Source organism: Talpa occidentalis, unplaced genomic scaffold, assembly GCF_014898055.3.
Source record: "Talpa occidentalis isolate TD23 unplaced genomic scaffold, MPIMG_talOcc4v2.1 talOcc4.16, whole genome shotgun sequence".
Taxonomy (NCBI): domain Eukaryota; kingdom Metazoa; phylum Chordata; class Mammalia; order Eulipotyphla; family Talpidae; genus Talpa; species Talpa occidentalis.
The window spans coordinates 37430393-38356156 of NW_023601653.1; the positions used below are offsets into that span (position 1 = coordinate 37430393).

At 39.5% G+C, this 925764-nt stretch overlaps 5 protein-coding genes and 2 long non-coding RNA genes across 20 annotated transcripts; 4 read left to right on the forward strand and 3 right to left on the reverse strand.

The window, feature by feature from the left end:
* The first annotated feature begins 44418 nt into the window (after positions 1-44418).
* GRIP1 (glutamate receptor interacting protein 1) lies at positions 44419-739037 on the forward strand. 14 transcript variants are annotated; one of them, XM_054696248.1, is made up of 28 exons: positions 473041-473066; positions 474176-474474; positions 525746-525826; positions 558917-559052; positions 561588-561733; positions 576441-576524; positions 581485-581560; positions 583732-583877; positions 629649-629796; positions 632254-632423; positions 638605-638760; positions 639404-639559; positions 650169-650355; positions 650923-651068; positions 664031-664111; positions 675518-675587; positions 676303-676448; positions 690251-690395; positions 693997-694136; positions 694308-694502; positions 703109-703265; positions 704112-704223; positions 707720-707803; positions 709104-709337; positions 728702-728848; positions 730266-730329; positions 738513-738620; positions 738714-739037. In XM_054696248.1, the coding sequence occupies exons 2-27, from the start codon at positions 474222-474224 to the stop codon at positions 738575-738577; spliced, it is 3525 nt and encodes a 1174-aa protein (XP_054552223.1). In that variant the 5' UTR covers positions 473041-473066; positions 474176-474221; the 3' UTR covers positions 738578-738620; positions 738714-739037. The 14 variants fall into 14 exon arrangements, with proteins under 14 accessions (XP_054552227.1, XP_054552224.1, XP_054552225.1 ...); XM_037514035.2 differs by lacking the exons at positions 738513-738620; positions 738714-739037 and having other exon boundaries at positions 730266-732043; XM_054696246.1 differs by lacking the exons at positions 738513-738620; positions 738714-739037 and having other exon boundaries at positions 639407-639559; positions 730266-732043.
* On the forward strand, positions 270193-293124 carry LOC119247539 (uncharacterized). Its single transcript, XR_005125772.2, has 3 exons — positions 270193-271090; positions 292602-292706; positions 292824-293124. It is a non-coding gene; the product is annotated as an uncharacterized LOC119247539 (long non-coding RNA).
* Positions 735137-765910, reverse strand: HELB (DNA helicase B). The gene is made up of 13 exons (XM_037514046.2): positions 765645-765910; positions 762818-763228; positions 761836-762005; positions 757870-758748; positions 755942-756119; positions 754755-754896; positions 752497-752654; positions 748788-748869; positions 748377-748436; positions 746749-746977; positions 744678-744821; positions 742952-743377; positions 735137-735870 (listed from the first exon to the last, which is right to left on the reverse strand). Exons 1-13 carry the CDS (start codon positions 765829-765831, stop codon positions 735766-735768), a joined length of 3171 nt encoding a protein of 1056 aa, XP_037369943.1. The 5' UTR covers positions 765832-765910; the 3' UTR covers positions 735137-735765.
* A 48644-nt stretch (positions 765911-814554) lies between these two features.
* On the reverse strand, positions 814555-863765 carry IRAK3 (interleukin 1 receptor associated kinase 3). The gene is given in 12 exon segments (XM_054696762.1): positions 814555-815805; positions 818144-818308; positions 818397-818459; positions 819059-819257; positions 835458-835576; positions 836986-837100; positions 839847-839911; positions 842422-842573; positions 843305-843359; positions 843943-844007; positions 849983-850165; positions 863621-863765. Coding segments are annotated over 12 exon segments (1842 nt in total). The 3' UTR covers positions 814555-815289.
* LOC129145962 (uncharacterized) lies at positions 821775-826603 on the reverse strand. Its single transcript, XR_008552211.1, has 3 exons — positions 826071-826603; positions 825624-825712; positions 821775-821793 (listed from the first exon to the last, which is right to left on the reverse strand). It is a non-coding gene; the product is annotated as an uncharacterized LOC129145962 (long non-coding RNA).
* Positions 863766-871419: 7654 nt separating the features above from the next.
* On the forward strand, positions 871420-888011 carry TMBIM4 (transmembrane BAX inhibitor motif containing 4). The gene is made up of 7 exons (XM_037514048.2): positions 871420-871580; positions 877379-877487; positions 878733-878838; positions 880757-880790; positions 882567-882684; positions 883705-883750; positions 884551-888011. Exons 1-7 carry the CDS (start codon positions 871484-871486, stop codon positions 884755-884757), a joined length of 717 nt encoding a protein of 238 aa, XP_037369945.1. The 5' UTR covers positions 871420-871483; the 3' UTR covers positions 884758-888011.
* A 324-nt stretch (positions 888012-888335) lies between these two features.
* On the forward strand, positions 888336-894242 carry LLPH (LLP homolog, long-term synaptic facilitation factor). Its single transcript, XM_037515259.2, has 3 exons — positions 888336-888405; positions 890179-890386; positions 892257-894242. The coding sequence occupies exons 2-3, from the start codon at positions 890185-890187 to the stop codon at positions 892433-892435; spliced, it is 381 nt and encodes a 126-aa protein (XP_037371156.1). The 5' UTR covers positions 888336-888405; positions 890179-890184; the 3' UTR covers positions 892436-894242.
* The last annotated feature ends 31522 nt before the right edge of the window (positions 894243-925764 follow it).

Sequence of the window (925764 nt, forward strand, 5' to 3'; positions counted from 1 at the left end):
TGGTCTTTTTATCTTTTTGAGTTGAAATCTGTTTTATTCTGATATAAGTATAGCTGTTCCTGCTTTCTTTTTTTGTCCCATTTGCTTGTAGGATTGTTTTCCATCCTTTGACTTTGAGCCTATTTTTATCTTTTGTAGCTAAATGTGTTTCCTGGAGACAGCAAAAGGTTGGGTTTTGTTTCTTAATCCAGGCTGCAACTCTGTGTCTTTTTATTGAAGAGTTTAGTCCATTTACATTAGAGTTAATATTGATATGTTAACATCTGTATTTGCCATGTGTTTGTCTTTCCTTTGATTTTATTTATTTTCTTTTAATAACTTTTTTTTGTTTTTGGCCTTCTTTCATTGTTATTCGTCCCTCTGAGGTCTGGCTTTAGGACTCCTTGTAGTATTTTTTGGAGTGGGGTTTAGTTGCAATGAAATTCCGGAGTTTCTGTTTGTCTGGAAAGGTCCATATTCTTTCTTCAAAGAGGAAGGAGAGCTTTGCGGGATAGAGCGTATTCTTGGTTGGCATCTGTTTTCTTGGAGTCTGTTGACTATGTCCTCACTCTCTCCTTGCCCGTAGTGTTTCTTCGGAGAAGTCTGATGTCAGCCTGATTGGCTTCCTTTGAATGTTATCTGTTTCTTCCCTCTTGCCAGCTTCATTATTTTTCCTTGTCCTGGATTCTTGGGAGCTTTACTATTATGTGTCTTGCTGTATTTTTCTTTCGTCGTGAAGTTTGGTGTTCTTCTTGCTTCTTGTATATCAATTTTCAGCTCCTTCTTCACATTTGGGAAGTCTCTTCAATTATCTCTTTGAATATTTCTCTGGTCCTACTTCTCTCTCCTCTCCTTCTGGTATTCCTATAACTCTTATATTTCCTTTCCTCATGGAGTCAGATAGTTCCCGAAGTCTTTCTTCATTCTTTTTCCTTCGTACTTCTCTTTCCTTTTCTGTTTGGTTCTTTTTATTTCTGTGTCTTCAAGAGCACTTATTCGTTCTTCCATTTCATCAATTCTGCTTTCATTGCTTTTCCCCAGAATTCTTTAGTTCTTCCACTAATTCTTTGATCTCCTGCATTTCTTTTACTTCCCTCTTTAGGGACTCAATTTCATTCTTCTGATCGTTGATTATTTTTCCCTTATCATTGTTTTTCCTTTATGACTTCTGTCAGTTTTTTAATCACGGCAATTTTAATTCTCTTTCTGGAAGGCTCAGAAGTTCTTCCAAGTTACTGTCGTTGCAATCTGGGGCTGGTTTTCTTTTTGTGGTGTGCTTTTTCTCTGGAGAGTTGCTAGGTTGCGTGTGGTTCTTCTCCTCCCTACTGTCTGTTTTCTAATTTGCCGTAGCGTTGGGACACTGTGTGTTGGGACTGGCCGGCATCTTGGGTGGGCTTCTCTTCTCCCCTCTGGTTCCTCCTGGAGTCATCTGTCAGTTTCAAGCAGTCTTTATTGGAGAAGGTCCCTGTCCTAAAATGTCGATGTGGGACACACTCCCCTGTGCGCCTGGTCTGCCCCGGCGGTGGGTTCCTGCTCCCCTCTGGGCTTGGACTGCAGGCCAGAGGGGGCTGGCGTGGGCGAACTCCCCCGCTCACCTCTGGCTCCTGAGGAAGCCTTCTGCAGGTAGTCTTTACTGAAGAAATGTCCCTGTTCTAAAATGGTGATGTGGGACACACTCCGTGCGCGTCCGGTGTCAGGCACACTCTTCTGCGTGCCTGGTCTGCCCTGGCTGTGGGTGCTCGCTCTCCCTGTGGGCTCAGAACTACTTGTTCGGAAGGGCCGGTGTGGGCTAACTCCCCAGCTGGCCACTAGTTCCTTCAGGAGCCTGTGCTGTCTACAAGTCGCTAGTTGGCGCCAAAGATCTCTCCTAGAGCCCTTGGGGAGCTGATTTTCCACGCCGTGGGACAGGGAGCAAAGCGGGGATGGTAGGGTACACCTCAACGGCTTTGGGGTGCTGTGTCTGCCTTGTGTCCCACCGTCGTGGGGAACCCACCCCCTAATTTCGTGCCCCGGTCTCAGTTCCAAAGCCCTCAGTTCCAGGACGCGGGCTGTAGCCCAGTTCAGTGGCGCGGGAAGGGCGCCTTTTGCACCGCTCCCGTGCCTGGGCGCCTGGTTCCTGCTTACTCAGGGAGGGACCTTCACCTCAGTGAGGACCTCCGCGCCTCCCCGAAAGCCTAGGTCGTCTCCCAAGCCTAGGTCGCAGGCGCGGGGACCTGGGCAGCCGCGATCCTGGTCTGCACTTGCTTTTCAGGAGCGCGCTGCTATCCGCTCAAGCTTATGGGCAGCCCGGGCTGTGTGTGCGTCTCCCGGGGTCTTTGTTCTTCTCTAATGGCGCCCAGAGCCATTCGCTCACCGCCGCGGCGAATCCTGCAGGGTTCTCCACAGCTCCCGTTCACGGGGTGTGGTGGCTGCAATAGTTCCTTTCCACTCACAGTCCCGCTTGCTGCGTCCGTTTTTCTTGTTGGCCGTTTTGGTTTGTTGTTTCCTCCCCTCTGCGGTCGGAGAGTGCCGCCTCTGTGGGGCGGGAGGGGAGCAGGGTTCTGCGCTTCCCTCCCTTCTGGTCCTCTTTTATGGCAACTTTCTTCTTTGGGCAGTTTGCTGGAGTCACCCGTTTATCTTCCGTGTCCCAGTTCTCACTGGGACCTGCCGCTTTTCCTCCCTATTCACTTTTTTTAATGGGAGATCTTACTCGCAGCGTCTCCTCGCGGCCATCAAGGTAAGTTCTTTTTAAAGACAATCAATTAAGATCGCTATCTATTCCCACAACAGCTTCCCTGGTCACGTGACCACTAGTGTGTGTGGCACTGGAGAGGTCGTGAACATTATGGGATTCAGTTAAGGGGAATTGATTGGCAGTCAAATTTGTTTTGGATATAGTAGAATATATTTATGTGGGGTAAATAGTGTATGTTTATATTTAACTTTGTCTCCTGAAAAGCATTTATGTATGATTTGACTTAATGAAGTCAAACAAATCTGTTTAATTATAACCTGTCACTAAGCAACATTTGCCATCAAATATTGAGACAACCTAGATGCTTTAAAAGGTAAGAACAAAGATCTTACTATTGTTCAATAATACGCTTACAGCATCTGCGCCATGTATAACCCATACTTTAATCATAGGTGGGGGGAGGGGAGGGAATTGGCTCCTCAATTCTTGAAGTTTTGATTACTTTGGTATTTTGTAAAAGTTATTTGTTTTCTGGTTCATTTCCTAGATGGAATTTTTAAACACACACACCAATTTAGATATTTTTTTCTCGGTTGGCTAGAATTAACAGTATGATCTGCCCAATACAAAGCTGTTCAAGATTAGCAACATGGATGCAGAGAAGATGCAAAAACTATTTCAAAATTAGAACTCAAAAATACTATTTAATTGTAATTTGGCAGTCATTTTGTGAACATTTCTATAGAACAAGTGTGAAATTACGAATTCCTGATCAGATATATATGAAGAAACTTCCTTTTAATATATTGAAGTGTACTTTTATTGAAGAAAAATTTAAAAACCAGATGAAATATGAGACATGGTAAGGATGAATGATAAAATCTATAGAAATTATTCTGTTGTTAAAAAGTCTTCATAGGAAGAGATAAATTTTGAATAAAAGTAATAAAAAGGTTCATGAATATTGTTTGATAATCCAGTTAACAAAATGGGGTGAAGCTTGTGAATATGAAGGCAAAAATATTAAATTTCTTGCTGATCTGACACAAAATTACTGACATCAAGAGCAATAAAATGAAATTCATGCTATGCCACCATAATGAAAATATTAATGACAACAGGATGACAATGTTATTAATTCAAAGAGACTTAAAGATGAGTCACCGCCAAAAAAGCTGCAACTCACTGAAATCTTCCAGTTTGTGTTTAAAAGATACTTGAATATGTTTCCCTGAATTTAGTAATACTCCTAAAAATTTAACATAACCTTAACAACAAAGAGCTGTGAAAATGAGGCATATTTTTTCTAAACTGGTAATAATACAATACAATTTTATCAACCATCCTTAAAAAGTTAATGAATTATCTTTCTTTTCCCCATACATATCATATTATAAAATCATTACCATATAAAGAAGCTATGAAAGAATATAAGTCCCCCAACAATGTTGAGAAAAATTATAGAGTTACGTAAAGAAGTTACCTAACGCAAAATTATTTTATTTATCTGGATTTTGTGAAGTTTGTGATATTTGTCAGCTTTTACATTTATAAGTTGTTGTCATATACGTTCTCATTCTAATTAAATCTTCACTTGAATATTTAATTGTATATTCATAACTTTTATTATTTTTATTCCAGAGGATCTTCCCCATGATCTAATGTTCAGGCCTCACAGCATCTGGATCTGTGCCTTACACAATTTCAGAATTCAAGCTGGCTTCCAAATCTTCACTCGTGCTATCCCTGTGCCTAAACATGACACCTCCAAGCGTATACTTTTGCTGTTATTTAAGATGTAATTCACAGGACCTCCCCGGTGGCGCAGTAGTTGAGCGCTGGGTTGCGAAGCTGCCTGCAACTTCTGCAGACCTGGTTCGATCCCCAGCTGCTCCCGGGCCACCGGAGGAGGGTCCAACATGGCGCGCAAACCTCTTCTGCCGCCTGCTGCTCCCCTCAGCAGTGTACTTCAGTCTTTCTGCCTGTTCTGCTCCCCGGTCTGGTGAATTCTCTCACCCTCCCGCTTCTGACTGTGCCCAGTGCTTGTATAAATAAATAAATCTTAAAAAAAAAAAAAAAAGATGTAATTCACAGGTAACCTTCTCTTTGAAATATTTCAGCCCCACTCCCACTTAACCACTCCCTCCCTCCCCCAGGCAAGTGGAATGTTCATATATTTAATTATATCAGCAAACGGACCTGATATCTTCAAAGGCAGGATGGTGTCACGCTGTCACCCTCTCTCAAACTTCTATCTGTTACTCAATAAGATTCATTAACTACTGGGAGACTGATGAATTTATGAATGAGTTGTAATGTCACACAATAACACATGCAGTTGCCAATAACAAGAGAGTATGGTGTTTTCTTTTTTCTTTTGTGACTTAGATTTCTGGATCTTTTCCTGAGCTCCTTTGTGCCTGTAAGGCTACTCTTTTTCTTTCTTTCTTTTTTTTTTTTTAAATGATTTTATATATTTTTGTGAGGAAGAACCAGGGTGTAGGCCGGAGGTGCTGGGGGTGAGAGGGTTCACCAGAGACAGAGTTGGGACAGAACAGGTGGATCTACTGAAATAAATGGGAGCAGTAGGCAAGACAGGACAGGTCTGTTGGGCCATGTGGGTCAACTCCATGGCCGGGGATCGAACTCAGGACATGGAGGTGATAGTGCTGAAACTCAATCCCTAGAACACCAGGGAGGCTCCATGTAATCCAACTCTTAAGGCAGGTCTTTCGTTGGTGAAGAAATACTTTTATTTTCTTTCTTTTTCAAAATGCTTTTTTCTAAAGTAATATTGGTTTATAATATTATGTAGCTTTTGGGTGTACAGTATTATAATTGTAGATACAGCATTATAAATATAGTATATCTGTACATACCAAAATCTAGTTCCATCCTCTACATAGAATTGACCCCTTTCATGCAACTTACCTACCCCCTTCCCCTTTGCCTTTTGGTAACCGTTATTGTGTTCTTACAGTCTCAGAGAAATACTTCTATTTTCTAAAGTTTTTGTTAAGTTATCTTTTACAAACATATAATTTATTAGGGGAAAAAAGAAGAACATGCTGGGTCCATAAGACTCAGGGGAAAGTTTTCATTTCTTTAGATTGTACACAGTGGAACCAAAGCCTTTGAAAATAATTTCTTTTGATTTCCTGATCTATACAGCAATCTATTCACATCCCTTCCCTTCCCTCATACACAATGAGCTTCTTCTCTGCTTCCCCCCCCCCATAATATATTTCATTTCCTCCTTAATATTTGGCACATTAACTCTATTTCTATATTTCAATTCTTTGCACTGCTTAGCACCAATGTGCTTAGTTTCAGAAGTCACTTGGCAGGCTTGCCTGCTGCAGTTATTCTTACTTGCTCATGCCAAGTAGACTTGCATGAAGCCATACCTGCCTTTGCTCAGGCCTTAAAGGTACATTGTGTCCTAGACTAGAGGTGTCACCATGACCATAACTTACCTGTGCCTCTGCTGGAGCACTGCAAAATTAACTGGAGCCTCCACTCTTCAAAACAGCATGTATCCCATGTTATATATCTGACCATTGTTTACTGAAATGGGGGCAGCCTGTTACCACTGAGTGAGTAGTTTATCATCTTGTATTTGCATCCAACATTCATTTATGCAGCAAACTATAAGTGGGCACTTTATATGCATTAGGGATTATTAAGATATTAGGGATACAACTAGTAGGGCCAGGTATTTTTCCTCTTAGAGTTTCATATGAATTATAGTTACAGAAAGCAGAGGGACTGTAGAGCAATCTGAGTTTGTACCCTGGCCCTGCCAGGATATCCTGAGTTTGTATCCTGTAGACAATCTGAGTTTGTATCCTGACCCTGCCTCCAACTAGCTGTGAGAGAGTATACCTGGCAGGTCTTTGGTTTTTATCATACATATAATGGAAGAAATAATATTCATGTTCTAGTGCGTATGACTTTCAGACCATCACTAAATGGAAGAGAGGGATAGGGCATACAAACTTCCCAAGGCTTTTAGTAATTTTAATTGGAAACACATCTTTTTCCCCCTCAAGGCCATAAAAGGGCTGGGACTACGGAACAGCTCCAAAGGCAAGAGAAGTGGTCCCGATGACAGACCCGGCCCAACACAGGTCAGACACCTCCCTGTTTCTTCCGAATCCCTCCCCTGCATCAGGCCCCAGCTCCAGAGCAGAGACTAGTACTTGACAGTGACCCTGACTGGGAGAAACATCAAAGAGAAGATGGGTAACAGCTGCCTGCAGTCTCAGAGCAGCCTCTGTGTGGACAACACTGAGAAGTGAAGATTCTAAAAATAGACAGCATTCCTCAGATTCCTAACTTCCAGGCACTTTGCACAGTGAACATGACCTTGGCATTAGCTCTTGGTTGCTGCAGGTGGAGCCAATAACCTATTCCTTGGTTCAGAAAGAAACAAAAAGATCTAGGAATAGGACAGAAAGATAGCTGGAGAACAGAATTATTCTTTTGGGCACAAATCAAGAACTGTTGGTTTTGCTGAATTCTAGTATTTTCTGTAACCATACACCATAGTCTTTTCCCAGTTTTGTAGCTACTGCTACTACCTTTGCAGAACAGCAATCCTTTTGGACTGAGAGTCTTCCACATGCCAGATGCCTTGCTAGGGCGTCTCTATTCCATCAGCACAGCTCTTTAAGATGTTGTTCCCATTTTCTAGATGAAGAACCTAAATTCAGAGAGAAAATAAGTCAATTATATATGGACGTACATGGGAGCCCTTGGATTTCTACTTGGGCATCTGGCTTACAAAGGCAGGCTGCTTCTAGCTCCCACTTTGTAGGTGCTGGGCTTTGATGACATGAATTGTGAATGAATCTTGAGCCTGCTTCCTTCTGCACAGTGCCCAGAGATTCAAATATGGGCACTTAAACTTTTCATGCCTATTACTTACTTTGTCATCTCCCGAGGTCAATGGAGCTATGGATTGTACAACAGGGAATTGGGAGAATTGCTACTGAAAGGCCTGGCTCCACTTCAGATAACTCAATGTGTGTGTGTGTGTGTGTGTGTGTGTGTGTGTGTAAAATTATTGCCTGAACTAACTTTACCCGGAGGGTACTGGAATTTCACAGTTACAAGTAGAAACAACAATATTCCTCTCCAATGTTTTTATCACCTCACTTCTTCCAAGAAATCTTTCCTGAATAAATCGACCAGCAGCCTGTTCATTCTAACACAATGGCGACAAAGAATGCTTTATCTTAATTTGCTTCATTTTTAGAAAACATATGATGTTTCCATAACTAGGTTAAACAGTTCTGAAGTAAAACCCATTTTTCAATGTTGTTCATATCCACACTGAATGTTGTAGGGGCTCATTAAGTATTCTCTCTTTTAAAGCACTGTGCATGATGGGTAGGGGGGAGTAACCAGAGGGGAAAGCGGTGAGAGGATCTGGGTTTTTTTAATTTTTTAATTTATTATTTTTAAAAAGATTTATTTATGCATACAAGAACTGAGATACAGGTCAGAATTGTGGGAGGTGAGAGGATTCACCAGAGACAGAGTGGGGAGCAGAACAGGCAGATTGACTGAAACACACTGCTGAGGGGAGCAGCCGGCTAGTCAGGAGAGGTCTGCTGCACCATGTGGGTAGCTCCTTGGCCAGCCAGGGATCGAGCTCAGGCTGCAGAGGCTGCCGATAGCTTCATAGGTTGCGTCTTAACCCTTTGCAGCACCAGGGAGGCCGGATCTGGGTTCGTTGAATAAAAGGCACTTAGATATACGGCGTGTATTTTCCTAGGTCACACCAGTCTTGGGGAGGCTAAGGAGGAACCCAAATCAAGGGATCTTTAACTAAAGAGGGCCTGGCTGGTCTGGTCCCTCCAGATGAGCCATGGGAAACTCTGCTCCCCGGCTAGACCTCTGGAGTGGCTGAGGAAATCCCCCGAGGTGTGCTGCTAGTGGACACCCAGATACATAATCCTCCTGGCTGCAACCCTAGCGGGGCCTTTGCCCTCCTTTCCCAGGTAGTATTGCTTGGGTATCCGGTTGCTGTGGTGATTTCCAGCACCAGGTGGCCGAGATCCTTGCTCTTTCACTCACATAACATGCCAAGAGGATCCCAGGAGGCTGACCTGAATGGCGTTTCCTCGGAGTAACTGCTGCAACAACATGCCAACCGCCTTCAGGCTGAACTGAGGAATTTACCCCGCCCCTCATTTGGTTATATTGTTACAAGCCACCAAGCAGACCTGGTGAGCAGCTTCTTACGGGACACCCTTTCTCCCCAGGCCCTCACTGATCTCTGATGCAGAGAGAGCCAGGGAGCATTCTGAGCAACATAAACCTGTTAACCTCAACCTGACCTTGCCCGCTGACAATGACCCATTGTCTTGGAACCTAGCCTGCACACCTCAGCCTTCTTTGAATGAATTCTTCAGGCTTCTTCCAGTGAATTCCTTCCCAGAAGGCGCCATGATTCCTCTTGCAAATAACACCCTGGCGGTAGAACTGCTCAGCCTGTCCTGCATACTTGTTTGTGGAATATCAGTACTTGTAGTGGCTTCCCAGACCCTAGGACTCACTTTAGAACTCTGCTGACGTTGGGTCCCTTGGTCATTTTCAAGAGTGAATTCTAAAGAATGTCTGTGTGCCGCTGAACAGCGCTCTCAAAGATCGCGGCTCACCCTTTTTACCCACAGCAGTTATAAGTGGGTTTGGAATTTTTTCAAGTTGTTTCATAAGACTCCTGTTTAGAAAGCTATTTTGTTCCTTTTCATTTTCAAAAGTAGTCCTTAAACTATTTAAGCATCTAATCCTTGATATTAAATACATTGGACTGGCTTAACTGTTTTATCCTAAATACATGTGAAATCAGTTATTTGTAGGAGTTATTCTACTTATGAAAAACTTGCTGAAAATTAGAAACTTGGCAGGCAGCCGGGGTAGAGAAGTACAGTTTCAAACTTTCTTTCTTTCTTTTTTTTTTTTTAAAGATTTATTTATTTATGCATACAAGAACTGGGGTACAGGCCAGAGATGCAGGGAGTAAGAGGATTCACCAGAGACAGAGTGGGGAGCAGAACAGGCAGACTGACTGAAATACACTGCTGAGGGGAGCAGCAGGCCAGACAGGAGAGGCCAGTCTGCTGCACCATGTGGGTTGTTCCTTGGCCAACCAGGGATTGAACTCATGCTGCAGAGGCTGTGGATAGCTTCATTGTGCAGTGCTTAACTCTTGTGCCACCAGGGAGGCCATCAAACTTTGTTTTTTTGTTGTTTTTAATTTTGGAATACGGCCCCTATCACCCTCTCCTCAACTCCACAGATTTCTCATAGTCTGCCTAAGAGGTTAGTGGTATTCTCATTGAGGTTCAGGTCAAAATTAGAATATACTTTGAGAATTTTGAAAAAGTCCCCACTTCAAGAAACTTGTCTAGAAGGAAAACTGAATTTCAATAGTGTCTCCTACAACTTTTATATCCCTCCCCAACAAAAAAAATTAAAATAAACAAGAAAAACATACTTAGAATTATGTTTAATTGTGCTTTAAGCACAATCACAGCATACAAAACAACCACATACAAAAAAAATACCCTTTTCTTTCAGTTTAGGCATTTTGAAGATTTGGGTTCAATTTTTGAATATTTAAATTAAGTAACTGGAGTCTTGAATATATGATCTTAGCTGTTATAACTCTGGCTAATCTTGGTTAAGCTTGTAATGTGTTGCTTAGAAAAAGACAACTTAATCTTCTTATTTTTTATCCCCAGAGAGAAGTTTATGCATATGTAATCAGACTAATCCTGACTAATAATTAAACTAAGGGTCTTCAAGCTTCATGATACTGTGAACTTGTCCTAAATCCCCCCACTGTCTCTAGCAGTTCACTTAAATTGGAAGTTTTCTGGAGTGATTTGGATGTTGTGTAAGTGTGTAGAAGTGAATTGTGATATTTTGCAGAAGTTTTTCCTTTAACTCATTTGACTCCTTTTTCTTGAACTAGATGAAACAGATTAAGAGAAAAATATATTAGTGATATGTGTTTTATTAGCTTAGTGGTAATAACCCTTTTGAATGGTAAAAAGGTCAAATGCCACATGGCCTAAACTTTGGAGACTTTGCAAAGCAGTAAAAAAATACACAAATGAGGGCCTCCCCGGTGGCGCAGTGGTTGAGCGCTGGGTTGCGAAGCTGCCCACAGCCTCTGTGGCGCTGGTTCAATCCCCGGCTGCTCCCCGGCCACCGGAGGAGGGTCCCACATGCCGCAGACCTCTCCTGCCGCCCGCTGCTCCCCTCAGCAGTGTACTTCGGTCCTTCTGCCTGCTCTGCTCCCCGCTCTGGCTCTGGTGAATTCTCTCACCCTCTTGTGCTTCTGACTGTACCCAGTGCTTGTATAAATAAATAAATAAATAAATAAATAAATCTTTTTAAAAAAATACACAAATGAAGGTCATTCTCTCAGAGAGAGAAGCCCGCTGACAGCAGCTGATAAACATAAGTGAGTCTGATAGGTAGAGTGTCTCCTCATCAAATAATTATTTTAAATAATTTATGCAAATTCAACTGTGCTCTCTTGGGAGAAAAAGAGAACGATATTAAAATAGCACTTACCTGCCATCTCCTCGATGATCATTCTCCCCAGAGTGAAACAAGAGACTTGAATCTGCTCTGTTCTAAGTCTGTCTCCATTCCCTTGTGAACGTTTTACCATATTTAAACATTTAATGTGGCCCTACAATACAAATCAGTTATTTTATCTGCTGCTCAACCAAAAAAACAGAAATCTATTCCAATGCCAAAAGAATACTTGGCAGTGCTGAGTTCACAGAAGATGATCTGCTGGTCTCCAACAGGCACTTCCCAGAGGAATTTTCCAGGGTCATTCTCAAGATCTCCAGTTTGGGTCCTCCCTGGTGGTGCAAGGGGTTAAGTCTCAGCACTAAGAAGCTTTCTGCAGCATAAGTTCAATCTCCAGCCTGGCGCAGCAAACCTCTCCTGCCTCACTGCCCTCTGCTCCCCTCAGCAGTGGGTTTCAGTCAATCCACCTGTTCTGTTCCCCACTCTGTCTCTGCTGAGCCCTCTCACACACACCCCTCCCCCTGCGCACCTCTGGCTTACACCCCAGATCTTGTATGCATAAATAAATAAAAATCTTTTAAAATAAATAATCCCCATTTTGTCTTGAGCTGACCCCTGACTAATTTGCTACTCCAATGTACAATCATCTCATGGCCATTTACCTCCACCCCTGTCCACCTTTAAAAGAAAACCTGCGATTGTTTTCTTTGTTCCATCCTCACTTGTTTTATAATATGAGGCTAAGTTGGAGGGAGGGAGGAAAAGGGTGGAGTGTCATTTGTCTCCAGAACTGTCTTCAGCCAGACCATCCAAACCTGGGCCATTGCTTACAGAGCAGCTGCATGCTCTACCTTGTGGTCCAGCTTCTCCATTCTGAGACTCTGGTGTCACCCTCATAGCGGAGCTGCCTTGACCAAATTATTGAAAATGCCAGTGTTGTTTGCCAACATTCATGATGCCTCTTGGGGGTTCTCCTTTTCTTTTTCTCATAATGAATCGGAGCTGGGGATCCAAGGACTCCAAGGGGTTCTTGGTTCTTGATGAGGAAAGAATTCAACATGGACACCAGAATTGGGCAGAAAAGCAAAGATTTTACTGACAGATAAGGACAGGAAAGCTCTCTGAGCAGAGACAGCTCACGAGTGGGTAGCTGCTAGGTTACAGGTAGACGTGGGGTCTCCTAGGTTACTGAGACCCACTGAGTCTCCTATGTTACTGGCCTGCCTTCTGAAACCAGCTTTGGCCCTTTGTATTAGCATTGTGTTATTGATTTGGTGTTCTGAACATTCCATTCTTACTGGTTTGGGGGTACCCTGATTCCAAGAGATTATTTCTTAGTAGGACTGATGAATGGGCTTGGGGCATTTGGGTTTGGGAGCACCCTTTGATCTTAACTACCTGTACCCATCTCCTAACTTCCTCATTCAAGAGTACTACCACCTTTTCATTTTTTCACTCTAGACAATTTGTTGCCTCTCTTCCCCTACTAGAGGCAAACCCTACAAGCAGAGGTCTTTATCAGTCTGTCCACTGATGCGTATCTATCACCAGAACAGTGTTTGGCTCACAGTAGGTGTTCAATACAAATTTGCTGAATGAAAATGTGAAGCTTCTGTACCCGAATTCCCTAAACAGAAACAGTCTGATGGATAGTAACTGGCTTACAGCAGCTCTCACAGCCATGCTGGATTTGCTCCCTTTATTATCATAAAAATAGGTCATTGGTAATTAGCAAAATTTCCAAAAGTTGTTCATCAGTTCCTACCTGTACATGAAGAGAGATACGATGTCCAAAACAATTGACCATTTCTACAATAGATCAAGATTCATTACTGCAAATAGATTTGAAACAGAAATTTGTATAACAGAAATATCTAAATCAAGCCAGTGGCCCATTTATTTTAAATTAGGTTCTTATCCACAAAATCCTATTACAGCAAAGTGATTTAAAGAGATTCTTCATCTTCCTTTTAAGGTAACTTAGTCTGGGTATTAAGAAGACTTCAATTAAGTAGTTTGATGAGGAATCTACATTTTCTAAACCATAATAGTAATCTAAAACAAAATAACATTTTCTTAAACTCTGCAGCTATCAAAATCTCAGTAATGCTTGTCTCTTTTTGAAATGTTTTTAGTAGTAACAAAGGCAGGACTGTTTGCCCCCCTAATTTTTATCTGTAGGTGCACCCAAAATATAGGGAAAAAAGACATTTTAAAAACTTGAAGAGTTTTTAGAAACCCTTCCACATTTTTCTTTTTTTTAATTAAAGATTTATCTATTTATGCATACACGAACTGGGGCTCAGGCCACAGATGTGGGGGGTGAGAGGATTCACCAGAGACAGAGTGGGGAACAGAACAAGTGGATTGACTGAAATACACCTCTGAGGGAGCAGCGGGCGAGCCAGGGGAGGTCTGCTGTGCCATGTGGCTCAGTTCCCTGGCCAGGGTTCGAACTTGTGCTGCAGTGGCTGCAGACTGCCTCATAGGTTGCGTCTTAATCCCTTGCGCTGCCAGGGAGGCCCCCCCATTTTTCTTAACAACATTGGCAATAGGCCACAACTTGCTCACTTAAGGTATAACCGTGACGCAGCTGACATTAGTAAACCATCATTAGTAAACCATGATGTAGCTGATATTAGTGCTGGAAGGGTCATTCCAGCACTGTGGGTCACATTTTTCTTTAATTATTGAAAGTCTAATTTGTCCTTTTTTAAATATTCAGCCATTGTAATTTGTGCAGTTGATATGTGCCACAAATATATGGTGATCTTATTTTCTGAAACAAAAAAAAAAAAATGGGCAGTAACAATTTGGGGAATCAAACATACATATATCAGTTAGTATTCTGGATCCACTCCTTTCAGATGAGGCCTGATTTCAGTATGTTTTTTAACTAATCCTGAGATTCAGTTTCTTCATCCATAAAAAGCCTACTGACACCCACTTTTCAGTGTTACTGCAGTTCAACTCCCATTACTGTCAGTGCTCCTTAATTGTCCATATGTTTTTGAAACTGCAACTTTAAGCAACATGACATGATGATGAATAATGAAACCAGGTTCTTAGATAACATCATTTTGTTCAACACGGGATGGGATTATTTTTCCCTTTCTCATGAATATATAATGAAACAATGTTAAATGAAGGACTTTATTCGAAGACCTGCTGGACAGTGTCTGGCACACACGGAGGCTGTGTGCCCCCAATCGGATCTGTGGTCACGATCATCCACTGTTCTGATTTTATCATAACTTATTTGAGAAATTTCACTAGGGTACGAAACATAAATCTCTTTAATTATGTTTGATTAAGCACAAAACGTAAATCTCTTTAATTATGTTTGATTAATTGATTTTATTGAAAAACTTCTCATAGAGTCCATATTATACTAAAAATTTATGTCATTGAATCCCTGTCTTTCTAAGTCCTAATCTTATGATCCTGGAAATGATCCTGGAAATGATCTCAACCTTGTAGGAGGTCCAAAGATCACCATTGGTCTTTGTTTAAGCTAAGGGACAAAGGTACCAGTTTCTCTCTGTTGTGAGTTAAATTGTGCCCCCCTCAAAAAAAAAAGACCCTGGAGTCTTAACCTCCAGTATCTGTGAATATGACCTTATTTGGAAATAGAGACTGCAGATAATAAGTTCAGAAGAGGCCATTTGGATGGGCCTAATCCCACATACCTGTGTCCTTCAGAAAGATGAAACTTACGTAAAAGTGGTTTCTAAGTTCCGGGCACATAGTAAACATAATAATTATTATGCCATTATCATAAATATATTTTGTTATATATCACATGTATGTTCAAATTGCATATATGTTAACAAATGAATATGCTAGACAAAATTCTAAAATGCCCCCCAAGATTCCCACTGTGTGAAGAAGTTCTATATAATCTCACTCCCTAAGTACAGCTAGAACTTATAAATTTCTTGATCTATTACTTCAATTATATGATTTAATACAGCAAAAAGGAGGCAATCAGGGTGGTCCTAACTTATCAGACCAGCCCTTAAAAATATGACAAAGTACCAGCAAGATGCACTCTTTTTTTTTAAAAAAAGATTTATTTATTTATGAATACAAGAATTGGGGTACAGGCCCGAGGTGTGGGGGGTGAGAGGATTCACCAGAGACAGAGTAGGGAACAGAACAGGCAGAATGACTGAAATACACTGCTGAGGGGAGCAGCGGGCAAGTCAGGAGAGGTCTGCTGCGCCATGTGGGTCAGCTCACGGGCTAGAGATTGAACTTGTGCTGCAGTAGCTGCAGATAACTTCATAGTGCTGACACTTAACCCCTTGCGCCACCAGGGAAGCCCAAGATGCTCTCCTGATGGCCCAGAAGAAGACTCACAAGCAGACTGTGAAACACCTTTGGGGACCATGTGGCAAGGAACTGCAGGGAGCCTCCAGGAATGGGAATGGTCACAGGTCTATAGCCAGCAAGAAAATAAAGACTTTAGTCCACAGCAGCTGAAAAATACATTCTGTTAACAACCTATGAGTTTGGAAGAGAACCCGGGACCTTACATGAGATGCGGCTCCAATGCTTTGGTTTCAGGCTGAAGAGACCTTGGACAGAGAAGACACCTCAGAACTGTGAGAAATTAACTTTCTCTTGTTTGATGGCACTGTATTTATGGTAATTTGTGATGCAGCTATACAAAGTGAATATATTTATATGAGTATTATAGTCTGTATAATGTTACATATTATCAGTTGTGGATCTATATATTGTGTTACATTAATTATATTTTATGGAAAGATATAGTACATCAGGGAAAAGTCTAAGATACTTGTTTAAAGAGATCCCAAAATACTGACAATTAGAATAGGTAGGTGTTTATTTCACTCACACACTGTACTCCCGAACTGAGCCGTACAGGTCCAGGGTGGCTTTGCTGTACAAGGGCATTCAAGAGCTCTTTCTTCTCCCATTCTGTTTCCCTAGCAACCCCCTCTTCTTCTACATGGTGAACGATGGGACCTGGGAAATGTAAGGGAAATGTAAGAGAAACCAGGTCCAGAGCATCAATTTCATTTTAAAAAAAGGATGCAGGAATTATACCACTTTCATTCACAGTCCTTTTTTTTAAACAAGATTTTTAAAATTTATTTATGCATACAAGAACTAGGGTGTAGGCCAGAGGAGGGGGGGACAGGAGAGAGGATTCACCAGAGACAGAGTGAGGAGCAGAACAGGTGGATCTGCTGAAATATACCGCTGAGGGGAGAAGTGGGTGGGACAGGGGAGGTTTGCTGTGCCATGTGGGTCAGCTCCCAGCCAGGGATGGAACTTGTGCTGCAGTGGCTGGCCATAGCTTGAGAGCATTGACTTTAACCCCTGCACCATCAGGGAGACCTCACAGTCTGTTTTTAAGAAATTGTTTCTATGGTCACATCTAGTTGCAAAGGAAACAAGGAAATATACATCTGAAGAGGTGTGAACCTTTATCTCCAAATCATATACTGTGTTGTAAACCATTGCTGGCTCAGTAAAAAATAATACAATCTTGGGCCTCCCTGGTGGTGCAAGGGATTAAGATGCAACCTATGAAGCTATTTGCAGCCACTGTAGCACAAGTTTGATCCCTGGCCAGAGAGCTACCCACATGGCACAGCAGACCTCTCCTGACTTGCCCGCTGCTCCCATCAGCAGTGGATTTCAGTCGATCTGCCTGTTCTTTCCCCACTCTGTCTTTGGTGAATCCTCGCACCTCTTGCACCTCTGGCCTGTACCCCAGTTCTTGTATGAATAAATAAATAAATCTTAAAAAAAATTAAAAATAAATAATCCAATCTTAAAAAAAAAAAGGAGGAGCCTCTGCAGTGGCACAGTGGGTTGAGTGCCACGCTGTGAAGCTGTCCGCAGCCTCTGCAGCACAGGTTCATTCCCCACTGGCCGGCGAGAATCCCACATCGCACAGCAGACCTCTCCTGTCGCACCCGCTGCTCCCCTCAGCAGTGTATTTCATCAGTCTGCTTGTTCTACTCCCCGCTCTGTCTCTGGTGAATCCTCTCACCCTCTCGCACCTCTGGCCTGTACCCCATCTCTTGTATAAAAATAAATAAATCTTTAAAAAATAATAAAATAAATGAAAAAAAGGAGATAGAGAAACACTATCTTGGGATAGGATGGGGATATGCCTTGAAGAATAGGAGAAGAGATTTGGCTCCATAATTAGTCATCACTACAAATATTGTAAAATAATAATAACCTGTACAATAGTCCACCAAATTACTCCCAGCCTTGCTTTCTTGCTGAGCACTCTCCTTTGATTACTTCAGAGAGGGCCAAATTTGATTGCAGAGGAGACCTCACAATTTTGTAATGCTGAGTCACTAATTTACAAGGCAGCATTGACCTTTGCTTGGAATAGCAGTAACATTAACCATATCTCTACTGCTCTTTGCTAATTACTGCAATTCATAATCAAATGTACTTCTCTTAGTGCTTTGCAAACAGGTACAAATATGTTCCCATCAATGGTTTCATCCACCTCCCCATGATGAAAAAGCTGAAAGTGGAGCTCCCCCTACATACAGGCCAGCATTTCCTTACCCTCTTCATATTTTCCTTCTTCAGAGGAGCATAAGATAAAGAGGAGCTGATCAGGATATGGTGTAAGGGCTGTGATTTAGTCAATGGACTTAACAGATGCCATTGCCGGAATGTGTTTTACTTGTAGCAAGAAAGACCATGAAGGCAGTTTGAGATTTTCTTTAGGAATGATATTGATCAAATGCCCTTTTGCTGAGAAACCCCAAAGGACTGCAAGAGGATGGATGTCTTGCAGGGATGCAGAGAGGATTTTATTTTGTTGATTGAATAGACACTTGATAAAAGTAAATGACATCCATGACAGCATATTCACACAAAGTCATCCATTTTAGGGGAAAGGGGAAATTTGCCTGCATATTTTCAAAACTCCTGTCACAGAACCTTATGGGTCAGTTTTCAAAACACTACGTATTTTACTACCTGCATATTACTTCATATGTCATTTCATTCACAAAACCTGTTTCTTATGCTTTTTCCTTCTGGGCTCTGAGTTGATGACACCACCAGGCCTTGGAGGAAAGTCAGTCTTCTCGCAGGTCTGCTATCTGGTAGCAAAGTTTTGCATCCTGCTTACATCTTTTAGGAAAGAACCTGGAACATATCCCCACATTATAAGGCCCTTCTCTTACTCTGTTTTACACGTCCACAGCAAACAGGACCCTTAGTATTAGCAACATTGAATAGTAGCAGTTAGTTTTTTTTCCTCCCAAGAAAATTTCTCAAGTAGTGGAATCCATTTCATGACAAGAGAAGTCACTTCAATAATGGTTCCATTCTGAATTCAATTTCTGCCAAGGGGGGGGGAAAAAAAACTGGTCTTTATAACTCCAACTATGGCAGTCTTGCATAAGAAGGAAATTATAAATCTATGGAATGACTCAGAATATGGTTAACCCACATGCCAGGAAACCAAGAAGTGTGGAGGATAACTCAGGATAAGGTAAAAGCAAGTCATATGATTCGCACTGTCTCTTTCTTGGCATTTCTCAATTCCAAGGGCAAGGATAGACCTATGTGAATGAAAAGGATAGGCAATCATTCAGGTAAAGCACATGGCTGCCAGCTAGGTAGGCCTCTCCCTGACCAGATGCATACAAAGAACAGACAGCTTTCTCTTCTAGATTCCTGACAACACAAGCTGGTGCCTGTCAGAACATAGGAGAACTCATTCCCAATATGGTTGGAGATTTCAACTCAACCTCTGATGAGCTTCCAAGGTAGATCTAATAGAGAAGTAAATTAACAATATCTTCAATTTGTATGGCCATTTGTAGTCTTCATAGCATTTGACATATTTTGTCTCATAGCAGCTCATGGGAGTAATAATAACAGGAACTTTATAATTGATTATTTCCTAGGTGCCAAGTGTACAGACATTCACTCATTGATTCCTCACAACAGTCCTGAGAGTTTAGTCTTATTATTGGACCTCTGAGGAGGCTCAGAGATGTTGAGATTACTGAGTTCTCACAGTGGTAAATGACAGAATCAGCACTATGACCCTATATAATATAACCTGTCTCCAAGCCTCGGATGCTTAACCAATGTAGTCTACTGGCTCTATGGTTTTTAGAGAATATAAGTGATCAAAAAAGAGTAGCATGTAACTTAGATCTATTTGTCCTGCTTCTTTTCCTGTCTCATCATTCTGCTGTTTTGGGAACCTCTGAGGCTTTGTGTTCTAGAGAAACTTCTTTGCTTAAATCCATTATGGTTACTCAGGAATCAACATTTTCTCTAAGGTCAAGCTCAATATTTGCAACATTTAATTTTTTCAACTTGACATTTTACCTTTTCATAGTCCCAAGCCTCCTGCAGCTTTTAAAGAAGTGATTTCAGATATCCACTCCCCGCAGCTCTGAGAACAATTCAGTTCAATCTTGGGATATTGCCCAGAATTCAAGAAAACGAGCACATTTGTTCTAGTTTGACTTCTTACTCCATCTTGTCTAAAGTTCTGTCTGTAGGTATAAAATCCTAGGTAAGTGGTGGGGGGAAATTTAATGTTCTAGATGCTGTCTTTACCTTGTGTTTTAGATAGGGAAAACAAAAGGCCGAGATAATTGATGAATTTCTTTATTCATCTGGATACTTTGGGTTCATGTGAACAAAAAACCATGTTTCATAAGGATTTATTACCAGATGAAAAGTAGTAATAAAAACCCACCCAATCTAATCATAATAAAAAGTTGTTCAATATTTCTAGAAATAAGTCCAATGAGTCCAAGAAAAAAAATTTTCATTATTTGTGCCAGAGAATGACTGTAGAAGGTTAATTTTACAGAAAGTTCTATAATGGTCTTTTAGTAAATCAAAAGTATTTGTAAAGTAGAGACAACAAATTCAGTAGAAATGTCTTCAGTGATTTAGCTTGAAATGAACAAAATTACAACATTCTCCTGGAGACTTATTCTTGATAGGATGGCTATTGATCAAAGACAATCTTGAAAAAGTATTAAAGGAGCTACTGAGTTAGTTATTTTTCCCTGTGCCTTAAATTCTTCATCTTTATCATTGGTGACTTAAAAAAAAAAAAAACAGCCAAAATTTAGAACTGTAAACAGCTAACCTACATTTAAATTTTAATTCAGTAGTGACATTCTATTCTATTAAAGATTAGTCAGGAAATCTATTTTTAAGACTAAGCTGATATCCCATGTCTCAAAGTCAGTAACAATTCTAGAGACCGTGTTGGCAAAACATAAGGCTATTGTTTTTACAGCAGTAAAGTGAGACATTATTTGCAAATTTAATTTTCTTGTTATATTTCATAAAATTATCATAAAGAGGGCACCCTCCCCAAGTGGCGCAGTGGTTGAGTGCTGCGCTGTGAAGCTGTCCGCAGCCTCTGCAGCACTGGTTCGATTCCCCACTGGCCAGGGTGAACTCCACATGGCACAGCAGACCTCTCCTGCCTCACCCGCTGCTCCCCTCAGCAGTGCCTTCTGTCCGTCTGCCTGTTCTGCTCCCCGCTCTGGCTCTGGTGAATTCTCTCACCCTCCCATGCTTCTGACCTGTACCCCAGTTCTTGTATAAAAAAAAAAATCTTTAAAAAAATTATCATAAAGAAGTTGGCCATGTCTAATATACTTGATGTAGAATGATATAGAAAAGAGAAGAAACTAATGTTTAGTGAGCAATAGCTATGCATTGAGGAATAATATTAAAGAACAGGCACTTATAATAGATAAGCAAAAAAAATTGACAATCTATTGTTTTCCCCCATTATCTGCCGCTATCATCACACACCCTAGTCACATAGAACAGACTCTTCCCTCAACCAGGACTTCTCAATTAAGGATTAAGATGTATGTGGGAAATAAACTCTTCACACATTGTTTTTCTCTAAACTTTTGTATTTTGGGATTTCTTTGCTTTTGCAACTTTGACTTCACTTGATGCATTACTCCAGTAGTTATTTTAGAATGACATCCATACCCCTGCACAAAGGAATCAATGCTTTTGATATGTATCACTTAGGCTACTTGCTTCTTGGAAGTCTGATATCTGAACGATTGGAGCATTGCGAATCATGGAATAGAAAAAAAAAGTCCTTTGAACAAGATAATATCAATAGGAAACTCCTTGCCAGCTCCTTTCTATGCTGATGAGATTGTGCTATTACTGGGAAGAAGCTGGGCAAGGTTTTATAATATTTTGACTCATCGAGTTTTCACAAAAACAGCTATTTCCTAGTCAAGTTTGGGCAGGTTGAGTACCTAACTTGATGAAGTGATGCTACAAGTAAATAAAATAGATTCTCTTATCTCCTAGTCTATCTTTTTTTTACTTTATTATTATTTTTTTAAGATTTATTTATACAAGCACTGGGTACAGTCAGAAGCATGGGAGGGTGAGAGAATTCACCAGAGCCAGCACGGGGAACAGAACACGCAGACCAATGAAGACACTGCTGAGGGGAGCAGCGGGCGCGGCAGGCAGGAGAGGTCTGTCATGCCATTTGGGACCCTCACCCGGCGGCCAGGGATGGAACTGATGCTGCAGAGGCTGCCGGCATCTTTGCAGCCCAGCGTTCAACTGCTGCGCCACCAGGGGAGGCCCTCTCCTAGTCTATCTTGTTTTCATTTATCCCAGGACCCCAAATGACAAAATAAATAAATAAAATAAAATAAATAAAAAGAGGGAGTTTTCTGGTTACTTTAATATTGTATTTCACAGTACCCTTTAAATTTCATTTTCACAATACTTCACAGTAGATCATAGTCTGCTCAAACCTTAAAGGACAGGAAACTTGGCAGGAACTAGTGAGCTAGGAAGAAATAAAGCCAGGATTCAAGCCTGGTGAGTCTGCCTGTAGGTCCTGGGCTTCCCCCAACTCTTCATTCTTCCCTTCTTTGTGTCCTCTTGGCTCTTCTCTGCTGCAACCTGAGCGAGGGTCAGGGATTGAACAAAGGGTTGGGAGGGACGCCCAGACAATAACAACACCAAGTGGATAGAATAAAGCTGCTTGTTCAAGGACCCACCCAAGGTGGCAATCACATCAATGAGCTGACCAGGAGGCAGGGTGTGCAGTGGGAAAACAACAGGTCTTGACCTCAGGCCAGGTAAAAATTCCATCTCTGCCATTACTGAATGGTGTCTGCTGCCTGGAATTAATGTGGTTATATGTGACATTAGACTCTTAGGAAGTCACATATTCAATGGGCCACAACCACTCCACTAAATCCACTGAATCCCTCCCTACCTCCAGTGTATGTCTTCCTAACTCCTAACCTCCTCTCCAATTTAATCTTGAGTCTGAGCCTCACTTGCATACTAGACTGGCTATCAGTGGGCTCTGACCCAACTTTCCTAGTCTTGTCATGTCTGAGAAATCTTTGTGGCAATATCTTACCCCCAACCAACTTAGTTTTCACCCTTTAATTTTTAGTCAGGATTAGAATTAAACTTGGCATGGCTTGAACTTCCTGATTTGGACTCATTCCAAACAGTCCTAGGGTTCTTTCCTAGGAATCTTTTAGCTCTTTTTGCTTAAATTTCTTCTAATCCTATTCCCTTAGTAGCAGCTACTTCAGTCCTTCCTTCAGCCCCATGCTATTTGACTGTAGTTTCCCAGAATGTTCAAAGGTAGTCCTGGGATGTACATGGTGTTAAAGGGAACTTGTACTTCCCTGGGATTTGCATAAATCACCTCCAGGCTGGATCACCACATTCCTCTCTGACATCCTAAGAACAAAGTACATTCCTCAAAATAACAGATAAACCTGCCACTTTCCTATTAAACATCTTTCTTCCCACCCTCCAATCAATGTCTTTATTTTCACAGGAACATATTTTCTGAAGCTTTTTGCCATAAAAAGAGAAAGAAAAGTGGGTTGAGAGTATTACTGTACTCTTATGGAATAGATTCCATTTGATAGGTTATAATTTCTAAAATAATCTCTTTTGATATTGAGTTCAATTGCAACTGCAGAGAAGTGTTTTAGTTACTGAATCTTATTAAACGTTTTATTATGATAAATTTGCAACATAAACAAAAGTATCCAAATGGTGTAAAGAGCTACCATGTGACCATCACCAACCTCGGTAATTGTCAATTTATAGCCAATCTTTTTCATCCAGACCCCATTCACATTTCCCAGCCTTTGGATTATATTTATACAAACCTAAAAACTTTCATCATTTTGTCAATCAACCTTTTATATGTCTTTTAAGTAAAATGATTTTTTTTTGGTAAAAAAAATTGCCATAGTACAATTATTACACTTAATACTCATGTTATAAATATCCTGATTTATTCATGTTATAAAATGTTCTGATTTCTCTGATAGCTTGTCTAGGATTGTTTTATTCAAATCAGCAACCAAAATGCATGTACTACGCATTAATATATCTCTAAAATTCTTTGAAATGTATATGTATATTTTCCTTTTGTGTTTTTCTTGCCCATTTTGAAAAGGCAGATAATTTGCCCTGTAAAATTCCCACCTACAGGATTTTGCTGATTGCCTTGCTGTATTTCTTATAAAATTGATAGTTTTGGCTCTAAAGGCCTTGATAAGACTCCAATTCAACTTTTTATAAGAATGTTTCATAGCTAATGTTGTATATTTTCCATAGCATGTATGATTGCTTCCCTTTTGTAATGTTAAGTGATCGGTGCTTTTTGATACTTTTAGCTGCATCTATTATTTGTACAGTTCCTATCTGTTTTTCACTTAATGGTTTAGAAGCCATTGATGGTCATCATCCAGATTATTTATTACTAAAAAAATTGCAACATGGTGATATTTAAATCCTATGATCCCTTCTGCATTGATTAGGAACAATTCATTAAAACAAACACAAACAAAAACTCTTCAACCATTTGGTTGCTCTTAGATAAGATTCTTATGGGGAAAGCATGGCGTATGCTTCTTTCTGTCTTTCCCCATCTTATTTTGCTACCAGTTTCTAAAGATTACCCAGTAAGTATTTTTAAGTATCATTACAAACTCATGTTCTTTTAAACATATTTAATACAGTTCATCCTGTGAATGTTAATATTTCCAGGATAATATTCTGAAGAATAAGTAACATTCTTCAGAATGGAGCTATGGATATAAAATTACTGACGATGAAAAGACAAGGGCAACATTCTACCCTAAGCTGGAAAGGGACAGTAAACTGGCAGAAATTTGATCAAGCTATGAAAAGTGATTAACAACAACAAAAATTCCTAAAAGGACTGAAGCCAAACAGAAAGGATCGTCCAGAGCTGCCCAAGGCTGCAAGCCCAGGAAGCAAAGAGATGGGATCAGGGAGCAGTGGAAGTGTGATGAGTGATGGGCAGACTAAGAAGAATGCAGAACCACTGAGTCAGCAGTGGGGCGAGGGCAGTGAGTCTGAAACGTTTAATCTGGAAATAAAGAGACAGAGCTGGGAGCCACAGAGAAAGGCTTGAGTAAATCCAGAGTCAAGGCAGGAGTGTGAGCCAGCAAACCCAGCAGGGAACCTTGAGAGAGAGAGACAGCTTTTGAATCAGACTAAGGAGAAAAACTACATAACCTAATTAAGTGAAAGCAACGGTACAACTGCACACAGACTAACTGATATAGAATATGAGCTAAGATGTGGTGGCATCTGTTGTTATGGTGTCCTGCTGGGCATGTACTACACCTCAAAGGTGTTAACAGGAGAAAGACAACACAAAAGGGAAGAGGGGAGAAGGAAAGGTCTTGGGTTTAAGGATATGATCTTTGGAAGAGAAATCTTTCAATGTTTTCTTTTTTTCAGAGAGCAACCCCAAACCAGTAGACTTCTTTGGAGATTTCATAGGTCTGTGGTATCCCAACAAAATGTCACAGCTGATATAAATATTTCCATATTCTTCTTTGGGCTAATATAACAGTGAGTGTTATTTAATTATGATAAGGATTTTTACTATTAATTTTACAGAAACACATAATAAAACCAGGGATGTTTGCGTAGAAAAGGATCTTAAAGGTCATATTGTTATAATCTTAAATGAGACTGTTAAGACAAAATTCTCATTTCATTTAAAAAAAGTTGATATTTTGATGAACTAATTCAACAAAGGGTCAAGCTCTTTTGCCTCCTGGGCACAGATGAAATAACAGCTTTGTGAAAGAGTTTTTATAATCACAAGTAATAAGAAAAACAAACATAATCACAACCCTTGTAAATTTTTCTTGCAGGAGTGTATGAATATACTCATAAACTTTCTTGTAGGAGTTTATGAAGATGAATAAATTATTTTTCATAGTTTATGAAATTATAGATTGCTTATTCCATTTCCCTTTTAGGATTAATATTTCAAGCCAACCTTCAAAAGATTAGTATCAAGATCAGGATTCGGAAATAAATATGGAAGTATTTCAAATAGAAAATCAAATATGTAGATTTGCATAAGATTATATTTCCTTGATAGTTTTCTTTTTATTAAACATAAATTCATTTATCTACCCTTAAATGGAAGGCAGAAATTTTATTTTAATAAAATTGGAGGAAAAAATAAATATGAAGATTCTTTTTGGGGACCTTCTTTAATCTTTCTCTTTATCTGAAATAGTTTTCTCTGAAAGAGAAAACTTACCAGACATTCTATATTTTCACTTAAAATGTGACCATTTGTAACATGGCTTATGAATACAATGATCACAGCCTGTTCTACATTTTGGTTGCTGAAGGAAGCACCATTTCCAAAGTTGCCTTCAACAAATCATATTAAATAGGCGAAAGCATAACTTTACTTTTGAAAGTACTTTCACTTCTTAACAAGTTAAATCCTCATTACTAATATTGAATACTTTAGGGCAAGTTCACACATGAACTTGGAACTGACTCTTCACCAACATTCTTCTATAGAAATGCAATCTATTTTTTTGTAAGGAAAAGCTAGACAAACATAATAATGCATATACAAATCTGAAATAAGCCTTTAAATATAACAAATATTCAAAAACATGTACTTGGTACAACTATTTTAATGGATATTCCTAGGACAATATTATGTCTTGAGATTTTATATGTGTGTTTATGTCTGTATGTCCCCAAATTATACCAAAATAACTTTCAAAGATTATAGGATATTATTTTAAGGATATAAATGAAAAATTTCATAACCACTCTACAAAAGTTGGAGTTACCCTCTTCTCTCTTATAATAGCTTAAAAAATATAATTTTAAATATGCTGTACAGACATTTACTATCTTAAGTAAATTAAATACTGACCTTGCATTGTATGGCTGAAGACTAAGCCACACATATTGAATGCTATATTCAAAGAGAAATAAGAAATTCTGAAAGCTTCATTATCTTATTTTTTTTTTCTAAGATTCATTTATTTATACAAGAACGGGGGTAGAGGCCAGATGTGCGAGAGGGTGAGAGGATTCACCAGAGACAGAGCAGGGAACAGAACAGGCAGACTGACTGAAATATACTGCTGAGGGGAGCAGCTGGTGTGTCAGGAGAGGTCTGCTGTACCATGTGGGTAGCTCCCTGGCCGGGGATCCAATGCATAATCTTTGCTCCTTTGTCAAAGATTAGTTGGCCATAAGTCTGGGTTTATTTCTGGATTTCCTATTCGATTCCATTGGTCTGTGTGTCTGTTCTTGTTCCAATACCATGCAGTTTTGATGATTATGGCTTTGTAGTAGAGTTTGAAGTCTGGGAGTGTGATACCTCCATTTCCTTCTTTTTTTTTCAGTAGAGCTTTGGCTATTCGGGGTTTTTGGTGATTCCATATGAATTTCATCAATAATTGTTCTATTTCTTTGAAGAATGACATTGAAATTTTGATTGGAATAGCATTGAATCTGTATATTGCTTTTGGTAGGATGGCCATTTTAATAATGTTTATTCTTCCAATCCATGAGCAGGGGATGTCTTTCCATTTCTTTGTGTCTTCTTCTATTTCTTTTAACAGTGTTTTATAGTTTTATTTGTATAGGTCCTTTACCTCTTTTGTTAGATTTATTCCCAAATATTTGATTTTTTTTGTTTCAATAATAAAAGGGATGGTTTTTTTTTATTTCTTCTTCAGATTTATTGTTTGTGTATAGGAAGGCTACTGACTTTTGCGTGTTGATTTTGTATCCTGCCACTTTACTGAACTTATTGATGAGTTGAATTAGTTTTTCTGTGGAGTTTTTGGGGTTCTCTATGTATATTATCATATCATCTGCAAATAGTGATAGTTTGACTTCTTCTTTTCCTGTTTGGATTCCTTGTATGTCTTTCTCTTGTCTTATTGCTCTGGCTAGGACTTCCAGTATTATATTGAAAAGCAGTGGTGAGAGTGGACATCCTTGTCTTGTTCCAGATCTTAATGGAATTGCTTTCAGCTTTTCATCATTGAGAATGATACTGGCTGTTGGCTTGTCATAAATGGCCTTTATGATGTTGAGGTATGTTCCTTGTATCCCAATAAGTTCAAGGGCTTTTATCATGAATGGGTGTTGCACTTTGTCGAAAGCTTTCTCAGCATCTATTGATATTATCATATGGTTTTTATATTTCTTTTTGTTGATGTGTTAGATAATGTTGATTGATTTTCGGATGTTGAACCATCCTTGTGTCCCTGGAATGAATCCTACTTGGTCGTGGTGAATTATCTTATGGATACATTGTTGGATTCTGATAGCTAACCCACTATTATATTTTTATAGAAATTATAATATGTTATATTTCATGGTGATAGTAAAACCTAAAAGTCACTAATTTTAAAGTGGATCACATCTCTAAATAAGATAGGACTTATTTAGATATAAAGTATCTTTTTGAACAGGAAAAAAGAAAATTTAATTATGTTTGCATGGAGTTCCCATAAAAATATGAAAATCTTAACATGAAATGTCTTACATAAGATATGACCTGTCTATAGGATATGACTACAGAACAGTTAAATGAATTTCATCAGCCAGGCTTGAAAATATGTCTGATTACAGTAGTGATACATCTTCTGAAGACTTGAGCTACTCTGAGTTACGTTCTACCCACTTTCTCACATTGTCCTAACCAAAGGACTTAGCACTCATTAGAAATTGTTAGCTCTTGTGAGTTGAAGTAAAAAGGGTATGGAAAAATCGACTGGCTTGATTTAGATAAGAATTATTGACTGTTTGAATCTGCCTGTTCCTCTTTACTTTTATGGAATAAAGCAAAATTTGTAGCCAAAGATAAGATGTGTGTGTTCCTGAAAGGTTACTTTAAACCAGAGATAAGGTTAGCTATTTTACAAAAAAAAAAAAAAAAAAAAATAGCTCTGTTTCTCTATGGATCACTGATGTGGTCATTTTTGACCTATTGCAGCACAGCTTAGATAATAAAAAAGTCAAGTTAGACTTGCCATTCATTCCAAAGTAAAACTGACTTTCAGATCATTATCAGAACAAAAGCTCAGTAAACAAACTTTTGAACCATGAAACAAATAACTCCCAGGTGGTACCTCCTAGAGTCAGGCAATTCTTATCTCATTTTGGAAAAAAGGGAAATGTTTTCACTGAAACAAGCTGAGTCAGCATCTAGTCTATAAATTCCTTTGCCTCTGCACTTCAGGAGGAATATGCTATCCGAGGTGTCTTAGATGCCAGGAAAACCTGGAGACCCCTCCCAATGCTTGTGCTGTTGTTTTAGTGTTGGTATAATCACTTCTAAATAGAAAATAAGTATCATCACATAGCAATGTTTAACTTGAAGGGTGTATAGAAAGAGCGACAGAGGAAATAAATTTCCCCCTTACCTTCTTGTAGGGATGGGATGGGATTTCAGCCAGTTGCATGTTTGAACCCCTATGACTCGCTGAATCACCTTCTCGAAATTTGGCTATCCTTTTTGGGTCTCTGTCCAGCAATGAGGATTTTATTGATACACAAAGCATGGAAATGAGTCCATCCCTTTTAGTCTGGTTTCACTGCACCGGAGGGACAATTCCATATATAACCATTACAGAGGTTAAAATGGTTCTGTATTAGTTCTTGCAAGGGGCTAATATTTCACTGCAACTTCTGACTTTATTTCATTGGTTACTCCATTTTATCACTATACGTAATTGCTTTGAGACTTTGGGAGATTAAGGACTATATTGCATGATTGTTTTACATGTGATTTCACAATAATATGTACCAACTCAGAGCCTGAAAATAAATACTGCAGTGTTTTATTTACTAATACTTCATATATTTACTGGTGAATCCATATTCATAAGCTAGTCTTACTTCCCTAAGTATGAGATATATTACTGAAGGGAAAAGATTAGGGTTTATATTTCTTCTGTATGTATAAAGCAACTTTTTCAGTACTGGATACCCTGCAGATATATGGTTATTTGATTACAGTTTGTTTAAAAATTTAAATGGTAACTGTCTCTGTAATTATCATGTTATAAAATCTTTATACTACAAAAGTAAATTCTAGAACAGTATTTAATTGAGAAAAATTAATACCATTTAACTTATGGGGTACTTATTATGTTCCATGAAATAAATATTATCTCCACATTACAGATGGGAAAATTGAGACTCAACAAGTTGATCAAGTTTATCCAGATAATATTTGATGGAAAAAGGACTTTAATGTAGCTATGTTGAATTCTTTGCTGTTAGCTACTACATTATTCCCTCTCCTATATTTATGCAATTAATATTTATATATATTCCCCCTCCTATATTTATACATTCTGTACTTAAATTTTTATTTTCAACTTTAAGTTTTTCCAATTTAAAAGAAAGCTATAATGGAAAGGGTTTTGAATGGGGATGGAGTGAAATGACACTGTTCCAGATCCCTTAGGTTTATCTCCTCACCCATGTGGGTTAAAGTCATTTTTTATGTTTTTCACTGTCTGCACTTTTTTTAAAAAAAAAAAAATTATTTAATTATGCATACCAGAACTGGGGTGTAAGCCAGAGGTGCGGGGCAGGGAGGGGTGGGCGGTGAGAGAATGCACCAGAGGCAGAGTGGGGAGCAGAACAGGTGGATCTGCTGAAATACACTGCTGAGGGGAATAGCTGAAAAGGCAGGAGAGGTCTCCTGTGTCATGTGGGTTAGCTCCCAGGCCTGCCTGGAATGGAACTCAGTGTTGCAGTGGCTGCGGATAGTGCTGTCTTTAACCCCTGCGCCACCAGGGAGGTCCATTTTCTGCACTTTCAAGGAGCCCACGAATATAAAGCCCACTCATCAATGATATCAACATGTACCAAAAAATATCAGGTTGGTAACTTTTAGCATGATTCAGTTCCCAGTAAATACCAATGATTTTTATCAGATTGCAAATTGGGGAGTCTACTGATATCATTGTCAGAATTAAATCCAACTCCAAAGTTGCAAAAAGGGCTGAAAAAAAAAAATCCCATGGAAATGTTGTAATGGTATCACTGATTGTATTTTCATCTTTTCACTGTAGACTTTGGATTTTTTTAAAAGTAACATTGCGTTATAACATTATATGCTTCAGGTATGTATCGTTATTAACCAACATGTATAAATACTACGTTAAGTTCACCATTAAAAGTTCAAATCTATTTCAAGACCTGATTGGAAAGCAGTAGCCTCAGAAGATAGTGAAAAATGGGGTCTCTCTCTAGAAGACCCCTTCAATATTAACTAATTCCCCCCTTCTTGCTTCCAGCTGTCTGCCCAGGGACTTTCTCCATCATCTCGTTGTCTTCTGAAGAACAATTCCATGTCTGTTTTCCACTGTCTCCCAAGTTTCCTGATAGTTTTTTGCTGTTGAACTGGTGGCTAGTTGGTAAAAATGCAATAAATCAATCCTTGATTATGTCATACTGATTCTAACATAATCCAGGGATGTTTCAATGGGACTTCATGGATACAGTGCTGGCCAAAGATTGCCTTTCCAGAAGTGGGAAGTATAATCTTAGTAATAGAATATAGAATGACACCACAGTGGCCTCACAGCCTATATATTTAGAGGCAGAAAAAGAATTATTGGTCAGGAAAAAAAGGGACTGCTTGATGCTTATATCAAATGATTGGGATCATTAGACAGATTACATGGAAAAAGAGTAACAATTAAATTTCTTGACCCCTAATCTGTACTTTGGATAATACTGTTCTTCTATTAAAGAATATTTCTTCACTAGAAAACTTACTATGTCTTCTGAAAAAATGTTTTTCCCTTTTGTTATCTCAATAAATCCATAGCTGTAGTGTAATCATGTACAAAAATTTTTTACTCTCAGTTTAATAGATATAGCTTAATAAATTATATTCTTATGGGCAACCATTGAAGCAGTAAGAATTGCTAGTTTTCCATTCCAACTGAAAATGTTCCTCTGAACAAGTTGTTAGAACACGTTCAGAGATGCATATCATGAGAAAGTATAATAGGATAAATTGACCGTGGGAGAAGAAGGCAGGGATTAGTCACTGACAAGTTGGCAGTGTAAAGACCAGGTAAAGGGCTGTACACCAGAATTAGTGCCCTGCCTTGGGTTAGGTGGCACTTATTTATTAATTACTGAATGAAGTTTCCACATATTTTATTAATAATGCTATAAAATAAAGAAGTTTAGAATAAAAATTAAAAAGGAGATTTGAAGAGTTTCTTTATACATGATTAAGGATTATTAATTTCTGAAGAGAGTGGATAAAGTCTGAAACTCTAGGCAAATGGAGACTGAACGTGGGAAATACCAATTGCTGACTGAGCACACTCTTTCTGTTGTTATTGTTATGTAATTGCTTGGTAACTTCAAAATGCCTGTTCTAGGGTAAATTGTTATTAGATAACCATGCTGGTTTACTTAGTGTTTCTGAGGCCACTAACACACTCTCACTGGTCTCTTACTACAGTCCATGCTTCATGGAATAGTGAGATATTCTGTAGTAGGATGGTCACTTAGAAGTGATTTCAGTTACTCAAGGAAGGAAAGGATCAGTGTACGGCTGAAGATGTTTGGAAGCAGCAATGCACATTCAAAAATGATTATTTTTTCTCTCTAGAATAGAGGTAGTTGAAATGAATATATGCGCAGGTAACTACTCTTAACATCTCCAATCTATTCAATATTTGAAAAATGGAATAAAATTGAGTCCACTCAGCATTATTGGGATGTATATCACAGAGGACACAGTCAGAAAGCTAAATAAAAACAAATTACAATGTGATGTTTCTCTTACCAATACCTCCCTTTACCCTCTTATTCTTAGTCTTATTTAATGTAACAGAATGAGCTCTTAAGTCTTGCTGGTGGAATCAGCACCCATTTCATTGCTTATTATTTGCAAAGGGCATGCTTTTGCTCCAGACTTCATATAACATAGAACAATTCAAATATTTTTTATTGACCCCAACATGTTAGTGCAATTATAAATTTCTTGATAAAAGTTATTGCAAAACACATAGACCTGTTTGACTATTTCTGGTGTTTTGCATTTGGTCCTTAATTTTTTCAAAAATTACCAGAAAAAGAATGGATCCTAATATGCAGTGGTTCAAGTCTCAGATCTGATTATTCTGTCCTCACAATGTGCATCACAATGAAATGACTGACTAAGGACTTTGAATACAAGCAAATATAGAAGCTCTATGTAAATATGCTTGTTGAATCAGGAAAAAGAAAGAAAAGGCTTGCAAGACTTGTTTATGCTTTCTTTCATCTGAAGTACCATTTTCTCTGTACATCAGATAACATATTGATTTTAGTGTACTTCAATTCTCAATTTTCCATAAACCATAGAAACCTTAACGACGTCTTCTAAGCTCAAGTGAGAAACAATCAATTAATTTTCCTGGTAGTTCAACTCTGTCAAAATTAAAGTGCTATTTTAATGAATTTTTCAGACACTGAGGCTCTATATAACAGCAGCTTAGTGCCAAAAAGCCTTTCTTTTACCATGGCAGGAAAAGTTTAAATATATACCAATTAAATCATGAGTTCAAACATTTTAACCTTTATTATAGACATGAAAATACAAGTCCCTCTCCACGGCATTTTTCTGGGGTTTAACTAATGCTGAATCCACAGCAGCTCTGGACAGAACTGTCGCAGAATCAGCCATAGTAGTCAAATGCATCAGCTCCTACTCACGTGACGCAGTTTCTCTGTACTGTGATTTGAAAACTGACCAAAAAGACTGCCCTATTTCCCCCCACAGACACATTATCTTATCCACAGTTTCCACGGCTAATACCACCTCTTTGAAATAGGTTACTTTTTAAAAAGGTCATGGAAGGGAAAAGAACTAACATGCTCTCATTTGCCCAACAGTGACCCATAGAATATTACCCTGGGTTACTTTATCAAATTAGTTAACTGTCACTCAGCAAGCAGAGATTACCGTGGGGATCTGTATGGGCTGAGGATGGTGTGGAGGAGGTAGGAAGGTATGTACCTTGAAGTGACAATTTACAAGGTTCCAGGGAGAAGGAGACTAAATAGCAGTGATAGAATAGAGAATGCTGAGAAGGGTCAGAATTTGAAAAGGCTGGGTGAATATTTTCAGGCCACTTTGAATATGACTAAGGAGACAAAACACTAGAATGGCAAATTGCAATTGTGAAATGAGTTAAAAGCAGAATGAATTACAGGCAGATAGGACACCCTAGTCTACGTTTCACTAGTAGAAGATGGATTGCACTTTGTTGAGGTAAAATTTCAGAGATGCTGCTTACTTCATAAAATTCACTTCGTCTGGGGTGTGAGTCTCCTGTGGTCCCAAGAAGATGCCAACATGGTGTTTCTTTTAGGAAGTGCTCAGGGTTTTGCTGCCAGCCTTTTTTTCTTCTTGGTTTCTTTTTTTATTTTTCACTTGGGTTATAATGTAAAATATTTTGTAACTCAGTGAATTTAGAGAAGTTTTTTTTTTTTTGAAGAATATTTAATTTGCTTATAATATTCTCTTTTCACTAGACTGGATCTGTTACAGCTCCTTCACAAAGAGGAGGCACTTTTTGTCACATACAATCATTAAACAGACTAATTTGCAATCTGCCCGGTTTCCTGTTAAATTTTAGAGTGGTTACAGACAGTTGAATTTTTTGGTTATCTCTCTCTGTCTCTCTGTCTCTGTCTGTCTGTCTGTCTGTCTGTCTGTCTCTCTCTCTCTCTTATTTTTCCTTGATTTTTTGCAGTAATCCCTTTGTCTACCTATTAATCACCTCTAGGCATTTGCGTAGTTTTTCTGATTTCCCATCTGTTGACTGCAAAATGCATTAATAGGGTTTCTTCTGGGTCCAGCCTTAGGACTTCCTGCTTCTTTCTTTGTAGAAAGTAGCTTGTTCTGTATTTCTTCTTAGCAGCTGACCTGCTCCACGGTGCCTAAGAGTGAGCTACTCTCATTCTGAACTAACTGCAGTATCTTCCCCCACCTTCATTTTCAACCACACCATTTCTTAGCTTAGGTAACTGTGTGGGTGCACAATTGAAGGGGCTGATTATCATTCAGGACAGAAATAAAAATCAGGAGACACCCAGTCGCAAGTGCAGGGAAGTACAATCATGTCATAAATCTCATAAGTTATTTTCTATTTGCATATCCAGTAGCAAACATCACTTGTAGTGCTTAAATAATGTAAATATAAACTAGGAACGACTCCATCCATACATCTTAATGAAACATCGTATATAATCAGTGTGGAATAAAAAGGCTCATTGAACAGATTTTTAGAAGTCAAAGAGAATATAAACAAATGCTTACATCTTCATAATACATACATGTCAGGCACTAAGACTTCAATGCCGATACTGAAGTTTTTAGGTTGTGAAGATAAATAACCCTACAAATCCTTAAAGGGCAGTAAAAATATAACTGATCAGAGTTTGGTTGTTCCTGGAGATTTCAATAGATTGTCTGGTCCGGACCCCACAGCTAGAGTGAAAATGAATGTTGCTTAGTGCAAAGTTAAAGGGAGGATAGATTTGTCTTCACAAAATGCTTTCTTCATGCTCTTTGCCCTGACTCCCACAATTATCATATAATCTATTTGTTTCCTTCCAGATGTTCACATATTGTTATGTTAAAGTAGGTGAGTGAGCATAATTGTGTATTTCTTACATATGGGACTAAGAAAATTCTAGAAAACTCAAACCATTTGTAGATGACTAAGTTGGCAAAAGCAAGAATGAAACTCAAAATTCTCAAATTAAATTTTTTGGCCTATTTACTTCAGAATTACTGATAAATAAGTCATCTCCAGGGTAGCTGGGAAGTCTCATCTTCAAATGTTTGTTTTTACTATTGTTTTTAAAAGCAATATTTACTAAATTTTCCTATTAAAAATCATACTATAACAAAAAATATGAAAATGTACAAAGAGAGAAAAAAATCTACAGAGAATGTTAATACCCAGGGAGAACATATTCTAACATATTTATTCCCCTCTGAAAAAATTGGATTTATGCTATATATAGACATCTATATATAGGTCATCTATATTGACACCTACTATTATTTAATGTGCTATTAAGAAATAAGAAAAGGAAACGTTTCAATTTTATAACACAATGCCTCACTACTTACAATTATTATTTCATAATTGATTAAGGAAAGCTTTTATGTCTTGATCAAAAATAACTTTTATTGAATATCTTGTGTTTGCACTAATTACCAGTGATGCAACATTTAGGAAATGTTCTGCTATTGTACATTTTAATAAACTATTGTACATTTTAATACACAATGTAGGCAAGGGAACTGCAAGAAATATTATGTTTTATATATATTTAGATATACATTTTAGATATATAAAATATGAAATTTTAGATACATAAAAATGTGAAAAGCTATGCATCTTAGAATCTATGAAGTTAAAACACATAGTCCTCTTTTTTTGCTAAACTTTAGATCATGAAACTTTACACTGTTTTTAAAATTCATTATGTTTAAGGGCTTAACAACAGTCAGTATAACTTGTGTAAACAATTTTCTATTATTGGACATTAAGGACCATGCAGCTTTTTGCCATCATAAATAAAGATGTGATAAACATCTTTGAGCACAGACCTTTGTCCACATCTTGATAATTTCCTTAAGCGAGAGTTCCCAAAATAACATGGTTAGGGGGCCTCCCTAGTGGCATAAGGGGTTAAGCACAGCACTGGGAAGCCATCAGCAGGCTCTGCAGCACACGTTGAATTCCTGGTGGACCAGGGAACTTACCCACATGGTGCAGCAGAGCTCTCCTGTCTCGCCTGCTGCTCCCCTCAGCAGTGTATTTCAGTCAGTCTGCCTGTTCTGTTCCCCACTCTACATCTGGTGAATACTCTCACCCTCCTATAACCCTCCCTGCCGCACCTCTGACCTGTACCCCAGCTCTTGTATGCATAAATAAATCAATCTTAAAAAAAAAAAACCATGGTTAGAGAAATGATACTCAGTTCGCATTATCTATTTACTGCCAAATTGTTTCCCAAAAGGACTGTATCAATCTGTGCACTAACCAGAAGACTATGTAGATATCCAATGTTTTATAACTAATGTTTTTCACTATTCACCAACTGCATGTATAAGTTAAATTTTCCCTCTTGACCAACACTTTCCTTTTCTTTCTTCTTTTATTTTTATTTATCACCTGCCAGCAAGATAAATTCATTTCCCTTTTTGGTATTTACTTTTATACTGATCTTATGAATTTCAGCCACGAAAGCTCTTAGTCATTGCTTAGCCAATCTATACTAGATGTAGCCAGCTACCTTAATTTTCCCTTTGAAGTCAGTTTCCTTAATCACTTCATTGCTCTAATTTTGTAGATACTCAAGGGGCTAAACCTGAATTTATTATTAGCTTTTCGCTATGAAGGTAGGAACCATCTATTTAATTTTCTTGATGAAATGCTTATTTATGTCTAGTTCTCTATTCAATTAGTCATTTTTGCTCTTGCTCATCATAATAATAATTTTAAAAGTCATGCCCTCCATCTGACCTAGAAGATATTAGAAATATTGCCAGGCCTATATCCTACCACATTATTGACCATGTCTTTGTGATCATCGGATACTTATTCAGAAAATGAAAACTATTCCAAATAGTCATTCTTGCAGCAAACATCTACTGGGCACACACTGTGTTTGTGAAGCCTCATGTCTGTCAAAGCACCCTGAAGAATAAACACATTTGGCACTTTCCTGGTCTGATGATAATAATAGCAGTAATACATGAAATTTATTGAGTTCTCTTGTGTGCCAGGTACAAGTCTGAATGTTTGATATGCACTAACTCACTTAGTCTACCAATAATGATCTCATATTGACCTTATTATTATCTCTATTTTATAGATAACGAAACAGGGAGAATTAAGGGATTGCATAAGATCACAAAGATGGATTTGAATCTATACTATTTTACTCTAGAATCAGCCTGCTTAGCACATACTTCTTTAGAAAGATGTGAAGTATAGTAGGATAGATCAGACTTACATATAAGCCTATATGAGAAGATATGATACTGGAGGGGTTAGGGAAATGAGAAAAAACAAGATAAAAAGAAGAGGTAAAAAATGAATGAGCCCTGAAAGATATAAAAAAATATATTGTTTGGGGGTAGTGGGAAAGTGCATAGTTCAGTATAGGGTAAAAAGATAGCAACTTTTGGACTCTAATGCTCTGGGTTCAAATTCTGACTCCAGGATATGCTAGTTGCAAGGCAACCTCACTTAGCTTTGGGTACCTAACCCATTTTAGTTCTAATGAGCAAAGATCCAAGTTTGAAGGCTATGTATGTTTAGGGAATAGAAGTGATGGAAGATTAAGAGGCCTTAAGGGGATATTGGCAGTTTAATGAAGGAAGATGGGAGGGAATGAAGAAAGGGAGGATGGATATAGGGAGCAGCATAGCTGAAGACTAAATGGAGTAGGTATGAGGAACTGTTGAAAGACTTGAGATAACAGAGGGGCCTCCCTGGTGGTGCAGGGGGTTAAGACACAATCTATGTAGCTGTCCGCAGCCACTGCAGCACAAGTTCGATTCCCTTGGCCAACCAGGGAGCTACCCACATGGCACAGCAGACCTCTCCTGACTCACCCGCTGCTCCCCTCACCAGTGTATTTCAGTCAATCTGCCTATTCTGTTCCCCACTCTGTCTCTGGTGAATCCTCTCACCCCCCATAACTCTGGCCTTTACTAAAGCTCTTGTATGCATAAATAAATAAATCTTAAAAAGAAAAAAGACTTGAGATAACAGAGAGGAATTTTGTCATTTTATTAAAAGAAAGGTACAAAGTTTGAGACAGTGATGCTTGGGATAAAGAAAAGGTGAAGAATTGAAACTGGAAAAGACTATTGGTGTTCAGGTGAAATGTAATAAAGGCATGGATCAGGGCAAGGTTCATGGAAAGGAAGGAGATTCCAGAATTATCTCAAAAGCAGATTTGAAGAAACTTGGTAACCAATTGGGGATTTGGGATTGAGTCAAAATGTTGTTCAGTTTTTCGCCCTAGGGGTCTGAAATGGTGATAATGCCTTTTGCAGAGAGAAATTGCAGTTAGTTTAAGAGTGAATCAGAGTTGAAAACTTGGATGTCAGCAGTATAGATGACTATGAAAAATTTGAATGCAAAGGGAAAGAAAGAGTGGAGAGCTTGAGTATTAGGAATTCAAAAGCTAATTCAGGAAGGTAAATTTTTTTTAGATTAACACTTCTTATTCTTTAGCAAAACCAGAAATTAATTGTATAGTATGTAGTCTTATTCTTACCATTTTTTTTCTTTTTGGATTATGCATTTCTTTGAGAATTTGATGAAAACGATACACTCTCTTGTATCCCCAAATGTGTGTGTGTCTAGAATCATAAACAAACATAGAAAATTGTGCATACTATTTTAGGGAGTTTTTGCATTCTTCAAAGCCCAGTCCATGGATCCCAAGAGTCTGCTCTGTATAACTTCTCTTTTCCCCAATGCATCAATACTTTTTCCAACTAAAATAAACTGTACGTCAGATACTATGCTAAGTACCTTATCTATTTTAGTTTATTTAATCTTCACCTTACATTGTGGCATAGGTATTACATTTCAAACATGGGTAACAGTGAGCTAGGCAAGTTAAAGAAATTGCCAAGAGTTACAGAATTCGTATGTGGTAGAGGCAGGATTTAAATAAAGGACTCTCTAGATCAGTTTTCTCCAGAGAAACAGGAGCAATGGTGTGTGTGTGTGTGTGTGTGTGTGTGTGTGTGTTTGTTCTAAGGAAGTGGCTCTTGTGATTAAGGAGGTTGACACTTTCAAATATCTACAGTCAGCTAACTCCCCTGGTAACCCTGGACAACTAGGTACAGTTCTAGTCTGAGTCTGAAGGCCTGAGAACCAGGAGAGCCAATGACATAGTTCTTGTTCAAAGGCCAGCAGGCTTGAGACCTGCGATGACTCCGTTTGAGTCCAAAGGCAGGAAAAAGCTGATGTCCTGATTGTAAGGCAGTGAAGAAGGAGGAATTCTCTCTTGTCCAGACTGGGTCATCCTTTTTGTTCTATTCAGGCCCTCAACTGATAGGGTAAGGGCCCACCCATATTAGGGAGAACGATCTGTTTTACTCGGTCTACTGATTTAAATGTTCATCATATTAACAAACACCTTCAGAGAAACATCCAGAATAATATTTGACCAAATAGCTGGGCATTGCATAGCCCAGTCAAGATGACACTTCAAATTAACATCATAATCTCTCTGATTCCAACTGTTGTATCTTGTACTGTCTATTGAAAATACACTCTATTATTTTTCTTAGGTGAACTTCTTTTTGTCTTCACACAGGCTTTACTTAAATTATTCATGTTAGAGCTTCCTCTTTGCCTATATTTCCCTTTTCCCCAGTTATATTCTGCTAACTGAAGATTTTAAGGTAAAAAGCACTTGGCTTTATTCTGTTTGCTTTCTGTTCTCTTTATTTGTTTCTCAAGAAGACAAACTATCCAAGGAAGATTCTTCTTTCATTTTAAATGTTCAAAGAAGTTTTTGCAGCAAAAATTGAGTCAATAACATCTAAAAGAATTCATGGATACCCAACTAGGAGTGCATATCAGGTGTTAAAAGAATTTTCAGATTCACTGCATGCAATGGAAAAGAGTGCTAGTTTTTTGTAGCAGTATTGAAACTTTCAGGTGGCTGTTTAGTATGCAGTGTGTGTGTTCGTAGAAGTCAATGCACGATTAAAAAAAATATAGTGTGGATGTTTTTAGGCCCTGGAGCAAATCCAAAATAACAGCTGGGATTTTACATCTCCTGGGGGACTCCTCAAACTCATGAAATTCAGTCCCAAGAAGTCATAACACTCTGTTAGAGTGAAGGCCCTGTAAGCAGGAGATTGGAAGCTCAGTTGTCAGTGTACAAAGGAAACGAAAGGGAAGCTGTTCTATCACGCACATTTTCAATTCTTTTATGGACTGAGTGTATCTGCATAAATTTGAAACTGCAATCAAATGGTAAAATTAAAGCTTTTAGTTTATGGGTTTTTTCTTTTTCTTCCCGATGAGGAAGACATCAGTGGTAAGAGAACATGTCTTTTCTTGCCTTTATTTTTAAACTATAAATAGAAAAAGAGATCAAGTGTGACCACATTTAGGAATATGACCTATGACCTATACAATCAACTGTGCACACTGACTAAGGTAAAATAATTCATTTAAATTAAACATTGAGGACCTCCCTGGTGGCACAAGGGGTTAAGCACCGCACTATGAAGCAATTTGCAGCCTCTGCAGCATGAGTTCGATCCCTGGCCGGCCAGGGAGCAACCCACATGGTGCTGCAGACTGCTCCTGACTGGCCCGCTGCTCCCTGCAGCAATGTACTTTGGTCAATCTGCCTGTTCTGTTCCTCACTCTGCCTCTGGTGAATCCTCTCACCCCACCCACCCCCTGCATCTCTGGCCTGTACCCCAGCTCTTGTGTGCATAAATAATTCTTAAAAAAAAAATAAACATTGACTTGGACAAATACAGACTGTAAAGCCATTCAGATGATACAAATAACTTGGAAGAATTTATGTTCAAAAAAGGACAACAATTTTTTTAAAAGAGTATTACTTATTTGTAATTTTTAAAAATTTTTGCATAGGAGAACTGAGGTGTAGGCCAGAATTGGGGGGTGGGTGAGAAGGAGAACAAATTCTTAATATAAGTGAACTGATGGCTAGAAACAAACAGACATTACAGTTCTAGATGCAGTTACAGACTTGAAAGGACATTGATATTTACATTTGGTAAAGGAGAAAAAGAATATATGTGCTATCCTACTGATTGGTAGATATCTTCCTCATAAAGGTCCCAGTTATAATACAACTTCTATGGAATAGATTTTTATGTATAATGCTTTGAATATGAGATGACTTCAGCAATGGAACCAAATAGATCAGATGAAGTTATAAATGATTGAGCTCTTTCTCCCCCGGTTTGATATTATCAAATGAGCTCATCTCATACTGTTATAAAAAAGAATCCTTTCCCTGGAGTGATATGCTAGGGGTAATCCAAGTGAGGTTAAATACCATCAACATCAACCATCATCGATAACTTACTGTCCCTGACTGTGGAGATAAAAGAGAGAAGCCATATTTCCTCTTCACAGGACTTGGAGCCTAACTGATGAGTTAGATGTATGTGCAAAGAAGATACAAAGCATTGTCAAATGGTGAGCAAGTGTTTAGATGAGTACTTTGAGGTGAAGATATGAAATCATCCCTAAATATTTTCTTTAACAATCTTAGTTGTATCATCTGTAAAATAATACATGACCTTAACACACAGGGCAGTCAGTTTGATCTTTTGCTATTGACCTGAATTTTCCTCTTATATCCCTACCTTTCAGCCTTGTTTTAACACATAGCAGGAATTTTGTTACCTGAGTTAAAAAATACTATTTTTCAAAAGATTTATTTATTTATGCATACAAGAACTGGGGTACAGGCTAGAGATACGGTGGGGTGAGAGGATTCACCAGAGACAGAGTGGGGAACAGAACAGGCAGAATGACTGAAATACACTGCTGAGGGAAGCAGCAGGCGAGATAGGAGGGGTCTGCTGTGCCATGTGGGTAGCTCGCTGGAATGCCCTGGAGATCGAACTAGTGCTGCAGAGGCTGCAGATAGCTTCACAGTGCTATGCTTAACCCCTTGTGCCACCAAGAAGGCCCTAAAAATACTATTATTTTAACAATCATGAACTGGAACACCCTATCAACAATAATGTGGCACTCACCTAAGGGACGATTGCACCACTGATTGCAATGCAGCTACAGAAGTATGGGTCACTTCACATGCAGTGTGTACAACTTACAGTATTATGCTTGTTAGAACAATCATGTGTATAAAAAAACACTATTAAAACAAAAACAAGTGTGGCCAATGTATGGTCATTTCTATGTTGTCAAAATCTTAAGCCTATATACATAAATCACCCATTCTGTTTAGGGCTGGGTTAGTCTTGTCCCTTTGTGGCAATGGGTAATAAATGCTTCTCCATATTAGGTTGGTGGGATTAGATCTTGTAACAAGGTTAGGACAAAGCTATGCAAGGAGTCTTGTTTATTTCTGGATGTCTGGATGGAGGGCGGACCATTTAAGGGTGACAGGTGCAGCATTCCTGGATTTTCCTTCTCAAAGAGTCTGGAAAGAAGATTTGAGCAGCTCAGACAGGATTTCTACAGATAACCCTGTGGGATGGTTTGACTCTGTCCTTCATTCAGCCCTTCAATTCTTTTACCTTTGAAGCTTCTGGGCCTGAGTCTCTCCTTTGCATACGAGAAATAGTCACTTATCTGGCAGCTGGGTAGTTCTGTAATGATAGACAGTCACCCAGCCAAGGGGCAGCAGCAGGAGCAAACATCCCAGCCTGCTAAGACTGCCTATGTTGCAGCACAGAAAAAAAAAAAAAAAAAGATTCTATCTTTCTGTCTTTTGTAGTTATTACATTCCTCTGTATCGACTGTATTATTATGTTTACAGGAGATGAGAAATAGGTTGGCAATACCGAAGGCCTCAGTTTGGGAGAGCAAACTGCAGTTCCTTCAGAGGCCAAAATAAACTGCAGGACAGAGAGAGTCATAACAGTGCAGTGGTTGGTCCCCAGCAACTACAAACCAGTAGTTATAGCTTCAGGGGCCTGAAATTCTTCAATCCTCATCAGAGCTCAGGAGGTGAAGGCACAGGTATGATCCAGCCAGCCCCGCAACCTTGATGCTCTAGATGGCTTTTATAACCCCAACGTCAGAGAGCGGCCAAGTGTCATCTGGAAGAGGGCCAGGAGCCCCTCCTAGTATTATCCTTTTAAACAAAATGAGGCTCCCTTCCCCCCTTGTCTGAGCAGAATCTTCCAGGCTCTACTGTCAAGCTGTTCCCCTCTCTTCCACCCTACTCATTTTCCACCGATACCCTGTGAAGGGTAGAAACTAATATAAAACCTGATCATAAAACCCATCTTATACCACAGAAGACAGCGATCAAATATTCACGCAGTCAAGGTCTCCTTGCTTCATTTAAAACAAAAGAGGCTTTCCACGCACGCCCTTCCCGCCCCCCCGGAAAATGTATCCCTGGAACCAGTGCTGACCATCCCGAAAGTTGCGATTTCCCTTAGTTGAGGGCGAAGTTAGCAAATCCATAGCTGCAAAGTCCCAACTTGGGGGGAGGGGGCGGCCACCAGGGTGGTGGGGGCGAGAGCGGCGAGGAGGTGGGACTAGAGGGAAGGACACTGCCCCCTACTTCATCGAGGTCGGCGCCTAAGCCGGTGGATCAGCCACTTCGGGTCTGGGGCGCGAGGAGGGGGTGCCGTGCCGGAGCAGCGGCGTGGGCTCCGCACCCGCGGCTCGGTGCCAGGCTCGGTACCTGGCGGGCCGGGCGCGCCTCGCAGGCCGGCCGCCCGGGGCGCGGAGGGTGTGAGCGCGCGCGCCCCCTCCGTGCCGGCTCAGCCTCGCGCGCGTCTCGGGGGAGGCTCAGCCTCGCGGCGCCCGGGGAGCCCGCAGCCTCAGTCCTGCCGCCGGCAGAGCTTTGAGCGGCGGCGGCTCCGAGTCCCACCTGCTGGCGGCGGGGAGACAAGGAAGGGGAAGAAGAAGAAGGAGGAGGAGCGGAAAGAGACGGCGGCGCAAGCCCACTCTTCCCGCCGGCGCCCACCTCCCGGGGGCTCCGCAGTCCCCCCGCTCGGCCTGCGCGCGCCCCTCGCCCCCGGCCCGGCCCGGCCTCCCAGCCGCACCGCCGCAGCCGCTGCTGCAGCCCCTCGGCCCGGCCCGGCCCACCCGGCCCGGCCGCCTCCTCCCCGAGCCGCCGGCGAGTTTGAGGCGAGCGCGGGGCGCGCGGCGCCGCCTCGATGTACCCGGGAGCCGCCTCGGCGCCCCAGCCGCGTTGAGCAGCCCCGAGCGCGCAGCGGCCGGCCGGAGAGGGCCGGCGGGGAGGCGCGGCGACCCCGGAGAGAGCGAGCGAGCGAGCGAGCAAGAGCGAGCCCAGAGCCGGCGCGGGGAGCAGACACCATGCCCGGCTGGAAGAAGAATATCCCCATCTGCTTGCAGGCGGAAGAGCAGGAGAGAGGTGAGCCGGGCGACGGGGCGGGGGAAGGGAGGGAAGCGGGGTGCCGGCCCGAGCCGCCCCCGGTGCCTCCCTCTCCCCCAGCTCCCTCCCGACCTGTCCCCCGGCCGACGGGGGAGGGGCGCCGCACCCTCGGGGGCGCGGGCGAAGGGAGGGGGCGCGGTGGAACTCAGAAATTTCTTGGGGGGAGGGGGTGCAGGCGGGTGGAAACAGGGAGAGGCAGGGTGCTGCAGCAGGGAACTTTTTGCTTGGGGAAAGGTTTTCTGGAGAAGGACGTGGAGGGAACTCCAGCTGCTTCTGGGCCCGCTTGCACGTGGAATCCGGTTCGACTGTCGGTGGGGGTGGGGGTGATGGTGGAGGGATCTGCAGTGCTTTAAGTGACTTTTCAAACTTTCCTCCTCCTCCCGCGGCCGCCTTCGCGGTGTCCCCGCCTCTAGTTGGGCTTCCTCGGTGCTGCCAAGCCCAAAGTTGCTGGAGGTTCTGCAAGGAGGAGGTGGGGGAGGTGGTGGAGGGCAGCGTGGGGGCGGGAAGTGGGCGCTGCCGCAGATATCCCGAGGGGCAGAGGAGGAGCCGGGAAGACTAGACCCCTAGTCCGGGGGTCCTGAGCTTGGGAGTGATGCCTCAGAGATGAGTTATGCCCCAGCGCAGTCCTGACGGTCAAGTTAATACCGCAGGGCTGCGGGCTTTTCATAATTACTGTCTATTTTCTTTGTAAGAGGTAGCTTTCCATGCTAGGGTGCCTGTAGACCTTTTGTGTTTCAGCCTGACAAGTGTGCTGGGCATGTTGCTTGGAAGTGACTGGTAGAGAGGAAAGTTAAAGCCCTTTTGCACCTTAAAGACTTGGTTCTGTTGAGGTCATTTCATGTTTGGATTGTGCAGAGGTTGGCCAGGGAGTTTTCAGCTCGGTAACCTGGATATGATGTACTGAGTGCACCAGAATTTCCTATACAGGCCCCACGGGGCTGGAGGGGTGTGCGCCGTGACTCTATCATCCAGAGGGACCCTGCCAAGATCCACCTGCTCCTCCCACCCGGCCTGCTTCGAGGAAAATGTTTAGCATTGGATGGGTTTCAGGGTGCCGGTCCGTTTGGGCTGTGGCAACAGCGGGTGCCGAGGTTAAATGGTGCTGCGTTGGTGGGTGGGTGCGCGAGGAAAGCTGGAGGAGTCCAGTCTGGTACGTGGAGAAGGCAGAGTTGTCAGGGGAGCTTAATCCAGCAGCCTGATGAGTTGGTTATTGGGCATGCCAAAAGTTTCAGGCTTTTGAAATAACGCTTACTACGGAAGAATCAATGTACGATTTCCAGATTTTCTCTAGGTGGCACAACCTGTCTTTGGTTTATACCCTGTTTAATGACTCAGGGAATTCATCCCCTTTAAAGCACTTCCTTATTAAATTCATGCATCCATTTTCCAGCACACTTTCTGGTGGGTGACTTTATGTTTACCCACTCTAAAGCCTCCCCTACTTTAGCAATGCTTCTTTTTTGCTTTGGTAAATCATATCTTAAAGGTTGCAAATAATGATCCCAATAATTTGTAACCAGGTACAAGCAACTAAATGAAAGCATTCTGTCAAGCGTGGAGTGTTTGTCCTACCAACTAAATGTCACAATGCATTTGGTGTTAAATGTATCCGTTTTCTAAAAAAAAGAAAATGCAAAGCTGCCAACAAGTTTTATTGGAATGCTGAAATGGGTAGATTTTTGGATTGTGACAAGATGTATGTGTTTATCTTTTAGAAATATATGGTAACTTTGAAGGATGATCGTCTCTTCTGCTTGGTGGAGATAAGAATGAAATTCCTCCAGAACATAAAAATCCGAGCCAGAAATTGGGTGTTCTTCCTTATCTTCTCCAATAGCAGAAAACAGGGGATGCTTGTTACTTGGTGTCTTTTTTCACTTTAAAGGTTTCTTACTTCTTGCTTACATTATGAAATAAATGCTTTTCTAATTGGTATTTTGTTTGATGGTAACATTTCTTTTTGAGGTCCTGCTTCATTGGGAATGCACAGATATGTGCCTTTTCTTTCTTTTAAAATCTCTTGCCTGCGGGATATTTGTGTTTCAAGTTTGTGTGTGATACATATATATTTAAATTAACTGAGCTGCCTATGTAACTTTTAATGCATATCTCTGAGACCACTGCTTGAGTTTGGCTTATATTTTAGGAAGAATTTTATTGTAAAGTAATGAGCAATGTTTTCTGTTTGCATTTGAAATATGATTGTATTTAGCTTTTTTTCTTTGAAATTTACAATTTTAAGTCATTCAACTAGTTCCGAATTAGGTTGTTCTTCTTAAATATAAACAAAGATCAAACACAGGTTGATTTGGAAAGTAATGAACATAGAGGTAAAAAGTATATTTTAAATCTTGTCTGGGGATAACATTGACCAAAATGCCAATTTCTCATTTTACTATTAAATTCTAAAGTTGGTGGGGTTCATATAACCATGGCTCTTTCCATATTCTCCATCCCCCATCTCCAATTTACATTTAACCGTTGTAAAACTCATTATGGAAACTACTCTAGCATAACATTTTTTCATGTAGTTTTTATTTAGCTAAATCTCTCTCTCTGAAACTTAATGCAAATTAATACAGACTGTTAGCTTCTTTAAGGCCCACATATTTGAGCAAGAATTTCTTAGCATTATTCTTTTTTTAAAAAAATGCTAATCTCAGCCCACAGATTTAGGGAATGTGCTTTCTTGGTATTGTCACATGCAAAAAGAGGTTTGATCCGTCTATATGATTTCATGTCATCCCAGTACACCATTCTTAACTTGGGTTCATCTGGAAGATCTCTTCAAGAGAATATTGAGTAAAGAATTATTACTACATTCCATGATGAACAGAGAAACGGAAACCTGAGTTGTTGCAGTAAATGCAGTCTTTTCCAACATGATATGTTAAGATTTACCCATGTACAGTGACATACCATTAAAATTCAGGACACATTTCTCTGTCCTTACCACAATTTTCTGCCTGAGCTGATAATCCCAACCCATTTAGAAACCACCTAATACACTTTTGGGTAAATGTTTTAGGAGAAGAGAAATGAGTCTGAAAACTGTTCTATTTAATATTCCTTACAATCAAATTAAATTAAGTAATTTGTTGTTTTAATCTGCTTAGTAGCTGATAGTGTGAAACAGGAATACAGTTGTTGAGGAAAATCTCAGTATTAAGGAATAGATTACTTGGTAATTAATGATGTCTTTTGCCTTGTATTTTCCCTTCTGGTTTGTGTGTACCTTTGGTCAGCAAATGTTTATATGTTCAATATACACATATTCACCGGAGCGAAATGTATGCCTTTTATACAGCTTCCCTCCTCCCTCCTTTCTGTTCTTTTCACATGTTTTGGAGGTCTACAAGTCAGCTTGAGATCTTCCTTTGGACTTCAGTAGGAGTTATTGTGTCTGGGGCTTTGCTTTTGTTGAATGATAGTATTTGGATCTTTTTAGATATAAAGAATTGGTCTTTATAAAACGTCTATGAGAAAGCACAGGAGGCTTAAGAAAGTTGTGCCTCAATTACATGCTTGGTCTATTTCATTTCCACATCTCAAGATCTGGCGACCCTACCCCACAAAACCTGCTTAACAAAAAGTTCAATTTGAAATTTGAGGTTTGACCAGGGAGCATTGTGGAGAAAAAAGAAGACAGCAAAATGTATCCAGAGTCAGCTGTGCTTTGAGTTTCACATGCATTATTTGGTACAGTCTATACCACATGCCTATAAGGTCCGTATTTTCATTTCCTTGACACATAAAGAAGCTGAGGTTCAGAAAATGAATACATTTGTTAGAAGTTAAAGAGCCTAGACTTAGGGTATGAATTTCTAAAGAGATAATTCAGAAGAGAAATTAAGTTACATTTCCTTAGAAATTAAGTTTTTATCATTAACATTATGATATCGTATGGTTTTTTGGGACAGAACTTTAATAAGTTGCAACCAAATCTTGCATTATGAATGCATCAGAGGAGTTTTTTTTAGTGGTGTTAACTGGCATAAAGCTTCCAAAGTATGTTTAGGGCAAACTGACTTACCTAGATAGGTATATGAACTCTTCATTGTAAAGATTGAAAGGTTAACATATTTTTAAGTAGACTTATTTGACTAAACTTAAACTCATTTGAGTGAATGATTTTTCCAAAAAAAACTTGACATAATTAAATATTTTTCCCTATTTCAAAGGGTACTTGCCATGAAGGCAAGAATTAACAAGAATTAGGTATACTTCACTGTGATAAAATGCCAACATTTTATCTGAGTAAAGACATCCGTCTCAAAACTTCCAAGACCTAGACCATAGAAACTTCAGATAATTTTCTCTTCTGCTGCAACCTGATTGGTTTCTTTCACAAAGAAAAATGAATATCATATTGGTAAAGGATATTGAGAACTTAATCATGGCTTTAAAACCATTACGTTAAATGCTGTATGATGGTTGATGGTTTGGGCATTTAGAATATAATTGGTTTATTTATTTATTTTTTAAAGATTTATTTATACAAGCACTGGGTACAGTCAGAAGTGCGGGAGGGTGAGAGAATTCACCAGAGCCAGAGCAGGGAACAGAATAGGCAGACTGACGAAATACACTGCTGAGGGGAGGAGCAGGCATGGCAGGAGAGGTCTGTTGTGCCATGTAGGACCCTTGCCTGCGGCCTGGGATTGAACCGGCTCTACAGAGGCTGTGGTCAGCTTCACAGCCCAGCGCTCAACTGCTGCGCCATCAGGGGAGGCCCAATTGGTTTATTTTCAGTTCAATTACAATTTTAGTTTAGTAATAAAAGATACAAGAGTAATTGAAATACAAAGTAACTCCTCTAACAGAATGCTAGTCAAGGGCAAAACAAAACCTGAGTTTTAATCTCTTTTTTCAAATCTTTTATTAAAATGAATTTCTTCTCAAATTCAATGGTTTTCTAAATATAAATATTGAAATCTATTGATACAGATTTCCTTAATCAAAAAGGCTTGTTTAGGCGTATCAGTAGCCAAAGGGTATTGTTAGTTTTATGGGAAAGTTAACATACCTGTTGATTAAATGCACCCAGCTGAATTTTTTACCACCTTTCATTTCAACAACGATTAAACTTTAAGCACCAAATCATGTGTTAAATGTGAAGACATGACTTGTACCCTGGGTGGCTTCCTTAGCACCACTCCATCCAGTGGTTAATAGCAAGATACTTGAAGTTAAATGGCAGTGGGTTTAAATCTACTTCAGTACTTCCTAGCCTTGTGGACTTTTAACTTTTCAAAGCCCTTCAAAGCCCTTGTGTTCTCTTTTTAAAAGAAGAGGACAAGTATGAAAATTAACAAAGGAAACCTCAACTAAAATCAGTCAAGAAGACTTGTAGAGGGTGAAGAAGACCTGTAGAGGGTGCTCTCACACATTGTCACTTGCCATCACTTGTATACACTCACCTCCATTGCTTGCGGCAACAGGAAGGGTGTACCCTTGCATTTCAGGAAGAAATTTATGTTACTGTCCCAAAGGAGGATTTATCCTGCCCAGCAACCAGTTGCTTCACCGATGAGAAGTACTGTAGACCAGCCAATAAGAAGTTGTCACCACCTTGTACTCTCACTCTCTTCCAATGGATTTTCACTTAGAACAGCCTCTCCCAACAATCCCCTTTCCTCTATAAAAGCAAGTCTATACCCTCTTGTAACCTGGATTTTTTGTGGTCTGGCATTGTATTCCCTTGTATTCCCTTCTGACTCTTCTGGAATGAACATATTTTCACAGGTAAAATTAACTGGCTTCTTTGATTTAAAATTGATACAAGTAGGGGGCCTCCCTGGTGGTGCAAGGGGTTAAGGCACAACCTAAGGCACTGCAGCACTAGTTCAATCCCCGGCCAGGGAGCAACCCACATGGCGCAGCAGATCTCTCCTGACTTGACCGCTGCTCACTTTAGCAGTGTATTTCCATCAATCTGCCTGTTCTGTTCCCCACTCTGTCTCTGGTGACTCCTCTTACCCCCCCACATCTCTGGCCTGTACCCCATTTCTTGTATGCATAAATAAATAAATCTTTTTTTTTTTTTAAAGATTTATTTATTTATTTATACAAGCACTGGATATAGTCAGAAGTGCGGGAGGGTGAGAGAATTCACCAGAGACAGAGCCAGAGCGGGGAGCAGAGCAGGCAGAAGGATCGAAGTACACTGCTGAGGGGAGCAGCGGGCGGCAGGAGAGGTCTGCGCACCATGTGGGACCCTCCTCTGGTGGCCGGGGAGCAGCCGGGGATCGAACCAACGGTGCAGAGGCTGCCGGCAGCTTCGCAACCCAGCGCTCAACCGCTGCGCCACCAGGGAGGCCCTAAATAAATAAATCTTTAAAAAAGAAAATTTTGATACAAGTAGCATTTACCTCATAGGAGGGTTAAGTGAGTTTAACAAATATGGGAGAAATTTATGACAGTATTTTGCATGTGGTTGAGGGCTTACTAATGGCAAATGTCATTACTTCTATGTCTTTATTTTATTTTTTTATTTGTATATATTTCACATCATTGTTCATTTTTAAACAATGTTTGCTTTTTTTTATTTCCCCCCTTAGGTGTAGTTCCCAAAGAATTTCCTTCACTAATTTACCCATGCATGCTTAGGGATCTACCCAAAGGACACATAAATATTGATTCAAAAGAATAACTGTACCCCTATGTTAATTGCAGCACTATTTATAATAGGTAAAACCTGGAAACAACCCAAATGCCCAAAAATAGATGACTGGCTCAAGAAGATGTGGTGTATATACACAATGGAATATTATTTAGCAATCAAAAAAGATAAACTAATCCATTTGCAGCAACATGGATGGAACTAGAAGGAATTATGCTCAGTGAACTGCGTCAGATGGAAACAGAAAAATATCAGATGGTTTCACTTATAGGAGGAATATAGGGGAACCAAATAAGACATCAGGGGGAAAAATAATAACAATGCTTTTATGTCTTAATAAAGCCCTGTAAACTTAATACTGCAGGTTATCCTGATGATTACATGAGAAGTTTTTATTCTTTAAAAATTTCATAAACAAGTAAAAAATTCAGTGTTTTGCGAAAAGCTGCATTGAAACAGTACTTTATGAGGCTAAGGTTGTCGGTATATTCTACTCTGACTTTCATAAAGAGGAAAATAACTTAAGTGTGGAGGGAATGTGCCAAAGATCACATTTCATACATTTAGTAAACATTTACTGAGCAGCAACTGCCATGTTGAGAATGGGCATGAGAAAATCATGGTTGTCCTTTTCAAGGACATTATTGTGTATAGTTGTAGAGTCAGGAACATGCCAGATAACTTTGTATTGCCTCTGATGCTGTATTGGTTAGTGTAGTGAGTAAGCAGAGAAGAGGGATTGACTTGGCTGAGGGCTGAGGAAAGAAGGAATTTTTGAGGACAACTCATAGGAGGTGGCACAGAGGAAGCGTTAAAAGACCTGAAAGAAGGGGAGATTACAAAGTTGGGAAGAAATGTGAGGACAGGTATTCAGTCAAGGGGGATAGTTGTTCCAAGCATTGTGAAATAAAATATTCCAGGAACCACTCTTGGTGTACTAAGGAGTTGAGGTGCAGAATATGAACATGCATCTGGGGTGAGAATAGGAATATGCATTTCCCTTCAAGGTGGGGAAATTGAGTGGGAGAAGTTGAGATTACAGAGGATCAGAATTGGAAGAACTGCAGGCCAGATTAAAGAGTTCCTATAGTGTCCATCAGACAGTGAGGAGTTCATCAAAGAGCTTCTGGCAGAGAAGTGAAGGGAACAGATTTGAGACTCTGAAAGGTCACCTTGGAGACGAGGAAGGATGGGAAAGGAGAGAGATTGGAAGGGGGGTGGTAGGGGACTAGATAGAAGGTTATCACCTTGTTTCATGTCATCACAGGTATGTGGGAGCATGTTGCTTAGCAGATGAATGTAGGACACATGGGAAGTGTAGGTCATGTCTGGTTTAGGTAGAGATTAGAGTCAGAGTTGTCTTGAGACATGTGCCTTAATATAGAACTTGGTATTCTTTCCACCACATATTGCCTTTCTTTGCTCCCTTTCCCCCAAATAAGTGTAGGAAAAAAACTTAATCATGATCTGGTAGAAAAATGTAAAAATATAGAGGATTGGGTCCCAGGCTGGGTCATGATGATAGCTTAATGTGCTCTAGTTTTTTCTCTTAATTATATGGAATTCATATACTATCTAATCCTAATGGGAAAACAATTATCTTGTGCATTTATTTCCCAAAACTAATTTGGGATTTTAAGTGATTTTTGTTAACTGAAAGAAAAATGTAGTTATTATTTTATAGAATGTCTTTCTTTGTAATAGAATTGGGTAGGATTTTAAAGATTATTATTTTTTTGAAGATGACCAATTACTCTGTGAATGTATTTTTAAAATACTATACTGGACTCGAAATGGTAAAACTGGATTAAAGTCCTCTGCTAGCCACCCACCCTCAGTTTTGGTTTCATCATCTGTGGAGTTGAATCTTGGTACAGTGACTTCCTGGGGTTACCTTATGAGATGACAGCTATTATTGTTACATTTTTACATTATAAAGGCAAAAAGTTATTGAAAAATTGAGAGTTAAAGTACACTTGTCTATTAGCTGGGCATTTCTGGATAGAGGTCTATTTGCATAATTTCTATTTCATAAATGAAACGAATGGAAACCCTTTTTTTTTTTTTAACAAAAATTGCAATTCCTAGTCTTCCAAAATGTAATTCAAGTATGTTAGGAGCTTCTCCCCTTAGACCTTGCTGCCCACTGTTAAGTTTCTGTTTCTCTCCACTTCAGGCTTCTGATCTCAGCCCAGTAGCCAAAGCACCATTACTTCTCAAATTGAAATCATGTATGGAATCTTTTTAAGGAAGAGAAACTTCTTGCAAATCGCCACTGCCAGCTTTATTTTTATTACTCTACTTAAATATGTACTATATAGAACTAGGTGTAAACTCGTAATGCTTATGGCTCTTCTATAGCCACAGAGCCATAACGTTTCACATGTGAAATACAAAGAAAACTACCAAAAATCAATAACTTTCAAATTAACAACATTTATTTCATGTGACTTGATATTGTTCGCCTGAAACTATTGCAGTGTGAATTCACCCTCTTGCAGTGTGAATATGTTACTTGCGGCTGTGCAAATTGACCTCACTGTTCCCCCTAGAACTCCTATGGAACTTTGGTTTTAACAACCTGTTATCTGGTCTTTCCTGAGTATGGCCGCATCATTCACATATGAAGTCTTCTATTTTCATTGGTCTTTTGCATTATTGTGATCCTAAATACAAAATCTATTATTGCCATTGCTATTGGTAGCAGTATTAGGCTGCGCAATGATTTGCATTTTTGTGCCTTTTAAACTTTTGAGGTGAAGGATTATTTTTATCCCAGTGCGATATGTGGTCCTATAGCACAGTGAGTACACTTTGTGCAACTGTCCCTTCTCCCTCCCTGCCCCTCTCCTGCAGGTGAGTCCAACCATACCTGAACTTGCCTAAATCCTGTTCATTGAGACATTCAATCATAGACTTGAATGTTGAGGCAATGTCACATTCCTATAGGAATTTCTAACCACCTACCCCCATTTTCAGTGGTCATCTGATCATGGAAAGGAAATGAAAGTTTCCTGATAGGTGTTCTCCACAGACCACAGGAAAGGATGGTCATGACTGTGTTTAAAATCTTATACACTACTTGTAAGATATACACATGAAACAATTTATTTTCTGTAGCTGTTTTCACATTGCCTTCAAGATTGCAATCCCACTGAAGATGGAAAACATCTGATCTCCAGTTTGAAAACTTTCTGGTAACTTCTTTCATTTCTAACAGATTACCCTTCCTTCATGCCCACGATGGCATTTGGATGAAGGGAATTTAATTCACTGTGTGACCCTCAGTGTGTCCACTACTCTGGACTTGGCATGTGTGGTGACTGGGCGTTGTGCCCTGGTAGCCGCTGGACTGAGACTCTTTCTGTTTGGTCTTTGAATGTCATCCTGGCAACTGATTTGGACTTCCTGGACCTTGCCATTGTGTTTGATTGTGAGATCCTTGTAGCCAGTGACCTCCTTGTCCAAAACCCAGCGCTTTTCTCGGGAGCAATCCTATCAGCATTTCTGTACCCCTCTTAGGAGTCAGAGAACAGTTAATTTTCCCCAGAATGATGAGTCTGTGGGATCTTGGTAGGTGCCCTCAGGTCTTACCTTTTTATGGCACCATCTGGGACCTTTCCATTGCTCCAAGGCCTTGCTGAGTGCTGCCTCTGCCACAAAGGGGAACTTCATGTTAGGAGATGAGCATCATGGGGCAGAATGTTTCAAAGCTACCCAGGAGTTAGTTCTTCTCTTCTTTTGCTCTTGGCAAAGAATTTTGAATCCTTGCAAGGTATCAGACACTTCCATCTGGCCTTTTTGTTCTGGCTTCCTTTTCTCTGCTATACCAGATACCTGGAGTGGCTGACATGATTTGAAAACTTAAAACTGGAAGGGACGGGAGTCAGAAGGATGAATGATGCTAATGGGGAAGAAAGAGTCTTGTTTCCATTGTTAGGGGGGCACCTCCCTCCAGGTCCCGACATCCAGGAAGAGAGAACTAATAGCCCAGAGATAACAGAACATGAAGCTGTCAGATAACTTTGACTAATACCTTCTACTGGTCAAACTTTTCTTACTTCATAGTTTCACTAGAAATATACCTTTTACATTTCATCAGAAAATGTGTGAGGTTGAGATTTGGTGTAATTTCTTCTGATCTTGGGTAGTGCCAATGTGATGTGCTTTTTCTCATAGATATTGATGTATGTCAAAGGTTCCCTTTGTATTTTGAGTGCCTCTGTTTAGACGAGATGACTAGATAGGCTCAAGACTTTTTGTATGAGTTGATGTTCAAATTAATAAATTATTTGCTTTTACTGGTAAACTGTTCATTTCTTATATTTTTACAATTGTTGAGTATAGCAAACAGAGTAGAAATGTACAGAGTGGCAGAATGTGACAGCATAAATTGCTAAAGTGTATGTCTTTTTCAGGTACAGTTCATCATTTGAAAAAAAGTTAATATTCTTGTTAGTATATTAAGAATAAACAGCAAAATAGTGGGAAATAACATAAGTAAAGTTTCAGATAGTAATGTAGTACATATTAGCTTATTTATTCTGACATATAATCTGTGAATAGTTTTCCTCCTTAGTATCTTCAATATCAACTGTTTATCTCTCCCGTTATCGATATTCATAAATCCATGGAGAAAGAGTGCATGCATAGCATCATAAAATCAAACTAGTCCTGAGGATTTCTACATTACCCTCTTCAAAAGTGTCAGGATTGTTGACTAGGAGAGAGTGGCATTTAAAATTAGATTTTTCAGACAAATTCAAGTGTTTCTTTTTGAATATATAATTTTCTAGTGTGTGCAGAGTACGTTTTCATTACATGAAAACCTTGAACAAGGCAATATAAATTTAGTTTCCTTGTTACTCTTTCACTTTTTTCCTGCTGTAATTTTCCTTAGGAGAATGAAAATTTGCCAGGCTAGAATCAGACACCTGTGGTGCTGCCTCTGCTGAGAAAGCTTCTCATCTGACTTTGGGAGCAAACTTGAATGCTGATTGTATATGTGAGAGTCTTGCCACCAAACAGTAACCCTCGTTTCATCATTTACAGTCATATAAAATTATTGAGTATGATCTGGGCTATGCATTCAGTGACTGCATTGACTTAAACTCAACCCTTTTGGCCTCTACAAATCATACTGAAAAAAGAGGGCCCTAGCCTCCATACAGAATATCACAAACTGTGTGGCTTAAGCAACAGAAAATTATATTCTCAGTTATATTCACAGTTTTGGAGGTTAGAAGTGCTTAATCAAGATGTCATCATGGTCACTTTCTGGTGAGAGCTTTCTCTTGGGTTGCCAACTTTGGCCTGGTTCTCTTTTTGCCACCTGTGCTCACATGTCCTCTCCTTGGGTGCATGAAGGGCGGGCAGAGAAAACTACTGTCTCTTATGAGGACATGAATCCTATGGGATTGGGGCCTCGCCTTTCTTTTTTTTTTTTGAGACTTATTTATTTATGCATACAAGAACTGGGGTACAGGCCAGAGGCGCAGAGGGTGAGAGGATTCACCAGAGACAGAGTGGGGAGCAGAACAGGCAGATCTACTGAAATCCACTGCTGAGGGGAAGCAGCGGGCGAGACAGGAGAGGTCTGCTGCACCATGTGGGTCACTTCCCTGTCTGGGGATCAAACTCATGCTGTAGTAGCTGGGGATTACTTCATAGTGCTGAAGCTTAACCCCTGGCACCACCAGGGAGGCCCCAATTAATTAGTTCTTAGAGGCAGCTAACGGGGGAACTTGTTACACAGCGATAGTAAATGAAAAGATAAATGTTCTTTCTGGATCCTTTATCTCCTCTTCTACTGTACTCTCTGGAATATATTATCATCAGCAAAATCCTTTCCACCCTCAGCCTCCTCCGTGACCTTCCCTTCACCTTCTTGCTCTAATTGAAACTTGGCTCTCCGTAGGGCATTGCTTCCTCTCTGCTGCTCTGGCTGTGGTAGTTTTCTTTTACCTACTGGGGAGGAGGGTAGACGGTTCTGCTTGCTTATGTTTGCTGCTTCCAGACTGTTCTTCCCGTTTTTCTAAAAATTCCTAATTGTGAATCTCATGTCATCAGACTACACAAATCACTTTTCGCTCTTGCTGAGTCACCTTCCTGCAGTCTTGGACCATTTTAACTCCCGACTCACTACCATTTGTTCCAATCCTACTTCCGTCATTCTTGTGATTTCAATATTCATATAAATTGTCCCTCCAGTTTCTTGGTTTCTTATTCTTGTGTCCTTTTCACTTTCAATGGTTATATCTGCCATTGAACTTCAGCTACTCACTTCTGTGTCTGCACTCTAGACTAACAGTTCTCAGTGTGAGGTCTGTTGGTCTCCAGGCATTCCCTAAGATGCCTTTGAGGGGTTTGTTAGGCCAAACTGCTTCCATAATAGTTATACAACACTAGGCACTGTCAGAAACGCGGGAGGGTGAGAGAATTCACCAGAGCCAGAGTGGGGAACAGAACAGGCAGATTGATGAAACATACTGCTGAGGGGAGCAGCGGGCGGCAGGAGAGGTCTGCGCGCCATGTGGGACCCTCGCCTGGTGGCCGGGGATCGAACCGGCACTGCAGAGGCTGCAGGCAGCTTCGCAGCTCAGCGCTCAACTGGGAGGCCCCATTATTTCTCTCTTGAACTCTTGTTTTGTCATGAGTACACAGCATACTTTTCCAGAGGCTCAGTGATGTCTGACACATCACACTCTGGACACTGATGGAATGTATAATTGTGCACTCTTATTTTCTGTTTTAATTTTAACATGTTAACTATCAATTGGCCCAACCCACAGAACTCAGTTCTTTTGGTTTTGTCACTAATTTTTAAGACGGTAAAGCCATCCTGACACCAACATGCCGGAGAGCTGCTGACCTAAACCTTATGCGGGACCTTCCTTTGCCTCATCTTCAAACATCCTCCTTTCTAGTCAGCACCCAACTTTCTGATTCAGTCTCTGCCACTCTGTCACTCTGATCCATAATCCTTCAATCCCACTAGGATATCACATCTACTGACCCTACCCCCTTTATGCTATTCCACACCCCACTTCTTTCCTCATTTCCCTTTTCCCAACTGAATTGTTTTCATGTATCATATAGTCACTCTCTTTGGTGGACTCTTAATTTCCTCTTCCCACTCTCATTTTGTAGGTTTTATCTTAAACTCAGCTAATTTTTTGCCTGTGCAGTTTGGAGAAAACACTCAGACTGACTAGTTTTACATTAATTTCATGATCACCAATCTCTAATGGGTATTGAGTGCTGTGGGCAGTTGGCATTTCCTTCCTCAACTCATTTGTGCCTGTGTTCACCTAGATCACAGGCATCTCCCTTTCTCTCATCTTTCCTCGAATCTTAAATATCTTTCCTTCCATTCAGCTTAAACTTTCCTTTTGTTGGATTGTCAGAAAAGTCATAATGCATTTTTGCTTGAAAAAACATAGAAAAATACATTATGACTTTTCTGATAACCCAATATTTCATTTAGAAAGTAGAAGCAATTAGAAAAGCACTTTCTACTTGGACCTATGCTCATATAGTCTGCTTTTATTCCTGTTACCTCTTATGCAAGACCAGCATTCCTCTTGTGCACCCCAAGATGGGCTCCAGCTTCATGGGTGTCCCTCTCCACTGGAGTATCGCCATTCTTCAGACAATAATGATGTTATTTCATCTACTTTAAAACCAGCCTCTTTTGATCCAGGCTCACTCCAGTCACTCAACTTTCCATTTCTCTTAATCGCATAATTCCTTGAGAAATTTGTCTACATTCACTCTATAATAGTTCCTTTTATTCTCTCTTGAACCTGGTCCAGTCAGGTTTTTGTGCCCCATTCTATCACCTTCTTCAAAGATAGCGATGACTTCCAATTTGTTAGACCTAGTAGCTAATCTCAATCACATATTAGTTGGCCAGTCAGAAGCATTTGAGACAGTTCACTTCTTACCCTTCTGGTAACATTTTTACCCCCTTGGTCTCCAGGCTATCACATTGTCTTACTTTTCCTTCATCCTCATTAGTCACAACATGTTGGCCCTCCTGCTGGCTTTTTGTGTTTCCTCAGGTCCCTGATAACTAAATATTAGCTTGGTTTGGTGCTCATATGCCCTCTTCTTTTGTGCTGTCATTCAGTTACTTCTTTGCACCTCCAAATTTCTCCGGCCCAGTCCTTTCCCCTGAACACTAGACTTCCTTATTCACTTGACTTTCAGCTTCTCTAAGTGTCAAACAGGTATGGCTCTTTCACCTAACAAATACAAAATCAAGCTCCTGATCCTCTCCCTCAAACTTTCATCTCTTTATAAAAGGCAAATCCATCTTACCACTCATTCATTTCAAAGCCCTTAGTATCTTCCTGGATCCTTTATTTCTTTATACTGTACATGTAATCTGTCAGAAAAATGCTGTTAACTCCACCTTCAAAATATATCTAGAATCTGATCATTGTCACTTACCTCCATCACATCCACTCAGTTCTAGCCACCATCTTCTATATTTTTCTGGATTATTGTGCTATCCCCTGAACTGGTTTTCTTTTTGTCCTGTGTCTTCTGTTCTTACAACCATTTGAGCCAGCGTGATACTTATAAAATGTGTCATATCTGCTTAGAACACCTGAATGGCTCCCTGTCATACTGAGACTATGGGGCGCTCCGTACCAGGCTTCCAGTTACCCACATGTCTTTCTCCTTATTCTCTCCCCCTCACTTTCACTCCTCCAGTCACATTGGTCTTACCCAGTTTGCTTCTGTTTCAGGGTCTTTGCACTTGCTCCTCCCTTGGCCTTTATGTCTTGCACTATCACTTTCTTTAAGTCTTTGCATAAATGTCACATTTTCAGTGAGGCCTTCCTTTATTACTTTATTTGAAATTGCAACCTCCCCAACACTCTTTTTTTTTTTTTTTTAGTATTTTATTTTATTTTATTTATTTATTTTTTTTTTGGCTTTTTTTTTTTTATTTTTTTATTTATTTTTTTTTTTGTATTTTACATTTTTTTTTTTTTTATAAATTTTATTGTTATATTCCCCATACAATTGCAGCCCCCCCATTCTGACCCCAATCCCTCCCCTCCCGCCCCCGCCCCCTAAAATTGTCTCTGGTTCATAGTTTTTTGTTGATTTTGATTTTTACTTTCTTATAGTTATTCATTTCCTGGTCCCTTATTTAAGTTTTCTAGATTCCTGCTATGAGTGAGACCATCCGGTATTTTTCTTTTTCTTTTTGGCTTATTTCGCTGAGCATGATCCCTTCCAGCGCCATCCATGTTGCTGCAAATTGCATGTGTTTATCTTTTTTGAATGCTGAGTAATATTCCATGGTATATATGTACCACATCTTCTTGATCCAGTCATCTATTTTTGGACATTTGGGTTGTTTCCAAAGCTTAGCTATTGTAAACAGTGCTGCTATAAACATAGGGGTGCAGGTGTTCTTTGGAATTGATGTTTCTGTGTCCTTTGGGTAAATACCTAGGAGTGGAATTGCTGGATCATATGGAAGCTCTATGTTTAGTAGGTCCAGAAATCTCCACACAGCTCTCCACAGTGGTTGGACCAGTTTGCACTCCCACCAACAGTGCAGAAGAGTTCCTTTTTCTCCACACCCTCGCCAGCATTTGTTGTTGCTAGTTTTTTTAATATGTGCCATTCTCACTGGTGTAAGATGGTATCTCATGGTAGTTTTGATTTGCGTTTCCCTGATGGCAAGTGATGTTGAACATTTTTTCATATGCCTGTTGGCCATTTGCATTTCCTCTTCAGAGAAGTTTCTTTTTAGCTCTTGTGCCCATTTTTTGACTGGATTATTTTCTTTGTTGTTGCTGAGTCTCATCAGCTCTTTGCAGATTTTTGTGATCAGTCCTTTATCATTAGTGTTGGGTGCAAAAATGTTCTCCCAGTTGGTGGGGTTTCTCTTTGTTTTTGTTATTGTCTCTTTTGCTGTGCAGAAGCTCTTTAATTTGATGTAGTCCCAGCTGTTTATCTTTGCCTTCACTATCACTGCTTTGGGTGATGTGTCTGTAAAGATGTCTTTGATGTGCAGATCACGTAGTGTTTCGCCTATATTTCCTTCTATATATTTTATGGTTTCAGGTCTTATGTCTAGTTCTTTAATCCATTTTGAGTTGATTTTTGTGTATGGTGTGAGGTAGTGGTCAAGCTTCATTCTTTTGCATGTAGCGACCCAGTTTTCCCAGCACCATTTATTGAACAAACTTTCTTTGCTCCAATGCATAGTCTTTGCTCCTTTGTCAAAGATTAGTTGACCATAAATCTGTGGATTTATTTCTGGATTTTCTATTCGATTCCATTGGTCTGTATGTCTGTTCTTGTTCCAATACCATGCAGTTTTGATGATTATGGCTTTGTAGTATAGTTTGAAGTCTGGGAGTGTAATGCCTCCATTCCCTTCTTTTTTTTTCAGGAGAGCTTTGGCTATTCGGGGTTTTTTGTGATTCCATACGAATTTCATCAATAATTGTTCTATTTCTTTGAAGAATGACATTGAAATTTTGATTGGAATAGCATTGAATCTGTATATTGCTTTTGGAAGGATGGCCATTTTAATAATGTTTATTCTTCCAATCCACGAGCAGGGGATGTCTCTCCATTTCTTTGTGTCTTCTTCTATTTCTTTTAACAGTGTTTTATAGTTTTCTTTGTATAGGTCCTTTATCTCTTTTGTTAGATTTATTCCCAAATATTTGATTTTTTTTGTTTCAATAACAAAAGGGATGTTTTTTTTATTTCTTCTTCTTCAGATTTATTGTTTGTGTATAGGAAGGCTACTGACTTTTGCATGTTGATTTTGTATCCTGCCACTTTACTGAACTGATTGATGAGTTGAATTTCCCCAACACTCTTTCATGCTTTGATTTCCCCTTTACATCACTATATGACATAAGATTTATTCATTTGTATATATTGTGTGCCTAGTGTTTTATTAATGGATGCTCTATGAGGGCAGGGATTTTTATCTGTTTTATTACTACTATCGTCCCAGCACACAGAAAAATACTAGTTCATAGTAGGTGCTTCGTAAGTAACCTTTGAATGAAGTTCCAAAACAGTACAAAGAGCAAGAGAATGATTTTCAGACGAGGGGGTAGTTATGTTCACATTTAGGTTTTTCCACTGCTTTCAAGGTATGTGTTCAAGCATCTTGATTACAGATGAAGAAGAAATAGGAATAGTTTTAGTTCCAAATCAATCCTCATCTCCCCTCTGGGGTTGAGGAAGAACTGGGGAAATAAACTATTCTCACCCTATGAGAAAACGGGGAGTTTCTCTTCATCACTGGAATTTATGGACTGGTGCTTGAAAGTGCTTTTTAATGTCTAGAGTTACACATATTTTCTAAATAAATACCTCTGCTAAAATGTACCTCTCTTTAGGATGTAGTTGATGCTAGAGAATGTGTTACAGTGAAAACCTTATATTTGATATTCTGAAATATTTTTGTTTCAGTCACTGAACCAGTTCTATCTGTGTTTACCCTGCCTGCCCTGGTGCAAGGCACTCTACAGATATTTAGTATTTGTTAAATGAGTGAGACAGATGGGTTGGCATATGAAAAATCATGGTAGGAAAGAGATAGCCTATCTTCTCTCCGCTGTCCAGAGGCAAAAACTTTGTAAAAGTCAAGGGTAGACTATATTACCACCAACTACCAGGGCATATCACTCACTTCCATTATGCAGTTGCTGTAAATGAAAAAGTAATTTTTGTACTTGTTACATGTGACATTTGAAGAAGGTGTGCCAAGAACAAGGTGATTTTTAAAGTAAATCTGAATTGTTTACACATTTTCTTTTTCTTTTTATTAGTTTGCCTGTCATTTATATGTCTATATAACTGTGGGGTTGCATTTTTACTCTTACATATGTGCACATCCTTCATTCACCCTCCTCCAAGCCTTCTGTGTCAATGCTCTCTTAGAAATGAACTGAAGGCGGGCCTCCCTGGTGGCGCAGGAGTTAAAGACAGCGCTGTCAAGCTATTGCCAGCCACTCCAGCATGAGTTCGATCCCCAGCCTGCCAGGGAGCAACCCACATGGCGCAGCAGACCTCTCCTGACTCGCCTGCTGCTCCCCTCAGCAGTGGATTTCAGTCAATCTGCCTGTTCTGTTTCCCACTCTGTCTCTGGTGACTCATCTCACCCCCCACACCTCTGGCTTACACCAGTTCTTGTATGCATAAATAAATAAATCTTTAAAAAAAGGAATGAACTGAACTGAAGGCAATTTATCTCTAACAGCTTCTTTCTGGCCCCAAGTAAGTCCAGTTGGTTTATCAGGTTTTAATAACATGCCAGTAAAATAAAGATTAGTGTGTATTGCCCTAATTTTTCTAAAGCAATTTATTGTACTTTAATAGAGTGAAATAAAAAAATGTTAAATTGAATAATTTATGTTGTTAGCTTTTCTTAATATCAAACACAGGAAGTAGTACTTAATAAATTTCCTTGCTTATAACTGAAACCAAAAGGCTGCATAGTTATATGGCAAACCCATAATGGAATGTTTATATATACCTTTAGGAAAACATCTATAATGTCATTTATAAGCATCTAATCGCGTGTTTCATGTGTACATACACGCTTAACTATGTTGCATTTTTCTTTAGATATGGTGATTGCATGGTGATAATCTCAAATTTCAGCATAACCTTGAATCAAACTAAGATTAAGGGAATTGGCTAATGCAATCATTTTTCCCCCCAAAGCTCCTCTTCACCAACTGATTTTTCCCAGATGCCTATTACATGTAAACTGCCATTTACTTATGTACTATTGCTTTTTTATCCTCATAAGATCCTTTAAATACCTAAGGCGTCTACTTAGTTCCTCCTTCATTCCCCAACATTGGAATAACAACCTTTTTTTACTGTTCTACTATGTATTTTTTTGTACACAAAGTCTCAGGCATTCAACAAATACTTGTTAATGATGAATCTATGCCCCTATTCTTCCTGCAGACTGTTTAACCTAAGCAAGAGTCCTCAATGACTCAAAGCCTCCACGGATGCCTCATCATGTCAGTTAGATTTGGAATGTATTCAGTGGATGAAGAAGAAATATTCAGTGAATTAAATTTGACTTTCTATGATGGGAAAACAATTTAGGAAACTTGATTTTACTGCAGATAATTAGAGTCAGGCTTTTAAAGACAGAATTGGATTTAACAGTAACTCCTACATTGACTGGCTCTGTGGCTCTGGATACATTATTTGACCTCTCATTTTCTTCCTTTGTAAAAGGTTCATGATAACAGCTACACTGCAGGGCTGTAGTAGACTTTTAAGGGTACCTATAAACACACCTGTCCACAATAATGGTAACAATATATAGAACTGTGAAATATAGATGAGTGTACTAATTATGGGATCAAATACAAGGCAAGATCCATGTTTTCATGTTATTGGGGTGATGCAGTCATGGGAAGATTGGTTAGAAGGTGAGTTTGAAGATGTTTGGAGATCCTTGTATTTCATGAGGAGTAAGGGGAAACTTTCACAAATTTCTCATGCTAAAATGAATAGTTGGTAACACTGTAAAAAGAAATTTAATAGAAGTCATTTGAAAAAATATTTATGAGCATAATTCAGAAAATTATCTAGGCTGATATGCATCCCATTTAAGGTCCCCAAACTTTATAGAATTATGCATATCTGGTTAAAAGGATTGATTTAAAACCACATGCCTCTGCTTATTTTGTTTTGTTGCTGCTGTGTAGTTCTGCCTGACAACAATCCAGTTTTTTTCCTGTCAGTGACTTAATTTGGAGAACTGCTTTGTTCAATGCAAGGACTTCGATATATGTTGAGCCAAGACAATAAAACAAGTATACCAGCTAAACCATTACCTTTCATATAGAGGACCTGCAAAGAGGTGGTGATTTGATTTTGTGTCAACACTTCAGTTAATAACTTACAGGTAAATACATGACAAAACAAAGCAAAACCCAACAGACCTGCTCTCTGATCTGAGGTTATTGAACTTATACTGGGATGTGAGGGAATCTCTTTGCCAGCCCCAGACCCACCTGCTGCTGCCACCTTGCATTATTTCTAGCCACTGGGAGCTTCCTGGCTTCCCATTCCACTGACAACTAGATGTGCTTCTTTGATCCCACTGTGTATTGTCTAGCTTGGTTCAGAGTTTCCCAGGGGATCCCCTGCCCTGGAAAACTTGATTTGTTAGTGAAGTCATTGCTGATGGCCTTCTCACTTGGTATGCATCACTTGGTATGCAGGAGGTTCAAGGAATCTGCTACCATGGAACCAGTCTAAATGGAGGCTGTACATCACTGAAATAAATCAGAAACATGGCGCCAGTCATCAGTTTAAACCTCCACATATAAATCCTTCTACCTGAGTGGAAATTTAAAAACATCTAACCGTAGAGTGCAATAGCCTGTCCTTAATAAATGAATGTTGAATAGTTAGCAGGTCTGGGAAGCAAGTGATCGGCACTTACAAGAATCCCCCCACATGTTGTGATCCATCCTAGCTCATGGTGGTTGGGACTGACATTACTACCAAGTCCCTTCATTACATCTTTAGGCTCTGAATCCTTGCTGAGTCCTTACTTCTTACCCACCCCATCAGATAGCTTACCATGTAGCCTGAGTCCTGCCAGCACCCTTGAATAGCTCCTACCTGATCTGTGTATTCACCAGTCATTGCTTTTTTTTCCTGTATACCAACCAAGTATGTGCTCTTCCCAGTATCTTCCCGAATCTCAGGTGTGATGATTTTAGCTTGTTTCTAGGATCCAGCATTTTCCTGGTTCCCTTCTTTCTGTCTGGGCACCCTAGGCAAATTCTGACCTTAGCTTCATATCTGTTTCCTTTGAAACAGAGATACCTGTAGAATTTCTTAGCGGGCTTATTTATGCAGACATTCATTACGCCTGTAGTGTGTGGACGAATTGAGGCAATGGATAGTGCGCTGCTTGCCAAATGTACTTGATTATAGGACTCTTTCACTGTTGGAGCATCTTGGTGGGTAACGTTGTTCAGAACACACTTGGGCAAATGCTGCCAAATGGAGTAGTAGTTATATTTGAGGCTTGAAAATATGTTAAAAGCAGGTGTTATCTCCTCCACAACAGAAGAACTTTGGTGCTGTAGAACATTGGATTTGGAACTTTGTAATGTTTTCTTTGGAGTACTCTAGTGTCGCTCTAAAAATCTTTCCTTCCAATTCTGATGTTTGATTACTGACTTTGCCCCTCCAGACTGCTCTTTTCTCTCTAATTGAGCAAATTCAGAATTTACTGAGAACCTACTATGCATCATATGCTGCGCTACTTGCTGGAAACAAATATAAGTAAGCTAGGACTGCCCTTGAAATGCAAATTACAGTATAAAATGAAGATTTTAGAAATGCTGGCTCTACATCAAGCCAATTGTTTAGTTTTTCTTAATTTCAGGCCTAGGACTTACTTAGCAGACTATATTCTCTTTTCACTGCAAATAATAAAGGGCCTCCTTAGGGTAGAGAAGGGATTCTGAGCATATTACCAAAAAGAGAAAATAGAAAAGTTGCATGAAAATTTAATATTTCTATATGTGAAAACCTGCCAACAGCAAAATCAAAAAGGCAAACGGTAAACTAGGAAGAACATTTGCAACATGAAAGACAAAAGTTTACAATCCATAATAAAATGAGCATGTAATAGCTTTTAGTAAGTCGTTGTTGAATGAATAGATCAATTCAAAGCAATAAGGAAAAAAATCACCGTAGTAGAAAAAGAAAGCAGGTGTAGAGTTGGCATAGTGTCAGGCATGCCATGTGCACATGTGCGCACACACAGACACACACACACACAAAGAAGTACAGTTCCAAATATACAAAAAAGCAATGAAATGCAAATTAAAATAACCTCATCCTTCATTAATTTGATAAAGCCTTATTAAGCACTTATATCACAATACTATTACTTGCTTTATAAATTATTGAAATAATTTATCTGAAATGAAAGAAGAAAGTCTTATAATAGGGTTTTGGAGGCAGGATCTGGATTCACACCAGAGTTTGTCTAAAATCCTTTCTCCTATCCACCCTAGCATTCTGTTAGCATTAAAAAATGGATGTTTGATATATAGCAAGTTGTTTATATTGTAACTTGTATTTTTTTTAAATAAATTTTATTTTTATAGTCCCCATACAATTGCAACCCCCTTATTTTGACCCCAATCCCTCCCCTTCCTGCCCCCCCCCACACATTTGCAACAAAAACCACAGAGTGTCCCTGGTTCATAGTTTTTTGTTGATTTTGATTTTCACTTTCTTATAGTTATTCATTTTCCTGGTCCCTTATTAAATTTTCTAGATTCCTGCTATGAGTGAGACCATCCGGTATTTTTCTTTTTCTTTCTGGCTTATTTCGCTGAGCATGATCCCTTCCAGCACCATCCATGTTGCTGCAAATTGCATGTGTTTATCTTTTTTGAATGCTGAGTAATATTCCATGGTGTATATGTACCACATCTTCTTGATCCAGTCATCTATTTTTGGGCATTTGAGTTGTTTCCATAGCTTAGCTATTGTAAACAGTGCTGCTATAAACATAGGGGTGCAGGTGCTCTTTGGAACTGATGTTTCTGTGTCCTTTGGGTAAATACCTAGGAGTGGAATTGCTGGATCATATGGAAGCTCTATGTTTAGTAGGTCAAGAAATCTCCACACAGCTCTCCATAGTGGTTGGACCAGTTTGCACTCCCACCAACAGTGGAGGAGAGTTCCTTTTTCTCCACATCCTCGCCAACATTTGTTGTTGCTAGTTTTTTTAATATGTGCCATTCTCACTGGTGTAAGATGGTATCTCATGGTAGTTTTGATTTGCATTTCCCTGATTACAAGTAAGCAACTTGTATTTTTTTAAGCAAACTAAATTGCAAACCAGTGTGCACATATTATTCCATACTTTTTTTTTTTTTTTTTTAGAAATGGTATAGCATAGAGAAAAATCTGGAAAGGTATATACTAAAATGTGAACAGTGCTTATCTGTGACTTATTTTCTTTTTGTTTGCCTATACTTTCTTGTTTTTCTGCAGTGTACATATGTTTTGTTATAAACAACAGTGCTTTAAAACATGTTAGATTTGTATAAGTCTGTGTGTGACCTGTGACAAAATATTTTAAAGTTTGTAAAAGTCAACAGAACTAACCTTTTTCACAACAAGGAAATAGGAGATTACGTGCTGCCATTGCAAAGAATACCGAGTGAATGAGTAGGTTGCTAAGTGATTTGACTGGACAACCTAGAGGGTGGGAAATACAAATGTCTGATACATATTTGGAGAACTAGCCAGTAAAGCAAATAAAGATTTACAGGTAAAACCATTGTGAGATAACAAGTTTTACTGATGAGATCAGGAAAGCTTTTTCAAGAACAATGCTGAAACATGTATTCCAAAGGTTCTGCTTTGGAAATATCAATTTGATGATAGGTATCAGAAGTCTTAAAATTGTTTATATAAATCTTGACCCAGTAATTCTCCTTGTGGAATTTCATCCCAAGAAAATAATCCTAAATACTGAAAAATCTTTATGTACAGAGATATAGGGCATAACATAATAACAAAAAAGTGAAAACAAACTAAATGTGTGCCAATATGGTCTTGAGTTATAAATGATAATCATTGATTGATTCAACAAAATCCATTGATATTCTGTACCGTGCCAGGTATTGCATTAGTGCTGAGGCTATGAGCAATGAACAAAATGTCTTTTGCAAATGATTTTTAAAAAGAGAATTTGCATGTTATGAGAAATGTTAACTTCTAAACAATAGACATAAAGAGGATATTAAATTGTATATATATTGACCTCAACTGTTTGCAAAATGAACAGAAAAAAAGCCTGAAAGCAAATGCATGAAAATACTAATACCTTATAATTGGTTTGTGGATGAATTTTTTCTTTATATTTTTTACTGTTTCAAATTATCTGCAATGACATTGTATTACTTTTTTAAGTTAGAAAAGTAAAGAGAAAACTTAATCGCCATTATTTATTATGAGTTTGCAATATTCCCTTTAAATAGGGACTTATGTCCAAGTAATGATGGAAATTTAATGGATCTAATTTTAACTTCCCAAATTTGTGATTTTATTGAGCCAAAACATCTTTGGTTTTACTGACATGTTTAAAGCCTTTAAGATGCTACTTTCATTAAAACACTTCTGTAGTAAATGATAATTGTGTATTGAACAGATAAAAACTTTCATTCAACAGATCACAAAGTCCAACACAATGTCAATTTTATTAGGTAGATGCAAATATAACAGCCTAGTAATTCTTTAGTTTTCTTATGTTAGATACCATAAAGATTGCAGTAATATAACTAAAATTCTGAAAATGGTTATTTAGGATAATGGTGTGTTTTTTCCTTTTCCTCTTTTAAAGTAAGATGGGAGAATTTAAATTTCCACTCAAGCTTTATTTCCTATATTGAGTGATCCCCCTACTGTGGTTTTAAGTAAACTTTAATTATGTTTTGTACTTATGTATAAACTTATTTTATGTAATTGGTTGATGTCTTGAAATGTTTTAGATCTAGTCCCTTAAGTTTAGGAATTGCTTTTATACTTCATGTTTGGAAATTGGTTTGAATTAAATATAGAAATTTTTTAAATTAAAAAAATTATGGAAGAGTTAAGTAACTACTTAAAATGTTGATCATAGGTCAGAAAATTCTATATTTTGGTTATATAAGAATTGATGATGTCCAATGTAAATGTACTGTAAGATTTAAAATTCAGGGCTCAAAGTTGTTACAAGAAGCATAAAATGCAGTGTTAGAGTCAGTAGTGAAGCACAAGCCTAGTTAGGAAAATGAAACATTGTGAAGACCCTTGAGTAGACTAATTCCCCTGTGAAGTTGATATTATCAAAATTGCTTGTGCACATGAGATCCCATCTTGGAGATCCCAGGATTTCCCTAAGGTCATGTGGCAGGTAGAGGGGAGACCCAAGAATGGATTTCCTTGTCTGCACAGCCACTCCTCTCTGCAACATACTATCCACGTCTTTTGCCCCTTCTATGGTACAGGAGATGAAGGGTTGTTAGTGTATGACTAAAGGGAACCCAGAGACCCCAAAGTGTTAAGGGGTGCATTCTCTGAAAGGCATTTGGTCATCCTCGGCACAAAGGCAAAGGAAGCATACTCTTAGTGTGAAAGAGCTTTAATAGAATTAGTGTGCACAGAGAGAAAGAGAAGAAATATCCTTTTTTCTATAGTTTCTTCTATAGTTTCCCCCCAAAACTCCAAAATTACCCATCGCCTTTTGGGCAAATGCCCAGTCAAACAGGGTTGGCCAGAGTGGGGCCAGTGAGACTCAAAAGCTTGCCACAAGTCTTAAGTAAGGTACCTTCTGGCAGGGAACCATAAGGTGTTAGGCAGGTCCTAGGGAACTGGGACAGATGGAGAGAAAATGCAAAATCAAAGTATAAATCAGGATAATGGCTGCCATCATCTCTGCCAAGGACCAGGAGCAACCTCTCCACGTGTGTCCCATCCATGTTTCTTTTCTAAGTACTTCTTCCAAATGTCTCTGTGTGTCTCCTCCAAGTCTCTTTCCCAGTAGCAGCAGCATGCAAGTTGGGCCACAGAAGCAAGAGAGAGAGCCTGCCTGCCTTCCGTGCTATATAGGTCCTCCTGGCTACTCAGCTCTGCCCCTAGTTGCCAGTAGCTCCCCACAACCCCCCCAGAAGTCCGGCTCATGGCATACTGGGACTTGCAATTCCAGGTAGCTGCATGTAAGTGGTGCCTGTTTGATGAACCTCCCTCTTAAAGGTATTGTCTTTGACTTTGATCTCAAATTCATATAGGTAGTTGAGGCCAGCTGAAGTGGACTCAGTTTGTTTTCTTTCCAGTTTTATCAGAAAATAAAATGGCAGTTACCCCTCTACCTCCATCTCTTCTCTTTGTGGCGCTCTTCTCTCTAAAGAGTTAGGTAAGACACCTTCATCACAGGGGTGTGCTTCAGACACCAAAATGTGTATTACAAACAAACAAATACACATGCAAATGTGTATTCCAGAATTGAGAAAGTTTGCTGTATGCATTGCAGATGAATTTTCACTTCTAAGGAGTCCAGCAGTCAAGGCCTGGCTGGTAAACCTATAGTGGTGCAGGTATGATGACTTTCGTGGCAGTGGTCTAAGGGCTGCAGACTTGGTTCTATCTCAGCCTTTGACTGGTGTGTTCATCAAGGACAAAACTCTCAGCCAGGGTGAGGTTTAATGTGTGTAAGTCCACGTTCCAGATTAGTCTGCCCGTGGCTGCTCCACACATCTTTGGCTGACTTTTTCTTAATGTAGCTACGACTCTGAGTGACACTTGAGACTAATTCCTTAGTGTGCTCAGAATTCCATTAGGTCCCACACTGGCTTACTCAGAGGTTGACTTTTTATGTAGGTTTGCCTGCCCATACTCATACAGAGTGCAGGTGATTTCCCTCCTCCTCCTGGATCTATTTAATAAATCGATAAGGTGTTCCTTATGGCTTCTGTAGGAAAACTGCATCCTGTAACAGTCTCTTGGGTTGGATAAGCAACATAGTAGAAAGAAATTTTCCTCAAGTAATACAGCATTTCCTGCTAACGTTTTTGGACTCTAGCAGTAGAGTGATGAGACTCCTACTTCCTTAAAGCTCCATAAAAGTTGATGTGGGATATCTTTGTCTGTCTGTCTCTCTCTCTCCCCCCATTCCTATCTCTAATCCTATACTTACTTCCTTTTCTCCCCATGACACAGAATCAATAGTATTTTGCTTGCTGATTAATTTAAAGAAAGAGGTTAGGGAGGTACCATGTTTCCCACCCCCACTTATATGCAACCTTCTTGGACAAGCTACTAGGAACTTTGGGGACAGAGCTGAGTGGCCAGGTGAAGATACTTAACATGGAAGGCAGGTGGCCTCTGACCTCTTGCTTCTTTGGCTTGAACTTGCACCCAGAAACTTGGGGGTAATAGACATATGGAGGAGAGACATGTGGAGACACTTGAAAGAGGCACGTGGATGAGAGACACCTGGGGAGGCTGACGATGGTGCTATTATCTTGATTTGTACTTTGATTTTGCTCCCTTCTCAGACTTGCCTGGCCCCTTTCACCCTTTTCTTGTATTTCTTCACCAGAAGGTGACTTAGACTTGTGGCTGCTTCAGGTTTGCCCCATTTTGGCATTGCTCATGAGTGGAGGGGTAATTTTGGGTGATTTATTGGGGAAAATATCTTCTCCTCTATTTCTGTGCATACTAGTTCTTTTAAAGCTCTATCACAATAAGAGTAGGCTTTCCCTTTGTGTGCATGGATCACGAGATCCCTTTAGAATGTGCAAGTTTGGGTTCCTGGGTACCCCTTGGTTGTGCGCTAACACTTAGGTAAGTCTTGGTTTTGTTTTACCTGAACAACATGACTTTCAATCCCATTTCTGTGCTGTGTTTTCTTTTCTTCATTATCAGAGCTATAGTAGGATTGAAAGTACAGAACCAGGAGATGGCCTGCTTCATTCAAATCCTGGCTTGGCCTTTTATCAGATCTTTGACCTTGGGCAAGTCATTTTGCACTCTGTGTCTCAGTCTGGTAATGATTAAAATGGAGATAATGAAATAGCTTCCTTATCTGGTTGTTGTGAGGATTTAATGAACCAGCATGCATAAGACTCAGCACACAACATAGCAAGTATTAAGTAAAAAGTCTTGTACTGCTGGCCACCTCAGTCTCTCCTTCTGGATTAGTACAAAGCAAAAACATTTTAAAATATGTCTCCAGGACATGGATTTTATTGTAGAATTGATTTTGTTCTTTCTATTTTTTTTGATGGTGGGGGTGGCGGGATGTAGAATAGCATATTACATGAGTCGACTCTGGATTTGAATCTCTTCAAATTCTAAAACAGAAACATTTTGACAATCACTAGAAGAGAATTAAAAGTAGCTGGTGTGAGCTTGAAAATGGCAGAATGCGATAAAAAGCAATTGTGATACATAACCCATCCTGGGAATCAACGGGAATTTTACAGTAATTATGATTATGACAACATTTGTACTAGATTTTCACAGTAGTTTTTTATTTCAAAAAATTTCAAGGGAAATATACAGCCATTTAGAAAAATCTGTATGAAAAAAATTTTAATCACTTAAATTTTCTATAGAAGGTGAATGTGAGCAAGAGAATGGTTGAGTAGTTTCCCTCGGGAATAATATCAGATCGATAAGTGGTAAATCCAAGCAGCTTAATTTCTGATTTACTTCTTTAGTATCTACAAATCCTAGTTCTCTCAAATTGGGAGCAATTTGCATATGAAATTTAGGAGAAAAATTCTTTGGATTAAATCCTTTAGGATTTAACATGGATTCCTTTTGCAGAGATACTTAACTGGTGGAAGAAATGCCCCCCACCCCGCCTAACTACTGCCTTGAAACTGATGGAATAGCTCTTGGAAGAAATTAGAAGCATCCTTAGCTTTTCTCTAAGAACTTGTGTGCTTTTTCTCATATTTTTGGAGGTGAATGTTAAGATTAAAACTCATTGCTCTAATATTAAAGGTTCTCTCAGGGTCAGTCATATCCGTGGGTGGAGTGGACCCTAAATAAGTTATTTAAGTTTGGTGCCTGAAAAATGCCTTTGAATTCCCTCCAAATATCTTCTTTATCTCCTCACTCTTTGAAATTCCACATTAGAGCTCCCCTTTTTTTAAATTCAGGTTTCATATCTTATGCAAAATGCACAGATATCACAGACATAACTAAGTAATGACATGTTCAGTCTTACAGGAATGTGTTAGTGAATTTATAAACTTCTATGGATTGCAGGTTTTTTTATTTGGTCTTGAAAGTACTGACTATGGAGAGAACACCATGATTCTTGGATGTTGGGAGAAGGGATGGGAGAGTAAGAAGGTGAAGACTCAAATGTGAAAATGGGGGTCACATGAAAGAAAAGTTGGGTGACAGGAATCCAAAATGTCACCTGCTTCTACCTTTTGCTTTGGGCTGAACCTTCTTTCTTGATCGTCCAATAAACAAACAAAACCCCTCTAACTTTATGCCTCAGTACCTTTGGTTGTATATTTAAGAGGGGCTCATATGTTTTGCTTTTAAGTGCATGGCACCATTCTGTTCTGTTTTCTGAGAAGAAAGGAGTATCTTGAGAGACAATACAGAGTTCTGTTAAGATGTTGAAGACCAAAGGAAGAATGCATGATATCAATTTCAGCATTGGCAATAAAATTGCAAGCACTGATCCCAGGAGGCCCTCCCTCTCAGTTGCAGTCACCGGCACCTGCAGAGGCAGCCTTGGCCTGTCAGTGAATAGCACACACCTGCTGGCCTGTAGATCCCCACACGAGTTAGGCCATTTAAAGCCAAGACAGTAAGCAGATGGCCCTGCCCAGGGACCCTTTGTCATTCCAAATTGTGCTGTCATGTGGACAAGTCCATTTGCCCCATGTGAGGCTCTTCCTTGCTTATTACCTTGCAACTGCCTGAAAGATGTATTCTACTCCTGTCCAGTTCTTCTCTGGACACTGACCCCTTCTTTCGATTCAAACTGAGTCTTGCCCTCTGTTTTACTCTGTCCCAACTCCGACTGCTCTGACTCTACTCTCATTTCAGGACTCAGTCATGATAAGGATACCCCTTACCCATCAGAACTGACCACCCCACTGAGTTGTCCTCAGTCCTGGCCTTCTGACTACTTACAACCTGGCCCTCTCACAAAGTTGTGTTTCAGATAATTAAAGAAGTAAAGATATTTAAAGCCATAAATACCAGGTAGGAAAGTAGAAATTTAGGGCACATGAGCTATGAGACATGAACAAGGAAAGAAATAAAATGAGTGGCAGAAATAAAGATATTTATATCCTGTGAATTGAAATAGAATGAAATTACAGGCTTTTTTTGGGCATATGCTTTGACCCTCTGCTAAAGAAAAATATGAAAAGAGATTGAAAAGTTCCATATTTCAAAGACATTAAGCTGATTTATTTTATTACCTTTCATAGAAAAGGGGGTTTTGTTTTATGATGGTTTTATGAGCAAAATCCAGGTTTTAGAAATATATACTTTCAAAATCAGTAGGCAATACATGTTATTAGCATTACTATGGGTCTTGTTAGGAAGATGCAGGAATTTTACATGTTCTTAAGGAACTTACTGTTAACATAAATAACATAAACCCACAAAGCCATTAATTTACTAATTGCAAATCCTCTTTAGCTGTGGCTTTTCTTCCTTAAAATTTCTTATAAAAGAGACAGAAATATTGAAGTTAAATTTATTTTCAGTACCTGGGAATGGGTCCAAAACAATATTTTGATACCAAGACTTTCTTGCATGCTTGTTGTAGGGTAAAGAAAATGTCAGGCTTTTCTGCCCTTCCGCCATCAGGATAGATGGTGGATCCTTGTCCTGAATGCATGCCTGATGGCGGGCACCTGGAATAGGGTGTGGGCATAGGTAGATGGGATTCAGCTGAGCTAAGACTGTGCTTTTAAGGGCGGCGTCACGGGGACGCCAGCAGCAGTAGAAGCTGAAGCAGCAGTAGAAGCCGAAGCAGCAGTAGAAGCCGAAGCCGAAAGAGAAGCCGAGAAGCAGCAGAACGAACTCCAGAGAGCTCAGATAGAGTGAAGACTTGCTGGAGGCCTGCCAGCCTCCCAGCCCCCCAGCCAGCACCCCTGCCTGCCATATGCCTGGTGAACCCCAATAAAAGACCTGCAAAAACCCACTAAGGACTCTGACTCCTCCTTTACCCGGTCTGCATGGGATCAGAAAACCTGCACCTTGTCCATGTCCTGCCCTTACACTTGTAAACTACTTTGGGACATTTGCTTAGCTATCTGGTTTTTCTGTGTATTATCCAGTCTTTTTTTGCTTTGAAGATATTTGAGGAAATTATGCTCATATTTCTGTTTCCTTCCTAATTGAAATCAGAGGACAGCCAATGTATTTGGTTTAATAGTGTAATAACAATAATGATTAGAAATAATGGTAATAGTCACTACATTAGAGTTGTTGGAGTTGTCCATATATGGGTGGTTGGGGGAGCAGAAAAAGAGAGAGAGAGAGAGAAAGATATCTTTTAAGGAATCAGATCACATGATTTTAGAGGTTGATTAGTTCAACATTTGATAGCACAAACAAACTAGATACTCATTGCGGTTTGCGACCAAAGGCAGTCTGCTGCCAGAATTCCCTCTTGCTGGAAGGATTTCTATTAAGACCTTCAACTGATTGAATGAGACCCACCTATATTATGAAGGTTAATCTGCTTTACTCCTAGTCTACCAGTGTAAATATTTTCTCAGCCACAAAACCTTCATAGGAGCATTGTAGGGTAAAGAAAATGTCAGGCTTTTCTGCCCTCCCGCCATCAGGATAGATGATGGATCCTTGTCCTGAATGCATGACTGATGGCGGGCACCTGGAATAGGGTGTGGGCATGTGTAGATGTGATTCACCTGGGCTAAGACTGGGCTTTTAATCTGCATGGGATCAGAGAACCTGCACCGTGACCTGTCCAGCCCTTACAAGCATCTAGAAAATGTTTCACAAAATATCTTCAGCACCTTGGCCCAGCCAAGTTGACATTCAACTAACCATCATGGTAACCAACCTTTATTGAACATATTTTGAGTTCCAGTTCTTTCTGAATGTTACCTCATTCAGGTTTAACCCATAGGTAAACTCTGTGGATTGACCATCTCTAAACCACACCGGAGGAAATGGGTAAAATGGATAAGTTACCTGTTCAAAGTCACAAAATTAATAAGGGGTTGAGCTGGAATTTATGTTTCTTCCTCTCTACTTAAACATGACAGTGGCAGACGGCATGAGAACTGCTGGAGGTCCCCTGAAGGACATCTAAGTTGAGTTCCAAAGAATTTTCTTTGAGTGCAAACTGTTTATTCTCTTACCAAGATTGTATCATATTTCCATGATAGTGACCATAATGGGGATTTGTGTTTTTGAGGAATGAACATTACGATAAGAGTCACAAAGGTCACTTAAAAATGTTATTGATAAACTAATTGGCACAAGTTAAAAAGTGTATACTTTGCGCCTGCGATTGAGGCAGATGTTTTTTCTAGTTATATTGAGTCAAAGATTATTTCAGCTTGCTAGAGTAGGGCCTGGCCGTGCACTTCGGGAACTGTCTCTTCACAGCTTAGGGGACGGGGCAGTATGCAGGGATGAAATCAACATGGATGTAATTACCCAACATTGGGAACTCGACTCATAACCATATAGTACATGAAAAAGGCCCACAAATGCCGTATAAATCATGAATTGTAATGCTGTTTGCTCTTGTCTGAAACTCTCAGTAGAGCAGTGTGAGAAGCTGTCAGAAAGTGGGGAGGAAGGAGAGACTTTGCGCTGGGCAAACAGCTTGTGAGTTTAAGAAATACTAGCTGGTTGACCAAATTGGATATAAGAGAAAAGCTTAATAAAAGCAAACACAAACCTAAAATATATCACAAGCAAGGCCTATGTTGCCTGATTTAAAACACCCTTATACACCAAGAACCATTTGCCACTATAGGTTAAGTGGAGGAGTTGGAGGAGTTCAAATCAGGTTTTGAGTTTAGAAGGCCTAGAAATGTGCAGTGCATTATAGGAAGGATTCCTTGGAAAATAGGTATGATGTTAGTGCTTAAAGGATTAAGCCTTTATCTAGAAAAAGTTTCTTCGTAATGTTTCCCTCTCCTAGGGTTTTGGAATGATGTCTTTATGAAACAATAATTATTGTTATGAGAGTCTTCTGAATTCGTCCTATTGGTACAGAACCAGTGTTGCCGTGCTTTTTCAGAAATGGCACTTTTGACCTTAATTGACTCTTGACTAGTACCCATGTTGGCTGTAGTTTATTTATTTATTTATTTATTTAATTTAAATTTTATTTTTATATTCCCCATACAATTACAACCCCCTTATTTTGACCCCAAGCCCTCCTTTCCCTGCCCACCCCCCACCCACCATAGAGTGTGTCTGGTTCATAGTTGTTTTTCTATTTTGACATTTTCTTTCTTATAGTTATTCATTTTCCTGGTCCCTTATTTAAGTTTTCTAGATTCCTGCTATGAGTGAGACCATCTGGTATTTTTCTTTTTCTTTCTGGCTTATTTCGCTGAGCATGATCCCTTCCAGCTCCATCTATGTTGCTGCAAATTGCATGTGTTTATCTTTTTTGAATGCTGAGTAATATTCCATGGTGTATATGTACCACATCTTCTTGATCCAGTCATCTATTTTTGGGCATTTGGGTTATTTCCAAAGCTTAGCTATTGTAAATAGTGCTGCTATAAACATAGGGGTGCAGGTGCTCTTTGGAATTAATGTTTCTGTGTCCTTTGGGTAAATACCTAGGAGTGGAATTGCTGGATCATATGGAAGCTCTATGTTTAGTAGGTCAAGAAATCTCCACACAGCTCTCCATAGTTGTTGGACCAGCTGTAGTTTAAATAGAGTTGAAGAGCCCAGCTGTGCAGAATTCAATTCCAGTGTTAGAATTCAAATTCCTACTGACTGTGTTCTTAGCCTGATTGCCTTTTATCCTGTCTGAAACAAATTTATTTTCAGTTTATATACTTTTAATGAAAAGAGTCACTATTTAGAATTAATTCTTCTGTGCTCACATCTGGGAAAATTCGGTATGTAAAATAGACCCAGGACCTATTGTCTTTTATTAAAGCATGTTTCTCAGAGGCCTAAGAATAAGCATAGTGTTTAAGCTGTGATTGAATTCAAATGGCATATTTACCAGTTGTGCTTTGGGGAACTTCCCAAACAGTTAAAAATATAACATTCCACCTGACCCAAACATAAATCTTCCCCAACTTCTGATTTTCATCAAAATTCGAAATTTCAGTAAGTTTTCAGATCTCTGTTTTTCATTTTAAAATTGTCTAGGGAATTGTAAATGTGAATGTATGGTTTGTGCCTTTCTTTTGTTACATATTTGGAGATGAGTTGGGTCTTAATGTTGTGCCTGTTATGGCCTTGCCTTGCACAATCAGGGTGTTGTAGCCACCTGATTTGTAGCCAGTGTAGAGTCATGCCACATTAAATTATTGACTGATTATATTTTTAAAAGTCAGTCCTGGATCATCTAAGATAAAATGTATGTTTTTGGTAATTGAACTAATTCTGAGAGGGAAAATGTCCTTTCAGTCTGTATAAAATCTGCCTTTGCTAAGATGGAATGGGAAGATACCTGAATGATACTATTTCTGGGGTATCTCCCTCAAACTTCCCTTTCACAATCATATTATAAAGCTAAATTTGTAGTGTCTTGTTGAGAGAACACATTGTATATGTTTATACTGAAGTGTATACATCATCATTTTTCTCCAAATAGATTCTGAAAGACACTAGCCCCTAGATACTGTAGTAGGTACTATGTGAAGCTAGATGCTATTCATAGTAGATACTATACAAAATCAAAAGGTTCCCTGGAGTATTAAGTCTTAAAAAAAGCAGTGGGAGTTCTCTGATGCTTTTATATTAATGTACATTGTAAAGCTCTAAGGAGCCCCAGTATATTCTTTTAATAGCTAAAGATGTTTATTTCAGACCACAGACACCAATCAGAATTTACAAGAGAGTTTACTGTAAGGATTCAGAGATTTCTCATGGAATGTGAAAGTGTTAATGGAGCTAACTCACAAGAATGATCTGGAAAACCTTCTGGCTCCTCACTCATGTCCTTATTTCTGCTTTCTCTAGTGTTTTTGCTCAATTTCTTATGATCCATTACTGGCCAGTTGTAGTGAGTTTCCTTGGAAGTCCTGCTTTTAGAAGCAATATAGGAAGCTTATGAGAAATCATTGGTTAGTCCTTCATTAACTAGGTTCAGTACTGGATACTCAGGAAATAGTTACAGATCTAAGGTGAACAGTGGGAATGGTATTGCTGAGTTTGTTATCAGCTTGAATATTTAAAGTTGATAAATATCTTTTGCTGATTTCAATGTTTAGAATAGTGGATAATTTAAAGTAGTGATACTACTTTAGTCATACTAAATCCCCCTCTGTTAAAAAGTTACTGGAATAAAAATCTAATATAGATGACCAAATATGTAGCAATCTACATGAACATACTGCATTTTATGTTAATGTCTCACTGATAGACTGAAATATAATCTGAAATAAAAATTTTAACCACAAAATTTCACTTGAGAATAAAAGGTGCAGTAAACTTTTCTGGTCATAACCCATGATACATGCAATTATGCTTTATAAAGATTTAGGACCTAGATTTTGTCACCTGTAAAGAAATGACAAATATCTAATTTACCTGTTTTTGCTTGAACTATATCTCATTTTCTTTATATCTGCTTTTGCTTCATAATTCCTCTTTGTCAAAATGCTGTAACATTCCATTTATTCAGAATCCAAGAGTTTAAATAATCATATTTTCTTTCTATGCTGATGTATAGAGAGAATCGATGTTCAAAATAATGCCATCTAGGCACTGAAAAAATTGGATTCTGAATCTCCAGGAAGGAAGATTCCATTATGTTAGTATAGCATCAGTGTTCTTTTATTCTTACTCATAGCACATTGGGACAGTATTTAAGTATGTGCATATCCCCCAAAACATACTGGCTTTCACATTTCTCAAAGACTGCAGGTTTTTCTTACTTCCGAAAAATAGATAGAATGTTTATTTAGTGTGTTTTAAACTCTGGATTCACATGTTTGTGAGATTTGGAATGGGCAGGAGGTGGTAGGGAGGCAACTTGGAAATGTCAAGTGGCTGTGGAACTTGAAGTGCTAGTTGAAAGGGTCTTTGCCTTTGTTTGAAGGGTTAGTAATTTGGAGTCACAAGCAGAAGGGAGGATTTCAGAGGCCAGTGGTTTATGAAGGAGATTTATGATGGCACAACCATGAGTGCCATGAAGGTACAAAATTCTGACCTTTTGTACCATCTTTCTTCTCTGGTGTTATGAATATACTCATTTATAAGCTAAGTAGGAAAGAATGCTCATCTAGTCTCATATTTACTTTGATAAAAGTCAGAAGTATAATGAATTGCAGACTTGATGTCAGAGTTTTTGTCTGTGTCCAGGCTAATTAATGAAGAGCCTGGGCCTCCCTGGTGGCACAAGGGATTAAGACGCAATCTATGAAGCTAGCCACAGTCACTGCGGCACGAGTTCGATTCCCGGCCAGGGAGCTACCCACATGGTACAGCAGACCTTTCCTGGCTTGCCCGCTGCTCCCCTCAGCAGTGTATTTCAGTCAGTCTGCCTGTTCTGTTCCCCACTCTCTCTCTGGTGAATCCCATCACCCCATACCTCTTGCCTGTATGCCAGTCCTTGTGTGCATAAATAAATAAATCTTTTAAAAGAAGAATAAAAGAAAAGCCTTTGGACATTGCCTTGAGCTCTAATGGCGAGAAGATAAGGTTGAATGTGATGTCATCCAGCTGTAAATATTAAATATTTTTAATGAAAATATTAGGTGAGCAGAAGTTATATATGCAACTAAGCCTTCATAGTGTATATTGTAATTAATTTTTATCCTCTTATTTATCCATCAGATATTCATGGAGAATCTAACTTGGGAGAAACAGGACACTGCTCTAGTGTTAAGGATATAACATTGTCCCTGTTTTCTTAGAGCTTGTTCTGTTGGGGAGGGAGTACAAAGCCACAAGTTGAAACATCTATTTGTATGCATGATGTGTCAACGTAAGAGAAGTGAGTTCTTTTTGATAAAGTGGTTAGGGAAGCTAGTTTCCAGTTTCTAAGTGGAATCCAATTTATTTCCTCTCTTCCATTTTTATGATATTTTTGATGTCCCCTTGGCTGCTGCACTTCATTGCTAACCTCTCCACTCCATGGGTTCACGTTCCCCAGCAAACATCACAAGCCTTTATTTAAATGCCTAATCATTGGCAGAAATGCAGCTGTGTTCATCATTGTCAATTCTGATTTGTATGACATTCCCATCCAAACATACCTCAGGGTACATTTGCACATCTAATTACAACATTAAAACTAATAATAGCCTGATAAAACACCACTCAGACAAATGCCTAAGCAAACAGCTGGCTATTTCATTGTGTCCTAAAGGACAGGCTGATTCAGACTTTGTTCTCTAACTCAAGGGTCTGAATTCCAAACCATAAACGCTCCGTCTTGAAATCCTGCTGAAAGAAGGCTTAGGCAGGAAGTATCCAATTCAAAGGGAAGTCATGAGATAAAAGAACCTGCATGAAACCGGAGCCCTGTGGAACTGTATGGAGGGAAAAAAATGGCTTTCTTTCATTTCACCCAGACGGAAATTGTGACTAAATTCATATTGGACCAAAATACAACAGAATGTTGGTACAAGGTTATTAAAGTGCCCTACCTTTTTACAGAACCCAGAAAATTAACATTTACAATTTCCAATGGAAGGAGGCTGAGGAATAATTTAGTAATGCTTTTCAGATATTGGATGAGTCCTGTTGTTATCATATGTAAAACACTGGCAAACTGTTTTCTGCAAATGATTATGTTTATACTTCTTTTGAGAGAGAGGAAATTAGGTAAAATTGATTTCACCTTCCTGGAACACTAAGTCTTCCAATCAGCCAAACGAGTAAAGGTGGAATGTTTAGGACATCAAAACTAATTCTTCTGTCGCAAGTTTCAGTGTAAGAAGTGTCTTGTGATCCTAACCCAGATAGTAGGGGGTGCTTGCTCAGCATTCATCTTATCCTCTGACAGCTTCTGTTTGCTCAGGTGGATTGAAGGTAATAATTTCTCTTTTGGGTCTTAAAATATGGGCTGAGAAATGTATAGAACTGAAGGTAAGCTTTTGGATTGTAAGAGTTGTCTCCTGTTGGAATCTGTTGTCAAAAGTTTAAAGTTTTAAATAACAGTTAACATTTTTTCATCAGCTTTGACGGATTAAGCATCATACTCCCAAGGAGTAAGAATGGTTTAAAATAAATCTCCAAGTTGTTTTTTACCTTTTGATTCTATTATGTATTAACCTTTTTTGATTGAACAGACATTTAGGATCACAGGAATACTGCCTGATATTTTCACATAGATTGAGTCATTTGCGGAAATTCTCACAAAAATACACTAAGTAGATATTGTTTCTGACATAGATATGATGACACCAGTGGCCTGAGAAGTGAAGTTACTGAAAACGCACAGCCAGGAAAGGCTGGGGGAGTCTCCCAGGATCTGGGAGTCTGAACTTGGAGTCTGAGTTAGATTTCCATGGATGAGCACTGAGTTCTCAGGACCACTTCTCCTTCTGTCTAGACCTTAGTTTTTTCATTTGTCGAGTGAAGGAGTTGGAACAAGATTTGGAATAGGTTTCTCCCCCTCATCTCTGTGTTGTATGATCCAAGGAAACTTGAGATCAATACACAATATACAGGCTTTTTGCACGGATTGTGAGAACACCTGGCACAGCGGGTGTAGACAGAGATGATTCCGTAATATAAATGATATGCCTGTGTTGGGGATTTGGGTGTGGAAGGCAAGTAAAATCTGAGATCTCTCAATGACCTCATGAGCAACTGCATGGAATTCGTGGAGCAGCAGATTTCTCTCATAGCCATTTTTTGGTATCTTTTTTTTCACAACTACTTTCCTATACTAGATCTCTATTTTTCATCCCCTTTGAAATTTTCTGAGTTTATGACTGATCTTGAACCTTGTTATATTTGATTATAACACTGAATAATTAGAAGGCATGAAAAGAGAAGATTTCTTTATGTGTCGTAAAAATGAGTTCTTGGCGGCGGGAAAACCGCCTCGAGCAGAGCTGTCCAACGTGGTAGCCACTAGTCACCTATGGCAGTTAAGTAATTGAAATGTGGCTCCCCTGAACTCATGTGCTGTAGGATGTAAGTATAAAAACACTGGATTTGAAGATTAGTAAGGAAAATAGAACCTTAAATATTTCATTAATTACCTTTCTATTGGTTTATGTTGAAGTGATATTATTTTGGATATGTTGAGTTGGAAAGCAATGAGTTGAATAGCAATATTACTAAAACTAATGTTTCTTTTTCTTTTCTTTTTCTTTCTTTTTTTTTAAACTTTTTTTTAGATTTATTTATTTATACAAGAACCAGGGTACAGGCTAGAGGTGCAGGAGGGTGAGAGGATTCTCCAGAGACAGAATGGGGGACAGAACAAGTAGACTGATGAAATACACTGCTGAGGGGAGCAGCGGGTGAGACGGGAGAGGTCTGCTGCCCCATGTGGGTTTCTCCCCAGCTGGCTGGGATCGAACCCACACTGCAGAGGCTGCGGACAGCTTCACAGTGCGGTGCTCAACTGCCTGCACCACCAGGGAGGCCCTCTTTTTATTTTCTTAATGTAGCTCCGAGAATATTTAAAATAGCACATATTGTTTGCATTTGTAATTTTCACCATATTTCTCTATAATAGTGCTGGTTTACAATAGTGGTCTCAACCACAGGCAACACCTCCCTTTACCCCCAGCCAATGCATAGTTGTTTTTCACAATTGGGCCTGCCACTGCATCTAATGGGTAGTGGTTACAGATGCTTCTAAATGTCTTACAGTGCATAGGGCAGACCTTGTCCCTGCCCTCAACAAAGAACTATTTGGTCCAGAAATGTCAGTGGTGCTGAGATAACCTGGTGTAGACCTTTCAGAAAGATGGAGTAGGAACAAAAGATTGGGAACTAAATCTGCTTTTCAGTTAATTTTATTTGAAATATTAGGATGAATAAATATTTAGCAGCATTAGATAAGGACTATTACTGCAGGTAAGAGTTAGGAAATTAGAGATGGTTTGAGTTTGTAAGGCAAGTGAAAATTTATGCAAGTAAAAGTATAAAAGTAACAGATTTTGTTGATATTTCAACAAATATTTATTGTGTAACTACAAATCTTTTTTGGAGCAAGATGAAGGAAGAATATATATATAAAAACACTGAATTCTGATTGTATGCAAAGCCTCTATAGGGAAAATAAAGATAAATGAAATATGGTTCCTCCCTTCAAAAAGCTGGTAGACTAGTAGGAGATGGCAGGAGAAGTACAGTGTCTTACAAAGCAGCATGCTGTGTGAGAGGAGAGAGATGGAAACTATGACAATAAAAATTATGAATTTCAAAGGGAAAACATTCCATGTTTGGTTGGGAAAATCAGGTGAGGCATCATGGAGAAATTCCCTTTTGAAATCTATCCCTAAAAAGGACCAGGACAACAACCAAGGAGATAGTAGAAAGGCATACACAACAGATGGGACAGCAGATGGTCTGTGGCTAGGAGGAAGGGCCCATGGCTAGGAGGAAGGGATATATGGGGTGTGTTTGAGAAATAATCAATAGTCAAGTTGACTTAGGATCCCAGTGGGAAGTAGGTGGAAATGAGACTAAAAAATGAAAACCCCAAACAAAAGAAAAATAAAGAGAAGCCAAAAACAAAGACAAAACCAAGATTGTGTTCATTTATATGATGAGAAAGGCAAAGGGTAGGGGACTGGGAAATTGACTACATGTAGGTAAATGAAGGAGAAGGAAGGACTCAAAGATGATCCTGTGGTTTTAAATGTGGGTTTCTGGGGACATTAATAGAGAGAGAAGGCAGGAGGATGGATTGGTTTGGCTAGAATGGAAAGGTGATGAGTTCAAATCTGCTAGGTTGAGTCTGAGGTAACAGTAAGTTTTCCACATGGTGGAGAGGTTGAGGAAGCTCCTAGAAATGTGAGTTATAAAATAGAAATAGAGATATGGAATCATTTCAAATGATCATTGAGGTTTTGAGAATGGATAAGATTACTCCAGGTGGTGTCTGTTGTGAAAACTATACCAGGTCCTTAGCTGTAACTGTCTTTGGTGATGAAATAAGGAAGGGAAGTTGGAGAAGCAAGGAAATAAATCACAGCAACAAAATTTTGTGTAATTCAGCATCACAAATGTTAAAAGAAGTTTTAAAACTGACAATGCTCTACAGCGTTAAATAGTACAGAAAGAATGTGGAGAATGGAGCTGAAACCATGTCTAAGACTTGTATTTCATCATGGGAAGGCTGTTGAAGTAGTCTTCTAGTAACTGGGGTGGAAAGAACATGGTAAAGAAGAAAGACATACTTCCCATGGACACAAACTGTCCAGAGTCTCTGTTGGCAAAACAGGCATTTACTAATTTTGTGATATTCTTTCTCTCGGGCCATTCATTTCTTCGACATATACTTATTGCTAAAGTATCTGTTATTTACCACAGGGTGGGTAGCTAGGTGTGTACAAAGATAAGCTAAGGTATAATCTCCAGCATTTCCAACACTCAAAAGAATAGTGCTAATAGGACATTGCTTGAAAAAAAAATGATAGGAGGAAATTTTTAGTAGTTAAGCCTCTAACTCCTAGAACTTTGTGTTGTCCATATTTCTCAAAGCCTGTAGGGTCGTAAGTGTTGACATCCTAAGTAAAGGGCCAAGTCTAATTCTGCTTGCCCTTCTGCTACTTTCACTAAGGAGAGAGTATCGTAAAACAAATAAAATTAAAATGATGGGGGTGGGGGTGTTAAAATAAATAAATAAACTTGCCCCAACACAATTGCCTTTTCATAGAAGAGAAGTAATTTGAGTTTTCAATTTTGTCTGCTGTTTTCAGAGGTTTGGTGAAAATGGAGGCCTAACTGCTTCATTTTAATATTTATTACTGAAGGGGAGATGGGAAATAGGTGAATGAATTTTTATGAACCAAAGAGAGAAAATAATACTTTTAAAGTATAGCTCCAAATTGGAAATTTTTTGCTATTTGAGTGTAAGAACACGTTCAGTGTTCTTCTTGGTCTTCCGCATGTACTCATTGTTAGAGTGGTGGTGCCCTGAGGTGGGTGCTTCTCAGTCTGGGTGGGGTGTGTATTGAGAGTTTGCCTTAAGGTTTACATCTGTGTATCTTTATTGATGACAACTTTTACTTCCCTCATGGCAAGGAGTACAGCAACCATCTTCTCATGTCTTAAGGAGAGTTTATAGTCAGATACTAGACAAAATTTTAATTTTCTTCTAAACTATTGCTATTGGAAATATGTAGAGCATGTAAGCAATTCACATTTGAAGGACATGAATGTTTTAAATACAAAAGTGCAGAAAATACAAAAATAGCAGCACAGTTGCTAAAAATTCCCAGCAGTATAAATAAGGTCTCAGTTAAGGTCTCAGTCAGCATGACTGGCAGACATCAGTTACTGCTTTTGAGGAATTTCATCCTAAAAATAGATGGAGAAGTCATGCAGTGTTAGGTCGTTATGAGAATTTGTTTTTTGGAGATCAAAATATATCTGCTTTATTTTTGGTTTTGACAAAGTTAATTATTTGACCTTGATTAAGTTTTATGTAAGCCTATTTAATATTTAAACTCGAGTCCATATTTATAGTGACAATACCAATGAATCTCATTATCAGCTCAGTGATTAAGTCTACAGTGCTTTCTTACGTGCTGAAATAAATAACAATTACAAAATCAATACAAAAATTACAAAACAATTTTACTCTCTTGGTTACAGAACAATTCTATAGCCAATGCTCTTCACAAATGCTATTGACTAATGTAAAAATTGATTTGTAAAGTAACAGAACTGTAAAATGTAAAAAGTACATATACTGGAATTACAGTGAACAGTTACCGTAATTACTCAGAGAAGTTCTTGCTGTCTGGGTTTGGGATATACTATTTCTTAATTCATTGACATTAAAAACATGATAGGGAGAAAAAGGAAGAGGGAATCATAGTATTTGGTTTTTATTAATGAAAGGTGTTAAAGAGGTGGAAATGATTGACTAAAAAGAGTTCTTCAAAATTATTCATAGATGCCTATGCAGCTGTATTCTGCATTATGGTAGATAATAGGGCTACGATTGATGTTTTCTTTTCCAGCAGTCTTTTCAGAAGTTTCTACTTACACGAATACTGAGAACTGCTGATATAATTACAAGTATCCATTCAATCCAAAATGTGCTCATAAAGGACTACTAAAAATACATCTGTTTAAAAGTGGTTCTGTTCAAATACGCTTCTTTAATGTTCAGTTTTCAGAAGACAGTGTTTGAAACTCTGGGTTTGGTGGTTGGTGTTAAGCAGCAGATCCCAGGACTCCCCCAAATTCCTGGTGGAATAGCTGAAAGTATGTAGAAAGGGGGAAGTCCGCATTAAGAAGAGAAACCAGGAAAGGGTAGTCTCTGTGACAGACAGTGGAGGGGAAATTTTGTTAGTGGTTCCAGTGGATTGAATTGCAGGATGCTCCAGAGCCCCTTCCCCTCAGTGGAACCAGAGTGTGACCAGGTGAGCCGAGTGATGCCGTGTATGGCGGTGGGAGCAGGCCGAGGGCCTGCCGGAGAACACGCGACCACGGAAGCTGGAATGTGAAGGTGCTTCTGTGTGTCTCCCCACAGCCTCTTCCTCGCTTCTGAGTCCTCTTCACTAGACTTCCATGATCTTTCAAAAGGTGGAACTGTCATGTGACCTGTTTGCTTAGATGCTTTCAGGGGGATTGATTATTTTGGGGATCAAGGCAGACATCCAGAATGTGGCCTTTTCCTGCCTCCTGGTTCTGTGTCCACCACGTGTTCCGAGAGGCTATAGCTAGGCTGACTTGTGGGTGCCCCTCGCCCTGCACTAGTTCTAGTGCCTGCCATCCTTGCCCCTCTTTCCTAGTTAGTTCCTAACCATCCTTCAGATCTTGGCTCCATCGTTTCTTCCTTAGGGTCATCAGAGACCCGTGTTCTCAGGCATTCTGTGATTCTAACTGCACAGTCATTTTCATAATCATTTACTTAGTGTTTGGTTCTCCTGCTAGACTGTGAGGGCAGGGTGAGATATGGTTTTGCACACCATTATCCTCCCGAACATTCAGCACAGAGGTTTTGGAAAACGGGGCACTTGCCAAGGAATGGGATCTGCATTTAAAGTCCAGATTTTACTCTGATTCCTTTACTGTCCTCATAAGCTGCTGGATGTCCTTACTGATAAAACATGGTCTGCTCCTCCTCCCTCACAGCAGACTATTTTTTTCTTTCACTTCAGACAAGGATATATGTCTCTAAGAAAGACTTAGATAGAATCCACAAAAAATTCTGCCAGAGAGCAGCTCAACTCCTATAAGGAGATTATTTTATCAGAAAAATAAAACTTCCCCATGGATTTTATTAAGAGATTCTGTTCTTCAAAAGAAAGACATCACCATTTTCTAAGGCTTCAGAGGAATTGTTCCCTCTGTAATAGATTGACCATGAGATATGAGACCTTCTTAGAAAATATGTTTCGCTGCTTTGAACAACACTTGAGGGGATGTTGCAAGTGTGAAACTACAACCAGCCTGCTTGGCAGTGAGGACATGAGGGGGGATTACATAGAATTGAAAAAATGTGAAAGCAGACTCAAGAGAAATAATAATGACAAAAACCAGCATTTATTGAACACTTACTAGCGTCCAGATATTTACATGTTTTAGCTCATTTACTATTCACAACAACCCCATGAAAGGCATATTATCATTAACTTCATTTAGAAAACCTTTGTACAGGGAGGAATAGAAAATGGGGCATTCAGAAATATCAAAGTAGTGAAATAGAAAGAAAACTTGAGAAAAATCTTTTCAAAGAAAATAAAAAGGGATGAACACATAGAACATGAAAATGTGGAATAAACTACAGGAGTTTTTCAGTCCAGACAAGAGTAACTTGTGCACTATCTTTCGGTAGTGACATTAGTGTTGCTTTTTATTTTCTGATTTATACTTCTCAATATTTTTTAGCAGAAACACTTAAAAGGACACTGGTCTTCTAATAGAGAACGTAGTTGGCAGAAAACATCTTAGATTTTTGATAAATAATCTTAAATAATTCAAGAAAATTTAAATTAAATTAGAGGTAGAGCTTAGGGAGCTAGGCAAGAGAAAAGTATCGAAGTAGAAAGTAAGCCTCCTAGTTGGGAAAATAGACCAGAGGGATTCATGCTACTGAAGAAACAATGGACTATGCACTTTCATTCTTTCAAAGAAAATAAAACCCAAAAAACAGCACTGGAGTATTTAGAGAATTCACACTAAAATGCTGAGAAAGCAGTTATTCACAATAATTAGGAGCCAGTTAATAATTTGTGCTTGTAATTTAAATAAATTATTTAAATGGTCTATTCATAGTTGCCTGGTTTATTATAGGTTCTTTCATTTATCCCCTCCTGGGGGTAAACCTAACTGACCCTTGCAGTCATGACCCAAGATACCACCTGGTGGCAGGTGTAGAGATGGCAAGTTAAAATTTGGGAGAAAGAAACCTGGGCTGGGTGGTCCAGTCTTAGAAATTCAAATCCCTGCGGTGATACTAAAGGTAAGAGCCTTTGAAAGTGCCAGTACTGTCTTTGTACATTTACTATTCTAGATCATATTTCAATGAGAATAGAAAGTGTAAGTTTTCCTAGAAGAAAAATTAATTATAAATCAAATGGATTTGGAATTCAAAATTTCTTATTTTCTAATAGTAATGTTTTGTTTTTTTTGAATTACAGAATATCCCCCCATAGACTGTGTAATTGCTGTCTTTGCTTATACATGTAAAGGGTATTTTATGTTTTCTAATCGTCAGCTTGAAACGGGCTCTTTCAGAAACTGGCATAGGTTCTCAATAACATCTTTTGGGGGTGAAGTGGGGGGAATCCCTGGACTTAAATTGAAGAAAAAAGTGATATGAGAAAAATGGCATAATTTCTTTAATGAGGTAAATTTTTGAATACTGTTGGTAGAACTATTTTATTTTTAAGATTTATTTATTTATTTATACAAGCACTGGGTACAGTCAGAAGCATGGGAGGGTGACAGAATTCACCAGAGCCAGAGGGGAGAGCAGAGCGGGCAGACTGATGAAGTACACTGCTGAGGGGAGCAGCGGGCGGCAGGAGAGGTCTGCGCGCCATGTGGGACCCTCCTCCGGTGGCCGGGGAGCAGCCGGGGATCGAACCGGCATTGCAGAGGCTGCGGGCAGCTTCGCAGCCCAGCGCTCAACCACTGCGCCACCAGGGGAGGCCCCTGTTGGTAGAACTATTGACTCAAAATCATTGTAACATGTTGTAAAGATCTTTTGATTAAGATACATGCTTATCAATCATTTTCTAGCTTTGATTATACCAGGAATTAATAATTAAATACGGAAGTGTAGTCATTTATACTTCTGTCCTTTTGTAACTTTCTAGGAGATAAAGAGATTTTAAAAATTCCATATATGACGTGGTCAGCGTCATATTATTTTTTCATGTCTACAATTTATAGTTTAGAGAGTTCATACTTAGAGCACAAATTAAATAAGATGATGAATGTTATTAGTGGCTACAGAGACAGCCCCTGACTTACAAGTAGGTCCTGTGAAAGACCAAAGACCTTTAAGAACAGTGAACCAGTAAGGCTTATTTCAGATGTGCTGCCTCTGCCAGGATTTTCTTCTCTTTTGCCTTATCTTCCCTTTCATTGCTCCAGTTTAAAACACTCTCCCTTTACTTCCTTAATGTTTTTTTATTTTCCCTTTTAGTCTCTATGGCTGCAATCTATTCTTGCCCTTGCTCTTCCTAATGTGGCCCCACCAGAACTCCTTTGAAACTATTTCCTTCTCAGAAACACTCAAGAATCTTTAACCCCATGGTTACCAGAGTTATAGTCCTTTGTCTGTATTTTATCTTTCTCTAGAATCTTGGGAAGTAAGGAAAGAGAGAATGAGTTATGGGAGGAAAACATTGTAATTTTTGATGATTTGGAAGTACTTGCTCAGAAAGGAGTCTGAAATGTGGACAAGTCTCCAAATGTGGACATTTCTGAAAGGCTTTTTTGCATGCTTTAGGGCCATGAGGTTGAGAAAGGTGGTGAAACTTTGGTTTCCAACCCTGCCTGGAAGTGGTTACCACAGTGGGAAGGGGAGCTGTGGAGCTAATCTGTAAAGCCCTCAAGGAAGGATGGGAAGGAGGAGAAAAGAGAAAGCATTAAAGAAAGGAAAACAAAGAAAGGAGAGAGAAGGTGAAGGAGCCTTACAAGGGTCCCCATGGAGACCTGCTGAGGGGGGACTCTTACCCTCTGGTTTTATTTCAGGCTCTCACTCTGACCCCTGATCCACTGGTGAAGCTGATGGGGGTAAGGGAGAAGAGTAGAGTTGCAGTTTTGAGCCCTACTGCCCTAGATTACTTCTTCCCAAACTGATCTGTAACTGTATTACAATATCAGTGAAAATTCCAGCAGATGTTTTTGGTAAAAATTGATTAAATTGATTATAAAATTCCTATGGAAATACAAAAGACTTAGAAAAGCAAAAACAACTAGAAAAATTTAAAAGAACAAAATTAGATGACTGGCTCGCTGATTTCAGCATTTATTATAAAGCATTAGTCATCAAGACAGTGTGGTATTGGCATTAAACTAGATGAATAAATCAATGGAACAGAATGGAGAGTCCAGAAATAGACCCATATACGTATGGACAGCTTCTTTTTGATGTAGATGCACAAGTATCTTCAGTGGAGAAAGGATAGTCTTCAACAAATGGTGTTGAAAAAATGGTATATCCATATGTAAAATATGTGCTTCAGTCCACACCTTATGTCATATTAAAAAAATTAATTTGAACCTTATCTTAAACTAAAACGTATAAACATACATTGTAATACTTCTGTAAGAGACCAAAGGAGAAATCTTTTGGGTTATGCAAATGTTTCATATATAAATAACCTAAAGTACAATCCAAACACAAATTAATAGATTGAATTTTATCAAAACTAAAACATCTGCTCTTTGAAAATGTTGTTAGTAAATGAAAAAGACAGGCCACAGACTCAGAGGAAATATTTTTAATCTTGTATCCAGAATATTTAAAGATCTTGTGTCTGATCTTATATCTAGAATATAAAACTATCAAAACTCAGTAATAAGAAAACAACCCAGTTTTTAAAAGTGGGCAAAAGATTTGAATAGACTGTTACATAAAGAAGATATATGGATGGCAGCTTAGCACATCAGAAATGCTCAAGATAATTAATCATTAGAGAAATGCAAATTAAACTCCCAACATGATACTCATAAACGTCTATTAGAATTGTTAAAATTAAAAAACCTGGCCATACATACCAAGTGATGGCTGGGAAGCGGAGTAATGCTTCCAGTCTCTCAGAGACTGCTGATGGGAATGTAAAATGGTGCAACCACTGTGGAAAACAATTTGCACTTTCTTAAAAAGTTAAAATTTCACCTATGAAATCATGAAGCCATTCCACTGTTAGGCGTGGAAAAAAAATAAGCATGTATACATTCAGAGACAAACACGAATCTTCATATTAACTTTATTTATAATAGTTACAATTGCAAAAAAACAATCAACAGGTGAGTGGATAAATACACTGTGGCATATCCAGACAACAGTGTTCAGCAATAAAAGGAACGAAGTGTTGATGCATGAGTGAACCAGAAGTACATGAATGAATTCTAAAATAATTGAGAAGCCAGACACTCCCATTGCCCTAAAAAGTGCATGCTGTATGATCTCATTGATATAAAATCTGAAAAATCGCTGAAGTCTGAAAAATTGCTAACAGATCATTGTTTGCCTCCACAGGGAGAGGGAAGGATGAAAGACAGGGTGGTGGGAGAAAGGGACTAGTAAAAAAGTTATAAAGAAACTTCTGGTGGTGATGTATTGTTCATTTTCATGGTGATGGCAGTAACTCCTAGGATGTACACAAAAGTCAAAACTTATCTAATAGTATTTATATATATATTTATATAAAAATATATGCAGTATGTCAATTATACTTTAATAAAGTTCATAAAAGAAAAAAGTATATTACTTTTAGCCCACTAATGTGGGTTTCTTCTTCCTGGTTTAAATGTTTTTTTTTTTTTTTAATGTCTTACTTTTTGGTTAACACGTTGTTCAAATTGATGATTCTTTTAGTGCTGGTAATATTTAAATATCTTAAACATAATATATTATGTGCAGACTTGAAGTGATACAAACTTTGAAGGACCAAAATTTCCTGAGTTCTATTATGAAATAGAACAAGATAATTATTTATTAAATCAACATTTTCTCCACACAACACTATGGAAAGTACAGTGTAATGTCATGCTTTGTACTAGGGATAGAAACTCTTTATGTTGCACATTTGTTCCTTTGTTCCTGAAATATTTCTGTATTAAAAGCCCATTATCCACTTACTGCATAAGGAGCAGAAAAAGAAGTCACATAGAACTGACCTCTACAGAAGTTGATATTTTAGTTGTGAAGACAAGATTTATGTATATAATCAAGTCAGTAACAAAGGAAGTCTTTAACTAAATTTAAGAGTACATTTATTTCCTATAATTCTTACATTTTTAGATACTGATCGGAAGATGCAAATTTTTCTGCAGAAGATAATGACATTTCCTCATGCTTTGAATTCTTTATATTAATCTTTCACGTGTATATATTTTATCATAAACCATCTGCCTTTATTGTAGTAACTACATCTAAGAATTATATGAGAATTTAGTTCTACACTGATTCTTTTGTACTCCATATTTACCCAGGCTCTGATTTGAAAATAAAAATTACTGCCGCTGGCCTGGTCACCTCCACTTAAGATTCTAGCAGCAGCATTCAGTCTAATATCAGCATTTTTTCTAGAGGTTACCTCTTCAGCTGTGAAGACTTTCCTTAGATGATTCATGTGATGCTTGGCAACCCCAGGTACTCTCTGGAGAAGCACTTACCTTTTGCACTTTTTATGTTGAAAGGCTTTCCCGGGACCCTTTCTCATGGTCTGCATCTTTACTTTCCTCCCTTCCTTCCTGTTTCCTCCTGAGAGTTACAGTGTGTGTAGTCAGAGCCGGAGGAGGCACCAGCCCTACGTGCCTGTTGCAGACTCCCAGGCAGGATGCATCTGTATTTACACCCTGGGTGCTAACTATGGCTGCGTGCATGGTGCAGCTACCGAGCAGCCTCTTGAACCACCTGCTTCTCTGGTCTGTCGGTGCATCTCTGTGTCTGTGAGTGTCCATGTGGGGAATATTGTCAGTGAAGAAGCTGACCTGTTGTGCCTGAACTATCATTTCTAAAATCATTTCTTTTTTCCTTTTTTTAAAAAAAATATTGATTTATGCATACAAGAACTGAGGTGCAGGCCAGAGGTGCAGGGGGTGAGAGGATTCACCAGAGACAGAGTGGGGAGCAGAACAGGCAGAGTGACCAAAGTAGACTGCTGAGAGGAGCAGCGGGCAAGACAGGAGAGGTCTGCTGCACCATGTGGATAGCTCCCTGGTCGGGAATTGAACACATGCTGCAGTGGCTGTGGATGGCCCCATAGGTTGCGTCCTAACCCCTTACGCCACCAGGAAGGCCCTTGGAATTTCTTATGTTCCCAACTCATAGAGGGAACTCATGTTCCCTCTTTTTATCCTTTTTGCCCCATCGTTTATGTGCTATTCTCATTTTTTTTAAAAGATTTATTATGCATACTAGAGCTATGGTACAGGCCAGAGGTGTGTGTGTATGTGTGTGTGTGTGGGGGGGGGGGCGGTGAGAGGATTCACCAGGGACAGAGTGGGGAACAGAACAGACAGATCGACTGAAATACACTGCTGAGGGGAGCAGCGGTGAGACAGGAGAGGTCTGCTGTGCCATGTGGGTTGCTCCCTGGCCTGCCAGGGATTGAAATCATGCTGCAGAGGCTGCAGACAGCTTCACAGGCTGAGTCTTAACCCTTGCACCACCAGGGAGACGCCCTGTTCTCCTTATTAATGCCTACTTTTAGGGAAAAAAATCCTGTTATCAGCGCCACTAAATATGAATTTAAGTCAGCTTTCACTTGAAGCATTTGCATTTTAGACTTTTTGTCCGAGTGTGCTGTGAAGCCTTTTCTCTCTTTAGAAGGGTTTCTGGCTTTGGGGAATAAGCGGAGAGGAAGAGCATTTGGAGGGGACTGCTTTCTTGGTGCATCTGAAATCTTCCTATGGGTCAGTGGTTTTCTAGCTAATATGTGTGGTCATGTATTTCTTTTTGCTGAAGCTCAGCATATAATTGCTTTTTAAAAATGGAGCTGGCTGCCTGTGTCAGAAATGGAGAGTTCAGAGGTCTACTGATTCACACTTTCTCGGGGGGCTGCCTGCAGCCCCCTGTGCACCTTCTAGAGTTCCTAGGATCATAGTTTCAAAAGCAGCTATGCACTCTGGCTTCTGCCTAATATGTAGAAACCTGACCCAAGAAGTCATAATTAATGTTATAACCTTTCCTGAACCCACCAGAGAACTCTGGATGCATGGCAATAACTAGCCTGAAATCCAAGGAAAAATAGGCACCTCCCAAGTGCGAATGAATGAAGATCTTGCCTTTTCTGCTGCAGAACTTGGGAGGGAGAAGGCCGGTTCACCATAGAAACAGGGCTTCAGCTAACACTGTTAATGAATTTGCCAAAGGTTGACAGCGGGACAGGAGAGAACAGAACCCACTGGAATCGCAGACACAGAAAGGGTTTGCACCCATTTGAAGGCTGCCTGCCACAGGCTTCACCTGCGTGTTCATTAGAAAGATTAAGATCAGGGGCCTCCCTGTTGGTGGAGGCGGTTGAGCACCACACTGTGAAGCTGTCCGCAGCTTCTGCAGTGCTGGTTCGATCCCGGCTGGCCGGCGAGGGTCCCACATGGCGCAGCAGACCTCTCCTGTCTCTCCCACTGCTCCCCTCAGCAGTGTATTTCAGTCAGTCTGCCTGTTCTGTTCCCTGCTCTCTCTGGTGAATTCTCTACCCTCCTGTCCATATGGCCTGTGCCCCGGAGGAAGTCTCCTTGGATGGTGTGGGCCTGGAGAAGAGGAAATGGTCTTGGCCTAGGCCTTTGGGAGTCTTCTACCACTGGAGGAGGGACAGAGTCTCTGAGAAAGCTCCTCTCAGAGATACAATACACAGGGCTTTCAAGAGGGAGACTAGACAGGACCACAGAAAACCCCCACTTTGCTAACCACCCCTTAGCCAAGCCTAAATCCTCATGTGCTCCTCAGTGCCAGATATCTATGGCAGTGTGAAAAACTACCATAGAACTTAGTGGCCTACCACATAGCTGTTTATATTTCACACTTCTGCAGCACTTGGGCAATGTCATCATTCTCCTTCACGTGGGATCTGCTGATGCTGAAATGGCCATCGTGGCTTCTCCATTCATACCTCACTGGCTTGCTGAAATTGCTTCAGGCTGCTTTGGACATGCTTTTTTGTCCTTGCCCCTGCCTTTGTCCTTCTCGATTGCTGTTTTTAAGAGCAGAGACAGAATCTACACAGACTCTTTAAGGCTATACCTAGAGCTGGCAACACACATTATACCCAGTGCATTTCTGGTAAAGGGAAGTTAGGGGCTCCACCCAGATGGAAGGGAAAGATGAAAGAGCTCATTGCTTTCTTTTCTTTTCTTTCTTTCTTTTTTGTTTTTAAAGATTTATTAATTTGTACATACAAGTCCTGGGGTACAGGCCAGAGGTGGGGGGGGATTGCGAGGATTCACTAGAGACAGAGTGGGGAACAGAACAGGCAGACTGACTGAAATGCACTGCTGAGAGTAGCGGGTGAGGCAGGAGAGGTCTGCTGCACCATGTGGGTCTCCTCCCAGGCAGGGTATCAAACTCGTGCCTTAGTGGCTGCAGATTGCTTCATAGTCTGCGTCTTAACCCCTTGTGCCACCAGGGAGGCCCAAGAGCTCATTTCTTAATGGAGGGTGCAGCATCCACATACAAGAAGGGGGAGAATCAGTGGTGGCCAAATTTATAGATTATTCACTATACTAAATTTGCCAAGTTTTTTTTTAACCCCCCTGCTTCTGTCTTTTGACATTCTTGTTCCTGTCTATTAATACTTGCTTACAAGTTCTCCATCCAATAAAACATACCCCAACGGAAATTTTACCACCTATGTTAAAAGACTGACCATATATTTATCATACAAAGTGGGATACTTTGGAGAGGGAATTTGGCTGCTGAAAGGACAATAGGTCTGACTAGGATTCTTCCTGGCAAACTGGATTGCAAACCTCTCCCTGATTTTTTCATTCATGGGTGGTATTCCCTTCTGATGGGTTTGTTCTACCCTCTGATGGGACACTCTTCATTCTCCCCAATATTTTGAGTGCAAATAACTGTCACTGCTCGCTTTCATGGTTCTTTCCTAGAAATCGTGTACAGTTGTTTTTTTTCTGCCTTGCTAAAGCCTGCTGCTCAGTGCTGTGCTTATACAGTATTCACTTGTGAATTGAAGAGGAGAGTGGAAGGCAGAGAAAAACCAATGCTGATGTTCTTAGGTCATTAAAAATGTCTTAGGGGATTCAATAGCCACCATCAGACCTAAATTCTCCTACTTCTACCCCCTTTACTAACCTTTCATATTACCCTGGGCAAGTTGTCTTTAATGTCTAGATTATCTGAATTTCTTCATCTCAAAAATGAGGGAAATATATCTATCATTCAGTTCCCACCCACCCCCCCCCCAAATCCCCGTGTGCATGTGTGAATTTGGAGCTTTCAGATATTTGGAATTTTAAGAAAATGCATAATTGACATCTAACATTGTATTAAAGATATTTGGAAATTTTAAGTATCTCAATTTTAAGTGTCTCAAGTGTATGCAATTTCTTCTCATTTAAGAATAGCAAGGAACCATTTGAACTTCATTTCTTACATTCATACAAATTATGAAGCAAAATATCTCACTGCATCCCAAACAAATATATAGAAAATCAAACTACTGTGGCACAAATGGTATGAAGTATCTGACCTCCTGGTAACCCCAAGTTACATGGCTCCAGGTTTAAGTGAGATGCTAGTATGGCTTTAAACCCCTCCTCCAGCCTCCCCAGAGGTGCATAGAAGCAGATAACAGCAATGCTGGTGCTGGCAGTGTGCCTGTTTCAGCCACAGCTGGGATACCTGCTAGCCAGAAGTCATTGTTATTAACCCTCATGGTCATTTCTACTTCAAGCTCTATTCTAATGCCACTTCATTGTTGCCTCTCATTGGGGGATGATACTGTTTCTGAGCCCCAGCAGCACTTTCTGGTTCTGTGCCAAATGTCCTGCTGTCAGCTGTTGAGAAACCCAAAAGATGGATCAAGTACCCATCCTTCTGTGGAAATTGAAGGGAAATTGCTCCCTTACCATCAGCACAACATGGTGGAAGCCCTTAAACGAGACTGTTTATATTCAGCATCCATCGAGGATTATTTGTTTCCTTCCTTGTATGACTTTGGGTATTTGATGCTCTAGTCAAGCCATATACTCTCTCTCCCACTTCACTCTCTCAATTTCAGAAGCCCAACATGGAATTCCTGTCAGAAGTCTTTTTAGAGTGGTTCTTGAAATCTATGAGGACTTCCTGAATTATAAGACTTTACTAGGCCCACGTTGGCGTGAGTATGCCACTGTATCTGTTGTAACCAGAATTTATTTTAGAGCATCCCTGTAGCTTTCCATTTCATTCTACTCAGAGTCTAGAGATCCCCTCCTGGGGACAATGAAATATGCCTGGCACATTTCTCTTGAGCACATGTTTATATTTCAACATGAAAGAGCCCCGTATGTTTGTTAAGAATTTATCTAGCTAAGGTTGCAATTTCTCAAGCCCCTTGTAAAGTGATTATAGTTGATAATGACCTCTGGAGTAATTCACGTCTTTAATGCACTGAAAAGTATCAGTGTATAAACGTCTTGATCGTTGTAGAACTCTACTCAGACATAATTACAGGTGTGCAGTGCATGTTTTGGTAGCTTTTTTCTCTCCTAGACAATAAGACTTGTGTCCTTCAAAAAAAGTTACAGCACTTTAGAAGGTGCTGTTTAAGTTATATGATAGAGATTCTATAACTCACCAATGTTTTTTAGCCACTAGGAGAGTGAGGTTTTCTCTTTTTCATTTAATTATTGTACACTTAGCATTTTTAGCCATTTTGAAAGGAAATCTCTAGAATATGCGAAATACTTTCCAATTCTTTTAAACCAAAAAACAGTAAATGTAATTGGATGAGTTTTTTGATGACCCGGTCACTAATTCCCAATTTGTTGTCAGCAGAACAGCTATCTACTGCATATTAATGAATAGAGGGAAAAAATTCTGTGATCAAATAAATTGGGTAAATGCTGGGTAAAAAAAGTTAAATAATTTTCCATTTTCAGGATTTCTCAGAGCCTTTTCCATGCTCATGTGCATTTTAAGTCTCTAAGGGGAGTTATAGATCAGAGTTTTTCTTAAATATAATGGAACAGAGACCCCGTTTGGAGACTCCTATTTGTGTTCCATTTATTACAGTTCCTGAAGGAAATCTTTAGAACTTTTGGGGGAAATGCTGTTTGAATGTGATAGCCTCTAAAGCTATCAGTATATACAGAATTATTTGCCTCAACCTCAAATAACTCCAATCTGCTGCTGAATTTTTATGTCTCCTTTTAAAATTCACTTTCTGTGTAGTCTTGTTTTTTACTGTTTTCAGGTGTCACTGTGAGTGTTTTGGCCACTCCTAACTGCCTGATACCCTCTTCTCCTTCCACATCAATTATGATTTGGGTTCCCATGTAATTGGTCATTCGTACCATTCAAACTTCTGTACTTTTGAAAGTGAAAGGAAAGTGTAAGTTAATAGTTACATTGGGATGGTAGCTGCAAACTGTGACTCCCAAGATTGTCTTGGCTAACACAAAAACCAATATAAAGTAACGTAATTAAACAATAGAGGAATTTTACTGGCTCATGTAACTGAAAATCTCAGAGAACTGAGTTGTGGGCTTCCGCTTGGTCAGGCATCTGGCTTCATTTGCCTGGTTCCTTATGTAAGGTTTATTCTTGGGGTGGTCTGCATCATGGTGCAAACTAATTGCATTGTTTTCAAGTTTTACATCTTGTCATCCATGTTGCATAGTTTGTTGTCTGAAAAGTAAGCATCTTTGCCCAGAATTGCTAGTACTGATCCTGAGCTTTGTGCTGATTGGATAAACTCCTGAACCACTTTCCCAGGAATTATCAGTGCGCTTGGTTTGGTTTCATTGCAACAATGTTTGATGGGAGATGGGGCCATTCTGATAGCATCATGGTTATCAGAGAACATGGTTGGAGTTATGACTCATTCCCACCCAGAGAGAATGGCTGTTTCACATTGGAGGGATATAGAATGGATATTGGGGAGATAACCATGTTGTCTATTACATATTCTTTTTAAAATTTTTTTAATTTTTATATTCCCCATCAAATTGCACCCCTCTTATTTTCACACCAATCCCTCCTTTCCCCGCCCTCTCCCCCCCCATAGTGTGTCTCTGGTTTATAGTTGTTTGTTGATTTTGATTTTTTCTTTCTTATAGTTATTCTTTTTCCTGGTCCCTTATTTAGGTTTTCTAGATTCCTACTATGAGTGAGACCATCCGGTATTTTTCTTTTTTCTTTCTGGCTTATTTCGCTGAGCATATTACATATTCTTGATTTGTTTCTCTAGCTCTTTAAGCGACTTGGCAACCACCTAGGTGTATTAGAATTCTCTACAAATTAATAAGAAGGCCTTAGAAGTCCCTGCTGTAATGACTGTGCATGAATACTGGGCTTGGCACATCTCTTCAGAAGCTTTTTTCCTAGTTCTCAATTGTGTTCCAGGTAGATTAGGCCAAATAAATGAGCAGCTGATACTTGAAATAATTAGGAAGGATTTGTCAATAAATAACTGAGAAAATACTAAGAAATACACCACGTAATCAGATTGTTTTTGACTATTTTATTACACAAGTAATGTATGATCATCATTAAAAATAAAGACAGATAAGCAATTTGAAGATAATAAAGAACATTTGTAATCCTATTACTTTGATTTAAAAACCAGATTAATTTTTGACCTTCTGAAGGAAAAATTGCCTGTTTTTATATAAGCTTCTGTGTATGGAAATGGATAGTCTCTTCTGTCTGTGGAATTCAGAAAGAGCAATACTTATTCTGTGCTGTACCTGATATTTTCTTTCCCCAACAAATATTACCCAAATTATGGGATGTAGTAATTTATAATATTACCTGACTAATGCTTGAACTACCTGTTTTTCCTTCCATGAAATGTAGATTGAAAAATAATAGGTTTTCTCAGAAAGGTGAAAATGTTTCTCTTAGACATAAATTATTTTCTATTTACAAAGCTGTAATATTTATTCAGCATATCTCAAAGGAAAACTGTTTTTGAAAATGACTGTTTTGAGACGCACATTTCTTCATCATTCCATCATAACCCTATAATGAATTTGATGCAAACTGATTTTTGAAGGGCTTTATTGTTCAGTCCTGAATATATACGACCATGTTAAGAATTGCATGCCAGAAATTCGGGGCCCAGGTGTGATGTATGAGAAGGGACTAGTGTTGCTGGGTGAGGCTGAGCATGCGGTAAGAACACAGTCACTCCAGTCTACCCCTTCACCTTAACAGGTAAGTCCCAGCTTCCTCTCTGCAGAAGGAGGATAATGCCATTTAAACCTAGAGTTGTTTGCAGGATTAAATAAATCATGATCTATAAAACTTGTCAGTGGTGGTTAGGTTTAAGCGATGTTCTGAAACTTCAAGTTGAAAGATATCTCAGAGGTCTTCTGGTCCAACCTTCTATCAGTGCAGAAATCTGTCCTGAAGCACCTCTGATTGTGGGTCTTCAGGTGCCCCAGAAGCCAGTGATCCACTGCTTCAGAAGGTAGCTCATACAGACTTATGGTCAGCTCTGTTCTCAGTGATAACAACATACATGTTTACAGTGTACAGGATGTTTTTACACCCATTATTATAGCTACATTGGGAAGATATATTTCTGATAGCCTTCCATTCAATGACTATTTATTGTGCAACTACTATATGGCAGGCACTAACCTAGGCAACAGAAATTCAGCATTGAGAGTAGAACAATCTTGTCCCTGCCTTTCTGGAAGTTGTTTCTAGTGCAGAGTCTGTAAACTACAGCCTTTCCTTCCTTGACCTGGCAGATAGGTAGGTAGTGAATTACTGCATATAAATCAATTAACATGTCTTTTCAACTTTCTGTAGTGCAGGGTACTATGAGAGAGATAGAAAGAACCAAATCTAGATTGAGAAGTAAGAGAATGTCCCTGAGAAAGTGACATTTAAGTTAGATTAAAACAGAGCTAGATTGTGAAGGTGTGAGGAGCAAATATTGGAGGCACCTTGTATGTGGTCCCACGGATGGAAAAGAGCTCAGCAGATTTGAAGAACTGAAGGGAGTCCAGTGTGGCTGGAGTCAAGTGAGCAGGGAAGGTAGGTGATTGGAGGTTCAGCAGGAGAGGTGAGTAGAGGTCAGTGAGATCATACAGGAGCATCTGAAAGCATCATTCTTTTTCTAAGGACATGGGACATTACTGAAGAGTTTTACGTAGATTTGCAGCTTAAAGCAATTACATAGATGTGGAGAGAAGCAATTGGATAAGCTATTTGGTGGACCGGTTGCTTTGATGTGTGAGTGGGGGGTATGGGGAGGGACCTGGGATGACAACCAGACCTGTAATTTAAACACCTGGGTGAATGGAGTTGCCCTTCATCACATGGGGGAATCCTGGAGGAGATGTAGGTTTAGTGATGATCTAGGTTTATTTGAGTTTTAGATACCAGTGAGAGACCAGTTTGAGATACCAGTGAGATATCTAAGTAGAAATATCAAGAAGACAGTTGGATATACAGATGTGGGCTTTGGAGGCAAGATATGGCTGCTAGTTACAGTTTAGAAGTCATTAGTGTGGGCCTCCCTGGTGGTGTAAGGGGTTAAGCACCACACTATGAAGCAATGCGCAGCTTCTGCAGCACGAGTTCGATCCCTGGCCAGCCAGGGAGCTACCCACATGGCAAAGCAGACCTCTCCTGTCTCGCCCGCTGCTCTCCTCAGCAGTGTATTTCAGTCAGTCTGCCTGTTCTGTTCCCCACTCTGTCTCTAGTGAATCCTCTCATACCTCCCTCCTCCCTACCCCCTCCCATCTCTGGCCTATACCCCAGCTCTTGTATGCATAAATAAATAAATATTTTTTTTAAAAAAGGATAATTTTAAAAAAAATATTAAGAAAAAAGTCATTAGCACTTATGGTTCTTTGAAGCCACATGGATGGGTGAGACTGTCTGGGAGGGTATAGGGAGGACAGTGCTAGATTCAAGTCCTGAGGACTTGACCATGTACACTTTGGGTGGACAGGAGCCTTCAAAGGAGGTTAGTACAGTGAGGATGTGAACACACCACCATCTGCCTGCTCTGCCAGAGTTTGTTCCGGCTGACATCTTCATTTCCTACAGCCCTTTCTCATATCTGGTTTTGGAACTCTTAACATTCTGTCACCTTCCTCAGGTAGAGTCCAGCTTGTCAGTATCTTCCTAACTGTGGCATCCTGAACCTCCAAACTCATCTATTCCTGGTATGCTTGTGGTCATTCATGATAGAAGGGGATGATCACTTTCTTGCTTTAGGTACTGTTATTTTCAAAAGTAATTTCAGATTGTTTTAACTTTTTAGCTCTTTTGGGCATCTGTAATACTGGGGACTCATATTTAGTTTGATGTCAACTAAAACACCTAGGTCATTGTCTTTTTTTTTTTTAAACACCAATTATCATTAGGTCAAGTCCTATACTTGTGCAGTCAACTCTTTGAACCTTGGAATGGAAAATTATATTTTAATCTGCTATGTTTTCGCTTGTTCATCTAATCTGGTGTCACCATTTTGAAGCCTTTTTTTTTTTTTTAACTTTCATATTACCTGTTCTCTTTGCTTTACCCACAGGTTTGATGAATGTTTTTTTAATTTCCAACTGAATCAATGATGAAAACTATGGAAAAGGAATGTTTGGAGTTAGTTCTGTGGCTTTTTCATAGAAACTTTGTCTAAATCAGCACCAGACCATTAAAAATCACCCTTGAGGTGGCTCATTTTCTTAGGAATACCCACTTGCCTTCATTACACCTGCCCCTCAAGTAAAAGCTCAATGTGGAGATGTTAGTTGAAAGTAAAAGGAGTAACTAGAAGATGAAGGTTTCTTAAGAACTGCTGGAATCCTGTTTCAAGTGATGGATCCTTCAAGGTGCAGACTCAACTATTTTTCAAAAAGAGGAGCATTCAGGTCCCCCAATTTTGGATCTGCCCTTTTCCTAGATGCACCTTCAACATGTACTGCCTTCTTAGTACCTTTCACTGAATCCTATAAAACGTCTAGGGTGAATATCAGCAGTTTGTAGCCTATTTTAGTAAAGTGTTCAGGAGCACCAATGGCCTTTCCCAACACTGGTCAATCTAACTATGATTAAACTTAGTTCACAGACAGGATCCCTTTGGGGGGGGCAACTGTAATTCATTGTGAATCACAAGCTGTTAATGCTTTAAAGGACTGTATCATACCAGGAAAAAGAATAACTATAAGAAAGAAAATATCAAAATCAACAACCAACTATGAACCAGAGACACTCTATGGGGGGTGGGGGGCGGGGAAAGGAGGGCTTAGGGTCAAAATAGGGGGGTTGTAATTGTAAGGGGAATATAAAAATAAAATTTAAATTAAAAAAAGGACTGTGTCATAGAAAACCATTATGAGAATGGGTAAGAATATAGATAAAATAGATAAAATTCCACCCCTAAATCAATAATACAAAAACTATATGATCTTCCAGCAGTCTTGACTTCTATTAGCACCAATAAGTCAGTAGCTCTTTTAGATGAGCTGTCTGCTTGCTCCTGTCAAAGTTAATTGAAAGAGAAGCATCTTTGTCCATGTAGTTGGCCAAGTAGGTGAATTCACTGGCTAATTACTCTCAAAAAGAAAGATAAATAATCCCCTCTGTCAAGATCTTCAGCAATTAGGTGCACAATATCAAATAATTTACTTTTTTGCTTGATTCTCAGGGGAAACAATTTGTCACTAATTCAGTCTGGGGACACAAGAGGATGCAGTTTTTAAAAATAGAACTCATGATTAAAGTAGCCAGGAGTAGTTCCTGCTCTTAAAATCTTTCAGACCTAAGTCATCACTGTCTGTTTTAGGAAATAAATCTTGAATGTCTCAATTGCTCGGGCCCTTGAAACAAATGCCAAATCACTTCTTGAGCCCTGTTTTCTCTGTTTGCAGGTTTTCTTCTAGGCCATCGTTGAGTTAAGGTGAACTGACTTTTTTCCTAGTCAGGGGAAGGAGTCAGGTTCTTTAATTTTTATAATTATATGATGTGCACACATTTGTTAACAAAAACATGAGATTTTAAAAATTTTCAGCAGTTAATAAGGACAACCTAAAGTTCGCAGGGCCCTCTTTTAGAATCTTTTACAATAATTAACTACAAAATTCGCAGTATCAGTATTTTATTTGAACACTAGCACAGTGCTAGCACTCTGTGTATATTATATGTTATTTCACACAGCCTCCTAAGAAGTAGGTTTATCATTTTAGTTTTATAGATGATAATATTGAGAGTTAGGAGTGTGAATTTTCTTGTTCAAGGTCAAACAACTAGCAAGTTGTAGTGGAGTTCAGGTCCCATCCTATCTATGTCTGGAATCTGGGCTTACAACTACTATGACTAACTGTGCTTTTATCAGCAGTGATTTGATGTGCCTTTTATTGTACATTAAATCAAATTCCTTTTTTGAAAGTAAGCAGAATGAAAATAATAATGTATTGATGGCCTTCTGTTAAAATGAATTCATAGCTTTATTTTTGGAAATCTTTAAGATAAATCTTATGTGCAATATGGTGAATGGACCAGAGATTTGCTTATCCAAACTCCATTATTTTTTCCCAAAGACTTGGCTATTTTTGCAGATTTGCTTTTACTTTTTAAATTTCATTTTCTGTATGTGCAAAACTGTACTTTGAGCATTATTGGGGCACTACCCTTTCTCCTTTCCTAGCTTCGACCACACAAAGGAAGAGGTAGTGGATTTCAGCATTTAGACTGACAATATCTTTTCAATGAATATGGAAGAATTTGATGATAGTCTGTCATTTGTCAAAAAGAAAGTTTAAATACATACATATTATCCTATGTCATAAAGCCTTTATTATGATTGATTCCTCAGAAGCAGTATACTATGCAGATGTTTTATTCATGAATTGTTATTTCTGCAAAAACTCTGTGGGTTCCTATTTCATTTTCCTCAGATGAATATGCCATGATTTGTTTTTTTGTTCAATTTATCCTTATATGGGCACTGTTATTTCAGAGAGGATGATGAACATTGTAGGGCTGGAACACAGCTGTTTGTAAAACTTAGTGACTGGTGACTGCTGTTAAAACCCTGTGAGTTTATAGTATAGATCCTGAAGGCATTAATTGTAAAGGAAAGTTCTGTCTTTGACTTGCATGGCAAGACTGCTATCATACCACGGCCATCCGTCATTTGTCTGCGGTAGCAGAGATGATGGTGGGGGTGGGGCTTGGAAATTAAAATTGAGGAGGAACAAGCATTGTGGGGTGAACTCAACTGTCTTATAAAGTTTTAAATATTACATATTTATGAAAACAATGACAGGTCTAAGTGTGAACAGCAGTATTGTTTGCCCATCGCTCTACTTTCTCTTCTTCATTGTGGTGGGGGACCTCTTGCTATCCATTTCCAAATGCAGTGGATTGTTAAAAACTGAGAGGAAGATAGGTTGTATCTAATGGTCATGTATTTTGGATATTACTTTTCTTAGTAAGTGCTAACTAGCTGCCTTTTTTTCTCCCATGTAAATCTTGTCCTGAATGTTGGTAGATAATCATATTGAACACTGGTACAGTGGTGTTTTTGTACTTCTTGTGTAGTTATATGGAGAGAGAGAGAGAGAGAGAGAGAGAGAGAGAGAGAGAGAGAGAGAGAGAGATCATAATTATCTAGTTAGTGATTGAAGGCAAGATTTGTCCTCCCCTAACCCCATCACCACTGTACTCTTCTCACTAGAGAGTATCCCAATTTAGACATTAAAGGGAAACTGTAAAGGTGTGCCATGGTTGCCATAACTTCATCCTAGCTCTGATTTCATAAGAACTAGAGGAAGTACTTGGCTCTACAAATCAAGGCAACAGATTGTTTTTATGAAATTCTTATGGTAAATGGGAAAACAACACAGGAAAACAAGCAGAGCCCTTTCTGGCTTACTTGAGTTGCTTATCTCTGTTTTGGACCAAATTATCTCTCTAGTCCTTCCTTTGGAGCATGCTCATTTCTGTTTCTAGGTTTGTGCCAGCCAGCAGTTTCATAGATGTTTCTGAAAGTCCTCTCAGATGAAGGCAAGCAAGGTGGCCTTTAAAAATGTCAGTGCTTACCTGGCTGGACACAGACAGTGGTGGGGACCGTGATTTTTTACTTACTTTTGGTGTTTGCTTTTTTCTGACTTATTTACCGATGCCTCTTTCTGGTCCCTTTTCATCTATTTTAAATGCTTCAGGTTATGAGAAACCTAGCACCGTTTCTCCCCAAGAAAATGTATAAGAAGCAGTGATGCCCCCTGATCCTCACTTCCAAAGAGCCGAGGAACTGGCAGGTGGATGTTGTGCTTAGATGTCTTGGGAGATGGAGCTTTAAGTTGTTTTGGTGACTATTTCCTTTCTGTACTTGGTCAGAGAAAGTCTTATTAAACATGACAGTGATCACCAGTCTATTATTGGTGTCCATGTCAAGTATGCTGCTTTTAGAATTTTCCTTTCTGTGTTTAAATGCAGCTCTACCATCTACTAACTGCAACCATGGGCGAGTTGCATCATCTTTTAGTATCTTTAATAACTACCTCGCGCCCAGGTGGGGCAGAGTGGCTACATATGCATAGATGTCTCGGGCAGTGCCTGGCACACAGGAAACGTTTAGAAAATGATTGGTGCTATCACATGGCAGCAGCAAAAGAGGAGAGCTCCACTGTGGGTTCGAATCCTGGCTTGGGTTCTTGATTTCCTTTTCTTGTTGCTACAAAATTTCTGTGCCAATAGGACCTTCCTCCTAAGATTTTTGTGAGGAATTAATTATCCAAGTTCTGTGTATGACATAATGCCTGAATGATAATAAGCCCTCTCTGAATGTCTGGGGATAATATAGTGAGTTTCTCATAATTCCCTACTGTTCACATTTCAGCACTTTCTAGTGGTGTGGTTTTGAGTTGTCAACACTATCTGTGATGACCAGAAGATATTAGCACCAGCTAGTTTCCTCTCTAGGGTGCAGATTCAGATTAGATATCGAAAGGATGCAAAGTTTGCTTCTGAAATATTTGAGTTTGTTTCCTGAGGTATTTGCATTTTATGAAGGGGAGAGCAGCAAGTTGTTGTTTAAGCTTCCCTGGTGGGCTGAAGCATATTGTCCCACCATCAGTGACCCCCACCTCCTGCTTGGATCCAATATTCATAAAAATGTAAAAATTCTTACTTTCACAATTTCTATTCACAGTGATGAAAATAAATTCATAGTTTTAATTTGTCTTTTTATTATTTATTTATTTAATTTTTTTTCAATTTGTTTTAATTTTTTATTTATTTAATTTTTTAATTTTTATGTTCCCCATACCATTGCAACCCCCTTATTTTGACCCCAAGCCCTCCTTTCCCCACCCCCACCCCCCATAGAGTGTCTCTGGTTCATAGCTGATTGTTGTAATTTATCTTTTTTAAAGTTAATGGAACAAGGCCACTTATTACCTTTAAAAAAATGCTCTACTTGTTTCACTCAAAGACACTTTTTCCCATTGTTTTAATCCTTTGATAATATATTGATTTTTCCTCTTTTTGGTGTGCCACATTTCATAGCTTGTGTTTGTCATATCTTGTTTGTCATATCTTGATAAAGCTTGACCATATTGGTCATATACTCTGTATTCATTCAATTTTCTTAAAAATGAATTCCATTCCAACTCTATAATACTTCCATTCCTTCCCTTCAAACTTAAAAAATATTTGTAGTAGGTTTTGCTGACATGCAGTGCTCAACATTTCACTCATGTGTTTTGTTTTTTTTTTAAGATTTATTTATTTATTCATAAAAACACTGGGTACAGTCAAAATTCACCAGAGCCAGAGTGGGGAACAAAACAGGCAGACTGATGAAACACACTACTGAGGGGAGCAGCGGGCGGCAGGAGAGGTCTGGGCGCCATGTGGGACCCTCGCCAGCGGCCGGGGATCGAACTGGTGCTGCAGAGGCTGCGGGCAACCTCGCAGCCCAGCGCTCAACCGCTGCGCCACCAGGGGAGGCCCACACACTTGTGTTTTTTATGTGGTTTCAGAAAGGTTTTTTTCCCCCCTCCTTTTTCTCTTATTCCCTTCCAGCCAGAGTGTCCTGGGTGGGTCACAATTTTTTTAATTTTTAAATTTTATTTACATGTATTTTGCATCATTCTTCATTTTTGTACAATATTTGCTTTCTTCTCTCAGGTGTAGTCCCCGTAAAATTCCCACCCCCAATTCACCTGTGTCCCATCACCATAGTCCCTTGTGCTCTTCCCTCCCCTGTTGATCCCTCTCCCTCCCCCTCCCTCTCCCCAGCAGAATGTCTCTGATTTATAATTGCTCATTAATTTTTTTTAAATTTATTATAATTATTTTTTTCCTGATCCCTTATTTGGTTCCCCTACATTCCTCCTATAAATGAAACCACCTGATATTTTTCTTTTTCCTTCTGGCTTATTTCACTGAGCATAATCCCTTCCAGCTCCATCCAAGTTGCTGCAAATAGCATGAGTTTATCTAAAAAAAGACTATTTTTTTTAACCTAGTGTATGAGTCTGCTTGGGCTGCCATAGACTCAGTGATTTAAGCAGAAGACATTGATTTCTGGAGACTAGAGTGCAAGATCAAGATTCTGGCCATTTCGGTTTCCGATGAGACCTCTTTCCGTGACTCGAAGGCAGCTGCCTTCCTCAGTGTGTTCTCAGGATAAAAAGAAAGAACAAACTTTGGGGTACTTTCTTATAAGCACACTAATCCTATCAGATCAGGACCTGGGTGGGTCACATTTTAACATACATTTTTCTCCTCTTCATAGCCAGGCCTTTTGGCTTTGTAGCAATAGAACTTGATCCTACCTGTGGACTGCCTTCTAAACAGGATCTGTGAGAAAGGGCTATAGTTTTGGCTATCAAATACTTTCTTAATTGAGTTCAACTTACTTTGCCATTCAGGTGATTTTTCAAATAAGAATCTTGAAACTTTCAGCTACTCAGCTCTAAGTGTGACAGGTACAACTGGGACCTGCTGAGTCAGAACGTGTCCGCAGTGTGCTGTGTAACTGAAAGACAGCGTGGAGCTGGCCAGTGGTCTTCAGGCCATTAAGACAGTTTGCCAGTAGAACTGCAGTCATCTTGTGGTTGGTTGAATAAGACCACTCAAAGGTATCCAGTCCCAATTCTTTCAACTTGTAAATGTTACCCTACCTGCAACCACTGTGGAATGCTGTGTGGAGATTCCTCAATCTGCTAAAAATGGAGCTTCCATATGATCCAGCAATTCCACTCCTAGATATTTACCCAGAGGACACAGAATCTTTAATTCAAAAGGGCACCTGCACCCCTATGTTTATTGCTGCGCTATTTACAATAGGTAAGCTATGGAAACAACCCAAATGCCCAAAAATAGATGACTGGATCAAAAAGATGTGGTACATATACACCATGGAATATTACTCAGCATTCAAAAAAGATAAACAAATGCAATTTGCAGCAACATGGATGGAGCTGGAAGGGATCATGCTCAGAGAAATAAGACAGAAAGAAAAAGAAAAGCACAGGATGATCTCACTTATAGCAGGAATGTAGAGGCTCCAAATAAGGGATCAGGAAAAAAACTAATTATAATAAACTAAAAATCAAAATCAACAGGCAACTATAAACCAGAAACATACTACGGGGAGGGGGGAGAAGGGAGTAGGATCAAAACAAGGATGGTAGGAATTTTATGGGGACTATAACCAAGATGAAAATGCATACATTGTACAAAAATGAAAAATGATGTAAAATATATAAAATAATAATAATAAAAAACTGTTTTTGTAGATATAGTTCAATTAATGGTCTTGAGGTGGGAAGATGGCCTCACAAACCCTAATAAGAGAGAGCAGGGGGAGATCACAGAAAGGATAGTGCTGTGATCAGGCGGAGATTAGAACAATGAAGCCAGGAGCCCAGGAGTGCCAGGGCAGCCATTGCAGGTGAGGAGCAAGGAAGGGCTCTCCCTGGAGGCTCTCAAGTGAGTGGGCACTGCTGGGTTTCAGACTTACCTACAGAATGGAGAGAGAAGACATTTCTGTTGTTCCGAGATGCCAACTATGTGATTATTTATTGTAATTGCTTCAGGAAACTAATGAATATATATTCTTCTCTCTTGATATTTTCATTCTAAAACAGATGGGGAAAGAGAAAAACAGGGTAGGATGATCATTTTTGAGTTAGTTATTTATTACAGAATTAGTAATATAGTATTATGCCTTCAGGAAGTTAATTGGAATACAACCAATATAAATAACAAAACACAGTGATCTAAATGCAGCATATTTATTCCTTCTGCTAGCAGTAGTGTGCCACTTAGAATGTAAAACTGTTCAAGCAAATTGGTGTTGTTGAGGCAGAAAGGAGGGGAAGAGATGAAAAGAAGTGAGATGATATAGAAATGATTGAAAGATGGTGTTTTCCCTTAAAATTTTAAGTTGCCTATTTTGTATTTACCACATTTCTTTTTTTTAATTTTTAAAATTTATTTTTTATGTATTTTTTACATCATTGTTCTTTTTTTTTTTTTTTAAGATATATCTATCTATGTACAAGAGCTGGGGCACAGGCCAGAGGTGTTGGGGGGGTGGGGTGAGAGGATTCACCAGAGACAGAGTGGGGAACAGAATGGGCAAACTGACTAAAATACACTGCTGAGGGGAGTAGTGGGCGAGACAGGAGAGGTTTGCTGCGCCATGTGGACCGCTCCCTGGCCGGCCGGGGATCAAACTCATGTTGCAGAGGCTGCGGACAGCTTCACAGTGTGGTACTCAACCCCATGTGCCACCAGGGAGGCCGCATCATTGTTCATTTTTAAACAATGTTTGCTTTTTTTTCTACCCCCCTCCCCTCAGATGTATTCCCCATAAAATTTCTTTCACCAATGCACCCGTGCATCATCACCACATTTCTTAATGGGGGAAAGATGGGAGAGGCTGGCTCTCCAGTCCTGGTTCCCATTTTCTCCTAGTCTGGAGTACCCAGAGGCACCTGCCATGCTCAGCCAGCGAGAGTAGAGAGCAAACCACCAGGAGATTCCAAGGTGTTGACAAGCGGGTGGAGGCGTGAGTGAATGCTGTCTCTTTTCCTCAGTATCCTCCCCAGCCATAGAAAATGAAATGTTACTGATTTAACCTTCACAGGGCCAAAGGACTTTTTGCTCTAGAGAGTTTTCTGAAGTTAAAATTAAAAGAAAAGGAAATACAAAAGAAATTAATAAAGGAGAGAAGAAACCTTTGATTAAGGCACAGTTCTGAAGGAAAAGGAAAAAGCTTCATTGAGGCACTCAAAAATAAGTGCTTGAGTGCTCATATTGTATCTGAGATAAAAGGGAAGGAAAAATATGGATAGCCTATCTGAAAAGGAGAAAAGAAAAGAGATACACAGACTATGTCCTGAGTCATAAATCTAATTAATTATATATGGCAGCTATAATAAAAGGAAATAATTGTTTATTTCTTTTAACTGTTTAGAGAGTCAGTTTTAGTTTATGTTGTATGCATTGCTTTGTGGTAAAGGCACAGCATCTCCTGTTTAGCAGCCTGGATAACAGAACCTTTATGAGGAAGCAATTAGGTAATTTGCTGAATAAACGTATGATCATGTAGTCCACCAGGATTCTCTGTTCCATTCTGTTCTATTATAGACTGTTACTGGTATGTACTATTTACTGATTATTCTATTGGTATAAACTATGGCAGTGTCTCATTTACATGCTTTGTAATATTTAGGTCAGTGAATTTCAACATGAAGATTTGCTGGTTTCAAAGTTTTTGACAGATTGTGCTATTTGCAAGCACTATGTTTTGAGTAGGAAAAATGGTTGTACTAAAATTTTTCTAAATAAGAAGCATTAGTTGTGTTTATCTTGGCTATAATAATAGTGAAAATACTGCGTTTGTTCCAACTGCATTTAAATCTAACACTGTTCATTTAATATGCAGTCCTTGCAGGGTTCTAAACCTCACATTTCTCTCTTGATTTATAAGTTTCTTTAGGATATTTTCCCTTTATCTCATGTGCAAAACTCTGTATCTTGTGTTGAATTCAGCTTTATTTAACACCTAGACAAACATGCTCTTCTAATCTGCTAGCACATTGTACGTTTAACTGGTAGGGACAGTGGGAAGTTGGGACCTTCTAGGTGTGACGTACCTGATTAGCTCATAAAACCTTAGTCTAGGCAAAGTGGGAGTCAAGGTGTGGGTTGGGTGGGCTTGGGACATGTAAATGGTTTGTATGAGAGACTCAGAAACTCCAAGGCAGCTGCTCTGTGCTCAACAGAGTGCAGGTAAGACAGTAGTGAGCAGTGGGGTTTGGGGGGTTCTTCAGTAGCTCTTCACTGTCTCTGGTTATCATATAGGTATGCAGGCCCAGAGTTGCCGGGTCTTCTTTTCAAGAGAAAGCACACAGAGAGTTTTTAAGTAATTACCTGATTATTAAGTTTGGGTAATTCTAAAACACTACAGAGGATTCTATTTTGGGCCTTAAGGCATGTCTGGGTCTGTCAGCTTGTGACCTCTAGTTGACACTGATTGAATGTTCTCTAACCCCAGGGTTTTACAGAAAATATTTATTGCCTCGCATCTGCTGCCTCACTTTCCTTCTTGACTGTGGATGTATCTTGTTTATTTTTTCCTCTATCTTTCACTTCGAGAGCCCATGGAAGAGAATTTAGATAGTTCACAAACCCTCAGCACAATTTATGTTGGGAAACACTGGTGAGACTTAGCTCTTTTAAAGCAAAGAGCTGAGCTAGAGCAAAATCTGAAGAGATAATCAAAATTCATTTCAAAAATCTCCAGTAGGAAGAGAGTTAGAATAAGCAAGGAGAGGAAGATAGTTAGATTGGATTAGCCAGGAAGCACTTAACAAAAATACAGGTTCAGGCATCCTAACATCAATGCCAAGTTAGATGGTTTTAGAAGTGTGGGAACTGTGATTTCTGTCCCTTAGGGTACAGTTGCCAAATAAAATACAAGAGAAACATTAATTTTGAATTGCAGATAAGTGAAAAATTGTATTTTAGTGTGTGTCCTATGCAATATTTTTAAAATAGAAGAAGGTCCCAAATATTGCATGGAAACATCCTTATGCTAAAACACTATTTTTAGTGATACAAAGCAGAGTTGTTTTTTCCAGTAGGTCCTAGTTTAGTTTGAGGTGACTTTAAGTTTGGGGAAAGAGAGTAATACATGATCTCAGTGTGTGCTTGTAAGTTACCCTGTGATTTATAGCAAAGATTTTAAAAAAGGAGATAAACCTTTGAACTTCTAAATATGGAAAAAGTTAATAGGAGGGAGGAAGGGAAAGAGGGAGGAAGAAAAGTTGAGGGCTTTGAAATAAAAATGGCATGAGAAAAGTTATAGGTACAATTGGGTACAGCACTAACATTCAGAGAGTGAAGGTCCAAATGCAGCACATGTGATCACCTGCTATTATGAAAAAGGTTTTCTGTTATAACAAAATAGTGAATTGATGGATCCATGATAAGAAATTATTCTATCTTTTTAAAAAATTGAGTTAGCATTGGTTTACAACACTGTTTGTGCTTTACATGTGTATGATCTCCCTGTTCAGGTGTTGTTACCACATGCACCCACCACCAAAACCCCTCAGTCCAGCTCTAATTAAATCTTGATTCTCTCTTTTTTGCTCTGCAATCTGTTCTGTATTCTTTTCCCCATTAGTTTTCTCCTTTTTGTTCCCATAGGTGTATTAATTATTTAGAGAGTTCTGTAACTGTGCTTTTCCTTATTGGTGGCCAATGCCCTTACCATTATCTTCATGACCTTTACTTGGTTTCGCTGTCCACTTCCTCAATCTTGAATTACAGTTTTGCCTTGTTTCTTGATGACTTGGCCAAGATGTTAATTTAGTAAATAAGAAAAAGTTATATAACCTTTCTGGGTCTTAGTTGTCTGGACTATAAAACACTATGAATAGTATGTTTCTCAAAGCTATAAACATTGAATAGGATAACCCGTGCTTAGAGCACGGCACAATTTCCTTGTATGTTGCTCCCTTGGAGATGTTAGGTATGAACAAGACAGACATGATCTGTCCCCCTGGAGAGAAAACGCTGCCATGGAATAGGGACTGTGAGGGTAGGAGGCATGGATAGCACTGGATAGGGTGGTCAGTGAAGGACGCCTGAGGAAATCTCATTTTACCTGAGACCTAAATGAGGGGTGTAGGAAAATGGGGTTGTGGGCACTTAAGGTACAGATACCCCTTTTATTTATTTCTTTTTTTAAGGATTTATTTATTTATGCATACAAGAACTGGGGTACAGGCCAGAGATTTGGGAGGGGTGAGAGGATTCACCAGAGACAGAATGGGGAACAGAACAGGCAGACTGACTGAAATCCACTGCTGAGGGGAGCAGCATGGAGACAGGAGAGGTCTGATGTGCCATGTGGCCGGCCAGGGATTGAATTAGTGCCACAGTGGCTGCAGATAACTTCATAGGCTGCGTCTTAATCTCTTGTGCCACCAGAGAGGCCAGATACCTCTTTTAAAAGAAAGATTTGGAGCATGTTTTAATGCTGGTGGCCAGGACCCAGTAGAAAGGGGAAGGTTAATATTGCTGGAGAGAGGAATGATGGCAGAAGTACAGTCTGAAATGGACAGAGGATGAAGGGACATGTCTTTGTTAAAAGCTGTGGCTCTTCTTTACTGGTAAATGAGCATGTGTAGGTGGGATCCTGTTCTGTTGCTTTATTTTCTGTTTGAAGAATGAAATGAGGTGTTTAGTTGCAAAGGACTTGTGGGGATTGGGAGTAGGGAGATGGGCAAGGAAGGGAATGGGGGCAAGTTTGAAAGAAGAATGTATGAAATGAACCTATAATATGTAGTGGGCTGCCAGGCAATTCTTAGTGCCCACTTGGGATTTGTGGTCATGAATTTAAAATGAGACTAGTCAGCTGGGTTGCATGCATAAACAAGTATTTTTACCCTCAAAAAAGTAAAGAGATAGTATATATTCTGAGATTTCTTACAGAATGTTTTCTTTAATCTTCAAGCAGAAATTCTAACTTTACCATAAAATTATTTGGTAAAGAATACTTATTCAAAACTTTATAGTCCAGGCTGTCTAAAAAGCTTTCTCTAGTGAGAGAAATGATGTGTATCTGTCCAGTACAATAGACAGTGACCCTGTGTGCCCACTACACACTTGAAATATGGCTAGTGCCATTGAGGAAATAAAGTTTTCACTTTATATGCTTTCCATGAATTTGCCATATATGACTAGGGGTAACCATTTTGACAGCACACTCCACCCAACAATGGGCAGAATGCGTATTTTTCTCAAGTGCACATGGGATGTTCTCCAGAACAGACTATAAGGTAGGCCATAAAATGAGTCTATAAACATATTTTAAAGGATTGAAATTATACACAGTACACACTTTGGTCACAATACAGTGAAATTAAAACCAGTAACAGAAATTTACAAAAATGTAGAACTTTTAAAATACATCCTCAACTAGTAATGAATCAAAGAGGTAATCACAGGGGAAATTAGAAAATACTTTGAAATAAATGGAAGTATTTTACAAAAAACTTAGGAGATGCAGGAATAGCAGTACCTAGAGGGATATTTGTAGCCGAAAACATCTATATCAAAAGGAGTGTTACATACATATATCTTAGGTTAGGTTGTTTTATAGCACATCTTGCTTAATATTTAATGGGGACTAGTTGGTATTTAAATGTCTGTGAAAGAGCTTACTACCTCCTTGTGCTCCTTCTCAGAATTGGTATCTATCCAAACACATTCAAATTGTATTAAAAAAACCTTTACAATTAAAATTACTCTTCTAAGGTGGAGATATTACCATTCCAGTAAAGACAAGGTCACCAAAACAACCTACTTATCCAGTGTTCTGCTACTGAATGCTTTTTTTTTTTTAATTTATGAGACTCTTTCTTTTGTAAAGCACAAAGAAAGATACATTTAGAGTTGCTTTATGTACTGGATTGAGAAGATTTTTATTTATTTTTTCTTTTGTATTATTAATTGCCTCCACCAAAGCACCTGTGCCCTTAACACATCTGCCTCCCTGTACCATCCCCTCCACCCTGTCCCATATTCCCTCTGGTAACCATTGTCTTCTTTTTTTGCCAAGTTCAAATTTTTATTTCTTCTGTTGTTTGCATGTAATTTTTTTTTAAATTTATATTCCGCAGCTGACTGAAACCATCCTAATACCTGTCTTTCAGTTTTTGGCGGATGTTACTGAACTGTCTTAACATCAGTAGAATTATTGCTTTTCTGCACAGCACACTGAGAAGAAATTCAGTTTTAGAGGAGACTCACTGATTTTGATGAACATGAATCATCTTTACTATTCTGCATTTGCCCCCACAATTCTACATTAGCAGACCACAGCCCTCAGTGTGGATGAAATTCAAGGTTCAGCTGAGTGCAGTGAGTGCCTTTACCCATGGCATTCTTGGAAATTTGAAGATGGTTAAAAGCTTCTCAGCACTACCATTATACTTTTGTCTATGAAGAGCTATTTGAGTGGTATTTGCATGTGTCCTGTTCTGTGAAAGCATTTTTTCTTTCATTAAATTGCAGAAGTTAAGGCCCACAGCTCTGTTATTGTTGTTAATGGGGATTCCAAATCAAGGTGGGCCCTGCCTAAATACACCCTGGAGAGCTAAAAAGAAATGTTCAGTTGGACAAATACCGGTGTTCTCATTAATGTTGTTCCTATTGATTTAAAGTATTGTTATTATTACTGAATATATTTTCTTGTGAATTAAATTGTTTTTGCACAGCTTTTTAAAAAGATCATTAACTATCTAATTGGCTCTATTTCACTGTTGCTGTTAATAAATCATTCGACTCCTCCAATATACATTTTTGAATACCTCGCCCATTTTTGAATATTTTTAAATAGACAGTTGTGCTCAAGCTGTCTATGATTTCAGATACTCTTTCACTCAGAAGTAGTGATTACTTGCAAAAGTAAAGTATTTTGACTAATAATTTTATATTTTACTTTTACCGTTGGTAATAGTTTCTTGATTTCCCCTTACTCAGCTACATGGAAGAAATATTTCCTTTTTCTGTTGCCTGCTATGTCATTGCTTTATGATCCCTAATTTGGAAATGAAGCTGCATCTCTAATCATTCATTAGTAATCTAATTTTTTCTTTTATAGTTTTTTTGTAGCATCAGTATAAGTGAGAACTGATTATTCCTGAGTATAGTTTGTTTCAAGCAAAACTTCCTTCCCAGCCTGTTGTTTGTTGTATTTAGATATTTTTGGTTTGCTGTAGAAAGAACATATGTTATGGGTTTAAATCCCAGTGTAACTACATTACTGTGTGGTACTTGACAATATATTCATTTTTCTGAACTTTGATGAGGTCTGCATAGAATGGATAGAATCCCTTTTCCAGGTCATTATATGAATATTTGTTGAGTATCAAATGAGCTTATGGCTGCTGAGTCCCTCGTATAGTGCTTAGTATATTCAATGCTCAACCCTTAACTTCCTTTTTTCCTTCCTGTCTCTTTTTTCCAGCGATAGATGAGTTCCTTCATGGTAGTAGGTTTGTATTAGCTACCTCTGTAATTTTTCAAACCTTGCCCAGAGCTGGAACCTAGTAAGTGTTAAATATTTTTACAAATTTAACAACGATTCTCAGATGTTCAGGAAAAAAATCTCCATCTCCCTAGGTTTCTAACTTTCAGAATTTGAAGAAGTACAATATTTCTGTAATCCTATTATGGGCCATGCCTTTTAATGAAATAATTTTAATATATTGCTAGCCAGGTATAGACATAATATAATGACCTTAGAAGTAGCAGTAATACTTTCATTTATTTTACTTGTATGAAAACATATGAAACAACATCTAACTGTATATTTGCAGTTTTATTATTTTCCCTTGGAACTTGTAATTCTTTTAAAATCATTTACACTTTTCTTGCCTGCTGCCCACATTGCTGCAATCAATAGAACTGATTGTATTTATTTCTCCAGTTATAACTAAAATTTCATTAAAGGTTTTGGTGTTGTCAGCCAGATTGTGGAGTGAGGAATTCCATTTCCCATTAACAAATGAATACCTTACATGATTTCTTATTGCATAGTGATAGTGTTTATTGTTGTCCCAAACAAACTTGAAGATTAACTCTGGAAACATTGTATTTTAATCTGAAGATATTAGGGTTTTTTTTAAAGTCTCTGTGTGAGATAAGTTTTCTGTTTAAGGATGATTAATAACCTATTTAGATGTATTCATTGCAAGAAATGAAGATAATTACCATCAGGCCATTTGTACAAGGGCACAAACAGATGGGTCTTTTTCCAGACCCTGAAGGCAAACAGACCAGACACCCCTTTAATTGCTAGGGAAAGAGGATTTCTACAGTGTGGCTCATTCCCAAGGACACACTGATCTTCACTGTGACAAATCTCAAATTTGATACTTTTCAACATGGCGAAAAAAACCTCACTGTATATATTCAGTAAAAACTTCCTCTACTTCCCAATAGTAACTGGCTACTCAGAGTAACAGCAAAGAAGAGAGCCCAGTGAATAAGTTTGCATTTTAATTGTGATCTTGCAGGAAGCTTATATACAAGAGATCAGATTAGCAGACATTTAGAAAGTTAGAACATTGGTTGGAAATTGCCTATGACCCTTGGGCATGACTGCATTAGAGTCAGAAATTTCTGGTCCACAGTACGATGTTCTACAACCTCTTGTCTCTTGTAATATGTTCCATGGGACTAATACTACCTTTCTTGAAGGACTGTTTTGAAAGTGGACTATTATACTGGTTCATGGTAAATGATGGTTCTAATTACTAGTTAGCTTGTTCATTCATTTTCTAATTCATAAAGTTAAGCAAATCTCAGAAAATGGAGATTAAATCAATACTGTCCTATTGAGAATTAATCAAGAAGATAGCTTTTGGGCCTCCCCGGTGGCGCAGCGGTTGAGCGCTGGGTTGCGAAGCTGCCCGCAGCCTCTGCGGCGCAGGTTCGATCCCCGGCTGCTCCCCGGCCACTGGAGGAGGGTCCCACATGGCGCGCAGACTTCTCCTGCCGCCCGCTGCTCCCCTCAGCAGTGTACTTCGGTCCTTCTGCCTGCTCTGCTCCCCGCTCTAGCTCTGGTGAATTCTCTCACCCTCCCGCACTTCTGACTGTACCCAGTGCATGTATAAACAAAACAAACAAACAAACAAACAAATAAAAACATGCCTCTATAAAAAAAAAAAAAAGAAGATAGCTTTTTAACTGTCTCTTGAATAACTGAAGAAATGAACAAATCATACAACTTATCAGAATTTGGAAAAAGACCCTAAAATTCCCACAACATGGATTAAAATTCAAGTAGATGTCACTCTTAAGTACAAGTTCTGAAACATCGCAGTAGTACCAAGTGTTTGTTTAGTGAGGACCCAGTAAACAGAAATAAGTGACACCATTAGATTACAAGAAAGAATTAACTAGCCCCTTTATTTTACAGCAACAGAAAGATTATTGTTTGCAGCCCTTTTTAAATTACTTATTGATTTGAAGAATTTGTGACTAGCAGAGACGGTTCAGTTTATCTGTCCCCAAGCCCTTGTTTTATAAATGAAGAAACAGAGGCTTCCAGGGGTAAATTATTTGGCTGTAGGTAGCCACTTAGTGACCAAGGCACAGTTGGGAATCAGGGAGGATTTACTGAGGACATAAAGGTAGAGAAAAAGCCCATTGCACGGCCTTGTACATATATAGTACTATTTTTTCAGATATTTCTCAATACAAGGGCAGTCATCAAGACTGGCAGAGGAAGGGAGAGCTGAAAGAAAAAGATTTCTAAGACTGTAAATGAAACTAAAACCTCTTACCTGTTTGTATTGGGTCCAGGAGAATGGAAGGTGTGTAAGTACTGCTCTCAGGGCCATCACCAGGTAGCCTGTTAACACTGTAAGTGGTAAGTCTGCTTAATATGCTATGAAAATGACCAGGTAATATTTGTTTCCAGAAGGTGGGGACACTTGCTGTTGGAGTGTAAAGACCTGTTGTGTTCATGTGAGTCATTTTCTATCAGCAGATACTCCTTTTTGCATTTATAATGGGGAGACACACTCTGAACTCTAGTTCTTCAGGCAGGGGAGAAGGTTAGCATCTTTCTCTGACTGAGACATGTGGGAGGGAGAGAGAATGAATTAACTGATAAGAAGTCAAAGATTTAAAGACGGAGTTTGCTATCAAAAGAATTAAAGGTTGGATTCCTGTATCTCATAACATTTTTAAAAAAGATTTATTTATGCATACAAGAACTAGGGTACAGGCCAGAGGTATGGCAGGTGAAAGGACTCACCAGAGACAGAGCAGGGAACAGAACAGGCAGACTGATTGAAATCCACTGCTGAGGGGAGCAGCGGATGAGACAGGAGAGGTCTACTGTGCCATGTGGGTAGCTCTCTGACTGGCCAGGGATCAAACTCATGCTGTAGAGGCTGTGGACAGCTTCATAGTGCTGCATCTTAATCCCTTGTGCCACCAGGGGTGCCCCTCACTGCATTTTTATCTAAAGGGATATTACCCCCATCTATCAATATCATTCATTCATTTAATAAATACTGGCTGAGTATCTGCTAGCTGTCAGATACTGTTCTAGAGTGGGGGTATCATAGTGAAGAAACCAACAATAATCCTTGTCTTCAAAGAACTTACATTCTGGTAGGAGGAGACAGTAAGTCATATTTCTCTTCTCCTCCATCTACTCACCTTGCTATCCTGCCTCTTGCATTCCTATTCCTCATTCTTTTCTAGAAACATCCAGGAGTTCAACTACTATTCCCATTGATTTTTACCTTCTTTGAGTCCTGTTAGCAGGATTCTGTTTATCCTGCTAAGCAGAATGTTCAAATGTTCTTGCAGAACCTTTTATTTACCTAACAGATCCTAAAGGTAAAATGCTCATATTTGGATTGACATGGTTTCTGAACTTCTTGGAATGTCTGCAGATCATTTTCAGATGAGACTTTTGCTATCACAAGTATGTATCTTGCATGGATTGCAGGTGCATATTCAGAGGAAGTACAGAAATAAAGATTTGCATGACTGAGTTACGTAAGGAATGTGTAAGATATAGGTCAGTTGGAGGAAGGGCATTTCATCTGGAGAACTGTCTATCTCATGGATGAAAGTAATGATAAAGAGAAAAAGTAAGCAGTGCATTTAAAAAGATGATCCTGATTTTTAGACATGAAAACTCCTGAGTACTTGTAATCAGAATGAAATCAATAACTGTTGCTGACCATTGGCTAGAAGCACATGAATTACAGCAAAAGAGTTGCTTTCAAGTGTCTTCAATGAAGGATCTACAAATGACTTCCCATCCTGGTAAAGGGAACTGAGATTTTGATTTACAGTGTTTTTTTTTTTTTTTTTTTTTTTTTCGGGCAGGATGAAATGTTTCAGAAGTAGTAGGTGTTACTGAAAATTTTATTTTTTGAAAGCCCAAATGGCAGTGCTTTTTTTCCTAGTTTAACACGGTGATAGAAAAATCTAATCTTTCATGATATCAGCCCTTATTTCCCTAACTATTCCCATTAGAATGGTGGTTTAAGCTCAGATTTGGTCCCTAGGAAGCTAAAATTGGATCAGATAAATTGGATAAATTGTATCAGATAAATAAATAAATTGGATAAATAAATAAATTGGATCAGATAAATCATATAAATGCTGTAAATTGAAATATATTGTGGCTCTATACCAGCTGGGAATTTGAACAGTGAAAATCTTATTTTTAAAATAACTCATGAGGTATTTAATTGGAATGTTGTTGACATCACTTATTGAATTTCCTTTTTTTTTTCCCAAATTGTGTAGGACCATTATATTCAGCTTTGGAAATGTTGTAACTGCCTCATAGTGATGTTATATTTCCCAAAGATGATTGTCACAGTGTATCTCCCTCTCCAAGCTGTTCTCACATGGCAATAATACTCTTTCCTTTGAGGATGGTATCCATGTCTTCTCTCTTTGAAGATGAGCTGACTTTGTGATTGCCTTGACCAACAGTTAGAAGTTACTATGAAACTTGTGAAGGTAGATCATCAGAGTGCCATGTACTCTTCCAGTTTATTCTTTTAGGCTTACTCTTGGACTCCAGCCACGATGCAGTTAGGAGACAAGCAGGTATGCTGGATGAGCACCCAAGCTGATATCCAGCATCTACTACATGAGCCGATGAGTTTTCAGAGGATTCTAGTCTGAAGGCAGAGTCACCCTCTGCACCACCAGTCTTTCAGCCAACCCAGTTACTCTATGTAGAACAGAGACATGTGCTGCTCGGATTGCAGGCTCATGAACAAAATATAACGATGGTTGTAGTCTTAAACATTAAGTTTTGGATAGTTTGCGTTTGTTTATTTCCCAGCAGTAGATAACCATAATACATGCATACCCAGACTTAAATAAGTCTTATTGATCAAGTTTTTGTAAGAGAGGCTGATTACTTCGTCTGCCCACACTAGAGAATAGTATCTTGATTCTAATAGCCGGGTAGGGTCCAACCTGATCTAATCAACAGAATGATTACCTGAAAGTATTTTTAGTGTAGTGGTTGAGAGTGAGATTGTCTGCACAGCTCACTCTTCTTTATTTTATGGGCAAGTTACTTAGTTTCTTCATCAATAAATTGGGGGTGATATTAGCACATGTGTTAACTTATTGAAATATGAAGGCTAAATGAGTGAATTAGTACATGTAAAGCAAATACCTGTCAGGACTCAATAAATAATCAGTGTACTGTCGTTAGTATAATTCTGATGTTTTTTGAAGACAATTAAAGGATTTGTTTAAAGCAGTTGAACCCACAGCTGATTATGAATATCTTAGTTTTATACATCTTCTTATATATGATAAATTGAATGTACCATATAATGGCTTTTGATATTAGTTCTGGGTTTCTCCTCTTTAAGAAGCTCTGGTGAGAGGAGGCTTCAACCATTGGGGATGTGGAAATAGGTTTTGGTTTATACTAGATTCCTTCCTGTGCTTTTGCATCTGCTGAAATAGTTGCTTTTTGCTCTCAGGATTTTATGACTGCTTTTCTCTTCATTTTTCTCCTAAAATGTACTCTTTATATGTGAACTAGAAACTTGATTTATATGTGGATTTCTAAGTGTGGTTTTGCGTTACTTGAGTTTCTCCTGCAAATTGCTCGATGTGGTCATGTAGTGCTGTGTTCTTCACCTGAACATCCTCATCTGTGTTTTCTTTGCTCTAATCGATGTCTTCTGTGTGCTGTGAAGATAGGAGGAGGGTTTTAGATCTCCCTTGGTGGGGCGAGGTGCTTTCTGCCTAGAGTCTGATTTACAGATAGATACCCATTGTGCAAAAACAGACACCATGATGCTTCCTGAGTAATACCATTAAGTATTCCCTCCATGGCAGCAGCCAAGGGCAATACTGTTTAATTACCTTATGCACAATATCCTGCAGGTTACATTGATGATACTGACTGATGAAGTATAGGTATTGAATATAATTTGCTATTTATTGGGCCTCTGTTTCAGATTTTTTGTGGATTATTTTAAAAACATAGACACAACACCATCAAATCCATGCATAGCATATATTGTTTTTTTTTTTTTTAAGATTATTTATACAAGAACTGGAGTACAGGTCAGAGGTGTGGGAAGGGGAGAGAATTCACCAGAGAGAGTGGGGAGCAGAACAGGCAGGCAGACAGACCAAAGACACTGCTGAGGGGAGCAGAGGGCGAGGCAGGAGAGGTCTGCCATGCCATATGGGTTTCTCCCTGGCCTGCCAGGAATGGAACCCGTGCTGCAGAGGCTGCAGACAACTTCACAGTGCAGCGCTCAACCTGCTGTGCCACCGGGGAGGCCCAGCATATATTGCTTTTATTGTTGAAGTTACGTTAAGTAATTACACCTTATTATGATATAATTATTAAAATAATTATCTACAAATAATTATAGTTTTCAAAAACTATTTTGTAAATTTTGTTTTTAAGTATTAATACTGCTGAGAGTGAATTTAAAAAGTTAAACTATTCTGAGAGTTAAAATTATTTAAACATATATATTCATTATCAGTAATATTACTAAGGTCATTAAATGCTAATAATATTTTGTATTCTTAAGATAAAAATAACAATCATATCTTATATTTATATTCCATTTTATGAGAACAAAGTATTTCAGCACTCTTGTCTGGGTAGGAAACGAGAATGTTAATCTCAGTATTGTAGAGAAGACTGAAGGACAGCTAAACCTGGAAAAGGAGTTAATTAGAGTTGCATTTGACTCTATTAAGACTAAAAGGAGTTTTCTTCTTATTTTATCAAGAGGGAGGCAAGTCCATTGTGGGGATGCCCTGAGGCACCCAGTTTCTTTCTCCCTTTCCCATATCCACATTCTAGCAAGAAAGAAGGGAAGGGAAAGTTGCCAAAGCTCGTGACAGTTGAATTTGTCCCTTTTTTTACCAGAAGAACAGTAAGTTTTCCAGTAGTCCTACTCATTGACCTTCTGCTTGAATCTCATAGGTTGTAATGGCCCTCCCAACTTCACAAGAATGGTATTAGTCATCTATTGTTGTATAACAAATTATTCTATCTTAGAAGCTGAAACCACAAACATTTATTATCTTCTACTTTCCATGAGTCAAGACAGAGGCCTATCTGCCTTGGCTCAGAATCTCTACCCAGTCTGTAGCCCAGGAGTCATCTGGGGCTGTGGTTTCATGTGAAGACTTGATTGAGGGAGAATCTATTTCTAAACACACTCACCTGATTATTGCCAGGATTCAATCCCAAATGGGTTGTTGGACTGATGGCCTTATGCCTTTATAGGTTGTTGGCCAAAGTTTCTCTGTTCCTTACTCTCTACAGGTCAGGTCATGGCAAAATAGTAGTTGGCTTCCCTCAGAGTGAACAAGGGAGTGAAAGAAGGTAGTCTAAAATGGAAGCCACCTCAGCCTCTTTAAAAAATTTTTGAAAGTGACATTGCTTTATTTTGCCCAATTTTACTTATTAGAAGTGTCAGTTGGTCTAACCCATACTCAAGAGGAAAGAATATTACATGTTGGGATTCACTAGGAGCAGCATCTTTGAGGCTGACTACTTTTAGTTGAGATGTTACCTTCACACACAAAATAAGAAGAGGAGAGTGGATGGGGAGGCAGCTGTCGTAACTGCAAGGAGTGGTTTGGAGATAGAAGGAACTGCCACCTATTAAATGAATTAATTTATATCTCTGACCTTCTGTTTCCTTCACAAAGTCACAGGGTTCATATCCAAATTAAAACAGATAATATGGCATAAAAAAGTGCTTTGTAAATCCTCAATGAATGGTCGCTCTTTTCTATTACTACGTAGTGGAGCTGGAACTAGAATCCATTTTTTTCCCAAAGGCAGAAGAAACAATTTTTCTCTGTATAACACATTGCAGCTCAGACACATGAATTCTAAGATTAAGAGTTAGGAAGCCCAAAATCTAGGTATTTCACTTTCTTATTTAGAAATTGCCATTTTTTTTTTTTTTTAGTAGGCAAATATAAGGACATGTGTAGGCAGAACTGAGTCTTTTCTGAAAATGTGACGTTTGAATACCTGTACCAACTGAAGTGTAGGCTTCCTTTATCTGGAAAAACCAGGTTTTTGTTTGTTTGTTTTTTTATTCTTTTAAATCTTCATGTTTTTATGTAAAGGCATCTTAGGACCTTGCTGCAAAGCAAAATTTTTATTTCTGCTTTTCAACCTTAAATCTCAGCTACAGTTTTTGTGATAGGAACTGATTCTTTAGTTGAATTCCTTTATGTCACTTTCAGTACACTGAATAATCAATCTATGTCTAGAATTCAGCATATTTTTCACAATAGAATCACTTGCTTAATATTATGGCCATTATATATTAATGCAGCATTTTATTCAATGAATGTATTTTGTGTGCCTGCTTTATGCAAAGCACCAAGGAAGTTGCTGTGGAGAAGACAGACATAATACCCCTAAGACATATACTGTAATGTAAATCAACATTACCTCAATAAATGTAACTTTAAAAAAAATTGTAGTTTTGACATCAAGGAATTTATAATGCAAAAGGGGAAGTAACACATGAAAACAAATAATTATAATAAGGCAGCTTGTGATAAACATTGTAAGAAGCACTCAATGTTAAGGGGACTTGGAGGGGAAAGCACTACTTCCAGTTGGTGGGTCATTAGGAAAACCTCTCTGCTGTGTGGCCAACTCCCGATAAGAGATTATGCACATAAGCTTGTGGAAGGAAGACTTGCTGACATTGTCACTTTCTCTGCTTAAGTGCTTGGTTGACATAAATACAAGTTTTGTTTATTATAATTTAATTGGAATAAAGGGCCCTCCAAATCAAAATACTTAACTTCTCTACCCTAGGAAAAGTAGGAATAAGCACATTTGCAGAAAGGACTCAGCTCTGTTATACATGGGCCTTTACATTACCTAGTGGTAATTTGACCAATGTCCAAAGTGGGGTCAAGGGAGGAACAATGGTGGAAGACGAAAGGCACTGAGTAGACACAAAACGTGGTTCTACTGGATCATCAAAACCTCATCCAGTGTGAATTTATAATAGAGACACAGTTGTATCTAGGGAAGAAATGCTCGAGAGTGAGCCAGGGGTGTCAAAGTTTGGTTCTGCTGTTTTCCAGTTATGTGACCTCTTTTTGTTTTTTTTTTTAGTTCCTTCATTTATATAATAATAATAATAATAATAATAATAGTATTTGTTAGGGTTATTGTTCTAATTGTGGTGCGTGACCCATGGTAGCATTCAGTGTATGTTCACTATTACTGCTGCTTGGAATGTGCTGAATTTCAAGAATGCCAATCACTTACATTCAAATATAAGTACAAAGTATTTTTTCAAAGGTGAATTGATTAACTGTTTTTAGCATTTCAACTCTTTGTAGATAACTGATAATTGAGCAAATTTAAAGGGAGATCTAGCTTGTGACAATTCTGCTTCGGCAGAATGGAGTCTTGCAAAATATGGGGCACAGAAGAATGCTTGCTGACACTCAGTATACTCGTCATCATGTAAATTCATTTCCTAGGACAGCCACAAGAAAGGACTATAAACCGAGTGACTTAAAACAACATAATTCTCTCACAGCTCTGACTTGAGTTCCAAAATCAAGGTTGCAGCAGGGCCATCTCCTGCTGAAATTCTGGGTAGAATCCTTCCTGCTCTTCCTAAGTCTGTGGCTGACTGTTGATTCCTGGTGTTCTGAGCTTGTAGCTGCATCCCTCCACACTCTGCCTGTGTTACCACATGACAGTCTGTTTTCACATGGCATTTTCCTCTTCTAAGGACAGTAGTCACGTAGGGTTAGGGTTACCCTCGTGACCTTATCTTAACCTGATTACATCTGGAAAGATGTAATTTCTAAAAATGGTCACATTCCAAATAAATTCAAATTATTCACAGACACAGATTCCTATATTTTTGGGAGCCTATTCCTATAGCCTATTCCTATTCCTATGTTTAGCCAATAGACATTTGGAGTCCTTGGAGGTGGTATTGGGACACATTAGGATGGGTTCATAGAGACAGGAACTATAGAGCTCTACCTTTTTAATGATGGTTGGTACGATCTATTGCCATATAACTGAGGTTAGCAAGTCACTTTCACTGCAAGCTTTACTCATTGAGTCTCCAACTACCTTTTCAAAATATGAATTTATATAAAAGTAATTTCAAAATAATCTAGTGGTGATGGTAGTTTTTTGTTTTGTTTTGCTTTGCTTTTCTATTTTCCCCCTCTTTATGTGAATCCTCCATTGTGGTCTTGGGGATAAAAATGTTTAGGGTTTATTGCTCTTTAGGGCAAGTAGTGTATTGCTATTTAATTTCTAGAGAGAGTCACACATGGAATCACAGCAGGTTTAGTAAATCATACATCCTGGGGGCAGCAACCCAGATGGTGTAAAGCTACTGACCTATCACAGAGGGTTGAGGCATGCTGCCCAAGGCACAGAGCTTGGCCAACTTCTTAGGCTCAAGCTCGGCCATGTCATGGTCTGCCACCTTGCCATTTGTCCTTGTGGGTCCTGAAAACTGCAGATAAAAATTTCAAAGCCTTTTCTGCCTGTAACTTAAGAATTAACTTGGTTAGAACTCAAATCAAGAAAAAAGAAAATGAAATGTCATTGCTTCAAGAGAAAAATGAATATTCTGGTGGAAATGGCAGTATTTTTAAAATTGTTTTATGCTTTTCCCCCCCAGTTTTTGTTTATTTTTTGTCTTAGCTTCTGAAGAAAATACTTCTTTTTTTTTTTTTTAACCTTAATCTAGCAACAGTTAGTGTTTGGGAAAAAATAGAAAACAGCTGGTCTGAGACAGATGAGAAAGAAAATACTGAAGTTCATACAGTAGCATTGCCTCCTTGGGAAAAATATGACCAGTTTGAGGAAGACTGGAAGTGTTAACATAGCTTCCCAAGACAGTTGGGGAAGAGAGGGTGGTCATTTCAACCCACACAGGCAAAAATAGGTAAGTCAAAAGTATACATGTGTTGATTTGATCTATAATTTTATTCAAACCACTTAATTTATCGTGTAGTACTGCTTTTAAATAAAACTTAAAAAAATTTTGAGCATTGTGTTTTAGCATTACATTTTTATGTAATAAAAATACTTCCTGTTTTAGAAACCCTTTTACACTGTTGGTGGGAATAGAGACTGGTCCAGCCCCTATGGAAAACAGTATGGAAGTTTTTCAAAAGATTATAAATGGATCTGCCATATGACCCAGCAATTCCACTCCTAAAAACTTACCCAAAGAACACAAACACACTAATTTGAAGGGATATTTGCACTCCCATGTTCATTGCAGTACTAATACAATAACTCCCATGTTTATTGCAACACTAATACAATAACAAAGAAATGGAAACAAATGCCCTTGACTAGGTGAGTGGATCAAGAAGATATGGCATATATACACAGTGGAATACTACTCAGTTATAAAAGATGAACTCTTGCCATTTACAGCAACTGGATAGAACTGGAAGATATTATGCTAATCAAAATAAGTCAGAAGGAGAATGGTGGCAATTTTAGATGGAATATAGAGAAACCATATGAAGGGTAAGATGAAGCCAAACTCAAAAGCTATCAATAACTCCTGAAAGCTGACTATAGGATGGAGACATCCAAAACGGGGGACGGACTAAAACAACATGGCGAGAGAGCACAGTGGACTATGGTGGTAGACTGTGGGTGCATTGGTGGTGGTTATGCTATGGGAACAACACCTGAAGGGGGCATCCTATGCTTCTGCAATACAAACAGTGTTATAAAACAATGATACTTAAATAAAAATATCAAAACAAACATTTCCTTTACCCTATCGAAAGATCATCCTGAAAACACACAGGGTTGAATCTATTAGCTGTTGTTGAGATAGTTTCTGGATTTGGTTTAAAGTCTAAAATGTAAAAGAGCACCAATGCTGGAAGTAACTACATGATTAACGGAAGGCTTTCTTTATGATAGATTCTAAAACTTGTGTGCTTACGTTATTATTGTTCTATGCAACAACTTAATTATGAGAAAAAGAAGCCACATGTGTTCTCTCTCTCTCTCTCCCTCCCCCACTCTCTCTCTCTCTCTCTCTCTGTGTGTGTGTGTGTGTGTGTGTGTGGTGTATATGAGATACTCATTTGCATAAGATTCTAAGAGGCAAATGTAATCTTTGGTGAAGTCAGAATGTGGCATATTTTGGAGAAGCAATGACTCAGCATAAGGATCAGGGCTTTCTGGTAGTGCTGTTTTATAATCTGGGAGCTGATAACTGGAGAGCACTCAGATGTATACTTAATCATTTATGCACTTTTATGTTACATTTATGACACATTTTAAAAAGTTGAAAAGATGTTATAGAACTTAATGGCTATTCAAAATTTTTCTTAAGAAAATTTTATCCTGAACATTTTAAATTTTGTAGATTTGCAGAAATATCTTGGTGAAAATTTGATTTGCTTGATCATGGCAGATTTGGGGATGTTAATATTTATTCTTTTATTCATAATTGCACTGACATTGAGGAATCTTTTTTCTGGAAACTTCCATTCGTGATCCTTGCAATTAATGACCTGCTCCTGTTTCTGTTATTTTCAATCATATAAGTGTGTTCAAAGGCCTCAGTGGGGGATAAGCATTAGCTACAATTTATATTCAGTTCAGAACATAGACTTTGTTTATAAAATTTCTCAGTAACTTAACAGTTTATAAAACTTGAGTGTGTATGTGTATATGCAAGTTTTAGGAAACTGAGAATTGGACAAAAGAGAAAGGCTAAAAGAATATGGAGCAGGTGTAGAAAAGTTCAAAAGCTGGAATATGTAGAAATAATGAAGGCAGAAGTCTTCAGATGTTAATTTAAAAGCAAGAAAATGAAATATTATTTTGTACATCCAGTGAGGCATTTGTATTTCATTCCTATTGATCCAATAGACTTACCTTTTCCAGCTACAGAAGTGGTAATGGTGATTTAGGAATACAGATTTCATTTTTTTATTCGATATGTTTCCTTTATTTTTATTTATTTATACCTCATTGTTTTAGTTTTCATTTTAAATGTCACTCATTTAAGACTTTCGGTTTTGTGCTAAACATGAAAGATGATGTGACATATGTCTGTCCATCAAGAGCTTTTCCTGCCTATCAAGAATTTATTTTCTAGTTTGAGAAACAGGCATTTAGAGCTAAAATGTTTAAATAAAATATATGTGTGAGATGAGTGGTATAAATACATACACAAGAACAAGGTTTGACACTTATGGAGCATGGATTTGTATGCTAGTCAAATAACAAAGATCAACTTTTTGAAAGCAAAATGACAAAAGAGTAGGCCAGGTAATCTATAAGGAAAAATTTACAAATTGGCAATATGTATTTTCAAGAATGTTCAGCAGTACTAGCAATCAAAGAATCACAAATTAAAACTTTATGTCAGACTGGCCAAATTTAGAATGAATGATGATAACTAATATTTTTGAAGTTTTAAAGAAGTAGGACTATCCATTGTTAACAGCTTTTTTCAGTGGGAAATTAAGCAGCATCAAAATTTAAAATGTATGTATTCTTTTTTAAAAAAGATTTCTTTCTTTCTTTATTTATACAAGCACTGGGTATAGTCAGAAGTGTGGGAAGGTGAGAGAATTCACCAGAGCCAAAGCAAGGAACAGAACAGGCAGACCAACGAAGTACACTGCGGAGGGGAGCAGTGGGCATGGCACGAGAAGTCTGCACGTCATGTGGGACCCTCACCAGCAGCCGGGGATCGAACCAGCGCTGCAGAGGCTGCGGGCAGCTTTGCAGCCCAGCACTCAACCACTGCACCACCGGAGAGGCCCAGATTGATTGATTGATTGATTGATTGATTGATTTTTATACAAGAGCTGGGGTATAGGCCAGAGGTGTGGGAGGGTGAGAGGATTCACCAGAGACAGAGTGGGGAGCAGAACAGGCAGATGACTGAAATTCACTGTTGAGGGGAGCACCAGGCATGACAGGAGAGATCTGCCACGCCATGTGGGAATCTCCCTGGCCAGCTGGGAATCGAACCTGCGCTGCAGAGGCTGCAGACAGCTTCACTGCACTGCACTCAACCAGGTGCACCACCGGGGAAGCTCTTAAAATATATATATTCTATGACCAGAGGCATCTACGGTTTGTGGAGCCCAGCAGGAATATGCATTCGTGCTGGGAGGGAGGTGTTAAAAAAGGATTCTAGACACAAAATAGGCATCAATGTAAATACTTAGTTTTATAAGAAAAAACTATAGCAAATTTTTATGAAGTTGGTAAATACCAAAACCATCACAAAATCCTTTTCAAGCTTCAGTCAGTTAGGCTTCAGGGCTTGACTTTTAATAACTTTGTTGTGACTACTCAGAATCTACTGTAAGATATTATCTGTCAGCTGCTCAAGATCACAGGCTTCTACCTCTACTGTCAGAGCCCTGGCTTGAAACTCCAGCTTGTCTCTCCTATATCATGGAATGGCCTCCAACTACTTTGTATTGTCCTTGAACAGAATGTATGTATTATAGTTATTAATTTTAAATAATTAACTCCTGATGTTCTCTCTAGTCATTTATTTCTTACATAATTTTAGTTGTTCTTTGATTGCCTTTTCACATGACAGTGATTTTCTACCTTTTTCTACAAAGACACAGGAAAGATAATTAAGTCCTCTAGTGTGGCAGAAGGAAATTTATTTTTATTATTAATAGTTAGGATGCATAAACCTTGAAAGTTCACACATACAAATATTTTGTGTTTATAGTATTTCTACAGATTTATTGAATTTATAATTGAATATACTCCACTATTGACTATATTCCTGATAGGAGTGAACTTCCATTTTGTCTAGGTGCTGAGTTCTTTGTTTTACCATTTTAGACATCTAATGATTCTAGAAGCATTGTCTAGAGACTAGCACCTGCTCTACACAGTTCAGTCTTTCTCCTTCCCTTCCATATACTTCTGGTATGAGGCTTGGCAAGAGGCATTCTCTTTGCAATATCACCCTTGCCCTGGAAGGTGAGTTGGAATGATGGCACTAGGAATATTCCTTGCCATTTCTAGTCTGAAATAGCTTTAACTATGTTAATTTACTACCAGTAGCTATCTTTGGAAATGACTTCAATGCCCATAGATAAAAGCCACTGAAATAAATAAGATATAATTCCCAACTCAGTTTATCCCTAACTGGATTCCAAAAATGCCCTTGGCTACTCCATAGCAACTAAGTATAAGATAAAGCTTGATGATAGGGAACATGATGTGGAAAGTAGCAGCTGCAGTTAAAAATATCTTATTTTAGCAATTTTACAAAACTATATGACCATCTCATATCTTGGAAGAGTCTCTAGAAAATGAGGGGCCCAGAAGATTAAGCTTCAATCAGTATTTGATGTATGTGTCTCATCCATGACTGGCAACTAACCTCTAAGAATTTATCCTAAGGAAAGTGTGCAATAGTACCAAACATTTGTTGAGTGCTTATTGTGTACCAGACACATGGCTAAAACTTAATTTTAATTTTTTTTAATGAGCCTTTGAGTTAGTTTATAATAATTTTTATTTCTATTTTTAAAAATTTCAAGAAAATAATACTAGTATTTAGATGTGGATTCAAATTTAGTCAATGTCAAAATTATGGTTATTGTTACCTTACTTTCACTCTTCAGCCTGGTCATTAAGCTTATGAACCATTTACTTACTGAATGCTAGACAGTGATCTACATGTCCAAATTTCCCAGTCTTCATGAAACTTACATTCTAGCTGAGGGAAATACTAGATAAATAGGTCAACAAATAAGATGAATAAGTAATGTCTATACAATATATTAAATGGTTATAAATACTAAAGAAAAACAATGTAGCAGGCAAGGAAGTAAGAAATGTGTTTATGCCAGTAAAAATTGAGATCTTAGGTGTGTTCCTTCATAGAGAAGGTGACATTTGAGTAAAGAATTATAGGAATTAGGCAGCCTTGTGGGGCACAGTAAGGATTTTAGCATTGTTTTGAGGAGTAACATGATCTGACTTATGTTTTAAAAATATCTCTCTGGCTGCTGGGTTGAGAATAGGAAAGGTCAAGGTGAAGTAGGGAGATGAGTTAACAGATATTGTAATGATCAGGTTGGAAGGAGGAAGACAGCGTTGTAGGTGCTGAGAAGAGGTCACATTCTGTGTTTGGTCTTTAACAGTCTAATAAACATCCGATGGGGGGGATTCTAAGGCAGCCACAGCATAGTTCTTAAGAGTCGATCCATATTCTGGTGGTCAAACTTACTCCATGTTCTGCTACTAAAGATGATTTAGAGGAATTTTTGTTCATGTCTCATTGTGATTTTTTTTTCTTTAGAACTGCAGTCAAAAATGAATACTCTGAAGTTCATTTAGAAAGATTTAATTGCTAGGAGATAGATTCATATCTTTCATGCTTGTTTTCTAGGTTATTGTTGTTAAAAATAACCTTAAATAGTCAATATGTCACAGGTTCTTCTTATGTAATTTTAACACCTAGATTAAATTAGGATGATAGTAAAAAGAAGCCACAAGTGTCAAGTAGATAATGCACTTTTACTTGATATAATAAGTAAAAGCGAGAAGGCAATTTGCTACATACAAAATCATTTTAGTGTTATGTTATAGTAGATCTTTTTTGGAATGTTGTTGAAATGAATTGCTATTTAAAGTAACAGAATTATTTTTCCTGGAGTTCTTTAAAAATAGTGGAAATAGTGGCTGAGCTGTGATGTTTTGATTTAAGCCGATATAGGTTAGATTACTTTACAAACCAAAGGTCCTTTGATTTAGTAAGATGAGCACATTTAATTAAAAAAAAAAAAAAAGGCATGTTTAAAAATATACCCCTTCTCTATGGAAGTAGGAGGATCTGAACCAAGGCAATTACCATGTCTGTATACACTCCAGGAAGTGAAGTGTGCTTCCTTTTTTAAAAGTTCTCATGTCAGAAAAAAGATTTCAAAAAACTGTCCCAAGATTTTGAATTAGCTAGATGGTGGTTTTTGGGTGGTTTTTTTTTTTTTTTTTGGTGTTAAAGAATGCTTTTCGAAGATACTTTCAACCATAGTTCTCCTGAAAATAACATAGTTTTGCATGACACACAGACTTATAAAAATTTCATGTTATGTTGTTTATAGGAAAAGAGTGATGGGCTGTGTTTTATAAAGAAATTAAAGCAACTTTCTGTGTGAAAATGCATAAGAGGGATTGCAGTAGAAATAAGATGGGCACCAGGGGCTCCTAAGGTCTGCTTTCATCTCAGCCTCTTAATAGTTCTGTGATGTTTCAGAGCTAACTTTAATACTACCATTGTGTCCCATTTTCTTTCATCTTTCCCTCTCACTCCAACCATCTTTTGGAGATCAAGGATTCCTTTGAGAATCTGAAGGTGGCTACGGAAGCTTTCCATCAAAAATGCACATATACACATAACAGATTTACATGTAAATTCAAGAATGCTTCATGGTTTCTAGAAACCATCTGGGGACCCCAACTGAGGGTGAGAGAATTAGAATGTTTCAGTAAGAACATGGGGGTTACAAACTATGCCATATGAATAATGGAGCGAGTATCTCAGTGTGTTTAGCTGGAAAAAGAAAAACTTGTGCCACAGCCCAATAATGAACTATCCCATGTATTTGAGAAGCTACTAGAAAGGAATAGTTTATTGTGGCTAGTTTTAGAGCTAGTAGTTCAATACTGCAGCCACTGGCCATATGTGATACTTCACATTAAACTAGATCAACTAAAAAAATTCATTTTTCCAGGCATAATAGCCACATTTCAAGTGCCCAGTGACTGAAAATGACTAGTGACTACTGAATTGAGCAGTGCAGATAGAGAATGTTTCATAATTTCAGAAATTTCTGTTGAACAGTGTTGCTCTAGAGTTTTAAACTTTAAGCAGTGGATTATGCAAAGGCAGATTTCAGCTCATTCTGAACAAAAGTGTTCTGTCGACTTTAAGTATCCAGTGTCAGTTCTATTGAACATGCTGCCTCAAAGGATAGTGAACTTCCTGTCATTTCATGAACTCATGCAGAGATGGGGCTAGTGCATATTTGAGATGATGTAGAAGAGATTCCTACATAGAACCTTAGGGTGTTTAACATGGGAAGAAGACTCAGTGATCAATTTTTTTTTCACTAAAACTGAAGACATATATTCAGAGCTAAGTGATTTTGCCCAAAGACCCACAACCGGTTAGCAGCAGAGGCTAGGTGTTCTCATGAATCCCAGTGTTTTTCTCCATTCCTGTTCACTGTGTAATGTTTTAACAAGGTCTTTAGAGTCCTTGTTGAATAACATATTTCAGATTCTGGTATTAGCCAACTTCTTTGCTGTTCTTTTGTACTACTCTGCAGCAGAAAGCTACACTGCAGTCAGACTGGATTGAACCATATTACTGTGTTGTGTTGATTGTACAGTACTGCATTGTATTGGAACACTTTATTCTCATTGCTGCCTCTAAGACTTTATCATCACTTTACCCTTCATCAAAGTTACATTTCTTTATAATCTTAATCCTACTTACTTTTCTAGCTTCTGCTTAAGCCCCAGAGGGCTTCAATTCAATCATTTCCTTTTTTTTTTTTGCTATATTACCCTATTACAGTGTCATCAAACATGCATATTTTTTTTTAAATTTCTTTTTAAAAAATTTTCTTTTTTTACATCATTGTTCATTTTTAAACAATATTTGCTTCCCTCCACCCCCTCAGGTGTTTCTTTCCCCACCCCCATAGAGTTTCCTTCACCAATGCACCTGTGCAGCATCACCTCAGTCCCCTGTGCTCCTCCCTCCCTCCCTGTGATCCCTCTCCTGCCTCCTCCCTTGCAGTGTGTCTCTGATTTATAATTGTCTCTTTTTGCTTTGCTGTGTTTTGTACTGTTAATTATTTTTTACACTGATGTCTTATTTGGTTCTCCTATATTCCTGCTATAAGTGAAACCATCCGATAGTTTTCTGTTTCCTTCTGGCTTATTTCACTGAGCATAATTCCTTCTAGCTCCATCCACGTTGCTGCAAATGACTTGAGTTTATCTTTTTTGATTGCTGAATAATATTCCATTGTGTACAAATACCACACCTTCTTGATCCAGTCATCTATTTTTGGGCTTTTGGGTTGTTTCCAGGTTTTACCTATTGTAAACAGTGCTGCAATAAACATAGGGGTACAGGTGTTCTTTTGAATCAATGTATTTGTGTCCTTTGGGTAGATCCCTAGGAGTGGAATTGCTGGGTCATATGGTAGCTCCATTTTTAGTAGACTGAGGAACCTCCAGACAGCTTCCCATAATGGTTGGACCAGTTTGCACTCCCACCAGCAATGTAGGAGAGTTCCTTTTTCACCACATCCTCGCCAACATTAGTAGTTGCTTGTTTTTTTGATATGTGCCATTCTTACTGGTGTAAGGTGATATCTCAATGTGGTTTTGATTTGCATTTCCCTGATGATAAGGGATGTTGAACATTTTTTCATATGCCCATTGGCCATTTGCATTTCCTCTTTGGAGAAATGTCTTTTAAGTTCCTCTGCCCATTTCTTGACTGGATTATTTATTTTGTTTTTGTTGAGTTGTGTGAGTTCTTTGTATATCTTTGTGATCAGTCCCTTATCAGTTGGATGGAGTGCAAAGATTTTTTTCCCAGTCAGTGGGGTGTCTCTCTGTTTTGGGTAATGTCTCTTTGGCTGTACCGAAGCTTTTCAGTTTGATGTAATCCCAGGTGTTTATCTTTTCCTTGACTATCTTTGCTTTGGGTGATGAGTCTTTAAAGATGTTATTGCTATGTATGTCTTATAGTGTTTTACCTATATTTTCTTCTATATATTTTATGGTTTCAAATCTTATGTCCATTTTGCTTATCCATTTTGAGTTGATTTTTGTGCATGGTTTCATTTTTTTTTGCATGTGGTAGTCCAGTTTCCCCAGCATCATTTATTGAACAAACTGTGCATGTTCTATTGCGCAAACATGCATATTCTTTATGACTGTTGCATTTTGTTTTGTCACTCTGGACACTGAGCTTCCTGATTAGCTTCCTGAACACTGAGGTTATTATTTTCACATGTATATCCTTTTTTTGGCCCTTCATTAGAATACAACTTCTATGAGGCCAAGGACCAATGCCGTCTTCTTCATGACCATATTTGTACTACCCAGTACATGACAGAGTAGCATAATGATAATTTATTAATGTTCATTGAATGAATGAATTTTCACCTTCTGAAGTACCATAGTAAAGATAGTGTGCAAAACATCTCAATGAATACTTTTTTCAGGTGAACATTTCTGTTCTTTATAAAAGCAAATATTAAAAAAAAAAATGAGTATTCAAAAACAGTTTTAGGAGTTCCAACATCCAAAGAGATTGTTTGAAAATTGCCAAAACAGTAGATCTTAAGTTCTCATCAGGAGAAAAAGTGTTGTAATTACATAGATATTATTTAGATTTATTGGCGTGCTCTTTTCCCAACTCATAAAAATATTGACTCTTTATCTTGTACGCCTAAAAGTAATATGTTATATATTAAATATCACAAAAAGATTAGGAGTAATCAATTCTGTCATTATAATAGAAGAAAAATTAGTAAACTGATAATTGATGACTTTTATTGGACCCCCTCAGCACTTGTAGGGCAAATACTACTATGAAATCTAAGGAAATAGGTGAACTTAGACAGTCATAGCTAGGATTTGCTTACCTGCAGTGGAAGCAGCTGGAGCTATAAACTGCAGACACTACTTAAATATTAATTTTGAATGGCTGGAGGTAGATTGTAGTCTAGCTTGAGACTTAGAAATTCCTGGCACAGCAGTTTTATTTTTTTTATTTTTTTTATAGAGGTATGTTTTATTTATTTGTTTGTTTGTTTGTTTTGTTTATACATGCACTGGGTACAGTCAGAAGTGTGGGAGGGTGAGAGAATTCACCAGAGCCAGAGCGGGGAGCAGAGCAGGCAGAAGGACCGAAGTACACTGCTGAGGGGAGCAGCGGGTGGCAGGAGAGGTCTGCGCGCCATGTGGGACCCTCCTCCCGTGGCCGGGGAGCAGCTGGGGATCGAACCGGTGCCACAGAGGCCACGGGCAGCTTTGCAACCCAGCGCTCAACCGCTGAGCCACCAGGGAGGCCCGGCACAGCAGTTTTAGATGGGATTTCACCTATAGATTGATTTTGTCTCTAGGAACCCCACAAGTGAAGAGTCAAGAAAAATCTGTTCCTGGAGGGAATAAGTAACCATTGTGAAATATTTTCAGCATTCTCTATAATAAAGGGCCATTTTCCTCAGGGGAAATGTCTTCATTAGAGTCTTTATTACTTCAAGAATGGACATTTGTCTTAAGCCCCTAGCTTTTTCTGTACCGCCATAGGAAAGAAGCCAAAAATACCTGTAAAAGTCATAGCATAGGCAACACAAGTCCACCAAAAGACTGATTTTAATCATAAGGTTATAGAACATTTCACCTTTCCCACTACTTACCATCATACCTACAGCGTTCCCCTATAATAACAGTATATTATAGCTAAAATAACTCTGGATGCCAGCTTTATCCCAAGGAGCAGCTCTTTGGGCTTTCATAAGACAACACGGAAGACAAAATAGACTCTAGAGAAGCTTGAAGCTTCTGGTAACTACATCTACAGCAAGCCTTAAACATAGTCAAACTCCTATCCAGGCTAATAAAACCTCACACGATATTCTTGTTTACCTCAGTTCCTGTTATCTGATATATCACCTCTCATTTTAAACCAAAAAATACAAGGCAAAGAAAAACAGTTTGAAGAGATGAAGCAAAAGGCAGAACAAGACTCAGGTATGAGATCCATTTTGGAATGATGTGACAGGGAATTTAAATATTAAAAACACTTAATAAATTACATAGCGTGCAAGCAAATGTGGATAGTATAAGTAGAGAGATGGAAAATAGGAGGAGTCAAAAGGCAATGCTAAGGCTCAGAAACACAGTAACAGAAATGAAGGAGGCCTCTGGTGGAGGAGTAGACCGGTGGAGGCAATTCTCAGTGAGCTTGAAGGTGCATCAAGAGAAACTTACCAAACTGCATTGCAAGGAGGAAATAGAAAAACAGAGCATCCAATAACTGGGTTACAGTTTGACAAGGTGAAGTATTTGTGAAATTGGAATATCAGGAGAAAAAAAGAGAATGGAAACTAAAGAAATATTTGATAGTAGTTTTCAAAATTAAGTTTTCAAAATAATGAACACCAGCTAACCATTTAAGAGACAGACATCAGAGTAGACAAAGTAGATCTCACTCTGTTGTCTATAAGTAACCCACTTTAAATATAAAGCCTCAGGTAAAAAGTGAAGCATTAGAGAGAGATATCCCATATTAACACTAATCAATTCAGGAAGCTCTGGGGTTGATCATCAAGCAGTATACACACCAAAAAATCTATACCAAGTGATAGGAATTTCAAACTGCAGTAAACCAAAGACAAAGAGAAAAATTTGAAAGTTCCAAAGGTGGAAAGAAGGGTGAACCATACCTACAGAGAGAAAAAGTAAGAATTACAGTCTGCTTCTCATTAGAATGATAGATGTGAAGTGAAACATTTCAAGTATTAGAAGAAAATAAACACACCATTTTAAAATTGTATATCCAGAGAAATTATCCTTAAAAAGTAAAAAGAAATACTTTTCTCGGACAAGCAAAACCGAGGGAATTTATTACTAGCAGGCCTGCTGTTTGTGAATGTTAAAGGAAGTTCTTCAGAGGAAAAGAAAACAAACTTTCTCTTCAAAGTTCTTTCAAACTTTGGTGGTGGTCATGGTATGGAAACATATATTGGTAGAGGTTGGAACCTATAACCCTAAAACAAATACAGTGATGTAAACCAGTCTCAAAAAAATGATGTTGCCTCAATAAACATAATTGTAAAAATTAAATAAAAGTAATATGAAATAAATGTGGTTATATATTAAAAAAGAAAATAAATTTCATAAACTTGGCTCTACAGAGAGAAAGGATGTATATTGTAAGGAAATAAAGGTGAAATCTATGACAAGCCAACAGCCAGTATCATCCTCAATGGTGAAAAGCTGAAAGCAATTCCATTAAGATCTGGAACAAGACAAGGATGTCCACTCTCACCACTGCTTTTCAATATAATACTGGAAGCCCTAGCCAGAGCAATAAGACAAGAGAAAGACATACAAGGAATCCAAATAGGAAAAGAAGAAGTCAAACTATCACTATTTGCAGATGATATGATAATATACATAGAGAACCCCAAAAACTCCACAGAAAAACTAATTCAACTCATCAATCAGTTCAGCAAAGTGGCAGGATACAAAATCAACACGCAAAAGTCAGTAGCCTTCCTATACACAAACAATAAATCTGAAGAAAAAGAAATAAAAAAACCCATCCCTTTTATTATCGAAACAAAAAAAATCAAATATTTGGGAATAAATCTAACAAAAGAGGTAAAGGACCTATACAAAGAAAATTATAAAACACTGTTAAAAGAAATAGAAGAAGACACAAAGAAATGGAAAGACATCCCCTGCTCATGGACTGGAAGAATAAACATTATTAAAATGGCCATCCTACCAAAAGCAATATACAGATTCAATGCTATTCCAATCAAAATTTCAATGTCATTCTTCAAAGAAATAGAACAATTATTGATGAAATTCATATGGAATCACCAAAAACCCCGAATAGCCAAAGCTCTACTGAAAAAAAAAGAAGGAAATGGAGGCATCACACTCCCAGACTTCAAACTATACTACAAAGCCATAATCATCAAAACTGCATGGTATTGGAACAAGAACAGACATACAGACCAATGGAATCGAATAGAAAATCCAGAAATAAACCCACAGATTTATGGTCAACTAATCTTTGACAAAGGAGCAAAGACTATTCATTGGAGCAAAGAAAGTCTGTTCAATAAATGGTGCTGGGAAAACTGGGTTGCTACATGCAAAAGAATGAAGCTTGACCACTACCTCACACCATACACAAAAATCAACTCAAAATGGATTAAAGAACTAGACATAAGACCTGAAACCATAAAATACATAGAAGGAAATATAGGTGAAACACTACGTGATTTGCATATCAAAGACATCTTTACAGACACATCGCCCAAAGCAGTGATAGTGAAGGCAAAGATCAACAGCTGGGACTACATCAAATTAAAGAGCTTCTGCACAGCAAAAGAGACAATAACAAAAACAAAGAGAAACCCCACCAACTGGGAGAACATTTTTGCACCCAACACTAATGATAAAGGACTGATCACAAAAATCTGCAAAGAGCTGATGAGACTCAACAATAACAAAGAAAATAACCCAGTCAAAAAATGGGCAGAAGACCTAAAAAGAAACTTCTCTGAAGAGGAAATGCAAATGGCCAACAGACATATGAAAAAATGTTCAACATCACTTGTCATCAGGGAAATGCAAATCAAAACTACCATGAGATACCATCTTACACCAGTGAGAATGTCACATATTAAAAAAACTAGCAACAACAAATGTTGGCGAGGTTGTGGAGAAAAAGGAACTCTCCTGCACTGTTGGTGGGAATGCAAACTGGTCCAACCACTATGGAGAGCTGTGTGGAGATTTCTGGACCTACTAAACATAGAGCTTCCATATGATCCAGCAATTCCACTCCTAGGTATTTACCCAGAGGACACAGAAACATCCATTCCAAAGAACACCTGCACCCCTATGTTTATAGCAGCACTATTTACAATAGCTAAGCTTTGGAAACAGCCCAAATGCCCAAAAATAGATGACTGGATCAAGAAGATGTGGTACATATATACCATGGAATATTACTCAGCATTCAAAAAAGATAAACACATGCAATTTGCAGCAACATGGATGGTGCTGGAAGGGATCATGCTCAGCAAAATAAGCCAAAAAGAAAAAGAAAAATACCGGATGGTCTCACTCATAGCAGGAATCTAGAAAACTTAAATAAGGGATCAGGAAAATGAATAACTATAAGAAAGTGAAAATCAAAATCCACAAAAAACTATGAACCAGAGACACTTTTTGGGGGGTGGGGGCCGGGAGGGGAGGGATTGGGGTCAGAATGGGGCATGTGCAGTTGTATGGGGGAATATAAAAATAAAATTTATTATTTAAAAAAAAAAAGAAAGAAAATTATGTTTCAACTAATACTAATAATACTATATGATTACAGCATATGGATAAGTGAAATGAATAATAATTACATAAGATATGGAAGGGGGGAAATTGGCAATACTCTAAGGTACAGGCACAGTAACTTACATAAAATGACATTGTATTACTTGCAGTGGACCTGGATTAGAGTAAAATACATATTGCAAATGTTAGAACAACCTCTACAGTTTTTAAAAAAGAAGTGTAATGAATATGCTCAGCATGGAGATAAAATAGTATCATAAGGATCAAGTATATAGTGCAGGATGGACTTTGATTTTTAGTGAACTTATAGGATGCACAAATGCTAATTTATGATGATATACAACTGAAACCTATATAATGTTATAAACCAATGTTATTCCAACAAGAATTCTTAAAAAATAACAGAAGGCAGAATAAGAGGAGGAAACAAGAGGAAAGTATGATAAAAAAAGTTACAAAATGGTAGATCTTAATCCAACTATATAATCACTTTAAATGTGAGCAGTCTAAATACACCAGCTAACCATTTAAGAGACAGACATTATCAGAGTAGACAAAGTAGATCTCACTCTGTTGTCTATAAGTAACCCACTTTAAATATAAAGCCTCAGGTAAAAAGTGAAGCATTAGAGAGAGATATCCCATATTAACACTAATCAAAAGAGAGCTGGAGTCACTATCTTAATTTCAGAGAGAGTGGATTTTAGTACACAAAATGTCATCTGGGATAAAGCACAACATTTTAGAATGATAAAGGGGTTAATTCTCTACAGTGCATAATCCTAAATGTGTATGCACCTAGTAACAGAGCATTTAGATATATGAGGCAAAAACTAATGAAACTGCAAAGAGAAATAAATAATCCACTAAAGCTGCAGACTTCAACATCTCCCTTTCACTAAATGGTTGGTAAATAGGCAAAAACCAGTGAAAATATAGTTGACCTGAATAGCATCATCTGTCAACTTAATCCAATTGTCATCTATAAAATGTTAAACCCAAGAACAACATCTGTTTTTCTCAAGTTTGCTTGGAACCAAGACAAACTACATACTAAACCAAAAATTACAGCTTAAATTTAAAAGAGTAGAAACTGTACAAAGTATGTAGTGAGTTTATAATGGAATTAAACAAGATCAGTAGCAAAGATATTTGGAAAATAATACTTGGAAATTAAACAACACTTTTAAATAACATGTGAATTAAAGAAGATGGGGTGAATTTAAAAACATTTTGAACAAATGAGTCTGAAAATACAGCTTATCAAGAATTCTGGGATGTGGCAAAACCACTGTTTAGAGAAAAATTAAAAGCGTTAAATGTATATATTAGAAGACATGAAACAATGAGACAATAAAGACACAATAGCCAGGTGGATGAACAACTGTGGTACAGTCATACAAAAAATAGAGAAGAAACGATAATCTCTCTTGCAGAATTTCAAAGATTTATGTAGCTACTTAACTCTCAAGAAGGTGGGACATACCTCTAGACTCCTTAAGTATAGGATGTTCATAGTGACTTTTCTCCAGAGTACAGTATGGAGTGGAGAGAAAAGTAACTGTATACTGGTTAGAGTAGGTACAAATATACCTGTCAGATGATCTAGATTGACAGCAGTAACGATAAATTGTGTTCATATTATATACTCTTGGTATGATGTGATGAAAATGCCACTTTTCCCCTGTGATTTTCCCCCCGAAATGTCTCACTTCAGTCCAATCATGAGAAAAACATCAGACAAATCTCAGTTAAGGGACATTCTACAAACATGAGTATTCTTCAAAACAAGGGAAGTGGAAGAAGTTGTTAGAGCCAAGAGGGGCCTAAAGAGATATGGCAATTAAATGAAATGTGTAATCTTGGATGGAATCCTGGAACAGAAAAGGATATTAGGCAAAAATGAAGAAAATAAGAATAAAGTAAGGACTTAATAATGTTCAATATTGATTCACTAATTATAGCAAATGTATATGTAGGATACTAAAATTATTGGAAACTCTGGGGTTATATAGCAACTCAACATACTATCTTTGCAGTTTTTCTGTATATTTAAAATTTCTAAAAATGGATTTTATTAAAAAGATCCATGTAAGTATACCTACACATGTTTCATTTGTAGAATTCTTACCCAAGGCCATTTGTTCCAGTTTCATGAATTTCTGCCTGACAGAACTTCGGGTATTTATGTTATTCAGTTTATTTTTGAAATTCAGTGATTCTTTTATTTTCCCTTACAAATATATGCAAGAACAAAATTATATTTTAGTTGTTAGATTCTATGTCTTCTGTATAATTTTTAGTGCTTATGTTACTCGCTATCATTTTATAGCTTGCTATTTAAGAACAAAACATGTAGTTACAAATAAAAAAAGCCCATCTCTTTCATCACCTCTTTATTTTATCATCACGTTATGCAGCGCCAGTATGGAGAAGGCGTGAAAGCAGACTGCCTGGCAGAAACTGCATTTTGCAATGGTGTCATCCAAACTCTGGGGAGTTCTGTTATTCAGAAGCCTCCCTGGTTCATTCATGCATTAAGAGGATGAGCCTTGCTGCTTCCTCATCCTGACAGAGGAGAATGTTGCCATGACAGCTGTTAGGAGAGGGGAGATGCTGTAAAGTGCATCCACAATGAAAAGAGAAAATAGACTATCTTTGTGGATCTCACTGATGATGCATGGAATAGCATGCATGGAATCTCAGAATGCAGCTTGAAAATCTGTTGGCTTCATTTTAGGCATTATAATTTATAGACACACACACATATACATCACACATGGTTTGTTTTTCAATAGCTGATTCAATAGCAGCATTAAAATTAAAGCTCAACTAAGATTTCTACTTTTCCATCTTTGGATTGTAGGTTAAAGGTCCACCATATTGAAGGTTAAAAATTTGGGGTTTGTATATGATTATTATAAAGGGAAAAAATTTCCAAAAAAGAGAATGTTTCGTTAAAAGATTGTTGTTCCTCAAAAGCTTGAAAAGATGTTAAGGAATCAGAGAACTAAATAGGATTCATCTTCCCAAGAGAAGAATATATTGTTTTTAAAGACTTTGAAGGACTATTTACTTACTAAAAGATATACTATCTTGCATTTTCTTTATAATAATACAAGAGGAGGCAGTGATGACTGCTATAGGCCAAACAAGAGTTGACCATGTGTTGATTGTAGAAGGTTGATCTGGGAAGAATGTGCCACCTCAACCCCTCACACCCCATTCATATGTTAAAGCCCTGACCCAGCAATATCTCACAATATCACTACATTTGGAGGTAGGGCATTTGAAGAAGTGATTATAGACATACCTCGTTTTATTTTGCTTTGCTTTATTACATGTCACAGATATTGTGTTTTACAAATGAAGGCTTGTCCAACCGCCTTCATGCAAGTAATTTTTGGTGTGATTTTTCCAACTGCAAGTGCTTAGTTTGTGTTGCTGTGACACCTTTCATTAAGGTATGTGCATCCTTTTCAAACATAATGCCTTTGAACACTTAAAAATTACAGTATAGTGAATACATGACTTTCACATGTACGGGACAACCAAATATTCATGTGACTCACTTTATTGCGACAGTTGTTTCATTTAAGTGGCCTGGAATGGAACCCACGGTACTCTGAAGTGCACCTGTAAGTTAAATCGAGGCCATTAGGGTGAGCCCTAATCCAATTTAACTGAAGTTCTTCTAAGAAGAGGTAATTGGGACACACAAGGAGACGCCAGAGCTGTGCACACAGAGGAGACCACATGAGGACTGAAGAAAGCGACTCTAAGTTTAAGAAACAGTTCTCAGAAAAGACCAAGTCACGGACACCTTGGTACTGAACTTCCAGCCTCTAGAACTGTGAGAAAATAAACTTCTGATGTTTATGTGACCCAGACTGTGATATTTGTTTGGCAGCTCCACCAAACTGATACACACACCCATCCTATCACCAGAGCACATAGGCCCTGCTCTCTGGGCTCTTCCAGATAAGGAGGGAGTATGAATGAGTAGTTAACACAGCACCAGTGTAGTGCTGCGTGTGTCAACGGGGAACTTTAAGTTGCTTTGCAAGTCCAGTGATGGGTGACAAACCCAGAACAGGGGGAATCGGGAAGATTTGCTGAAAGTAGGTAGGAATTAGCCTCGTGAGAAGGGCAGGGAGAAGAGAATTTTAAGTAGAAGCAGCACCTTCAGAGGCCTGGGTATAGCAGCATGGAATGTTTGGGAAATCAAGAGTAATTTAAAAGGAATGAGGGTGTAGTAAGATTTGGCAGTTGAGCAATAAGCTTTTATCACCAGCTAACACATATATGCACACCCACACATATATACTCAGTCTGTTTAATGCCATCAGTCTGTAACCACTAGGTGTAAGCTCTTTGTGTTTCTTGTGTACTGGTGTATTGTCATGAGCTTCAACAGTGCATGCAACATGGAAGTTGTTCAACCAAAATTGCTAAATAAATGAATGAATCAATCTCATGCTTTGTTCTTTTTTAAAAAATCACTTTGGCAAGCACTGTGTACAGACACCGCAGATAAGAGGAAGAAGTTTTGACAGTGAAATGGAAACAGGAAATCAAAGGAAGCAATGAGAAATTCAGTGCTCCTCCCAAAAGTTCTGTGGATTCTTCTTTATTGAACTTTAAGAATGCATTTTGCAAATTGTAGCTCTGAAGCTCTGATCTTGGTAAGTGACTTAAATTATATCTTATTTTTCTTCATCTGTAAAATGGGCCCAGTTACAATATTACCATCATAGGTTTGTTGTGAAGATTAGATAAGATGTATGCAAAGCTTCTAGCAAATAATATGCATTCTGTAATTGTTAACTCTTATAATCATTTTTATGTTACAATGTTTCCAGTTGGGCACATAAGTGCTTAGCACTTCTAAGATCAGCCTTAGATTTTGCTAGGTGTGGATTGTCCAGTGAGATGGAGCACTTATTTATGGTATGCTTGTGAATATCCATTCAGATGAATAACTAATAAAATACACAGTATGCTTACTGATTACTAATTACAAATTGTAGACTAAATGATATAAAATTTAAAGCAGCATTTAATAAAATACAGACTCCAGAATAAAAGGGAGTATGGTATTGATTAGGGCCTCCCTGGTGGCACAGGGGTTAAAGACAGCGCTATGAAGCTATTGCCAGCCACTGCAGCATGAGTTTGATCTCTGGCCAGCCAGGGAGCTACCCAGATGGTGCAACAGACCTCTCCTGCCTCTCCTGCTCCCCTCAGCAGTGTATTTCAGTCAGTCGCCCTGTTCTGCTCCCCACTCTCTGTAGTGAATCCTCTTACCCACCGCATCTCTGGCCTGCACCCCAGTTCTTGTATGCATAAATAAATCAATCTTTTTTTTTTAAAGTATGGTATTGATTAAATTTGTTATTGTTTAATCAGGACCCTCTGTTTTCTACTTCTTGTTTCAGATGGATCTTCATATTAGTACCATGAATATCTAAAAGACCTGGACTTCTAAATATTTTCTAGCTTGTTAAAGTATGTGTTTGCAGGTTTTTATCTGTTGTCTTCCTTAATTGACATGTTGCTGTCATGCCTTCTAGGGGGTACTCAGTTCTTAAGCTTCCTGCCTGTTCTCTGAGAAGCTGCTTTCATTCTCTAATATCATGCTTTGGTTTAAATGACCCTATTTAGATATAAGAAAAGCGTGTTACAAAGACTTCATGCTTCAGTTCACTGAAAAATGCTCCCCCATGACTATCTTTTCCTACCCAGAAAAGTCCTCTCCACCTGACCCACTTTTCCTGTCATAATTTCATGCCCCTTTGAAGTCCGATGAGGAAGTTTCTTTGCATAAAATTGTTTATGATAATATACTAATCCTTTTAGTAGGTTTCCATACTGGTCTCTACTGAAGATTTATTTTATTACTAAAAGAGGTAGACTACTTTCTCCCTAAAGTTTAACATTGTTTGTTAGCTTGGGTTACACTTGTACCACCACTACACAGCCATGGCAAAACAGATGTTTCAATATTTGAAAGGAGGAGGAAAAATATGAGTATAACTATTTATTTATTTATATACATATATACACACACTTTTTGAACAAGGCTGATCCCCAAGGGTAAGCTCTTAGATGGAACTGACCAATTCATGGTTGACTTTTCTGTTTCAAAATCTTTCTTCACACTACCAGGTTATTAAAAAAAAAAAAGTTAATGGTGATTTTGCATAAAAATTCATCCTTTTGTAGTACATTAGGGCAAACAAATATTTAAAATATAAACATTAATTTATTTGCTCATTACTCATTCCTGAACATTTTTTATATGTTACAATTATCTATCATTTTAATATTTTGTGTGCTGTGCAGAAATGGTCATTTCTTAGCATTTAATAGTTAATATAAAACACATGGTGCTTGCTCTCCTGGAGCTTGGCATCTAGGGGGGGAAAGACAATGTAGCCAATAACTACTGGAGTGTTCAATAAACATTTGATGAATTAATGAGCTTCAAGGTTTCCCCACTAAAGGGGAAGGCAGCTGATATTTTTCAAGCCTTTCTGAACCTCTTTTTTTTAAGATTTTATTAATTTATGCATATAACAACTGAGGTACAGGCCAGAGGTGTGGGGAGGGTGGGGTGAGAGGATTCACCAGAGACAGAGTGGGGAGCAGAACAGATAGATTGACTGAAATTCACTGCTGAGGGGAGTAGCGAGTGAGTCAGAAGAGGTCTGCTGCACCATGTGGGTAGCTCCCTGGCTGGGGATCGAACTCGTGCTGCAGTGGCTGCAGATAGCTCTATAGATTGCATCTTAACCCCTTGCGCCACCAGGGAGGCCCCCCTTCTAACTTCTTGAACTTGTGGTCTTCTATAGACTGGGCAGTTGTCAGTATCAGCAGATAGACTAGGTAAAACATATCTCTTCAGTTTTTGCTTGAACTTCTCCTACATTGTTTTTGTGGGAAGAGATGCATATAAATTTCAAATAAACTCTGTGTGACCATTTGGAATATATATATATATATATATATATATATATATATTTAAAGATTTATTTATTTATTTATACAAGCACTGTGTACAGTCAGAAGCATGGGAAGGTGAGAGAATTCACCAGAGCCAGAGCGGGCAGCAGAACAGGCAGACTGATGAATCACACTGCTGAGGGGAGCTGCAGGCAAGACAGGAGAGGTCTGTCATGCCGTGTGGGTATCTCCCTGGCTGGCTGGGAATTGAACCTGTGCTGCAGAGGCTGCAGACAGCTTCACAGTGTGGTACTCAACCCACTGCTCCACCAGGGAGGCCCACAATCAATTTTTTATCTCCCACATTCCATGTTTGTAGTCAGTGGCTAAGTGCTGTTGATTTTCTGTTCTAGCTCTACCCTAGATCCACTCTCTTAGCTCCCTTCTTACCCTCTGCAGATCAAACCAGTATCACCTGTTGCCTTTCCCAAGGATAAGTCTCAACCCTGGGCATCAGGAATTCCTATTAATTAATTCTCTGTATTACTGAGGATCTTGTAAAACAATAAATTTGGATGTCGCTTATATGTGTTTCCATCTGCTTTTTGCGTAAGGACCTAAATCCAACAAGATTAGATAGCCCATGAGATCTGTCCCTTGCCTACTTTTCTCACCACTTTTTGAAGATAGCATGGATCTTCTCACTGTTAAGTCTCTGCACACTACTAGAATATTTTTAGCCAGATCCTCTTGAACCCCACCATCCTAGTTAATCCTTAGTATTAGTGATGTGTACACATGTATATATGTGTATACATCTTTTTTTCTCTCCCTTGACTATTGCTGCTATAAAGAAGTTGGTTTTCATCAGTTTCATTTTTTGTCTGTGCATATTTCTTATATTCCGAAAATTAGAGAAATATGACATGAATGTCTATCATATCATTTTGTGAAAATGAGGAAAATAAATTTATAAAAAATATGAAACTACCATGAAAAATAAGAAAGTAGAAATTAAATTATGTACATACATACATATATGCATATATATTTAAAATTGCTTTTTAAAATGATATTTCTTATTTATCAATTTTTGGTGTGGGTTGCATGGTTTTTGCTTTTGTTAGAATATATCAAGATGTTTGAAAAATGCTCTGGCAAGAAAATGTACTTTGTCATAAAGATTCAAAAGCAGATAATTTGTGGCTACTGAGCCAGAAATGTGTATGAATCATAAATTAAACCTGACAAACCTGTCACAAAATATAAGTTTTAATAGAAGTGTAATCTGTGCTTTCATGACTGTGTCAGAATCAATAATACATCATCAGCTCTTTTTAGGTTGGTTCCCATAATACAAAAATATGAAAGTAAACACATTTTTTAGCCCATAAGCAAAATTATAAAATGTGACTTAGGTTTAGAAAATCTGTAAATTAGTTTAAATTATAGAATATGGAATATGGATAGTTACTGTTTGAAAATTAGGAAGTCATAAACAAAGTTAGGAGACAAATATATAAAAATATATAAAACAGGCAAAGAGTTCATTTCTTTAATATATAAGCACTGTTATTTAAAAAGATATTCAACTGAAAAGGTGGGCAAAGTACTCTAAATATTTTTTAATGGAGATTCAAGTAGCAATAAGTATTTAAAACATTGTTGATCCTATTAGGAATCAATTACAATTACAAGGAAAGTTTTATCCACTAAATAAGAAATGATAAAATATAATATCTGATAGTGGGAGACCCCTGATGTTGGAGAGTAGGTGGAGCAGTGGGCACTCATTCTTTGCAGGGGGGACTCTGGAAGGCTCTTTCACAATATGCATCAAAAGCCCCAAACTTTTAGTTTCCAATTCTAGGAATTTATCTTTTTTTTTTTTTTTTTAAGATTTATTTATTTATGCATACAGGAACCGAGGTACAGGCCAGAGGTGTGGGGGGTGAGAGGATTCACCAGAGACAGAGTGGGGAGCAGAACAGGCAGACTGACTGAAATACACTGCTGAGGGGAACAATGGGCGAGTCAGGAGAGGTCTGCTGTGCCATGTGGGTATGTCCCTGGCCAGGGATCGAACTCATGCTTCAGTAGCTGTTGATAGCTTCATAGGTTGTGTCTTAACTCCCTTGCGCCACCAAGCGGTCCAGGAATTTATCTTAAGGAAATAGTCATGAATAGAATGACTTTGAAAACAGAACTTTCATTCTAGTTTTGTTTAGAATACCCAATTATATATTATCTATTTTACTTGCCCTTGCAGAGCTTTCATTTTATTACCAATTAATCCTTTAAATATTTATTTGTAAATATATAATCTATATATAATATACATCTTACTTTTAAAATTTAATTGGATGATAAATGAAAATATTTTGATAAAAGTGCTCTTGTTAAAGAGGAAGTTTATAGTTTGGACCAGAATATGGAGATTTGGAGACAGAACTATCTTGTTCAAAGAGCACCATAGGAACCAGCAGCACCAGCATGACCCATGAACTCGTTAAAGCTGCAATTTCTCAGATAGAGCTGCAGTTTTGCCAAATTGGCAACTTTGGTGATTAGGTTCAGCAACTTGTGTTTATGAAAGTCTGACAGGTAATTTCCCTGTTTGCTATCACGGTAGCCTTTTCTGTACAGTTGAAAAAATAATAAATCACCAACCCCTGATGGTTTATGTATGAAGTGAGTTTGTAATGCAAACCAGCTTGGCAGTTTGCCTGGCACGTGGTTAAGTGGCTCGGTTAAGACCAGATCTCACCCTCTCCCCTTAAATATTTTCATGGCTGACTCCCTTAGATCCTTTGGGCTTTGCTTGAATGGCACTTCATCCGAGGAGACCTTCTTTCACTGCCCTCTTTGTAATTGCAACATTTGTCTCCCTCTTGCCCTGCTGTTTGGAACTCCCAGTCAATTTTCTTCTCTCCCTCTTCCCCAGTAGTACTTAAACCACCTAATATAGTACATCATTTATGCATTCATTATGCGCATTTTTAAATGTCTGTCTTTCCATGCTTGACTGTAACTCTTCAAGGGCAGTGAATCTTTATTTTCACTGATGTAGTTCAAATGCTAATGTAGTGCCAGGCACATAGTAGCCACTTTAATATTTGTTTATATAACGAATGACTGATACTGATTTATTAAAGGGATTTTCATGTGTTCATCAAGGTGTTCTGAATGTTTTAATTTGGCCTATGAAAACCCCCATCATAAGGCTTTGTTTTTGGAACTGATTGATGGCCTCCATGCCCTAGGACCACCTGGACAGCTACTATGGTTGAAGCAGGAATGTGGTCCCAGTCCACTTGGCTGCTCAGACACCCTGTCCTGTGCAAAGGGCCTTGTTCTGAATGGCTGGATTCTGAGATCAATTTCACTGACAGAATGACTCTCTAGCTAGAAGAGTTTGAAACTCATATTTTTAGATGATTAAATTAGATTGAGTTTGTTTTCCCAAGTTTTACCGAACCCTATAGCCATTTTTTATTGGTTAGAGTGGCAGTTAAGAGCTGTGGAGTCGTTCCTGGCAGAAGGAACTGAGTAGAGAAGTCATGAGGAAAGAATTAGGAGAAGGGAAGAGATGAGTCAAGGGGACTGAGCTGGACCAGGCAGACGCACAGACAGTGGTAAATAAGGTTGCAAAGGTGATAAAGGCAGAGCCGGCGTGAGACGCCCTTGAAGCCCACCAGAAATGTGGACTTTGTGCCGAGGGATGAGGGAAGATTCTGAGAAGTGTTGTGACAGCTTCAAGCGGGATGGGTTTTGACAACATTTTTTCAGCAGATTTGGGAATCAGGAAGAAGTAGTTTACTCTTGAGCGAGAGCCCAGACTTTGAATGTGAGCTTTTATTATAGGAGTAGAAAAAAGCCAGATGCTCATTATCTAGGTCATATATGGTGTGCATGCGTGTGTGTGTGTGTGTGTGTGGTGAGACCTTTCTTGGGTTTATCATTTAGTAGCTGATTCAGGTTTAATTAGTGGTATCCAGTTTTGTCTACTTTCATTCTTGTCTCTATTATTATTTTTCATCTCTTTTTAATCTTTTTAGTACTGCCTTCTTAATCTGTCCTTGAGATCAGACAGTCTTCACAAGAAACCACTGATGCCTGTGAGCACCAGCACAGTAACAAGTTCATAACCACACGTTAGTGTTTGCATTTCTAAAAGCCTGCCTCCTGTTTTGCTGAGCAGAATGGAAATTTTCTTGATGTCTCAGAATAACCGTTGTGAGAATTGTGATTTATGCTACAAACAAAAGCAAAACAACACTGTAACCATTAGTTTTCTTGTCTTCAGATGGGGATAATGACCTCACTGCCCAATTCTTGAAGAGCATTGCTTGAAGGGTCAAATGGGGTCATTCTTTTTTTTTTTTTTTAAATATTTATTTATTTATGCATATAAGAGCCGGAGCACAGGCCAGAGATGTGTGGGGGGTGGGGTGTGTGAGAGGATTCACCAGAGACAGAGTGGGGAACAGAACAGGCAGACTGACAGAAATACACTGCTGAAGGGAGCAGTGAGCGAGACAGGAGAGGTCTGCCTCACCATGTGGGTTTCTCCCTGGCCCGCCGGGGATCGAACTCACGCTGCAGAGGCTGTGGACTGCCCCATAGTGTGGTGCTCACCCCCTTGCGCCACCAGGGAGGCCCAAATGTCATTCTTACAAGAACTTCCTCAGGCCCAGGCCTGGTACTGAGGCATGAATGATGGGCTGCTAGTGTCACCTCCATCACCATCCCCAGTGCCCAGTTGAGTCACTTGACTTCACCTACCTTGTAGTCCTTTCCTGAATAGGCTTGGCATGATTTTAATTCTTTTCTCACATGGAACATGTCTCTGTGTTCATACATGTGGCTTACACACAAATGGTAGACACTAGTGCCAAAGTGAATTAATGGATACATGATGAGTTTGGATTTTTTCCCTAGATTTATAACCAATCTCCAAAATAGGGCATTTTCTACTTGTTTCTGGCTGAATGATATATATATTTTTTGAAGACGTGGTAAATTTCTATGCTCTGAAAATGTACTCTGGCATTACGTTTCCTCCTCTGATTTTGGGTTGCAGCTTTGCTCAACCAACTTTGGAATTTAAATTTATATGTGTGGCAGAGTCAGTCTATACCGAATATTTATAAAGTCCTCATGTAACTCTAATCATAAACTTGAATAACTTTGCAAGTATGCACAGTAAAAATGAACTAAAAATGGCATATGTTTACTCATCAGAATCATGTTCCTTTCAGTATTCTAGGGCCTGGATCATGTATGCAATCTATGAAATCATTCATCCAGCAGCAAATAGAGAATGTTTTTAATGAGATGTCAAATCAGATTAAATTGTGGTCATGAAAGATGTTGAATATATTGAGTCAGAGAAATTTAAACTCTATTGAGATGAAACATTATGCTTTGTATTAGAATGAAAAAGTAAATGTTTATCTGCCATTCATGTTTTGTTTTTGTGTCCTATTTTGCCATCGCTAAGGGCAAGGGGATGTGATCAGTCATGAGAAAAAAAATAAATGAATGCTGGTGGTGTTAATATTTGGTTATGGAAAGATATTGTTGTTAGCCCTTTTGCTGGAGCTCAGTAACAGATCATTGATAAATAATGCTCTATGATTTCCATTCATACTCCTAAGCTTTGAAACTCTAGATTTTTTTTAGAGTAACTAATATTCACTTATTGGTATGAAAATTGCTCGCCAAATAGCACATCTCTGGATCTTTACTTTCTTGTTGCTATGAACAATTTTACAAAGAAGCTAAAAATTCATGTTTCTCTATTATTTTATTAATTATTATATTCTCAATTACATTGTCAAAAACTGTTTAATTTTTTATTGGAGGTAATATTGGTTTATGTTATTGTTTGTATATTGGAAGTACAGGATCCTCTCTCTCAGGTAGTGCACCTGCTGTCAAATCACCCAGAGCCCCTCCCCCCTCATAGTCCTTTGTGCTCCCTCCTCTCTTTATGCTCATCCTTCCCTGCTCTGAATACCTGTTTTATTTATTTATTTATTTTTAAAGATTTATTTATGCATTCAAGAGCTGGGGCATAGGCCAGAGATGCGGGGGGTGAGAGGATTCACCAAAAACAGAGTGGGGAACAGTACAGGTGGACTGACCGAAATACACTGCAGAGGGGAGCAGCAGGCGGGACAGGAGAGGTCTGCTATGCCATGTGGGTTTCTCCCCGGCTGGCCAGGGATTGAACTCCTGCTGCAGAGGCCTCAGATTGCTTCGTAGAGCGGTGCTTAACCCTTTCCGCCACCAGGGAGGCCCTGAATACCTGTTTTATAGACAGCTTTCAAAGGTTAGTTTTTAAGCTTGGCTTTATCTTTATCAAAGGTTAGTTTTTAAGCTTGGTTTCTCTATATTCCACATATAAGTGACATCATCTGGAATTGATTCTCCTTCTGACTTATTTCACTTAGCATTATCCCGTCTAGTTCCATCCATGTCACTGCAAGTGGCATGTGAAACTCTCTGTGTTTTTGAAGAGAAAGCCAGTGCTTTAATAATGTAAGTGTTATAGTCTTTTTCCTGGTCCCTTATTTAGGTTTTCTAAATTCCTGCTATGAGTGAGATCAGTATTTTTCTTTTTCTTTCTGGCTTATTTCGCTGAGCATGATCCCTTCCAGCTCCATCCATGTTGCTGCAAATTGCGTGAGTTTATCTTTTTTGATTGCTGAGTAATATTCCATGGTGTATATGTACCACATCTTCTTGTTACAGTCATCTATTTTTGGGCATTTGGGTTGTTTCCAAGCAACTATAAACCAGAGATACACTACGGGGGGTGAGGGGGAGGAGGAAGTAGGATCAAAACAAGCAGGGGTGGGAATTGTATGGGGACTATAACCAAGATGTAAATGCATACATTGTGCAAAAATGAAAAATGATGTAAAAAATATATAAAATTTAAAAAATCATAAAAATTGAAAAAAATAGTGTAAGTGTTTGATCCTTAGGAGCTCTACTGCCCTCCACATTCAAGATCCAAAGAATACTTTCAGTCCTTATCTGAGTCTCAGCAGCATTCTAGCTGGTGACCAATCCCACCTTAAAACTGTCTCCTCCTTTGACTTTTTGGCACATGGTTTTTCTTCCTGTTTTCTTTGGCTCTGTGCAGCCATTCATCCCGTACTTCCTCAAGGCTCAGCCAGTCTCAGCACTTCTCCCTCTGAACTCTATCTTTTCCTTCCTGTCCTTACCCTTCCCTCTCATCTCTTCCCATATATATATATATATTTTTTCTCCTAAATCATTCCATCTATGCCCCTATCTGTTATCATTTTCCTGCAATAGACCGTTGATTTAAAAATCAAGATCTTCAGGGCCTCCCCGGTGGCACAGCGGTTGAGCGCTGGGTTTCGAAGCTGCCCGCAGCCTCTGCAGCGCTGGTTCGATCCCCGGCTGCTCCCCGGCCCCGGAGGAGGGTCCCACATGGCGCGCAGACCTCTCCTGCCGCCTGCTGCTCCCCTCAGCAGTGTACTTCGTCAGTCTGCCTGCTCTGCTCCCTGCTCTGGCTCTGGTGAATTCTCTCACCCTCCTGTACTTCTGACTGTACCCAGTGCTTGTATAAATAAATAAATAAATAAATAAATAAATAAATCTTTAAAAACAAAAAACAAGATTTTCAGTCCTTTTCCTATCCTCTGCATAGACCTTCCTATTCAGACATCTCCCTCTTGCCTCCAGGGCACCTCCATCAAGCCATTTAAATTCCTTTCTGACAGCACTAACCCTTTAAAACCTACCCAGTCACCTGTTTAGTTTATTCCCCAATAGCTTCTCTTCAGCCTAGCATACCTTGCCAGACACTCTAGGCCACTCATCTGGGGTTTGTTTTTTTTTTAATATTTTATTTTATATAATTCTTACATAGCCACTCTTGTTTTTCACTTAATCATTATCTGCATTGCAGTCAAAATAAACTTTTCAAACCAAATCTTTAGTAAGGTCAGAGGTTCCTGTATAGTCTGACACCTAGTTACCCATCCAATATCATGTCACAAGCTGCTTCCCCACTGTGGTCTCTGCCACACTGTCTTTTCTTTCAGTTCTCAGCAGAGTGCCTTGCTGCTGAATAGACCTTCCTTAGTTTGGTTCCTCTATATTGCACATGTAAGTGACACCATCTGGAATTGATCTTTCTCCTTCTGACTTATTTCACTTAGCATTATCCCTTCTAGTTCCATCCATGTCACCGCAAGTGGCATGTGAAACTCTCTGTATTTTTAAAGAGGAAGTCAGTGATACAGGACCTTTGTACCCACTATTTCCTCAGCTGGAAGGCTTTTCTTATTCCCCCAGCCTTCACTGCACACTACATAGTTAACTATCTTATATCCTTAATACTTCAAATAATGTTTCTCTAAAAAAGGTAACACCTCTTAAAGATTGCTCATATCAATAAAGTACTGTATTATTAATATATTAATAAACACTATTATTATTTCTTCAACCAGGTGACGCTTCCTTAGTATCTTTTTTTAATCACAATTCACAGTATTTACCACAACTATGATTATGCCTTATTTGTGAGTTAATTTGAATAATATTTGCTAGACCAGAAACTTTACGACAGCAGGGATCACTACTTATTTGTTCATTGTTTTTTTCCTCCATGCCTGTTGAGGGGCCTTTATAAATTAGATATTGATAAATGTACTATACAGGTTGAATGAGAGATTTGAGCTCTCAGAGAAATTCAGTTTGAGCTGGTCAGTCTTTAGTTTCAATATATCGTCATCAATTTCTTCAGAAGCAGCTTCTTTCATTCTGCAACCTAAGTATAGTGGCTGACCCTGACAGTTGCTGAGACAGAAACATCAATGATCATCTTCTCTTAAACACTCAATACTTTTTCTTATAAAATATAATGAAACTAAATATAGATTGGCCTCCCTGGTGGCCTAGGGATTGAGTCTTAGCATTATCACTGCTGTGGCCTGAGTTCGATCCCTGGCCAGGAAGGTGACTCACATGGCGCAGCAGACCTCTCCCGTCTTGCCCACTGCTCCCCTCAGCAGTGGATTTCAGTAGATCTGCCTGTTCTGCTCCTGATTCTGTCTCTGAGGAATCCTCTCAAACCCCCTTTCACCTCGACCCCTGACCTGCACCTCTGGCCTACACCCCAGTTCTTGTATGCAATAAATAAATATTTAAAAATAAATATAAGCTTTTAAAACAGTATTTTTTGGGTATTCTTGCCATGACTTCATTTTCCTCATCATCTAGTATAGATGCACACATGCACACACATACACACACAATCAGTATTCTCATTGCTACATGCAGTGTATTATTGCTTATTTTATTCTCTTCTATATCATACTTTTCTATTTTATTAATACTGGTTCTATTTTGTTTAGTTTTTAATTTTTTAAATACTTTTAAAAATATTTATTTCACAGTTAGAAACAATTTCTTTAGACAATATTCTCTTTTTTAAAACTGTGGTCTTGGGCCTCCCCGGTGGCGCTGCGGTTGAGCGCTGGGTTGCGAAGCTGCCCGCAGCCTCTGCAGCGCCGGTTCGATCCCCAGCTGCTCCCTGGCCACCGGAGGAGGGTCACGCATGGCGTGCAGACCTCTCCTGCCACCCACTGCTCCCCTCAGCAGTGTACTTCGGTCCTTCTGCCTGCTCTGCTCCCTGCTCTGCTCCCTGCTCTGCTCCCTGCTCTGGCTCTGGTGAATTCTCTCACCCTCCCGCGCTTCTGACTATACCCAGTGCTTGCATAAATAAATGAACAAATAAATAAATACTCTTTAAAAAATAAAAAATAAAACTGTGGTCTTAATAGATGTAGATTTTAAATGTTGAGTAATAAATTAAGATTGGATGTACATCTTATTTCTCATTCAAGAACATTATTTTCACTAGAAAAAGGAATATGCTTTTTAAGGGTATAGCGTACTTTCTCATTCAAAATATAGGAGTTAAATTGTTTTTCATTGAAAGCATTAAAACTATTAATTAGCATTGAAAAATACTAATCTTGAGAACTATTGGTTGATTTGGAATTCTCTTAATTTTTCTATCTAAACTTGCTATGTTGTGTGGCCAGTAAATTGATTTTGAGTCCATAAATCACAAAATTAAGAAAGGTTTTGGTGAGAACAAGATATTAAGAAAAACCACCATGAGGTGCTCAGACCTCTCCTGCCGCCCGCTGCTCCTCTCAGCAGAGTACTTAGTCAGTCTGCCTGTTCTGCTCTCCACTCTGGCTCTGGTGAATTCTCTCACCCTCCCACGCTTCTGACTGTACCCAGTGCTTGTATAAATAAATAAATAAATCTTTTTTAAAAAAGGAAAAACCACCATGAGAGAAAGAAAATTTAAAGGAAATAGAAACTCTTACACCTGCTTTGGGTTCATGACCGTAGAGTTGTAAAGCCAACTTTTGAAGGATGCTTAAAACATTATGTTGGGGGCATGCCAAGGCCAGTCTGAGAAGTAAGGGTAGTTAATGTCGATGTGCTTTCATGTCTGCTTTTTAGAATAAGATCTACAATTGGTCATTACGACAGTTTAACTTTAATCAATAAACCAAACATACTTTTAGGAAATTATTTAAGAGAAAGATACATTTCTACTCACTTTGATATATCCTTTGTCATTCACTGTGATCATTATTATCCCATGTAGACTGAAAGTTAGGAACTCCTCAGTCTAGTCATTGCTCAGAGTAAATCTGGAGGAAAGTGGTTATAATTCTTTCTCCCAATCAGAAAATGTTTCTAATTGTTCTTTTAGGTTTTTTTTTCCTTTTGTATTAAATTTTCAAGGATTTTTCTCCAGGATCCAAGTGCAACTAGGTTACTATACATACTTCTTAATAGTTTCTTTTTTATAATCAGTAATTTAAAAATTATGTTTTAGGGTACCTATCATAATGTTTTCCAATATTTTCTTAAGGAGTCAAAACTCTCTAGATGAAACTTTTCAATAAAATCTAATTGGTTTTAAGTAGTTTGAATTAATTTAGTCAAGTAGATTTGGTGAAAAAATGGTAAATAGTGTTGAGGTGGTGGGAAGGGTGTTATATTCATTTCCTTAATTTCCTCTTTTCAGATCAACTGTGTGTTTGAGTTTATGCTTTTAGCTTTATGCTTTTGGCTATAAATTATGACAGATTTCCTAACATTGGTAGACAATGGAAGTGAAAGTAATATAAAATGTAATCTACATCTTTTCTGGGACAGGAAGTTTCTTCTTTTCTGGGATAGAAACTTAGGGATTTGTCCGTGATGCAAATTGAAAGAAATGAGAATGTGTATAAGATGTCCTCTTTTCTTATACACACTTACGATATATCCTCTGAGATCCAGCTCAGACAAAGCCTCAGTTGAAACTTTTATATCCCTAGAAAGTATGTCTTGCCTAATCTGTTGCTCCCAGTTCCCTGCATTAATGAATTTGCTTTTGCACCCAGTGACACAGTAATTCATCTAGTTACATATCCATCTCTTCCTCTGGTCTCTGAGTTTCTTCAGGATAGGTGCGGTTTGTACAATACAGTTCTTAAGACAGTATCTGCTCAATACACTTTGATGATGGAATGATGAATTTCTATTCAAGAGTTCTTAAGCACGGTCATAACCCAGCTCACTTTGCCGAATGTAGTTGAGAAGAATAAAGAGAACAAAGCAATATCTAACAAACATAGCATCTGAGAAACTGAATACTATTTAAGGACAGATTCTAAGCATCCAGCTTAGAAGACTAGACAGTGGCAATTTAAAGTATTAAAATATTTCTAATACATAAGAACATCAATTTTCTAAGCCAATCTTTTAACATAATTCTTTGCACCCTGACCTTGGAACAAATTCAGCATCTGATTTTTAGTTTTACATTTTATCCTATCTTGAGAGTGACTTACATATTGGTGATCTGACATTTAGTAAACCCATTTATAAAGGGGGTTTGCTGGCTCTTGTTTTATAAGCAATAAGCTCCTGCATCCTTAGAGTTGGCTCTGAAAATAAATAGGTTGACAGAAGAGGCAAGAAAAAGATAGTATAGGAGCAACTCTCCTTTCTACACTGAATCATGAAGGCGGCTCTTTAATTTCAGCTTCAAATGTTCCTTACAAAGCCTGTCATTGTGTGTGTGTCTTTATGTCTTCTACTTGGTTATTGACTAGGTTGGTAAATTTAAGGAATCCTGCAGAAATAGACTGTCTCAAGAGAAATCTCACCAGTGAGATGTTGAACAGTGGCTGAAATTGGAGTTATGTTCTTGTTCACAATGTCTTGTCAATAATGTTGTGGGAGCAGCCATCCAATTCGATCCCTGGTCCTTTCTATGCCAGAAATCACGCATCTGTCACCTGCTGAGAAGACTACGAAAATTATTGTCACATCTAAAAGCTAAACACATGGGGCCTGTATACCCCATCACTGTTTTCATCTCCCATGAACTTCTCACTCTTCACATATCCTCCTTTGCCAGCTTTCTGAAGTCATCTGCAACAATCATGGTGATTAAAGGAAAACTATGGGGATAGAAAATGAGCATTGTCTTCTACACAGTTTCACATTTATAATGTCAGGACTCAGCTTATCCTTATGGCTACTATGATGGCAGGGGTCTGGGAGGAATGATTAATATGCAGACCACACCAGCCTCTCACAGTGGATTTTACAGGAAATAGAATAGATTCTGTGGGAACAGGATGATTCATCACCCTATATGGGCTGAAAGGGGACAGGTGAAAGTATTTCTACTTACATCTTCAGCAGAAAGCTCCAGCCCTTAGGTTGGTGAAAGCACTCTGATGCTTTTCCTGCCCTTCTTTAGTTGGAGGTGAGGGGCGGTGGAGTGGGGGAGGTGAGAACCTTTGTTAAGGCCAAGGGTTCTTAAAGGGACAGAATATTAACAACACCTGGGATTTGTTTGAAATGCAAATTTCTGAAACCTACTGAAGCCAAAGCCTTGGAGACTGGGGCCTTGCAACTTTTTTTTTTTAAACCAAGCACTCAGGTTGATTCTGATGCATGTTAATTTATACAAAGAATAATACACTATTTGATGTCATTTTTGGAAGCAATGGTAATAGATTTAGGTTAACTCTTGTTTAAAATTGATCATTTAGGGCATATATTTGTGAATATATATATATATATATAAATAAATAACGTCATTATTTAAAACCACAGCTACTACTTAAGAATTGAGGATCATTTTAAAGGAAAGGTGATAATCTCAGGCTTTCTACTCAAAGCTGAGTCTAGAATTGAGTTTATAAGACCTGGAAAAAACTGAATTCCTTTAAATAGTAGAGGGAGTTTATGTAGAATTTTCTTGGACATTGTGGAAAGTAGAAGGAGAGAGGAACAATCAAATAGTCATGGACCACGTGAGATTCTTGGAAGGAAGGATGTAGAAAGGTTTTACAGGAACTAGAATAGAATAGATCTGATGGATTATTGATGGATTAATTATTCCATTAATGTGACAGATTAATTTGGGATGTTTCAGTCAAATATTTGTGGATTTTAAAGGGTGTCGTGACCTGAAGATGACATTTGAGCCCCATTTTTATTATAATAGATGAAATTTCATTGTAGTTAACCTTGTTATCCCAATAATTCCATATGAAAAACCTTCTGCATAATCTGACTTTAAAACTGTTGATGAGGGAAGAATTTGAAATGCCTTGTATGATGGCTTTCTTGCAATACCTGAGAAAACAGGTTACCTTTCCCCTTCTTACCTTTTGTTTTTCTCCCCTGTCCCAGGCCTATTTCCCCCACTTTCCCCAACCCCTTTCAGCTCCTCAGGCCCTAGGATTTTTCTCACACAACTAGGAGTTGTCTGCCCACTTCCTCTCAGAATTGCCCTCCTCCTCTCTCTTCAGGGCTTAGAATGAGTACAGGCCCTGTGTTCACCAAAGTACCCCATCAAAATGTAAAGTGCGGTTACAAAAATGAATTCTAGCTGTATGTCACTTTTACTTAAAAAGATATAGTCTTTAATACCAGAAAGATAGACTTTTTATAGCAGCCTCAGGGTCGGACGATCTGTCATACTCCATTCTGTAAAGGAAGAAACCAAGTCTCCACAATTCACAGAATCATAGTGTAGGAGAGCCGAAGGACCTGTGAGATTGTAAAGTCTAACCTCTTAATCTAACAGATCAAAAGCCTGAAGGGTAAATGAGTTTCTCAGCTAAAGAGTGAGAGCTGTTTCATAGCACGAAGGTTTCTCAACATCCTTTTTGCCAGCATCTTAGAGAAACGCATCAGATTATTCCTCCCACTGAATTCTATTTGCAAGAATCCAGAGTAACATAACCCTTGTAAGGCTGAGGAACTGGAATTATCATTCATCCCCAGGTATCAGAGGAGTATTGGAGAGGATAGTTTCCTTCATATTACCTGCCTCAAAGTGGATCTTTAAAAACACTTAGCCCATGTGGATACTAGATAGAACCTAGATCCCTGCTTCAACTTGATACAAAGGACATTTGAAAATGAAGATCATATATATTGAATTAAATTCTCTCATTATTGTGGTAGATTCTTAGTTACATTGCATTTTTAGGGACCATCGACCATCCTTTGTAATTAAAATGAAATCCATAGCCAGAAAACCTTTTAAATGTTCTGTGGTCCAGAGATTTAAAAGATGATTATAATATCTAGCAAATGAAATTTCAATGCAGAATGATCTGTAAGTGTATTTACCATAATGCTACTTTACTTTCAAAAATTTAATCAGGGGCTGCTTACTGCCTTTCCCTTTGCATATGGTATAAGCTGAAACAATTTCACAGAAAAGAAGAATATAGATAGCATTAAACTCTATTTGTAATGCTATCTTCTGTTTTTTCACATTAGAAATTTTATTCTTAGGATACCTGTGAAGAATGATTAAATTACTGTTTTTAAATGGTTAAGAAATATCTATGTAATGCTCTCTTAAATACAGATACCTTTATTGGCTATTCTGCTTAAGTAACATATCAGTTATTGTTATGTACGTCATAGGTTCTCATGTCATTCAATGATCATTTCATCAGAAAGTTCTTTCTCTTGCTTTGGCACTTGTTCTTGGAATCCCCCTAATCTCCCCATCTTGGGGTCTTGTAGATGCTGGGCTTTCTGCTGTGCAGGCCCATTTTCTCTTCAGGCTAATATCTATTTGAGTTTCAAATCAAGCGAAGAAACTAGAATTACTTCATTGTACATGTGCCAACATGGAAGATAGGAAAGTTCTGGATAAGATTAGAAAACAAAGCAAAAATTATCAATGAAAAAATGCTGAAATTTTTACATTTGTGCCCCTCATTTCCAGTCAACATACAAGTACCATCAGCAGATGAAGTCTTCGTGTCATAGCCCGTGTGCCCTTCGTACCAACTGTAGGAGTTGCATGAGATGAGAGATCAGGTATGACCAGTAACAGATGCTCAGAAATAGCATACCTGCCCTCCCCCAATATTTAAAATATATCTTGTAGTTCAGTTCAAATGTCAAGTCAAAGTTGGGATGCCTGTCTGCTGACTTTGGTCATGTGAGGAGAGGAAGTGGGTTAAAGAAGATAGAAAAATACCGATGTTCTCAGTCATAGCAGGAATTTAGAAAACATAAATAAGGGACCAGGAAAAACCCTAATTATAATAAAGTAAAAATCAAAATCAACAAGCAACTATAAACCAGAGACACACTACGGCGGGGCGAGTAGGATCAAAGCAAGGGGGGGTGGGAATTGTATGGGAACTATAACCAAGATGAAAATGTGTATTGTGCATAAATGAAAAATGATGAAAGAAAGTATAAAATAATAAAAAAATTTGGAACCCCCCCAAGAAAAAAGAAGATAAGAAGAGGAATAGCAATAAATAGTGTTATGTCTGGTAGCAATCTATGTTTGGGAAAATCCCCCACCCCTCTAGGTTCTTCTTGGGTGGAACAAGTAATCCAAACCCAGTCAGACAGGTTGGCAAGGAAAAACCAATTTAATAACATACATATAGAGAATGTACATAATTGTAAGTTTTAAAAAATAATGGCTGGACTAAAATATTTGGTATTTAGGGACCTGAGGCATCAAGGATGAGAGGGGTGGAGACTTTATATCACACACAAGAAAGGGGTGACCCATCTTTACTCTGAGATTAATGATGAGATTTCTAGGATGAGGGAACGTGTTAGCTAATAAACCTACATCCAGCTGATAACTCCCAAACTACATGCCTCTAGGTCATAAAAGGAGGAGCGGTGATTAATTCTTCAATTAGGAGAAAGGGCAAAGGATATAAAGCTCCCAAACCCTTCAAGGCTCTTAAAATAACCTGCGTTATTTACATAATGATACAGACTTGCCAAGGCTCACTTGCCATTGACCTTTAGTACCCACGCCAAGGTGACACTTACTGGAAGAGGCTACTCTGGGCAAATTGAGAAAAGCCTATCTGACCCCATAATACTAATGTAAATTTGTGTATGAAGACCTCTCACATTGCTTAGCTTTAGCTAGACATTAAGCAGCCAGGAAATAAGAGAAAAACTAAAGGGAAAATAGAAGGCTGGGAAAAGAAAGCTCTTAAATTCTCCAACTTCTCTGGAATTCGGTGTCCACCTCAGAAAATGATGATCACAGTAGCTCCTACTTGTGGTCATTATGAGAATTAATGAATTACTCTTAAAAATGTGCTTGAGCTTTCCATAGAGCTTTCCATAGAGGCTGGGCCAGTTTGTATTTCCCACTGTTGTGAGGTGGTATCTCATTGTGGTTTTGATTTGCATTCCCTAATAGTAAGTGGTATTGATTAGAGGACATTTACTGAGTGCCTTTTATGTGCCAGAATGCTCATTTAATTTTCACAATGTTGAGATGTGTAGCATATTAGTTCCATTATCATGATGATGAAGTTCTGAGTTGATTAACATTCCCAAGATTCCAGATTTCATAGGCCATAGGAAAAGATGTGGATTTAGGTTTCTCTGATTTTAATGTCCATTGCCTCTCTTTGTGCCATGGACCTAGTGTAATCAGAATTAGCTGCAGAGATGAGCACACACACACACACGCACGCACGCACGCACGCACGCACGCACACACTGGTTATTACTGTGGTGTCTTTGAAGAAATGAAGAGAAGAACCAAAAAATATCTACATAGGTTGATTTGTTTTACTAATGAAATTTTGCTGTTTCATATTATACCTTTTAGGAACTATACAAACTATTATTCTTTGAAGGAAATCAGGAAAAATAGAAGAAATATTCTCTTTAGTGACTGATGTGTTACGACAATGAAGAAAGGTAGCAGTTTGGTGCACTTTTTATTCATATAAAGATGTTTAAAAGTTATCTTGCAGAACATAAGTTTTTGTATGAAGTACAGTTATAAGTTAAATGAGAGTGAAGTACATTTGTACAATATCAGTTATTTTCCTTTATGTCTGCAAAAGTCTTATGGGAAGTACTTTCCTTCTTACCCCAGACAAAAGCCTTAATGTTTTTAAGTGAAAGAAGACATGACCCTTTTGTAGCTAGAATTGAAATTGTGCTGAATGGACTATTTCTATAGCTCAGACCCCAGTGGAAATAGTACTGTGTAGGACTTAGCCTGTGTATATCGCACTCTTGGCTCTGGCCTCAAGGCCTCGTTACACTCAGTTACTGTGTTTGCCAGGATATGTATTGGAATTTATCTATTTTTATGTACCTGCTATTCCCTCTAGTCTTAAAACAAATTTGAAGGCAGAAATTTACTCATTTTTTAAAACCTAAAGCCTCAGATGTATTAAATCCTTAATAAATGTTTGTTGATCAACTGTGTTATAATTGGATAATATATGTTTCCACCTCCATCTCCCAAAAAGAAATGGTCTTGATTAAAGAAAATGTTCTTAGCTTTCGAACTAACATGGAGTAGATGAACTTCAAAGTCTTAACCTCTCCTGGAATTTGATCCATTAACCTGCCTCTGACATCTGAATTATACCTTTTTTTTAACCTCATAACTATTTTATGTCCTTCCTAATGTTGAAACTCTGCTTTCCCTTGAAGAACCCACTTCTTAAGCAATCTTCTTTAATGGAGGCTTTGCCTTTTCTTATTGCCCTACATTCATAGATGCTGATATCGGATTTGAAGAATTCTTTACATATCCTTTGGATACTTCTAGACTATTGTACTGCCTATAGAAATATAAAGCTAATGTCTATATAGCAATCCTGTAAAATGGCCTGTTAGAAAAATTAGAAAAAATTGGTAAAATTAATTTTAATTATGGGTCTAACATCCCATAATGATCATTTTAGCATGTAATTAATATAAATTTTTATAATGATATCTGTTACATTCTTTTACTTGTACTAAATCTTTGATAACTGGCATGCATTTTGTACTTTCACAACACATCTCAATTCAGACTAGTCACATTTCAAGTACTTTAATAGCCTTTTGTGTTTAGCGACTATTATATTGGACATCACTTTATACTATTATTCCCTTGCACTTTCTCATTATTTCAGAGACTTTCTCTTGTATCACCTGGTTTCATAATCTTTACTGTGACCAATAAGATAATTTGTCACTTTTCAGAATTATAGTAGCATCGATTGCTGTAAGTTTTCCCCCATTTCTTTCCCTGTCATCATCTTTGAAAATTCTAATATTGATTGTCTTATTATCTCCCAATGTCTCGTCTCTTCACTTCAATCATCATCATTTCTATTTTCTGATCTTATGGCAACCCCAAATCTCTTGACTTCCTTAAGTCCTTTCTCTGACTACAATTCCTCATACTCTGTTATTATCTATCATCATACTTTTTCTCCTAATCTTGTTGAATTGTGGGAGAATAATTTTTATAATTACTTCAGGTATGAACATGTAGATTACTTAACTAAGCTATATTTCTACCAGATCTCAGAAAAGCTAATCTCTGATCGATTTGTGAAATATTTATTAATACATGTTATTTATTTGTTGTGTACTTTTCTGGGTGCTGAAGATAAAGCTATGGCAAGTAGCAAAGATCCTTGCCCTCAGGAGCTTCCATCTTACTGAGGAAATAGATGAGAAATAAGCCGTTGTTGTATACATATCTATATGGATATATAGTATGTTAACGGTGAATGTAACGGAGTAGAGTAAAACAAAGGAGGTGGTGGCTGCCTGTTAGAAATGAGGTCTGAAACTGTTGGTAACATTGCCAATGAGAATAAACAGAATAATGATATTTATGCAGGAAGGCCTTGGAGAAAGTGTCACAGAGATATCTGCGGGAGTAGTGGGAACAGCCAGTGCAAAGACCTCAAACCTATCTACAATTCATTGCTAATAAAAGCTAATTTGCCCTATAGGGGAAAATCATCCAGAGGGAGAAGTGATCATTGGCTTCATCACTTTGAGGCCTAGAAGGAGCAGTAGATAATGAGAACTAGCAGAAGCTGAGTCCAGCCCCTCAGATTTAATGATGAGAACACTGATTTCGTGCACGTTATGGCCCTGTGCAAGATCACAGAGTTTATAAATGGCAGGTTTTGCCCTGGATCCAGGTTTTCTGACTCAGGTGGTGACATTTTTAATTCATTCTGAATAAACATAGTAATTGTGTGATTACCATTGTAGAATAGTATAGCATTGTAATACAGTCTGATGCTAACCAACTCCTGCAGTTAGCACAGGTTATAGACAGAACCCCTAATAAGACTGCCCTCAATTCAGATTTCAGCTATAAGTTTGGGGGTCCCCAGGCCATCTGAACTTCTCACTAACTGGCTACAAATTCAGGGTTTCCCACAACCCTCTAAACTTATGATAATTCATTAAATGACCCCTAAAACTAAGGAAAGCACTGTGCTTATGATTCATTTTTATAAGAAAGGATACAAATCAGAACCAGCCAAATGAAGACATGTCTAGGGCATGGTCTTGGAGGCCCTTGAACACAGAACTTTCATGTGTTCTGACCTTGGAATCAGGATACATTGCCCTCAACACAGGTCAGTGTGTTTACCTATTAGGAAGCTCATCAGAGCCTTGGTGTCCAGAGTTTTTTTTTGGGTTTCATTGTGTAGGCATGATTTAGGAACCATTGGCCATGTGATTGAACTCAGTCCTTAGTCTGCCTTCCCCTCCCCCACTCCCCCAGGTCAGGATGGTATCACATGGCTCAAAACCTTACTCTCTTAATCATATTTGGTTTTTGTAGGTGGCCCAACCCCATTTTAAAACTATGAAGGGTCCCACTGTAAGTCGCATTATTTGCATAAACACAGGTGTGGTTATGAACCTTCATGAGTAACTGAGGCAGTTCTGTCATTTGGGCAGTTCAATGTGCAGAAGCTCCATCCTAGGAATTGGTGACCAAGACCAGGCACACAAGAAACTAAAAAACTATTTGGTTTATGAATTTTACTGCATGATGACCTGCCTGATAAGAAAGTAGTGCCTAACTGAGGTGAAAGGTCCTGAGCATGACGGCTATCTACACGGTATAAGTTCAAGTTCATCTCTGTTCGAGGAGCCAATGCTTAGGGTATAACGGAATAGTAAAAGAAACAATACTTTGCTCATCTTTTTCATCTAGGCCTCTTCTGGAGGACATGGCATTGTAGATGGATTTATGTTGCTCAGGATAAAGTTGATGTCACCCACTCCCTGGCTTGAGGCTTTGGCAATTCCCTCTTCATTACCTCATAGGTGAAGGAAGATCTTTGCTAATGAAGTTCTTTCTGGTGTCTCTTGGGCAGAGGGTAAATCTCATAGCATATTTGTTCAGTTGCTTACTGTGTTTCCTCCATCAACTTCCATGATCCCTGTAGGATTTTTCAAGTTTAAACAAGCATTAACTTGTGTTTAATATCTAGTTAAAACAAGAAGTTAAATAAATAGACAGCTTGTGTTGAAAAGGAAGAAATACACTGGGTAGAACTAAGATATATTGTTTGTTTTAGGGAACTTAGTTATTCACAAGTTGTTATCACTGTTAAAATTTTTTATTAAAGCATGTTTTTAAAATTCATTTACATGAAAATTCATTCAAGTGTGTATCAGAAAGTATTTTTTAATATCTGCCACCAGGAGGGCACTCTGCTAGACATTGGCACACACATGAGCAGAATTCATCTACTCTTTCAGATCACCACGAGGATTACAATACAGCTCATGTAGCTCTTTCTTAAACACTGTGCGAGCAGAGAGGAGAACTTAAAGCACGCCAGGCAGTAGAGATACAGGACCAGAGAGTGTCTCTTGGTGGAGGTAATGTCTGAACTAAGTAGTCGGAGATGAGTAAGCATTTTGCTGGGAAAGAGTGTGTCCAAAGACTGTTCAAGGCAGCATGTAAACCATGAGCAGAGGGCTGGGGGTGAGATGGAACATGTCATGTTTGAGAAACAAAGGTGAACCTGTGGCCTCTAAAGTGAGTTGTAAGAAACGAACTGAAAAGGTAAGAAGCGATCACATTGTATGCCACAGTAAGTAAACCTTGGAGATCTTTTTTTTTTTTTTAATAAATTTTATTTTTATATTCCCCATACAATTGCAGCCCCCCCATTCTGACCCCAATCCCCCCTCCCGCCCCTCACCCCCACCTTGGAGATCTTTTAAGAGATGAGATCAAGGACAAGAAAGTACCTTTCAAAACAAGGTGCCCTCATATGAGAATACAAACTGCAAGAGTCATTTTTAGAACACTTTGGGAGAATGAGTAATACTGCTGGGGGAGGTTCGTGGGGTTAAGGGTGGGAAAAAAATACCTCTATTAAAGGTAACTTATGCAAAAGTGAACAACTTGGTATATGAAAAAAAAATCTCAATATCATGTGATTCTGCTAAGATTAAATCTGAGTTGTGATTAAATACTCTGCAAAATAAAAGTTGTTTAGATGCTTGGCTTGTTTAGATGCTTGACACTATTTGCAGATCTCTCCAAGTTTAAGAAGGGACAGATTTCATTTTGAAATGAACAAACATTGCTGCACTGTATATGTAGGGAGACATTTATATATCTATCCACTAAGGTATAAGGTGCACGAGGGCAAAGATATCGCTTTCTTCATTTGTATTTCCTTATGGTGTCTCAGAGCCTATAACAGTGGCTGGAATATAGTAGGCCCTCAGTTTACTTTTGTTGAATGAATTAAATATGCAGAAACTAAGATGTTTATCCTAATGAAGCCCAGTGGAGGAAGAAGTTCAGTGGTAGAGAGTGTGCCTTTAGTATGATGAATGAATTTCAAAATCAACAAGATGCTAAGTTGATTATATTCTAAGACTAGAGTTATGTTTGGGGAAAATGTCAGCAGTCGTTTCCATATAAGACAGAATTTATTTTTAGTTTAATTACGCACAAGTGATCTCATCTTCTATTGTAGATTTCTCTGGAGAATTAACATGTTGATGATCCCAAACCCTTATGCAGCTCCTCTGGGAAGAGGCACAATCTCAGTCATACCTTCATATTGGCATAAGACTTGGGAAAGGAGTGCCAGTGTGTTTGTGTTGATTGTATGCAAGAGAAAGTTTCACTCAGATCATCAGAAGTTGATTTACTTTGGGAATTTATGCTTAGCTAACGAGTCTACTATCCAGAAGAAAAATTAGACTAAAGGTTAAAGATATCCCACACAGAAAGTTTGTTAATAATAAAAAAAAGGCAGTTATCACCTATAGTAATAAAATTTTTGGATACAGTGTTAGGAAAATCATAGACTTTCTTCTCTGATAACTTATATAATATTCTCAGATTTCTGATTTCTGGGTGTGAAGTCAACCCCTGTTATGCACCCGGGGCTCTTTTATTTAAAAAAAAAAAGATATATATATATTGTTACCTTCACTATTTACTAAACCCCAAATATCTTCCCAAACTCAAATAAGACCATTATGTCAATTATTTTAACTTAGAGCTTAAAATATTGCTTGTAGATTTTGATCTCTCCTACAATATTAAAATAGATGACTACTGCCTATATCTCCCCTATATTTCACTGTCAATCTTCCTCAACAAGCATGTCCTGGTTTCCCTTTCTTCATCATTCTACTCATTACTTAATCACCTGCCAGATAGTCTTTGTTATCCTTCTAAAAATTCTAAGGGCAGCAGGGACACCTAATCATGCAGTATTCATTCCTTTACCTTGATGAAATCACTAATATTGACAGTTTCCATTGCAGTATTTCAACCCTCCCTTCGTTTCAAGTCATTTCTGTGACATGATGTGGTTTAGCATTAAGCTGAAGAATCAGAGGAAGAGAGTACCTCTGAATATAACTTACTATAGGAAATAGTATGCTATTTTAAAATAACATAGGCATCCAAAATCTCATATTTGTGAAAGTTTGCTTGACTGGGGGAGGGGAGAAGGAGAGAAGCGGGGGAAGAGAGAGATTATGAATGTGGAGGACATAACAAAAGATGACAGGTGTGGAACAAATGAAATGGCAGAATTAAAATTTACATTGGAGTGATTAAGGACAGAACTGACATAATAGAAAGTATAGAGTAGGATAAATTTTTAAAAGATTTATTTTATTTATTTATGCATATAAGAACTGGGTTATTGGCCAGAGGTATTGGGGTGAGAGGATTCACCAGAGACAGAGTGGGGAACAGAATAGGCAGATTGACTGAAATACACTGCTGAGGGGAGCAGTGGGTGAGACAGGAGAGGTCTGCTGCGCCATATGGGTTAACTCCATGGTCAGGGATCGAACTCGTGCTCCATTGGCTGGAGATAGCTTGATAGTGCTGAGACTTTAATCCCTGTGCCACCAAGGAGGCCCTAGAGTAGGATAACTTTAACATTGTATTCTAGAACAGAGAAAAAGGGCACTGAGATCAGAAAGTCAATAAACAGGTGTTAGAAAGGAAGGCCTGGGATTAAAGGTCTACCTGATATTAGAACCTGGGAAATCAAACACACATCAGACAAGTTTCCTCTTCTCACTGTCCATACAAGCAAGTTGTATTAGTAGATCTAGGGGGTGCTTCCTGAGAGATGTGAGAGTGAGTTGTTCTTAGAATGGGCAATACTTGAGCAGGCAAATATGCAGGAAGAAAGGCATTCAAGAAAAGTAGTAGCTGAAAAGAGAGAGGGGAGTAAAGTATTTTTCAGACTTCTATGTGTGAATCCCCAATTTTGGTGCAAGCAGTGAACAAGAGGGAATGGCCTATTGCCCTGAAAAACTTATATTTAAGGGGGATGGGACCAGACAATGTATAAGTGAGGTGATTTTGTATTGTGATATGTCTTACGAGAGAATCAAATCTGATCAAACATACCTGGGGGTGGAGAACCACTTTAGATGGAAACTAGAGAAGGACTTGTCTTAAAAAGGGTAACACCTGAGCCAAGACAGGAATGCTGGGACACTCACCTTGCAGGAGAATCAGAAGAGCCTTCTGGAGGAAAGACACAGCAAGTGCACAGGCACTGAGGCTGGGCATGTTCAGAAAATGATCCATAGCCTCATGCATTTGATTAGAACTATGGTAGAACTTCTAATTTGAGTTGGTCTTATTTTTATACAAGGGTTGAATGAAACATTTGCAGGGGATACTGAACTTGAGAATTAGCAAGAGCTCTCTCTTCAACTCTGCCAATAAATTTATCTTCAGAATTTTGGGTAGGTTATTTAACAATTTTTGATGATGATCAAAGGGTAATGATCTATTACCCTTAAGTATGTGGGGAAACATACCATCTACCTCTGGGGATCCACAGTGGGCCAGTGAGGTCAACCCAAAGCCACAGCATTGACAGTGTAACTTATTGAACTATTAAGTTCACCCAGGGCTTGAGAAAAATGATATGTAAATAATAGTCTGTAGTAGAAGGCAAACTTTCATTGCATTTTTAAGATTAAGAAGTCAAATGTCAAGGATATTTCATGCTTTTAACAGACCACTTTAGGCACTGTTTCTAAACTCATGCCAACACTTCCCTCGTGTATTTCAGTGGAAAAGTTTGAAATGCATCTATATATACACTCTAAGGTTTTTCCCAGCTGTAATCATATGAGCCACATTCTTTTAAAATTCTTTTCTCTTGGGCTATTTGTTGTTAACCTTTTTTCCTCCATGAATGAATGATCCAATGTAGATTTGCTTTATGTTGCTTTCTTTCTACTTTTTTTTTTAGATTTTATTATTTTATTTATTTATGCATGCAAGAACTGGGGTACAGGCCAGAGGCATGGGGGTTGGTGAGAGGATTCACCAGAGACAGAGAGGGGAGCAGAACAGGTAGATTTACTGAAATACACTGCTGAGGAGAGCAGCAGGTGAGACAGGAGAGGTCTGCTGCGCCATGTGGGTCAGCTCCCTGGCTGGGGATTGAACTCGTGCTGCAGTGGCTGTGGACAGCTTCTTAGTGCTGAGACTTAATTCCTCATGCCACCAGGGCGGCCCCTATGTTGCTTTCAAATTAAAGGAATTCCCTTTTAACATAAAGACATGTAAAACCAAAGTACTTGTAAACGTTCTGTAGGGCATTAAACACCAAGTTTAGAGAAAAGGAAGAGAACCTTATATGTCATTTGTGGCAAATAAAAATAGCTGGCTAACTTTCCAACTGGGACGTAGAGAAGCTAGGTTGGTCAGATTTTACTTTTGAAAACATACATTTGAAAAGCACATTTTCTTTCCTTATTTTTATTGATTTGCTGTTGGTTTACAATACTGAATAATTCTAGGAGTACAGCTTTGCACCTTGCTATGTTTTTATACCACCCTGCACCCACCGTCATAGTTCCAGTGCCATTCACTGCTATCACACTGACCCCTCTACCCTTCTCTCCCACCTTCAACCTCTGCCCCTCAGGTAACATCATATTTTTAAGAGTCTGAGTTATTTTTGTTGTGTTTTGCTAGTTGCTTTTATTTATATTCCACATGAATGAAACTATCCAGTATTTGTCTTTCACTTTCTGACCTCTTTTGCTTAGTATAACCATTACAAGTTCCATCCACGTTTCTGCAAGAGTTCATCTTTTTTAATAGCTGAGGAATATTCTTTATCCAGTTAGCCGTTATTGGGCAGATTGGTTCCATGTCTTAGCGAATATGAATAATGCTGCTGTGAACAGAAGGGTGCATATATCTTTTTGTATTTGTGTTTTCATAGTTTTCAGATAAATACCTGGGAGTAGAATTGCCTGATCATATAGTGTATCTATTTTTAATTTTCAAAGGAATCTCCATACTGTTTTTCCATAGAGGCTATACTAATTTACATTCCCATCAACAGTGTATGAGAGTTCCTTTCAAAAAGCACATTTTCTATTTTCCTGATTTGGAATTCAACCAATAACTTTCAGAGGGTGATATCAAAATACTTTCAGCTATACCTAACAAAAAGCCCCATTAAAAATGGCATTAACAATAAACAGACATATGATTGCATATCGCTGCGAGCCAGAAGTGGGACAGCCCTGGTTCCATTTTTCTGGAATCTCAGCTCTGCTCTTTTCTACAGGTCACCTCTTTTTCTCCTCCTGACTTCCACCATGGTCACAAGATAACTGCTACAAGTAGCAGTGATTGTACCTAATTGTAGCAGAAGAAAGGGTTTGCTCTTCTTTCTCTACTCTGATAGATTAATTTAGGTCTTGTGCTCACCCCTGAAACATTGACATCAGGGTGAGTGAGATGATCTTGCTAGGACTAGGCTGTTAGGTCTCTGCCTTGGATTTGGGGGTAGGGTCTGCTACCCTAAGAACTAACTTATCGGCTACATTAAGAGGGGGAACCTCAGTTAAATCATGGCTCATTTAAGAGAGGGGGTGGATGGAGACAAGGCGGCATTCACTCCTATAAAGTAGGAGTCTATAGAAATGACTCATGATGTTTTCGTGGTGGGTTCTGATTTGTTCTTTATTGGTGGCAGCCAGATTCTGTGGACTGTCAGTTTCCTTCTTGTGAACATAAACAGAGACTGAAAGTATTTATTTTAGAAAATACTTACCAGATCTGTACTGCATTTTAAGACCTACAATGCAGTCACACAAACAAATAATAATTACAGTGGTGGGATGGCCAAGAACATAGGAATATCTCTTGTTAATCTATCTTAATGACATTTACTCGATATCTACTCAGTGATCAGCTCTACATTAGTAGGGACTTTTTCACTGCTTTCTTCATTGTGTATCTCTAGTATCTTACACATTTTGAGCATGCCACACATATTTATTGAAATAGTTTATTGCAGCCAACATCATTAATGATTTCTAAAGGGTAATGAAGAATAGAGGCGTGTACAACAGAAACTCATTGACAAGTTGGAACAGTTGGAAGGTTCTAAAGGTTCTAAGGGGGTAAATTAATTGCTTCTTACTTGAAAGGTGTTAGCATGTAATGAGGAAGTTCTGATGTCAGAGAAACTGTGAGATTGTGACATAACGTAACAAATGGGGTTATGAGTATGCCCTGGAAGTCTTTTTATTTGATAAGAATATTTAGCACAGCATTTAACACATAGTACACATTCAGTAAATAATGACCGAGTGAATGGTGAGCTGTCTAATTAGATTTGGAAGAATATTATGATGATATTATATATATCATATACAACTATACCTTCAAGCATTTATCTTTTCCTTTGCTTTTTTGTGGTGTGATTTGTGATACTAGTGCTTTGTTTTTTAATGGAGAGCTGTATTTCTTTTCTTTTTCTTTTTCTTTTTTTTTGCATATAAGACCTGGGGTACAGGCTAGAGTGTGTGTGTGGGTGGGGGAGAGGGGAGTGAGAGTATTCCCCAGAGACAGAGTGGGGAATAGAACAGGCTGATTGACTGAAATACGCTGCTGAGGGGAGCAGCCTGCAAGACAGGAGAGGTCTGCTGCGCCATGTGGGTTGCTCCCTGGGCATGGATCGAACTCAGGCCTTAGCGACGATAACATTGAGACACCCATTAGCCATCAGGAACGTCTTGGAGAACTATATTTCTCTTTTTTTTTAAAAAAGATTTATTTATTTATGCATACAAGAGCTGGGGTACAGGCCAGAGGTGCAGGGGTTAAGAGGATTCACCAGAGACAGAGTGGGAAACAGAACAGGCAGATTGACTGAAATACACTGCTGAGGGGAACAGCGGACGAGTCAGGAGAGGTCTGCTGCACCGTGTGGGTAGCTCCCTGGCCCCGGGGATCAAACTCATGCTGCCTAGGCTGAGGATTGCTTCATAGTGCTGTGCTTAACCCCTTGCGCCACCACCAGGGAGGCCCGAGCTATATTTCTAATGGAAAATATGTAATTTAGTGAAATGTACTTCGATTCAGAATTCCATGACAAACAAATTTGCTTTGAATCCTGAATCGAAGCACATTTCACTAAATTACATTTATTTTTCATTTAGCAATTTTATGAAAGTTGTACACAGACTACTTTATTCCTGAATATTCTCTATTGTTTCTTCCTTATATTTGCCCTTTTCCTTCTCTCCTTGGTGAGATTTGGCTTTGTGTTCTAGGATCATTTTTCAGTCTCATCCAGTTTTACTCTAGTGCTGACCACCTTGCTAGCCATTCATCTTCGCCCGCTGCACTCACTCAGCGTAGGTGACGTCTTCTCTCTGTGAGCCTGGGTACTTGGCCAATTTAATGCCCTTTATAGTGTCCTCAGACAACCTGAACTTCATCATCTTTCCGAATGGGCATGATACTTCTGTCTCAGCTCTTTGGAAAAAGGCACACGCAGGTTATACCTTGCACCTAACAAAATTGTCTTCTTCATGTCTGAAAGCAAATAATCTCAAGGCCTACTTGCCAATATGAAAGTTGAGGTCTAAATACACCTTGAAAAGGTGTTGAGAGACCCTTTAACCCAGCCACCCTGTTTTATAGATGAACCATGAGCTCTCACAAGCAGGGAAAGGCTGTTTTAGAACTGGTACAGGGGTGAGCAGAACTCGAACTCCGTTTTCTCAACTGAACTGCACTAGTTCAACCACGTGAGCTATAAAGGCTCATTGAGAGCAGCAGACTTATTTTAAAAGTTGGGTTTTAGGCGATAACTAGTTTCCAGCCATGGGGGTCCTGCAAGTCCTGAATAGACCTTTATTTTGCTAGTGTTCCATTTGAAGAAGTGGAAAAATTAAAGTAACGATCTCCTTAGGTGGTGGAGAACATTGTTACATGCAAAAGACTGAAGTTATTAACAGAGGAATTGGTAACATTGACTGCAAAACACAGAAATTTAAACAAAAACTCCTTGGTGACTCCTTTAGAAGTACATTGTGGGGTAATGGCTCTGCTAACGTTGAGGAAGAAAACATTCCTTTGGGAATGCTGCTTTGGATGCTTGTGCTGAGACAAGCCTATCAATTCACTTCTTAGAATATCTACTATCATTATTCTTATATTAAAATGTCTAATGAACACAGTCAATTTATTAACTGACAGTGACTCATACTTAAGCAATTTCTAATGGAAGTAGCATTGATTTAGAATATAAGTGTCAGGTGTAAGGCATTGTAATTCAACATCTGTATCTATATCCTGATTACCATCAAAAGTCTAGCTCCCATTTACCACCATAGATTGGACCCCCTTTATCCAGTTCACCCCCCAACCCTCTGCCTTCTTTTTTTTTTTTAAGATTTATTTATTTATTTATACAAGCACTGGGTACTGTCAGAAGCGCGGGAGGGTGAGAGAATTCACCAGAGCCAGAGCGGGGAGCAGAGCAGGCAGAAGGACCGAAGTACACTGCTGAGGGGAGCAGCGGGCGGCAGGAGGGGTCTGCGTGCCATGCGGGACCCTTCTCCGGTGGCCAGGGAGCAGCCGGGGATCGAACCGGCGCTGCAGAGGCTGCGGGCAGCTTCGCAACCCAGCACTCAACCACTGCGCCACCAGGGAGGCCCCCCCCCGCCTTCTTTTTTTAAAAAAAAAAAAAGATTTCTTTATTTATGAATACAAGAACTGGGGTACAGGCCAGAGGGTTGTGTGTGTGTGTAAGAGGATTCACCAGAGAGAATGGGAAACAGAACAGGTGGATTGACTGAAATCCACTGCTGCGGGGAGCAGCGGGCAAGACAGGAGAGGTCTACTGCACCATGTGGGTCATCTCCCTGGCTGGGGATCAAACTCGTGCTGCAGTGGCTGGGGACAGCTTCATAGTGCTGAGACTTAACCCTTTGTGCCATCAGGGAGGCCCCCCCCCACTTTTCATAGCCTTTTTCACTGCTGGCAACCACACATCTGTCCTTAAATTTAATTTGTTTTATTGTTTGTTCATTTGCCTTGTTTCTTTGTATTCCACGTATGAGTGTAACCATTATTTGTACTTTCGTGCTATTTCCTTTTTATTGTTCAGAAAATTCTTAAACACACTTGATATATTGTATATAGTTTTAAGGTTTCCTCCAAGTATCTCTGATATTCTGTATTCACTCTGCATGACTCAGACACATGAAGACTGAAGGTGTGTTACAGTCTTCTATATAATGTAGGAGGGATAGTGTGTATATTTCTCATAGGCCATCCTTGAGAATATATTTTTACTCCCTTTTGTTTTTTCCCATACACTTTGCTTTCCAGTGTGTCATCCCCGACCCTAACTCATGGACAGTTTGGGTAGTTGGCATGCTATCGGCAGTCTGATCTACCCTATTTCATTGGTATACCCAAATTCTGTTTCAGTTGTGGCTGTTAGTGTGTATGGTAGATTTTCACTTATTTTTTTTTTTAATATCTGACTTTGTATATGGAATGGCAATTTAAAAATTCTTTTGGCATTGTTTCTTGAGCTCGTAGAAGAATCTTATGGATTTACTTATACCCTCTTTCTATTACACTCCCAAGGGCCAAAATTTGTTAGATAAGTGATAGGCTTATCATTCCTTTGAAAAATCACTTGTTACTAATAACCGTCACTTATTTATATTTTGAGGAAAAAAATCTTGTTATGTTAATTTTAAACTTATATTTTTTGCTTATAAACTAGGTATTGTTTGTTTTGTGATACTTTGCAGCATTCTCTCAGTTAGTCATTCCATTACAAGATCAATGTTAAAATCAGCCATGTGCATTTCCACACCAAGTTTTCAGTTATTATACTATTGTATGTTGATCATTAACCTAGAGAAGACAAAGGAATCCACAGAATGTGACAATCTCTTTTAGCTGATGGTGCAACTTTGGAAAAGTTATGCAAACGTGTGTATCTTATCTCCACCACAGACTTGATCATATTTAGTTGTGTGATCTAGATTTCAAATGGCTTGTATTTGACATAGTTCATTCAACAAATACTCACTTTGTGCTTCATGTATGTTAGGCTGTTTGCACTGTGGTGATTGTGACAGATCTGGTACGGAATTAACTACAATATAAGCGACATTGGTTAGGTGCTAACATTGTTAAAGTTTGCTAAACTTTATTTAATTAAAATATTAACTGTATTTAATCCTTTAAAAGCTTGTGAAATGCAGATATAAAAGTTGTTCCCATTTTATAGATGAGGAATTGAAACTCAGGGCATGGGATCTTCCCAGGATTTATCAACAAATGGATGAGATTCCAACCAGGTCTTTCCGAATCTCAGGTCCGGTCTTTTAATCCAAGATAACTCATAAATACAAGGGGAGGGGGTTTATAGAGGATTTGGTAGAGGGAGCAGTGATTGCTTTTATCCAACATTTTCTACCTTTTATTTTTTTCTGCTGAATTGAGTGGGGTTAGAATGGAGCTATAACTTTGTGGATAGTTGAGGAGACTTAGAAGAACTCTTGTCTAGTAGAAGGACAAAGTGACGGTGGAGAATGAGTAGTTGTGCTAGGCATTTCCAGAGAAACTGCTGATGCCATGGATCATGAATTAGCAATGTCCATCCACTGAGTAATGTTTCCATTTGGTACCACTTGTTTTGCAGTGGTCCAAGACATATTTTTAAAAAGGGAGTCAAGGAACCTAACACTATTTGAATCAGTTGAAATTAGTTTCAGCTGCAATCAATAGATGCAATAATAATAAATTAATTTAGAGCCTACTTGGTGGCGCAAGGGGTTAAGCACAGCACGGTGAAGCTATCCGCAGCCTCTGCAGCATGAGTTCTATCCCCGGCCAAGGAGGTGACCCACATGGCACAGCAGACCTCTCCTGTCTCACCTACTGCTTCCTCAGCAGGGTATTTCAGTCAGTCTGCCTGTTCTGTTCCCAACTCTGTGTCTGGTGAATCCTTTCACCCCCGTACCTCTGACTTGTTCCCCAGTTCTTGTATGCATAAATGAATAAATCTTTAAAAATATAGTAAGTTAATATATATATATATATATATATATATAAAACACCATTTTTCATTTTTGTGCAATGTATGCATTTTCATCTTGGTTATAGTCCTCATAAAATTCCCACTGCCTTTGTTTTGATCCTACTCCCTTCTCCCCGCCACCTCCTCCCAGAAGTTTGTCTCTGGTTTATAGTTGCCTGTTGATTTTTATTTTATTATAATTAGTCTTTTTTCTGAACGCTTATTTGGGTCTTCTAAATTCCTCCTATGAGTGAGACCACCTGGTATTTTTCTTTTTCTTTCTGGCTTATTTCACTGAGCATGATCCCTTCCAGCTCCATCCATGTTGCTGTGAATGGCATGAGTTTATCTTTTTTTTTTGATTGCTGAGTAATATTCCATTGCATATATGTACCACATCTTCTTGATCCAATCATCTATTTTTGGGCATTTGGGTTGTTTCCAAAGCTTAGCTATTGTAAATAGTGCCGCAATAAACATAGGGGTGTAGGTGTCCTTTTGAATTAATGTTTTTGTGTCCTTTGGGTAGACAGTAAGTTAATTTATAGGTTCATTTTCTCTCGTGCAAAAGAAAATCTAAGGTAGATAGTCAAGGGCTTGTATGATAACTATATGTGATCAGTGACTCAGCTGTTTCTTTTTGCCCCTTTCTTAGGTCAGGTTTTCTATCCTCAAGGTCACTTCATACCGTTGGTGTTCTGGCCATTGTGTCAATATTTTAGGTGGCTGGAGGTAAAAGAGAAGAAAGAATATCATCAGCCTCAGTGACTTCTGCTCAAATCTGTATATGCTCTCAAATACAAAGACGTTTGGAAGTTATATGGATTTTTTTTTTTAAGCCCAGACACACTGTTCCCCAACACAATATAAGGACCTGCTTTTAAAGAAGACAAAGAAAACTAGAAAATGAGCAAATAATGGCAGCTTCTGCAATGTTTTTCTATCCCCAAATCTTCTGTGGTACTTTTAATATTTGGGAACCTTAGGTGATAGACATCAGATAGGTATAGTGTGAGATTTTCTTGCAAGAATGCAAATAGCTGCCAAGGTTTTTTGCTTTAACTTAACATGAAAGCTTGGGGTCATGATTTTAGAGAGGAAAGAAAAGGGCAAAAAATGATGCTGATGCTTTTTCCCTTCCCCACAAGGCAAGCCTTGTACCGTATGAATTGTTTAGGCTTACTGATATGTTCTGGAGGAAGGGAAGTTACCTGGATATATTTTAAAAAGTGTTTACTGCTGATTGTTCTGTGTATTTATTAATTGGTTTTCTTCATTCTTTCCCAGAGAGAATTTCACAGTTGTTGGTTTTTCTTATAAACAGTTGGTTTCTAAATGAAATAGAAACCAGCTACATCCTTTATAAAAACGATAAGGTAAAATAGACACTTTGAAGCAAATGTGATTTGCGTCATATAAGTAATTTCCCATATCTCTGTTCTTCTTGGAAGCAGTGCCCTCTTTTCTAATTTCTTTACTTTCACCTGGCAGGCAAGTGGGGAAATTAGCAGGAGCCTCTATAGCTACCTTATGGTGACAAAGGGAAAGACATTAAAGATGGCCTGAAATCACAAGGACATGTACAAGTGGAATGTTCAGAGAAGACAAGAAAATAATGTCTTTTGCTTCATAGTGCTGATTCTTCAGACATTTAAGTGCTTCCTTATTGAGCTACCAGTTTCTCTGGATGGGTTGAAGCCGATGCAGATGGACTCATTCAGTATTCCTGAGGTCCGCTCCCAGACCTGGTTCTTTGCTGGTTGCGGTTTGACTCCGTTGCATGCCCTGCCCCAGGGTGCAGATGAGGACGTGGCAGGGTCAGCGATGTGAGGCGCCTGTAGCTCTAGCAGTGTGCTTGGCTCCGTGGCAGGACCATGCAACACCCGGAAAATCCACTCCTGGGTCTGTGGGTTAAGAAGGTGCAGCTGGAAATCAGAGGTTAAGAGCAAGGTCAAAGAATATCTTGGGAGGCCATCAGGAAGGCAGCCCACCCATACACCTTTAGGTGATCCAGGAGGAGTTTTTGTTCTTATGTACTGAACAATACTCAGTACCATGAGCCATCCTCTCTGTCAGTGGTTTTTTATTAAAGATTTATTTATTTATTTGTTTGTTTGTTTATTTATTTATTTATTTGTTTATTTAATACATGTAAGAACTGGGGTGTAAACCAGAGGTGCAGGCGGTATGTGTGAAAGGATTCACCAGAGACAGAGTGGGGAGCAGAACAGGCAGATCTACTGAAATCCACTGCTAAGGAGAGCAGCAGACAAGACAGGAGAGGTCTGCTGCGCATGTGGGTCACCTCCCTGGCCGGAACTCGAACTCATGCCTCAGTGGCTGGCATAGATAGCTTGAGAGCACTGAGACTTTAACACCTGCGCCACTAGGGTGGCCCCTCCCCCAGTATTTTGTGTGGGATCTTGCATGGGACTTGAGGCAGTGGACACAGCTTGAGTTTATGAGAAATAGTTCTTTGGATATTTTGTTGCCCAGGACAACGTATCAGGTTGGAGGCTATCATAGCATTTTCTTTGCTGTTATAAACAGTTCTTTGAGCTGAAAACCTTCTATACTCATCTATTATTTCCCTCTGGGTGGGAAGTGATGTCTCATGATTGGTAACAAAGGCTCACATATCACCTGCCTTTAATGGTAACATCAGGGCATCTCATTTCCCAGCGGTGTGACTTTAATTTCCTGTCATCTGGGTGGCTGTGTTCAGAGGCTGGTTGTTCCATACCAAATGAAAGAGAGTGACAGGAAGCATCCTTGCCTTGTGTTACAGTTTGCCAGAAGGTATTCAGGAGAGTCCTTTATACCTTATTCCAAATGAATGTGTCCTGCTGTTGCCTTTCCATTGTTTGGTAGAAGGATGGGGGAATCGAGGTGGGGACTGATAACATGCAAAGTAAGTGGGAGTCCCAGCAGGCCAGAGTTGTGGTCCTCCTGGACACTGATAAGATGTGAAAAGCAGTTGACAGGATCCAAATGCCCAGAAGTTAGTGTTCAAGTAAAGATGAGGGAGACGCTAGAGATTGTCCAGATTTATGAGATTCTGAGGAAAGCTTTTTTGGGTCTGATGAAGGATGTTCATTTCTACAAGTATCTAAAATAAGTATGAATTTTGTTTGCTCTTTTTGAGGAGAATCATGAAATTCCTGAGTGAGTTATCAGTGACAGGGAGGTGATTATAAAACAGACATCAAAAGGTCTTTTTTTTTTAAAAAAAGATTTATTTATTTATGCATACAAGAACTGGGGTTCTGCACAAGGCCAGAGGTGTGAGGGGTGAGAGGAGTCACCAGAGACAGAGCGGGGAGCACAACAGGTAGATTTACTGAAATACCCTGCTGAGGGAGCAGCAGGCGAGTCAGGAGAGGTCTGCTGCGCCATGTGGGTAGCTCCCTGGCCAGAGATGCAACTTGTGCTGCAGTCGCTGCAGATAGCTTCATAGGGTGCTTCTTAACCCCTTGTGCCACCAGGGAGGCCCTCAAAAGGTCTTTTTAACCCTCGGGTTTCTTCAAACATTTCCCTGCTGGTGCCTTCCACTCTGGACAGCTAGTTCAGTCGCGGAGATGCCCTGAGTGCTCTTCTGAGCTTTTGGGACATGAATGGAACCTGTGCTTTTTGTGATTGTGGGGTTTTCTTTAGCTCATTCAGCAGCTTGGGGGAGAGAGAGAGAAGGCACTTGTTTGGGTGTAATCAAGTGGCTGTGCTGTTGAGGGAGAAGGAGCAGGGATGAATGCAAAGGAGTGATTGCAGTAATGGCCACGAGAGATAGCTGATGAAAGACAAGTAAAGGCTTGAGGGAGGTAAAGAGTAAACCACTGACATGCTACTTGATATAGGCGAAGACAACATTGCCTGAGATTTTAATATTTAAAAAAAATACAGGTTTATCATAACTGACATTTTTTTGTAGTCACTTTTTGTTACCTCATCCTAATTATGGGTAACCCATATGGGTCTTATAATACAAACTGATTTATAATTGCCCAAAATATTCCCATCTAGAAAGATTTTAGCTTTTTCAAGGTAAAATTTTACTGATAATGTTTTTATATGGAAGACTTACAAACATCTGTAATATTTTCTTAGCACATCTCTGTTTTATTTAAGTGTTTATCCTGCTTTGCCAGACAGGCAAGGTAGCATTACATACTGTCATACTTTTTTCTGACTTATTTTACTTCCTTATTCCTCTCATTGGGATGGATAGTTGAGATAACAATCTGGGGGCAAACTCAAACCCCAAACCAAATTCTTGCCTCCTTTCACTGGTGTCATTGAGGTATCTCCTTTTATGTCCTTAAGAGACAGACACCAGTTTATTACGTAAGTTAAAATAAAGGTGAGTGATGTAATGGTAAGTGAAAGTAAGTTCCTTTGTACTCTAGAAAAAAAAAAGGGAGTTACAAAGTAAGAATTTGCCATTTTTCTCTGGCACTGCCCAAAGGGCAGCTGTTCTGATTCTTAATGAGTCATCTTTCTCTTTACACAAAAATATCCCCAAGGTGGAGAGGGCAGTTCGCTGGGCACCCCTTCAGAGTCCCTGGGGAGTGTCATCACCTTTGCTCTCTTCTGTTCTCACCAAGTCAGCTGCCAATTCCTAGCTCTGCCTCCCCTCCCCCAGACCCACGGAAGGAAGGACACGTTCCAGGCAGATGTGTCTCTGGGGTCAAACAAAATCTTCCCCTTAAATAATTGGCAATTCGGAATTTAAATGGGTTTCTTTTTCATTAGATTATTACGGATCCATTCCATGATACCTGTTGCAGCCTGGGGAAAACAAACAAAATTGCTTTTCTGAAACTGCAAAAAGTCAGACCCTGAATCATGGTGATAACAAAGGCCTGGGAGCCTGAAGCCCAAATCCTCATCTGGCCTCACCCCTACTGAGCCATGATGGATGTTCAGTTTATTATGCACTAAATAAAACCTGAATGATGATTCTGTGACCTTGGTATTAATTTATTCATGTATTCTTTTCATTTTACATTTTTTTTAAATGAAAGTTATTTATTTATTTTTTAAAGATTTATTTATTTATGAATATTAAGAACTGGGGTATAGGCCAGAGGTGTGGGAGGGTGAGAGGATTCACCAGAGACAGGGTGGGGAATAGAACAGGTAGATTGACTGAAAATACGCTGCTGAGGGGAGCAGTGGGCGTACAGGAGAGGTCTGCTTCGCCATGTGGGTTGCTCCCTGGCCAGCTGGCGATTGAATTCGTGCTGCAGAAGCTGAGGAAAGCTTCATAGTGCTATGCTTAACCCCTTATGCCACCAGGGAGGCCCCATTTTACATTTTTATAAAATGTCTTTACCATATAGCAGTAATTATATTTTGGTGGTTTGAGGAAAAATTGCCAAAAGAAGATTGGTATTTGAATTTGTGCTTAGCATTTTATTTTAGTTTTTCTTGGTGATACCACCATTTGATTAGGTGAGCTAACATAAATGATATAAATACACAAATATGGGAAAGAAAGGGTCATTTTTCTCTTTGAGAGGAAAACTTGCTGTTGATAAGGGTTTTTTGAATAATTTAGAATAATTACTTTGAATTCTGGAAGAATTAGGGGAAATACAGAATAAAAGGACTCTCCTTTGGGAATATTGTTGGTCATTAAGATGGTTAATTTTTTGTGTCAGCTGGGCTGGGTCAAATGCTCAGCTCTGTGGTCAGACATTCAGCAGGATGGTTAGGTAAGAGTGTTTTGGGTGAGATTAACATTCATGTTGGCAGAGCAGGTAAAGCTGATTGCCCTCCATAGTGTGGTGGGTCCCATCAAGTTAGTTGAAGGATCTGAGGTGAACAAAAGACTGACCCCCCTCTGAATAACACAGAAATCCTACTGCCTGACTGCCTTGGAAGTGGAAAAATCAAGTGCCTTTTGACTTAAGGACACATTGGCCCTTCCTGTATCTTGGGCTTCTGGAACTATAACATTGGTTCTTCTGGCTATGAGGCCTTTGGACTCAGAGTGGAAGCACATCATCAGCTCTCCTGAGTCTTCAGCTTGCCAATGTGCACTGCCTTGGGAGTTGTCAACTTCCATAATTATGTGAGTCAATTGCTTATAAAAAAACTTTGTCTCCCTGTCTGTCTCTCTGTCTGTCTTTGTCTCTCTTTCTCTCTCTCTTTTCCCCTCCCTCTACACCTACCTACCTACCTACCCACATTCTCTTGGTTCCATTTCTCTAGAGAACCTATACTAATACAGTTGGACTGTTTTTATTTAGAGGTATAAAGAGGGAGATTATTTTGAAAATTAAAAACAGCAGAGGGAACATTGTATGAAATGACTTAGATGGTCTACTATGTTTTCTAGAATATCTGCTGAGGAAATGGGAGAAATTGGAATACTGTTTTGAAAGTGGTTCAGAACATTTTTTAAAATGTGTGGTGATTGAAATTAATGCAGTCAATTTCCCCTCTGGCATACTTGAGGTGTTGGATAAATAATGATTAAAATGAAACACTACACATGGCATGTGATAAAAGGAAATCATGTTTTTACCTTCTGTTTATCAATTAACATCTTGCTCAATATGTATTATGGCATATTTTTATTATAAACAATTTTGGATGATCCTCTTTAATAAAATCTTTTCCTCTCTAGTTCTCCAGTTATTCAGAAGTTCATTCTGGATTAAGGCAAAGGCCTTTGATATGCTTGGAGAGCATCCCTTTGCTATGCAGGATGGACTGTGTTTGAAGTAATATAACAGGAAAATGTAAAGACAACATGCTGAATTTTATTGTTTTGTTATTGAAAAGAATGGGAATATGTCACTGTGTCCTGAATTAGGATTAAATTGATGAAAATATAGAACGGTTAAAAATAAGCATGAATTAAACATAGTGTGAGGAACTTGAAAATATTCTTTAAACATAGAAGATACAATTTTATGATTCTGGTAGACTTTGAGAAAACCCTCTCCACATTAAATTTATTGAATTATCTAAGTGTGTTGTAAATCACTAGAAAATAAATTTTAAAAATTGGGACTTTTTAGGGAAATATTTTCTAATCTAAACAAATAAGATGAATTCTGAATTATTTTATAACGATACATTTCTATGTGAGGTCTGACTTGTGTACTAAACTAATTTTATCATAGCAATGGAAATACAAGTGATCTCTTTAGAGCATCAGACCTTCTTCAGGTAAAGAAAATGCCTTTTGATCTTAAGCAAAAAAGCTTAGTATAAGAAACTATAATTATTTAAGATTTTTCCTACCCAGATCTTCAGTTCCTAGATTTTTCTAGACTTTTTTTTCCCAATGATGGCTCCCTTAACTTTTGTCCAAAAGTAAAAAATAAAGATTGAAATACTGTTTTTAATACCCTAAGGAACTTACTGGCATGTGAGGTTTTGAGGTATGTGCATTTTGCTTTTTGAAAAACATAATGCTTCTAATATTATTTATTTGAAGTTTTTTTTTTTTAAACATGAAAGAGACTTTACAGTACACTAGGGTTGTTGTTGGAAGGTGAAATGCTTAGCTTGTTGTCTGTACAGAATCAGGACTTCCCAGGGGAGTCGAGCTCTACGTGCCTAAACCTGATGAGGTATAAACTGTGGGTGGGTGGAGGGGAACCGCGTTCTCTTACCCAGATTCTCCAAAGAAGCGCATCTCAGCTCTGTAGATCCCCTCACTGTGGCTCCAACCTGAGAGAATAGATACACAACTTATTATTTGGTGGGGTCACAGCCTAAGATATCATGCAGGACACCTTGTCTTTTTATTGTGAATTTAAAAAATCATTTTAGGGTCTCCCTGGTGGTGCAAGGGGTTAAGCATCGCACTATGAAGCAATCTACAGCCGCTGCAGCATGAGTTTGATTACCGGCCAGCCAGAGGGAAACCCACATGGCATGGCACAGCAGACCTCTCCTGTTTCGCCTGCTGCTCCCCTCAGCAGTGTATTTCAGTCAGTCTGCCTGTTCTGTTCCCCACTCTGTCTCTGGTGAATCCTCTCACCCCCCGCATCTCTGGCCTGTACCCCAGTTCTTGTATGCATAAATAAATAAATCTTTAAAAAATCATTTTATTTAACATTTTCATTTTTACTAGTCTGTCTTGTTAAAATCATTTACATGTAGGGCATACTTAGGACTTATCAGGGCCACAATATGCATAACCTGATGTGCACACACACACATGCATAATACACACATGTACATACACACATGCACACACACAAACACCCACAACACTCATACCTGAGGTGCCAGAGCAATTGAGCAAAGCTCAATAGACCTATCACCCTCCCCCACCCGCCAAGGCTTGCAGGCGCTTCTGGCATGACCAGATTCTGACAGGGGCTCCTGTGGAAGACCGTTCCAACCCTTTCTCTTCCTTTGCTTCCAGTTTTGACTGAGTGTTACCAGGCACAGAGCCAACTGAAGGTAAAAACTACGTTTGATGCTTCACCTCATCCCCAGTGCCTGACCCAATGTTGGCCTGTGTTCCCAGCTCATTAGTTTTGTATAGGGAGCAGCAGGAAACAATGGTGAGGAAAAGTCAGGCTTGAAGCCTGACAAGATGCCGGCCCCACCCTAATCACCCCACTGAATAAGATACTAATCTCTCTCATTAGCGGAGAACCCCACATGGAGATGTTTCACAGTGGCGAGATGTGTGTCATCTCCGGAACCCGCGCGGCTGACTGGGTGACTGGAGCCGGGAGCAGTACCCATTCTGTTATGCCACTTGGTTCCCACCCACATCTGCGTGAGAACACGGGCTCTGTGTGATTCTCACCCTCTCTCCGTTTCACTCTCCTTTGTCACAATATACAGTTTTCTAAAGTTGGCTGCTCCTGTCTAGACAGCCCCCTCTTCCATCTCCAGATGGCTTTGTCTGGGAAGCCATAGACATTCTCCCCACCAAGAACTCCTTCCCCAGGATGCATAGACAATTAAGCTAGTCTAACTCTCATGGTGTTACTCCAGATAGTAGCCTTTGCCAAATTACTCAGACTTTGCCAAAAAGAAAATGACAGTATTTTTTTCCTCACTTAGTGATTCTTTGGGGGGACATTTATTCCTTTCAGTGGTTAAGACCCCTTACTTGGAACATGTCAGGATGGGCATCTCAAAGGTTCTGGTTTGCTAAGGTTCTACTCTGACTTGATGTTCTGTGGCTGCAAGGGACCTGGATTTTAGAAAATAAATTATCTTAAGATCAGGTAAATTGAGAGATACAAAACTGGGCCACCCAGAGGAGTGATTTATGTTTCAATAAATTTGGAAAGCTTGTTTCTTCTCATTATTTGTTTGATTTTAATCCAGCCTTCTGATTAGACCCACCTGCAGTGTCTACTTATTTGTTTATCTCCTGCCAAGGGCATGCAGATTCTTTGAGTTCTAGGTAACAGGTTCAAGATCTTGATGTACTTTCTGAACCAGTAAACACAGGGGAAACCCTCCCTCCACAGGGCCAGGTGGGACTGGGCAGGCCTCTCCCAAGAGCAGTTTTAATATGGGCAGCAATCACACTGTGCCAGAATATACCAGTTGTTCTGTTCTGTGGTATACTGGATGCACTTACAAATCTGAGGATTTTCTGAAGATTTCCTTTTTTATATAGTTTAAAGTAGATTCTAATTTATCTCTGTAATACTGCTCATTGCTTTATGATACCTATTTTGGAGTTAGTAACATACCAAGAATAGTCTGTCCACTATGGCATTGCCACAGTGTTAATGAGAGTTTTAATAATTGCCAGTTACATTAATATCTATTTCACAGTTATTAGCAAACTAACAGACAAGAATATGATTCAATTATAACTCGTAATAACATGATTCACACTCATTACAACTTAAAAATCTATAAACTCTATGTACTGTAATTTGGAGTAACAGAATCACATAATCCTGTGCTTATTCTTCAATAATGCATACCTTTTGCTTAATAAACTTTATCTGTTGAGTAGCATTTGGGAAAGAGACATTAAAAAATCATAATTAGGGGGCCTCCCCGGTGGCGCAGCGGTTGAGCGCTGGGTTACGAAGCTGCCCGCGGCCTCTGCGGCGCCGGTTCGATCCCCGGCTGCTCCCCGGCCACCGGAGGAGGGTCCCACATGGCGCGCAGACCTCTCCTGCCGCCCGCTGCTCCCCTCAGCAGTGTACTTCGGTCCTTCTGCCTGCTCTGCTCCCCGCTCTGGCTCTGGTGGATTCTCTCACCCTCCCGCGCTTCTGACTGTACCCAGTGCATGTGTAAACAGAACAAACAAACAAAACAAATAAATAAAGAAATAAACATGCCTCTATAAAAAAAAAAAATCATAATTATATTTACTCATTTTTTCACATAAAATGACAAAATTTTGAGGTCTTCTAGATTGTGGCTTCTTGATTCAAAGTACAAATAACTACCTTTATAAATACCATAACAAAAGTTCTGTCACATAACTCTCCATTTATTTTATCACAATTTGGTTTCTCAAAGGCAGGTTGGGTTTTGGGAATATATGTGAAAGTTACCTGTCAGATGTGTTGTTGAGAAAATAAAGGTCAAAAACTACATTTCTAGAGATACCAACCTAAATGAGTCAAAAGGAGGATGCCTGTTCAATAATATTTATAACCTTTACCAATATTGTTTAAAAAAACACCTCAAACTAGTTAGCAAATCTGGAAGAATTTCTCTTATCATTATTATGGCCAGTATTATTGATTATTTGCCTCTGACAGTCTTTGAGATTGATATCTTAGATCAAATTAAAAGTAATTACCATCCAGAAATTGCTGTTTGTACAATAAGAAAAATGGTTAATTTTTAAAAAAAAGATTTATTTATTTATTTATTTATTTATTTATACAAGCACTGGGTACAGTCAGAAGCATGGGAGGGTGAGAGAATTCACCAGAGCCCGAGTGGGGAGCAGAGCAGGCACACTGACGAAGTACACTGCTGAAGGGAGCAGGGGCGGCAGGAGAGGTCTGCGCGCCATGTGGGACCCTTGTCCAACTCAGTGCCAGGGACAGAACCAGTGCTGCAGAGACTGCGGGCAGCCTCGCAACCCAGCGCTCAACTGCTGCACCACCGGGGAGGCCCAAATGGTTAAATTTTAAATCTGAAAATAAGATCGCCTTATTTCTAATAGTCCCTAGTCTACTCCTCACTGGTTAAATAGGGGTGACAATAAGACCCAATTCATAGGATTGGTATAAGAATGTATTGACTTGAGTATACCCAGACAGATAACAAAATAAGTATTGGCTTTTACTATCAAATGCATGTTGGTGATGATTATTCAGAACCAGTGTTTAAATAGTGCTTTAAGAAATGCAAATGGCCAACAGGCATATGAAAAATGTTCAACATCACTTGTAATCAGGGAAATGCAAATCAAAACTACCATGAGATACCATCTCACACCAGTGAGAATGGCACAGATTAAAAAAACTAGCAACAACAAATGTTGGCGAGGTTGTGGAGAAAAAGGAACTCTCCTGCACTGTTGGTGGGAGTGCAAACTGGTCCAACCACTATGGAGAGCTGTGTGGAGATTTCTTGACCTACTAAACATAGAGCTTCCATATGATCCAGCAATTCCACTCCTAGGTATTTACCCAAATGACACAGAAACAGTAATTCCAAAGGGTACCTGCACCCCTATGTTTATAGCAGCACTATTTACAATAGCTAAGCTATGGAAGCAACCCAAATGCCCAAAAATAGATGACTGGATCAAGAAGATGTGGTACATATACACCATGGAATATTATTCAGCAATCAAAAAAGATAAACACATGCAGTTTGCAGCAACATGGATGGAGCTAGAAGGGATCATGCTCAGCGAAAAAAAGTCAGAAAGAAAAAGAAAAATACCGGATGGTCTCACTCATAGCAGGAATTTAGAAAACCTAAATAAGAGACCAGGAAAAAGACTAATCAATACAAAGTAAAAATCAACAAGCAACTATAAACCAGAGACACACTGGGGGGTGTGGGGGGTGGAGGGGGGCAGGGAAAGGAAGTACTAGAGTCAAAATAAGGGGGGGGGGTGCAGTTGTATGGGGAATATAACCAAAATGAAAATGCATACATTGTGCAAAGATGAAAAAAGATGTTAAGAATTACATAAAATAAAATATTTAAATAAAAAAAAAAGAAAGAATGGATGATACAGGAACCCTATGGTTGTCATCAGAAGAATAAATAACATAGGAGTCTTAATCTCTTTGTAGAGGATAACACTGCCTGTTCTAGCCAGCTCAGGCCTGATGTTTGCCTCCTTCCCTCACTGTAACCTCCTTGGGGGCAGGAAGGCAGGAACAGAGTTTTGTTCAGGATTATACCTTCAGTGCTTAAGAACACACCTGGCAAATATAGGTATGTGTAATTACTTGATGAACGAATGAAAGATTTGAAAACATTATGTGACAGCACCTGAGGAAATTGCTTTGGGTATTTTATTTAAGATCTTTGCTGGGCCTCCCTGGTGCCACAGGTGATTGAGTGCAGCACTGTGAAGCTGTCCACAGCATCTGCAGTGTGGGTTCGATCGTAGCTGGCCAGGAGATACCCACATGGCATGGCAGACCTCTCCTGTCTTGATTGCTGCTCCCCTCAGCAGTGTCTTTTGTCCATCTGCCTGTTCTGTTTCCCACTCTGTCTCTGATGAATCCTCTCACCCTCCCACATATCTGGCCTGTACCCCATTCTTGTATAAATAAATAAATCTTTAAAAAAAAATGAAAAGGTCTTTGCTAAGGAAAAAAGAATAAATAAATAGTGCTTTGATGATTGAAAAGAATCTACTAATAGACTAGATTTCAAAGTCAAATGGGTTAAACGTATAAATTTCAATGTCCTCTAAGTTTAATTTTCCTTACAGTTATAACCTTCCGATTTATTACTTGAATGACCTCCTGACGTGGATAGGAAAGCATTCCTCTTTACGCTGAAGACATAGAATTTCCATCCTCAGCTCTAGAAATCAACTCTCCTCCTCACAGTATCTTCTTCAGGGATGGGCTTTATATAAACAATGCCAAAGCGATTGTCATTTTGTTAATAATTCTCTAATAGTGACAAGCAATGCCTTCCTGGAATCTGATTTGTTCAGTTGCTTGGAGACTTTTGTTAAGATTAATTTTGGATGGAAGATCTTCAAGAAGTCAGTGCTGCTGAAAAACACATGTTCTACCAGAACAGCATCAAGAGCCTTGTTTCTTGACTGAGGTGGTGATACTTTTAATTCCTAAAATCTGTCTTTGGGCCTTTCTGGTGTATTTTCCAAACCATGTTTCATGAGACATAGACTTACATGATACAAAAAATGGGAACCTGGTTGGTAGATATGTTTTTTCCCATTCTGTGCCCACATTGAGGGATCCACACTGCATGTTCGTTAATGAAAAGCTCTGACAATGTTAGAGTGAAGAAATACTTGGAGAAAAATTATTTGTGGTGTGGTCTTGTGCAGGTACTTGGCCAGTGTTGTCCCAAAAGCTGAGGTGGACTGCTTGTGTGGAGAGGAGTGACCCTTTACCCACAAGGATTATAGACAGTTTTCCAGTTTCTGTCAAGGGAGTGTTGTTCACTTTGCATTTTTATGTTTGCTGCCTTAAATTAAATTTGACATCCATTAGGCAGGTGCTTTCCCTATGGACTTTAAAACTTGAAGTAACTTCCTTTCTGTCCTGTAACAGTCTTAGAAGAAGAAGAGAAGAAAAGATAATAGTGATCTCTTTTCTGGAAATTTAAGAATGAAAGAGTTCACAAGAGAGCTATGTTCCTTGGCTTCTTTGAGATAGCTCTTCATAAAAACCCCCTTAATAATTAATTAACAGTCATACTGTACCCTCAAGTTTTATCGAACATCTTTATAATATATAACAGCATTAGGATTGGATTGTTTTATATTCTTCTATCACATGTTTTGTTGTAGATATGACATCGCTAGATGTTCCTTTGAATTTTTTTTTAGGAAAAACCATTTTTGCTACTAAATTCTAAATAGAATTTATCAAGAGGAATTTGGTAGTTAAAGATGTTTGTTTTTTCCTAAAACAAACCCAAATATTTTTGCTTATCAGATGCATCAAGTATAATTATTCTTTCTTTCATGTTTTCCTTAAGCTGCCAAGAAGATCAAAGTCAAATTTAATACACAACACAGTCATATCTGTACATTAAAAAAACAAACAGATTTATATACTGCTTCGATAATGACGCATCACGTGAGAAGCATATGTTCAGAAAATTTATCTCCAAACCATTTTAACTGATACATTTCTTCATACAGATAAAGTGTCATACATATATTAGGTTTCACTTTAGCCATCAAAGCTTCTTAATTATATGAAATTCTTTTTTTAAAAGATTTATTTTATTTATGCATACAAGAGCTGGGTGTAGGCCAGAGGTGCCGGGGGATGGGGGGGGTGTGTATGAGAGGATTCACCAGAGACAGAGTGGGGAGCAGAACAGGCAGATTGATTGAAATACACTGCTGAAGGGAGCAGTGGGTGAGACAAAAGAGATCTTTTGTGCCATGTGGGTTAGCACCATGGCCAGGGATCGAACTCAGGCCGCAGTGGCTGTGCATAGCTTCATAGTGCTGAGACTTAACCCCTTGCGCGACCAGGGAGGCCCCAATTATATGAAATTCTTGTAAATAGAAATTATGGTTAAAGAAAGTAGTGCTATGAAATGCCTTATAAAATTAAGTATGCAAAATACTTTGGAATGGTACTTAAATATGCTCATTTTTAATCTTTCAATAATTAAAAATTAAAAGTGATTTAACAAAAAATACATACTGACTCTAAAAATCTAGAATTGAAGGCAATATTCCTTAGATTGATCAATTCCAAGATTGATCTTTTTTGATTATTGCTTCTTCAGAATGCTGAAGGTGCAGGTTTATTCAGTGAAAGTCATAGACATGGCTATCTCAAGCAGCAGATCTCAGATCTTGTACAGGCATTGATGGAAGCTGTTAGTACACTGTGTTCACTCCAATTTTGAACACTGGCTTGAACTATGCATTTTAATGAGGACAATGTTGAACATATCATGTTTATAATGTTCATAATGTAATAGTAATAACCCATTTTAATGTATTTCTTGCATGTTTCTCTAACTTTCCAATAATTTTGAATGTTAATCATGAAGAAAAATGAGCTTTAAGACTTGTAGCCACATTTTATGATGTCTAATTTCCTTTATATATATGTATTTTGGATTCTATTATAGTACCAGGAATACTGTTAAAATTATCCAAAGTATAGAAATGTAATCCCAAAGAAGAAACATTTACTTCAAGATATTTTTCCTCCCCAGATTATCTCTTGGTTACCTGAAACCATGATATGATTGGTATAAATAAAGTTTGTATGTCTAGAGAATAGAAAGCCAAGGGAAGGAGATCATAAATGAACTCAAGTCTTAAGAGGTAATCTGGTAGCAAAATTTAGTGGACCTAGTCTGTATAGACTTAGGAACAGAATTAGAGTTAATGCATTGAAGCTACAATTATATAGATTTTGGCTACAAAACCAAAAATTTCTAGTAATCATAAATGTCAGAAATATAATTACCTACCTCACAGAGTTACCCACCACTGGCTATGTTTAAGCAGAGTTTCAAAGCCAGTTTCCAGATGTTAAAACTTCTGTTTATGGAGCCCCAGAGCTCTCTGTTCTTGTCATAACTCTGGACCACAGCATGCTCTGAGTTTTGTCATTGGTCTGTTTTCCCACCTTCAGGAAGAACCCCTTGAAGGCAGCCACCATGTATTCCTTTTTTTGTGTCTCCGTGCCCTAGCACAATGCTTGGCACATAGTAGATGCTTGGAAAAGTATTTGTTAAGCAGATAAATGTGTGAATGGCTGCAGTTTGGAATAGTGGTTTGTAAACTTTTTTTCCAAGATTCAGAACCTGTCCTTCAAACTGAAGTATGCCATGGAGGCCTAGTTGTAAAAAGATAAAAAAGTGGCTGCTCTGATTAAGTGGACTTCTAGGGCACAGAAATCTACCCACTTGGGCCTTAAAGCAGCTCTGAACAACTTCTGTGGATACAGTTTAAGAATCACTGATCTTCAGCTGGAAAGGCTGTATGTCATTCCTCAGTTCTTTTTTTCTGTATTTTTACTATAGGCTTTTGATTGCAGTACATTTTGGGTGGTAATACATGCCCTTAGTGTCTGGTTCCTGGCTTTGATGTGAATGAACTGGGAGTTTTTTAAAGCCAAAGTTCACGACCTAATATGAAGTTATATTTTATAAAACCCAGGAGATAAAAGGAAAGGGGAGACCCAGCACAGAAGGAAATAGGTGTCAAAATGACCCTGAGTCCTGCTTCCTCTTTAGCACTTAGGCAGAGACAGGGAGAGAACTGGCAACTAATGCTAGTGATTAACTCTGTCATCAAAATGTCCTAAAAAGACAGATGAGAGGGGAATAATGAATGGCAAGAAGAGAGGGGTGATGGATCCCTGGCCTGGATGTTGATTCCAGGCAAGGGATATTCATAATTCAAGTGTTTCTGCATCTGTGGTTCCATGTACTGCCTATACCAGTCATCCTACTAATAGTGCTTTTCAACCTTGAGAGGCCATTAAAAGAAAACTTTGATTAAATGCACTGACCAGAGATAGGAGAATGCTATGATTGATTATGATTTGCTTAGATGAGGTGAGAGAGTGAAGTGGTAAGGATGAGATATTTTTGATGCTCTCATTTATGGAAGGTCTTTGATCCCATTTTCAGGAGATTTGACACTTTTATGGAAATACTTTGAAACTGTTCTGTTGTGTTCAGTCAGCTAGGTAGAGCGGGGACTTCGGTGATGTTAAAAGAGAACTAGTGTTTGGTAAAGAGAAAGAGGAGGTACAGGACAGGCTAGAGGGAAGCAAAGGGAGGCAGGAGTGGTGAAGAGCCTGGGAACCCTAATCCCAGGCATCTGTACCCACCTCCATCAGAGCTGCTTCACAGGGGATTACTGGGATGGTGGAGTGAGCTGCCTACAGTGGGCACCCAGCATATCCCCACTGGGTTTAAGAAGGAAAAGAGTGACAGAATGGAGAAGAGTGTGGAGGTGTAGTAATTGACTACGATAGTCCATCATAGTTGTGGTTCAGCTTTCTGTGGTGTTAGTTACCCACTGTCAACCTCAGTTTGAAAATATTATGTACAATGGATATTGAGAGAGAGAGCTCATTCACATAACTTTTATTACAGTATGAATAACTTTTATTACAGTATTTTGTTGTAATTGTTCTATTTTCTCATCATTGTCAGTCTTTTACTTATTCTAATTTATAAATTAAACCTAACTATTGGTTTGTATGTATGGCTATATATCAGGAGGTTTGATACTCTGCATGGTTTCAGCCATCCAGTGGGGGTCTTAGAACAAACCCTCCAGTGGTTGGCTTCATATCTTCACTGGCTTTGAACCTGACTCTTACATACATAAGACACTAATCTTCAACTGCCTCCTGCCTAGCTGTGTTCTGCACTCTTATCCATCACATGTTCTCACTTGTGTAATAAAAGCTCTTGGATTTCGATTCCAAGTGCCTTCAGAATTATAGTTTCTGCCAAGACCAGAACACTTAGAAACCATAAACACTGAAATTATATCTCCTACATGATGTAATTCAAAAGAAAACCATTACTGTGCCATTAAGATAAGTTTAAGGCAACTTAAAAAAGTTCTTACAATTTCCATGATGTTGATGTCTTTTTAGGAAAACAATTTATCTCTTTACTTTTCCACTTAAAAAAAAAAAAAACTTTTGGTGTTCTAATTTTGCTGATGCCCTAATATTTGTCATCTTGAAGAGTAACCCGACACAGGACTTGATCTTTCTTTATTTTTTTATCCTGTTGGTTTGAACTTTGTCCCTTCTCTTTGCTCTAGCCAAATTAATGGAACATGTTTTGAATTTGATGTAGTAATTTCATTCTATTTTATTGTTCTATCCATGTTTTCTCATTTCTGTGTTCTTATTTGAAGTTTCTTGTCTTATATGCATTTGGTAGTTCCTCTCTTTTCAATGTCATTTAGTCTCTCTTCTTCACATAGTCCCACTCATCATGTATTTCAACATCATTGAAATTTCAGCATTGAAATTGCAGCATTTGAAGTTTCCTGATTATGACAAGTGCTCCTGACTCCAGGCATTTGCAGATGCTGTTCCCCCTGGAACATGCTTGTCCTCCTTTCACCTCATTAATCTTTGGTTAGACCTCAGCTTACTACTATTTCCTCCAGGGAATCTACCCTTATTGCTTAGATGAGGTGAAGTCAATTTGCTGAATGTTGTCCATTCCCCTTATTTCCTCTGTAATTCTCAACGCACTTGTGTAATAAAAGCTCGTAGCATGCATCATGGCTGTGACCTTTCCTGCCTCGCTCAAAGCTATCTTTACAATGTCTGACATTCTTCACATTACTATATACATGCTGAATAGAATAGATAAGATGCAAACCATAAATTGGCAAAATCCCAATTTATTTATCCAGACCCAGTACAGATGTCATCTTCTGTGAAGCCTCTCTATTGCCAGACAAAAGCATTGCTGCCTCATAGAACTTACACTGTCCATTAGGAGACTCCAAAATTTAACTGGAAAAAAGACCAAGGCCCCCAAACACAAGGGGAAACTGGGAAGTATTACAGAATGGAAGAGATTACAGAGACATGAAGACCAAATGCAATGCGTTTCTGCATTGGATCCTGGAACAGAAGAACATGATGGAAATCCTGATGCCCTAATCCTAGTGAAATACGAATAGTGTATAGGTTAATGAATAGGTCCGTTTCTTAGTTTTGATAATTCCTATGAAGATATTAACATGAGACAAGCTAGCTGAAAGTATTGTGCAGTTTTTAGGACTGATCCCAAGTCTAAAGTTATTTCAAGATAAAAAATTAAAAGAAGAATCAACTGGGAGCATTCCAGAGGCTGGAAGTATGTCTTAGTAATTAGCTCCTTAGCCCCCGACAGTGCCTACCCTAGTAGGTGCTCAATAAACATAGAATTAATTTACCCCTGCTATTTGCTCCTACTCTGGTTACTTGCAGTCTGTGTTTTCATCTTGCCCTTCCTGCCTTACCTAGCAACAGCTTGGCGTCTTGAGGGAGGACTTGGTCCCAGAGTGCATGTGCTTGAAAGGCCAGCATCCTGCCTTTTGGTAAAGTGCTATTGTACCACATACAGTCTCTGTGTTAGTGATTTGTTTCCATCAGGATTGAGGGCAATCCAGAAAAGTTGTACTAGAGAAGAACAATAAAAATGGGGAAATCTGTTCTCTATACTTTGATTTTTCAGTGTATACTTTATTAATTTAATTTTTATTAATATTTCAGTCAGATTCCCAATTGAGTATTGTTTTCTTTCTTTTTTTTTTTTTAAAAAATGATGCAGTTCATTCTTTTGTTAATTTACATGTTGATGAATGACCACGTTTTACTAATACCATCTCATCTCACATGTTATGAAGAAAATAACCCTCTGAGCCTCCCCGGTGGTGCAGAGGTTGAGCACTGGGCTGCGAAGCTGCCCACAGCCTCTGCAGTACCGGTTTGATCCCCGGCCACTGGCAAGGGTCCCACATGACGTGCAGACCTCTCCTGCCACGCCCGCTGCTCCCCTCAGCAGTGTACTTTTTCAGTCTGCCTGTTCTGCTCTCAGCTCTGGCTCTGGTGAATTCTCTTACCCTCCCGCGCTTCTGACTGTACCCAGTGATTATATAAATAAACAAATAAATCTTTTTTTTAAAAAGAAAATAGCCCTCTAGAATGTCTTAAATATTTAAAAAATACCTTTAGCCTAAGGCATTGTGATAGAACTCCACAACAATATGGTCTTTATTAAGATGACTTATAAAGGTTGAAGAATATATCTCAAACCTCAAAAATGCCTGTAGAAACATCTTTGAGCATCTCCTAAAACATTCTAAATTTAGCCCATTATTTCAAAAATGACTATACAATAGTAGATGTGATTAATAAGAGCTATAATGAGACCTTCTAATTAGCTGGAAATTTAAGAAAACCTTTCTAAAGGGTCGGTCAGTCCTTTATAAAAATTTAGTGTCAGTGTGTCGTTATTTCCCTCTTGCTTATAATACCTCTGCCTTACAATTATTTCCTATTGAGAACACATGGTAGACCATTTCAACCATTGCTGACCTGTCTTGCTCTCAGACTCCATGCATTACTAACAACAGAGTTAAGTTTGTCTTAGCAAAGAAAAGTCCCTCTTGTCTGTTTCTCAGCATCCTCCCTGAGGGCTTCCTGCTTTGCACATGTATTTCTGTGGCATCTATCATCTGTATCTAGGCGCACACATCTCACAAACACAAACATCTACAGCTGGAAAGTGTGGGGTGTGGAGCAGAGGCTTCCTGTAGCACATTTGCACAAGGCATGAGCAAGACCAAGGCCATGTTCTTGTTTTTTTTAGTATCAAAGATGGGGAGCCGAATGGGGACAATTTCAACTAGAATTCCAAAGAAAAAAGGAAACAGAGTCTACTGTTTTCACTTTGAAAGCATTAACTGAATCCACAAATGCTGTCCACTTTATGAGGTATCACAGATGTTTCTGCAGGGTCAACAGGCTTAGAAATCAGCAACATTTAGTTTCTAAGTTATATCTAGGGACTGATTTAGTTTCTAAGTTATATCTAGGGACTGATGGAGGAGACTGCACATGTGGACTCTCTTCTCAACTCTTCCTTTTCCATTATAAATGTGAACAAAAATCAGTCTCACATTTTAATAAGCTTTCTATATTTAAGGGTTATGGGACTACCATATACAAAGAATGCAATGTTTGATGAAATCTCTAATTAGATATATTTTTAGGCACAATCTTAGAATATAAATTCCTAGCATTTCATACAGGTTCCTTCCTTTACTGTTTTAGTTCCTCACCTCCACCACCTCCTCAGATCAGCTGGTTTCCCATCTGAGATCCTTGCTCCTTATCACTAGAACTAATACCTCATGGCTTCTATTTTTCCTGTGTCATTTTCTCTAACAAAAAAGAGAAAATTTATTGAAATACTCAGAGAAGCATTACTGCTCACTGCAGTGGTTTCACTGTCCATATTTAAGTATTGATTAACAGGCAGTACTACCATGCAGTGGTTTAAAGTATTAATAACTGATGTGCAGAAGTCTGGGTTATAGGAAGGTAGGTTGAAGGCATATTGACTAAGATGATACCACAGTGCCCTCTAGCCTATATACTAAAAGATGTTTCCCCTCTCTGCTGTTGATTTCTGGAACTACTTTATTTAGCAGCAATTCCTTTACATAGAGTCAAACTAAATGTATTTGTGATGTGAAGGGGATTAGTCTTTTTTTTTTTTTAAGATTTATTTATTTATTTATACAAACACTGGGTACAGTCAGAAGTGTGGGAGGGTGAGAGAATTCACCAGAGCCAGAGCGGGGAACAGAACAGGCAGAAGGACCGAAGTACACTGCTGAGGGGAGCAGCGGGTGGCAGGAGAGGTCTGCGCGCCATGTGGGACCCTCGCTGGCAGCCGGGAATCGAACCTGCGCTGCAGAGGCTGCAGGCAGCTGCGCAGCCTAGCGCTCAACCGCTGCACCACCAGGGGAGGCCCGAAGGGGATTAGTCTTCTATTAAATATGCTCTAAAATGTGTTTTCTTATAGCAGACATTGTCACCTTCTTGAAGAGCCAGTGCTTTCTTACAGAAGAAATAGCTAATTGTAAAGTGTCAACAGGTGCAGAAACCCTGCACTGCTGAATCTAGAGGTTCTATCCTCGCAACTGTATGAACAGGAGTAGGAGGGAGCTCCCCCCACTTCTCACCTCCCCTCCTGTCCCCGATGGAGCAACAATCTATAAATTCTATCCTTGAGTGTGGCAAAGTCTGGCATCCTTGTTGTTGTCCAATAATCATTAATCCTTAACTCATTATTATCTTTTACCTACATTCTCTCCTTTTCATATCATTTTGAGGAAGTAAAATAATCTGTAGATTTAGTTTTCCTGACTTTGTTGATTTAAGTTCAATAAGCAGACTTTAAAGAGAAATTTTAGTATCTCCTACACTTTTTCTTTGATTGCTTATCATCTGTGGTTTTCTTCCTTCCTTTTCTCAAGGAGAAACCTGCAACCACTAAAACTCTAACCCCAGGAATTTCATTAAGTGAGGCCCACAAGGTATTTTCTTCAGAGATATTTTATAAAAAAATGGGATCTTTCTCTTTAAAAAATATCTTAATTGTACCAATAGGTAGTTAAACATAATTTATACCTCTCTCACTAAATTACTCTGGGAGTTTTCGAAAAAGCTACTTTTTCCCCCTGACTATAGAAAACATTTAAGGAAAAAAGTACTCCAGAAGGGCCTCCCCTGGTGGCGCAGGCAGTTGAGCTTAGCAGTGTGAAGCTGTCAGCAGCCTCTGCAGTGCCGGTTTGATCCCGGTCGGCCAGGGAGCTACCACATGGCACAGCAGACCTCTCCTGTCTCGCCTGCTGCTTCCCTCAGCAGTGTATTTCGTCAGTCTGCCTGTTCTGTTTCCCACTCTGTCTCTGGTGAATCCTCTCACCCTCCTGCGCATCTGGCCTGTACCCCGGTTCTTGTATAAAATAAATAAATCTTTTTTTTAAAAAAAAAAAAGTACTCCAGAAGTACTGCAATATGTACACTTTTTAACTTGAAAAAATATACTGCAGCACATTTACATGCTGCCATAAACTACTATAATGAATAATTAAAATAGAACTAGGATTGCCAAAATAAATGATAACTGTAGATTGTGGTATGGTGCTCTTCATTTCTTTTTCTTTTTCTTTTTGGCTTGTTGATTTGCATGGCATATTAATAGACAAAGGATTTCCCAGTCATTAAATGTGAATTAACAAGAAAGGATTTTAATGGGTTTTTTAGTCTAATTTTAGATTTTACCTAATTATTTAATTTTATATCTTTCTCTTATATTTGCCCTAAAAATAACTTATTTGTATAAATAATTTGTTGGGAGATACACAGATCAGTACTGGATATTTTGAAGAATAAAATTTAACAATTAATTTTTCACAAAGATGTGAAGCTTTCCCTGGTGCTCAATTCTGAGCAGTGAAGAAATGAGCAAGTCAGACAGAACATCTATCTTTACTGTTAAATAATTCAAACGACTAAAAACAATCTACATATAGGGTCTTTATACTGCATTTTGATATATTTGCTCTTAAAACAACAACAAGATTTCTGTGTCCATATCCAAATACACTAAATGATTTCCGAATGAATTTTCCCAGAAGACTGTCCCTATTTCCACATTAGGTCATTGATGCGGAGAACTCCAGTTCATTCTCAGTCTCTCCTTGCACCTTCCTTGCAACATTCCAAAATGTCTTCACCTTTGACTTCAGCTTTGAGCTGATAGAGGAAACTCACAGTTTTCACAAGTTGTCTTCAAGTCCTGGAGCAAAGGATAGAATGAAGAGGGCTGAAGGAGATCTGGGAACCTCATAGGTGACCTGTTCTTTCCACCTTGCTATACCTTCAGAGATCACCCCACAGGTCAGTTGTTTCTTGAGGTTTGCACCTAATGTCTTACTGTGAAGGAGGAGAAGTTTTTAATCCATGGCTATGCTGTTATGGGCATCTTCATTTAACCTCACAATAATTTAATAGGATCAAATTGTGCTAGATTTATGAACTTAAGTCCAGAATAATGAGTTGTGCTTTTTTTTTGAGATGCAGTTGATAGTTTCAGGTATACAAAAGAATGACTTGATATTTGTATATACTGTGAGATGATCACCCCAATAATTCTAGTTAATATTGGTCACCATACGTAGTTAAAATTTTTTTCTTGCAATGAGGATCTTTAATATCTATACTCTTAGCAAGTTTTAAGTACATCATACAGTGTAACTGTAGACACCATGCTGTATACCACATCCTTGTGACTTACTTATTTTAGAACTGGAAGTTTGTATATTTTGATCACCTTCTCCTCTCCCATACCCTTGCTTTTGGAAGTCACCAGTGTGTCCTCTACATCTGTGAGCTTGAAAAAACAAAGAATTTTTAAGAGACGTAAGGGGATGGAAGAAAGGAAGAGATTCTTTTTTTTTTTAACTTCTTAAAAAGTCATTTATTGAAATTCAGGAAGATTTAATATTTTTAGCTCAGTATAGAATTTTACATGGAGGTGGGGAAGCAGGAAAAACAGCATTTGTCTTGATAAAAGGCAGTTCGTATCTAAAGTACTTCTTATTTATTAAATATTAAAGAGATTCTTACTCTTACCTGCAAACTGTCAGGTGCTTGATGTAGAAAATCTCATTGAATTATTACAATGTCATCTTAAGGAAGTAAGGAACTGCTTTGCCAGTTTTCCATGTGAAATATATTAATTGCCTACAGTTATGCTTGCCCAGTGATCTAGGCTTGCCGACCGGGTATTTTGGCTCCAAAGTTCATGTTTTCCCCACATATGCATATGCTCAGAAGGATTATTCTTGTTGAAAACACAACTTTGAGAAAGTGTTATCTATAACAGTGCTCTCCAGACATTAAACTTTACACAGACCTTTGGTTCATTATTGCAGGGGTAGGCAGCAAGGCAATAGGAGAGCAGGTCTCCTTCGTCCTGTTGCTCCCTGTCTCTGGTCTAATGCCATGCAGTGACACTCCTCACGCCAGCGGGAAATTGTGATTTAGGTTCACTTGCAAGCCAATAATTACTCCAGGTAGAGTCTCATTTCCTATCTATAAAAGTCAATCCACGTTTATTAAATCTAGTGTATATCTCAACTCACTTGAGTTCAAGTGTTCTTATTTTCAGCCATAAAAGCAATCTCTTTTTTATTTTTATTTTTTTAAAGATTTATTTTATTTATGCATACAAGAGATGGGGTATAGGCCAGAGGTGCAGGGAGTGAGAGGCTTCACCAGAGACAGTGGGGAACAGAACAGGCAGACTGTCTGAAACACACTGCTGAGGGGAGCAGTGGGTGAGACAGGAGAGGTCTGCTGTGTCATGTGGGTTGTACCCGGCCGGCCGGGGGATCAAACTCATGCTGCAGAGACTGCAGACAACCCTGCAGGTTGCATCTTAACCCCTTGCACCACCAGGGAGGCCCACAATCTCTTTTTTAAATAATTGTTTATTGAAGTAATATTGGTGTATAGCATTATATGTCATTATTAGTAGCCTTATAATTATAGCACTGTACATTGTATTTCAACATCTGTATACCCACCAGTGTACATCTAATCTCCACCAGTGTATACATCCCCCCTTTACCTATTTCACCATCCCCATCCCTCTTGTCTGGTAACCACCAGTGCGTTCTCTGTATCAAAAAGCTTGTAAAAGGCACCTCTCAAATGTATGTCATCTTTCCTTTGTGAGATGCTTCCAGACCTTAGCACAGAAGAGAAAATTCCCTCGCCAGGTCATATAACCTGCTTTTTTCATTCTATGATGATGTGCGCTGTAGTCACAGGTCTCAGGAGACGTCAAGACAACTGAGTGAAACACTTGGCACCTTTCCTACCACTAGCTGCCACACACATGGCGGAAGACATCCCTTTATCACCAAGACCAACGAGTCCTTAGACTAGCTTTACAGTCACATTTTCTTTTGTCTGTTGCTTAAAATAACTGAGCTTTATATTAGTTTCCCTCATCATATGAAATCGCAGATGTTTACTGGTTTCGTTCTTTCTTTTGTTGAACACACTCCCCCTCTAATGGATGTTTTTTGTTTTTGAAACAAAGCTCTACATTTTAGTTTGAATAGCTCCCTCTGATGTGATAAAGTTCTGTTATTATACTTCTATAACCAAGATTTCCTTCCATTTTACCATTTTAAAGTTAAAAATAATCTAAAATATATGAGTGATAACATTTCCGTGCAGCTGATTTAAATATCCTGCGCTGTTTTCATCCCCACCCCGCCCATCTCCAATGACCAGAGAGAAGTGCATCCTTGTTCTCCTGCTTTCAAGAAAATACACACAGGGTTAAGAACCAAAACTCAGAGTATTTTGTCTTAGCTTTTAGACTAAAAATTGTTGGTTTTCTGCCAAATAGCTATTCTACTTTTTATTCACACAAACCTGGGTTTTCAGTTTTTCCAGTTGGCAGTCTGCCCAGATAAACACCATTATTTCCTTGGGGTGGTCAGTGAGATTAAGTTGAGGTGGTTGGCGGGGCTTTCAGGAAGGCAATGGAAAGCCCACTGACTCAGCTGAGAGGCACACCTTTTTGACCCTTCTTTCCTTCTTCCTCTTTCTGCCTGAAATGTTGTAACTGGAGCTCCACAGCCACTTTGGGCCTCAAGTGTGGAAGCCATGTAGAAAGATAGGTTTCAGGGTCTCTGATGATTTTATTATTTTTTTAAAGATTTATTTATTTATACAAGCACTGGGTACAGTCAGAAGTGCGTGAGGGTGAGAGAATTCACCAGAGCCAGAGCGGGGAGCAGAACAGGCAGAAGGACCGAAGAACACTGCTGAGGGGAGCAGCGGGCGGCAGGAGAGGTCTGCGCGCCATGTGGGACCCTCGCCCAGCGACCGGGGATCGAACCAGCGCTGTAGAGGCTGAGGGCAGCTTCGCAGCCCAGCGCTCAACCGCTGTGCCACCGGGGAGGCTCTCTGATGATTTTAGAGCTGGTATAGCATCATATCCTGCCTACATCCCTAATTCCTTTATTCGAATGGGAAATGAGCTTCTGTCTTGTTTAAGTCCCATATTTGGGGTTTCTAATCTATGCCGACAGAGCTAAGTGCACCACACAATGTCTTCTCTAGCTTTCTCACAGCTCTACTGCAAAAACACCTATTCCTCCTTCACCAGTCTCTTCTTTTCTCCCAACTCTACTTATTTTCTACTTATTACTGGCATTCAAGAGAACATTTTCAGGCAGGAAGTACCTGCCTGGAAAGCACATAAAGAGACTGCTCCTGCCCGAGAATGTATTTACAGCTATTTCTGCTGTTCCCTCCTTTGTTCTCTTCTGAACCCAAAGATTATCAAAGAGGCACAGAGACTTCGCAGCAGCATTTGCTGTAGCAACTGGGGGGTGGGGTGGGGGAGTGTATATGCAGGACAGGACGATGGTTTTGCAGAAGCCACTGAAGTCTAGAATCTACCCTGTTGCAAAAGATTTGGAGTTACACAGAGCTAGAGGCTCATGTGGGCCAGGAACAGTTTCTGATGATACCTGCAAGAAGGTGATTCTGGACACTTTCCTGGACTAGTGAATGGGAGGGCTCTCCTTAAGCCTTTACTGATCTGGGGCCTCTTACCTGCCCTCCTGCACCTTTATAGATTGCTAATGCCAAAGAAGATAGAGGTCAGAATCAGCCTGGGATAAATTTTTTTTTAAAAAAATGTTTATTTATTTGTGCATACAAAAGCTGGGGTACAGGCCAGAGATGCAGGAGGGTGAGAGAATTCACCAGAGACAGAGTGGAGAACAGAACAGGCAGATTGACTGAAATACACTGCTGAGGGGAGCAGCAGGCGAGACAGGAGAGGTCTGCTTTGCCATGTGGGTAGCTCCCTGGCCAGCCAGGGATCTAACTCATGCTGCAGAAGCTGCACATTGCTTCATAGTGCGGTGCTTAACCCCTTGCGCCACCAGGGAGGCCCAGCCTGGAATAAATTAGAGGAGTTATCCAATGAAAAGAAAAGAAAAGCTTGAAGAAATAATATGGGCAAGTTAATCAGGCACAAATTCAAAGACAATTGCATGGATACAACCTAGAGAAACAAGATCACCTGACCCCTGTCTATGTCAAATGCCCCTGCAGGGACAGGTGATGAAAAAGTACATGCACCTTATGTCTTATCACTGTATTCTCCCCACCACTGTGAGGAGGTTTGGTGAGGAGGCTTCCCCCACATTTCCCCGTCAGCAGCCCAGTTCCTACCAGCACAGTTTGGACACCTCTAGGCCCCAGAGTGCTCGGTGCACTTGTAGAGAGTTATAGCAAGGTAGATCATGATAACTGATAATAAACTAACTACATTGGGCACAAGCTGGACTAGAAACAGTGTTGTAAAAATAAATCTGTGATGCTAAATGGATTGTAAATTGATAATGAGTAGCCTAACCGAGCAGGTTTTTCACTGAAATTATGAATTAATCTCTCTCCTATGAAAGAACTGGGAGGGATTATTTCAGCTTTATTTGGCATAGGCTCTTCTTGCAAGAGGAGTGTGTATATAAGCATTTTAAGGGTAACATCAAGAGGTTGGAAGGAGTCCAGAGAAGAGCAGATGCAATTATCAATAGGTTGGAATACCGGCCTTTAACAGAGGTTAAAGGAGGATGCATTTAGCCTGGAGTAGAGGCGATTTAATAACTATTAGAGAGCTGTTATTAAGGAGGTTTGACGAGTTCTCTCTTCCCTTAGAGGGCATAAATAAAAGGAATTGTTTAAACTAGAGGCGAAGAGAGGGATTTTGATTAAGTATTGGGGAGCATTTCTTGAAAATGAGCAATTTCATTAAAAAAGAAATTGTGGCAAACTCTAAGCAGTTACTGAGGAAGGTGGGGAGTCTGTGTGTGGAGCTGGTATAGTGGGCTCGGAGCAGGCTCAGAATTCACCACTGACTTTCGATCTCAATTCTTGCCTCAGCTAACATGAATCAAATGTTCTTCAAAATTCCTTTCCTTTGTAGGATTTTGTGGGATTGTGGAACATAGTTTTTGGATAAGCATTTGGGTGATAAAGATAAAGAAACATTTTTCCCTCTTATGAGCTATCATTTGTTTGCTATTTTACAGCGCTAGTGTTAGGTGGTGTTTTCTTGTCACTATTGATTACTTTTCTTTGTTTCGCAAGGATTTGGCTTTTGTAGAAGAATGGATCCTAGCATTTTGTGGCAGGTGATTATTATTACTTGGTTTTACAAAGCCGTAACTGTTGTGTGTGTAAGTGTTGGGTTTATACTTAGACCGTGAACAAAGCAATATAAGAAACATTTCAAAATCAAAGTCAAGAAAAATTAGGTTATGATAAATCACAAAAAGAAATCATTGGTCTAAACATTGTGTACTTGGGCACAGTGTTAATTTACCCTGTTTGCCATAATTAAATCTGTCACATTACCAGGTTTATTGTCACTTTGTCAACTCTTTGTGAAAATCTGTATGGTGAGAAAACACTGCTTTGTTTGATCTCAAATGCTGCCCTCAAAGGCGACCTCCCATTCAATTGTGTGTTGGCCTTGGAGCAAGTGTTCTGAAACCGCTGCTTGCCTGCCTTGGCACTGGATTTGGGGTCTTAATCGCTGGAACAATGTTGTTTTCAACCTAAATGGTATTTAAGCATGTGCAGAAGTTAAACTAATGATGGTTTTCTGAATTGCCAGAGGCTAATGAAGTGGAGACAGAAACTCTTAGAAATTGTTCTACCTTGATCTTCACCTTCATGGAAGACTCCAGGAGTCTTAGACTGTGACCACAACTCTCACTAAGGTGGGAGAGTGTGATCCCTAGTTTTCCAGGTGGCCCTATAGAGCACTTTCAGTGAACTATTCTCTTTACAAAGAGATCAGATGTATATTGAGTATCTTCTAGGTACCTGGTAACCGTCTCAGAGCTTTATGTGAAGTAATTCATGTCACCCTCCCTATAGTGTTGTCAACTTGGTACCTTTACATTATTGTTCTCATTTTACGTATAAGAAATTGGAGACTGAGACTATCAGTAGCATGATGAGGCTCTTGCAGTAGGAAAATGACTGTGCAAGCATTTGGACCCAAGCAAGCCAACTCCTGAGCCTGCAGGCTTAACCACCAGGATACACTGCCTCTCAGTTCGAGAAGCTTCCTATTGCTATTGAAGTAGGACTTTGGAAGGATGTCTGGAAAATGATGCCTTGACACATTCTAATTATTTGTGCCTTTATCATGGGAATGTTTTTGAAATTCTGGAACCAAAAAACTGCCAAGTTATCTTCCTAATCCTTGTTTTGTGACACAGAACTTAGAATACAGAATTTATCATGGCTGGTTAACTTGGAACTCTCTTGATTCTAAAGACAGCTTTCCGACTTCTTCATAAGTTTGCCGAAGCTGTTCTTTGCCGTGGTCTGTTAACCCCTTCAAGTTCACCTTCTCTCACTTCAACAGGACTTCAGTTAATACCACAACCTCCCCTTTGAGAAGGGGTGTCTTTTCATATGCAAAGCATATCACAGATGACTGCTTACATCCAGTAAAGAATCCAGGCCCTGTGAGTCTTTACTTTTTGCAAATATCTGAGAGAATCTATTCTCACAGTCCTTCTGGGTAAGAGTTTTAATTCCAATGGAATCTGGATCTCCCTTGTTGTTTTCTTCTTTCTGTTCCATTTTGTCCTCTACCTGACTTTTCACCTCCAGATTTCTCTGCAGATGACTCATACAACAGACCACTGAATGTTCTGGACAATGGGGACAGTTAGCAGTTGCATCACCACAACACACACAGCCTAGATTTGGACCCACACATTCCTTCTCCTCATGCCCCTTAGCTGTGCAATCACAGAGAATTTCTCACAAGTAACCGCTGGAGGAGGCTGCAGTTTCTGTTCAGCCTCACCCCATTCCACTTCTCTACATCTCACATTTGGCTTTTCTTTTTTTTTAGGCAACCCATGCTTTAGCTCCATGTCTGCTTTTGTCTAAGGATTCACTAGTATCTAACTAAACAAAATGGCCATTCATTATCAGTGTAGCAGAACTGGCAGTGACTATCGTTTCAGCCTTCTTTCTCTCACTCCGATTTGCCCATCTCTTCTTGCTGATGTTGTGAAAGTGGAAAAGATCAGAGGAAAAACCCCTTTTTTCTCAATAAAATAACTTTTCACTTTCCTGTTAGGTAGTAGAAAGGGATATGGTCAGTTTCCATGTTAAGTACATTTATTCTTTGGGCTAACCTACTGACAAACAAAGGACTATTTACATTATAATTAGGGTACATAATAGGAACTCCCTGGTGCTGTAAGATGCATATAGCCTCTCTTCCTTCTGAGAAATGAAAATAAACCAATGTCATGCTTATACTGACTGCAGGAAGCAGTGACAGGTCTGGGATTAACTTTACCTTTGAGGCCACATCCTTGAATAAGATAATGATAATCAAATCTCATTTGCAGTGATTGTGGACAAAAAGTGTCTCAACAGAGGGATAGAAAAAAATGATGCTGGAGGCCAATTGATAGCACTATTTAATTCCATTTCTATGTCCAAAAGGCAGGCTCTGTGTCTTGATATCTCTGTGTTGCCATGTTCATGAAGAGCTCAAGAACAGGGCAGGCATGGACCTATGAGGAGCTGGGAAGGCAAAGACAAGAAACATGCCAGTGCCAGTGATCATTGAAGAGGATTCAATCTATACTTTGGGGAACAGGAGAGCCTGGCTTTCCTCCTGTTCCTATATCATGTTCAAAATGGCAGAATCATAGTGTGAAGAACCACTCAGTGGCTTTCAGCGTCAGGGTGGGGAGGCAATGTGACTACAAAGGAGTAACACAGAGAGTTTCTTTGTGATGAGCGAGAGTCCTGTATCCTGATTGTGAAGGTAGGTGCACAGACCTGCAGATAGATAACATTTCATAGAACTCTATAGAATCCTTAGTGCATGTACAAAGTGTTGAATCCTATTAAGTTCTGTAATTAGCTCATAGTATTGTACCAATGTCAACTTTCCTTGTTTGATAACATACTATGAGATTGTAAGTGGTTATTTTGGGGGGGAGCTAGATGAATTGTACACACAATCTCTCCGCATTGCTTTTGCAACTTTCCTGTGAGTCTAAAATAATTTCTAAATTAAAAGTTTTTATGAAGGGTCTCCCTGGCAGTAATGCTGAGTCAGCACTGCAGGGCTAAGGTGGAAGCAGGAAGACCATGACTCCACGACTGGATTCACCCAGATGAGAGATGATGGTGTTGGAAACCCGGTGGCCATTGGGGATGGAGCTTCTACCTGTCCCCTTTGGGCTGCGCCATGGAACAGCTTTCAGAAGAACCACACTCTCAGCCTGTCATTACCCATCACCATCTCTATTGTCTTTCACCCATGGCTGACCCTGACATTATCATCTGCCATCATGGCCGCCTCTTGAGTCTCGCAGTCATTGTGAGTGCTGCTGCCCTAATGATATGGATTCCTGCTTCATTGCTTCCAGAGTCACCCTAGATGTCATATGTCCTTGACTTTTACTGTCTGAACTGTACTTCCTCTTTCTTAGAAGGGAGACCACTATCTGCCTTGTGTATGAAATGAAGGCCTAGCTATCCTACTCTGCTTACTTCCTCCTTTTTTTCAGGAAAATTCCTTTTCCACATCCATGGGGGATGAGTTCCTCTTAGGTATATTTTCCATTGAGATCTCATCATCTCTCACTTCTTTCTCAAGATCCATTCCCATTTGAGAGAAGGAGGGAAAATACTACTTGCATCAGAACATTTTTCTTCCTATTGATCTAATTTGATAGTCTATATCATTCACCCTTTTTTAGGGCTACGGCAAGCTCTGTGATCCTTGGGAAAGTATCAAACAGAGGCTCAGTCATCCCAATTGCTATAGCTCATGATGTAGAGGATGCAGCTGCCCCTCTTCTGTTTTTGGCAACCAACTCTTCAGGTATCATTCTGCTCTCAGCACACTGGTCCACACACTTCCAATGTGTCCTTCTGGTAGGAGATGAATCCCTCCTCCTTGATCCCTGATGGCTGCCAGAGCTTCCTGTCAGAGCTTCCTGCCCTCTTGGAAGCATTTGCTGGAGGCCTTCGTGGCCACTCAGATATGAACACATTTCCAGGACTGGTAGCCCTGCCAGGTCCTTGATACATTTAGTTCTTGAGTGGTTCTAGACCACTGAGTCATGACTGCAAGTTATTTCTTAGTAAGGTTATAAGGAGCCTTGTATGAATTTTGAATCATCATTGGCATTGTCTAAAAATGACTGGGACTTTAGCCAATTGATTTCCAAATATAGACTTAACCTTTACAGAGAAATAGAAAACCTTCAGCTTGCTTTGAGATCCTTTCACTTTTATTCCATTACAATGAATTCTTTATCAAAGTACACATGACTTTTAGGCAGCTTATAACAATCATAAAATTGCTGCTAAGAAAACCAAATATGTAATTTTTAGATCCTCATTAAAATACAGCAACATTTTACTTGCTTCCCCTTGAAACCTGTATGTTCTCTGTGACTTATTTAAATGTTTAAAAAACACATAAGGTCATTGAGCATCTCCTTGTAATCTTGGAAGATGAAAGATGCACAGCCTTAATTTCAGTTCCGCATGATGCAGTTCTTTTCTCGATGTAGCACATCTGTTACTGTTACATTCCCTGACACTCCTGCTAAAATTTATCTTTAGGCAGATAATTTGTTTTTCAGATCTAAAGATGGTTGGCCCATGATCACGTATAAAAACTCATTGGTATTCCAATAACAGTCATCTGAATTATTTGCATTTAAATTTTGTCCGCTATGTCTCTTTTTCTAATTTTATATTCTCTGATACGCTCAGGTACAGAGCAGAGCATAGTGTTTAGTTACAGGTGTGTCACTTTCTAATCCTGTGCCATCTTTCTCTGTCATCAGACCTCCTGGTTCTTCGGCAGATTTACATTCATATTTATTAGTGTTAACCTTCATCATCACCATTGATATTCTCTTAATTTAAATTATACTGAAATTATACTTAAATTCCATTTTATCTATCTATAAAATCTAATTTTATATTCAACAAAATTAAATTTTGTTCTCATACCAATTGCTGTATAGCAGTATACATTTGTGGATCAATCATGGACTTTGGAACAAAAACTTATCTGGATGAGAACCCACCAATTGCCCTTGCTTTAAATTAATAAAACCTTAGTTTACCCATCTATGAAATTTATATATTTTCTATAATTTATATAAGTACAGTGCCTGTATATAATAGGCACTCAATAAATGGCCATTATTATTACTATACTAACTAGTGTTGTTACAAATGTACTCCCAAATTCAGTGATGAGAAATATAATAGGCCAGTACATTAAAACTCATAGTGGCATTTACCATCATCCTCCACCCATGAACGCAGCCCAGGCGTCATGTATTTATGTTTAAAATATTGTAAAATTAAATAGGAAAATTAGTGTAACCCAATGTTTATTAAAATTTACAAGTCAGTTAACTTCTAATCAGAAGCAAAGGATATATTTTTTAATATTTTATTTTATATAATTCCTACATCATTTTTCATTTTTGCACAATGTATGCATTTTGCAAAAGATATATTTTTAATTTATATCAGTGATCATTTAGCAGTTACTTTGACTTTCATAAACACATTTTCAAATATTAAACATATAATAGGGGCCTCCCTGGTGGCAAAGGGATTAAAGACAGTTCTGTCAAGGTGCTGCCAGCCACTACAGCATGAGTTCCATCCCTGGTAGGCCAGGAAGCTGACCCACATGGCACAGCAGACCTCTCCTGACTCGCCTGCTGCTTCCCTGAGCAGTGGATTTCAGTCAATCTGCCTGTTCTGCTCCCCACTCTGTCTCTGGTGAATCCTCTCACCTCTGCCCCTGCACTTCTGGCTATACCCCAGTTCTTGTATGCATAAATAAATAAATCTTTAAAAAAATAAACACATAATAGATGTTTTTTTACTAGATCACAGTTTTTCAAACCTGTAGAACAGTAAAAGAAAGAATGCTGTGTGCACACAAATAATTAATCTTATAGTAGAGAAGGGTGTCAGGTTGGATACAGGAATCTTCTGCTGGCTTGATTCCCTTGCTCAAATCATGTTCTCTAAGTTTCACTTTTCTATAGAGCAACTGTAATTTCTAGCATTACTTCATTAATATCCCATTGTAGTTTAGATCAGATTGTTTATTCAAATGTAGTCTTCAAACTTTTTAAAGCATTTTTCCTCAGATTCAAACGCAGCTTGATTTATTTAAATTGTGGCTTTTCAGTCTGATGCTAACAACTTTTTCACTCAGTAGGAAAACATCATAGACTCACAAAATGTTAGTTCCTAGCAAATAGGAATTTTGAAATCTAATTTCATTCCATGGCTCTCAACCCCAGCTGCACATTCCTATAATCTGAATAGGCTTTAAAATTTTCCAGTTCCTGGGCCCCATACCTGACTGGTTGAATCAGAACCATAGGGGTGAGACCTGGGCTTTGTGTTTATTAAGAGCTTTCCAGAACCCAGATAATTCTGATGCACACAAAGGACAGAGAGCTACTGATTTGGGCCCATCCTTATCTAAATTAAATTTGCTTTTAATTAAAGTAGCACTTCTGATAGGGGACCACCCGGGAATAAATATCTCTTATTGGCAAAAATCTTACTAGAAAAAAAATCTCCGCTTAAAGGATAAGCTCTTTAACCTAGAAGTTATCTTCCTGATTCCTTTAGTAAAATGAACTTTAAAATTTATAAACAAATATTCAAAATGATCATAGTTATATATATCTAAATGGTCAGCTCCTTAAGAAGTTTTATTTCTTATATCAGCAATTCATATATTATGATAATTCAAACACATTGTCAAAACATGTCTTAGTCTGTTTGGGATGCTATAATGAAATACCATATTTCCTGTGGCTTACAAACATCAGAAACTCATTTCTCAACAATTCTGGAGGCCAGGAAGTCCAAGATGAAGGCACTTAAACATTTGGTGTTTGGTGAGAGCCAGGTTTTCATAGATGATGTCTTCAAGCAGTGTGTAACATGGTAGAAGAGCAAAAGAGCTCTCTGGTGTCTCATGGTGGCACTGCCCTCGTGGCCTAATTAGTCCCAAAGGCCACCACCTCCTAATACCTTCACCTTGTGGTTAGAATGTCAACATGAATTTTGGGGGAACATAAGCATTGTGTCTGTAGTAATTTTTGTGTGTGTGTGTGTGTATGTGTGTGTATATATATATATATATATATCTCAAATTAGCTTAAAGACAACTAAATATCAGATATAAATATAATTGACTTCTACAAATAATACCAAAAGGCCTACATAATGAAGGCATCTATTGTTTATTATTTTACAATTGGAAATGCTGATGCTTCCAGCTAACATCAGTGAGCTTCTGGTGTGCCAGACACTATTCTAGGCACTTTACTTAAGGCAGGATCTCATTCAGTCCTCACAGTTCATGAAGTTGATAACCTTTGAAAACATTGAGACACAGTGAGCAAGTCTATATTTATAAATAATAACATGACCAATAACTACAATTTGAATTCTAAGACTTCTTTCTCAAAAATGTCTGTATCTTAGTAGTTTTTATTGCAAATAATAAAAACCTCATTAGTTTTTATTGTTTCTAAGTATTTTTAAATTTGAAAACTCCAACCTTTATTAAAATGTTTACTTTGAAAACAAAGTCTTCAGAGCAGATGAATCTTCTAGGCTGGCACGGCTAACAAAGCCAGAAAAACAAAGGATAAGTAAGATCAGGTGTTTTAGATGCCGCAATTTTAATTGCTTTTCTTTCTTAATTCCCTAACTTTTAAGATTTGAAATTTACTTAAGAGGAGGGTGGTACTGGATGATGGAGCCACAGGGAGACTTAGACTTCTAATTCCAGCTCTCACTCCCCGCTGTGATCCTGCAAAACTCCCTGACTCTGTTGAGACTTCAGGTGTGTGCTGTCAGTGCAATTAACTGCTACATCTTTTTTTATTGAGTAAATAATGGTTTACCACACTGTATGTGGTTTGGGGTGCAGACTCACTCTTTAGACGCTGTTCCCACACCATGCCCACCACCAAAGCTGAATTCTTTTTTTTTTTTAAAGATTTATTTATTTATTTATACACGCACTGGGTACAATCAGAAGCACAGGAGAGTGAAAGAATTCACCAGAACCAGAGCAGGGAGCAGAACAGACTGATGAAATACACTGCTGAGGGGAGCAGCGGGCTGCAGGAGAAGTCTACGCGCCATGTGCGACCCTCACCCGATGGCCGGGGATCGAACAGGTGCTGCAGAGGCTGTGGGCAGCTTCGCAACCCAGCGCTCAACCGCTGTGTTACCGGGATGGCCCCAAAGCTGAATTCTTGTCTCGACCAAATGAGATGTTTGTTGGAAAGGTCTTTAGGCTGCATGGTGATAGATATCTAGTTTTCTTATTACTATTACCTTGTTATATCTCATTAATGATATTGTTATTGATAGGCATGTCATGCTTATTACCACAAACCAAAAGTGGTCCCACTTTTCAAGAGTAGATGGAGGATGGGAGAGATGAGAACTGGAGACAGCAGCTGAGCTCAGGAGTTTACCCTTGTGAAATCAAAAGGAGATTTTTAAGATTGGGAACACAGAAGTATTTTCATCAGGGAAATCTCTTAGATTTGCTTTCAAAAAAGAGAATTTTCTAGGGTAGAGTTGGATGTTTATTGATGAACCTAACGTAGTATATACACGTTGATTCTCGATGCACATCTGAAATGCAAATAATGTTATGTTATTTCAACTGAAAAATAATCAGATAAAAGAACAGAATTCCCATAGTAAAATAAAGAGAAATTCATCTACAGAGGGAGAAGATTTGGAAGAAAGTTGTAATTGAGCTTAAAGGGTAAGCAGATATTGAAAACTAGAAACATTCTAGTATACATCGAATAGCTCATTCTTTATCTGTCGATTCAGATGCTCAGTTTTTCATTTTCAAAATTAGTCATTTTGTTCTATTTGCGTTATTATTCTAAGTATAATGAACACTTTATCTCATACATTATTTAAAAATAATCTTTTCTCTCTAAAATTATTCTATATCAAGGCTCATATCCAGTTATGAAATTAACTCATATTAATTTACTTTTGACTATTTTCACTTGAATTTGAAAGAATCCATGCTAAAATATTAATAATACATTTTGGTGCACTTACAGAAGCTCAATATTTGCTAAGAGGAGGTAGCACAAAAACTCAAAAATCTTGCAAATAAAAATAATTTTATTTCCAATATATGCTTCCTTATGATTTGGAAAGTTCAGCTTGTAGCTAGTATGAGATCTAAATTAATGGCAGGAACATTCATAGTATATACTGTATCTCTTCCTCAGCCTTTCCCCTTTAATTTTCATCATGAAAGTTTGATTCTGTTTTAAACAGAACGAAATCCTGGACTTTGCAAGCCTTAGGGACAGCTGGTTTGAGTCCCAGTTTTGCCATTTATCATTTGTGTGACCTTGTGCAAGTAATTCACATATGTGAACCTTGAACTTCTTCGTGCAATGGATCCATATGCCAATATCATGTCATGACTGAAAGGATTAAATATTGTATTTATAGGGGCATAAAAGGTCTTCAGTACATTTTAGCAGCACTTCTCCTTCCCACCATCATCCCAAAGTATTTTACCGTATTTCCATTAATTTCTTACTTAAAAATGGTGGTGTGAATTTCACAGGGACTATAACCAAGATGAGAAAGCTTACATTGTAAAAAAATGTAGAACGATGTAAAAATATATATATTTAAAAAAATGGAGAGTTTTCGGGCCTTGTTGGTGGCACAAGGGGTCAGTTCGATCCTGATCTGGGAGCTAACCCACATGATGCAGCAGCCCTCTCCTGTCTCACCCACTGCTCCCCTCAGCAGTGTATTTCAGTAGATCCTCCTGTTCTGTTCCCCGCTCTGTCTCTGGTGAGTCCTCTCACCCCCGTACCTCTGGCCTACACCCCAACTCTTGTATGTGGGATCTCAAATCATCTTTGCAGTATTTATTTCAATAACTAGGATGCTTTCCACTTTGCATAGGTTAGACATGTGCACTGAAGTATTTTACATTTGGCATCACATGCCTTAATTTTATTTTCCTCTAACTGTAGCACTTAAGTTTCCATTTTCCTATTACCTTGTAATTTTGCCCATTCAAGGAAACAAAGTCAATTCCAGGCTAATTCATTCTTCTGTCATGAAAAAATACTGTCTTTCAGAGTTCTTTTTTCTCAGGTAGCCTCTGGGTAGTACAGTGGGATGTAAATCATACAAACCTAAGACTTTGAGGTGAGCCAGCGGCTTGCTCATCAGCTGTCTTCTGGTTCTCCCTGCCTTCTCTGGATGTCTCCTCCTGCCTGGTCTTTGAGCTCTGATGCCTGCCTTTGCTGTGTCTGCTACTAAAGTGACCCTGATCCAATATGGCACAGTCAGTTCATGGAGGACTAGTTCTACTGACTTTGCTATCACCTTAACTCTTTTCTGGTGCTGTTTTTCCTCTGAGATTCAGCCACACCTAATCTGATCCTGGCTTTTATCGACCCATAGCCTTTGCTGCAGACACTCACTTTCTTGGATCACCTGCTATGGTAGCGCTTTGGCTGGCTACCCTCTGTGTCCTTCTTAAGAGTGCACAGGGATTTTCCAGCTCCCAACCAGCTCTGCTGGTACCAAGGGCAACTAGAGTGGAAGGAAGCTGGAGTGGCTAGTCCTGTGTCTCAAAACCTGTCTGCCGACAAAACCCATCATGGATGATGATTTTAGATGATTATTCAAAATATTATTCTGTTCCCTGCACAAGTAGTGTTTGAATTTTTGATCTTTGTATTTTCTGTTTTGCATTTAGTTTCTTTTTTGCTTTGCCCTTTGGTCCAAGAAATTGTCCATCATATATTCATTGGGCAGGTCTTGTATTCAAAACTAAGCTTTATCTGTGTGAAATTTGCAATTTTTCTTTTTGTAATCTATTTACATTTTTTGTCTCTCCAAGCTTCTGTTTCTTACAGCTCCGCCATTTCATGGTCATTCATTTTTAGTTGGTGCCAACTCTGCTGAATAGAAATATTTTAAGCTGCATTAACTTTACTTCCTATTCCTATGTATTTTGGCTCTTATCCCTCTCAAAGAAATGTATCACTTATCATGAGAAGATTCTAGAGAGTAATAATCTCATTTTCTAGTCTCAGCTTCCTCTACCAATTATAGATCTTCAGTGATATACTTTATGTAATTATTGGAGCTGAAGAGAGGCAATTTCTCACTCACCCTCTATTCCCTTGTGAATGACAAGAGTTCTAATACAGCAATGGGAGGCACAGGTCTCTGCTCCCTGCTGTAGCAGAAGCATTAAGTGATCTCACTTAAATTATTAACAAAATGCACAGGTCAAGCGTGCCGCCTTTTGCCCTGCTTTTCCCCTCCCGTTTCTCTTAAAAGCACTATTGTAACATTGCACAAAAGGCAATCACACACAGATTAAGTTAAAAACCTGGTCATTGTTACGGAATATGTCTGAGAGCTAGCATTTAGTAATTGTAGTTGTTCCTCTTTCATACATGCAGGCGCAATGGCGTGATCAACTTCTCCTGCTTAGTGATGATCATAGTCGCTGACTAGTGCTAACATGTGCCAGGCATTATGCTGGCCACTTTGCACACGCCGCTTTATTTAATCTTTATAATCCCCTAAAGTAAATACTCCTTTTGCAGATGGAGAACCAGGATTTAGAGAAGTTGACCAAGGACACATAGCTGGATGATAACAAGGCCCAAATCCAGTTCGCCCTTTTCCACACCATGCAATATAGTGCCTCAAGGGGGGTGACTTTGAGAGTGAAGTGGAACACTGTTGCTATTTACACTCCCATGACAGCTAGAAACCAGAGCTTTTCTGTGCAGACCAGAACGCCTTAATCTTTTTTTCAAAGATTTATTTATTTATGCACATAAGAACTGGGGTACAGGCCAAAGGTGTGGGAGGTGAGAGGATTCACCAGAGACAGAGTGGGGAACAGAACAGGTGGATTGACTGAAATACTCTGCTGAGGGGAGCAGCGGGCAAGACAGGAGAGGTCTGCTGCGCCATGCAAAACACCTTAATCTTAACTGTAAGCCAGCTTGGTGAGGAGCTTTCACTCATTGAGACAATAAAGGAAGATTCATTCTAATCAGGTTCAATTTTTCTCCAAGGGGGCAACTTTCTATGTATGTATCCACTGGTGCAATACTTTGTAGATATGATGAGGGCTGTACTCCAGTCTTTGTATTATAGTTTATTTTTGTTTGTTTGTTTAAATATGTTTACTCAACTCAGCATAAATTTATTGATCACTGAGCATGGGTTGGCTATTTTGATGGGCTGGGGAAATGGAGATGAAAGGACAGGTCATGTCTTCAAGGAATTCACAATCTGGTGTGGAAACAAAAGCCAGCAATGACAGAATAGGATGACAGAGCTATAAATAGGAGGGAGGATGCCCACCCCAGATGGCACCACCACTGGGGGAGTCTTTTGGGGGGAAGAAAAGGGGAGCCCCTGAAGGAGAGTGACATGGTGGGCTTTCCTGTGGAGAATGAATTTGAGGAGAGAGCGACCAGAGGTACAGGAAGAACATAGGGATGTGTTTCACTTATCCAGGTGAGAGATGATGGCGGACTAGGCAATGAGGATGGAACCGAGAGAAGAGAAATTAAGGAAACAGGTGGAACAAGTAACTTGGTGAATAGTGGAATGTGAGGAATCAGAGGGAAAGACTCTCCATCCCAGTTTCTGTGTCTTACGTTGTGGTGTGTTTTTCGCTCCCATTTCTGGAGTCAAGAGTCCAGTAGAGGTATTTTTTTAATTGTAAATCTTACAGAGAATGCAGCAGTAGAGCAAGTAATCAATGCAACTCAAAGTCCTTGTCTGTTTAGTCACTATCTGGAGATAATAACCATCCCAACCCACAGGGCTGTTGGGAAGTTAAAATGAGAACATGAGTTTTGTACTGTTATTATTTTTTTTTACACTGATAGCTTATTTGTTTCCCCCATATTCCTGCTATAAGTGAAACCATCTGATATTTTTCTTTTTCCTTCTGGTTTATTTCACTGAGCATAATTCCTTCTAGTTCCATCCGCGTTGCTGTGAATGGCATGAGTTTATCTTTTTTGATTGCTGAATAATATTCCATTGTGTACATGTACCACATCTTCTTGATCCAGTCATCTATTTTTGGGCGTTTGGGTTGTTTCCAGGTTTTACCTATTGTAAATAGTGCTGCAATAAACAAAAACAGACAATTATAAACCAGAGACATCCTGACGGGGAGGAGGAGGGAGAGGTATCAGAGGAAGGTGGGGAGGAGCACAGGGGACTGTGGTAATGGTGCACGGGTGCATTGGTGAAGGAAACTCTATGGAGACTACACCTGAGGGGTTGGGGGAAGCAAATATTGTTTAAAAATGAACAATGATGCAAAAAATAAAAAAAATATAAAAAAATGAGAGCATGAGAAAGGTGCTTCTGAAACTGAAAAGCAAAGTATAAAAGCAAAATATAAAATAAGAACTCTATTGTTATGATTCATATTGATTCTGATATTCATTCTGGACTTAAAATGATGGTAACAATAGTGGTGGTAATAATTGTTGATCCTTTATTTGGTACTTAATACAGTCCAGACACTACTCCCAATTTTTAGCTGTATTGACTGATGCATTTCTCGTAACAGCTTTATTTTACTGAGTAGGAAACTGAGGCACAGCGACGTTAGATAGTCAAGACCACAGCTATTTAATGGCCTAAAATGGGTTTTGGTCCACACCTGCTGGTCCTCTTTTGTTTTTTTTTTTCCAGTGCTATACGAATCATGAGCACATGGTAGACATTAGTTTGCATCCAGGTTTTTTCTGGTGATCTTGAAGGTTTCCTGCCTCCATGCTGTCCTGACTGCAGCCTTCTAGGCCTAGTTCCCTTCTTCGGTTATCACCAGCACTGCTCAGACTCAGGGCTCTAACATCTGCGTTGATAAAGGAGTGTCTTTCAATCGATGGTGAATTGTGTTTACATAAGGGGTGCAGGCAATCGTGCTCAAGGGTCTAGGTCTCTGGTGCGTGTTTAACAAGATTCAATACCTGTTCTTTCCTCTGTCCCCCAGAGGAAGTAAATGGTGCTTCTGTGTGTGATGGAAGGCACCAGAAAAGGAAGGAGTAAAGAAAAGGTACCAAGAGTCAGATAAGGAATAAATGAACTAAAAAGAAGTAGACTTACGAATTAGCTGCTGCCTTTATGACTGATTGAATGAATGAATAAAAGGATAACATTTTTGATTACCCGCTGGGCATCAGGTACGCTTTTAGGCCTTTTAATATCAATTATCTCAGTTAATCCTGCTGGCAACTCCACTCATTGGGAAAGACTATTTTGTGATAGCTGTGTTCTCAGACGCCCTTTCTTTCTGACAGCCTGCAGTCACACGTTGCGATTTATTTCAAGTCTTTCTTCTTGCTGGCTCTGAGTGTTCTTGAGTAGATTACTTTGCTGGGAATTTTCAGGCTGCTCAGTCTTCCACAGCTTTGTGCTTGACCCTTTTCCCTCCTCTGTTAAAATGTCTTTGGTTTCTGCAATCCTTGGATCCTTCTAACAAGACATTCAAAGACTATAAAGCTAGCTGCTGCATGTGACGGATGGTACCGGGGAGGTAGTTAAAAAAAAAGTTCTCCATCCCCACCAGCTTCCATGAAAGAAAAACTGTGAATAATGGGTTAAACAGAGCTCTTAGGTTTTTAAAGTCACAATTATAAATGCGTGTCATTTTTAGCACAAAGATTTATTAATTTGCATTCAGATCATTAGAGCCGATTAGCAGCATCAGCCTTCCCAGTGATGCTTTCACTTTTACCCTTTACTTCCCTCGTGACCTCCAGAACACATCTTTACAGACTCAGGGCAACAATTGACCTTCAGTTTCAGATAAAAGGGAACTTATATATTGCTGTCCCTCTTTTCTGCTCCCATACACAAAAACAACTCCTTTCTCATTTTCTAGCAATGAGGCCTTTTTCTTTAAAGGAACTCTACCATTCACCAGATAGCCTGTTTGGGGTAGTATCTGCAGGAACTAATAAATGAAAGGAAAAGAAGTAAAAACTTCTTTGTAGTTTTTTTTAAGGGGAGTTTTTAAGGGGGGAGGTTCCTATTTAATTGACACACCTGCTATTTGCAGGAAAGGAAAAGAGCAGGAGAATAACAGAAATCCTGCTGGAAAACCTGACTGCTAGAGTCAGGCCAAGGTGGAAAGCAGAGACCTTTCTCATTCTCCTCAAATGGTGATAGTGGGAAACATATATTAAATGAGCTTTAAGAAACATCAACAAGAAATCTAATTTTTTAAAGGCTTATTTATTTAAGCATACAAGAACTGGGGTACAGGCCAAAGGTGCAGGGCATGAGAGGATTCACCAGAGAGAGTGGGGAGCAGAACAGGCAGATCTACTAAGATACACTGGTGAGGGGAGCAGCGAGCGAGACAGGAAAGGTCTGCCGTGCCATGTGGGTAGGTCCCTGGCCGGGGATCAAACTCGGGTTGCAGTGGCTGCAGATAGCTTCATAGGTTGCATCTTAACCCCTTGTGCCACCAGGGAGGCTCAAAATCTACTTAATTTTTTTTTTATAATAAATTTTATTTTTATATTCCCCACACAATTGCAACCTCCCCATTCTGACCCCAATCCCTCCCCTCCCGCCCTCCACCCCCCAAAAAGTGTCTCTGGTTCATAGTTTTTTGTTGATTTTGATTTTCACTTTCTTATAGTTATTCATTTTCCTGGTCACTTATTTAAGTTTTCTAGATTCCTGCTATGAGTGAGACCATCCGGTATTTTTCTTTTTCTTTTTGGCTTATTTTGCTGAGCATGATCCCTTCCAGCGCCATCCATGTTGCTGCAAATTGCATGTGTTTATCTTTTTTGAATGCTGAGTAATATTCCATGGTATATATGTACCACATCTTCTTGATCCAGTCATCTATTTTTGGGCATTTGGGCTGTTTCCAAAGCTTAGCTATTGTAAACAGTGCTGCTATAAACATAGGGGTGCAGGTGTTCTTTGGAATTGATGTTTCTGTGTCCTTTGGGTAAATACCTAGCAGTGGAATTGCTGGATCATATGGAAGCTCTATGTTTAGTAGGTCAAGAAATCTCCACACAGCTCTCCATAGAAAATCTACTTAATTTTTAAGCATTTGTGTATTTAATTCTACAGGTCAGTTAATCAATTCGACAGTCTTTGGGGATTCATTTGGTTAATCTTTGGCTACTGTAAATTGTCTATACGTAATTTTTTTATCTTCCCACTATTTATTTTTATGGCTAGCGTTTTCTTTCTGTTCCTTTTGCTCTATACCAATGACATTATGAACTCTTTGAGTTGAAAGCAATATAGGTTGTGTTTCTTATTACTAACCATTGAATCCTTAAAACTATTCAAATATTTGTCCAAGAATCCATCATGTCCACCTGATTGTCTTTATTCCCTGGTTATACCTGTCATCCCTCTGCTTCCTTTCCAAATGGTTGCGAAGAGACCAGATCTCCCAACTCTGATGCATATTGATGTGTGTGCTGACCATTGACCTCAGTGGTAAAGCATTTTATCTTCACTAGATCCTCAGTTTGGTCTGATGCATTTATTTTGGATCCCCTGTTAATTGCCTGTCAGTTTAATTAACATGGCTTTTTCTGACCTTCTCCATCCTAAAACTTTCACCCATCCTCTCCTCCCTTCCTTTTAGCAGATGATTTTATCACCCACAAGTCTGGAAAATGGGAGGTTCTCAGACTTCATCTGCTCCCTCCCCTCTCTTACACTCTAAATTTGCTGTTAATTACAGGATCCTCCCCTCCTCTCCATTCTGTCTTTTCCCTTCATGAACTGGCCTCTGCTTACTGCTCCAGCTTCTTCTTGTGCAAGTACGTGCACATCCCCACTCCGCCCAACCATATTAATCATTTGCATTTCTGCAAATGAACCTGGGTGTAAACACCTCTGCCTACTATGAAAACGCATCTCAATCTCTGCTGAATTGGTTTCCCTCAGCGTTATCCGAAGGGGGCTCTGAAGTCTGGGTTTTAAATATGCCTCCCACAGGCTCCCATAACCTCCATGCACATCTTTATCATAGCTCTAATCACACTGTATTCCAGTTGCTGCAAGCTGTCTTAACTACTCTTATTTCGCAATATGTGGAGTGGTGTCTGGCACATAAGCTTCAACCATTTGCATTGGAAGCTGAACAATGAAAGATGGAATGAATGAAGCTTTTAAGTTTTAGTTGCCATAAACCCAATTCTGCCTTGATAGTTTCTCTTAATTCTGCTGCTACTTTTATCAGCCTTCCTTCACTGTTTATTTTCCTACAGCTCAACCTGTCATTGATTTTTGGAAAGGCAGTGTAGTTCAGTGGGAGTTTTGCTGCTTTGGATTGAACAGTCTTTGGAGTTTTGCTGCTTTGGATTGAAGTCTGGGTGGCTTGGTATGCTGGCTGTGTAGCCTGGCCCAAATTACCTCGTCTATGTACCTCATTTATATCATGTTGCCTAAAAGTGAAAGCTAATAACACTGCTTTCCACAGGGTTGTCATGTGGGTTAATTAAAGTGCCCGTGGGTAGCACTTAGTGCCTGGTACATAGTACATGGAAATTATACATGAACTCTTTTAATTATTCTAACTTCTATTTTTATAATTTTTTCAATGATTTTAGCAAACTAAACAAAAATATAGCAAGCACCTGTGTGCTTGTTACCACTTTCAGAAAGAATACAATGGCAATTGTGAAATCTACCTGAGGACTCTCCTATCTCACTTCCCCCCACCACCACCCCAATTCCCTCTTTTTGTCCCATCCATCTTCTCAAAGACCACTCTGACCTGAAATTGGTGTTTCTCATTTGTTTGTACATTTTACACAGTGACACGTAGCCAGTGGATGTCTGGTCAACAGGCCATATGACACACACTGCGTGGTGCTGCTGCTTTTTCTCCCTACTATGAGTTCCCCATCCCAAAAGGCACCCCTCAAATCAGTAATTTATAATTTTTAGAGTTTTCAAATATGATTCTGTTTATCAATGACAATATTTTTTTTAAGATTGTTTTTGTTAGCAGTTTCAGTTTACAGCACAATTGAGAGGAAGGTAGTGATATTCCCAACACCCCCTGCACTCATGTGTTATGTCTCCTAATAGCAAGATTGGTTGCCAGAATAGTATTTTTTTTATCCAAGGTTGAGCCTATATTGACATATAATCACCCAAAGTCCATGATTTACAGTAGGTTTCCATCTTACTGTTGTACATTCTGTGGATTTGAGCAAGTATATAATGACATTTATCCATCACAATATCATACAGAATATTTCCCTGCCCTGAAATCCTGTGTTCTACCTAATCTCTTTCCCCTGCCCCACCCCCATCAACAACCATTGATCTTTTTACTGTCCCCATAGTATTACTTTTTACATGATGTCATATAGTTGGAATCATACAGTATGTGGCCATTTCAGATTGACTTCTTTCACTTAGTAATATGGGTTTTAGGATTCCTCCACATCTTTTTATGGCTTAATAGCACATTTCTTTTTTTGTACTGCATATTATCCCATTGTCTGGATGTATTATAGTTTATCCATTTACCCACTGAAGGACATCTAGGTTGCTTCCAAGTTTTGGCAATTATTTAAAGCTATTATAAGAATCTAAGTGCGGGTTTTTGTGTCAACAGTAGTTTTCAACTCCTTTGGTAAATATCAAGGCGTGTGATTGCCAGATTGGATGTTAAGAGTATATTTAGCTTGTAAGAAAGAGCTATCTTGTTTTCTGAAGGGGTATCATTTTGCATTCCTAGCAGCAGTATAGATGAGTTCCTATTGCTTCACAACCTTGTCAGCATTTGGTTTTGTCTGTGTTTGTATTTTGGACTAACAGGTGTGCAGAGATCACAGTCCAGTCTGGGAAACCACCTCCCCCCAACTCCTACAAGCTGTTGTTTACATGCTATATTATCAGTGAGGCTTTCCCTGGATATCCCAAAATGCCACACGCTATCCCAAAATGCCACACCTCATTCCTCTTCCGTTTTCATTTTTCTCCACAATATATCTTACTTTATGACACACTATATATTCTTTCTTATTTATCTTTTTGTATATATCTTAACTATCAATAGACATGTAAACTCCATGAGGACAGGGCTTTGTGTCTGGGATATCTACTCCTGCATCACAAGCAGGACATAGTAGGTGTTCTAGAATACTTTTTTAGTGGATGTTGAATATGTAGAATTTGGCCCAACATCTCAATGTGTATTTGAAATTTCTCTTTCCTTTGTCCCTTCCACTATCATTTCTCCACCCTAATACCTTCACTCCCACTGGCTATGTCTTTTCCTCTCCCATCCTTGGTTCAAGCTGTTTCCTGGGTCTGTTCTACCGCCCCACACCTAATCCTTTCTGCTTCCTTCAAAGTCAGCTCAAATTCTACTTCCTTCAAGAAGTCTCTCAGAGAGACAATAACCAAAAAAACGAGAAACCCCATCAACTGGGAGAAAATTTTTGCACACAACACTAATGATAAAGGACTGATCACAAAAATCTACAAAGAGCTGATGAGACTCAACAAAAACAAAGAAAATAATCCAGTCAAAAAATGGGCAGAAGAGCTAAAAAGAAACTTCTCTGAAGAAGAAATGCAAATGGCCAACAGGCATTTGAAAAAATTTTCAACATCACTTGTAATCAGGGAAATGCAAATCAAAACTACCATGAGATACCATCTTACACCAGTGAGAATGGCACATATTAAAAAAACTAGCAACAACAAATGTTGGCGAGGTTGTGGAAAAAAAAGAAACTCTCCAGCACTGCTGGTGGGAGTACAAACTGGTCCAACCACTATAGAGAGCTGTGTGGAGATTTCTTGACCTACTAAACATAGAGCTTCCATATGATCCAGCAATTCCACTCCTAGGTATTTACCCAAATGACGCAGAAACAGTAATTTCAAAGGGCACCTGCACGCCTATGTTTATAGCAGCACTATTTACAATAGCTAAGCTATGGAAACAACCCAAATGCCCAAAAACAGATGACTGGATCAAGAAGATGTGGCACATATAGACAATGGAATATTACTCAGCAATCAAAAAAGATAAACACATGCAGTTTGCAGCAACATGGATGGAGCTAGAAGGGATCATGCTCAGTGAAATAAGTCAGAAAGAAAAAGAAAAATACCGGATGGTCTCACTCATAGCAGGAATTTAGAAAACCTAAATAAGAGACCAGGAAAAAGACTAATCAAAACAAAGTAAAAATCAAAATCATCAAGCAACTATAAACCAGAGACACACTACGGGGGGAGGGGTGGGGAAAGGAAGGACTAGAGTCAAAATAAGGGAGGGGGTGCAATTGTATGGGGAATATAACCAAAATGAAAATGCATACATTGTGCAAAGATGAAAAAAGAGGTAAGAATTATATAAAATAAAATATTTAAATTAAAAAGAAAGAAGTCTCTCAGATTCCCCCAGATGAAATCTTCCCCTCTTCCAGCCCCTTCAGCACTGTATACCTCCCTTCTCACTTGTTTTATTGTTTCCCTTATTTCAGAGTTATAAGCATGTTCTGCAGGAATATGGGGCTGGCAGGATCGCATCGTTTCCATCTTCAGTGTGTGTTCAGTGTGTGTTTATTGAATGAAATGAATGTCAGTATGAGAAGGGGCTTTGGAAAGGCTAGTCCTATCCCTGCAAAAAGAATTCTAAACCCAAGAAGTGATCCTTTGCATGGAGAAAATGTTAATGCTTTCTTTAGTTAAAATTAGTATACTTCATTGTAAATCTCCAAATGTTTCTATAACATGTGCCCACAATACAGAGTGACCAAAGTACTTCAATTCCACATTCTTTCTTTTTCCCATCCACTGTCTCTGTTGTTACTCTTTCCATGAAATTTTTGCTTTTTTTCATTTAAAGTTGATTTATAAGCATAGTCTCATTTCATTTTCTAATCCAACTGACTTTCTGCCAGGTATGCTTTATGTGTGGGTTAAGAGGCAAGAATGAGGATGTGGGGGAGTACACGGAATGCCATTTTCTGCCTCACAGACTAGGAAAGGCATTTCCCATTATAAAAAATGTGCTAGATAGGGAATCTCCAGAAATGTGTGTTCTGTGAGCAATAACGCTAAGTAAGAGGAGTGTATAATTTACTTTTGATTTTGTCTACAACTTCTTCTGCAGAGAAAATCACTGATTATGGCTTTATATAGTAGGATGGGGTTGTATCTTAAAGTTGAATGAGGCTTTAGATGGCACCTCGTCTAGAATTTCTTTTCTCTCATCAGAACCAGTATGCCCTTTTTTTTTGACAAATATTTAGTAAAACCACTATAGTAGGTTAAAGTAAATCTCACCAATGATATAATCATCACATATGGATTTTAAGCAATCATTGTAACACCCTGACTGATACTTAGATATAAAAGTATATTTATAATATGTAAAATTATATGTGCACATATACATGCATAGGCATCAGTATATAAAAGTGAGCTTAGAGCCTCTGGAAGACACAGTGTAGTAGTCACATGCTTGCTCCGCTATGTGGAATCACCACGAATAGGAGAGCTACAAATGTTGTTGGATACAGGTGTGTCGTATTGGCAACTCAAACATTATCATTTGTTTGAAGCCGATGATACGATTTTTCCAGATGGTACATAGTACATGGAAATTATACATGAACTCTTTTAATTATTCTAACTTCTGCTTTTACAATTTTTTGAACGATTTTAGCCAACTAAACAAGAATAGAGATTAATATAGCAAGCACCTGTGTGCGTGTTACCACTTTAAGAAAGAATACAATGGCAATTGTGAAATCCACCTGAGGACTCTCTCCTATCTCACTCCCCCCCCAACCCCAATTCCCTCCTTTTGTCCCATCTGTCTTTTCATTCATAGTCACCTACACATGCACTTATATTGCAACTGCATTCCTGGGACAATCAGTGTGCATTAAAATAGCTTGAAATAAAAATATTTTGTGTTTATATTTGAAAAAATAACAATATTTGGTCTTCAGTAATTATAAAAGGGATTTGTCAAATATCTGTATTTCTTTTTTATTTTTTTTTTTAATAGAGGCATGTTTTATTTATTTATTTATTTGTTTTTTGTTTATACATGCACTGGGTACAGTCAGAAGCGCAGGAGGGTGAGAGAATTCACCAGAGCCAGAGCAGGGAGTAGAGCAGGCAGAAGGACCGAAGTACACTGCTGAGGGGAGCAGCGGGCGGCAGGAGAGTCTGCGCGCCATGTGGGACCCTCCTCCGGTGGCCGGGGAGCAGCCGGGATTGAACCAGCGCCGCAGAGGCCGCGGGCAGCTTCGCAACCCAGGGCTCTACCGCTGCACCACGGGGAGGCCCTCAAATATCTGTATTTCTGATGAAATATTTGGAAAGTCATCCAGAACATAGGATAGTTTTTCCTTTAGTGGATTAATCCTCATTACTGTCTCTGTGACTTAGCCTTGCCCACCAAATACCCACAAGAGTGGTCCCCAATCATTATGATCCCACCTCTGCATAAATGTACAGAGAGCCCCTAGCTGTTGGTGCCTTCCAGTTGCAAATTTCTAGCCTGGTCCTACTACCTCTAGTTAAGTTTCATGTGGCTCGTAGCTGCTTGATAGTTTTGCTGTGTCTCTAACTGCTGCTTTTGTCAGACATCTTATTAGAAATATCTAGACAGATGATGATTATGTGAAATTGCGGTCCAGATTATCTGGAATTTGAAGCTGTCACTTAAATGTTTAGGCAAATAATTTGTAATAGTTAACCTGCTTTAGCCTTCGTTTGTTCAGCAGTGAACTACAGGTAGTAGAAGCTAACTCATAGAGTTGTTTTGAGGATTAAATCAGAAAATGTGTGTAAAGTGTTGCAGGGTAAATATTCAATAAAGGATGATGGTGATGATGATGATGATGGAAACAATAACAATGACAAATTATACCTAAAATAAAATTTAAGTTTTATATCTTTGATTTTCTTTCTGACTTAACTAGATTTTTTTCCCTTTAAGTACCTGGATAGTCTAGTTATTATCTCAGTTTGATCCACATTATCACTCTTGCAGACTTTTTTGCTGTAGAGACTCATTTTTTTTTATCCTTTTAGCTAATACTATAATTTAAATCACCTAGCACTTGAAATTTTTTTCACTGACACACTGGAGGTTTGCATACATGACTTGAAATGAAGTTATACTGATAAAATCCTTTTTACAATTGGTGGAGAATAAATATCTAAATTTTATTGCACCACTATTTTAAAAAAGATATTTCCCTTCACTCTTACAGAGGCTGTATTCCCAGAACTTAGCTGCTGTAATGGTTTCTTTAGTAGCACACAAATTCTATATTAATCTCTCAGCAGTTTTCTCAGTTAAGTGCATTTTTATGCTTGGCAGGATTAGGATAGTCTAGGAAAATTAGTTTTCTTTTCTTATTACTTTTCCTGTTTAATTTGTAACAAGTTAAAACACCACCATATGATGGATGATTGATCTTAGTAAAACTGCAAAGTTAAGGGATAATTGGCAGACTTTGGTTAAGCAATGAAGTCTTCTACTACCTTTCATCAGCCTTTAAGACAACCTCATTATTAAAACCTACATACAAGCAAAATTATGGATGTGCATGGAATTTAATTACTGACTAAGTAGCAGCGATGCCAGGGTTTTATTTTTATGGTTGATGTGTGATGTTTGTAAAGCAGCCTGTGGAATGGGTGAGTCCTAGCAACCACAGAGGAGTTTGCAGGAAAATGGAATTATTCAGCTATTTCATTACATCCTGGTCACCTCCTGCTCACTTAACAGGAGCACATTAGCACAGCACTTCCAGTTGCTCAGTCTGATCAAGAATCATTTCTGGAAATCTAGCTCAAAACAACATTTTCTGATGGTAGAAATTGAATCTTTTCTGGTGATAGCAGTGCAGGCTACGAGCTAATTATTTCTTGAAGAGGTTGACATCCACTTTTTAACAGTGTGGATATTGCCAGCTTTATTTTTAGAATGAGTCTGGTTTTTGAGATAATGAATGAACAAGACAAGGTCACCTAAGGCCCAGGCATGTCTCACTCTTTCATTTATTCAGTCAATTATTGCAAAATTTTACAAAATGTTTGCTGAACACCTACTCTGCATAAGGCACTACATGCATGAAAGATAGAAGATAAACATGGATCTTAACCTCATGCATCTTATTGCCAATTCTGATGGGCTTGACTTTGGTAGTATACAGACAAGTTAGGTATGCATCAAGTGTAATGTATCTTATAATGTGAATATAATGACCACCTGAATTTAAAAAATCTAAAATCCTAGTATAATATCATTGTGGTACTATTTATTCCTGGAAGCAGTTTTAATCTTAGGATTCTTGTCAACAGACATTTGTTCAACAACCACTATGAAAATGCACTGGACTGGGCATCAGTGGATAAGACCCAAGTCCTGGCCTTGAGGCATACATTCCATTAAAAAGATGCTGCATATATTTTTCTTCCAGAAAGGATTGGTACCTCAAGAGCAGTAGCTCTCAGGTGTTCCCTTTGCAATCAGACAGTTAAAGCTTTTTAAATTTACCAAGGGAATAACTGATGAGCCTATATCTTGAAACAGCATTTATCTCCCTCAGATTACATACTGATGAGGAGAAATGTCCTTCAAGAATCTTAAGACACTTTTCATAGCAGAACTGTTTTTGCCTAGAAGGGAGTCAGGAAAAATTTCAGTGCATTTTTTGGCAGCGGTGTTAAAATGTGGAGAAATGTAATTGATTTTTTTCAATGGAAAACTCAGCTGCAATGATCTGCTTGGTGAGTATGATATAAATTATCATGCCATTATCAGCACCATCTTCTATCTATAAAACTAGGGGAAATACATAAGCATCATAAAATCCTTTTATCATCAGAAGAAGATTTTATATTCATGACATTGCTCTGAAAGCAAACACAGGATTTTTCAAGAGATCTTAAACTACTTTGCAGAGAAGTCATAGCACTTGGGAATTATGATAAGCTGGAAGAAAACACAAACTTGATATTAATTTGGACTATTATTGAGAGATTTTAGTCTTCACTAGCTACCAGATTCTTCTAGGTAGATATTCTATTGTCAAATTGTTCACTGAATGGATGAAAAATAGAAGGTCGGGGCCTCCCTGGTGGTGCAAGGGGTTAAGCTCAACACTATGAAGCTATCCACAACCATTGCAGCACAAGTTCGATCCCTGGCTAGGGAGCTACCCACATGGCACAGCAGATCTCTCCTGACTTGCCTGCTGCTCCACTCAGCAGTGTATTTCAGTCAGTTTGCCTGGTCTGTTCCCCACTCTGTCTCTGGTGAATCCTCTCACCCCCCACACATCTGGCCTGTACCCCAGTTCTTATATACATAAATAAATAAATTTTAAAAAAGTAGAAGGCAAAATTCAGCTTATCCTTTTGGGACCAAAAGTATTATGATAGTATCAAGCCTCAGAGTACCTCAGCAGTCTAAACATGTGACTGTGACTCTTAGCCATCTTTAGAAGTAACATTTGGATTCTAAATCTATTCTGCCTGCATCACCATGACTGATTTTATTTTCCCAAGGATGGATGCAACAACACTTCTCATCACACATGCTGTTCGACAATGTGACTTTGCCACTTCCCCATCAGGAGGTAGAGTCTCACTCTTCTCTTAAATCTGGGCAGGCTTATGACTTGTTGGGCAAAATAGTTTATGCTGAAATTAACACTGTGTGGCTTCATGAAAGGTATTTTTTATGGTTCATAAAAGATAGTGCTCCTCCCCCTTGCACATTGAAATATTTGAACTTTATGTAACAAGTTTGATTATCCTGAGGTCACTCTATATTGTTAGGAAGACATGGAGAATTAGTAGTTCTGGTCTTTTGGTCATATTAATCCAGGCATTGAAGATGATCAAGTAAGGAGTCTCCAGATGATTCCAGACAACTTCAGTTCTTTTTAGCTAAGAATCTGATCTTGGAACAGGAAATAAAGATATCACTTCTGTGCTCTGTCCAAAACACTGGCGTACTGCCTGTGAACTTAATAAAACCTTTGTTATTTTATTTTATTTTTTTGTTTTTGTTTTTTTTAATTTTTTTTATAGAGTCATGTTTTATTTATTTATTTGTTTGTTTGTTTTGTTTATACATGCACTGGGTACAGTCAGAAGCGCGGGAGGGTGAGAGAATTCACCAGAGCCAGAGCAGGGAGCAGAGCAGGCAGAAGGACCGAAGTACACTGCTGGGGGGAGCAGCGGGCGGCAGGAGAGGTCTGCGCACCATGTGGGACCCTCCTCCGGGGGCCGGGGAGCAGCCGGGGATCGAACCGGCGCTGCAGAGGCTGCGGGCAGCTTCGCAACCCAGCGCTCAACCGCTGCGCCACCGGGGAGGCCCAATTTATTATTTTTTTTAAAGATTTATTTATTTATTTATACAAGCACTGGTGTAGGGTAAGGAAAAGTGTCAGGCTTTTCTGCCCTCCAGCCATCAGGATAGATGATGGATCCTTGCGGTCCTGAATGCATGCCTGATGGCGGGCACCTGGAGTAGGGTGTGGGCATAGGTAGATGGGATTCACCTGGGCTAGGACTGGGCTTTTAAGGGCGGCGTCTCGGGGATGCCAGTAGAAGTCGAAAGAGAAGATGCAGAGAGAAGCAAGAGAAGCAGAAGCAGCAGAAGCCAAGAGATAGAGAGAGAAAGCCAGAGAGCCCAGATAGAGTGAAGACTTGCTGGGGGCTGGGAGGCCTGCTAGCCTCCTGGCCCCCCAGCACCCTTGCCTGCTGTGTACTGGGTAAATCCCAATAAAAGCCTGCAAAACCACTGAGAACTCTGACTCCTCCTTTACCCGGTCTGCTGGATCAGAAAACCTGCTCCGTGTCCAGTCCTACCCTTTACAACTGGGTACAGTCAGAAGCGCGGGAGGGTGAGAGAATTCACCAGAGCCAGAGCGGGGAGCAGAACAGGCGGAGTGATGAAGTACACTGCTGAGGGGAGCAGCAGGCGGCAGGGGAGGTCTGCGCGCCATGTGGGACCCTCACGCGGCGACCCAGGATCAGACCAGCGCTGCAGAGGCTGCGGGCAGCTTCACAACCCAGCGCTCAACCGCTGTGCCACCAGGGGAGGCCCAACCTTTGTTATTTTAAGTCACTAAGTTTGAGGGTAGTTTATTTCATGGTATACTTAACTAGAAAAATCCCTGATAAGGTGAACTTGACATTATGACAGAGCATTGTTGTTAATGGCAAAGACCTGAACAAAGTGTTTCCTTCTCTATGGAAGCAGCATTTATTGCCATATTTGGAGAAGAAATTTGTACATTTAGTATAGACATAATTATAGCATCTGCTATTTTAAAGCACCAGGTGTTTTATATATGTTGCCGGCACTGGTTGGTGCCTGCACCTTTTACTAGTAGATGTAGCTCATTCAGTCAAGATACTTAGCTGGAAGTAGCATATACTTTGATTAACTAGAAAAGAATCTTATTTTAAGGATATTAGGTAGCTCACAGCATTTTGGGGGGGAGGATTGGAGTCTAAACATGTAAGAACAGTCCACATCCCATCAGCTTAAAATAGGAGAAAGCAGCTGCAGCTGTTGCCCACTGAGTACAGAGAAACCCTGTAAAGGGGCAGGAATGGGCACAGAGCAGGTTTTCTGATCCAGTGAACTGGGTAAAGAAGGAGACAGTCCTTGGAGTTCTCAGTGGCTTTTCAGACTTTTATTGGGATTTACCAGGTACATGGCAGGCAGGGGTGCTACCAGCCTCCCAGTCCCCAGTAAGTCTTCACTCTTTCTGGGCTCTCTGGCATTCTCTCTGCTTCTCTTGTGGTTCTCGGCTTCTGCTGGAGTCCCCATGACGCCGCCCTTAAAAGCCCAGTCTTAGCCTAGGTGAATCCCAACTACATATGCCCACACCCTACTCCAGGTGCCCGCCATGCATTTGGGACCACAGGGTTCCGTCACCTATCCTAATGGTAGGAGGGCAGAAAAGCCTGATATTTTACCTTACCCTACAGGCCCCCAGGCTGGCAGCCCCTGACTGTGGGATGCCTCTGCTGCCACCCAGACCAGCAAAATGGACTTCTCCCAAAGCTTGTGTCTTTTTCACACCAGAACCAAAGACTCAAGAGCCCATGACTGATTATTAAAACCCAGCCCAAATCCTAGGAAGTCTGGAAACTTGAGTTTTCCGCATTTTCCTTGATGAAGCCGTATCATAAAGTTGCAAATTTCCCAAACACAGTGAGGGTTTGAAAGATGCCAGGTAGCTTGGAAACATGACACTTATGTACGATTTGGGATACACTGAAAGAAGAAAAACTAAAGTCTGTCTGGCCCGTACTCAGAAGATTGTTTTATTCTGGTGGTGCCAAAATGCAAAGCTGGGCACAACTCATGCAAAGCTGGGCACAACTTAAATGTAATAGTGGATTCAAGTCCAGGTAATTCCCTTACCCCAGCATGATGGTGCAACCTAATTCTAATTTCAGGTCTTTTTTTAGCAAAACACCTGGTATGATAAGGACTTGGAGGGAAATACTAGCAGAGGAGAGTAAACAAATTAGCTTAACTCTAAGTCTTTATACTTTAGGCTCAGGCTGGGTTCTCCTGCCTGTAACATCCTGCCTTTTGGTTTAGTGTGATCTTGAGAACAAATGATGATGATGTTGAGGATGATGAGGTGGTGGTGGTGATGATGATAGTGATGGTGATATACTTACTGAGTGCTTATACGACCTAGGCACCCTTTTAAGCAACTAATTGGTATTCTTTTAAATCCTGACAACAAAGTTATGGGGTTGATAGTATTATTATTTGATTTTACACATAAGGAAACAGATACAAAGGTGTTGCCTGGCTAATAAATGACAGTGATGGCATTTGGATCCAGGTGGTCTGACTCTTAATCTGCTTTCTCAAGCTTTGAAAGATGAAGATTTTAATTGGTGGCTGTGTTTCCCACCTTGTCTGAGTAAACGCCAGGAAGCTATCACTTTAACAATCAATGAGGGGGGAAAGTAAAAAGTATTCTAAAACAATCACAGATTTTCATAAATGGTTTTGTTTGTAAAAGGAGGAACTGGCAACCACAACATTGTCTGGTCGCTCAGCAGTCTACACTCCAGACTGATGTCTACACAGAAGGTCCAAGAGACCCTCTTTCCCCACTGTAGGGTAAGGAAAAATGTCAGGCTTTTCTGTCCTCCCGCCATCAGGATAGATGATGGATCCTTGCGGTCCTGAATGCATGCCTGATGGCGGGCACCTGGAGTAGGGTGTGGGCATAGGTAGATGGGATTCACCTGGGCTAAGACTGGGCTTTTAAGGGCAGGTTATTGGGACGCCAGCAGAAGCCAAGAAGCCGAGAAGGAACAGAAGCCGGGAGAGAAGCAGAGAAGGCCGGAGAGCCCAGATAGAGTGAAGACTTGCTGGGGACTGGGAGGCCTGCCAACCTCCCGGCCCCCCAGCACCTCTGCCTGCTGTATACCTGGTAATCCCAATAAAAGACCTGCAAAAAAACACTGAGGACTCTGACTCCTCCTTTACCCGGTCTGCTGGATCCTAGAAAACCTGCCCTGTTGTCTTCCTGACCCTATACCCACCTACAACAATTCCAATTGCATTTTTCCAACTTTTTACCATGTTTGATATTCTCATTAACGCTGAGAGATTGGTTATTAATATTTCTATTTTACACATGAAAAAAATGAGCCTCAGAAAGGCTATGTGTTATGGCCAAGATCACACAAATGATAATAGTAAAAATCAGACTTTGAATGCAAGGCCCACATTTTCACCTTCCATTTCAGCTGCACTGTTTCAGCGAGTGAAATGCAAGCATGTAGCATAGTCAGGCAAGACTTAAGTACAGCAGGTGCAAGGAGACCAGATTGGTATGTAGTTTTTGGAAATTAAGGGGCTATTTATCAAGGGGCAATGTGCAAAGACATCACTGTAAGTAGGGGCTTTTATGAAGAGTGTGCATCCTGTTGCTCATGCATCACTCTTCCCAGTCTGATAGCACTGGCCAAGAATCCTCTCAGCAGCATGAACCCAATTGCTTTCTCTTTTCCATCTCCATGTCCATACACCAGGTTTACTAACCTTCCTTGAGAAGTAACTTTTGCACTTAGACATGGTGCATTTGGTAAAACACAGACCTAATAGAAAGAAAAAAACGCATATTAAAATCTGAGCTGTAGAATACAGGTCCTTTCAGCCTAACATTTATACTTCCACACTATAGCGAACCACTCTGTAATCTCTTTCTTTGGACCGCGAAATATTTTCTTTGCACGCATGGTTTTGTGAAACATTTCTTCATCATATTCTTTTAACTCTGGTCTATTTCCTGAGGTACAGTCAGGTTCACAACTTTGCATCCTGTTTAGTAATATTTCTGTGATTTCAAAGACAAGTAAAAGTGCCTCCTTTCAGTGACACCGATAGACTTGGGATTTGACAAACATGCAAACATGCACCAACTCTCTCATGGACTGTCTATTTCTGTCTTGTGCTTATCACATTTCATCTCCAGTGAGAGCCTCCTTGATCATATTAGAGCAGTGAATCTTAAAGCAGACGAGTTTTATGACCCCAGGAGACATTTGTCAATGTTTGTGGATATTTTGGGTTGTCACAACTGGGACTTTGCTACTAGCATCTGGTGGGTGAGATCAGGCATGATTCCCCCCCTCCACCCCCCCAGACCAAAGTTAACTGCTCACCAAAGCAACAGATAGTGTAGAGGTTGAAAGCTGTGCTTTAGATGATCTCTCAGGGTACTTTCTTATTCCCCGTGTCTGTATTCGTCGGTCCCTACATATCTGTCATAGAATTTGGATTTGGTGCAGTGGGAAAACAATACCCTTTATTTTTCCAAACCCTGCCCATATGTTTAGAAAATATCTGAACTGAGGGTCTGCATTGTTTTCCCAAATTGTCACTAATGGCTCAGAGACCATCATCCTATGTTATACTTTTGTATTTCAATCCTCAGTTTGTACTTGTCTTGAATGAGCACATCTGTCACTTCCCATTCCACTTAACTCTTTGCCATTTTCTTTGCCATTTATGATCATCAACTTGACTTATTTGCAATCTGGAACATTTTATGGCTTCATCAACCCTATGATTTATATTTTTTAAAATGTTAATTAAGGTCAGCTGCAACAGACTCTTTGCTGTTGACTCCTATTCATTCAGAGAAATTGTGCATTCTTGTTTAGAGTTTGGAACCTGTTTTCTTCCCTTGACAAAACATAGCCCCAGCAGCCACACAATTCTGTTGGAAATGATTGTCCACAAGTTCTTCTTGGCTACAAGCTGATATCAGTGACTTCAAGAATTCTAGTCGATCACTGAAATAGTATTTTTCCAACAGGAACCACAGTTGATGTTCTACCCAGCCCTTGCGTGGTTGTGCTCATCGATTATGGTCGGGGTTGTGTCGATTAACTATTGAGAGTCTGTTAAATTAGCTATTGAGAGTCTGCTAGACTCTTCGGGAATGCATGAAGAATAAAAAATGGTCTTTGCTAAACAACCTAAAACCTAGTTAGAGGAGATAAATATACACATAAATAACTGATAAACAGTGGAAAGATGTGGAGAGATGTGACGTTTCCACGGTGTGTCTGCAGCATCGTGTTTGAGAATCTGCCTGCCAGCCATGCATGAAAGTTCAGGTGAAGGATCTAGACCTCCAGATACAGAGTCAGTGTCAGAATCCCACTGGCAAGCTTCCAGCCCCTCACATAAGGATATTTTTATAATGCCACATTGTACATTTTGACCCAGTGTTTCACTGTTACATACTGAAGTTGCTTGAGGGCTCAAGTGTGTGACAACCAGTCCTGGTGATTTATTTATGTCCGTGTGTTAATTAGACTCAGAACATCATGTATTCTTAACATTAATTTGACCTTTGCCTCAAAGGATGGATTTAGCTTTCAGACTTCTTTAGTAACTGCTACAACTGGAATTTTGGACTTAATTTCCGTATGCTTTGCTTTCACCATTTTTGGGGTGGGTGACTGCCCTCTCTTGTCACTTGTTCAACTCTATTTTGTTCACTTTTCTATTTTTGGTTTGGTGGCATGGTAGAAAAATGATAAGATTTGGAGTCAAGTATATCTGAATTTAAATCTCTGCTATAAATTTATGTCTCGTTGGGTAGTTTCTTTAACTTCACTGATCTATGATTTCCTGCTCTCTACAGATAGGGCAATAGCATCTACATTTCATAGCTTTGAGGGGATTAAGTTGAGAAGACATATAAAACATTTCCTGAAAAATGCCTCAGTGAGTCCTCTCTCCACCTGTTTAGTCCCCTCACTTCGATAATATTTCTAAAGAGAACTTAACTTCTGTATGTCAGCAGTGCTTCTATTGCTTTACTGCTTACCAGCACAGACTTTTTTTTTCCTCCTGTCCCTCCCTCGTCATTCCAGACAACAGAATGCATTTTTCTCTCTTGTCTCTGAGAAGGTATATTTCATATAAAATGTAAACTAATTCCATACTTTAATATTACTAGGGCCTAAATGTTTGGTTCCTTCCTCTCCCCCGCAGAACAATAATTTGAAGTCCTAAGCCTTCAAAGTCAAGGTATAGTAGTAAACCTTTAGGAGGTGATTAAGTTGTGAGGGGTGGAGGTTTCATGAGTGGGATTAGTGTCTTTATAAAAGAAGCCCTGGAGCACTCCCTTGCCTGCTTCCCTTAAGTCTGCAGCCTGCAATCTGGAAAAGGGCCTTTAGCAGAACCTAACCAGCTGGCATCCTGATCTGGAGACTACCAGCCTCCAAAATGTGAGAAATAGGTTTCTTTTGTTTATGAGCTACCTGATACCTGATCATTGATATTTCTTTCTAGTAGTCCAATCAGAGTAAGACAGCCATAGCTTCCTTTACGTAGGTGAACACCATGAAGAATTTTTAAGCACTTTTCTTTCTATAGCGCATACATTGAGATAAATTATGTAAATGTTTTGTCATCCCATCTTTTACCTATCATTACTTCCTATTTCCTAGTCCTATATTTTTAATAAAATAAAGAATATTTTCCTTTTACATGCAGTTGAAATCTGCTGTTGTTTAATATCAGACTTTTCTGTATGTCTTCCTAGAAGATTTTTGTTTCCTGTTTAGCAATCTGTATTTGACTTCAATGACGTTCATTAAGTCCCTGCTGTGTCTGAAGCAGTGTACTAAGTGCTTTTATATTCTTCATCTCAAAATGCTACAAAAAGTTGTGAGGTACCTTTTATCATGACTAAAGTTCTTTAGTGTCTGCTACAGAAAGTAGGTATCATTTTTTGCCATATTCTGAATAGATCACATTATAAATCACATTTTTTTTAAAGAATGGGCTTCAATAATTTTGTTTTTTATTACATACAGAATGTAGACAAGCTCATTACAACATGTAAGTAAGGTATAAAGCGCAAATAATAATTGTGTTTCCATCAACCTGTATAAGAGCTGAACATAACAAGTACATTTGAAAGTTCCTCTGTGTCCCTTTTTTACCATTTGCCTGCTTCAACCCTGTCCAAAGATAACTTTTAAATGTTTTACTTTATATTTTTTAATTTATAGTGAAAACAATGTGCTTATTCAAAGTTTCAGGCTTTCCCAGTATTGAATCATTTCAGTCAAGGGCGCCAGTGTCTGCTTATGAAGGTCAAGTTGTGGTCATGGTTTTTTAATGCACAATACAAAATAACTGCCTTTTGTTTTAAAAATCTTTTAGGAGCAGAATTTTCTCTTATTTCTTATAGGTATTTTTGTCATGTAGTTATAGTTTATTTCATGTTTTCTTTGGGTGGAGTGTTAGCATGAAAACCAAATGAAAAGTCTATTCAGGGAGCAGTTAAAGTTGGAACCTCAGGAATGACCCCCAGAGAAGATGAAATAAGGAAGGATCTTGGTTCCTTGTTCTTTTCTTTTTTTTTTTTTTTTTTTTTTTTTAAGATTTATTTATTTATTTATACAAGCACTGGGTACAGTCAGAAGCGCGGGAGGGTGAGAGAATTCACCAGAGCCAGAGCAGGGAGCAGAGCAGGCAGAAGGACCGAAGTACACTGCGGAGGGGAGCAGCCGGTGGCAGGAGAGGTCTGCACGCCATGTGGGACCCTCCTCCGGTGGCCGGGGAGCAGCCGGGGATTGAACCGGCGCTGCACAGGCTGCTGCGGGCAGCTTCGCAACCCAGCGCTCAACCGCTGCGCCACCGGGGAGGCCCAATTCCTTGTTCTTTTCTTGCTTTACACAGACTCCTGACAAAAGCTATGTGATTCATTTAAATTTTCTTCTGCAGGTTGCCAGAAATAAATGGAAGGTTATGTATGGAAGAAAAAGATTAAACTTAGGAAAAGGAGAAAAGTGGGCTGGGGAAAAAGCAACAATAGGAAGTTGTTAAACACAGATAATCATCCATGAATATGAGAAGATAAACATAAAGATATGCCTAGTACTTTGTTTTAAATAATGCAATCATGGACAAGAAAATGTTACTTGTTTCACTCTGTAGTTTTAAAAAGGAGAGTGAGAAATTGTTCGATCAATTGATAGAGATATGGTGTGGATTGATGCCAGATGGATGGGTAGATTGACAGATGTACATACAGACAGATGTGTATCATGATGAACTCTAGAATGGATGGATAGATGGGTGAAATAATAGATGGAGGATATAGTAATGAGTAGACTGTGTTGCTGACTGCTATAGATTGAATATTTGTGCCTTCCCAAAATTCATGTGTCGAAATCCTAACCCCTGATATGGTGATATTAGGAGGTGGAACCTTTGAGAGGTGACTAAGTCATGAAGGTGAAGCTCTCAATCAGTGAGGTTCAAGAAAGGTCCCTCATCCCTTCCGCCATGTGAGGGTATAACAAAAAGGCACTATCTATAAATCAATAAATAGTCTCTCATCAGACATTACCTTCCTGTGCCTCGATCTTGGATTCTATGTAGTCTCCAGAACTTATGTATTCTGTAAGAAATTAATTTCTGTTACTTGTAAGCTACCCAGTCTGTGGTATTTTGTTATAGCTGTCTGAAAGAACCAAGAAGTTTTAAAACTGTATGAACTTAAAGAATAAGAAGGTCTCTTTGTTGCTAGAAATGAACATTCAAAACATGCAAAAAAGCTACAGTAAACATCGATTCTACATACTCCTTTTTACTATCCTCTTCCTTTTAAGAGATTTTCCTCTTTAAATGCAAGTGGCCAACAGGCATATGAAAAAATGTTCAACATCACTTGTAATCAGGGAAATGCAAATCAAAATTACAATGAGATACCATCTTACACCAGTAAGAATGGCACATATTAAAAAAAAACTAGCAACAACAAATGTTAACAAGGATGTGGAGAAAAAGGAACTCTCCTACACTGCTGGTGGAAGTGCAAACTGGTCCAACCACTATGGAAAGCTGTGTGGCGATTCCTTAATCTGCTAAAGATGGAGCTTCCATATGATCCAGCAATTCCACTCCTAGGTATTTACCCAAAGGACACAGAAACATCAATTCCAAAGAACACCTGCACCCCTATGTTTATAGCAGCACTATTTACAATAGGTAAACTATGGAAACAACCCAAATGCCCAAAAACTGATGACTGGATCAAGAAGATGTGGTACATATACACAATGGAACATTACTCATCCATGCAATTTGCAGCAACATGGATGGAGCTGGGAGGGATCATGCTCAGTGAAATAAGCCAGAAAGAAAAAGAAAAATCACTCATTGCAGGACTTTAGAAAACCTAAATAAGGGACCAGGAAAAAGACTAATTATAATAAAGTAAAAATCAAAATCAACAAGCAACTATAAACCAGAGACACTATGGGGGAGGGGAGGGGGAGGAGAAGGGAGTAGGATCAAAACAAGGGAGGTGGGAATTTTATGGGGACTATAACCAAGTTGAAAATGCATATATTATGCAAAAATGAAAAATGATGTAAAAAATTCATATATATATATATATATATATATATATAAACAAAGAGATTTTCCTATTCTGTAAAGGAGAAAGTTGTAATTTTGAGAAAAATAACTACATTCCTTGATTAGGAACGGTGTTTTTTTGTTTGTGTTTTTTTTAAGATTTATTTTATTTATTTATGCACACAAGAACTGGGGCATAGGCCAGAGAGGTGGAGGGGTGAGAGGATTCACCAGAGACAGAGTGGGGAGCAGAACAGGCAGATCTACTGAAATGCACTGCTGAGGGGAGCAATGGTGAGACAGGAGAGGTCTGCTGTGTTGTGTAGGTCAGCTCCCTGGCCAGGGATAGAAATTGTGCTGCAGTGGCTGGAGATAGCTTGATAGCACTGAGACTTTAACCCTTGCCCCAACAGGGAGGCCCAGAACTGTGTTTTTTAAACCAGAAATTTCATCACAATAGGTCATGATTCAGTCCAAAGACGCAAATACTCCAGCTGGTATAGCCACCTCTTTTTATGCTGGTAAGAATAAAACTAGAATTGCCATGAATTTTTTTCTTATTGCATTGTAGAGCAATAATGTTCTTGCCATGCTTCTGTGAGCTAAAATATGGAAAATGGAATTTTCAAACGTGCTGCTGGGTTTTTAATCTTAGATTTCCTAATCCAGATGTTTAATTATTCTCTTACTCATTTAACCTAGCAGATCATTAATTCTAATTTGAAAATTAAGTAGAGATCTGGGACAAATACAAACAATGATGTTGCATGGTCAGTGACTTTTTAAGGGAGCATTTGAATCCTTCAGCTCTATATGCATTACCATTCTTTTCATTAGAAAAGAGATCTATATAGCATGAAAATGGTAACAAATTCCAGCCAGTGGGCCATATATTTTGGGAAATATGCCATAGACGAAAAATTAGAACTACAAAAGTTTTGAACCAGTAATAACATTCTGTATTTGTTCTATGGAGTAATAGGGAGCTTGAAAACGTCAGCACTTACCAAAATGCTGTATGCACACCTTTAAGATTGTTTTTAAAGTCAGATCATATTACTGATGACTGATCTTTATAGATCTGGCGGAGAGCTCAATTCAAGAGCGTGGATTGAGTATCAGGTTAACCTAATAAAGTGTAAGATTTATAAAGCAGTCTCTGATGTCTAAGGGTGTACCAACTGGTTGGAGAGATGTGGCTTATACTCATATCATAATATAATGCAGATGAATGTCATGAAGAGTTTACCCCAAAAGAGAAAAATTTTCATTGAAAGAGATGACTTTGGTGGGAAGTGCAGGGAGGGAGGAGACCCAGAGATCAGAGATCAGGGTGGTGTGTGTAGTCGTCACGTGCTCAGGGGGCTCCTGGCTGCACATGTCCTCTGGAAGGGCTGGAGATGGTTCATGTAATTAACTTGAGTGGTGTCTTTCCACAAGGGGGTGAGGAATAGCACTTTCTCTGATCACAGCCCCTGGCGGTGGTGCCAGACCCCCCAGGATAAGATCCAAGGTGCTGACCTTGGCCTCATGACCCCCCTCAGTGCCCTTCCAAGCGGTCCTGGCTCATGGATGGCCTGAGAACACTATAGGTCTGTGAGGAGATAGATTCAAAAGGCTTAATAGTGGATGTTGCAACATTTGTTATAAATTTATAAAACAGTGGATTGGGAAAAACAGACCAGGGCTTGGTTCTCTGCCCCAGAGCATGTGAGGGTGCTGCCTGTGCCACCTTCCTGCTGTCTTCCTTTCTGCTTTCCTTCCTACCCTACCTCCCATGGATGCACCAGTGGGCCTTCTAGCTGGTCCTTGACTGTGCCAGAAGAGCACTTTCCTAGTTGCTTTTCCCTCTTGTTGGAGTGACCTTCCTTCATGTAACTCCACCCTTCTCTCCCTCACCTCCTCTGGACCTCTGCTCAGATGTCACCTCATCTGAAATACTTTTCCTGATGACTTAAACACACCCACTCAGTCACCTTCCTTAACTTTCCTTCCTGTAAGGTATTATATCGTTATGGCCTTCCTCACCCTGCTTAGTTAACTCTACCAGAACCCACAGAAATGTCCACTTAACTCTTCCTCCCTTTTTTGATTGGGTTATTTTTTTTAAGATCTATTTATTCATGCATACAAGAACTGGGGTACAAGCCAGATGTATGGCAGGGTGAGAGAATTTACCAGAGACAGAGCGTGGAACAGAACAGGCAGACTGATGAAATACACTGCTGAGGGGAGAAGCAGGTGAGACAGGAGAGGTCTGCTGCGCCATGTGGGAATCTCCGTAGCTGGCCAGGATTGAACCCGCAGTGCAGAGGCTGCGGACAGCTTCACAGGGCTGTATTCAACTGCCTGTGCCACCAGGGAGGCCCTGATTGGGTTATTTGTTTTCTTTTTTTGAGTTATATGAGTTCTTTGAAAATCTTGGGTATTAACCCTTTGTTGGATATATGGTGAGAAAATGTTTTCTCCAATTCAGTTGGGTGTCTTTGTTTTGTTGAGAACTACTTTTGTTTTATTATCTATATTCTTAGCACCAGCACAGTGGATAACACATAGTTGGCCTTAACAAACATGTGTTCAGTGCACTAGTGCATGAATGAGTGAGAAAATGAATAGCAGTAACAGTGGCAAGGGGGGGCTGCAGGTATGTTCTAGAGAGCAGTAAGTAATTTAATTTGGCTAAATAAGAAGAGAAGAAAAATCGAGTTGTAGTCAGCTCGAATGCCAGTTCAAATGGATGACATTTTGGTTCTAGACAGTAGCACATACAATTAAAAAAATGTCCTTATACTTCTGAACCTCTCAGATGTCAGATTACCAGAAGGATCCTTTTCCTAATCAACTGTAGGTGCGCTTGTTTTGACGTTTCAATATTAGTACCTTGGTTCTTGATTTAATTTTCCTCATTGTACCAGGTGAGGTTTTGCTCACAAAACTCTGGCTCAGCACCCCAAAAACTGCAGCATACTAGAAATTCTTATGGATGGAGGAAGAGAAGAGCAATGCTGCCTTAACCATGTGCAGAGGTGGAATCCAGACATGGTGGCTTCTCCCTTCTGTTAGAGTTGGACCCTCAGGCAATGCTTAGTTCATGAAAACTCTTCACAGTAGCCCTGAGATCATGGGCATGTTCCTTCCAGGGTGATGAAGACTTGGTGGGACTAGGGGGTAAGGCTTGACAGTCAGAAAGAAAGGCACATCTTCCCAGGCTGCTGAGGCTAGTCCACAGGGTGAGACCAGTGCTCCTTGGCCTCTTGGCTTTGCTGCTGTTTCCTTCCAAGGGCCTTTTCAGCCCCTTGTGCTCACTGAGAGGAAAACAGTCCCATTTCTAAGTGGTGTGGGAGCCATTTTCTCCTTTCAGAGAACCTAATGTACAGAGAGCTTAAATAATTAATGTGCCCTAGAAAGCTGTTTAAATTCATTATGGGATTGCCCCCCAAGAAATATCCCACGGGAGGAAGCTCTTTAGGTGTTTCAAGCCAGGGTCTGGGAGTCCCCGGTTCTTTTTTCCTTTACCTTTAGGACTTTTGTGACCTCAGGCAATTCAATTAATTTTCCTCTAAGTACCCATAAAATACTTTATTGATCCATATTTTGTTCATACTTTACACTTAGAAATCTTAGGAAAACCATAGTAGAGCCATTCTGAGGTCACTGAGACCCCTGGATCTTCCATATACAGTCTCTTAAGAGAGTCTAGTTACAAATATGTATTATATATATAATATATAAAATAGAAATATATATATATTTCTAACACCCAAAGGTAGGTTATTTCATAGCACTAATCATTGTACTTTAATATCCATTTAAATTCATACATCTTAATTCTTTACAATTGAGGGCTGCCTAAGACCTCAGTCTTAGCTAATCATTTAACTAAGTGATTAGCCAATACAGCCAGAGAAAGTGCATATTCAGGCAGAATATTGTTGGATGGCATCAAAATTACACTACCACTGGGTCTCCCTGGTAGAGCAAGGGGTTAAGCTCAGCACTATGAAGCTATCCACAGCCACTGCAGCACACGTTCGATCCCCGGCCAAGGAGCTACCCACATGGTGCAGCAGACCTCTTGTCTCGCCCGCTGCTCCCCTCAGCAGTGTATTTCAGTCAACCTGCCTGTTCTGCTCCCCTCTCTGTCTCTGGTGAATCCTCTCACACCTTCACCCCCAAGCGTCTGGCCTGTACCCCAGTTCTTGTATGCACAAATTAATAAATCTTTAAAAAATAACACTACCACTATGATAGAACAAGTTACATTTTGCTTGAAAGATGTCAGTAAGACTTACATAAGCCTATGTCTTTCCCACTTATTCCTTCCTTGTCATTTGCTGCAAAAAATTTGATCAATTTTAGGGTTGATGAGGAACTAGTTCAGAATTGAACAGTTTAGGGATTTGTATTTTCTATTTAGTTACATCTATTTCTTGTTTGCAAAGGCTGCTGCAAAATAGTGTGCACTATTATTTTATTGGTTAAGACTCATAAATACTCCACTGGTGCCCCCCAAACAGGTTTTTCTTTGAAAGAAAGAAAACATCTTTTTCTACTTTGTGGCCATGTGGGTTTTCCATGTTAAACTTTTAGATTTGCATCAACATACGTATCTCTAGAAAGCTGTTTTACTTTTCTAAGAAAAATTGTTAGATTCTATAAATATTCTCTCCTAATAAACCAATGCAGAACTATAGGAAGTTGACATAAATCTTATTTTAAAAAAATAGAAATGTCACTATTTCCGGTCTTGTATTTTTTTTCTGCTGCACATCAGCTACTGTCCAGCAGATGGCACTGTGTAGTAACCAGATGATAGCTTCTCCCAACAATGGCAGTGTGAATTTCTGTCACATATATTTATAAATACTCATTCTATTAACATTTTGGTGGAGGGTATTACACTTTTTAAAAAAATAAAAGGTATTAAATATCAGTGATTTATAAATTTGTGTCTTATACTGGTGCATTATTATGTAGAATTGCCCTCTAGAAGTATAGGGAAAGTGTTCATTGTTCCTAAGGAGCTTTTTATTTTCCTTGAGGATTAAAACTAGAGTCTACTTAATAGCTGTCCTAATAGGGTAGAGATATATTAGCAAGTAATTCCTCACACTAATCCTGTCCTGGGTGCCTCTGCCCTCTATAGGAAGTGATGTGGTTCAGCTAAGAGTTACAGCCCTCAAAGAATTGCTCATAAAAATTTAGCTTTAGCTACATAATGCAATACTATGGTAATTCAAAAGGAATGAAACTAGTGCCCACTTACACAAAATGTGGTCCTGGAAGTCTTTGCCCATCTGGGTGCTAGTCAGAAATGCAGTGTTTTGGGACCTACCCAGACCTAATGAATCAGAATATGCTTTTTAACAATATTCCCTGGCAGTTCATATTCACATTAACATACACTGATCCCTTCAGAACCATTTCCCAAGAGTGTTCTATAAACTACATCCTAGAAGCCCAGATTTTTTCTAGTAAGTTTTCTATTCTTACACTCCTGTTGTAGATAAAAATGCAAAGGGTTGGTTTCCAGGCTAAGAATCTGAGAACCTTACATGAAAACATAAATTTTGGAAAGTTTATAGGTTAAGCACTTACAAGTGATTTCACGAATGAATAGTGACCACTTACACCTTTCATGTGGGTCATCTGGGTCCCCATATCAGAACACCTGGGGACCTAGGAGCCCTGCTGTCCTGAGGAGGCAGGGACTAACTGCAAATGGGAGGTGGTAGGAGAACCTTTAAAGATTTGTTTTATTTATGCACACAAGAACTGGGGCAGAGGGTAGGCCAGAGGTTCAGGGGGTGAGAGGATTCACCAGAGACACAGTGGGGAGCAGAACAGGTGGATTGACTGAATACACAGCTGAGGGGAGCAGTAGGTGAGACAGGAGTGGTCTGCTGTGCCATGCGGGTCAGCAACCTGGCCGGGGTCCAAGCTCTTGCTGCAGTGGCTGCTGATAGCTTCACAGTGCTGCGTCTTAACCCCTTGTGCCACCAGGGAGACTCAGGAGATTATATTAATGCTGAGCTCAGCAAAAGCAAGAATCCAAGTATCTTCTCGCAAATCCAACCAGCTTCCGCATGTACGTCAGCATTCATGAGGACGTGGAGTAACACTGAACACTATTTTCAGAAACTGCCCTGATTGATACTGATTTCTTCAAAGCCATTTTCAAGGGTTAATATAATTGTAATTACTCACAATTATGTGATCCTGGTATTTTAATCTGAATTTATTGATGAATCTCCATGGAGAATGGAATCAGGTATCTCAGTAAATAAGGGAGTTTCATCTCTTTTGTACTATATGTGGGAGGTTTGTTGCTCAATCTGAGAAAATTATTTCATTCAGAGCCTTTTTTTTCTTTTTGTATTACCATTTCATATTTCATGTATTATACATACTTGTATTCAGATCTGAAGCTGAAATTTGAATAATGATTTCGAAGCAGAACCATATGTAGTTGGTGAAAATAAAACTTGCTTCTTATGAGGAAGCTATGGACCATACAAAGATGCTATAGGAACTAAATGATGTATATGTCTTTCATGGAAAGCACTGGTATATTTCAGAAAATGTGGGGAATATTTATTTTAGTCTTTTAAGACTCATTTAAAAAAAATTCCAAGTAATGTGTTGCATTTAACATCCTAGAGTCAAAAATGATTTTGCTTCTAGCTTATTTGGCTAATAGTGGTTAATATACCTTCCAAATATTGCTCATATTCCCAAATGTACCAAGTGATTAGGGGGTAATAGAAACTGTTAGAGAAAAATTGCCTCCACAGTTTAGGTGGTGATAGGAGGACGAGGTCAAAACAGTCAGTGTGATGGGGAGTAATTTGTCAATGAGCTTAGTTACCTTATTCTTTAAAGGGATAGCTCTGATACACCAGATTTCTACATAACCACCTTCAATAATAAAGACACTGAATACATGCTAAAGTACAAATCTTTTTTTCCCCAGGAGTGAGTGATCCATTTCATGAGTCTTCAGTGTCTTTCAACACCACCAGCCAAGTTTCCATTTTTAATCTTGCTTCAGCTCCACTTCTCCTTACATTTTATTTATTTTTGTTAAAGAATTATTTTTATTCATTTATTTATGCATGCAAGAACTGGGGTGTAGGTCAGAGGTGCAAGGGGTGAGAGGATTCACCAGAGATAGAGTGGGGAGCAGAACAGGCGGATCTACTGAAATTCACTGCTGAGAGGAGCAGTGGGTCAGACAGGAAATTTCTGCTGGGCCATGTAAGTCAGCTCCCTGGCCAGGGATCAAAATCATGCCACAGTGGCTGGAGATAGCTTGATAGCACTATCTCCAGTGAGAATTTAAGCCCTGTGCCACCAGGAAGGCCCCTTCTCCTTATATTTTAAATGTGATGAGGGAGAAGGTACAATGACAGCTACATTGAAAGAAGCTTGATATAAATTGTTGGTTATTTTCTCAAGACACTAATGAAAAGCATGCTGCTGACTATTTCATTTTACCTTCACATTTCCCCCTAAGAAATGTTTCCTAGAACAAAAAAATCAAATACTTGGGAATAAACCTAACAAAAGAGGTAAAGGACCTATACAAAGAAAACAATAAAACACTGTTAAAAGAAGCAGAAGACACAAAGAAATGGAAAGACATCCCCTGCTCATGGATTGGAAGAATTAACATTATCAAAATGGCCATCTTACCAAAAGCAATTTACAGATTCAATACTATTCCAATAAAAATTCCAATGACATTCTTCAAAGAAATAGAACAATCATTGATGAAATTCATATGGAATCACCAAAAACCCCGAATAGCCAAAGCTCTCCTGAAAAAATAAAAGAAGGGAATGGAGGCATCACACGTCCAGACTTCAAACTATACTACAAAGCCATAATCATCAAAACTACATGATATTGGAACAAGAAGAGACACACAGACCAATGGAACCGAATAGAAAATCCAGAAATAAACCAACAGATTTATGGTCAACTAATCTTTGACAAAGGAGCAAAGAATACGCACTGGAGCAAAGAAAGTTTGTTCAATAAATGGTGCTGGGAAAACTGGGTCGCTACATGCAAAAGAATGAAGTTTGACTACTATCTCACACCTGCACAAAACCAACTCAAAATGGATTAAAGAACTAGACATAAAACCTGAAACCGTAAAATATATAGAAGGAAATAAAGGCAAAACACTACATGATATGCACCTCAAAGACATCTTTACAGACACATCACCCAAAGCAGTGATAGTGAAGGCAAAGATAAACAGCTAGGACTACATCAAATTAAAAAGCTTCTGCACAGCAAAAGAGACAATAACCAAAACAAAGAGAAACCCCACTGACTGGGAGAAAATTTTTTGCACACAACACTAATGATAAAAGACTGATTATAAAAATCTACAAAGAGCTGATAAGACTCAACAAAAACAAAGAAAATAATCCAGTTTAAAAAATGGGCAGAAGAGCTAAAAAGAAACTTCTCCAAAGAGGAAATGCAAATGGCCAACAGGCATATGAAAAAATGTTCAACATCACTTGTAATCAGGGAAATGCAAATCAAAACTACAATGAGATACCATCTCACACCAGTGAGAATGGCACATATTAAAAAAAACTAGCAACAGCAAATGTTGGTGAGGCTGTGAAGAAAAAGGAACTTTCCTGCGCTGCCGGTGGAGTGAAAACTGGTCCAGCCACTATGGAGAGCTGAGTGGAGATTTCTTGACCTACTAAACAGAGAGCTTCCATATGATCCAGCAATTCCACTCCTAGGTATTTACCCAAATGACACAGAAACAGTAATTCCAAAGGGCACCTGCACCCCTATGTTTATAGCAGCACTATTTACAATAGCTAAGCTATGGAAGCAACCCAAATGCCCAAAAATATATGACTGGATCAAGAAGACGTGGTACATATACACAATGGAATATTACTTAGCAATCAAAAAGGATAAACACATGCAATTTGCAGCAACATGGATGGAGCTAGAAGGGATCATGTTCAGTGAAATAAGTCAGAAAGAAAAAGAATACAAAGTAAAAATCAAAATCAACAAGCAGCTATAAACCAGAGACACACTACAGGGGGAGGGGTGGAAGAGGAAGGATTAGGGTTGAAATAAGGAGAGGTGCAATTGTATGGGGAATATAACCAAAATAAAAATGCATACATTGTGCAAAAATGAAAAATGATGTAAGAATTATATAAAATAAAATATTTTTTTAAAAAAGAAATGTTTCCTAGGAAAGTGGGACACCCTGTTTCCTAGATCCCACCTATAGAAAAGTAATTATTGCAACCTATTACAAAACAGACACAAATGCCAAGAAAACCAAATCAGGTTGAGTGATTTTGAGCAATTCATATTTTTAAGAATAGTACTGGCATTTATCATAAAGTCAGCTCATCTTCATCTCAGTTTCCTAAGCATGCAAAGCTCAGTCACAAAACATCGTGGTGGTGAAAGTAAATGATCACAAAGTAGCCCTAAGAGTGCCATATGTATTATAAAATATGTAGAGCTTGGTTTTAGTTAGGAGCATATGGGCCATTCTGAAAATCAGAATAAAAATGATCTCTTGTATATAGAGTGATCCTTTACTAACCATATTGTTTAATTAAACAGAACATCAGTTCCTTTATCAGGCTGAACAACTTCACAGTATTGAAAGTGAAAGGATTCATTAAAAGCTCCCCTGCCCCAACAAATAAACACACAAACAAAAGACACATGGTGAAAATTGTTGAGAGGATTGCCCTGGAAAATATTATCAACAAAAAGTGGAACATGTTCCCTCAATAAGCCCTGTAGACCCACCAAGCTCCTGAATGTGCTTTTCTGCACATCCATGCTCAGTATTAATATTGCCCGTCCCTATAGTGTCAACTTTGATACTCCTCGTCCTTGATGAATTTGAACTTACCCTTCAAAATCAGATCAGTTATTCTCTCATCTTTGAAACCAGCTGATGGCTCCTCTTGTTTTCTTCCTAATATAGACTCTTATTATTATTTTTTTAATTTATTTTTGTGTAGAAGAACTGGGATGTAGGCCAGAAGTATGAGGGTGAGGGGTGGGAGGATTCACGAGAGACTGGGTGGAGAGCAGAACAGGCGGATCTACTGAAATACACTGCCAAGGGGAGCAGGGGGCAACAAAGGAGAGGTCTGCTGCACCATGTGTGTCAGCACCGTAGCCAACTCAGGCTGTCGCATTGGTAGTGCTGAGACTTAACCCCTTGGCCACCGACGAGGCCCCTAGACTCCTATTTTATCTCACATGAACTCCTTGAAGTCAGGAAGTACCCATGATTCATTTTTTATTTTATTTTATTTATTTATTTTTAAAGATTTATTTATTTATACAAGCACGGAGGTATACGCTAGACGCGTGAGAGGGCGAGAGAATTCCCCAGAGAGAGTGGGGAGCAGAATAGGCAGATGGACCAAAGACACTGCTGAGGGGAGCAGCGTGCGAGAGAGGAGAGGTCTGCTGAGCCATGTGGGCATCTCCCTGGCCAGCCAGGAATCGAACCCGCGCTGCAGAGGCTGTGGACAGCTTCACAGCACTGCGCTCAATCCACTGTGCCACCAGGGAGGTCTCCCATGAGTCATTTATATATCCTCACTGCCTAGTTCTTGCATGAAAATTATATGGCCGGTGTTTCCTCCACTCTTCAATTCTGCATCTGTGGCAGATTATGATACAAGTTGGTCTTGGCACTTTCTCTCTCAGAGTTTAGGCACATAGTACTTTTGAACACCACGCTTTGAGCAGCTACTCATTACAGATTCTTTGGGATTGACAATCTAGTTTCAACTTCTTTGCCACTATTGGCCTGGAGGATCACCTGGCTTTTAGTAGGTAATCATTACTGTTTTTTCCACAAAAGTGATATTAAGCAGCAATCATATTATTATTATTATTATTATTATTATTATTATTTGAAAGATTTATTTATTATGCCTACAACAACTGGGGTACAGGCCAGAGATCCGGGGGTGAGAGGATTCACCAGAGACAGTGTGGGGAACAGAACAGGCAGAGTGACTGAAATACACTGCTGAGGAGAGCAGCGGGAGAGTCAGGGGAGGTCTGCCTCGCCATGTGAGTTGCTCCCTGGCCCTCCAGGGATTGAACTCGTGCTGCAGAGGCTGCGTACTGCTTCATAGTGTGGTACTTAACACCTTGTGCCAGCAGGGAGGCCCCTGAATGGAAATCATATTAAAACATACATTGATTTGACTTTTAAGTATCCAGTTAGAGTTGAAACTATGTTAGAAAATTTTCCGAATCTCAGCCACTGAGATTCAACCATCTCTGTTGTTTCACTTTAATTATTTTTAAAAAGTTATATCATTTTTAATTTAAAACACTGCATATGATTTAAGAATATAATTTCACATCTCTGTATCTTTATGAATAATATGTGTGTATTGAGTTAACATTGGTTTCTATAATTATTTGTGTTTTAGAGGTGTAGGGTCTTCCCCTTCAGGTGTTACTACAACACGTTACCACCAACACACCCACAGAAATAGCCATTTAGCTCTTCTCATTGTTTGATTAGTTTATCTGTTTTCTTTTTATTGAGTTGTATGAGTTCTCTGTAGATCTTGGATATTAACCCCTTGTTGGATATATAACGAGCAAATAATTCCTCCTGTTCAGTTGGGTGTCTTGTTTTGTTGCATTTCTTTTGCTGTATAGACGCTTTTTTAGCTTAATGTAGTTCCAGTAGTTTATATTCTCTTTTCTTTTCCTTGCTGCTAGAGCCAAATATACAAAGACCTCTCTGAAGCATGTGTCATGTAGTGTTTTGTCTGTTTTCTTCTATGTATTTTATGGTTTCAGGTCTTACATCTAAGTCTTTTACCCATTTTGAGTTCATTTTTAATGTATAGTGTGGAACAGAGGTATAGTTTCATTCTTTGGCATGTAGCTGTCCATAGTGTTGTCCCAGCACTATCTATTGAAAAGACTTTCCTTGCTCCAGGGTATATTCTTGGCTCCTAATGTAGATTAATTCTCCATATAGTTGTGGGTTTATTTCTGGGCTCTCTATTCCATTGTTCTGTATATCCGTTTTTTGTTTTTTTTTTTTCCGCAGTACCTTACTGTTTTGATTATTATGGCTTTGTAGTTTGAAGACAAGGAGTGTGATACCACCATTCTTCCATTTTTTTTGGGGGGGGGGTCAGAATTGCTTTGGATATGCCAGGTCTTTTGTGGTTCATATGAATTTCAGTATGATTATTCTATTTCTTTGAAGAATGACATTGAAATTTTGGTAGGGGTTGCATTGAATCTGTATATTGCTTTTGATAGGGTGGCTATATTGTCAATATGTACTCCCCTGATCCATGAACAGGGGATAGCTTCACTTTTCTTTGTGTCTTCTTCAGTTTCTCTTAACAATATTTTATAGTTTCCTTTGTATAGGTCCTTCACCTACTTTGTTAAGTGTACTTCTAGGTTTAACTCTTATTGTAGATGGCATTGCTTTTTTAATTTCATAGTCTTCTAGCTCATTTTTTGTATATAGGAAGACAACTGATTTTTTATATTGTACACTGCCATTATGCTGAAACAATTTACTGTTTTGATTAGTCTGTAGGGTTCTCGATGTATATTATTATATCATCTGCAAGTAATAGTAGCTTTACTTCTTCTTTCCCAGTTTGGATTCCTTTTTATCTTTCTCTTGTCTAATTGCTCTAACTAGGACTCCCAATGCTATGTTAAGTGGTAGTGGTGCAAGTGGACATCCTTGTCTTATACCAGAACACTTTGAAATAAATAAGACTCCTCAGCCTACTTTGTATTACAGGACTTATCAAATTCTATAATGCCAGAAAGCACTAGGCAAAAGAGAATAAAATATTTAGTTTTTCACGTAAGTGAAAGCATGTTTTAGGAGACTAGTATTCTCTAGAACCCTTTTGCAGAACTCTGCTCTAGCAGATTCTACATAGTTCTATTCATGTCTTAAGCACAGTGGGAGATACACATATATTTGTTAGTATTGAGAATAATGAAAACCACAGGCTTTTCATTTTGCTATCTTAGAATGATATAATCTTCATATTCTAATAGAAATGTGTAGCAATAATGCCTTCTCTAATTTCTTGTTGATTTGTAAATGCTTTGACCTTCACACATATATTCTTAGTAATTTTTTCTTTCTTGATTATAGTGGTAAGTGATCTGAGTCAATAGGCTTGGAATAATGACCCCCATCTGACAGTCATTAAAGTGGAAGTTCTCCTGTCATTTCATATTATGATTCTTAGTTTGCTCACCTATAAAATGGTGGTATTGAATCCCTGAAGTGGTAAGATAGGCACAGAGCAAACACACAATGCAATGACGTATTTTTTTTTTTTCTTTGCAACACTCTTCAGGCACTATTTTCAAACCAACTTGCTCGGGAGTAGTTTCATTTGCAGAAGATAGAGATGTCTTTGAAAGTAACTAACAGCATCTGACTTGTTATATAACATGGCATGTGTATACAGAGGCAACTGGTAAAACCTATTATTTCCAATGCAGACTAAATAGTTTGAGACATTTGATTACCAAGGTAAGGTGCCTCTGCCCCACCAGCTCAAGAAAAAAAGCTAGGAAAGGAAGAATAACCTGAAAACATCACTTCAAATAGTCATGATGGTGACAAAGATGGATACTATTTTTTTTTTTTTAGAACAAGTGCCTTCTTTTAGCAAAAGTCCATGGGATATAAAGTTAATAGCAAAAGTGCTTTTGGGGCTGGGATTCTTTCTGTTATCTGCCTTATAGGGTATAGTGGATATTAATGTTCTTGTCATTGGTCCCATTTCATAGATACTCCTCTTGTATCAACATTATGATTTTTGTTTTACTTTCTTTTAAAATGAATGTATTTGTTTATTTCTAATTGAGTTAACAGAGGATCCCCCTCACCCTATCAGGTCTCGCCACCATAGAATTTTATAGCAACATGGAACTTAGATTGGCACAGGTTGTTCCTGTTTCATTTTGTACTTTGTGTAGCATAGGTGGGAAAATTTCGGATTGCCACAAAGACAACATTTCACCTCTTACCAACTGTGCAATTTTAAATTATTTCAGTTTTCGTAGTTTCCTTTCCTCAGTTATTAAGTAGTGATGATGATACCTAGGATTGTTTTAAAAATTCAACCAGGTAATGTAAATAAAGAACCTGGTGTGTAATTGTTGAGTGATGAACACTGATCCCTACAAAGCCTTCCTACATGCCACTCCTGGAGTACAAATACTGCAAATTCCTCCATTTAAAATCTTTGAGTGACTCCCAGTTATTCCCAGGGAATACTGGGAACTCTTTTTTTTTAAATATATATATTTTATTTTATATAATTCTTACATCATTTTTCATTTTTGCACAATGTATGCATTTTCATTTTGGTTATATTCCCCATGAAATTCCCATCCCCCCTTATTTTGACCCTAATCCCTCTTCTCCTCCTGGTCCCTTAATTAGGTTTTCTAAATTCCTGCCATGAGTGAGACCATCCCAAACCAGAACTCTTTATTGAGTAACACCTGTCCTCCTTAGGAATCGACTTGTTTCTAACCCCATATTTCATTGTTCTCTTTTTTATGCTCTGGGATCAGTCACCCTAACTCCTTAGTCTTTTGACCGCCGTGTCTTTGCTTGTTTTGCCATCAGTTTCTTCCTCATCTACCCTTCATCTACTCCATTTATCCCTCACCCTACCTGTCAACCAGAACTATCACGGTTCTGTGTTCTCCATCTCATGTACATTTCCATTCAATACAATCTGCACATCTGTCTGTTCCTTCTCAAGATTGCACATTAACGGTGCACACTTTTCCTTGTTATATTTATATTCACCATGTGCAAAGTCTGGACAGAAAAAGTCTATTACTTTTAGTGTCTACTTAAAAAAAAGCTTATGTATATGTTTAAAAAAACAAAATTCCACTGACAGAACTCAAGCATCCCCATGAATTCGCAAATCATAGAATTAAGGGTCATGGAACTTCTAAAGTCTCTCTGCTGCCTCAACATCATATTTACTCTCGGTAATTCAGTTCTGTGATTAGGATGCATGCCATTGACTGTTGGCACAAGAATTAACGAAAGATACATACTTGATTTTGGTTTTAACTTTGGCCCATGATTTGTAAATGTGTAAGTGACAAAAAGACATTTCAAAATTTTATGTCTTCATGGATGTGATGTTAGAGCTGCTGAAAGCCTAGATTTGTTAGAATTGAGCTGACATTTTTAAAGACATAAAATTCTTGTGTAGCAGCAGCTGTAATAATTGCTTAAGAGCAGAGTTGTTAAAATGGCTCCCTCATATACTTAAGCGTTTGATTATGTAAGGAGAAATAAAAGACACATTTCAAAAACGAAGTTCAGTTAAACAGTTTGCACTGCCACTTACTCTGTAATTCATTATGGGGATGACTTTTACATTTGATCTAAGATTCAAGCCACATATCACCGTGTCACCAAAGGCTGACAGGTAATGATAAAGTCTTAAGGAAAAAAAATAAACTTTAACTCACATAAAGAAGACTTGGGGATATTTGCAGAAGTATTTGAGCATCTTCAAAGTTCATGAGCTCCACAGTGGACTGAAAGATTAAAAATCTCCTTTTCCTCTTATTCATATAAAAAAACTCTCTCATGGCTGCCTGATAATTCTCTTACTCAGAAGAAAGAAAACCCCATGTTTGATCCATGAGACTTGAACTCTAAGCTAATAGCATCTTAGGTGTCTGTTACTTTTCATATTTATCAAGGAGAATTTTAACAAGGAGAGTTGAGTCATTGCCTGGAGAGTTCAGATGTGTTCTGCTAGCCTGGCATGTTTTACTTTTCTGCTTGCAATAAATGGAGGTTGGTTCATCTTAGGATGTGAATCTATTCTCCAAAGACATATATGCTGATAGCATTAATGATTTGCAATATTAAACAGTAAAACTGTTTTACTTGCAGTGACGCCAGGCTTTGAATTATAAATGGAGTCGTTTTATATCTTTTGGAATTTGTTGAAATACATGGGAATTGGTCCAGATTTCCCATTAATAATATATCAAGTAAATGTTTCAAAATCATTAGAGTTGATATCTCAATTTATTGATATTTCAAAATACATTTTATTTATCAAAATATACATTTGTAAAATTTATAGTGATTTGGAAATATTTCCAAATTTATTTTAATGGACACAATATTATCCCATCTATGGTATGTTATGTTTACCTCTATGTATAAGCATTTTTTTGTTTATTTTTTGGGGTGATTAAAAACCCAACTTAAAAGGTACTAAGAGGTGGTTTTCCATTGTGGTCTCATTCTAAATGACATTTCTTTTAATTTGACCTCAAATTTAACTTCTTGGGAGAGCTGCTAACTTAGCACAGTAGGTAAATCTTGGCCTCTTTCCTGATTTAAGGCAAATCACGCAATTTTGGAAAGACATTAAATTTACTTTTGAAAAAATAATTCCCTGGCATAGGTAATGTGAGATATAATTTTCATTACTAAAGTGAGTTATAAAAAGGTGTCCAAAAATGGAAGAATGAATTTGTATTTTTACAGACAACCCTTTTCATAATTGTGACCCAGTCATCCTCATAGAAAGTTACGTGGCTCTATTATGGAAGACTTTAAATATCACATTGAAATTTTTATTTGACACTGTTTCCCCCCTATTTATAGATTAGGACTATAATGCATGATGATGTGATGAGGAAAAAAGAATATTAATCATTTGAAGTCTGAATTGTAAATGGTGCGACTTCTCATCACAGGTTGGCTTTTGATCAAATTTTATGATCATATATCTGTAAAGACAGTCAGCCAAAAATGTGCAGACTCTTTGGAATGAAAGAAAGAATGCTCAGTCTTTTAATACTTTACTTGTTTAATCCATGAAAGAAAGCCTTACGAAGAGATAAAAATTCAGACAATGAAGAAGTCAGGATCCAAGACCTCCTTGTGGAGCTAAGTACTGACAGAGGCTGGCTGATTGTACCCTGTTTGCATGGGAAGGAAAGTAGCATTATGGGAATTTAAAGCTGAAAGGGAACATAACCCACCCATTTTACGTGGGGACAGGGAATTTGGCGTGTCCCAGCACACTTCAGCCTCTTTTTCTGATTCCCAATTTATCATCCTTACTAGAATGGCCCAGCTGGGAGAATCTTACAGACAGCCATGAAGCCTGCCCGATGAAGATTTGGTTGGCTATTTGCAGTATAAAAAGGCTATAAAAATTTCAAATGTAATTATAATAAAACTATTTTGGCTTGGGTGGCTGAGCTCTCAGATGGACAGCTGCGCTAGCCATGAAAACATCCTCCTATAATTTCTGCTTTTATCCCAGTCACACGCACATGCCAATATGCCTCCTTTTAATTTGCAGTGTCCTCTTTCTACTTCCGATGCCCTGCACCTCCTGAAAGAATGTCCTTCTCTCAGATGAGAAAGGAAACTTCGTCAAGGGGCATCTATATCATTACTAGTGTTCTACCTTCATTGCCTATATTCCCAAATTCCTCTTGCTTTTCAGTTTATCCTTCTTGCTCAAGAAAATTAGGAATAATTAAAGGGAAGGGGAAAAGAAAATGAATGTTTTTCCAACTGCTACTATTGGCAAGTGTTTACTTCATGTTACTTTTGGAATGAGATCAGTATGAATAACTTAGTCAATAAGAGATTTCAGGTTATCATGCTGGATACCTTATCTACATTATTAATTGATGAATAAATCAGGGCTCAGAGTTAAATAATGAGGGAGAGGAATTAAAAAGTCAAGTAGTCCAAAAAGAGAGACATCACCAGGAGCGAGGTCACATTTCCCTTTTCTAATTAATTAAAGAGCACCTAAAAAAAAGGGAAAAAATGAAAGGGGAATAAATATAGTTATATGACAGCTGCTATATATCTGAAAATAGTAAGAAATAGGCCTACATATGTTTCTGTATCAGAAATAAATACTTTTAAGAAACGTTGCTCTGAATTTCTTTGGTAATTCTACTCAGTAATCCCAGTAGGAGCAATCCCCAAGTTCTGTGTATCCAAGAGGCACCTGCAGGTGTTCCCTAGACTACCCCATGGTTTCCCTGAAAATTCTTTGTTTCTGTTGCATTGTTTTCCTGCTGGTGCATCAAGATCTGTGATTATAAGATATACAGTTTGAAATCTATTGTTATGAATTATTAAAACAAACACAAAAAACAGCAAAACTTTAATCCTGCAAATACAATAGGGTGATGTTTTCTTTTCTTTTTTTTTTTTTAAAGATTTATTTATTTATTTATACAAGCACTGGGTACAGTCAGAAGCGTGGGAAGGTGAGAGAATTCACCAAAGCCAGAGCTGGGAGCAGAACAGGCAGACTGATGAAGTACACTGCTGAGAGGAGCAGCAAGCAGACTGATGAAGTATACTGCTGAGGGGAGCAGCAAGTGCGGCAGGAGAGGTCTGCGCGCCATGTGGGACCCTTGCCAGTGGCCAGGGATCGAACCGGCGCTGCAAAGGCTGTGGGCAGCTTCACAGTGCAGCACTCAACTGCTGCGCCACTGGGGAGGTCCCAATAGGGTGATGTTTTCTAAGTCTTACAATGCAGCTTCATCCTTTGACAAAGGGATGTTTTAGCAGTAAATCCAGAACTGCTCCAAGGTCTTGAAAATTTCATAATCACTTTAAGAACCCACATATGTATTCACAAGAGTCTGTGACAGAATGAAAGTTTAAGCTACTTGATTATTGACTAGTGTTGTTAACTAACTTCCTGGAAGGATAATGTGTTCAAAGGATGAACTGTTATTTTATCCTTATAATAGTTTTTCAAATTCATTTTTGTCTATTGAATTTGTAATATAATTAATCTCTTTTGTCACATTCTTCCTTGCACTGACTAGTTCTTCCCTCTTTAACCATTACTGCTCTGTTTGTAGATATTGGGGGTTATACTATAAGAATGTCCCCAAGCTGAGACTGAAAAGGAACTTTAAATGTTATCTGACCAATGACCTTCATTTTGTAGATGAGAAAATTGTGGCACAGAAACTGAGAAACTAGGTTAGCAGTATCTGGATAGAGACTGGTAGAGACAGAAATTCAACTTAGAATGCTGAGCTCCTAGTTCAGTTGCTTTCTCCACTAGATCACATCTACTCGTGGATGTGGTCCTTGAAAATAAAGGAGAGAGAGATTGGAGAGTAGGAATATTTTGTTTGTTAGAAGTCTTTTTATTCTAGGGCTAGCCCACATGCCTTTTAGGAACTAGATAAAGAACTGTGTTTTTATTTTCACTCAATTCAGTAGGTAATACGGGCTTAAGATGGTCCAGAGAGAGCAATAAGGAGGGAAGGTAAATAAATGGATTTTTAAGATTTAAAAGACTTTATAATATTGTTAGGGAAATAAAAAATATCGCAAATTGTAGTGTTAGAAGATAAATAGGAGGCTTCAAAATAAAAGCAACAGCAGGTGCTGAGAGAGAAAGAGAAATAAATGCAGGCTGGCGTGAAGCACCTTCATAGAGAAAGTTAGGTTGTGAGATGACTTTTCAGGATTTAGAAGATTGACCAGGTGGGAGAAGAGGCCAAGGACACCTTAGCAAGAAGGAGCAGGAATGAGCTCCTTCTGTTTTGGGTGGGTGTGCCCCAGCCTGTGCCAGCTGGAAGACTCATCCTGGGAGCTGAGGTAGGGCTGTAACACAGCGTGAGATGAGTTGTTATCTTGAGGGGCACTCATTGTCCTAGGGGCAGAGGGGTGCCATCGAGCAATAAATGTGCTCACCGTGTGCAGAATGGATTGGCGCCAGGAGAAACGAGGCAGGTGGGAGAGGCAAGAAATAATGACGATCTGGACTAGGAAGACTCAGATACTGGAAATGAGAGCCCCAGCCTGCGAGGAGTTGATGAAGTGCCATTCCCTCATTTAGACATTGGGGACAAGGCCTACCAAATTGAGGTGACTTCCTCAGTATAAAACAGAGTTCAAGAAGAAATGGGGTATAGCCAGAACAGTTTCAACTCGACTCTCAACCTGTGTATTTATTTATTTGTTTGTTTATTCTGTTTATTTACCTGTTGAACTTTAACTGAAATGCCTGTCTGACTAAATGCCATAGTTTAGATGTTTCTTCTTTCAGAAAGTCTCCTGTGATCTCTGGGTTCAGTTAATTTCCTTCCTGTGTGCTGACTTTCACACACCTTACACTTTCCTGCCACAGCATCTCCCACACTGGGGTGTGATTGCCTGATGGCTGGTCACTCCTTTGTATTTGTGACTTTCCCTCACAGGTCTGTTTCTGTCATGTTCACTGTTTCATGCATAGGGTGTTCACCATAGAAAAAATACTCAGTAAGTTCTTGTCTCATGACTGAATGACTGACTAGCTGAAAGAATAGATTCATATTAGAGAAGAATGGAAGGTTGAGGGAGAGAGAGAGAGAGAGAGAGAGAGAGAGAGAGAGAGAGAGAGAGAGAGAGGCAGACACAGATATTGAAGAAGGAAGGGAGAAAGATGGAGACAAAGTGAGAAGAGGAAGGTTGGTAGAAAGTGAAGGGGAGAGGGAAGGAAGGAGGAAAAGAAGAAATAATTGAAGATTTAGTGATGAAAGAACTCATTTAGAGTTATTGCAAAAGAACTTTGTTTTCAACCAGGCTTCATATGTCTTTCCACAAAGCCCATTAATATTGATTTAATATTATGTTGTCATCCTGGCCTTTGACAGATATATAGGATGCAAACCATATTACTTGTAAACTGGTTCAGTTAGTAAAATGAATTGAAAATTTCAAGTTAGTAAAGGAAATTGCAACAAATCCGGAATCAATAAATTCACTTGCCACGTCTTATACAAATGTTTGGTTTAAAGAGATGATAATGCATCACTAAAAAAGAAATAAAACATACATACTCATATCCTCTTTCCGCAGTTTAAATGTTGTGGGAAAAATTTCATTTTGAAATGAGTTTTTAACATGCTACCATTGGGTCTTGAGGGTATTTATGAGTCTGATGGAATTGTCAGGCACACTGGAAAGCAAAATCTTTGGTTATATTAGTTCACAAAGTTCCTAGAAACAAGGACTTCCTGAACAGAACACCTTTGCAAGAGTCAGTATTCGAATTTAAATTATCTACCTGAAAACTTTATATGGAAATACAATCATTTCAACATCAGGGTTCATGATAGTGATGCAGTTAAGTATGCATAACTGGGTAGCAACATCTGATGGAATAAAACTAGCTAACATTAATTTTCCTAATGAAATTAAATCATATAACTGGAGTTTAGAGAAGAGTAAATCTTTCTGTTGGAATAAAACTCTTGCCACTGAGGTCTTCTCAGCAGGAAGAAGCAGCAAACACCTGCTGTTGTCCACCTGCTCGAATTGCCCGGAACCAGCAACATGACGGGCCAGAAATAGAGCTCCATGAGAGGCCACTCGAATAATTCAAACTAGCCACTCCTAAACTTGTTTACACTGCCTTGCCATTTCCTTCCCATGGAAACCACAATGAAGGTTCTTGCCCACAGTTCTCCCTCTCTCTTTACCTCATGACAGACCCCAAGGATTCCTTGTGAGGCCCCCCCCCCAACCCTGTGATGTAACATGTGTACTCTCTTCAGAACTGTGAAGGGAATAGACTCTTTTCAAAGACAGTGTCTTCTGCTGTGTTGACTCTACCATACCCAAATAACAAAGCCTATTAAAACATTAATGGACAAGGTTGGTACTAAATGCAGTTTGAAGCTGGCAAATGCAGAGATATTTAGAATGGAGCAACAGAAGAATTCCACGATAAGTCCATGTTAAGGATGTGAGAAAAGTAGGTGATGGAAATGACTCCTAGATTTCTGCTTGTGTGACAGAGGCCATTCATCAGAATTGCAAAGGCTAGAATAGGCCCAGTGGGTAAAAGCCTTGAATTCAGTTTGGGTCACGTTGATATTGAGGTAACTGAGATATTCAAGTGGAGTGTGAAATATCGATGAATTCATCAGATATACAGCTTAGAACTGGTGACTAGATTTTGTTAAGAAAAGAGGATATGTTGGCAATGATGCATGGGTGAATTGGTGGTGGGAATTCTTTGGGGACTACACTGAGAGGAGAAAGCAAACGTTGTACAGAAATGAACAGTGAAATAAAATATATATAAATAAATAAATTATATAAAAATTTTAAAAAAGAGGATATGTGAATAATAGACTTTTAAAAACCCTAAAAAGTGAGGATCATAGGTGGTAGCAATCACAAAAGATGGCAGACTCCAGACTATTGGGTTGAGACAAGAGGATACTAGCAGGAGCAATAAATAGTGTGCACCGAGGTTCCTGAGCAAAGTGTACATTGCAAATTTAAATGACAATCATTAGTACAACTTAACGAAAGCAGACAGTAGGGGGAAGAGCAGGAGCAGGGTATGGAGTACTTAGATACCGGAATCATTCTGCCTTTGAAGGCCCAGAAGGTAAAGAGTTTATTAAGTGCCACTAGTCCTCTGCGCACTTCATTAAGAGAATTAAATAGAGTTCTCTTGTTCAGGCTTTTCTGTCTTTTAGAATAGATGTTCCTGCAGGATAGAGATTCTCCTTTGCTTGCTGATTATGCTCAGCAAGTGCACTGAGTATTAATGTTTGAGGCTCAAAAGAAGATTAACCAAACATTATTATGTTAATTTTTTCAGTCAGCTATCAAAGATTTATTATAAGTCTACTGTGTGCCGAAATCATGGGGCCCAGCCCATGATCTCATGGAAATTACAGACACAGAACTTAATGCACAATGATTAAGGAGAGAAGTGGAACCTAAAAATTAATGCTGGAAAGAATACATCATGAAACATTTCCATATTTACCCTTTGACATTTTAATTGTGTATTCCTTTTTAATTGTGGTAAAATATACACAACATAAACTTTGCCATCTTAACCTTTTTAAAGTGTATGTGCAGTTCAGTAGTGTTAAGTACATTCCCATTGCTATGTAACCAATCTCCAGAATGCTGTTCATCTTGCAAAACTGAAACTCTACAGCCATTAAACAATAAATTGCCTTTCCTTTCCAGCCTGTGGCAAACAGCATTCTATTTTCTGTCTCTCTGAATTTGACTGCCACAAGTATCTCATATAAGTGAAATCATACATTATTTGTCTTTTTGTGACTGACTTATTTCACTGAAGATACTGTATCAGAATGCCCTTCTTTTCAAAGGCTTAAAAAAAAGAATAATATTCCATTGTGTGGATTGACCACATTTTGTTTTTCCATTCATTTATTGATCAATACTTGGGTTGGTTGCGTTTTTTGGTCACTGTAAATAATGCTGCTATAAACATGTGTGTACAAATATCTCTTCAAGATCCTTCTCTCAGTTCTTTTAGGCCTATACCCAGAAGACCAATTGCTGAATCACATGGTAATTACTGTTTTAATTTTTTGAAGAACCATTGCACTATATCAGCTTTTACAGTGCACAGTGGTTCTAATTTCTCTACATATTCAACAACACTTAATATCTTTTCATGTGTTCATCTTCTTTGGCGACTTCTCTATTCAAGTCCCTTCCCCATTTGAAACGTAAGTTGCTTATTTTTTTGTTGCTGTTGACTTGTATGAGTTTTTGCATTTCTAGATATGAGCCAATTATCAGATATATGATTTGCAATTATTTTCCCCCATTTTTTGAGTTGCTTTTTCACTCTGTTGATTGTCCTTTCAGAACAGAAGTTTTAAACTTTGAATCCATCGGGTTTTTTTGGTTGCTTGGACTTTCGGTGACATAGCCAAGAAACTATTGCCAAGTCCAATGTTAGAAGATTTTCCCCTGTGCTTTCCTCCAAGAGTGTTAGCTCTCAAGTTTGTGTCTGTGATCCATCCTGAGTTAATATTTGCATATGGCATGAAGTAAGACTACCACTTCATTCTTCTATATGTGGATGCCCACTTTTCCCAGCACCATTTGTTGAAAGAACTGCCCTTTCCCTATTGAATTGTCTTGGCATTCCTGTTGAAGATCATTTCACCACATGCAAGAGGGTTTTTTTTGCTTGCTTTCTGGGCTCTATTCTGTTCCAGTGGTCTCTATGTCTGTCTTCATATCATTAACACATTTATTTTATAATTTCTGAAAATGAAAAATGTGTTCTCTGTAAGAAACAATTTAGGGAATTGAATGGAAAGCTGCATGCCTAAGTATGTGTTGAGAAACATGATGAATAGTGAAGAAGTCCCATGCAATATCCTTCTTCACCTCATGCCTTTGTGTTTTAGAGGTATTTTCAGGGATGTGTGTGTACTAAATAAGGACACATGCTCAACTCGACCTCTTTCTGGAGGAAATAGCTTCTAACCCTCTCTCTGGCACTGGCACTGCCAATTTTTATTATGCGGCTATATTTGTTTTGTTATCAGTTTGCTCACTGAGGACAGGGGCATAGACTTCTTGATATTCTTTTAAAACTTAGTAGAGAGACAAGAAAAGAAGGAAAGGGCCTCCCCGGTGGCGCAGCGGTTGAGCGCTGGGTTGTGAAGCTGCCCGCAGCCTCTGCAGCGCCGGTTCGATCCCTGGCCACCAGAGGAGGGTCCCACATGGCGCGCAGACCTCTCCTGCTGCCCGCTGCTCCCCTCAGCAGTGTATTTCATCGGTCTGCCTATTCTGTTCCCTGCTCTGGCTCTGGTGAATTCTCTCACCCTCCTGCGCTTCTGACTGACCCAGTGCTTGTATAAATAAATAAACAAATAAATCTTAAAAAAAAAAAGAAAAAGAAAAAGAAGGGAAGGAGGATGGACATATGGGCAGCACCCACCACATGCCAGCTGTGCAGATCTTTGGTTTTGGTTTCTTTGCTTCCCCTCTCACCCTGAGGATTTCTCTTATACCCTTGAATGCTCAGCTATGCCAGATTTTGAAAATAAATACAGGATGCTCCATTAAACTTGAATTTCAGAAAAGCAGCAAATAAATTTTTTTAATTTAATTTTATTTTTTATATATTTTTCACATCATTTTTCATTTTTGCACAATGTATGCATTTTCATCTTGGTTATATTCCCCATACAATTCTCCCCCCCTTATTTTGACCCTAATCCCTCCTCCCCTCCCCATCCCCTTGTAGTGTGTCTCTGGTTTATAGTTGCTTGTTGATTTTGATATTTACTTTATTATAATTAGTCTTTTTCCTTGTCCCTTATTTAGGTTTTCTAAATTCCTGCTATGAGTGAGACCATCCGGTATTTTTCTTTTTCTTTCTGCCTTATTTCGCTGAGCATGATCCCTTCCAGCTCCATCCATGTTGCTGCAAATGGCATGAGTTTATCTTTTTTGATTGCTGAGTAATATTCCATGGTATATATGTACCACATCTTCTTGATCCAGTCATCTATTTTTGGGCATTTGGGTTGTTTCCAAAGCTTAGCTATTGTAAATAGTGCTGCTATAAACATAGGGATGCAGGTGCCCTTTTGAATTAATGATTCTGTGTCCTCTGGGTAAATACCTAGGAGTGGAATTGCTGGGTCATATGGAAGCGCCATCTTTAGCAGGTTGAGGAATCTCCACACAGCTTTCCATAGTGGTTGGACCAGTTAGCAAATAAATTTTTAATGCAAGTACATCTCATACAGTGTTTTGAATCTAGTTGTACTTAAAAACTATATGTTGCTATCTGAAATTCTAATTTAAATAGGTGCCTTGTGTTTTGCCTGGAAATTCTTTTAAATTTTAAAAGGACATTTTTCATATTTTGGCCAGTTTAAAAAAATAGTAGGTGACTGAGCATCCGATTAAGGTAAAAAAGAGATCGCTTTTCTCCATGCATATTTGACAGTGGTCAGTCAGGCACTGGAGGACAGAGGCTGGCATCATGCCTGCCTGCCCTCTCCTGCCTTTCATGAAGCCTGGATGGGCAGGTGGAGGGTTTGCACCTCTGTGCAATCAAGTCTGTACATGTTGGGGATTCAATAGGTTTAGTTTAAACAATAGATTGTTCAGCAGTGGGAAAAACCTTGGACATTTCAGAGTTAATACTACACCCCGATGTTGTAAAATGACTTCACTTTACAAGGTGAATAATAACATCACTGGCAAGAAAAATGTCAGCCAATCACCTAGGAAAAATTTTGCATACGCCTCATTAACAGTGCAGCCCTCACTGTCATTATCTAATGATCTCGTTCCTTCTCTGCTCTTGTCTAGGACAAACAGTTTTTCTTTAATGCTGCCTCGTACAATCGTTGTTTTCTAACCATTTCCCTCACAGATTAACATTAGAAAAATGTCAAGTTTTCACAATTTCATTAGTGATTAAAAACCACCACCCCAAACTTAGAGCTCATTATTGTTCCTTAACAAGAATATCCTTCATTACTTTATACTTGAAACACTAGCAATGGGGATTAAAATTTCCTCATTTGCTTTAGTTGGCAGTCAATACCAGGAGACTAATATTATTGTTATTATTATTTTTTTAATTTAAATTTCTAAATAATGGAGGTTTTCCTTTAATTATACATTGAGGGGAAGTTTCATTCTCTGCTTGTATTGACTGTAGTTTGAGAATTTATGGGTTTTAGTGGGAATGAATTTGTATACTTAAACAACAAAACAGCAATGCAGGATCGACTCTTGGAAATGTCAATATCTGAATTAAAATAATATCCCATTTTGGTCATGGATTAAATTGTATTGAATTTACAGTCTTATGGATTATATTTGCTAGCTAGAGTATTTCTTGAACATGGTGTCAAATATCAGTGTTAATAATATGGAGATAAGAGACTGGTGCAGGGGCCAGTGAGTGGGAATTCATCTGGCCTTCTGTGAACCTGAAGCCTTGGGCAGAGGAGGTGTGAAATTGACGCTGGTTGAGCTGAACTCTGTGTATCGTTTCCAGTCTGACCGGGTAGAATACTCACTCTCCTAAGTAAGCTGTCACTTAGCCAACTACCACCTGTGCTGTGTCAAGAATCCACGGTACAATGAAGTCTTATATTTTACCCTTTAGAGCCAAAGTTTGTTCCCATTGGATATATCACTTTTCCTTGTTCCTCAGGCTACACAGTTGTGTTCTTTTTTTAAAGATTTATTTATTTATGCATGCAAGAACTGGGGTACAGGCCAGAGGTGCAGGAGATGAGAGGATTCACCAGAGATAAAATGGGGAACAGAATAGGTGGATTGACTGAAATACATGCTGAGGGGAGCAGTGGGTGAGTCAGGAGTGGTCTGCTGTGCCGTGTGGGTTGCTCCCTGACTGGGGATTGAACTTGTGCTGCAGTGGCAGCAGATGGCTTCATAGTGCTGAGACTTAACCCCTTGTGCTACTAGGGAGGCCCCTTTCAGACTACATAGTTGCTGAAATTGAGCTAAGTTGATTTTTTTCAGAATCAATATTCTGAATGCAAGTCTTGTACATGTATGTGCAGGCAGAAGTATTCATATGTATCTGCAAATAATATATTTAAAATAATCTCACAGAAGTCCACATTAAATCCATTTGAAAATATTCCTCCCATAGATTGTTCCTATTACAGTGCAATCCCGTAAGCAGGGGACACAGCAGGGTCACCTGGCCTGTAGACCAGCATTATTTGCCCACAATGATCTCTGGGTTCCCTGGGTCCTCTAGAACCCCTGCTCTAGCTATCTGGCCACTACATTATTCCAAATGCCTACTATTTATGGGCACTGCATGGGATCTTTCTTTCTATTCAGTAAATGCAAGTTTTTCCATTTTTCTCCCAAATATCACCTGTTGGAAATTAAATCCAAATAAGTCTAATTTTCTTTCATAGCATCAGTCATATTACTATAATGCTCATCATTGCAGTGACTGGCACTAAGTATCTTGATTACTTTGTTGTTTGATATAAACTATTTAAATATGTGGTAGAGTTCTTGTCATGTTTGTGCCTAAGACAACTCTTTATTTCTACTTCTGCTCTGACTTGCCCTTTAAAATGTCTTATCCACTGCAAAGCTTCAAATTGGCCTTTATACGTAGGAAATTGCCCTTATGTATGACCCCAATATTTTACTCTGACAATTGTGTTCCCGTTATGCTTCTTCTGTCATCCTTTCTTATTCAGTGTGCCTCCCCCAATTCTCTCTCTTAATTTTTTGCATTTTCTCACTTGCCCAGTCACTGCTATTTCCAAACCAAAAAGAATTACCTGATTCAGCTCACCTATTTTTATCAATCCAAACCAAAGCACACCCTGTCCCCTTATCAGGTGACTCAGGTGGCGTTCTGTCCTTGTGCTGTCCTTCCCTGTTATTTTAACCTAGTCACTGATCCCAGACATTCCTAATCAAATGTTTTGGCTTCCTATGTCTAAGCTGATCTGTCCCATACATGAGTGAGCGTGTCATATCTCTGCTCCTGGCTGGATTCTTCCCTGATCATTTTTGTGTCTCCTGTGTTGCTCTTGGCAAGCAGGGTTGTCTCGTTAATGTAAATCTGATGTTCCAACCTATCTCTGTCTGTTAACCACTTTACTTCTTGCCTACTAAGCTGTCTATCTTTGAAATCCTTGAACTACTTTTTAAATTTTTTAGAACGAGCGCTCTAAAAACATAGACCTATAAGTGACAGATTAATGAAAGGTGATTCTTTTTATACCATCTATTCTGTTCTGAACAGGTTCTGCTCCTCGCCTCCCCAATAAAACCGATTCTATCGCTGGATTCAACATTCCCTTTGTCAAAGAAGCCAAAAGTAAAACTGAAGCCTCATCCCTCACACCTTCCTCTTCATTCTGTCTCTCAGTCTTAAATATTTGTCCTTTCTTCCTCAATCTGCCACTGTTGGGTTGGTTCACCCTCTCTTCCCCATGTGTGGCGCAGTGAGCAGATTTCTGTCTTCCTAGCACTCTCTTCAGCCTGCTCTGTCCTGCACATCCGTGGCTTTTTCTAAAACCCAAATCAGTGTGTGTTGTTTTCCTCCTAGAAATTTTCATTGCTTGTAACATGATGTACTAACTCTTTTAATATGCTCTTCCATTCCCATTACCTTGCTTATACCAACTTCTCTATCCTCATGTTGTTAGCTTGCAGACAGAGCGGTATCCTGGTTCCACCAAACTTGCATACTCTGAAGGGGCCTGGCCATCCATATGCACAAAGACACAACATACTCTGAGTGTAGAAGAACTTTAATAGCTTAGTGGACATAGAAAAGAGAAGAACAGTTTCCCAATAAAATACCCAAATTCAGCCATCCCCTCATGGCTAATGCCCAACCCAACAAGGATGGCCTCAAGAAGGGCTGCAGAAGCACAAAAACTTGCTACAAGTTTAAGGCACCTCCTGGTGGGGAACCATGAAAAGGGGGTGAAAGGGGCCAGCCAAGTCTGGGGCAAAAGGAGCAAAATCAATGTACAAATCAAGATAAAAGTCACCATTGTCAGCCTCCATTGTCAGCTCGTATTGGATCTGTCTTTCACCCATGTGTCTCTCTGAAGTCTCGACCTGTGTCTCCTCCATGTGTTTCCTTCATGCCCCAAAGTTCTTCGTGCAAGTCCAAAGCTAAGAAGCAAGCGGGCCTTTCTTCTCCATGTGTCTCTCCTTCATGTGTCTCCCCCAAACACACCTGCCTTCCATGTTGTATAGCTTCCCTTGGCCTTTCCGTCCCACCCGCTACTTCCCAGTTGCCAGTCCAAAGCAGCTGCAAGTAAATGGGGCTGTGAACATGGTACCTCCCCCTTTTATAGGGATGGCTGTCAAATTTCACTTTTCCTGCATACTTACTGCACTCATCTAATTATAGTAGGCCTCTGGGCATTGGTATCAGTTGATAATCTGCACAAATGCCCTTCTTTTCAGAAAACATACCAAGTATGCATTAATGATTGGCGCTGACATCTTCTGCCCTCTGAAGCCTTCCTTGACCCACTCAAGTATGGCCTGTCACTTGCTGCTTTTTTCTTCCTCTGTATGCTCTAAATACCTTTGTTAATGCAACCCCTCTCAATCTCTCTCCCTTACTCTAGTGTGAGACTTGGAGGATTGGACCAGTCACCTTATTTGCTTTGCATCCTGCTTGCCTGGTCTAGCTCATAGAAGGCACTCTCAATATGTGTGAAATTAATTTGAATGAGAGAATAAAGGCTGTGCTAACTTTTTCTAAAAAATAAAAGACAGGAGTAGTGAGTCTCGAGAAATAAATGGAAATGACAGATTCCAGTGATTCAGTGCACAATGGAAATGATTTCACTGGGTTGTTTGACAGCAATTATCATTTGGATAAAAGCACGCATTTCCTCCTCGATAACCCCCATTTGAAAGAAAGAATTGGAAGAGAAAAACAACATGAATGTAGCCTTCCTTTCTTTGAAAGAGCAGCGTGCTGCTTTGATGGTAGAGCTTTCCAACTGCGCACAATAAACATCCTCCTCTTCAAATGAACTCATCATCACTCATGCTTTCGGTGGAGCAGTCTGCTGCCAGCCTGCAAATGAGGCCTATTAATGATATTACTCATTTCAAGTCTTAAATGTGAACACAAGGGAAGGAGGACCCTGTGTCCTGCTGCTGGCCATCAATCCGTGTTATTAACGGATTTTGTTTTTATCAACGCAAGTCTCTCCTCCTTCTCATGAGGGGTTCTTGTTATTTCATTGTTTACAAGTTAAAAGATATGTTTATTTAAAAATAGAGATTCATGAGCAGACCAAAAAATACACTTGCTGTGCTTTCTCTCCAATTTTTGCGAAATCAATTTGGGGGAGGGTGGTTGTGGAGATCCTTCTAATGACATTTCTGCTCCAAGAGCGATGGCCTATTTTAAAAGATGTATTGAAGAGCACACTAATGTAATTGCCACTATGTCACTGCCTGAAAGCTCCCATTAACTTGTTTCTGGCTTATGTAAAAGCACTGTGGGTAAAGGCCCAGGAATTTGGAGGCCAGAGAAGGCACATAGGGGAGGCAGGGTGCTCCCAGAAGGAGAGAAATCCTGGGCTCCTAAGCTTTGGCTCTTCTCCAAGCATTGAATTTGGGAGCTTGTTTGGAGGTTCTAGCAGGGGAGCGCAGCTACTCGTATACCCTCGACCGAAGACCGGTCCGTCTCTATTCGGGGAAGGCCGTCCTCTTCGACCGAGCGGGCAGCTTCGGGAGGGACACACATGGAGCGGTGAGGGAGGAAGGGGACACCCGCCTAGCCAGCCAGATCAGCCGAATCAAACCTGGCAATCAATGGGGTGACAGATGTCGCAGCCAGATCGCCCTCACATCCCAAGCACTGAATTTGGGATGTCACTGTTACCCATACTGGATACTTGCTCCTTGTGTCTTAGATACTTTCAGAGGTAGAAGAAACATCATGATGATAAGACAATCATGCCATATTTGTTTAGAGACTTATTTCTTTACCAATAGTAGTGAAGGGTTTATTTTAAAGGACTATTCTTAACCTATGTAATAGTTCACCCAGATCCTTCTTTTTTTAAAGATTTATTTATTTATGCATACAAGAACTGGGGTACAGGCCAGAGGTGCAGGGGTTGGGGGGTGAGAAGATTCACCAGAGACAGAGTGGGGAACGGAACAGGTAGATCTACTGAAATCCACTGCTGAGGGGAGCAGCAGGTAAGTTAGGAGAGGTCTGCTGCACCATGTGAGTAGCTCCCTGGCCTTCCGGGGATCGAACTCATGCTGCAGAGGCTGCGGATAGCTTCACAGTGCTGTGCTTAACCCCTTGTGCCAGCAGGGCGGCCCCCACTTGCTTACTTCAATTTAAATGATATAAATCACTAACATCTCAAATATATGAAAGCTTATTGTAAACAAATATGTTAAAGCCTATTTGCATGGGAACAATCTTTATAAAGAAATGTTTACATATTATCTGCTAATTTGACTATTATTAATTGCTATTTAACAAAACCTTAGTTTTTCCTTGATCCAAAGGGAGATCTCTAATTTCATTTTCCCCCTTAGAATTATAGGCCCTTATCTTGCTTTGTCTTGTATTTCTATTAATTCAGTCTCTGTTTTCTTTTGCATGTATTAGATTGTCAGGAGTAAAAGGCCATTGATTAATTATTTCACAGAGCCAGTACAGTGAGTGTAAGGATTTGAATTCTGATTCCTTCTTTGGCCAGCTGTGTAACATGTGGTGATACATTCTTTCAGAGTCTCAGTTTAATCACTTGTTAAATGGAGCTAATAAGGGTAATACCTAACTCATTGGTCTGTATGGAGGATTAAATGATTATAATCCTTTTAAACTGTTTGCTGATGCCAGGTACATAGTAAACCTTTGATACATTTTGTCTATGATTATCTATTAAGCCTTTTCTCTCTATTCCTGATTCTTGAGCTTGCTTTATTTTTTTTTAATGTAGGAGATAGAAAAATAATGAGGTGACTTATTTTACTCAACAGTGCATAATCTCCATCTTGTTGATGGCTTTAAATTATAATAATGTTGATGATGGGGATCATGGTAGCAATTTCCAGTTTAAAGTTGGTGATGAGTGTCCAGTGTTGGGGTGGAGGAGGTGTACAAGTCTGCAGGTTATGAAAAATAAAGAGAACAGGGGAGAGGAGGAGATATGGAAGGGAGAGAAGGTAGCATAAGAAACAGGCCAGGTTTCCGCGAAGAAAGGCAGAGTCCCTGAAAGATGTGGCAGAGTCCCTGAAAAATGTAAGGACACCCTGAATCCCTCTGGAAGGAAAACAAGGGTTTTGTAGGTTCCACTTGGAGCCTAAAAAGGAGTAGCTGACACAGTCATGCTTTAAAAAAAAGGAAAAGCAGCCCCACTCTTGTGCCAAACAAGTAAAGTAGCAGGAGTTGAATATTCCAGAAGGACCTCCTTGAAGGGCACACCTCCCTCATAGCCATGGCCAAGGGCCCCTGGGATATAGACAACCTTTGACCCACCTTAGATAGATGAAGACACCTTTGGGAACAGCCAGCCTGTGGCAACAGTCAGGAAAGTGGCTGCAGTATGCGGTGATGGACCCCACATTTAAAGAGGAAATTGGCTTCATGATGTTGGGGATTACAGGGTCAGATTCTGTATCTGATGCCAGGGTTCCATCTCTCCATCTCTGTTCTAAGCCAGGCACTCACCCAGGGAGCCACCAGGAAGAACACATCTCAGTCCCATTCTACAGGAGCTGGAAAGAACTCAGAGTGTTGGGAGGCTCGTGATCTTCTTGTTAGAATTGTGGGTCAGAGGCTAACTTTATTTACTTAATTTCTGGTTAATAGAAGATTTCTCCCTTCAGGTGTGGTCTCCGTAGTTCTTCCACCACCAAAGCCCCCACATCCCATCACCATATCCCTGTGTAGCCTCATCTCTATGTCAGCTTTCAGGTTTTGCAAAGACTAACTTTAATGGCATCAAGATCTCCCCTGGGGAACCACCTGCTACAGAATAATTTATAGTCACTAGAACTCTACACTTAACATCATCTCACTTGGTTGTCACAACATGCCTATAAAACAAATAGGGTAGTTTTTACCATACCCCTTTTATGCGTTTGCCTAAGGCCAGACAAACAGTCAATGAAGAAGCCTGATGTACAATCTGTCTCTCTTAATTTCCAGTCTAGAGATTTTCGTAGACACTTCAGTACCGCCACTTAATTAAGTTCTCACCTTCTCTCCTCACAAGGGGCTGCATTAACAGGGCTCAATGTAGAGTAAATCACTTTTGTTTTTAACCAAGTTCTGCACTTCTGAAAGTAAGAATTTTTTTTTCTGTAAAGAGATGATACAGTTTTTACTTTGAGATCTTCACTAGTTCCAAAGCAGGATGAAAGGTTTTAAGCATTGACTCAGAAGGAAGTATATCAGCTAAAGTTCAAGAAGTCCCTTTGTAAACTAGCCCAGATCTCTATAGGAAGATCATAGATTGCATTTTATGTATTCCTGACCTTGAGCCTGAGATGCAACACGAGGCCTGGTGCTCCTAGCTTTGGGTCTGTCCAAGGCTGACATTTGAATCAATTACCACAGAAGCTATAAACTCTCTTTCTCTGGAGGTATTTCAAGCTGAGATAGATAATTTCAGAAGGGGCCCGGCCACAGCTTGAAGATGAACTAAGTGACCTCTTGATATTTTCTAAGCACGAAACTAATTCAGTAGGAATGTACAGGTCTAAAGTGTACCCAAAGCAAGCCTCCAAGGTAACTTGTCTCAATTCACAACTTGTCCTGGCTTGTACAGTCACATTTCTCCAACTATAATTCTGGATAAAACAAGGAGTAATGCAGAAATACTAAGGAAAGTCTAACCAGTAGCTCAAATTTATTAAATAATAATGATTAAAAATATGTATTGAGGGCCTCCCCGGTGGCGCAGCGGTTGAGCGCTGGGTTGTGAAGCTGCCCGCGGCTTCTGCAGCGCGAGTTCGATCCCCGGCTGCTCCCCGGCCACTGGAGGAGGGTCCCACATGGCGCGCAGACCTCTCCTGCCGCCCGCTGCTCCCCTCAGCAGTGGACTTCGGTCCTTCTGCCTGCTCTGCTCCCCGCTCTGGCTCTGGTGAATTCTCTCACCCTCCTGCGCTTCTGACTGTACCCAGTGCATGTATAAACAAAAAAAACAAACAAACAAACAAACAAATAAATAAAAAAAAAATATGTATTGAATACCTTACTTTATTCCAGGAATTTTGTCACACACTATACGTGCGTTAACTCATTTGGTGTTTACTAATTAGCTGTTTGTTGTCCTGGTTTTATAGATGAAGAAACTTGAGCTAACTTGAGAAGTTAGGTACATTGGCAAGTGAGAAGCAAAGTTTTATGACAAGCTTCTCCCAATGGCAGCGCCTGCCTCCTTGGCTTAGAATTTAGAAAGAGCTTGTGTCTTAGAGATAGACTGAGTACAGACTCTAGCTTGGCTATTTTCTAGATGTGTGACCTCAGCAAAATTACTTCACTTTTCTGAGTTTCAGTTTTTATTCTTTCTCTTTTTTTAAAATCAGGTTATTTTCTTCCATCACTGTTCATTTTCATTCAAAATTTGATTCCCCCCCTCAAGTGTAGTCCCCATAGTTCCACCACCCCATCACCTGTGATCCATCACCACAGTCCCTTGTGCTCTTCCTGCCCCTGTTCTGACCCTTCCCCCTCCCTCCTCCCCTGCTGGATGCCCCAGATCTATAGCCAGCATGTAAGTTTTGTCTTTATCCTGACCCTTTGTTCAGTTTCTCTATATTCCATATACAAGTGAAGCCATCCAATATTTGCCTTTTTCCTTTTAACTTACTTCACTTATCACAATCCCTTCCAGTTTCAGTTTTTAAAACTAAAATGGAGGGTGGGGGATGAACTATTTGCTGTGAAGTGTTGTTTGTGAGGACACACATAGAGCATAAACTCTTTGCCATTATAAATTTGAATTGTGTCCAGGGAACCTGGCTGCATTGACATGACATTTTGAAAGGAGCTTGATTAGTTCTGCCTTTACACTTGGGGTGACAGAGTCAACTCACTCTTTCTCTTGTCATTCTTGAGAGAAATTGCTAATGTAAGATACCTCAAAGTCCTTGAAAACATCAATAACATTAACATAATGCTAACGTGAATATATCAACATGAACTAATCAACATTCTTGGAAAAAATAGAGCCAGTGTCACCTTGTTGAGGTAAAGCAGAAACTTACTGTGCTCCTCTGAACCTTGCTAGGTGATCAGTTCTCAAGTACTAGTTGGCAAGAATGAGATTCAGAAGTGACTAGCCTGAAGAGAAAGTTTCAGAAAGCTCCTGAAGCTTCTTTAAGGGAGGTCTTAGGGTGGGATGTGGAGCTCAGATAGGAAGGCAAGGTAGACCTGCCACCTCCTCCACCCCGCATCACCTTCCAACAGAGTGACATTGTTTTGATCTCTTTTTTTTATATTGAGAAGTCCACGTGAGATTTTGAAAAAATAATTTTTTTTGCTTTAACGTTTGATCACATTTAAGTAAGTAGACTGGGCTGTATTACTTTAAAATATGAATAAAGTACTTCGAGTCATTTCGTAAAATGAGTACTAGTAACCAGTGGTGGGAAAGGGTGGTCATTCTTTTCAGCCTACGGGGGTGGGGGGGCAAAGGAAAGCTGGGGTAAGGCTCTCTGAAGTCTAGATCCTTCAATCAGCAGCTAAACAAACATCAGACTCTTGGTACCCTTTGTGGAATGCATCTGTGAGCCAGGGCACTTTAATGAAGCATTTTGGTAGCAACCTCAAACAACAATAAAAACAAAGGGAAATCCCTTCCCATGATGAGGTTTCATCATGCAAATGTAACACCCACATGGAAGGAATGTGATGTTGGAGTAAGAGGAAGAGAGTGTAACACAGGAATATTCCACGTGGAGAAGCTTGTGGAGGTAGAAGGGCTTATGAGCAAAGGGCGGACACTTTTCTTCCAAGGCTCCCTTACCTGAGAAATAGTTGAACCTGAATTTTGAACAAAAGACATTACTGTAATTCTCATTGCAAAGGAGATAAAATTCAGTACACACGATAGACAACTAAAAAGTGGTGAGGGTGAATCATACTTGATTTCATTTTTACTTATCTAAAATCAGATAATAGTATGAACGTATTTAGAAATTGTAAAAGCTCTGGGGATGTGAGCTTCAGTTACTAGTAATGCCGGCAATCTCTTAATCATATTATTAGAGCACTGCACATTAGTAGGTTAGAAAATGGATAGTGAAACCTTACATTTTGAAGAGTGACCTCATTGTCAAAAATCCCAGGTATCATGTCTACCTATTAAATCTCTTTAAGATAGCCTTTGGTAATTACTTTATGCTATTACACGTGGCATTATTCATAATTGTGATCACGCAATTGTAAGTCACAAGGACTTTTCATTGAAGCTGCAGGAAGAGTGCTGTTGCATGAATGTTAAACGAAGATGAAATAATTGTCTCACTACAGTGCTGGTAAAGCACATCATCTTGAGGACGATATTTGGTTCATTTTGGAGTCTGAGGCTTGGGAGAGACAGATTCACAGAATACATAGTGTTTGTGGTGTGAGATCTGTCTGCTTCTAGATACAGACTGAAGTATTTCTCAATGAAAGATCCATGAAAAGCACAGCTTATACTTTCTTCTCAGTAACACTGAGAAGGCTACAACCAGACACCTTTACTCTGTACTCAGTCAAATAAGCAAGTTATTTTTCATGAAAAAGGAATCTGTTTTTAAATTTGAATTATAGGCAAATGTATAGCTAATTTTCACAATTATTTTAAAACAATTCATCAAAAGAGCTAGTAGTCAGTTACTGAGTAGGGGGAAAGGGAAAAATGTTCAGACTTTTAAAATCAATAGTGTCCTTTTTTCACTAAAGATGACTCTACTATTAAGTATTAAAACACTTGAGTATAACTGATGGACTGTTAAGGTGACCTCCATGTTTCAGGTCTCCTGGATACTTATGCTCTTGTGTAATCACTCCTCCTTTAGTGTGGATGAGCCCTGTGACTTGCTTCCAGCCAATAGATCAGGACAAAGGTGACAGGTGTAAGTGACTCCATGTATGTAATTATGTGACATTTCACCAGCAACCTAAGTCAGTTTAGAAGTGGTTCCTTCCCCAGTTGAGCCTCAGAGGAGAACTCAGTCACATTGTTTGCAGCCATTGAAACCCCAATCTGGGGCCTCCCTGGTGGTGCAAGGGGTTAAGAACAGCACTATGAAGCTATTGGCAGCCTCTGCAGCATGAGTTTAGTCCCCTGCCAGGGAGCTAACCACATGGCACCTGCTGCTCCCCTCAGCGGTGTATTTCAGTCAATCTGCCCGTTCTGTTCCCCACTCTCTCTCTGGTGAATCCTCTTACCCCAGCATCTCTGGCCTGTACCTGGTTCTTGTACACATAAATAAATAAATCTTAAAAAAAAAAAAAAGAAACCCTAAGCTGAGGACCCAACTAAGTCTTGGTGAGACTCCTGCCCCACAGAAACTGAGATAATAAATGTGCTTTGATTTAAGCTACTAAGTTTGCATAATATCATAATATAACAATAGATCTTGATACAATGAATTTGAATTTTTTCCTCTATATCTAAAAGCTTACCTCAAAGAAGAGAGACGAGTCCATGTCACAGGCAATATATAGATGGTAATCATTTGGATATTTTAAAATATATTTAGGATGTATGTTATTATTTATTTCCCTCCCTCTATATTCTTTTATGCATTATGCAGAATACACAAAGTGAATATTTCAAAAGTTAGAGTTGAGTTTATGATATATTCAGAGCAGTCTTTTTTGTCATTGTCTTACTTTTTAAGTTTCATAAATATCATTCCTCCTTGACAATGAAGGACATTAAAATTTCCACCTTCGGCCCAATTTTAATTCAATTTAATGGCATTTTCTTTTATTTTCATTACATCCTTTTTATTAAGGTAATATTCATTTACCAACACTATGTATTTAGGAAGATAGAGTCATACATCTTCAGATGTATTGTGTCGTAATGACATTTCAAATGTTGAACTTTGGGGCCTCCCCGGTGGCGCAGCGGTTGAGCGCTGGGTTGCGAAGCTGCCCGCGGCCTCTGCGGCACCGGTTCGATCCCCGGCTGCTCCCCGGCCACCAGAGGAGGGTCCCACATGGCGCGCAGACCTCTCCTGCCGCCCGCTGCTCCCCTCAGCAGTGTACCTCTGTCCTTCTGCCTGCTCTGCTCCCTGCTCTGGCTCTGGTGAATTCTCTCACCCTCCTGCGCTTCTGACTGTACCCAGTGCTTGTACAAACAAATAAATTAATAAATAAATAAATCATGCCTCTATTAAAAAACAAAAACAAAAACAAAAAAAAATCAAATGTTGAACTTTGGAGAAAATGATTCCTTTCTCACTGTAAGTTTTTTTTTTCTTCATTATGTTGTTTTTTTTTGTTTTCAGTGACTATTTTCATCTAATGTATATAGGACAGAGATTTGTCTATATGATTTTTGAACTCTAGCTCCAATTACATTTGAAGTAGTAATAAAATTGAGAACTTAGATTCAAATTACCATGAAATGTTTTGCTAAATTTTTATTTTAATCTGCCTATTTTTTACAACTTCTTTGGGATCATAAAATGTCTAATTATTAGTTGAAGATTTAATTCCTTAATTCTTAATCAACATTTTTATTCCAGAGACAGGATACTTTTAAAAACATTTTAAAACATATTTTTGTTGCCTGAAAAAGGAAAAGGTTTGTTTTTAGTCATTAAGAGCACATCCCCATAATTTTATTTTTACAACAGCACAGTTGTAAAAGCTGACATTTACTGGGTATGATTACTAGCAATAATCCTCAGAATCAGCTGGTGATGTAAGGGCTACCATTATGCCCATTTTACAGATAAGGAAACTGTGATAAAGAACATAAATACCTTACCTGAACTTTTGAATGTATTAATTGGTAAATAACAGCCAAATTGACTCCAGAACCTGAGCTCTTACCATTTACTGGCCCATGAAAATAAGGATGGAGGCATTTCTATATCCCACCAGCTTTCCCAGGAGAAAAGGCAGCTAATGCCCTTTCTACTGAACATGCATCATCATATTATGAATAAACTCTGTACTTAACTTCTTTTTTTTTTTTGATGTTTTTGCACCCCTCTTTTTTTTCTTTTCTTTTCTTTTTTAAAGATTTATTTATTTATTTATTTATACAAGCATTGGGTATAGTCAGAAACGCGGGAGGGTGAGAGAATTAACCAGAGGCAGAGCGGGGAACAGAACAGGCAGACTAATGAAATACACTGCTGAGGGGAGCAGCAGGCCTGGCAGGAGAGGTCTGTCATGCCATGTGGGACCCTCGCCGGCGGCCGGGGATCGAACCGGCACTGCAGAGGCTGCAGGCAGCTTCGCAGCCCACTGCTCAACCGCTGCGCTACTGGGGAGGCCCTGTACTTAACTTCTTATGCTTAGTGTATAGTCACAGAAAAACTGATAATAATGATGCCTTAAAATTCTTGCTTTTCAACCAGTAACTCTTCCTTTTGTGTGTGCGTGTGTGTGTGTGTTCTGACTGGTGATTAATATGCCTTCTCCTTGAACCTCTTAGTGCTTATGGATTGTGCCCCCCTTCATTTTTAAACTCTTGGCCAACTCTACCATGGTTTCATGGAAATCATTGCTAATGGTATTACCATTTGAAAATTTGTCAGGATTGTACAGAGAATGAAACATTAGGACCCTCTGACAGCTGGAGCCTGTTCTGTGCACTCTCCCAGAAAGGACAGCTTTATTAGCAGAATTAGAACTGATCACATGTGGGAATCTCAGACTCTTTGTATCAAAGTTGAGAATGGAATTGCATTTTCTCTTCTAAATATCATCAACTGATAAATTTCATTCACCTATGGCACTAAGAAACACATGGATATGTGTTTATGGCTAGGAAGGAAGGGAACACCATATGTCTTTATGGTGTTATGGCCAGGAAGGAAGGGAAGATTGTGTTCTCTCCTTGAAATCCTCTCCCATGAGTTAGCACCCCATTATTTCTAAAAGTTAGTGGCAGCTTTCACAGGTCTAGAAAGCATTTGTACGGGGAAATGTTTCCCTAGTATTGGAAGCAGTGTTATTGAGCAAATACGTGATTCCCAGTATTATTTTTCTATTGCTTCTAATAAATGTTACCATTTTTTCTGTCAAAGTATGGAATGTTAATTTGTCTGCTATTGAGATAGATACTTGTGGCTGTTATTGTACATGCTGGAATAAATACTGATGGAGGAGAAAAATGAATCTTAATGGAGGTATAATTTTATTATAAACTCACACTTCATCAAGAGAAGCTTTAAATATTCATCGATCATTTTTATCATGAAAATGTTAATGTACAAAACACTTTACTAGACATTATTGGGTAATTAACCAAATACAAATCTAGAGTTCTCCATCCTCAAGGAGTTTCAATCTCCCCAAATAAATACAAAGGCAGCAACTCAAGGACCATCACCAACAAGCATCAGACAGCACACAAAGCTAATAAAATAAAACAATTCTTTGCAGCATTCTCAATTTCCTAGGAAATGTTGATATTCAAGATGTTTCTGTGCACAAAGCTATATAATCAAATGGTTGTTGAATTTTAGCTCTGCCAAGTGTAAGCTTTCTTATGATTCAATCCCCTCATTTTACTCCTAAGGAAATAAGTCTAGAGAGGTTAGATCATTTGCCCAAGGTCATGCAGGTCGTCAGCCGGCTCTGCTGGAACTGCTAACCCGGTCTGGTTTTGGTAAGAAGCCCATTTCTTCATCACTAGCTTTGACTCTATAAATGGAATGGTATACTAAGCTTTGCAGCCTTTCACAAGAATGCTGAGGAAGCATAATGTCAACCAGAAAGCATTTTAGGTGGAAATCAAGGTGTTCTTCCTGTGAAGAATGAGGTTGGCCAAGAATGAGATGGTCATAATCCCTCTTAGATCCCAAAATGGTGTTGCCTTCATGTTTGCCTTATACAATATACACAGATTCCCCCCTCATTCTGACTGGGGTCCAGCTCTTATTTTCATTCCTTCTCCTTTTCATTAGAAGCCATCCACTATTTCAGAAAAAGGGAGTTGCTGATCATCTCAATGGTTTATTTATTTTTTTGGCCAGTTTTCCTTTTTTTTTTTCCCTAACGTTCTTCGTCTTTGTACAATATTTGATTTCTGCCTTCGGATGTAGCCCCCATAATTCTCCCGCTACCACAGCACCCATGATTCATCACCAGAGTCCCTTGTGCTCTTCCCTCCTATATTCTGTCCCCACCTCTGCTGGATACCTCAGACCTATGGTCAGTGTGCAAGTTTTGTCTTTTTCCTGACCCTGTTCGATTTCACCATATTCCACATATAGGTGAGACTATCCACTGTTTGTCTTTTCCCTGTGACTTATGGTTTATTATTTCTGAAACATAGAAGAGTGAATATGTTTAAGAGAGATTTTAAATTACTCTTGGCTCAGTTTCCCTAGTTAATACCACTAAAATGTAACTTTGGCAAAATTGTATTGACAAAGGATATTATTTTTATTTCTGCAGGCTGACATTTGTTTAACCTTTTCTCAACCTAATTTAGAAAATTACAAATGGAATCTAAAAAATAGTCTTTATTTCTTATGTCAGAAAATAAAAAGTGAGAGGAAAAATACCATTTTTCATGTCATGGTGATTCTGAATTGATTACATAGCATCCATCAAGTAAAAATAGCTGTCGTTGACCTTTAGTCACATAATATTTTATATTTTGGGTGAAATGCAAACTCTTTAGCACCATTTTTATAGTACTCATTGTCTCATCATAAATTTTAAAAACAATGTCCAGTAAAAATTCAGTAAATTTCATTCATCTCTACCAAATCCATAATTTATGATTTTACTATAAATGCTAGGATTAAGTTGAACTTTAATGGTGAATATTAAAAATTGTCCGTCTTGTTTGACATTTTTAGCACCATAAATCTCAGAAACTACCTTATACTGACATTATAAAGACTAGTTTCAGTGTAGCAATATATGTTTTTTTTTTAAAGATTTATTTATTTATGCATGCAAGAGCTGGGGTACAGGCCAGAGGTGTGGGGGGTGAGAGGATTCACCAGCAAGAGAGAGTGGGGAGCAGAACAGGCAGATGGATCGAAGTACACTGCCGAGGGGAGCAGCCGGTGAGGCCAGAGAGGTCTGCTGCGCCATATGGGTCACCTCCCTGGCTGGGGATCAAACTCGTGCTGCAGTGGCTGCGGATAGCTTCATAGGTTGCATCTTAACCCCTTGTGCCACCAGGGAGGCCCAATATATGTTATTTAAAAACTTCATTTACTAAATGTTTTGCAATGATAGCTATATTCTCAAGTTCTCAGTGTTGTTTCGAATATGGTAAATATTTATAGGTATAACTCATATCAACAAAAGCCCTTCGATGTTCTCAATAACTTTTTTTTAACCTAGCAGATATGTGTATTTCTTTTAATTTCTTTTTTTATTTTTTACATCATTGTTCATTTTTAAGCAATATTTCCTTCCCCCCACCCCCTCAGGTGTAGTCCCCATAGAGTTTCCTTCACCAATGCACCCATGCATGCCTCAGTAACATTCAGAGGGGGTCTGGAGTTCTTCAGACCAAATAGGTTTAAGAACCACTGCTGTAGAGTGAGAGAGCCCTTGGAGAAAATGTGAATTAAGTTTGCTCCCTTTCAGTGAAGCACCCTGCTTAGTAATGGCATAAAAACTCTAAGAAGTTCTGAAGTCGTAAACATACTTAATTTTGTTTCACTTGATGTTTCTCAGACTCTTGGATAAAATCCTATTCCTTTTCTGAGGAAAGAGGGTTACTGAAGAAAGAAAACTAAAGAAGATCTTAAATACAACAGATAATTGTACTACTGCAGTAAAGTAAGTGAGGGGGGGTAAACTGATTATCCTCCGATACTTATTCTTTAGTAGTAGAAACTCCCATATTTAGCTATGTGCATGATTATCCAGCTGGAGAAACCATATTTCCCTTCCTAGATTGCAGTAAAGTGTGGCCATATAACAGAAGCATCAAACAGAAGTTATATGTGAAACTTACTAGTTCTGCTGTTAAAGACAACCTTACTATTCGTTTTCCTTTTCTTTTGGGTTGAAACTTGACCATCATGATGGTAAGTCACACTCATGAATATAAGAACAGCGTTTCATATAGAAGGAACCATGTAGATCCCTGGAAGACTATCCATATAATAGCACCTTCTGCTCTCTCCAAACACCCATCCACCATATGCCAGCTCAGAGCTTAATATAAGAAAGAAAAATGCCACCCATCTCGTTTAAGCACTCTTACTAACATTTTTTTTTGACAAATTGTTTTTTTTAAAGATTTATTTATTTATGCATACAAGAGCTGGGGTATAGGCCAGAGATGTGAGGGGGTGAGAGGAATCACCAGAGACAGAGTGGGGAACAGAACAGGCAGACTGACTGAAATACACTGCTGAGGGGAGCAGCAGGCGAGACAGGACAGGTCTGCTTCACCATGTGGGTTGCTACCTGCTCACGCTGCAGAGGCTGTGGATTTGCTTCATAGTGCAGTGCTTAACCCCTTGCACCACCAGGGAGGCCCTCTTACTAACTTATAAAAGCACCTGAACCACTGCCCTAGCTGGCAGATTAAGTTTAGGATGGTGTAACTCTCAAGCCTAGCCTCTTGGAAGGATGGGGGAGGTGGGCATCAGAGCTTGCTGGAGGCAGGAGTACCTCAGCTGGGGGTTGAAGTCATTGTGAGTAGGAAAAATGTTCCCCAAGTGATTCTGATGCTCCCTTCTGATAAGCCCCTCCATCATGAGATCTCTGCTATGATGCCTTATAAAATAACATCTGACTTCCCTTTTGTTAATAAGATTCCAGTGGAAGATTAAATTAAATAGTAGTTCTTCATTTTCTTAAAAGTTGGCTTGGAACACTTACTATATACATATAAATAAAGGATATAAATATCCAATGTAAGCCCTTCTTACAGATTCTCTTTTGTTTATTTACTTCTATAAACTGCCATTCCCTCCCTCCAGAATATAAACTTCACTAAGATATGGTCATTGTCTACTTTTTATTTCTTATGGTATGAATAGTTCTCAACGCTGCTGGTCCCGTAGTAAGCATAATAAATTCTTTGGGGCCTCCCTGGTGGTGCAGTGGGTTTAGCACAGTGCTGTGAAGCTGTCCGCGGCCTCTGCTGTGTCAGTTCGATTCCCGCCGGCCGCAGAGCTACCCACACGGCACGGCAGACCTCTCCTGTCTCGCCCGCTGCTCCCCTCAGCAGTGTTTTCGGTCCGTCTGCCTGTTCTGCTCCCCGCTCAGTCTCTGGTGAATCCTCTCACCCTCCTGTGCCTCTGGCCTGTACCCCAGCACTTGTATAAAAATAAATCTTTAACAAATAAATAAATAAATAAATTCTTTGAAGAAAGAACCGATACATAAAGAAGAAAATATATGCTTAGACAGTCAACATACAGCAATGAAAAAAGGACACTTTGCACTTCAACTCACAGTTAATTAAGCAGATGATTTCAAGGTTGTATGATGAACAACTAAGATAGGGTTAATGAATATATTCTTTGAGTTAAACTTTGACAGTTATTACTATGCACTCTCTAACACTCAACGCCCATTTTGTTCTCAAAATCCTGTATAATCTGATGATTTCTTCAATAAAGGTATTCTCCTGCTTGCATTAAAATTAATAAGACTGTTTAAAGGAATTTGCCATTAAGAAATGAAAACAGAACCAAATTTCTAAGGAAAATTGAATGCAGAAAAAAGAACTCATTATATTTAGACTTTTCCCCTGAATAATTCCTAATTGGGTCTCTAATTATTTCTGTCTAATCACTAATTATTTGTTGTTTATTAAATAAAGCATTGAGCCACCTACCTAAACAATAATACTTACAACCTAAGTTGGCTAGTCTGGAAATTGATGAATAAACTAAGCCTATTCATCCATCTGTGAAATATTTCAAGGTCGACCATCCATTGGCTACAAGATTCTGAGTTAAAAAGACATTGGAGGACAGTGTTTATAGTTTGATAATGTTTGCTTACTGAGCGTGAAATGAAATTTAACTGTGGCATGTCTGCATTTGTAAATTTATTGTGGTTGTTTAGACTTCTTGCAAAACGAAATGTCAGGCAGTCATTCCTAGAGTCCAAATACATTAGACTTCAAAGGCTTAAATAAATGAGATTATTCTTGTGCTTAAAATTTTTTAAAGAAGATTTCCTCCATGTAAAATTAATTAATATATTCAATCAGTAGCTAAACATGAATGAGCATGGGAAAATTAAAAATAAAAACTTAAAAATAATTTTCAATTTAAAATGCTAAATGTGCCAATTGAACATTACAGGGGTGTCGAAACTTTGCACACTCTTAATATTTGTATTTCCCCTGAAGATGTAAGGTATTGTAGACAGAAAGATTTAGACAAGAATGTGACTTCTAGCTGTAAGATGTTAACTTTTTTATGCAATTAAGTTCATTTAAGTGAATTGGAAAAATAGTGTTGATTTTGAAGTGTTTCTAGATAACTGTGAGATTTCACAGAATCTGTTTAAGATCCATTTTATGAACAGTGTATTATCTGATGACTTGTACTGCCTTAAAATTCATTCATATTTCCTCTTTCTGTCTCTCCTGACTTTCGTCTCTTCTCTCCTTCCTCCCTCTCCCTTCAGTTCTTTCTCTCCTTCCTACTTGTCCTTCCAGTTTATTGGAAAGCATAAAACAGCTATTTTTAAATGGCACACATTTATTTGTTTATTTATGCTTCTTGGCTTGTTAATTCATTTTACCAAAGCATTGCATTTCAAAAAGTTTAAGTTTTTATTTTCATCAATTCATTTGGCTACAGGAATATTTTCTTGGTATTTAAAAGAGTTTCCTACAATCTTACTTCTTTTTTCAAGTTGTGATGACTAATTTTATTTAAATTTCTCTTCTTTTCCTTCCCCTAAGTGCTTTGCCATATGATTCATCTTACCTTCTTGATCTTTTTCTAACAAAACCATTTCTCAGATTCTCAACTTTGCTGTCATTTACAGTCACACTTGCCTGGTTTGCCATTAAAAGTACTACCAGTTGTTGACTTTTTAAAAGAGCTGTTTATCCAGGTTAGATTAACTTATGTATTTTGTCTCCCCCCCTTTATAATTGGACCTTTGGCTGGTTCATTTGTTTTGGCATTTGTATGCTCAATTATTCTGCACTTCTTTATTGTAGAGGGTGTGCAGGAGGGAATAGGGGAAATCTAAGTCATCTTTCTACTTGATATAAGCTTTACTTACACCTTTAGTGAAGATTTTAAAACTATTAGCTTAAAAGAGCTATTGGAATGTCTTTACTTTAAACATTCATTCACCCTATAAAATATATTTATACTTGTGACATGATAATACTTAATATGTGCCAGCTCTGACCAACATTTACAATTGGTCCTATTTCAAATCAATGATGACTGATTTTGCTGTTAATATATTTTTTTTTTTTTTTTAAAGATTTATTTATTTATTTATACATGCACTGGGTACAGTCAGAAGCGCAGGAGGGTGAGAGAATTCACCAGAGCCAGAGCGGGGAGCAGAGCAGGCAGAAGGACCGAGGCACACTGCTGAGGGGAGCAGCGGGCGGCAGGAGAGGTCTGCGCGCCATGTGGGACCCTCCTCCGGTGGCCGGGGAGCAGCCGGGGAATGAACCGGTGCTGCAGAGGCTGCGGGCAGCTTCGCAACCCAGGGCTCAACCGCTGCGCCACCTGGGAGGCCCTGTTAATATATTTTTTAAGAAGGAAACTTTAAAGGCTTGTGTGTAATTTAAATAATATGTGTCCATGAACCATGAACAACATGTGCTTATCTCACACTAAATCTAATTCATTCTTTTTTTTTTTTTTTTACTTTTATTTTTTTTTTATTTTTTTTTATTTTTTATAAATTTTATTGTTATATTCCCCATACAATTGCAGCGCCCCCATTCTGACCCCAATCCCTCCCCTCCCGCCCCTGCCCCCTAAAAGTGTCTCTGGTTCATAGTTTTTTGTTGATTTTGATTTTCACTTTCTTATAGTTATTCATTTTCCTGGTCCCTTATTTAAGTTTTCTAGATTCCTGCTATGAGTGAGACCATCCGGTATTTTTCTTTTTCTTTTGGCTTATTTCACTGAGCATGATCCCTTCCAGCGCCATCCATGTTGCTGCAAATTGCATGTGTTTATCTTTTTTGAATGCTGAGTAATATTCCATGGTATATATGTACCACATCTTCTTGATCCAGTCATCTATTTTTGGGCATTTGGGTTGTTTCCAAAGCTTAGCTATTGTAAACAGTGCTGCTATAAACATAGGGGTGCAGGTGTTCTTTGGAATTGATGTTTCTGTGTCCTTTGGGTAAATACCTAGGAGTGGAATTGCTGGATCATATGGAAGCTCTATGTTTAGTAGGTCCAGAAATCTCCACACAGCTCTCCACAGTGGTTGGACCAGTTTGCACTCCCACCAACAGTGCAGAAGAGTTCCTTTTTCTCCACACCCTCGCCAGCATTTGTTGTTGCTAGTTTTTTTAATATGTGCCATTCTCACTGGTGTAAGATGGTATCTCATGGTAGTTTTGATTTGCATTTCCCTGATGGCAAGTGATGTTGAACATTTTTTCATATGCCTGTTGGCCATTTGCATTTCCTCTTCAGAGAAGTTTCTTTTTAGCTCTTCTGCCCATTTTTTGACTGGATTATTTTCTTTGTTGTTGCTGAGTCTCATCAGTTCTTTGCAGATTTTTGTGATCAGTCCTTTATCATTAGTGTTGGGTGCAAAAATGTTCTCCCAGTTGGTGGGGTTTCTCTTTGTTTTTGTTATTGTCTCTTTTGCTGTGCAGAAGCTCTTTAATTTGATGTAGTCCCAGCTGTTTATCTTTGCCTTCACTATCACTGCTTTGGGTGATGTGTCTGTAAAGATGTCTTTGATGTGCAGATCACGTAGTGTTTCGCCTATATTTCCTTCTATATATTTTATGGTTTCAGGTCTTATGTCTAGTTCTTTAATCCATTTTGAGTTGATTTTTGTGTATGGTGTGAGGTAGTGGTCAAGCTTCATTCTTTTGCATGTAGCGACCCAGTTTTCCCAGCACCATTTATTGAACAAACTTTCTTTGCTCCAATGCATAGTCTTTGCTCCTTTGTCAAAGATTAGTTGACCATAAATCTGTGGATTTATTTCTGGATTTTCTATTCGATTCCATTGGTCTGTATGTCTGTTCTTGTTCCAATACCATGCAGTTTTGATGATTATGGCTTTGTAGTATAGTTTGAAGTCTGGGAGTGTGATGCCTCCATTCCTTTCTTTTTTTTTCAGGAGAGCTTTGGCTATTCGGGGTTTTTTGTGATTCCATATGAATTTCATCAATAATTGTTCTATTTCTTTGAAGAATGACATTGAAATTTTGATTGGAATAGCATTGAATCTGTATATTGCTTTTGGAAGGATGGCCATTTTAATAATGTTTATTCTTCCAATCCACGAGCAGGGGATGTCTCTCCATTTCTTTGTGTCTTCTTCTATTTCTTTTAACAGTGTTTTATAGTTTTCTTTGTATAGGTCCTTTATCTCTTTTGTTAGATTTATTCCCAAATATTTGATTTTTTTTGTTTCAATAACAAAAGGGATGGTTTTTTTTATTTCTTCTTCTTCAGATTTATTGTTTGTGTATAGGAAGGCTACTGACTTTTGCATGTTGATTTTGTATCCTGCCACTTTACTGAACTGATTGATGAGTTGAATTAGCTTTTCTGTGGAGTTTTTGGGGTTCTCTATGTATAATATCATATCGTCTGCAAATAGTGATAGTTTGACTTCTTCTTTTCCTATTTGGATTCCTTGGATGTCTTTCTCTTGTCTTATTGCTCTGGCTAGGACTTCCAGTATTATATTGAAAAGCAGTGGTGAGAGTGGACATCCTTGTCTTGTTCCAGATCTTAATGGAATTGCTTTCAGCTTTTCACCATTGAGAATGATACTGGCTGTTGGCTTGTCATAGATGGCCTTTATGATGTTGAGGTATGTTCCTTGTATCCCAAGAATTTCAAGGGCTTTTATCATGAATGGGTGTTGCACTTTGTCGAAAGCTTTCTCAGCATCTATTGATATTATCATATGGTTTTTATATTTCTTTTTGTTGATGTGTTGGATAACGTTGATTGATTTTCGGATGTTAAACCATCCTTGTGCCCCTGGAATGAATCCAACTTGGTCGTGGTGAATTATCTTATGGATACATTGTTGGATTCTGATAGCTAAAATTTTATTGAGGATTTTTGCATCAGTGTTCATTAGGGAGATTGGCCTATAGTTTTCCTTTTTTGTGTTGTCCTTATTCGGTTTTGGTATTAGTGTAATATTGGCTTCATAGAACGTGTTTGGTATTGTCCCTTCCTTCTCAATTTTTTGGAAGAGTTTGTGAAGGATAGGCACTAATTCGTCTCTGAATGTTTGGTAGAATTCATTTGTAAATCCATCAGGTCCTGGGCTTTTGTTTTTGGGGAGGTTTTTAATTACCATTTCAATTTCGCTGCTTGTAATTGGTCTGTTTAGGTGTTCTATTTCTTCTTTATCTAGCTTTGGGTGATTGTAGAGTTGTAGGAATTTGTCCATCTCCTCTAGATTGTTGAACTTGTTTCCATATAACTGTTCATAGTAGTTACTGATTATTCTTTTGATTTCTGCTGTGTCCGTTGTGATTTCTCCTCTTTCATTTATGATTCTGTGTATTTGTGCTTTCTCCCTTTTTTCCTTTGTGAGCCTGGCTAGGGGTTTGTCTATTTTATTGATTTTTTCAAAGAACCAGCTCTTGGTTTCATTGATCTTTTGGATTGTTTTTTTAGTTTCAATTTCATTTATTTCTGCTTTGGTTTTTATTATTTCTTTTCTTCTACTGGTTCTGGGGTTTTTTTGTTGTTCTTTTTCTAGATCTTTGAGCTTCGAGATTAGGTTGTTTCTTTGAGTTCTTTCTTGTTTTTTGATGTGAGCTTCTATTGCTATATATTTTCCTCTTATTACTGCTTTTGCTGCATCCCATACATTTAGGATATTGGTGTCCTCCTTGTCATTCAATTCAAAGAATTTTTTAATTTCTTCTTTGATCTCCTCGTTAGTCCAGTGGTCTTCCAGTAGTGTGGCTTTTAATCTCCATGAGGTAGGATAGTTCCTTGCCTTCTTTTTATGATTTATTTCTAGTTTGATGCCTTCGTGGTCAGAAAAGATGGTTGGTATGATTTCAATCTTGGTGTATCTGTTGATGTTTGTCTTGTGCCCCAGTATGTGATCGATCCTGGAGAATGATCCGTGTGCGCTTGAGAAAAATGTGTACTCCGTTTTTTTTGGGTTTAGTGTTCTATAGATGTCTGTTAAGCCCAAATGCTCTAGGTCCTTATTTAGAGCTTTAGTTTCTTTACTTATTTTTTGTCTTGTTGATCTATCCATTGTTGATAGTGGTGTGTTGAAGTCTCCCACTACATATGTGTTTTCTCTGATGTCTGTTTTCAGAGAGGACAACAGTTGTCTGATATATTTTGGTGCTCTTTCGTTTGGTGAGTATATGTTAATGAGTGTTATTTCTTCTTGAAGTATTGTCCCCTTAATCATAATGTAGTGACCATTGGGGTCTCTTTTTATTTTTTTGAGTTTGAAGTCTGTTTTATCTGATATAAGTATAGCTGTTCCTGCTTTCTTTTTTGGCCCATTTGCTTGTAGGATTGTTTTCCATCCTTTGACTTTGAGCCTATTTTTATCTTTTGTAGCTAAATGTGTTTCCTGGAGACAGCAAAAGGTTGGGTTTTGTTTCTTAATCCAGGCTGCAACTCTGTGTCTTTTTATTGAAGAGTTTAGTCCATTTACATTTAGAGTTAATATTGATATGTTAGCATCTGTATTTGCCATTATGTTTGTCTTTCCTTTGATTTTATTTATTTATTCTTTTAATAACTTTTTTTTTTTTTGGTCTTCTTTCGTTGTTATTCGTCCCTCTGAGGTTCTGGCTTTAGGATTCCTTGTAGTATTTTTTGGAGTGGGGGTTTAGTCGCAATGAAATTCCGGAGTTTCTCTTTGTCTGGGAAGGTCCATATTCTTTCTTCATGGAGGAAAGAGAGCTTGCGGGATAGAGTATTCTTGGTTGGCATCTGTTTTCTTGGAGTCTGTTGACTATGTCCCTCCACTCTCTCCTTGCCCGTAGTGTTTCTTCAGAGAAGTCTGATGTCAGCCTGATTGGTTTTCCTTTGAATGTTATCTGTTTCTTCCCTCTTGTCAGCTTCATTATTTTTTCCTTGTCCTGGATTCTTGGGAGCTTTACTATTATGTGTCTTGCTGTGTTTTTCCTTTCGTCGTGGAAGTTTGGTGTTCTTCTTGCTTCTTGTATATCAATTTTCAGCTCCTTCTTCTCATTTGGGAAGTTCTCTTCAATTATATCCATGAATATTTTCTCTGTTCCTACATCTCTCTCCTCTCCTTCTGGAATTCCTATAACTCTTATATTTCCTTTCCTCATGGAGTCAGATAGTTCTCGAAGTCTTTCTTCATTCTTTTTCCTTCGTACTTCTCTTTCCTTTTCTGTTTTGGTTCTTTTTATTTCTGTGTCTTCAAGATTACTTATTCGTTCTTCCATTTCATCTATTCTGCTTTCATTGCTTTTCCCAGAGTTCTTTAGTTCCTCCATTAATTCTTTGATCTCCTGCATTTCTCTTACTTCCCTCTTTAGGGACTCAATTTCCTTCTTCTGATCTATCACTTTTTTAATCATGGCAATTTTAAATTCTCTTTCTGGAAGGCTCAGAAGTTCTTCCAAGTTGCTGTCGTTGCAATCTGGGGAGTGGTTTTCTTTTTGTGGTGTGCTTCTTTCCTGAGGAGTTTTTAGGTTGCGTGTGGTTCTTCTACTCCCTACTGTCTGTTTTCTAATTTGTCGTATGCGTTGGGACACTGTGTTGCTCGGACTGACTGACATCTTGGGTGAACTTCTCCGCTCCCCTCTGGCTCTTCCAGGAGCCATCTCTGTCTTCTGGGGGAGATTTCTGCTGGTTTTAGGCAGTTTTTACTGAAGAAATGTCCCTGTTCTCAAATGGCGAAGCGGGATGCAGTCCCTGCGCCTCCGGTTTCAGGCACACTCTTCTGCGCACCCGGTCTGCCCCGGACGTGGGTGCCTGCTCCCTCTGTGGGCTCAGACTGCTGGTCGGAAGCGGCCTGGCGTGGAATAACTTCCCAGCTGGCCACTGGGTCCTCCAGAAACCTTCTGCCCTTTTCAAGCAGTCTTAAGAAATGTCCTGTTTTATAGGGTGTTAGTGACTTTTTTTTTTCCTGGTCGCTAGGTGGCGCCAGAGATCTCTCCTATTGTCCTTGGGGGGCTGTTTTTCGCCTCCCCCCACCCCGTGGGACAGAGAACAGAGCGGGAATGGTAGGGTACACCTCAACAGCTTTGGGGTGCTGTGTCTGCCTTGTGCCCCACCGTCGTGGAGAAACCACGCCCCGAATTTTCGTGCCCCGGGTCTCAGTTCAAAGCCCTCAGTTCCAGGACGCGGGCTGTAGCCCAGTTCAGTGGCGCGGGAATGGCGCCTTTTGCACCCCGCTCCCGTGCCTGGGCGCCTGGTTCCTGCTCACTCAGGGAGGGACCTTCACCTCAGTGAGGACCTCCGTGAGTCTCCCCGCAAGCCTAGGTCGTCTCCCCGCAAGCCTAGGTCGCAGGTGCGGGGACCTGGGCAGCCGCGATCCAGGTCTGCACTTGCTTTTCAAGTGTGCCGAGCGCGCCGCATTTCCGCGCCAGCTTACCGGCAGCCCGGGCTGTGTGCGCGTCTCCCGGGGTCTTTGTTCTTCTCTAATGGCGCCCGGAGCCGTTCGCTCACCGCCGCAGCTGCGGATCCTGCAGGGTTCGCCTCAGCTCCCGTTCACGGGGTGTGGTGGCTGCAATAGTTCCTTTCCACGCACAGTCCCGCTTGCTGCGTCGTTTGTTCTTGTTGGCCGTTTTGGTTTGTTGTTTCCTCCTCTCTGCCGGTCGGAGAGTGCCGCCTCTGCGGGCGGGGGAGGGGAGCAGGGTTCTGCGCTTCCCTCCCTTCTAGTCCTCTTTTATGGCCACTTTCTTCTTCGGGTAGTTTGCTGGAGTCGTCCGTTTATCTTCCGTGTCCCAGTTCTCACTGGGACCTGCCGCTTTTCCTCCCTATTAACTTTTTTTAATGGGAGATCTTACTCGCAGCGTCTCCTCGCCGCCATGTTGCTCCGCCCCTCCTAAATCTAATTCATTCTTTCAGCAAATGCTTACTGTCTATGTTTACTGTTTATGTGGTCACACACTATTCACAAAACTGAGGTAGGTGGTGTACATGAGGGTAAACATCTCTACTCTCAGGGAGGTTGTAGTCTATAAGAGAACAGAGAATAGACATGTGAACATATTACCAAACCAAGTGATTTCTGACAGTGAGAAGTGACCTGCTGATGTGATAGAAAGTGACTGTGAAGCTGTATTATAATGGGGGGGGATCTGGGACTGCCTCACCAGGAGGAGACAAAATTTGACCTGAGACTTAAAAAATACAAAAAGTTCCACCCATGCAAAGAAAATGGTACAGTTCATTCAGCACAAAATTAAGCAAACAAACAAAAAATAGGTGTGCATTCTAGCAACAATGGGAGCAGTGCCTGTCATGTTCTGGGACTATTTCCTAGGTAGTCTCGTACCTATTTCTGAGACACTTCCGATGTATTTTTGGGCACTGGTACCAGTACCTTGGTGTTATTGCTAAGGTGGTTGCAATTAGAATTGGAAGAAATCTCATAAAGGATATGACACTGTATTCTTTCATCCATCCATTCCATATTTAAACAGCTAACTTCCACTTTAAGTCCAGTACTGTGTCAGAAAGCAAAGATGTAAAAATTAGTAAGATATGTCTCTTGTTCTGCCACCAATCTGGTCAAGAGACATAAGAAATAAATAGACATTTGTAATACAGAATGCACTGTACTAAACACATATGCAATGCTGCATTATGAATCACTCCCCAAATCCTGTGGTTTGCAACAGTCCCTGCAGGGAGTTTGCAATTGGGCTAATATAGGGTGGGCTGGACCTGGCAGTTGCAAGACTCAAAGTGGACTTGGCTGCTGATTGTTGGGATAGAGCTGCTCCCTGAGTCGCATACATGTCTGCCTCCACTTAAAGGGGCAATGACTTAGCGTGTTCTGTTGGAACATCACAATAGGGCAGGACAGCAAGTCTAAACATGTGTCTGTTATCCCTTGTCTCACATTCCTGTCTTTCCCATTATCTGTTAGTTAGCCCTACTGCGTGACAGGACACAGCTATCACTCCAATATAGAACAGCTCTTCTACTCTCAGTGTGCAAGCTTAGGCAAATCTTGTCTCTGCAGCCATCATTCAATCAATTATTCATTCATTCATCCATTTATTCACTCCTCATTCCTTCTTTTATCTGCTCATCAGACACTGATCATAGAACTTGCTCTCCAGTTGAAAAGGAACCACCTTTATACTTAGGCTGTATATCAACCTTTTTTGCACCAAGGGAATTTGAAAAACATATGCATTCCCCTTATAGGTTTTTAACTTCATATTTAAAGACATTTGTCATAATTTTTATCATTTATATATTTGCAAAATAGATTATTGTTTGCAAATCTTAAATTTTAATTAAATCCATGAGATCATTCATGTGAATGTATACAGTGACACCCAAATACCACAGCAATTTGCTATAATTTAAAAAATACTATTAAGTTAAAATAAATCTTGAGAGAGGCAATAACCTGATATTTAAGAGCATAAACTCTTTTTTTTTTTTTAAAGATTTATTGTATTTGTACAAGAGCTGGGGTACAGGCCAGAGGCACGGGAATGTCAGGGAATTCACCAGAGACAGAGCGGGGAGCAGAACAGGCAGATGGACTGAAAACACTGTTGAGGAGAGCAGTGGGCGAGGCATGAGAGGTCTGCTGCGCCATATAGGTATCTCTGTGGCTGGCCAGGAATTGAGCCCGCACTGCAGAGGCTGTGGACAGCTTCACAGCGCTGCACTCAACCTGCTGTGCCACTGGGGAGGCTCTACGAGCATAAACTTTTAAAGTAGCTGGGATATTATTTGCAGATTATTAATAGGAAATTTAAATTTTTACCTTATATAACCTATGAATTTCATTTCAGATTAGTCAATGTGCCACCTCAGCTGTGTGACTGAGAGCAAGTTATCTAACTTCTGTATCTCCTTATTTATAACTAAGGTTAGATAGAGTACCAGTGTCATATGATTGTGGTGAAGATTAAATAAAAGCATAAAATTCTTTAAGATTTTGACAGATAGCAAGAAATATTGAAATTTTTTGTAATGTTTGTGTTGTAATTGTGAATTAATTGACTTAATGCAACCTCATAGGAAACAATAGAAAAAGGAGTTAAAAGTCATGATAGTGAAATATTTACTTAAAAATTTCATTGAGGTGAAACAAAGATAGCATCTCAAATCATAAAAATATGTACAATTTTCCATATCTCAAATTAATAATAATGCCAATGTGCATTGATTAACTAGACTTTCGGGTCAAGGGGCACTGTTGGGGGATACTTAGAAGAGGCACAGAAAGTACCCTGAGTACAGAGACCAAGCACCCCCGAGTATAGAGGAAACATCTGTCACTCTGTGCAGGGTGGGGTCGGTGTTTCAGGGGGAGCTGCTCTAAGACTGGGCCTTGCAGGATTTCTGGTGTCAATATGGAGTTAGAATGGTGGTGGCAAGAGGGGGAAAGAGCAACTGGGAATGAGCTGTAAAGCCCTAACGTCAATATTTTATGAATCAAAAATTATTAAAAAATATATATTTTAAATATATATGTATATATACATGTATATATGTACATATATATATATATGTTGTTAGATTTCATTTCTGTCTGTTAGCCAAGGTGTTTTTGCATTGCTTTCATATGAGTACAAACATTAATTTATTGAGCACTTACTATCTGCCAAGAACCATGAAGGCCTCTCTCTGTGTGGAAATGTCTACTTTATCTACAGACTTGTGTGCTTGAGAAGAGTTTAGAAAAACTTGAACTTGGAAGCATTTACTTCAGACTTTGATGAGTACTGTTTGGACTATATGAGCTATTGTTTTATTTATTTTTTTTTACACAATGAAAGCAAGTGTTTCCATTACTTGAATAAATGTAAGAATTGGAGTGTTTGTTGATTTGCAGGCCTTTGTAGATGCTTTATCTAGGATGACTTAATTCTAGCATAACAACAGACAGTGTTTTCCTTATAGTAAATGTAAGTGTGGTTACTGGCAGAATAATAATATAATGTGAGCATTTTTTTTTTTTAAAGATTTATTTATTATTTATTTATAAAAGCACTGAGTACAGTCAGAAGCGCGGGAGGGTGAGAGAATTCACCAGAGCCAGAGCGGGGAGCAGAGCAGGCAGAAGGACCAAAGTACACTGCTGAGGGGAGCAGCGGGCGGCAGGAGAGGTCTGCGCGCCATGTGGGACCCTCCTCCGGTGGCCGGGGAGCAGCCAGGGATCGAACCAGCGCTGCAGAGGTTGCAGGCAGCTTCGCAACCCAGCGCTCAACCGCTGCGCCACCGGGGAGGCCCGTGAGCATTTATTTTTAACTCAGTGTATTTGTTTTAGAACTTAGTTTCTCTTAATTGTTGTATACATTCAGAAAGTGCAAGAAGACAGAAAAATATTTGCATTTTACCATTCAAATTTCTGAGTATGTTATTGGTCTTTGAATATCAACTGCTGAAATAGTAGAGTGATAATTAGTCTTCACACTTAAAAGGGCCTTAAATAAGAATAAAGAGGGTGGGAGGATAGTATGTAGGAAGATTCCCATGGATAGGGTAGCATTTGCCTGGTTAATATAGCTCTGTAGTTGTCAGCCAGACTAACCAAAAATGTCCCTGTTGGTGTGGGAGTGTTGCATTGTCACGATGCTCTCCAGGGGTGGGGTAAGGGGGGCTGGCTACAAGATTTTGTGGATGGAGGCTGAGGCACTAGAAATACTGAGATGAGGGGAAAAGGCCTATACTCACAATTTGTCCTTTATCTATATAGCTTCCAAATAGCTACATGAATAAGTACTCCTTTAACTAACAACTTATTTATATTATTTGAGCCTGAAAGCTGATAGTATTAAAGAGGAAAGAGTTTTTTTCTTTTTAATAGCCTTTATTTTTCAGAGCAGTTTATAGTTTTACAGTAAAATTGAGCAGACAATACAGAGATTTCCCTTGTACCTTTTGCCCCCACATATGCATCCCCTCTCTATAGCAACATTCCCCACCCCACCCGCCAGAGTGGTACATTTGTTACCACTAATAAATCTATGTAGTCATATCATTACATGCAGAATCCAAAGATTATACTAGGGTTCACTTTTGCTGTTTACATTCTATGTGTTTGGACAAACATAAAATGACATGTATCTACCATATAGTATCTGGCAGAGTATACTTGTACTGCTCGAAAAATTCTCTGTGTCCCTCTGATTATCCCTTTCTCCTAACTCCTTGCAACACTGATCTTTTTAGTGTCTTAATAGTGTTTCCTTTTCTAGAATATAGTAGTAATTACCTTCTTTCACCAAATAATACACATTTAAGTTTCCTTCATGTCTTTTCAGGGGTTGCGAGCCCATTACTTTTTAGTGCTGAATAATATTCCATTACCGGATATATCAGTTTGCTTATCCACTTACCTACTGAAAGACATCCTGGTTATTTCCAAGTTTTGGCAATTATAAGCATCCAAGTATAGTTTTTGTGTGGACATATGTTTTCAAGTCCTTTGATTAAGTAACAATGAATGTGATCGCAGAATTATATGGGAATGGTATGTTAAGTTTTTATAAGAAACTGTCAAACTCTCTTCCAAAATGTCTGTACCATTTTGCATTTCTACCGGCAATGAATGTACATTCCTGTCCCAGAATCTCGCTAGCATTTGGTGTTGTTAGTGTTTTGGATTTGGATCATTCTAATGGTGTTCTCTGATTCACTTATTTAAATATACATTATTAAACATATATTCAAATATAGCTTATTAAGATATTTTATGTTTGCATAAGTTGCATGATTTGTGAATTTCATCTAGGCTAGTAAATGAAGATACTACAAATCATTTGCAACAAGAAAGAGATGTTGGGTCTGACAGGGCTAAGCATAGTCAAGGGCTGTCATAGTCAAGGACTGGAGTGTTTTCCCTTCCTGCCTTACTCTCCTCAGTGTCTTGGGGTGTCTCCTCTACGGTCACGGGAAGGCTACCACAGTTCTTGCCATGACACGCAAACAGCGTGGCATCTATAAAAGGGCCAGATTGATTAATGTCTCAAAGATTTCTCTAATAGACTGCTTCATGCTGCTACTGAGAAAATATTGTAACCATTACTCAATCTAAATATACACAAAAGGGTACTACTTAATGTGATCTAGGAAAGGTTGTAAATATAAGATTTAATCTTAAGAGTTGGTCTATTCCTCTTCCCTAGAAGGGATGGAGAATCTAATTCAAGAGTATAGAAATCATGCAAATGCTCTTCAAGCAATTGTCTACCTCCCAGAAGGAAAGGAATTAGCTTTAAAAAATTTGTTAACATATACTTGCTATTCTAGCTTGAAGCAGTGTTACTGAATAACTCAACCTGTTTTATTTTCTCATCATCAACAAATTTTTTCTAAGAAATTCAATTTTATAGCTTAGTGAACATTTAGCTCTACTAAAACCAATTTGTCATAATAATCTGCTTTCTTTACATGAAAATATAAGGAAACTGAAATTTATCTTACAGAAATTAGTGTTATAGTAGCTGGGTTTCAGGATAGTTCCTCAACCAAGGTTCACAAGCATAAAAGCCTGCAGGGGCCAGGTGGTAACTGAATGAGCAAATTGGGCCCCCTGCAGGAGACTATGGCCAAGTGGAAAGCACAGGTTTATTTATGGGTGGAGGCCAACACTCAGCTCTAATCAATAGTTGTCATGTTGGAATTGGTCCCAGAGTTGCCAGATCTTTTGACTTTTTAAAAAATATTTATTTATTTATTTATTTATTTATTTATTTATTTATTTATTTATTTATACAAGAAACGGGGTGCAGGCCAGATGCGTGGGAGAATGAGAGGATTCTCCAGAGACAGAGCAGGAACAGAACAGGCAGACTGACGAAATACACTGCTGAGGGGAGCAGTGGGCGAGACAGGAGAGGTCTACCGCGCCATGTGGGACCCTCGCCAGCCACCCTCACTGGCCGGCCGGAATTGAACCCGTGCTGCAGAGGCTGAGGACAGCTTCACAGCACTGCGCTCAACTGCCTGTGCCATCACGGGAGGCCCCAGATCTTTGGACTTTTTAAGAAAGAAAAGTTAAGTGCCTGGTTTATTTGTGAAATTTCTAATATTTAAATGTTGGCCTAATTTAAATAACAAGACAACACTTATGTGAGCCAAACAAAATACATGCGGAAATGCTTATTTTATGAATTGCCATTTACAACTTCTTAGCTGTCCCATCTGTTTACAATGTGGAGTGCCATGACTGGTGAGCAGCGTCACTGACCAGTGAGTGCGCCATGGGGTGAGAGGGTGATTCTGTAAAAGCAACAGTACACCAAACTGAATGGACTAGAACTTTACTGATATATCAGTTGTGGTGTGTTAGCTCACTGCTACGTAAGAGAGAGTCCTTATAGATTCTAGGTTGGTCCTCCATGGTTAAACATGGCCTCTTTCCCTCCTAGGGCTTCTGCACCTGTGTGTGGATGGCCTCTATACATCTATGTGTGTGTGTGAAAGAATTGGATAAAGCACTCCTGCATCACTGCTTTGAGACAACGACCCACATCACAAGGTGGCTGGGGATGCCTAGGTAACCGTTGACTGATTGTGTGGTCAGGGTCCAAGATGATCTGGGAGTAGCTCAGAAATTACAGTAAGAACCTGCACGGGAGTCCTCCCTGTATATGTGGCTGGCATATCCCCTCCTGTTCCTTATAAAATTGATTACCCATTGTTCCCCTTGAATCCTGTTCCCCATAAGATGAATACCCTTTGTCTCCCCTGGACCCTGCTTCTCCTGCCATTGTCACATAATCAATCTTGCTTGTTCATTTCTGCTAATAAAAAGCAAGAGTTCTGCTCACTGAGCAGCAGAGTCTTGCCTTACAAACCTGCTCCACGACTCATCCCTCAAACGTGTCCCCAGGAACGTGCTGGTGCATTCTTGACCACCAGAATGGAGAACTTAGGATGACAGATGGAAAAAATCCCAAAAAAGATGGTGTGAATCTGGGATCCCATCTACTCCATCACTGCTAAGGCAGAGTAGCAATGATCTCATCTTCTTTGGTTATTCATTCTCTCTCTCTCTCTCTCTCATACACACACACACACACACACACACACACACTGACCTGACCTTCCATCACTTGCTATATTGCCATATTCTTTTTTTTTAAAGATATATTTATTTATTTATACATGCACTGGGTACAGTCAGAAGCGCGGGAGGGTGAGAGAATTCACCAGAGCCAGAGCGGGGAGCAGAGCAGACAGACTGAAGTACACGGCTGAGGGGAGCAGCGGGTGGCAGAGGAGGTCTGTGCGCCATGTGGGACCCTCACCCGGCGGCCAAGGATCGAACTGGTGCTGCTGAGGCTGCGGGCAGCTTTGCAACCCAGCGCTCAACTGCTACGCCAGCGGGGAGGCCCAACATTGCCATATTTAATAATTTTACCCAGTAGGGCCTCCCTGGTGGCACAAGGGGTTAAGCACAGCACTATGAAGCAATCTGCAGCCTCTGCAGCACGAGTTCAATCCCCAGGCGGTCAGAGAGAAACCCACATGGTGAAGCAGACCTCTCCTGTCTCACCCACTGCTCCCCTCAGCAGTGTGTTTCAGTCCATCTGCCTCTTCTATTCCCCGCTTTGTCTCTGGTGAATCCTCTTACTCCACCCCCTGCATCTCTGGCCTGTACCCCATCTCTTGTATGCATAAATGAATAAATCTTAAAAAAAAACTATTAAAAAAAATAGTTAGACCCAGTAAACCTCCTCTAAATAACAGAGCCCCTGTTCCTGCTGGCCAGTATCTATTATTGTTTTAATAGTGTAGTTAAGTTCCTCTACCATACCCTATTCCAAGTATATGACTGAGCTCTCAACTCTTTCCTCACACCACCAGATTCAACTCGCATAAAATTTTGCCATTATAATCAGGTGTTGAAACATTAATCTACCAAATAAATCATTCAAAACTAGAAAAAAGGTGTTTATGCATGTATTACTGCTTCAGGAAATAACAGTCTCTTGAAATACTAAAATTAAAAATCAGTACTGGAATGTTTTAACAAGGACTCTTCAGTCTACTGAAACATCTTCTACTCTATGGCTTTACTTTCAAATTGAACTTGGAGCTTATATCTACCAAACATAAATAATGTGGATTCTACTAATTTAGAAGTTATCATACTTTAGGTGAAGTTGGGTAAAAGGTGTTGCCTGCAAAATCTCTGGGGGACAAATATACTTGACATGGTAATTACATATACCAGGATAAATGTTCCGCCAAATTAAAAAGAAAAGTCAGCAACTATTTTCAAATTCTACTTCAATAGCAGATTTACATAGAAAACAGTGAATCACTGAAAGCAAATAATTCTCAGAAACACCAGATAATCTCAGAATTTGTATGAAAAAAAAAATGCCTACTACTATGCAGCATTTGCGTTGGTGATCTTAGATAAACCACTAAAACACCTTCAAACCTTCTTTCCTCATCATCTCATTTTATGAAGGTTGGCAGGAGGATTAAATGAGAACATTATGTATTATTTATTTATTTAGTGACCTATTCAAGATCAAAACTTCAGATCTTCAAATTCTAGTTCACTGCTACTAAATTGTTGTAGTTTTTATTTTTTGGTTGAGGGAGTCAGAATAATAAATAAAGGCCTTGCAGCCTAAGGACAAGTGATTTTTTGGTTTAATGATGTTCATATAACATTTTATAGTCATCTTTTGTCAGCATCATTAAGTTTGTGTTTCTCTCCACAAACTTAATCTCTAGGAATAGGGGAAATTTGTGTAACCAAAGAATTTTTGAGATGAAATGTTCTCTGTTGATAAATACTTACCTCTCTTAGTAAGTATTTCCCTTACTCCATCATTAGCAGTTTATATTTGAAAATAGATAACTGTCTAAATCTGAAAAAGAAAAAAAAAGTTTCTGAATTTAACATTGGGTTGTGTGCAGTGTATAATCACTTCCCTATGGGATAGTGCTATGCACTTGGTACTTTATAAATATTGAACAACATTTATACAGTAAGAAGCTTTTATTAAAAATAAAATTTCTAAGAACTAGGATGTACAGAATGTCATTAGTTTATTGGGTAATATGCTGACATGTTTGATTATTAGTATTCTAAAACAAATTCAGTTTTTCCTGGGGTTAAAATTTTGTTTTTACTGAAAGCTGGAAGAAAGCTAGAGAAAATGATTATCCATGATTCAGGCTGACCTGTCTAGACATTACAGTACCTCTTTACCCATAAGTATTTCTGATTGGTTACTTAAAAAAAAAGTTTGTGATATTAGAGACCAAAAATGAACATAATGTGAACATATTTCAAAATCTATATCCCTCTGTCCTCATCATGAAGAACTGTTTTGTTTGCTATTTAGCACATTTGTTTTCATATTTTTCAAAAAAGTATAATAATTTAGCTGGATTGGTATTTGAGATCGGTGTAAGCAAAGTTGGATTATTTGTATTTCTTTCTCCTAAAACCATACAGTTTCTTTTATTTGCTGATTATGGTATGCTGTTACTAAATCTATGCGAAGCCTCTCTGTGAAGCACATTTTAATATTTAGATCAAACAGCGATTGGAATACATTAATGCCCAGTGGGTAAGTGTGTCATTTGAAAGCAGCTGCTGAGCCTTCTCCCTGCTGCTCCAATTAACACATACAGCACACTTTTGTTAGCAAGAGCTGTGCATATGGATGAAACCACTTTGCTACTCATCAATATGATGTGCAAGAGAGCACCAAGGGTTAATCAGTCTGCCCATTGCAAAAACAACAGCTTTGCTAGAAGTTTCCCAAACACCACTTTCTGATAAAGGGTGCTGGGATTAGGGGGTGGGATTAGCAGGTAAAAAGGAGCGGATTCAGTCTCTAGCATTGGTTCAGTCCATTGACTAAACATGTTTCCCCGCCCCTGGTGATGGAGAGCTTGGATAGTGAAATTCTAGCACTGGGACGCCTCTTGCCTCCGCTTTATCTCTTGTCCAACTTTTGTTCTGTTTTGTTTTGAAGCTCTTTGAAGTTCAAAGCTTTGCAGTTTGTTTTTTTTTAACCTTAGCCTTTTATTATCATTGCACTTTCTCCTTCCCTTTTTTTCTTTTTCACTGCACATTTGATTGTTTATTGAACTATATGAGAAATCTTGTCAAGATAACCCCCCATGGCTCTTCTGTTTTTCCCTCCCATGGCTGATACCTCTGCGTGGGTGGTAGCCCAGAGGCGGACGGGAGGGTAGCTCATCCCGGTCCCCAGGTCTGGGGCTGGGTATTCATGCTCCACCGGTTCCCTGAGCAGCTGGGCTGTTGCTCCACTGTGGTGCTGGCTGAGCCAGGCTGCACGGTGAGTGAGAGATGGACCGCTTCCTGGGTTTTGTCAAGCAGATAAGAAGATCTAGGAGAAGAAAGGGGAAAAAGTACCGACCAGAAGAGGATTACCACGAGGGCTATGAGGATGTCTATTATTATGCTTCAGAGCATTTTCGAAGTAAGCGCTTCCCTCCACCCTCTCTTGTTCTTCCCGCATGCTGGGGTTAACAATAAGCCTGTGTGGAGCTTTAATCTTAAATGCAAAGGGTTTCCCAGATGGTATGTTCTGTGAGTAGTCTGTAAGTACTGAATGCTACATTTTGCTTGATTTGTTGCAAGAATAGGCATCAGATAATATCTAGATAATAGACTCAGCAGAGGTCTATATAATGGTTAAATTTTTAAGTGCCAGCAGTTGATTATGTTATCATTTTAATGAGTCGTTGGAAGAAGTAGCTTGCAAGCCAGCGTAGGAGGTGGTTGGAATATGCTCTGTTGTTGTTTGTAAAGAACTACTTGCTTACCCTCACCCCACTCCCTTCAGAGTAGGGAAGGCTAGTCTATTTGGAAGAAATGACTGTTCATGTTCAAGTTAATGCTGATGATTAATGCTCCTGATATAGGCTTCTGGACAGCGCTCTGTCATTAAACTAAGGTGTTGTTTGTACAAGGAAGTTCAAATGTTTTTCTTTAAGGCAAGTCCATTATTTTGTTACTAAAATAAGGGAACTCTTATTTCCTGTCAACTAGAAGCACGGATACCTGTAGATTAAAACAATATACCCATATTGAAATATTTGTAAACTAGCTTATAAATTGAAGGGAACTAGAGTTTTCTTGTATTTATTATTGCTTTTGTAACAGGGTCATCCCCAGGAAAGGGGGAGTCCCTGTCCTGTAACACTTTGAGTTTCTGGTGAGGTTTAGACTTTTAGATTTAATATGTCCAGAAATGTCTTAGGGTAGAGCTACAGTAGGCAGAAGACATTGGGTTTTTGAAGTACCCTCAACGGGGTAAACTGACAGTTATATATATGATCTGCATTTACAAAATCAAAATTATTTTTATCTTCTTGAATAATTATCTTTATACACTTGTATTTCAATTCTAATTTTTCCTGGCCTTTTGGTATGTAACTGTGATATATCCTATTTACAACCTCTGAGTACTGGTGAATAAATAATTTAGACTCCATTTCTCTAGTACTGAAATGCCTGAGAATTAGTTCTAACTGCCAGAAATTCTGTTGTGATTGATGAAAGTTAAAGGTTGGTAATTCAGTGGTGGAGCTAACACAATAATGACAAATTATAGTTCTTTGATATTTCCTTGAATAAGCTGGCCATATTGCTATACAGAGTAATCTCTGAGTTTCCAAGATGTTTCTCTTTTTAATGTTTTTACATGAATAATCTGCTCTAATATAGTGAGTCTTCCTCACCTAAATTTAGTTTCCAGAGTATATTTTAAGAATTTAAGGTTTGTGTCACATCAAAAAATACTGTTAGTTTGCATGCATAATTCTGAAAGCTCAGGGTGAAAAAAAGGGAAGAATAGGAATTTTTAGTTACATTGATGTTCATTATACAAACTTCTTACAACCAATATATATATAGAGTCAAATCTAAACTTTTTTGTGTTGTGATGTATCTTTACATCACATTTGAGAGAATCTCTCTCAATGCCTCTCAAATGCCTGCATCCTGCTATTTTGGTAAGAATTTGAAAGCAAAAGAAATATAAGCTTTTTGAAATATGCCTTCAAGGAGAAGTATTTCTGGTGGTATCTAAGAAATATCTTGAAACCAAAGTTAAGAACTAGATCTTTATCTATCAAGTGCAGTAATTTAATGAAAATATTGTCTTAATCTGTCAAATCAGAATTGGCAAAGGTTATGCTAAGGGTAAGTTGCTAAACATCAAAAGTCATTTGCTTTATATGCAGAACTAACATGATTTCTGCTGTGATTTATCAGAAAGCACCCGTTATATAAAATAAAACTTTGTGAAGCTGAAATGTATAGTGAGTCTGTAGCCTCAAACTGCTACATAATAAACAGAATGTGTCACAATGGACTCAGACCCTTGGGATTTGACATTTCATCCCTTGTCAAATAGCGCTTTTAAAGAAGCCTGTCATATAACGTAATGACCTCCTCAGAACATCTTTTGACTTCAGTTTCAGGGCCTGCCTGAATTGTTGAAGACATCCACTTTTGTTTTATGGCCATAGAAAAGTATTAAAGAATGAGATTGATCCTTAAAACCAACCCTCTTAAATGTATAATATGATTGAGTACAATTACATCTATGGTATATCTATTTTAATTGGTCTTTGGCATAATTTGAAGTATGTATCCTGTCTCCCCTAGATCGCTTAGGATCAAAGCTTGATGGAATTTACTGGAGATACTCACATCTTAGTTAATATGGTTCTGATGATAAAGCAGAAGTGCTCTTCTTACTCTTCTTCACATTGTTTTTGTTTTTCTTGAGAGAAACTTATCTGTCTCGTCAGTTTATCTAGTGGTTCAGATTGCCACAAAAACTTTATACATGTAATAATGAAAGATTGATTGTAAGGATCACACTCACTCTTTGTGCATTTCTATATCAGTAAAATATAAGTGGATCTCTCTGCTTCCCAGAAAATTCTTCAGTAACAGGGAAGGCCTTAGTCCTTTTTGGAGTGCTTACTGATGTTTAACTTTACCTTAAATAATGTCTCTTCTATTGTAGATTCTGATTCAAAATTTCACCATCTTTTCCTTCAGTTTAAATACAGCACAGCTTATAATCTCATGAAATGTCAAAGCCTGATTTAAAATGTCAGTGGGTCAGGTGCTGAATGAATGAAAAGCTCCTCTAAAAAGGGCATGTTTTTTTTGTAACTCCTTCAAAACTGAGTTTAGCAATGTTGATGATAATGTAGATCGATTTTAAATCTTTCCTGATTCTATATTGACTTGATGTAAAAGTCATTGTGCTTATGGTGATTATATTTTATTTTTTAAAAATCAATTTTCACCACTCATCTGTCCTTTCAAAATTTTGTACTTAGCGTTTAAACAAACTAGACAAATGCATTGGCCAAATCACCAAACTTATGGGTATTCATGTCCTAAATATGACAGGAGCTAACTTTATTTCTTAAGAATTTTCAAGTTCCAGAACCATATAATTATTTGAACTTTGTTTCATTTCTAGAACAAATCAGGTAAAGGCATTTGCTGAGGGTTGTTAGATGAGATTTAAACCAAAAAAATTCACCCGAATGTCCCAAGGGAATTGTTTTTTTCTGGTAAGAATTGTCAGTAGGGAGATTCCTGTTCTTAATAATAATAGTCTGTAATTGAATGTTAAGAAGTTTTTGCAAACATTTTTTTCTCCAAACCTGGGCCTTATCTTTTATTTAATCTTGTCTACCAAGAAGGACCATGTGTTTTGTAATTTTAAATAGATGGTTCATTTGGTATTTTTCCTTAAGAAAAACTTGCATTATTACAAAAATGGATTCATAAACTTGAAGGTAACACAAATCTAGAAGAGGATTTTGAAATTTTATTTTATTATGTTTGGTGCTTCATTTGTTTATGACTAAATACTGTATTGTAAACAATACCTTTTTAAAAAGGTTTGGCACGTCATATTTTGGTGAATCTGTCATACCAAAAACAGACCCTCTGATCCTATTTTTATGTGTATTTTTATTTAGCCGCACTGGGAAATGTATTCAAGTTATAAAACAGATAATATGCATTGGATAAAAATTCTCTTAGCAGAGTTTGTAGCCACAATAGACCTCTGACCTGTCACAGTCCATGCAAGGGAGGGTTATTGAATTACTTGAAAAGCAGGAATTTGTTTATCTCTTACAAATATGACAGGCTTGTGAGCCACTTTCTCTGTGGCCCTGACAATTTTTGCACCTGTGCGATGGTGTTGGAATAGACAGGGAGCTGCTCCATGGTAACTGCTATTCTTGATTTTGTCCTGACTCACCTGGCTGAAGAAACCCTATGTGGGGTGCCACTCAGGATGGTCACTAGTGACCAGTTCACCTTGCCTTCTGAGGTTGTGTCAGGGAAACTAGAGAAAGGGAAGAACATGGTAAAGACCATATGTTTATGCAAATTATCTTCTTGTTTGCCCATTCTGATAGAATTTTACATATCAAAACATCACTAGCTAAATTACTTTATTAAGCAATGTATGCATCTAAATGTTTGTATCTAAATCCTTAGGTAGACAATTCAAGTGCCTTAGATATTTACACACTGTGCATTGTAGGAGGGGTGCTGACTTTCTTTTTATTTCATTGAAAAATGCCCTGCATTGCTCTTAGAGGAAAAAAAAAATTAGTGCATGTTTGTAGTGTGAAAATTTTTAGGCATCATTATGGGTAATTAATACAAGCCATGTCTTCTCACTAGCCCCTTTAACTAGATTTTTGGCTGTGAATTCATGTAATCACTTCCTCTCTGCTTCTGGGAATTGACATCTAAATTAGAATTCTCTTTCAATAAGTATGTCAAAAGGATAGAGTGATAACTTTAAATAAACTTTGGAAAGATGGCTGATTCCTACTCCTAGGTGTGCAGAAATGGATCACATACAATCAGAAGGGCTGTTGTCTTCCTCAGTCTTAGGGGATATAAGTGGGGAGGGACAGAAGCAAGTGAGAGAAGTAAAGAGAAGAAAGAAAGAGAAAAGCAGTTCCTAGCTGTCCTTACTGCTCCAAGGTTGACAGGAATAAAAACCATTTTATTTACATGTTAAAAACAGTGATCATCCAAGTAGATGTGGTTGCTGGATGATTCAAAGCTTAGCTGTACTTCCTTTGACTCAAGAAATCCCAAATTAGAAGAAACATCAATTATGTAGAAATAGGGCACACTTGCTTGTTTGATGGCTGTCTTTTTCTATCCTGAGAATTGCTCTACATCTCTACTATAGTTAGTTGTTTTGTTGACCATCGATTGGCTACCTAGTTCTATTTATCTAGGGTATTTTGTATCAACTTTATTATCTCAAACTAATTTTTTTCCACATGTAATAAATAAAAAGATTTTTAAAGTTGAAAAAGACCTTGGAATCTGCTTTCTTCAGCCCAGGTGTTTTTTTCAGATAGTAAACTGAGAGACAGAAAGTTAAGTGGCTTATGCATGTTCTCACTGCTAGCAGAAGTGAGACTAGAAAGAACTCCTGCTGGTCTGATTCTCCATCCATCCCACACTCATCTTGCAGTTCTAGTATACTAGTATACTTCTCTTCTGATATTTAAGGGCTAGAATTCACCTCTGTATGTATTACAACACTTAATTTTCCTTGTAGATTGCTTTATTTTTTTTTTAAGATTTATTTATTTATTTATTTATTTTTATTTTATTTATACAACCACTGGGTACAGTCAGAAGTGCGGGAGGGTGAGAGAATTCACCAGAGCCAGAGCGGGGAGCAGAGCAGGCAGAAGGACCGAAGTACACTGCTGAGGGGAGCAGCGGGTGCCAGGAGAGGTCCTGCGTGCCATGTGGGACCCTCCTCCAGTGGCCAAGGAGCAGCCGGGGATAGAACCGGTGCTGCAGAGGCTGTGGGCAGCTTCACAACCCAGCGCTCAACCACTGCGCCACCAGGGGAGGCCCATGCTTTATTCTTTTGAGCACTGGGCCATCCTACCTTAAACTTAACTCTCATAAAAACTAACTCCTAATATGGTGTTGCAAGTCAAGTTAGCTAGGATCAGGAGAAATTGTGGGATTCAGGTAGGGAGGTCTGCTCTTCAGTCTAGGAAGTCCTTTCTAAGCATCCCTATTATATCGGCATTTGGCTTTTGTTTAAATCCTTCCAGTGTGAACACATTCACTTCCATACAAGGCAAGTCACTGACTAAAACTATGTCTCTTTTAAACAAGTTCTAAATCATATGTTAAGTTGTTTGTATAGTCCAACAATTACAATATATGCTTAAAATCTTGCCACATTGAAATTTAGACTCTTAGATTTAATGTGCAGTAAGACTTTGTGCCTCCTCTTTATTTACATTATTTTTTCATCGATGTAACATATGGTATGTGGAAGTGAGTAATTCCTGCAATGCTATTTTTGTTTTAACTATACAAAGAGCTCTGCATTGCAACCATATCCATGTGGTGATTTTCTTTTTTTCTTCCTTTTTTTGTTTACTTATAAAAGGTCACCAGAGCTTCTATTTATACGATGAAAAATGCATTCTAGTGCTTTCTGTTTGCATGATATAGTGGACATCTATTTGTCCTGAAACTCACCCCCACCCCCCGCCTCCGCCAAAAAGTCTTCATATTTAAAGTATTCTTATTTCCATCTCAAATTGGTCACTATTGAAAGATCGAGGCTGATATCATAATCTTTCCTTGGCAACAGTGATTTATCTGGCAAGGGACACATAAGGAAGTTGGGTCGATCAGAATGGTCCTCTAGGAGTTCAAAAATTCAACTCAATGCTCTCTACCACATAGGAAAATAAGGTCTGGAAGGAGAATCAATTCGATCTTAAAAAGAGACGAAGGGCCTCCCTGGTGTCTCAAGGGATTAAGTCTCAGCACTATGAAGCAATCCACAGTTACTGCAGCACAAGTTCAGTCCCCGGCCAGGGAGCTGAACCACATGGCACAGCAGACATCTCCTGTCTCACCCGCTGCTCCCCTCAGCAGTGGATTTCAGTCAGTCTACCTGTTGTGCTCCCCACTCTGCCTCTGGTGAATCTTCTCCCCGCCCCCCGTACCTCTGGCCTGTACCCCACATCTTGTATGCATAAATAAATAAATCTTTAAAAAAAGGAGATGAAGAAGAAAGATGAAGATAACCCTTTACAATACTGTAGTTGCAGTTCCTGCTTTTAGGGCTGCCTGCTTTCACATAATAAACAAGACCAGAACCAGGATTGAAACCACATTGGCTAGTTTCTAGTTTAGTAGTATGGGTAATTTTTTAACTTAGAAAATATGACTAGTTGATTATTTTCACTTGATTAAAATACATGCTAAACATGGGCACTAGTTTCTTTACATTAAAGTCCTAACATCCCCAGATGTAGCTCACTTAATGGAACTAGGGACTATGTCAGTTTAGATGCGCTACTTGCATCTCTGTGCTTCTTCAGCTTCTTATTTGTAAAATCATGGCACTGCATCCCATGGCACAGTGCTAAGGACCCCAAGCCAGGAAACACTGGCAGGTCTCGTCAATAGAGCTGTTGTCTTTAAGGGCAGCACACAGCCAAAACGGGGAAGGAGAAAATGGCTAGTGAACAAATTGGGGCAGAAGACATGACCTCTTAATAGCATGACCCCTGAGCATCTAACGGTCTCTGCCCTTGCTTTCTGTTCAGAATTTAATTTTGTTTTAGAGGGAACCACACACTTTCCCCATATATGTCTAAGCAGAGTTCTATCACCAGTGTCTACAGCTGCATGAAAGAGGGTGTATGTACGTGTGTGTGTGCGCACATGCACACGAGTATGTATGTATTTGTGTGTGTGTGTGTGTGTGTGTATATATATATATATATATATATATAAAATATATATATGATGATGATGGTATCTTCTCAACATTTACCCCCAAACCAGCTGCTTTAGAATACCAATTACAGGACTGTGAGAGCCAACACCCCACCCCAGTCACACACATCCTGCACTTACATAAACATTTGCGCTTATGTAAACAACACCCATTTTTACACCAAGGTATAGATATCTATTTCTACAGAGGCAAGATGTGGGACCTGGATGAGACAACCTAAGTTTGAATCCTGCCTCTTTGTCCAAATAGATAGTGTAACCTTGGCTAGTAAATATCCCTGTGCCTCAGTTCCCTCATCTGTGAATGTGGGTCAATAACTACCCATCTCTTAGAGTTACTGTGATTTAATGACATAAAACAGCACTTAGTGCTTGATACAGTGAACACTTAGTCAATGTTAATAGAAGAAGGCCTTATTCGTAAAGGTATTAGGTAAAGCATGTTGGATAAAAGTGACAGGCTAAGAGGCTTAAATTCATTTTGTAGGCACAGGGCCACAATTGTGGAAATTTTAGTAGAGGTAAAACCAAAAAAGGAGCTGTACTGTTGAAAGATTAGTATGGTATTGGGGTGTAAAAGGGATCAGAGTAAGAGACATAAATAAAAGGGAAGATATGGCAGGTATGGGAAAACAGAGGTATGAAGAGAAGGAATATATTCCACTTGCTGACTTTGAGTTGCCAAGAAGATGTCAGCTCGAAATGTGGAACCTGGAGTTATGAAGAAAGGAAAGGACTCGAGCAATTTGGAAGCCATTTGTATAGATTTGATGGATGAATCATGGAATCAGATGAATTTGATGAGGTGGATGGGTTCTTGGCCTAAGTTTTACACTGACTATACTGGAGTCAAATGAGGAGAAAGGCCTAAACACATAATTCTCATGATATAAGAGTTTTAATAGATAGAGGAATCAGTTCTGTGGCTAACTTAATGAGGGAATTTATAATGAGAACTGAATGGATTGCCCATTTGATTAATTCTTATAATGATCATATAGAGATTAAATATAAATTGATTATACAAAGGAAACCGCATCTCAAAATAGGTAATAGAATACAAAAATTGAATTTTTATTGTTGTATATTCAATTGTGGTGTTCTAGTGATAAAGCTACTTCTAAATGAGCCTGAAAAGATAAGGAACTAGTTGATACTGCAACATGGAAGAACCTCAAAAATATACCAAATGAAAAAAGCTACATTCAAAAAAATGTATTGAAAGCAAATGGGCACACAGTTTCTTCATGAGAAAGCAAAAATGTTCTATCTAAAAATGTAACTGTGGTGATTGTTGCTTAAATCTGTGAACTTACTTAAAAATCATTAAGATGATTTTCAAAAAATAGAGGGCTAGGCATGCAAGTAAGTATGTGTATAGTTGTTTTGGTTTCTTTTTAAAGTAACTCTCAAATGGGAAGAGTATTTTTGTCTACTACGGAATATACTAGACATTAACTCATTCAAGAAGTATTTATTAAATACCAACTTAGAAAAAAAATAGTCAAATACAGTGTACAATACAGAATGATTCACCATGATGCCAGAGAGAAACACTCCCAGTGGCATTTTAGAATATATAGTAGAATTACGTGTTTTCTACTAGAATTCCACCCTGCTACCTCATTAACTATTACATAAACTCAGAACCAACGAGCTTTTCTGAAACATTGAACCATAGTATTGAATTCATTGAATCTGTGGAGTTAAACTAAATTTCAGAAATTAGTCTTCTATGGATGTGTAGAAATTGAGTTGAATTTCAGTTAATTTGGTAAACTGTTGAAGATTTCTGTTCTCTATAGATACTAAACTGACTTTGGAATATGAGATTATGGCTAAATAAATTAGTCATAATTAGTAATATTCAAAATAGGAAGATATAATTTTCTTCTTTTTTTCTTTTTTTTAAGATTTATTTATTTATGCAAGGACTGGGGTACAGGCCAGAGGCACAGGAGGGTGAGAGGATTCACCAGAGACAGAGTGGGGAACAGAACAGGCAGACGACTGAAAACACTGCTGAGGGGAGCAGCAGATGAGATAGGAGAGGTGCGCTGCACTCAACCAGCTGCGCCACCCAGGAGGCCTTCTTCTTTATTTCTTTACCCTGTCAAAAATAGGAAGATTCAATTTATGGCAAGCATCTCACAATTTTTATTCATAAAGCAAATATTGATGATACCACATATCAAGCCTTCTAGAATGGTATTTTTGTCCTACTGGAACCACCAATCTAACAGCAATCTAAATAGAATATAAAGAATAATATTATATGCAATGGGGAAAATCTAATCCAAGTTTCAAGATAGCGTGTTAGAATGAGAAGGTAAGTGTCTTAGCTCAGTTGATCCTTTGATGACTTGATGTTTGAGCTGAACCAGAGTGAAGAGACAGGTGCTGTGAATAGAGAGTTAGAGCCTCAAACACTCCAGAGTTAGAAACATCTGTTTTGATTTTAATACAGTGCTGCCTTGACATCTTATGAATGGGCTGTTTTCTTAAATTAGTTTGTAAAATCAGTTGTATGGAATTCCAAATTCAGTTCTTCCTGGAAAAATGTAGTTTAAAACCAGACCTGATCATAAAGGCCTTTGCAGTATTTCAGTGGTAGGAAAATGTGGTAGTGACCAAGGGAGACATAGTTATTGGAGAAAATATTTTGCTGAAAAAGATGGGGCTGCAATTGCCATTCATATACAAGAGTCTTCTGTTAGAAGCCTTCTGCCAAGTTAAGGGTTGCTTAAGTAGTAGTGGTGTTTTGGGCAGAATGAGAAGGTGATCTCTTCTATCTTGTGATAAGTGTGCCTTGCACACTTGTATTCTTAACACCCGTTGAGGACAATGCTTCAGTGAAAAAAAATGTTCTTTCTTTATAATCAAAAGAAACCGAAATGTATGATCGTTTTCTAGTTTCTTTGTTTTCTGCAAGACAAAATTATATTACAGTTCCCCCTAGTCTGAAAATTGCCACATTATAGAGATTCTTAATGGCTCGTGCGTGATAGAAAGATTACATGTCAAGGAAATATTTCCAAAGAGTGAGTGAAGTTTTCCATGACCTTACTTGTTAGAGTTCACAGCATCATCATTCTTTATGTTTTATGGAGAATTACACCCTTTCGGTTTATTATTTTACCAGGGCATTCAGTATTGCTTGTTGGAATATTGTTATTTTCTAAATTAGTCACTGTTAAATATTATTCAGAGAATTAACATCTTATGTTTAGGGGGATATTCAGTAGAAGATAAAATAATCTTTGTGTTTTCTGGGGATCTTCTGAATCTCTTTTCAGGAGATATGTCTAACCAACAAAATTAAAAATTATGCCTAATTTTGGTAGAGTGGTGAGCATTTTGTGGAAACAGGTGCTTTCGATTACTGCTAAGCTGGTCTTATGTTTTCATGTTGCTCTTCTGCTGGTAAAGGAGTCATGAATTTGCAGGTGTGGAAAATAACAGTTGATTTGTGAAGACCCATTTTTGAATAAAACTAGGCATATGTCAAGAGTAACCAGTATAGAATATGAAGTCGATAGTGACATCTTGCTGAGTCTAAGAATTGGATGTAGATTAACAAATAACTGCAGTGGAGAGCTTTACAAACCATTCCAGTTGTGGTTAATGTTTGTTTTTGTAAACTATGATCAGCATGTGGAAATATGAACTTCTGCAGTATTCTGAAGACATGATTATAAACTTATACTTGAAAAATACTTTGCTCAGAACATTTAAACCTGCTTAGAATCATGATTACTTTTAAAGGAGGCGCTGTCAAATTTTAGGGTGAGAAATACAGGCGCTCATCTGTTGGTTATAAATTTTCACGTTAGGATTTTATAGTGGCCTTTCACTATTGAAGTAGAGTTAAGGAATTCCCAGCACTTGAAAACAGTTGTTTATGGTGGGTTTTATCTTTAAGTACCAAATTTTCATGATTTATAGGGACAAGCACCCCTTACATTCTTAAAAAATCACTTCACTTTTGTGTAATGGTGTTTTTAGGATCATTTGGAAGGTGGTCAGTTATAATAGGAATCTTTGAGCTAAGAAAAACCATTGGGACCATCCAGTCCAGTCCTCTGATTTGTCTTGTGATTATTATCTTTCACAGCATAGTGATTTGCTCAGTAATTGTTTTCTAAGGCTCAAAGAGAGAAAATACTCAACTCAGGATTATTAAGTCTGCTAAGAATAGACCTGAAATAAGTATTTAAGTCACTGAACTTGGTGACTTTAATTTTATCTTCTCCCAAACCCTTCCCATTGCTTCAAAGACTGCTTCCATGTGAATCTCTTCACCCAACCCCATTCCCTACGATTAGATCCAGGGGACCTGTGCATGTGAATGATCTGACTCACTCCATTTTTTTTTTTTTTTTTGGGTGACTATCTGTATGTTTGGCTCTTTTGTGAGTACTACATTGTCACCTTTATGCTGCAGTAACTAGGGCAGGACCTGACTGGATAGCACATTCTGGGTCATCAATAGTTTCTTGCTTGGAACTCTCTGGAGATTCCCATACAACCACAGAAACCTATCTCATTACTATATAACACTGTTAACTATCCAAAATTATTAGAAAGCTTAGAATACTATACTCTATGGCTGAAAGAAGCTGAGTTTGCCTTCTGCATAATTCTGACACTGCCCCTCTACTATTACTCCATTTAACAGAAGGAAACATAGCCTCTCCGGTAGATTTTTACAGAGTCTGTATGCAAAGAAAGAAGATGGGGGAAGGAAATGTTTATATTTCTAATATTTCTTAGACCTACTTTCTTTTTTTCAACACACACTTATTGTCCACTTCTTGGTGCTTGGACTTCTGAGATCAGTGTTTGCTGGGTCTTCTGCTAGACACATTATCTCATTTAATTCTCTGAACTGTGAAACAGATTTATCATTTGTATTTTCCATAAAATGAGGGCCAAAAGAGGAGTTTGATTAATTTCCCTATGTCTACAGTTAATCTGAGCTGTTAGATCTTATTAGTGAATATTCACTATTGAGTGCTTACTGTATGCTGAGATGTGAGTGCATCATTTTTCCCAACTGCAGTGCCTTCTGCCCTCCCCTACAATGCTGGTAAAGGCTGCTTTCATGGTAGAAACCTCAATCCTACTGCCAGGATGATAAACCCCTGAGTCACCTTGTCTATCATTCCATGTTCTAAACATGTAGCAAAAGCAGCAAAACCAACTGATATTACAACTCACTATTTGTAATGAGAAAAACTTTCTTCTCAGTCAATTAATTATTCAATTGTTTTGAAATCGGTTGTGCTTTAAATAGGGATGCCTTTCACCCTGGTGTAACTTTCACCCTAGTGTAACATGGGGTGTGTGCATGTGTGTGAGTGAATGTTTCGCTGCTGAATTTGACATTAGGAACTGATACATATAATTCACAACATATTTGCAGGGAAGGATAACGTATCATCACCAAGGTGAACAAACAAGTCCAATTTATGGTAGGGACCCTTGATTAACTCTTGTTCATAATCCCTCAGCAATTTAGAAGTGAGGACAAGAAAGCGAGGACACCTTTGACCACCTGAATAACTGAATATGAATGCATGTCTGTGATACTCAAAACAGAAATCATTAAAAGTTGAGCTGCACAGAACCAGTGTACCTCTATGAACAAAAGTGTGAATATGTGAATACGAGTATACATCTGTCATAAAAACAGTTTTCTTAGAGGTCCCCGATAAATCCTAGAATTGGAAAACTGCATAGGAAATAGTTCTTTTTTTTTTTTTCTGTATTCTCTATCACTAAACCAAACATGAATCATATTCCCTCCAAATAAAATACTCATGTATCAAATTTCCTGATGGGAAATATTTCTCATATAGAGTGAGGCTGTTTATTATGGGTATACATTTTAAGAGTGAATAGTATTCTGATTTTTGACAACAGTGATCAAGGAACTCTCAATGTCAAATTATGTCTTTTATATTATTCAGTTGAGCTTGACTTTGTAAAATTGTCTTACTTAGGTTTCATAATTGTCTCAAATATTTAGCTGTCTATTCTTTTCATTAGGGATACTTCTGCTTTTTATTTTTCAAGATTTTTTTTCTTAAAGTTGCAAGTTTCCCAAGTAATCAGAAATTAAAATACTTTATTAAATTGATAGTTAATAGTCTCTAAGTTTGAGGAAAGCTACAGCGGGATGTATCATTTTTTAAAATGTTAAATCAGGTGCTTTGAATTGTGAGGAGATTTGGTAATTTTAATATTGCTAGGTTTTCTTGCTTTGTTTCTATATCTTTTTCCCTCAGAAGTCTCAGAAAATCACATTTTTCAACCTCCACCTCACCACCAAATCTGAATATTAGACTCTCTGGGCCTCCCTCTCCTTCTGTCAGATTGTCTCTCACTTTGCACCAATTTCATTGAGTGCCCACCTCCCAGCTAAAGCACCAGGCCCCTCAAGTGTTGTTTTTCCTGGTGCCAGACTAAGGTGCCCGCCAATATTTGGTTTTAGTGCTACCAAACTACCTGGTCTTTACTATGTTCCTAGGTTACTTACATTACTAGAAAAAAGGGAGTATACAACCAGGTCAGCTACACTGCAAATTTATGAGTTCCAGCCTGCGCTGGGCTTTGAATCCTAGTCATGTCTGTCTCTATTTTTATCACTCTGTTTGCCTTTCCCTCGGCAACTATTCCTAGATTGTAGCTGTTTTCTAAAGTTCCAACATGGTCTTTTCCTCTCTGAACTCAGTATCAACTGAAGACATGGACTACTGTTAAGTTTTCTTGACTCTGACACCCTACCTCTCCTTACCTCCTAAATGTCACTTCCAAAAAGTCCCGTAAAGATGGCTTGCACTTTCCCATCTCCAAAGCACAAAGAAGGTGCAAGGTTAATAATAGACTGATGCAGTGATGCCTCATGGTAATCTCGACTCCACACCAGCCACTCCACTGACAGTGTTCCAGCGCAGATTCAGGTACCTCCTGCATGTAAATTTAATAGCTTTTACGAACTTCCTTATAGTCATTGATCTTGTAGCGTCTGACACTCATCTTCCGTTTGGTCTCTGAGTCGCCCCTCTTGGCTCCTCTGACCGTCTTCTTCCGAGTTCTTATCCTCTATTTTGAGATCACCTTTACCTCCTACTCTCCTTTCATTCAAATTCCCCAGTGGTCAGTCACTTCTGCTGTTTTACCTTCTTCCTCTGTAAACTCTTCCCACGTGATCTCCACCTCCGTCTCCTTTGTAGTTTAGATGTCACAGACGTGCTCTACATCCATTTTGCCAGCTGTCACCTGAATGCTCCATCAACTCAGATTTCAGCCTTTCCTAAATGGAATTCAGTATCATCTCCTGTCCCATACATGTTTGTTCCTTCGCTCCTTTAAAGGCATTGTCTTCTAAAAAGTTATCCAAACAAAGAACCTCAAAATCATTCCTCATTTTACAGTCTCTAAGTTCAAAATTGTGTTTTATCTACTTCATCAACTTTATCTTTGTGTTCCCTCTGCATGTAGGCTAGCCCATAGTTAGAGCTTAATACATGTTTTATTTTATTTTATTTCACACCAAACTATAGAAAACTAGAATAGTGGATTCCAAGGGACAAATCTGTCTTCAACTTTGATGTATATATTAATATTTCGGCCTACTGGAAAGATGCTTGGCAGTTTATGATACCTCGAGGCTAAAATTTTTCTGAGGTAAAGTATTCTATTAGTGTCATAGTATTTCAATTCATGATTTTGACCTTGTTCATTAAAAGCAAAGTGGGCAACTGAAGTTTGAAAGACCTGGGTAGCTGGGAATATCAACTTGTAGCCTAGAATTCAATAACCATTGATTACTCAGTCCAAAGCAGTTCCTTGTTGATATCTTTTCCCCAAAATGGAATCAATTATTCTTGCCTATGCATTTTTATTAGCAGGCCTGCTGTTTGGACTGGAATAATGAATTGATATATTGAAATATGAAAAATAAGGTATTTTTCAGTGACCACAAAATGCTGATCTAACAAGTCAAAAATCACAGAAGCACTTTGTACAAAAAGATAATAGACGTAATAAGGACTTTTAATTGATTTAAAACAGTAGCTCTAAACATTGTTTAAATTTAATATTCAAGAATTTTGTCTTGGGCCTCCCCAGTGGCGCAGCGGTTGAGCGCTGGGTTGCGAAGCTGCCTGCAGCCTCTGCAGCCGGTTCGATCCCCGGCTGCTCCCCGGCCACCGGAGGAGGGTCCCACATGGTGAGCAGACCTCTCCTGCCACCCGCTGCTCCCCTCAGCAGTGTACCTCGGTCCTTCTGCCTGCTCTGCTCCCCGCTCTGGCTCTGGTGAATTCTCTCACCCTCCCGCGCTTCTGACTGTACCCAGTGCATGTATAAACCAAAAAACAAAACAAACAAAAATAATAAATAAATAAATAAGACAGGCCTCTAGAAAATTAAAAAAAAAAAAAAAAAAAAAGTGTTTAAAAAAAAAAAAAAGAATTTTGTCTTGTTTTTTAAAGGACAGGTATTTTTCTGCTTACAAAAGTTTTATTATGTAACCAAAATGATTAGATTTTTCATGTACTTTGTGATACTCACTTTTTTCTTAAACAATTAATATGAATATTTATCATAGAAAATAAATTAAGCTGACAATATGAGAGGTGAAATTCACAGGAGAAATAATTCAGATTGCATGGTTTTGAAAGAAATGATCAAGACCAAGGGGCCTCCCCGGTGGCGCAGCGGTTGAGCGCTGGGTTGCGAAGCTGCCCGCGGCTTCTGCAGCGCCGGTTCGATCCCCGGCTGCTCCCCGGCCACCGGAGGAGGGTCCCACATGGCGCGCAGACCTCTCCTGCCGCCCGCTGCTCCCCTCAGCAGTGTGCTTCGGTCCTTCTGCCTGCTCTGCTCCCCGCTCTGGCTCTGGAGAATTCTCTCACCCTCCCGTGCTTCTGACTGTACCCAGTGCATGTGTAAACAGAACAAACAGATAAATAAATAAATAAACATGCCTCTATTAAAAAAAAAAAAAAAAAAAAAAAAAGAAATGATCAAGACCAAGCAACCTTTGGAGTACAAATTTCAAACTTAAAAACATGTTTAATTGTTCATAGAAAGGAACTATGCCAGTATGCAGCAAATTAATTGTAATTATTCTTGTCTATTCTTAGTAAAGTCTGTATACTACAGGTTTGGTAATAATCATTGCAATAATTAGTTTTTTAAAAGATTTATTTATTTATATATACAAGAACTGGGGTACAGGCCAGAGTTGTGGGGGGTGAGAGGATTCACCAGAGACAGAGTAGGGAACAGAACAGGCAGACTGACTGAAACACGCTGCTGAGGGGAGCAGCGGGTGAGACAGGAGAGGTCTGCCATGCCGTGTGGGTATCTCGCTGGCCAGCTGGGATCGAACCTGCACTGCAGAGGCTGCAGACAGCTTCACAGCTCTGTGCTCAGCCACCTGTGCCACCAGGGAGGCTCAGTAATTAGTTTTATTTTTTAATTTTACAGTGCTTTTATACATATTTTCCTTTGTGATCCTTCAAGCAATACTGTAAGTTGATAAATCAACTATGACTATTATTATCCATTTTATAGATGAGGAAAAATGGCACTGAAATATTAGTTTGTCCAGTGTCACACAGATAAGTGACACTCCTCTTGATTCTTCTTTTTCCAAATCCTATGTGCTTCTCTCTTTTCTTGAATGGATTTGAACCAGGCTACAGTGTCCTATTTTCCTATACCTAAAACAGAGCAGATGCTCTGCTCAGTGTATATTTGCACAATCAATTAGTCTGTCTCTTACACTTATTTTATCAACCTAATAGAATTATGCTGTGAACTTGAAAATATTGAAACTACATTTTAAAAGTCCTTTTTATATTTTAAAGAACTTTTTATCTTTTACATTTTAAAGGTATTTTTAAAATCTTTCTATAAATCGAGAATTGTCATAAGAAACATAATAAAAAGGCAAAGGGTAAGTATTTTATTATTAATCTGTTTGAAGCTAAGTTCACATCTTTGACTGCATGACAAATTATTCCAACTATAGCAGCTTAAAACAGCAAACATTTACTATAATACGGTTCCTGTGGGTCAGAAGTTGTGATGTAGCTTCGCTGGGTCCTCAGTCTCACTGCGCCTCCTAAGGTTGTTAGCAAAGTGTGGGCTGGGGCTGCCTCATGTCAAGATCAGAGTCGACAAGGATTCCCTTCCACATGTACTCATGTGCTTGCTGGCCATAGGTTGGAGACATCAGGTTTTTTTCTAAGCGAATCTCTCCAGTAGTAGCTCAGACACAGCGAGTGGTTTCCCTCATAGCAAGTGAACCAAGAGACTACTAAAGGACCTGCAGATAAAAGCTGTCTCTCATAACAGAATCTTAGAACTGACAGCCCATTGCTCTTGCCTTCAGTTCGCTAGAAGTGAGTCACTGGGTCAGCCCGCACTCAAATGGATGGCATTTACGCAGACTGCGGATACTGAGCGGCTGGAGCCGTGGGGGCTACCTTAGGGCCATGAACCAGTTTGACTAAATTGTTCATATTCTAGTAGGTCATAAGAAATAAAACTCTGGACCTCCCTGATGGTGCAAGGCGTTAAGTCTCAGCATTAACAAGCTATCTGCAGCCACTGCAGCAGGATATTGATCCCCAGACAGGGAGCTGACCCACATATGGTGCAGCAGACCTCTAAGGTCTCACCTGCTGCTCCCCTCAGCAGTTTATTTCAGTAGATCTGCCTGTTCTGCTCCCCATTCTGTCTCTGGTGAGTCCTCTCATCCCACACCTCTGGCCTACACCCCAGCTCTTGTATACATAAATAAATAAATCTTTTTTAAAAAAAGGAAATAAAACTCCAACAGATTAACATACATCTTGTCAAGAGTTTTTAAGGAAAAAGTTACAGAAACCCAACTCAATCTGACTTTAGCCAAAAAGAAAGAAAAGTTTGTATTTTACTGAAAAGTCTGTGTTGTCTTGAATTTAGGTTCAGCAGGCTTCTGTTCTGCTCAGCCCCCAGCACTCCACTCTGCTTTCTAAGTAGTTCTGAGTGGGTGTCACTGACCTGCCTTGTAACTCATGTCCATGCCTATGGCCAAGTGGAATGGAGCCCCCCATCTGGCCAGTTCTGAGTCACCTCCCACCTCTATAACCTGGAAAAAGTGATAGGAGCTTTAACTAAAACACATGAATTGAGAGTGGGGGAAAGAAAACTTGAGGTTTTATACCACAGTAAGGGGTACTGACTAATGGGCCTGCAGGTCACTGCTGCCCATGCACCTGTGCCCTTACCCCCTTACCTTTTGTTCTAAGTTGTGCATTTTACTATATTTATGGGGAACCTAAAGGTGTATAGGATGACATACCTTGTTTTGATGACAAGAATGAGAAGAACCACCCTGAACCAAAGTTTTTGCTAAATATTTAAAATCCACTAGAAATGGTAATTTGCAGTTTTGTGATGCAGGTGTCTTATGGAAGCAAGATGTTTGCTAAACCTTTTTGTGTCACCTTGAATTGTTAACAGGACACAGCCTTAGGATCGAATCCAGTTCATTAATCTGCAGTTTCAGCATGAACACAAAGCTCTGTTAATATGTTGACGTACAGAAACCACAGGTGTATGCATGCCAGATAGTAATTGGGTTCAGCTGGGCCCATTCAGGGGTCAAATACTGGTTATTCAAGGTCACTGGCATGTAAAATTTCACCTAATAAACCATGGTCACAGCTTTCTAACAGCGTGTTGTCTTTTGTTTTGGGGTTCCCCCCTTGCTTTCAGTTATCTAAAAGATTAGACATGAGAGGTGAGCTGGGGCCTTTTGTTAGAGAAAAAATAAAATCATTGGGTTGCAATCGCAATTGCTATTGCGATTAAATTGTGTGTGGGGGGAGGGAGGCGAGTCACTAGCAAAACTAAACTTCACTTGTCAGCCCGTGTGAAGTTCCCTCCCCTGTGGTTCTGTGTAAACAGGGTCCTGTTCTGGATAAGCATGACAGTGGGCACTTCCTCTCCCTAGTCCCGTGAGTTCCCCGGGAGTCAGCATGGCCGTGAGAGCCTGTCTGCCCAGGGTCTCTCCACTGTGAGGGTCTCAGCCCCTTGCTGTCTGGACACGGTGGTGAGGACACCTTCAGCTACATTAGCCCCGAGTATTGTGTCTGGCACTGGAGATGCGAGGGGTAGCGGCAGGAAGGCCACAGGGCAGGATCTCTGATTTGAGCAGACAGGGTAAGGAGGAAGTCCTGGGAGCCCTCGGTGGCTTTTGCAGGCTTTTATTGGGATTTACCAGGTTACATGGTAGGCACGGGGGTCAGGGGGCCCTGGAGGCTGGCAGGCCTCCTAGCCCCCAGTGAATCTTCACTCTTTCTGGGCTCTCCGGCCTTTTCTCGTGGCCTCTGCTCTCTGCTCCTTTCGCTCTTTCATTGCTGGCACCCCCGTGACACCGCCCTTATAAGCCCAGTCTTAGCCCAGGTGTACCTATCTGTGCATGCCCACACCCCACTCCAGGTGCCTCCCATCAGGCATCCCTCATCAATTGTAATAGCGGGAGGGCAGAAAAGCCTGATACTTTTTTACTTTACCCTACACTGGGGAAACAGAATGGGGTCTGTGTCCGTTCGTGACGAGAGATAAATGGCATTGTCCCTGGGCTGGGAGGCCTGCCAGCCTCCAGGGCCCCCTGACCCCCTGCCTGCTGTGTACCTGGTAAATCCCAATAAAAGCCTGCAAAAGCCACCGAGGGGTCCCAGGACTTCTTCCTTACCCTGTCTGCTCAAATCAGAGATCCTGCCCTGTGGCCTTCCCGCTGCTACACCCAGCATCTCCAGTGCCAGACACAATGCCCAGGGCTATGCCCTGGGAAGGCAGCTGCTTTGCTGGTCCTGGGCCATGAAAGTGAACTTGCCTCCTGGTAGCTTCTGACTGCCCAAGGCTCGCTTGGTGCTGTTGTCTCCAGACCTTCCTGCCAACAGCTGGCCGCCATGTGCCCTGGGTGTCTAACTGCCGTGCCAGATCAGAATCTCCTGTCCTCAAGTCATCTAGGAATACTAATTTTTATTTTGCAAAACATGGTCATTGTATCCATTTTGGTTTTCTCACTGCCACAACCACGCTTCCACCCCCAAATTCCCAGTCTTCTTCCCTTTCTCCCAGTTGGAAAGTCATCTCAACACTTTAACTTAGTGCCAATCACCAAACCAAAATACTTTTTTATTCAAACTCACGTTATTTGTGATTGTCTGGTGACCCACATTATTATGTTTGAGTTGTTTGTTTTGCTTTATATGTATGTATGTATGTGTGTATGTGTGTATGTATGTATGTATTTTTGCCGTTAACCCCAATAAGTCTTTAAATGATGGGATTTCAGCCAAAGTAGGAGAGAGTATTTTAGACTGGGTCAGTTTAACTCAATGCTGCTTTTGAGCGTGTTCTATTTAGATATGAGGCCACCTTGATAGAGGGGATTTGCTGCCTCTTGTCAGAAGTAGTTTCAATTGGATAACTTCCTTCCTTCTATGTGGTTTTAGCTTTCTTCCACTGTCCTTTTCTTATATCCAGTGTCGTCTTCTTTGCAATCTTAGGCCTTGCTGACTATTAAATAGCATAAGTCAATAGAGCTATGAAAATGGTTTAAGAATAAAAAGAGCTAGAGAATAGCTGGGAGGGGTAGCCTTGCTGTCCTCTGGGCTGGTCCATTTTACTAAAAACATCTGTTTGCTTCAGAGAGATGTGGGTAAACAGAAGCACAGCTGGAGAGGGATGGTGAGACACATGAAAGGCACTTACGGGCTGCTGAAAGAACAGAAAGTGTTTACCTTAGCCAAGAAGACGCTTGGCAGAAAAATGGAGAGGAGGTGGAGGTATGATGGCACTGCCATATGCAACTCAAGAATTTACTTTGTGTGGCCTTTAGGAACAAGGAGAAAAGCAGTAAGAAAAGATTTTCTTTCCCTTCACATCTTTTCTGTGACCTCTGTTGGCAAAGCTAGAGTGGAGAGCCTGCCTAGAGCCCAGGGTGGCAATGCCTTGTGCATCATGTGCTACCTCGGGTCTGCTGGTGGAAGCTGGCTGTGACTGTGTGGTCATCATGATCCTGGACATTGGAATAAAATGAATCTGACTTTGAACATCAGCTCAGCCCCTTCCAACTGTGTGACCAAACCTCTGACTCTCAGAGTCCACATCTCTAAAAGGGGAATAATAATAGTAGTACCTCTCTCATTAGGGATATTGTGAGGATGTGAAACCAGAGGATGCATGTAAAGCAGTACAGTGTCTTACACATAGTAAATGATAAATGTTGGTATTGTGAAGAAGGAGTGTGAAATTAGAGCAAAAAAAGACTATGAGGCCATGTAGGAGGGAAAGCAAGCCCTGATTGTTTGGTGATGTCTGCCACAGAACCATCTATTTCTCATTTGGGGGACAAAGTTAAATGAAATGATCATTTATATTCAGTCCTTGAATTTTGTTTTATACATTCCATTGTTATGTTCTTACTAATTAAAAAGTAAATTAGAGGGGGGCATTGGCTTAAATTAGGAATCACCTTCCATGCATATTTCCTTTCCCTTCATTGCTACTTGAAAATCATAAATTTAAAATTATGACAATTATAGAGAAGGAAATATAATTTTTGTTCTATTCTGTTAACCTTGCTATTCTTGCAGCATGAATGAATTGGAAGCAAATGCACTTTACAATGCATAATGAATGAGCTTGTGCCTCTTAAATGTCTTAGTTCTACTATGGGTTAGATTTTTAGAAAGAATGTGAGGAAAATCAAATCCTAAAGCAAGCTATCTTTTGCCAAATCAAATATGTCTCATCTCTGTATGCTTTTCTATTTGCATTGAACTCAAAATAGTGTTTATTCAGGACTTTAAGGAATGAATAGTTACTTAGAGACTACTCAGAAGACCTTATCTTAAATATCCATGGATACTTAAGAAGAAAACTGTAAAATTGACGTGTTGGCTGTGAATCTTTAATACTGCCTATTGTATGTTGTCAAGAATGTTGCCAAGGAAATAGAGAGGTGTCATTAAAAGAGTAATGTTATAAGGTCATCACTCTGGGCTTTGAATAACTCTTAAAATGCTAAGCATAACCACTTTACATATTGATGACTGCTAAGAGGAAAATGCTACTGCCTACTGAGATATCCTTGGTCCAATGGATGTATTTTTTTTCAGGTGAGTAAGTAAGAACAACTGGATTATAAGAGAAATAAATTACTTGTTTTTTCCATGATGTAATGAGCAAGAAACAACATATCTATTTACTCATTTGCCCTTCAGTTTTGAAACCCGGCGATGTATTATTAATTCAAAGAAGCAGTATTGCCCCATTGTTAAATCTAGACTCTAGAGAGAACTAAGTGAAATCCTGTTTAATTAGAATCCCAAGTATATGAAATTTTCTAAGATTCTATAGTTTCCCCTCAGTAAAATGGAGATTATTGTAATACTGTTGTCTCTTGTGGGGATTAAATCCAATCAATAGAAATGCTCTTTCCATAGAGGAATGAGATGTTCTTCTGTGGAGTAACTATCATTATTTATAGTAAATAAGAATCCTGAGTCAAGAGCCACGGGTTCTGGGCCTACCTTTACCACTACTACCTAGTTGTGTAATATTGGGCAAATCCTATCAGTTTTCTGGACCTTAGCTTCCTTAAAAGCGTAATGTGAATGAAATTAACTGTATGAGCTAGAGTATTATTTCCTAATCTAAAATACTAGCATGTTTAGCAGAAACATCTACAAACTTAAACTAAAACAGAAAGCCTCCACCATTCCTAAGTGGCAGTTAATTATTCTGGTCTTTACTTAAACATTTCTTTATGTGAGGGAAAAGCCTTTTGCTTCTCCCCACCTCTATTTCCATAAGAATTTCATTGCCTCTAGTTGAAGGGAAAGGTGTTAAGGAGAAAATTAACACCTTATTGTTGCTGTGTGAACACTAACTGCTCTTAATTGCTCACTTGAAGATAGTTCTCTGTTAATAGGCTTGGAATTTTTTTGCAATCCAGATTCTTAATATTCCTTTATCAAACATAAATCCATCCATTTCTGAGTAAGCTACTTATTTAATTGTTTTATTGAAGTAACATTGCATTGTAACATTATATAAGTTTAAAGTGTGCATCACTTAGAATCAACATATGTATGATCTCCATTAAGTTCAGTAAGTCCAGTTTTATCCTTCACCACACCATTGTCCCCTTTACCAATTTAATCAAATAAGCTTTTTAGTGAAGTCTCATTCACACAGAAAAGTGCACAAGTTATAAATATGCAACTTGCTGAATCTTCATGAAGTGAACACGCTCATATAACCTGCATCCAGATCAAGAAAAAGAATATTACCAGCACCTCAAAATTTTCCTCATGCCCTCTTTCCAGTCACTAAGTCCCACCCAGGACTAACCACTGTCCCGATCTGTACCATCACAAATTACTTTTTGTTTCTGAGTTTATGGAAATTAAATCACATGGCAAGTAACTATTTTCTACACAGAATTGAGTAGAAACTCTTCTGAGCCCTCCGTTTATTGTTGGCGGGACCTGAGCTCCGCTGTGAGCTTGGATACCTACATGTGACTTCTCCCTTTGGGCTAATTTGGGCTTCCTCACAGTATGGCAGCTGGGTTCTAAGAAGGATGCTGGTGGGGGCGGGGCATCCCCAGAGGGCCAGGTAGAGGTACATGGCATTGTTATAATCTGACCTCATAGTCACTTTGGCCAGAGTCTGCTGATTGTTAGTCACAAAATCCTGCCTTGACTCAAGCCAGGGGAGGGAATATAAACTTAATCACTTGATGGGAGGGATAGCAGAGAGGCAATGTAACAAGAATGGGAGGTTGTGTAGGATGCCTGGAAAATATGCCTTCCCCCTTATCTGGATCTTCTCATTCATTCGCTGTATTATTTCTGCCCCACTCAATTTTGGTTCTACTTCCCATAGTTTCTCCTCAAAGTGGGGTCCTGAGCTGGACCATGACTGAGTCAGACTGTTACGGAGCAGCCCCGATATAAAACAGGTTGCCTGGCTGGCTGTGGGTCCTCACCCGCGTGCTTAAAAGGGTCTTATTAATACTCCACTGCAGGCACACACAAAAGGTTAATAAAAGGTTTATTTACAAGGGAAAGGGAATTGAGGAAATGTACAACTCAGGGAGAAAATAGGGAAATAAAGTCTTTAATGTGTCCTACCCGATCCGCCGACCTGGAAACCCAAAGGCACTCTCAGAGCTGGCCGAGCGCTGCGAGCTGGCGGAGAGCCAAAAAGGGAACCCATCTCCCCCAAAGCTCACGTGTCTGGTTTTATACCAAACCTGGCTGCTTAACCCCACCCTCAGGTTCCAGCAACCTTCCCTTTGCTGGTGATGGGATTTATCTCTCCCAGTGTCTTTTGGCTTTGGTCTGGAGTGGGGGTGGAGTCCACAAAGCCTGTATGGGATTAGCTTAGGACATCCTTTTCCCCCTAACAAGACCTAAAAGTTCACAGGAGATGGAACTTTTAGGTTCCATCTAAAAGTTGGAACCTCACCCTCAGTGTCTTTGGATTGAGCGGTTTTACCCACTATTTTCAAGCTGAGCTGCTATGCTGTTGGTTATTTGGGGAGTGGGGGGGTTCTTTGCACCGCTCTGCTTTTCCTACAAGGACTCTGAAATGAGCCTCTTGATTTGTGTGTAACCTGCTTGGAATCGGAGTCTGTGAGGTGCACTGTTTCTGCGTTTTTGTTTTGTTTTTTTTTTTTTTATTTTAAAGATTTATTTATGTATGTATATAAGAGCTGGGGTATAGGCCAGAGGTTTGAGGGGTGAGAGGATTCACCAGAGACAGAGTGGGGAACAGAACAGGCAGAATGACTAAAATACACTGCTGAGGGGAGCAGCGGGCGAGTCAGGAGAGGTCTGCTCGCCATGTGGGTAGCTCCCTGGCCGGGGATCGAACTCGTCCTGCAGTGGCTGCAGATAGCTTCGTAGGTTGCGTCTTAACCCCTTGCACCACCAGGGAGGCCCTGTTTCCTCATTTTGTGTAAATATTGTCCCTAGACTTTTGACTTGTCCATTTAGTTACTCTGTTTTTATGTGAGAATTTAGGGAGACCCAAAATTATGCTACCTACCCTTTCAACATTTTACCAGCATTCACCCATAAGGATCTTTTAAAAATGTGAGTCAGATCATGCCACTGCAGCTTCAAACCCTCCACTGTGGCAACCAGAATACCTTGTACACTCAGCACATCAGGGTTTCAGTCCTCCCTCACTGCCCTCATCTGCCGCTCCTTCTGCCTGGCCAGTGTGCTGTCCACACTCTTTCTGTTCCTTGATTGGTTTGCTCTAGGGCCTTCGAACTGACCAGGCTTGTGCTTACTGAAATATAATCACATGGCTGGCTGCTTCTTATCATGTAAATATCAATTTAAATATCATATCTTCAAACAGATAGATCCTCTTGAGATATACCAGCTTTTGCTTGTACTCTATTGCATGGTTCTGCTTTATTTTCACCACAGTTCTAATTACTACATAACATTGTTTGTTTGTTTATTGGGTTCCCCCCCACCATGGCAACCACTATAATGTAAGAAACCTTGTCTGTCTTATTAAACAGTGTATGTCCAGCGCCTGACACGTGATAGATATTTGAGAAATGTTAGTAGACTGGAAGGAAGAAAGGGAGAAAGGAAGGAAAATGAATGGCTAATCCAGGTTCTCTGACTGTGTGACTATAAGCTGCTTGGTCTTGTGGACCTCAGTTTACTGAAGAGACTTGCCATCTCTAAGTCTTCAATACAGTAGACCTGTGGCATTCATAAGACATATGCCCGCAGGTCCATCTTGTTTCCACAAATGCACAAATATTAGAACATAAAAATTTCTCTATAAAATGCAGTAAAGTGTAACTGAAAAATTTAAGTGACCTCTTAATGTTTCTTTGAATACCAAACTAAAATCATCTCTAAAATCATTGAGTTCAGCCACTAAAATAAATGCTATACTACATTACACAAGCTTTTTATTTTCAAAAGATTCTTAGGATTCCTTTGGATGTCCCATGGTTTGGCAGATAGTTGACTCAGTCTCATCTCATTTAAAAACCTGCTATCCTGACCTGGACTAGGGAAGAGAATCTGTCCTTGGGTACCTTAGATCTGCTATCACTTGTTTGCCTTGAAATTATATGTTAGCAAAGTTATTTTCTTCAAGTGCAGTACTTCATCTTGATGGAACAGGTATTCTAGTTTCTCTTTCTCCTCCTCTGTGGCTTCCTTTGTTTTGGGAGATGCACTTCCAAAGCCATGTGCTCAGCTGACATGCTCTTCCGAATCTCACATTAAATGGAGCTCCTCCCACCCCAGCCCACTCACCTTGGAGGCAAGGTCAGCACTTACGCTGCCTCCTGTCATTGCAGTGTGGGTGCCGGCTCCCCGCTTTCCATTAGTTCTCCTCTCATTCGCGTGGATTCACTTTCCTGTTTCTAACTAGTTTTCACTGCTGAACAATTTGGCACCTCCTGAATACTCTAAAACTATGTATGTACAGAAATAGGACTCCAATCTTGCACTAAAAATTTAACCCTTCATTCCTTCATTTATCTCTTGTTTGTTTTCTGCATATGATTCATGTCTCTATAGGGTGTCTTGATTTCCTTCTCAAGAGTCTGCATAAGCAAGCAGAAGTAGGTGTGCCCCACGACTTGGTGGAGGGCTCGTGGTTTCATGCCATGCTTAGAAACTATTTCCTGTGGGAAAAAAATCCAGCACTGTACATTTTTAAAAAAGATTTATTTATGTCTACAAGAACTGGGTACAGGCCAGAGATGTGGGGGGTGAGAAAATTCACTAGAGACACAGTGAGGAACAGAACAGGTGGATTGACTGAAATGCACTGCTGAGGGGAGCAGCTGGCAAGTCAGGAGAGGTCTGCTGCACCATGTGTGTAACTCCCTGGCCGGGGATCGAACTCGTGCTGCAGTGGCTGTGGATAGCTTTATCGGTTGCACCTTAACCCCTTGAGCCACCAGGGAGGCCCCCAGCACTGTACATTTTGTGTACCACATACCCTGCATATATTTATCTCATTTAATTTTCATCATAATTCTCCAGGGTTGGTGATCATGCCCCCACTTTGCTGGCAACAGAAACTAAGACTCAAAGAAGCTAAGTAGGTGTGTCTAACTCAAAGTCACTTTACCATTTGTGTGTGTGTGTGTGTGTGTATATAGATACCGACATAATTTGTGTTTGGAGAGAAAGTTATACTATTGGAAATATGGGCCACAAACACAGGTCACATTTATGATTTCCTATTTTACTGTGACTACATTTTTTAAACATCAAAGGAATCAGGTGAAATTAAGTTTTGTATTTTATTAAACCAGTATATCCAAAATGTATCATTCAACTTGCAATCATTATAAAAACTGTTAATGAACTATTTTACATTCTGGTTTTTGTGCAGTTCTTCAAAATTTGGTTTGTATTTTCCATTTCATTTGTGTCAGTGTGTACCAGCCATATTTCAAGTGCTCACTAGTTCTGAGTGGCATGTGGTGACTGCATGAACAGAAAGAGGGAGGGGGGAGTAATATATAAAAGGGTTATCAGTGTGAAGTAGGCTCCCTATGCTTCTGATCCTCAGTTCCTCAGACTTTCTCCCCAGAGGCAAACAAAATTGCTTACATACTTTTCAGAGTTATTTTATACCGCAGGTATACTTTCCTACATTTTTTTTGTGTAAGAAAAATATACACACTATTACATTTTAGTACAATATACACACTATATATACAATATATACACTATTGCATTTTAGTCCTTTTGTTTTTACTTAACAGTGTATTTTGGAGGTCATTCCTTAGTAGTATAAGTGTATGTGTTCATGTGTGTGTTTCAATTAAATTCAACAAATATTTACTGACAACCTACTATGTGCCACATACTTTGCTGGGCACTTGGCTTATATTGGTCAACAAAGTTGATAAAACACCTGCCTTTACATTTTACTTTTAGAGGAGAGGCAGACAATAGCATCCAAGCAAGTAAAGGATATAGTTTGTTGGTAGGTAATATGTACTGTGAAAAACAAAATGATAAATTGATGGGGGGAGCAGAAGTTTCTATTGCAAATAGGTACTTGGGGTGGACCACATCAAAAAGGGGAGTCATGATCAGTGCCTTGTGGGAGGTGAGGAAGTTCTCTGCTGGTGAATCTGGGAGGAGGCTGTTCATGGCAAGGCAAGGGCAGGGCAAGATGGGAGGGCGCCTGTCATGTTGAGAGCAGCGAGAGGGTCCTGCAGCTAGGGTGAAGAAAGGGAGTCTGGCCATGAGTGGGTAGATCGAGCAGGCAGCAGATATTGTCAGCTTTGTGGGCTGCATGGCCTCTGGGGCTTTCTTGCTGTGCACATCACAGGGTCTGCCATGGTCTCTTCGGCAGCCACAGAGCATTCCGATGTATGGAGGTACCATCATTTATTTATCAGTCTCCTATTGAGAGAAGCACTTAGGTTTTGCCGTCCTGTTTTTATGGTGGTGACCCAGCATAGAGAGCTTTGAATCTATGTTTTGCTCATGTGTGTGAACTTCTAGGATAAATTCCTCATAATGGAAGAACAAGATGAAGGGATGTTTATTTTTAATTTTCTTAGTACTGCCAAATGTGCTCCGAAGAGGTTGTACACATGCATACTGCCACCCATGATGTAGGAGTCCTTGTTCTCCTGTTACCACTCTTGCTGTCAATCCACAGTTTTATTTTTGTTTATTCCATTAATACTCGTGTTTTCTTTCTGGTGTAATTTTTGAGTGACCTCCACCCCAACTCTAAACTATATAATAACGTGAATTTTATTCCACTCCTCTTCACTTTCTCAAGGCTCCCAAACTGCTTTGCACTTTATAGCTATTATAGCATATTGCTTGTATTTTATTGTTTGCATCCTGTGTCCCACTTTTTATTGTAAGCTACTCAGGTGCAGGGCTAACCTTTTATTCTTTTCAATGATGAAGTCTGCAGTGAACAGTTATTTATTCATATTGAAAATAGCTTCATTTATTTTCTTGCTATTATAGTATGCTTCTGGGAAAACTTTTATGAAACATGAATGTGTAAAGAAGAAATTAAAAAAACCAGCCATCATCCCCTCCTCCAGTGACTATAACTTTGCTTAACACATAATTCACATTTATTATAAATTTGATGACTAATGAGTGAATGACTTAATTCTGTTTGACTTATGCTGTATCATCTTCTGCATGGTATCATCTTCTGCATCAACTTATAATTAAATGACAGCAATAACTGTCAGTGAATCTCTGATTTGTCAGATTACATGTTTTTGGTTGCTAGCTAAGAACAACTATGCATTCTATCTGTAGTGTTCGGTGTGGAAACAGTCAATTTGTTATCTTATTTCTAATCCCTCAAGTAAGCATTTCTTTAAATACACAAAACCTGAGTGGGGCTGAATTGGATACCTTTGTAGATGACAGTAACTACAGCTAAAGCAGATTCTGTTAGCTTTATGTGTTTCTATCTGTTTGCTTATCTGGAAGCTGAGCAGCAATTTCTGGTCTGTAGCCTTGGGCATCTGGCTGCTGAAGTCATTATGCCAGTGGCTGTGCCATCCCTTAGTTTGGAGAATCTTGAAAATGTGATTTGAAAATGGATTTGGACAGAGGAGTGTGTGCTGGGTCAGGAAGATGAGCAGCATTTTCTGCACTGGGTTTCTTCGTACACTTGGGTCCCTGGAGAGAAGAACAAATATTCCATTTTGGAAATGTTATTCTGACTTTCTCTCCTCGATGCATATAAGCATATTAAGGGTTCTGAGAAGCCCTTCAGTAAAGAAAACTCTTTAGTCTATGCTTCTCAAATTGATTTGACCACAGAAACTATTTTTTCCCTACTAACACCTATCAAAATATCACAGGATATGTTTTCCACACAGAATAGAGTTGAAGAGACACAACAGTGATTGTTTTTCTCTGCTTATTATTTTATGTCCATAGTGGTGATGATAAAATTATAAATAATTATCATTAAACATATACTTTTTAAAGATTTGTTTCTTATACAAGCACTGGGTACAGTCAGAAGCGCACGAGGATGAGAGAATTCACCAGAGCCAGAGCAGGGAGCAGAACAGGCAGACTGGTGAAGTACACTGCTGAGGGGAGCAGCAGGCAGGGCAGGAGAGGTCTGTGCGCCATGTGGGATCTTCGCCAGCGGCCTGGGATCGAACCGGTGCTGTAGAGGCTGTGGGCAGCTTCTCAGCCCAGCGCTCAACCACTGCGCCACCCGGGAGGCCCTAAACATATACTTTAAATCCCCTACTGTGCACTCATCATATGCAGAATTGCTGTCCAGCAGAGTGTTCTATAGCCATTTGCCTATAGAAATAGGCCACAGATCAATTGAACATTTGAATATAGTGATCTATGTTTCACACTACTTCTTAGGACTAATTAGAAATATTAATGCTAACCTGAGAGTTTAGGAACAGGTTTAAGTCTAAAAGTTGATAAATGAAGAATGTGATGATTAATGAATAAGCCAAGGTATTAATTTACCCTAACTTAACTACAATATTTTCAGGTATTTGAAATATTAGAGTAACACATCTAAAACTTCCATCTGTATTGTCAAAGATACCAACTGACGAGAATCTTGCTTGTATTTTAAATTATGGAGATTTATTTTACTGGCATTGCATACTTTAATCTGTGCATCGAAATTCTTAAGTGGCCATTCCTTCATTTTTGTTTCAGTTTATGTTTTTCAGGCTCTCTAATACACTCACCTTGCCTCTGCCTCTTCTCATTTCTCTCCCTTGCCTCTCTGGCTTCTTTAAAAGATCTCCACTAGGCTGGCAATTAGTTGCTGAGCACAGATGCATCCTTTAATTTAATTCACATTCCAGCATTTGAAACATGACCGAGTGTGTGCTGCTCATGGCCTTCAGGGTGCTGGGAAATCAATATGTTAATTTACCTTCATCTTCTCAAATCATCTTGGAGAGAGCAAGCATCTCCTTGGAAGTGAGAGGCTCACACTGGGGAGGGGGAGACTCTGGGTAAGGGACAGGGACCCTGAGTCCTTGTACTCTCACCCAGCCCCCCACCACTTTGTGAATGAATTGTATTCCAAAGTATATTTATTTGTGTATTGACTGTTTGGAGCTTTGAATATTTCCCCCCTACTGAAAAGTGTTGTTGTGATTATTCAGATTCCAGACTAGCCTTTGAAAACCCAATAATTCCTAGTGTTTCTAAATCCTGCTACAAACAGTTAATGCATTCAGGGGACAATGACACGTGTGTGGCCGGTTGAAAAGAAATAACAGCCCCACTCTGTTCTACTGGAGTGATGGTTCCATTAATGAAGCTTATGGTTGCCTTCCTTTAAGTGTCCAGATCTTATTGGTGACTCATATTTAGCTTGTGGTAAAATGAAACGCCCAAGGTTTTTCCTACATCAATTGGCTCTAAGGCAAGACAGCAGCTCCTCTACTTTCTTATATGTGTACAGTTAAAATGTTTTATGTTAATGAAAGTATATATGCATCATGTGCCATCCCTTTTGGTTTTGTCCCATTGTTCATGCAAATGAAGTGCTTTGTTCATCTTCATTTGGTCATTATTCAACACATTAGCTTTAACTTAGTCATGTCACTTTCCTATTGGGTTAGTTTAACTTCTAAGACTTTATACAGTGGAGAGAAATGTGGGACACTGTGGTCTCAAAAGCTGTTCCCAGAGCATTTTCATAAGAAAACATGATCTTAGTTGGATATCCCCCAAACTGTGGGGACTAGGCTCATGATTTTAATAATCTCTGTTACTAGAGATGACAATAAAGAGCTAACAAGGTTATGAGTAAATGATGTCTCTGAACTCTAAGCATTTGGTCAATGTTTATAACTGACCATGTCTCATTGAACTTATTCTCAATTATACTGTTCTATCTTTTTAAAACTTTGAGATGTGTGTGTGTGTGTGTGTGTGTGTGTGTGTTTACTCCATCTTGTAGCACTATTTAAGTTTACCATGACTGTGCAGAGATGAATGATAGCAGAACCATTCATGATATATTTGAATGTAAAAGGAGGGCAAATGAGGAGCTCCCTACTTCTGTTTGCCGTTGTTATTTTAACATTACAGCAACCAGACCTCCCCCTGACAAAAACAAAAGCAATGGCCACCACGGAGTTGATGCCTTTCTTCTTTCTAAGATCAGACCTACTATAACCAACCTGCTATAACCAACCTCAACCTCCAAAGGTCCTGCTGTCCTAAGGGTAAATGATGACCTCGGTTACTATTAAAATGCCATTCCTAGCCTCTAATTCTCATCCTCAATTCCACTGTGTGTCCCCCACCACTAACCAAATTGCAGGAATTTTTTTTCAAATCTGCTCAACATATCAGTTCTCCAACTTGTGTTAGATCTTTTGTTTACTTGCTCTAGGAAGTTCTGTTTTCCCTGCTGCCATGTGTTTTGAAAGTCTCCTCTCTTGTGACTTTATGGGTCTCCCCCAACTCCTAGTTCTCTGAGGCATGACTATCAGCCTGTGCGCAGGCCCTATTCTGTCTCCCGTGGGCTGCAAGAGGCAATCCCAATTAGAAAAGTTCCTTCCTTCACATTTGTGTTAGACTTTGCATACGGACCTTTGAATTGGCTTCATGTGCTCTACAGAGCCCACAGGGCTTTAAAGAAGCAGTGCTTTTTTATCTCCTGTCCCCAGAGCTCTGGCATAGGGCATGGGGGTAACACACACTAATGAACTAAAAATCAGACACCCCTCTAACCTGATGCCATTATCCTTTTAGACCAAATCATGTGGCAGCAGGCTTTCCTCTTAGGGGATATTATTCCCTTGGTGATTTCTCATTACTCTGTTAAAGCATACCCCATTAGACCTTCAGATATCCAGCTGTGGCTGGAGCTTAGGGCCAACAGGATTTATGCTTTCAATCCTGAAGACATCAATAAAACATTCTTTGTGTCATTTTCAGTAGTTTTCTGAAGGGCCAGGCTTGTTCCAGTTTTTAGCTTTCCCCACCATCCTTTGGGATCACCCTTTAGTATTCTCTCTTGGTGATGCGCCAGTTCTTCCATATTCTATAATGTCTCACTTACTTTATGTGGCATTCATATGTGCAAATCATGTATTAAAAAGCAGAAGACTCTTCTATCAGTCATGGCACTGACAGTGCCTCCTGGATTTTACTTCCACAGTAGACCCTGGACATAGCAGTATGTGGCCCAAACCCCAGGGATATAGGCTCTTTCCAGAGTTAGTAAAACAACTTTTTTTGTTTACTTCAGTCTTCAGGAACTTGCTTTTCCCCCATTCAAAAGGAGGCTCTTTTGGCCTCTGTGCACAAGAACCCCCTCAAGAGCCAAGTCAGTCATATAACCTCATAGGCAAATTTAAGTGAATCTTAAAATTGACCTGTTCCTGGGGGGGCCCTCTGGTCTGGGATTGACTGAAAGCAGATTGTATTCAAAATTCTTTAGATGAAAATGAACCCCAAATTTAATGCACGAATCTGTAGCATCAGACAATGAGTGAGTCTTATTTTATGATGTATTCATGGTTTGATTGTTATTTGCTTGGATAGGCGTTGCTGCATCCATGTGTGTTATATATGTGTGTGCAAGGTCTTACATGCTGATGGCCTATATGTACATTTAGATATAGCTGAAACTTAATGATGCATTGTGTTACTATTTTATATCTGAGTATCAGGTTGGAAAATGTAATAATGAGAATAAGATTATCATCATTAAAAATGAATTTTCTTTAAATAAGCATTTTCAGAATTTCAGTGGGAGATTAGGACTCCAAAAGATGAAATGGCCTGTGATGCTGAGTCTGGCATATCTCAGAACAATAAACCATAATACATGGGCTAACTGTTGCGTTTTATTGTGGCTTTGATAAAGTAAATTGGGGCTGCTGTTGCCATGAGATAGGGAGAATGACTTGTTATATTGATCAATATAAGGGAGAGAAAATCCATAAAAACAGTAAACTTAAAGCAGATTCCTGATCCCTCCAGCTCACCCTCTCAAGCTTCACTGTCCAGGTGTCCCTCTGTCTCCCTCATTCTATCTGACCTGATGACTCTCTCCTATTGCTCTCCTCTGCTTCTCTAGGGGCTAAACTGCTGGGACATTTTATGTTGCCATTGTGTTTTGGTTAATCATCATCCCCATCGAATGCAAGGCCTAAGTCCCTCTTCTTTTTTCCTGGCAAAGAATAAACTTGCGCCTGGCCCAGCTATAAAAATAAATTTCACAGCACTTGTTAATGAACTTCATACTGAATCATACTCTCCATCCATGCACTCTTAACTTTTTGGTGCCCTGAGCAATAACTTAGTCTGAATTGTTTGCTTTGTTATTTATTAGTTTATTCATATATTCCATCCTTTATTCAGCCTTTGCTGAGGGTCCACTAGTAATGAAAATAAAGGTTCATTTATTGAACACATATTGTGTGCTAAGCACTGTGCTAAGTGATTTATATGCTTGAATTCATGTCACTAATCCTATGAAAGGCATTATTATTACCTCCATTTTTCAGGCAAGGCAATAGAGGAGTAAGGGGTAAAATAATTTCCTCCCAAGGCCACCAGCTTGTGAGTGGTAGATTTGAGATACAATCCTTTATTTGAATGGCTCCCATCCTTTGGCCAAGTTACCAGAGCGATTTTAAAATTATAAATAATTAGAAGATGTGGTACATATACACCATGGAACATTACTCAGCATTCAAAAAAGATAAACACATGCAATTTGCAGCAACATGGATGGCGCTGGAAGGGATCATGCTCAGCGAAATAAGCCAGAAAGAAAAAGAAAAATACCGGATGGTCTCACTCATAGCACGAATCTAGAAAACTTAAATAAGGGACCAGGAAAAAGAATAACTATAAGAAAGAAAATATCAAAATCAACAAACAACTATGAACCAGAGACACTCTATGGGGGGTAGGGGGCGGGGAAAGGAGGGATTGGGGTCAAAATAGGGGGGTTGTAATTGTATGGGGAATATAAAAATAAAATTTAAATAAAAAAACAAAAAAATAAAATTATAAATAATTAAATTATTCTGTTATCAGTTTCCTTATTCTTCACTAATTAAACCTGAGAGTGTCTGCAAGGTGGGATGGAGAAGAAAACATTCTCCCTTCCTAATGCTCTGTTATTTATTGTGAGCTTGGGAGTGGAGGCAGACATGGGGTGGATGCAGTCAGGAAGATACAAACATATATTGCAAAAAAAAAAAAATTTTTTTTTGTTACAGTGAATTTAGTGGAAAGGTATATTTTTTTCCTTCTACATTCAGAAAGTTAGCAACAATGGGAAAGATAATGAAGAGTATGTGCTCAGCACTCCACAGACTGTTCTCTTTGATGGAGTCACTATCTCAGACACTGTTCTGAATGTGGAACCTGTGCCCTTGACCTCTATCAAACCTCAGGGAATTCACTCTTTCCACTTCTCAGGTAGAGGCCTGGTGAACTTTTTGTGCCTGAGTCATTTTGATGATGGCGGGAGAGCTGTTTCATAGGTACACAGGAGAAGGGAGTAACGAAGCAGCTTTCAAACCATTCTAAGCGTAGTAAGCACAGGGAAGGGAAGTAAAATGAGGTTTAGGGTGCCTCTTCCATAGGATTCTGATCTAGTACGTCTGGGGTGGCGCCTGAGAATCTGCACTTTGAACAGACACACCCGGAGATTCTGAGGGCAGTGCTCCGAGGACCATGCAGAGGTTAATGGAAAAGAACCCTTCTAGCCAGAGACGCATTCATGCACCAGAGACATCTAATGGAGGTGCGGCTCCCTGGACAGCACTATTATGACCCGGGAGCATGTTAGAAATGCTGATTCGGACCCACTGAGCCAGCAGTTCTGGGCGGGCCAGGCAATCTGCATTTTAACAAGGGTCCCAGGGGGCTCTAAGCCATGCTCAAGAGCTGCACTTGCTGGATTAAAGAAAGCCAGGCTCTGGAGTAGCATCCCATCTCCTGGCCTCACAGACATGAGTGCACTCTGGAATCACCTGGGGAGGTTTGAACCATGTTCCTGGAGATATTGATGACTTGGTCTGGGGTGTGGGCTGCATCAGGATTTTTCAAAGGTCCCCAGACTGCTCTGATGTGCAGCAAAGTAGAACCACTGCCCCGTAGCTGAGGTTATGTGTTGCTCCCCCTCCTCCCACCTTTCTCTGTAATGTGAAAACTCTCTGATGCAAGATTGCCTTTGAAATGCCACTGTATCAAGAACAGGATAAATGTTATGTACAAGTAGTGTCCGGCTGACACGATTATTTTCCATAATATACTTTTATACTCTAACCTGGGCATGGAAAAGGTAAATAACTTCCTCTAAGCCTCTGGAAAAATCAGAGGCGAAATTGAAATGAGAACCCGGTGTTCCTTCCTGCCTTTTCTCCTGTATCCTGCAGACTAGTGCACCCTGCCACACAAATTCTCACCTCACTAACTTCCTCAGTTCCCTCAGGTGCCTCTTCGCCTGTGCTGGCAAATTCTCATCTGTATCACCATGGAAGCAATTGGCAAGGTTGCAAGTCGTAACCAACAAGATGTGCAGCCTCCCCAGCAGTATGTGGCTATCTATTGATAAATATATGAGTGTGTGTTTTTGTAGGCCAATTCTTCCATGCGTAATAATAAAAATATAATTTGGGGAAGTGGGTGCCTGCAAAATTGAGGTCACAGGAAATCTTAATTTCAGCAAAGTTCAGGAGGAAGTGCCAGCAATTCACAGATGGCATTCTTGATGAAAGACATCCTTACCTAACTTTCTCAGTGTTAACACCTGTAAGGGCAAGCGATGTAAAGTACCACCCGCCTCCCCCTTCAATAAAATATATAGCAAATAGAGCATTTAATCAGTGTCACTGGATGTATAGTTCTGTGACTCTTGCATTTCTCAAAGTGCTTCTTCAAGGACATGGAAGTTATTACTCATTGCTGGAGCGAATTGATTCTTCCTTTTATAAGCCTGCAGGATACGAACATTTGACAGGAATTGTGTTGATTCTTAACCCTCTCTTCCTGTTACAAGGCCTGTGGTTGTTTTAACAAGGCACATCAAGAATGAGTTTTTGGACCTCACCATTGCTCAGAGGGGGAAGTTCCAGACTCTTATCTTGTTATAAGACCTCACTTCACTAGGGCACCAAAATATGTATGTGATGTCTCTGGTGGATAAAGCTGAGGAGAGGCAAACCGACATCCAGGCAGGGCTGCTCCATCTCAATTGATTCATGTATAAATGATTTGCTTGTCTTCCGCTTCGGTGATTATGTAATTTTCTCTCATGTTGGTTGCAATTTTTCAGCCTACTGTGAGATATCATGCCTGGTAGCCTATTAATCCCGTCAAAGGTCAGTTATACTGATTAAAGCTATTTTTAAACATAGAGACAGCCACTTGCTGGTAAGGCAAAAATGATGATGTACGGCATTCTTCTTCAGGTTCTGCTGTTTAATTAGTTTTAGCGGAAAACCCTAGGTCTCGTCCTGTCCCTTTTGGTTGAAATAACTCTTTTAACATCTAAGCATGGAGGATATAAATAATTAAAGTAGTTTTGCTTCTTTGGTTTTTTCCTCTAAACCCCTTATCCTTAGAATCTTCTGAGAGTTGCTTCCCCCTCCTATCTTTCTCTGATATGGACAATTTCTGGAGATATCTTGTTAGTGTGAAGTACTTTTAGTGTAAGAACAATCTGAAATTTAAAGGTGCCTCTTTGTAGCAAGAATAGTATTTTAAACTGGATTTTAAAAAATAAATAAAGTTAAGGTATCTAGAGTCAAAAGCTAGATGATGACTTGCTGAGATTTGAGGATGATTATATTGTTAAGAAGATAGAAGAAAGTAATCCAAAAAAATTATGGTTCATTATTTAAATCTTTGCTTTCTACTATCACCCCCAAGCACAAATATGTAAGTTGACTTTCAGTCTTTATAATATTTGAACTGCTTGTCATTTTTTATACTTATCAAAGCAGTTAGGTCAACTGATCTTCTGCTCAATCATGAGGTTTATCTACCTTTCATCAATGGTATCTTGAAGTCATTTCAATTTTTATTTAAGTATCTTAAAACCAAACAATTTAACTATAGAGTTTTGAATCTCCTCTGACTTAAAGATGACCAACTCAACCTATTTTTAATGGTTAGCAAATTCCAGTAGAAGAGGAGAGATCAGGATTTTTTTTTTAATCACCTATTCATGCTCTTACTCATTCAGAGTCAATGCTTGCTTAATGGATGGATTCTTCGGTAGGTATTATCCAAAGCTTCAGTTAAAAGGAATATGTTGATATTAACACTGAACTAGAAAACAGCAGATTGGAAGTCCATCTAATAAAAATCACAAGTATGTTATGAGCAACTTTATAATTTAGTGCAAAGGTTAACCAGACTTGACCTTGATTGTTGACCTTGTGTTCAAGGTCTTGTCAATATCCGGAGAACCTTCTATACTGTTATTACCTCTCTGTAAATGTAAGATTGCCTATACAGAGCTGTCCCTGCTATTTTAGATTTCTCATAGGGCAGCCTGTGGGAAAAATGGGTTGCTAGGCAGGCCTGTTACAAAGTACTGACAATATAATGATAAGATAGAGCCCTCAGGGAGCTCAGAGTTGGTTGGGAGAGACGGACATGTAAATTCAGAGCAAGTTAAATGCTTTAATGGAGGTGTGTGTGTGCTGTGTGCTAGTAAAAGGTCAAAGAAAGAAGGGACTACTCTTCCTGGAATGCCAGCCACCTTGTCAGAGAGATATGAATAACCTTGCTGAGCTTTTCATGCAAAGCCTAAGGGGAACCCCAGGAATTGAGCTAGTCACGGAAAGGACCACAAATCCACCAAATTTCTCTGCTACTTACTGGCTGATACTCTTAAGTTCAAGACTTAGAGCTTCATATCGCTAATAAAAGATTTTAATTCCTTCTAAAAATATACTTTTCATGGTGTTAGCTCTTCAAGTTGCCATCAGTTACATCTCAGTGTGGATGAGCTTTAGAGGTTTTCTCTAAACATGTTTTCAGTTTAAGGGAAAACACCAGAGCCACAATGTAGTGAGGCCTGGGGGAGGGTAGAGACAGGGGTTCAGAAGGGCAGTCTTGGGTGGTAAGAAACCAGAAGCTTCTGAAGGTCACTATATCTAAGGATGACCTGCCTCTACAAATATTTTTGCCTCCATGTTCCTCCTCTTCCTCCCACTTCCTTCTACAATCCCCCTTTTCTTCTCAAATCCAGTGTATGATTCGTTCACTGAAATGGAGTGGAGTAGTGAGTTTTCACAGCATTTATAAAAGAAAGAAACATCTTTATAACAACTTATAAACAACTTATAAAAGAAAGAAACATCTTCAGTTTCACTTACCAAGAGCTTTCTACTCAATAGTTTCTAGGGTGTTTTCACTAAAGTTATGTAAAGGAGTCTTTGCATGTTTCACACTGGAGAAGCAGACAAGCTAGGAAATTGTGTCCAGGAATCAGGCTTATGTCTCCCAATCCACAGGTGGAGTCCAGCCTCCTTCATTGCCTTATATAGAATTCAGTAATACTATGTTCTTGATTTTAGCTAAGATCTATTAAAAACAAACAAACCATGACATTTCCCCTGACTTGCACAGAGTAGCACCACAGAAGAAGACATTCTCGGTTGAGTAAAGGGCCATTTCAAAAACTCTCACGAATGTGAATGAGCATGAAAGCTTTGGGGTCCTCAGCTCCCCATCGGCAAGATAACCTGGAGGGCGTTCAGATGGCAGCCAGAAGTACACTCAAAAACAATGATTTCTTCTGTGGGTGAGTCATTGCCCTAAAGGATTCTGAAGACTTTTTCAATTTTAGGAGTGTTTGAGTCTATGAAATATCATCACCGTTCAGATGAACAGGCTGTGACTGAGGACGTCTCCCATCAGCGAGGAAGACCAAATGTACTTTTAGCAAAGGGTATATCTTTAGTGACATAAGGAACTCTATCTCCATTCTAGTCCTTCACTCTATTGAAGTTGCAAGAGGCAACCTTCTTTTTTTTTTTTTTTAAAGATTTATCTATTTATGCATACAAGAACTGGGGTACAGGCCAGAGGTGTGGGGAATGAGAGGATTCACCAGAGACACAGAATGGAACAGGCAAATTGACTGAAATACACTGCTGAGGGGAGCAGCAGGCGAGTCAGGAGAGGTCTGCTGCACCATGTGGATAACTCCCTGGGTGGTTATCTAACTGGTGTTGCAGAGACTGCGGACAGCTTCATAGGTTGCATCTTAACCCCTTGCGCCACCAGAGAGGCCTTGAGGCAACCTTCTTATGAGGAAAAAATTTATATATATATATATATATACACACACTTCAATTACTTTATCAAATAAGGGTTATTATATAGTCTACTTCATTGCAATTTATAAAATTCACATAAAGCACCGCACCGAAAATAGAATCTGGACAAAATGAAATCAAAGAAAATCCCCCAAATCTGATTATTGTAGTTTGAGGTTACCAAAGAAGGTTGGGAGGGAGGAAGCAGAGTGGGGAGAGGGCCAGTGTACTATGAAGGTATATTGGTGCTTTGATGGTGGGCATGGTATGGAAATATATGTCTGCAGAGGTATGAACCCATATCCTGAGGTAATAGGTTACCTCAATAATTGAGGTAAACCAAGTTACCGCAATAAGAAATAATAACATTTAAAAAAAAGTTATCCATAACATGTAGTCCTAAATATTAGCTGCTACTAGTAATACTGTTTCTGTTATTAATTTTTCAGTCTACTTCAGTTACCCTTCTCACAATAGGGGAACAATGCAATGCTTTACAGAGCAGGCAAGAGATCAAAGATTTTGTTCAAATTCAAGTGACATTTTTTGTGCCTAATTGCACTTTATCTCAGTAGGGAAGAACAAAATTTATATATATTCTTTATATATATATATATATATATATTCTTTATATATATATAAAGAATATATATAAAGGGTCTCTTTTTCCACCCTTTATCCTTTCAAATAACTGGGTTTTTTTTTAAAGAGTTATTTTTATTTATTTATGCATACAGGAACTGGAGTGCAGGCCAGAGGTGCGGGGGTGAGAGGATTCACCAGAGACAGAGTGGGGAACAGAAACAGAACAGGCAGATCCACTGAAATACACTGCTAAGGGGAGCAGCGTGTAAGATAGGAGAGGTCTGCTGTGCCATTTGGGTTAGCTCTGTGGCTGGGGATCGAACTCAGGCTGCAGTGGCTGGTGATAGCTTGATAGTGCTGAGATTTTAACCCCTGTACCACCAGGGAGGCCCTCAAATAACTGTTGATGTTAATAGTCTTTAATAAATATATGAACTCGAATTGCTCCAAGTCTAGATAAAATTTTTGTTGCTTTCACTGGTAGTGAATTTCTTGTTATATGAAATAAAAACATCCCTGAAAAGTTGAACATAAATTAAATTTTGGCCAAGTACCACGATATAAATAAAATAATAGCCATTAGCAGAGTTGTTTTGTCATTTATTTTATTTTCCTAAGGCCTACTTTGTGGTTACAGTAAGCTGATATGATGTGATAGTGCTCTGGCCGGCCACACTGAGAGCACTAATTAAGCACGAAATAACTACAGCCTAGAGCCAAGATCCAAGTTCTAGCTCCTTTCATCTTCAATATTCAGACTAGCTCTTCCATTTGTTCTATTGGTCAGCAATTGATCTCTGATTCTTTCCCTTTTATTTTCCATCCAATTTTCCTGTTATCAGAAACACAAATGGAACCGATTTTCCAAATGATTGTTTATATCCCATTTTGATTTGGTCAGCCAAATGGCCTCTCTGCATGGTCCATATCACTCCCGCAGTGCTCTTCACAGCTGCACAGTCCCCTTGGCACATGGCATTGTATGGGGAAGGATGATGTCCCATAGCTGTCCTTGGCAGGCTGCATTTGCCTTGTTAGGCAATGTAAGTGCTTGCTGCACTGCTTTGTAATTTGTGTCACTTGAATACAAGTGGGAAGACTTATAGAGAATTTCCAGAGCAAAATATAAAACAAACTCTTTGAAAGTGTGAGAACATAATACATGCTTAGCAGACAGCATTGTCACTGGTGATTTGTATATAATTATTACTCAGTTTTAGGTGGTACTTAAGTCCTTTGTCCAGGATGAGAAGATTCATTTGTATACATCATCATTATCCCTCCTGACATGTGGTTTGGTGACATTAATCTGTGTTTTATTTCCTGCAGCAGTAATGATGGGGTTGTCTTCTGTGGCTTTATTATGTTGTCATGTTTTTTTCAGTGATCGTCCTCACAGTACAAAAGGAATACCTCATATGGGGATAAACTCTAAAATAGCTGACATTTAACAGTCATGCTGGCAAGCATCTAGTTTTCTTCCACTTCATTCTTTTTCCTTGTCAAGCTGAGTCCTGGGGAATTATCGTTGACTGTGGTCAGGCCAATAGTTGTTTGTAATTTTATGTCAGAACACAGTTCTGAGATGGAGTTTGTTTCTAAAGACTAAATAGCTTAGACAAGAGTAGACAAGATGGACATGATTTAAGCCTGTAAATGACTGGCTGATTTGACAGAAGCTTGGAAAGAGTGGATCCCAGGGTGATCTACTCTTGGTGTGCTGCGGCAGGCAGGGGTCAACTTCTGTCTGGTGATGAATGCACAGAGGGCACAAAAATGCACAGCAAGGATTAGTTTATGAGCAGAGTGCTGAGCATCCAATTTTAAAGCTACACTTGTTTAAAAAAAAATGATCTTTGGTCCTCTTTGGTGGCACAAGGGGTTAAGCACCACACTATGAAGCAATCCGAAGCCTCTGCAGCACAAGTTCAATCCCTGGCCCTCCAGGGGGCAACCCACATGGCGAAGCAGACCTCTCCCGTCTCGCCTGCTGCTCCCCTCAGCAGTGTATTTCAGTCAGTGTGCCTGTTCTGTTCCCCACTCTGTCTCTGGTGAATCCTCTCACCCCCCCCCCACACCTCTGGCCTGTGCCCCAGCTCTTGTATGCATAGATAAATAAATCTTTAAAAAAAAATGATCTTGGGCTTCCCTGGTGGCACAGAAGGTTGAGCGCAGCGCTGTGAAGTTGTCCGCAGCTTCTGCAGTCCGCAGCCTCTGCTCTTCAATCCCGGCCGGCCAGGGAGATACCCACATGGTGCAGCAGACCTCTCTTGTCTCACCCACTGCTCCCCTTAGCAGTGTATTTCAGTCAGTCTGCCTGTTCTGTTTCCCACCCACCCACTGTCTCTGGTGAGTCCTCACACCCTCCTGCACATCTGGCCTGTACCCCAGTTCTTGTATGCATAAATAAATAAAATCTTTTAAAAAATGAACTCATTACTTTTATTTGCAATTTGCAGTCACAGAAAAAACTGCGGCCATGGCTTCTGTAAACAGAATATTCAAGAGTATGATGATCAGTGACTGTTCCATACTTCAGCTCAATAACCTCATACACAAAACACATTAAACAGGATGATGAAATGAAATTGACCAGTATTGTTTATTAATTTGTTAGATGTTTTAATAAAGACAGTCCCCAGGGCAGAATCAATCTGTGTAACCACTGCACATTGGCTATGCTCCTATTAAGGCATTTAACACATTACCTTATCGTTGTGTATTTTCATGTCTGTCTCCTTCAAATAAATGTGAGTTTCTGGAGGGCAGAAACCTTGTTTCATTTCTCTTTGACTCCCCAGCATAAGCACAGTGCCTAACAGAGAATGATGCAAATGGTGTTTGGGAAATTGAATTGAGTCAAATATTGTACTTACTTGCTAAAAAATGAAACAAACTCTACAGTTTGAGCGGCATAGCAGACACTGTGAAATAAAAATAAAGGAGTAGTAGGAAGGTACTAAAACCAGTAACAAGAAAATGAAAGTGGGAAAGGAAGACCATGGGCACGCTTCAAGCTCCCAGTCCCCTTTCTTCATTGCCAGCAACTCGACCAAGAGGTTGGGGTTTGCCCTTCTTGCAGCTTCCTCTGACCCGTGGAGGGAGCTGAAGCTGTTGACATAGTTGTGTAGCAGGAAGCTTCTCCAGGCCAGGTAAATTGCCTGCAATCTAGAACCTCTGGCTGGCAATTATAACCTTGACAGTTAATGCTAGGGAAAGCTTACACTAAACAACTATCAGTTGCCAAAAAGTTTCTCTAAATACACAAAGACATTATCTCAAAATTAAAGGTGGCAATCATGGAAAGAGTGAAAGCATGGAGACCCTAATATTTTTATGCATTGACATCAGGCACTGAACTAAGTGCTATACACATATATTGATATAAATTAATGCCAGTGTGTTGTGTGTGTTCATTTACTTTTCTTCATCACCCTAGAGGATAGGCAAAGTGATCATCCTTATTTACAGGGGAGGAAACTGAGGCAGAAACAAGTAAAGGAAGCTGCTCAAAGTCACATCAAAGCTACTATGTAGAGGAGCCAGGATTCAATCCCAGACAGCCTGCTGAGTCTGGGCTCTCCCCTGCTATGCTGCAGTGCCTCTCTCTTGTTCAGTAAAACACAGAGACCTGGTTTTGGTTACTGTCTCTTTGGCTGTGCAGAAGCTCTTTAATTTGATGTAGTCTCAGCTGTTTATCTTTGCCTTCACTATCACTGCTTTGGGCGATGTGTCTTTAAAGATGTTACTGAGGTGTATGTCAGGTACCCATGTTTCACCTATATTTCCTTCTATATATTTTACAGTTTCAGGTTTTATGTCTAGTTCTTTAATCCATTTTGAGTTGGATTTTGTGCATGGTGTGAGGTAGGAGTCAAGCTTCATTCTTTTGCATGCAGTGGCCCAGTTTTCCCAGCACCATTCATTGAGCAAACTTTCTCTGCTCCATTGCATATTCTTTGCTCCCTTGCTACTCAAAGGGCACAAAAACATTAATTCAAAAGGACACCTGCACCCCTATCTTTATTGCAGCACTATTTACAGTAGGTAAACTATGGAAACAACTCAAATGCCCCAAAATAAATGACTGGATCAGGAAGATGTGGTACATATACACAATGGAATATTACTCAGCAATCAAAAAAGATAAACTCATGCCATTTGCAGCAACATGGATGGAACTGGAAGGGATCATGCTCAGTGAAATCAGCCAGAAAGAAAAAGAAAAATACTGGGTGGTCTCACTCATAGCAGGAATTTAGAAAACCTAAATAAGGAATCAGGAAAAAGACTAATTATGATAAAGTAAAAATCAAAATCAATAAGCAACTATAAACCAGAGACACACTACAGTGGGGGAGAAGGGAGTAGGATCAAAACAAGGGTGGTGGGAATTTTATAGGGACTATAACCAAGATGAAAATGCATACATTGTACAAAAATGAAAAATGATGTAAAAAATCTATAAAATAGGGCCTCCCTGGTGGCGCAAGCGGTTAAGCACTGCACTATGAAGCAATCTGTAGCCTCCGCAGTACATGTTCTATCCCCAGCCAGGGAGCTACTCACATCGTGCAGCAGACTTCTCCCGACTCACCCACCGCTCCCCTCAGTAGTGTATTTCAGCCAATCTGCCTGTTCTGTTCCCCACTCTGTCTCTGGTGTCTCGCCTCACTCCCCACATCTCTGGCCTGTACCCCAGCTCTTGTATGCATGAATAAATAAATCTTTAAACTATATATATAAAATAAAATAAGTATAAAAATAAAAAATAACATAGAGACTTGAGGAAGCAAGGATCTGAGTCTTATAGCTCTAAGCTTCTTTAAAAACTCAGCTTGTAAAGGCCAAAAGCTCTTGAGGCATGTATCTCAGAGTTCTTATTTCTCTTAAAAACACATTGAATGACTTATTTCACTGAGCATAATTCCTTCTCGCTCCATCCACATTCCTGCGAATGGCATGAGTTTATCTTTTTTGATTGCTGAGTAATGGTCCATTGTATATACATACCACATTGTCTTGATCCAGTCATATATTTTTGGGCATTTGGGGTTTTCCAGGTTTTAACTATTATATATAGTGCTGCAGTAAACATAGGGATACAGGTGTTCTTTTGAATCAAATTTTTTGAAAAAGAAAAATACTGGATGGTTTCACTTATAGGAGGAATTTAGGGAAACCAAATAAGACATCAGTGTAAAAAAAAATAATAATAGTACAAAACACAACAAAACAAAAACATTTATAGGGCCTCCCCAATGGTGCAGCGTTTGAGCGCTGGGCTGTGAAGCTACCCGCAACCTCTGCAGCGCCAGTTGGAGCCGCAGCTGTTCCCGGCTGCCTGGCGAGGGTCCCACATGGTGCGCAGACCTCTCCTGCCGTCCACTGCCCCCCTCAGCAGTGTACTTCCGTCAGTCTGTCTGTTCAGCTCCCCCCTCTGGCTCTGGTGAATTCTCCCACGCTTCTGACTGTACCCAGTGCTTGTATAAATAAATAAATTAATTATAAAACAAGAACAAAAACAATTATAAATCAGAGACATCCTGCAGGGGAGGAGGAGGGAGAGGGATCAGAGGGAGGGAGGGAGGAGCACAGGGGACTGAGGTGATGGTGCACAGGTGCATTGGTGAAGGAAATTCTATGGGGACTGCACCTGGGGCGGGGAGGGAAGCAGATGTTGTTTAAAAATGAAAAATGATGTAAAAATAAATGATAATATTAATAATAAAAACGCATCGGATGAGACACGCTGTGTGCTACACCCAAGGGAAAGGCAAAGATAATTGAGTCAGGAGATGCTCCGTGGCACCATCCACTGCATGTCATAGGAACAGTTCAAGCCCAAGGGGGTGGGGAATCAAAGGAGGCCACATGTGATGGAAGAGGGCAGAGGTGGCCTTGTTCACCCCAAAACCTTGGAGGAGGATTCTGAAGGATTGAGAAGGCTGGGCCAGGAAGCTCTGGGGGATCCACTGTAGGTACAGAGTAAAAATAAACAGAGATGCAGAAACAGGCAGAAAAGAAAATATAACACCAGGGCATGCACCCAGCTCTGGCTGCAGAACATGGCAAGCGTGGCTTTGGGTGACAGACAAATATGTTTGTACTTAATTTGGCAGAAGGAAGGGAAAGTCCATGGAAATTTTTAAGTAGAGAAATGACTTGTGTTGAAGAAAAATTTACCTGTAGTGATGCTTAGGGTAGAGGAAAGGCAGGGTAAGTAAGGGTCTATCAGAGAGAGGTCATGCAGGAAGGGATCCCTGTGGGCATTTGAAAGGAAAGAAGGAGATGCATGAAATAATGACAGACTGCTCTCGAAAGTACAAAGGCAAGAAGGCAGGGACCATTTTGCCATATCATTCAATTAATTAATCTGGACTAATTAATCTGAAGCAATTGAATTGCTATTCCATACCATCTTTTATTAGGTAATTTGGGGTCCTGTAGAGCTCAATGCTTTCATTGAATTATGCAACTGATGTATCTGGCATCCTGATAACAGAATCATGATAACAGTCAAAGGTACCTCAGACTGCTTTGGGGGAGCAAAAAAAGAATGCTCACTAATATGATGAGGCACCAAAATCAAAACAAGTTCCAGATCAAATTAAGGATGTATGAAATATTGATAGTATGTTATCTTCATTGTGTCTGTATTTTAATTCAAAATTAATTTTGTGTACTCCTTATTTTCTGAAATATTTACTTTTTATTTTTCTACACTTAATTACATTCTGTAAGTCTGTGTTATTTTCCAGAGTTCATAAATTTTCTGTTTCATTCCTATAATAAAATATATAGGAAAGTTTTATTTTCTTCCTGGCTTTGTTTGGGGGAAAAAATGTAGAGTATTTTATGCATCAATGAGGCGTCTTCATTTCACAGAATTATTTGGGTTTTTTAACCAAAGAATGCATATAAGCAATTAGCAAAGTTCCTAGCACGCAGGACTGACATTGATTTTGAGTTTTTGAAAGAGAAGCAATTTCTATATAACACACATGGTTAGACACAGGCTGTGAGGATAGAAAGGCTTTGATTCAAGTTCCAGTCCTGCCACACACTCTTAAAAATGATACTAAAAGACGAATAATGTAAAATTTACCAGCCTAAACCATATTTGTGTGTGTGGATCAATTATTTATTTGCAGGCTTGCTGTATATATCCACATTGTCACACATCTCCAGAATTTTTTCACTTTGACCCAAGAGAAATTCTTAGTTCACCTGCTAACTTCATTTCTTCATCTGTCACATGGGGATGATGAGACCTCATTGCACACAGGATTCAATGAGAAGATGCCTGGCTTAAAGAGCTCAGTAAAGTTAGCTATCCACTACCATCCTACCTCCTCATTACCACCAGTGCTGAGGCTCTTGTGGCTAGTTTAATATCTATCATAACACATTATGAGAGTATAAGACAGGTTCATAGAGAAATTGTATGATATGTAAATTATTGTATGGTGCAAGTTTCTGGACTAGTTCTGATTGCAAAGTCAGGGATCTATATTCAAGAGACAGATTTACTACTCCATTAAGCTAACTCTCAGTTATGTAAAACATGGTGTCCTTGCCAGAATTTTCTAGAGACTTGCCTGAGGCAAGGATTGAAGTCCTAATACTTTATTTCGCATGAAAATCTAGGTCAATGAGGTGAAGAAAAAGGGAAGAGAGTCACAAAAAAGACAAACCAGGTTTATAAAGCAGTGAAACTCACAGAAACAGAAAGTGAAATGGTGCTTACCCACAGCTCCTGGGGAGGGGAGATGGGGTGGGTACAGGTTTGCAAAGTGAAAAAATTCTGGAGATGTGTGACAATGTGGATATATACAGCAAGCCTGCAAATAAATAATTGATCCACACACACACAAATATGGTTTAGGCTGGTAAATTTTACATTATTTGTCTTTTAGTATAATTTTTAAAGGAGGGGCAGGAGCAGGAAATCAAGGGAGGAGGTGAAGGGTTAGGAAGGGACAGGGGTTCCAGGGCTGGTTACCTGCCTCACAGGCTGGACACTTAGAAAATGCGTCAAGTTTTCTGGACCACTAGATAAAAGAAACATACATCAGAACCATGCATGGGAGAGAGGGACAGTGTTCACGCAGCCTCCTCCCATCTCCCAGAGGTCAGAGTTTGTCCCTGAAAGAGTCAATGACACCCCACCCCCATTTCCAGTTGGGCCTCCCCAGCTGTTGAGTGGGACACCAGCTCCCACTTCTGTAAGTGGCAGGAAAAGCCAGAAACACTTGGTGGGTGACACATGAGCGCACTGTTTGGTGGCAGCCAGCAAGGAGCTCTCAGCCTTCCCAGGGTAAGTGGTGCTGGTGGTGGAAACTTACTGACCCGGGTCTGATTCTTTGGTGCTGATCAAGTCATTGCTGTTGCCCTCTAACTTTCTAATTTTTCCCCTTTTTTAATAACATAAGAGCATTGCTGTGCGTTAGTGTGCCTCCTGTTAGAAACCAATGATTTGCGGGCCTCCCCAGTGGCGTAGTGGTTGAGCACTGGGTTGCGAAGCTGCCCGTGGCCTCTGCGGCGCCGGTTCGATCCCCAGTTGCTCCCCTGCCACCGGAGGAGGGTCCCACATGGCTCGCAGACCTCTCCTGCCGCCCGCTGCTCCCCTCAGCAGTGTGCTTCGGTCCTTCTGCCTGCTCTGCTCCCCGCTCTGGCTCTGGTGAATTCTCTCACCCTCCCGCACTTCTCAGTGTACCCAGTGCTTGTATAAACAAAACAAACAAACAAACAAATAATTAAATAAATAAAACATGCCTCTATTAAAAAAAAAAAAAAGAAACCAATGATTTGCAAAATTGCTGTCATAGGAAAAGACAATCAAGAAGTTTGTCAGGAAAAAAATAACAATAGTAACAACACAATAATAATAATAATAAAACAACAAAATTAGCAGGCAACCATAAATCAGAGACGTTCTGCGAGGGAGGGGGAAGAAAAGGGATCAAAACAGGGGAGAGAAGAGCACAAGGGGCTATGGTGATGTACACGGGTGAATTGGTGGTGGGGATTTTATAGGGAATATACAGTGATGTAAAAGATATAAATAAAAAAATAAATTTTAAAACAGAAGTTTGTAACCAAACTTGTAGGAAAAAACAGTGCCAGCTCATGAATACAAACATTACTTTTTATTTCCTCATTTTTTGTGATAATGGGATCTCAATCCACTTGTAGTAAGTTATACTTCATTTCACTTATTATTTTCAGTAAATAATCACAGTGCATCCAAGGAAGGAAGGAAAGCAGGAAGGAGAGAGACAGACGGGAGAGAAGAAGGGAGTTAGGGAAGGGAGGAAACTAACATACCATTATTATCTGATTTTAGGATTGTTCTCTAAGTGCCTGGCCCTCTTTATACACTGAGTCCAAGTTTCCTGCTTATCACAATGAAACAAGAGGTCACAGTTCGAGATAGTTCCTCTTTTTAAAAAAAAAAAAAATTATCGTATTTTCCCAATATCGATGAAGTACTATTTTTTTAAAGATTTATTTATTTATTCATGCAAGAGCTGGGGTACAGGCCAGAGGTATGGGGGGTGAAAGAAGTCACCAGAGACAGAGCAGGGAGCAGAACAGGCAGACTGAGTGAAATACACTGCTGAGGGGAGCAACGGGCGAGTCAGGAGAGGTCTGCTGCACCATGTGAGTTGCTCCCTAGCTGGCCGGGAATCGAACTCGTGCTGCAGTGGCTGCGGATTGCTTCACAGGTTGCATCTTAACCCTTGCCCCTCCAGGAAGGCCTGAGATAGTTCCTCTTTCTAAAAATTATTAAGGTTGATTTATCACAGTCTTTGTGGTGGTGTCAATAGTAGCAAGCTGTACTGTAATGATGTGTTCACAATTTCTGCTTGGGCTCTTCTTTCCTAGGAGAACTTCCTGAGAAAAATCACAGGTTCTTTTTAGTTATTTTTTGGTCCAACTTTCTTTTTTTTTGCTAGAATCATCACAATGTTTGGGGAGGCGGATCAGTCAGTATTACCTAGGGGGAAATGTTAAATGTAGTGACATTTTGGAAAATGTGCAAATATTTCACAGTTAGAATTCACATTTAGAAACTGTGCAGATTGTTGGCCTCTTGGTAAATGGAGGAAAGTTTTGTGGTAGGAAAATGCATTTTTGATCATAGCCCTCAGACCACACCCATATGGCGGGCGATTAGTTATCAGGAGATCAGCACAAGATGGACAGACGCAGAGAGACAGGCTTCCCAAAATGCTGGACCGCACAGTTATTTTTAGGGGCATCTGGGCTTTCCGCCTCCACACTTCTGTCCTCCAGTTCTTATTTCCCTACAAGAACATGGAGTCGCCTTCATGGTGATGGTGGTTTAACAATCAAGAGAGTTCCATGTTCGTCTTGCTTCTTCTGGAAGGGTGAGATAAGCCTCGAGTTGTAAAGGGTGGTGACTTAGGACTATTGTGCTCTCAGATACTGAGACCCTACTCTGAGCCGGCAGCATAGTAACAGCTGCCTGCCCTTGCTAAGAATCCTGGGAGCCAGTGGAAGCTGCCCCGAAATGTAATATTTTGCCTCTTAAATCAAGAATTTAATCCAGTTGTAGCCTGCATATGCAGGGGTGTGAGTGGACATGTGTGATTATGGCATTGCATGCCTAACCCCCCCCCCCACCCTCACCCCCCGCAAAATCCTATGGTGTGGTAATGCAGCTTGGAGAGGGAAGCATACACAGTTCTTAAGGACTCAGAAATGAGTGAGTTTTTGTTTTCACTTTTGATTTTACAGACTAGAAGAGTGTAACCTTTGCACATTTTCAATTTTACATGTTTGTTTTATAGACTTCTGTTAATGCTTTTTAGTGTTAGATTCCTCTTGAATGAATGCCAGAAGTATCCTTCCTCAGCCTGCTTTGCTTTGTCAAAAGACAAAATAAAACTTCTCAAAATTCACAACAGATCATAATTATTTACCAACATGTCACTTAAACCCTAAGAGTCAGTTAAACCCTAAAAGTCAGAGTAAGAGCAAACGCATTTATAGCACTTGGAGGTGATGACTCACATTGCTAAACATTGTAAGAGAAAGAATAAACACACCATGTTACTCTTAAGCATGACATTCAAGTGTAAGTTAAATATATGAGAGGATCCAGCTATTATTTTCTCAACAGAAGAGTGTTTTGTTTTCTAAATCAAATTCATTACAAGTTTCTGATAAAATAACAGAACTTTCTCAGATACCATTGGTAGTTCAAACTTTCATTGTACATTCATTGAGTACTTACTATGGATGAAGTGAAGATAACAAAAGTATTTACCCCTTGGGGAGCTCACAAGCTAGTTGATGAATTAGACAGCAATAAATAATAAATGTACATAATTAATGATCTGAGAACACAGTCAAGAGGGTGATTAATTCTGCGGAGATGGGGATGGGTGGAAAAAGCATTGCTCCCAATTTTCACTCATTTCACAATAGATTTTTTCTCATTCATGTCATAGGCTAATAGACCAAGGTAGGTCAGCAGTGGTAGAAACTAGTTTTGCCCCATGGGGTGGCTTGGGGATCCAAATTCAAAGTGATTTTAGTCCTACCCACTCGATACTTTACCTTCTTCCAGAAACTTGGAATCAGAGGTCTGTAAATGGAAATTTGTAAGGGTCAAAGAAATAACCCCCATTACTTCCATGCACATTCTGGTTGCTAGAACCTAGACATATGGGACACAACTGCCTGCAAAGGAGCTGGAAAATATATTTTAGTCATCTGTCCAAATAGAACAGGAAAATATAGATATTAGTGAATACTAGTAGTCTTGCTACACTGAGATGTTTCTTCATTGAGCAGTGAGGTTGAATAGCAATGTAAATAGCATAAGAAATGCTCTGATCTGAAAGAGTTGGGGGAGGAGGGGTACTCCAGTTTGCCCAGAGTGCACAGCCGCAGTGCACATCGTATTCTGGCTAGTCTGAGAATCCAGCCCACTGGACACAGTGTCAGCAGCCTCTGTAATCTTTTTCTGCCCTGTTGGCAGACCCCAGTCACTAAACCTCAGAGCTTCTTTGCGATTACGTAGTACATATCCCCAGCAGCTCTCTCAGGGGCTGGGAATCAATGGAGATCCAACCTGCGAAGAGTAAAGAAATAAAAAATTTCATTCATTCCCAACCCCATATTATTTCCCAAAGGGCTGCATCTGTGTTGACTTTCTTGTTCTATGTTGGCTGAAGAGCTAGTAGTTAGTGGGAAATAATACTGGAAAGGTAGTTCTGGGCCAGATTATAGAAGATCATAAATACCTTACTGAGGGGTTTCCACTAGTCAGAGTTACTTATATTTCTCATTTATTGTTTGAACAGTTTAAGTGAATATTGGTTGATTCATTTCTTAGGCGAAAATTTATTTTTAAAACAGATATTGTATTTATCACTTCATATCTGAGGAATTATGTTTTGATAATGAAATTTTTAAGATGTATCTTGTTTTTTCAATAATACAGTCGTCTTGAAGCTAAAGGTGTCATTTATACCTTATTATACCTAAAATTTTATAAATTATACCTAAAATTTTATACCTAAAATTTCCCTAGACCCCTGAGGTATAAAAGTGCTCAGTCAGTGTTTAATTAATTAGCTGATCGGTTAATAATAACTTCACATAAATGATATTTATTTAAATAGATATAAGAAAGCTTTGTCACTAGCCCATGGTACTATATTTAAATAATTCAAGATGTCATACTGTCTAGCAACTAAGGGGTATCTGTATTGTATCATTAAATCCAATATGTAAATTCCCCACAATTTCATGACTTTCAGTTGGATGTAATGCTGAGAACAAGTTCCTGTTTTCTAGGTATTTAAGATCTCAGATTAACAAGATGTTTGATTGACCTTGGAAAAGCATTATGATAGTTTTAAGAATATTCTGTTCAGTCCTCTATTACTATGTTTGGTCTAATTTACTGTAAAACTAAATGTCATTTTGTTTTAAATTAGAAAATATTTAAAATAGACCCATGAATTCAGTCTCAATTCAATTCATGGCAGTTTCAGCTGGAGGTCTGTGAAGTTGTTTGATAAAAATAATGGACAACTCCACCCAGTTCCCTTTGTTTATTGATTGTCATGGTCATCGAACCAGCATCTCAGTTGTCTCTTAAATGGCAGCATCTATCCATAATAAATCATGTCAGGCTTTGTTACAGTTTATAATATCAATAAATATGTCTTCTCTATAAGGAGCACTTTCACACAGTAACTTGTTGAAAAGAGGAGGGCTGGCAGTGAGAGGGATAACCTGATGTTCACTCCGTGCCTGTAGCCTCACTCTCTTGGTAGTTACTAAGGGCTCTGTGCTTTGCTTTCATTTGAAATTTCTGGTGGGTTATTCAAGTCACTTTAGATTTCGCTTCCTACTGTTGGATCATAATGCAGACTTTAAGCTAGTGGCACATGTTGTCAGCACTTTCAGATTGTATGTAAGACTTAAAAGCCAATTTGCCAGGTTTATAAGGGAGGTACATGTGGTACAAAATCTAAATCTATTCACTTTAACCAAACAAATTTTGACTTGTTTCTCGCTGAGGTTAATGAAAGCTTTCTAAATCCTTGTTTTTTGTGTATTTCAACACTTCCTCTTGGAGCATCTGCCTAGGAGATGTCACAAATGCCAACGAGAGTCCTAACACCTGCTTCGCAGGCCCTCACCCAGTGTGGACTGAAGGCTTCATGGAGGAGGTGACTTTTGAATTGGGTTAGAAAGGTCTCACTTATAGGAGGAATGTAGAAGATCCAAATAAGGGTTCAGGAAAAAACTAATTATAATATAGTAAATATCAAAATCAACAGGCAACTATAAAACAGAGGCATTCTGCAGGGGGCGAGAAGGGAGTAGGATCAAAATAGGGGTGGGAAGAGCACAAGGGACCGTGGTGATGGTTCATGGGTGAATGGGTGGTGGAAATTTCATGGGGACTATAACCAAGATGAAAATGCATACATTGTATGAAAATGAAAAATGATGTAAAAAATATATAAAGTAAAATAATAATTTTAAAAAAGAAAGAAATACACTTAAAAAAAAATTAGGTGGCTGAATCTCACATCTTTACCCCAGGCTGGACCCACAAGGGTGCTCAGTGGTAGGAAATGCCTTGGGCATCTCACCACAGGCAGTATCTTACCCAGCAAAGATGTGTTTGGGGAATTCACTGCCTTGAGTCAGCCTTCCTGGAGTGGGAAACCTGCTAGAAGCCTGAGCAGGAATGGGAGGCCTCAGGCACCAGAGTGGTCATGGGGGAACATGTGGGGGTCCTAATAAATTTCTTTGTACATCTGTAATTAAAAGGCACATTCATGCTGGGGGGAAAAAAAGAAAGAAAGAAAGACAGAAAGAAATACACTAAACCAGACACTTGGAGCTCCACCCTGCCCTTATGGAAGTAACAATCCTGAATATTCCTTTAACTTCAATTTTTGAAGTATGTGGATTAGGTTGGGGGTTCAGGTGGGTGCAGAGGGCAAAATATGGAGAGAATAGTTTCCATGCTGATTTCTTCTCTGTCCATGCTTTTGTGCATCTTTAAGCAGTTTACCCACATTACTATATGCTTTTGTTTTCCTAATTTTTTTTCTATTCTTCTTTCCTTCTCCATTATAGCTCACAGTCATACACACAAAAAAAAGTGTTCCATGATGGAATGTAGAGGACTTTTGGAGCAACCACTCCAATGCCCCTATCTTAAAGTCTAATTTTCAGTTCTCTGAAGGATTTTGTGAACTGCATCTAAAATTCCTTCTAAATTTTTACGTAGATGTTATTTTTATTTTAACTTAAAACTTCTTTTAAACTAATGCTTTCTCTCAAAAGAAGGTTGTTTTAATAAATATGTGAAGATGAAAGAGAAAAAGTTATAGCAGCCTTAGAATATTTTAGTCTTTAATAGTTTAAATCAGTCTTCCTATGGCTTTAGGAGATGTGTTAGAGTTCATTGCTTATGCTGTTTTAATGATCACGTGTAAAGAATCTGTTTTAAATTCTCTTTGATAAATGTAGTTTGGTGACTTAACCCCTATTTCACAAGTCTTTTGCTTATTCTATGAAACTCTGTTGCTGTCGGTTTGTGTCATTGAAGACTGATTACAGGGTTGTATTCCCTTTACTGTTTATAAGTGTTGTGGTTCTCTGATCTAACAGACTAAAGTTGTTATTCAGAAGCAGCTGTATGTTATTAGAATTGTACAGGTAATGTCAGCCTTGAGTTGACCCCATTGACTTTCATTTACTAGACAATAAGCCACCTGGGGCAAGGTGGAAGAGGAGGAAGGGCTGCTACTTTGCCCAATGGATGGGTTACACCCAAGCTCAGCTTCCTACAGGACCAGTGGCTTCTCCCCCATGAAGGCTGGGCTGCAGCTTCCTGAGGCTTGGCTTTCTCTGACAAGTCATATAAACAGCTGGCAGCCTCCACCACCCTGGCACTGAGCAGTGATGAGACTGCTCCCACAGTGGCATGGGATTCTGCCACTGGAACTTAGACTCACAATGTGTCACTGCACTACCCTGTCCAGCATGCTTCTCTACGGGCAAGGAAAAGATCAAGGGGAAACATTAAAGTGTATACATTTTCCTAATAAAGCCTATTCTTTAATTCATGTCATGAGGCATTTGAGAGTCTTCCCAAACCCTGCCCTTGCTAGGTGGATTTACCTGGCATGATAGTACTGGGTAAAAGAAAGGAAGCTGGTTTAACTGCTAAGGAGAGAAGAAAAAGTTATGACTGTACCCTCCGGCATAGACCGTAGACAGACATGGTTTGGAGTGTGTTGTCTGTGGTGTTAGGTCACTTTGGGAAGGTGAATCCAAGAAGGATATCTCTACTAGGTACTTTTTTGTCTGCCTGAGTTATGAGAGGGCCAAGCCAGTGAGGTCATCTGATTTTATTTTTAAGACATACATAGGGTAGACATTTATTTCTCATGTACCCATTTGAGCAGAAACAATTCATGGAGACAGGGATCCAGATTCTTCTAACTTGCTACGCTGTCATCACAGGCTTTGTCTTTGCCCACGATGCTTCACGAAGACTATAACTGCATTTTAACCAGCCAGAATGAGGCAAGAGGCAGGGAGGGCTTTCTAGAAGGTGCTCATATCTATTCTCCTCACATCTGGTTGCTGCCAGGGAGGCTGGGAAATGAAGTCATCCCCACTTACTTCAGGTGCAGAACTGCCAAATTACCTCCACAGGACGTGCAGCCACTATAGACTAGTCAGTAAAAAGGATTATAATTTTACAGAATCGGCATGTCTGTTAAAACATAATAGAAAATATACAAACGGCTTATAGAAAAGTCATTTAGAGAACAGAAATAGCCTCATCAGTTTCCCATAGTGGAGCCATTGCCTAATCTATGACTGAGTAGAGGCAAACTATCTGAAGTGAATGACAAGATAAAGGCCATTGAGAATTGAGTTTTTTTTTTAATAGATTATATTGACTAGACAATGTGGAGAACTAGAGGATCAATAGTGTCATTCATTCAGCATTTATTCTACACCCAGTAGGTGCCAGGTAATGGGTTAGGGATTTTGAAAATGAGATTGAAGGAGACATCTTTTGTTAGAATGTCAGAGTAGCTCATATTCTAATGAGGGAAACAAACATGCAAATAAAAATATTATTATTGATTGAATCAGGTAAAATCAGAAGTTCTATAAATGAAGAGAAGAATGGGAAGAATGGATAAGGGTAGGCAATAAGCAGTACCTGATACAATTGGCATATGAATTCATTTATTCAACAAATATTTATGAAATGTCTGCTAGGTGTTATTAACCCGGATCTAGGTGTTAGGGTTATACCAGTTTCTTTCTCTCTCTCTCTTTCTCTCTACCCCCCCAATCTGATCTACCTGTCATCTATCTATAATATATGCATAGTGAAAAACCATGCAAAGTCTACAACAATAGTCCACTCTGGGCTACATTGATACATTTCTGTATAGCATAGATATTTTACAGAATGCAAGCATTATCCTCTTAATTTAAAAAAAATTACTTTTAAATTGAGTAGAAGAAACAAATTGGAGCAACAAATATCAAAAGGCCCAAGAACATTTGCATAGGAAGAACCAAATGGAAAGTCCACACAGCCGAGAAACAGCTGATCATTTGTGGGGCTCAAGGATGGCTCCGGATCATTGTGAAGCAAATAAATTTTCATTTTCTACACAACCAAAATAGAACTGGACCTTAAATATCTCTGGATCTTAGGTTGCTAGAAACAAAATAGTCCAAACACAACTTTTGGTTTGTTTCTGATGGAACTTGCATGCCACCAACAACTGGGAAGTGAACTAAGGAGAATTAAAGGCAGTCAGGCAAGAACAAAGGCGTGGGAAACATGGGACCGCAGAGATTACCGCTGCCCTTATTTTACAGATGAGGAAACTGGGCCACCAAGAGTCAAATCTGCCTTCTAAGATGATGCAAGATGTGTGCCCTGGTGCTCTGGCTTTATAGTCCTTATACAAATAATTGATAATTGATGACTTAGAAGTGTGACACTGCAGAATAAGGGCAGAGTCAAAAGGAAAAAAACACATAACCAAGAAACAAAGACATATAGCATTTGTATATCAATTTAAATATGTGTATGTCCCTTCCACTCATCATGATTTTTGATCTTTTACTGAATGTGAATTATGATTTACTATATCCAAGCTATTGTTGTAACCCATACTTCAGTCTTGTAATTATATATAACACCAAACATGTATTGATAGTTACTGAGACTACACTTTTTACCACATCCTTAAGACACCCCTACAAACGAAAAGTAAGTATTGTTGAACCCGTTTTCTCAGATTAAGAGATCAAGAGTTAGAAAGATTAAGTAACTTGGCTCTTGCTGTATGTAAGCTTTTGCTGAAATCTAGACAGAATTATACCTGTATGGCATTCACTCATTTATCTCCTTATAATTGACATACAGCATTATATTAGCTTCATATGTACAACTTACTTATTCAATATTTGTATATATTGCAAATGATCACCACAATAAGTCTAGTTTAACATTTGTCCCTTTATATACTCATGATTTTCAGTTAATTTTTTTGTTGTACGATCTCCTTATACCTGTTATTTTCTTATATGTTTGCTATTTCACATAATTGTTGATTTTCCGTTATGCTAAAATAAAATTCCTTTTGAAACTGTTTTGTTTTTCTTTTGAGCATTAGCTACCTGTTTAGTCACCCAGTGAGAAAGCATAGAAAGAAATGTTTCATGCTTATCATTTATAATTTAAATGTTAGACCACTGTCAAGAATAGGTAGCTTGCCTGATTTTAGAAGATTTAACTGTCAGATATTCTTTTGATATACACTGTAGCTCTTTGGATTGTGTAGGCAGTAATGTTAAGGCTTTTCAAGTTGAAAATGCCTTCATTTGATATCTGCCCCTCTTTTCCCCTAAGTTTCAATTTTTTAACTAGTGTTTACAGCCAAACAATCTGTCAGTTTTATAGACTCAAATTTTATTCCTAATATTCTTTCTAGAGATCATCTTAGAGTTTATTTTTTTTACTATAGAATACATGGTTTGTTCATTTCCTTCTCAGTTCAGTTCTTTTCAACATCCAAATTATATATGTGTATATATAATTTTTCTAATCTTTCAAGTTGTCTAATCTTAAATCCAATTTACTGTTCTATCTATCTAAATTCTCTTTTGTTTAGTATAATATATAATTTAATCTTAGCTATTCTGGTTAGCCTGTCATCGCCATTATTTCCATTACTCTGATGAATATGGTTTAATTAATTATAACACTATTTGGCCCATAAGTGGATTCTGATAATTTATTGTTCTGCCAGCAGTGGCCTGCAGTAAGCAGGGACAGTATATACCTGGAAGCCTTCCCAGTTAAAAATAACTCTTTCCCATAGACAATCAATTAGGAATCCATTTGGATTAACAAATACCTTTAAAATGTCAGTGCTTGCTGAGACTGGTAATCTAATCAGCCTTTCAAACTTAGTGCATAAGGTATCACTTTAATGAGATAATCATATTCTTTTTCTCTTAGTACCTAATTAAGCTCCATCACAGTGATAAAAGCATAATAGGTAATTTAGGTATTCTAAGGCATTTGACAGAAACTTCTCACAGACCAGCAGGATTTTAACTGAGAGAGCCACAAGGTGTGGGGGAGGGCTAGAGGTGGAGAATCTACCTTAGCAATAAATAATAAATAACTGCAAGCCCTGTGGTATGAACTACTTCTCCAGTCCCATAAAACAATGCCGCTCAAAAGTCAGTGTGCCTGGTATTCCTCTAGGGATCTTGATAGACTGCAGATTCTGACTCAAAAGATCTAGGGTGCAACCAAGAATCTACATTTCTAACAAGCTTAGGCAATACTGATGCATTCGAAGCCGTGTTTTGCAGAGCATGGCTATAAAATACCCCATATGTCTGAAAAGCTATGGAAATAAGTCACTATGTGGATATTCTTCCATTTTGAAATTTTCTTTTAGCTCTATTACACAGATTCATTTCTCTTCTAGGTTCTCTTCTCAGCAGCATTATTTTATTTTCCAAACAACAAGAATTTCTGGTGTTTCCACTCCTTGCCTCTCTTTTTTAAAACTTCAGTAGATGTGGCAGCTAGCAAATCCTGCCAGTGCAGACTCTGTCTTTTCTTATGACTGGACGGGTCCTTCACAGGATGTTTCTTTTGTGAAATATTCTAAGCTTATACATTTGAAAACTCACTGCAAGTGAATAAATTTGCCCTTCTTAAAATTTAAGCTTTCAGTCTACTCTGCAACAGCCAAAGCACCACATGTCTCAGACTGGCTGTGGGTGGGTGATGGACCGGTGCCACTTCTGACCCTGTCGCCATTTATTCTGTGATCCTTGGGCATCTCTCATGGCTTCCAGGAAGGCTTGTGTCCTGCCCCTAACAGCTTCCTTTCAGGGAAGTTTATTATCCTCCCCTCCTCCTTTGGTGTTTTCCTCTTTCCTTCACACTTTGAAATATCTCTGGCACTCTCTCTGCATGTCAAGTCTTACTCCTTTTAAAGTTATAACTCAGAGGTTACTTGTTCTTGCTCCATGCAGTTATTTACTTCCTTCTGCTCTGTAAAGGTCCTTGCATAATTGCAGGGTGGCGCTTATCATCTATTGCAATATTTTATTTATATGTTCATCTTAGCACTGGAATGGCATCTCATTGTAACAAAACTGTTATCTTGTTCATCTTTATTTCTGTAACCATTCATGTAATATCTGGAACCTATTGGGCATAGAATTAATGCTAAATGAATACATTTATTGATCTTTCTGTTTTTATCATTTACTCCATATGAATCCTAATTTATTATTTATCCCACATAACTTGCCATTCCTCAGCTTTGATTTATAGACAGCTGGGCCAAACCAATGAGTTCTTTCTGTTTTCTATATAAATTATCCAAAAGTCATTTTATATTTGCTTCTGGGTTTTACTGACTATTCTTGAATGCTGATGCTGTAAAATGATGGTCCTTTATTCTGACTGGTTTATGTATGTTGTAGTCAGACTTATTGTGGAGGTAACATGGCCACTTTGCCACCTGGGAGCAATACACACTTTTGATGTTACTCACTATCTAAGTACCCCATGTGATGGAGCGATCCTCTCAGTTACAGCTGTCAGGTGAAGCATAAAATGCTCTGTCCCTGACATTCACGTGGCCCCTGCAATGCAGTGCTTTCTCCTTTTGCCTTTTACAGGACCAAAATGACTTCATTAGAACCAGAGAACCAATTCATTAATCTCCTGCTGGTGATAAATCCCATAGTTATCCTGTCCTGTGAATTTAGTAATTGTTAGCAGTGCTAATAGAACTGTTTATAATTGGGTAGAACTATCTATCTATCTATCTATCTATCCATCCATCCATCCATCCATCCATGAAACTTAATTATGATGAGTGAGTTACTCAAAGGATGAGGGAACATAACCCTTAGATAACATCAGTCTGGTTGGTACTAGGTTCATTGCACAGACTGATGTGCCAAGACTAACATGAATGGCTGGACACACATCCAAAGACAGGAGATACCCAGGGTGGTGGGCGAAGCTTTAAGAGGGACCTGGGTATGAAGGGTTGACATAAGGTCTCAAGGTCTGCAATGAATTTATCAGTCTCCAGAGAAGAGTTCTTCACCACCAGGGACTCACATACAAACCAATCTTGGAGGTCAGAATGCATACTAGGACCTCCATCTGGGAAGACAGACTGACAGCAAGAATCACCCTGAATCCTCTATGAGTAAGAGAAACCAAAAACTCAGCGAAAAAAAGAAATCTATATAAGAAAGATGGGGCATTGTGCTTTTTATTTATTTATTTTAAAGATTTATTTATTTATTTATACAAGCACTGGGTACAGTCAGAAGCGCAGGAGGGTGAGAGAATTCACCAGATCCAGAGCGGGGAGCAGAGCAGGCAGAAGGACCGAAGTACACTGCTGAGGGGAGCAGCGGGCGGCAGGAGAGGTCTGCGCGCCATGCGGGAACCCTCCTCCGGTGGCCAGGGAGCAGCTCGGGATCGAACTGGTGCTGCAGAGGCTACAGGCAGCGTCGCAACCCAGCGCTCAACCACTGCACCACCGGGGAGGCCCTGTTTTTTTTTTTTTTTTTTAAAGATTTATTTATACGAGCACTGGGTACAGTCAGAAGTGCGAGAAGGTGAGAGAATTCACCAGAGCCAGAACGGGGAACAGAACAGGCAGACGGACGAAACACACTGCTGAGGGGAGCAGAAGGCGTGGCAGGAGAGGTCTGCATGCCATGTGGGACCCTCGCCTAGGGCCGGGGATCAAACCGTCACTGCAGAGGCTGTGCGCAGCTTCGCAACCCAGTGCTCAACCGCTGCGCCACCAGGGGAGGCCCGCATTGTGCTTTTAACAATTAGTGCTCAGGTACCAGTCCCCACAAAGAGGCGGACTGTATCACAGAATGAATTAAATGCTTGGAGAAGGAGTAAAGCGGAAGGCAAGACTGTTTTTATAGTGATGGACCTTTTGTTCCCCACCCCCCAGAAACAGAGGACCAAAATGACAAGTGTGTTAATGGGAAAAGGGAAAAGGGGGACATAAAGTCAGAGTAGAATTAGGCAGTATTTCATTTTTAATGTTTTTATGTATTTGTTTGTTTGTTTGTAAATTAATTTTCTAGGCTGCTTAATTCAGTAACTTTCCACTGCTTCCAAAACTTTCCACTGCCACCACCTGGAAGAATAGGAGCTAGGTGGATCTCTGGGGAGATTACTCACAAATGCAAATAATATTTTAATGATGTCATAGGAAGCAACAGAAGAGCACTGAAGGCACCTGAGGGGGGGAAATCTATTATCCTAGATAAAGGCAAGAAAGTCTATATAGTTAACGTGTCTGTGTTTTAACTGGAAGCTAAAGAAGCGGTTGGTAATGAGAATTTGCCTTCTTAAATATGAAATGGAGAAAAGCTTCTCCACAAAGATTTCAGTCTTTCCATACCTGTAACCCTTGAGGGAATCCATTATGAGTTGATGATTTTTTTTTTTTTTAAGATTTATTTATTTATTTATACAAGCACTGGGTACAATCAGAAGTGCGGGAGGGTGAGAGAATTCACCAGAGCCAGAGCGGAGAGTAGTACACTGCTGAGGGGAGCAGCAGGTGGCAGGAGAGGTCTGCGCGCCATGTGGGACCCTCGCCCAGGGGCAGGGGATCGAACCGGCGGCCAGGGGTTGAACTGATGCTGCAGAGGCTGCGGACATCTTCGCAGCCCAACGCTCAACCGCTGCGCCACCAGGGAGGCCCGTATGAGTTGATGATTTTGAATGGAAGATTGATTAATTTATTGACACACTAATCTTTTCTCTATTACCCTTGTCTGGTTAACTTTTGTCGTAAAGTTAACTTTTCCTCTCCTCCTTGTTATCCCATCTTAGGGACTTGTGCAGTGTCCTCCATGACAGGTTCCCCTTAGTCCAGCTAAAGGTCAAGTACCTGGCTACATGAACAGTCTACATAAGTTATGGACATCGTGTATTCCATTTGCTCCCTCAAGCATACCCCCCATAGTAGCTGATGTACTGACATCTCCCTGGTCCCTGGCTTCTGATCCAATGATCAGATCTGATTGCAGCAATATACCTTGGTTTCTGAGAGCTTTTCCTCATGACCCCCACTCTGATTGGGACTCATAATAAAGTTCCTTTGGTCATTTAAAGAGCAGGACTCCTACTGCCACCCCATCATAACCCATCCACCTTTGGGGAGGAGGCTAGTCACCCAGTGGTTCTCAACATTTTCCACCTCGACATATTTAGGGATAGAGATATGTCACCTGGATAGAGATAACTTGCAGCTACAACTGTTGCCAAAAATACTTTCAACAAAAATTTAATGAGTACCTGCTGTGTGTCAGGCATTATGCTAAGCCCTGGGGTGAATATTAGGTGGATAAAATGCAGTCTCTGTATTCTAGCTGCAAAATGGCTCCCATTTTTACTTCTCTTTTTCATGTTTATTGTCATCTTTACACTGAGTTTTCGATTGCTGCTTGTTTGCTTTCAGAAATAGACATCTCTTATTGGCCTATTTGTTTGCAAAGTCTGATCAGGAGAGGCTGCTGGCGCTGTGGTATGTTGAAAAGGTTCTTTATCACCTAAACACTAACTACACTGTTCACAGAGATGTTACACTGGTTTTTTTTTTCCAATATAATTTAATTCTTAAGTGGACTATTCTACCTCCTCCTTTTGCTAGTCATTAACTGCCTTGAATTAACTATTTTTTAACTGTCAAAATATAGATAATAAATTGAACTGACATTCATTCTCCTGTTTTTTATTGCCTCATCCTGTTTCATTTGCCCTTTTCTTCTCTCACTTTGTAATCTTATATTATCATCTAGGGGAAAAGCAGTCATTCCTTCAAATGTTACTGTTTTCTGTTTCCAATTGCATCTCTTATTTGAAGTAACCTTATAATGCAGTGGTTTTGTTGTCTTTCCAAGTAAGATGTGTATGGTTTGACCCACCCGACATAGTCACAGATCCATCCACCCAAACAGTGTAAATCTGTTTATCATTTCATTTCCGGTTCACCATCTCCAGGATGATCTAGGAAATGCTCTGCTGTTTGTTATGGTTTTCTACTTGACTTTCTGATTATCTCCCTATAAGATAGCATATCCTACTTCTGAAGACTTGATGGTTTTGTCAGGCAATCCTTCTGAGGCAGCAAGATCCTTTAGACAATTTCATATTGACTCTTTGATGATTACAAGCAAATATTTCTGTTTGGTGTTAGCTTTTTACTTGGACTCTGTCTCTCCCTTCACACATTCTCCCCCTTTTCATTTTTCCTGAGGAGACTATTTTATTAGTCGTTCATTTGTAGCAAATATTTCAATTCCATGAAAGAAAAGATGAGTTCAATAGGCTTCCAGGAAAAATGCAAATGATACAGGACAGTTAATGTCAGAAAGAGAGATCAGACCTCTCCTAGAGGAAACTCTTTATGAGTTTTCAGTAGTAAAATTCTGAAAAACTGGCAGCCTCTATAAATCAAAGGCAAGGTATCTGAAAATAAAATCATGGAGGTGCAGGGAAATAACCTGAGCACTGTAGAAAGCAGAGGAGAAAAGGTATATTGGCATATAATTTTGCACCTCTCTGTTGTGATCTGTTGACAGAAAATTGTTTTTTCTGGTATGTGTTAAGAATTGGTAGGAAGAGTGGAAAACAATGACAGGGAAAATATCCTGGAAGGTAGAGCATGAGAAAATAGCTAGCCCTTCTCTGAAGATGGGAAGCCATGTTGTTCTAGAAACACGAACACCATTCAGATTTGTGACTGTCTAGTTCTGCGCTGTTCATCACTTCAGTCACCAGCCACATGTGGCTGTGGAATTCTTGAAAAGTGAATGGTCCAAACTGAGATGTGCCAAGCCTTAGCATAAATATAAATATATATACAGTTAAGTAATTTTTAATACGATAAGAGGTATCTTATTAACTCTTCCATTGGTTACATATTGAAATGTCCTTTTGACACATTGGGTTAAATTAGATTTTAATCTAATTAATTTTGCTAGCTTTTTATTTTTTAAATACGACCACAGGAAATTTACAGTTCTTTGTGCAATCACATTATATGTCTATAGACAGTGCTGGGTCTAGCCCTACTCCTTACTAGTATACCAGTCTTGTGTCTCTGGCCTTGTAACCACAGTTAACTTTCTGATGTGACTGATGTCACTTTATCCTCATTTTCCCTATGAAATTGTTAAATGTTTTTAAGTAGTTATTTCACCTGTTTGGGAAATTTTATTTTTAAAACAGGAGGTAAATATGAGTAAAGAGAATGAATTGGAGAATAATTTTTCTGGCCAGGGCCTGGACCATCCTCTGAAATAAAGTATTTGAAAGTACTTCTTCAGTAAAAATCCTGTCAAATGTTTATTATTGGTAGACATACTATACAATAAGCATCTGAGAGGATAAAATTAGTTGGAATAATTCTCTTTTATTCTTTTTAATAGGAGGAGATGTTGTGTCTCTTTCTGAGGGAAATTGTGAGCAGTTGCTAAGGAGCAGTTGTTTTACTGAATGTTGTTCTTCACTACCCTTTGTCACAGATTCAAGAAGGTTTTGTCAAATTTCATGTTTTTTTCTTTAATTACATTTCCAACTTTAAAATTTTAATTTGCATGCATTTGAAATGTGTGTCTGCATGCTATGCTGAGAGAATATACGGGCCCTACATCCAAGTTTAAAAACGAGAGTTTTGGCTGCCTCCTAAATCCACAGTAGCTCTATGGTCCTAGGCATATTACTTCATCTCTCCAAGTCTAGTTTTTCTCAGATGTAACATCAAGATAATTAGAATAACTACTCCTTGGCCTTCTGTAAGAATTAAATGAAATAATTATCCAGAGTACTTAGCGAAGAGTCTGGCATATTAGTACTCAATAAATATTAACTGGTCTTCTAGATATGACTTTGATTGTGAAAACAGTCTTCATTTGCCTGCCTATATTTTAGCCCTGTATTCTTCTAATGGTCTGAATCAACTAAGTGATTTTTCCAAGATCTTTAATGAGTTAAAAGCACTTTTGGCATTAGAACTCAAGTTTCAAACCTTCTGTGCCTTGGGCCAAGAGCCAAAAATTATTGCTAGCTACCATTCAGGTTCTGGGAGGGAAGCCGTGGTGACGACAGTGCCAACAATCCTTTGTCGAACTCAAGAACCTTACATTGCTCCTGACACTATCATCTGATTCATTTATGTCTTACAGGCAGTGAAGAGCGGGGGTGACCCAGTGAAGTTCAGATAGTTAGAGCAAACTGAGAGAAACATGAACTGGGGTTAGGTCTTTCCCATTATGGAGTAGAGGTAGGATAGGAAGGGCAGGCAGAACACAAATTAGAGAATATGGTAACATGTAGACATATTCATCAATGAGAGTCTAACACATGGGGCATCAGGACAAAGATACCAGATCATACCAGGCACTGGGCTTCTTGATCATGACAGTGTTTGAAGATGTACTTATTCACATCAAGGGTGTCAAAGTGTCCACATAAAATGCCAGGACTCTAGTTCTCTAGTGGAAAAGAGCTGGAAAAGATCGGATAAATGGATAAATGGCCTTTTTACAAGGATGGGGGTTCAGCAAGTCTGTTTGCTAGAATTCATGTAGGAAGGGCATGCGGACCCCAATAATAGGCAGAGACTAGTTCTGAGGACTGAACCTCAACAGAAATGTAGCAAGACTAGCTTATTTTGATTTTTCTTTAAGGAACATAATTGATTCAGTGTTACTCCTCAAATGTCACTTACCTGAATTCCAGAACTTGACATGATGCTGAGTTTACAGACTGGAAAGAGGGGATTGGATAGGGGACCATGAAATGATCCTCTACCCTGGAGGAGAACTAGTACAGAGAAGTAGTCAAGATTTGATTATCCCAGTATCAGTTTGACAAATACCACTATATCACAAGACTGTGTGAAATCTCAGTAATACTCTAAGCTGATTTTTGGGAGTTGGAGCTGATGATCCCTTTAGAAGAGAAAACCTGTTTGTGTGAAATTTGTACTACCTTAGCAGAAATGTAAGTTAGTTGCAACTCTGCCTGGTGCCTTTGTGCAAATTGATTTGCCTTTCTAACTGTCAGTCTGCTTATCTGTAAAATGGAGATAAATTATAGGATTCACCTCACAAGACTTGTATGACGTTTAAATTAGATAATCAACCTGCAATGACTGGTATATTTGTGAGTACTCAGTAGATATTAATAATTATTATCTACTTTCTAATTTTAGTTCTCCTTTTGGCAGATATTACAACAGACAGTGTAGCTCTTTGATGACTTCAGTGATCTTTTTTAGCCCAGAATTTCATTTTGTCACATGAAAATTGTACACCCAGTGTTTGCAAGTCACTGGAAATGTACTGATGTGGTCATCATGTCCATCTGTGAACAAATATGTAACACTGTCCATGTCAAGGATTGAAGTTCCTGAGGAACTTATGAAAAATTTAGGGCAGAAGAACACTGAATATGTGAGCAGACGTGGTGCAGGTTGGGTTTCTAGCAGGAGCAGAGCTGCTGTGGGCAGTAAGCTTCCATCTGGACACCTGTTTACCACCTGCACATGATTGCGATAGGAGAAACATTGAGGGCATGCAGTAGACATCTTAACTTGTCGTAATTTTTTTTAAAGATTTATTTATTTATGCATATAAGAGCCAGGGTACAGGCCAGAGGCGTGGCGGGTAAGAGGATTCACCAGAGACAGAGTGGGAAACAGAACAGGCAGAATGACTGAAATACACTGCTGAGGGGAGCAGCGGACGAGTCAGGAGAGGTCTGCAGCTGCCTGGATGGGATCGAACTGGTGCTTCAGTGGCTGCAGATAGCTTCATAGGTTGCATCTTAACCCCTTGCACCACCAGGGAGGCCCCTTAACTTGTCATAATTAACGTCTCTTTTTTCTCTCCCATTTTCATTCATTCTCACGGCCAGCACCTCATGGTGAAATGCAGATGACCATGAGGTCATCTCTCCCCTGGACAATAATCATGACCTCCTGGCTAGTCCCTGTGTCCCTTCTAATCCAGCTCCATGTCATGGGGATAATCTTTCTTAAAACATATAATGGGGCCTCCCCCAGTGGCACAGCGGGTTGAGTGCTGCACTGTGAAGCTGTCCTCAGCCTCTGCAGCGTGTGTTCGATTCCCGGCCAGCCAGGGAGAAGCCCTCATGGCGCGGCAGACCTCCCCTTCCTCGCCTACTGCTCTCCTGCTCCCCTCAGCAGTGTCTTTGGTCCGTCTGCCTGTTCTGCTCCCGCTCTCTCTGGTGAATTCTCTCAGCTTCCCGCGCCTCTAACCTGCACCCCAGTTCTTGTATAAATATGTAAATCTTTAAAAAAATATATAATGGAGCTTTCTTCTCCTTCCTACTTAAAAGCCTCTGATGGCTTCTTGGGATTAAAAAATGAAACCTTTGACATAACTTGCAAGACTCTACTGTCCTGACCCTTGCCTGATTCAGCGGGTCTTCTCCTGTTCTGCTCCCTCAATTCATGTCTGTGTTCCTCAGATAGCTGTGCGTCTTTCCTTTCTGCCCTTCTCAAGACAAGCCCATTGTTAAGTTCTCTCAATGTACTCTGCCTTTCTCCTTTATAATCCTTCATCACAACTTTGTTAAATAATCGGCTCCTTAGTGGCTGCTTCTCAACTAGAAGTGAAATATCAAGAGAACATGAAATTGGCCTTCCATGTGCCTTGTGTTGTCCTGAATGCCTAAGCTGGCACCTGATACATGGTGAGTCACCATTAAATATTTGCCAAAGGAATGGACAAATGATGAAGAAATAGGTCCAAGACAGAGCAAAGAGATGCAACAACATTGTTAGTTTTAGTTTTTAAAAGTTATCTCAAAGGACTACTAGGTTGAAGGGAAAGGAAGAGGGAGAGAGAAGTTATGCTGGATGACTAGAGTGATACGGAGTGATGAGGTGATTTTATGGGGTGAGAGTGTGTAAAAGAGACAGATAGCAAGTATTCTGGGACTCACCAAATGTGAAATAAAGGACAATTGGCAGAACCAGGGAAAAAAAGCAGGCAGGCAGAATGAACTGCTACCTAAGCAAACCAGCATCTGTGCAGCTCAGGATATTGACCCTGTAACCTGCTACCAAAGGGAAGGAAAATGACCCTCCTTTGGCTCCATGCTTAAATTAACCCCCAGGATGCCCACATGATCATCTCTTGGTCATGGTCAACCTTTCAAATGTTAGTCCGTTTGTTGCCTTGCGGCTGTACCTGAAAGCTCTTGGTAGAAAGTTATCAGTCTGCAAAATTCTGTGGATGTTAGGATTTCAGGTCTTTAACAACAACAAAAGACTTGCAAAGCAGCCAAGCCTAAGTATGCACTGATGTATTTTCAATTTGAAGATGTCTTTCCCAGAAAATGCAATAATGGATCTTGTATAATTTCCACACATCTTTGTGACACCAAATTATCTACTTAGCAAACCTCTTTCCCAGTATCTCGTTAAATTTTTCATGTAACATTTTTTCATAGATTTTTAACAGATAAATATCAGTTCATATACAGAGAATGTATGCTCACCTTTCTGTCCTTTTTGTGGCTGCCTTATCCAATATCTATCTCAAGATGCCTCTTCTTACTTAACTGTGTGAGATATCCTAAGGGTCATCTCTGCTTACTGGTAAAGTGGGGAGAGAAGAGAGCCTTCAGCATTACCTTTAATGTTGAAGCATAGTCCCTGCAGTCATGCTGAAATGGATCAGAAATGAGATTATGAAAAGATTTGTCTTAGTAATGGCAGCTTCTGTATCCGGAAATCCCGCCTCTTATGATCCTTTACTTCTCTTTCTGGAACCCTCTTGTTTGGCCTATTTTCTCAGTCAACTTCTTGAAGGTTTGAAGGTTTCTTTCCCTGGATACCTTACTTTGCCCCTCCCTGCCACCTTTTTTCTTAGGTTTTCTCCTCTCTTGTCACCTCTAGTCTTTTTTCCCTCTCCTGCTACCACTTAAACTTTTTATCTTTGATCAGATTTGATCAGATTTTCCCTTTTGTCATAAAGGAGTCTTAGAATGACTCCAGGCAAAATGGAATGAGTTTGAAATTTATGTCTGAGCTCTGAGCTTGTTATCCTGCCATGCTCCCCTGTCACCACTGCCACTGGGCTACTGCGAGTTTTATTATTGACTCCACAGTCTCTTTTAGTGACTTTGTTTTTATAACTTTTCTTCACTCCAGAATTCTTTCTTCTTCCCAGTCTTTTTCCTATGTCTCAGAAAAATTTTGTTACATTTCAACATTATAAGCAAATGGATTTTATTTCCATATAACTTAAAACCTGCTTATTCTTTCATAAGCCTGTGGAAATCTTTTATAATAGAGCTTACCATTCAATAGATTTGCATACCAGCCAAGGCTCTCATGCTCCCTTAAATATTGATGGCATCAAGAAGAACCTAGGAGGCTTCACCTCTGGTCCATCACCAAGGACAAGTAATTGCACATTTATGTGCGTCAGTTTCCACATCTGTGAAATGGGATTCATAGGATTGTCTTTAGTGTCCAATGACTTCATATGTGTAAAGGTTATCAAAAAGGCCTGCCTACAGTTAATGTTTATATATAGTAACTGATTAGGTTATCATATGTTTAATATAAGTTTTATATATAATATTTATATACCTCAGTAGTTATATGTAACTAGTATAATAACTAATCAGTCAGTTATTATATTAATTATGCTTGTTCTTGAAGCTTGATGTAATATAGAGCCTTAGTTACCATTGATTCTACGAAGAGATTTCATTCTTCAAGTCTCATTCTTCTAGTGTTACTTCTTTTAAATAAAGAATCTTGGAGTATTGCTTTTTTGCTGTGTTTTTATAACTCTCTTCCCTCCATTCACAAAATTTAGGTGTTTATTCCCACCCATCAATGGAGAGTTCTGTTTCTGAAGTAATTTTCTTCTCACGCCAATCAAGCAGATCGCTTCTTTAAATTCCTTGCCTACTTTCTTCCTCACAAGTCTTTCTCCCCTACATCTGTGTACCAAGAAAATGAGTCCTCCTTATCATAACTCTGGTTTTCCTCTTTAAAGTACAGCTCAGGGCCTCCCCTGGTGGCGCAGCGGTTGAGCGCTGGGCTGCGAGGCTGCCAGCAGCCTCTGCAGCGCTGGTTCGTTCCCCAGCCGCCGGCGAGGGTCCCACCAAAAAAAAAAAAAAAAAAAAAAAAAATTTTAAGTACAGCTCAGAGAGAGGATTTTAATTTTTAAGCACTATAGTCATTTTGACCTTTGTTGCCGTAGAAACCACAGTTCTCACGCTGAAACATGGTCGCAGCAATCACCCATGACAGTTCACAGACCTGAATTTCAGACAATCAAAGGGAAAGCAATTTGGAGGTCTGTTCATTTAGAATTTTCCCTTTCACGGTTTCAAGGAAGCACAGCTCAGGCTGTCTTCCAATTTGTCAGAAGCAAGAAAAGGCATGTTGATGGAGAGCTGAACGCCACCTTTCAGGCCAAGGTATCAGTCCAAACACACTTTTATTATTCTCTGGAAAATAAGGTTGTAAAAAAGTAATTGCTGACACAACCTTAGTGATAGCACTTTATGTATGCTGCTGTAATTAAAATAGGAATTTTATTATACTAGACCTCTGAGAGCCAACCATGTATACCATTTGGATCTCAGGATTTACAAAGCAAGCAACTTTGATTCCTGCTGTTTTTGCTGTGTGGGCCACATGTTTCCTTTGTGCCTCTCCTCGTTGCAGCTTATGTGGAAAACCACCTCTCTCATGGCAAAAAGCAATAAGCATTTGTGTTTAGAATGATGCCCTGTGGTGACGGTGCCCTGGCTTTCAGTGCACTTCACTCTGAAATGGCACAAAAGGAACTACTGTTTCCCCTTCTGATTTCCCTTCAAATACAATGTTTACATCTTTGGCAGTGAGTTTAAAATCCTATAAGACATTGGTTAAAATTTGAAGAGGGTTCTCTTCTTTCAATAGGATGTCATATGCAATTTATTCCTGTTTTACCTCATAGATTAATTGGAAATATGTATATAGTGGCTAATTGTAAAGGTATGAAGATGGTGGTATATGACTTTTTTAGTTAGTTGATTCTATTTCTCCTGTGATAAGACTCTTAGAGTTTGGTGGGGCCTCCCTAGTGGCACAAGGGGTTAAGCACAGCACTGTGAAGCTATCCACAGCCTCTGCAGCACGAGTTCGACCCCCAGCCTGCCCTGGAGCAACCCACATGGCACAGCAGACCTCTCCTGTGTGCCTGCTGCTCCCCTCAGCAGTGTATTTCAGTCAGTCTGTCTGTTCTGCTCCCCACTCTGTCTCTGGTGAATCCTCTCACCCCCCAGACCTCTGACCTGAACCCCAGTTCTTTTATGCATAAATAAATCTTTAAAAAAAAATCTTAGAGGTTGGTGATCCACATATCGTTAAGCCACGGCCTCCAAAATTGGCACCTGCCACTTTTTCCTGCTTGGACATCCTCCTCACATGTTGTTGTTTACATATCCCAAAACAGCTGCAGAAGCTCCTGCCATCTCATCCAAATCCTAGGAAGGGAGAAGGGCAGGGGAAATGGTCACATCCTAGCTAATTAGTCTGCCCTCTTTTAAAAAGTTTTTCTCAGGAGTTCCATCCCAAAACTTCTACTTATAACTTATTTGCCAGAACTTAGTTACCTGGAGAATAGTTTTTCAGTTGATACATTCCCATCTCTCGAAAGAAAATCTTTGTTCTATGCTAAGAAAGAAGGAGAGGAGGAATATTGGTTTGACCATTAGTAGTCATTGCCACAACTGCCTGTGTATAAAAACAAATATAAAAAGCAGAGTCCCCTCTCTCCAGGTTATGCTGTTTTCCCAGAATAAATATTTAGTTAGCAAATAAATAATCAGAAAGCTATGCTTTTTTTTCTGCTGATAGCAAAATTACTCTTCATCATAGTAAAATCTAGTCCCAGTACAACCCCTAATGACATTTCTAAATCAATATTTCTGTTTTTAAGTATCATCTTCATGGTTACTTTTGTATTTTAAATTATTTGATAGTCAATCATTTGGAGATAAATTACATTTAATTCTCATCTGCATTGCATTTTTCAATCCTTTAAATGAAAGAAAGCTCCTTATAAACTTAAAATCTCCGGGTACATCTGTATTTTAAAAAGTTAAAAATCAGTTCCTTAACATAGTTCATGCACAAATACGAACAGGCCCTGCTGTTTTAGCTCACTACAGGCCATTTGATATACTCTAACAGAAAAAACTGTCTCAAAAGATTTCTTTTAAAAGATTTATTTATTTATGCATACAAGAATTGGGATGTAGGCTAGAAGTGGGTGGGGAAGGGGGGAGAGGATTCACCAGAGAGAGTGGGGAGCACAGCAGGCAGATCTACTGAAATACACTGCGGAGGGAGCAGCAGGTGAGACAGGAGAGGTCTGCTGCACCTAGTGGGTAGCTCCCTGGCCAGGATCAAACTCATGCTGGTAGCTTGAGTGTGCTGAGATTTAACACTTTGCACCACCAGGGAGACCCCTCAAAAGATTTTTAATTTTGGTAAAATATAAAATCTACTGTTTTAACTAAATTAACAGTTTAAGTGCACAGTTTAGTGGCAGTAAGTACAATCACATTTTTGTGCAACTCCTTTGTTTTTATTTATTATGACAGTTTCCTTATCTACTTTCCTTATCTACTACAGTGAGTGTCACAAAATAATGTTCCGTTAATGTTTGTCATGCAGATGAATGTTTAGATAACCAAAAAGTCATGTTCCTAATATTTATTTGAAATTCCAGTCATTAGTAAGTCAGATATTTTGTAAATTATCATAATTAGGTCTAATTGGTTAGTATACTCATTTACAATGAACTTTCGTATCCAAAACAGTGCAAAAGGGACTTTATGCTGTCCTAAAACCAACCTTCATTCCACAATAAAATTATGACATGTAAAACTTCAAATGGTTCAGATTATTTTTATGTCATGAATAATTTAAAGTCTCTTCTGAGTCTAATGTGTTACAATGCAAGCTTAATGATAGTCAAAAGATGTTTCTTACTTTTCATCTTTTTTATGGCAATTATAACAGTGACCTCTTTATTTTGCTTTAATTGTGGAATCTATTTGTTTTTTTGTCTTTGGCAATCTTATGGTTCTCCCTAAAATAATGAAATCCACCAGCAGAGGAAATTTTTAATGAGATATTCCTAAGAGAAATGTATTTGTACCAAAGACCTCACAGGCTCTTGATGACCCTAGGCCTGGAGGATTGGGTTTACAGTTTCCCCTATTAGGTAACCAGCAAGGGTTAAACTTTAACATTAGTGATCATGGGGCCTTCCTGGTGGCAGAAGGATTAAGTCTCAGCACTATCACCACTACAACCTGAGTTTGATCCCCAGCTAGGGAGCTGACCCACATATGGTGCAGCAGACCTCTCCTGTCCTGCCTGCTGCTTCCCTCAGCAGTGTATTTCAGTAAATCCATCTGTTCTGCACCCCACTCTGTCTCTGGTGAATCCTTTCACCCCTTGAATCTCTGGCCTACACCCCAGTTCTTCTATGCATAAATAAATATATTTTTTTTTAAAATCAGTAATCATGCTTTCCACACATTGTTTTCAGGAGTACAGATTATGTTATCTTGACATACATTTTCAGTGACAGGTAGGGCAACCCAAGGCACATAGAGAAACAGAATTTAGATGCAAGGGTTTAAATTTTGAAGTAAGAAGTCACTTTTCCTGAATTCCAGCTCCGTGCTGTGCTCTCACTCCTTCCTCCATGCGCAATGGCGTGGGAAGTGCTGCCCATGAGAGAAGTCCCTTTAAGATGGCCCTACTGACATCTTATTTTTGGGCTTTATTAATCACATGTTTATTTTAGATTAACAATTTCTGTCTTCTTGGAACTTTCCTTGAGAGGTAATTATTGCCATTGTAAACTAGGAGATCGCTATTGATCTTAACATTAGTAGCAGAAATTGTAAATACAACTGTTAGCAGTAAATAAATAATGCATTTCATTGTTCCTGCTTTGAGAATATCTCAGTACACTGTAGACACATAATTTGAATATGAAGACATTTAAAGATTTAGCTATTTATGAACTAATCTGCAATTTTCTAAAGCCTTTACTGGCCATGAGTGACAGATGGTATTTTATAATAAAATTTCATAGTAGTGGAATTGTATATGATTTTTAAGTTTTACTATAAAACAAAAACAAAGTGTTTGTGTGGTATATGTGTATTGTAATATGGATTGTAATATGTGTATTGTAATATGGATTAAAAGTAGAAACAACTAATGAACTGTAATCATTTCACATTTCATTCATCCTTCCCACAGCTCCTGAGTGGCTAATACATATGTTGTTCTGTGCGACAGTCATTTGTGATGAATTAGAATTTTCTGACTAGTCATTTTACTGGAAAATTATAAGACCATGAGGAAGCACTAAAATAAGGGCAAATATTATCTCCAAAATGTAAGCCATTTTCCTTAAGATATTGTCAGAGAGACTTAAACTTTGTATCCTGGTTTCACTTTTCATTATTGAGTAATGTGTGACCATGAGCCAATTATTTATCCATTTCAAGTTTCTATTTTATAGATTGGAAGAAGACTCCTTCTCGGTCTATTTTTGAAAAAGGAATGATGTGAAAAAAGTAATGACAGGTGCATAGCATGGTACCTGGCACATAGCAAGTATTCACTATATGCTCACTATTGATTTTTTTATCAATTGTATTATCATTATGATTAAGCCATTGACTAATTAGGGAAAAATCTGCATATAATATAAATAATAATAATAATATACATTCAGAATAAATGTCATATACACAGGAAAAGAGTAATACCGACATGGTTTATCTTTTTTTTTTTTTTTTATTTTTTTATTTTTTTTTTTTAGAGAGGCATGTTTTTATTTGTTTGTTTTTTTTTTTTGTTTGTTTGTTTATACATGCACTGAGTACAGTCAGAAGCGCGGGAGGGTGAGAGAATTCACCAGAGCCAGAGCGGGGAGCAGAGCAGGCAGAAGGACCGAGGTACACTGCTGAGGGGAGCAGCGGGCGGCAGGGGAGGTCTGCGCGCCATGTGGGACCCTCCTCCAGTGGCCGGGGAGCAGCCGGGGATCGAACCGGCGCTGCAGAGGCCGCGGGCAGCTTCGCAACCCAGCGCTCAACCGCTGCGCCACCAGGGAGGCCCCCGACATGGTTTATCTTAATGCTAACCAAAAACCTATGGATAAAGCTAATATCACAAGACAGAAGATAATATGTATCTCTTTTTCATCAAATATAGGCCATTAAAGCTAATGATTAAGATTAATATTTTTTTGTCTGAGGAAAGCTTTCGTCAGCTTTACTGAGATATAATTGACACATAAAATTGTAAGATATTTAAAATGTACATTAAGGTGATTTGATATTCGTATATATTGTGAAAGGGTTCCTCCCATCTAGTTCATTAGCACATCCATCATTTCACGTATTTTTCTCCTTTATGTGTGTGAGAGAGCATTTAAATTCTACTCTCTTAGCAAATTTCAGTCACAGAAAACAGTGTGTTAACTATAGTCACTGTATTTTATATTAGATCCTCATGAAGAAAACTTCCTTAAGTCAGTTATTCCTTCAAACCTTTTTGATCTTACTGGTAAAATCTTTTGGATAATGTTAAAGATTACTGGATTTTGGATTTTAATAAGCATCAGAGAAAGGGAAGAAGCAAAGTTTATAGATAGCACCTTAGCTTCATGTACACCTTAGTTTCATGAGATTCTGAATTAATGTTATTTTTTTTTTTTAGATTTCAAATGAAATGCTATTATTTTATTTCTGCTCTGTAAGTTTGTAGTCTCAACTTGCCAAAGTGATTTAGAACAGTTTGTTCAAGGACTGCTTGTTTCATGCCTTTATGTTGTACTCTTTACACAATAAAATTTGTAGCAGAGGCAATTCTCTTGTATTCATTCTTCCCCTCTTTAATACTAAAGCCCCAGTTCTTTTTTAAAAAAGATTTATTTATTTATTTATCCATGCAAGAACTGGGGTATAGGCCAGAGGTGCAGGGGTGGGGGTGAGAAGATTCACTAGAGACAGAGTGGGGAGCAGATCAGGCAAATTGACTGAAATACACTGCTGAGGGGAGCAGCAGCCAGTGAGTCGGAAGAGGTCTGCTGCGTCACGTGGGTAGCTCCCTGGCCGGGCATTGAACTTGTGCTGCAGTGGCTGCAGATAACTTCATAGGTTATGTCTTAACCCCTTGTGCCACCAGGGAGTCCCGAGCCCTAGTTCTTTACATGAGTATATTCCTTTTAAGCTACTCATGAGTGTAAGCTCCTGCTAAGGTGACATAAGCTGTGTATAACATGGGATGTCTAGGAAGTGGCCTACAGAGAAAGGGCATGATCTTTATTTTTTCTGCTGTCTTGCTTCCTGAATTTGAATATGATGACTGGAGATTTGAAAACAATCTTAAAGGTTAAGGAGGAAGTGGGTGCTGAGAATTGTGGAGCAACAACAACAGAAAGCTCCTGGGTCAATATATGTAGCTCAGCCCTGCATTTATTGTTTCCAAACTTGTTTTTATAAGGAAGAAGAAATCCTACTGTACTTAGGCCACTATTAACTTGGATTTTCTGTCATTCCTAGTCAAACTTCATCCAAAAAACTAAAAGTAACAAATTTTTATAGATTATAGGATATGAACTATATTGAAATAGGAATTATCTTTTATTTCATTTTTGTAATATGTCAGCCTCAAGGTATGTGTAAGGTGCATCTTCTGTTTTGGCAATGTGTCTGTTGTGGTGGTGATGGCTTTTGAGTGCCATCTTTCTTCTATAAAATCACAATATGTGCTAGTATTTGTTAACCTTTCTGAATTTGAGGACAACTTTGGTAAGATTTAGCATCATCAGCACTACACAGCACTGTTTTAAAATTTTAAGATTTTTCTTGACCATGTTCTTAGGCAAACAAAATCTCTTTGTGTAGAATTTTCCAGCTTGCTTTGAGTATGCCAGTAGTGCCTCAGAATTTATGTGCGTAATTCTATACCCATTTCATCTATTTCATCTTCTACATCTTGTAGATCCCCTTGAGACAACCATCCTTAATTTCCATGGCATTTTTTTTTGTGTGTGTCTACCTTCTTCAAAAGATTTTCTGTTTAGAGTGGAGAATTTGTAGAAGTAGTCTTGGAAATAAATAAAAGAGAAACACTCTGCTTCTGTGTTTTCCCTTTTTTGTTAGTTTGGTTTTTATCTATTAACACAGTATAATAGAAATCCCAAAATCTCATGTTTACAACAACATTTGTTTATTTTTCTCTTTCCTGGGTCTAGGGTTGGCTGGGACAGCTTAGCTTCTTGATGCAGTTTGGGTCCAGATACTCCACGTGTCTCTCATTCTGCAGCAGGAAACTACCCTGGTCCTGTCCTGTCCAGAAGAGCAAGTGGAGTGAGTCTCTTCAGTTCTCAAGCTCAGAACTATCATTCTCTCTTTTCTGCCAGATTTCACTGGCCAAAGTCCATGAATAGCATGTCTCCAACACCAATTCCCTGAGATACATTGCTATATAGGTAGCCCATGGTGAAGATTTAAATCCTTTCACAGAAAATGAAAAAGGGCCTCCCTGGTGGCGCAGGCAGTTGAGCGTTGCACTGTGAAGCTGTCCACATCCTCAGTAGCGTGGGTTTGATCCTGACCGGCTGGCTGGCTGGTGAGAATCCCACATGGTGAGGCAGACCTCTCCTATCTTGCCCACTGCTCCCCTCAGCAGTGTATTTCGTCAGTTCTGTTCTGTTCTGTTCCCCGCTTTGTCTCTGGTGAATCTTCTCACCCTCCCACACATCTGACCTGTGCCCCAGTTCTTGTATAAAAAATAAATTAATCTTAAAAAAATGAAAATGAAAAAAAAATTGAAGGAATAGCTCATTCTACAACATGATTTAGTTTTCTGTGAAAGGGCTTAAACACACACGCACAAGCACAGAATCATCTGAAACTTACTTTAAATTCAAGATGGAGTCAGGGCCATAAGGATGGGAGATTTGAATTGAATGTTGGAGAATGTTTTCTTTTTAGTCTTAAAAAAAAGATTTCAAGTTTTATATCATTAGATCAATGACCCAAACTACATGTAGAGTATGTGTTTCACTAATTCTGAATGTCCAGACTGTCAGCCAGTGTCCTGATCTTGGCATCTGGGGTCTCTCGGGGAAATTTGCTTTTGCTTCTGATAACTGATGTCGCTTCACTTTAGGATCCAGCTGACTTTACTTAATGGACAAAATGAAGATAGTGGTTAATTTTACTGCCTCAAATTCTTGCAACCCAGTGATGCTTTCAGGACTATGCTAAAAATACCCTGCTCAACACAGTATAGTTTCTATATATGATTGCAATATACTTTGGGGCCTCTGTGGACATAAAACATTACAGCTCCATGACAGGCTGCTTCACTGGTTGATAGAGGTCAGACCAATTATAAATAGGTGCTTAAGCTTTTAAAAATTTATCGTTCATGCCCCCAGATCACAGTTTGAATAACAGAAGCACTAATCACAATGATATGTCAGACACTACAGTTTTATAATAGTGAAACAGAAGAATATGCACAAATATAGGTATTTAAGGTTAGTCGGTTTCTGACAGTCTGGCATCATTCCCTGAAGGAGGAGACACATTTACTGATTAAAGCATATCTTTATTCCCCCCACATCTTCTTGCTGTCTTGCAGTTGGTTAAGGCCAGTTATCTGACCTAGACTACAAGCTTTAAGTAGTTGTGATTGTGCGGCTGCTGGGTCAATGTATTTAAGAGCTAGTATGCCGCCTTTTGTATTGCATTGCATTGCAATACATTGTGTCATATGCTATATTGTATTGTATCCTCCTATCCTATTGACCCGGAAGTCAAGGTGGAAATGGTGGTACCCCAAGATTGAAGTAATCTGTGTCATGGAGTTACCTCCAGCCACTCTGGATGCTTTTTTTTTTTAAGATTTATTTATTTATGCATACAAGAGCTGGGGTATAGGCCAGAGGTGCAGGGGGTGAGAGGATTCACCAGAGACAGAGTGGGGAACAGAACAAGCATATTGACTGAAATACACTGCTGAGGGGAGCAGCGGGCGAGCCAGGAAAGGTCTGCTGTGCCATGTGGGTTGTTCCCTGGCCGGCCAAGCATCAAACTTGTGCCGCAGGGGCTGCGGATTGCTTCATGGTGCTATGCTTAACCCCTTGCGCCACCAGGGAGGCCCCAGCCACTCTGGATTCTTACTCAGCCTGCTTTGAAATTGGCAAAACAACAGCAACAACAACAACAAAAGAACCCTAAAAAAACAAGACCAAGATTTTTGCAGTTATGCCTTCCATTCTTTCAGGTGCATAAGGAAGTCATTTCCATTTTACAGATAAAGAGAGTTACTGAATCTCACTCATAAAGTCAAGCTATTTTGCTAATAGAGTGATAATCTCACATCTACTACAGTGCTGTGGCTCAGTTATACTAACTACTGGTTTTTGTAATAACTTGATCATTGTTCAGCTATAGAAATTTACTAGACCTGCTGCCTTAGAAAAATGCAAAACTGCGAACCTTAACATGTGCATTGCCATCACCAACTCCACTATAGACAGACACACACACACATACATTCTCTCTCTCTCACTCACACAATACGTGCCTCTTTCTACCAATTGTCAGTGATTCAGAGTGGTTAGGAGATTCAGAGATGGTGGGATCAAAACAAGCTGATTCTTGTTTTGGCTTTGCCATTTGTTTACTCTGTGGTCTTAGAATATCAGTTTTCTTAAGAGAAAGGGCTCAATTAGATGATTTTTAAAAACCTGTGTGTCACAAGCTGTTAGTAAGTTATGAATCTATAAAGATTCCTATTCTTTAAGACTATTTCTTTAGAGCAGTGGTAGGTTTACTGCTAAATTAAGAGGGAATTAGAGGGGCCTCCCTGGTGGCACAGCGGTTGAGCGCACCGATTGAGCGCTGGGTTGCGAAGCTGCTCGCAGCCTCTGCAGCGCCAGTTCAATCCCCGGTCACCGGGCAAGGGTCCCACATGGGCCATAGACCTCTCCTGTCGCCCGCTGCTCCTCTCAGCCATGTATTTCGTCCATCTGCCTGTTCTGCTCCCTGTTCTGGCTCTGGTGAATTCTCTCACCCTCCCATGCTTCTGACTGTACCCAGTGCTTGTATAAATAAATAAATAAATCTAAAAAAAATGTTTAAAAAAAAAGAGGGAATTAGAGAAATTTCTCATATACTCCATGCCCCTGTACTTGCAGAGTCCCCCATTATCAACTTACCCAACTAGAGTGATGTATTTGTTAAAATTGATAAACCTGCTTTGACACATCATAATCATTTGATGTCTCTAGTTTACACTAAGGTTCACTCTTGGTGCTGTACATTCCATGGGTTTGAACAAATATATAGTGACATGTATCTACCATCATAGTATCAACACAGTGCTTTGACAGCCCTGAAAGTTTTGGTGCTCTTTCCTTCCTCCCCACGAAACCCCTCACAACTACTGTTCTTTTTACTCTCCCCATAGTTTTACCTTTTCCAGAATATCATGTCGTTGGAATCATGTTGTAGCCCTTCAGATTGACTTCTTCCATCCAGTGATATGCACTTAAGTTTCTTCCATGTCTTTTCATAGCGCGATAGCCCATTCTTTTTTAGTGCTGAATAATATTCCACTGTCTGAATGTACCAGAGCTTTATTAATCCTTTCATCTACTGAAAGTCATGTTGGTTGCTTCCAACTTTTGGCAATTGTGAATAAGGCTGCTATATACATCCTAGTACATAAACATAAATTTTTAACTCCTTTGTGTAATCCAGGGGGTACTGGATCCTGCTAGACTGCTGGAATGAGAGTATGTTTAGTTTTATAGTAAGTCACCAAATTGTGCTTCAAAGTGATTGTACCATTTTGCTTTGCTACCAGCATTGCCTCTAGCAATAGTGGGTAATGAAATGGAGAAAGGTAAGGTGGACAGGATGGGAAGGGTCTCCTGTAGTCAGGGGTGAGGCTCACCTGCTCTCATGCCAGTGTGTCTGACACAGGATCAACCGCAGCAGGATTCTGTTTTGACAGTTTCTCCTGCACTTCTCCAGGCAAAGGTTCTCTGAATTCCCTGAATTTTTTCTTGGGACAGCCAATGGTGATGTAGGAAACCCAGGGTGGAAGTAGCTTTATTTATCTCTGTTACAAATAGACATCAAAACACACATGGTTACCAGTCCAAAACAGTGAGGCCACCTGTAGTTGGCGTTGTCTCTAGAGTCTATTTTGAACACCAGGTGACCAGATGATCTCTTGGCTGTAGCAGGAGAACCAGTTCAGGAAAACTGAAATGGAAAGTCTAGGTGACTTTTCACTGAGATGTTCTACACATGATGTTGGACAGTAAAGAAACAAGGAGCTATGTTGTGATGAATCTCAGTCATATCAAACCCACAGGGTGATGCTAGCACAGCTCAGCCACTCTGCCCTTCTGCCCAGGTTAGGGTGATGCTAGGGGTCGGTTTCTAGAGGCATCAGTGGCATCTCAAGAAAGTTTCCCAGAGGCAGTTTGCTAAAAAGTGTGGATATATATAAGGAAATGACTGCCAGTACCGTATTCAACTATGTCAGAAACTTCTCATTGTGGGAGAACCAGATCAAGCTTTCCAAAAATTGTTTCCAACTTAGCAGAATTCCATCTTACCAGCCATCTTCTCTCACTTCTCAAGTGTGAATTCCCAGAGTCTCCTAAAAGTAATTGTGTACTAATTCAACCCCCAAACTCTCATTTGGAGTTGGAGGAATATCAACTTATTTTGGCAAAAGAAGTTAATATTCTCCCATCCTGGCATTTCTCCAAAGCACCATTCTGAGTTTTACTTAATGCCCTAACCCTTCTTTTCCCTAGCATCTCATTGTTTTGTCTATAACCCATTGACCTAATGAAAGAAATGCTTATTTCATTGAACCACTGTGTTCTATTCATTATATGTGTTGCAAAATGACAGCCCCCCCCCCCCAAATTGCTTGAGTTCTTTGTGCTGAAGATATCTGAGACAATTTCTAATTCTCCTACTTTTTAGTGGTATGAAGCAGCTTGGTTTGCTTTGCACACAGACTCCCTGTGAGGCTGTAGTACCTCAAATATGCCACGGTAAAGCCAGGTGTGTGTGCAGAACCTGTTTGCATGCTCAAGCAAAAAGAAAATGAAACTCTTATTTGATGGAAGATTCCCATGTGTAGAAATGTAGTATGTTCTTTTACTTACTCACTTGTTTTCCAAAAGATATTTATTGAATGCTGCCCAAGGACCCTGAACCTGTGGCTCTAGTGGCTTGATTTAGAGTGAGTGAAGGCCTGAGGACAAATGGATCCTGCCAGTAGAAGGGTTTCGTTTTTACTCCATTGATTTGATTAAAGTGCTTCTCCATAATGAAATATCAAAAATAGTTTTGACAAGAAAATATTATAGGGTCAGGCAAGCATAGTGGAAATATGTTGTGCTTGCCTTCAAATGACAGGAGTGGGATTCAGATTCTAGTTCTTCCCATTTTCACCATTTGACCCTAGTCATCTCATTTATCTTCTCACTGGTAAAACAGGAACTTTTAGTTTGCATTACTCTATACCATTACTAAAGAACACTAAAGCTTAAAAGGTGAATTAATTCTGTATTATTTTTATTTTGAATTTCCTTTTCTAGGACCTAGAAAGACTAGAGATTATTCCAAAAGCCACATATATTACTACCCAGTTTGTTTAAAAAACACAGAACCCAGACTCTTAAAATGCCCAGAGATTCATTTTTGTTGTTAATCTATGCTGATTTTTAAATAAAAATTGCATTTACTTAGAAGCATTCAGAATGTCAGCTACAATGTTTTGTAATCATGGAGTGGTTTTGAGTTAACAGAACAATTATTTAGTTGTTATTAGTTGCATCAGAAACAACTCCCACCCGTACATGTAACTAATTTATGTTGTCTGACAACCAGGGGTCCTGCTTCAAGTTTCCATGCCAATTTACAACACCCATTCTGTCCCATGCAAGGTTTGTGGCTATAAAAATAACACCAGGACAAGGTTATCTAAAGACACATTTGGTAGTGTGTCAACTATATAAAAAAAAGACACTACACAGTTTAAAATAACATTTTAACCAGCTTTACATTTATTTTTTTTTTCTTTAAAAAGAGTGAGTTGTGTGGGGCCTCCCTAGTGGTACAAGGGGTTAAGATGCAACCTACAAAGCTGTCCGCAGTCACTACAGCAAGAGTTCAATCCCCAGCCAGGGAGCTACCCACATGGCGCAGCAGACCTCTCCTGTCTCGTCCGCTGCTCCCCTCAACAGTGTATTTCAGTCAGTCTGTGGGTTCAGCTCCCCACTCTGTCTCTGGTGAATCCTCTCACACCCTGCACCTCTGGCCTGTACCCCAGTTCTTGTATGCATAAATAAATCTTTAAAAAAATAAAAAATAAAAAGAGTGAGTTGTGTACAGGTGGGTGAAATGTTTTATAGACAAGCAAAACAATCCAGCTTACTCGTTATCATCTGCTTCACCTTCATCTTTCTCCTCTTCCATCTTTCCTTCTTTTTCTTGCTTTTTTCAGCCTTTGCAGCTTCTTTTTAGCAATTCCAGGTTTCTCTTTGGCTCTGTATGCAGTGATATGCTTTTCGTAATTTTCCTTCAGCTTAGCAGCTGCTGGTCAACTGAGCAGTGTTAGTCCAAATCTCTCCCCGTTTCTCTGCAACATCACCAAGGACAGGCTGGGATGGTCTCCTATAATTAGGGGGTGATACTCAAAATAAAGTTAGTAAAAGGTCCAAGGAGGCCTTTTGGGTGCATTGGGATCCTTAAACTTTTTTTTTAGTTTCCCCTTGCAGGGGAGTATAAGTTTTCAGTTCTCCTTTATAACAAGCTTTGTCTGCCTTTGCCCTGTCTTCAAGGTTCCCTTTCTCTTTAGCAGACATGGTCTTCCACCTCTCTGAGTACTTCTTAGAAAATTCTCAAGAAGTTGACTAAGGTCTCCCTGGTGGTGCAAGGGGTTAAGCTCTGCACTATGAAGCTATCCGCAGCCTCTGCAGCGCGAGTTCGATCCCCGGCCAGCCAGGGAGCAACTCACATGGTGCAACAGACCTCTCCTGACTTGCCCGCTGCTCCCCTCAGCAGTGTATTTCAGTTACTCTGCCTGTTCTGTTCCCCATTCTGTCTCTAATGAATCCTTTCACCCCCCGCGTCTCTGGCCTGTACCCCAGCTCTTGTATGCATAAATAAATAAATTAAAAAAAAAGCAAATCTTAAAAAAAAAAAAGTTGACTAAACCTTTTGGGTGCTCCTTCATGTCTTCCTCCTAGTATGTCTGCACAAAAAAAAAAAAAAAGAAAAAAAAGCAGGTGGTGAATTTGACCTCTTGACTTCTTAGCATCTCCGTGACCCATGTTGAATTACTTTTCTGCAGTCAGTCACAGAACTACCCGGCTGTCCTGCTCTCCCCGGCATTGTCTGTCTGTGGGACTCGACTGTTGGCGAGAGCAGGAGCCAGATGCTGCCTCCTCACTGCGCTCTGTACATTCTGCATGCTCATTGTTTTTTGTGAGAGTGGGTTAAATAATTTTAGCCTTCAGTACATGGCCCACTCAGATTCATCCCTGGGTTATGCTTTCAGCTGTGCTCCTAACTTACCATGTGATAACGGGCAAGATGCTTTACATCTCTCAGCCTGTGCCCTTCGGAGGAAAAGAGCAAACTGAATGAGAATGGCCTCCAGGGTCCTTCCACTCTATATTTTGTTCATCTATAAATTGAACCTAAGTCCAAGCCTTCCAATTCTTTGATTTTAACATCACTGCCCCTGAAGATTTTCAGAGCATTAACTTTTACAAAAATGCAATGTCTTCTTTAAGACCAAGGCCTCATGGCAAAGTGGGCAATGTAGTTTAAGTTGTGTTAAACCCAGTGATGCAACTTTGATATGTGTCTTTTGTTCTCTAGTCTATTCTTCATATGCCTTTGGACAAATGGTTAATTGGGAAAAAATTGGATTGAAAGGCATTTTAAGTTTGCCCTTGAAAGAATCATGTTTATTTGAAATGAATCGTGGTCATGTCTCAGGGCTTTGCAATAACTTCCTATTTGTGTAACCATAAAATCATAAAAATATTAGTTGATTCTGTTCTCTTAACCCATACAGCACCCCTCACTGGCCAGCTTCTAGCCTCTGAATATCTCTTGGGAAGGAAAGAGAGGCTCACATCTTCCCAACAGCATCCATCCCCTACTTGCTAAAAATTCCTTTTTTTTTTTTTACATGTTCAGTCTTTTTTTTTTTAAGATTTATTTATTTATGCATACAAGAACTGGGGTACAGGCCAGACGTATGGGGGGTTGATTGAGAGGACTCACCAGAGACAGAGTGGGGAACAGAACAGGCAGACTGACTGAAATACACTGCTGAGGGGAGCAGCAGGTGAGACAGGAGAGGTCTGCTGCGCCATGTGGGTAGCTCCCTGGCCAGCTGGGGATTGAACTTGTGCTGCAGTGGCCACAGATAGCTTCATAGCGTTGTCTTTAACCCCTGCACCACCAGGGAAGCCCCTAGAAATTCCTTTTTACATTGTGTAAAAATCTTTCTCCAATGTACTTTCCCCATTTGTCTTTTTTTTTTTTTTCAGGAAGAGGCTTTTTTTTTCTTTTTTTAAAAGATTTATTCATTTATTTATACAAGCACTGGGTACAGTCAGAGGCATGGAAGGGTGAGAGGATTCACCAGAGCCAGAGCGGGGAACAGAACAGGCAGACCAACAAAATACACTGCTGAGGAGAGCAGAAGGCGTGGCAGGAGAGGTCTGCATGCCATGTTGGACCCTCGCCAGTGGCTAGGGATCCAACCAGTGCTGTAGAGGCTGCAGGCAGCTTCGCAGCCCAGTGCTCAACCGCTGCGCCACCAGGGGAGGCCCCCCATTTGTCTTAATATATCTTAGTTTTCAAGTTCGTGATCAGGATTATGACTACCTTTCTATTGTCTTTAGCTCATCAGAATGTTTTGTTTTGTTTTATGCCCTTATATGGTAATCAAACTCCCCATCCCAAACAGTCCCAGGTTATGCCTATTTTCCCAGAATAAATATTAATAGCATTTCCTTGCACGCTCATATTTTTCTTAAATTGGCAATAAACTTATGGTCAATCCATGGCTCCATAATAGTGTCTACCAAATTTCCACTGCAGATTTCCCAATCTCAAAAGTGGTCTATAGGAAAAGAAGGAAAGAAATGTTTAGGAAACATTTGTGTGTACCATCAGCCTCTCTTCAGAGTCAGAAGGAATTTTAGTGAGAATTTCTAAAGAAAGGAAATCTTCACCTTGTTTAATATCTATTGTCCCATGAAATGCAGCTTGGAATTCTCACTTTAAAAATAGCTTAGGTCAATTTTAATTTTAATTGCATTTTCAAAGATTTTTTTTTTTTTAAATTGTTAGATAAATTGCCCTGAATCTTGCTTCTCCAGTGCTGATAACTTCTGGAAACTCAGCATCAGCAGGACATTACAGGTGGTGGGAATGTTTTGAAATTAATGAAGGGCATCATTTTCCCTGGGAGGACTGGCCACCCATTGCATGAATGGTAGCTGGAAGAAGCGTAGATGGCTGAAAGCTAGTCAGGGCATTTGAAGACTATTGAAGAGCAATCACCAAAGTGTGATGTTAGAGACAGATCTCCATGGAAACTATGTTGTGATGATCCCACTGGCACTGACTCAGAATGTGCGCCTATCTCCAGGAACACATCTTCCCAGAAAACAGGGTGTCATCCACCAGTTGTTCCTACAAAAGAGAAGTGAGGGTTTGTTATCATCCAGTCCGAGAATAATTGTGTTAACCAAAGCACAGAAATGGGAAAGAGACTTGGTCTAGAACACCAAATAAGATTTTCAATGAAAGTCCGCTAACTTAATTTTGTTTGTCAATTGGGTACATTGGATTTAAGTGCAATATCATTTATAATTAAAGAAAAGGCCAACACAATTACTGTTCAGTGTGCCTCACCATGATAAGGCATAGGCAGCCATAAAGAGTCCATTTTAAAATGATCTGCTGAAGATTACATTTTTAATTGTCTTTCAGCTGCACTAACATAAATCACTTTGTCAATACATTTCTTGGATTTGCATAATGACAGAGCATGACAAGATTAGTTACCATTTTTAACTACCGAGTTTTTTGGCATGAGGCTTGGTATCACATCTGTGTGCATATGCTTTCCAAAGCCCTGGCGACATCACACTTTCTGAACCAAAGAAACAGACACTTTCCCGGGCCCGGTAGTGGTTTTCTTTTCTTTTCCTTTTTTTTTTTTTTTTTTTTACAGTGAGCAAACTGCCAGCCCACTCTCAGTGACTGAGCAGTGTTCTGAAGTTTAAAAGGCCTGTTATACAAAGAGGTCTTAAGGGGACTTTGAAACACTTGGCGCACAGGCTGTGCTTAGACAGTTGGCTTGTGCATGCTGCCCTCTGCCTACAACATACAAGAAAAAAGTTCTGCCTTTAGTTGTCTAGTAATAAGAACAGCCTGTTATAGATACGTGTGTCCTACAACCAAGTGGACTTTTCTTTCTAGAGTAACAGATAGTTTCTGATCCAAGGATAAGTTGTGTTATGAAAGATCCCTCGTGACTAAGGTTTTGGGAACATAGAACAGATTCTGTCCTAAAAACAAAGTTAATGCAAAGAGCAATCAGATGCTCAGCAATTTTATCAGTTCTTGCCCAGGCTGTGTTTGGTTGTGAGAAGGGCTGGGGGCAGAGGAAGGGGATGTGAGGGCACCTCCCTAGTGGTGCAGGGGTTAAAGACAGCGCTCTCAAGCTATCTCCAGCTACTGCAGCAGGAGTTTGATCCCCAGCCAGCCAGGGAGCTGATCCACATGGCACAGCAGACCTCTCCTGTCTCTCCCGCTGCTCCCCTCAGCAGTGGATTTCAGTAGATCCACCTGTTCTGCTCCCCACTCTGTCTCTGGTGAATCCTCTCACCCTCCTGCACCTCTGGCTTACACCCCAGTTCTTGTATGCATAAGTAAATAATTATTTTTTTTCAAAAAGAAGGGTTGGGAATGGAAATCACTAAAATAGCAAAATTAGAATACTCAGGCCAAGCCCAAGGCTCTGTGCTGAGAGATGAGACTGTGAAGCTTATGAGGTTGTCACTGCCAGGCCTAAAGGGCCCTGGCTGTGGTATCACTCGGTTTCAGGTTCAAGTTCCTGTGATCACAGAGTCATTAGATGTGGGGACAAGATGGGGACAGGATCTTAATTCAGTCTGTTTGGAGCCCAAATATTTGTGTTCTTAACACATGCTTCCACTTTGAGGAGCACCTTCTTAAAGGATATTAAACCCAGAGACCTTTTTTAAATATGCAGATTTCCAGACTTCTCTCCTGGAGCCCCTCCACCTCATCCCCCCATCCCCAGCTTCCTGGATCAGGGGTGGGCCTGGGCGTCTGTACATGCCAGGATCCTCTAAGCAGCCAGGTCAGTCAGGGCAACAATCATCAAGACATTTGAATCCCTTCCCTCCTAATCAGGACTCCAGTTTTCTCAAATTAAACTTGTTTAAGGAAAAAAATACAAATTAAGTGAATTCAAATTTATTTGATTTTTTTTTATGTTTCTCAAAGTATTTTCACTTTACCACATTTGAACATTTTTTTAAAGATTTATTTATTTATGCATACAAGAACTGGGGTGTAAGCCAGAGAGAGATGCAGGGGGTGAGAGGATTCACCGGAGACAGAGTGGGGAGCAGAACAGGCAGATTGACTGAAATACACTGCTGAGGGGAGCAGCATGCGCGACAGGAGATGTTTGCTGCACCATGTGGGTCACCTCCCTGCCAGGGGATCGAACTCATGCTGCAGTGGCTGCGGATAGCTTCACAGTGCTGTGCTTAACCCCTTGCACCAGCAGGAAGGCCCCCACATTTGAACTTTATAATAAAAGAAAAGGGGAGGTTTTTATAATTTTTGAGGTAAACTGTCCTTATATGTAATTATAGCAAATTCTCCTTAGCACAAAATGGATATAAATAAATCTCAAAAGCGTCATCCCTGAGAGGAGTTAGAGATGAGTGAATGAAACCTTTGTGCCCTTGAGCAATGCTTCTTTGGTCAAAGGGGAACTCAGAGCCTTGCTGGGTCTGGCTGTGGGAAAACCCTCCTAAGCTATTCTGGATAGTCAGAGTTTCTCCGCTTTTTAAACTTCTAGACCTGAAGTGTTGCTTTTACTTACTTTATTTAGTACAATTATCTCAAGTTCCATCCATGTTTTCACGAAGGACAAGAGGTCATCTGTGTCAATAGCAGCATAGTATGTCATTGAGTTAGATGACATCTTCTTTGTCCCGTTGTCTATTGTCAGGCATTAGGTTGTAGCCACATCTGCTGTGAACATAGGGGTGCATGTATTATTCTGAATTGTTAGGGAGAGTACAGTCTATGGACCTTGATTTGATTGATGGGTGGATGAGTGGTTGTTTGAAAGGATTGGGTGGATGACAAGGGAAGAATCTGGGCTGATTTCCATTTTCTGGCTTGACCACCTGGAGGACTGGGCACAACCTTTACTAATACATAAAAGAGCAACATTTTTAAAGAAGTCATGTTAATAAATGCTCATCAAATGAGACCTAATAACATGCAATTTTCTTGTGATATACCAAACAAGGTAATGCTTATTGTAAACCATCCATGAAAAATGCAGTGATTATTTAATAATTATTTTTGATAGTTTGAAATTCCAAAAAGCATAGACATTTTTGCTGCTCTCCTTTGAAGAGCTTATTTAACACAATCACCTACAAATTAAGTTATGTGATATATTTATTTTAGGTTGATTTTGTCATAATTTTTATAGTAGCAAAATAGAAAATGAAAGATTTAGAGGACATGTGTCACAGTCAAATTGATAATTAAGCCAGTATATATTCTTTCCTGATCCTCTGTGCTTTTGCATTTCCCTTAATTCTTAAAGTCTGTTGCATTCATGGTATTTCAAGTAATAAAATGATCATTTACAATGAAATATTGTGTGAATAGAAAATATTGACTTCAAATATTTCATATCCTGAATACACCAAATCCTTAAGTTATGAATTGGATTCTCATTTTATTTTATTTTTAAAAAAAAGTCTTTATTGGCTTTAAGTCAGACTAAACTAATCTGATTGGCAGATTTAGAGACTGAAACACAAATACTTTTTAACCCTGGTTTAGAATACCAATTCCTGAACTGAGAAATTACAAATGAAGATATCTCCTAGAAAATCTTAAAATCATAGTAATTCTCCATCTTGTTAAAATTATCCTGCAACTTGGAGAACTTGATAGTTGAGGTACTGAGCTGGCAACAGGATAAATTTAATTGATTTTTTTTCTTTTTGCCTATCTCTAAGGACAGTCCCAACTTTATCTATCAGGGGCTTCTTAAATTATTTCATTTATTGTTTCCTGCATGCGGGCTCTGTGCTAGGTACTAGGAGGCAGTGGGGAACAGGGCCTCATTTATGTTGACAGAGAACCTGAGCCAGTAAGGGAAGCAGGTATGCAAACCAATAAGTTACACAACAGCACTGAAAATTTGCCATTGATGAAGTAAGTACAGGTAAACAAACAGTGAGGGTTGGGGGCAAAGATTGGACTCTATAGTCATGGTGGGTAGGGGTGATCAGGACAGGCTGCTGCAAGAGGTAGGTAGCTTCTGTGTAGAAATGAGAAGGCTAGTAGGGAGGGTGGTGGTGTATGCAGAGCTGCAGACACAGCTCACGCTGGGCAAGGGCATGGAGAGTTGGGGTTCAGGAGATGAGCTTGCAGACTTCTGGGCCTCACAGCTGGAAATTCTGATTCCATTGTTCTGAGGGGGAACCAGGAAGCTGCATTTTTGACAAATACCCTAGGTGACTGACTCTTGGGCAGCTTAGCACCGTCACTCTTAAATTTTATATTCCTTGTGGAGATTGTTGTACTTTATCTCTGCATCCTCAATACCTAACAAATAAGTTCACACAAGCCAGGGGACCAGTCAGTGTAATTTGAGTAATCAGACCACTTACCAGATTCTTGACTCCCAAGAGGTCACACCCACTGGATTCCTTGGGTACTTTCTGCTTTGGCATTATCAGATGAGTCTCCTACCCTCCCCTCCCACTTTAAGATAGTAGAAAGGTTAATGTCCTAGAGACAAAATTTAGGGAAATAAATTTTTTGATGGAAGGGGATGCAGTGGGAAGGGAGCTCCGTTAGCCTGGTGCAGGTTGTAGAAAAATACACAGAGCCTGAGAATTTAGAAGTAAAACAAAGTTTTACTGCAAGTGGTTTCCAAGGAAAGAAAAGGCAGAGTCTGCAGAAGTCAGTGACTGGAGGGACCTCCCAGGTGGCCTGAGTTCAATCCGTAGCCAGGGAGCTGACACACATGGCACGGCAGACCCCTCCTGTCTCCTCCTGCTTCCCTCAGCAGCGTATTTCAGTCAATCTGCCTGTTCTGTTCCCCACTCTGTCTCTGGTGAATCCTCTCACTCCCCACAACTCTGACCTGCACCCCAGTTCTTCTATGCAAAAAAAGAAATAGCTTTAAAAATTAAAATGGTATTTTAAAAAAATGAAGTCAATGACTGAACTCTAGCTTCTACATCTGAGCTTCTTTTGCTTTGTGTGGCTGTTTTTGCTCACTTCACAGTGCTGGGTTAGCAAGTGCTGGGTACATCTTGTTCTCTGCAGGGGGTTGTTAGGGTGTTGATGGGACAAACAGCTCACAGGAAGCACTGCTGGTAACTGGAGTGCTTGTGGGGCAACTTGCCCAAGACTCAGTTTAGTTTGATTTGATTTAATTTAATTTAATTTAATTTAATTTAATTTAAAAGGGTATTAGTGGAAGGAGTACTAATGGAAGTGGTATTATTCAAACAGAAGCAAAAGTAGGCTGCTGGTTTATTTTCTGTCTCTTCTGCCTCAAAAACTTAAAATAAAGGGAAGAAAAGTGGTCTACCAAAGTACTTTGAAGTTTTTGAATTGCAGTGTTCACTGATCAGACTTTAGCCACCGTTTTTTGGGATGTAATAATCAATCTGCTGTTATAGTACTAGGAATAGAGAAATGGAAAAACTGCCCTCAACAAGCATAAAGCCTAGAGTGTAGACAATCAAAATTCAAATGCTTATTATGATGATAAGTGTTAGGACTGCAAACTAAGTGCCAAGCACTGGGTCACGCATTTTTTCCTATGTTATTGTCTCATTTACTCCTTATCAAATGATTATTTGACAGATGATGGAATTGTGTTTTAGGAGTTAAGTAGTTCACTTCTGCTCACCAAATAGTAAGGGATGACTCTGTAATCTGAAAAATATCTGTAAAATATGTGATTACTCACTGTATTTCCCTATCACTGTACTTACCTTTTGGTTATATTTGTCTTTATTTGTTCATGCTCAAATAATCATGAAATATGATTGAGTTGTGTGTATGCAACACACTGACTTAAGTTCCTTCCAAACTCAAGGTCAGAATTAAAAGATTTTCCAGAGGAAGCAGAATACTGTGTCATGTCAGTATGCTGTCTGACCTGTACAAGTCACTGCTGTACCAATGAATACCATTCTAATTTGTTCAGAAAACCTCTGAAATGAAGGTTTTCCCCCTTTTTCAATTCTTATGGGATCTTAAGAATATTATAGGTTTCAGCCATAAATTCTATCCATTTCCTTTGGCCAAAAGGATCGTTTTTCTGCAGGTGATTTTATGAATATAAAATATATTTCCAATTGATAAATATCAAAGTTAACTTAAAACACAAATGCATAAATTGTGGTAAAAAATCAGACTGCTTCTTCAACAAGAGCTGTACAGTATAGGACTGTATTAAATTTCAAGGTTAGAAAACACCACATTTTAAAAACTGTATCACTAACATAAAAAGTTAAATTTCAGTTCTTGGATAACTGAATTAAGTTAATTTTTCAGTAATGGTAGTTTTAGGTGGTAGTTTATTTTTTAAATGAAAGTAGTCCTAAACCATTTGGGACTCTTCCTTTTCATACCATTGAATAGATTTACCTCTTTAGGGTCTACTGTACAGCATGTTCTATGATTGACAGTAACTGTGTGTTCTCAAACTCAGTCTATAAACTAGTTATGTTATTTGTTATACTTTCTTATGTATAACTTATTTTGGCAGACCCAAGCAACAGAATACTGAATTCTGAAAAGGACATTATTGTTAGGTGGACTTTAATCTTTTTTTTTAATACTGACTTGTCTTTTTTTTTTTTTAAAGATTTAGTTATTTATTTATACAAGCACTGGATACAGTCAGAAGCGCGGGAGGGTGAGAGAATTCACCAGAGCCAGAGTGGGGAACAGAACAGGCAGACTGACAAAATACAATGCTGAGGGGAGCAGCAGGCACGGCAGGAGAGGTCTGTTGCACCATGTGGGACCCTTGCCGGTGGCCGGGGATGGAACCGGCACTGCAGAGGCTGCAGGCAGCTTCGCAACCCAGCATTCAACCGCTGCGCCACCAGGGGAGGCCCTGGACTTTAATCTTATCCATTACTTATTTATTCATGTCTTTATGTGACAGCTATTCAGTTAAGACCTATACATTTACCAAGGCTTGGATCAGTGTGAACTCAATGACTCTACTAAGAAAAGTCTCAATGTTGAATATAAATACATGCTATACCTATCATATTTTAAACTTTTTAATATCTAAGAGCACAGTGAATTTTTGTTTTATTGATATATTTCAAGGCTTAGGCAAAATTTAATTTTCTTGATGTCAAAACCTTTTCTTGATCTATGGTGAGATAAAATTTACAGTGCTCAGAAAACTTTCTTGATGATTTAATTATGCTCATAAATTCTTAGAAATCTCTAGTTTTTTGTTTTGATATTTACAAAATTATATTTCTTAGGGATATGTATTTATTAGTGGCAACTGAGATGCATCAATTTTGAATCCATTTTTAGGGAATTTGGTTTTCATTGTTAAATAGATGTCTTATATGGTACATACACCTCTTATTCAATATGCAATGAAATATAATGTACCCAAGCAGTCTGATTTCTGAGCACAATTTATGCATTCATATTTTAAATTGACTTTGCTGCTAACCAATTGGAAAAATATTTTATATTCATTTAACATTCATTCAAGAATGTCCATTATTAAAATTCCAAATTTTCATTATTTACCCACTGAGTACATTATAACCAAATATGTTGAAAATATTGTTCTTAAAACAGGAATCAGAGTGAACCAACTCTAAAACAGGTTGCCCTGCCATGCTCTAAGTTAATACCAAAAGCTTTTACTGTATTGGTCTAGTAAATTTGGTCTAGTATTGGTCTAGTACATTTCATCTCTAAATTTGAACAGTGAGGAAAAAGATATATTCTATAAAGTCACAACAGATTGCTTAAGAACCAATCTACCACATCTAAGCCAAACAAACTATATTATCTAGTATTTTCAGAAACTCTTTTGCTTAGTACTACTGTCAAAAACTATCCTGAAGTGATCCAGAAAGGCAGAAATCTATGGAAGATTCTTCTAAAAATTCATTTTAGAGACCTCTGCCCTCATTCATAGATTGGATCCCTTCCTCTTCAGAGGCCTTATTCTAAATTGCAATTTGTGGTTTTATTTTTTTAAAGAATTCATGAATATTTTAAATGCAATTTGGTATACTATGTTATTGATCGTGCATTATTTATGCTAAGATTCTCTTTAATCAGAGGCTTTGCAAAGTGTATGGCATGCAGGGGTTGAATTTCTGTGTACTTAGGGTCATTAAATCAGGGATATAGTCACAGTAAATCCTCAAGGTAAGTACATTGGTTTCTCCACATTTTGTTTATTGACGTGAGAAAGTTCATATATAGGTTTGAAACAAATGGATTGGGTTTAGAAGTAGTACCACATCCATGTAACACATTCATATATTTTAACATATAAATGTTAACTTATGTCAAGGATAAGACATTTGAAAAAGATGGAAGGAGCATAATGGCTGACCTTGTTTCCAGGGATGGAAAACCAGAAAGTACTTCACAGTTGGGAATGTCAGTGTTAAACAATGAAGCTCTGCTTATTTCTTCAAGAGACTATTTATTATTCTCAGAGGTCCCACAGCTAGTTAATAATCTCCCACAGGGCGGTGGGGGTGGTGGTGTGGTTTATTTTAGTGAACTCCTTCTTTTCTCTCTTAAAACATACTTTTGCTGTTCTCTACTTTTCCAACCCTGTGGATAAGTGGAACATAAACTAATACTCCTAAATATGGTCTACATGTTCTTCCTGCACATTATGAGAAGGGAGGAAAAAAAGTAACCTCACAACAGAGAAACGTGACAGTGCCACCTCAGCCTGCTGCTGCTCAGCAGTGACCAGCATGTTGCCAGCATTCATCCTTCCTGCCTCTTTGGTCTCTCTTCCTAATATCCTCCCAGCCTTATGGGATAAACAGCAGATGAACACTTTTAAGGGATTTTCTACAAAGTACCTTACCAATAACCCTCGAAACTATCAAGGCTTATCAAAACCAAGGAAAGTCTGGGAGACTGTCACAGTCAAGATGAGATATGATAACTAGACTCAGTGTGTTGAGTCCTGGAACAGAAAAAGGACACTAGGTAAAAGCTGAGGAAATCTGAGTAAAATGTACTTTAGTTAATATAAGTACATTGGTATTCATCAGTTCATTGTGATAAATGTACTAGTGTAAGATGTTGTTAAAAGGGGAAACAGGGTGTGGAATATATTGGAACTTGTATTAGTTCTTTATAAATCTAAATTATTCTAAAATTAAAATTATATACAAAAACCAATAAAATGTTATATTCATGGATTACCTCTATATAACCATTATATACCCAGAGGAATCATGTTTGGATGACTGTATTGGTTTTTTCCATGAGTTTTTGAAATCCCTGTCTAGTACCAGCTGTTCAGAATTCATACTCTCTAGAGTATAACCACCATCATCTTTAGATGGTGATATTGTCATTTTTGAGCTCTAAATTATCTAAATTTATATTTCTAGACTAAGGTAAAATCAATTAAATCATAGGGCTCAGTTCTATTTGTAGTGTGGTCTCAGTTTTAGCAGTTCTATACACCTAAAGAAGTAGGGGTTTATGTACATTTTAAGGCAGCATTTTTTTTTTACATAAATAGTGCTCTGTGTGTGGGTGTGTGTGTGTGTGTGTGTACAGCATGTCTGAGTAGACAGTCTGTATCATTCATTATCATAGTCATGAACTCAACCAGCATTTATTAAACATCTGTGTGGTGCTAGCAGGATTAAAATAGCCCTTACTAAAAGAGTGCACCCTAGTGGTGGGAGACAATGTAAACAGTTATGCAGAGCTGGAAGGTAACCTAGACAGCTGCAGGAGAGATGACCGCCCTGGGAGGGGCCTTCACCCACAGTTGCTTCCCATGTCTTGTTATTCATTCATGCAACAATATTTATTGAGTAACTGATATTTATTTATTTTTATTTTTTAAAGATTTATTTATTTATGCATACAAGAGCTGGGGCACAGGGAGATTTGCTGGGGGTGAGAAGATTGACCAGCGATGGAGTGGGGAGCAGAACAGGCAGAGCTACTGAAACATACTGCTAGGGGAGCAGCAGGCGAGACAGGAGAGGTCTGCTGCGCCATGTGGGTCACCTTCCTGTCCGGGGATCAACTCGTGCTGCAGTAGTTGCGGATACCTTCATAGTGCTGACACTTAATCCCTTGAGCCACCAGGGAGACCCTTGAGTAACTGCTATTTAATAGTCTGTGCACTAGTCACTTAGATACATCACTAAGCAACATGGACACATGTCCTGCCCTGGGGAAGCTTCCAGCCTCTGAAAATTATAGAATGCCTCTGTGTCTCAAGCAGGAATCTTTTCCCATTAGGAAAAAAAAAGCTCCCCCCCCCACCAACGTCTTATACATGAGGACAGCTGTTGTGCCTCTAACAGCCTCCTCCAACCCAGTTTCAGTAAATACTGTTTCTTGACCATACTTTCCCCATTCCTTCCCATGGTCAGCATGATTTAGATACAGGTCCCTTCCCTATCCTTCCCCGGGTGGCAGTATAGTCAGAGAGCAGCAGACTGAGAAGTCAGAAAGAACTAGTGTCACCTCCCGGCTCTGCCACATCATATCTGTGGGGGTTGCCTACCTTACTTAACCACAGTGAGCCTCAGTGTTCTCACCTACACAAGGAGCGTAGTAATTCTCCTTTAAATGATTGCTATAAAATTAGAGGTAATTTACATAAAATGTTTAGCAAAGGTCTGACCAAGTAGTAGGTATTCAAAAAACAGCAGCTCGCTAAACTGATCAGTCTCCCTTTTATTAAATATAATGTATTTAAACTAAACCCCCTGGGCCTCCCCAGTGGCGCAGCGGTTGAGCGCTGGGTTGCAAAGCTGCTTGCAGCCTCTGCAATGCCGGTTCGATCCCCGGCTGCTCCCCGGCCACTGGAGGAGTGTCCTGCATGGCGCGCAGACCTCTCCTGCCACCCGCTGCTCCCCTCAGCAGTGTACTTCGGTCCTTCTGCCTGCTCTGCTCCCTGCTCTGGCTCTGGTGAATTCTCTCAACCTCCCGCGCTTCTGACTGTACCCAGAGCTTGTATAAATAAATAAATAAATAAATCTTTTTTAAAAAAAGAAAGAAAATAGTCTTAAAAATAAAATAAAGTAAAATAAAATAAACTCCCTGTACTTGTGCTGTTGAATTTTTGGTCACAGATGTGTAGAGACATTGAGCCCTTTTCCTTTAGTTTTGCTATATAGTCACAATCCCTTATCAGAAATCCAGAAGGCAGGTGTTTTTTTTTTTTAAACACTGCTGAGGGGAGCAGTGGGTGCGGCAGGAGAGTTCTGTCACGCCATGTGGGACCCTCGCCGGCAGCCAGGGGTCGAACCAGAACTGCAGAGGCCACGGGCGGCCTCGCAGCCCAGCGCTCAACCGCTGCGCCACCAGGGGAGGCCCAAGGCAGGTGTATTTTGAACTGTGAGCCTTTAGAAGATGACAGTGACCCCTGTATTACCTGTATATCACACAGTAGGTACCACCTCCCTGCCAGAGTGTCCTGGAACTGCTCCCTGTAATCAATCATGTTAATGCTTTTGCAGTGAAAAGTGTGGGCTAATGAAGACTCCTGTCACCTCTTGTTAGCTCAGGTCAGAGTCCGTCACCAAAAGGGTTAAAACAACTTTTCAGTTTTGGGTCCTTTGGGTTGGAGACTGTAGGAAAGGGTTCAACCTTAGTCAGTCCATTGTGCTGCTCCACAATCATGATCTCAAGTCCTGAGCCTGTTCACCAGCAGTCCAAGAGTCTTCCCTCCTCTTTCTGAGTTATTAGCAACTTTTACAAATGTACTTTAAAAATCTTTCAAGTCACTGTAAGGAGCCCAGTGAGCAAAAATGTTTTTCTTCTCATATCTGACCAGATCCTGAGATGTTTTGTTTTTCATTCATTTGAAAAAGTTGTTTTCAAATACGATCAATAAATACTTGGATGAGCTCCAGACTTCTTCTAAAATGCTTTGTTTGGCCTCTTTCCTTTTCTTTATTATATGGAAATGTTCTGGAGCTTTGGTCTTGTTCATACAGTTCTAATTCATGAGTGTGTTTTCTTTTATATTGCCCTCTGGTTATGAAAATCATGTTTCATGTTAATGTTGTTAATGTATCAGATTTTATAAATTCTGTTTATTTCATGTGTCAAAATCTTGACAGAAATGTATGCTTTCACCAAAAAATACCATTTTAGCCAGTAGATGGAGTCAGTTACAACTAAATGGAGCTCATGGCAGCAGACATTCAAAGAAAAAGTATAGACTTTAATTTGTAGATTTAAAAACTTGTAAGTATGTAATTTTTAAATATGTTCTCAATCTGAAAACATAATCTAACTATATATTTTCACTGTGGACAGACCGCAAGTTTATTTGACTTTTCATTTCCATAAATATATTCATCTACATTCTTCTGTTCTTCTACCTGACATACTGTTTTAATTTTCTTTTAATACAAAATATAAAGAGGACATGAATATTACATGAACACATAAAACATGTGTTTATGTTTGAGAACTGCATAAAAACTAATTCCCCTTGATACCCTAATGTATTAAGTAAAATGTAGCTTTACTGCAATCGCCCCCAGATCTGATCATATCCAATTGTCTTTGAACTTATGATTTATGATATTAAAGGAACTTTTAAAGCTCTTATTAAATCTTAAGAAGAGAAGGTATATTATTATTAGTTTTCCTTAGAAACTGGTCATGGATTCTATGCAGACCTTGTGTGGAAACCAGGGGCTTCTTCCCGAAAGTAATTTCTTCATCAGAGAACTAAGTCTGCCAGGTTTTCTCATGATCCCGCTGCAGCTCTCCCTGATGATTTCAGAGCCCTCTACAAGGTGAGATTATTTTGCTTTGTCAACACTGTCATGACATTCTTCCTGCCAGTGCAAGGACTATGCATGTTGTATGTCCTAAGGCACAGCCTGGAGCTGCTATGGGCTTAAGAGAGTTGATGAATGAGTTCACTTTAAATATCCAAAAGACAGTAATAGGAGATCCTGAAAACATGCCCTTTTAGATTGCAAGACAGAGACAGAGATGGAGAGATACTAATCCTAACTGAATTATGTTCACACTCCAAGAAGGCCAGTCTCTGTCAAGATTCCAAATCTCTGCTCATGCCTGGGGACACCACCTTGGTACCTGCCTAAAGAAACCTTGCCTGCAACTCTCTTTCTCCCTTCTTCCCCCCTCTCCCTTCTCACCAGTACCCCAGACAGTGAAGTCTCCTCTGAGCTCCAAGGGCTGTTGCCAAGTCTGTCCTGGAAGTTACAAGGCTAGGGTGTAATTAAGTGCCTGCTTCCTCCCCCAGGTTCTGTGAAGGTAGCGCCTCTGTCTTTCGCTGGCAGAGTTAACAGCGCAATACATATTCATAAGACCAGGGTGAGGGTGTAAGTGTGTGCCCACGTTCACTTGTGCTTCATCTCATGGTGTTTCTTTAGAACTGATTGATGTTAACAAGAATTGCCTGAAATATTTTTTCACAAGGTTACTGTGAGTAGTTTTCTTTGAATTCTAACTACTACATCCTATTGATCACAGATGAGCCCCTTACCCTTTCCTGGTCTACCTCTTGTTAAATAGAATGATTCATTAATTGTATGTGCAAGAAACTTCCTTTTCCTACCACCCACTCAGTATTTAACTTCTGAATAAGTCATTAATGTGCACTGCATCGTGTCTCTTTTTTGCTTTGTTATGGTGACTTTTAATTGAGGTTGTCTTTATTACAATGCATCTTATGGCTGCTTTGTTGTAACTCAGTTCCTAGTAACTGGATGTGTACCTTCTCTGAAATGTAATTTTCTTTGGGCTTGTAAAATGCACAGAGCAAGCCATACACATGAACTCTTTCATAGAACTTTTGCTGTCATTAATAATAAGGATTAAAAATTACTACCCTGAAAGCAAAACTCTAGGTATTTAAACTATGACTGGAAACTGTCAAGAAATCAAAAGAAGTGAGTTTAGCATAAGGGATCTCAAAATGGGGGAGGAAAGCATAATTCTAGAACATTATTAAGTGAAAACATCTTGGAATCACAATGCAAAGGATTTGGTTTTTCCCTGACAGATTATCTGAGTTGATTTTCTTGAAGAGCAAATTAAAAATGAACCTGGTGTTCTCCTTTTAATGAGATATCATGAATACAGTAGAGTCAACATTTAAGACTTAGACAGTCTGAGTACATAGCTTAGTGTAAATAGCTGGAAAAGGCAGAATACCCCTGTGCTCCCTTTTTTACATCATATATGACCCAGACTTCTCAAAGAGCAGTTCGAATTAGTATTGCATGACTGAGTCTATGATACTTGAATATCTTGAGATTTAGATTTTTGAATTACTGCATTCTCTATATTGTCAGCATCCTTAATAATATTTTGAACTAGTTATGCAGTTGGAATTCTAAAAAGAGTTGATGACTGTAAGGGGCAGGACTGGACCAGTGCAGGTTTTCAGATCCCATGCAGACCGGGTAAAGGAGGAGTCAGAGTCCTCAGTGGTTTTGCAGGTTTTTATTGGGGTTCAGCAGGTACGTGGCAGGCAGAGGTGCTGGGGGGCTGGGAGCCTGGCAGTCCTCCCAGCCCCCAGCAAATCCGCACTCTCTCTGGGCTCTCTGGCCTTCTCTGCTTCTGCTTCTCGGCTTCTCTTTCGGCTTCTGCTTCTCCTTCTACTTCTGCTGCTGCTACTGGCGTCCCCGTGACGCCGCCCTTAAAAAGCACAGTCTTAGCTCAGCTGAATCCCATCTACCTATGCCCACACCCTATTCCAGGTGCCCGCCATCAGGCATGCATTCAGGACAAGGATCCATCATTATCCTGATGGCGGAAGGGCAGAAAAGCCTGATATTTTCTTTACCCTACAATGACTAATTAAGTAAATAGCTATTGCAAAAGTAACCATGTAAAAACTATATGAATGGTTTCTGTTAAAGTCTTGTGTAACACACCATTTAAGCTAGCATGAATTTAATTAAAGGAAGTTTAATTAATCACCAGGTATTTATTGAACACCTACTGTGTGCCTAATACTCTTATGCATTTGTAACAGCCATTGCCCTTAACGAGACAAGGCTAATATTTGTGAAGCACTTGAGGTTAATTTTGTGCTAAAGTCTGGAGCACTACTCTGGATAATACGAGGAATTCCAGGAAGGAAGAAAGCAATGAAGGAAGCAGTTGGAGGAACCTTCCCATGGGCCATCTAAAGAACTTGTATCTATGTATGTTTATGTATGTTTTAAAGATCTTTCCAGAAGTATTTGACAAACTGGTAATAGCTGTTGCTTCTGAAGAGAGGACCCAGGAGAGGACTTACTTTTACTGTATTTTTTACTGTATTCCAAGTTAAATTGTTTGGCTTTCTTACCTTGTGTACATATTTCTAAGTAAAATATGTGTTGCTGTCTAATTAAAGTGGTAGCTTGAGGAGCTACTCATTAAAAAAGCAGCGACCAAGAAATGGCTATGAAAAAGGAATTAGAAGCTGAGGAGAGCAGGGAGACCACCTTGGTGCCTGATGAGATCTGGGGGTAAGAGTAAAGGGGCAGGACCCTAGGAAAGATGGTGAGTTCATTTTGGTTGGTTGCACAGGTTTTGGAGTTAGACTGCCCAGATGAATTCAGTTCCAGCTCTCCCCTTTATTTACTCGGTCTTACTTGACTTAACCTCTCTGAACTTCAGTTTCCTCTTCTGCCAACTGGAGTTACTAATACCCACCACTGGGGGTTCATCTGAGAATAAACGTGACAGCCAAGCACACAGCATGGTACCTGGCCCATGGCAGGATCTTAGCCTGTGGAGGATTCAGAATGGCTGGGAAAGGGGTTTTATTATGATAACATTTGGAGAGGAGTCTGTATTACTTCCACCTGCTCCATCTTGAGCAGCCAGGTAATTTCAGTAAACTCCTAATAAACCTGTGGAGGATCATCCTAGAGCCAAAGAGGAATGGAGGAAGATTATCATCTTGATTGAACTAATGAGGAAACAAGACTCAGAAGTTAAGTGAATTCCCTCCCAATACAAATCTGGGTATTTTATTTTTCTGATCCTAGTGATTATCAGAGCTAGTTGATGAAGGCAAGAGAAGAGACATTCTAGCCGAGGAGATTAAAGGTTGGTGGTCAAGCTAGCAGAAAGAAGATAGTTGAAATGGAACTATCTTGTATAGAAGTTCTACTTTGCATATGTGGAGTTTGAGATGATTATGAAATCTTCTATGTGCAGTGGGAAATATAACACAAGTACAAATACACATTTATTATTCAAGTGTTTATGTTTTAAAAACATCATTCTCATATATACCGATGATGATGTGGACAAGTAAAATTTTCTTTCTAAGTCACTTCCAATTAATTGTGATCTTATTACCTTTGCTCAATCTTCTTTATATTTTTCATTAATTCCTTCCTATGCATATTCAAGTTCAGGTGCATATTGACAGTATGGTCTTTGAACTGAAGAATTTTGAGACAGATCTCATGAGTTTGCATATCTTATAGTAAAGTCCCATTTAGTGGTGTATTTTATTCTCTTTCAAACTCATGGTCTCTAATTATTTCAAATATTGTAGAAACCAGCACTTTTGATATTATTTTCTATATAATTTTATGCATTTAAAGGTTTTGTTTTCCTAGTTCTAGGGTACAGATGCATCTAGATGTATGGTTCAGATCAATAATAAGATCAATACATTTTTATTTTTATTCCATTTCCCTTTACTGAAGGGGTCTTGATTTGCATTTGCTGATTAGAGCAATTTGTCTGAAGTGTTAACATAAGAAATATAGTTTGAACAGGGTCAGTACTTCCAACAAAGAGAATATCCACTTAAAATGCCTTCACATCCTTTTTTTTTTTTTCATCTTCCTTAAGCCTATGTTCCTGGAATTTAATTCAAAACAAGACTTTCAAAGGACAAAGAAAGATGTACCTGTTTCCTCTTGCTCCCCCCTCAGCACAGTACAGGCTGACAGCACTTCTCAGCCCTTTGCCCTATAACCCAAAATAAGGTCTTAAATTTGTGATTGTCCACAAAGTGAGTTCTGAATGTTTCCAAAGCTGAGCAGTATGTGGGTTTGTTTTGATAACATTTTCTATATTGCCACCAGCCCGATGCCAGTCGTAATTGAATGTATTTGAGATATTATCAAAAATAGTTTGTTTAAAAGCATGACAGCTACGTTTGCACAAATTTGCAGTAATGATATTAATCTCTGAAGTGGTCCTCCAAGGAATTCCAAGAGACTTTGCAAATATTAACATATTTATCCTTCCCACATCCCTCTAAGGTGAGGAAAAGGTCATTTTTATGCTTCTCTTGATTCAAAGAAAGTAACATATGGTAAAGGTGAAGTTTGAGGTAGGTCATTTGAAAGTGAAGTTCAGTCTTTATCTATTTCCCTTTAGAATTTACTCTTATTTCATGAATGGTAAAGTTCTAACAATTCCATCCTTCTCTCCATTATTTACCAATTCCTTCATGCATTCACTATCAAATATTCATAAACCATCTTTTTTATGTCAGGCACTAGATCAATCTTGTCTTCAGAGTAATTTAAACCTTCAATTGTTGAACAGAAATTACTTCGGGGTTTATAGAACAGTCACCTCCAAGAACCACAGTTTGTAAACCAGTGAAGTAGAACATTCTATCAATCATCCAACTAGTATTTTCAGCATCTTCCATGTTTTATTGGGTACAGACTGTGAAACATCCCTCTAAGATCTAGAATTCTAAAACTGTAATTATTTTTTCAATTTCTCTTTCATGTTAACTATATTCTACCTTTTCCCAAATTATATTTTTGTTGACCTCTGTCTGTCATACCTATAAGCAACAAAGAACTTGTATAATTTCTTTTTTGTAGCTCTATCTGTTATAATCTTTAGTATTCTGCTTTAGGCTGGCACATTACTCATCAGAAAACAATTTTTAAAGCTGGCACGGAGATGCAGCATTAGATTTTTCTATAGATTTGAAGAACTGAATGGATTTATTTTTATTTCTATATGTCCACCGAATCAGGGGACCACTGTTGATATGCAGAGCGATCTTAAATTTGTAAAGAGCCCGCCAGATAGGAGGTGTTGTGAGTTGTTGTCTTCATAAAGAAAATGGGGTTTGGAGTTCATCGTAGCTTTGCTTAGCACTAGCTTCTTCAAAATTCATTGGCTAAACTGTAATTTGTTTTTTTCTTATCTCTTAGTTCTTCCAATTTCTTTCAAGCTTCACCCCCACCTGCCCCATGCTATATGCTTTTTTTCTGCCTGAAATACTTGTCTCCTCCTTCAGGGATGAACCGCTGCTTATTCTTCAAGACTCAGTTCTGTGCCACCTACTCAGTGAAACTTTGCCACAGTTTCCTCTTAACCATTCACCTCTTTTCTGCTTCTATGATGTTCTGTTGATAGTACCAATATAACATGTGTCCCGTTGAATTACTGTTACCTTTTAAAAGTGATACTGCATGTATATGTTATATCGCAGAGAAAACATTCAGTAAATGATATTTCCTTTCCATTTTCTCATCTTCAGTTACCCCTTCCCAAGAAGCTCTTTAAAGACAAGCATGGCCATGCTCATCTCCACCTCCAGCACCCTAGCCACTGCTGGAGCATTTGCTGTTGTACTGCTAACACCACACAGGAGCAGTTTGGGAGGAAATAACCTCCCACATGCCTAGCAAGGTCCTTCAGATTTATGCCCATGGATCAATCCCATTAGCGGCAAACATGGACTAGAGCCAAGGAGAGGAACAGAGCCAACCGCTGACAACGCGGCAGCATCTCCTCGCCGCATGTGGCCCCGAGCCTGGGCTGTGTGTGCCAACCTCAGGCTAATCAGTCCATTTCTAGAACAGGTGTTCTCTGTCCTGCGCACTGTTGCTGAGAGCATCGGGGAAGACCGTGCCACCTGGTCAGAATTTGTATAAACAGATGCCATAAAGAAAAGGCTTAGGTTGCATGCTGAGTCGACAGGTTAGGAGTACTTTGAGCAAAGCGTCTTCCCTTCTAAAAGCAAGACTCCTCTTCACTCAGGCCCTCCCCTTTCTCTGCCCTGAGGACTCAGAACCTGGTCTCAGAACCAAGGTATTTCTACTGCTCGTTTCTCCTACTGAAAATCTAACACACCTCACTGCACTGGGAACCTGATAGTCCTTACGACTTGGCTACCAACAGGTGATTTGGGAATGGGAGTAAAAAGAAGCGTTGCTCTCCTGCCGCCCGCTGCTCCCCTCAGCAGTGTACTTCGGTCCTTCTGCCTGCTCTGCTCCCCGCTCTGGCTCTGGTGAATTCTCTCGCCCTCCCGCGCTTCTGACTGTACCCAGTGCATGTATAAACAAAACAAACAAACAAACAAATAAATAAATAAAAACATGCCTCTATAAATAAAAAAAAAAAAAATGTGTTTAAAAAAAAAAAAAAAAAGAGTTGCCTTTCTCTTGTAACATTGAAACACCAGTCAGACATCAGTGCTCCAAAGAGGTGTCAACCGTCAGACAAAATACAAAATTATGAAGGTCTCTATTGATCATGTGCTCAGCCTGGAGCTGGCTCTGCCTGTAACTCATGGGATTTCTGGTCATCGGGCTGTCTAGAGTGGTTATCTGGGAACTGGTCACCATCATTTACCCCCTTCAATCTGGAAACATCTGATTTGTAGTGATTACTGCTGATTTTTAACCTAGAAAACTGGGATGACAGTGGTTGGGGGAGAGCATTAGAGCATAGAAATAGTAACAGTTCCTGTCACTGCCAATATCAACAACAATAAATATTACTGTACCTTAATACTGTGCTAGATACTTTACATATGATTAAATGTGAGCCTTCCTTTAGGCATTTTTTTATTATCTTCACTTACTGGAAAGGAAACTGATGCTAGCTGAGGGCATGATGATAATAATTACAATATACAGTGCATACTGAGCATTTACTGTGTGCTGGCCCTGGGCCCACCTGCCAAGATTTTTGTCAGAATTATGATTGAAATGCTGCTGCTTTTTATGACCAAAAAACTCCTTTGGAGAGTCTGGGCAAGGGATATGTGGAAACTCTCTATTCTGTTTTTGCAGCTTGTCGTTAAGACTAAAAGTAGTTCAAGTGGGTAGAGACTTTTTTTAAGATTTATTTTTAATAATGTATGCATACAAGAACTGGGGTGCAGTCCAGAGGTGCAGGATGGGGGGTGGGTTGAGAGGATTCACCAGAGACAGAGTGGGGAGCAGAACAGGTAGATTGACTGAAATATCCTGCTGAGGGGAGCAGCGGGCAAGACAGGAGGGGTCTGCTGTGCCATGTGAGTCAGCTTCCTGGTGGGGGGTTGAACTCATGCTCCAGTGGCTGCTGATAGCTTTATAGTGCTGAGACTTAACCCTTTGCACCACCAGGGAGGTCCCAAGCATGAAAAGATTTTTAAAAATTCAAAACCACAAAGCTTGTGAGCACTGCACTTTGCTGCCCCCTCCAGACAGAGCCACTGTAGAAATGGTCAGTCCTTGTGGGGTGTTTACAGATCCTGCTGGCAGCTCTGGGCCACTGTGCATCCTAGGCCCAGGGGAGGCCGTTGAGTGTCTGCAGGTAGCCCAGCAGATGGCAGCAGCAGGCCTGGAGGAAGGACGGGATGCTCAGGATGATACCATCTGGGCTACAGCTGACCAGCAGTGAGATTTGGAGCAAAGGAGGTGGAGTTGAGAAGTGAGTAGGAGAGGAAATGAGGGAGCAAGCCCGTCTATTTTTATTTTAAAACCATCAAACTTGTCTAACACCAAACCAACCACCAATTATTACATCAAAGCATTTAATCTTTCTAAGCATAGTCCTTCAGTTTATGTAGCTGCATAACTCAACTTACTTTATTTATATTCACCCCCTTTACAGCAATGTGAGATATATCAGTAATTTAAGGAAGAACAAGAATTAATGGAATGTTCTAGTCATTGAATAAGTTCTTAAGGCGGGAAGTTTTTCTGTGAATGGACTTAGGGGAGTCAGTGTTCTCCCTGGAATTAATGTGTTATGAGCATATGAATTTGTGTATATTTTATTGGGGAGAGATTTCCTGACATTCATTCAATTAGCAGATAAGGTTAGGGCTATAATGCAGTGAATCCACTACTAGGAATCTACCTGAAGAATGCAAGAGCAGGGCCTCTCCTGGTGGCGCAGCGGTTGAGCGCTGGGTTGTGAAGCTGCCTGCAGCCTCTGCAGCGCCGGTTCCATCCCCGGCCACCAGGTGAGGGTCCCACATGGCGCACAGACCTCTCCTGCCTCCCGCTGCTCCCCTCAGCAGTGTACTTCGTCCGTCTGCCTGTTTTGCTCCTGCTCTGGCTCTGGTGAATTCTCTCACCCTCCCGCGCTTCTGACTGTGCCCAGTGCTTATATAAATAAATAAATAAATCTTAAAAAAAAAAAAAAGAATGCAAGAGCACTAATTCTAAGGGGTGTGTGTGTGTGTGTGTGTGTGTGTGTGTGTGTGTGTATGAGTGTAGTAAACCTGGAGTCCTGAGGTGAGCTGTGTAATGTATGTTTCCCCTCAAATACCTACAGAGGCAGCCATTGCTCAGCCCCAGCTAAGAGTGACCTTGCATGCCCTGTGTAGGAATGCCCTTTGGATTTTTTACAAAAAGCCACTGAGCTATAATTTTAAATAAACTGCAGAAAATTCTGAAGTGTGCACCTAATTCAGAGCATTTCTCAACACAGCTCAGGCAAAATGCACTTGCCTGCAGTTCACATGTGACTTTTGAGCCTCCAGTTTGATGACCTGAGTAAAGGCATCGACCTATGAGATTTAAGCTCAGGACTTAGTTCCCACACCTTGTTAGGGGATACAAGTACTACTGCCGCCGATTATTGTTACCCTGATAGCAGCATCATAACCATAGTGCGCACTCCATCACCGGAGCACTATTATAATTCATACTCACTTCTTTAACCACCTCAACAACACTGTGAGGTAGGTTGCTCCTGGTTTTACAGCAAGTGTGTATGTAGTATTTACTGTATATAGGTTCTGTCTAAGGACTTCAAGGTATGGGTCTTAACACCTTTAATCCTTGTAGCAATCCTATGAGTAGCTCAGGAAACTGAGGCATGAGGCTATTTACCGGCTTGCCCCAGCCCATACCCTGCATTCCAACCCAGGCAGTCTGGTTCCCGTCTGCAATCTTAGCCCCGGTGCTGTGCTGACAGCTGAGCTGTGCTCTCGATACCGGCCACACCTCAGCTCCTTCTCAGCTGGGGCACTTGGTAGTCCTAAGAAGAACCCTCTGCACGCTGGCATGGCAGTGTGGCAATTCTCAACCGTGAAGGCAGCCCCAGGTCTTCCATGAAATCCAGCACATTTTCATGCCTCACCAGACACACTGTATTCAATCTTTGGTTTATTTTTAATCTCCTCTGAAATGAATAGATCATACATCCTTCACTAGATAAGTTTTACAAATAATGGTGATAGATGGCCTTGTCTTTTGTGTCAACCAGTTTGGCCCCGTCCATCATCACTGTAGTCCAAAGGGTTGTATTAGAATAAGCCAGTGGGGTTGCAAAGTGACTGCTTAGAACTTCACTCAAATTCCTTTTTCCTGTGAGCCTCCTCAATTGACTGAGCCTTCCTCAAGAAATAAGTGAGAAATCACAGTTTTAATAACAGAGAATTGACTTTAATCTGCAGCAGCAACATGGAATCTGAATCTGATGAATGAGGGAGGGCTGAGACACGGAGCCTGCCGAGCAGTGTGGAAAGCATTTGTTTCCAGTTCTGTTGCTGAAATCCAGTCCCTGCTGAGGGACTGATAATGGAAAACTGAAGAAGGAAGGAAGGACAGGGTGTGAATTTACTCCAGAGCTGTCATATGCCATATATTTTATCAAATGGGTTTCTAATTTACTAAAAAAACTTCCTCTTGAAAAAAGAGAGATTTACTTGGCCGTAACTGTATAGCTCTGAATTCCTATCAGCTCCCCAGTTTATGTTACTTCCTGTAAGCAGTGGGTCTTGGTGAGTGGTTCACTCCCCTTAGCCTGTGCTTCTGCAAAATATTTTATTCTCCTGTGACTCCTTCTTGATCAATCTAGCTACTCCACCTCCCTCTCCAACAGGTGAGGGAGCATCTGTAGAAAAGCTGTCTTCCTGGGAACCAGTTTTTTAAAAAGATTTATTTATTTATGCATACAAAAACTGGGGTACAGGCCAGAGGTCTGGGGGGTGGGAAGATTCACCAGAGACAGAGCGTGGAACAGTACTGGTAGATTGACTGAAATGGTGAGGGGAGCAGTAGGCAAGACAGGAGCGGTCTGCTGCGCCATGTGGGTAGCTCCCTGGCCGGGAATCGAACTCATGCTGCAGTGGCTGTGGATAGCTTCGTAGGTGCGTCTTAACCCCTAGCACCACCAGGGAGTCCCAGGACCAGTTTTATTGTTAGTTCTGAAAATAAAACTTTAGCTAGGAAGCCAAAAGAAAGGTAGTTTTGAAAAGAAAAAAAAATATTGCCTTTACAAAGCGCTCTTTTGTTGATCACTTATTCTCACAAGCAAAAATGTGGGAAAATATGTGACCAAGTGCATTCAGGGAGCATTGTGGAAAATTCTTACTGTGGAAAGTAGCATCAGAATTGTTGAGAATGCCTCTAAATTTAGTTGCAGTTTCTCTGGAGTTGAGCATATAGAGAGTAGTTCTGAAACTAGAAGGTGAAGCAGAATCTGAAAAAGTCACGGACCAATCCTTGTATTTCTTGGGTGATCACATAGAATAGCAGTCCAAGAGATAGGGGCTGAGTCATATTCAAATATAAAGTCATATCCAAAGTGCTGGGATGTTTGTCTGATGTGAATCGATCAAGACCTGAGAATTAAAGAATGAATGTCTGTCTGCCTATCATTTATCTACTGGAAAGACAAACTGGAATCATATTAGTTAAATGTATGCAATTTGATTCTACTCTATTGCATTTTTGACACAGAGTATATATGATGTCCTTTTTTTTCCTTACCACAAATCCAAATTTTGTACTTTCTTCCAAGACCTTCTTTTTCCATGAAGTTTGCCTAAAAAGCTGAAACCCCAATCATATTTTCATCATTCTGAGTAACTATTATGTAATACATGTAGAGCACTATTTCATGATTCATTTAGTTGAGTTCTTAAGCTTAAGCTTCACCAGGCAAACCCCATGTATTCCTGCTCAGTTTTATCTCTAATAGTATCTGTAACATGCTATAGAAGAAAATAAGTGTAAGTAAAGGAATAATTTCACAAAGCTCTATACTAAACATCTTTTGGGCATATATGAAGGGAGGGCCCCTATTTCCTGCCCCAACTAGTATCTTTCATGTAGGCTAGATTCTGTATCTAAAAGCTTCTTATTGAATTATCATTCACAGTTTACAGCTGAGAATTTGTATTGGAGAATATCTTGATCTGAGGAAAATGGTCTGTAGCACATAAATGTTGCAGGTTGCTAATGCGTCCATAAGTGGTGTTGATTAGCTTTTTTAAGCAAAATCTCAGCCCTTTTCTTGGGCAGGGGGAGGAAAAGAATGGTTTGAGAGAGTTGCCTGGATATGTGTAGTTATACATATAATTGTACATGCATGTCTATGAAATTTTATATTTAGATGTAAGTATGAATTGCATAAATATTTAAACAAATTTTATATGTGTCTATAATATGTGCTTACATAACAATTTAACAAGCTTTGAAGTTAACAAGGCAAGTATAACAATTCAAATTTTATAAATGAGGAATCTGAGATTTAAAGAGGTGAAATAATTTCTCTGAAGCTATATAGCTGGAAATTGCTGAAGCCACATCTCAAACTAAGAATTTTTTAATTGTACTGTCATCCATCCATTCACTCTTTAGTGCCTTTAGTGTTCTAGTTCCATGTTCAGTTTTACAGAGTCAAAGGCAAATAAGACTCAACTATCCCTTAAGGACCTCACAGCCCAATAGAAGAGATTAACAGTTGCACTAATGAGAACAGTCCACAGTATCCTGGCAAGGTGGTGGAGGGAGCAAAGGCATTGATTGTGGAGTAAGCTGGGGTGTTTTGGGTGTTTTTGTCATTCTGTACTGCTGGAACTTTACAAACAGAATTATCAGGATAGGGCTGGAGAAGTAAGCTGGAGACCCCTTCATGGAGATCCTTGAAGACAATATTGTAGGATTGAAAGTGTTCAGGACAAGGATAATCAATTTGCTTAATAACAAGAATAAGCAAAAGCCAGAAATATGGATTTAAGGAGTATGAGTTAGCAGTTAATGCTAAGACTTGTGCAGAAGTTAGGGCAGGCATGATGTGTTTGGAAAGCAAGGTAATAGCCATTGGGATGTGGAAGATTTGGTAGACAATTGGATATGGGAGATAAAAGAGGAGTCCAGGATGATACTCAGTTGTGTGGACTAAAGGCAGCTAGAGGATGATGTGTCATTTACCAGGAAATGCAGGGGAGAATGAGAAGCAGAAATTGTCCCACAGCAAAATACTGTATCATGATTATATTTTAGATATATTAGATAAATTATTCATTAATATAATTAATTTCTTTTTTTACTTTTTAAAATGTAACTACTAGAAATGAAAGAAATTTTATATACTCTCACATTTGTTACTTCCATTATGTTTATATTGAATAGCACTGCCTTAAAAATCAGTAGATAATAAATACTTAAAAACCTTAGAGCAGCAAGGATTTGCAGGAGTAGCACCCTCAGAGGAACAATGTGGCCAAAGCAGACTGGGTATATTTAGAATCTGCTGGCTCTTGAAGTACTCAGCTGAATATTCTGAAGCCAGGGTGTTTCTAAAACTTTCTAAGAAAGCTCCCAAGACATGGGAATCCTACTAAGTCTAAGATAGTTGCTTGGGGAGAGGCAAAGACATCGGGGCGCATCTGGATACGGTGATGGCTTAGAAATGGGGAGAGAGGCTCTAGAATTGACTCTGCTTCCTAGAGCTGTCTTAGCCAAGGTCCTTCAAAATGTCATAAAGCATCTGACCCTACAGAGTACCTCACACCTGAAAACATAGCTTATTTTAGAATGGTTTATTGCAAACACAGTTTCAACACTCAGCTTTTGATCAATATGGTGCTTCCTAAAATGGCTATTTAATTAACTTCTCTAGTACAGGAACAGGTTGAAGAAAGAAAGGGTCCAGAGATAGTGAGGACCCTAGGAGTGATTGCTGCTGCCAGACCTCATTGTCTGGGCAGAGGTGTCTCCACTAGGCCTGCTCTGGGTGCAGGCATCTGACAGCTGAAGCCCTTTTGTGATTAATTCTCAGCCTTTTATATCCTGTGTATATTGACTATAAATTCTGAAATAAGATGTCCTTCGTCTCCCAGTCTTTTCCCCTTATGCACCCATCACTCATTCATTCTTTCCTGCATGAAAAAAAAAAGTATTAAGAACCTATTGTTATTGGGCACAGGCTGTTGAGCACAGTGCTGTGAAGCTGTCCGCAGCCTCTGCAGCACCAGTTCAATCCCACCCGGCCAAGGAGGGTCCCACATGGTGCGGCAGACCTCTCCTGTCATGCCTGCTGCTCCCCTCAGCAGTGTATTTCGTCAGTCTGCCTGTTCTGTTCCCCGTTCTGTCTCTGGTGAATCCTTTCACCCTCCTGCACATCTGGCCTGTACCCCTGTTCTTGTATAAATAAATAAATAAATCTTAAAAAAAAAGAACCTATTGTTATCAAGTCCTGAGACCCAAATGAATGGATTGCTTGTGACCTCCAGAAATTTTCCATACCCTGGAAAGTTGACCCTGCTGATTTTCAATCATTGCTCCAGAGGACAGCAGGCAAATAGGAGAAGGAACTCCCTCAAATGCAAAATGGGGATAAATGTAGTGCCTTTTGTAAGCATTTGACGAGGTTATGTATGTATAGGCATAGACCATGCCCATCCCACAGGGATCCCGTGTAAGTGCCTGCCTCGCTGCAGCTGCTGCTGCTGCTGGCAGCATCCATCCACTGACAGCAAAGGTGACAAGAACATCATAGTCCATTGACCTAGTGGGTCCCCCAAATTCTACCTAGGACCTGGGCATCCCTGACTTTCTCACCTTCCCTTGACTTTTGCTGCCTCCTGACTGTCTTTCCCCCATGCACCTGGTGTTGGAGACTCTACCTGTGCTCCTGTCACTGGATCCCCAGGGTAGTCTTTGCATTACTGTGGACACAGGCTTTGTCATAAGCCACATAAGAACTATGAGTGTCACCTGCCAGTTAATTCTCCCTGGCATAGGGTGGGAAGCTGGGCCAGTCTTCTCTAGGAGACTGGTGGCAGGTTGGTCATTTCCCAGTCAGTCTGCCTGAGTCTTGTGCTCCCATTTCTGATCCTTTGCTGCCCTCTAGTTGCTGCTGGGCCCATTGCACAGTCACGATGCAAAACCATCGCTACTCTTGCTGGACCACAAGGGACTCAGGAAATTGAATTTCTTGAAAATGTCAAAGAAGAGAAAGAGACCCAATTTAGAGTGACCATTTACACCAACTTCTTTACTCCCCCCCCCATTTCTGAACTTCGTTCATCTGCATACCTTTTTTAGTAATTATTAGGTTTCCTCTTTTAGAGGAATATAATAGAAACACCTTGACTTTTCCCCCTCAGACTTAGTGATTAGTCATTGAAGCTGTCTGCAAAACATTCCCCAAGAAACCTTTCAATGCTATTTGTATGGAAATAAAAGTTAAAAATAATGTGGACTTTTTTTTTTTTATAAGTGAGCAACAAAGTTTTTCTGGGGTAATGAGCTCAGAAAGACAGAATATGGTTAGGAGGAACCTTTGAGATTTGATAAAACATAGATTTCCCAAGAGGGAAGCACAGAAAAAGTAAGGTCTTTCTCCTGCTTGCTTTCTATCTGCATTTGTTATATACTATGTTACCTACTGTCAACTCTGCATCTCCTATTTTTTTCAGTGTATATACACATACACACACACACACACTTCAGTATTATTCTTTTCATAAACCCTCACTGTAGGACACTTTGGAATTGAAAATGTACTTTCCTATTCATTATCTCATTTGATCATTACACTAACCCTGTAAGATAGATGATTCAATTTTTAAAACAGATTGGAAGAACTGTAAGGAATTTTAGAGACATGCCCTCTTTATTTCACAGATGAAGAATATGAAGTTTAGGAAGATTATTCGTCAAAACTTTTGAATCCCAAGTGAAAGAAACCCAGTTCATATTGGATTAGTGAAAGGGGGACAATATTGAGGCAAATAACCAAAAAGTGTAGTGTATTAAAGCATCAGGAGTGGGTGGACCCAGATATTCCAACATCTCCAGGAATCTGTCACTTGCTCTCTGACTCCGTATGTCCCTTCTGTCTGGCGTGATTTAAAGGCAGCTTCTCCCAAAGTGCTGATGATACATCAGCTCCAAACCTGTAACTTACCACTTTGGGGAAACAACAGTATCTCTTTCCTGGTAGTTCTAACAAAATTTCTGGGATTGCATCTCATCAGCCCGGCTTGTGTGACTGCCTGTTTTTGGACCAATTCATGTGGTCCTGTGTGGTCAGACCCGATGCCCAGCCCTGAGAGGCAGTTGGAGGAAGTGCCTGCCCCACCCACACCCCACAGATCAAACATAGATTGTCAAATGAAATCAAGACGTAATTATTCTTTGAAGAGGAGGGTGGCCTTCATAGTGTATAGGCACAAGTCAATTGTACAGTTACAAGGTCATTCCTAGTTTGCTGGTTGGAATTCTCGACAATGTGCATAATGTCCTGAGTTGAAATTTCCCCATTGATGTATTTTACTGGTGACAAAACTGTCATTTTCACCCGTGTGTTCACTGGGCCCCCGGGAGTGGTCAGCATAAGAAAGGGGCTCAGGACTTCTGCCCAAGATGGAACTGCCCTTTTGTACTGTGTCACAATGTCCACCCAAGGCCTCTGACTCTGTAATATCTTTCAGTTCCATCATTCCCGGTTACGTCATTTAATTTTCCACTTTCTTACTTCCTGCCCTCATTTTAGTGTTACTAGAGTAAGAAATTCTAGTAGTGGTAGCATTTGCCTCTTCATGGCATGTGTTTTAATGACACATGTAATATACACTGCTTGAACAGGTGAAGGAGTTTGTTTATTTTGTGGTGTGAGATATGAAGAAAGCGAAAATCAAAATCAACAAAAAACTATGAACCAGAGACACTTTTTGGGGGATGAGGGGCGGGAGGGGAGGGATTGGGGTCAGAATGGGGGGGTTGCAATTGTATGGGGAATATAAAAATAAAATTTATTATTTAAAAAAAAAAGACTTACTTTTGTCTCATTTCATTTAAATTCTTTTAGATTTTTATGCATTTATATCTGAAAATACTGTCATTTCAGTTTTATTGGAGTGAGTGAAGTGTCTTAGAATTGAGGAGGCTCTGCTCTGTGGCTTGTTTTTAACATATGCATTCCTACTCTGGAAAATATAACTCCTATTCCCACAAATGAAAACCTTCATAACAGCACCTCCAACAGCAACCATGTCAGTGTTTGAGTGATTGTGGTGCAAAGCTCTGCTGAAGATGGAGTGACAAAGTTTTTAGCCATGTATTGCTGGATGTAGAAACTTCTAACAACAAACACATGTTACTTTCAAGATATATTATGTCCTTAACAGCCTGTCACTTTGCAAGTCAGACCAGAATCTACAATCTGGTTGAATTGTATTTGCTGCTTCATTCACAAAGCCAAACCAGAGAAAATTCTTTTTAATTTTACCACCTTTTACTTTGCCTTTCCCTTTGTTTATCTCGCTGCCTCTGACTTCAGTGAAAAACTAGCTGGGTTGTGTGTTTCTTCATATTTCGAAAACAACAGGGCCCTTATGAATCATCTTGTCAGATACACCAGGAATAAATCTGCGGTGTGTTCCAGAAAGGAGGGCACATGGCACATTTCTTTTCCTTTTTATATTCCCCTCCCCCCCCCTTTACAAACAGGCAGTCTTCAAGACACATGTTGTTATTTGGAAGAATTTGTTCTTAAAGTGACAGAGCATTTTTCAAAGTAGTTTGTTAACTTCATTCTTTGTAGAGGAGCTTTAGAAATGGTATTGCTTATAAAAGGAATCCACTAGAAAGGCAATCCCCCCCCAATTTATTTATTCAACAAAAGATTTATTAAACATCGGCTATGTGGTAGGTATATTTCTAGCAGCAAACAAAACAGACTTAAAAATCATGCCTTTATTTAAAAAAAAGCTCCAGGTAGGGAAAGATAAACAATAAAACAATTATTAAAATGTGTTAGACGTGCTTAGTGTTCTGGGAAAATAATAAAACAATAGTGGATGGGGTAATTGGGAATAGCCACTCGATCCAGCTGTCTGTTAGGAATCTCACTTCTTCCTGTGATCTCTTCTGTTCTCCAGGCACACAGTAGCACTGCTTAGAGATGGCCTTTTGAATTTATTGTGTTTCATGCTTCTCCAGAGCCTATATACCTAGGGACACATCCTGGGACTGTGAAAAATGAATATTCCTGTAAGTCAGCTTTAGTCTATGCTCCTACAATTGGTCCTTTTCATTTTATTGATAGAACTGGTCCCTATTAGAATTCCCACTTTCCTTTATTTTTTAAATAACATACTTATCTTCCAAGTGATCTGCAAATTGTTATTCATAAGTATTTGCCATAACTTGGGTTATATGTTGTCCTAAGTGCATGAGGTTATTGATATGACAGCACCTTTAATTCAGCCCTAAAAAGAACAAAATTTGACTAGCACTATGAAATCTGAAGAGTAATTCTTCCCCCAAAGAATTATTCAGATAGTAATAAAATTTTTAAAAAGCTTTTTATTTAACACTGTAGAGAGTGTGTCAGCCTCACAACCTGAAGGTCCAGTGTTTGAATCTCAGTTCAGTTTTTTCCTGTCTCTCTTTGTCAAAAAAGTTCACGCTGTTCATGGAATTGAAACAAAAACAGACACATAGACCAATGGAATAGAATTGAGTGCCCAGAGATAAACTCAAACATATGTGGACAGATAGCTAATCTATGAGAAAAGAGCAAAGAATATACTCTGGAAGTAGGAGAGCCTTTTCAATAAATGGTGTTGGGGAAATTGGACTGCCACATGCAAAAGAATGGAACTAGATCACCATCTTGCAACATACATAAAAACCAACTCAAAATAGATAACAGACTTGAATGTAAGACTTGAAACCATAAAATACATAGAAGAAAATATAAGCAAAATACACCATGCCATAAGATTCAGAGATATCTTTGCAGATTCATCCCCAGCTGCAAGGAAAACAGAAGAGAATATAAACAGTTGAGACTACATCAAACTAAAAAAGCGTCTACACTGTGAAAGAGACCATAACTAAAGTGAAGAGACACTCTACTGAATGGGAGAAAATATTTGCACACCATACATCTGACCAATGGACTAGTAGCCAAGATCTACAAAGAATTCATACAACTTAACAAAAACAACAAAAACTAGTAACTCACTCAAAAAAAAACAGGAAGAAGAACTAAATAGATATTTCCCCAAAGAAGACATACAGATGGCCAACAGGCACATGAAAAACTATTCATCATCACTTCTCATCATGAAATGAAAATCAAAACCACAATGAGATACCACCTCACACTTTTGAGAATGGCCCATATCAAAAAGACCAGAAACAGCAAGTGCTGGCATGAAGATGTGGGAAAAGAGGAATGTAGACTGGTCCAGCCACTATGGAATGTGGTATGGAAGTTTCTTAAAAGACTAAAAATGTACTTTTCAAACTACAGCAATTCCATTCCTAGGTACGTACCCCTCAAAATTCAAAAACACTAGTATGAAAGGAAACCTGTACTCTTTGGTTTATTGCAGCACTATTTACAATAGCCAGCATGTGGAAACAACTTAAGTCCCCCAAAACAGATGAGTGAATCTAGAAAATTGAATACTACGCAGTGGTCAAAAAAGATAAACTCATGCCGTTTGCAGCAACATGGATGGAGTTGGAAGGGATTATGCCAAAGTGAAATAAGCCAGAAGGAGAAAGATAAATATTGGATGGTGTCACTTGCATGTGGATTGTAGAGAAACCAAACAAAGGGTCCAACAAAGACAAACTTTAAAACCAAACCTTGAAAGCTGACCATAGAACTGAGGCATCCAGAGGAGGGCAAGGTTACTGGAGGGAGCAGAGGACTATGGGTGTTTCAGTGGAGAGCTATGGTGACTACACTTGAGCAGGGAAGTCCTATACTGTCAAAACACTAGTAAGGGTGTAAAACAATGGTACTTAAATGAAAAAAAAATTAAGTTACTACTGTTGTTAAAACAAGTGTTGGTCCCTGATTCTGGAATGAGTTCAGGGGTACTGCCATATGGAGCCCAGTGCCCATGCCTACAAACAATAAATATTTGTAAGAGAAACTCCAGTCACGGGTGGGCCTGGGCAGGGATGCTGGTGGCAGAGTGGGTACATGTTGAAAGGGTTATTAAACGTGGGCTTAAAGGGAATAGACTTTTGAGGAAAAGGATGATGCTATCAGTGAGTTTAGGCAGGAGGAACCAGCATCCTGTGGAAGATAAAGGGAGGAGCTAGATTTGGTTCAAGTCTAGTTTGAGATGGTCACAAAGGGGTGTGCAGAAACCTGAGAATCTAGGAAGAATCAGGGTAGGTGGTTTTGGAATGACTTGAGATCAAAAGTTGGGGATTAAGGTAGAGAGGTTCTTACTTGAGCCCTGGGAATGAGAAAATACTGAAGAAAGTCCAAGATCTGTGACAGAATTTGGGGGAATGCCATTATTTAAGAGCAGGAGAAAAAGTCATGAGAAGAGAGGAAAATGGTGAAGAGAGATGACTTTGTGCCCTTGTGATCATGGAAGATTTCATGGAAAAGGAATCCTTTTAGTTGTTAATTCCAACCCCCACATCAAGAAGCTGGACTCTGGAATTAAATATCAGATTATACATTTGTATCCCCTACGAAATAAATAGTGACTAAAGAAACCTCTTGCTATTCTCTGTTCTAGGCACTTAACACAAGGAACTCAGTTCATTACTAAAACCAACCTAAACATGATTTTCACCATTTCATAAATGCAGAGCAGAGGTTAAGAAACTCACTTAAGTTCACACAGCCACTGAGTGGTAAAGGCAGGATTCAAAGCCAGGCAGTTTTATTCTAGCATTTGTGCTTTTGGCCACAACACTGTCTTCTCTCTCCATAGTAGCTCAGTAAAGAATTAGATTTCACCTGGGCTTTTAGGGGATCATTTCTGGCAGGTTTCTTCTTGTTCTGCATGTCTCAGTTTCTACATTTCCCTTTTGTTTTAATTCAGTGTTTTTTTTTTAAGATTTATTTGTGTATACAAGAACTGGGGTACAGGCCAGAGGTGTTGGGGGTGAGAGGATTCACCAGAGACCAGTGGGGAACAGAACAGGTAGACTGACTGAAATACACTGCTGAGGGGAGCAGCAGGCGAGACAGGAGAGGTCTGCTGAGCCATGTGGGTAGCTCTATGGCCAGCCAGGGATCGAACTCTTGCTGCAGTGGCTGCAGACAGCTTCACAGGTTGTGTCTTAACCCCTTGTGCCAACAGGGAGGCCCCTCTACATTTTCCATTTTAAACACTTCTCACTAGACACTTTTTAAAAAACAATTATGATGTTTATTTAGCAAAATAAACTTTCACCAGATACTTTTAGCTGGCAGACCTCTAAGGTTCTTACCTTGGTGGGAGCTTTCCTGGCCTCCTGATATTTAGAGTGGGCAACATTCCTCCCTTGCACCGTGAAGGGCATTAGCACCCAGGCTGGATAAGCAAATAACACATGGAGTGTCATTATACCATCCTTTTATATCACAACACACCAGAGGCTCAGAGCCACTAACTGCTTTTTAATCACCCCAGATTTGCAAGAGTATGTCCTAATGACACTTCCTAAAGGGCATCATTACTTCTACAAAAATGTTTTCTCATAAAATATTTGTAGAAAATGCCTAATAAATCCTGTCTTGGGCAATTACTCCAAATCTCCACACCCATAGAACCTCTGTCAGCAAATTAGGTCTCGCTTTTCCTGCTTCGGGTAGTATAGTCCTCAGCCACGCACGTCGGTGCCAAGTTCAGTATGGAAGTCCGATCCTAGTGTCTGCTCTCACATTGACACACTTCATAAAGTAAGTGGCAGACAGTGATCACAGGGGTTATCACATGTTTGAGGCTCAAAGTTGCTTTCGGCATCTTTAAACAGGAAGCTAAAATGGCTAATTATAATTTAAGGTTGAGTCAGTGAGGTGGTCTATAGCTGAAAAGAAAGTATGGGCATCATGACCTTAGGTAAACAGTATATAAGAATCTAAGAAATCTAGATTTTATACTTCAGAATGAGGTTTTAGATTCTAAAAAATAAATACAGATGACAGACAAATGGATGGAAGGATAGATGGATGGATGGATAAAAAGACCACAGAATGGCCCACATACAACCATTGATGCCTATTATTATTGTTATTATCATTATTATTATTATATTATTATTATTGCCTTATACTTACCAATAAAACATCATTATGCTTGGAGTAGATCTTTCCTATAGTGAATTGTCAGACTATTTAAAAGAAAGGAGAGTTGGCACTTCTTACACCTGTATGGTCACATTTTAAGACCTCCATGCACATTGTGTTCTAAAATACCCTGAAAACTTGGGAAATGCTAATGGTTCTAATTGTGAGGGGGAAATCAGTGTATTTAATACTAGGTGATTCAGGATGCTCTGTGCTGTTTAAATAATCACCTAAACATGGTAAGCACTTTGAATCAACTGCATTCAAAGAAAAAGAAAAGTAATAGTTAAATAAATAATCAAATGGGGCTTATCAAATGTTTTTTGTAACAGAAATTTATAAAATCAGCTGAAAAGACGAAGAAGGTACAAATTATTTTAGTGCTTTAATCAGAGTCTCTAATGATATAAAATAATGGGGTATTTGTGGAGTCAACCTCATTGTTTCTCATTCTTTATATGACTTTCCCAGTTATAGGTATAAGACAAGATACTTGCAGCTTATGATTCTCTCTTGATAAAATCAGAAGAATCTGCAAACAACAGAGTTTATTTGGGACTATAGATGGTAGACAAAAAAATGACTACAATGGCAAAATATCAAGGAGATGCGAAAAGATAGCAACATAAGATAATTTCTGTATGTGCAGGGGGAAGGTTATTGCTACTGATGGACAGTGCTGTGGAATGATTTTGAGAATATACTGGAATCCTTGGGCTAATCTCAAGGGTTATTTTTGTCCTCATTCCTTGTCCCCATTGTATGATGAAATCTGTACCATGCTGTGTTGATAGTGAAATCCAAAATATTTACAAGCAAAGACACCCAACAATCAGAATGGACAAACTGTCTATGAGGATGGACATTGTGGTAAATACCTGGTACCTAGTTGCCTTGCATCTGGAGGTTTCTGGTTCCTTCTGATCCCCCTGGTTCTGGACATGTGGTCCAGAGGGCATGGGCACCGGTAAGGGGGAAGGGAAGGTTAAAGTGGTCTACTATAGATTCGCCTCCTATCATAAAGTGTAACTGTACTTAAAGGTTCTTTGGTAATTGGAATTATCTCCCTTTAATTGATATCATACTCTGTCAAAGGAAAAAGGACACAGTAAGAATACAACATGTAGAAAGATTGTTCAGTCAGAATGAGAAACTTTAGATTTTTTCCTGTCTGCCACTACTATTTGAGAGAAATTGCTGAAAAATGCTCTGAAAACCAGGTCCTTATCTGGACAAAAGTTGGAAACAGATTTGCTCTGCTGTTGCATTATATGTGAAAGTGTTTTATAATGTGTACGCACACACACAAGTACATGTAAACTCACACTATACCTCAGGAAAACTAATATTTTCAAGAAACCCTGAAATAAGAATAATCATCCCTGTATCTAGCAAATCTGTGTTTTCATTTATTCATTTTTTTAAGAAACAAACCTCATGAATAAACTCCTTTCCACACCACTTTGGAGCTTAATCAGATACATATTTTGTGCCATTTTGCCTGCTTTATATCTCCGTAGTTCCCACTGGGTGACCCTCAAAGAACACGTTGCAAAGTTTGAGTCATCTAGACAGCTGAGTCACCATAGCTAACATGGGTTGATTACAGAGTCTCAAAGACACAAGCTTACATTAATCTAGTGGTCAAGAAATGGAAGTCACTCTGTCCAGTGGTGGCTTCTGTGAGGAAGCTGCTTCAGTTCCACCACTGGCTAGGCCATTGGAGCCTTTGTCCTCATGATCAGTAGATAGCAAAAACTGTACTGCTAGAAGGCATTTTTGTCTGCACTCGAGTTTGGGATCTGAGGCTAGGCTCACATGAGGTCGAGAGGAAGAAGGTCTTTGGGCAAGATAGTTGAGCTGGGAATGGCTCCCATGAAAATCTCGGAGGACTAAAGAAGCCAAAAATGGAAAAAGATGAAAACACATGGCAGATTCATTCATTTTCTGGCGCAATTAGTCCAGGATGGCGCCATTCCTGTGAGATTCCCAGAGCTGAGCCTGATTCGGCTAATAGGATATGTATGGATTGGCAACCACAACAGCCACAGAGGGGGGAAAAATATCCCCTAATATGAGCCTTCCAGAACCTTTTAATGGGCTCTAGGATTTTTTTCCCCTCCTGCCAGAAAATAAATATTTTAGAAGCTCTGAAGCTCTTTTTTAGGACTAGAGAACGAAATTTTAAAATTGAGTGTTCTAGTAAAAGGGGAAATATTTTATTATTTTAGCCTTAAGGGAGAAGCAAATTAGATCTGAATAGGTATAATGGCAGGTGGGGGGGGTGAATTTCTTTATAATTTTGAGTTTTATTTGAATAGACATTAATAAAATTGGTTTGGAGTAGTTATGTTTTGCGGGCAAGATTTTGTTAATACTATCTGACAGCTGCATATTTTGAGCACTGGAATATAAAGAAAGATGTTAACTTTGGTGAAGGATATTTAAAAGAGCTAACTAGAAATATTTATTTCACTTTAGCTAATAACCCAATTCTCTAGAACCACTTAGTACAAAACATATCAAGAAGGCTAAAATATTACTGGGGATGACCTAATAGAGAAGAAAATGAGATGGGTTGAAATTCAGAAAGATTTATGCTAATTGGGGCAATTATATAATTTGATTCTGTAATACAATCCATTTAATATAGTCTTCCTATTGATTAGTGGTGGCTGACTGCTTTAGCTAGACCATCCTCGGTAAGGGAAAGTCTGGGTTTTTTGGTTCTTTTTTTTTCCTCAGAAATCTTTCAAGTAGATAGATGCTTATGGTACCTGCTTTTCACAAGGAAATTATTTTTCAATTGGCCCCTGAATAGAAAGCATATGTATTTCTGTGTCAGTGGATTGAAATTACTTGACTTAATTCAGAATTTATGAATGAAGGCAAGGAAGCTCTGTCACTAAGTTGGGAATTCTGGAAGTTATTTTAGAAACCAGCTTGAAAAGTTGTATTTTTTTACAGTCTTAGGAGTAGAGAAAAAGACTTTATGAATAATTCATGGAATCCTAGAAATATTAATAAAACAGTTTGGCCAATGATACATCATTTCAGTTTGACTAATTGATATTTTTTAAGTTCCTGGCCAACTGTGATTTTTGTTTTCTGAATGTTTGTGTTAACTCCTGTGGGAGACTCCTGGATTTGGATTAAAATTCTATACCAAATGTTATTTTGTGTTGACTCTACAGTGAGTAGGCTGGTGCTGGCAGATGAAGAAATGTGCTCCACCTTCTTGTCATTTTATGAATGGATTGTGAAGGTTTTGTTAATTTGCTCTTTACTCCACTGGAGCAAATATAGATATCTGCTATATGGCAAGATGGTTTTGTTTACATAATGAGAAGAATGGTTTGGGGGAGGGATGTTTGGGAATTGGGGTAATAAAGTACATTAAAAATAGAAAGACTTGGCCTTGTTTGCTTTTATTTCTGGTATCTTTAGAAACAGTCCTGACTGTAATGCTTTCCAGCCAAGTCCCATTTTGGAAAGGGTGATTAAAGGGGAGAGACTCCATCTGCCTGATGATCCGCCTTGCCTGAGCCCTCTGCCTCAGCCCCCTTGCTTTTCATCTGTAACCCTAGACTGCCTCCAGCCTCCAAGATTTGTAAAGTGCCAAGTAGGTCTTTCTGACTATCATGGGGCCACTTCCCTCCTGTCGGCTGCTGAATCTCAAAGATAAACTGCTTCCTCTACCTTCCTTTCTTGTTGCTAAAAGCACATCGCCTATGATACACACACTTCTTCCCGAAGTAAGAGTGCAAGCATCACACTTGCATTTCCAGTTCAGTGAGACACATAAAGCTCACGGACTGGATGCTGAGAGGCAGAGGGGTGGGGTGGCTGAATCGGCTTTAACGCATAGCTCTCCGCCGAAAACTGAACGCATTGCTCAGTGCTTAGTATTAGATTTATGGAATGGCTCCTCTGCCAGCCTGGTCCCTGCTTTCCACAATTTGGTGCTTTGTTGCCATCGAAACAGCCTTACTTTCTAAGCCATTGTGATTGTGCAGGGGGAGGAGGCGGTGGCGGGCAGGGGTGGTAGTAGTAGTGAATGACACAGCTTTGCCAGATGACATGTAGCGGACCTCTGCATCAGCCAAGAGGAATTAAGCTTTGTCACTCCCCACTGGGACTACCTTTCTCCTGGTATGTGCGCACGGAATTCATATGCTGCTGCTGCAGCCACCCGAGCAGAGCCCTGAGTACACTTTGCCACAGAAAGCAGTGAGCAAGAATGATAGCTGTCTCTTTTAAATGCCGATGTCAAATTCTGAGGCGACTTACTAAAGGTATCGTGTTTTCCTTGTTATTCACTCAGCGAGTCTGTTGCAGCAGCCTAGAAACACAGTTTAATGGTTTTTACTTTCGAATATGACTGCCTCTACAATTTATTGTCAGGCAACAAAGAACTCAGTGAAATATGTTTAGATATATCTGTGCAGGTAGACTGGCTTGCCTTTCTGTCCTTCCATCCTGGTTGTGCTCATGCTGAAATCACAGACAGATCCGACTTGTGTGATTTTTTTTTTTCTTTTCTCTTAACGGCTTCATTCATTGCTGGGGAAAAGAAAATGTGTTGGGGTCCGGAGCTGAAGTTATTATGGGAAACTGTCGTTTTGCATGCTGATGAACTGGTCAAGGAGTCAAGTGTGTGTGACTGTCCTTTCCCTGACACATGTACGGATGCAGCTGGCAGCCCCACGACTCGCACAGCTGGTGACTGCACAGAATAATTGTTGATTCTATTAATTTCCAACATCTCTTGAGCTTTTTCCCAGGACAGCTTTAATTTTTTAATGTGTGAGCATTGCCTATTCAGAGATGTGGGTAATTTGAAAGGCTTTTGGTCTTATGTGATATTTGAAGAAGTTTATTTGAAAGTCAAAAATCATTGATCTGTATCTTATCAAGAATTACTGACTGGAGATGGTCTTAGAACTCTAAAATATTAATTAAATCTCTGTAATATTTAAACTCTGTTTTTCTTTGAAATCACTCTATGCACCTTCATCTCATTCACTTGGTGTGTATTTGATTGTGAAGTTAGTGAAGGTTTGCTTTTTAAAATCATGTGTTCCGTGCATATGTATGTATGTGAGCCTATTTCCTTGAAATAGTCCTTTTTAGAGAGAATTTATTATTAAAAAAGAAACTTCACTCTGAGTCAAACTGTGTAGCTGAAATGCCTTTCTTTTTTAGCCTGTAATGTGGAGTACTGTCAAGTAATTAATGGATGTAATTATGCTCTAGAAGCTCTGAACCTATAAATATGTTAATGGATGCTATTTCTATCAGTTTAGCTTGACATATCAGAGTTCTTTGATCACCAGCAGTGCAGCTAAAAATGCAATTAATATTTTATTTGGCAGAAGAATGAGCACAAAGCAAATAGTGAGAAATAGATCTTGAGTCAATAACAGGAAAGAGAATAAATACTATAGCCCAACTTACCAAATGCATTTGCAAGTTGTTTGGATAGTAGAGCAAGTCTTTTAAAAGGTACTTTGGGACAAATAGGGAAAAGACTATCCATTTTAAATTAGGCTGTTAGCATGGGGTAGTAAATCCTGTTTGACTTTATCCTCCGCTGTTGGTACAAGTGTACAATTCCTGTTTATGAATCACTATTAAAAGACTGTCCTTTATGTAATGATTTGACCAAGACTTTTCAAGACAGATCTCTTAATCTGTAAAGTTCTTTTCATAGCTGACTTTAGCATTTACTTATTTTGGTGTTGAGAAGTTGATACTCCTCTTATCTATTAGCAATTATTTTCATAAATCCTGTGCACTAGGGTGAAAGTGAACCCAAGCAATTTTTAGTTCTTACAGATTTTACCACTTTTTCCATTTTTCTGAGTTTTATGGAAGATTGTTCTCTTGTAGTGAAAGGAGTTAGAACTGTTTACTAAGATAGTTGCTGATTTGTGCAATAGCAAAAAATCTAAATGAGGAAAGTATTGATGCCTTTTTTGGTAGTTGCTGTTTCATATTTTCCCCAAAAATCTTTAGATCTGCCTTTTTTCTACTTGGTATTTAGCTTAAGACTGCCAGTTGATGACAAATAAAATCTCGATGTGGAATCAATTTGTCATAATTTGGCTCCTGTGTGTCTTTCACTGGATGTTCAACTGTTGGCAGCAACGTGCCTGAGTAATGCAGTTCCTTACCTTGCCATCCACTCAGACCTGCCAAGGTCCAACTCCCACCAGGGCTACCTGTTGTTTCAAGTGGATTAGTTGCATTCATTGCATTTTGTTTTTTTTTTTTTTTTTTTTTTTTTTTGCTCATCTTTGTTTTGTTTTGTTTGGGGGGAGAGGTGCACTGTGTGGATATGCATATTAATCAAGCCTCTTTCTGTCTCATCTTCCCTATCTACCCTAACCCACACAAGTCCCACCCTTATCCTCAACACCCTCCCCCTCACACACACACCTATGTCTTCTCCAGATAGTCAGCACAATGCCCCACACCTAATAGCCGCTCAGTAACTGTTAAATGAATTGTATTTGCCAAGTTGAAAGTGGGTAGGACTTTTGCGTTTTCTGTGAGCTCTTATTCAATGCTTCAAATTCTTTATTAGACCCCTGGGGGATAGAAACTTACCCAGATCCTGGAAGGGGAGGGAGGCAATTTGTTTCATTTTTCTGAAATTACTATTTGTGGTTGATGTCACCCACAAGAAAAAGCAGTGTAGCAATTGCAACATCTTTTTAATCCTCTTAAAGAGGAAAAGATGCAATTAAAGGGAAACTATTTTATATATACACCCACATTCTTGTGTATACTTGGTTTTTAGATTCTTCATTCTGCCATCTATTGTCCATTTAACAGATATCTATTGAGTACCTACTATATATGCAAGTCACTGCCATTTTTGCAACAGAACCCCAGGTTGGGACTTTTATAGGTATATCAAACATTTTAATCAAGATATTTTAATAATAAATGAGTTCTTTGGGAAATCACTTAAAAAATCTATGAAATACACATTTTATCCACAAATCCTCAGATCACTCCTCTAGAAGCATGCTCCACAGTATTAAAACAGTACATATTTGAGGTGAACTTAAGTATTTCTCCATCTTGGGAATTGAGTCTTTTTTTTTTTTATTAAGGCTTCAAGCAACTGTTTCAAGCTCTTTTTGTCTTATTGGCCCCCTACCAAGATAGAACAAGAGCAAGAAAATAACCTTCGCTCCAAAGACCTGCCCCTTCCATTAAAACAGGAACTTTATACCACCAAGAGACCAACATTGTCAAAAGGATTCTTTTACATCTAATAATTGAAATCTACAACTGTGCAGCTACCTTCTGCCTCTGCTTTTCCTCCCTTCCCCCAGAATGAGACTGTCTTCTGATTTCCTTGCCTTGGAGCCAGATCCAAAAATAATGTTTTGTCTGCTTTCTAGCTACTTCTGACAAAGGAATTTTCTTGAGCAAGGAAAGCTAGGCTTCTTGGCACTTACCTCCACAATTGCTTACTTCAGAGAGTCCTGTGTCTCTGCAGGGGCCAGCAAGAGATGTGACTAGGTTCTGGGAGGAGGAAATATATTTTCCTGGTTTGTACAGGCTTTGTTCTTCCTCTTGTCATGATTATATTATTTTTCCTCCTTTGAAACTGATTGGCCTCCTATGCAAAGAATCATTCTCTGCAGTGATAACTGATGTGGCTCCACTTCTTTCTCAGGTGCGACTGCTTTTTAGTTCAGCCATCTGGACTTTCATGTCCCCCAGACAATGGTGTTTTCCTTTCACAAGCTTTACTCTGTCTGCCAAAATCAACAGTCAGTAAATATTTACTTACAAACCACTGGGAGGAAGACACAGGTTCCCCACTCCCCTTTTTTGATCACCATGCACCTTATCTCTCAGTCTTCTCTGCCTTCTTTTTAGTAGATATTTCACAATTTTAGTTTGTCTAAGTGCCATTTTATTTTCTCCTTGCCTTCACTTCATCTCTCTTCTCTAACACACATGCGGCCTAGAATAGAATTAAGTATCCCTTCTTCATTCCCGTTAGCGCATTACAGGCAGCCCTGAGGACCTGCACCCCCCCCCCCGGGGGGTCCAAGTGAAACTCAGTGAGTGGCTCCTTGCTATGCATTCTATTCTTTGCTGCTCGTTCTCCTTCCTGGTTTCTTCTCCCAACCTCGATATCATTTCTTCCTTTCGACCACTTGGGCATCCGTGAGCATAACTTTATCCACTGGCTCTGAGCAGGGTTAAAAGGCTTTGTTCTGATCACACCCGCATTTTCTTCCTTTCAGGGTTTTGTTGTTGTTGTTGTTTTAAGTTTGTTTGTTTTTTTTTTTTTTTTTTTTGGTAACCTCTACAGCCTTCCCTGCATTCTTTTTTTTTTTTAAGATTTATTTATTAATGCATACAAGAACTGGGGTACAGGCCAGAGGTGCGAAGATGAGAGGATCCACCAGAGACAGAGTGGGGAGCAGAACAGACAGATCTACTGAAATGCACTGCTGAGGGGAGCAGCGGGCTAAACAGGAGAGGTCTGCTGTGCCATGTGGGTAACTCCCTGGCAGAGGATTGAACTCATGCTGCAGTGGCTGCAAATAGCTTCATAGGTTGCATCTTTACCCCTTTGCACCACCAGGGAGGCCCCTCTTCCTTTCAGGTTTTGCTCCTTACTCTTCGCCCACTTAAGGAACCATGTTTGAAAGGGAAGGTCAGACATTCATCTAGGACTTGTCTCCTGAGAGGACTGAAGACACCCAGCAATCTTATTCTCAATTCTCCCACCAAGAACAATCTCAATGTGTCTGATAATATTTCAAAGGATTAGCCAAGTGACCTCTAAGTCCCTTTAAACTCTGAGTCTTTGACACTCCACTGTTTAAACAGTGTTCTATTCAGAAATTCATCTTCTGTGTGTAATCTCAATCAACTCTAACAATACATTTAATTTTTCTGTCTTAATGGAAGAGGAAAAATATTTCCTATCTCTTCCCTTTGATGACATTCTTTTAATCCAAGGAAGTCTTTATCAGCCATTGAGTTCAGTGTCATTGTCCTGAACTTGATGGCTCCTCTTCCGAGAGACTCATGCTTTCTGCTCAGGCCCCTGTGCACTTCCCCATCTGTCTGTACCTAGTGTCAAAGCTCCCCCAGCTCCTCTAATGGCGCCTCATCCACTCCGTGATATGACTCAGAATTGAGTATCATCTGGGTGGAGAAAGCTCTGTCTTGGGTCTCTCCATCCTCGATCCTTCCGCTGGCCTCTTCTGTCAGATCCTGCCATCTGGAACAGCTTGACTGTGTCTCTCCACCTCATTAACTTTCCAACCCTTTTGAAATCTCACCTGAAAACATATCCTTTCTCCATGGCCTCTACCTCATAATTGTATTTCATCAAAGCTAGCATGCTTATTTGTTATTCCAGTCTATAAACTTTTTATCAGTAGAATAGCTGGCACTTGAAAGCTGTTTTGCAAAGTAAGATTGTCTTATTTTATTGGAGTTTCCCTTATTGCTTGGGCAGGGGCCAGAGTCCTCTGACATGGAGAGACCTCGCTTGAAGGGAGTGCAGATCCCATGCAGGACTTGCTGTTCTCCCACCAAGAGCCCCTGGTAGAAGTGGCTGTGATGGATTTCTTGCTGGGCTCCTGCTTCAGTGCTCTGAAGAGGTTTGCACATGGGCTCAGACCACTTTCCTGCCTAGTGATCTGAAGCTTTATATAACTGGTTAGACTTTCATTGTTGCAGGTTTGTTTCTTCCCCCTCTTCTGGGTGAACATTGCATGCTAGAAATGCTTTACCTACTTCTGGAGGTATCCAACCTTGTGATGCATGATTTGACTGCCCCTTAGAAACTTCCTTTGAACAAGGAGGAGTCCAGGACCTTCTGAGATGATTGTGACTGATCAGGAAGGAAAAGCTGGGTCATTACTGGGGAAAGGAGGGCCTCTTCAGTATAGGCATTCAGATGTTGTATTAACCTGTACACTTTGGGAATATGAGACCTAATGTTTTGTTTTTGTCACCACACACTACACTTCTACTGTAGAAGGGGAGAGAAATCATAACCTGCATACCTAAAGTGATAGAGAGAAATCAACCCAAGCAACCATCACCAGCATGCCCTCTGGTAGACGGGAATACAGAGTACTTGAGAGTGAGATGTGTCCTTCTGGCCCAGCTTTTTTGTTTTTACCTGTGTGGCAGGAAAAAAAAAAATTCTCATTTTCCTCATCTATAAATTTAAAATCATATGAAAAATGTCATCTGGTTTTATACTGTTAGCTTTAAAACATAGTTTCATTTTCACATCAATTGGCTTATTTGATCTTTTTAGTAAATTCTCTTTATTTGGGCAGAAAATGTATTTTTAATGATTTCCCATTAGTTGGAAGAAGGCAAAATACGGTATTCTGAAAATTTTTAATTTAACAAGGGTCAATATGGAAGTCTTTCTTTCCTATTCCCCCCTTTTCTAGTCTCCTGAATATTATTTTGTTCACACACACTAAAATTGTATGATAAACTAAAAATTAATAATCTATACCTTATTAAATCTACAGAAGAAAATGATTTTGCAAAATTTCTTTTGTACTTAATAGTTTTGATACAACATATAACTAAAAGAAAAGCTGTATCCCAGATGTTTATTACATTTAGCTGCTTGAGGAATGTTACTTCACTTTTCAAAGGCAAAGAGTAGCTTTGTTCTTGCCTTTACAATGGCTGTACAGCAAAATGATCTCATATTTTTTAGTCAATGGTAACCACCTAAATTCAGACAGTTTCGTGGGCTATTAGAAAATGAGGGAAACTTCTTTTAATAATTTAATCCAGATTATTAAATAACTAATTATGTGAAGAAAAGTATGATGAATTAGGAAAAAGATAAAAATTTTATCACTAAAGATAGATTGCCAGTGTTATAATGGGAGAGAAACAAGTTGATTTACATTTATCCTATATGCTTTTTAGAGGAGCTGAAGTTATACTATGTGCATGGGGCACACATTCTTGCCCTCCATTTTCTCCTTACTATTACATACACCCTTCTTGCATGTCAGCTCATGCTGGTCAGAGGAAAATGTTATGGTCTTCATTTACTCCATGGTATTTATTACCATAGTGAACATTTCCCTAGTTGGCTTCCAGTTTTTCACTCTAAGAAATGATGGTGTTGAATATCTTTCAAGATTATTTTTGTATTTTAAAATGTTGCAGCCTTAGTGTATTTTCACTTTAAAATCGCCATGCTTCCTGAGGATTGTATTTAGGATGTCTCTCTCCCCCATCTATCAAAGACACTTTTAAGCTAATAAAGGAAGAGAGAACAGTGAAGAAAGCAGCATTTGGATACTGTAATAACCAAAAACCAAAGTGAGCACAATATTTCAAACAGGGGAGAAAGAAGCCTTCAGTGAGCAAGAAACAGCCATTCGGTGGTTTTGTAAGTGGGTCATTGCTGACCTTTGAGAGGAGAGTTTTTGCAGAGCAGCACTGTCCAGCACCAGCTCTGAGGGTTGTGGGCTCTCAGACACGCCACGGTCAAGGCCACTCTCCTGTGGTTGACAGTGAGCCAGGCCGTAATCTGTGGGGGTAAAGGGTAGGGCTGTGGGCTGTTAGGAAGGATATTATAGCATAGGGAAGAGAGAAAATTGGGATTTTTTTTTTTTTTTTTTTTTTTTTAGGTCTAGAAGAGCCATAGAAAGGTGAAACTACAAGGTGAAAAATGAAGAGGATATTTCCTAGAGCAAGGCAAGAGAGGGTGACAGAGGGTGAGAACAGAATGCAGAGGGAGGATACAGAGGCATATCCACTTGGGCAAGCAAGAGGAACATGCCTATTGGAGACAGAAAAGCATAGAAAGGAAGACATTAAGCAAAGTAACCTAACCTGACCTTTTTAGTAAATTAGAAGGAGAATGTTAAAAAAAAACTCATGTTCTTATAAGCTCCTAATCTCTGGGTTTCTAAATTTATCTCTCCACTGGAATCACCTGGGGAACTTAAAAAAAATGACACGTATGTCAACCTGAGGATGTGGTTTAATTGACTGGGTGTGTACCCTAGGCTTTATAATTTTAAAAATTTCCACAAGCAATTCTCTGATGCAGATGAGTTTGGAAGCCACCTTATCGGCAAGTTCATACAGACAAGTCTGAGATTTTTATTCAACCTCCTGGAAGGGAGAATTTGAGTTTCACCTTCCTGTGACTTTGAAGACATAGTCCATCTGAAAATGAAAATGGAACTGACAGATAGAGACACCAGGTCCCTGTTCCATCACTTGAGCCTCTGATCAAGAACTGCTTTACGTGAGCTCAGAGCATTACCCCCAGATTTGTTAGTCAATGAACTTCCCTCAACCCCTAAGCTAATTAGAGCCAGGTTTCCTGTTGGTTGCAATCAAAAGAAGCCTGGTATGAGTTAGAACACATGTTTTAATAAGAGTTTTAAGCTGTAATTCTAAAATGACAATTGAATCAACCGCTTATGTACTCCATTGCACCGAGCACCAGTAAAACCTCAACAAATCTTGGTCCCCAGCTGTGCTGAGTTATGAGCACCACCACTCATTTTGGGATTTCCAGTGGGTCATTTTGTTTAGTGGAACACTGATGAAGTGCTCCCCCTTGGCCCCTTCCGACGTCCACATCAGTGTAAACTATTGAGTAGAACAAGTGTCAGATAGCCACAGAGGAGAATGTTTCCTGCCCTTCCAAGCTCCAGAGCTAAGGGCTCTTCCCCTCTCCTCTAAGAAGTTGATTGTTTAAATAGTGTACAGCAAAATAAATCAGGAGAAAGACAAATACATGATGATTTCACTCATGTGGAGTATAAAGAAACAAAACAATGGAACAGGCAAAACTAATCAAAACAGATCCTGGAAATGTGACTGCAGATTTGAGGCTACCAAAGTGGGGAGGTGGTGAGTAAGGAGCAAAGGACAGGGGCCCAGAGAACTATGGTGGAGGACTGTGGGTGCCTTAGTGGTGGGTTTGGTGTGGTGACAGACATCTGAGGAGTTGTGACCTATCCCCCTAAATCAAAGATAGTGTTGCAGACCAATGTTACCTCAGTAAAAAATGTTGTAAAAAACAAATTATAAGCTTGTCAAATAGAAATAGTAAATTTAAAAAAGAAGTATCATTAAAATAGTAATATTAATACAATAGTAAATTTAAAAAAGGAGTAGAGTTAAAAGGCAGGTCTACAAGGTAGTTGCATGATGGAATCAACTTGTTCTGGCTTAAAAGAGCCAATGCTTAAATTTTCAAGAGTTTCATGAGCCTGTTGTGAAACACATCTATTATTTAATGTTACTATTTTTTCACAAAGAACTTTTATGTGTTTATTTTTTAATTGTATTATCTTTTATTGCGGTAACTTGGCTTACAACATGATTCAGAGGTATAGGATCACACCCCTTCAGACGTATGTCACCCCACCACCCCCACCACCAAAGCCCCAGTGCTCCTGCACAGTAGAATACTGGGCCCCCTCCTCTCTGAGCTCTCCCTCTCATAGCCTCAGTTCTGCAGTCAGATTTCAGGGTTTATTTTGGTTTAGTTTTATCTGTTCCTTCATTTTGTGTTTTCATTTCCACATATGAATGAAATCATCTGATATTTGTCTTTCTCCTCTGACTTGCTTCATTAGCATATAATCCCCCCAGCTCCATCCATGTTGTCATAAATTTACAATTAAATAAATTACATTAGAAACAAGTGCAATAAATACAATACATGACTTCCTGATTATTAGCTAATTATTATTTTGCTCCAGTAATTATCTATACTCTTGAAGTTTAATGTATCAGGATGGAGGAAATACTATGCAATGATTGCTCCTGCATATCTCTTCCCAGCTTCATGTTCAGAGATATCTTGTTGGCAATTTGAAATTGGCTATGATATGAATATTCACACCATGAAAACTGGAGATTTCTATAATCAGGATTTCCCCCCAAAACCCCAGACAGCCAGTTGTTAAACATTTGCCAATACACCAGTGAATAGGTGCCTCTGGTATATGAACTCATAAAACCTGTGTGGATGTCATTCTCTGTACCTTCTAAATGGGATGGTAATTATCTGTTTATCTATATACCACCATCAGATTCTGATTCCTTGAAGTTAGTATACATTCTTTACTTACCTGTATGTCAGTTGAAAGTACACAGTATTTGGTGCATAGATAATACCAATAAATATTAGCTGAGTGGATAGCATTAATTTCTAAAGATCTCTGGATTAAGTAGTCTCGTGTGTTCATTTTTTGTGCTTAATGATTTAATTTTTTGTTTTACAACACTATAGAATTCAGCGGTGTAGGATCACACCTCTTCCCACAACCACACCCACAACCAAGGCACCCATAGTCACCCCCATAGTCCATCGTGTCCCCTCCACAAACTGATGTGACAGACTGAATTGTACAGTCAGACTTCTAGGACTTGTCATTGGTTTGGTTTATTTGGACTTGAGTATTTCAGACAACTCCTTTGCTTTATCCAGAGCTCTTGATTTTTGAAAATATTCTTTCAGGTTGAAATATCACAGGAAGTAAGCCTCAGAATTATTCCAAGGAGCTTTAGCATCCTCTGCCACCTGTTAATTTCCCAATTTCCCTTAATAAGAGGGGTGTTCCATGTCCTCCTCCATCCCCTCCTCCTCCCAAATCCCCCTCAGTGCAGTGTGGAGAAAGACATGGCAGCTGGCCAGGAACAGCACTGGGGAACTCGAGGCTGAAGGACAAACTGTTGTTAAATTCTGCATGACAAAATTCCCAATTGAACTCAATCTGGGGAATATCTAGGACCCCACAGAGTTTCTGATTGAATCGAGTCTTTCCCAGTCTGCGAAGCTAGGTGACCTTAAACAGATCAAAAATGAATTTCATTTATTGCCTTTGTTTTCTAAATGGTTTAATGGTAAATTTGGTTCATAAACTGCGAAGATTCGGTTATAAAGTCCCAAAATCAAGAGTGTTTTTAAGAATTTTAACTGCTCATGATATTTTTATGTAGGTGGCACTTGTTTGTTTTAAATATATGCCTCCCAAATGTTAAAACCTGTACAAGGATTAGAGGTACAAGACACAATGACCAATAACTTCCCTTGGCTATGTCCCAAATTTTAGCATTAAGGTAAAAATATCAGTTCTAAAATTGGAAAGAACAGATAGCAAGAGACCAGACGTTTTCAGAAATTTCTGAAAGATAGAAAGTAGATTAAAACATTATGTCCCAGAATGACTAAAAAACAGTGGAGAGAGGAACCAAGGTTCCTGGCAACAGAGCCACCGATGGGCTCCAAGTTCATGTGGTTTGGAAGAAAGGAGAAAAATGTACAAAATAAGATGATTTTTTTTTTTTTTGAAGAATAGAACAGCAATGAAAGTCAACCTCTTTCTCTTCTTTAACCATTTTAGTATAGTTCCCTAATCTAAAACTAGAAAACCAATCTTTTAGAAGTTCATGGATCTATAATGATAACAACCCTCATAGTAAAGCCCTCCCTGTTTTAGCATGGAGTTAGTGTGGAATAGGCAGGAGAATATGCTTGCTCTATCTTCCCAGCCTGAGACATTCCAGTAAAGCAGGTTCTGTCATTCTGAGGTTGGGTTGCTTGAAAAAAATATCATTATAATCCACACTGGGTACTTTTATGAAGCAGCCCATTCTTTATTAATAAGTATAGTCCAATAACCATTGATATTAGAGGACTAACTACTGACCTGGAGAAAAAAGGGGCAATTTGAGAACAAAAGATATATTCTTAAAAGTTCTATTTAGTAGCCTTAGAAACATTTAAGAATGTTCTACATACATAAAACAAGAGTAGCTACAATAATAAATATAATGAATACAAGAACCAATATTAATTACCAAAATAGAGAGGAAGAGGAAGGAGAAAACCAGCAAAAGAAAGAAATTTCTTTCACAGACAATATGAATAGATACTGTTAAAAATTGATAAATGAAAAAAATGGTTAACTTTTGGTATTTTCAGAAGTTTGGAGACTGAGACAGTAAAAATTGTTTCCCATTGAGGAATAAGAGTGAAGAAGATAAATATAGGAGGAAACTTTCACTTTTTATCTTTATTCTTCCGTGCCATTAACATTAGTAGAAAGACAAAAGTAATATTAACATTATTAATAATATTGAGATATGGAGCATGATATTCTATGTAACGTATCTCAATTAAACCTTCACAGTTTATGTTCTTAACCACCTTTATTTGGATGGAATTTATTAACTCAATTATAACAACCCAGCTAAATATAAAGATACCCAACTATGACCTAAACAACATAATACATAATTTAGAAAGAAAAATTCTCAGCACCCCAGAATATGTTTGTTATTATATTAAGCCACATTTGAGTTTGGACTCCATAGCAGTTAAAAGGGAAAACATAAGCTCTTTTTATATTTATGAATTTCATTGTCCATTTGTAAACCCAGAGGGATAATCAGTACCTGGCAACAAATCCTAGAAAGAATTTGTACACTATAAATGTTTAGCTAATGCATGTTAGCTGCTATAATCAGATTATTGCAAAAAGAAAAGTTATTTTAAAAATGCTTTCTCTTATTGATTCACTATATAAGCCAAGAGCATGATGTTTTATATCATAATACAGGGAAATAATTTCTTCATGAAGTGCAGGTAACAGAGTCTGGACATATTGATTTCTGGAGCTTTTCCCAACCTTTGTTCTTAGAAAACGAATTATGCTAGATGTTAATAGTTACTTCATCAAAAATGGGTCCATGTTAAATTATCCTGGAAAATGCAACAAGCTTTAATCTCCCTTCTATAGATTCAAATCTATATTAGCATATTAAAGACTCTTAGAAACCCAGTAGGAAATAAATTTATTACTTTATTTAACCCAATATTTTCCTGATTTTATTTTTGAAGATGGAACATATTTTCAAATTAGGCTTTTGCAGCAGAAGCCAGATTTTGGTATATATCAGTTTATCTTGATGAAGTTTTAGACATAGTGAGTATGGAAGAACCAGCCATTTGCAAACCCTTAGATAGTAGCTTTCAAAACTAGTTCTTTCAAATGCACTCTTGGCAAGTGCCAGAGGTTTCAAAAATTGTATTAATTTGTCTGAGAATTGCCTCAAGTGCTGGTACTCTCTGGAATTGTTCATAAAATTAAACCCCTATGCTTTACAGTTCAAATGTCTCAAAAATAAAATTTGTGTCCTGTTAGAAAACTTAAGACTCTGACCAACTCTTTCCTGTCTTCCTCTGTCACAGAGAAATATTAAGTGCAGTCCTAGCTATAACTAGTCTCCCTCCCCCACTCCACACACCCCTCCGAAGTGCAGAGCTATCTGAATTTTGAATCTGTCAAATATCTTCACATAAATTCTATGAAACACTAAGTTCTGTGCCATGAAGCATGAAAAAGATGATTTGAATTCATAACATTTAAAAGGCAGCCAATACCAATTAGCCACCCAGACAATGAAAAAGGCAGATAAGCTTCACACACTGCCTAGTTTTGAATGCAGCTACTTCCTAAAGACCTTGACAAATTAAATTCTCTACAAAGGCTCTCTCTCCCTGGATAGCTGAATGAGTAAACTTTTGAGGGGAGGTTTAGGTTTTTATTTATATATTAAAGAACACCTGCCAAGCACAAACATAAGTATATCCTTTGTGATAGCAATAATCAATATGTCCTGATAACAAAACAATGGCACAAAGTCATCTTTCAATTTGTACAATCTGTGGGCATAATTCCAATTGATCTCAAAACGTTATCAAGTTATCTTGATATAGGTTAACAAGAAGGGGGATGCTACACCATTTTGAATTAGAATTTGATCTGTCACACAAGCATTCTTATCCACACTGATTCTGACAGTAGTATTATGGCATACCCTTTGAAAAAGCGTTAATAGCCTGGGCTTTAATCCAAGGTTGTACAGCTTGACTCATAGATAGTTCCTGTTTATGGAATCAAAGGCAAAAAAGATCAATGAACATGACAAAAAGTCTTACCTTGTCTCAATGTGATAAAGCAAGGGTAGAGCAGAAACTAACTCCTTAATACAAGACCACTGCTGAGGAACACAGGCTTACCACTCCTTTTGTTTTTTTTTTAAAGATTTATTTTTGCTTGCAAAAACTGGGGTACAGGCCAGAGGTGTGGGAGGGTGAGAGGATTCACCAGAGACAGAGTGGGGAACAGAACAGGCAGAGCGACTGAAACACACTGCTGAAGAGAGCAGCAGCCAAGTCAGGAGAGGTCTGCTATGGCATGGAGATTACTTCCTGGCTGGGGATCAAATTCGTGCTGCAGTGGCTGCAGATAGCTTCATAGGTTGCATCTTAACCCCTTACACCACCAGGGAGGCCCAAGCCCCAGTTCTTTACATGACTATATTCCTTTTAAGCTACTCATGAGTCTGTTTTGGTTTCTCTTCCACCTTCCCTTTTTTTCTAGAATCTTGCCATAGTTTCATTTCCATAGGACCTTGCTCTGAGGGCTAGTTTTTGTTGTAGATTTTGTTTTAAGACAGTCTCTTCTTTGAGAAATTAACTCCTAGGGACTGGCTATTTCATTGCTTTAGGACTTGGCCTTTTTTTCGTTGGGAATTCTAGATAAGCAAAATCTTCTCAGCACTCAGACAGAACTTCAAACTCCTTGGCCAGCAGATATTCAACATAGGAAGTTCAAATCAGTTACCAAGTTTGCTTCCTACAGTTAAGGTAAATTCTGCTTTCAGATTATGGCATAGAAACCATTTTCCCCAAATATTACTCAATTTCTATAAGGTCATGGATCTGACATCACAGTTGGAAACTGGAGCCTATTTCTGTATTTCTAGGAAAGTCACTATGTATCCTCATATTGAGCTTTTATTTTCCTAAAAATTATGGCATTCTTTCCATCATCAATATTTAGGTGTGTTCAAGTGTAACTAATGACTTATATAGAAATATCAGATGATGTATGTAAGTATAATCTGTAGCATATATTTGTAGATATAATGCATATGTATATAATTTCTATATAACACATGTGTTACCAGATGAAAATGGATCTCGGGCCTCCCCTGGTGGCGCAGCGGTTGAGCCTTGGGCTGCGAGGCTGCCAGCAGCCTCTGCAGCGCTGGTTCGTTCCCCGGCCACTGGTGAGGGTCCCACAAAAAAAAAAAAAGGAAAGAAAATGGATCTCTTTTCTATCCATATTCATTTACTTCCTTGAGCTCATTCAGTCTTATATCTAGAAGACCCCAAAATTTCCATCTTCTTCTTGGGCCTCTCCCTGATACCTGGTATGTGTATGCACTACACACACACACACACACACACACAGTTTATTGTATGCTTTGCAAAAATACATTTACTCTTTCCATGCTTGAACGCCACTGCTGTAATGGACATCAACCATTACTCCGCTCAGTATCCCCAGCACCTAGCAATATGACAGAACATACCTGGCACTCAAAAGTTAAAAATAAATATTGAATTTATAATGAAATTAATAAAATAAAAAATTAATGTCCTTTGTTCATATGTCTTTCCCTGAAACAGAAATGTGTTAATATATGTTGCCACATGAAAGAGTAGGCTGAAAATGGCTTTTGTGAAATATGTGAAAGTGCTTTGTAAAATTTTATATAAATATTGGATAGTGCTATATTCTCATGAACGCATATGTTTGAAATGTAATAATTGCACATTATGAGTATAGTTTTAATAATAGACCTTGAATTAATATCCAATTGACACTAAGTCATTAACTGAGGAATAGGTTTTTTATTTCAAATATCAGTAAGAGGATACTTCATGGATTTAATCATTTTTCTTCCTTGCCTCACACAGCATAAAGGTTTAACTGTTTAACACAGGAATGGTTTGATAAGTATTCTAGTACTAGGATATTGCCATTCATTTGAATATGCAAGCACATCGTTATAACAGGTCATAAGTTATGGTTTTGATTTCAATATTAATGTTTATTATCTTAGAGCATGAATGTTAGAGATCATTTTAATAGCAGATTTAAGGTTTGGAGACTTAGGATAAAAATTCTAATGAGGACAGATGCTGATTCCTTAGCTCAAAGATGGCCAACAGTCCACCAGAGAACAGTTGTGCCAAAGATGTTGAGTCTTCCACAGTTCAGGCACCAACATGAGAATTGTAGAAAACAATAGATAGTTTATAGTTTTTCTCTCTAGAGAAGCATGAACATTGATTTATTTCGATGGCTATCTTTGTACAGAAACAATCTTTTTAATAGAAAAACAATCTCTTGTTTATTTTGTGTGTCGAACCTGTGTATTAACCTGAGATATAGTTGGAGTGTTTGTACTATATAAGACCTTTTTTTCTTCTCTAAAAGCAAGGTAGGCCTTTTTGTGCTTTTCCACTAGAGAGAGTTTACAGGAGAATTGCATGGCAACAATTCACCAAAAGTTAACAGTTACCGAGCCTCTAGTGGGAATATGGTACAAAGCTGGGTCCTTGAAAAAACAGATCTTTTAAATGTCTGTGTGTGGAGGACATACAGGATACACTGTCAGGATGAAAAACCACTTGCATGAAAAAAGAATTGTTCTATTAGCTTGAGTTCCTGTACGTGTACAGTTTATGTTAAATTAGAATCTACACAGAAACTTGCACATGTTCTTTTTTAGCAGTTTAAAAAATGGAACAGAACATTAATATTCACATCCTCGAGGATTGTGTGACACTACATTACCTGTGTGTGGAAATGTAGTTTTTCACGGTTTTGTTTCAAGGGAAGTACGTTTCTTTTCAAATTAGGAATGCACAAGGACTTTTTTCACTCATTCACAGACGTGTATTGAGCACCTGCTGATTGGGAGGTAAACCTCTGGGTGGTTGGAGTTTACACAGCATTGAACAAAACAGGCGTTGTTCCGGTACCTCTGGAGTGTAACTACTTTTTAAAATTTGTTCTCCTGTATCATTGTTCACCTTTGCACAACATTTGATTTCTCCCCTCAACAGTATTCCCCATAGTTCTTCCATCACCAGAGCACCCACTAACCATAACTACAGTCTCTTGAGCTCTTCCCTCTCCTGTTTTCAACTTTCCCTCTCCCCCACCCCTGCTGTATGCCTCAGATCTATGGTTTGCCTGCAAACACAGGAGGGCAGGTTTCCTTTTGAATTAGTGTTTTTGTGCCCTTTTATTAGAATTGCTGGGTCATATGGTTGATCCGTTTTTAGTGTTTTGAGGAACCTCCACACATCTTTCCACTGGCTCGACCAGTTTGCATTCCCACCAGCAGTGTATGAGGGTCACCTTTGCCCACATTCTCTTCAGCATTTGTTGTTTCAGGTTTGTTTGTTTGTTTGTTTTTCTTGTTAATGTGGGCCATTCTCACTGGTGTGAAGTGGTATCTCATTGTGGTGTTGATTTGCATTTCCCTGATAATAAGTGATGTTGAACATACGCCTTTTGACTACTTGCATTTCTTCTTTGGAGCAGTGTCTTTTTAGCTCTTCAGCCCATTTTATTGATTGGGTCATTTGCTTTGTTTTTGTTGAGTTGTGTAAGCTCTTTGTAGATATTTGATATCAGTCCCTTATCAGTTGTATAGTGTGCAAATATTTTCTCCTATTCAGTAGGATCTCTGTTTGTTTTGGTTACTGTCTCTTTTGCTGTACAGAAGTTAGCTTAACTTCTATTGGTAAGTCAGACAATAAACAGATGTACAATTAGATATATACTCAGTGTTATGCAGAAAATTAGAGGCAAATGTAGGGTTACAGAGTGGTGGGGGAAAGGCACTACTTGAGATGGAGTAATCAAGGACAGCCTCTCTGATGAGATGACATTTGAATCAAGACATAAAAATAATATGAATATCTGAGGGAAGAGTGTCACATAAATAAGGAACAGCCAGTGCAAAGACCCTGAGATAGGAATGGCTTGGTTTATAAAGCTGATCAAAAGGACAGTATTGTTAGAACAGAGTAAGCAAGGGGGCATTCAGGAGCTGCTTTTTTTTTTTTTAAGATTTATTTATGCATATAAGAACTAGGGTACAGACCAGAGGTGTTGGGGGGGCAGTGAGAGGATTCACCAGAGACAGAATGGGGAACAGAATAGGCCGATTGACTGAAATACCAAGGGGAGCAGCAGGCAAGTCAGGAAAAGTCTGCTGCACCATGTGGGTAGCTCCCTGGCTGGGGATCGTACTGATGCTGTAGTGGCTGCAGGCAGCTTCATAGGTTGCATCTTAACCCCTTGTGCCACCAGGGAGGTCCCTCAGGAGCTGCTTTAAATGACAGTTTTTAAGATGATTGGTCATCCTACATACATGGACCAATACCTCTCCCCACCTCCACCAAGATGTTCCATGAAAGTGTAGACTACAAGAATACAAGAATGCCAGTTTATTTAGTACTGTATTTTATTACTAGATTTTTCTTCACATTTCTAAGGCCCTTTCCTAGATATGGAAAGCCCTCCTCTGGAGCAACAGTCAGCATAGGATGCATTAAGTACTGAAAGTAATTACTGATTAATAGTAGCAACAATCTTGTGCATAGTTTGCATTGTTCATATTGATTTCTTTTGTATTTGCTTCTCTGGGATTTTTTGGCATTAACATATCAATCAAATAAAATGTTTCGTCGTACATATTACTTTATTACTATTTAAATAGTTATGTACCATTAATTTCATTATTAGGTACATTTAAATTTAAGAGAATTTGCCTTCCCGGGGGTTTATCAGGAATGAATTAACTTCTTAGACTGAGAGAAGACTGTAAATTTGTCACTTATAAAATTCAAACTACCTTTTATGTTTTGTAAGAACAGATTTTAAGCTAAATCCCCCAAATGACTTTGTCAAACATTTAAGAGTGAAAATTAAAATCACCTGAAAAGAGGCCTTCCTTGATGACTATCATGCTTGGTGTATTGCCTCTCTTATCCATCTATGAAAATTTCATTGTTTTCATAGTGCATTGGTATATGCTAGATGTGGGAGGAAATCTTTAAAATACGGAGAAAAGGGGCTTCCCTGGTGATGCAAGGGGTTAAGACACAATCTCCGCAGCTGCTGCAGCACAAGTTCGATCCCCGTCCAGCCAGGGAGCAACCCACATCGCGCAGCAGACCTCTCCTGCCTTACCCGCCGTATCCTTCAGCAATGTACTTCAGTCAATCTGCCTTTTCTGTTCCCCACTCTGTCTCTGGTGAATCCTCTCGCCCCCAATACCTTTGGCCTGTACCCCAGTTCTTGCATGCATAAATAAATAAATCTTTTTTAAAAAAAAAGGTGACAGTTTCACGAGTCAAATCTAACTTTTTGCTATAACTGGCTTGTGCACTGCCCCCATGTTTTAGTTAAATCAAATTGATTTCAACTTTCAGAAATATTGTATATGTCAACAAGTTCTGCCAGAATCATGACCAGTTCCATTGGGTCAATCTAATAGAGAAAATAGAGTAGGAAGGTTTTCAGATTATTAGAAAGGATTTTCAGTTGTGTTGAAAACCATGTGAGAGTAAATATTAAAAAGCTAAAGAGATGCTTGTTGATTTTGATTTTTACTTTATTATAATTAGGTTTTATCCTGGTCCCTTATTTAGGTTTTCTAAATTCCTGCTATGAGGGAGACCATCCGGTACTTTTCTTTTTCTTTCTGGCTTATTTGAGAAAGTCCCTTTCTCTACAGCTAATATAAATGTTGCATTTCTAAAAATATCTGAGAAGAAAGGCTTGCGTTGCAATCAGAAATACTGACAAGAACCACACATTTAAATTAATTTAATAAATAAGCATGTTCCCATAACCTAGACTGCCTGACCTGGACACACTGCTTGCATGTTAAGCACCATGGACACATTTTTCCATTTTGCAAAGAAATATGTTCTCTTTCCTTTAGCATGAAATGCTAGACTCTCTCAGTCTCTTCCTACCATAGAAAAACAGCAGTGCAAACAATAAGCCCTAATAACTGACCATTGGCCTTAGTGTCAGAACAGAAAAGGGAAGTGATGATGTCACACTGGGAATACATGGCCTGTTTAAAGATGATTGCTGCTCCTCACCTTGACTATATGGCCAGGCAGAAGTACCAGTCAGGTACTGTCAGATATTTAGATTTTGAAATATGGTTTTTAAATGAGAAAGCTTCCCATTTAAGAATGTTGATTCTATTTAAAAATACTGTGTTGGCTAGCAGAGCTCCTTGTACTACAAATTTTGTCTGGATTTGCAAGTTTTCAAGCCGTATGTTGCGTATTCTACAGTATAAATAAATATGTTTGTTGTTTATTCATCCATCCATTCATTCAACAAACATTTATGGTGTAGCTCATCGTGATTGGTATTATTCAGTTACTCTCTGTATATTTAAGGGCTTCATATCAACACTTACAGTTCTGACCTCTCACCTAAGCTTCGGTGTATTTACTTTCCTTTTTTTAAAGATTTGTGCATCCAAGAACTGGGGTACAGACTTGAACTGTGGGGTTGGGGGCAGGTGAGACAGGGGAGGTCCGCTATGCCATGTGGGTCAGCTCCCTGGCTGGTGTTCGAATTCATGCTGCAGTGACTGCGATTATCTTCATAGTGCTGAGACTTAACCCTTTGTGCCACCAGGGAGGCGCCACTTACTTTCCTTTGAATATGATGCATCAGTAAAGTTATTCTACTTGTATCAGCATAATACATATTAAAAGTATAAGAGTGATAACAAAAGAAAAAAAATGTTGCCAAAATGCAGAATGATTTTATGTGAATGTTTAAGGCAAACCAAACAATACTATGTATTATAAGAGCATCCACTTGTAGGAAAACAACAGAAATCTCCAAACCAAAGGATGCAACACCCACTGATGGAAGGACAGTGCTTGCCTCTAGGGGAAGAAGGAAGGAAATAAGATGGAAATGCTGGTCTGTTGTTGTATCTGTAAAAAAAAAAAAAAATACCTGATGCAGGTTTGACAAAATGTAGACATTTGTTAAATCTTGGTCAAGCATCACAAGTTTTCTCTATCTTCCTGCTTTTACAATATTTAAAATAGATAATAAAAGTAAAATAAGAAATGTTCTAAAAATGATTGAATAGATTTTTTCTCCTATTCCTAAGGAAATGCTTTTGTCTAATTTTCACCATGCTTTAGAAGCACTGGTCCCAGATTTAACATACTTGAATGTCCCCTTTCTTTTTTTACCTCCAGGGACTAACTCAATCTGTTACTTATAAAATCTACCTTCAAAACCGTTTCCCATTTTTCTTATGTCATTGTGGCACAGACATCACCATGTCTGTCATCTCCCCAAATGTCGGATGACCCCCATATTCCCTGTCTACTCCATCCTGTCCAGGGATGTCACCTCTTCACATTTTTCTCTTACTCCCACTATTCCAAATCAAGCTCAGCTTCTCTTCCTGGCAATTAGGCATCATAAAACATATCTCCCTCTCCACTATCCCTAACTCTTTTCATTCAAACCTCCCGTGTCTCCTAGGAACCCATCACGGTTCTACTTACAACTTCCCTGAGTTTGCCTATGATGTTTCTCCTTTACAAAGGGCCCCTTCCACAAAGATAAAAAGCTGGGACTACATCAAATTAAAGAGCTTCTTCACAGCAAAAGAGACAATAACAAAAACAAAGAGAAACCCCACCGACTGGGAGAACATTTTTGCACACAACACTAATGATAAAGGACTGATCACAAAAATCTACAAAGAGCTGATGAGACTCAACAAAAACAAAGCAAACAACCCAGTCAAAAAATGGGCAGAAGAGCTAAAAAGAAACTTCTCTGAGGAGGAAATGCAAATGGCCAACAGGCATATGAAAAAATGTTCAATATCACTTGTCATCAGGGAAATGCAAATCAAAACTACAATGAGATACCATCTTACACCAGTGAGAATGGCACATATTAAAAAAACTAGCAACAACAAATGTTGGCGAGGATGTGGGGAAAAAGGAACTCTCCTGCACTGTTGGTGGGAGTGCAAACTGGTCCAACCACTATGGAGAGCTGTGTGGAGATTTCTTGACCTACTAAACAGAGAGCTTCCATATGATCTAGCAATTCCACCCCTAGGTATTTACCCACAGGACACAGAGCACCTGCAATTCCAAAGAGCACCTGCACCCCTATGTTTATAGCAGCACTGTTTACAATAGCTAAGCTTTGGAAACAACCCAAATGCCCAAAAATAGATGACAGGATCAAGAAGATGTGGTACATATACACCATGGAATATTACTCAGCATTCAAAAAAGATAAACACATGCAATTTGCAGCAACATGAATGGCGCCGGAAGGGATCATGCTCAGCGAAATAAGCCAGAAAGAAAAAGAAAAATACCGGATGGTCTCACTCATAGCAGGAATCTAGAAAACTTAAATAAGGGACCAGGAAAAAGAATAATTATAAGAAAGTAAAAATCAAGGGCCTCCCCGGTGGTGCAGCGGTTGAGTGCTGGGTTGCAAAGCTGCCTGCAGCCTCTGCCGCGCCGGTTCGATCCCCGGCTGCTCCCCGGCCACCGGAGGAGGGTCCCACATGGCGTGCAGACCTCTCCTGCCGCCCGCTGCTCCCCTCAGCAGTGTACTTCGGTCCTTCTGCCTGCTCTGCTCCCTGCTCTGGCTCTGGTGAATTCTCTCACCCTCCCGCGCTTCTGACTGTACCCAGTGCTTGTGTAAATAAATAAATGAATGAATGAATGAATAAATAAATAAATATATCTTAAAAAAAAAGAAAGTAAAAATCAAAATCAACAAACAGCTATGAACCTGAGACACTCTATGGGGGGTTGGGGGGCAGGGAGTGGAGGGATTGGGGTCAAAATAAGGGGGTTGCAATTGTATGGAGAATATAAAAATAAAATTTATATACAAAAAATAAATAAAAGCTTCTATGGAAAACAAAAAAAACAAAAAACAAAAACAAAAAGCCCCTTCCTTTTCTACCTTCCACGAACTTCTTCCTACAAGTCCTGTTTATCTTCCACCTCCTCTGTGGGACTTGTGTTGTCTTTATTATATTTTTGGCATTGATGGTAATCCTTATTGTGTTTAATTATGCTTTTATTTTTGGTAAGATTATTTGAAGTGGAAGTTTTGTGGGGTTTTATTTTAATTTGTTTTTCCTTTCATTCGGATCACCTCTTCTTATCCAAAATTTTTGTAGCTGTTTCCTTCTGTCCTCATGGACAGGTCTTTATGTGACTTTCAGGGATTCTCTTCCATTGCCTGAGAGAATTTAAATCTAACCCTTGGGTTTGGTGCCCGGCAGCTCTGCTTCTTTCCTTTACTCCCTCAAGCAGTGATCACAATCCTGAACACTGGCCACAGCATGTTCCACATCTGCCCACTGACAGGCATGTTCCCTGTTCACTGTTCCATGTCAGGGTCCTACATCCATTAGCCTCTGTATGTGAAGGGCTTTTAGTCTCTTTTCTCTCTAAGCCTGTTCAGTCCCATCTTCAGTCTACTAGGCCACTCAGTATTCACCCAGTGGGGTGTGTTTCAGTTCAAAGTTTGGTCCATAAGAGATACTTATTTTGTATCTTAAGTATAGTTATGCCCCCGTCATTTTGTTTTGAATTTCCTTTGCTCTGTGTTTGGCACCAACCAGAGGTCTTTTGTGGATACCCATGCCATAGTCTGCTGAACCACAGAGGTAGTGCAGGCAAGCAACTTTTTTGAGTGGAGCTTACAGTGGTGCTGCCATAACCCTAGAGCAAGTACTTTCTCCCTTTAGGTCTAGTGTGAATCAACATTTTCGTGGATTTGCTATCCTCTTAGTGATATAAATGCTGACTTGCCAAATTGGGATAAGGAAGAAACTGAAGAAAAGGTAATCCTGCAATGAAGCTTCTATTCTACTAGGTCAAAATAATAAAAGGAGGAATCACTAATCCAGAGATGTTAAATTGTTCACTGATTCTGTTTTCCAAATGAGTATTCACTCAAAGTGATATCTTCAGGAGGAGTGAGTGAGTACAAAATCATTGAATATGTCATGAAAATATGAGCTGTTCAGCTGACAGGGGCACCTAAAGTTTATCAAGTGCCTCATTTTAGCTACTTGATGTTTTCCCTAAAAAACAGATTTTTGAAAAGTTGTAATATGATATTGACTATGTTGATTACGTATTAAGACTTGTAAGAGAAAGATCTGTGTATTTTTAATTCTCTTTTAAATTTAGACACTGGTGAAAATACTATGTGGAAATAGAACCTGAGATCTAGATATCATTATCAAGGGATACAAGGATTTCACTCTTACCAAGAGTGGCAAAGCCATTCCACATTCATAACCATAACTACTCTGGCACAGTATAATTGTGAGAACAGTAGAATTTAACCCAGAAAAACAAGTTAAATTATGTTAGTATGGGACTTTTTTTTAAAGATAGTCTTTTTTGCCTCTGGAATCGTTCAAATAAAGCAACTGCCATTCCTACCTTCTAGATCAAACTAGAGATGAAAAGCTGATCTTCATCTGCACCTTTCCATTTGCAAGGCACATGGGTCCTACAGAAAGTCCCAGGTAAGGCCTCTGGAGTGGAAATCTTTCATAAGACTCAAAGAGCAAAAGCAAAGGCCTCCCTAGTGGTGCAAGGGGTTGGGTCTCAGCACTGTGAGGCTGCCTGCAGCCAGTGCAGCATGAGTTTAACCCCCGGCCAGGAAGCTGACCCACATGGCGCAGCAGACCTCTCCTGTCTCGCCAGCTGCTCTTCTCAGCAATGTATCTCAGTAGATCTGCCTGTTCTGCTCCCCACTTTCTCTCTGGTGAGTTCTCTCATCCCCTGCACCTGTACCCCAGTTCTTGTATGCATAAGTAATTAAATCTGTTAAAAAGAGAGAGAGAAAAAGCTAGACTTCTCCTTAGTCAAATCAGCCCTGACCACAGAGGAGAAAGTTCACAGGGAGATACAGACATGGACCTCCACTCTCCAGTGAGCTGCTCCCCCGGCACCTGGCACCTGCTGTGCAAAGGCACCTCTTGTTGACTTGACTCACTGACACCCTGACATTAACTGCCCAGGGCCACCTGCAGACTCCCAGCTCATGTTTCTCTCTCCCACTGCGTTAGACTCTCCATAAAGATGAAGAACTATCCCCTGTCGTCCTGCTCCCCTCCATAATACCCGCTGTAGGACTTGCATGCAGGAGCAATGGAATGAGAATTCCTTTCCCATCATTTGATTTCTCATTAAGTAAACTTTTCACCTTTCCCAATGGTGAAATATTTTCTTCCATTAAATTTTTTTAAGATTTATTTATTTATTTGTTTGTTTATTTATTTATTTGTTTGTTTGTTTGTTTGTTTATACAAGCACTGGGTACAGTCAGAAGCACGGGAGGGTGAGAGAATTCACCAGAGCCAGAGCGGGGAGCAGAGCAGGCAGAAGGACCGAAGTACACTGCTGAGGGGAGCAACGGGCGGCAGGAGAGGTCTGCACGCCATGTGGGACCCTCCTCCGGTGGCCGGGGAGCAGCCGGGGATCGAACCGGCGCCGCAGAGGCTGCGGGCAGCTTTGCAACCCAGCACTCAACCGCTGCACCACCGGGGAGGCCCTTGATTTTTACTTTCTTATAATTATTCTTTTTCCTGGTCCCTTATTTAAGTTTTCTAGATTCCTGCTATGAGTGAGACCATCCGGTATTTTTCTTTTTCTTTCTGGCTTATTTCGCTGAGCATGATCCCTTCCAGCGCCATTCATGTTGCTGCAAATTGCTCTGCCTGCAGAGGCTGCGGGCAGCTTCGCAACCCAGCGCTCAACCGCTATGCCACCGGGGAGGCCCTCTTCCATTAAATTTAAACAAACTACTCAAAAACTCCTTTTTTTCCTTGAATTTTACTTTTTTTTTCACAATAATTACCAGATACCCCAACCTCTGCCAAGAAAACCCTTCAAGTGGGGTGTGTGTTACAGCAGGAATTGGGTCTAGGCAGCCCCATTGCTCCTTCCTGATTAAGACATTTTTTTCTTAATAAAAATGATGTGTTCAGAAGTGATAGATGCTGTTATTAGGTTTAGAATGCATGAGTAAAAGCTCCTTTCCCTTCTCCTTAAAATTATATCCATAGAGATTTTCACCAAGCAAAGGAATTTTTTTTTCCTCATTACACAATATTGTAAAATTCTACTTAACATGGTGCCAGTGTGCCGGTGAGTAGTTACAGGCCTACAGACATAATCCTAATGTGCTTGTTTGCTGTTTTCTACAATTAGTCATGGTGTATTAAAGTGAATACAATCTTTTAAAGTCTTTTGGCAGCTATTTTTGCTAAAGCACTCATGTCCACATTAAAAGAACAATAATTTTGAGTATTCTGATTTGGAAATAAAGAGAAATTGAAAATGTTGTGGGAGAAAAAAAGCTAAATGACATCAAGAGAAAAGCAATCCCTAGAGCAGAACACAATGGCTTTTAAAGCTTAAGACTTAGGAAATAATTTAAATTTTGCTGATGCTTCTCTTCCTGCCTCAGGCTTTCCTGGGCTGTACAGAAAATTCTAAAATGTGAAATGAATCAAGTATTGATCCTGCTTTAGTATAATCCTTTCATCTATGGAATGTGAATATAAGAAGATTAATGGATACAACAAATGAAATTTTAAGGTTTATTCTGGTGCTTAGTATTCCAGAGTTGCTATACCATAGGTTGACTGGACAGAATAGAATCTCCTAAAGCCACAAGTGCAAGCATCATAATGGGAAATGAATGTTCTAGCAGGACAGAGTAACACATGTAGATACACAAACAAAGCAATAATGCTAATAACAACTTGTAACTGCGTTTCCTGAGCACTTTCCCTATATGTTTGGCAGTGTCCTAAGTGCTATCCCCTTTAAAGGATTACACCTTTTTGTCTTTGTAACAGTGCTGTGAGATGACTGTCATTACTAGGTACATTTTAGAGACGGTGAAATGTAGGGACAGGAAGTTAAGTAATTGGCCCAAAGTCATGTGCTAGATTTGAAACTGGTCAGTGTAGTACCAGAGCCAGACTTCTTTATTACCTTTCCGTACTTAGAATAGATCCTTGGTAAATAAATCAGGGGTGGCAGTTTGAGAAAATGTTTAAAAGATTTATTTTTATTTATTTATGCATACAAGAACTGGGGTACAGGCCAGAGGTGTGGGGGATGAGAGGATTCACCAGAGACAGAGTGGGGAGGAGAACAGGTGGATTTACTGAAATCCACTGCTGAGGGGAGCAGAGGGTAAGTCAGGTCTGCTGCACCATGTGGGTTAGCTCCCTGACTAGGGATTGAACTCGCTGCAGTGGCTGCCAAAATAGCTTCATAGCACTGAGACTTTAACCCCTGTGCCACCAGGGAGACCCCTGAGAAAAATGTTTAATCATCAAGTTTGTCGGAGTTGCCAGTTGGGTGTGTAAAAGAATGGCCCACAACAGTGCATAATCTGTTAAACTAAAACATTCCAGATGCAAAACTTCAGGACATCAGGTCAGCACCAACCTGTTTGCACTCATTGCAGATCATGAATCAAATTGCTAGCTGCCAAATCTCAAGAGTGTCTTTGATCTCTAATGCCCTCTGTGTTTCAGACTTTGGTTTCTTCTCTAATTTTTTCATAGCAATTAAGATTAGCCTGCGTTCTGACTCCCAATAGATAATCACAGTGACCAGTAATGGAAGCTGCCCTTCAAAGAATGTATTCCTTGTCTTATTGTCTTGTGATTGAAATAATATTTGAAGCATTTCTATTAGGTCCTTTCTACTGAAAAAACTTAAGTTGTATCTCCATTGACCATACTCTAGTGAAGTTCATACTTCAGAATGTACCACGTTCATGGCTTGGTCATCGAGAACTCAAAATTTCCTCAGTCAGACTGACAGCAGATACGAGAGTATTTCTCTAGTAAAATACGTTATTTACTTGCTAAGTTCTTGGACAAAGTCAAGATTAAGGAAGATATCTGGACTGGGGATACTTGTGTCTCTCAAGCATCCTGAGATAAAGCGGGCTAAGATGGACTTTGAGCAGCAAGGTATCCCATTGGCCACATGGCCAAGTAGACTTTTCAAAGCATTATTCTCTCAATGGCTTAAACTGGGACACAGCTTTCTGGGACACTGTCAGGCAGTAACCACCAGTGTTGGCACTACCCATGTGGTATACAGGAAGGAGCAACCAGAGGGGACCTGTATGTCCTTCACTCAGCTGTTGTGGGGTGAAGATGGATGAAAATGGATGACTGGGTGTGGTAGAGAGAATGTGAACTTTGAAGCTTTATGTTTCAGCTCTGTTGCTCACTAGATGTATTGCCATAGAGAACTGTAAAAACTTTATGATGCTCAATTTTCCTTTTTTTTGTAAAATATACATAATACCTAATGCTAAACCCCACGACTTTGGTCCATATGGTATAGAATACATATTTCCAGCTGTCAGCTGTTTCTTTCACTATCTGATAATCCTAGAAAATCAGGTGTGTATGTTCTTTATATTGTTCTTTCTTCCTGGGATTTCTTCATTTCCATGTGTCTGAAATCTACCTCTTCTTCAAGTCTAGTTTAAATACTGTTTTTAAAACAACATTTCAGTGCCACCAAACAGAAATAATTTCTCTTTTTTTCTCTGTTACAGCCGCCCTTGGGGGTGCTCAGTGGCATTTAGTAAGCCCTTCTTTAGGGTATACTCATTTATATGATGCTTTTTATTTTTCCTGATGGACTACAGGCTCCTTGTGAAGGAAATAATATCTGGTCCATCGCTGTTTCTCCCTGCAGTGCTTAGCATGGTTCCTTGCGTCTTGGCAGTCAGTAATTGTGTGTTTAATTGAATTGAATGAGAGAAGTGAAACTGAACTTTGTGCAGATGCTGGACCTTCTTTCTGCCCATGCTTAAGGGACTCAACTTTTTTTTTTGAATTTTTAATTAATTATTTTTTTTAGGATTTATTTATTTATACAAGCACTGGGTACAGTCAGAAGCGTGGGAGGGTGAGCGAATTCACCAGAGCCAGAGCGGGGAACAGAACAGGCAGACTGACGAAATACACTGCTGAGGGGAGCAGCAGGCACGGCAGGAGAGGTCTGCGCACCATGTAGGACCCTCGCCAGTGGCTGGGGATCGAACTGGTGCTTCAGAGGCTGAGGGTAGCTTCGCAGCCCAGCGCTCAACCACTGCGCCACCAGAGGAGGCCCAAGGACTCAACTTTTTAACAGTCTGACTTAACCTAAGGTGTTGACGGAGACAAAGCTGATGACATCCTCAACTTCGCCTACTTATAACCTTCTCTATTCTTCAGGAACCATGCTCCCTTCTGGTAGATGGAGGCACTCTGAGGATTTTTTAGAGTGAATACATTTTTGAAAATTCTATTAAAAAAAGAATCAAGTCTGGGCCTCCCTGGTTGTTCAAGGTATTAAGATGCAACCTATGAAGCTATCCACAGCCACTGCAGCACGAGTTCGATCCCCAGGCAGGGAGCTACCCACATGGCATAGCAGACCTCTCCTGACTTGCACGCTGCTCCCCTCAGCATATTTCAGTCAATCTGCCTGTTCTGTACCCCACTCTGTCTCTGGTGAATCCTCTCACCCCCTCACCTCTGCCTGTACCCCAGTTCTTGTATGCATAAATAAATATATCTTTTAAAAAAAGAATCAAGTCAAACCAACTTCAAACGTGAAATTGCAGGAGAAATAGCTAAACAATCTGCATTTTTATTTGATTTACAGTTAGGAAACATATTGTTTCTTTCTTTTCTTTCTTAGTTATTAATTTAGTCTTGTTTTTTAAACTACAAGAGTATTCATTCCTTTCTTTGTTTAGCCCCTGTGAGTCTGTCTATGCAGGAAAAAACCAAGAGAATGAATTTGCATATTGGATTTTATATGATGAAAGGAAAGTCACAGGAGAAACTTAAGTTTATAAATAATATTCATTTATCAGGATCATAGATGTATATTGTACATTGATTTTTCCCTTCTATATTGTTGTAGAAATAGTTAATTATCAATTTCCTTTATAGTATTATATGTGCAACTAGGTGATTTTTAAAAATGCCTTTACATCTCCAGTGAAAGCACTGAACTTTGAGGTATGGATGCATGTTGAACATTATGGTGCTATTAATTTTCCATATATGACATCAAAAATATTACCAACATAGGTGAAAATATGACCAACTCGCTCATCAACTTCTAAGTGTATTCAGCTTCTTTTTTCATTAAATCCTTGACTTGAATACATTATTTACCCATTCTGTTGATTCTCAGCAACTGCTAATAAACCCAAAGGATTCAGTCTTTCAGAACATTTTCACAATAGTAGTAATCACTCTGCAATGCTTCACAGTGAAAGGAACATTTTGACTGAAATTTAATTCAAATATTTATGGAATGACTGTAGACTAGAAAACTGGAAGTCCCTTGTTCCTTATATTATTTGAGCTTAGGGTGGGAAGAAGACATGTACCCAGTTATTATAGGTCAACCTATGACAAATATGAGAGAGAGAGGCCGCATAAGGATGAGGAAAAAAAGAAATGAACACTTAGTGCACGTGATGTGCTTTTGGGATGGTATTGAAAACATTTAACAATCTGACCAGGCACTGACCAGACACAAGGGACATTGGCTGTAGTCTAGCACAGAGTCCTGCAGAGCTAGACAGTACCCTTTAAGTTGCCAGGTCATGGGAAGGTCTGAGGGCTCTGGGTACAGTGAGCCAGCATTGGGGTAGCAAGAAGGCACTGGTGGGATGAAGAGCTGTGCATGAAGGGCAGGAACTTTTTTTCCACCTATTTTGAAATATTGAATATGAAATATTTCAATGATCACTGATACAGTCATCCTGATGTGAAACAGCAGATGATTAAATATAGACAACCTGCGAGCTGGGCATTGTTAATTATGTTGATAATTTAAAATAAAGAAATGGCATATCATGGACGAAATAGTGGTACACAGCTAGTAAAAGAACAGAGACTGACCAAGGTCTCCCTAGTTCCAAAGCCCACTTTCTGTATTCGTAACTGATTCATCCTGACATATCCAGAGAAAAAAGAGTAGGAAGATGTTCATGCTTATGGTTTACCTTTTGAGCTGGCCTTTGAAGTCAAAGGAAATCTTATCATCAATATCACCAAGAATATGTAATGTCAGGTTAGTTTGTTTATCTGAGTAAGGATTTCTTTCCACCCTTTTCCTAGTTAGCCTTTTGTCCTTCCCTTTCCCCATCTCTATCATTTTCTTTAGATAAAAGTTCTTAGTCTAAGTTTCAGATGCAGGAGAGTTAAGAGCTTCTGGAATCCTAGAGCCCATCACATTTGTGTCTTCCATGTGCATTTTTCCCAATTAATTGCAGATTAGTTAACAGTTATATTTACCAATTATGAATTGATTCATGCATTATTTAATTAAGCAACTATATTTTCTTGGATTGTGTAAATATGGGGCTTGTGTCCTCAAAGTTTTAGGAAGTTAATTCAAAGATACTGCATCAATCCAAATGTGAATTTGTGTAGGAAAGTGATGCATAACTTTCTCCTGGTTCTCAACAACCCCTTTGTCATGCCATTACATTAGAGGAAGCTAACATATATTCCACAGGTGGAAATGTAAGTATTATGATGTCATATAATGTAACATTCTGAAAATACAACATATCCACTTGAATTTCAAAAGACTGAAAAAGTGAGTAGTCTTTCTTTGGCATTTGTATATATATATATATATATATTAATGTCAAGTGATTGGCATTTCCCCTCATGCATACATAACAATGAATACCATAAAGATTTTAGAAAAATTAAAAACCACAGAACTTAGGTACTCAGTGTTGGCAGACACTGCTGGTATGTTAGCTCTGGCCAACATTTAGAGATCATAGATCATATGTGCAGTTCCAGCCTGCATTGTCTGTGGGCTGCTGTTCTTATGCAGTGGTTAAGCTCAAGCTTGGTGTCCTATCTGCTAGGGTTCAACTTTGAGTATTGTTTCTCTGATCTCTAGCTTCAGACAAGTGGTTTAATCTCCATGTGCCACCACATTTCCTCTATAAACTGGAGGTACTAATAATACCTATTTTTTATAGTTTCTGTAGAGAATAAGTGATTGATATAAGGTGGAACTACGGAGGCCAATGTCTTGAAATTCTTGCACCAAAGCCATAGAGATCTCATCTCTCCCAAGTCTCTTTGTGCCAACACTGTTGTGCCAGGGCCCCCTCTTGCTAGTAATTTATCTTTCTACATGGTTTTCCCAGTTCGTCAATGGGATGGAAAGAAATATAGGGGATTGAAACTGTGACATGAATCTAGAGGTTAATTCTGTTTTAATGCAGTGGTGGGGCAGAGGAAGATAATAATTTTTCCAGCTATTTTGAAATACTGAATTTGAAATATTTCAGTATTTTACCTCTAATATAGCCATCCTGGTGCAAAACAGTAAATGATTCAGTATCAAATATAGCCACCCATTTGCAAACAAAAATATTTCAATATTCTACAACTACTCATTCAATTGAGCAAAATAAAAGCAAAGGAAAGCAACACCTCTACTTTATGATTTGCTTAGCAAGATCCCTAATATTTTTCTAAAGTATAGTTTATAACTGCGGCCATGTCCATGAAACTGTCAATCAACATTCCTTGGAAGCCCAATATGCATAAAGCATAAAGAGGGATTTTTTTAAAGTAATTTTGTTTGTAAAAAGTCATTCCACAAGATGCAAAGATTATCAAGGATTCTGTAGTATCACCCATGTCTATTTAATTGAAATCTTATGTACTTTTTTTGTTTAGAGTTTTTTTGAAAGATGAGTGGAAGTTGCAGTTCACTTTGGAGGGCATGGAAAAGTCAGTCAAGAAACATCACATTAGCACCTCTGAACCTTCTCTTCCAACAGCTCTAGTCCTGAACAGCATCTCCTTTAATACTGATGGGTCCATCGGGTACAAAGAAAAGTCCTATTCCTCTGCTTCTGAAGCCCTAGATGCTTACATTGATGATTTTCATTTAAGCTGTGAGCTTCCTGATATTAACAACACAAAGGTTAGCCTGGATCAGAGTCCTCTTAAATTTCTTGCTAAACTAAACAGTGGTAAGCTTTCATTATTCTCTGAGTTCAAATTTTAATTAACAGTTTTAAGAAGATGTATGCACTGAAAGATTTTTTTCTTGGAAAATAGTTGTCTTACAATTTGTGAATCTTTTCATAAGATTGTTTTATAATTTTATGATTCCAACATTTTTTTCAGCAATGGGCTCCTTTGAATTGGGAGTTAATTACCAAAAACACTTCCCAGCCTCCATTTCAGAGTGGCAAATCTCTGGCGGTGGGTGGGTATTAAAGCCCTGAGCTTTGTGACTGAAAGTGTTATAAAGTTACATATGTTCTCACTTAGTAAAATGAGAATAATGATAATATCTTACAGGGTGTTGTGGGAACTAGATGTATGTGAACATGCTCTGTAAATTCTCATGTAGGGTGAGATGTAGGGTCTGTGGGCTCTTTCTGGAACAGTGAGCACAATGAAAAAGGCAGGAACTTGAAGTGTGAATCCATTCTGCTAATGACAGTTGAGATAGGACAGGAGCCATTTACTCTTCTTGATTCTTAGCTTGTCAATAAAATGAAGAAGACAGCACTTTAAGAGCGCTATAATTTAAAAATTCTATTTTATGTAAATGGCAGAAAAATAAAATTGGCCAACTCCAGTATTTCTCATTTAAATAATGTCATCGTAGAAGTGAAAAAAAATGCCATCATGATAGCAAACGTATGTGTGGCTCTGAATTTGTGGCTTACTGGGCATGAAGCCCTTGGGGAAATAAACTTCTCTGGTAGTAGCTTCTCATCTATAGAACTAGGACTAATGATAATAGTAATAGTAAAAATGCCTGTTCCTCCACTGAACATCTCCTTTTTATGGTGCTATGTTAGCATGCACAAAAGAAGTTTGCAAGGTTCTACATGAAAAAGTAAGGTGACATTTACTGTTACTGATTCAGATTATTATGAACGCAGCACTTGCAATACTATCTCCGCTGTACTTGCATGCAAAGTTTAGAGTTCATGAAACAGCTTCTTATTGTTTCATGAGTGAAAAAACACACATAAGCTTTGGCACAAATGTGACCTGCTCTTAGACAAGAGAAAACAAAGTCTCTTTACAATAAATTGTGCCAGCTATAATATTTGGCACAGTTTAATAAGTGGGTGAGGTAGAAGTGGGAAAATGTGGTATAACTACCTCTATTACCTATGCAGTTGAAGTACAAAATACATTATAATTTATTCAGTAACACTGCTATTTTTTTTTCCTGACAAGGATTATCGTTCTTTTTTTGAGATCCAATAGTAGATAGAGTTTTCTGTATTGTTTTTTCTGGAATCCACAGAAAAGAGATTGTAGCTAGCACTTATTAATGACTTGAAAATGTGGGGCAGGCACTGGCTCCTTCCCTTGTCCGCTTGAGTCACTAACTCCACCATCAGTATCATTTTTGACACTTCTTTACAAAGAGAAATAGAATTTCTACTATTTTATGATTATAAAAGTAATATATACTCATGGTGAAAAAATTTCAGGAAACTCATGAGGAGAAAACAAAAACCAACCATAATTCCAACAAAAGAGATATCTGTTAATAGTTCTTAATAAATGTTCCCTCTTTCTAATGCAGAAATAAAGGATAGAATTGTTCTGTCTACATTGTTAAGTGATTTTTTTAAACTTAAATACATGTGGATATCTGTTCATGTGATTTAAACAGTTCCATGTCTTTACATTAAATGTCTCTATAGCTCTTTATTGGTTCTGTCAGAAAAATTTAGCTGTACCATTTATTCAAAATATTACAATCACTCTTATTTTACATACACATGTGGGTGGTTGTCCAGTTATTTCCTTATGATAAATTTCTAGGAATGGACTTTCTAGGTCAAACAGCCTGCATGTGCTTACAAGTTTGCTTTACATTAGTCCACCAGAAAGGACTAATTTTACATGTTTTCACCAGTGGTGTGAAAGGGTCCTTATTCCCAATAATCTCCCTGTTCCTGATGTGAAGGAATTCTTTTTAATCCTTGCCAACTGATAGGTAAAAATTGGTCTCTAAATTTACGGAGCATTTGCCTTTCTTTTTTTGAAAGTTGATATATAATGATTTTCTTTTGTATATTTAAATCTTTACTTCATCTAGGACTTACTTTGCTCTTAGGTATGGTGAAAACATTATTTTTTAAAACAATTGAACCTGTCACCCCACTTTAACCTAAATTTCCATGTATACTTAAGACATCTGTTGCCTTTTGGTTCCATTCATCTGTCTGTATCATTGCTGCACTATTATCACTCTCTTCATTATAGTAGTTCTAAAGTAAGTTTAATGTCTTGGATAGGACAGAGGGTGAGGACTTAGGAGTTGTGTTTATTCTCAATCATTCACTCTTTCAAATGCATATCAAGATCAAACCTCACAGTTCCCAAGTGCTGGCCTTTGAAGTATTTCAATTAGATCCCTAATTGTCTTCCTGGGCCCAGCCTGGCCCCTCCACTAGGCTCTGCAGACCCTGCAACCAGAGAAGACTTTGTGAAGCACAGGCTCTCTCTGCCATTTGTGTGCTGAGGGCACTGTCATAGCTTCATGCTAATAAGGAAATAAGATTCCAACTCTTGAATATGATCTCGGGGCCATGGGGAATCTGGATCCTACTTAATCTAGTTTCAGTTTTTCATCTATACTGTCACCACACACACACATACACACACAGACACACACACACACACACACACTACCCTTGCCCTCCCTCTGCCTGCTTCGATCCTCTTACCCAGACCTGCCTCTTGCCCACGCAGTACACAAGCCACCTCCTCCCTTTCATATCACTCTCCCTGAGATGGCATTTAGCACTGTGTTGTAAGAACCGTCTGTTGACTTGTCCCCCTGCTAGATTGATAAGGTCATTTCAGCTCTATGTCTTGTTACCATTGTAGTTCCCATTGTAACTTGGCCCTGAGGTACACAGGCAATTCTTGTTGAAGAGTGAAGCAGTGAATGACATGTCCCTTCTCCAGGTGTGTTGTGTGTTGTCGCCACACCAGAATCTTTCTTTTTCATTCTGGACTACCCTTTCTGATGACAGTATGGCTATTAATCTAATGTAATCTAATCTATGATATAATTACTGAGAATAAGAAATGATATTTATTTTCCCCTCTCATCTGATAACATGAACTATTATCAATGTTATCACTGTTATTAGTGACCTACGCAGTGCCAGGAGTTGATAACACCCAGAATATCCTCTATCCAGAGGGAGAGAAGGAGATGGCCACAATATTAACACCTTTGGAGGTACTTTACATTCTTTATAAAATTCTCAGCTGATGATTTTTTTGAGTCAGCTTCTCAAAGATTCACGCCCACCACTCCTTCACTCATGAAACTCACTTAGGCTCATCCTGGGAAATTCCCCTAAAATTTTAGCACAGTTTTCTTTGCGCCCCCAGGGCTGGCTGGGCTGCTGATGTACCTGAGCAGTGTTAGGGGCTGTGCAGATCTTTGCACACCCCAAGTGTAACTGCATATTCCTGCTTCAGTGAGTTCTGTGGGGAGCAGCAACACTTTCTATTATCATTATTTCCTCAGAAGCTGCTACAGTTAAGTGAACTGAACCAAACTAACAAATTATCCTAAAGGATCAAGATCACTACTTTGATATGTCACATAAAGCTATAATTGTCAAAAAATGGGGTGGGGATGACCTATCTTACATATCTTAGATCTTGCACAGAAATTTGGGCGATCCTCTCAGAGAATCCTAACACTGTTTGCATTGGATTTTTTTTCACTGTAATGTTCTTCTGTTCCTGTTGTATAAGGAAGTAGTTGGCAAACTATTTCAGGCAATATTTTGTCTCTTTCTGCCTTAAAAGTCATGCCACTTTCCTCAATGTAGTAGATGTGCTTTGGAAGAAGTAGAGAGAAGATTCTCTTGAAAGATTATGGCAAAACCCTGTGTGACTTGTAATTGAAACATTAATCCCTTGAATACTTCTCTTTTAGTTTTAATGCCATATGTGGAGAAAACGATACGCAAATGCTATAACAGCTTATTTTGTGGATGAGAGAGTTTTTCTACTTTCACAGTAACGAAAATCATAACTATTGATTTGAAGGTGGACTGATCTGGAAACCCAAGTAGAGTTTTGATGGATGTAAGAGAGAATAAAATCGTGTCTCTCTATTCAAAGCAACTGGCAGGTGTTGGCTGAGACCTTTATCCTATCTTCAGTATCTGTGGGGCATTTTGCTACATGATCTTTTTATACCAGTGAGGTGGAAAAATAAGGAACCTGTACATTCATCTTCTTATTCTAAATATTATGAGCTTATTTTTTCAATACATGCTTGTCTGATGTTGAATTGACAAAACACATTTATTGTGCTAAATACATCTAAGTAATGTGCTTGGAATTAAGGTTATTGGGCCAAACGTGACCTCCATTCTGAAAAACCACATTCCCTCCCTCCCAGGACTTCATAGTTTATTGGTAACTCAAGTGAGTTTATTTTTTTTTTTAAAGATTTATTTATTTATTCATACAAGCACTGGGTACAGTCTGAAGTGCGGGAGGGTGAGAGAATTCACCAGAGCCAGAGCAGGGAGCAGAGCAGGCAGAAGGACCAAAGTACACTGCTGAGGGTAGCAGCAGGTGGCAGGAGAGGGCTGCGCGCCATGTGGCACCCTACTCCGGTGGCCGGGGAGCAGCCAGGGATCGAGCCCGTGCTTCAGAGGCTGCGGGCTGCTTCGCAACCCAGTGCTCAACCGCTGCACCACCGGGGAGGCCTGTGAATTCATTTTTTTTAAAGAATTATTTATTTATGCATACTAGAACTGGGGTACAGGCCAGAGTTCTGGGGGCAGGGGTAAGAGGATTCACCAGAGACAGAGTGGGGAGCAGAACAGGCAGATTGACTGAAATACACTGCTGAGGGGAGCAGCGGGCAAGTCAGGAGAGGTCTGCTGCGCCATGTGGGTAGCTCCCTGGCCGGGGATCAACTCGTGCTGCAGAGGCTGCGGATAGCTTCATAGATTGCATCTTAACCCCTTGCACCACCAGGAAGGCCCGCTCAAGTGAGTTTAATAGAAAAAATTTCACTGTAGAGTGGTATGTGCTAAGATGAAAGTATGTCTGAAGTCCAAGAAAAAGAGCACATGCATCTAAAACAGGTTAGAGGGTTGGAACAGTTTCCCAGAGGAAATGATCCTCCAACTGAATGCTGAGGGCCAAGTAGAAGATTCCAGGCCAAAAAGAGGAGGAGGGAGAACATTCCGGAGAGAGGCATGGGTATGTGAAAGGCACTGCATGCATTCAAGAGGTTATGGTTACTTTAGGATGGATAACAAGCATGTTTAATTCTTCTTAAAGTTTGTCTCAACTGTGATTTTAATCTCACTGGTGTAACTGCTTGTACTAAATTCATCCAGTTCTTTCTATTTGTCATGTGCTCATTCTCACATGTGGCACCCCCCCCCCACATGTGGCAATTTTTAATAGAAAAGTGGCATTGAGGATATTTGATGCAGTTTTCCCCTTTTTGCTCTGAATTTCTAGACTTTTATACTAGAAAATACAAAAATGAAAAAAAGAATTTGATCAGTTCAAGTGGAATTTTTAATATATATATAAGTAAATAGCCATTTACTAAATCACACTGAGACAGAGATGAAAAGACATAGGGAATGAAATACAGTAGTATAATTTAAGTCCAGTGTACAGTAAGATACATTTTGTCAATACTACCTATTCCTATGAAAAGAAACAAATTGTAAAGAATTTAAAAATATCTCCGTAGGGATTTTCTTGCTATCAATATGAAAACTAACCCTGATATTTAGTAGCTCAGGAGTTAGTGACCTTGCCTGAATGACTTTATTTCTTCCTTGTAGTTTCATGTGGACATTTATAAGTCTTTTCTCTGGTTCTTTGTAACTCTTACAGTTACTTAATCTCTTCACAGCCTGCCTACCTGGAAATCACTTTCCACTTTCTACCCAGTCCTTATGAGCCTGCCTCAATCTGCTCTCCACTCTAACTACTGCACTGTAATTGACCTCTTGAAGCTGATGTCCTGCCCCCTGACCTTGTCCATACATTGTGCTGTTTCATGCAATGTGATTTTACGCCATTCCCTCATGCCTGAAATACTCTCACTCCCCAGCACACTCACCTCCTCATATATCTAACTCCTACTCATCCTTCAACACCCAGCTCAAACTCATCTTCTAATCCTTTTCTGCCCAAGTGCTTTGCCTCCATTCTCCTGCCACACAGCACCCCACTAATGACACCTGGGTATACCAATAGTAGTATTCGCTACTGTTAGTGTACTGTGATGCTAAAAGTAGTGTCTAGCATTTACTAGTATAATTATAAAATGTAACATAGTATATATATATATATATATATATATATATATATAGTATACATATGTGTGTGTATTTGCTACCAATAATAATGCCTAACATTTATTAAGTGCCTTTGTTTGCCAGGAACAGTAAATGTCTTATATGCATTGTATTATTTAATCCTCACAACTGTAATATATTCTAGTAAGAAACTAAGACACATAGCAATTATGTAACATGTCCAGGGGTACAGAATAAGTATTGCCTCTTGTGCTCACTCCAAATCTCCCACACTTTATGTGTGTGATAAAAAAAAACACTATAGGCTATCAAGACCAGGCACCCCAAAAAGGAAAGGAAATAAGAAATCCTAAACCTTATCTTAGACATGATAATCTGATTTTTAAAGGAGCTAAATCTATAAAATTGGTTCTATATTTTATTTGGTTCATCTTAGTAAGAACTGATGATCAGCAGGAATGTAGCCAAAAAGTTCTTAAATGAACCTAGATGAAGCAAAGAACCTGGATGACTAGATCTTGACTTGCTAATTTCTTTTGCTGTCACTGAAAAAAAAGAAATTTAAAGCAGTTGTAAAGGAAAAGGTTAGCAGCCAACGTGGTGGACTTTGAGTGAGAACTACGCTTAAGTTCCAACGTCCTCACTTACCCACACTGTCACCAGTTATTTAGTCTGTCTCTGCTTCTCTCTTTTCATATATAAAATGGGCAAAGTAATGCCTATCAAGGGTGATAGATTGAGATTTAAGTACATTGATATATGTGCATGCACTTAAAACTGTAATGTGTCATATCGTAAATGCGCCCAGAATAATTCGTTTACCGTGGTGAAATGAAATATAAAATATGGCATTTTTTAGTGGTTCCAATGTTCCTTTTTTTTTTTCCCTTAACTCTTTGCTTGCACATTTTTTAACATCTCACCATTACTTCCACCTCCAACCTTAACAACTACTACACGTTTTCGTCTATAGATAACTACACCCTCACTCGGAGGGAGTAATGTTGCTTTTGAGTTTGTGTATGTAAGCTTGTGGCATAGATCTAAACATCCCTCAGATTTTTCATTTATGATGTAGAGTCTCGGTTGACAGCATACAAAAGATTTTTTACTATTCACAGTGTTTTGGTAGTTATCATGGATTTTTGCAGCACTTCTGGTAAAATTGTGATTTATGTTACCAACTCTTTTAGGCAGTTCAAGTAATTTGTTATATTGGAATTTTGCTTGCTTAGTTATCTGTCCCAGCTATACCCTGAAACTTGAAGTTTTATACTCTGTTTATTTATGACCTTCAATTTCTCTGTCATCTACATTATCATATGATAGGCACTTATGCTGGGAAATTGTATAACGGATCTGTGAAATTGGTAGAGGACTCAATGGTCTTAATGGAAAATTGGTTCCCAGGAGACTCCCATTTAATGGATAAAATAAAAAGTTGAGATGTTTAAATTGAATGTAATTACTTTCTTTAGCTCTGTCATTTTTGGTAAATAAAAAAGAACATGAGAACATTGCAAAGAGAAACATAAAATCATTAGCAAAACTTTTGGATCAAAATTAATGATATGTAGTTAAGTTACATACTTTGGGTGTTACATATTGTCATTTGTTTTGTTTAATTAGTTGTTAATGAATATTCTATGTATGTAAAATAAGAGTATGCAGAATGGATAAGCATGTTTTAAAGAATGATAAGGCATTTGCATGCCAATCTCCAAGCTTTAAAAAATAGAACATTGGTTTAGTAGGTCAAGAAATCTCCACAGCTTCCATATGATCCAGCAATTCCACTCCTAGGTATTTACCCAAAGGACACAGAAACATCAATTCCAAAGAGCACCTGCACCCCTATGTTTATAGCAGCACTGTTTACAATAGCTAAGCTTTGGAAACAGCCCAAATGCCCAAAAATAGATGACTGGATCAAGAAGATGTGGTACATATATACCATGGAATATTACTCAGCATTCAAAAAAGATAAACACATGCAATTTGCAGCAACATGGATGGCACTGGAAGGGATCATGCTCAGTGAAAAAGGCCAAAAAGAAAAAGAAAAATACCGGATGGTCTCACTCATAGCAGGAATCTAGAAAACTTAAATAAGGGACCAGGAAAATGAATAACTATAAGAAAGTGAAAATCAAAATCAACAAAAAACTATGAACCAGAGACACTTTTTGGGGGGTGGGGGGCGGGAGGGGAGGGATTGGGGTCAGAATGGGGGGGTTGCAATTGTATGGGGAATATAAAAATAAAATTTATTATAAAAAAAATAAAAAAGAATGTTATATTAAAATAAGAATCACAAATTAAAAAAAAAATAGAACATTGGTGACCATATGAAACCCTTTTTGTCCCCTCAGAGCTGTCATTGTTCTTTATCTCCCCAGATGCAATGTCACCCTGTGTCCTTACATTCTCTATAGTTAACATTTTCTCATGTATAATCATGTATAATTATTTATTTCCAGATTTTGCTAATACAAAAGCAGCTCCAGCTAATTTCCATGTACTTACATCATGTGACAACACAAATTCAAGAGTTTCTCTAGAGTGTGGTAGAGTGACTGGGCTAGGAGTGTCACCTCTCAGCTTTTCTAGGCTAGACCAGACCAACCCCATGTAAAGTGCTAAAGGTGGCATATCAGCTCCCTTTAATTTCTGTGCATTATATTATTTAATGCTCACAAGTACACTGCAAGATATTATCCCTATATAATAAAGAAACTGAAACACAGGACCTCCCTGGTGGCGCAAGGGATTAAGTCTTAGCACTATGAAGCTATCACCAGTCACTGCAGCCTGAGTTCAATCCCCAGCCAGAGAGCTGACCCACATGGCACAGCAGACCTCTCCTGTCTCACCCGCTGCTCCCCTCAGCAGTGGATTTCAGTAGATCTGCCTGTTCTGTTCCTCACTCTGTCTCTGGTGAATCCTCCCATCCCCGTACCTCTGGCCTGCACCCCAGATCTTGTATGCATAAATAAATAAATCTTAAAAGAAAAAAAGAAACTAAAACACAAAGACATTATGTAAAATGTCCAAGGATACAGAGATGTAAGTAGTGCACTATTAGAAGTCAGAGATTTTTTGCCCTCGTGGGACTTACATTCTTTGGAGGAGGAAAACAATAGCCAAATGAACATGTAACATAATGCCAGATGGTCATCAATGCCAGGAAGCACTTGTCAGAATTTCTTCCTTTTGGAGGTTGACTAATAGTCCTTTGTTTTTGTGCAAACAAAGCACATTTTGTTTATCCACTCATCTCTCCATGAACATGGGTTGTCACCTTTCAGCTGTTGTGATTAATGCTGCTGTGAACGTGGATTTATAAATAAGTGTAGAGAAATGGGCATACTGCTTCCTGCTTGTAATTCTTTTGATTATATATCATTGTGGCTTTTAATCTGATTACCAAAGAAGTTGAATATCAATCTTATTTAGATTGGTCATTATTGGCTATTATCTCCTTGTCTTTGCTCTTTTTTAAAATACACATTTATATTTTTTACCAGTTTTTTTTTCATAACTGGTAACTTGTATTTCTTTTCTAATTAATTTTTAAGAGTCTTTTATGTATTCTGCTATTCTGCATATTAATCCTTTGTGGCCTGTGTGTGTGGCATTTTCTTCTCTTGATTTGTCAATTTTATTTACAATCTCTTTATGGTGGCTTCTACTGAATAGAAGCCCTTAATTTTAATATAGCAGAGTTATTTTTTAGATAATCTTAAATAATCTTCTACATTGAAGACATTAAGATATTTTCTTTTTAAAAATTCTTACTAATGCTAACAAACATTTCAGAGAATAAAATATAAAATAATACTTTTGTTAATCTAGTAGGTACAAACTGCTATCATTGTGCTTTTCCTTCTTTTGTTATTGTGGTAAAGTATATATAACATAAAATTTACCACTTAACCATTTATAATTATATAGCTGATTGGTATTAGGATTAAGATGAAATGTTAATAAGATTAAATCTGAAACTTCATGACAGTACTTATTAAATTGTACATTCCCAGACATAATAAGTCACAGATTCTTTGCCCTCATGAAGCTTACATTCTTAGAAAGAGGAAAACAATAGGACCTCCCCGGTGGCGCAGCGGTTGAGCGCTGGGTGACAAAGCTGCCCGCAGCCTCTGGCAGCACCAGTTCGATCCCCGGCCGCCAGGCGAGGGTCCCACATGGCGCGCAGACCACTCCTGCCGCCCACTGCTCCCCTCAGCAGTGTATTTCGTCAGTCTGCCTGCTCTGCTCCCCACTCTGGCTCTGGTGAATTCTCTCACCCTCCCACGCTTCTGACTGTACCCAGTGCTTGTATAAATAAATTAATTAATTAAATTAAAAATACTGTTAAAAAAAAAAAGAAAGAGGAAGACAATAGCCAAATGAATATATAACATGATGCTGGTTTGTCATAAATGCTATCAAAAGACTAAAAGAAAGTCCTGTCATTAGGGCCAGTAAACTTCCCCCCATCTGAACTGTGTGAAAAAAGTAAGAAGAACACATTCAAAGCAGTGTGGGAAGGGTCATCCTAAATATCACGGTCTCTGTAAATTGGATGAAATTCATCTTATTTGTCAGTTAAATATGTACATTGAATGAGATAACCTATAGCACTTCTTTCAGCTTGGAAATTTTTCTAGGATTCTAAGAATCTAGAGGGGTTTTGCCCTATTAAACCTCCATGGGGTAAACTATTTAGAAGGAAATTATCTAATAAGTTTAAGCATTCCTAGAAGTAGCAGACTGTAGTTCATTTCCAATCCTGGTCCTTAACTCTATGTACTGGTAATTTTTCTTCATTTCTGATAAAACCAACTTAGATTCTGGCTGCAGCACTGTTGATGGAGAGCCATTTGGAAAGGGATTTCCCTATCATTAAGATGACTCTGCAGAGAAAGCTATAAAAGCAAGTCTTCCATGATTGGCTGCAAAAAGTAAAGCACTAAAATTGCTAAGTAATACTATAGATTTCAAAATTTATGTGTATTTTTAGAGTGAATCTCATAAAAGAAATGATTATTTAACAGTCTAAATTCCTGAAAATGGTTTTCATACTGGGAAAAAAGTGTAACACATACTGCTATACTTCTTTATCTATCGACATTAAAATGTAAATTTCACCTTGGAGCGTGTGGAAAATCTTTCCATGGAATGAATGCTAAATTACGTGTGACAGGTGATTGTGATTAATCACTACTTATTACCAGGAGAGGAGGAAAAGAAGCTTTGTTGCCTAATGAAATATAACATAATGGAAAAGGAAAACACAAAGATGGACTATTTCTGAAGTAAAACATAAACCATTTCACATCTCTATAAAAAGCTGAATAAAAGCAGATGACTCTCAAACTTCCCATGCACCTGAGGGCTTCTTCCCTGAGCTCTGACCCTCTTGAACTTGAAGTTTCAGAGTTCCTTCAAGACAATACTCTCAAGTATGCTTAAAGTATATTACTTGACTGTCATTGGCAACTTAAGTTTAAAACTTGCCAGTGGAAATGGAGGATACCAGAGATTACTCTGACTGTGGCCAGAGGGGGTGAAAGCAGAAGAGGTGAAAGCACAGCCTCTGGAACACAACTCCCTTGTTCAAATTCTAGTTCTCTCACTTACAGCTAAGAACACTTGGGCAAGTTGTTTAACCTCAGCTAATTTCTGCCCCTTAGTATATTGGCAATGGTGGTAACTGAGTCTATGTCTTTACTGATTATAAATAAAACTGTTGTCATCTTTGGATATTCAAAAGTTATAAAACATCCATTTCCCTCTTTTTCTATGCCCTTGATTTTATGAATAAAAAATGAAAATTTCATTTACAAAAAAAGTCATTTAAAAAACTATCGCCATTCCTATGTCTGTTATAGCGACTAATAGAGTCCTTGGTCCTCCCTTCTTTCCTGGTTTTTAGGCAAGACACTTACCCTCAGGGGGTGTTAGTTTTCTTATTGACAATATGCAGGTGGTAACAGATGATAAGGATTGTAGGTCCCATGAGGCCTCTGAGTGTCACATTTTGTCACTTTGTAATAAATCTGTGAGGATTATATATGTTGATCTGTGAGAATTACGTATTAATAGATCTGTGAGGATTATGTATGTTTGTTATGTATGTTTATGTAAGGTTTTAAGTCTTGGATTCAAGTACAGGTTTCTACAGTTCTGCAAATAATACGTATTGATGGTTGTGTATGTGCCTTTTTCTGCAGAGAAAGTCTTTATCTTTCAAAATACACTTAATATCTCTGACCCAAGAAAGATTGTGCACCACTTCCTCAACATGAGACTTAGTAACTCCTTAAGTAAGACTTGGCTCTGACCTGATCAAATATGTCCGTATCAATTCAAGAGGAAAGTGTTCAGCAAAATAGAATTTGGTGTTCTCTGAAAACACAGTAAAAAGAAGGGCCACAGAATAAGTATTGGCACCATTCAGGGAAGTGAGGCTATTTTAGTGAAGTCATCAAGTGGTCCAGACCCATACCTAGATCATCCTTGATGAGAAGACAGAGAGGAGTGACTGAGGTGTCCTGTTAGTGGGCTTCTGTTAAAATGCATTGCCATCCCGTTATGTGGAGCTTATTTTCTTTTCCTTCCCCACTCACCCAACAATGTTCTGATTACATTTTGTCTCCTGTGTAGTTCATATAGTGAGTATTATTGGACCTATGCCAAAAAATTCCTCATTCTACATCTCTTAGTATGTATAATCTCCTCAGATTAGCGATACATGTCCCACCTCTGAGAAGTGGGGATCACTCTGATTTTTTTTAACTAATCACTTATTTTATTTTTTTATTTTAACATTTATCATTTTTTAAATTTTTTAGACAATATTTGCTTCCCCCCACCCCCTCAGTTTGAATTCCCATAGAATTTCCTTCCCCAAGGCCACCCATGCACCATCACTACAGTCCCCTGTGCTCCTCCCTCCCTCCCTCTGATCCCTCTCCCAACTCCTTCCCTGCAGGATGTCTCTGCAGGATGTCTGTTTTTGCTTTGTTGTGTTTTGTACTGTTATTATTTTTTTTACACTGATGTCTTATTTGGTTCCCCTATATTCCTGTTTGTCTTATTTGGTTCCCCTATATTCCTGTTATAAAGTGAAACCATCCAATATTTTTCTTTTTCCTTCTGGCTTATTTCACTGAGCATAATTCCTTCTCGCTCCATCCCTGTTGCTGCAAATGACATGAGTTTATCTTTTTTGACTGCTGAATAGTATTCTATTGTGTATATATACCACATCTTCTTGATCCAGACATCTATTTTTAGGCATTTGGGTTGTTTCCAGGTTTTACCGATTGAAAATAGTGCTGCAATAAACAAAGGTGTACAGGTGTTCTTTTGAATCACTGTTTTTGTTTCCTTTGGGTAGATCTGGTAGTGGAATTGCCAGATCATATGGTTGCTCCATTTTTAGTAGACTGAGGAGCCTCCAGATAGCTTTCCATAGTGGTTGGACCAGTTTGCACTCCCACCAGCAGTACAGGAGAGTTCCTTTTTCACCACATCCTCACCAACATTTGTTGTTGCTTGTTTGTGTGTTTTTTTTTTTTAAGATTTATTTATTTATTTATACAAGGACTGGGTACAGTCAGAGGCATGGGAGGGTGAGAGAATTCACCAGAGCCAGAGCGGAGAGTAGAACAGGCAGAGTGATGAAGTACACTGCTAAGGGGAGCAGCGGGCGGCAGGAGAGGGTCGCACCATGTGGGACCCTCGCCCGGCCGCCAGGGATCGAACTGGTGCTGCAGAGGCTGCGGGCAGCTTCGCAACCCAGTGCTCAACTGCTGCACCACTGGGGAGGCCTGATATGTGCCATTCTTACTGGTGTAAGGTGGTATCTCAGTGTGGTTTTGATTTGCATTTTCCTGATTATAAGGGGAAAATGTTGAACATTTTTTTCATATGCCTGTTGGCCATTTGCATTTCCTCTTTGGAGAAATGTCTTTTGAGTTCTTCTGCCCATTTCTTGACTGGATTATTTATTTTGTTTTTGTTGAGCTGTATCAGTTCTTTGTATATCTTTGTGATCAGTCCCTTATCAGTTGAATGGAGTGCAAAGATTTTTTCCCAATCAGTGGGGTGTCTCTCTGTTTTGGTTAATGTCTCTTTGGCTGTACAGAAGCTTTTCAGTTTGATGTAATCCCGGGTGTTTATCTTTCCCTTCACTATCACTGCTTTGGGTGATGAGTCTTTAAAGATGTTTCTGAGATGTATGTCTTGTAGTGTTTTACCTATATTTTCTTCTATATATTTTATGGTTTCAGGTCTTATGTCCAGTTCTTTTATCCATTTTGAGTTTATTTTTGTGCACTTTGAGAGGTAGTGATCTAATTTCATTTTTTTGCATGTGGAAGTCCAGTTTTCCCAGCACCATTTATTGAACAAACTGTCCATGTTCCATTGCATATTCTTTGCTCCTTTGTCAAAGATTAGTTGTTCATATAAGTGTGGCTTTATTTCTGGGCTCTCTGTTCAGTTCCATTGGTCTGTGTGTCTGTTTTTGTTCCAATACCAAACTGTTTTAATTATTATGGCTTTGTAATATAGCTTGAAGTTTGGAAGTGTGATACCTCCTTTCTCCTTTGTTTTCATCAGTAGGGCTTTGGCTATTTGTGGTTTTTTTGTGGTCCCATATGAATTTCATCAGTATTTGTTCTATTTCTTTGAAGAATGCCATTGGGATTTTTATTAGAGTAGCATTGAATCTGTATATTGCTTTTGGGAGGATGGCCATTTTAATAATGTTGATTCTTCCAATCCATGAGCAGGAGATGTCTTTCCATTTTTTTGTGTCTTCTTCAATTTCTTTTAACAGTGTTTTATAATTTTCTTCATTTAGGTCTTTCACCTCTTTTATGCTCTCTGACTTTAATAAACAAAAACAATTTCTAGACCTGCAATGTAGAAGACCCAAAAGAGAACAATGATTAATCACCAAGGCATGAACTGAGTGAAGCAAAGACGCTGTCATAAACTCACTATCCCTTCATAGCTCTTCTTATATCATGTTCTATGTTGAATTTATGTAGGAAAGAGTACCTACGTCATAAGGTTTTACAGAAATTAAGTGAAATAATACATGTAAAATAACTCACTTAGCCCTTGGCAGGTAGTCCGCATTAATACATGTTCATTCTATTTTGTCTTAGTTCTATTACTTGAAAAACTCACTTTGTTATAATCTTCTAGTTAGACATATATTTCTGTATCAATTGTCTTTCATGGTAGAACCCCATGCTATATAAGCTGTCATCCATCTCCCAGAATGACCATGATTTGTCCTTTTCCCCTGTTACATAGAAAGTCAGATGGCCCTGGTAGAGAATAGCATTGTATTAAGAGAGAGAGAAAAAGTTTGCCTCTTCCTGATGCTACTAATTGGAGGAAAACAACAACAGAAAGAATGATATCCTATGCATGCCTTTGGTATTGCTGTGATATTCATTATGAGATTAGGTGTAGTGTTTGTTTTTCTCATTAACAACTTTTTTCAAGTTCTATTTGAATAGCCCTTTTAAGCAAAGTCAATGAACAAACACTTGTTAAAAGCCCACAATGTACAAGATACAGTGTGAGGAACAAAAATAAGTAGAACATAGCCCTAACTCCAGTGATTCTCTTGTCAAGTCCATGCCCAAGGAAATACCAGCTTTCCCAATCGTCTTCCTATCATTGCAGTAAGTTTTACTTTCTTCAGCTACTCTCTAAAGTTTTCCCAATAAATGCAGCCAAAATGTATGGAAATTTGGCTTTGCAGGATTTTCTTTTTCTTTTTCTTCCCTGTTGGATCATCTCCATAAAATCCTAAGAATAGAATAGACATTTCTCCTTCATAGTGATTTTCACCTATTGGAGAATATCTTTTACTGTGCTGAAAATGTGGTGAGCTGCAGAAGATGTTGCTTTGTGATTCATAGGAGTGTGATCAATCCATTCTAAAAGTCTCGGCCCACTGCCAACATAGACTTCGCAATCTTAGAATGGTAGAACAACTTAAGTTTTGAGGGTTTGGTATTAAACAACCCGGGAAAGTGTTCTCCATTTTATGGTACTGTCAACTGACTTGACTAAACCTTACTTTTCTCACCTGGAAAATGAGATCCATTCTTTCACTCAAAAAAAAAAATTTGTACAAATTGAGCTCTAAAATATTCATTTTTCTGCTCCATAGTGTTTTTTAAGTTTCTTCAGGGCACAGAGAAAAGAAAAAAAAATCCAGGGAGACACTGAGTTGTGATTTGAGCACGATAATACTGGATTTTTTTACATCTTTTTCAGTATCTAGCAAAAAGGGGCTTTGTGTATTGAGGGTGTCAATATAAAAATAAAGCAAAAGCTTCCTGAAGGTCTTCTCAAGCTCTGCCTTTTATTTAATAGTGAACCAGAGACTAAGGATTTTTCAGGGGTAAAAATTTGTTTAAAATCAAAATTAAATTTGTATCATTTAAAAAATATGTTATAAGGCATTTTGGTTACAAAAACTTCAACATGAAAATATAAAAGATGAATGGTTCTGTGTGCTTTCAAAGGAAAGCCTACGGATACAGTATATAAATAATTCATTGCCTCATGAAGAAGATAAACATCTCTGGATGAAAATGGACCCACTGTGCATTTGCAGCATGCTTTTAAGGATGGTGTCCTCTGTAAATGAATTACTTTTTATTTTTGTAAAGTAGTGTATTTTAGTACATCAATTTTGATTCGGTTTAATAATTAACCATGACCTTTCCCCAGTGTTTTTATATTGTAGCTCTTCCAGAAATTGACTTCTATATAAAAATCACATTTGAATGTTCACTTGAGTTAAAGCTTTGAGCAAATATTATGACTCAAGATTATAATTAGAGGCTTTAGAACTACCAGTCATAGAGACAGCTCAGTAGAATCCAAGTGTATTGTCGTTAGTGCTGAAATACAGCACAAGGGCCTGGATTCTCTTTTACCGCAGATATTTTGATGATGTTGTTCTGATACCTCTGTGACATGTTGGTTATCACCCACTTAGGCTTCCTGCTACTCATACTGATGAAGTTTGTCAGTTCTATGTGTTTCCAGTGTGTGAGGGATTACTGCAGCAAGAACTATCCATTGTGTAGGTCTTACCAACTTCCAGAGCACTTGCTAATGTGTTGGAGGCAATATTTTTATATGGAATGGAGCCTCCTCAATTAAACCAAAATACAGCTAACAACTTTTGGCCCTAGTAAAGGATAAATGATTAGACAGAATTAAATTTTGTATGCTGATATATACAGATATATATATTTGCACTGAAAAAATTGCCTGAATACTGAATTATGTTTCAGAGTAGATTTAACATTTCTTGAAAGCCAACATTCAACAAATGATGGTGGAGCCCCTACTACTTGTGAGTTTCTGGGAATATAAAGTTGCAAGTCTTTGCCCTTTTGGAACTTAGCATTTAGTGGGGAAATAGAGTTCAATCAAGTAATGACAAAAATGGATCAATAGTTCTAAACCGTGAAACAAAAGTTTCTCAACCTCAGCACTACTGCCATTTTGGACTAGAAGACTCTTCACTGGGGCCAGGGGAGGGCTGTCCTTGTCATCATAGGGTGTTTAAAGGTATACTTTACTTTACCTATTATGTGGTAGGTAAAGTACCTACCACATAGGTACTTTAGCAACTCTCCCTCTCTAATTGTGGCAGTCAATAATGACTGCAGATGTTTTCAGATATCCTCGGGAAGGGGGAATAAAATCACCTCTGAGATGCACTAATTACTTTGAAGGAGAAATACCAGAAGTTTTGAGATCATCTGACCGAGAAACTGGACCTAAACTGGCAAGGTTTCTGATAAGTGACTTGGTTGCATTTGTGTTAATCTCTAGTGATTAACACACAGCAGAAAGAATGAGCTGGGACTCAAGGACTGGGAGAGGTGCAAAAGGACATGTTAAAAAAAGGAGGGGAAATGAGAAAAAAGAATTATTTTTGGTTTCTTTCTGAAGGCCAGTATTCCATTCATGTTGATTACCTGGTGACTTCCCCAAGGACAGCGACAGCATTTCACTCCCACTGAATCCCCTGCATTCACTGTAGGGTTGGATACATAGAGACACACAGGGAATTTTCATTGGAGGCATAATATATATCCAGTCTAACAGGCACAGTGAGATATAATATGACCAGGCCATGCTCTCTGGTGTTAATGAGCTCATTTAGATATCCTCACATTGAATGGAGGTTATAAATAATTCTTCAGGGAAGAGAGAAAGACTTCCCTGAACAAGTGACATTTGAAGAGCCGTGAAGTATAAATAGGCAGGTGCCCGATGGAAGTGGGTTTCTTCAGATGCTCTGGGGTGGAGTCCTGGAGTATCATAGGGTCCTCCTCAGTACTCCTTTTGTGGTTTGTCAGCGTTTTCGTTGTTGTCCTTAGAACTTTAGGCACAACTAGATCTAAATGCTCAAATATTAGGATTAGTCACCTTGGATAGATAGATGATGGATGGATGAATGGATGGATGGATGGATGGATAGATAGATAGATAAATAGACAGACAGACAGATAGATAAATTCCTGTAGCTATCTTCATATATCTGTCTGTATATGTCTTTGTCTTTTTCCCCCTCTCTTCCTCCAGCTTATTCTCAGGCACTCCCTCCCATCCTTACTCCCCAGCAAGGCCAACTTCTCTCATAGTGATATTACACCCTCTCAGCACCACCTCTAACAATATATGTTCTTCTGTCTAACAGCTCCAACCAAAGGCCACAGAGGCATTGTGCTATGTCTAACAGGATCACCCCTAGTTCCCTGGACCAATCACTGTGCCCCAGCAGTGCTCTGATCAACCAAGACTAGGTCTCAGTAGACTCCTCCCAAATCTTCAGGTAGAATCACCTCCAACGCTTGGGTTCCAATGGCTTGGGTTCAGAATGGGGAAAGATGTTTCTCCAGGTAAATCCAAGTACAGATAAGGGGAAAGGGAAAAATGGCTACTAATTACATAAAATTACATAAAATCTTTCCTGTTCATCTCTCTCTGACTCCTCAACTTTGAGGTCTGTAAGACATGTACATGGCACATGGAGGACAGTGAGTGCATGTGGTGGATATATGTTGAATTAGTGAGTGAATGAGCAAGTGAACTGAAACCTTCATTTTGTTTTACATACAGAGCTCTGACAGTTGAAGGAGAAGATTCAGTGTAACCAACTAGGAGTCTGGTAGTCAGAGAAACATGGTGGAATTGGTTATTGTGTTGATTTCAGGGTTGCAGTCTCTTCCCTAGTATGAAATGTATCATCCTAAGGTTAAACACTAATGTCTGCAACAAAGAACCAACCTCGTAAGAAGCCAATAGTAATACAGGCCTCCTCGGGCAAATGTCAGACTGTCTTGAATGATGAGAAAGAGCACCTAAGTATTCTTTATCAAAGGAAAGAGTACAGATGTCCTAATGCTCTGTAGCACAGATAATGGCTCAGCTGTCAGTGGCAGGTTGAGCAAGAGCCTGATCTGTAAGCACCTGCGGTTAGAAAATGGGAAGGCACGGTGTGCAATGACATTTGGAGCTTAATGTCCATGCAAATGAATTACTTGGATCAAGCAGAGATGGTCGGAGAGCACAAGAGCATGAATCCTGGTAAAATAGCATCCATGCCAAGTCCCTGGGTGTCCCAGCTCAATGCCCTTTCTTTTTGCCACCTGCAGTCTCACCTCTGTAAGAGAAGCTGCCCTCTCTCTCATCAGGATTCTATGCTCATTTCCAGAACTGTGAAATGTGGAGTTGTGGTGCTGATTATAACTTTTTTTTTTCCACTGAACAGACTTTATTAGCCTTTTTGGATAGAAACAGGAATTTATTTGCCAGGAAGGATGATCCCATCATACTTCTGCTGGAACCAGCACATGGCCTCCTCTTTGTGTACCTTTTTTTTTTTTTTTAATTTTATTTATTTATTTATTTATTTATTTATTATTTAAATTTTATTTTTATATTCCCCTTACAATTACAACCCCTTTATTTTGACCCCAAGCCCACCTTTCCCCCCCACCCCCCATAGAGTGTCTCTGGTTCATAGTTGTTTGTTAATTTTGATATTTTCTTTCTTATAGTTATTCTTTTTCCTGGTCCCTTATTTAAGTTTTCTAGATTCCTGCTATGAATGAGACCATCCGGTATTTTTCTTTTTCTTTCTGACTTATTTCGCTGAGCATGATCCCTTCCAGCTCCATCCATGTTGCTGCAAATTGCATGTGTTTTTCTTTTTTGAATGCTGAGTAATATTCCATGGTATATATGTACCACATCCTCTTGATCCAGTCATCTATTTTTGGGCATTTGGGTTGTTCCCAAAGCTTACCTATTGTAAATAGTGTACCTTTTTTTTTAATTGAGGCTGTAAGCCTTTCTCATCTTCCCCATTTCACAAGAGAGGGGACCGAATGTGAGTCACTGGCAGAAGAGAGACCAAGAGAAATAAGGACAAGATAGATTTATTAAGAGAAACTGAAAGCGGGCTTCCCCTGGTGGCGCAGTGGTTGAGCGCTGGGTTGCGAGGCTGCCCGCAGCCTCTGCAGCGCATGTTCGATCCCAGGCCACCGGTGAGGGTCCCACATGGCGCGCAGACCTCTTCTGTCGCCCGCTGCTCCCCTCAGCAGTATACTTCAGTCCTTCTGCCTGCTCTGTTCCCCGCTCTGGCTCTGGTGAATTCTCTCACCCTCCCATGCTTCTGACTGTACCCAGTGCTTGTATGAATAAATAAATAAATCTTTAAAAAAAAAAGAGAGAGAAACTGAAAGCAAATATTTTCAGGATTTGGGCTGTGGAGCTATTCTTAGTCTCTTCTGGCTTCTATTCAAAGCACAGAAATACATCTTCCATTTTCTCTACAGAATTATTATTTATTTATGTACACATATTCATATCCATACACATATCTACACATATATATACATGTCTATATATGTGCACATATATATTGCCAGAATACTACATATAGATGAACATTACTTATAAGATCTATCAATGTATAATTGAACTTTTGACCCTTTTAACATTTAGTTTTAAAAATAAATATACATTTAATGCTCTTCTGTGATGGAAGTACTTGCTCTTGTCTCTGCCTGGAACATCCCTGCACAGTTGGGCTGACTCCTTGTCCTCAAGTCACTTTCACAGAGAGGGATTCCCTTCCTGATGGTGTTTCTCCCTCCCATTCAGGAATTCCCAGTGTCTGACATTTTTTAGTAGGTACGAGATAAAAATATGTCAGATCCTGTATGGAAAATACTTGTAAAGGTCTCTCTATATTCTTCATGTTATTGATATTTTGAGCAAATTTTTTATCTAAATAATTTACCCTGAGTCCTCAAATTGGTTAGATTATCTTAAAATTTTTGGAAACTCCATTTAAAATTTATGAAATTTTCATGTGAAATTTATAAAATTATTCAACCTCAATGATATTTTGTATTGAACTGTTAAAAATTACTTATTGGCTCAGACTTTAAGGTTAATTCCATCCTTTTACATTTCTTCATTTTATGGATTGTCACAGGGTAAATATGCTAAAAAAAAATAACTAATACCAGCTATGATTTTCTCTATATGATAGTATAATTACAATATTTCTTTCTAAATTTGTAAATATTTCACTACTCTATTGAGCAACTTTGAAAATTAATATAGTTATTTAGAACATAAATACTCAGAAAAAAATGTCATTGATTTGTATGGAGAAATGCATATGTGAAAATCTATCCATTTGCAAATAAGAGACATGAGCCGCATTAGGGAGTCAGTTCAGTTTGGGAAAAACATCATGTAAAGCCATTCATAATGAAAAGCTTATAGAGTGTAAAAGTCAAGATTGTGTGCTATATTGGTTAACAAGAAGCAGAGTATCTTAAGAGAATGATAGAGAACAAAGCCATCCATCAGGTCATTTGAAGGCCATGAAGGCTCATGCCAGAGCTTAACATGGCTCCTCTCTTCCTTGAGACCTTTCTGCCCTGTCTTTTAAACAAAAAGTGACGTTACAAGCATACCACATATACCAAATCTATTTTCCTGGAAAAGGAACTGAAATACATGATCTAAAAGTAAAATGTAGTCTTGCCTTGGTTTGCATTTGCATTTGGCTTTTAAACATGGCAAAAACCAATAATGGGTTTTCACTTTGAGCTATTTCTAAATGTTATGTTGGAAATTAGCTGCAAATGTTACATTCTCTGGAACAAGTTAAATTGGAAATGTTGCCCATGCTAAATAAAATATACCCACAAGCATTCTTAACTATGAATGAGAATCTGGAAAGAAAAATGTACTTTTCACATAACTTTTAAAGATTTACTGCATTATATGAGAAATCTCACATGGGGAAAACCAAATAATAACCTCTGTCTTTCCTTGGAGATATATTAAAAAGGGCAAGAGGTATGAAAATGAATGTATGTGCTATTAACCGTCAGCCTAGTGCTTGCTGCAGAGAATAATTTTGATTCTTTACTGTATGTCCTTAGCATAAATGATTATCTTGCATGCTTTATTTCTCTAATACATTCAGAGAGAATCAATAAATTATATTTATTATTCAGATGCAGGAGCCATTTTGCAATCTCGCCAATAGTAAATTTCTAATATATCTATCTTGGCTTAAAATGTTACTTCTCATCTTTTTTCTTTTTAAAGGGGTTACCTCACAACTCTAGCTACCTATTATACACTTTGACTTAAAGTTGTAAATCATCTTATTAGGTTTTTTTTTTTTTTTTACTTTCGTCAATGAGACATTTTGTTTAATTATTCAAATCAAAGCAAGAGCTTTGACCTCTAGACAGCAATATTTCAACCTTTTGAGAGGGCAAGTATGAATATGGAAAAAGAGGACAGCATTGGGAAAGCATTTTCTCACAATTTTTTTAAATATCCAAAATCATGGAATTGTTTCATCTCCATGGTGTTGGTAGTACCTTTTTAATTAGGAAAGAAACTAATGTCTTGAGGCTGAAAGTTGTATTTCCATCATCTACACAAGTACCTTGAAGTATTGAATAAATATTTGAACAAAAGAATGAAATCAAACTAAAGAATGAAATCAGCGTGGAAAGAAGGGAGAAAGTGAGGGAGGGGGCCTCCCCGGTGGCGCAGCAGTTGAGCGCTGGGTTGCGAAGCTGCCCGCAGCCTCTGCGGTGCCGGTTCGATCCCCGGCTGCTCCCCGGCCACTGGAGGAGGGTCCCACATGGCGCGCAGACCTCTCCTGTCTCCCGCTGCTCCCCTCAGCAGTGTACTTTGGTCCTTCTGCCTGCTCTGCTCCCTGCTCTGGCTCTGGTGAATTCTCTCACTCTCCCGCGCTTCTGACTTACCCAGTGCATGTATAAACAAAACAAACAAACAAATAAATAAATTAAATTAAAAAAAAAAAAAAGAAAGTGAGGGAGGAAGGGGAGAGAGAAAGGAAGGAAAGGGGCAGAGTGTTTAAAGAGCTACCTTGTTTGCTGGGCCTCCCCTGGTGGTGCAGCAGTTGAGCGCTGGGCTGCGAAGCTGCCCTCAGCCTCTGCAGCACCGGTTCGATCCCCGGCCACCGGCAAGGGTCCCACATGGCGCAGCAGACCTCTCCTGCCGCCCGCTGCTCCCCTCAGCAGTGTACTTCGGTCCTTCTGCCTGTTCTGCTCCCCGCTCTGGCTCTGGTGAATTCTCTCACCCTCCCGCACTTCTGACTGTACCCGGAGCTTGTATAAATAAATAAATAAATCTTTGGGAAAAAAAAGAGAGATACCTTATTGTATAATACTACTAATGGCACTGAAGATGAGTTTTACTAAAAGCAACCATAAGATAATACATTTAAAAAGAGATCTAACACAAACATCCCTTTCAGTGATAAGCTGAGGTACTATTTATCAGCTAAGATTAAGAAAAGAACCTAAGGTTCATTTTAGTTAGTTTTTAAATATATGGAAGAGTTTGAAAACAAAGAAATATCAGGAATCAAATTTTTTTTCAATCCTGAAAACAAATGTGGCCCATCTGTACGTGAAATGCTCAGTGCTTCCAGCAGCTGAGCCTCCAGGAGAAGGGATAAAGTGAGCTCAAGTTCTGAGAAGTTAAAAGTCAGGGCATGTGAGAACCTTTAAGAAAACTAGAAGGTAAATGAGACCATAAATTCAAGGGGCTTATGAGCCAAGTCTAAAACATCATAAATATCATGAACTTGACCACCCTTGTAAGTCTGAAATGTTCAAGTATATGATGTTTCTTATTTAGTTGGAACTCATCACAACCAAGATATGGCACAGGCTGTCTGGGTGTAAGCCCAGTTAGTAGATATATGACCATGAGCAAATTATTTAATATTTCTGGGTTCCTATTTCATTGTCTGAAAACTTTAGATAATAAGGGTGCCTATCTCATCAAGCTGTTGTAAAGATTAAATGAATTAATATTCATAAAGTGCTTGAAACACTACTTTGATAAAGGTTCTTAAACTTTACAAAAGAGAAATTATTGAGAAAAGCAAGGAAATTTAGGGTGTCTCTCTAAATGTTACACCACCCCATAAAAAGGTTTCTTTATTGCCAGAATCAGAACAGTGGCTTGAAAAGGTTGTTAGTCCTGTTTATGCTGCATTCACCAGCTACTTACTGAGCATCTACTTTTGCCTCAGTATGTGAGATACTGAGGCTATAGAGATCAAAATAAATTATGGACTGGACACTGTCCTCATGGAATTTATAATCTAGAGGAAGAGACAGCTAATAGATAACTGTTGTAGATCTATGATACATAACATACAAGGAGACATAGGAGCTCAAAGACAGCACATCAATCCTCAGACGAGATGGATGCTTGTTAAATAGGGCAGATCATGGGAGACTTCCTAGAAGAAGTTGCTGACTAGGTTGAGACTGGAAGGATGAGTGTAAATAAGAGAGGTTTAAGAAGGTATATGCGGAATATTCCAGAGCATAGAAGTCATGTCCAGCAGTTTATAAAATACTTTCCCCAAAATAGGCTAAAACTTGTCTAAATACAGTAATCTCTCTGAAATTTTAATTCACGCTGAATCTGCTTGCTGCCTTTGGGTCTTTGGGAATGTGTAAATGTGAGCCAGCCAGAGAGGTCTGGGCAGGGAGAGTTGTTCTGAGTGAATAATTTCATGTTCCAACATCCAACCTTCAAAAGAACATCTACAGTTCAACCCTTAATTTGGATGAAAAGACCCTCCACCACTCTCTTCACCTGAAAAGTCAAGGAGCTTTAAGATGGACAATGGAGGAAAGGAGGAATCAGGGTGAGGGGTTGCTGATCAGTGCAGGACAAAGGAAAACAAGCATTTTGAAGCTTCACGAAGGTCTTATTTTTGTTCTTGCTTTCAGAAAGGCACAGTATACTCAGAGAGTGATTACCTGGAGTATAAGTTCAATCCTGCCGCCTCCTTAATTATGTTTATTGTTCTTTGAACATCCCTAATTGTTAACATCTGTCTGCTATTGAAATGGGATGTCTGGAAGGCAAGAGCAAAGCTTTCCCAGGTTTTAGAGCAGCCTACTCAGGAATTTGAATCAAAGGAAAATCAATCCTTGCTCCACTCCTTGCTCAAAATTATATTGGCCTTTTGGGTGCAGGGAATTGAAGAGCCTCTATGATGACAGTGCATAACTAACATTGAACCTGTTTTTGAAAGCTCTCTCTAAGTGGTACTCCACTAGCATAGACTGAAATACATTTAGTCTCACCAGAGACTAAACCAATGCTTGTTTTGGTTTGGGACTGGAATGCTCCATTTTTCAAAGACTTCCAGGGTACCATTAATTGCATCTTTTTTTTATTGAGGTAGTATTGGTTTGCAACACTGCAAACAATATGATTTAGAGGTACAGGATCAGACCTCTTCAGAGGAATGGTCCCACACCTCACCCACCACCCATAGTGTCCACCACAGTCCATTGGGCCTCCTCTCTCTTTACTCCACCTACACCCCTCTGATACCTTCAGTTATATTCTTGAGGGTCTATAGAGCATAGAGCACAGAATTTGTGGAGTCATGAACTGGGTTTGAATCTCTGCTCCCCCATTTTCTCACTATGTGACCTTGAGCAGGTAGCTTATTGCCTCTGAGCTTTGATCTCTAGATGTTATCTGTATCCGAGATGATAGAATCAACTCACCAAATGAAAGAATGGATGGAAAGTTGCACTGAAATTGCCAAGTTGCTTTCCAAATAAGACTTGTTCTTGTTAGAGCTTTGTAAACGGCAGTCATTTCAATCCCACACAATTACTTTACTCCTTCAACAATCAAAATGACGTATTAGTAAACCAGCATTATTTAGTCTCATTCCTTTTTATCTTCCAAACATAAATTCTTTTTGGATGTGTACTCTCACTAGAGAATAAAATTAAGTGGCCAATATCTTGTCACCTGCGCTTTATAGCCATTTTGAAAAGATTGTTCCTTTATAATTACCCTCAAATCTTTTTATTTCCTTTTTCCTTTTGGTTTTCATGTACCAGGCAGATTAAAATGAAAAAGTTTAAATGTTTTGGCCACTTTATAGTTTTCATTGATTTCATCTACAGTGTTCATTTACTGCTCGCCTTCCTTTTATCTGCTGCATTGCAAATGCTAGAAGCTTACTGCTCTGTTTTTTGTGAAATGGAACTTGAATAGGAATTCTCAGAGCTGCTCTTTTTGTCAAAGATGCCACCAAGAAAAAAATCAACATTTCTCTAATATATATTGTTTATTCACGAAGACCAAGGGAAACCAGCCATAATCTCTCCTTCTTACCCAGATCCACTTTGTCCTACTCCTCAGAAGCCACCTGGCCCTATGACCCAGTCCTTAGTTCTCAGTGTGTCGTTCTCAAACTGTGAAATGTGGCTATTATGCGCCCATTTAAGAATACCTCGTGTAAGTTGTGGGTTACCTTTTAAAAAGAGAACTGTAACTCCTGTATTTTAATAAGGCCAGCTAAATAGTTCCTGAATTATTTCTCTATTTTTGTTTCCTTTAAATTTAATATGTACATTTTAGTTTATCTTGTCTTGTATCTTGACATTGATACTTCAGTTTCCATTTTTCTTTTTAATTACCTAAGCAAGATCTCCAACAACTGCAACAAACTTGAAGGAAATTCTGTAACCTTATATCTGAGTGTTTTAAATAGCCTTGGTTCATGTCTGCCTGAACATCATTTTCTTTGTTGTTGTTGTTGTTTTAAAGATTTATTTATTTATGCATACAAGAACTGGGGTACAGGCCACAAGTGCGGGGTTGAGAGGATATACCAGAGACAGAGTGGGGAGCAGAACAGGCAGATTGACTGAAATCCACTGCTGAGGAGAGCAGCAGGCAAGTCAGGAGAGGTCTGCTGTGCCATGTAGGTCACCTCCCTGGCCAGGGATGGAACTCGTACTGCAGTGGATGCAGACAGCTTCATAGGTTGTGGCTTAACCCCTTGTACCACAAGGGAGACCCTGAACATCATTTTCAGTAGTAATAGAATAACAACGGTGTCACTTCCCAATATTAAAAACTTGTAAAAAAAATAAAATAAATGGATGTCTTATTTATCTTAGTGATATGTGATAGCTACTCAGCATCTTTTTGTGTGTTTTTCTATATGAGATGGTAAAGTTTGTTTTTTTTTCCAGCATTCTCCATCTAATAAGTTTTAGTTCTGAATTGTTTTACAAATATGACATTGAATCAATGTTAATTCTCAAGAAACTTAATTCACTACATGCATTCGTGGACTTTTATAAATGTTTCATTATGCACATAGATGCATGAAATTGGTCTTTTGATACTTATTAGACTTCCTTGGCAAGAAAAATTCCAGAAGAAAATTTAAGAGTATTCATAATATTATCTGTATATAAAATTTTATATATGCAGTATATGTTTGGAAAATCCAGGAATTGAGAAGTCCTAATTAATCATACTTTATTTTTACTTTTTTTTTTTTTTGAATAGGTAGATTCAAAAGATGTAGATTCTGGTACAACCAGATGTTTCAAAACATAAAACATATAAAAAGGGATATAGAGGAAAGAGTCACCCTCTCCCATATCCCCAACCAGTCTGTTCCCAACACTATGTACACAAAATGAAAATAATGTTTATTCATTTCTTAGAATCCTTCCAGATGTTCTTTATGCAAATACAAGCAAATGTAAATTCTTATTCATAGTTTTCCTTTTTAAAACAAAACATAGCATACTTGCAGACTATTCTGTATGTTATATTTTTCCCTAAAAAAATATATCTTGGGATTCTTTTCCAAAAAATAGTGGTTCATCATTCTTTTTTGAAAGCTGCCTGGTATTCTTGTGCATGGAGACATCATGATTTATTGAACCCATCCTTTATTTGTGGACATGTGAATTTCCAGTCTTCATTTATAAACATTTGATGTTTCCAATATTTGGCTATTAAGAAATTGCTATAATGAATATCATATATATTTATTATTTGACACATACACACATATCTGTAAGACAAATCACAGTAGTGGAAACCTGGGTCAAAGAGTATATAGATTTATAATGTTGTAAAAAATGGTCCCTTTAAAGGTTGTACTGGTGCATATTCCCACATACAGTGTATAACAGTACCCTCTCCCACAGCCTTGCCTGTATGTCTGTTATCCAACATGTGGGATTCTGCTAATTGAGAAGTGAAAAGATGGTATTTCATGTGGCTTTAATTTGTGTTTTTTATGCCTAAGGGTGAATATCTTTTCTTAACTTTAAAAGCCATTCATGTTTATTTTTCTATGACCTTCTGTTAATATCACAGGTCCATTTTTTTAAATTCAGTTTTGGTTATAGTATGATAAAATCTAGTTTATATAGATAGTCCCAATTTGGGCAAGGCTTAAAAAATGATCTCTAACCAACCAGCCTTTCTGTGGCCTGTTAGACTCTTGGAATAGAAAGTGATTCTAATTAATATTGAGAGAAATAAAGAGAGTCTGTGATGAAGCATTTATACTGCTAAATTAATTCATGTGGTGATTCAAGTACTCTGATATGATTAGCGTCTATTAAACATCATTCTTGTAAAAACAATTAAGAACTAAAGCTTATTAGATGGATAATGTCAATTAAAAAAAAGATGATTAGGACCACCAACACAGTAATTTATAAGCATCTTTTTTTTGGGGGGGGGGTATGTGAAGGAAAAAGCCAGACACCAAACAGTGTCTCTTTGGATAATTAAAACTGAATTGTCTCCCAGCCTCATTGTAGAGCTAATCTTTTTGAAGTTGAAAGAAACCTCAGGCTAAACATCTCTCTCCTTTCCCAGACACACACACTCACACACACACACATGCCATTTCCACCAATTTCTTCTTAACTTTTTTTTCTTACATTGTTGTTCATTTGCTTCTTTTTTTTTATAAGATTTATTTATTTATGCATACAAGAGCTGGGGTACAGGCCAGAGATGAGGGGGGTGAGAGGATTCACCAGAGACAAAGCGGGGAACAGAACAGGCAGACTGACTGAAATACACAGATGAAGGGAGCAGCGGGCGAGACAGGAGAGGTCTGCTTCACCATGTGTGTTTCTCTCTGGCAGACCAGGGATCGAACTCGTGCTGCAGAGGCTGCAGATTGCTTCATAGTGCGGTGCTTAACCCCTTGCACCACCAGGGAGGTCCCATTTGCTTTTTAACTGTTGGAGATACTAGTTGTACTTCCTTTCTCTTATGACTTACCTTTCCAGACCTGATGGATCATTCCAAACACAATCTGCACTTTCAGTAAGGATAAGAAATTTATTCTATATTACTCAGCATTCAAAAAAGATAAACACATGCAATTTGCTGCAACATGGATGGCGCTGGAAGGGATCATGCTCAGCGAAATAAGCCAAAAAGAAAAAGAAAAATACCGGATGGTCTCACTCATAGCAGGAATCTAGAAAACTTAAATAAGGGACCAGGAAAATGAAAAACTATAAGAAAGTGAAAATCAAAATCAACAAAAAACTATGAACCAGAGACACTTTTAGGGGGGCGGGGGCGGGAGGGGAGGGATTGGGGTCAGAATGGGGGGCGGCAATTGTATGGGGAATATAACAATAAAATTTATAAAAAAAAAAAAAAAAAAAAAAATAAAATGTATTGTCTCACAAAAAAAAAAAAAAAAAAAAAACCATGATGTATGCAAGTGAAAAAAAAAAAATTCAACAAAAGAACAGGGTTGATTGATGGGGAATTCACTCAGAATAAATATTATTGGCAAAGATGAAAAAAGAAATTTATTCTAGTTAACAGACATTTTTGCCTTCAAAAATGCTTTCAATTCATGCCTAGAATGTACACGTGAGGATGTGGCCATGTCTAGAGCAGATTTTCCCATTCAGGATTGGGCCATAGTGACTATATATCCCAAACAGTGGCTCATTTTTCCCAAGACTCAGAGGCAGTGGGTTGAGAGAGAAAGATAATCACATCAGTTCTTACTTGTTTGGTAGGTTGGTTTTTAAGTTTTGGCCAGAAATCTTCACCCCACTCTCACCCCCACCAGTTTTGTGCACTCAATTTCAACTCTTTTTGGTAGTCAAGATCCCACAAAGCGCCCCCACATCCTCTCCCTACACATCTTTCTTGTGGGGGGAGTGAAAGTAGAAGGCAAAAACACCAGGTACACAAAACCTATTGTGAGTGTTAGGGGCACTGGCAAGGTCACATCTTCTAAAGGAATCTCAAACTTAGATTTTCACCATTATTTGCATCTCGAATTATGTGTTGGTTAACGTTGGGAATACCTTCTGAGAAATGTCTCATTAGGTGATGTTGTTGTGTGAATGTCACAAATTTAGATGGTATAGCCTGTACATACATAAGCTCTGTGACATTGCCCATTGGGACCTGCTATCTGCGCTGTCCATCATTGCTGATTGTCAGTTAAGCAATGCATGACTGTACCCTGGAGTTTCACCTACGGGGTTGCAAGGAGTAGGTGTTCTGCAGCCCATCACATAGCCTTTAGTGCACAAAGGGAAAGCACTGTTCATAAACCTGATGGTTATAAGGCACTCTTTTGGGGATTGACATATTAATTATTCAATATAAACATTTAAAATATTCCATAACTTTGGCAACCCCATTCCAACATTTCTTTATTGGAAAAAAAAACACCAGTTGCTCCAAAAATTTAACAGGTGACACAGGTATCCATTTCCAGAAAAGCCCTGGGTACTATAGAGGACTGCATTACATACATTATTATGTTGATTTTTGGAAGTGATGTTTATGCACATTTATGGAAAGAACTTGTATGTCAGTTAAAACTTTCCTTGTTATATTCTCAAAAGACAGTTGTTCTTGGAAAGGCCTTCTACATTCTAATGCACACAGACTGTTAATTAAAAGATTGCCTTTTATGAAGAACCACTGTCATATTCATTTATGATAAATTTATGATTCAAAATAATATTTTCACTTGCTTTCATAGTGGGTAAGCACTTTGGTGCTGAATTTGGGTGTTAATTGTGTAGTAATGAGTTCATACAGCTGCCCATATAGAATATTTAGCAAGGAACAGCCAGCTGTACTTGATTTTTCCTTGGGGGCTGGCCACACCCGACTCTGCCTCTGTCTCTCTCTTTGTGAACTGGTGGTGGCTCATGGCTCCTCCCAGAGCCTCAGAACACTATAAAGGAAGGTTGCACTTCCCAGTCCTTGAACTCTATGACCAGGAAGGAACATGATTTCACTCTTTTAAATAATTGTATAAGATTTATTTGTCATGTTTGACTTTGTTATAGATGATGATCAGGAATGCATTCAAAATAGTCATATACTTAACTGAATAGCATGTGCCAAAGCACATAAACCATGTGTGCCAGGCCCCGGCTCTCATGGAGTTATTATTCTGGCTAGGGAGACAGATACTAGGCAAATCAATAAAGGCATTTCAGAGAGTTGCGGGTGTTAGGAAGAAAATCAAACAAGTTAACAGATACAGAGTCACTTGGGAAGAGAGGCTGAATTGGGAAAGGGTGCTCAATGATGAAGAGATGATATTTTAGCAAGATCAGAATAATAAGAAAAGGCTGGTTATGCAAAGACCTGGGGGATTAATGTTCCAGGTAGAAGGAATAGCCAACATAAAAGCTATAGGGTGAGAATGACCTTAGCGTGGTCAAGGTGTGGGAAAAAGGCTTGTGTGGTTGGAGTGCAGTGGTTGAAGAGAAAATGACATCTTAGGCAAGGTAAGAAAGGTGGGTAGGGGTCCCATCAAACCTGATATCATAGCCAAGTGTCTGGATGCAATGAGAAGTCTCCGTAGGACTTAGAGTTTAAGAGTAATTTTGGGAGGAAGAGGGATAAAATATAATTCTGGCAGTCATAGGGACTGGAGGTGGGCATATTTGGGGCTCTGTTTCAATAATGCAGAAAAGTGGTGGTGGCTTAGACCAAGGTGATTGCAGGCAAGGGCTGAGATGTGAATGGATTGGGGGTATTTTCCAAGGGAGAGCCATCTGAACTTGCTTATGGATTCAAGGCAGAATGTAAGAGTAGGAGAAGATCCAAGATAACTCAGAGGGTTTTGGCCTGATTAAATAAATGATTTGGATGGGGATGCCATGCACTTGGAGGGGGAAGAAATCAATCGTTCTGTTTTGGACATGTTAACATTGAAATGCTTTTACAGTGTACAGGATGTGATGCCAGATGTACATCCAGAGTTGGGGCTCCTGGGAGAGGTCATGGCTGCAGATATAAATATGGGAGTCATTAGAATTTCCAGGCACGGAAATGGTGAGATCAGAGGCGGGCGGTGGGCTGGGTGGGAGGGTGGTAGATAAGAGGAGAGGCATATCCATATTACAGGTTTGAAAAAAGGTGGAAGATCATGGGAGAGGCACCATGGCAGTGCAGTAGGTGGGAAGCCAGGACCTATCTCAAACCAGAGAAGCTCCCTCCCATAATGCTGCCAAAATGGGGAGAAGGTAGAGATCAGGGAATGTTTTGAAACTAACATTAATGAGGATGTGCCTCAAGACATGATTTTGAGAGAATCTTCTCATCAGAGGTGCTACCTCTGCTGCATTGAGGTGTGTGCTGTTCCTATAGTTTAAACGCCAGGATGCAGAAGCATTTTTTTTTTTGCAAGTGCTTACACAAAATAAACCTAAATCCAATGAAAAGTAATTGCACCCTAATAGTGATTCAGGAAAGAGAACAAATTGGTGTGCCCTGGGCAGCCTTCCAGCAGATCTCTTTTCTTTGCCAGAAGATGATTTATAATACCCAAGAGGACTCGCATTTTGCCATATTTCATTTTTGAAAATAAAATTTTATAGAAAGAAATTTGGAAGTTCTTTTTTTTTTTTTGATAGTTGTTGCCAAGCTGGCTAATGATACCAGCCTGTCCTTTGTCATCATTTATCATGTAAAACAAGGAGACCAATGCACACTCATTTAAAAGCTGTGGCTGCCTTATTATTCACTTGTTTCTCATTCTATGTAATTAATTTTTTGAACTGAATTGTAACAGGTTGGAAACTTTCTGTGTGTAGACAGGGTGAGCTTCTCAGGTTGGGCTGTGTACAAAGTGATGTCATTGGAGGTGTTCAGTGGAACGAATACAAACCGGATTCCTGCAGTTGGCGGTGCCATGCAAAGGATCAGATGGGTTAATTGTCTCCCTCATTCTAACTTAAACCTTTCCAAGGAGCATTAATTCTAGGGCCACTAGGGCATCATTAAAGTGATAATTTAATAAATGATATCCTAGTGGCATAAAAGAATTGGCATTTGCCCACCTGATGTCTGATTTAGGGAACTAAGTTATGCCTCTGGGCGGATTTACCACATTATATTATAAAGATATGTTTTATACTTAATAGGTTTTGTGTGTATTTTTGAGATTATTTAACTACGCTTCTACAGAGCCATTTTTAGCTCTCAGAACTCATCTCTAATTAATTCAATTATGTGTGAACATCAGAGCTTTGGTTCTCTGTTGTTTGACTTATGTCTTTTCCTCATAAAATAAAAACATAAAAAAGAAATCCTAAGCTTTCAAAAAATCTCCATTCACATGATTTTTATTTCCCTGAACCCTGGTCTCCATGTTCACATTATTTGTATGATATTAACTGAGAAACATTAGGCATTTCATGAGTAGAAAAAAGTTCTAGGAGAAAATTAAGGATTGCTTTCTCTCACCTATTTCGAATTGGTTTATCTTTACCAATGGCAGGAAAAAATACCTGTGGTAAATACCTGCCACCTTAATATTTATGAAATTTGCCATCGGCCTACATGACTCCTGACCTAAATTAGGAGAGATCAGTTGATGGAGGTGCAGTCAGTTTGTGAGTTCCATAGACAATGTCTGAAGTTCCCTCCAGTAACGCTGGGGTTTCTAAAATGGGAGTTCAGCCTTTGCATTATATTCCATCTCAATCATGCACAGCATGCAATGTGAGAAGGAAGTGCTGGGGTCAAAAGAAAAAAAAGCAGATAAAAGAAATGGAAAATGATGGTTTAATTATGCAGGTTGCTTGAGGTGTTCTGGTATTTCTCCACCAAACTTAATATCTTTTTCCCAATTAAGTTTGTAGATACTTAACAAAGGTGACCAAGCTTCCTACTTGGTTTAACAAAGAATTTTTTGGCTTAATAGATTTTTAGCTAAAATCTCTCATAATTGGAATTTTAAGAAGTATCCCTTGAAATCATTTCCTACAGGGAATGTACTGACAGAGTAGCACAGCAGCACTTACATATTTTAGTTTTATGGTCTCTGTTTACATAAATGTGATGTTTTTCAGATAATGCACAAATGCTTATACTTATTTCAAGCAATACATCCCTAATTGTCAAAGAAGCAAATATCTGAGCTTTATTGTACCCAAAATAGCCATTAGGTGGTGTTTACTCTTTCTATCACAGTAAATATTGAATGTTTTGTTAAACTTGTCTTAAGCAAAACGGAAGCCATTACAGTTTACAGCTGTACAGTGGAGAAATGTGAAGGCAGGCTGTGCTTAAAATCAGCATCCAAATTGTTCAATAGATCTCATACAACTGTATCACCTTTCTACACCATTTCTTTATGCAGTGGGTGTATAGCCATTACATGTCAAATGGTATTCATGCCCTTCTCTACAATGGTTGCTATACTGCACTTAAATTATTCACTTTGGACCATTGAGATAAATTAATTTCTTACATAGCTGTTCTGTTCTTCTGTAACCTGCATTACAGGTCCTAATTTACATTTCCTAAGTTGTTATTTCTCTGAAAATGTCTCTTGATATAATATGGCAATCTTAAATATACAGTTCCAAAGTCTATACATTAGACTTTAGAGTTAAAGCACAAGTTTGCATATCTTTTCTAAAAGTTGAAGTTTCTGGAATCTTATAAAAGCTAGGTGCCATTTTGGTTCTTACCACTAACTCTAAGATCCTGGTCTTTCTACTACAGACTCAATAGGAAGTAGATGATGATCTCAGTATTAACCCATTACATTTTTCTGGAATAAGAGAGCAAGGATGTCTTGGATTTCTGTTCTTTATTTCTTGTTCATATGTATACTTTTTATGTATAAATAGTTGTGTATACATGGATGACCATATCTGTGAAATATATGTGTGTGTGTATTTCTGATGTTCTCGATGGATTTGATACACAATGATCTAGAAATTTTAAACAATGCTTACATTGAAAATTAGAGTGATTTGCCTATCAATATTGGATTTCATAAAAATCTGTTTCACCTATGTTCTGGTTCAAAGTTAAACACTTAGGAATACCTTTCTAAAGCTTTGACAGTGTGATTTTAAAATACCTTGAGGCAAATTACATAGCAGATGAGAACCGTCAGAGAAAGTTTCAGTTATCATAAATGAACCTCCTCTAAGGTATTATTACTAATGAAATCCATTATAGTTTTACATGATTACTTCCATGATTGAAGTGTCCCAAAGCAGACCCAAAATTCAGTAATGAAACTGACAATGATGGAAGGAAAAATTTCTTTTATTCTAGATGTTTGTAAATGTCAGTAACATTAATTGGAAATTGGAAGAGTCCTACTGAGCATAATGCTACAAAATCATTTCAAAATTAAACTTTCACATTTTGTGGGTTGAATTGCTTTTTCCTTGTTTGTTCTAATTAACTGTAAAAGCTGAGTCTTTGTTCAAACAAGATTTATGGGGAAACATAGTGAAGTTGATGAAGTAGATATAACCCAAGGAGAGTTAGACCAGGAAGTAATTCATGAGGAAATTGTATGTCTGCATAATTTGTCTCCAAAGCAAATGAAGATAATTTGATAATCTTTGGACTGTTAAATTTAGGTATCTGGGTTTAAATTTTTATTTTGCCACTGACAAATTGAGTCATAATAGACCACTTAATATCAGTGAATTTCTCCAAAGAAAAACTCAGCAAATGGTAGCCCACAGCTTTTTTTTTTTTTTTTTTTTTGTCGGGGGGAGGAGTATGTCAAGTATCTGTGTCTTTATGATAGAAAGCAGAAAATGTGGGTTTGAGCAATGCCCAGACTGGTTTACAATGGTCAGAGAACAGAATTTCCTCTCCTCTGCAGTGAGGATGATTGCTATGCAGATTCTTCATTGAGTTGGTGTGGCAATTTAGGGAAAAGAATGTTGTTTGGGGTTAGGCATACCTGTGCTCAAGTCATGTTGTTTTCACTTATTAGATGTGTAACTCTAAGCAGATTTTTAGCTTCCCTGAAATTCAATTTTTTCATCTGAAATGGGAATTTCTCCTTTAAATGGTAATAATGAGATATGTGACTATAAAAGTAATCCCCACTGCTCATCTCTATGGACCTCTTACCTTAGAGAGAAGCAAGCTGATAATTACAAAGTAGTATCTATGGTGAGGACTGTGATAGAAACATCTATTTGTCACTGTGTATCCCTGCTAGCTCCCGCCTGTCATTCAACTTCCCATCTACCAGATAAAGGGGTGGAACCAAAACCTCTTGTGTTCAAACAAGTCCTGGTGCTTTATTTACACTGTTTCATTCGATCCTCACAGCAGTCACCCTATGTGCTAGGTGTTATTTATAGGTAAGGAAACTGAAGCTCAGGGAAAATAGGTAACTTGTCCAAGGTCACACAGCCAATAAGTTGTAGAACAGTATGAACTCTTAAGATTTGCAGCACAGTAAAATTTTAGTGTATTAAAAATACATTTAGTGTTTTCCATACAAAAGTTATTCCTGGCCTAACACCTCATAAACTTTTGTCTTGTATAATCACTGTTATCTCACCGTGAAACCAAAGAGGAGCCAGAGTATGGTTTTAATTAACAAAAATCACAGACTCCCTGGATTCTGACAGCCATGATAATCCTGCATTAACTGTGCATTAAATCCACGTCATCTGTTTGATAAGGAGTCATCTGTTATTGCTTGACCTAGCAATGAATTAATAAAGCAAAATATGTGACAAGGCAAGAGCTATGTATGAAATATACTATTCCCAAGACACAAATGTGATTCTCACCCCAGAGCCAAGAACCTATTCATTCTAAAGTGGAATGGGACAACACTGGCTCCCTAGAAACTGAGCTTAAATTTGGGAATTTTCAAAACCAGTAACTATTAAAAAATGAGTTCAGAGATCAGTCTTGAAATAAGCTATGCCCAGAAGAGATGGCAATCTTGGAAGGGGTCTGGTTTTTAATCACCTGGATCTTTATCAAAGAGTCTTTATCAAAGAGTTCACACCTGCCTTCCAGTAACTTGCTGTAGAGAGCCATCCTTGAGTCTGACAAATGAGATTGCAGCATTCCTGCTCTGGAGCCTGGCTGCTTGTAGAGACAGACTTGGGCATCAGAGGAAGAGGTAGACAGATTCAGTGACCTCTGTTGCAATCACACAAATCAAAACAGCATCTTTTTCATTGCATTGTTAGATGTCCCTTGGTCCAAGATTTATTTTCCCTTTCTAGCTGCATGAACACTAATGAAAGATTTGAAATATTGTAAACAGTAGGCTATGAATATGCTGTCTGGTATTCTAAAGGAGAAAAGGGAATGTCCCACTATTTATTTATCTTCAGATGATAAACCACTTGCAGCAACCAGTTCATAAATGCTCAATCAGTAGAGAAATGTTGACATAGAGTAGGAGTTAGAGAGATAAATTCGGCCTTCATGTCCTAAAATGCTTGAAGCTCCTTGGCTAAAAGGTGTTCTTTCAAGTGATTTGTTTATGTGGTAGAAAAGTTTTGCACCTTATATCATAAACTAAACTAAGAATTCATGACAAGGAAGTGAGATCTGAAAACTGGGAGAGATATTAGTTTCTTTTCTAAATTGCAGTTCCAGGTCTTCAAATGTTGTCCCATGTCCCTCTATCAGTGATATGTCATCACACAGAAATACAAAAAATCTAGTCATAGTGACTACTCTAAGGAGATGTACCTCACTTTACACCCAACCCCTCAAGCTCCGTCACCACACACATACACAGTCATCCCAAAAAGTATGAGTCAACTTTTGGTAAATAGATCATGGTAAAGATCTGACCAAATGAAGGCACCTATGGTAAAGCTTCACTTCTGCACTTTGCTTCCTGTATACATTTAGTTACATAAACCTCTGCATCCTCTTTTTTTTTTTTAAGATTTATTTACTTATGCATACAAGAGCTGGGATGTAGGCTAGAGGTGCATGGGGCGGAGGATGCTGAGAGCATTCACCATAGAGAGTGGGGAACAGAACAGGCAGATCTACTGAAATCCACTGCTGGGGGGAGCAGCTGACAAGACAGGAGAGGTCTGCTGGGCCATGTGGGTCACCTCCCTGGCTGGGGATGGAACTCGTGCTGCAGGGGCTGTGGATAGCTTCATAGTGCTGATGTTTAACCCCTTGCACCACCAGGGAGACCCCTGTTTTGATAATTAATGAAAACAGACACCTCGAAAAACTGGTTTTCCTCAGCATACCAGAAACATCCTTTGAAACATTGCTTCTAAGAACACATGATACACTTCAGACGTGAAGGAGTTGTTGGGAGTCAAGCAGTGGATTTGCATATGGAAACAAAGGTCTTTGTTCCTCATCTTATCAGTGACCTTAAGGAAAATAGTCTGTACCCTAACTCTCAAATGTTACTGAAGATTATAAATGTTTGCTATTCATTTTTTTTCCTTTTAATTAGTCCAAAATGCTAGTTATAAAGACAGATTTCCAGTTAGTAATTTGGGTGGTAATATTTTCATTTTTTCAGTTCATTTAGAAATTTGTCAATGGCAGTGCCCCTCTGATCATTTATTTGCCTCCAGTTAACATTTGTTTCCATTTTACTCTGGTTAACAGGAAAAAAGAAGGAAAAATACTAAACCACTGAACCAGGTTTGAAAGTTGCCTAAGTTATAAAACTTCATATAGCATTGATTGCGAATAGTAACAGGTGAGCACTTTAAAGGCTGTTTTCTGAATAAAGAAGCTTAGATGGGAATGATCCACCCCACAGATATATATGAATCATTTCTAATGACATCCAGCATTCATTCCTGCTCTTAAATTGTCACCCTGATTACATTTTGCTTCAATCAATCAATTTTTCCACCCCTCTTGACCTATTCTGAAATTTTCTAAATATAGAAACCTTTGCAGTAATATCATGTAAGAGTTCTTTGAAAATCCTGATTTTACAAAATTTCCATCTCTTTCTCTAGTTTCCATTAGAAATGCAAAAATGGTCCCAGATAAGGGGCAAAAAGGAAGTGATTTAAGTAATCAAAAGATATAATCATTTAAATGATCCAATTTTGAGTTGTGACTCTCAGTCTTTTGAGTAGAGACATTTTTAACATTTTGTTTCATGAGTTATTTCAAAAAATGCCTGTTTTATTTTAAATTATTTGCTGAAATTTACTCCAGACCAAATTGTCATCTACATGTATCAAAGTAACTTCTTGATTTCATATTATTCTTAAGTCAAAAAAAATTGGAGAAACTTTAATGTCTGCAAATATCTTATTTAATATTAATTTTGCCACCCAACTGTAGATGCTGCTGCATGAAATCGTAAACTTCTGTGACTTTCCAAAAATATTCAGATATGGTCTAGCCTGCTTAAACTATGGTGAGCTTTTAAAGTAGGAATTGGCAAATGTGATTTAAAATAGCCAATATTCACGACCCTCAAATAATTTGTGTTTTCCATCAGATGTTTCTTCTAATGATAAGACTTACTGAACTTACACATATTTCCTAGTGTTAAGATACCAAGAATGTCAGCTGGCATAATCTGATGATTCACCCACAGATTTAAAATATATATAGCCCTCTCTACACATAGACACTGAAATTAAGAATTTAAAGTTTTAAATTGAGATCTGACATTGTAATAAATACGTGCTTTATGGCATAGAGTTCATCCCTAAAAAAATGTTTATTCATTGGTGATGAAGCTGGTCTGTGGTTGCTCTGACTCGTCCTCATCTGTCCTTGCTAGAAACAGTACTAGCAAAAAGCATAGGAATTATCATTTGTGAATTAGGCACATGAGAAGTAGGAATGTCAGAGGCAGAAAATGTGCAATTTCATGCTCATTAATTTTGGAGAGGATTTACAAATTAACCTGGCTAGAGATATTAGTTTTCAAAAGACCTACAGACATCAGCGAGCAGCAGTTATTTCAGACCACTTCTATGAGGTTGACCAGATGCTCCGTGGCCACTTTGGTCCAGTTTATCTCTACATGAAAATCATAGGTCAGGTTCTATGCTGGACAGCTTCCTACTGTGCAGATGCAAAGAAGCAGCACTATGTTTGAAGAGAAAGGGTTTAAGAAGGTAGTGCCATGGACGACTCTTCCCCAGTGTCCCTACGTAACTCTTCATTTTTAGTTGTCCTTTACTAGCTAAGGGGTAGTAATGCCATGCTATTTCCTCTCTCTATCCTAAAGTGTAAATTGACTAATAGATTATTATTGCAACTTTAATTGCTTCAGGTAATTGACCTTTGCTGTTTATAGTTAGGCCCATAGGTAACCATTTGGGGACTGTTAAAGGATTTGAGGTTGATCAATAGAAGGTGAAGTTCACTCAAAACCATAACATTGCCTCATTTCATTTACACTTCAAGAAATCATTCCATAAGTAAATTGATAACTGTAGTATTGGAGACTTGGGGATACTGTTGAAACCATTCTATCAACTTCTTTGTGGGATGCCACTATCAGGTGACACATCAGGGCAGGTATATCCTCACTCCCTGTGCGGTTGCTATTGGTCCTATCAGTTGGATCAGGCTTTGCAAATTTTAATGTATATGAATCACCAGGAGATATTGTTAATTGTAGGCTAACATTTCATAGGTCTGGAGTGGGGCCTGAGAGTCTACATTTCTGCCAATCTCTCAGGTGATATCCATGCTGCTCAGCCTTGAGTCACTTTTTGAGTAGCAAAGAGTTAGATAATGAAACAGTGAGAGAGAAAAAATGGTCTACTACTAAGACAAGTCTACGGGATGTAATCTGTATGGCTGCCATTCTTTGGGTCTATCACATTTAATCCCTGAAATGATTATCTGATTATGATTGATGTACTTTTAGAGGAGAAACTAACATTGTGAAGACATGTTTTAAAAATGCAACCATGGGGCCTCCCTGGTGGTGCAGTGGGTTGAGCACCCACTGTGAAGCTGTCCACAGCCTCTGCAGCACAGGTTCGATTCCCAGCCAGCCAGGGAGATACACACAAGGCGCGGCAGACCTCTCCTGTCTTACTTGCTGCTCCCCTCAGCAGTGTCCTTGGTCCATCTGCCTGTTCTGATTCCCACTCTGTCTCTGGTGAATTCTCTCACCCTCCTGCACCTCTGACCTGTACCCCCGTTCTTGTATAAATAAATAAATCTTTTAAAAAATGCAGCTGTGCTCTCTTTGGGTTTTTGTTTTTGGGTTTTGTTTTTTTTTTGTTGTTTTTTTTTTTTAATGTTCAGAAACAAAGACCTGGCTCCCTTTAAGAATATAAAGCACATCTGTGTGTGAGTTATAAAACTATGAAGAAATATGCAGAGTCAAGGATAGATGTTAATGCCATGCAGATGCAAAACCTAAAAGAGAGAAGGGGAAGTAGATGATTGGTGGGGGAAAATCATCTCTTAATAGGAAAGAGACTATAATGGAATATAACATAATACCTCTGTCTCCTGCCGTCAAGCTCAGATCATTTTTGAACTCCCTTCTGGTTTAAATCTCAGTGTGAATCACTTTATCCCATTAAGGAAGGAGATGGAATTAATTCATTCTCAACAGTTACAAGCAGCTCTCCATGGCCTAGCCTACATATGCCAAAGTAGTAGATGTGAAGACTATTTAGGACACAAGAATCTCTGACTCTAAGAGAGATTAAGAATACACTTTTTTGTTTGACCCTAGAAAAAACAGGGTTATTTTAATCAGGGATTAAGAGCTATTTAGAGCTGGAAAGAAATATTTCACTGTATCTTTGAGTTTGCGTTTCTTTAAATCATGGCACCCTGTGCCTATAGTTATCCATTCTTTTAATAAAAAGAAAGACATAATTAAATTATTTTGTTAAAACCTGTGTCAGCTATTCTTCAGGAAATCTTAGGGAATTGGCATGGTGGCAGCAAGAGGGTGGTGTTGGGTGGAGGGTGAGTGGAACAGGTGCAGCTAATAGAGGAGTAAAACCATAACCCGGAAATTAAAATAATAATAAAAAATTGAATTAAAAAAATTTAGTGTGCCATGAAACCACTAAGGCAGCAAACTCAAGTGGAAGTCTAGTGTGTCAGAGAAATAGCCAACCCACAATATGTTCATGCTGGGCTAGGATAAAATATTCGCAGGACCATGTACTGAAAGATGACTGAACACCACACAAAATTCCTATGCTGGATGAAAAAATTAAATGATTTTCTTCTTGATTTTCTGATTGAAAAATTCTGTATAAATACATTGCTGTGGAGCTTTCAAGTGCCCCACCTCCGCCAGTATCCCTAAGACCCTGCTCATTTTCCCCCTCAACTAATGAAGCTCCATGTTCCAATCTCAAACCTCTGAAGTAATGACTCTATGATCACCATGCCACTTAGTTTTAGTATCTTTTATCGATTTTGATTCTTAGCTTGCACATAGTAGGCACTAAAATTTGTAGAATGTAATTGAATGCAAGAGACAGGTTATTTCCTTCACAAAGGATTTCATGTTGTTCATTCATGAAAAACAGTTTTCTCCTGAGTTGGTAATGATGTTGGTAATGAAGATGGTGACATGAGCTGCCTGTCTCCCCGCTGCTAGGAAATGGTCATAATGTTTAATTGCACAAAATGCCTAATCAAGAAGTTAGGGGATCTGTTGGCTTAGCAGGTGCCTCAATTGTGCATAATTAGTTGCTAGGAATCATTTAGCGTAGACTGATTAGTCTCAGCCAAAGGAAAAATTTTTTTTTTAATTTTTCTTTTCTTCAAGAAAGACCAGAACACAGCTAGAGAGTCTCAAAACATAATCACATCCATTTCCTGTGGGAAACCCAGACCCTGGGAATGGGAGAGGTAGTAGATGAACAAGAACCAGAATGATTGCAAATTGGCTATTTGATGCCACGCAACCATTGGAGGATGTGAGAACACGAGGGGAGGAGACCTGAGTCCATTCCTCGAGATGTGATTCTCCTGGCTCCAACATGGACTTTGATTGTGATGCAGAGTGAAGCCTTACCCCCTTAGGTACCTTCTGTTTACTTTCCACATTTATAAACACCAGTTTCACTTGGACTATGTAATCAAAACAAATGATCTGTGTTTGCCCCTCCTGTGTTTGGCATGTGAAGAGACTGGCCGAATTGGGGGAAATGAGAGGGACAGATGGTCCTCCCCTCCCCCGCCATTGTTCCATTTCTGTTTTAAAAATACACTTGACTAAACCCTTCCTGTGTCTCTGTCATAGTGTCAATTCTCCATTTATTTGGAGGGCATTTTCCTTGGCCTGATGGGATGTCTATAAAGAGGAGCCATGCTCTCTTTTTGATGGCCGATATGCAGCCCCTATAATCCTGGGTGGTCATCATGTGTGACAGTGATATCTAGCTGCTCAGATCACATTAGAAAGGCTGACAGTTCTGATACCCTGAGATGCCTTAATGATCACTTGTAGAATTCATTTCACTGAGCAATAGCTCACTAACTCAATGTCTGTTTTGTCCCTATAGTGACTTTCAATAAGAATTTCTTATTAATATGATGCACCATCAAAGTCAAGACTGACAGTCTGGAATGAAAATAAAAAAAATTTTTTTTTAAATAATAAATTTTATTTTTATATTCCCCCATACAATTGCAAACGCCCCATTCTGACCCCAATCCTTCCCCTCCCGCCCCCCACCCCCCAAAAAGTGTCTCTGGTTCATAGTTTTTTGTTGATTTTGATTTTCACTTTCTTATATTCATTTTCCTGGTCCCTTATTTAAGTTTTCTAGATTCCTGCTATGAGTGAGACCATCCGGTAGTTTTCTTTTTCTTTTTGGCTTATTTCGCTGAGCATGATCCCTTCCAGCGCCATCCATGTTGCTGCAAATTGCATGTGTTTATCTTTTTTGAATGCTGAGTAATATTCCATGGTATATATGTACCACATCTTCTTGATCCAGTCATCTATTTTTGGGCATTTGGGTTGTTTCCAAAGCTTAGCTATTGTAAACAGTGCTGCTATAAACATAGGGGTGCAGGTGTTCTTTGGAATTGATGTTTCAATGTCCTTTGGGTAAATACCTAGGAGTGGAATTGCTGGATCATATGGAAGCTCTATGTTTAGTAGGTCCAGAAATCTCCACACAGCTCTCCACAGTGGTTGGACCAGTTTGCACTCCCACCAACAGTGCAGAAGAGTTCCTTTTTCTCCACACCCTCGCCAACATTTGTTGTTGCTAGTTTTTTTAATATGTGCCATTCTCACTGGTGTAAGATGGTATCTCATGGTAGTTTTGATTTGCATTTCCCTGATGACAAGTGATGTTGAACATTTTTTCATATGCCTGTTGGCCATTTGCATTTCCTCTTCAGAGAAGTTTCTTTTTAGCTCTTCTGCCCATTTTTTGACTGGATTATTTTCTTTGTTGTTGTTGAGTCTCATCAGCTCTTTGCAGATTTTTGTGATCAGTCCTTTATCATTAGTGTTGGGTGCAAAAATGTTCTCCCAGTTGGTGGGGTTTCTCTTTGTTTTTGTTATTGTCTCTTTTGCTGTGCAGAAGCTCTTTAATTTGATGTAGTCCCAGCTGTTTATCTTTGTCTTCACTATCACTGCTTTGGGTGATGTGTCTGTAAAGATGTCTTTGATGTGCAAATCACGTAGTGTTTCGCCTATATTTCCTTCTATGTATTTTATGGTTTCAGGTCTTATGTCTAGTTCTTTAATCCATTTTGAGTTGATTTTTGTGTATGGTGTGAGGTAGTGGTCAAGCTTCATTCTTTTGCATGTAGCGACCCAGTTTTCCCAGCACCATTTATTGAACAAACTTTCTTTGCTCCAATGCATAGTCTTTGCTCCTTTGTCAAAGATTAGTTGACCATAAATCTGTGGGTTTATTTCTGGATTTTCTATTTGATTCCATTGGTCTGTATGTCTGTTCTTGTTCCAATACCATGCAGTTTTGATGATTATGGCTTTGTAGTATAGTTTGAAGTCTGGGAGTGTGATGCCTCCATTTCCTTCTTTTTTTTTCAGTAGAGCTTTGGCTATTCGGGGTTTTTGGTGATTCCATATGAATTTCATCAATAATTGTTCTATTTCTTTGAAGAATGACATTGAAATTTTGATTGGAATAGCATTGAATCTGTATATTGCTTTTGGAAGGATGGCCATTTTAATAATGTTTATTCTTCCAATCCATGGGCAGGGGATGTCTTTCCATTTCTTTGTGTCTTCTTCTATTTCTTTTAACAGTGTTTTATAGTTTTCTTTGTATAGGTCCTTTACCTCTTTTGTTAGATTTATTCCCAAATATTTGATTTTTTTTGTTTTGATAATAAAAGGGATGGTTTTTTTGATTTCTTCTTCTTCAGATTTGTTGTTTGTGTATAGGAAGGCTACTGACTTTTGCGTATTGATTTTGTATCCTGCCATTTTACTGAATTGATTGATGAGTTGAATTAGTTTTTCTGTGGAGAGAAAATCAAAAAATTTTTAAAGGAATTTTTAATTTTTTTAATGAAATACCCTGGTTTTACAACTTGTTCATTTTTTTAATATTTTATTTTATATAATTGTTACATCATTTTTCATTTTTGCACAAGGTATGCATTTTCATTTTGGTGATTCCCCATACACTTGCACCCCTCCTTATTTTGATCCTAGTCCTTCCTCTCCCCACCCCATAGTGTGTCTCTGGTTTATAGTTGCTTGTTGATTTTGATTTTTACTTTGTATTAATTAGTCTTTTCCCTGGTCCCTTATTTAGGTTTTCTAAATTCCTGCTATGAGTGAGACCATCTGGTATTTTTCTTTTTCTTTATGATTTATTTCACTGAGCATGATCCCTTCCAGCTCTATCCATACAACTTGTTAATTTTTTGACAGTATAGGATTTCTCCCCTCGGATGTGGACACCATAGCCTCCCACCACCAAAGCCCCGCTGGTCCTCCACCATAGTCCAGTGTGTTCTCCTTCCACCTCCCATTTCTCCTCCCCCTCTGGCTGTTAAGGGCATTGTTTTAAAGATTGTTTGATACATTTTTCTGTAATCTAAAGCAAACTATATAATATTAAAATATATTTTTCTAATTTTTAGCATACAGTAAGTCAATACTTGAAAACTATTGTGTGATGGCAAGATTTTAAAGAGGAACAGGGCCTCCCCAGTGGCGCAGCGGTTGAGCGCTGGGTTGCGAAGCTGCCTGCAGCCTCTGCAGCGCCAGTTCGATCCCCGGCTGCTCCCCGGACACCAGAGGAGGGTCCCACATGGCACGCAGACCTCTCCTGCCGCCCGCTGCTCCCCTCAGCAGTGTACTTCAGTCCTTCTGCCTGCTCTGCTCCCCGCTCTGGCTTGGTGAATTCTCTCACCCTCCCACACTTCTGACTGTACCCAGTGCTTGTATAAATAAATAAATCTTTAAAAAAAAAAATAAAGAGGAATAAACTACAAACCTAGGAAAAGAAATAGGGAGGAAGGAGAGTAACTTATAACAGTTATTTGACTTTTGGGGGGGTTCTTTTCCTACAATAAATACTCTCGTTTGAGAAACTGACTATAATTCATTCATGTATCAGCATAAATATTTAATAAATGTCTAGTGTGTGTTAGGCCCTACTGGTTGATTTCCTTTCCTAGTTATCTGACCTATTTTTTCTTTCATTTATGTAACTAGTTGGAACTTGAATGTCTAGTTAGTATTTCCCTGATAAAGGAAAAGAATTGGCAGATGTCTTATAGTCCACTAAAGCTTTTGATGCCTTTCCTGTGGCACAGTGAGTTTTGCACTGACATTTCTTTAGGAATTTTTTCTTCCAGAAAAGTGAATGGAAAAGTATAAGTTGTTTCTGTACTATAATTTTAGTTTAGGTACACAAATATGTGGTGGAGGGAGAAATGAGATTTATATACACAAAAGGAATTGACTATGACTACTTGTTTGGATAAGCCTCTCTCTAAGAATTAAGTTAACTCATGCTCTGCTGGAGAGGTATGCCTGTTCACTTACCTGCGTAATACAGAAGCGTGCACCTGAGGACTTACCCAGTCTTGCTGTTCATCCAAGAGGAAATAAAATAAGGAGGAAAGAGCAGGGAAATAAGAAGAACAGAAACAGGGGCCTCCCTGGTGGCACAAGGGCTTAAGATACAACCCATGAAGCTATCCGCAGCCACTGCAACACGCGTTCGATCCCTGCCAGGGAGCTACCCACATGGCGCAGCAGACCTCTCCTGCCTTGCCCGCTGCTCCCCTCAGCAGTGTATTTCCATAGATCTGCCTGTTCTGTTCCCCTCTGTCTCTGGTGAATCCTTGCACCCCCTGTACCTCTGACCTGTACCCCAGTTTTTGTATGCATAAATAAATCTTTAAAAGAAAAAAAAAAGAACAGAAACCAAGTCTTGACTCATTTTAGATGTGTGTCTCTTTATAAATGTGCTGCTCTGGGCCTCATTCCAACTTTAAAATGAAAGTGCTCTCTGCTCTAGATCATCCCTTATAATCATAAAATTCTAGGGATATATCTACAAATCTCCATTACCGGATTCATGGGGAGACCACACCACACAAATCTCTTGAGCACTCTACAACTTTATCTCAAGGAAAAAATGGGTACCGCTTTAAAAAAATTTTATCTTTTAATGTGGTTTTATGACTCCATCAGTTACTTACTCATTTAGTGTCTTCTCTCCTCTACTTCCAAACAGAATTTCAATCAAGAGTTGACTTTGAGTAAACTGTATTAAGGGAGTTGATGTCCACTTGGATGGCTAAGTTTTTTTTTAAGGCCCATGCTCCTCTTAGGTGTTTAAAATAGTGAGATAGTGTCAGGGAGTTTCCTTAAAGAAACAGACGTCACCTGCTCTCATGCTGCTCTGCCTCTTCTCCTTAACTCTGCTGATAAATCTGCCAAGATCTGCTTCCATTAGGAATTATTGTTTTCACCCTGAGTGACTGTGGCAAGCTCTTCTTAGATAACATGGACGTTATTTTAGTGTGGTCCTTTGACCAATACCACTTTTGATTCCTGATAATTGTTTTCTTTCACCCATACCTAAGGACTCTCAGTACTGGAAGTGAGGGCCAGGGCTGGGAGGTAGATATGTGGAGACCAGCCACGTGGCCGGCTTCAGCCTTTTAAGGATATGCATAGCTAGACTTTCTCCTCTCTAGATCATGGAAACTGTTTTGAATATAAATGAGAGAACACTTTGAACAAGGTTGATTACTTCTGTAATGCAAACTGTGTAAATTCCTTTAAAAAAAGTAGAAAACCCAGAGTCTCCTGGGCAAATCTCTTATTGCCCTTTAAGAAAATCCAGCACTGGATTCAACCCAAAACTTTAATTGGCTGGAATCTTGACAAATTAAAAATTGAGGAAAACCTTTAGGTTTCCAAGATGTTGTTTCTAAAACTGGTTGTTATGATCTTTATCTCCTGGCTCAGTGCTCTGTACTCATAAATACACAGTTTCAAAGTTTTGGACAATGAAAGGAAATATGTTTTTAGATCAGCTTTGTACAAAATCCAGATTTTAATATGGTATGTTTTAATAGTATGTTTCTTTTCATAGGTGCTATGTAAAGTAGATCGCTGTTACTGAGTCAACACTGGGAGAAAAATGTTCAGATACTCAGGGCCAATTGTGGGGCAAATGGAGGCTTGCAGTGTAAGGCTTGCATTTTGTTTTGTGGTTGGTGATTACATTCAAAATGTGTTTGTGAAGAGAAGAATCAAAGATGTAGGATAGTGCTTCATAAGCAAAAATGATGCTGTTGATTGTATTGGTATATAAAGTTGGTAGTTTATGGTTGGAAGAATATAAAGAATTGTGTGACAAATGAAACATAAACATGTAACAGCGTGACTTCCTTTTATAAGTTAATTGCAGCTTGCAGCAGTGTTAATCTTTCCTTTGGTGCCATTGCTTATAAAGACCTTGTTACATTTATGAAGAAATCATGAATCATTCCAAACAGAAGTACATTCCAGAGAGGACTCAAGCCCCTCAATTTTGAAACACAAACCTCTTAGTTGGGAGAATTAATGTTTTCAGATGACAAAATCTTGTTGCTGAATTTAATCCTTATTACATTTAATAGTCTGTCATACGCAGTATGGTTCTTTTTAATTCTTTAATGAATTTCTATTACAACAAAAACAACAAACCAACCTGACAGTGTGGCCAGAGTGACATTTGGGTCCTGTGACTTAATGCTAGATTACTATTTTACATAATACTCAGGCCATACACATCTTATTCTTGAAAATATCTAAGGTTGTTATTCAGACATCTCTTTTACTTCATACAAATGCCCTATGCAAACTAGAAAGAATTCTTCCTTTCTATTTTAACCCTGATATTTACCGTCCTAAATAAAAAATACTTCCATATTCTAATTAAATTCTCTTCTAAATTTTGTTAAAAGCACTTGACTTAGAATTTGACAGATCCAGCACCTCTGTGATCTGGTCACCCAGTGTTGTCCTCATTCAGCTTCTTGCCTTACTCTCACACATACGCTGAGCTTCAAACCTTCTCTCTTCAGTTGCTCTTTTTATGGTTCTGCGGGTTATTTTCATCTCTTTCTAAAAGAAGTCAAATAAATAAGCTCATTGCAATATATGTTTTATTTTGCCAAACCATCACTCCTTCTCTCTTCTTGTCCTAGGTTCTCTGGTCTTTGAATACCCCTTTCCTTCCATTTTTGCTCTTGTTGTCAGTTTACACCCATGAGGAACCTTCTAATTCTGTCTGTCTTTATTTCTCTGCGATACTAATGCTGTCACCTGCTTACCTGAAATGTAACATTTCATTTCCTTTGTTCTTCTGCCTGATTATTCTTTGTGCCCAATGAGCCATTTTATTCCTTTGTCTTCTGCTGCTGATACTCACTGATACTTAGTTATCAGTGAATGGAGGTGGCAGGTAAATAATTCGTATACAATATTTGCATACTTCTTACCACTTTATGCCTTCATGTGCACATAGTTTGGTCCTCACAATCCCAAGAGCTGAGAAAGTGTATCGCTCTTTTCTAGGAGAGAAAACTGATGTTCAGAGCATTAAAATGTCTTGTTCCACAGCTTAACCAAGGTTAGGACCCAGGTCTACTGCCTCTTCCTACCACACCCTACCTTATCACCTCTCTCTGGCAGAAGGATTGCAATCCATTAAAAATCTTCACTGCGTTAGAAACTGGATGGAAATTAACCAAACCCTTCATTGTACCTTTGCAGATGAGAGTCCCTACACTAAATCTGCCAGCCAGACAAAGCCGCCTGATGGAGCATTGGCTGTGAGGAGACAGAGCATCCCAGGTTAGACCAGACTGTTGGATTTTTCAGCTGTTTTTCCTTTGAACCCTGTTATTTGGTGGACCTAAGTCATTCCAACTTGGTAATAAAAATCGTGCTATGTCATCAGGCGCAGACTGCATCCTGCACAATATGTTCGACGATGTTCATAAAATCTAGACTTTGGAAAAGCTTGCCAACTTGTGAGAAGTCATCTGTGTGCAAATCCTCTGTAAAATGACTTGAATTTATATCAGCTCTTGCTCATTTACTTACTCTCACCTCTGTTTTCCAGGGATGACTTTCACAGCATCTATTTCTTTATTGAAACAAACTTGCAGAACAAAGGGTTCAGAATTGCTGTAGCAGATCATATATATGCTGAATAAGAAATTACTCCTTTCTTCTTATCTCTTTGAAACCGAATTTACTTCCGTTGGATAGCTCTTGCAGAATTTTGGGATTTTGTATTCTTACAAAACTTCGGTTCATATCCTTGTAATGACAATAAGTGATACTTATTTTTTCAACAAACCATTTTGGAGAACTATCTTAAAATGTCTTTGCCCAGAATGTCAATATTTTGAAACATTTAATTTGAGAATGACACAGAAGTTCTAAAATTAAAAGGGGAATAAAATTCAAATTAGTATCCAAACTTGATCCAACTAGGTAATTCTTAGAAAACCTCTTATAGAATGCAACTGTTCTCAAGTGAAGGGTTGAAAGCATTATTAATTTCATACATATATCTAAAACAATATCCATTTATATTTTATACATGTCAGTTAAGTACCTGTGGGATTTTAGAGGACAGGAGTTTTAGCAGTTCAGGAGAAACAGCGCAGTATTCCCAACATTAAATTGAATGGTTTGGCAAATCTGTCAGTAAAAGGGGAATTCTCCATTTGAATAAGGAGCAAGATGAATCCACTTTCTGAGCAACTGAGTTCATGATTATTATTTTCTTTTGTAAGAATTAAATGTGGTTTTTCTTATTCTGAAAGCTAGGATTTGTTATGAAAGTACATGGCTCATGTAGAGACATATTGTGCCTATGAAACGTTGTTTGCATGTTTTGAAGATTCTAAAGCAATTTGAATCCTGTGTATAGATGGCATCAGCTCGTGCTGAGATTTCTTCTATTCCACACTATACAACATCATTCTTAGTACTGGTCACATTTAGCAAAACTCAGCGGTAGCCTGTGTTGGTCTCAGCATTCTTGTCAGCAATAAGGTATACCCACAGTTTGAAGTTCAAGAATGCTAGCTCTCCATCACTTCCTTCTTGGCCTCGCTACCGAGTACTCAGAGTAAAGAAACTTCCCAATATCCTTACCACTTTATATAATGCTAATTAAAGCACTGAATATTATCATGTTTCCCTTCGTGAGTTCTCTAGTGATAAATTCTAAACTATAATGCATGTTTGAGGGCCAGATTTTTCCTTAAAGTCATTAAGTCATTTTTTAAATTACATGTTAGCTATATCGAAGCTGTTAATCATAATTCTTACTTCATGATGCCCAAGTGATTCTTTGTGATAGAATTTTCCCTTTCATTCCTCCTAAGGCAATTCAAATGTCAATGGAGTCTTGAACTTTCTGTGTAGACTTAATGAGTTCTTTTTCTGGAGTTTGAAAATGGGCAAACACCTTTTAGTTCATTTATCATAAGATAGCAGCCAGAAAGGTCAGGGTTCTGCAAAATCTTCCTAGTTGTTTACAACAGTCCAAGTGAAAGAAGACTGTCAGCCAGATGGCTAAGAAAACAAAGTGGTTAATAACTATTTATTACTTATGGTTCTCTTAAGGAGAAAATTAAGGGCCATCTTGAAAACTGCTTCCTAACTGACTTCAGAGACTTGGAGTTTTGAACCTTTACTTTATTGTCTTATTGAAGAGTATTCTTAATTCTTCTTTTGGCATAAAGAAGTCACTTAAATCAAAAGGAGCTCTAGCCCAGCATTCAGAAACTTTAACCAGTCACCTACCATGGTCATCTTTATCCCTAGTAACTCCATAAGAAAAGAGAAAGAGGAATGCAGAGAGGAAACAGTGGGGAAATGCACACTATTATTTGCTGAAGCTTCAGCTAAAAATCCCTAACTGTTCTCCTAGTGGAGTAAATTGGACTAAGTACTAATTGCAAGTTTACAGCCTCTGTTCCTTGTTCCTGTGCTCACCTTCCAATTGAAATTCCCTCAAAACTATTACACCACCCTGGCAGCAAGGAAAGATGTATCTTGAGAAAAATGCATCAAGGAATTGAAAGAAGATCTAAAGGACATCTTGACTCATCTGTCAGCCCCTGGATCTCCTGAGTGCAAAAGCACTTACTCTTTCAGGCCACCCCAGAACTACTTTGTTGCTCCAATTCTGGGGAGTAAGCAAACCAAAGGAAACTGAAACCTTAAAGAAGCTATGCCTTTTCCTCACATCTTCCTTCCAAACTCTACTCCTAGTGACCCCCTGAAGGCTATTGAGTTTGACCATTCCATGAGTACTTTTTTATGCATCTCTTGCATGTCTTGATGCAAGAGGTGGGGATAGGGTGGGGATAGAGAGGAGGAAGAGTACAGGGTAGCAGAGTGCATTATAAGCTCCTCTGTCCAAGTTTGAGGAAAACTTATATTGTTCCTTAAAACTTGATCTGTAAATATAGACGTGGTGCTTCCTGTAGCCAATATTTACATAGACATATAGATAAGATTTCTTAATATGGGCTCCACTATTTCAATAGCATAATAAAGAGTAATTGTTAATAATTCTGTTCCAAGAAGCTAACTTTAAATATTAAGTTGCTTTTCATTAACATCAAAATCCACTATGCCCCAACCCAAAATTATTATAGCAGTTATCTTATAATCATAAGTCAAATATGTATCTTTCATTAAATGCCAATTCTAACTATAAATCCTTATAATACCTTCCTGTTCTTTCCCCCCAAAAGGAGAATGGATTAAGCATCACTTAGGAACAAAATGCATTTGCTTTGTATAAAAGAGAAATGCATTATTCATGTTAGTTGGACAGCAGTCATTTAATTGCATCTCTATGACATAAAATGTTCTTAAATTTTTTTTAGTCTTTCATATTTAAAAATTTTGAATGATGATAGTAAAAAAAAAAAAAATGGCATGAGTATTCCTAGGCATTAAGGGAGGGATATTTTCAATCTCATTTCTGCCATGGTTTTTTCAAAGACAAGATGAATTCTGAATATAAAAGTATTTTGTAAAATAAAAATGTGTTGATCTGAGTATTTGAGAGATTACTGGCATATTAAAGTATGACTGCTTGAAGGATTTATCCAAATTATTAGAGAAAATCTGTACAGACTCTGGGTTTGACAGATTTTGCTTTAATTTGTGGCTTCACCCACTTAGAGATAAGGTATTCAATCATGGCTGTCTAACATTAGTGAAGAGAAAAAACAGTATGCTACACTACAACTCCAGGTCCAGAGTTAGTATATTATCTATTTGACTTTCCTCCTCTTTCCAGGTAGGACATTTTTCTTTGCTTATGCTTTGATGAAGAATTTGGAGCAATTCACAAATGCAGAAGGATGCCAATCACTCATATTATTATATATTACATTTCCAGCTTTGATGCTTCATAAATACTGGTTTCACTTCGTAGCCAGAATAAGTCCACAAAACTTTGTGTGGATTTTTTTTCTCCCCGAATATAAAGAAAGACACATCAGTTTGGTCAAATTGGTATGAAACTGATATCAGTCTTTTTTGCTTCTCACATTTGGATACTTGGATATGGAGTTGAGAATCTGAAATATGCAATAGCCTGAGAAATCTATACTCCAGCTGTTTAAAATACATCCACAAAGAGTCAGCATCAAATCGGGTGTCAAAAATCAAAGTCAGAAAATATCAGGTGCCCTGGGCACCACAGAAAAACTGGCAACCTTGAATTAAAGAGGAAAGGACAGGAATTTTGAAGGTTCTGCCCTCTTTGGTCAGCATTTCTCTGTCTTTGTTATGCACACAATTTGATGCTTCATTGGTCTAAATTTTCATTATTATAGCTGATAATATAGTGTGACATTTACACTGGGGTTTTTGAGCTGTAACACTGCTCAGGTGTATCAAGGGCATTTACTCTGACTTCCAGGTTTGATTCTGCTCCCTCTGCTTAGTTGTACCATTGAACCCCTCTAGAAAGGGGGTGAGCGTCATGGATGAGTAAGCAAAGTCAGATGAGTCAAGCAACTGATTGATTCATACAAAGGAAGGTGCTGGATGATGTGTGTGTAAATGTCATCCCATTGTACACTTTAAATATGTCATACTTTTGTCAGTTATACTTCAGCACAGCTGGGTCAAGGAAAGATAGTGGGCCATTATATTTGCAGTGTGCTCCTAAGTGATTTAGGAAAAAAGTAGAAGTTGGGGTGTATGTAGACAAAGGATGTAAAGGAGTACTTTGTAATGTTTTTGCCACTCTTGGTTACTTTCTAAGTATTCCAAAATAAAATGTTTTTATTTTAAAGAATGCACTACAGTGCATGCCAAAGATGCTGAGTTAAACTCTGCTGTCAGTGAGGGAATGACCCTCTCAGGAACACAGGGCAATACCAAGGGACATGTGCCATCGCTACCTGCACCCCAGGAACAGAGGCGAGGACAGCAGGGTGTGCCCTGTCAGAGACTCTCACCATCGGCATCAAGAACCCAAAGCAGGCCTCACAGGTGGCGCAGGGGTTAAAGACACTGTCAAGCTATCGCCAGCCACTGCAGCATGAGTTCAATCCCCAGCCAGGGAGCTAACCCACATGGCACAGCAGACCTCTCCTGTCTCTCCCTCTGCTCCCCTCAGCAGTGTATTTCAGTGGTCTGCCTGTTCGGCTCCCCACCCTCTCTGATGAATCCTCTCATCCCTGCACTTACCCCAATTCTTGTATGCATAAATAAGTAAATCTTAAAAAAAAAAAAAAGAACCCCAGAGCAAAGGATGTTTGCAAGGAGCAATCCCACATCTTTAGAGAAGTTTCCCAGATCATGAAGTGGGAACCTTTGTTAGCACTGCAAATATATCTGAGATTCTGCCTGCACCTCTGTTTATTTGGTTTTTCCCTAGTCGTAGGACTATCTGAAACTAACTCATACATATATCATTTTTTTCTTTCTCATTCTCTCACTAAAATGCAAGCCACCCTACATTTTAGGTACTTTGTCTTGTTCACTGCTGTATCTCCAGTGCCTCAAACAATGGTTAGCAAATGGTAGGTCCTGATGGGTATTTGTGGGTTGAAGGAGCAGGCAGAGATCCTCAGGCCAGCTCTCTCTCTGCCGGGTTTGTTACATTATATCCAGAATACTTTCCTACAAAAAAGTTGGCTGACCACATATGTTCTGACTCATTGTATGCTCTACAGCAACTCTATTGGCCTTAAGGCTGCACCAAATTTCTAAGGAAATTTCTAAGGAAATCAGCTGTTGCCCAAGACTAATGAATGAAATATAGGTCAGCTAGAAGCTGGAGAATTTTAAAGGCCAGAGGTTTCCCTCTAACCCTCATTTGTTTCTGTTTGAGCAGAAAATGTCTGTGCAGCCCTGTAACACCTGAAGAGAAAGTTCAAGCACAATTTAGCAATCAAATTGACAAGATGAGAATGATTCATTTAAGCGTTCTGCTATAGGAAAGGGCTAAAAATTGTGCGAAAATATCTGGTGTCTAAAAATAGACTGAGGCGAAGCAAGGCTTCTTCCTTATTACAGCAGGTACACTTTCAGGATTTCCCCCGGAGAACTGAGCCACTTTGTTGTGTGGCTGGTTGTACATACTAAGTTCTCATCAAACAGCATGGGGTAAAATGAGCAGCTTGATTTGTGTGTTCAGTCCTTCAGCTTTCATTAGCAATTCAGAGAAATGACAGTCTATTATGTTTGAACTTCTCGCATGCCTTAGTAAACATGGGTGAAATATAATAAAGTGGTGCATGTGCATCAATGATGTTTAAACAACAGTTCTTCCAGCATGCAATTTAAAGAAAAATTATGTGTAGTAAATTAGAGCTGCGCCTTGATATCACCCAAGCCCCTTTGTGTGGCATCTGGCCAGTATCATGCTCTGGGAACACACAGAAGTCAGATGGGGGTGACACTGACCGTGGCCAGCACAGCCTCCCAGTATCCAAAGAATATTTTAGAGGGGGCTCAAGCCTACATGCACAGGAGCTACAGAGAGAAAGCTTTTTCCTTCTGCTATGTTCACACTGAAGAAAAATTCTCCCACTCCTAGGTTAGGGAGACCTTCAATTCAGGGTTTTTAAATTAACTGACTTTAAAGAATTAGACTGGGTGAAAGTGGATTGACTGATAATTCTGGGAAAGTGAAGAACCATCTCACACACAGTTTACTGTAGAATACATCATCTGGGTCCTTTGATTCTCCTTCCTTACCCATCGGCTGACCTGACTTAGAGCAACTTCTCAAATTTCAGTCACTCACACATCATCTTCATAATGTTTGTTATCTGTTTCCACCTGTACCATAACTAATATGACTTTAAGCATATTTGAATTAATAAACATTTTTCATTAGCTTTATCCTAATCTTTGCTGTGATTTGATATGCTGATTATATTTTTCTAATGCAAATGTTTAAAATTTCCATCTCTGAATTTTTTAATAATTTATTTATATTTTACATCATTGTTTATTTTTATACAATGCTTGCTTTCTTTTCTCAAGTGCAGCCCCCATAGAATTCCCACCACCAGTTCACCCATGCACCATCACCATAGTCCCCTGTGCTCCTCCTGCCCTGGTTTTGATACCTCTCCCCCCCACCCCCCTGCAGAATGTCTCTGATTTATAGTTACCTGTTTAATTTTGTTTTGTTGTTGTTGCTGTTGAGCAACTCTGAAATTTTTTTAAGAAAGGTTTTTATTTCCTCTCTAATCCATCACTGTCTAGATACACCATATTTTGGGAAATGCTGGCTTGGATGAGATTGTTCCTGGAAGAAACAACTTTGAGAATTTGAATGCTCTCTATATTGTCAGCATGTTGATAGGTAGTTGCTGGTATATAGTGGAGAAGTGGCCCATTGGATTGGAAATGCAAGGCATCTGGGCCTTTTGCAACAAAATGAAAGGAAACACTAAATGAGAGAGAGGAGGTTGAACAATATTAACACAAAGCCTAAAGTATAACAAGAATTAAATGATACCAAGAAAAAGAATGAGGGAAACTATAGATCCTTATAAAAATAATAGCTGCCATTCTTTTCATGTATGTTCTAAGGATTAAATGAACCATTTTCATATATATAGTTTCCTCTCTTCCTCAGAATACCTCCAACAAATAAGTTTTGTTCATTCCCTTATAACGGATGAGCAAGCTGAAGTTTGGAGAGCTAATGGAACCTCCCAAGCCTTGTAGCCCTGCCCAAGGCTATAAAATAGAGGTGCTTGGATAACCCTGGATAAAAATGAATTTCAAACTGAATCTCGAGTCACAAAGGAAAGTGAAATGTGCTGGGCCACAGGGGTCATGCAATTACTTCTCTGAGTAACTGAAGACTAAGAGAAAGTGAGAAGGAAATTACAACACTTCAGGCTGTGTTGCAATTTATTGTCTACATTTATGATTTTCAGGGCTTCAGAGTCAAGAGAAAAATTAAGTTGGCCAAGAACTTGTATACATGTTGTTAAAATGGTAACACCATAACCATATCCTTGATGCTTCCCTTTTAAGACCTTGGCATAATGCAAATCTTTATGATAATATTGATGATATGGAATGAGTCGCTTTGCTCTGTGGCAGAGCATTTGACCTTGCAAGTAGGTTTCTGAAATCATTTCATGTATATCTCACATTATGGGAGTCAGTGGGTGAAGACTGACCACAGTCACGGTTCTTTCTCCCTCTCCCCCCTCTCTCTTTCTCTGTAAATTCTTGTAAATTCTTTTGAAATTAAACATTCTTACACATGTCTACATATTTCTAAAACTTAGTATTAAGCTAGATGTTAAGCTGGTGTTAAAGATTTTCACATCAGAATTTGGGGAGAAATACTTTATGGCACCTGCCAAATTTCTTTTTCTCTCTCAGAGATTGATTGCAGCCCTGGTGCCTTCCTGCCTGCTGCCCGCTGAAAGTAAACTGCTTGCACATGGATTCCATGCTTCTCACCCATCTACTTTGTTGCATTGCTGGTTTTTGTTCTCCAGCCAATTCTTCATTTGGTCCCAAAGTTCACTGTAACTACCATGATTATCTCTCATATTTTGATTATGAAGTTTTTTGACCTGATCCTCATACAGTCAGTCAACACTTAATGATTTATTGAGTACCTTCTGTGTGCCTAGTATTGTTCCAGATACTAGGATTATCCACAGTCTTTGTCCTTGGTCAACTCTAGACCTTTGTCAACTCTAGGGGGGAGACAGATAATCAGCAAACATTGAGTGTCTAAGTTGAGGTCAGGCTGTGATAAGTACAGTAAGAGTGAACTCATCTAAGGAGTAGAGTGAAAGGCAGAAAGACATGTGGTTCTGTGGTTGAAAGGAATGTCAAGGATGGTCTTTATGAGGCAATAAAATGTGAGTGAGCCTGAAATAAGGTGGAAAGCATATAATCCGAGGAAGAGGATTCTAGACCCATGGAACAGCAAGTGCAAAGATACTGAGGTCAGAACAAGTGTGACCTTCTAAATAAACTGAGAGAAAACCAATATGACCAGAAAGGGAGGTGCACGACTGAAAATAGGAAGGGATGAGGCTGGAGAGAAAAGTGTAGGTCCTGTAAAACTTGTAGACGAGGGTAAAAGTTTGGGTTTCATGCTGAATGTGACAGGAAACCTCCACAGGAGTTGCACAGTTAAGATACTAATGTTATTTTTTTAATTTCTCTGACTTCTATATGGAGAAAATGACATTTAAATATACAGGAGTGGAGATCAGTTAGCAGGCTGTTGCAAAATTTCAGGCAAAAATCCAGTGGTGGCCTGGCCTAGGCAGATGGGACTGTGGAAGCCATGAAAAATAGTCACGATTTGAAAAAAAAAAAAAAAAAAGTCACGATTTGAAGAAGCAGTCCAAAGTCTACTGTCCATTTGCATGTGACAGGAGAGGAAAAGAGGCATCTAAGATGAGTCCCAAAGTCCCAAACTTTTAATTAGATAAAAATATTGATACTAATTTCAAAGATCAAGAGCCACAGAGAAAGAAACAGGTCCTCGCAGAGGAACTTAGGGGAAGGTTAGAGGAGCTCTCAGTTTGTGGAGCACCCTCAATGAGTGCTGTTAGTGCAGATAGAGTGAGATGGGTTCTACGGTCTGATCCTGGAATATGTCTCCCTTTAGAGACCAGCAGTGACAGAAGTCTGGGTCCAAGACATGAAGGACAGAAGCAGTGAGGTAGGAGGAGAACCAGGAGAATATGGTGCCCTGGAATGCAAGAGCCACGTGTCACTAAGAAAGGAGAAACAAGCTGGGTTTATTATCAATGATAAGATACAAAGGAAACAGGACTGAGAACTGGCCATACCATTCTATAAGAAGGGAGACTTTTCAGTGAGATGGTCAGAACCAAAGGCTGACTTGAATGGATTGACATGAGACTAGGACTTGAGTAAAAGAGGCAGAAAATGTATGAAATTCTTTCTAAGTTAAAAAAAAAAAAAAAAAAAAAAACTGTACCGAGCAGCAGAGAAGAGGGACAATAGCCAGAGGGGACATGTGGGCTAGAGGGAGATTCTTTTAAAACATATAAATTGGTGAGGATATAGTGTGTTAGTGTGCTGATGTGGTTGACCTAGTAGACTGAGGGAAATTGATGCAGGTGGGAGAGGGGATGAAGGCAAAAATAAAGTCTTTGAAGAGGCTAGGCTGGGTGGCTGGGCGCCACCCAGCATGCAGTGGAGGCATCAGCAGGAGGAAAGACAGAGTCCAAGGGCAGAAAGGCTGGAGGGGGTAGATTTCCTGCTGAAAATATGTGAGTCCTTTTCTCACGGCTCTTTTTTCCTGGTGAAGTAATAGGTGAGGTCTTTGCAGAGTAAGAATGGGAAGGGCGTGTTCAAAGGCTGGGAGAGAAGATTGCCTGTGGGCAGTGTTCATGGATTACCCTGCAGTGCTGCAAGCCCTAACTAAACAAAACCATATTCTCTCTTACAAACCCTACCTCTTCAAAAAGGAATAGAATGAACTTGCCTTTCTAGTGCTGATTCCCCATGTCACTTCCATAAATCAAATCATATTCTGTTTCCTTTGGGTCTTCTACTTCTCTCTTCCATAATCATTTCTTCTTACAAACATCTAGAATACTATGTGTTTTTATTAAACTTCTGGCAATTTAGCTTATCCTTTTTCAAGTTGTTCTTCAGTTGTTACTCTGGATTCTAGATTTATCTCTAATTTAAAGGTACAGGGCTTTCCCTGGTGGCGCAGGGGTCAGTGCTCTGAAGCTATCACCAGCCACTGCAGCACGAGTTCAATCCCGGGCAAGGGAGCAACCCACATGGTGCAGCAGACCTCTCCTGTCTCAGCCACTGCTCCCCTCAGCAGTGTATTTCAGTCAATCTGTCTGTTCTGTTCCCCACTCTGTCTCTGGTGAATCCTCTTACCCCACCCCCCGCACCTCTGACCTGTACCCCAGTTCTTGTACGCATAATAAATATAGTTACCTATATTTCACAGGTAACTTCTGCTTCAATATTTTTAAAGAGAGCAATCTTGTAATCTTAGTATCTTACAAGGTAGCCTCCTGTTCTCTATTTGCCTGTTAGGCAGTATTATGCAGGTGAACTGAGTTTCCCATTTTATACCTCTATCCACTGGCTCTTCAGATTATTTGACCTTCATCAAAGAAAGTGTTTTCTTTTCTTTTCCTTTTTTTACATCATTGTTCATTTTTAAACAATATTTGCTTCCCCCCCCCCACCCTCAGGTGTAGTCCCCATAGAGTTTCCTTCACCAATGCACCCGTGCACCATCACCTCAGGCCCCTGTGCTCCTCCCTCCCTCCCTCTGATTCCTCTCCCTCCTCCTCCCCTGCAGGATGTCTCTGATTTATAATTATCTGTTTTTGCTTTGTTGTGTTTTGTATTATTATTATTTTTTACACTGATGTCTCACTTGGTTCCCCTATATTCCTCTTATAAGTGAAACCATCTGATGTTTAGCTCTCTGGAGGTTCCTCAATCTACTAAAAATGGAGCTACCATATGACCAGCAATTCCACTCCTTGGGATCTACCCAAAGGACACAAAAACATTGACTCAAAAGAACTGTACCCCTGTGTTTATTGCAGCACTATTTACAATAGGTAAAACCTGGAAACAAAATAAATGCCCGAAATTGGCCTCCCCGGTGGCGCAGCGATTGAGCGCTGGGTTGCGAAGCTGCCCGCGGCCTCTGCGGCACCGGTTCGATCCCCGGCTGCTCCCTGGCCACCAGAGGAGGGTCCCACATAGCGCACAGACCTCTCCTGCCGCCTGCTGCTCCCCTCAGCAGTGTACTTCGGTCCTTCTGCCTGCTCTGCTCCCCGCTCTGGCTCCGGTGAATTCTCTCACCCTGCCACGCTTTTGACTGTACCCAGTGCATGTATAAACAAACAAACAAACAAACAAATAAATAATACATGCCTCTTTTAAAAAAAAAAAGAAGGAAAAAAAACAAAATAAATGCCCAAAAATAGATGACTGGATCAAGAAGATGTGGTATATATACATAATGGAATATTACTCAGCAATCAAAAAAGATAAATCCATGCCATTCACAGCAACGTGCATGGAGCTAGAAGGAATTATGCTCAGTGAAATAAGTTAGATGGAAAGAAAGTCTTTCAGGTACTTTAAGGCACCTGCCCTCTCCTTCCTGAGGTCTTGTTGTATTTTAAACAGGTAAAACAGGGTCCTGCCTTCAACTTTGCCTTCTGGACGTGTTTCCACACCCTGGTTGTCTTTCTTGGTTTGTCAGTGTCCTTTAACATAAGATGGCCTTCTTCCAGCTGTAGCAAAAGGGAACAGAATACAAGAAAACTATTGCCTTCCTGATCGGGATATTCTACTCAGTTAATGCTGATGAAAATTGATTTCACAATAAAATAATGGTGTTTAATTCGATTGAACTCACAGTCAACTAAAGTTTACTGATCTTGTTCTCACAAATTGCTCAGAAGAGCTGGGGTTCCTCTCTTGAACATAACTCTCCTTGGAAAGTCGGGCAGCTGTACACTTCATTCACTTCTCAGCACATTTATTCCTATTATATTCAGCTGGTAAGATTTGAGAAGAGGAGATGAGAACGGTTGCAACAATTATTGGCCATCGATCTTGTCCCAGTCTTATTTATTCCACATAAATAAGTATCCCAATGTTGCAGGAAGATATTAAGGCTCACAAAGCTTAAGTGACTTGCCTACACGTATCCAACAACAGAGATGACATTTGAGTGTAGGATTTCCTTAATTTTTCAGCTGTTTACCAACTCTTGAATGATTCAGCTCATCTTTCCAACATGGAAGAGGAAATAGTCTCTCTTCCTGCTTATCACATATATTTACCACTCTTCTTAACTGTCAATTAACCACAACTCTGATAAGTGTTAAGAATTTTGAGCATAGCAGTACCGAAGACAGAGCCTTTAGAACTCCCCCGCCCCTCTGCCCACCAGAAACAGTGGCCTTCTCTCCTTACCAAGGATTTGCTGTCTTTGGGTATCACCCTCATTGAGCTTCAATACCACAGACTTTCAACTACAGTGGTATGTTTTTTCCACAGGTTACCATGAAAGATCCTTCTCAAGGTCCACTGAAATATTCAAATTTGTATCTGTCCTATCTCTTTTATATGTATAATGTTGGTTTGCACACTTTATTCCTCAATTGTGTGATAATCCTAATTCTAAAATTCTGCCAGGATATGCCATTAATCCCAGAGATTTAAGATTTCCAGAGCCTCTCCCTATAGAAATTTAGATTTTTGGCACAGCTCTCATTTTTATCTTTGTTTCATGATTGTATTTGCACATTATAATTCTCTGGGAAGTAATTTATCTCACTGTATAAACTCAAATACACTTTAAACAGCTAAAGTATCCTTTTAATATCACTTTACCTTTCTTTGGCATAAGTAGCCTCTCAATTTAAACTTAAATTCTGTCCTCTCTAGTTTGTTCTCCTTAGAAATCACTGGAGATGCATCTTTGGAATTGAGTAGCACAGCATTTCACCATGCCAAAAGTAACTTTACAGCAACTTTCCCAGCAGTAGACTTCTTCCCCATGTTCTTAGTGAGAATTTGGAAATTTTCTTCTAGTTTTCCTTAACATCTCCTAGTAGAACCATTTCTTGATGAGTATTCCAGCCCCAACCTTGCAGGCAGCTCTACCAACTGATACCACACAGAACCAACAACCTTATAAATATGAATCTATGTGTTAAAGTTTATATGTGTCAAAGAAAACTGTCTGCAGGAGTGAATCAAAAGGGGGTGAGAATCTCACAGTTCATATTAGAGGGAAAAATAGAACATTTGAAAGAAAGTTGATGACTGGTTTCAAATAGTGTAAGTAATATGGAATAGGGGGTCAGTGTGCTTGTGACTTTGGAGGTGTAACTACAAGTCTTATGTCAGTCACCAAATGGCATCGTCCCACTCTCTCAGGGTAGCCTGCAGATACATTTGTGTGAACAGTGAGTACCATGAGATAGTGCCCGTCACCCCCTCTCTGGTTCATGTCTACACCCTACTCACCAGCTTACACCAGCTATCTTCATTCCTTTAACATATCAGATTAGCACCACCATATGGACTTTTGCCCTGTTCTCTAAGATCTGCAAACAACTTGAGGTGAAACTTCCTAAGAAGTACACAAAGACAGCATAACCTCACTGGTTAGGAACATAAGCTCTAAAGTAACCTGCCTTGTTTAAATTCCCAGCTGCCTACTGCTCTGTGGACTTAGTGTGCTTGCTTAAGTTTCATGCTTCAGGTATCACCTTCCCCATTGTATGAAATGAGAGTAATGAGGATTAAAGGAGTTCATGCATAAAAAACATCTATATTCGTTATCTATTGCTAGGTAGCAACTTTACCACAAATTTAGCAGTTTAAAAACAACACACATTCATTCACTCCCAGTTGCACTGGGTCAGTAATCTAGGCATGATTATCTGGTCTTCTTTATTAGGGTCTCATAAAGCTGCAATCAAGGTATCAACCAGGGTTGCAATCTCAGATGAGATGTGCTGAGGAAGGATCTACTTTCTTGCTCACTCAGAGTGTAGGCAGAATTCAGTCCAGGGCTTCTGTTTCTTCCTGGCTATATGCCCAGGGGTGGCCTTCAGCCCCAGCATAACTGCCTGCTTCCTCAGAGCCCACAAAGCCAGGGAAGTCTCCAGCACAATGGGCACAAATCTTTTGTGCATCAGCATGTACTTGTAGTCACCCATCCCCGCACCTGCCGTATTCTACTGGCTAGATACAAGTCACAGGTCACTCCCACATTCATGACAAGGTGACAATGTAAGGCCCATGATCAGGATTCAGGGATCATGAAGGGCCACTCTAGGCTCCATCTGCCACAGCATCCTCAGTCAGGTCTGGTACATAAAAGATGCTTATAAATGCAGTCATTGTTCTTTGAAGATATTTGAGGAAGACATAGGTAATACACACTGGGTGTATTCAGACAGGTAATGCAGAATGACTATGGGCACAATAAAAACCCACGTACATCTTGAACCGTATGATTTAAAATCATCTATGATTTAATTCAGTCAACAGGTAACATTAGAAAACTGTCCACCTCCTCCAAAATCTCCTGTAGCATCTTTCTTGGCCCATTGCTGCTTTTTCTCTTACATACTATATTTTTTTTCATTTTACCTGTGTAAAAATGGGAGCTAAAGCATCTTATGTGATCACTAAAAATTCTAAGAATGACTTTGTTTCTTCTTAGAACAGTCAAGCTTCAGGGCCTCCTGGTGGCTCAAGGGGTTAAGTCTCAGCACTATGAAGCTATCGGCAGCCACTGCAGCACAAGTTCAGTCCTCGGCCAGGGAGCTACCCACATGGCACAGTAGACCTCTCCTGTCTTGACTGCTGTTCCCTTCAGCAGTAGATTTCTGTTCTGTTCCCCTTTCTGTCTCTGGTGAATCCTCTCACCCCTCCCACCTCTGACCTGTACCCCAGTTCTTGTATGCATAAATAAATAAACTTTAAAAAAAAAAGGAACAGTCAAGCTTCAGAAGAGGGAATGGGGAGGAAGGAAAGAAATACATTTTACTTTTGCAGGAGCCCAGGCACTGTTTTCTGCTTCTGGTTTCTCAAAGCCCTAATGAGGTTCATAGACCAAGACCACATTCAATAAAAGTCTTGCAATAACATTAGGTGTAAGTAGGAAAATGGAGAAAGAATGCATTGAAAAGGCGAAAGATTTATGCGATCTGAAGAGAAACCAGAGTATTACTCAGCATACAAAAAAGATAAACACATGCAATTTGCAGCAACATGGATGGCGCTGGAAGGGATCATGCTCAGCGAAATAAGCCAGAAAGAAAAAGAAAAATACCGGATGGTCTCACTCATAGCAGGAATCTAGAAAACTTAAATAAGGGACCAGGAAAATGAATAACTATAAGAAAGTGAAAATCAAAATCAACAAAAAACTATGAACCAGAGACACTTTTTGGGGGTGGGGGCCGGGAGGGGAGGGATTGGGGTCAGAATGGGGGGGTTGCAATTGTATGGGGAATATAAAAATAAAATTTATTATTTAAAAAAAAAGAATGCATTGAAATTCTAGACTTTCTTTAGATCTTACTGCTGATAAAGAAGGGTTTTTACCTGTCTGATTCTTACCCCAGTTCAATCATGTGCCTCCACTGTTTGCATAGAAGGCTTAGTGAATAAACTTTCTGTTTAGTAGCCCAGCCTTGGAAGAAGATGGATAGATCAGTTCTGTTGTGGCAACACAGATTCCAGAAATGTGTTTTTATGCCAGAGAAGTTGATTTAGGACAGATGTAGCCTTGGATGTGTGGATTTCCTATATATCAGTGCTATTTCTGCATTCAGTCCCTGAAAAATGCAACCAAAGAACTATGTGTGCTACACATGTTGACCCCCAAATCCTATCCAACTTGAGTCATGCGTACTGGGTCCCAGCCCTGCCATGCTGGGGAGGGAAAATAGGAATGATAGAGACACTCTACAGCCAGGCTGGTAACTAAATATTAAAAATATAATAATCATGAAGCATCCCTGTTATTTCTTTAAGCAATTTCCCAGTAGAGTGTTGAGGTGTTAATTGCTTCTGCACTTCTTTAGTTGACAGATATGTCCTTTCTTCACCTAGGTAAGAGAAGCAATTATTGTAATGCTCTCATGGGCTTGGTGAGATATTCTTTAATGGATTTTAAAGGCATTCGTAGGGCATTGTGCTTTCAAAAAAGAAACTGTTGGGCCTCCCCGGTGGCACAACGGGTTGAGCGCACTGCTGAGAAGCTGTCCGCAGCCTCTGCAGTGCAGGTTCGATTCCTGGCCAGCCAAGGAGATACCCACATGGCGCAGCAGACCTCTCCTGTCTCACCCGCTGCTCCCCTTGGCAGTGAATTTCAGTCAGTCTGCCTGTTCTGCTCCCTGCTCCGTCTCTGGTGAATCCTCTCGCCCTCCCATGTCTCTGGCCTGTACCCCAGCTCTTGTATAAATAAAAAAAAATCTTTCAAAAAAAAAAAAAAGAAAAGAAACTGTCCTCTGTTCTGTTCAGGCCTGATAAGAAGAGTGGATAGTGTGTTCAGACCACATGATGAATTTGCTAAAGGAAAATATGCAATGGGCAAAAAAAGACAGCAGTAATATTTTTTCAGGATATATGTATACAGATTTCAGATATGAGAAAAATATGTTCTTGTGTGTACATATATCACTGAGTTGAACAAAGATTAAATAAAATAAAGCAAAAATAGTAAGCCTTTTTTTTAGATATTAAGCAGGACATTTCTCATGAATTTCAACATAAAGTTATTATATTTGAAACTGGTGTGGACTTCCAAGTGACAGGTCACTAACAATACAAATCAAGAAATACTCTTTTACCAATTGTGTGAAAGTGACTTTCATAACCCACTTGAACCACAATATATTTTAATGTTTCATGCTTACATTCAAGAAGTCAAAGAAAAATAGTCCTAGGACTTTTCATTAGAATTTGGAACTGTTTTTATGAGTCTTTTTGGCAACTTGTCAATCTAAGACAACTCATGTTAACCAAAGTGACGTAGTAACCAAAGAAGATTCATTTAGAGTTTGCGTACTTACTTTTAAGTTTTAGAAAAAGGATTTGCCTTATATAGTGTCTGTAGGCAAGTCATCTAACCTTGAAAATATGCAGATTTTTCATGCTTAAGATCCTGGTTTTTCTGATAATCAAATGGGGAAACGTGAGTCTGCAAGGCAGCTCATTAAGTGCCATACAATTGTAACATGGTCTTATAAAAGGAAGATCTAGGTTTTGTGATGCCTAAATCTTATGTAATTTAAGGGGAAGCAGCTCTTTAAGAAAACGAACACAAAGATACATTCATGTGACATATCAGCATGTCACAAGCTCTCTTAAGGCATTGCAGAAAATGGTGGCAGTGAAGGTCCCAGAAATTTAAGAGTAATGAGCTTCATCTGTGCAGCAGTGTTATAGATTTACAAGTGCCAGAGCTGGGAATGTCCTTCCCTGCCATCTAATCGGGTCTACACCTTTTTTCACAATAGAAATCTCTTTGCAAAATCTTACATGGAGGTACAAAAGAGAATACAGGTAGGAATAGCTAAAGGTGAGACAGAAGACTTAGAGGTCTGCCTGCTTGGCTCCACTTTCCTTTGGTACCCCAAGAATTCCTGTTGAAAGTGGCATTTAGAGGAACATACAATATTTCATTTAAAGGCCTCCTTTTCCTCCCACATTTTAATAACCATGAAACCAAATTGCTCTTCAGCCTGCAGTAGTTACCATGTCATCATGTCTGCCTGTGTGTGCTCCAACTTCATTGTAATTCCTGGAAGATGGTTGGATAAATGCAAACCCTTGATGCTTCAACCAGTAAACCATTTGAAGACCATTTGAATAAGCAACATGTATTGTTGTCTAAAACAATCTGTTGACACTTTCTGGTAAGATTAAGACAGGACAAGCATCAAAAACTAGCTAAATGGGTCTCAGCACAGCTAGGAAGAAAGTCCAAGAGACATAACAGAGCACTGTCTAAGAAATCTTTGTCGCACCTATACAAAGAAAACTATAAAACACTGTTAAAAGAAATAGAAGAAGACACAAAGAAATGGAAAGACATCCCCTGCTCATGGATTGGAAGAATTAACATTATCAAAATGGCCATCCTACCAAAAGCAATTTACAGATTCAATGCTCTTCCAATAAAAATTTCAATGACATTCTTCAAAGAAATAGAACAATTATTGATGAAATCCATATGGAATCACCAAAAACCCAGAATAACCAAAGCGCTCCTGAAAAAAAAAAAGAAGGGAATGTAGGTATCGCACTCCCAGACTTCAAACTATACTGCAAAGCCATAATAATCAAAACAGCATGGTATTGGAACAAGAGGAGACACACAGACCAGTGGAACCAAATAGAAAATCCGGAAACAAACACACATTTTATGGTCAACTAATCTTTGACAAAGAAGCAAAGAATATACACTGGAGCAAAGAAAGTTTGTTCAATAAATGGTGCTGGGAAAACTGGGTCACTACATGCAAAAGAATGAAGCTTGACTTCTACCTCACACCATGCACAAAAACCAACTCAAAATGGATTAAAGAACTAGACATAAGACCTAAAACCATAAAATATATAGAAGAAAATATAGGCGAAACACTACATGACATGTATCTCAAAGACATCTTACAGACACATCACCCAAAGCAGTGATAGTGAAGGCAAAGATAAACACCTGAGACTACATCAAATTTAAGAGCTTCTGTACAACAAAAGAGACAATAACCAAAACAAAGAGAAACCCCACCAACTGGGAGAAAATTTTTTCACATAATTAATACTAATGATAAAGGATTGATCACAAAAATCTACAAAGAGCTGACGAGACTCAACAAAAACAAAGAAAATAATCCAGTCAAAAAATGGGCAGAAGAGCTAAAAAGAAACTTCTCTGAAGAGGAAATGCAAATGGCCAACAAGCATATGAAAAAATGTTCAACATGACTTGTAATCAGGGAAATGCAAATCAAAACTACAATGAGATACCATCTTACACCAGTGAGAATGGCACATATTAAAAAAAACCAGCAACAACAGATGTTGGGAAGGTTGTAGAGAAAAAGGAACTCTCCTTCACTGCTGGTGGGAGTGCAAACTGGTCCAACCACTATGGAAAGCTGTGTGGAGATTTCTTAACCTACTAAACATAGAGCTTCCATATGATCCAGCAATTCCACTCCTAGGTATTTACCCAAAGGACACAGAAACATTAATTCAAAAGGGCACCTGCACCCCTATGTTTATAGCAGCACTATTTATAACAGCTAACTATGGAAACAACCCAAATGCCCCAAAATAGATGACTGGATCAAGAAGATGTGGTACATATACACAATGGAATATTGCTCAGCAATCAAAAAAGATAAACTCATGCAATTTGTAGCAACATGGATGGAGTTGGAAGGGATCATGCTCAGTGAAATAAGCCAGAAAGAAAAAGAAAAATGCCAGATGGTCTCACTCATAGCAGGAATTTAGAAAACCTAAATAAGGGACCAGGAAAAAGACTAATTGCAATAAAGTAAAAATGTAGGTCAACAAGCAACTATAGACCAGAGACACACTACAGTGGGGGCAGGGAGCGGAGAAGAGGGATGGGGTCAGAAAAAGGGGGTGGGAATTGTATGGGGAATACAACCAAAATGAAAATGCATACATTATGCAAAAATGAAAATGATGTAACAATTATATAAAATGAAATAATTTATTAAAAAAAAGAAATCTGTGTCACAATGTTATTGATGTCTAGAGCATAATATCATGTGGAAAATATGTACATCAGTGACTCAGGTTCAGAAAACGAATGTGAAGAAGTTGTAGGAGTGCCTCAATTGATAACTTAACATATATTTCCTTTTCATCTATGCACTGAGTTCTTTTATAAGTATAAAATTTTTGAAAACCTTAGTAATAAGAATTAGGTTGTAATTTCATTGGCAGCATTTTTAGTGGTAAATAAAGTAACAGTGTCCCTTAAAAGTGATAGCATCTTGGGGCCTCCCCAGTGGCGCAGCGGTTGAGCGCTGGGTTGCGAAGCTGCCCACAGCCTCTGCAGCACTGGTTCGATCCCCAGCTGCTCCCCGGCCACAGGAGGAGGGTACCACATGGCGCGCAGACCTCTCCTGCCTCCCTGCCGCCCGCTGCTCCCCTCAGTAGTGTACTTCGGTGCCTCTGCCTGCTCTGCTCCCCGCTCTGGCTCTGGTGAATTCTCTCACCCTCCTGCACTTCTGACTGTACCCAGTGCTTGTATAAATAAATAAATAAATAAATCTTTAAAAAAAAAAAAGTGATAGCATCTTGAAGTCAGTGAAATATGGTGCTTTACAGTTCAGCAATTAGTGACCACAGTGAGTTCAATGTCTTGCCCACAGCAATATAAATGGTTTTTTCCAGGACATAATAAACCAATTGAGAATTTATTTTTCTAGCTATTGTGCCCTACTTAGCTCTAGACCAAAACTCTCAACCATTGTTTTCCAGTCATCACTAATCATATTTATTATAATTTCTAGTTGCTTGAGATCTGTGTTTCATACTAGATTAAAAATTCCTTGAGGACAGGGACTAAAACTGTCATGTTTATTGCTAAATAGCAAGGTTCTAACATTTAGCAGATGATCAATAGATAGTCAGTGGAAGGTTGGATCATGAATCGATGCCTGGTTGGATGGATAGATGGAAAGGACTAAAGCAATTCTTACTCAGAGGAAGGCTATAAGATAGATCAGTTATATAGTTGGGTGTTGTTATATATGGTGATTGAAGTACTAACACTGAGCAGAGGGGAAATAGTAATGACTTTGGTTTATCTGCTTGTCGCCTTGGGGCTCACCCAAATGTAGAGCCTTTCCCTTGGGACAAGAACTTAGGTGTTTCTCCTGTGAAGCATAAGAAAAGAACTCAGCTAGGAGAGGGGCCAGAAGAGGAGACCATCCTTCTTGCTAGGGTGGTTGAAGCCAAATTTAAGATATGGAAGTGTCCTTGATGTGGGCAGCACTGCACTCTCCAATTCTGAATTCTGATGGTATCTCAGTAGAGCTCTCATAAAACTCCAACTCACTGCAGCAGACTGTCTGGCTTCTCCATGGAGAGTCCACAGGGCTCCCTTGATGTCCTGCCTCTTGGTTGTTCTGCATTGACTGCACTATTAGTTTTCCATCTGTTCCTTTATTTGAGATGAACCAAGTTCATAAAACAAGAGAAAGTCAAATAAATGTACCTGACATCTGCAGCAAGATGAAAGGCAATGATTTACTGACTTATTTTACCCTAGCAACTTAGGTATGTATATACCAAACCCTATTTCTTAACCTGGCCTTATGTATTTCAGCCTTTTGTTCAGTAGTATTTCATCTACACATGCTTCAGTCCATTGTTTAGCAATTGCTTTATGACAGGTCAGCAATGTGACAGCATTCTGGTAAATGAAAGAAGGCAATTTCATGTTGTTAAAATAGAGACCAGATTGTGCTTAATAGAATTCTCAAGCCTCAGTTTTCTCATCTATAAAATGGGAGTGTTACCTTCTTCGTAGGTTTATCCTAAAGGTTAAACTAGAGAATAAATCTGAGAACATTTTGAGAAATATTAACTACTTTAAAAATAATGGGTAATCTTAAAAGGGATCATGAATTTCTTCATTTTAATTCTCTGTTCTGTCAGATGTTTGGCTCATGCTAAACTCATGGGTAGTTAGGTATCCATGGAAGGAGGAGACCAAGCAAGTGTAGCTCTAAGTCCCAGTTTGGTCTGATTATTTAAGAAGTCTCATTTCTTGTAGAAGTTTATCCTCCTTCCATTTCCCTTTCAGGAAGAACTCAAGAATTATTAACTTTCAAAAAGCAAGATCCCCTAAGCAGTGGTTAACTCCTGTCTTGGGCACCTACCTCACTGTTGACTAGCTGCTAGTGCAGCCTCACCTGATGTCTTAGTCTCCCTTCCTTCTGGAGGGTTCCTTCTTTCCAACCCATCTGAACAAGATCTATTTCATCCCTTGTCATACCTGAACTCCAAGATCGCAGCATCTGATCATTCCAACCTTAGCACAGACACTCTGGTTTTTAATATCTAAATAGTTATTCAATGTAACATGCTGGCCAAAAGGATATCCAAAAAATATGCAAAAATTAAAGATCCCCCCAACAATATCTCATTAAAGCAATGTTGAATCTTCTCTTTCTCCAACTGTTATGTGAAATGATAGTAATACTGTAAATTTCTTATTGCCACCTAAAGGAAGAACTAAAACTCTAAATATCCATCCATAACCTACCACAGCTTTAACTGTTATTCCTCAGGCTCCCAGGCCATGCTGTGGAACTAACTATATTTCATTGAAATTGTTAGTATAGACATTTGTCTCTTAGACATTTAAAATATGAGCTGTAAAAAGGTAGAGGCTGTGATTATTGGCCTTTGAAACGCTAGCCCCTAGCACAGAGTCTGGCAATAGTAGATGCTTGAAAAATATTTTTGAACCAAAATGATCCACAAGTAGCTGTAAGAATGCTGTTAGCTTCTCTAGAGGGAACTTTAAAAATCAGAGTAACTTCAAAGTTAGCTGTGCCAATTGCTTAAGTTTAACTTAAAGAATCCAGTTTTCAATCATGTCAACAACTTGAAGAATGTGATTTCAACCTCTTACATGTTAAAAATCACAGATGAAGAGTTTTCCCAAAGGACAATTGCCACTGGATCTCCTGTCCCTTGCCTTTTTCTGATCCTTATGGATTCTCAGATATAAAATGTCCACTATTCAAGTTTTCATGCTGAGGAAGAGTGGAAGTTTCACTGAAATGAGTCACTTCCTATTTCTGATATCTTGAATATGCTTTCATTAGATGATTATTTGGCAGCCAAGGAGCATATGACTTGTAATGGGTTTGGGGGTTATTCACTATTTCATGACCCCTACCTGATAGGTACACAGATTAATATGGCAACCTAATAGAGATTTCTTTGATTTTCCTGTTGCTCATATCTTATCTGCTGTAAGATCCTCGGGATTTCTTAAGTAGCATACATGGATGGACTCCAGGAAAACATTAATTTCCCTGAAATTATATACACAAATTTTCTGGGAAGAGGATCCATGGTCCTCATTAGATTTTTCAAAAGGATCTATGATTCAGCAAATACCACCTGTTGCTGACTGTTTTATCTTTTATTCATAACAATCAAAATCAGTATAAGATTGCTGATCTGTATACCTGAAATTTTCCATTATCCAAGGAATAATGATAAGCCAGAAAAACTGAATACTTGTTACTAAGTTATGACACTAACAATAGCAAATGTTGACAATTAAATCATGGGTTTTGGAGAGTGGAAAACTGAAAAACTCTAGTATTGCTATATTAAAAGCACTGATTTTTTTTTTTCCTTAATGCTTTAGGAAACATGTTATCTGAATCAGTTGCATCAAGGGGCTACAGCTCAGTTTTATTTTTTTTTTAACCCTGATTATATGTCATATACTTTCAGGGGTCATAGATATTTATATTTTGTACTGTTTATTTGTAAGTTCTCTTCTTTTGAAGTGATCTAAGATTTGCTTTTTAGTGACGCTCCTTACTCTTCCTCCTATGTTGGTTATTTATCTTGCTGGGTAGAGGATACTGGACTGGAGGTCTTTTTCTTTAAGTATTCTAAGTATCACTTTCCAGTCTTTCATGCTTATAGTGTTTCTAATGAAAAGTATACTGAGATCCTGATTGGTGCTCCCTTATGGATTACCCCTTTTTCTCTTGATGGTTTTAATATTCTGTCCTTGTCGTTGGTTCTCAACAACTTTATTATCATGTGTCTTGGTGTATGACTGGTATTGTTTTGTTTGGAACTGTTTGAGCCTTGTGATTCACAATTTCTGGCTCATTTTCCAGATTGAGATGGTTTTCAGTGATTATTTCTTTAAATTGATTTTCTATGCATTTTACTTTTCTTATTCCCTTTTCTGACCATCGCTCTATTCTTCTGTTCTCCAGCATTGTGTTTTCAAATCTGTTCATTCTCTCCATTGCTTCTCTTTAGCTGCTTTTGAGATCCTCAGTTGTATTTTTAAAATCAGCTTTAGTGTTTCTTAGCTCACTATTTCTAATTATAGCTGCCTCCTGTTTTTCTTATCTTTACTGTTGTTTTATATTCTTTTTTGATTTTGAATTCCATCAGCCTCACCAGAACTGTTGCCATGAATTCCCCTTCTGTTATGCTCCACAATGACCCAGAGTTTGGCCTCCTTTCAGGATTTTTTTTTCCCTCTGGCATTTGTGATGTGCTCTTCTGTCCCCTCATTTTCAATTTTTGTCAGTTTTAATAACAGTCAATTTTCAACTGTTGACTTTGCATAGTAATCAGGAACTGAGAGCAGGAAGGATGGTGGGTATAATAGAGGGCTGAGGTGGTGGGCACTAAAGGGGCACCTCCAGTAGACTCAGGAATTTGAACTCCTTGTACTGTGTGTGCCAGAGTTGAATGGTGGCGATCCACAGCGATCCCCTCCTCCAGGCCAGCTCTTTGGCCTCAGTGTCTCTTACAGTCTCCTGTCCACTTCTACTCCAGGCTACCTTTAAGCACTAGATGCAGCAGTGGGCACAGTTTGCAGTTGATATGGAGTCTATAGTGGCAGGAAGGGCACAGGGCAGGATCTCTATGATACTATGCAGATGGGTAAAGGAGTTTCCTGGAGCCCTCGGTGGCTTTTTAGGCTTTTATTACACGTTTACCAGGTACATGGCAGGCAGGGGGGCCATGGGGACCAGCGAATCTTCATTCTTTCTGAGCTTTCTGGTGTTCTCTCGTGATTTCGTTCCCTCTCTTCTGGTTCCGTTCCTCTCTGTTGCTTCCTCTGGCATCCCCATGATGCTGTCCTTATAAGCCGGTCTCAGCCCAGGTGAACCCACCTACACATGTCCACATCCCACTCCAGGCCATCAGGCATGCCCGCCATCAGGCATGCATTCAGGACCACAGGGATCCAGCATCAATCCTAATGGCAGGAGGGCAGAAAAGCCTGATAATCATTTACCCTACAGAGTCCCAGGCTGGGAGTTGTTCTCTTTTTCTCCCCAAGAGCAGAGTCTTATCCGGGAATATGCATTCCTGCTGTTGGCAGATCCTGGAGCTTTGTTCAAGCATTTTGGGGGGGAGGTGGCTAGTGTTTTGGGTAGCCCAGCGAGGGCTTCAGCAGTAGCCTTGTCTATCACGGAGTCCAGGTGCTTGGCCCTGAATTAGGCATCAGCTGTTCTGTGTTAAGAGACTCAGACTCAAGCCAGGAGTCCTCACTATGTGCTCACTTCTGCAGCTCTGTAGCAATGCACCCTTTGCCCCAGGTACCTGCTCTTGTACCCCATATCCAGTGCAGTGCCAGGTCTTAGGGTATTGGGGTGTACGTTACTCAATGCTGTGGGAGCATCCACAACATAGTCACTCCCCCATCTTATAGGTTTAGCTTCCTATTGTCATGCTAAACACAGTTCACTTGGAGTTTTTCCCTAACCCTTTCTGGTGATAGATCTCCCTATTTTGTGCTATGGTCCTCAGTTTGGTTTTCCCCTCAGAGGGGTTCAGCTTTGTTTTTTTTTTAAGATTTATTTATTTCTGCATACAAGAAATGGGGTGCAGGCCAGAGATGTGGGGGTGAGATGATTCACCAGATTGGGGAGCAGAACAAGCAGATCTCCTGAAATACACTGCTGAGGGGAACAGCAGGCGAGGCAGGAGAGGTCTGTGGCGCCATGTGGGTAGCTCCCTGGCCGGCTGGGGATTGAACGCTCGCTGCAGTGGCTGTGGATAGCTTCATAGTTCTGCGACTTAACCCCTTACCCCACCAGGGTTAGCTTTGTTTTATAGCTGTCTTGTTGTATCTGGAGGAGGTGAGCCCAGCAGCTTCACTCTGCCTCCATCTTGCTGGACTGACTGAGGTGCTCTGAGAAACATGCAGTTATTAGTCTAGCTCTCCCCATCACTGTGTGAGATAAATACCAATCATAATTTTATTTCACATGAATATTGGTGTTAGATATTATTTATGTGCTGCACATCCCTTCCACTGCTCTAACTTATGCTCATATTCCCAGGGGATGAGAGAAATTCTGGTACATCCCTCATGTCATCACGCAGAGGTGGAAAGTGCCAGAAGATTTTTCACTGCTACTCTGGGTGGCAAGAACTGAGACTGAAGATGCCGCTGTTCATAAGAGAAACCCTTGTTTGACCCTGGCAGCTTTGCTGAACCAGGGTGTTAGGAGAAACTTGAAATGAGTATTGGAAAAAGCAGGAAATGCTTATTTCCTGACGGGGACAAACTTCCTAGTGGCACCACTAAAAGTAATATACAGGTAAAACTGTTGTGTGAGCAATAATATTCTTTCCAAAAGCAGTGCACAGATACAGCTATAGAATTCTGGTGTAAGCCTCAATCCCCCTTACTAGGGCAATGGTGAAAAATAATCAACCCAGTAAGTAAGCTTAGGGAAATAACTCTGTCTGCTTCTGTTCAAATTCTGCTCATTTATCATTTTGCTTCTGCACCATCGAGCCGTGATTCTTGTTTGCTACAAGCCAATGCTCATTGCCTGGTCATAATTCCCTGTATTGGGACTGATGTGCTCATTCATTCATCAGTGACCAGGGATCACATATTAATGTGCCAGGCACCATTCTAGGCTCTGGAGATAGAGCAGAGAATAAGACACTATATTGACATTTAAAAATTAATCATTTACTGTATAGAGTTTTCAACAGTAGTATATTTGTTTCAATGTTCCTGATAGTTTAAAAAAAATCTATGCAGTTAATGGAATGTCAAGAAGTAAAGAACTTCCCCTGCTTATTTTGCTGAATGCGCTTAAGATAGTTGCTTTTTAAATGCATTTTTTTTCTTTATGTTGCTGCTATCAGGTGAGTGTCTCACAGACCAGTCAATTTGGAGGGGTATGCTAAAGATTGTGCTAAGACTACCTGGTTTTTAAATCTCATTCTGTTTCTCTCTATATGATTTTAACACATGCATGCCCTCACTCCAGGCAGTCACAACAGTACAAATTCCTCTTGTGCAGCTTCCCTTACTTGGGACAGATGTCAGCATTCCCCAACCAAACAGAGCAGAAACCTTGAAGTCTTTTTGTCCCTCATTCTTCCTTACTTTCCACATCTTCCTCAGTTTGTCTTGAGTCCATGCCATCTCTATTGCTCCTGGTAGATTTCTGTCTCTCATGGTTACTTATCTATACCCCCGAATTCATCCTACCCTTGTATCCACGGCACTCCAGTTCTCAGCCTCCTTTGAAGTTAGATGTAGGCATGGGACAAATTCTGACCTTGGAATGTGAACAAAAACAGGATGACTGCCAATAGGATAAAGTCCTATTTAGAAGTTTCTAAACTTTCTCAGTTCACATGGACATTAATGACTCAGTAAGTTTTTGCAGTACTTGTAGCTCAAAATAAAATAGCCATACCTCCATTTATTAAGCAATAATCCAAACAACATAGTACATATTATACTGTAACCACTTAGTGGCTATTTGCAGAAAATAATACAAATAAGTTGAAGGAACCACAGCGCTTAACAGTGATTTGTGTGCACTTGTTGGGCATTGTACAGCTTCTGAAACCTTCTAATCAAATGAAACATTGACAAACTCATTTCCTGTTTGACACTGATTTTTCACGTGGAACTTCCTTTTTGTCACAACCACCAAAAAAATCTAGCTTTGAGCAGGTGGTACACCAACAAAAGTCATGTCATATGATCTAATGTTCACCAGAAATATCTCTAATGAATAGGTGGTACTGTATGTCCAACAAGTAGCTAGCTGACTGTCTTTCCCTCAGAATTGTTCATTGGTTCATGGAGGCCTCGTGATTTCCACTATGAAACCTTGAGGAACATTAGTGCACAGTTTGAGGGCCAAAGCCCTATGGGACAGTAGAGGCACAAAATGGAAAAAAGCCTCGATCCCTGAATCTCTGTCTGGAGGGGAGCTGGCCGCTGCTCAGGAACACCCGCCTTAGACTTGCATATGAACAGAATAAACCTCTGTTGTGGTTGAGCCATTATCCATTTCTGCATTTGTTGATATAACCTAGTCTAACTTAATACATTATATTACTGCAATGACCTTCTTGACCCAAATCTACTGCTGCTCTCCCCAACCCTTCCCATCATCATTACAATTGTCCTCTTTGTAATTCCCTATTTATGGAGCCCCTGAATTTTAGGAACTTGTCAAAAATTAGTACCAATTCCCCTTTTTCTGTTCTAAGCCGAATTATGTTTTTAAAATAAACAATTGGGCACGAATGTTCAGGCACCAAGATTTCCCACAAAATAAATAAAATTACTAGGCCATAACCTTTATTCTATGCAAAGCAGTGTGACTAAACACTAAGATGGCCAGTTCTAGATTCTGGATGCCCTATACTTGTGATTCATTTTTTTTTCTTATTTTATATCCGTCAGATCCAGACTCCGACCAGTGTTTGGGGAGCAGACACAGAGGCTTTCTTAGCCTATGAACCCTAGGTTCTTGCTTCTGGGGTGTATGATTCTTTTTATAATCTCTCAGGGAAGATATGGTGTGTAGTGTACCATCTAGTCATAACTCCATTACCTCCTTCAGTCAGGCTTCCTAAATGGGCTCTCTGTTTTTTTCACAACAACATTCAACAATGAGCTGGCGTGCTTTGGGAACACAATTTTCCACAAAGTCTTTGCAAGGATACCTGTTCCACTTTTGCAATAAAAGATGAAATCTTTCAATTGCCCAAAATATCCTATTGGCATTTTTATTGATACTGTGAATTTACAGATTAATTTAGGGAGAACTGACATCTTGAAAGTTGGGTTATGTTATCCGGTGGAATATTAGTTCCTACATAGCAGCAATCTTATCTGTTTTGTTCAGTACTATTTATGTCCAAAGTCCGGCAAACTGGTCAGTTTTTATTGGATGGCTAAAAGGGATGTCTTTTATTTGTTCTGCTCTTATACTCTACCCCTTGAAAGTCTTTTGATATTTCTTTCATATAGATCTTGCACATTTTTCACTAACTTTTCCTTTGTGGCTCTTGTAAATGGAGTATTTTTTTCTATGGTAACTTGTAACTGGTCATTGTTCATGTATGTAAAGGCTGTGATTTTCTGCATTTTAATTTTGTAACCATCTTTATTATCAAAGTTTCTTACTTGTTTGCAAGATTTTTTCATCTTTCTTTGCTTTTGCCAGGCATCTTTGTTACTTGTCTTAAAACTTTCTGGAATTCAGTAATTAAGAAGATTGAATTACAAATCCAAAGAAAAACTGCAAACAAGCAAAGCCCATTCTATCAATGAGATTCTTGTTATGTTGAGTGAGTACTGGTACAAATGTGAACCTTTCATTTCTTTTATAAGATAATTAAATATGGTGATTAAGGAAAACATCAAATCCAGAACCATCTCATTCCTTTGCCAGTTGGGCATCATCTGTTCACTTCACTGCTTACTAATTTGAAGAGACCACATTCTTTGTTACATGGTACTCTTAATTGGGGGAGGGATATTTGCAAGTTAAATCACAAAGAAAGAAATTGTCAGTCTATATTAGCTTGCCGAGTGCCTCTGTTTCACTGTGAAAGTTTGTTCCATAAGCCTTGATATATAAGGGAACTCATGCAAATGAATGCATCTGTCTTCATTTCTCCTTGCCATTAGATCATTATGCAAACATTAAACACCAGAAAAGACATAAAATGATTGATTAGTCTAGTGGAGAGTACAGGTTAGCAGAAAGCAAACTCCAGTAGCATGTCCTTCCCCCTCCAGACTGCTTCTTTTCTCCTACACCCTTCACAAATACTATAAAGATTTAGTCAATCCTTCAGGGGCTAGAGATACTTATTGGCAGTTAACATTCTTGTGATTCAGCACATTTTCTTACAAGAATATTCTTGTTACTCCTGAGTTTTGCCTAATTTAGATTCCTGCTTTGGTCTATTCTGCTCAGCTAATCCTGATCAATAAATCCAGACAGATTAGACAGAGACAAAATTGTGAAATAGATGTTGCATTTGCAGCTTCAACCTTCAGTTGACATTGTTGCCAGGACCATCTCCTCTGTGGCCACTGCCTCCACAACCCACACTGCGGCGTGGTGGTCTGTGACCCACTCACCTCTGTGATTGTTTGTCATTTTTCGAACTTGTTTCATCTTTGAGTTTCCTAGTCTGACTCTTGGTCTGCACTCAATAAATGGTTGAATCAATGAGTGCACAAATTACTCAATGAATTGGTGCATGAATGTTTTCTTTCATGTTGTTAAAAGTAGCTCTTAGGGAAAAGATTTGAAATATTTTTTAATAGTTAATTACAGGATAATTAACTCCTTCCAGGTTTAAAAATAGCCTAGATGGACTAATGCTTGAAAACAGATCAATTTAAACTAAAGAAATTGAGCTTGTCTAGATTCTTAGGATTTAGTCAGAAACCTGAGGAGGACCTGCCTGGATTCCTCTGTAGAAAACTGCATTGTCCACTTCCCACAGGCTGTACTACATACTGGTGTCCAGTCTTATACAGGGTATGTTCTTGAAAGCCTGAGTAGGAATAAAGTATTTATGAATTAAAACTTGTTTCTCACTTGTGTGCTATTACTATTTCATAGCTGCTTCTTTGTGCATTTGTGATTCACCTTTAAGAAAGACCTTAAAGGGACCTCCCTGGTGGATAAGTCTCAGCACTGTGAAGCTATCCACAGCCTCTGCAGCACGAGTTCGATCCCCAGCCAGTGAGCTGACCCATATGGTGCAGCAGACCTTTCCTGTCTCGCCCACTGCTTGCCTAAGAAGTGTATTTCAGTCAGTCCACCTGTTCTGCTCCCCATTCTGTCACTAGTGAATCCTCTCACACCCCCACACACACCTCTGGCCTGTACCCCAGCTCTTGTATGCATAAATAAATAAATAAAAAAGAAAGACCCTAAAAAAACTGTGTTTCCAACACTCAGAGTAAAGATCTATAATCAAATGCTTAAATATACAGGATCACACTACATATTTAAAGAAGATGCAAAGAAATCTTTTGGGCAAAATTGTTAGCATGTTATGTCTCTGTAATGTGAACAGTCATCTCCTATTATGTAATTTTCATTACTTTATTAACTTTATTTTTTAAATAATTTATATGTAGCCTTCTGCCACAAAGGGCTTGTTGGGGCTTTTTTTGTTCATCTCTTCAAATGTCATTTGGGTCTGTGTGTGCTGTGTGGGATATGGAGGGGGGTGTTTTGTTCTGTTTCAAGGGGGCATATGCGACATGCACATGGTGATGGACATCCCTTACATAGCTTCCAGCCAGTGATATAAAGACACCGGGCTCTTATGCATTGATGGGATTTTGATTGTTGAATTTCAGTCATTTTTTAATCTCATATAAAATATAGTAAATGAAACTGGCATCATTTGCACTTGTAGACTCTTCCTTGGCTTCTGCTATGAAGGGCAAGGGCAATAAAGGTATGCAGTGTTGTAAACCTGCCCAGAAAAGGGTTTCCAGCAATGGTCTGCAGGGTACAGAGTCAAAGGACATGGCAGTCTGGGAAGCCCCAGCTGGACCTGACATCCTGTACATCACTGAGGAAAGAGTAGCCTTCTTTCTGCAAGTACTCTGTTGGCCATACTAGATCTGATGAGAGAGTATTTCCCTCCCTGACAAAATTTGACTTTTTCATCGATTAGTGGGATAGTACATCAGCAGTGACAATTTAAAAATCTTTGTGATAAGAATTGATGTAGATTTTTGAAGTAATAATTCACTGTTATATATAATGGAAGAGGGGATAGGGTGTGCAAAGTAATCTTTTCATTTTTTGACTTTGAAACATCTGTTCTTGCATTTAAATATGAGTCTTTGATATCCTAGAATTTATAAGTTGATTCATAATCTTATTTTGGAGGAACTGGAAAGTTGTCCAGTTTCCCCATATCTAAAAAGTATGCATACAGTGGAGAATAACATTACAGAGAATTTTGAAGCACTATTTATTGTAATTAGCTTCTAGATAGGTAAGAGTTGACTCTATTTATTTTTATTTCTGGAAGGAAGGATAGTCTTAAAGTTCTATTGTGTCTAAACTCAAAAAACTTGGGTTCCTTCCTGGCATATAGACATTATTTCACAAGACTGGTGGTGTTTTTTAAACTTTGTCAGTAGAGAATGAGGGATTTAATGGTGGTTACCTGGGGATTCTGAGGACCAACCCTACCTTATCACATTGTGGTATATTCTGTAAGAAGTGATGTGAGTTATTACATGAAGATGTTGTCCTTGGTTTTTTGTAAAATAAAAAAGGTGCAGAGTCAATACGATTTTTCCCAAACCTGTAGAAAGCTCTCTTGTGTCAGTTGACTCCCTCAGCTGAAATGTACCATGAACTTGAAGTCTGCTGTTGTGCTTTATGCATTTGTACTATTATTTAAAATACATTCTAGTCCCTTATTTCACAATTCTCAATTTTTTCCCTTTGGAGTTACAAGAAGAGAAACCAGACAAAGTCACTTGAGAATGGCAGAAAACAAAGGGTGAATATTATCATTTGTACATAAGCCATGCCAGACTACTTATTGTGAACTTCAGGGTGAACTACCTCACTGGTGCCCATTTTAATAACTTATAATGTAATATCTGCCTCAGCTTTATCCGCATGCACATCTTTATGAGATAGTCTGCAAATTGCAGTGGAAAAGAGGCCACAGATCTTTTCTCATAAAAGAAAAAGTGGAAAGAGTTTATGGGGAGGTGTCCTTCCACCACACACAAAACATCTGTGCTTCCACTCTTGTTTAATAAGGCAAATGCTTTTCTTTTAACAGAGGAATTCAAGGGCTCCACCGTCGTTGAACTGATGAAGAAGGAAGGCACGACCCTCGGGCTGACAGTATCAGGAGGAATTGATAAGGATGGCAAGCCAAGAGTATCTAATCTGCGGCAAGGAGGAATTGCTGCTAGGTAACTGCATCCCAGGGAAATGTAGGAAAAGGAACACAGGGTGTAATTAATTCAAAAATTAAAGCTCCATCAGAAAAGGTCACTAATAAATAAATGACAACTGCCATCTGCCGGGCAGAAGCACAGTGGGGCGTGTTTCAGAAATGTGGCTTTTCTGGCCTTTGCAAGAGTCACCAGGGAGAGTCTCCTGTCATCTCAGGAGGAACCAGCTCCACAAAAGATTTTAATTTGAAGATGCCCATCTGGATCTAGTCTCCAAATGTGCCACTGAGCAGCAGACTAGCTCCTGCAGAAATAAGACCCTCTGGTCATCTAAATGTGGAACAGAGGACCCATAATGACATGGGGAAGCTGGGTGGGGGAGGGAAACATGCTACCATAGTGGGACAAGGCCAGCCTAGAAAGAATGGGAGGCTCAACCCCAAGTTTCTACGTAAAAATTTTCCTTGTCTCCTATGTTCTCTGTTTTTATTGTTGCAACATTTTCTTTTCATCACAACAAAGAGGTGATTTCCAAAAGGACAGGCTTAGAGAAGATCTTATTTTGTCCTTGTTCCCTTGAACTGCAAATTGCACTGGTTATTGCCAAAGACAGAATGCCCTGGCCGTTGGGCAGTGGTGGGCTTGCCGTATAGACAAATTCCAAATTTAGCTCAGAAAGAGGGGTTAGAATGGTCAGGTTTCATTAAAAATGAGGTTAATGTACCTTCAATCCTGGATACCAATAGTCCTGTCCATGTTATCCTAAATTAAGTTTTAGAGTATTTGTCTTACAAAGTGTCATCTGAAATAGTGATTATGTTTGATGATTAACTTGTTTGTACAGTTTATAAACTTAATCCAATTGATTGCTCCATAATCCAAGGTATTGTTTGCACAACAGGCTGATATCAGCACAGCACCTTAATTTCCTTTCACCATAGGCTTCTTTTTCCACAGCAGTCAAACAGTGATGCTAGGCCTTCATGTGTCTCCAGAGCTTCTCATATATAGCCCCCAAAGCAAGTATGTATGGGGAGCTGAATATCATTTTGAATTGCATTGATGCTATAATTTAAAATACTGTGGGCTGGGCCTCCCTGGTGGCACAGGGGTTATCAAGCTATTGCCAGCCACTGCAGCATGAGTTCTATCCCCAGCCAGGATGCTGACCCACATGGCACCGCAGACCTCTCCTGTCTTGCCTGCTTGCTGTTCCCCTCAGTGGTGGATTTCAGTTGATCTTCCAGTTCTGCTCCCCACTCTGTCTTTAGTGAATCCTCTCAACACCACACTCCCCACCCCCTGACACACACACCTCTGGCCTACACCTCAGCTCTTGTATGCATAAATAAAAATAAATCTTAAAAAAAAAAATAAAATACTGTAGGCTATGCCAGTATATCGGGTATTATCAATCATCAAATATTCACTATTTAAGGACCATCTCATAGTTAGGAAGCCAAAATAAAGATAAGATAGCTGCCCTAAAAGGGCTTACAGTCTATTAGGGAAGATAAACTATAAAAAGCAAGAAAAAGCAAGAAAAGTTGGGGAGCAATAATAGAGTTGTGTAATAGTAAAAAGTAGCAACACAGGACTTATTGCAGAGCACAAGGCTATTAAGTTGCCAAGTAAGCATCACTCAAGGTGAGGAGGGAGTGACCGCTTGCACCGCAGGCTGAGCTGGGGTTAGGGAGGCTCTCTGAAGGAGGTGTGATTGGAGCTGGACTTGCATAAAATAAATGAATTAGGTATTTGTATTTGGGGGAAAATATTATGTAAAGCCCTTATCAGTGACATGAATTCCCCCATTGCTATCCTCACCCTTCAACCCTTCTCCCTCCCTGTCTGCCTCACTTAGTTTAGTGTGTGCTAGTTGTTATGTAAGTATTTTGCTTTGTCAGTGATGTGAATTTTAAATTTGACTAAAAGCCCCAGTATGGCCAAACCTCTATTTATGGTCATGAAGAAAGACAGGAATGTTATAGAAACCCAAGCCTCTCATTAGAATGTCTTCACCAAATCCTGTTTCACCAGTCCTGCTATAAGCAATAAATTGCAAAGTGAGCTGACCCTTTCTTTGGCTCTAGACAAATTCCCAGAGAAGCTATTGAAAAGTGTGAAATGCCCAAAAGGCAGGCAGCAAAAATGAGAGGGGATAAGAAAAAAGAAAAACTCTTCATATGTCCAGGATCTGAATAGCCTGCCCCCAGAGAATCAATGCTTTATGGGCGACACAACTAAAAACCATTTTCTCTTTACTTTGTTTTATGGTGCTCTTTAAAAATGGAAGGGGCAAAAGGTTAGAAACAAGTCAAAGAGGCCACAGTTGACCCAGGGCAAGACTTTCAAAGTCTAGCAGTGGGCTTGAGAAAAAAAATCTGTTTCTCTCTCACCCACCCTGGGGTGTCCTCAACCATCTTGGGAGGCTGGGGTTTGTGCTGTGTCAGGCGCCCAGGCCTGCCGCTTATTCGTGAAAGGAAAGTGGAAAATACAGTCAGACAGTCCTGTGGAGAGGACGGGCCCACTGAGTGGCTTTCTCTTTTTTTGCAGAAGTGACCAGCTGGATGTGGGTGACTACATCAAAGCTGTCAACGGGATCAACCTGGCAAAGTTCCGTCACGATGAGATCATCAGCTTGCTGAAGAATGTCGGGGAAAGAGTGGTTCTTGAAGTTGAATATGAGCTGCCTCCTGTCTGTAAGTAATCATGACCGGGGAGTAGACCAGAGCCATGATTTTCCCCAAACGAAATATTAGAATTGATAAATATATAACCTACTCAGGAAGAATTAAAAAGTGCATATATACAATGAAATTAGCTAGTGCTCCTATTCCATTAAAGTGAGCTGTGAACATTGTATTTGCCACTTAAGCTACTTCGCATTTAACAGTCAACATATTTACAAGTTCTCTGCATTAAGTACCTCCAGGCTTTATACTGAGTGACTAGGCTTAAGAATAACATGTTTAGGGCCTCCCCAGTGGCTCAGCGGTTGAGTGCTGGGTTGCGAAGCTGCCTGCGGCCACTTCAGCGCCAGTTCGATCCCCAGTTGCTCCCCGGCCACCGGAGGAGGGTCCCACATGGCACGCAGACCTCTCCTGCCGCCCGCTGCTCCCCTCAGCAGTGTACTTCAGTCCTTCTGCCTGTTCTGTTCCCTGCTCTGGCTCTGGTGAATTCTCTCACCCTCCCGCGCTTCTGACTGTACCCAGTGCATGTATAAACAAAACAAAACAAAACAAAACAAAAAAAAAAACAAACATAAATAAATAAATAAATAAATAAATAAAAGAATAACATGTTTAGGGGCCTCCCCTGGTGGCGCAGGCGGTTGAGCGCCACACTGTGAATCTGTCCACAGCCTCTGCAGTGCCGGTTCGATCCCGGCTGGCAGGCGAGGGTCCCACATGGCGTGGCAGACCTCTCCTGTCTCCCCAGCTGTTCCCCTCAGCAGTGTGTATTGTCAGTCTGCCTGTTCTCTTCCCCACTCTATCTCTGGTGAATCTTCTCACCCTCCCACGCATCTGGCCTTTACCCTGGTTCTTGCATAAATAAATAAATAAATCTTTTTTTAAAAAAAGAGGGAATAACATGTTTAGTGTGTGTTATATTGATTCTTGTATAGTTATGTTAATTAGTGAGGTATGAAAATAGATTCAGAATACACTATAATCAAGTAATTGGGTAATAATAATAACAACAAGAACAATCAACACATTTTGAGAGCTTACTAAATGTCTGGCATTATAAGGAACCAAATTCACATTGATTCATTTAAGTCCTCATCACAAGGAAAATCTGGATAATGGAGCCCACTTTGGTGCCAGATAACCAGGTTCAAATCTGAGCTCCACCTTTTTATAACTACATGCCTTTGAGAAAATTAGTTAAGCTTCTGCCTCAGTTTCTGTGTCTGGAAAATGGGGGTAATATTTGTTGTTATGAAGATGTTGTGAAGATGAAATGAATTGGTATTTGGAAAGCACTTAGAACAGTGCTTAGCACTATTCTTGATAATTTTTGATGAATAGTACATAAATCAATCAACACTACAAGATAGGCAGTAATATTCTCCTTTTACAGAGGCTTAAGTTAAATATCTTTCTTTACAGCAGTAGGCAGCAAACTCAATATATGAACCCAGACTCCAAAATCCATATTGGGAGGTATACCTAATGTTTAACCGAACATATTTGTCCTGCCTTTTAGCTATGCTGTTCTAGTATCACCTCTCCTATTATTAAGCAATTTACATGGGTGCTACTCTGGGAAAGCTCTTTGCTCCTCTGTACTGCTGAGAACCCAGATTGATTATTAACAGTATATAAGAATTCATTAGTTGAGCACTGACTTATTGAACATTTACCATATTCCACATAGCACTCTGTACTAGGGGTTTGGGGTAAATCAGTGGAGTTTACATTCTGCAGGAAAAACAGAAAATAAAACCCAAGTAAATAAGTAACTTGTGTAGTATGAATGCTGTGGGTCATGAATGGTGTTGGAAAGAGAAAACAGAGCAGCGAGAGGAGCTGGGAGTGCTGGGATGGGCGGGGGAAGGAGTTGTGATTGTAAATAAGCTAACTAAGAACAGTTTCATTGAGAAATGACATGAGCCAATAATTTGAAGGAGGTAAGAAAGTTGACCATATGGATTTCTGGGGGAAGAGGGTTCCAGAAAGAGACAGCAGCCAGTGCTAAGATCAAAAAGCAGGAATGTATGTGGGGCTGCTCTAGAAACATTAAGAAAGGCAATATGGGACAGAATGAGCACAAGAAGTAGTAGAAGGATAGGTGTGTCCTATCCTACTGGAAGGACCTTAAGTTTTGCTTTGAATGATACAGGAAATTTTTGCTTTGAATGATACCCCATGCTTTGGGGCAAAGGAGGGACATGATTTTTGTTGAGATTAGACGGTAAAAGACAAGGGTAGAAGCTGGGAGACCAGTTGAGTGGCTGATATTCAGTGATCCAGGTAGGAGATGGTGGTGGAAATGCTGAAAAGCAATCACAGTCTCCACCTGTTTTAACGGGATTGACTCCCTGATGGATCTAATGTGGGTTGTACAGAAACAGAGCAGTCAAGAACCAATTCGGGGCCTCCCCGGTGGCGCAGCGGTTGAGCGCTGGGTTGCAAAGCTGCCCGTGACCTCTGTGGCACCGGTTCGATCCCCGGCTGCTCCCTGGCCACCCGGAGGAGGGTCCCACATGGTGCGCAGACCTCTCATGCCGCACCCGCTGCTCCCCTCAGCAGTGTATTTCATGGGTCTGCCTGTTCTGTTCCCCACTCTGGCTCTGGTGAATTCTCTCACTCTCCCGCACTTCTGACTGTACCCAGTGCATGTATAAACAAACAAACAAACAAATAAATAAATAAAACATGCCTCTATAAAAAAGAAAAAGAAAAAAAGAACCAATTCAGGGTTTTGAGCCAGAGCAATTAGAAAGATGGGTTTGCTGTTCCTGGAGAATTAAGAATGTGGGCAGAACTTATTTTTGAGGAGAAAGATGTAAGTATATTGTTTGAAAAGCTGTATTTGAGGTGCCTGTTTTATAGGCAAGAGAAAATGACAAGAAAAGAGCTAGATATTGTGGTTTAAAGTTTGGGCAAAAGATCTGAGCTGGAAACATAAATTGAAGTGTCATGGGAATATAGATAGTATTTGAAGCTTTAGAACAGACAAGAATACTCAGGAGTGAATGTATATAACCAGTCATAAGTCCCACTCTTAACATGAAAATCTGACTTGATTATGTAACAGAATCAATTTAAATCTGTGTTCACAAACCTTACAAGATCCTTCATATTCAGCAAGGGTCAGCAGTAAAATAAAATGTTAAGAACTTGTTAAATGTCAGTAAAAATGTGTCACTAGTTAAATGTCCTTTCTGCCCCTCCCTTTGTGATATTAGACATTTTATTTAAAGTTCTCTGACCCTTAGGTTTCTCACCTATAAAATGACTATCTATGGTAATGTAGAATTTTTGTACAAATGTAATGCTATAGTCATATAAAGTATTTAGATCATCATCTCATACTCAGCCATCATATGCATCAATCATTATTACCATAATTATTTTTATTCCATTGAAAGTACTGTGTTTTCTCAAATTTTAAAAGAATTAATTTGCTTTGAAACTCTATCTCATACCATTGTCAGAGAGTTAAGAGAAGCCAGCTTTCTAGAGCGATTGCTCTTTGATTAAGCATTTTCATACTACCAGGGGTATGCATATCTATAAAAAAAACATGTCTTTCTAAAAGGACCTCTTATTATAGCTTTCAGGGATAAAGGCCTATAGTGGAGATGTATCAAATATATGGATGAGCTTAAGGTTTCTGGATAGATTTAAAGGTTCAGTTTCTTTATGAAAATGATTAAAAAGAATATTCCAGGAAGATGGTACAGCAAGAAGATAAGAAGATAATCCACTACACAGGTTGAACACAAATGGGTTGGAGCTTCTGGAGAACAAAGGAAATGATAGAGAGAGCCTTAGGGATGAGACCAGTGAGGCAAGTAGGAATAAAACAGTGGAGCGCCTGATAGGCCACATTGGTGGAACTTGGATGGTGTCATGAAGACAGTAAGAGAAAGCCAAGGAACAGCATCCTCAGATCTGAGTTTTTGGACTAATCATTTTTAGGAACTCAAATAAAGAATAGGCCAGAGACTATGAGCCCAGAGGCATATTCTCAAAAAAGTGATATCCTGAATAAATATAACATTAGTGGGGTTAAAGAGTAGAGGATGTATATCAGAAATGTTTTGGGGTTAAAGCCCATCATAATCAGTCCAACCAGCTTTTCTATTCTCATGTAATAAAACTGATGGACAGGAGAAAAAAGTTTTTAAGCACAAAAGTATGTGAATGTTATGGGAGGTACCAGATAGGAGAGGTCTATTTTCTGAGGATTATTTTTGTCTCTTTCTATTTTGTTTAGATAAATGAATAGGTCTTTGAGTTCAGAGAGGATTGAAGGGATTATTGAGCTCCCCTTCACTGAGCTCAGACAGCTAGAGCCAGGAGCAAGCTGCCATCAGGGAGGTCCAGGGAGAGAGCTGACTACCCAGAGATAAGCTGCCCCAGGCCAGGATTGTAACTCACTGGAGAATCACAGCAATTTGAGGTTTAGCCAGAAAAAAATGAAGGGAAAGGTGTGTGTGCATGTGTGTGTGTGTGGGGGGGGGGCAGGGAAACCTTAGACAAGCCACTTAACATTTCTGAGATTCAGTTTCTTTATGAAAATGAAATGGCAGATCTACATGAGCTCTAATCTTTGGATGCTAAGATTCTGTGACACTTTGAGCTTGTATGTAGAGAATATATTACCAAATTGTATCTTATGGGCCTCCCTAGCGGCGCAGCGGTTGAGCACTGTGCTGTGAAGCTGCCTGCAGCCTCTGCAGCGCTGGTTCTATCCCCGGCCAATGGCAAGGGTCCCACATGGTGCGCAGACCTCTCCTGCTGCACCCGCTGCTCCCCTCAGCAGTGTACTTTGTCAGTCTGCCTGTTCTGCTCCCCGCTCTGTTTCTGGTGAATTCTCTCACCATCCCGCGCATCTGACTGTACCCAGTGCTTGTATAAATAAATAAATAAATCTTTTTAAAAAAAAAAAAGATGCAAATTGTATCTTAGGTATGTGTGTATTAAAAGCTGGTCCAGAGAAGTGCCTTCACTTCATATTAGAGGTGGTTATATCACCCCTAATGGGGCTTGAAATATTACATATTCCTCATCCATTTTTATTTAACACCTAAATTTCTTTATTATAAGCTTCAGTAGTTGGAAAGCATGTTATTTCTGACATGTTGTTTACTTTATCCATCTCTAAACACTATTCAAACCTTGAAGCTACAGATTTACCTCATTTATTTTATGTAAAGTGCCAGCCACCCAATCTGATTGGCAAAAGCAGTCCTCACTGTTCAACCATCAATGAAATTACATTTGCTTTATGCCAGGTGTCCTCCTTGAATACAATAAATGTGTTACAGCACGTCTGGGTGATGGTCTTCTCACTTGTCAATATTTTTTTTAAGATTTATTTATTTATTTATTTATACAAGAACTGGGTACAGTCAGAAGCACGGGAGGGTGAGAGAATTCACTCAAGCCAGAGCGGGGAGCAGAACAGGAAGACTGATGAAGTAAACTGCTGAGGGGAGCAGCAGGTGCAGCAGGAGAGGTCTGCGCACATGTGGGACCCTCGCTGGCAGCTGGGGATTGAACCGGCACTGCAAAGGCTGCAGGCAGCTTCGCAGCCCAGCGCTCAACTGCTGTGCCACCAGGGGAGGCCCTCACTTCTCAATTCTAAGAGACATAGATGATAGAGGAAGAGGGAAAAGGTAGGAGGGAAGAGGGGTCTCCTCCATTGGCTCATCCTGGGCATCTAGTCTACAGGAGCAGCAGTTACCCAGGGAATGGTCATGTGGCCATGACAGAGGGGAAGCAGGAGGAGCCGTACCACGTGAGCACATCTCAGCCTCAGCTTGCATCTCTTAACATCCGATTGGCCAAAGCAAGTCACATGGGAAAGCCCAAGGTAATGAGTTGAGAAATTACAAACTCTTACTCTCCTACTGTGATAGGAGTAGGAGAGGCAGAGAAGTTGTATCTCATCTAGTAAAACAGAGAATGTCAGTTCATAGTCAGAAGTACATGCATATTTATATATAGAAACAATGGACAACAGTACAAACAGCATACCAAAGAGGAATATTTTTGCATTGTGAAATTGATTTCTACTTAGCACTTCTAGGTACCAGATTTGCTTCTTTAGGGAGGCCCCTTAATTGCATCTTTAGTGCCACATATGCACATTTAAAGTAATGAGTAAAATTTACTTGGCAACATAGGATGTCCTGGTACCAAAAATGAAAATGCAGTCACCAAGAGCCAGTCATGCAAGTAAAAATATAAACACCAAATCTGTTTCATTAAGTGTATTAAAATGTGGTCAGCATTCACATTTATCTTTGTAAATGATGAGCAGCAGTAGTGTGGACGATCTAAAGCTGTAGATAATCTCCAAAGTCTTTAGGTTGACTTTGGATTTGACTGTAAGATTTTGTGGTCAGCAAGATGTAGCAAAATTAAAATTACAGCGCTTTGCATTCCCAGAATAGCCATGAGCCAACAAGGACAGGTGGCCCAGAACTAGAATTTAGTTGTATGTAATTGAAAGTTGATTTAATGATTAAAGGAAATAATATTTGTAAACCACTTTGCACGATTCCTGGCACATAGTAGAGCTCATTATTTCTTCCCATATCCTCGCCTTTCCTCCCTTGCTGGTAGAACACAGAGATCATGTTATTAATATCTTCAAGTGATTTGTTGGGTCATAGAAATAAGAAAACATTTGGTTTGGACTCAATTTTTTTTCGTTTAATTAAAACTGTACTTCACACTTTTAGCTATTTGTATGTACTGTTCCTCATTGATTAGAATAAACTAAAAAATCCCCTGGTAGCAAGAATATGACATTTAATTAAATCAGCAGTGTACCACAACATTTGTTCAGCTGTAGGTTTATGTTGTTTTTCAGCAGATCCAAGTTCTCATTGTACTTCATGTCCAGCTGGATGTGTGCAGTTTTGTGAATTTAACTGTGTGCTTTTCAAAATCATGTCTAGTCCCAAGGGAATTCAGAATTTGATCATTAAAAACAATTGTAATCAATGCCTAATGAAATTTTCTATACCTGGCAAGGAGAACGTCTTTCAAATGATGCCTTTAAATTTTACTTCTTGTTGATAGTTTTATGTAATGAACCCTTCAGGATCTATTAATAATATAAAAATTATATTGTTGATAATGCACACAACATTAGGTAAACAGATGTCATTGTACAAATTCAAGGATCTAAAACCATCATCTCATGCAGTTGGCAAACATAATCTCTATGAGTAAAAATATCCATGTATCTATACCAATAAAATATAAAGTTGTGGAAATGTCTTTAAATTCAACAATACTATACTGTTATAATCAGTATCACTCACTAGTTTTTTGAAAGTAGACTTACAGAATGTTTTAGTGTCTAGACCTTCATACAACTTTTATCTTCATACTGTGAGAAATGTAATTAGAGATTGCAACTTAGCAATGCAACTTCATTTTTGTGAAATGACAGCAATAAAGCAATACCAGCAAGCATGATAGCTTCCAATAAAATGAAGTAGATCTTTATTTTATATTAGTAGTAATATTTTAAGTGCACTTTGAATTTCATTGGCCCTCCATGTTTTTTCTTTTTTTTTTTTTTTTTTTTTAAATATTAAATTTTATTTTTATATTCCCCCATACAATTGCAAACGCCCCATTCTGACCCCAATCCTTCCCCTCCCGCCCCCCACCCCCCAAAAAGTGTCTCTGGTTCATAGTTTTTTGTTGATTTTGATTTTCACTTTCTTATATTCATTTTCCTGGTCCCTTATTTAAGTTTTCTAGATTCCTGCTATGAGTGAGACCATCCGGTATTTTTCTTTTTCTTTTTGGCTTATTTCGCTGAGCATGATCCCTTCCAGTGCCATCCATGTTGCTGCAAATTGCATGTGTTTATCTTTTTTGAATGCTGAGTAATATTCCATGGTATATATGTACCACATCTTCTTGATCCAGTCATCTATTTTTGGGCATTTGGGTTGTTTCCAAAGCTTAGCTATTGTAAACAGTGCTGCTATAAACATAGGAGTGCAGGTGCTCTTTGGAATTGATGTTTCTGTGTCCTTTGGGTAAATACCTAGGAGTGGAATTGCTGGATCATATGGAAGCTCTATGTTTAGTAGGTCCAGAAATCTCCACACAGCTCTCCATAGTGGTTGGACCAGTTTGCACTCCCACCAACAGTGCACAAGAGTTCCTTTTTCTCCACATCCTCGCCAACATTTGTTGTTGCTAGTTTTTTTAATATGTGCCATTCTCACTGGTGTGAGATGGTATCTCATGGTAGTTTTGATTTGCATTTCCCTGATTACAAGTGATGTTGAACATTTTTTCATATGTCTGTTGGCCATTTGCATTTCCTCTTCAGAGAAGTTTCTTTTTAGCTCTTCTGCCCATTTTTTGACAGGATTATTTTCTTTGTTGTTGCTGAGTCTCATCAGCTCTTTGCAGATTTTTGTGATCAGTCCTTTATCATTAGTGTTGGGTGCAAAAATGTTCTCCCAGTTGGTGGGGTTTCTCTTTGTTTTTGTTATTGTCTCTTTTGCTGTGCAGAAGCTCTTTAATTTGATGTAGTCCCAGCTGTTTATCTTTGTCTTCACTATCACTGCTTTGGGTGATGTGTCTGTAAAGATGTCTTTGATGTGCAAATCCCGTAGTGTTTCGCCTATATTTCCTTCTATGTATTTTATGGTTTCAGGTCTTATGTCTAGTTCTTTAATCCATTTTGAGTTGATTTTTGTGTATGGTGTGAGGTAGTGGTCAAGCTTCATTCTTTTGCATGTAGCGACCCAGTTTTCCCAGCACCATTTATTGAACAAACTTTCTTTGCTCCAATGCATAGTCTTTGCTCCTTTGTCAAAGATTAGTTGACCATAAATCTGTGGGTTTATTTCTGGATTTTCTATTCGATTCCATTGGTCTGTATGTCTGTTCTTGTTCCAATACCATGCAGTTTTGATGATTATGGCTTTGTAGTATAGTTTGAAGTCTGGGAGTTTGATGCCTCCATTTCCTTCTTTTTTTTCAGTAGAGCTTTGGCTATTTGGGGTTTTTGGTGATTCCATATGAATTTCATCAATAATTGTTCTATTTCTTTGAAGAATGCCATTGAGATTTTGATTGGAATAGCATTGAATCTGTATATTGCTTTTGGTAGGATGGCCATTTTAATAATGTTTATTCTTCCAATCCATGAGCAGGGGATGTCTTTCCATTTCTTTGTGTCTTCTTCTATTTCTTTTAACAGTGTTTTATAGTTTTCTTTGTATAGGTCCTTTACCTCTTTTGTTAGATTTATTCCCAAATATTTGATTTTTTTTGTTTCGATAATAAAAGGGGTGGTTTTTTTGATTTCTTCTTCTTCAGATTTATTGTTTGTGTATAGGAAGGCTACTGACTTTTGCGTGTTGATTTTGTATCCTGCCACTTTACTGAATTGATTGATGAGTTGAATTAGTTTTTCTGTGGAGATTTTGGGGTTCTCTATGTATATTATCATATCATCTGCAAATAGTGATAGTTTGACTTCTTCTTTTCCTATTTGGATTCCTTGGATGTCTTTCTCTTGTCTTATTGCTCTGGCTAGGACTTCCAGTATTATATTGAAAAAGCAGTGGTGAGAGTGGACATCCTTGTCTTGTTCCAGATCTTAATGGAATTGCTTTCAGCTTTTCACCATTGAGAATGATACTGGCTGTTGGCTTGTCATAGATGGCCTTTATGATGTTGAGGTATGTTCCTTGTATCCCAAGAATTTCAAGGGCTTTTATCATGAATGGGTGTTGCACTTTGTCGAAAGCTTTCTCAGCATCTATTGATATTATCATATGGTTTTTATATTTCTTTTTGTTGATGTGTTGGATAACGTTGATTGATTTTCGGATGTTAAACCATCCTTGTGCCCCTGGAATGAATCCAACTTGGTCGTGGTGAATTATCTTATGGATACATTGTTGGATTCTGATAGCTAAAATTTTATTGAGGATTTTTGCATCAGTGTTCATTAGGGAGATTGGCCTGTAGTTTTCCTTTTTTGTGTTGTCCTTATTCGGTTTTGGTATTAGTGTAATATTGGCTTCATAGAACGTGTTTGGTATTGTCCCTTCCTTCTCAATTTTTTGGAAGAGTTTGTGAAGGATAGGCACTAATTCGTCTCTGAATGTTTGGTAGAATTCATTTGTAAATCCATCAGGTCCTGGGCTTTTGTTTTTGGGGAGGTTTTTAATTACCATTTCAATTTCGCTGCTTGTAATTGGTCTGTTTAGGTGTTCTATTTCTTCTTTATCTAGCTTTGGGTGATTGTAGAGTTGTAGGAATTTGTCCATCTCCTCTAGATTGTTGAACTTGTTTCCATATAACTGTTCATAGTAGTTACTGATCATTCTTTTGATTTCTGCTGTGTCCGTTGTGATTTCTCCTCTTTCATTTATGATTCTGTGTATTTGTGCTTTCTCCCTTTTTTCCTTTGTGAGCCTGGCTAGGGGTTTGTCTATTTTATTTATTTTTTCAAAGAACCAGCTCTTGGTTTCATTGATCTTTTGGATTGTTTTTTTAGTTTCAATTTCATTTATTTCTGCTTTGGTTTTATTATTTCTTTTCTTCTACTGGTTTTGGGTTTTTTTGTTGTTCTTTTTCTAGATCTTTGAGCTTCGAGATTAGGTTGTTTCTTTGAGTTCTTTCTTGTTTTTTGATGTGAGCTTCTATTGCTATATATTTTCCTCTTATTACTGCTTTTGCTGCATCCCATACATTTAGGATATTGGTGTCCTCCTCCTTGTCATTCAATTCAAAGAATTTTTTAATTTCTTCTTTGATCTCCTCGTTAGTCCAGTGGTCTTCCAGTAGTGTGGCTTTTAATCTCCATGAGGTAGGATAGTTCCTTGCCTTCTTTTTATGATTTATTTCTAGTTTGATGCCTTCGTGGTCAGAAAAGATGGTTGGTATGATTTCAATCTTGGTGTATCTGTTGATGTTTGTCTTGTGCCCCAGTATGTGATCGATCCTGGAGAATGATCCGTGTGCGCTTGAGAAAAATATGTACTCCGTTTTTTTTGGGTTTAGTGTTCTATAGATGTCTGTTAAGCCCAAATGCTCTAGGTCCTTATTTAGAGCTTTAGTTTCTTTACTTATTTTTTGTCTTGTTGATCTATCCATTGTTGATAGTGGTGTGTTGAAGTCTCCCACTACATATGTGTTTTCTCTGATGTCTGTTTTCAGAGAGGACAACAGTTGTCTGATATATTTTGGTGCTCTTTCGTTTGGTGAGTATATGTTAATGAGTGTTATTTCTTCTTGAAGTATTGTCCCCTTAATCATAATGTAGTGACCATTGGGGTCTCTTTTTATTTTTTGAGTTTGAAGTCTGTTTTATCTGATATAAGTATAGCTGTTCCTGCTTTCTTTTTTGGCCCATTTGCTTGTAGGATTGTTTTCCATCCTTTGACTTTGAGCCTATTTTTATCTTTTGTAGCTAAATGTGTTTCCTGGAGACAGCAAAAGGTTGGGTTTTGTTTCTTAATCCAGGCTGCAACTCTGTGTCTTTTTATTGAAGAGTTTAGTCCATTTACATTTAGAGTTAATATTGATATGTTAGCATCTGTATTTGCCATTATGTTTGTCTTTCCTTTGATTTTATTTATTTATTCTTTTAATAACTTTTTTTTTTTTTTTTTTGGTCTTCTTTCGTTGTTATTCGTCCCTCTGAGGTTCTGGCTTTAGGATTCCTTGTAGTATTTTTTGGAGTGGGGGTTTAGTCGCAATGAAATTCCGGAGTTTCTCTTTGTCTGGGAAGGTCCATATTCTTTCTTCATGGAGGAAAGGGAGCTTTGCGGGATAGAGTATTCTTGGTTGGCATCTGTTTTCTTGGAGTCTGTTGACTATGTCCCTCCACTCTCTCCTTGCCCGTAGTGTTTCTTCAGAGAAGTCTGATGTCAGCCTGATTGGTTTTCCTTTGAATGTTATCTGTTTCTTCCCTCTTGTCAGCTTCATTATTTTTTCCTTGTCCTGGATTCTTGGGAGCTTTACTATTATGTGTCTTGCTGTGTTTTTCCTTTCGTCGTGGAAGTTTGGTGTTCTTCTTGCTTCTTGTATATCAATTTTCAGCTCCTTCTTCTCATTTGGGAAGTTCTCTTCAATTATATCCATGAATATTTTCTCTGTTCCTACATCTCTCTCCTCTCCTTCTGGAATTCCTATAACTCTTATATTTCCTTTCCTCATGGAGTCAGATAGTTCCCGAAGTCTTTCTTCATTCTTTTTTCTTCGTACTTCTCTTTCCTTTTCTGTTTTGGTTCTTTTTATTTCTGTGTCTTCAAGATTACTTATTCGTTCTTCCATTTCATCTATTCTGCTTTCATTGCTTTTCCCAGAGTTCTTTAGTTCCTCCATTAATTCTTTGATCTCCTGCATTTCTCTTACTTCCCTCTTTAGGGACTCAATTTCCTTCTTCTGATCTATCACTTTTTTAATCATGGCAATTTTAAATTCTCTTTCTGGAAGGCTCAGAAGTTCTTCCAAGTTGCTGTCGTTGCAATCTGGGGAGTGGTTTTCTTTTTGTGGTGTGCTTCTTTCCTGAGGAGTTTTTAGGTTGCGTGTGGTTCTTCTACTCCCTACTGTCTGTTTTCTAATTTGTCGTATGCGTTGGGACACTGTGTTGCTCGGACTGACTGACATCTTGGGTGAACTTCTCCGCTCCCCTCTGGCTCTTCCAGGAGCCATCTCTGTCTTCTGGGGGAGCTTTCTGCTGGTTTTAGGCAGTTTTTACTGAAGAAATGTCCCTGTTCTCAAATGGCGAAGCGGGATGCAGTCCCTGCGCCTCCGGTTTCAGGCACACTCTTCTGCGCACCCGGCCTGCCCCGGACGTGGGTGCCTGCTCCCTCTGTGGGCTCAGACTGCTGGTCGGAAGGGGCCTGGCGTGGAATAACTTCCCGGCTGGCCACTGGGTCCTCCAGAAACCTTCTGCCCTTTTCAAGCAGTCTTAAGAAATGTCCTGTTTTATAGGGTGTTAGTGACTTTTTTTTTTCCTGGTCGCTAGGTGGCGCCAGAGATCTCTCCTATTGTCCTTGGGGGGCTGTTTTTCGCCTCCCCCCACCCCGTGGGACAGAGAACAGAGCGGGAATGGTAGGGTACACCTCAACAGCTTTAGGGTGCTGTGTCTGCCTTGTGCCCCACCGTCGTGGAGAAACCACGCCCCGAATTTTCGTGCCCTGGGTCTCAGTTCAAAGCCCTCAGTTCCAGGACGCGGGCTGTAGCCCAGTTCAGTGGCGCGGGAATGGCGCCTTTTGCACAGCTCCCGTGCCTGGGCGCCTGGTTCCTGCTCACTCAGGGAGGGACCTTCACCTCAGTGAGGACCTCCGTGCGTCTCCCCGCAAGCCTAGGTCGTCTCCCCGCAAGCCTAGGTCGCAGGCGCGGGGACCTGGGCAGCCGCGATCCAGGTCTGCACTTGCTTTTCAAGCGCGCCAAGCGCGCCGCTTTCCCGTGCCAGCTTACCGGCAGCCCGGGCTGTGTGCGTGTCTCCCGGGGTCTTTGTTCTTCTCTAATGGCGCCCGGAGCCGTTCGCTCACCGCCGCGGCGGATCCTGCAGGGTTCGCCTCAGCTCCTGTTCACGGGGTGTGGTGGCTGCAATAGTTCCTTTCTGCTCACAGTCCCGCTTGCTGCGTCGTTTGTTCTTGTGGGCCGTTTTGGTTTGTTGTTTCCTCCTCTCTGCCGGTCGGAGAGTGCCGCTTCTGTGGGCGGGGGAGGGGAGCAGGGTTCTGCGCTTCCCTCCCCTGTAGTCCTCTTTTATGGCCAGTTTCTTCTTCGGGCAGTTCGCTGGCGTCACCCGTTTATCTTCCGTGTCCCAGTTCTCACTGGGACCTGCCGCTTTTCCTCCCTATTCACTTTTTTTAATGGGAGATCTTACTCGCAGCGTCTCCTCGCCGCCATGTTGCTCCGCCCCTTCCCCCCTCCATGTTTTTTCTTTAATTGCTCTGTATCATGTGAGAAGTGAATTAGTGGCAATCTGAGAGTAAAACTTTTTCTTCCTATGCTAACTGCAAAAGTATTTAAAAATGCATAAATTTTATAAAAATCACATTTTTTTTAAGATTTATTTTATTTATACAAGAAGCAGGGTACAGGCCAGATGTGTGGGAGGGTGAGAGGATTCAACAGAGACAGAATGGGGAACAGAACAGGCAGACTGACAAAATACACTGCTGTGGGGAGCAGCGGGCAAGACAGGAGAGGTCTGTTCACCATGTGGGTTACTCCGAGGCCGGCGGGGATCTAACCAGCGCTGCAGACGCTGCAGACAGCTTTATAGCACTGCACCCAACTGCCTGCACCACCAGGGAGGCCCAAAAATCACATTGTTTTTACATTGTACAAAGGGAGGTTTCTATTTATCACATGAAGTTTATCTTGCTTGTTATATAGGCTTTAACAATGTGAATATTACCTTCTATCTATCTGTAAACTGGATACACAGAAGAAAATTAAATACCTGTGATTTTAATGCCACTTGGATCTATATAAGTCACTTAGGGCAGATGATGATTTTGGGTATTAGTCTCTTACATTCCAATTGTTTTTTTGTTGTTGTTGTTACATTTTCTTTAAAGGAAGTTATTGCCATTTTATTACTCAAAACAAAAACTACTAGCAACAGAGATCTATAATTTTTTGCTATCTTAAAAAGTTTAGAAATGATATTATAACTTAAAACTTATATTTCCCTCTCTTCTGCTTTTAGCTGTTCAAGGATCCAGTGTTATCTTCCGTACCGTGGAGGTCACATTACATAAAGAAGGCAATACCTTTGGTTTTGTAATTCGAGGTAGGTGATAGAATATATGAAGCATTAGATATTCTCAAAAAACTGATTTTTCCCAAAAGTAAAGTCAACTTATAATGCTTGCACCCAGTCTTCTTTAAAGAAATAAAGAAATGAATGAAAAATTAGTATCCAAAAGACCTAGAATTATTTTCAGCCCATTAATATAAAGAAAAAGCCAGTATTTGTAAACCTTGTATCTCAATCATCATAATAATATTCCACTTTTCTACATGTCTTTTGTCTTCTATTTTATAATTTCCTTTATCACTGAGGCAAAAAAATGTTATGTATGGCTTTGTTTAAATGAATTTTTCCTGAAATATATTTTGTTATTGTAGCTTTCTAAAAGTGAATTGAAAGTGATCTAATGCCTTGGGCACCTGTGTGTATCAGCTCAAATCATTTAGTTATGAGTTGACATTAATAATAAAGATTTGGAGTGGCTCCCATGTATCTATGAAACCATTCATTCTGAGCTGTGATTCTGGCTTCTAATATTTTATTTTTGTATGGTAATTTCATCCCTTAAAGACTACATATACATCTGTACTTGTAATTCCTAGTATGGCAGTAAGGTTCAATAGGGAGCTATAGAAACATCAGAAATTTTTTAACATTTCACACTTCTTGATATTTATTTATCTATTACACTTTTTACTTAACTAGAGTCAAAATTCTATCAAAAATTATTAAAACAGTAAGTAAAATTAACTCAACATCCTAATAGACATGTATCAAGGAATAAAAGAAATGTGTTCACTTATATAGATTCATGTCAGATAATTGAGTTTAAGGGTTAGGTTCCATTCTATGTCAATCTTTTGGCAAATCACTCAGATATTTATTAAGGACATGTCAACATGTCAGCATAGTGCCAAGAACTATGGAGTCATAAGACAAGACCCCATCTACAGGGAATTACAGTCCAGTGAATTTAAGACATAAGTTGATCAAGAATTCAAGTGAGTGGTAAAGAAAATGGGCAACTGGGAACTCATTGACCAGTAGATATTATATTTTTCTGAACAGGTCCTATTTTTACATAGAGCAAGGGACCCAAAAACTATTCCCAAATTTCTGTATAAAAGAACTAATCCAAATTTTCAGTTTGGCTGGTATTATATACAAATCTGGCTTTATAATTTAAATATGAATGAGAGGTACTCTTGAACAGCATGCCTGTAAGCCCAATTAGGGAAAAAATACCATAAAAAATACTGCTGTTGCAAGTATTCATCACTTTGTTGTGTGGTTAATCAATATCAACTCAAATGCTAAAGAAAGAGCTAAACCAGCAATAATTTATCTATAAGTACTAAAAAAAATAGAAGTAATTAATATCCACAACCACCTAAAGATCACTGATAATATAATGTTAATAAGGCCGACCTGGAGGGTCTTCCTTGCTCTAAAGGTGACCACCACACAGCCCTTAAGAATATTTGGTTAGGGCCTCCCTGGTGGCGTGGGAGGTTAAGACACAGCACTATAAAGCTATCCACAGCCACTGCAGCACGAGTTCGATCCCTGGCCAGGAAGCTGACCCGCATGGTGCAGCAGACCTCTCCTGACTTACCCACTGCTCCCCTCAGCAATGTATTTCAGTAGATCCATCTGTTCTGCTCCCCACTCTCTCTTTGGTGAATCCTCTCACCCCCAAAACTCTGGCCTGTACCCCAGTTCTTGTATGCACGAATAAATAAATCTTTAAAAAAGACAGAGAGAATCATTGGTTAATCTCAAAAAGAGTTGCAGGTTGAAAAAGTTCTGTGGGTAAAAATCATCATGGTAGATAAGACGTTAAGACATAGATGAAATTTGAACTAAACTTAATCAATAGAGAACACTGGGCCAATTAGGAAGAAGAGGATATTGCAGATGGAGCATGTTCATTTAGTTCTAGAGAATTTCTTCTTACTAATTGCAATAAGCCTTTGAACAATAAGATAGGCTTTTAGCTGGTAAATGGAGTTGCTTTTCTTTTCTATCTTGGTTATAATCCCCATACAATTCCCACCACCCTTGTTTTGACCCTAATCCCTCCTCCTGCCCCCCAAAGTGTGTCTCTGGTTTATAGTTGCTTGTTACTTTTGATTTTTACTTTATTATAATTAGTCTTTTTCCTGGTCTCTTATTTAGTTTTTCTAAATTTCTACTATGAGTGAGACCATCCGGTATTTTTCTTTTTCTTTCTGGCTTATTTCGCTGAGCATGATCCCTTCCAGCTCCATTCATGTTACTGTGAATTGAGTTGCATGTCTAATGCTGTATGTCACAGATTTTAAAACCCAGACTCCTCAAACAATAGAACCGTGCCAATAAAATGAAAATGTTGTTTTGGCCTATATCTTAGAAAATTAAATTTCAGTTCACTCCCTTGCCACCAAGCTAAGGGAAATGGTTTGAGTTAATATGAAAAGCACTCTGGCTTTGAACAAGGGAAGTTGTCTAATTCTCAACTCTAGAATTGTCCTTTGGTCTATTCATTTAACATACGGAGTCTGGTATTTAGATTTGTTCTGGACTATGGCCCTGCCTTTGGTATTTTTCAAAAGCATCCCAGGTAGTGATACTGATATGCACCCAGGATTGAGAATCCCACTGATCTAGGGGCCAGTTTGTTTTGCTTTGAAGCTCCAAACTTCTAGAACCTCCAAGAATCACAAACTAAACTTGCTTCATTATTTCAAATAATAATAAGGCGTCACATATCAAGAAATTGAGTGTTATCTCATACTTTAATATTTGATTACTATATCAAGTTAAAATTGTGGAAAGGTTTTCCTGCTATCTTCAGCCCCTTACCTTTTCTAAATCAAAGCCTCCTCGGGGAAAAAGAAACCTATTTCTCTATAACTTTGCAAAAGTAAAGTGACATAATAATATTTATATAAATATAGGGAAAGCATGTGCTGCAAATTATTGTCATGACTTTCATTTTAAATTTCTTCCTGAGAAAGTTGTTTTGTGAAGAGAGGAATTTTAAAAGAAGCCAGCAAACTGAATGAAAGGATAAAAATACTGAAATGGTTTGACCGATCTGTGAGACTAAATAAGTCCCTTCTAACAGTAGAGGACATAAAGGAAACATTTGCCTTCATCAGGATCAGGAAGCCCTTCAATTTTTTCTTAGGCTGGGTTCTTTACGTTGACCTTTCCATGTGTGCCAAGTATGAAATGTCAGCCTGTTCTACCAGCAAACGTTAAGGAGGAATACTTGACAGTAATAGTCATGTTTATCAGTTACTGGCAAACAAGAGACTACCCAGATGGGCAGCCAGGATGGTGATATACAAAGAAAGCAGGTCGCATGAATATTGGTCAAAAAACTGGAAATGTTCAGCCTTAAGAAGATGAAACAGAATAGGTGTGTCATCACTGATTTCAACTTTCAGGAAAACTTTCTTGGAGAAGTGAACTTTTGTTTTTGTTCACTGCCCTAGATAATAAAATAAGGACCAGTGGATGAAAGTTGGAGGAAGTGTCAGTTGAATATTAGGAAGAACCCTCTTATTTACTTGTGTGTCTAGGTGTGGGATGGGCTGCCTCAAGGCTAACAAGTAGATCGACACTGGGGGGCCTCAGGTGGAGACTAGGGGAGGTTATGGAAGTTGTGCAAGGGGTTCTTGGGTTTAAAAAATATTAATTTATAACAAATTACCTTCCTTCTCAAAACGTCTATGTTCTAAGAATTCTTTTTTTAAAAGATTTATTTATTTATGCATACAAGAACTGGGGTACAGGCCAGAGGTGTGGGGGTGTGAGAGGACTCACTAGAGACAGAGTGGGGAACAGAGCAGGCAGGTTGATCAAAATCCACTGCTGAGGGGAGCAGCAGGTGAGACAGGAGAGGTCTGCTGCACCATGTGAGTAGCTCCCTGGGCAGGGATCCAACTCGTGCTGCAGTGGCTGCAGATATCATCATAGATTGCATCTCAACCCTTGCACCACCAGGGCAGCCCCTGTTCTAAGAATTCTTAAGGAGAATTTTTCCCTATATAAAATTTAAATTCCCATTTAAATACTGTAATTGATTTGACCTATCTACCAAATTTGCCCAAAGTATTTTGAATATCCCAATTTTAATGGAGGCACTTCAGCACTTGAATGTTTTTCTTCGCTTCTTTTTTTTTTAATTACTTGGACTATTTTCTTTGACTTCAGGTTTTGCTTTCTTTGCGTTAGGTTGTAGACTTAGTCACCTGCACTAACACCCAGATGAACAGGCGCCAGAGATACTTTGTACGTAATTGGCAACTGTTCTTACAGGGCTGCTACTTGTGATACTAAATGCTCTTGTCACATTAGTTCATGTATTTTATGCATATCCCCTGACAATAGTCATACTCTCACAGAGAGACAAAGAAATTATGAGTTCAAAAACATATTCCATAAATAAGATTTTTTTTATTATTTTATCTTTTTAATAAAATTTTATTGATTTAGGCAGGTGGTCTTTCCCGCTCAGCAGTGCATTTCAATAAATCTGCCTTTCCTGTTCTCCAAATAAATAAATAAAATTTGATTGATTTATAACATGACACAGATTTTGGGGATACAGCTTCACACCTCTATGTGTGTATAAGTTTCACTTTACCCACGACCAATGTTCTAGTGCCCTTCCCATTATTACCGGGCCGACCCCCTCCACCCTTTCTTTCCCCTCTGGTACAACCATATTTTTCAGAGTCTAAGTTATTTTCATTATAATTTATTAGTTCATTTGCTCTGGTTACTTGTGTTTCACATATAAGAGAAATTATTGACCCCGTGATAGCACTCCTAAGTATTATCCAGAGAATGTGAAAATGAGCAGGATTGTTTATTATATGCCAGAAGGAAAACTTTGCATATTTTCCCCCATACATCAATAAAATGTACTTCATTCCCATTTTGTAACTGAACTTCTTAAATGGCGACAATAAAAGCATGTTTTAAGCTGTTCTTCTTTCTTGGCTAGGGGGTGCACATGATGATAGGAATAAATCCCGGCCAGTTGTGATAACATGCGTTCGTCCTGGAGGGCCCGCTGACAGGTAACTGCATCTTTCTGTGTCACTAGCCAGAGATTAGAGAAAGCGGGGAACGTTGGCAGAGAAGTAATGAGTGAGAAATTTCATAATAAAAAATAGATATTAAGTAAATATGTTACCATGTGGAAACAAAAACAGTTTAGGCTGCAGATGCAATAGAAAGAAGAGTCCGGAATCAAATCTTACCACCCTAAGTCTTTAGCAAATGACTTAACTATTCTGAGCTCAGTAGCCTCCATTACAAAATGTCAATAATAATGCCTGCCTTTCAGGATTTCAGTTTTATCAATGATTGGAGATACATGGTGCCTTGCAGGGCCTAACAGACCAGCGGTACTTAACAGAAGGCAGCTGGCTGGCTCTTGATAGGCAGTCAGTTAAAATGCCCCATCTCCAGTTGCTAATCTCCTAATCTGGAGTGATAGACAGTGGTGTTCTGACACGTGTTATTATTATCATCATTCTCTCACCATTAATACCTTTCAGTGATGACTCTCTATGTCAGAATGAGAGTGGCTTTTAGTAAAAGGAAAGGCAGTCTCTCGAGCTTTCTCTTCCTTGCTAATTTGAATACTCCTTCAGCTTTCTTATCATAAACCGAAGGGAGTTCCAAATAAACTTGTAATTTAGATGTCTCCAGAGATACTTTACCTTCGTATTAATTTCCCACAGCAAAATCTGACTCCATAATAGTTAGGAAACACAACTCCTGACAACAGATATTGTTGACGAGTGGGAGGAAAATGCACTGATTACCCATGACTTTGCACTGTTTCAGGCAAGGATGAAATTTTAAAAAAAACTTTTGTGAAGCAATAGAAATAGTAATAATAATAAATACTTTTTAATGAGCGTCTACCATGTACCAAGAGCTGTGTAAGTGCTTGACACACGTGATTTTATTTTATCCTCACATCCACCCACTACATGAGCTATTTTTGTCCATAATTACTGATGACAAAACTGAGGCCCAATCTGATTAAATAACTTGCAGGTAGGACATGGAGGGACTAAGATAGGAATTCAGGTTTATTTTCTTTCAAACGTGTACTGTTAGCTCACTTGTTTAAACAATGTTTAATATAAAATGAGAGAAAATAAAGACACTGGTTTCTCACAAATGCTAAATATTAATAATATTTGCCTTTGCGGAGAATAATACAGAATCAGAAATTCCAGGAAAACTTTGCCTTTTTCCTTTTTGGTTTTTATCGTGTGAATTATTCTTCTTAAACCAAATGAGAATATTTCTAGTTCTTATTAACATTTAAATTTAGTGTTGACAGAAATGTCAGAAATAGGATACTAGTTTGTGAACAACATGTTAACAAATTAATTTAGGACTAAAGGAAATAGAAGAATTTAAAATAAAAATTTAGAGTCAAATACTTGGAGTTAAAAAAATACTTAGCGATATCTAAGGGAAAGATATTTAAAAGGTAGTTTTTATTTCTTCCAAATCCTAAATTTGTAAAACTCACCCCATTTTTGCTTTTCTCATCTCCATGACTGTCCCTGAGGCAGGAGAATTATAATCGGGAAACTTCCCTGGCTGTTCCTCAGTAGGGTCGTTAAGGTCCTGAGACCACATCTCCTAATGCCTTGGGTTCCTATGGTCACAGCAAGGATAATAGTATCTGCCTGCCTCTTCCAGAGAATCTGAGACTGAATCAATTTAATGATCACCAAAGAGCCTTATAAATCAGCAGGAAATTTTACAGACTAGAGAAATTTTTCACCAGCACTCCTTTTCCTGCTTGGGTTCACTATAATAAATTGAATGGAATCAGCAAGTTTTTTTGCTCACCTGCCTTTGGGAAAATAGGTAAATGCTGTTTTCTGGGCTCTAACAAGTCAATTTTAGACATTTAGGCAAAAACCTAGAAAAGGGAAAATGTGCCTTTTTTACTCTTGCACCCCAAGAGGTAACTCTGGGTAACTTAGTTATTTGCTAATGTGTAGCTATTTTCTTATTACTGATTTTCATATTGCAGCAATTTTCTGTACGGGGTTACCTCTTTACTCTCTTATTGTCACACTGGAGGCTTAAAGAAAATGCAAATGCAAAAGATGGATGGCAGAACGGGTGTGAAAAACCACTTTGGCTAAGTGACTATTAATGCTAAGCTTCATTATGTTAAATTAATAAAGACTTTCCCTTATTCATTCTTCAGAGAAGGCACGATCAAACCTGGTGATAGGTTGCTCAGTGTGGATGGAATTCGGCTCCTGGGAACCACGCATGCTGAAGCAATGAGTATTCTTAAACAATGTGGACAAGAAGCAACGCTGCTGATAGAATATGATGTCTCAGTAATGGGTATGTCAGAATCTGAGGTTATGATCTCTAAGCTCTAGGATGTATCACTCTCTGTACCTGATAAATCACTTTGGATTAAGAATGAATTGTTATATGCACCTGAAGCAGACAGAATTTCATCAATACTCTATCGTTATTCTGTTTGGGTTCAGGAAGAGGAAAGTGGCGCTTCTAAGCAATTTAGAGTTCTGTGTCGATAGGTTCTGTAATAAGATCTCATTCTGTAGGAGTGTGTCACCTAGCAATCAGTTCTTACATGTTGGTTGCCCTTGGCAGGAAACTATTTTCCTCACCAAATCACAAAAATTTATTAACTTAGAGGCTGGTACTTTTTCTTTTACTACAAGGAGACTGGGAATAGTAGGAATTCCTTTCTACATCTTGTGACTCCACAATATGAAACCAGTGATCAGTATTCATGAAAATTACCATTTGACCATCTGCTTTAGGGACAAAGAAAGGAAAAAAGCATCAAATATTATTGATTAAAAATGAGAAGTTCAGTGGGCTATTCTTTCTTTAAATAATGATTCCAATAGATACTGTCTTTCCACCCTTACAACTATAGTAAAACTGGGAAGATGCTCTCATCTGACTTGTAAATGTTAGGAAAGAGCTAAAGTTTTGTGGAATATTGACGAATGCAGAAAAATTATGAGAATGAATTGGAACCTGAAATTGAGACTTAAATCATGTTGTAAATACTTCTTGCAAGTATAAGACTTGATTATGTGACCTGACTTTATCAGCAAGTGTGACCTGCTGAAATGTAGGAGAGAAGAGACTTTTTCTACAACTGCAAACTCCTTTTGCTTCCCACTCTGTATGATTCATATAGAATAGTGTTGCTTGAAAGTGTTCTTAATCTGTCTGCTGGCCTGAAATGTTTTAGAGACATGTGAGATACCCTAAAAGGCTTAATGTGTGATGTTTAAGGAGTTCTCAGCAGGATAAATGGTATGATAGCCACTTGACATGGAAAATTCAGGAATAAATTTTCCTCCCTCTATTTTTCCTTTCTCTTATCTTCTTTCCCTCCTTCTTTTCTTTTTGTTTTGTCATATAGTTTTTCAATTGTATTTTGAATGAGATGGTTTGGATTCTGTTTTCAACTCCATTGATGTCTAGCTATTAATTTGGACCATGTAACTTATTTCCCTTTTACCTCATTTGTCAAATGAGTCCTAACAATGTCTAATTTAAAAGGCTGTTATGAAGATAAAATTATACTAGTAAAATATATTTAAATTATTACACAACATAATAATATTAAAATCAAGACAGATGTTTGACTTATTTAATTTATTCATTCATTTTGTCTGCAAATATTTCTTGAGCTAAATGGCAGATACCAGGGATACAGAAATAAATGTTAAGATGGGAGTAAAGGGCCTCCCTGGTGGCGCAGGGGTTAAGGCGCAACCTATGAAGCAATCTGCAGCCACTGCAGCACGAGTTCAATTCTGGGCCGGCCAGGCGGCCAGGGAGAAACCCACATGATGGGACAGACCTCTCCTGTCTCGCCCACTGCTCCCCTCAGCAGTGTTCTTCGGTCCATCTGCCTGTTCTGTTCCCCACTCTGTCTCTGGTGAATCCTTTCATCCCCTGCATCTCTGGCCTGCACCCAATTCTTGTATAAAAATAAATAAATCTTAAAAGAAAAGATGAGAGTAAGTATAGTTTCGGTCAGATAATTGAGAATGACGGTTTTGGAAAAGGAAGTAAAAATGGTGCCTTAGAAAATCAGAATGTGTCATACTTTCAATTAATATTATTGGTTTTCAATAACCTTTATTTTTCCTAACAAAATGTACATTTTCTCTTTTTTACAACTTTTGGAATTTTTATTCCTCAAAGGAGCAAAATGAACTCTTTCTACATAACTGCCTACTAATTATTAGGAAAGGTCCAATTATATAAATTAACTTTGCAAATCAATTTCCTATTAAAAATAGCTTACCACTTTCATTTTTTAAGTAAGAAAAATGTCTAACATTTGTGAAATTAAATTTGTAGTTAATTTTAAATTAAATTAATATTTAAAATTTAACAAACTGTCTAAATTTTTTAATAGGATCCAAACAAAAAAAGATTTTTCATAAGAAAATAGTAAATCAGAATTTTGGCACCAAATATACTGATATTTTATTTGATGAATTTGAGTTAAACATTGGTTTTTAATTTCCTAGAATCCAGGTTAAGTACTGATCAAAAGAATATCAACTTTCTTTATGCATAATATATTCATAGAACCCTAATGGAAAATGTGCTGAAAGAGATATTAGATTGTGTGGATTCATGTTTTGTACATTTTACCAATCTACCTTGATGTTAGATGTTAGGAATTAATGACTTAATTTTTTTGTTTCATCTTTTCCTTCTGTAAAATAAGAATGGTGATATCGAGCCTGCCCAGCTCACTGGGATATAAAAATCCTCAATTAAGCTTTTAAAATAAAAAGCTGTTCATCTTTAAAGGAAGCCATGATATAGTTTGGAGTACAAAGGGATTAAACTTTTGAGAATTTATAAAATAGAATTTATGGGCCTCTGTTCAGATACCTTTCTATCACCCTCCGATAAAGCCAAATAGAAGCAGATATTGCAGTTGAAAATTTTAGTTCTTCAATTTGGAAAGTGAGGAGCAGTAACTCAGTGGTATATGAATATACCATCAGTGGGCCTCCCCAGTGGCGCAGCAGTTGAGCGCTAGTTTTGCGAAGCTGCCCGCAGCCTCTGCAGCGCCGGTTCAGTCCCCGGCCACCGCGCGAGGGTCCCACATGGCGCGCAGACCTCTCCTACCGCCCGCTGCTCCCCTCAGCAGTGTACTTCGTCAGTCTGCCTGTTCTGTTCCCTGTTCTGGCTCTGGTGAATTATCTCATCCTCCCACGCTTCTGACTGTACCCAGTGCTTGTATAAATAAATAAATCTTTAAAAAAAATGAATATGCCATCAGTAGAAACCCAATTAAAAAAAAAAAAAAACAGGAATTTATTTTCTCATAGCTCCAAAAAGTCAAGGTCCATGCTCAAGTCACCAAGAGGCTTGGTTTCTGGTGAGGCCTCTCCCCTTGCTCACAGGCAGCTGCCTTCTGTCTTGTGTCTTCACATGACCTTTTCTCTGTGCACATACCCTCCTGGTATTTTTTCCTCTTCTTATGGACTCCAGGCTTATTGGTGACATCGTGTAACCTAATTATCTCTATAAAGGCCCTATCTTAGAAAACATTTACATTGGGATTTGAACCCCAGTTTTCACTAGCTTAATAAGGAGGAAATTTATTAGCCTACAAAAGGGGGTGGCATCCAAGATGGATCCTGGCTTCAGACACACATGCAGTTATGTCTGAGGAATTCTGTCTCGCAGTTCCCTTTGCCTGGGAAAGGCTCACCTGTGTCATGGCAAGACAGCAGACACAGGTTCACATTATCTGGAAAGTTCATGATGCCAAAGAAAGAGACAAAACTGAATCTCCCCTAAAAGATGCTTGGTGACTTAGCTTAATTAAAAGGCTGGTCTATATATGATCGGTGTGTGCGATGGTGTGGTGCACTCTCTGCTCTTAAGTAGGGAAGGCAGAAACATATGTTGAACAACCCCAAAAGAATGAGACAAAGAAATGGTACTTCCCCAGAGTATATGATATTGGGTTGATAAAATTTATGAATTCCCCACTTTGGACACAACTCAATGTTAAAGACTACATTCCCACTAGCAGGATAGGTGAGAGTTTCCCTTGTTTCACATTCTCACTGGCACTTAATAGTCTCAGTCTGTTTCACAGTGGCCATTCTGACGGGTGTGTAATGGTATCCCAGTGTAGGATTAATGTATGTTTCCTGGATGCATAGTGATGTGAAACATATTTTCATTTGCTGGCAGGATATGCTTAGGGCTTTGATTTTGATATTAACACTTTATACATTACTAACACTATGAAACATTGTATCTTAGGAAGTATGTCTGTATCTACAATTATAAATACTGAATTTATTTACTTACATACCATTAAAAGTATACAAATTATTTCTTAGAAAATGTGTGTGTGTGTGTGTGTGTACCCTGAATTAGATATATTTTCTAGTCAACCTCAGATCATAAATTTTAGCAAACTTGATAGTCTGTTTAGGGAAACTGTTGAAACTATCAATTTTATTAACTAAAGTTAAATTTAGTCTTTGCAGTAAAATATATGGAGATAAGTATGGGAGATGTGGGTTTAGGGGAAGTTAGGGGTTCAGTTTCAGATATGTAGCAGTTGTGTTATCTATCCATTTTCCAAGTGGAGGTGTGGAATAGACAGTGAGTATTTAAGGTTGGGGTTCAGCCTTCATTACTTCAAGTAGAAGTTAGTATAGGAAATACAGATTTTTGAAGCATCAGAACAGAGATGGGCCTCAAAACCATGAGGCATCTTAGGGGAATGAGAAGAGAGACACAAGGACTGAGCTCTGGGGCCCTCCAGTAATGACAAGTCAGAAAGATGAACTGGAACCTGAAAAATAATTTGAGAAGTCACCTCCATTGATGGAGAAGGAGCTCCAAGGCAGAATGCGGCATCACAGAGGCTAGATTTTTCCTTTCTAAAATGATAATAATTATACTCCTGCCCTCATGTTGTGTTTGGCACTTTCTGTGCTCAACAAATACTAAGCAAGCATTGAAGATGTTTATATGGGGAAAAACTCCATTATTGTTAAAATGCATTACCACATGGTAATTTGTATTTTTAATTTATAAAATGTACTCCCAAGTGGTCTTAGGTCCCTGGCTGTTAGAAGAATCCAGGTACATAAAATGCAAGAAAAGCATGACTATCAAAAGGGCAAAAGTTTTGAAAACAACATCAGTAAAATTTAGTGCCCTTTGAAGTCAGACAAATTTGTTTTGTTTTTTTTAAAGATTTATTTTTATTTATTTATTTTCTTTATTTATACAAGCACTGGGTACAGTCAGAAGCGCGGGAGGGTGAGAGAATTTGTTTTTGAATCTTGACTCTCTTGGGCAAGTTATAAGTGTATCCAAATTCCAGCATTCCCATTTCTAAAATAGGAATCATACGTAGTACTTTGAAGGACTGGTGAAAATATTAAGTGAGGGAATATAGGTAAAGTCCTTATCGTTATTAAATTGTTATTGAAGCCCAGGAAATTAAAGTGAACTACTTCCATGCTCCACTTCCCTAAAATGAACCTCAGGTTTCCCATTACCCCAGATTAAGAAGTAGCTAGAGCTACTTCCATCAGAGTATTCTGTGAAAACCTTGAGTCTTTGATAGAAATAATATTTAGGAAATCCTATGTTCCTTATCATTTTATCTGATAAAATTCACCAGATACTTGTTTTGCCTAATTCTAAAATGTGTTTTTAAGAGAGTATATCAAATGAAAGAGTCTTAGGCATGAGCACACAGTTATCTCAAGGACATCATTCTGAACCTCAATCATTAGGCCAGTGTGAAAATAGACTATTATACCAAACCTCTACTGACTTGTAACTTACTCTGTATTTCTAAAAATTACAAGTTTCTCTATTTGTTTATATCAGGCCTCCCTGGTGGCGGAAAGTGTTAAGTCTCAGCATATGAAGCTGTCACCAGCCAGGGACCTGACCCACATGGTGCAGCCAACCTCTCCTGTCTCTCCCACTGCTCCTCTTAGCAGTGGATTTCAGTAGATCCACCTGTTCTCTCCCCACTGTGTCACTGGTGAATTCCCTCACCACACACCTGCCCCGCGTTTCTGGACTACACCCCAGCTCTTGTATGCATAAATAAATAAATCTTAAAAAATAATAGTAATTGTTTATATCATGACTTTGCACTTTCTTCCTTGGAAAGAATTTGAAGGGCCATCAGTTAATATGGTATTCTTGTTGGCATTAAACAGACTTAGGGTAATGTATTTTAAATAAGCTTCCTTACTAAGAAACAATAATCTTACTTATTTTAATAGATGTCAAATATAACCAATAAATTATTGCAGTAATCATAAAGATAAAAAGATAACTAAAATGTTTCTCCCAAATATCATGAATTTCCCCATTGTTGTATGTAATACTTAGTATTCCAGTGCACAAACCTTTTAAAAATATGCTCCATAGATATGACCAAGTCTAATCCACTGCCCCTTTGATCCTGTTCTTATTTAGCTTGCTCAATCTCTCTCTTACTGTCTCTCCCATTTTAGCACTTTCTTGGCAATTTTTGAGGGTATCTACATTTTGCTTTGCTGTAGTTACCTGTATGTTTTTCTGTTGTTCCTTAGGGTCCTTAGGGATGCTAATCGAGTCATCTTTTTTGCTTATATCTATTGCACCTTGCAGAGAGTTTTCAGACATTTGTAGGAGGCACTGAATGATAATTATAGATTGAACAGCGCATTCACCGATAGATGAGCCTTTCTTTTGACACATTATCAAGTGGGTGTGTACAGAATATAATAAACCATCAGTGTGTATCTTGTAGGTTTAAGGGAATTTATTTCATGATATCATTTCACATTGCAAAATGACATTATAACCTTTAAAATTAAAAAAAACCTCTTATTCTACTTATGGTGTATTTCAAATTTCCTGCAAGTCTCCGAGTCTTCTCTTAATTATTCCTTTCTCTGTTTATCTTTAAGCCTTTGCTTTTATTCCCCTGAACTAAGCCAGCATGCACAACCCAGGATGCTGAGAAGAATATATTATTTTTTTCTTGTTTATAATCAATCCTAAACAAACGTAAAATGCTAAATTTCAAGTAATTGTTTTGTCAGGGATGGATTGGAATATTATGTCTTCAAAAGAGATGATTAACTCCTGTGTGGTAATGAAGTATAGGTCTGGTGCTGTCATCACAGTTGGATCTTAGCTGAGCTTTGCATTTGTTTTTTTCAGAATAACAAATTCAGTATATAAAGCTTCCACAAGTGACTTCTCAGTCACTTGTTCCAAGAGTAAATTGGCCACTATTTGTATTTTCTAATCAATTTCTTGCAGGTATCTCAATTTAAAGGAAACTTGGTTTCCTAGGACTCTTCTGAGTATTTGTAACACATATGCTTCCTTGGGGTTCACTCACAAAATCTTTTCATAGAAAATACTGTAAATGGAAACCCAGAGAGTTTCCTACATAAAAGAAGTCTAACTTTTAAATGGCAACAGTCATTTGTTTAGAATGTTATTTTCTAATATAAAAACTTGATCTTCTTAAACATCATCCTTTTTATCTCAAAAACAAGCTTTATAGAAGAGTTTTGTTTCCACACATACTTTGTTTCCTTTTAACATATTCAAACTCAGAGCCTCTTGTCATATGTTTCTCGAGATTAAAGAGAAAGAATTACCCAAAATCGAAAGAGGACATGTTATTTATTGTATTTTGTCTAATTATAATGGATTTGTATTTAATTTACTTTTATGTTATAGTACAACACACAAAGAGAAAAGTACTGAAATTTTATTTGTAAAACTTGTTGAATTTTCCTTTGTGTGTTCTCCACCCAGGTCAACAAATAGACATAACCTTTATCATCAAAAACCCCAGTGTACCTGCTGCCAATCACTATCCCAGCCTCTTCCCCCTATATAATTCCTATCTTGACTTCATAAACCAAAGTTTATTTTCCTAATGTTTGAATTATAAATGAATGGAATCATATAGTATATTTCTATGATATCTGGCTTCTTTTGGCCAACAAGATGTTTATGATATGCCCTCATATTATTCTCTGTTGCAGTAGTTCATTATTTTTCATTATTGTTATAGTATTCCATTATATGAATAGATCCCATAGTATCTCTTTTGTGTTGATTATTTGAGTATTTTCTTGTTTGAGACTCTTTTAAATGTTCCTACTATGAACACTTGTATATGTGGTGAGCACATACATGCATCTTTGCTTCCTCTACATCCTTCCTCTTCTACCAGCAGCCAGAGAAAGTTCTGTTTTTAAGAATTCATCCATATAATCTCTTTTTAAAGTCAGCTGTGCTATAGAACATAATTGTGAGAATGATATATCATCGCATTCTACAGGGTCACAAATTCAGAAATTCTACCATAAAGACTATCCGCCAAAATCAAGAAAACGAGACAGGAACAGACTTTAAGAGAAATACCACCATTTAGATGTCTAAACACCTGTTTAAAGGTGACCCGCTAGACCAACCCCAGTGCCTAGTAAACTGCCTAGCAGACATAAACTCTCAGATGTCCAACAGATGCTTTAGCCACTAGATCATAGTATCTCTAAAGCAGTAATTCTATTTTAGAGAATGTCTGTTTGCTAAATGTGAATTAAAAACCTTTCTTATCCTTGTTTTTCACCTAACTATGATCTGTTTATCATCAAAACCTTCCTATGACTGCATATATTAATTCACATTTTTCACACTTTTAAGAGGGGCAGCATCTTGGAGGGCAAGGCATGGAATGTGTATTCTTTTGAAATATCTGAGTAATGCTAAAGTCAGAATATAAAGTGCTGTAGAATATTTGTCATTCAAGAGCTCCTTCTAGAAGTTTACTATGTTAGCTGCATGGGTATGAGTGGTGGTGTCAGAGTAGAAGTAACAAGGATTAGTAACTTAATATCTACATTTTCCCTAGAAGCCATCATGTTTTTGGTAATCCGTTGTAGTAGAATCAGAGGGTCTTTCAATCTTTCAGGTCATCCTTCCTCTCTTGACCACGAGGGGATTACATCATCTCAAGGGTAACTCTTTGAATTTAGTGACTTCTTTCAAAAGTTTTCAGAAGTTATCTCCATATCCTTTTTCATTCATGTAACCCTAACTCTAAAGTTAAACACTAAAAATAGTTCAAAGTAACAGTTAACTGAGTTAAAATGGTCTACAGCTGAAAAGGGAAGCTGGTCATTTCCCTAGTTAATTGTATCCAACCCCTGAAAGTTACAGTTTTCCTACTGGTTATTCCCTGGTTCCTGTAGCAGGAAGCAGGCCATCTTGCTGCTGCAAAGCCATGATCTGCATGGTCTTCTTTTGGCATTCTGAAACATTTAATACATTAATGGAAAGTTAGTTAAAATATCCTCATTTTTATTTTTTTAAGATTTATTTATTCATGTGTACAAGAACTGGGGTACAGGCCAGAGGTAAGGGGGAGCAGAACAGGTGGATCTACTGAAATCCACTGCTGAGGGGAGCAGTGGGTGAGACAGAAGAGGTCTGCTGTGCCATGTGGGTATCTCCCTGGCTGGAGATCGAACTCCTGCTGCAGTGGCTGTGAATAGCTTCTTAGTGCTGAGACTTAACCCTTTGTGCCACCAGAGAGGTTCCCAGAATTCCCTCAATTTTAGAGAAAAATTGCATGCTGACCACAGATCTGAGGCATACAGCTGTGAGGAGGAGGGAGATGGGTCAGAACAGGGGTGGGAAGAGCACAAGGGACTGTGGTGGTGGATCATGGGTGCTGTGGTGGTGGTAGAACTATGGGGACTACACCTGAGGGGAGAAATCAAATACCGTCCAAAAATGAACAAGAAAGTAAGGAAATAAATAATTCTAATAAAAAAAAATTGCCTCACTTTCAGATTGCATATTTTGCTTTTAAAATTAAACATATCCCCTGAGGGGAAAATTAGTTCTTTAAATGTGGCGTAAATTCACTGAACTGTCGGGAGAAGTCTCTCCTGGCTGATAGCAGTCTTTGCTGATAAGTCGTGAACAGGAACATGTACTAGGTAGGTTAGACTTGCTTTTCCTTTTGAGAGCAATCGCAGGCCACTATGTTTATGGGGCAAAAGGTCAGTTCTTGGCCATGTTTTTTAGAGTACTGCAAAATACTAATCAAGATGAATTCTCTCTCGGGTTAGATATTCCTAATTTTATATTCCTCATTGTAAAATGAGGTCCAAACAATCTTTCACTGAGGAAAAATTCCTCTTCATTTTATCTGCCATTAATCATGATAATGTATAACTAGAGGATATAACTTTTGAAGGAAGAGAAGACCACAGATTCCCTAATTAGGCATAAAACTCTTTTACTCTTTTTCTCCATATGTTTTTTTTAATCTTTGTTCAGCAACATCTATTTCAGTGCCTGGTATACAGTAAAATTAATATTTTTTAGGATTATTTATAGTATACTAATTGGTGTTACATATCAGGCTAGCTCTAACAGTCCTAACATAGGGTAAGCTGTTTTGCTACTTGTCTCTGTGGCCTTGACACTTAAATGACTGCCAGATGTCCCTGTCATAGCACTGAGCAGGGTGCAGTGGCTCACTTTAGCAGCACCTGTTGTTATCTCATCTCCTGTCACTTCTATATGGCACAGGCTTTTACTCACACTTGTAATGATAGAAAGTACCTTGAATCTGTCCTTGTGAAGTCAGGAAATCACAGCATTTTGGTAAGAACCATCTGGTTCACTTTAAGGAATGGTGAGTTTCTTTTTATATATATATATATATATATATATATATATATATATATATATTTATTTATTTATTTTTATATTCCCCATAAAATTTCGATCCCCTTATTTTGACCCCAATCCCTCCCCTCCCCGCACCCCCACCCCCCAGAGAGTGTCTCTGGTTCATAATTGTTTGTTGATTTTGATTTTTACTTTCTTATAGTTATTCTTTTTCCTGGTCCCTTATTTAAGTTTTCTAGATTCCTGCTGTGAGTGAGACCATCCGGTATTTTTCTTTTTCTTTCTGGCTTATTTCGCTGAGCATGATCCCTTCCAGCGCCATCCATGTTGCTGCAAATTGCATGTGTTTATCTTTTTTGAATGCTGAGTAATATTCCATGGTGTATATGTACCACATCTTCTTGATCCAGTCATCTATTTTTGGCATTTGGGTTGTTTCCAAAGCTTAGCTATTGTAAACAGTGCTGCTATAAACATAGGGTGCAGGTGCTCTTTGGAATTGATGTTTCTGTGTCCTTTGGGTAAATACCTAGGAGTGGAATTGCTGGATCATATGGAAGCTCTACGTTTAGTAGGTCAAGAAATCTCCACACAGCTCTCCATCGTGGTTGGACCAGTTTGCACTCCCACCAACAGTGTAGGAGAGTTCCTTTTTCTCCGCATCCTCGCCAACATTTGTTGTTGCTAGTTTTTTTAATATGTGCCATTCTCATGAGTTTCTTTACTGTGAATTCTTAATAGAAGATTGAAATCAAACTTTCAATATGAATTTACTTAAGAACACATCAATATCCAGCCTCCTCTTTATGCAACTTCTAGTTCTTATCACTTTAAGATACTGTGCGGGTAGAAATAAAATAGTAGAAAAGCCAGCAGGACTCCCTCCCAAAAATCACTCTAGTAACTCACAGAATATTTCATAAGAAACATGAAATGATATACTATTAATCAGAAAATACCTCCTACAGAATTATTTTATTTTAAAAATGAATAAAATGCAGGTGAACCCTTCAAAATTCTTCCTTTGGGGCCTCCCCTGGTGGCGCAGCAGTTGAGTGCTGGGATGCGAAGCTGCTGGCAGCCTCTGCAGCGCTGGTTCGATCCCCGGTGCCACCGGCGAGGGTCCCATACGGCGCACAGACCTCTCCTGCTGCGCCCGCTGCTCCCCTCAGCAGTGTACTTCATCAGTCTGCCTGTTCTGTTCCCTGCTCTGGCTCTGGTGAATTCTCTCACCTTCCCACGCTTCTGACTGTGCCCAGTGCTTGTATAAATAAATAAATAAATCTTTAAAAAAAAATTCTTAGGGGCCTCCCCTGGTGGCACAGTAGTTGAGCGCTGGGTTGCGAGGCTGACCGCAGCCAGTTCGATCCCCGGCCACCGGCGAGAGTCCCACAAAAAAAAAAAAAAAAAAAAAAAAAATTCTTCCTTTGGGCTCTGTTTTTCCTATCTCTGAAAATACTCTCATATAATTTTCATCTAGTCCAATAACTTCTGCCATTATCTCAGTTTGGACAGGTCCAAAGTCTTTGGTCTGACACTAACACTATCCACGTTTCACGTTTTCCCTGATCTACCTTTCCAGGTTTGCTTTCCGTTTTATCCCAATAAATAAATAAATAAACAACCCCGTGCTTCCACCACACTGAACATCAATGTCTTGTGACCAATGTTTTACCATGTGTTTTTCATGATTCCCATACCACCAAGAGCTAGCCTATGCATTCTGCATCTTACTAGATGTGTGACCTTTCTAAGTTTTAGTTTCCCCGTCTGAAAATGAGAGACTAGGTTCTTTTGTGCAGTAACTCTGGTGATAGAAATTGGTAATACATTTAAAGAACTTGGAACATTTCTGGCACGCATAGAAAATTTTAAAATAAACTGTTGTCATTGTTGCTGTTATTTGAGCTTCCATCTTATTTGTCTTTCTATTTTGTTCCTAGGTGTTAAGCTAGTCCTGAAAAACCCAGCTAGGAGCAATCCCTCTTTCTTCTTAACCCCCATGTCTCTCTGACACTCCTATTATAGTCCTCACCCCATTCATGTAGTAGTCTAGTTATTTGTGCATGCGACAAACTCTCTCTAAGATTTTAAACTCCTGGAGGACAGGTTATTTCAAACCCATACTGTATTTTCTGCAGTGTCCTTTTCTTTTTTTTTTTTTTTGTTTTTTTTTCAGTGTCCGTTTCTTGAAAGACTGAGTAAATGAACAACTCAGTAAGCAGTATTTGTTTTTCTTTTAATTTATTTATTTATATATGTTTTACACCATTGTTCATTTTTGTACAATGTTTGCTTTCTCCTCTCAGGTGTAGTCCCGGTAAAATTCCCTCCCCTGTTTTGATCCCTCTCCCTCCAGCTCCCTGCAAAATGCCTCTGATTTATAGTTGCCTATTAATTTTGGTTTTTTATTTATTGTTGTGATTTTTTTTCCTGATCCCTTGTGTGGTTCCCCTGTATTCCTCCTATAAGTGAAACCATTTGATATTTTTCTTTTTCCTTCTTATTTCTCAGTGAGCAGTATTTGCTGTTGTGACTGTCTTTCCCCTAAATCTAATAACCTTGAAAGTAACTGCTCATGTATTTATTTCGAGCACTTTTACTTAACAGTGTATATTTCACAACCATGATGCAATTTTATCCTTCTATTCCTTGTTAAGGAAACCAAGTTTCTGCTTGCCTTTTTTTTTTTTTTTTTTTTTGAGAAAGGCTGAAAGGGTTATGTTGATTCCAGGAGCCTGTGATTTTCTGATAAATACAAGTATCCACACACAGCCCCAGCAATAGATCAGTTCACGAAGGCTAGTGAGTTAATTTTCAATGTAAGTGAACAATTCCCATTCCAAAATAAAACATATTCTTAGAAAACATACAGGGTTTATAGGCTTTGTACTTATCACACATTTAATGTTGAGTGTTGAAAGTTGCATTTGTTGAATATTAGCCAAGATCTTTGTAGTTAACATTTGAGTATGTTTTCGGTCCTTCTAAGTGTCTACGTGAGACTGGCCTCAATGAGACATTCCCCCAACTCACTGTTCTCACAGGGTGCTGTATTTATCACAGTGCCCATGGTCCCCTTTCATTCTTTTTTTCATTTTTATTTTTATTTATTTATTTATTTATTTATATTTTTTTAAACAATATTTGCTTCCCCCCACCCCCTCAGATTGAGTCCCCATAGAATTTCCTTCCCCAAGGCACCTGTGCATCATCACCAGTCTCCTGTGCTCCTCCCTTCCTTTGATCCCTCTCCCTTCTCCTCCCCTGCAGTATGTCTGATTTCTAATTGTCTGTTTTTGCTTTGTCGTGTTTTGTACTGTTTTTTTTTTTTTACACTGATATCTTATTTGGTTCCCCTGTATTCCTGCTATAAGTGAAACCATCTGATATTTTTCTTTTTCCTTCTGGCTTATTTCACTGAGCATAATTCCTTCTAGCTCCATCCACGTTGCTGCGAATGGCATGAGTTTATCTTTTTTGATTGCTGAATAATATTCCATTGTGTATATATGCCACATCTTCTGTCCCCTTTCATTCTAGGATTTCTCAGCACCTACTATTGAGACCTCTAGGTTCAAGACTAAATTGAAGATGTTGGAGTTGAAATTTTCACGTGCCTATTGATCATCTGTATATTTTCTTTGGAGAAGTGTCTATTCAGATCTTCTGCCCATTTTTTAAACCATATTATTTGTTTTTTTTTATCATTGAGCTTCATGAGTTCTTTATATATATTAGACATTAATCCCTTGTGAGACAAATGATGTGCAAGTCTCTTCTCCCACTCAGTTATCTCACGGTATTCTTACCTTAAGAAAGAAGTATTGGGGCCTACCCCATGGCCCAGCGGTTGAGCGCTGGGCTGCAAAGCTGCCTGCGGCCTCTGCAGCGCCGGTTCAATCCCCAGCCACTGGGCGAGGGTCCCACATGGCGTACAGACCTCTCCTGCGACCCGCTGCTCCCCTCAGCAGTGTACTTCGGTCAGTCTGCCTGTTCTGTTCCCCGCTCTGGCTCTGGTGAATTCTCTAACCCTCCCGTGCTTCTGACTGTACCCAGTGCTTGTATTAAATAAGTAAATAAATAGATAGATAAATAAATAAATAAACAAAAAAACAAATAAATAAAAAGAAAGAAGTATAACTATCCCCATTTGAGGAATCAGGAAAAAATAACTTGCTTAGGAATTATATACCTGGGCCTCCCTGTGGCGCAAAGGATGGAAGCACAGCACTGTGAGGCTATCCAGAGCCTCTGCAGCAGCTCGAGTTTGATTCCTAGCCTGCCAGGGAGCTACCCACATGGCGCAGCAGACTTCTGACTCCCCCGCTGCTCCCCTCGGCAGAGTATTTCAGTCAGTCTGCCTGTTCTGTTCCCGGCTCTGTCTCTGGTGAATCCTCTCAACCCCTGCACCTCTGGCCTGTACCCCAGTACTTGTATGCATAAATAAATAAATCTTTTTAAAAAGGGAATTACAGATCTGAGGTATACAGCAGGGAAGGGGTAGGGAGAGGGGTCAAAACCAGGGAGGAATAGCACAAGGGACTGTGGTGATGGTCACGGGTGCTGTGGTGGTGGGAGATTTATGGGGACTACACCTGAGGGGAGAAATCAATATTGTACAAAAATGAACAACTATGTAAGAAAATTTTTGAAAAATTAAATAATTTGCTTAGATAGAACATAACAGAGCCAGAATTCATATTGTTATATGTGATTTCAGAACCTTTGCTGAAAAGCCATTTAACCATCAGAGGAGTCCTAATGTAACATTATATGATAATTCTTAACAGTAAATGTTTAGAACTAAACTTAAATTCTCCCTTTAGCACCTTCCTTTCTCATCTTGCTCATCTCAGACCTTTGAAACCATCTGATCAGTTCTGGGTCATTCTTTATTTTCCCTTGTCCCACTTATACCAGATTCCTATTCTTCTCTTCCTGGTCACCTTGCTTGTCTCCACTTTTATTTTCCGTGCCTTGTCGGTGCCTCTCACATGCAGATGCTACCCTTTCTCCTAGAGATTGGCCAGTCCCTCCCAGCTCATGTCTGTTTCCTGCCTCTGCCATTCAAGCCCATGCTCACACCGTATCCCTTTCTACAGCATATGTGAAGTCATGTCACTCTCTTTTAATGTCATCTCTTAAATTTTGGATAAAATTGAACTCTGTCAATGCCTGTGAATACCTCCATGCTCTGCCCCCCAACTGCCTCCCCCACCTCAACTTTCCAGTTTCCCAATAACTCTATTTGGTAGCTCCTCCCTGCACCTTTTCTAAAATCAGGGCTCTCTGTTTTACAAGCCCAGGGACACCTGTTGGTGTCCAGAACAAATCTGCTTCTAGTCTCTGTTACTAAACTGTAAGCACCAGAACCAGAGGCAAGTCTATTGTATAATTTTTCACCACTGTAGTCATAGTATATATCTGCAGCCCCAAAGGGTGCATTTTAAATATTTGTTGAGTGAATGAAATTCAGACAGCTTGAAATCAGCTGGCCTGCTGTATTTCACTAAATTGACAGTAAATATTTATTCTTCTCTGAAGAATCCAGTGGTAATAGTAAAAGATGCAATAAAGACTTAAGTGAGCAACTTGTATTCATACTCTGATACTCTCATTCATTCTTTCTTTCCTCTTCTCCTCTATTTTCCTTCTTTCCTCCCCCTTAGCCCTTCCTCTGCCCTTCAAGAAGAGTTTATTCCAATTTGCATGTAAAAGCATCAGGGTTCCTGAATCCCAGAGAAATACCTTGAAGGGGTTTGAGTAACTCTGGCTCATACCTGCAGTTGACTTCTTGCCCAAATGTTCATTAGTCATTTTCAGTGATTCTGGAGGACCACAGCTCCAGAATCTATAAGGAAATGTTAATTGGAAATCCAGACTTGGCGAGAATATACAGAATGTACACTGTATGCAAGAAACAAATGATGACTCTCTAGTTCTTTGAATATTGGGAAGCATTAAGATCAGATTACAAAGTGGTCACCCAGCCCTCCTTACACTAGAAATTGCTTATTTAAAAAAAAAAAATAGCAAAGGACCTCCCTGTTGGCACAGGGGGTTAAGACTCAACCTATGAACCAATCCGCAGCCACTGCAGCACGAGTTCAATCCCCAGGCAGGGAGCTACCCACATGGCACAGCAGACCTCTCCTGTCTCGCCCACTGCTCCCCTCAGCAGTGGATTTCAGTCATTCTGCCTGTTGTTCCCCATTCTGTCTGTAGCCCCCATGCTTCTGGCCTGTACCCCTGTTCTTGTGTACATAAATAAATAAATCTTTTTTAAAAATAGCAAATACAAATTTTCATGGTAGAATTCTGTAAGGAAGAAGATGAGAACTTCAGATGGCTTTTGAAAGGTACCTGCAGTGGTGTCTTGGCTGGTTGGGAACTTGGTGTTCTATGGGTCATTTGTAGATCCCTGACCCCTCTTTAATTACATCTACTGCTACTAATTGGCGATATAAATTACTGTATCATCCATACTGATCCAACATTTGCTGTATTCTATACCTTGCACAGAGGTCTGAGCCTTCGATGCACTGGGAAAAAGAATATTTTCCTACACACTCCTGCGTGTGATATCATATAAGCATCATATATTTAAACAAGCAAAGTATTGGGACCTGACATTTTTGGTTCACTAGAAACTTTCATTCTGGCAGGTTTATGTTTATGGCTTTCATAGGGTTAAAAAAAAAAAAAACTAAGCTACACACACTCTCAGGGTATAGGACGAAGGGTTATCATTCATTCACAAGAAATGGGTCAAATACTAAAGTAAAATTTCGTCTGCTCTATGTTGCACGTAAAACCCCACTGTCCTTTTCACCTTGTGCACTTTGGCTCATGACTGCTAGTTACTGCTTCTTAGTCTTGATACAGGTTCTCTCTGAGATGTCTAGGACTGTGGAGAAATGCTTCTAGTGATGATGGGACCTCTTGCTTCTTAGAGGTGATTCCTTAACTATTGAGTTTTTTTTAAGATTTATTTATGCATGCAAGAACTGGGGTGTAGGCCAGAGGATTCACCAGACAGAGTGGGGAGCCGAACAGGCAGGTCTACTGAAATCCACTGCTGAGGGGAGCAACTGGCGAGACAGGAGAGGTCTGCTGCACCATGAGGGTCAGCTCCCTGGCCAGGGATCAAACTCGTGCTACAGTGGCTGGCCATAGCTTGATAGTGCTGTGTCTTTAACCTCTGAACCACCAGGGAGGCCCAACTATTGAGTTCTTTAAGAGACAGTTTGGTGCTTAATGCTACAACTACTTAATGCTTCACTTAAGCCTTATCATCCAGACAGAATTGTAGTGTAAACTTGGTGGCTCTTCCAACAGCATCCTCACTTTGGGAAGAACATGGGGGAAGTGAGGGGCTAAGAGAGGTGTTAGTTTGGGTAGTCAAGCTGAAGACATCATTTGGGAAAAATATTAACTGTCCCACTTGTGATAAAAAAATAATTTTCCTAATTGGTGTAGTCCACAGGCTCGACCTGCAGGTGTTTTTTGAGCACCTTGCCAAGATGTAAATTCATTAGTTATAGATTATAAAGCTCAATCCCTACTAATGTAGATAATCTGAAATTGCAAAGAGAGTAATATTGAAATCATTTACAACGCTTAAAGCCAAGTAAGTGGAACGACACATGAAAATCTAGCTAATGATGCACGGGAAAGCCATTAGCTCCTTCATCCACCCTCCTCTCTCTGTTAAACTTGCCCCAGATGTCAGCATCGTTGCATCATACAGAGAGGCAAACACTAACTTCAAGTTCTGGAAGCATGTAAGTAATAATTTTTCAACTTGCAAGTCTTTCCTCTTGCTCTCACTGCCTGAGTAAGGAAAGTAATTTTTCACATCAACCAGGCAATTAATTATGCCTCACAGACAGCATCAGCACAGCCTAGGTTTAACAAATAGCAGGGAAGGAGATACCTAACCGGTCGTGTGGTTCATTTCTGCCAAGCACTGTGCGAGGTACTTTATACATGTTATTAACTCTATGTGACATATGTATTATTACTCTTAGTATTCATAAATCAAGTAACTGTCTTGAAGAGGTTATTAATTGCCCAGGATCACACAGACCATACCGTGTTAAACCTAAGATTAAATCCAGCCCAACCTCACAAATCTGAGGTTGTATCTACAGAAGACTGAGAGTAACTAACTATAGGCAATGTATGAAACAAATATTTTTAAGTATAGATTAAAGTCTTAAAGCAGCAGAAAAAAATAGTGGAATATGTCTTCATTTTATTTTAATCTTAAAATTCTGAAATTAAAAAGTAATATTTCAGCAGTTAATAGTCTCTCAAAAATGAAAGTCTTACAGGGAATGTTTAAACATAAAAATGAAACTTTATCATTTAAAATAACCTTATCATTTAAAATCTCAGGCCTAAGTGCATTATTGAACAAAAAAAAAAATTTAAATCCCAGAACATCAAATATTTAACACTGAGCACCTAAGAGAGTTCTTGGTAAGAGGGAAGAAAGTGAGACACTGAATTAATTATCTACTGGTGTTTAATCATTTAGGCATTTTTATTGATTCAAATTATGGTAAAGCTACTCAGACAAAGAGAGTGAGGCATAATTTTCCAGGAATCCTCCTCCCTCTTTTTCCCTTACACCCTTTCTATCTCGTATATACACAGAGACCTCTGCGCAAATTTGCAGGCACTGCGTCTGGATGCCCCAGTTTCCATAGTGAAGTGAATATGTTGGGGCCCAGGAAGGCGAGAACAGAAGAGGGGCCGGTGAAGGGTCTGCCTTCCCTCCTTCGCCTCACAGAGAGATCACAAGTGATATCACAGTGCAGTCAGCAAAGTCCAGGCTCCATCAAGAAGGCTTTGAAATGAAACAGTCTCTTAGTCCTGGTCCTCTGGCCAAGGTTCTCACCTTCCTGAATTCTGCACACTTGCCAGATGTGCTGGGATTCCACAGATCCTTGACGTCCCTGCAGAACTAGTTGGCTCTGTTTGTTTAGGGAAACTTTCTACTTCTGTCTTTTCAAGTATTTCAGGAGTTGTTTCCATTTCTGCTAGTGGTAGTTTCTTATAGTGGCATCAAGTGCTATTTATCGCTTCACTTGCCCTCCCTGTCTAAAACCTGGGCAAGAAACAGCACCTATCTGACCTACCTATAGAGGACCTATCTGACCAAATAGCTGAGAAAGTGATGTCAAAATGTGCTTCTGAAAGAATGTCAAGCTCCCCGGAGGCGGTGTTCTGTAAAGTTGATAACACACCACAGTAATGGAATCTCAGCCTCATTTGCTTGGCCCACTGTCCAATGCTAGAATCCCTTCTGGACCTTCCTTACCAAGCTCTGTCAAGCAGCGCTAATAACAGACAACTTTCTGCCAACTAAGCTGCAGCCTAACGCAGGAGCCCTCTGCCCTCCTGCACATGGGAATCACCTGGGAAGCATCTCCAATGTCCAGGCCCATCCCAGATACTTTCAACAAAGAGAATAACATTATCTACCAGAAACATTTTGTGAGCTATAACTCACTGTAAAAATAGAAAGTATTCCAACACTCGCCCAATTAAATAATAATTTCTAAATTTGCACCTGTCATTCCAACCTGTCTGAATTTCCTTATAGAGTCTGACTGTGACACCAGTTATATTCTCTCCCTCCCAGATACCTGCCACACTTTTCTAATTAGCAATTTCATGTACTTATTAATACATCATATATGTTGGAGACCCACTGGATTCAAGTCATTGGCCTGTGTGCTTCTTATTCCTCTCTATTGACCCAAGAGGAGTGACGTGGTTCTATTGATGTCCTGTTGAGATTTCCTTTGCTTCTTCATTTAATAGGCAGGTTCATTTCATGGTGGTTTTAATCCACAGTGGACAAGTTGTTTTTCCTTATATAGCTGTGTGTATTTAGAACTCACATTTACCCATTTTTCAAAATATTGTGTTAGGTCCTTTAAAACCAAGGTCAGTGAGATATATAGAGGCTTTAAATATTTCTATGTGTATTTTTGGCAACGTCAAAGCACATTAGCTTTTAGGATGTCAATGTGGTTCATCTTCATTTGTTTTATTTCAGATCTGGTTTCTGGTTGCTGAAGCACTAAGATACATTTTTTAAATCTGTAAACCAAAGCCAAATCTAGCACAGGATGCCAGGGAGGGTGTGCATCTTGCTATTAAGCTATTAACTCTTCCTGATTACCCGGTCCTTCCCAGTCTGAGGTTAACAATCCTGCATAGTAAGAATTCTTTTCAGGCTGGCAGACACTCCTACTTAAGTAGTTTCTCTGCCTCAGCAGAACCTGATGGAGATTCATTCCATTTTCTATGTGGATCACTTATCCAGCTCCAAAAAGCCTGACAGTAACTATTTTTAGACTGAAGAGGAATCAGACTTTCTGGAGAAAGATGATTGTGCAGTAGCCATGTGTACCTGCCAGATCTTTTTAACTGTCAGGGCAAAGGATTTTTCATTTTGTGGCAAATATGTCTACCTTCCCTTTGGTATTAGTCACTTAAATGCCAGATTCATTTGGCTGTTGACACTTTTAAAGCAAATAGGACAAAAAACTGGTGAGTTTCCTGAAAGCTTTTTTTTATTTTAAATGTAAGTCTTCACATTCATACAGACAATGAAAATGATATCTTCCCCAACTTGTGTGCTAAGGGGTGTGTGTTGTCTACATAATGAGCCTCAAGTCACTGTACCCCAAGCTCAGAAATTTCTTTCAGAAATTGTAACCTGATTTTTCTCATCCTCGCTTTGAAAAGTTTAAAAATCTTTCTTACTTTTCTACATGGGACAAGATTGGAGCCTTAGAAGCTTAAGTTTGCAGGATTTTTATCAGTATTGTTCAAGACATGTTTTAAATATCTATAGAAGCTATTTCAATCTATCAAATTTGACATTTAAACCAACCATGTAAATCCTAATATGGTCATTTCATATTATTCCTTTAGGCAGGAGCCTAAGCTTCACTATTTCATTATTGGGTCTATTTTCTCCTGAAGTAAATAAATACTCACTAAAGCATCACTCTATTAGGGGCCAAGAAAAACGAGGCTGTCATAAAGAGCAACAAAGCCAGAGAATTTATGCTACTAGATGTCAAGATCTATTAAAAATGTTCAGTAAGTAGGACAGTGTGGTACTGGGCCTCCCTGGTGGCACAAGGGGTTAAGACACAACCTATGAAGCTGTCTGCAGCCACTGCAGCAGGAGTTCGATCCCCAGCCAGGGAGCTACCCACATGGCGCAGTAGACCTCTCCTGACTCACCCGCTGCTCCCCTTTAGCAGTATATTTCAGTCAATATGCCTGTTCTGTTCTCCACTCTGTCTCTGGTGAATCCTCTTACCCTCCACACCTCTGGCCTGTACCCCAGTTCTTGTATGCATAAATAAATCTTTTTTTTAAAAAAAGACAGTGTGGTACTGATTTAAGAAGGACAAATCCTTCAGTGGGACAGAACAGGGTATCTAGAAACAGAACTATACATATATAGGCATCTAACTTATGGCATAGATGACTTTGCAGAGCAGTTAGGAAAGATTAATCTTTTCCAAAAATGATGAAGGATCATTTATGTGAAAAATATATTGTGACTTCCCCCACACACCACACATAGAAATTAATTCCAGATAGATTTCTGATCTAAGTATGAATACCAAATAATATACCTGTAAAAAAAAAAAGAAAAAGTGAATAATCTCATCATCAAAACCATTAAGAATCTGGAATGAGGCTCCCTGGTGGTGCAAGGGGTTAAGCACCGCACTATGATGCAATCCACAGCCTCTGCAGCATGAGTTCGATCCCTGGCTGGCCAGTGAGCAACACACATGGTGCAGCAGACCTCTCCTATCTCTCCTGCTGCTCCCCTCAGCAGTGTACTTCTGAGTATATCTGCCTGTTCTGTAACCCATTCTGTCTCTGGTGAATCCTCTCATCCCCTGTATCTCTGGCCTGTACCCCAGTTCTTGTGTGTATAAATAAAGAAATCTTTAAAAAAAAAAAAGAATCTGGAATAGTAAAAGGGGAACTATATCTGCAAGCTACATATCCAGCAAAGGACTCATATCAGAGTATGTTTTTTTTTTTTAAACTCCCACAAACCAAGAAGCCAGACAACCTCATTGAAAGTTGGTGGGAGAGACTTCATAATAGACGTTTTGTAAAAGAAGTTATGCAGATGATCAATGAGCCCTGCAAACCAGAGCCACATGGCTCAGCAAACCTCTTCTACCTTGCCCACTGCTCCCCTCAGCAGTGCATTTCAATAGATCTGCCTGTTCTACTCCCATTCTCTCTCTCTGGTGAATCCTCTCAACCCCCCACATCTCTGGCCTACACCCCAGTTCTTGTATGCATAAATAAATAAAAAATAAGTCTTTAAAAAATTATAAGAATAATAAAAGTACCCACAATGATATGCATGAATCACATAAGTATAACATTGAGCAAAGGAAGGCAGATACAGAAGAATACAAAAAGTCTATTTTAAAATAGTTTAAAGTATAAGAGTAATCAATACCAAGAGTGACTTAAAAGGGTATATGGTGGTGGGGGAAGAGTTTGATGAAGGATCATTTATGTGATCATTGATGCTAGCAATGTTTTATTTCTAGGTATGGGTGTGTTTATATAGATGTGTTCAGTTTATGAAAATATATCAAGCTACAAACTTTTGAGTCATAGATTTCTCCATATGTTATACTTCAATAAAATATTTTTTAAATACTATATAATAAGCAGGACACCAAAAATTCAGTTCTGTAAAATGGGGGTCAAGACACTGCCCTTTATTAACTTAGGGGGATCCAAAGTTAATAAAATTCCTAGAGTGAGTCTGAGGTAGAGAAAAGTTAGCATGGGGCAGTGTTAATTGAGTTTTGTTGCTTTGGACCCTCCTTACATGATGTCAGTTATCAAGTTGTCTCCTTTAAGTCCCAGGAAATGGTTAGGATTTAAGATAAAGTACTTTGGAACATGGAAGGTGCACTTTTTATTACATCAAAATATTTCCAAGTAGCTTATTTCAACAGACAAAAATAGAAGAAATTGGCAGTGTTTTTAATTAAAAAAGGTTTTATCTGAACAGGTAGTCATGTTATTTGAATAGGGTATCACTAATAAAAATACTTTTAACTAATGGGTAAGTGGAGAAGTCCCCCAAAGGCCTGTTTTATCTGAAGGAATGTGAGGCAGGCACAGCTGATATTACCAGGCAGTCTTGCGGCGGCCCCCAGGAGGTTCTAATCAAGCCTTGTGCTCTGATTGAAATGCAGCGCTCAGAAGTGGGAAAACTGATTAACAAAAATAAAAAAAAAATAAAATAAAGTGCTTCCCATGCAAACAGTCATCAGTGTATCTTATGTAATTATGTAGCCCATAAATCAACACAGCGTGCAAGGGCTTCACTTGGGGTGTAAATATCTTAATGACTGAGACATCTTTAACCATGAATAATTTATATCTGCATGATGCATTTTTCTCAACCATGCTTCACTTGGGCAGAATAAACTAATCTGTCAGGGGTTGGACTCTTGATTATTTGTTCCTGATTTTCTTCTGCTTATTTTTCTCATTTTGACACACCCCATTTTTTTTCTTGCACTTTCTTAAATAAGGGTGCCACATTCATCCACCCTGTCTGCTTGCTTTTATTTTTCCTATGCACCTTATTATATATCTTGGAGTCAAGCCAGGGCTCATGGAATCTTTTCATAAGGCCCGCTGAATGGAACTGGGTGGCAGCTAGGGAAATAGACTTAATACCACCAGGCAGTATGAGCTCCTTGATGTTGTTGTGGGGAAACATTTATTATGAAAAGCAATTGCCAGAAAAGGCTAATGATCAATTAAACGTTAGCGTTTGTAGATCCCCTTCTGTGATGCAGAAAGTAACTGCCACATGGGTAATGCTGGGAAGCAGTACTTGCTAAAATAGTTTTGTTGTTTTCCTAGAGCCCATTAAAATAAAGGCGGCTGAGAAACATTCAGACGAAATTCATCTAATAAGCTCAGCCCAAACATCCCAGCTCACCATGCTTATCTCTTCAGATCCCTGGCGGGGGCACTATCAACATTGTTCTCTTGTCACGTACCATAATTGTTTAATAATAATTATTGCCTTTCTGAAGAGAGGCCTTGTGAACAGGGAGTTTCAGTCTCCTACTGTGGATCTTTTGCTATGCTTGAGTAACTAGTTTTCCCGGAAGCCCCAAAATCATATCCTATTAGATAACCCGCTATCAGTTTTAAGCCCTTCCACCCTTCTATAGTAAAGATTTCATTAAGGCCAGGGAAGGCATAGCAAACATTATGTGACCTATGGTTTTAAAAAAAAAAAAGAATGAGTAACTAGTAACTTCATGAGGTTTAACAGAATGTTGGATCCCAGGAATTCTACCCCTGCCCACCGACCGCCTGGCCAGAGCTACCTATGGCTTAATAGAAGGAAGGGTTCATGCATTTTCATCTTCAAGTGCTAGTACCTTCTGATGTCCCTGGCATATATTTAGCACTCAGTAAATGTGTTTTTAAAATTCATGTTGCTTCAGGAAGAATGGCTTAGTCTGCAGATTCAGTAAGTCCACTCTAGGAATGTGAGGTGAGTGGTCTTGTATCCTGGCATGAAACTACATAGACCTCTCCAGCCTCATGATGGTACTTTAATCCTCCAACTGGTTCATCTGTTGTCCAGAACATCTGGGTCTGGCCTCAGCAGTGTATATAAAATGCCACTCTACCAGGGTCTCGCCACAGGTGACCTTCTTGACCAGCTTCTGTTGGAAACCTACATGAGGAAAAGATGGATTTCTAGGAAAAATTCCCCAGAGAGACATTCAGTCTGTCTACCCAGGATCTGTGTTTAAATCCAGTTGGCCATCCCATTAGTTCATTGCAATATAGAGACCATCATTGATTTGTTTTTTAATCTCATGCTTCAGCCTTAATTAAGGAGTAGCCATTCACTGATCATTCTGTGTCCTATTATAATAATGTGTTGGGGATATTACCTGTTATATCAGTTAGTACTATCTATTTCTAAAACTCCATGAGAGTGAGTTCTTTTATAGCTCCCTCCTAAGAGAATCTTTATTTCCACCTCAAGGACTACTAGACTTCCTCCTTTCTTGCAGCGAGAACTACAAAAATGATTGTTTCCTTCAGTGTTCTGTTTACCAGAAACTTCAGTCATTTTTTTATACTGAAGCAAAATTCACATAACATAGAATTAGCCATTTTAAAGCCTGCAAATCAGTGGCATTTCAGAGCTTCAACAATGTTGTACAAACCATCACTTCTGTCTAGTCAAAACATTTATCCTCCCAAAGGAAAACCCTGTACCCATTAAGCAGTCATCCCCTATTCCCTGTGCCCAAACTCTGGCAACTTCAAACCTACTTTTTGTCTCTCTGGGTTTACTAGAGTTCAAAGTCACTTTTGCAGTTCAGTCAAAGCATCTCTATTAACCCCATGGGCAAGGCATTTGTTGCCTCTTTTTCATCTTTCTGATTGTTTCCATATAGTACATATTTTGTTCAAAGCAAGCAGCATGAAGACTCATGAAAAGATGAGTTGAGACACACAAACAAAATAATGACATCTTCCTTATCTCCAGCCCACTCAGGGAGGGAGGACAGTGATGTAAGGTGTCACCTATATATGTAAAAACACCCCATTGCAAGAACAGCCTTGAAAGGGCCTCCCTGGTGGCTCAGGGGGTTAAGAAACAACCTATGAAGCTATCTGCAGCCACTACAGCACGAGTTCAATCCCCGGGCAGGGAGCTACCCACATGGTGCAGCAGACCTCTCCTGTCTTGCCTGCTGCTCCCCTCAGCAGTGTATTTCAGTCAGTCTGCCTGTTCTGTTCCCCACTCTGTCTCTGGTGGATCCTCTCACCCCCCACACCTCTGGCATGTACCCCAGTTCTTGTATGCATAAATAAATAAATCTTTTTAAAAAAACAGCCATTAAAAATGTTTAGGCATGGGGTTTTAATGAGACCCCAACTACACTGGGAACTATTGCAAGCAAAGGAACATGACTGAAATTTCTGCATCAGTATTGTTAACACAGTGCCTTGAATAAAATAACAGGTGTTTATTCCTTAACTCATTCCATCAAAAAATATCACTGAGCACCTACCATACCCTTGGATGCTCTTGAGGCACTATGGAAAGCCACATTCATGGGTAAGATACACACAATCCCTGCTGCATGGAGCTCACATTTTTTTTAGATGATTTTTTTTAATTTTAATTTTATATATTTTTACATCATTTTTTATTTTTACTCAATGTATGCATTTTCATCTTGGTTATAGTCCCCATACAATTTCCACCACCCTTGTTTTGATCCTACTCCCTCCTCCCCCCGCTGTAGTGTGTCTCTGGTTTATAGTTGCTTGTTGATTTTGATTTTTACTTTATTATAATTAGTCTTTTTTCCTGGTCCTTATTTAGGTTTTCTAAATTCCTGCTATGAGTGAGACCATTCGGTGTTTTTCTTTTTCTTTCTGGCTTATTTCGCTGAGCATGATTCCTTCCAGCTCCATCCATGTTGCTGCAAACTGCATGAGTTTATCTTTTTTGATTGCTGAGTAATATTCCATGGTGTATATGTACCACATCTTCTTGATCCAGTCATCTATTTTTGGGCATTTGGGTTGTTTCCATAGCTTAGCTATTGTAAATAGTGCTGCTATAAACATAGGGGTGCAGGTGTTCTTTGGAATTGATGTCTCTGTGTCCTGTGGGTAAATACCTGGGAGTGGAATTGCTGGATCATATGGAAACTCTATGTTTAGTAGGTCCAGAAATCTCCACACAGCTCTCCATAGTGGTTGGACCAGTTTGCACTCCCACCAACAGTGCAGGAGAGTTCCTTTTTCTCTACGACCTTCCCAACATCTGTTGTTGCTAGTTTTTTTTTAATATGTGCCATTCTCACTGGTGTCAGATGGTATATCATTGTAGTTTTGATTTGCATTTCCCTGATTACAAGTGATGTTGAACATTTTTTCATATGTTTGTCGACCATTTGCATTTCCTCTTTGGAGAAGTTTCTTTTTAGCATTTCTGCCCATTTTTTGACTGGGTTGTTTGCTTTGTTTTTGTTGAGTCTCATCAGCTCTTTGCCGATTTTTGTTATCAGTCATTTATCATTAGTGTTGTGTGCAAAAACTTTCCCCCAGACCTCGGGGTGTCTTTTTGTTTTGGTTATTGTCTCTTTTGCTGTACAGAAGCTCTTTAATTTGATGTAGTCCCAGCTGTTTATCTTTGCCTTCACTATCACTGCTTTGGGTGATGTGTCTTTCAAGATGTTACTGAGGTGTATGTCATGTAGTGTTTCGCCTATATTTCCTTCTATGTATTTTATGGTTTCAGGTCTTATATCTAGTTCTGTAATCCATTTTGAGTTGGTATTTGTGCATGGTGTGAGGTAGTAGTCAAGCTTCATTCTTTTGCATCTAACGACCTAGTTTTTCCAGCACTATTTATTGAACAAGCTATCTTTGCACCATTGCATATTCTTTGCTCTTTTGTCAAAGATTAGTTGTCTGTAAATATGTGGGTTTATTTCTGGATTTTCTGTTCAGTTCCATTGGTCCATGTGTCTGTTCTTGTTCCAATACCATGCAGTTTTGATTATTACGGCTTTGTAGTATAGCTTGAAGTCTGGGAGTGTAATACCTCCATTCCCTTCTTTCTTTTTTTTTTCAGGAGAGCTTTGGCTATTCAGGGGTTTTGGTGGCTTCATATGAATTTCATCAATATTTGTTCTATATCTTTGAAGAATGTCATTGAAATTTTTATTGGAATAGCATTGAATCTGTAAATTGCTTTTGATAGGATGGCCATTTTGATAATGTTAATTCTTCCAATCCATGAGCAGGGGATGTCTTTCCATTTCTTGTGTCTTCTTCTATTTCTTTAACAGTGTTTTATAGTTTTCTTTGTATAGGTCCTTTACCTCTTTTGTTAGATTTATTCCCAAGTACTTGATTTTTTTTTTGTTTCAATAATAAAAGGAATGGTTTTCTTGATTTCTTCTTCAGATTTATTGTTTGTGTATAGGAAGGCTACTGATTTTTGTGTGCTGATTTTGTATCCTGCTACTTTACTAACTGACTGATTAGTTTGATTAGTTTTTCTGTGGAGTTTTGGGGGCTCTGTATGTATATTATCATATCATCTGCAAATAGGGATAGTTTTGCTTCTTCCTTCCCTATTTGGATTTCTTTTATGTCTTGCTCATGTCCTATTGCTCTGGCTAGGACTCCCAGTATTATGTTGAAAAGCAGTGGTGATAGTGGACATCCTTGTCTTGTTCCAGACAAGTGCTTTCAACTTTTCACCATTGAGAATGATACTGGCTATGGCCTTGTCATAGATGGCCTTTATGATGTTGAGGTATGTTCCTTGTATCCCAAGAATTTCAAGGGCCTTTATCATAAATGGGTGTTGTACTTTATCAAAATTTTCTCAGCATCTATGGATATTATCATATGGTTTTTATATTTCTTTTTGTTGATGTGTTGGATTACATGGATTGATTCAGATGTTGAACCATCCTTGTGTCCCAGGAATAAATCCTACTTGGTCATGGTGAATTGTCTTATGGATACATTGTTGGATTCTGTTAGCTAAAATTTTATTGAGGATTTTTGCATCAGTGTTCATTAGAGAGATTGGCCTGTAGTTTTCTTTTTTTGTGTTGTCCTTGTTTGTTTTTGGTATTAGTGTAATGTTGGCTTCATAGAACATGTTTGGTATTATCCCTTCCTTCTCAAATTTTTGAAAGAGTTTGTGAAGGCTAGGCACTAGTTCGTTTCTGAATGTTTGGTAGAATTCATTTGTAAATCTATCTGGTCCTGGGCTTTTGTTTTTGGGAAGGGTTTTGATTACCATTTCAATTTCACTGCTTGCAATTGGACTCTTTAGGTATTCTATTTCTTCTTTATCTACTTTTGGGTGATTGTAAAGTTGTAGGAATTTGTCCATTTCTTCTAGAAATGGACTTGTTTGCATATAACTGTTTGAACTTGTTTGCATATAACTGTTCATAGTAGTTTCTGATTATTCTTTTATTGCTGCTGTGTCTGTTGTGATTTCTCCTCTTTCATTAGTGATCCTATTATTTTTCCTTTGTGAGCCTGGCTAGGGGTTTGTCTATTTAATTTATTTTTTTGAAGAACCAACTTTTGTTTTCATTGATATTTTGAATTTTTTTTTTAGTTTCTATTTCATTTATTTCTGCTTTGATTTTAATTATTTCCTTTCTTCTACTGGTTTTAGGTGGGTTTTTTTGTTGTTGTTGTTCTTTTGTTAGTTCTTTGAGATGTGAGATTAGGTTTTTCTTTGAGTTCTTTCTTGTTTCTTGATATGAGCCTATGTGCTATATATTTTCCTCTTATTACTGCTTTTGCTACATCCCATACATTTAGGAAATTGGTATCCTTCTTGTGGTTCAACTCAAAGTATTTTTTAATTTCTTCTTTGATCTCCTCATTAGTCCAGTGGGTTTCAATATCCATGAGGTGGGAGGGTTCCTTGCCTTCTTTTTATGGTTTATTTCTAGTTTGATGCCTTCAGGGTAGGAGAAGATGGTTGGTATGATTTCAATCTTAGTGTATCTGTTGATGTTTGTCTTGTGTCCCAGTATGTGATTGATCCTGGAAAATGATCTGTGTGCAATTGAGAAAGATGTGTACTCAAATTATTTTGGGGTGTAGTGTTCCATATATGTCTGTTAAGCCCATGAGGTCTAGATCCTTATTTAGAGCTTTAGTGTCCTTACTTATTTTTTGTCTTGTTAATCTATCCATTGTTGATGGTGGTGTGTTGAATTCTCCTACTACATATGTATTTTCTCTGATGTCTGTTTTCAGAGATGATAATAATTGTCTCATATATTTTGGTGCTCCTTCATTTGGTGAGTATATGTTAATGAGTGTTATTTCTTCTTGAACTATTGTTCCCTTGATCATATGTAGTGACCTCTGGGTCTCTTTTTACCTTTTTGAGTTTGAAATCTGTTTTATCTAATATAAGTATAGCTGTTCCTGCCTTCTTTTTTTGGTCTATTTGCTTGTAGCACTGTTTTCCATCCTTTTACTTTCAGTCTATTTTTATCTTTTGTAGTTAAATGTGTTTCCTGGAGGCAGCAAAAGATTGGGTTTTGTTTCTTAATCCAGCCTGCAACTCTGTGTGTTTTTATTGAAGAGTTTAGTGCATTTACATTTAGAGTTAATATTGATATGTTAGTGTCTGTATTTGCCATTTTATTTGTCTTTTCTGTGGTTTTATTTTTTGTCTTGTTTCGTTCTTATTCATCCCTTTGTTAGTTCTGGCTTTAGGACTCCTTGTAGTATTTTTTGGAGTAGAGGTTTAGTTGTAATGAAATTCTGGAGTTTCTGTTTGTCTGGGAAGGTCCTTATTCTTTCTTCAGAGAGGAAGGAAAGCTTTGTGGGATAAAGTATTCTTGGTTGGCATTTGTTGTCTTGGAGTTTGTTGACTATGTCCCTCCATTCTCTCCTTGCCCGTAGTGTTTCTTCAGAGAAATCTGAGGTCAGCCAGATTGGTTTTCCTTTGTATGTTATCTGTTTCCTCACTCTTGTCAGCTTATTATTTTTTCTTGTCTTGGATTCTTGCAAGCTTTACTGTTTTGTGTCTTGCTGTATTTTTCCTTTCATCATGGAAGTTTGGTGTTCTTCTTGCTTCTTGTATATCTATTTTCAGTTCCTTCTTCATGCTTGGGAAGCTCTCTTCGATTATCTCCTTGAATATTTTCTCTGTTCCTATGTCTCTCTCATCTCCTTCCGGGATTCTTCTAACTTTATATTTCCCTTCCTCATGGAGTCCAATAGTTTCCGAAGTCTTTCTTCGTTCTTTTTCCTTCATATTTCTCTTTCCTTTTCTGTTTTGGTTCTTTTTATTTCTCTGTCCTTGAGAGTACTATTTGTTATTCCATTTCATCTATTCTGCTTTCACTGCTTTTCCCAGATTTCTTTAGCGGCCTCCATTAATCCTTTGATCTCCTGCATTTCTTTCACTCCCCTCTTTAGGGACTCAATTTCATTCTTTTGATCGTTGATTATTTTTCCCTTATTGTTGTTTTCCTTTATGACTTCTTTTAGTTTTTTAATCATGGCAATTTTAAATTCTCTATCTGGAAGGCTCAGAAATGCTTCCAAGTCACTGTTGTTGCAATCTGGTGGGTGATTTTCTTTTTGTGGTGTGTCTTTTTCCCTGAGGAGTTGCTTGGTTGCTTGTAGTTTTTCTTCTCCATGCTGCTTGTTTTCTAATTTTTCCTATTCATTGAGACACTGTGTCATTGGTACTCTCTGACATCTCTTTGGTGTGTTCCTTCTGGGATGTCAGAAACTGGTGGCCCAATCAAGTCCAATACTGTTACTCCAGAATTCCATTAGGACATGGGTCTAAGGATATGTTGATTGGTGCTGTCCCTGGAAATCCACTCCCTCTGTATTTATTTAATACCAGAGGTGGGTCTTGAGTTCATTCAGACTGCCCTTGCAGTGGCTGGATCACCCCTGGGCACCTAATCACTGGATCCCCTTCTGGGTTCCAACTAAAGGCCAGACATAGGGCCTGGCTTATGCAAGTTTTTCAGCTCACCTCTGACTGTGGGGATAGCCCTTTCTCAGTTCCACAAAGTTTTGGTGAGGTCTGGACTCAAAGCTCCCAGTCTTAAGGATGGCTCTGAGAGGCACTTCCCTGCTCCCTCAGACTTCCCTGGTGCTGGGCTCCAATGGCAGCCAGTCATGGGTTCTGGCTTGTGTGGGCTTTCAGCTCACCTCTGTCTGTGAGGACAGCCCTTTCTCATTTCCACACAGTTTTAGTGAGGTTCGAGACGCAAAACTCCCTGTCTTAGATAAAACGATACTAGAAGGCTTTCCCTGTGCCCTTGGTCTGCCATGGTGTGGCTGGATCACCCCCTGGGTTCCTAATCACTGGATCTCCCCCTAGGTTCCAGCTGGCAGCCAGTGGCAAGACCTGGCTTGTGTGGGATTTCAGCTCACCTCTGAGTTTGGGGTTGGCCCTTTCTCAGTTCCACACAGCTTTGGTGAGGTCCAGAGGCAGAGCTCCCTGTCTTAAATATGGTGCATCTGGAGGCACTTCCCTGTGCCCTTGGTCTGCCTGGCAGTGGCTGGATCCCCCTCTAGACTCCAACCAGCAGCCAGAGACGGTGGGGGGGCCTGGTTTGTGCAGAATTTCCACTCACCTCTGACTGTGGGGTTGGCCCTTTCTCATTTCCATACAGCTTTGGTGAGGTCCAGAGGCAGAGCTCCCTGTCTTAGGTATGGCGTGTCTGGAGGCACTTCCCTCTGGAGCTCACATTTTTGTGAATTATAATTGTTGAATTATATTTATTGTAAGTGCTTCAAGGGGAAAGCTTAGGGTTCTAGTAAGACATATATAGCAGGAAGACTATATGCCAACAGACCTCCCCCTCCTAGTTTGCAGGTCAGGGGAGGAATCACTGAGGAAGTGACGTTGGAGCAGAGTAGAATGGAAGAAGTAGGCGAAGGGGACATCAGATCATTACAGGTAAACAGAACAGTATATATGAGGGACTAGAGGCAGGAAGGCACCCATCACTTTTTAAGAATTGAGGCGTAGTAGGAAACTGGAGAACAGAGAATAAGGGTAGAAGCGTAAACAATGAACTAGCAAGGAGAAGGAGTCACATCAGGTAGGTCCTTATAGACTATATTAAGAAATTTTATCCTTTACAGCAACAGCTGCTGAAAGGTTTTCAGTGTAAGGTTAACATGATGAGATAGCACTTTTGATAAACTACTCTGGACTGGGGAAGGTGGAGAGGAGAGGGAATATCAGATGATAGTTACTTGGATAGAATGGTGATTGTAGAGTGGAAAGAAAGGATGAAATTGAGAGCTGTTTAAGAATCAGAATCAAGAATTGGTAAGGATGAAGGAGAAGACAGAATTGGGGATGAACCCCTGGGTTTCTGGTTTGTGCGATGGAGTGTGTGAGTCATGTACTGGGGGAAGGAAACCAGGAAAAGAACTGATGGAGTGGAGCGGATTCACTGTTCAGTTTTTGAAATGTTGTGTTGGCTGTGCCTCTGAGACATCCAGAATAGTTCAGAGCAGCAATGAGAGCTCTGGGGAAGAATGTGTGCAGGACTCAGAGTGATCATCGTGGCAAGTAAAGCCATGGAATACTAACTGAATAGATAACTGAGTTTATATTTAGTAAACGTTTTAACAGCCCTTGATTATCTTTATATAAGTACTTTGTTCTCCCCCAATTTTTTTTCCAAAGTTAGGTCCTCATTACAACACAGTCTTGTTAGAAAGTTTAAATTGTGCCCTGAAAATTCTTTAAAACTTCGTATTATGTGGTAAGTTTGCAAAGGTGGTAGACCAGCCCTCAAACTCAATCCAAAAAGGTGGTCATTTTTGCATCAAAATGCTTAAAAGTCTGAGGCTTTTCATTCCCTCTTGATAAACATAAGCTGTCCAGAATCCATTTTTAATCTAGCAGTTCACTTCTCTACTCAGTAGGATACTGGAATTTCAGTTCAGCTATTGTATATTTTAATAAATTTTATTAACCTTTCCAAATTTTTATTTCTAGTAGGCTCTTGCTTATCTGACATTGCTGTTTCTCTGTAGATTCATAGACTATCAGGGCTAGAGAGCTCTTATTGAAGTCCCCTAATTTTACAAATGAAGAAAATGAGATCTAAGACAGGCAGTGCAGTAGTCTACATGGCGAATGGGTGGCATAGCTGGGATCACCCTCTAGTTCTCTTGCCCTGCAGCTGAGCATTTTATTGCTGGCTTTAACCATGACTATGCATTTCTTTTCTCAGAATTCTGAAGTTTTCTACATTTAATTTTAGAAGAAGCCCACTAATTGCACATTAGTTTCTCCTAAATGGAATTATTGCACTTAATTTTTTTTGGAAGCCTTAATGGGGAAGGAGTTACTTAAGGAGAGGCTGTTATTCTAGTTCTATTCCAGAGGTGTACTAATCAACTTTGGGTACACTTTCTCTCCTCCTCTAAATTAATGGTGGCAGGAGACCCAGTATGCTTTAGATCTCCTTGTTAAGCATTTCTTTCTGTAAAAAAAAAATGTAGTGTTCATTCTACACTATAATTAGAACATTAGAACTAGACAAGAATATACTTTTTAATAATATAAGCTTCTTATAATATTTTTAAATATTTTAATATAAAAGTTTATATTAAACAACTTAGGTATACACTGATAACCTCTTTCAAGATTCTGATCTTTATTTGTGATGTAATGCTTTTTTTTTTTGCTTTTTTTTTTTTTAATCTTAAATTTTATTTTATTTTTATATTCCCCCATACAATTGCAAACGCCCCATTCTGACCCCAATCCTTCCCCTCCCGCCCCCCTCCCCCCAAAAAGTGTCTCTGGTTCATAGTTTTTTGTTGATTTTGATTTTCACTTTCTTATATTCATTTTCCTGGTCCCTTATTTAAGTTTTCTAGATTCCTGCTATGAGTGAGACCATCCGGTATTTTTCTTTTTCTTTTTGGCTTATTTCGCTTAGCATGATCCCTTCCAGTGCCATCCATGTTGCTGCAAATTGCATGTGTTTATCTTTTTTGAATGCTGAGTAATATTCCATGGTATATATGTACCACATCTTCTTGATCCAGTCATCTACTTTGGGCATTTGGGTTGTTTCCAAAGCTTAGCTATTGTAAACAGTGCTGCTATAAACATAGGGGTGCAGGTGCTCTTTGGAATTGATGTTTCTGTGTCCTTTGGGTAAATACCTAGGAGTGGAATTGCTGGATCATATGGAAGCTCTATGTTTAGTAGGTCCAGAAATCTCCACACAGCTCTCCATAGTGGTTGGACCAGTTTGCACTCCCACCAACAGTGCAGAAGAGTTCCTTTTTCTCCACATCCTCGCCAACATTTGTTGTTGCTAGTTTTTTTAATATGTGCCATTCTCACTGGTGTGAGATGGTATCTCATGGTAGTTTTGATTTGCATTTCCCTGATTGCAAGTGATGTTGAACATTTTTTCATATGTCTGTTGGCCATTTGCATTTCCTCTTCAGAGAAGTTTCTTTTTAGCTCTTCTGCCCATTTTTTGACTGGATTATTTTCTTTGTTGTTGCTGAGTCTCATCAGCTCTTTGCAGATTTTTGTGATCAGTCCTTTATCATTAGTGTTGGGTGCAAAAATGTTCTCCCAGTTGGTGGGGTTTCTCTTTGTTTTTGTTATTGTCTCTTTTGCTGTGCAGAAGCTCTTTAATTTGATGTAGTCCCAGCTGTTTATCTTTGTCTTCACTATCACTGCTTTGGGTGATGTGTCTGTAAAGATGTCTTTGATGTGCAAATCCCGTAGTGTTTCGCCTATATTTCCTTCTATGTATTTTATGGTTTCAGGTCTTATGTCTAGTTCTTTAATCCATTTTGAGTTGATTTTTGTGTATGGTGTGAGGTAGTGGTCAAGCTTCATTCTTTTGCATGTAGCGACCCAGTTTTCCCAGCACCATTTATTGAACAAACTTTCTTTGCTCCAATGCATAGTCTTTGCTCCTTTGTCAAAGATTAGTTGACCATAAATCTGTGGGTTTATTTCTGGATTTTCTATTCGATTCCATTGGTCTGTATGTCTGTTCTTGTTCCGATACCATGCAGTTTTGATGATTATGGCTTTGTAGTATAGTTTGAAGTCTGGGAGTTTGATGCCTCCATTTCCTTCTTTTTTTTCAGTAGAGCTTTGGCTATTTGGGGTTTTTGGTGATTCCATATGAATTTCATCAATAATTGTTCTATTTCTTTGAAGAATGCCATTGAGATTTTGATTGGAATAGCATTGAATCTGTATATTGCTTTTGGTAGGATGGCCATTTTAATAATGTTTATTCTTCCAATCCATGAGCAGGGGATGTCTTTCCATTTCTTTGTGTCTTCTTCTATTTCTTTTAACAGTGTTTTATAGTTTTCTTTGTATAGGTCCTTTACCTCTTTTGTTAGATTTATTCCCAAATATTTGATTTTTTTTGTTTCAATAATAAAAGGGGTGGTTTTTTTGATTTCTTCTTCTTCAGATTTATTGTTTGTGTATAGGAAGGCTACTGACTTTTGAGTGTTGATTTTGTATCCTGCCACTTTACTGAACTGACTGATGAGTTGAATTAGTTTTTCTGTGGAGATTTTGGGGTTCTCTATGTATATTATCATATCATCTGCAAATAGTGATAGTTTGACTTCTTCTTTTCCTATTTGGATTCCTTGGATGTCTTTCTCTTGTCTTATTGCTCTGGCTAGGACTTCCAGTATTATATTGAAAAGCAGTGGTGAGAGTGGACATCCTTGTCTTGTTCCAGATCTTAATGGAATTGCTTTCAGCTTTTCACCATTGAGAATTATACTGGCTGTTGGCTTCTCATAGATGGCCTTTATGATGTTGAGGTATGTTCCTTGTATCCCAAGAATTTCAAGGGCTTTTATCATGAATGGGTGTTGCACTTTGTCGAAAGCTTTCTCAGCATCTATTGATATTATCATATGGTTTTTATATTTCTTTTTGTTGATGTGTTGGATAACGTTGATTGATTTTCGGATGTTAAACCATCCTTGTGCCCCTGGAATGAATCCAACTTGGTCGTGGTGAATTATCTTATGGATACATTGTTGGATTCTGATAGCTAAAATTTTATTGAGGATTTTTGCATCAGTGTTCATTAGGGAGATTGGCCTATAGTTTTCCTTTTTTGTGTTGTCCTTATTCGTTTTGGTATTAGTGTAATATTGGCTTCATAGAACGTGTTGGTATTGTCCTTCCTTCTCAATTTTTTGGAAGAGTTTGTGAAGGATAGGCACTAATTCGTCTCTGAATGTTTGGTAGAATTCATTTGTAAATCCATCAGGTCCTGGGCTTTTGTTTTTGGGGAGGTTTTTAATTACCATTTCAATTTCGCTGCTTGTAATTGGTCTGTTTAGGTGTTCTATTTCTTCTTTATCTAGCTTTGGGTGATTGTAGAGTTGTAGGAATTTGTCCATCTCCTCTAGATTGTTGAACTTGTTCCATATAACTGTTCATAGTAGTTACTGATTATTCTTTTGATTTCTGCTGTGTCCGTTGTGATTTCTCCTCTTTCATTTATGATCCTGTGTATTTGTGCTTTCTCCCTTTTTTCCTTTGTGAGCCTGGCTAGGGGTTTGTCTATTTTATTTATTTTTTCAAAGAACCAGCTCTTGGTTTCATTGATCTTTTGGATTGTTTTTTTAGTTTCAATTTCATTTATTTCTGCTTTGGTTTTTATTATTTCTTTTCTTCTACTGGTTCTGGGGTTTTTTTGTTGTTCTTTTTCTAGATCTTTGAGCTTCGAGATTAGGTTGTTTCTTTGAGTTCTTTCTTGTTTTTTGATGTGAGCTTCTATTGCTATATATTTTCCTCTTATTACTGCTTTTGCTGCATCCCATACATTTAGGATATTGGTGTCCTCCTTGTCATTCAATTCAAAGAATTTTTTAATTTCTTCTTTGATCTCCTCGTTAGTCCAGTGGTCTTCCAGTAGTGTGGCTTTTAATCTCCATGAGGTAGGATAGTTCCTTGCCTTCTTTTATGATTTATTTCTAGTTTGATGCCTTCGTGGTCAGAAAAGATGGTTGGTATGATTTCAATCTTGGTGTATCTGTTGATGTTTGTCTTGTGCCCCAGTATGTGATCGATCCTGGAGAATGATCCGTGTGCGCTTGAGAAAAATGTGTACTCCGTTTTTTTTGGGTTTAGTGTTCTATAGATGTCTGTTAAGCCCAAATGCTCTAGGTCCTTATTTAGAGCTTTAGTTTCTTTACTTATTTTTTGTCTTGTTGATCTATCCATTGTTGATAGTGGTGTGTTGAAGTCTCCCACTACATATGTGTTTTCTCTGATGTCTGTTTTCAGAGAGGACAACAGATGTCTGATATATTTTGGTGCTCTTTCGTTTGGTGAGTATATGTTAATGAGTGTTATTTCTTCTTGAAGTATTGTCCCCTTAATCATAATGTAGTGACCATTGGGGTCTCTTTTTATTTTTTGAGTTGAAGTCTGTTTTATCTGATATAAGTATAGCTGTTCCTGCTTTCTTTTTTGGCCCATTTGCTTGTAGGATTGTTTTCCATCCTTTGACTTTGAGCCTATTTTTATCTTTTGTAGCTAAATGTGTTTCCTGGAGACAGCAAAAGGTTGGGTTTTGTTTCTTAATCCAGGCTGCAACTCTGTGTCTTTTTATTGAAGAGTTTAGTCCATTTAGAGTTAATATTGATATGTTAGCATCTGTATTTGCCATTATGTTTGTCTTTCCTTTGATTTTATTTATTCTTTTAATAACTTTTTTTTTTTTGGTCTTCTTTCGTTGTTATTCGTCCCTCTGAGGTTCTGGCTTTAGGATTCCTTGTAGTATTTTTTGAGTGGGGGTTTATTCGTAATGAAATTCCGGAGTTTCTCTTTGTCTGGGAAGGTCCATATTCTTTCTTCATGGAGGAAAGAGAGCTTTGCGGGATAGAGTATTCTTGGTTGGCATCTGTTTTCTTGGAGTCTGTTGACTATGTCCCTCCACTCTCTCCTTGCCCGTAGTGTTTCTTCAGAGAAGTCTGATGTCAGCCTGATTGGTTTTCCTTTGAATGTTATCTGTTTCTTCCCTCTTGTCAGCTTCATTATTTTTTCCTTGTCCTGGATTCTTGGGAGCTTTACTATTATGTGTCTTGCTGTGTTTTTCCTTTCGTCGTGGAAGTTTGGTGTTCTTCTTGCTTCTTGTATATCAATTTTCAGCTCCTTCTTCGCATTTGGGAAGTTCTCTTCAATTATCTCCTGGAATATTTTCTCTGTTCCTACATCTCTCTCCTCTCCTTCTGGAATTCCTATAACTCTTATATTTCCTTTCCTCATGGAGTCAGATAGTTCTCGAAGTCTTTCTTCATTCTTTTTCCTTCGTACTTCTCTTTCCTTTTCTGTTTTGGTTCTTTTTATGTGTCTTCAAGAGAACTTATTCGTTCTTCCATTTCATCTATTCTGCTTTCCTTGCTTTTCCCGGAGTTCTTTAGTTCCTCCATTAATTCTTTGATCTCCTGCATTTCTTTTACTTCCCTCTTTAGGGACTCAATTTCATTCTTCTGACCATTGTTTTCCCTCTTTAGGACTCATTTCCTTCTTCTGATCTATCACTTTTTTAATCATGGCAATTTTAAATTCTCTTTCTGGAAGGCTCAGAAGTTCTTCCAAGTTGCTGTCGTTGCAATCTGGGGAGTGGTTTTCTTTTTGTGGTGTGCTTCTTTCCTGAGGAGTTGTTAGGTTGCATGTGGTTCTTCTACTCCCTACTGTCTGTTTTCTAATTTGTCGTATGCGTTGGGACACTGTGATGCTCGGACTGACTGGCATCTTGGGTGAACTTCTCCGCTCCCCTCTGGCTCTTCCAGGAGCCATCTTTGCCTTCTGGGGGAGCTTTCTGCTGGTTTTAGGCAGTTTTTACTGAAGAAATGTCCCTGTTCTCAAATGGCGAAGCGGGATGCAGTCCCTGCGCCTCCGGTTTCAGGCACACTCTTCTGCGCACCCGGTCTGCCCCGGACGTGGGTGCCTGCTCCCTCTGTGGGCTCAGACTGCTGGTCGTAAGGGGCCTGGCATGGAATAACTTCCCGGCTGGCCACTGCCGAAGCCTTCTGCCCTTTTCAAGCAGTCTTAAGAAATTTCCTGTTCTATGGGGTGTTAGTGACTTTTTTTTTCCTGGTCACTAGGTGGCGCCAGAGATCTCTCCTATTGTCCTTGGGGGGCTGTTTTTCGTCCCCCCCACCCCGTGGGACAGGGAACAGAGCAGGAATGGTAGGGTACACCTCAACAGCTTTGGGGTGCTGTGTCTGCCTTGTGCCCCACCGTCGTGGAGAACCCACGCCCCGAATTTTCGTGCCCCGGGTCTCAGTTCAAAGCCCTCAGTTCCAGGACGCGGGCTGTAGCCCAGTTCAGTGGCGCGGGAATGGCACCTTTTGCACTGCTCCCGTGCCCGGGTGCCTGGTTCCTGCTCACTCAGGGAGGGACCTTCACCTCAGTGAGGACCTCCGCGCGTCTCCCCGCAAGCCTAGGTCGTCTCCCCGCAAGCCTAGGTCGTCTCCCCGCAAGCCTAGGTCGCAGGCGCGGGGACCTGGGCAGCCGCGATCCAGGTCTGCACTTGCTTTTCAAGCGCGCCGAGCACTCCGCGTTCCCACGCCAGCTTACCGGCAGCCCGGGCTGTGTGCGTGTCTCCCGGGGTCTTTGTTCTTCTCTAATGGCGCCCGGAGCCGTTCGCTCACCGCCGCGGCGAATCCTGCAGGGTTCGCCTCAGCTCCCGTTCACGGCGTGTGGTGGCTGCCATAGTTCCTTTCCACGCACAGTCCCGCTTGCTGCGTAGTTTGTTCTTGTTTGTTGTTTTGGTTTGTTGTTTCCCTCCTCTCTGCCAGTCGGAGAGTGCCGCCTCTGTGGGCGGGGGAGGGGAGCAGGGTTCTGCGCTTCCCTCCCTTCTAGTCCTCTTTTATGGCCACTTTCTTCTTCGGGTAGTTCGCTGGAGTCACCCGTTTATCTTCCGTGTCCCCGTTCTCACTGGGACCTGCCGCTTTTCCTCCCTATTAACTTTTTTTTTTAATGGGAGATCTTACTCGCAGCGTCTCCTCGCCGCCATGTTCGTGATGTAATGCTTTTAACATGAGTACTGGTAAGTGTTTGATTGTAATTTCATAAAATTTACATCTGCAAATACCTAGTTATAAATGGCTGCTTCTTAAAAAGAGAGTTCAAGAAAGACACGTTGGGGAAATAAACTCAAGTGGAAAGGCCTTCTGGGATATAAACTCAGCTGCTAAGGAAGACCCAAACTCTAGTTTCCATTCCAGAGGTGTACTAAGCAACTCTGGGTATACTCTCTATTGGCTTAAATATAACAAGTTTATTTCTTGAGAGACTAAGCAATTGCTAAAGATTTGGTTCCCGGAAGCTAACCTTCCTTTATCTGTGACTCAGTGCTCTTGTCTGCATGGTTGAAGATAGCTCACCAGTTCTGGGCACACATTTCAACAGCAAGAAGGAAGACATGAGATAGAAGAGGACATCACTATTCTATTTAAGAGCACGTCCAAAATTGCATTACTGGGCCTCCCCAGTGGCACAGTGGGTTGAGCGCAGCGTTGTGAAGCTGTCCGCAGCCTCTGGGGCATGGGTTTGATTCCTGGCCAGCCAGGGAGATTCCCACATGGTGTGGCAGACTTCTCCTGTCGTGCCTGCTGCTCCCCTCAGCAGTGTATTTTGGTCGTTTGCCTGTTCTGCTCCCCGTTCTGTCTCTGGTGAATTCTCACACCCTCCAACGCCTCTGGCCTGTACCCCAGCTATTGTATAAATAAAAAATAAATCTTTTTGAAAAATTCATTATGTCTCATTTATCATTGGTTGGAACTTAGTCTCATGACTGCACCTCACTGCAGAGGAGGCTGGGAAATGTCCTTACCTGGGCAGCCATTTTCTCAACTAAAATTTAGTTAGGAAGCTTATTACTGAAGAAAGAAGGGACAATGGGATATAACTAATACTTTCTGTTACTTGTAAGCAATTATTATGTCAGAAATAACAGAGAAGCTTCATTATTTCCACCTGTTATGCCAAATAAATTTATCTTTAGACATAAGAAGACCATGTGACAAATACATGTATTTGTCACTCAATTTAGTATTAAATTTATTTTAATTCAGTTTTATTTATTTACTAAATTTATTAAAGTCCAGTGAGTCTATGAAATATATTAAAACCCAATGAATATATGACAAGTGATTTGGAAAAATCTAAAATTAGTCTTTCTCTAAAGTTCTATAAAGATAATGTGAAAGAAGTCTCTGCTAGATCAGAGCTCACGTGAGTTTTGACCTGCTAGGGAACATGCTTAAGGAAGAGGAGAAAAGTAGACTTATGAGTACTTGACTTAGCAGCAGAGAGGTGTTGGAGTTGAAAGGTGGACAGAATCAGCTACCTTTTTAATGGAAAGACAACTAAAACAGACTGCAGAGACAGACCAGAATTCTTTTTTTAAAATAACTTTATTTATTTTTTATATATTTTTTATATTGTTCTTCATTTTTTTCCACAATGTATGCTTTCTCTTCTCAGTTATAGTCCCGTGAAATTCCCACCACCCATTCACCTGTGAACCATCCATAGTCCTTTGTGCTCTTCTCTCCCCTGTTTTGATCTTACTCTCTTCTCCCCACCCCTCTGCAGAATGTCTCTGGTTTATAGTTGCTTGTAGATTCTGATTTTCACTTTCTTATAATAATTTCTTTTTTCCTGATCCCTTATTTGGATCCTCTACATTCCTCCTATAAGTGAAACCATCCAGTATTTTTTCTTTTTTTTCTGGCTTATTTCACTGAGCATGATCCCTTCCAGCTCCATCCATGTTGCTGCAAATGGCATGAGTTTATCTTGTGTGATTGCTAAGTAACATCAATATTTGTTCTATTTCTTTGAAGAATGTCATTGAAACTTTTATTGGAATAGCATTGAATTTGTAAATTACCCTTGGTAGAATGGCCATTTTGATAATGTTAATTCGTCCAATGCATGAGCAGGGGATGTAGACCAGAATTCTTTACCAGAAATTCTAATTGAGGCAGGTTGCAGATAACTCAGAGAATCACGCAATACAGAGAGGAAGGCAGGACCTTGGACAGCACCATGGCCAGCGAGGCACTGGAGAGAAAGCAGGAAATGGGAGGACAGGAAAAGAAGCCAGTATGTTGTGAGTGGCCCTAGATCAGGGGAATTAGCACAGCAAGGTGAGGGGCACCCAAAAATGGCAGCCACCATACCAGAAAGTGCTGTTTGATTGTGGAGAAATTATAGCCATACAACCCAGAACCAAAAGTCCTCTTAGTAGGGCCTCCCTGGTGGCTCAAGGGGTTAAGACACAACCTATGAAGCAGTCCGCAGCCTCTGCAGCACGAATTCGAACCCCCGGCCGGCCAGGGAGCAACCCACATGGCCAGGGAGGTGACCCACATGGCACAGCAGAACTCTCCTGACTCGCCCGCCGCTCACCTCAGCAATGTATTTCAGTCAATCCTCCTGTTCTGTTCCCCACTCTGTCTCTGGTGAATCCTGTCACCCCACACACCTCTGGCTGGTACCCCAGTTCTTCTATGCATAAATAAATCTTTTTTTTTAAAGTTCTCTTAGTACACTAAGACCTTTGGCTCCTCCTAGCTTTGATCAGTGAGACTCTGTCTTGAAATTGACAAGACTGTGCTCTAAGAATTGACCTTTTAACTCTTTTTAGAACTAAATTATTTCAATATCATTAATTGTTTAAGAAACAGTACATATAAGACACTTTAGCACTGGGGTATGAATATTGTTGGCATGAATGTTCTCATCTTTATTTAAGAAATATCTTATTCATCTTACACTGAAGATGGCTTTTTCTCAGCTTCATGAGTCAGTGCATACTGCTGGAGCTTCAGCAGTAGGAATATAGATTTCCTCCTTCACTATATCTGAGTGGTGCCTTGGTGATAAAGATATGCTTATAGAAAGGCAAAGTTGTATTAATGAAGCCTCAAACACCAGAGCTGTAGAAATTTCAGAACAATGTTACAGAACAATAACAGTCTTGAAAAATGAGCTGGCTTAAAGGCTTAACGTCATAATATATCAATAATAACGATGATGATGAAAATGATAATGACAGTCTACATATTTAGCACTTTATAAATTATAAAATGCTTTAGCTATACATTGATTTAATATATTGCTATATTAATATATTAAATAATAATATATTTAATACAATACATTAATTGTAATAAAAATGGAGTAAAGGAAAACATTTTATAGATTTGAACAAGTAGAATTAAAAACAAGTTAGAGGCAATAATTTTTCTAAGAAATGACAAAATATTGTGAAAAGAAATATTAAATGCACAATGGAATGTTACTCAACAATCAAAAAAGATAAACTCATGCCATTCACAGCAACATGGCTGGAGCTAGAAGGAATTATGCTCAGTGAAATAAGCCAGAAGGAAACAGAAAAATATTGGATGATTTCATTTATAGCAGGTATATAGGGGAACCAAATAAGACATCAGTGTAAAAAAATAGTAACAGTACAAAACACAACAAAGCAAAAATGGACAATTATAAACCAGAGACATCCTGCAGGGGAGGAGGAGGGAGAGGGATCAGAGGGAGGGAGGGAGGAGCACAGGGGACTGAGGTGATGGTGCACAGGTGCATTGGTGAAGGAAATTCTATGGGGACTACACCTGAGGTGTGGTGGGAAGCAAATAGCTTAAAAATGAACAATGATGTAACAAATAAATAATAGAAAAATGAAAAGAAAAGAAAAAGAAATATTAAATGCAAGTTGTCTCCCTGTTCAGGCCTCTTTCCCTGCCTCTTTTGTGCTTAATGTGATCTCATCCGTTTTCTCATTTGTTCAGACATTCACTCAAGAACTGCTACTGCACACTTCCTTTGTGGCTGTCATGCCAGACACTAAGAAAACTGTGATTGACAAGACATAGTCTCAGCTTTCTTAGCCTGTGTACAGTCTAGCATAGGACAGATGTGTGTAATCCACACTGGACACTATGAAACAGTGAGGTGTCTGCTACTACAGCAAGCACTATAGCAGGCTGATGGGGTACATGAAAAAGGCATTCTAGCAAACCAAGGGTCAGGAAAACTTCCCACAGTTTGGTGTTTACATTGAGCCCCAGTGTCATAGTGAAGAATACTCCAGTCAAAAAATAAATCCTATATAAAGTCACTCTTGAGAGGAAGGTGACCCTTGATCAGGTCCAGTAAGGAAAGACCAGGATTTACAAATTCAACTTTGATTATAAATTCCTATTATTTGACTATTTAGAGACATCACCTATTTATCCATCCTCTGTCTTTTCCTTCCTTTCTTCCAACCATCCAACCATCCATCCATCCATCCATCCATCCATCCATCCATAGTAGGTAATAAGATATTTATTGAATTGGTTTATTTTAAAAACATTTCTTAAGAAGCATAATATGCGCCAGGCACCGTGCCAAGTTATTTAGAGGGCATAAAGATACCCAAGATACTATCCCTAGTGATGTGAAACTTAAAATTTAATTGAAAAGATAAATCTATGCATGTGTTATTATAACACAAGCTGGGTAGATCAGGTGTCCTAAGATGTGCCCAAGAATGTGGGGATGTTTATGGAGGGAAACTAAGTTTCAGTAATAAAATTAACAGACCAAATCAGACTGAACATTTTCCATTTTCAGGTGTCTGTTTGCTTATTTCTTTAATTTTATTTTGTTTTCTGAAATTTGTTCTTCCATAGATTCTGTGGCAACAGCATCCGGACCATTACTAGTTGAAGTTGCCAAAACTCCTGGTGCCAGCCTTGGGGTTGCCCTAACTACCTCGATGTGCTGTAACAAACAGGTCATTGTCATAGACAAAATCAAATCTGCAAGTATTGCAGACAGGTGAGTGCTGTAAAAAGTGCCTCCTCTTTAAAACTGCATGTGATAAAAAGTATTATATATACGCATAACACATACACGTATACAAATGTACACACATACATGCACACACACTCAAAACAGCTCCCTTCTAGTTTATACAAGTATTATATATGGAAACAAGTTTCTATTCAGGGCTTACAAACTCACCTATCTTATAAGCTCCCAATCATGTAATGCACCTCATCCAGACATTGTAGCCTTTATTGTTGGAGGGAACAAGCACCTGCACAAGTTTCCTACCTCCCTCAGGGTAATAGACCACTCTTACTGTAGGGTAGCTGGGCAGATCATGAAGAGACATCATGGGTTGTCCTGAATTGATAAAGAAATCCTGGGCCTCCCCTGGTGGCACAGCGGTTGAGTGCTGGGCTGTGAGGCTGCCTGCAGCCTCTGCAGCACCGGTTCAATCCCCGGCCACCGGCGAGGGTCCCACATGGCACACAGACCTCTCCTGCCGCACCTGCTGCTCCCCTCAGCAATGTGTTTCATCAGTCTGCCTGTTTGCTCCCCACTCTGGCTCTGGTGAATTCTCTAGCCCTCCCATGCTTCTGACTGTGCCCAGTGCTTGTGTAGATAAATCTTTAAAAAAAAAAAAAAAAAAAGAAAGAAAGAAAGAAATCCTGCCACCATAAAACTTATTCTTTTCTTCTTACTTAAAAAAAAATCACATTCTTTAAATTATGCAGGCTTTAAAAAAAAAGGCTCTGTGCTGTCATAGAATGCTACTCTTAAGATTTTACAGTCTTCTTCAAGGGCCCCTGAAAACATCATTCATTCCTATGTCACCATAAAAACAAAAGTCCTGGGCCACCCCAGTGGCGCAGCGATTGAGCGCTGGGTTGCAAAGCTGCCCGCGGCCTCTGCGGCGCCGGTTCGATCCCCGGCTGCTCTCCGGCCACCGCAGGAGGGTCCCACATGGCGCGCAGACCTCTCCTGCCGCCCGCTGCTCCCCTCAGCAGTGTACTTCGGTCCTTCTGCCTGCTCTGCTCCCTGCTCTGGCTCTGGTGAATTCTCTCACCCTCCCGCGCTTCTGACTGTACCCAGTGCATGTATAAACAAAACAAACAAACAAACAAATAAATAAATAAATAAAAACATGCCTCTAAAAAAAAAAAAAAAGTCCTTTTTCCTGAATTTTTTTCCTTTTGTCCTAATTAATATTTTAGTCTTAAAAGGTAGATGTGGAGGTGGGGAGAGTCACCCACCGCATTATCTTACATCTCCTGGCTAGAAAACCCCCACTTCCTATAACTGAATCACTTGAGGTGCATTCACGTGGAGTTAAGTTTTTAAATGGAAAGAGTTACTTGAAATGCTTCGCTCTTGAGAAGTAGACCATTCTCACTTAGGAAATTTCAAGATATAAGCGGGTGGCTAGTGACCCCTGCATGTAGCCAGCACTCTTCTCCATGTGCCCTTGGCCTGTGTGGTGCATCTCCACTGATGCAGTGACCTGCAGCCGCCCAGCTCGTGGCCAGTCTACAGCTCCACTGTGCTCTTACCCCCACCTCAGTGCTTGCTCAGTGTTGCCATTGATCCAGGGGTACTCTCCAGTTCAATGGTGCAGGATGCTTTAATTTTCTCCCTCTGTTTTGTTCCCATTCCGCAGGGGGTAACCAGTTTAAGGAGCTGTCCACTTGACTGGTACGTGGGGATACTGACTGCTGTGTTTGCTTTTCTTAACTCATCAAGTAGCCAGTCTCTTGAGTTCAGCCAGATGTAGCAGCTCGCCCCCCCCACCCCAACTCTCTCCTCACTCACCCTGCAGGCCTTATTTTAGTGCTAGTTTGACTCCTGCATAATTGCCATCATCATCCAGAGCTTTTTGTACTAATAAATGTTTAACTCCAGAATAACAAAATAGAATACAATAAATCAAGAACTAGTGATGTGGGAGTTATGTGAGAAGATTCTGAGAAAGCATTAGCTAAATCTCCCCCAAGTTATTCTCATTCGCACATAAAATAGTTGTAAATAACCCTATTCTACTTCTTTGAAACACATTTTGACATTCTGAATATTTACCAAACCATATTTAGACATAAAACTCTAGGAGGTAAAAAAAATCACAGAAAAGATAAAAAAATATCACAGAAAAAAGTCAAGGAGAAAGATTTTCCTGTCATCCCTCCCCGCCTGCTTATTTCCCCTCAACTTTCTGCACCACCACCTGAAGATAATCTTTTCTTAGAAGGACAAGAGCAAAACATTTCCTTGAATTCTTTCTGTGTTTTCTACAAGGTTTGACATCCCTGTTCAAAGCCACGGTACTTAACACATAACGATGATGATTCCTGTAACACTCAATTTTTTTTTTAAGTAAATGAAAAGTGTGTGAATTTTTAACAATGAAGGTCATGAGTGTCATTTTCCAAAGAGGAAGGCACTTCCTGCATTTAGTGTTTCTCCTTCCTGCAGATGTGGCGCACTGCACGTGGGCGACCACATCTTGTCCATCGACGGGACCAGCATGGAGTACTGCACACTGGCCGAGGCCACCCAGTTCCTGGCCAACACCACTGACCAGGTCAAGCTCGAGATTCTTCCCCATCATCAGACCCGCCTGGCTCTAAAGGGACCTGACCATGGTGAGAGCTTCTTTCTGGACAAATCTCTTTATCTTCTCCTTGCAGTGACTGCTTCCTCCAGCTGAGTTAGAAAGCAGAATTTAATTTGCCTTTATCATTTCTTTTCAAAACAGCAGGTTATCTTTGTTTACTCTGCTTCATCTTCCAAATACCCTTTTATAAGCCATAGGCAATATATGTAAGACTCCCAAATAAAGGAAAGAAATAATAAGAATGTTTCAGAGAATTTTAGCTGTTTGATTTTTTTTTTCAAGCCTTTGGTGTAAATTCAGTGTGGAAGAGAAGGGGAATAATTTGACTTCCTATTATTCCTATTGAATTTCTGCTCTATTTGAAGTGAGTACTACTTGGATGAAGGCAAATAATAAAACCCCCACTTTTAAAATATATACTTACAAGGTGAGGATTAATAGCAGATGCTTTTAATTAATAGCAGATGCTCAAATGTTTTAGGAGAAAAGTGGTTGTATGAAAGGCTAGCATTCTCTGTAGTTTGTTCGCCAGAGTAGGGATTTATTTTTACCATTCTGATCAAAAATCTTCTGTAGGAGAATCAGAATATTTTGCTGCATTTATGCAATAACAAGTGTTGACTAGGGGATTTGTGCTTTATGTGTTGAAGCTCACAGATGCGCTTGAAATGAAACCTAGTAAGAGAAAATGAACTTGGAGCCCAAAATCAACTGAAAAAAGGGCTCTCCAGAGAACATTTGGTTCCAACTTCACCTCCCTCCTCTTCCTTAAACCAAGTGCCCTCCTTTTCTATTCCTTGAATTCACTTCCTTGAAACCTCACTAGTACTGCCAGGGGGGCCCCAAAAGGAAGAGAGCACATTTCCGTATGTTTACAAAGAGAACACTTTTCTCTAGAATCGAAATTTTGCTTATAAGGCGGTCATTGGCATCATGCATCACTCACCTTCTCAAACACATTGCGCTTTTCCACAGTTTGAAAAAAAACAAGAGGGACCAGATAATTTTCATACTGAATGAGTCAGCTGGATGCAACCTTTTTAATTAAATGGAGCTTAGACAGCCCTGGAGCTAATGAGAATCTCTAGTACAGCATTACCTTTTATCAGATTTTAATTTTACACGTTGGAGTAGAAAAATGGTGCAGCATAGGCAGGTTATGAAAAGAAATCCAGCCTCATTTGAATGGAAATGATAAGGAGCTACAGGAAGGTGAGGTCCCTGGGCACACGCGGGTCCTGTCAGGAGGCCCGTGGGTCATCCCCACACTCTCCCTGGGAACAGAGATGTCTAAAATTCCAAGTTTCTTCTAAATTAATCTGAAGTCTTCATTGAATTCAGGGCACAGTAGGTATAAGAATACATACCATGTATGCTTTTTCAGAGTGATTTTTCTTGGAAAATTCTAGTGCAGTGAGTCAGAAATAGGTAATAGTCCCCTTAAAAATGTCACTGTCTCTAGCAACCTCATTCCACCCCCTTTTATTTGTCCTGTGCACAGATAATACATAGTTCAAATAGTTTCCAATTTGTGAAATATTAAATACTTTCACCTGCCAACACAATCAAGATGGATTTATATACTAAACATGTGGGGACCAAAAGCAAACTCTTTTTCTTGACTGTGGAAAGACCAATGTGTGATCTTTTTGATGGGTGAAGATCTAGTAATTTAAGTAATGCTAGCTTGCACTTTTGACCCTATCATACTCTTTTTCCACAAGAAAGATGTGGTTATTTTTTTTAAGAACTCTGATGCCTGAAAAGCTTGCCTTATATCTCAGGGCTAGGTGGAGATACACTTCCCGAGTTTTGCATAGCAGCAAAACATCCACCATCGTGTTCTCAGGGAAATGGAGAAATGTGCATATCATCTAGGAATAAGAAATTAGCCATGCCTTTTGCTGTTAAATAGCAGCTTTGAAAAAGCCAACAAGAATGTGTTTTTAATGAGGTTAGCAATTGTTCCCACTGAGGGTCTTTGAGAGACATAATCATGATTGAAGGAAATTGAAAATGGAAAAGAAAATCTAAGCTGAGTCACGAGGTTGAGTACATTTCAGTACCACCAAGACCCTAACTTTTGAGTTCCAGGAGAAACCACCAAAGCAGCTGTTGCCAAGACCGTAGGCAACTGGGTGGGGAAAAGGGTGCGACTAGACAGAACAAGTACACTCCACATCAGATCAGATCCCTCTGAGACTTCACCAGTGATGTCTCTATGGACTGATGCGAAGAGTGTTTTATTTTAACTCTCTGTTTACATTTTATATTTTATAACCTATTATATAGTATGAATTCACATAATTTTGGTAGGTGAGGGTCTAGTAATTTAAGTAATTCTAGCTTGCAGTTTTGATTCTATCATACTATTTCCCACAGGAAATTTACTCATATGAATACATTAAAAATTTACTCATATAAATAGGAATATGTAAATATGACTATAAGTATAAACTTGCATGCTATATATAGTATATACCTGTAGTATGATTTCAATATAAATGTATGATTTATGTGTAAATATATTTATATTTCAAGCTACCTGGAGCAAGTGCAGGAAGAGGTGCCCATAGATGGTGACAGAAGGCAGGAACTCCAGAGTCAGGTTCCAGAGCTTTAATTCTGGCTCCACCACTTAAGCAAATTACCCAACTTTTCTATGCCTCAGTTTCTTCATCTGTAAAATGGGTGTTATCATAATACCTTTTTCATTGGCTTATTGTGATCATAATCTGAGATAATCCAGGAAAAAGCACATAGCACAATGCCTAGTATACATTGGGTGCTCACTAAAAAGTGGGGCCATTGAATGGGAGAAACTTTGCAAAGTTTTGGCATAGTATGCCAAAAAAGGTAACATCTTATTTTTTTTAAACTCCTGAAGTACTGACCTAATGCATGAAAAAAGACCAAAACTCTGAAAAAGAATGATTGGAGGGCAGGGCTATCAGATGTCAGGGTTTTTTTATAAACCCACTGCATGAGTGTCACGTATACTACCATAAAGCAATAGATTTGGAGTATACATCCAAAATAGGCAGTAGCTGGCTTTGCTGGGTAACATTATTTGTTGGACATCTTTTCTATTCATTATCCAAAGTATATGCAATTCACTTTTGTTCATTCTTATATCATTTCCGTGTCTTAATTATTTCATATGTATGGAGATTTCAGTTCCCAATAATAATTCAAAGTCAAGGTAAATATTATGACCACATTTAAGCTGCCTATAATAGTTGGTATAGTGCAGGGCACATAATAAGGGCTAATAATGTCTTCCTTATAGATTTACTTATTGGGCTTGCAATCCTTAAAAATGCCCAGTAATTTGCAAAGCACTCCATAAAGAACTGGTTCAAAATGTGAGTGTAGAATTCTGAAGTCCACTCACTATACTTCTTTGAAACTCTGACAATACTCTGTAAAGAGTACAAAGAGTAGTTGTAAATTAGCCAGATCCAGTAATGAATGCATCTTGCTAAAAAGTCTTCTTGCACTCTGCTAAGTAGAATGGGAATAGTGAGGGATAACTCTCTAGGGACTTTTCTGCAACAATTTTTATCATGAAAATGCTACTGCCATGTGGACATGGGCACACTGGCTGATGTTCCTATTCATTTATGCATTTATTTGTTTTGGGGATTTTTTTGTGTTCATCAGGTATGTACTAGGCATTGTTCTTTTTGCTATAATGCATCTAGGGAACAAGACAGCATAGATTCCTATTCTTATGGAATTTACATTCTAGTATAAAGAGGCATACGTTAGAAATACATTAAGTAAAGCCATTTCAGAAAGTAATAATGCCATGAAGAATATAAAACAGTAATGGGATAGGGAAGCCAGGAAAGCCAGAACAACCTTTCTGAGGAGGTGGCACCTGATCTGAGATGTGAATAAAGGGAAAGAACCAGATATGCAAGAAAAATATTAGAAGCAGAAAGAATAGCATGCGCAAATGCCCTGAGGCAGAAAGCAGGCTTTCTTGTTCTAAGAACAGACATAAAAGCAATATGGCCACAACAGTCAGTGATGGGGAGAGCCATTGGAGAGATAATTAGAGTGGTCACACTGGATTCTCTTTGTAATTGCACCTAATTGAAGTAGCTTAAATATGTGTGACATGATCTAACTTAAATACTTAAAAGGTTCTCCTAACTGTGTTGTTGACACTGCAAGGTGTATAGGCCAGACATGAATCAATGAGCCAAGTCTAAAAGTGGTCAGTGATCTAGGTGAAGGAGATGGTGGCTTGAATCTAGAATTTTAGATACAGAGATGGAGCCCAGACGAGAAGCAGCAGTGGGGGAAAGGGAAAAGGCCCAGATGTTTTCAGGTTACAAAGTTATGGTGGTTGTTATCTAAGTATTCAGCAGAGTTCTACAATATTCTCTAAAAGTGTCCAATGAGTGAAACTTCTTTAGAGATACATCTATTTCCTTTAAAAGATTATTTGTAGACAAGTAGCTAGAAAATAGGCAGACTCAGAATTATTAATAGTAGCTCCATTGTTTGTATTCTGTGTGCCAGCACCCTGCTAAGCACCTTTTGTGCATAATTCTAACAGTCATCATAGGTGGTAAATGCCATCATGATCTCCATTTGACGTATGAGGAAACGGAGGCTTAGAAAGGCCAAGTAAATCGCCAGTGTCTTATAAAGAACAACCAGAGCCCAGCTGGCAGTGAACTGCCCATGCTAGTGCTTTGTTCCACAAACTCTCTTATTCCAGAAAGAATGTGAAGTGGCCTGTGAAGCTGAATCACATATCATATAACTTCAGCTCTTATCTAAATGACCCCCTTTGAACAGAGTATTTGACCATCCTACATGAATAAATACCTTAAACAATTCACATATAAGGCATCTCACATTGTGATCACAATAGTAGAAAGAGATAAATTCATGGGTTATTTTTAACCCTTGAAAATTGTTAGGCGCGCAGACCTCTCCTGCTGCCCGCTGCTCCCCTCAGCAGTGTATTTCGTCAGTCTGCCTGTTCTGTTCTCCGCTCTGGCTCTGGTGAATTCTCTCACCCTCCCGTGCTTCTGACTGTACCCAGTGCTTGTATAAATAAATAAATCTTTAAAAAAAAAAAAAGAAAATTGTTAAATGCAAATTCTTTACCAAACATAGTAACATACTTCAGTACATATCAAACATAGTAACATACTTCAGAGCACTAGATAGAAAATCAAATCTAAACAATATTGAAATTCCACGTCATGAAACTTTTGATTTTTCCAGTGTTTTAATTTATGAAAGATATGTACATAGTACAAATATCAAAAAAGAGAGAGCTTCATTCCCACACCAATTTGCTATGGATATGTTTTCTGATGCAAACTATAGTTTCAATATCATTTTTAAAATATAAATGAATAAAAGATGAACAATATTGAAAATAGAATAGAAACATGATCAGTATCTATTTTTAAATAAAGGGCACACCAAAAACTTGAAATAAAATATTAAAATTTTGTAGCCTCTAGAGAAGATGTAAAAACAAGTAAAAATGTTTTGAGAATTAAATATTTCTTTCAAATGTAAATGCATTTTTTTCAAAAATACCCCCAAAATTATAAAATACTGATATTTTTATCATTTTCTTATTAGGATACAGATAGGATTTTGATATTGGTAGATAATTAGAGCAGCTTATTATTGAGGAAGTCAAGTCCAAGTGATAAATCAAGGTGTAATGAAAATGTCACAGCAGTAAATTGTGATGTGTGACTAGGTAACCATTTGAATCGTAAGCCACCGTGATTTATTGTTCTTTCTTTCCTTTTTCTCAAAACAAGTGCTTCTAACTGGCCAAGATTTGCAAATCTTTAATTACTAATTGTGTGCCATAGATCTTTATAAGGTTGACTTTTAAGTTAAAAAAATGTTTTTAATCTCAGCTGTGAAGCTCAGGGGAGATTAGAAATTGATTCACTAGTCATTTTAAAAGGAGAAAAAAAATGACTGGGGAAGAACATGCATTATTCTTGGGAAGATGAAAACTTTCCATCCCTAATGTTAATCATCTGTTTTGCTGACCACTGAGAAAAGGGCAAAGCCAGTAGATTTCTTTTTCTTTACCAGCAGCTTTCATTTCTGTTTCACTTTTAATTTGTGCAATTCAGTTACTTTTTCCTCTTTTTTTTTTTTTGGTTCTCTGTTTGTTTTTCTTATTTCTCATCATCACTTCATATGGGCAGTGAAAATTCAGAGGAGCGACAGGCAACCTACCTGGGATTCCTGGGCCAGCAACCACTGCAGCCTTCACACCTACCATCACTTTAACACGTACCACCCAGATCACTGCAGAGTGCCAGCCCTGCCAGTCCCGAAAGCGCCTCCTCCAAACAGCCCTCGTAATGTTCCAGGCTTTCTCCTCCTGGTCTCTTATTTAAAATATTTCTCACTCCTTCCTCATCTAACTCATACCATATTTGGCTTCATTGGGATTGTGTGTGTTTTTTTTTTTTTTTTTTGTGGTAGTAGTTTATCATTTTGACATCTCCTAAGTCTTGCTTTTCCATCAGAGAACATTTGTTGTTAGGAAAGGATGTAAGTGTTCACAATGTTTTATATATGGTCAGGAAATAACAATTCAGAATATCGTACAGTATTCTCAGATCGTCTTTCTGTATGTGAAATCACTGCTAAAATTCATGTCAGAAAATAGCTATGAAAATGAGACTGTATCTGGTACATTGAATTGTTATTGATGGAGAAACTTGTTTAATGTTTGCTTGCTTGTTGCCAAAAGCCACCTTCAGAGAGCCTCTCTGTGTTCACCGTGCTTATGAGGATCGTGCTAGCCTCGGCAGTTCCAGGCTCTTGTGACTCAGATTCTCAGTCTCGGCAGCTTCTGAGACTCGGTGTCTATGGCTGGGTGTCCACTATCCCTTGCTCTGCGTGATATGTGTCTTTTGTGTTGTTGCTGGTTGGCAATGGTGGCAGGCTCACGTCCCGCCTGAGAATGCTCTGTGCCAAGTCTTCACTCTCTTACAGCAGCTTTGGTGTCTTCATCCTTCTCTCCTACCTCCATGAGTGCATACAGCCTGAGTTCCCTGAACATGGGGACTTTACCTCGAAGTCTCTACTCCACTAGCCCACGTGGAACCATGATGAGGAGGAGACTGAAAAAGAAAGACTTCAAAAGCTCACGTAAGTGGAACATTAGCTGGTCTGTTTTGCCTGGAGAAAACATGTGGGCCAGTTAGAGGTTTTGACAAACCAAACCCTATAGAAAGAGTAGTTTACAGTGACCAGGTACATCCTAAGTAGCTCACAGCTCTACCAAAACCTGCTATGATATCCATTGTCTATATGATAATGATTGCAGCACATATAGTTTCAGACTGAATTTGTTCATACTGTCTTTGCCTACACTTCGTATTTGAATTTTTTTCTTCCTCTTTTGAGCTGATGAAATAACCAACCGCTCTAACAGTGGAAGATTAGGAAGATTGTAAGGATGCTTGTTTATCGCTATTTATTCTGAAAATATGAATTCTATATTCTGAAAATACGATCTTTGGGGACAGCAAAGCACCAGTATACATGAAGAGATGTAATTAGCTTCTTACTCTTAGATAGCTGGCTTTATGTATATAGAAAAAGGGAGAAAATACAAATCATTCACTCCTAAATTTCTTGTTTCTGGTAGAGATCATAATCTGTCATCATGACTACATGTTTTGAAGGAAAAGAATGACTCTGTTTCCAACCAGATCTAATCATAGTCTATAGAGGTTTAAGTGTTTCTCAACTTGGAGGTCCCACGTGGTGGTAATGAGTGTGATTCCTAAATAAACCAAACCCAGATACTTGAAGGCTGGTAGTGAAGAATGTTCCTGTGAGAATGGGAGGATGGACCTATATACTTTTCACTTTGCCAGAAATGCATCTTCACAGGTGGATCCATCACCATGTCTACCAATGCCACCATCTTGTGGGAAACCAACCCCCACCCACACTGGGAAATTGTCTCTCCATATTATAGGAACTAAAGGCTCCCTTACCAAGAAAACCACTGCAAAAATAGGCCTGCTGCTCTGCTTTATTTATTTGGGTTTACATGTCCCTTAAAAATAAGGAGATTTGTTATCTATGGTATATGAATATGACAGTACATTTGAGCTTAAGAAAATAAAATGTTGAATTTAGTCAAATGAGAACTAGGAACTTCTAGATTGATGCTCTTTTTTTTTTATCTCACTATAGAGTAAATCATTTATTCTTGGAAGAAACTAGTTGCTATTGTTTTCTACTGAGGTAATGTTGGTTTACAACACTGTCTATGATTCAGAAGTACAGTTTTACCCCCTCTTCAGTTGTATGTTACCACACTCAAGAAGCTAATTTAATTTGATACAGGAGATCGGTCTGAGCACAGACTCTCCAAGCAGCTGCCTGGGTTCTCATCCTAGTGCCATTGCTTTCCAGCTGCAGACCTGGAGCAAGTTTCTTAAACTCCTGATACTTTGGCATCGTTAGCTACAAAGCGGGGATAATTATAACACTTACTTCTTTGGGTAGTTGTAAAGATTATATGAGAAAATAAATATATTCTCACCACTTAAAGGGATATGCAGGACAAGAATCACACTCTAGACTATGTTAAGAATATATATATATATATATATAAAACCTAATAAAGTACTCTGAGATATATACACACACAAACACACATAAATATACAGATATACACACAGGAACAATATCCTAATATATATTAAACTCTTTTGTTAGCTATTTTGAGCTGTTTAAGTGTGTGCTATTATTTCTGAATCTGTATGGCTTATGTGAAAATCTGTTGACTTCGCTCTCAAATTTAGGTAGTTTCCATAATGTTACACTTTGGTATAATACATGGGTCTTCAGCCTCCCATATAATGACTTTAGGGTTTGTGGTTGATGTTTATAGATGGAATTTTTTACACATAATGACTCCACGTGCAAATTCATCACTGACAGAAGCAGCCTAACAACTCTCAGCAGGAAAGAGCAATTAAGACAAATTCATTAATGTTTGCATTGTACTTCTGCTTCAATGGTTAAATATTTGTTTGTGTTAGGTGAGACTTGCTGTGTTAAGGACACTAGTGAACACAAATGACTGATAGTACGTGTGGCCATCTAGGTTGATTTTTACACATCTTGGAGATTGTCGGAGGGCACAGAGGGGAGGCCACACTGTCCCTGACACTCATAACCAATTCAGATTCTCCATTGAATCAGCACAGTATTGCCCAGCATAATAGAGACAAAAACAGAAACCTGGTAGAAGTAATTTCTCGCTGTTTGTGTTTGTTATGGATTTTAGCCATCAAGCACCACTGATTGTCTGTCTACCAGAATATTTACAGAAAACCATGTTTTATGTTTTAACCAAATACTTAGGTTCAAAAAGCTATGAACTTTTAGTCCCATTTTAAAATCACTGAAACAAGTAATAATAGTTTTCCAAATCAGACTACAAATTCAGGATTTAGTCTTTACTCTTTTTTTTTTTTTAATTGGCTTGGCTTAAACTTTGTGTGGTCACATTAGATGTAAAGGTATTTCCCAAATAACCGATACTAAGTTTTATTGCCAGTCGCACTATGCCCACCAAATAAAGTGGTTTATTTCCACCACTTTATTTATGTCTTTATTCTGTGCCACGATTTGCTGCCCTCTTTCTAATACTTATGTTTCCATAGCAACCAGGCCATTTATATGGATGGTGAATCATGGCAAAGTCACAAATATAATAAAAAGTCTCTTTGCTGTATTGGTGCTGAATTGATTCCAAAGCCCGCAAAACAGAAAAAAAAAATCTAACATATGTTTAGAAAGAAAGGACATGGACTAGAAAAGAATGAAATCTTCCCACATAGGTATTAAAGCATTCAGCATCATTGACCAAAGGGGGTAAAAAGCAGGAAGTCTGTAGCATGTGTTACAGGATAAAAGCAGGCCAGGACCATGTGCTATAGAGAGAATGAGTCTCCCAGCGCTGAGCTTGAGAAGTGTCACAAAGACACGGGGGCTCGCAGAGCCATGTCACAGAGGAAACCCTCTCGGTCATGTCTTCTGGAATCCTGATGACCTTTAGTCCAGAGTCAGGCTGCTCCTTGTTCTGCTGCGGAGCCCAGTTCCCTACCATCACCCCATCCTCCCCTGTGACGGCGATGAGACAGAGCTGTGCCTCTGACTAGCTCCCCCTGCTTTCTGTTCCCGCCTCCTGGAAGCCAGCATCCATGCTGCCTGGGCCCAGCCCCCCTGAACTGCGGCGGACACTAGATGATAGAGCACATTTCCAGGATGCTTGTTGCCTCTTTTGTCAACACCACTTACTACTAGGGAAGGCAACACTAAAAAGAGCTGAAAGGAAGAGAATAAGAAAGCCTAACGATGTTTGTCCCTTCCACCTACATCTGAAAAAGGACAGGAAGACCAAGGCAGCTAATGGTGAGCGTTGTATGTGACCACGCAGGAAGGTCTTGCAAGAGATATAAGGGGAGCCCCCTCCCCACCCCAGTGTGGAGAAGGGAGCAGAACTGGATCACAAGGGTGTACAATGTGTGGCCCACAGCAGGGTTCAAATGTGGAGCCCTTTAACACAGGCCTTAAATGACAGGCTCAAATGATGACAAACTTGGTATGTTAATAAAACTTTGAGGCTATTGCTCTTTGTACTTTTAGCATACTTTTCATATCTAACAATAATCCTCATGGCCTTTTACATTAAGAAACATTTGACAGCTTTTTAAACTTTAGGAGGTAACCAGCTGTCTGGCTCCTCCCCTTTACTTACACCAGGAAAGGCAAGAATTGACAGAAGCAGGGAGTCATTTCCCAAATATCCCAGGGTTGTGTCCAGGACCCTCCATATGTGGATGGGAACAGGGCAGAGCAGAGACAGGTCCTGAGCACAGCAGGGGCACACACCAGTTAGCATGTCACATCACCTTCAAACACAGCCCAGCAATACAGTAGTCTTTCCCATCTTCAAGGTGAGGAGAAATGGACTCCCCTCAGCCCAGAGCCCAGATCCTGCAGAAATATCTGCTCCTGGAGAGAGAGGCCATCATATAATTTTTTAAATTACAGGGTTATAATTCATAAATCATCTTTATTTTCTTTTGCTAGTTGACCACATTAAAGAAACAGGATGATCAAGCTCATCTTTTTCTCCTCCGAGTAAAATTGCTTGTTTTTCCCTCTGACTTCACATCTTTAAACCTACAATTTATCTTTTTCATATCTAGTAGTAATTTTCAAGACTTTAATATGCGTGAGTAATAGTACATACAATTTCAAGTGAAATTTTACTGTTTCGAAGAATAGCATCCAATGTGTCAGAGGACTTACGGAGTTAATTACAAAATCCTTTATATTAGATTAGTTATAAAATTAGAAAGCCAATGTTTAATATATTTTTAATCCTAAATTAAATATACTATTAATTTTAATAGTATAAGCTCTCGGGAGCTTATAAATGTAATGATACCAACAGTGTTAGTACTTACTTGTTTTCAAAACCTTCTAGAGAATGAGATTCCTACGCTATCTCTTTGAACTGTTCCAAAAATTATAGCAAGTCTCTCCTTTGAGAAGGTCTTTACCTTATTCCTAAGCTAGTTCCTTCTACTACCATTAAACTTACCCTTTCTTCTTGATTCTTTCTCAGCTGGTCTAAAATTCAAAAATGGTTATTTAATGCCAATTAAGTAGTCTGAAAATGTATACCAAATCGAAATCTCAATGGATAAAATTTTAATATGAACCTACAAAAAGATTCACAGAGAGTGAAATTCCTTTGAAGTCCAAATAGTTCACTTATAAGATGGATGGAAGTATCTGCCAATAGTAGGTGTTGTAATTTGATATACCTGCCTGCTATGAGGACTAACATGTAAGAAACACACCTCTCCAGATCCATGTGGCAGGAAATGATATTTTCTGCTGGTTTTATGCACCAGTAACAAAATGTGTGACCTGGAGAACAAAGTCTGGTCATATCAACAAAGGCACTAGAAAATGTGGTCTGATAGTCCATATGTCAGACCTTGAGCTCTCAGTCTGCCACCCATAGAAAGCTTAGGGTTGCATGGAATGCACTGAATGAAGGAGGGGGGAAGATTAATGCTATCTACAGAAATCCTGCTGAGACAGAACAATGATAGTACTTCAAAAGCAGAAGTGCACTTTTCCATACCCTGTCTCTGCCATGTCAGGTATGATGCTGGCATAGTCTACACAGTAGACAACTTTGGATCATAAAGAACATACATCTTCATGTTCTTTTTTTTTTTATTTTTATTTTTTTTTTCTGTTTTTATTTTTTTTTTTAAATATTAAATTTTATTTTTATATTCCCCCATACAATTGCAAACGCCCCATTCTGACCCCAATCCTTCCCCTCCCGCCCCCCACCCCCCAAAAGTGTCTCTGGTTCATAGTTTTTTGTTGATTTTGATTTTCACTTTCTTATATTCATTTTCCTGGTCCCTTATTTAAGTTTTCTAGATTCCTGCTATGAGTGAGACCATCCGGTATTTTTCTTTTTCTTTTTGGCTTATTTCGCTGAGCATGATCCCTTCCAGTGCCATCTATGTTGCTGCAAATTGCATGTGTTTATCTTTTTTGAATGCTGAGTAATATTCCATGGTATATATGTACCACATCTTCTTGATCCAGTCATCTATTTTTGGGCATTTGGGTTGTTTCCAAAGCTTAGCTATTGTAAACAGTGCTGCTATAAACATAGGAGTGCAGGTGCTCTTTGGAATTGATGTTTCTGTGTCCTTTGGGTAAATACCTAGGAGTGGAATTGCTGGATCATATGGAAGCTCTATGTTTAGTAGGTCCAGAAATCTCCACACAGCTCTCCATAGTGGTTGGACCAGTTTGCACTCCCACCAACAGTGCACAAGAGTTCCTTTTTCTCCACATCCTCGCCAACATTTGTTGTTGCTAGTTTTTTTAATATGTGCCATTCTCACTGGTGTGAGATGGTATCTCATGGTAGTTTTGATTTGCATTTCCCTGATTACAAGTGATGTTGAACATTTTTTCATATGTCTGTTGGCCATTTGCATTTCCTCTTCAGAGAAGTTTCTTTTTAGCTCTTTTGCCCATTTTTTGACTGGATTATTTTCTTTGTTGTTGCTGAGTCTCATCAGCTCTTTGCAGATTTTTGTGATCAGTCCTTTATCATTACTGTTGGGTGCAAAAATGTTCTCCCAGTTGGTGGGGTCATGTTCTTTATGATAACTCAAAAGAATCTACATGAAATGTTGATTGGAAAAGGAAAATGTGGATATCACAAAACTTGATTCATTTCTCATGTATTTAGCATTCATTGACTATTCTAGGCACTGTGATTTCAGAGATGGAAAGATCTGATCCCCATCTTTAAAGAACTGAGGGTCAAGTGGAGGGACAGCCAGGCAAATAAAAACCTGATAAATGCTGAAACAGGACTGTGTATTAGAAATCTGGAAATGTAAGAAAATAATTACCTAACTCTGCCTGGGTACGGCCGGATAAGGGACAATGAAAACCCAGGAGAAGGGCAGAAAGGGCAGAAGACAATAGTCTCTAAGATGACCCAGAGGAGTGGAAGCAGGCCTGGCACACGTGGTGTGAAGGAAGCATAGAGGAAGATGAGACTGGATGGGCAGGAGAAAATGATCTTGCAAAGGGACTTCTGTGCTCTGCTAGAATTGAAAAGACTCTAAGTATAGGCAGCCCTTGAAAGATTCTAAACAAGGAGATGACCTTTATGTATTGGCAGAAGAGGCAGGAATCACTGATTCAAAGTCCATGGAGTAATCTACACTAGCAATGTTGAGACCCTCCTCTAGAGGAGTAGATAAGTTTGGGTTCTTCATGAAGAGAAGGTTAATCTTTCAAATATGTGGAAAATACTGGCCATAAGAGTATCCAGAAGCATGTATGTTAGAATTATTGAAATAAAAATAAAATCCCAAATTAAGATACTGACAGTAATGAGAAAATAATATTATACAAAATATATTTCATTATTATTACGTAATTTTTATTGACATAACACTGATTTACAACACTCTGCATGGCTTTGGGGTACAGGTTCACACCTCTTCAAATGTATTGTTACCACACCACACCCAAAACCAAGGCATAGATCATCATCATCATCATAGGGTATCAGGCCCCCCCTTCTTTGTTCTACCCACCTCACTCTCCCCTCCAATTGCCTCAATTCTACAATCAGATTTCTAGAGATTATTTTATTTTAGTTTTATCAAGTTTTATACAAGATACATGATTCATGAGTCATCCTGAAAAGACTTAGCAGTTTACCAAACTTGAGACAGTGGGGAGTTGTGAGTCAAAGACTGCTTTTAGATCCTGAGCCTGGGGAACTATAAACATTATGATCCTATTCATAGAAATAATGGCAATGAGGAAGAGAAGATGATTAACTCAATTTTGGAAATGAGGAGTCAATGAGGCATCCTTGGGAATGAGAATATCCATTCAGTGAGGAAATTCGTCACTGGAGACTGAAAAAAACTACAGAAGATTTGAGAAGATACATGTTGAGGTCATATTAAAGAAGCACTGGAAGTGAATAAGGGAAAGAATGAGACTAGAAATGACAGGTTTAAGGCAGAACTATGGGGAACTATATATGTGGAATGCGGAAGAAGGCAAAGGAGCTAAGAGGAGCTGAAGAAATAAGAAGCTAAGGACAAAGTTCCATCCAAATTGAGAGCAATTTCAGAAAAGAAGGGCTGGTCCCCAAAAAACAGTTGAGTGGAGCTGCAGAGGGGTTGGAGCTGATGAGGCTATTGACTGGCAATCAGGAAGTCATCAGTGACAGGATACCCAGTCAAGGGTGAAGGACATTGTAAGCATTTTCAGAATTAGTACAATCTATCGAGAGAGGTCAGAGGAGGAGAGGAGTGACTAAGAAAGTTGGGAATAGCAGCAAGAGAGAAGTTTTAAGGCAGAAAATCACAGAGGGAGTAGAAAAGAACAGTATCAAAAATACTAAAAGGAAGCATTTGCTTGAAGTGCAAGGAAAGATACAGCCTCCCGAAGCAAGAAGAAATGGTGGAGAGAATAGAAAACAATAGAGAAATTGAGATTGGGAGGTATGTTGTATCAGGAACTCTCACCATTGGTTGCTTCTTTTCAGTCTTGTAGGAAATAGTTTGACCCTGATAAGGGTAGAAGTGTGTGAGACAGATCCTGCGAGGGATTAAATAGGTGCAAAAATATTACACAAGAGGGCCTCCCTGGTGGTGCAAAGGGTAAAGACGCAACCTATAAAGCTATCCGCAGCCACTGCAGCAGGAGTTCGATCCCCAGGTGGCCAGGGAGGAACCCACATGGCACAGCAGACATCTCCTGTTTCTCCCACTGCTCCCCTCAGTGGATCTGCCTGTTCTGTTCTCTACTCTGTCTCTGGTGAATCCTCTCACCACCCCCACCTCTGGCCTTTATCCTGGTTCTTGTATGCATAAATAAATAAATCTTTTAAAAAAATTACACAAGATTCTAGGGCCCCAGAGAGAATAATGTGAATTAGTTCGCCTTCATCTAGCACCCTTCATCAACTTAGAAATAGCAAGAGAGCTGGCCAGGCATTATCAAAGAGTATAGAGTATTGGAGCAGAGAAAGTCCCATGAGGTTGAAGAGTCTCTTATACGAGCAGATGTAGCATTGAAATGGTCACCACAGTCTAAATGGAGGATCAGAAGAAAGGATGACACTTAGAGGCAAAGGGCAAAGATAATGGCTTGGAAACTACTCCCAGGGGAAGGGCTCTCAGGTTTCCCACTCCTTCCTCAGTGTCTGCAGTGGCTCTGTTTTTATCTGGAATACAAAGGCATCTCTTATATGCTTTCACATGAAGAGGGGAGAGATTTGTTACTTAAAATGTTGTTTGAAAACCAAGGGCCTCCCTGGTGGCGCAAGGGCTTAAGACACAGCACTATGAAGCTATCCACAGCCACTGCAGCACGAGTACCATCCCCAGCCGGCCAGGGAGATGACCCTCATGGTGCAGCAGACCTCTCCTGACTCGCCCACTGATCCTCTCAGCAGTATACTTCAGTCAATTCACTTGTTCTCTTCCCCACTCTGTCTCTGGTAACTCCTGTCAACCCCCATACCTCTGGCCTGAACCCCAGTTCTTGTATGCATTAATAAATAACTCTTTAAAAAATAAATAAATAAATTGTTGCTTGAAAACCACTAGATTGGGAGCTAAACGAGAGGAAATAGGTCCAAAAGTCATAAAGAAGAGAAGAGAGGAACTGGGCAAGATGGCTAAAGGATACGGAATCATCAAGGTGAATTCAGACATTGAGATCCTGGAGTTCTACCCATTTTAAAGGAAGATGGCATCCAACATTGCTGGCTGGAAGTTGAAGTGTGGGGTAGCATTCTAGATATCAACTGAGAGCTGAAGAACCATGAAGCCAGTGTTAGAAGATTGTCAAAATGCTGAGGACAAGAAAACCCTACAGGTAGAAGAAGTAAAGAGTCAAGTACTGAAATCAGTGAAGAAATAGGTAATTTTGAAAAGATAGAAAACTGCTATGGAGTTGACGATGAGGCAAAGCAGAAGTATAGAATTGGAACTTTAAGTAGGAGTTGTTGACATAGAGGGAACAGGGAGTATTATAAGTGCTTCGCTCACCTTGTCTCTTGCAGGGAGAGTAAAAGAAAATGACTTCTGGTTGGAGAGATTTTGAGGCATAGGGTATCATCAGGTTTCAACTGAAGTAGGTGGGCCAGAATACCCATATTGGGGGGGAAGTAAAAGTATAGTTTAAGAGCCCGCAGGCAGCGAGCTTGCTCACAGGAGATCTATGGGTGCATGGATCCCAGGAGAGGCAGAGCTGAGGGAAAGGCACCCAGAAGGAGAGCAGCCCTATCCTGACTTGGGCTGGGGATGCAACAAGGTAGAGATGTGTGCCAGGGGGTTCAATGGACACCAGAAAAGTGAGTGAAATAGAAGCTGAGAAAGAATAGGGCTGAAGAGACCACAGTGCGGGAAAGCAAGAATGTAGAGTTAAATGACTCCATCTTGCCAAGTCAGTGCTGGATTTAACCCAGATAACTAGCACCTCACCGCTCCAGACCAAGCCTTATGAGGTTTCTTCAAAACTAGAGGTCAGTTTGTAAAAAGTTTAAACCATAAATGCCAATCACTTTACATGGGAAAACAAAAACATTAAACCAGACCTCTTTTTCCTAGCTAGCAAAGAGATAATGACTTATGACTTAACCCAGGTCACCAGCTGCTTGCTTAGTGGTAGACCCAGGGCCAGAACCCAGGTACCCTGAGCCCAAGGTCATCTCCTTCCCACTGTCCCACAACTGTCCCCCACACAGCGGGGTAGTTATAGGGAGGGAGCCACACTGTACTATGACTGAATAATTACAAATATTAGGAGGTTTCTATATCTTATTCAACTCTGACTAAACTTTTTGCTAAAAGACCCAAATATAACCTCCCATCATGCCAGTGAGCTCCTTTTCAAGGACATGATCTGTTTTAGAAATGCTACCATTTCTGGGCCTCCCCGGTGGCGCAGTGGTTGAGGCGCTGGGTTGCGAGGCTGCCGGCAGTCTCTGTAGCGCCAGTTCGATCCCCGGCCACCGGCGAGGGTCCCACAAAAAAAAAAAAAAAAAAACCCTAAAAAAAGAAAGAAGGAAATGCTACTATTTCTGGTATGTACTTCTCCCTAAAGTCAGTCTTCTCCTTGTTTCTTGTTCCTCTAGTGTCTTTAGCCTCCAGCACGGTGGGCCTGGCCGGGCAGGTTGTTCACACAGAAACCACGGAGGTGGTGCTGACAGCAGACCCTGTCACAGGGTTTGGAATCCAGCTGCAGGGAAGTGTGTTTGCCACAGAGACTCTCTCTTCACCACCTCTGATTTCCTATATTGAAGCTGACAGCCCTGCTGAGAGGTGAGACAGTTTCTCTCCCAGCTGCTTTTTCTGCTCTGCATCTCTGGCAATCTTTGAATAGCTAATAAATTATTGAAGAGTCCTCAGTGCAGGAAATGCAAGACATAAACTGTTCTGATAATAAAATGTTATGTTCTTGACCAGGTTTGAGAAGAATAAGAGCAAGGATGCCTTTATCCAGCAGATTTTTGTCCATCAGGGGCTGGAGGCTATATTAATTAAAAAAGAAAAAAATCCATAAAAAATTATCTGAAGTTCAGACTTTAATAATTTCTCTGCCATGGGGGAATGTACATTCATCACTACTACATATTGGTTCAGATCAGATTATAACAATACCATGGTGCTGAATTATTAATTAATTCTCTGGGCTACATCAAGCTTCCCCTGCTCACATTAGTAGCCCTGAAATGCAAGAGAGCAAGGCATTGTATTTGCCCACAGCGTTGAATAACAAGACTAAATGGTAATGCTATTTGGCAAGAATCAGAGGTAGATTTTGCAATTTAAGTTGAAAATAATTTACTCTCTCTCTCTACAACCTCTAACATATGATTCTAAATTTAGATGTGGGGTACTGCAGATTGGAGACAGAGTGATGGCTATTAATGGAATTCCAACTGAAGACAGCACCTTCGAGGAAGCCAATCAGCTCCTCCGAGACTCTTCAATCACGAGCAAGGTCACCCTGGAAATCGAGTTTGATGTTGCAGGTATGATCGCATAATCTGCATCAGCACAGTCAGGAGTGGGCTGCCTGTGAATTATATGGGTGATGTGGCAGAGGGGGAGCTCTTTTTTGATATACTGAATATGTCTTTGTTTAGGAGGTTTAGGATGTCATTTTGAATTGAACATTGTTTTTGTATTATTCATTAAAATGTCACTACAAGAACAATTGAAAATAAATGTGACAAAATGAATAAGTAATGGCTGCTATAAAGGTGATAAAAAAAATCGTGTAGCCTTTACTCTTCCTGACTTTCTCCTATATGCTAGAGAAACCATATTCTTCAGTCCCAGGGACAAGAAGACCCTGTCTTTGACCCTTCCCACTGCATAGAATACATGAAAATTCTGTAGAGAACAATGAAAATTCATTAGGTGGATTTATATAAGCCCAGTAGGTAAGTATTTAGTGTCTAGTGATAAAGAGAAATCGCACTAGACACTTGTTAAAATGACAAGGAAGTCTTTTTTTTATTAAAGACTATTTCAATAGACATCAAGACTTGGAAAGGGAAGGGAGGTGGAACTCAACTTCAAAACCAGCAGGTGCAGGTGTATGACTTTAGTGATTGGAGGAGTCCTTGTCAATACCTAACAGGTGTGTGGATTTTAGTTGATGCTAATTCCCATTTAACCAAGTTGCCTTCATTTAGCAGAATATTATCTTACAAACCCAATGACCTTTGTTGATCAGTAAAGATAAGCTTTGGGGGGGCCTTCCCAGTGGCGCAGCAGTTGAGCGCTGGGCTACAAAGCTGTCCACAGCCTCTGCAATGCCGGTTTGATCCCTGGCCGCCAGCAAAGGTCCCACAAGGTGCGACAGACCTCTCCTGCCGGTCCCACTGCTCCCCTCAGCAATGTGTTTCGTCAGTCTGACTGTTCTGTTCCCGCTCTGGCTCTGGTGAATTCTCTTACCCTCCTGCACTTCTGACTGTACCCCGTGCTTGCATAAATAAATAAATAAATCTTTAAAAATAATAATAAAATAAAGATAAGCTTTGGGACATAGGGATCAGTGTCCCAAGAAAGACTTGCTGAGAGTTTACAATAAGCCAGTCGCTCTTCTGTGCAATGAGGATATAGACAGGAAAGAAGAAAAAAAATCCTTGTCTTCATGAAACTTGTATTACAGTCATACAGAGAGCTGATTTAACTTAACAAATATAAATGTAGACAGTAGTAAGTGCTCTGGGTAAAATTAAGCAGAATGGGAATTATAGAATTACTGTGGGAAACTGTTTTTGTAGGGTGATTCTCTAAGGCAGAAACATGTAAGCAGATATTTATTTATTTATTTATTTATTTATTTATTTATTTATTTATTTTAAAGATTTATTTATTTATTTATACAAGAACCTGGGTACAGACCAGATGTGCGGGAGGGTGAGAGGATTCACCAGAGACAGAGTTGGGAACAGAACAGGCAGAAATATACTGCTGAGGGGAGCAGCGGGCGAGACAGGAGAGGTCTGCCGCGCCATGTGGGACCCTCGCCCGCCGGCCGGGATCGAACTGGTGCTGCAGAGGCTGCGGACAGCTTCACAGCGCAGCGCTCAACCACCTGCGCCACCAGGGGAGGCCCTGTAAGCAGATATTTAAAGATTGAGAAGGAGCCAGACATCTTAGAGTCTGAAAGAAGAATTCCAGCTGTAGGGAACAGCTATTGTAAGATATGAGCTAGAGTAAGTGTGGGAGATATGAGACACATTCTTGCTGGAGTGTGTATGGGACTTGGAGGTGGGGACAGATTTGGGTTTGGAGCTGGGGTGGGAGAGATTGGAAGCAGCCAAGTAATGCAGTAATGCGCTTTCCCAAGTGCCTTGGGAAAGAATTTAGATTATATTCCAAGTGTAATGAATCACGAAGCATTTTATGGAGGGAAGTGAGATAACCTGATGAATGTTTTGAAATATAAGGAGATAGTAGAAAAAAGGAAAAAAAAAACCAATTAGGAGATTGTGGCAGTTGGAATAGGTAAGGAATGTTAGCGACTTGGACAAAGTGGCACTGTTAGAGATAGTAACAAATAGTGAAGTTAGAACCTGGGTTGAATCAGGACTAACAGCTAGTCTATGGATTTGATATTAAAGATGAAAGACAGGGACGATCATGGATGAATCCTATGGTGTAATGTTGAACAATTAACGGTGATATCTCCAACTGAGAAGATTTGAAATGGAAATTTGGGGATAACAAAAAGAATTCTATTTTAGACATGAGTAGGCAAATCCACTGCAATACTAGGAAGAAAGGACAAGCATATTCATTCCTTAGTTCAAAAGACCATTAAGGAGCAGCAGTTACTAAGTGCTAGGCTCTGTGCTATGTTCAGATCATTTAAAGAGAAAATAGAAAAGATCAGTATCTTCAAGGAGCTCATCCAATTAGATAAAGGCAAGAACTGCTAAAAGATAAGAATAGACTTGCTAAATGTGTGTTAGCACTAAAATGCAGAAGGAAATGCCCAGGAGACTGCAGGCAATACCTCCTGCAGCCTAGGATTGGGGGTATGTGCTAGGGAGCAGGACTGAGGCGGAACCACCCTGTCGGTGATTGTTAAAGTCCTTGGAATAAAGGAGGCCAATAGGGAAAGAGTTGGGGGAGCAAAGGGACTGAGGAGGTGCCCCGGCCTGAGAAGTACTAAGATTGAAAGAGAAAGGGCGCTAACAAAGGGATAGAGGAGATGCACTGAGAAGTGGGAAAATCAAAACAGGTGGCATTTTGGAAGCCAAAGAAAGAGTTTCAAGGCAAAAGTCACTATCAGTAGTGTCGCAGAAAACTCAAGTGAGCAAGCGAGGCAAGAAACGTCCATTGGATTTGACAATTGGCAGTTAGGAAGAGGGAGATTAGAGGAGTTTCAATGAATTGGGGGCCAGAAGTCACACTGCAGTGAGAGGAGTTTCAAGGACTTGGAGGCCAGAAGTCACATTGCAGTGAGCTGAGGACGAGGGAGGGGGTGGAGGCATACAGACCAGCTAGGTTTATTGTCTGCTGAGAAATTGGATTTTGGAGGAGGATTTTCCAGGATACAATGTAATGAATGAGTAAAAAGGGCTGGGGCTCTGTGGGCTTTTTAGAACCTCTGTGGGCATTTGGTTATATATGGGGTGCCTGACTTTATATTGCCTCATCCTCTAATTACTGGTTTTTCAGCCAAGGTCAATTTTGCCCCAGTGGCATTGGCAATGTCAAGAATTTTGCTGTGGATGAAAGGAGATGGACCAACAAATAGAGAGGTATTTGGAGTTCAGAGGGATGTTATTTTGTTATTTTGTTAAGATTAGAGAGATGCATAAATGAAATGAATGAGAGAGAAAAGACATAATTGTGTAACTGGGTCCCAAAAGAAATGAGAGGGGAAGTTATCTAGATAACTCGTCTAAGACAGAAAGTAGAAAATATCTCTGAGTTTGAAAAGAAGGATGTAAGAATATAGAAAATTTTCAGCTGTGTTTAGAAATGTTGTATAAATGCTGTCAAGCCAGGGTGAAAGAAAGGGTCAACATTTAGGGGGTTTAAAAGAATACTGAAGGTTTAGAACAAGGACTGAGGAGAAATGAGTGAGGAAATACATGTAAAGGGATACATGTAAAGGGATTTTCAAACTGGTGTTGGACCAAGCAGAGTCCCAAAGTCCCAAGCAGAGTCTCTAAGTTTATAGCAGTGTCGACCTGCTGGTCAAGTTGATTTTTGCCAGGATTCCTCGGTTGCTAGCCAGAGCAGAGACAGTAGATGATAGCTGAAGTCAGAGGCTGAGCTTTCCAAAAAACATTCAACAGGAGAGCTTAAGTCACAGAGGTTCAAATTGTTGCACAGATTGAATAATTATGATAATAGCATAAAATTATCATGATACTATCTATTAAATGCTTACTCTAAAGCATGTCACTTTTCTAAGCACCATGTGAGCATCAGCTCACTTAACCCTTATAACAGGTTACTATAATGGTGGCCCCAGAAAACTGAGGCCCAAGGAGTTAATTGTCGGACTCGCATTTTAACCCAGGCAGTCTAGCTCCAATCTAGACCAACAGTCTAACCACTGCTCCTATGCTGCCGTGTTTGAAAGAATCTAGAATCTGAGGGGACTCCCTGGTGGTGCAGCGGGTTAAGTGCAACACTGTGAAGCTGTCCACAGCCTCTGCAGTGCGGGTTAGATTCCCGGCTGGCCAGGGAGCTACCCACATAGCACAGCAGACCTCTCCTGTCTCACCCGCTGCTCCCCTCGGCAGTGTATTTCAGTCAGTCTGCCTGTTATGTTCACTGCTCTGTGTCTGGTGAATCCTCTCACCCCCTCACCTCTGGCCTACACCCCAGTTCTTGTATGCATAAATAAATAAAATCTTTAAGAGATAAAGAATCTAGGTTGGAGAGGGAATCAGAGGATCTGCCTGATGGACTGGAAGGAAAGGGAAGACTTTAGGAACTTTAGGAAGAAAATGGGTATAGTGAGAGAAAGGAGGTAAACAAGGTAATGACTTGGAAATTGGGGTCTAAGTGGTATACTACAGGTTAGGACTTCAGAGAAAATCAAGCAAGGCTCCAAGGGTAGTGTGAGACCCTGATGTGAAGTGGAATGGAGCTGAGTATCATTCAGCTCAGGTCTGGGAATCAGGAATGCAGTGTGATAGAAGGACCAGCCACATGCTGAAATCTCTCAGGAGGGCAGGGCATGCAATGAGGAGGGGAGTTGGAACTAGCTGCTCTTGACATGCCAAGAACATGCCATCAAAGACACAGGCAATACCTCTTTCCCCCGCTGGGGCAGCTCTTCCCAACATGCTCAGGTGGTTTGCTCGCTTCACTCAAGTGTCCGCTCAGATTTCACTTGCTCAGAGATACCTTCCTGATCAACTCTCCATCCCCTTGCTTAGACTTAGGGCTCTTCTCACCCCTTTTCATGTTCTGATGTTATGTGGTTATTTATTGTCTTCTCCAGTAGAAAAATCGGGGATGTCAGTGCCTTTTGTCCAGGAAGTACATGGAACACAGAAGGCTTCTGTGTGTTCATGGTGGAATTAATGAATAAATGAAGTGCAGTTGTCTCCTTTGAGGTACTAGGATCAGGGTCCCTTGCCGCTCAGTGCTTCTTATTTCTATACATATGCTCCATTTTTCTCTGGACAAATTTTCACTGTCTTTTAAATATATGTGATTGCCGTTCAGTCCACTCCTAAGTAAGTACCAGAAGAACACAAATACAACCTAAGTGCCCCCAAAACAGAGAAGTATATCAAGTAAATATGGTATATATGCACAACAGAATACTACTATGCAATCAAAAAAGATGAGTTCATGCCATTTGTGCCAACATGGATAAAGCTGGAAGGGAAGGGATTATGCTAAGCAAAATAAGTCAGACAAAAACAGACAAATACTGGATGGTATCACTTATATGTGGAATATAGAGAAACCAGGAAAAAGGTCAGATAAAACCAAACTCAAAAACCAGCTGTTGAAAGCAGACTATAGCACTGACACATCAGCAGGGGTAGGGGGAGTGGAAAAGGGAGGAAAATGGGAAGGGAGCACAGTGAACCATAGCAGTAGAGTATAACTGCTTGGTGGTGGGCATACTATGCTAACAGCAATGGAAGGGGGTGACCTTATACTTCCAAAATACAAACAACAATGTGAACCAACATTACCTCAATAAAGAAAATAAACTTTTCTTTTTGGCTTATTTCGCTAAGCGTGATCCCTTCCAGCTCCATCCATGTTGCTGCAAATTGCATGAGTTTATCTTTTTTGATGGCTGAGTAATATTCCATTGTGTATATGTACCACATCTTCTTGATCCAGTCATCTATTTTTGGGCATTTGGGTTGTTTCAATAGCTTAGCTATTGTAAAATACCAGATGGTCTCACTCATAGCAGGAATTTAAAACCTAAATAAAGGACCAGGAAAAAGACTAATTATAATAAAGTAAAAATCACAATCAACAAGCAACTATAAACCAGAGACACACTAAACAGGGAGGAGGAGGGAGTAAGATCAAAACAAGAGGGGGTAGGAATTGTATGGGGACTATAACCAAGATGAAAATGCATACATTGGGGCCTACCCTGGTGGCGCAGCAGTTGAGCACTGGGCTGCGAAGCTGCCCACAGGCTCAGCAGCGCTTGTTCGATCCCCGGCCACTGTGTGAGGGTCCCACATGGCGCAACAGACCTCTCCTGCCACTCCTGCTGCTCCCCTCAGCAGTGTATTTCATCAGTCTGCCTGTTCTGTTCCTCGCTCTGGCTCTGCTGAATTCTCTCACCCTCCTAGCGCTTCTGACTATACACAGTGCTTGTATGAATGAATGAATGAATGAATGAATGAATGAATGAATGAATGAATGAATGAAAGAAAATGCATACATTGTTCAAAAATGAAAAATTATGTAAAAAATATATAAAAGAAAAAGAAGAAGAAAAACTGAGCTCAACTAGTAAAAAAGAAAAATGTATGTGTATATACATAAATACAGCCCTTGCTAAAGTGCCCAGTCAGTACCAGCCAATTCTAATTTTCAGTTTCCAAGAGGAATCATCTAACTGACCCAGTTTAGGTTTGTTATCTTCTCTTTTCAGTCAGCTGCAGCCAAGCAGAATCCAGTAAAAGAGCCCTGTAAGAATCACTCATATGGCAGTAGAGTGTGGTTTTCAAGGAAGAGATTGTACAATGGCACCAGAAAGCCACAGAACACTAGTGATAAAAAGACTCATAATCCAATACCTTCATTTATTCATAAATGGGGAAACTGAGGTTTAGGTGAGGAAACACTAGGACTTTCGGCAAAATGAGGTCTATTGATTTAGAGCCTGTCTTTGCTCTGTCATGTTATACTACTTCTTCAAAGAGATGGTGGAGTTAACCAGCATGAAACAGCAGATATCTGAGTCTCTGCCCTGCTGACACTGTTTATGAAGGATTAGCGTTATCCTGTGCACTATGGACATTCCAGTGAATTATCACCAACACAGTGACCTTCTCCATAAGCAGTATCATCTGAATATTTACTGAGCTATATTTTACATGTATCCTCAATATTTGTTCGTTATTTGTTTAGTGTATACTCAATGTTCATGTGTAGTTTAATATTGGTTGATTAAAGGCTTTAATATCTTAGACTCAAGCCCCTACAAAATAGTAACTGTTTTATGTCTATTAAACCCACTTTGTTCAATACCAAACTCAAGATAAAGGACAGGAATAAGGAATCTAAGGTCATTTCCCTCTGACCTTGGTTGTTTCCAAAATCAACCCATTTGAATTGGCTAGAAATGATACAGAACAGAGTCAGGATACATGTGCTCCCATCTTATCATTCCCTCATCCCTTGCTCATAGCAAAAGTCATTAATGTATGCTAGGGTCCTCCTGCTGAGCCAGACATGGCGTCAGAATTCTCAATTAGTCATTACCAATTAGTCATTATAGTCTCAATTAGTCATTATAGTCATCGACTGTAATTTTGGAAACTGTTGGAATCGGAAATCTTTCCTAGCTCATTGAGAACTTAGAACACCGGTAGGAAACTCTGGACTTGATCTATTTCAAGTCTTCCCTGCCTTTCTCCTTTCACTCCTAGTCATCTTCCTGTGAGCCACCCATTTCCAGAATTCTGCAAAATATATTGCACTCAGATATTAATTCCCAAAGTACTGGGTCTCAGAAATATGCTGTCTCTAATTCACAAATATTTAAGTAACGTAGAGAATGAGATTGACTGTGAATACATTTGCTTAAATCTATTTTCTTTAAATGGGTACTGCTATACAAACATTGTAGCAGTAACGTTATTGGGTCTTTTTAGCTGCAGTTACTCATAACCCATCACTCTAATAAATTAAAGTTTAAATGTTTATTATTTCTGTACCATACATATAACCTTATAAAATATAAAATTTTATAAATCTAATAATGCACCTACCGCTTTCGTTTTGTCTTTTTGCAATACTGTTTTTTAAATACCAGTCTACAATATTGTGAATACTTGAAGTTTCTACTTGACTTTTGTTTGTACTTTTGTTTAATGAAGTACTGTTGTTTTACATTTTTGTTCATTTTTTGACAGTGTAGGATTTCTCCTCTCAGGTGTGGTCTCTCTAGCTCTCCCACCACCAAAGCACCTGTAGTCCTCCACTGTAGCCCAATGTGCTCTAGAAGTTTCTACTTTAACTCTGGAGTAATTTTGTTGGAAAAAGTACAGCTTTGTTCTAATAAGAAGGCACCATGAAACTCCTATCAGAAGATATATGCATCATTTGTAGCATCCATGATGCTTTTCCTAAGTGTGTGGGAGTTAAACATTCACATTCACCCCATTTAGGATTTTTCTCAAGTCTCACAAGGGTGCCCAGATTGATGAATTATGATATGGTGGTTATCTCACTGTGCCAACAATGAGCGCTTCAGGCAGAAAAAATAGACCAATTGAAAAGAAGAAAGCCTTTGTTTACCCAAATGTGTTTTTAATTATAGTATTAACAAAGATAAAGAAAAACCACAGAAGCACAAAGCAACCACATGGGAGTGTGACAAAATAAGCATTCTGTTTACTTATTCAAAACATTGTTTCTCCAAATATTGGGTCTTTTTCCTCTTAGGACTGTTTCTTTAAGAAACCCCAAATTAAATATGTCCTTGATTTAATAACCAAATAACTGTAAAGGGAAAATAATATCAAATATAAAATAAATCATGTTGGCATTTAAGGATTAAAATGATGCCACAGTTTGAGAAGAAATTCATTTGTTGATATTTGTTCACCATTATGAATATTGCAAATCTTATATAGTCAAGTGTGATCCATTGCTGTTTTCCAAGAAGTGATAACATCTCCCCCAATGTCATTAATAATTTTAATCTTGGTCAAGTTTCCCTGCATTAATATTTAATAAAAGCAAAATGTTGCTATAGTAACTCCTCTATAGCAGTGTTACTCCAGCCTTTATGATTCAAAGTCCTCCATGTATAATAGCATCCCGGGCAAGTCGTTACACACGTATGTGGATACATACATGCCAGCGTACAATATGCTCCCTGCCTTTTCACAGGCTTTTTCTTTAAACAGATAACCCTGAAGCGATTATACATGTAGTGAGTTCCCAAAATAGAGAGGTGTTTGTTCCTCTCCAACTTTTCATGAATTTACTTATGAACCACTTATGTGCTTTATCTGGAGTAATCTAATTCCTGCTACCACCCAAGAACTTTTGTGTGTTTCTAGCATACAGACTGACGGGCACCCGGGACCCCGAACTTGCACTTGCTATAAATAGGTTCTGCCATCCACCACAAAAAGACAAAGCATTCTCTTGGTGTGTAAGATGTTCAATAGAAAAGAACTTTAATAGATTAGTATGCATAAAAAGAAAAGAAGAAAAAGGATATAGTTTTCCCATGAAAGACCCAAAGTTACCCATTCCCTTTTGGATAAATTCCCAACCAAACAGGGTTGACCCAAAATGGGACTGCCAGGGCCCAATATGTTGCTACAAGTCCAAGCCACCTTCTGGAGGGGAACCATAGGAAAGGGACAGAAGAGGCCAGGCAAGTCTAGAAGAGCAGAATCAAAGTATAAGCCTCTCTCCGGGTCTCTCACTCCTGTCTCTTCCAAGTCTCTCCTTTCATGTTCCCCAAGTCCCTGGTGCAAGGCCAGAAGCAAATGCAGCTTCTTCACATGTCTCTCTGCTCCATGTGCCTCCTCGGTGTTCCCTCCCAAGTCCTTTTTGTCTTCCCCTTGCTACTCAGCTCCACCCTTCTTTAAGTGGCACTGAGAACATGGAACCTCCTCTTTTTAGATTACATTGTCACACTACCCCATTCCTCTATTGAGTTCATGTTTGTCAGAGATCTTTCAGTAGCAAGCAACAGAAATGCACTCACGCTAGTTTAGACAGAAAAAGGGCATTTACTGGAAGAAAGCGCACAGCCCTTAGGTGTTTCACAGCCCTTAAGGACAGGAAATGTTGGTATCCCCAGGAAGACTAGAAGCCATACCAAGGATTAGCAAGGCCAAACCCAGGCTCTCTCCAGGACCTTGTGCTCTCTCCTCATGTACTGTTGTTTCTTTATTCCTCTCTGTAGACTGGCTGGTGATGCATATGCCCTCTCTGCCGCCAGTCTACATGCTAATAACAAATTTTTAAACTACTACTTAGGGGGTGGGAACCTCTCATGAGAGGAACAGAAAATGTGCGGTACTCAGAAAAGAGGTAAAGCATGGATTTGAGAAATATTTTGCAAGTAAATACTTTTTGCATCACAAGAAATAGCATATAAAAGCGTACCAACAAAGTATTGTTTTTTTCTGATCTTGTTTTTCATATTCTACCCCAGTAGATCAAAATTAGCCATTCCTTTTAAAATCTATTGGGATAAAATACTGTTATCTACCTCGAATTCCACTGGGAAATGGGAAGGATAAAATTTCTTAAAGAATAAATAAACCGATAAATAGATATCGGCTCTTCCTGGCATATCAGGTTAGTTAAGGACACCAGTGAAGCCAAAGTTATCAACCCATAATCTGTGATGCTCACCTGCCACCTGACAAAACAGGTGAGTCAAGAGTGACAGGAAGTTGGAGAAGGATGCAGATTCCTTTTGCTGTCCTGAGAAATGAGTGAAGAATGGTATGAAAGGCTGGGCCAGAGATTTGCCTGTCCACAGCAGTACCAGCTGAGACAAGGCAGTTTGAGTGTCCTTGTTCAAGGATGGCTTTCTAAAAGTTTGGAGGGCCTAGGGAAATGTTTTTTTGTATGTGTTCTCAAGTTTCACAATTTATGGCCAATCTTCTGAGTTGGAGGATCCAGTTCTCGCTTGTAAAATGTTTACTGCCTAAATTCCTGATGGGAAAGTGCCTAAATTCCTGATGCCTAATTTCCTGATAGGAAAGTACAAAAGACCAAGAAGAGCAAGTTAAGCCAAACAAGGAAGGGTGTACTTGAGCCCTGTTTCCAGGAGGCCAATCCCAGCCTTCACCTCTGCTTTGCAGAGACTCAAAATGTGCTAGATGTGTGATTAACAAATTGAACTTGGTGCCTGAGGGCCTGATAAATTTGCCTAGTCACAGCCTCTGTGTGCAGCTTGGGGAGCTAGCCTTGAGCAAACTCAAGCAGTGAAAATGGACTAACTAGGCTATCCCACAATCCTTCCCTTATGCTAATGTTTTTCTTTGCTTCTTGCCTCCCCTCCCTACCCCTTTCCAAAACTTTCCAGAAAGGATTATAGTCATTAGCAGCTCAGAGTGAATAGATATTATCTCTTCAGGAGGACATTTTCATTTTAACCTTATCTTTAATTGAAGGTCTCCTGGATTGTTAAAGGAATTTTAAGAATATATTTAAGAATATTCCTCCCTTCCTCAAATACTAGTCAGGCCCTGGTGAGATAATTATCATTAGTTCTGTTCAGGGTTGAGATTAGACCAATTCATATTGATTTCTTCTCTGTTGCTACCATACTGGCTAATTTTTATACTGGTTGGCCAATATCTTTACTACATCCCAGCACCTCCTGCCCCCTTGCTTCTCCCTGGAATGTCCTAGAGCTCCCCAGGATCCAGAAACTAAAAGGTATTTCTTGGTGTAGTTGGGGCCTCCTCGATCCCTGTGTTCCAACTCTTTGATTGGCATCTACTCTGATCACTTGTGGCCAGTAACGTTTTGGTTGTGAAATATTTTGCCTATCACTCCTGTTTCTACCTCTTTGAATGGACTTTTCGATGTTTACAAGTTAAGACATCTCTTACATTCCCCTACCCCCAATCAACAGCCATCATACCAAACTGAAATTTCTCCTGAAATCTACTCCCCCAGCTATCTTTAAACAAAATATTAAAGGTAAATAAATAAATCACTGAACAGTAAAAATGGAAAATAATGTTTGGGGGAAAAAAAAAGGAATAAAACAGATACTAGGCAAAACTGAGGGATTCCCAGAGACCCCAAACTATTAAAGGGAAAAATTCATCTTGGCCATCTAAGAGTTCATGCCCACCCATGCACACAAAAGCAAAATAATCAAACTCTAGGATGTCCCCCATTTTTTAACCTGAGAAAGGTTGAAAAAGACTAAAGAGAGGAGATGGAGAGAGGATTTCAAAATAGCCACACCCAATCAGACTTCAGTATGAACCATCTGCTTGTGGGTAAGCTTTTGGCCAGCCAGGCAGGGCCCAAAGCAGAGCAGCTAAGGTCCAAAAGTGGAATCGCCAGAACAAATCCAAGGTACCTTCCCATCAGAAAATACAAGAGCTGAGCAGTGTCCAAAGGGCTGGGAAGGAAAAAAGAAAACCAAAATTCTAAATGTCCCACCCAAGCTGAATCCACCACAAGGTCAAGATGGCTGCCTCCATAATCTCTCAGGAGAGTAGATTCAGGCAGCCTTACCAAAGCAGAATTAAGACACTGGAAACCCCACAGGAACAGAAGACCCCTTCTGAATGTCCTCCAGCTCTGTCTTTTAAAATGTACCCCAGGTTCCAACAACCCGTCGGTTCCAGCTGGCCTCACTGAAGATATTAAGCTTAGAACAGCAAGACTTAACAGTTCTCTTACATTGCCAGACCTACAGTTCTTAAACTCCAGTATGGCTAGAATTGGAGACCATGCTTAAAATGCATATTTCTAGGCGTCAGTTTTAGAAATTCCATACATCCAGCATGACTCTGGAATCTATTTTTAACTTGCACCCCAGGTAAGTTTTATGAAGATGTTGCCAGAATCACACATCAGAAATACTCAAGTCAAAGGTTGCTATGAATTATGCACAATGGTCCTTGGGTAAGACATGTATTCTTCACAGCAGCCTCCTTCATCAGAATTTTAGAGTAACTTCAGTTACTATAGCTTACAATAAAGGAATATAAGTCCTCCTGATGGTTTTTGTTAATTGGTGTTCCAATTTTCCTGGTCTTCTACAAACACACTCTTTTTTGTTTTGAAATTATAGAGTCTGTCATCCCAAGTAGTGGAACATTTCATGTAAAACTCCCTAAGAAGCACAACGTGGAACTGGGAATAACCATAAGCTGTAAGTAGAAATAAATTCCTTTAAAATGTGCAATTTTTAAAAGACATTAGAAAATTGTATTGTCAAATGATTTATAGGTTTAACATGTTTTAAATGTCATTGCCAAGTTTCTATCTAATGATACAATAATGTGGAGCTGGTCATACCTCCAGTTTTACTAGCTTTGTGAATGTGACAAGTTACCTAAACTCTCTCCATTCTTAAGTTTTTCATCTGTAAAATGGAAATAAGGCTATGTACTGAATATCCCTATTTTGTCTGTTATTTATTGTATTAAATATCATATTTATATGCCTAATATAATCGTTAGCAAGTAGTAAGTTAGTACTAAATAAATACGTGTATCACACCCTCCCCATGAGCATAAAAATACATTTAGGTTCTCTGTATTTTACTATATATGGATTAAATTTTCACAGTAATTAACTAACAAAAATTTCATTTATTTACTTTTAAGACTGTCTTCTCATCCATCCATTCTTCTTCTTTTTGCAAGAGAATAATATCTATCATTTGAGTAAATTCCTGAATTTCTGCACAGGTCAGGTGTCTGGGTAACCAAACCAAAAAGAAAAGCAGAACATAAAAGTGTGTGTTTAAGTTCCTCCTTTCCTCAGGCTCTAGATTTATAACTGCTTTGGTAAAATTTGAAAATTTCAGCCCCGGTGGAGTTTTATAGAATGGAAATTGAGGTTTTTGTGCTTTTAATATTCATAAACTTAGTTCATCCATAAATGCCCCAAGATAAGAAAGTAAATGATTACTGTATGAAAACCAAAGGAGACGTAAAGGCAATGCCTGGACCAAGGCATGGTGCCTTCAAGAAAGAATGATGAGGGCCTCCCCTGGTGGCGCAGCGGTTGAGCTCTGGGCTGCAAAGCTGACCACAGCCTCTGCAGCGCCAGTTCAATCCCCAGCCACTGGCGAGGGTCCCACATGGCACACAGACCTCTCCTGCTGCGCCCGCTGCTCCCCTCAGCAGTTATTTCATCGGTCTTCCTATTCTGTTCCCCGCTCTGGCTCTGGTGAATTCTCTCGCCCTTTGCACTTCTGACTGTACCCAGTGCTTGTATAAATAAATAAATCTTTAAAAAAAAAAAAGTGATGCAACTACATAAAAGTGCCCTAGTGCACTCAGTCAGAGAGATTTTTGTCAATGTCTAAAGCAAAAATAAAAAGTTCTCAACTGGGCAATATGAAAAGGGGTTGTCCAATTCTACTTTGCCGATATAACACTGAAAGTGAAATTTTATTTATAACCAATAAATCACACATATCTAGTGCCGCACTAAAAACAGTGGTGCTTTAATACAGAATAAATGTTAAGAAAAGAAGCCTTATGTATGAGAGAGCCTGCTTCTCCACCCCATCCCAATCCAAACATGGTCTAGTGGGACAAAAGTATAACCAGTGTACCTGATGTGCCTCTGGATATTAAGTGGAAAGAAGAAATGGAGTTTGGAGCTCCAGACATCTTTGAGGTGCAACTAAAATCTTTTATGTCATTAATCAGGTCACTTAGCCTCTCCATTTGTTCATTAGGAAGGAGTGTTGATGTGCCACTAGTCTGTCAACATATGTGGTTACTGAGATTAAGGGGGAGCACATCAGAACTACTACTCTACAAATATTTGGGGCTCAAGGTGACATCTGGAACCCTGTGTAATGTTAAGACTGCTTTCATTTATTCTATTTATTCCATGTCTTCAGAAGTGGCTGTGAAGGTGGTCACTCTGGGTGTTGTGCAGTGCACAACCTCTCCACTGTACACAAAGGCCCTGCCACCCATGCCCATCTTTCATTCAGTAAATATACTGAGCGCCCACTGTGCCTAACCCGATGCTTAGTACACCCTGTCCTCAGAGGCAGTCACTGCAAGTGCACATTCTGAAGACACTTCTCAGAAGCTTCTATTGCCACACATTTTGCCACTCTGGTATTTTATTCTCAAATTTAATTAGGAATGATTTTTTTTCTTTTTTTATATAATACATTGATGTGTAAAAATAAGGATACATAAACTATGATTTAACTATAAAGGAGAGTATCCATTTAAAAGCTAATCTTGTGATACAGTCCTTTTTGTGTGTGATTGTTTTATTTATTTATTTATTTTAAATTTTATTTATTTTTTATTTTATATATTTTACATCATTTTTCATTTTTATACAATGTATCCATTTTCATCTTGATTCTAGTCCCCATACAATTCCCACCCCCTGTTTTGATCCTACTCCCTCCTCCCCACCCCCTGTAGTGTGTCTCTGGTCCCAAATGCCCAAATTTCCTGGTCCCAAATGCCCAAAAATAGATGACTGGATCAAGAAGATGTGGTACATATACACAATGAAATGTGCGGTTTGCAGCAACATCATGAAGCTGGAAGGGATCATGATCAGAGAAATAAGCCAGAAAGAAAAAGAAAAATACCAGATGGTCCCACTCATAGCAGAAATTTAGGTACAGTCCTTTTTTAAAATCAGTTCTATGTGCAGTTTGTTGGAGGTATAGTCATGTACACACACTACAAATTATTTTACTCATATGAAAGCATTTAAAATCATGATGCATGATGGTATTACATATGTACTATTTTAAAGCTGATTTTAAAACCAATCATGGAAACTACCCTAAAATCCCCATAAGGATGGCCTGAATTTTACCAAGCCATAAGCTAAAGCTACTCATGGAAGCTAAAAGCATCATACTCTACCTGGATGGAGAAATGATTCATAAGCTAGTTAGTCCTTCTAGAACTACAGCTCCATTTATATAACTAATTACCATACTGAGTCTGTATCTCCTTGTGGAAAATAATCATATTTTGAGCAAGGAAGAAAGGAGGGAGAGAAGAATTTGTAACTAACTGTGTGACCAAGGGGCACCCAGAGACCCCAAATTATGAAGACGTACCTGTTCTAAAAGGGTTCAGCCAACTCCATGCACAAAAAAACTAAGAAAATAGATTCCTGTTGTGAAAGATCTTTAGTTGGTGTGAAATCTCAAAGGGCAGAGAGAGGAGAGAGGGAGAGAGAGAGAAGAGAAGAAAGAATTTCAAATGACCAACTCCTGATCAAGTCCAAAACTTATCCATTCCATCGTGGGCAAATACGAAGCCAAACAAGCGTGGCCTCTAGCAGGGTGGGTAAGGCCAAAATCTTGCCACAAGTCTTAAGTCACCTTCTAGCAGGGAGCCACAAGAAAAGGGTTAGGCAGGTCCCAGAAAGCTGGGACAGAAGGAAAGGCCCGAAATTCAAAACATAGACTATAATTCACCATAAAGTTAAGGTAATGGCTGCTGTCATCGCTGCCAAAATGCTCAAATCCCAGGAGCAGCTTCTCCACATGTCTCTTAGCCACGTGTCTTCCTTCTAAGTCTCTCCTCCAAGTATCTCCCTTACTGTGGTCTACCTCAATGTATGTGTCCACCTGGCTCCTAGTTAACCCCCATTCTACATGGCATGCTGGGAATTGTAGTCCAACGTGGCTGCATGTAAGTGGGGATGGGGAAAATGGCTCCCTTTCACTGAAGTGGAAGAAAGCTGAGGTGAGGGGGCAAGGGAGGGAAGGGAGGATCCTAAACCATATTCATTGCTATGAAATCACAAAATTCACATATAAGGTGCTTATTTAACCTCTGTAAGGAGTCCGTATACTTGTACATTAATCTACTTACCAGTGTGCTCGCAGGAAATGAACCTACTAGAGAGATGATGAATATCTGAGGGAGAGGATGACTATAGATCTGTACGCATATATGACTATAGATCTTTACACATATCTATATGACTATAGATCTTCATGCCATAGCATGAACTGAGGAAGCATGAACTTGGAAAATGATCAAGACCCATCCAGACCCACTCCCTCACTCCCTGCATCTTACTAACCCCAACTTTACATCTAGAAATTGGTATAATTAATATACCTTCCTTGTAGCATCATTGAGAAGATTAAATGAGTTATTAGATGTACAGTGCCTGTAGCACACTGTGAACCTTAATAAATGATGATTCTTACTTATTTTTAAACATAGATCCTCATGGACTCTTTTAAGCAAGTTGTACCCCACGAAACTTAGTGCTTACTATAATTGTACTGCTTAGCCTGGAAATCAAGAGACTTTTCTCAAACACACACTGGTCCTGCTGGTAAAACTGAGTCACTGCAAATTGCTATTGATTGCTATCTCTCACTACCTTTTTGCAAAGTCTCCTTTCTGTCTTCACCTTCTGAAAACTCTGAGTGGTAAAACAGGTCTCCATCCCTGGATACACACCATCAGAGTCTTCACCCTTGGCTTATGGTTCACTCTTCACACCTAATTGACTGAGAAATGAGTCCCTTTGATTTTGGATGTGGTGAGCAGTTTCAAACTAATCTTCTTAAGTTCCTGATGAGGCATTCATAGCACATTAGCATGAGCCATCACTTTTATTGGTGCTATTGCTATAATATGAAGTAATTTATTACATCAAATAAATTGGAACGACCCCACAGGATGATGCAGTTGGGATTGGGAGCAAAAACCTCAGCCACTCCAGAGCCAGAGCACAAGCCTCCAAGGCAGCCCTCCTGCCCTTCAACACAGAGAAACTGGTTGTCCCTGTCACACTCACTTGTCAGGGAAGCCCTTTTGATGTCCATTTTTTCTCTTGTAGTTTTATTACAGGAATTTGTATCTACTTTGTATCAGACATGGCACTAAGCAATTTATGTGTTTTCTCATTTAATCTTCAAAGCTGAGCTGTGACAGCTCTGCCGGTTGTGCAGAGAGGAAAGTCAGGCTCAGCGGGAAAACCTGCCCAAAGATCCTGAGCTGATAAAAGTCTAAACGGGGATTCCAGCCCATTCTGTTGACGTACCATTGACTGTACTGTCACACAACACTCATCCCTGTCACTGTCTGATGGATGAACCTTTCCAGATCCTATAGCAGAAAAGCAAAAGACAGCAGGTTGTGAGTGCAGTTAATTTGTTGACATTCCTTTTTGGTTGTGACTGAATTGTTTGCAGAAACAAAGCCTTGCTTTATTTTTTTATATAAAAATCATAAAGCAGCCTCTATGACAAGCACAACAAATCTGTCATTTTCCCCCCTAAGTCTTAAGCATATTTAGAAGCAAATGGTTCATGGGGGGGTGGGGGGGGGGTTGCTAACTTTGCAATAAAAACTCTACTTACTGCTCCATTTGAAAGTGAATAACTAGTTTTATTTGTCAGGTATTATTATATATACTTATATGGTTGAAATTAAAACTGAGAGAGATTCTCCAAAGTAGCTTTGCTTCTTCATGAGGCTCTTTAAACAAAGCACCTTGACTAGCAAAGTAAGAGTTTCATGAATCACTAGAGAGTATAGAATATTATTGGAATACTTTTTTGGTACACATTTTACTAGCCTCCCTTCAAAAGATTTCACCCACCTTCAAATACAGAAAATGGTTTCTCAGCAAAGAATAGAGACCATCATTTTCTAAATCTTCTTCAAAAAGAACTGGTTTCAGGATGCAAGGGTTCCAAAGATGCAAGAGAAAAATGCTCAAAATTAACTGAGGCTTATTAAAAATTGTAAGAGTTTATTTGAGCAAAATTCTCAATGGGGCAATGACACCACAGGAGTAGTTAGAAGCAATCCACAACCAAGAGTCAGAGGAAAGGCTTATTTTTTAAAAAGGCAAAAGTAAAGAAAGAAAATTATTTGGTAGGCTATAGCTTAAAGTCTAAGCTGGCTATTTGTAATTAGTAGCTTTAATATTTTGATTTGGTAACCTTGAGGCATTTACAGACTTAGATGTTGGTTTGCTTATTAGACTGTGAGGGCCTTCAGACCACCTCAGTCTAATGGCCTCCTTATTGAATTAATTAAACAAGTAAAAGAACCTTTGGGTTCCTGGAGTCTGTGGGAAGGAAATGACCTAGATCTGTGTAACAACTGTAGAAAGCAAACAATCTAGCAGGTCAGAATTGCTGAAATGATTTAACATAATGAGAGGAGATTTACATAACCTGGGAAGTCTGAATAGCTGAATTCATGACAAACATGAGAAACTTAGCAAACAGACATCAAGACAACAGATAAGTACAGGGAAAATAAATCCAGCAGAAAAGGCAAGCAATATGACTTGTCTGCAAATACTGTTGACATAGTCACACTGAAGTAAATGCCAAATATTGATCCTATGAAATTTATGACAGAGCATATTGGAATAATTGGGGGTGGGGGGGAGAAATGTGGATAAACATGCTGATGGCATAGAAGTGGAAATGAACTAACTTATCTTTCATAATAGAAAGTAACACTGAAAATTAAGTAGTAATATAGAAACAGCCAAAAGCTACTTCGGGAGAAACAGAGAATGGAAGACTACTCTTGGAGAAAGTTTTTTTCAAAAAAATAGTTTCTGATCCCTCTCCCTCCTCCTCCCCTGCAGGATATCTCTGGTTTATAATTGTCTGGTTTTGTTGTGCCGTGTATTATTATTTTTGATCAGAGGGAGGGAGGGAAGAGCACAGGGGACTGTGGTGATGGTGCATGGGTGAATTGATGAAGAAAATTTCTATGGGGCCTACACTGGGGCAGGGGTGAGGGGAAGAAATATTGTTTAAAAATGAACAATGATGTAAAATATATTTTAAAAAAGGTAGTCTCTTGCAAACATAATCATGTATGAATATGGATTTGTTCACTTACTCTTTTTTAGTTTTCAATAGTGTAATGTAGAGAGTTGTGTTAAGGAGTCAAGTGTGCCTGCAGTGATGTTTGATTTGTATTGATCCAGAAATGATCTCCAGAGTTAGTCACTAGCTTAAGGTCAAAGTGAACATCATAACCACATTATCCATGCTGCTTTTTATTATAATTTAATATTGGGTATGTTCTTGTAAGTTCATCCTCATTGTGCAGGAAAAAATTTACTTTTTTACCAAGTTTTCCAAAGACAGAACAGATCTCAGAACTTAAGGAGTTAAACATTCTTGCAGTGAACTAGGTAACTTCAAAATGATAAGTCCATTCCAGAAGAAAAACAGCTGGAAATTAAGTTCATTCACTTGAAATTACTTTACAGTAATCAAAACATTCAAAAACTCAGGTGTCAGGAGCCCATAGTTCAGAGCCTTTCTGATAAACTATTAGAAAAATCTTGGAGACTAGAAACAAGATAGTTTGTGAAATGTATGCTTCCCACAATTAGAAGATTCTTATTGGATGGTGTTATATTTCTTAAAGGTTCAAATGTGTTACAAATCAGAGAACAAAAAAAAAAAATGTAAGCACATGTAACTTGATAAAAATGAAAAGCAAATTTTAAAAAGCATGTGAGAATCAAGACTGTTTGCCAATGGTTTACATGAAAAATGCCAATTATTGAAATGTTATTGTACAATTATTGTCAATGAGTACTTATGATTTGGGTTAAAATCTCCAGTGAGGGTCTCCTTTGTGGCGCAGGCGGTTGAGCGCTGCACTGTGAAGCTATCCACAGCCTCTGCAGTGCTGGTTCAATCCCCGCCGGCCGGCAAGGGTCCCACATGGTGCTGCAGACCTCTCCTGTAAGTGCCCGCTGCTCCCCTCAGCAGTAGTTCATCAGTCTGCCTGTTCTGCTCCCTGCTCTGTCTCCTGGTGAATCCTCTCACCCTCCCGCGCATCTGGCCTGTATCCTGGTTCTTGTATAAATAAATAAATAAATCTTAAAAATAAATAAATAAATAAAATTTCCAGTGACATCATGTGGCTGGATTGCAAAAGAGCTATGAAAGACATGACAGTGATGAGTTCTGAAAAAAACTTGTAGACAGCTCAAAACATGCAGCTCTAGTAGCAACAAAAACAATTGACATTGAAGAAACAGTGAAGAGTTTGAATTAAAATTCCTTTATGAAATGAGTGGGGAAAGAACAAATTTTTAAATGTAAAAAATTTAAATTTAATATATAATACTATAATGGCATTTTGCTTCATTGTTCTTTCTCTTTTTCCAGGCTTTCAGTTCTGGACTCTTAACCAGTATATATTGAGATTTCAAGTGGTTGTGATAGTTCTTTTTCAGAACTGAGTTACCTGTTGTTGCCCTCTTTCCAAAGCCATACCCTTGATCCATGTAGTATAACCTTCCCTCAATCTGAAGGGTTAGTATGTCTTTCCCAGTTGGAATCGTTTTGCAGAAAAGTGAAATCTGTTTCATGCCTAATGACCCCATGAGATGACCCCCCCCATCAAAATCAACAAGCAACTATAAACCAGAGACACACTGGGGTCAGGGGGCAGGGAGAGTAAAGAAGAGGGATTAGGGTCAAAATAAGGGGGGTGCAATTGTATGGAGAATATAACCAAAATAAAAATGCATACATTGTGCAAAAATGAAAAATTATGTAAGATTATATAAAATAAAATATATATTTAAAAAATATGGGTTAAAGGACTGATTCTGTGGAGAACACCAATCACATTCCAAATGCTGGGTGAGTGCTAGAGTATTCTCATTCAAAAGATGCCAGTCTCAGAAACCTCTAGAGGTGAGGAGTCTGCTGCCATCAGCCCAGTGAGGATGGTGGCAAAGAGGAGATTGAACGCTCCATCAAAAGCAGGGGATGGGGAAGTGAGTCCAATGTTGTTTCGTAATTGTAATAACAACAAAGCCCTTATGTAGTGCATCCTGCGGGCACCCATCCAGTTTTACATTGAATAATTCTCCTCATCCTCACAAAAAAAACCGCTATGAGATCATCACTGTTAATAGTCTTCATGACCATTCTCACCACCACAGATGAGAAAACAGACACATGCCTGCTCAGTGGTAGGGGAGGATTTTGAACCGTATCATTGTGCTGCTGAGTCTGGCTCTCAAGTATGATCTGTATCACCTCTAACTCCTGTGTGAAATATGCAAAATGTGGGCAACAAATGAGATTTTTAAAGCACTACAAGCCAAACAAAGCAAGCCTAGTAATGGGAATTAAAACATGGTACAAGAGGGCCTCCCCGGTGGCGCAGCGGTTGAGCGCTGGGTTGCGAAGCTGCCCGCAGCCTCTGCAGCACCGGTTCGATTCCCAGCTGCTCCCCGGCCACCGGAGGAGGGTCCCACATGGCGCGCAGACCTCCACTGCTGCTCCCCTCAGCAGTGTACTTCGGTCCTTCTGCCTGCTCTGCTCCCCGCTCTTGCTCTGGTGAATTCTCTCACCCTCCCGTGCTTCTGACTGTACCCAGTGCATGTATAAACAAAACAAATAAATAAATAAATAAATAAATAAATAAATAAAACAAAATAAATCTTAAAAAAAAAAAAGATTAAAAAAAAAAAAAACATGGTACAAGGAAGCATAGGCTATACTAAGCCCACACCCAAGCAAGCATCATCTAATTTAGGGTGCCTGGGGGGTGTGGTAGTGGCAAAATCAGGCACTCATGTAGGTTGGCACCACCACTGGGTTCAACGTCATCACTCCAGGTCATCCATCCTAATGAAGAAGTAGAGAGAGGGCCTCCCCAGTGGCGCAGCAGGTTGAGTGCAGGGGTGTGAAGCTGTCTGCATCCTCTGCAGCGCAGGTTCGATCCTGGCCCACGAGAATCCCACATGGCACAGCAGACCTCTCCTGTTGCGCCTGCTGCTCCCCTCAGCAGTGTATTTTGGTCCTTCTGCCTGTTCTGCTCCCTGCTGTATCTCTGATGAATCCTCTCATCCTCCTGTGCCTCCTACCTGTACCCCAGCTATTGTATAAAAATAAATAAATCTTTAAAAAAAAAAAAGTAGAGAGAGAAGATACTAGTTAATGAATGTGATAATGGCCTCTATATGTCTGCAGACTATAAAAAGCTTTTTAAAACTTTCCACAAAACTGTGTGGATTTGTCCAAGAGGTCATATCTGTTGTAAAGATATAAAAGATGGGTTTGATGCATTTTGTTGCCTCTGCTATTGTTTTAGACCATTCCAGAGGAACACAGATTATTTAAAAACCAATGCAACAGTGGGTGCTCTGTGATGGTTACTAAAACATGGCAAACATTCATTGTGTAAACTCATTGGCAGATGCCAGAAAAGTTGTTCTCACTGGTAATAAGAAAGTTTTTATTTCTGTGCCCTATGCCCAGAGCAATTTGCCATTCTGAAATATGACATGAGTAAAAATGCCAAATGTCTACATTTCTCCAGAGGAATTATTTCAGATCATTGAGTAGAGGTTTAAATTATGTATTAATTGTAGTGAGTAGGGTGTTTTGCATTCTTCGCTAGCAGCTAAGAATAATGATTGAATGAAGTCCCATTGATGTTTACTGTGGACTAATTTAGACTGTGAGTAAGGTATTGGTATGTGTGTTTGCTTTTTCTTTCAGTGTTGTGGTGCAATAGTAAACCATCTGTTCTTGTGCATAAACATTTTCCTGGGATTCAGATGGGATTATGGGATATGTTATGGTTATATGATTATTATAGGGTGATCAGACTGTTTATAATAAAATCTTACTTTAGGGGCCTTTTAATGATATTTGAAAAAAGAATCACTCTAGGCTTCAGGTTGGCAAAACATCTCCTCCTGGAGGTAAATTATTTTTCACAAATATTGGTATGGTTGATTTTAAGTATCAAACTCCTAAATTAACTGTAAGCTTTCCACACTCCTAAATTAATTGTAGGCTTTCCATTTATTACTCATTACTAATTGGTTTTCATTCTCATCATATGGAAATATTCCTCAGAGAAATTATAAAACCCAAAATTGCTAATAGTCTTATAAATAAATAAAAGTTACCTATACCTATATGGAATATTGATATGTATAAAACTATAATTTAGCAGCACCAAATACCCACTGCTGTCAATAAAATAAAATTGTCACCCTCCAAAATATTTCAGAGCATTCTAGGTATGAACTTTGAACAAAATTTAAAGATTTACCTTGCATCTAGCAAAAGATTTCGTTGTGGAAAAAAAACTGTAAATCAGTGATTCTCATTCACTTTCCTGTGCAGTACAGTTGAATGGCAAGACATAGTGCCATAAACAGTAGTGTCCCCTCACTGAGAAGGAGTGAAGGCAGAGGTGAGTTGGGGACCACATACGAGGACCACTCAGGGGAGCCCTATTTAGCTTTTAATACTCTCCTATTGGATTAGCCACACCTCACCTCCCTCTTGATAATCACTGATTAAAATAGATTGCAACCTGATAGGAAGAACTGCAATTGCAAATTTAAAATGACTTTGCTTTAGTTTTTAAGTTTATAAAATATTTATGCAAACATTTTTATATTAAGAAAAATACATTGTGTACATTTTCTAATTCGTTTCCTAACCCTCTTTGCTATAATACACTTTTAATGTACTTGCATTAATAGTGTCTATAAAATAGGGAAAATGAATAGTGGTGGATATAAAAATGTGATTTTTCAATCATCACTGTTACAGCACCATCCAGTAGAAAACCAGGAGACCCCCTTGTCATCTCAGATATCAAGAAAGGCAGTGTGGCACACAGGTAAGGAAAATGATTTTCCTGGTTTGTTCTAAGGCATTTCTTAAACAGAAATGACCCCTCTAAGGTTCATGATGGGTAAAACTTTCATCAGATCTGCAGTGGTCACAGACCATGTTAGAGTCTCACTGACCACTTTTCAGATAAGGAGCATCAGATCCACCTCTTTTTCCCTGTTCATCCAGTGTGAGTTTCCACGTGCAGATTGTAAGATCAGTGATGACAAGTCTTGGCCCTCCACCAAGCCCATGCCCCTTAGGCTTCCCTACCTCTCTCACCTATCTCCTAGTATCTGGACTGCCCAAGATCAAAAATGGTTCAATGATGTAGGGAAGCAGGACACCTGGTTTCTGTAGAGAAGTTTATATAAGGGCTGTGGTTAAACATAAGCATAAGGATGCCTGATCTCTGTAGATCCTGGCCCTTGACAGCCTTCAAGGAAACTTAGACTTTGTGAGAGAGGCTTATATGGATGTCCTAGTTATATTGAAGAAAGCATAAAAAATTATGTTTTAATACTCTGCAACTTAATGTCATCACAGCAATCCAAAGTAAGACTTCCAAAAAGGGGGGGTTGTCAGTAAAATGCAATTTAAAAGCAATTGAAGAACCTCTCTTTCTCTAAAGACTACAATAATGCTACAGAATGCTTAATGCCTCTTAATGGCCTGGTTAAGTGATCATCATTAGTCATGTCTTGCTATGCTTTTGCTAACAGAACTGGAACTCTGGAACTTGGGGATAAACTACTTGCAATTGATAACATTCGACTGGACAACTGCTCCATGGAAGATGCAGTTCAGATCCTCCAACAGTGTGAAGACCTGGTGAAGCTCAAAATCCGCAAAGATGAAGATAATTCAGGTATTGCTAGGCTCCTTAGTTAAGACTGATTTCTCTAACTGCCCATCTGTCACAAAAGATATTAGACCTTGAAATTTTGCATACAACAGCTGCATAGTTACATTGCAGTGGTGTTTCACATAGTTAAAAGAGTATTTAAATTGTATGTTGAGAGTGTAGTGTGAATTTTAAGTGATGGTGCTTTTAAAGAATATAATTAACATATTTTCATGATATAAACATTATTATAACTTCAAAAGTTGAAAGCAAGATCATCACCCAATAACACCCTAATAGAATTCATCATTTTCCAGTTGATTGCATAATTATAACCACGATGCATGCTACATTTTTTACTTAGCTTTATAAACACTTAGTCCATTTACAAGTCCTTTATATCTACTGTTTTTATTCACTGTCATTTATGTACCATTCTTCTCTTAGATTGCTTTCAATTGTTTCATCATTTTAGCTAGTAAAGTCATGGATATCTTGAAGCCAGGATATCTTTATTCAACTTTCTGTTTCTTTTTTAATTTTCTTAGGAACTATTCCTAAAAGTAGGATTGCTAAGTCAGAGTTAAAAGGAAATTTTTGACTCCTGGTGAGTCACATATCATATTGCTTTTCTAAAAGGGCTGTATCCACTTTGTGCCCCCAGCAATGTGTGAATCCAGCAGTGCAGGGCTTGTCAAACTTCAGTAGGTCTCAGAATCACCTGAGGAGTCTTTCGTACCCAGTTTCTGGGCACTACCCGCAGCCAGACCTGAGATTCTGCGTTTCTCACAAGCATCCTAGTGATGCTGCTGTGGTCCAAAGGCTACACTCTGAGCCACCTGTAAAGGCCAGGACTGGGCACAGTGCAGGTTTTCTGATCCCATGCAGACCGGGTAAAGGAGGAGTCAGAGTCCTTAGTGGGTTTTTGCAGGTCTTTTATTGGGGTTCACCAGGCATATGGCAGGCAGGGGTGCTGGGGGGCCGGAAGGCTGGCAGTCCTCCCAGCCCCCAGCAAATCCTCACTCTATCTGGGCTCCCTGGCCTTCTCTGCTTCTGCTGCTTCTTCTCTTTCGGCTTCTGCTGCTGCTTCTTTCGGCTTCTGCTGCTGCTTCTTTCGGCTTCTACTTCTGCTGCTGCTGGCGTCCCCGTGACGCCGCCCTTAAAAGCACAGTCTTAGCTCAGCTGAATCCCATCTACCTATGCCCACACCCTATTCCAGGTGCCCGCCATCAGGCATGCATTCAGGACAAGAATCCATCATCTATCCTGATGGCGGAAGGGCAGAAAAGCCTGATATTTTCTTTACCCTACACCACCTTACCTGGTGGTGATATGACAGAGCTAACTGAGGAAAAGTCCATTCACTGAAGAATCAGCTGATCATAGGAGGGTCCTTGTATTCAAAACAAATGTTGAATTAAAATGCTGCCAGTCTTATGGGTGAAGCTAAGACCTGTCCTATAAATACCATTCTGTTGCTTATAGTTACAAGCCTTTTTACTTGTTTGTTTGTGTAACCTTCACCCAAAATATACAGCTTATGATTTCCAGTTTTCCTTCTTTTTAATTTATTTATATATATTTCACATCATTGTTCATTTTTAAACTCACCTGTTCACCATCACCACAGTCCCCTGTGCTACTCCCTCTCTCCCTCTGATCCCTCCCCCTCGCCTGCAGGGTATCTCTGGTTTATAATTTTCTGTTGGTTTTTGTTGTGTTGTATTGTGTTTTGAATTGTTATCATTTTTCCCCTGATGTCTTGTTTGGTCCCCCTATATTCCTTTTAGAATTTAAAGTAATCTGAATACTTACTCCATCTAGATCTTTATTATCACCAATGTTTTCAAGTTTACCTTATGTAATTAACAGCAGATGTTTGCTTAATAACACCCCCTTTATTGTATCTTTCCAAAGCGTTTAATTTTGTTTTCATAGGGCTACTATCCTGTATTTCATAGGATATATAAGATTCATTAAATTGCGTAGTTACAGTAACTAGTACAACTGGCATAAACAGCTTGGGAATAAACATAATTGACCCTAGATTTTTTTTTTAAATAATAAATTTTATTTTTATATTCCCCCATACAACTGCACATGCCCCATTCTGACCCCAATCCCTCCCCTCCCTGCCCCCACCCCCCAAAAAGTGTCTCTGGTTCATAGTTTTTTGTTGATTTTGATTTTCACTTTCTTATAGTTATTCATTTTCCTGATCCCTTATTTAAGTTTTCTAGATTCCTGCTATGAGTGAGACCATCCGGTATTTTTCTTTTTCTTTTTGGCTTATTTCGCTGAGCATGATCCCTTCCAGCGCCATCCATGTTGCTGCAAATTGCATATGTTTATCTTTTTTGAATGCTGAGTAATATTCCATGGTATATATGTACCACATCTTCTTGATCCAGTCATCTATTTTTGGGCATTTGGGCTGTTTCCAAAGCTTAGCTATTGTAAACAGTGCTGCTATAAACATAGGGGTGCAGGTGTTCTTTGGAATTGATGTTTCTGTGTCCTTTGGTTGACCCTAGATTTTTATAGCGCAAGTGGTAGCAAGAGCAGACGTGCATAGGGTTACTGGAGAGAGAAATCTCTTAATCTGGAGCTTTCCATGGCAGTGGTCAGTATATTTTACAAAGAGGATGGAAAGCCACAGTTAATCCAACTAATTGGTTAATTGGATACTGCTTGAGAGAGCTATTACTATGATTTCATCCCAACCAATAACAAGTTATTGTCAATGTTCTGGAATCTCCTGTAATCACAACTTCTAAATCTGGAGTTCATGGTTATGTCAGGCCACGTGTTTATGATTCCTAATCAAAGTCAAAACAAGTCAGTGGTTACATTCAGCAGTACAGCTGGTAAGGATGATTATATCCAAATGTATTTTATAACCAGTGTTTAAAATAAGCATAGGTTTGTACTCACTGTTATTTCCCGAGTAATTGATTTTCTGTACCAATATTTGCATTCCTCCCCTTACAAGCATGCTTTAATCGCACCTTCTTTGGGGGATTTATTTTAAGAGAGGGATAAAGTCTCCAACACCAGTTTGGGTTCTGTACTAATGAAGAGGCAAAGCCCTGTGGAGAAACCCTTTTTGCATGATTTCCCAAGCTAAGCAGCTCTCAGCTATCTTCCTTGCAGAGTGAAAAAAAGTCAAGGCAGAGATGAATATGTATGGTGCTCATGGTGGCTATGTTCCCAATTCCAAAGCTAAGCTGTACAACTCTTCAGAAGAGTTTTAGAAAGAATTGAAAACTTAGGAGAGCTAGATCTGACTTTCAGTTAGTTGCTGCTTTTCTTTACCTCATTTTCCCCCTTGATACCTTTCCCCAACATTCCTATGCCTATTATTTTGGTCATTATCATGCTGGTTAAGTTGTGTGTGTGTGTGTGTGTTTAATTTTAAAAGAGGTTCTGTGTTTTTTTCTCATCTTAAATTCTTCTATTGAAAAGTATACACATACCCAAAATAAAACTATAGATGGGAGGGACATATTTACTCAAACCAAGTTTTCTCAGATTGATACATACATATATATATATATATATATATTTCTTCAGACTTGTTGTTATTAAAGAATGACTACATGACAATTATCTTCTGATTGTTTGCAAGAACTTGAGTGGTCTTAGTATCTTCTTCTCCCATGAGGATATAAATATAATTTGAATAGCTGAAATCTTTTTTTTATTTTGTATTTACAGTTTATTTTTTATTCTTTTTTTAAGATTTATTTTTTATATTCCCCATACAATTGCACCCCCCTTATTTTGACCCCAATCCCTCCTCTCCCCACCCCCCCATAGTGTGTCTCTGGTTTATAGTTGCTTGTTGATTTTGATTTTTTCTTTCTTATAGTTATTCTTTTTCCTGGTCCCTTATTTAGATTTTCTAGATTCCTGCTATGAGTGAGACCATCCGGTATTTTTCTTTTTCTTTCTGGCTTATTTCGCTGAGCATGATCCCTTCCAGCTCCACCCATGTTGCTGCAAATTGCATGAGTTTATCTTTTTTGATTGCTGAGTAATATTCCATGGTGTATATGTACCACATCTTCTTGATCCAGTCATCTATTTTTGGGCATTTGGGTTGTTTCCAAAGCTTAGCTATTGTAAATAGTGCTGCTATAAACATAGGGGTGCAGGTGCACTTTTGAATTAATGTTTCTGTGTCATTTGGGTAAATACCTAGGAGTAGAATAGCTGGATCATATGGAATCTCTATAGTAGGTTGAGGAATCTCCACACAGCTTTCCATAGTGGTCAGACCAGTTTGCACTCCCACCAGCAGTAAAGGAGAGTTCCTTTTTCTCCACATCCTCGCCAACATTTGTTGTTGCTAGTTTTTTTAATATGTGCCATTCTCACTGGTATAAGATGGTATCTCATTGTAGTTTTGATTTGCATTTCCCTGATTACAAGTGATGTTGAACAATTTTTCATATGCCTGTTGGCCATTTCCATTTCCTCTTTGGAGAAGTTTCTTTTTAGCTCTTCTGCCCATTTTTTGACTGGATTATTTTCTTTGTTTTTGTTGAATCTCATCGCTCTTTGTAGATTTTTGTGATCAGTCCTTTATCATTGGTGTTGTGTGCAAAAATTTTCTCCCAGTCAGTGGGTTTTCTCTTTGTTTTGGTTATTGTCTCTTTTGCTGTGCAGAAGCTCTTTAATTTGAGGTAGTCCCAGCTGTTTATCTTTGCCTTCACTATCACTGCTTTGGGTGATGTGTCTGTAAAGATGTCTTTGAGATGTATGTCATGTAGTGTTTCACCTATATTAATATTATCAAAATGGCCATCCTAACAAAAGCAATCTACAGATTCAATGCTATTCCAATAAAAATTTCAATGTCATTTCTTCAAAGAAATAGAAAAAATATTGATGAAATTCATATGGAGCCACCAAAAACCCCAAATAGCCAAAACCCTCCTGAAAAAAAAAGAAGGGAATGGAGGCATCGCACTCCCAGATTTCAAACTATATTACAAAGCCATAATAATCAAAACTGCATGGTATTGGAACAAAAACAGACACACGACCAATGGAACCAAATAGAAAACCCAGAAATAAACCCACAGATTTATGGTCAACTAATCTTTGACAAAGGAGAAAAGAATATGCACTGGAGCAAAGAAAGTTTTTCCATAAATGGTGCTGGGAAAACTGGGTCACTACATACAAAAGAATGAAACTTGACTACTATCTCACACCATGCAGAGAACTAGATTACAGAACTAGACATAAGACCTGAAACCATAAAATATAATGGATTACAGAACTAGACAGAAGACCTGAAACCATAAAATATGTACAAGTAAATATCAGTGAAATCTTTTTTCACTCAGAGCAAGTGTAGGTCAGTTCAGGATGAACTATATAATCAAAAGAGCATGTTTATTTTTTTTAATTTTCTAATAATTTTTTCAGTTAAGCTAACATTAGCTTACAACACTAAATATGACTCAGAAATATAGGCTCTCATATCTTCAGATGTACGTTACCACATCACAGCCACCACCAAGATACCTGTAGGTCTCCACCATACTCTTTGTGTCCTCTCCCACCTTTTCTCTCTCCCTTTCTCCTCCCCCACTGGTAACCTCAGTTTTACAAATTTCTAGGATTTGTTGGTGGTTTGGTTTGGTTTTGTCTGACTCTTTGTTTTGTTTCTCTGTGTTACACATGTAAGCAGTAGCACCTGGCATTTGTTTCTCCTTCTGACTTATTTCTCTTAGCATAATTCCCTCCAGTTCTATCCTTGTCACAAAGGCAAGTTTTCATCCTTTTCATAGCTGAGTAGTATTCCATTGTGTGTGACATCTTAATCCACTCATCTTTCCTTGAACACTTATGTTACTTCCATAACTTGGTTATTGTAAGCAGTGCTGAAATGAACAAAGGAGTGCATCTAACCCTCCAAATTAGTGTTTTTGCATTCTTTGGGCAGGAATGGGATTGCTGGATCATATGGTAGATCTAGAGAAGCCAGATCATAGGGTAGATCTAGAGATTTAGAGAACCTCCATACTGTTTTCCATAGGTGTTGGGCCAGTCTACATTCTTACCAACACATCCTCACCAACATTTGTTGTTTTGGGGCTTCTGATATGGGTGATTCCCACAGGTATAAGATGGTCTCTCACTGGGGTTCTGATTTGCATTTCCCTGATGATAAGTAATGGTGAACATTTTTTCACATGCCTGTTTGCCATCTGTATGTCCTTTGGAGAAGTGCCTATGAAGCACTTCTGTCCAGTTTTCAGTTGGGTTTTTTGAAATGACTAAGACTATTAGACTGGCATCACAACCAACAAGCTAAGAACTTGGGAAAATTAATAACTTCCCTGTGCCTCAGATTCATCTATAAATGTCCATTTAAGGTCTATTTCACATGGCTGTATAAGGATCAAATGAGGTAATATATTTAAGTATTCAGCAACAATACCTAGCACCAAGTAAGAGCCAATGAATCCTAACTATCAACAGCCAAACTGAGGTGTATTTAAAATTAATTTTAGCTTTATTTTACAGTGGCCAAATCTTTTGAAACATTTGGGGTTGTAAGCACATGCCCCACCATGCCATATTCAATAACCATTCTGCCTTTAGGAACTTTTACACTTGTCATCTTTCATTACCCAAAAACATAAAATCAAATAGAGGCAAACCTTACAATGGTGCAAGTTTCCAGGACTTACGTGTACCCAATCCCCAGATTTCCCAAAATACAAATAAATCCTCTTGCAGTAAAATCTATCATTTTGCCTTGTGTGTATCTGGATCCAGTATAAATAAATGGGGAAGAGGTTGAAGATCTCCTGAATTTGGGGAAGCCTGAAGCAAATCAGAGAATTTGGGGGGAGTTGAGGGAAGAAACAGATGGAGGCTTCCAAATCTGTCCAAAATAATTTCCAAGGGTCTGCTTTGTATTGCTTCCTTTGTGCCAAATATACAGCTGCTAATGATTTATCCTTGATTTAGAGCACCTCACTTCTAACATGTAGCATGTTTCTACGAGGCCATAAATTCAGCATTTTATCTTCACTAGCTCTAATCTGCATAAAGAAACATTTCCAGACTGCACTTTATCTCATTTGAAGCAAATCACCTTTACCAATTTCCAAATAGAGTCTAAAGCAAAGATAGCCTTAGTGCCAGTTAAATCTGCCTTCAAAGTTTTGGGCTTTCATATATTTTTCTTCAGTTCATCAATGTTAAATCAGCTAAATAACTTTCAGGCAACTTTTTCCCCCTCAAACTAACTTAAAGTAGCAGAGATGACACATTACAAGAAAATAAGAATTATCTTAACTAAGACCTATGGTAGGGGTTGTTTTGGCAAGAGGTTGTCTCAAAAAGAAACTATGATGGGTTTGTTTTTTTAAGTACTCTCTCTGTGGGCCCAGTGGATGATGGAAGAGGATTGTGGGTGCCTTGGTGGTGGGTGTGGCATGATAATATACATCTAAAACGATGTGAACCTGGGGCTTCCTTGGTGGTGCAAGGGTTAAGATGCAACCTATGAGGCTGTCCGCAACCACTGCAGCATGAGTTCGATCCCCAGGCAGGGAGCTACCCACATGGTGCAGCAGACCTCTCCTGTCTCACCCACTGCTCCCCTCACCAGTGTATTTCAGTCAATCTGCTGTTCTACTCCCCACTCTGTCTCTGGTGAATCCTCTTGCCCCCTCCCCATGCCTCTGGCCTGTACCCCAGCTCTTGCATGCATGAATAAATAAATCTTTAAAACAATAAAAAAATTAAAAGATGTGAACCTAAGCCTCTGAATCATGTGCAGTGTTGTAAACTGTTACCTCAATTAAAAAATAAAAATTGAAAGAAGTAATCAATCCCTAAAAAAAAAAAACACTCTTCCTTTTTTTCACACTTGATCTCTCAAAGTATTGACTCTCAAAGTCTAGTAGCATCACAATCACCCAGAGGACTTATTAAGACACAGATGCCTGGACACTGTCCCCAGAGTTTCAGATTCCTAGAGGTCTAAGATGAGCTGAAAATTGTGTCCTAACAAGTTCTCAGGGGATGCTGAAGTGACTGGTTCCAGGATTACCATGAGAAGCATTGTCACAAGCCTTGTCACAAGCAACCTACTGAGAGTCTTATAAATGATCGCTACATAAATTCAAATTCTGCTCTTAGACCCTCAGCAACTCCTTGGAACTCTGCTAGTACATTAAAATGACCACAGAGTGGGCAAGGAAGCTATCAGGGGTGTGTGTCTAAATGGTTTATTTTGTCAGGCCTGAACACCTCGAGAAAATGGAACCATACTCTGAATGAATCCCATCACTTTTAGTTGAAATGAACTTTGATTGACCTGTACATTTATGCATTCCAAAGGCTCTCTCCCAAATCCAAGCCTCCTATTTGGCCCCAGAAGCAGCTGCCATTATGGATTCAAGCCAGATAATGTTCATTTTGTTAAACAGGCAGCACTCAAGAAGCCCGAAAATAACATTGCAGATAAGTAATGCTGCAATTTTGCATCTGTTCTGCGGTCCCATTAATTTTCTTAACTAGAGCTGAGCAGAACAAACAAGTAGGCTGGCCCCCTTTCATGTCTTTCACTAATAGTTGTAAGCCTTCTGTTGTGATATAAAGGCTGCTTATAATATCATTAACATCTGTTTAAGCTCACTTTAAAACTTCCTGGTGATCCTGCATTTTTTCCTACTAGGAAAGTTTCTGTTCTGGTTAAACACTTCAGTGGTTCCTTCCTAAGCTGCTTGAGCTGGAGCAACTCAAGGAGAGAGTGTCTTGGAGTGGTTCCACCTCCAAAGTGGTCTGAGCATAACTGGCAGTTATCACCCTCCTCCTAAACTGCAGGTCGTACAGCTGCCAGTTGGGTTAAAGCCCGAGAAGGCAGATGGAATTGAAAATGCAGCCTGAAGCTGATTCAGATGCTATTGGGACTGTGAAGGGGGAGGATGCTCTAGGCTTGCTGGTTCCCACCATGGCAGCCCAAGTCTTTTTGTCAAACTTTGACAAGAAGCCAGATTGCGTTTTTTTCACCTTGGAGGAGGAAACTAACCTTGATGCTGTGATAGAACAAGAAGATGACTCACAAAGTCTCTTAGAGACCACGTCCCTCGGAATCAGTCACTGCAAGCTAACTTACATCCTTTCACTCATTTGTCTGGGTCTTTACTGGTCTCCTTTGTAACAGACTTAGTTCTAGGCTTTAGAAATAAGAAGGTAAAAAAAAAAAATCTCCATTTTTCAATCTGATTCTATTTTAGTGGAAAAGATAAGTTAGAGACAATTAAAACAAAATGCAAAGTATATACTAGCGCTTACTTCTTGTTGGGAGGAAAAATTCATTCTTGGGGAGCAAAGACTTTTAAATTTTATATTACAATGGTTTGTGGCCCTCTAATGTCCAGCCCTACCTGAATGACTCCTAGTCCTTCCTATTTCATTTCTCATGAGGGAGAATTTAAATATGATTTTTTTCTCCTTGGTGAGAGGGAAGAAGAAACAGAATTAAGATTAAAGTTGAGGGGCCTCCCGGATGGTGCAGCGGTTGAGCGCTGGGTTGTGAAGCTGCCCGCGGCCTCTGCGGCGCCGGTTCAATCCCCGGCTGCTCCCCGGCCACTGGAGGAGGGTCCCACATGGTGCGCAGACCTCTCCTGCCACCCGCTGCTCCCCTCAGCAGTGTACTTCGGTCCTTCTGCCTGCTCTGCTCCCCGCTCTGGCTCTGGTGAATTCTCTCACCCTCCCGCGCTTCTGACTGTACCCAGTGCATGTATAAATAAATAAATAAATCTTTAAAAAAAAAATAATAAAGTTGAGCAACATCACAAGAATACACAGGAGCTGTGGACTCTCATCGAAAGAACTGAGCCCCACCAGAAAGAGCAGACAGCTGAACGACATTTGAAAGAGTTGAAGTTCTCCAAGGGGAAGGGAGGGTGTTTATGCACAGGAAGTCATGTGTGCAAGGTTAAAGAAGTTAGAAAAGGGCTTTTTAAGAAATGGCAAGTGGTTTGGAGAGAATTGGGAAGACTGGATCGGGATGAAGGAGGATGTTGGAGCCCCTGGACACATAGAGGCTCCCAATAAGCTGTGAAAGGATTGCGTTTCTTAAGGAATTAGGGGATAAATGAAAAGTTCAAGTGAGAGATTAGCTAGCAGATTCAGATTTATGCCTTAAAAATATTCCTTGAAGAGAAGAAACTATAGATTGGCAACACTGGTGAAAATGAACGTGGAAGCGTGAGGCAAAGGTTGCCTCTCAAGGGAGGCAATTTAAGAAGATTCCAATGTTACGTTACGAAAAACTGGACAGAGCTATGATGAGGCTGTCCTCCAGAGGCTGTCCTTCCAGGCAGGGGGAGGCTCTTGGTGGGCAGATGGGCCATGGAATGTGGGTGAAATAGTGTGTAGGCAGCCAGTGCCACATCATCTATGAAAGCAGGGAAGCCAAACAAATTAATTATCCATTTTCTCAAAGCATCCACATAAAATTTTTGGAGGGAATTAAATGCTTTACTTTTAAAAGAATTTTTATTATGAAAACTTCAAATACATTTAAAATAGAGAAAATGGTGTACTGAATCATCATACATCACCTAGCACCAAAAAGTATTAACTAAGGATCAGTTTGGCTTCATGTTTGTACTCCTAACCCTAATTTCCCCTCCCTGACCACACACTGAATTGTTTTGAAGAAATTCAGACATCATCTCATTCCAGCTTGTAAATGTTCTTTTTTTTATTGTTTTAAAGATTTATTTATTTATTTATACAAGCACTGGGTACAGTCAGAAGCGCAGGAGGGTGAGAGAATTCACCAGAGCCAGAGCAGGGAACAGAACAGGCGGACTGCCAAAATACACTGCTGAGGGGAGCAGCTGGCGTGGCAGGAGAGGTCTGTCGCGCCATGTGGGACCCTTGCCGGCCAGCGGGGATCGAACCGGTGCTGCAGAGGCTGCGGGCAGTTTCGCAGCCCAGCGCTCAAGCGCTGCGCCACCAGGGGAGGCCCGCAGCTTGTAAATGTTCTTAAGTGATGTTCTTTTAAAAGACTTCTGAAAGATATCACTAAATATCATTTTAAAATACTAGCAATAATTACTTTTCTGTAGCAAGATTCAGTTTATTTACTTGTGAAAAATTGGCCTGAGTGAAATTTTCAAGGAAAAATTTTATATATAAATAAGTATATATAATCAGAAAAAATGCACAAATCATAAGTGTGTAGCTTATTTTCAATAAGAGAGCACAGCTACAGAGCCAGAACCAGATCAAGAAAAGGAATGTAACGTGCATTTCAGAAAACACTTCATGCTCTCTTTAAACCTCTAACTAATCCATCTCTCAAGGTTTTCCTAGCAATAATTCTTAATGTCATAAAATATTGACCCAGTGTTCCTTAATTTTCAAAGAGAGACAGACGTAAATTTTAAAGCAGTTGGCTTGAATTCTGTCCTAAAACGTGTACGCATTGCTTTTGATTGTAATGTCTCTCGAATTCCCCTTTCTGCTTTTTATTTCTGGCAATGTACTTGTTGAAGAAATTGGAAATCAGCTTCTGTTATAATCTCTATAAGCTCTTCTCTTCCTATTTCCACCCCGCGTGGTCCCAGCACACATCCTTCTTCATTAAGATGCTGCCATTTACTTGCTTTGCATTTCTATCTCTCTTTAAACTCGAATGCCCTAATAATTGTCCTTCCATTATTGTGAGGCATCAGCTGCCTAATTAAAAATGTCCCCACAAAAATTGGTCTAAATTTGAATGTCCTAAACTTATTTACTTCATCTCGGGTGTTATTTTGTCATCTTTGTGATGCAAGTTGCAGAATTGTTTAAAAATAACACAGGGCATTCACTCTGGGTTGCCTGATGAGTCAGCTGACTAGAGCCAGCTTCTCCCCTCCTCCCAGTGATTGGGATGACACCCAAACTCAGCTTCCCATGGGATTATTTTCATCTGGGACTGAAGTTTCAACTGAAACTTTCTGCACATTCCTGGGATCTCGATAGCGAGGTTCTAGGTGGTGGGCAACTGTCATGCCCCACAACACCCACAAAGAGCTGACAGCCAAATCCAGAAAGCCTGGTGCTCATTAAGTAGGTCGTGCACATGCTTACCCTGTGAGGGGGATAACAGAGGGTATGGGTCTTCCCTCTGGGATACACAGCCACACCGAGTGACCGCAGAGTGCATAGCTGTCACCAGTATTTAATCAAATGACTCACCTAGAATTTTTATCCAAAATTTAGTTGGTGGCAGACTGCAAAGTGTATGCAATCTATTCAATAATACCCTACTTATGTCAAAGGCAGTGCTGAAAAATGATGAAATATCATGGTATAAAAAATTGGATTTTTTATTTTAGCTTCTGGTTTTTTATTACCCTGTATCTTGCCATTTTTTTGAGACCCTCACAATCCTGCTGGCCATAACCTAAACAGAAACCTGCAAGAACTTTGGGACCCGTCAAACAGAGCTGTTGAAGGCTTGGGGTAAAGCATTCTCAGCTGCCAATGTAAATTTGAGTCTAACACTGAGGATTTTTATATCCTGAGACGTTGATTAAGCAATGTAGTTATATGGAAGATGGTCTTTAACATTCTATGTCAGGAGCTTATTAGGAATAGAGCATGGAGGAAGTTGAGGTGATGGATCTGTTCAGAATTCTCCATCTATAGACCCTTCATTTGATATTCATTATAATTCTTCACTGCACACGCAGATAATTGAATTGTTAATTCAAGCTTTTCTTTTCCTCCTTATTTTAGGGTTTAATATCATAAATGAACAGCTGCTTATTGCAGAAACTTGACTGTGTTAATGCTTCATTACAATACAGTCTGACTGTAAAAAGTGACGATTTTGTTAAAGTAGCTACTGGACCATTTCATTACATCCTTTCATACAGAAATGAAAACAGCTCCTTAACCATTCATAGCTCCCGGGCCCAAGGAATGAAACAAGAAATGCTCAAGAATTTTAAGTATGTCATAAGCAAATAAAAGTCTTAAAATTATGAGACTTCATCTTTGTGACCCTGATATAGTCAAAACACCCAACTCTGTTGTAGTTGTGCCCACGACGCCTCTTAGGCCAGCACTGTAGGCAGAACACGTTGGTAAAAGTCTTCCTTTATAATGATGTGAAATAACAAAAGGTAGTGAATGACAACGTGACAACCTGGTGAACGCTACTGAAACAGAACTTACATGGCTCTAGATTACAAGAGCAGAAGAGAGAGAATCATTCAGATTTCTGCTTTAATCTTTGTAAATCCATCAATGGGTTTCACAGTTTTATGACACCTTCCGTGGGATGATAGATAAGGGATTCTAGGTCTCCAAGCCAACCTCTCCTAAGCCCCACTTTTGTTAACATTTGCTCCAGCCCTGAGCAACATCAACTTTTCTATATTGAAAGTTAGCTTGCTTCCAAAGCCTGAAAAATCATAATTGCTTGGATTGATCTCTTATTCACTGTGTGACTCACTCCTCCCTTATTGCTTCCTCAGCCATATGTGTATTTCACAGGTGTCGCACACTTATAAAATTCTGGGCACAGAAACACAGTGTAAAAGACCTGTAGTGCCTACCAAGTGGGTTGTTCACAGACTTCAAACCCCTTCCCTGGCACCGATGATGACTGAATCCCATACTATGATGTAATATCTTACTAAGGAAATGCTACCTCCCAAAATAATTATTTCCAGAGACATAATGATGGTGTTTTGAATTTCTTCTTTTATGTGTGAATCTATGTCTTACTGCTTTACTTTTTCCGAAGAAACCAATTCTGACTTCCTTGGCATTTATTGCAGATGAGCAAGAAAGTTCCGGAGCAATTATTTATACAGTGGAGCTTAAGCGCTATGGGGGCCCCCTCGGCATCACGATTTCAGGAACTGAAGAGCCGTTTGATCCTATAATCATTTCAAGCCTCACTAAAGGGGGATTAGCTGAAAGGTAAAATTTGAAGGAACTGCTACAATTATCTGTGTCTGGGATGGTCTCTTTCCTCACAGCCGCATAAAAACACTGCTCTTTTCTGCTTGGTTATTTGTTGTCTCTCAAATCTGCACAAAGGATTGGTTTAGCTCTTGAGAACTCTCGGGCAAAGCCCTGACTCACCTTTAAGGGGCATCTTCCAGGCCGTAAGAGATGTCACGGGCTTAGCTTTGATATTAGTCTCCAGAAATGTATAGACTGACCACAATCGACTGGAGGTAGATTTATATATTGTGTCCATTTTGAGAGAAGGAGACTAAAGTTCAGGGAGGTTAAAAGCCTTGTCCAATTCAATTCAGCAAACATTTCCTGAATGAGCCTCTCTTCCCTGACTTAACTGCTGTGTTTTCAGGAGAGGATAAGAGGCTTCCTCTGCAAAGATTTTGGGAAACAGAGCACAGTGAGCGTGTGCTTTGGAATGCTCATTTTCTCCTTAGGAGATTTGTTTCCATTTGCACACATGATTCCTACTCCCCACCCCTGTTAAAATGCATTTCTTTCTGAGACATGTTGTGGGGCATATTGCAAATCCCATAACTAGAGCTGTCCTGTAACCTAGCTCAGGCATGCTCATTTATCATTTGTGCTGACACTGGAGGACATGGTTTACAAAGTAGGGGCAGGCATCACTGGAGAATTTGGGAGCTGAACTGTCCCTTCGAAATCAGCTCATCCAACAGCTCCATCTGTCAGATGAGGGCACTGAGGCAGCTCCTAAAAGTGTTACCCAGTTGGAACTTCATATTCTCATATTAGTGGATACACTTCAGGTGTCCTTCTGTCCTTGTTTTCTCTGTTAGACAGATAGATTTTAAGAATCTCCATTAGACCTTAGAAACAAAGAAAAGATAAATGCTGATCTGATTCAACAACTTGCTGGTAAGAGGCCCTCTCTGGTGGCGCAAGGGGTTAAGCACAGCACTGTGAAGCTATCCGCAGCCACTACAGCACCAGTTCGATCCCCAGTCGGTGGGGCAGACCTCTCCTGCCTCGCCCACTGCTCCCCTCAGCAGTGTATTTCAGTACATCTGCCTGTTCTGCTCCCCACTCTGTCTCTGGTGAATCCTCTCGCCTCTGTGCCTCTGGCCTGTACCCCAGTTCTTGTATGCATAAATAAATAAATCTTTGAAAAAGGAAAAAACAACTTACTGTCGAGGTGTTCTATGGATTATACTACAGACTTTTCATAAACTGGGGGTTCTTTTTTTTTAATTTGCTTAACAACATTGTTAATTTTTGGACATATTTGATTTCTCTGCTGAGGTGTAGTACCTGTAGTTCTCCCAGTGCTACAGCACCCATGAACCATCACCCAGAGTCCCTTGTACTCTTTCCTCCCTCGTTTTGACCCCCTCTTCCTCCTTTACTGTATGCCTCAGTTCTCTCGTCAGCTTGCAAGTTTTGTCTATTTCTTGACCTTTTTTTGATTTCTCTATATCGCACATGTAAGTAAAACCATCTGATATTTATCTTTTTCCTTCTGACTTATTTCATTTAACATAATTCCTTCTAGCTCCATCCATGTTGCTACAAATGGTATGAGTTTATCTTTTTGATTGCTGAGTAGTATTCCATTGTGTATATAGACCACATCTTCCTGACCCATTCATCTGTCTGGGGGCATTGCGTTGTTTCCATATCTTAGCTATTGTAAATAGTGCTTCAATAAACATAGGGGTGCAGGTTTCCTTTTGAATTGGTGTTTTTGTGTCCTTTTTGTAGGTTCTCAGGAGTGGAATCACTGGGTCTTATAGTAGATCCATTTTTTTAAAGAAATTCCATACAACTTCCCATAGTGACTAGACCACGTAAACTGGAGATTCTTTATGAAAGAATGAAGTGATCTTTTCTAAGGGGAAAAAAAATTCCTTGAGAGTAGATGCATTGGTGGGCTTGTAAACAACTAATATTCCCCGGTGTCACCTCTGTTGCCCTGATTGCTGTTACCCAACAGGCTGCCCATCCCCAAGAGTCAAGCTATAATCAGAGCACTCAGTCAATGTCACAATGTGAACTGGACTCACTCCTCCACTCGCTGTATTTTTTTTTAAAGATTTATTTATTTATGCATACAAGAGCTGGGGTACAGACCAGAGGTGCAGGGGGTGAGTTTCACCAGAGACAGAGTGGGGAACAGAACAGGAGAGGTCTGCCACACCATGTGGACAGATCCCTGGCCAGGAATCAAACTCGTGCTGCAGAGGCTGCAGACAGCTTCATAGGTTGCGTCTTAACCCCTTGCGCCACCAGGGAGGCCCCACTCATATTTTAAAGAGCCCGTACAAGAGGCTGACATGTGGGACACAAAAACCTCCAACCCAGATAGAGCCGCCTGGGTTTTCCTTCCATCCCCGAGTTGGCCTGCCTGGAGATAATCCTCCTCCATCCCAAACAAAGATAGAGTGAACATCAAAATTATTTTTTTAAGTATAGAAACACTTTAATTAAGCCAAGTGAACAGTATTTGAATTGTAACAAAGTAATTCACACCAAGGGATAGTTATAAACAGTATTATAATTCAAGAATATGAATATATTTTTATTATCACAGTGATTTTTTTCACTCTTTCACATTTATTTTTGCAATTTACAAATTTTCCCTATATATATATATATAATTACTTTCTATTAACTCCTTCAGCCAATTGATAACCATAAATTCAACTTAAGCAATTCTGTACAGAGCTTTGTGATGGGAATTTACCTTACATTAATGAAACTATTATTTCATTAAAATTTGGCGCTTAGGAAATAATAGCTATATTTGAGTTCCTCTTTTAGAACATCAGTATATAACCTCCAAGTTCAGTAATGGATGAGGAAGGAAGAAAAGGGAAAATAGCAAAAGCTCTTTAGTTTATTGATTGATAAGTTGTTTTTTTTCCATGCTTCAAGGAGTGTGTTTGATGTTTTTCTAATTCATCCTCAGGGTTTTCCTGTGAGCTGATTATCCCCATTGTAGTGATGAAAAAACTGACACCCAGGAAGGTTAAAATAAGATACCCAGCTCACACAGCTGGGAGGTGCCAGAGTTAGGTTCAGACACACTTGGATTCCTGAGTACATACAGCCTTTTTCTATTCTTGGGATCACCAACAGGGGGCACCCTGCCACTCCAGGCCTGATATATGTATGTTTCCCTTCTCTCTCCGCCTCACTTTGGGTGAGGTGGGGACGCTGCTCGTTTTCAGTATTTTAAATCTGCAGAAAGGAGGAAAGCTCCCTTCTGAACATCACTACATTTATTGCCCAACAATGTTGGTTTCCTTGGGATTTTTAAGAGGGCTACCAAATGATTCAGCTTTCTTGGAATTTAAGAAGCACAGAAGTACATTTTAAATACTAATTAAAACAATTTTTCTAATTTTATTTGAAACTGAAAAGTAATTCACAACAGATGCAGTTATCTTGTAACGTTGCCCGGGAGAGAGCTAGAAGTGGCTTCTGGAGGCCCTTGCCAAGTCTTTATTACTATGAATATATAAAGTATGTCAAGTATTTGTACTAAGTCACATGCAGGAATTATTTCTACCTTTCCTATTACTATTTGGTATTTCAGAACTGGTGCCATCCACATAGGAGACCGAATCTTAGCCATCAACAGCAGCAGCTTGAAAGGGAAGCCTCTGAGTGAAGCCATTCATTTGCTGCAGATGGCAGGAGAGACTGTCACCTTGAAAATTAAGAAACAGACAGATGGTGAGTGGATCAAGAGCCACAAATAAGGATTTGCAGTGCATTTTCTTTCCTGAAAGAATTTACAAATGCCTATTGTGTATTTCTAGGAAAAAGACTCTTCAGCCAAGGAGTGTTTGAGTATCTTTTACTTAAGTTTATTCCGGTATTTATATCCCTTTCCTCTCTTTAAAGCCCAGTCAGCATCAAGTCCCAAGAAATTCCCTGTTCCCAGCCACTTGAGTGACCTGGGGGATGTGGAGGAAGACCCTTCTCTTGCACAGAAGCCAGGCAAGCTCACCGACATGTACCCCTCTGCTGTGCCCAGCGTAGACAGTGCTGTGGACTCATGGGATGGCTCTGGAATAGACACCAGCTATGGGAGTCAAGGTATGTCCAGCTTTGGGCAACAGAGCTCATTATCATTGTCAAAACCCATGTTTCTCAAAGATCACCTTCTGTTTCATGGAAACAGTATTTATTTTACTTGTGTCTGCATCAGTGCAATGATAGTAAACACATCTATTATACATTGCTTCCTCCTTATAGCTGTTAAGTCATGAACATTTGTCAAACACTAGCAGGTCCCTTATTCGATCTGCTGAGGTCCCAGTGTTCAATCTGCAGCTTGTCCTTCAAGTTTAGATTAATATTAGCAAATCATGCAATAAGGGGTTTCACTGGTGACAACCCCCATTGTTTTGATTTTGTAGCAAGCTTTCCACAAAAATGGATTGGGGGTGCTGGGGGTAGGATTAGCCAGTGGTTTATGACCCCATTTATTCCAGCCCCCTTCTGACTTTTAATAGAAACTAGTGGTGGTGTCCCCAAATTCTCATGATTAGAGAGTTGTAATCACAATACGTAAAAGTATACAGGAGATTGTTATTCACAGACAGCATCTTCATGTCAAGAAATATGACCTACCTTAAAGGTTAAACCTCACTAACAGAATGTAAACATACAAAAAGTATTAGACTGAGTAGAATAAGAATGAAAAGCTGCTTTTAGAAATCTGTTTCCTTCCCAGTGATATGTAACATCAAAAGACAAGGGTGTCAAAAATTCTTTGCAATTCTCATTGGAGTTTCACCTTCTCTCTAATGCTTTGTATAAATTCCAGCCTCCGAATCCCTTTGTCATGGGTTTGTTAATCCGGAAATGAAATACATTCATCAGCATTTGGGAAAACACTAATTTGGATATGAGGGTTGCCACCTTACTTAGTTAATTACTCTTAGGAGACTCTGTATCCAGTTTGCCCTCTATTTGGTTCTCCTAGTGTGCCTTTGCCTGTGTCACTCTCTTTCAAATCTCCTGCAGGCTAGGGAAAAATGAAAGAAAATGATATATCAAGTCATTGTCAAGTCTTTGTTTGTTAAAGATGGTATTGACATTTGGTGGAGACCAAATTTTGAACACCCAGAATAGAAAAGGAATTTAGGTTATATGGCAATAGGTCACAATACCTGTGGTGTAATACTTACGACGAGTCAGCTGTACTACCAAAGTAACAGATATTCTCATTGCCTGAGAGTTGATGGGCCTGCAGAAGACACTCTAGATAAAGGACACAAGTCAAATTATTAGTGTAGACCCTGACGTTTATTTATTAACATGCTTGTTTGTTTATTGTTTATTGTTAACGTGGAGGCTTTTTTGTGACACAAAAGACTTTTCTAACCAACAGATTTTTATGAGGAGACTATTGATGTGAATGAGTTCTCCCCAGAAGGTGATGTGTAAAAACTTAGCTAGTCTGTTCCTTTACCCTACAGGATCAGGAACATGACTCACATATTAAGTATAAGATCTTTCCCTCATTATTAAAAAGAACCAATTATTGTTTCTGAAATAATTGAAAATTTGAAGTCCTCCTAGACAGGGAATGGTAGTCATAATAATATGAAATCTGGCATTTATAAATGAGAAATCTTTAGGAGTTTGAAGAGGGAGACTAAGAGTTAGAGAAAATGACACCACAGGCAGAATTGAAATCCTCCAAGGTGATAAAATAATTGTCACAAAACCTCACATTTGTAAAACACATTAGCGTTTACAAAGCACTTTCACATAACAGATCTCAAGCAAGTCTCATGGTGAACACAGAAGTCGAAAGGCCATTGAAACACAGGGCGTTGGTGATAAGAAAGGATATAAAGGTCCGAGGGCTGGAGCACCTGTGGTGGCAGGTTGCTCCCTAAGAGGGAGGCAGCGCTCCCGTCTCCACATAGCTCTGACAGCTACAAAGTTCTCAGTTGTATTGAGCTGAAATCTGTCTGCCTGCAGCATCTGCCTATTAGTCCTAGTTCTACCCTCAAGATCATCGGAAACTACACTCACGCCCTTTCTGCTTGACAGCCTTCAGATACCTAAAGACAGCTATCATGCCTCTTTTGAGTCTTTCCTTCTTCAAGCAACATAGCTCCAGTTCCTTTAACTGTTCCTCATATGACTTACTCTTGAGTATATCACCATGGGAGCTTCTCTTCTGAATATGTTCAAGTTTAAGGCTATCCTGACTAAAATGAAATACTCAGAAAGCAAAGTCACACAATTGTCTGACAGCCCAGAGCAAATGCAGGCTGTCATCATCATCCTTGAAGACAGAACCTATCACTGCAGCTACCTCGACATAAGAATTTTGGCCATCTCTTTGTATCTGTCATTCATTTTGAGCATTTTTTTGCCAAGATCTAATCTGTGTTTTTTTTTTTTTTAATTTACTTATATATTAGTTTAAAACAGATCTCTCCAGACTGTGCTTGTGAAGTTGACTTTTAAAATACAAGACATATAAATATGCTTGATTTTCCTAGTAAATATCATGTTGAGCTATAGATCTCTCTCTGACCTGTCCCTCCAGCTTCTCAACAGACTCTACTGTATCCCAGGAGGACCTGGAACATTCCTACTATGCCTTTCAACCCATGGTAGTTGCCCTGTTTCCAGGAGATGTTGCATTTTTTTTCTTTGGGTCAGGAATTGATGTCTCTGCAACCACATTTTTCTTATTCTCTGCTGCTTGTCCAAATTGTCAAGCTCATCTTTTTCATTCATTCAACAAATATATAATGTAATGTCATCCCTTTTTGTTTTGAGATGATTTCTGAGGGAAGATAGAACTACCTTTGCTCTGCCATTTTAAAACCACAGTCTCATCTAAACCCTGGCTGTTTCTTGGCAAGGACAATTACAAATAGTTACATGAATGCATGAATTTATTTTCTCATTCCTAACAAAATTAGGTCTTCAGGAAACAAATTTGGCAGGGAATTATCTGGCTCACTCTCTTATACTAAAACTGGCTTCCAAAACTGAAAGTAATGGCAAGAACTACAGTCCCAAAATTTTAAAGTTGAAGATTGAATTCTAAAACTGTTCTCTAATTTCAGACTTTATGAATTTAACCCAACATTGTTTAGTTTGCTTTTCAAAATTAATCCTGAATGTGAATCAAGAGTTACAAATAGAAGATGTTAATCTGTACTATATTGTGGAAATGCAAATAGTACAATGTTGTACTACAAGATTTTACAAATATCTGAAGTATAGTTACCCTGAAGATAAAAATCATTACATATATCAAAATTTCATCTGTTTTCAGAAATGTGTATGTTGGGGAAGACCTGGTTTTCATTATGTAAATGAATAAAACTAGACATACTCTCTATAAAAGGAATCTAAATTGAATTGTATACCTTGTAATACTTTTCCTGGACCACCATGACAAAATGCCAATGATTAGGTGGCTTAAACAACAGAAATTAATTTTCTTATTCTTCTGGGAGCTAGAAGTTCAAGATCAAAATGTTGACAGGTTGGGTTTCTCCTGTTAGCCTCACTTCTGTGCACACACATCTCTGGTGTATCTTGTGTTTGTCCAGATTTTCTCCTCTCATAAGGATACCAATCCACTGGATAAGGGTCCAACCCTTTAGACTTCAGTTAACCTTTATTACTTCTTTAAATGCTCTGTGTCCAATTATGGTCAGTCGCCTTGGGGGCTAGAGCTTGAACATGAGTTTAGGGAATGGGCTGTACATAGTTCAGGCCATTCCATACCTCACATGATTCAAAGAATAAAACCAGATATTGAAGTGGAAGGAAAGGGGCCTCCCTGGTGTTGCAAGGGGTTAAGACACACCCTATGAAGCTGTCTGCCTCCACTGCAGCACGAGTTTGATCCCTGGCCAGGGAGCTACCCACATGATACAGCAGACCTCTCCTTCCTCACCCGCGGCTCCCCTCAGCAGTGTCTTTCAGTCAGTCCGCCTGTTCTGCTCCCTACTCTGTCTCTGGTGAATCCTCCTCACCGCCCCCCGCACCTCTGGCCTGTACCCCAATTCTTGTATGCATAAATAAATAAATCTGTGAAAAAATGAAGTGGAAGAAAAGAAGGAAAGGGGGCAGGGAGGAAGAGAAATGAAAGAGGAGGAAAAATGTTCAACTCTAAATTAGAAGAGTGATTACTTAGGAAATGCATTTTAAAAAGTATTTCTGTTTCAGTTGATCTCTTTCATCATTTTAAATTTAAAATCTAGTTTCCAGTATTATACCCATATTTGAATTATTTGTGCTTAGTACATTATTCAGTAAAATCAGTCTTTGCTTCTGGCAGATGATTTTTCTTACACCTGGACTGCCTCATGTATTCCATCCCTTCCATGCTTTCTAAGTTTGACTCCTGTGGTCAAAGGCAACTCCTCGGAGTTGTTAGCTTCTTCTTAACTTTGGCAACCGGCTTGCCTTTGCTCAATCCTGACTTCCCACTGACAGTCCCTATTTTACCAGTATCCCCCTGCATCAGCTAGGGATTGAGTTCACCTACATATAAAAGCAAAGTGAAATGATGAGTTTAAACAAGATAGGGATTATTTTTCTCCCGCTGCAATGAAGATTCTGAAGAAGCAGGTGCACCCATGGTGTCATCAGGATGCTGGCATTCCTACTTTCTGCGAGCATAACATCTCATGTGCCTCTCCATTGCCTACCCCTGCCTTTGTTATGAAACCTTCATTGGACCTGAAATATTTACTTCCTGACTCATCTCCTTACTTTGAGGTTCTTAACTTTCCACATTACTATCAAGGATCATTAGAAAAACTAAATCTAATATTTCACTCCCTTAAAAACTCTCTTGATGGTTCTCTCTTGTTATAGGATAAAGTCAAAGGTCCATAGTTTAAAATATAGAATTCTTTGTACTTTAGTCCCCAACTACTTTATCTCTAGTCCTGACACTTCCTGGCAGTAATTTTTATTCTATACATCCCTAACTTCTCAAAGCTCTTTAGAAAGCTTTGCTCCTCAGTACCTAGAGAGCACCAGGGGTTTTCATATGTTAATTCACCCCTTTATCAATTTTGAATCCTTTGAGAAATAGAAATTGGAGTCAGCCATGGATTAAAATATCAGTGGGATTTTTTTTCTGTAAAAGCTGAATTGCACCTACAGCCAGAATCAGAGTTATTTCCCACCCCTAACCCAAGTCTAGATGTTGGGACTTAAATGAGGGGGAAGTGAGATCTCTGTGGCAAACCACCACCCAGCATCTCACTTGGGTTTGGTTCAGCTGCATAGACTCAACGCCCTGATGGTAAAGTGACTTAAATCATAAAGAAATAGGACCACAGCCCGAGTCTGTGCCTAATGCAAACATTTCGAGTTCCATTCCTAACCCAACGGTTTGAATGTCACCCCCTTTCTTTGCCCCACTTTGTTGTACTGCACCATCATTTAATCGTGTTTATTAAGACAAGGCGTCCTTGCTATAGACAGAGATGCCTTTCAAGGGGTGCATTTCCTGGTTATGATGCTGTGCGTCTGCTCCTGTCTCCAAGAACAAATAATAGTTGGAAGGAAAATCAGAAGGTTAATCTGCACAGTCTAAAACACATTGGAATTTCCCCAGGGAACTGAATGGTCATGTGGGTTAATACTTATCAGAAAAGGATACTCCCAAGAGGAAACTGCCATTTAGCATTTGGCTCTTAAGAGAAATGAGGAGCAGACTTCCCCTGACTCTTTATATCACAAAACTTGAGATTTCTGGGGGTTGCTTTATTTGGCTTTATTTGGAGAAAATGGATGACCTGTCAGAGGGAGCTGGGAGAAACCCAGTATTACCAAGTTAACCTCCTTCAAGAAGAGAGAGTGCGCCTTCATTCAGCACTGGGATGGAAAACCACACTTTTGCCACAGAAGACTTCTTCCCAGATGGCTAGCCACACTTCTGCAGTTATCTGAGAGAGAAAATGAGATGTGACCTGTAAATGTCTCCTCTGCTCCAAAGGCTTTTAATCCTTGGTGTCCTCAAAGAAGTTTCGCAGAATGTTCCTATCAGGTGGCTGTGAGTGTGTCCTGGGGTTCAGTAGATCAAACCCTTTTGATCAGAGAGCTTTATACTTTTACATCTGCTTTTCCTGGGCTTCAACTAATTGTGAGGATGGCGTGATAGGATCCCGCCAGTGGAGGGACAAGGAATGAAGAGGAGGAAACTGGGACATGATAGACACAGTCATCTTACATGATGGGGGAGTGCAGGGGGCTCTACCTATTTGCTATATTAAGTGTTTCTAAGCACAGCAAGAAATAATATATTCTATTGCAAGCCAGTACACACATATAAACACACCACACACAGACTACTATTCATAATGGGTCATAGCAACCTGGTGAATGAAGCCAGGTATGGCAGTTACAGCCCAAGTTATAGAGTCATCCCTGCCGACAAGCTCATTTGAACTCCCCTAAAAGAACTCTGAAAAATTGCGTACACCATCACAAATGTAACCACTTGCAATCAGTTTATTGTTTTTTTTTAAGATTTATTTTTATTTATTTATATAAGCACTGGGTACAGTCAGAAGCGCGGGAGGGTGAGAGAATTCACCAGAGCCAGAGCAGGGAACAGAACAGGCTGACCAATGAAGTACACTGCTGAGGGGAGCAGCGGGCGGCAGGAGAGGTCTGCACACCATGTGGGACCCTCCTCCGGTGGCCGGGGAGCAGCCAGGGATCGAACCAGCGCTGCAGAGTCTGCGGGCAGCTTCTCAACCCAGCGCTCAACCGCTGCGCCCCCCCCCCCCCCCGCGAGGCCCGCAATCAGTTTATTGTAATGTGTGTGTGATTCAGCTCAGATTCATGAAAAATATCCATTATATAACCTAACTGCCAAAGCCATTCCTCTCTTTCTCAACCATCAAGTTAATCAGACTTAACTCCCAGAAAGGAAATCAGTTTTCATTTTGCAATTCAAATAAAACTAATAAAGCGCCCACCTCCCCAACCCCAACACCGCAATTCTGAGTTCTGCAATGTGGATGAGAGCAGGAGGCGCCGGGTCGTGAATCGCAGCCTGGCGGAGATGAAGCACTGCTTCTGAGGGGCCCGGCCCAGAAGTGTGGTTCTCCCAAACTGCCCCGATTTGGCTCCTGGGAGTTTTTATATCCCAGAGCCAAGCTCCCTCCATGGTTTCAGATGGATGTAGAATGTGTCTTTCATTTGTAAAATGACAGATAACCCGGGCCTCCCTGGAGGCACAAGGTTAAGACGCAACCTATGAAGCTATTTGTAGCCACTGCAGTACCAATTCGTTTCCTGGCCTGCCAGGGAGCTACCCACATGGCGCAGCAGACCTCTCCTGTCTCTCCCGCTGCTCCCCTCAGCAATGTACTCAGTAGATCTGCCTGTTCTGTTCCCCACTCTGTCACTGGTGAATCCTCTCACCCGCCACACCTCTGGCCTGTACCCCAGCTCTTGTATGCATAAATAAATAAATCTTTTTAAAAGAATGACAGAAAACCCATTATGAAAGGGGAAATAAGGAGGGAGAACTGGCAGATCCCAGGCCCCGGGGCTTTCTCAGTCAAGTCAGCGGGAAGTGGAACTTGACTTCTGAAACTCCATCCTCCACCAGCTATGCTGGGAACCCCCAGGAATATTGCAGAGATCCCCATTGATTTAAGCCTTTCGTATCCTCATCTGTAAAATGCAAATGGTAGTACCTATCTTTGATGACAGTTAAGAAGAAGAAATTAGGTGACACAAGTAAAGCACTTAATGAAATTCTGAGTACACAGTGAATACCCACTCTGTGCTCACTCTTGTTTTTGACCCTCCAGCTCACTACAGTGCTGTTTCTCATTGGATAAAGTTATCTACAGACTCATCCCTAACATGGGGGGCCCCAGAGCCGTATCCAAGCTCCAGCCACACCTGCACAGCCAGCTGCCTCTTGCACACTCCTGAGGGCTTTAATCCACATCTGATGGGAAATCCCACTGTCGAGAGACTTGGGAGGCATCCACCCCGGAGGTGGACACAGGACTATCTGGAAATGAAATTTAGGATGAAGACTTTCACAGCTTGCTCTGAAAAACGTTGGGTATAGGTCTTGGATGTGTAGCTCCTGGCCTAGCAGTTTCCTACTGAAACGAAAGAGGACAGCACTTTCCAAATATGCAAAACACAGGCGCAGCTCTGGGGCCCCTCCATCTTGGACCTACAGTCTAGGGGTCTGACCTCAGGACTGTTTGAATCAGTGGGGGTAATATGTGTGAATGTGGACACACCATCACGATGACTTTATGATCCCAAGTTCAGTTCAAGGCAGCCCCCTCAAACAAACCAAGGGAAACCCTAGGAAAAGATAAGTTACTGCACAGACCCTTTTTTTTTTTTTAAGATTTATTTATTTATACAAGCACTGGGTACAGTAGCGCGGGAGGGTGAGAGAATTCACCAGAGCCAGAGTGGGGAACAGAACAGTCAGATCGACAAAGTACACAGCTGAGGGGAGCAGCGGGCGGCAGGAGAGGTCTGCGTGCCATGTGGGACCCTCGCCGGTGGCCGGACCCTTGAACCGGTGCTGCAGAGGCTGCGGGCAGCTTTGCAGCCCAGCTCCTCAACCGCTGGGACACCGGGGAGGCCCTGCACAGACCCTTTTGCAGATATTCTCAGAAACAGAATATAACCCCCTATTTTTGTTGCAGGCACTGGCTTTCAGGCCTCGGGCTACAACTTCAACACCTATGACTGGAGGAGTCCTAAGCAGAGAGGCAGCTTGTCGCCAGTCGCTAAGCCTCGAAGCCAGACTTACCCAGATGTGGGGCTGAGTAATGAAGACTGGGACCGGTCCACAGTCAGCGGGTAAGCTTTCACACCAGCTACCGCTCCATCCAGACTGCTGTGGGGTTTTAGGGGCCAGATCTGAACCCCTCTACTTTCCATGGCACATAGAGAATGCCAGCATGCCAGCATTGCCTCCTTGAAACCACCTTACGCATCCATGCAGCCCCATGGCAGGATTCTAGAACCTGTGCCTGCCCAGCAGAAGTCTGCCTGCACCCTCCTCCCAACACACACACACACACACACACACACACACACACACACGCCAGGGACAGAGCCAGAAGTTCCCTGATGAAAACAATAGCACAAGGGAGAAATCAGCTGCAATCAATACTCACTCTAATTACCTTTTGTTTATTTTATAGGTAGATTCAAGTTAACTTACATTTAAAAAAAAAAAGGATGCAGATTAGTAACCATTATATTTTAGCATTTTATTCCTTTCCAAACTATTTTAGGGAAATTCATTAAAAGCAAAAGCACTTAGCTGATCTGTGTTAATGCTTATAGTAAGTGGGAAAACACATTTTTTTCTCTCGAAAAAAGTTTGATTCACTTTTCCTTGTCCATGGGGCAGCTGAAAGATCTTCCCACACAGATGCGTTACTGACATTGGCTCAGCAGCAATGGGGCAAGTTCAGAAATGCAGTTAGGGAGTCCGGGTCCCTTCCTCCCCTTCTTCTGCACCCTGAGTTTCCTCAAGCATTGGTACCTTGGAACTGGCCTTACTTGGAGATCACAGCTGAAGGAAAGACAGGTCCAAATTAAATTTGCTGTATTTTTGTACAAGATGAAAGAGATTCTCGACACAGGAAAAAAAAATATTTGGCATGTTCCTAAGCCAGACTGTGTTTTTGATGACAGTTTTGTAGGGGCTACTGATGGGACGGATGCCGAGCAAGAAGAGAACTTCTGGTCCCAAGCACTGGAGGATTTGGAGACCTGTGGACAATCAGGAATTCTGAGAGAACTCGAGGTAGCCTTGGCCCCGCTACTTACTTTTATTGTTTCTACATTCATGTTTTTGGTCCTTTTGAGTTTGCACTTATCACACCAATTCATTTAAAAGCTTTAACCCCTTTCCACAGGAGAAAGCTGACAGGCGTGTGTCTTTGAGAAACATGACTCTCTTGGTAGCTACCCTTTCTGTTTATATTTTTGCTTGTGAAGCTGCCTTCCCTGCCCCCTTGCCTCTGGATAGCAATTTGATTTTATACAATGCAGTTGAAAGTATTTATTTCCCCACTGCCACCCCCTCCCACCCCCGAGCTTACTGACTTGTGGCTTCTGCCATTGCTCCCTGCTAACCCTGACTGTATCTGTGTCCCACCAGATTGCTAAGGAGCGAGCTAAGTCTCCCAGCAGTGGCACATCTCATTCTCTATCTTGCTTTAGAAAGGTTTCTTTGGCATGTTTTCATTTGTACCTGGTATAGAAATTAATTTGATTGTTAAGAGGAACATAAGAGGAAATTTTATTTTGTTTTGCCCTTAAAGTAGAGGACAATGGTGAAAAAGACCACTGTTTAATAAGCAGCCAAAACATTACACAGTATTTTGCTGTGAATTGCAAATCCCGATTCTGTATTAACTTAGTGTGAATTTGAGACATTGCGGTGAGACAGAGGGTAATAGCTGAGCTCCTGGGGAGTTCTTTGATCAAAGCTATGAATTTGCTGATGGTGCTCACACTTTGGTCTAGGAAGTCCTGGACTGTTTCCTTTTATGTTCTTTTAAATTTTCTGAGCTGTAAAAAATAAAATGGCAAAAGTCTCATTTTTATTTTGATGTCATATGAGGTCCCCAAGTCACCATAAGGAATGTGAATGGCATAACTGGGTGAAACTTGCAATTCAAAAATGATTACTCATCTTTATATTATTTTGCTTCTCAATTGCATGTGTGGATACTTTATGTGATTCTAATGTTTGTGGATCTGCAAAGAGAGCTCTGAAGAAAACTCTTAGTTTGAATTTGTAAACATCACAGTATTACGTGGCATGAATTTCTGCTTCAGAGCACAGGGAAAGGACCTGGAGATGGATATTCCTATAGAAAATATATTAAAATCTTAGTAATTGATTCCTTTTTGTGCAACTTTCAAAACGAGTAGAATGCTTTAATAGCATTGGCTTATTTAAACTTGTACCACTTCCTGTATGTAGAATAACCAGCAGAAGGGGCTCAAAATGGAATAATGAACTGAGTTCACAAGTTTTGAACATACTGTTGCTTTTGGAAGCAGGTTTTGGCTCAAACACCTTTTTCATTGTGCATTTGACACTTCTCTTTTGAAGGTGCAGTTATTTATTCTTTTAAAGACTTCTTTTTATATTAGGTAAAATGAAAATGATGTAAGAAGTAATACAATGAGATTGTGCTTTCATCCAGAAATTGAATTATCTAATGAAAACAAACCATCAGCACCGGAGTTATATTGTACCAGAATATTTGTTTTCTCTAAGAGCTTCGGGTAGGGGTAGCTCTTGTGATTATAAATTTAGAAAGGAAACAGGTTGAATTTATAAGCAACAGAAATTAAAGCCTCAACTAAGAAGAGTGAATGGCAAATCCATAAATTAGTCTTTACACTTTTATCACAAAGAATATTCATTTATTGGTTTAAATGAACTCTGATCCTTTGATTGGAAATGCTACCATCAAGAAGTATTATTGGAGCTAGGTTTATGCATATGAAATTTACATCCAGTATAAAAAGTTAAAGCATACTGTAACTGTAATAAATTTAGAAAATTAGCTAAGATGAAAAATTATTACAATTGAAATAAAAATGAAAATTATACTAGTCATATTCCCCACTGAATAGAAATAATTTAGATTCTACTTTAGCACTGAAAAGTGAGTTTTAGCAAAAAAGAAAGATTCAAATTAAGACATGGAATAAGTTACTTAATCTCTCTTATCAGATACTTCTTTAAATTATGGAAATGATAATGAGTAATGTTTACATGGCACTTAACACAACTTGTTACTTAGTAAATTGTTCAATAGAATTTTTTTTTTTTAATTTTCTAGAGGCATGTCTTATTTATTTATTTATTATTTGTTTGTTTGTTTGGTTTATACATGCACTGGGTACAGTCAGAAGCGCGGGAGGGCGAGAGAATTCACCAGAGCCAGAGCGGGGAGCAGAGCAGGCAGAAGGACCGAAGGACACTGCTGAGGGGAGCAGCGGGCGGCAGGAGAGGTCCGCGTGCCATGTGGGACCCTCCTCCGGTGGCCGGGGAGCAGCCGGGGATTGAACCGGCTGCAGAGGCTGCAGGCAGCCTCGCAACCCAGCGCTCAACCGCTGCGCCACCGGGGAGGCCCTCAATAGAATTTTTTTTTTTCATTTTTTGGTGAATGAACTTTGCTGTAATTATTATTATAACAGAGGAAGGCTTAACTAAACATCAGTGAACTCTTGGACATACCCCTCATAGTATCAGTTATCTTGATGATAATTTTGAAAGAGAAAATTATAACTGTAAATTGTGAGTTGTTCCAAAAGCAAGCAGGCAATACATACTCTTGAAGCAAATACAAATCCTAGAGAAGTTAAAATAGCTGTTTTTTTACTTTTCTAGTTTTTATATTTGTGTGTTAATTTTCATGTTCCTTCATAAATGTCACTAAGTCAATTGAAGTTCTCTTTGAGCAGTCAAATTGTGCTTTGAAACTTGAATTAAAGAGTACAGAGAATATGTGCTTTCTTCTATCAGAACCCTTTCTAGATCAGCTTTATAACTTCTGGTGTGGCTGAGACTTACCAGAGCAGAACAGTTTTCTCCAAGTTGTAATGGTTAAGTATTTTTCTTCCAATATGTTTCCTGCTGTTCTCATAAAAAAAATAATATAAAAAATAGACGTTTTCAAAGCAAATAACTAGTCTGAGTAGATGAAAACAATAAACAGATGATCACTGCAGTAAGAAAACTGGGTGCTTTCAGTGATAGTAGATTAAACTAAGAAATGACCTATGGGAATTAGGTGCTAAGAAAGGATATTCCATGTCATCAACAAAGTTAATAATCAAAAGTGTCCACTTTTAAAAGTTTTTTCCCCCTGAAATAAGCCATAATATGGAGACTCCACGCTGATTTTAACATGAGGGGGTTTTATGTACTAAAAAGTCATTTTTATGTTTTGAACTAATACTTGACTGAGAAGCAGCATACCCTAGTCAAGAATAAAGGTTCTGGAGTCAGATTACAAAGGTTGCTTAACTTATCCAGTCATCCCTTGCCTTCACTACAATGGAGTGATATGATAATTGTAATGCTTACCCTATGTGGTTATTATAACAATAATAATACTTTATAGACATACATATATGTAATGCTTATCATATATCAATGTTCAATGAGCAGTAACTTACTTTTATAATTTTCTTTTTTTCAAAAGTATCAATGAGGTAACTGATCTAGTCAGAGTATTAGTAATTTTACTTATTTTGTTTTTTTTTCCCAACAGAGTTGTAGCTATATCTACATTTGCTCCTATACTTGGCTGTCATTCAAAGATCTTGTTAGTGGTGTGTGTAGAGCTGAAGACCAGGTGAATCTTGGAATTATAAAATCTTAGAAAGATAACAAATTAGGTTTTTCCAATTGCTGTATTCCCTCCTCAGCAATAATTTTAGATAGTGTCCTTGGCTCATTTACTATGTAGGTGACCTTGGATCAATCGGACCTTTTGTGTCTCAGTTTTGTCACCTGTACATTAAGAAGGACAATAGTACTTACTACTTCACTACATGATTAAATGGGTGAATACATTCAAAGGACTCAACAAATTATGCTTCTGTTGTTTTTAGCATTGTGATTAATGTAAACCACTGACTCATGTTGTACCCAGCAATATGACATACACAATAGAACTTGCATTCTAGTCCCATGATTTCAGGTAGAGTCACTGATGCTAGTTTACCTTCATATAACCATCAGATTAGATTACACAGCTGGCTGCCAGCATATTTTCAAAAGTCTAGCAACCTCTAATGATGAGAAATGAGCATCCCCCAAATCACACTAGTTTCAAATCCACTTCTGACACTCATTCATATTTGGAATCTAATCTTGCCATCCCTTATGAGTTATACAGGGAGCATATTTGAAACTGAGCAGACTTTTCCAATTCACTGGTAAAATCCACTCCTAGTCTCATAGCTTTTGAGCAAAGGGTTGAGTCTACAGCATAATAAATGATTTCTCTTCATCCAGTCTGGAAGAGCTTACACAGAGGCTATTTCTTTAAGAAATGTTGACCTACACCTGTGTTGTGGAGGCCAAGCTGTTCCACAGACTTTCTGGGGCAGACCACTTGGTGAAGGAAAGATGGTATATCTGCTGGCAGGGGGCATGGTGGAAGCCTTTGGTTGCGTATCACTATAGCCCTTCTTTTCAGCCAACTGCGACGTTCAGTTGGGACTGGAAACAGCCTGGTCCCCACTGAGAAGTTCTCAGTTCATTTCTGTAAGATGTATTGGAAGGGGCCTCCTGAATCCCATCTGTTGAGCCCACTCAATGGAAAGTTAATGCTTAAAATGTAGTTTGCAGTAAGCAAATGTTAGCGCTTTTCAATTTGCCTCAAAACTGCCAGGAGTGGTATTTGATTAAATAAACTGAATCACTTAAGTACTTAAATTGGATTTAAGATGCACATTGTAAATGTCAATTGCAAAGCATTTTCCTAGACTTCCATAGTTCAATTAGTGCGTCCATTCTCCGGCCTTTGTTTATGCCCTGAAGAGACTGTATTTTGACTGGGTGGAAGGAGAAATGTGCTTAAAGTTGAACAACCAAACCCTTTTCTTAGTCCATGGTTTAATTGTTTCTGAAAATTGTCAATGCCGCAGGCAACAATTATGTCGGGGAGCACGATGAGTTTGAATCATGAGGCCCCAACACCTCGCAGTCAGCTGGGGCGACAGGCCAGCTTCCAGGAACGGGGCAGCTCTCGGCCACACTACAGTCAGACAACTCGGAGCAACACCCTGCCCTCGGATGTGGGCAGGAAGTCCGTCACCCTGAGAAAAATGAAACAAGAAATAAAGGAGATCATGTCGCCAACACCTGTGGAGCTGCACAAGGTCAGGAAGCGTCCCGCCCTTACCTAGGGTCACGTGGGTAGCATGAGCGTCCTCTTGCTAACCCCGTGGTGACTATCTATGTGGGCTCAGCCCAGGAGAAAAGCCAGAGCTTAAGGGCAGACCGTCAGAGACTTTGTTCTCCAATCTTTTGGCGGCTACCCTAAAACAGGGGAAATTGTCTTGCAAGCAGTGAATTGATCACAAATATATTTATGGCCAGACTTTTCTTACAAAAATTTGAGGCTCCAGTTTTGCACAGAGGTTTGAGGAGTTGGTTTGTAAGTGTCATAGCCTCGTAATGTCACTGCAAAGGGGTTTCTGCCTTAATGTGAGAAGGTTTAGTTCTTAATTACAGACTTAGCAGTAGATGGTTATATTATTCAGGGTGCAGAGGTCCCTTTAAGACTTAATTTTGGTATTTTGGTTCAGAACAGGGTAAGCTCTTCTTATGTTCCATCTCTGCCTACAGTAGCTTCATGGAAGAAAATCCAATACTGCATACAGCAGAACTGCAGGGATCGTGGCGGAGTTTAAACAAGGCATATGTCAGTGATAGTGTTTACAGAACCTGGGCCAATGAGGATAGTAGTAGGGAGAGGTATGTGGCTTTCTTTTTAGAGCCAATGCTTTGTTTTTAGTCAATACATAGGTGTAATGATGTATTAACAAGCTTACCCTCTTCTTGAGAGCCCAGACTCTCTCTGTAGTTAATAATGTATTTACTACAAATTAATTTTTGTCTTATCCAGAAGTGCAAATAAATGGCAGCTTGAAGAGATAACAGACCAGTAACTCCCTTTTTCTTATAAAGACTCAAGTTTCCCTAGTCGCCATTAAAGCTAGCTATTTATTTGGCAATCGACAGAGGACATTATGAAAGAAAGGATTATATAGGAAGCTGGGTTCTGAACTTTGTCTTCCAATCCTGGGTTTTATTCTCACACTCACTCGTGTATTCATTTAACACATATATTGTACCTTCATTTACTTAAAGACTACTGTGAAGCCAGGGAGCACATGTCTAGCGGAGAGACAGTCTGAGAAACAGTGGGACTGTTATAGTAGGGTAAGGACAATAATAGAGGCAGACTGGGCTGCTTTGGGGGACCAAGGGTGGACCCTAACCCGTTAGAGAAGATACAGGAAAGGCTTTCTAGAAGTAGGTGTTGACTCTATGGGAAGATAAAAGATGGAAGGACATTTCAACCATAGAAAAAGCATGTGCAAAGGGAGGTCAAAAATTGTGGTGCATTGAGGGACTCTAACATGAACAGAGCCTAGAATCAGTGCCTGTGTATCAAGAGGAATTGTAGACTTAACAGAACCACCAAGAAGTTTCTGACATTTTAGGATGGGGACCCAGGTTTAGCCCTTGCCATAAACTAGCTTGTTCAGCTAGCTACCCTGAATTGCTATGTCTGGTAAACACCAGCCTTCACCCCCATCACATATCCTAATATGACAAACAAAATTAGGTGGCGCTAAAGACTCCAGTGACGATTAAATTGCAGAAGGCTGCATAGTCAATGCTAATTCTGTTATACAAGCAGGCTGGCCCCTCCTGATTTTCCCCTAGTGTCTGGAACAGCTACCTTTCCCTTGTCTCCAAAATTGTACTGTCCAGGTAGAGAAGAATATGCTTGGTTACCTACTCTTCTTCAGCATCAAAGGGAAAGTATACCAACATGTATTGAGTGCCTACTATGTGCTGTTTTTCAGTTGTAGCCCTTATAATTACCTTCATAACAGATACTTATTATCCATGTCGCTACAGGGTAGAGAAATAGAAAATATAAAATAGTCATTTCCTTTTTTTAAAAAGATTTATTTATACAAGCACTGGGGTACAAGCCAGAGGCACGGGAGGGTGAGAGAATTCACCAGAGACAGAGTGGGGAGCAGAAGAGGCAGAAGGACCGAAATACACTGCTGAGGGGAGCAGCGGGCAAGACAGGAGAGGTCTGCCATGCCATGTGGGTATCTCCCTGGCCGGCCGGTAATCAAACCGGCGCTGCAGAGGCTGCAGACAGCTTCATAGCACTGCGCTCAAACCGCTGCACCACTGGGGAGGCCCAAAATAGAGTCATTTCTCCTGGAGTGAAGCAATCTCCTCAAGGGAAGATTATTGAGAGTCCAGTAATGAAAAAGACCTGCTTCCCCATCCCTCTTGAACTGAGAACATTTGGAAAAGACAATGAAGGTGAACCAGATGTGCAAGTTGCTGTAGCTGAGGTTTAAAAAGTGACTGCTGAAGACAGATCTTGTTTAAGAAGGAAAAAGGCAACATCACATCACCAGCACACGAGTACTGGTGGGTAGGCCGGCAGAACATTCGTGTGGAGATGTATGAATTGGGAGCCACAGGGTCACAGACACAGATGTTTTTTCCCTTCACTTCAGTCCCTTCCCCTGAATGGTAGCAATAAGTCCATTTCCTGTGGAGTATCACTTTTTTTCTCTATTGATCCCAAACAAATAAAACTCTCAAAAATGGATGGTGCCCATTCTTCTTCCTTTATAAGATGCCTAAAATGATCTGGGTAAGTGAAAAAGTAGCAGAGAGGCGCAAGGGGTTAAGATGCAACCTATGAAGCTATCCACAGCCCAGTGCTGCAGCACGAGTTTGATCCCCAGCTGGCCAGGGAGCTACCCACATGGCACCGCAGACCTCTCCTGACTTGCCCGCTGCTCCCCTCAGCAGTGTGTTTCAGTTAGTCTGTCTGTTCTGTTCCCCACTCTGTCTCTGGTGAATCTTCTCACCCTCCACACCTCTGGCCTGTGCCCCAGCTCTCGTATGCATAAATAAATAAATCTTAAAAAAAAAAAAAAGAAAAGAAAAGAAAAGAAAAAGTAGCAGAGAAACTTACAGCCTGACCATGTGAAATTCCTGGAGTGGTTTATGCTCATATAGTAGTATCTTTTCTTTCTTTTTTTTTTTTTAAATTTGCTGGTAAACACTTCTAATTTCCAAGTTCTTGACAGGAGAAATGATCACTGGAATAGTCACTGTGCTCAGAGGAAGTCCAGTGATTGTGCTATCTCTTGCATGTGGGTACCTTTGGAAAACTGGGATTACCTGACACTTAAAAGGCACCATGATTTGTTGATGGAAATGAACCATCCTCCCATTGGTTTGCTCCTCGCCTGTACTAAATCTTTGTAAAAATTCGGGAAAGGCGTTCTTTCAGGTGGTGGGATGGAGTGGGGCCCAGAGAATTAGAAAAACATCCCTCCTGAAGTTGAAGATAAGCCCAACACCAGAGCACAGTGAGGGCTGGTTTCAATTTCCTGAGCCCCTTCTGTGGACTTTTCCAAAAGGATGTAGTGGAGGACTTCCCGAGGGGCCATGAGGGACAGAGTGGAGAGGCTGGGGGAGGGAAACAGCACACCATTCTGAGGATGCTGGTGTTGTCTTCCTCCTGCTGTCTCTTGTGGCCCTTTGCCAACTGGTGACAGCTGTCTCCATGAGAACAAGTTGTGTACCTGCTCGTGTCACAGCCAGCACCTGCAGACTCATACCATTTTCGCTATAAGCTGGATAATGAAGATATGCACTAATGGGCAAGTATCTATCCCTGTTCCTAGGGAGGAAAAAAAAAAAGCAAAGCTGCTCATCTCCAGGTGATAAGTTATTAACATCATCTTAATACAGAAAGAATAAAATGTGGGCTTACCCATTATTTTCAACCCGCTCATCCTCACCATTTCTTCTTGTTATGTCTCAAGCTCTACTGGGTCCTGACAGGTCTTTCTTTAAGTGGTTCAGATTCATTTATGAAACCAAAAAGCTAATTGTCCTTCCTGATACCTGAGAAAAAAACAGAGAAACACAATCTTGTTAGAGGACAACTGCAGGGGAACTTCACGAGCACAGAGGCAAAGTAAGCAGTCTCTTAGTGTCTTCAATTTTTTTTAATATTTATATATTTTTACACAAGAGTACAGGGGTACAGGGGTACCCTGGGTACAGGGGAGAGGCCCGGAAAGGTGAGAGGATTCACCCGAGACAGAGCGGGGAGCAGAACAGAGCAGGGAGCAGAACAGGCAGCCTAACAAAATACACTGCTGAGGTGAGCAGCAGGCAAGACAGGAGAGGTCTGCTCGCCATGTGGGTTGCTCCGAGGCTGGCAGGGATCGAACTGGCACTGCAGAGGCTGTGGACAGCTTCACAGCGCTGCGCTCAACGAGCTGCACCACTGGGTAGGCCCTGTGTTCAATTTTTAATAGGATTGGTGTCTAAAGAAAGAGAGAGAGAAGAAAGGATTTCAAATAATATTTTCCCCATAAAACTCCAAAAATTGGGCCTCCCTTGGTGGCGCAGCGGTTGAGTGTTGGGCTGCGAAGTTGTCCACAGACTCTGCAGCACCGGTTCGATCCCCGGCCGCTGGCAAGGGTCCCACATGGCAAGCAGACCTCTCCTGCCACCCGCTGCTCCCCTCAGCAGTGTACTTCAATCCTTCTGCCTGTTCTGCTCCCCGCTCTGGCTCTGGTGAATTCTCTCACCCTCCCGCGCTTCTGACTGTACCTAGTGCTTGTATAAATAAATTAATTAAAAAAAAACCTCCAAAAATTACCCATTCCCTCATGGGAAAATACCAGTCTTATAGACTTGGCTCAAAGTGGGGTGACTGAGGCTTGAGAGCCTGCCATAAGTCTCAGAGGCACCTTCTGGCAAGGAACCACAAGAAAGGGGGTTAGGCAGGTTCCAGATAGCTGGAACAGAAGGAAATAGAGAGAATGCAAGATATACCACATATCCATCATGAATTCAAGATAATGACTGTCACTGTCTCTGCTTGGGACCAGCAGCAGCCTCTCTACATGTCCCTCGCCCAAGGTTCTTTCAGGCAAGTTGGGGCTGCAGAAACAAAAGAGGAAAAACAGGAAAAATGTTCAATTACAAACCATTCTTAACTCCACCCCTAGTTCCCAGTGATCCTCTGTTCAGGAAGTCAGGTCAGGCTCTGCTGGGAGTTGTAACCCTTGGCTCCTGAGATCTTGTCAGCATGGAAACAGAAGGCGGGCAGGGTGTCCATGAAGTCGCTGGGGTGGAAATCATTCAGAACACCATTCACTGGCTCCGTTTGCTCTTTACTGGTCCTCTAACATTTTTACTTCCTTTTTGTCTGTGTGGACGGGGGAACTGGAGTCATGATTGGAACTTAGTGGGCAGGCTTGGGAGGACAGTGAAGGGGTCACAAGGAAGTGATACTCATGTCCCCTTATATTGTTGCCTTTTGAATTATCTTGGCTGAGATGCATAGTTCAAAATACATTTTATCTTATATTTCTTTTTTTTTAAGATTTATTTATTTATGCATACAAGAACTGGGGTACAGGCCAGAGGTCAAGGAGTGAGAAGATTCACCAGAGACAGAGTGGGGAACAGAACAGGCAGACTGACTGAAATACACTGCTAAGGGGAGAAGCAAGCGAGTCAGGAGAGGTCTGCCGTGCCATGTGGGCAGCTCCCTGGCCGGCCCAAAGATTGAACTCATGCTGCAGGGGCTGCGGATAGCTTCACAGTGCTGTGCTTAACCCATTGCACCACCAGGGAGGCCTTATCTTATATTTCAACACATATACCCAAACATGTATGAATAAATTGAAAAACTACACATTAACATTTTCAGTGTTTTGTTTCTTTTCTAATGTGATCACATTAAGCTGATTTTGAGATTTATTAGTGGATTTCCACCAAAGTTTTTCTGACCACAGCTGCACATGGCAGTTTGAATGAGAACTCCTGATGACCTCTCCCGCCATCACATGGGGGACTAGTTAGAACTCAGCTTCCTCAACCCCACTCACAAGAGGCAGGATTTTGGGGGAGTGCAGGTCAAGAATCTACATTTTAGGAATCTTTTCAATGAATTCTTTTGTGCCCTAAAGATTGAGAAGCACTCGCTGCCTCAGGCTATGCTAACTGGAGGGGATTATTCTGTTTCAGTGAAATCATAGGCAACAGCTAGGTGGCTGGGTAAGGAGGAAATGAGGTTGTGTCTTTGGCCCTGGAGCTTCTGGATTTTATCTTTAAAATGAATTCTGGTTTCTCCTCTAGCTTATTGCAGATTCTCGCTCTTTGCAGATAAGCAGCCTGTGATTTTAGCTACAGTTCATTGATAACCCTCTTTCCCTTCTGAAGCTTAAATATCCTTTGGGGTCTACTTAATCTATTTCTGAAATGAATTCTAGCTTCACTTCTCTGTGCACTTTAAGGCAAAAGAATGTTGTCATTGGAACATTTGGCCTTTTTTTAAAATAAGGTTATTAACGTTTCCTTTTGCCCTGTGACATGAATCATTCAATACAGTGATACTTCTTAATTGTATACAGCTATTTTCATACACCTTTTCACAGATGGGTCTTAAAAAAATTTCCAGCTTCTGCTTTTTTTAATGGCCACTAGTGGCAAGACCTTGAATATTTGAATCACATATAAAGAACCCCTTTTTTACTTGTAGCTGCTTTTGCTACCATCAACTTTTCCCCAGCCAAGTTCACTATCATTTTCAAGCTATTTGAGTGTTTTTGTGAGGGAACTTTTGTTCTTGACATCATAAACTTGTATTACTCTGTGAAAGGAGTGTCATTTTTGTTGTTTAATGCCAGCTTCTTTTGGAATATTCTCCCCAAGTCAGGAACAAGCCCAGCCCTCAAAGGAAATATAAAATGGAAATACATATGTGATTTGGGCCCATGTTTCTTTATTTGCCAAATATTCAGAGTTAGTGCTCAAGGTCAAGTGAGTCCATATTGCCATGCCCAGCCCTCCAAATAGCTAGTGTAGAATTGGCTTACAATGGAAGTCACTAAAAGCTAAAACAACAAACTGAATATATGAACTTTTTATTTTTGTCTGCCAATTTTGCTAGATCCAACTTCTCTTTCCTCAAGCGAGGAGTGATGAATTGCAAGAACACAGACTTTGCTCTCTGAATTTGATCAGAACAGTTTGTCATTCACCATGTCATCCTCTGGGTTTGCTCATTTAGCAAAGAAAGGCATAGATCACCTTTTATCAGGAATGAAGACTTCACGAATACCATTTCCTGGTGAAATCCCCATCATCCAGTCTTGCCTCAATCATGCAGTGGCGGAGACCTCCCTGGTGGCACAATGGGTTAAGCACAGCATGTGAAGCCCTCCGCAGCCTCTGCAGCACGAGTTCAATACCCAGACGGCCAGGAAACTACCCACATGGCACAGCAGACCTCTCCTGTCTTGCCCGCTTCTCCCCTTAGCAGTGTATTTCAGTCTGTCTGCCTGTTCTGTTCCCCGCTCTGTCTCTGGTGAGTCCTCTCACCACCACCACCATCCCGCACCTCTGGTCTGTACCCTAGTTCTTGTATGCATAAATAGTAAATCTTTAAAAAAAAATCATACAGTGGCAGAAACCCAGAAATGGAGATTCTCCTCAACATACCAGACCCAGATGACTGCCTTAGGGACTCCAGAGACGGAGGTGTTACCAAAATGAGAATCTGTTAACAAAGGGAGATATATGTGTGTCTAGTTTATTAGTAACTATCAATCTGACGAGCATATTCTTTCCCTGCAAAACAGAGATGGCTAGCAGTCGGGACATTGTAGAGAACATGGTTGGTACAGGGGTTGGGGTTTGGGTTGTATATTTTAAATAAGTAATGGCATCCCACCCTGACAGTCTTCAGAATGCATCATTTCCATCAGCTTCCCTTGTCTATGATTCTGCTAAAACATACTTTTCAAAATTAAAAAAAAAAAACAATTCTTGTAGAAATGATTGGCTTGTGTCAAAAAAAGATACCATTAATGAGGATGAATGACAGCAAGATGACAAGGCTTATTCAGAGGGAAATAAAAAAACTTTCTATATATCTCAGTCAATGGGCGGCGGGGGGTGAATACTGGAATAAGATTTCCAAGTTAGAATTAAAGTTGCACAATGATTTATAGGGAAATAAAAGAAACCCTTTGGGGTTATCTTTTCTAATGGACGGAAGTCATTTTCATCTCTAACAGACAACTCATTTGCATCTTCTCATTTTTCTATTAGTTGCCTTCCACCTTTGCAGAGTCTGAGCCCCAAGCAAGAGAAATAGCAAGTTAAACAGAATTGTAGTCTTTTAGGCTCAAATGACCTTGGCAGGCTTGTTAGAGTTCTAGTGTGCCTTACCTCTCACTTTGTTTATTCACCTTATCACTCTGGAAGGGGCCCACCATCACCTCTCTCCACTCTCTTCAGAAATATTAACAGCTTCCCTTAAGTTTAGTTCTGACCTTGGGGTCATTCACCTCTTCCTGGTTTCTTTCATTGATCTCTTCTTTCATCTTTGTATGTGTTTGTTATGATCAAATGTGTGTATTTATAAGTTGTAAGATACAGTGGTTTTTAAAGATTTATTTATTTATGCATACAAGAACTGGGGTACAGGCCAGAGGTGTGGGGGCTGAAAGGATTCACCAGAGACAAAGTAGGGAGCAGAACAGGCAGATCTACTGAAATACACTGCTGAGAGGAGCAGCGGACAAATCAGGAGAGGTCTGCTGCACCCTGTGGGTAGCTCCCTGGCTGGGGATCGAACTCATGCTGCAGTGGCTGCGGATAGCTTCATAGGTTGCGTCTTAACCCCTTGCGCCACCAGGGAGGCCCATAAGATACTGTTTTATCAGGAGGGTATTTCACTTACAGTGTAGCACTCTGGGAGTCACTGTCAGCCTAATGTCCAGGTCCTTGTGGAGGCTACTCCACTAGTGTCCTCACCCCCATTCTGCCATAGCAGTGTCTGGCAGGGTTTGGCCACATTGGTAAGGCCACATGCTAGTGGATCCATGATGGTCCAGCTTGTCTTTCTTTCCCTTAGTTGGGGTACAGAGCTCTTTCCTTGTAGAGGATCTTTGTAGCGTTGGACCACAGCCCTTCTTGGAATGAGGAAATATAATCAAGACTGCTAGTGCTCGGTGCCATGGGAGGTTGGTCAGCTGTGTTTGTCTTCTTTCCTGAATGACAGTGAGCCTTGCCCCGAAATCCCACAGGATGGGTGGAGGGCATAATCCCATGCAGAGATGCAGGGGGCCCTGAAACAAGGATGCCCACACAGGCCTAAGGAGAATGGAGGTCAGTCAGCACAGAGGGAGTGTTTAAGGGCAGGGAGAGGGATACCCCAGAACCCCCAAACCTGCCTGCTCTAAAACAGGTTTTGCCCCCTGCTGCAAGACAACACATATAGACCTTTAATGGAAAGGAACTTTAATACAATTAGTGTGCTATACAGAAAAGACAAAGAATATAGTTTCCAAAACAAGCACCCAAAGTTACCTACAGCCTGGTGGCTGGCGCAAGAGGAATGGGCCCTCACAGAGCTGACAATAATTGGTGACCCTCAGTTGCCCAAGGTTGGAAAATTTGGAGAATGATGGAACTCTCCTCTTTGGTATGATGTGAAATGATAGATGCGAACATCCTCTGAGCTGAATTCAGAAAGCAACACATAAATCTGTCTCAGACCTTAAAACCCGTGTCTCTTATTTGGTAGGGACTTGGCATCTGAGGAGCCAAGTCCACCCAGATTGCTCATACTTACAGCCCAAATCCGAGCTCCTGACTGTCATTGTTGAGCTTTCATTTCTCAAGTCCATGGTGCCCACACACTTGCCAGGGAGCAGCAGGAGGCAGCAGGGAAGCAGCTGTCCCTTCCTCTCCCTTGCCAAGGAGAGACTCCCCAGACAGGAGGGAAGCAGCTGCCTTTCCTGACCCACTTTATCTTGAAACCCATCAGTTTGAGTGGCATAAGCTGAGATGGCTGCAAGAATGCAATTGGGAGGCTATGTTTTAATTTTTTCCTTCCAGCCCCACAGGTAGTGTAGGATTGGTCTTAATACCACAATGACTTGAATTGTCAAGTTAAAAGGAACAGAGCTCTCCAGTGGCGTCTGTGAGAATAAACTCAAGTGCCTACTGAGTTACGGAGAAACCAGCACCATCTCTGAAGCAGGGGTTGGTTGGATCATTATGGTCATCAGACACGGGGCTGAGCCATAACAGGGCTGCCAGGGCCTCCTTAGGAGGAGCTGCTTGGAACAGCTGTCATTGGATGATTTGCTCAAGATAGTAGATATACTTGCCCTTAAAACCGAGTAAGGAAAGTTGAATGCTGCTGAAATTATTCACATGTGTCAAAACTGAGAACACAAGCATTAGGTTTCTGATCTTCACCTCAAGGACATTGTTCAGACATGTGGATAGACTTGCTTAGAAATACAAAACAAGGCTCAACTTGAATCATGGTGAGCTCCTGTCTCCTGTTAACTTCTGTTCTCGGGAGGGCTTGAAGCAATTGCAGCACATGCTGACGAATAGTTAAAATTGAACTGAGCTTTTGAGCTGTGTCCTTGCCTGGAGTATTATATTCTAAGAGGCTCATTGACTTTTTTCAAACAGAAAAATCTAGCATTAAATTCATAGTCCAGATTCTCCGAGGTATCCTTTGGTCAGCACAGAAGAGACCCTGAAAAAAAAAAAAACCTTGTTTCACTGGGGTGGGGCCAGAGCTCTAAGATCTTAGGCGGGAGCTCTAAGATCAGTGAGGCAGAGTTTACACAGATGCTCGTGGTGAAAGTCACAGAAGGTGCCCGAATGAGAAGAAATGCTACAGACATGATAAATGACTCATCCTTAGTTTGTTGGGCATTTGGAAATGGATAAAGGCTACCTGACCAGCTAGGAAATTGTGTGTCCAGAAAAAACTCATGATTTGGTGCAAGAAACACAGCCAATAAGGTCAGATATTCTCCCTCTGAATCCTAGAGTTTCTCCATTCTCTCTGAACAAGTCCATCCATCAACTTCAAGAGTCAGTGTCCTCATTATCAGGAAGGGGATGATTTTGCTGTACAGAGTTGTTAGGAGATCAAAAGCAATCATATGAAGGAAAGTGCCTGGCTAAGGGATTCATCTGGCCGGGCTGGGGAGCGACTTCAACCTCAAAATCCTGAGAATTATTTTTGGACAGGAAATAAATCAAAAGTAACCACCACCAATTTCCAGCCAAACAAGGCAGCAGCAGCTACATGACACAATATATTGCTGCTGCTTTGAGAGCAGTCAGCTGTGTTCCTTCTCTTGGTGCAATATTGATTCTCACAATCTTGTCTGTTGTGTAATTTTAAAATATTTTCATTTTTTGCTATTTGCTTTTGTCAAGCGATTTCCAAGAGAACCAAAGGGATGGCTATTAAAATTCAGTCTCCTCTAACTTAAGAAGTCTTTTTCTAGAGGAACAGATTACTTTCCAATTAGACCATTTATTAGCCTCTCATCCTGAAGAGTTTGCCATAGAGATAGGAAAGCCAAGTCTCTTAGCCAACAACTGTGACCTTAAAGTTAGTGTGCTAATCTACTACCCAGCTCGGGTTAACAGCCGCCTCTAATGTTTTGGCTGATATATTACTGCTATTGGCGTGGTGGTGTTAGATGCCACTCATCCTACTACTCCCCCTGGGTTCTGGCCTGTGGAGCAGACACCCAAGATCAGAGGCCACTTGATCAATGAAGCTTCATTACCATTCTAGTCTACCCCATCTGTTCCTCTAAATGCAAGGATTTTGGTTCACTCTGTTAGAAAACATACATCAGAGCTCAGACAGAAGTGAGGTTCCTAACATCCACTGCAAGTATAGGCTTTGCAACCTGCAGAGTCTGGTATGCCTAGAGGGGGACTGGGCCTGAGAGCACGCAATGACTGACATACCCAACTGGCTATGCACAGGCTCTGTAGGACTGCACCCGTCTCTAGTTAAAGATGGAGCAGAGATAACTAGGATGCAATGCACCACCCTTTAGGAAGAGTGATGATGGTCCTTCCCCCAGATATGCTGCTTGTCACATGGAGAAAACAAAGATGTAAAAGGAACAAAAAGATCAGTGACCCCACAGATAAGACACAGATGGAGCCCAGGAGGAGCCCATAAGCAGGGACCTTGAGCAGAAGATTGCATCCATTAGTGTCAGGACCCAAAGAATGGCAAGGGGCCAGGCCTCTTCGCTATTCGAGTCCTCCTTTTTGTCGTTCTTCCCTTGTTCTTCCTGTCCTTCCTGTGAGAAAAGTCTGGAGGTGGACGAAAGGGACTAGAATATAAACTAGAAATGTTTCCTCCAATCAAGGAATTGCTGATTCCAGACTGGGGGCAGCAAATAGTCTTAGTGAGTTTGTGATATCTTGTGCCAGAAGCAAAGAAGTATCAGAACAAATGGATCATATCAAAAGACCAGAGGAGGGCCTCCCCGGTGGCACAGCGGTTGAGCGCTGGGTTGCAAAGCTGCCCACAGCCTCTGCAGCGCCAGTTCGATCCCCAGCTACTCCCTGGCCTTCGGAGGAGGGTCCCACATGGCGCGCAGACCTCTCCTGCCGCCCGCTGCTCCCCTCAGCAGTGTACTTCGGTCCTTCTGCCAGCTCTGCTCCCCGCTCTGGCTCTGGTGAATTCTCTCACCCTCCCGCGCTTCTGACTGTACCCAGTGCTTGTATAAATAAAAATAAATAAATTAAAAAAAAAAAAAAAAGAACAGAGGATCAAGTGAAGGACTCCTCTTAGCCAAAGATGAGACAATTTAAGCGCCCTCCAATAATGATGCAATTGACTGAAATATATAAATATAGCATATATATGAAAGACATCATATGTATGTGTGTGTGAGTACACACACACACACACACACACACACATTCCCCTGTAGGTTTATACTGAGACTTTACAAAAGTCATCCCTCAGGCCTCCCCGGTGGTGCAGCAGTTGAGCACTGGGCTGCAAAGCTGCCCGCAGCCTCTGCAGCACCAGTTCGATCCCCAGCTGGCCGGCAAGGGTCCACATGGCGCACAGACCTCTCCTGCCACTCCCGCTGCTCCCCTCAGCAGTGTACTTCATCAGTCTGCCTGTTCTGTTCTCTGCTCTGGCTCTGGTGAATTCTCTCACCCTCCGGCACCTCTGACTGTGCCCATGCTTGTATAAATAAATAAATAAATCTTTTAAAAAAATCATCCCTTCCTTTCTCCCCCCTCTAAAAAAATAATCCCCATTGGAAGCATTTGATACCCTAATTCCCTATTCAAAAAAAAAAAACAGAAGGAAAGAATGAGCATTATTCCTCTTTTCTTGAACCAACTGCACCGAGAGTGGCCAAACAGCACTAATTGAAGAAAGGGAAATTCTTTAGAGAAGAATTCTGGCTAAATCAAAGTAAACAAACAAAAAATGAACTCTAGCTAATAAACATAAAAGATTAAAGGATTAGAAAAGATTTTCATTTTGCAACACCTAATGAAATTATGGATTCAGAGTCATCGATGGATGACGATTAAAGATTGATAAGGAACCTTACAATGGCAGATTTAGCTGTCATCACCTCAATCCAAAGTGGGACAACTGGACCCTGAGTCATGTGATGTCGGAAGCACACCTGTGATCCAGCCCTTCCCTTCCCTCTCAAAACCAATCCTGACTCAATTCAAGCATCCAGAGCTAAGGCCCGTTAAGAGGGAATGTGGGGGTAGAAGAACATGCTATAAGACAAAGGAAACCAGGGCCTCCCTGGTGGCACAAGGGGTTAAGACACAGCACTATGAAGCTGTCTGCAGCCACTGCAACACGAGTTCAACACAGCCAGGGGGCTACCCAGATGGCACAGCAGACCTCTCCTGACTCACCCGCTGCTCCCCTCAGCAGTGCATCTCAGTCAATGCTCCTGTTCTGTTCCCCACTCTGTCTCTAGTGAATCCTCTCATCCCCCACACACACACCTCTGGCCTGTACCCCAGCTCTCATATGCATAAATAAATAAATCTTTAAAAAAAAAAAAAGTCAAAGGACACCATTGCGCACTAAGTCCACAGAAGAAGAAGATCGGTATGTGCTCTGGGGAAGAGAACATTTAGAAAAATGTGGACCATGTTGGGATCCTGATTTGAACAAACCAATGCTAAAAACCAATTTGAAACAGTGATGAAAAATTTTTTATGGACTAGGTATTGAAATAAATCAAGGAATAAGTTAATTTTGCAAATGAGTTCATGACAGCGAGGCTGTATAAATCATCTTTATTCAGAAAGTCACACTAAGGTGTGTGGGAGTGAGATGTCCTAAACTGCATGTTCCTTAAAATACTCCCCCAAAGAAGAAGAAAGAGTGGATGAGGGTGGCAGCCTCTGAGTGGTGACTGGATCTGAGTGATGCATATATAGAGTCACTGCCCTTAAGCTCTTGAAAATGTTAGAAATTTTTCGTGGAAAAATTTCTCTGATGTCCTCCCTCCTCACCTTATGAGAGCAGGCCAGAGCGCTCCTGTCCTGTGGACTAAGGGAAAATCGTAATTATAGACAGGCCTAAAAATTCTCCACTGCTGATGTCAATTTGGAGGGGTGTTGAGTTCAGAGAACAGGGCCCTTGGATTTCACCTCTGAGAAAAGTTTCACCAGAGCTCCCTTTCAGTGGCACACAGTGAGGCAGAGACTGTTAGTTATACCCAAAGAAAAGGAAAGGCAAGAGATTACATGCACAGACACATGCAAGCAGATCTTGCCAGTGCAGAAATTGTGCTGGTATTATTATTAGTGTTCTTTTTGGGAGGGATTCCTCCCATAAAATACATGCATTCCTTTGTGGAATTGTTACCTGTTGTTAAATTAATCACCTGTAGGGCGTGACTAGGTTGATTTGTAAGAAACATAAGAACCAGGGATTCCCTACAGTGGCCTCAATCTCCACATCCCCCCTCTGGTCTGCGCCTCCAGATACTTTCTATAGCATCTGATACCTGCTATGGCAGTTGGAGCCTAAGGATTTTTCATTTCTATGGCTGGTTTAAAGACTATGTGAGTCATTTCTACCCCCACCTCCAGTTGCTGGCCTTGTGACACCTCCATTCCAAATTTTCTACTCTTACCCTCCATTAAACAAGGAGGTTTTTGGGGGGTTTTAGGTGGGGGAGGGAACCCAGTCTTCATTTTATTTTATTTTTTTAATTAAATCTTTTTTTCTGCAACCATGTGCTAGGAAAAGAAACAGTGCCCTGTGGGGAGATCCACGCTTCACAGTCAGAACCACGGGGCTTAAACCACTTCTCTGTTGCTTGCTAGCTTTGAGCAAGAGTCTAACCCTCTGCACTTTCATTTCCCTGTTTTGGGTAAAGAAAATAATCTCCTGTACCTCTTAGCCTACTTTATTCAAGTACCACCAGCCTTATAAGCAAGAAGTCCACATCTCCCACTGGAGGCCACGCCACCCCACCACCCTCCCTTTCCAAGAACCCTGATCCCTCTGCTCAGAGGTGGGGCAGGCCTGGCGCCCGTGCCAGAGGTGCTGTAACCTCTCGTGGCCACAAGGTGTCGCCATGAAGCTTTGCATGGCCCTGCCCCAGCCACTGCCACCTGCAGCCTGGGCCTGGCTAATTCCCCGCAGGGACCTGAGGCAAGAGAGGGCAGGGTCTAGAAGCAGGAGCGTGGTGTCCACCCTAGAATTAAATCCCTTGTAAGTTCACACTCAGCACATCGTGGCCAGTCCTGACTGGTTCCAAACTCAGCTATATGGTATGTCAGAACCTCTCATTTCATTTATTCTAATATACTACTACTAATAATACTAATAATAATTCATAATTACTAATAATAATTCATTTATTCACTTATACTAATCCTACCACATGGCAGGTACCATCTTGGGAGGTTGGGATTTATCAATGAACAAAAATGAAGATCTTTGACCCCCTCAAGGAGCTTGGTGGGCATCTCCCACGTACTCCCCTAAGACTTTTACCTGAGACCAGGTCACCAGCGAAGACTTCTCCCCTCCTGATGAGTTTTGCTGGGGGAGTTTTGCTGGGGCTCACTCATTCAATCTGAACCTACATCTCCTTTTGCATCATCAGAGTGCATGTCCGATGAAGGACTCAATTTCTACATGCACACACACATCCGATCTGTTAACAGGCAGACTAAGGGGCATCTCCAGACCCCCAAATCTGCCTGCCTTAAATGGGTTGCACCATATGCCACATAAAAACAATGCATACCCTAGTGCATAAGAGCTTCAATAAAAAAATAACTAATGCAATTAGTGTGCAATAGAGAGAAGAGAAACTTAAAATAGTTTCCCCAAGAAACAACCAGTCACCCATCCCCTCATGGGTAAATGCCAGGGTTGCTTCAAAGTGTGATCACATCCTTGGTACAGGTCCAATGCCAAGAAGCAAGTACAGTTTCTTCTTCACGTGTCTCTCTGTTCCAGGTGCCTCCTCCAAGTCTCCTCCTTGTCTTCTTTCCTCTCTCTTCTCACCGAAGCCCTTTCTAGCTTCCCCTCGCTGCTCAGCTCCACCCTTCCTTAGAAGATGGGGCAGGGAATCTGGAACTTCCCCTTTGTATGATTATCACACTGTTACAGTTCTACAGTTCACTAGTTTATCTAGAAGTGATGCTTCCACAGAATTCAAGTCATTTCAGATTTTAAGACTTTATACATACTACGTCATTGAAAATCGGGACTCTTACTCATCTTGCAGGGTTGTTAAGATTAAATGAGGAATCTTTCTGAGTCTAAATTCGGGAATACTATATCTTGTTAACTGCTGTATCTCCATCCTTACAATAATGTTGCCACATAGCAGGGCACGTGCAAACACACACACACATATACAGCGATGGAATGAACCTGCAAAGAGTGTCATCTCACTAAATGTAGTTCCTTTGCTTCCTTTTCCAGCACATGAATAGCCCCTCTGATCTGTGAGCTGACTCATGGAGCAAATTTAAGTGTGCTCCAAGTCACTCGGGCTGCAGTCCGTCTAGTTCTAAACTTTAACACGATCCCTAGAGATGTGAGAGTCTCCAGTCAGGACCACACTTTAGGTGGCTAGGCACTTTTTCTTAAAACAAAGTTGCAACAAAATTAAGGCCCCTTTTCTTCTAGTTAAACTTGTGGGAGAGAGGCCAGTAGCAGTAGGATGTTGATGTGCTTTATCTCACAGGATCTGAGATGTCTTGAATTATAAACACAGCCTGATTTCAGACATTTTATTTTTCTTTTTTAAAGATTTATTTTATTTACTTATGCATACAATAACTGGGGTACAGGCCAGAGGGGCAAAGGCGTGAGAAGATTCACCAGAGACAGTGGGGAACAGAACAGGCAGACTGACTGAAACACACTGCTGAGGGGAGCAGCAGGCAAGACAGGAGAGGTCTGCTGCACCATGTGGGTAGCTCCCTGGCCAGGGATCAAACTCCTCATGCTGCAGTGGCTGCTGATAGCTTGATAATGCTGAGACTTAACCCCTTGTGCCACCAGAGAGCCCCTGATTTCAGAGATTCTAAAATATGGTTTAAAAAATTAAAAATTTTAAAAAGTGTATCTAGGACCTGTGGAGTAAGGTACCTGTAATGCTGAGGGAGCATAATGGCCCAGTGCTTGGAGTCTGGTGTCAAGACAGACGCGGCCCCCCCATCCATTACCTACAGGACCATGGGCGGGGTTCTCAGCTCCTATAACGTTGACTTTTCTCACCTTTTTAAAAAATATTTGTTTATTTATGCATGCAAGAGCTGGGGCATAGGCCAGAGGTGTGGGAGTGAGAGAATTCACCAGACACAGAGTGGGTCACAGAACAGGTAGATTGACCGAAGTAACACTGCTGAGGGGAGTAGCCGGCGAGTCAGGAGAGGTCTGCTGCACCATGTGGGTAGCTTCCTGGCTGACCGGGAGATCGAGCTCGTGCTGCAGAGGCTGTGGATTGCTTTATAGGTTGCGTCTTAATGCCTTGCGCCACCAGGGAGACCCTGACTTTTCTCACCTTTAATGTGGCAGTACCCACTAGAGCTGCCTGGTGGATGGTATTGACCCAGCTCTATGTTTAGTAAAATAAAAATCCACAAACTGACCACTTTTGTATTACTTTCAATATATCGTAGCTCTTTGAAGTAAAACTGAGCATAAAAAATAAAACTGCTGTAAAACTTTTAATCTTCATCTTTTGCCCTGTACAGCTTTGAACTTTATACCGTTTTACAACAATGCATTCTTGTATCACTTGTACAGTCATAAAATACATTTATTTTAAAACCAGTAGGATATAAAACAAGTAACTCCCTCCCCCAAAGAAGTAAACCCAATCATTACTTGAAGTCTGCATCAGTTTGGGGGAGGCCATCAGTAGACTTCTGGGAAAATAGTAGCCTGGTACAGAGTTATATGAGCATAAAGGGCTGAGTAAAAGCCCCTGACGGTGTCCACCATTGTGAGCTCAGTGAATATTACTTCTTGGTTTTTTTTTTTAGATTGATTTATTTATTTATGCATACAAGAACTGGGGTGTAGGCCAGAAGTATGGAGGGTGAGAGGATTCACCAGAGACAGAGTGGGGAGCAGAACAGGCAGATTGACTGAAATACACTGCTGAGGGGAGCAGTGGGTGAGACAGGAGAGGTCTGCTGTGCCACATGGGTCACCTCCCTAGCTGGGGATCGAACTTGTGCTGCAAAAGCTGTGGATAGCTTTATAGGGCTGTGTCTTAACCCTTTGCACCACCAGGGAGGCCCTCAGTGAATAAGTAATCTTAGGATGTAATAGGGACTCCATCGACATTTGATGACTGTACATATGATTTCATGAAAGAACCTCAGACCAACTCTTGCAGGGGGTTAGGTGAGGAAGGAGGATTGGGAGATGCTTTAAGGGCAGCAGTTGCCCTCAGGTGCAGACAGCGCCAGCTGAGGTCGGCAGCTTAGAAGGTAAATGTCAAGTTGTTAAACCCAACCCTGGACAAGTACTCAGGGAGCTAATCAAGCCAGACCTCAGAGCCAGGTGTTTATTACAGAAACACTTTCAGATCTTATAAGTGGTATTTTGCCAACAGTGCTGAGGACCTGATTGAGTCCACTAGCAAATAAAGTGAGGTTCCATGGTAGTTGCTCAGAGGACAGGGATATGCTGAGCTCTGTACCCAGCGCAGCACCAGGCAGGGGTGGGCAGCAAGGAGAGGCTCTGGCTGGGTCCCTAACTGCTCCCAGCACCATAGGGATGGTGGGGTGGGGGAGTGTGGGGTTCCAGGAAAACAGACCTCAACCTGCCTGTGGGGAATTCTTACCTGTTTACCTGCTGGTTGTGATTTTGAAAAAAAGACAGGAGTCCCTAGCAGTTTTCTTTCTTCCAGTTGCAGATGGGACTTCACAAATTCCAAAGATGTTCTAGGGAAAGGGAGAAAGCTGCAGGGTTGTGGGCAGCTAACTTATTACAAATGCATTGTTTTTGAAATTAGTTTGCAAAGATCGCTTCTCAAAAAGTTTCACAAGCAGCAGCCTGCAGCCTAGCTAAATATCTCCTTCGCATCACTTTACTTCCCAGGTGACCTTGTACAAGGGCTCTGACATGGAGGACTTCGGGTTCAGTGTGGCAGATGGCTTGCTAGAAAAAGGAGTATATGTCAAAAATATTCGCCCGGCTGGCCCAGGAGATCTTGGTGGCTTAAAGCCCTATGACAGACTCCTGCAGGTAAGACCTCAGGTGGAATTTTAATTAATTTAACTGTTCAGAGTCTTACTGAACCATACCCACCCATCCTCCATTGCCTGTTATCCTATGTTGGATGGAAGCTTTTTCCTTTATGGAAGTGTTTGCCTTTGGTAGAATTTACCTACTATTACAAACACCCGTGTTCCTGTATATGTTCTTCAGCGATTATAAACTTCTTGGAAACAGGGCTAATGCCTTCTTCTCCCAGGTCTCATTACACGGGTGCTGCTATCTCAGTCTTGAATTGGGGTTTTGGGAGCAGGCCCGGAGTCTGAGGACCCCCGAAGGACTCTTTCTAGGTTCTTGTCTTCAGGCGAGGAAAGAATTCAACATTGAGGCCAAAGTTATAGAAAAGCAAGAGATTTATTGATAGACAAGCAGAAGAACAAGAAAGCTGTCAGAGCGGAGATGGGTCCTGAGTGGATAGCCACCGAGGGAGCAAGAAGCAGGTGCTTATATGGGTACAGTAGGCAAGGATAGGCGATTTGGCCTTTGGGTAGCTCTGTGTTGTGTCTTTTGCTGATTGGCTGGGCCCACGGGGGTCTCCTAGACTACCGAGAGCCACTGAGTTTGCCCACGTTACCTGGCCTGCCTTCCCAAAAGTAGCTTTGGTCCACTGCTGGAGCACTGTGTTACTGTGTTGTGTTCTGGACATTTCACTCTTTACTAGGTTGGGGTAGGGGGCACCCTCCTGGGCCCATGATTGTTTCTCAATCAAATTGATAAATCAACATAAGGCACCTGGGCTTAGGGGTGCCTTCCTGAGTCCAACCTGTTGTTCTTATTCAGACTGATAAATGATCTTGGGACACCTGGCTGGACGTTTGGGGTACCCTGTTCCTATCTACCCATACCCATATCCTAACTTCCTCATTCAGAAGCAGTCTGTAAGTGAATTTTAAAACATGTTTGCAAAAATTAAGAAGTGAAAGTTGGTGAGCACATGGATAATCTCAGGATGAGGACATAGGCATCCTTCTAGGAGAGGTAGTTCGGTCAAGAGCATGGATTTCTAGAATCAGCCATACGGCCAAGGGTCACATCCTAGCTCGACCACTCACCAACTGCTGATCTAAGGCAAATCTGTCAAACACTCTGTGCCTTATTTTCCTCATCTGTAAACCGGGAATAATATTCAACACTTCACACCTGCCATCAGTGAGGTCATCTGCTCAGCATGGACCTCTGGGATGTCTTCTCTGCTCTCAAGGATTTTACACTGTAGCAGCAGAGAAGTAAACTAATAGCCACATTTCAGCATTAGAGTGGGACAGACCCCTCTCTACAGGGTGCTTGTTAAGTACCTTCAAGAACTTACTGCACCAGAGATGTTACTCTGGGTTTTGGGACATGGTCTATGGCAAATAATTCAAAATGGCCCTTCTTAATCTTTCAGGTGAATCACGTCCGAACAAGAGACTTTGACTGCTGCCTTGTCGTGCCCCTCATAGCAGAATCTGGTAATAAGCTGGACCTGGTTATCAGTAGAAACCCACTTGCTTCACAGAAGTCTATAGAACAGACTCTACCCGGAGAATGGAGTGAACAGAACAGTGCTTTTTATCAACAGCCTAGCCATGGTGGTAATTTGGAGATACGAGAACCAACTAACACATTATAGCAACGCTTTTTATAAAGCAGGACAAAAGACAATATCTATACATGGTGCTAAAAAAATCCCTTTAAGATTTCTGTGACATTTGAAGCACAGATAATCACGCGGCATTAACTGCAAGCACAGGGGTCTTTTAAATCTCACTCACGGCTCATGTTCACTTCCCTTTTCAAGATGAAGAGGTTTCTTTCTTGGTAACCACTCCGGTAGAGGGCAGGCAAGTCCCTGCCAAGCCCAATGGTAGAGAAAAAGTAAACTAGGTAGGCCACCTCTTCCCACAGTTACCATCAGAGGACATTTTTTACAAGTTAATCTTCCTATCATTTTTTAAAAAGAGAAACGTATGTTTGAAAATATTCTCTATGATCATTTCCTTAATTCACTTTGAAATCAGTTTCTTACTCTGAAGTCATGAGCGTAAGAACTGGATCAAGAAGGCTTTTCATAAAGCTGGCTCTCCTAGGGGAAATAGAGTTTGGTGAAGCGCTGGGGCTGCTGCTATGGGAGGGGGAAGGTATAAAATTAAGTTACTTAAAATGTTTCAGCAACGATGCAAGTAGGAGACCATAATAGGTGGTGGTAAATGTTTTGCCCAAGTATAGGAATGATTTTAACTAAGATGTATGCTATTCCCTATGCAACAAATTATCAAACAGGATATGTCTTGTGACCTGTTTTTTTTTTTTTTTAGGACACATTTTTAATAGCTGAAAATCTCTGATAATTAGAGTGGTTAGTAACACTGAGAATTAGTTATTTTTAAAATTCAAGACTAAGAATTTAAGAGAGAATGAAGAGTCTATTAAATGAGGTTTATCTTAATGGTAGGCAAATCAAACTCATACTGCTTGACTGTTTTGAAAACTGGTTATATTGAGGGGTGTACAGCACATGTACTTATAAAAATGACACTGGACTATCTTTTGTTCTGAGCCATGCCTCTTAGTGAAATTGTAAATACATTTTCCACAAAATGCATTGCCAATTATTACCATCCCTCAAAGCAATAAATTGTGACAGTTGCTTTTAATGTTTGTCAGCAACTGTTTCCATTTGTTCAGATATTTTGAATAGTTAACACAATAATTGTTATTTGGTGAATATAAAAAAAATAGATCTGTATATTGATTGTAGAATTCCATACTGAAATGGTTCTTTTCCAAACATTTTCATTTTGGTCAATAACTAAAACAGCTGCTTAGGTAAAGCATTTGAACACTGTGTCCTTTGTTCAAGGAAAAAGCTCACCTTTGTTTTTGTGCAAAAAAATATGTTATTTCAATCATATTTCAGAACCACCAGGGCAAGAAAGTATAAAGCAGAATCATGTTAAGAAAAAAAAAAGATCATGAGTCACTTAAATATGTATTTTTATTTGTAACAAACAAGTATTAAACTGTAAAGTATTTTTGTACAAATTTAATACTTTAATAGCATGGTATTTATCGTCTATGTATGGTTTTGGGGAATTCAAAATTGTTGCAAATATTTGTATGGAAAAAAAAACCCTCTACCAAATGGAATAAACAGTGATTTTAAAGGCCAAAAAAAGAGGTGCATTTGTTTTGTTGTTGCCTTGCATATACTTCAGTGTTTTAGACTGAGTCCTACACAGTTAGTATTTGTGTAGGAATCTATTAAAACCAATTAATAAGTTTAGCAAGGTTGCAAGATACATCAGTATACAAAAACCAATTGTATTTCTATACAGTGGCAATGAACATTCCAAAACTAAACAGACATTTTTTTAAAAGCTAGTAAAAGAAGTACAAAACTTACACTGACTACAGTGAATCGTTGAAAGAAAAGAGAGAAGACATAAACAGGAAAAGATCCCAGGCCTATGAATCAAAAGTCTTAAGATTTAGATGGCAATAACCCCCAGATTATAGATTCAACACAACCCCCATGAAAATTCCCACATGCTGCTTTACAGAAATTGACAAGCTGATCCTAAAATTCACATGGAAATGTAAGACACCAAAAATAGCCAAAAAATATTGAAAGAGAATAACAATTGGATGATTCGTGTTTCTTGATTTCAAAACATACCACAAAGCTAATGAATCCAGTGTGGTGCTGGCATAAGGATAGATGTATGTATAGATCAATGGAATAGAATGGAGAATCCAAAAATAAACTTTCACATTTGTAATTAATTGATTTTTGACAAGCATACCAAGACAATCCAATGGAGAGAGAATTGTCTCTTTAATAAGAGATAGAGCTGGAACAACAGGATATCCACATGTGAAAGAATGAAGGTGGACACTTACCTCACCACATATAAAAATCAATCCAAAATTAATCAAGGAACTAAATGTAAGACCAAGAACTATTTAACTCCTAGATGAAAAATAAGAGGAAATCCTCATGGCTTTAAGTAGGATTAATTTCTTAGATATAACATCAAAATCATGAGAAATAATAAAAATAGATTGGACATCATCAGAATAAAAATTTTGTGCTTCAAAGAACGGTCAACAAAATGAAAATAAATTTTAAAGAATAGGGAAAAATTGCCAATGTTTCTAATAAGGGACTTGTATGCAGAATAAAAAAACCTCATATCTCAGAATAAGAAGAGATTTATTAAAAATGGGTTCTCAAGGATGAATGCTTGAAACATAACGTGATAATGCAATGCTACTTCAATTTAAAAAAATTAAAATCGGCAAAAGCTGCACAGACATTTCTCTGAAGAGGACGTACAAATGATCAGTAAGTACATGAAAAGATGATCAACATCATTTCCCCTAATGAAAATGCAAATCAAAACTACAAGGAAGTACTATTGCTCATCCACTGGGATAGCTATAATCAAAAAGTCAGATAATAAATGTTGGAAAATAAATTTAGAGAAACTAGAACCCACACACTTTACTGGTATAAATATAAAATGGTACAGATGCTTTGGAAAATGGTCTAGTAGTTCCTGAAAAGATTAAACATATTTACCATATCACTCAGCAATTTAACTCCTAGGTATTGTACACAGATGTTCATAGCAGCATTAGTTATAATAGTCAAAAATTAGGGGGAAAGCAATGTCCACCAATTGATGAATAGATAAATTCAATGTGCTATCTCCAGACAGTGGAACAGCATTTGGGAATAAAAAGCATCTTTCTGCCTCATTACATCACTGAAATCAAGAGGGATCCCCTGCAGTTCTAATGGACCCACCTGCAAAAATTCAGCCCAGGGTTCCTGATTTTACAACAGCTCACCCTGATCCAGAAATTCAGCCTCAATAAATGCCAACAGTGTTTCCATAATATAGAAATGGCCAATGCTTCAAGTTCAACTGTGTGGTCTTCCTTGAATGGATTATCCCAGACATCTCCCCAATAAAAACAATAATACTAGCTCTTATTATACATAACTTTTTAAATCTTTTAAAAAGAAAGATAGGAAATACTGATACACACTACAACATTACGTCTGAAGACATATGCTAAGTCAAAGAAGTCAGTAACCAAGGACCACATACTGTATGATTCCATTTATCTGGACTGTCCAGAGGAGGCAAAGCAAGAGAAAGGAGATTCAAGATTTTCTAGGCTGGAGGGGATAAAATGTACAGGGCTTCTTCTTGGAGGTGATAAAAATGTTCTAAAGTCATTTGTGGTGTTGGCTAGACAACTGTAAATACACTAAAAACCATTCACTTGTCCACTTTGTACACATTAAATGGGTGCATGTATGTGAATTATATGAATAAGGCTATTTTTTAAATACTGGGATAACAGATAGATGTTTGTCCTCTTAACTTTTTCCTTGACCATTTAACAATGAGAGAACACAAATTTCCACAGTGGAATTATTCAAAACATGTGTCCCCAAATAAGTGATTATGACATGATAGAAGTATTAGTTAAAACTACAGTGGTAATCACACTGCAATATACAGGTGTATCAAATCAACACATTGGATACTTTCAATTCACAGTAGTCTATGCCAATTATATGGCAAATTAAGAAAAAACAAAACCAATGTGTTTCCAGTTCAGAAGAAACTTCCAGGAAAAAAGGGCCAGATGAGCTGGGCCTGGGCAGCAGCGATGGAGGGGCGATAGCCTTGTGAGAGGACTACTTTAAGAAGCCACAATATCCTGGGATGTGTGTCAATGAAAAGAGCAGCAATTACAGTCACTGCTCGTCCATTGGCTAAGATCAAGTGAAGAGATGCAATTACAGTTATCCTTTACCATTGCTTCAAACCACTGGCAGGCATCATCCCCAAGGATCATGGAAATTTAACAAGACATTAACGTCAAAATACCTTTGACAGCAGAATCTTTTCAAAGAAACATGTAATCTCTTTCCCCCTCATTTGTGTTCAGTGCTACCAGTTCTCATGATAACAGATGTTGACATCATTAGGTTTTCTCTGATCAAATGAATTTGAAACATCTGTACAATACAAGCACCTTAAAAATGAAACTTCAGTGACAGACATCCTTTTATCTTGATACTGTGAAGCAACGAGGTTCCTTTTGTGTTAAATGGAAAACAGACAAATTAAAAAAAAATTTTTTTAAATATTTGCTTCCCCCCACCCCCTCAGATTGAATTCCCATAGAATTTCCTTCCCCAATGCACCCGTGCACCATCACCACAGTCTCCTGTTCTCCTCCCTCCCTCCCGCTGATCCCTCTCCCTCCTCCTCCCCTGCAGGATGTCTCTGATTTATAATCGTCTGTTTTTGCTTTGTTGTGTTTTATACTATTACTGTATTTTTTTACACTGATGTCCTTTTTGGTTCCCCTATATTCCTGCTATAAGTGAAACCATTTGATATTTTTCTTTCCTTCTGGTTTATTTCACTGAGCATAATTCCTTCTAGCTCCATCCACGTTGCTGTGAATGGCATGAGTTTATCTTTTTTTGATTGCTGAGTAATATTCCATTGTGTATATGTGCCACATCTTCTTGACCCAGTCATCGATTTTTGGGCATCTGGGTTGTTTCCAGGTTTTACCTATTGTAAATAGTGCTGCAATAAACATAGGGGTACGGTTATTCTTTTGAATCAATGTTTTTGTGTCCTTTGGGTAGATCCCCAGGAGTGGAATTGCCGGGTCATATGGTAGCTCCATTTTTAGTAGACTGAGGAACCTCCAGACAGCTTTCCATAGTGGTTGGATCAGTTTGCAATCCCACCAATAATGTAGGAGAGTTCCTTTTTTTTACCACATCCTTGCCAACATTTGTTGTTGCTTGTTTTTTTGATATGTGCCAAGGAATAGACAATTATTTTGAATAATCCGAAATAAAGTTAAGTTTCTTGATTGTTGGTAGGTTTGAAAAGTTGCTTGGGGCTTAAACAATTGAGTCTCAAATTCTGAAGTCTAGAAGATACTTGTGGAGATGATTCTTCCAGCTGGAAAAGAGCAATAAAAATAAAGTTAATTTTGTAAAAATGTAGTCCGTCTACCCTAAGCACCTCTAGTCTCTTTGCTTTTGCAAAAGACATAATACTTTCTCCGCACCCCCTGGGAGACCTGAACAGATCAACCAGCTGTCAGTTTCTAGTAGGATCCTGGCTGCTTCTGCTCCCTGTGGTGGTCCAGCACCCAGCTCCAGGACCAGCATGTAGCAGTGCATACTGGTTGAATGAATACATACAACTAATTCCTACAGGTGTAGACAGGACCCACCCCACAATCGAGCAGTCCAGTACAAAATTTAAACGTGGGCCCCTTGTTCAAAAATTAATTTCAAGATGACACCACAGAAATTAAAGCAAGTGGTGTGGGTCTTTCTGAGCACAGAGTCCTGTCCACCAGCCTTCCCAAGCTGCAAGTCCACGATTCCAGCCCTGAGCACCGTGAGACCAAACTCAGCCATGCCACAAGCGTGCACTTGGCACCACTAGTGAGCCCCAACCACAAGTCAATGGACCAGGATGGTCATGAGGAAATTTCACCACCATTGAGAAATGCAAAAAATAAACATGGTTCAATTAATCTTTCATAATACCAAGTCTTTTCAATTTAGGGGACAGTGATGGTTGATTTTGTGTGTCAACTTGGCTAAGCCACAATATCCAATATTTTGTCATCTATGGTTCTATATGTTTATGTGAAGGCATCTTTTAGTTTAACATTTAAATTAGTAAAGCAGATTACCCTCCATAATGTAGGTGGGACTTAACCAATCAAATGAAGGTTCTAAGAGAAAAAAGACTGACCTCTCCCTAGAAAGAGGGAATCCTGCCAGCAGACTACAAAGTCAACTATTTTCTGGGTCTCCAGGCTGCTAGGCTACCCTGAGGGTGCTGGACTTTCCTGCCTTTACAATCACAGGGTCCTATTCCTTAAAGCTAGATACACAGATGACTGATTGATGACTGATAGAACTACAGACACAAGGAGGACTATATTCAGGGTTTTGTGCTGGTATTGTCCTAGATATTCTTAGTGTTAAAATGCTATTTTTAAAACTCTTGAAATTATTGTTTTATATAAAATTTTAGAATGTTTACACATTTCTATTTTAAAAGGGACATTTTTGTTTCATCTATCGTGGGGCAGGGGTATAGGTGAAAAAAAAAAGATGAATATTTTTGTACCAAAGCTATAAATCCATAGAGAAGCAAAGGCTTTCACCTAGGAGGGGCTCAGGCATTAGTATTTGTACAATTTCAGTGCTGACTGGGTCTTAAGTAGCCATGCGAATGTGAAGGAAGGCTCTGTGGGCAGTCCTTGTCCCTAAACTTGATCTATTAGAAATGACACATCTCAATGCAGTTGGAAGTCTAGAATTAAGGAAACATAAATCCCTAACTTATCAGTCCTGAAGCTTTGAATTCAAGTTTTATTTCTAGAGATTCCAGTAAATATCACATATTTTTGGCAAACTGTAAAGAAAACTTATTTTCTTCAGTAAGAGCACTTTGTGCATCAAGCAGTGACATCAGCCAGCGCCAGACAGCACCCACCATCACCCTCTGCTCATAGACATTCTGTCACATTGGCCTCAGCCAGAAGAGCTCTGGCAAGCTCAGAACTGAAGGTGGATAATGCTGCCATTTTCTTTTTGTGTGACCACCTGAGCCATAACCTACACAACCCAAGTTGGTGCTAAGAAATACAAAGCAAAAAACTTTTAGAAAAAGAATCTTGGACTCCCTAGTGATCTAGGGGTTAAGTCTCAGTGTTCTCATCTCTATGAATTGATCCCAGGCCAGGGAGCAACGCACAAGGCACAGCAGACCTCTCCTGTCTTTCCTGCTGCTCCCCTTAGTAATGTATCTCAGCAGATCTGCCTGTTCTGCTCCCCACTCTGTCTCTGGTGGATCCTCTCACCCCCCACACCTCTGGCCTACACCCTTGTTCTTCTACAAAAATAAATTAATATTTAGGAAAAAAAAAAAAAAAAAAAGAACCTTTCTTTGGAATTGCCTCTTTTTCTGTTCTGAGTCAAAAGTCTTATTTATCCCCAAGGTCTTTGCAAGAGATAAGAGATTTAATTTCAGAAAAAGAAGTTTTGCAGAGGTAGAAATTTCCATATCAAAGAGCTGATCTGAAGTATAGAAGGAAGCTTAGGATCAGAGGCTCCCACTTCCAAGAAGAAAAGGACAAACTTCCTTTTCCACTATATCCGCTTTTATCACTGTCTCCACAAAACCTGTCCCTCAGCCTCTTTCCCCAATTCTGGCTCATGGTGTATGGGCCCAATTCAATGGCCAAGCCCAGGAAGCGCCCTCAGGCCCCAGCCCACCTGCACAGAACTGATTACTCAGTCCCATGCACTCCACCCTGCAGAGTCTCCATCGCCATCTCTACTACCTGCCTTTAGAACCTAATCTTTTGGCCCAAGCTACTGAAATCATCTTTTTTGCTGGAACTCATCCTCCAGCCTCTCCCTAAACATAACCCACTACTCTTCAAAGTCACCTTCACAAATTTCAATTCAGAGAGTGCCTTAGGCTCTCCACTGCAGAGGGACAAATAATCTCTTTAGAAGAGCCTTTGTCTTCCTGACTCCTCCTGTGTTCTCTGCTCAACCTCCCATCTGCAGGCTGTGCTCTGGACGCCCGTGAGATGCCAATACCGCACACACTGTGTCCTGCCACGCAACTCTGAGACAAGTCCTCAGCTGTCTCGTGTCCATGGGGGCTCAGCGGACGTGAGTATTCTGCCTTCAGAACCCAGTCTGGCACGGGCAGGTCACATCAGCACTTCTCTTTCCTCCTGAACAGTGGCCCCTTCTTCATTACAGCCCTGGAAGTCTAAAGTCTCACAAGTCCGTTGCCGCCCATGAAGCGGTTCTTCAGCTGCTGTTGGAACTACATTTGGAGATAATTTATAATCCCACCTTTTATTTATTTTTAACACAGAACTTTACTACTCAACTTGAAAAACTTATAAAACTAGAAAGTAAATGACTGTGGATTGTTTTGAAAAATCAAAATAGGTCTCAATAGAAGTCTGCTTCTGTTAGAAGCAAATGAATCTTTTACTACTTCTGAAAGTGACTCTCAGAAGGATGCTCAAAATGAGGAGGGCACTGTAAGAATAAGTAAGACATGGAGCACAAACAATATGAAAGAAAAATTAAAGTTTTATTCTTTCCTGAATTAAACTCTGATGGTCTGATTCCTTTTTTTAAAAAACTTCCTTGCCATTTAATCATAAAATATATTCAGATTTTAGTCACTAAATATTTTTGAAGCGTATCATGGGATCAGCAATCATACCCAAAATGATACAAATGGTGTTCTCAGAAGCTTTATTTACTGCTTATTTACTAAATAGGACAGCACAAAGGGCCAAGTATGATGGCCTCCAGCAGGAGAAAGAGGAGGCTTTGTGAACAAAACAGAAACAATTGAGCTGGGTTCTAATAGGAAAAGAGACAGGATGGTGCATATAATCTGATAAGAATGTCTTGATTTTCCCAATTAAACTCATGAAGTCATTGTACCCATTCCTTTCTGGTTGCAATAGAAGAATCTCCTGTACCCAGTGGGAGCGCAACCCCCCACTAATGCTCTCGATTTTACCCTTCTCTGCCACATCAGGACTTCATTCCTGCAATAGTGAATTTCCCTTTCTCCACTGGACCATTCCACCAACACACTAATCATGCCTTAAGGTATCCATGCAAAGCAAATAAATCAAAACTCCATCCTGACCATGAATCTTCTATCTAGATACAACCTTCTCTCTCTGCTTCTTTTCATAACAACCTTCTTCAAAAACTCTACCTCTGCCTCCCTGCACTCTCTCACCTCATTTTCTCTGACCAAACTAGGCTCATGAGACTTTCGTCCCTTCCCCATCACCATGGCTTTCCATCTCTCTTACTCATCCTTCTTTTCAATCACCTTTACTAGTTCCTCTTCCTCTGTCGGATTGTAAAAGTTGGGAGTATCCCGGGCCTCCCTGCTGGAGCAAGGGGCTAAAGTCTCAGTACCGTCAAGCTATTGCCAGCCATTGTGGCCTGAGTTCAATTCCCGGCCAGGGAGCTACCCACATGGCAAAGCAGACCTCTCCTGTCTCGCCCACTGCTCCCCTCAGCAGTGGATTTCAGTAGATCTGCCTATCCTGCTCCTCACTCTGTCTCTGGTGAATCCTCTCACTCCCTGTACCTCTGGCCTACACCCCAGTTCTTGTATGCATAAATAAAAAAAAATAAATCTTAAAAAAAAAAAAGTTGGGGGCCTCCCCGGGTTTAGCGCTGTTCTGTGAAGCTGTCCACAGCCTCTGCAGTGTGGGTTCAATTCCCGGATGGCCAGGGAGAAAAACACATGGTGCCTGCCTGTTCTGCTCCCCGTTCTGTCTCTGGTGAATTCTCTCACCCTCCCACGCCTCTGACCTGTACCCCAGTTCTTGTATAAATAAATAAATCTTTAAAAGAAAAAGTTGGGGGTATCCCAAAACCGTTAAGCTCCCCACCTCTCTTTGTGGTCCCCCTTGAAATTAATTCACCTATTTCTTTAGTTACCATAATGGTAATTAGCAACATGGTAATGATTCGCAAATGGACATTCTCCACCCCAATCCACTTTGCTGCCCCAAACTCTATCAAATCACTGACTATCACAACAAGCCAATCAAATGTCTAATTGACAGCTTAACTGTAACATGAAAAGCCACCTCTTCATTCCCCATTCTCATGTCTTGCCCATCTCAGAGAATGGCAGTGAAATTTGCCAAGTGGCTTCTGGATTACTTTTGCACTCCCTTACAGCTGGTCAACAATTGATATCGATTCCCCCTCCAAAACCCATTAGGAATCCAGCCACTCCCCCTTGACCTCCCTGTTCTTTCTCTAGGCTCGTCCTATGGCAGCCTCCTGATGGGGTTCCCTGCTTCACTTTACTTTCCACAGTTCACTATCCATGGCAGCTGCAGGGGTCGTTTTAAAACACACATCAGATGACATCACATGTCAGCTGAAAGTTCTCCAACAGATTCCCACTGCAAGCAGAATAAAATCCCAACTTCCTCCCTTGGCCCTGCCTATCTCCCCAGTATCGTCTCCAATATGCTCATCCTACTTTAGCCACACTGGCCTGCTGTCCCCTTACAACAAGGTCTCCCCTTTTCAGTCTTTGCATCTTCTATGTCCTCTGCCCTCCTCAAAGCCTTAACATCACTCAGTGCTTGTTCACACATCAACTCCACAGAGAGGCGTCACTTGACCATAGTAGCAAAGTAGCTAGCAGCCCCTGTCTGCTGTTCCCTACCCCTCCATCATTCCTTACTTCATTACCTTTATTCACAGAACCTTTCCTGATCTGAATTATTTTTTTTTCCTCTGTATTTACTGCCTATGACCATTGGCAGAATATGTTGTCTGTGAAACCAGAGACTTGTCTGTTTTTCTCCCTCCAATATTTAGACCAGTGACAAGCAGAGAAGCTAAAATCTTTTTGAATGCTGAGGGGAGGCGGGGGCAGAGAAGGATGCATCCAAACCAAACAGTACAACAAAAGCCAGAAGGAGGAGATGAAAACAATTTGGTTCATTTAAATGAATGAATAGACTAACTTGACTAAAGCAGAAAACGAATAGTAAGAAATTACATGATGATGGGAAAGTCAGACTCAAACCAAGAAAGGCATCAAAAGGCAAGCTAAATAACATGGAATTTACGTTGTAAACACTATAGAGCTAGCAAAGGCTTCTGAACAAAGGAATGAGTTGGGCACCTGAGGAGTTAATTTGGTAACAGGTATAGGTTGTACTAGGAGACTGGGTACAAGAAAGGTTCAACAATTATCCATGAAGATAAGAAAAAGACATAAAGTAGAGGGCCTCCCCGGTGGCGTAGCAGGTTGAGCGCAGTGCTGTGAAGGTGTCCACAGCCTCTGCAGTGAGGGTTCGATTCCCGGCCGGCCAGGGAGATTCACACATGGCGCTACAGACCTTTCCTGTTGTGCCTGCTGCTCCCCTCAGCAGTGCATTCCGTCTGTCTGCCTGTTCTGTTCCCCACTCTGTCTCTGGTGAATCTCCTCACCCTCCCACGCCTCTGGCCTGTACCCTAACTATTGTATAAATTAAATAAAATAAATAAATAAATAAACCTTTTTTTAAAAAAAAAAAGACATAAGGTAGAACAGGCTAAATGGAATGGAAGAAATCTCTGAGAGGGACTTTTTGTAATGAACTCAGCAATTAACTGGAGGAAAAGGGTGAAATCCAGGTTGAGTCCAAGGTTTTAGTCTGTGTAACTGGGAGAATGGTGTTTGAAATGAAGAAGTTAGGAAAGAAAGATGTTAGGCTCTGGTTCCAGAAAGTCAACCTGTAGGAACAAAGACATGGATTGAAGAGTTGGCTCATTATCGCCTTTTCAGCCAGTGACTGACAGACTGTCCCCACCATGGACAATCAGTGCAAGGTAGAAACTATCATTAATCTGTAGGTGTTCAGTGCCTGGGGTGTTGGGGACAGTTGAAAACTATTTGTTGACCAAATCACTGGTGCAAAGTTGAAGCAATCAGTTCTAAAGGAAAAAGCCTTAGGGCAATGTCTCAGGCAGAGGGGGGGGGGAAATGAAGAGGAGATAGGGGAAGAGCTTAGGCAACACTACAAACAAGGGAAGGAAATATTAAAAGTTTAAAATAAGGCCAAAGAAATGCCCTTTGAAGTTGACGAAAAGGTGATTGCAATCAGCCACTTCAATGGAGTTGTGGGGATAAAGTGAGACATAGGCTCACCAAAGCGGGTAAGGGAGGTGCTAAGGAAGACAGACAGACAAAGGGGCAGGAGGAAAAGAAGTTTCTCCTGGAGCCACCTCCATCCATCCAGTCATCTGCCTTTAGGGCCAGCCTCAAGCAGAGTGAGCACAATCAACAAAAATCAACCAGACTTACAGAGAGGAAATGTGAAATGTGACCAGAACACTTGGAGTCCAATACAAAGTAACACTAGGAAAATGCGGTCATTTGCAAGCACACTGAAGTCAGCAATATTTAAATAAAACTTGAGCATAGGAAACAGCCATCCTACCATAAGGATTTTGTTTGGACTTTCATCTTCATCCATGCCACAGGTTCTTTTGGGACCTCGAGATAGTGATGCCTCCTTGACTGGACTCATCTTATTGGGGGGTGTCCTGTACCCAGCCACAGGGGCTACAGGGAGCGGCAATGATGAGGCCTGCATGTTGCCGGGGCCTCCCATATCTGCAGAATTCTTTGATGGGGATGCAAAATCTGCTGAAGATGCACAGTTCACGTAGAGTTTGTCTTGCAAAAAATGTTTCAAACGAGTTCTTCTGGGAATGCTTTTATTCTTAATTGACTTCTGGAGCTGAGACTCCTGTGCAATGACGTACACTCTGCTGCGGCCCCGGGTGACCGCAGTGTATACGTGCTGCCAGTGCTGGCGGCCCGCGTGCCCAACCACATAGACCACAGTCTGCTCCTCAGACCCCTAGGAGGGAATAATTATGGAGACTTAATATGGTGTGATTGGTTTTTGGCTTCAGAACGGGCTACAAAGGCAGAAAGGAGACAAGTCTTCAAAATGCCCTTGAGCACCTTCTAGCTAGCCAGAGGACACACACAAATCCATTTATGGGTTTCATTTTAGTCATTATCAAAGACTCCTGTTTTCTAATTATATTGCTAAGTTCAGGTCTCATATAGGTCCACAGCTGTCTCACAGAAAGACTTAGCAAGAAACTTAAAAGACTGTGTGTAGTGCTAAAACTGCCCTAATACAAGAATTTGAAATGATATGAGCTTTTATGTGTAAATGTGTTGTCTCACTGCTTGTACATAAAAAATAATACCTGAAACAGTCAATAATAGGATATTCATTTATCTATTTACATTAAGTATCTAGCATCTATATACAATGTAATATAGATACCTGATATAATATTTTGCAAATATCATAGATGCTTTAAAATATAAAAGCATATATGCAAAGAATTGTGTAACACAATTATCTAGCATAAAATAAAATTACTCTGATCCAAAGAAACACAAAATGAACTTAAAATGGTAACAAAAACAAAACAAATCACAATAAAAGGGAAAGGAAATTGTACCAAAATTTTTAACTAGTCTACATCCAAATGGATGATTTTTTTTCCCTACTTTTCTGTATTTTCCCATTGTGGAACCATCTATTATTCTTATCAAGATAAATAAAACCAAAGAGAACAAGAAACTTTTATAAGTTCAACAAACCAAGGATTGTATAGGCAAGAAAAATGCTCAATGTCACTACATAAATGTGAGAAAACAATTTCAAATTTTGTGCTATTCTTAGTCTCCATGTTTTCAGTGCCAACATAGACACAAAACAGCTTGAACCATTATCTCCCCCAATGTTTCCACATTCTCCCTGCCAAAAAAGAACACGTGGAGAGACAAATGACAAGATGGAGCACATAGAAAATACAGATCCACAGTAAAAAAAACAAAAAACAAATCCTCATACAAAGTGGCACTTCTAGCTCTCTAACAGAGTTTGAACCAACCACCTCTTCAAACATTAATTCAAATGACACTTAATTACACAATAGTTAAATACATTTTACAGATACATGTACCATAACTTCCTCTGGACTTTATAGTATTCTGAAACAGGCAAATGAGTACAAAGTTAATCTCTGTACTGTGTATTTTGCTTCCTAATTAAAAATTAAAATAATAGCAACAAAATTTAGAAAGCAAATAATGCAAGGTACACTACGGGATGGCAAGCTATTGTCCATTCTTACCTGAAAAGTGTGAATAGTCCTTGCCCATGCATGTTTTATGCAACAATGTTTCATTAGTTTCTCAAACTCCACAGTTACTTCCAAGCCAGCCATATTATTAATGGTCAAAAATCTTTTCCTTCCAAAGGTCACATCAGTGACATCCTGTTACCAAAACAAAGAACTACTTTGTATATCTTCAAATATTCAGTAAAGGTATTCTATCACTGGGTTGAAAGGTAAAATACAATCACTTTATAAATAAAACAGCACGAGGGCCTCCTGAGGCGCAGTGGTTGAGCACTGGGCTGCAAAGCTGCCCGCAGCCTCTGCAGCGCTGGTTCGATCACCGGCCACCAGCAAGGGTCCCACATGGTATGAAGACCTCTCCTGCAGCCCGCTGCTCCCCTCAGCAGTGTTCTTCGTCACTCTGCCTGTTCTACTCTCTGCCCTGGCTCTGATGAATTCTCTCACCCTCTGGCGCCTCTGACTGTACCCAGTGCTTGTATAAATAAATTAATAAATCTTAAAAAAATAAAATAAAAAAATAAAACAGCACGTACATTCATAAAATATTAAGAATGTCAGAAGATTTAAAATATATACTTGAGTAGGGCCTCCCTGGTGGCGCAAGGGGTTAAGCACCACACTATGAAGTGATCCGCAGCCTCTGCAGCACGAGTTCAATCCCCGGCCAGGGAGCAACCCACATGGCGCAGTAGACCTCTCCTGTCTCACCCGCTGCTCCCCTCAGCAGTGTATTTCAGTCAGTCTGCCTGTTCTGCTCCCCACTCTGTCTCTGATGAATCTTCTCACCCCCCCTCCATTTCTGGCCTGTACCCCAGGTCTTGTATGCATAAATAAATAAATCTTTAAAAAAATAAAATAAAATAAAATATATACTTGAGTAGAAAAAGAATATATACACATCCAAATATTTCAGTAATCACAAATAGAAGCTTTTGGTCCTTGAAACCTACCCTTAATTAGACTCGTGAAGAATAGTCTGTGTCATCTAATTGTAAAGTCACTATATTTCATTTCTTGCACTGACTACATAACTCTGCACATACTATTTGCCCTTTCCTTTCCTTCTAAAGCTTTTAAGATAGATTATAAGATTTTTTTTTTTAAGATTTATTTATTTATTTATACAAGCCCTGGGTACAGTCAGAAGCGCAGGAGGGTCAAAGAATTCACCACAGCCAGAGAGAGGAATAGAACAGGCAGACTGACGATACACTGCCGAGGGGAGCAGCGGGCGGCAGGAATGGTCTGTGTGCCATGTGGGACCCTCGCCGGCAGCCAGGAATCAAACCAGCTCTGCAGGGGATGCGGGCAGCTTCGCAACCCAGCACTCAACCGCTGCACCACCGGGGAGGCCCAAGATAGATTATAAGTTTAAGAGAGTGTCTCTACCATGAGAACAAACTCAAGGTGAATGCTTCTATAGTTTCTATTTTAAGCAGCAACCAAGGAAACATTTTGTAAAATAGACATCACTTAGCTCTTTTTTGTTACTCAAACAATTTAAATATTATTATTAAAGTGTTTTCTCACAGTCTTCCAGAAAATATAAAAGGAACACTTACCAAGTCATTTTATGAGGGCCACATACTCAGACCCCAAACCAGACAAGACATTACTTAAGAAAACTAAAGCTAGTATCTGTCATAAACAGGGATGCAAAAATCTTTTTTTGCTTTTTGTTTTTTTTAAAAAATTTATTTATTTATTTATACAAGCACTGGGTACAGTCAGAAGCACGGGAGGGTGAGAGAATTCACCAGAGCCAGAGAGGGGAACAGAACAGATTGACAAAATACACTGCTGAGGGGAGCAGCGGGCGCAGCAGGAGAGGTCTGTCTCACCCTGCGGGACCCTCGCCGGTGGCTGGGGATCAAACCAGACTGCAGAGGCTTGCGAGCAGCTTTGCAGCCCGGTGCTCACCACTGCGCCACCAGGGGAGGCCCAGGATGCAAAAATCTTTAACACAAATTGCAAAAGAATGTCAACACTGATATGATTAGATTCAAAATCAATCCTAGAAAAATAGATCTCTAGTAAGTATCATTTCTCTGTTACCACTTACATTTGTTATGAAAAATATTTCTCCATTGCAGAGTCGAAGATCACTTTCAAAGTCATGCTTATTTTCAGCAAAACCATGAGGCGTACCATTAAGGTCTTCACCACTGGCATCCAGTTTGTTATTTTGCTGACTGCTGGAAGTATTTCCCGGGCGTAAGTCTGAGAGATATGCATTCTTGGTACAACAGATTTTATCACCAATTCCAAATACAGTTCTATTCCGACAGTCTCTGGGTTAGAAAATAATACATCATGAAAGTTTGAAAAACCACAATTTCATTTTGTTTAAGCATTAAGTTTCACTCAGACCCGATCCAACTCTCAAAATGATTTCCACTCTTTTTAATTTACTTTTGTTCTTCAAAGGTCAACAAGGTCTCAGACTCCCACATCTGGGGTCTACCTGTACTCTCTGCAAGACACTTTCCAGCCAAATTTTTTTAAGTTAGAAATCTTGGTAGAAATGCTGATGTTGGGATCTCCCTGGCGGCACAAGGGGTTAAATCTCAGCACTATGAAGCTATCAGGAGCCACTGGAGCATGAATTCAATTCTCAGCAAGGGAGCTAACCCGCATGGCACAGCAGACCTCTCCTGTCTTGCCTTCTGATCCCTGCAGCAGTGGATTTTAGTTGATTATAGTGGATTTTCAGTCGATTTAAGTGCCTGTTCTGCTCCCCAGTCTGTCTCTGATGAATCATTGCCCCTGCCACACACACACCTATACCCAATTGTTCTTTTTTTTAAAAAGATTTATTTTAGGGCCTCCCCGGTGGCGCAGAGGTTGAGCACTGCGCTGCGAAGCTGTCCGCAGCCTCTGCAGCGCCGGTTTGATTCCCCGCCGGCCAGGGAGAACCCCACATGGCGCAGCAGACCTCTCCTGCCTCACCCGCTGCTCCTCTCAGCAGTGTCTTCGGTCCGTCTGCCTGTTCTGTTCCCCACTCTGGCTCTGGTGAATTCTCTCACCCTCCTGTGCTTCTGACCTGTACCCCAGTTCTTGTATAAATAAATAAATCTTTAAAAAAAAGATTTATTTTATTTATGCATGCATGCAAGAGCTGAGGTGTAAGCCAGAGGTGAAGGGTGGGTGAGAGGATTCACTACAGATAGAGTGGGGAGCAGAACAGGTGGACTGACTGAAATATACTGCTGAGGGGAGCAACGGGGAGACAAGAGAGGTCTGCTGTGCCATGTGGGTCAGCTCCCTGGCTGGGGATCGAACTCGTGCTGCAGTGGCTGTGGATAGCTTTATAGTGCTGAGACTTTACCCCTTGCACCACCAGGCAGGCCCTATATCCCAATTCTGCTATGCAAAAATAAATAAATAAAATCTTTAAAAAAAAAAAAAGAAAGAAAAAAAGAAAAATTCTCTCCAGACTTTCCCATGACCATCTTGGAGCAGCTAGATGTTGACAATCTGGAAACCACAAGAACAACTTTAGTCCTTTTTTTTCTTATTACACTGAATTCCAAAAAGTCAATGCCTAAGAATATATTTTTAATGGGAGATTATTCTTCATAAATAAAGGAAAAAAGATTTTCGAATCCTACAGAGTTAAATGTCAAAACAAAAAAAAAGGTGAAACAAGAACGGACCATCCTCAGGGCATCCATTCTTTCAAGCACTCACTTAGTCAGACGACCCAAGTAGTACTTGCAGCAGCAGGCATTGATCACATCACAATCTTGCCTGAAAGACATAAAGTGCAGAGGTCCACTTAATGGTATCTGCAAGGTGCTTATTGCTATCATCAACAATCAGGATTTACTGAATTCTCCAAAGAGTTTCCAGAAACAAATATTTGATCATATTTTTCCTTCACATAAGTCTCTGTTCCATTCAGATTCCCCATGAGTTTCTTAATATGCTCTTTAGTGAAAAGAGGCCTATTTAGAAATGGCCCTCCGCCAGGCCTTGCAAAACAATTCTCAAAATAAGAAAATTAAAGTGATGAACTTGAGAGTTTCCTACTCCTATTCAAATATTTACATGAATAAGTTAAAAGATTTAAAAGTGAGATTAAAATAACAAATTCTTTACCTTCTGAATGCAATAAATTGTGATGTTTTTGCATTTTGTAAGTCGTTTTCTTTGAGTAAAGTTCTAACCGCAGAATATAAATCTGATCAATTCAAGAGAAAAAAAATCAAAGAGCACCACATTACCATATTGTTCTTATGAAGAAAACACTTCAGAATTCCTACAAAGGGATCCAGGAAAACATCACACCAAATAGAACACAAGATCACCCTGGAAACATCAACCTCACTCCCTATGTCAGCCAGGGCAAGAGAGAAGACAATAGAGACAAAGGTTCCAGATACCCCACCCTCAAGAGAGAGGCCAATCACTAGCAAGGCAACCCCTGATTTAAAATACAGTCATTCACATTCACTGATGGATTATGAATGCTCAATTTAAACTGAGCAAGAAAACAAAATAGAGAACAGAATTACTAATTTAAGACTTTCTATTTTAAGTGCTGGTGCTACTAGTGGTAATGAGTTATAATTTCAGAATCTACATGTTCTGCATATGCTATATCATTCAGTTAAATCTCCACATATAAGGCAAACGGTATTTATATCCAGGGCTGATGTTTAGCTGGTACATACCAATATAAAATATTGAGATTTCTTCTATAGTGGTTGGAAAATAGCTACTCCCCAAACAACACAATGCCCCAATTCCCATCCCAAACATCCCTTTCATTCCCCCATGACCCTCAGACCTCCCCACGATTCAGCAACTAAAAGGGTAATCCAGGTACAGCAGGGGAATCAATTTCAAGAATGATCATACCTATATCCTATCAAATATAGATCTTCCTCAACATACAAACAGGATTACATCCCGATAAACCCACTGTGAATTGGATATATAAGTCAAAAATACTGGCAACACAGAACTCCCCCCACCCTAGAGTATTTGTTTACCCCAGGAAGTGCATGGCTGGTTGGAACCACTGCCTCTGCCCGGCATCACAAGAGAGTATCACAAACATATCACCAGTCTGGGAAGATCAAAATTCAAAGTATGGTTTCTACTGACTATGGATCACTTTTACATCATCTTAAAGTAACTGTTAGTAGAATAATCCTAAACTGAACTATGGGAAGTCAGTGTCCAGTTTATCACTGCTGATTACATCCTTACTATGAGTGTGAAATAGAGACTCTTAGAAGTAAAAGTAATTTCCAAAAAAGGACAGGGTGGACCCAATCCTCTTTCAGAGCTCAAGTCACTAGCAATGATGACACCTACTTACAACATGTCCTTCCTCAAAGCACTGAGAAGCAGCTTCCTCTAATTTCCCTTAGCAACAATACTAAAAAGTGAGTATTTCTTATTAGAGAGAGAAGATATAAAAATTTGGGTAAGTGGGCCTTCCCGGTGGCGCAGCGGTTGAGCTCTGGGTTGCGAAGCTGCCCGCTGCCTCTACAGCGCCGGTTTGATCCCCGGCTGCTCACCGGCCACCAGAGGAGGGTCCCACATGGCGTGCAGACCTCTCTTGCCGCCCGCTGCTCCCCTCAGCAGTGTATTTCGGTCCTTCTGCCTGCTCTGCTCCCTGCTCTGGCTCTGGTGAATTCTCTCACCCTCCTGCGCTTCTGACTGTACCCAGTGCATGTGTAGACAAAACAAACAAACAAACAAATAAATAAATAAAACATGCTTCTATTAAAATAAATAAATAAATAAAATTAAAAAGTGGTTGAGACTCAGCTCACTCCCAGCCACCCATGGCCTGCCAGTGCAGGAAACTGCAAAAAGTCTCACAGAATACTGTTTTCTTTTAAAGGCACAGGATCGTGCTAGTCTGTAACTTGCTTTTTTCACTCTCTTTACAACTCACCAATCAATATGTTCACTGCTATTTGCTGATTCGAAGACAGGCATTTTTCTTACATTTCAATACCTCTGAAATTCTAATCCAGCTATGAAACCTGTCTTTGGTCTTCATACTTTGCAATTACAGGTATAACTTACTCAGTATTTAATGAAAAAGTATTATATGCCTCTCTAAGGACTATATATTCAATTCTCTTAAAGAGACTCATTTTCCAGTAGAAGTTTTTAACTAAGGTAGTAAAACAACAGCTCTGGCCCAGCTCTGCTACGATCCTGAAACAGAAAACTTTTAAAATTAGGTCAAAGTGGAGTGACAAAGAGGACACATTATTTCAAGTATCCAGAGTGCCAATGTCTTCATCTATATACTACATTCTTATAAGCAGCCATGACAATAATACTAGCTATTAATTATTGATAACGTACTTAACAAAAAAAAAAGTCAAAAAACAGTAAGAATCTTATAAACCAATTTATGTAAAACTAAAATAAATAAATAATGTATGTTTGAAATAAATATGTGATATAATAAGCTTTAAAAGGATAAACCACTAGGTCTTACTATGTATATGATCTCTATGGGCTTTGTCTTAGGGGAAGAAAGAGGAAGATTACAGGAAAATATTAATTTTTACTTGAAACACTGCTGCATCATTTGACTTTTTTAAGGAATGTGAATTATTTCTATAACCCAAAAACCCCCAAAAAGCATGGAAGCGAATACTTTATGTTACGTGATTCCATTTAAAAAGAAGAAAGAATATTATAAAATGTAAATGATCACTAACCCCAGAGAACTGAGACTGGTCACACACAGAGGAGAAATATTTACAGGTAAAGTTGTACTTTACTCTATTTAAATAAATTCATTTGCAATAGATAATTGAACAATAGCTACTATTCGCAAAAAGTTGACATTTCTGGATTGCTAACCGATGGATGCCCTCAGGCCTCACAGCAGCGCCACAGGTATGATCATTATGATTCCCAGTCTACAGATGGTTAAGAGACCTAACAATGGTCATGAACAAAAGGGAAAAGAATCTAATACCCTGTTCTTTCTCATCATGTCATATGATCCTCCTAACACCGTGATTAGAAGTGATGCTTGTCCATTTTATAAAAGAGAACTATTAGGAACTCAATTTGGCAATGCTTTGACAGAGATTCCTTTTTTTCACAAATGCACTCAGGATAACAAATGTATTTCTTTGCAAATTGCCATAAAAGAAAAACTTCATTCATTAAGACATGGTTTCTCTTAATGTGCTTGGATTACTGGGGCTATGCTTTATGCTTTATTTTAAACTAATCATCTGTGTCCACTTAATGTGTTCACTCAATATATATTTACTATGTGTGTGCCCAGAGCTTACCTCTTCATAAATTTCTAGGGTAATCTGCTTTTGATGATTAATAAACTAGTTATTTTCAGTGTCTCATTTTTTAGAAGCAATATTCATCTTTACCAAGAAATAAAACTATAACTAGTCATTTAAAAACTGTATTACAGGGGCCTCTCTGGTGGCGCAGCGGTTGAGCGCTGGGTTGCGAAGCTGCCCACGGCCTCTGAGGCACCGGTTCAATCCCCGGCTGCTCCCCGGCCACCGGAGGAGGGTCCCACATGGCACGCAGACCTCTCCTGCCGCCCGCTGCTCCCCTCAGCAGTGTACTTCGGTCCTTCTGCCTGCTCTGCTCCCCGCTCTGGCTCTGGTGAATTCTCTTACCCTCCCACACTTCTGACTGTACCCAGTGCATGTACAAACAAACAAATAAATAAATAAATAATAAAAACATGCCTCTATAAAAATAAATAAATAGATAAAAATAAAAATAAAAAAAAAATAAAAACTATTACATAATTGAAATTTAACCCTATATCATAGCAGTTTATACTTACAATGTGACTCAAAATCATTATTTGATAACTGAGAACCATCACACTTTTCTGGAAGTCTGACAAAAATAAATGTTTTATCTTGAATTGAGACAGGAACTGTTGGATTATCAAAGATATTCAGCTCTGCATCAAATGTTGGAAATTGGCGTTTTGAGATTCTTAAAGATAAAGTAATACACAAAGAACATTAGTATCCAAAATTATGTCTTCATATAAGATCACAGTTAATGCCAGTACAATAATTACTATCTATTAAAAGGTAATAAATGGGCAAAAGTGCCACCCATAGAAGTACTGTAAATAGGAAGTGAGCTTTATTTATTTGTTTTTTGTTTGTTTGTTTATTCTTTTTTGGAGGGGAGGGTGGAAATGAGTTCTAAAATAGAACTAACAAGCCCATAATGTTATCAATCATTAGTCCCCCACACTATTAATTAAAAGGGTTAGAGAAACTAAAAGCAAAGAAGGTGGGTATTGTTCTCATTTCACAGGTAAACAACATGAGGTTTAGTTGACTGTAGTAGGTTGCAGATACAGAAAACAGGGTGGCTAGCAGGCAAATCTGGGTCCATTTGACTCCATATTCCTTTCTGTTTAAAACAATTTGGACTCTTTGGGGCCTTTTCTACATGTTTACCCTATACTTCTGTTGTCCTGTTTTCTGTGTATAACACATATATGGCCTCATTTTCCCAACTGAACCAACTATTGACATTTTCTCTTTGTTTCTATTCTCTCCTCATCCTTTTCATCTTGTATTTCCCAGACAAGCAGGTCATATCAGAAAACAGAAAGGGGCAGGTGCCTTGTCATATCAGTCTCTCCTGAGTTACTGGCAAGAGGTCTGACTCCCAGAGCAGACCTACCAGCAACCCTTCCCAACAAAGGTTGAAAGGGAGGAGATGAGAGAGAAGGTTGCCAGTGCTAGGAATGTCCCAGATTTATGTTTTTCCATCCTGAGAATCAATATGGACTTCCTGTTTTGCTTCTGACTCAAGACATTAGGTACATTTCTATCTCTGGGAGCTTTTTCCTTGATATCCACTGAGATCTTTTTCTCAGTGAATAAATATTTGGTGATGATGATTAAGAAGAAATAATGAAAGGCAGACAGCCTTTCAAGGGTTACTAAAAGGAATTCTCAAGTTTCAGATAAAGCTGGGCTCTAAGAAATCTAGTGTGTTTTAGATTCTTACAAGTTTTCAAATGACCAGTTAGTTATCTACCAACATTTCAAAATTGTGGATGCCTTTAGATAGGAGCAGGAGGGCCTCCCAGGTGGCACAGCGGTTGAGCGCTAGGCTGCAGCACTGGTTTGTTCCCCGGCCGCCGGCGAGGGTCCCACAAAAAAAAAAAAAAAAAAAAAGATAGGAGCAGAAGGAATATAGGAAAAAATATTACACATCCAACTGCATTACTTTCCTTGGTGCTTAAGATGAAACTATATCACCTACCCTGTTCCTGTCAATTCTTCTTCTCCCCTCACCATCCTATCCAAGGTAGACCAGGACTATAATAAGGATAACAGGTCTTGAATGTGTTAGTTCCTGCTGACACCCAAACAAGGAAATGTTCAAAGCAACAGAAACAACATCTTGTAAAAGAGAATCCAAAACAAAGATAAAATGTAGGCCCAAAGAATAAAAGTCTCCTGGTATTCTAGGACCCCTTACAGCTAAAGATTTATATAAAACAAATGCCAAGGAATATACAAATGTTGATGCTGTGATACATGGGATATGGAGAAACAAAATGCCTAAACCTGGGGATCACGCTAAGGGCCTATGCAAAGATGAAGGGAAGAGAAGGATTCTTTTCTACCTTGAGGAGAGTAATGTGGCATGGGTGCCAGGATTCCCAAGGAGTGAAACACAATACAATTTTTTATTTGGCTTTGGACTCCATTACAAAACTAGGGGAAATTTCTTCTCCAATTCTCCCTTGAAGTCTAATGAACTTAATTTCAAGTTGCTACTCCCCTTCAGCTTATTTGAATCTTTAAGTTTAAGGCAACTTTAATTCGCATATGTATTTTTTTAATCATAAAGAAAAACACATAGATTCTTAAATTTCAATAATAATTTATGCTGGACCAGTAATGAAAAATATTAACTTTTTTTTTCTAAGTGTAAGAAAAAAGTTCTATTTACCCAAAGGATAGAACTGTATCATCCTAATTCAAAAGCATATATATATGTTTATATTTATGGGTTTTTTTAATCTTTTATTTCTAATGCAACAGAAAAAAATGCAAATACCTTGTAGCATTACCAACAATTAGCTCAGATTCCGCTCTATGGTTTTTCCTTAATTCAACAGCACAATTTTTTGACTTAAGGGTATCAAAAAGATCTTTCAGCAAGTTACCAGGTTCAATGCTGGGTAACTGCCTAATATCACCTAAAAGGGAAAAAATATATTAGGGTTTAGGTCACTGGGTCCTGAAATTTAGAAAATCTTTTTTATGCTTTCCCTACTGATATATGACATAATTTTGAAGATTTACTCTGAAGGGGAAAAAAAAAAATTATCGTCAAAAATATTTCTTTGAAATTTCATAAGAACATTAAGCCCTTATAAATACCTAATAAAACATCTTGAAATTAAACAATGTAGGAGAGAAAAAAAATACGACAACATAGTAGGTAAAATCTGAAATGAACTGCCTTCATACCCATAACCACAGGCAACCTGAATAGAGGCATACTTTTTTAGCCAACATGTAAAAAAGAAAACAAGCCCTTACATATGGAGTATTTAATCACTGAATCTTGCTCAATATGTTACTGAACATGGAAGAATGGGAGAAACTATGACATCAAATCAACAAAATAAACACATAAAATATAAAATAAAACCAATGCATTTCATAGTAGACAAATTCCAGAAATGTTGTAAATCCTCAAAGATAAGAAAAATATTTACTGGGGAAAAATGCTTTAGCCATTAACAGAACCAACTATTTATAAAAATCCTCAAATACCTACCAAAAATCACTTACAATTTGATTCTCACGTTACAATTCTAGTTTCTCTCTAGTAAAGCATATAGTCACTGAATCTCATCAGAATTTGAAAGGAGGTAAGAGAATAGTTATTAGCTTAAAAATCATAATATTACTTTTAAGTGGTCCATAATTTAGGCTTCGGACCATTCTGAATGACATACATCCTGATTCACATTGAGATTGTTACATTTTTACTAATAGTCATCACTTAGGTGATTAGCAGAAACCCCTCACAACTCTATTTCATTCACATCCAGACTTAAACAAAACTCGAGCCATGCTGATAATCAGTAGTCACATGGAGTTCAGTGGAGCTGTAGTATGGGCTCTGAGATATGAGGCCCACCTTTGGCAAATGGAAAACAGCCAAGTGGTATAAACCTACTAACCATAATCCTTTGAAATAAACATTAAAATTCCAATAACATTTTAACTTACCAAGGATAATAAGCTTAGAAAGTTTGGCATGCTCACACAATAAATCTAAAACGGATTTGAAGACCTGCACAGATACCAAACTCCCTTCATCCACAACCAGAACTCTAACAGAAGAAAATTTCCATGGCCGGTCCTTGGTGTTCATATTTTTCTTCCACAGATAGAAGCTATAATTGACCTACAAGCAAAGTATGGCATGTCTTAATTCAAGTTATAAAATATATCCCCAAAATTTAAGAGCATGATATTTTTAAACGAAACTATTAAATGGAGGAGGGTGGAAAATGTAGATAAATATAGGAAAAATGGTAAAGAAATAGAAAACACAATCGTTAAAAGATGAATATACAGAAAAGACAGGTCAAATAAACTGAAAAACAAAAGAAGGATCAAATCATTCCAGAAAGTCCTTCCTAATGAGTGGTATATGGTACAATGATTCTATGAAATCTCCTTAAAACAGCTTTTTTCATTTCATATCTTGCTTGGGAACCTAAATGGCTCCCTGGTAAATCAAGTCCAAGCTTCTTTGTTAGGGTCACAAGATGTATAATAAATGAGGAAATTATGAATCCATGAAAAGAGCAGTAAACTGGGAGGTCAGAAACATGAATTCAGAAAAAGATGTATAATTCAAGTTCTAGTTCTATACCTAAGTAAGATCTTGGGCAAGTCACTGAATACCTCAAAATTTTAGTGGTTCATCCGTTAAAACCTACCTATTTCACTGGTTTATTAAGGATTTAATGAGGCACAACAGACCTCTCCTGGCTCGCCGGCTGCTCAACTTAGCAGTGTATTTCGGTCAGTCTGCCTGTTCTGTTCTGCCGTCCTCTCACCCCCCACGCCTGTACCCCAGTTCTTGTATGCATGAATAAATCTTTATTTAAAAAAAGGATTTAATGAAATAATGTTGAAACACATTATAAGCTCTAAAGCTCAAATCCTCAGTTATCTCAAACAATACATGCACACTATGGTCACTTCTCTCAATATGTTTAGAAAGGTCTTTTCCCTAAATGAAATTACCTTCTCCCCACCTGAGCCTATCCTTTAGATCCAATTTAATTACTATTTCTTTCAGAAACATTCCCACACAGGGGCCTCCCTGATGGACTAGGGGTTAAGTCTCAGTGCTACAATCTGAGTTCAATGCCCCGCCAGGAAGCTAACTCATACATGGAGGCACAGCAGACCTCTCCTGTCTCACCCACTGCTCTCCTTAGCAGTGGATATCAGTTAATCTGCCTGTTCTGCACACCACTGCGTCTCCTCTGTCTGGTGAATCCTCTCACCACCCCATGGTCCCAGCACCTCTGGCCTACACCCCAGTTCTTCTACACAAAAACTATCTTTCAAGTATCCATTTGACACTTTAAACATGTAACATTTTTCAGGAATTGGTGTAGGCAAAGGAGATAAAGAACTAAACCAGGGCCTCCTTGGTGGCACAAGGGGTTAAGACACAGCCTATGAAGCTATCCGCAGCCACTGCAGCACAAGTTCAATCCCCAGCTAGGGAGCTACCCACATGGCGCAGCAGACCTCTTCTGTCTCGCCCACTGCTCCCTTCAGCAGTGTATTTCAGTAGATCTGCCTGTTCTGTTCCCCACTGTCTCTGGTGAATCCTCTCACCCTCCCACACCTCTGGCCTGTACCCAGTTCTTGTGTGCATAAATAAATAAATCTTTTTTAAAAAAGGGTTCAATTATAATGGTGATGGATGGGAACTAGTCTTTTGGTGGTGAGCATAACACAGCATATATAGATATTGATATATGTCTGTACATATGCAACCTATATATTACTATAAACCACTATTACTTTAATTTTTAAGAAAAAAGTAAAAGAAAAAACAAAAAACTCTAAATAAAGTTTGCCTTTAATGTAAATGTTTTATGTGCAGAAAAAAAGATGAATAATTTTACCTGGCATAGTGTATAGGCGTTGAAACCAGTTCTCTCTCTTAGTAGGGCAGATGCTTTCCCTGTAGGTGCTGTAAGTAAAACTTCTATAGCCTTGTCGGCTTTCTGCAGATTTTCCTCAGTAAAGGTAAACCATTCTTCTGGTACATCCTGGTCTTGTTCAAAATCTTCACAAGCTTTTTCAATTTCCCTTTCTTCCAACTGTTCTACGTGCTTAAAAAGATGGCTAACAATTGTGGTCTTCCCACACCCACCTTTGCCACTTATGACGGTCACAGCATTGGAGCAAATCATTTCCAAAGCAGTTACCTGATCCTGGTCCAGTTGAGCTTCACTTATTTCTGCATTAATTTCATTTTCAGCATTATTACAAATATGGTCACAGCTGTCCTGTGTTTCCAGAACATCCACAGAATTTTCTAATTTTGTTTCCTCAGGTTTACTTTCATTTAATGTGTTATCACTGCTTGTATCCACGGGTTTTGTGGTGGGAATAGAAGCAAGCACCTTTTTGACATCCACGTTCAAATGCCATGGAGGTTTTGTCATCAGGTCACTTATTGAAGAGGCAATGCCTTTTTCAGCCTGGTAAAGATCGTAAAGAAAGACACAGGCCTTCTCGCATACGACCACACCAATATCCTTCAAAAATGTCAGAGACTGACAAGCATCTTGAAAAGACATGTGTTCTGACAACTGAGATATTAAGTCATTTCCTTCAACACATGTATGCCCGTATTCGCGACATAGCTCCTTCAGTCTGGAATACATTATTAATGCATTCTTCTCCAAATCCATCATCAGCTGAAGAAGGGACTCACAATGACAAAATGCCATCCAACTTGCCTCACATCTCAGAAGTTTCAATTCTCTGTAGGTTATCTTTAAGAAAATAAAGTTCAAGTTGTTTTATAAAAATTGTAATTGTTGGGGCCTTCCTAGTGGCGAAGAGGTTAAGTCTCAGCACTATCCCCACTATGGCCTGAGTTTGATCCCCAGCCAGGGAGCTGACCCACATGGCGTAGCAGACCTCTCCTGTCTCACACACTGCTCCTCTCAGCAGTAGATTTCAGTAGATCTGCCTTTTCTGCAACCTGCTCTGTCTCTGGTGAATCCTCTCATCCCCACATCTCTGGCCTACATCCCAGCATTTCTATACACACACAAAAAAATTGCAATTATTGATAAATATTATTAGAATTAAAGTAAAATGATGTTATTTGTTAATATTTTTCAATCTCAGAAGACTTTTCAACTAAACTTATAGATAAAACTATGTACCCAAAACATCACTAATTTTCTTAAACTCCAAAGCTTTGTCATTGAAAATGTTTTTTCTCAAAGCAATACACACAGTTTTAAGTCACATAACATTGTGAGTTTCATTACAAAAAAAAACCCCAGAAATTCACTGCCTTACCCTTTTATGTTTCTCAAGCAACATATTCAACACTTTTAGTTATTTCTTTCAGAATTTATTATCTCCAGATTAATAAGTACAAGTTATAATATTACTTCACTTTGTAAAAATTTTACCTTATTTAGAATTAACTCCTTACTGTGGCAAATTTTCCCTGGGGGAGAGTTCTGTCTTTTACACTACCACCTCTAAACATGTTTCTCTTCCTTCCATCTTTTTTTTAAAAGATTTATTTATTTTATACAAGAACCAGGGTATAGGCCCGAGGCACAGGAGGGTGAGAGGATTCACCAGAGACAGAGCAGAGAACAGAACAAGCAGACAGATGAAAAACACTGCTGAGGGAAGCAGCGGGTGAGACAGGAGAGGTCTGCCGCACCATGTGCGACCCTCACCAGCCGGCCGGGATAGAACCAGCACTGCAGAGGCTCGGACAGCTTCACAGCACTGCGCTCAACAGCCTGCACCACCAGGGGAGGCCCCTCTTCCTTCCATCCTTTAATAAAGTTATAGTACACATTATTTATAACGTTTGGTTAAATCAGTGTAAAAAGGATTCACAATTAATTGAATGACATGAGATACTGTTAACTTTCACGTTGAAATCTATGTTTATCTAATAAGCCAACGACTGCCTCATTTTCTTAGCTTATTTGTTTTCTCTGTGCCTATGAACAATTCTGTCTATACTCTTCAGAAAGGTACAGAACTTCCTTCACCATGATCCACTTAGTAAGTTATCCAGCTCCATTTTTTTTTTTCATGGTAATATCCCTCCTGAGACTTTCCATCTATTTTATGGGCTGAATCGTGTCCCCCTCAAAATTCAGATGCTGATGTCCTAACCTCCAGTACCCCAGAATGTGACCCTATTTGGAGAAAAGGTCTTTGAATAGGTAATTTAGTTAAAATAAGATCATTGCGGGAGGAGGGAATTGTATGGTGAATACAACCAAGATGAAAATGCATACACTGTGCAAAAATGAAAAATGATGTAAAAAAATATATAAAATAAAATAAATTTTTAAAAATTAAATTAAAAAAACTAATTCCAAGGGGGAAAATACATATATATAAACAAAATGAAACAATAAATTTGAAAAATATTTGCAATAAAAAAAAAAATCATTGGGGTGGACCCTGATCCAATATGACTGGTGCCCTTATAAAACGCGATTAGGATACAGATGGGCACAGAAGGATGACCTTCAGAAGACACCAGGAGACCAGGAAGAGATGAACATTTACAAGCTTAAGGGAGAATACACAGAAGAAACCAACTCTGCCAACACCACAACACCATGATTTTGGACTTGAAGACTCCTGAACTGAAAATAAATTTGCTTCAGCCATCTAGTCTATGGTATATAGCACAGAAGCACAGGGTTAGCAGGCCTAGTAAACTAATAGCTCAGAAGCAGTCTATTCTGGATGGTGGCGACATGGTTAATAGGAGGGTTTCAAGTCCCCTTTTCTCACTTGAGTCTCAGAACACTCAGGGATCTATTTTTCTTCTCTACTAAATAAGTGTATACATAATTATCAAATGTTCTTATTTTTTGAAGCATACTGAAATCATCTTTATTTTATGTGAGAAAAAAACACATGAATTCAGTATTTCTCAAATGATGATCATCTAAAAACATTCTTTGGGTCACAAGAATTAGCTCAGAATCTTTAAGTTGTATTTTCCTTTGCAAAATCAACTATAATCAAGTATTGCCAAGATTTAAGTGCCACATTTGTTTTCCAGAGCTACTTTTCTACTCTTGGTCTCTAAGAATAAGAACAGAAGTGGATTTGTTTACACGGGATAGTTCTGTGCCAATAAAAGTATCAAATGATATCATGATGTACCATGTGAATAAAGAAAATTTTCAGAATTTTCAAATAGGAATGTGGGGGTTGAATTACACAGCAGAATAGACTTGGCAAACATCTGTCCACATGTGATTTTTTAACTCAAGTTGCTAAGGACAATTTAGTTACCAAAAAGAATGTCCTTTTAAATTATACAATTAGGTTATTATATAAATACAAATAGACATAACGTGAATGTCATCAATTTTGTTATTTTGTTTTACCTTTATAAACATACTGTATAAGTCTATATTTAGATGTAACACTCAAAAAAAATAAATCAGGGCCTCCCTGGTGGCGCAAGGGGTAAGACGCAAACTATGAAGCTGTCCACAGCCTCTCCAGCACGAGTTCGATCCCTAGCCAGCCAGGGAGCAACCCACATGACGCACAGACCTCTCCTGTCTCGCCTGCTGCTCCCCTGAGCAGTGTATTTCAGTCGGTCTGTCTGTTCTGTTCCCCACTCTGTCTCTAGTGAATACTCTCACCCCTCCCTCCACACACACACACCCCTCTGGTCTGTGCCCCAGCTCTTGTATGCATAAATAAATTAATCTTTTTTTAAAAAAAAATAAGAAAAAAGAAAAATTAATACACAAATTGTTGCCTTTGAAAGAGATGCAAAATCTGTCAAGTTTAGAAAACTTGCTTTATATAAGATTATTAAATGTTGAACAAGTCTTACTTACTTTACTAAATCCAAGTTTCCATGGTTGTGTAATTAAAATTTCTTCTATCGCTTCCAACACCTCTTTTGAACTTGAACTTATGATCTGTTTAAAGTGTCGAGGCAGAAGAACTGGCAGAAATTCCATTATTTTGGGAAACTGCAAAGCTGTCATTGCACTTATAAATGGGACTATAAGATATCAGAAAGTACAAATTAAAACATACAAATGAACTCACACAACAATTGATTTGATGGACTTTCTCATGCAGCACAAATAATTCAAGAAATCCAAATCAAAAAGGAATTAAAAAAATTTACTTTAACTATCAAGAACATTGTTCATATTATAATTGCTTTTATACTGAGATGATTTTCACTGTGTTTGAAACCAAAATTTACAGTTATTATAGCTTGGATAATGACTTCTTAACCATTTGTTTCCTTTTGCTTGTAATATAGTCAGAATAAAATTTTTGACTCAGTGATATAAAGATAAATTTACAGCTAAGCACAAAAAATAAATCATTCACAAATTCAGCTTTATAATAATTTTCTGGCTGTAATCACAAGTCTTTTGTCATTGAATATATTCAATGACATACTACCAACTGTGGAAAACCAAATAACAAACCATACTCAAAAGATATTTTAAACAATTTTAGACCACAATCTTTCCAAAATCCATTACATATATATCCTTGCCTTTCTCCTATGCCTGCTTGAACAGAATTGACAACTGAACTTTTTAATTACTCAAGGTAATTCTCCTAAGGGCACAAAAGATAGAGAAAAAGATACAATCTCAGATTTGAGCAGCAAAGGAAATAAAGGAGCTTAAAGAACATCTCATCCAATTTCTTCACTATAGAATATAAACCCCTTTCATCAAACTGATTCTACCAAAGAAAACTCTACCAAGACACTATAGTGGTAATATTTTAATCACATTGACATTTAAGTATCTCATTTATACTAAGACTCAACGGCCAAATCATACTTACTTGTGCTTTCCAGAGGAAGGATCCTTACATAATCTGGTAGTGGGTCTTCCTGTTCACTCTGGATAGATTGTTTTTGATCATTCTTTTCAATTTCCTTTTGGAAAGTTCTTAATGTTTCCCTAATATTTCCAAAGTTGAGGTTTTCATAGCTTGATACAGCATTTACCCATGCTAAAAATTTAGTTATGTTATCTGAGGGAAAGTTACAATCTTTAAGAAAGAGGGAACAGATATGCTTTTGATTTGGAGGTGACATATCAGATTGTAAAAAGTAAGATGGAAATCCTTGAGCTTGATAGCAGTTCGATCCTGCAGGCTTTACTCGCACTTTCACTCGCCACCAAGGACCAGTTATTGGAAAACGTCCCAACACATCGAATGTTTTTTTAGTGCTGTCATCAAATATTACAGCTTGAAAAAAACATAATTTAGGACATTTTAAAACCTTTTTCGCAATGTTATACTAAACACACCACACTCTATCTCCCTACAGCACTCTGTGCAGATGTCTACTAAGGTATCTATATCGCACTAACATAGTTATCTGTCTCCCTCTACTAAACTGCAAGGTCTCTAAATAGGCCAATGTATCATTCAATCTTTGTATTCCAAAAGGTAGACATAGAACATAGCAAAAGTCTGCTATCCCTCCTCTACAAGCAGTCTTCTCTCTGCTACTCATTCCACAGCCAAAAATAATCTTTCTGCAGTTTCTTGAAAAAGCCATGTCCGGGGCCTCCCCTGGTGGTGCAGCGGTTGAGCGCTGGGCTACGAAGCTGCCCACAGCCTCTGCAGCGCCAGTTCAATCCCTGGCCCCCAGCGGGGGTCCCACATGGTGCACAGACCTCTCCTGCTGCACCCGCTGCTCCCCTCAGCAGTGTATTTTGTCAGTCTGCCTGTTCTGTTCCCCGCTCTGGCTCTGGCGAATTCTCTCACTCTCCTGTGCGTCTGACTGTACCCAGTGCTTGTATAGATAAATAAATAAATCTTTTAAAAAAAATTTAAAAAATAAAAATAAAAAGCCATGTCCCACTCACTACAGGGTCTCTGCATCAACTATTTTATCTACCTCCAATGTTCTCTTCAGGTTTTCCCTACTTACTACATACTTGTCACTTCTTCCAGAAAGCCTTCCCTGAATCTCATGAATATGCCTTTTCATAACACCATTTACTTTTCCTTCTATGCACTAAATAGCACTACCTTATGTCTGTGATTATTTAGAAAATGTCTTCTTATCACTAGAGGATGAGCTCCATTAATACAGTAATCTCTTGGCCTTCCTGGTGGCGCAAGGGGTTAAGCATCGCACTATGAAGGAATCCACAGCCTCTGCAGCACGAGTTCGATCCCCGGCCGGCCAGGGAGCAACCCACATAGCGAACAGACCTCTCCTGTCTCGCCCACTGCTCCCCTCAGCAGTGTATTTCAGTCTGCCTATTCTGCTCCCCACTCTGTCTCTGGTGAATCCTCTCACACTCTGCATCTCTAGCCTGTACCCCAACTCTTGTATGCATAAATAAATAAATCTTAAAAAAAAAAAGACAGTAACCTCTTAATTTGATCTCTCCAGGGTATTCTAGGGACAAAAATTTACTTGGAACATAGTAGCCCCTCAATACTTTTAGAATAAGTGACCACACTCTTCACATACACTTAAAATTTTTCTGTCTAAACCCTTGCTGTCAGGCCTCCCTGGTGGCGCAGTGTTTGAGCGCTGGGTTGCGAAGCTGCCCGCAGTCTCTGCAGCGCCGGTTCAATCCCCGGCCACTGGGTGAGGGTCCCACATGGCGTGCAGACCTCTCCTGCCTGCTGCTTCCGTCAGCAGTGTACTTCATCAGTCTGTCTGTTCTGCTCCCCACTCTGGCTCTGGTGAATCCTCTCATCCTCCTGCGCTTCTGACTGTACCCAGTGCTTGTATAAAATAAATAAATAAATCTTTAAAAAATAAATAAATAAATGACAGAGACAGGGAGACTGTTTCTTTATCTGTAAAATGTGAACAATAAAGTTCTTAAAAAAAATAAATAAACCCTTGCTGTCGACCCACATGCGACTATTTAAATCTAAAATAATTTCAACTAAATAAGATTTTAAATTTATTCCTCAGTTTTACCATCTGTATTTCAAGTTCTCAATAGCCACGTGTGACTAATGGTTAGTGTACAGGACCGTGTAAACAGTACACAGTACCGTAAAGTCTTTCTTGTGTGTAGATTTTAAGTAGCTGCAAAATAAACACATATTTGATTCCAGGCAGGATAGGAAAACGATTAAAAAGCCCTGACTGGGTGTGAATGCAGGCTCCACATCCATTGTTTCCTCGACTATAAAACTAACTTCAAGAATCGTGAACATAGGGGCCTCCCTGGGGCCCAAAGGGTTAAGCACCGCACCAGGAGGCAATCCGCAGCCACTGCAGCACGAGTTCGATCCCCGGCCAGGGAGCTAATCACATGGCACAGCAGACCTCTCCTGGCTCACCTGCTGTTCCCCTCAGCAGTGGATTTCAGTGATATGCCTGTTGTGTTCCCCACTCTGTCTCTGGCGAATCCTCTCACCCTCCACATCTCTGGATGTACCCCAGCTCTTGTATGCATAAATGGGTGAATCTTTAAAATAAATAAATAACATGATACATGTAGAGCACAACTTAAAACACAGTATTTGCTCGGTCACTGTCGCTATTATCATCAGTATTATTTTATCCTCAGCAGAACGAAACTGTTAGACATCCCCGAGGAAGGCCGTCAGCAGCGATCAGGCCAGCTCAGGAAACTTGGCTCCCCCTCCAGTCCCATGCCCCAGGGGCGGGCTGCTTCCTCACCGCGGCGGTACCCAGGTAGGCTGCCAGGCTTTACACCCCCACTGCAGAGCTCCTCGGCGTCCACAAACTCCAGGTCATCTTCCTCCACCTCCTCCTTTACAGAGTCCTGCTCCGGGTCCTCCGCCGGGTCCTTGGGTGGGAGCAGAGCTCCCTGGAGCTCGCGCAAGTGCCTACTCGGGAGAGCCATGCTCGCCGCCCCGGACTTGAGCCCAATTCCGGGAAGCCGGGGCTGGAACCCGCCAGACGGGCCCGTCCGCGCCGCGACTCCAGACCGACACCTTCCGGGCACGCCCCCTGGAGCCGCGGGCACGCCGGGGGCGGGGCGGCGCCGGGATTCCACCCCCTGTTTGGGGGACTCGAGGAAAGGCGGGGAGGGTGCGGTCGGGACTGTGCCTGTCAATCAGACGAGTGGGCGAGAAGCCGGGACTCAGCTCCCCCACCCGGCCGCTGCGGCGAGCCCACCCTGCCTCCCGCCGAGAGACACGAGGCAGAGCGAGCCTGGCGAGCCCATACGAAGCCTGGACGTCTCTCCAGTGCTGAGCATTGCCTGGTCGAGAATGCTTTGGGCCTCCGTTTCATTAAGGTGTTGAATTTATATCATCAAAGGCACTTACTCTGTCCTCCCCAGCGGTGCAGGCGGTTGAGTGCTGCAGCTGTCCGCAGCCTCTGCAGCACGGGTTCGATTCCCGGCCCGCCAGGGAGATACCCACATGGCGCGGCAGACCTCTCCTGCCTAGCCCAGTGCTCCCCTTGTAACAGGGTGGTCCCCAGGAAAGGGGGAGGTTCCAGGTTCCCTGCCCCACCCAAGGAAGGGTGGAGCTGAGCAGGAAGAGGAGAAGCTGCAGAAGAGACTGAGGAAGGAGGGAAGCAGGATGGAGCCAGGAGACCTGGAGGAGGCGCATGGAGCCTAGAGACACGTGAAGAAACTGCGCTTGTCTTTGGGTTGTGGACTGGGTGACACAGACGTGGGTGAGACCCATGGGGAGGTGACAATGGCAGCTTTTATCTTGATGTTGATTTTGCTCTTTTCCTTCCGGGCTTGTCTGGTTGTTTCTGACCCTTTTCTGTGGGTCCCCACAGGAAGATGCTTTAGACTTGTGGCAGGCTTTGGGGCCTTGTTCTGGGCCAATCCCATATGGATGGACTTTTACCCACGAGGGGACGGGTAACTTTGGGTGCTTCATTTAGAAACTAGACTCTTTGCCTTACCTGTATTGTTTCCTAGTTTTATTAAAGTTCCTTCCCATTAAAGTCTCCTATGTTTTGTGTTGATGCGGCGGATGGCAGAACCCATTTAGAATAGGCAGGTTTGCGGGGCTTGGGCTACCCCTCTCCCTGTCCTATAACACCCTCAGCAGTGTCTTTGGTCCGTCTGCCTGTTCTGCGCCCTGCTCTGTCTCTGGTGAATGGTCTCACCCTCCCTCGCCTCTGACTGTACCCCAGTTCCTGTATAAATAAATCTTAAAAAAAAAAAAAAAAAAAAGGCACTTACTCAAGTGCCAGATCTCTCGGTCCCATTCCAGACCAGTGTGTAGGGATCCATTTATACTCAGTCAAATTTGGAACTCACAGGGTTAGCTACATTCAAAGGCCTTTTCCTCTCAGTACATCATGGTCTCCCAAGCTTCTTTAAGCTGGCATCCTCCCTGTTCCAGGTGGGGCAAAAAAAATAAATCTACTTGCTGAAGGAAGTTACCAGGAGCCATCGTTCTCATACTCAATGTGCATACTGTCAATATTTGAAAGTCATAGTGCAATGAGGAACACCATAAAAATATATTGCTACCTTTCTATTTTGATGCTACTTATTATGCAATGACTATTAATAATACACCTAAAAATAACTAAGCATGTACTGTTCATTAAATCCAAAAGCATCTTGTGCTATATTCTAACAGAGAAATACAGCCAGCATCAAGGATTAAAGAGGTTTATGGGAGAAAATAATAATGTGATGCTCTCCCTTTGGGGCCAGATGTTCACTTCTGTTGCTTTTAGAAGTGTCGCAAGCGTGATAGATAAGCTTCAGTCAGAAGTTGGCTCTCAAAGAGAATTTTATTCCTTTATTGGTCACACAAACACTTATGTTCAAATAGGCAAGCTAACCCCAATTCCCAAAGTACTTTTGATGAAGATAGTAGCCGCAACATGTCTTAGCTAGGCCTTCCACCTAGGTGGAAGAACTCAGGCTTGTGGAAGTCTCTAGGTTCCAGGGCCCACAGTGCCCATGGTCGCACAGGGTGTTGAGCTGATAGGCACCTTGTGCCGCTGTCAGGCAGCAGGCCACTGGTTTGTGGGGAGCAGAGCTGGGAAGTGCAGGTCGGTTCGCAGAGTGCTTAACCTGGGAGCCAGGAGCAGGGCAAGGAGAGGTTTCGGCATGTCAGAGTCCAAAGGGAGGGAGCGGGCTGGACTCTGGAAAGGTAGCCTCATTAAGTCCTTTGCTCTGAGCCAGTTGATAGGACTGCTCTGAGTCCGCTTCAGATAACCGCTCCTTTTATACCTTTTTATCAGGCTTTTATACCTTTTTATCAGGCGTAGGCTCAGGCACCATCTGCTATATCAGTCTTTAACCCTCAGTATGTGGCCTCAGCTACTCACAGTGCTCACAGGCACCTTAATATTTTCAGTTTTACTTGTAAGCTTTATATGTTTGTTACAAGAAGAAAACTCTGTTGCAGCTGACAAAACATCTGTGTTTCTATAACAGGGTGGTCCCCAGGAAACCTGGAACCTCACAGATTCCTATTGATGGAACTGTTGAGAGTAAAAATTTCCTACAAAGGACTAAATAGACCTGGAAATACACCTGATTTTTACTAAGTTTTCTTTGACATATACTGGTAAATTTTTTTTTGTGTGTGTATTTTGTTCTGAATCCACAAAATTTTCTTGTTTTGACTGACCAGGACCTGCAGCAATGTTTTTTTTTTTCTTTTTTTCAACAGAGCTAACTTGTGTTTGCGATTTCTTTCTCCTTGATACCAACACAGCATGAAAATAGTGGTAGTAATTTTTAATACTCATGTCAGTGTCTATTTTTGCATAACTTCCATAGGGATTTTGTCTGCTTAAAACAAAAACAATTGGAGATGAGTTTCATTGTGTGGCTTTGAATGGAGTTCTTCCAGGAAGTTGAAATAGAGCTGAACCAAGAAGAAGAGAATCTGCTGCTTTGTTTGTAGGGTTCCAGAGACCGCCAAAGAAGGTGAGAAAGCTTGCCTCCGTTGGCAGGACTGGACACCCCACTCACAGTGCTTGCTTTTTCCCGAAAAAGCCCTGGTACCCTCGAGAAGAGGAAGCCCAGGTGGAGTCTGGTGAGACCAACTTTGTTCTTGAAGCCTAGTGGACCGGATTGTCAGGAATTTGCTCTGATCCTATATGGAGTATTCCAACAAAGCCAGCGAAAATTGCTCTTTAGTTATTCTGCCCTGTGATTGTATGCGAAAACAGGCACTATGGTTTAAAAGTAGATTTAGTTTGCAAACTTTTGCTATGCTGTTGAAACAATTTGGGATCAAGATTGAGAGAACTTGTTTTTTTTTTTTTTACATAAGTTCAGCCAGTTTTAAGATTTTTTTCCCTGTGATTTTGATATATTTGCTGTCTTGTTTTAGCTAATGCCTCCAGATTTTTATTCTTTTGGCTTGGATAATGGACTATTTACCAGTAATGGAAAACTGTCATACTGGACATTCATGGACAATGCTGCTGAGTGATTGTTGCTTCTCTTACACACGTTGTAACCCTGAAAAAAGACTGTCTCCTAAGACTGCACCCTGAGATCTGTGACACCATAGATATGGTGGAATAAAAATTAAAAGGGGGGATTGTAACAGGGTGGTCCCCAGGAAAGGGGGTGGTTCCAGGTTTCCTGCCCCACCCAAGGGAGGGTAGAGCTGAGCAGAGAGAGAAGAAGCTGCAGAGGAGACTGAGGAAGGAAGGAAGCAGGATGGAGAGCCAGAAGGAGACCTGGAGGAGGCACATGGAGCAGAGAGACATGCGAAGAAACTGCGCTTGCCTTTTGGTGGTGGACTGGTTGAAACAGATGTGGGTGAGAGACCCGTGGGGAGGTGACAATGTGGTTTTTGTCTTGATTTTGATTTTGCTCTTTTCCTTTCAGGCTTGTCTGGTTGTTTCTGACCCTTTTCTGACCAGCCCTGTAACATTTCCAAGGACCATCTTATATGACTTTGAATTCTTCCTTAACACAACTGCTGGCTACTGTTTCTGTTACAGGGCAGGGAGAGGGACAGCCCAAACCCCGCAAACCTGCCTGCTCTAAATGGGTTCTGTCATCTGCCGCATCAACACAAAACATATGAGACTTTAATAGGAAGGAACTTTAATACAATTAGGAAACAATACATGAAAGGCAAAGAATCTAGTTTCTAAATCAAGCACCCAATGTTATCCATCCCCTCATGGGTAAAAGTCCACCTAAGCAGAATTGGCCCAGAGCAAGGCCCCAAAGCCTGCCACAAGTTTTAAGCATCTTTCAATGGGGACCCACAGGAAAGGATCAGAAACAACCAGACAAGCCTGGAAGGAAAAGAGCAAAATCAACATCAAGATAAAAGCTGCCATTGTCACCTCCCCACGGGTCTCACCCACATCTGTGTCACCCAGTCCACGTCCAAAAGGCAAGCGTAGTTTCTTCACAAGTCCCTAGGTTCCATCTGCCTCCTCCAGGTTTCTTTCTGGTCTCTTTCTGGATCTCCATCCTGTTTCCTTCCTTCCTCAGTCTCCTCTGCAGCTGCTTCTCTCCCTGCTCAGCTCCACCCTCCATTTGGGTGGGGCAGGGAACCTGGAACCTCCGCCTTTCCTGGGGACCACCCTGTTACATTTCCATTACTTTGAATCTGCTCTGAAAAAGATCACCCTACTGGTCTTTTTGTTGCTAAATCCCATGAATACCTCTTAGTCTTTCTCTCATTTCCTTTCTAAGAAGTATTTGACATGGATAACTATTTTCTTTTTTTTTTTTTTTTTAATATTAAATTTTATTTTTATATTCCCCCATACAATTGCAAACGCCCCATTCTGACCCCAATCCTTCCCCTCCCGCCCCCCACCCCCCAAAAAGTGTCTCTGGTTCATAGTTTTTTGTTGATTTTGATTTTCACTTTCTTATATTCATTTTCCTGGTCCCTTATTTAAGATTTCTAGATTCCTGCTATGAGTGAGACCATCCGGTATTTTTCTTTTTCTTTTTGGCTTATTTCGCTGAGCATGATCCCTTCCAGCGCCATCCATGTTGCTGCAAATTGCATGTGTTTATCTTTTTTGAATGCTGAGTAATATTCCATGGTATATATGGACCACATCTTCTTGATCCAGTCATCTATTTTTGGGCATTTGGGCTGTTTCCAAAGCTTAGCTATTGTAAATAGTGCTGCTATAAACATAGGGGTGCAGGTGTTCTTTGGAATGGATGTTTCTGTGTCCTCTGGGTAAATACCTAGGAGTGGAATTGCTGGATCATATGGAAGCTCTATGTTTAGTAGGTCCAGAAATCTCCACACAGCTCTCCATAGTGGTTGGACCAGTTTGCACTCCCACCAACAGTGCAGAAGAGTTCCTTTTTCTCCACACCCTCGCCAACATTTGTTGTTGCTAGTTTTTTTAATATGTGCCATTCTCACTGGTGTGAGATGGTATCTCATGGTAGTTTTGATTTGCATTTCCCTGATTACAAGTGATGTTGAACATTTTTTCATATGCCTGTTGGCCATTGCATTTCCTCTTCAGAGAAGTTTCTTTTTAGCTCTTCTGTCCATTTTTTGACTGGATTATTTTCTTTGTTGTTGCTGAGTCTCATCAGCTCTTTGCAGATTTTTGTGATCAGTCCTTTATCATTAGTGTTGGGTGCAAAAATGTTCTCCCAGTTGGTGGGGTTTCTCTTTGTTTTTGTTATTGTCTCTTTTGCTGTGCAGAAGCTCTTTAATTTGATGTAGTCCCAGCTGTTTATCTTTGTCTTCACTATCACTGCTTTGGGTGATGTGTCTGTAAAGATGTCTTTGATGTGCAAATCCCGTAGTGTTTCGCCTATATTTCCTTCTATGTATTTTATGGTTTCAGGTCTTATGTCTAGTTCTTTAATCCATTTTGAGTTGATTTTTGTGTATGGTGTGAGGTAGTGGTCAAGCTTCATTCTTTTGCATGTAGCGACCCAGTTTTCCCAGCACCATTTATTGAACAAACTTTCTTTGCTCCAATGCATAGTCTTTGCTCCTTTGTCAAAGATTAGTTGACCATAAATCTGTGGGTTTATTTCTGGATTTTCTATTCGATTCCATTGGTCTGTATGTCTGTTCTTGTTCCAATACCATGCAGTTTTGATGATTATGGCTTTGTAGTATAGTTTGAAGTCTGGGAGTTTGATGCCTCCATTTCCTTCTTTTTTTTTCAGTAGAGCTTTGGCTATTCGGGGTTTTTGGTGATTCCATATGAATTTCATCAATAATTGTTCTATTTCTTTGAAGAATGCCATTGAGATTTTGATTGGAATAGCATTGAATCTGTATATTGCTTTTGGTAGGATGGCCATTTTAATAATGTTTATTCTTCCAATCCATGAGCAGGGGATGTCTTTCCATTTCTTTGTGTCTTCTTCTATTTCTTTTAACAGTGTTTTATAGTTTTCTTTGTATAGGTCCTTTACCTCTTTTGTTAGATTTATTCCCAAATATTTGATGTTTTTGTTTCAATAATAAAAGGGGTGGTTTTTTTGATTTCTTCTTCTTCAGATTTATTGTTTGTGTATAGGAAGGCTACTGACTTTTGTGTGTTGATTTTGTATCCTGCCACTTTACTGAATTGATTGATGAGTTGAATTAGTTTTTCTGTGGAGATTTTGGGGTTCTCTATGTATATTATCATATCATCTGCAAATAGTGATAGTTTGACTTCTTCTTTTCCTATTTGGATTCCTTGGATGTCTTTCTCTTGTCTTATTGCTCTGGCTAGGACTTCCAGTATTATATTGAAAAGCAGTGGTGAGAGTGGACATCCTTGTCTTGTTCCAGATCTTAATGGAATTGCTTTCAGCTTTTCACCATTGAGAATGATACTGGCTGTTGGCTTGTCATAGATGGCCTTTATGATGTTGAGGTATGTTCCTTGTATCCCAAGAATTTCAAGGGCTTTTATCATGAATGGGTGTTGTACTTTGTCGAAAGCTTTCTCAGCATCTATTGATATTATCATATGGTTTTTATATTTCTTTTTGTTGATGTGTTGGATAACGTTGATTGATTTTCGGATGTTAAACCATCCTTGTGCCCCTGGAATGAATCCTACTTGGTCGTGGTGAATTATCTTATGGATACATTGTTGGATTCTGATAGCTAAAATTTTATTGAGGATTTTTGCATCAGTGTTCATTAGGGAGATTGGCCTGTAGTTTTCCTTTTTTGTGTTGTCCTTATTCGGTTTTGGTATTAGTGTAATATTGGCTTCATAGAACGTGTTTGGTATTGTCCCTTCCTTCTCAATTTTTTGGAAGAGTTTGTGAAGGATAGGCACTAATTCGTCTCTGAATGTTTGGTAGAATTCATTTGTAAATCCATCAGGCCCTGGGCTTTTGTTTTTGGGGAGGTTTTTGATTACCATTTCAATTTCGCTGCTTGTAATTGGTCTGTTTAGGTGTTCTATTTCTTCTTTATCTAGCTTTGGGTGATTGTAGAGTTGTAGGAATTTGTCCATCTCCTCTAGATTGTTGAACTTGTTTCGACATGGATAACTATTTTCTTTTTGTAACGCTGCTCCCTGAACTTGTATGACTCATCTTCTCAGGTTCTCCTCTCAAGCCATTTATGATTTCTCTACTGGGGTCTTGAGCATCACAGGGTTCCATCATGCTCACCTTCTCACTCTATAACCCTACCCTCAATCATCTCTCACCTACATTTCACTGACAAGTTAATGAATATAATGAATATAATATAGACCTATGCAAATAATTCTGTATCAGAAGCCACTCCAAGATGCCCCTTGGCCACTTCAGATTCAAAATCCAAACTGAAATTTATCTGCTGCCCAAATCTGGGCTACTTATGTGTGTATACATAGGATATCTTTGTCACTAACATGATGATATGAGCACAAGACTCCAGAGGTTAAACTTCTGTTGATATAAGTCTATTAGGTAGTGTAGGTGAGGATTCAGAATGTAAAAACCTTGTTTCTTTTCCTTTTGTTTCCTCACTTTTAAAAAATATTCACAGGGCCTCCCTGGTGGCACAGGGGTTAAAAACAGCACTATCAAGCTATTGCCAACCACTGCAACACGATTCGATTCCCTGGCTGGCTAGGGAGCTGACCCACATGGCCCAGCAGACCTCTCCTGCCTTGCCAGCTTCTCCCCTCAGCAGTATATTTCAGTCAGTCTAGCTGTTCTGCTCCCCACTCTCTGGTGAATCCTCTCAACCACCCCCTGCACCTTTGGCCTGCACCCCAGTTCTTGTATGCATAAATAAATAAATCTTGAAAAAAATAAAAATAAAAACAAAAAATATTCACAAACCTAGTTTCCTGCATACTGTGTTTTTTTTCTATACACAATAAGCAAAGGTACTCAGAGCTGGCTGTGCAGCATAATAACTTAGGATATTTCTAAAAATGTGATTCCAGGATCTATTCTGAAATTATCCTTCCACAAACTCACAACAAAATAAACATGAGAATATTCACTGTGTAACTTTTGTAATAGCAAATAAATGGAAAGGACAGAAGTGGCAGTCAGGAAGAGATTTATTGAATAACCTCTGTTATATCTACACAATGGGAATCCTTCAGTAAATTTTTAAAAATTAAAGAAAAATTAAATTTCTTTTAAAAGAATGAGAGGAGCCTCCCTGGTGGCCCAAGGGGTTAAGACACAACCTACGAAGCTTTCTGCAGCCACTGCAGCAAGAGTTCAATCCCCGATCAGGGAGCTTCCCACATGGCACAGCAGAGCTCTCCTGACTAGCCTCTTGCTCCCCTCAGCAGTTCATTTCAGTAACTCTGCCTGTTCTGTTCCCCACTCTGTCTCTTGTGAATCCTCTCACACACACCGCTCCACACCTTTGACCTGTACCCCAATTCTAGTATGCATAAATAAATAAATCTTTAAAAAAAAAAAACAGTAAAGAAAAGAATAAGAAAGATCCCCATGAACAGACAAGTAGTTTCCATAATGTCATGTTAAATTTTGAAAAAGCAAGACATAAAACAGTGCATATAGCTTTATTTGTATATATGTGTTTATTTGGGAGAAAGATACAAAACAAAGATAAACCAGATATTATTTAGAAAGAAAAATAGTTACTGGGCAGGAGAGGAGAACTTGCTCCTCCCCTCCCTTAGACCCAGTCATCACTGCCTCCTTCACATCCCTTCCTGTATAGCACTGTGGTTGCAACAAAACCCTGGAGTGGCTTCCCTGGTGGTGCAAGGGGTTAAATCAACACTATGAAGCTATCCCCAGCCACTGCAGCAGGAGTTGGATTCCTGGCCAGGGAGCTACCCACATGGCACAGCAGACCTCTCCTGACTGGTCCGCTGCTCCCCTCAGCAGTGTATTTCAGTAGATCTGCCTGTTCTGTTCCCCACTCCATCTCTGGTGAATCCTCTCACCTCACCACCACTCCCCTTCCCCATCTCTGGCCTACACCCCAGCTCTTATATGAATAAATAAATCTCTCTAAAAAAAAAAAAAAGTTACTTACAAATAGTTTGGGAAAAGAATAGAAGAAACAGATGGGAACAAAATCTCTGAGTTTAATTTTTATAATGGTATTGATTTCTGAACCAGGTATTAATACACATATTCAAAGATAAGCAAAAGAAACAACAAACAAAACCTAAAAATTGAGTGCAAGGAAATACAAATTAATCTATCAAATCTAAAACATAAGCTCTTGCAGAAAAAAATTGCTTTGAGTTAGTTTTGAATAGTTTGAATAAACATTTTAATTGACTACAGGTTATATTCTGAGGACAAAGGATCACGAAGTAAACTTACACTTCAAACTATGGTTAATCTCAGTTGTACTGTTATTATAAATGTGAAATTTTGTATTGTGGGATAAAGTAAGTCAATGTATTTATGATTTCAAATCAAAGGAAATACAAGCATAAAATAAAATAAGAAAAACTGCAATATTAAACTTGAATAAGAAATATCAATATGTGATTTTGATTTCTTAAAATACGTTTTCTGCCTCTGTCTACTGAGAGTTTATGAAAGCAAAGTCACCCCAGTAATTCTAATCACATCGACCAATGATAATAAGAAATATTTCTTATTAAAAGGCAGTCAGAGGGCCTCCCTGGTGGCACAAGGGGTTAAGCACCACACTATGAAGCAATCTGCAGCCTCTGCAGCACGAGTTCGATCCCAGCCGGCCAGGGAGCAACCCACATGGCTCAGCAGACCTCTCCTGACTCTCCCGCTGCTCCCCTCAACACTGTACTTCGGTCAATCTGCCTCTTCTGTTCCCCCACTCTGTCTCTGGTGAATCCTCTCGCTGTTATAGGGCAGCCCGATATTGAACGGGTTCCTGGCTGTGGGTCCTCACCCGCGCGCTTAAAAGGGACTTATTAATACTCCACTACAGACACACACAAAAGGTTAATAAAAGGTTTATTTACAAGGGAAAAGGAAATAAGGAAAATGCACAACTCAGGGAGAAAATAGGGAAATAAAGTCTTTAATGCGTCCTACCCGATCCGCTGACCTGGAAACCCAAAAAGCACTCTCAGAGCTGGCCGGACGCTGCGAGCTGGCGGAGAGTCAAAATGGGGGACCCCTCCAAAGCCCACGTGTCTGGCTTTATACCAACCTGGCTGCTTAACCCCACCCTCAGGTCCCAGCCACCTTCCCTTTGGTGGTGATGGGATTTGGAGTTCCCAGTGTCTTTGGCTTTGGCCTGGGGTGGGGGTGGAGTCCACAAAACCTGTATGGAATTAGCTTTAGGACATCCTTTTCCCCCTAACATCACCACTACCACCCCCACCCCCCGCCCCCCCACATCTCTGGCCTGTCCCCAGCTCTTATATGCATAAATAAATAAATCCTTTAAAAAATATAAAATAAAATAAAAGACAGTCAGAGTTGAAGTCAAGTGTAGGTATGTGGATGAGATAAAAGTAAATGGAGGGTTGTCCGCAGAAGATGTGGATGGAAAAAAAAAAGAAAAGTAAATGGAGGGGTAAGTTGAAGCTATGTCTTTCAGAGTTCTGGGAGTTCAGAGTAAAGTCAGTAAGGAGCGATTGAGAGTTTTAAAGAGAAGTTTAACCATTTTCTTCTGAAAACATGGTTATTTATCTCACATAAACCAAGTTCCCATTCCAAATAAATACATACAATAAATCTATCCTAGGAAATGCTTATTAAATAAACCAATTTGAATCATGAAGCAAAGAATATCAATATCGCATTCATTTGGTCCTCATGTAGACATTTTTCCCCCTTATGTTACGTATTATGTATTTTCTGGTTCTATTCGGAATACATTGGTTTTAGTGTGCCAGAGTGGGATCAAGGCAGGTAATACACTGTGAAGTTATCATTAGTAAAACCTAGACATTTTACTGGGAGAGTGGGGAGGAAACAGTTCTAGTGATCTGTTCAATTAATCTGATGAGGTAAAGCGTGCAATTACAGTATAGCCATGATAATGATAGTCTCACAGTTATGGAAAGCACTTCAAATTAATTTATCTTGAGAGAGGTTGAAGTTAGTACTGTCTCTGTTTTGTTTGTTGAAATGCAGTTCAAAGGGGGATGATAGAATTAAGACAAGAAATGAGTTAAATAACAGGATTGTTAAAGAGATTGGCAATTACATACAGAGCAGAAATTATAACAAGAGTGTGTTAGATTTCATCCAGTCAATGGATATACAAGCATATGTGTGCTGATAGCTGATGTCCCCTTTTCTTTTTTTTTTCTAAGATTTATTTATTAATGCATACAAGTACTAGGATACATGCCAGAGGTGTGGGGGTGAGAGGATTCACCAGAGACAGAATGGGAAACAGAACAGGCAGACCTACTGAAATACACTGCTGAGGGGAGCAGCAGGCATGGCAGGAGGTCTGCGCACCTTGTGGGACCCTCACTGGCAGCCAGGGATCCAACCGGCGCTGCAGAGGCTGCGGGCAGCTTCGCAGCCCAGTGCTCAATCGCTGCGCCACTGGGGAGGCCCAATAAATAAATCTTTAAAAAAATAATAAAATAAAATGAGAGCAACACATCATTTCAGGTTGGAAGCATTTCATTGTGATGCTCAACTTTCCATCCTTGATTATTCTCTCATCTTGGGGTTGTGGTGTGAGAGGTGCAACAATAGACAACTTCCTTGGAGAATTGCATGCACCTGTCATAGACTTTGAATAAATGAGAATAAAGCTTTATTGTGTAATGATCTAAGATTGTGCAACCTTTTCTCATGCCAGCAGAACCTAGTCTAATTTTCCTCATATGGTTCTCATCAAGTGGTAAGTAGTTGCATTTGGTGGATACAATAAGAGATATAAGGAAATAATAATGGCCCTTACCATAAAGTTTCTATAATTTAATTAAGTTGTGTAGATGGGGAAGTTATTGGGACAAGGGGTGGGAAAACTGCACTGATTCGGAAGAGCTTTGAATGTAAAAACACGGGGAACAGCAATGTGCAGTACCGAAATAGACTTAAGGAAGCATCCAGCCCTGCTCATATAAAGCTGCTACCTAGCACCATCATTCTCTAACCAGAAATGCAGACTCCTAGTGGGTATTGGTGATATAGCAGAAAGGGACAAAAAGACTCAAAATAAAAGGCTTTGTGTAATGAATGTCCAGTGGACTTGTGTTATTCAATGTTGCTTTAATATTTTTAAATGATCATATATTATATGAATGAAAATCTGACATGAGTTTTAAAGTGAAAAATAAACCTTAAAAGTCATTTCACCTTTGGGCCTCCCCAGTGGCAGAGCGGTTGAGCTGTTCGATCCCCGGCTGCTGGCGAGAGTCCCACATGGTGCAACAGACCTCTCCTGCTGCGCCCACTGCTCCCCTCAGCAGTGTATTTCGTCAGTCTGCCTGTTCTGTTCCCTGCTCTGTCTCTGGTGAATTCTCTCACCCTCCCACGCTTCTGACTGTACCCAGTGATACTGGAATTGTCAGGCCTCGTCTCCCAGCCAGGAACGGATCCCAGGCTGCAGGAGCAGTGCTGAGTCCCAGCCACTAGACCACCACGGGCTGGTGTCTCATGAAGCCTCAGCAGGAACTTCGCAGACATTCAGGCAAGCAAGCAAGAAGAGGCAGGTTTGTTTAAAGAGAGAAAAAGTTTATTGAGGAGAAAAGGAACAGAAATAAAGTAAGACTACCAGGCAGTGAAACCAGGCCAGGGAGGGGCAAGGAAGCCAAAGTGGAGTCATGTCTCAGGGAATATATCCCTTCTTTCCCTCATTATTCTAAAGCTCCACCAGTCTCTGTGTGATTGGTTAGTTCTCGGCTGTCTCACTAAATCTGCTACTGAGTGGGGGATCTTTACATTCCTTATCTAACAGGTGTGTCTCTCCCCATTTGTTGCATCTTCCCCCTTGTTTGATAGATTTATCTTTATGGCCCAGTCTCCCAGATGAGCACCCCTGCATTTTAGGGAAGAGAAAGTCAAACATCAGCTATTGAAGAAAAACAGGCTGGCACCCACCGGTCTCAGTGCTGACCCCTTCTCATCTCCCCCTTGCATAAATATCCCTGCACTCTGACACAGGGGTGGACAGTGGTCTACCAGACATGAGTCTGCTGCCCTCCTAGTTTGTCCATAAATTAAACCACTCTCCATTTCCCCAAACTCCACCTCCCTTTATCACCTGAGGGAAACCAAGGCCAGCCTTAACAATGTTGTCCTTGGTCCTGCGATGTTTATTATTCCCAGTGGAATTAGTTACATTCCTCTAGTTGTCCTTATCTCTGAAGCCTTCCTAAACTCTTCAGAGGTCCCCTCCTGCAATGTCCCTAAAACTGCCTAATTACCCTAAATTGCCCTATGTTTCACCAGTGCTTGTATAAATAAATAAATAAATCTTTAAAAAAAAAAGTCATTTCACCTTTGAGGGGACAGGTTGGGCAATACATCTTGATCCCATAAAGTATTCATACCTGCTTCTTTGGCAGGTGAGCGCTCAGAGGAAATATTGATGTGATTACTTGACAATGTGTTAGCCTGTGTTTCTAAATGTTACAAAGTAATGGTCCTGTTACAGGGCAGCCTTGATAGAAAACGGGTTGCCTGACTGTGGGTCCTCACAAGAGGTTAAAAAGACTTATCAGGGGCCTCCCCGGTGGCGCAGCAGTAGAGCGCTGGGTTGCGAAGCTGCCCGCGGCCTCTGCAGCGCCTGTTCAATCCCCGGCTGCTCCCTGGCCATAGGAGGAGGGTCCCACATTGCGCGCAGACCTCTCCTGCCACCCGCTGCTCCCCTCAGCAGTGTACTTCGTCATTCTGCCTGCTCTGCTCCCCGCTCTGGCTCTGGTGGATTCTCTCACCCTCCTGCGCTTCTGACTGTACCCAGTGCTTGTATAAACAAAACAAACGAACAAACAAATAAATAAAAACATGCCTCTATTAAAAAAAAATCTTTAAAAAAAAAAAGACGTATCAATACTGCAGGCACACACGAAAGGTTAATAAAAGGTTTATTTACAAGGGAAGGGGAAATGAGGAAATGTACAACTCAGGGAGAAAAGTGGGAGACAAAGTTTTATTTATTTATTTATTTATTTATTTTTAATAAATTTTATTTTTATATTCCCCATACAATTGCAACCCCCCATTCTGACCCCAATCCCTCCCCTCCCCCCCCACCCCCAAAAAGTGTCTCTGGTTCATAGTTTTTTGTTGATTTTGGTTTTCACTTTCTTGTAGTTATCATTTTCCTGGTTCCTTATTTAAGTTTTCTAGATTCCTGCTATGAGTGAGACCATCCGGTATTTTTCTTTTTCTTTCTGGCTTATTTCGCTGAGCATGATCCCTTCCAGCGCCATCCATGTTGCTGCAAATTGCATGTGTTTATCTTTTTTGAATGCTGAGCCCCGGGCTGGCCGGTAAGCTTGCGTGGAAAAGCTGCACGCTTAAAAAGCAAACACGGATCGCGACTGCCCAGGTCCCCTCGCCTGCGACCTAGGCTTGCGGGGAGACGCGCGGAGGCCCTCACTGAGATGAAAGTCCCTCACTGAGTAAGCAGGAACCAGGTGCCCAGGCACGGGAGCGGGGTGCAAAAGGCGCCATTCCTGCGGCCACTGAACTGGGCTACAGCCCGTGTCCTGGACCTGAGGGCTTTGGAACTGAGACCCGGGATATGACAAATAAGGGAGACAAAGTTTTAAATGCATCCTACCCGATCCCCCAATCTGGAATCCCAAATGGCACTCTGAGAGCTGGCTGTGAGCCACCAGCCGTGAAGCCAGGAGGCTAGCGAGAGGGAGAGTCCCCCAAGACCCACGTGTTTGGTTTTTATACCCAACCTGGCTGCTTAACTCCACCCTCAGGTCCCAGCCACCTTCCCTTTGGTGGTGATGGGATTTGTCTTTCCCAATGTTTTGATGGCTTTGGTCTGGAGTCGGGGTGGAGTCCACAAAGCCCGTATGGAATTAGCTTAGGAGAACCTTTTCCCCCTAACACAATCACCTCAACTGTAATTTGATTTAGTCTGCATTGTTGCATAAACTTTTACTCAAGTCAAAATATTTTGTAGGGCTACATCCATACTCTTAGGTTTCTGTTCCACTATATGAGTTTTTTTAAGTAGTAGGAGAGTATTTTGGTTTTTTGTTTTGTTTTGTTTTGTTTTTGTTTTTTCCTGTTACTTCTTTATTCTTTCAACAGATTTTTTTTAATATAAATTTTATTTTTATATTCCCCATACAATTGCAACCCCCTTATTTAGACCCCAATCCCTCCCCTCCCTGCCCTCCACCCCCCATAGAGTGTCTCTGGTTCATAGTTTTTTGTTGATTTTGATTTTCACTTTCTTATAGTTATTCATTTTCCTGGTCCCTTATTTAAGTTTTCTAGATTCCTGCTATGAGTGAGACTATCAGTATTTTTCTTTTTTTTTTTCTGGCTTATTTTGCTGAGCATGATCCCTAGTAGGAGAGTATTTTGATAAAAAAATTATTGTCTCCTTAAATATATGTTCCAGAAGCACTTTTCCTAACAAATATGGCATGATTGAGGTAAGCACCAAAGTAAAAGTGTTAGGGGGAAAGGATTTCCTGAGCAAACTCCATACAGGGTTTGTGGACTCCACCCCCATGCCATCAAGACACTGAGAACTACAAATCCCATGATCACCAAAGAGAGGGTTGTGAGGACCTGAGGGCAGAGTTAAGTAGCCATGTTTTCTGTTTGGGAATATAACCAGCCATGTGAGCTGGGGTCACCCTCTTGGCCATGCAGTGCCCAGCTTTTTGCCAGCTTGGTGGGTCATTGGGATTCCAGGTCAGCAGAACAAGTAGGATGCATTTACAAATTTATCTCCCTCTTTTTCTCCCTCAGTTATTCATTTCTTCATTTCCCCTCCCCTTGTAAATAAACCTTTTCTTAAGCTTTTGTGTGTGCCTGCAGTTTAGCATTAATAAGTTCCTTTTAAGCACAGATGAGGACCCACAGTCACGCAACCCATTTCATATTGCGGTTGCTCTGTAACAAAAGCACATCAACTCAGCTACTGAATCCTAGGGCAAGTTAAGGATAATTAGGCATCCTCAAGGACAGTGCAGGGACTTCAGGAGAGTTAAGGAAGGCTCCAAAGATGAGGACAACAAATTCCAAAGGTGACTAATCAAACACCCCAGGACTGATGACATTAGGGACTAACTTTATGACCTTAGGGTCAACAAGACATTCCAAATAGAGGGCAATGAAGAAAAAAAGATAAAGGCTGGGACACAAAGACTTAGTTGTGGACACAGAGACATTTAGACAGTGAGTGAGACCACAGAGGATAACCAATCACAAAAATGTTACAGGGCAGGGAGAGGGGCAGCCCAGACCCCACAAACCTGCCTGCTCTAAATAGGTTCTGCCATCCGCCACATCAACACAAAACATAGGAGACTTTAATGGGAAGGAACTTTAATACAATTAGGAAACAATACAGAAAAGACAAAGAATATAGTTTCTAAATCAAGCACCCAATGTTACCCATCCCCTCATGGGTAAAAGTCCACCCAAGCAGGATTGGCCCAGACAGAACAAGGCCCCAAAGCCTGTCACACGTCTAAAGCATCTTCCAGTGGGGACCCACAGAAAAGGATCAGAAATAACCAGACAAGTCTGGAAGGAAAAGAGCAAAATCAAAATCAAGACAAAAACTGCATTGTCACCTCCCCACGGGTCTCTCACCCACATCTGTTTCAACCAGTCCACGACCAAAAGGCAAGGTCTCCTTCTGGCTCTCCATTCTGCTTCCTTCCTTCCTCAGTCTCCTCTGCAGCTTCTTCTCTCTCTGCTCAGCTCCACCCTCCCTTGGGTGGAGCAGGAAACCTGGAACCTCCCCCTTTCCTGGGGACCACCCTGTTACAAAGAGACTGGTGGAGCTTTAGAGTAATTAGGGAAAGAAGGTCTATATTCCCTGAGACAGGACTCTATTTTGGCTTCCTTGCCCCTCCCTGGCCTAGTTTCATGGCCTGGGAGTCCCACTTTATTTCTGTTCCTTTTCTCAATAAACTTTTTCTTTCTCTAAACAAATCTGCCTCTTCTCGTTAGCTTGCCTGACCGTCTGTGAAGTTCCTGCTGAGGCTTCCTGAGACACCAACCGGTGGGGGTTTAGTGGCTGGGACTCAGCGCTGCCACTGCAGCCTGGGACCCATTCCTGGCTGGGAGACTAGGCCTGAAAACCTACAATTCCGGTGTCACTACCACAGAACAATGATCCCAGGGAACAAGTATAGCTATATCGGTTTTATTTGTTTGGCATTTTATGAAAATTACTGATCTTATTTTATATATATTTTATTTCTGGTAACTGAAGAAAAACAATGAACAAAATAGACCAAGTACCTACATATTCCAGTGAAGAGAGAATAAGTAAATATAAATAGCAAATGATGGATTCTAGGAGCAAATCCGAAAGAGTAAGGAGATAGGGAATGACTGGCATGGATGTTTGTTACTTCAGATTTGGTAATCAATAGGAATTGAGGCAGAAATATTAAAGTGACAGTGATAAGACAGTGTGCTATATTGGCTGGGATGAATTATTGAACAGAAGGAAAGTAAATCAGGGAACAGGTAAAAGTGCTATATCTAAGCAATCCACACTCAGCAATAGATGAAGACTGACTTTATGAGTAGAAACGGATCTGAGCATCCCACAGAATCAGCCTTGTCACACAAGTCAAACCACCTTAAAATAAGCAGGTGTGTTTTCTTGAATGTATTGAAATGACTGAAAAATTCCCTCCATTTATGAGAGGTTTCCATATATGACATATACTTCCGGCCACAGGCACACACACTCACACACACACACACACACACACACACAAAATCCCCCAGCTTATAAAGCACTGGAGAAATGTAAAACACAAAGAACTAAATAGGAATGGTAAGAGAGCAAAAGGGTATGGAATAACTAGAGGAGAGAGAAGAAATGAAATTCTGAAGGGGGGAAAAAATGACACTGAGACTAAAGAAAACAGATGCAGGACAGGAGAGAAAATAATCAGAAATTTCTCATTTAAAAAATTTTGTGATGCTGTAATAACACCTCATTTCACCAAATAGATTTCGTTAAGAAATACAAAATCTTTGAAATTCCATTTTTGATGGAAGAAAACAGACAATTTAGAGAGTGTAAAGAAAAGGATTTACACCCAGAAAATAGAATATTTGTGCATTTTTAACTTCTTCCTTTAATTAAAAACTGTAATAATGGCTAATTGTATTTATGATATGCCAACCGTAAAGCACTTTTTGTGAATTAACTCATTTACTCTTGGGGCCTCCCTGGTGGTGCAGGGGTTAAAGACACATCTCTATCAAGCCATCAATCTATTGCCTGCCACAGCAGCAGGAGTTCAATCCCTGGTCCACCAGGGAGCACTGGGAGAAACCCACATGGCTCAGCAGACCTCTCCTGTCACCAGCTACTTCCCCTTGTAACAGGGTGGTCCCCAGGAAAGGGGGAGGTTTCAGGTTCCCTGCCCCACCCAAGGGAGGGTGGAGCTGAGCAGGAAGAGAAGAGGATGCAAAAGAGACTGAGGAAGGAAGCAGGATGGAGCCAGAAGGAGACCTGGAGGAGGTGCATGGAGCCTAGAGACACTTGAAGAAACTGCACTTGTCTTTTGGTCGTGGACTGGGTGACACAGATGTGGGTGAGACCCGTGGGGAGGTGACAATGGCAGCTTTTATCTTGATGTTGATTTTGCTCTTTTCCTTCTGGGCTTGTCTGGTTGTTTCTGACCCTTTCCTGTGGGTCCCCACTGGAAGGTGCTTTAGACTTGTGGCAGGCTCTGGGGTTAGGGCTTCAGTGCCCTGCTCTCTGCTGCCACATATTCAGGCTCTACTTGGTATTGCAGTATCTGTGCAAGCATCTAGGACACTGGGGTGTGAAACAATTATTGCAACAAAATTAAAAATCCTTCTTGACTTGTTGCCTCTCTTTGTTTGAGACTTATAAAACATACACACACATCCTTGAGATCTTAAAGTAGACTTAAAATAATTATAAAGATATCCACAACATGCCATCAATAAGTGATAAATATCTCAAATTGCAAGAAGCTTACTTGTATTTCACACACCTGCTGGATCCATCTATAAAACTCCATGGTCAGGGGTCTGTGATTAATGGGGAAGAAATGAATGCTCTTTCTCTCTTTCCTAGCTGCCTCTGTTTTGGAAAGACTATTATTGGTTGACACCTTCCCTATAGTATTTGACCATGAATTCATATTTTGAGAAATATCACATCCTTACAGCTCCCATTGTGGAACAAGGCATAAGTATTCTTAGCCATTGTGTTATAGGGCAGCCCCGATATTGAACGGGTTGCCTGGCTGTGGGTCCTCACCTGTGCACTTAAAAAGGGACTTATTAATATTTCACTACAGGCATACACAAAAGATTAATAAAAGGTTTATTTACAGGGGAAAAGGAAATAAGGAAAATGTACAACTCAGGGAGAAAATAGGGAAATAAAGTCTTTAATGCGTCCTACCCGATCCGCTGACCTGGAAACCCAAAAAGCACTCTCAGAGCTGGCTGGACGCTGCGAGCTGGCGGAGAGTCAAAATGAGGGACCCCTCCAAAGCCCACGTGTCTGGCTTTATATGAACCTGGCTGCTTAACCCCACCCTCAGGCCCCAGCCACCTTCCCTTTGGTGGTGATGGGATTTGGAGTTCCCAGTGTCCTGATGGCTTTGGCCTGGGGTGGGGGTGGAGTCCACAAAGCCTGTATGGAATTAGCTTTAGGACATCACATTGGTTGCCAAGCTGTTATAGGGCAGCCCCGATATTAAACGGGTTGCCTGTCTGTGGGTCCTCACCCGCGTGCTTAAAAAGGGACTTATTAATACTCCACTACAGGCATACACAAAAAATTAATAAAAGGTTTATTTACAAAAAAAAGAAAAAAAATGTACAACTCAGGGGAAAAAATAGGGAAATAAAGTCTTTAATGCGTCCTACCCAATCCGACGACCTAAAAACCCAAAAAGCACTCTCAAAGCTGGCCGGACTCTGTGAGCTGGCAGAGAGTCAAAATGGGGGACCCCTCCAAAGCCCACGTGTCTGGCTTTATACCATCCTGGCTGCTTAACCCCACCCTCAGGTCCCAGCCACCTTCCCTTTGGTGTTAATGGGATTTGGAGTTCCCAGTATCTTTGGCTTTGGCCTGGGGTGGGGGTGGAGTCCACAAAGCCTGTATGGAATTAGCTTTAGGACATCCTTTCCCCCCTAACAATTGCTCTGTCATTTTGTGTGTAACTGCCATTTCAGAATTTTAGGTTTTGCTGTCCCAGGAATGACAACAGCATTCTAGAGATAGTTTCGACAGTTTCGACCCTCACTCCACCCTTGCCCTCCGGTCACCAATGAGGGCGAACATAATTGGAGCTGCATCTCAGCCAGACCAATCAGCTTAGAATTAATTTTTAAACCTGCTTATAACCCTATAAAAAAACCCCTGCTTCCTTTGTTCAGGGCTCTCTCGATATCTGCCGCTGTATGGGTAGGTGCAGTGAGCCCAGACTCGAGTCTGTAATAAACTCCCTTTTGTGTTTGCATTGCCTGTCTTTGGGTTCTTGGAGGCTATGCTCGCCGAGTCCGCAGATCTTGGGCACAACACCCATAATGCTCCTCAAGAAAAAGAAAAAAGTGAAGAAAGCCTCCCCCTATCTCTGCTAAATCACATCAAAACCAATAAGGGGGTAAGCACAGGGTTGCAGGCATTTCTGTAAGTGGGGAATTCACTGAAAAAGGTGGCACTTAATTATCAGCAAGTCTAATTAATCTCCAAGTCCTGTCTAGTCTTCCTCTTCCTTTAAAATATCTCCTTGATGGGGCCTCCCTGGTGGTGCAAGGGGTTAAGGACCGCACTATGAAGCAATCCACAGCCTCTGCAGCACGATTTCAATACCCCATGGCTAGGGAGCAACCCACATGGTGCAGCAGACCTCTCCTGACTTTCCTGCTGCTCCCCTCAGCAGTATATTTAGTCAGTCTGCCTGTTCTGTTCCCTGCTCTGTTTCTAGTAGATCCTCTCACACACACACATACCCCACCCCTGCATCTCTGGCCTGTGCCCCAGTTCTTGTATGCATAAATAAACAAATCTTAAAAAAAAAAAAGCATGAAAAAAAAAAAATCTTCCTGATGGCCTCTTCATCCCAATGTCACACTCAGTGTTACACTGAGGATATGTGAGTCCCCAGGCAATATTTTTTCCTTCCAACACTTTTAATAGCTTTTTTGTAAAATTGAGATAACATCAATTTTTACATTGCTGTTTGTGTGTTAGAAGTACAGGCTCTCCACCCGCCTCAGGCTCTCTACACCTCTCAGGTGTTGTTACACACCACATCTACAACCTAGATACCCATCATCTACACCCTGTTCCCTCTGCAGACCATCTTTGCCCCTCCCCCACTCTGATTACCTCAGTTCTAAGGTCAGATTTTCTAGAGTTAGTTCTTAGTTTTGCTTTATCTGAGCCTTTATTTCATTTCTCTATATTCCACATCTAAGTGCTCAGGCACTTATTTTTTGCAGAGCCCCTAGCTATATAAACAATTTAAGCACCGTGAATCAACATCCTGAGCCATTCTGGCAGTGTTGTGCCCACGAACAACAAACGCAGCCCCCAAGGAATCAAGGACAGTGGATGCAAGCACAAAAGGGAGTTTAATGCAGACTCGAGTCTGGACTCAGGACACCCATCGACGCAGCGATGCATGGCGAGAGCCCCAAACTGGGGAAATGGGAAGGTGTTAATACGGTAACAGGCAGGCTTAAATCTTAAAATAAGCTGGCAGTTACTCAGTGGGTACTGAAAGGCACTTTTGGCGCGGGCGCGACTCAAACTCAGTTGATTGGCCAGGGATGCCGTGGTCTTCCTATTTGGTCATCCCTTTTTCTATTGGCCACCAGGGTGGTCCGAGAAGGTGAGGCGAGGATGAGACATAGTTCAAGAATGTTGCATCATCTTTCAGGAAAGTGAAGCTTAAACATAAAATTCTAAAATGGAGGTTATACACACAAAATGGCAAAACAGTGGTCAAGACCGTAACAATCTGGTTACACAGGCAGCACATTCTCAGGCAATCGAGAATGTTCTGCCTTATCATTTGTTAAATCTAACAACCCCACACTTGCCATTCCAAGTAGTTTCTGTTGTTTTTCTGTTTCTGACTTTGACTTAGTTTCGAAAATTCAGTCACCACAGCCCCCATGTTGTTCAGTCACCACCCCTCCCAATGTTGTCATTTTGGAGTCTGTGGGTTTGGATTGTGGGGCCCTTGGGTTCACTCTGGGAAAGGTTTTGTTGTAGAGCAACCCCGATACAAAACGGGGTGCCTGACTGTGGGTCCTCACCCGCGCGCTTAAAAGGACTTATCAATGCTCTACTGCAGGCACACGTGAAAGGTTAATAAAAGGTTTATTTACAAGGGAAAGGGAAATGAGGAAATGTACAGCTCTGGGAGAAAAGTGGGAGACAAAGTTTTAAATGAGTCCTACCCGATCCGCCGATCAGGAATCCCAAAATGGCGCTCTCAGAGTTGGCCGCCAGCCAGGAGCCGTGAAGCCAGGAGGCGAGCGATCGCGAGCCAGAGAGAGGGAGCAAGGCCCACGTGTTTGGTTTTTATATCCAACCTGGCTGCCCAACTCCACCCTCAGGTCCCAGCCACCCTCCCCTTGGTAGTGATGGGATTTGTCTTTCCCAATGTCCTGATGGCTTTAGTCTGGAGTGGGGGTGGAGTCCACAAAGCCTGTATGAGATTATCTCAGGACATCCTTTCCCCCTAACAGTTTCACCAGAGTTCCCGTGTCAGAGACACACGGTGAGTTTCCCAGGCGAGTTTCTCCACGAGGCAGAGACGTTAGTTATATATAAGAGCACGTTTATTAGGGAAAGGGACGGAAGGGTAAAAGACACTTGCATAGACACAAGCGGGCAGGAAGAGCTGCCCTGAAAAGGACAGTTTTGCTGAGAGAGGCCTGCATGTTTGCAGGCGGGCGGCCTTGAGGAGAGCGGTCTCCCCTGAGGGAGGTCAGTGAAGAGAAGCCCCGGCAGGTACAGGTCACGGGCAGGCAGGAAGCTGCTGCCCTGCAGAGGGAGAGAGTTGGTGAAGAGAAGCACCCAAGCCTGTGCAGAGACTGCACTGATAATAGTCTTCTTCTGTTTAGGAGGGGTTCACTCTGCGAGCCTTCGGTTACTTGCTGATGTTGGATAACTATGCAGATTCTGAAAGGACCAGAGATTCCACAATGGGCTCAATCTCCATATCTTTACCCTCCGGCCTGTGCTCTAGACACTCCTTACAGCAGTCTGATACCTGCTTGGGTCTTATGCTTTGTAATCTAGGCATTGGTACCTAAGGACCTTGGTTTCCAGAGCTGTGTCAATGGCTATGCTAATCTCTTCTACCCCCACCTCCTTGTGTGAGCCAGGTTTTTGGTCTTGTGGTGCCTCCTTTTCAGTTTTTTTCCTATTCTTGTCCTCCATCACCCACACCTGCCCCCCCACCACCATGCCCCCACCCCACTTCCCACAGGACCAGTGCTTTTTGCATCCCTGCTGCCTTCTCCTGGTCACAGTCGGCCACTGGTGCCTAAAGGAAATGTCTGAGTGCTTGGGTCTTAATGTTGAGGGAATGTGGATGAGCTTATCAATTCAGCAAATATTCACAGGGCATAGTCTTACTATTTTCCAGGCACTGTGCAAGGTAACCATTCCATTCCCTCAAGGAGCTCCCAGGCCAGAACACAAGAGGTTTGTACAGAAAGTATGCTGGATTGGAAGTCGGCATCTTAGACAATCTGTTCTGGTCTAAAGTCTATCACTCACAGACTATGCAATTTTGAAGTCACTTAGAGTCTTGGGACTTCTGTTTTCTCATCAAAATAAGGTATGTAGTAGGGGAGAATGTTCTTTGAAAAGTGCAGCAGAGTTCATCTTGGGAAGATACAGCTTTTGGAAAACTCTTGGTTATGCAAAGCCAAGAACCAGAACTTAGCAAGGGTGAGAAAAATTAAATATAAATGAATAAAACTGTTGTAGATAAAATGGAAAGGAGCATTGTCCTTGGGGAACTTTTGGATAAAAACTGATTTGGAAAAGGTCTGGGACACAGGTTTGGAGTCTTAGAGAATGGGGAAGAAAGGAGGCGGATGAAGAGACCATTATAATGAGAGCACTTGTAGCAACATGGGAGTCCAAACATGGGGTTTCCCAAATACTGTGAGTACAAGAAGTGATCTTGTTAGGGGGAAAAGGATGTCCTAAAGCTAATTCCATACAGGCTTTGTGGACTCCACCCCTACCCCAGGCCAAAGCCAAAGACACTGGGAACTCCAAATCCCATCACCTCCAAAGGGAAGGTGGCTGGGACCTGAGGGTGGGATTAAGCAGCCAGGTTGGTATAAAGCCAGACATGTGGGCTTTGGAGGGGTCCCCCATTTTGACTCTCCGCCAGCTCGCAGTGTCCGGCCAGCTCTGAGAGTGTTTTTTGGGTTTCCAGGTCGTCGGATCGGGTAGGACGCATTAAAGACTTTATTTCCCTATTTTCTCCCTGAGTTGTGCATTTTCCTTATTTTCTTTTCCCTTGTAAATCTTTTATTAACCTTTTGTGTGTGTCTGTAGTGGAGTATTAATAAGTCCCTTGTAAGCGCGTGGGTGAGGACCCACAGCCAGGCAACCCGTTCAATATCGGGGCTGCCCTATAACAGCCTGAGAATATGTTCATTTCCTGGCAGCTGGGGGCTCTTCCCTCCCTGCCTGTGGTAACGCAATGGCCCAGGAGCAAGAATAACTGCAAGAGAAATCAAGTCCAGGAGAACTAAGACTGACACAAAGGCAGCAAAATGGCATCAGGGCAAAACCTCCTTTGGTGGGGATTGGAGGAGAACCTGCTTAGCTGAGTCCAAAGAGAGGTGAGATTGGTGCTGGCTTTCTTTTCTTTTCTTTTTTTTTTAAGATTGATTTATTTATGCATACAAGAACTGGGGTACAGGCCAGAGGTGCAGGGCGGGGAGGGAGGTGTGAGAAGTCTCACCAGAGACAGAGTGGGGAACAGAGCAGGCCAACTGACTGAAATCCACTGCTGAGGGGAGCAGCGGGCGAATCTGGAAAGGTCTGCTGCGCCATATGGGTAGCTCCCTGGCTAGCTGGGGATTGAACTCGTGCTGCAGAGGCTGTGAATAGCTTCATAGTGCTGTGCTTAACCCCTTGCACAGTCGGCCACTGGTGCCTAAGAGAAATGTCTGAGTGCTTGGGTCTTAATGTTGAGGGAATGTGGATGAGCTTATCAATTCAGCAAATATTCACAGGACACAGTCTTACTATTTTCCAGGCACTGTGCAAGGTAACTGTTCAATTCCCAGGGAGGCTCTGGGACTGCCTTTCAAAAGCTAACAAGCATCTACCTCTAAAACAATGGAGAAATGGATGTCTTTAAGTCTTTGAATCTTGGGGAATCTGTCTTTGTTAATATCCAAATATAACTATTCAACCCTCTATCTCATACGCTGCAGAAATACTGGTGTCTGTATAACATTTTTCAGGGCATTGAGGCAAAGGGAACACTTATTTTCTCTAGTGGCTCATCCTACTGTGTTCCATTTTTCATCCCAGGAGTTGTCTTGATTCTTCTGGTGTCTGTGGCTGCCCTCTTTAGGTTCAACTTTGCCTGAAAATTAAAAGCACTGCTCTCCATCTTTCCCAAAGCATGGAACTAAAGACTTGGAGATTGGGGCCTCCCTGATGGAGCAAGGGGTTAAGATGCAACCTATGAAATTATCAACAGCCACTGCAGCACGAATTCAAACCCTGGCCAGGGAGGCGACCCACATGGCACAGTAGACCTCTCCTGATTCTCCTGCTGCTCCCCTCAGCTGTGTATTTCAGTTAATCTGCCTGTTCTGTTCCCCGCTCTGTCTCTGGTGAATCCTCTCCCCCCACCCACACCTCTGACCTGTACCCCCGTTCTTGTATGCGTAAATAAATAAATCTTAAAAAAAAAAGTTACAACCAATCAATTCCTTCCTTTGCTTTCTCTATAAAAGTTTCTACCCAGTTCCTGTGGGCAGAGCTTTCCCACTTTCGATTTGGTGCTGCCCAAATCGAATTGAGTTTTGCTCAGATAAACTCTTGAAAATTTAAATGTGCCCTGTTTACCGTTAAACACCAGCAAGCAATGCAAAATTGCAATCGTTCTAAGTCCTACAAAGGAGAGGGAGTTTGAGCACTTAAAACAGAGGTTTCACCCAACCCGAAGGCCAGGGAGATTTTCTTTGGGAAAGGATTGAACCAAAACCTGAGTCAACCTTGTGTTAATGTTCAAAGAAGAAATGTCTCCTCTACGGGCAGGCAGTGCATTCCAGCCAGAGGCCCTGGAAAGTACTTTCATTAAATGAGAAAATACAGGATTGGGAATAAAGCTAGTGAGAGGCACTCAAACTGGCCAAAATTACTTACTTGGAGTATATGTTCCAGAATTGACTAAGGGCTGAGCCAAAAAGCAAATCAAAGAAGCAAGGTGTAGGGCCAGGAAGGGACACAGGGCAGGTTTTTTATGATTTGGCAGAGCGGTAAAGGAGAGTCCTCAGTGGCGCCCTCAGTGGCTTTTTTAGGCTTTTATTGAGCTTTATATACAGTGTGGCAAACAGGCATATGGCAGGCATGGGTGTGGGGGTGGGGTGGGTGGGTGCCCGCCAGCCAGGAGGCCACTAGGCTTCCAAGCCCCCAGCAAGTCTTCATTGTGGTCTTCTCTGGCCCCTCATAATTTTTTCCCTGTCTTTTTTTTTTTTTTGCTTTTGTTTCTCTTGGTGACTATTTCAATGGCCTCCCTTGGCCCACAGAAGTAAACAAGACAGCTTGCAACAATGTAACAACTGCAGTTACCCCCATCAGGCAGGGCAATCCTAATCCACCAGGCTTTTCCTCCAGTCCAGGGAGCACTGAGGATTTTCCAAAGTGGTGTGATGAGATTTAATACCAAACTCCCCCTCCTCTGCACAGTGGTCATACAAGAAGTTTCCTTACACTGGAGAAATGACTTATGGGTGTGTGCAACTGGAGAGGGAGGCTTCTGTCATGGCTTGGGGATAGTGCATGGATTTTCCCAAGGTTGACTGGAAATACTTCTTGCAGCTCATTCTGTTAAGTAACCATCCTCTAACTAACTCCTCCCTTGTGTTCCCACAGTACTTGTTGCATGTTGTCTGGATGCACTTACCTCACGGTAACCATTTGCCAGTATCTCTTGTTTCCTAGAAGACTGACAACAAGTACAGTCTCAGAATTTAACCATTAGCTAAGCTATTACATTTTCAGTGTTGCTAAAAACAACATTTCCCTTAAAAACAGAATCTTCACACCATGGTTGCTTTGGATACCAGTCAAGAACGTTGTATTGGAAGGATCAGCAAAAATATCATAGCATTATGTCCATACTAAGTACATTTGTACTGTTTGGCATTTAAGCACTATTAATTGCTAATAAAATCAGCTTCTCTCCCTTTATTTCCCTTATTAAAATATCTGTGGTATTAGGCAGATCAAGATGATCGCTAGGAACACATAATTTGGCAACTGAGGCTAAAGGAGGGAATAAGTGTGATAAATAAAGCTTTAAAACATGTCTTTGGGATAATATATGTCAATATATTTGAAATGAACTAATTAATATTAGCCTTATCTAAAGATATTAACCTAAAAAGAGAAAAGAACCTTTCATATGAACTCAGTGATCTGAATTCTTAACATAGAAAATTAAATGCCTTGTTCAATTTTGCTTTTTACACGAGCATGGATACTGACATTAACCATAAAAACAAACCAAACCAAAACAAACAAACCTGGCTATTGAACAGTGCTACAAGGTTTGTGTGACATGCCAGAATTTCAGTTTTTATTAAATAAACAGCATATGACTTTAAAAATTAAACACAAAGATGAATTTTTCATTGGGAATTGATTTACTGAGTGCCTGCACTATTTCTTCCTAAAATGTAGAGAAAGTGACCCCTAGTGGAATTCTGGTAAAGTACCTCCTCCGTGCTCACTTGATTCAATAACTATCTAGAGGGCTGGAGGTAGGTGGTGTGCTAGGCATTGTGCTAGGCTGGGGGCAATGATTGAAGAGTCAGGTTCAGTGTCCTTGAGGGAAACATTTATAGAAAACACTGATCAGTGCTGCAGGAGAGGTAGACTGAATGGCAATAATGAATTTGGCAAGGAGGTGAAGAGGTAGGGGAGAGGGGGTCGGACTGCAGCACAGAGGAGGGTGGGAATGGACTCAGAGGAGGTGGAGGGAGCCGCATGGAACCTCCGGAAAATTGTCATTGATTTCACTTGTTGAGGCTGGAGCACATACAAGAAAATGGGCAAGTTAGAAAAGGAGGCCAGGACCAGGTTGCAGGATGCAGGAGCGGGGGACTGGCCTGTATCCTGTTGGATAAGGTCCTCCAAATTTGGGTAGTTGGCAAAGTTGTCAGGAAATCCTGGACAAAACTACATTCAGTGTTCCCATTAAGTGGGCCTTACATGGGTATGGGAGACTTCTATTTTTTTTTTTTTTTAAAGATTTATTTATTTGTGCAACAAGAGCTGGAGTGCAGGACAGAGGCACCGGGGGATGGGTGTGGGTGAAGGATTCTCCAGAGACAGAGTGGGGAGCAGAACAGGCAGACTGACTGAAGTACACTGCTGAGGGGAGCAGCGGGTGAAGCAGGAGAGGTGTGCTGGGCCATGTGGGTAGCTCCCTGGCTGGGGATCGAACTTGTGCTGCAGTGGCTGCCCACAGCTTCATAGAGCTGCGACTTAACCCCTGGTGCCACCATGGAGGCCCTAGAGACTGTTTTATTTTATTCTATTTTTAAAGGATTTTTTTTAAAGATTTATTTATACAAGAACTGGGGTACAGGTCAGAGGCGCAGGAGGGTGAGAGAATCCATCAGTGAGAGAGCAGGGAGCAGAGCAGGCGGAAGGACCGAAGTACACGGCTGAGGGGAGCAGCAGGCGAGGCAGGAGAGGTCTGCGCGCCATGTGGGAATTTCCCTGGCCAGCCGGGAATCGAACCCTCACTGCAGGGGCTGTGGACAGCTTCACAGCACAGTGCTCAACTGGCTTCACCACCGGGGAGGTCCCCTAGAGACTGTTTTAAAGTGGGCTTCTTTAGATTTGCAGATATCAGAAGAAACAGATCGGATCAAACAGACTATTCAAGGCAGAAAGTAAAGATAGAGCAGGGAAGTGGGTTTGACATGATTGGAAGTAGAGACTGTCTATGCATGGTTCCAAATGCTGTGGTTATGGGCAGAAAGAGGTGTCAGTGGGTCAAAAAAAGAAAAGGTCCTAAAGTTCATGCTACTACTGGTGGAAAAGAGCACGTGTAGGTGAGGTCTTACAAAGGACCAGTAAGTAGGACCAGAGTAGCAGTTACCTTCAAATAGCATCACCGCCACCAGCACCATCACCCCCACTTCTTGGGTCATTTATATGTGTCAGGAACTGTGCTTTTTCTGTGTTATTTTAATCCTCAAAATAAAGCAAAGACCCCCATGCCTTGATCTATGGTTTTCACATTACACAATTTCAGTTACACACATGGTCAAACACAGTCTGAAAATATTATGCACAATCAGATATTTTGGAGACAGACACACACACACAGATCACATTTATATAACTTTTATCACAGTGTATTTTTTATCATAGTTTTATTTTTTATGTGTTATTGCTGTGAATCTCTTACTGTGTCTAATTTTTTAAAAAGATTTATTTATTTATGCATATAAAAGCTGGGGTACAGGCCAGAGATGCAGCGGGGAGGGGTGAGAGGATTCACCAGACACAGAGTAGGGAACAGAACAGGCAGATTGACTGAAACACACTGCTGAGAGGAGGAGCTGGCGCGACAGGAGAGGTCTGCTCGCCATGTGGGACCCTCACTGGCCGGCTGGGCAGGATCAAACCGGCACTGCAGAGCTGTGCTCAACCGCCTGTGCCACCAGGGTAGGCCCCCTGTCTAATTTTTTAATTGAACTTTATCATGGGTATGTATTTGTAGGAAAAAACACTATATATTTGTAGGAAACACACACACACATATATATAATTCCATAATATCCACTGTTTCAGGTCTTGGAATGTACCCTCTGCAGCTAAGGGGACATTACTATAAGAATGAGGAACTGAGGGCCTCCCCAGTGGCACAGCGGTTGAGCACTGGGTTGCGACGCTGTCCGAAGCCTCTGCGGCACTGGTTCGATCCCCGGCTGCTCCCCGGCCACTGGAGGAGGGTCCCACATGGCGCGCAGACCTCTCCTGCCGCCCGCTGCTCCCCTCAGCAGTGTACTTCGGTCCTTCTGCCTGTGCTGCTCCCTGCTCTGGCTCTGGTGAATTCTCTCACCCTCCCGCGCTGACTGTACCCAGTGCTTGTATAAATAAATAAATACATAAATACATAAATAAATAAATAAATAAATCTTTAAAAAAAAAAAAGAATGAGGAACTGAGACTGATAAAGGTTAACTGAATTTCCCCAAGTACATTAGCTGATAAACACAGTCTGACTAACCAATGCTGAAACCACATTGTTACTCTAGTCTGCTGAATCTGGAGCCAGCATGTGGGAGTCATCAGAAAATAGGTGGTGGTTAAGGTCACGAAAGTGAAGGGCAAGGGAGGCTGTGAAAATGCAAAGTGAAAAGGTCAGAGGTAGAAGCCCAGAGAATGGGACATGCAGGGAACAGAGAAGGAGGAGTAAGAAACAGAGAGCGAGAAAGAGGGAGATGTCAAATGGTAGAAACATAACCAAGAGAGGGTAGCGTCCAGAGAAAGAGAGGACTGTCCAGAAGAAAGTAGCATTCAACAATTGTTAGATGCCGCAAAGAAATCAAGTACTGTAAGTTCTATATGTTGATCACCAGGATTGCAGTTAAGAGGCCTCTGGTTGTCTCCAAAGAGAATTTTTTTAAAAGATTCATATTTTATTTATGCATCCAAGAACTGGGATATAAGCCAGAGGTGTGGGGGATGAGAGGATTCACCAGAGACAGAGAGGGGAGCAGAACAGGCAGATTAACTGAAGTACACTGCTGAGGGAAGCAGCAGGTGAGACAGGAGAGGTCTGCTGTACCATATGGGCAGCTCCCTGGCTAGGGATCAAACTCATGCTGCAGTGGCTGCCCATAGCTTTATAGTGCTGAGATTTAACCCCTTACGCCACCAGGGAGGCCCTCCAAGAGAGAAGTTTTAATGGAATGGAGGGCAAACTCTTCATTAGAGGAGATGAGGGACCAATGGAAAGAGACAGACATGAGTGAGCGGGGCAGTCCGCTCTGTCAAAGATACTGACTGAGAAGAATAGGAAGTTAGATGAAGATCTAGGATACAGACAGGGTTTCCTTCCTGAAAACTGAAAAAGACGTAATCAAGCTGGGCCTCCCTGGTGGTGCAAAGGATTAAGATGCAACCTATGAAGCTCTACGCAGACATTGCCATACAAGCTCAGTCCCTGGCCAGGGAGACACCCACATGGTGCAGCAAAACTCTCCTGTCTCACCCACTGCTCCCCTCTCAGCAGTGTACTTCAGTCAATCTGCTGTTCTGTTCCCCACTCTGTCTCTGGTGAATCCTCTCACCCTCCATACCTCTGGCCTGTACCCTAGTTCTTGTATGCATAAATAAACAAATCTTTTTTAAAAAGATGTAATCAGGCTTAAATGTTATAAAGAAGCAGACATGGAGCCTCCATGGTGGTGGAAGGGTTAAGACGCAACCTATGAAGCTATTTGAGCCAGTGCAGCACGAGTTCCATCCTAAATTAAATCTTTTTTTTTTTTTTTTTAAAGAAGCAAACATGGAATACAAGAGGTTGGAGTTAAAGCAAAAAGGATTACTGATTGAATAAAGGACAGACAAGGATCCAGAACTCAGGAAGGGAGGTCAAGAACACAGATGGAGGAGGGAAGGATGGAGGGTGAGATGAACACACAGAATGTGGGTCTGTCTATCGGCAGAAGAGAAGGGTCACGCCCGATGCCCCTTAGAAGTAGGAATCAGGACAGTGACTCCTGGTCAGAAGGCCATAAAAGGAAAGGGAGCCTGACCATAAGCCTTCTAACCACTGCTGTTGGCCGCAGAGGTGACAGACGACCTGAGAACTGCGGGGGTGTGGGATGGCCTGAGGCGGAGACTTTGAGGGTGTGGTGGCCCAAGTCAGCATGGGGGTGTGGTGGACCCACAGAGTTGGGTAGGGTTTCAGAGAATGCAAACACAGGAAACTAGAGAGGAACAAGCCCACTATTTTGCAGATTAGATATTTTGCTGACCAGAAATGGCAGAAACCAAATATGCTGCCAAGTTAAAAAAAAAAAAAAAGGAAGGAACATTAGGAAAGGGGCTCAAGGCGGGCATAGAGCGTCCTGATAGACTGGCAGAAGAATGGAGAAATTGAGAGGGCTGATCTTGGTGCTGGAGTATGGAGGTGAGAGCAGGAGGGAAGGGAAGCTGTGCTCCAAGGGTCTAACCTAGCCCTTCTGTGACATGCCTAGAGGCCAGGCATGGTGTGCTAAGCACATCCTATTTATTATTTTATTTTTTTAAAGATTTATTTGTTTATGCATACAAGAACTGGGGTACAGCTCAGAGATGTGTGGGGTGAGAGGATTCACCAGAGACAGAGTGGGGAGCAGAACATGCAGACTGACTGAAATACACTGCTGAGGGGAGCAGCGGGCGAGACAGGAGAGGTCTGCTGCGCCATGTAGGTAGCTCCCTGGCCAGGGGATCGAACTTGTGCTGCAGAGGCTGCAGATAGCTTCATAGGTTGTGTCTTAACCCCTTGCACCACCAGAGAGGCCCCTATTTATTATTTTATTTAACCTTATTTCACAGGTGAAGTTTCAAATGCAGCAGCTAACATATCCCATAACTGGGTGATTCACAGCTTGAGCCTCACATCACAATGCTGAGGCTGAGAGGAGTGGGGAAAGGAAAAAGGTCAAGGGAGGACCATAACAGCCAGTGGTTCTCTAGACTGGATTAGAAGATCAGTGAGCTAGAGGGCAGGATGTAAGTGGGTCTGAACCCTTATTAACTATTCGCAGATCTAGTCACATTCTAAGGTACTGAGGGTCAGGAAGCTGCAGAACTTTAAACCCCAGAGCCACTGGCTCTAGACACAGCTCCAGGTAGGCAGCCCTGGGCTGGAGGTCAGGGGCACCGAGCAGCAATGCGGTGCTGGAAGCGTCGGCCGCCACCGCCCAGAAGTGGGTGCGGCAGGTCCAGAAGAAAATCGTCCTTTCCTGGACAGAGCTGTAAAGACAGCAAAGCAGAGTTCTTGATGAGAGCCAGGTGTTGTGAGAGAACGAGAAGGGTAAAATGTCTTTGAGAAAGTTGAGGGTAAAGAAAATTTGTTTGCAAGCAAATAAACATTCCACCAGGCAGAGCAGAAATGTCTGGGAGGGACCTCAGCAGAGAGGGATACACTCCGGCCCGAAGAGAAGTGTCTAAGGGTGGGAATATGAGCGAGAATACAGATCCGAGGACTTTCCATTTCATTACGGTTGATTATGCTGGTTTCTAATTCCCTGAATTTCAAAATTGAATTAAAATTTAATTGAGTTATAATTAAATATTAACATTCCTTGATCCAACTGCTGCTGTGCTTCACATTGGAACATGTTATGACTGATTGGCCAGTGCGAGGATATTTCACGCTGATTCCCTTGTTCTCTTGTGGTCTCCCATCCAACCAAAGCCACATTTACAGAGGATGAGATGTGAAGAGGTACATCCTGCAACTTAGTACAAAGCCTACTCACCCACAGTGGAAACGATATATATATATGTGTGTGTGTGTGTGTGTGTGTGTGTGTGTGTGTGTGTCTTAACCCCTTGCACCATCAGTGGGGCCCCTCTTCTAGTCTTTATTTTTACAACTTTGTATCCATACACTTTTTTTTTTTTTTTTGCAAAAAGTAGCATCGTATTTTACATAGTGTTTAGTAACCTGCCTTTTTCCATTTAACAATGTCCCATGGATATTTCTGTATCACGTTGTACATGACTACATCTAGTATAATTTAACAAATGTCCTGTTGTAGGACATTTAGAACATTTAGGTTCTTTTTTTTTAAGATTTATTTATTTATGCATACAAGAACTGGGGCACAGGCTAGAGGTTTCGGGGATGAGAGGAGTCACCAAAGACAGAATGGGGAACAGAACAGGCAGATCAACTGAAATCCACTGCTGTGGGGAGCAGCAGGCGAGACAGGAGAGGTCTGCTGCACCATGTGGGCAGCTCCCTGGCCAGGGATTGAACTCGTGCTGCTGCCATGGCTGCTGATAGCTCCATAGGCTGGGTCTTAACCCCTTACACCACCAGGAGGCCCCATTAGGTTCTTTTCAGTTATTTGCTACTGTAAACAATGTGGCAATGAGCATCCTGCTAGCTCTACTTTGTAGCCCCACTGTGATTTATTTTCTTAGGATAGATACATAGAAATATCAGTAATATGTGAAAATGTATGCATCTTCTAAAACCTTTGAAAAAAATTTTTAATCAGGTAGAAAAGGCTAAGAACTATTTAAAATCAACTGAGTCCCCTGTGCCATATCATAAGTGATGGGATATCAATGATGGAAATATAGTTTGGGACAAGTTTATGAAGGTCCTTTTATGCTCTTTGAAATATGCATGAGTATGGTAAGATTGAAAATATATGCCAAAAAAAGAGATGGAATCAAAGTTGGTTGAATTTGTTCCTAAAAATTGTTTTAATTATTGGAAAAGATGTTAACCTGAAAGAGGGCACCTGGTAGAGTGCCACGTGGTTTTGAAATAAACCTTGTCCTCTAGACCACTTTTATAACAATTTAATGGCTAGAGAAAGCAATCTCATCAAACTGGCAATGATACAAGCTCAGAAAGGATAGATAATAAAATATTGCATGATAAAATTAAAAGATTAAAAGACTAGTTAATTCATCTTTAGTATCTGCTGTGTTTCAGAATATTTTCAAAGTCCTTGGCCTCATGGATTTTATTATCTAGGGAAGAAGATAGATGATAAAGAAATAAATATATAATATAGAATCATGCACTGCCAAATGAGTTGAAGGAAACGGATACATTGTAAAAGGTGAAAGAAACATCCTCTCTGGTGGTTAGGTCTCAGCACTATGAAGCTATTAGCAGCCACTGCAGCACCATTTTGATCCCCAGCCAGGGAGCTGACCCACATGGCGCAGCAGACCTCTCCTGTCTCGCCCACTGCTCCCCTCAGCAGTGCATTTCAGTAGATCTTCCTGTTCTGTTCCCCACTCTGTCTCTGGTGAATCCTCTTAACTCTTGCATCTCTGGCCTGTACCCCAGTTCTTGTATGCATAAATAAATAAAGATAAAATAAAATTTTAAAAAATTTAAAAAAAAAATTTTAAAATTTTAAAAAAGGTGAAAGAGAATAATAGAAGAAGAAATTTGGGGTAAGAGTTTAAGGCAGGGGAACAGCAGGTGTAAAAGTCCCCAGGTGAGACCATGCTGGGCGTGCAGGAAGGCAGGCACGTCTGGAGCTGACTCTTATCTGGAGAGTGAAAAGAAAAGGAGAGTTAGTGAAGAGCTACCACAAGAAGGTTGGATCAATGAGTCAGAAGGAGCAAGATGGCATTGAAACATGATACAAAGTCATTTAAAAATAGTTGGATAGTGATTATAACAATAAAAGTACCATAAGCTCTAGGTTTTATTTCATAAAAATCAATTACAATGGGAAAGAATGAAGGAGATATGCTATCAGCAGTTTATGTGAAAAAGATCTGAAGCTCTTGGTACACCCACAATTTCAGTAAGAGATGACTTTCACACCACACATACACATGTGTGTGCACATACCCACACTTTGCACAAACTTGATTGAATTACAAACTTATATTGAATTACAAACTTTGCACAAACTTAGATTGAATTAGATACATACCTAATTAAATAACATAATTAGCTAATATTTTTTCTATTATATTTGCAGCAATACCTTTGATTTGATGTTAAAGAGAGTTACTGATGAGTCAAAATTATCTACATTATTCAATGACCAGGACATTGAGAAAAATAAAAATACCCATTCACATTTTTTGGCTTCCCCCTCTCTTCAATTATGGACTCTGCTCATTTAAAGATCTTAGCTCTCAAGTGACATATGATCCCATGTGGACACAGCAATGGTTTCACTGACCTGGAAGTTAAGAGACTGTTATTTTGGGTTCTTTATGCCACTGCACCAAGAAGAGAGACATAAATTATTACACTGGCTCTGCATATTGATCGCAATTACGAAGAGGAAATCAGATTGGTGAGCACAATGAGAACCAGAAAGCTTAAGTTTATAGTTTAGGGAGTTCTGAGCACCGATAACTACATATCCAGGAATGAAAGTTAATGTGTAATTGTAGCAGACTGGTAAAGGCAGGACCACAGACGGATGAGTTTGGTGCACACTATCAGGGAATAGAATCTATTCCCTCTGGTCTATGCCCCAGCTCTTTTTTTTTTTTTTGGATTATGTGTTTAAGTATTTTATTTTTGTCTCAAGAGAATACAATATAAATTTTTTGTTTGTTTGTTTGTTTGTTTTTTAATTTAGATTTTATTTTTATATTCCCCATACAATTACAACCCCCTTATTTTAACCCCAAGCCCTTCTTTCCCCATCCCCCATCCCCCATAGAGTGTCTCTGGTTCATAGTTGTTTGTTGATTTTGATATTTTTCTGTCTTATAGTTATTCTTTTTCCTGGTCCCTTATTTAGGTTTTCTAGATTTCTGCTATGAGTGAGACCATTCGGTATTTTTCTTTTTCTTTCTGGCTTATTTCGCTGAGCATGATCCCTTCCAGCTCCATCCATGTTGCTGCAAATTGCATGTGTTTATCTTTTTTGAATGCTGAGTAATATTCCATGGTATATATGGACCACATCTTCTTGATCCAGTCATCTATTTTTGGGCATTTGGGTTGTTTCCAAAGCTTAGCTATTGTAAATAGTGCTGCTATAAACATAGGGGTGCAGGTGCTCTTTGGAATTGATGTTTCTGTGTCCTTTGGGTAAATACCTAGGAGTGGAATTGCTGGATCATATGGAAGCTCTATGTTTAGTAGGTCAAGAAACCTCCACACAGCTCTCCATAGTGGTTGGACCAGTTTGCACTCCCACCAGCAGTGCAGGAGAGTTCCTTTTTCTCCACAACTTCACCAGCATTTATTGTTGCTAGTTTTTTTAATATGTGCCATTCTCACTGATGTAAGATGGTATCTCATTGTAGTTTTGATTTGCTATGCCCCAGCTCTTGTATGCATAAATAAATAAATCTTTAAAAAAATAAATTGCAGCCTTGTGACAAATTATTGTTGCAAAGACAATCAGCCATGCATCTTCCTTTTACTTCTCTTTATTTGTGTGTATTAACCAACTCTTTTCCCCTTCTCTATTCTTTTTTTTTCTTACTGATTTATTTATTTATTTTATACAAGAGCTGGGTACAGGCCAGAGGCTCCTCTCACCAGAGACAGAGCGGGGAGCAGAACAGGCAGACTGACCGAAATACACTGCTGAGGGGAGCAGCGGGAGCGACAGGAGAGGTCTGCTACACCATGTGGATTTCTCCCTGGCTGGCAAGGATTGAACTCATGCTGCAGAGGCTGCAGACAGCTTTGCAGCACGTTGCTCAACCTGCTCTGCCACCGGGGAGACCCCTTTCCCCTTTTCTATTCTGTAAGAAATATTGGTAATAATTACCTTTAGTCTTACAAAATTCAGATGGGAGAAATATTAAGACCACTAAAGCCAGAAATGATGGGACCTTGTGTCTTCTGGGATAGTGACAGCATCTTCAGTTACTTAACAGGTATTTGGATAGTATTATTATTGTTATTATTATTGAGAGTTTAAATACAGGGTAGTAGAAGGGTGAGAATAAACGCTAAATAGCTGAATGAGAATTGTCTGTGGAATCTTAGCTCCATGCTTGCCTTTCAGTGCTTGGCTCTATCATTTGGAGAAAATTGCATTTCCTAGATGTCATTAGTAGCTAACTTCTCATTATGGAATTTGGAAAAAATGGAGAAATTCTTCCTCTTTGCTTCCTTTTGGGCCCCTGGCAGTGAGGGTAGCAACAGCACACATGTCCAGGCTGTGACCTTGAGAAGAATGGCTAAAATATAGTTTAGCTGTAATTGATGGAATCTCTTAACTGTGATGCAATGACGCTATTTGGTTCAATCAAATGACTCTGGACATCAAGAGTGATGATGCCAGGAAATGAGATAGGGAGAAAGATGAGCACATGCCAGACGATGTCTTCTAAAATAGGGTGATAATTTTTTTTATTAGGGAAATACATTTTAATGGTCAAGACAGGATACTAGTAATCATATGACTTATTTCCCCCTCTTTGAACTTCTAAAGAGATGCATAATGAAAATGTCAGAGATTGCTCTTTTTTTCTCACGCCTTATAGCTGCCAGCAGTGAGTGAAAATTAACATGTATACTTGACTTTGTAAACACACAAGATCTTACATTTTCCTCAAGAATTTATAAAATAAAAGCAATACAAGATCATGGATTAATATTTGTCCTTGGCTGAAGTCAAGGATTTTTTTTTTAATCCTGTGTTACAAACATAATAGAAAAAGAAAAAAAAGCCAGTGTTGATTGGTCTGGCGAGTACCCTAAAATTAGCCTGTTCACTTTCAGAATGACATCAAAGTATTATTCGTGAATAATGGGATTAAGATGATTACAATCACCCAAAATTATTTACACCTCACACTCCAACATGTGGTCAGAATGACTCCATTTTATACTATGTTATGTGTTAGATCCTTTAACTTCTCTTTTGTTGAAAGCTTTTCAGTGATGGATGGTGCAGTTAGCATTACCAGGTATTTACCTTCCAGGAAACACAAAAAAGGGCACCGACCCATTAATTTGGTATCAAAAGAACAGAATTTGTTCTGTTTTATCCTTTGAAAGCCAGCACTATTTTATCTTTAGGCTGGATTTGTCAAGGTAGTGTTTTTTCATACTATTTACACACTGTAACTTACCTTTGTCCACAAAACAGTCCCTTCAGATAGAACTCATTAGAACTGGTATTTTACCCTGGAGGATACTTTGCTATTTTCCTTTATAATTAATGCATCATTGTGGATCCCATTAGCATTGTTACTTAGGCTCCCTGTCTACCTGCTAGAGAAAAGCACTGTAGCCAGTCACATACCCTCTGCACTGTTGCAAGTTTTATTTTCAACTGATAACTACAGCCCATAGTCTACTAAATTAGCAAGTTAAAAATTTTATGGGGCCTCCCTGGGTGGAGCAAGGGGTTAAACACCACACTATGAAACAATCTGCAGCTACTGCAGCACTAGTTTGATCTCTGGCTGGCCAGGGAGCAAACCCACATGGCTTTGGTGCAGCAGACCTCTCCTGTCTCGTCTGCTGCTCCCCTCAGCAGTGTACTTTGGTCAGTCTGCCTGTTCTGTTTCTCACTCTGTCTCTTGTGAATTCTCCCACCTCCCGCATCTCTGGCCTGTACCCCAGAGCTTGTATGCATAAATAAATAAATCTTAAAAAAAATAAAAATTTTATGTACATTAAAAAGGGATAGTGAGTTACAAGTCTGGGGAATGAAACTTTATGGTGAAAATATTATCTACCCAAAGTTCTTTTAGTTTACCTGAATGTTACTGCTTGAAATATTGATTTTTTAGGTACAGATCTTAAGAGTGATTTTAAAAGATTTTATCGAATTCATTATTATTTAATTACAAAGTATTCTCAGTGGTGCACTGGTCTATTTTCCATTTTTCTGTATTTCAGCTTGTCTGGTTTGGGATTGCTCTTGGATTGCTTTTTTATAAAGCTTCCCAAAACATGTTTCTCTGGGGATACCAGACAAATCTATGTGGGAGTTTCAATCACCACTTTTCAGAAGATAAAAATGATAAATAGGGTTAGAAGCATTGTAACCAGTTCCCACTTGTTACCACAGGCACAACTAAGCAGAAAAGCCAGAAAAATGTAGAAATGTAATGAGTACTATGCCTCCCAAATAAAAATAGTTTTATCCATTTCTGATAATAAAAATGATACCCACTCATGGTAAAAATTTCAAATACATAAACGTCTAAAGAAAGTAAAGGTCACCCAAATACCAGAGTGCAGAAAAAGATCGTCTTTACCCTTTTAGCAAAGACTGCTCTAAGAACATATTATTTTAAAAATATACCGTGCTATAAATGGGTTTATATTAAATATGCTGTTCTGTAGTCTGTTTTTCACTCCATAATATTTCAGATACACATTTACATGGCATAAACACAGATCTTAATAATCTATGACAGCTGCACACAGCTCTGTTTGTATCTGTGCTATAATTTGTTTAATCCATCTTCAACTGAAGGATATTTAGGCTGTTTCCAATGCTCTAATATCACAAACATCATACAGTACATCTTTACTCTCATCTTTACATGTGCAATATTTATTCATTAGGATACATTTCTAAAACAATTCCCAAATAAAAGGGTATCATCATTTAAATTGTTGATACATATTGCCAAACTTGATAATATTGCCTTTTAGAAGTTAGTACCAAATTCCACTCCTGCCAGTAATGAACAAGAAAGCCACTTTTCCCACCTTCTTATCAGCTGCTTCAATCTTTGACAGTCTTGGAGGATTAAAATTAATAATAATAATAAAATAGTAAATATACTTATTATGGTTTTCATTTTTCAGTATGGAACAACTTTAATTTTTTAATTACCCCCAAAATGAGCACATAGTTGAATAAAGTTTTCAGTTTCCATGCCCATTCTATCACTGATGTGAGCCAGGATCAGAGTCAATTTCTTGATCCTCATTTTCCTTTATCTTACAACCCAGTTCACTAACTCCTTAAAGCTTACATCATGTGTAAAGGCATGTAGCATGTACACCAATGTTAACTGAATCTCAATCTCCTGCCAGGAAGATTTCCTTACCTCCTTTCCAATTAATTTGGTCTACAAGAAAAAATTTCAACTAAGAAGCTAATGAAAAACTTTAATATATTCTCTATTTATAGCTATAACTACAAAAGTTTGCATCAAGGCAGATAACATGAATAAGTTAAATTTTGGTCAAGAATGTAGATCTTTGGAATAAAGATGCCTCCCTAAGAAAACACTTGAAGGTCAAGTCCAATGGACAATCAAATATATATAAATCATGAGGGAGAGAAAGATGAAAACTGAATACAACAAATAAAGTTATTCCCAGTTAAAGTATTGGTTTGTCATTGCTAAGCTATAGTTTGGGGACATTATCCACTATGAAATGAATTTATAAGCAATGTACACAGGTTTGATTCCTCTTTTCAATGTTATCTCTGCTATTCATATTGAAATTAAGTGAATAGTGGAATGGAACCACTGAAACAAATAATGGATGATTGTCTGGATATTAGAAAGACGCACTTGGAGTGTAACACAGATGCCAGTCTTGATACCCTAGATGCCAATAATGTTGAAGGTGTTTTGAAGGAATGTTGGTTCATTCAATTTACATCTATTCGTTGGCCACATTGCTAGCCATTGGCAATGCAGAAATGAGCAGGATATCACCCCTGCCCCGGGGAGATTTCAGTTTTTTGAGGGAAAAGAGAAAAGGCAACAGAAAATTTTAGTAGGGGGTGATCATAAGGTCAGGCAAGTGTAGCTGCTTAAGATTCCTTAAAAGAAGTCAGCTGAGGATGTTGTCAGTAGTCAAATGAATGTCCTAAACAACTCACAGGTCAATGAAATAACAGAGTCTGTCATGATGGCCACAAAAGCCTACCACAGACTGCTTAGTGCAAACTAATAGCAAAGGAACAGCAACTGAGATGATACCAGCTGTGCAGCAGGACAAAGAAAACACCTCTCTGAACCTCTAACAAAAGGTGGCACAGAAGCCAAGGTCTACGTGCAGAGAACACTCTGACCAGCTCAGTGTAGCTGGTTTCATGGAGTGCTGCCAGTTAGTATTAGAACTGAGATTAAAACTTTCCTACTGCATTTCCAATTCACCTACTCATCCATTTATTCATTTAGATGTAATTTCTTTGAGGGCAAGAGTCTTTGCCTCCCTTGATCTTCAGTATATTCCCAGCTCCTAGAACAGTGTCTAGCACAAAGGAGGTGGTTGGTATTTCTTCAGTGAATGAATGGATGGATGAATAAATTCATTTAACTCACATCACATGACTGCAGAGATAGGTGACTAGCAGAGAAGCAGGATAATATGAAAGTTAGAAAGCACAGCGAGAGTGCCTTGAGTGACTACTGAAAATTTGTGGAATCAACAAATGATTTTTCAACTCCATTTCCTCTCAGGGGACCTTGAATCTGCAGTGCTTTCTTTGTGTGATGTGGAGTACAAGAAGTACTTTGAAGTCAGATAGATGTGGGTCCAAATCCTGGCTCCTCCAGATCTGGGAGGGCCACGGCTAAGGTATGTAACCTCTCTGACTCCGTTTCTTCATGAAACATGAATAGAATTCATACTGTGGTTTTTTTTTTTTTGAAAGTATGATAATGACTTTTTTAATTTTTTTATTATCATTTTTTAAAATTTTATTTTTATATTCCCTATACAATTGCAACCCCATATTTTGACCCCAATCCCTCCTTTCCCCATCCCCCCCGCCTCCATAGTGTGTCTCTGGTTCATAGTTGTTTGTTGATTTTGATATTTTCTTTCTTATAGTTATTCTTTTTCCTGGTCCCTTATTTAGGTTTTCTAGATTCCTGCTATGAGTGAGGCCATCCAGTATTTTTCTTTTTCTTTCTGGCTTATTTCGCTGAGCATGATCCCTTCCAGCGCCATCCATGTTGCTGCAAATTGCATGTGTTTATCTTTTTTGAATAGTGAGTAATATTCCGTGGTGTATATGTACCACATCTTCTTGATCCAGTCATTTATTTTTGGGCATTTGGGTTGTTTCCATAGCTTAGCTATTGTCAATAGTGCAGCTATAAAAGTAGAGGTGCAGGTGCTTTTTGGAATTAATGTTTCTTTGTCCTTTGGGTAAATACCTAGGAGTGGAATTGCTGGATCATATGGAAGCTCTATCTATAGTAGGTTGAGGAATCTCCACACAGCTTTCCATAGTGGTTGGACCAGTTTGCACTCCCACCAATAGTGCAGGAGGTTCCTTTTTCTCCACATCCTCGCCAACACTTGTTGTTGCTAGTTTTTTTAATATATGCCATTCAATCCAACTCAAAAATGGATTAAAGAACTAGACATAAGACCTGAAACCATAAAATACATAGAAGGAAATATAGGTGAAACACCACATGACATGCACCTCAAAGACATCTTTACAGACACATCACCCAAAGCAGTGATAGTGAAGGCAAAGATAAACAGCTGGGACTACATCAAATTAAAGAGCTTCTGCACAGCAAAAGAGACAATAACAAAAACAAAGAGAAACCCCACCAACTGGGAGAACATTTTTGCACACGACACTAATGATAAAGGACTGATAATAAAAATCTACAAAGAGCTGACGAGACTCAACAAAAACAAACAAAATAATCCAGTCAAAAAATGGGCAGAAGAGGTAAAAAGAAACTTCTCCAAAGAGGAAATACAAATGGCCAACTGGCATATGAAAAAACATTCAATGTCACTCGCAATCAGGGAAATGCAAATCAAAACTACAATGAGAATTCATACTGTTAAGTTGGCCATAAAGGTTAAAAAAAAACCAACAACATGTAGAGCTCTGTATCCAGTGTCCCCCTAGAGCCCCCACAGGCGGTTTTGTGTAGAGTTCTCATAGGGTTGTGGGCACCCAACTCCCTCATTTTCCATCCTGGAGTGCTTCTTGTTTTTTTTTTTAAAGATTTATTTTTTTAATTATGCATACAAGAACAGGGGTACAGGCCAGAGGTGTGGGGGTGGGGGATGAGAGGATTCACCAGAGACAGAGTGGGGAACAGAACAGGTGGATTTTGACTGAAATACACTGCTGAGGGAAGCAGTGGGCTAGACAGGAGGAGTCTGCTGTACCATGTGGATTTCTCCCTGCCTGGGATTCAAAGTCATGCTGCAGTGGCTGCAGATAGCTTCATAGGTTGAGTCTTAACCTCTTGAGCCACCAGGGAGGACCCCTGCTCCCCTGGAGTGCTTCTTGAGCACTCTTTTCTTTCTTTCTTGGTTTTTTTTTTTTTAAAGATTTATTTATTTATACAAGAACCAGGGTCCAGGCCAGATGTGCTGGTGGGTGAGAGGATTCACCAGAGACAGAGCAGGGAACAGAACAGGCAGACTGATGAAATACACTGCTGAGGGGAGCAGCAGGTGAGACAGGAGAGGTCTGCTGCGCCATGTGGGATTCTCGCTGGCTGGCCAGGATCGAACCCACGCTGCAGAGACTGCAGACAGCTTCATAGTGCAGCGCTCAACTGCTTGGGCCAACAGGTTGGCCCATGAGTACTCTTTTCTATTTCTCTTAATATCTTCTCTTTTTCTGGAAGTTTCTCCAAGAAACTTTCCTTACATTCTCAAAAACACACAGTAATATTTGTGTCCTCTTCACCCTTATTTTTGGTTCCATTGTGTTGTGATTTAAATAACAGGCATCATTGAATTGTTTACTTGGGTAGATGCCTTTCATTTTTACTAAAATGCTTGCTCCCTACTTGATATCCTAGTAGCCAACATAGTGTCTCGATTCTGGCAGATGCGATTCTGGCAGATGCTTAATGAATGCTATTCATGATAATCCACACTTCCTCTCATCATACCCCAGGTCGTAAATGTTGTTTTACACAGGCTGATGTACCAGCCCATGCAGCTTTGCTATTAAGCAGTAAGTCACAGATCATTATAACAATTCTCAAGAAGTCAATATAATTATATCAGAAATCCCACACCTATTTTCAAAAACACCAAAATGTTTTTTGATGTTTGAGGTCTTTACAAAATGAGACAAAAATCTTCTCAGATAAATAGGATCTACTTGGAGAATTGTCCATGGACCATTCTTTGAAGATGAGTGCGAGACTTCACTAATTCATGTTTCTCATCATGGAACACCAAGACTCATTCTTAGAGACACATTCATCTAGCCACATCATGAAGCCAGAGAGGTATCCTCTTATTGCCCATAGCAAGATGAAAGATTTAATTTCTATCATTAACACTTACTAATGTACTACTAGAAAGCGAATTTGATCAGCAGGACAGAATCACTCAATAGAAAACTAGTTATTTCTGGTCACAGTAGCATCTGCTCATCATATCAGTAATCAAGTTATTGCCAGTTAATCTGGCTTGGACTTTTTTTTTTTTTGGTGGGACACTCACCGGCGGCCCGGGAATGAACCGGCACTGCAGAGGCTGCGGGCAGCATTGCAGCCCAGTGCTCAACTGCTGCGCCACCAGGGGAGGCCCCTGGCTTGGACTTTTGAGTCACATCCTAACAAAGTCATCCAGTCAAAAAGACCGCTGATTAACAATGTTTCTAATATTCCTGTTCTATACTAGGCAAAATCCTAGGTAATAAGGTAATTAAAAAATTATATAATGACTCTCTCAAAAAACATACTGCATATGTAGGATAATGAATTTTACTCATCTCAAACAATCTGAGAGTGGGTTGCATATTTATCTAAAAGTCAAGTTTCAAACACCAGACTAACTGCATCAGAAACTGGGTGAGGCCCAGCAATCTGTCATTTTAACAAGCCCTTTACATCATTTTGATGCACATTAAAATTTGAGAAACACTGTGTTAAGTCAACTAAGCTAGTTCAAGTCAACATACCAGCTGATCACACCAGGCTGAGTAATGGCACCAGCCTAGGGTTAATTAGAGCATCCTTAACAACCACTCATTGAAGGTGCTGGGCCTCCAGCTTCACAGTGAAAAAACTATTTATTTATTTATTTTTAAAGATTTATTTATTTATGCATACAAGAATGGGGTACAGGCCAGAGGTGCGGGTGGTGAGAGGATTCACCAGAGACAGAGTGGGGAACAGAACAGGCAGATTGACTGAAATACACTGATGAGGGGAGCAGCAGGCGAGTCAGGAGAGGTCTGCTGCACCATTTGGATTGCTCCCTGGCTGGGGAGCGAACTCTTGCTGCAGTGGCTGCCATTAGCTTCATAGGCTGTGTCTTAACCCCTTGCACCATCAGGGAGGCCCCATTTAATTTATTTTGAAAACAGTTTAACATGGAGTCAATTTTTTTTTTTTTTTGGAAAGGAAGAAATAAAACTGTCTTTATTTGCATGGGATATGGATTTATACATAAAAATTCTTGAGACTCAACACACACTGATAGAATAAATTTGTTAATTTAGCAAAGTTTATAGTTACATGTTAATTTGCAAAAATTTGTTAATTTAGCAAAGTTTATAGTTACATGTTAATTTTTTAAGTGTATTTTACACTTGCAATATAATTTTAAAAATAATACCATTTAAATTAACATGAAAGTACATTAATATAAATCTAATAGAAATAGATAAGTTGATAATGTTGGACAATATAAAACATTAAGAGAAATTAAGGAAGCCCTCTATGAATGGAAGACTATACATTGCAGAGCCAATTCTTTACTATCTGAATTACCTGTGCAACTACCTGAATTATTAGTGCAACTACACAGGATTCCAGGCTAATTCCCCCAATTCAGATAGAATCCTTTCTTGCTACATCTGTAAGATTATATAAATTGACCTCAGAATGATTACTCTATAGAAAACCAAATGTCTGCTTCCTTTCATTAACATGTATCAAGAGTTGTCAAACAAGGACAGGTCACAAGAATTAAAATCATATCAAGTCTAGTCCAACCCTCTCCCCCTATTAGTGTTAGCACAGAGCAGTCTGGAGTATGGGGAACACATACGTCCTGATCAGATGGCAAAGAGCAGTAGGCAGCCAGCCAGGCCCCATGGAGACCAGCCTGTGGGCATGGCTCTCTCAACTGCTCACCTGGGGCCTTTAGGTGAACTGTCAGATTAAGGCTTATTGTGTTTGGAACTTCCTGTCTTGCCATAAGATCTTTCTTCCCTGAACTGTAGTTCCATATCTCTGATCTTGGTCTGCTAACCTGGCCCTGATGACTTCTTTGATTAGCTGTTCTTGAACCTAAACCCTCTTTGGCTATTATTAATACAACCATTCTGATTCATTAAAAACAAAAACAAACCACAGGTCTGTCCCTCTGATGCACAGAAAGGTAGAGGTGTACTTTTTTTTTTTATTATAAACATACTGAAGAGGGCAATTTCATAAATCCTCTGGAAATTTGGAGTATTTCTATCCATCATCATAAAGATAGTCATTATCCCCACTTTGTTAATCTATTCTGCAATGTTTACTCTAGCTGAATGTGTGATTTGTGGGTTCACAGAGATAATTTAATTCAACTTAACTTATAAAGAAACACCTGTTCAGTGTAGGATAACATGCTGGGCCCCAAAGAGATGAGCCTGACACACTCAGAATATGATACCAGATTAACAGCCCCTCCAAAGAATGCCCATATCCCAGTTCCAGAAGCCTGTTGATTTATTACTTCACAGGAGAAAAAGAACATGAGGTGAGATTAGATTAAGGAACTTGAGATGCAAAATTTTCTCTATATCATCTGGTCCCAATTCAATCACAAGGATCCTTAAAAGAGAGAGGCAGGAGGACCAAATTAAGAGAAATAGGTGAAGAGGTCAAAGAGAGAGGAGATCTAGATTCAAAGATGCTATGTTGCTGAGTTTAAGGATGGCAGAAGAAGCCATGAGACAAAGGATGCAGTGAGCCTCTGGAGATTAGAAAAAAAAGGGGATGAATTCTCCTGCAGTGTCTCCAGAAGGAATGAAAAGGACACCTGACCTCCAGACTGTAAAATAATTCATCTATGTTGCCTTAACCCACAAAGTTTGTGACAGTTTGTAATAACAACAGTAGTGAACATATACAGGTAGTTTACAATCTAGTAAGAGAAGATGGTGCAGGCAACTTCGATGTAATTCAGAAGGTGAGAATGTAAATAGAAATACAAAGATCTTGCTGAAAAAGCAAGTATTTCTGGCTGAAGAGAATAGGGAAGCTTCTGCCAGGACCACAGTTCTACTGGGCCCTGAAGGGTTGGGGAAGAGTTTGAAGGGGGAAGATCCAGGAAATAACAAGAGTAAATGAACGGATTTGGAAAGCATAGAATCAAACAAAAGCTGACCTGGCCCTTGTGACCATTTTCTCAGGAACAAAAATGACTTGATTAAAAATACTGCATTCTACTCAGGATATAATAGTCTCAAAGTTTATTTAAAATTTTGTAGTAACAGTCAACAACCATAGTATATGTGATATCATTTTAAGAGTTTAAATACAGAAATACAGATCTTGGGCAAGAACCCAAAGGGTGAACCTGGCATATCTGTAGACAGACAGACTTGACAGGGATAAATAGAAAAATAGATAAATAGAAAAATCATCATTTAAAATCATCTATTAACAATTAACAAGTTAGACATTTCCTACAATCTTCCTTAGCAAGTTAAACCAAAAATGGAATCCAATGGAATGATTTGGTAGACTTAATAGACTTTGAGGACTCACATTGATGATAGAAAAGACTTTAAAATCTAGTCCCTTTTGGCAGGTTTTGATTGTTTTGTTTGAAGTTGGAGCCTACCATTTTAAGAAAGACTATTTTAGCTTACGTTTGATAAAAAGACAATTACCCTGATAAAACCATTGTTAAACAACTTGAATTTGGGAATTGGGAAGGAAGGAATGGATGGTCCAGATTGCTGGCCTGCATTCCCCACCTCTTGGAATTTCTTTCAGAGACAGTGTGTTTTCCATATGATGCCCACACTCAGGTGCCTTCACAATGCTTGTTTTTTTTGTTCATATTCTGGTGAAATGGATTCCTTTTCACACTGTTCACATTCAGTCCAGGAAAATCTGGAGGAACAGCTAGTCTCCACTGGCCTGCTCCTGTAAGAATGTCTGGGGGCCTCTGCAGCAGGGTTCATATTCATATGGCAGGCCCTTGAGTCCAGGGGTGGAGCTGCATGCTTTGGAGACCAACCCGCTTCTCAAGAAGAACTGGGCAAATTGCAAGCATCCTCATTTCTCTTACTCCCCATTCTTCTGTCCGAGCCCAGAAACGTAACCTCAGATTGGCTGCATTCAAAGGGAATTTTCTGAGTCATTCTATCTCTCTTGAACTCTCTGTCATGAGGCAGTGATCGATTACTCTGGTTTTCATCATCTTCTACTGGAATACTTGGTACGTTGTCCAAGAAAAGAGGAGAAGGCCATCGGAAGGACTTCAGTGAGGTGGGAGGATCTTCAGAAAAATGTAATCTGGCTTCGGAACTTTCCAGAGTACTTAGGACCTAGTTAATCAAGAAGCAAACATTGAGTTAAACTTGAATAACCTTTCCTTTTGTCTCTTTTCTATCTACTAAGGATGATCTTTTATTTTAATGAAACTAACTATAGAATTTTGAGTTAGAAGGCATTATAGATTTGCTAAACTCCTTCATTTTAATGAGGAATTAAATGGCCTGTAGCAAAGACTACAAGCTAATTAAGTATCAGGTGACTGACTTTAGGTCTAGATTTGTCCAATTACTTTGTGACCCCAGAAAGGTCTACATTTTTTTTTTTAAAGATTTATTTATTTATTTATACAAGCACTGGGTACAGTCAGAAGCATGGGAGGGTGAGAGAATTCATCAGAGCCAGAACGGAGAGCAGAGCAGGCAGACTGATGAAGTACACTGCCGAGGGAAGCAGCGAGCAGCAGGAGAGGTCTGCGTGCCATGTGGGACCCTCACCCCGCGGCCAGGGGTCCAACCGGTGATGCAGAGGCTGCGGGCAGCTTCGCAACCCAAAGCTCAACTGCTGCGCCACCAGGGAGGCCCGAAAGGTCTACATTTTTAACTATAACCTTTATTATGTGGAGAATTGGAAGGGGCTGACGGATGATGAACCTAATTTGTAGGTCTCAAGTGACAGAGATATCTAGGGGAGTTTTCTTAAAATACAGATCCCTTAAAATACAACCCCCAACCTAAAAATTGTCATTCAAAAGGTATGACTTGGTGGGGGGGGGTGGAGGTCAGTATTTTCTAATGAATATGTATTTTGAAACCTTCCCAATTGATGTGAATGTGCAGCCTGAATTGAGAATCACACATGCAATGGAATATATATATTCAATACACACCTATAGAAAGTTTCATAATTTACAAAGTGCTTTCAGATACACTGCCTCATTTAATTTGTACAATCAACATTATTATTTTCATTTTACAGATAACAAAGCTAAGGCTCAGAAAAAGTCTGCCAAAATTACTAGCAAGTAAGGAGTGAACCTGTTGCTTGACCCCAGATCTCCTGGTTTCCAATTCCATGTTCTCTCTACTCTATATCTCATGACTCTTTCCTGGGCCCAAGATTCCAGGTCACACAGCACTTAGTGGTGGTGTCAGCCCTAGAATGCAGTTCCCCTGACTCCCTGGCTAGTGTTCTTTATATTCTGATTATGTCAACTCCATGTTGGCTCTACGATAGGCTCAGTATAAAACCCAAACACTTAGGATGGAATTCATGTTGTTGTATCACCTGGACCCTTGTATTATTTTAACTACCCCAGCTTTTCCTTCACCCCCACCCCACTTCCATGATGCTGAACTACCTGCAGTCTTTTTTTTTTTAATTCCTTTTTTTTAAGATTTATTTTTTTTATTTATACAAGAACTGGGATATAGGCAGATTCACGGGAAGGTGAGAGGATTCACCACAGACAGCGGGGAACAGAACAGGCAGACTGATGAAATACACCGCTGAGGGGAGCAGCGGCCGCAATAGGAGAGGTCTGCCGCACCATGTGGGACCCTTGCCAGCTGGGTTGGATCAAACTGTGGCTGCAGAGGCTGCGGACAGCTTCACAGCGTGGCGCTCAACCACCTGTGCCACCAGGGACTACCTGCAGTCTTTGACCTGAGGAACCCATCACCTGTGAGTCTTGCCAGATGTAGATTCTCTCTGCCTAGAATGTACTTCCAGCCTTACTGCTGCCTAAAACCAATCTGTTCTTCAGATCAGTGCTTAATTGCCTTCAAGAAGCTTTTTGACTTGCGTAGACTGAGAGGTATTCTGACTCTGGGCTCCCCTATCAGCCTGGGCTGCCATCCATCATTATGCTAACCTTGCTGCACTGGAATTCCATGTTTACTAATCTACTCTCCCTTTGGATTGTAAACTTTAGAGAAGCAACTGTATCTTGATCACTTTTGTATCCTCAGTGCCAGTACAGTCTGCTACATGCTAAGTAGGCATTAAACAGACATTTGTTGAACAAATCAATACCAATACAAATACAAATGTATCCTCAAATCAACAAATAGATGACCAAGTTAAAAAATCAATAAGGGAACACTAAATAGCTCTGATCTCTTAATGAAGGCTAAAAAAATATTCTTTCCAAATTACTCACTTTGATTTTTTCATTACTTTTTTTTGCAGTGTCTTGCTTCTACCCATAAGCACTTCTACCAGTCCTTATTGGATGTGACTTTTTAATCTGGCAAAGTTATTGGGTTAGAATTTTCTGTTGGGGGGATTTGTCTCAATGATAAAGAATTCACTTAGATACACAATTTATCCAACTTAGATTTTCCATGGTTCTATGGGCTCAGTTTTAAGCAAAACCACGTCTATACACACTTCATCCATTGATGGTCTCAATTTTGCCCGCGTTGCCACACACTGGCCTGCCAAAGAGAACAGCTTGGCAGAAAAATTTCGAGGACAGGGATCCACTTTTTTATCTAGAAATGAGAGACATGCATCAAGGCCTCTCTTCTCCATCAATTCCATAATGAGATCCCTCTAGGAAGAGAAGAAGACAATCATTACCATTTAGAACTCTGTCAGAAAAATAACCAAGAAACAATGCAGAAATGAAGACAATTCTTACCAGCTGAATATGCTTTGGATCATCTAACACTACTTTGCAACCTGTGAGAACTTCCATGATTACCTGCAAAGAACATATAGAACGTTGGCTACATATGTTAGCTATAAACACATAATTAGTTATAATTAACCATAAGACTGATAACAATGAATACTGTTCATTCTAATGAATTACTTTGTATTTTTATTATTTAATGATACAAATTCATATATAAGACAATGAGTAACAAGAAATCAGTAAGTCCTAAAGCTAAAACCCTTGAGAAATTCCTAGAATTTAAAGCATTCTTTTTTTTTTTTTTTATATATAGAGGCATGTTTTATTTATTTATTTGTTTGTTTGTTTGTTTTGTTTATACATGCACTGGGTACAGTCAGAAGCGCGGGAGGGTGAGAGAATTCACCAGAGCCAGAGCGGGGAGCAGAGCAGGCAGAAGGACCGAAGTACACTGCTGAGGGGAGCAGCGGGCGGCAGGAGAGGTCTGCGGCATGTGGGACCCTCCTCCAGTGGCCGGGGAGCAGCCGGGGATTGAACCGGCGCTGCAGAGGCTGCGGGCAGCTTCGCAACCCAGCGCTCAACCACTGCGCCACCGGGGAGGCCCTAGAATTTAAAGCATTCTTAACAATAAATGCCTCCTTTGTGAACCAGCAGTTGGTACTTACAATTCCAAAGCTGTAGACATCTGTTTTAATGGACAGCTTGCCTTGCCTGATATACTCTTCTGGCATGTACCACAGGCGTCTACTGCTGCTGTTGGTCATGCTTATGGTAGAGCTCTGGTGTTCTAGGTGGGGCCGGAAGTGTGCCATGCCAAAGTCAGTTAGTTTGGGTTGAAACTGATCATCCAAAAGTATGTTCGCACTAAAATTGTGATCAAGGACAAACAAGACAAAACATGATAAAGACATTTCAGTGAAAACAGGACAAGCTCACCTACATATCCAGTTAATGCCCAACACTAATAAACTAAAGCCATACCATGATTTTCCATGAACTAGAGAGCATTGTCTTATCTTAAATATAAATCCAGGTGTTATAGAAAACCTAAGATTAAAAACCTGACCTGGGAAGAGTGGCCATTTCAAATTTACAGTTACCTATGGAGTTTGGTGGATAAAGCTGACATTTTGTCAATAGGAAAAATTAAAGCTAACCAAAGCAGCTTTCCTGTGCTATTCTTACACATAATGAGACTATGAATAGTTTCCATCAGCTAATCATTGTCTATTATGTACACAGAGCTGTGCTGCAGAATGTGCTGACCTGCAATGACTAAACTCTTTGGTAGCCCCCATCCTAATAATAACCCTACTGCACTGTTTCTCCTCTACAGCTTTCTTGTCTGCGAGTCTTATTTAAAATATAAAGATCTGCAGAGGCAAAGGCAAAGTGTCTGGAGTCAGTTTTAGCTGTTTATCACACAAAAATCTTAATAATCACTTAGCACCTTGTTTAAGGGGAAGCAGCAGCTTACTCTGACCTCTGAAGGGCTGTTAGAGAGGAGTGAGAGAGGGAAGAGAAGAGGGAGCAACATTGCCTCTGGCACACTGTGACTGCGGACAGGCCGCTCCACTCCATAAGTGTCAGTGTCACCTCTCCCCACATGTGAATTGAAGAAAACTGATGTGAGATAATGAAGAGCCTACCGGCACCCAGTATGCTGGGTAAATGGTCACTAAGATCATGATTAGTAATTAGTCATAAAATACACTGGTAAAGGGGTGGGTGGGCCAAGAGAAAGCTCTCTACTTCTCAATTTTACTTATATGAGGTTGCTTTGCATCTCCTGAAGCAGAGCTTCTAACACTAGGCCTGCCTATGTGAAATGTGAAGTGCTGTATCTGTAGTATCACATACTGTTACAAAAAGTAATAATTGGGGCCTCCCTGGCAGCACGAGGGGTTAAGCACCACACTATGAAGCAATCCGCAGCCTCTGCAGCATGAGTTCCATCCCTGGCCCACCAGGGAGCAACCCACATGGCGCAACAGACCTCTCCTGGCTCACCCGCTGCTCCCCTCAGCAGTGAATTTCAGTCAGTCTGCCTGTTCTGTTCCCCACTCTATCTCTGGTGAATCCTCTCAACCCCCTGCATTTCTGGCCTATACCCCAGCTCTTGTATGCATAAATAAATAAACTTAAAAAAATAATAATAGCTATAGCACAAAACAAATAATAGCTATAGCACAACAACAAACAAACTCTTAATCCCAAACAAATACTGTATCTTACAAAATCACCAGAAGCTCTTCCTGTCCCAGTACAGATAGCTTGACAGGCAGACAGTTCCACAGATCTGAATGGCCAGGGTGACTACTATTCAGAGTATTCAGAATCCTCATTCTATTCAGAGGATTTGAAACAAAGGCCTCACAAGTTCTAGCCAAGTGTTTGTCTATATCTGAGTTGACAGGCAAAATGAAGGGACTCCTAGGTCCCGTTAAGGATAGAAAAATATATGTCCTAAACTTTATTTCATTCTCCTTCCTCTAAGGATGGTAGGAGAATTGCAATATCCCAAGACTCCACCTTACCCATCAGCCCTATGGTCTTCACTGCTATGTGATCCTTGTATTTGTGAGCAGAAAAGTCAGCAAGGTCCTCAAGACCTGTATCAATACAGGTAGTCTTAATTTTTCTCTTTGCCTTGTCTTTTCTCCCCAAATATGTCAAACATGGCAGCTTCTAAAGCCAGCCTGGGTCCTATACAGTCACATCCGGGTCACTCCACCCCCATTCTTAGATTTCTTCGTTTGGAGAACATTGTTGACGATTCTGACAGACCTCTGAAGATGGGGCCACACTAGGGTCACATCCTCCTTCTCTCCAGTACTAGATGAGGACAGACATTTTGTGTATAATTACTTCTTCCACAGGTGTACACTACACTTGCCAGATCGAGGCTGGGACTCCGGAGATGCGCTACTCGCTTCAGGCTACAGGGTATTTTGAGGAGGGGTTTGCCAGGTGTGCCGGGAGCTGCGGTGGGCTGAGAGGCTCATTACCTCTCCTTAATAGGACCCATGCTTCTGCCCTTCAGCTTCCGGTACTGAGAACCCGGCTTTCCTCCCACTCCCCCAGCCCACTGCAGCACGAGAGGAGGGCAGGGAAGCTCCGAATGCCAGATTCAATATCAAACATCTAACCCTTGGCTTCCTCTACCCCTGCGTAAAAGAAGGTATAGAAGGCCAAAAGCTGAAGCTGCAAAATATGTAGAATTCCTGAAGAATAGATCTTTTCTAAATATAAAAGAAAAAAAGCCACAACAGTAACAAAACCCATAAGTTAACCCATTTATTTGACCTTCAGCAAAACTGGCGGAAGCTTCCGGCAACTGGTGAATCATGCTTCTGTAAGAGTTAGGCAGAGGTGAGCTGGGTAACCACAAAGTGTTATGCTGTAAAACCACAGAGGACGTGGGGTCAGTGAGAGGCCATCAATAAGAATGTGAAATTGTTCTAGGGCACTGCAGTTACACTTTGAATAATGATATTTGGTGAAAAGACAAGTTGTTTACCAGCAGACTTTAGGGTATAACATAAATTTTGAGTCCAGTGATTTACTCTGTTCTAAATAGAGGTTAATGTTAGCTGAGGAAGAGGGATGTCTTGTTTTAGGAACGCGGGAATTGCAAAAGGCCCTTCAACAATCAATTCTACCCTGATTCTTTCTCCTGCCTCAACCTTAAATAGAATGTTCAAACATAAAGTGCCTTCAGCTACCAAGCAGGTCAACCGAAAAGGTTTATCCTACAGGGGTAAAAAACAGACTTAACAGAATAAAGACAAGATAAAACACCTCTGGGCCTCCCTGGTTGCACAGAGGTTGGGGTCTCAGCACTATCAAGCTATAGCCAGCCACTGCTCTGTGGCACCGGTTTGATCCCCGCAGACCTCTCCTGTCTCACTGGCTGCTCCCCCCTGTCTCTGGTGAATCCTCTCACCCTTCCACCTCTCACCTCTGGCCTACACCCCAGTTCTTGTATGCATAAATAAATAAAATAAACCTTAAAAAAAAAAAGATAAAATACCTCAGTGGTTCACACCTTCAATTTGGTGTTTCTATAACCTACTTCTACTCTTTCCCACAAAGCTACTTACAAAGTAGCCATCACTTCTCTCCACAATTCTTCTACCAGAAGGTCCAGAGATGGTGACACATGGAGGAGATGGAGAAAATCTTACACAAGGTGAATTTACATCCTGACGCTGAGTCTATCACTTACTCTCTCAATTGCTGGGGGTCACTAAGACAACTCTTTTTGGGAATCTGAACCCCTAAACCAAAGCTGTAAGAGTTGATTTATTTGCTTACCAGTTTATTTCCTAATTTAATTGAAGCTTTCAGGTCTTAAATACAAAGTAAGATGATACACTTAGATTGTAAAGCATGATTTGAATTTAAGTGCAAATACCATGTTTGACAAGGAAGCCCATGATTGGTTTGTAAAGCTATATATTGTTAAAGAGTCTTGGGGGGAGTTATTGGTGCCAACAGCCTAGGTACTGAGTTCCTGGCAACTCTCACGAAAAGTCTGACTCCACTAAGGAGGGACAGAGGACCCAGTTGGCCTCTCCATGACAATTGTGGCAACAGGACATCTTGCTCTATGTGTCAATGCTGTTGCAATACCAAAATACCCCTCCTGAAAGGGTCCTCCCCTACCAGACGACCCGGTTTCTCTGGGAACTTGCTGCAGTCCTCCCTGCTTTTAATCATACAGTACGTTTAGCCCTAAATATGAAGCTGAAACCCTTCTTCCCCCTTGGATTATGGAGCTTACAATTTCTCCCTCTTTTTTTCCCACTGAGACAAATAATACTCAGAGACAGTATTAAAGCTTGTTTTTGCTCCACTGGTGCTGTGTGAGCAAAAACAATAGCCAGTATTGTCAATACCCAGTCAATAGCCAGTGTTTCTCTTTCAAATAACCAAATTAGGCAAAGCAGCAGCAGCTCTCTGCCCACCTGTGACTATGCAGGTGCCTCTTTTCCTTTCTCCTTTTCCTAATAAACCTGTCCTTTTAAAATGTAAATAAAGGCCTCCCTGGTGGCGCAGCGGGTTGACCACGGCACTGTGAAGCTGTCCGCAGCCTCAGCAGCGCTGGTTCGATTCCTGGCCAGCCAGGGAGAAACCCACATGGTGAGACAGACCTCTCCTGTCTCACCCACTGCTCCCCTCAGTAGTGTTTTCCTCAGTCCATCTGTTCTGCTACCTGCTCGGTCTCTGGTGAATTCTCTCACCCTCCTGCACCTCTGGCCTATACTCCAATTCTTATATAAAATAAATCTTTAAAAAAAAATTGAAATGTAGGACCTCCCTGGTGGCGCAGTGGTTGAGTGCTGGGTTGCAAAGCTGCCTGCAGCCTTTGCAGCGCCGGTTTGATCCCCGGCCACCAGGCGAGGGTCTCATATGGTGCGCAGACCCCTCCTGCCGCCCACTGCTCCCCTCAGCAGTGTACTTCAGTCTTCCTGTTCTGCTCCCCCCTCTGACTCTGGTGAATTCTCTCACCCTCCCATGCTTCGGACTGTACCCAGTGCTTGTATAAATAAATAAATCTTTTTAAAAAAATTAAAATGTAAATAAAAAAATAACCAAATTAGTACAACTCTCCTAAGTCTCAGTTTCCTTAAAGGTCAAAAGATCTGATAATGCTTACCACACAGGAAGGTTATAATAGTAAATGAGAAAAATCAAGAAGGATGCTTGGTACACAGGTGGGGTCTCCAAATGTGCTTTGGAAGATGTAGGCTGGCCATTGTCCATCTTACATCCACCACCTTAGTTCAGAATCCCAAGGAACTTGGTAGGGTATCTCTAGAAGTTCAAGGACACTAATTTAAAGCAACAAAAGTCCAGGAGACTGCACAATCACCCTGGAAATCTGAGGACACTTGGGTTAATAGGTTTCATGGTATCGGCTGCATCTCAAAATAATTCCAGAGAAGTTCTGGAAGAACTGGACTAAAACAACATTTCCAGATCTTTTATGACAATGGGGAGAAAAAAAAATATTGTTTGGCATGTATGTGTGCAAGCATTTATGTATCTATGTGTATAAATAAATGAATGTTGAAGTCTAGAGAGAGTGGTAGTGAAAGGATTACTATGAGAAATTTTAAATTATGTAACATTTAATTACTCTTGTCAACCCTTAGAAAAATGAACATATTTGGATATTTTATTTATTTATTTACATTTTAAAAGGACAGGTTTATTAGGAAAAAGAGAAAGAAAAAAAAGAGAGAAGCACCTGTGTGGTCACAGGTGGGTAAGAGAGCTGCACATGTTAAGATATTTTAGAAGAAGGGACACACTAGAGGGAAATAGTAAAGTCTGGAAAGAAAAATTGCTTCTGTCTATAATGTTTCTAAAAAGCAAAAATAGATTTTCAAAGAGGAGGATGGAAGGGAGGAGTATGGTTAATCAAAGAAACAACCAACCAACCAACCAAGCAGACAGCAATTCCTGTAGACTCTGCCATTCCTACAAAACACTGAGCTGGACACCTCAGGTCTAAAGGGTGAAAGCAGGAGGAGCTTGGTCCTTATGTGAGATGTCCCAGTTACAGGAAGGGGCCTGTCTGTGGCTCTCACCCTCTTTCCCGACCATCCACTCTTTCTAGTTCCTCACAAAGAAAGTTTACCATGTGCTTATGACTATATATCTTTGATCAGTTTCTGTTTTTAAAATATTCACTTTTAAGCAAATGACTTTTTCCTTCTTTTCTTTCCAAGATCACCTCCCATGTGTGAAAAATTGTGTAACTTGACAGGAGACAAACAGCAATAGTGATGAGAGACATGGTCATATAGGAAAGATTAGAAATGATCACCAAGATTATCTCCTCATTTTGGAGATAAATAGGAATGAATGTCTGGGATGAAAAATGCCAACAATAAAATGCATTTCAACTTGAAATTTTTCATAAATGTGAAAACAATTATGCTTGCTAAGGGATAGTATGGAAATAAGAAGATTTACTGCTTTCAGATGCTTTTATATGATCTTATAAATTCAAAAACATTTTCTTTTCCCAAATAAAATGTGAGGGTCTTTTGCCAAGAACAGAGACTTCAACTCTTCAAGATTCTTTTCTTTAAATCCCTTTCCGTCTCAAATTCCAGCATCTGGAAATGAATTTTGTTTTTATAACATTCTCTTTGAAGAGTTCAAATTACTAAGACATTTTTGGGCTAACTGAATCACCAGACTTCTTGAAAATACCTTTGAAATGTGGGCTTGGTTTCCTCCTTGGGTGTTCTGCAGCTGTGTCCTTGACAGCATCTTCCTTAGAACACTATTTAGTCTCACTGCTGGAACAAGGCACAGATTCCCAATGCAGACCCCCAGTTCTAGTCTCCCCCTTAAGTTCCACTGCCTACCACCATTTTCAGGAGAAGTCAACATTTCCAAATTTCCACATGCTAATTATTTTTCCCTCTCCTGCCCAATTTCCTCGTCTTTGCCTATGAATCTGTTGTAGAGCAACCCCGATACAAAACGGGGTGCCTGACTGTGGGTCCTCACCCGCGCGCTTAAAAGGACTTATCAATGCTCTACTGCAGGCACACGTGAAAGGTTAATAAAAGGTTTATTTACAACGGAAAGGGAAATGAGGAAATGTACAGCTCTGGGAGAAAAGTGGGAGACAAAGTTTTAAATGCGTCCTACCCGATCCGCCGATCAGGAATCCCAAAATGGCGCTCTCAGTTGGCCGCCAGCCAGGAGCGGTGAAGCCAGGAGGCGAGCGATCGCGAGCCAGAGAGAGGGAGCAAGGCCCACGTGTTTGGTTTTTATATCCAACCTGGCTGCCCAACTCCACCCTCAGGTCCCAGCCACCCTCCCCTTGGTGGTGATGGGATTTGTCTTTCCCAATGTCCTGATGGCTTTAGTCTGGAGTGGGGGTGGAGTCCACAAAGCCTGTATGAGATTATCTCAGGACATCCTTTCCCCCTAACAAATCCAACATAATCCAGAATCCCAGGTAGGAGTCAATTGTTGGACTCACAGAAACATGACATTGCTCCTCCCTTTCCCATCTACAGATATGTGTCTACAGGCAAGTTACCAACCCCTGTCTCAGCCATTTCCTCGGTCAAATAACAAGTTATTCAATAGGCTTTTATGTCAGGTCTAAAGCTCTATGGCTTCCACTGAGTTCCCTAATCTGGTTTGGATCTACCATATGCCCTTAAATTATTAGTGCTTACCCATGCAGTCAGGATGGATTGTGCTTGTTGTGCTTGGGGGTTTTCTTTATGCTGTTCCATAGTCTGTAAAGTACCTTACCCTCTTCCCCTTACTTTTATCCAAATCCTTTTTCCAAAGGATTTCTTCCAGAAAGTTTTCACTCAACTACCCTGAATTCCAAGAACTTCTTTTCCATAAGTTCCTACTGTACAGTATGCCCTATACTATTTGTACCTATTCTTATTAAACTAGCTTATATTGTTTACATAAGTATAATGCTGAGTCTCTAGAAGCAAGCATGTGTTGATATGATCAGTTAGGAGCATCTGAAACCATGAGTAATCTTAGATCACTGGCTTAGGAATGGCATATTAGTGGCCCAAGTGTTGCCAAGACAACCGCCTGGATTCTAAGCAGACATGACTAATTGAGTTCAGAATGCATCCACCCCAGATTCCTTTTCAACATTGCACATGGAAAATCAGCCAGGAATGAGAGGTTGTAAGAGGATTGACTTGACATTTCCATATAATACTTCTTTTTCAGATGAGGTAAATGAGGTCCATATGATTGATGTCTTATCCAATTGTTAGGGGAAAATAATGTCCTGAGTTAATCCCATACAGGCTTTGTGGACTCCACCCTCACTCCAGACTAAAGCCATCAAGACATTGGAAAAGACAAATCCCGTCACCACCAAAGGGAAGGTGGCTGGGACCTGAGGGTGGAGTTGGGCAGCCAGGTTGGATATAAAAACCAAACACGTGGGCCTTGAAATGGCTCGCTATCGCTTGCCTCCTGGCTTCACGGCTCCTGGCTCGCGGCCAGCTCTCAGAGCGCCATTTTGGGATTCCTGATCAGCGGATCGGGTAGGACTCATTTAAAACTTTGTCTCCCACTTTTCTCCCTGTGCTGTACATTTCCTCATTTCCCCTTCCCTTGTAAATAAACCTTTTATTAACCTTTCGCGTGTGCCTGCAGTAGAGCATTAATAAGTCCTTTTAAGCGTGCGGGTGAGGACCCACAGTCAGGCACCCCGTTTTGTATCGGGGTTGCTCTACAACACTATATGCAAAAGCTTAAAATGCAAAATGACGGGGCCAAGACTAGAGCCTAGCCCTCCTTTTTTCCTGTTCAGTGCTCTTTCCTTACAAAGATTTAGAAAATTAATACAACAACACAGGTCATAAAAATTACTAAAGGCAAGGAAAAGAAATACCTTTTTACTCAGCTACTCATTAAACATTAAAAACTGTTGATTACAATGCAGAGATGAAATTAATTTTTATCCTTTTTTTAGCTATATATATATCATTCATGACAAAACAATCAGTCATGGGAAAGCTTTTTGCTCAAAATAGTTTGTAATAACTAGTTACACCTAACTGGAGCTCTGAAAATGAGCTGTGCAAGAGTCCAAGGACAGTTCGATGAAACACGCCAGGAGGTCGAAGAGGTGAGTCTCCATTAGTTGTGAGGAATTATAATTTGTTGTTAAACCCTAGATTTTATATAAATGGTATCACTTCATTGCCACACCCTGGGGGGAGGTACAGTAGTAACCTGACTGTTTCCAGATAAAGAGATAGGACACCAAGTGTCATGGAAATGAAGTAACTTATTTCAGGTAACTCTGCTAGAAGTAGTTGAACAGGGATTTGTGTTGAGATCTCTGTGGCCCCGCAAAAGCCACATCTTTAACCAGTAACAAGCCACACATGGCAAGCGTGTTGAAAAGGAAAAGGACCCAGAAAAGACTGGAGGGAGGGTGTTTCTGGAAACCAGCATTTCAGGAGCTTGCTTTAGGTCTGTGCTAGGGTGAGCAGGTCTCTGGAGCTTCCTCCTAATCTTATGAGCTTATCCTCACTCCTGAGCTGATCAGGGCAAAGGTTGGCCTGGATTTTATGTGGGGTCATCTCATTTTCTTGTCACAACCCCAGGATGTGTGAGAATATAGCACAGTACAAAAGCAGGTAAGTGCAATATCACAGAATTTGAAAGCAAGAAGTCCAACTTGAGATCATCTCGACTGGCTTTGAATGCAAAGAGTTCACTGGGCTGAGAGCATGAGGCAGGGCCTGGATTTCCCATACTCTTTCTGAACATCCTCAGGGACAGTGTCCACACCATTTTGTTTTGCAAAGATAAAAGGTGTTGCTCAGACTTTGAGCACCAGGCTGCTGAAAAATGACTGACAATCTCAAATTATTTAAGTTAAATAGTTTAAATGTAACTAACACTTTAAGTTAAATACTGACTCAAACTTTCTTAAACTATTTAGAAAACCACAAAGGTATAAGATTATCAACCTTTTTATTAATAGAATTAATGATAGAGAATGAATGAAAGGATAACTTCAGGATTTCAATTAGTAACTCAATACTCCCTCTGGGCATTTCTTTTTTTTTTTTTTTTTTTTTTTTTAATAAATTTTATTGTTATATTCCCCATACAATTGCAGCCCCCCCATTCTGACCCCAATCCCTCCCCTCCCACCCCCGCCCCCCTAAAAGTGTCTCTGGTTCATAGTTTTTTGTTGATTTTGATTTTCACTTTCTTATAGTTATTCATTTTCCTGGTCCCTTATTTAAGTTTTCTAGATTCCTGCTATGAGTGAGACCATCCGGTATTTTTCTTTTTCTTTTTGGCTTATTTCGCTGAGCATGATCCCTTCCAGCGCCATCCATGTTGCTGCAAATTGCATGTGTTTATCTTTTTTGAATGCTGAGTAATATTCCATGGTATATATGGACCACATCTTCTTGATCCAGTCATCTATTTTTGGGCATTTGGGTTGTTTCCAAAGCTTAGCTATTGTAAACAGTGCTGCTATAAACATAGGGGTGCAGGTGTTCTTTGGAATTGATGTTTCTGTGTCCTTTGGGTAAATACCTAGGAGTGGAATTGCTGGATCATATGGAAGCTCTATGTTTAGTAGGTCCAGAAATCTCCATACAGCTTTCCACAGTGGTTGGACCAGTTTGCACTCCTCTGGGCATTTCTGATTACTTGGCTTGAGATAGAAAGGTCTGATGCCAAGTTATTTTTCCTAATACAATTTATTTCTGTTATCAGAATGTAACACAGTCCTTAAATACAAGTTTTAAAAACAGTGGAAGTAAAAAATAAACCATTAAAAAAAAAAGCCCTATAGTCTCTTCATTTAAATAAAATCTTATTGATATTTGGCTATAATTGTCATTTTGTCCTATGTCAGTTTGACTTTTTCACCAAATCTCAGTTTATGCACATTATTTCATACTGTTAAAATACTATTTAATAATGTCAAAGGACGTGTGATAGACTCTTCTGTGATTCATGAGTCTGAAGCACAAATGCAGAAAAGAAAATAAATATCTTCCATTTCTCACTCCAACAAAACAGAGCACTGACTTACTCATAGAAAAGGCCACCATTAACACATTCTGAGATGTCATTTTTGAACCAGTTTTCAGGGAGTTACAATAAATTAAAAAAAACTGCCTTTCCTTACAAAGATTTAGAAAATTAATACAACACGGGTCAAGGAGTAGGGATTTTAGATCTTCCTAAAGCACTATGTGGTACACAGAGGATCCAAGAATCAGGGAGGCCCAAGTTTAGAGTGAAGTGAAGGATTCATTTAAAATAGATTCAGGAGGGTAATCTGGGTCAGCCAATTCACGTCTGACCAAGACTGCTGGGGACTGAATGGCATTACCATCTGACAGATGTTCAGTGCCCTGAATAAATGAGTTGGTCTTACTCCAGTTTCAAGGGAACAGGTGTACACATCATGAAATGAAAGGAAGAGGGAAAATCTACTGTTATAGTTGGCACTAATTAACATCTCTGCTGGCAGGCTCAGGAGAAAGGCCCAGAGTTTCGTAGTTGTGGAAGGGTCTGATTTGTTCTGGGACAGACGGGGACACATTAATGAGCCCTTGGGAAACCATAGTTCTCGAATAAATGCCCATAAGCCTGAGGCTCCACACCTAGTGCCTCCTGGGTGGGTGCACACTATGGATGGCTATGTCTCAGTCCTCGAACCCTTTGGAAAACCCAAAAAGGAAATAGTCTTGAGTAACCCCTTTGGTAACTATTTAAAAAAAAAAAAACAAAACATGTTGAGTTGCATTTCTTATCATTTAAATTGCACTTAAAGGGCAGTTTAAATCATGCTCTTTCAATGAAATTCTCCCTATCTCTGATCAGATCTCTTTTGTTATTCTGTATCTATATCACCCATTAGGCATTTTGTCTAGCAGTATTAATTAAATGATTTATAGTTTGTCACATCCAAAGTAACCTGGGATGTTGGCCTAGAAGAAATGGCCTCTTTTTACATTGTAAGAAGACCTAAGAAACTCTAGAATTTGTTTCCACTTCAACCCCAGAAAAGTTTGAGTCCCTCTTGACTGCCTAATTTATGAAACCTAGGTCCTCAGCCTAGTCAATATTCAAGGTCACAGGCAACATCCTACCCATCACAATCCTTACTCCTCTCCAGTCTCATCTTTATTCTCCAACCTTATCTTTTCCTGTCCAATCTACCGATTTGTCTTCTTTCATTATACTTGGCAATTCTTTACAAATTATCACCTAAATCAGGAATCTTCTCTCCCATTCTCTCAACCAATCCATTGCTATAACCCATCTCTTCAAAGACTGCTTGGAACAACCTACCTAGAAGAAGCCTTTTGATACCAGCCATACCTTGGGCATATTCACTCTGCATCACATAGTTTCTGATTTGTGTTATGTCTCTGATCACCAGGTGGAGTCTTCAAGGATAAGACATTGACAGTCAATATATTTCCCTGCTCTTGGCTAATACAATGTCCTGTGCACAAGGGGCATTCCACAAATATTTGTGAACTGAAATGAATGTCGTTTTCAAAATAGGTTTCAATAAATATGTTAACACAGAAATGCTTTTTCTTAAAATAAAGCTTAGTTTATAGGTCCACTTTTCAAACACAATAAATTGATGGTGGAGGGAAGCGGTAGAGAATTTTTGTGTCTCTCTGCACTCAAAAGTCATATGCTGAAATCCTAGCCCTGAAGGTTACGGCACTGGGAGTTGGGGCTTTTGTGGGGTGATTAAGGTAAGAGAGCTCCGCACATGAGTGGGATCAGTGCCTTGTGAAAGATGCCAAAGAGAGATTTTCTCATTATAAAGGACTGATCACAAAAATCTGCAAAGAGCTGATGAGACTCAGCAACAACAAAGAAAATAATCCAGTCAAAAAATGGGCAGAAGAGCTAAAAAGAAACTTCTCTGAAGAGGAAATGCAAATGGCCAACAGACATATGAAAAAATGTTCAACATCACTTGTAATCAGGGAAATGCAAATCAAAACTACCATGAGATACCATCTCACACCAGTGAGAATGGCACATATTAAAAAAACTAGCAACAACAAATGTTGGCGAGGATGTGGAGAAAAAGGAACTCTTGTGCACTGTTGGTGGGAGTGCAAACTGGTCCAACCACTATGGAGAGCTGTGTGGAGATTTCTGGACCTACTAAACATAGAGCTTCCATATGATCCAGCAATTCCACTCCTAGGTATTTACCCAAAGGACACAGAAACATCAATTCCAAAGAGCACCTGCACTCCTATGTTTATAGCAGCACTGTTTACAATAGCTAAGCTTTGGAAACAACCCAAATGCCCAAAAATAGATGACTGGATCAAGAAGATGTGGTACATATATACCATGGAATATTACTCAGCATTCAAAAAAGATAAACACATGCAATTTGCAGCAACATGGATGGCACTGGAAGGGATCATGCTCAGCGAAATAAGCCAAAAAGAAAAAGAAAAATACCGGATGGTCTCACTCATAGCAGGAATCTAGAAAACTTAAATAAGGGACCAGGAAAATGAATATAAGAAAGTGAAAATCAAAATCAACAAAAAAACTATGAACCAGAGACACTTTTTGGGGGATGGGGGGCGGGAGGGGAAGGATTGGGGTCAGAATGGGGCGTTTGCAATTGTATGGGGGAATATAAAAATAAAATTTAATATTTAAAAAAAAAAAAAAAAAAAAAAAAAAAAGAGAGATTTTCTCACTTCATCCTCTAAGTGAGGACACAGAGAAAAGAGTAATCTAGGAACCAGAAAACAGGCCCTCACCAAACACGGAATTGATTGGCACCATGATCTTGGACTTCCTGGTCTTTAGAACTATGAGACATAAATGTATATTGTTTATAAGCTACCCATTTTTAGTGTTTTTGTTATAGCAGCCCAAAGGGACTAAGATAGTAAGTAAAAGAAGAAGTAAAAAGACGGATTGGCCAGCACATCTTTTAGCTTCTATCACTGCTACTCTTACTGCTTCTTCACCAATTATAACAGGAGCTACCATTGATGAGTGAGAATTCTTTGCTAAGCACCATGGAAATGCTATTTCACTTAACCCTAAGAGACAGAAGTTGCCATTTTTTTTAGTATTTTTTTTGCAGAGGGAAAAACTGGGCACTATAGAAGGTAAGCAATTTGCTCAAAAACACATGTGAAATGAAAAGTCAGCTTCTTAAATCAGATCTCTGATTTAATTAACAATGGGTACTGAAGTAAGAAAGAAGAGTAGGAAGAAGGAAAGTAACAGAAAAGAGGAAATCACTTGGTTACATTTTGCAGAGTGCCATCCAATCAAACCCTCCTGCAGGGCTGTGGTGGCTGCAGTGGTGTGGCCCAGATGCCCCCATGCCAGAGATACTGCTAGCCCAGACGAGAAAGGCTGGCTGCTAGTTTCTCACTGCTAAGCCCCAGCTTGGGAACTGCTGCGTCACCCAAGTTATAGGCCCAGTCAAGGCTGGTAGGGAGTAGGGGTGAAAAGCCCGAGCAGCTTGCCTTACCTTCAGATATCTCTGATAGGCCACCCCAACATCAGTGCTCACCATGGCATTAGTCAAGGCTTCTGTTACAATAACACAGCCCAACTCTGCCTTCCTTTTCTTCTCCCCTCCCTTACATTTGCTGTTCCAGAGAGTATTCCCTACGAAATCTCCTGCAGGCAAATCTCTGCTTCTGAGCCTGGGATCCTACCTGAACACACTAAGAGCAAGAAAGCAGAAATCAGGGCCTCAGCCTGTGCTCTAACCTCTTCCCATGACAGAGGTATGGGAGAGACACATCTAAATCTCCTCTACTGTTAGCCCTGGAAAACCTGGGTGACAGAGTGTGGGCTGGACCCTCCACCCCAATGCTTCCCTTCTCTGGTTAGTGGCCATCCCTGACCCCTTCTGCATTAAGCACTAGAATCTGACACTCTCTTCCTTTTTGCCCCTCTTACTTATCAAACTCTGCTTTTTTGAAAGGATTTAATAACCTGGTCAAAGGCACAAAAAAATCTTATAAATTGAACATGTTATTGCTTGGGATTTAAAATAAACTTATGCTAACTTAGAGTTTAAACTAAAGGAAGAACATCAACCACAAAATTCTAGATTTTATGTATGTATGTATGTATGTATGTATGTATGTATGTATTTACTCAGTTAGAACATGTATTTGAGCACTACTCTGCTGAATTGGTTGCAAGCTGGGTGGAAGAGGGATAGTTTTAGGATTGGAAGACCACAAATCCCTTTGGAACTGACCCTAGTGGCTAATTTCACTGAACCCTGAGATCTTCACAGTCTGTATGTGACCCAGGTCCCCTATGGATGCACCCATTTTATGCTGACTCTGTGGTCTACTAGCAGTTGATGAATTGACACTGCATCAAGAACAGACAGGTATAGGGAGTTCTTCCCACTAAGTGAAAATCTAGTCTTTTCATGTGGAGGTCATGTTCACTAGAAAAGCAAAGAAGTAAGCAATCAGCCCCTCTTCTGTCAGCTCAAAAGCACACTAAAAGCTTTTTTCAATATCCTCGGAGATTGGGTAAGAAGAGACAGCAGCCTTTAAAATTCAGTCTTCCCTGCTATTCAGCAAAAGTATATTTACCTACTTTTGGACAGCTCCGTGATAAAAAACTATAGGGAAAATTCACTGGGGATGAGGTTGCTCCAGGATAGCTAATAATAGCTGAATGATTCTTTATGTTCTTATGTCTATTAAAGAAGAAAGATGGGAGATGTTGCTTCTAATTTTCTCAGGTCTCAAAAATGAACAAAGGAGTTGCTGCTCAGCTTGTCACAGATTAATATACAAAGCTAAGAGGCAGCTGGCTCAGTAGAATCAAGAAGACACTGGAGACTCAAGGACAAAGAATTTTAATTGCCATTTACCATTGTTATCTTGCTAGGAATCTCCACTTAAGACACTTAACCTTTCCTTATACCTCAGTTTAAAAAAAAAAAAAAAGTGAGATTAGTACAGGTTCATTTCACAGCTTGCTAGAAGGTATAATTAATAAGATATACAGAACTGTCTATCTTATATTGTTCATTAATAATCCTCAAAGGGGGAGGGCTCCCTGGTGGCTCGGGGGTTAAAATCTCAGCGCAATCAAGCTATTGCCAGCCGCTGCAGCATGAGTTTGATCCCCAGTGTCCACTGCTCCCCTCAGCAGTGTATTTCAGTGAATCTGCCTGTTCTGTTCCCCACTCTGTCTCTGGTGAAATCCTCTCACGGCCCCCCACGTCTGGCCTATACCCCAGTTCTTGTATGCACAAATAAAAAATAATAATAATCCTCAAAGATAAGATAAACTTTCCTTTTGGCAACCATAAATATAGCTGTTTGAGTTTGATGTACACATTTTCATTAATAAAAAAAAGCAAGATTTTAAATACTTAAATGAAAGCTCTTAACACACACATAGTATCAGAGAGACTACATACAGTGAATAGTGTGAAGTTTGATTCACCTGTGTTGACTAAAGGGACTTGTAGGTGTAACCCGAAGTTTCGGGATAATTTACCTTGATATACTGCCGCAGATGACCGAGCATGGTTCCGTGTTGTGCAAGTACTGAATGGCTTTGGATGTTCCTATTAACACACTGATTCGTATGTGCCAAGAGAGTGGAGCTGTGTTATCCTAGAAAGACAATAGCAGTTGGTTTGATTGTACTTTCTGAGTAAAAACCATACATGCATTGATTACTTAGAAATAAACCAGTACAGAGCCTCTCTGGTGGCACAAGAGGGTAAGTCTCAGCACTATGAAGCTATCCACAGCCACTATAGCATGAGTTAAATCCCTGGCCAGGGAGGTGACCCACGTGGTGCAGCAGACCTCTCCTGTCTCGCCTGCTGCTCCCCTCAGCAGTGTATTTCTGTCAATCCACCTGTTCTGTTCCCCACTCTGTCTCTGGTGAATCCTCTCATCCCCTGCCCCTCTGCCCTGTACCCCAATTCTTGTATGCATAAATAAATAAATCTTAAAAAAAAAAAGAAATATAGGGCCTCCCTGGTGGCGCAGGGGGTTAAACACTGCACTATGAAGCAATCCGCAGTCTCTGCAGGATGAGTTCTATCCCTGGCTGGCCAGGGAACAACCCACATGGTGCAGCAGACCTCTCCTGACTCGCCCGCTGCTCCTCTCAGCAGCGTATTTCACTCAGTCTGCCTGTTCTGCTCACGGCTCTGTCTCTGGTGAATCTTCTCACCCCCCCCACCCCCCGCATCTTTGGCCTGTACCCCAGCTCTTGTATGCATAAATAATCTTTTTAAAAAATTAAAAAATGCCAACTGTTAACTTTGTTATAAAAATAATACACATATATTCCAGGATTGAAGCTGGTAGTGAAGTGGAATGGGATGGATCAATCAACATTTTGATTTACTGTAACTTATTTTAAATTTAGGATAGGTTTGCTACTACTCTTGAGAACGGTTCTGAGCTTCTTTATAGACAATGGAAATATCTAATAAATTTAATATTAGTTTAATCAAAATATGGTTACTATGTACAAAGGATGATTTAAAAAGATTTTAAAAATCATTTCTGGCACAGCAGTATGCATAATTGAAACTGATTTGCTTTTATTATCATGCTAACTGAAATTTAACATTTGGAGACAATTTCCAAATGTATCTTTCAAAAACATAAGAAATCATGGCATTTATTCAATCTCCTCTTTTGGGGACCTGTATCATTTTATTTTTCTCTTTGGTATCAAAAGGTACTATGTGCAAAGTTATGCAAATCAAAATATCTGAGAAACAGAAGTAGCTAATGTAAAAAAATTTGAGATAGGGAACCAATCAGAAGAAAGATCCAGCAATTCTTCTGCTTGTCATATTGATCAACACACAGTAACTTGGGTATTTATGCAGCCTTCTGAAAGAAATCAGTTTATGGAGAAGTCCTCTACCTCCTTCGGAAACCTATTTGCTATCCCTTCGTGTGAACATGCATTGGTCTCCAGCTCTCAGAAGGTGTCATCCATTCCCACCGGGCTTCAGAGGGTCAGAGTATGGGGCAGAGAAACAGATATGACTTACTACACACTGTAATCTGTCAAAGAGTGATCCATTCCTCATATATGGATACACCAGACAGAACTTTTCAGTCTCTGTAAAATATGCAGCCAACTCTATTATGTTTGGATGATGAAACCTTGAAACAAAAGATTTTTAAATCCATCAAATTGTTTATTCAAATAGGAAATGAACAACATTCTGATTGGGGAGTGGTAAGGTGGGATGGGGAATAGGTCTACAGTCAAATGTAAATAAAATACTCAAATATAAGACAGAAAATTTAAGAGAGTAAAGTTTTCTTAAGATCTGGGGTATTGGGAAGTTTGCAAAAATAGAGAACACAATTTGATATGAATTTATTTTACCAACACAAAACCTAATATAACATAGTTACTCAGTAAAGAATATGCAACTGAAACTATTCATCTCATTGCTTCAGATATACATGTATAAGTAAAGGCACCAAAACAAGAGTGTAGAATACTGGTCATGCATCACTTATGAGTACTATGTCAGGTATTGTACAGGCATCAGTCCCACAGCTAAAGCTTGTATTCTTATCTAAAATCCATCTGACTAGTAGAGTTTAATGGTGAAAAAATATATCATTGCTTTTTTAAATTACAGAATTCTGTCAGTACTGCATACATTTTTCAGGTTCCTTTCCTTTAAAAACTATTGCTTGTATGTATTTGTCATCACTGTGAAAGCCAAGGAGACCCAGGTAACAACTATGAAAGATATAATATGTGAAATTCAAACATTCTATAATGCAATTCAATTCAACAACAATTTACTGGACTACTCATATGTTGTAGGCATGCTTGTGGCTATTAAAATAAATAAAGCTACTGTTAAAAATGGTTCTAATTTATAAAGGAATCCATTATTCACTTCTTCAGTAGCAAAACTTTCATAAATATATTCCTCTGATTCCCTTTATTGCCGTTCCTCTAGGAAGGAAGTATGCATGTGTGTATACAAACACACAGAGAGATTTTATTTTTTACTTATTTACATTTTTAACACACACCATTTACTGAGTTTTGGGGAAGAGGATTTTATTTTTCAATATGTGTGAAACTTTTGGGACATCAGATCCCTGCACCTCAGTCCATATCTATAAGATAAAAAACAATGGACTGGTAAGGAACTGAACTGGTGTCTTGGGTGGCTCACATAGTTGATCTACACCACTAGATGGTCAATTTGCTTGCAAATTAAAATAAGTCAAAAAGATAGAAATCTTTTGAAAGCAGTAAATAGACACAGTCATAGCTGTGCTCTGCTCTGTTGTTCAGAGTGGAAATGACCATTTGCTTATTTAAAAATATTACTGATTAATCAGAAAAATGGACTTTTTAGAAGCCAGCAAGATTAGGAACATGAAGATGCCACAGAGAAAGATCATTGGTTTCGAGTCTATGGACCCATCACCCTCCTTTCACTACAAATTTTTGTCACTGAGATTTTATATATATAAAGATCAGTAGACTCCTGATACCTTTCAAAATCAATTCCACAAGTATTTCGGAGTGTCTACTACAGATAAAACATGATGCAAGCGACCACGATGTGCAGAGAACACAGGCTTGAACTACAGACAAATGTGGGTTTGAATATGAGTCTTCTTTCTATCAGCTTTGTGAACTTGGGTAAGTTATTTCATCTCTATGAATCTGTTTCTCTTCTATAACCTGAACTACCTCTCCCAAAAGTTCATATAAAATCATAACTCCCAAACAGACAATTATAAACCAGAGACATCCTGCTGGGGAGGAGGAAGGAGACAGATCACAGGGAGGGAGGAGCACAGGGGACTGTGGTGATGGTGCACGGGTGAATTGGGGGAGGAAATTCTATGGGGACTACATAATATATTTATGGTACCTCTTGTGTGAAAAGAGGAAACTGAGAAAACAAAATACATATATTGCAAAAAAATACATATATGAAAAAACATACAAGAAATTGACAACTCCATTGCCTTTGTGTTAAGTCAGCTGGGCGGTTGGATGGTAGTGGAAGAAAATCTTTTTTTGGTTTACTCTTACGCACTTTTGAAATTCTGAAATGTTTGAACTTATTACTGATCCACAAGCAAATAAAGTTTAAACACAAACCCTCTATTACAATTTTGGTTTTAGATTTCTGTTGAACAAACTATACTCATTAAGTTTTTATGATTAGCCGCTAATGTTTTGATTTCTGGTCTCAGGTATAAAAGGTGAAGAGTTTAGTATACAGTTTCCTTACCATCCCCTTTTCCCCCTTTACACAGAGGTTTAGAAAACATTTGAAAAGAACATTTTCTATATGTGAAGGGTGATGAGTGAACTCTATACGGTTAGGGACCTTCAATGAGGCAGGATGCAAGCTGCAAATACGAATATATATATATGAAATGAAGTCATTTTGGTTTGTCTCCAAGGAATCTCAGGCTCATGAATGAATTCCCAGAAAATCATATGCACATCAAAAGCACTTGATTTCTTTGTCTAAAACACTTTCTGAGGAGGGTTTAACGGATGAAACAGTTTCTTGACTGGAATGTCTCTAAGGAAGGGGGAAATGGTAAAGTATATACAATTTTAATGTTCTAAGAATTATTTTATATTCCACTATGTTAGTCACACATGATTTAACCCACTTCTTTGTGACAGCTTCTTGTTAAAATATGTTCAAGGGAATTATGTAAATGGCCTGTTTTAAGATGTATTCTAAGGAATAGAGTAAAACAGATGTCAAAAACTTAGCCAGTATTCTAATATCCACCCCACATTTATTAAATGTCAACCATGCAAAGCACTGTTATGGAATCAAAGATGAACAAAAATGAAAATCAGACACAAAGGCAGAAATTCCAGACAAAATATACTCACAGTAATAAAACTTCAAGCTCAGATAAAAACTTCTTCCATTGTTTCTTCCAGTGCACATTTTTTGCCTAAGTATCATACAGAAAAAAATAAGAAGAAAAGTAAGGGAAGGACCTTTATTTCTGGAATTCTTAATCCAGGAATTTCAGTCTTCTAATTTCAGTCTCCCTGAAATTAGATGAACTTCTTGGTATAAATGCATATGAACATTTTTCTGGGGAGAGGATCCTTAGCTTTCATCAGATTTTCAAAACTCCACTAACCCCAAAATAGATTTAGAACCAAACTGCTACTGAATTAAAAGCTGCTTATGCTATGTATCATGTTGCCATCAAACTCACTCACCATATTTTTCTGACATTAACATAAATTCAAAAATAGTACCGTTATTCATTTATTTACTTTTTAATTTTTTATATCAATGTTCATTTTTAATATTTGCTTATTTACAGTTATTTAAAGAAAATGCAATAACTCAATCTCACAAAGAATCCAACTGGTGATGACTGTGTTCTGATTAGAAGAAACTTCACTGATCAGGCTGGTATGACTTGTGTCCTTTGCATCTGTTGGTTTAATTTTTCCTTTGTATTAATTTAGAAAAGGTGGGCTTACTAAGCAAATGAAAATCCCAATGCTTTATTTAAAAAGAAAATTCAGAAGCTAGCCCAGTGCCTGACATATAAATATTTATTGAACAAATTAATGAAGACACTGATATTAAACTGAGGACCTGCTGTGTACCTAGCACCGTTCTCAATACCTCCATATACCTCAGGACATTACACGTTTCTGAATCTCAGATTGTAAACTTCCACCATGGAAGAATTGAATTAAGCATATTCCTAGGTCCCATCAGCTGTAAGGGCCTATCATTTGCAAATTCCTAGATGGGGCAGAGTTTTCATATCTTTGCACTCAGAAACACAGAGTGAGAAATTTAGGAATTTTGGAAGTCATAAACAATTAATGACAGTAACAAATCATTTTTAAGGATCCCTTTATGAAAATTTGTATATAAAATCAAAGACCAAAAAATGTTGTATGGGAGCCAGGAGGACAGGGTATCAGGTCTGTCTCTAACTTTACTCACGTGTTGTGAGTTTTCTGTTAGTCACTTAGACCCCCTGAGGTCATAGGTTTCTTAATCTGAAAAGTGAAGGGGTCAGTTATTGTGTTCATCCTGCTAATCTAATACTTGCTGCTCAAAGTGTGGCTTATGGACAAGAAACATCAGCTTCACTGGGAACTCATGAGAAATGCTGAATCTCAGGTTTCTGCCCAGGTGTGCTGAATCAGAATCTACATTTTTAAGATCTCCAGGTGATTTGGATGCAATGATCTAACACACAAAACACATTTCCCTGCCTCTATGAAAGGTTATTGAAATTAATGCCCCAATGTTACAAAACCATATTGTGTTTTTTTGATTGTTTGTTTTTGGTAAAAGATGCTCTGTGGCTAAGGTTTCATTAAATTTTCTCATTTTTCCTATACTTTCTTAATAGGTGACTTTATACACACACACACACACAAACACACACAGAAGACTTTGTAGAGTTTGTAGGTCTTCGGTGCCTTTGTTATCTACTATCTTTTCACTAAGAGTGATTAGCAACTAAATTCTTGAAAAGGGCAGATGTGGTTTATTCAATTCATTAAACAAACATTTATGAGGCCCTGTAACAAGGGCCTGGGATCCAAAGATAAATACAAGCTCTTTAAAGAAAATCATCTAGTCCATTGGGAGAGGTGGATGAAAAAATCAATACTACCGATAATGTGATGATGCTGTCTCTACACTCAGGAGGTCCCCACAACCATGCTGGGGGTTGGAGGCTCTCAAGGAAATGATCACTGTCTCTGGGACAGGAAGGAAAAGGGATCTAGGGGGAACTTATACCCATTCTGAAGTCAGATTCTTGGACAGAAAACTCCCCAAAGGCAGTGTGAGTTGGCAGGTACAGGAAGAAGAGGAAAACAGATGGAATGAGCCTTTGAGGAATGGTGCTAGGATTCAACCAAGAACACACAAATAGTGCCAGAACACACACTGGTCCCAAGGAACAGGCTTCAGTTAGGCCACGCTAGAACAAACACATTCTTTTTGTTGAATGGTTTACCAGTAGATCAGTTCATTTCTTTATTAGTTCATTCATCTTCGAAGAAATTTTGAGATGTTTATATAGAATTAGTGGAGTGAAATGCAATTCAGGGAAATGAAGAAATCAGGTTATAATTTTTATTTGAAAAAAAAAGCTCTACTGTCTAAGCATAGTAGGAATCACCTTATAGTCCTCCTTCTCCACACTTCTCCAGCCCTCACTAGATTGGCTCATGTCACCTCATTTTATAGCCATGTCCTCCCCTTGCCATCCCCACTGTCTCTGCCCTGGTTCAGGCAGGCATTAATTTCTCATTTATTTCTCCAGTCAACTGAGATCATATATCTTATTTCCATTTATGAAATTTTATATTCAAACACACCTTTCATTGTTGATGAAAAATGACATGTTTTAAAATGAAGTATGAGCAAATACATGGAATTGGTATCCTGTGGTAGCAATTCTTTCCATACCTGTTTAAATAATTTAATGGCATATGCTTGGTTTTGGAGTTCCATTCTGTATACCTCAAACATCTCCCCTTCTCCGATTAAGAAGTCTTTGTGGAAATTTTTTGTTCCCTCTAGAACGTTTTGAAAGCTGATGGAAGATTTAAATGGTATTCCTTAGGAAGAAAAATGGGGGAAAAGATAAGTTACCTTCTCTCTTTTTAAGAACTGTTGCCACCAATATAAAGAACCAGGACTTACTTACTGAAGCACATGGGTCTAATGGAAAGTTAAAACCAAAACTGAAGCCCGCCATGTGCTCTCCACTTTTACTCAGGTCTGGCGCCCACCACTCTTGGAAGCACCGTGACTCTATCACCTTTCCAAAGAGATCAGCCAGAGAGCTTAGTTGGGCAAACTTTTCCAAGTTTCTGTTCCCTTGTCATTAGATTAACATATTGCTGTTGACTTACTATGAACCGAAAACCAATTTGAAAGTTATAGAAATGGAAATCTTTATATGATTAAACAATATTTTCCAAGTCTGATGGACAGGAACACTTTTTCATGAGCCAAATTCTCTAAATGCCTAATTTACTTCCTCAGAGTAAATCAGGAAGATGCTTCAGCTTTTTAAAGAATCATCTACAGCAGAGACTGGTAGGAAACATTTAAATGGTAATCAAATAAAAGTGAAGGGAGCTTTCTTTCTTTATTGGTCAGTGGATTTCAATATAAAAATAATATAGCATTATCCATCAGAACTGTGTCAGTCACAACAGCAGATACTTCAATGTCCAGAATAATTTGATCCTTATTCCGCATATTAGTTAATATGTTTATTAGATATATCTTCCTCTAAATTCACTTAAAAGAAAGTATGCTTTAAAGAAAAAGTTTTTTTTACCTTTTTTATTACGTTCAGGAATAAGAACATCATCTGATGTGACATTGGTTGTTTCCTAAGAGAAGAAATGCATACTAAAGTAATTCCATTTCATAAGTTTAGAAAGAACAGAACCTCAAAAGAAATCCAAATCTTCTCCTGGGACTACAGAGTGCAATAGGATGGAATCTAATTTAGAAAAAAGCTGGTAGAAAGAAAATTTATTTGAATTTTAATTTATTTATTCAATAGTATTCTTCCCCATATAAAGCACCTACGCCAACTATAAAAACTCAGGTATCAATGTCATAGTCAGTTAAAGCCAATTTAAATGACTTCTAATGTTATAAAAAAAAGATCACTGTTAATTTGCTATAATAAAAACTAATAGGAACATGAAAAACATCAACTACAATGAGAAATGAAAAGGTGAGTTAAGACAAATGTGTAACTCATAGCTATCGCTCTTAACTCTGCAAGTATTTATAAATCTCTGATTTCCTGAATCCCAAACTAAACAATGAATAATGAAAGAGCAAAGGATTTTCTGTTTTTAAAAAAGCACCCATGGGTTCAGCATTTTTCTGTTGTCGTCTTTTGTTATGCTCAATTACACATGCAACAAAGTTCAGGAGTTACTATCTATATAAACACACTACCTTAGGTGACATGTTAGAAACTCCTTCTTCTTGAAAGCTATGTTTTGAAGGATTCACAGTTGTTCCTGAAGGAGAAATAAGGAGAGACAGATTGAAACAAAAAAATCAACTATGTCCTACTAAACCTACTTTTTTCTTTTTTCTTAGACAAGTGGAAGTAAATACCTTGCTAGTAATGTTTACTTCTAAAGCTCAGTTCATTCCCACTGAATGCTTGCAAATGGAAAAACTTTCTAAAGGGACCTCCCTGTTGGTGCAAGGGGTTGAGAGGCAACCTATGAAACTATCTGAGGCCACTGCAGCACGAGTTCAATCCCCAGCCAGGGAGCTACCCACATGGCACAGCAGAACTCTCCTGACTCATCGGCTGCTCTCCTCAGCAGTGTATTTCAGTCACTGTGACTGTTCTGTTGCCGACTCTGTCTCTGGTGAATTCTCTCAACCCCCACACCTCTGGCCTGTACCCCAGTTCTTGTATGCATAAATAAATATTTAAAAAAAAAAAGAAAAACTTTCTAAGGATCAAATATTATAGAAACATACTTTTGTTGACTTAAAGAATAAACAGCTGGGCCTCCCTGGTGGTGCAGGGTGTTAAGCACAGCACTGTGAAGCTAACCACAGCCTCTGCAGCAAAAGTTCGATCCCCAGCAGGCCAGGGAGCTACCCACATGGCACAGCAGACCTCTCCTGTCTTGCCCAGTGCTCCCCTCAGCACTGTATTTCAGTAAGTCTGCCTGTTCTGTTCCCCACTCTGTCTCTGGTGAATCCTCTCACCACTTGTACCTTTGGCCTGTACCCCAGTTCTTGTATGCAAAAATAAATAAATCTTTTAAAAATGTCTATGTTAAATTGCTAGATATAATTAAAAATATTAAAATATGAAGTACAAAATTAAAAGGAAAAAGCAACACTACCATTTTTTGCACATACATTCTAAATTTTTACAAATTTAGAATTATATATCCCTGGGTTAGTTTATTTTGGGTCATAAGATATTAGAGGGGTGTGTGCATTTTTATTTATTTATTTTTAAAGATTTATTTATTTATGCATACAAGAGCTGGGGTACAGGCCAGAGGTGTGGGGGGGGTGAGAGGATTCACCCAGGGAGCTACCCACATGGCACAGCAGACCTTTCCTGTTGCACCTGCTGCTCCCCTCAGCAGTGTAGTTTGTCAGTCTGCCTGTTCTGTTCCCTGCTCTGTCTCTGGTGAATTCTCTCACCCTCCCACGCATCTGGCCTGTACCCCGGTTCTTGTATAAATAAATAAATTTAAAAAATTAAAACCCTGTTATAGGGCCTTGCTGGTGGCTCAGGGGTTAAAGTCTTAGTGCTATCAATTATATTCAGTCATTGTGACATGACTTCGAGTCTGGCCAACGAGCTAACCAACATGATGCAGTAGACCAGACCTCTCCTGTCTCGCCCACTGCTCCCTTCAGCAGTGAATTTCAGTAGATCCGCCTGTTCTGCTCCCCACTCTGTCTTTGGTGAATCCTCTCACCCCCACACCTCTGGCCTATTCCCCAGTTCTTATATGCATAAATAAACAAAAAATAGATCTTAAAAAAAATTAAACCCTGTTATATTTTTATGTCATTTCTGACATTTTGATTTAGATTTTAGAAAAAAATTATTTTATCTTCTAACTTTTCTAACTTATGTTCTAACATTTCTTAAATTATTTTGCTTAGAAAAGAAGCAAAGGAACATAATTGATAACAAACTTTCCCAAACACTATAAACCAACTGACACCAATTGATTATTCCTGCCAGAATAGAATAATACATGTATATTTAAACATTAAACATTTAAACATTAAACATTCTCTAGTCTCATAGGATTAAAATCAGACAAAGCAAAATCTCTGTTAGCAATGGAATTAAAGTAGATATCTGGAAAATTCACAAATACATGGAAGTTAAATAACAAATTCATAAATAACTAATGAGTCAAAGAAGAAATCACAAGGGAAATTAGACAGCATTTTGAGATGAATGAAAAGAAAAACACAACTGCCAAAAATTAAGACATGGAGTAAAATTAGTGCTTAAAGAGAAATTATAGGTATAAATACTCACCTTAAAAAAGAAGAAACATCTTGATCGTAACTTAATCTTTCACTAAAAGGTACTAGAAAAAGAAGAGCAAGCTAAATTTAAGGAAACGGAAGGAAGATTAGAGCGGAAATAAATGAAATAGAGAATATTTGAAAAACAAAAGAGAAAACCAATGAACCTGAAACTGAGTCTTGAAAAAATCAACAAAATTGACAATCTTATAGCTTGACTGACCAACAAAGAGATTCAAAATGCTAAAACCATGAACAAAAATAAGACATAACTACCAACCTTACGAAACAAAAACAATTAAAAAAGAATACTTCGAACAACTGTATGTCAAAAATTTATATAACTCACATGACATGAACAGATTCTTACAAAGACATAAAATACTGAAATTAGTCCATGAAGAATTATACAATCAGAATGGACCTATAACCCTGAGTGAGAGTGAGAAGGAAGTAATATTTAAAAATTTCCCACAAAGGAAAACCCCCACACAGGTGGCTTCACAGGTGAGTTTTTACTGAACACTTAAAGAAGATTTAACACCAGTTCTTCACAACTCCTTCCAACAAAGAAGAGGCAAGAACAAATTCCAATAATTCCATGAAACCAGTATTACCCTAATATCAGTTACAGATGAAACATCGTAAGAAAAATACAGACCAATATCCCTTATGAATGTAGATGCAAAAATCCTCAATAAAATACTTGTAAACCAAATCCACGAACAAATAAGCACTAGGTATATCATGGTCAAGTGGGCTTACCCCAGCAATCCAAGATTAGTTTAATATCATAAAATTAATTAATATAATACACTACCTTGATAGGATGAAGAACAAAATCCATAAAATTCAATAACCTGTCATGATAAAAACTCTCAGAATATAAAAGAATTTTCTCAATTTTCTCAATTGACTCCTAGGAAAAAGCTACAGTTAACATCATGCATAATTATGAAAGACTGGAAGTTTTCCCTTTTATATATTTTTTTAAAGATTTATTTATTTATGCATATAAGAACTGGGGTACAGGCCAGAGGTGTGGGGGGTGAGAGGATTCACCAGAGACAGAGCAGAGAACAGAACAGGCAGATTGACTGAAATACACTGTTGAGGGGAGCAGCGGGTGAGCCAGGAGAGAGATCTGCTGCCCCATGTGGGTAGCTCCCTGGTGGGGGATCGAACACGTGCTGCAGTGGCTGTAGATAGCTTCATAGGTTGTGTCTTAACCCCTTGTGCCACCAGGGATGCCCCCTTCCCCTTTATATTAAGACAAGGAAAGCATGTCTGGACTGGACATTTCTAGTCAACAGTATACTAGAGGTTCTAGCCAAGGCAATTGGTCAAGAAAAAGAAATAACCAACACCCTGAAGTAGTGATTGTTTTGAACAAAATTTGAATTTGGGGGCTTAAAAGGCACTAGAAGTGATTGTCTTTTGCAGCTCATGAAAAGTGAGATAATACTTTATTGTCATATAAGATGGCAAATTGAAAATGCTCTCCGAAGACATCAGCAGAAAGCTGTAGATTCTGTGTCAAAACTGGAAAACAACTGCTGATCATTAAAAAAAAAAAAGCAAAATATGATATGTAAGACCACGCATGTCAGAGATAGTGTAGCTACATGTAAAATTTCTAGTTTCTTGAATAAATTTGTTATATCCTGAGATGTGAGAAAATGTTTTAGGGATGTGAAAAGACCACCCAGTGGCATCCCCATGAATTGCAGGAACAATGCCTGGGAGGAAGAGCAAGGTCTCCTTGCAGGACTCGCAAGAAAATCGAAATCTACAAAGAGATCTTTGCACGTTGGAATATGAAAGGTAAAAGCTCCTCTACACGAAAGCTATCATATAAAACTAAACAACTTGTGAAATGATAGGCAAAAATGGACTATTTGGATAGCTGATATATCTCTGCCCTTGATAGCAACAGAGAAAATCCTTTTATAAATTTCTAATTAGGAGTTCCAACTCCTAATTCAGTAAGTAGCTATCAAAAGAGACACACTGACTGTGCGCAATGGGTGACCACATTGCTGCTTATAACAAGCTATACAATTAATGTGTTTAATATATCTCAAAGCATCAACTCAATAAATGCAATTAAGTAACAACATTTTCCTTACTGCAGGACTTAGAGCAAGGCATGATGTTCTTCATCTCAGATCTCCTTACTAGGGCATAAATAATTATCTTTCTGCCAATCAGTTAATTCACATTTTGAAAAATGAAAGCAATTTTGCATGTACAACAGATTAGGAGTCAACTAAGAATGTGGACATCTATCTGTCTTCTAACAGTCCACATCATTCACTGCTGTATAAACAACAAAGAGTGGAACCATGCTCTGAAATCTATTCCAGAACACTGAAGTATAAAATGTACCTGTGTATCCTATCATATTGGTATGAGGTTACATGATGAACGGCAAGTCATGTGGGTAGTTACAGTGGCTGGAAAAAAAAGGTTCAGTTAATGAAAAGGGAATGCATTTATAGGTTTCAAGGACACACTGCACTGCATGTGAAGCTTCATAATGAAGTATTTGGTTGTACTAAAAAAGAGAAGTAATAGTGAGCAAAAGACAAAAGTGATTAGTTTTGTTAAACAGATAATATCACAGTAGAAGCCTATTTGGAACTGTCTAATGTCCCATTAATATGAAAAATGTACTATAAAAAGTCAATCTGAAGCTAGAGTTTTATAGCACAAGTTTTTCAGGATTTCTTATTTGCAAGTGCAGAGCTTTTTTTTTTTTTCAGTGACAAGGTAGAGGCTCAAGTGTGCTAAATATCTTACCAAAGAACGTGTGCAAAAATACAAAAACAAATATATACCTAAATAAAAGGAACTAAAGAGAAAGGAAGATAACTCAAGAGTTTCCAACTGAAGAGCCTTGAATCTATAACCTAAGACCCAATATCACTCGTTGATGAGAATAAATCTAAAGTGGAATAAAAAGAATAGGTAACATTAAGAGATTATTTTATTGACAAAGAATGAATGGAGAAAAAGTCAGGAGCTCTACTTATCAGGATACTCTAAATGTAAAGGGTGACATAGCATCAGAGACAGACAAGATAGAGGGAAAAGGAGGTTACTGTGAAGTGGATAGTAACAAGTTAGGCAAGTTAGAGGCCATGGCATGAAAACCTCAGTGAATATAACAGAAAGTCCAGGATTGTACAGAAGGTGTCATTTGCATTAAAATACAGGTGAGGGGTGCAATCATATTTTAAACTTCAATCAATCAATAGAACAAATGAAAGCATTATTTATATTTTACTCAAGTACTGTTTGATTATATTTATGATTTAGAGAGTTTCAGAGTTTTGGACAAAGAGCTCTTAGTTATGAATGAAACATTTTGAAAAGTATAGTTTGTGAAAGGAAAACATATATATTTTTTTTAAGATTTATTTATTTATGCATACAAGAGCTGGGGTGCAGGCCAGAGGGGTGGGGTGTGTGTGAGAGGATTCACCAGAGACAGACTGGGGAGCAGAACAGGCAGCTCTACTGAAATACACTGTACCATGTGGGTCACTGACCATATGGGTCACCTCCCTGGCCAGGGATTGAATTCATGCTGCAGTGGCTGCAGATAGCTTCAAGTGCTGAGATTTAACACCTTGTGCCACCAGGGAGGGTCCACAAAACATATTTTTTAATCCAAAACTATAAAGTGCTAATTAGGAATGTGTTGTATAAGTTTGATAATAAGGAAAGAAAGTGTAATATATATATATATATATATATATATATACACACACATACATATACACACACACATACACACACAAAGTGAAGCTGTAAGACCCCTTGCAGGAAAAAAAACACAGGCAAGGAGTCACTGACATACAGCGTGGCCAGTCAATGCCTTGGATAAACGCAATATTTATATTTACAATTACAAATCCTACCAAATGAACTGAAAGCCAATCAAAAATGAAGTATTCACCATGGTTTGTAATTAACTGGATAGCTCGCTGATGCCCCATCTCCTGAAGAACCTGTAGCAGGTCCCCGATGGTCTTGTTTTTCTGTGCCCAGGACCAAAGTAATTCTCTTGTTCCACTTTTCCCTTGGTCTACATATTTTTCAATGTGACGAACATCCAGCCAGCTGCTTGAAAGCCGCTCCGCTGTAGAAATTACAAAAGGAGTTACCGAAGGATCGCTCACTTTCATTTGAATGCTTGTTTTGTGAATCTCAGACTATGTTTTACTTCCCTTTACTTTTGTATTTTTTATTCTGAATTAATTTCAGCATACACTCTCCTCTTGACCCAACTTTCCCTAATGGTAACATCTCATATAACCACAGTAGAATTATTAGAACCAGTAATAACTCAACTTCATTCTAATTTTAACAGCTTTTAAACTAATGTCTTTTTCTGTTTGTAGATCCTATCAGGTTGCCTGCACTACATTTTTTACTATTTCTTACTCTCCCATGATCTGTGTTCCTCAGTCTTTCCTTTTTTTTCAGAACAGTGAAACATTTTGTGTCCTCAGAGTACAATAGCAAGAGTTTCATGATGTTGATGTTTCATCGCTCGTGATGTTGATCTTGATTACTTAGTTAAGGTGGTGTCTGCAGATATCTCCAGTGATAGTTATATATAATTAGGATATATTAATATAATAATCTCTCTCCATATATATATAGAGAGAGAAGATGTAGGGATAGATAGGATAGAGAGGGAATATAGATAGACTATAATAGAATATAAATTATTTATTATATAATATATGGAATTACTATAATTATAATTAGCAGCTATTTCAGGGAAGATACTTTGAGACTATAGAAATATTCTACTTCTCATATTTGTCCATACATACATCAGTGGATGTCAGAATCATACACACATATACACATACACACACACACACACACACACACGTATGCTTAGTTTGTAGGAGCAGAGGGCTCACAGATGGGGTCCTGAAGGGGTTTTGACCACTTTTTGTTTAGAAATACTGCTGGGCAATAGCATTACTGTTGTCAAGTAAGATAGGGGAATAAGAGCACCCAGAAGGCAAGCAAAATAATAAGAAGGGGGCCTCCCTGGTGGCACAAGGGGTTAAGACAAAACCTATGAAATTATCCACAGCCACTGCAGCATGAGTTCGATTCCCAGCCAGGGAGCTACCCACATGGCACAGCAGACCTCTACTGACTTGCCCGCTGCTCCCCTCAGCAGTGTACTTCGGTCAATCTGCCTGTTCTGTTCCCCACTCTGTCTCTGATGAATCCTCTCACCCCCCACACCTCTGGCCTGTACCCCAGTTCTTGTATGCATAAAAATTAAATCTTTTAAAAAAATAGGGCCTCACTGGTGGCTCAAAGGATTAAGATGCAATCTACGATGCTAGCTGCAGCCACTGCAGCACTTCAATCCCCGGCCAGGGAGCTACTCACATGGCCCAGCAGACCTCTCCTGACTGGTCTGCTGCTCCCCTCAGCAGTTTATTTCAGTCAACCTGCCTGTTCTGTTCCCCACTCTGTCTCTGGTGAATCCTCTCACCCCCCCAACTCTGGCCTGTACCCCAGTTCTTGTGTGCATAAATAAATAAATCTTAAAAAAAAATAACAAGAAGTGTTGGGCCTTCTTGCCCTGAAATATGCACAGATTTTTTTTTCCAAGGACAGAGTTGCTGGTTGAGGCGGGGAAGGGCAGTTAAAACCCTCCCCCTCCACATTTTGAGTTCATCTAGAAGGTATTCATTCTTCACCTGGAAGACATAATACCTCACAAAGAGGTAAAGACTATACAAATGCCAATATATATGCTTTATTTATTTCTTTTTGAAGATTTATTATATATGCATACAAGAACTGGGGTGTAAGCCAGAGATGCGGAGGGTGAGAGGATTCTCACCTTTAGAGAGTGGGGAGCAGAACAGGCAGATCTACTGAAATACACTGCTGAGGGGAGCAGTGGGCAGCGGGCGAGACAGGAGAGGTCTGCTGCACCATGTGGGTAGCCCCTTGGCAGGCTGGGGATAGAACTCATGCAGCAGTGGCTGGGGATAGCTTGATAGAGCTGTCTTTAACCCCCGCGCCACCAACAAGGCCCTGCCAATATGTTTTAGATAGCTTATCACCAAAGAAAAACAAAGCTTCTTCAAAGCAAAAATATTTGGCAAGATGTGGTAACTAATGTATCTCTTTTTGATGACTTAACTTGCCTGTTTGGCTGAGGCACATTTTTTTCATTAACACTTCCTTTAACTCTTTCTAGGAAATACTGCAAGTCAGTGTAATTCAAACATTTGTTGAGTGTCTACTGTTTAGTAATGGCATATACAAAGTGGGAGTGGGGAATAAAGAGGGACACTAACTAAAGATGGGGGCATCATAGAAGACCTCTTAAAGGAGTGGTTTCTGGAGCTTGAGTCAAATTTAAAACTACGAGTATTTCTTTTTTTCCTTTCTTAAAGATTTACAAGAACTGGGGTACAGGTCAGAGGCACGGGAGGGTGACAGAATTCACCAAAGACAGAGTGAAGAGCAGAACAGGCAGATGGACCGAAACACTGCTGAGGGGAGCAGCGGGAGAGACAGGAGAGGTCTGCCGTACCACGTGGGTTTCTCCCTGGCTGGCCGGAAACGAACCCGCTCTGCAGAGGCTGCGGACAGCTTCACAGCATGGTGCTCAACCCGCTGTGGCCCCAGGGAGGCCCAAAAGAGGTCAGTTCTGAAGGAATTATTGGATAGAGTATGCTATTGCGAAGAAAAAAAAATTCCTGGCTTTTTAGTTTGAAAATAAGACAAAAGAGTAAACTCTAAGACCCATAGACTCTACTGGCTTCTAAGAAAAGTCACCAGTCAAGACAGAACATCCCTGTGGACCCGTGGGTAGATGCAGGAATATGTAGGTTTAGTCTTGGGTCTGCCATGGCCTGTGGTGCAACTCCAGGCAGAGGTGGCCTCACCAAGCAATCTCAACCTTCTTATTAGTAAATGTCCTTTGAAGTTGTCCCTCCCAACATACCCCAAATTTGGCTGCCCCTTTCTGGCCTGTTGATTATATGAGCTCTCACTTAAAAACACTTATAGTCTTAAAAACACATCGTAGCCTCAAAATGAACATCCCAATTGAGGGAACACTATCAAATTGCAGCAAAGGGAAAATTAAGATTTCTACTTCCTCTGAATTAATTGGCTAATCTTTATAGAGTACCAGGCTTAATGTACCACATAAAGGAATAATTAAAATTCACATAACATACAACAGAGTTCTTTTTAAATATTTATTTTATTTATTTATGCATACAAGAGCTGGGGTGTAGGCTAGCGGAGGGGGAAGGGTGAGAGGATCCACCAGAAACACAGTGAGGAGCAGAACAGGCGGATTGACTGAGATACACTGCTGAGGGGAGCAGCGGGTGAGACAGGAGAGGTCTGCTGCACCATGTGGGTCAGCTCCCTGGCCAGGGATCGAACTCAAGCTGCAGTGGCTGCTGATAGCTTCATAGTGCTGAGACTTAACCCCTTGCGCCATCAGGGAGGCCCTTTTTTTTTTTCCTTTTTAATACAAGTCTCCTCCTCTATACTTGGAATCTTGGGGATAAGACATCTGCACCAAATTTAACAGGGGAGAAGGAAGATGGTCTCTTGGACAACCACAGCCAGAGTGCAGGGTGAAGGTAAGGGGAGATCAGCTGACTTGGCAAGAGGTGTGGATGGTAAAAAGGTATAAATAGACAGAGGGTAGGGGAGGAGCCTGTCAGATAGAAAATTATTTCAAAAATGGAGAAAAGGGCTAGAGAAGGCAATGTGGAGGCAGGTATGCTTAGAGCAAGGCTTCTTTTTAAAGAAAAGGGGACCCAGCACCATGAAGTTTCTACCTCCCTTTGTAAAAATGCACCTAGCACACAGCAGATGCTCAGTACATATCAGCTGAATGGCTAACAGAAGTCCTGGTGTTAGCATAAGAACTTAAACTTTATCTTGAAAGTACATGGGCCAATAAAAGATTTCAGGGGCCTCCCCTGGTGGCACAGGGGTTGAGCGCTGGGTTGCGAGGCTGCCCGGCAGCCTCTGGAGAGCCAGTTCGATTCCCAACCATTGGCAAAGGTCCCACAATTAAAAAAAAAAAAAAGATTTCAGAACAGGTGACACCAGGTTTTCTTTTCAGAAGATACATCTAGTGAGCAGCACAGTAGGCAGGAGTCTCCTATACTCCATTTGCACATTAAAAGGTATAAAGTCTGTTGTTCAGGATACTCAAAGTAGGAAAGGAGCAGTTTATAACTGTTAAGGAAAATTTAGAATTAGAGGGCCTCCCTGGTGGCGCAAGGGGTTAAGCACCGCACTATGAGGCAATCTGCAGCCTCTGCAGCATGAGTTTGATCCCCGGTCTGCAAGGGAGCTACCCACATGGTGCAGCAGACCTCTCCTGTCTCGCCTGCTGCTCCCCTCAGCAGTGTACTTCGGTCAAACTGCCTGTTCTGTTTCCCACTCTGTCTCTGGTGAATCCTCTCACTCCCCGCATCTCTGGCCTGCACCCCAGCTCTTGTATGCAAAAATAAATAAATCTTTAAAAAAAAATTTAGAATTAACTTTGTAAGTCCCAAGGGATGTCAGATTGCCCACATAGGTCTATTCCCTATTTTTTTCTTTCTTTTCTCAATTTTTGAATTTTCTTTTAGAAGTGCAACAGGTCACCATTGTGTGATCTCCCATCCTCCCTAAGAGACTAATGATGTAAGGCACTTACATTGAGCTGGAGTGAGAATGAGCAGATGTCAAATAAGTTGAGGTTTTAGTTCCCTAACAATGACCAGGAGCAAAGGGTTCTAAGTTTTCACTAAATCCAAATAAACCAGATTAAGCAAAAGCATTGTTCTTAGAGGAATATTTCCTGCATGAAACAGACCTGGGTTCATTTACACTGGAACTGTTTGCATCGGTTGTTTCTACTAGGACTGAAAATGAAATATGCTTTCTCATTCTCTGGTGACTCACAGTGCAACCTTACTAGCTTTTCTCCAATGATGATGTTTTCTGAATAGAAAACCACTAAAGAGTATTAGCACCCACAAAATGTATAGCTCAAATTCTATAAAACAATAGATTCAATTTGATGGGACAGGAATTATATTTTTCAATATTCATAGCTTTCTCTAATCCTTCTTTGTTTCTTTCCAGTTATTCACATACTAGACAAAAATAAAGAGTAAACTTCCCAATCACTAATTGTGTTGTTAAAGAGCATTCTTTTTTTTTTAAAGATTCATTTATTTATGCATACAGGAACTGGGGTACAGGGCAGAGATGTGGGGGTAAGAGGATTCACCAGAGACAGAGTGGGGAACACAACAGGCAGACTTACTGAAATACAGTGCTGAGGGGAGCACTGGGCAAGACAGGAGAGGTCTGTTGTGCCATGTGGGTAGCTCCCTGGCCGGGGTAGAACTCATGCTACAGTGGCTGCTTATAGCTTCATAGGTTGCATCTTAACCCCTTGTGCCACCAGGTAGGCCCCTAAAGAGCATTCTAAATGAAAGCTAAACTAAGAAAAATATGTTGTAGTTGTTCATAAACTTTTTTTTTGGTGTGGGGGGGGGAAGACAAATCATTTGTTTGACAGGCATCTTGGCATAATATAAGCCAGAATCAACCGGGAAGTTCAGAGATTAGTTTATCCAAAGCCGCAGATTGCTTAATAATCATTCTATGCTTATAGGTACTAGAGATTCTGTTTTAAGGAGGCAGGGCTGTCTAGGTAGTGCTGACCACGGGGGAATTCAGCTACAGAAATCACTCTCCATATGCAAATATGTCTCTGAAGGGGTTTTCTAGAATAATGCAACACACCCCAGTTTGGAATCTTTGTATTTGCATACAACCACTTGCCAAAATCCCTAGGAAACTGAGACTGCTTTCTTACAAAGATTGTTTTTAGACAGCATAATGGAAAAAGGAAAATATGCCTTTTTTCTTTCCTTCTACAAAGGACACACAGAAATTAGGCAATTAAAAAACAAACAAACAAAAAAAAAATCCTTTAAGATTAAAGGTAGTTTTGATTCCAAAAAATTAAAACAAAGTTCAAAAGTGCAAGTTAGCTCAACTTCTCTCACCAGACTATAACATCAAGACCCACTAGTTAGTAATTTTTACAGGAGCTAATATTTACCCATAGTTAAGCTTGTATAGATGTTTTACCTGGGCCTGAGTCAGGCTCCTATGCCATCATTGGGAAAGGCAGGGCATGATTTTTCTGGTATTCCTCCATCTGTCCTTTTCTCTCAATCACAGATCCAGATGAAGACCTAACATTAACTACCTCTGGGAAAGATATGAAGAACAGTTCATCCTCAACACCAGCATTTCAGTCTGGAAATTCTGTAATTGCTCACCCAGGTATGCTCAATATTGTTTCCCCATATTTTCTTTCCTTGTTAAACTTCCTTGTAGCATCTGGATAGATCTTGTATGCATAAATAAATCTAAAACAAAAAAGTCTTTATTCATCTTTTTAAAAGACAGTTTCCGTTTTACCAAAAATAATAGCAATGTATTATGAGTGAAAGGATTCACCAGAGACAGAGTGGGGAGCAGAACAGGCTGATCTACTGAAATACACTGCTGAGGGGAGCAGCAGGAGAGACAGGAGAGGTCTGCTGTGCCATGTGGGTCACCTCCCTGGCCAGGGATCGAACTGCTGGTTTCTTCATAGTGCTGAGACTTAACCCCTTGTGGCACCAGGAGGCCCCAACAAGAGGAATTTCAGTGAGGGTGTGTGATGAAAATTTGGTTGGAGCAGGTTCAAAGAAGAATAGAAGAAAAATTGCCTTTTTGAGGAATTTTGACATAAAAAGGAACAGAGTAATGGGGTGGTGATAGAGTGGAAGTGAGATCTGAATAGAACATTGTAAGATGGGAGAAAAAAGATAGTGGTCAAAAGAACATACTGTTTTTACAGAGGAAAAGTATAATTCTCATTCCTTAAGTGTGGGCTGCACATAGTGATTTCCTCTCAAAAAGTGTGACATGAAAAGAGGGGAAAGGAGTCATTTTACAGTGTGGAAACCTGACAGACATACCTCAGCCTGGTTAATGTCAATAGTTATTAGTCATGCAAATAGTGTGTACCCTTGATGTGATGTGATGAAAATGGCACAGGACCTTTGTGGTCCACTTCCCCAAATCCATAACCTGAATCTAATTGCGAGAAAAACACCAGAGACAAATCCCACTGGAGGGACACTCTATAAAACAGAGGACCTGTACTGACCAGTAGTTCTCAAAACTGTCAAGGTCACCAAAACAAGGAAAATCTGAAAAGCTCTCACAGCCAAGAGAGGAGCTGAAGGAATCATGATGACTAAATGTAATCTGGTCACCTTAATAAGATCCTAGAAGAGAGATGGGCATTAGGTATAAAGAAGGAAATCTGAATAAAATATGGGCTTTAGGGCCTCCTGGTGGCACAAGGGGTTAAATCTCAGCACTATGAAGCTATCCACAGCCATTGCAGCACAAGTTCAATCCCCAACCAGGGAGCTGACCCACATGGCTCAGCAGACCTCTCCTGTCTCACCCGCTGCTCCCCATCAGCAGTGTATTTCAGTAGATCCACCTGTTCTGCTTCCCACTCTGTCCCTGGGGAATCCTCTCACCCTCACCTCCTCCACCTCTGCCCTACACCCCAGTTCTTGTATGCATAAATAAATATTAACTAAATAATTTTAGTTAATAGTAACATATCACTATTGTAACAAATGTTCCTTACTGATGTAAAATGATAATGATCAGGGATACAGGGTGCAGAGTATATGGGAACTCTTTGTACCATCTTCTAAACTTTTGCGTAAATTTAAAACTATTGTAAGGGGCCTCCTGGTGGCGCAGTGGGTTGAGTGCAGTGCTGTGAAGCTGTCTGCAGCTTCTGCAGCGCAGGTTCGATTCCCGGCCAGCCAGGGAGATTCCCACATGGCGAGGCAGACCTCTCCTGTCTTGCTCACTGCTCCCCTCAGCAGTGTACTTCAGTACTTCTGCTTGTTCTGCTCCCTGCTCTGTCTCTGATGAATTCTCTCACCCTCCTGTGCCTCTGGCCTGTACCCCAGTCTTGGATAAATAATAAAAATCTTAAAAAAAAAAAAAGAAAAAAGAAAGTCTGGGGCCTCCCTGGTGGCACAAGGGGTTAAGACATAACCTATGAAGCTGTCAGCAGCCACTGCAGCACGAGTTTGATCCCCAGCCAGGAAGTTATCCACATGGCGCAGCAGACCTGTCCTGGCTCACCCACTGCTCCCCTCAACACTGTATTTCAATTTGCCTGTTCTGCTCCCCACTCTGTCTCTGGTGAATCCTCTGACCCCCACACACCAGTTCTTGTATGCATAAATAAATCTTAAAAAAAATAAATAAAATCTATTTAAAAGTAGGGGGAAAAAAAGAGCATAAGCTCTGAAGTCTGACTATCTGGCTAAAAGCCTAGTCTGTGATTTACTATACACTGTGACTTGGGTCAGTTACTTAAATTCTCTGAGAGTCAGTATCCCTATCTATGAAATGGAAATGGAAAAAATATCCACATCATAGAAATTTTGTGAGAAGTAAATGAGATAATCCATGTAAAGTGCTTAACATAGAGTGTCTGGTAACTAATAAGCACTCATTAAATGGCATAAATTAAATATTACTGTTACTAATATTCCTTTCAATTTTTATTGAATTTATATTAAAGTAATTAATAATAATTCTGTGATCATTTTTTCTTTTTTGAGAGGAAGAAAATTGAATACAACCTATTTACACAGTATCTTTAAAAAGGGTTTGTCTCTCAGTGTATCCTTTGTGTTGAGAGGTTTACAGTGTGAGCTGTTCCCAACCATATAATGTAAACCATGCCACTGTAATGTGATGAAATGAGTTGTCATCAGAGGCTCTGTATATAGATTACCATGTCCGTAATATACTATATGGTAAATAATATTTTCCAATTTTGGATCCTACTTTCATTATAAAGCCATAAAACCATCAACATCAACCAGAGAATATATTACTTTGTGATTACACTATTTTTAATAACAGTACTTGATAAACAGTGATTTGAAGCTTAATAAATGTAATATGATTAAAGATAAAAAATTAAGTGGAGTAGTGAAAAGTGTAGTAAAATTACTATGCATTGCTATTAAAGAAAAATTTGAACATGGCAAAAAGAAGATAATGGTTACCAAGGGGAGCAAGGAGAAAGGTAGGGATGTTGTCGGGAGGGAGGCAGATGGGGTAAGGACACTGGTGATTTGGTGGAAGGAAAAAAACAAAAACAAAAAGATATCTATCCTATATAGAGTATGGAACCCTTAGATTTGAGTATGCACTACGAAAAAAAAAAAACAAGGAGTATTTTTTTTTAAGATTTGCCTATTTTTATACAAGAATTGGGGTACAGGCCAGATATGCAGGGGGGTGAGAGGATCCACCAGAGACAGAGTAGGGAGCAGAACAGGCAGACGAACTGAAGCACACTGCTGAGGGGAGTAGCGTGGGAGACAGGAGAGGTCTGTCCCACTATGTGGGTTTCTCCCTGGCCAGCCGGGAATTGAACTGGTGCTGCAGTGATTGCAGATTGCTTCATAGGTTGCATTTTAACTCCTGCACCAACAGAGAGGCCCCCCAAAACAAGGACTATTAAAAAAAAAAGATTCTATTAAAGGACAGAATTTGGCTTAAGTAATAGCTCCCAAACCAGGTTGTACATCAGACTTACCCAAAGGGTTTGGCCAAAAAACCCCAGGAAGATGCTAGAACCTCAACCCAGACCTATTGAATCAGCAACTGGAGACCAGCTTTGGTGAACAGGGTTGAGGAGAAGAATTTGAAAGAACAGAGAAACAAAGAAATGACAGGCATAAAATAGAGTTTAAGAGGAATGGGACCCAGGGGATGCAAAGCTTTTTATTTTGAGCTCAAGCGCCCCAAGTTCCTGATGTAACTCATTTTTATTGCTATAAACTGCCCCCCTCCCCTCCTTGTTAGTCACTAGACAATGAATTATTTTTTTTAGTATTTAGCCTTGTCTAGGCACACATTTACCACCAAGGTTTTGTGTTATCAGGTATATTTTATTCCCTTTTTAATCTTGTCTGGTTTTTAGGTTTAGCTTTGTTGACACAAGAAAGGACACTGTGGTCTGGACATGGGCCAGTCTTTTTGCCTATGTTGAGCAGTCTTTTAGTCACAACCTGACATTTTTTTTGTCTTAGCACTTTATGCCTTAGGGGTCTCCAACAAGCAACTCCAGGGGCGAGGTCTGGGGACTTGTAGCTTTATTTTTTCAAAGATTTATTTATTTATGCATACAACAACTGGGGTACAGGCCAGACGTGGGAGGTGAAAGGATTCATCAGAGACAGAGTGGGGTGCAAAACAGGTGGATCTATGGAAATACACTGCAAAGAAAGCAGTGGGCGAGTCATGAGAGGTCTGCTGTGCCATGTGGGTTGCTTCCTGGCTGGGGACAGCTTGATAATGCTGGATCTTTAACCCCTGCGCCACCAGGGAAGCCCCGGGGACTTGTAGCTTTAAAATATTGCACAGGTAATTCCAGTTTGTGAACAACTGGTGGTCTATCTTATCCTGCATACTCTGGTTTAGCTCATGCAAATGTGTATGTTCTGCCTTTGTCAAAGCTGCTTTTGTTAACACAGCCCCATATTCATCATCATCAAAGAATCATGATCAGCTTGAGACAGTCATACCCACTACTATTACAGTTCTCTATATGGAATTTTGACCTTCTGTACATTTGGACTCTCAGCTGAGCAATAAAAGGACTATCTCCTTGACTTAGTTCCCCAACACTCTCCTCTTCCTCCTCTAAGGTCAGTTGTCCTTCTTTGTCCCCCTCTTTCTCCTTTCACTGTACAAATAGAGAAACACAGCATATTTACCAGAGGCAGTTGCCCTCAACAACCCTGAACTGAGCCAATTTTCCCTTCCTGCTGAGCCAACAATTCATGAAGCAGCTGGTCTGTTCCAGGTCTCCTTTTCAGAGCTTTGGGTCCAGACAGTCAGGAGGCACAACCCTCTTCACAAATAATTATCACTGGAATATCACAGAGTAAACATTTAGATTCTTCCCCTAGGACAGAATTGAATATACAAAAGAACTACAACAACACTATATATAAAAATTGAACTCTGAACCCAGGAAGCCAATCTACTATGAACAGCAACCTGTTCAGGAAGTCAAACTACTATCTGTAGCAACTAGTGCAAGAAACCACACAATAACCTCTCTAGCAATGGACTTTAGCCAGAACTTGATTAGTAGAAGTCAGCTTCCTATATTTTGACCCCACTTCCAACTTAAGTCCAACTGTAGAGATCAAATATGCACCCCTAACAATCAAATGGAATGGCCACTTGTAATCAGCCCGTCTACATCTTTTCCAGGCCAACAGCCTCCAGTCAGGACATACCTTAAGTTTTTCTTTTTTCCACTATGCTTTCCCATTTCTCTGCTTTCCTTTCAGTCTCTGTCAAATGTAAGTGATGGTAACTGACTCCTTTGCTTTGAATAAGTAGTCTTTGCTTGTTCTCATTTAGGTGGCATTCATTTATTTCCACAACTAGGAAAATGGGGCTGCATGTTTGGAATGGCTCCCTGTATTGTTCTTTCATGCCAGAAATGGCTGCGCTTCAGGGAGGCTGTGGGATGTAGCAGAAAGAGCAGAGCAGTATTGGTGACCTGGAGGAAGACATGGAGGGATGTGAAGAGAGGTTGTGGGCATAGACACAGGCCCTGCATCCAGACTGTCATGGTTCAAGTCCTGGCTCTGCCACCTCCCACCTGTGCCAATGTAGGTATGTTACTTAATCAAGTTACACCACAGTTTCCTCACCTATTAAAATATCGTTGATGATAATAATAGCACCTCCCTCATAAAGCAATTGGCAGAGTTATAGGAGATAACCCAGTAAAGCATGAATATAAGGATTTCAGGACTAACAGAAAGAGAGAAGAGAGGATACCCAGCAATGCTGACATTTGCAAAAAGTGACCAGGGACTAGGTACTATCTGCCCCTTTTAGATGGGCACACTTTCTTCCATTTTCAGTCTCTACAACTTGCTTCACTCATTTATGATACCTGCCTGGCCCCATTCCTTTCAGTGGCCTGCACTAAAAACATTTTTTCTCTCACAAATTTAGAAACTAGGAAACCATAAATGCAAAACTTCTCTTGCCATTATTTTCAAAAAGATCGGGTGAGGGAAGGATCTTAACCCTCAAATGCTTATTGGAAATCTGCTTTCCAGAAATCGGAGTCAGGTCTATGGAGACTTTTATGTAAGGACAATAATTTAAAATCACAGCACTTATAATATCTAAATTTTTTTTTTAATTTTAAAACAATTTTTATATGGCTAGCAAACCAATGCCATCTTCCAGAAAGTGTGACAATATTGTTTATCAACAGCAAATAAAATATTTTCCTCATTGTCTTCTGAGATTCTTGACAAGAAAGAAAGCTATTTGAAAGAATTAAGGCTAAGTTGTTTTCACATAATTGTGATTATTTTCAACTGGCATTAAGTGTGACATCATGGAGTCTCAAATCTAACCAAAACCAGCTGTGCTTAACAAAACAAGACTTTTGCTCGAATTATTTCTGACAATCCCACTCAATACTTCCAAGTGGCAGCAGCTCAAATTGTCAATGTCTACATAAAACGGAGATTGCACAACTTTCAGGATTAAAATAAAAAGTCATTCTCTAGCACAAACCTCCATTCCATCAAACTGGATAAACAAGCAAGATATATTTAGCTAAGAAAACAGGGAGTCATGTTAATTACACACGGAGTTTCACTTCAGCATTCACTGAAATTTAATTGAGTTGGGCACTTGGGAGTTCACTGGAAACACCAGGACCAATATTTCAAAATTATGAAGATGTTCTAATATGAAACTATATTCTGGGGGTGATATTGCCATGACAAGAAGACACCACATCAGCATCCTTATTTAAAACATTCCGGGGCCCCCCAGGTGGCACAAGGGGTTAAGCACTGCACTATGAAGCAATCCGCAGCCTCTACAGTACGAGTTCAATCCCCAGCCAGGGAGCAACCCACATGGCGAGGCAGACCTCTCCTTACTCGCCTGCTGTTCCCCTCAGCAGTGTGTTTTAGCCGATCCACCTGTTCTGTTCCCCACTTTGTCTCTGGTGAATCCTCTCACACCCCCTGCATCTCTGGCCTGTACCCCAGTTCTTGCATGCATGAATAAATACATCTTAAAAACAAGAACAAAACATTCCGAAGCAAGCAAAGCAGAAGTAGTTAATAAACTTTAGCTGGTTTCCCTAGGGATTTGTTCCCCGCCCCACCCACTCAAGACTGTTTACTTCATCTTAAGCGATACCCAAAGTTTCTCTGAAAGCGAAGGGGGAGCTCTTGCGCGCGTCTCAGGGGCTACTGCGTCCTTCTCGGGATGGGCAGGAATAGGCAGGTTCCGGGCGGGAACACCCCGCGGCCACGCGGACCCCAGGTCTCCCCAGCGCCGTGCCTCGGGGCGTGGAGCGGCAGGGCCGCCGGGGCGCACTCACCCGGGGCGCACTCACCCAGGCCGCGCCAGCCCAGCGCGCCGTCGCAGCTGTCCAGGACCGCGCACAGCTCGCCCAGCAGCGCGGGCGGCAGGTCGAACAGGAGCGTGTGCGCCGAGAGCCGGCCGTGCGGGTGGCAGCTCCCCCCCGCCGCCCAGGCCATGGCTCGACTGCCGGAGCCCAGGAGCCAGGAGGGGGAGGGATGCGGGGCCCCGGCCTCTGAGCTCCGCGAGGGGCGGTTGCACAACCGCGGAAATCCTGCTCCCGCAACGGCGACCCAGACGCCGGAGCTCGCCGAGCCCTGGCCCTGGAAGGGGCGGGCCCCTCCGGACGCAGAGCACCGCCCGCCAGGGATGCCCCCGGGGACTCTCGGAACGCTGATAGTTCATCTCGGAACCGTCAGACCTTCCCGTAGGCTTTAAGTTTTGAAGAATCCTTTCATTTCTTTGGGGTTGGGAAGGGACTGAAAACTGAAAAAGCAAACTGAGCTTGCTGGAGAAAGAACTAATGGCGAGTCCACCCCCGCCCCTGCCTGTCCGGGTGTGGGCTGGCGCCTGGCGTGGATGCATGAGATTCGTCATTATTTCTTTTAAAAGTTGTTTTAGCGCGTCAGAAAGGTGATGCATGTTCATTGAGGAATGCTTGGAAAACCCAGAAAAATAAAAAGGACAAAAAACTACTCAGACATCGCCTCACTTGGTTGGAGACAACCGCTCTAACATGTTTTGGTAGATGTTTCTCCCAACTTTAACTGAATTTAAGCTCATAAATGTGCACAGATGTCAAAAGAGAAAAAGACAAGCGAGACCAACGTAGGGTAAAATTAGTCATTGTCTTCAGGAGGTCGCCCCTTCCCCATACTGCTGTTTCAATCGACTACATTCTCTTCTGCCTTGGCTTTCTTGATGCAACCGTGTTCCACCGCTTTTTCCTTCCTCAAATTGACAGTAGCTTTCTTTTGGTTTCAAGCTGGCGTTCAAGTCAAATTGACCTTTGTTTTGAAATCTTCTACCGTTTATGTTGCAACAACCCACTGCAGGCATTATACAAATGCTCCTGACGAGAAGAGGACACACTTTGAAAGTGGTGAGAAGAAATCCCAGCCTTAATGACTGGAAGAGTGGACCACGGCCGTCAACTGAAAAAAATCGGCACCTAGTTGCAATCTTTCAGATGTGTAGTCTTTGGGAATGGCGCCCCCTGGAGACCGACAGTGATGGAACCTGAATTTCCAAGTCGTTCTGAACTAAGTATTCCACACAGTAAGCTTGCAAATCGGTAAAGCCAGTATTATTTGGGCAGGAGTTTCAGCGGCCCTTTGTTCAAATGACTAAAATTTTACTGTCATCCTTTCTATGCTTAAGAAGCCCTCCACTTCTTAAAAAGACTACCTGAATAGGGTGAGCAACAGAGGCAAGATAACATAAGCATTTGGTAGTTATTGAATTACTAGAACTGGAGAGTCAAACTCCAATACACAGAGGGGCCTGGAAATCACTATGGATGAATGAAGCCACCAGCAAGGTCTTCTTTGGCAGATCATCTGCTTTACAGAAGAGCAAGCCAGGTTGCTTTTTGTGTGAAAGCTTATTATATGAAAGCCACATTATGTGAAATAAATAGCTCATATGGAGTCTCTTGTATTTTCAATGATGACAGTTAGTATCCATAGTTAGAAGACCATGCTACCTCCCTATCTCCCTAAAACTGTCTTTAAGTGTTACATTTTGTATCCTGAGGTTCTATCACTCTCCTTCAGTGCTGCTATCATCCCCTGCACTCCCCCACCTCAATTCCTTCTCCTGGTCCTCTGTCACTCTTCCCAACAATAATCTGACAACAACGCTGTGACACCAATTTGGGTGTCCTGCATTCAACGCAATTCTAATACTAGAATTTATTAGGATTTATAAACCCCTAGAGTTAGCCCAAACTCCAAAAATTAAGGGCTCAGTTCCATAAGACTGTTCTGATTTCAGATGTCAGCTGCGAGTCTTGGGTATCCCTAAACTACTTGTACTTTGGCCTGCCCAATTACAAATCTGGGTATTCTTACAACCACTGATTCAAATTTGATACAAGTATTTTCCACTTTTTGAAAATATGCATTTAACCACTTCCTTTTTATGAAAGTACAAAAGTACCTGTTTTCACTAACTGAAAGAAATCCTAAGAGAATTTTCCCTTTTCTGACAAATGTCAAAAAGCAAAAATTACATTCAGCTTTTGTTTCACAGCAGTCATTCTAGAGACAGTCTGTACCCTAAACAGCAAGTGGTACAGCCAAGCTCTTTCCCAGGAACTACTTTATACAGGCTAGGTATTTATCATATTCCTGCTTTACCATACAATGGTGTTGTTTTAGGTTTTATGTGTTATTTGATATGATTTTGGTAGGTTATTTGTTGGGTCTGGGGTCCCTAAACTTTTTTCCATAAAAATTAGTGGTCTTGGCTATTGTGCCTTATGCCACGTTGGCTTGAAAGGTTTCATAGGAATGTTCTATCTTGGAATGGGGAGGGGGTACCTGTAATTGGTCATAATGACTCACAGAACTCACAAATGTGTGTCCTTATGATAACTGTTTTATTATAAAGGACACAAATGACTGACAGGATGAATAGATAAGATGGCAAGTCTAGAAAAGCCCTAAGCTCCTGTGCTCTCTCCACATGCACAAACCTGATGTGTTCACCAACCAGGAAGCTTCAGAGCCTCAGTCTTTCAAGGAGTTTATCTGGGGTTTTGTTACATAAGCAGACTGATTAAGCCATTGGCCATTTGATTGAATTCCTTCTGTAGGAGAGTGTGGCTGAAAGTTTCAACCTCTAATGACGTGCTTGGTTTTTCTGGTATAACCAGCAGCTTCCCTGTAACTATCTCAGGGTCTACCATAAATCAACTCATGAATTAGTATATATTCAAACATGGCAGAAAGGGGTTTATTATAAATAACAAAAAATACTCCTATCATCCCAGAAATTCCAAAGGTTTTTGAAGCTCTGTGCCATTAGCGGGAGGCAACGGTCAAATACATTTTCTATTATTCCATACATATATTATCAAGGGAAGACTCTGTGAAGCGGGTATAGTTTTATAGACTAACCTAACCTCAAAACTATGCTGCCTCTCTATCCCAGCCCTCTCCCACTCTACACAGTTTGCATCACATTACTTCTTCAAGAATCTTTAGTGGCTTTCCATTATATAATAAACTTGTACCACTCACAGCTTTCTAAACTCTATTTCATGGTGGTTGTGTTCATTCTGACTTTGGACCATTCTCATCTCTTTCTTTTCCTCCCTCCCTTCTAATAGTCTCTCTAGTCCTCAATTATTTTAAAATCCTAGTTATCATAGGTTCAGTGAGGAAGAGAGTAGAGCACTATCACAGAACTAATCGCTTTACATATATTGTCTCATTTAATACCCCCCCCCCAGTTTAGGTGTTCTGTTTCTTCTTTTAAAGTAGATAAAAACCTCGGCTTAGAGATATGTTTGAAAACTAGAGTGATTCAGATTCATTTATTTAGCTCTAAAAGCCCATGATATTTTTCTATGATCAATGAGATTTATAAGCCCCTGCTGCCCCTGCTTATAGATAAAACTCTATAAATTTAAAAAGTATATAGTAGTAATGTACTCACCACTTCCTTCTATTAATATGTTAAGTGTAGCTTATTGTCTAAAGCCACAAAAAATTATGTGTTCTCTAGTTTGTCCAGGAATAAGGATAGAATTATCATAGTCTGAGAATAAGCAAGAAGAGAGCTTAGCCTGCAGTTGGTAAAACAAACATATTAGGTAAAAAAGAGGGGAAAGAGAAAAAGATGGTTAGAAGGAAGAGCAAGGATGAAAACAGGTGTTTAAAACCCCTAAAATTCCTTTTAGATTAGTGACTTTGTTTATAAAGCACTTTCCTTGAAATTGTAGCTTTAAAGAAGTAGAGGAACAATAAGATACTGAGTTATTGAATTTCTTATTTGTAAGTAAATACTTTATTGTCATAACTTTCTTTTCTAAAGTGAGAAGGAGCACGTAGCATTTTTACCTTTTAAAAATAAATAAATTAAGGGCAGGGCGCTCCCCTGGTGGCACAGTGGTTGAGCGCTGGGCTGTGAAGCTGCCCGCAGCCTCTGCAGAGCCAGTTTGATCCCTGGCCACCAGCGAGGGTCCCACATGGCGCGCAGACCTCTCCTGCCGTGCCCGTTGCTCCCCTCAGCAGTGTATTTTGTCAGTCTGCCTGTTCTGTTCCCTCCTCTTTCTCTGGTAAATTCTCTCATCCTTCCGTGCTTCTGACTGTACCCAGTGCTTGTATAAATAAATAAATAAATATTTAAAAAAATAAAAAAATAAGTATAAGACATAGAACAGCACATAAACTTTTCAGTACAGTTTGCTCCATTATCACAAAGTGAACATAGGCAATCACCTGGGAAACAGAACATTAGCAGAATCCCAGAAATCTTAAGTGCTTCTCCCAATTCTCTTCTTCCTTCCCAAACATAACTTGTCATCTAAGACCACAGATTAATTTTGCTTGTTTTTCAAGTTTCCAAGGAATCTCATATCATATATTCTTTGTATCTTGTTTCTTTTGCTGTGCATTGTCTGCAAGGTTCATCTATATTGTGTACAGTAGAAATTTGTTCATTTTCATTATAGAAAATGTGCAATTGTATAAACATGTGACAATTTAACTATTTTCTCAACAGTGGACAATTGGGTTGTTTCTACCTTTTGGTTATTATGGATAATGCTCCCATGTGTATTCTTAGCTGTCATTTATAAACATATGGATTCATATGTTTATCTGTTTCATAGTATGTCTCTTGGGTGTATACTCTACCTTCTTTCCAAACATGGTTGCTCCATTTATACTCCCACTAGCAGAGCAAGTTACTTAACATATGGGACCCAGTTATGAATATAAATGTGACACCTCTTATTAAAAAAGCAGGAAAAAGGGCCTTCCCGGTGGCACAGCAGTTGAGCGCTGGGTTGAGAAGCTGCCAGCAGCCTCTGCAGCACCGGTTCGATCCCCGGCTGCTCCCCGGCCACCAGAGGAGGATCCCACATGGGGCGCAGACCTCTCCTGCCGCCCGCTGCTCCCCTCAGCAGTGTACTTTGATCCTTCTGCCTACTCTGCTCTCCGCTCTGGCTCTGGTGAATTCTCTCACCCTCCTGCGCTTCTGACTGTACCCAGTGCTTGTGTAAAATAAATAAATAAATAATAAACACAGAAGTTTTAAAAAAAATTGTTATAAAAAAGCAGGAAAAAGTCCTATTCAAATTACTAAAATATGAATTTTTCATTTCTCTTGATGCTTCTTGACTTGCCATGATTTCTTTACTATTATTAGCACAATTTTTTAAAAAAAGTTTTATTTATTTATGCATACAAGAACTGGGTTAGAGGTCAGAGGTGCAGGGGGTGAGAGGATTCACCAGAGACAGAGCGGGGAACAGAACAGGCAGACTAACTGAAATACACTGCTGAGGGGAGCAGCGGGCGAGACAGGAGAGGTCTGCTGAGCTATGTGGGCAGCTCCCTGAAGGCTGCGGATTGAATTCATGCTGCAGAGGCTGTGGATAGCTTCGTAGTGCTGTGCTTAATCCCTTGTGCCATCAGTGAGGCCCTATTAGCACAAATTTTGTCATTGATCTTTATATTGTGCAAGGTCAGTTTTAAATGCAAACTCATGTGGAATCACCAAAATTATACCACTTGCATTTCATATCTTGTAAATGCATATGTATTTCATTCTTACTACAACTGTGGAAAAGCTACATAAAACTAATCCAACTACTCTTATATCACTTCTTGATTTGGATATATTCTACCAACACTATCTTTAGATTACTGATAAGGATGGACTGAAAAGAAGCTATGTTGCACTCTTCCTTTCCGTCTATATTTTTGTTTTTAGTGTAAGTGCTTGGCTAATACTGGCTAACCCTTAATGCTAAATGCAAAAGGTTGGCCAGGAAGGGTGGACACTCATATTGTGATCTCTCCTGTTCATGTTCATGGTTCACTGTGCTTTCATTTATAAAGCACAGTTCAAACGCAAAATTATTAAAAGCTTCAAAATTGCAACAACTGGATATTAAACCAAGTGCAAGCCACTCCTGATTCCAGGGCCCTCTGCAATTGCACAGGTTGCATGCCTATGAAGTGAGCTCTAGTTTAAGAGTTCCTGTTAAACTACAACACTTAGTATTGTCAACATCTTACTTTAGCCATTTGATGAGTATGTAAAGATTTCTCAATATGGCATTTATTTGCATTTCTCTCTAATCATTATTGATGACAGGCATCTTTTTATATGCTATATATATTAGCTACTTGTGTATGCATGAAAGTTATATATCTACCTGTATATGTACACACATATATGTGTGTATACATATATGTATATGGGGGGAAAGAGAGAGGGCTGTTTCAGTCTTCTGCCCATTTTTCTATTGGCTCATGCTCCCTACCCGTATTTTGTAATGTTTTTAAATTGTAGAAAGGAGCATTATGGAGATTATATGTGCAGCAAAAACTACACTCTGAATTTTCCACTCCCTTATAGTATATTTTGATAACTTGAAGCTCTTAATTTTAACAGTTTTCCAATCATTTTGAGGTTAAGCGTTATTTTGTATCTGGTTTCAGAATTTTTTTCTTTCCTCCAAATCATAAAGATGTTCTTCTATATCATTTTCTTGCAGTTTTATTGTTTTGTCTTCTGCATTTAGATTCACAATCCATCTGGAATTTATTTTTTGTAATTGGTAAGAGATAGGAGATCAAACTTTGTTAATGCTGTTTTCAGTCAATAAAAAGATGGGTTTTTGTTATGACGATTTTATGTTAAAGAGCAAATGTACTTGTAAAATGTCTGTAAAACCATAAGTTTTCTTTTGCTTGTCTATGAAAGTGAGATTAGACCTTTTTAACAAAAAAGGTTCTGGTAACATCAAGCTTAAGGATTTAGTTTAGAATAGATATCTATTATGAGTTCCATTTACTGAGTCTTTTAAGTGTTATGGTTAAAGTCAGACTGGGCGGGATAGATCAAAGTAAACTCATCAAAAAAAAATTCCAAAGCAAAGGACCCAGGATATTATTCTGGGTATATCTATACATCATTTTTGCACTGAGATAACACCGCTATGGATAGTTCGATCCAATTTACTGGCCACCATTTCTTTTTCTTTTTTTTTGTTTTTTTTTGTTTACATTAATAGAACAATCTTTTCCCTGCCTTTGGTCATGACATTCTCCAATGTATCCCACCGTTGGCAAACAGTGATGCGGACACTGCTTAGACAGCCAGCCTCATTTTGCAAGCTACTCCAACCGAGCTCTGCTTCCTCCCCTCCCCAACACACCCTTTGCAGATGTTGCTTCCTTGAGAACTATCCCCATCACTCCACTTTCCCCTGCTTGCCTCCTCTTCCGGGTTGTCTTCCAGGATTATCTCCTTCAGAAAACCCGCTATAGAAAGAGTTCAATAAATTTAGGTGTTGTTATTGCTAAAACCAATATTAAAAGTTTATTCCTCGTGTGACTAATGAAGGGGCTTACGAATGAGAATTTGTTAAATGGATGGATGAATGGGCCTTCACTTTTTCACTTTAGCAACTCTACAGATGAAAGGACTGAGAAAAGCTGTGGAGGAAAATCTGCGAAAAATTCCACTTCAGACGACGCCGAGCAAGAACCCGCCTTCTCCCCACCTGCGGGCGCTTGGACGCGAGCTCCCGGGCGAGCTGGGGCTTCGCTCCGCCCGCGGGGGCCGCGGGGCGCGCCGCGCCTCCCGCCCACCCGGAAGCGCGCCGGGGCGGTCGCCGTCAGCGGCTCGGTGGAGGGAGCAGCGTTCCGCGGCCATGGGCGAGCCTGACCCCCGCTACCGCGGCTCCTCCATCGAGGACGACTTCAACTATGGCAGCTGCGTGGCCTCGGCCAGCGTGCACATCCGAATGGGTAGGCCAGGCCGCCTTTCCCCTCCGCCCCCGGCCTCCGTCGCCTTCCCGGCGGCGCCGTCGGTCTCCCGGGACGGGTTTCCGGCCCGAGGGAGGCGCCCTCCGCGGCGGGCGGGCGGGCGAGCGCCGGCGGGGCCGTGGGGTCCCGGGGGAGCCCCCGGACTCGGAGGACGGGCGCCCTCCTTCGGGAGTTGGGGGGCGCTCTGGCCGCTTTGCAGGGGCTCACGTACCTGTGCGATCTGAGACCTAAACCGCTTCCTTCCTTCCCCAGGCGCCTCTCCAGCTGCTTCCCCCCCTGCTCAGCCCCAGCCTCCCTTGGGTGGGGCAGGGAACCTGGACCCTCCCCTTGTAGAGCCCACCCTACTTTAAGCCCTGTCTTCTTGGGGTGAAAGGCAAAGATGAAAACCTTGGCCGCCTCATTTGACTGCTTCAGAAGAAACTGAAACTGAAAGTTACCTTTTTTTGGTGGAAATAAGTGTATTGCGTGATCGTGACTTATAACTGAATGGAATTATTAGGATGTGCATTCTTTGGGGGGCGTGTGAAAGGTCGACGCAGGGGCCAGGAATGAGGAAGCCCACATAGAAAAGAACAAGATGGCCCCGTGACAGCAGTACCACTGATAACAGCAAACCGAAACTGAAGCCATAAACAGGAGAAAAACAACTTTGTTCCGCCTAAACCTGTTTCCCCCCCTGCCAACCCAGTTCTCCTGCCTAACCTCTCCTCACCCTATAAAAGGACATCTCACCCCCACAACTGGCGCGACTTCATCACGGACCCCCACCTTGGGTCCCTGAATTTCGCCCGGGGGCGCAATAAATTCCACCCCCCCTTTGAGAAATTTAACCTGGCTCTCCTTTTCGTTATCCTCCAAACCTTTCAGCATGAACTGGTTTTCAGTTTCTGTTGTCTTTCCTTTGCTGCACTGTAGGATGAGAGGGCGGAGACCATGTGGAATGCTCACTATTTTCTCTCCCTAGGACTTACAACTCAACATAGGTTTGAGTGTTACTGAGGCAGTTACTAGAAATGGAAGCTTTCTAGGTCAATAAAAATGCCGTTTAGTTTTAACTTAGGCCGTATCCAGTGGGCAGCAATTTTGAATTTAAATTACCGAGCTACATGTAAGTGGAATTCAGTGTCTGTTTTATTTCACCATGTCGTCTCAGAAGCTACCTCAGATTTTCATTCTTATCCGTGCAGCGGGAATTTTGAAAATCTGTTGCACTGAGACTTTTCATCCCTAGCATCTGTTTTTCTGGAAATGAATTTTTTAAATGAACCTTTTTTTAAGTAAAAAAATTTTATGACAAAATATACAGAACATTAAAAAGTTACCATGTTAACAATTGTAAGCATACAGTTCAATAGTGTTACATATGTTCTGATTGTTGTGCAGCCAATCTTCAGAACCTTTTTATAATGCAAAACCAAAACCCCATACCAGTACATCAAACAACTTGCCATTTCTCTCTTCCCCAAGCCCCTGCTATATACTTTTTTTTTTTGGCGAATCTGGATACTCTAAGATACCTCATGTAAGTGAAATAATACAGTATTTATCTTTTTGTGACTGGCTTATTTCAATTAGCATATTTTCAGGGTTCATCTTTATTGTAGCATGTGTCAGAATTTCTTTTCTAATTTTTTAGGTTGAAAAATATTCTGATAACATGTATAAACCACATTTTATTGATCCTTTCATCTGCTGGTGGACACTGAGTTGCTTCTACCTCACTGTGAATAATGCTGCTATACACATAAGCACACAAATATCTTTGGAACGCTCCTTTCAATTCTGGCTATACACCCAAAAGCAGAATTGCTTAATTTTAGTGAAAAACCTCAGTTTAACCACCTGTATTTCTCCTTTCCTACTCACACACAGAACACTTCACTACTGACACTTCTGATCACCATATGTGTGTGCGGTTTTCCCCACACCTAACAAATCTCTGCCATATCAGTGGGTGTCCTACATCCATTTAACACAGTTCTGTCACTATCTGGAGATATAGTGTCAGATCTCACAGGTTTAGAACTCAGTCCTAGGAAACTGCTTCCACACTATTTTTATTGATTGGTTTTGGTATGTTGAACCATCCTTAAATTCCAGGATAAATCCCACTTGTTCATGGTATATAATGTTTTTACTCTCCTGTTGAATTTTGCTTTTTTTTTTTTTTTTTCTTTAAAGATTTATTTTATTTATGCGTATAAGAGTTGGGTGTAGGCTGGCATATTTAACCCCATGTGCTACCAGGGAGGCCCCTTGTTAGTGTTTTGTTGGGGATTTTTGCACCAATATTTATCAAGGATATTGGTCTGTAGTTTTGTTTTCTTACAGTGACTTTGGCTTTGATGTTGATATAATGCTGGTTCATAGAATGAGGATGAAAGTGTTCTTCAATTTTGTTGGAGTATTAGGAGGACTGGTGTTAAAACTCAGCTCTTAGTGTATAATTTTTAAACCAGTAAGGCTTTCTTTAGAGTCCAGCTGTAAAGTGGACAGTGACAATGTGATACAGTAGACTAAGAATTGGTATTGCAAGTACTGGGAGTGGGTGAGAATTTCTGGCTGTCTCACAGATACCAGTGGGAGAATGAGAATTCTGCTAATCCCAGAAGTGATAAAGAAAGAGAGTCGCTTCAGGGTAGGTCAGAAAATGGCAGACACTGCAGGAAATTAAATTTCTGTGGAGGAGATATGTGAATAGAAGGCATCTATAAGAGAGTTATTGTTGAGTCAGGGTACTGCCATTAAAGAGACATCTGAATCATTACCATACATTTAATAAATAAACTTAATTTAAAAAAAAAACAACCCTTTTTATTGCCTGTAAACTCAGTAGGGAAAGAAAAGTTTTGGATGTCATTGTTGCTCTCCTTAAAGCATTAGTTTGGTTGTTCAGTAGCTAAACTAATCGATGATAGCAAATTAATTAAATTCTAAAGTGCCAAGGGACTTTAGGAGGAGTCCCTTCTAAAGAAACTGGAGGGAGTTTAGGAAAGGAAGTGAAAGTGTGAATAGGTAGGAATAGAATCCCAATCAAGTGCTGGGTTTGGATATATGAATGCTAAAAAAAATTTATAACAATATTGTTGTTTTCCCTGTAATTACAACTCCTAAAATAACATATACATATGTTTATAGAAATCTAAGTTTCAAAACACTTTTCTAAAATAACATAATTCTTTCAGTGAGGCTGGAGGCCCAGAACCAGGTTTTGTGATTCATAGATGAATGTTCCTTCCACCTGTCTGCATATGTAGACTGTTACAAAGAATTAGTCTTATTGTGGTTAACTTTCATATGTTTCACATCAATTTACATGTTGACTGAAATACCAGAAACACAATAATAATTTGTTCATTCATAAATATTTACATTATGCAGGAGCATTTTACTTTGGGAGCTCTGGTAATTGGATTGGTAACTAAACTGACTACATGTATATTAAAAAGTAGTTCTCATCTATCTCTGGTATTTAGTAGAGAAAAGCTAAAACAAAAATGCCCCCAAATTTTTTGAAAGCATGTCAAGCTGCTTATAATATGACCATTCTGGAAGATATTTTTGGAATAGTATACATCTAAAATGTCAAGGTTCAGGTGGCCTCCCTGGTAGCGCAGGGATTAAAGACAGTGCTATCAAGCTATCACCAGCCAATGCAGCATGGGTTCCATCCAGGCTGGCCAGGAAGCAACAGGGTGCAGGACCCCTCTCCTGCCTCGCAAGTTGCTCCCCTCAGCAGTGTATTTCAGTATATCTGCCTGTTTTGCTCCCCACTCTGGTGAATCCTCTCAACCCCCGCACCACTAGCTTACACCCCAGTTCTTGTATGCATATATAATAAATCTTAAAAAAAAACTTAAAAAAACTAAGAAATTAGGAAAAACTCTCTATGCGAGAAGGAAATATTAAAATTTTGAGGATTAAATCTTTAGCATTTATGAAATTTTCCTTATTCTCATAAAATGCTTAGTTTATTAGTTGGTACTTGGCTGACATGTCATCAGAATACTTCATTCTTATCTTGAGAAGCCAAGTCTTGATAGGATTTTTTTTCAATGAGAAAATTTATCAAATGAGCAGTATAGTGAGAGGTGAGAGACAGGGCTTCTTCCTTTATGGGTAAAAGTCATTCAAAAATGTTTTAATTGCCTGCCTAAAAAGCACAGTGCTCTCTCTACTCAATTGACACCATTATTATTTCAGAATAATGCCTTCTGTCTTCCCACCAAAATTCATTTTTCTTTAATTCAATATAATTTTATTTTATTATATATATATTTTTTACATTGTTCTTAATTTTTTTACAATGTGTACTTTCTCATCTCAGTTATAGTCCCCGTGTAATTCAATATCATTTTAAAATTTAATGTACATTATTCTTTGCCATACATTTGTTTGGGTGCTCGGGGTATGACAATGAGTAAGGCATGCTTCCTATTATTAGGGAGCTTTAGTCTATAGTGTAATGGAAGTGAAGGACAACTAGACTTATTAGCAAATCAAGTGATTTAGAATTATGATTCCTTGGGAACATAAAAAGGAACATTTAATTCAGAAAGAGAAACTGAGAAAGGCTGAATCTTTTTTTTGTTAAGATGTATTTATTTATGCATACAAGCACTGGGGTACAGACCAGAGATGTGGGGGTAAGAGGATTCACCAGAGACAGAGTGGGGAACAGAACAGGCAGACAGACCAAAATATGATGCTGAGGGGAGCAGCGGGTGAGTCAGCAGAGGTCTGCTGCGGAAAGGCTGAATCTTAAAGGATGATTAACAGTGAGCTAAAGGCGCCCCCTGCCCCCCACCCGGCGCAGCGGGTTGAGCGCTGAGCTACAAAGCTGTCCACAGCCTCTACAGCGCAGGTTCGATTCCTGGCTGGCCAGGGAGATACCCACATGGTGCGGCAGACCTCTCTCGTCTTGCCTGCTGCTCCCCTCAGCAGTGTCTTTGGTCTGTCTGCCTGTTCTGCTCCCTGCTCTGTCTCTGGTGAATTCTCTCACCCTCCGGCGCCTCTGACCTGTACCCCAGTTCTTGTATAAATAAATCCTTAAAAAAAATAATTTAAAAAAAGTGAGCTAAAGGGAAGGAATAGTGGAGAAGGGTGTTATCAATAGTATACATGGAAGAGAGGTAGGAACTGCTGTTATAGTTCTGAAGCTGGTGGTGAGACCACTGTATTTATATCATCTGTATATCAGAATAATAAGTATTTTTTAATCAATAGGTCTCAGATATGATATATGGGTGCTTAATAATAAAATATTCAGAACATAAGAATTTATTACTTTATAGAAAACAGAGACAGGTACAATAAGTGATAGAACAGAGGAGTGAAATTAAGTTTACATACTTGTTTTTAAAGATATGTTTCATTTTGGGGAAATAATTCTGTTGTGGAAATTAAAGTATCTCAAAGTTTATATCTAGCTGTGTGCTTTTTAATCCTACTTTGTTTCAAGATAGAACTGTTCTTTAAAAATGTTCTGCTTTTAATCTTTTGCTTTATTGTATGCTGCTGTGTACAAAGAAACATAATACCTTTTTATTTTTATGAAAGCATTTATATTTTCACCCATTAACTTAATTTTTTAAGTTCATGCTTCTTGGAGGTCTACTTATCACTTACAATTTTTGAATTTATAGGAATCATTTTTAATTTTAGATTACCTGCATAAAGATTTAAGAAAGAATATATGCAAAAATTTAATATTTCTAATAAGAAATTTGTTCTTGGTGTTCTGTAATAAATACTTAGTCATGTGTAATTTTTTCTTTCAGCCTTTCTAAGAAAAGTCTACAGCATCCTTTCTCTTCAAGTTCTTTTAACTACAGTGACATCTACAATATTTTTATATTTTGAGTCTATGCGGACATTTGTACGTGAAAGGTAAGTTAATCAGATGATTCTGAATCATTTTAAGCGACTGCATATGATCAAGAGATCATATAATTAAGTTCATTTTTATATTAATTCTTGATGTTAGAATATAAAAAAGGTTAATTATTAACACCTATGAATAAGATTACTTTTGTTTTGATAAGAAACATGCTATAGAACATCTTTACGTCTAAATTATTTTGCTAAGAGTTAAATCCTCACCTTCTGGGATAATACTAAGAATTTTTACTGTATGAAGTTAAAAAAATTTTTTTTAAAGATTTATTTTATTTTATGCATACAAGAGCTGGGGCACAGGCCAGAGGTGTGGGGTGTGAGAGGATTCACCAGAGACAGAGTGGGGAACAGAACAGGCAGATTGACTGAAGTACACTGCACAGAGGAGCAGCAGATGAGTCAGGAGAGGTCTGCTGCACCATGCGCGTAGCTCCCTGCCCGGGGATCGAAATCATGCTGCAGTGGCTGAGGATAGCTTCATAGGTTGCGTCTTAACCCCTTGCGCCAGCAAGGAGGTCCGAAGTTTAAAAATTTTTAATTGATTTCTTTTTATTAACCTTTTGACCTGCCCCAAAGCCTAGGTAGTGCATGAAAGATTAAGATACTAAATACAAGTACATTTAATTTAACTTAGTTTTGACTCATGGCATGTCAGTTTCACTGACAAGTTTTCAAGAGAGCTGTGACTCACTCCTAATTTATTTAAGATCTGACCTCCAAAATAATTATTTCTCTGGATAAAAGTAGTATATATATTCTTTATATTAAAGAAAGGGAAAAAAAATGAATGAAGGGATATTTTCTAAAAAGTAGAGAATTTTTGTCCTCCTTCCCCTTATAAAAAGAGAACGTTGAACTAGTAGTTTTCTATTTGGTAAAATTATTTAAGTTATAACTATATTGCAAATATCCTAAAACAGTAGTTAGGTATAAAATTTGTTTATTTAAAAACTTTTCTTTATTGTGCTTTAGTTCTAAAAGCAGAATGCTAATAGCAGAAATTATTCAAATATGGAAGAAATTCTGCAGTAAAAAGAAAATGCTTTCCTATGTATTGTGGACTCTTTGTCCTGCTACTCCTCATTTTAGTCTCCTCAAATTTAAGTTTTGTGTGAACCCATCTAGATTTTATCGCTATACTTCTACAAACATATAAAAGAGAAATTTGTATTAAATTGGATAATACCATTTATATAATTTTCAACTTGAAAATGTTTTTAATGTTATGTCTTTCAGTCCTGCCTTACTTCTGGTATTTGCCCTTGGATCTCTGGGTTTGATTTTTGCATTGACTTTAAACAGACATAAGCATCCTCTTAACCTGTACTTGCTTTTTGGATTTGTAAGTACTTAACAATATCTCTTCCTTTAATATTTGTTCCTGAGTTTTAAATTTATTTAATTGAATGCATATACATCTATAACAATGGCAGAACAAAATTACGGAGTTTTTTAAAATGAGGATATTATAGTAAATAACTTGTACTTTTTAGTTTTTTGGAATTTTTAACCTCTTGTCACTTTCAAAGATTTTTTAAAATTATATTCATTTCGGTAAAGGTGGTTTACAGCACTGTATGTTTTAGGGGTATAGGTTCACACCTCTACAGATGTATGTTATCACACCATACCTACCTCCAATGTGTCAACATTCTTTCAGCAGTCTACTGGGGCCTCACTCCCTTATTCCCATAATGATTTTCTGTACCCTCAGTTCTGCAGTCAGATTTCAAGGATTTGTTTTGTTTCTTCCTTTGCTTTGTTTCTCTATATATTCCATGTGAAGCATGTAAAATACATTACTGAGACTTCTGATACTAGGTTATTTTGACCTGCTCCAACACAGTAAGAAAGGAGGTGAATTTTACCTGGCCTTAGAAGGTGCAGGGTGTGTGTGTGTGTGTGTGTATTTTAAATGGGGTATTGTTTTGGGGTGGTGGTATGTTTTCCTACTCTTATCTTTTGCCTGTTTATATTGTCCTCTTTCTTTCAATTACTTGAGTATGGGGCAAGATTTCTTACCTAAAATCATGTCACAAAAATCAAGAATGTAGTGTAATTATGTTGCCCAGAAAAATGATTTCTATCATCTTGCTACCACTTCCTGACACTGCTAATAACATAAAAATGTAACGAAATGTGGCTATGGCTTTATTGCTTCTACATTTGTATAAATTCGAATACCATTTTTGACGTGGTTCTGATGACTTCTTGATTTTAGGTAGGAGTGAGTTATAGGGAGTGTTTCTACCCAGAGCATGATTATATGGCCACTACTGTTTCTGCTTTTGTCTTTATAATATGGTCTGTCAGATGGCTTGATAAAATCAAACTAGCGTAAGCATATAAAACAAAATAAAAATATGTAGTTAAAGAGAAAGAAATGCTAAAGGACAAAACTCACTATTTCTAAATCTTGTTTACGGTATGAGTTCAACTACTTGTAACATGGTTTAAACAGAGACAAAATCCCAGTGGCCTAAACAGGATAGTTTATTTTTATTTCTTATAAAATCTGAATGACTGTTTAGTCACATTGTCAGAGGTCCAGGTGCTTGTTATGATTCAAGCATTCCTATGGTATTGCATGGTATCAGACAGCTTACTACCATATCCACTTTCCAGGAAGTAATTGAAAAAAGAAAAAGAAAAAAAAAAAGAGAAGAGAAAAGGGAGAACAAACCTCTTGCCTTTTAGAAGTTGTATATTTCTCTATTTATATTCTGTTGGCTAAAATATGGTCCTATGACCATATTTGCAAAGGAGGCCGAAAAACTATAATTTTAATCTGAGTAACTGTGTACAGGGGGAAAAATCCTGTTACTAGGGAAGAAAAAGAGATTGCTTATTGGATGACAGTTTCAAGACTATCATACTAAAGTACTACCTAAATATTTTATTTTTCCTATGTTTGTGTGAGATATTGAGGTTTTTGTAAATGTGCATGATTTTCAGTGTTTTTATTTATACTAGAGTGAGAAAAATAGAATTTCCTATATTATTTCTTATATAATCACCCTATTATAGATATGAAAAACCTAGTCTAGATAGATTCACAATTAGAACTAAATATTCTTACTTAGTACACTGAAGTCTTATTTACGTAATGGTGGGCTTAAAATCTGTCCCTTATACGTCACAAGACTGCTTTGAAACTAAAATAAGATTATGCATATGGAATCACATTGAATCCCTAGAAATGAGAACCTGTACATGAGACAGTATAAATATTATGTGTAATTTTAATTTCTTTTCCTTAGACACTGTTGGAAGCTCTGTCTGTGGCCTTTGTTGGTAAGCTAGAATTGTGTTTCTATATATTATAGTAATTTTTAATGTGGATTAATCTTTTGAGTAAAAAGGTGTTTGAGTAAAACGTGTCATGTTTCAAAAATTGGCATAGATGAATTCCTAAAATAGAAGCAAAAATTAAAATGCAGTTTAGCTTAGAGGAAGTGGAAAAAATTAGGAAAACAATAGGAGTGGAGAACATTATTTATCCATTTATCAGAATAAGGCAACCACAGTTAATCTTTTCCCTAATTTTAAGGAATCTTAGGTGAACTGATGATTTTTATTTTAGGTAGGAGTGAGTTATAGGGAGTGTTTTGAGCCATGTACTTTTAATTACATGAGTTCAGTCTCTCCAGTTGCCTGCTTTGAACTGTGCCTTACTGTTATATCTTCATAGTTTATCAAATGGACTACAAGAAACAAAGATAATTTCTGGTTTGTATTTGAAAGGAAGTGTTTCTATGCAATGCCTCAAGTAAAAAATTTATGATGAATAAAAACTGAGATATTCTCAAAATGATTAACCTTGGGTACAGAAAGGTCAGGATTAAATATTACTCTCAATTATAATAAATTCTCATGTTTAATATATTTAGGACTTCCTATTTTATCGCTGTTGATTTTAACCTTTATGCTAGTTTTGCTGAATTTATATAGTGCTTGGTATTCTACTTCTTCCGTTTGTAAGAGAATAAAAGTACTGTAATTTCTCAACATGGAAAGAATTATTAATATTTCTATATTATTAGTGTTATTATCTATTAATGCTATTTACTATTATTGTTACCAAGTTCATCTCTGCCCTCCTGGCTCCCAATATTTGTAAGGAATTTACTATTTCAATGTTATTCTAATTAGGATTAGAAATACATAAATGGGGTAATCACCGGATATCATTTTCCTCACAAATTTTAATTTTTTTCCACTTAATCTTATGCTGAAATGACTGACAGAGCAAAATTGATTTCATCTTTTATCTTTTCTGCACCTTCCTTACTCCTGTAATGGTACAGAGACATTTCAATAATGTACCATTTTAGAACAGAACGAACTTGTTTAATCCCAGAAAAATTAAAAACTACTTAGTTTTGGGTGAAATTTTATCATTGTTTTAAAATATTAAACAGTTACATTAAAACAAACATAGTAACCCAGCTGGTCATTCTAAAATTACAGAAGAAAAATTTTTACACAGTCAAAACTCTATAATAATTTACTCCAAGATAAGGCACTTGGATACAGAGCAATTAGTGGTTAGTTTCTGTTTTCTGTAGGACTGTTCAATGGCAGACAACCTCAGACAGTTCCAATAGTTTTCTTACCTGGTTTTCCTGGTTTGGGCTTATTACCTGGGTGCAATAGCCAGGTGATTGCTAGAATTGCTGCTACTGTCTAGGAATTCCCAGTCAGCAACAGAATCATCCCTATTGATAAATTTAAGCTTTAATGGGCAATCATGACAGGACAGGGGTGGATGAGAATCATTCTGCCATATCCCCACAACTCCTAACCACCTAGCTGTATAATTCTGTAGTCTTTTCTTTAGCTTCATAGTTACTTGATCCCTTCTTTTATGTGTGAATGTGTATTTTGGATCCTGTTTATTGAATTACAGGGTCATTTTGTATATCAATATTCAATACTAGGGAAAAATCTTTTCATAATTGTTTTTATTGGCAAGTAGTACAGGAAAAACTAAAGTAACTTTTATGTTAAATACCGGAAATAAATCTTTTATGTTTATATACATTTTTAATCAGTGTTTTCATTTTACAGTTACTTTATATGATGTAAATGTTGTTCTGCAAGCTTTTATACTGACTACCGCAGTATTTCTTGGTTTGACTATATATACTCTACAATCTAAGAGAGATTTCGGCAAATTTGGAGCAGGGTAAGTTATATAATCAAGGCTATGATTTTCATCTCCATTGAGATGGCAATTACTGATGTCAGGCTTCCTGAGCTTGTCCCACAGTTCACTGATGCTCTGCTCATTTTTTCCCAATCTGTTTTTTCCTCTGTGATTCATTTTGGTTCGTTTTTGTCACTATTTCAGTAACTTTATATATTTTTTAAAGATTTATTTTATTTATTTATGCAGACGAGAACTGGGGTGTAGGCCAGGGGTGCTGGGGGTGAAAGGATTCACCATAGAGTGGGGAGCAGAACAGGCAGAGCTACTGAAATCCACTGCTGAGGGGAGCAGCAAGCTACGCAGGAGAGGTCTGCACCATGTGGGTTAGCTCCCTGGATGGGATCGAATTCATGCTGCAGTGGCAGGCAGTAGCTTGATAGCTGAGACTTTAACCCCTGCGCCACCATGGAGTGCCCAAATTCAATAACTTTAGCTTCTTCAGTGCCTAATCTGCTCTTAGTCCCAACGAGATAATTTTTCTTTTGATATACTATATTTTTCATCTACAGAAATTCAGTTTAATTTTTATCTTTTGAAAAAAATATATCATCCACTTCTTTCCTTTTGATAATACTGTTCTAGCTCTCCTTGAACACAAAGATATTTTTGAATGTAATTGTTACTTCCATCACTATGTCATTTCTGAATAAAAACGACAGTACTTTGGGGATGATGTTAATGGATATGTATGGTTACAGAACAATCTGCTATTATTACTTGGTTTAAAAATTCAATTATGTTCCATTTATTCTTGTATATATTTACAGAAGTTTTATAGATCTCTGAATCAAAATACTTGTAATGATATTTCTGTTTATATATTTTGTGTTCCATAAGAAAACTATAAAAATATATTCGTTATATGTTCAGAAATTTCTACATTTCAATTTATTCTTTGGTAAATAAGAGGACGGGTTTATTCAGTAAAAATGTTTACTGGGTTTGTAAAGTTTTTTAAGGAAGAGTATTCTAAATTACTATTTTTTTTTTTTATAGACTGTTTGCTGTTTTATGGATTTTATGCTTGTCAGCAATCCTGAGGGTAGGTTTTCTTTTAGAATGATAACTTGAAATGTAGTTCTGGCCATGTCAATATAAATAATTATAAAAAGCTATAAGCAGTACTCTTATGATAAGTTACTTAGCTGTAATTGTCTGTAACATTTGTGTATAAAATGATTATTGTCTTTAAAATAATCAAGCATTAATATTATTGAATGAAAGATGAGTAAATGAGTTAAATTACATAGAAAGAGGCCCTCACAAGTAATTGCTATCCTCCAAGTGGCACATGTATTCTGAAAAATGTTTAAATGTTAATGTTCAAAGTCGAGTAATTTATTAGAAAGTAAGCTATCCATTAATTCATTCAACAGAAGCAAGAGCGAACCTCTCTTGCCTGTTTCTTTTTTTTTAATATTTGAAGGGCAGGTTTATTAGGAAAAGGGACAGAAAAGTAAAGTACTCTTGCACAGACACAAGCAGACAGGAAGAGCTGCCCTGAAGGGACAGGTTTGCTGAGAGATGGTTACAGGTGGGTGAACTTGAGGAGAGCGGCCTCCCCTGAGGGAGGTCAGTGAAGAGAAGCCCCGGCAGGTACAGGTCACCGGCAGGCAGGAAATTGCTGCCCTGCAGAGGGAGAGAGTTGGTAAAAAGAGGCACCTGCATAGGCACAGGTGGGCAGAAGGAGTGCTGCCTCTCTTGCCTGTTTCTGCTTTTAACATTTAAATACAAAGTTGTATAGCATTATTAAATGTGTATGTAGTGTATGTTACTTAAGAACAAGTAACATGTATTCTTAATACTGTTCTTATAAATATTATTTTAATCTCTTGCCTATAGTTATTTTTTTATAGTGAGACAATGGAACTGGTTATGGCTGCTGTTGGAGCACTTCTTTTCTGCGGATTTATCATCTATGACACACACTCACTGATGCACAGGCTGTCACCTGAAGAGTATGTATTAGCTGCCATTAACCTCTACTTGGATATCATCAATCTGTTCCTGCACATGTTGCGCTTTTTGGAAGCAGTCAATAAAAAGTGATTGAAAGCAGGCCCCAGGGCCTCCCTGGTGTCTTAGGGTTTAAGTCTCAGGGCTATCACCCCTATGGCCTGAGTTCAATCCCTGCTAGGGAGCTAACACACATACGGAGCAGCAGACCTCTCCTTAACAGTGTATTTCAGTAAATGCACTGTTCTGCACCTCACTATGTCTCTGATGAATCCTCTTTACCTGCCCTACACCTCTTATCTCTACCCTATTATATGTAGTGTTATAAAATGATTTATTACTAAAAATTAAAGATATATTTCAAAGTCAGATATTTTGACATAAAATGTGTTATATTCTGCGCTACCAGTGATTAGGACTTTGCAGTGATCTGAATGTTTATGTCCCTCCAAAATTTATATGCTGAAATCTAATGCCCAGTGTGACATATGAGGAGGCAGGGGTTTTGGGACATGCTTATTAGGTTGTGATGGTGGTGTGTTCATGAATGGGATTAGAGCTTTTTATAAAAGAGACCTCGCAGAATCCCTTATCCCTCTGCCATCTGAGATTATAGTGAAAAGACAGTCTGTGAACCAGGTGGGCCTTAATTATACACCTAATTTGCTGGCACCTGAATCTTGGTATGTTCAGCCTCCAAAGCTAGGGGAAACCAATTCTATTGTTTATAAACTACCCATTCTCTAGTATTATGACAGTCTAAACAGATTAGGATTTCATCATATAAATTCTAGAAGGGTACAACTCAAACCATAACACATATTAATCTAAAACTGGTGAGTTTTAGATTCAGTTGGATTCCATCATAATCAATTGTTGAATACCCAATTGCATGATGTTATTACTCAAGTATAACAAGTATAGTGAGTGGGGGCTATTAGATTGGAATCCTTACTATGCACTGTTGATTATAATATGACAATGGCAAGTTATTTATCTTCCTTATGTTTTTTGCATTATCTTATGATGGGAATAATACCTTATTGGGTTAAGAGGATTAAATGAGAAATACAGAAAGTTAATGCTTAATGTCAGATGAAAAGTATTATTACTGTCAGTCTAAATTTAAACAAAATCAGATTTGACATTTAATAAAAGTAAAACTGCCATGATTTTCAGTAAATTATTTTTTGGTTTAGGAAATAGTTTATTTGAAAAATAAAAATGTAGACAATGAATCATCTTAAAATGTCAGATTTTTGTAAAAGTTAAGATTTCTGATAGGACATTTTTAAATTTTTAACAATGGTAAATAGATAAGATCAAGAACTTTGAAAACCACTGGTATAGTGTATTATACTTTGTAAGAGAACTATAGTTATTCATATGTTGTGCTGTCAATGAATTTTATAGATTGCTCATTTTTAGCATCACTATCAGTGCTGCTATGGGATGTCTCTGTGTGCCAATGTGCACAAAGATGCCTAGGTAGGGGATATACCTAAAAGCAGAAATGCTAGATGAAAGGGGAGATATGCAACTTAAATTTTTTATATCAAATAAAGGTGCAAATATGCAAAGATCAGAAGTATTAAAAAAGTGTTGACAGGAATTAACAGAGTGATAGCAACTTTACAAGCAATGTATAAAGTACAGTCAGAGAGGCGGCAGGAGGAAAACAAGGAAAGAGCAGTATCTGAGAACTTTTTATTGAATGTAATTTGGAGAAAAACGAGCAACGGGCCCTGCCTCCCTGCCATCATTTCTTTTCTGCAGGCTTCAGATCTTGCTTTGATCAATTTGATGCATTTTTGGGGATGAGTGTATCAGCAGCCAGTTGTGGGCTTTTTTGGAGCAGCTGGGAACTTAGCTTCTTTTTGCTGGTAGGGCTCTGTCTCAAAGTCTGTCATTTCGGGCCTGGGCAACAATATGAGGTTACCATCTGAATCCCAGGATATTTCCTAATATCTACTAAGGGCCTATACTGATCAAGGGTTCCATGAGAGAGGCCTGAACTTACTTGTAGCATCCTTTAAGGTGGAGAACCAGTCCACTTCCCATCAGGTATTCAGAGCTACCTGCTGTCTCCAGTTCCATAAGCTCCTTCCAGCTCTCTGTGGGAGAGAAGCAATGCCCAATTTGACCAGTAAGCCTTAGCCCTTCCTCTGGGCTTAAAGTATACTGAAGGCTTTAGTTTGGTTCCTTTCATCTTTGTATTCCCATCATATTACCTATCAAAGTGAAAACTCAAATATATGAATTAGGGCTTTTTAAATATACCAAAGCAATTTATTATTTCTTGTATAATAGAACTGCGTTATGCAAACTAGTGAGGACCATGTGTTAAAAAGGGAGTTTTCAATAATGACTTTTCAAATCATCAGAAATGCTGAACTGGGGGTATACTTAATATTGATATTTTCATAATTGATGTTATTTTTCTCTCTTCTGGTACCACATGTCTATTCAAAAGTCTTGACCTTCTATTTTAAGCAAGATGCTGACAATTAGGACTATCAAGCGAGCTTTCTCTAAATTAGAGTGCAAGGTGAACTGTATTGGAGAGACAACTAAGATCTAATATATGGTTAATCTGGTAAAACAGAATTTCACTTACTCTGTAAGAACCTAACCTATTTAAAGAAAACAGACTTCTCAAGCATGCTTTTTTATATGTTAAGTTATGAGCGATTTCCTGTTGTTAAAAAAAAAAAAAAAACAGTGTAGTCTAAGTTTAGTAATTTAGAATGCAGGATTTCTTCAAGGGTACAAGTTTAGCGACAAAAGATCCACAAAATGTCTCAGAAAGAAATCTCGTTTACTAACAACCAGAAATAAATTTACTAGGTCGTTATTAACAATTCATTTTCCCGGTTTTTTTCTTTTTTTGGTATGTTGTAAATCTCTAGAAAACACTGCTTAAGAATAGTACTGTGCATGTTCGAAATTACAATGTAAAAATAAGAGCTCCCATTTGTCGAATGTATTATCTATAATCAATTAAGTTTTATTAGCTTCATTCTATGGACAAGGAAATTCAGACTGTGGGACACATTAATTAATACAACACAGACATGGTTGGAACCTAGTTTGGTCACTTTACCCTTTTGTCTTTGAGATGGGGAAGGATTTTTTTTTTTTTGGTACCAGCTTTGAGGTAGAACACATAATAAACAAGACGTATTAAAGTCCAATTGGATACGTTCTGACGTGTACTGCCTAATTCCGGGAGACCATGACCCACCTGCGCTCGGGGAATTTAAGGACCGTTAATAAGGATAATCTCAATTCGGCCTCCGGAAGGACACTCCACCTGGAATGTTGGGGCTCAAGGAAACCATGACCAGTGTAGTAACTGAGACCGCCCGAGCTCCCCACGTGTCCGTCCCAGGCGCGCCTCGCCGCTAGGCTGGTTCGAGTCGCGCGGCTTCCCCGCCCACGCTCGCCGGGCAGGCCCAGCCGGAGCGGGAACCTGACCCCATTCCCTTCCGCATTCCCCGAACCCGACTTCCGCACCTGTCGGGCAGGACCCACCGGCCAAGACTCGCGCTCCACGACCCAGGGCAGGAAGCGCGTCAGCCGGGACTCCGCCGGACCCCGCCTGGCCACGCCTTCCCGGCGTCGGCTCCCGGCGTGCAGCGCGCCCGCGCGGGGGGCGGGCCGGAGGGGCCGGAAGGCGGAAGTGAGGGGGCTTCCGGTCCGCGTGAGTGGCGTGTGTTCTGCGTTCGTGAGCTCTGTCAGGTGAGTCGGTGCCGCCCGGGCTTGGGACTTAAGACTCCATTCCACCGCCCCTAGAGGTTGTCCGCTCAAGCCTCGTCCCTTTCTGGAGAAGCCCGAGCGCGGCCTAGAGACCTAGGCCTTCCTCAGGGTCAAGGACCTGTCGTGGGCTTGCTGACTGCCCTCCGGCTTCCCCGAGCTCTGTGCCCAGGGAGTTAGTTCACTCCGGCTGAGGGTAACCTCGGCCCTCGAGGCTGCTTACCACGGCAATTTATCCCCACCCCTCACGGAGGTTGGTTGGTGTAGACAAGGGAACAGTTTGTAATTGCTGGGGTCCAAAGTGTTACACCACTAATCAACCACCCAGCAAATACTTTCTCAACCTTTACTGTGTACAATGCGCTATGCATTAGGGGATCTAACTGAACACACCCTATTGAAACTCCCGCCTTGGTGGAGCCCAGTTTATTGGCGATGACAGAAAATGTAAATAATCTCAGACTTTAACACATTAAAAAGGAGAGCGAGGTACGGTTTGAGAGAGTTAAAGGAGGAGCAGTTGTGGTGAGAGAAACCTTTTTGGAGTATAGAATTGAGGAGCAAGCCGTGGGATCGCTTTTTAGACATAGGAACAACACATGTAAAGGTGGTTACAGTTTGGATCTTTATTAAAATCACATGTTATAACTACCTTTAATATACTTAACGCAATAAGCAACATATTTAGGTGTCATATATCATGATTGTACAAGCATAAATCCATCAGCACAATCAAGATGCTGTTGTAAACTACTCCCCAAAATTTCCCTCTCAAGCTATTTATAATCTCTTCTCATCCCTCCATACATCCCCATAGTATTCCTGGGTTTTCATTTTTTAGATGTATTTGGTACTTGTAGGTGGGGTGGAGCGTGAAGTTTAAAGACGCAGGGGCCAGATCACAACCTTGTTGAGTTTAATTACATCAGGTGCATAGTCACTAAAGGATTCGAAGAAAGCTCTGAGATTGGTATTCTCTGAAGTTTGGAAAGGTCACTCTAACTACCTTATAGAGGATTTAGGACTGAAGCTAAGGTGTCAAAAGAAAGCAAGAATGGAAATAAACAAGTTTAAAATAGACAGATTCACTTGGAGGGTGGATAATGAGGAATGCCATGTTCTGTAGATTGGAAAGAAATCAAGATTCACTTAAAAGAGACATAATAATATTTGTGCATTGTGTAAATGTAAGGTGATTTTCTTTGTATTTGGGGGAAATGAAATTTCTGTATCTTGTATGGAAACTTCAGGAGCTTTCAGAAAATGACTTGACTTACAGTTTACCAGTGCCTACTCGGAGTTTGATTTTGTGTCCTTGCTATTTAATGACTGTATGTGCCCTGCCTATCCCCCATAAGTTGCACGGTATAGCATCATACACCAGGAACAAAGTGAGAAGTTTCACCTTCCTCTCCTGTAGAGATACTTTGAGATTTATTTATTATTTATGCATACAAGAGCTGGGGCACGGGCCAGAGATACGGAGGGTGAGAGGATTCACCAGAGACAGAGTGAGTAACAGAACAGGCAGACCAACCAAAATACACTGCTGAGGGGAGCTGCGGGCGAAACAGGAGAGGGCTGCTGTGCCATGCTGGCTGCCGCTCCCTGGCCAGCCTGGGATGGAACTGGTGCTGCAGAGGCTGCAAATTGCCCCACAGTGCAGTACTTAACCCTTTGTGCCACCAGGGAGGCCCACCTTTGTGTTTTTATAGTAACTATTTGAATTTGAATTTCAACTTTTGTTTAACTTTCTAGGTAAATATGGCTAAAAGCTTAAGGAGTAAGTGGAAAAGGAAGATGCGTGCAGAAAAGAGAAAAAAGAATGCCCCAAAGGAGCTCAGCAGACTAAAAAGTATACTTAAAGCAGATACTGATATCTTAATGAAAGATGTGCAAGAGATAGCAACTGTGGTGGTACCCAAACATTGCCAAGAGACAGCCCAGTGTGTGAAAGATGAAAAAGGTGGGTTTTTGTGCTTCACTTTTATAAAAAATAATTCAGTGCTTTCCACTTTGTATGTTATTGGTGAGAACTGATAAAATCATTGTTTTTCACCATTAATAAAACATTTAAGAAGTTATTTGAGATATTCAACATTTTTATAGACTTGGATAGTGGAAGCAATTACCCTTGATCCCTTTTCCTTTATCTTTTGTATCTAAACCATTAACGTATCTTGAGCACCTCTAAAATGCATCAGGCCATGCTCCATTTTTCTCCTGCCTTCATGCTTCCACTTCAGATGACCAGTATCTCTTGCTTGAACCACGATAGCTTTTTTGCTCTCCAGCGCTTGCTTCCTTCTCATTCACTTTTTACTTATCAACAAATATGATCCTTTGGGCCTCCCCGGTGGCGCAGCAGTTGAGCGCTAGGTTGCGAAGCTGCCTGCAACCTCTGCAGTGCCGGTTCGATCCCTGGTCACCGGGCAAGGGTCCCACATGGCGTGCGGACCTCTCCTGCCGCCCGCTGATCCCCTCGGCAGGGTATTTCGTCGGTCTGCCTGTTCTGTTCCCCGCTCTGGCTTGGGTGAATTCTCTCACCCTCCCGCGCTTCTGACTGTACCCAATGCTTGTATAAATAAATAAATAATCTTAAAAAAAAAAAAAAAGATCCTTTAAGAATGAAAATCAGATTTTGCCATTGCTGTGCTTGTCATTCCAGGTGCTTACCAGAACTACCAAGTCTACTTCATCTGGTTCTTAAATCTTAATCTAGCTCTTAAAAATGCTACTTTACCACAGGCTGAAGTTTGCTTCCTTCCTCACGAGAATGAGGAGCTTATTTGGAACACTGTGTTCTCAGACTCTAGAACAGTACCTAAAATAATCACTCAACAACTAGTACTGACGTGCTGAGAGAGACGAGGCACTATACTAGGTACTGTGGAAACAGTGGTGAATATCAGAGGTATGGTCTTTATCCTGATGGGAGTGACATTGTGTTAGAAGAGACAGAAAATAAACCAGATAAATTAATTCCTGTAATGTCAGCTGGTAGAGATCATGGATCCCTAGTGTGCCCAGGGAGGGACTTAATGAGTGTGTCCTTCACAACAGATAAGGTTAATGATAGATGTCTCAACCCATGGCTGCACCGAGATTCCTGCCAAGTGTCCTATTAGTGGAGCTGGATCTGTCGGTGTTACTGGGTAGAAAAGCGTGTCAGTGCCAGGATATAGCCAGGTCCTCCTTTGTCATCTGCCTGCCTCTGTTGTCACAAGCTTGAGGCTTACTACTCCACTTCTTCCCATTTCATTTGATTAGAAGTTACCAATCATTTTAACATTTATTTTTAAATATCACTTATAGTATATATCATCATGTATATAATATTATTTAATATTTTTTAAAAACCTGACCATATAAGTCTGGGTACACATCTTACTGACATAACTATCTTTCTTAAGGAAATTCTTATTCTGAGAAATGTTCTTAAAATTCACTTCTGCTGAGAGTCATGCTCTTCTTACTGCAGTAATTTAAGTCACACATCCTCCATAGCGTCTTTAACTTGTACTATTCCAAAGAAAGATAATCATGACAACATTCTTTACAGTGTTTCTGACTAAATAGATGATGTCTCATTCCTCACACTTTTTATGTTTTTCATGGTCGTAGGAACACATGGTGGCATGTACATAAGCCCACTGAATGTGCCATAAGGAGTTTTCAGAATATTCGTCAAAGCATTCCACTAATAAAGGATTATTTTTTTCCTTTATGGTTTTAGACTTCTTTCAATTCTGATGTCCTCATTGTAGTAATACTTTTTTTTCATAGGGCTATTTTTTCATTCCTGTGTATTAATGGTTTATCCATTTTTAATTCAGATGACATGAAAATGGAGACTGAAATTAAGAGAAACAAAAAGAGTCTTCTAGACCAGCATGGACAGTATCCCATATGGATGAGCCAGAGGCAAAGAAAAAGGCTGAAGGCAAAGCGACAGAACAAGAAGGGGAAAAACAAAGCAAAAGCAGCGAAGGCAGCTAAGGGGTTGGCCTGGTAGACTCTTAAAAACTGGAGAAAGGCCTCTTGGGATTGATCTTTGATAAGAGTATGTATGTTGATTCCAGCTTCCACCAAATGAAAACTTTGTATTTTAATTTGGTCTTTTTCTTCAATTCAGACCTCAAGTTTGTTTTGGAATTTGAATAAAATATTTTCTTTGAAGAATGAAAGTTATATTGATGTTTTAATCAGCTGCTGTTTTTATGCAGGGATTATCAGAAATCATGATGATTATAGGTGTTTGTTCTTAGTGAAGATTAAGCAAATGATATATGATGAATTTGAGCGAACTCAGATTTAAAAAATGATTGTATAATGTCTTTTTAAAGCATGTCATTGGATCTTATAGCGGTACTTGTTCAGAGTGCTCATTTTGTGTAATTCAGACTCAAAGAATTTTGTGTGTAGATGTTGAAGATCTTTCATATCTTCTTGGGTTTCCAACAGTAGAGAAGACTAGATTCTTTAATTTTTTTTTTAAAAGATTTATATATTTATGCTTACAAGAACTGGGGTACAGGTAAGAGGTGTAGAGGGTGAGAGGATTCACCAGAACAGAGTGGGGAACAGAACAGGCAGATCGACTGAAATACACTGCTCAGGGGAGCAGTGGGCGAGTCAGGAGAGGTCTGCTGGGCCATGTGGGTCAGCTCCCTTGCTGGCCAAGGATCGAACATGTGCTACAGTGGCTGCGGATAGATTCATCAGTTGCGTCTTAACCCCTTGCACCACCAGGGAGGCCCCAGATTCTTCAATTTTTTAAAACATTTTAAGTTTTTAGGTAAAATGTACCTAAAAACATATACAAGTCTATGTGCTCCATTTTTAGTAGACCTTCCTAGGAACTGTCTGCTGTTACATCAGTTATTATTTTAATTTACTAAAGTACAACATTTCCTAGTATATTTTGCTAAGAACTGTTTTTCCCCCAATGCATGTATAGATTTCATTGTCACATGAATTTGGGAATTGTCTGTACTTGAAGCTTCACAAAAAGTATTAGCTTATAGTCTAACAGATCTAGCTGTAAAGAAACCTGTTTAACTCTTTGAAAGTAGTATTTGAGGATGTTGCAAGTGCTGTTGTTGAAATTATTTTATTAAGTCTGTCCTGCTATAGTTTACTAACTTTAATTTCACTTGTAACTAAATTTATCTTTAGTTAAGCTATTTAAACTTAGCATTCCTTCTGAAATTTCACTGTAGTCCTGTTGGCCATCATTACATTTCCCTGGAGCAACAAATCTTTGAATGCCTACTGTGTTCCAGGAACTTTTCTAGTCTACCCACACAGGCATCTGTAATCAGGAGAATACAGTTAAGAGTGAGATCTTTTAGAATAAGGTCACGTAGTTATCCGCTCACTATTTTTGTCTTGGCACACTGCTTGGCTGGAATACAACATATAAATAAGTTAAAACCCAAATTTTTTAGATTTGAGTATAAAATTTGACACCAATAAAATCTAAAGTTATTTTGCATAATAAGACTTTCCTCACTTACCCGATGGTTAGGTCACCAAAAAGTTAGTAAATAATTATTAAATACTTGAAATAAATTTTCTCAAAACAAGCAAATATAAAACATGAATTGGAAAAATAATGATTATTCTGGGCCTTTTGGTAAAGTTACGAACAACAAAGAGTTTGTGAGGGAAAGGTAGAAACGTTAGTGTTCATTCATGAAATAAAAAGTTGAAAACATCCAATTAAACCACTGAAAAAATCAGCCTAAATATATCAGCTAAATTATTTTCATTCTTGGGCCTCCCCGGTGGCGCAGCGGTTGAGCGCTGGGTTGCGAAGCTGCCCGCGGCCTCTGCGGCGCCGGTTCGATCCCCGGCTGCTCCCCGGCCACCAGAGGAGGGTCCCACATGGCACGCAGACCTCTCCTGCCGCCCGCTGCTCCCCTCAGCAGTGTACTTCGGTCCTTCTGCCTGCTCTGCTCCCCGCTCTGACTCTGGTGAATTCTCTCACCCTCCCGCGCTTCTGACTGTACCCAGTGCATGTATAAACAAAACAAACAAACAAACCAGCAAACAAATAAATAAAGCATGCCTCTATTAAAAAAAAAAAATTATTTTCATTCTTTACCCCCATCATAAGAATTGTCTGCATTGATGATGTTGAACACTTAGCACTTAGGTTTTTGCAGCCTTGTCAGGTATTATTATTTTTTAAAGATTTATTTATTTATGCATACAAGAGCTAGAGTATAGGTCAGAGATGTGGGGGTGAGAGGACCCACCAGAGACAGAGTGGGGTACAGAATAGGCAGACAGTGAAATACACTGCTGAGGGGAGCAGAGGGCGAGACGGGAGAGGTCTGCTTCACCATGTGGTTTCTCCCTGGCTGGCTGGGGATCGAACTTGTGCTGCAGAAGCTGCAGATTGCTTCATAGTGCAGTGCTTAACCCCTTATGCCACCAGGGAGTACGTCGGGTATATTTTGGCTTCATTTTCTTTAAGAGGAAACAAGAAGCCAATGCCAGAGATATGGTCATGTTTTCTATGCCTTATAACCTTAAATGAAAATTTGACTCCAGTGGTGGTAGCTTTGGGTTTTCATCCAGGACCTGTTGATGTTAGGCTGGCTATTCAGTTATGACTGTCAAGATTTAACTTAAAAGTTAAAGTCAAAACAACACTGTCAACATGTGAGAAGCATATTCTTTGGTATCATGGCCTCTGGAAGGTGCTTGGTTATTAAGAGAAATTGTCTTGCACAAGATTGTTGATGGGTGCTCTAAAGCAGTGAGTTCATGAACTGCACTGCCAGCAAGTCTTCCTACCTCTTGAGAAATTTAGACTGCCATTTCAAAGTTAGCACAGTGGTGTGCTTACTTCTTTGTTGCTTCATTCCTGAAGATTATAAATTGATAAGTATAACACTGTCCTTTGATCTTTTAAATGATTAACTCTTCAAAATTCCTCTTTTTTTAATTTAACTCTAATGTTTTCCAAAGAACTGCTGTAAAGCCACCAGATGGAGCCCAAGCTAAGCACCAAATCCTTTTTGGAATTAGATTGGGTAAATAACAGTAGGAATTCAATGTAATATTTTATTTTTGTTTTTTATGAAATTACATTAAAAACTAAAATGTTGTTTAAGAGCAATTATAAATTTCATTTCATTTATTGGTTGCTTTGAATTTCAAGCTTTGGTCTAAATTATTAAATCCCAAACTCTTCAGTTGAAGGATTAACTCATTTAATGCTCCCAGCAATCTTATGAGTTTGATACAAATATTATCTCTTTACACATTGAGGAACTAAAGCACACAGCCCACAGGGCTAAATTCAGGAGAGCTAGGGTTCAAATTCAGGCACTTAGTCTCTAGATCCTATACCTCTTACAATGCCATTCTTCTTTAAGGACGTGCAAACTATTTATTTATGCATACAAGAGCAGGGTTACAGGCCACAGGTGAGGGGGGTGAGAGGATTCACCAGAGACAGGGTGGGGAACAGGACAGGCAGATCGACTGAAATACACTGCTTGGGGGAGCAGCAGGTGAGTCAGGAGAGTTCTGCTGTGCCATGTGGGTTGCTTTCTGGCTGACAGGGGATCGAACTCGTGCTGCATTGGCTGTGGACAGCTTCACAGCCTGCTTCTTAATCCCTTGCGCCACCAGGGAGGCCCCGGATGTGCAAACTCTTGCTAGGAGAGAAAGGTAGTTTTAGATAGAATACCTATTTTGGGTTCAATCTAGAATGTAGGCTCTGGATCAGATAAAGAGCAGGGTTCAGTAGAGAACTGATTTACTGAACCTTTCTCCAATACCTGGGTCTAATCCAAACTGCATTTCCTTAGGTGTACTCTCTTAATGTGGGTAGAAGCAATCCTAAAGGTGGAGCCCAACATCAGTAGGCATAAACCACTGGTCAGAAGAAATGTGAGCTGTAGTTGAAGTTCTTAGGTGGAATCAAATAGTAGTTTTGACCACATCTCTTTTCTAATACCACACTAATGTGTTTCTATCCCTAGACCCCCATTAAGTCATATGCTGCCTAGAATAAATACACTGCAGAATATATTTGCTTATTAGGAAATTGGATGTTTTTAAAATTTGGATCTATGTATTGGATTCTAACTTTTTGGAGTTGAAGGAGAAAAACGAACTGACTATAATGATGATTTATGTATCTGAACCTGACTGGTGGTGATGGTGAGGGATCAGGGTGTCTAGTTTAAACTAGTTAAGTGCTAGTGATAAATGAGAGGAGTCTAAAGAGACCTCAAGGAATTCCTTAATTTATAAATACTATTGAATACAATTGAGATGCATATTTCTGGCTCTTGAGTAAGCTAACTGACTAACTTCTGATGCCACCTAGTAGAAAGATTCAAATTCATGCTAGGCGATTCTTCAACCTACTAAAGATAGAGCTTCCAGGCCTTCCCGGTGGCGCAGCGGTTGAGCACTGGGTTGCGAAGCTGCCCGCAGCCTCTGCAGCGCTGGTTCGACCCCTGGCTGCTCCCTGGCCACCGGAGGAGGGTCCCACATGGCGCGCAGACCTCTCCTGCCGCCCGCTGCTCCCCTCAGCATTGTACTTGGGTCCTTCTGCCTGCTCTGCTCCCCGCTCTGGCTCTGGTGAATTCTCTCACCCTCCCACGCTTCCAACTGTACCCAGAGCTTGTATAAATAAATAAATAAATCTTACCCCCCCCCCCCAAAAAAAAAAGATAGAGCTTCCATATGATCTAGCAATTCCACTCCTAGGTATTTACCCAAAGGACACAGAAACATTAATTCAAAAGGGCACCTGCACCCCTATGTTTATAGCAGCACTATTTATAATAGGTAAGCTATGGAAACAAAAATGCCCAAAAATAGATGCCTGGATCAAGAAGATGTTATATATATATATATATATATATATATATATATATATATATATATAATGGAATATTACTCAGCAATCAAAAGATAAGCTCATGCAATTTGCAGCAACATGGATGGAGCTGGAAGAGATCATGCTCAGCGAAACAAGCCAGAAAGAAAAAGAAAAATACTGGATGGTCTCACTCATAGCAGGAATTTAGAAAACCTAAATAAGGGACCAGGAAAAAGACCAATTATAATAAAGTAAAAGTCAAAATCAACAAGCAACTATAAACCAGAGACACACTATGGGGAGGGGGGGAGGAGAGGCGGGATTAGGGTCAAAATAAGGGGGGTGGAATTGTATGGGGAATATAACCAAAATGAAAATGCATACATTGTGCAAAAATGAAAAATGTGAAAATTATATAAAATAAAATAATTTAAAAAATTCATGTTAGGCTTAAAATATATTGTCCCCTGTATTTGCCAGCATATAAAAAATTCCATTGCACCAGACACAGACTGACTGTACAGGAGTGTTGGGGATTAGGGGGCTATTAAGTAGTCATGCCAGGTCAAGGCCACTGCTATTCCCAGGGCCTCACAGACCCAGGAGGGACAGGTCGAGATTGGTGCCTTCTTGTAAAACCCCCCAAGTTTGCCCTTCCAGGTGGCGCAAGGGGCTAAGACATAATCTGTGAAGCTATCCGCAGCCACTGCAGCACAAGTTCAATCCCCGGGCAGGGAGATACCCACATGGCACATCAGACCTCTCCTGACTCGCCCGCTGCTCCCCTCAGCAGTATACTTCAGTGGATCTGCCTGTTCTGTTCCCCACTCTGTCTCTGGTGAATCCTCTCACCCCCCACACCTCTGGTCTGTACCCCAGTTCTTGTATGCATAAATAAATCTTAAAAAAAAAAAACCAAGTTATACAGTCATATGCTTCAGGTCTTCTGCACCAAATAAGCTACAGGGCTTATTTGTGATATCAAATAAGATTCATATAAATAGAATAACAGTACTAATAACAACCTACAGTGAGTGCTTACTGTGTTAAATGCTTTACCTATATTCTTTCACCTAATCCTTAAAACGATGATTATGATTGATACTTTCATTATTCGTATTTTGAGATGAGGAAACAGCTTTGCAGAGGTAAATAAACATGCTCAAAGTCAAGCAACTGTTGAATAATGAGCAAGACTGGCCAGAGTATAGGATTAATGACTCCTGTGGGAAGCTTCTGAGACAGACTGATTCAATGTAAAGAAGAACCTTCCAACCAAGCTGGGAGATGAACAGGCAGCCTTGGGCATATATTACACTGTCAAGTTAAGGCTAGACAATGTAGCAGAATGGATTCAAACACTGTACTTGGAATTTAGATCCAAGGCTGCTCAAGTTCCTTTACAGTCAAGAAATGCCTTACAGAAAGTTGTCACGTCTGAAATGTATTTTGCTTATTTTGCTCTCTACAGTCTTTTGGCATCACACGATTGCAGACTTAAGTATCTTTTTGTTACAAATAACAAAATCTGCAATCTCCTTAAATTTGTTAATGTTGTTAAGTCTGGTATTCATTCCACTGAGTTCCACTTTAAAGTATGGAAAAACGTTATAAACATCTGCTTTAAGCAATGAATGGGGTACAGTCTTTCACATTTTAATTTAAAGAATGGCATAGTTTTATAATACATTAAGTTTATAATATGCAGAATGTATTTAATTTCCTAAAGCGATGACTTGTCTATCTTATGAAACACTTTCTCACTCTCACATTGTGTCTTTATAGTTTTCAATATCAGCAAAACCTTTAAATAGACTTAGTTGGGTGTTGTGTATCACTGTACAGTAACTGCTGGTACATATGGTATTTCTGATCCGTGTAATAAAGTACATTTGTCATGTATCTTGTGATCTGCATACCTTTCAGCTGTTACTTCATAAATCTGTTCCATCAGAGAATTGCTTTGTACAGCAATGGTTGAGGCTGCTTTTAATAAACTAATATTTTGTGTCTTTTATATGTAATCAACAGGGAGTATTACAGACGTGTGCCTCTGTGGAGAAACATTCCACTAGACTTCTTTTCTCTTGGCAATAATGGAAAAAAATAGCTTGAGGAAAATACAGATGTTCAAGCACATATGTTGTTTGCTTCTACAAGTCAGCTGAAGATTTTTTATATTGTCCAGGTTTGGGTTTTTTTTTTTAATGCTTTGGAGAAGAAACAGTTTGAGATATGTGAAGCCAGGAAGACAGAGTTGAAAATTTCAGTGAGAGACCAACATTAAGTGCTATTTGTCAAAATTCTAAGAATGCCTTACCTGTTTACACAAAGAGGTGAAAATCTTGAGAGAGCTGTAAGTAATTGGTCAAAGACTGATCATTTCCATGCAGTTGCCTTCTCAGATAATAAGCACTCTGCTCTAATTTTAGTCTTTGTTCTGTCCCGAACTTCAAATTAACATTATCTGCAAAAGTAGAGGCATTTAATAATTTCAGGTAGCCCCTGGAGTGATTGGTTAGAAACTGTGTCTTTCTTCAGCCGTATAGATTTGCTCAATAAGTCAGCTCTCCATAGAGTAAGCAATTGGTTATTGATAACTGTATAGGAAAATATTCTTGGAAGATACTTAAGGAAAGAAAGCTATATGCCTTAGTTGAGGTTGGTATGGACATCCTTTATAAGCCTATGAATCTTTAAAAAGAGTTGCCATAAAGACAATGGAAACCAGCTGTTCCAAATCTCCACTGAGGAAAAAGATTTTAACTGTAGCAGAAGGGGTTTGGGTCAAATGTGAAGAACTTCCTGAGTGTGAGTGTTATTTAAAGCCAGGTATGGATTGAAAAGAGGCTGCTGAACTGTCTCTGAGGAGAGACAGAGTGCTAGAGAAAGAATGGAAGGGGTCAGAAAGTAGAAGATCCCCACTTAATTGAGATGGCTTACATGTAATTCTGCTCAGTGGTTATGAGTCCTTTATTCTCTTTACTCACACTCAAAGCTCAGATTATTAGGTATAAAAGGTCAGATCTAGAGAGTATTTTTTAGTCATTAGAACTAAAGTGTCAGAGGATCCCTAAGTGGAGGTGCTTTTAGGTGTAATCCTCAATGGAAAGGAAATACTAAGTGTGACCAATGAATGAGGAAACTGACCCATGGTTAATATTTTCACCCTTGTCACAAAAGATCAGAATATACACTGAGCTCACAGTGCCAGAGGGGGGTTTGACACTGAAATATTTCTGGAAAGGCAACTGTTGGTAGACTGAGACCACTTGGACCGGGGGTAGGTTGGAGGCTCGGGAGAGGATATGGCTGAGGATGTGCCGGCTGAATATTTTTTTTTACCAGGAAATCTAGCCAAACCAAAGCATTTCAAGTCAAAGTTGGCACTATGAACTGAGCAGACAGAGAAAATTGACCTTCTCCTCTTCTTTTTCCAGGTCATCACCACCTTCCTCGGTGGTATTCTTTTGCAAGAGCACCTCCCTTTTCTTTACAATCCTTTACTTTCAGTCTTTTTCTCCTTCAGTCTGTTTTTCTTGAATATTCCTTTAATTTTTTTTTAATAAAATGTATAGCTGTCAAACTTTAAAAAAAATTTTTAAACATATATTTATTTATGCATACAAGAACTGGGGTACAAGCCAGAAGTATGGGGGTGGTGAGAGGATTCACCAGAGACAGAGCGGGGAGCAGAAAAGGCAGACTGACTAAAATACACTGCTGGGGGGAACAGCCGGTAAGTCAGAAGAGGTGTGCTGCGCCATGTGGGTTACTCCCTGGCCAGGGATGGAACTTGTGTTGCAAAGGCTGCGGATAGCTTCATAGGTTGCTCTTAACCCCTTGAGCCACCAAAGAGGCCCTCCTTTAATTTTTTTTTAATAAAACGTATAGTTGTCAAACATTTTAAATTTACTTTCTAGGGGGCAAATTCATCAAGTTTAGTTTTAAGTGCTTTTGTTTATAAATGAATCTCAGTATTTTTGTTGATGACCCAGTAAAAATAATAGGAATAGATTTCCTGTTTCTGTGCTGCTTCCTTTCAGTACCTTCCTTTGTCTTTCTCTCTTCTTTGTATTTCCTTCACCCTGTCCCCACCTTCTACACTGACCTCTTCCTTGGGGTGCAATTTTAATTTCCTCCTTGCACTCAAATCACTGTCCTTATTGCATTCTTTACCTTTCCACTGGGTTCTTCCTGTTTATCTCAGTCTTTCCACTCATATTTTTCTTCTTCCCTTTCACTCTCATCTAACCTTAACTGGATGCTGAGTAAAAAAAATTGCAGGCCTCCCTGGTGGTGCAAGTGGTTAAGACGCAACCTATGAAGCTGTCCCTGGCCAGGGAGCAACCCACATGGTGCAGCAGACCCCTCCTGACTCACCCTCTACGCCCCTCAGCAGTGTATTTCAGTCCATCTGCCTGTTCTGTTCCCCACTCTGTCTCTGGTAAATCCTCTTACCCCCCACACCTCTGGCATGTACCCCAGTTCTTGTGTGCATAAGTAAATAACTCTTTAAAAAGAAATTTTTTTTAAAAATTTGCATTACAACAGGGATAGGTAGCCAGGCTGGCCATCTGGTTTTGTAAAATAAAGTTTTATTGAAACATAGCCACATGCACTTGTTTGCACATCCTCTGTAGTTACTTTGTGCTAGTCTACAGCAAAGTTGAGTAGTTGAGATGATGCTCTGCCCTGTAAGACCTAAAATACTCTCACCTTTTAAGAAAGAGTTTGCTAATGCCTGCTTTAAGATAATTTCCATATTTATCAAATGAAACCTTTTGGTTTTTATTCACAAATTCAGGTGAGATGGAGCTGCTCTATTTCTCCCCTCCCTACTTAATGAAACAAAGTTGCATTTTATTTTTGCAAGTTCCCCCTAAATTTCTTACTTGAAGACATTGGTATCCAAAAGAAAAAAGACAAAGTCATTGAGAATCAAAGCAAGGCAGGTGACACTGAAGGGTTGTCAACTTGTGGCATATTTTGTCTATTAGATGTGTTCCCAATTTTCCACCTCTGATCAGGCCTTTGAGTCTTTGGGCCAAAAATAAATAAAAAGATGTTTCCATTGTAAAGCTTTCCCCAAATTCTCAGAGCTAACTTTCCCCCCAAGTCTATGAACCATTTTTGGAAATGTGAGATGCTGGAGAAAGGCCTCTGTTTTAATTTAATACAGCACCTAGAAAACTAGCTCATATAAAAGCATTCCAGTTTAGTTTGATTTGGTGGGTGGTCTAGCTGAAAATATCTTATAAATAGACTCACAGGTTGGTTTCATTTACACGAAATTAATATGCACTAAAATAGTCAGAGTAGGCTGTAAATTGTTTTAGAGCTCACCTATGTTAACTCTATGCTTTTTAACAGATGAGGAAACTGGGCTTCCCTGGTGGCACAAGGGGTTAAGATGCAACCTATGAAGCTAACCATAGCCACCAGAGCACAAGTTCAATCCCTGGCCAGGGAGATAACCACATGGCACAGCAGACCTCTCCTGACTTGCCTGCTTCTCCCCTCAGCAGTGTATTTCATTAAATCTGCCTGTTCAGCTCCCCACTCTGTCTCTGGTGAATCCTCTCACCACCTGCACCTCTGGCCTGTACCCCCGTTCTTGTATGCATAAATAAATAAATTTAAGAAACAACAACCAGATGAGGAAACTGGGGCCCCAATTTTCCCAAAACTTTAGAAGTTCATGATATTAGGAGTTTAGGAGCCCAGGTCTCTTTATACTCAGACCTCTTTCTTAACTACAATGCAGTAACAACTAGTCACAGAAATGTAAAATTTCCACGTCAAAATTAATTTCTATTTTCCTTTCCATGAAGAGAGGGGCTGCTAAATGAAACTGTGGTGGGTGACTAGTGGTCTTTTCTGCAGGTCTGTTTCTACTGTGATTAATAACCTTTCCTTTTGGTGGTTGTGGCTCTTTGGTGTTGTGGTATAACAGCTTTTAGTTAAAACAAAATAAAACAAACCTCCCATCTTCCCCTGTGCTACCCATTAAAGGCTGGTGTGTGTGTCTGTGTGTTTAGTGTGTTTAGTGTCTAATCTCTTCTAATTTCTGCTGTGTAGTTATCAGTTTCCTTTTCATTTTACAACCATTATTTTTTCCTCATAAATATCTCTACAGTATACATTTTCACATGCATATTGTAGAAAATTGAAAAATTTAAATAATCATTCATAATCCACCCACCTTGAAAATATGCTTAGTGTCTATATATATTCATAGTTGTCTTAATACTATAATTTTATATCCTGCTTTCTTAAATTTGTATCATGACAATTTTCCCCATATCACCTAAATTTCTTTAAAATAGTTTGAGGGCCTCCCTGGTGGCACAGGGGGTAAAGTCTCAGTGCTATCAAGCTATGGCCAGCCACTGCAGCACGAGTTCGATCCCCATACAGTGAGGTGACCCCACATGGTGCAACAGACCTCTCCTGTCTCACCCACTGCTCCCCTCAGCAGTGTATTTCAGTAAATTCCCCTGTTCTGCTCCCAACTCTGTCTCTGGTGAATCCTCTACCACCTGCACCTCTGGCTTACACCCCAGTTCTTCTATGCAGAAGAAAAAAAAAGAAAATCTGCGTAATGTTGGCCACCATCACAGGTATCTGTTTTCAGAATTTTTCACTAGAGAAGCTTTATAACTATTAAACAATAACATCCTATTCTCTCTCTTCTCAGCCGCTGGTAACCATTATTGTACTTTCTGTCTCTATGAATTTGCCAGTTCCTGGTATACTTCATACAAATGAAACCATATAATATTTGCCTTTGTGTCTGGCTTCTTTCACTTAGCATAATGTTTTTCAAGGTTCATCCACATGGTGGCATGTGTCAGAATCTCATTCATTTAAGGGACTGCATATATTCTATTCTATGGATGTACAGCACTTGTTTACCCATTCACACCTCAATGGACACTTGAATTGTGCTGCTGAGTGTATCTTGAGACCCACAATGGCTGCCTGTCCAAGTTCTCCATTCATAGACAGACTTTCCTTCTGGAAACTCCTTTGTCTGTGCCCCGTGTCTGCCACAAAGTCATATACTAAGTGATGAAAATATTGGGGTCAGGAAGGAGCAGGAGGAATTGATGGACTATGTGAATGTGATAGTGATTTCTACTACTTTCTGCAAATAAATGTGTGATTAAAAAATACTCTGTTAACAATTATGGTCATTACATAGGTTTCATAATTTTGGTAGTTGATTTCATGTATTTTTTATGATTTTCCTATATTTTTCAATACTTTTCGATTACCAAAAATAGCTTTAACCATGTGCAAAGTTGTTGCTGAGAGATATACAGAGTCCTTCAATGTTGTACTTATCCTGCTTGTGACATCTAATATTTTGTTTAGTGATTTAACTTCAGAATTTTGGGGGAAGGAGGCGTGTTTGTATAGCTCATGTCTTTGGCACCATATGTTAAGTTTCTCCAGAGAGGAGACTATTCCATGGTTTGGTATATCCAAATAAAGAACTCAATTTCTTAAAGGACTTGGCACTCCTTAAAACATATCCTTTTACCTCTGTTTTACTGTTTTTTTTTCCTTTCCAGCAACATCCAACAGAGTATAATGTCGATAGTAGGCTTGCTATAGTTTACTGTTTAACAAATTGATTAATCTGCTTTTTTTAAAAATTAGAATATTTGATATATTTATTTCCTTTTATTACCACCAACATTCTCTTAGGATACATCCAATGCTGATCGCGATTTATTGTTAGTGTGCAGACTGAGGAGCACCCCGGGACCTCCAAACTTGCACACTCTAAAGGGGTCTGCCCACCTGTGCAACCAAAGCCAAAGCAGACTTGGTGTGCTTAATAGGATTAGTGTGCATAGAGAAGGAAGAGAGTAAAGTATAATAGCTTCCAATAAACCACCCAAAATGGTCCATCCCCTCATAGGTAAATGTCTACTCTAACAGGGTCAGCTCAAAGTGGGTCCACCCAAGTCTGAAAGCCCCCCACAAGGCATCTTCTGACAAGGAACCATAGGAAGGGGATAAAAGGGGCCAGGCAAGTCTGGGATAAAAGGAAAATCAAAATACAAATCAAGATAATGGCTGCCAAAAAAAAAAAAAAAAGATAATGGCTGCCATTCTCACCTCACCTGTGGGTCTCTCCCAAGTGTCTCTATGTGTCTCTCCTCCACATGTCTCCTTCCATGTCCCCCAAGTCCCTAGTGCAAGTCCAAAGCCAAGAAGCAAGTGTGGCTTCTTCTCCACATGTCTCCTGGAGTCCCCCTGCCTTCAGTGTTAAATAGCATCACCTGGCCACTTAGCTTCTCATTAAGTGGGCTGGGGAACATGGCACCACCTCCTTTTATGGAGATGGTTCTGTTACATTATAACACAAATGCTTCTTTTTTATTATAAAAAATGCTCCCGTTACATTATAACACAATTTATTATCAGCCCTCCAGATAGAAAAAAAAAGCAACAACAAAACTTCAGGGGCAGAGGAAGAAATTTTTGTTGCTAAATTTTGTCTTTCTCTGTGAGCTTGTGTTAATTTGCATCCCTGGTTTATGCAGTAAAATATTTGAGTGCTTACTATAGTATCTTAACACCCTGAGATTTACCAAGGACAAATGTGATCTTAATATTATATTGTAAATGTATTCATTTCCCAGATTTGTTTCATAACCTTAATAGTTACTTCTATTTGTGATTCTGCTTCCCTTTTAAATGTGTTAAAATGCTTGCATTAAGATTGGCTTGACTCCAGAATCTGATATCGTCATTCTTCAAATAAGTGATAAAAACAAGTGACAATACAGCTCTTGGAGATCTTTGGATGCATCCTAAGTATACACGTGGGGAAACTCCTAGTTCCTTATAGAGTTAAATTAAGGTCAAACCTGGTTTCCGACACGAAGTTCACATGTATTGGCAGATCCCCATGCTTGCATTTATTATACTGTAATTTGGGGCTTAAAGAGTTATATCCAGTCCATCCCCAACATCTGGATAGTGTTTATAACGATCACATTTGATCCTAATGTAATTTTGTTGGGGAATTCACTAGAATTCCTCTGTTGGCTACATTACAACTGAACATGAGATCTGCTAAAATATTACCAAAAAACTAGTGAATATCCATTGAGAATTTAAAAATAAATAGATTTCATCCTTCATCCCACCCCCCTGACACTAATGCATCATGTTCATCTACCTGGCTTCCTTGTCTCCCTGGATAAAAATAAGGGTGACACTTTCACAGCAGCCTATATTTGTCAAGGGCTTTGAACCTTGAAAAGCAGAGCAGGCACAAAAATCTTTCATGTGTGGTTGTACACATGCAACCACAATGGCAGTGGCATAGACTCAACAGATATGGATGATATGAACTTGATGGAGATTTTCCCCTTTCATTTCATTTTGATTTAGATGCTGTTCTTCAGGGTTAGGAAAACATCACTTGGAAAGTAGAACCTCAAGACTGGTTTGAACATTCCTTCCTTCATCAATAGAAGCCCCAAATGAGTCAAGTTGAACCTTGTAAGAGCTGTAAAGGGAACCTTTAATTAAGTAGGAGGACGGGGTTGGTTGGGGGGTGGTGGAGTACGTGGGAAGTTTGGCGATGCAGTTTCTGGACCTCCCAGTGCTGCCAGCAGGAATATTATTAGCATATTTCTTGTAATTTCTGCATAGCTCTATCCTCTTCCCATGAAATAATTTTAACATTCAAAAAGAGACAGATGGGAAAAGAAAAAAACAGATAGGGAAGGACAGAGACTACAACAGTCTTTAGAGAGGGAAAATTATTTCATTAAATCTAAACAACATATGCTTTTCTGATGTATAGCATATGCAAGTCTATGCAAATTATTTAATAGCAGTGCACTCGGAGTAATTTCCATTTCCTCCCTGGCTTGTGAGGGGAATATTCCTTTTAATCAGATTAGATGACATCCTCTGCAAACTTTTGGGGGTTTCAACTTAATTTACCATGCTAAGTAGTTAGGGTAATTTGGAATAAAGCAATCAGTGGGCTGAAAAAAATGAAGCCAAACCTCATTTTTGTCTTGGAGATGAGAAGCCTGCCGGCTGCAGGAGCCCCTGGGGGCTTCTTTCTCCTCCTTTCTTCTGCCGGCTCTCCTGTACAGAGACCTCAGCAGTTTTCAATGGCCAGTTGCCTTGTTTTGATGGCACCTAGTTGGATCTGTTTCCCATCCACAGAGCTTGTATGCGCTGCTGCATTCCATTCGACCTCCCCTGGCTGTCACAATTTATGGTGCTGCCTCAAGCAATGATGGAAGGATGAATTCACACTCCTTAAAAACTTTTTCACCTGGGGAGGTCATGGACCCCTGAAGGGTTCTTTGAAATGATCTGAAGGGCCCCTGCAGATAATCCGTTCTAGGGTTTGGGGGTAGGGGGAGGGAGTGGGAGCTAGGGGGAAGGAAGCAACAATCAGATAGGACTATGGGTGGTCAAAAGAGGTCTTGCAGGGAAGAATTCATGTGGGACACACACGTGGAAGTGACAGCTAGCTACTTATCAGGGGTGCCTGCGCTGCCAGAGTAGGCCCAGTCCTTTTGCAAAGTTGTGAAGCTGGTTGGAGGGCATTGCTTAGATTGTGCAGGCTTCGAAAACAAGGGATACACCATTGTTTTGTAAGCTTGGGAGAATCTGTGGAGTTGATACCTACAATCTTCCAGCAGATGGCAGTAAAGCATCTTGAGGAAAGAATTTCTCCTAAAATAGGGCATGAAGTTGCAGTTTGGAGTAGACTAGAAGCTGGTTGGCCTCTTCTTTCACCATCTTCTGTTGTATGGGTAGTGTTGTTTGGGGGAAGGTAAAGGTTTTAACTGCTTAAACTAATTCTCAGCAAAGTGTTAGCAGATGAAGTTTAAATGTCATCTATACCAAGGCTGCTAGGAATTCACTAGCCACCAAGATATGAGAGAAATTTAATAATGAAATTTGAAGTACTAAGACAAGTAGTAAAAATTTCTTTCCCTCTTTTTTCTTCGAACTCACCTTCTTCCCAAAGCCAGGATCTTGATTTTTGAGACACCAGAGATCTCTCTGTGTAACAGGGAGGAGCTTCTTATCAAGAGTTTATAAACAGTTTGGAGTATGATAGAGATGGAAAAGAACAGTGATCAATGAACTCTTTTAACAATGATAAAAGACAGGGGCCTCCCTGGTGGCGCAAGGGGTTAAGATGCAACCTATGAAGCTGTTCGCAGCCACTGCGGCATGAGTTTGATCCCCGGCCAGGGAGCTACCCACATGGCGCAGCAGACCTCTCCTGACTCACCCGCTGCTCCCCTCAGCAGTGTATTTCAGTCAGTCTGCCTGTTCTGTTCCCCACTCTGTCTCTGGTGAATCCTCTCACCCCCCACACCTCTGGCCTGTACCCCAGTTCTTGTATGCATAAATAAATAACTCTTTAAAAGGAAAAGAGAGGAGAGGAGGAAGAGGAGGTGGGAAGGGTTGTTGGAGAGGAGAGAGAGGAGAAATGGAAGATAACACAGCAATTATTTTCTCAATATCTACCTACATTTAAGGTCAGTTCCAGTCTAGGGATTTCTAGGTTTTATCATGATGATAAAACTTTCCATGATGATAAAACTATCCATGATGATAAAACTTTCAAATATCTTACATAGTTTGATTTTTCTTCTTAAGCTTTCTGTTCAAATTGCAAAAATACTAAGTCCTTGGTAAGTATTAATATTTACCCTATATTTCCAGTACGGTACTTTTATTTCCACTTGTGTGCTATCAATGAATTTTGCCCTATATCTGGGCCCCCTTCCGATCTGTTGTAAGGAACCATTTGATCTGGAAATCCAGAGATCTGGAGACTGGTCTTTGCAGCTCTGTCTTCACTGCTTCTCTCATGGCCATTGTGCAGTAACTTTCACTGCACCCTGCCATGTCCTCTAAACACCGCCGTATAAACCTCTGGAAAAGGGGAGGCCTCTTGCAGTTACTGGTTTCAAAACACTGCCAAGCAATGATACTAAAACATACTTTCCTAACGAAGAGTTACCTTTAGTTGATTAAAGCAGAAACTGCCAGAATGGAGGAGCTACCTGTGACAAGTGAGGTGAGTAATTATGGAGAATCATAAAGTTTTAGATTTAAAGGTCCTCTAGTCTTAGTGGTTCCCGAACCTGGTCATGAGCATCAACTGAGAAGTATTAAAACACACACACACGCACACACAGAGGTGGGAACAAATTTACACCACATCATATAGGTGCAATAAATGTCACATCATTCATCTAAATCAAATAAAGGCAGTTCTGACCAAGATGGGGTGAGTTCCCCTATTTTTGGGTCATGTAAATGTCCCGGGACTCTTGTGTGGTTATAAATATCAGCTGTTGCCTGGTGATGGTGGATCACAGGCTCAGTGGCTAATAATAATTTTATTTCTTGTGCTCACAAGTCTGAAAGTTAGATGAGGCAGACCTGCTTAGGTTGTAGGCAGGTTGGGTGTGTTCCACGAGTCTTCCCTTCTCTTTCAAACAGCAGTCCCCCAACATGTTTTTTTCCTGGAAGTCGCCAGGAATGCCAGAGAAAAAACAAGCCCTGCAAGTTCACTTCAAACCTCTACACATTCTCACCTACCAAAGCGAGTCATGTGCTCACAATTTGGGGAGAAGGAAGGAGAAGAATCCCTCCCACCGGGGAAGGGCGCTATGAAGTTATGTGCAATGGTATAAATGTATTATAGATGAGTGCAGAAATGGACCAACAATCCCTTTTTTTATCTGGCTTCTAGGACTTCTCATTCATAGATTTTCTGTCTGCTTCTCTAGGTATTCATTTTAAAGTTTTCTTGCTTGCTTGCTTTTTGGTTGATCCTTGTCCTCTCTCTGAGCATTCAGCATTGGAGAACTCTAGATAGTTTCTTTGCATTCTTCTCTGTTGCCCTTGCTCATCACACTAGTCTCATGACTGTGAAGAGAGTGAACACCCACATTTCCATTTCTGGCAGTTCTCGGGAGCTCCAAACACCTCTATCCTCTTGGTGGTCTAACAGACACCTCAAACACAGTGTGTCTCTTTCCAACATGCCCAACTCAGCCGTCTCTCTTTCAATGATTAGAAAACCCACCTTCCAATCATTCAGGCCAACAACCTTGGAGTTGTCATTATGTTCTCTACGTCCTTATGCAATCTCTAGGCAAATTCAGTTGTTTCTATGTTCCAAATAGGCCAGAATTTCACCACTTCTGGGTCTTCCTAGTGGCGCAAGGGGTTAAGCACAGCACTGTGATGCTATCCTCAGCCTCTGCAGTATGAGTTCAATCCCCGCTGGCCAGGGAGCTACCCATATGGCTCAGCAAACCTCTCCTGTGTCACCCGCTGCTCCCCTCAGCAGTGTATTTCATTCAGCCTGCCTGTTCTGCTCCCTACTCTGTCTCTGGTGAATTCTCTCACCTCCCATGCCGCACCTCTGGCTGTACCCCAGTCCTTGTATACATAAATAAATAAATCTTAAAAAAATTAATTTTGCCACTTTTTTACCACCTCACTGACTATCTTTTTGTCAGAGTATAGCCATCCTTCACCTGGGTCACTAAGATAATCTCCGAACAGTTCTACCTGCTTCAACCTTTATGACCTACAGTCTATTCTGGGTGCTATCTTTGAAATATAATCCACATCAAGTTACCCTTCTGCTAAAAAAAAAAAAACCAAAACAACCCATTTCACCCAAACTGAAACCCCAAAGCATTACAACATTCTCAAGACCGCACATCACTGTTACCTACCCTTGCTTCACTAATGATCATCTCCTACTATTCACTTCCTCACTTATTCTGTTCTCGCCACACTGGTCTCCTTGTTGTTCCTTGAATACACTAGGCACACCTGCCTTCCTTGACTTTCTCTTCCTCACATACTTTTCCCCCAAAGAGCTTCTTTTCTCAGATATCTTCCACAGATCTCTCTCTTCTCTAGTCTTTGCCCAAATGGTGCCTCTCCAATGGGACCAACTCTGGTTTAATACTTAACTTGATGCCTCTCCCCAAGCCTGGTCCAGTATTCCCGATTCCCCTTAACATGTTTTGTTTTTGTTTTTTCCATTGTACTTACCTTCCAACCATATATCATTTACTAATTATTAAGAATCTTGCTGATAGTGGGATAATTAGTCTGATAGATGGAGATAAAAGCATCTCTTTTAAAAAAGATGTATTTATTTATGCATACAAGAACTGGAGTACAGACCCCAGAGGTATGGGGCGTGAGAGGACTCACCAGAGACAGAGTGGGGAACAGAACAGGCAGACTGACTGAAATACATTGCTGAGGGGAGCAGCGGGCAAGACAGGAGAGGTCTGCTGTGCCATGTTGGTTAGCTCCTGGCTAGGGATTGAACTCAGGCTGTGGTGGCTGGCAATAGCTTGATAGTGCTGAGACTTAACCCCTTGCACCACCAGGGAGGCCCAAAACATCTTTTTTTTTGGATTCACATAGGTTCTGAATTTTTAATAGCAGTAGACTCACTTTGTAAAAAAGCAAATTCATAAATTACTTATAGAATTCACTCCTTTTTCTCATTAGCTCATGATAATAAAAGTAGGACGATGTGGTTTCTAAGCAATTTTAGCATAATTGTAAATGTGGGCTCTACAATTTCAAAAACAATTATAAACATAGACACTGAAATTACTCAATTATAAATGATTATGCTGATAAGATATTAGCTTTTATTTTCATTTAATTGAAAACATGCAAAAATTGCTCTGGAAAGCTCTCTGAACCTCCGTGAAAACATCTGTGGACCCTGATTTTGGGAATGTTGACCTATGGAATGATGGTTCCTAAACAGATTGTAAGTCCACCCAAAGTAAACACAGAGCTGGAAGTTTCTGGTATGTTTCTAACACTTTTGCTTGTTCATCTTGTGAAACAAAGCATAAGTCATGCTATTTTCTCTAATCTCTGCCCCCCATAGATCAAGTTCAAAGCATTAGCTAAGCAGATTGAAAAGAAAAAGGAAACTAGTATTTATTGATCATATCATAAATGCCAGGTGTTTTTATATGCACCGTCTCATTTATTATCCAATGAAACTACTGAATTATTTTCCCACCTAGACAGAACAAAAACAATTTCAGGGAAGTCCAGTGATTTGCCCAAGGTCGCAGAGATAGTGGTTGGATTAAATTTTTTTATTTGACAAGTTTCAAACTTAAAAGTTGCATGAGGAGTACAGAGAAAAATCTGTTCTTTTAAGACTTAATTTTTTTTATTTTTGCGTAAAAGAACTGGGGTGTAGGCCAGAGGTGCAGGGATGGGGGGTGAGAGGAGTCACCAGAGACAGGGTGGGGAGCAGAACAGATGGATCTACTAAAATACAGAGAAGGGAGTAGTGGGCAAGACAGGAGAGGTTTGCTGCTGTGGATCAGCTCCCTGGCCCAGTATCGAACTCAGGCCATCTTGATGATATCACAGAGACTTAACCCCTAGGCCACCAGGGAGGCCTTGGTCTGTGTGTGTTTGGTTCAGACATTGCAGATGCTGGGTTCATTCACTGTGTCTTGCTGAGAGGCGCTCATGTCTTCTTGTCTTGGTACTGGTGGCATTCATTTTGTCTTTTTTTTTTTAAGATTTATTTTTATTTATGCATACAAGAACTAGGGTGTAGGTCAGAGGTGTGGGAGGTGTGGGGGTGCGGTGAGAGTATTCACTATAGACAGAGTGGGGAAAAGAACAGGTGGATCTACTGAAATACACTGCTGAGGGGAGCCGCAGGACAGTCAGGAGAGGTCTGCTGCGCCATATATGGATTATCTCCCTGGCTGGATCGAACTCGGGCCACAGCGGCTGGCAATAGCTTGATAGTGCTGAGACTTTAACCCCTGTGCCACCAGGGAGGCCCTACATGTAAGTATTTTAAAATGCAACCATTATTTTTATTCTCTGATTTTCTAGTTCCTCATCTTTAAAAGGGAAACAATATCCACATCACGTTTGTTCTGAAGATTGAATGAAATTACATATGTAAAACTCCCAGCCCACTCTCAGCACTTAGAATGTACACCATAAATAGGAAATATTGTTATTGCAAAGCAGATATACAAATATCTGGAGAAGTTTTAAAGAAGGAAAATACCACTTCAGAGAGAGAGAGAGAGAGAGAGAGGGAGAAAGAGAGGGAGAGAGAAGGGAGGGAGGAGGAACGAGAGAGGGAGAGAGAGAGAGAAAGAGAGAGATAGAACAGCCAAAGAATAGTGCTTACCACTGAGTCTGAGTCTACTTTCCTGCATCACTACTCCATCCTCTGAACTGAAGGAAAGGTGTACTTAAATGTAATTGATTTGGTCAAGTGCGGTGATTTAGAGATGCTCTCACATTCCCTAATCTCATTTTTATCCACTCTCCTCTAACGGGGATTCTAATCAGCCTCCCCACTGTTTTGTTTCACTTCCTGTAATAAAGGAGCCCTCAGAAGTGACATTAAAGAAGTGGAGGCGGTCACCCAGGGCTTAGCACCTTCCTTTAAATGGATAGGAGACCATTTTAATAGTTAAATGCAACAGATCAGCATTAGTGTTTGTATGTTAATACGTCCTGCCTTGTTTAAAATTTCCATTTTCATTTCAAAGCAAATAGCATTCAGTGGGTCTGCAGCCAAGCAAATCAGATGCCAAATTAAGTTTATCCTTCCTAGCTAAGACTGGAGACATTTGACATTTAGGTCTCTAAAAAAGGTAAATAGTGCTTGGAAAGCCAGGCCAAGTGGTTGCTCAGACAAATGCATGGCTCCATGCCAGCCTAATGCTATCCCTTCTCATTCATTCATTCATCATACATGCCAAAGGCATTTCATAATCAAGTATTTTACAAAAATGAAATAGTCAGTTCAATGCTTTAAACATTGCTGGGTGGCGCTGAAGCTCAAACAAGGAATCCAAAAACCTTATTTCACGTTTGGTGTGCCAGGGCCTGCAGTGAACACACCACATGGGTGATTTTATTTAATTCTCACAACAATATTGGGTGGTGGATGCTATTATCACCTCAATTGACTGACCTGAGTCAACCATATCTCACAGTGCGACTTCTGTTGAGCTCTATTAACTGCCTTGGCCTCTGAGTTCTGAATCTGAGCTCTGCGGGGTTGGAGGGATGTTTTGTCAGAGTCCTTGCAGCTCTGACCTGCTGAGTTTCCAAGTAGCTGGATTACTGTTTTATTATCTCTGTTCATCAAGCTCTCCAGGAATCTGTCCCCTACTCCTCCACTCTGACTCACCCCTCCCCTCTCGTGATTGCCTCTCCATTTACCTCTCTTCTACTCTCTCTCCCCCACCCCTTTTCCTTTCTTCTCACCTCGCTCCTCCTCTGTTCCTCCCGCCTCCCCCCCCTTCTCTTCCTCCTAATTCCATTCTCTGCCCACTTCTCTCTCTACCATGTCCTCTACTTGCTCTCTGGTCTTGCTCTTCTCTTACTTCCTCTTTTTCATCTCTCTCTTTTAATGTTCTCTTCTCTCCCTCCCTCTCCCGTTTCTTCTTTCTTTCTTTCTTTCTTTCTTTCTTTCTTTCTTTCTTTCTTTCTTTCTTTCTTTCTTTCTTTCTTTCTTTCTTTCTTTCTTTCTTTCTTTCTTTCTTTCTTTCTTTCTAAAAAGATTTATTTATTTATGCATATAAGAACTAGGGTACAGGCCAGAGGTGCAGGGCAGGGGGGGGTGGTGAGAGAATTCACCAGAGACAGAGTGGGGAGCAGAACAGGCAGACATACTGAAAGCACTGCTGAGGGGAGCAGCGAATGCAACAGGAGAGGTCTGCTGCACCATGTGGGTAGCTCCCTGGCTGGGGATTGAACTCGTGTGGCAGTGGCTGTGGATAACTTCACAGTTCTGTGCTTAACCCCTTGTGACACCCAGGTAAGCCCTCTTTTGTCTTTTTTTCACTGGATCCACCATACCTTATTTTTCCCTTGCTGCACTGCTGAGATTAAAGTAGATTTTTGGAAATAACAGAAGACTTGACCTAAAGAAATTCAGAATGGGTAGAACATTGCTTTCAAAAAAGAGGATTGAACACTTGGCATAGTTAGAAGTTTGGGCACTCTAAATATTTTATCTTAGTTCCTCTGTTATCAGAGAAATGTATTTCATCATTATCATTGTAAATATGATTGAGGTTCTAATTCAAAAGAACCAATTTTTTTTTAAGATTTATTGATTTATGCATACAAGAACGGGGTACAGGCCAGAGGTGTGAGTAGTGAGAGGATCTACCAGAGACAGAGTGGGGAACAGAACAGGCGGATTTACTGAAATCCACTGCTGAGGGGAGCAGCGGGAAAGTCAGGAGAGGTCTGCTGCACCATGTGGGATGCTCCCTGGCTGGGGATCAAACTCATGTTGCGGTGACTGCGGTTAGCTTCATAGGTTGCATCTTAACCCCTTTCACCACTAGAGAGGCCCCAAGAACCAAATTTTTCTTGGGTATGCCCTGTTTCAGAAGCCAGAAGAATCTGTACCCCTTCCTGTAGTAAAGTAGCACTTACAAATCGGTAGTTTTATTAAGAAAATTTGGAACAAGAGGATAAACCTCAAAAGGCTGGACCAAAGTCTCTATCTCCCTTAGTATGTGAAGTTGAAAATTCACGAATTACATCAGTAGGATTTGGGTCCTGAACCCTACTGCCCTGGATAAGATCACAATGTTGATGATGTCAGTATTTTAGATTATATTCTTTTCCTGGGTATCACAAATATATTTTATATCCCTTCATTTTAAATTTAATCACTGAAGACTTGTCCCTTTCGAAATGACTTCTATTATTGCCCGGGTATCTTAGGTAAAAAAACATTGTTTTAGGCAATGAATCCTCTATTTACCTTCTGATATTGAGTCATCTGCTGGGCTTTATCAGAATCTATCGTGTTGCACAATCTGAAGTGATGCTGACCTAAAATAAACAATATTAAGGTACAACCTTTACTTTTAAATGGACTGAATATTGCTTATAAAACTTTATACTGTGTGTACTTTTAAACAATTACATTCTTTTTAGGAGTCCATATTTCTTTCTCAGGAGGAAGGACTGATTGCCAAAATCTTCACTATGCATCCAATATTGTTGCATAAATCATACCAACATTTTAAAGGACATGCAAGTAAACCCACGTTTGATATGAAGGGGTGACGGCATTGTCTGTGATTCCTAATTTCTACAAACTTTTCCACATAATCTTTTTCAGAGTCATCAGATAACCACAGCATTTTAAAAGGGTTTGGTTGATATTTGGTTCAAAAGGAGTCTGATCCTCTTCTCAGAATCTTGGAATCTAGCCTCAAAATATCTATCGGGTTTGGAATTTAATTTAATTCTTGGAAAATAGTTTCTTCATGGATATTTTAATAAAAAAGAGATTTCAGAAGTAAGATCAGGTGGTCTCCACACAGGGACCTACCAAACAGCTCCTGGTCTACGCCATGACCCCTTGCGTGAAACGACATGGCTGCTTGGTTCCGGCTTAAGCAGCAGCTGGGGCAGCTCTGAAGCCCTCCTGCTGTGGCTGATGTGGGCTTACCTTGGAAGACATCCACCTGTGGGAAAGCCGAACTCAGAGTAGCTCCGCAGGAGGCGGGGCAGGATGATAAATGGCATCGTTAGCGATGTGTGGAATATCCGCAAAGGCCTCCTGCACCTGAGACACAGGAAACATGAAAGGAAAAACTAGCTTTACTTTTGAAAGACAAATGAAAGCAGCAAGATGCCATAAAAAGAGCTCACACCCAGCGGGGAGATGATGGAGGGAGAAGATATTGGACTCCAGGACTGAACCTCAAGAGAGAACTTGTTTAGTAAGTCACCAGGGTAGGTGTACCACGTCTGTGGCCTGCAGCAACCACGTGACTTCCCCAGGGGAGGAGCAAGTGCTGTCAACTGCTTCTTTAAGGAGAGATGATCATTTTAGCACCACCAACACCATCCCTCTTTTCTTATCCTCTTCACTCTACTGGGAAAATCCTAAGCTCCTGAGAAGGCATTTCCACAGACAGGGTTGGCCAGACCTGCTCCCTCTGATGCTCACACCAAGCGAGGCGCCTGGTTCCAGTTAGATTGGTGATGTATGGTTGCAGTGCACAAGGGAGCTTAAGCTTTCTGTTATCAGAAACCTTGCTGTTCAAAAAGGACATGTCTTGTAATTCTGAAGAAACTCAACAACGTGTTTCTTTTATAACATTTTTGTATTGCGGTAACATTGGTTTACAACACTATATGGTTTAGGAAGATAGGTTCACAACACTTCAGAGGTGTGTTATTCCCACCTACCAACCACAAACACCCATACCCATCCACCACGGATCAATGGGTCACCTCCCTGCTTTGTTCTTCACTCCCTATCCTGCCTCTCTGGTAGTCTCAATTCTACCTTCAAATTTCTAGGTTTTGTTTTGACTGTTACTTTGTTTCATTTCTTTATATTCCACATATATTCTTTATATTCCGCATATCACCCAATATTTGTCTTTCTCCTTCTGAGTTATTTTACTTAGCATGTAAATTTCTTCATCTTACATAAATGGCAAGATTTCATCTCTTTTTATAGCTGAATAATTCTATTGTGTATATAGACCACATCTTTATTTACTCCTCTGTCCTTGGACACTGAGGGTGTTTCGAAAGCTCTGCTATTGTAAATAGTGCTGTAAGGAACGTAGGAGTGCACGTTTCCTTGGAATTAGTGTTTTTGTGTTCTTCAGATAGATACCTGGGCGTGGCATTGTTGTATAAAATGGTAGATCCATTTTTAATCTTTTGCAAAACCTCCACACCATTTCCATAGGGTCTCAACCAGCTACATTCCACTAACAGTATAAAACGGTTTCTGGTTTCCTCCCCCTCCCCCACACCCTAGCCAACCCTTGCTGTGCCTTTTCTTTTTGATATTGACCTTCTCATGGGTGTGAGGTGGTATCTCATTGTAGTTTTGATTTGCATTTCCCTGATGATAAGTGATGATGAGCCATTTTTCATGTGCCTGTTGGCCATCTGTATATCTTCTTTGGAGAAAGAGAATATTTAGGTTTCTGGTCTTCTGCCAGTTTTTGGTTGGATAATTTGTTTTTGTTGAGTTGTTTGAGAAACGCAAGATTTTTTTTTTTTATTAAAAAGGAAACCAACACAGCTGGCAGTATCTTAAAATTGGGACACCACTGAAGCTGTGGCTATAAGGCAACAGGCAACAGGGATTTTCCTTTGTACTGAAAATAACCTTCCAAATCCGTCTCACAATCCAGAGTAATTTAACAAATGGCCAGTAGATGGCACCATGAGCATCTGATATCAGATGCAAGGCTGAGAATATTTATCTTTTCAAAGCTCTTCTCAAAATATTAAGCAAAACTTTGACTGAAATGCAACCGTATTTGGACAAGCAGGTTTATTTTACTTTAGTGCTTTGTTATTAGAAACATACATATGTGAGTGTATATATTTTACTATCAAACCCTAGAGTTATGGAAAGTATCCTTGATGGTTAGGATGGGTTGTAAACTTTTACAGTATTATTTGCAGGGAGATTTTTCAATTTCTTATTTAAGTTAAATTTTTCTTAATATGAGGTTTAGTGGTTATGTGTCATACCATCGCTCAGTAAAACTCAAGAGACTATTTCTTATGATCTAAATATCTCCATGAAAGAAACTCATTCATATAGGAAAAAGCCGAAATGCAGCATAATACATGATATAGATCTATAGATTTCTTTTTCTTAAAAAAAGAACAATGTAAAAAATGTTTTTATTCCAATGAATGCATCTATATGGAGATAAGCATGTAAATACAGCTCTTGATCAAAATTAATAAATACATGGAAATGGTTTATTATAGTGATGCCACCCACATCTCAGACTCTACTTATCCCCAAATTTGGAGCCTTCAGAGTAGGAAATGACTCTTAGAATTCAGTTGTAGATACAGCATTTGGAAGAGAAGCTATCCCTTGATTGAACATGCCATTGCATGGGGTGGAAGTCTGAACATAACCTTCAGTTATCTTGTGGATAGTCTCCTTGCTGGGAAAACAATCAAACAAGACGAACTGTAAGGTGGATTGGAGTGTCAAAGAAGCGAAAATAAGGAGCCAATTATCAGAGGGTATTAATGAGAAACATTAAAGTTCCATAGGCATGTGAAAGCAGAGAAGCCATAGGAATATTCAAGACTAAAGGTGCATACAATGTGTTGAACTTTTGAGAGGGGTACAAAATTGGCTCCCTGGGATGAACAGCATTTGCTTGTAATTTTGTTCTAATGGAAGATATAGGATCTGCCTTCAGGGATGTGTCTTTGCCCTTGTTAAAGACACTCATTTTTTTTTTTTTGGCAGTATCTGACAGACTTACTGATCTCTTTTTAATCCCAAATGTTGAGTTCAATCATTAATCATTCAGAGTTTATTTAATTTCTAGCTTTGATGCAGAGTTATAGCTTGCAGAAAATAAAATTAACATTATCTGAGGTAATCTGGTAAGGAGGAGTCCTGGAGATGTTCAGAGTGTTGGGTTTCTGTGGGTATTTCAATCATTTGAGCTGTAAGTTGGTTTGGGAAAATCCCCCTGGAAGTTGAGTGGGAGAGGAGACAGGTAGCAACTGCAAGAGGAGAGAAAATCCTAGTCAATAGTACCCATATCTAGGGCGTGATATTAGCAGTGATGGAGGTCTCAACTGATACCAGCAGTGCTAACCTATCAGGAAAAATGTTTTTGCATGTGGCATTTGGAAACAGTTTCAAATGTTGTCAACTTTCAAAGACTTTTACCTCCTGAGCCTAGGCAGGCACGTTTTCATAAGCTATCCCTGGTGCACAAAGATTGTTCGTAGTAAAAGGGAGGCTAAGAGCAAAGCTATGTTGACTTCAGTTGAATTTGAAATATGAGGAGAAAGAAATATTAAAATTTACCAGTCTGTGGGAAATGTAGTTTTATTTTCAGTCTTCAAGTAGATATTTCAAATGGCAAACCATAAAAAGTAATATGAAGACTATTGAGCAATTGCTTAAAACACAGAAAATGGACTAGGTTATTGTACTGGCAAATAGTTAATCATTGGAGTAATATTGCTTTAGTGTCCACAGGAGTGTTTAAGACTTTTAAGAGGAGAAATCACAGAGAAAATATACCTAATTTTTTCTAAATGGTAAAAAGCAAGTTAAATCTGATTTTTCCACTCAACACCAGGGAACTAGAAATGTTGGAATTTCTGAAAGTATATTCTTTTTACCCAACAAAAAGTCTCACTACACAGTGCTACTTGGTATCAAACCTATTTTTGTTGTTAGTGCTCTAAAATGTACCAACTGATTTTTATCAAGTTGCTTAATTTCCCTTAGCCCTAGTTTGATAATCTTATCTTCCTCAAAGAATATATGGAAACAAGTCAGTAATAAGTATAGAAGTGCTACTATTTGTATTTATAAATATTTATTAAATGCCTAGTGTTTAATTCTAAACATAGCTAACCAATTAAAAAATATTTTTCATAATTATTTGTGCTGTAGATGGTGGTTTAGGATTTTGTCATGGAAGAAAAGCTGTTTTCACCAAAGATTGAGGAAATCAATGTGCATCAGCTAATTTGCAAAGTACTCTGAAGATAGAATTTATTCTCCTCTTACCAAAAAGAAATGGAACATGGGAAAGGAAAGGATTATGACTATCATTTAAAGAGAATGAAAGGAAAAAATATATTTTTTTGATTTCCTTTGTATGTTTTCATTCTAAATCTTGTTATCTATTATTTCTTCCAGTTGCAATGTCTTCTTGTGTGCTTGATAACTTTTGTCTGTATTCTGGACATTATATTTAGTATGCCTTTGAGGTCTTAAACTCTATCTTCCTCCAGTTTATATTATTTTGTTTAACCAGGAGCCAGAGAACATTACCAATCTGGGGACATTTTAACCTACAATCAAAGCTTAAAGTTTCCTAAACAACCAAGGTGATGCTAGCTGTAAATTCATTTGAATTTGTTATGCTGATCTTAAGAGAGTTTATGAGAGTCTTTGCCTTTGACTGACACCAGGCCCCAGGTCCAAGGTTACTTTCTCTTTGAAACCACTCAGAGCACACCTTAGTTTCTTATACATCAGCAAATGCTCTCAGGGAAAAGCAGCATTGAATCTTGAGCTTGCCTCTCTGGGGTCTTGTCTTCAGGCAGATTTTGGTCCAGTAATTCATCACTATTATCTCAGCTCTTAGATGCTTTCAAAGATATTTCTGCTTTGAAGATTGTTCTAGATGAATTAATTCTATCATGTTTGGAGGATTTGTTAACGCTTTGGTTTATAAATAATGGGATTCTGAAAATGGGGATGAAAATAAAGGATGAGAATATGTGGTCAATTCAGAAAATGGTATCTATAAAATTAGAACTAAACACAAATGAAGAACAGTGTTTGTATCAGTATAGAAGGAAGTATGAAATTTTTCTTCTGCTATAACTCCTCAATATTTGAAATTTTTTTGGGGGGGGCCTCCCCAGTGGCGCAGCGGTTGAGCGCTGGGTTGCAAAGCTGCCCGCGGCCTCTGTGGCCCTGGTTCGATCCCCGGCTGCTCCCCGGCCACCAGAGGAGGGTCCCACATGGCGCGCAGACCTCTCCTGCGGGCCGCTGCTCCCCTTGGCAGTGTACTTTGGTCCTTCTGCCTGCTCTGCTCCCCGCTCTGGCTCTGGTGAATTCTCTCACCCTCCCGCGCTACCCAGTGCATGTATAAACAAAACAAACAAACAAACAAATAAATAAATAAATAAACATGCCTCTTTAAAAAAAAAATATTTGAAATTTTTTTAAACTTTTTTTGTGTAAGATTTATTTATTTATACAAGAACTGGGGTACAGTCAGTGGTGCGGGAGGATGAGAGAATTTACCAGAGACAGACAGGGAGCAGAACAGGCAGAGGGACCAAAGACACTATATTCCCCATACAACTGCAACCCCTTTATTTTGACTCCAATCCCTCCCCTCCCACCCCCTACCCCCCATAGAGTGTCTCTGGTTCATAGTTTTTTGTTGATTTTGATTTTTACTTTCTTATAGTTATTCATTTTCCTGGTCCCTTATTTAAGTTTTCTAGATTCCTGCTATAAGTGAGACCATCTGGTATTTTTCTTTTTCTTTCTGGCTTATTTCGCTGAGCATGATCCCTTCCAGTGCCATCCATGTTGCTGCAAAGTGCATGTGTTTATCTTTTTTGAATGCTGAGTAATATTCCATGGTATATATGTACCACTTCTTCTTGATCCAGTCATCTATTTTTGGGCATTTGGGTTGTTTCCAAAGCTTAGCTATTGTAAATAGTGCTGCTATAAACATAGGGGTGCAGGTGCTCTTTGGAATTGATGTTTCTGTGTCCTTTGGGTAAATACCTAGGAGTGGAATTGCTGGATCATATGGAAGCTCTATGTTTAGTAGGTCCAGAAATCTCCACACAGCTCTCCATAGTGGTTGTACCAGTTTGCACTCCCACCATCAGTGCAGAAGAGTTCCTTTTTCTCCACACCCTCGCCAACATTTGTTGTTGCTAGTTTTTTTAATATGTGCCATTCTCACTGGTGTAAGATGGTATCTCATGGTAGTTTTGATTTGCATTTCCCTGATGACAAGTGATGTTGAACATTTTTTCATATGCCTGTTGGCCATTTGCATTTCCTCTTCAGAGAAGTTTCTTTTTAGCTCTTCTGCCCATTTTTTGACTGGATTATTTTCTTGGTTGTTGTTGAGTTTCATCAGCTCTTTGCAGATTTTTGTGATCAGTCCTTTATCATTAGTGTTGTGTGCAAAAATGTTCTCCCAGTTGGCAGGGTTTCTCTTTGTTTTTGTTATTGTCTTTTTTGCTGTGCAGAAGCTCTTTAATTTGCTGTAGTCCCAGCTGTTTATCTTTGCCTTCACTATCACTGCTTTGGGTGATGTGTCTGTAAAGATGTCTTTAATGTGAATATCACGTAGTGTTTCGCCTATATTTCCTTCTATGTATTTTATGGTTTTAGGTCTTATGTCTAGTTCTTTAATCCATTTTGAGTTGATTTTTGTGTATGGTGTGAGGTAGTGGTCAAGCTTCATTCTTTTGCATGTAGCGACCCAGTTTCCCAGCACCATTATGAACAAACTTTCTTTGCTCCAATGCATAGTCTTTGCCCCTTTGTCAAAGATTAGTTGACCATAAATCTGTGGGTTTATTTCTGGATTTTCTATTCGATTCCATTGGTCTGTATGTCTGTTCTTACTCACCACTTCTAATCCAAAGCACCCAAACTAGAGCAATAGCAGTTAACTGGGTCGTGAATTTTTCCCATGAAAGAAGTCAGAGGCTCCCAGTGGGTATCAGTGATGGCATTTAAGATGTAAGCTAGAAACTGTTGTCTGTCACTTTAAAACACATTCCACTGTCCAGTGTAATTTTCATGTCTAGGGCCTCCCTGGTGGCACAAGGGGTTAAGACACAGCTCTGTAAAGCTATCCATAGCCACTGCAGCACGAGTTCAATCCCTGGCCAGGGAGGTGACCCACATGACTCAGGAGATCTCTCCAGTTCTGCCCACTGCTCCCCTCAGCAGAGTATTTCAGTCGATCTACCTGTCTCTGCACCTCTGACCTACATCCCAGCTCTTGTATGCATAAAATAAATACATCTTTTAAAAAATAATGATTATTTTTTATTTTTATTATTATTATTTATTATTTTAAAATACTAATTATTTTTTATTTTTATTTTTCATTATTTTTTAAAAGATCTATTTATTTATTTATTTATACAAGAACCGGGGTACAGGCCAGTTCACGGGAGGGTGAGAGGATTCACCAGAGACAGAGCAGGGAGCAGAACAGGCAGACGACAGAAATACAATGCTGAGGGGAGCAGTGGGCATGACAGGAGAGGTCTGCCACACCATGTGGGATTCTTGCCTGCTGTCAGGGATTGAATCCTCACTGTAGAGGCTGCGGACAGCTTCACAGCATGGTGTACAACCCAGTGTGCCACTGGGGAGGCCCTAAAAAATAATTATTTTAAAAATTTCATGTCTACACCCAACATGGTGGGATAGTGAGGGAATCTGAAAAATAATCTAATTTACCATAAATAGGTGTTCCAATTAACTGGAAGATGTTAGAAGTTAGTGATGATTACAAATGAGCAAGTATTTGGTGATATGAAACCACACTTTTAAGTACTGAAATCAATGAATTTGTTTCTATAAGTTTTTTTAAAGCCCTATCTACTGATGGTTAGTGTCCATTTAGAGCTTTTCCATAGTTACTCCTACTCCTAACACATATCTCAAAATGACTGATCATTTAATGTTTTCAAAATATTCCATATCCTGATAGATGTGGGTGGAAATAGTAATTATCTTCAAAATGCTGAAATTAAGAACAAATGTTATTAAATTCTTTCAATTCAGCTTGATTTATATTGTACACTTTAACATACAAGAACTTTTTAATTCTCTGAGTATTCTTTTAAAAAAGTTTCCTTTTCTTTTGTCTTGAATGCTTTATCTTTCTTAGCATTATCAATGCCAATTTTTTGATGCATTCTTTCTATTGCATAATCATTTCCTCTACATTGTTACCTTCTCTTTGTGTGAATGGATCTTTGTCTTTTACATCAGAGGATTTCTTCAAATTCTGTGTGATCCATGTTGTCTGCTCAAATTTAATTTTTGGACTTAAAAAGCTGATTTGGAACATTTTGCATGTGGCAGAGACTTGGAGTAGATGGGCTGTTAGCTGGCTGGATCATATAATTGAGGATTTTCCTCTTAAGTGAATCACATGAACTAGAGAAGAGAAGGCTCTTCTAATCTCCAGCCTGAATATCAGAGTTCTGGAAGCTCAGTGGGAGAAGGCTGGGGGTCTCAACATGAACAATGTCACTTCTTACTTAATTGTTATGTTCTGAACATTGTTAGAGCATAGGGAAATATTCTCCTACCCTCTGTTTTCTTCTGAGGCTGGATAAAAAAACAATATCAGAAGACTAGTAGGAGAAAAAACAAAATTTAATAACTTATGTATGGAGAATTTACATGGCTGTTAATTCTAAAGTGAATGGGGCAAGCCAGGGGTTTACATCCTGTGCTAAGGGATCAAGGAGAACAGGGAGTTTCTAATGCTGAGGAGGGGATGACTTTATATGACAATACTTTGCCTGTTGATATCTGCTCTGCCTTACGATATATATCTCCAATAAAAAGGCTGTTTTGGAGGTATTCCTAAGTATTAAAGTTCATTCTTTAAGTAATAATAACAGTTTCTCCTGAGGCCCACCGAGGCTTGGTTCACCTTAATTCCTTCCATCTACTCAAGTGGCAAATATTGGAAAATGTCTGCTGTGGACATCAAAAGCCTCTCTTACCCTTTTTTGGGGTGATCTATATAGCAGCACAAAGTCTTTGTCCTCAGTTGAGCCCAGTGACCTTCAGTCTGGAGATACTCCATTTCACTCTCTATAGCAATTGAGCTGCA

Bases quoted from the DNA above. Each gene is read 5' to 3' on its own strand.
- GRIP1 (XM_037514035.2), top strand. From the start codon at position 474,222: ATGGAAAAGTCAGTCAAGAAACATCACATTAGCACCTCTGAACCTTCT. The intron at 576,525-581,484 runs GTAGGTGATAGA...TTTCTTGGCTAG, and splicing joins CTTTGGTTTTGTAATTCGAG to GGGGTGCACATGATGATAGG. The intron at 690,396-693,996 runs GTAAAATTTGAA...TTGGTATTTCAG, and splicing joins AAAGGGGGATTAGCTGAAAG to AACTGGTGCCATCCACATAG.
- LLPH (XM_037515259.2), top strand. From the start codon at position 890,185: ATGGCTAAAAGCTTAAGGAGTAAGTGGAAAAGGAAGATGCGTGCAGAA. The intron at 890,387-892,256 runs GTGGGTTTTTGT...TTTTTAATTCAG, and splicing joins GTGTGTGAAAGATGAAAAAG to ATGACATGAAAATGGAGACT.
- TMBIM4 (XM_037514048.2), top strand. From the start codon at position 871,484: ATGGGCGAGCCTGACCCCCGCTACCGCGGCTCCTCCATCGAGGACGAC. The intron at 871,581-877,378 runs GTAGGCCAGGCC...TTTTTCTTTCAG, and splicing joins CAGCGTGCACATCCGAATGG to CCTTTCTAAGAAAAGTCTAC. The intron at 883,751-884,550 runs GTAGGTTTTCTT...TCTTGCCTATAG, and splicing joins GCTTGTCAGCAATCCTGAGG to TTATTTTTTTATAGTGAGAC.
- HELB (XM_037514046.2), bottom strand. From the start codon at position 765,831: ATGGCTCTCCCGAGTAGGCACTTGCGCGAGCTCCAGGGAGCTCTGCTC. The intron at 754,897-755,941 runs GTAAGTTAAAAT...TTTCCCTTTTAG, and splicing joins TTCTAAGCTTATTATCCTTG to GTGATATTAGGCAGTTACCC. The intron at 746,978-748,376 runs GTGAGTGCTTGA...TTTCTAACCCAG, and splicing joins TACTTGGGTCGTCTGACTAA to AGACTGTCGGAATAGAACTG.